The sequence below is a fragment of the Lycorma delicatula genome, chromosome 4 (genome assembly GCF_047948215.1).
Source record: "Lycorma delicatula isolate Av1 chromosome 4, ASM4794821v1, whole genome shotgun sequence".
NCBI lineage: Eukaryota > Metazoa > Arthropoda > Insecta > Hemiptera > Fulgoridae > Lycorma > Lycorma delicatula.
The window spans coordinates 105851260-106843759 of NC_134458.1; the positions used below are offsets into that span (position 1 = coordinate 105851260).

The window sequence follows — 992500 nt, forward strand, 5'->3', positions numbered from 1 at the left end:
GTTCGCCGGCTTACATCAGGTGATGAAAGCTTCAATGGTGCTGTGAGCATCGTTGCAATTGAGTCTAAACTTGCAACCGATGCACTTTCGGCGGCTGATGAACTCGATTCGATATCTAAGGCTGTGCTTGGGCCGGCTGATACAGATGCTCTCGCCACAGTTGTTCTCTGAGCTTTTGGGGCCTCTGTAGGTACGGTTTCAATATCGTCTGTGTCTGGTGCTTTTTCGATAGTTACTTGCACCTCCATTTTGGTTGACGCAGACTTTTCCTGTACTCTTTTCACAGTATCCTTAGCTATATGACTCGTCGTCGGGGTGATCTTTAGATCTTTGTCGAATAAATCAAGATTTTTCTTCATTACGTCTATTGCTGGAGTTATAATCGAGGATTTTGCCGGTTTTTTAAACTGCGCTGGTGCGGGTCTTCTGTCGGCGACGTCAGTCCGGGATTGAGCCTTCTCATGTTTACTTTGTTGTATCTGTTGAGTAGACTCGATCTTGGAATCAATGATTCTTTCTATTATTGTCGCGAGACTTGGCGCCATCGTATTAAGCAACTGCTCCACGTTGATTTTAGGTGTGGGGGGAGCAGCAGCTGCTTCTGCGTATGAAGTCGATGGTCTAGGTGTACGTAGGTTAACAATCTTCTTCGCTTCAGGGTAGCTGACTTTTTGAAGCGTTTTAACCTCCTGAATGGCTGTTTCTGATTTGTATACTGGGCAGTTCCTGGATCGACAGTTATGGTGCCCTTTACAATTAATGCAGACTGGAGGGTCTTTACATGGATCACCCTCATGTATCTTCGATCCGCATATACAAATTTCCTGCGCTTCACATCTAGCGGCAGTGTGTCCGAAACGTTGACATCTAAAACATCTCATCGGCTGCGGAATAAATGCCCGTACATCAAGCCGATGGATGCCAGCTCGTACCTTTTCAGGAAGACTTGGCCTATTGAATGTCAATACATGAGAGGCCGAAGGAAGAATCTCACCATTTCGTCTCATAGAAAGTCTGCGACAATGTGTCACTCCCTGACTAGACATTTCCTGCACTATTTCTTCTTCAGTACAGTTAAGAAGATCACGGCAAACAACAACTCCTCTAGATGAATTAAGGGTACTATGCGGTTGGACAGTAACCGCAAATTCGCCGATCCTCTTCAACGCCTGGACTTTCTGACTTTGCATGTCGTTTATAGTTTCGACATGTAATCCGTTAAACGTCTTACGGATATCCTTGACAGGACCACCAGCACAATTTGTAATCTCTCTAGCAATTAAGAATGGACTTACCTTTTGGAAGTTACCATTCTCTTTTGTAATGACCAAAAATCTTGGTTTGGGAAGATTATTACCAAACAAAGCTTTTCTCAAATCTTTACTGATTTTATCAGCATCTTTTCTTAACTTATCACTCTCCTTGCTTTTTTTCCGCTTCGCTTGTGGCGAATCGGCGGTTTCTAAACGAGGGTGTTTACGTGCACCCTCTGCCACGTTAGATTGTTCAGGAAAATTCATGAACATTGATCCCTTCTGTAGCAAGGCTAGCCGCCGGGGTACACCCCCACTCCAGGGCTACTAACCTTGGAGGTCCGATCCGGTACTCCGGTGGAACCGGCATATGTCCTGGCAGAGAGCGGATGCGCAGTCTCTGCACTGACTCCAGGCTCCTACTCACCGAAGCTTTCAGAGCTCCCATGCACCGACATACATGGGCACCATTGCTACATGCTTGCCATCGCAGGGGGCATGTGGACAACGGAAGGGTCTCCGTTACACCTGCAATAACATTGACCCTGGCCGCCACATCGCCAGCTCTAAGAATGGTATGAATCCATTTCCAAAATCATATGTTACTCCATTTCCTGCAGGTAGCCAAAAATCCATTCCGTTTAGTGACCTGAAGTTGGAACCAGGTCAAACTCAACAATGCATAACCGAGGAATTTACTCGGAACCCCGTTAGCCAGCTATATGTGATGTACAAAGGTACAGCTGTTGCCGCCCTGGACGTGGAACATAGATGTTGTGTTCCGGACGTGGGGATTATCTACCTCAGGGCATTATTATTATTATTATTATTATTATTATTATTATTATTATTATTATTATTATTATTATTATTATTATTATTATTATTATTATTATTATTATTATTATTATTATTATTATTTTTTTTTTTTTTTTTTTTTTTTTTTTTTTTTTTTTTTTTTTTTTTTTTTTTTTTTATCTGAATTTTTACGGGCATCGACTGCTAAGGTCATTAGCCCTCGTCACATTCTTTAAAAGAAATTATTATCTCCATCAGGATCGTCATATGTAAGGGTGTAAAGGGCCCTTACATTTTATTTAAAAACACAAACTTCACAATAAACATTAAAACATGAAAGACAAGGACAATCACAAACACTTACGGGGTGTAAAGGGCCCCAATATTAAAATTTGAGATAGGTTCTCAAAAGACCATGAACTTAAAATTATAATTAATCTTCTCAATACCATATCTTTCCTATTTCTTCTATATGTATATATATATATATATATAACTACCGCTTAGAGTATCTTTTACCACAGCTTTAAACTCCCATTTTACACACTTTTAAGAAGTCCACTGGCGTGTAAAAATGCAACTATATTTTCTTCATTTCCATTATCCAGATCAGCACTAATATTATTTGTAAAACAGAACCTCTTTCTTAGGTCCTCATATATGGTACACTCTTCTATTAGATGCTTGATTGTCAGTGTTTTATTGCAAACACCGCACATTGGTCTCACTTCGCCGGTTAACAAATATAAATTTGTTAATCGCGTGTGACCGATTCTAAGTCTGGTCACCGCTACTTGTTCACGGCGAGTCAATTTAAAGTCGCTTTTCCATTTATAAGGAGAAGTTTTAACTGAGTTTAATTTTGTATTTAAACTCCTCCATTCAGCGTTCCATTTGTTTCTTACTATATTTGTTAGACGGTTTTTTTATATCTGCCACTCTTACAGGAAATGCATCCAAATCATCGCAGACTGTTGCCTTTCTGGCAGCTTCGTCTGCGATTTCATTACCTGTAATACCAGCATGCCCTGGAGTCCATACAAATACGCATCTCTGTCCTCGTTGTTTTAGAACGTATAAAATGGACAGGATGTTTGCAATTAGGACATCCTTAATGTTCTTGTTCCGAATTGCGACAAGTGCACTTAATGAGTCGGAACATATTAGCACTCTCTCTTCGCAATAGTGTTCAGTGTAGCGAAGAGCTTGCTGAATCGCAGTGAGTTCTGCCGTGTAGACACTGGCCACATCTGGCAGTCTCCAAGAGTGGGCTTCTTCATTTACATATATCGAGCATCCAACACCATGTTCAGTTTTAGAACCGTCAGTATAAATTCTAATATGTTCTTCATAACTACTGACGGTTGCTAAAAAATCTTGCTGGATGATCACTGCTGGTTTCTTTTTTATTTCTCCTTGAGAGAGATCCAAACTTGTATTTACCGCTGGCAAGAGCCATGGCGGTATTTCTCTAGTAGAAATTGCTAGTGTCTCTGGTATAGCAATTTCATATTTCCTTCTTAATTCGTGGTACCTAATTCCGGCTGGTCTGGAATAGGTAGCACGACGTTCGTATAATGCAGCCATGGGATGATTCATAAACAATTTATTATTTATATGGGCAGGGAAAGCCCATATATTTGCTGCATATCTTAACAAGAGGATCTCTCTTCTATAATGTAGTGGCATTATTCCGGCTTCAGACATCAGACTAGCCGCCGGACTTGTGCGGAAAGCACCTGTTGCGTATCTTATTCCGCTATTATGAACTACGTCTAACTTTCTTAAGTGCGACTTTCTAGCGGATGAATATACGATACATCCGTAGTCTAGTTTAGATTGAACCAATGCTTTATACAATCTCAATAATGTCTCTTTTTCTGAGCCCCAATTTAGGTTCGATAAACATTTTATAATGTTTAGGGCTCTTTTGCATCTATCACTCAAGTCCTGTATATGTAATCCCCATGTGAGGGATTTATCCAATACTAGTCCTAAATACCTTACGCTGTCTTTATATTGTATTGGATTATCATCAATTGTCAGAGCAGGACTTTGATGAGGAATTCTCTTCCTACAAAAGTGTACACAGCACGTTTTTTCTGGTGAGAATTGGAATCCTGTATTCCTTGCAACTTCATTTAGAGCATTGATCGCTCGTTGCAATTTGTACCTCACTATAGCAGTCTTGTTGCTGGCATATATGATTGCCAGATCATCAACATAGACGCTTTTGCTGATTTCTACTGGAATGGCTAATATCAATTTATTAATGGCAATGGTAAACAAGGTACCGCTCAACGGCGAACCTTGCGGTATGCCATTTTCCATGATTCTTTCACGTGAATATTCGTTGTTGACGCGTACTTGGAAGGTACGGTCATTCATGTAGTTGCTGAGCAGTATAGGCAAATTGCCACGAATGCCCCATTCATGTAACTGGAGCATTATACCATGACGCCAGGTCATATCGAAAGCCTTCTGAAGATCAAAGAAGACTCCGACACAATGTTTCCTTGTAATAAAGCTGTTATATATAATGTCCTCTAAGCTGATCATTTGATCAGTGGTAGAATGGTATTGTCGAAAACCTGCTTGATGCGATGATATCAGGTTTTCTTTTTCCAAAACCCAGACGAGTCGATTATTAATCATTTTTTCCAATATTTTCCCCATAGCACACGTCAAAGAAATAGGACGGTAGCTATTGGGGTCTGTTAAATTTTTATTTTTCTTAGGTACTGGAACAACATAAGCTTTTTTCCACTGCTGCGGGTACGTTCCATCCCGCCATATTTTATTATAAAGTTCTAATAATCTACACTTTGCAGTGGTATTCAGCTGCCTGATCATATTGTAGTGGATTTCATCCGGACCAGCAGCTGTGTTACCTGATTTTTCCAACGCTTTCGTGAATTCTTCCATTTTAAATGGTACATTATATGAGTAATTATACTCAGTTCCAAAATTTAGTAGACCTTCGTGTTCTTCTTTTTTGGTTCGAAAACCTTCCTCGTAGTTGGCCGTTTTGCTGGCCTTTTCGAAATGATTGGATAAGAGCTCTGCAATTTCATATGGAGTATCTTTTATTTCATCTTCATCTTGAAGGCTAGTTATGGGAGCAAAATCATTACGCCCACAAATCGCCTTCACTTTCCTCCAAACATCTGCTGCAGTAGTGGTTTTGTCGATGGATGACACGTATTGCTGCCAGGATCGTTTCTTTGAATCTTTCATAAGACGTTTTGCATACGCCCTGTATTTCTTAAAGGCAACAAGATTTTCTATACTAGGACGCTTCTTAAAGGCATTATACGCCCTTTTCTTTCTTTTTATAGCTTCACTTATTTCATCGTTCCACCATGGAACGGGTTTCTTTGTAAGTTTCCCAGATGTTTTGGGAATATATCTCGATGCCGACTCAATTATTGCATTTGTTATGGCGTCGACATCTTCTCCGATAACTCCAGTTGTTTTCGGGAGCATCGTTCTAGCTGTGAAGCTCGTCCAGTCTGCCTTTTCAAATAACCATCTTTTAGGGATGGGATATATTGTTCTAGTAACATCAGTTACAATTTGCACCGGGAAATGATCGCTTCCATGCAGATCGTCTATAACATGGAAGCTGTACCTCGGTGCTATCGATCCGCTTATAAGTGCAAGATCTATACAGGACGTCGATCCATCTCTGGCATTGAAAAAGGTTCCTGATCCGTCATTTAAAATAATAAGTTCAGAATTCATCAGGAACCCTTCCAGTTCTCTTCCACGGGGATCTACTCGATCCGATCCCCAGAGAGAATTATGAGCGTTAAAATCACCCACCAGTAAAACAGGTGGGGGAAGCTCGGAAATTAATCTTTCTATGTCATCCTTAATCCAATCGTAATTCGGTAAGTATATGCTGCACACAGTGATCTTAAGCGGTCGCTTCATTCTGACGGCGACCGCTTGTAGGTTGGTGTTTAGAACAACCGCTTCGGTGGTAGCTCTAGTCGATGTTAATATAGCTACTCCACCTCTAACTCTTACATTTGGCGGTTGATCTCGCCGAAATATATCGAATCCTTTTATTTTAAAATATTCATTTCGGCGGAAATGCGTTTCTTGCAGACATATACAAATCGGGTCTACGTCATGTACCAAGCGTTGGAGCTCATGGATGTTTGAAAAACATCCATTGATGTTCCATTGTACAATCGACTCGCTAATTTTTAATTTTTAATTAAATTATTGCCTGGGTTTTCCTTTCGGCCATCCCTTTTTCCTTTTCTTCTCCATCCTACGAACAGCATCGTGTTCGCGGAGAAGGTCGTCGCCTGTAAGGCTTCCGGTCTCCGTATCGGAGACCACCGAAGCCGCCGACGACGACGGGCATGGATCGGCGCCGGTTTCAGGCGCCGATTGAGAGGCGACAACCTGCCCGCTCCCCAACACGGGGGTCGCACCGGTCACCGCCTGTGGGAGGGGGGACACTCGCCCCCCCTGTGTGATTTTTTGTGGCCTCTGAGGCTTAGAGGCCACTTCAGTTACAGGAGGCTTGGGAGCCTCCATAACAGACTCTGTAGGTATCGCCTTTTTCTTTTCATCGAGGATCTCGCTAAGACGGACTTGACATTCAGGTTTGTTGTCCGTTTTCTTTTCTGGAGGAGCAACTTTCACTTTTATCGACTTATCATCAGCAGGCTGTATCACTATCTTTGGCTTAACAAGTTCTTTATTGCTAAAAGGTTTCATCTTGTTTTCGATGATCCTCTCAATCATGTTAGCCAAAGTGGGAGCAAGTTTATTTATAATTTGTGCCTCATCGACAGCAATCGGAGCAGGAGCAGGAACAGTAGCCGCAGCCTGAGCATAAGATGTTGCTGCTCTAGGCTTACGGGCGTTAACTATTTTTTTTGCATCGAAGTAGCTGACTTTTTGCAGGGTTTTTACTTCCTGCACAGCTACCTCATCTTTGTAGACAGGACAATTCCTTGATCTACAAGAATGCGCTCCTTTGCAGTTTATACATGTAGGAGGCTCTTTACATGGCTCTCCCTCATGCATCTCTTCACCGCACACGCATATTTGCGGTCTTTCGCATCTAACAGCGGTGTGGCCAAAGCGTTGGCACTTGAAGCACCTCATCGGCTGTGGGACAAATGCCCGCACATCCAAACGGTGAATCCCCGCTCTTATCTTTTCTGGCAAAGTAGGCCGGTTGAAAGTAAGGACATGAGAAGCTGAGGGTAAGACCTCACCGTTCCTTCTCATGTTCAACCGACGGCACTCTATTACTCCTTGTGCTGCCAGCTCCTCTACAATCTCTTGCTCCGAACAATTTAAAAGATCCCGACAGACCACAACACCCCTTGAGGTGTTGAGCGTGCCGTGGGGATCAACGCGTACCGCTAGCTCTCCAATTTTCTTCAGCCCTAAAATCTTCTGAGACTGTATATCATTAACAGTCTCTACATGGAGTCCCGTAAAAGTTTTCCTGATTTCTTTAACAGGGCCTCCAGCACATTTGTTTATTTCTCGAGCGATGAGAAAAGGACTCACCCTCGAGAAATTTCCATCCTCCTTTGTAATGACCAAATATTTGGGTTTCGGTACATTACTACTTTTAAAAAAAGCCTTTTGTAAGCTTTTTCTAGCCTCAATTTCTATCTTCTTACTCTCCGTACTCTTTCGGCGTTTCGCTTCAGGCGAAACAGCCGGCTCTAAACGAGGGTGTTTACGTGCACCCTCTGCCACGTTGGTTTGTTCAGGAAAATTCATGAACAAGTAATCCCTTCTGTAGTAAGGCTAGCCGCCGGGGTACACCCCCACTCCAGGGCTACCAACCCTGGAGGTCCGTTCCGGTACTCCGGTGGAACCGGCATATGTCCTGGCAGAGAGCGGATGCGCAGTCTCTGCACTGACTCCAGGCCCCTACACACCGAAGCTTTCAGGGCTCCCATGCTCCGAACATGGGCACCTTAACTACATGCTTGCCATCGCAGGGGGCATGTGGACGACGAAAGGTCTCCGTTACACCTGCAAATAACTTTGACCGTGGCCGCCACATCGCCAGCTCTAACGGCGGTATTAATCCATTTCCGTAATCGTTAATAATGTCATATCTGCAGGTGGCCGTAAAGTCCAGTCCTGTAATTCGGCCTATAGATGTAAATCGACCGAAAAAGTATATCCGAGAAACAACACTCGGAACCCCGTTAGCCAGCTATATGTAATGTACTTGAGTACAGCTGTTACCGCCCTGGACGTGGAACGTAGATGTTGTGTTCCGGACGTGGGGAATATCTACCTCAGGGCATTATTATTATTATTATTATTATTATTATTATTATTATTATTATTATTACTATCATCATCATCATCATTCTCTTGGGCAAGCCCAGTAAAAAGCATCCTGGCCGGCCCATAGGCAAGGCGCAGGAGCTATAACTATTGTTCTGACGTGCATTGTATATGGTAGAATGAACTATTGAAAAAAAAAAAAAAAAAAAAAAAAAAAAAAAAAAAAAAAAAAAAACTATGGGTAAAATGTAAGAATGAAAGATAAAATACCAGACATAACAACTTATGAACTGCCAGATGTTAACGGCCATTGTCCCCCGTCTGCAGTTCCATCTGATGACGATCAGGTGGCCCCTCAAGAACAGGCGTTATCTTATCGCTCGAGCTTGTGATGTACCGACGGACCAAGCGGCATGTATCCAGCAACACAGCCTTCTGCATTGGTCGGAACAGATTTGCTGGTGCTCCAACGGATCTTAATGAACCATGCAGAGAACGTGGAATCTCTCCCATCGCGCCCAAAACCACCGGGACCACTGTTACGCTCTCCTGGTCCCAAATCTCCCTGACTTGTTCTGCAAGATCCCTATACTTCACTAGTTTTTCCGTGTACTTCTTCACTATGTTGGTGGACAATGGGATTGTGACATCAATCAGGAAGGTGATTTTTTCCTGCTTCTTGGTCAGAACGATGTCTGGCCTATTATGCTCCACTGTCCTGTCCGTCAGAACAGTACGATCGTAGTACAGTTTATACTGATCGTCCTCTAATACAGACTGAGGAGCATACTTAAAATACGGGACTGAAACGGAGAGAAGACCCAGGTCCAAAGCCAGTCTCTGATGAAGTATCTTCGCCACGTTGTTATGTCGGACTGTATATTCCCTTGGAGCTAAAAACTGACACCCGCTAACGACATGTTCGATGGACTCGTTGGTCGATCCACAGAGACGGCACAGGTCAATGGTTACAGCAGGATCCTTGACGACATGCTTTCTGTAGCTGAGTGTGCTGATGACCCTGTCCTGTATAGCAAATACAAGGCCCTCCGTCTCAGCAAACAACTCGGCATACTTCAGCCAGGCCACAGACGCATCTCGATCAACCGCTTCATCCATAAGCGCCGCATAGTACCTCCCATGCAACTCCCTCGAACGCCACCTATCCATCACACTAATCTCGGAGAAGTTATCCTCAAGGGGCTGAAATTTCTCATCCCCGAGGCGCAATGGGGTTAGATTACTGTCACTTTTTACTATAACCCCGTGGAGCAAGCTGGATTGGCTCTTCTCTAGGAAGTATTTCCGGAGATTCAGCAGTTGTTTTGCATGAACCTCCCGCAAATCCACAACGCCTCTTCCTCCTCTATTCCTGGACAGGTGAAACCGCTCGACAGAGCTGAGCGGGTGATGGGAGCGGTGTCGCGTGAACGATACACGAATCATTCTATTAAGCCCTTCAAAGTCTGTCCGCGTCCAATTTATCACGCCAAAGCTATAGGAAATCAACGGAACGGCAAATATATTAATGGCCTTTACCTTATTAGAACCACTCAACTGGGAACTCATGACGGCTCTTACTCTACTCTTGAAGCCAGATGTAAGGTCCTCTTTCGCTCGACTATGGCTAATTCCAATATCCTGCAGGAAACCAAGGTACTTATATGTCTCACCACGCTGCATTGCATTCATGAGTGCAGGAGCATCCATCTGCGGCACCTCACACGCCTCAATCTGCGACCATTTTCCTCTCTTCATAGCATTGACCCTACACTTGTCAAGACCAAAACTCATGCGTATGTCGACACTGAACCTCTCGACTAATTTGACAAGTTGCCGGATCCCTTTTTCAGTGTCAGAAAAAAGCTTAATATCATCCATATACATGAGGTGGCTAAAACTGTACTGCCCAAGAGCAAAACCCTTCTTGGACTTCTGTAAGATGGCAGACAGAGGATTCAACGCTAAGCAAAACCATAGAGCGCTCAAGGAATCGCCCTGAAAAATGCCTCGGTTGATCTGTGTTACTCCGACCTTAACGGGGTTCTTATCTGGAATAGTCAACAAAAGATTTGTGCACCACTTACCCATAACGACACTTAGGCACTCAACGATAACGGGATCGACTTTGTAGAGACGTAAGACCTCTATCAACCAGGAGTGCGGAACCGAGTCAAAGGCCTTTCTGTAGTCTATATAACCAGTATATAAGCTGCCCCGACTCTTCTTTGCCGTTACAGAGATAACGCTATCAATCACTAGCTGCTCTTTGCAGCCCCTACTACCCTGACGACACCCTTTTTGCTCCTCAGCTAAGATCTGATGCCTCTCAAGATGCTTATTGATTTTGGCAGTGAGAACAGAAGTAAAAAGCTTATATATTGTGGGGAGACAGGTAATAGGTCTGTACTTGGACGGATCTGCCTTCGCAGTAGAAGATTTCGGGATCAGATAGGTCATCCCCTGGGTGAAAAAGGTCGGCATTAGACTTGCATCTCGCAAGATGGCAGAGTAAAATTCTGCAAGACGCCTGTGAACAGAAGAAAAGCGCTTGTACCAAAAGTTATGCACTCCATCAATCCCAGGCGCCCTCCAATTATGGGTTTTCCTAACCGCCTCCTGTACATCTTCTAGAGTGATTAAATTATCTACCATTGTCTGGACTCTATCAACTCGTTTTCGCTCCTCACGAATCCACCTTTCCCCACTGTTATGCTGTGAGGAACACGACCAAAGCGGGCCCCAATAACCCAAGACCTCCTCACTAGTAGGGGACGCGTTCGCCTGCGGTTGTTGCTGAGGTGAAACCTGCAACCGCTTATACAGCTCCTTTTGATTGGTACGGAACAAGTGAGCTTGTTCCCGGCGCATGTTACTCTGCCGATACCGCCGCAGCCGACATGACAGTACCATCAATCGTTGCTTTAACAAATCCAGAACTTCATGGCCGGTGGTGTTTTCCGGGTTCTCATATGTTCGGATTATCGACTCCGCCGCCGATCGGATCCTTCCACTGGGGTTAGCAGATGTTAAGAAACTGGACAAACGACCAATCTCTTTTCTCAGCTTATCGACTTTCCTACACAGTCTCTCCTCCCAAGGTGGACGCTGGGGACTCTTACGCATTGCAGAAGCGACGATTCGCTGGCCATTCGCTTTGACTGCCGTAATCGCACCGATGTACACCAACTCATGGAGCTCAGTTATGGAGGGTACTAATCTTACTTTTTCTTCAAGAATCTCATTAATAAGGCTCACTATGTTCCTCGTTCCGCCATTAACCCTCAGCCTTGGTATACGCTGTCTGGCCGACGGATCCATACCACCATACAGCATCTCGTTCTCAGCAAATTGATCGGAGAGGGGATTGTCGGTTCTTATCGTTTCTTCTACAGTACTTTCATCTGAAGATGGGCTAGACAACAACCCCAACTCCCTAGAAACATCAGCTCGGATTAACGCCACCACATCCGCAGGAACCCTATTAGACTTAAAGAGGGATCTGCGCTGATCCAGGATGTTTTGGACAGACTTACATCGTAGCTCAGGGAACTTCTCAACCATCGCTTGGTGCAGCGGAACACCATACGGTTTCATGTCCGATTCCATTTTTGTTATAGTTAGGTAGGTACGGTAAAGGAAGGCATTATGTTCATCTGTCCATTTAAACCGCTTCCTACCCCGGGGTTCTACAGCACTGGGTGACTGAACTTCAGCCACAACAGAAGCCACAGAAGACGTTCCAGGCCTTGTGGTACCATTAGGTGAGGCGCCGCCACTCGCTCCAGCACTCCTCACCCCAGACTGAACATCACGACGGCTCCGAAGGGTGTCAGCCCGCAACACCCTACCGCCCCGGCATTTATTCACATCGTTGTACTCCATTAATTTTCAAAACAAATGGGTAACAGGATAAGCTCCTGTGGGCAAGGCTCCGACACCTCTAGAAACGGCCGTCCCTAACATGGGAAACAGACGCCGACCAAACGCCGCCCAATCTGGAACAGACGCGTTGGATTTAAAGTACCTGTTATGGTCCGCGGGTGGGCCTTTGAAGAACACCACCTACCCTGTATATCTACAAGGCCTTCCTCTATCCGCCACCTTGAGGACGCGCCCAGTAGGGGGACAGGACCCCCCCTGGGTTAGCCAGGGGGGGTCCTGTCCCTTATTATTATTATTATCCCTTATTATTATTATTATCCCTTATTATTATTATTATTATTATTATTATCCCTTATTATTATTATTATCATTATTATTATTATTATTATTATTATTATTATTATTATTATTATTATTATTATTATTATTATTATTATTATTATTATTATTATTATTATTATTATTATTATTATTATTATTATTATTATTATTATTATTATTATTATTATTATTATTATTATTATTATTATTATTATTATTATTATTATTATTATTATTATTATTATTATTATTATTATTATTATTATTATTATTATTATTATTATTATTATTATTATTATTATTATTATTATTATTATTATTATTATTATTATTATTATTATTATTATTATTATTATTATTATTATTATTATTATTATTATTATTATTATTATTATTATTATTATTTTTTTTTTTTTTTTTTTTTTTTTTTTTTGAGGTTTTTAGGGGCATCGACTACTTTGGTCATTAGCCCCGTCCCACTTCAAAAAAAAAAATAAAAAAAAAAAAGGTTCAAAATTTCACAAAATGATCAAAATTTTGCTTTTCCTTATAATTTCTGGTCCAATTATATCACTTTCTAGGCTTTCCTTTCGGCCAACCCTTTTTACACCGCTTTTCCATTCTGCGAACGGCCTCAACTTCCGACGACAGAGTGTCTGAGGCTTCGGACATGGCATCGTCTTCTCTTTCTGACGCCAATGACGTTCGCCGGCTTACATCAGGTGATGAAAGCTTCAATGGTGCTGTGAGCATCGTTGCAATTGAGTCTAAACTTGCACATGATGCACTTTCGGCGGCTGATGAACTCGATTCGATATCTAAGGCTGTGCTTGGGCCGGCTGATACAGATGCTCTCGCCACAGTTGTTCTCTGAGCTTTTGGGGCCTCTGTAGGTACGGTTTTAATATCGTCTGTGTCTGGTGCTTTTCCGATAGTTACTTGCACCTCCATTTTGGTTGAGGCAGATTTTTCCTGTACTCTTGTCACAGTATCCTTATCTATATGACTCGTCGTCGGGGTGATCGTTAGATCTTTGTTGGATAGATCAAGATTTTTCTTCATTACGTCTATTGCTGGAGTTATAATCGAGGATTTTGCTGGTTTTTTAAACTGCGCTGGTGCGGGTCTTCTGTCGGCGACGTCAGTCCGGGATTGAGCCTTCTCATGTTTACTTTGTTGTATCTGATGAGTCGACTCGATCTTGGAATCAATGATTCTTTCTATCACTGTCGCGAGACTTGGTGCCATCGTATTAAGCAACTGCTCCACGTTGATTTTAGGTGTGGGGGGAGCAGCAGCTGCTTCTGCGTATGAAGTCGATGGTCTAGGTGTACGTTGGTTTACAATCTTCTTCGCTTCAGGGTAGCTGACTTTTTGAAGCGTTTTAACCTCCTGAATGGCTGTTTCTGATTTGTATACTGGGCAGTTCCTGGATCGACAGTTATGGTGCCCTTTACAGTTAATGCAGACTGGAGGGTCTTTACATGGATCACCCTCATGAATCTTCGATCCGCATATACAAATTTCCTGCGCTTCACATCTAGCGGCAGTGTGTCCGAAACGTTGACATCTAAAACATCTCATCGGCTGCGGAATAAATGCCCGTACATCAAGCCGATGGATGCCAGCTCGTACCTTTTCAGGAAGACTTGGCCTATTGAATGTCAATACATGAGAGGCCGAAGGAAGAATCTCACCATTTCGTCTCATAGAAAGTCTGCGACAATGTGTCACTCCCTGACTAGACATTTCCTGCACTATTTCTTCTTCAGTACAGTTAAGAAGATCACGGCAAACAACAACTCCTCTAGATGAATTGAGTGTACTATGCGGTTGGACAGTAACCGCAAATTCACCGATCTTCTTCAACGCCTGGACTTTCTGACTTTGCATGTCGTTTATAGTTTCGACATGTAATCCGTTAAACGTCTTACGGATATCCTTGACAGGACCACCAGCACAATTTGTAATCTCTCTAGCAATTAAGAATGGACTTACCTTTTGGAAGTTACCATTCTCTTTTGTAATGACCAAAAATCTTGGTTTGGGAACATTATTACCAAACAAAGCTTTTCTCAAATCTTTACTGATTTTATCAGCATCTTTTCTAATTCTATCACTCTCCTTACTTTTTTTCCGCTTCGCTTGTGGCGAATCGGCGGTTTCAAAACGAGGGTGTTTACGTGCACCCTCTGCCACGTTAGTTTGTTCAGAAAAATTCATGAACAGTGGATCCCTTCTGTAGCAAGGCTAGCCGCCGGGGTACACCCCCACTCCAGGGCTACTAACCTTGGAGGTCCTATCCGGTACTCCGGTGGAACCGGCATATGTCCTGGCAGAGAGCGGATGCGCAGTCTCTGCACTGACTCCAGGCCCCTACACACCGAAGCTTTCAGGGCTCCCATGCTCCGAACATGGGCACCTTAACTACATGCTTGCCATCGCAGGGGGCATGTGGACAACGGAAGGGTCTCCGTTACACCTGCAATAACATTGACCCTGGCCGCCACATCGCCAGCTCTAAGAATGGTATGAATCCATTTCCAAAATCATATGTTACTCCATTTCCTGCAGGTAGCCAAAAATCCAGTCCGTTTAGTGACCTGAAGTTGGAACCAGGTCAAACTCAACAATGCATAACCGAGGAATTTACTCGGAACCCCGTTAGCCAGCTATATGTGATGTACAAAGGTACAGCTGTTGCCGCCCTGGACGTGGAACATAGATGTTGTGTTCCGGACGTGGGGATTATCTACCTCAGGGCATTATTATTATTATTATTATTATTATTATTATTATTATTATTATTATTATTATTATTATTATTATTATTATTATTATTATTATTATTATTATTATTATTATTATTATTTTTTTTTTTTTTTTTTTTTTTTTTTTTTGAGGTTTTTAGGGGCATCGACTACTTTGGTCATTAGCCCCATCCCACTTCAAAAAAAAATAAAAAAAAGGTTCAATTATTCACATTTCTATGCATCAAAAATGTTCAAAAATTTATGTTCTCCTAACTTCGAATCCACAAATTACCGCCTAGGCTTTCCTTTCGGCCAACCTTTTTTACACCGCTTTTCCATCCTGCGAACGGCCTCAACTTCCGACGACAGAGTGTCTGAGGCTTCGGACATGGCTTCGTCTTCTCTTTCTGACGCCAATGACGTTCGCCGGCTTACATCAGGTGATGAAAGCTTCAATGGTGCTGTGAGCATCGTTGCAATTGAGTCTAAACTTGCAACCGATGCACTTTCGGCGGCTGATGAACTCGATTCGATATCTAAGGCTGTGCTTGGGCCGGCTGATACAGATGCTCTTGCCACAGTTGTTCTCTGAGCTTTTGGGGCCTCTGTAGGTACGGTTTTAATATCGTCTGTGTCTGGTGCTTTTTCGATAGTTACTTGCACCTCCATTTTGGTTGACGCAGATTTTTCCTGTACTCTTGTCACAGTATCCTTAGCTATATGACTCGTCGTCGGGGTGATCTTTAGATCTTTGTCGAATAAATCAAGATTTTTCTTCATTACGTCTTTTGCTGGAGTTATAATCGAGGATTTTGCCGGTTTTTTAAACTGCGCTGGTGCGGGTCTTCTGTCGGCGACGTCAGTCCGGGATTGAGCCTTCTCATGTTTACTTTGTTGTATCTGTTGAGTAGACTCGATCTTGGAATCAATGATTCTTTCTATTATTGTCGCGAGACTTGGCGCCATCGTATTAAGCAACTGCTCCACGTTGATTTTAGGTGTGGGGGGAGCAGCAGCTGCTTCTGCGTATGAAGTCGATGGTCTAGGTGTACGTAGGTTAACAATCTTCTTCGCTTCAGGGTAGCTGACTTTTTGAAGCGTTTTAACCTCCTGAATGGCTGTTTCTGATTTGTATACTGGGCAGTTCCTGGATCGACAGTTATGGTGCCCTTTACAATTAATGCAGACTGGAGGGTCTTTACATGGATCACCCTCATGTATCTTCGATCCGCATATACAAATTTCCTGCGCTTCACATCTAGCGGCAGTGTGTCCGAAACGTTGACATCTAAAACATCTCATCGGCTGCGGAATAAATGCCCGTACATCAAGCCGATGGATGCCAGCTCGTACCTTTTCAGGAAGACTTGGCCTATTGAATGTCAATACATGAGAGGCCGAAGGAAGAATCTCACCATTTCGTCTCATAGAAAGTCTGCGACAATGTGTCACTCCCTGACTAGACATTTCCTGCACTATTTCTTCTTCAGTACAGTTAAGAAGATCACGGCAAACAACAACTCCTCTAGATGAATTAAGGGTACTATGCGGTTGGACAGTAACCGCAAATTCGCCGATCTTCTTCAACGCCTGGACTTTCTGACTTTGCATGTCATTTATAGTTTCGACATGTAATCCGTTAAACGTCTTACGGATATCCTTGACAGGACCACCAGCACAATTTGTAATCTCTCTAGCAATTAAGAATGGGCTTACCTTTTGAAAGTTACCATTCTCTTTTGTAATGACCAAAAATCTTGGTTTGGGAACATTATTACCAAACAAAGCTTTTCTCAAATCTTTACTGATTTTATCAGCATCTTTTCTTAACTTATCACTCTCCTTGCTTTTTTTCCGCTTCGCTTGTGGCGAATCGGCGGTTTCTAAACGAGGGTGTTTACGTGCACCCTCTGCCACGTTAGATTGTTCAGGAAAATTCATGAACATTGATCCCTTCTGTAGCAAGGCTAGCCGCCGGGGTACACCCCCACTCCAGGGCTACTAACCTTGGAGGTCCGATCCGGTACTCCGGTGGAACCGGCATATGTCCTGGCAGAGAGCGGATGCGCAGTCTCTGCACTGACTCCAGGCTCCTACTCACCGAAGCTTTCAGAGCTCCCATGCACCGACATACATGGGCACCATTGCTACATGCTTGCCATCGCAGGGGGCATGTGGACAACGGAAGGGTCTCCGTTACACCTGCAATAACATTGACCCTGGCCGCCACATCGCCAGCTCTAAGAATGGTATGAATCCATTTCCAAAATCATATGTTACTCCATTTCCTGCAGGTAGCCAATAATCCAGTCCGTTTAGTGACCTGAAGTTGGAACCAGGTCAAACTCAACAATGCATAACCGAGGAATTTACTCGGAACCCCGTTAGCCAGCTATATGCGATGTACAAAGGTACAGCTGTTGCCGCCCTGGACGTGGAACATAGATGTTGTGTTCCGGACGTGGGGATTATCTACCTCAGGGCATTATTATTATTATTATTATTATTATTATTATTATTATTATTATTATTATTATTATTATTATTATTATTATTATTATTATTATTATTATTATTATTATTATTATTATTATTATTATTATTATTATTATTATTATTATTATTATTATTATTATTATTATTATTATTATTATTATTATTATTATTATTATTATTATTATTATTATTATTATTATTATTATTATTATTATTATTATTATTATTATTATTATTATTATTATTATTATTATTATTATTATTATTATTATTATTATTATTATTATTATTATTATTATTATTATTATTATTATTATTATTATTATTATTATTATTATTATTATTATTATTATTATTATTATTATTATTATTATTATTATTATTATTATTATTATTATTATTATTATTATTATTATTATTATTATTATTATTATTATTATTATTATTATTATTATTATTATTATTATTATTATTATTATTATTATTATTATTATTATTATTATTATTATTATTATTATTATTATTATTATTATTATTATTATTATTATTATTATTATTATTATTATTATTATTATTATTATTATTATTATTATTATTATTATTATTATTATTATTATTATTATTATTATTATTATTATTATTATTATTATTATTATTATTATTATTATTATTATTATTATTATTATTATTATTATTATTATTATTATTATTATTATTATTATTATTATTATTATTATTATTATTATTATTATTATTATTATTATTATTATTATTATTATTATTATTATTATTATTATTATTATTATTATTATTATTATTATTATTATTATTATTATTATTATTATTATTATTATTATTATTATTATTATTATTATTATTATTATTATTATTATTATTATTATTATTATTATTATTATTATTATTATTATTATTATTATTATTATTATTATTATTATTATTATTATTATTATTATTATTATTATTATTATTATTATTATTATTATTATTATTATTATTATTATTATTATTATTATTATTATTATTATTATTATTATTATTATTATTATTATTATTATTATTATTATTATTATTATTATTATTATTATTATTATTATTATTATTATTATTATTATTATTATTATTATTATTATTATTATTATTATTATTATTATTATTATTATTATTATTTTTTTTTTTTTTTTTTTTTTTTGAGGTTTTTAGGGGCATCGACTACTTTGGTCATTAGCCCCGTCCCACTTCAAAAAAAAACAAAAAAAAAGGTTCAAAATTTCACAAAATGATCAAAATTTTGCTTTTCCTTATAATTTCTGGTCCAATTATATCACTTTCTAGGCTTTCCTTTCGGCCAACCCTTTTTACACCGCTTTTCCATTCTGCGAACGGCCTCAACTTCCGACGACAGAGTGTCTGAGGCTTCGGACATGGCATCGTCTTCTCTTTCTGACGCCAATGACGTTCGCCGGCTTACATCAGGTGATGAAAGCTTCAATGGTGCTGTGAGCATCGTTGCAATTGAGTCTAAACTTGCAACCGATGCGCTTTCGGCGGCTGATGAACTCGATTCGATATCTAAGGCTGTGCTTGGGCCGGCTGATACAGATGCTCTCGCCACAGTTGTTCTCTGAGCTTTTGGGGCCTCTGTAGGTACGGTTTTAATATCGTCTGTGTCTGGTGCTTTTTCGATAGTTACTTGCACCTCCATTTTGGTTGACGCAGATTTTTCCTGTACTCTTGTCACAGTATCCTTAGCTATATGACTCGTCGTCGGGGTGATCTTTAGATCTTTCTCGGATAAATCAAGATTTTTCTTCATTACGTCTATTGCTGGAGTTATAATCGAGGATTTTGCCGGTTTTTTAAACTGCGCTGGTGCGGGTCTTCTGTCGGCGACGTCAGTCCGGGATTGAGCCTTCTCATGTTTACTTTGTTGTATCTGTTGAGTAGACTCGATCTTGGAATCAATGATTCTTTCTATTATTGTCGCGAGACTTGGCGCCATCGTATTAAGCAACTGCTCCACGTTGATTTTAGGTGTGGGGGGAGCAGCAGCTGCTTCTGCGTATGAAGTCGATGGTCTAGGTGTACGTAGGTTAACAATCTTCCTCGCTTCAGGGTAGCTGACTTTTTGAAGCGTTTTAACCTCCTGAATGGCTGTTTCTGATTTGTATACTGGGCAGTTCCTGGATCGACAGTTATGGTGCCCTTTACAATTAATGCAGACTGGAGGGTCTTTACATGGATCACCCTCATGTATCTTCAATCCGCATATACAAATTTCCTGCGCTTCACATCTAGCTGCAGTGTGTCCGAAACGTTGACATCTAAAACATCTCATCGGCTGCGGGATAAATGCCCGTACATCAAGCCGATGGATGCCAGCTCGTACCTTTTCAGGAAGACTTGGCCTATTGAATGTCAATACATGAGAGGCCGAAGGAAGAATCTCACCATTTCGTCTCATAGAAAGTCTGCGACAATGTGTCACTCCCTGACTAGACATTTCCTGCACTATTTCTTCTTCAGTACAGTTAAGAAGATCACGGCAAACAACAACTCCTCTAGATGAATTGAGTGTACTATGCGGTTGGACAGTAACCGCAAATTCACCGATCTTCTTTAACGCCTGGACTTTCTGACTTTGCATGTCGTTTATAGTTTCGACATGTAATCCGTTAAACGTCTTACGGATATCCTTGACAGGACCACCAGCACAATTTGTAATCTCTCTAGCAATTAAGAATGGACTTACCTTTTGGAAGTTACCATTCTCTTTTGTAATGACCAAAAATCTTGGTTTGGGAACATTATTACCAAACAAAGCTTTCCTCAAATCTTTACTGATTTTATCAGCATCTTTTCTAATTCTATCACTCTCTTTACTTTTTTTCCGCTTCGCTTGTGGCGAATCGGCGGTTTCTAAACGAGGGTGTTTACGTGCACCCTCTGCCACGTTTGAATGTTCAATGTTCATGAACAATGGATCCCTTCTGTAGCAAGGCTAGCCGCCGGGGTACACCCCCACTCCAGGGCTACTAACCTTGGAGGTCCTATCCGGTACTCCGGTGGAACCGGCATATGTCCTGGCAGAGAGCGGATGCGCAGTCTCTGCACTGACTCCAGGCCCCTACACACCGAAGCTTTCAGGGCTCCCATGCTCCGAACATGGGCACCTTAACTACATGCTTGCCATCGCAGGGGGCATGTGGACAACGGAAGGGTCTCCGTTACACCTGCAATAACATTGACCCTGGCCGCCACATCGCCAGCTCTAAGAATGGTATGAATCCATTTCCAAAATCATATGTTACTCCATTTCCTGCAGGTAGCCAATAATCCAGTCCGTTTAGTGACCTGAAGTTGGAACCAGGTCAAACTCAACAATGCATAACCGAGGAATTTACTCGGAACCCCGTTAGCCAGCTATATGTGATGTACAAAGGTACAGCTGTTGCCGCCCTGGACGTGGAACATAGATGTTGTGTTCCGGACGTGGGGATTATCTACCTCAGGGCATTATTATTATTATTATTATTATTATTATTATTATTATTATTATTATTATTATTATTATTATTATTATTATTATTATTATTATTATTATTATTATTATTATTATTATTATTATTATTATTATTATTATTATTATTATTATTATTATTATTATTATTATTATTATTATTATTATTATTATTATTATTATTATTATTATTATTATTATTATTATTATTATTATTATTATTATTATTATTATTATTATTATTATTATTATTATTATTATTATTATTATTATTATTATTATTATTATTATTATTATTATTATTATTATTATTATTATTATTATTATTATTATTATTATTATTATTATTATTATTATTATTATTATTATTATTATTATTATTATTATTATTATTATTATTATTATTATTATTATTATTATTATTATTATTATTATTATTATTATTATTATTATTATTATTATTATTATTATTATTATTATTATTATTATTATTATTATTATTATTATTATTATTATTATTATTATTATTATTATTATTATTATTATTATTATTATTATTATTATTATTATTATTATTATTATTATTATTATTATTATTATTATTATTATTATTATTATTATTATTATTATTATTATTATTATTATTATTATTATTATTATTATTATTATTATTATTATTATTATTATTATTATTATTATTATTATTATTATTATTATTATTATTATTATTATTATTATTATTATTATTATTATTATTATTATTATTATTATTATTATTATTATTATTATTATTATTATTATTATTATTATTATTATTATTATTATTATTATTATTATTATTATTATTATTATTATTATTATTATTATTATTATTATTATTATTATTATTATTATTATTATTATTATTATTATTATTATTATTATTATTATTATTATTATTATTATTATTATTATTATTATTATTATTATTATTATTATTATTATTATTATTATTATTATTATTATTATTATTATTATTATTATTATTATTATTATTATTATTATTATTATTATTATTATTATTATTATTATTATTATTATTATTATTATTATTATTATTATTATTATTATTATTATTATTATTATTATTATTATTATTATTATTATTATTATTATTATTATTATTATTATTATTATTATTATTATTATTATTATTATTATTATTATTATTATTATTATTATTATTATTATTATTATTATTATTATTATTATTATTATTATTATTATTATTATTATTATTATTATTATTATTATTATTATTATTATTATTATTATTATTATTATTATTATTATTATTATTATTATTATTATTATTATTATTATTATTATTATTATTATTATTATTATTATTATTATTATTATTATTATTATTATTATTATTATTATTATTATTATTATTATTATTATTATTATTATTATTATTATTATTATTATTATTATTATTATTATTATTATTATTATTATTATTATTATTATTATTATTATTATTATTATTATTATTATTATTATTATTATTATTATTATTATTATTATTATTATTATTATTATTATTATTATTATTATTATTATTATTATTATTATTATTATTATTATTATTATTATTATTATTATTATTATTATTATTATTATTATTATTATTATTATTATTATTATTATTATTATTATTATTATTATTATTATTATTATTATTATTATTATTATTATTATTATTATTATTATTATTATTATTATTATTATTATTATTATTATTATTATTATTATTGGAGCGCGCCCAACTGAGGCTCAGTCGGGCCATGCACAGAGTCGGTGCCTGGCTGGACGATCATGGATTGTCTCTAGCTCTCAGCAAAACGGAGATCGTAGTTCTCACGAAGAAACGTATCGACACCCTTCTTTCCCTGCGGGTCGGGGTAGAGGTTGTCGAGACCAAGCCGGCCGCAAAGTACCTCGGTATGATGATTGACCGGAAACTCAGCTTTGCTGAGCAGCTTCGTACAGCCGCCGACAAAGCTGCGAGAGCCGTAACTGCTCTCAGTCGGCTGATGGCGAATGTCGGCGGACCGAAGGCCAGCAGACGGCGATTGCTGATGTCCACGGTACATTCCATCCTGCTATACGGGTCGGAAGTGTGGGCCCAGGCATTAAGAGTTGCGAGAAACCGGAAGCGGCTCGCGCAGGTGCAACGCACCGCAGCCTTGCGAGTCGCTTCCGCGTATCGGACGGTCTCCGAGCCTGCAGTACTTGTGGTCGCCGGCGTCATACCCATTGCTACTTTAGCAAGGGAGCGCCAGGCGATCTACGGGAGGCGGCGGGCAGGCGGAGACCGGGTGACCATTGCCAACGAGGAACGCACTCGCACATTCCTCGCATGGCAAGAGACCTGGGACCACGAGACCAGAGGACGATGGACCGCAAGGCTTATTCCTCTGGTCAGACCGTGGACGGAGCGACGGCATGGAGAAGTGGAGTACTACATGACCCAATTTTTAACGGGTCACGGGTACTTCCGCGCTTACCTCCATGTCATAGGGAAAGCGCCGTCCCCCGACTGCCTGTATTGTCCCGGTGTACGGGACGACGCCGAGCACACCTTTTTCAAATGTGCTCGGTGGGCGGCAGATCGAGGGACATTAGAGGCGGATCACGGAGCACTGAGTCCCCACAACGTGGTTGCGATGATGCTCCGTGACCTGGACAGCTGGGAAAGCGTAGCCCGATTCGTCGGCAACATACTCAGGGCCAAAAAGGTTGACCTGGACAGTCCTGAAAATTAGGTAGCACCAAACAGGCTAGTATAGGAGGACTCGACCGGAAGTAATGTGATAAACGGTTCCGGGTCGAGCCCTGGTAGAAAGGGGGGTGGTTTTAGTCGGTAGTCCGCTGATGGTGATTGGATAATACCATCAGCGGGAGCCCGACACTCCGTGCGTAAATGCATTTCCACCTCCCTCCTCAAAAAAAAAAAAAAAAAAAAAAAAAAAAAAAAAAAAAAAAAAAATTATTATTATTATTATTATTATTATTATTATTATTATTATTATTATTATTATTATTATTATTATTATTTTTTTTTTTTTTTTTTTTTTTTTTTTTTTTTTTTTTTTTTTTTTTGAGGTTTTTAGGGGCATCGACTACTTTGGTCATTAGCCCCATCCCACTTCAAAAAAAAAATAAAAAAAAAAAAAGGTTCAATTATTCACATTTCTATGAATCAAAAATGTTCAAAAATTTATGTTCTCCTAACTTCGAATCCACAAATTACCGCCTAGGCTTTCCTTTCGGCCAACCTTTTTTACACCGCTTTTCCATCCTGCGAACGGCCTCAACTTCCGACGACAGAGTGTCTGAGGCTTCGGACATGGCTTCGTCTTCTCTTTCTGACGCCAATGACGTTCGCCGGCTTACATCAGGTGATGAAAGCTTCAATGGTGCTGTGAGCATCGTTGCAATTGAGTCTAAACTTGCAACCGATGCACTTTCGGCGGCTGATGAACTCGATTCGATATCTAAGGCTCTGCTTGGGCCGGCTGATGCAGATGCTCTCGCCACAGTTGTTCTCTGAGCTTTTGGGGCCTCTGTAGGTACAGTTTTAATATCGTCTGTGTCAGGTGCTTTTTCGATAGTTACTTGCACCTCCATTTTGGTTGACGCAGATTTTTCCTGTACTCTTGTCACAGTATCCTTAGCTATATGACTCGTCGTCGGGGTTATCTTTAGATCTTTCTCGGATAAATCAAGATTTTTCTTCATTACGTCTATTGCTGGAGTTATAATCGAGGATTTTGCCGGTTTTTTAAACTGCGCTGGTACGGGTCTTCTGTCGGCGACGTCAGTCCGGGATTGAGCCTTCTCATGTTTACTTTGTTGTATCTGTTGAGTAGACTCGATCTTGGAATCAATGATTCTTTCTATTATTGTCGCGAGACTTGGCGCCATCGTATTAAGCAACTGCTCCACGTTGATTTTAGGTGTGGGGGGAGCAGCAGCTGCTTCTGCGTATGAAGTCGATGGTCTAGGTGTACGTAGGTTAACAATCTTCTTCGCTTCAGGGTAGCTGACTTTTTGAAGCGTTTTAACCTCCTGAATGGCTGTTTCTGATTTGTATACTGGGCAGTTCCTGGATCGACAGTTATGGTGCCCTTTACAATTAATGCAGACTGGAGGGTCTTTACATGGATCACCCTCATGTATCTTCGATCCGCATATACAAATTTCCTGCGCTTCACATCTAGCGGCAGTGTGTCCGAAACGTTGACATCTAAAACATCTCATCGGCTGCGGAATAAATGCTCGTACATCAAGCCGATGGATGCCAGCTCGTACCTTTTCAGGAAGACTTGGCCTATTGAATGTCAATACATGAGAGGCCGAAGGAAGAATCTCACCATTTCGTCTCATAGAAAGTCTGCGACAATGTGTCACTCCCTGACTAGACATTTCCTGCACTATTTCTTCTTCAGTACAGTTAAGAAGATCACGGCAAACAACAACTCCTCTAGATGAATTAAGTGTACTATGCGGTTGGACAGTAACCGCAAATTCACCGATCTTCTTCAACGCCTGGACTTTCTGACTTTGCATGTCATTTATAGTTTCGACATGTAATCCGTTAAACGTCTTACGGATATCCTTGACAGGACCACCAGCACAATTTGTAATCTCTCTAGCAATTAAGAATGGACTTACCTTTTGGAAGTTACCATTCTCTTTTGTAATGACCAAAAATCTTGGTTTGGGAACATTATTACCAAACAAAGCTTTTCTCAAATCTTTACTGATTTTATCAGCATCTTTTCTAATTCTATCACTCTCTTTACTTTTTTTCCGCTTCGCTTGTGGCGAATCGGCGGTTTCTAAACGAGGGTGTTTACGTGCACCCTCTGCCACGTGAGTTTGTTCAGGAAAATTCATGAACATTGATCCCTTCTGTAGCAAGGCTAGCCGCCGGGGTACACCCCCACTCCAGGGCTACTAACCTTGGAGGTCCTATCCGGTACTCCGGTGGAACCGGCATATGTCCTGGCAGAGAGCGGATGCGCAGTCTCTGCACTGACTCCAGGCTCCTACTCACCGAAGCTTTCAGAGCTCCCATGCACCGACATACATGGGCACCATTGCTACATGCTTGCCATCGCAGGGGGCATGTGGACAACGGAAGGGTCTCCGTTACACCTGCAATAACATTGACCCTGGCCGCCACATCGCCAGCTCTAAGAATGGTATGAATCCATTTCCAAAATCGTTTGTTATTTCATTTCCTGCAGGTAGCCAAAAATCCAGTCCGTTTAGTGACCTGAAGTTGGAACCAGGTCAAACTTAGAAAAGCATAACCGAGGAATTTACTCGGAACCCCGTTAGCCAGCTATATGTGATGTACAAAGGTACAGCTGTTGCCGCCCTGGACGTGGAACATAGATGTTGTGTTCCGGACGTGGGGATTACCTACCTCAGGGCATTATTATTATTATTATTATTATTATTATTATTATTATTATTATTATTATTATTATTATTATTATTATTATTTTTTTTTTTTTTTTTTTTTTTTTTTTTTTGAGGTTTTTTAGGGGCATCGACTACTTTGGTCATTAGCCCCATCCCACTTCAAAAAAAAAACAAAAAAAAAGGTTCAAAATTTCACATTTTATTGTTCAAAAAATGATCAAAATTTTGCTTTTTCTTATAATTTCTGATTCAATTATATCACTTTCTAGGCTTTCCTTTCGGCCAACCCTTTTTACACCGCTTTTCCATTCTGCGAACGGCCTCAACTTCTGACGACAGAGTGTCTGAGGCTTCGGACATGGCATCGTCTTCTCTTTCTGACGCCAATGACGTTCGCCGGCTTACATCAGGTGATGAAAGCTTCAATGGTGCTGTGAGCATCGTTGCAATTGAGTCTAAACTTGCAACCGATGCACTTTCGGCGGCTGATGAACTCGATTCAAAGTCTAAGGCTGTGCTTGGGCCGGCTGATACAGATGCTCTCGCCACAGTTGTTCTCTGAGCTTTCGGGGCCTCTGTAGGTACGGTTTTAATATCGTCTGTGTCTGGTGCTTTTTCGATAGTTACTTGCACCTCCATTTTGGTTGACGCAGATTTTTCCTGTACTCTTGTCACAGTATCCTTAGCTATATGACTCGTCGTCGGGGTGATCTTTAGATCTTTGTTGGATAAATCAAGATTTTTCTTCATTACGTCTATTGCTGGAGTTATAATCGAGGATTTTGCCGGTTTTTTAAACTGCGTTGGTACGGGTCTTCTGTCGGCGACGTCAGTCCGGGATTGAGCCTTCTCATGTTTACTTTGTTGTATCTGATGAGTCGACTCGATCTTGGAATCAATGATTCTTTCTATCACTGTCGCGAGACTTGGTGCCATCGTATTAAGCAACTGCTCCACGTTGATTTTAGGTGTGGGGGGAGCAGCAGCTGCTTCTGCGTATGAAGTCGATGGTCTAGGTGTACGTAGGTTTACAATCTTCTTCGCTTCAGGGTAGCTGACTTTTTGAAGCGTTTTAACCTCCTGAATGGCTGTTTCTGATTTGTATACTGGGCAGTTCCTGGATCGACAGTTATGGTGCCCTTTACAATTAATGCAGACTGGAGGGTCTTTACATGGATCACCCTCATGTATCTTCAATCCGCATATACAAATTTCCTGCGCTTCACATCTAGCGGCAGTGTGTCCGAAACGTTGACATCTAAAACATCTCATCGGCTGCGGAATAAATGCCCGAACATCAAGCCGATGGATGCCAGCTCGTACCTTTTCAGGAAGACTTGGCCTATTGAATGTCAATACATGAGAGGCCGAAGGAAGAATCTCACCATTTCGTCTCATAGAAAGTCTGCGACAATGTGTCACTCCCTGACTAGACATTTCCTGCACTATTTCTTCTTCAGTACAGTTAAGAAGATCACGGCAAACAACAACTCCTCTAGATGAATTAAGTGTACTATGCGGTTGGACAGTAACCGCAAATTCACCGATCTTCTTCAGCGCCTGGACTTTCTGACTTTGCATGTCGTTTATAGTTTCGACATGTAATCCGTTAAACGTCTTACGGATATCCTTGACAGGACCACCAGCACAATTTGTAATCTCTCTAGCAATTAAGAATGGACTTACCTTTTGGAAGTTACCATTCTCTTTTGTAATGACCAAAAATCTTGGTTTGGGAACATTATTACCAAACAAAGCTTTTCTCAAATCTTTACTGATTTTATCAGCATCTTTTCTAATCTTATCACTCTCCTTGCTTTTTTTCCGCTTCGCTTGTGGCGAATCGGCGGTTTCTAAACGAGGGTGTTTACGTGCACCCTCTGCCACGTGAGTTTGTTCAGGAAAATTCATGAACATTGATCCCTTCTGTAGCAAGGCTAGCCGCCGGGGTACACCCCCACTCCAGGGCTACTAACCTTGGAGGTCCTATCCGGTACTCCGGTGGAACCGGCATATGTCCTGGCAGAGAGCGGATGCGCAGTCTCTGCACTGACTCCAGGCTCCTACTCACCGAAGCTTTCAGAGCTCCCATGCACCGACATACATGGGCACCATTGCTACATGCTTGCCATCGCAGGGGGCATGTGGACAACGGAAGGGTCTCCGTTACACCTGCAATAACATTGACCCTGGCCGCCACATCGCCAGCTCTAAGAATGGTATGAATCCATTTCCAAAATCGTTTGTTATTTCATTTCCTGCAGGTAGCCAAAAATCCAGTCCGTTTAGTGACCTGAAGTTGGAACCAGGTCAAACTTAGAAAAGCATAACCGAGGAATTTACTCGGAACCCCGTTAGCCAGCTATATGTGATGTACAAAGGTACAGCTGTTGCCGCCCTGGACGTGGAACATAGATGTTGTGTTCCGGACGTGGGGATTATCTACCTCAGGGCATTATTATTATTATTATTATTATTATTATTATTATTATTATTATTATTATTATTATTATTATTATTATTATTATTATTATTATTATTATTATTTTTTTTTTTTTTTTTTTTTTTTTTTTTTTTTTTTTTTTTTTTTTTTTTTATCTGAATTTTTACGGGCATCGACTGCTAAGGTCATTAGCCCTCGTCACATTCTTTAAAAGAAATTATTATCTCCATCAGGATCGTCATATGTAAGGGTGTAAAGGGCCCTTACATTTTATTTAAAAACACAAACTTCACAATAAACATTAAAACATGAAAGACAAGGACAATCACAAACACTTACGGGGTGTAAAGGGCCCCAATATTAAAATTTGAGATAGGTTCTCAAAAGACCATGAACTTAAAATTATAATTAATCTTCTCAATACCATATCTTTCCTCTTTCTTCTATATGTATATATATATATAGATAACTACCGCTTAGAGTATCTTTTACCACAGCTTTAAACTCCCATTTTACAGACTTTTAAGAAGTCCACTGGCGTGTAAAAATGCAACTATATTTTCTTCATTTCCATTATCCAGATCAGCACTAATATTATTTGTAAAACAGAACCTCTTTCTGAGGTCCTCATATATGGTACACTCTTCTATTAGATGCTTGATTGTCAGTGTTTTATTGCAAACACCGCACATTGGTCTCACTTCGCCGGTTAACAAATATAAATTTGTTAATCGCGTGTGACCGATTCTAAGTCTGGTCACCGCTACTTGTTCACGGCGAGTCAATTTAAAGTCGCTTTTCCATTTATAAGGAGAAGTTTTAACTGAGTTTAATTTTGTATTTAAACTCCTCCATTCAGCGTTCCACTTGTTTCTTACTATATTTGTTAGACGGTTTTTAATATCTGCCACTCTTACAGGAAATGCATCCAAATCATCGCAGACTGTTGCCTTTCTGGCAGCTTCGTCTGCGATTTCATTACCTGTAATACCAGCATGCCCTGGAGTCCATACAAGTACGCATCGCTGTCCTCGTTGTTTTAGAACGTATAAAATGGACAGGATGTTTGCAATTAGGACATCCTTAATGTTCTTGTTCCGAATTGCGACGAGTGCACTTAATGAATCGGAACATATTAGCACTCTCTCTTCGCAATAGTGTTCAGTGTAGCGAAGAGCTTGCTGAATCGCAGTGAGTTCTGCCGTGTAGACACTGGCCACATCTGGCAGTCTCCAAGAGTGGGCTTCTTCATTTACATATATCGAGCATCCAACACCATGTTCAGTTTTAGAACCGTCAGTATAAATTCTAATATGTTCTTCGTAACTACTGACGGTTGCTAAAAAATCTTGCTGGATGATCACTGCTGGTTTCTTTTTTATTTCTCCTTGAGAGAGATCCAAACTTGTATTTACCGCTGGCAAGAGCCATGGCGGTATTTCTCTAGTAGAAATTGCTAGTGTCTCTGGTATAGCAATTTCATATTTCCTTCTTAATTCGTGGTACCTAATTCCGGCTGGTCTGGAATAGGTAGCACGACGTTCGTATAATGCAGCCATGGGATGATTCATAAACAATTTATTATTTATATGGGCAGGGAAAGCCCATATATTTGCTGCATATCTTAACAAGAGGATCTCTCTTCTATAATGTAGTGGCATTATTCCGGCTTCAGACATCAGACTAGCCGCCGGACTTGTGCGGAAAGCACCTGTTGCGTATCTTATTCCGCTATTATGAACTACGTCTAACTTTCTTAAGTGCGACTTTCTAGCGGATGAATATACGATACATCCGTAGTCTAGTTTAGATTGAACCAATGCTTTATACAATCTCAATAATGTCTCTTTTTCTGAGCCCCAATTTAGGTTCGATAAACATTTTATAATGTTTAGGGCTCTTTTGCATCTATCACTCAAGTCCTGTATATGTAATCCCCATGTGAGGGATTTATCCAATACTAGTCCTAAATACCTTACGCTGTCTTTATATTGTATTGGATTATCATCAATTGTCAGAGCAGGACTTTGATGAGGAATTCTCTTCCTACAAAAGTGTACACAGCACGTTTTTTCTGGTGAGAATTGGAATCCTGTATTCCTTGCAACTTCATTTAGAGCATTGATCGCTCGTTGCAATTTGTACCTCACTATAGCAGTCTTGTTGCTGGCATATACGATTGCCAGATCATCAACATAGACGCTTTTGCTGATTTCTGCTGGAATGGCTAATATCAATTTATTAATGGCAATGGTAAACAAGGTACCGCTCAACGGCGAACCTTGCGGTATGCCATTTTCCAAGATTCTTTCACATGAATATTCGTTGTTGACGCGTACTTGGAAGGTACGGTCATTCATGTAGTTGCTGAGCAGTATAGGCAAATTGCCACGAATGCCCCATTCATGTAACTGGAGCATTATACCATGACGCCAGGTCATATCGAAAGCCTTCTGAAGATCAAAGAAGACTCCGACACAATGTTTCCTTGTAATAAAGCTGTTATATATAATGTCCTCTAAGCTGATCATTTGATCAGTGGTAGAATGGTATTGTCGGAAACCTGCTTGATACGGTGATATCAGGTTTTCTTTTTCCAAAACCCAGACGAGTCGATTATTAATCATTTTTTCAAATATTTTTCCCATAGCACACGTCAAAGAAATAGGACGGTAGCTATTGGGGTCTGTTAAATTTTTATTTTTCTTAGGTACTGGAACAACATAAGCTTTTTTCCACTGCTGCGGGTACGTTCCATCCCGCCATATTTTATTATAAAGTTCTAATAATCTACACTTTGCAGTGGTATTCAGCTGCCTGATCATATTGTAGTGGATTTCATCCGGACCAGCAGCTGTGTTACCTGATTTTTCCAACGCTTTCGTGAATTCTTCCATTTTAAATGGTACATTATATGAGTAATTATACTCAGTTCCAAAATTTAGTAGACCTTCGTGTTCTTCTTTTTTGGTTCGAAAACCTTCCTCGTAGTTGGCCGTTTTGCTGGCCTTTTCGAAATGATTGGATAAGAGCTCTGCAATTTCATATGGAGTATCTTTTATTTCATCTTCATCTTGAAGGCTAGTTATGGGAGCAAAATCATTACGCCCACAAATCGCCTTCACTTTCCTCCAAACATCTGCTGCAGTAGTGGTTTTGTCGATGGATGACACGTATTGCTGCCAGGATCGTTTCTTTGAATCTATCATAAGACGTTTTGCATACGCCCTGTATTTCTTAAAGGCAACAAGATTTTCTATACTAGGACGCTTCTTAAAGGCATTATACGCCCTTTTCTTTCTTTTTATAGCTTCACTTATTTCATCGTTCCACCATGGAACGGGTTTCTTTGTAAGTTTCCCAGATGTTTTGGGAATATATCTCGATGCCGACTCAATTATTGCATTTGTTATGGCGTCGACATCTTCTCCGATAACTCCAGTTGTTTTCGGGAGCATCGTTCTAGCTGTGAAGCTCGTCCAGTCTGCCTTTTCAAATAACCATCTTTTAGGGATGGGATATATTGTTCTAGTAACATCAGTTACAATTTGCACCGGGAAATGATCGCTTCCATGCAGATCGTCTATAACATGGAAGCTGTACCTCGGTGCTATCGATCCGCTTATAAGTGCAAGATCTATACAGGACGTCGATCCATCTCTGGCATTGAAAAAGGTTCCTGATCCGTCATTTAAAATAATAAGGTCAGAATTCATCAGGAACCCTTCCAGTTCTCTTCCACGGGGATCTACTCGATCCGATCCCCAGAGAGAATTATGAGCGTTAAAATCACCCACCAGTAAAACAGGTGGGGGAAGCTCGGAAATTAATCTTTCTATGTCATCCTTAATCCAATCGTAATTCGGTAAGTATATGCTGCACACAGTGATCTTAAGCGGTCGCTTCATTCTAACGGCGACCGCTTGTAGGTTGGTGTTTAGAACAACCGCTTCGGTGGTAGCTCTAGTCGATGTTAATATAGCTACTCCACCTCTAACTCTTACATTTGGCGGTTGATCTCGCCGAAATATATCGAATCCTTTTATTTTAAAATATTCATTTCGGCGGAAATGTGTTTCTTGCAGACATATACAAATCGGGTCTACGTCATGTACCAAGCGTTGGAGCTCATGGATGTTTGAAAAACATCCATTGATGTTCCATTGTACAATCGACTCGCTAATTTTTAATTTTTAATTAGATTATTGCCTGGGTTTTCCTTTCGGCCATCCCTTTTTCCTTTTCTTCTCCATCCTGCGAACAGCATCGTGTTCGCGGAGAAGGTCGTCGCCTGTAAGGCTTGGAGAAGGTCGTCGCCTGTAAGGCTTCCGGTCTCCGTATCGGAGACCACCGAAGCCGCCGACGACGACGGGCATGGATCGGCGCCGGTTTCAGGCGCCGATTGAGAGGCGACAACCTGCCCGCTCCCCAACACGGGGGTCGTACCGGTCACCGCCTGTGGGAGGGGGGACACTCGCCCCCCCTGTGTGATTTTTTGTGGCCTCTGAGGCTTAGAGGCCACTTCAGTTACAGGAGGCTTGGGAGCCTCCATAACAGACTCTGTAGGTATCGCCTTTTTCTTTTCATCGAGGATCTCGCTGAGACGGACTTGACATTCAGGTTTGTTGTCCGTTTTCTTTTCTGGAGGAGCAACTTTCACTTTTATCGACTTATCTTCAGCAGGCTGTATCACTATCTTTGGCTTAACAAGTTCTTTATTACCAAGAGGTTTCATCTTATTTTCGATGATCCTCTCAATCATGTTAGCCAATGTGGGAGCAAGTTTATTTATGATTTGTGCCTCATCTACAGCAATCGGAGCAGGAGCAGGAACAGTAGCCGCAGCCTGAGCATAAGATGTTGCTGCTCTAGGCTTACGGGCGTTAACTATTTTTTTTGCATCGAAGTAGCTGACCTTTTGCAGGGTTTTTACTTCCTGCACAGCTACCTCATCTTTGTAGACAGGACAATTCCTTGATCTACAAGAATGCGCTCCTTTGCAGTTTATGCATGTAGGAGGCTCTTTACATGGCTCTCCCTCATGCACCTCTTCACCGCACACGCATATTTGCGGTCTTTCGCATCTAAGAGCGGTGTGGCCAAAGCGTTGGCACTTGAAGCACCTCATCGGCTGTGGGACAAATGCCCGCACATCCAAACGGTGAATCCCCGCTCTTATCTTTTCTGGCAAAGTAGGCCGGTTGAAAGTGAGGACATGAGAAGCTGAGGGTAAGACCTCACCGTTCCTTCTCATGTTCAATCGACGGCACTCTATTACTCCTTGTGCTGCCAGCTCCTCTACAATCTCTTGCTCCGAACAATTCAAAAGATCCCGACAGACCACAACACCCCTTGAGGTGTTGAGCGTGCCGTGGGGATCTACACGTACCGCTAGCTCTCCAATTTTCTTCAGCCCTAAAATCTTCTGAGACTGTATATCATTAACAGTCTCTACATGGAGTCCCGTAAAAGTTTTCCTGATTTCTTTAACAGGGCCTCCAGCACATTTGTTTATTTCTCGAGCGATGAGAAAAGGACTCACCCTCGAGAAATTTCCATCCTCCTTTGTAATGACCAAATATTTGGGTTTCGGTACATTACTACTTTTAAAAAAAGCCTTCTGTAAGCTTTTTCTAGCCTCAATTTCTATCTTCTTACTCTCCGTACTCTTTCGGCGTTTCGCTTCAGGCGAAACAGCCGGCTCTAAACGAGGGTGTTTACGTGCACCCTCTGCCACGTTGGTTTGTTCAGGAAAATTCATGAACAAGTAATCCCTTCTGTAGTAAGGCTAGCCGCCGGGGTACACCCCCACTCCAGGGCCACCAACCCTGGAGGTCCGTTCCGGTACTCCGGTGGAACCGGCATATGTCCTGGCAGAGAGCGGATGCGCAGTCTCTGCACTGACTCCAGGCCCCTACACACCGAAGCTTTCAGGGCTCCCATGCTCCGAACATGGGCACCTTAACTACATGCTTGCCATCGCAGGGGGCATGTGGACGACGAAAGGTCTCCGTTACACCTGCAAATAACTTTGACCGTGGCCGCCACATCGCCAGCTCTAACGGCGGTATTAATCCATTTCCGTAATCGTTAATAATGTCATATCTGCAGGTGGCCGTAAAGTCCAGTCCTGTAATTCGGCCTATAGATGTAGATCGACCGAAAAAAGTATATCCGAGAAACAACACTCGGAACCCCGTTAGCCAGCTATATGTAATGTACTTGAGTACAGCTGTTACCGCCCTGGACGTGGAACGTAGATGTTGTGTTCCGGACGTGGGGAATATCTACCTCAGGGCATTATTATTATTATTATTATTATTATTATTATTATTATTATTATTATTATTATTATTATTATTATTATTATTATTATTATTATTATTATTATTATTATTATTATTATTATTATTATTATTATTATTATTATTATTATTATTATTATTATTATTATTATTATTATTATTATTATTATTATTATTATTATTATTATTATTATTATTATTATTATTATTATTATTATTATTATTATTATTATTATTATTATTATTATTATTATTATTATTATTATTATTATTATTATTATTATTATTATTATTATTATTATTATTATTATTATTTTTTTTTTTTTATTTTTTTTTTTTTTTTTTTTATCTGAATTTTTACGGGCATCGACTGCTAAGGTCATTAGCCCTCGTCACATTCTTTAAAAGAAATTATTATCTCCATCAGGATCGTCATATGTAAGGGTGTAAAGGGCCCTTACATTTTAAAAAAAAAAAAAAAAAAAAAAAAAAAAAAAAAAAAAAAAACACAAACTTCACAATAAACATTAAAACATGAAAGACAAGGACAATCACAAACACTTACGGGGTGTAAAGGGCCCCAATATTAAAATTTGAGATAGGTTCTCAAAAGACCATGAACTTAAAATTATAATTAATCTTCTCAATACCATATCTTTCCTCTTTCTTCTATATGTATATATATATATATAACTACCGCTTAGAGTATCTTTTACCACAGCTTTAAACTCCCATTTTACAGACTTTTAAGAAGTCCACTGGCGTGTAAAAATGCAACTATATTTTCTTCATTTCCACTATCCAGATCAGCACTAATATTTTTTGTAAAACAGAACCTCTTTCTGAGGTCCTCATATATGGTACACTCTTCTATTAGATGCTTGATTGTCAGTGTTTTATTGCAAACACCGCACATTGGTCTCACTTCGCCGGTTAACAAATATAAATTTGTTAATCGCGTGTGACCGATTCTAAGTCTGGTCACCGCTACTTGTTCACGGCGAGTCAATTTAAAGTCGCTTTTCCATTTATAAGGAGAAGTTTTAACTGAGTTTAATTTTGTATTTAAACTCCTCCATTCAGCGTTCCACTTGTTTCTTACTATATTTGTTAGACGGTTTTTAATATCTGCCACTCTTACAGGAAATGCATCCAAATCATCGCAGACTGTTGCCTTTCTGGCAGCTTCGTCTGCGATTTCATTACCTGTAATACCAGCATGCCCTGGAGTCCATACAAATACGCATCGCTGTCCTCGTTGTTTTAGAACGTATAAAATGGACAGGATGTTTGCAATTAGGACATCCTTAATGTTCTTGTTCCGAATTGCGACGAGTGCACTTAATGAATCGGAACATATTAGCACTCTCTCTTCGCAATAGTGTTCAGTGTAGCGAAGAGCTTGCTGAATCGCAGTGAGTTCTGCCGTGTAGACACTGGCCACATCTGGCAGTCTCCAAGAGTGGGCTACTTCATTTACATATATCGAGCATCCAACACCATGTTCAGTTTTAGAACCGTCAGTATAAATTCTAATATGTTCTTCGTAACTACTGACGGTTGCTAAAAAATCTTGCTGGATGATCACTGCTGGTTTCTTTTTTATTTCTCCTTGAGAGAGATCCAAACTTGTATTTACCGCTGGCAAGAGCCATGGCGGTATTTCTCTAGTAGAAATTGCTAGTGTCTCTGGTATAGCAATTTCATATTTCCTTCTTAATTCGTGGTACCTAATTCCGGCTGGTCTGGAATAGGTAGCACGACGTTCGTATAATGCAGCCATGGGATGATTCATAAACAATTTATTATTTATATGGGCAGGGAAAGCCCATATATTTGCTGCATATCTTAACAAGAGGATCTCTCTTCTATAATGTAGTGGCATTATTCCGGCTTCAGACATCAGACTAGCCGCCGGACTTGTGCGGAAAGCACCTGTTGCGTATCTTATTCCGCTATTATGAACTACGTCTAACTTTCTTAAGTGCGACTTTCTAGCGGATGAATATACGATACATCCGTAGTCTAGTTTAGATTGAACCAATGCTTTATACAATCTCAATAATGTCTCTTTTTCTGAGCCCCAATTTAGGTTCGATAAACATTTTATAATGTTTAGGGCTCTTTTGCATCTATCACTCAAGTCCTGTATATGTAATCCCCATGTGAGGGATTTATCCAATACTAGTCCTAAATACCTTACGCTGTCTTTATATTGTATTGGATTATCATCAATTGTCAGAGCAGGACTTTGATGAGGAATTCTCTTCCTACAAAAGTGTACACAGCACGTTTTTTCTGGTGAGAATTGGAATCCTGTATTCCTTGCAACTTCATTTAGAGCATTGATCGCTCGTTGCAATTTGTACCTCACTATAGCAGTCTTGTTGCTGGCATATATGATTGCCAGATCATCAACATAGACGCTTTTGCTGATTTCTACTGGAATGGCTAATATCAATTTATTAATGGCAATGGTAAACAAGGTACCGCTCAACGGCGAACCTTGCGGTATGCCATTTTCCATGATTCTTTCACGTGAATATTCGTTGTTGACGCGTACTTGGAAGGTACGGTCATTCATGTAGTTGCTGAGCAGTATAGGCAAATTGCCACGAATGCCCCATTCATGTAACTGGAGCATTATACCATGACGCCAGGTCATATCGAAAGCCTTCTGAAGATCAAAGAAGACTCCGACACAATGTTTCCTAGTAATAAAGCTGTTATATATAATGTCCTCTAAGCTGATCATTTGATCAGTGGTAGAATGGTATTGTCGAAAACCTGCTTGATACGGTGATATCAGGTTTTCTTTTTCCAAAACCCAGACGAGTCGATTATTAATCATTTTTTCAAATATTTTTCCCATAGCACACGTCAAAGAAATAGGACGGTAGCTATTGGGGTCTGTTAAATTTTTATTTTTCTTAGGTACTGGAACAACATAAGCTTTTTTCCACTGCTGCGGGTACGTTCCATCCCGCCATATTTTATTATAAAGTTCTAATAATCTACACTTTGCAGTGGTATTCAGCTGCCTGATCATATTGTAGTGGATTTCATCCGGACCAGCAGCTGTGTTACCTGATTTTTCCAACGCTTTCGTGAATTCTTCCATTTTAAATGGTACATTATATGAGTAATTATACTCAGTTCCAAAATTTAGTAGACCTTCGTGTTCTTCTTTTTTGGTTCGAAAACCTTCCTCGTAGTTGGTCGTTTTGCTGGCCTTTTCGAAATGATTGGATAAGAGCTCTGCAATTTCATATGGAGTATCTTTTATTTCATCTTCATCTTGAAGGCTAGTTATGGGAGCAAAATCATTACGCCCACAAATCGCCTTCACTTTCCTCCAAACATCTGATGCAGTAGTAGTTTTGTCAATGGATGACACGTATTGCTGCCAGGATCGTTTTTTCGAATCTATCATAACACGTTTTGCATACGCCCTGTATTTCTTAAAGGCAACAAGATTTTCTATACTAGGACGCTTCTTAAAGGCATTATACGCCCTTTTCTTTCTTTTTATAGCTTCACTTATTTCATCGTTCCACCATGGAACGGGTTTCTTTGTAAGTTTCCCAGATGTTTTGGGAATATATCTCGATGCCGACTCAATTATTGCATTTGTTATGGCGTCGACATCGTCTCCGATAACTCCGGTTGTTTCTGGGAGCATCGTTCTAGCTGTGAAGCTCGTCCAGTCTGCCTTTTCAAATAACCATCTTTTAGGGATGGGATATATTGTTCTAGTAACATCAGTTACAATTTGCACCGGGAAATGATCGCTTCCATGCAGATCGTCTATAACATGGAAGCTGTACCTCGGTGCTATCGATCCGCTTATAAGTGCAAGATCTATACAGGACGTCGATCCATCTCTGGCATTGAAAAAGGTTCCTGATCCGTCATTTAAAATAATAAGTTCAGAATTCATCAGGAACCCTTCCAGTTCTCTTCCACGGGGATCTACTCGATCCGATCCCCAGAGAGAATTATGAGCGTTAAAATCACCCACCAGTAAAACAGGTGGGGGAAGCTCGGAAATTAATCTTTCTATGTCATCCTTATTCCAATCGTAATTCGGTAAGTATATGCTGCACACAGTGATCTTAAGCGGTCGCTTCATTCTAACGGCGACCGCTTGTAGGTTGGTGTTTAGAACAACCGCTTCGGTGGTAGCTCTAGTCGATGTTAATATAGCTACTCCACCTCTAACTCTTACATTTGGCGGTTGATCTCGCCGAAATATATCAAATCCTTTTAATTTAAAATTTTCATTTCGGCGGAAATGCGTTTCTTGCAGACATATACAAATCGGGTCTACGTCATGTACCAAGCGTTGGAGCTCATGGATGTTTGAAAAACATCCATTGATGTTCCATTGTACAATCGACTCGCTAATTTTTAATTTTTAATTAAATTATTGCCTGGGTTTTCCTTTCGGCCATCCTTTTTCCTTTTCTTCTCCATCCTGCGAACAGCATCGTGTTCGCGGAGAAGGTCGTCGCCTGTAAGGCTTCCGGTCTCCGTATCGGAGACCACCGAAGCCGCCGACGACGACGGGCATGGATCGGCGCCGGTTTCAGGCGCCGATTGAGAGGCGACAACCTGCCTGCTCCCCAACACGGGGGTCGCACCGGTCACCGCCTGTGGGAGGGGGGATTTTTTGTGGCCTCTGAGGCTTAGAGGCCACTTCAGTTACAGGAGGCTTGGGAGCCTCCATAACAGACTCTGTAGGTATCGCCTTTTTCCTTTCATCGAGGATCTCGCTGAGACGGACTTGACATTCAGGTTTGTTGTCCGTTTTCTTTTCTGGAGGAGCAACTTTCATTTTTATCGACTTATCTTCAGCAGGCTGTATCACTATCTTTGGCTTAACAAGTTCTTTATTGCCAAGAGGTTTCATCTTGTTTTCGATGATCCTCTCAATCATGTTAGCCAAAGTGGGAGCAAGTTTATTTATAATTTGTACCTCATCTACAGCAATCGGAGCAGGAGCAGGAACAGTAGCCGCAGCCTGAGCATAAGATGTTGCTGCTCTAGGCTTACGGGCGTTAACTATTTTCTTTGCATCGAAGTAGCTGACTTTTTGCAGGGTTTTTACTTCCTGCACAGCTACCTCATCTTTGTAGACAGGACAATTCCTTGATCTACAAGAATGCGCTCCTTTGCAGTTTATACATGTAGGAGGCTCTTTACATGGCTCTCCCTCATGCACCTCTTCACCGCACACGCATATTTGCGGTCTTTCACATCTAACAGCGGTGTGGCCAAAGCGTTGGCACTTGAAGCACCTCATCGGCTGTGGGACAAATGCCCGCACATCCAAACGGTGAATCCCCGCTCTTATCTTTTCTGGCAAAGTAGGCCGGTTGAAAGTAAGGACATGAGAAGCCGAGGGTAAGACCTCACCGTTCCTTCTCATGTTCAACCGACGGCACTCTATTACTCCTTGTGCTGCCAGCTCCTCTACAATCTCTTGCTCCGAACAGTTTAAAAGATCCCGACAGACCACAACACCCCTTGAGGTGTTGAGCGTGCCGTGGGGATCAACGCGTACCGCTAGCTCTCCAATTTTCTTCAGCCCTAAAATCTTCTGAGACTGTATATCATTAACAGTCTCTACATGAAGTCCCGTAAAGGTTTTCCGTATTTCCTTTACAGGGCCTCCAGCACATTTGTTTATCTCTCGAGCGATGAGAAAAGGACTCACCCTCGAGAAATTTCCATCCTCCTTTGTAATGACCAAATATTTGGGTTTCGGTACATTACTACTTTTAAAAAAAGCCTTCTGTAAGCTTTTTCTAGCCTCAATTTCTATCTTCTTACTCTCCGTACTCTTTCGGCGTTTCGCTTCAGGCGAAACAGCCGGCTCTAAACGAGGGTGTTTACGTGCACCCTCTGCCACGTTGGTTTGTTCAGGAAAATTCATGAACAAGTAATCCCTTCTGTAGTAAGGCTAGCCGCCGGGGTACACCCCCACTCCAGGGCTACCAACCCTGGAGGTCCGTTCCGGTACTCCGGTGGAACCGGCATATGTCCTGGCAGAGAGCGGATGCGCAGTCTCTGCACTGACTCCAGGCCCCTACACACCGAAGCTTTCAGGGCTCCCATGCTCCGAACATGGGCACCTTAACTACATGCTTGCCATCGCAGGGGGCATGTGGACGACGAAAGGTCTCCGTTACACCTGCAAATAACTTTGACCGTGGCCGCCACATCGCCAGCTCTAACGGCGGTATTAATCCATTTCCGTAATCGTTAATAATGTCATATCTGCAGGTGGCCGTAAAGTCCAGTCCTGTAATTCGGCCTATAGATGTAAATCGACCGAAAAAAGTATATCCGAGAAACAACACTCGGAACCCCGTTAGCCAGCTATATGTAATGTACTTGAGTACAGCTGTTACCGCCCTGGACGTGGAACGTAGATGTTGTGTTCCGGACGTGGGGAATTTATTATTATTATTATTATTATTATTATTATTATTATTATTATTATTATTATTATTATTATTATTATTATTATTATTATTATTATTATTATTATTATTATTATTATTATTATTATTATTATTATTATTATTATTATTATTATTATTATTATTATTATTATTATTATTATTATTATTATTATTATTATTATTATTATTATTATTATTATTATTATTATTATTATTATTATTATTATTATTATTATTATTATTATTATTATTATTATTATTATTATTATTATTATTATTATTATTATTATTATTATTATTATTATTATTATTATTATTATTATTATTATTATTATTATTATTATTATTATTATTATTATTATTATTATTATTATTATTATTATTATTATTATTATTATTATTATTATTATTATTATTATTATTATTATTATTATTATTATTATTATTATTATTATTATTATTATTATTATTATTATTATTATTATTATTATTATTATTATTATTATTATTATTATTATTATTATTATTATTATTATTATTATTATTATTATTATTATTATTATTATTATTATTATTATTATTATTATTATTATTATTATTATTATTATTATTATTATTATTATTATTATTATTATTATTATTATTATTATTATTATTATTATTATTATTATTATTATTATTATTATTATTATTATTATTATTATTATTATTATTATTATTATTATTATTATTATTATTATTTTTTTTTTTTTTTTTTTTTTTTTGAGGTTTTTAGGGGCATCGACTACTTTGGTCATTAGCCCCATCCCACTTCAAAAAAAAGAAAAAAAAAAAGGTTCAATTATTCACATTTCTATGAATCAAAAATGTTCAAAAATTTATGTTCTCCTAACTTCGAATCCACAAATTACCGCCTAGGCTTTCCTTTCGGCCAACCTTTTTTACACCGCTTTTCCATCCTGCGAACGGCCTCAACTTCCGACGACAGAGTGTCTGAGGCTTCGGACATGGCTTCGTCTTCTCTTTCTGACGCCAATGACGTTCGCCGGCTTACATCAGGTGATGAAAGCTTCAATGGTGCTGTGAGCATCGTTGCAATTGAGTCTAAACTTGCAACCGATGCACTTTCAGCGGCTGATGAACTCGATTCGATATCTAAGGCTGTGCTTGGGCCGGCTGATACAGATGCTCTCGCCACAGTTGTTCTCTGAGCTTTTGGGGCCTCTGTAGGTACGGTTTTAATATCGTCTGTGTCTGGTGCTTTTTCGATAGTTACTTGCACCTCCATTTTGGTTGACGCAGATTTTTCCTGTACTCTTGTCACAGTATCCTTAGCTATATGACTCGTCGTCGGGGTGATCTTTAGATCTTTGTCGAATAAATCAAGATTTTTCTTCATTACGTCTATTGCTGGAGTTATAATCGAGGATTTTGCCGGTTTTTTAAACTGCGCTGGTGCGGGTCTTCTGTCGGCGACGTCAGTCCGGGATTGAGCCTTCTCATGTTTACTTTGTTGTATCTGTTGAGTAGACTCGATCTTGGAATCAATGATTCTTTCTATTATTGTCGCGAGACTTGGCGCCATCGTATTAAGCAACTGCTCCACGTTGATTTTAGGTGTGGGGGGAGCAGCAGCTGCTTCTGCGTATGAAGTCGATGGTCTAGGTGTACGTAGGTTAACAATCTTCTTCGCTTCAGGGTAGCTGACTTTTTGAAGCGTTTTAACCTCCTGAATGGCTGTTTCTGATTTGTATACTGGGCAGTTCCTGGATCGACAGTTATGGTGCCCTTTACAATTAATGCAGACTGGAGGGTCTTTACATGGATCACCCTCATGTATCTTCGATCCGCATATACAAATTTCCTGCGCTTCACATCTAGCGGCAGTGTGTCCGAAACGTTGACATCTAAAACATCTCATCGGCTGCGGAATAAATGCCCGTACATCAAGCCGATGGATGCCAGCTCGTACCTTTTCAGGAAGACTTGGCCTATTGAATGTCAATACATGAGAGGCCGAAGGAAGAATCTCACCGTTTCGTCTCATAGAAAGTCTGCGACAATGTGTCACTCCCTGACTAGACATTTCCTGCACTATTTCTTCTTCAGTACAGTTAAGAAGATCACGGCAAACAACAACTCCTCTAGATGAATTAAGGGTACTATGCGGTTGGACAGTAACCGCAAATTCGCCGATCTTCTTCAACGCCTGGACTTTCTGACTTTGCATGTCGTTTATAGTTTCGACATGTAATCCGTTAAACGTCTTACGGATATCCTTGACAGGACCACCAGCACAATTTGTAATCTCTCTAGCAATTAAGAATGGGCTTACCTTTTGAAAGTTACCATTCTCTTTTGTAATGACCAAAAATCTTGGTTTGGGAACATTATTACCAAACAAAGCTTTTCTCAAATCTTTACTGATTTTATCAGCATCTTTTCTTAACTTATCACTCTCCTTGCTTTTTTTCCGCTTCGCTTGTGGCGAATCGGCGGTTTCTAAACGAGGGTGTTTACGTGCACCCTCTGCCACGTTAGATTGTTCAGGAAAATTCATGAACATTGATCCCTTCTGTAGCAAGGCTAGCCGCCGGGGTACACCCCCACTCCAGGGCTACTAACCTTGAAGGTCCGATCCGGTACTCCGGTGGAACCGGCATATGTCCTGGCAGAGAGCGGATGCGCAGTCTCTGCACTGACTCCAGGCTCCTACTCACCGAAGCTTTCAGAGCTCCCATGCACCGACATACATGGGCACCATTGCTACATGCTTGCCATCGCAGGGGGCATGTGGACAACGGAAGGGTCTCCGTTACACCTGCAATAACATTGACCCTGGCCGCCACATCGCCAGCTCTAAGAATGGTATGAATCCATTTCCAAAATCATATGTTACTCCATTTCCTGCAGGTAGCCAAAAATCCAGTCCGTTTAGTGACCTGAAGTTGGAACCAGGTCAAACTCAACAATGCATAACCGAGGAATTTACTCGGAACCCCGTTAGCCAGCTATATGTGATGTACAAAGGTACAGCTGTTGCCGCCCTGGACGTGGAACATAGATGTTGTGTTCCGGACGTGGGGATTATCTACCTCAGGGCATTATTATTATTATTATTATTATTATTATTATTATTATTATTATTATTATTATTATTATTATTATTATTATTATTATTATTATTATTATTATTATTATTATTATTATTATTATTATTATTATTATTATTATTATTATTATTATTATTATTATTATTATTATTATTATTATTATTATTATTATTATTATTATTATTATTATTATTATTATTATTATTATTATTATTATTATTATTATTATTATTATTATTATTATTATTATTATTATTATTATTATTATTATTATTATTATTATTATTATTATTATTATTATTATTATTATTATTATTATTATTATTATTATTATTATTATTTTTTTTTTTTTTTTTTTTTTTTTTTGAGGTTTTTAGGGGCATCGACTACTTTGGTCATTAGCCCCATCCCACTTCAAAAAAAAAAAATAAAAAAAAGGTTCAATTATTCACATTTCTATGAATCAAAAAATGTTCAAAAATTTATGTTCTCCTAACTTCGAATCCACAAATTACCGCCTAGGCTTTCCTTTCGGCCAACCTTTTTTACACCGCTTTTCCATCCTGCGAACGGCCTCAACTTCCGACGACAGAGTGTCTGAGGCTTCGGACATGGCTTCGTCTTCTCTTTCTGACGCCAATGACGTTCGCCGGCTTACATCAGGTGATGAAAGCTTCAATGGTGCTGTGAGCATCGTTGCAATTGAGTCTAAACTTGCAACCGATGCACTTTCGGCGGCTGATGAACTCGATTCGATATCTAAGGCTGTGCTTGGGCCGGCTGATACAGATGCTCTCGCCACAGTTGTTCTCTGAGCTTTTGGGGCCTCTGTAAGTACGGTTTTAATATCGTCTGTGTCTGGTGCTTTTTCGATAGTTACTTGCACCTCCATTTTGGTTGACGCAGATTTTTCCTGTACTCTTGTCACAGTATCCTTAGCTATATGACTCGTCGTCGGGGTGATCTTTAGATCTTTGTTGGATAGATCAAGATTTTTCTTCATTACGTCTATTGCTGGAGTTATAATCGAGGATTTTGCCGGTTTTTTAAACTGCGCTGGTGCGGGTCTTCTGTCGGCGACGTCAGTCCGGGATTGAGCCTTCTCATGTTTACTTTGTTGTATCTGTTGAGTAGACTCGATCTTGGAATCAATGATTCTTTCTATTATTATGATTCTTTCTATTATTGTCGCGAGACTTGGCGCCATCGTATTAAGCAACTGCTCCACGTTGATTTTAGGTGTGGGGGGAGCAGCAGCTGCTTCTGCGTATGAAGTCGATGGTCTAGGTGTACGTAGGTTAACAATCTTCTTCGCTTCAGGGTAGCTGACTTTTTGAAGCGTTTTAACCTCCTGAATGGCTGTTTCTGATTTGTATACTGGGCAGTTCCTGGATCGACAGTTATGGTGCCCTTTACAATTAATGCAGACTGGAGGGTCTTTACATGGATCACCCTCATGTATCTTCAATCCGCATATACAAATTTCCTGCGCTTCACATCTAGCGGCAGTGTGTCCGAAACGTTGACACCTAAAACATCTCATCGGCTGCGGAATAAATGCCCGTACATCAAGCCGATGGATGCCAGCTCGTACCTTTTCAGGAAGACTTGGCCTATTGAATGTCAATACATGAGAGGCCGAAGGAAGAATCTCACCATTTCGTCTCATAGAAAGTCTGCGACAATGTGTCACTCCCTGACTAGACATTTCCTGCACTATTTCTTCTTCAGTACAGTTAAGAAGATCACGGCAAACAACAACTCCTCTAGATGAATTGAGTGTACTATGCGGTTGGACAGTAACCGCAAATTCACCGATCTTCTTCAGCGCCTGGACTTTCTGACTTTGCATGTCGTTTATAGTTTCGACATGTAATCCGTTAAACGTCTTACGGATATCCTTGACAGGACCACCAGCACAATTTGTAATCTCTCTAGCAATTAAGAATGGACTTACCTTTTGGAAGTTACCATTCTCTTTTGTAATGACCAAAAATCTTGGTTTGGGAACATTATTACCAAACAAAGCTTTTCTCAAATCATTACTGATTTTATCAGCATCTTTTCTAATCTTATCACTCTCCTTGCTTTTTTTCCGCTTCGCTTGTGGCGAATCGGCGGTTTCTAAACGAGGGTGTTTACGTGCACCCTCTGCCACGTGAGTTTGTTCAGGAAAATTCATGAACATTGATCCCTTCTGTAGCAAGGCTAGCCGCCGGGGTACACCCCCACTCCAGGGCTACTAACCTTGGAGGTCCTATCCGGTACTCCGGTGGAACCGGCATATGTCCTGGCAGAGAGCGGATGCGCAGTCTCTGCACTGACTCCAGGCCCCTACACACCGAAGCTTTCAGGGCTCCCATGCTCCGAACATGGGATTATTATTATTATTATTATTATTATTATTATTATTATTATTATTATTATTATTATTATTATTATTATTATTATTATTATTATTGTTATTATTATTATTATTATTATTATTATTATTATTATTATTATTATTATTATTATTATTATTATTATTATTATTATTATTATTATTATTATTATTATTATTATTATTATTATTATTATTATTATTATTATTATTATTATTATTATTATTATTATTATTATTATTATTATTATTATTATTATTATTATTATTATTATTATTATTATTATTATTATTATTATTATTATTATTATTATTATTATTATTATTATTATTATTATTATTATTATTATTATTATTATTATTATTATTATTATTATTATTATTATTATTATTATTATTATTATTATTATTATTATTATTATTATTATTATTATTATTATTATTATTATTATTATTATTATTATTATTATTATTATTATTATTATTATTATTATTATTATTATTATTATTATTATTATTATTATTATTATTATTATTATTATTATTATTATTATTATTATTATTATTATTATTATTATTATTATTATTATTATTATTATTATTATTATTATTATTATTATTATTATTATTATTATTATTATTATTATTATTATTATTATTATTATTATTATTATTATTATTATTATTATTATTATTATTATTATTATTATTAATTATTATTATTATTATTATTATTAATTATTATTATTATTATTATTAATTATTATTATTATTATTATTAATTATTATTATTATTATTATTATTATTATTATTATTATTATTATTATTATTATTATTATTATTATTATTATTATTATTATTATTATTATTATTATTATTATTATTATTATTATTATTATTATTATTATTATTATTATTATTATTATTATTATTATTATTATTATTATTATTATTATTATTATTATTATTATTATTATTATTATTATTATTATTATTATTATTATTATTATTATTATTATTATTTTTATTTTTATTTTTTTTTTTTTTTTTTTTTTTTTGAGGTTTTTAGGGGCATCGACTACTTTGGTCATTAGCCCCATCCCACTTCAAAAAAAAATAAAAAAAAAGGTTCTTTAATTCATATTTCCATGATGAAAATAAGTGAGCAAAATTTCAATCTTCTAATTTAAAATCCACAAATTACCGCCTAGGCTTTCCTTTCGGCCAACCTTTTTTACACCGCTTTTCCATCCTGCGAACGGCCTCAACTTCCGACGACAGAGTGTCTGAGGCTTCGGACATGGCTTCGTCTTCTCTTTCTGACGCCAATGACGTTCGCCGGCTTACATCAGGTGATGAAAGCTTCAATGGTGCTGTGAGCATCGTTGCAATTGAGTCTAAACTTGCAACCGATGCACTTTCGGCGGCTGATGAACTCGATTCGATATCTAAGGCTGTGCTTGGGCCGGCTGATACAGATGCTCTCGCCACAGTTGTTCTCTGAGCTTTTGGGGCCTCTGTAGGTACGGTTTTAATATCGTCTGTGTCTGGTGCTTTTTCGATAGTTACTTGCACCTCCATTTTGGTTGACGCAGATTTTTCCTGTACTCTTGTCACAGTATCCTTAACTATATGACTCGTCGTCGGGGTGATCTTTAGATCTTTGTTGGATATGGATAGATCAAGATTTTTCTTCATTACGTCTATTGCTGGAGTTATAATCGAGGATTTTGCTGGTTTTTTAAACTGCGCTGGTGCGGGTCTTCTGTCGGCGACGTCAGTCCGGGATTGAGCCTTCTCATGTTTACTTTGTTGTATCTGATGAGTCGACTCGATCTTGGAATCAATGATTCTTTCTATCACTGTCGCGAGACTTGGTGCCATCGTATTAAGCAACTGCTCCACGTTGATTTTAGGTGTGGGGGGAGCAGCAGCTGCATTATTATTATTATTATTATTATTATTATTATTATTATTATTATTATTATTATTATTATTATTATTATTATTATTATTATTATTATTATTATTATTATTATTATTATTATTATTATTATTATTATTATTATTATTATTATTATTATTATTATTATTATTATTATTATTATTATTATTATTATTATTATTATTATTATTATTATTATTATTATTATTATTATTATTATTATTATTATTATTATTATTATTATTATTATTATTATTATTATTATTATTATTATTATTATTATTATTATTATTATTATTATTATTATTATTATTATTATTATTATTATTATTATTATTATTATTATTATTATTATTATTATTATTATTATTATTATTATTATTATTATTATTATTATTATTATTATTATTATTATTATTATTATTATTATTATTATTATTATTATTATTATTATTATTATTATTATTATTATTATTATTATTATTATTATTATTATTATTATTATTATTATTATTATTATTATTTTTATTATTATTATTATTATTATTATACACAAATAAACAGAGATAAGCATAATATACCAACGTGTTGAAATAGTTATCTACGTGAAATACTGTATACATACAATATAAAATTACAATATTTTTGTGAATATCAAAAGAACCAAGAGTTTCTTTTGTTTATTATTTTCTTAGAACAGAAAAAAAAAAAAAAAAAAAAAAAAAAAAAAAAAAAAAAAAATGAGATAAGAAATAAAATCCTTTTTTTTTATACGCTTCACTTTTTTATTTAAACATTTGATTTTACGGTAAACAGATAAAGATATATATATATCAAACGAATCGAAAAACTCACTCCATTTGAAACTTTATATATATATATATATATATATATATATATATATATATATATATACATATATAAATATTACATGCTTTTACGTACTGATTATTATAAACTTAATGATTTTAATCTAAATAAATAAATATATAAATTGTTTGAAGTATTTTTTTTTCGATTTAAAATGAAATGGTAACCGTAAAATATGAATGATTTCTCAGTATATATGACGGTCTTCTAATAATTAAAAACACAATCAGCTGTGAAGAACTGTTGGTAAAAGAGTTATGATACTTTCAGAACAGTAAGTTTGTAACCCTGTGACGCGTGGCTGTTTCAGTAAAATTGTTTTGTCTTTTAATCTCAAAAAATCTCATTTTACGATGACCAGTCCTTTTGAAGTCTCTTGAATTACTTAGTTAAACAGCATGCCGTGTCTGTTACTTGCTTTACGAATGTGAAAACCGTTCGGCACTTAATCTCGTATGAAAAATCAATATGGATAAGGTTGTATGGACCGCGGAACTTTTTACAAGCGGGTAAGAAATTTAAAACGGTCAAGATTCGGCGACTGACGAGCACCGTTCTGAACGTCCGATTAAAGTTTCAACTCCAGCGCTTGAAAATCGCATAGACTATCTCATCCAAGAAGACCGACGGATTACAGTTGAGATTATAACTGAGAAAACTGTAAGTAAATGTCGGTACACTTACTTGCAATACGAATCTCGTCTTATCACCATAAGACAAGAATTTTCACGTGCAGAGTGCTGAAACAACTGTATCAAAAGGAAGGTGATGCCTTTTTGCACAGTATTCAAATCTGTGATGAGATATGGGTTCATCTTTATGACCCAGAATCAAAAAAGACAGAGCATGGAGCGGAAGCACACAAGTTCACCTCTCAAGAAAAAATTCCGAACCCGACCACAAGGAGAAAATATCTTGATGATAATCTTTTAGGCTCCAAAAGGTCCGGTTTTTGTCGATTTTATAAAATATTAGAGAACAATAAACAGCGCATATTACTGTAACATGTTTATCAGCAAAGTGAAGCCCCAGCAGTGTTGAAAAATTACTCTGGATTTCACCGCGAAAATATTATTCTGCTTCATGATAATGCCCGGTATCACTCAGTTGAGGTAACTAGAGAAACCACCGAAAAATTACGTGGCAAAGTTGAGGCTGTTGGCCTCACCCACCACACGATCCTGACTTGACTTCATCGGATTTCTATTAGTTTGGTCTACTCAAGGCCGTGCTACGCGGTAAGAAGTTTAATGACAATGACAACGTTAAAGAAAATGTCCTAAATTCGTTCTGACATAGAGATAAAGATTTTTTTGCAGCTGGTTTAAGTAAGCTGTTTCAGAGGTTGGGACAAGTTTATTAATGATGCTAGAGATTATGTTTAAAAGTTAAAAATTCACATGGATTAAATAAACCGTTTTAGCTCCAACAATCGACATCTTTAATTATATATTTTTATTTCCAACAGCCAATTAACACTGAAGTAACAAAAGAATTTTACAGTATTATAATAATTATTACAGATTATCAATTACAATTAACATTTAATTAGTAATTAAAATTTTTTCCAGCATTAAATAATACAAGTACAAACTAAAGAAAACATATAAAATAATTCCAAAATTTGTAAATAAGACTGACTAAACAATAGATATCTCCTTAGCAACAATGTGTCGAGGTAAGCTTCATAAGAATTACATTTTGAATACATTGCTTGGCGACAAAATATTTACAAGAACATTAGTTAATCTAGCTTTTAAAAACAGAACCATAACTTTTGTGCCTTTAATAATAATAATAATAATACAAAGAAAAATCTAAAAAAGAATAATTTGAAGATTATTCTTCAGTAAGAATAATTTTTAAAAAGTAACGATAACTAAATAATTTAAAAATTCAACAATAAAAGACTAAGCATTTTTGTACGCTAAGCAACAATATAACCAGATCAGCGTCGCTAGAAAACAAATATTTTAATGCGTTTTATCGAGAACAACCACTGTTTAAATTGTTTTAAAGATATCTAGGTAACGGTTTTAAGGATAAAATATTCGTAGTAAAACAATTTTAGGGTACAATATGTAAAGAAGTATTTAAAAGCTTCAGGTTTATTAATCCATTAACCTTTATTATTCTTACGGAAATTCACCCGGAGGTCGAGGATGTAAGGTGGCCCCACCAGCACCGACGCCATGAATATGTGTAGCTGCGCTGCGGTGTGTGCAAGGGACAACCTCATCCGGGAGGGGTGGGAAGCTCCGGCGTCTCTCTCTTGCAATACCGTTAGGGAGAAAGTAAGACCGTAGTCCCGGTGGAGGATCCCTTTGGGGTTTTTCGTTAGAGGCAAGACGTTAAGATCGGATTACCGATGATCCCGGTACTGGTGAGTACCGGTATGTGCAATCTCCTCACACCGTATGGCAACCAAAGAAGACCGAGCCTTGGCTACGCGGGACCTTGTGCCCTTCCTAGGTAGTTTGAGGCGATGGCACCCCTTGGAGCTGAGCTTAAGCTTAGTCGTGAATCCGGCTCCAAGGGGCGAGGGAATCGACGAAGAAAAGAAATAATAACGTTTATTATCAGAATATTGCATCTATACTAAACTGATTTCGTTAAAAAGATATTTGAATCATCGTAAAAAGCATTTTTTTTTCATCAAAAAGAAATAGGAGAAAACCAATTCGCCTCCTAATTTTAATGAATAAAAATTGCACTTTTCATGATTACTTATAGAAGTAATCATGAAAAGATTATAGAAGTATTACTTATAGAAGTATTCTGTTAAAATCCTTCCATTTCATTAATAATATAATTCAAAAAAAGAATGTATCAAAATATGTGCCCAGGAATGTATATGTCCCCAGAGCAAATAAAACGAGTTAAATGAAGTTCTTTTCAAGTACTCCTCCTAGATTGTATAACATACTTCCTAATCATGTTTCCTAATCAGTAGGAACCTAAACACTTTCTTAAAGCTACTAAGACGATGGCTAATTAATATTGATGACGCTGAAAGTATGTTCCATGTAATTACATGATTTATAATTACATATATAATTAATTATAATGCTTTATACTATTGGTCTTAACATAGTAATAGATTTTTTACATATATAACTTAACTGGATGAAAGGTTTATTAGTAAACATAAATATTTGGCGACGATTGATCTTCTCTATACTTAACTACAGAAAAGATAAGTTTCCTACAGTGTAAATCATGAATTGAACCAAAACTAATCCTCCTGTATAAGATAAAACTGTTTACTTTTTCCCTTACTCAAATTAAAAAGATTAATGGAAAAGGGATGGTGCCACAAAACGGGCAAGACCGTTGTGGACACCTAATCTTTCATCTTTTACAAATAATATAAATTAAGTATAATTAAATTAAGTTAAGTAATAAATATTAAATTGTATTATAAAACAATGTTAAATTAAGTATGATTAAGTTAAGTAATATTATAATTAGTATTAGGATTACTCCATTAATTAATTCTGTAAAAGTGAAAGAAATAAAGAAATAAATGTTGTTTTTCTTTTCATGAAATAATTTCTTAGTCAGGTTGGATACAGATTTAAGGAAATATTATTCATTTTTATTTTTATTCTTTGATATTACTTTTTCGAAATACTGAGATATTAAGATGTCATATTACTAAAAATAAGTTATTGAATTATGAACTGTTAGAACTTTTAATGTTATTAATATTCTAGCCGTACAACAAAGTTATCTGCATCACTTAAATCTGTAATGCAATATACAGTCATATTTTCTTTTCTTTTTTTTTGTGAAACAGCCAAAGTTGGTTCACAACTTTTAAAAAAAAAGCACATTATTCAAAAAGCATTATTTTTACATTGATCAAATAGTAACACAAAAAAATTTGAAAAAAGACTAATATATATATATATATATATATATATATATATATATATATATATATACATATATATATATATATATACATATACACACACACACACATATGTATATATTTATTTTATAAAAATACTAATCGTCAAAAATAGATTTAACAATAATTATAGGCACCATTTAAAGAGATAATAATAAAAAATATTAATAAAAATGAATTTATCTTGAAATAGTATATATTTAAAAAAAATTCAAATGAACATTAGTTCACTTTAAATAAAAAGGAACATCACAATTTAAAATCTGTCAATATCATACTAATATTATAACTTTTTTATATGTAATGATACTAGAAAAATTCTGCTTACAGCACATAAGATGAAACCTAAATTAGAAATGAAATAGCAGCAAAAAAAATGTAAAAGATAAACACAGCTTGAAGTCCCATAACGAGAATTAAAAACGTTATGTAATTGCAGTTGATGAAAATATTGATTCTGACTGATTGCTCTTCTGAAAGCTAATCAGTGCTCACATTTATAAAAAAAAAAAATATATATATATATATATATATATATATATAATAAATTCCGATTCGGTTGGTTATTAAAACGTATACGCTTCTTCCTCTTAAATTATTAGTAAGAGATACGTGTACGAATAAAATTACGATTAAATTAAAAATCAAATATCGCTTATTATTATTATTATTTATTTTTTTTTTTTTTTTGAGGTTTTTAGGGGCATCGACTACTTTGGTCATTAGCCCCATCCCACTTCAAAAAAAAATAAAAAAAAAGGTTCTTTAATTCATATTTCCATGATGAAAATAAGTGAGCAAAATTTCAATCTTCTAATTTAAAATCCACAAATTACCGCCTAGGCTTTCCTTTCGGCCAACCTTTTTTACACCGCTTTTCCATCCTGCGAACGGCCTCAACTTCCGACGACAGAGTGTCTGAGGCTTCGGACATGGCTTCGTCTTCTCTTTCTGACGCCAATGACGTTCGCCGGCTTACATCAGGTGATGAAAGCTTCAATGGTGCTGTGAGCATCGTTGCAATTGAGTCTAAACTTGCAACCGATGCACTTTCGGCGGCTGATGAACTCGATTCGATATCTAAGGCTGTGCTTGGGCCGGCTGATACAGATGCTCTCGCCACAGTTGTTCTCTGAGCTTTTGGGGCCTCTGTAGGTACGGTTTTAATATCGTCTGTGTCTGGTGCTTTTTCGATAGTTACTTGCACCTCCATTTTGGTTGACGCAGATTTTTCCTGTACTCTTGTCACAGTATCCTTAACTATATGACTCGTCGTCGGGGTGATCTTTAGATCTTTGTCGAATAAATCAAGATTTTTCTTCATTACGTCTATTGCTGGAGTTATAATCGAGGATTTTGCTGGTTTTTTAAACTGCGCTGGTGCGGGTCTTCTGTCGGCGACGTCAGTCCGGGATTGAGCCTTCTCATGTTTACTTTGTTGTATCTGATGAGTCGACTCGATCTTGGAATCAATGATTCTTTCTATCACTGTCGCGAGACTTGGTGCCATCGTATTAAGCAACTGCTCCACGTTGATTTTAGGTGTGGGGGGAGCAGCAGCTGCTTCTGCGTATGAAGTCGATGGTCTAGGTGTACGTAGGTTAACAATCTTCTTCGCTTCAGGGTAGCTGACTTTTTGAAGCGTTTTAACCTCCTGAATGGCTGTTTCTGATTTGTATACTGGGCAGTTCCTGGATCGACAGTTATGGTGCCCTTTACAATTAATGCAGACTGGAGGGTCTTTACATGGATCACCCTCATGTATCTTCGATCCGCATATACAAATTTCCTGCGCTTCACATCTAGCGGCAGTGTGTCCGAAACGTTGACATCTAAAACATCTCATCGGCTGCGGAATAAATGCCCGTACATCAAGCCGATGGATGCCAGCTCGTACCTTTTCAGGAAGACTTGGCCTATTGAATGTCAATACATGAGAGGCCGAAGGAAGAATCTCACCGTTTCGTCTCATAGAAAGTCTGCGACAATGTGTCACTCCCTGACTAGACATTTCCTGCACTATTTCTTCTTCAGTACAGTTAAGAAGATCACGGCAAACAACAACTCCTCTAGATGAATTAAGGGTACTATGCGGTTGGACAGTAACCGCAAATTCGCCGATCTTCTTCAACGCCTGGACTTTCTGACTTTGCATGTCGTTTATAGTTTCGACATGTAATCCGTTAAACGTCTTACGGATATCCTTGACAGGACCACCAGCACAATTTGTAATCTCTCTAGCAATTAAGAATGGGCTTACCTTTTGAAAGTTACCATTCTCTTTTGTAATGACCAAAAATCTTGGTTTGGGAACATTATTACCAAACAAAGCTTTTCTCAAATCTTTACTGATTTTATCAGCATCTTTTCTTAACTTATCACTCTCCTTGCTTTTTTTCCGCTTCGCTTGTGGCGAATCGGCGGTTTCTAAACGAGGGTGTTTACGTGCACCCTCTGCCACGTTAGATTGTTCAGGAAAATTCATGAACATTGATCCCTTCTGTAGCAAGGCTAGCCGCCGGGGTACACCCCCACTCCAGGGCTACTAACCTTGGAGGTCCGATCCGGTACTCCGGTGGAACCGGCATATGTCCTGGCAGAGAGCGGATGCGCAGTCTCTGCACTGACTCCAGGCTCCTACTCACCGAAGCTTTCAGAGCTCCCATGCACCGACATACATGGGCACCATTGCTACATGCTTGCCATCGCAGGGGGCATGTGGACAACGGAAGGGTCTCCGTTACACCTGCAATAACATTGACCCTGGCCGCCACATCGCCAGCTCTAAGAATGGTATGAATCCATTTCCAAAATCATATGTTACTCCATTTCCTGCAGGTAGCCAAAAATCCAGTCCGTTTAGTGACCTGAAGTTGGAACCAGGTCAAACTCAACAATGCATAACCGAGGAATTTACTCGGAACCCCGTTAGCCAGCTATATGTGATGTACAAAGGTACAGCTGTTGCCGCCCTGGACGTGGAACATAGATGTTGTGTTCCGGACGTGGGGATTATCTACCTCAGGGCATTATTATTATTATTATTATTATTATTATTATTATTATTATTATTATTATTATTATTATTATTATTATTATTATTATTATTATTATTATTATTATTATTATTATTATTATTATTATTATTATTATTATTATTATTATTATTATTATTATTATTATTATTATTATTATTATTATTATTATTATTATTATTATTATTATTATAATTATTATTATTATTATTATTATTATTATTATTATTATTATTATTATTATTATTATTATTATTATTATTATTATTATTATTATTATTATTTTTTTTTTTTTTTTTTTTTTTTTTGAGGTTTTTAGGGGCATCGACTACTTTGGTCATTAGCCCCATCCCACTTCAAAAAAAAAAAATAAAAAAAAGGTTCAATTATTCACATTTCTATGAATCAAAAAATGTTCAAAAATTTATGTTCTCCTAACTTCGAATCCACAAATTACCGCCTAGGCTTTCCTTTCGGCCAACCTTTTTTACACCGCTTTTCCATCCTGCGAACGGCCTCAACTTCCGACGACAGAGTGTCTGAGGCTTCGGACATGGCTTCGTCTTCTCTTTCTGACGCCAATGACGTTCGCCGGCTTACATCAGGTGATGAAAGCTTCAATGGTGCTGTGAGCATCGTTGCAATTGAGTCTAAACTTGCAACCGATGCACTTTCGGCGGATTCGATATCTAAGGCTGTGCTTGGGCCGGCTGATACAGATGCTCTCGCCACAGTTGTTCTCTGAGCTTTTGGGGCCTCTGTAAGTACGGTTTTAATATCGTCTGTGTCTGGTGCTTTTTCGATAGTTACTTGCACCTCCATTTTGGTTGACGCAGATTTTTCCTGTACTCTTGTCACAGTATCCTTAGCTATATGACTCGTCGTCGGGGTGATCTTTAGATCTTTGTTGGATAGATCAAGATTTTTCTTCATTACGTCTATTGCTGGAGTTATAATCGAGGATTTTGCCGGTTTTTTAAACTGCGCTGGTGCGGGTCTTCTGTCGGCGACGTCAGTCCGGGATTGAGCCTTCTCATGTTTACTTTGTTGTATCTGTTGAGTAGACTCGATCTTGGAATCAATGATTCTTTCTATTATTGTCGCGAGACTTGGCGCCATCGTATTAAGCAACTGCTCCACGTTGATTTTAGGTGTGGGGGGAGCAGCAGCTGCTTCTGCGTATGAAGTCGATGGTCTAGGTGTACGTAGGTTAACAATCTTCTTCGCTTCAGGGTAGCTGACTTTTTGAAGCGTTTTAACCTCCTGAATGGCTGTTTCTGATTTGTATACTGGGCAGTTCCTGGATCGACAGTTATGGTGCCCTTTACAATTAATGCAGACTGGAGGGTCTTTACATGGATCACCCTCATGTATCTTCAATCCGCATATACAAATTTCCTGCGCTTCACATCTAGCGGCAGTGTGTCCGAAACGTTGACACCTAAAACATCTCATCGGCTGCGGAATAAATGCCCGTACATCAAGCCGATGGATGCCAGCTCGTACCTTTTCAGGAAGACTTGGCCTATTGAATGTCAATACATGAGAGGCCGAAGGAAGAATCTCACCATTTCGTCTCATAGAAAGTCTGCGACAATGTGTCACTCCCTGACTAGACATTTCCTGCACTATTTCTTCTTCAGTACAGTTAAGAAGATCACGGCAAACAACAACTCCTCTAGATGAATTGAGTGTACTATGCGGTTGGACAGTAACCGCAAATTCACCGATCTTCTTCAGCGCCTGGACTTTCTGACTTTGCATGTCGTTTATAGTTTCGACATGTAATCCGTTAAACGTCTTACGGATATCCTTGACAGGACCACCAGCACAATTTGTAATCTCTCTAGCAATTAAGAATGGACTTACCTTTTGGAAGTTACCATTCTCTTTTGTAATGACCAAAAATCTTGGTTTGGGAACATTATTACCAAACAAAGCTTTTCTCAAATCTTTACTGATTTTATCAGCATCTTTTCTAATCTTATCACTCTCCTTGCTTTTTTTCCGCTTCGCTTGTGGCGAATCGGCGGTTTCTAAACGAGGGTGTTTACGTGCACCCTCTGCCACGTGAGTTTGTTCAGGAAAATTCATGAACATTGATCCCTTCTGTAGCAAGGCTAGCCGCCGGGGTACACCCCCACTCCAGGGCTACTAACCTTGGAGGTCCTATCCGGTACTCCGGTGGAACCGGCATATGTCCTGGCAGAGAGCGGATGCGCAGTCTCTGCACTGACTCCAGGCCCCTACACACCGAAGCTTTCAGGGCTCCCATGCTCCGAACATGGGATTATTATTATTATTATTATTATTATTATTATTATTATTATTATTATTATTATTATTATTATTATTATTATTATTATTATTATTATTATTATTATTATTATTATTATTATTATTATTATTATTATTATTATTATTATTATTATTATTATTATTATTATTATTATTATTATTATTATTATTATTATTATTATTATTATTATTATTATTATTATTATTATTATTATTATTATTATTATTATTATTATTATTATTATTATTATTATTATTATTATTATTATTATTATTATTATTATTATTATTATTATTATTATTATTATTATTATTATTATTATTATTATTATTATTATTATTATTATTATTATTATTATTATTATTATTATTATTATTATTATTATTATTATTATTATTATTATTATTATTATTATTATTATTATTATTATTATTATTATTATTATTATTATTATTATTATTATTATTATTATTATTATTATTATTATTATTATTATTATTATTATTATTATTATTATTAATTATTATTATTATTATTATTAATTATTATTATTATTATTATTAATTATTATTATTATTATTATTAATTATTATTATTATTATTATTATTATTATTATTATTATTATTATTATTATTATTATTATTATTATTATTATTATTATTATTATTATTATTATTATTATTATTATTATTATTATTATTATTATTATTATTATTATTATTATTATTATTATTATTATTATTATTATTATTATTATTATTATTATTATTATTATTATTATTATTATTATTATTATTATTATTATTATTATTATTATTATTATTATTATTATTATTATTATTATTATTATTATTATTATTATTATTATTATTATTATTATTATTATTATTATTATTATTATTATTATTATTATTATTATTATTATTATTATTATTATTATTATTATTATTATTATTATTATTATTATTATTATTATTATTATTATTATTATTATTATTATTATTATTATTTTTATTTTTTTTTTTTTTTTTTTTTTTTTTTTTTTGAGGTTTTTAGGGGCATCGACTACTTTGGTCATTAGCCCCATCCCACTTCAAAAAAAAATAAAAAAAAAGGTTCTTTAATTCATATTTCCATGATGAAAATAAGTGAGCAAAATTTCAATCTTCTAATTTAAAATCCACAAATTACCGCCTAGGCTTTCCTTTCGGCCAACCTTTTTTACACCGCTTTTCCATCCTGCGAACGGCCTCAACTTCCGACGACAGAGTGTCTGAGGCTTCGGACATGGCTTCGTCTTCTCTTTCTGACGCCAATGACGTTCGCCGGCTTACATCAGGTGATGAAAGCTTCAATGGTGCTGTGAGCATCGTTGCAATTGAGTCTAAACTTGCAACCGATGCACTTTCGGCGGCTGATGAACTCGATTCGATATCTAAGGCTGTGCTTGGGCCGGCTGATACAGATGCTCTCGCCACAGTTGTTCTCTGAGCTTTTGGGGCCTCTGTAGGTACGGTTTTAATATCGTCTGTGTCTGGTGCTTTTTCGATAGTTACTTGCACCTCCATTTTGGTTGACGCAGATTTTTCCTGTACTCTTGTCACAGTATCCTTAACTATATGACTCGTCGTCGGGGTGATCTTTAGATCTTTGTTGGATAGATCAAGATTTTTCTTCATTACGTCTATTGCTGGAGTTATAATCGAGGATTTTGCTGGTTTTTTAAACTGCGCTGGTGCGGGTCTTCTGTCGGCGACGTCAGTCCGGGATTGAGCCTTCTCATGTTTACTTTGTTGTATCTGATGAGTCGACTCGATCTTGGAATCAATGATTCTTTCTATCACTGTCGCGAGACTTGGTGCCATCGTATTAAGCAACTGCTCCACGTTGATTTTAGGTGTGGGGGGAGCAGCAGCTGCATTATTATTATTATTATTATTATTATTATTATTATTATTATTATTATTATTATTATTATTATTATTATTATTATTATTATTATTATTATTATTATTATTATTATTATTATTATTATTATTATTATTATTATTATTATTATTATTATTATTATTATTATTATTATTATTATTATTATTATTATTATTATTATTATTATTATTATTATTATTATTATTATTATTATTATTATTATTATTATTATTATTATTATTATTATTATTATTATTATTATTATTATTATTATTATTATTATTATTATTATTATTATTATTATTATTATTATTATTATTATTATTATTATTATTATTATTATTATTATTATTATTATTATTATTATTATTATTATTATTATTATTATTATTATTATTATTATTATTATTATTATTATTATTATTATTATTATTATTATTATTATTATTATTATTATTTTTATTATTATTATTATTTTTATTATTATTATTATTATTATTATACACAAATAAACAGAGATAAGCATAATATACCAACGTGTTGAAATAGTTATCTACGTGAAATACTGTATACATACAATATAAAATTACAATATTTTTGTGAATATCAAAAGAACCAAGAGTTTCTTTTGTTTATTATTTTCTTAGAACAGAAAAAAAAAAAAAAAAAAAAAAAAAAAAAAAAAAAAAAAAAATGAGATAAGAAATAAAATCCTTTTTTTTTATACGCTTCACTTTTTTATTTAAACATTTGATTTTACGGTAAACAGATAAAGATATATATATATCAAACGAATCGAAAAACTCACTCCATTTGAAACTTTATATATATATATATATATATATATATATATATATATATACATATATAAATATTACATGCTTTTACGTACTGATTATTATAAACTTAATGATTTTAATCTAAATAAATAAATATATAAATTGTTTGAAGTATTTTTTTTTCGATTTAAAATGAAATGGTAACCGTAAAATATGAATGATTTCTCAGTATATATGACGGTCTTCTAATAATTAAAAACACAATCAGCTGTGAAGAACTGTTGGTAAAAGAGTTATGATACTTTCAGAACAGTAAGTTTGTAACCCTGTGACGCGTGGCTGTTTCAGTAAAATTGTTTTGTCTTTTAATCTCAAAAAATCTCATTTTACGATGACCAGTCCTTTTGAAGTCTCTTGAATTACTTAGTTAAACAGCATGCCGTGTCTGTTACTTGCTTTACGAATGTGAAAACCGTTCGGCACTTAATCTCGTATGAAAAATCAATATGGATAAGGTTGTATGGACCGCGGAACTTTTTACAAGCGGGTAAGAAATTTAAAACGGTCAAGATTCGGCGACTGACGAGCACCGTTCTGAACGTCCGATTAAAGTTTCAACTCCAGCGCTTGAAAATCGCATAGACTATCTCATCCAAGAAGACCGACGGATTACAGTTGAGATTATAACTGAGAAAACTGTAAGTAAATGTCGGTACACTTACTTGCAATACGAATCTCGTCTTATCACCATAAGACAAGAATTTTCACGTGCAGAGTGCTGAAACAACTGTATCAAAAGGAAGGTGATGCCTTTTTGCACAGTATTCAAATCTGTGATGAGATATGGGTTCATCTTTATGACCCAGAATCAAAAAAGACAGAGCATGGAGCGGAAGCACACAAGTTCACCTCTCAAGAAAAAATTCCGAACCCGACCACAAGGAGAAAATATCTTGATGATAATCTTTTAGGCTCCAAAAGGTCCGGTTTTTGTCGATTTTATAAAATATTAGAGAACAATAAACAGCGCATATTACTGTAACATGTTTATCAGCAAAGTGAAGCCCCAGCAGTGTTGAAAAATTACTCTGGATTTCACCGCGAAAATATTATTCTGCTTCATGATAATGCCCGGTATCACTCAGTTGAGGTAACTAGAGAAACCACCGAAAAATTACGTGGCAAAGTTGAGGCTGTTGGCCTCACCCACCACACGATCCTGACTTGACTTCATCGGATTTCTATTAGTTTGGTCTACTCAAGGCCGTGCTACGCGGTAAGAAGTTTAATGACAATGACAACGTTAAAGAAAATGTCCTAAATTCGTTCTGACATAGAGATAAAGATTTTTTTGCAGCTGGTTTAAGTAAGCTGTTTCAGAGGTTGGGACAAGTTTATTAATGATGCTAGAGATTATGTTTAAAAGTTAAAAATTCACATGGATTAAATAAACCGTTTTAGCTCCAACAATCGACATCTTTAATTATATATTTTTATTTCCAACAGCCAATTAACACTGAAGTAACAAAAGAATTTTACAGTATTATAATAATTATTACAGATTATCAATTACAATTAACATTTAATTAGTAATTAAAATTTTTTCCAGCATTAAATAATACAAGTACAAACTAAAGAAAACATATAAAATAATTCCAAAATTTGTAAATAAGACTGACTAAACAATAGATATCTCCTTAGCAACAATGTGTCGAGGTAAGCTTCATAAGAATTACATTTTGAATACATTGCTTGGCGACAAAATATTTACAAGAACATTAGTTAATCTAGCTTTTAAAAACAGAACCATAACTTTTGTGCCTTTAATAATAATAATAATAATACAAAGAAAAATCTAAAAAAGAATAATTTGAAGATTATTCTTCAGTAAGAATAATTTTTAAAAAGTAACGATAACTAAATAATTTAAAAATTCAACAATAAAAGACTAAGCATTTTTGTACGCTAAGCAACAATATAACCAGATCAGCGTCGCTAGAAAACAAATATTTTAATGCGTTTTATCGAGAACAACCACTGTTTAAATTGTTTTAAAGATATCTAGGTAACGGTTTTAAGGATAAAATATTCGTAGTAAAACAATTTTAGGGTACAATATGTAAAGAAGTATTTAAAAGCTTCAGGTTTATTAATCCATTAACCTTTATTATTCTTACGGAAATTCACCCGGAGGTCGAGGATGTAAGGTGGCCCCACCAGCACCGACGCCATGAATATGTGTAGCTGCGCTGCGGTGTGTGCAAGGGACAACCTCATCCGGGAGGGGTGGGAAGCTCCGGCGTCTCTCTCTTGCAATACCGTTAGGGAGAAAGTAAGACCGTAGTCCCGGTGGAGGATCCCTTTGGGGTTTTTCGTTAGAGGCAAGACGTTAAGATCGGATTACCGATGATCCCGGTACTGGTGAGTACCGGTATGTGCAATCTCCTCACACCGTATGGCAACCAAAGAAGACCGAGCCTTGGCTACGCGGGACCTTGTGCCCTTCCTAGGTAGTTTGAGGCGATGGCACCCCTTGGAGCTGAGCTTAAGCTTAGTCGTGAATCCGGCTCCAAGGGGCGAGGGAATCGACGAAGAAAAGAAATAATAACGTTTATTATCAGAATATTGCATCTATACTAAACTGATTTCGTTAAAAAGATATTTGAATCATCGTAAAAAGCATTTTTTTTTCATCAAAAAGAAATAGGAGAAAACCAATTCGCCTCCTAATTTTAATGAATAAAAATTGCACTTTTCATGATTACTTATAGAAGTAATCATGAAAAGATTATAGAAGTATTACTTATAGAAGTATTCTGTTAAAATCCTTCCATTTCATTAATAATATAATTCAAAAAAAGAATGTATCAAAATATGTGCCCAGGAATGTATATGTCCCCAGAGCAAATAAAACGAGTTAAATGAAGTTCTTTTCAAGTACTCCTCCTAGATTGTATAACATACTTCCTAATCATGTTTCCTAATCAGTAGGAACCTAAACACTTTCTTAAAGCTACTAAGACGATGGCTAATTAATATTGATGACGCTGAAAGTATGTTCCATGTAATTACATGATTTATAATTACATATATAATTAATTATAATGCTTTATACTATTGGTCTTAACATAGTAATAGATTTTTTACATATATAACTTAACTGGATGAAAGGTTTATTAGTAAACATAAATATTTGGCGACGATTGATCTTCTCTATACTTAACTACAGAAAAGATAAGTTTCCTACAGTGTAAATCATGAATTGAACCAAAACTAATCCTCCTGTATAAGATAAAACTGTTTACTTTTTCCCTTACTCAAATTAAAAAGATTAATGGAAAAGGGATGGTGCCACAAAACGGGCAAGACCGTTGTGGACACCTAATCTTTCATCTTTTACAAATAATATAAATTAAGTATAATTAAATTAAGTTAAGTAATAAATATTAAATTGTATTATAAAACAATGTTAAATTAAGTATGATTAAGTTAAGTAATATTATAATTAGTATTAGGATTACTCCATTAATTAATTCTGTAAAAGTGAAAGAAATAAAGAAATAAATGTTGTTTTTCTTTTCATGAAATAATTTCTTAGTCAGGTTGGATACAGATTTAAGGAAATATTATTCATTTTTATTTTTATTCTTTGATATTACTTTTTCGAAATACTGAGATATTAAGATGTCATATTACTAAAAATAAGTTATTGAATTATGAACTGTTAGAACTTTTAATGTTATTAATATTCTAGCCGTACAACAAAGTTATCTGCATCACTTAAATCTGTAATGCAATATACAGTCATATTTTCTTTTCTTTTTTTTTGTGAAACAGCCAAAGTTGGTTCACAACTTTTAAAAAAAAAGCACATTATTCAAAAAGCATTATTTTTACATTGATCAAATAGTAACACAAAAAAATTTGAAAAAAGACTAATATATATATATATATATATATATATATATATATATATATATATACATATATATATATATATATACATATACACACACACACACATATGTATATATTTATTTTATAAAAATACTAATCGTCAAAAATAGATTTAACAATAATTATAGGCACCATTTAAAGAGATAATAATAAAAAATATTAATAAAAATGAATTTATCTTGAAATAGTATATATTTAAAAAAAATTCAAATGAACATTAGTTCACTTTAAATAAAAAGGAACATCACAATTTAAAATCTGTCAATATCATACTAATATTATAACTTTTTTATATGTAATGATACTAGAAAAATTCTGCTTACAGCACATAAGATGAAACCTAAATTAGAAATGAAATAGCAGCAAAAAAAATGTAAAAGATAAACACAGCTTGAAGTCCCATAACGAGAATTAAAAACGTTATGTAATTGCAGTTGATGAAAATATTGATTCTGACTGATTGCTCTTCTGAAAGCTAATCAGTGCTCACATTTATAAAAAAAAAATATATATATATATATATATATATATATATATAATAAATTCCGATTCGGTTGGTTATTAAAACGTATACGCTTCTTCCTCTTAAATTATTAGTAAGAGATACGTGTACGAATAAAATTACGATTAAATTAAAAATCAAATATCGCTTATTATTATTATTATTTATTTTTTTTTTTTTTTTGAGGTTTTTAGGGGCATCGACTACTTTGGTCATTAGCCCCATCCCACTTCAAAAAATAAAAATAAAAAAGGGTTCAATATTTCACATTTTCATGTGTCAAAAAAAAATGATCAAAATTTTACTTTTCTTCTAACTTCTGATCCAATAAAATTACTTTCTAGGCTTTCCTTTCGGCCATCCTTTTTTACGTTTCTCCATTCTTCTGACGGCCTCAACCTCTGATGACAGCGTATCTGAGGCCTCAGACATGGCATCGTCTTCCTCTATTTCGGATGCCAGTGACGTTCTTCGGCTGACGTCAGTTGATGAAACTTTCGCCGGTGCTGTTACCATCTTTGCTAAAGAGTCTAAATTAATGTGCGATGATGTCTCCGCGGTGGATGAGCCGGACTCTATCTCTACTGCAGTACTGGGTCCAGCTGAAATAGATGCTCTCACCGAAGCTGATCTTTGCGCTTTTGGAGGCTCTATTGGTACAGGCTTTATTTCATCTGCGCCTTGTGCTTTTCCTATAATAACTTGCACCTCCATTTCCGCAGATTCAGGTTTTCTTGTCACAATTTCTTTAGATTTGTGACTACACGACTGAGGGATCTGTTTCTCTTTGTCAGATAAATCAAGATTTTTAATTCTTACTCAAGTTGGTGACTTTACAATCGCAGATTTAGCTGGTTTTTTAAACGGCGCTGGTGTGCCTCTCATGTCAACGGCGTCAGTTTGGGGATGAGCCTTCTCATCTTTACTTTGTTTTCTCTGATGAGTCGACTCAATCTTTGAATCAATGATTCTTTCAATCATCGTCGCAAGACTTGGTGCCATTGTGTTAAGCAACTGCTCCACATTAATTTTAGATGTGGAAGGGGCAGCCGCTGTTTCTGCATAAGAAGTCGATGGTCGTGGTGTACGCTTATTAACAATCTTCTTTGCTTCAGGATAGCTTACCTTCTGAAGCGTTTTAACTTCCTGAATTGCTGTTTCTAATTTATATGTAGGGCAGTTTCTTGAACGACAATTGTGATGCCCTTTACAGTTAACGCAGGTTGGAGGGTCTTTACATGGGTCACCCTCATGTGTTTTCTCTCCACATATACATATTTCCTGCGTTTCACATCTTGCTGCTGTGTGTCCGAATCGTTGACACTTAAAACATCTCATCGGCTGCGGGATGAAAGCTCGTACATCAAGCCGATGGATGCCAGCTCGTACCTTTTCAGGAAGATTCGGCCTATTAAATGTCAAAACATGCGAGGCCGAAGGAAGAATCTCACCATTTCTTCTCATAGTAAATCTGCGACGTTGAGTTACTCCCTGACTCGACATTTCTTGTACAATTTCTTCTTCTGTACAATTAAGAAGATCGCGGCAAACAACAACTCCTCTGGATGAGTTCAGTGTGCTATGCGGTTGGACAGAAACCGCAAATTCACCGATCTTCTTCAACGCCTGGACTTTCTGGCTTTGCACGTCGTTGATAGTTTCGACGTGCAATCCATTAAAAGTCTTTCGGATTTCTTTAACAGGACCACCAGCAAAATTTATAATTTCTCTTGCGATTAAGAATGGACTAACTTTTTGGAAGTTTCCATTCTCCTTTGTAATAATTAAAAATCTCGGTTTGGGAGGAATGTTTCCAAACAAAGACTTTCTCACTTCCTTACTGATTTTGTCAGCATCTCTCTAAATTTTATCTGACTCCTTGCGCTTTTTCCTCTTCGCTTGTGGCGAATCGAAGGATTCTAAACGAGGGTGTTTACGTGCACCCTCTGCCACGTTTGATTGTTCAATATTCATGAACAGTGGATCCCTTCTGTAGCAAGGCTAGCCGCCGGGGTACACCCCCACTCCAGGGCTACTAACCTTGGAGGTCCGATCCGGTACTCCGGTGGAACCGGCATATGTCCTGGCAGAGAGCGGATTCGCAGTCTCTGCACTGACTCCAGGCTCCTACTCACCGAAGCTTTCAGAGCTCAAACTTAACAAAGCATAACCGAGGAATTTACTCGGAACCCCGTTAGCCAGCTATATGTAATGTACGAAAGTACAGCTGTTGCCACCCTGGACGTGGAACATAGATGTGTTCCGGACGTGGGGATTATCTACCTCAGGGCGAAATTTTTATTATTATTATTATTATTAATGTATTTAATATGTTTTATTAAATTGTTATTTAATCGTTAACGATGTTGGAAAAGGTATGCAATCTAACATGATAATGTTTCCTGATGATCTAAAATTTTTGTAAAGTGAACAACTATGGTGATTTTTATATCCTACAAACAGATTTTGACAAGATAACCGGTTGGTCTACTATAAATCGCATGCCATTAAATTTAGTCAACAGTGAGGTATCTATTCACGAAAAACCATGGCCGCTAACCATCAATATAAGATCTCGGGTAAAAGTATACGTCGCGAGGAGATAGTATACCATTTGGTTGTAAATTTTGATACAAAGTTACTTTTTAAAAACATCAACATGATTATCGCCATATCTAGAAGCCATTTTGGGTTATCGCTTTGGGTTTGTTGCCATTTCCAATTCGCAAACACCATCTCGTGGTACACGATTAAGAATAATTCTAATAAAAATAATGAAACAAGTTATTAATCTATAGACTCATAGGAAAAGATAAATCGCGTCTGGTATAATGACTAAATTTTTCGAACACCATTCTGTTGAATTTAATCCAATTAAATATATATGTAAGTTAGTTGATATAACCGTAGTAGTTGTAGGCAACCTAACACGAAACGAAGTCACTAAAAAAAAAAATACTGTTATCATTCAAAGAATGACAAACAATCCATGCCAGGATTATTAAAATCAAAAAATAATGAAATAACTTCCCGTTGCCTTCTTCATTGAGCCGAATATACTATTTTATATCAACATATCAAAATCACAGAAATTCATATGATATTTACCTTAAAAGTGATACCTTCACTCTGTTTATTACAGGGACTGCTGCATAATTAAAATCATTACTTTCAAAGAAAGTAATTATGATTAATATTACTTGAACAATATATTCGTCAAAGTCATAAGAAGACAGTGATAGGCAAGTAAAATAATCGTTAATGTATTCCTTTTTTGGAAAATAATACACGCTGTTTCTACTCGATAGGAGAACCTAATTAAATACCAATTTAATTTTAAATGGATTTTTTTAAACAGCTGTCCCTATTAACTGGCTGTTTATTACTACCATTTGATTTGTAACACACCTGAAAACCGAGACACATTTGGTTTTTGAATAAATTATTTATAGACTTCATAAATAATTAACATTTTAATTAATAAGCCCTTTAACTTTAATTGAAAATTTAAACTATTAAATCTTATGAATATAATAATAATAAAAAATTAAATTTTGAAAAGAAATTATTATGTTTGTAAAGCGTAATAAAAAATTTATAAAATATGTCTCTACATTGTAATATTAACTTAAAATAATATAAATCTAATATTAACTTAAAGGGCTTCTCTTTAGTTTTATTAAAACATCATTTTACTTTAGTCTTTATTCTCTGCTTAATACTTCTTTTTAATGCTTTCAATAATTAAAGCTATTTATAAATAATCAATAATTCATTAACTTTTACCATGAAAATCTAACTTTACTCGATCCTATTTTAATACATTAAAATATTAATTTTAATACCTTCATACAGCCACTAAAATAACATTTTAACTTCTTTTTATTCAAAACAAAGTTCAACTTGTTTTGTAATAATGCTTTTATAATACAAACAGGAGTTAATGAAATAAATAAAACTTTTGTTTTGAAAAAAATATCGGTAAAAATAATTTATAATAAAACAAAATTAAAAAATAATCTTTTATTATTATCTTTTTCTTTATAAATGAACAAAAAGGGTTATAATTTATTAAAAATTATATTTCTTTTATTGAAAAATAAAAATTATAAATAATTACTTATAACAATAATAATTCCTTAAAACAGGAACTACAACCCAAATTAAAGTTCAGCAGTTGGTTTTAAGTTAACCATTCCTGAGAAAATAACTTGATTTACCTCAAATACAAAAAATTAAAAACGCTAATACGGAAACTGTTATCCTTTTAAAAGTAATTATACAATTACTTAGATTTAAACAAGAATTTTTTAATATATGGATGTAAAGGATGTCTCACAAAAAAAAAGGAAAGAATTTCAGAACGCGTTCTACAATTGAAAATAAATAAAATAAGTTTATATAAATATGAGTCCGAAAACGCTTTGTTTTAGAGTTGTACTTGCGAAAAATTTCGCTCAGATTTTGCTCAAAGTGTAAATTAAAGCAGCATTGAAATTCTTGAAAAGTAGATTAAGGAGTAAATTTGATGGTATCATACGAATTTTTATCTGAAAAACTGAATTATACAGGTACCAGGATTGCCAAAACACAAAGCATTTGTCTCGTTCAATTTTTTAGGCTTTAACGTAAAATAATTTTTTTAAACCGTTAAAATTGTATAACTAAATTGGTAGATAATTTAATTATGAGAATTTAAATCAATTTCAAAGTTATTAAATGGCTCAGTGCTCGAATAATGTAACGTAACGTGTAACTAAAGCCTCTACCATAATTAGATCTGCATATTTTTAATTTTACTTACATTGCGGTATAAAATGTAAAAAAATTTAATGTGCAATATTTTTATTTTTTCAAAACAACCTTCTAAATTTTCTTTTAATATTTTTTTTAAAGATTCTATTTTAAAGTAATTAAGTAAATCTGACCGAAGATCCAATTTTTAGAACTCCAATTCCGAAAGCTTCTACTTTGGCTGATTATAAACTCGAATAATTCATAACGAAGTTGTTTTAAATTTTAAAAAATAGTTATTCATCACGCTATTTTTTAAATGGATCTTTCAAATCTCAAATTAATAACCTTTATTTTTTTCGATACTTTATCCTTTTTAAATTAATAGATGTTTCAATCGTACTTATATAGGGCACACTGTGCTGGCTTAGCTATGAATTCAGTTATAAATCAAATATTTGCGTAAAGTTGACGATTCCTTTCTAGCGATCAACTTTTATACCTGCAAGGATCCTTTTAATTTCATTCCTGAAATCGACCTAGTAACGTTTCATTTTTCACAGTGATCAACATGTAATAATAGGTTTTAAGAAAGATTATAATAAAAAATCTGCTCATATTACAATGAATTTTAACTGCGAAATATAATCTGTTTGCTTAATTATATACTGTAAAAATCAAATAAAAATGTATTTAAGTTGAGTATATGAAATTCGGCGCATACGTTTAAAACATTACCTTGAGTAATGCTTTAAAATCTAAAGCAATCCGATTATGAAATTTATCAGGCAAATTATAGCTTCCAAAATCAGAGATCTTAATATACGCTTCCTTTTTCAAATTTCCATTTAAAAAGAAATATCTTAACAAAGTTGATCTTCATCAGCAATGGCAAAACTGAAATGGGTAAATTTTACAACAATTTAGAAAACTGATCAACCAAACCATTTCCGTGAATATATATATATATATATATATATATATATATATATATATATATATATATATAGAATACCCCACGGGGAAATGGTATTCATTATTTTGAGATGTGAATAAAAAAATATGATAAAAAGTATCATATAAATATACAATTCCTATATAGCTCTCAAAGCTGTGTTATATAAACTGTATATTTATATGATACTTTTATCATATAAATACTTTTATAATATAAATATAAACTGGCTCAACCTGTTTTATTCGATTTTTCACTATTAAATTCACTTCTTAACTTAGGACCAAAGAAATTCAGTATAGTCTCATTTTTCCTTATCTGGAGAAATAGTTCTCATGCCGTAACTCGAAAACAGAGAATTTCCGAACCTATATATAAATGAAATTGTTTTTCTTTCGTTTAGTACGCTGAAACTTAATTTTGTGTAATACTTATTCGGTTAAATAGTGTACATAATTTTATATCTTTCACTACACGTAATTTAAAAATTACATCTTCGTAATAATGTTGATGTGATTTAAATAAATTTTCCAAATTAAGATTATTTTGAGTTAAAAATGTTTTTTTTTTTTTTTTAATCATGACTAGTTAAAAATCATGTACTACTGAAATATTAATGATTACACAAAATAGATATTTTTTTCGAAATCGTAAATTTTAGAAAAATTGAAAACAAAGTTGTAATATTTCATTGGCATTGGGTTTAATAATTTTTTGTATGAAAATTTTTACAGTAAAAACGTTTATTACATTTCATCGATATGAAACTTACTCCGATAAAAAAATAAATAAAAAACACAGTACTTACAAAAATCTAATGTTACGAAACGTTTACTATTGTATACAACAAATATAATTAAATTTTGTTATCTCGAAACCGTTTATGTAAAATTATGTTTTTCAAAATGAGTTTGTGTCAATTACACAAAATTAGTAGCTTTTACACCTGGCTTTTAACCGGGTTATTATCCCGTTAAACTTATTTCAAGTCAAGTTAATATAAAATATTTAATTATGTAAGAATAATTATTTATTATACTCAAATAAAGCAACACATCCAAAAACGTTTTAGGAGCCCAGAAATCAGTACCTTCTTTTGAGAAAAAGGAAGAATCCACAAATAGAATTAATTGTACATTTCTATTTTTCATTTTCTAGAAACCGTATCAAAAAAAATTACACATTAAATTCAATTTAACCGTTACGTCAGTAACGTTTAATTTTAACGGGATAAATTTTTTTAATTTATTTATATCAAGGATGTAAATTTATTTATTTCATAAAAATAGAACATTAATAATATTTTTATATACATAAATAATAAATAATTTAATAAAATAAGCAATCACAGAAAAATTAAATGAAGGAGTAACCTCTAAGCCTACTTTATCAGTTATATACAAAATAAAAGGACATAAAATTCGTTATTGAATGACTGACATAGGTATATATTAAAGGGACACAATATTAAGTTTTAAACCTTTAAAAAATTGAAGACACGACTGACGAAAAAGAATTAAAAAGAAAAAATAAGATTTCCAGCCAGAGCAGATCCTTAACTTGATTAAAATGCCCATGCACTATAATCTTCCTGTTGCCTATATCTTGGAAATGACTTTTAATTTCGTTCGCCTATAGATTTTACTGCGTTATTTGTATATAGTACAATTTTTTTTTTTAATTTATTCAATCACATATATATATATAACGCATGACACTCCCGGTAACTTCAGGTTTCCAGCGAGGGTTCATATATCTACACGACTTGTTTTTATATTATATGTAACGTTATATTTTACGTAATATTATAACTCATATACATATATATTACGTGCGTTTCCTCATTTACGATTTTCACGAAAAAATTTAATACATAAAAATAATCTCCATCTGAGATTATTTTTATGTATTTGCTAGTCTAACGACTAGCACTAGATAGGGAATCCTGGAGAGCTGCATCAAACCAGTCAAATGACTGAAGACAAAAAAAAAAAATCTCCATCTGATATTACATTGCTGCGGAAGTACATATGTTTTTGTTTTTTTCACTCTGAAGATTCTGAGTTCGAATATCAGTCAAGCTTGCCATTTTCCACAAGATGGAAAATTAATTTCTTATGGTAAAAAGAAGTTCTAATAAATATAAAATATTTGAAAACGCTTCGATTTGTAATAATAATAAAAATAATAATATTATTATTATTACTTTTATTATTAATTTAAATCTTTATTGTGCAATTATAGAGCCGATATAACAAATAAATAATAAACAACGAATCATTTTCCCGTCTATTTGAATATTTCTGTTTTTATTATTTGAGATTCACGTATAAAAAAGAGGATGAGGTATTTTTAATGAAATTCGGTACCCCAACTTTAAATTGTCATTATGTACGATATGAATAAATATAATGGGTTTATCTTTCAAAATTTAAATATAGCCGTAATATTAATTATAATTAATATTAATATTTTTTTTATTTGGTAAAATAAAATCATCCGGAGGTCCCGGATTCGAATCCCGGTCAGGCATGATATTTTCATACGCTACAAAATTTCGTTTTCCATATTGCCACGACCAAGCTTTAAGATTACGTATGTAATTAAATCATTAGACAAAAAAGAAGACGTTTTTAAATGATTTCAAACGAAAGGACTTCAAGATGAAATCTAAAAAAAACATAATTTTATACGTTTTTGCATTCTCAAGTAATTTTTTTTTTTTTTGTTTTTCGATATGTCTTCTCTTAGTTGTGAGTGTAATTTTTCAAATGAGAGAAATATATTATCCAGTTGTAGGGAGATCGATATTTGTGTGGCTCTTATGTATGGAAGTATTGTGATCGCGAAACATTTTGATTTTCATATTTCAACGGAAATATCCATTTTGACCATCCCTGAATCTATTTTGACTAGTTTCGGCGTGACGTCTGTACGTACGTACGTATGTATTTCGCATAACTCAAAAACTATTACCCGTAGGATGTTAAAATAGTGGATTTAGCACTGTTATAACATCTAGTTGTGCACCTCCCTTTTAGATTGCAATTAAATAAAAATAAAAATTTTAATTAATGAAAGATTTTGGTCTTGAAGGGAACGGAAACAGATTTCATCTTCTTTTTTTTTAAACTCTCTTTTTTTTAATTTAAATTTATTGATATAATAATTAACCCGTGACTGTAAAAAAAAATTACAATAAATAGTTTATTCAATAATAACAATAAAAAAAATACGATACAAAATCAAAAGTTATTAGTGAAATGAAATTTTATGTACTTTTAAAAATGGGTATATGTAATTTAATAGGCATTATTACATACGTGTATATGTAACAGATTTGGTGATTATTTAATATTAATTGAAAATTATAATTTAGAATCGTGTTATTTTTGGATTTTCTAGTTTAATTTTATTTAATTATTTTGGAATTTCTGTTTAATTTTGTCTCCATAAAAGTTAACCGCAGAGTGACTGAAAATAGACCCTCACAAGAACAACATTTACACTGAGGCAGACATGCACGCCCGATCTTTAATAAATTACAAAAAATTCTTATCTTTCTCTCTCTCTTTATATTTCTTATAATATTCTCCCTAAGTCGGGGTTGATCAACATTTCGTTTATTATTTTTTTTGTTGCCAGTCATTTAATCGCTCTTTGGTTTGATATAATTCTTCTGATCTTAATTTATGTACACGTTCTCTGATTTTCAAATTTTCTCTCTCTTTATCCTCTTTTAACCGTTTTATTCTTTCCTTGGTCTTAACGTTTTCTTCCTCTTTATATTTATCATCTTCGCTTAATCTTTTTTTTATTTGTTTGGTTTTAACATCTTCTTCCTCTTTATGTTTATCATCTCTAATTTTATTTTCTTCCCCTGTCTTAACATTTTCTTCCCCCTTTAAATTCATCTTCTTGTCGTTTTTTTTAAATATATTCTTCATGTTATCTTTATTTTTCCTGTATGATTGTTTCTTTCTCATTTTTTATTAGTCACCAAATAATCCAATAATAAAAACTGAATATTCTATAGCGTTAGCTCGAAATTAACATTTGTAACCAGTATACAGGAGTTCACTAAACGGAATAGTTTATTACCTTTTTTTTTGTTATACGACGTGCCAGAAATCTAAACCTTTTATTAAGCAGCAACTCACGAAGATACGAATAATACTGTTTTAGTAATACGAGTAATAAAGGGACTTTTACTCTAACCTAATATTTCAGGTAAGATTGTTACCTATTTATACATTGTTTATATATTTATACAATTTAATAATTGTATAAATATTTGATGTTAATAAAAACTAATATTTCAGCAATCGTGTAATTAACCATTTTATTAAAAAACTGGAGGATCATATCTCGCTTTCAAATGAAACAAGTTTATATGAAATGCAGCAAAAAATGTGTACATGAAATTTAATAGGCGTACAAGGAATTCATGTGGTGTCCACATCAGATTTTTTTCTTTCCATTTCGAACTGAAACCAAATTACTGTATGCTTTATAATGAAAATTTTAATAAGTTTTTTTTTTAGTAAAAAGCAAATGCAGTTTTTCAATTTTCGACAATCTATAATTTCTGAAAAACCATGTGAAATCTTTGAAAAATTTTCTTAATGGTTTAAACGTTTTGAAAAAAAGGGAATGTAAGATATTTTTTTAAATTTCCAAAATAGGGAGTGTAAGAAATCTAATGATGAATTAATCTGCTTGTAAGATCACTAAATTATTTGTTATTTATTATTAGCCTTAAACATTAACCTTTATAGAAATATTGAATAAAATGTCGGAAGATGAAGATAAAAACTAAGCGAATAACAATAATAAGGTTATAAATAAGGTTATTATTATTATTATATTTTCTTTTGACCGATTGCGAATTTTTCTTACTTCATAATAATTCAATCGAATTTAACAGAATACCGCACATTCATACTCTACTTTGATCGCATTTAACAATAAATTAGTTGACAGTTATGTCTATTTCAAGGGTAGAATTTCAATATGCATTTAAACTCAAAGAGATAACATGGTTTGGCAATTTTGTTCAATTTACGAACCCAAATATATATAACTGTTCCATGTAACAAAATACAATACAAACGCATAATTCACATGCTTGTGCTTGTATTTTCGCGCAAATGTATAAGCACATGAGAAGGAAAGTTATTGTACCTAGAATTTAAAATCAGTTTTTCAACCTATGAACTTGCAAAGGATTATTATATATATTACTTTACGATTCATGAAAGAAACTGATTTCAAAATTTAGCAGGAAGTTAGCCGTTAATACTCCATACAAAAGAATATTGCATGTTTTTTGAGATTTTTTACCTTTTTAATTTGACTTTTACTTTCCCGGCGAATATAGTAGCTACATTAAACGGAAAAGTATGGTGTCTTTTATGGCGGTATCGAGGTTTTTGCTAATTTTTACGTTTTAGGTCGAACTAGTTCATCTAAACCAAAAAAAAAAAAAAATGAAATGTGCGTACATATGTGTGTCGCACTGTTTTTGGCCTTACATCTCAGAATTGACAAACCAATTTTCTTTAAATTTAGTTCAAATATTTCTATGCATGGGGCGTTGATCATTTTTTTTTTTTATTTCGTTCAGGGATGGGGGATATCGCGAAAAAACAAATTTTGATTTTCTTCAGAGGCATTTTAGAAAAATTTTTACATTGGAAAATTGATTACGTACATTACCTATATAATAATCAAAAAAAGATTTCAAAATATCAACCCCAACCACTTAAAATAGAAAATTTGTTTTTTGGTCTATCTTCCTTCGGTTTTAATATTTTTAAAAATATTTTTGGTGTTTTATTATATTATCTATAAGACTATCAAAAGTGTGTACAATTTTCCAGAATTACAAACCCCGGACCTTAAACACAGAGAAGATTTTTTTTGAAAATTTTTATGCCTTTTGTTACCGATCTTCTATGTCCCATAGAGTAAGCTAGCCCCCAAAATCCAAATTTTTTTTATTTGAAATTTGGACATTTTGCAACTTAAATCTTATTTTGGGAGTGATTAATTTATTGTCTTTTTCTAAACGAGTTATTCCCGTATAGCAAATAATTTTTAATCCGTTATCAGACTGATAGAGGATAAAGTTAGAATCTTTTTGGTGAATAATTTGTTTCAAATATTAAAATATAAGTCATTTTAAGTATACCTTTTTTTATAAATTAAAAGAATATTAAAGAAATGTAAAAATTTAACGATTTATTATTGTTTCGTTTTTAAAATATTGAAAAAAAAATATCATAAGAGCAATAAGTTGAGAGTAAATGGTCCGATTTGTGTGAAAGAGAAATATTTCTGTTGACAAGGTGTAGTAATATTCTACGGACCCTAAAGTGAGTAACTCTGTAATGATCAAGATTGTTTATATCAAGGTTGTTAAGATCTCACACACACACCAATCCCCAATAATGCAAAAAAAATTTTGATCATGAAAGTTTCTAACCGTGGTTATGAGGCTGTTCAGAAGCTATGTTTTATTTTTATAATGAAATGAATAATCAGAATAGAATTTTTTGTTTTAATTTTATCAATACTACTTATACTTCTCTTTTTTCTGTTTAGCCTCCGGAACCACCCTAAGGTATTACTTCAGAGGATGATATGTACGAATGTAAATGAAGTGTAGTCTTGTACAGTCTCAAGTCGACCATTCCTGAGCTGTGTGGTTAATTGAAACCCAACCACCAAAGAACACCGGTATCCACAATCTAGTATTCAAATCCGTATAAAAGAAACTGCCTTTACAAGGACTCGAACCTAAGAAATCTCGACTTCGAAAATCAGCATAAAATGTAGTATATTACGTATAATAGATCACGTTTGAACTTCTGTTCTTTATTTTTAAAGAAAAATGTTTAACATGAAAGTTAATACGCAGTTCTTATTAGCAGAGGATAGTATTTAAAATGTATTGTTTTACAATAGACAGGAGTACATTAATCTATTGTTTTACAACTATATACGTGGCTGTGACACATGTAAAGCACCTGAATTACAAAGGAAACCACTTAAAGTCGCTGTCTGTCTCTAACAACAATGACTAGCTCATACAGCCAGTCCCTGATGTAAACACTGAATGAAGTTGTCGCTTTATAAACTTAATACAACCTGTAATTCAGTGAAATTAGCTTGCCGATTTTAAGCAGTATATTTGAATCGGCTCTGTGAAGAAGGAAACGACTAGTTCACTCCTTTCTTTGATTAGACACCTTGGAATTGGATGTTAGATATTAATGATAACTGTGCTGTTTATGACTTGTGACTCAAGTAAACAGGACGTTTAAATAGGAAGATTAAAGTACCTATACAAAATAAAAGTAAAAAATTAACTCTATAACTGGCGGTACTTGATATCCGTGGTGAGAGGTTTTTTAATACACTTTGCACGCATTGCTTCAAAGTTTATTAAAAACTTGATCTTTAAAATAACTGCTTCATTTCGTTTAGAACGTTGTAAAAAAAAAAAAATTATTCTAAAACGCAGAAAAATATTATCGTCCATATAGATATTTTTAAAAGGAAATAGAAAATATTTTGTAATTTTTTAACTTTACAGCTATAACGGGAAAGTATAATGGATTGGTCAGAAAATCTAAAAAAAACTGGTGAAAGTTTTTACGTTTTGTGGCTTAAGGAAATATTTTTTCCTAACGTTTACGTTGCAATTTGTTCAATTAGTGAACAATAAGCAACTCCTTCCGCGGCCAGATGAAATGAGGTTGATATGTATGACGTAAATGAGTCTGTAAAAGACTCATTTACTCAGGTCAACCATTCCCGAGACGTTTGGTTAATTTAAACCCAATTAAGGTGCACCGGCATCCACTATCTAGTATTCAAATCGGTATAAAGGCAAGTAGCTTTTTAGCTTTTACTAGGAATCTTACCTTAGAACCTTCGTCTTCGAAAATCAGCTTTAAACAACTGACTGCGACGACGAGTTAACCACTAGACTAATAGTGTGGTCTAGGAGACATTTTCTTCTTAAACTCTGAACCTCTTAACCAATTTTCTTCAAACTTGGTAGACAGGTACTGTCATCAGGGGGAAAACCGTAATAGATCACTGCAAAAATTGGAAAAAGGGAGTATTTTGGCTGAATTAAAATTTCAAATCTTTACTTTAGCAAAAGATTTTTCTTACAAAAGTTGAAGTATTTATCAAAATTTTTTATTAATATGTAAACTAAAAAAATGTATTTAATATTCTCCGCTTCCCCAATAAATGAAGTTATATTATAAAGTCATTTATATATATATATATATATGCTTCAGCTGCTCTTGCTTCAATAAAAGTGTTGATGGAAGTTTACTGCATTTATATTTTCTACATCGATAGGCCTCCAAACCTTAAAACAAGAGTGTTTTCCATCCCACTCCAATGGTCTGTGGTAACAAAAACTATTGTTTTTTTTAATTTAAAAGAAATATATATTTTTAATTTAAATCCAATTCGTAAGTTATCCATTGCATTTCAAATTTTAAAATTCTTATTTTTGATAATCCTACTCTATAGTATTTCTTGAAACAAAATTAACCAAAAATTTTCCACCCCTTCCCAGAAAATTACAATTTTATTTATTTAATTTATTATCACTACTTAGGAGTTATTTTCTTAAAAATTATTTTTACCTGAATGCTTTCCCTTGGAAGCTCCAAAAATGAAACATTTTTTTGCAATTGCAAATCTTTAATACTCAAAACGTATTTTTTTCAACAATAAAGTCATTAAAATAATTTAATAACCCTCTCCTGATGAAGGAGCAAATTTTTAAAATAATCGAAAATTATTTTTTTAATTTATTTGAAATAAATTTTAGTGAATATTTAATCATTAAAATAGGAAACCTAAAAAAGTAATTATAAGGTAAAATAATTAAAAAGAATCATAAAAAACACAAGAAAGTTTTTTCAAAAATGAATTGCATAACTTGACCGGCGTAGCCGGCTTTTTTTTAATTTCCAGAGTGTGACTCGTAATTATTTTAAAAATATTAATTAAATAAATATCGTCAGACTTAAAAAAATCGTCAAAACGTTTTATACTATTTACATACAATATAATATACGGTTTTATAACAAATTTCTGTAAACAAATAAATAAAAATAGAATTAAACAAACTTCAACAATCGAGCAATCAGCCGATTTCCAACAACTACTGTGACAACTTGCAAAATTATAACATCAAAGATTTCCGAACGACAAAACAAAATAACAGAATTTTAGCTGTTGGTACAAGATCCAAGACTAGCGAATAAAACAAAAATTAAGAACAATAAAATTTAAATTTAGTCATTTTAAAATGTTATACGAGCAGTTTTTAAATTTATAAAAAAGTATTTTTTTTATTTCTCTATTTATTTAATCTTAAAAATGGCAGCTGTCGATTTTCTGGCAGTGAGATATGTTTATTAAATGGCACTGTCAGAAAACAGTTGCGTAATCGTTTAAAATAAATGATATTTCAAACTAGATAGTCTTGTTTTTTGTACCGATCAAAATATTACATTCTGTTCTTTGTTTTTGCATACGTTATAAAACAACACAATAACTGTACTTTATTCCGTATTAACGATAAGCTAAACACATTTTTAAAAAAAATAATAATTTTTTTCCGATTATTTGTATTACATAATTCTTGAACAAAATTTATTTTATTACTTTCCCGTTAATAGGATAGTGGATTTTTCGTCAAGTATATAAAAACTGTGATAATTATAAATCAATATAAATGAACCTAAAAATAAATTAAATTAATTCTGTTTTGAAATCTCTCGTGCAAAATTACCTTTTGAAGATTTCTTTCATAAAAATTATTTTGAAAACCTTTTTTCTATATATATATAATATATAAAATTAAGAAGTGATCAGAGAAAAAATGAATAAAAAAGGTAGATCCATGCATATTAAGATGAGAAATATAACAAAAAATTAAATATCAATACATCTTAATTATTGAATAAAAAATCCACCGGAATTTATACAATAAAATGATGTTATGTTATTGTGGTTTGGAGAAGGGTTTGTGATTAAAAACGTAACAAAAACAATATTGATGAACAGCGTAAACATCAATAATGGTTGTAAAACATCGGCTAAGTTACGAGTAGATATAATATACCAGTTGTAAAATTAAATTTGGTAAAATTCTTTTTTTTGTAATATTGTAAACTGAATGCAGCTAACATAGAATTTACCAATTTCACTAATATATTTAATAAAAAAATAATAATAATAATTTATAAATAAATGAACATATGTGTTTGATAACAAAAAAAAAGGTATGTTTACTGCTAAAATGGTAATTATCATATTAAAATGATTTTTATTGTTTATAATTACAATAGGTTATTAACGTATATGACGACTAGTAAAATATTTTATTTTACTTTATTTATCTATTTTTTCATAAATTGTACAATACTGGGTCCCGCTACGAGATAAGTCTTATTTACAAATTCCCGTATTAACATATATTGAAAACAAGTTAATCACACAGTACCACTCAAAAATACAATTAAAAATATACTTATATCCGTAGATAAATAAAATGTTATCAAATAATTATATGGCGTGAAAAAATAAGACAATGTAAATAAAAATTAATTAATTAAACTGATATTATTATTATCAGAAATAGTATGGATCACCTGTTGCTACAATTGAATATTAACAAGGTTGTTGAGTGGGCTGACCGCAATTGTATGCCCTTGAATTTTCGGAAGACCAAACATTTGACTTTGTCTCGTAAGACGTCGAGCTCTGTTTTCAGCTATAGGATTGGTACGCACGTTATTGTCGCTGAGACATTGGTTGAGGACCTCGGGGTTTTATTTGACGCGAAGTTGTATTTTCACGAATATGTTGCTCGGATTGTCAGTAAAGCACGCCGGGACCTTGGTCTTGTCCTTTGGATTTGTGGACGGTTTAGCAATATTTCCACTTGTAACCTGCTGTACAAGTCTTTGGTGAGGAGTCGCTTGGAGTACTCGACCGTGGTGTGGAATAGTACACGACGTTTTGCCTCTGATCTGGTTGAGGGTGTTCAGGATAGGTTCTTGAACTGGATGCGTTTTAAGTTTGGAGATTGTTTTGTTGGTGCTAATAGAGAGGATATGTTGAGGCAATTAGGCCTTTCCAGGTTATCTGATAGAAGAAAGTACTTTGACTTGGTTTTCTTTTATAAAGCTCTGCACAACAGACTTCCGACGCGTTATCATGTTGTCTTGCGGAACCAGGCCAGGTCAGTGAGGTCTTTTAGGCAATTTGTGACGCCGGTTGGTTCCACCGTGTCTCCGATTGAGCGGTGTACCAGTGTTGCAGTGGAGTTCCAGGATAAGCTAAGCTTTTGGGAAGATGAGGCAACCTTCGTTAAAAATTTGAGAGGGTTACGTGGCGATGGATCATTGTCCTTGGTGTGATGCTCACTTTCATGATTTTAAAATTATTGTTGTTTTTTTAAGGATTATTGCTTATAACTTGTTTTATTTGGAATGTATTAGTAATGTTGTCTTTTTGTTTTTGGATGTTTTCATCTATGTGTTTTTATTATCACTCCGTAGCTACCGTTTTTAAAGTTCTAATTATTTTTTTGTATTTGACTGCATAATTGTTATTATTATTATTATTGTGTTTTGAATATTGTATTTTTAATTTATATGTGGGTGTTCTTTTGTGACTTTATGTGATATTGTGTGGCATACAAAGGTTTTGTAACTGTTCTGTTGCACAATTATAAAATAAAAAAATTAAAAAAAAAATTATTATTATTATTATTATTATTATTATTATTATTATTATTATTATTATTATTATTATTATTATTATTATTATTATTATTATTATTATTATTATTATTATTATTATTATTATTATTATTATTATTATTATTATTATTATTATTATTATTATTATTATTATTATTATTATTATTATTATTATTATTATTATTATTATTATTATTATTATTATTATTATTATTATTATTATTATTATTATTATTATTATTATTATTATTATTATTATTATTACGTAAAGGATGTCCTTCAGCGTAAAACTCTTTTAATAATGTATAGAGACCTAATGGAGTACTTAATAAGATTTGGTGTAGAAGTATTGGGTTTGGCAGCTGACTTGTATTTAAATATTAATATTAATGAACTTTAAAAAAAAACATCTAAATTGATTTCAGGCACTTTATCAAACGACCGAAATTAAAATCTCTATAAGCATTGTAATAGGTTGACCCACCTCTATATTTTCATTATTTCTTACTTTATAAATTATTTTACCAAAATGATGAACACCTAGTAAAGCGCAAATTACCCTTTTATTTGCGCAACAAAGGAATGTACACGGTACCAAATTATTTTAATTTATTAGGTAAAAAGAGTAAAAACTTAAATTCCAACAATTTTTTAATAAATTGCCTATAGATATATTAGAAATGGATTAAAAGATAATTTTCGATGTAGAAGGTTTTTATTATTTATTACCGACAATTTTTTAACGGTTTTTTCCTCTTATTATAAAATGTATATTATTTATTATGATTTAATTATTTTTTGTGTTTTATATATTTTAAAATGTAATCTGGTATCTACAAATACAGTCTAATGTAGATGTATGCGTTTATTAACAATTGCCTTTATTTATACTTATTCTGATTTTCTACTGAAATCTATTGTAATGTTTTTAATTAATTTGAATTCCTTTTAATACGGTATTATGAATTTTATACTTTTTTGTGCATCAGATTTCGTATGCACTTTTTGTATTTCGTTTACTGGGTCATTCTATATTTTTCTACTTTTCATTTCTTAAATATCCATTTTATTTTCTATTTATTATTAAAGTTTTATTATATTTTTCTCTGTACTGAATTTTTATTTATACTTTATGTACTTTTTTTATTTCAGTGACACCTTTTAAAGTGATAGGATATTAATACTCGTAGAAAAAAATAGTCATAAATAAATTACCATTTATTTAAATAATATGAAAACGTATTCTCAAACGTATTTCTCCTTCTTTTTCTTTCTTTCTAACAAAAATAAATAAACGATATCACACACACACACACACACACACATACACTGAAGCATTCATGTACTAATTCCCTACTTGAATTTTAACGAACACATCTGACTTAAAATAACGAAGAGTTTTTCTTTCATTTAATTTATATTTGTCCAACTCAATTACGGCTAGGGGAAGAATTTTCTCTAATGAATCGAATCATTTATACCCGCATATATATAAATATGTACACGGACAGGCGCGAGCGCGCGCATGCACACACATTCACAGAGGACTCTGTAGGTATACAGTAATGATACACTGCTTTAAAAAGAAAAGTTTTTCGTTGTACAGTACCGCACTCTTCTATTTCAGTCCATAAATAAATAAAACTCGGAAAATCCCAGAGCACCAAACGACAACGTTACACTCTTGAATAACGGACTTTAAACAACACTAAACACGTTTATTTTTATCATTGATGTATAAAACTTAGAAATAATCAAATTTTAAAACTTTTACTCGAATGAATCCTTCAGTGATGATACTTATATAAGTAAATTCAGATTAGAATTTAAAAAATAAAACTCAGTTCGCAGTCATGAAGCAGTTCGCCTCAACACGGATTTGTAAACCAGAAAAAAGCCTAACGGACCTCGAAAACAAAATTTGAAAAATTTGAACTCTAAGAAGAAGGAAACTGAAAATCTTTCACGAACAAAATAATAAAATAAACCAGTATACATATCAGGAGAACATTAATTAGCACAGAAATTTAAATGTGCTTTATGTTAAAAGTATAAATTTCTATAACTATAACCTAAACACGGTTTTTTTTTTTTTAAATCTTTGATACGAGATTTGTTCATGTTCTGTTAAGGGTATAAGCTTCAAATTTGAAAACTAGTTGTCATTGAAAAGTCTAATAACACTTCCCCGAACTACTTACACTACATACGCTAAGTTAATATAATTTATTTATCTCGTGTTATGGCGATTTTATGGCTTTTTTATTTATTTATTTTTTTTTTTTTTTTATTAATAAAAAGATACTTTTCCGGCCATTTTGGGGTCTTACACTTGATTTGCAAAATTGATATTTATATATTTTTTGCAATTTACTAAACCTTGCATTAGTGCGTTTGAACCAGCTTGATAGGTTACACCGTTATGGCGTAATGGTTATTAAAATATTTTAATTTTGGCGACCATTTTGAAGTGAACCCGACGACCGATCGTGGCCATTCGTTTATATTTTGTAATCCTCTATCGAAATAACCCATCGAGTTGATCTAGTTGTGAACTCGTCATCGCAAATCACCTGATTTCGAAATCTAGAGTTCTAAGGTTCAAATCCTAATAAAAACAGTTAGTTACTTTTATACGGATTTGAATACTAACTCGTGGACACGGATGTTCTTAGGTGGTTGGGTTTCAATTAACCACACATCTCAGGATTGATCGATCTGAGACTGTAAAAGACTACACTTCATTTACATTTATACATATCATCCTCATTCATCCTCTTATACGGTGGTTCCGGAGGCTAAACAGAAGAAAAAAGAATCCTCTAACGATGCTTAATCCGAATACGAAGTCAAAAAGGATATGAAGTCAAAATCAAAATCCGAGTCAGTGTTCATACACACACGTATATATTGAAGCAGGGCTAATTCTTTACATAAATATTTTTTAGGTTTATCAAAAATTTAAAGGACTATATTTTCTTCTTATTTTTTATGGATGATAAAAAAACATTCTTAAAAGAATTCGTTCTCAAATGTATTTTCCCTGATATAAAAAAAAACCATGTGGAATCAAGGAAAAGAGTTTTAATTCTAACAAAAAACAATAACATAGATTATCTTGATAAGGACTGAAAAAACTTTGCAAATAACATTATAACATTAAAATTACGTAAGATAAGATTTTGAACTGCCTTCAGATGTTCTTCAAATAAGAAAAGAAAAGAGTTAGTTTCCATTTTAACTCAAAGCTGTGTTATCCCCCTCCCGCAGTAATTCATTCAATTAATCAATCCCAATTAAACTATATCTCTGTGGAGTTGAAGGTTGTATATAACAAATTGTTTCACAACAAAGAAGGTATTTCATTTGTTGTTTTATACTATACTTTGTCCTTTTATATGTATCTAACTGATTCAAACATCTGAGTCACGAGTAGAGGCTTCTTTTTGAGAGTAATTTTGTTTTACAGAACGACCATTTTCTGTAATGAATAGAATAAAGATTTCATTTTTTAGGGTTGAATATCGCTAGGCTTGGCATATTTATATGTGGCACATTGAAAAGGAAATTGGGTATTCCTTCCCTCCTACCTTTTATTAAATAAAAACAAGGAATGGTTTTTTTTTTTACAATGGCTGTGTCATTTTTTAACTATGTCAGTTCACCATGACGTTTATAGCATTTAATATACGTAAAAAATAAAAATGCGCTTAAAGTTTAATTAAAATTAGTTTCATGATTTTATTTTTTTCTAAAAATTAAAATTAAAATTGAAATGTAAGAAAAAAGTTTTAAAAAAATCTCGTCTAATTTTTTTGCAAGTAACAACCAAATAACAGTAAAAAATTCTTAATTTAGGATTTTCAGGATTTTATTTTTAAATTGTCCTAATGGTAAACAAAATAATAGGAAAGAATGACAGTAATTTTTATTCTATAAATAAAAAAGTGTTAGAAAAAAGTAAAGGCTATAAAATTACGGCCAGCTACTTTAAAAATAAAAATCTTTAAAACCGGTTTCCTTTTTGCGGAAGTTAACATCAGTAAGTCCTTCAGAATAAAAATTCTAGTGAAAAGGAAGAAGCAGAATTTCATCCGATCTCTAGATTACAGGAAATCATTTTTTCTTACATTCATAAAAAATAAATCTTATTCACTCCTTATCGCTGTTTATTTAATAATTATATTTCATTTTAATAAGATATGCGAAATTGAAAATCGTATATTATTAAATTTCAGTATTTGTATAATTTTTGTTTTCATTTTCTCACATTCTTTCGTTACACATTACGTCTGTTTCCTTTCTCACCTTTTACGTAGCAGAGATTTGTTGTAAGTAAAAATATCATTGATGTACCTTACACGAAATCATATTTATAATTGTAACGGTATCCTTAGAAGAGGCATCAAACAAGCGTGCACACAAAGTGCCTTTATACTCATAATAAGAGACAAGACAAACAAGGATTCGCCTACCCAAAGGCTGCAAGCCGAACAACTAAATATGTCTGCACCAGATAACTGGAAATTTACAGATAATCACGCAACTGACTCTCATTAAATTTACGGCAAACTGTAAACTACTTAAATGTATCTACCTAGATAAGTATTTACTGACTAAACATAGTCTTTTAAGAATTGCTCGACCGTACTTAAATCAATTTTTTGGTAAACATTCCGCTTCGGGCATGCAGTTATACGAATTACAAAGAATATGATATAAATATACTTATAAATGAAAAATTTGTGCGACCCAACACAATAAAAATAAGTCAACTTAAAAAAAAATCTGCAAAAAGCGGTTTGTTGATCGCCTAAAACCTAAAATTATAGTCCTTTAAATATAACTGAATTATATAAAGAGACAATGTCTATTTCGTTTGTTTCCAATAACCATGAAAACTACCGAACCGATTATTACAAAATTTTAACTGAACCTTTCTTGTGACCACTAGAATGTTTACTATAGATCAAACCTCACCAATCTCACTACTAAATTAATCATAAATAAAAAAAAGTGTAAATAAACAAACTACACCTTATTTTAGTAAATTTAATGTCGCTGTTTATATCGCTATTAATTGTATATATCGATTATTATTGTCTACATCGATTCTGTGTCAATATCGACTTATTAGGCGATTCACTAAATCCGTTTCATTATCTTTAAACGATCAATTTATATTATTATCATAATACACGTAACAACAAATTGGTTCGATAACAAAATAAAAGACAATGACGACCATTTTACATATACGAGTATAACAAATGAAAAGTTATTATTCATCCAAATTAATCTTTTTTTATCCGGGAAGTTGTGAGTAGCAAAAACTCAGAAAAAGAGTTAACACATTATTACCAAAAACCTTTTTCCAATTTTTGTAAGCTATAAACGCATATAGCGCAGGAGAAGTCGCGACGGGGGTTGCTAGAATATATATATACATATATCAAACCTTTAATTTATTGTGAAATACTAAATTATTTTCATTGCTAAAAGAGGGACTGTATACTGAAAACAAACCAAAAATGTACATCATAAACACAATTTTTCTCAAATTTGAGATTAAGTGGTATAATTAAGACAAAATTAGGAGATACTTAAAAATTTAGTTTCGTTAAAATTATTAATTTTAGATAATTATTTTTAACGAAGATCACAACAACAAAAAAAATAGTTTAAATATTGAGTCGGACATATTTAAAAAAAAGAAAATAATAACTAGAATGAATGTAACTTTGATAAAAAAGTGTATAAACATTTTTACTTTACTTACTTTTTCTGCCTTGAACCAAAATCTCTAATTAAATTTTATTAAGCCTGTTAATTGCTACACTCCCACAAGCTAAAACCGATAAAAAAAAGTGAATGCACTTTGTATATTTAATAATGATTAGAAAGTATTCATTTAACCGAAACCATTAGCTTCACTGTACAGCCTGAAAACAGGGTTATCATAATAGGATTAGAAAATATAGTAGAAGTCCATTAGCAGTCGTCCTCAACTCGATTACACTAAGTAAAACAGGAACACGGTTAAAAAACAATGACCGGCAAGAATAAACTATCTTTTTATCCCAAGAAGGAATAATAACATAGTAAAAACCCCGATGATAAACTAACTCAAGACCTTCTTTAGTCTTTGGATACCATGCCCACAGTTCTCAAATAATTGGAGAAATTTTACTCACGGATAAGATAAGATGATAGATAAGATTTCATAAAGAAACCCCCCTCCAATCCTTAGAATTATGTGCTGTGTGGAAATAACCAAATAAACCAAAAACTTTCAGTTTGATTCCTATTGGGAAAAAATAGGCATACTATAGATTCCATAAATAACTATAAAGTATAACTAAATGGACAAGTTAAAACAGGGTCTTCTTTCGGTCGTCCAATTATCTGATACTATTAATTTTGGAAAATATATATCTCCTAATTTATTAAGCACTTTTATTATTTAAGCACTTGCCGTAACTGTGTCACAACATTCAGATATCGAAATATCAAGTTACCAAAATATCTTGCTTCATTCAAACAGTAAAAGTTTTTTTTTTTATAAGATAAGATATATACTGATATGGTATTTGTGTGGATTACTATTTATATAATTTTAAACGAATGAAAAAAAAAATTTGAGATAATTTCAAATCAAATAAAATACATAATATGTAAATGTATGTTGCTATTCAATACTGAAACTTATTATGTAATTTTGTTATCTTGTTTTATTAAACCAAAAAATAAAATTTAAAACACTCTACAACCAAAAAATATTATAATAATAAATTAGGTAAACAGGGTCAACAATGTAGATGTTTCATCATTTGTATTCAAAAAATTCTATTCAACGCAAATATCAATTGAAATCGTTTTTACAAAGACATAACCGTAAATTCAATTAATTAAAACTGTCAGATCAATAAAATTTACGAGGTAGATAAAAATATTACCTAAAGAAAGTTAATTTACAATATTATTTGACATAGAACTCATATTTACCAATAAATATTTTAAATACATGCAAAGATAACATTTTTTTATAATGAAGATGTCAAGCTCATTTATTGTTTGAATATAGCACAATAGTGGTACAATTGGACATTACTTTATTAGTTTAAACCCCTACACGGTAAATTTTCCTGTATAAATACAGGATATATATATATATATATGTTAGTCACATGTTTGATTAATTTGATGAGAAACGCAATGTTTCGTGTTGAATTTCATTATTTTGTTGTAACAGATTACATCATTCAAAGTGTATATAAAAATGCTCTAATTTTACTAATCGCATTATATCTTTACCGATTCGTTTGAAGCTAATAATTCTAATAACTCGTTTTCTAATACTGATACAAAATCAAGAATGTTTTATTATATATATTTCCCAATTATAAGATAACTTAAAATTAATAATAACTTAAAATTTGTAATTATTATTTAACCTAACTCGATTTTAAAATGTAAAAAGTAAACTCTAGAAATGCTAATTGCCAATAATTAATTTATAATCCCTACTCATTGTACTCATACTCTTTTATTATGTGTGGTAAAAACATGTTTTTACCTAATATGTTCAAGTAACCAGCCATTTAATTTTTAAAGAAATAAACAAACAAACTGTTAGTTATTGACTTCAATATGTATGTGTGTACATAAATGTGTGAACACGTTTTGTCTTGGATTTTAATTTTTATTTTGGATTTGGATTAAGCATCGTTACAGGATCACAAAAACACCCGAATAGCCGCGATCGGCCGTCGGGTTTATCTCAAAATGTCCGCCAAAAGTAAATTTTTTTAATAATCTTACGCAATAACGGTGTAAGCTATCAAGTTGATTCAAACGCACTAATGTAAGGTTTACTAAAATATATAAATATCAATTTTGTAAATCAATTTTAAGACCCCAAAATAGAGGAAAAACTAACTTTTTAATCACTAAAAATATATATATATATATATATATATATGCTATAAAACCCCAAAACAAGAGAAATATTAATTATATTAACTTAGCGTAAGCAGAATTAAGAGATAATAACTGTTAAAAATTAATTAATAACTGAGAGAACAGTAATAATAAGAATAAGAATGTTTCTTCAGGAAAGTCTTATTAGAATTTTTTGATAACTGATTTATATCACAAATGGAAAATGGTGTATTACAAACGGAAAATGATGTATTTATATTAAGATTTTATATAATTTTACAATATATTAATAATATTTCATGTTACGTTTTTTATGACCAATCTAATTGATTAATTTTACATATTTTTAATTTTTTTTTTTACCATCCTATACTTTTTTATGAAATCCCTAGAATTCAGAACATTTATGTTGATGCTTTGAGCACCAACAAACATGTTCTGTAAAAAAAATTATTTATCAACTTTCAGTACGTAAATTGTCTTACAAAATACTAAATTCTGTGTGAATTTTCACTTAAAATACATTACAAAAGATTTTTTTTTAATCTCATCTTTTAAAATTTCTAATAATTGTTTGACATTTATTAAATAATTTTTTTTACCATAGATTAATATAAAATTTATGTTCTAAAACTAAAATGAAAATATCTGAAAAATATTCTAAAAGATATTGTTTTTTTTATTTTATAAAATATATTGTTACGTTAATGAACGCAAACGGAAATAAACGAATTACTTGTAACATACATAAGAATAATGGAACCAGAGCTAACTTTTTCTTATGTAAAACCAAGTATATTTTCAAGATAATCCCATTTGACTATCCCAAGATTACTGGGAATTTGAGAGAGACTGGTTTATTAGACGTCATTGTATAACATTGTAATAATTACCTATTAAATGTAATGTAAAAAATAAAATATTATAACTTCCCGATATTTGTGATTTCGGTTATAAAATTATAAAAGATAGACAGATGTATGCAAAATCAGAAGGGTTTTATGAAAACAAAAGGGTGTAAGTATCAAATAGTCTATAGCAAGTGTGTCCAACCATTTCAGCAGGCGAGCCAAATTTCAGAAATAATATTTCCCGCCGGACCACGCACCTAATTTTTTATTTTATTTTTTTTTGTTAATTAAAGCAAACAAGCAAGCGTGCTACAGCTTTGACCACATCGTTGCTTTCCAACAGGGGAGATCGTTGTCAAACGCTTGCCTGGTCTAATGTAAAAGAAAATAAGAAATAGGTATATATATATATTTTTTTAAGAAAATAAAACATAACTGTGACTGAAACATATTTATTAGACAATTTAAAAATATCTAAAAGTGAAACTTCTGACTTTTTTTGCATAACTGAGTGCATCAAACTTGATCTCGACTGATGTTGTCCGCTACACGCAACAGTTTTCGAAATGAATATCAGCAATTCGTGTTCTCACTTGTGATTTAATGTGATTCAGGCGACTAAAAAGCTGTTTACACGCATATGCGTTTCCAAACAGTGAAACCATCGACAGAGCATGTTTGTAAATCCCAGGATATTTACCCTTGTCCAAATACGTTTTATAAAACTTTTTCAAACAAACTTGATGGAATTTCTCCTTCAACTGTGCACACATTTCACAATGTTCATTTGTAATCTTACTGGTAATAAATTCACGTCTCCCGCGAATAGCGTTGCAAATGAAGAAAAAAAACACATGATGTTTTTTTAAAATCCTGAAATCGGTTTACAAATTCGAAGTTTAAGTCAGACATCAAAAACCGTATTTATCCGGCACCTCCTGTGTGACGTCTGGTTGCAATGACAATGTAGGAAAGTGAGTAAAGTTTTTTGTTCTCAACTGTTGTTCCCAAAGGCCAAGTTTCATTTTAAATGCAGAAACATTAAATTAATTAATGTTAATTTATCGATTAATTGATCTTATTAATTAATTGATCTTTCCCTTGTAGACGAGTATTAACGTCATTTATGCGGCTAGTTATATCGACCAGAAATGCAAAGTCGCAAACCCAATCTTTGTCTTCAAACTCTGGGATACTTTTTGACTTGCTTGCAAAGAACAATCGTATTTCTTACTGCAAATCAAATACTCTTTTTAACATTTTGGCAGGGGTCAGCCATCTTACTTCTGCATAAAATGTAACGTCAGCATAATCTGAGTCCAAAGACTTTAGAAATTCTAGGAACTGACGGTGATTCAACCCGTTCGACTTTATGAAAATCACTATTTTGGCTACCACGTTCACGACATGATCCATTTTGAGGGACTTGAAACATAAATTCTCCAGATGAATATGGCAATGAAAATTTAACTTATGAAAATTTATTATTTTTTTTTATTTGAATTATTACCGACTTTGGAAGGCCTGATTTTCAATCAGTTTTACTAAACCTTCCTGTTTCCCAACCGCTGCTCGAGCACCATCCGCTGTTAAGCTGGATAAGTTGTTAAGTTGTAACGAAAAGCGATTCAATTTCGATAACTGCCTCTAACAAATCTCGGGACTTAGTAGTGTCCTTAAGTGGACACAGTGCTGCTAATTCTTCTGTCTTTTTAAAATTTACATCAACGCCCCTGATAAAAATTGCCAGTTGGGCAGTATCTGCCATATCTGTGATTTCATCCAATGCTTGAGCATAAAATATAAGCTCGAATGCTCGACTTTTCAAATTATCTTCAACATGTTTTTCAATGTCGTCCACACGGCTAGTAATAGTCTGACGAGACAGAATTAGCTTTGAGAAATCCATCTTCTTATCTGGACACAGAATTTCAACGACGCTCTCCAAACATTCCTTAATCATTTCATCATCTGAATATGGCTTGGATTTTTTTTGCTAATATCATGGCTATTGCATAACTAGATTTTGCATAGAATGTTGACTCTGAATCCGCTCTAGTAAATATCTTTTGTTGTGTAGAAATTTTGTTTTTTAAGTCATTTACTTGACTTGCCGAAATTGCCCTTTACACTTATAGTTATTTGCATGTTTAGTCTCGTAGTGCCGTTTGACGTTATACTCTTTCAAAACAGAAACAGATTCGGTGCATATCAAACATATGGGCTTTGTTTTAATTTCCACGAAAAAAATAGTTTATAGTCCACCTGTCTTGAAAACTTCTTAATTCTTCTGTGATTCTTCTATTCTTTGGTCCAACGTCAAAACTAGTTGACGTCACGGTAGGGTTTCGTTTTTAACTGAAAAAAATAAAACACCACGGGTAATACTAAAGAAAGATTGTATTTCGGACTAACTTATTCCATTACACGCCGTAGTTCACAGAACATATATATCAGAAGTCGAAGTCTATTATATTAAATTTTATCAAAACCTAGCGTCGGACAATAAACTAAGTAACCTTGAGTGTCAAGTAGCGGGATATTTGAAATAGCTAAAACCTATGAATTTTCCTGAAAATGCGGGATATTAAAAATAGCTCAAACCGATGATTTTTTTCAAAAACGCGAGATATTTCAAATTTCTCTTAGCTATAATTTAAAAATATATGATACGACGATTCTTGATGTAACGTTCTTTTGGCGATATGTACAATAAAATAAAAATTTATGTTCATTTGACCCAGCTCTGCGGGCCTCGTGTTGGCACCCCTGGTCTATAGGGAAAAAAAAGAATACATAAATATATTAATCTGAACTTACCCCGTTTTTGTTTACTTTTTAAATCCGGTAAAGAGTTATTGGGGAGGTTATGCAACTCTGGCTACCGAAGACTAAAATTAGTTTACATTCTGAGTAAAATTCTGAGATGAGGGAGGATGGTAATCGTATTTTTTCATTCCCTTGATAATAACCAAAATTAAATAGCTTCAGCAGCCCATATTCAGATGAAAGTATGTCAAATAAAACAACTGACGAAAAGGAAACAAAATTTTCCTTTTCTTCCCCTACTCCTGGATAAAATAACCCGAATACATAACCAAAGTGACGTAATAATGTAATGGAATCATCCAATTAGAATAAGAATGTGATTTTAATTCCAAAAATGTTAAAAATGGAAAACATTCTTTTGTTCCCCCCCCTTTTATGGGGATTTGAATAAGATGAAACAATTAGAAATTATCTTAGCTATATAAGGGGTATAAATTGCGAAAAAATGGACCTACGTTTGAATAAAACTGACCTTATGAATCCCATGTCTCCCTACCTTCTTGACCAATTAAGACTAAAATAAAATTATAGAGAAATCATTGGGGCAAATTTCATCTTAATCAATCCAATCTGGAGATGTTAAATAAGAAACAAGCCAACATAATACATAGTGCCTACATACGTAGGTCCTTCAAAAGTTTTTCAGTGCTATTTTTTTTTGTTTTTTTTTATTCGAGACGGTAATGCAAGAGCTGTTAAAAACTCCGATATGCAGAATTTGACTCGATTAAGATACTTTCTCTTAAAAAAGGTGATTCACAAGAAATGTAACAAAGTTTCATGACGTGTTCTACTGGTGAAAATACTGGTTCGTATAAACGTAGGTTGGAAACCTAGGCTGTAATATAAGCCAGACTGTAATTCTTGTGGTGCCCACTGTGGTAGAGGACATTTTCAGCAGTTTATTTAATTGTTTTTAAGTTGGTTTTATTTTTGTGTATATATTTGTTATTTTTCTAAAAATTTTAATTCTTTTCTTTTTTAATATTGAAAATTTTGGTCAATTTAATACCTAAATAAAATCTGCCTCGCTTTTAACGTTTTGTTTTTAAAATACTTTGAAATTCTTTTGTTTGTATTTAGTTCCTGTGGAGTTTATTCAGATTAACTTACACAGAATTAAGTTCTGTACAAGTTTTGTTTAAAATGTTCAATTTTAACTAACCGTTTTTAACGCCAAACATAAAATAGTATTTTTTTACCGCATATTTTCCTTTTACTCCAGATTTATCAAAAACAACTAAAAATACAATTATGGGACCTATTTCTTTTTTTTTTTAATATTCTCTTCAGATTTCATATAAAACCACTAAATTTGCCTCTTAATTTGACTTCCAAGAATTACATTAATTAATACCGAAGGCGCAGAAGTCAGGACTAAATCTTTCGTCAGCCGACACTCGTTAACGAAGCGTTTCCGAATCTATGTTTATATGAGCTTTCTTCTTTATTTTCCCTAGTAGAACATGTCCTGAACTTTTTTTACATTCTTCGTGAATCGTCCTGTATAATATTATGCTGTATAGTCGAGAAAGAAAAAATTAACTAAGTATTTTGTAACGCTGTTGTGATAAAAATATTTCCACGGCTTCTTTTTATCCGTTCACGTAAATTCACACCTATACATTCCTAATGCGATGTATATAATGTACATTACTGAACTGAATATTAAATATTTGAATTTAATAACTTATTCGAAGCTTTTTTATTATTTCATTAAAATTTCAATAAATCTCTTAAAGTTACAAAATGTACCTCATTTCCAATCGATGTAACTTATAAGATTTGTTTCTCATTGCTTTTCAATAACAATTGTTTTTACCATTATCAATATTTTATTATCACATAATAACTTAAGAATAAAATACAAACAAAAATCATGTTATCCTTTTTCATATCCGAAAGTAATTTCCATTTTTGTTTCTCTGACGAAAACGATGAGGACAACATAAAGATGGAGTAGGTAGACGGAGTTTAATTTCCGCGGAGTGGTTTGTTGAATTGCTAAGTCGCAGCCTCTGCGTCGTCGCTGTTAGTGTATGAGAACAGTTCCATTCAGACGCTTCCTACCTTCCTACAACCGTCTTGTCGACAACGATGTCTTTTCTACCTAAGGCCTTAGGAATATAGCAAAGAATATTTTATCCCCCCCTCCGACTACTCTTCTTTTTCACCATTGAATTTAACCGTTATAGGAAAAGAAGGAAAGAGGGATTTATTCAACTACTCGTCTTACTATACGATTCCAAAAAATTCGTACTCCTATAACTAGCTTATATAAAGATTGCATTCAAATTTGACAGCCAATCTGGGATGAAGATTTTCTTCCTTTTGTCGTACCATCTATATATCCTTTACTCTTTTATTTTTATCATGACCTATTTTTTTACATTTCGCCTTTTCTTTCTTTTAGTAATGTTAACTCTTTTTTATCGAAATACAAACACAAATATAAAAATAAGAGAAAATTTCATAACATTTTAATAAATATGTCATGTGTATAAATATAAAAAATAATAACATAAAGACAAAATGAACAGAAAAATAAAGAAGAATGAAGATAAATAATAATGAAAAAGGGGGAAAACTGACTGGTTCTTTGTTCAAAACATCATCAACCTTGAAAATTTTTATCATTTCAGGATCTTTTTCATAAAAAAATTATTAGCGAATACATATAAAATTAATTTTTTTGTTGAAAAAATATATTTCATAAAAATAGATTAACAGATAAAACATAGCACTTACAAGAAGACTTTTTAATTTTATTATAATCTAATACTAACCTGAATTGAATTAACAAAAAGAATCCGGGAAAGGGTTACATAACTTTACCGGTTTCGCCGTTGAGAGATCTTTACTTTAAATATATTGTTGGGTTTTTAAATATTAATGATTTATTATTTTTACTTAAAATCTATCAAATAAATTATGAACTACAAATAGGAAAAAATTTTATAAATTGATTTTAGATAACAAATTTAAATATTTAAATAATTCTAGAAATCGGTTTCTACAAAGTGTTGCTAGAGATGATATTTCACAAGCTGGTACATATTCCCATTATAAGGAAACATTATAATTAAATCTCGGGCGTTAATACAAAATCTGTTTAATGATATTAGAAGAAAGCTAATAAATTTGAAATGGGGTATATATCACCTTATTTCTTTTTCGTAGGGATGTAGACAGTTAAGTTTGCAGTCTGAAACATGCTTGTTTCACGTATAATTTCTACGTTCCACTTCAATAACAATTTCAATCATATCGCAGCTTTTTTTATCAATCGATTTCAGTAATGAGGTATCGTTTTCGTCACAATAAAAAGCTTAAAAATGTATCCAATAAAACATTATTCGATAAAACTAAGTTTATGGAATTCCTCATGATAAAAAAAGTTCTACTTTATAAATAACTAATCGGACAGACCTCGCTTCGCTCCTCCGACCATCTGGACCCCAACACGTTCGTTATCCTCACGGTAGTGAGAATATTAAGTATTTTACAGATATACATTAAAGGAAAGAATTAGTCATTTTACTTCTTTGCCTTCCGGTCTTGTCTAATGATTAACTCATCACTTGTTTAACAGCTGATTTTCTAAGTCGAAGGATCTCAGATTCAAATCCTAGTAAGAGTTAATTAACTTTATACGGATTTGAGTAGTATAATGTGGATACTGGTGTTCTTTGGTGGTTGGGGTTCAATTAACCACACGTTTCAGGAATTGTCAGCTTGAATGTACAAGGCTACACCTCATTTACATACCATCCTCATCATGGCGGAGTTACTTATTGTTCACTAGTTGAACAGACTGCAACGTACACGTAAAGGAATAATAACAATTTTACTTCATTGCATTTATGTTGTCATAATAACAATGAAGTACTATAATAACTAAGTAAAAGAATTAATTTTTTTCTTTTAATGAATATCTTTAATATCTTAACCTCCATGGGGGCTACAGCCTCGATTGATGGCTTAAAACCTTTCCTGGTATGACACAAATGTATCCTGAAAATTTGAAAGCTCAATCGGTTGGTTTTTGGATGATGCTGTTGCAACACACAGACCCACAAACTTTCGCATTTATATATGAGAAAAATATCTATTTTATTTATTACATTTTTTTTGTATCATCATTTTTTATTGGCTTACTAAAGTGTTATGATATTTAACAAAATATTATTGTGACATTAATTCATAAAATAATATTATGTGGTAAATTTAAGGTAAAAAAAGTAATTGCATAATAACCCTGCACTTACGATAATGCTCGGTAACAATCTTTTTACTCTTTTTTCTGAAACTCCTTTTTACATCTCTCCTTTGTGTTTCTTACGAACACCTGGTTTTCATACGAGTAGCATTTTATACAACCATAGGACTATCTATTTTTCAAATAAAACAAAAAAATTAGTACAGTTTCTCAATTTGTAATTTAAAGAACATTTGAAAAAAAAATTTTTTTATTTTTAATTTTTGCTTTTTTCTTTAAATCGATTTTTTGAAGGTTTTTGTTTAAATATATGAATAAACGCTATGAGTTTTTATTAATGGTGAAAAATCTGTAAATAAAATAAAACTGTGATAAAAATTACATTAATTATCTAATAAAATGTTATTAAAGAAATACTGATTAAAAAATACTTATGTTCTTCAAAGCATTAAAAATTTCTTCTTCTTGTTAAATTCACTTAGAATTTTGTAATACTTATTATGAATAAATATTGTCATGATATGATATATAAGATTAATTCTTCTCTACCAATGCTGTTTATAGCTTCATTTTAATGGCAACTTTTACTGTATTAAAAAATTCCGTTGAATATTATTGAATTTTTACTTACGTGGGTAAAATTAATTACGTAGGTAAAAAAATATATTAATATAAAGAAAAATATACATGTTACAACATTTTAGCGGTTATTAAAATCATTAAAAATTCTTAAAAAGTTTTATTATTAGTTATTATTTAATATTAGTTCACCTTATCTAAAAAAAATCTGATAACAAAGTTTTAATACTTTCTATCGTTGGTTATTTATTCATATATAGTGGAAAAATAATTATACAAGAAAAAAGTTACCTAAGATTTCTCTTTATGAGTGAGGGTAATTTATGATGAAGTTTTATTATAAAATTATCATTACCAAATACCAAGATATTGATTTTGGAGGTGGGGTGAATGATAATTAAATTATATTGAAATATTATTACTTTATTATCTAAACTCTTAAACCTATAAAAGTTTATTAAATAAACCCCAAAAAATTTTAAAATTGATAATTTTAAACTTTGATCGGCACCCTACCCTCATTATTGTCCCGAAATTTTATTTTTTTGGAATACTTGTACAACTACTATGTCTAGGAAAAAATTAAAAAATAAGCAATAAATAAAAAGATTTTTTCCGAATTTTGCGGAAGGGGGAATTTTGAGGCAATTTTTTTTTAAATGGCAAGATAAGCAGGCACGCATAATAGCTTAATATAAAGTAGGGTTAAAATTAGAAAATTTCATCAAAATCGCTTTATGCAAGTGGGAATTATCCACCACTTTTTTTTGTTTTTTGGAGTCCCTGGTTCATGAAAAGTCGAGAAATGAAAAAAAAGCATACCCCATTTTTTGGCCGATTACATTACTTTTCTTTTTGCAGCATAGCTCTAGACCTACGATGCCATGAAAGTAAAGTTAATTTTCCAGTCCAATATTATTAAGAAATCCGTAATGTTTTCCAAAAATAAACGAGATTATAATACTTCAATAAATTATTTCTTGTAATTTTAATTTTTTTTTTAACTTTTTCAAATATTTTAATAAATATTTAATTTTCTTATACTACAAAATAAAGTATGATAAAAGTAAGACATATGCAAGAAGATGAGTTTATTATATTTTATTAAAAAGTATTTTACGATGAATGCGTATAGATCAATGTAACTCGCCTACAATGTTAAAACAATCAAATTAATGTTTTTAATTATTTAGGTTTGTTAGGTTGGAAGGTTAACCATATGCTTGACGTTTTTATTAAACTTCTTCAATCAATGTGGACGTCATTTCACTGATTTCAAACAGGAGTGGTTATCAATTCTACAAGTATTTTTTTTTTATCCGGGCATAACGTGTTTTACAGAGGGCACCAATTTGTTTGAAACTTTTATTTAAACAATGTAGTAGGATGACTCTCGGTGATCAGACACCATTACTGAGTGGTAGTGGACTAACAAAATATTGGGCGAAAAACTCTGATTTATGCAAGAAGGCAAGAATACTTATTGCTTTTAATAAAGCTTCTGCATTTAATATGTTCCTTAAATTACTCGATAATTGACGCATTCTTTGAAATGGAGTATGTTTTTGAACGACTCTTTCGTTTCGCAAATTATCATGTTAACGCTCTCTTACAGTCACTTGATGCGTACGTTTTTCAGTCGTTTCATTACAAATACGTTTATTAATTAACAAAAAAACGCCATGATTTTTGTTTTTTAATCTCACTTGAAAGGGACTCGCGGATTAAGTCATCTCGACGTTCCACTTCTTTCGACCACTTGTATTTCATGCAATCCCGCATTTTAAACAGCCTCTTCTCAAATACGGTATCAGATTCTTAACTCAAAATTCTACTCATCCTTTAGCTTGAACCTTTAAGTCGTTTAGAACGAGCCTGTTTTCCTTCAAAAGAACGGGGTTTTTCTTACACAGGCCTCTTTTATAGGCCTGCCCATATATTTGCTTCTACGAAGTGACAAAACTAAAAATAATAAAATTAACATTTTTGGAAAAAATCGAACCGACTCCAAAAAGAAACATTAAATTAAATTAAATTTTAAATGCAATCATTTTTTTTTTTCTTCATTATGATTACGTCACCAGTAAGAAGGATATATATATATATTACTTAACTTTTTTTTAACTTTGTACCTAACTAAAATTTATAGATGATTTAGTAGGTTCTGATTACGGCAAATCTGCAGAAATAAAATTTAAAACGTGACAGAATATGGATTTTATTATTAATTTCACAATCATCCATGCATAAGTCATTAATTTTCCAAAAAGGTAAACCTATATAAATTGCAGACGGTTTTTTTCTTATTATTTTGACAATATTTCCTTATTCGAATTATACCAGGGAAAAAAGAAGATTAATCTTTTAAAAAAAAAAACTTTATTACGAAAACTACTTATAACTTTATAAGGAAAAATATTTTTCGTTGTAAAGTATTTTTCTTTAAAGGAAAATAACTTTTTTATAGTTAAAATATAAATTTGTTTTTCTCCCTTTACACACAAACGGAAGATTTATTTATAAATATTTTAATGTATTTTTTTTATTCATATTTCGATTTAATTAACATTCAAATAATTATTCATAAACTTAAAATATTAAGACATAAGTTGAGAAAACTTTAACTTGAGATATTCCTAACGATGAAAGGGTTTTTTGTATAGCTAACAACGTTTAATTCACGTGTAACAAGATTAGAAAGCTTTTTTTATATCATAAATTTAATTCAAAACAGGAACAGAGAAAACTGCTTTAATTAAATTAATAATTCAAAAGGCAAGGGATTTTAAGGTATGCGTAAAATCAATATTATGAAACATACAACTACTGTAGTATGACTTACACATTTTCATTTAATATAAAATTTTATAACTAAAATAAACAAAAACAATATTAATCGCTAAAGTAACAAAACATATAATATATATTTCTGTATGTCGTTTTTGATCTGTACGTCATCAACATTTTTTAATAGCTAATCCAACTTTAATGAAACTAAGAAGGTGATTTGATCGTTCCTCTTATTTGAATGCATAAAACAATTCAACAATAATTTGGAAGCAACCTCTCATAGGTAGAAACTTCTTTGTTTTCTTATTACTAAAATTCTAGTTTAAATAGGTATTAATGGAAAGATAATCAGAAAATAAATAAAATCTAAATTAAATTTTTGTAAATAATAATTATTGTCAAAAACCTTTTACAATAAATTCGTAATTATTCAGGTTACCGATATCCTAATTACAGAAACGTCTAGAAATTTTAACATTCGTAATCATTATAATTAAGCCAATCACTGAAAGTAGCAGATAAGTAATTTTTATTAAAAGGAAGTTATTAAATAGAAATCCGTATGATTTTTGATAGATTTATTATCTAACCGAAAATACTATAATTTCTTCATAAGAAATAAGTAAAATTTTGATTTTAAAAAAAAGAAGAAAAATCTCTTCCGTTTTTTAAAAAATAAAAATTATATTTATCAACATTTATTTACTAAGTACTATATTATATATATATATACAACTTAAAACTGAACCGCTACAGACTAGCACAGTTGCGACGTGTAATATTTTATGAATAAAATAAAACAGTGAATTAATATAAATTCTGTATTTAAATTAGCAAACGATTATACATATTTATCAAATTATTACATAAAATGTCCGATATGAGAGCCCTTTTGACGCGATGCACCTTTATATTCGAGAAATCATACCTGTCGAAAAATTTTGTCGATGCTTGATTTCTTGTTTAATTTTCGCCTTCAATTCATCGATAGTGTAAGGATTTGATTCATAATCTCTATCCTTCAAACAACCTCAAAGAAAAAAACCCGCATCTAGACAAATCTTGGGAACGCGCAGGCCACCTCTTCCACAAGACTGATATTTTTTTGTAAAAGCCGCATGAACGCGTACTAGTGAATCGTGTCCGACACGTAGTTCCGTTTTGTTGGAAGAAGCCGTAATTTTATCACGATCTATTAACTGCGAGTAGAATTATTCGAAAATTGTAAAGTACACTTTTGTATTGACAGTCCAGTCAAAGGATATTGGTCACCATCATACGATTACCAGAAACAGCGATTTTTTCATCGTGAAGTGGACGGTCAACATTTGATGAGGTTTTTAGCCATCCACCTGGTTTTGTATGAATTAATATGCCCAGATAAATGAAACCATGCCCGTTGTACATGAAATAACGCATCGGTTCTATCTGTTCGTCGAATATGATTTTGAAATACGGTTTTAAGTTTAAATCATGAAAAATCTTATGGCAACGTGTATTTTACTACCCTTCCTTTGTGATGACTTACGAACAGATTTTTTCGAACCAGCAGAAATTTATCTTTGAATATCGGATGTGGCCTCTAGAGTTCTAACCGAAGGTCACCTACCTCGTTCTGTGTTTGAGACCTATCCCGATGTACGCTATTATTGACTAAATCTTGTACGCTACTCTTTGCTGAGATACTGGCATTTGGAAATCTTTCCCCGAGCATCTGACGCGTTTCCTGACAGGATCAATAACCCGCAAAGTTTTCATTATAGCAACCCTTTTCTCGATCGAGTGAGATATTTTAGAAAAGCAAAATTGTGAAGAACGAAGCTGTACTTCACTAAGCACGATCAGATTACAACCGACAACAATAGTGGCTCTACTCAGCATACTCGACTAATAGCGACTCTACTGTTAACAGCGACAGTAGCAGTGTAAAAAGTGACCTCAAATAATTGCAGTTCGAGCCGGCTCAGTTTGGTTTTATGTTGCTCACTCATCGATATGTTCTTTAAGTAAGAACCGTTTTGTTACAAACTGGTAACCCAAAATCTCATTTTTTATGACAAAAATATCCCTAAAATAATTTTTTCAATGTAATCCCTTGTATCCAAGAATTGTTAAGATCAGTAAACGAGCTTGACGATCGCCTCGTTGAAGAACCCGGCCATCTGTTTATTGAACCAGCTGTTTATTAATCACAGTTTAAAAGACGTCATCAACCGTTTACACATGAGTATTCCGCTAAAAACGTTCATTTAATTTGAGAAATATATGAAAGTCAAACGATTCTAAATCTGATATCTACGAAGGATGGTCCAACACGATCCATTAAAACTCTGACCGTCGTTTGAACCACCATGTTTTGAGCAAAGTGAGGACATGCGTAAACGTAAAAAAGACAAAATTCTATAGTAACCAGGCCATTTCGAACCTTGTATACACGATAACATTTTTAAAGATTCATACGTAGTAACTATCTTCGCTGATGGCTTCTTCTCGAGCAAGGGTATTTTTTCGTTCACATGAAATGCTAGAAATGCTAAATCATTGTAGATATTTTAATTAATCTAACTATTATTAAACCTTAAAAACCACTAATTCAACACTATTAGAATTTATTTTTATAATAAAAATTGTTCAATTTTAATAATATTTACATAATATATTAATGACAAAAGCAATCTAGAGAATACAGGACCTTGTTTTCGGTGGTAGAGCTTATATGCTATATTAATCCTAAGAGCTACACCAAGAACAGTTATCTGCCACAAGGCTTACCAAGTCGAAAAAGTCGAAGGCTAAAAGCCAGAATAAGAAATACTTTACAGTAGCGCTGCTTTATGGACTCGCTCACCTTCTTCTTATAAGTTATTATTGATTTAAGTCGCAGTATCCGATACACGCTTTAATCTCGAATCATTAGTTTTCTTTGTTTTAATTCAATTACGTCGTAAGAGATGACACCCAAATGCACATCCGAGTACCTCAAATCATTAATATTGTTTAATGAAAACCTATTGTTTAATGTTACAGATATTCTTGCGTAGAATAACAGCAATATGAGCCGATTTATTCTCATTCTAATGAAGTACCATTTGCTAATCTTGTAAAATATAAAAAATACACTTTCATTTTCTGGGAATCAACAACTGGTTTCTCATCTAGTATTACTACTTTGTCGTGTCATCTGCAAACAAGTTTCAGTGATTTCTAGAAGAAAAGGTAGATCCGATATTAGAGAAAGTACAATAACGAGCCGAGGATACTATTGTTAGTACACCCGAGTTAATTAGATGAATTGTTAATTCATCTCGAAATTTGTTTTAAAAAAATATTCCGTAATGTTTTGGATGAAAGTACGACAAAATAAGTGTATATTATAAAAATAAAATTTTCTTCAATTTAAATAGCAAACCGTTTTGTCAAAGATTTTCAAAGACTTAACAAATATTCAAAATATAATGCGTATGAGAAAAAAGAATAAACAACATCGAATAAATTAATGATTCTGTTATCTTGTTTACCATTGGAATATTATACAAGAAAGACGAACTTATGATTAGAGATTAGATCTTTCACTGACGACATTTTATTTTATTTTTTCGTGAAAAACTGCAATACATTTTCCCAGCCCTCTTATATATGTCAATACCGAGACGCCAACAAATGAACTGTGTAACAATATCCAGGAAGCTTTTTAAATTATAACTCAGGAAATGCTTTGCAACATATCAAGGGGAACGTGGAGAAGCAGAGTGACGTGATGCACACACAGCCCACAGGATAAATAATAAATAATTTGTGAGTAAAAATGTATATAAATATTTTCAAAACACATAAGTGCAGAAAGTACATTTGTCAAAATAATATTGCCGGATCCATAAGTAAATGTAGAATTAAAGCGAGTCGAAACATTAACGAAAATAAATAAATGGAATATCCGGAGGAAACAAAAAATATTTGCATTAACAAGTATTGAGGATGTATATAGACTGCATTTAGGTACAGGGGTTCGGGGACTTTTCGATGTTTTGACATAGTTCACACACGCGCATACACACATACATATATTTTTTTAATTCATATAGGGTATTAAAAGTACGGCAACCCTTAAAAAACTTGGAATAAAGAAATATATGACAGTAAAAACATCGGAGTTATGACAACTCCAACCAAAATGTCGAACATGACCGCCGGTACAATTATCGTATTTAGTTTTAAAATTGATCAACATAACCTCTAAAATAACTGCTTAAAAGTTTATTTATTTTTCGAATTAAAACCAGCACGCCACTAAGACCTCGTGGGAGAGGGAGATAACTACAAAGTTTAAATGGAAACTGTATGTTTTTAACACAACTTCCTTTAAAGTTTTTGAAAAAAAATTTGACGTTCAAACTTTGGACTGCGACAACTGTTACCAAAATGTCACTCAGGTAATATTTTTCACAACTAGTTTCAAAAAATGGGCTGCAATACAACTCAAATAGTGGTCTACCCAAATAAATCCCAAGATACAATGCTTTTACAACGAGTATTACATATTATATTTATTATACTTGCATTTGTATTATGTATTATGGTGCAAGGGTTTATATACATAGTATGTTTGCGTATGGGATTTGGATATAGATTTTTAAAATAACTTGATTCATAGGATAATAAAACCTAGCAAAAAAGAAAACCGACTATGCATCATTATAATACGACTTACATTTTCAAAGAATGTAGGCCAACAGAAAATAGAACTCGAACGAGAGTAGATTAGAGACAAATAGAATAGCAAAAAAAAATAAATGGAAACAAAATTATGAAAACATGAAGAACATGAAAATCAATATATTTTTAAAGGAAAGTAAATGATAAATAGAGAAAAAGTTTAAACTTCAAAAGAAATCTTTTTAACATAAAAAATACGTATATATGGCTGTTTGCTACTCCTATTATAGAGAAATTGACTGACGCAATCCCCGTTTGACATATTTAGAATAAAGTGTTAGATACTCAATACAGCAATTTTTTACTTTTACGGAAAATTTCTACTTGCAGCCAATTTTAGAAAATAATCCCTGTAATCTACTAACTCTGATTATTTTAATGCAATTTTAACAATAATACACTACGTAAATTTCTAATACGATAGATAATGAAAATGAATATAGACTAAACTTACCCATCTTTAAAATACCCAAAGAAAAAGAAAGTTGTCAAATATTACCGAACAGATTAAAGCCAAAACAGTATTAAACGCATTATATCTTTACCGACATGTTTAATGCTTAATAACTGAAAATAACGGAAAAAATTAAGTGTTTTTTAATTTAATCCCGAATATTATTTCTATTTTATTTGACTGATTTTAAAAAAAGGAATTAGATCATATTTGTTTTAATAAATTATAACTCGATAACGAAGGCGTTGACAGAAAAAAGGTTCAACATTATTTTTCACGTAAAATTTTAAATTGAAATCACATGTCATATGTCCACCTTCCTGTTTAAGAAAAATTAAGTTTGATTCAATATGGCGGATCCAAGATGGAGAAGAAAAATTAAAAACTCACCATAATTCAGGTTTTTAAATTTGTAGAACCCCATTTCTTTCTGCCTGCAAAGACAACTCAGATATGCAGTATAAAGCTATTTCCATTCTTAAATATCACTGTATATATAAGTACATTGGACCGAATTGGCAGAAGATAGCACAAGACCGTATTAGTCGGAAACGTGCTCAACAGGCTTTCATCCTGCAGTGGATCGATAACGGCCGAAATGATGATGATATATATATATATATATATATAAATAACTTTTATTGAATAATCGTTAATTACTTTTTTTTTTCTTACAGTTAATTTAGCAATAATTTTTTAAATATTCGTTAATCTTTTAACAAATATTTTCATTATTTGTACTTTGCCGGCAAGTTTTATTTATAAGTTAGTATTACAACAGGAAATTAACTTCTGCAAGGTTGATAAAACCTAACTGAAATGTTGACAACCACCTGTCAAGATAAACCAAGAAACTAATTTTTAATTTCTGCGTTGCTACATTCCATACTAAATCCGAAATATTTATTTGAAATTTGAATTAAAGCTCGATTTTTTTATCAGTTAATAAATCGTAACTGAACTAATAACAGTAATAAAATTAAAACTTAATATTTTTCTAAATAAAAAGATAATAGAAAGTTTAATAGTTTCAATAATTACAATTTAGTTATTTTTTTTTTATAAAGAAAAACAAAACAAATATATAAAAACATCAACAAGAACTGTTGTTTAAATAAACGTAATGAGCTATTTAAAAGCATTCTGAACATCGTTTGTGCTTTACAATTAAACATTCAAAAGGATAAAAAAGAAAAAACAAAATGTAGATTAATTGTGTAAGGTTAAAACTTTCCTTTCGTCTGGTCTTTCTTTATATCTTTTCATATTCAGTAGTGAAAATGAGGTAATTACTAGCTTTATAAAAAGACGTTCTGTTCTTTTATAAAAATAAGGTTCTTAATTTTAAACACATAATCTTTTTAAATCTTATTATGTTCAAAGAATTTTTTAAACTGATATTAAAATAAAGAAAATCATATTTATTTACCTATATTTATTATCAAGAGACAAATTTTAGTAAATTAATTTAAAAATATTTTAAGCTATGAATATTATAAATGATAAAAGGTTTATTAATTTTCTGGAATGATTTTTTGCTTAAAAAAAAATTGCGTAATAATCTCAATATTTTACTGAAAATATGTCAGCTTAAAATTTCTAAGATTTTAAATTGCATGATAAAATATTATGAAAAAATTGTAAACATCACAAAACTTCATGGAACAATAAAAGCAAACAATATATTAGGACACTTATCTTTACTGAAGAACATTTTTTAAACTGTTTATTTATTAAAAAAAAATCAAAAAATATGATAAATAATTCTTTATTATCGAAAACGAATTTCATTACTTCATTCCGATGATGTTTAATGGCTAATTAAACTGATATTCAGTGTTGCGGCTTAAATAGACCTAAATGGTAAATTAATAAGTTTTCCATCATAATCTATAATTAGTTTAGCATTTACCTACCAAATTTATTGCTAATGAAGTTTAAAACATTTCTAAACTTCATTTATTAGGTCAAGTTATCGTTGAATTATTTAAATCACGGTATTTTATTTCGTTACTTTACCACGGGGCACAAGTGAATATTCTCAAATACTTTTACTGGAAACATACATCACTGAAAAATTATTTCAGTCAGATTGGCAGTTCCCCGAAGCAGTACAGCGGCATCTAAACCGGCTGCTAAACCAGGTTTTAAAATAATATGATATATCAGAATTGTTTTTATAAAAAATAGCAGCAATTTTTGTTGTAACTAACCAAAACAACTGATGCAGATTCATTCCATATTGCTTTCCTTTCATCTTAAATGTTTTATTTACATGAGACGTCTATCCAGATGCGTATTCTATTATTTTGCTTTCTTTAACTGAAAAATATTTTAGCCGTTTAGAGTTAAGGTTGCACATGAATCCTTCCTTAAAGTAAAGGATAATTTAGCAGCAGATAATTTAATTATGACAGAAACTTTTAAGGAAATAAAAAAAAAGGACTGGGGTCAATAAGCCAAGAAATTATCTGCGTAGAAAAAAGCTTCTACGAGTAAAACATTACGGATATTTAACTACCATGTTGATAGAAGATTTAAAAAGTGAAAATTAAATAAAAACTAAGAGTATCAACGGCTAAGAAAATAATTAACAGAAAGAGTTATTACGTAATAAAATATATAATTTTATTAAGGGTCTCGTGAACTGTTATGTTTGCGTGTGTTTCTGCGTAGATGTGAAACATGGATACTAAGAAAAAAAAAGGAAAGACTAGAGGAATTTAAAATTTAAAAGGCAATTTAATGGGTAGACGGAATGAGAAATTGTAAGTAACGAGAAGAGTGTACAAGAATAGAAATTTAATGGGAACAATTCAAAATAAAGGAGCTAACTCGCTGGGGACATATCATTAGAGAAGAAGTATTGATTAAAAGAGCGCTAGAAGATGCATAAAAGAGAAGAATAGATAATGTAGACGATTTAAAACAAATAAGAATTATCATAATCTTAAAAGTTTACCTGGGAATAGAGGAGAACGGAAAAAGGTCATAATGCAAGGAGAATCTGTCTCAGGGCATACAACCATATGATGATGATGGATTTAAATATTTCTATTTAATTTTTATGTATGACATAATATACTTCCTTCCTATATGTAAAATTCCTGTATGATAAGAATAAAAAATTGATCCAAACCTGACAACCCTTAAATTTTAAATAAACCCTTTATGACTTTTTTTTTCAATGATCTCATCCCAACTGAATATCTTTATCAGCAAAAACATAACACTCGAGTTAAAGTTTCTTAATGTCCAACCTCCCACAATATTACCTTATCATTATTTTGATATTTTCAAAAGAATTTAATACGTTTAATTTCAATCAGTTACGTAATCACCTACCACAACAAATTTTACGATTGTAGACTGAATCGCCCAGATACTATCAACAACATGTCAAATACCTTTTTGGCATCTTGCAGAAATATATATATTTTAAAAAGTTTTAATTTTATAAGTCGCGCCTAGAATATGTTCATATTCATTCAAATGTAGCGTCAAAATGCCGAAGTACAGTAAATACCAAATATAATTATAGTCATCCTTCAAAAAATAAATGTAGTTCCCGAACCTTTTTCTATAAATGGCACACTCGGCCCCATCTTGTATTCTTATGATAAACCAATATAGATTTAAATATTAATACAAATGATAACGATGATTATATTACGACGCGAGTACGTAAAATACTACATACAGTTAACTTGGTGCACTAAAATCGGTTGAGAAATTTTTATTGGCTCATTACAAGCGTTTACGCTGTTGCAGATTACTGGCTTACAGATTACAACACTGCGGTTCTCACCAAACCATTTTAAAAGATCCACATTATTATATATGCTTTTCCAAATTCGATATTTTTTTTTATTTTAACGTAAATTAGATTAAAACTTTAAAAAATATGGCAATAAATAATTTCGGAATATGATTAATAAAATTTAAAAAAAACAAAAAAACAGTTTTTTCAATTAAAATACCGGATTTTCTTTTAAAGAGAGAATGTTTTTTCGTTTGTTTCTGTTAATCGTAAATTTACAGAATCAATCACTAGGAAATTTCAGCTGTAGCTTTCTTATGACCACAGAATATTTATCATAGTTCAAACTTCACCTATCACAGTAATACACAAATCATTAAAAAAAACATATATATAAATAATAGCCTAGAATTTAATGTCGCTGTCTACATCGATTGTCTATATCGATCATTGTTTATGTCAATATCGACTTACTTAGAGAGTTATTACGTGATTTACTAAATTTAATGTCATTATCTAATTTAAGGGCGAACCGAGAGAACTCATCGGCACGCGAGTAGATGATGTTATCACTGTAGATTTTTATATCCTGAAATAAGAAGTTCCATCAGGAAAAACCATACATGATCGGCATATATTCGACTTTCAATTTGGTATTAATATTTTCATAACGGTTAGGTCGGCGAGATCACAGATAGAAAGAATAATTTTTAGGGCTACTATAACTTATGGTCGTAGACAACATGAATCTACGCCATAACGTCCTCAAACATTTGAAGAGGAACGTATAATCTCAAAATCGAGTTCAACTTTCGAGAAATATGTTATAAGTTGTTAATAGCGATAATTCTGAGAGCAAGAGCCCACACATTATTATTAAATAATTACACCCACTTTTTGAAATTCTATAGGCAAACAGCGCGGGCAAAGCGGCGACGGAGGATGCTAATCGGTTATGAAATGATGGAGAGACCGCACGAATCACGTTTTTCTGCTTCTGAACCCTCGTACGTACAGAACCCTCTTAAAAAGATTTTTTTTAATTTTAAATATATATATATATATATAAGAAAAGTACATCTAGTTTTTGAACTAGCGCAATTATTAGTTATATAAATATTTTTTAAATAATACAACAAATTAGAAAAAACAATAAATTTAACAGTAATAAAACAAACTTAAAGTGGACCTGTGTAAAACATACGTACATGTAAATCTGTCAAAAAAATGTAACATTTAACATAATTTTTAATAATGCTTTTATTTTTATCATATATATTTTTAATTTTCTTTCAGTTATACCCATTGTTTTATATACTCGTATATAAAACAAAAATGTGTGTGCTACGCGCATACAGATTCTTTAACCAAGATTTATTATATTTTTATTCAAATAAGATCAAAAGGTGAAGAAATAATTTTAAAACCCAAAACAGTGTTTTACCTTTAGCACTACTTTCCTTTGTTAATTACTATAATAATCGGAGTGTAAAAATGTAACGGCGTATATTCATTTCGCCATAGAAAATCATTTCCCCTCTTAATTTTGAATTATTAATCCTTTTAATGGGATACTTTTACCTAACGTGAAATTCAATTTACCTCACATTCGCTTCTTTTACTACTACACAGAGTAAGTATTAAATTCAATTCTGGACTCTTTCCTACTCCATTATTTTCTTCTTTCTACTTCACTTTATCTCCCTACCATTTGTTACTTGACAGTCACGTCAGGTTCTAATCCTAAATTATTCATTAGAGAAGCGCAGTCAATAAATTATAAATCTCTTCAACAAAGATTATTAAACTTTACTTATTTTGGGCTATGAATTAAACATTAGATGACGAATTACTACATTAAAAATAATCAAATTCACTATTTTTTAGGATTATTTTAAATTATTTAATGTAAGTATTTCTATTGCAATAAAAAAATAAGAAATAGAATATGTTTTTAGAAAAGAAATCCAAAGAAGTCTACTTACCTTTAAGTAAAATTACCAAAAGTGAAATCTTAATTCAAAAGAAACTTGAAAGAATCGTTCCTGAAAATATAAAAAAAATAATAGGCAATACTAAAATTTATATTACAAACGAAAAATATAGTGGAAAAAACTGGCAAAGATATTGTCGTGTGTTCGCGGCTCGATCAGGATATTAAGAAAATGGCAATTGAAAATATTTATATAATTACAATTTATTGGTTTAACAACATAAGTAAAACAGAAAAAAATCAAATAATGACAACAGTAATAATAATAGTAAACGACATTAAGAAAGAAAAATAAGAAAACTAGTAATCACAATAAATGTCAGTAATAAAAAAATTCCTTTTTTTCTTTTTTTTTTTTTTTGTTCACCTTCATTTACCCCACCCCCCAGAGCCGGAACAGCATCTAAACATAACTCAACTCCGGAGGGTGCCGTCGCCTCAAACTACCGTGGCAGAACACAAGGTTCCACCCAGGTAGCCGGGACTCAATCCTGCATGCAGTACACACCATGCCTCTAATAAGAGGACCCCAAAGGGGTCTCTCACCGGGACTCCGGTCCTAACGTCCTGCCTCTAATGGTGAACCCCCAAGGGGTCCCCCACCGAGACTACGGTCTTACATTCCCTCCCCAGAGGTGCTGCGAAGGAGTCCCCGTCCAAACATTGCTGGTGAAGCCTTGCATCCCCTACCCCCGGTTGCATATCTATGCAATCGACAGGAAGGACACCGAGTCGTTCTTCACGCCGAAATTCCGCAATCTCCATTTGCGCTGCACTGTCGGTCCCGCTGCTGTCCGAGGGTACCTCACGCACCAAAACCCAAGAAGACACCCTCCTTCCGGACCGTCTTTCCGTAGCGGGAGTAAAATCCCATCCAACGGTTGGGGACACGCCCCCGGAACGATCTGGCTCGGTCATAGTCCAACAACAACAATAAATAAAATAAAGAAAAGTAATCTAAAATTAAAAAAAACTAACAAACGAATGTAAAAAACTGAATTAATTAATACTAGCTGTGTAACCAAGTAAACAGTCCAGGCAAACTCCAGAAGATAAAATTTAAAACAAACAAAACGAGTAACACTAACACAATACAACAAAAGTAACTCAAAAACGGAAACAAAAAAATAAATTATAACAAAAAACCGTAAAGAAAACTGCAGAAATACGGAGTGGAAAAAAACACGTCCGAATGCATCGAGAACTTACATAACCTTCCAATATTAATAAACAAATACTAATCATATTAATCACAACCACAACAATAACAATAAATGTCAATAATAATAATAAAAAACAAAGATTACATACAAAACAGAATTTAAAGTAATCGAAGGGATTTATTTACAGGTAGATAAATAATAAAAAGCAAAATACAGTCCCATCGACAAAAGACATTAGCACGACCGTTAGCCTGAACACTATTAACCACTAGTCTTGTATTAACAACAATAGTATAATAAAGTAAAGTTCTTTCATACAAATACATTTGCTGTTCACAAATAAAACTACCCTAACAATTTATGAATGGAAATTTAGTACATGATCCCTTTCACTTATAGTCATACAGTAACTTACCGAACCATTCCTTGTTTTCATGTACTATTCACATTGGAATTACTTGTAACGTCACCTTAATCGCGTCGAATTTAATGTACACTAGAAATTCGCTCCTTTGGTGACCCCCTCGTAGAATACCCTCGTTGACTTACGTCTCGCAGACTCACATCATTACGTATCGCTTAGACTGACCATCAACTGGTCCTCCCCAAAGTATTTATACTGCTATCCTCTTCGCTTGCCGGACCAGTCCCCAGTTGAGCGTGAGAATGCTCGACCGAGCTCACACATCCCCCTGAAATTCCTACCCTGGCCCGGTTAACTTTTCTTACGGAATAACTTCTGTTTAGGTGTGTCAGTGATGAGCATTACAAAAGACGACTGTTAAACGGACTTGCTACTTTTACTTTGCTCGGTTTCTTTTAGCTCCTTTCTGGATTCCTCCTATTATTATGTTTTCTACTACTTTCTTCTTAATTGGTAGGAATCCGTTACTCAGGTACGTTAAACCGGTCTTGTTACAACATTTTTGAATTAAATAGAAATATATGTAAAGCTTACAACTTATTATTTATCGTCCCTTATACATTGAAAACTAGTATGATTATTCTTCTTAGGATTTTACTTCCTCTTTGGTTTTACAAATTTTCTTTATAAAAATAAAATTATGGAAAATCCTTCAATTTTTTTTTTAGAAAAGTAATAAATAATATGAATTCAACCTGTTTTTAAATTATTTTGTTTCTAAAAATTTCATGACAATTAAAAAAACGTTTTCTAGAGATTTGGAAAATAAATTAATTTTAAAAACTTCTTGTACAATTCTGCGCAAGAAGACCTGACTTTTCGTTTCCGACGCCCTCACTATTTCGCAGTCAGAAACGTAATGATTTTAGAGTACAACGCACTACATACGTTCGATTAACAAGTAGACCCTACACACAACCATCAAATCACCGACCACTGTGACTAAACTCACTCACCACTGACTCGCTGCATAAGCTATGAAAAATGCACCAGTTAAAAGTCAATATAAACTCAAATTAAGGTTATGTTGTCTGCTATCGACATTAAATTGAGTGTAACTGAAGAGCGACTCAACCAATCTTCATTAAATTTTTAAATGCATACGTTCAGATAAACTGCTGCAGCCCCTACCTAAAGTCGAGTTGTGGACATCGCTGTGAACAGACGTGTTGTGTACCGCTCCGCGCTTTTTAGTGTTTTAAATTGGTTTTTTGGTTTATATTTCGGATACGGCATTTAGGAACTAAAGTGATAAGGATAACGGACAAGTATAGTAAGTTTTTTTGAATTCAGTCACGGACTAAAAAAATTGAGTTTTTTCAGCTTTATTAGTGAGCTGTGGATATTGTGTTTTTTACCTTCTAAAACTGAAGATTTATAACAGGTGAATGCGTTTTTACGTTTCTAGTGCATCGTACTTTTATTGGACGTTACTTTAAGTACGATCAAGTGAGTTAAAACTACTTTTTTAATAAGTTATATAGTGAATTTGAGGTTAGAATTATTCAATTCTTAGCGAAATTTTTCTATGTTAATACACAGGCTCATACAGGCGTGTTTATTGTAGTAAACAAGGACTTATAATTATTCTCTCGTATTACCGTCGTACGAGTAGAGATTTTTTCTAAGTCCTCAGAGCTGTTTTATTAGGGAATTACATTTCTACTAATATCTCGAGAACTACCCACTCGATTTCCTTCCTACCTGGACATAAATTCGTCAATTTTTTGACCCCATTTTCGGTCACATACAATTTTCTTACCCCCCTCAACCACCCCCCAAAAAAAATGTTTGGGGCCCCTCCCCCGAGTGGGTATTCGTAGAACTTGGGACGGCCCCCTGAGTACAGTACTATATCATGCGAAGACGTGGTTCACTCCCTATAGATGGGACATCCGTCCAAAGTAGCAGCAGCATGACAAAATCGGCGACGGTCAAGAAAACCGATCTAAAAGGGAAGAAGAGGCTCCGTCAAGGATCTTCCGAGGAGGAAGAAGAGGCACCCGATACAGTGAGCAGTCTAGCATACCAATTGGGTCTGATACTGATATCGTTGAAACAGCATTTAGGCCCAGGATTGAATAAGTACATTGTGACCCATGAACAGGATCTAAGGCGAGTATACGAGGGACTGAATGCGCTTTCCGAGCTGTCCTCTCCAGACACAAAGCTACCCAAACGGACCCTATTGCGGGTGACGATTACATGGAGCATATTTTGACCAGCGATTTGAGTGATGAAGAACTCATTGAGCTCCTCCCTAAAAGGTGGCCTAACTCACTTAGGGGCAAGCTAAAGTTGGTTACTGACCTTCCACCTGAAGTCAAAGACACTTGTACTCTTAGAGATTTAAGGAGAGTAGGTGAGCAGGATATGGGTAACAAACTCGCAGCTGGTGACATCATAAAAGACGAAATAACTCTAATAGGAGACCAAACTGTTGATGAAAAGAAGAAGAAATTTAAGATACATTATAACGCGGGAGCCCCGAAAAGGAAACCCTTTCTTGTTTATTGAAGGCGTTCAAAAAGATAGCTATACAGTCACCAAATTCAGCGTACATACTGCCTTCGGGCAGTATGTACAGAAATTTTGCCAAGAAGATCATATCCTATATCTTCAGAGCAAGGGAAACACCTGTATATGTGTTAACTCTCCAAGGGGATGGTGGGACCAGGCACATCGGTAATAATCAAATCCCGATAAAGAAGGCTACTCCACCGGTGGAGCAAAGCCGAACAGTGATTGTTAAGGCAGAAGGAAAACCGTACGCGGAGCTCCTCCGGTCCATGAAGGATGCTGTCACCAGCGAGGAGGCAAATAACGTCATCTCATTGCGAAAGGGCCGTAACGAGGAGCTCCACGTTAGGATACAGCGTGCAGAGAAAGCGGAACAATTTACATCTATCCTGAGGGACAAGGCTGCCGACCTTCACGTTGATATAAAAAGCAGAGCTGGAAGGAGAACTGTTGTGCACATCCGACATGTCGAGCATGACACAACAGAGCAAGAGGTTATGGCCGCCATTATAAATCGCGTGGGTTCTAGCGAGGAAGTCATGATAACATCCATGAGGAAAGGTTTTGGCGAGACACAAAATATTACGGTCATGACCTCTTACAGAGCGGCGTGCAAACTGGTCGAGGAAAGAATAAGAATCGGATGGATTAGTTGCCGGGCGTACATCCGGGAAGATGAAGACAGGTGCTACCGTTGTTGGGACTCGGGCCATAGAAGGCACGAATGTAAGGGCCCAGATAGGCTCGATTTGTGCTTCAACTGCGGTAGCAGAGGTCACAAGATATCGGATTGTCTTGAACCTAAGCAATGCCTCGATTGTAAGAGCGGTGAACACAGGACTGGAGCATGGCAATATAAGAAAAAATTGCATGATTAGGACTATGTTAGCGAATGCCAATAGGAGTATTCTCGCTCACGACTTAATTAGTCGTGTTGTTGCAGACAAGAACGTAGACCTCCTTGTGGTCACCGAATCCAATAAATATGAAGCTGCCAAACTTAGATGGACTGTTGATATGTCGGCAGATGTTGCCATTATGGACGTAAGTCATAGTATACAATGGAATTTCAAGTTTAGAGGTAGTGGCCTGGTGTCTGTTGAGACCGAAACAACTCTATTCGTGGGTGTGTACATTTCGCCCAACATTGCGATCGCGGACTTTACTAACTTCATCGACACTTTACAAGGTGTGATTACCAATTCAACCAAGAGGATCGTAATGTTGGGTGATTTTAACAGCAAAATGGTGGCGGCTGGCAGTCGACACACCAACAGGAGGGAACAGATCCTTGCTGATCTCCTGGAAACTGCCGGCTGCATCTGCATTAATGACGAAACGCCCACGTACGTAGCGAGAGGTCATCGGTCGGTGCTTGACCTCACCATCCTGGACTGTAGTTGGAGGAGGAATCAGTACCAGTGGATAGTTCTCTCAGAAGATATAGCGAGCGATCACCGCGCCTCTATCTTGGATCTGAAAGACGTCGATTTCAGGCGTGAAGTGCACTCCCCCCCCACCGAGATTCTCATCAGTACAAATAGAGCAAATCGTAAACAGGACTGCAAGTAGACTGTCTGATAGACATCAACAATCACCTGAGGCTTTATCTAATATAATAAAGCAGGAAATGGACAGAATGGCAGCTAACAATACAAGAAGGCGCTCCGTATATTGGTGGACTGCTGAAATTGAAGCAATGAGACAAGAGCTCCAGTCCCTTAGGAGAAGGAAACAACGTATTCTTAGAAATAACAGAGAAGGGTACCAGGAAATAGCCAATAGATACCTCGAGGCAAGAAGAATACTCAATAAGGCTATTAAGAGACGTAAAAAGGATTGTTGGATCAGGCTCTGCGAAGAGCTTGACAGCAATCCCTGGAGCCAGGCATATCGTATAGTGACCAAAAAGTTCGGGAGACGTATGCATATCCTCAATAAGATCAGTGTTGCAAGGGAGGTAGCCAGGTTGTTCCCGCATACAGTGCCTGGTATTGTGAGATCCACACCTTGCGACAATAGAAGATTCACCATGGAAGAGCTACAACTTGCGGCGAGGAGTTTGGCAACCAAAAAGAGCCCTGGCCCGGACAAGATTCCCGCGGCAGTGATCAAGGAGCTGGTTCAGAAGGCTCCCTGGGAGATGCTCGAGATTGCCAGCCACGGCATGGAGAACGGAGACTTCCCCGACTGCTGGAAGGAGGCCAGAGTGGTATTCCTATCTAAAAGCACCTCTTCGGAGGAAGATATAACCTATAGACCTCTGAGCCTCCTTAACATGATGGGGAAGCTAGTAGAAAAGATGCTGGCTGGCCGCCTCATCAAAGAACTAGAAGAGGGAGCCGGAATCAGTTCTAACCAGTACGGGTTTATGCGGGGGCGATCCACCGTGCAGGCTATCTGCCGAATTTCGGGATGGGCCGACGAGGTGAAGAGAGGCACTTGGCGAACCAGGAGAATTCCACTGATGCTGTCACTAGACATAAAAAACGCGTTCGGGGCTATTGGTTGGGGTCACATTAACGACGCAATTGCGGCTAGGGGCCTCAGCCCGTACCTGCGTAGGCAAATTGAATGTTACTTGTCCAACAGAAGATGTCTGGTAGAAGCACAGGAAGAAATAGTACATTTTCAAATGCACGGTGGAGTTCCGCAGGGCTCTGTTCTGGGGCCGTTGTTGTGGCTGGTGATTATAGATGAACTCCTTCAGAAGGAGTTTCCTGTCGGCGTCCAGGTCCTGGCTTATGCAGATGACCTTGCAGTCCTCGTAGAGGGAAGGACGGTCTTGGAGGTGCGGGAGAGGGTGTATGCGGCCATCGACACTATACAGGAGTGGTTGAGGTCCTGGGGTCTGCAACTCTCTACGGAAAAATGCCGGTGTATTGCCTTTACGGGTAGAAGAGTGCTAGAACCGTTCAATATTTCCATCAACGGTCATGCTATAGAAGAAGCGAATAACATCAAGTACTTAGGAGTTATCCTCCACAAAAACGGTAGATACACCGACCACATAGTCAATGTATGCAACAAGGCAGAAAAGATGATAAAAAGTCTAAACATCATTATGTCATCACAGAATGCCCCTCGGGCCTCAAAGCGCCGTTTACTGGCGACCACCGTCGTGTCTTCGCTTATGTATGCCGTTCCGGCCATACTAGCTGGTATACTGGCATACTGGTGGCGCTCTATCGCCATCAGGCGCAACAAAGAGAGACTGGCGAGGACGCACAGATGTGTGCTCCTAGGTGTTGTGTCCGCATACAGGACAGTGTCCTATGCCACCCTGTGCGTGTTATCGAGTACACCTCCTATTGACCTAATCGCAAGAAAGAGGGTGGAGAGGGCACAAGGCAAGCCAGAACAAGAGGTCAGTGATGCTGTTTATAATATCTGGCAGGAAAGATGGTCGCAGGAAGCTGAGGGTCGATGGACGAGAACCCTCATCCCCAACATCAAGCCATGGTTGTCGAGAAGATTTGGTGAGGTTGATCATCACCTATCGCAGTTTTTTACAGGACATGGTTCCTTCAATAACTACCTGCACAAAATAGGCAAGAGAGAAGAGCCAATTTGCAACTACTGCAACGAGATAGATAATGCTGAGCACACCTTTTTTGAGTGCAATAGGTGGGACACACTTAGACATAGTAAGGCACTCACAGGTATAACTCCAGAAACAACAATAGACTACATGCTAAGAAGCGAGTCAAACTGGAATAGTTTTGCTAGTTTTGTTAGACAAGTTCTTGTACAGAAATACTCCGATGAGAGAAGACAAGGTGTTGGCTAGAATAGGACTGGGTGGACAACCTTGCTGGTGAGGACCAGCATGCTGCGGTGTGTTGGCACTGATGAGCCACCAAGGACTCCACGGGTAACAGTCAGGTAACAGCACACTGAATACTGAAGGGACCCGGCGCCGCGTCGCGGCGAACTGGGTCTGGCGTGGTGTCCAAAAGGGCAATATTAATAAAGAACTCTCAAAAAGAGCTAACCGGTAGGCCGACCTATCATGCCGGTATATAGCCGGTAGGTGGGGAGGCCTATTTGAGTTTAAAGACACTCCCCTAGGCGGCGTAATACCAACAAGTCGGTCCGGCCCAGGGGAGCTGAGAGGAAAAAAAAAAGCCCCTACCTAAATTTCAATGAATTTTATCTGGTAGTTTTGGAGATTTTCGAGCCACAAAATTTTATACATAGACCTATATATATAAGGAAGCCCGATTTTAAGTTATTGGTATTTTTGTACTCCTCATACCTGTAAACGTAAAGAAAACCCAATTTCATAACCCCAAACCCACCGTGCATTTCTTCGAAAAGTCGGTAAAAAAAGAAAATTCAAATTTACTTCTCCACATCTGTAATTAAATTTGAAAACTATTTCCAGCTGGTTTAAAAAAATGTTCAAGTCGACATGTTAAAACAAGAAAAATTTAATCAGGATATACTATCCTCCCTACAACTCCCCCATCATAAATTAAAAAAAAAAAACAGTTTCCTTTCTGATAACATAACATAAAAGGAAAAGAAATTTTTTTTAATTTTCAAGCCAATAATTTAAAATTTTTTAAATCTAAACAGAATGTGTGTGCGCGCACGTGTGTGTATGTAATGTGTCGTAATTAATGTTTGTAAGCACCTTAACACAATATAAAACCACTCTCAAAAATGTAACATCCAATAGTCAAGTTCCGGAATAATCTTATGCGTGTCTTCTTAATCAGTGCGAGGAGTTTACTTGTTTTTTCACTGCATTTTTTACAGAAGCCAATAAAGTATTGCATATCGTATGCTAAAAACACTGAAATTCAGGTAAAATTTAGCTCCACAATTCACACCTTCACTTTGCTCATTCAAAACTGGCTATATAAAACTGGATTAGCATCATCCCTCTCAAAGAAAGAAATTTTGTTTGTTTGCTACTCTCATCTTAGATGCTTCTTATTGTTTGTTTATGTTCGTCACTACCACAAAAAAAGTACTAAGACAGATGGACTACAGCAATAAATTAGTATATGCTTCTCTACGATAAATTATGCAAATTTTCTTACATGCTATCTCCATTTAGTATTTGGGGGAAAAACGTTTGGGATGTGGCCTTTTGAAAATTGTTAAATTTATTATTCCCAATCCGGTTCTATTAGTTTATTTTTATGTCCTAAAACAACACTAGATAAATGAAATAAATGTATAAAATACGTCCACCCCTTGTTGGGACATAAATCTCCATCGTTGTCTTCTACCCTCCTGTATATGTTTTTCTAATGAACAGTATTAATTCCTTAACACAAAATCTAGCTCGCCAAATTTCAGTGTAGACCAAATATATAATTTTAAATATTGGATTGTGATTAAATTGGTTTCCTTTCACCTGAAAATAAGAAATTCAAATAGAGACCAATATATAAGGCATTTTTAACCTAAATTTTTATTAGTCATCATTGTTAAAAAAGCTCTCTCGAGATACAAGGTTTGGAATGGACAACTCGACCGACGACTGGCTTTTTACAACCTACGACACCCTGTCCCTTTTACTGTAATGCTAATTACAATTCAGACACCCCAGAGAGATCTGCTGTTTTTTTCTTTTTGTGTTCACTCTTTGTAAACTTTGATTAGTAATAATTTTTTTTTTTGAATTAAAGGAACCTTGAGACATATAAAAAGTTTGGGAATCATAATAAATTACTTTATTACTAGTAAAAGTAATAAATTCCTCAATATAAGTAATAAATTTCCTGTTCATACATTATAACAGTCGGCAAGTTTTTAAAAGTAAAAACAGCTGGCAAATTGTTGCATGACTATCCCGTCTATTTTTTTATATATTTTTTTTTTAGATGAGTCTGAGAAATGCCATTTACACACCCTGCATAAATGGGGGAGTGTCGGACTCGCACGGGTTCGGCTAGATGTTATTAAGAGACTATGTGTATCCGCACCATACCGACTAAAATTTCTATCTCACCGTTTCTCCCTAACTGCAGCTGGTCCTGCAGTTAAGCATGCATGGCCGAAGGAGGCGTCTTTAGGGTCCAGGGGTCCAGAATCCCCGTGTTTAATCACCGTCGCCCATCCGCAGAAGTGCAGACGCACATCGGCTCCACAGTGGGCTGTCCTTCGCCCCTTCACCATCAGGAAACGTAAAGATCTGCAAAAAAAACGCGATATCCCATTTTTTATATGATCACCATATTTTTCCCTTTAATATAGCTATTCTAGCTACATAACTGTTTAATCCTATGTAAAATCCTGTACAGGATCAAGAAGGAAAAAATAACTCAGATTATTTAACAACAGATAATTCTAAATAGTTAAATAAAAATTCAAATTTTCATTTAATTTAAAAATAAAACTGGAAATATTAAAAATTATTTATTACATCGATTAAATAAATATAAGTAATAAAACTGTAATGAGTTTGTAAAAAACGATTGGGTTAAGTAAAAAGCATTTTCTCCTATGATAAATACAGAGAGATAAAAAAATATATTTTCGGCTAAACTTTAATGAGAAATATAAAGAAGATAACAAATGTATAGAAAATACTAGCTAAAACCTGGAAATGGTTTGCTCAGATCGTAGTTTTTAATGGAAATAGGTTTAATTTGAGAGAGGACAAATGAATTGTGAAGAAAAGTAGTGGGAGAAAATCGTAGATCTGCCATTAGAAAGTGTACAGTAATATCTGGTGGTAGAAAAGGGTTGGTATAGGAATGAATTCAGTTTAGAGAGATCGGTCCGAAACGGTAGAGTTTAATTCAGGGAATAGTTATATAAAATTGTGAAACGTACAATTTGTTACTAAATTTAGTGCAATTTAAAACTGGATTTTGATAATATGATATGTGCCTACGAGAATTCACATTAATTAAAGTAATAAATAGAATGCCGTAATAGAAAATAAAGTTAATATTTTATAAATAAAGAGAGATTATTCTTAAATACTTTGCATTTTAATTTCTAATTTATTATTTTGAATAGAATTCATTCAAACTTAAAATGAATGAATAAATATCTTCAACAAAAAGTCTACCGAATGAATTTTCATACGGATTTAAATTCAATTATCTTATTCAATTCAGCTTATTTATACCGGTTCTAAATTAATAGATTTTAACCCTTTTAATCCAAGTGATTATTTAATTACCAAAATACAATTCCAAAAATGATTCTAAATTGAATTAACTGTTTTTTTTAAATTATTTATTAAATATTAGGTAGTTTCGTACATTAAATAATACTTTTTAATCCTTTTTATTTATATATCTTGCAAATTTTTTTTTATAATTTGCAAAATGTTATAATATTAAAATAAAAAATATAATTTTCTAAAAAACAGATGCCGTTACTAATTATCCTGGAAATGTTTTAAGTAAATTATATTGATAAGTAATAAAGACGAACTTATTAATTACGTATATAAGATTTAAAAATGCAAGCCCTTATTATAAGTTTACATAAATGTAGATGTAAGTAGTTATTGTACTGTCTTGTTGACCTCGACCTCTGTCAACAAACAAGTCTACTTCTGTTAGTTGATATCTAAAACATTTTTAATAACATAGCACAAAAGTAAATATATTCTACTTAAAGTACACTAGTAATTCTCTTTTTATTGTCTATATAATAATAGATACATATGTTTATTTATTAATAAAAATATACAAAGTTTCCCGAATTGAATCTTTTACAATAACTTACCAATATCGGAAATTCATATCTATTTTATTATTGTTTTTAATTTAATAAATTAAACATCTAGTATTTGTTTATTATTTTATATACTATTTTACGATTTGTACAATAAAAGTTTTAACCTCGTTTCCATCAGGATAAAAAGAAATTAAAATAAACTTTAAAAAATGTAATAATAAAACTGACTTCACAAAACGTACGAAAGGGCTAAAAACATAATTAGTTTTTACATTATTATTTTATTATTATTATTAAATTATTATTATGATTATTATTATTATTATTATTATTGTTGCTGTTGTTGTTGTTGTTGTTTTTAATGCCAACCTTCATGGCGAAGTGATAGCGTTTCTGCCGCTCATTCAGAATGTTCAGAGTTCAAATCAGATCAAGCTTAACAATTTTCACTTGTGCTGCGGTTTTCATCGCATCTAAACTGGTAACTGTAATTAGGCGTAACCCTGTAGTTGTGAACGTAAGATAAATAAAAATATATTATTATTATTATGCTGAAGCCAATAATTGGCTAAACCCGATACTTTCAGGGGTAGTAATAATAATAATAATAATATTTTTTTATTTATTTATAATTTTTTGCCGGATATCAGGCATCGACTACAATGGCCCTTGTCCCAAGCTAAAACTTGCCCACCCTGATCAAAAATAGCGACTAACACAAAAGACCAGACTTGTACAAACAGATCATTCTGAAAACAGACTTTTAATAGAACATTACAACCTCAAAAGAATACAAGATAACAAAAAAGGCGTATTAGCCCCTTGCCCCTTAAAAAAAAACAATCATTTCTAAATAAATGTTAAAACTATTGGCATTTATTGCATTTATAAAAACCACATCTCTAAAATAAATTTTTCGGTAGCAGTCTTCCTGGCATGATTATGACGAATCATACTTGTTTTGTTAAAGTCGATACAGTTCTAAAATTCACAATAAACACAAACAAACATACAGCTGTATCTTACCTGGTATAATAAATAAAACACGAAAGACACATCAATAAACAATCCTCTTGTCATTAAACGAATCGCATATATCCATCGCCTAACTTTTCCATTAGGCCAACCTTTTTTATTTCTTTTTTCCATTCTCCTGACGGCCACCACATCTAAAGACAGAGTGTCTGAGACCTCTGAAATGGAATCTTTATCCATTTCCAATATCACCGATGGAGGTTTAGAGAACGTATATTGGCCGGTATCGGATGATACAGGCCCAGATGGAGCGTGGAGTACTGCATCCAAGTCTAAACTCGATGTATTCCCCGCTGATTATTATTATTATTACGTGATAATTCGTTGCGCATCGTGTTGAAGAGCGCGTCCAACTGAGTTTCAGCCGAGCAATGCACAGGATCATCGCCTGGATGGATGACCATGGATTGTCTTTAGCCTTCGGCAAGATGGATATTGTAGTTCTAACGAAGAAGCATATTGACACCCTCCTCGCGCTGTAAGTCGGGGATGAGGTTATCGATACCAAGCCGGCCGCAAAGTACCTCGGTATGATGATTGAACGGAAACTCAACTTTGCTGAGTAGCTTCAGAGAGCCGTTGTCAAAGCAGCTAGGGTCATGACTGCCCTCAGCCTACTCATGGCGAACGTTGGCGGACCAAAGACCAGCAGAGGGCAACTGTTCATGTCCACGGTGCAGTTCGTCCTGTTGTACAGGCGGAAATAAAAACATTTACTGGTAACTGGTACGGCTCAGGCCCTCAAATTTGAGAGGGACCGGAAGCGGCTCGCGCTGGTGCTACTGAGGCCTGGCTGATGATTGGGAGATGTAATCAGTTACAAGATTTAAAGACGACCTCCGGTAAAGCCCCTCAGGGCTCGGAACGGACGGGGTGGTGTGGCAACCGGAATCGTCAGAAGGTTGAGGTGTGCCTACGGGGTTGGGATGGTGCTATGCATCACTAACTTACGAGTTGCTTCCACGTATCAGACGTTTTCCAAGCTTGCTGTTCTTGTGCTCGCCTACGTCATACCCAATACCCAATGCTCTTTTGGCAAGGGAGCGCCAGGTGGCCTACCGATGGCGGCGAGCAGGCAAAGATCGAATGACCATCGCCGGGGAAGAACGGATCCGTACGTTCCTCGTCTGGCGAGAGACCTGGGATCACAAGACCACAGGACGATGGACCGTAAGGCTAATCCCTCTGGTCAGACCGAGGACATAGCGGCGGAATGGAGAGGTGGAGTACTGATTACACGACCCAGTTTTTAACGGGTCACGGATACTTTCGCGCCTATCTCCATGCCAAAGGGAAAGCGCCATCACCCGTCTGCCTTTATTGTCCCGGTGTACGGAACGACACCTAGCACACCTTTTTTTGTGATCGGTGGCGTCAAATCGAAGGATCCTAGAGGCGGATCTCGGAGTACTGAGTCCCTGCAATGTGGTTATCCTCAGGGCCAAGAAGGCCAGTGACCTGGATCTACTGAGACATGTGCAAACTAGATGGCGTCCTTCTCAGACTACAATTGGAGGACTCAGCCGGAAGTATGTTTTAAACGATTCCGAACCGAATTCTGGTAGAAAAGAGAATGGTTTAACAGGTAGATTGCTGATGGCGGTTTGAACAGACTACGAGTGGGAGCCCGGCATTCCGTGTGTAAATTGAATTTCCACCTCCCTCCCCCCCAAAAAGAGTTGTAATTAATAACTGGTATTAATAATCTTTACTATTAACACGTATTTTTATTAGGGCGTTTCGATTTATTAATGTATGTTTTTTTTTAATACAAAATGATCTATTTTCTTTTACTTTATTTTATATTAGATTTTTTTTTTTTTTTTTTTTTTTTTAATTTTCAGTGATTCAATTTAAATTACTTATTTATAATAACTATTGGTCTATATACGTTATTTGTTAAGTACTATAACCATAACCGTTGTAGACAATATGGGATATATTCCGTTTCAAAGATGACAGCCATTTTTAATTATAACAAACATCCCGTTTCAAGCTTACAAGAGATAGTGAGGAGTGAAGTGGTTTTCCGTTGCCTTCTTCTCTTAGCTAAGTATAAGGAAGTGTGTCAATGCCAAACCACCGAAATGCAGGTGATATTCATTCCTGTAAGTGACTTTTCATTACGTTAATCAAAGAGAATGACTGTAAAGTGAACAAAATTACTCTCAAAAACATCAACATTTACTGGTAATTGTTATACAAAATTTGTACAGGTGTTTGTTAAAAATAGCATTAAAAATCAAACTGTGCTTTACGTATTTAATAGATTATCTTTAACTTATTATACTAAACCTTAACTTCAATTTTCAAATAATTTATCTAATAAAATATAGAGAAGTTAAAAGAAAAATTATAAGTTCTTTTCATTTTGTAAAAAAAAATTTGCATCTATTCTCCAAAAAATGGTTTTTAAAGTTTTCTATATTCAGTATAGGTTGCGTGATTATGACGAATCATACTTGTTTCGTGAAAATCGATACAGCTCTTCTGAAATTACAAAAATGTACAACAAACACATAGACAAACAAGCATACCACTTTCTCTTCCTGGCATAATAAATTAAAAAATACGAGAAGTTTCTTGAATAAACCATATAGTAATTATTCTTTGATTTATTTGAAAAATATTTTGGACTTAACAAATCGTTTACATTTATTGCTATATACTACCATTTGTCACGCTTATCTACAATAATTTAAGAGTAATTTGTGAATTGTTAAACCAAGCACGCCAATTTATATTGCCAAAGCTTCCAAAATTCTGATGGTGATATGTGATTTTATACATTAAAAAAGCATCAAAATTATCAAATTTCGAATAAATAAATTGTTGATATTAGGGGCTTCTATACTCTGTGTGGAAAATCTAAGAGAATTTATTTACAAAAATGTGATCCCTAACAAAAAATATATTAATTTAGCACAGAATTGTTTAAAAATGAAGTTTAATGTTTATGAAAGTAATGAAAAAAATTTCTTCTCATTTTGGGTCCGGAATATAGCATAAATGCCAAAGCTACTTTAATATTAATATCCATTTAAGTGAGAAAGAAAAATACAAAAAGAAATCTTTAATAATAAAAATTAAAAAGAGTTAAATACAGAATACGTATGTTTTAGAAGTGGGGAATAAATCCTAAAAAAAACACTTTTATAAAAATATGCATACATAGGTTAAGGTTAACAAATCTGCTTAAGTAAAGTTTTTTCGTAATATAACATTCCCTCCAATTAAGACTAAAATAAGAAAAAGAGAATTTTCAAAAAACGTTTCTGCATTTTAGGTCAGGGGTCGATCATTTAAAAAAAAATTGTATAAATCTTTTGATAGCTCTGTACAAGAACTATAAACTATCATAAACATTTTGAAAAATATTGTAGCAAAACTAGTGTAACGGATCTGGGGAACGGATTCCTTTCAATTAACAAGAAAGTATGAGAAAATATTAATGAAAGGAATCTAGAAGGGTACTTAAAGGGGTCCTTTTCTCAGGCTAGCAGGTCCGTTTAACAATCTTTCTTTGTAATACTGTCAATGGCAGACCTCCAACAGCTGTTGTTCAACGAGAAGGGTTACCGGACCGTAATAGGAATTCATGGAAAAATGTAAGGGGCGATGAGAATTCTCACGCTTCAACAGGATATATAAACACTACTCGGACCAATGGGATGGTCACTAGGAAGAGAGATTAAGGGAGTAGTGCTACAGGTCTTGTTTGACGTGATTGTAAGACGGCATTATCAGTCAGCGGTATAGTTTGGATAGTATCCATACTACACTGTACTATATCAGCATATAGTATAGTGTGGACAGTGGGTGAATCCAGGAAGTTGTTCGGTGAGTTATTAGTAGACAATAAGTGAAAGTGACTGTATTAAATTCATTCATAAATTGTAAGATAGTTTACGTAAACAACAAAGATATTTGCAGTGAATGGAATTGTATGAACCTTAGACTTGTCTAATCTTACTGGTTGTAAATGCAATACTAAGTACTAAAGGAGTTAATATTAACGGTCATTATAATGTTCTGGTCGACTGGACTTTATTCTGATTTTATGATCTAACTACCTTTAACAAAAGTCCTGTATTTGAAACACTATTTTTTATGTAATCTATTATTATTATTGTTTGTAGTTAATCATTTTCATTTATTATTATTATTATTATTGATTTGTCTTGTTTTCTATGTTCTTAAACAAATCGTATTTATATAAACTTTTCTATTTGTATCTCAATATCCTGGTAGAACCGCGAGCAAGCGACAATATTTTAACCGAAGGGAAATAGAGCAAAAGAACAAAAAACATATATTTCAATTTTAAGAGGGAGTTTATTTTTTTTTTAATTTTTGGATTATCTATATATGTATTGCAGGTAAAATAATCGCTTTAACAAAGTTTTCTCTAAAATGCCGCTGAAGAAAATCGAAATTGTTTTTTCGCGATATCCCCACTTCCTGTTAACGAATTTTGAAATCAATATGATCAATCCACATATAAAAATATTTGCTCTAAATTTGAAGGAAATCGGTTCGGTCAATCCTCAGAATGCCAAAAGTAGTGCGGCGCGCACATGTACATACATATCTTTTTTTGATCTAGATGAACTAGTTGAACCCTAAAACGTAAAGATTTGCCAAAAACCCGATTCTCCATTTTTGACTTGATCACCATACTTTTCCTAAATTATACCAACTGAAATTAATTAATATTTGATTAATATGTACAACGGTTGTGGTACAAATCTCATGTGTAACGATACAGAGAATGTCTTGCGATTTCCAAACACTGACGATGGGAAGCCGATATTAAGTTTTGACATAACGTTTTTCTTATGTGTTCTGTCTCCAAGTACACTAAGCGAACCAAAGGATAAACAAAACAAAAATATAAAAATAACTAAAATTATTGACAACCAAAGTTCTAAAATACAAGAACATATCCGTATATACATCGTGATTCACAAAAATAAATAAATAAATAATTAAAAAGAAAACGAATGTACAAACGAACATAGGTAATCTCAACAAATGCCGTTACTATTCGATAGACACGTGACATTATAGACAGTAAGAAGAAAAATATTACATATAATAATAGAGAAAGAAAAAATAATAATAATAATTGTAATCTGCATCCAGTATTCTTCAAATCTAGCACGTGGAGACGTTTCAGCCTTCTGACGTCCTGATGTCCTTCTGACGTTATCAAGCAGATTGATTGCTAAGGTGGTTTACGTGATTCTCTTAACGCTGTTAGTATTTAATACTATACTGTTTCACAATCTCACAAACAGAAGGAAGCTCTCTTGGTATTCGTGAATCTCATCGTTTCGTGTGAACCTTGGCACCTCCATAATTGTCTAGTCATACTTTGTTTTGGAAACGTTGTATAACATCGACAATACATTTATTTGTGTTCCCCACAACTCCACACCGTAAGTTCAGATTGGCCGTAGGATAACAAGAATTTTATTGGACAATGTGAGGTGTGAGTTTTTCCTCAGTAGCTCGTTGCAGCTACCTATATTTCGCGTTCAGTTGTTTTCTTTTCTTCTTCGTAATATTTCCAGGTCAAAAGGAATTTAACAAGTATTTTATGAAATTCGTGGATCTCTGTGAGCAATTATTTAGTACTACTGGTGATTATATAGTGAATTAAACAAAGAGATCTCTTAAAAAAAAAGTTGAATCGTTATGAGGAAAAACGTATATTTTTTAAGTGTTTTAATAATGAGTTAAAAAAAGATTAAAAATAATATTGTATAACAATCATATAAGTGATAACTGATATTAAAAAATATATATTATATAAACATATGTTATAAAATATTATATATATATATATATATATATATATATATATATATATATATACACACACACACACACACACACAGAAACATCAGAATCAAAAGACGGAAAAATCAACGATTACTGTTTGAAACGTTTTAACAAAAAACTTAAGCCGCTTATGTTTAAAGTCATCATTATTTAATAAATTTGTATAATTATAATACAACTATATTACTTTTACGTGTAAAGGACAACTTAAAAATATATAAAGAAGATTTAAATATACGCATACACAAAACACAGCTATACAAGCAAAAATATAAATGAACCAGACAGATCTCAGCTGTTATATATTTCTGCGGTAACATTCAAATTATTAGACTTAATTTCGCATTAACCAACTTAACCAAAATACGCTACCTCCTTCATCAGTTATCATAATATTGTTATTCCGTTTTATGGTTAGTGAATGTTTTGAATACTAACAGTTGAAAAGCGTTCATTAATCTTCAATTGTATACGTATTTTACATTTTATATATGAAAAACAATAATTTTCAACTACAGTAGCTTAGAGAAATAAGATTTATTTTAAACGTCCCTCATTTGTACATAAGCTAATATTATAAAACAGTATATTATAAATTTTAACGTTAGAATATTTTGTTTGCTTATTTATATTGCATTTATTCAGAGATAAATTAATGGTATATTTGTACTTATATTAATAACATATTTATTTTAAATACTATTTACAAAGGTTGTATAAATATGGTTATAATATTTACAATATTCTTTTTTTTAAGAATGTACTTTACTGTATTAAAGATACGGAAATAAAATATGACTATTTTATACAAGAAAATTTGTTATTCTACTAATAATTATACCCAATTTAAAAATGGAATAGCAAAAATAATATTTTTAAAAAAACCAAAAAATAAAATTATTGCGCAATTCTGCCCAAGAAGAACGACTTTTGATTATTATATTTTGTTTCTTTTAAAAAGGATCAGTTCATTATAATCTAAAATTCTACAAAAAAAAAGTTTGATTCATAAAAAAGTAGTTACACATCTGAAAAGAACTACAATAAAAAAAATAGCAATAATTAAAGTAAAAAAAAAACACAAGTTTCAACTCACTCACCCCTGTGACTCACTGCATAAGCGCGTATGAAAAATGCACCACTACATAGCCAACACAACCTCAAATTCTTTTGTCCTTAAATTGAACGTAACTCAAGAACAACTCGACCGTCTTCATCAAATTTTCACGTGTAAAATGTCAGGTATATTATTACAGCATAAATAAATTTCAATGAAATTGATGAACTAGTTTTGGAGATTTTCAAGCCGAAATATTTTATACATAGGTTTGTAAATAAACATACAAGGAAACCATAATTTAAGTAAATGGTATTTTCGTATTCTTCATACCTCCAAACATAAAGAAATTGATTTTCACTCCCCACTCCCATAACCCGACCGAAAGTAAAATACCGTACCTTTCTTCGAAAAAATCAGTAAAAATAAAGATGTTTTTAAATTATAATTTAAAAATAAATTAATAGATAATTATTAATACATAAAACTTATATGTAAACAAGATGACTGATTTACAAACAATTTTTGTAGGTTAATGTTACTTGAACAGAATTATTAGCGCTAAAAATATTAATTTACAGACTACACAAGCTACCAGTTCTCACTTACGTATAGCTCTTTCATGGGAAGAAGTTAGTGAGATTCATCTCACTAACGGAATCTGAATATTCCACAAGATGCAGGAAGTTGTCCAAAAAATACCATCGAGGACGATATTTGGTGCACCATGATTCGTCAGGAATGTCACGTTAAGGTTTGATACCGGCTTAAGGGCGGTGAAGAAAAGGGAAAATACCCGAGATTCTTTTGGATTTCTAATATTCTGAGCATCAGGATGGTCAAAAATATCTGCCGGTAAGATCTTTTTTTAACAGGTCATGAAAAAGCGGTTCTTGATGAGCCACTGGAATCTACGGACAGCAAAAAATAAGTAAAATAGATTGTAAGATGAAGCTGCATTGGCTGAGAGCTTTGCTACACTTATTCAGTCCCATTCTATTCATTTTTTTTTATATTACAAAAATTAATTAAATTAATTACAGGTTGAATACTGAAAAAGAAAAAAATCAGTTCCCATCGTGGCTCTTTACATTAGAGAGAACAAGAGAACTGAATAACAATGTTACAGCTACTTTTTCTTGCGTTCTTAGATTTTTTTCAGATACTGGTGTTTCAACAAAAGCGTTATCAGCAACACAGGATATCGTTTTTGCCTGGGGTTCCGAATCAAACTTTTCCTAGCTGCACGTGAAGCTAGAAATAGATATTAATGAATTTTTGCGGATGAGGATGCATAAATAAGACCTTTTGACTGTCGCGACTTATCCGTAAGCCAATAAAATAAAATAGAAATATTATAAAATTGAATTAAATTACTTCTTACTTAGCCACTTCCTGATATCATAAGAACTGAAGATGTACGCTAGAAGAGAGAAGAAATCGTCGGATAAGACGAAAGAAAGAAGAGACCTGCACTCTCTACTATGACGCCCTTTTAAAGATTTTTTAAGGTTATCGATTAAATCACAACAATTAACGAGCACGGAGGGTCAGGTAAGTAAAACGGAGAAACGAGAAAAGAAGGAGCAGGTCGTCACGAGGACTGCAAAAACATCTCTGACCACAAAATCCGAAGAAGAAGATGAAAACCCTGCAATACCTAGGTTCTCCCTTTCTAACAACCAATTCCACCCCATTTACCTCTACGAAGACGGTAACAAAACTAGGTCCTCCACCAGACGTATTTCTGCTAGATTACAAAGGCCTCTGTGGACAGACTTAATGGAGGGGAATTGTATCAAAAGAGAAGACCCAACTATTCAGATTCTCTCCAGGAATAACCTCTAAATTCACAGATGAACGATCTAGAAAAATATCGGGACTCGATCCGACTATCCGTCTCACTAAACAAAATTAAATTTATACCAGTAATTCAAAATCACACGATTGTTGCTTAATAAGAAACAGCCAGCAACAAAGGACAAATTTCCAGTAACTTTGATACAGAAGGGAATAATGCGATCACCCGAAACACTTGCATTTCGTTCCGTTCCAAAAAGATCTATTGTAAAATCTTCTTTTTTTTCTCATGGCGATGAAGAAACAGTGATAATCAAAGAATCTGGATAAATAATCTCCTACTCTACTAAGTAAACGAAAGGGTACAGTGAACCCACACATTTATTCACAGAAAATGACAATATAAATGATGAAAAATAAGTGATATATATGAGGGGATGGGACTACTCAATCTAATATCAACGTACGCATACGCTCGCGCACAACAATAATTAAGTAAATATAAGAATAGAAGGGAATAATCCCTAAAATATTTAGCACATTTATATGAATAACTTCATTCGAAAAGAACATTTTTACTACAGAAGATTTTTTAGACGTACAACATCTTAGAAAGAACAAATAAGCATACAAGAGTAAAAACAACATAAAATTTAAATATTAAACGTGTTTTAATAATATTTTCTAAGAACTCTCATGAAAAGAATTCAATAATTTAATAAAATGTGTTATAAAATAAATATTAATCTAACCATAAAAAAATACGTAACTATAACCAAAACGTTATATTTATTAGGATATACGAGGTCTGTAAATAAAGTAATGAGACTTGTTCAGAAAAACGTTTTATTTATATTCCAATTATACATGGACTCTTTAACATTTGAATTAGTTACCTAGGGAAGCCATGCAACGCTTCAAACGGTTTAACCACTCTTTATGACTGTTGGAACTCAGGAACCGGAATATCCTTGAGATGATCGGTTACATTTTTTTAAATGTTTTCTACTGTTCCAAATGGTATCCTTTGAGTTGTTTTTTTTAAATTCGAGAACAGGAGATGGTCGCACGGACTCAATTCGGGTGAATAAGGTGGCTGAGGAATTACAGGAATGTTTTTCTTGCCAAAAATTCATTAATTGAGAGTGCAGTGTGATAAGGTGCATTGTCATGATGCAACATCCAGTTGTCTTTGATGGCTGGTCTCACGCTTGCAACTCTTTTCCGCAGTCTTTTAAGAACTTCTTTTCCGCAGTTCAAATTCAATTGTTCTGCAATCATTCTGACAGTTAAACGCCGGCCATACCGTATCAATTCTCTGATTCGCTCAACATTGTCGTCACTCTTTGATGTTAACGGTCTTCCAGAGCGTGGATCGTCCGCAACTGATTCCCGGCCAACTGAAAATGTTTTAAACCATCTAAAAACTTGGGTCGTGACAGAGCGATATCTCCATACGCCCTTTTCAATTTTGAAAATTTCACTAGATTCTCATCAAATTTAACACAATACTTGAGATTCCACAACGTTGCTGGTAATTAGTATCTCGTTTCATGAAAAGTTTGTTTACGTCTCATGTGGCCACAATAGACTAAACATATTAATACCTAATATAAATCAGCTGCTTATATAACCATATGTTTGTTAGTAACTTTACAGTTGCCATTTTGGCTGCCAAAATAAACTAGTCTCATTACTTTATTTACAAACCTCGTCTGTAAGGCAAAACAAAACAAATGTTTTCAGAATTAGAAGTCACTATCACAGAAAGTTAATGAATGTTGTAAAAATTAAAATAATAAGTATAGAAGAAAATAACCCAATGAATGAATACGTGGACAAAAGAAGAAAGAATTAAACAAGTAATTACGACCATGTGAACGGAAGACTGAAAAAGATAAAAAATGAAATAAAAACAAGAATAGCAATGATTAGGGAAGCACTTAAAGAAAGAAAATAGCTATAATACAACACGGTGTTATACTTAAAGAAGCGTTTTGTGAAATATTATGTTTGGAGTATATTTCTCCATTAATGTGAAACGTGGATTCTGAAAAGGAAAAAAGAAAGAATCTACGGGAATTTAAAATGTAGGAGAATATTTAACAGACAGACGGAATAAAAAGATACAAAAGAAATGAGGAGAGTGAACGAGAATAGAAGCTAAATCAGAACAATTGAGTATAAGAGAACTTACAGGCTAGGACATACAATTAGAGAACAAGTATTGATTAAAATAGTGTTAGAAAATGTATAAAAAAACGAAGAACGTAAAGAACAAAATTTTTATTTGATCTAAAAGGAAATGGGTATCATGATCTTAAAAGTTTACCTAGAAATACTAGAGAATGAAGACAGTCATGATACTAGGGGAACAAGACAGCAACCATGATATGATTCGAGGCAGATACATATGATGATCGTGAAACCATTTTTAAAAAAATAAATAAGTAAAACAACTGTGTGATTTTGATTTACAAAAGGGGAACTTAAAAAAAACAGCTGTTTTGTATTATATTAGCAAAATTATTTTTTATTTCATATATATACTGGCTGAAATAATTATTATTTCATATCATATCGCTAGCTTAATATTTTTTTATAGTTGAAGCGCTTTCGTAAGGTATTCACCACTTCATCAGTATCTTACATAAATGTTCTTTTATTAACTAAAATGATGTATATTTTTAAAAGACTAGATTTTTTAGACACTATTAAACAGCTTAATCATGCTAGATTAAAGTGATTAAAATTATACCTTAAGACATCACATAGAGTGATTTTTCCTTTTTATAAACAACAAGTTTTTAATAATTTTCTTTAAGATGATTTATTGTACACTGTATCTACAATATAAATATAATAATTCAGAATGGCGATAAATGGTTATATATATATATATATATATGTAATCTCTCTCTCTCTCTCTCTCTCTCTCTCTCTCTCTCTCTCTCTCTCTCTCTCTCTCTCTCTCTCTCTCTCTCTCTCTCTCTCTCTCTCTCTCTCTCTCTCTCTCTCTCTCTCTCTCTCTCTCTCTCTCTCTCTCTCTCTCTCTCTCTCTCTCTCTCTCTCTCTCTCTCTCTCTCTCTCTCTCTCTCTCTCTCTCTCTCTCTCTCTCTCTCTCTCTGTGTGTGTGTGTGTGTGTGTGTGTGTGTGTGTGTGTGTGTGTGTGTGTATGTGTGTGTGTGTGTGTGTGTGTGTGTGTGTGTGTGTGTGTGTGTGTGTGTGTTATACGTATGACTCTAGAAAATGGTAAAGAAAGCGAGAAAAAGTAAAAGGAAAAATTAATAAAAATAAGAGCAGAAGGAAGACAGATGAAAAGAAAAATTAGAAAAACTAAGTTATTGAAAAAGAACAAGAAGAAATACGATGATATTTTTAAAAATAAAACTTAAAAAGAAGAAGTAGAAGAATAAAACAAATATGGAAACGAAAAGAATACCAAAAGCGACTCCATTGCATTAGAAATATAAAAATGTAAGTTAGATAAAGATTACCATAAAGGTAAGAAAACAAAAGATTTCATTCAATAACTTATGATAAAATATTCATATGCTGATTAATAAAATCAAAAAGGAAACAGAATGGTGAAAAAAAAGAGAATAGACTCAATCCCATTTAATGAAGCATAACAATTTACGGAATAGTATAATAAATACGAGCAATACAACCAAATGTATTGTTGAATAAAAAATTAAAATTAGTAAATATAAATTTCAATCTGAAATGTATATACTCACTTGAAATTCATAAGGTTACTAGAATACATTTTGAAAATGAAAAAGATGGAAGAAGTCTGAAAAAAAGATAAAAGTTTTTTCAATGACGAACATAATTTTGAAAAAAATCGATTAATTAAATAATTTTTTTTCAAAAATTGCTTGCAACTATTTCATCAGCATCGCTGCATAATAAAGTTTAAGATATAATTTAGAAACAAAATTAGTAAAATTAATTAAGAATAAACACTTTTTTTAATAATAATAACAATTAGCACATTTGAACAATATTACTTAACAAAAATAAACTGTTTTATAATATTTTGATTGAATATACTGTATTTATTCAAAAACTAAATTTATACGAGTTTTTATAAACCAGGAATCTGTACAAGAAATATTATTCATAATTTTTCTTTAAAATTACGATTATTTGACATAACAGAAATATTTATGATCACGCATTTCACCAACATCCTAGCAAAATTTACACTCATATTTGGCAGATTATACCATAATTTAAGTTAAATTATGCTTGTTATAATTCTGCTTATAAGAAATATAATTTGGATTATTAAAATAAACAAAAGTTTCCTCATTAATAGAGATCCAAAAACTGCTTTCTTTCACATCTGTCCTTTTTATACACTTTTATACAAAATTTGATATTAAGAACTGATTAAAATAATGCGCCAAAATATGTTTTAGATATTTAACCCGACAATTTTTTGGAATATATAAATATTTTCCGATTTCAGACGATTAACGTTTTTACATCATAAATATCTCTGTAATACTACTTCAATCTATTTTTTTATTTATTTATCTTTTTTTATAGTAAAATCCAGTTCATTTTTTACGGATTTGAATAATAGACATTGGATGCCGGTGTATTTTTATGATTGGGGTTCAATTAACCACACGTCTCAGGATCGGTCGGCCTGAGTCTGACCCAGACTATACCCATAGATCGATACCCTACACCCCTTTGGAGTGAAGTTGTCAATTAAAGGTATTCATTAAAGAAAATTATTCCTTTTCTCCATTATAATATTTCTTTCACCATTGCAACAGAAATATAATGAAGTAAAATGACTAACTTTTTTCTCATAACTGAATACTTGTGAAGTATTTAATATTCTCACAACCATGAGGATAAAGAACGCGTCTGGAGTCCAGGAGCCTCCGCCTCCTGCCTATACGGTTAATTTTAATATAAAAAAGTGTAAAAATAGTAATTTTATTTGTTGAATCTAAAAAAAATAATTTAATTAATTTTTCCAGTTGCGAATTTTGATGTCAATGTTTCGTTGTAACGTGATCGTTTTCGGTATCTTGACTTGGGAAAATCGTCGAATAACGCTAGAAATTCAAAAATCCTTCATCGTTTCTATGAAGTACGAACTGAAATTAAAGTGTAATTTTTATATATATATATATATATAAAGAATGTTCCGGGAGGTATCGATGAATTGATTTAGGATATCAAAATTGACCCACCGGGTTGGTCTAATGGTAAACGCGTCTTTGCAATTCAGCTGATTTCTAAGTCGAGAGTTCCAAGTTCAAATCCTAGTAAAGGCAGTTAGTTTTAAACGGATTTGAATACTAGATCGTGGTTACCGGTGTTCTTTGGTGGTTGGGTTTCAATTAACCACACATCTCATAAATGGTTATACCTTCCCTGGTATAACAAGAATATATCCTGCAAATTTGAAAACAATCGTAGGTTGGTTTTCGTGTGGTGCGAGAACAAGCAAACAGATCCACAAAATTATTATTATATATTAGATTATATTAACTACTACAAGAGAAAAGAGGAATCAGAATCTCGTAGGCCGGATTCCAAAACATTACAAATAGGTTTGTCTTTATTAATAAAATATCTGTCAACTAAAAACCACAAGTAATATTTAACTTATTTCTATTGTTACATTATTTTTATTTTTTTGTTACAGATGTGTGAACTGGGTTGAAAGAACTTACATCATCATATGGGATGTCATCCCTGGTCCTGGGGGTACCTCTTACACTGGTAACCATCCTGGGACTACTCGTCAACGGGTACATTTTCCTCATGGTGTTGTTAAGTAAACAGGTAATAATAAAAATAATAATATTTAATAATTTGCATATTGTATAAAATAATAATAAGAAGTAATCAATGTAAATAAAATAATAGCATTTAGAATTTTGTTCTTAGTTTTTTGTTATGATTTTGTTATTTTGTTGTTTTTTTTTAATTGTATTGCTCGTAAAAGTTTAATAACGTAATTATTATACGGTCCTATTCAGACTCAACCCGACCTCTTATGAAAATTTCCATTAAGTGAAGAACAATAACCAAAATAACCCGTATAACACGGGTAATCCAGTTAAAAGTAATTACATTTAAACTGGATTTACACCTAGGGACATGTAGAATTAGTAAACAAATTTTATAAGAGGTAATGCCAGTAATACGAAGTACTTACAGTATTTAGCAGAATAATAAAAACACCACTTTTAACCACTTTCATTAAAATAAATCCTGTTAAAACTGACAAAACAAAAACAATACTAGAAACAAGAAGATATTTGTTTCATTTTTAATTTTAAAAATAGAAAATAAATAATAAAAGAAGTTTTTAATATATATTTTAATTGTGTTTTGTTTCGTTTTTTAATGATTTACTAATACCCCTCCGACACGGCTTCGCCCGTCCTATACGATTACTTGCGTTTTCCGTCGCGGTCAACTGTTTTGTATATTCTATGTTTTTTAGTCAACGGGAGGCAAGTGCAGTTAGTCTAACCCATCTTTAGACGGTTGGTCTAGTGGTGAACTCGTCATTGCAAATCAGCTGACTTCGAAGTCGAGAGTTCTAAGGTTCAAATCTCAAGTATAGGCGGTTATTTTTATACGGATTTGAATGCTATATCGTGGATAGCGGTGTTCTTTTGGTGGTTGGGTTTCAATTAACCATACGACTCAGAAATGGTCGTTCTGAGACTGTACAAGACTACACTTCATTTACATTCATACGTATCCTCATTCATCCTCTGAAGTAATACCTTACCGTGGTTCTGGAGGCTAGACAGAAAAAAAGAAAAGGTACAGCCAGACCGTCGCACAGACAGTAACAGTGGCAGTATAGCTCTGTTGTTTGAGCCTACGTGCCGTACACCGTTGTACCCCTTAAAAAATCAAAATTCAGAAAACCTCGAAAATGGGTTTTAAGCATATATCTAAAGAATATTAAAGAATAAAACCAAAAAAATAGAGCACGCCGACGCGGCTTCACCCGCACTATATGGTTACTTTCGTTCCCGTCATGGTGAGGGGATATTTAGTCGGTTATAGTACCTTTCCTGTCTAGCCAGAGGGTTTTGCCCGTTGGACGCCGCTGTGTTCATTAAATTCATGCTTGTGAGAATCATAATGATAATTAAAAATTAAAGCCTGTTCAGTTTTATAAAAAATATCAGTGTAAAGTAATTTCTTCGGAGCAAAAGTTTATTCAGTACAGAACCCGAAACACTGAGTGATCTAAGAATGCGGGTTTGAAAACAGTCAGCCTCCATCTTAAAAATATTAGTTATAACTGGTTAACCGTTCTTCGTACGTGTAATATACTTTGTCCGGTTGTTAGCGTTAACCAACATACACCACTATGAGGAGGTGATCGTACTTCGTTTCTCACTTTAAAATTTTTTTTAATTCGTTTTTTTTTTTTTTTAGTCGATTAGCTGGAGGTAAGTGTAGCCAGTCGCGTCACACAGACAGTAACAGTGACTGAGTTTGTTGAGCCACTGCGCCGTACACCGACATCCTCTTAAAAAATCGAAATTTAATAAAAACCGAAAATGGTTTTTAGATAATTATCTGAAGAGTATTTACAATTCCCAGTCTAGTGAATATCTCGTTTAATATAGTCGGAAATGGGAAAATTTGTAATAATTGTCAAAATTTTTTTACCTTTCTTCATTCACCTTTTTGAACGTCGAACTTCGAGAAATCTAGAAACTGGGTTTTAGAAAAATTCAAAATCATTTTTACCCTTTAAACTCAGAATTTCAAAAAAATTAGAAATAGATTTTGATGTCTACATGAAGATTAGACATCCAAAAATCAAGTTGATATCTTCGTTTGTTACCAGAAATTAAAAAAAAAAAAAAATTTCATTGTTACTTTATACTTTAACTCTTTAAACTCGGAATTTCAAAAACCTTTCTTAGTGTGAACTTAAGAAGAACAATTATACACATTTTCATCAATTTATCTTCAATAGTTTTTACTGGGCGTTGATGAATCTTTCAGTCAGGACAAATTACATTATAGGTACTGATTTTTATTTTTTTTTAAAGATTCTGGGTTTCTCTATTGAAAAAACAAGAGAAAAAATCAATTTATATAAATAAAGTAATTATTTAGTATCGTTCATAAGTAATTTTAACATTGAAAAATACTATTTAAATTAAAAAACTTAAATTATTGAAAGAATATTTTTTTCTGATATTAAGTCTTAATAATAATATTATTATTAATTTAATAATATTATTAATATTTTAGGTTTTTTTTTACTTTTCCCAAATAACTAAGCAATACATATGTTTTATTGCGAATGAAGGTATTTTTACTTGAGAAATTTTATTTTTATCTAAATCACGTGAAACATTTGAAATCTTAACATTTTCAGTAGAACGTTACAACATTTGTTGCTTCCTAAATAAGTTTAAACTTCCAACTGTATCAGTTTTAGTAATTCAATATTGCTCATAATTATTTTTGTTTGGTAACATTTGTGAATTAAGATATCCGGTATTGCACGATAAGCATATTATCTAAAGTAGGAGGATTATTATTTATATTCTAAGCTGATCTGAAAAGTAACCTGAAATGCCTGAACCGAGTCACTCCTTTTAAGCCGTACAAATACTAAAAATATGCGTTATCTCTACAGGCCCCCATATCATAAATATAGTCCCCAGTTATCATTTAGCCGAAATCTTGTGGGGCCATCTGCCACATTTTGATAAATTTTTAATAAATGTCGAAATTCTCATGTTTGTATTTAATTTTTGTGGACTTCATTTACGCAGTTTCTCTCAGAATCAAATTCTCTCAAGTTAGTTAAAACTTTTACGTGTTGCTCATTTAACAAAGTTATTTTACACAAAACATAAAATAGTATATTTTTCGACCCCGATTTCTCAAAAACTACTAAAAATACAATTCTGGGACTTATTTCTTTTTTAATTTTCTTGTCACACGTTAAAAAACCAGTGAGGGTCGAATCTGTGCTATTTCTTAAAATATTTATAGATATAATATTGTAACAGGTTGAGAAGCATCCAGTAACATTAAGTGCCAGAATAGGAAAGACAGAAAATGAAAATCGAAAATCGACAAACAAATTAAAACAGAAAATTGAGAAGAAACAACGACAAATAAATTCTTTCTAGAAAGAACTTCTAGAATAGTGTAGACAGTTTGGACAATAGAAATTATTATGCTTGAACGAACAAAAGGATAGGTCGTCTGATGATACTACAACTCAAGCCCTTTCCCCGAAGGTATAAATACTGTCGAGAACCGGCAAACTTCAGTTCAGTAGGGTGTGGGATAAATACAAGGACAGTATGCTAGAGCGTTCGAAGAGAATGTGCGGTAACAGTCGAGTGTAGGAGCGAAGAGTGCATCACTAGAGTATTGTGTTTTGGGATAGCGTTCTTGTCTGCTGTTAAGTACGGGAAACTGTTCGGGGAGTTGTGAACAGAGAAGGAGGTGATGAAAGAGTGAGCTAGTTTTCTTTTTTAAACATTAGAATCAAATAATTTTTCTATAAAGTTAATTATTGATTTTATAAATGTTTTTCTATTTGTTATTGTCATATAATCACTTTTAATTTTGCATTAATTTCTTTTAACTATTGTAAAGTTTACAGTAAAATGAGAATTTTATTTTGTGATTTATGTTTGATTTATACATAGTAATTTATTTCAAAATAAATAAATTGTATTTTTAAGAATTTTTACGCGTGTTATCTCAATATCCTTGTCGTGTCCTCTAACACGCAACAACATAATAGATAAATACATTACTAATATTATATACACAAATATTTATAATTATAATTTCTGTAAAAATTTTCATTGTATTTCCCTTTTAAGTGACGTCCTGTTTGTCCAATGTAGTACTATGTGAAGTTATATAATTATTTCATAAAATGTATAAATCATTAAGATACTTAAAACATAAATAGAAAAACCTAGAAGTTTTATGTAATTTGTTGTGCTATAATGAGCTCTTTTTTTAAATTTATATCCTGTTTTTCCTAAGTAGAACACTGCAGAATATCGGGATGAGTAAAATAGGGTTAAGAGACATATGCAAATGAAGAGCTTTGAGCGCTACTTCCGGTTTTCCCGAAGTAAAACTTTGTTAAATTTGAGAGATAATGGGAAAATTTTCTGTTAAATCTAAAATTTATTTAAATTTTTCTTAAAAATAATTATTTAGATATAATTAAGATACATACAATAGTTGAGAAAACAAAATAAAATCGTTTATTGGGTTTTGAATATCACCCGCAATAATAGTGTTAAAAAATATATTAAAAAGTAAGATTTTATGAGAAACATCTTAGATATTAAATGACGTGATTGAAATGGAATTCTGAATAATAAAAGTACTGAAATAGAATTTTCGTCTAAAGAATGGTATTAAAAATGTAATTTTGATAACAGGTTCACTCTTTTCTCTTGTCCCTCTTTCTCTTTCATTCTCTCACTTTCTTTCTACTCTCTCTTTCTTTCGGACGTATTTCCTTTTTCTTTTTTTTTTTGATTTAAGGAAAGTCAATAAAAGTTTTTATTATAATGAAAAAATGGTGACCGACATCGTCACGAATGATAAGAATACAAGATAATAAATTTCAGGTTTTATAAAGATGTTAAAAATAGATTGTGCAGTACAATCTTTATTTTTATTAATTTTATTTTCTTATATTTTCATTCCCAATAAAAAATATATCATACTGATATTTATTGTTTGATAAGGTAAAATGTTAACTATTTTTTTTTATTTTTTATTTCAACTACACATAAAAAAATTATATTAACGAAACGTTACATAGTTTAGATTTAATACATTTTTCCTTTTACATTTATTTTTGCAAATAAGGTATCTGATGTAATTTTAAATTAAACATACATTACAGGGAATGTAAATTACTGCATATCTATACGACTATTCAGAGTGGTTCACATAGTGAATGGCGCTTTCTGAACTCATTCTACTACCGAAAATAATGATAAAGGTACAGAAAACATGGGTTCGGAAACGCTCCTTTAGCGAGTTACGGCTAGCGAAAGATTTCGCTCTGATTCCTTGGCAAAGCGTGAAATAAAACCACACTGTAATTCCAAGTATCCAAATTAAGAGATAAACTTGATAGTTTTTTTATGGTTTCTGATCTGCTAGAATGATTGTACAAAAAAATGTACAAATTTTCAAAAAAAATTTCTGCGTTTAAAGTCCAGGGTTTATAATTTTGAAAAATTGTAGACTTTTTTGATATGAAGAATAAAATACCAAAGAATTTTTTTGTATATTATGCCCGAATGGAGTTAGCGAAAAGAACAAAAAACGTATATTTCAATTTTAAGAGGTGAGGGTTGATTTTTTGAAAAAATCTTTTTGGGATTATTTATACACACATTTGGTAAAAGGTTTTCCATTTTTTCCAGTTTTTTTCAAAGTGCCTCTGAATAAAATTTAAATTTGGTTTCTCTCGATATCGCCCATCCCTGAACAAAGTTTTTAAAAAATTATATCATCACTGCCTTATAAATACATAATGAAGAAAATCGGTTCGGTTAATCCTAAAATATAAGGCCAAATACAGTGCGACACACGTACGCATATAAATACATACATATGAGGGACGTTCAATCCGGGGCTTTTGTTAGACTAGAGTACAAATGGAGATTCCAGAGCACTCAGTTGGCTGTACACGTAAGGCACAAGTGTCAACTATTACCGCAAGGCGCGCTGGCGTGAAGCAATGTTAAACAACAGTCAGTCGTAAATAACATGACGCCTAATGTAGTGAATGGATATGTGGAAGAGCGCGTTGTAATGAAATTTCTCGCGAATGAAGGTGTAAAACCCAGTAAGATTTATTCACGACTCCTTGCGCAGTACGGTAGTGAGACTTTTAATCACAGTAAAACATTTGATTGGTTCAAACGTTTTAAAGAAGCCCGCAGTCAGTGAGTAAAGATCCCGGTCGGGTGGTTCGGACCCACCGAAGTTATAGCCTCAGTTTTTTAGGATAAAAAGATTTGGGATAATCGAGGTGTCATTCACGTCGATTTTCTACCCTGTGGAGCCAATATTAACAATGAGTACTACTACAAAGTTTTTCAAGATGTGCACAATGCTCTCAAGATAAAACTGAAAAGAAATCACAAAAGCCGTTGTGTTTCTGCAGGACAATGCACGACCGCATACAGCGCACTGCACAATGTGCACGCTTCAAGATCTGGACTGGGAGTTACAGTCACACCCGCCTTACAGTCCGGACTTCGCTCCCAGTGATTTTCACCTGTTCGAGCCCTTTAAATTTTTCTTCGGAAGCCAGCATTTCAACGATGAGGTCAAGCAGTCGGTCCTATCTTGGTTTCGACGTAACGACAAATCTTTCTACGCTGCTAGTATCCAGACGCTAGTGAAACGGTGGGATAAATTTAGCGAGGGATTGCATCGAGAAATAAAAGTATTCTTTATTATGAAGTGTGTTCTACATTTATAAAAAATTAATTTTCCCGGAGTGGCCTGAACGCCCCTCGTCGTACATACGTTTTTTTTTTTTTTGTGTAAATGAATTAGTTGGACCCTAATAACTAAAGATTTTCAAAAAATCCGATACCCGATTTTTGACATGATCATCATATTTTTCCCTTTAATATGGCTATTCTAGCTATGTTCGCCAAGAAAGTAAAAGTAGTAGATAAAATCAGTGTTACCAATCATTTATAAAAGTAACGTTATCTACGTATAAAATATATAAATACTGTTTGTTAAAAAAATAAAAAATTTATTTGCCTCCTTAAAAAAATAGACGCACAAGAAAAACTTCTATTTAATAGCTTTTACTTCGATTAAAGTGAACCAATTTAAATAAATGAAACTAAATTCAATTCAGCATTATCGCTAAATCCACAACAGCAAGAAATACAATCGGTTATTTCTGATCGCGCTCAGTTTATTTAGCATCTCAAAACATTACTGACCGAGAAATGCGCTGTAAAATAACATTTGCTCTTATTTTAAGCTTTAATGCACGCTAATTAATGCAGACGTCTGGATAATTTAACCGTTATATACATTCAGAAAATTTCAATAAAAACTTTGGTAAAAAAACCAGACGGTTCAAAACAGCGGTTCTTGATTTTGAATGAACATCGTAGTGTGCTCAGACTTAAAAAATAAACATAAAACATACACGTGGAAATTTAGGTTTGGATTTAATTATATATTTATACGGACGAATTTTACTGCTTTTTTTAATTAACACGATCACTTTGCGGCAACTTTGTAATTGTAGACTGGTTATATAAAAAAAAAAATTCAATTAAAAGCAATAAATCACGTCAGCAATAAGTTGGTTTTTGTGGGAAAACATACGTAGTATTAAATTGGATGGCATATTCTGATAGTCATAAATTGTAAAGTATTAAAGATTAAACAGCATGCTGTTACTGACTTTGTTCCATAGATGACTTCTTTATTTTATTTTTTTTTTGCAGTTTTAGATTTTGCTTTTTTATAATACGGTATTATTTTTATTAACTTACACGTATATTAATATTTTTTATGATTAGTGAAATATCATAAGAGACAGTTACCGTATTAAACTTTCCGATAACGATAAATAAAAAACGATCTATTCTCATTATTCACCAACTTAAAACTCACTGCAATTTGTTTAGTAAGATTATAATAATTTGATATTTTTTTTAGATTTAGCAATTTTTAGTTACAAACAAAAAAAGAAACTTAAATGTAAAGGATAAGTTAAGATATACAGTTAAGTGACTTTTTATATGGTTTACTAGTTGTAAAAGTGAAAAAATTTTCCTTTAATTGCGTATACTTTACTTGGGCTTTCTTCCTGACCCCCGTAGGGGAAGACAAAATTAATGCACACTAATTATGCAGACGTATGGATAATTTAACCTTTATATACATTCAATTTTATACAGATTTTTTTATTCCGTTATATACGTTTAATTATATATTTACACGGACGTATTTCCGTATGTTACTTTATGACGATTCCGGTAGCCACACCAACCCCTCCGTTCCTAACCTTGGTGGACTTTACCGGAGGTCGTCTTTTAGATCCTCCGGTTTACCCTCACTATCATCATCGGTCAGAATGCCACCCCATCGATGCAAATGCCTCGGCAAACATTTCCATCAGTATTTACACAACCTACTATCGCCTTCGTATGGGCTCTTCCAAGCACGACCACCTACCGTAACCTTTAACTATAAAATTAACCGATCGCGAAAGCGTGATCCCCGCACCTTCCTCTAACACCGAAGGTTTCACCCGAAAAAACTCTTCCTGTTTCTAACTTCAATTAGATTATGCACTCGTATAAGTTATATCTGAATAAGATCAAGAATATCTGTAAATAAAAGTTTAGTAAGTATGGATATATATTTTGCGAGTTTATCAATATTCTATCCTTCATTAATTACAGCGGTTTATAAATGTATTCAATTTATGAAACAGAAATTCGTCTTTACAGAATGTTTAGAAAACTTGTTAATTTTCAAATTTCACTGCAGTCAACGAATTTATGATAACTGTAGTCCATAGATGTCAGAAAGTAATGAGAAAGGTGCTGTAGTGTTTAATATAAATTCTGTAACATGTAAGTCCCATTTTATCGTATGACAAAAACGGACGAGTATACATCAATTTTCATTAATTTATATCTTTATGCATGCACACACGCAACACACACAACACAAACCGCACGGATAAGACTGAATCATTGAAGCCCCTCAAATAAATTCTATATTCGTAAATATTTTTTTCGAAATGAAATCTGAACATTTATCTAGGTTTCATCGTCAGTAAATGAATAACTTACATATGCTTAACACTTCACAGCAGAAAAAACAAAATTCTTGTAAGCGTCAAAGTTTTTTAAAAATATATATATATAAACTGGTTCAGCCGTTCTGGAATTACAGGGATAAAAATATTCTGCTCAAAATTTCATAATCAATAAAATGTAGCAATTTATAAACTGATCATCCTACAAAATAATTTTGTTTTAATTAATCTCTGTTTTGGTGAAAATCCATCCCAAAAATTGGAAAATGAAAATTTGTTATTTATTTTTTCTAATTTTATTTAAACATGCCAGCGTTTTTGATACACAATAACTTACCAAAAGCTATTCAAAAGTTATTCTGTACTTAACATCTGAAAAACGTACTGTGTTTCGAAACAGCTGTCATTTTTAAATAGAACTAGTTAAATAAAACAAAAAACCGTTAATTTTTTTCATTTTCCAATAATTTTTTTTAATATAATTTTGTAGTTACAAGTATTATTAAAATTATACATCAAATTTATAATAACAAATTAGGTTATTCTTTAATCATAAAAATTCGAATAGTTATTAAAAATGGATAGTTGAATACAACTTGATTATCAAAATAAATAAAGCAAATTTGAATATGTTTCTCATAATTTTAATTCCTTTTCAGGAACTTTGTGTTTATGCAAATATTAATGTATTAAAACGAGTACTGTTTCAATAACAGTATCACTGCCGATCTCCGTAGCGGAGTAGTAGCCTCGGCCTTTCATACGGAGGTCCTGGATTCCAATCCCCTTAAGCATGGATTGAAGTTTCTAAACTTTGACGAGTAATACACATTTATGCGTTTGTAGCTTATTGTCACATAGGATATTATAATATTAAACCGTTTTAAAATTTTAAAACTATCTATAATACAGAAGGAAAAAATACAATTAAACATTCAGATTATTACAAATAAGATATATTTGCTTAATTTTGACTTTAAGAGATTTTTATTTACTATTTTTTTGTGTTTGCTTAAATAAAAGAAAAACTACATAAACAAAAACCACGAGTAGTTCATTTATTTTCATCAGATAACCTATGTTTTTTGGGGTTTTTGTTGTTTTTTCTGTGTATATATAACTAGAACAGGGGATGCACAATAAGTCATATAGTGTACACTCATCCCAGTACAATTTAGAGCAGAGCTTCACTCTCTGACGAGTTGTTTCGGCTTTGTTTTACCACAATTAATTACACAAGTATACAGTGTATGTGACCATAAGAGATATAAAGGGAAAGAATGACAGAGAAAGCTATATTTGAATGAAGAGATAAAACAGATGATAAAGCGGGTAAAGATAAAAGTTAAAACAGGAGCTTTGAAATGTGAACATCACATTAACAAAACCATCAAAATAATTTTAGCAAAACGACATTGTTTTTATAAGGTGTAATATTGTGAAAAAAGCAGAAAATTTAGTATTTAATATTATTAAAAATGTATTACTTATTATCGCGTAACAATAAACTATTGATGTTAATATAGAAAATATTCTATGGAAAAAGTAGATAAATTACCATACGGTTCAACGAATTACTTTAATTAGCTTGGAACTGAACATTATCGATTTTAAATTATTAAACCAATTATCAATGAATTATTTATTATTATTATTATTATTAATAAAATGTTTTCTTTTTTCTTTTTCTTTTTTTTTTGATTACATCATTGGTTGATCCCCCCGGAGCTGGATTCTCAATTAAGCATTTACTCAGCTCCAGAGAGGGCCATCGCCTCAAACTACCTGGTCGGAAACTAAATTCCCCCACATAGCCAGGACCCGGTCTTTTAATTATACGCCGCGCCTCAAATGGGGAACCCCAAAGGGATTTTTACGAACTAACCCACTCAGTTCTTTAACATGTCTTCTCAGACATGTTAAAGAACTGGAGAGAAGTGATTTTAAAGAAATTAAAGAGGAGGCATTTCCTCCTCTTCGCCCTACCTGCCAGTGGATCCTCCGCTGCACTGGAGACCGTCTTTGTTAGCTCCTCCATCGGGACCGGTCCACTACAATCCCGGACAAGTCTACCAACCACGGCAGAGCCCACAGTTGCCGCCCTATGCTTCTTTTGCTCCTCCGCACCCGGAGGGGAGAGCCGCAGCCGTTTTTTTATGTTTTCCCCACCGGTAGACCCACTATCTTCTCGAAAGTAGAAACAGCCGGGAGAGAAGAAAATTCAATCGCACACTCATTCAGGGCATCACCATCATCAGTAAGTTTCATGTATTGGGCCGCAGCTCGTTGCTGGCACAGTATGACAGCTGTGTTGCTAAGGTAAATCGTTCTTAACGACCGTCGGCTAATTTATTTTTAAAAAATCAAAAATAAACACCGTAATTAGCTTAAACAAAACAAAACGTTAATAAACGCAAACAGAACGCCAAATTAAATGAAATACAACAAAAATCTAACTGTATATTAAATCATGGATAAAAAAATTAGCCCGTCAGGCAAACTAACAAATTTACAAACAAATATATAACTTAAATTGTAAAGAGCGAATGTTAAGTCATAAGGACTAGAATAATTTACTTCACGATTAATAATTTCTGCTAATTAAGAAATAGGCAGAAATTAATCAACCACATAAAATTAACATTAATTTTCAATAAAATTTTAAAACACAAAATTATTTTAAAAGGCTAACTCCAAAATGTTTTCTTTAAATACATTCGTTTTAAATGAGAAGAACTGCATTTTACTAAAACTAGTAATTATATTTGTTGAAAAATGTATATTTTAAACTAAATTATATACAGTCGATCTGTATAATAATGGTGTGGTTTCAAACAACCATGGTATTTAAAAATGAAGAGAAACTCACCAAGAGTAATACTCGTTTGGCAGATTTTATAGCAGCATTACAAATACCAACATGTTAATAAACTTGTCATACACGACAGAGAATATAATGTGATTGATCATTAATTGATACGTTCATTTAAATTGTTCAAACTTCTTATTTGAACGGAAGAATACTTGTATCTTAATAACAACTCTTCAAATAAAAATTCATAACGATAAGATATGCATAAAGCCACGCTATCCATCCTTCTCCGTCCGACCAGTCGCTGAGGAAATGTTTCGTTTAGGTAATCCAACACGAATACGGAAAAATTTAGAGGCGCTCCGTTTAATGGGCAAATGTAATTCTCCAGTATATAAGGCGCTGAATACCCTTTTAATATATCCGATTATTTGTTTCAAGTTATAAGTTTTTCGGTAGAAAAGAAGGGCTCAATAACTTTATCTCGTCTAATTCCGCATCACGCAACGACTTTTGGGCTGTCACGTTGATATTCGATGATGAACTGTAAAGGTCAGTATCTAGAATTTGAACATTATGCCGATATACTCGTCCTGAAACATGAAACAATAAATTTATCATTGAAAATAAACTTGTTTAAAATTTCCCATCATAATCAACCATCCAGAATCTTTCTAATGAATCTCAAGTCGTTTTGTTCCGTAGATAATTTTTATGTAACGACCTGAATTTGTATAACCAGTAAATAGTAATTGTTCATTTTAAAACAATATGAACAGTTTTTTTGAACGCCTAATTATACAGAACTTCGGCAGTGATATTTCTGGACGCAAATAGATTATTCGCACACCATCAATAGTCTCATCAAACACTGAAGGTCATCTCGACGTACTTCTTTAGTATACCACTCAATTCTCTGAATTATTTGTCCCACCGACGAATGTTATTTGCAATAAGGAGTAAACTCCATTCTTTTAAAATTAATTTTTATGACAATAAAAAACACATAACATTAGGATAGTTATCACAAAAATGTTTGACTAAGTATTCAATTATATTAATGTTAAAAAAATAAATTAACTACGTAAAACGTATATAATATTTATAACAGATATATATTTAGTTTACTGCAATAATAAAATGGTTATCTTCTTGAATGAAGTAATCGTACAGTGACAGAGTGACGTTACTGAAAACTTTTATACAGTTATAGATTTATAATAATATTAAATAATTTTAAGTGGGATTCGAACCCGGGACCTACGGATGAAAATCCGAGACGCTACCATGGAGATCGACAATAGATCGACAATAGAGATTAACAATAAATAAATATTTATTGTTAATTTAATAACTTCCCAGATTGTTAAAAAAATAATTTTTATTGAAAAATCATTAATTAAACATAAGAAAAATACTGAAAAATATAATTTTGAAGCGTAAGAAACGAAGTTATATGGAAAATATTAGTATAAAAAGTAACCAAAACTAATTAGGAAGTTTTAAAGCAAATAAATTAAACAAAAGGATTAACAAAAAAAAAGAAAAGTAAGAAGATAAATGTATATGAATTGTAATACCGTAAGAAATTTATAAAAGTTAAAATCATGGTTGTTTTTCTTCCTTTTTTTGCGAAATATATTATATAAGAGGAGAAGGTAAAGTTGACCTAAAAAAAAGATTTACAGAACCAAATTAGTTAATTGACTTTAATAAACTATCAAGAGGAAAATTAATGTAGTGAAACAAGAAAATCATTTTCAATAACAAGAAAAATTAACGAAGATGAAGATAAATTAACAATAAATCTTACTTATGTTATAACTCATTATATTCAGTTCACGCATAAGATATAGTCTAGTTTAACGTAAATGAGATCACATTATAAAAAATGTAATTTCTTAAAACAAGAATACACCTCTGTATAACCGTTAAACTGGCATAGAACAAACAACTAACAAAAGAAAAGCATTTATAAAAAATTGTAAAAAATTCATATAAAAACTTTTGAAGTTAAATAGGAAGAACGTACAGTACAAAAAAAAGTTTGCGCAAAAGTTTAAAAGCTAACAAAAAGTAATTCTTACAAGAAAATAGAAGAAAAAAATATATATGTATGTATATTAAAAGATGAAAAATATCAAAAAGTGAGAGAGGGTGGTAGAGAGAGGATTGTGTGTGCGTGTGTGTGTGTGTGTGTCAAATAAAAGATTAATTTTTTCTACTTTATTTCATTTAATTTTTATTCAACCTAAAATTAATAAACTTGATAATACAAATATATTTAATTAATAATAAAATATGCTGCAGCTTCATTAATTATATACCAAGTAGTTGTCCATTTAATTACGACTTTGGAAAAACCATACTCAAAACTAATGTAATCAATAAACAATGATCTTGGGCAAGGTTTTCAATCTCACTTTATCTTACAAAAAAAAATTGCTTAATCGAGTATTTTCTACTAAAATTTATCGAACTAAATAAAAAAAGAATATGAAAATGTAAAAATCGACTTGAAAAAATGTGTTTAGAAAATTGGGCAAATAAAATCGAAATAGCTTCAAACTAACCAAAAATATTTACAATAAAAATCGATTTCTTACAACACGTAATTCAGATATTACAATACGATTATAAAAACCTGAATGACGTTTCGCAGCAGAAATATTAACATTAGATAATCAAGGAAGACTAGGGAATATTTTGAAAAAAAAGAAAATTTCTAAGAAAAATATTAGACCCGACGTGTGAAAATAATAAAAATGTTTAAGATCGAACGAGGAAATTTATAGAAAATTTGAAAAAAAAGTCGACACACTTAAAAATCGGAAAATAATCTTTTACGGTTTTTTAAAGAGAACGAATGAAAAAAGATTTTAATTTCTTTGATAATCTTAAAAGTAAAACCAATCGGTTTCTAGAGATAAGAAAGAAATAAGAATAAGAGAAGAAAAAATTTTAAGGCAGGGAATTTTCAAGAAAAAGTACAAGAGTTTAAAAGATTTAAAACGGCTCAAAACGGAGGAGGAAACAAGAAGAGAATCACAGAACACAAGAGATACATTAAGAAAAATGATGACCGAGACATGGCAGAGGATGAAAATCTCAAAGGAAAAGTAAAATTTGTTCATGCAATCCAGAAATAGCCAATTCCAAAAAAAAATATATATTTATTTATTTATTTTTATTATATATATATATATATATATATATATATATATATATATATATAAAATAAAGCATAATGAAAAACTAACCTAAAAAAGAAATCACATAAAATAGGTTAACGTAATGACACGAAATATTCACAATAAAATACCGATATCCTATAATGCAAAATTTAAGCACTACAGTATAACGATAAACCTGAATGTTTATATTCAGCAGAAAGAATAACGTCAGAAAATGAAACAAGAATGAAATCAATAAAAAAGAAAGAGAAAAATTATTAATAAAGAAGTATTAACTTACATTCTGTGTTATACGATCTGTCACGAATTCATAAATTTTATTTAATAAAAAAAAAAGTTTTTTTAAATTAGTTTTTTATTATATGTACTTAAAAAAAAAAATATGTCTGTATGCAAACGTGTAAAATTTGATCGTAATTATGTTTTTCAGTATTTCATTATCTGTAAATGATTTTCAAAGATTTACTTTGTTGTATTTTTCCTTTATATCTGTAGATTCGTCCTGTCTGCCCTATGAACGAGTAATATTAAAATAACTATTCCAGTTTAATTTTTACTTCGGTGTTGCGGAAGTAATTATCGAGATATTATGTTAATTTACCATGTATTCTTTTAGTACTATTTATTTATTTATTTTTTAATTTGTTTGAATTTAGGTCGGTGTATATTAACGCTATGTGTTATTGTCTTAAGTTGTTCATTATAGTTTTCAGAAATATGGATGTTTATATTAGGTAATGTAAAATATACGTTTAAAAAATAAATGTTTGTGCTATATAAAATGAAACTAGATTTCTTGTAAGTACGTCGGTTAAGGTGGTTTTTCTATATGTATTGAAAATATGTTATATGTAATTTTCCATATAAATGTCGAAAGATGTCAAGTGATTTGTCGTGTTTATATTCCGTTTTTAACTGTATACGGATGTTTAAATTAATAGAAAATAATAAAATTAATTATTAATATGCTGAAAACTAACGATTAGATCTAGGTTTAGAAATAAATGAAAATTCATAAAATTTTATTCATAACTTACTTTAACTACTTTGCTTTCCTGGCGAATATAGAGAGAATAGCTAAAATAAAAAAATAATTCCATTTCAAAACGACCAAATTTTTTAAAATAGTTATTCAATAAATTAAGGTAAATCTATCCTATGCAGGGGAAAAATAAATATAAGAGATCATGTCAAAAATGGGGTATCTGAGTTTTTTTTGCAAATCTTTACGTTTCAGGGTCCAACTAGTTCATCTAGACCAAAAAAAATACGTGTGTATGTATGTGTGTATGCGTATTACAATGCTTTTGGCCTTATACCTCACGATTGACCGAATAGATTTTCTTCAAATTTGGCTAAAATATTTCTATGTATGAGACGATGATCATATTATTTTTTTTTATAAACTCGTTAAGGAGATGGGGGATATCGCAAGAAAAAAACCAATTTTGATTTTCTTCAGAGGCATTTTAGAGAAAACTTTATTAGAGAAAATTTGTTACTTACAATACATACAAAAATGTTTTTTATTTTTTTAATTTTAAAAGATCAACCCCAACATTAAACTCATTGAATATATAAAAAACCTAATAAAAATATAAAATAAATAGCTATACTTTATCAAGCTTTGACTGATCTATAATAATTAAAAATAAATTAAACAATATAAATAGATATTAAAAGAAAAAATAATATAAAGCAATTCACAATGTACGGGTAATGTAGGTGTAGTGTGTTTAGCCATTTATTGTGTTAAGAGGAATGATTAACTTTCAACGTGTACTTTCATGAGTTCAGTTATACAGAAAATACTACATCTATTTCTAATCAATTAAAATGTCTGGCATTTCTGTAAATCAAAAATTTCAATTTATTATTAAAAACAATTTTCTTATTTTTTTAAAATTATTTATAGAAATTTGTTTTGAAATCTTATTTTTTTTTTTAAATTACAATAATAATAAAAATATGTCTGTTTGTGTATATATATAATTATAGCACCTCCTTTTAATTTTATTGACGTTTGTTTGATATTATTTTTCTATAAGTCAAAAATGTCAATTTAGCATATAAAAAATTCTCGTATTTTTTTTTGTTTTAATTAAAATTATCTGTAAAAATTTTTTGAAATCTTATTTTTTTTAAAATTACAATAATAATGTGTCTGTATGTGTGTGTATATATATACATATATAGCACCTCTGTTTAATTTTATTGATGTTTGTTTGATATTTTTCTATAAGTCAAAAATGTCAATTTATAATAAAAAAAAAAAAATCTCGTATTTTTTTTTAATATAAATTATTTGTAGAAATCTGTTTTGAAATTATATTTAAAAAAAATTACAATAATAATAATGTGTCTGTGTGTGTGTGTGTATATATATAATTGTAGCTACTCCTTTTAATTTTATTGATGTTGTTTGATATTTTTCTTAAGTCAAAAATGTCAATTTTATAATAAAAAGAAATTCACGTTTTTTTTTTGTTTTTTTTTTTAGTAGAAGTTTGTAGAAATAATAATAATAATGTGTTTATATATATATATTATAATAGGAATTCTTTTTAATTTTATTCATGATTTTTTGATATTTTTATCCTATTTTCTCTTTCTTATAAAAATGTACCTTTATCCTTATTAATTATAATTTTCTCTTTGTATGGAAGTAGAACGATAACATTTTAATGTATGTTGGTTGCTTTGCAATTAAATTAACAATGAAATAATATATTTTGTGATTTTATGATTTTTTTACTAGGTTTTTAAACACTCTTTAGCGGTCATAATGCGAGCGCGCGCACACACACGTACATATTTATATGTAATATTTGCACAGTTCGTTAAATTCACAATAATTCTGTTCACAATAGTTCTATTTTAAATTCTTACGCGCAACTGTTTTTGTTAATTTTAAGTGGCATTAACTGCTGTTGTCATTACCTGTTAATGAGTCATTTCATTGCAAACTTTGGGGGCCTTTTTTAATAATAATGAACTTAAAAGGTGTATAAATAATAAATTGTAGTGATAAGCTAATTAATTCAAAGGTTTTATATTCCCATCAATATATCTAAATTTTACCTCTCATTATAACTATCTTCCCCACACTGGACACCAACATTTAATAAGTGGTTTTCACTTTTTTCCTGCAGAAACAAATTAAATCACTGAAAATGTCCTCCGAACGGCGAAAGAGCATTCGAAATATTTTTTTTAAAATTAACACATTTTGAAACGGTTTGTTTTTAATAAATTTCGAAATTCTTACGTTTGTATTTAGTTTCTCTTGATTGTATTCAAACGATTTTACTCAGTATCAAATTCTTTACAAGTTTTGTTTAAAACCTTTATGTGTGTATTGCCAGTTTAACAATGTCATTTCACCATTAGAACATGTCTTAAAAGTTAGTTAAAATATGATCTCTCTGTATATTAAGGCGTATATGCGTCTTTATAATACAACTACGAAAGATTATGAACTTTTTTTTATTTACTATTTAGTTTTATCTTTGTTTAAGTATAATGGAATTTATTAAGTTAAGTAGAATAATAATAATAAAAATTAACTGCTTGTTTATTCCCAGAAAGGTGGAGTGGAGTGGTTAATAAGTATGATTATAATAATTGAAGTAAGTGGTACTTTAATTTATGTGCAATTATTTATTATTTTATATTATTTTGGATAAATTTAAATAATATAAGCATAATAATAAATAACTCACACTATGTTACCCTGAAAAGTTTTACATATTATAATATTTACAAATTTAATCGTCTCACTTACGCATATACATAGCATAGGATGATATTAAAGTATGGAAACGGCTTCATATTTTATATCTGACGTATACTAGGAGGTAAAAACAAGGGCGGATCTACATAGTTACAGAATTAATAATTATAATTATAATATTACAGTATCAATAATCTATTATTATTACGAGCATCGACTGTTTTGATTTTTTGCCGGTTGGAATTTCTTGTAATGTATATGCTTTGTCTGACCGGCATTCGACCCCGGGACCTCCAGATGAAAGACCGAGACGCTACTACTCCGTCAAGAAGATCGGCGGATTATTATTATTATTATTATTATTATTATTATTATTTTTTTTTTTTTTTTTTTTTTTTTTTTTTTTTTTTTTTTTTTTTTTTTTTTTTTTTGAGGTTTTTAGGGGCATCGACTACTTTGGTCATTAGCCCCATCCCACTTCAAAAAAAAAATAAAAAAAAGGTTCAAAATTTCACAAAATGATCAAAATTTTGCTTTTCCTTATAATTTCTGATCCAGTTATACTACTTCCTAGGCTTTCCTTTCGGCCAACCTTTTTTACACCGCTTTTCCATTCTGCGAACGGCCTCAACTTCCGACGACAGAGTGTCTGAGGCTTCGGACATGGCATCGTCTTCTCTTTCTGACGCCAATGACGTTCGCCGGCTTACATCTGGTGATGAAAGCTTCAATGGTGCTGTGAGCATCGTTGCAATTGAGTCTAAACTTGCAACCGATGCACTTTCGGCGGCTGATGAACTCGATTCAATGTCTAAGGCTGTGCTTGGGCCGGCTGATACAGATGCTCTCGCCACAGTTGTTCTCTGAGCTTTTGGGGCCTCTGTAGGTACGGTTTTAATATCGTCTGTGTCTGGTGCTTTCTCGATAGTTACTTGCACCTCCATTTTGGTTGACGCAGATTTTTCCTGTACTCTTGTCACAGTATCCTTAGCTATATGACTCGTCGTCGGGGTGATCTTTAGATCTTTCTCGGATAAATCAAGATTTTTCTTCATTACGTCTATTGCTGGAGTTATAATCGAGGATTTTGCCGGTTTTTTAAACTGCGCTGGTACGGGTCTTCTGTCGGCGACGTCAGTCCGGGATTGAGCCTTCTCATGTTTACTTTGTTGTATCTGATGAGTCGACTCGATCTTGGAATCAATGATTCTTTCTATTATTGTCGCGAGACTTGGCGCCATCGTATTAAGCAACTGCTCCACGTTGATTTTAGGTGTGGGGGGAGCAGCAGCTGCTTCTGCGTATGAAGTCGATGGTCTAGGTGTACGTAGGTTTACAATCTTCTTCGCTTCAGGGTAGCTGACTTTTTGAAGCGTTTTAACCTCCTGAATGGCTGTTTCTGATTTGTATACTGGGCAGTTCCTGGATCGACAGTTATGGTGCCCTTTACAATTAATGCAGACTGGAGGGTCTTTACATGGATCACCCTCATGTATCTTCGATCCGCATATACAAATTTCCTGCGCTTCACATCTAGCGGCAGTGTGTCCGAAACGTTGACATCTAAAACATCTCATCGGCTGCGGAATAAATGCCCGTACATCAAGCCGATGGATGCCAGCTCGTACCTTTTCAGGAAGACTTGGCCTATTGAATGTCAAGACATGAGAGGCCGAAGGAAGAATCTGACCATTTCGTCTCATAGAAAGTCTGCGACAATGTGTCACTCCCTGACTAGACATTTCCTGCACTATTTCTTCTTCAGTACAGTTAAGAAGATCACGGCAAACAACAACTCCTCTAGATGAATTAAGTGTACTATGCGGTTGGACCGAAACCGCATATTCACCGATCTTCTTCAACGCCAAAACTTTCTGGCTTTGCATGTCGTTGATGGTTTCGACATGCAATCCATTAAAAGTTTTACGAATATCCTTGACAGGACCACCAGCACAATTTGTAATCTCTCTAGCAATTAAGAATGGACTTACCTTTTGGAAGTTACCATTCTCTTTTGTAATGATCAAAAATCTTGGTTTTGGAAAATTATTTCCAAACAAAGCTTTTCTTAAATCTTTACTGATTTTATCAGCATCTTTTCTTAACTTATCACTCTCCTTGCTTTTTTTCCTCTTCGCTTGTGGCGAATCGGCGGTTTCTAAACGAGGGTGTTTACGTGCACCCTCTGCCACGTTAGTTTGTTCAGAAAAATTCATGAACAGTGGATCCCTTCTGTAGCAAGGCTAGCCGCCGGGGTACACCCCCACTCCAGGGCTACTAACCTTGGAGGTCCTATCCGGTACTCCGGTGGAACCGGCATATGTCCTGGCAGAGAGCGGATGCGCAGTCTCTGCACTGACTCCAGGCCCCTACACACCGAAGCTTTCAGGGCTCCCATGCTCCGAACATGGGCACCTTAACTACATGCTTGCCATCGCAGGGGGCATGTGGACAACGGAAGGGTCTCCGTTACACCTGCAATAACATTGACCCTGGCCGCCACATCGCCAGCTCTAAGAATGGTATGAATCCATTTCCAAAATCATATGTTACTCCATTTCCTGCAGGTAGCCAAAAATCCAGTCCGTTTAGTGACCCGAAGTTGGAACCAGGTCAAACTTAACAATGCATAACCGAGGAATTTACTCGGAACCCCGTTAGCCAGCTATATGTGATGTACAAAGGTACAGCTGTTGCCGCCCTGGACGTGGAACATAGATGTTGTGTTCCGGACGTGGGGATTATCTACCTCAGGGCATTATTATTATTATTATTATTATTATTATTATTATTATTATTATTATTATTATTATTATTATTATTATTATTATTATTATTATTATTATTATTATTATTATTATTATTATTATTATTATTATTATTATTATTATTATTATTATTATTATTATTATTATTATTATTATTATTATTATTATTATTATTATTATTATTATTATTATTATTATTATTATTATTATTATTATTATTATTATTATTATTATTATTATTATTATTATTATTATTATTATTATTATTATTATTATTATTATTATTATTATTATTATTATTATTATTATTATTATTATTATTATTATTATTATTATTATTATTATTATTATTATTATTATTATTATTATTATTATTATTATTATTATTATTATTATTATTATTATTATTATTATTATTATTATTATTATTATTATTATTATTATTATTATTATTATTATTATTATTATTATTATTATTATTATTATTATTATTATTATTATTATTATTATTATTATTATTATTATTATTATTATTATTATTATTATTATTATTATTATTATTATTATTATTATTATTATTATTATTATTATTATTATTATTATTATTATTATTATTATTATTATTATTATTATTATTATTATTATTATTATTATTATTATTATTATTATTATTATTATTATTATTATTATTATTATTATTATTATTATTATTATTATTATTATTATTATTATTATTATTATTATTATTATTATTATTATTATTATTATTATTATTATTATTATTATTATTATTATTATTATTATTATTATTATTATTATTATTATTATTATTATTATTATTATTATTATTATTATTATTATTATTATTATTATTATTATTATTATTATTATTATTATTATTATTATTATTATTATTATTATTATTATTATTATTATTATTATTATTATTATTATTATTATTATTATTATTATTATTATTATTATTATTATTATTATTATTATTATTATTATTTATTATTATTATTATTATTATTATTATTATTATTATTATTATTATTATTATTATTATTTATTATTATTATTATTATTATTATTTATTATTATTATTATTATTATTTATTATTAATTATTAATTATTATTATTATTATTATTATTATTATTATTATTATTATTATTATTATTATTATTATTATTATTATTATTATTATTATTATTATTATTTTTTTTTTTTTTTTTTTTTTTTTTTTTTTTTTTTTTTTTTTGAGGTTTTTAGGGGCATCGACTACTTTGGTCATTAGCCCCATCCCACTTCAAAAAAAAATAAAAAAAAAAAGGTTCTTTAATTCATATTTCCATGAAGAAAATAAGTGAGCAAAATTTCAGTCTTCTAATTTAAAAACCACAAATTACCGCCTAGGCTTTCCTTTCGGCCAACCTTTTTTACACCGCTTTTCCATCCTGCGAACGGCCTCAACTTCCGACGACAGAGTGTCTGAGGCTTCGGACATGGCTTCGTCTTCTCTTTCTGACGCCAATGACGTTCGCCGGCTTACATCAGGTGATGAAAGCTTCAATGGTGCTGTGAGCATCGTTGCAATTGAGTCTAAACTTGCAACCGATGCACTTTCGGCGGCTGATGAACTCGATTCGATATCTAAGGCTGTGCTTGGGCCGGCTGATACAGATGCTCTCGCCACAGTTGTTCTCTGAGCTTTTGGGGCCTCTGTAGGTACGGTTTTAATATCGTCTGTGTCCGGTGCTTTTTCGATAGTTACTTGCACCTCCATTTTGGTTGACGCAGATTTTTCCTGTACTCTTGTCACAGTATCCTTAGCTATATGACTCGTCGTCGGGATGATCTTTAGATCTTTGTTGGATAGATCAAGATTTTTCTTCATTACGTCTATTGCTGGAGTTATAATCGAGGATTTTGCCGGTTTTTTAAACTGCGCTGGTGCGGGTCTTCTGTCGGCGACGTCAGTCCGGGATTGAGCCTTCTCATGTTTACTTTGTTGTATCTGTTGAGTAGACTCGATCTTGGAATCAATGATTCTTTCTATTATTGTCGCGAGACTTGGCGCCATCGTATTAAGCAACTGCTCCACGTTGATTTTAGGTGTGGGGGGAGCAGCAGCTGCTTCTGCGTATGAAGTCGATGGTCTGGGTGTACGTAGGTTAACAATCTTCTTCGCTTCAGGGTAGCTGACTTTTTGAAGCGTTTTAACCTCCTGAATGGCTGTTTCTGATTTGTATACTGGGCAGTTCCTGGATCGACAGTTATGGTGCCCTTTACAATTAATGCAGACTGGAGGGTCTTTACATGGATCACCCTCATGTATCTTCAATCCGCATATACAAATTTCCTGCGCTTCACATCTAGCGGCAGTGTGTCCGAAACGTTGACACCTAAAACATCTCATCGGCTGCGGAATAAATGCCCGTACATCAAGCCGATGGATGCCAGCTCGTACCTTTTCAGGAAGACTTGGCCTATTGAATGTCAATACATGAGAGGCCGAAGGAAGAATCTCACCGTTTCGTCTCATAGAAAGTCTGCGACAATGTGTCACTCCCTGACTAGACATTTCCTGCACTATTTCTTCTTCAGTACAGTTAAGAAGATCACGGCAAACAACAACTCCTCTAGATGAATTGAGTGTACTATGCGGTTGGACAGTAACCGCAAATTCACCGATCTTCTTCAACGCCTGGACTTTCTGACTTTGCATGTCGTTTATAGTTTCGACATGTAATCCGTTAAACGTCTTACGGATATCCTTGACAGGACCACCAGCACAATTTGTAATCTCTCTAGCAATTAAGAATGGACTTACCTTTTGGAAGTTACCATTCTCTTTTGTAATGACCAAAAATCTTGGTTTGGGAACATTATTACCAAACAAAGCTTTTCTCAAATCTTTACTGATTTTATCAGCATCTTTTCTAATTCTATCACTCTCTTTACTTTTTTTCCGCTTCGCTTGTGGCGAATCGGCGGTTTCTAAACGAGGGTGTTTACGTGCACCCTCTGCCACGTGAGTTTGTTCAGGAAAATTCATGAACATTGATCCCTTCTGTAGCAAGGCTAGCCGCCGGGGTACACCCCCACTCCAGGGCTACTAACCTTGGAGGTCCTATCCGGTACTCCGGTGGAACCGGCATATGTCCTGGCAGAGAGCGGATGCGCAGTCTCTGCACTGACTCCAGGCTCCTACTCGCCGAAGCTTTCAGAGCTCCCATGCACCGACATACATGGGCACCATTGCTACATGCTTGCCATCGCAGGGGGCATGTGGACAACGGAAGGGTCTCCGTTACACCTGCAATAACATTGACCCTGGCCGCCACATCGCCAGCTCTAAGAATGGTATGAATCCATTTCCAAAATCATATATTACTCCATTTCCTGCAGGTAGCCATAAATCCAGTCCGTTTAGTGACCTGAAGTTGGAACCAGGTCAAACTTAACAATGCATAACCGAGGAATTTACTCGGAACCCCGTTAGCCAGCTATATGTGATGTACAAAGGTACAGCTGTTGCCGCCCTGGACGTGGAACATAGATGTTGTGTTCCGGACGTGGGGATTATCTACCTCAGGGCATTATTATTATTATTATTATTATTATTATTATTATTATTATTATTATTATTATTATTATTATTATTATTATTATTATTATTATTATTATTATTATTATTATTATTATTATTATTATTATTATTATTATTATTATTATTATTATTATTATTATTATTATTATTATTTTTTTTTTTTTTTTTTTTTTTATCTGAATTTTTACGGGCATCGACTGCTAAGGTCATTAGCCCTCGTCACATTCTTTAAAAGAAATTATTATCTCCATCAGGATCGTCATATGTAAGGGTGTAAAGGGCCCTTACATTTTATTTAAAAAACACAAACTTCACAATAAACATTAAAACATGAAAGACAAGGACAATCACAAACACTTACGGGGTGTAAAGGGCCCCAATATTAAAATTTGAGATAGGTTCTCAAAAGACCATGAACTTAAAATTATAATTAATCTTCTCAATACCATATCTTTCCTCTTTCTTCTATATGTATATATATATATATAACTACCGCTTAGAGTATCTTTTACCACAGCTTTAAACTCCCATTTTACAGACTTTTAAGAAGTCCACTGGCGTGTAAAAATGCAACTATATTTTCTTCATTTCCATTATCCAGATCAGCACTAATATTATTTGTAAAACAGAACCTCTTTCTGAGGTCCTCATATATGGTACACTCTTCTATTAGATGCTTGATTGTCAGTGTTTTATTGCAAACACCGCACATTGGTCTCACTTCGCCGGTTAACAAATATAAATTTGTTAATCGCGTGTGACCGATTCTAAGTCTGGTCACCGCTACTTGTTCACGGCGAGTCAATTTAAAGTCGCTTTTCCATTTATAAGGAGAAGTTTTAACTGAGTTTAATTTTGTATTTAAACTCCTCCATTCAGCGTTCCACTTGTTTCTTACTATATTTGTTAGACGGTTTTTAATATCTGCCACTCTTACAGGAAATGCATCCAAATCATCGCAGACTGTTGCCTTTCTGGCAGCTTCGTCTGCGATTTCATTACCTGTAATACCAGCATGCCCTGGAGTCCATACAAATACGCATCGCTGTCCTCGTTGTTTTAGAACGTATAAAATGGACAGGATGTTTGCAATTAGGACATCCTTAATGTTCTTGTTCCGAATTGCGACGAGTGCACTTAATGAATCGGAACATATTAGCACTCTCTCTTCGCAATAGTGTTCAGTGTAGCGAAGAGCTTGCTGAATCGCAGTGAGTTCTGCCGTGTAGACACTGGCCACATCTGGCAGTCTCCAAGAGTGGGCTTCTTCATTTACATATATTGAGCATCCAACACCATGTTCAGTTTTAGAACCGTCAGTATAAATTCTAATATGTTCTTCGTAACTACTGACGGTTGCTAAAAAATCTTGCTGGATGATCACTGCTGGTTTCTTTTTTATTTCTCCTTGAGAGAGATCCAAACTTGTATTTACCGCTGGCAAGAGCCATGGCGGTATTTCTCTAGTAGAAATTGCTAGTGTCTCTGGTATAGCAATTTCATATTTCCTTCTTAATTCGTGGTACCTAATTCCGGCTGGTCTGGAATAGGTAGCACGACGTTCGTATAATGCAGCCATGGGATGATTCATAAACAATTTATTATTAATATGGGCAGGGAAAGCCCATATATTTGCTGCATATCTTAACAAGAGGATCTCTCTTCTATAATGTAGTGGCATTATTCCGGCTTCAGACATCAGACTAGCCGCCGGACTTGTGCGGAAAGCACCTGTTGCGTATCTTATTCCGCTATTATGAACTACGTCTAACTTTCTTAAGTGCGACTTTCTAGCGGATGAATATACGATACATCCGTAGTCTAGTTTAGATTGAACCAATGCTTTATACAATCTCAATAATGTCTCTTTTTCTGAGCCCCAATTTAGGTTCGATAAACATTTTATAATGTTTAGGGCTCTTTTGCATCTATCACTCAAGTCCTGTATATGTAATCCCCATGTGAGGGATTTATCCAATACTAGTCCTAAATACCTTACGCTGTCTTTATATTGTATTGGATTATCATCAATTGTCAGAGCAGGACTTTGATGAGGAATTCTCTTCCTACAAAAGTGTACACAGCACGTTTTTTCTGGTGAGAATTGGAATCCTGTATTCCTTGCAACTTCATTTAGAGCATTGATCGCTCGTTGCAATTTGTACCTCACTATAGCAGTCTTGTTGCTGGCATATATGATTGCCAGATCATCAACATAGACGCTTTTGCTGATTTCTACTGGAATGGCTAATATCAATTTATTAATGGCAATGGTAAACAAGGTACCGCTCAACGGCGAACCTTGCGGTATGCCATTTTCCATGATTCTTTCACGTGAATATTCGTTGTTGACGCGTACTTGGAAGGTACGGTCATTCATGTAGTTGCTGAGCAGTATAGGCAAATTGCCACGAATGCCCCATTCATGTAACTGGAGCATTATACCATGACGCCAGGTCATATCGAAAGCCTTCTGAAGATCAAAGAAGACTCCGACACAATGTTTCCTTGTAATAAAGCTGTTATATATAATGTCCTCTAAGCTGATCATTTGATCAGTGGTAGAATGGTATTGTCGAAAACCTGCTTGATACGGTGATATCAGGTTTTCTTTTTCCAAAACCCAGACGAGTCGATTATTAATCATTTTTTCCAATATTTTTCCCATAGCACACGTCAAAGAAATAGGACGGTAGCTATTGGGGTCTGTTAAATTTTTATTTTTCTTAGGTACTGGAACAACATAAGCTTTTTTCCACTGCTGCGGGTACGTTCCATCCCGCCATATTTTATTATAAAGTTCTAATAATCTACACTTTGCAGTGGTATTCAGCTGCCTGATCATATTGTAGTGGATTTCATCCGGACCAGCAGCTGTGTTACCTGATTTTTCCAACGTTTTCGTGAATTCTTCCATTTTAAATGGTACATTATATGAGTAATTATACTCAGTTCCAAAATTTAGTAGACCTTCGTGTTCTTGTTTTTTAGTTCGAAAACCTTCCTCGTAGTTGGCCGTTTTGCTGGCCTTTTCGAAATGATTGGATAAGAGCTCTGCAATTTCATATGGAGTATCTTTTATTTCATCTTCATCTTGAAGGCTAGTTATGGGAGCAAAATCATTACGCCCACAAATCGCCTTCACTTTCCTCCAAACATCTGCTGCAGTAGTGGTTTTGTCGATGGATGACACGTATTGCTGCCAGGATCGTTTCTTTGAATCTATCATAAGACGTTTTGCATACGCCCTGTATTTCTTAAAGGCAACAAGATTTTCTATACTAGGACGCTTCTTAAAGGCATTATACGCCCTTTTCTTTCTTTTTATAGCTTCACTTATTTCATCGTTCCACCATGGAACGGGTTTCTTTGTAAGTTTCCCAGATGTTTTGGGAATATATCTCGATGCCGACTCAATTATTGCATTTGTTATGGCGTCGACATCTTCTCCGATAACTCCAGTTGTTTTCGGGAGCATCGTTCTAGCTGTGAAGCTCGTCCAGTCTGCCTTTTCAAATAACCATCTTTTAGGGATGGGATATATTGTTTTAGTAACATCAGTTACAATTTGCACCGGGAAATGATCGCTTCCATGCAGATCGTCTATAACATGGAAGCTGTACCTCGGTGCTATCGATCCGCTTATAAGTGCAAGATCTATACAGGACGTCGATCCATCTCTGGCATTGAAAAAGGTTCCTGATCCGTCATTTAAAATAATAAGTTCAGAATTCATCAGGAACCCTTCCAGTTCTCTTCCACGGGGATCTACTCGATCCGATCCCCAGAGAGAATTATGAGCGTTAAAATCACCCACCAGTAAAACAGGTGGGGGAAGCTCGGAAATTAATCTTTCTATGTCATCCTTAATCCAATCGTAATTCGGTAAGTATATGCTGCACACAGTGATCTTAAGCGGTCGCTTCATTCTGACGGCGACCGCTTGTAGGTTGGTGTTTAGAACAACCGCTTCGGTGGTAGCTCTAGTCGATGTTAATATAGCTACTCCACCTCTAACTCTTACATTTGGCGGTTGATCTCGCCGAAATATATCGAATCCTTTTATTTTAAAATATTCATTTCGGCGGAAATGCGTTTCTTGCAGACATATACAAATCGGGTCTACGTCATGTACCAAGCGTTGGAGCTCATGGATGTTTGAAAAACATCCATTGATGTTCCATTGTACAATCGACTCGCTAATTTTTAATTTTTAATTAAATTATTGCCTGGGTTTTCCTTTCGGCCATCCCTTTTTCCTTTTCTTCTCCATCCTACGAACAGCATCGTGTTCGCGGAGAAGGTCGTCGCCTGTAAGGCTTCCGGTCTCCGTATCGGAGACCACCGAAGCCGCCGACGACGACGGGCATGGATCGGCGCCGGTTTCAGGCGCCGATTGAGAGGCGGCAACCTGGCCGCTCCCCAACACGGGGGTCGCACCGGTCACCGCCTGTGGGAGGGGGGACACTCGCCCCCCCAGTGTGATTTTTTGTGGCCTCTGAGGCTTAGAGGCCACTTCAGTTACAGGAGGCTTGGGAGCCTCCATAACAGACTCTGTAGGTATCACCTTTTTCTTTTCATCGAGGATCTCGCTGAGACGGACTTGAGAGTCTGGTTTTGTGTCCGTTTTCTTTTCTGGAGGAGCAACTTTCACTTTTATCGTCTTATCTTCAGCAGGCTGTACCACTATCTTTGGCTTAACAAGTTCTTTATTACCAAAAGGTTTCATCTTATTTTCGATGATCCTCTCAATCATGTTAGCCAAAGTGGGAGCAAGTTTATTTATGATTTGTGCCTCATCTACAGCAATCGGAGCAGGAGCAGGAGCAGTAGCCGCAGCCTGAGCATAAGATGTTGCAGCTCTAGGCTTACGGGCGTTAACTATTTTTTTTGCATCGAAGTAGCTGACCTTTTGCAGGGTTTTTACTTCCTGCACAGCTACCTCATCTTTGTAGACAGGACAATTCCTTGATCTACAAGAATGCGCTCCTTTGCAGTTTATGCATGTAGGAGGCTCTTTACATGGCTCTCCCTCATGCACCTCTTCACCGCACACGCATATTTGCGGTCTTTCGCATCTAAGAGCGGTGTGGCCAAAGCGTTGGCACTTGAAGCACCTCATCGGCTGTGGGACAAATGCCCGCACATCCAAACGGTGAATCCCCGCTCTTATCTTTTCTGGCAAAGTAGGCCGGTTGAAAGTGAGGACATGAGAAGCTGAGGGTAAGACCTCACCGTTCCTTCTCATGTTCAATCGACGGCACTCTATTACTCCTTGTGCTGCCAGCTCCTCTACAATCTCTTGCTCCGAACAATTCAAAAGATCCCGACAGACCACAACACCCCTTGAGGTGTTGAGCGTGCCGTGGGGATCTACACGTACCGCTAGCTCTCCAATTTTCTTCAGCCCTAAAATCTTCTGAGACTGTATATCATTAACAGTCTCTACATGGAGTCCCGTAAAAGTTTTCCTGATTTCTTTAACAGGGCCTCCAGCACATTTGTTTATTTCTCGAGCGATGAGAAAAGGACTCACCCTCGAGAAATTTCCATCCTCCTTTGTAATGACCAAATATTTGGGTTTCGGTACATTACTACTTTTAAAAAAAGCCTTTTGTAAGCTTTTTCTAGCCTCAATTTCTATCTTCTTACTCTCCGTACTCTTTCGGCGTTTCGCTTCAGGCGAAACAGCCGGCTCTAAACGAGGGTGTTTACGTGCACCCTCTGCCACGTTGGTTTGTTCAGGAAAATTCATGAACAAGCAATCCCTTCTGTAGTAAGGCTAGCCGCCGGGGTACACCCCCACTCCAGGGCTACCAACCCTGGAGGTCCGTTCCGGTACTCCGGTGGAACCGGCATATGTCCTGGCAGAGAGCGGATGCGCAGTCTCTGCACTGACTCCAGGCCCCTACACACCGAAGCTTTCAGGGCTCCCATGCTCCGAACATGGGCACCTTAACTACATGCTTGCCATCGCAGGGGGCATGTGGACGACGAAAGGTCTCCGTTACACCTGCAAATAACTTTGACCGTGGCCGCCACATCGCCAGCTCTAAAGGCGGTATAAATCCATTTCTGTAATCGTTAAAAATGTCGTATCTGCAGGTGGCCGTAAAGTCCAGTCCTGTAATTCGGCCTATGGATGTAATTCGACCGAAAAAAAGTATATCCGAGAAACAACACTCGGAACCCCGTTAGCCAGCTATATGTAATGTACTTGAGTACAGCTGTTACCGCCCTGGACGTGGAACATAGATGTTGTGTTCCGGACGTGGGGATTATCTACCTCAGGGCATTATTATTTTTTTTTTTTTTTTTTTTTTTTTTTGAGGTTTTTAGGGGCATCGACTACTTTGGTCATTAGCCCCGTCCCACTTCAAAAAAAAAACAAAAAAAAAGGTTCAAAATTTCACAAAATGATCAAAATTTTGCTTTTCCTTATAATTTCTGGTCCAATTATATCACTTTCTAGGCTTTCCTTTCGGCCAACCCTTTTTACACCGCTTTTCCATTCTGCGAACGGCCTCAACTTCCGACGACAGAGTGTCTGAGGCTTCGGACATGGCATCGTCTTCTCTTTCTGACGCCAATGACGTTCGCCGGCTTACATCAGGTGATGAAAGCTTCAATGGTGCTGTGAGCATCGTTGCAATTGAGTCTAAACTTGCAACCGATGCACTTTCGGCGGTTGATGAACTCGATTCGATATCTAAGGCTGTGCTTGGGCCGGCTGATACAGATGCTCTCGCCACAGTTGTTCTCTGAGCTTTTGGGGCCTCTGTAGGTACGGTTTTAATATCGTCTGTGTCTGGTGCTTTTTCGATAGTTACTTGCACCTCCATTTTGGTTGACGCAGATTTTTCCTGTACTCTTGTCACAGTATCCTTAGCTATATGACTCGTCGTCTGGGTGATCTTTAGATCTTTGTTGGATAGATCAAGATTTTTCTTCATTACGTCTATTGCTGGAGTTATAATCGAGGATTTTGCCGGTTTTTTAAACTGCGCTGGTGCGGGTCTTCTGTCGGCGACGTCAGTCCGGGATTGAGCCTTCTCATGTTTACTTTGTTGTATCTGTTGAGTAGACTCGATCTTGGAATCAATGATTCTTTCTATTATTGTCGCGAGACTTGGCGCCATCGTATTAAGCAACTGCTCCACGTTGATTTTAGGTGTGGGGGGAGCAGCAGCTGCTTCTGCGTATGAAGTCGATGGTCTAGGTGTACGTAGGTTTACAATCTTCTTCGCTTCAGGGTAGCTGACTTTTTGAAGCGTTTTAACCTCCTGAATGGCTGTTTCTGATTTGTATACTGGGCAGTTCCTGGATCGACAGTTATGGTGCCCTTTACAATTAATGCAGACTGGAGGGTCTTTACATGGATCACCCTCATGTATCTTCGATCCGCATATACAAATTTCCTGCGCTTCACATCTAGCGGCAGTGTGTCCGAAACGTTGACATCTAAAACATCTCATCGGCTGCGGAATAAATGCCCGTACATCAAGCCGATGGATGCCAGCTCGTACCTTTTCAGGAAGACTTGGCCTATTGAATGTCAATACATGAGAGGCCGAAGGAAGAATCTCACCGTTTCGTCTCATAGAAAGTCTGCGACAATGTGTCACTCCCTGGCTAGACATTTCCTGCACTATTTCTTCTTCAGTACAGTTAAGAAGATCACGGCAAACAACAACTCCTCTAGATGAATTAAGTGTACTATGCGGTTGGACAGTAACCGCAAATTCACCGATCTTCTTCAACGCCTGGACTTTCTGACTTTGCATGTCGTTTATAGTTTCGACATGTAATCCGTTAAACGTCTTACGGATATCCTTGACAGGACCACCAGCACAATTTGTAATCTCTCTAGCAATTAAGAATGGACTTACCTTTTGGAAGTTACCATTCTCTTTTGTAATGACCAAAAATCTTGGTTTGGGAACATTATTACCAAACAAAGCTTTTCTCAAATCTTTACTGATTTTATCAGCATCTTTTCTAATTCTATCACTCTCCTTACTTTTTTTCCGCTTCGCTTGTGGCGAATCGGCGGTTTCTAAACGAGGGTGTTTACGTGCACCCTCTGCCACGTGAGTTTGTTCAGGAAAATTCATGAACATTGATCCCTTCTGTAGCAAGGCTAGCCGCCGGGGTACACCCCCACTCCAGGGCTACTAACCTTGGAGGTCCTGTCCGGTACTCCGGTGGAACCGGCATATGTCCTGGCAGAGAGCGGATGCGCAGTCTCTGCACTGACTCCAGGCTCCTACTCACCGAAGCTTTCAGAGCTCCCATGCACCGACATACATGGGCACCATTGCTACATGCTTGCCATCGCAGGGGGCATGTGGACAACGGAAGGGTCTCCGTTACACCTGCAATAACATTGACCCTGGCCGCCACATCGCCAGCTCTAAGAATGGTATGAATCCATATCCAAAATCATAAGTTACTCCATTTCCTGCAGGTAGCCAAAAATCCAGTCCATTTAGTGACCTGAAGTTGTATAATAATAATATTATTATTATTATTATTATTATTATTATTATTATTATTATTATTATTATTATTATTATTATTATTATTATTATTATTATTATTATTATTATTATTATTATTATTATTATTATTATTATTATTATTATTATTATTATTATTATTATTATTATTATTATTATTATTATTATTATTATTATTATTATTATTATTATTATTATTATTATTATTATTATTATTATTATTATTATTATTATTATTATTATTATTATTATTATTATTATTATTATTATTATTATTATTATCATCATCATCATCATCATTATTATTATTATTATTATTATTATTATTATTATTATTATTATTATTATTATTATTATTATTATTATTATTATTATTATTATTATTATTATTTTTATTATTATTATTATTATTATTATTATTATTATTATTATTATTATTATTATTATTATTATTATTATTATTATTATTATTATTATTATTATTATTATTATTATTATTATTATTATTATTATTATTATTATTATTATTATTATTATTATTATTATTATTATTATTATTATTATTATTATTATTATTATTATTATTATTATTTTTTTTTTTTTTTTTTTTTTTTTTTTTTATCTGAATTTTTACGGGCATCGGCTGCTAAGGTCATTAGCCCTCGTCACATTCCTTAAAAGAAACCATCATCTCCATCAGGATCGTCATATGTAAGGGTGTAAAGGGCCCTTACATTTTATTTAAAAACACAAACTTCACAATAAACATTAAAACACGAAAGACAAGGACAATCACAAACACTTACGGTGTGTAAAGGGCCCCAATATTAAAATTTGAGATAGGTTCTCAAAAGACCATGAACTTAAAATTATAATTAATCTTCTCAATACCATATCTTTCCTCTTTCTTCTATATGTATATATATATATATAAAACTACCGCTTAGAGTATCTTTTACCACAGCTTTAAACTCCCATTTTACAGACTTTTAAGATGTCCACTGGCGTGTAAAAATGCAACTATATTTTCTTCATTTCCATTATCCAGATCAGCACTAATATTATTTGTAAAACAGAACCTCTTTCTGAGGTCCTCATATATGGTACACTCTTCTATTAGATGCTTGATTGTCAGTGTTTTATTGCAAACACCGCACATTGGTCTCACTTCGCCGGTTAACAAATATAAATTTGTTAATCGCGTGTGACCGATTCTAAGTCTGGTCACCGCTACTTGTTCACGGCGAGTCAATTTAAAGTCGCTTTTCCATTTATAAGGAGAAGTTTTAACTGAGTTTAATTTTGTATTTAAACTCCTCCATTCAGCGTTCCACTTGTTTCTTACTATATTTGTTAGACGGTTTTTAATATCTGCCACTCTTACAGGAAATGCATCCAAATCATCGCAGACTGTTGCCTTTCTGGCAGCTTCGTCTGCGATTTCATTACCTGTAATACCAGCATGCCCTGGAGTCCATACAAATACGCATCGCTGTCCTCGTTGTTTTAGAACGTATAAAATGGACAGGATGTTTGCAATTAGGACATCCTTAATGTTCTTGTTCCGAATTGCGACGAGTGCACTTAATGAATCGGAACATATTAGCACTCTCTCTTCGCAATAGTGTTCAGTGTAGCGAAGAGCTTGCTGAATCGCAGTGAGTTCTGCCGTGTAGACACTGGCCACATCTGGCAGTCTCCAAGAGTGGGCTACTTCATTTACATATATCGAGCATCCAACACCATGTTCAGTTTTAGAACCGTCAGTATAAATTCTAATATGTTCTTCGTAACTACTGACGGTTGCTAAAAAATCTTGCTGGATGATCACTGCTGGTTTCTTTTTTATTTCTCCTTGAGAGAGATCCAAACTTGTATTTACCGCTGGCAAGAGCCATGGCGGTATTTCTCTAGTAGAAATTGCTAGTGTCTCTGGTATAGCAATTTCATATTTCCTTCTTAATTCGTGGTACCTAATTCCGGCTGGTCTGGAATAGGTAGCACGACGTTCGTATAATGCAGCCATGGGATGATTCATAAACAATTTATTATTTATATGGGCAGGGAAAGCCCATATATTTGCTGCATATCTTAACAAGAGGATCTCTCTTCTATAATGTAGTGGCATTATTCCGGCTTCAGACATCAGACTAGCCGCCGGACTTGTGCGGAAAGCACCTGTTGCGTATCTTATTCCGCTATTATGAACTACGTCTAACTTTCTTAAGTGCGACTTTCTAGCGGATGAATATACGATACATCCGTAGTCTAGTTTAGATTGAACCAATGCTTTATACAATCTCAATAATGTCTCTTTTTCTGAGCCCCAATTTAGGTTCGATAAACATTTTATAATGTTTAGGGCTCTTTTGCATCTATCACTCAAGTCCTGTATATGTAATCCCCATGTGAGGGATTTATCCAATACTAGTCCTAAATACCTTACGCTGTCTTTATATTGTATTGGATTATCATCAATTGTCAGAGCAGGACTTTGATGAGGAATTCTTCTCCTACAAAAGTGTACACAGCACGTTTTTTCTGGTGAGAATTGGAATCCTGTATTCCTTGCAACTTCATTTAGAGCATTGATCGCTCGTTGCAATTTGTACCTCACTATAGCAGTCTTGTTGCTGGCATATATGATTGCCAGATCATCAACATAGACGCTTTTGCTGATTTCTACTGGAATGGCTAATATCAATTTATTAATGGCAATGGTAAACAAGGTACCGCTCAACGGCGAACCTTGCGGTATGCCATTTTCCATGATTCTTTCACGTGAATATTCGTTGTTGACGCGTACTTGGAAGGTACGGTCATTCATGTAGTTGCTGAGCAGTATAGGCAAATTGCCACGAATGCCCCATTCATGTAACTGGAGCATTATACCATGACGCCAGGTCATATCGAAAGCCTTCTGAAGATCAAAGAAGACTCCGACACAATGTTTCCTTGTAATAAAGCTGTTATATATAATGTCCTCTAAGCTGATCATTTGATCAGTGGTAGAATGGTATTGTCGAAAACCTGCTTGATACGGAGATATCAGGTTTTCTTTTTCCAAAACCCAGACGAGTCGATTATTAATCATTCTTTCCAATATTTTTCCCATAGCACACGTCAAAGAAATAGGACGGTAGCTATTGGGGTCTGTTAAATTTTTATTTTTCTTAGGTACTGGAACAACATAAGCTTTTTTCCACTGCTGCGGGTACGTTCCATCCCGCCATATTTTATTATAAAGTTCTAATAATCTACACTTTGCAGTGGTATTCAGCTGCCTGATCATATTGTAGTGGATTTCATCCGGACCAGCAGCTGTGTTACCTGATTTTTCCAACGCTTTCGTGAATTCTTCCATTTTAAATGGTACATTATATGAGTAATTATACTCAGTTCCAAAATTTAGTAAACCGTCGTGTTCTTCTTTTTTGGTTCGAAAACCTTCCTCGTAGTTGGCCGTTTTGCTGGCCTTTTCGAAATGATTGGATAAGAGCTCTGCAATTTCATATGGAGTATCTTTTATTTCATCTTCATCTTGAAGGCTAGTTATGGGAGCAAAATCATTACGCCCACAAATCGCCTTCACTTTCCTCCAAACATCTGCTGCAGTAGTGGTTTTGTCGATGGATGACACGTATTGCTGCCAGGATCGTTTCTTTGAATCTATCATAAGACGTTTTGCATACGCCCTGTATTTCTTAAAGGCAACAAGATTTTCTATACTAGGACGCTTCTTAAAGGCATTATACGCCCTTTTCTTTCTTTTTATAGCTTCACTTATTTCATCGTTCCACCATGGAACGGGTTTCTTTGTAAGTTTCCCAGATGTTTTGGGAATATATCTCGATGCCGACTCAATTATTGCATTTGTTATGGCGTCGACATCTTCTCCAATAACTCCAGTTGTTTTCGGGAGCATCGTTCTAGCTGTGAAGCTCGTCCAGTCTGCCTTTTCAAATAACCATCTTTTAGGGATGGGATATATTGTTCTAGTAACATCAGTTACAATTTGCACCGGGAAATGATCGCTTCCATGCAGATCGTCTATAACATGGAAGCTGTACCTCGGTGCTATCGATCCGCTTATAAGTGCAAGATCTATACAGGACGTCGATCCATCTCTGGCATTGAAAAAGGTTCCTGATCCGTCATTTAAAATAATAAGTTCAGAATTCATCAGGAACCCTTCCAGTTCTCTTCCACGGGGATCTACTCGATCCGATCCCCAGAGAGAATTATGAGCGTTAAAATCACCCACCAGTAAAACAGGTGGGGGAAGCTCGGAAATTAATCTTTCTATGTCATCCTTAATCCAATCGTAATTCGGTAAGTATATGCTGCACACAGTGATCTTAAGCGGTCGCTTCATTCTGACGGCGACCGCTTGTAGGTTGGTGTTTAGAACAACCGCTTCGGTGGTAGCTCTAGTCGATGTTAATATAGCTACTCCACCTCTAACTCTTACATTTGGCGGTTGATCTCGCCGAAATATATCGAATCCTTTTATTTTAAAATATTCATTTCGGCGGAAATGCGTTTCTTGCAGACATATACAAATCGGGTCTACGTCATGTACCAAGCGTTGGAGCTCATGGATGTTTGAAAAACATCCATTGATGTTCCATTGTACAATCGACTCGCTAATTTTTAATTTTTAATTAAATTATTGCCTGGGTTTTCCTTTCGGCCATCCCTTTTTCCTTTTCTTCTCCATCCTACGAACAGCATCGTGTTCGCGGAGAAGGTCGTCGCCTGTAAGGCTTCCGGTCTCCGTATCGGAGACCACCGAAGCCGCCGACGACGACGGGCATGGATCGGCGCCGGTTTCAGGCGCCGATTGAGAGGCGGCAACCTGGCCGCTCCCCAACACGGGGGTCGCACCGGTCACCGCCTGTGGGAGGGGGGACACTCGCCCCCCCTGTGTGATTTTTTGTGGCCTCTGAGGCTTAGAGGCCACTTCAGTTACAGGAGGCTTGGGAGCCTCCATAACAGACTCTATAGGTATCACCTTTTTCTTTTCATCGAGGATCTCGCTGAGACGGACTTGACAGTCTGGTTTGGTGTCCGTTTTCTTTTCTGGAGGAGCAACTTTCACTTTTATCGTCTTATCTTCAGCAGGCTGTACCACTATCTTTGGCTTAACAAGTTCTTTATTACCAAAAGGTTTCATCTTATTTTCGATGATCCTCTCAATCATGTTAGCCAAAGTGGGAGCAAGTTTATTTATGATTTGTGCCTCATCTACAGCAATCGGAGCAGGAGCAGGAACAGTAGCCGCAGCCTGAGCATAAGATGTTGCTGCTCTAGGCTTACGGGCGTTAACTATTTTTTTTGCATCGAAGTAGCTGACCTTTTGCAGGGTTTTTACTTCCTGCACAGCTACCTCATCTTTGTAGACAGGACAATTCCTTGATCTACAAGAATGCGCTCCTTTGCAGTTTATGCATGTAGGAGGCTCTTTACATGGCTCTCCCTCATGCACCCTCATGCACCTCTTCACCGCACACGCATATTTGCGGTCTTTCGCATCTAAGAGCGGTGTGGCCAAAGCGTTGGCACTTGAAGCACCTCATCGGCTGTGGGACAAATGCCCGCACATCCAAACGGTGAATCCCCGCTCTTATCTTTTCTGGCAAAGTAGGCCGGTTGAAAGTGAGGACATGAGAAGCTGAGGGTAAGACCTCACCGTTCCTTCTCATGTTCAATCGACGGCACTCTATTACTCCTTGTGCTGCCAGCTCCTCTACAATCTCTTGCTCCGAACAATTCAAAAGATCCCGACAGACCACAACACCCCTTGAGGTGTTGAGCGTGCCGTGGGGATCTACACGTACCGCTAGCTCTCCAATTTTCTTCAGCCCTAAAATCTTCTGAGACTGTATATCATTAACAGTCTCTACATGGAGTCCCGTAAAGGTTTTCCTGATTTCTTTAACAGGGCCTCCAGCACATTTGTTTATTTCTCGAGCGATGAGAAAAGGACTCACCCTCGAGAAATTTCCATCCTCCTTTGTAATGACCAAATATTTGGGTTTCGGTACATTACTACTTTTAAAAAAAGCCTTTTGTAAGCTTTTTCTAGCCTCAATTTCTATCTTCTTACTCTCCGTACTCTTTCGGCGTTTCGCTTCAGGCGAAACAGCCGGCTCTAAACGAGGGTGTTTACGTGCACCCTCTGCCACGTTGGTTTGTTCAGGAAAATTCATGAACAAGTAATCCCTTCTGTAGTAAGGCTAGCCGCCGGGGTACACCCCCACTCCAGGGCTACCAACCCTGGAGGTCCGTTCCGGTACTCCGGTGGAACCGGCATATGTCGTGGCAGAGAGCGGATGCGCAGTCTCTGCACTGACTCCAGGCCCCTACACACCGAAGCTTTCAGGGCTCCCATGCTCCGAACATGGGCACCTTAACTACATGCTTGCCATCGCAGGGGGCATGTGGACGACGAAAGGTCTCCGTTACACCTGCAAATAACTTTGACCGTGGCCGCCACATCGCCAGCTCTAACGGCGGTATTAATCCATTTCCGTAATCGTTAATAATGTCATATCTGCAGGTGGCCGTAAAGTCCAGTCCTGTAATTCGGCCTATAGATGTAAGTCGACCGAAAAAAGTATATCCGAGAACAACACTCGGAACCCCGTTAGCCAGCTATATGTAATGTACTTGAGTACAGCTGTTACCGCCCTGGACGTGGAACGTAGATGTTGTGTTCCGGACGTGGGGAATATCTACCTCAGGGCATTATTATTATTATTATTATTATTATTATTATTATTATTATTATTATTATTATTATTATTATTATTATTATTATTATTATTATTATTATTATTATTATTATTATTATTATTATTATTATTATTATTATTATTATTATTATTATTATTATTATTATTATTATTATTATTATTATTATTATTATTATTATTATTATTATTATTATTATTATTATTATTATTATTATTATTATTATTATTATTATTATTATTATTATTATTATTATTATTATTATTATTATTATTATTATTATTATTATTATTATTATTATTATTATTATTATTATTATTATTATTATTATTATTATTATTATTATTATTATTATTATTATTATTATTATTATTATTATTATTATTATTATTATTATTATTATTATTATTATTATTATTATTATTATTATTATTATTATTATTATTATTATTATTATTATTATTATTATTATTATTATTATTATTATTATTATTATTATTATTATTATTATTATTATTATTATTATTATTATTATTATTATTATTATTATTATTATTATTATTATTATTATTATTATTATTATTATTATTATTATTATTATTATTATTATTATTATTATTATTATTATTATTATTATTATTATTATTATTATTATTATTATTATTATTATTATTATTATTATTATTATTATTATTATTATTATTATTATTATTATTATTATTATTATTATTATTATTATTATTATTATTATTATTATTATTATTATTATTATTATTATTATTATTATTATTATTATTATTATTATTATTATTATTATTATTATTATTATTATTATTATTATTATTATTATTATTATTATTATTATTATTATTATTATTATTATTATTATTATTATTATTATTATTATTATTATTATTATTATTATTATTATTATTATTATTATTATTATTATTATTATTATTATTATTATTATTATTATTATTATTATTATTATTATTGTTGTTGTTGTTGTTGTTGTTGTTGTTGTTGTTGTTGTTGTTGTTGTTGTTGTTGTTGTTGTTGTTGTTGTTGTTGTTGTTGTTGTTGTTGTTGTTGTTGTTGTTGTTGTTATTATTGTTATTATTATTGTTATTATTGTTATTATTGTTATTATTATTATTATTATTATTATTATTATTATTATTATTATTATTATTATTATTATTATTATTATTATTATTATTATTATTATTATTATTATTATTATTATTATTATTATTATTATTATTATTATTATTATTATTATTATTATTATTATTATTATTATTATTATTATTATTATTATTATTATTATTATTATTATTATTATTATTATTATTATTATTATTATTATTATTATTATTATTATTATTATTATTATTATTATTATTATTATTATTATTATTATTATTATTATTATTATTATTATTATTATTATTATTATTATTATTATTATTATTATTATTATTATTATTATTATTATTATTATTATTATTATTATTATTATTATTATTATTATTATTATTATTATTATTATTATTATTATTATTATTATTATTTTTTTTTTTTTTTTTTTTTTTGAGGTTTTTAGGGGCATCGACTACTTTGGTCATTAGCCCCGTCCCACTTCAAAAAAAAATAAAAAAAAAGTTCAAAATTTCACAAAATGATCAAAATTTTGCTTTTCCTTATAATTTCTGGTCCAATTATATCACTTTCTAGGCTTTCCTTTCGGCCAACCCTTTTTACACCGCTTTTCCATTCTGCGAACGGCCTCAACTTCCGACGACAGAGTGTCTGAGGCTTCGGACATGGCATCGTCTTCTCTTTCTGACGCCAATGACGTTCGCCGGCTTACATCAGGTGATGAAAGCTTCAATGGTGCTGTGAGCATCGTTGCAATTGAGTCTAAACTTGCAACCGATGCACTTTCGGCGGCTGATGAACTGGATTCGATATCTAAGGCTGTGCTTGGGCCGGCTGATACAGATGCTCTCGCCACAGTTGTTCTCTGAGCTTTTGGGGCCTCTGTAGGTACGGTTTTAATATCGTCTGTGTCTGGTGCTTTTCCGATAGTTACTTGCACCTCCATTTTGGTTGACGCAGATTTTTCCTGTACTCTTGTCACAGTATCCTTATCTATATGACTCTTCGTCGGGGTGATCTTTAGATCTTTGTTGGATAGATCAAGATTTTTCTTCATTACGTCTATTGCTGGAGTTATAATCGAGGATTTTGCTGGTTTTTTAAACTGCGCTGGTGCGGGTCTTCTGTCGGCGACGTCAGTCCGGGATTGAGCCTTCTCATGTTTACTTTGTTGTATCTGATGAGTCGACTCGATCTTGGAATCAATGATTCTTTCTATCACTGTCGCGAGACTTGGTGCCATCGTATTAAGCAACTGCTCCACGTTGATTTTAGGTGTGGGGGGAGCAGCAGCTGCTTCTGCGTATGAAGTCGATGGTCTAGGTGTACGTTGGTTTACAATCTTCTTCGCTTCAGGGTAGCTGACTTTTTGAAGCGTTTTAACCTCCTGAATGGCTGTTTCTGATTTGTATACTGGGCAGTTCCTGGATCGACAGTTATGGTGCCCTTTACAGTTAATGCAGACTGGAGGGTCTTTACATGGATCACCCTCATGAATCTTCGATCCGCATATACAAATTTCCTGCGCTTCACATCTAGCGGCAGTGTGTCCGAAACGTTGACATCTAAAACATCTCATCGGCTGCGGAATAAATGCCCGTACATCAAGCCGATGGATGCCAGCTCGTACCTTTTCAGGAAGACTTGGCCTATTGAATGTCAAGACATGAGAGGCCGAAGGAAGAATCTGACCATTTCGTCTCATAGAAAGTCTGCGACAATGTGTCACTCCCTGACTAGACATTTCCTGCACTATTTCTTCTTCAGTACAGTTAAGAAGATCACGGCAAACAACAACTCCTCTAGATGAATTAAGTGTACTATGCGGTTGGACCGAAACCGCATATTCACCGATCTTCTTCAACGCCAAAACTTTCTGGCTTTGCATGTCGTTGATGGTTTCGACATGCAATCCATTAAAAGTTTTACGAATATCCTTGACAGGACCACCAGCACAATTTGTAATCACTCTAGCAATTAAGAATGGACTTACCTTTTGGAAGTTACCATTCTCTTTTGTAATGATCAATGGTTTGGGAACATTATTACCAAACAAAGCTTTTCTCAAATCTTTACTGATTTTATCAGCATCTTTTCTAATCTTATCACTCTCCTTACTTTTTTTCCGCTTCGCTTGTGGCGAATCGGCGGTTTCTAAACGAGGGTGTTTACGTGCACCCTCTGCCACGTTAGTTTGTTCAGGAAAATTCATGAACATTGATCCCTTCTGTAGCAAGGCTAGCCGCCGGGGTACACCCCCACTCCAGGGCTACTAACCTTGGAGGTCCTATCCGGTACTCCGGTGGAACCGGCATATGTCCTGGCAGAGAGCGGATGCGCAGTCTCTGCACTGACTCCAGGCTCCTACTCACCGAAGCTTTCAGAGCTCCCATGCACCGACATACATGGGCACCATTGCTACATGCTTGCCATCGCAGGGGGCATGTGGACAACGGAAGGGTCTCCGTTACACCTGCAATAACATTGACCCTGGCCGCCACATCGCCAGCTCTAAGAATGGTATGAATCCATTTCCAAAATCGTTTGTTATTTCATTTCCTGCAGGTAGCCAAAAATCCAGTCCGTTTAGTGACCTGAAGTTGGAACCAGGTCAAACTTAACAATGCATAACCGAGGAATTTACTCGGAACCCCGTTAGCCAGCTATATGTGATGTACAAAGGTACAGCTGTTGCCGCCCTGGACGTGGAACATAGATGTTGTGTTCCGGACGTGGGGATTATCTACCTCAGGGCATTATTATTATTATTATTATTATTATTATTATTATTATTATTATTATTATTATTATTATTATTATTATTATTATTATTATTATTATTATTATTATTATTATTATTATTATTATTATTATTATTATTATTATTATTATTATTATTATTATTATTATTATTATTATTATTATTATTATTATTATTATTATTATTATTATTATTATTATTATTATTATTATTATTATTATTATTATTATTATTATTATTATTATTATTATTATTATTATTATTATTATTATTATTATTATTATTATTATTATTATTATTATTATTATTATTATTATTATTATTATTATTATTATTATTATTATTATTATTATTATTATTATTATTATTATTATTATTATTATTATTATTATTATTATTATTATTATTATTATTATTATTATTATTATTATTATTATTATTATTATTATTATTATTATTATTATTATTATTATTATTATTATTATTATTATTATTATTATTTCTTTTATAAAGCTCTGCACAACAGACTTCCGACGCGTTATCATGTTGTCTTGCGGAACCAGGCCAGGTCAGTGAGGTCTTTTAGGCAGTTTGTGACGCCGGTTGGTTCCACCGTGTCTCCGATTGAGCGGTGTACCAGTGTTGCAGTGGAGTTCCAGGATAAGCTAAGCTTTTGGGAAGATGAGGCAGCCTTCGTTAAAAATTTGAGAGGGTTACGTGGCGATGGATCATTGTCCTTGCTGTGATGCTCACTTTCATGATTTTAAAATTATTGTTGTTTTTTTTAAGGATTATTGCTTATAACTTGTTTTACTTGGAATGTATTAGTAATGTTGTCTTTTTGTTTTTGGATGTTCTTTATGTGATATTGTGTGGCATACAAAGGTTTTGTAACTGTTCTGTTGCACAATAAAAAAAAAAAAAAAAAAAAAAAAAAAAAAAAAAAAAAAAAAAAAAAAAATTATTATTATTATTATTATTATTATTATTATTATTATTATTATTATTATTATTATTATTATTATTATTATTATTTTTTTTTTTTTTTTTTTTTTTTTTTTTTGAGGTTTTTAGGGGCATCGACTACTTTGGTCATTAGCCCCATCCCACTTCAAAAAAAAATAAAATAAAGGTTCTTTAATTCATATTTCCATGATGAAAATAAGTGAACAAAATTTCAATCTTCTAATTTAAAATCCACAAATTACCGCCTAGGCTTTCCTTTCGGCCAACCTTTTTTACACCGCTTTTCCATCCTGCGAACGGCCTCAACTTCCGACGACAGAGTGTCTGAGGCTTCGGACATGGCTTCGTCTTCTCTTTCCGACGCCAATGACGTTCGCCGGCTTACATCAGGTGATGAAAGCTTCAATGGTGCTGTGAGCATCGTTGCAATTGAGTCTAAACTTGCAACCGATGCACTTTCGGCGGCTGATGAACTCGATTCGATATCTAAGGCTGTGCTTGGGCCGGCTGATACAGATGCTCTCGCCACAGTTGTTCTCTGAGCTTTTGGGGCCTCTGTTGGTACGGTTTTAATATCGTCTGTGTCTGGTGCTTTCTCGATAGTTACTTGCACCTCCATTTTGGTTGACGCAGATTTTTCCTGTACTCTTGTCACAGTATCCTTAGCTATATGACTCGTCGTCGGGGTGATCTTTAGATCTTTCTCGGATAAATCAAGATTTTTCTTCATTACGTCTATTGCTGGAGTTATAATCGAGGATTTTGCCGGTTTTTTAAACTGCGCTGGTACGGGTCTTCTGTCGGCGACGTCAGTCCGGGATTGAGCCTTCTCATGTTTACTTTGTTGGGATTGAGCCTTCTCATGTTTACTTTGTTGTATCTGATGAGTCGACTCGATCTTGGAATCAATGATTCTTTCTATTATTGTCGCGAGACTTGGCGCCATCGTATTAAGCAACTGCTCCACGTTGATTTTAGGTGTGGGGGGAGCAGCAGCTGCTTCTGCGTATGAAGTCAATGGTCTAGGTGTACGTAGGTTAACAATCTTCTTCGCTTCAGGGTAGCTGACTTTTTGAAGCGTTTTAACCTCCTGAATGGCTGTTTCTGATTTGTATACTGGGCAGTTCCTGGATCGACAGTTATGGTGCCCTTTACAATTAATGCAGACTGGAGGGTCTTTACATGGATCACCCTGATGTATCTTCAATCCGCATATACAAATTTCCTGCGCTTCACATCTAGCGGCAGTGTGTCCGAAACGTTGACACCTAAAACATCTCATCGGCTGCGGAATAAATGCCCGTACATCAAGCCGATGGATGCCAGCTCGTACCTTTTCAGGAAGACTTGGCCTATTGAATGTCAATACATGAGAGGCCGAAGGAAGAATCTCACCGTTTCGTCTCATAGAAAGTCTGCGACAATGTGTCACTCCCTGGCTAGACATTTCCTGCACTATTTCTTCTTCAGTACAGTTAAGAAGATCACGGCAAACAACAACTCCTCTAGATGAATTAAGTGTACTATGCGGTTGGACAGTAACCGCAAATTCACCGATCTTCTTCAACGCCTGGACTTTCTGACTTTGCATGTCGTTTATAGTTTCGACATGTAATCCGTTAAACGTCTTACGGATAACCTTGACAGGACCACCAGCACAATTTGTAATCTCTCTAGCAATTAAGAATGGACTTACCTTTTGGAAGTTACCATTCTCTTTTGTAATGACCAAAAATCTTGGTTTGGGAACATTATTACCAAACAAAGCTTTTCTCAAATCTTTACTGATTTTATCAGCATCTTTTCTAATTCTATCACTCTCCTTACTTTTTTTCCGCTTCGCTTGTGGCGAATCGGCGGTTTCTAAACGAGGGTGTTTACGTGCACCCTCTGCCACGTGAGTTTGTTCAGGAAAATTCATGAACATTGATCCCTTCTGTAGCAAGGCTAGCCGCCGGGGTACACCCCCACTCCAGGGCTACTAACCTTGGAGGTCCTATCCGGTACTCCGGTGGAACCGGCATATGTCCTGGCAGAGAGCGGATGCGCAGTCTCTGCACTGACTCCAGGCTCCTACTCACCGAAGCTTTCAGAGCTCCCATGCACCGACATACATGGGCACCATTGCTACATGCTTGCCATCGCAGGGGGCATGTGGACAACGGAAGGGTCTCCGTTACACCTGCAATAACATTGACCCTGGCCGCCACATCGCCAGCTCTAAGAATGGTATGAATCCATTTCCAAAATCATAAGTTACTCCATTTCCTGCAGGTAGCCAAAAATCCAGTCCATTTAGTGACCTGAAGTTGGAACCAGGTCAAACTTAACAATGCATAACCGAGGAATTTACTCGGAACCCCGTTAGCCAGCTATATGTGATGTACAAAGGTACAGCTGTTGCCGCCCTGGACGTGGAACATAGATGTTGTGTTCCGGACGTGGGGATTATCTACCTCAGGGCATTATTATTATTATTATTATTATTATTATTATTATTATTATTATTATTATTATTATTATTATTATTATTATTATTATTATTATTATTATTATTATTATTATTATTATTATTATTATTATTATTATTATTATTATTATTATTATTATTATTATTATTATTATTATTATTATTATTATTATTATTATTATTATTATTATTATTATTATTATTATTATTATTATTATTATTATTATTATTATTATTATTATTATTATTATTATTATTATTATTATTATTATTATTATTATTATTATTATTATTATTATTATTATTATTATTATTATTATTATTATTATTATTATTATTATTATTATTATTATTATTATTATTATTATTATTATTATTATTATTATTATTATTATTATTATTATTATTATTATTATTATTATTATTATTATTATTATTATTATTATTATTATTATTATTATTATTATTATTATTATTATTATTATTATTATTATTATTATTATTATTATTATTATTATTATTATTATTATTATTATTATTATTATTATTATTATTATTATTATTATTATTATTATTATTATTATTATTATTATTATTATTATTATTATTATTATTATTATTATTATTATTATTATTATTATTATTATTATTATTATTATTATTATTATTATTATTATTATTATTATTATTATTATTATTATTATTATTATTATTATTATTATTATTATTATTATTATTATTATTATTATTATTATTATTATTATTATTATTATTATTATTATTATTATTATTATTATTATTATTATTATTATTATTATTATTATTATTATTATTATTATTATTATTATTATTATTATTATTATTATTATTATTATTATTATTATTATTATTATTATTATTATTATTATTATTATTTTTTTTTTTTTTTTTTTTTTTTTTTTTTTTGAGGTTTTTAGGGGCATCGACTACTTTGGTCATTAGCCCCGTCCCACTTCAAAAAAAAAACAAAAAAAAAGGTTCAAAATTTCACAAAATGATCAAAATTTTGCTTTTCCTTATAATTTCTGGTCCAATTATATCACTTTCTAGGCTTTCCTTTCGGCCAACCCTTTTTACACCGCTTTTCCATTCTGCGAACGGCCTCAACTTCCGACGACAGAGTGTCTGAGGCTTCGGACATGGCATCGTCTTCTCTTTCTGACGCCAATGACGTTCGCCGGCTTACATCAGGTGATGAAAGCTTCAATGGTGCTGTGAGCATCGTTGCAATTGAGTCTAAACTTGCAACCGATGCACTTTCGGCGGCTGATGAACTCGATTCTATGTCTAAGGCTGTGCTTGGACCGGCTGATACAGATGCTCTCGCCACAGTTGTTCTCTGAGCTTTTGGGGCCTCTGTAGGTACAGCTTTAATATCGTCTGTGTCCGGTGCTTTTTGGATAGTTACTTGCACCTCCATTTCGGTTGACGCAGATTTTTCCTGTACTCTTGTCACAGTATCCTTAGCTATATGACTCGTCGTCGGGATGATCTTTAGATCTTTGTCGGATAAATCAAGATTTTTCTTCATTACGTCTATTGCTGGAGTTATAATCGAAGATTTTGCCGGTTTTTTAAACTGAGCTGGTACGGGTCTTCTGTCGGCGACGTCAGTCCGGGAATGAGCCTTCTCATGTTTACTTGGTTGTATCTGATGAGTCGACTCGATCTTGGAATCAATGATTCTTTCTATTATTGTCGCGAGACTTGGCGCCATCGTATTAAGCAACTGCTCCACGTTGATTTTAGGTGTGGGGGGAGCAGCAGCTGCTTCTGCGTATGAAGTCGATGGTCTAGGTGTACGTAGGTTAACAATCTTCTTCGCTTCAGGGTAGCTGACTTTTTGAAGCGTTTTAACCTCCTGAATGGCTGTTTCTGATTTGTATACTGGGCAGTTCCTGGATCGACAGTTATGGTGCCCTTTACAATTAATGCAGACTGGAGGGTCTTTACATGGATCACCCTCATGTACCTTCATTCCGCATATACAAATTTCCTGCGCTTCACACCTAGCGGCAGTGTGTCCGAAACGCTGACATCTAAAACATCTCATCGGCTGCGGAATAAATGCCCGTACATCAAGCCGATGGATGCCAGCTCGTACCTTTTCAGGAAGACTTGGCCTGTTGAATGTCAAAACATGAGAGGCCGAAGGAAGAATCTCACCATTTCGTCTCATAGAAAGTCTGCGACAATGTGTCACTCCCTGACTAGACATTTCCTGCACTATTTCTTCTTCAGTACAGTTAAGAAGATCACGGCAAACAACAACTCCTCTAGATGAATTAAGTGTACTATGCGGTTGGACCGTAACCGCAAATTCACCGATCTTCTTCAACGCCTGGACTTTCTGACTTTGCATGTCGTTTATAGTTTCGACATGTAATCCGTTAAACGTCTTACGGATTTCCTTGACAGGACCACCAGCACAATTTGTAATCTCTCTAGCAATTAAGAATGGACTTACCTTTTGGAAGTTACCATTCTCTTTTGTAATGATCAAAAATCTTGGTTTGGGAAAATTATTTCCAAACAAAGCTTTTCTTAAATCTTTACTGATTTTATCAGACTCTTTTCTTAACTTATCACTCTCCTTGCTTTTTTTCCTCTTCGCTTGTGGCGAATCGGCGGTTTCCAAACGAGGGTGTTTACGTGCACCCTCTGCCACGTTAGTTTGTTCAGGAAAATTCATGAACATTGATCCCTTCTGTAGCAAGGCTAGCCGCCGGGGTACACCCCCACTCCAGGGCTACCAACCTTGGAGGTCCTATCCGGTACTCCGGTGGAACCGGCATATGTCCTGGCAGAGAGCGGATGCGCAGTCTCTGCACTGACTCCAGGCCCCTACACACCGAAGCTTTCAGGGCTCCCATGCACCGACATACATGGGCACCATTGCTACATGCTTGCCATCGCAGGGGGCATGTGGACAACGGAAGGGTCTCCGTTACACCTGCAATAACATTGACCCTGGCCGCCACATCGCCAGCTCTAAGAATGGTATGAATCCATTTCCAAAATCGTTTGTTATTTCATTTCCTGCAGGTATTATTATTATTATTATTATTATTATTATTATTATTATTATTATTATTATTATTATTATTATTATTATTATTATTATTATTATTATTATTATTATTATTATTATTATTATTATTATTATTATTATTATTATTATTATTATTATTATTATTATTATTATTATTATTATTATTATTATTATTATTATTATTATTATTATTATTATTATTATTATTATTATTATTATTATTATTATTATTATTATTATTATTATTATTATTATTATTATTATTATTATTATTATTATTATTATTATTATTATTATTATTATTATTATTATTATTATTATTATTATTATTATTATTATTATTATTATTATTATTATTATTATTATTATTATTATTATTATTATTATTATTATTATTATTATTATTATTATTATTATTATTATTATTATTATTATTATTATTATTATTATTATTATTATTATTATTATTATTATTATTATTATTATTATTATTATTATTATTATTATTATTATTATTATTATTATTATTATTATTATTATTATTATTATTATTATTATTATTATTATTATTATTATTATTATTATTATTATTATTATTATTATTATTATTATTATTATTATTATTATTATTATTATTATTATTATTATTATTATTATTATTATTATTATTATTATTATTATTATTATTATTATTATTATTATTATTATTATTATTATTATTATTATTATTATTATTATTATTATTATTATTATTATTATTATTATTATTATTATTATTATTTTTTTTTTTTTTTTTTTTTTTTTTTTTTTTTTTTGAGGTTTTTAGGGGCATCGACTACTTTGGTCATTAGCCCCATCCCACTTCAAAAAAATAAAAAAAAAGGGTTCTTTAATTCATATTTCCATGAAGAAAATAAGTGAGCAAAATTTCAATCTCTAATTTAAAAACCACAGATTAACGCCTAGGCTTTCCTTTCGGCCAACCTTTTTTACACCGCTTTTCCATCCTGCGAACGGCCTCAACTTCCGACGACAGAGTGTCTGAGGCTTCGGACATGGCTTCGTCTTCTCTTTCTGACGCCAATGACGTTCGCCGGCTTACATCAGGTGATGAAAGCTTCAATGGTGCTGTGAGCATCGTTGCAATTGAGTCTAAACTTGCAACCGATGCACTTTCGGCGGCTGATGAACTCGATTCGATATCTAAGGCTGTGCTTGGGCCGGCTGATACAGATGCTCTCGCCACAGTTGTTCTCTGAGCTTTTGGGGCCTCTGTAGGTACGGTTTTAATATCGTCTGTGTCAGGTGCTTTTTCGATAGTTACTTGCACCTCCATTTTGGTTGACGCAGATTTTTCCTGTACTCTTGTCACAGTATCCTTAGCTGTATGACTCGTCGTCGGGGTGATCTTTAGATCTTTGTTGGATAGATCAAGATTTTTCTTCATTACGTCTATTGCTGGAGTTATAATCGAGGATTTTGCCGGTTTTTTAAACTGCGTTGGTGCGGGTCTTCTGTCGGCGACGTCAGTCCGGGATTGAGCCTTCTCATGTTTACTTTGTTGTATCTGTTGAGTAGACTCGATCTTGGAATCAATGATTCTTTCTATTATTGTCGCGAGACTTGGCGCCATCGTATTAAGCAACTGCTCCACGTTGATTTTAGGTGTGGGGGGAGCAGCAGCTGCTTCTGCGTATGAAGTCGATGGTCTAGGTGTACGTAGGTTAACAATCTTCTTCGCTTCAGGGTAGCTGACTTTTTGAAGCGTTTTAACCTCCTGAATGGCTGTTTCTGATCTGTATACTGGGCAGTTCCTGGATCGACAGTTATGGTGCCCTTTACAATTAATGCAGACTGGAGGGTCTTTACATGGATCACCCTCATGTATCTTCGATCCGCATATACAAATTTCCTGCGCTTCACATCTAGCGGCAGTGTGTCCGAAACGTTGACATCTAAAACATCTCATCGGCTGCGGAATAAATGCCCGTACATCAAGCCGATGGATGCCAGCTCGTACCTTTTCAGGAAGACTTGGCCTATTGAATGTCAATACATGAGAGGCCGAAGGAAGAATCTCACCGTTTCGTCTCATAGAAAGTCTGCGACAATGTGTCACTCCCTGACTAGACATTTCCTGCACTATTTCTTCTTCAGTACAGTTAAGAAGATCACGGCAAACAACAACTCCTCTAGATGAATTGAGTGTACTATGCGGTTGGACAGTAACCGCAAATTCACCGATCTTCTTCAACGCCTGGACTTTCTGACTTTGCATGTCGTTTATAGTTTCGACATGTAATCCGTTAAACGTCTTACGGATATCCTTGACAGGACCACCAGCACAATTTGTAATCTCTCTAGCAATTAAGAATGGACTTACCTTTTGGAAGTTACCATTCTCTTTTGTAATGACCAAAAATCTTGGTTTGGGAACATTATTACCAAACAAAGCTTTTCTCAAATCTTTACTGATTTTATCAGCATCTTTTCTAATCTTATCACTCTCCTTACTTTTTTTCCGCTTCGCTTGTGGCGAATCGGCGGTTTCAAAACGAGGGTGTTTACGTGCACCCTCTGCCACGTGAGTTTGTTCAGGAAAATTCATGAACATTGATCCCTTCTGTAGCAAGGCTAGCCGCCGGGGTACACCCCCACTCCAGGGCTACTAACCTTGGAGGTCCTATCCGGTACTCCGGTGGAACCGGCATATGTCCTGGCAGAGAGCGGATGCGCAGTCTCTGCACTGACTCCAGGCTCCTACTCACCGAAGCTTTCAGAGCTCCCATGCACCGATATACATGGGCACCATTGCTACATGCTTGCCATCGCAGGGGGCATGTGGACAACGGAAGGGTCTCCGTTACACCTGCAATAACATTGACCCTGGCCGCCACATCGCCAGCTCTAAGAATGGTATGAATCCATTTCCAAAATCATATGTTACTCCATTTCCTGCAGGTAGCCAAAAATCCAGTCCGTTTAGTGACCTGAAGTTGGAACCAGGTCAAACTCAACAATGCATAACCGAGGAATTTACTCGGAACCCCGTTAGCCAGCTATATGTGATGTACAAAGGTACAGCTGTTGCCGCCCTGGACGTGGAACATAGATGTTGTGTTCCGGACGTGGGGATTATCTACCTCAGGGCATTATTATTATTATTATTATTATTATTATTATTATTATTATTATTATTATTATTATTATTATTATTATTATTATTATTATTATTATTATTATTATTATTATTATTATTATTATTATTATTATTATTATTATTATTATTATTATTATTATTATTATTATTATTATTATTATTATTATTATTATTATTATTATTATTATTATTATTATTATTATTATTATTATTATTATTATTATTATTATTATTATTATTATTATTATTATTATTATTATTATTATTATTATTATTATTATTATTATTATTATTATTATTATTATTATTATTATTATTATTATTATTATTATTATTATTATTATTATTATTATTATTATTATTATTATTATTATTATTATTATTATTATTATTATTATTATTATTATTATTATTATTATTATTATTATTATTATTATTATTATTATTATTATTATTATTATTATTATTATTATTATTATTATTATTATTATTATTATTATTATTATTATTATTATTATTATTATTATTATTATTATTATTATTATTATTATTATTATTATTATTATTATTATTATTATTATTATTATTATTATTATTATTATTATTATTATTATTATTATTATTATTATTATTATTATTATTATTATTATTATTATTATTATTATTATTATTATTATTTTTTTTTTTTTTTTTTTTTGAGGTTTTTAGGGGCATCGACTACTTTGGTCATTAGCCCCATCCCACTTCAAAAAAAATAAAAAAAAAAGGTTCAATTATTCACATTTCTTTGAATCAAAAATGTTCAAAAATTTATGTTCTCCTAACTCGAATCCACAAATTACCGCCTAGGCTTTCCTTTCGGCCAACCTTTTTTACACCGCTTTTCCATCCTGCGAACGGCCTCAACTTCCGACGACAGAGTGTCTGAGGCTTCGGACATGGCTTCGTCTTCTCTTTCTGACGCCAGTGACGTTCGCCGGCTTACATCAGGCGATGAAAGCTTCAATGGTGCTGTGAGCATCGTTGCAATTGAGTCTAAACTTGCAACCGATGCACTTTCGGCGGCTGATGAACTCGATTCGATATCTAAGGCTGTGCTTGGGCCGGCTGATACAGATGCTCTCGCCACAGTTGTTCTCTGAGCTTTTGGGGCCTCTGTAGGTACGGTTTTAATATCGTCTGTGTCTGGTGCTTTTTCGATAGTTACTTGCACCTCCATTTTGGTTGACGCAGATTTTTCCTGTACTCTTGTCACAGTATCCTTAGCTATATGACTCGTCGTCGGGGTGATCTTTAGATCTTTGTTGGATAGATCAAGATTTTTCTTCATTACGTCTATTGCTGGAGTTATAATCGAGGATTTTGCCGGTTTTTTAAACTGCGCTGGTGCGGGTCTTCTGTCGGCGACGTCAGTCCGGGATTGAGCCTTCTCATGTTTACTTTGTTGTATCTGTTGAGTAGACTCGATCTTGGAATCAATGATTCTTTCTATTATTGTCGCGAGACTTGGCGCCATCGTATTAAGCAACTGCTCCACGTTGATTTTAGGTGTGGGGGGAGCAGCAGCTGCTTCTGCGTATGAAGTCGATGGTCTAGGTGTACGTAGGTTTACAATCTTCTTCGCTTCAGGGTAGCTGACTTTTTGAAGCGTTTTAACCTCCTGAATGGCTGTTTCTGATTTGTATACTGGGCAGTTCCTGGATCGACAGTTATGGTGCCCTTTACAATTAATGCAGACTGGAGGGTCTTTACATGGATCACCCTCATGTATCTTCGATCCGCATATACAAATTTCCTGCGCTTCACATCTAGCGGCAGTGTGTCCGAAACGTTGACATCTAAAACATCTCATCGGCTGTGGAATAAATAAAACATCTCATCGGCTGTGGAATAAATGCCCGTACATCAAGCCGATGGATGCCAGCTCGTACCTTTTCAGGAAGACTTGGCCTATTGAATGTCAATACATGAGAGGCCGAAGGAAGAATCTCACCGTTTCGTCTCATAGAAAGTCTGCGACAATGTGTCACTCCCTGGCTAGACATTTCCTGCACTATTTCTTCTTCAGTACAGTTAAGAAGATCACGGCAAACAACAACTCCTCTAGATGAATTGAGTGTACTATGCGGTTGAACAGTAACCGCAAATTCGCCGATCCTCTTCAACGCCTGGACTTTCTGACTTTGCATGTCGTTTATAGTTTCGACATGTAATCCGTTAAACGTCTTACGGATATCCTTGACAGGACCACCAGCACAATTTGTAATCTCTCTAGCAATTAAGAATGGACTTACCTTTTGGAAGTTACCATTCTCTTTTGTAATGACCAAAAATCTTGGTTTGGGAACATTATTACCAAACAAAGCTTTTCTCAAATCTTTACTGATTTTATCAGCATCTTTTCTAATTCTATCACTCTCTTTACTTTTTTTCCGCTTCGCTTGTGGCGAATCGGCGGTTTCTAAACGAGGGTGTTTACGTGCACCCTCTGCCACGTGAGTTTGTTCAGGAAAATTCATGAACATTGATCCCTTCTGTAGCAAGGCTAGCCGCCGGGGTACACCCCCACTCCAGGGCTACTAACCTTGGAGGTCCTATCCGGTACTCCGGTGGAACCGGCATATGTCCTGGCAGAGAGCGGATGCGCAGTCTCTGCACTGACTCCAGGCTCCTACTCACCGAAGCTTTCAGAGCTCCCATGCACCGACATACATGGGCACCATTGCTACATGCTTGCCATCGCAGGGGGCATGTGGACAACGGAAGGGTCTCCGTTACACCTGCAATAACATTGACCCTGGCCGCCACATCGCCAGCTCTAAGAATGGTATGAATCCATTTCCAAAATCGTTTGTTATTTCATTTCCTGCAGGTAGCCAAAATTCCAGTCCGTTTAGTGACCTGAAGTTGGAACCAGGTCAAACTTAGAAAAGCATAACCGAGGAATTTACTCGGAACCCCGTTAGCCAGCTATATGTGATGTACAAAGGTACAGCTGTTGCCGCCCTGGACGTGGAACATAGATGTTGTGTTCCGGACGTGGGGATTATCTACCTCAGGGCATTATTTTTTTTTTTTTTTTTTTTTTTTTTTTTGAGGTTTTTAGGGGCATCGACTACTTTGGTCATTAGCCCCATCCCACTTCAAAAAAAAATAAAAAAAAAAGGTTCAATTATTCACATTTCTTTGAATCAAAAAATGTTCAAAAATTTCCTTTCGGCCAACCTTTTTTACACCGCTTTTCCATCCTGCGAACGGCCTCAACTTCCGACGACAGAGTGTCTGAGGCTTCGGACATGGCTTCGTCTTCTCTTTCTGACGCCAGTGACGTTCGCCGGCTTACATCAGGCGATGAAAGCTTCAATGGTGCTGTGAGCATCGTTGCAATTGAGTCTAAACTTGCAACCGATGCACTTTCGGCGGCTGATGAACTCGATTCGATATCTAAGGCTGTGCTTGGGCCGGCTGATACAGATGCTCTCGCCACAGTTGTTCTCTGAGCTTTTGGGGCCTCTGTAGGTACGGTTTTAATATCGTCTGTGTCCGGTGCTTTTTGGATAGTTACTTGCACCTCCATTTTGGTTGACGCAGATTTTTCCTGTACTCTTGTCACAGTATCCTTAGCTATATGACTCGTCGTCGGGATGATCTTTAGATCTTTGTTGGATAGATCAAGATTTTTCTTCATTACGTCTATTGCTGGAGTTATAATCGAGGATTTTGCCGGTTTTTTAAACTGCGCTGGTGCGGGTCTTCTGTCGGCGACGTCAGTCCGGGATTGAGCCTTCTCATGTTTACTTTGTTGTATCTGTTGAGTAGACTCGATCTTGGAATCAATGATTCTTTCTATTATTGTCGCGAGACTTGGCGCCATCGTATTAAGCAACTGCTCCACGTTGATTTTAGGTGTGGGGGGAGCAGCAGCTGCTTCTGCGTATGAAGTCGATGGTCTGGGTGTACGTAGGTTAACAATCTTCTTCGCTTCAGGGTAGCTGACTTTTTGAAGCGTTTTAACCTCCTGAATGGCTGTTTCTGATTTGTATACTGGGCAGTTCCTGGATCGACAGTTATGGTGCCCTTTACAATTAATGCAGACTGGAGGGTCTTTACATGGATCACCCTCATGTATCTTCAATCCGCATATACAAATTTCCTGCGCTTCACATCTAGAGGCAGTGTGTCCGAAACGTTGACACCTAAAACATCTCATCGGCTGCGGAATAAATGCCCGTACATCAAGCCGATGGATGCCAGCTCGTACCTTTTCAGGAAGACTTGGCCTATTGAATGTCAATACATGAGAGGCCGAAGGAAGAATCTCACCGTTTCGTCTCATAGAAAGTCTGCGACAATGTGTCACTCCCTGACTAGACATTTCCTGCACTATTTCTTCTTCAGTACAGTTAAGAAGATCACGGCAAACAACAACTCCTCTAGATGAATTGAGTGTACTATGCGGTTGGACAGTAACCGCAAATTCACCGATCTTCTTCAACGCCTGGACTTTCTGACTTTGCATGTCGTTTATAGTTTCGACATGTAATCCGTTAAACGTCTTACGGATATCCTTGACAGGACCACCAGCACAATTTGTAATCTCTCTAGCAATTAAGAATGGACTTACCTTTTGGAAGTTACCATTCTCTTTTGTAATGACCAAAAATCTTGGTTTGGGAACATTATTACCAAACAAAGCTTTTCTCAAATCTTTACTGATTGTATCAGCATCTTTTCTAATTCTATCACTCTCTTTACTTTTTTTCCGCTTCGCTTGTGGCGAATCGGCGGTTTCTAAACGAGGGTGTTTACGTGCACCCTCTGCCACGTTTGAATGTTCAATGTTCATGAACAATGGATCCCTTCTGTAGCAAGGCTAGCCGCCGGGGTACACCCCCACTCCAGGGCTACTAACCTTGGAGGTCCTATCCGGTACTCCGGTGGAACCGGCATATGTCCTGGCAGAGAGCGGATGCGCAGTCTCTGCACTGACTCCAGGCCCCTACACACCGAGGCTTTCAGGGCTCCCATGCTCCGAACATGGGCACCTTAACTACATGCTTGCCATCGCAGGGGGCATGTGGACAACGGAAGGGTCTCCGTTACACCTGCAATAACATTGACCCTGGCCGCCACATCGCCAGCTCTAAGAATGGTATGAATCCATATCCAAAATCATATGTTACTCCATTTCCTGCAGGTAGCCAATAATCCAGTCCGTTTAGTGACCTGAAGTTGGAACCAGGTCAAACTCAACAATGCATAACCGAGGAATTTACTCGGAACCCCGTTAGCCAGCTATATGTGATGTACAAAGGTACAGCTGTTGCCGCCCTGGACGTGGAACATAGATGTTGTGTTCCGGACGTGGGGATTATCTACCTCAGGGCTCAGGGCATTATTATTATTATTATTATTATTATTATTATTATTATTATTATTATTATTATTATTATTATTATTATTATTATTATTATTATTATTATTATTATTATTATTATTATTATTATTATTATTATTATTATTATTATTATTATTATTATTATTATTATTATTATTATTATTATTATTATTATTATTATTATTATTATTATTATTATTATTATTATTATTATTATTATTATTATTATTATTATTATTATTATTATTATTATTATTATTATTATTATTATTATTATTATTATTATTATTATTATTATTATTATTATTATTATTATTATTATTATTATTATTATTATTATTATTATTATTATTATTATTATTATTATTATTATTATTATTATTATTATTATTATTATTATTATTATTATTATTATTATTATTATTATTATTATTATTATTATTATTATTATTATTATTATTATTATTATTTTATTATTATTATTATTATTATTATTATTATTATTATTATTATTATTATTATTATTATTATTATTATTATTATTATTATTATTATTATTATTATTATTATTATTATTATTATTATTATTATTATTATTATTATTATTATTATTATTATTATTATTATTATTATTATTATTATTATTATTATTATTATTATTATTATTATTATTATTATTATTATTATTATTATTATTATTATTATTATTATTATTATTATTATTATTATTATTATTATTATTATTATTATTATTATTATTATTATTATTATTATTATTATTATTATTATTATTATTATTATTATTATTATTATTATTATTATTATTATTATTATTATTATTATTATTATTATTATTATTATTATTATTATTATTATTATTATTATTATTATTATTATTATTATTATTATTATTATTATTATTATTATTATTATTATTATTATTATTATTATTATTATTATTATTATTATTATTATTATTATTATTATTATTATTATTATTATTATTATTATTATTATTATTATTATTATTATTATTATTATTATTATTATTATTATTATTATTATTATTATTATTATTATTATTATTATTATTATTATTATTATTATTATTATTATTATTATTATTATTATTATTATTATTATTTTTTTTTTTTTTTTTTTTTTTTTTTTTTTTGAGGTTTTTAGGGGCATCGACTACTTTGGTCATTAGCCCCATCCCACTTCAAAAAAAAATAAAATAAAGGTTCTTTAATTCATATTTCCATGATGAAAATAAGTGAACAAAATTTCAATCTTCTAATTTAAAATCCACAAATTACCGCCTAGGCTTTCCTTTCGGCCAACCTTTTTTACACCGCTTTTCCATCCTGCGAACGGCCTCAACTTCCGACGACAGAGTGTCTGAGGCTTCGGACATGGCTTCGTCTTCTCTTTCCGACGCCAATGACGTTCGCCGGCTTACATCAGGTGATGAAAGCTTCAATGGTGCTGTGAGCATCGTTGCAATTGAGTCTAAACTTGCAACCGATGCACTTTCGGCGGCTGATGAACTCGATTCGATATCTAAGGCTGTGCTTGGGCCGGCTGATACAGATGCTCTCGCCACAGTTGTTCTCTGAGCTTTTGGGGCCTCTGTTGGTACGGTTTTAATATCGTCTGTGTCTGGTGCTTTCTCGATAGTTACTTGCACCTCCATTTTGGTTGACGCAGATTTTTCCTGTACTCTTGTCACAGTATCCTTAGCTATATGACTCGTCGTCGGGGTGATCTTTAGATCTTTCTCGGATAAATCAAGATTTTTCTTCATTACGTCTATTGCTGGAGTTATAATCGAGGATTTTGCCGGTTTTTTAAACTGCGCTGGTACGGGTCTTCTGTCGGCGACGTCAGTCCGGGATTGAGCCTTCTCATGTTTACTTTGTTGTATCTGATGAGTCGACTCGATCTTGGAATCAATGATTCTTTCTATTATTGTCGCGAGACTTGGCGCCATCGTATTAAGCAACTGCTCCACGTTGATTTTAGGTGTGGGGGGAGCAGCAGCTGCTTCTGCGTATGAAGTCAATGGTCTAGGTGTACGTAGGTTAACAATCTTCTTCGCTTCAGGGTAGCTGACTTTTTGAAGCGTTTTAACCTCCTGAATGGCTGTTTCTGATTTGTATACTGGGCAGTTCCTGGATCGACAGTTATGGTGCCCTTTACAATTAATGCAGACTGGAGGGTCTTTACATGGATCACCCTGATGTATCTTCAATCCGCATATACAAATTTCCTGCGCTTCACATCTAGCGGCAGTGTGTCCGAAACGTTGACACCTAAAACATCTCATCGGCTGCGGAATAAATGCCCGTACATCAAGCCGATGGATGCCAGCTCGTACCTTTTCAGGAAGACTTGGCCTATTGAATGTCAATACATGAGAGGCCGAAGGAAGAATCTCACCGTTTCGTCTCATAGAAAGTCTGCGACAATGTGTCACTCCCTGGCTAGACATTTCCTGCACTATTTCTTCTTCAGTACAGTTAAGAAGATCACGGCAAACAACAACTCCTCTAGATGAATTAAGTGTACTATGCGGTTGGACAGTAACCGCAAATTCACCGATCTTCTTCAACGCCTGGACTTTCTGACTTTGCATGTCGTTTATAGTTTCGACATGTAATCCGTTAAACGTCTTACGGATAACCTTGACAGGACCACCAGCACAATTTGTAATCTCTCTAGCAATTAAGAATGGACTTACCTTTTGGAAGTTACCATTCTCTTTTGTAATGACCAAAAATCTTGGTTTGGGAACATTATTACCAAACAAAGCTTTTCTCAAATCTTTACTGATTTTATCAGCATCTTTTCTAATTCTATCACTCTCCTTACTTTTTTTCCGCTTCGCTTGTGGCGAATCGGCGGTTTCTAAACGAGGGTGTTTACGTGCACCCTCTGCCACGTGAGTTTGTTCAGGAAAATTCATGAACATTGATCCCTTCTGTAGCAAGGCTAGCCGCCGGGGTACACCCCCACTCCAGGGCTACTAACCTTGGAGGTCCTATCCGGTACTCCGGTGGAACCGGCATATGTCCTGGCAGAGAGCGGATGCGCAGTCTCTGCACTGACTCCAGGCTCCTACTCACCGAAGCTTTCAGAGCTCCCATGCACCGACATACATGGGCACCATTGCTACATGCTTGCCATCGCAGGGGGCATGTGGACAACGGAAGGGTCTCCGTTACACCTGCAATAACATTGACCCTGGCCGCCACATCGCCAGCTCTAAGAATGGTATGAATCCATTTCCAAAATCATAAGTTACTCCATTTCCTGCAGGTAGCCAAAAATCCAGTCCATTTAGTGACCTGAAGTTGGAACCAGGTCAAACTTAACAATGCATAACCGAGGAATTTACTCGGAACCCCGTTAGCCAGCTATATGTGATGTACAAAGGTACAGCTGTTGCCGCCCTGGACGTGGAACATAGATGTTGTGTTCCGGACGTGGGGATTATCTACCTCAGGGCATTATTATTATTATTATTATTATTATTATTATTATTATTATTATTATTATTATTATTATTATTATTATTATTATTATTATTATTATTATTATTATTATTATTATTATTATTATTATTATTATTATTATTATTATTATTATTATTATTATTATTATTATTATTATTATTATTATTATTATTATTATTATTATTATTATTATTATTATTATTATTATTATTATTATTATTATTATTATTATTATTATTATTATTATTATTATTATTATTATTATTATTATTATTATTATTATTATTATTATTATTATTATTATTATTATTATTATTATTATTATTATTATTATTATTATTATTATTATTATTATTATTATTATTATTATTATTATTATTATTATTATTATTATTATTATTATTATTATTATTATTATTATTATTATTATTATTATTATTATTATTATTATTATTATTATTATTATTATTATTATTATTATTATTATTATTATTATTATTATTATTATTATTATTATTATTATTATTATTATTATTATTATTATTATTATTATTATTATTATTATTATTATTATTATTATTATTATTATTATTATTATTATTATTATTATTATTATTATTATTATTATTATTATTATTATTATTATTATTATTATTATTATTATTATTATTATTATTATTATTATTATTATTATTATTATTATTATTATTATTATTATTATTATTATTATTATTATTATTATTATTATTATTATTATTATTATTATTATTATTATTATTATTATTATTATTATTATTATTATTATTATTATTATTATTATTATTATTATTATTATTATTATTATTATTATTATTATTATTATTATTATTATTATTATTATTATTATTATTATTATTATTATTATTATTATTATTATTATTATTATTATTATTATTATTATTATTATTATTATTATTATTATTATTATTATTATTATTATTATTATTATTATTATTATTATTATTATTATTATTATTATTATTATTATTATTATTATTATTATTATTATTATTATTATTATTATTATTATTATTATTATTATTATTATTATTATTATTATTATTATTATTATTATTATTATTATTATTATTATTATTTTTTTTTTTTTTTTTTTTTTTTTTTTTTTTTTTTTTTTTTTTTTGAGGTTTTTAGGGGCATCGACTACTTTGGTCATTAGCCCCATCCCACTTCAAAAAAAAAATAAAAAAAAAAAGGTTCAATTATTCACATTTCTATGAATCAAAAATTTTCAAAAATTTATGTTCTCCTAACTTCGAATTCACAAATTACCGCCTAGGCTTTCCTTTCGGCCAACCTTTTTTACATCGCTTTTCCATCCTGCGAACGGCCTCAACTTCCGACGACAGAGTGTCTGAGGCTTCGGACATGGCTTCGTCTTCTCTTTCTGACGCCAATGACGTTCGCCGGCTTACATCAGGTGATGAAAGCTTCAATGGTGCTGTGAGCATCGTTGCAATTGAGTCTAAACTTGCAACCGATGCACTTTCGGCGGCTGATGAACTCGATTCGATATCTAAGGCTGTGCTTGGGCCGGCTGATACAGATGCTCTCGCCACAGTTGTTCTCTGAGCTTTTGGGGCCTCTGTAGGTACGGTTTTAATATCGTCTGTGTCTGGTGCTTTCTCGATAGTTACTTGCACCTCCATTTTGGTTGACGCAGATTTTTCCTGTACTCTTGTCACAGTATCCTTAGCTATATGACTCGTCGTCGGGGTGATCTTTAGATCTTTGCTGGATAGATCAAGATTTTTCTTCATTACGTCTATTGCTGGAGTTATAATCGAGGATTTTGCCGGTTTTTTAAACTGCGCTGGTGCGGGTCTTCTGTCGGCGACGTCAGTCCGGGATTGAGCCTTCTCATGTTTACTTTGTTGTATCTGTTGAGTAGACTCGATCTTGGAATCAATGATTCTTTCTATTATTGTCGCGAGACTTGGCGCCATCGTATTAAGCAACTGCTCCACGTTGATTTTAGGTGTGGGGGGAGCAGCAGCTGCTTCTGCGTATGAAGTCGATGGTCTAGGTGTACGTAGGTTAACAATCTTCTTCGCTTCAGGGTAGCTGACTTTTTGAAGCGTTTTAACCTCCTGAATGGCTGTTTCTGATTTGTATACTGGGCAGTTCCTGGATCGGCAGTTATGGTGCCCTTTACAGTTAATGCAGACTGGAGGGTCTTTACATGGATCACCCTCATGAATCTTCATTCCGCATATACAAATTTCCTGCGCTTCACATCTAGCGGCAGTGTGTCCGAAACGTTGACATCTAAAACATCTCATCGGCTGCGGAATAAATGCCCGTACATCAAGCCGATGGATGCCAGCTCGTACCTTTTCAGGAAGACTTGGCCTATTGAATGTCAATACATGAGAGGCCGAAGGAAGAATCTCACCGTTTCGTCTCATAGAAAGTCTGCGACAATGTGTCACTCCCTGACTAGACATTTCCTGCACTATTTCTTCTTCAGTACAGTTAAGAAGATCACGGCAAACAACAACTCCTCTAGATGAATTAAGTGTACTATGCGGTTGGACAGTAACCGCAAATTCACCGATCTTCTTCAACGCCTGGACTTTCTGACTTTGCATGTCGTTTATAGTTTCGACATGTAACCCGTTAAACGTCTTACGGATATCCTTGACAGGACCACCAGCACAATTTGTAATCTCTCTAGCAATTAAGAATGGACTTACGTTTTGGAAGTTACCATTCTCTTTTGTAATGACCAAAAATCTTGGTTTGGGAACATTATTACCAAACAACGCTTTTCTCAAATCTTTACTGATTTTATCAGCATCTTTTCTAATTCTATCACTCTCTTTACTTTTTTCCGCTTCGCTTGTGGCGAATCGGCGGTTTCTAAACGAGGGTGTTTACGTGCACCCTCTGCCACGTTAGTTTGTTCAGAAAAATTCATGAACAGTGGATCCCTTCTGTAGCAAGGCTAGCCGCCGGGGTACACCCCCACTCCAGGGCTACTAACCTTGGAGGTCCTATCCGGTACTCCGGTGGAACCGGCATATGTCCTGGCAGAGAGCGGATGCGCAGTCTCTGCACTGACTCCAGGCCCCTACACGCCGAAGCTTTCAGGGCTCCCATGCTCCGAACATGGGCACCTTAACTACATGCTTGCCATCGCAGGGGGCATGTGGACAACGGAAGGGTCTCCGTTACACCTGCAATAACATTGACCCTGGCCGCCACATCGCCAGCTCTAAGAATGGTATGAATCCATTTCCAAAATCATATGTTACTCCATTTCCTGCAGGTAGCCAAAAATCCAGTCCGTTTAGTGACCTGAAGTTGGAACCAGGTCAAACTCAACAATGCATAACCGAGGAATTTACTCGGAACCCCGTTAGCCAGCTATATGTGATGTACAAAGGTACAGCTGTTGCCGCCCTGGACGTGGAACATAGATGTTGTGTTCCGGACGTGGGGATTATCTACCTCAGGGCATTATTATTATTATTATTATTATTATTATTATTATTATTATTATTATTATTATTATTATTATTATTATTATTATTATTATTATTATTATTATTATTATTATTATTATTATTATTATTATTATTATTATTATTATTATTATTATTATTATTATTATTATTATTATTATTATTATTATTATTATTATTATTATTATTATTATTATTATTATTATTATTATTATTATTATTATTATTATTATTATTATTATTATTATTATTATTATTATTATTATTATTATTATTATTATTATTATTATTATTATTATTATTATTATTATTATTATTATTATTATTATTATTATTATTATTATTATTATTATTATTATTATTATTATTATTATTATTATTATTATTATTATTATTATTATTATTATTATTATTATTATTATTATTATTATTATTATTATTATTATTATTATTATTATTATTATTATTATTATTATTATTATTATTATTATTATTATTATTATTATTATTATTATTATTATTATTATTATTATTATTATTATTATTATTATTATTATTATTATTATTATTATTATTATTATTATTATTATTATTATTATTATTATTATTATTATTATTATTATTATTATTATTATTATTATTATTATTATTTTTTTTTTTTTTTTTTTTTTTTTTTTTTTGAGGTTTTTAGGGGCATCGACTACTTTGGTCATTAGCCCCATCCCACTTCAAAAAAAAATAAAAAAAAAAAAAGGTTCTTTAATTCATATTTCCATGATGAAAATAAGTGAGCAAAATTTCAATCTTCTAATTTAAAATCCACAAATTACCGCCTAGGCTTTCCTTTCGGCCAACCTTTTTTACACCGCTTTTCCATCCTGCGAACGGCCTCAACTTCCGACGACAGAGTGTCTGAGGCTTCGGACATGGCTTCGTCTTCTCTTTCTGACGCCAATGACGTTCGCCGGCTTACATCAGGTGATGAAAGCTTCAATGGTGCTGTGAGCATCGTTGCAATTGAGTCTAAACTTGCAACCGATGCACTTTCGGCGGCTGATGAACTCGATTCGATATCTAAGGCTGTGCTTGGGCCGGCTGATACAGATGCTCTCGCCACAGTTGTTCTCTGAGCTTTTGGGGCCTCTGTAGGTACGGTTTTAATATCGTCTGTGTCTGGTGCTTTTCCGATAGTTACTTGCACCTCCATTTTGGTTGACGCAGATTTTTCCTGTACTCTTGTCACAGTATCCTTAGCTATATGACTCGTGGTCGGGGTGGTCTTTAGATCTTTGTTGGATAGATCAAGATTTTTCTTCATTACGTCTATTGCTGGAGTTATAATCGAGGATTTTGCCGGTTTTTTAAACTGCGCTGGTGCGGGTCTTCTGTCGGCGACGTCAGTCCGGGATTGAGCCTTCTCATGTTTACTTTGTTGTATCTGTTGAGTAGACTCGATCTTGGAATCAATGATTCTTTCTATTATTGTCGCGAGACTTGGCGCCATCGTATTAAGCAACTGCTCCACGTTGATTTTAGGTGTGGGGGGAGCAGCAGCTGCTTCTGCGTATGAAGTCGATGGTCTAGGTGTACGTAGGTTAACAATCTTCTTCGCTTCAGGGTAGCTGACTTTTTGAAGCGTTTTAACCTCCTGAATGGCTGTTTCTGATTTGTATACTGGGCAGTTCCTGGATCGACAGTTATGGTGCCCTTTACAATTAATGCAGACTGGAGGGTCTTTACATGGATCACCCTCATGTATCTTCAATCCGCATATACAAATTTCCTGCGCTTCACATCTAGCGGCAGTGTGTCCGAAACGTTGACACCTAAAACATCTCATCGGCTGCGGAATAAATGCCCGTACATCAAGCCGATGGATGCCAGCTCGTACCTTTTCAGGAAGACTTGGCCTATTGAATGTCAATACATGAGAGGCCGAAGGAAGAATCTCACCATTTCGTCTCATAGAAAGTCTGCGACAATGTGTCACTCCCTGACTAGACATTTCCTGCACTATTTCTTCTTCAGTACAGTTAAGAAGATCACGGCAAACAACAACTCCTCTAGATGAATTGAGTGTACTATGCGGTTGGACAGTAACCGCAAATTCACCGATCTTCTTCAGCGCCTGGACTTTCTGACTTTGCATGTCGTTTATGGTTTCGACATGTAATCCGTTAAACGTCTTACGGATATCCTTGACAGGACCACCAGCACAATTTGTAATCTCTCTAGCAATTAAGAATGGACTTACCTTTTGGAAGTTACCATTCTCTTTTGTAATGACCAAAAATCTTGGTTTGGGAACATTATTACCAAACAAAGCTTTTCTTAAATCTTTACTGATTTTATCAGCATCTTTTCTTAACTTATCACTCTCCTTGCTTTTTTTCCTCTTCGCTTGTGGCGAATCGGCGGTTTCCAAACGAGGGTGTTTACGTGCACCCTCTGCCACGTTGGTTTGTTCAGGAAAATTCATGAACATTGATCCCTTCTGTAGCAAGGCTAGCCGCCGGGGTACACCCCCACTCCAGGGCTACTAACCTTGGAGGTCCTATCCGGTACTCCGGTGGAACCGGCATATGTCCTGGCAGAGAGCGGATGCGCAGTCTCTGCACTGACTCCAGGCCCCTACACACCGAAGCTTTCAGGGCTCCCATGCACCGACATACATGGGCACCATTGCTACATGCTTGCCATCGCAGGGGGCATGTGGACAACGGAAGGGTCTCCGTTACACCTGCAATAACATTGACCCTGGCCGCCACATCGCCAGCTCTAAGAATGGTATGAATCCATTTCCAAAATCGTTTGTTATTTCATTTCCTGCAGGTAGCCAAAAATCCAGTCCGTTTAGTGACCTGAAGTTGGAACCAGGTCAAACTTAGAAAAGCATAACCGAGGAATTGACTCGGAACCCCGTTAGCCAGCTATATGTGATGTACAAAGGTACAGCTGTTGCCGCCCTGGACGTGGAACATAGATGTTGTGTTCCGGACGTGGGGATTATCTACCTCAGGGCATTATTATTATTATTATTATTATTATTATTATTATTATTATTATTATTATTATTATTATTATTATTATTATTATTATTATTATTATTATTATTATTATTATTATTATTATTATTATTATTATTATTATTATTATTATTATTATTATTATTATTATTATTATTATTATTATTATTATTATTATTATTATTATTATTATTATTATTATTATTATTATTATTATTATTATTATTATTATTATTATTATTATTATTATTATTATTATTATTATTATTATTATTATTATTATTATTATTATTATTATTATTATTATTATTATTATTATTATTATTATTATTATTATTATTATTATTATTATTATTATTATTATTATTATTATTATTATTATTATTATTATTATTATTATTATTATTATTATTATTATTATTATTAGGATATTTCTTGTTACACAAACTGTAGTGCGTTCGGAAAGTTTCTGTGCACTGGAATTATGGAAGTGTAATGTCGAAACTTTCTTATTACTTTATATTTTTATTCCGTTATTTTACAGAAACGGATATTATAATAATCGGAATAGTTTATAAAAGGTATTAAAAATGACCTCCTCCAACATCAATGAAACACTGCACACGTTTCATATTACGCATTGTTGATCAGCTGTTATTATGTTATTGCCAATTTTGAAATAATAATTTTTCAATTAATTTATTTACTTATTAGTAAAAAAATATTAGGTAATTTTTATTTTACAATTGTTGTGTAATTTCCAATTTTTGAAACTAAATTTTGTTTTTACAAATTTTTCACATCACCAAAAAAGAATTTAGTTTTTTTTACGCTAAATAATTACTTTTCTGACAAATGTAGTAAATGTACTATTTATAATCAAAATTCAATTTTTTCTAACTCTTCTTTGTTTTATTCTTACTTACTTATCTTACACCATTTTGTTCAGAATTAAATTCTCTACCAGTTTTGTTTAAAACTTTTATGTGTTTATCACCCATTTAACAAAGTTATTGTTTTTTTACCCCAGTTTATTGGTTATCCGCCCAGATTTCTAAAAAAACTACTGTGACCTATTTTATTAGATTTTTCAAGTCGAAACCTATAAGAAATCACCAAATTTCTCCCTTAATTTAATTACCGTCCTAAAAATTTCAGTACGATCTCATTTTACCGGTGTAGCTGAAATCCGAGCGAAACTATTCACTAGCCGTAACTCGCAAATGAAGTATTTTAGGATATATGTTTATATGAAATTTTTCCATTATTTTCACGAATAGAATAGGTTATAAAAGTCCTGGGAGAACTACGCGACATACTCTGTATAACCTTTTATTTCGCCATTAATCGAGACAGAAAATTAGGATGAGACTGTCAATGACAAACCATGAGCGTTTGATTGCTCCTCTTCGATTTTTAGCAAAGTGTAGGATTTAGTTTATTAAAAAAATAAAGTTAAAAACTAAAACATATAATATTTTGTAGATATTGAATAAGCATTTGATGAGATAAACTAATGGAAATTTTAAGAACAGTAGAGTAGGAGGATCCATTAAAAAACTGTACATGAATCAGAAAACGGCTATGAAAATAAGGGACATTTTAAATGAGTTGGTTTACCTAAGGAAAAAGAGTAACAAGAATTTTGTCCATTACAAACCTTGTTTAATATATATCTTGAAAGTAGGTTTAAAAGATTTTTGTAAAATAAGCTAAAGGAATCAGTATAAGAAGAAGAGAAATAAATTGCACGTGATTCACATACGGCAGGATACGATTATTTTAGGAAATAAAATAATCGAAATACGATTTCAAAATTAGAAGATATTATGATAGAACATGAATGAAAATGAATGTTGGAAAATAGAAAAAAATGAGGGTAGAAGTCACAAAAGCTATTGATTGTCTGCGCAAAAAAAAAAGGAAGAATTGGATTAGTAAAACAGTACCGATACTTAAGATTAAAGATATGAAAATGAAATAGTAGTGGCTGAGGAAGCATTTATTAATAAAGATAAATTATTATATAGTAAAATGGAATTCCAGTTGAAGAAACTATTTGTGAAGTGTTAAGTACGTCTTTAATACGGCTGGGGAAATTGGTACTAAGAAAAATAGAAAAATGAAGGCCACAAATTTTTGAAATACATGCGAAGAGGCCTTAAATGATCAGAGTGAAAAAAGTGATGAAAATTAATAAGAGTAGAGTAGAAGCTTAATCAGAGAAGTTTGGAATAGAAAAACTGCCGTAAACCACGATAACAGAAAGACTGATTTAAAAACAGCAAGGAATCATTAGAATTTTCAAAAACGGGAGGCGGGAAAGAAAAAAAATTATAGACTATATAAAAGAAAATTGGTTTCTAAAAGAATAAGTTTAGCAGGGAACAGAGGAAAATGGAGACACATGGTGTAATAGAGCTGCTTCAGGGCGAATAACCATACGATGAAAACAAACTACACGTATATTGTATATTAATTACACTTATACATTACTAAAATACTAAAACAGACTATTCAAATGCAATACAAACCGAATACCAAACATTAACATGTAGCATATCAGAATTAATAGAGAATTGACGACCTAATCTGAGCTTAACTCAGCTTAAAAGTTATCAATCGATAATTTTGTTTTCAGTACAATTGAAAAATAACTTAACATGGTGATAGATTTTCCCTAAATGATCAGTTTTACATATCAGGTCAGATCGAAATATTATCGTCGTACGTGAATTTCGTTTATTACCGGTTTTAGAAGGTTTATGGAATTTTGTTTATGGAATCCAGTATAAATAATTTTTGCATCGATTAGTGAAAATATCTTTAAAGTTTGATATCGTATAAAAAAAATGTTTATTTTTAAAATCATATTAACTTTTTTTTAAATTTATTATTTAAGAAATGAAGCTTCAACCTTTTTTCACCATACGGCCAATATTTCTAATCTACACTGGCTCAAGAACTACAATACAGTACAAACAATATTTTATTCGAATATACGAAAATTTATGCTGCTTTTATAGGATTATACTATCTTCCGAAGGCAAAAGAAAGTACTTCAAAATATGCTACTTTTGTGTTAGGGAAGATTTTTCAGATTTTTTCAGCATTTTTTAAATAATCGTATTTATTCTTTTTGTGTGTATTTAATCCCTTTTTTTCTGTGTACTTTAATTAAATTATATTATTACATAACTATTTAGATTAAGTTGCTAAATGGTTTATTTGAGAATAAAACTGAGATACGCTCATTTGGCTTAGGAAATTTTTAAATCATTATCTATTTACTAACTTTGATTCTGCGAAGTTAACTGTTGCAGTTTATATATTATAAAAATGGTGAATAATAAAAATAAATAAAACGAAAGATCTGTGTTCAGTAATTTATTTTATTAACACGCAAGTATTTAATAAAATAAGATTAATTTTTATACCTAATATTTTGTAGTCCTCGGGCGTTATAAACCTCGAGACCGACCAATGATTAAATAACCATGATTTAAGACATCGATACAAAATATCCACCCGTGTATTTATTTTCTTCAAAGAAACAACTTTTTTCTTTTTCATTATTAAGCTTATCAAAGTTTTATTCGTACAACTTTTATTAATACACTTACAAGAATATTTTTATTTGTACTCGCGCTTTGCAATTCATTAATAAATACTCGTAATTATAAGATAACAATACAGAAACATAATTAAAAATTTTTAATTGAAATATCTACTAGGTTGAGGTTTATACAGCGGTTAAATTACCCCATTTACCAGTTTATGATTGATTGCATTACTTAGAAAACAAACTGTACAAACAAAATTAATTTACCTTCACCAACAAATTTTACATTAACTTTACCACTGACTAACAATTATTCATCAACCAAAAGCATGAACATAGGAAAAACAATTAACTGACCTATTTTTAAAATTAAAAAAAATCTATCTTGGCTCTCGTATCATTGATGAGTTCACCCCTTCCTGTCATCCGCAAACTTTTTTCTTATGTTTACCATTGCCTTTCCGTATATATTTTTTTTTTTAAAGTTTATATAACTTGCAGAACACAATGTATATTGTGTAAGATGATCGGTCAGAAATTACATGAAGTTTCAACTAAGTAGAATGAACATCGCTGGTAAAATAACAGTTTATATTGCAAGAACCCGGATGTGTTTGTGTTTAAAACACATCAAATTTCTTTACACATAATGACAAAAAAATGCATTATTTACTCTTACATGTTATTACGAAAAATCTTCAACTTTTCTTCAAAATTTGAGGAGTGTTCAAGAGAACGTTTTACTTACAGTTTTTTTCATTTTGTGACGATTCCAGTCGCCACGCCAACCCCTCCGTTCCTAGCCCTGATGGGCTTTACCGGAGGTCGTTTTTTAGATCCTCTAAATTTGATAACAAAACACAGTCATCGGTTTGGCCTCTGTCAGGATTTCACCGATACAAATGCCTTGGCAGACATTTTCATAGTGTATTACACAACCTACTATCGCCTTCGTATGGCCTCTCTCCCAACCACTACCACCTACTATAATTTACAACCCTCAACTATCAAATTAACCGATTCGCGTAAGCGCGATTCATCGCGCCTTCCTCTAACACCAAAGGTTTCCCACAAAAACTCTTTCTATATCTAACTTCATAAATATTTCTTGAATATTTCATCATGGAGAGAGTAAGGGTATTGTTTTTTACTGTTGTTTAATCAATGGAGGAAAGAACTTCTTTTTTTTGTTCAAAAGAAATCTGAATTATGCAAAATCGTTAAATAAAGTACTGCGATCGGAATATTTTTATCGTTCTAGGCAAAAAATGATACAAACATCCCAAGAACTTAGAGCTGGTAGACGCTCACAACATATAAGGTTTCTTGAGCTTTCTTTTCGGTAAAATTTTTTGTCTCGTACTGCATTCCTTCAATGGTGAATCGGTTTTTATCTCTACCCTCCCTTTCCTCTTATCGTTAATCTTTCTTCTTTATTTTCGATTTCGTAAATTTATTTCTGATATTGCTAAACTCATACTAAGGATACAAAAACCTGAAGATCCACGGTACCTTTTCGTACGTCGATAAAAGCGAACAATCCATTAAGGGATTCTGTTTCCTACCAGATACCTGCACAATAAGCCTTATACTGATATTTAACCACATCTTTAAAAGAAGACATCCAACTTCCCCCTAAAATAAGAACGTAAAATGATCCTTTATAGGTCAGACATTACTTAGGTAGAAATATTTCGAACTGTATTTGGGGCTACAAAGTAAATTTTCGCTAAATAATCCAAAATATTACCATTTAAGTGAAAATATTCCGCAAATTGTTACTGGTCCTATAAAAAATCAGTGATGTTAAAACGTAATTATTTATCCTTAAATAAATGGTATGGAATAGTGTAATAAATTTTTCAACTTCATCACTTTAAAGGGAATTTAAAACCTATAATCAAATGCCAAGAAAATTTTGATCAGAAGAAAAAGAACGGACCAGGTATACTTGTAATAAATTACGAATAAAACAGGACTCTAAAGAAGGTTGTTATTGGTGTTTTCTTTGAAATATTTCTACTGAATATTTTATTAAAATTCCGAAATAAACGATTGATTGTTCTGTGTATATGAGTCCAAGTTGTGGTTAATTATAGATATTCTAGTTTTTATGAGACGTTCAGTTAACTTACCTGTGCTTATTTTTACTTAAAAACACGTAAGCCGGTTCGATAAAGGTGCTTATAAAGTTTAGTATAGTTATTGTCCAGAAAAAAAACTAAATGATTTGCTCCAACATTGTTAAAAAGGTAATAACAAAGTTTTTATACTTTCCTGGTATTAATTATTCATTTCTACAATATAAGAATAGTGTAAAAATAATGATACATGAAAAAAGTTTAAAATATTCAAAAAATTGATATTTTTCTTTTAATTTCTCTGCTCCCCATCCTCAAAATTACCTCCTAAGAAAATTTGTTGATTTTTCAACTTTAATTTTGTTAAATGGAAGAAATTTTAAAAAAATTCCACTGAATAATGTACAACCAATAAGAATATACCAAGATTTCTTTTTTGAGAGTGGAGGTTATGATAAAATTTTATTGTAATATTACAATTAAAAGTTTAACTAAACAAAAAATGTTTTAAGAGATTAAAAAAAACATCAATATTTTTAAACTTTCATCGACTATCCTATCCCCCCACAATATTGTACCAAAGTATTTTTTTTTTTTTTTGTCACTTGCACTACTAATATGCTTAGGAAGACAAAAAATCTATTAAAATAAATGGAATAAATAAAAAGACAGCTTTTTTTTATTTTTGGTGAAGGGGAAAATTTGGGAGCAAAAAGTTTTTAATATGGTAAGATAAGCAAGCATGTACGCATGTACTGAGCTTAATATAAAGTGGTATTATCTTTACAAGATTTTCAGAAAATTGACCCCAAAGAGACTATCTACCCAACTACTGGAGATATTGATCTCAAACTTTTAAGGAGGGAAAAAGTTGTAAGTAGTCTGGGGAACGTGGAAACCACCGTCCTCTGTTGACTTGGTTCTTGGGACCAAACAACACTTTGGTTGAAACAATTAAGCATTTTATAAACGGACTGTAATGGCGTGGTTTAATAATATGACAAATAATTTAATACTAAATATTCTAATATATTATTTAAATATTTTGATAATTCATGTACAGGAACGGCTCTGTGACAAATTTCATCAAAACCGTTTAACACATTCAATAGTTATTAAGGTTCAAACACGCCAACTCATGTGCGTAACAAAGAACATTACCTCCCACTTTTTTTATTGTTTTTTTAGATCCCTGGGTAATGAAATGTTGTGAAAAGGAAAAACTTCACTTAAAACTTACTGAAAGTAATTTTAATAATATTTTAAACAACGGTTTACAACAAGAACAAAAAACCGTTCGTATTTTATTAATTGGTTAAGATTTTACCAGGATTTCTTTTTTAGTTTAAAATATCTTAAATTTATTATGTTTCTTTACCAAAAAAAGTACAATCTATTAAATTCATACAAAGTTGAACGTCGCGTAACTTGCAGATATCGATAACCTGTCAAACCGTCTATCTTTTATTTCTTATTTAAATAACTCTTAATCATGTCTAAACTGTACCTTGCAGAAGATCCTGGCTGGTACTAACTGCTTATTTTATTAACTACAACCGATAACCGATTGGAGACTTAATTCCCACCCAGAAAAATCAAACGTCAATCATTAAAAATAATGAAAAACGTTCGCATGAACATAGGTCTAGAAACGGTTTGTTTTCTAGTTATGGCTAGCGAATTTTTAATCTCACATCTTTTCAAAGGTCTACCTTCTTCCTTTCTTCTTTCTAGTTAGTATTTCATGACACCTACAAGAATCCTTGTTAGTAAGTAATATTCTCTACATGTTCTACATGCCCTACATGTTCTCTTCACCCTTTTCTATAATTTATTACGCTGTAAATTAAAACAGATTCATAATTCAGCTTGGATGTCCGCATTCTGAAGACTATCCTTTAACGTCTCGTAGGAATTTCATTTCAGGTGTATGTAATCTGCTTTCTTCCCTTGTACCTGTCGGCTAAAAGTCATCGTCTAATAAAATTTAAGATAATTTATTTTTAGAGACATTCGTCTTTAAGCTACTACGTACATAGTTTCATATATTATTAATGAATAATAATAAATAATAATGCATCAGCAATTTTTATTAACAGCATTATCATTATTTATGTATTTTGGTTTTATTAGTGTCCAATTCTATTACTGTATTTTTCAAAGTAGTAAGCTACGAGGGAGAGAAAGGGTGGGCATTTGACAGAAATATAGTTGCCAGAATGTACATACATTTTATATATCCTTCAACAGCTTACTGTATCAATAAGAACCGCATATGTATCTCACACAATTTCCTATATTATAACAAGTAAAAACTGCGTTTAGATGGTGATTTGACAATGTTCTGCCAACTGGGTGCTACTAACTGCTTATTTTAGTAACTAAAACCGACGACCAACTGGAGACTTAATTCCAACCCAAAAAATCAAACGTTTTCTTAAAAATAATGATTTTTAAGTGATTTTTTATGATTTTTTTACGATTTTCATTTTTTTTATATGATTTTTATGATTTTATTTTATATGATTTTCACCTTCAAATAAAAAGTGCATTAATTTTCTAAAGAATCCTTTTTATTAACTTTAATCTATCATTTTTCATTATTTTAGTGGTTTTTAATCTCACCATTCTAGGAGGAGGACAAAATTTTGTTTATTTTATTTATTTTTATTCTTTGATAAATATAGAGCAACTGCATTCGTTTTCAATAAATATTTATCAAATTATTAAACATTTTCCTGCCCGAAATTGTTGGAAAATAGATTAATAAATAAATTAATTACCTTTTTATTAAAAATCTTACAGCTCATTTAACATGGAAAATTTTTTTTTTAAAAATAGTCATTACATTACCCGTAAAAAAATTCCAGAAAAAAAGGTGAACCAGTTTATAAGAAATATGATCAAAATTGAACAATAGTTACGTAACGTACATAGCGTCACTTTTCCGTTGATTTCTCAAGGGCATATCGACTACTAACCGATCCTTCATCGTGGTTAGAAAATATAATACTGAAAGGATAATAAAAGGGGGAAAAATGGCGAAAAGAGAAAAGGACATAAAAGGGTTGAAACGAGTCTATATGAGATTTAATGAAACCGCTTTATTTAGGTTTCAAAATGAAATTCAATATCACATAAAATATCAAGTGGAACAAACTTTTAGCCGTTTCCATCGAACGAAAGTTCAAAAGGTGAAAACCTTTTCTAATATTTTGTCCTATCTATATAAATATAAATTGTAAGTTTTCTTCATAACTCAGCATAAACTTTTTCACGACGTCTTGGCAAGTTAAAAAAAATTATCAATTTTGTCAGTTTTTAAACATCCACGGAAATTTTAATTAAACTTCAATTCAAATTGCACTTTAAAATTCTTTAAATATTTACATGGAAATTTTTTATTTTAAAAAATTATGAAAAACAATTCCAATAAAATGTTCAATAACTGTTAAAAAAACCTCTTTTTAAATTTTAAAACTTAATTTGAAGTTTTATTTACTTTTTTGTATTATTAACAAAGGATGTGTTTAACAAAAAAATTTCAAAAGATTTTAACTATTATTTTAAATTTTGAACTAGGGTGGGATTTCCCTTACAAAACTATTTTTGTATATTATTATGTAAATGTTTTGTATGCATTTTCAAAATAATGTATAATAACTAGTTCTCGAAAGCTGAAAAAAATTAAGAAAAAAAGGAAACAAATATTTTATTTAGATTAGTAGATAATCATGCATTACACACAGTGATTCACCAAGAATGTAACGAACGTACAGGACATGTTCTACTGGTGAGAATAAAAAAGAAAATTCAAATAAACAAACGTCGGAAACTCTTCCTTAGCGAGTCGGCTGACGAAAGATTTCACTCAGATTTTTCTGTCTTTACTTTTTGGGAGGCAAATTAAGGAGTGAATTCAATGGTTTTAAATAAAATCTGACCTGAAAAGGTTTAAAATAAAAAATACGTCCGAAACAGTATTTTTTTCTATTCGAGAAATCTGTGATAAGACAAAAGATTGGGTTAAAAAAATACACCATTTTACGTTTAGAGTAAAATAATTTTATAAAATAGGTAATAAACACATTAAACTTTTAGATAACTCGTATAAAATTTGATTATGAATAAAAGGGAATGAATGAAGTCCACAGAAACTAAACACAAACGTAAAAATTTTGAAGTTTATTAAAAACTAAACGTATCAGAATATTGCAGTTTTTTATCTAAGTGTTAAATAAAACCTAATTTTAAGTATTACGAGTACAAAGCAAAAGAATTAAATAGTTTACAAGAATAACGAATACAAACAACAAAACCGTACATTTATATGAACTTTCTTCACCATTAGAATGTCCTAAAAATTTGTTACATTCTTGGTGAATCACTTTGCAGAAATCATATCCAAGAATGTGTTAGCGTGCTACTCCATGGATAAATTAAAGTAATTACCCTAGGAATTTCTTGAAAAATTGAAAAAAACAGGGAGATAGTGGAAATATCTTGATCAGACCAGCTTCATAAATATAAAAATTAATTATGTACATAATAATGTATAATACGTAAAATAATAATACATAATTTTTGCAACGATGAAACATAAAATTAGTATTAAATAAAATAACTTGGAATACGTTGATTGAAATTATTTACTTACATTTAAGAAATATTTTTATTAGCGTCTTTAAATGTCATCATCATCACCAGATTGGCGTTGGTTTAGTAAAGAAAATTGAATAAATTAATTTAAATGAAAAATGATAGGAAGATCTTTTAAACGGATCAGTAATTTACAAAATCAATGTTACATATCAACGTGAGTGTTTAATATTTATTGACGCCAAGCAGATAAAGCAATTCTTTATCGTGAAAACTCGTTTTAACTTTTGGAAGGAGGCCTAAGATATAACAAATGTTAGACGTAAATATACGTCCAGCCTAAAATTTTATTAAAACATATAAAAACCAAGCAATAAGAATTAATCATTTGCAAACCAAATCGATATTATTATTCCAAAGAAATTTACTTTCTAACAAGAATTCCAAAAATTATACAGTAAGATGACCGACCGATATACTCTTACGAATTCTATCCCCGCAATTAGCATTGTTATTTTTACCTAAGAATCATATTGCAATGGCTTTATCTCTATTTATATCTGAAGTTAAAAAATTACAATCCATTCATTGAATTTCAAAGAAATCTAATAATTAAAAAAATAAGTAGAGCTTAAAAAATGTATGTAGAATAAAAATTGAGAGATGTATCAAATCATTAAGCGATAAATTATTAAAAAGAAAATTTTTAGAATCCTAATTTAAATTTTAAGAGATAGTTATTGAATGAATTCCTTATTATCTTTTACTAAATGAATATTATTTAGATGATAATACATCATATGACATAGAAAGAAGATAAAGTATACCAAAACTTTCAGTTATATAAAATTTCAAAAGTAACAATTACGTTATCTCACCTACGCCTAAGGAAACAATCAATCGTCATTCGTCATCGTACTGAAAACTGTCAACTTTCCAATACACAGCTACTATGTTTATCCCAAAGTATTTATTTATTTTTATTTTTTTTATTTGTTTTGACAATATATGATAACGTAAGAATTTTTTTATCGATTTTCAAAATAATAAATGAATCTCAACAATATCGTTATTATTACAGTTTTCTATTTTTAAATATTCATAGTTTAGCTGTTATATAACAATTTATTTTTTATATATTATTATTATTTTACCAGTTGTAAACTTTACTAATTTTTTTATAAAATTTTAAATTAAAAGGAAATGAATTATACATTTCCGGAAGAATACTTTTAGTTTTTTTCTAAATAATTACTGCGACATACAAATCGTGAAATAAGTTTAAAATTAACGTTTATGATTAATATTCTAATTATTATTATTAGATTAAACATCCGGAGGTCCCGGGTTCAGTTATGTAAATTGAACTCTATTATATAAACGGGTCAGACATGACATACGTTAAAAATTTCCAAGTACAAGCTTCTTTGGTGAATTACGTAATTCATCAGTCAAATCGCTTCTAAAAAATTATTGTTTCAAAATTGTTTAGTATTTTTTTGATAAATTATAACCACTTATCTTAACCGAGAGAGGAGTTAAAATAGTTTAGACTGTATTTAAGCTAACCGTTAACATACTGTTACAATTAAGCGACACATTATAATTAGCAGATGTTTATATATTTTCTTATAAACTTCAGCAAAAATATTTTCTCGTATATTGTAGTAATTGAATAGTATTAATTAAGGAAAATTATAGTTGCGGCTCAAAATTTCAAGTATGCGTTTTTGTTTGTTTTTTTTTTTAACTTTTCAGAGTTTTGAGAACCCGGAATTCAAAATACAAAATAAAACTAGAGCTCAATTCTGTGTCTGTGAAACTGGTGAAAATGTGGCTCCAATAGTGGCTAGTCAATATCGGATATTAATACCGATATATTTTTATAAAAATCGGACCAGAAAGTCAGGTAGTATCTCTTCAACCTGTGACCTATCTTCAAATAAATTTATGTCAAGATTAGTAAATTTTGATAAAATCTTCGCAGATATTTGAAAATTATTTACTATTAATGAAAATAAACATTTTCAAAATTATCAAAAAAATAAAAATCAACAAATTTTCTTAGGAGGTAATTTTGGAGATGGGGAGAAAAAATTAAAAGAAAAATATCAAAATTATATATTATTTTTAAAATTATTTTTGGTACTACCGTTCAGTTAATTTGAAAAATTAACTGGAAGGTTCCAATTAATTTTTCGAAAGGAAAGAATTGTTTTAAATTTAATCATTTTTATCTCTTGCATGTTAACATTAATTACAGCCATTTACGACATACATTTTTTAGCGTGAGCCCGCCGAAATTCGAATCTAAGACAATCCGGATGAAAGGTAAAAATCATTACCACTCCACCTCGGAGCTCGGTAATATATCTCAGCCAGTTTAATACATTGGGAAATTTTAATTATTATTATAATAATTAGAATTATAATATTATAAGATTTTTGCATTGAATAAGTAGATTTTTTAAAATAACCATACAATATACATCATAATATACAACGCACTACATATTTATTAATAAAAAGAGTTTATTAAATATCTTAAAAAGATATTTTATTTATAATTTATATAAATTTTGTGCTTTCATTAATTGATTATTAAAATTTATTTTGAGAAATTTAATGGAAATAGTTTTTATTTAAAGAAAAATTATCAGATAATCGTACGTTTGAATACAGTAATGTAATTTAATGAATAATAATTTAAAGCCATAAGTGTTATAACTCAGTCATAAATCGACCAATTATTATAGAATTAGTCTATAATTTATCTATAATAATTACCAATTATTATAGAACGGCTAATAAATATAATTTTACGTATTTTTAAAATCGCTTTAAATAATAAACAAAATTATATCATAATTAAAAATCTAATTTTTTTAACTTTAAAAAATAAAATAATAAATCATTCTAAGGACTCCTGTATCATATAAAACATATTTTTAGTAGTTTATAGAAATTAACTCTACATCCTATGGGAAATTATCGATTGACTTTAGTCCAGTTAAAACACAATGTAAGAAAACTTCTCCAAAGTGCAAGTAACTTGATTCCATTTCAAATTATTATCAGTCTCTTAATTGTATATTCAGATCTTTCAGATGAAGAAGGAAGAAGCGATAAGTCTTTTATATCTACGTTACAATTATTAACTTTCTTAACAATGAAATATTTCTACCTGAACAACTTTACACAAAATAATATTCTTTATATTCATATTTAATAGTATTTTAATACTGAAATATATTAGAAAATGTTAATTAAAATAAACAAAAGTAAATGTTTCAATATTTATAAGAAAAGCATCACTATATTAATATACAAAGGTTTCAGTTTATCCGTAGAAAAGTTTAATAATTAAAGTTGAGTATTACGAAAGACTTACTAAAAATCAAATAAAAAAGAAATAATAATTATTTCTTTTTCCTTTTGTATATATAAACTTGGGAGTCTAATTTCCACTAGTACCGCTCACTTTTATAATACGTTAAAAAAGGAGTTTTTTTAATCAAATCTGCAAACAACAGGAGGTTTCCAATTCTGCCCTTAAGATTATGAATACATAATATTAACGAATTTTAAATCTATTTTAAAGCTTCCTTGCAGTAGAATTATATTAAAATTACGTTATTTGTACAATAACTTAACTTATTGCTTTATTGCTTTTTATTTCTGAGAAAACTCCAGTAATATAAAAATATTAGAAGATCTGAGAAGAGGATGTGAAGAAACGGGGTTTTTTTATTCTTATGGTCCCATACAAGGTTTCTTTCCAGATAATTTATCTGAAATATTTTTAAATGTAAAAATACATAACGTAATGAATAAAAGAAAATATTTATTTTTACTTTCACGGGGAATAAAGCTAGAATAGCTATAATATCAAAGGGAAAATTATGGTTATCATGTCAAAAATGGGGTATCTGGGTTTTTTCAAATCTTTACATTTTAGGATCTAACTAATTCAGCTAGACCAAAAAAAAATGCATATGCAAGTACAGTATGCATGTTTTTGCGCACTGTTTTTGACCTGATATCTCAGAATTGACCGAACCGATTTACTTCAAATTTGGCTAAAATATGATCATAATAATTTTTTTTCAAAATTTATTATGGGGGTGAGGGATATCATAAAAACCAATTTTCATCCGAAGCATTTTAGAGAAAACCTTTATTAAGGAAAATTCGTTACCTACCTACCGTTCACATATAAATAATAAAAATTAAAAAATTAATCTCCATCTCTTAAAATTACTTTTAAATGTTTTTTTTTTTTTTTTTGGTAATCATGAGTTGACCGTCGTTGCTGGGCAAATCATACGATACGTTCCAAGCTTTTTTAATTTCATTCTGATTTGTTTTTACTTTTTTCAAAAATAACCTTTGACGTCCATTTACAATTTCTTAAAGGTAGATAGATGAATTTTAAAAAATATATTTCAGTGATATTCACAAAAGTATTTTTACGTAAACTTTAAGAAACGTTTTTTGTTAAAAAATAAAAATTATATTTGTATTAACACTCTGTCTTCCGTAACAGAATTTTAGCGTCTGAGCCGTATTTTGAATCTCGATTAAGCATGGTGTTTTTCATATCCTATAAAATTTCCATTCCACATTAATACGCCCAAACTTCGATCTAATGTGGTGAATTAATCAACAAAAAAAAACTACATACGTAGCAGTATCATTATTTTATATGCCGTTTTCTTCTTTTTTTAATTTTATCAAGACGCAAGTTTCTTACGATGGCGTTTCATGCAAACGTTTTTTTTTTTTTAATACGGACTTAAATATATTCAAGTTATATATCTTCCCTGGAATTTAAATCAGTATTATTAATAGCTTCTATTAAATTCTTATCTTAACATTTGCAATTCTTTGCCCTGAACTGTAACTCCATTCTCAAATAATTTTTCTGGCTCCTTGATATTTTCTTCCATTTAAAAATTAACTAGCTACATAGTAGTAGTAGTAACTTTAATAAAATTATTTTTTTTTTAATTTTAAAAACTCCCTTTCTAAATTATAAAATGTTTTTCTAAGATTATATATAAAATAATATGTCATAATCAACGTCCGGCTATGGAAGATAAATTGATGAAAATTTGTATACCTGTTCTTCTTAGGGAAAAGTGTACCCTAAGAGAGGATTTTTTGAAACCCCGAATTTAAGGGTTAAAAATGGATAGCTATGCATTTATTTTTTATTTTTTTATTTTTTTAATTTCTCGGTAGAAAATGAAGATATCATCTTGGTTTTTAGTGTATTACCTTCATGTGAATATCTAAAAACAAATTTCAAGATTTTTTGAAATTCGACCTTGAAAGAGGTGAAGAAATGCAAAAAACATTCTGAATAATGAATACAAATTTTCCCTATCTCAGACTTTCTAAACGAGATATCAAGTAGATTCGGACTTGCAGATACACTTCAGATAAATATCTTACTTTACGTGCGACAAGACTTGTTCCACTTGCCTCCGGTTACTTGGATAAAAAACATAAATAAGAAAATTATTGCGACGAGAAACGCAAGAAACAGTATAACGCGAACGAAGCCGCGACAAGGATGGTAGTATTATAATATAAACCTTGTATGAAATAATAATTATTCTTAAAAATCGCTTTGTCATTTTTGGAACCGAATACATACACCAAATCGCTTATAAACTTTACAATTCTAGAAATCAACGTATAAGAATGCCATTAGGTAAACTTTTCCGTTCGATCAGATTTTTTTTTTTTTTATGTGAATGTGAAAGGCTTAAATTATTTTTCTTATTTTCTAAAATAAAATTTGTCTTCGAATAGTTTACTTTTCACTAAATATTCTTTTTTCAAAAACTTATTCTCATTGACTGGTAATCCTGCGAACAGTAAACCTAGCTCATTTTGAATTAAATTTAATAGATTTAGCTCTTGAATGAAAGTAAATTATAAAATGAAAGATAGAATTAAATAAAAAACGGAACTGCCAGTCATAATTGATAGGGTAAGGTTCATTCATTAAGTGCCAAAAATAATCTTACTGTATTAACATTAAAATAAGCACTGCTTCCAAGAACATCGATATATAAAATTAATCAATATCGTGATGATATATTGCTACAGTGCCTTCATAATTCCTTTTTTTTTGTATCTTTAAATAATGTTTTTATATTTTTCAAATCTTTTTAAAGAAGCTGTCAGAACGGAAAATTTAATTTTAATAGTGCATTAAGAAAGGTACAGTAATAGAAGAACGATCTTAAAGATGGAATAAAATGTAAAATAATGAAGTATCTAACGTACCTTTTAAAAGGTAGATTGTAAATGAATCAGCTTATTTCTAAGTCGAGAGTTCTAAGGTTCAAATCCTAGTAAAGTCAGTTTACTTTTATAAAGATTTGAATACTAGATCGTGGATACCAGTGCTCTTTGGTGGTTAGGTTTCAATTAACCACACATCTCAGAAATGGTTTGACCTGAGACTGTACAAGACTACACTTCACCTACAACTCATATATATCATCCTCATTCATCCTCTGAAGTAATACCTGACGGTGATTCCCGGAGGTTAAACAGGAAAAAAAATTGTAAATGAAGGATAACATCAAGAATGGAGATGAAACCACGTGTTCAGCGGTAAGCAGCAGCAGCTTGGCTACCGAAATTTCCCCTGTAACGTTTACTCATGACGATGAAAAGCAGCAACATCTATTTTAAAACAGAAAAAAATGCAAAATATTTATGGGGTTTTTTCTTTTTTTATTTACAATTATGTTTTTTTTAATACATAAATAAACTTGTTATAAATATTCTTTTAACTACCACTAAAATAAATCAGTACCATTAAAATTTAGTTTAATATTTTATTAACAGAGTAAATAAAATAATTTTAATAGTAAATAAAATAATACTATCGAGCAATGGTAATTTAAAATTATTGGCATATAAGTCACACGATATTCATTCTACAGCTACATAATACATTACTAGAATCTAAAAGACATGTCACTAGAATAGGAGATACTTGTGACACTGACAACAAAACACTGGACTGTAACCTGCATTTGTATATATGTGTATGCATGCGAGCGCGGCGCACATTAGTATAATGGTATATATATACAGCAGATTCGATTTAAACTAAGGTGAAAAGGTCACACTAGTTTTAGTCTTTGTCTATATATAGCTGTTTATAATACATGTAAAAGTCTGGTTCAATATTTAAAGAACTTATCCATCAAATACACTTTAAATAATAATACAATAACAAAAAAAAAACGAACTGTCTTCCATCACTTTAAATATTGAAATTAATTCAACCAATCAAAATATGTAATGTTTTCATTTAATTAATTAAACTTGATGATTATGGTATTTGTATTTTCATTAAATGAGAAACTTCACAGGTCTTTTTTAAAGTTATATCTTTTTTTATTATTTTTTTTATTTTTATTATATAATATTACTGGTTAATTGCAGTTTACAGCTTTAATACGTTTTATTTTAAAAAAACAAACTAGGAAAGTATTGAATGACTTTCCTTACTTTCCGGTCAAGTAATGATTACCAAAATAAGATTTTGAAAACATTCCCAAATTTCGAATAAAAACATTTTTGATGTTAGGGGCTTCCGTACTCTGTGATGAAAATTAAAAAAAGACTTATTTATAAAGAAGTGATCACAAAAAAAAAATTAATTTAAAGGAGAATTATTGAACAATATTGAAAAAATAAAGTATAACATGAAAGTAACGAAAAATATTTTATTACTTGACTAACAAAAAAAAATCTAATAATAAAAATTCAAAGTTAGATCCAAAAAAAAACAGAATATTAATTTTTAAATGCGATGAATATATTCTGAGAAAATTTTGATAAAAATATTCATACATATAGGTTAAGTTTAACAAATTTAATTAAGTAAAGTGTTTTCTAACTCTAACACCCCCTTCAATACACGCTGAAAAAGAAAAAATAAGAAAATTTTCAAAACCTTTTCTGCATTTTCAGTTCGGGGTCTATAATTATAATAAATTACAAAAATTTCTTGATAATTCTATATATGAAATACAAGCTTTTAAAAAACATTTGTAAAATATTTAAACCGAAGGGAAATAGAGAAAAGAACAAGAATATATATTTCAGTTTTAAGAAGTGAAGGTTGATTTTTAAAAAAAAATGTTTTTGGATTATTTACATATCTAACAAATTTACTTTAGTAAAGTTTTCTCTAAAATGTCTCTGAAAAAATCGAAATTGTTTTTTCACGATATTCCTTCTTTAACTTTTTTCGGAAAAAAAATTTATTCCATAAAATATCTACATATAGAAAGAAATATTTGAGCCAAATTTGAAGAACAACGGTTCGGTCAGTCCTGAGATATAAAGCTAAAAGCAGTGGGACACACATACGTACATATGATTTTGGTCTTCATAAACTAGTTGAACGCTGAAACAAAGATTTGCAAAAACCCCGATATCCAGTTTTTGACATGATCACTGTACCTTCCCCTTTATACAGTTATTCTAGCTACATTAGCCAGGAAAGTAAAAACTACTATCAGTTTGGTAGATTTGTTATCGAAGATCAGGGAGAAAATAAACTGACGAAATATTATTAAATTTTAAATATTTAATTAATTAATTTTATTTCAATATTTTAATATATATTTTTTTTAAATGTCTCCGATATTTTCAAAAATCTATGTTTATTTTAATTTTAATTTACTTCACATTACAACAGGTTAGCTGAAATAATATTTTATAAAACTAACGATATGTATTCTTCTTTTAAATTAAAATCAAAAATATATTTTCAGTAAAACTGAAACCGTATTAAGATTTTTTTGTTTAGATTTTGAATATTATTTACCAATTTTTTTTTTCGAAGCGTATATTGAATAAGACGACTAAGTTTTTAGTATTTTATTTATAATAATAATTTGCATAAGAATTTTAAATTTCCTTTTTAAAAAGTACATAGTAATTTGCAATAGGATATTCTATATTTATTTATCGTCTCAGAGGAAAACGATTTTAAAGAGAAAATATATTTTAGGGATACAAACTGTCGCTATTTCCAATTTGTCCTTTTCAAAGGGAAATTATTGGTTTAAGTCTCTTTTGTGTAAAGCAATAAATAATAATAAATTTTGACAGCTTTTCATCTGTTTTTTTTTTTTTTTTCAACTGGTTAAATTAGAAAAAGTAACCAAATGAAATGATATTCAATGTCGGTTAGCATGTTCGTTACATGTTAACTGTATACATTTATTTATTTTCTTCTGTATATTTTTTTGAAAATGTAATCTATTTTTAGTTTTAAAGCCACTTTTAATTTTTTACTCATTTTAAATTTCGGTTTAATCATTTTTAATTGTAGTATTAAACGAACAGTTATGAGTCAATTTATTAAACTTCTCTTTGAAGTTTTTATCTCTGCTGTTAGATTTTTAGAAATTATTATTTGTTTTTCATCGACTATTTCAAATTACCTTAAAAAATATTATGTCAGCGTATCCTACCCTGAATTTAAAAGCTACTATTGTTGTAGGACAGACTCAAACATATAGAAATTTTCAAAACTGAATTTCTCAACAAAAAAAAATTGAATAATTTTTAATAAAATGTTCAGACATTCATTTACATACTATCTAGATAAATATATTTATTTATCTGCACCTATGAAGCAACTTGTCCTGACTGACTGAATGATTCATCGACGCCCAAAAAATATTACTGAAGATAAATTGATGAAAATTTATAAATACGTTTTTCTTACGGTGTAAGAGCACACTAAGAAACGATTTTTGAAATTCCGAGTTTAAAGGGTTAAAGTGGAGTAAAAATGAAATTTACTATTTTTTTAATTTCTCGGTAACAAATGAAGACATTTTTGGTTTATGTAACCAACAACTTGATTTTTGGTTTATGTAATTTTCAAGTGATTATTTAAAAACCAATTTCTAGATTTCTTAAAATTCGAGTTTCAAAGAGGTGAAGAAAGGTAAAAGGACCTTTGGTCCTTTAATTTAAAGGAACAAACCTTTAAATTAACCTTTTTATGGCGTTTCAGGTCAAAAACCATAAGAAAGCACTAACTTTGTTCCTTAATTAACGTCCTAAAAATTTCAGTACGACCACCTTTCACTGGGGTAGTTGAAATCCGAGCGAAATATTTCACTAGTCTTGACTGCCAAACGAAGCATTTTAGGACGAATGTTCATACGAACTTTTTCCATTATTTTCACTAGTAGAATAGGTTATGGGTAATCAATATTTAGAAGATAATAACTGATGAAAATTCATAAATGGTTCTATCATAAATTTAGGCATGTGTAGACCTTTTGTGATATGTCTGCCCATTTGATGCGTTAAAACTCATCAAATGATTCTGTTATAACTATTACATTCTGTTATAACTATAGCAGAATCAAATAAACTGAGAGAAAATGAAATATATGAAATAACTGAGATAAAGAAATTTTCATTTCTTCATAGTTTTAACAAATATTTTACCCAATTTTATAAGTAGGATAATCATTACTGGCATTAGCGGTTTTAAAAACAGAACACTCGGACCTACAGAAACATTTGCTCGCACGTAGCTTTACGGAAAATCCTGAGAGGTACGGGTTTTAGATGAAAGAAGACTGAAAATAATAGGAAACGTTTGGTAGAAAAACACGATAATTTTAAAGGAGTAATTTATTTTTTAAACAAATGAAAATTTACAGGCGGGAAGGAAGATAAATAATTTTTTTAGCCTAGTCAAACATCAACGCACACGTAAAAATCTACGACTGGACTTATGACTACAAAAAGCTTTACTTGCTTCGATTAAAAATATCCAAAGGATCGAAGCTGATATTAGCACACGCCGGTTGTGCCCCAGGATAAATACCTTTTGATCTTTAAATCGGGCTAGAAAGAAGAAGAATTCCGGAAGATTAGTAATACTGAAAATTACGAAAAACGGTTGGAAACAAAATAATTACAAAACCTTGTTTACCCTCATTATTTCTGGTAATTGACAAACCCCCGTTATCATAACGTAAGATTACATAAGACCCCGAACTCAAATTGCAGTGAACAAAAATTGTTAGAATGCCTAAAAAGAAAAAATATTCCATCTTCATGTTAAAAACTGGACGGTACGAATTAGTGTGATTAAATAACCCCGCTATGAAGAGTACTACTTCGACTATATAATGGAGGGTTACGGTTACATTGTATTAGGAATACCATCGTATTATTCTCTACTTAAACTGAGCCGAAAATAAAAGAATTCATTTTGTGGAAGAAAATGTGCCACTTCGGCAAAATATAATAAAGTAAATGACTGAGAACATTTTTTTGAACTTCCCGCTAAATATTGGAAGCAGTGCTGCGAATATGTCTTTGTAAAAGAAAAAATATAATCAGAGTTTCAAAGTTCTCAGAGTTTCAGAGAACGTGTGTAACACACGTCCGCCGTACAGCACATTCAAATGGGTTCTTTTAGCGAGAATTTGTGTCACTATTCCTTTAGTACTTCACCGATCTAAGCAATCTATCTATCCTCCCGCCCTTTACGTCGACTGAGCTTTCAAAACTTTGATTAACACATAGCGGTCCTTGCTAGACCCGACTCAAAAGCTCCTTTCTTTTTCAAGCCCTGTACAAATGGGTTAACAACTGAAGTTCCTGTTGGTAAGATAAGCTTCTAATCCAAAATCAGGTACAGCATACAACACATACAGTTGTATTTATTCTCTTTTGAACTGTATTATTATACAGCACTGTAGTACATGCTATAATATACGAGTTACAGTAAAATTACGAGAAATATATTATGTGCAGTTGTAATAGAGTTAAGATCTCCCAGCGCAACATAATTTTGTTGTGAAACCCATTTAAAAAAAGTTAGTTTCGCGACTGCTCAGCGTAACTTTCAAAGATCGTGGATAGCGGTGTTCTTTGGTGGTTGGGTTTCAACTAACCACGCTTCTCGAGAACGGTCGACCTGAGACTCTACAAGACTACACTTCATTTACATTCATACATAATATTCATCCTCTGAAGTAATACCTTACGGTGGTTCTGGAGGCTAAACAGAAAAACAAAAAGCATAACTTTCGAAGACAGTTCATTATTCATCATAGTCATCCTGTTCCATCAGCCTATGCTCACAAAAATTTAGATTCCAAATTTTTAGCTAATAATTTTTTTTTAAACTTATACATTACCAAAGAAAGGAATAAATACAAAAATGATTTGTATACCCAAGAATGTAAAGGTAATGAGAGAGGTCACTGAACAGAGTTTATGCCATTGTTCATACTCAGGCTTTCTGAAATTAGTATATTTTACATAAAAATTCACCCCTACAGAATTTAAATTAATAATCAATTACTTGGACAAGACTTACGAAAACCGAACTGATTTTTACCAGATATTTTAATCATCGATTAATGAAAACCAAGAACTAGTAAACAACCCAGTGAAGATTGACGAAGATAATTTTCATACTTCAGGTTTTATTAATAAATGAAACTTCAGGTAACAGGTTCAGAAAAACAACTGCACTTCATTTCCAAAGTTACTGTACAGTGAATGGTCTCTTCTATAAAATTAACAGGCCTTAAATATTTTTAAAAACAGAACGAAAGGACTGCAACTGTCAGAAACTAGAGTATTTTATGTCCACTTACTAGTACAACTTCACTTCCCAAAGTTGTTTGTCAAATATGATTAAGTTAATTATCAGCCTGAACGTTTAAGAGCGGATTTTTTAAAAAATTTTTTAAACTTCGCAACAGACAACAGTATAAAGAAAAATGGTCACCTGGAGGAAGTTATTTTTATTAGATTGGATGTTGTCTGTATAGTTTATATGTATACAATTTAATTATACGTTCAAAGATTAGATAATTGCAAGAATTTATTGTTCTTATGTTTTTAAAATTACTCAATTCACTAACTAGTATTAATAATAATTATACTATAATTATTAAAAATTAATTTTGATTAATTAATATAATAAAATTAATCAATATATAAACTAATGAATTTTTATTTTTAATACAAATGAGAGCCTCTACCCCACCCCACTTGATCACCATCCCAGCAGTATGTTACCATCTACTATCTACCATTACTATTTCTGTGGTTTTTTTTTTTTTTAGTTTTTTTTTACTTAGTTTTGTTCAGCTTATAAACAGCTCTTGATATTATTCGAAGTTAACGTTTTCCTGTTCCTCTTGGTTTTATTATAGAAATGTCCTGTTTTGAAGTATCTTTTTAGATTCTGATTCTTTCTTATGCTTAAAACCTTTCACAGTCTTTTTCTTAGGAATCTTCTTTAACCGGTAATTGTTAGCTTTGTTAGATTTAACCTCAATAATCTTAGGTCTGAAGCAGAATTTAAAAGATATACTCCTACCAGAAGTTCCAATAGAAGTGACTTTTTAAAATATTAGACGGTTCTATGTTACTGTTTTATTTATTAAGCATTGTTAAAGAGAATTTTTTTTTGTTTGTTTGTTAAATTCTTTTTTTATTTATTTAATCGTTATTCAGCGCAAACAGCAGAAAATGCTCACGTGTATATAATAAACTATACAAATGACTAAATTCTAGGACACTGTGAGCATATTTAATTCGCCAAAAAAATTATTTTCATGTTCATTTACGTGGTTAATCGCACTAGTTAATTAAAACTACTTTGCGCGAAAAACTACTTTGATAATATTTGTTTAGTAGAAATTCCAGAGGACCTACATCAATGTGAAACCACTTCGACTAATAATAATATAAAATGGCAACCAATTTTTTTTTTTTAAATTGCCAGCAACTGTTTAAAATGTTCAAAAAAATACTCTACCGAACAATAAACATACTAAATAGTTTTAATCTGTCAGATAAATACAGCTTTAGAATTCGAGTTTGGTTAAATAATTTATCGCTACATTTTTCATTAAACATCTTCTCTATATATAAAATATAGTGTTCTTACTTGTAATTCGCACAATACATTCTTTGCTTTCTTTTATATTAACAAGTAACTGAAAAAAAAAATTGACGAATTATTTTTATGGCATACCTTTGCTTTAACACAATATTTCTTCAGTACTGTAACCTCTTCGATAGCGTTTTATGTATAACGGTTTAAATGTGTGCATACAAGTATAATATATACACGTATTTACATTATATAAGGTAGTACAGTATATCTATTCCGCTCTATAAACGTCATCGAACATTATGCAAACGGTTAATTTCAATAATAAAGACAATTTAAAAACGGAACGCTATCATTTTCTGTATATATATATATCGCGTGCGTATGGGGATGTGTATGTTTATGTAAATGTTGATTTTAATGACGTTACAAATGGTTATTTCAGCAGTTAATATAAAATTTAAACACAAACATACGTTTTACTCAAATATTATTATAAACCTGCTATTAAAAATAAATATCCACCTTTACTTTGGTTATCAGTGCCACTAAATATTATTTCAAAATATAATTAGCAACAGAAACTTTATACGGTATCGGAGTAGCTCATACGTCTCCGCAGCAATCACCGGATGCTCTCTTTCTTAATAGCTCTATATAAACATTTGATTTAGAAATTTAACACTAATAATATTTCTTCGTTTTTTGTACAAAAATAAGCTCGATTACAATACAGCGCAGGTATAATACAAGGCCGTATTTTTTATCATTATGTTTTATTTAAATACTGGGGTATGCCTTAAGATCAGAAACAAACCTTATTGCTATTTATTATAAGAGAGCCTTTAAATCAAAAAACATACGTCAAAAAAATGTCATTATTATTATTTTGGTTTGTTTGATTACAATAAAAATTTTGGTTTACAATATTTAGATAGAACATGGTATTTATTCGTCAAAGTTAAGAAAGCGTTAATATTTAGATGCGCAGTAGTTTTACGTCTACGTGGGATGTCTGTAGTGTTGATATCGATAATAGTACAGTAGAGATGATAATATAACGCAACGGGATGTAGTAGGAAGCAAAAAATCAGTCGCCGATCCAGTAATCCAACCCCACCATGCGCATCAATTTAACTTTTTAAACTTTAATGAGTAATAATGTAAACTTGTAATCGCAGGTAAAATTTGTTTCGTTCTTTTTTTTTATTTTTTGTACTTAAAAACCTTGGTATGTCGTATGATCTTTTAAAATACGGTTACATCAGCAAACGTTTTGTTTTGTTTTGTTTTCTGAACGCAGAAAACAAAATACACTTTTTTTTTAAATAAAATAAATTTATTGTAAATACATAAATGTAATTTTGGAGGGGTCATAAGTAATTTAAATGCACTAAAAATCTATTTTATCTAAAAAATAATCTAAAATAATAAATATTAGCTGTGAAATCAAAGATACTTCGTACTTAAAAAGATATTTTTAAATTTTCTCGATAAATGTACAGCAATACTCTATTATCATACATACGAGTAATTAACACACACTACACAGATTTTCCTTACGATACTTTATTGATTGTTACTACATTATTTTTTAATATTATTTTTTATCAATGTATTAACAACTCTTAATACGGCATTTTGAAACTTTTTACTGTATTAATCAAAATAAAATTAAAAGCAAAATGCATCTTATACGTAAATGCAAAATTTTGTCTGTTTATTTGTTTGCTATAGCATCACACGAATACCAACCCACCGATTGCTTTCAACTTTTATGTTCGTGTTGTCCCAGGGAAGGTTTTAAGCTTTATATCTAAGCTGTAGCCTACTTCAGGGTTAAGATATTAAAAATACCCACTAAAGAAACAAAAATTAATCCTTTTACTTCATTATATTTTTGTCACCATGTCAACAGAAATATAATAAAGTTAAATGAATAACTCATTTTTCTATAATGAATATCTCTGAAATATTTAATATTCATACTACTTCAGTTGTTACCATTATACAGTTATTACCATTCTATTTTTTGTAAATTTTTTTTCAAGTATTGTAAAGTCTGTATACTTCCTTCTTCGACATTCCCTCTCCTCTTTTCTTTGTATGTACATACGTCCCCTTTCATTATTCAGTTTTAATTTTCTTCCTTCCATATAGTCTTTTCAGTCTTTTTCATTATGCCCTCTAAGAAGAGATTAAATCTAAGACGAACATCAAGTGCCGCTACATTTAGCCGGGGTTTACGAGAACAAGAAACCAAATAGGAAAGAGATCAGCCTGGAGGTTGAACGCGCATATAGATGCGACAGTTTCTCACATGCAAGAGGATAACGAACGCTTCGGCGAGCCATAAGAGTAGAGCCTCCTGGCTAGATGATCGGGCAAGCGAAGCGAGCCCTGACCGGCTTGTACTTTTATAAAATTTGTTATAATGATAACTTAACTTTTTCTTTTCGTAGATCTAACATTTTATGAGGTAGAATTTTAAAATAAACATAAAAAAAATAAATGAGAATTTTTATTTCTTTAGTTATTAAATTAAATTTATTGTTATTCTTCAATAGAAATTATTATTATTATTATCAATAAAGATGGCAGCAACAGTTTTAATTTAAATATTATTTTTAAATTGAATTAATTTTTATATTTAAAATTTTTAACTTTACCATAAGAAGGGGATGAATTTTAAAGTTAGTGTAACTGCTACTAAATATCAGTAATAACATTTATTATTATACTTTATACACTCTTTTAGTAACCTAATCGAAAAAAAATTATATTTTCCTACCACTTCCGTCTGCCAAATTTAATGTTTTTTTTCAAACATTAAATCGATCGATCAATATATCATGAAATGTTAACAAATAGTTTATCAAACTCCACCCGAACAGCCGAATATTATTTATTATAAAAATTAATTTTAATAATAATTAGTTAATTAAATTAATTAATTTTTCCACTATCTGCTTTCTTTTTTTTCGGATTAGTACTTTCACATACATCCCACTGCTTTATCAGAAAGTTTTATATGAAATTAAATTAAAAACGTAATTTAAAATATTAAAAGTACACAAAAATATGTTTACCAACTATTACAATCTGTGGCAGATAACAGCAATACAGTTTAAATAAACATTTTAATATAAATTAAATAATTAAAATTAAATATATTATTTCAACTTGTATTTAAATTGATGTAGTTATAATTTTAAAAAGGGAAAAATGAAAAAACGAAAACAAACCAGCTCTCACAGTTTGCATTACAAATAAATTTGGTAAGAGAGCTTCATTATCTCTGTTTCCCTGATGAAATATTAATTAATTACATTGAAAAAAAAAATTAATAAAAAGTAGAAGCTTGAAACAACGTAACATATAAATGAATTTCAATGTCATCTGCTGGATAATAAGAATACCATTTTGAACAAAATGAAGAAGAAAACAATATTTTTGCCGAAAAGCAATTTTTAGTCAAGAGTGCGTCAACTCAATCGCTTCTACGGTAGTTAAAGGGCTAAATGATTGTGTATACTATCTTTAGTTTTATTTAGCTTCGATTTTATGGTATCTGTATTATAAACAGAGATTCACAAATAATGTAACAAACGTTCAGGGCATGTTTTACTGGTGAAAATAATGAAGAAAGTTCATACTAAGATAGATTTGGAGATGCTTTCTTGGCGAGTATCGGCTGGCGAAAGATTTTACCCTGATTTCTTAACCACTGGTAAAATTAAGTCAGACTATAGTATGTACATCGGTTACAGTGACATATCGGTTATTATGACTTATTTCTCCTACTGCAATGCAACATTTTATCACTTATAATGACGGACGGAAGTGACTCTTCAGTAGCGTAGTATATCTACATTGTAGCTACAGAAACATTTTGACGGTTAAAATGAGTCACCTTTTCCTTTTTTCTTACATATGTACTATAGTTTTTGGTTTTCTATCTTCTTCTTGTACCAGATCGTTGTAAACTGAAGCGGTTACACAATCAGTTGTTATTAATCTTTTGTTGTGAGGGTATCATATCGTGGAGGTACAGTATTTTCTTTTACGTAACCTGTGTAATTCATTCGATAGTGAATTAATTACGAATTTTCGAAAAATGTTCACGATAGAGGAAAAGACGCACATTATCTGGCGGTTACAGATTGCCGAAACTAATAAGGACATTGCCCAAGAATTAGGCGTAGGTCATTCGACAATATCGGTGATCTGAAAGAACCGTGAAAAAATTAGAAAAATTTTGAAACAAATTGTATGAAAACAAAAAAATTACGGCCTAGTCAACATAATGATGTAGAACGAGCACTGTTAAAATGGTTTAAATACCAGAGGGCTAGTAAATTAGCGCTCTATATTGCAAGCTAAGACGAAGGATTTTTCTTAGCTTAGAAGGAAAAATTCGTTAAATCAGGTGAAATAACTTCAGCTTGGATAAAACGGTTCCGTCAACGTCTCGATATTGTGTCGGGGAGAATAAGTACCGAGGTCACAGCAGCTCCAACCAGTGTCAGAAAAATGGCTAGAAACCATTTGGCCAAAATTAAAAGAGGACTATTCAGACGAAAACAATTATAATGCTGATGAATCCAGTCTTTTTTTTTAACTGACGCCATAAAGAACCCTTCGGTTTAAAGGCGCATGTTCGGGGGGAAAATTATCAAAAGAAAGACTAACTGTACTAAATGCTACAAATACGACGAATTGACAAAAAAAAAACTTCTGATTATAGGGAATAGTGCTAAACCCTGATGTTTTAAAAATTTGAAATCGTTTCCTGTTATTACGAAAGTAACTAGAAAGCTTGGATGACAAGTAATATATTTACGTCTGATTACAAAAATGGGACCGTGAATTAAAAATTGAAAATGACAAAACACTGCTGCTGATTGACAACTTTCCGACTCATCCACACGTCGAAAATGTTTCGTGTAAGGTTAGTTTCTTACCATTAAAAACAACAGCAGTCAGTCTTACAGCCCTTAGATCAAGTCGATAAAATAAAAGTTCACTACAAAAAAAACCTAATTTTACAAATAATACAGAATTTAAATTAAAAAAAGAAACACAAATAACTTCTAGAAGCTACAATTATGTTAGAAACATCATGGAATGAGGTTTCTTCACTGACTGTAAAAAATTGCTTTCGACATGCAGGATTTTTACCATAGGCTGGCGCAGTTACTGACGTTGCATGCGAAGAAGATCTTTGCCGGAACGGGGCAATAGTCTACAAAACCAATCGTTGTCAAATGCATTGTTTGAAGATTATCAAAAGGTTGACAAAGATTTATAAACGCATGAAATTGTAACACGTGATGAAGTAGTGGCTTCAATACAAGCAGAAATAGATGGGGACGTAGGTAAGGACAACGAAGGTAACTATGAAGATATCAATCCGCCAGGTGCAGGGAAAACCGTTTGCCAGTTTCTCAGTTTTACAGAACTTGCTGATGAAGAAACAAAGAGTGTTCGTTTTGATTTAGAAAGGACCTTCAAAAACTGTATTACAACACGATATGTTCGAAACAAATCAAAATAACCGACTTTTTGCACAAAAAGAAATTTTTACAGTTCTTCTCATCTTCTATTACTCTACCGTATTTGTATTTATTATTGCGTATTTTTGGTTTTTTATATTACTTTATTGCGGAAATAATTATTATTATTTTTTAATTAATATTATTATTATCCCACACTTTCACAGCTTTTACTTTTGCCGGTGATATTCCCTAAACTGGAGTAATTTATACCAACGAGATTAGGCTTGCTATTATTGACTAAGTGCCTTCCGGGTAGCATGGCAGGTGTCAATTATCACGCTCCTTTGCATTAGCGCGTTGGTCTTCCACTGGATCTTCAGCTTTTCAAGACTATTGTGCAAAGTAGATGGTATTATTCTCTCCGTAGATATAATTATTGAGATTATATAAACTTCTTTTTGATTCCACATTTCTTTAATTTCAAAAGCAAGATCTCTATATTTCTGCAGCTTCTCATTGTGTTTACTGTGGATATTGTTACTTGATGGGATGGTTACGTCTATTAGGTACTTCAGGTTACTTTTTTCCATTTTGTCATTTACTACTACACCTGGCTTATTATAGTTGATGGGTTTTGTTGTTACAATTCCTTGGTTCCACAAAATGTTTGCGTTGTTGTTCTCCAAAAAGGAGGCTGGCTCATAAGTTTAGTAGGGCCTATTTTGAAATTCTAACTTGTATCTATTGCAGAGTTCTATGCGTACAATTTTTGCCACGTTGTTTTGCCTCCTGGTATACTCCGTCAGAGCTAGAATCGGACAGCCAGATTACACGGTCTATTGTTTCATTGTGTTGCATGCATAGCCTACATTTGTTGTTGATATTTTCTTTAAGAATAAATTTCCTAAAATTTCTTGTTGCTACTACTCAATTCTGTATGCTACATATAAACCCCTCCGTCTCGGAATGTAACTTTCCTTGCACAAGCCGATTACTTGAACCTGCTTTGTCGACTCCTTCCTGGTCTAGACGGTGCCTATATCTCCCATGCAGCTCTTTCCTTACCCAATCTAGAATTTTATCTGCATCGCTCTCTTTCATGTGTTCTACATTGTTAGCCCTGTTGGCTAGGTTTAATGGCGTACAGTTTTGGTCTGCCACCACGATGGCTTGATAGAAGGGGTATTGCTTGCTGTGGAAGTAATCCCTTAAGTTTTCGTTCTGGCCGTAGAATAGATTTTTAATATCGAGTACTCCTCTTCCACCTTCCTTTCTCGGGAGCGTGAATCTTTCTTTTGACAAGTGGATGTGGTGGCGACTGAGTTTTGCTTAACGGCGAGGACTAGTTGCCCCGGGGTGCTTAAGAAGGTTGAAAAAAAAAAGTGGATGTGGTGGGACTTTTCTTGGTAGAATATTTTTCTAATGAGTCTGTTCAACTCGTCTAACTCTGTTTCACTGTACTTTATTATACCTAATGCATATGTGAGTACTGGTATTGCATATGTGTTCACTGCCTTCACTTTATTTTCCCCATTAAGCTACGATTTTAAAATTGATTTTAATCTCTTTTCATACGTTTACTTAAATTTTCTTAATGGCTTTGTGCTCCAATTTTATCTTTGATCGCATCCTAGGTACTTGTACATGTCCTCTTGTTTCATTGTTTCTATGCTACCTTGGGTCTGCCGGTCGTAATTTTGCGCCTGGTGGAACTTTCCCTTCACAATGGCGTGTTTATCTTGCATTTACTTATTCCTAGCTCCATTTTAATGTCTTCGCTGAACATTTCGACAAGTTTGAGCAGTTGCTGCAGCTAATGTTCAGTCCCTCCATAAATCTTTAAATCGTCCATATAGAATAGGTGTGCCAGCTTATAATCTCCTGCTCGCGATTTTATATTGTAACCGTATTTGGACTATTTTAGTATGCTTAAGAGCGGGATAACAACCATACAGAACCAGAGCGGATTTAGGGCGTCCCCTTGAAATATTCTATTTACGTTTACGGGTTCTATTTGTATTTTTCTTGTAACACTGTTTGCGATTAGTATCGTGCTCCAAGCACTCATTGCACGCCTCAAGAACCTAATCGTCTTTTCATCAACTTGATAAGTTTCTAAGATCTTCGTCAGCCATGAGTGCGACACACTATCGAATGCCTTTTTATAGTCTATATAGGCCATCTACAGATTTCTTTTAGTGCATCGGGCTTGTTGCGTGGTTACCGTATCTATGATTATTTGTTCTTTTCTCCCCCTTGCGGCTTTTGCATATCCTTTCTGCTCCAAATGGAGGACTTTGTTGGTTCCAGGTGCTTGTGTATTTGTTGGGAATAATTGCTGTCAATAATTTATATGCTGTCTGAAGGCATTTTATGGGTCTATATTGAGCTGGGTCTGTCGCGTTATTACTTTTAGGCAAAACGCATGTTATCCCCTCTGTTAACCACTTAGGCGTTTCGTCTGGATGTTCAATTACCTCACATCATTGAGTGTGATCTTAATGTAACTCATTGTTTCGATGTTTCTCCATTTTCCATCTTCTGCTTTTATTCAGGCGGAATTTTTATTATGTTCTGTGCTACTCGACCAGATATTCTTCCAAAATTCTTCCACTTGTTCTTGAGATGGTATCTCAGAGTTGCCGGTTTTTTCCTCTGACAATTTTCGGTAAAATAATCTCTCATTTTGTTCAAAATTTTTATTTCCTTCTCTTCTTCTGTTTGACTTCTTATATCGTCTCAATCGTGTTGTTACGATTATAATAATAATAATTATTATTATTTTTATTACTACTGTATTGTACCCGTGTAGATGGCAAATTAAAGAAATATCACTGAGCTACCTAAATATCGGGTATTGTGACTATCGGTTATAATGACCTAAACTCGTCGGTCCCTTGGACGTCACTATAAACGATATTTACTCTATAATTTTATATATATATATATACATACATACATACATATATACATACGTATATATATATATATATATATATATATATATATATATATATATAAAATTACGTTCCTTTATACATTTTAATCCATCTGTTAGAAATTTTCACAGAAATCTAATTTTATATATATTCACTCATATAGAAATTATTTATATATATGAGTATCCGTAAAATATTGAAGGTTTATTTCTAATGATAGTGTTAGCTCATGTATGTAGCAAAACATTAAACCAATTACATGAACTAGGTTAACTAAAACTCGTTAATTATTTTATCATTATTTATAATGCGATTTGCATCAACTTTTTCTGATTGTTTTAGGAATAAGGGAAAAATTTCTATCTCGATACAAGTTACGATAATCGATTATGCTTTATTGTTATACTAGTCGAATTCAGTGACGCCACAAAACGAAAGTGGTGATGAAGAGAAAAATTTTAATTTAATATTGTAATAAATAATTGCTGCTTATTATTTTCTATGAAATATAGCCTACTTTATAAATCGAGCTTTACTAAAAGATTGAAGTCCAGTAATAGTATCAAATAACGTAATATGTTGCCGAATTATAGTCTGCATTAAATTTAGAAAGCGTAAACACAGAGATGCGTATTAGTAATTCTTTGTGAATTGTCTGATGTAGTGATGAAAGTGCAAATAGTACAGTAAAAGGTACAGCATACCGGACAGGACGTCATAATTAGTAAAGACCCAGTCGCTTTGCTACACTCTTGAAACTTTGAAAAAATAGATCCCAGAATTGCATTTCTTATAGTTTTCGAGAAATCAAGAGTAAAAGACAAAAGATTGGGGTAAAAAACACACTATTTTATTGTTGTTATTAAAGTAATAATTATTATTATATTTTCTGCAAAGAAGACTATGATTTCTATGTTGAGTACTGTTTACCTTTCTTAGCTTCTTTCTTTTATTATATGCTGTCGCGTTTCGGAATACCTCCATTATCGATCAAAACTTATTGTACTGGAACTTTTAAATTTCTGTTAGTCCTTATTTAAGTTTAGTCAACGCCCCTCCCTTTATCTGACGTCATGCCTTATCTGACCTTCTTGTTTTTTGTTATTAACAGTTATACTTATCTTTTAATTTTATTTATCTGTTTTATTACCTGTTTTCAGAAAATTGAGGTTCTTGAAAAATACATCCGCTTGACTACTGATCTGTTAATTTATGATCGTTTTATTGTTACTTTTTAATTTGAAGATTTCTAAATTTTCTGAAACGTTTATTCTTCTTCCTTACATAAATCTGCGAATTAATTTCATTGATTTTTCTATTTTCACTGGAGTATGTCCTTCTTTTATTAAATGCGTTGCATAATTAGATCCTGATTTTGGTTTTTAAAAGATCTCATATGCTGGTTATACCTTAATTTTAATTTTCTTCCCGTTTGTCCAATCTATGTTGCACAGCATTTACATTTTTTGAATATACCATTACTGTCTTTTAGATATCTTTTTCTTTTATATCACTATTAAAAATATTTTTTAGTGAATTATTTGTATTTAGCAATTTTTATATTATAGTTACTAAAGAGGAAAAAGAATCTGAAAACAGAAAATAGATAAATAAAATTAAAAGATAAGTATGACTGTTAATAACAAATTAACAAAAGGCCAGATAATGAATGACGTCAAATAAAGGGAGGGGCGTTGACTAAACGTCACATAAAGACTAACACAAATTTGTAAAAATAAATTTTACAGAAACCTTGCAGAGAATTTTTTATGAATAAAAGGGCATTAATAAAGTCCACAGAAACTAAATACAAACATAAGAATTTCGAAGTTTATTAAAAGCAAAATGCAGCAGATTTTAACCATGTATTAAACGAAATAAAGTTTTAGAAATATAAAAAACAAAAGAATTAATTATTTTAGAAAACTAAAAAATAAAAATTAGAAATCAAACAAAACAATTTATCAGATATCTTTAAAGCTGCCGGCTTCCGTGGCGCGAGTGGTAGCGTCTCGGCCTTTTAGCAGGAGGACCCGGGTTTGAATCCCGGTCAGGCATGGCATTTTCAGAGGCTACATTTGTCATTCATCTCGGGCTCTGTGGTCCCGGAGCTTAAAAAAAATCTTTAAAGCTAATTAAACTTTAATTTTGTTTAAATCTGTCTAAAATTGTTCGAAATAATTTATTTCATAAGTTGGCAATACTTAACAGCTGATTCCAATCCAACAAGGCGCAGAAATCAGAGCGAATTATTTCTCCAGCCGATACTCGCTAACGAAGTGTTTCCCAAGTTTCTTTATTTTAAACAGTAGAACATGTCCTGAAAGTTTGTTACATTCCTCCTGAATCACTACAAAAACTGTGTTTATTTCATAGTACTAGACAGATAAATGATAGTAGAGATGAAATATGCCGTATTCCATTCTTAAGTGTAGTATTGTACTCTTTTCTAAGATTCCAAGCAGTTTTAATGGAAAATTTTATTTTCTTCACAATCCTTTAACAACCCGATGTTAACTGAAATTTAAAACTATGTACATTACAAGAGTGCATAAATATACAATAGAATTCAAAACAAAAACTTCTTATCTTTATCAAGAACCTAAACAACATTTTTAAAAAAAATCTGATGCGGACACCACATGAATTCCTTGTACGCCTATTAAATTATACATACACATTTTTTTTTAAATGAAAAGTACATCAAATGTTATTTCATTAATAACTACTGATTTTTATTATTATTTATCGTAAAACATTTTTACTATCAAGGGTTAATAGTAATAAATCAATACATTTGAATTTAAAAAAAAGTTAATAAAAAAGGAGATAAAGTCTTGATTCGAACCGATGTGCCTTCCCTTGTAAGATCAAAATATTTTATTAATTAAAATTTTATTTGACTATAACTCTGGAACCAATAAAAATAAGCACCACTCATGATATACCGTTGAAAAGCTCTCGATGAGGGCTTATTACTGCTGTTAAGAAAATGTCCACAATTCAGTTTTGTTTTGGATTTTGGACTTTTTTGGATACTTTTGGTTCTGTCAATTGCAATCGAAAGGGGAGGTGCATAACTAGATGTTACAACAGTCCTAAATCCAAAATTTTAACACCCTACGGCTAATCGCTTTTGAGTTACGCGAGATGCATACGTCCGTACAGATGTCACGCCGAAACTAGTCAAAATGGATTCAGGGATGGTTAAAATGGATATTTCCGTTGAAATCTGAAAACCGATATTTTTCGCTATCACAATAATTCCTTTACTTCGTACAAGGAAGTAAAAATAAAATAATATCTGCCATAGTTCAGTCTGGAGGTTGATTACTTTCAATTGTTAATTGGAAAATTTAACTACCGATATTCTTTTACATTTAAGTCAATATCAAATTTTTTTAACAAAGTTATATAACATTGTAATTATCCTGTTAGAAAAAATCAAAAATCGAATTTTTTTGTATACACAATTTTCTTCAAGTTTGGGTTTTTTTCCAAGTAAATTGTATCAATATCCCTCAACACAATCGGGTTGAGTGAGCGAGCTAGTGTCAGGAATGCAATACTATAACGAACATTTTTTGGTATATCTTGTGAAGCAGAATAATTCTTTGTAAACCAAGAAAAACTAAATTAAGTATATTTAATAAATAAAAATTCGAAAGTTTGTGGCAGGTTCTGTCTATCCGTTTGCAACAGCCTCACGCGAGAACCAACCGACCGATTGCTTTCAAATTTTCAGGATTTATTCGAGTTTTCCCAGGGAAGGTTTTAAGCTATAGATCGAGGCCTAGCCTCCTTGGGGGTGAAGTTGTGTTGTTTTGCCTCGTTAAAAGTCTGTGTACTTTATTTACTACTATTCTATCTGCTGTAATTTAGTTTCTTTTTCAGGTATTTGTAGTCTGTATACTTTAATTATTATTTATCAGTATTATTTTCACTACTATGAGGATAACGAAAACAGCAGAGGTCCGAGAGGTCCTTTCCGTCTAGCCCCTGACTGGCTAGTATATGTGTACATAAAAAAAAATATATATATATATATATAGATAGTTTTCCTAATATAAAGGTTTTAATAAAGCATCGATTTATATCTATAATAAGCAATATATCTATTTAAAAAACAGTAACTTCTTTCTAATTCATTCCAGATAACGTTTAACTTACGTAGTAGAGGTAGAAAAAATTTATTTAGAAAAACTTTTCGTAAAAATTTGATGTAAGGATTACAAAATAAGAAGGAAGGAAGGAACTCGTTTACAGATAAAGAAATGCAGTCAGGTGGTTCATTGATTTTTACTTCTCATCCTTTGTAATCCCAAGAGTGTAACATTAAAAACAGTAGAAAAAATAAAGAACTGTTTTCTTGAAAAGAATCTACTGATAGATTGACATCGGAATTTAATCTTAAAAATGTTTAGTTAACTGAATTTCCTTTATAGTATATAAATTGGTTAAATTATTTTGAACCTTTTCTTTATTTAATTCATGTCATTATTTTAAAAAATGTAATTGTTCATTTACTGCTTTTTTTTCATTCATATTTGGACACAGAGTCTTTACACAGAGAACGATGCTTCACCAGAACTTCTGTAGAATTAAATTAAAACAGGAAGTGAAAATGGAAATTAAAATCTTTAAAATATTTTTTTTGGATTTGTGCGACTGGGAGAAAGGAATTTGATTCTATTTCAATTATTTTATATTTCGATAAAAAAACAGACCTTAAAACTCATTACATTAAAAAAAAGGTATACTCATTTTGATGGCCTAATATATAAAAAGTCATAAAAATAAAAAAGCTATCAACATTATTATAATCTAATCTTAAGCTTGGACCGTTGCATTCAGAAACAGAAAACATAATTCGCACGGTGCCAAATATCTATGTCATTTTAAAATCAATTTTCATCAAATAAAAATGGTTTTTAAAGAAAGGATTATCTTACTAGGTTTGCTTTTTAAAATTTTATTAGCTATATCCTAGAAATATTTTTTTTATAAAATTTGACAAAGTTTGAGTTTAATTTACGTTAGACATAACTAAAATATCGAAATTTTTAAAAGCAAATTAATAAAATGGACCTTTTAAATGAATTGGTGAAAACCTCAGTGTTGTAGAATATTCTATAAGCCCTAATTTGGGATCGCTTATCCCTTACAACGTCTTCAACAATAAATTTCTCAACCGGTTTTAGTCCATTTATTACTATAGTCGCGTAGGAATACACTCAAAAGATTCGGCTGCAATATTGTATATTATATAATACATATAAATATAACCTTGTGAAAATTCAAATAATTCATCAACACACTGAACAAAGTGCCAAATAACAACAAAATAACCACCAAACATAGTAGCAGAAAACCTAAAAAACTAATACCAAAAGTCGACTTTCGCGGGTCCTGCATCATCAGTCGGTACAAAATTCCAAAATTACATCAAACGAAAACAAAAAATAAATAAATAAAAACTTAAGAATTTAAAAACATAACCCTAACAACCACAAAAATTGAACAACATTAGTATTAACAATTCTATTGGGCCCAATTGAATGATAATTTCAAATAAAAACAAAATAACCTTCGAAAAAAGATTGTCTTCTAAATTTTTAAGTTTATATTTAAGATTTATATTATGCATATATATGACAAAAATCTACATTGTTTATCATTAGCGAACGAGGTACAAGAGAAGAGTTCCATCGCTACCGACGAAGCCCCCGGACCAGGTTTAAACGGGACTACCTTAACAGTAGCCCGCTTAATTTTAGCCGCCGATGCCTGAACTGACGGCGGTGGATCAACCCGCTTATGAGCAGGCGTAGTAGCAACTGAGGCGAAAGAGACAGGCTTCCTAACCTTCTCTTCCACCCGTTGAATGGATTTCTGGAGTTCGCCCAGAGCCTCACCCGTCACCGGTTTGAAACCCCGAACTCCCTCCACAACGTGGTTGATCTTCCCTGTCAGTCGCGAAACAACTGAATCCAGGGCAAGGTTGGCGCCTTGGAGTCCCTCGCATTTTAATGCCAGACCCGCAACCATCAAGCTACATTCCCTTGAAAAGTAGTCGACCATCTGCCGAAACTCCTATGCCACACGCGACTCTTTCTTAGAGAAAACTTCGGAGCATTCGGACCGCATCTCCTCGATCCGCCCGACAGTCGGATCCGGAACTCGCCTGCCTCACACCAGGCTTCACCTGGGGACCTCCCACACCGAGCCGAACTCGACATTGCCGGATTCCACTTTCCCGGACTTCGTGGGGAGCCGCCCTTCGGCCTTGGCTCTCCCTTCACTACCACGCACTCCCTGCACGGCTCCAGCCCTAGCTTTCCCCGCACAGCTTGTAACGGCAGGATTTTTAATGCAATCCGCGGTGCACTTGGGTGTAGTACTGCCTCCTTATAAACCTCCTTATCGGAGGACCGTGGTCTCGGCGGAGACCTACCGAGTGACCTTCTCGGCAGGAAGGGGTCGCCGGTAACCAGGTCCTTGGCTATGCCAACAAGGTCCTCTAAGCAATCTTCCCCCGGATTGCTCCATAGCGTCTGAAGAATAAAAACACCGACTGTACTGCCAGGCACTACAGTAACAGTCTGAACTTACCAATTACCTAACACAAGGCAAGGTGAGCGTCCAGCAGTGAACTATCCCGAGTTGGGACACCCGTTCTCAAGTAGCCCCGTTCGAAACGTCAAAAGCTAATAACTCCAAAGCTTCTTTTCGCGAGGTCGGAGCGAAAATCGCTTCCCGAACCTGCCAGAGGATCGAAAAGATTATTGGCCTCACGAACCTAAGAACGCGGACATGATGCAACACAAAGGAAACGTCCTTACTTAGTCGACAGTGGCACTCCTGCAACACACTACGCAGCTGTGTAGCCTAAACTCTACAGCAACGCAGGTTGACTGACTGCCATTGATCGTTGACAGCCCCGACGACGTGAACGTAGGAACGCTGCACTTTTAGAAGCAAATCGCTACGGGTAGCAGTAAACACAAGTTATACAGCACGGGGTCAGAAGCCGAGAAGCGATCATATATTGAAATTTCTAATTTATAAAACATCAAACAAATTTTTAAGTACAGCAAGTATAGCCGTTTTGCAGATTTTGCAAATTGTACGCCCGCATTCTTAATTTACCCCCGTACGAGTGGATGTTTGCAAAAGTAATGGTGAAATATAATACTGTCACCCAACCTTAGTAACTGTGCAAAATTTCATCAATTGGCAATGTCAGAAAGTGTGTTAAATTAAGGATACAAGATTTGAGGACAAACATGGAAAAAAAGCATTGCGAATTTTAAAAAAAAGGAAGTAAAAACAAAGTTGTTACACTCTCTTAGCACTGAGTGATTAAAACTGTATTTTGAAAACTGGCTTCTCAAACAATTTCAATATTTTTCTTATGGCTGATTTTAGTAAAATTATTATTTAAAGAAAGAGTTAAATATGTACACCTAAACTCTACATTTTTTCCTTAGAAAAAATGTAAGTTTTTATAGATGTAAGATTTATAAATTTATACCGTTAATTAATTTACATTCAATATAAATTATAAACTAAGTATAAATAGATAATTGCATTAATGCATGAATACAACCACAAGATCGAATAATTTTATGTTAGCAGAGATTTTAAAAATATTAATAAATATAAATAAATTAATTAATTTATACAAAAATTAAATCAAGCACATTATTTTTCTAGAAATATTCTTTATAAGTTTTTAAACATCAATAATTGTTTTTTTTTCAAATTAGAGGCAAACTTAATTGAAAAACAGCGCTATGAAACATAATTTTAATGAAATTGTACGGTACGCAAAAAAAAAATAACAATAATACATATTTGTTATTTTAAGTAAAAGAAATAAATTGTGAAGACAACATGATGTGAACAATTATAAACAAGCATAAACAAAGTACAAAACAAATTAAACTTTACTGCTAAATAGGAACACAATAAATAAGTAAATTTTCTTCTCCTCTACATTTCAAGAAACTGACGAACAACATGCTTTTAAAATAAACAGGAAACCAACAATGACAGACAACTCTCATTCACAACACCTCAAATCACCAACTTTATATAAACTAACAACTTCTTTTAAAAGTACAATCCACAGATTATTCAAAGTACCCACGTCACATGAAGACTACATAGAGGAATTCAACAGTGTAGAATACCTAGCATACACAGATTGAATAGCACATCCACTGACACATTCCTACGCAAAATTAATAAAAATTAAAACAAAGATAAGCAAAACAACAAAAAATAAATCGTGCATAACAAAAAAATAAATTCAAAAAAAGATCATAAATTTTAAAAAACCTTGACACAACTTTATCTTCAGATCAACAAACAAATCAAATCTATACACACAGGAAACAAACATAGGACCTCTAGAATATATAAAATGAACTTTACTACCTAAGGAAAATTATAGGAAATTTATAACATATGAAAAACAGTAGAAGTTTGTAGTTCTTAAAAGATTTAGTTTTATTTACGAAAAAAATGATTTTATTGACGATTCAAAATTTTATAGTTTTTAATAAAAATTAATTATGTAGACAAATCTAAAGCAAGCAGAAATTTAAAAGAATAAATACAGATAAGTTTAAATAAGCTCAGTTTTTAATGTCTATTTTTAGAAGATCTTTGAGAGCGGAGTTATTGTTCATTCAGCTCATTTGTAGTGTTGTTAGTGTTAATAATTTATGTAGGGTTTTTAACTATGTTCATTTTGAATTAAGTTTACATTTGGATCTGATAAAGTTCTGTAATTTAAGCTGTGTACTATTAAGTTGTGTTTGTTAGCGTACAGTAAGAGCATGTGCATTTAGTTTTGAGTTGACATAGTAATCATACCATTTTAAAGCACACTCCTTACCAGATTATAATAGTTTAATTTTTTTTCTTGTATGTATAAATACGCTTATATGTACATTACTATTTAATTATAGTAAAATTTAAATAATTTTTCAATTTCTATTTTCAGGTTATGAATTATGAACATTTTACTACTCCCACTTTTAGTTTTCATTTCATTTCAGATGTTTTTAGCACCATTAGAAATATTTTTAACTTTTATTTCCCCCACTTGCACAAAAGTTTTTGTGTAATATTTTGCTTTTTGTATTAATAATTTAAATAAGGATCTTAGTTTTTTTTTTTATGAGTTTGTGTTATAACATTTTTTATTGTTGACAAATTTGTTATTTATTTTATTTTTATTTTTTTATTGAAAATTTTGTGTAATTGTTGGTTGATTTATGTTAGCATTGTCTATTTTCTATAATTGGATAAAATGGATCAAATTAAATGATTTTTTTGTCAAAAGAATGTTCCTCTTAGGTAATAATTATATATCCTGCATTTCATTCAACCTTAGCTCATGCTAATCGGTAGGTGCACTTTATATCATTTTTCTACATTTTCAACTTTTATTAAGATGCAGGTTAAATGCCTTGGCATTTCTTCCAAACAGATTTTTCTCATTTAGATAGTTATTTTTACTTGCCATATCCATATTTTAGTAAGAAATAAAATTAAAAAATATATATTCTAACAGGTAAAATAGAAAACAAGAATAACCACACAAAAATGTTTTAAATAACACTTTCTTAATCCTTCTTAAATTCCAAATTCTTACAGTCAGCTTCTAATTAAGGATATGTATATTACTAATAATTGATGAATTATTGACGAATAAATGATTTTTAATTTGTTGCAAGCTTTTAAGAATGTCAAAATTGTAAGAACTGAACTATATTTTTGTTAATTTTTAGCATGCTTTTAGCAGTCAGTTTGTTTTTTCTTTGATCCAAAAAAATACTACTAACAGATCAACAACATTGGCCAATATATTATCAAGAATAAAAGCTTCAAAAGATCTTTTGGGAACATATATCCACAAATTTAAAATGTGTCTTATTAAATTACAGGAACCAAACAGCAACAGTAATAATTGAAGAACATAAGAAAGAAGCCTTAATAAAAAAGGGAGTCTGACAAGGATGTTCCCTATCTCCGTTACTTTTTAATCTTTACATAGAACTAGCAGTTAATGATGTTAAAGAACAATTTAGACCTGGAGTAACATTACAAGGTGAAAAGATAAAGATGCTATGATTTGCTGATGATACAGTAACTCTAGGTGAGAGTAAAACAGATGTAGAAGAGACAATGAATGGCATGGATGAAGTCCTACACAAGACTACCACATGAAAACAAACAAGAACAAAAGGAAAGTAATGAAATGTAGTAGAAATAAAGTAAATAGTATATGGAACACTGAATATAAAAATAAGACGAGAAAAGACTATGGAGGTAGAAGAATTTTGATATTTGGGAAGCAGAATTACTAAAGATGGACACAGCAGGAGCGATGTAAAATGCTGAATAATACAGGTGAAATGAGCCTTCATTCAGAAATGCAATTTGTATATATCAAAAATTAATTTAAACATCAAGAAAACATTTTTGAAAGTATATAGAGCATATATTTATATGGAAGTGAAACTTGGACGATCGGAGTACCTGAGGAGAAAAGATTAGAAGCTTTTGAAATGTGGTACTACAGGTGAATTTTAAAAATCAGATGGGTGGATAAAATGACAAATGAAGAGGTGTTGTAGCAAACTGATGAAGAAAGAAGCATTTGAAAAATATAGTTAAAAGAAGAGACAGACTTATAGGCCACATATTAAGGCATCCTGGAATAGTCGCTTTAATATTAGAGGGTCAGGTAGAAGGAAAAAATTGTGCAGGCAGCCAATGTTTGGAATATGTAAAATAAATTGTTAGGGATGTAGGATGTTAGGGAGTATACCAAAATGAAACGACTAGCACTATATAGGGAATCTTGGAGAGCTGCATCAAACCAGTCAAACGACTGAAGACAAAAAAAAGAAAATTATTAAATTAACTTTTTTCTTCAAAATTTAATTACATAATTACATCAGTAAATTATGAATTAGGAAATGTTAGAATTAAAGTAAAAAGAAATATTACTTTTTTAAATTTAAAATATTCATTAATTTTTTTTTACTGGAGTCCTTATTAAATAAATTGAGGTAAATTGCAATTTATTATTCATGAAAATTAGAGAAGCCTTTTTGAAATTACATTACCTTATCTACATTGTTAGAATATATTTTAGTACATTTTTCTAGCAGAAATAATTTTAATTTTCTTGTGCTGGAAACACTCTTTTATCGTTTGTATTCAACACCTTATCAACTTTTGAGTCCTTCGTCTATTACAGAACATAGTCTAAATTTATGCAAATTGGTTTGCTGGTACACATACATACAACCAAACTTATTTTAAATTGTTTACATTTTTTAAATTTCTTAAACATTATCTTTTTCATAAACAAGAATGAAATAGTTTTTCTTTTTAATTTATAAATGACAAAAATCAGTTTATATACTATAGATTTCTTAAGTATTTATAATAACTTCAAAAATTTCCAAGAATAAGTTAAAAAATAACTTTAAAAAAAAATTAAACCAGTTTCACTTACACAAAGAAAAAACAAGACTGTTGTAAAAGCTGAAATATTTAGAAATGTTATCGAATGAATCAAAATGTGCAGAGCCTATATTTTGTGTTTATTATATATTCAAAAAATTAAAAATTGAAATGAACCGATTATTTCTTTATGGACTACACTGTATTAATATCAGAATTGAAGACAGAATAATTTAGCTTTATTTTTAATGCTAGCACTGAAATTTTAAGTACTAAATAAAAACTAACACCACTTTTTTTTAGTACCTCTGATAAAAATATGTTGCATATTAATTTCTTCTATCTTTTAATGTATGTTGTAAATAAATATTTCCATGAGTATTCTTTTTTACAAACTTTCTCAACAAACAAAACACATAAATCAACACTTTTTTTTTTCATAACACATTATTGATGAAATGCCCTAACAAAATGCTAATGAACTAGAAAGAGGGAGAGAGAAAAAGAGTGATGATCGAATGAGATAAATATCGCAATACGTCATGTACATTTTAATATACTAGCTGTTTACAATTAGTCTGAACCTTATTAACTCGCTTCAAAATAAGAGTAAAATACCAATAGATTTTCTGTCTGTAAATCTCAAATTTAACTTCAAAAAGTTGAAAGTAAATTTTCAACATATTCTACATTAAAATTTGCATATGTGGCAAAAAATATTTTTTTAATATGTTCTATTAACTAGCTAATAATTAATCTTTTCTTATTGTCTTTGCACAATATGAACAATTGTTTTTCAGTAATGTTCCACTTTTCAAGCCTACTTAACTCAGAAATGGTGTATTTTTTAAGTCAACTATACTGATTAACCAAAAAAAAAGCGAGTAAAAAATAAGAACCCAACTGGGATGAAATGGAGTTTGAAAACAAACTTTTCAAAGTAATTACTAAAATAATCACATTATAATATGATCTTTATTTCTGCTATTGTACAATTTTTTTCAAAAGAGAGGCCAGCTGTTAATTATTTAATAAATATTCACATATTCTTAATCAGCTTATAAAAACAGTCAGTTTTCTTGGAAAACCCTTTAAATGTAAAATCATCGTTCAAGGATTCCAAAAATGAGCAGGCACAATGAGAAGACATCAGCTATTACACTGTTAATAGTGAATTTTATTTTTGGGGAGGCAGTGAAATAAAATTGTGCAGTATAAAATAAAAATGATTGAAGATAATCACTAAAAAGCATGTTCTGGAAAGGGTGGATAAAAAAGAAAAATTTTAAAACATCAAAACTTTGTTATGATTTATCATACAGAGCAAAAAATACACAGATCAAATACAGATTATACAAATAATACAGATCAAATTTTAGGGAATTATGTAAGCTTTATCAAAGTTGTAATGGCATTTTTTTTTTTACAACATTCAACATTCTTTGACATGTTCGAAATTAAACAATTTTTTCTCCCTTTTTGATCATTACCATATAACTTTCCAGATTCTTAATACACAAGTAAAACTACACATTTTAAATGAAAATAGTCAGTGACCACTAATTATTTCTCTATTCATGTTTAAGTTTACTGTACCAAATGGCCCACCGACTTTATTTTCTCTTTACAGTATTCTACCAAAACTTCTCTCATTTTCTATTCATCTTTAGATGTAATTATTTCCAACTACAACTCACCTAATATTTAACATCTTCTTGTGGTTGTTAAAACCTTTGAAGCTCCATACACTTCAAAGGCTTTTATTTTTCACCCCTGCTTTTTTCTAATGTCCATGTTTTGCTGCCATAAAGCGCTTCACAATATTTTGAAAAGAAATATTCTAATTGTACTAGAAAATGTATTATTTTTTTCATGAAAGCTCTCTCTTCTTGCTAGTACCTGACAGGTTTTTTGTTTTCTTTACTTTATCAATTATTGTAATTTTACAACATAAATAACAAAATTCAGTAACTATTTCTCTACATTAATATTCCTTATTATCCTCCTCTTTGTCATACTTCATTGCCTTTGTTGTATTCTTATTTATTTTCAAAATGAACCTGTTTCCCAACAATAAATCTATGTATTCATTATCTCCTTTAACTCAGTTTTTGCCTACAACCAAAATAATAATTCATTAGCAAATCTTAACAGCTTTTTTCCCCAGATTTAAAAATTATAAACACAATGTATAAAACAATCTATCATACATTTATGAATGTTTGGAACAATGCAACTGCATAATAGCAGCACACATTATTGAAAAATTCATTTTATTAATAAAATATTCTAATATTATTACATTCTTATCCGTCAAACTCTGTGGTGGAGTGGGACAGATTTCCAAAAGAAAGTCAGACACAACTGCTTTTCATTTGGTAGGTTCTGGTTCAAATCCCGGTCAAGCTTTGCCCCCCACATTTTACAGAAATTTATGTCTCACTAGTGACTGTAATTAGGTGGTTAGCCTATAATTGCTTAAAAAAGGAAATAAAAAACAATTTTATTCCATTCTTTGCTAAAACAGGTGTATACTTCTAATTATATTCTTCTGGATAAATGAGTAATGCAAAAATATAAATAATTAAGTAGTTCAATGTGGACTAATAAAATATTAATTCTGTATCAACAGAATTATTATTTAATAATTATTTTAAAAGATAAATAAAAATTCAAATTAAATATAACATCAAAACTCATTATTGAATGTAGAGAATAAGGCATAAGGCACAATCCAATTTCAATTTCAGTATAAACAGTTCCTGTATCAAAATTTGGATCATTAATTAATGGATTGATTAATATGCTTTTACTTATCACTAAAATGTCACAATTCATTCTAACATGGATAAACGTTGTCATTAACACATATTGATGAATCATGCTGATGAATTATGGTATAAGAACAACAATAAAGTTTGTGTTTCTGTTGATGGAGTTATTTGTCTGTTGGTAATAGAATTTTCGGTATCCTATGCTGAATAACCACTAATGATTTTGTGCGCGTATTATCATAAAGCTTTGGCAGTTGAAAGATACTTCCTTCATCATTGTAACAATGATAATGTTACTGGTACAGCCTGATTTTCTTGTGTAAATTTCTATTCAAATTACATTGTAATCAACATACATATACATACATTTACAAAACAATAAATTATTATTTTCTACTGAACAAATATACAACTCTGTATACAAAATAAAAAGAATTCTTTTGCAATCTATATCTTTATTTTTTTTAGGGAGGAAAACAGGTTGCACTTTCTTACATAATAAAATTTGCTATGCAGTTGTCAAATTTACCCAGATTATGCCTTAGTATATGCTGTGTAAAATGAATGAAAACACAACATGGTCATTAAGTAACAGACAACTGAAAGCACAGAAAAACATTTACTCTTATATTATGACAAAAAATGTTCATAAAAACAAAATTGTTTGAAATTCATTAACTGATGTACCAAAATAAAAATATTTGTAAAGAAAATTTCAATAAAACATGACTTAATTTGAAATTTAGACTTTTGATAAAGATAATTTAACCAAATTGTGAAAAAAGAAACTTTTTTAAAAAAACTTACTTCAAAATCTTTCAGTCGTCCGTGTGACCAAATTCAATGATTGGTACTGTTGTTTTCACACTGATGTCAACTAATGTTACTGCTGGTGGTTTTTTATTTTATTAATTAGAATTTATTTATATATATATTTTTTTTAATTTTATTTATTTCTTTTATAAATTAAAAGGTAAACAAGTACTAAGTGTGTACTTGAAAAATGTATGTGATTTAAACTGTATCTGTTTATTTAGTATAACAATCTTTTGTCATATGTTTATAAATTCAAATGTTACAAGTGATCTTTATTGTGTGCATAATAGAATGTCAAGGTTGTTGTAAGTGTAGATGGATTTATGATTTGGATCTATAAAGTGGTTTGCAAAGTCAACAACAGCAACATTATAAAGCATAAACATATGAAAACACGCATCAATATACTAAATGAACTGGCACAATTTAAATCACATACAATTTTTCAGAATGAACTTAAAATGTATCTATCTAACTAAAAAAAAATAAAATAATCAGCATCAACATTAGCTGACACCAGTGTGAACACAGCAATATCACTAAGGGTGGTCATAAAGACAACTAAAAACATTCTGAAGTAAGTTTTTAAAAAGGTTTTATTAGGTTTAGTTTGTCATTAAAAAATGTTAAATTTCAAATTCATTCTACTATTGATCATTGTGGACAATGATTTTTGCCAATGAATTTTTACCAAATTATAGGCTTCTAATAAAAAGATATTTGTTGTAACAATAATGACTGCCAACAACTTGAGAAAAGTCAGTCAAAAATCAATTCAAAAACAAAATACAGATTCAAAAGAATAAAAAATATCTGTCTATTAGAAAAGGTGGAGTAAATATTTCATTTTAACTAGAAACATTTTCTCACTAATATCTTGGCTTTGAAATTATAAACTGATGAGACCAGCTTATCTCAAATAATGATAATCATTATATTTAGCACTCATTATTATTTTTCAGATCATCGCCTAAACAAACTTTAAAAGAAGTTTTTAGGCTATAGGAAAAAACCATTAAAATGGATGATAGGAATAAGGAAATATGTGACCTTAGGCTAGATTTGATGACCATTGATAAGATTAGATTTGGAGGCCATTGATAATGCCCAAAACTGGAGCTATATGGCTATTGCATATTGACTATAGCAAATCGCAATAGCATATTCGCTATTACTAGGAACTTTGCCATCACATTCCTAGCATTATGACGTTGCTCTATCTTGCTTAAGCCATATGTTATTTAAGTTAGCTGTTGAAATCAGGTTGTGAGAAAAGTTAGCATTTCAACATAACATTCTGAATTAATAGTTACTGATATGTCTGCTTCACTTTTGAAAAAATAAGGCCCTATTTCTCAACGGGAAGGTTCAATGCACAAACAGTAATTTTTACACTGGTCTATGGCCTTTAATGCAACAAACTGGGATTTTTAGATAACCAGTTTCTAAAATTTGTTTTGGACCCTGATGAGTTGAAATGCTTCAGCCAAGAATAAGAGCTTTTGTTGAAGCTACGTGTAACTCTGTAACATCTGAAAAATAGATTAAAAGCTTTTGTTGAAGTTATGTATAACTCTGTAAGATCTCAAAAAGTGTATATAGCAACTTTGTCCTAAACATATCGATGTACTATTTGGTGCTTACAAGGATGAAAATTTAGGTTCTTATGTAATAAGATCCTAAACCTGTAACCTATACCTATTTTATGAAACAGGTCCTTAGATAACCCTGAAAGGTTTGCACAGAAAGTTTGTTAATGTAAGAAATTATCTCTGACTCATTTGCATAGTCTGTTGAATAACACCTTTCACACAAGAATTTTTTTCTTATATTTTTGTTTTATCCCCAGGTCCAATTCCTTTAAAAACCCACATTCATCCTCAGTTTTGCCATTATTTAATTAGTTCATAAATGTGTTTAAGATAGAGCAGCACTATAACCACATTTACCATAAGCAGCGTGAAAAGCCATTATATACAGTACTTACTATTGATGATATTGTAATACAGTCCTCAATAGCAAACTCATGTTGATTTACTCTCCAGTAATCCAATATCTACTCAATCCATTATGGCAAGATACGAAACAGTGAGTCAAAAGAATCTCCTACTGCTGAATCACCTAAGTGAGTGACCAGCTTAGTGGGTAGCCAGATGCCCTGAGGAAATAGTTGTTAGAGCAACCGACCTAAAACCATCAGTTTTCAATAGTTCATCTTGTATTAAAAAATTTCCTTCTTCACTTAAGCTGAATATACAGTTGCCTATTAGCAAACTCATGAAAATGCGGGTGATATTCTTCCTAACAAGAACTACATACCTTCAGTCTGTCTCCAATCAGTAAGAAATTTTACATTTCATTTAATCTTTTGTTTTATATTTTCTGTTTCAGATTCACACGGCAAACAATCTACTCCTTCTTCATCTTGGTTTTGTTGATTCTTTATTATGCTCTGTCTTTCTTCTCTTCTCTGCATCTGGTTTAGCAAGAGCTGGATCTACATCGTGTACTGTACATGGATTTCTTTTCACTTTACTTCATCCAGTAGCATTATGGACGGTTTGCGGATTAAACTGTGATCGATATTATGCGATATCGGCTCCTCTTCATTATGGTGCATTAGTTAGTCCACGTAGAGTAGCAGTCGGTTTAGGTGCTACATGGTTACTTTCCTTGGTTCTTTGTTTACCACCGTTATTCATAACAGCTCCATATTGTTATAATTCAGCACTCTCTGGTTGTGCACCTGACTTTGCAAATGGTGAACCTGCATTTTGGTATTCTGCAATCTACACTCTGTTTACTTTAATACTACCTGCTGCATTAATACTCGGATGCAATCTTAAGGTCAGTATGTAAATTTAATATGTATTAATAAGTTTATTTTAACAAAACAACCAAGTAAAGATAATAGAACCAGAAATTGATTTCAACATCATTCTTTTAGACTAAATAGTACAATGGTTCCCATACTAAACACCTACAATATTACATAACAGTAGAGGTGTTATTATTCATTTATTTGTCTATTTACCTCATAATACATAATATTTACAGAATCCGCTTAATGGTAGATGACTTATTTGTACTAATAAAGCTATTCATACCTAATACACATGTTGTTAAACAACAAAATATCTAGTCATATATTCTTAAAATAGATTCATACAAATCTAGATTAAATTTTTATTTTCCACTAGATTTAATATTTATTCATGTTCAGGAACCTTTAGGGGTTCAGTAATTTACCATTCCATGAAATATACATATATATGATAATTAGTTATATACCATATGCTATTTAAATATAATCAAAGTCAGCTGCAATCAAATAAAACCTCCCCCTGATGAAATGATTCAAAAAATCAATAGAGAAAGAATTATTTAACTTTTTAGCAGTTTTTTTTTTTTTTTTTGATTTTACACAATTTGGTAAACTATTATAAAGATGAATCCCAGTAGAAAATGAAAAATGTTCATATGATAATGAGCATTCTGGGCGTATGGATAATAAACATAATGGGCATTCAAAGAAGCCAATAAAATGAGGATTGTGAAATTCACAAAAGCTTATGGAATGATCAGTAATATATATAACAAGAAAAAAAAATCTCAAGAATGGGGAAGTAGACATTACACAATAGCAGTAAGACCAGGGGTACTGTACACTATTGAACGCACAACCTTAGAGCAAGGAGAAATAAACAAAACATGAGAATGGGCAAAAAATACTAACCAAGAAAATTTTTGACCAGAAAGCAACAAAATGACAACCAAATGCAGGTCAAAGAAAATCTAAAACAGATCAAAAAAGATCTAAAAGTAATAAAAATGGAAACAAATGAAATCAGAAACAGATATGTTCAGTAAAAACTCAATGCACATGAAGGATTCCAGAAGAAAATAACAAAAACAGAATGGAGTCAGTAAAGGTGAGAACATTCAGCTAAAATGGAAAAGTACTAATAACAAAAATAAAGAGATACCTATAAGTGAAACTATTTTTCATAGTACTTCAGGGACTGGTGTAGATTAAGTATATATATATATATATATATATATATATATATATATATATATGAGTATACACACACACATATTCACACACTGTATATTTCTTAGCATCTTATATTATTTTAGATTTTTTTTTAAATCTAATTTTAATTATCTTTACAAGAAACCCTATAGTTGGTTTTTCTAAAATTCTTAAAATTTTATTTTATAAAATATTTTAGTGCTTTCCGCCAATTCAGAAGATGATGAAATATTAAATATAGAAAATACACCAATTAACTATACTTTCAAGTGCACCTTCACATTCAGAATTCCTCGATAAGTCATTTGTGGAATGTCAGGGTGATGCACACCCAGTTGATTTCTTTGGACTAAGTGTAAAGCTTTCTCTGAGTTGTTTCACAGCAGCTTCAGGGATACATGGGCACCCTGGTGATTTTGTATGATTAACAGAACAACCTGTCTCAACAAAAGTTGGTGTCAAGAGTAAATTGTATGACTACTCGGAATCTCCCTACCATAATTTCTACAAAAATAACGTTGAACTGCAGTTGTTGACTGCAAATCGTGGAACCAAAACTCTCAGCAAGCTCATTCTGCACCAGCAAATATATCCATTTTTAACAACAGTGGTGACAGCACTGGTGCCACCAGCGTAATGAACTACATGAGTTAAAACTTGATGTGTTTTGCTATGAAATAAAACCTCAACTGAATGAATCTGTTATTCATCTAAATAAATTTTTATATGCTTTTAAAGTTGTGAAGTCTTTATGAATCTCACAGTATTTATCAAATTTACAAAAGATCTTACAAGATATCTTGTAATATTACCTAATATTATCAATTATATTAATAAATAGACTGGGTGATCTAATCAGAAGCACCTCTAACTGTATAACTGCAGTTCCTGAATTTGATTATCAGAGTATGAATTATCACAAAACAGAACTATATTTTTAGGAGAGTGACCACCAGTTTCCATTTAATCATGTTCTGTTGGTGAGGAAGACATTAATAATTAAACTACTGCCAGAATAAGTAGAAAAAGTGGGCATAGAAGCTATTTATGTAGTAGAAACTTAATACTAGTACTTGATAATTCATCATGTTCTTTCCTGTAATTTTTCTGCTCAAAAATTATTTGGTTTTTTATACATGCGCTTGTCATAAATTATAATAACAAAGAAAATGAGTATATGAAGTATATAATCACGAGATATGTGAAATTGTAAAACAACCAAAGATGTGAGACAAGTCAAGTCGAGTTTGAGTAATTAACAAAGTAGCCAAGACAAAAAAGTATAAAGAACTTTGTCTACTGTAATATCACTATTAAAATATTAATTTGAGCACAAGTTAAAGAATCTAACACAAGTTCAGATCATAAGCGGTAAGAAATGAACTCTTACATACAATTTAAAAAGTAAAAGAATTTATTTAAGATGCTGATAAATTATGTAAGTCAATCAATAAAAATTTATTTTTTTTTTTTTAATTCAGCAGAATTGAATAATAACGAATTAAATAATAACAATAGTATGTCAGATTTATATTGAATTAAATAATTTCAGTTAGGAAACAGCAATACATACAATACAGCAATACATTACTGTATATAAATTTGAATTATTCTGCATTATCACATAAATTCATTATTTAAATAATAAATATTAAGAGTGTATCAGAAATGTAGTAACTATATAGAACATTTTTTTTTTTAATTATACTGCTGGTTGTATAATAAGATTAATAAAAAAGATATGTATTTTGATTTGTATGCCTACTCGGAACTTCCCTACCATAATTTCTACAAAAATTACGTTGAACTGCAGTTGCTGACTGCAAATCGTGAAACCAAAACTCTCAGCGAGCACATTCTGCACCAGCAAATATATCCATTTTTAACAACACGAGTGACAGCACCGGTGCCACCACCGTAATGAACTAGGAGATAACTTAGGTTTTCATGTTAAACTGAAAAGTTGAGTTACAATCAAGGCAGCAAGTTTCTGTATTATCTCATACTAGCATGCTTCTTACAATAGGTTTTTTTTTTTTGGCTTGATGATATTGCCAGATAAGATTGAAATTTGTGCGGTGTGGGTGGAAATTTTACAACCCCAGTATATTATCAATTGGGTCCCAACCCAATAGTTTTAACATTTCTAGCATATAGTAAGATGACTAGAAAGATAAATGGCTATAAGATCATAATAATATCTAATGTTATCCTCACAGACAAGTTTCAATTTTTTTTTATCTAAATAATAAATCTGGTAAAAAAAATAAAATTCATGGACTTTGTTAAATTAAAAACATTTAATAATCAGTGAGTAAATTTTGTTGAAAAGGAAATGCAGCAGATAACAGTAAAAATACAAAAATTAAAATATTTGAAACATATACATACTTAAGAATGTACAATATAAAAAGTATGTTGAATCTGAGAAATTGGCATAAAATAAAAAGGAATAGAAGTGCATCAAATCAGATAAATGACTGATCACAAAAAAAATAATGTTATAAATAAATCATATACTATATTGGCAAAAATGTAAAATGAAAGGTCAAAGAAATGCAGTTATAAGTGTAACTAAACATTACTTTATAGAAAAATTTTAAAATGCAGATATTATATCTGAGATTACCATTACAAAGCCTAACCATAATCTCACAATTTAGGAGGAAATTATGTAATCATTTGTTGAGAGGACAAGACATGAATTATACTAAATAATACAGAAAAACAGAATTCCTAAGATTATAATAATTAATATTTATGAACATAATTTGAAAATCAAATTTGTTTACATACCAAAGAAATAATTTACATATGGATTTCTCTCATTAATATAATAAGGATTTTAACAATTTATATGTGTGATTGTCATCTGTAGTGGTAACAAGTCAAATCAAATAGAAAAATATAGACAGACAAGGAAGTGTACAATGTAATCTGATTATGTCGATTACTTGATTTATTTTTGAATAATTTACTAAATAAATGTTTTTTGTGTATGTAATCTCTTTTATTTCACTACTTTTGCATTTTTATTACGTTTAGCTATTGATTTGAGTTAAGAAGGATTTTTTTTATATTTGTGTATTTTTCATGGAATTATGTGGTATAGATAAGAATATATGATGTAAAGCAGATTGAGAACTAGAAGAGCAAATTGAATTATATAAAATTCAGAAGAAATTTTACAGTGAAATGAAGGTGCAAATTCCTGACGCCCCAAAGTGTTTGTTGTTACCCCGTACAATTCTAAGGATAGGTTCTTTATAACTACTCACATTACTATTTTTAAAATCCCCAGTACAGAATTCAGTTAATGGTTCCTAAAATATTAGATACCGAGTAAAGGCATTTTGTAGTTCACTTCCTTCAGTCAAAATGAAAATCAACAGTATAAGTTTATAAACTTATTAACTTGTATTTCACTTTATTAGGAAATAAATAGACAATAAATATTAATAAATAAAACATTTGTAATTTATAAAGATTATTTATTTGTTGCAGGTGCTAATGATCGCTCGTTATCATAGACATCGTATAGCCAGCGCAATTTTTGAAGTAACATTATCGGCCCAAGTAACAATAACACATCAAAGAAATCCATTCTTTCTGCCAGGTGGTGTAGCAAGTAAATTTAAGGGTCGTAGTGCAATTTCAAAAGTATTACAGTTGCTGGGATCATTTATGTTACTTTATTTTCCATATTATGGTATAATATTATGGGAATCCTCATCGAGTACATTTTTACCAAAAAGTGTACCTATAAAAGCACACCCACATTTGGTCATGATTGCTTCAACATTATTAACATTTTCACCTCCGGTAAATGGTTTATTATATGGCGTAAAAAGTAAAGTATTAAGAAAATCATTTCAAAATTACTGGAGAAAACAAATGACAAAAAGTGAAGTAAATCATGAAATACAAGCGCGAACACCATCAGCATGCGGATCTAGAAGGCCATCATTGACTCCTTTAGGAATTTTAAATAGACCAGGCGGAGCTATGCTACAAAGAAGACTGTCTGAAGCATTTATTGAGCCACAAAAGTCTGGTTTCTTATTAGGAGCATCACCAAGATCAAAAATACAGAGAATAGCATCAGAATTATCATGGAGACCGGTTTCAACTTCTGGTTTAACTTTTACCGGTGTTGATATAAATACAAATCAAATCAAACGATCAAAATCTTTTCGTAATCAACACGCAGCTAGTTTTAGTACATTACAAGTACCAAATCAGGAAAATGAGACCAACGGCCATATTGAAAAAGATGAATTAATAAAATCATTCCGAGTTGCAGTCGCTAAAACTGAGGATGGAGATAATCATAAATTAAGCGCAGTAAAACCAGTTATAAGAAGTAGTATAAGTAACACTAGTCTATTTGTTCAAAAAGTTATAGGTGCTGGTAATATTCGGTTTAATCTTGGTGAATCTGGTAGGGATGGTACGAGTGATAAACCCATTAGAAGATCACCAAGAATATTAATAACTAGAGCATTTTCAGAGGAAAGCGATCAAAAAACACCATCTTCTCCTGGCACACCACCGGCAAAATTAGATTTAGGTAGAAAACATTCATCAGCGTCAACATTAATAATTGGAAATAAATGGAGAGATTCAAAGACTATGTTATATGAAGATGTTGATGAAAATATTCACGTACAAAGAGATCTAAGTTCTCCTGGTGCTAGTAGTACATCATCAAATGAAGATAAATGCTTTCCAAAAGAAAATGGCATGGTATTATTGCAAGAAGATGTTGAAAACTGTAGTGATGGAGGTGAAAGTATAGTGTGGATGAAACCGACACCAGAAAGAACTATTAACAATGATGAAAGCGTAAGTTTAAACATAAGTAGTGATGATAGTGAGTTATGTTGTTCATCTGAATCAAACAATCCACCGTCAGAAAGACAAGAACCAAAATCTTGGCCGTATCCTAAACGTAAAAAACATTTTAATAATAATAACAAAAATAATAATAACAATTCTTCAGTTTTTTCAGAGGATGAATCATCATTTACCTCTCATAGGCATCTGAGGACATCAAATAGTTTAAGTGGTATTAGTGATAAGTGTTAATTATAAAATTAAAGAGCTTAAATGTTGTTTATTAATGTCGTAGATGAATTAGGAATTCATGGTATGTATGAATTTTAGATTATGTGAAATTCCATTATAGAATAACAATTATAAAGTGTTTGTTATAGGTTTTATCTGGTAACTTTTAAAGGTGAACCAAAAGTTATTTAGAAACACAGAATGTAAGAAAGTAATTCAATTCTGAACAAGACAATAAATTGTACATCATAAATCACAATAACTGAAGAATCACATTAACTTAATGAAAAATAATGAACGTGAAATAAAGAAAAAAACCTCTAATACAGGTAAATCTCTATATTTAATAAAGCAGTTTTTGTAGATCTCAATTTTAAAAAACTAGGTAGATAGGTAAAGATTTTCCATTTTGTTGCCAAACAAATTGTTCTGTTAGTCTTTATATCCTAGAGAAGTAACATTTATAGCAAAATGTTATGTGCAGTTATACTGAGTGTTGAAATATTTTTGAAAAGCAATGACTGTAGCAACTGATGCCACTTAAAATAAAAAAATAGCTCTAATCTCTTCACTACGACAGCACTACAATCTTACATATAATGAACACTAATAAAACAATATTTAATAAAACAAAAATAATACATCAATTAATATCATTGTAAGAGTTATCAGAAAGTTTCTAACGCTGAATAATTGTCAAAATTACCCAAGCACCCCAACACTCTTAATTTCAGCAACTTAAAGGTTCATTGAATAATAAAGGTGCTTTAAAAAAGTGAATTTGGCTCTTGTACTTTACCTTACTTCTCACACTCTTCAATTTTCAGGATTTTTAATAAAATGTTCCAAATATTGCAGAATTTTTAGGTTTTAAGAAGATTCAGTTTACCATCTTTCTTAGATCAACAGCTATCTTCTTAAGAACATACGTGCATGCACATATCTACTAACCTGACAGACAAATAGATTTTCACCTATTACACTATTGTCATATTTGTTTAGCATTGTCATATTGTCATATTGTTATGGCATCGGTTAGGTACTAAGCTAAAAGCTGGTTCAAACTGAAAGCTAAGCTAAGATAATCTATGCCAAGTTGTGATAAAATGTTATCAGTTTTATCAGTATTCTATAGAATATTGTGTTTTAGAAAAGATGTGTCCTTCTAAGATTGATTCCTGTAATACACCAATTTTAAGTTACATAAATAATGGTACTCTCTAAGTTATTCAGTTAACAGCTCGTGGAAAAAACCACTTTTAAAGATCAAAACTGAAATTGATTAATACTTAAATATGCATAAAACAAACTGAAAACAAAACCTCAACACTTGTGTGATATGTATTAAAACGCAGAACTGCACTTATTCAACATGTGGTGGTTAAGCTCAGTTATGTGAATACGATATGGAAAATCAAAAAATAATCGATCAGTAATCTGAAAAAATACAGCATACAGCATTGTAAGGTGTAGATTAGCTTTCTGCATGAACCAACATATTTAAATACTTGATTTGTATACATTTCTGTAAACAGTTAGCTGGGCAAATATGAGCTTAGTTTTCTTTTTAAACTGGCCTAATTTAAAATATTGTGCGATAATTGTATGATATTGTGAGATAAGAAGGCTACTTCTGTTCTCCATAAATACACATAACCTACTAATGATTAATACATGTGGTAAAAAATAAATACAATATGTATATCTTCTCCATGCTCTACAAAATTATTATTATTATTATCGTATGGTACTACAACTATTTAAAAATAAATTAGAAAAATTAGTACATACCATGATTGCTAAATAAATTTAAGCATCAATGTTGCTAAAAATTACAATTTTTTTTAATTTATACCATAATAGTAATTTTGCTTTAAAATAAATGTTTTCAGTTGCGTATTTTAAAAATGTTAACCAATTTTTTATATTATTTATTTTAATTATATATGTGCTTTTGTGTATGTATGTTTATATATGTATATTATAATAAGCATATTTTCATTTTTATAATTATATTTATGAATAAAATCTCAAAACAAAAGAATGACCTGCTAATGAGGTAGTGTTATACATATAAATATATTAACTATAATTAATTTACTGTCAAATTAATTTTAATTTATTATCTGTGTTATATAACCATAAAATATTTAAGATAAACAAAATACTATATACTGTATTATAACGTAGAACATAATGTTTGTCATTCCATCAAGTAGTTATGGCATTTAAAATATAACATCAAAAAAACACTGTAATCAGTATCAAAAATCATGTATGACATACCTAAGATAAATTTTACATTATGTTTTAATTTTTCTAGTTCTTTTAAACATTTGTGATAAAAATAATAGTTTTTATCAAAATAAAAACTTAGTTATTCCTATAACAAATTAAATCTAAGCATAAAGATAATAAAAACTATTAAGTTTTAAAACTATTAACTTTTTTATCCAGATTTGTAGTAGAAAGATCTTATCTTAGGATTTAACAGAAAAGTTTATATTTTGTACATTATCTACTTGAGAAATAATTTTTTTTTAATGAATAATAGAATTCAGATATTATTTGCTTTTAACTGGCTTCAGCTGACTGAAGTTCATCATAAACCACTTAAAATGCCCACACAACATCCAGTGAAACTGCATCCAGCATCATCCAGTCAACTTTGATGATCCATAGAAACCAGTTCATTAATCAACCTATCAGCTGTGGGCATTATAAGCTTACAATAAAAATTCTTTAAAGATCTTTTATCAATAATTTGCTTCCCTATTTGAAATCTCCAACATTTAATGGACTACAGACATGATGGCAAACATTGCTTGAACAGGATCTTCAGATTTCCTTAGGGTAGATTGTCTGTCTCATAGTTTCATGCTGCAGTTACATTGTGGGTAGATCAATCTCCTCATTACCTAACCCTTTACTTTATCGTTAGTCCCTCTGTTTCATCATTATTGGTTCTGTGGGTGTAAATTTGACTCTGCTTAGATCCCTTCCCATCAGTTAGGATACCAAGACCTACAGCTAGAACATTGATGTTATATGCTGAATGGACTGCCTATAATGATCTGACTCAGGAACTCAGTTTCTTATTCAGTGAATACACAGTAACCTATTGGTTAAAACATATAACAGATAAAACTGGGCCTCTTAATGCCTTCTAAAAAAATAAAAATGTAATATCCTTCTATTTCCAGTAACCTACTCCCTAAGGCATCAAAGATGTTGCAAAATCAAATATTTTTTAAGGCTTCCACAATACCTGAAACATCTCATGGTATAGCTCTTGTAATTTAAAGGTTTGAAATAAGTATAAATACTATTATTAAAGAAGTATTTAATAAACCAATTCCATAGATCAGTGAAGTTAAATAGCATTGAAAGCACTTTCAGAGCATGTTGTATTTATTTATTTATTTTATTTTTTTATTTTTTGAGACTAATAGCAATAGCAATAAACCTTAAAAGTATTATACAAAATGGTATTGTCTAAACTGACATAACTGGTGAAGGTCAGTTTGATATTTTGTCATATGACTCATTAGAGTCATTTGGACAACAAACTCCAAACAGGAGAACTCATTAATTCACATATATGCTAAGTATTTTAACACTCTAACTTAATTTCCTGATATTTTTTTTAAGTAAAATGGAATTTGTAAATAAATCAGCAAGTGATCAGTGAGTTACCTTGAGGGATAAAGTCCCAACTCAAGATTTAAAAATATTTTCTGGAAACATTATTTCAAATTTTGTTTGCTCTAATTTATAGCCTGATAAATCCAGTCATAAGTAGATTACTCAATAATTTATGTTCATATATAAATTACTGTTGGTAAAATTGGTTATACCCAGGTGAGAGTCCCAATATTCAATTGAGATGTTGTAAGAATGATGGTAAATGAGCTTGTTCAAATTTTATTGCATTCTTCAGGTTTAGGGTAAGTACCATAACCAATTAATATTGAATAATTATCTGATAATAGTGATGTTCTTTATACAGTTACTCCCTAAAATGAATGAACTAACTGATAATATCATTTGTAGGGCTAAATAACACTTGCATTTTGATGAGGTTGAAACGCTGATATACAACAATATATTTGGCTCAATGAGGACAGTGATGAATAACCATTTCTCTCCTCACTTTCCATAATAAGTATTGGAGTGCTTGTTATTCCCAAAAATACTCTGATGTTTTTGAGATTAACTGTGTTTCCTGTCAAACAATTTACAACTGCTTGATTACAGAACCTAATATTTATACAACTGCTATACAATTTTCTAAATTCTTTAAATGCTATTTAATTTCTAGATAAACTTTTAATTATTCTTAAGTATGATAAAAATAATTAACTAATGATGTCTATCCCAAATATAAAAATAAACATTTGGGTTATTGATTTATACCAGAGGTATAAATAAAGGGTATTAACTCTGGTATAACTTAAGGTTATACCTTAAGTTAATGTATAAAAAATAACAATATATCTTTGTGGTTTTTGTGTTTTTATTATTCAGTCAGCATGATAAACCAAACCACCATAGGGATTTGTTACTACATTTTTATACCCATGTACTGTAACTAATTATATTTTATATCATAAATAATAAACAACCAGAAATTATTAATAATTTCTAACTATTTATCTGTCATAATTTAATGATCAAGTTTAAAAAAAAAAATTATTTCGATATCATCACTTAACATCAAATTATATACCATCATTAACAGTAGTTTATTATTTAATGGACTTTTTTTAAATCCCTTATTCATTTTTAACTTTAAAAAATGTAAAAAAAGTATGATAATGTTAAAATATTTATGTAAAAATCCATTAATTTACATAAAGAAACATACACCTTTGAAAAATCAAAATCTGATGAATACTCAAATAATTACAGAAAGTAAAGAATATAAATATTCTTATTAGTGACAATAAATTCCAAACAAAAGAATTTAATTCATTTCATGCCATAACTACTGATGCCTAAAATTTGGCCTGAACATTTAAATGTGAAATATACTGTATTATAAATTCGTTAAACACTAGTTGATATAAAATGTAGAAATAATAACTATTATTATATTTATACTAATATTTAAATAATATTTATTTGAAAATAGGTTATACGTGTTACACTGTATACAGGTATTTTTAAAATGTTTGCTTGAATTGCTGTATAATTACCTGTATAATATTATGTCATTTTTTCGTTTTCTTAAGTTTGAATGTATATATTACAATTCTTAAATAATTATTGTTTTATGTGCTTCTGTACTTCTATGTATTAAAAATATAAAATATGTTGTTAATTAATTGTATGTAATTTTAATTTAAAAAAAAGAAGAAGATATTAAATTTTATATTAATAAAATACCGTGATTGTGTTTTAAAATTTTGTGTACAATTAATGTGTAATGATCGTTAAATTTATTTATTTTTTAATTATAATTGTAATATTGTACATACATAATAAGTAAGAATTATAAATAAAGATTACTAATGTGTTTATTGTTATATGTATAAATGGTAAAAATAAATTAATAATTAAGTATTTGTTTTAATGTTAAATAAAAATGTTATTAAGAAAAACTGTCATAAATGTATATGTTTTTTACATGTTTAGAAAATAGTATTATTAAAATGGGAAAAAAGTATTACATGTATCTAGAAAAATATATCTAATACTAGTAGTATTTTTTTTAAGAAATCTCTGTTGATCCTAAAATATAGTTCGCCATAACTGTTTGTATTTTTAAATATTTGTTCCAGTAGGCTATGTATGGTTCTTAGAAATTATTGTAAACACTATATGTAAAAATTTTAATAAAAGAAACCTATTTATTAATTTGTTATACAGATGTTGTCAACTAATGATTAAATAAAAATGATTTTAAAAATGAATAAAAAGATGTGACAAAATAACTCACACTTTAGTCGATCTTAACTGAATTACAACAAATTGATTATAAGAGTAAATAATTACTTTTATTGTGAAAGAAGGTAAAATATAATATTGGAAGAATTTGCTAGCTTGGAAATGCTTATAGCAATTTTAAAAAATATTTACATTTCTTTTTATTTCTTATTTTTAAGTTCATCAACACTAAGTTCATTAGCAACCATCTGTGGTTTACTTGTTATAGATTTTTCCAAATCCTATCCAGGAATGGAATTTAGAGTCTTCATCCAGCAGACAAGCTCATTACCATATGTGTGACCAAGGCAATCAATTTAAAAATTCTTCAATAAATTAACTTCATTTTTTAAATTGTGGCATAATTAATATTCAAAACATGTTTATGAATTCAGTCTACAATATGTGGCCATCTTATGCTCTTTTCAAAACCAAATTTATATTATTTCACTAAAAATACTTCCAATTTTCAATTCATATACTCATATTTATATGTTTTTAATTACTTACATTAACTTTTATGTTTAACTATCAGTTTTATTTTTGTTAAAACTTTAATGATGGTTTACATTAAAAATATCTTTTCACTCTGCAATAATTTTTTTAGAATCATATTTTTATATAATACATATATATATTTGCTCCATTTTTCAGCACTTTTTTATACTCCACTTGATAGGTTTTAAAAAATGTCAGTTTTTCTGATTCGGAAAAATAACACCTAACATTTTATTTATTTTTAATAATCATGAACCTATTGTCATTAGCATAATTAAAACAAATTGTTCGATTTGTATAACTAAATACGGTACAGTCATTCTAGAATTTCAGGGGTACAGTTATATTATTATACCAGCCAAAAACATTATTCTCTTCCCTATGTATATTAGTCGAATGAAATATACTGCATGTAATTATTTTTCATTTGGTAAATCTTTATTATATAGTACCATATATACTCATATATATTTTTTGTATTTTTATTATTTTTTTGTTCCCAAAGTTCAAAAGAATAAAAATCCCAGCTATAAAATTCTATAAATATTTACAGCATATGTACATATGCCTTCAGATGTGTTGTCAAGTATCCTGCTTTATATTCCAGAAAGAAAATTATGAAATTTTTTTTACTAAGTTTAACTTTTTTAAATCAGATAAGGTAATGGGAATGTACTGATTAGTTCTTACATATCAAAGCAAGATGGGCTCATGAAAATTTTACTAATTCATAAATCATCAAAAAACAATATTACAGATTTTTTTCAAAGGATACACATTGATTTATAAATCTTTCATAAAATATTCAAACATTTCATTTTAAGCCTTTCAATTTGAAAGTTTATTGTTAAATATGAACAAAATATCAAATTACCAATAATTTTTAACCTTAATTATAGAAATAAAGGTAATTTTTTTTTCAAGAATTTTTTCAAATCTCCAATATATTCCAATTTGGTTCATTTTCTTTCTTTTATAATCTTTAAAACAGACTGAATTTGTGCTAATTACACGACTGCCCAAAAAGTAGTGTAATTTATTTAGGGTGTATGTACGAATGTATGTTTGTTTGTTCCACGAAACAGCTCAATGGCTGAACCAATTTAGATTTATGACCCCATGTTGGAATCCTTATTTTACTGGGAGTGTCAGAGACTATATAGATATGTGTGTGTATATATATATATATATATATATATATATATATATATATATATATATATATATATGTTTAAATAAATTTAAAACATTTTAAAACAAAATTAAACTGTATACAAAATTGTCACCTTCATGCTCTTTAATAATCATATTTTAAAGAGCAATGTTTTATTGGCAGTCGTGTATTTAATTTTTAATATTTATCACTTGTTCTTATAACTGTGTATTGGTTAAGCAAATTTAATAAATATTCTAATAATTTTTGCCTTTATCTCTGGAGAGAAATCAAATTTTAATCTCAGAACAATTTCTGGGAAAGTTCAGCAACATTTTTGTCCGCTTGTTTTTTATTTTAATACTGGGCTAGCAATATAGTAGCTGATCAATAACATTTTTATATATTGTTTTTATTTTATCATGTATGTCAGAAGTTAATAATTAATTACATGATTCCAAGCAATAAAAGGTAAAATTTGATAAAAGATCATAAAGTAAATAGAAAATTATTGAAACAAAATTCTAGTAAAATCTAGGGAGACCAAACCGGTTGATTTTACTTGAATATCAGTGATAAACTTATTAATTTCAAATACATATTGAAATTTTCTAATATTACTTGTTCATACATACACATTATTTTAATTAGATTAGAATTGATTTTATGAAGAGCAGGAAGTGCAACATCACTTGAATAGTACCTCAAAAAATGTTTAGGATTTTTGTAAAACTCCTAGATAGGAATAGAAACCATGGCCAGTCCCAAACAAAGTCATTACCCCACTGAGAGCCAATAAAGAACCCAGCTTTACAAGGAGTTTTCAACATAGCTTCACAGATGGAAGCAAGGCATTAACTGAGAACACCCATCAGATCTATTCAACAAAGAATATATGAAGGAAAAGGGAAAGTAGAAGAAGGTGACAATCAACCCACAGATATCCTGCCTCCAATAAAAATAGTTTACTACCTTATCCCAGACCTTGTCTCACATATCATATAATCTGTACTCATATATAACACAACTAGTACTCAAGTACTTAAAATAATTCATAAAAATGATTTTATCTTATGATATCACAATATTACTGCCATAATTGTCAATTTCCAATTTGAAACCCCAAAAATCTATTCATCATTTCTCAGTTACTTTATAATTGTTAGTGAATTATTTTATTTTTGGGTTTAATTTTCATTTCTATCATTCCATTCTTTCATTAATAAAAAATAAAGATAAATATTCAGTTTGTAAACATAAGCATAATTCAGTGATTTTTTTTTTATTAAATAAAGGTTATTAGAGACGAAAATTTTTTTAAAAAGATTATTTTCAGATAATTGGAAACCAAATTCATTTTGTTTAATCATCTTCATCAGAAAGATTTGTTACGCTGCCATCAATCTATAGATAATTTTTTTTTGTGATAAGTAAATCTGATCAATAACTGTAACTGGTAATGTCACAGCAACAGTAGCAGCACTAATTATTAATTTAAGTTACACATGCAAACTGAAAACATTTCAATTTGAAATAAAAATACCTATGTTATATTTCAAATTTGGTTCAATTCATGTTAAAAATAACAATTTAATGTAATAAATTGTTTACTTTGAATTTATTTCTGAATCAGTGATACGTTATTGGAACATACTTTGAATTAGAATTTTAGTAAAAATAATTATATGAAAATTAAAAATAAATAAATTATAACTATATTTTTGTAAATTGTTAAATTATGAATTATATCATAACTGATATTTAAGATAATTATGCATATTTTTGTCGCATAAAAATAAACTATGTTTTATTTATTCTATTACTATTATTACAAAATTAATGTAAATATAATATTATTATCAATTCTGTAATTTATATTTTTGTAGATAAATAATTGGATAATATAACAAAAAATGTAAAACAAAATTTGAATTATTCTAATATTGTGATTTTAATTTAATTATATAATAATAGTAATTAATAATTCAATCAAAGTATAAGTATTTTTTTATAATCAAAATATTTGTTAAAAAAGATTTGAAATAATTTATAAATATTTTTATTATACTGGCATGTGATGATTAAAAATTCTAATAATATTTATGTAAATAATTAATAATTTATTATTACATTTATTCATTTAAAATATAAATTGTCATTTATATTTTTATAAAAAATTATTATAAATGTGAAAATGTTTACAAGTTATCATATAACTGTTATGAAGTGTGTATTTAAAATTCCAAACTAAAAAAAAATACTTTTTTACAGATCATTCACTCAAAATTTTAATTGTAAATAAATGATGTGTTAATCTGAGCAAGCCAATTTACTAATCATTAATATGTTTAATACAGGTGCACTTCTGGAACTACAGTAAGGCAAATATTAGGACTGGATATAGTTCATTTTATTTTCTTACATTCTAATGTTGTAATCTGACAGTTATATTCCACAACGTTTCTCATTTTCTTCTATTTAACTATCATACATACTTCTGTTCTTTTTACACAATAATATAAATAGGAAACAATTTTAATGCAATGAAAGGTTAGAGAAATATAGTGTTCTTTAAAAAACTATATTTCTTTATGTTAGACATAAACTGCAAGAATGCAGTCCACAGCCTCAGTGGCTGGCTACATTGTTATGAAAAATGTGCATTCATTTTGATGTTTACATTGAAAAGAAATAAAACTCATCTTTTTGTATCAGATATTTAACTTTTTTCATGAATTACATTTTTAGCGAGTTATTTTGTATCCGTTTTCTTACAAGTTTGGGCAGTAGCAGTATCCTTTTTTAGTACTTAACAGTAAAACAAAATGTAAGCCAGACTTAAGTTAAAACAAATTTTATGGGAAAGGACAATTTTTTTATTTCTAAATAAGTTTTATTAAATCTAAAAAAAAATACAGTTAATGCCCATATTCTTTAGATGCAACTGTAATAAAAATAACATTTCATTACAATTATAATCAGAGTACACCATAGTATAATTTAATTTTAATTATTTTGAGTGATCACATAAAACAACTTCAGCTTCTCTAAAATTAGACTAAAGCAGCAACATTAATCAGATATACAAAAAGTTGGAATTAGAGAAAAATATAAAAATAGTATATAAATATTAAAAAAGTATGAAATCTTTGAAAAAATCTCACAAAACTAAAATGAATGAAAATTTATTGTTTTATTTAACTGCCAAAAAGCTTTAGTTTTACTTTTTAAAACTTGAATAACAAAAAAAGTAAAAAAATCTAAGTTTTAGTGTAAGTTTAAAAAAAATGTTATTGATGAACTAATTCATCCTCAGAAACCTGATAATTTGTTCAGAATCAGGTAGTCTAACAACTGAAGCACATACAAGTAAACTCAGGTCTCCTAATCTCTCCTAAAATACAAACAACCACTGAATAATCAACAGAATTTATAAAATAATTTTTAAATTGTTATAGTTTTAAAGAATTTAGAGAAGTGCCTGTTTTTCAATTCCATAACAGCTTTCAAATGTGGTTCCTGAAATGTAAATGAAAGAAAACATCCCTGTGTTTAAATACTTTATTGTTTAGGAACTGAATAATCTGATTTTTTTTCCAAACCAGCTCTACCACATGGAGATGGAAATTTTCAAAACATAATATTGGCAGTGTTACATGTATACAAGCACACTAATACTGATTTAAATTTTGTTTTCAGCAGCTAATTTATTCTTCATGTGAACAGCATGTGTTAATGGTATTAACAGGTATTTATTTCCAATGTGAAGTAGAACAGCTTTCAAACTAACCTATGATGAGTCAATAAAAATTCGCCATTCGTCAGGATGATGCGCATGTCCCAAAGCTTCCAGTAAAGAGTCCACATCATTGCAGTATACTATGTTTTCTTGCTGAGAGAAGAAATGTTCAAATTCTGACTGTATGTCACAGAAACCACACTGTTTTAGTGCTTGGTTGTAGAAGATACCATCCTTTCAATCTTGATGCCAGTATTTCTGTTTGAGCCAACCAGTCAACAATGTTACACAAGAAACACAGCAAATATGAGGAGCCCAAGATTTGTCCTGATCACCTACTTTACATCCAAAATACAGTTCATACGACTTTTTTATCAGTGGAATTATATTTCTTTTCCGAGACTTCAAAGTTACCTCACCACAGATGTAGCAGAAATTGTTTGGATGATTAATGCAACTGCGAGGCATTGTTAATAAATTACAATAACTAATATTGTTTAAAAACTAACACTTTATAAACACATTAATTTAATAAACATACACTTGCTTTACTGAACAACATATACCTGCAAATATGAAAGCCTGCTACAAAACTGAATGTTATACACATGAAAACTCGCACTTGAATGAGAATTAAAAATATTTTTCTAGTCTGCACAACAGTTTATAAGTAAATATAATAACGACAGAAATAATTAATGAGTGGATGATATGTTTATAGTAAGATGAAAATAGGAAGAATAAGTCACATTCTTGTTCATTTTAATTAATGTGTAAATAATAAACATGATGACTAATGTTTAACAAATATTTGTGACAACAATTATGAAACTGTAATAAATAAACAAAAGCTATTTAGTTGATATGTAATATAATATAATACGTTCACAAAATGCTATGCTTATGAAGTTTATGCATGTTACTACCTGAAAATAAGAATGGTAGTTACAAAAAAACTAAGCCTGATAGAAGAATTCTGTTTTCATATTTGAAATTAGCTGTGAAAAGTACTATAAGAATCAGTTATTCACACTCATTTAACAAAATCATTGTTGATTAGTGTTGTTGTACAATAATCAAGTCAGCAATCAGAATGAGTCAAAACCAAGTTCTATAGAATTTCCTGATGGTATGGAAAGTCTATAGAAACTGTTGGTATGGGTGCTCCATAGATATCAACTGAAACAGCAACTAAGAAAACTGTATAAAATATTGTAAAAGAATAAATACTACAAGAGAATGGTGATTCATTTTACACGCCTTTTATATCAATGAATCAATGATAAATAACATAATAATCAATGACAACAGTAATAACACAGGAATATTTTATATGATAAGAATGTGAAATGTAAATGCTATTAATGAAATTAAATTGCTTTACTTAACATTTCTTACAATAATTTTCAACAGTAGCTGAGTACTGTTTAAGATTACACATTACAATAAAAAAATTTTGTAAAATATACACAGCAAATTTCTTAATTATAAATTAAGACATATTTTTTAATATATTGGAAACTTTTAATATAACAAAGGAAAACTGGAACGCTTAGAGCTAGATAGAAGATCATAATGGAGAAAAAGAAGCAGATTCTCAATAAGAATTTCTTGAAAAATGTTATAAGAATATAAGATGTTATATAAAATGACTAACAGGGAAATGGTTTATGACTGGAAAGTAAATAGAGATCTACTTATGCATTAACTTCACTGGATTAATTGGAAATAAGAAAGAAGAACTTGCAAGTATATATTAGAAGAAAAATAATAATCTGTGTAAAAACATAAAATTCAATTTTTTTAGTTGATCTTACTTGTACTTAAACATATACTTTAACATGAAAGTTGAGCAAATTAAATAAATAAAAAATACAACATGTACACACACACACACACCCTGTTATTGGGAACTGAATTAAAATTATCCATTCTGATGTATAAGCTAATATACTGATCATGTATAATTATTATCTTGTCAACACAAGGTCTTTTGGCTAATCCAGCCCAGAAACACTTCTGTTAATTAAATTTCAACAACTCAGGTAAACCATCGATACGGCATATATATTTAGCTTTACATTTGTGTATAAAAATATAAATATACTAGCAGACCCGGCAATGTTTCGCTATTGCTAGATTTGAGTATATATATATATATATATATATATAGATTAAATGAACATAATTGAAAGTTTGATAAAACATTAACAAAATGAACATTACGGACTTCACAAAATTTAATCTTTCCCTTTTACCGTTTTTCCCTTTCCCCCTTTCATTTTTCCCATTAACCCCATTTTCCTTTTCCCATTTTCATTTTTACCATCTTACATTCCCCTTCCCCACTTTCTCCATTCCCTTTTCCCAAATTTCCTCCATTCCTTCCCCATTTCTCTTTCCCAAACCGTTTTTCTCATTTTCCAAAAGAAATAGATATTTTAATCAGATCATAATTATACTTGCAGATTATATAGGTCATAACAATAATGTTAGATCTGCTACCCTACAGATAAAAAATAACTGCTCCCATATTTACCTAAGACAAGGAAGGAAAATCTTGACAAAACCCTTGGTCACAGCAGCATTACAAAATATAAAATTATAAATATAAACAGAAGTGATTACTGTCTATATTAATAAAAAAAGTAATTTAAAAAATTAATAATAATACAACTACACGGTCATATAAGGTATTGATTATATGACCACTAGTACTAGCTTTTGCAGTTTTAAAATGACCAATTTCACTTCAGTTTATACCTTACATTGTTTATGTTTTAATGGCAGTGTAATTAAATTTTATGTTCTAACGACTACTATATTCGTTTTTGTCATCATTGTCTCCACCAATTCTAGCTTACTTTAGCAAATTCTGCAGGACATTACAATTTTTTGGATACTAGACTAACTGGTATACTGTTTAATAAACTCGGTTTTCATGTAAGCAATAAATTTAAATTCATGTTCATTTTTTTAATAATTCTCATATATTTTTATTTTTTTTTATATTTTCTAATTTTTTTTTTTAATTTTAAAAATGTATTTCGTGCTAATCCTATATATTCATAACATATCGGCTTCAATAAGTGAAAATTTAAGTATGAAGTAAGTGGTGGTCATGTAACAGATATACCCTTTTTAACGCCTATTAATATTATTTAAAAAGTCTTCAACTGAGTAATAATGTTAATATACGAATAAAAGGAAGTATTTTATTTAATTTTCTTTTTTTTTAATTGGTTAGAAAATATTTTAGATGATTTAATAAAAACAGAAACTGAAACATAAAGTCCTTTCTTAGATGAAAATATTACATTACGTAACATGAAAATAGTATTAACTTGTTTGGTACAAGTGAATATTCTTATTTTTTAGTAATAAAGATATAGGAGAATACAAATTAAATTGCAATGCCTGCACAAAATATTTTATTGGGTAAAATATATTGCACATTTACTCACATACATAAAAAGCACAGGACAACCATTGCAAATCAAATTAGTTAGGGTTGGAATCCACATTACATTAATTAATAACATTACATTAGCAATGTTAATGTAATTTAATTAGTAATGGAATTAATTATATTAATATTAACATGTATGTGATACCACAATCACCTTTTAAAAATTATTTAAAATTTATTCGCAAGTAAATTTTGTACTGCACATAAGTCACAATTTCAAAGCAATCAAACAAAATTATATTTACAACACACAAAATTTAATAAAAAATATATTGTCTACCTCTTTTTTTAAAGTGTATACTAAACACCTTAACTACACTTACAAAACATCACTTATGAAGAAGCTGCATCGTAGGTTTATTATAGTAACATGTTTCATTTTATTTTAAAGCACTTTAAAAATATCTTTATTATTCGCGTATGGAAATAAACCACTGAAATAACAACATCATGCCCATTTAGTTTGTAATACCTAAAAATTTACAGCGAGTTTATTTTTATAATCATTAAACATTTAAATGAACTCCCTGAAAGCTTTAAAACACAAATATTTTTAATTTCAAAAAGTCTGTATCAAAACTCCTGTTAAAAAATTTATAGTTTATTTGTTTCTATTGTTTTGTGTACATATGTATATATTTTTTTCTTTTGTAATCTGTTGTAAACACATATGTTTTTTGGGATTCAATAAATAAATTAAAATGTAAATGATCTAGATATGTATGTATTAAAGGGTGAAAATTTTAAAAGACAGACAAGAGTCCTAAAGTACAGATGTAACAGCGACAACTTATTTTATTTTACAAGGTGCTACTATCAGAAATCATCTAGATATTAAGGATACAGTATGATTTAAAAAAAGAGGAAGCTAAAAGTAACTTCAGAAAAGAGGATATACTTATATAAAAATCACTCAACATGTAACATTGATAAAGAAGAGTAGAGAAGAACAGTTGAGAAAGGTGGAAAGTTTTAAATATTCTGATGGAAAATAAATGAAAGTCATACAACCAAAAGCATTTTCTGAAGTGTGATGAGTTTCAGCTGCAGATAGTACAGGCCAGTAAAAAAATAAGACAATATTTCAAGTTTATTACGTCCCTATGAATATATATATCAAAGTTATGAGTAATGAAAAAAGTCCATGCAAAATGTATATTTACAGGTACTGAGGAAGCTAGAAACTGTGTATGATGATAAAAATATAGATATTTGTTTAAATAAGTCATTTAGTTATTGGATTAATTTTGTTAAAACCTGAATAGCTAATACCTTCAAATAGAAGACTATAATAAAGCAGTTACTTCATATGTTCTCACCTCACTTTCACATTCGATCATGATTTGAGATCATGATCATGACAGTAGAGATTTTACATGACATGACTTACTGCCGGAATCATTCTCTTCTTATTGGACCACAGGGAAATTGTTTATTGTTCACTAGTTGAACAGATTGCAACGTATACATTAGAAATAATAATATACTCATATTTTGTCAAAAATTAAGGATGTTAGCTGACCTCTGTAGTGCACTTTTTTGCTGATTGGTAGCATATCCACTTTTCTATTCAGAGGTTTTGAGAAAAAATTTCAATTAGACTTAGTTATTTTTATAAATACACCCAAAAATCAAATTACCATTACAAAAAGGTAATTAACTGTATTTTCTTAATTTTGTTAAGGAATAAAATCAGGTTCATAATCACAAGCCTTCTGAAATTTTTGAAAAAATTATAAATTAAAATATTACTCATCAAAAAACCAAAGAAAAATTTTCTTAACGACAGGACACTGATGATAGTTGCATCTTTCAATCTACAAACAAAAATATTAACAAAACATATTTATAGCCTTTACTTCTGTGGTTCAAGCCATTACCTAAATCTTAACCCAATTCAAAACAAAATGAACTGATCTACACAGGAGATATAAACATTTCATTGTATGTTGTAACAGAAAACTCGCTAATCAGCTTTAGTTTTTATCCCCAAATACTAACCAACTAAAAAATTGACTTTTTACCACTAAACAGATAATTTAAACACTATGTTTACTGAACATGAAGAAAAAATTAAACAAAAATTAAATGTAGTATGATAAGAAATGTTTATAGTAAGAAGTTATTTTTAAAAAACAAAATTATATGTGGTCTTGAATCTAAGGTAATCAAATTTAACTGTATATTTTAAAATGATTTATGCACATGTACACATGCTAATGTCTGTTTATACAGGTTATATCCTATGTATTTTTTTTATTACAAATTTAAATAATTTTAACGCATATGTATTTTTAAATAAATAATACATTTAAATAAATATTTAAATCTATATATCTATTTGTATTTAAATAATTAAAAGAATAATTGAATGCAAATCATGTTTATAGTATGATATTATAATATATTCCTAGAAACATATTTATTTATTTAATGTTTTTTCCTTTGAATCAGAACATATCATTCAGTTTGAATAAGACCATTTGAATTTCTAGCTTCATTTTTTTAAATAATTATTTTATGTATGTACAGTAAAGTTCTGATCGTCTGACCTTAGTGGTGCTAGAAAACATTAGATAAAAAAAATTTGAATAGCAATGCAGTGAAAAAATAACTGGATGCAAACAAATAAAAAGTAAGTTTTAATGTTTTTAAATTTAACATATAAATTAAGTTAAAATGTTTTAAGGTTTAAAATTTCAATGTCATTTTTTTGGTTTAGTTGATTAATTCACTACACTAGCTTGAATCTTGTGAGTGGGAATATGGAATAAAAATTTTGTAGCATACATAAAATATCATGCCTGACAGAATTCAAACCTAAGATCTTTTGAATGAAAGGTTAAGGTGCTACCACTCTGCCATGGAGGTTAGCAGAGTAGTAATTAGAAATTAAGAAGTTACTGTAATTTAAAAGATTTCTGATGTTTCATATATTAAGATATTTAAGTACCATGTAGATAGTAATGAAATATTTTAGAAAAATGATGAATATGTCTAATAAATTAGATAATACAATCAGTTAAATTAATTTTTATAAAAATTGTTCACTGGAATTTGCTTTCTGATTTATTTGTTGTGTTTTACAATGTCTGCTTTAATTATTGACATTAATTTACATATACCATAATTCTCAGTCACTCAGTTCAAAATGTTTGTTAGTAGTGATTAACTCATCAAATAAACAGATTAATAGTTTTCCTTAGAGAATGTTCAAAACTATTCTGTAACAACACCTTTTTTTTAATTAAGGATAGAATAAGAAATTAAAACTAGCAAGATCAGATAACTGGAGGTCACACAGTTAGGACTCTACTAAATAAAAAATAATATTAATTACCCATCAACTGTTTATTATTGTATTAATTACTCCAATAGACTAGATCATATCAAGAATTTCATACAACAATATTATAAGAATAGTGTGTAATTTATGTTTTAAAAAAGAGGACTTTCATATTATCTATACCTAAACTTTTTAATGAAGAGCATGAAGAAATATGGATAAAGTTTAAAATAAACAAATGTAAATAAAACAATTAAATTTTTGATTATATGAAAATGTTTAACCAGAAGATTTTTTTTCTGTACATTTATTTAGCTCCTTAACTATAAGCAGATTTCACAAGATCATGCTACTACTTTAAAAATACATTGATAAACACAACTACACAGAACAGAATCTATCTTTTTAAATCACCTCATAAAAACTAGATATCCAAATTTTATTTAGAGAACATAAAAGCTAAAAACTCAAAACATTCAATATTGTGAAATTTACAAACACTCTAAATGATGCCAAACTTGATTATATGCAGTAGATTATCTGTGTCTAATCTAGAAGGTTCAAATACCAAACAGGATGGGCATTTATTCCCACTATAAAATTAATAACATCATCACATCTTACTGCAACTGGGTGTATTACATGTTTACGTGTTTACATTAAACATGCAATTGGCCAACCATTCAAATATGATATTTGGTTGAATGTGAAAGAGGTTTTCTAAATAAACTCAAACCAGACTGTAAAAACAAATCCCATTGTTGAAGGAATTGAATAAAAGTTCTGAAAAAAATCTTCTGTAGTCACATTTCTGTATCTTTAAAGAGTTAGTAATTTCATTTATATTTGTTTCTACCAGCTTTTTTTCTTTGTGGAAAATTAAAATTTTATCAGATTATTCATAAAAATGTTTATAGTTTTTTTTCAGTGGAGTTATTTATAGCAGTTTGAATGTATTTTGCCATCTCCTATAATTAAAACTGTCCTATTCCTTGAGACCCTGGTTCTTCTCATACCTTCAGTGCAATATATTCATAGATAAATTTATCTAACAGTTCTTTTGTTATGAAACACTTTAAATTGTTGGTTTTATTTACATACAACTTTAAATGGATATTATATTTTAATTTGTTATTTTCTAAGAGAAAATGACAGAATTTTCCATCCATTTTCTATTAATGTTTTTTTTTTTTTTGGTTTTCTATTTTTAGTAGAATCAATTGCTACCATCATTGAGTACTACAAAGTGCCAATAACATGATGTTGATTCATTGTAAGATAAATGTCATTAGATAATTATTAGATGCGTTCAGCTGTTGGCACTCCATGTTTATTTCACATATTTAAATTTTCTGATAGGAATATTGAATTAATGTAATATATTTAAATTTCCACATTAACCTGATAGATTCCATATGTTGTGGAGTCATCAGAATATAAATTAATTACCAGCAATAAATATACAATAAAAAGTTTTTATACCATCTGAAGCTACATTCTATTCAGAAAATAATGTTTTATCCCCAAATTAAATCAATAAAAATTAAATAAAATATGCCCTTTCCAAAAGAGGTTGTTACTTTGAGCTGATAATAATACACACATGTATATATATATACTCACATTTCACTTTGAACATGATTACACTGTACCAATCATTAGCAAGAGAGTAAAGTTAAGTTGTAGTTCAATATTCATTATTCTCAAAAGACAGTGAAGATTGATAGATTTAAGTGTGAGTTATAATTTAAAAAGTTCCAAGATGAGTTAATTTTAACTGGAATCCACTGTTATGGTCATTAGCCACTAATAAGAGAAGTATGTGTACTCAAAACTGGACTGTTACAAGAAACAGCAACTGAAACTAGTTCAATTTACAGTCTGGATCTAGGGTCTGAGATGGCTTCGTTTTTATAAAATTAGTAACAAATTAAATTTATTATATTTTTTTAATTACAAAAAAAATAAAAAAGAACTAAACATGGGATAAAACAAACATAAAAAGTATGGGAAGGATAATGTGGAAGTACCAAAGAAAATAACTGTAACTTGATATCATGGACATAGCAATAAGGAAATAAATATAGGAAATTTATTTTTGCACATATTATTTTTAGGAACTGTTAACCTTTATATGCATATCAAATCATAACATAATTTAAACATAAATCTCAGATATTAATGAAAGTTTCCCTTTTTTAAATTAGATATTTTATATTTTTCTCACCTAATAAATAATAAAAACATTTCTTTCCTACCGTTTGACTATAATGTTAGAACAAAAAAAGTTATTTAAAACTATAAACTTTTGAAGTGATAAATTGAATCAGATCTTTCATAAGTAGAATATCTTAGTAAATTAATTTAAAACAGTCATTCAGTTACTGCTAGTTTTAGTTTTTAATTTAACAGATGATACCTATTTAAAATTTGATCAAAAAATGTTTTGGGTTGGAACTGGATCAATCCATTTCTTACATCACTGTAGTGTATTTGTATAACTCTTAACATTCAAATATCTTAAAACATGATATTTTTTCATATAAAATATCAAGGTTGTTGTCAATGTTGTGGATTTGTTATTTATATCTATGAAATGGTTGGTAAAGGATAAATCTATGTTACTATAAAGGGCTTTCATTGCACCTTTGTTTGAAATTGCATCCCGTTTGACCAATTTAGAATATTGTACTGTTCAATTACTTCATTATATATACTTCAGAGGTATTGTGTTTTTGTATGAGGTATTCTGTTATATTTATTTATTCTGTTTATATAATTATTTGTTTTTTTTTTGTTTTCTTTTTTTATTGTTTGAAAGCTAAATTTTATCCAGCTTTAAATTGCTTAAGACAAAGAAATTACTTGTAATTTTCTTAGAAAATTAAACAACAATAATTTTAATTAATATCATACATATAAATGCTGAGTGATTTATGAAAATGTCACTGACCTACTTAAATGAAATTGAAAACCTGGATTAACTCATCAAACATTCCAGATCATAGAAACTCAAATAAAAAAATAAAACAGTAGAAAATATTTTTAAATTATTAAATAACTAGTTTTCAAAATATTATTAAATGAACTTCAATAACAATTTTTTTAGATTTGATTAGCAATAGCTTCTTCAGTGGAATTATCCAGTAATTTGACTGCATTATTAACTTTAAAGTGTTGTCACGTTTTTTACATGTTCAATAAGTTAAAAACTGTTTGATAAAGTGCATACAGTAGTCACCTCAAATTTAAAATATATTTTTAATTTCTTTTGCACATTTAACAAGTATTGATTTTAATTAACGTGTCATTCTTTAGTGAGAATAAGAAACAAGATTTCCTTGTCAAAATTATTTAAAAAAAAAAAAATTTATCGCATATTTTTTAATGAGATATTATCTTCTTATATCTATATAGAATTAAGAAAAATACAGTTATAGACTAACTGTTAAAATACTGAAACATGGGAAACAAAAATACTATTAATGTAATGAATAGAAGATGTACATGATGCTACGAGAGATAATTTTGTCAAAATGTGTAATTAAAATATACATAGATCTTTGAAGATCCATAGATCCTTTTAAGATCCATAGATCTTTTTAAGATCCGTATTATTCCTCTGTACTATTAAATTATATTAAAATTTTATTAAATAAACCACCTACTACAGAATATCGAGATAGATGTCTTACCTAAATATTCTGTACTAGGTAATTTATATTAATAGAATTAAATATATATATATATATATATATATATATTTAAAATGTAGTTTTCTTACTTAACAGAAATATATATTTTTAAAAGAAATTTTTATTTTGCCATTAAATTATTTTTTTATAATATAAAAATAATATATTAATATTATAAATAAAAAACTAAAATAATGTATTTTTTTATTCGTAAAAAAAGTTTATGTATAGTAATGTTGATCTCAAGTGTATGCATGTTTTTAAATGTTTGTAAAAGTAGTGCTGGGTCGCATTTTAATGCATAAAATTTGTTATTATGTGTTAAGTAAAAAAAATATATGTTATATATTAAACATACTTACGGTGTGCAATTATTATTAAGGCAACCTTAACAGTGATTCATTGAATCAACCTTAACCATAAACACTGATTTTAGAATTGGTAGCTTAGAAGACACAAATCAAGAAGTTCGTTAGAACTTCGCCGGTAAGAGTCCGCAGAACTGGGCGGCACGGCGAAGTCAACGAACTATGTTTACAGTTCTAAACGTGACTTAATCTAAGAGTGAAATGAAAATGGGGGTAAAAATTAAAAAATAGTCATGAAAACATTATATTTCAGTTCAATTAGATTTGCAATAAAGAATACTTTCAAAAAATACCTCGAATTTTGTTAGACATCGTTCACTTTTCCTCAAAAAGGTGAGTTTACGAATCGCGCCGCTAGGTAGCAGTACTTGGTAGTACTAGGTAGCGTACAAAAACTCGAAATGTACTTGAAATAATAAAATTATTTAGAAAATAAAATTACATAGAAAATGTATTACAGCTTGTTTTAATAGTAAATGCTCTTATGTAAGTGAAAGTACGGAAGATGAAATAATATTTTTAATTCGCATCACTTCATTAAAAACAAAATAAAACTATTACTTTACAAGAGAATCTCCTCATTTCTGTCTTGCATCCACCTTTCTTTTTCCAGTCTGCATTTTTGAGTTATCATGTTCTTTATTTCTTTGGTTATCCATGTTTTCCTTGGTTCTAACTTGTTTAGCCCTATTATTTCCTTAGCTGTTACTGTTATGGTTTCTTTCATTCCTTCCCATCCTTCTTCTCTGCTGATCAACTCATCTGTCATTATTTTCAGCTCCTTAACTATTTCTCTTCCTTGAGTTTTCCTATGCACCATTTATGCTGGCTAGCTCTTTTGTATTTCCAAACTCTAATATCACACTTTACTATCACAAGGACATGATCACTATCTATGTCATATCCAGGGTACAAATGACTAGACTTTATTTGGTTTTTATACTTATCCTTATCAAGAATATAGTCTATCTGGTATCTCCTGCTATCTCTTGGCATTGTCCAAGTATACCTACTTCTTTTGGGCATTTCAAAGCATGTGTTAGCCACAACCATGATAGTGGCTTGTAAAAAATCCTTTTTGTATTCAAGCGATATAAAGTGAGAAAAAGTACTTTTAATAATAACAGCAGTACTGCAATGTGCATTCCCTGATGGGTGATCGATTCAATATATTGTATGGCCATGAAACTTGACAAAATGTTTATCAGTAAACCTTGTTTCAGATATAAGCATTACGTCTATCTTATTAATATTTAAAAAGCTTCTAATTCTAGTTTTTATCAGACAACCCGTTAGCATTCCATATTGCTAGTCTGAAACATTTGTTCATATTTTCTAAAGATGTTTCATGAATAATCCAATCATTCTATCCATCACATTTTTAAGCATTCGCTAAAACTTTTGAAACATCATCTACGACATTCATGAGCTCATGAAAATTTTGTTGATCATAGGGACTACTCGTTTTAACTTTTTCAGTGTATGTAAGACCAGAAATATTCACCCTATTACTATGTTAATTATTATTATTACTAACATTACTACTATTAATAATTATGAAAACCAATGTTATTCGAGATAGTTGCACGAACATTTCCTCTTTTAGCACTCAAATTGTTATTATTGACATTAGTATAATTATTATTATCAGTAGAATTGTTATTAGTTGCAACTCTGAAAAAATAGGGTGGGTTTAGGAGAATAGACCTTAGTTTTATACTGTTGATAAATTTTACACCCTTTGTAACTCGTTGGGTGTTGACGCAAGAAGCTACAAATGATGCCACAATTGATGCAAGAAGCTAGAATCTGTGGTCCCTTATAACAGACTATTGTGGCATGATCTCCACCACATTTTACACAACGGTGCGGACGATTGCATAGATTTTTGGTATGCCCAAAGCATTGGACAACTTCTTTTTTAACATAAGGAGCTTCAAAGCTTACAATTCTATAGTTGAGAGATTTCACGTCAAAAACTTCTTTATTTTTAGATTTGGGTTCCAAATCTACAAAATAAAGTGGCAGCGGTTCCTTCGTTTTACGATGTAGAACGTTAGTGACGCTTCTAACCTCGTGGCTTAACTTTGTCATTACATCATTGATGAATACTGATGATTATACTGATGAATAATGAATATTACTGATTTATCTTCCGAGTGATGCATGCCTCGCATAACCACTCTATATGCTCTTTCATTTTTAAGTTTAAATGTATAGTGACCATTGTTTTCAAGCATTTTTGACCTAATAATTTTATATGTTTCATTATCAACTGGCAGAACTTTTCCCGTGTGGCCCGATTTCATTGTTGTCAATTTATATTTAATAACATTACTATTAGGAAATAATTGTGGCAAAACATTTTTCAATTCAGTTATTGCATTAACGCCTGTTACAAAAATAGGCTCAGGTTTTAATGATTTTGCATGATAACCTTCGTTGTCAACAATTTTTTCAAGAAAACTAAATTTGACTTAGCAACAGCAAAAGTAGATGGACCAGCTGATTACGTAGATATTAGGTTCAGTATAATTTGTGCGTTGCCGTTTTTTTTGCTACTGGAGTTTCATCATTATGCCAACTGACATTTTCATTTTGTATGCGCAATAATTGAATTGCTTGGCAGGGAGGGTTTGCCTCACTAAAATTCGTAATATCACTTTCACTCTCTGCTCCTGAAAAGTCACCCATGTTATCGATAATGTCGTCTCTAATTAACTTACGCCGCGCCGATTTGAGAGGGTTCCTGTCAGACTTAGTAGCCCATGTATTCTATTACCTTGTAGGATAGGGTTAACATGAGATAGTAGGTTATTGTTTACATGCGATGATTCGCCGTTGCTAGGAGTAAACAGCTTGTAATCGGTCCATAACAACGCGCTATGGAACGTTATGTAGCTTATTTATTAACGACACCGAGTAAAAATATTACTTAAGTAATACTGAGTAAAGCAATACTAAGATTTAATACACAATATAGTCTATAGATAATGTAGTCTATAATATAATACCTGATTATATTCGGTATAAGATAATTTTCACTAGAACTCACTTGACACGTCTGTCTTACACTAATAATTATTAATAAATCAATATATTTAAATTAAAAAAAGTTTTAAAAAAAAATTAAATTTTAAGTTAAAGTTAAAGTTTTTTTTTTAAAAAAGGAGATGAAGTCTGATTCGAACCGATGTGCCTTCCCTTATAAGATCCAAATATTTCATTAATTAAAATTTTATTTGGCCATAACTCTGGAACCAATGAAAATAAGTACCACTTATGACATATAGTTGAAAAGCTCTCAATGAGGGCTTATTATTTCAGTTAAAAAAAAGTCCAAAATCCAATTTATTTGGATTTTGGGCTTTTTGGACACTTTTGGTTCAGTTGATTGCAATCAAAAGGGAAGGTGCACAATTAGATGTTACAAAAGTCCTAAATCCAAGATTTCAACATCCTACGGCTAATCGTTTTTGAGATACGCATGTACATACGTACAGACGTAACGTCGAACCAGTCAAAATGTATATTTTTCTTGAAATCTGAAAACCGAAATTTTTCGCGACCACAATATGCTTCCTTTACTTCGTACAAGAAAGTAAAAACAATTTTCTGTATACCAGAGTGCAAATTATACGAGCACAGGGAATATTTTGTTCATTTTTATTTCGTGGCTGCACTGCTTGACCACACCTATTCTTTAAATTATTTGTGTAATGTGAGGTTATCTTTTGGTTATTTAGCAATTCGCGTGTTATAAATAGTGTTCTGTGAAAGTTCTTGAATATACGTGTAATAATGACCATAACGCCAAGAAAGCATTCGAAAATTGTTTCTCTTTCTGAGCATACCAGTATGACACAACAACAGATATCTTCTGAGTGTGGTGTTGGACTACGTACAGTGAATGTTATTTTAAAACAATTTAAAGAAACTGATTCCTTTTCACCTCAAAGGTAAGGCAAATGTGGCCATAAAAGAAAAACTACTCCAACACAGATCAGTTATAAGTGAGAAAAAGTAAATTTGATCCAAAATTATCTACTGTGGACTTAAATCAAGAATAAGATAATTGGGACAGGTTTATACAACTGTTAAATGCTGACTTCTTGGAGCTGGATGGAAAGCTTGTCGACCAGCTAAAAAGCAGCTTTTAACACCACCAATATGTAAAGTAAGACTCCTATGGGCCAAGCACATGCTAACTTGCTAACTGGACCAAAGAAGACTGGAAAAATGTTGTTTTCTGACGAGTCATTTTTATATTCAGAGACAAAGGGTACCATACGTTAGAAAAGGATCAGATGACAGTACAAAAATACATCACTAGTTCATATCCAACAAACAGTTAAACATCCCCAGAAAAAAATCTTTTGGGTCACATTTGAAGGCCCTTTTTCATTACTTCTAGTAGATGGTGTGTTGAAAAGTGATGGATACATCAAGATTCTGAAGAAAAGAGTTGTGACATCAAAACAAATTCGCTCAAGGCAACAGAGTGTTCCAACAAGATTTGGTGCCATGCCGTACTGCCAAAATAGTGGCAACATATTTTGAAGAACATTACATTAAAGTACTCCTGTGGCCAGGCAACTCCCCAGATTTAAACCCAACTGAAAATTTTTTATATATAATTTTTTTATTTTAATAAAGTTTTTCTCTTATATTATATAGTTCTTCCTTTTCCTGACATACTACAGAGAATTACTAATTTTTTTTTTTTGTAAATGGGTATATTCCTTCGACATCCTTACAATTGAAATTGGGAATGAAATGTCACAGATTTTGTTAATCATAACTTGAGCACCTCTTAACCGTTTTTTAACTACAAACTGTAGTTCGGTTTTCTATCGGTTTTCCATTCGACAAAATATCTTTGTTTTTACAAAATTATGAAAAATTGAAAATGAACCACTCTATACAATTTTTTTTAAAAATTATTAAGTTTGTAGAGCTTGAAATTTTGAGAATTTCACAAACAAAGATTATCATTCTAATTGGTACAGAATTCTAGTTATGATCTAACAAAGTTGAAAAAATGAAATTTACGGTAACTCAAATTTTTTTTAAAAATTAGATATTTTTATTTACAGTGATAGAACTAATACTGCTTTTCTTAAAATTCCCCGGCTCCATATGTAGGTCCTTCTTTTTCATTATTCTCTTTCTCTTCTTTTAAATTCCTCAACCTCATTGCTTTTCTTCTCTGTAAATATCCATTCATTCTACTTCTCAATATCATGTCTTAACTCTTTTCATCCTTCTTGTAACCAGAATTGTTGTTTTACGGCCTGGTGAAACTCTAAACTCTCGGTCTTCTTCATATTTGAAATCATAGCGCACATACCAAAATTGAAACCACTTACAACTTCTGCTACAGCTTTTTCCACTAACCGTCTTATACACTTTTGTTTTTGTCACAGACTCCAAATACGGATGTGCTAACTTTCATTCGCATTTAGCGTTCTAACTTTAAAGAATCGTTCCAATAAATTTTTATCTGTAAGTCTTACATCCGTAGGAACAAATTATACCTAATTAAAACTAAATTATATTATTGGTCGATGTTTAGTTCCTTACGGATATTACGACTGCTAATGTTCCGGTTTTGCTCACTTTTTTACAAATTAAGTCGACATTTTCAGTCAGTAGCCGACCAGAACGAGATGTATCATCATTCATGCTAAAATTTCCAGATTGAAAACACTTGAATCAGGTATGACACTGTTTCATATCTAAAAACATCACAATTTTTTTTAGCAGGTTCAGTCTTTCTTTTTTTTTGTAGCAAACTTTCAAAATCTATCTCATTTTTTCTTTACGAAAAATTATTTTGTTAAAATAACAAAAGACGGGATGACAAATGATGATTGTTACAGTAATAAAATTAATATACATAAGATAACAAATCATTAACGAAAAGTTATAGTTAAATCCATTATGTTATCGTAACAAAATCGTTTCGCTTCCGCAAAAATCCTTAGTTCCCGAATCATAAGAATATGATTTGTTATCCGTACATAAGCAAAGAAATATGTATTCCCATTGTCCACCAAATTGGATTTAGAACGATATTTAATATGCTATATTATATTGTCATCAGAACCAAAGTTGTGAGCAAAATTTCATCTTGATGGATAACGAGAAGAAAAACATAAGAAAAAATTAATAAATAAGAAAAAAATAATAATATGTTACTGCAACATAATTTATAAATTACTGTTGAAAATTATTAATAAAAATTCAGTAAATACGATGTGATCCTCTCTCTTGTGTGACTAAAAGGCCTGTAACTATATACTGGATTGCTAAATATGATTTAAAAGTTTATTACTGTAAACAAAGAAAATTATGTTACTAGTACTTGCTCATTCGATTGGTATATCAAAACTCGCTAATTGTCCTGCGGTGTCTAAGCTGGCGACTATGTTTCTAGATAGAAAAATCATCCAAAAAAGTTTCTAGTTGTTTTTTTTTTAACTAAAAATATTTTTATAAATACAACTCAGCGGTACATAAATTAAAGTTTAGGATACTATTAATTTACATCCGTTGCGGTTGACTTGTCTATAGTTAGATTCAAATTCAACTATAGATAAAATGAACTTATCCAAGAAAAACTTAAAAATAGTAGTATAACTTCTATAAACCATCTTACAGAAACGGGATGTATACACAAAGAAACTCTACAAAATGTAAAAATACATTGCGCTTGGCAAATCTAATAACTATAAATTAAATAATAAAGGAACAAGACACATATCAGATATACTGTTTGATCATATTTTAAATGTGTTGATTAACTATCCCAAAATAAATTCCATCGATTACAACTATGTTATTGATTAAAGATAAGTTACATCGTTTGATTTGATAATTCAACGACCATTTTAGATTTACCACACTGAATTTCTTAAAAATTGAAAGACAGATGAGCTTTGAGCAAGTATTTATTGTGGTTTTAAACATATTGCAATAACAAACCTGTTTCAGATTAAATTAGTACGATGAGGGATCGTATAGATAATCTCCTCCATACCGATTCTGGTTTCAATTTATGTTTCTTTATATTTTCTGACAGCAGCGACTAAACGGTTCGATTGCCTTAGATATAATCTTATTTATATTCTAGTTAGTTTATTATGAGATTTCTTAACTCGGTTTGATTAAATTTAATGATGAAATTACTTCTAGTTTCATCTTCTTTTCTTAAGTGTTTTTGTTAAATTCAAAGTTGTTACATCACAAAACGTTTTAGAAGAAAGTAGATATATTAAGAATTAGGTATGAACAAATTAATACGATATTACGTAAATCAAAAAAACTATACACCTATTACTTAAAAAAATGAACATATATTGTCAACCAAAATGTTGGTCTGATATGCTTCAGTGCTACAATAAGCTAAACAAATATTTATGTTGCTAGCTGGATAATTCCTACTGTTCCAGTAGGAATAGTATGAATTATCCACCCTATAACTTACCGTCCAGATACTTACATAATTTGAGTACTAGATAAAATAAAACTACACACAAAAAGTGTGATATACGTGAACATTCAAAATTTAATTTCAGATTCTATATTTTTAATAGATTTTTGAGAATAGTTAGTGCATTCTTTTGTCTGATAACTTTCACGATGCCTGTAAAAATAGATTGAAAAGTATTATTCTCATTTAATCAAGAGTAACTTTGTTTGGGAAAAAAAAAATCACAGTTGAACAATTTGAGAACATTTAATAATTAATATGTCCTTTATTCACTTCAAGTACACGATTTGGCATCGATTCATCAAACATTTTTTACACATATTTTTGTGAGATTGTTTTTAAGAAATTATTAAAGATTTTATCACGTTGTTATGTTTAATTTCCCGCTGATTTTTCACAAAAAACTCCAGTTTTCAAAACGGAACGGCTAAATGGAATGGCATGATCTTTTTCAATTGTTTGTTTCTTATTCTTATTTATTTTTTCTTATTATGTTCAAATGAAATTGAACATGCCTGTAATATTTATCAATCTGTCTTTACAGGCATCAGGAAAATTTCCAGACAAAAGAATGCATTAAGTATTCAGAAAAATCTATTAAAAATATAGAATCTTAATGAAAGGTCATTTGACATAATAAGAAAAAATAAATAAGAATAAGAAAAAAAATAAGAATAAGGAAAAAAACAATTGAAAAAGATCATGCCATTCCATTCAGCCGTTCCGTTTATTCATTTATTCATTTATAAATGGTATTACCGTGTTAAACAGACTCTGATTGAATAGACGATTTGTTTTTTTCTTATTTTTGGAATGGACAAAACAAAATTATTATACCGCTGAAATTTTAAAGTAGTTCATTAGTAGAGAATAATACTTTTCAATCTATCTTTACAGGCATCGTGAAAGTTATCAGACAAAAGAATGCACTAACTATTCTCAAAAATCTATTAAAAATATAGAATCTGAAATTAAATTTTGAATGTTCACGTATATCACAATTTTTGTGTGTAGTTTTATTTTATCTAGTACTCAAATTATGTAAGTTTCTGGAAGTTAAGTTATAGGGTGGATAATTCATACTATTCCTACTGGAACAGTAGGAATTATCCAGCTAGCAACATAAATATTTGTTTAGCTTATTGTAGCACTGAAGCATATCAGACCTACATTTTGGTTGACAATATATGTTCATTTTTTTAAGTAATAGGTGTATAGTTTTTTGATTTACGTAATATCGTATTAATTTGTTCATACCTAATTCTTAATATATCTACTTTCTTCTAAAACGTTTTGTGATGTAACAACTTTGAATTTAACAAAAACACTTAAGAAAAGAAGATGAAACTAGAAGTAATTTCATCATTAAATTTAATCAAACCGAGTTAAGAAATCTCATAATAAACTAACTAGAATATAAATAAGATTATATCTAAGGCAATCGAACCGTTTAGTCGCTGCTGTCAGAAAATATAAAGAAACATAAATTGAAACCAGAATCGGTATGGAGGAGATTATCTATACGATCCCTCATCGTACTAATTTAATCTGAAACAGGTTTGTTATTGCAATATGTTTAAAACCACAATAAATACTTGCTCAAAGCTCATCTGTCTTTCAATTTTTAAGAAATTCAGTGTGGTAAATCTAAAATGGTCGTTGAATTATCAAATCAAACGATGTAACTTATCTTTAATCAATAACATAGTTGTAATCGATGGAATTTATTTTGGGATAGTTAATCAACACATTTAAAATATGATCAAACAGTATATCTGATATGTGTCTTGTTACTTTATTATTTAATTTATAGTTATTAGATTTGCCAAGCGCAATGTATTTTTACATTTTGTAGAGTTTCTTTGTGTATACATCCCGTTTCTGTAAGATGGTTTATAGAAGTTATACTACTATTTTTAAGTTTTTCTTGGATAAGTTCATTTTATCTATAGTTGAATTTGAATCTAACTATAGACTAATCAACCGCAACGGATGTAAATTAATAGTATCCTAAACTTTAATTTATGTACCGCTGAGTTGTATTTATAAAAATATTTTTAGTTAAAAAAAAAACACAACTAGAAACTTTTTTGGATGATTTTTCTATCTAGAAACATAGTCGCCAGCTTAGACACCGCAGGACAATTAGCGAGTTTTGATATACCAATTCAATGAGCAAGAACTAGTAACATAATTTTCTTTGTTTACAGTAATAAACTTTTAAATCATATTTAGCAATCCAGTATATAGTTACAGGCCTTTTAGTCACACAAGAGAGAGGATCACATCGTATTTACTGAATTTGAATTAATAATTTTCAACAGTAATTTATAAATTATGTTGCAGTAACATATTATCTTTTTTTTCTAATTCTTATTTATTTATTTTTTCCAAAAAATTGGCAAAAAACGACACAGAGTCTAAGTGATGTTAAAGCTATAAAATTTCCAACAGTTTTTTTATACTATACTTTTTAACTGATAATAAACTAATTTTTTATTTTATTGGTTTTAAAACCACTATACAATAAACTATAAAATAAAATGTTTACCAAATGCAATTTGGTAAATGTTTAAACTACAATGATTAAACTCTTCACTAAATTAAGCTGACCAGATTCTCATACATCCATAGAAAAAAAGAAAATGTGCAAATTTTACCTTCAAAATAATCAAATTTCAAACCACCTCATGGAAATTGGATACTCATACAAAAATAGTGTCCACAAGATATAAATTTAATTCCTAGCGTATAAAAGTTATAAACACCATCAAATAATATGAAATTTATTACAAAAAAAAACAATATATATTTATGTACTGTTTGACCGTATATTGAAGGGTCTACTTCAAGATTTACTGTATTTATAACATTATAATATGTAATATCACTAATGAAGTAATTGCACAGTAGCTCAAAAAATGTTTTAGAAGATATTTGTACACGCTCAGAAGGTGATTCATTTCATTTTTAATTTGTTATTTAATAGTTTAAAGTACACTTTTCATTCTGATCAATAAAATTATATCTCTTATAGACGAAAGTGTCCACCATCTCAACACCGTGATTTTGGATTTAAGTAAGGAAAAATAAAAAAATGGTACTACTAAGTAATCAATAATCTATTTTTAGAAGACGTGTAACATCATAAACTGCATAATTTCGATCTGATAGTTTTTTTTATATCTTAAATATCTCAGGAAATAACATCCTGAAAATCGAAATATATAAAGTAAGAATATAATGATAGCGGTTAATAACACATTTAATGAATAATTTCTGATATAATATTTAAATTAAACAATGTTGAGTGTTGTTACAATGTATAATCTTGGCCTAATAGTGGCTATAGACCACAGCAGTTGATACCACTTAAACCTACCGGGTTGGTCTAGTGGTGAACGGGTCTTCCCTAATCAGCTGATTTGGAAGTCGAGAGTTCCAGCATTCAAGTCCTAGTAAAGTCAGTTATTTTTACACGGATTTGAATACTAGATCGTGGATACCGGTGTTCTTTGGTAGTTGGGTTTCAATTAACTACACATCTCAAGAATGATCGAACTGAGACTGTACAAGACTACACTTCACTTCACTCATACACATCATCCTCATTCATCCTCTGAAGTATTGTCTGAACGGTAATTCCCGTTGGCTAAACAGGAAAAAGAAAGAAAGTTGATACCAGTTAAAATTAAATCAAAACAAATATTTTTTTCTATCGATTGATTGATTTGTATGATAATCCAGAATCCTCTAGATATATTAATGAAGATTTTTTGATATAAGGTTTATAGGCGGCTGTATCCTGCATTCAGCTGTAAGAAGTAAGATGATAAGGAGTAGCTTCTGTTACACCCCTGAAATTCCACCTCAAGATGTATGGTTAATTAAAATCTAACAGGAATGTGGCATAATCAAACAATTTTTTGCAGTGAAATATAACTGCCAAGCTTTAAATTTTTAAGGTTTTTTTTTATTCATTTTTTTTAACCTCCAGGACCATCGTTAGGTATTACTTCAGAGGATGAGATGAATGACAATTTTCCTACCATGTGAAAATGCAATGTCTGACCGTGATTCGAATCCGGGACCTCCAGATGGAAGGCCGAGATGCTACCACTGGCACCACAGAGGCCAGCAAAAAGGCCTACAGTTGCCTTGGTAGTGCAGTAGGCAACGCGTAAGTCTCATAAAACAAAGGATTTAAAAAAAATTACCTAACCAAGGTACTAAACCAAGGCAGCAATTATTTTGACATCATTTTTGACAGAAACGAGATCCACAGACTGTAGGTTCTACTGCAGATTCTGCTGAAGTTGCTATGTTATTGGCCAGAATACCTATAGATGGTAAATAAATTATAAAACTAGAATCTGATGGAGCCGATAAAAATATCATCCAGGCTGAAGTCACTAAACTGTTGAAATTGAAATCACAGTATTAGAATACAACTGGTAAAATTGGCAAAATCCTGGACCTCCTCCTAGACTGGTCGTTACAAATAAGAGTATGTCTCCTGCTGCAGCAAAACCATCTCCAGCAAAAGTTGATAAACCACTGTCGTCTTAAACTGATGTAAAAAACAAACTCGCCTCGGTATGGAAGCAAAAAAGGAGAAAAATTTGGCGGATTGGTACTCAGGTTATTACTAAAGGCCGATTATAAAGCACAAGTGAGAATGGAAACTTTAACACCAACCACAGCAACAAAAACAAGTGAGTGTGACAGGTGGTGGTGCTGGTGATGTGAATATTTTGTCTGATAAAATAACGCAGCAAGGTGATAAAGTACGGCAATTAAAAGTCAGATACAGCTGAGAAACAGAATATAGATCCAGAAGTTAAAGTAATGTTACAACTAAAGGCCTCTATAACGAGAATTCGCAATTTGTGCAATTATCATAACAGCATTTGTTTGAGTGAATTCATAAAAAGGTATATAAAAGGGTAAAATAACTGTATCAAAAATATTTACAAAATTTTGTAGAAAGGCCTTTTAGCCTTTTAGCCTTAGACTGCTGCATACAACAAAAATGATGTCGAAATAATTGCCGCCTTGGTTTAGTAGCATGGTTAGGTTTGATTATTTCAAATTCTTTGTTTTATTGGTTCAATTAAATAAATAATAGTCTTTATTATTTTATATTGTAAATTAATTTTATTATACTATTTGAACTTGTAAAACATTATATATACCAATATTGTATTAACACATATTGAGTAATTGACTGCTGACAGAAGACTTGTCTAATCAGTGGGAGCCAGTGTAAAGTAAAGCTTTGATTTTAGCGTGGAGGGAGCCGAGTGCAGCTGTCCGGAGCTGTATACAGCCATCCAAAGGACTTAAAATAAAATTTAAGTCCCTCATTAATAATAATAATACAATTTAAAGTTTCTGAAATTAAATCTGAGTCTATATATTTTAGTATGTATTTTTATTTTATTTTAATAAGATAACAAAAATTCTATCTGTAGATGAAACTCAAACTGCGACTAAAACTTTTTAATTTACAGTGTCTTTATTTTGGCTTAATTCAATACCAGTTTCTATGGGTTCTGTTATAAGAATCTCCAATGACTGATTAATTTTAATTATGTCTTCTTTATAATTAAACTCATATTTACTAATTTCTTCTTTGTAACATTGGTTTTTATTAAACTATTATCTAATTTACTTTATTATTACTAAATTATTTTTGTTTATGTGATGATATTCTTGTTCTTTAATATAGTACACATTGGGGTGAAATAAAATGGGGTTTGTCACTCATAGACTGCTTCTATGTTTGAAAGGTCCAATAAAAACTATGAAATATGCTGGCCGATGGGGTCCTGACATGATAGGCTCAATAAACTGATTGTAAATAAAGCAGATGCTTTTTAAGAGTACACAGAGCATCATTTTTCAATTTCTTTTTGTAACATCTGGCAGTTAAATATCTATATACCATTTGACAATGTTTCTTAAACCTATTAAAAACAGCCTCAATTTTTTAATAAATCTATTCATTATTTTATGTATTTATATTTTAAATAATTAATATAGGCTTCGTCAAATTTTTTTATCTTGTAATTATGTATTTTGCAATACTGCTCTGATCAAGGTTTTAATATACTTTCCCTTGATCCACCCAAAACAAATGCTGGAGCAATTCTTTTTTTATCTGTTAAGTAGCATATCTAACTACCCATTCCTGTCATGATGTATATAATATATTTTAAAAAATAGATTGCATTATGTACCAATCAGAAAAAAATATTAATTTATTTATTTCTATATATTAATATTTCTCAAAGTGAATTTCTTTTGAACAGTTTTTTCATATAGAAACTGTTTTAGGACACTATTTTTAACAAAAATGCAACTAATATACATAAAATTAAAAAAAAGATTAAAGTAGACAAATCTGAAATTAATAAAAACATTCTGAAAGAAAAAAATAGTACTTTAAAGGAATCTATACATGTTTTTGGTTCAGTGTTAGTTTTTGAAAGTATTTTTTTATATTTATAACAAATAACTCGTGCGTGCACTTTTAGACCCAAAGCTCATACTCTCTAAACTTAAAAAATATGTACACTTCATATTATGTAATATTGTATAAGTCTACACTATTAAAATACTGTACATACTGTACAGTTTTAATAATACAAATTTATTAATTTAGTACGAGATATATTTAGTATAGTTTTTATTAATATCTGTACATGCCTATATGTCAACCACCTTTTTATGGTAACTTCAGATTTGGGTGAGAATAAATTATATTCAGAAACTTCTGTTAATCTTTATAGATCTCTTTGTTCTATTATATAGCTCCTTCACTTGCAACAATGTTTATGTGGGAACTGTAGATTAGTTCCAAAAAGGTCTTCTGAAAATATATTTCCGTGTATTTATAAGGTTGAATGGATTTTTATTTTTTTAATTACTTAAAAAATCAGTAAATTTTAAAGAGATAATTTATTAGATCTGTATTAGTCTGGACCTAAAAAAATAATAAATCACACTCCTTATGATGTGTTATTTTCACAACTGTAGAGTCTAGGAAGTAGCACCTTGGATACTAATAAATATGAAGTAAGAATTAATGGCTTATTTTCATAAATTAGTTTACTAAGATCACCATGATAAATAACCATGAAATTATAAATGTCTTTATGTTCTATGCATGTCCTTTGTTGCTGGTATTTAGTAAAAGAAAAATTAAAAAAAATATCTAAGATTAAATTAAAATGACATCTTTATTCAAATCCCTTACATAAAATCATATTATTTATCCCTAATCACATTCTGATTGGGTTATAAATTAATCATTATAAAAGGATAATAAATATTTTTTTCTTTAAATTTATTTTTTTATATTAACAAATGTAACTGACAGAATTGAGAAACCATGGAAACAGAATTAGTTTCTATAAAATTTTTTTGAAAAAAGTTTAAACTAAAAAATATTAATCATGTTCTGTTTAAAGGTAATTATTTTATTTCTATTTCACAGTATTGGATATAAAAACTTAGAGTAAGAAAAAATTCTGGAACCAATGCTTTCTTGAGCACTGGCTACAAAAACCTTTCTTAATGGTTAATACATGCTCTGTCCAAGCTACAAACTAAAGTTTTATTTTTCTAGTTATTACTTTGTATTCTTTGAATCAATTCATCAACCATGATGATGTCTGCATTATAATCATTTTTTCAGTTATTTACTTTTGAAGAAGTTATACCCAGTGCAAAATATACGATACAGTATATAATTTCAGGGGCCAAAATGCATTATTGCGGATGTTAATATATTAATTTCATTTGCGTTAATAAATAACACTATTTTCCAATGCGTGATTGGGTATAAATGTGTTAATAAGATTACAACAAATATACAGTACAAAAGCTAATGCTATGTTTTTCAGTTAGTAACTGAAAATAAAAGTCACCTGGAATATAGAATGAAAAAACAGAGACAATTCATGGTAAAACATTAGGCCACGATGGGAATCATCAAAGACTGATTGCTAAACTGTGTTGGAAATTGGTTTTTTATATTTAAATCATATTTAATTAAATTAATTTTAACAAACCATTTCGTTAATGATTATTTCTGTGAGTTGACTAAAACAAAACATAATGGTAAATCACATACAGAAAGTGATGGTAATCAATTGTACAGAAAGTGAATTATGAATAGAAAATTCATTCTGTATGCCAAGTAATCTCAACAAAAGACTTTAGATTATCCAGAAAACATTGATATTCACACCAGAAATAAGACAAATCGCTTATCAATATTAATCAAACTTGATTAGTTAGAAAGTAAGCAGAATTAATAGAAGTCAGATAATGGTGGGTGCAAAATTGTTTATTTTACTAGTAGCAAAAGTTGAAGTAAAATCAGACTTTGTAAACAGAAAAACTCCATAAGGATTAAACTAGAATAGGGACAGGTAAGAAAGGAAGTAATAATGGGGAGACAAATTATTTATTAATCCTTATTACAACAGATACAGAATAGGATAGAATAGGTAAATATTGTGGAATTATATCTTTGGTTAATAAGGCCAATTTTGAAAAAAAATATATTATTGTGATTACAGTATTTCACATCAAAATTTTAACTAGGGACCACAAAGTAGTTGCATATAAAAAAAAATCCTGAATACTAAAATAACAAAATTTTTATAGTATCAAATTTTTGTTTGTTTAACTGTCTTCTTCTTGCATTATAAGATCTTACCAGTTTCAATGAAACTTTTCATGTTCTCAAAACATTATTTCCAAAGTATTATTAAGTGGGCATTAAACCATTCTGTGATAATAGCATAAGTCATAGGTAATTTGCAACAATTTAATTTTAAACTGGGATTCTGCATCTTTTTTTATTAAACTTTATTAAACAATATTATACATTTTTGTTTTTTTTATATCTGAATTATTCATTTATATTATACTAAACTACACAATCATTACACACATTTTTAACACTATCAAACTCATGAAAGTTTTCTAAAATCTAAAAATATTCATATTTTTAATATTTTAACGTGTTTTAGTCTGTAAAGTGAGAAAAGCGTCTAATTTTTATTCTTGATCTTCAACAGATATTCTCACTGACTGTTATATTTTATTGATCATTGTTGATCTGTAGAGTTGAAATTATTAAAGAAACAGTTTGTAATATCTAATAACATTCTAATAAAATTTGTTATTCACATATCAAATATTTTCAAGCCACAAAGTATCAACTCTTAACCTATTATTATTATACACAAAAAGTAAATTTGTAATACCTTACAAACATATTAATGTCTTTAATCAATGTTTTCTACGGCAAAATCTATTATTGGTACAGTATATATAACCTTCACTATCTAAAACATTTTTCTTAAATCAGACAAAACATTTATATGCTTCTAATAACAATAATTAAACCTAACCAATTATAACATTTTTTTTTTTTTAATTTCAGAATTTTAGTTAAGAAAGCTCTTTATTTAAAGTATAGAGACTTTCTTAAATTAATTTGATATTTTCCACACTTAGCAAAATCTTATCAGGAAGAAGAAACACCAAAACTTTGTGTTCAAACACCTCCAGACACATGGAATTACCATATCTGTTTATTCTGCATAAATGGCTTTCCATAAAACAGTGCTGCATATTAGTATATTTCTTTTAACACTAACATAACATTCTGGTAAATTCAATAAATCTGTAAAATTCTTTTATTTCAAACAATATTAATTTATTACGTCATATTTTTATTGCATTATAAACTGTTGACACATAATAGGCTGTGGTAATATGGACTACCTAAAACAAGAATAAATACCAAAAAAATATCATGGAATACCAAAAACTCATTCCATTTGTCCTCTGTTGCTACGCAACTTAAAATTCTTGCGTAGCTACTTTCATATTTAAGCAAAGTGTCATTTATCTATAATATTATGCTCTCTTAGTGTGTCATTTATCTATAATATTATGCTCTCTTAGTTTTTGTTAACTACCTCCAATTACAGTCCTAAAATTCTCCATAAATGATTAATCTATCTTTGTTCTAACCTCTTTAAAATCTACTTTCATTTTGTTTTTATATTAATAATTTATCTGTGAATTTGTATGTGTTATTTGAGTTTGTGAAATTCTTTTAAGTATTTTTATACCCAGGAAAACTGTTACAATTAACGCACCAAGAACCAGGCTTCAATAATGATGTAGCATATGATAATCTACCATCATGCACTGTCTGGAAGTATAGTCATTCATAATATTTTGTCATATAATTATAATATACATCAAAATTATAATGTACAATCAATGACAGACCAGAAAAGGAAAAGAAAAATTGGAAGATCCTGCATCAACCAAAGTACCAGAAAGACAGGCAATGGTGGATTGTGCCCAACAAAGTCATGTAAAAAGTGTTAGAACTCATCACTGATACCATGCGTAAGAGGGAACTAGTTTTCTTTGGACATATCATGAGGATGCAAGACTCAAAACTTCTGAAACAACTAGTACAGTACAATCTCAACTCAAAAAACACTAAGACAGGATGGATTAGAAATAATAGAGAATCTGAAGGAATTTGGCCTTACACCAGAAATAAGATAAAATTAAACAAGAAAACCAAGACCAAATACACTCGCTTCATGCTCACAATAAAAAAACTCAACAATAAAACATTTTCAACACTAGAAAGGGCACAAAGATTGGAATGTATGAAATAGTATTGGAAGGACCGCAAAGCCAAAACAGTCCCAACGAAGAGACTTGGATAATGGACTGACTAAAGTGAACCTATGCAATCATAAAAGTAATAATATAAAATTCATATGACACTATTTGAATCCTTCAATAATTATTAATTGGGCAATTGTATTCTATTATAGCTGAAAATTTGAAACTACTGTTTTAAAGTAATTTTTTTCAACTTCACTGCCAAAGCCAAGACTGATTAATTTTATTATAAAACTAAAGTTGCATACTGCCAATGATGTAAGAATTCACATTAAGACTAGCTACAATAAGAATTTACTCTCAAATAACCAAAGACCAATAATAATAAAATAAACCAGCCTTCATATTACTCCAAGCATTTTCATACTTGCTAATTGTTAAATGAACAACAAATTCATTCTTTTACAATGGTTACTTATTAATTAGCATAAAGTTGAAAATTTAGAAACAGAACATTTATTGCCATCATGCTGATGATATCAGGATTGTCCAGCATTGCTAATACAGCTTTCTTGTCACCCACTGCACAAGTAGAGGAGATCATTGAATATCACTCTACTAGAATGTGGTGAAATTCATGGATACAACAAAATAAAATTTTAATATGTTCTTCATTAATACACACACTTAACATGGATGATCTATTGCATTGAAAAACCAGGAGTTTGAATACGTATTTCCTTAATACATGAATTGCTAAAATTCTATTACTATCATCAACACAACCAATTTTTATTGAAGAAGTCAATTTTTTGAGTGGTTTACTATCTTTTTACATTATTATATTTGCTACATCATCAGTGATCTATTTTACATTTTCCTTTCAACACATCCTTTTATAACCAAATTGTCTAAAACAGATTTCTTAATAAATGGCTCACCAGTCTAGTTCTTTTGCAACGTTAGTCTCCTATCATTATCATATGGTCAACTGTGCTGAGGCAGGTCCCTTGCACAGTGTCCATCTCATTCTCCTTTACTCCCAGCTGAACTTTTACAATTCTCATAACTGCTATTTCCTTTTAGAGTGTCTTTAATTTTAAACCTTTTTCACTTTCTACTAACTTTTCTAGCATTAATTTAACAATCTTTCTATTCTCTTCTTTTTTCACTTTGCCTGTTCTGATCAATCTGCTCCATATAATAACATGGAATAACATCAATATTTAACAAATGCCAACAGCTTTCTTTTTCTCTTTTTTGTTCCATGTTTCACTCACATCGATACAAAAGTAAAATCAAAGTTTAACACTTAATAATATCCTAGTTAAATCCATCTTAATAGATAATAACGGCTTATTTTGGTTATATTCTATAATATAATATAATAGCAACGGCTAATGTTTTTTCTTTTCACGATTAAAGTTTTCTATTAACACTAAAAAAATATCTGTATAATATCAGGTTTAATTCTTCCTTAACAATTTATCTAAAATCAAATCTCATCTGCAAAATTTTATTTCTTCTTCTTTTACAATGGTTCCTTCATTTGTTTTTAGAGTACTTTTTATTATATTTTCTGCAAACATATTAAACAAGGTTATTCATAGGCAGAATTAATCTATTACTAATATGCAGGTTAAACTAATCTGAGTATTTTTTCTTTTTTATAGAAATGATTCTGTCAAAACAATCCTTTAATTATTTATTTCTTTATTTAATGCTTCAAGTAATATAAATCATTCAATGTGAGCTGATCTTGTAATAAACAAAATAAAATTAAAAATAACTTTTCCCGGATACTTAAAACTTCTCACCTGATAAGTTTTAAGGGAAACATTGACTTATTTTTTTTACTTTTTCACTTATTATGAGTTCATTAAATCAAAAACCCAACAAAATTCTTATAATTCTCTAATCAAACATAACAAATCTAAACAAATTACCATTCCACCAAAATAAAAGACCTCGGTTTCAATGCCTGAGTAATATTTAAAACCCTTATCTACATCCAAGGAATTCAAATCTAGTAAGTCAACAAAATTATTCTCAAGAAAGTCATTTTTATTCCCAAGACCAAAACAATCTTTTATTTCATTAATCAAGAATTGCTGCAGAGTAAATTTTTAAAAATAGGGTTACAATCTAAAATGGGGTGAATATTCTTAGAAATTTTAATTATTAAGTTTAAGTGTTAAAACCAAGGAAGGTAACCAGAGCTATTGATTTTATGATAGGGGTTCTGCTGGGAGGACCTTGCTCACATGATATGTTCAGTTTTTATTGGCTCATCTCTCAGAATTTTTTAAAGAAAGAGCCAGTCATGCCTATATTGATCAAAAATGCGATGTGTTATGTTCTGCAAGATATATGAAAATCTTTTGTCAGTACATGCTGATTATACAACAGTTACATATGCAAAATAATCTAAGAAATTACAGAAATTAAGTATTTTAGTAATGTTGTTGAAACGTTAAATACCTTAATTTATCTGCGAGTACCTTCCGATGCTACGGGTAAATATAGGTTTTAGAGAAAAGGAAAAATGTTAGTCGACTGTGCTACGAGGATTTTAATGAAGCAAAAACTATCCTCATCAAAAAAAATAATTACTCAATGTTATGATTAAGTTGTATTCCTGTGATATTTTGGGCAATTAAATGTATCGATAAATTTCAGGCAATCACTTCTAGTTATTTTTAAAAATTTATACCACTTCTAAAAACACATCGAATACTATTAAGAGTGGAATGTTATTAGCTCATATTGAAGGCAATGTTTTCACTCTTAATTAAAATGTTTGAGATTGACTAATCAACTAGTTTGTCAAGTAATGTTATGGTGTTATAACCTAGAAGTACCAGGAGCGAAAGGCAGTAGATGGATTTTTTTAAAAATAAAAATATTAAAATATTTTTATCACAGAACCAACCTTTTATGAAGAATGAATTAAAAAATTTATTAAAGTGGGGAGAAGTGAGGACATTAATAGTGTGTTGAGTGCTAAATGAAATATTTTCTGTAGTTAATGTGATCAGTGGTCAGATTAAAAATAGGTTGCATAGTTAAATCTCAGATTAATTATGCAGTTAACAATGAGGTACCATATTGAATAAGATTTTCATTATACAACACATACTGACAAAATTTTATATTTTTTGATATCTAATAGCGATCTAAGTAAATAGTTATTTATTAGTACATAAATCGGCGGTTATCATCTTGAAAAGTACCTAGATCTATACTAAATTCATAGAAAAAATATCATTTAGGCAGGTTTTTATCACAGTTTACCGATATTATTTTACGAACTATTAGTAAAATTGCTTTTAACTAGTGTTCAGCCTTAATAAAAAATGAAGGTGTATATAAACAGAAAAAAATTCTAATCAATGTAACCTAAGGTTGTGAAATAATATTAATTTCTCATATAGTAGAGCAGACGATGATATTTCATTAGAAATGATATTTTTAGAAACCTACTAATCTTTTAACCTATTCTTCTTAGAAATAGGCTAAAAGGTTAGTAAGCAAAAATATATACCATACCCTCAAACATGCTTGTTGAACAATACACGAATGACCTGGCCAATTGGAATAAAAAAAGAGTTGCGTGACAAGATTACAAAACAAAGTTTCCAAACTGGATTGGAATAAAAGTTAATTTAGTGACCATAACTAATGAGTACAACACGCAATTCTGGCGAGTACGGTTGTGTCTAACACGCTCTGATCTGTAGAGTTTTATTAATTTTATTGTCAATTATTAATGGTTCGTTTTGGTTTCTTCGTTCATTAGAAGTTTCGTTGTTTGTATTTTTTTTTTAGTTTATAGAGTTTGGTTTCTCAGATAGCCTAGGCTATCTAGGTTTTTGTTTGTGGGTGGTGGTTTTCAAGTTGTTAAACATTTTAGGTGTTTTTCTTTTGAGGTTTTGTTGTTTGTTCTTTTGTTATAAGTGATTTGCTCGTTGAGTTTATACTTGATTTTAATTAGTTTTGGTTTATTAATATCGTTGTTTTTGTTAGTTACGGCCTAGCAACGGTGGCCATCTTTGTTCGTCTGGTTGGTTCATTTATTTTGTTTACGTTAAGGTGTGTGTTGATTGGTTGTTCTGTTTTGTTTATAGTAGTTTTTCGTTTGTTTACTGTTTGAACATTTAGCTTGTTTGTGTTTTGTTATTTTAGCAGGAATAGTGGAACCCGAGTCAGAGGAAGGCTCGCTTTTTCCGGGGTATCTCAGGAGAAAAGAAGCGCTAGATGAGAAACCAGAAAAAATGTTCTATTGCTGAACACAATAGAAAGTGCAGAAGAATGGACAGCGAGGTGCGTCAGCAGGAGAGAGAAGCTAAAGAACGGTTCGGACTTTGATTCGGAAGGAGAATTAATGGAGGAGTTGTTTGGTACTGAAACTAGTCACACCAAGCAAGTCCTTCCGCCGACGGAGTCAAAGATAATGGCACTGAAGGAGTTAGACGCGCGACTTACCCTTCTGATGTTGAGACAGCGGTCCGACTCGTTGCCGACTAAGAGACTGGCTTCTGATGTTGTGAAAACGTCGAAACCAAATATTATGTTTATTGATAAGCCTGACGGAGAGTAAGGTGATAAAAAATCTGGAGTCTAGGAAAAAGGGCTTGCGGATTATCACCGTTCGAGATAACCCGAAAGGTGTACGGATTGTGACCAATGACGTGAGACGGAGCTTGTAATAAGAAGCAATGAGCCTATAAAAAATATCCGATCACTGCTGTTGCAACGTGCCCGTTGCAACGCGCACGGGACACTGGAGAAGAAGGGTTCGTGGATGCAGTAAGGGTTTACTGCAAAACACGGATTACAAAACACGGATTTTAAGCGGAGGAATTTGATGATTTCAGCTAGATGAATAACGTGCGGAGAATGTAAACCCGTAGGATAAAGCCAAATGACATGAAATTTCAGGACAAAAGGATTCCTAAAAGTTCAATGTTAGGATATAGCAGCATATCTAAAAACCAGCCTTTCAGAGGTATTGCTTGTTTTTTAAGTGTCATAAATAAATAAAATTATTCTAAAATCACATTAAGTTATTAGTGTAGAAAGAAGGAGGGCAGATTTTTTTCATATAAAGAATTGGATTTTCAAAAAATGACCTCAAAATTATAAGTTACTGTCACAGAACATGGCATTAAAAGTAATAACAATAGGAGACATTAATACAGTGAGAATGAGGATTAGAGAAGGAAGAATTTACAGTAAACTGTGTACATGTTTAGTGTGTTAAAAGAAGCTGCAATAATGGAAATAGATAAACACTGTAGCCATTGCTATACAGTGTTGGAATAACAGCGTCTGTTATTTCCATAATTTATTATTATTATTGCCAGAAGTGTTAATAGAAAAAGTGAAAAGGTTTAAAATTAATTACAATCTAAGAGGAAATGGCAACCATCGGAATCTTAAAAGTTCAGCTGGGAGTAAAGGAGAATGGAGATTGAAATGGACCAACCGCAGCTCAGTTCACCATATGATAATCGTAAGTCACTGCTGTTGCAAAAGAACTAGATTGGTGAGACATTAATTAAGAAATCGGTTTTATACAATTTGGTATTCAAACGGTCTGTAGAAAGGAAAAATGGTAATGGAATACAAAGATTAGAATGTGAAAAACAGATCATTGATGATGTAGGATGTAGTAAATATATTGACATCAAAAGATGGCTAACCACTCACCATTGGTTGTGCTCACGATAGTAATAAAATCTTTGAAATTCATGCAGTAAGGAAATATGTATTGAAACCCCTGGCTTTTTTAACCCATGTTAAATATATATATTAAGGAAGAAAATTTCATTAAAATTGTTATAATTTATCTCCTCATTCTAGTAGAAAGAATCAATAATCTCCTGTACTTGTGTTGTGGATGACAATAGTTTTATAAACATTACCAGACAATCCTAGTATCAGTATGGTGATAAAAAATTTTCTGTTTCTACAGATTTGTATAATGATTTGTTTTTTTATGTAAAAATTGCAGATTAGATAGTATGGAAGGTGTTTTATCATTTTTTTTATTATTATTGGCCTTTGCTTACCTATGAGCAAATTCTTTTACTGAAGCTTTGCTTAGTATGAAATCTAACATCAATAGTATATGGCTTAATAATTAAGACTCAATTTTATTACAAAACTGGAATCTTAATTATTAATCATAAAACGGAAAAATCTTATATGATGATGTCAGAAAGATTAATTGGCCAAAATATCAATCACAATGCTGAATTAGAAATAAGTTGAAAAATATTTCTTTTTAAAAAGCAGTTTCAAATTTCAGCAAGATTGAAATTTGAAACTACTTTATATTTATGAAGTAATAATTGTCAAATTAATATACGGAAATTCATATGCAATATCATTGAAGTAAGGTTCTCAGTGAATTAATTGCAACAGAATTACATGAAAGAATTCCATGAACTCATTCTAGTACCTCTTTGATAAAGTAACATTTTCAAACAGATAATAAGTTTGAATTTTGGATGAGTTTAATCATAAATGGATAGGACCAACTAGTAATAATAATCCTCTTTAAAGTGGAACCAAATACGTCCAACTATTAAAGAATAATCATTTTACATAGCGAATGAGACTCTTTTTTAAATCGGTTAAATACTACATTTAGATTCAAATGAAAAATATAACAATGATCAATAATAATATAAATAATTTTCAGGTTTCTATGGAAACGTTTAATTCCATTTAAAAAAGTCAGCTGTAATATTTTATTTGGTATGCGCGTGAAATCACACTGCTAGAAAAAATATTTTCACATCGTAGAAGGAGCTTTTTACAAATTACAAAAAAAATGCCGGACAATTGAGAAGGCAGACGGACTCAATACCGATTCTATAATGTCCTAATTTTTAACCAACGTTAAAAATGTATAACTCTAATATTTTATTTATTTACGGATTGAAAGCGTAACTTTTACTGAAGTTTTATCGCTGAAAGTAATGATGTCCGTAACATATTTATATTTATACTCTTAAAATATACTCGTTTTATCAGTCTTTAAGTTTGGCCGTTCTTGAGATACTCCTTTTTCACAGCATTTTTTGAAATTGGTGCCGAAATGAATTGAAAATTAGTTTTATATTCACTTATATTCAGCGATAGCGGAAAGTAATGAAGTCCGATTTTTCACCGTGTACACAGCCACGCGTGAAATTTCTTTTAAAGAAAATTCATGCGGCTTAATTGTATCATTTTTTTTACTTATATTGGCACGTCGATTATCAAAATTTTCTACCGATTTAACATAAAAAATTTTTTTGGCGATGTAAATTACATTTTCAAATTTTCAAAATAGGGATGATTAAAGAGAAAGCAAACAAATTATATAAGAAACATAATTACTGTGTTGTGTCTTTAATATGAGATTTTCTGTTATCACCGCCGATATTTGTAATGTAAATTTTTTATTATTTTTAGAATCTTGTGTTTCTAAAATAATAAAAACGCTTTTAAATTAAAAAACATCAGCTTTCAATCCGTAAATAAATAAAATATTAGAGTTATACATTTTTAACGTTGGTTAAAAATTAGCACATTATAAAATCGGTATTGAGTCCGTCTGCCTTCTCAATTGTCCGGCATTTTTTTTGTAATTTGTAAAAAGCTCCTTCTACGATGTGAAAATATTTTTTCTAGCAGTGTGATTTCACGCGCATACCAAATAAAATATTACAGCTGACTTTTTTAAATGGAATTAAACGTTTCCATAGAAACCTGAAAATTATTTATATTATTATTGATCATTGTTATATTTTTCATTTGAATCTAAATGTAGTATTTAACCGATTTAAAAAAGAGTCTCATTCGCTATGTAAAATGATTATTCTTTAATAGTTGGACGTATTTGGTTCCACTTTAAAGAGGATTATTATTACTAGTTGGTCCTATCCATTTATGATTAAACTCATCCAAAATTCAAACTTATTATCTGTTTGAAAATGTTACTTTATCAAAGAGGTACTAGAATGAGTTCATGGAATTCTTTCATGTAATTCTGTTGCAATTAATTCACTGAGAACCTTACTTCAATGATATTGCATATGAATTTCCGTATATTAATTTGACAATTATTACTTCATAAATATAAAGTAGTTTCAAATTTCAATCTTGCTGAAATTTGAAACTGCTTTTTAAAAAGAAATATTTTTCAACTTATTTCTAATTCAGCATTGTGATTGATATTTTGGCCAATTAATCTTTCTGACATCATCATATAAGATTTTTCCGTTTTATGATTAATAATTAAGATTCCAGTTTTGTAATAAAATTGAGTCTTAATTATTAAGCCATATACTATTGATGTTAGATTTCATACTAAGCAAAGCTTCAGTAAAAGAATTTGCTCATAGGTAAGCAAAGGCCAATAATAATAAAAAAAATGATAAAACACCTTCCATACTATCTAATCTGCAATTTTTACATAAAAAAACAAATCATTATACAAATCTGTAGAAACAGAAAATTTTTTATCACCATACTGATACTAGGATTGTCTGGTAATGTTTATAAAACTATTGTCATCCACAACACAAGTACAGGAGATTATTGATTCTTTCTACTAGAATGAGGAGATAAATTATAACAATTTTAATGAAATTTTCTTCCTTAATATATATATTTAACATGGGTTAAAAAAGCCAGGGGTTTCAATACATATTTCCTTACTGCATGAATTTCAAAGATTTTATTACTATCGTGAGCACAACCAATGGTGAGTGGTTAGCCATCTTTTGATGTCAATATATTTACTACATCCTACATCATCAATGATCTGTTTTTCACATTCTAATCTTTGTATTCCATTACCATTTTTCCTTTCTACAGACCGTTTGATTACCAAATTGTATAAAACCGATTTCTTAATTAATGTCTCACCAATCTAGTTCTTTTGCAACAGCAGTGACTTACGATTATCATATGGTGAACTGAGCTGCGGTTGGTCCATTTCAATCTCCATTCTCCTTTACTCCCAGCTGAACTTTTAAGATTCCGATGGTTGCCATTTCCTCTTAGATTGTAATTAATTTTAAACCTTTTCACTTTTTCTATTAACACTTCTGGCAATAATAATAATAAATTATGGAATAACAGACGCTGTTATTCCAACACTGTAGCAATGGCTACAGTGTTTATCTATTTCCATTATTGCAGCTTCTTTTAACACACTAAACATGTACACAGTTTACTGTAAATTCTTCCTTCTCTAATCCTCATTCTCACTGTATTAATGTCTCCTATTGTTATTACTTTTAATGCCATGTTCTGTGACAGTAACTTATAATTTTGAGGTCATTTTTTGAAAATCCAATTCTTTATATGAAAAACATCTGCCCTCCTTCTTTCTACACTAATAACTTAATGTGATTTTAGAATAATTTTATTTATTTATGACACTTAAAAAACAAGCAATACCTCTGAAAGGCTGGTTTTTAGATATGCTGCTATATCCTAACATTGAACTTTTAGGAATCCTTTTGTCCTGAAATTTCATGTCATTTGGCTTTATCCTACGGGTTTACATTCTCCGCACGTTATTCATCTAGCTGAAATCATCAAATTCCTCCGCTTAAAATCCGTGTTTTGTAATCCGTGTTTTGCAGTAAACCCTTACTGCATCCACGAACCCTTCTTCTCCAGTGTCCCGTGCGCGTTGCAACGGGCACGTTGCAACAGCAGTGATCGGATATTTTTTATAGGCTCATTGCTTCTTATTACAAGCTCCGTCTCACGTCATTGGTCACAATCCGTACACCTTTCGGGTTATCTCGAACGGTGATAATCCGCAAGCCCTTTTTCCTAGACTCCAGATTTTTTATCACCTTACTCTCCGTCAGGCTTATCAATAAACATAATATTTGGTTTCGACGTTTTCACAACATCAGAAGCCAGTCTCTTAGTCGGCAACGAGTCGGACCGCTGTCTCAACATCAGAAGGGTAAGTCGCGCGTCTAACTCCTTCAGTGCCATTATCTTTGACTCCGTCGGCGGAAGGACTTGCTTGGTGTGACTAGTTTCAGTACCAAACAACTCCTCCATTAATTCTCCTTCCGAATCAAAGTCCGAACCGTTCTTTAGCTTCTCTCTCCTGCTGACGCACCTCGCTGTCCATTCTTCTGCACTTTCTATTGTGTTCAGCAATAGAACATTTTTTCTGGTTTCTCATCTAGCGCTTCTTTTCTCCTGAGATACCCCGGAAAAAGCGAGCCTTCCTCTGACTCGGGTTCCACTATTCCTGCTAAAATAACAAAACACAAACAAGCTAAATGTTCAAACAGTAAACAAACGAAAAACTACTATAAACAAAACAGAACAACCAATCAACACACACCTTAACGTAAACAAAATAAATGAACCAACCAGACGAACAAAGATGGCCACCGTTGCTAGGCCGTAACTAACAAAAACAACGATATTAATAAACCAAAACTAATTAAAATCAAGTATAAACTCAACGAGCAAATCACTTATAACAAAAGAACAAACAACAAAACCTCAAAAGAAAAACACCTAAAATGTTTAACAACTTGAAAACCACCACCCACAAACAAAAACCTAGATAGCCTAGGCTATCTGAGAAACCAAACTCTATAAACTAAAAAAAAAATACAAACAACGAAACTTCTAATGAACGAAGAAACCAAAACGAACCATAAATAATTGACAATAAAATTAATAAAACTCTACAGATCAGAGCGTGTTAGACACAACCGTACTTGCCAGAATTGCGTGTTGTACTCATTAGTTATGGTCACTAAATTTACTTTTATTCCAATCCAGTTTGGAAACTTTGTTTTGTAATCTTGTCACGCAACTCTTTTTTTATTCCAATTGGCCAGGCCATTCGTGTATTGTTCAACAAGCATGTTTGAGGGTATGGTATATATTTTTGCTTACTAACCTTTTAGCCTATTTCTAAGAAGAATAGGTTAAAAGATTAGAAGGTTTCTAAAAATATCATTTCTAATGAAATATCATCGTCTGCTGTACTATATGAGAAATTAATATTATTTTACAACCTTAGGTTACATTGATTAGAATTTTTTTCTGTTTATATACACCTTCATTTTTTATTAAGGCTGAACACTAGTTAAAAGCAATTTTACTAATAGTTCGTAAAATAATATCGGTAAACTGTGATAAAAACCTGCCTAAATGATATTTTTTCTATGAATTTAGTATAGATCTAGGTACTTTTCAAGATGATAACCGCTGATTTGGAAGAAAGGCGATCTGTAGTTAGTTGGTGGCTGTAATTGTTAGATGACGTCACTGAAAGGAGAAAATAAAAGTACCTATAAAATTATAAGTATAATCTGTCCAAACTGTCCCTATGCTTGCTAACCTTTATTAACGAGCGTAGGTTATGTTTGCTTAGATTATATTTATACTTTTAGATTTATTTATTATATAAATATGTACATGTATTCATACAGACACACACACACACACACACACAAACGGAGAGAGATAGAGATAGTGTCTGAGAGTTATTTATGTAGATTTATTATATAAAGTTAGATTATAATTTTTATTTATTTTCTCCTCTCAGTGACGCCAGCTAACAACTATGTGATTAACTATAGCGACTCGCTATAGATCGCCTTTCTTCGGCGGACATCTTGAAAAGTACTTAGGTCTAATTGTAATTGTCTGAATTTTAAAATATCTTTTTAAATTATAACAAGATGAGGTATTTTGCTTAATATCAGTAACAATAATAATTAGCCACACATTTATTTTAACTGTGGAACATTTAATTACATTGACATTGTTAACAATTAATCGGGTACTTTTATTATAAAGTATAATTTATAATTAAGTTAATATTGCTATTTTTCGCTATCCTATGATTTAAACATAATTTTTGTCTTTTATACTACCACTTTCTTGGTTCATTACTTCTATATATAAATCATAAAGTACACCCCCATAATTAAAACATTAAATGATTTTTAATATTTTTGTAGTAATAGAGTAACAAAGAATGATTAAACTATGATGTTTTAACTATGTAAATGTATTAACTGATTTGTCTGAAAAAGTGTACAAAGCAAAAATATTATGAAAAAAAAAAAATTAAAAGTATTCTGTAATTAGGATGCACTTAAGATAAAAATATTATATTTGGAAAAATTAATATTTTCCTGAAATAATTTGTTTTAGTTGCCGACATTTACCGTTATTCAGTTAAGTAAGTAATTTGAATTCCACCGATTATTTTAAAATAATTAATCATAGTCAGAAAGAGAATTTTGATTCTTTAACATAACATGGGTCAGAAGAAACTCTTTATTTTGAGGCAAGAAAGTCAAAAGTTATTGATTAATCTATACATATTATTATTAAAATAAAAGATTGTGAAATATGAAGAAGTTTATAAGAAATCTAAGCGAAGAGCCTTTAATACTGAATCACGTTCGCTGAACTAAAAGGCTAACAATCTCACGATAAATTTGAATGAGATTACTGCAGTGACTATCTAAACAGAATAGGAAAGCTGATAAAAATTAAACCGATGACAACAGATACTCACTCTTCAGTATCTCAGAATACACCCTACATTCACCGCCCTCAGAGAGTATTTCAATAATCACAATAAGAAAGCCAATAAAAAATAAACCGATGATAACAGTATCTCGGTTTACACCTAACAACCTCTGACCCCAAAGATTACTTCAACGACTATCTAAACAAAATAGGAAAGCCTAGAAAATTAAAACCAAAGACAACATACTCACGCATCAGTATCTCAGATTACACCAAACAATAATCGCCATTAGAGATTACTTCAACTAAATAACCGGAATAAGAAAGCTGATAAAACTAAAACCAATGACCACAAACAATCACTCGCTCTTCAGTATTTCAGATTACAACTAACATTTACCGCTCTCTTAAATTACTTGTGTAACTGTCTAATGGGGGTAGGAAAGCCAACAAAAATTAAACCGATGACTACAGACATTCACACTCTTCCGTATCTCAGATTTCACTTAACATTCACCGCACTCAAAGATTACTTCAGCGACTATTTAATCAGAATAGGAAAGCCGATAAAAATTAAACCGATGAACGCAGACATTCGCTCTTCAGTATCCCAGATTACAAATAACACTTACCGCTCTCGAAGATTAGTTCAGTAACTATGTAATGAGAGTACGAAAGCCGATAAAAATTAAACCAATAAACACAGATAATCATCACTCTTCAATATCTAGATTACACCTAACATTCACTGTCCTAAAAGATTACTTCAGTGACTGTATAAACAGAATAGGAAAGCTGACAAAATATAAACCGATGACAACAAACATTTAATTTCCGTATCTCAGATTACACTTAACACTGACCGCCCTCACAGATTACATCGGTAACTAAATAATAAAAATAAGAAAGCCGATAAAAATTAACCCGATGAAATTAGACATTCGCTCGTCCATATTTCAGATTACACGTAATATTCACCACCCTCAAAGATTACTTCAGTTATTATCTTAACAGAATAAGAAAACCGAGAAAAATAAAACCAATGATAACAGATATGTACTTACTCTTCAGTATCTCAAATTATACCTAAAATTCACTGCCCTCAAAGATTATTTCAATAACTTTCTAATCAGAATAAGAAAGCCGATAAAAATTATACCGATGACTACAGACATTCATTCTCAATTATCTCAGATTACACCTAACATTCACCACCCACAAATATTACTTTAGTAACTATCTATTGAGAATAGGAAAGCCAATAAAAATTCAACCGATGACAACAGACATTCACTCTTCCCTATCTCAGATTACACCTAACATTTACCGCCCTCCAAGATTAGTTCAGTAACTATCTAATAATTTAACTAACAGTAACTACCTAACTCTTACTATCTAGCAGTTAAATTTCTTGACAATAATTTTTTTCATATGGCCTGTATCTTTTATTATTGTTCCATATTTTTTTTTTAAATTATGCAAAATTCTTTAATAAAATATATTCTTATTTACAGCAAACTTTAAAAAACGTTAAAATATAACAAATAACTTTTTCATTTCTTTAATTTTATTTTTCAATAATTGAGATAAGATTACTTTGTTACAGGCCAAAATGTCCACTACTGTATCAATTTTATTTATAATTTGCATTTATATTAAAGATTCCAACTTCTCAATCATTTCTAATAAATATTTTTTATGGTGAATTATTAATTTTATTATCATTCTCTAAACCACAGAAGATATTTACATGTATTATGGAAAATGAGATAACCATGAACATGTGGAGAACTGGTATCAAAACAATAACCCAAACTTAGTAATGTTAATACTGTTAATTTGTTGCAGAACAAATTACATAAATAAGTTGTTCACTTTTTAAACTCAAATTATATTTTTCAAAAGACTTTTTTCAATTTTGCAAATTGTATTTATTATAGGCTAAAGTGTTCATCATCTCAACCTGGGGACTTTGAATTTGAGATAAGCAAAGTTTGTTAAAATATACTAAATATGTGTAAGTTTTATTTTTTTTTTTAAATAAAATACATAAATTTATGATAATTCTTATATGATTATTTTCAACATGTTTCCTGACAAATACAACAAATTCACTTTAGATTCAAAATGACACCAATCTAATGTTACTTTTTCTTATACTAATGATGTACATGATACTGCCAGTCTCTATGATAAACAGATTGAAAATATTTTCAGTAGCATTGAATTTCACTTGCGTTTTAGAAGTGTTGGCTAGCTTATATGCAGCTATGTATTCAGCTGAGAGAAGAAAACTGTAAAACATTTTATACCTTACATTTTCTAATATACATGGCTTGTGACACTTGTAATTCTTGAGATATTACACGCTCAAGAACATTAATGATGACCTTAGAATACTATCACTTGTGTCCAAAAAAACATTAGTTATGTAAACTGAGAAATTTCTTCTTATATATTTTTCAGTAGTTAGTAAAATTACATCTGTTTCAGGCCAAAGTGTACATCTCAACCTAGTGACTTCAGATGCGAGTAAGAAAAACTTACTAAAATATTCTGTATGATCACTTTATTTCTACTTTTATATTAATAGAAAATATGTACTATAAGTGGAAAAATTAAATGAAACAACACGGTCATAAATAGATCTTTGTTCTGATGGTAAATAAATAATAATACATTACATAGATCACACAAGAAATGAGTATGCTACTCAACAGATAAAAAAGGACTGCCCAACATTTGCCTGGATAAATAGATTAAGGAAAACTATGGTAAAACCTTGATCAGAGCAGCATCATAAAATGCAAAATCAGTTATGAAATTCAAAACTGATGACATTAAAGTCCTTATTAATTATGTAAAATATAAACTCTTGAAATAATGAGTTATAAATAATAATAATTTTGGGGGTATTGGGGAGGTGGAAATGCATATAAATTTGTTTGTTTAGCAGACTAGCGGCTAAAACCACCCCCCTTTCTACCAGGACTTGGCCTGTACTGTTTTACACATTACTTTGGGCCAACACCTCCTACTAGCCTAAAAAGATTGCTATCTAGTTTTTACCTGGTTCAGGATTATTCAGGTTGCTCTTCTTGGGCCTGAGAATGCCCTCGACTAATTCGGCTACACCCTTCCAGCTGCTCAGATCCTGGATCATTGTAACCAGATTTTGGAGGCTAAGTGCTCAAAGATCCGCCTCTAGTGTCCTTCGATTTGCCGCCCACCAAGCACACTTGAAAAAGGACTGCACAGTTTCGACCCGTACACTGCGGCAATAGAGGCAGTCGGGGGACAGCGCTTTCCCTAAGACAGGAAAATAAACGCGGAAGTACCCGTGACTCGTTAAAAACTGGGTCACGTAGTATTCCACCTCTCCATGTCGCCGCCCTGTCCACGGTCTGACCAGAGGGATAAGCCTTGCTGTCCATCGTCTTCTAGTCTCGCGGTTCCAGTTGCCAGGCGAGGAACGTGCGAGTCCGTTCCTCGCGTCTATGGTCTCCCGGTCTTTGCCTGCCCGCCGCCTGGCATTCCCTTACCAAAAGAGCAACGGCTCTTACCAAAACGGCAGGCTCGGAAACCGTCCGATACGCGAAATGAAACCGTAAAGCACCGGTCCTTCACCTGCGCACCCTGCCTCCGGTTTCTCTCAAAATCTAACACCTAGGCCCACACTTCTGCCCCGTATAACAGAACGGAATGCACCGTGGATATCAGCAGTCGCCGTCTGCTGGTCTTTGGTCCGTCGACAATCGCCGTGAGCCGGCTGAGAGCGGTTATGGTTTTCAGTTTCATGTCTTCCTTATTAATGGTAAATAAACTAACTCTCTCTTCTTACTTAGCATAAAAATATAAATTTGTTATCCTAGTTGAGTTCAACAGCTGTTTACTATTATATATATTTTTTCTTTGTAATAGTATTGTTAGTCTAAATCAATGAGTAAAGGATGTAACTTAAAGTGTAAAACTAAATATAATTACATTAATTATAATACTCTTTAAGCATTAATATTGTACATGTACACAATTTTAAACTTAACAATGTGAGATAATTTACTAATGATATAATATTTAAATAAGTGAAAATGTATTAAATGTGTTATAAATTAAATATATATTGATCAGACTAACAAGGACTTTATTTTAAAATATTAATGATCTAGCGGCATAAGTTCTGATTAATGAAAGGTGTACTTAGGCACAGTTATTCGAACCAATGGCCCTCCCGGCTTTATAGGCGGCTCTCCGTACTGGTTCAGCAAAGCTGAGTTACCGGTCTATCATCACACCGAGGTACTTCGTAGCCGCTTGGTCTCAACTCATTTCTGACCCGCAAAGGGAGGGTTGTGGTTCTTCGTTAGAACCACGATCTCAGTCTTGCTGAGGGCTAGTGTCTCTAGCCCTCCATGGGTTGTCTACCCATGGTCATTCAGTCAGGTGCTGACCTTGTGCAACGCTCTGCTGAACCTCATTTGGGCGCGCTCCACGTCGCGGTCTACAAGTAGCGCAACGTCGTCAGCGTTCCCAGCCACAGCCAACTCTTCCGGCATCACCAGCTTCAACAAGCCGCCGTAAACAGCATTCCAAAAATCGGGGCCGAGGATCGAACCCTGCGCCGCCCCTGCCGCGGTCTCAGTCCTACCCCAGCCTAAACGCGGGATACTAAAGATTGTGTCCACCACTCTGAGGAGGTATCGAGGCACATGGAACGAATGCTCCCGAGCCCGAAGCATATCACTTTGCCGTGCGTAGTTAAATACGTTTTTCAACTGAACGTGGCGTCCTTTCAACGAGAAGGACCAACGTCGCAAAAAATAATTATGGTCCTCTCCTCGCCGAATAGCCACAACAAACCCTTGGACGCCACCTAGGGTCGACCGACCCTGTCGGAAACCGTACTGATTGGGCGACCGCTTCCCTTAATATCCACAGCCACCCTCTCCCTTAATATCTTCTCCAATACCTTCTCATCTATGTCAAACATACACAATGGGCAGTAGAGGGATGGTAACTCTAGGTCTCCTTTTCCCTTGGGAATCGACACAAGACGTGCGGTCTTCCATCGGGAGCTGAAGGCCCCAGCCTCCAGATATGCACTGTACATGTCTAGGAGTATGAACATATACATTTTCTGAAGATAATTTATTCATAACATTTTGCCCAAAACATCAATATTCTGTTGATTAACAGTTTGATACTGATAGTTTGATCAGTATCAGTTGACAATGATTAACAGTTTACTATAAGAAATCGTTGTGTACCTCTTTCAGTTAGCTTACACTACCCAATCACTCCAGTGGAATCCTGGCTGAACAATGTATATCACAACCAGATACTGTTACATGCCATACAATTCTAAAGAAGTTGTTTCTTTAAACCCTGTATCTGATATCAAATAACTCCTTAATTTCTGGGGACAAATCAATTTCTGTTGCAGTATAAATTTAAGCTGGTTAACGAAATATCATTGATCTTTAATATGCTACTTTTTTCTTTTTTTTTATTGATGAGTAGGAGAAATGCCATTTACACACGTCCCATAAATGGGACAGTGTCAGACTCGCACATGTTCCGTTACATATTATTAAGAGCATATGTATACTTGCACCCTACTAACTAAACCTCCTATCTCACCACTTCTCACCACCAGGGCTGGGCCACAATGAAGCACTCTCAGCCACGAGGAGTTCCTTCAGGCTCAGGAGTTCAAGAATCTTCGTGCATCATCACCGTAGCCCATACACGCAAGCGCGAACGAACTACGGCTCCGCAGGGGGCTGTCCATCCCCCCTTGTTCTCCGATCTAATTCTTCACCTAGCAGGTGGAATATTTAGGACTTTCTCAGGCCATTCTGTCCTCGCATTTGACTCCTTACTCCTAATAATACGAATGACCAAACGAGAGATGGAATCCCATGTTTCCTCGTTCTAAAGCATCTTCTCTATTATATTCTCTTGTGTGAGAGGACCTAGATGTCTGTAATTATGCCTCAAGGGTTCCCAATGTAAACAGTGGATCACGATATATTCCACGTCATCCAAGTCTCCGCAATACGGACACATGTTATCAACCACTCTCTTGAACTTCTGGAGATATTGGCAGAAACAGCCATGGCCCGTCAGGAACTGTGTGAGCTTGTAACCGAGTTCACCAAATCCCCCCAGGACCAATGGTTTAACCTCACTGATCAAGCATGTAGTCCACGACCCAGTGGACACTTCACTCCAACGAACCTGCCATCACTCTAACAATGCTCTAATAAGCTCCTTCTATATGAATAAAAATGTTCTAACCTCCTGAGAGATTGTGAATGGGAAGGGTACCTACTGCTTGGAAGGGACCTTGATCTTTCAGAGGGGTTTTAGTTCAACCTTTTTTCCCACCAACCTGTTTTCCTTATTCTTAATTACTCTTCTCTACTTCTCTATTTTCAGCACTATGAATTTGTAACAGCTCAAGTTTTACCCTGCTGGGCCATGTTTTTTATGTCTGAACCTTTAGAATAAGTGCAACCTTGGTGTGGAAGCTGCTAGTAGACCAACCTAGGGACTCAGTTTCCTGTCCAAGGTGGCTGCACAATAGATGTAACTTATAAAATATATAAAAACAGTAAACAATAATTAGAATTGCTTACTAACTAAATATTTTAAAAAGTTTTATTAATTAATAATTACTGATTAAAGTTTATATCAATTTGTCTTTTTCTTTAAATTACAGTTCAATAATTAAAAGTCCTTCAAAGAAAAAAGTTGTTAACTCTTAACGTCATGGAGAATGAACATCACAAAAGTAAATAAAATTCAAAGCTATAAGATACATTATTTTTAGTAGTTTTGCAACATTGTACATTAAGCATGAAGTAAGTCACATTCAGTTACATAAAGTGTCATCTTAATCACAAATATTGTTTAAAAAAAATCTTGCTCAGTCTGCTAAGAAGACACGACTTTTGTTAATTTAATTTGGTTTAATTTTTTTTTTAATTCTGTTGCTAACAACAGGTACTGATGATAAAGAAACATCAACATTCCAACTAGCACCATCATAACAAACCATGCTTCTAACTTTCCTGATCAAATATTTTTCAACCTTAAATTAACTCAAAAATAACTCAACCAATCTTCAACAAATTTTCACATCCACAACTTCAGATAAACTACTACAGCATATATAAATTTCAAGGAAATTACTGAAGTAGTTTTGGAGATTTTTGAGCCACAAAATTTTATACATATGCCTATATATATATGGAAATCCCAATTTAAGTGAATGGTATCTTTATACTCCTCATATCTCAAAACATTAAAAAAAATCATTTTTACCTCCCCCCCACTCCTACCATGTGATCGAAAGTAATACCGTACTTTTGTTCAAAATCTAATTAAAAACTAATCACTTGAATCATGAATTACAATTTATGATAAGACTGTAAAACTAATAGACATTTCAAAAATGTATGTTTGTATAAACAGAGAAATAAACAAACAATTCTACTCACTTTTTTTATTGAAAATTTAATAAATAAATGAACGCACAGACAAGTCTTATCCCTGTACAAAAATCTGCATTGTTTTTCAATATTTTTCCCATTTAAAGGTACATATGCAAAAGTAATTATAATTACCTAGCATTTCGAATTACCAGTTCCTTAATTTGGATCCTGGACAATCCAAAATAGCAGCTGTTAGCAATGATCATAGATGACTTTAACTCACTACACACAATTTTAGTAGCAACCATATTTTTATATTTTATTATTTTTTAATAAGGTTACTTCCCCTGTTATTATGTGCCAAACTAAACCAGTATAAGACAATGTTATACTTGCAAAAAAAAAGCACACCACAGCTTTGTAGATTATAATGGTAGCAAATTACTAAATATAATTTTCAATAAACAATGAATGATTAATCCACAGTGACTGAATTACTGATATGCAACACTTTTAACAATCTCAGTAGCTTAGATATGTCATTTACATCCACTTATGATTACAATGAAGAACATAAAATAAAACTTACACCATTTATTAATTGCAACTACTATCTTACTTATTAAAAACCTATCTACATATAGACATGAAAAATAAAAATTCAAAACAAAAAAATTAAAAATATATAATTTTTTGGTATATGCTGTACATTTATCTTTAATAAGATTTTACATCTTAGTACATAGTACATTTACATAGTACATTTTTTTTTTTAAATTGTACTATAGCATATTTTACACACAAATGTTTAACATTTTAATAAAAGTTATTAAAGCATTAAATTAAACTAAGCTCTCTTAATGAAAGCTGGCAAAATACAGCTGGTTAATAACACTGTTATGAGTAAACCTCTTAAACTACCTACAAACAGCAATAAGATTTGTTTATTCACTGAGCATAAGCTCCTCTAACTTTAACTTTAGATGTTCAATAAACCTTCAGAAGGCTGAATAACGTTCTCTAATTTAACAAAAGCATGAAGGCTATTGTTAACTCTATATATCACTTTTTTGAGCCACATTTAATCAGTTGCAAATTAATGGAATATACTCAAGTATTTATCTTAATCCTATCATTAAAGAAAAAGCAGTTGCAATTAAAATAGTAACTTTAAATATACAAGTCCATAACTAATAGATCTATGAGTATACTGTTTTTAATACAAGTTTTATTTTTCAGACAAAAATGAAGATGTAATAAAAAAATTGTTGTATCATTGAAGATATTTTTTTTTAAATAATTTAAATATTTTTATAATATAACCTAACTTTAATTTTTTTAAATAAAACAATATCAAATCACTTAGTTTTAATTAATTTTTTTTTCAAATCTTAAAACATGTTAATGTATAAATGATACTTAATAGTTGATTTTTGTACATAAAAAAATAAATAATATATTCTGATTTGTTATATTTACTGCCCCTAATTTTAACCACCACTGTATGAGATGAAAATAACACGATGAGATATATTGTATAAGTAATGGTCTTGTTTATATGAAAGTCAAATTTGACAGGGATTTGTTAAAAAAGAACCTTCCTTTTACCCAAAGTTCAAGTACTACTAAGGTTGGTTTTCCAATAATCTGATTACTAGCACCAATTTTCAACATACAGAATTCTGATGTGTAATAATTTTTTTTTAAACTAACATCTTAAATGAAGAAACACAATACAGTTCTAGTAAATTACTCAGTCATTTAAAAATAGAATTTCCCAGTTACTTCTATAGGGACACCATACATAACAGTTTAGAAAAATTTTCAACCTGTAAGCAGAAGAGACTGAAATGTAAAAATTAGATAATTTATTTCAACTTACAATAACTTACCATTATTTAGCAGAACAGCAGTTAAATGTATACACTTAAAAATATTTTACAAAGATCACTAGAAATAAACATATAGTACCGCGCTCTTACGTAACGACTCAAGCGAACTGTGGCGCCGATCGTCACGAATGCAGAGCCCTTTCGAATTACGAACACGATTGTGCCCGAACTTGTAGTTGATTAGCTACCGTTTGAATAAACCATTGCTACATGAACTTACGAAATACTCCGACGTATTACGAGAAGATCCGAATACTTATTTCTACTTATGGTAGAAATTAATGGTTTGGTAATTAATTCGTAAGTTTTAATTATTTTAAATATTTACTAGTAGATGTGCACTTTATTTTAAGGTGAACATATGTACCGGTAATTGTCATATATCCGGCCTCCGTGGTGCTAATGGTAGCGTCTCGGCCTTTCATCCAGAGGTCCCAGGGTCGAATCCCAGTCAGGCATGGCATTTTCACACACGCTACAAATCATTCATCTCATCCTGTAAAGCAATACCTAACGCTGGACCGGTTGGTTAAACAAAAAAAAATTGTCTTATATAACCTAATTCTTCATTAGGCTGCAATTTAAAAAAAAACTATCCAAAATAATAAAAAGATAAATATTTAGTTTAATTGAGTAATCAGGCCAAAACACATCAGAAACCGTACTTTACTAAATAACGAAAAAACCTTTAACTCCCAATGTATTTGTAAATTTTAACGGTATTAATTAAAATAAATATATAATGTCCTTGTTATAAAACGAGGTATTATAACTGAAAAGAAAAATGGTTTCTAATAGGACTAACTGCTTTTCATATCGTCGTTTATTAAAGTGTAGGCAGATCCAAAATGGTGAATAGGGAATATTATTTAAAAATTTTGACATAGAATAAAAATGTTTAATTAATTTTTTTTAAGTCTCCATATCTGAGCTATTTGGTGGGAAACTTAATTAATTTTCTGATAAAACTTTTCTGTAATCGTAAATGACCATTTTACATCTATTTACTAAAACAGCTACTACAAAATTATCTTTAATTATAGAGGTTGTACATTGTCTGTAAAAGAAATAGGTTTTATAAAAATATTAAATTTCATCCTAAATAAATTTATTTATTAAAAATTCCTCTCCACAAAAAATATTAAACTTTTAGCAACTTTCTACATTTGTATATCTTCTGATGTACTGAAATTTCCTTGCCAGCTGAAGAAAAAATATTTTGATACCTGTAGTTGTCTTATTCCTTCCTTTATCTTACTACTTCCAAGATGTACCCAGCAACACATTTTTGAAACATTTTAACCATACGTAAAACAAGAATTATAACACAATACACGTATTAACATATAAATAAATATTTAAGATAATCAGCAATTACAATGTGAACCAAGCTTAATTGTGTTTTTACAAATGAACTCTATTTTTTGAACTGCTGCAGTAGAATTTGTAATTTGTTCCTTCTTCTTCTTCTTCACAAATTGTCTCCTCACCAGAGGTTTACAAATAGCATATCAATTTTAATAACAGAAGAAGCTATATGGAAAACTAGAAAATAAACATCAAAATCACTATCTCATATTAAAAAGACATAATATTCCTCCTCTTCCTATATATCTCCTTCCTTGGATCTCTACTTAAATTATCACTTCTAAATAAAATATTTTTTCCTTTATATGACTGACCAAGATATAGCTTCCAAATCTTAAAGTGTTCCCACAATTTCTTCTTGCTTCCAATCTGTATCAATTTGTCCATTCTAATTGCCACCTAACCGGTACATAATATTTTTAAAATTCACTTATAAATTTCACTTCAGATGCCTGATGCTTTTCACAGATTGTTGAATTTAGGGTTTAAAAAATAATTTTTTTTGCCAGTTAAAACTTCTTTTATATTGCTTGAATAATTTATATGGAAATAAATAATAGTTTTAATAAATATCAGTTTTATGCAGAAATTTTCTAATTAAGAACCATTCAAGATTGTTTTGAATCCATCTTGGGGATCTTATTACTTGTTATATGATAGAGCCCAACTTGAGTGGTATAGTAATACATTGTCGTGTGTTCACAGTTCAACCAGGGTACTGAGAGACTAACACACTAAAAATTTCTTATAAATACAATTTATTACTCTAAAGACATATAAACAAAATAAATAATTGTATGACATAGAAAATATAATACAAATAAAATAAGATTTGTTTAAAGACAGTTAAATTATAAAAACCCGAATACAGTCCAATTTGCTAAAAGTGTTATAATAACCACTATTATTAATGCCTAATATTGACATTAACAAAATAACACTAAAAAGTCTAAAGTTCATACAATTCAATTTCTGCAAATATTATTACTTTTACTGTCTACAGTAAAACTACCCTACACTTTATTAATGAATATAATACTATCACTTTCACTACTATCTGCTAATAACTACTGAACAACTTCCTGCATTCACCACTGTTCACAATGGAATGCTCATGACCTATTCTCTATTTGTTGTTACCACATGCTTACTGATATCGCCATCACCACAACCATGATGAACTCAGACTTGTGAAACTATCGCTTATCATGACTACGCCAAACACAGCAGGAAATACTGACTGTTCCTGCTGGTCCCAGCAGTATTTATACACCCTGGCCTGCACAACCAGTACCCACCTTATCTCTTAAGCAAAATAAGTTTCATAGTTTGCCCCCTTACATTTTTCTATAAATTCTTATTCTGGTCCGGTAACCCCACTGGTCAAACAACAGAATTTGGAGGGTCCACTGTCTGTATTACAAAGAACAGATAGTTAAACGGACCTGTTAGTCTGAGAAAGGAATTCCTTTTAGTTCCTTCTGGATTCTTCTTTTCATTATTTTCTCATTCTTTTTTCTCAAATGGAAGAAATCAGTTACCCTGGTCCTGTTATAACATTAACGAAAGTAATGAGATAAAGATTCCAATACATTTAACATGTTCACTCAAGCCCTAGTAATTAAACAAACTTGAAGTAACCTTATCAGATAGGCATTTCTCAGTTTTCTTAACTCGTCAACTTTTACAGTTACAAATATTCCTATGTATAATTACAGCAGTTAATGAATTCAAATTAACTCTGTAGAATTCTTCTATTTTTTTGTTATGAAAGCGCGGGCATCAACACCTATGGTCATTAGCCCGATGAAAATTGGTAGTGTGTGAAAATATGCCATGCCTAACCAGGATCTGTAGAATGTTATAAAATTTATATATTTTTTAAAATGTTTTGTATATTGAATGGAGAACATTTTTGAAGAAAAAGTGTTTTACTAAATTAAAAATTTCCTTTCTTAATGTATTTACAAGATGTACCATTATTAATGGTGCTTATTTTAAAACTGTTAGTAAACTTCTTTCTACATAGTCAGGTAATAATATATTTAGGAATGTGTTAAATTTGTTCTTTTGAAGTAACTTTTTGTCAAATTTAATGCGTTTACATGAACTTCATATTGTTCTAGTGCTAGATGATTTTCATATTATATGTTAAAAATTGCATGTTCAATTAATGTGTGTATAGATTGATTCTGTTATGTATACTGCCTGTATGTGTTATTTAAATAAAAACAACTCGCTTTCAAAATACTGGAAATTCTACAGAACCGCTTCTTTTGTTACCCTTTCAGAGTTAATTAACACAAACTTGTTCAGTGTGGTTACTACAATGTAGTTTAGCAGTATTCTACTGCTAACTGGTATCCACTAGATCGCATATACCGGTGTTCTTTGGTGGTTGGGTTTCAATTAACCACACCTCTCAGGAATGGTCGAATTGAGACTGTACAAGACTATACTTCACTTACACTCATACATATCATTCTTATTCATCCTCTGAAGTATTATCTGAATGGTAATTACCAGAGGCTAAACAGGAAAAAGAAAGAACTTAGCAATGTTGATGGGCCCCATTTTAAAAATGAGTAGGAGACACTTTCAGGATAATTGAAGCGTAAATTCAATTTATGTTTTGTTTATTCATTAAAACTGTTATTTGTCAAATGTTTTGTTCAAGTCTGCTAAAATCTAGTTTTTATAAACTACATACAAAATTAATACATTGTACATGTTCTATTTTTATTAGATAATTTTTCCAAATAATAGAATTTTTTTTTCCAGAGGTTGAAAGCAAATTTATACATGTAATATTTTAAAAAAGTTATAAGTTAAAACACATTTTGCCATAGTCAAGGAATTGTTCTGTATAAGTTTGATGTTGACTATAGAATTATTTAAATCTTGGATGAACTTGCACAGTCTCATCCAATTTCTTATTTGGTGTTATCACTCCAGTTTGATTTGTCTAATACTGAATATTGCTGTATTAACATTTGAATTTTATGTAGTTTTCAACATGAAATACAGTGGGTGCCAATTTTCCAGATGTCTAACTATCAGGACTGCTTACATCCACATAAGGCATTTAAAGAAGACTTAATACTCTATTTAAAAAAAAGCTTAACTATAAGTTGGCTAAACAAGCTGCTGAATCACATGTACAATCTGTGCAATTTAGCATTTTACAAAAATGAAAAATTTGTGCTTAATGAAGTTCAAAAATTTCCCAAAAAGAAGCAATTAATAGCTGGAACAGAAAATAGCAAGATATCAAACCTCAAAAAAAAATATTTTTGAAGAAAATCCTGCATGCTCATTTCCCAGGAAACAAGTAATCATAATTCGGTTGAGAAAATAGGACACGCTAACTTCAGTCCTGTACATCTCATAGTGAAAAAGGAGCAAAATTTATGTGAATATTGCCAGGGTAATCTATCAGTAAATACATTATTACCAATTGTCCATAATACAAATAGTAAGGAATGATACACAAGATCTAGAAAAATGCTTAAAGTGACAAATTGTGAGAAAACTCAAAGTTATCTAAAGGACTAGAATTTTCAATATTATAATTATTTAAGTGTGAATTATAAGTAATTAGTAATTATTTATATACATATGATATAATTGCGTGTATATGTAATAGATGTAATAAATGTAATAGCCTAGTGTAATACATGTAATTAAATGTATTACACTAGGTGTCGCTCACTAATGACCAGTAAGGTTGATGCGACATTAAATAAATAAAAAAAGCTTTGTTTCAACAGGAAATATATTTTTATCAATCCTTAATTTTACTGGGTTTGTTAATTCTTTTTTCAATTTATACAACAGAAAACATACATAAATTATGCCTGTGTTAAACTAATAAAATTAACTTCTGAAAACTGTGATGGAAAATATTAATTTGTCAAAAATGAATTATGATGTAATGATTTGCATCTAGGGTTATGAAGTTGATATGGACTGGTAGGAGTGTGAAAAAGAATGCGATTATACAAAAATTCTTTTGTTTAAAATGATTACGTGATCTTGCAGCTCATACTTGTAGCAACCTCAGATTACAGATTTTAAAGATAGATTTTTTAAAAAGAAGTAATGGTTTAAAAACATTACACTTTAATTAATAAGTTACTTAATAAGTTTTATTCTATTAAACAAACAATTATTTTTGTAATTTTTATGAAATTGTATTTTTTATGACATACAGTAACTTACCTCAATTTCTATTCAACATAGTTTTAAAGTTTTTTTTAATAATAAAACAGTAGGGTAGTAAATTTTATTTTTAGATATTTTTTTTATAAATTCTGATTCTTTTATTAACAATTTCTATTCTACTCATTGGATTTTTTGAAACACATTACTGTACTTGTTTTTTATTACACTGTACATAATATCTTTTTAATTTTTACTGAAATATATTTATTTTGTTACAATTTTGTCTTTTTATTATGTGCAATACATGTAACATGATTTGTCCAGTATATATGATGAACAATTAATTTTAAATTATCTGGATTCTGCGATGCAAATGTCAATCCTGATAATCAGCAAGTATGGTGACCTTGCCTTCCTTAACCAGCAAGATATTGCTGGGTAATACGAGTATATGTTAACACTGTTATACATCACTTAATGTATTTTTGATTCTGCTCTGTTTGTTAAGTAGTCTGACACAGAGGAACAGTTTCCATGTAAAAAAAAAACAAGTCTAATAACTTTTAATATGTTTTTTCATAGTCAATAAGCGATTTTATAGTATATACTATTATAAAATAGTATATACATCAGGAACAGTGTTTTAAATGTTACAAAGTTAAAAAAATAGAAAGAACTGTCATGTGAATTAAAAACTGAATACTTAGTAAATTAACCAAATATTACATTAACCATATAATACCTCTGAACTGTCATTAACAAATCATTTTTTTGAACATAATTTTTAAAAATTGTAATATTAATTTCTATTCTTGTCAGTTTTAGATGTAGGGTCAGCTTTAGATGTTTTACAGTAGGGCCTCTCTTAACAGACGTAATTAGGAGTGGTGCTGGTTCAAATAACAGAATCCACAGTTAACAGAGACCTTAAGTATTGTTCATAAATTCTGGCAACAAACCATACTATTAAATTGGTAGCAGAATAGGATACAAATTAAAATTATTATTATTTTATTTTACTGTATTTATTATAATAAAATGACTAGTCACTGATCACTTCTGCATCAACTCGCATAAACTTAGTTTGATTTTTTTAACAAAAACATCTGTCACCTTCTTTTGACTTAATACAAGTCTGTAGCAGCACGATCACACCAATTTCATACTACCACTAAGTCAAGGAAAGAAACATCGTTTCATTGTTCTAAATATTGAGCGCTTTGTGTGAAAAATACAGTTCTTCATTGTGGTTATTTTTTTAATTTTGATTAATCAGTTCATCTTTGACACTGGAGATATCATTAAACTCTTCCATCACAACTTTCACAATATCATCATAAATTTTAAATATTGGTTCCCTTGAATCTGATTCTAACCAGTCTTGCACTTCATTTACCTTTACATTTTCACATCCGGGTATATTTTCTAATAAAGCAAAAAACTCATCAATTGTATAGTACACAAAAATTTCTGATTGTTGTTAACCTACCAAAAGATTTATTGATTGAATTCCATGATTCTGCTGACATGTAAATTACATGTTTTACGGTCAATGCAGGCATAACTTGAAGCTCTGATGCTAGAATATGAGAGAATCTTTTTTATAATTTTTTTATTGCTGCTATTAACACCCTGATCCACAGGTTAATAAATGGGTGTTCGTATTTGATGGAAAAAAATTGTCTTAAGTTCCCAAAAGATATAACATCTTCAGATTGATGGCAGGGCACACTGTCCAACAACAGAACTTGTTTTTCCAGATTTCTTTACTTGTAGATAATTTTTCACATGCAGAACAAAACTACAGTTAAACAGATTCTCAAAAATGTTTGCACTCATCCATGCCAATTTTTGGCTAGCCTACTTAACAGGCAATGAATCTAATTTTAAACATTTTAATGCCCTAGGTTTAGCAGCTTTGCTAATCATAAGAGGTACTTTGTTGTCACCACTAGCATTACTGCAGACAAGAACAGTTACTCACTCTTTTCTAATTTTAAAGCCACTTGCAGAAGCTTCTTCCGTTGATGCTAGTGTTTTCAATCCTGCCTCATCTGCTTATATATTTGTTCTGCCACAGATTTTCTGACTGAACAAGAACAAAAAAATTTTTGATATTAGCAGCATTGTCATTATCTGCAGATAATTCTTCCTCTGATACAGTTGTCTTATGCAGTGACAATTTTTACATTTCTCCAGCCAGCCTTTCCAGGAAGAAAATTTATCTGGACCATTCACATTTTTGTTAAGCTGAATAGCCTTTTCTTGCAAAATAGGGCCAGATACTGGTACCCCAAAGGTTCTTTATTGCCTGAACCACAAGGAAACATCATCTAAAGCATCATTAGACAGGATTCTTTAGCATAGAATGTTTAAAAACGTTTCTAGCACTTTTTTAACAGTATTCTTCAATTGGTTTTTTGTTCAATTTCCAATTGCCAACGGTTGTTTCTCCAACACCAAATTCATAAGCAATTTTTTTAATCAATTCAGTTTAAATTGCTTCTAATTTTTTATCCATTGCAACCACCAGTTTATGTTTTGTATTAGTAATATCTTTGCTATAACTAGCCATTATAACAATAACCACAATGCAATACGTACAAGTAAAAAAACACAACACATTACAGTGTAGCAGATACAGTCACAAAATACAGATTGATCTTCATGCATATAGTAGAACAGAAATTAAAGAAAATCTATTGTTCTGCTTTACTGTCATGCGTAAATATGCAATACTAATTACTACACAATAGTAATTGCATACAATGAATAATCTTCAGTAATAGGCTACAATAAAATTTGTACATGGAATAAACAGCAGCTCAGTTAATTTATTTTTTTAATTTTATTGCACTTCAGACTTTCCTGAGGCTAATTATGGATATAATGAATGATCTTTAGCGTAGAGAAAAGATGCCATGCTTGAACGGGATTCGAACCCACAACCACCAGACAAAAAGCAGAGACACAATTCGACCACAACAGCTAGTCATCTCGGTTAAGAAATATATATATAGTAGGAATTAGTGAGGTTCGGTGGGAAGAGGAAGGCGACTTTTGGACAGGTAATTTTAGAGTAATTAACTCAGCGTCAAATAATGGGCAGGCAGGAGTAGGTTTCGTGATGAACAAGAAGATAGGGAGGAGAGTGGATTATTTCAAGACGCATAGCGATAGAATCATTGTAATAAGGATAAAATCAAAACCTAAACAGACAACAATTGTTAACGTCTATATGCCTACAAGCACCCATGATGATGATGAGGTAGAGTGTGTATACGAAGAGATTGATGAAGCAATTAAACACGTAAAAGGAGATGAAAATTTAATAATAGTTGGAGATTGGAATGCAAGCATTGGAAAAGGCAAGGAAGGAAATATAGTGGGTGAATACGGGCTGGGCAAAAGGAATGAAAGAGGGGACCGACTTATAGAGTTTTGCACGAAGTATAATTTAGTAATTGCCAACACCCAATTTAAAAATCATAATAGAAGAATATACACTTGGAAAAAGCCAGGCGATACTGCAAGGTATCAGATAGATTATATCATGGTTAAGCAAAGATTTAGAAATCAACTCGTTGACTGCAAAACTTACCCTGGAGCAGACATTGATAGCGATCATAATTTGGTGATAATGAAATGTAGATTGGGGTTTAAAAACCTGAAGAAAAGGTGTATGGCAGCTGATGGATGAACGTAGAAAAAAATTAAAATATAAGAACGCTAGTGATGAAGAAAGTAAAAGGAACTATCGGCAATTAAGAAATGCTATAAACAGGAAGTGCAAACTGGCGAAAGAAGAGTGGATTAAAGAAAAGTGTTCAGAAATGGAAAGAGAAATGAACATTGGTAAAATAGACGGAGCATACAGGAAAGTTAAGGAAAATTTTGGGGTACATAAATTTCAATCTAATAATGTGGTAAACAAAGATGGTACACCTATATATAATACAAAAGGTAAAGTCGATAGATGGGTGGAATATATTGAAGAGTTATATGGAGGAAATGAATTTGAAAATAGTGTTATAGAGGAAGTTGAGGAGGATGAAATGGGAGAAACAATACTGAGATCCGAATTTAAGAGAGCATTAAAAGATTTAAATGGCAGAAAGGCTCCTGGAATAGACGGAATACCTGTAGAATTACTGCGCAGTGCAGGTGAGGAAGCGATTGATAGATTATATAAACTGGTGTGTAATATTTATGAAAAAGGGGAATTTCCATCAGACTTATCAGACTTAAAAAAAGTGTTATAGTCATGATACCAAAGAAAGCAGGGGCAGATAAATGTGAAGAATACAGAACAATTAGTTTAACTAGTCATGCATCAAAAATCTTAACTAGAATTCTATACAAAAGAATTGAGAGGAGAGTGGAGGAAGTGGAGAGTGGAGAAGACCAATTTGGTTTCAGGAAAAGTATAGGGACAAGGGAAGCAATTTTAGGCCTCAGATTAATAGTAGAAGGAAGATTAAAGAAAAACAAACCGACATACTTGGCGTTTATAGACCTAGAAAAGGCATTCGATAACGTAGACTGGAATAAAATGTTCAGCATTTTAAAAAAATTAGGGTTCAAGTACAGAGATAGAAGAACAATTGCTAACATGTACAGGAACCAAACACCAACAGTAACAATTGAAGAACATAAGAAAGAAGCCGTAATAAGAAAGGGAGTCCGACAAGGATGTTCCCTATTATCTCCGTTACTTTTTAATCTTTACATGGAACTAGCAGTTAATGATGTTAAAGAACAATTTAGATTCGGAGTAACAGTACAAGGTGAAAAGATAAAGATGCTAAGATTTGCTGATGATACAGTAATTCTAGCCGAGAGTAAAAAGGATTTAGAAGAAACAATGAACGGCATAGATGAAGTCCTACGCAAGAACTACCGCATGAAAATAAACAAGAACAAAACAAAAGTAATGAAATGTAGTAGAAATAACAAAGATGGACCACTGAATATGAAAATAGGAGGAGAAAAGATTATGGAGGTAGAAGAATTTTGTTATTTGGGAAGTAGAATTACTAAAGATGGACGAAGCAGGAGCGATATAAAATGCTGAATAGCACAAGCTAAACGAGCCTTCAGTAAGAAATATAATTTGTTTACATCAAAAATTAATTTAAATGTCAGGAAAAGATTTTTGAAAGTGTATGTTTGGAGTGTCGCTTTATATGGAAGTGAAACTTGGACAATCGGAGTATCTGAGAAGAAATGGTTAGAAGCTTTTGAAATGTGGTGCTATAGGAGAATGTTAAAAACCAGATGGGTGAATAAAGTGACAAATGAAGAGTTATTGCGGCAAATAGATGAAGAAAGAAGCATTTGGAAAAATATAGTTAAAAGAAGAGACAGACTTATAGGCCACATACTAAGGCATCCTGGAATAGTCGCTTTAATATTGGAAGGACAGGTAGAAGGGAAACATTGTGTAGGCAGGCCACGTTTGGAATATGTAAAACAAATTGTTAGGGATGTAGGATGTAGAGGGTATATTGAAATGAAGCGACTAGCACTAGATAGGGAATCTTGGAGAGCTGCATCAAACCAGTCAAATGACTGAAGACAAAAAAATATATATATATATATTCCTGAATATATATATATATATATATATATATATTCCTGAATATATATATATATATATATATATATATATAATATTTATTGTATAAGTTTGAAAACTATAATCAATTTTATTAATATAAAAACTAAATACAAAAAGCAATTAGAAGACTCAACAGAAAGGAAGGCAACATTACTAATAAATAACAACTTATTCTGTTGCTAAACACAACAGTTTTTGTATACTGTCTTGACACATGAGGTAATTACAATGTTAGCCTCTATTTGCGGTAAAATCCTATGGTTAATTAATGTTGGGCATCATACATAACACTTATGTTAACACTGAATGTAACCTGCAATCAACATCTTAAAAATAAATTTTTGATTAATAATTCTGGGTTTCAATTCTGACTAACTAGAAGGGAAATATGTCTGCTGTAAAACAGGCACCAATTACCTTTGAGCATATTTTGAGAACAATCTCTAAAAAAAGAAATTATGAAGAACCATAAAATCAGGTTTTTTTTTGTCCATGATATTAACTTTTTCATCAATACAGAATTTGAAAAAATTTATAACATTTTTGTACTTAAGTTTCTTTTCATTCTATTAAATGATTTATAAAGGTGAATTTCAAATAAATTTGTTTAAGTAATAAGATGCGTAATAACATTTAAATTGTATGCCGTAACAACGAAGAAAAAATAAAGCAAAAATAACTTTATTAACATTCCAGATGAATGAAAAGAAAGATTCAGGAAAAATTAAATCAACTCATAATAATTAAGGTTATTAGTTTAATGAACTACTTTTTACAATTCAAAATACAAATAGATTTATTAATAACAATGGACCAAATAAAATTGTTGTCAATAACAGATTTTTTTGACAAAATTATTTTTGTCCTAAATAATATTAATTACTGAACAGATATAACACTAAAGAAGATAATTACTCTTCATAACCTTCAGGTAAGGCGTTAAGCTCTTTGTTATGGAAAAAGCTGTGGTTGCCATCTCCCCAAGGAAACTTCTGCAAAAAAAAAAAAAGATAAAACCACCTAAATCTTTTAAAGTGACAACTGTTTAAATAGTTCAAAGTAAGATGTAAACATTATCATATACAACATAAATTATTAATTAAATATTACACAACCTTGTTCTTGTATGAAGATTTTTATTTTTCCATTTTCACACATGACTTCAGTGTGTGCACTTATTCATTATGTAAACAGAATATATTTTAGTTGTTTACAAGTTTTTTTTAGTATATAACAAGAATGACAATATTTCTTCAGTCATGAATAAAAATGAAAAGTAAACTTTTAATTGGCAAATGAAGTATTTAGATCTTTTTGTACTGTTAAAAGAATATCTAAAATTTTTAGAGATGTTAAGGCAAAACAGCAAGTTATGAAAATGCTATCACACTTGTTTGTAATTTATCATTAATAATATAATACATGGCTTTGCTCAAACAGCATGAAAATAGGAGTAAATAAATAACAGGAGTCTACTGAGATTATGGGATTGACATTTTGTTACAAAACTACATGTAAATTACATATAACAAATAAATTTAAAGAAGTTTGTTTTCACATTGAAAGGATCAATCAAAATTTTTCACAAAATAGATAAAATTAAAAATCAAAATTTAAGAGAACAAAAATTTATAATTGAAGGATTAATAAGAGAATCATACAAAAAAAAGACTGCAATACGCTACAAATGGATTACAGAACAGTTATTAAATGCAAAGAGTTGCAACAAAATTAAATTACACCTTCGTACTTTTCATTGATCCAGGTTCTTCCAATTATTTCAATTTTCTAGTCTGTCCATTTGTTTGTTCATGTGGAAAAGTGTTTCCACTGCATATGTGGCTTCCAGTTTTATAATTGTGTTATAGTGTCTTATTTTGCATTTATGGATACACATTTTTAACTGTAGGTGTACCAGGTTAATTTTTGTGCTTTAGCTAGTTTTATCATGTTTTATAATAAATAAAAATTCTGAAGCCCTTTTTCATCAGATTTCACACATTTTGAGATTTAGTTTCATTTCTAAAGATGAATCCACAGCAAAGATTTTTGCTTTTAATCTATGTTAAAATCAATGTCTGCAGTATTTATACATTATTCAGTAAACGTATAAAATAATTTTAAAAATGCTGAGTAGTGAATTAATAGTACAGAATTCTTTGAAGAGAATGCCTCTTAAAAGTATTCTATATTATTAGTCTAATTTGTGTAAATATTTTTTAAAAGGTAAATATTAAAAAAAGGTAACTCACATATACTCAGATTAACAAGAGAGGAGGTATCATAAATAAGTATTAAATTTATTTAAAGATGCCCAAATTTTATTACTGCATAAATGCACAATATTTCCTTATTCTGAATACATTTTTACATAAAAAATTAATAACAATTTGGTACTTAACAATTTGGAGTTAACAGGGGCACTCAATTTTTTAATTTGCATATTATTGCTGTTTTCCATTAGCAATACACATTATTTACGCATAAATAATTTGGTTTAAGTGAAATTTAATTGAGTTTACTTAAGTATAGGTCAAGGTTAAGGTTAGGTAACATAACTATTGATATAGTTTATATTAATATAACATAACCCAATGCTCACTTTGTTTGCTAACCTCTTCTAATTAACTTAAATATATAAATATACGTAAATATGTTTACATATATTACTTATATATATATATATACATATAGGAGTACCAACAATTTAAATTCAAGTACAAAAACACTAAAAAAGTGCTAGATATTTTCTATTTTAAAACTGTGCATCAGACACAATAATTATAGAACTGTTCAGCAGGATTACACAATGAATCAAGAAAAACTTGACTTCTTCAGACACTCTGAACTACTTAAGTGTTTATTTACCATCCAGTGAAAGCAAAAATATTACAATCAAAAGTAAAAATTTGGATGCATTTTGAATTTCAGTCAAAACAGCATAAAAGATAACATTAAAAGGTTTACCAATCTTTCTACTTTTATATGTGTATATATTAAAATGATTACAAACAAAATCAAATAACATCACAGTAGAATCCATCTTTCTGTGATGAATTACCATCATGAAGATGGTAATTTTATGATGAGTTAATAATAAAGCAAGTTTCTCCTTTTTTTACCATTTTTGCGTTATACATACATTACTAAATTATCTTTCTAATGACAGATATACAAAAATAAACTATAAATTATTTAAAATACCTTTGTTCGTATTCTCATGTATTCATATGGAATAAACTCTGGTCGCTCTTCATGATGAGCAGTATGACTGATATATGCATTTGCCATTGCTAAGGCAATACCAGGGAATGCAACAAAAAATGTCAAGTTCCTCCATAATTTAACGCCTTCCTCTGAGAAAATGTATAGAACATTTATTAACTACACTGAGAATAATTTAAAGAAACAATAGTAAAAATTATTAAATTTTTTAATAATTAAGTCCACATAATTAACTGACAAAATCATGGAATCATCGGCCTAATACATAAGACCACTTTAAGTGAATTAAACATGTTTTTAAAGAATCTAATTGTCTGGAGGTTAGTTAATACTTTGTGATAAAGAATAGACTACAATAAGATGCTGAAAATCAAATCAGTTAATCAAATTCCAAATGATGAGATCTTTATGCAGATAGAAGTAAAAAGTTTGAGGTATAATTTTTAAAAAGAACTAAGTTAGCAAGTCATACATTAAAGCAGTCATGTTTAATAATGGAAAAATGTAAAAGGAAAACAAGAATTGGATATACTGAAAATAAAATTAAAAGTGCACATATATTTATTTAATGCAGTTACAACATTTAATAAATCTACCAATAGAGAAGATAATGATATAAAAACCCTTTTTAGTCATCAACTGCACATACTGATACTAACTCTTTTTTCCTGTTTAGCCTTCAGGAATTACTGTTCAGGTATTACTTCAGAGGATGATATGTATGAGTGTAACTTAAGTGTAGCCTTGTACAGTCTCAGTTCGACCATTCCTGAGATTTATGGTTAATTGAAACCCAATCACCAAAGAACACTCACTAGTATCCACAATCTAGTATTCAAATCCAAATAAAAGTAGTACTCAAATCCAAGCCTCTACTAGGACTTGGAACAGTGGAACTCTCGACTTCCAAATCGCTAATTTGAGAAGACATGTTCACCACTATACCAACCTGGTGGGTTTCACTGATACTAACTATACACTAGCAACTCAATACAATATATCAATCTTGCCAACCTTGAATTTAGAACACATTATCAAAATTTTATGGCCAACTTTCAATACACCCCCTCAATGAAATTATTCACATCTGTATATATAAAAGTAATCAATTGAATGATATAATAAAAAGACATTCAAACATTTCTTTGCCTAATGCTTAGCAAATAAATCTCAAACTTGTCACTTGCTTTAATACTTTACTGCAACAGTACGATCAGCAATCTTTTCTCTGATGAAATGATATATCGTAACTGCGTGTTTCATTTGTATATAATTTTCAGCATTACCTAACATTAATCACAGACTGATTATACTCATAAATCAAGACAGGATTTTCCTGTATTTTTAAAACACAAAAATTAAATAAAATATTTCTTAACCAAAAGCTTCACTAATTGCTGTTCTTGACACCACATATTTGGCTTTTTACTTGATACTAGTACTTTTTGAACATGATACTAGAGTTCCAAAAATTTTAATGCAGTAACAAGTTGTCAATTTTCTATCACAATCACCGCCCCAATAAGCATCCACATATCATAGCACCGCATCAGTCTCTATCTGTTTGTAAACTAAACCTAATTTCAAAGAACTTCTATAACAAAGAACACAATTCAGTGTTTTATACAATAATTTTCTGGCAGCATTTTGAAACAACTCAAAATCATAATAGTACAATATATGTCTGGCCTTGAACCCATTCCTGCATACATAGACTACCAATTATTTGTACTTCTTACTGGGCTTTCAGATCTTCCCTGTTTCTTTAAATCATATTTAAAATTTATATCAAATTGTACATATCAATGGTTTACAATCTAGCATATTAAACTTTTGAAGTACATTTTTCAAGTATTACCTTAGACCAATAACTGTTTCCTTTCTCTATATAAATCTTGTTTAACATTTACACCTAAGAAATTAGAATTCATACCAAGCTCAGTCATTTTGAAATTTTCATTTAATAAAACTTTTTTCATTGTAGAATTAAATTTAACATTAATATTATAGTCAAGTTCATAGATTTAATTTTCAGATTTAACTACTACTGATTTCAACTCCCATCTGGTAAAAGAATACATAATTTCTCTTTATTTCACTGTAAAAATGCACCTTTCACATCAGATAGAGAATACAATATAAAAAAACCTTTTTAGCCATCAATCATATGCACCATTACTATACACAACCTCAACATTCAACATACATATATCAATTTTACTGCAGATTTTGAACAGTATAAATAGATAATTTATCTGTCAGAGCACCAAATGTGACCAGAGCTGGAAAACAATCCTGCATGCACTGTTCAGAAATTTTTAAAAATTACAATGAGAGGCAAATTGAGTGTATAGAGATTTGAAATTTTAAGTTTTTTATAAGTTTGAAAACGGCTCAAAAATATTTTGGGTGTTATTAAATACATTTCTCCCAGGTCTTAATAATGCCTATGTTCAACAGTATTTGTGTAGTTTTTAAAATTGAAGGGCACAAGGAAAGAACAGTCAAAAGCACAAAAACATTTTTTATGGGAAATAGAAAAAAAACTTTAAATACAAATTTGAAATAATTATAATTTAGTTTTCATTGTCAAATTGTAGATAAAATAGAATACACATTTTTGAAAAGTAAGTTTAATAATAATATGGTTTTTCAACATATTTTTGCAAAAACCATGACAAGATATTGAAGTCGCTTTCATAATTTTTGAAAAAATGATCATGGTCCAATAGTATGCAACACAAGTATTCAGTTATAATGACGCAATATTATTCAAACAAGTAATAATTAGGGCTCTGATTAGTAAAAATGGATTGTTAGTACTTTAACTAAATGTGTAAATACAAAATGTATACAATAAAATATACCCGAATAGTTCTTCAGATTTGACTGCTAAATGTTTTCCTTGATGATCATTTTTTTATACAAAGGGTGGAAATTGATCAGTCTTTCCCTGTACATCAATATTTCAAATGCATTCTTCTTGGACTATGATCATTCTTTTACTGATTTCATTCTGTTGTGTTGTAGAGCATTAAAAAGGCTATTCAGTGATAAAATATCTCAATTTTGTTTTTTTTTTGTAACAGATTGTTTTTCCCCTGTATCCGTCAATTGTTTACATTAACTTTTCTTGTTTTTCAAATTAACTGATAGAAAAATCTATTGAAAAATTTAGAATTAATTTTACAGCAAAGATCATGTGCATTAATCTAAGAAAAATTAAAGGTTACAAGTGAATGTAAGGTTAGACTACTGTGTAATGCTGAATTACAAGAGAATAAGTAGTAAATGGATTCTGCTCAAACTGAGAAGAAAGATGATACTAGCACTCATTACAGGCATAAATTAAATTCTGGCGATGAAATAAAGTGAATATTAATTGTGAACTAACTGGAGAAAAAAATCACTTAAGGAGGGAGTCAAGAGCCACTTACATATTGAAGGATCAGGCGGTAGGTAGTAAAAATTTTGAAAGTTAACCAAAGAGCAAAAAGGAACAAAGAATAACATTACAATTAATCATATAACTGATGATCCAAAAAAAATTTTATACACAGGGAAATTAAACTACTTCTAATATACTATATCAAAATGCAGTTTTATACTTTGTACTTTACAATTATACACAAATATTTTTTTAATAGAAGTGTTTTAAGCTCTTCAGAGATTGCACACTACAATAGTAGGAACATCTCAAAGAGTGGCATCTTTATTATTACATTGTAAAGCAAGGATAAATCCCAATAGATGAAACCATCAGTGCATTAACAAAACATTTCCTATTAATTACAATGGATGCCATTACATAAGGCTAAGTAACTGCACATTATTACTTAAGCTTACTAATGGTTACATTTTTTTGTTTATCAATTAATACAAATTAAGAGAATTCAATAAGAAGTAATGCTAAGCAATTACTTTATAAACTTAAGATTTTGCTTATTTTTTAATATAACATATGCTAGGGATCAAGAAAACAAGATATAAATATCTGAGAGTTTTGACCACAGGTGACCTGTGCAAAGTCTGCACTACAGACTTTGACTGGCTAATTAGTCAACTAGTTATCAGTTTTGAGTTAACAAATGTTCAGGAACAAATCAATTTTGTAGAAAACTGTTAGTTACTAAGACTTTTGTAAAGAGAAAAGTTAGGCATAAACTACAAACTTGTGGCAAACTAACACAATTTCACACTTTTTTCGAAATTACGCACGAAAATATAGTCGCTAAAATATTGATAAAATACACCACGTTTTGCACTATTAGTCAAGGGTACGACAGATAATCACCTTACGAACAGCACAGTCAATCTTTTAACGGCTCACAGAATCAGACTATTAGAAGGGGAGTTAATTTCTCTCTCCACAAATTGCAATAAACAATTTTGCCCAAAAATTTCTTATTAGAACAATGGTAGTAAAAGAACATTAAAAATCAGAAAATAAGCTACTTCTAAAATGACTTTGTAGTATGTACTAAAAGGAAAAATTTTTCCATCAAACTCATGAATAGTCCCAATTTATTTAAAAATGCAGAAATGAATAAAAAAAACCCCTAATTTTTTTCTGTTGAAAAAAGTTGTTCACTATATACAACTTTTTTTTTAACAGTACTTGAGAAAAAAGATAGCTAATACCACATTTCTTATACGTGATAGTGGCAGTACAACAACAAATGCAATATGAATACTTCATATTTTTATTAAATACTTATAAGTAAATATTACCAGCATGTTTATGAAATGGTTTTTCTTCGAATTTTAAGACTCTAGAAGACTGAAATCCACGACGAAACATTCTTCCCAGGAACGCCATTTTGACTGCTGCAAAGGTTACATGAAAAAAGTGATACCAACAATCGTTAAATTACTTACCATATGTTCAACTTCCTGCAAAATATAATTTCCTTAATTATCAGTACCCTGTTTATATTTTTTATTGCAGAAAGACTTAAACAAATAAGTAATCAAAACATAAAAATATTCTATTAATACATTAATTCCTCAACTTAATATTCATTACTCCAGCAACAAAATGATAGTGACTGTATAACCGTCCTTTTCGATTACATAATAGTATGAATATAAATATATGTATACGTAAAACTATATGAATGCAAGATGTTGCGTTATAAAATGAATATAACTTGCAAGGTTTCTCATCATAAACCTGAAGTATTTTAAAATGTTTTTAAAGATAAAATTTAACTAAAACATAACTATAAGTTAACACCAGGTGACCATAGCTGCAAAGCTCCTGGTAATACTTTTGTATTTTTTTTGTAAGAAACATACAAAGTAATCTAGAGAAAAAATCTGGTTAACAAAATAAAATTGGTACTGATAATAAACTTAACTAATAAATTACCAGTTTAGAACTCTAATTTTTTTTAATTTTTCAAGAAACTTACACTTAAATCCAAAGAATTTGTCCCATAGCTGTAGACTTACCATAATTTTTAGGGTCAAACCCGGGACATACTTTTTAAATTACTTAACAGTTTACTGAAACATTGAACTTTATTTATTCAACTGTATTTTCCACTAAACACATGCTTGCTAATTATTTTAAGATTCATATTATTCCTCTGTACCATTAAATTATATTTAAATTCTATTAAATAAGCCACCTAGTACAGAATATTGAGATAAGACATATCTTAATTTAATTTTTCATGAAAGTACTTCTGCAGGATCCTACATTCTCAATCATGATTGAAATAATTCTGTTGTTACATAATAAAAATTTAAAAATAAAACTACTAAAATAATGAAAATTGCATATTAGTTTACACGAGTGCTGCTATCTGTTGCTGTTTTTATAAGATTGTTTCCTTCAAATGCTGTCTGATGATTTATAAAATTGAAATTTCAATTGTATTTATATATATAATATTTTCTAATATATTTAATTTTATGATATCTTTATAAATTTTTAATGTTTCTAAATTTGTGTTAATATCAGAAATAGAACTCAAACAGCCTAAAACATGTAGCAGTTGAAAGTGGATAGTACTTCTAATTAATTTCATTAATTACTCTTTTTTCTGTTTTGCATTCACAAGAACCTTTATTTTGCAGATTTTTCTGTAATTTTTTTTCTATCTTGACAATCTTTTATTTCAGTATTTGCTTTATATGGTTCTTCCTTTACTTGTTTTATGTGTGGGGGCGGAGTTTTATATTTCCATAATTTATCAAAAAGTTTTAAACCTAAAATATAATTACACAAATAAAATAATTTAAAAAAATATTAACATATATGATAAAAATAAATATAAAAAGTTAGTGGATAACTGCAAAATGTTAAGTAATGATATATTTAAAAAATAACAATAATAAAAGTAATAGAGAGGAATATGTACAAATAAATGCAAAGAATGTAAAAATATTTTTATAGGTAAAACCAACAGATATTTAAAAAGAGATTTACAGAACATTACACAGCATACAAAAATAAAAAAATGAGGTATACCTATTATAGCTGAACATCTGTTAGAATGCAAAAATAGTATTACAGATTATAAAAACAATTAGAGATTTTGGAGATTTGTGATAATGATAAAAAATGAATATACTCAAGAAATATTATATTTATAAATATAAATAAAAATATAAAATGATGAATGACCAGATCACATTCGAAGATGATGATTTACTTAACAGTATAATAGATACAATCTAACAGTTAGCAATAAAGACTATAGAACAATGGAAAATACATTTTAAAGACTAAATTATTCCAGTACTGGATAGCACAAATACATGTACATTTATATCATTTAAAATTTTTTAATAGAAAATATAATTTTCAAAAAGAGGACACAAGTTATTTGAAAGCATAAGTTTTATTGTAATAAAAATAGAATTTAATAACAACTTATCTGATTACTGTATTTTGGTGATTTATATTTCATATAATATTAAATATATTTAAATTCACTGTAACCATCAGATTTATCCATAACAATTCTGCACTGTATAGAGATTGATTATTTTTACACATTACGGTATCCAGTAACCTCCTCATTCCATTATAATGCTATCTACTACTGTAATGAAGAACACAGTATAAATGGCTCCTTTTGCTCTCTTAACACTCATATACAGTTCATATAATGTTCTACACTCCTATAAAGTTCTAAAGACTTTCTTGGTTGGATAGCTGAATAAGCAGTTAGAACTCATAAAATTTACAAGAAATTAATTTAAACCTTTAGCTGATGTTAACAGTAGATACTGAAAGTCTACCCCTTTCTACAGACCAAATGTTCCCCATAACTGAAAGTACTCTCTCAACTGGAGCAGATGTCCCAGGCAAAGACATCGCAAACTCAGTCATTTTAAAAATATTGCAACATCTTTCTTTTGAAACATCTTAAAAATTGCTTTCCACTTCTTTTCAAAATTATCTGGTACTTTTTCAGAACTTGAACCACAACCTATCCTTTGGTTTTGAATTACTTGGTTCAACAATGTACATTCATCAAATAGGTCATCAATATTTATGGAATCTTCTATAATTTCATTAACAACTTGTGCAGTCTCTTATAAATCAGACCAGGCAATTTCAGTTTGTATCTATCCACTGAAACCTGCTAACTATTTAGTTAGCAGGTACTGGATACTAGAATGATAAAAATTGTCTACGCTTAAGAATTTTTTGTTACTGAACATCATTAGTTTCTTCTAGAGTGCATAGCAATTCTTTGGCAGAAGATTGTATAAATTTATGGGTATTTCTTTTTCTGAAGTTGACAAATTAATTCAGAATATGTCTGAAATGCTTCTGTTGCTGTGACAAGAATTAGCTTCCAATTTCAGAACTACATTATTAATAACTGTAGAGTACCATATAAAAATGTCAGAAAGTTAAATTTCTAGATTTTCAGAAAAATCAAATAATAATTTTGGGCATTTGTCACAAAAAAGAAATATGATTTTAGGCCATCAAAAACTGAAAGAATTCTTTCTATTGCAGGTAACAAACCAAGGAACCTTGTGCTGCTATGAGATATACTTTAACGAAACAGGCACAGAGAATAAACAGGCACAGATATACTTCATACAGGCACAGAGAATCACATGCTAATTCATAAAATAGGTCTACCTACGTCACTTAAACTGAATACATTTGAATTCCCCTTTCTCTTCAAGAAAATTACTGTTATTACCAGCAATATAACAAATCAACTTTTGTTCAAGCTTGTATTTTTTCACACACTGCAAAACATTAAAAGATTAACTTGAATTCCAGGCTGAAATATCAATTGGAACAATGTTACTTCAATTTAAAACATTAATTATGAAACAGTTTAACGATGCAAAATTGATGTTTTCCAAGAAGGCAACACATAGCAAAATATATTAACAATAACTGCCTTGGTTTTTTTTCATATGGTTCTACCATATGAAAATTTTGGGTCATAATAACCTTTTAGATCTGCATTTTGATGTTTTGAAGGTTTTGTGTCTACAGTGTGGTATGAAAATGCAGCTTCCTTAGCAGCACATTCCAGATCAGTTATTGTTATTCCCATTTTGATTGTTATTCCCAATCTCTTATGTTTGCTTAAGCAGTATCATTAATAGCACTATGTTTTAGCTGTTTTCATCTTCACTTTCCTTTAGACAGCCTCATCTAATGTTGAATGTTCAGAATCAGAGATCACATAAGCACTATTTTCTGCAAAGTTTGAACAGTTTACAAAATATATCGCTGAAAGTCCAAACAAATTCACCACAAAAAGAATTTTGTATAACCAAGTTTTAAAAATATTAATGTTACGTAAACACAATCTTACTGTTTATACAGTCATAGGTATTTTAAACATGCACTGGAAACTAATGATTAACAATATATGATGGCATCTGTACCAAGATGTAGTTATAATGCAAGCATCTTGCAATTTCTTCAGCGTCTTCATAAAAATATTGGAATACATTTGCATATATGATGTTGCAACGTACAATTGACAAAATTTTACATGTTTATATCATAAAACTGGTGTTTGCTGACACCAGCCTTGACACTGTAGGCCAGGTCCACTTTGATTCTGCAGCATAAGCTGCATAGTGTTATGGGTTAGAATGCTTAATTATTTCAGCCATGCTTCTCCTGTAGCCCCAGCATACACATATAGGGAGACTGTATGCACAGTTTAATTGCACAAGCTCTCCCATTTTTGAACATGGCCCACCATGCTAGTGCTCTGTGTAACACTGAGCAAGCACTACTACATGTGACTACTTTGATAAGTGCATACCTCCAAATTGTCATTTTGGCCTTTGAAATAACTCCGCAGTAAGGAATGCAGCATTTTTGGATTTTCCATCTATCCATACCCTAGGGTATATTCCACCTCAGCAGAGGGATGGATGATGACGTTTCTGACCCTAAACAAGATTGGAATGAGCTTTTATCTGCTCAAGATCATGAATATTTGTGTATCTTCTTGGATGAAAGCTGCAGATGTTAATGAACTTTTATTGATTCTATTCTCAAATTAGCTATTGGATAATCCAATATATAGATAATTTGAGAATAGAAACATTTATCAATAAAAATTATGATAATTTCTTTAAATTGTTAAATAATAAATGTTAAATAAAAACAAGCTAGTAAATATTTTAATTTTTTTATTATTGATTTTTGTATTTATTTTTATAATCCTTGTTACATCTTATCTTATTAAGATCAATTGCAAACCTATTTAAGTTCCTTATTTGCTAGTAAGCAAACCCAAGGATTTGCTTGCTTACTCTTAGTTTTCACCAGTAGTAACTTATTACTAAGAAACTACAGTTTCTTTGAAAGAAACTGTAGTTTCTTAGTACTAAGTCACAATAGAACTGTGACTTCTATACCTTTTTTCTACTGACAGTGAGTTTAATAATTGAAATGTCAATCTAGGTTTAGATTCTAAGTAACATTTTTTGTGATTATTAATTACTTCTACACTAATCACTTATGAAATTAATAAATTTAAATAAATGTATATAAAAATGTTTTATACATTTGGACATTTTTCAATCTGCTAACAAGCAGATTAAAAAGATAAATAATTATTAATTAAAAATAGTTTAAATTCTTTTTAATACAAAATTTATGAATTAGTTTGACTTTCAACTGGTGTCATCTGATCGCAAAATGCTAATGCAGTAACAGCTTTCTGATGTCCACTATATTCACGTTCAACAGTTCCTGTTTCTATATTCCATAAACAAGCTGCACCATCAGATGAAGCTAAAAAAAAAAGTTTAATTGAAATTTAATGATTACTACAAATTTCAGAAAAAAATTGTATTGATAGAGTAGATACAGAATATAAGATCTAAATGTTAATGAGAAAATAAATTATTCATCCAACTGAACAAATAAAACATGAGTTTTTTAGTAGACGAGTCATAAAAGTAAATGACTAAACATAGGTAACTTAAAATTTTTATCTATTTTTCATTAATTACGATTTATAACACTAAAATGTGTAAAATCATTTTTCTAACCAATTCATAAAATAATACTACAGTGATTCATTTAAAAGTGACCTGTCTACAGTTATTTGCACAGGCTTAATAAACATACCACAGCAAATCAATAACTTTTAATGAAAATATATATTTTATAACTGTCTCAAAAATATATAGTTCCATAGCTTTCATGAACCAGTACTTTTCATAATGAGAGAAACTATGCTTCATTATTTTAATCTAAATCGCTTATCAATTTGTATTTATATTAACTGATTACTGCAATCATTGTCCACGAACAATATGATTTTCTCATGTACAACATGAGAAAATTTCCTTTATTAATTACATTTGCCTTCATTCAAATTGTTGAAACATTCATTTAACTGTATTTCAGATCAAACTTATGGTCAACTTGAGACTGTAGAAGACTACACTTCATTTAAATTCATACATCATCCTCATTTATCTTCTGAGAAAAGTTTATCACTTCACTGATAAACTGATTTGATTATATTTCATCAGTTATACTGAAAAAAGTTAATGATGTATTTCATACTGTACAGTGGTAATTTCTTCCCATTCATCCAACTATCTCTAAACTTTTTCCTTATTTTCCCCAAACTATTAGGCCATTTTTACCATTTCATGTTTTATATAATACAGAAAATCATTTGTAGGAGGAAATGAATTATCTCCATTAGTAACCTAATCTTTTTTTTCTATTTAGTTCGTTATAAAGGACAAACTAATTGTGAATGTATATTAAGATGATTACTTGATTAAACATTTTTGATTCCTATTGACTTATTCTACTTTTCAGGTGCTTATTTTATATACATACATTTGGTTTTATAATTACCAGTAATAATATATTGTGAATCAGCACTGAAAGCGACATCCCACACCCAATGTTGATTTTCATGTTTTAATTCTTGTACCAATGAGAAGTCAGCTGTTTTCCATATTCTTGCAGACTGATCAGCAGATGTTACCAAGTACCTAAATAGTTTAAAGACTATGAATTAATGCAATACATAAAATAAATCATTGGAAAAAACTTTATATAATAATTTCCACTTACCAACAATTTGTATGTCCCAGCACTTTATATCAATACCAATGAGCCATGATTAACAATAAAACAAATTTTTTACCAAAATCTAAAACTAAATCCAGTGTTCATTATTTTTAGCATTTTATCTCACTTCACATTCAGTTTCAGAATGAAATTTTTGTATTCAACAAGGTATAGTGCACAAGGTATAGTGCAACAAGGAATAGTTAAAAAATCAACATGTATTTTTTTTAAAAATACTATACATAAAGGACATATCCTGACCGACTTATTCCATCATCAATGCCCATCCCAGCAAAGAAACTACTGATAAAATTGATGAAAATTTCTACATTTTTAAAAATTTAACCTTGAAATTGGTAAAAGTAAAAGAAAATTTATACATTAGATGTGATTAGAAGTGGTCTGACCATGTATGACAGTGGTTCAACTAACACAAGTCACTGTTACAGTATGTACAATGCAACTGCCTTCAGTTACTTGACTAAAAAACAAAACTTAAAAGTCAGGTAAGAACCAGGCTAAATACATTTTATTTTTACTCATATGAAGTATGGGTAATATCATTTATAACTAATATTTTTAAGTTAGAGGCCAACTGTTTCGAAACAGTCGGTGCCGATAGTTTATAAACTGAACAAGCTTTATTATTATGAATTTAATGAACATAGGAGGGTATAGGAAGCAGAGGCTGCTGAATGCCAATTTAGTGAATAAAATTGGCGCTAGTAAATATAATTGGTGGTCTGACCATTTTTTTTAGATTTTTCAAGTAAGAAATGAATCCAACATGTGTCATGATATGGGCCAGGATGGGTCATGTTACTTGTACGGACCACATTGTTATGGTATGAATGATAAATGATTAGTTAAGGCGACTAAGAGTGGCCTTAACTTCAAGAGAAGGGCACCCCACAGAATGAGTTTGGATCACAGGAAGACTGGGGCTCTAGCTCAATTTTCTCTTTAATGCACCATTTTTTTAACTAACAATTTATGGTTTACAAGCATTACCATCCCCATTGAAACGACTACTACAGAGCCCCAACCTTACAACACCTGACAAATTATTGTGGAGGAAGCGTTTTAAATCATAACTCAGAAGATAATTCACCACATATCAGACATAGACACCACACCTGGTGACAAATAGATCTGTGCATTTGGCACGATTGCATATACACAGATACACTGTGTATATAAATAATGTATATACATAATGTGTATACACAATGTATATAAATATGTACAAAGTCCAAAATATATATTTTCCAGAGTTTGTTGGACTTCTCAGACATATTACAGCGCAAAAGATAACTCATAAAAATAAAGTTTAGAATTTTTATCATGTTCATAAGAATTGATGAAAAAATCAAACTTAAAATTCTGTAAAATAACGTAAATACTTGCTTCTTAATTACCCGAGATCCCATATACAAGCACTGCAGTCTTCACCAGTGTACATCCATTTTCCATCCTCTTGGAAACCAACACCAGTAACATTTTTAGAAACTCCATAATTAATGATAGCCGTTGGATTGTTAGAACCAAGGTCGTACATACAAATATGTTGATGACCTGTTACGTTAAAAAATTTGAAAAATACAGTTAATAGCTGAATATAACCGTAATAATAATAGCTGAATTGTAATACACACTTTAATGTAACAGAACAAACATCACACAAAGCAATAGTTTTTTTGCAATAGGAGCTGCTCACTTTGTAGTTTCAATCTCCTGCTACTACCATTCCAAAGGTTGTTGACCCACGCCCTCATTTTATATCAGTTACCAGTATATTATGGAGTCATTTGCTAAGTCAATGCATCTAAAAACGACATTGGTGAAATTTTTAATAGAAAAAAATGAATGCTACTGATATTCATCACCTAAAAGCTGTTTATATGATGAAACTGCTAATGAAAGTACAGTGAGTAAGTGAAGAATAAGAATTTTATGCATCCGAGCTGGTAAAACAAATATTGAGAATGAACCTTACAGTGGTCAACCAGTTTGTAGACATTAGAAGCACCAAAGGAGTGCATCACATAATGCATTGTCACCCAAACAAACATATCAGAAGAACACGGACACACATTATCATACAACTGGGCGACCATAAAATCTGTGCCATGCAAATTCACAGGAAAGATTGAAAACTGAAAAGGACAAATAATCTGTGACTGGAAACTGAAGCTATAAGTAAGGAAAAATGCAAATGCCAAAAGTTATATATATATAACACAAACAACAACGTGTGTGTTTTAAAAATATGCGATATTTTTTATTGTATGAACGTTACTGTACCTTTGTCCCTTGATTACATGCAGCTATCTTATGTAATTAATTACACAAGTTAATCTATGTTTTGAACTAATCTAAGAAAATATGCTCAAGCAACTTTATTTGATTGGTTTTATATCAATATTTGGGCATTTTAAATTCTTCTATCTCCATAATCTTTTCTTTTCCTATTTTTACATTCAGTGGTCCATTTTCTTTATTTCTACATTTCATTACTTTCATTTTGTTTATTTTCATGTGGGAGTTCTTGCGTAGAACTTCATCCATGTATTTTACTTACTCTCAGCTAGAATTGCTATATCAGCAAATCATAGCATCTTTATCTTTTCACCTTGTACTGTTACTCCATCTAAATTGTTCTAACATCATTAACTGCTCGTTCTATGCAAAGGTTAAAAAGTAACTGGGATAGGGAACATCCTCTAAAATTATGGTTTTTATATAATTACGGCTTCTTTGATGTATTATTGTTATCTCTATTTGAACATTTTATTCCAGTCTATGTTAGTGAATGCCTTTTCTAGGTCTTTTAATGCCAAGTATGTTGGTTTGTTTTTCTTTTTCCTTCTACTATTAATCTGAGCGCTAAAATTGCTTCCCCTGTCCTTATACTTTTCCTGAAACCAAATTTGTCTTCTAACACTTCTTCCATTCTCTCAATTCTTCTGAACAGAATTCTAGTTAAGATTTTTGGTGCAAGACTAGTAGACTAGTTAAGCTAATTGTTCAGAATTTATCTGCTCCTGCTTTCTTTGGTATTATGACTAACATGTCTATTCCAGGAGCCTTTCTGCCACTTAACTCTAATGCTCTCAGATCTAATTCAGATCTCAGTATTGTTTCACCCTTTTCATCCTCTTCGATCTCCTCTTCTTCCTATTTAACACCATTTTCTAATTCATTTCCTCCGTATAACTCCAATATATTCCACCCACTTGACTTTGCCTTTCATATTATAAATCTGTGTACCATCTTTAACACAATATTAGATTTTAATATTAGATCTGAAAAATCAGATCGGTACGTTTTACAGTGGGCGAATGCAATCAAGAGCTAAACGATTTAATTTCTGGATAACCAAGATCTGGTCTATCAAGAGTACCTGAAGCATTAAGCACTCAACCTGCTGAATATACATACATTGTTTGAATCGTGAAAATCAGACAAGCGGTTGCCAATTTTCCAAATGACGTCCTAAGGGCACTTGAAAATACCTTCTAACAGGTACTACTAGGAGCAGATGGGATGATGAAGGGGAGTGAAAAAATTTTTTTTTGACTAGGACCAACTAGTGCTAGGACCAACCATTTAGATATTTGCGATTTTCATCCAAAAATTCAGATCTAGAATTTTCCCAAAACTTCAGTTGCTGCTGTACAACATTTCTAGTAGCAACTGTATACCCTAATATATATCTCACTTAAAATTTCTTTCACTAAGAAAATATGCACGTAAATGAGGAAAAATCTTAAGTAGCTTTTATTTATAAAAAAAAAACATGATTACTGAACAGATCTCCACAAATGAAAACCTCTAAGAAAATAAGGTCCCAGATAGTAAAGAGTAACTCTGAACTGTGGAAGGTCTGTTCAATAAAATAGCTTTTGTAGATCAAGAAGGTCAACTACACAGAGCTTGTCAATTCCCTTTAATAAATAACTGCATATAGTCAAGTTTTTAGTCAAAAACTGCATTCAATCAAAAACTAATAGCAATCTCAAAATTTACTATTTTATTTTAATGTGCATATTCATGAAATGTGCATACCTCATCTTAATTTCATTCTGATAAAAGTAGACCAACTAATCAATTATAAATTTAACAAGCCTGAGCAAGGATCTTTAGTATTGGATTTGAACGCCACAAATATGTAAGATGAAATACCATAACAAATAAATACCAAACAATAAAATCTATAAATTACTCATACAAGGATACAGAATCCGCATGTTGCATAGTCCTGACATACACCAGAATGTGCTTGCCATAATTTTATAGTATAATCATATCCACCAAGTAGCTAATATAACTCTGTATTGAACCTGGTATATGAAGATAACACTGTACGAGGTGCTAAAACATGAATGCAACACTATCCCACTGCCTACAGTAAATAAGGGAAAAATGTGAAATATTCAGTTCACTATAAGTTGATAATATTAATCCAGTTAAAAGTTTATCTGAAAAATTGCCATGACTGGTCTAAGAAAGATTATACACTATGTAGATGTGAGAACAACCTGAAATGAACTCTCAAAGTAAATTTTACACCAAATTAGGTGAATAACTTAAATCTCACAGTTGCTTCTTGAAATAATATATCTTGATCCAATTCTTTTGGTTAATGTTGATGACTGAAATTTGTCATTTTTTTATAACATGACATCCCAGTCACAGATTTATCAAGAATTCCCATTTGTTAAATCTTAATTTACACCAGGAAATTTGTTAAGGAAAAATGTTAAAAGTACATTTTTCTTTAAATATTTTACTACATGTAAGTCCAGACCACTATTTTTTAACTTTCAATTATTCTTAAATTAAAATCTATATTCATATCTTGAAAGGATTACTCTGTCAGAAAGTTTCTAAAATCACAAACTAAATAATATCTCTCAGTTGCTATTTTGCACTATCATGAGTTGTATTTTTCAAATTTTTTTTTTAATAAACTTGAGAATCGTGGATGTATTATTTGTTTAATTTGAAAGAAAATTTGATTGCAGTTGTGCACAGTACTTTCAAATGACTGAAAAAACAAAATGGCTAAAAAGAATGAAAAAAATATCCACCTGATTGACTCAATTGCATTATACTAAACGCAAATTGAAATATGTCTACCAAATTTTATACCAAATATTTGATGTGCAATGAATTGTTTTGAGAAAAAAATTCATAGTTCATCTCCTGTCACTCTTTAATCAAAGTAGTTTAAACAAACATTTCCAAAATACTATAACTTTTTTCACAGAAAATTCTTATTAATTAACACTATTATTCTTAAAATTAATAAAACTTTCACAGAAAGTTTATTATTAATTAGCTTTGAAAGTTCCTATGAAGGAAAATGTTAATGAAAAAAGAAAAAATTAAAAATTATAGTTTATTTTAAAAGACAGATTAATCGTAATACTTAATTTTATTTAAACTTTACCGACTTAACTTTATTTAAACATTTTTTATAATGAAGTTTTTAACTTCATTATATTTTGAACAATTATTGAAATATTTTAACTTTGTGCGGTATTTAATGCACATTAAATGTTACACGACCTACAGTGTATAAAACTGTATTTTATTTATAATTTTCTAAAACTATTGACAAATATGTCATTTTAATCTTTAATATTTAGGTTACCTTTATTAGTTACGTAATCTAACCTGCTTTGGTCAATCCTGCCGCAAGGTACTGGTGAGACAGCTAATTACAATGTTGTCTTCTAGGTTCTTTTGTCTTCTAGGTTTGATTCCTGACAAGGATCTATTGTGGTTTCAACTTTCATTTCGTTTATTTCATTGTAATCACAGAAATTTTTTTAAAACCTTATACAAGACTATGAATAAAGACTTGTATGGTAAAACTTTTCTTGTTTTCATATTAATTAGTAATCAATTCCAAAGTTTTATCCTACAAAAACAGTGTAACTCCTGAGGTTTGAAACTTTTTATCCCCTGAGGTTTGAAATCAGCAGCTGAAACCATGTTAAATTTATTTCAAGAAGTACTTTGTTAAAAAATAAATTTAATTTCAACATATTCAAATGCTTTATTATTTAAAAATATTAGGATGAAAGTCCCTGTTATTCATTAAAAAACTAAAATATTGAAGAGCAGTTACATGTTTTTGTAGGATAAAACTCAAGAATTGATTCATTAATTAATATGAAAACAAGACAAATTTTATTAACAAACAATTCTTTATTATTCTTTTTAAAAATAAAAAGAAGAATATACTTTCTGCTTTTGGAAATATTCAGTTAAAGGAGAAAAAATGTAACTTGATTTATGTTTTAGATTATAATATTTTTAAGGTTTTATTTTTAGCTTGGAAGTGTTATTTTTATTGATAACATAATTTTTTTAAATTTTAAAATTTTTATTTAAAAATACATTTTATATACTGGACTAAACATCATTTTGCCCAATTACTGTTAAGAAAGTAGTTAATAAAAATAAAAATTAAATTTTTTATTTTATATTTTTAATAATCATCAGAGGAAATGTTAAAAGAGTCAGGCTTCTGCTTTAAGCATTCATGATAGTATGTTTTCACTGAATAACCTACTTTTTTCAAATAAATTTTTGTCCTGATTTATAAAAATCAACTAGTTTTATATAGCTTGTTAAGATCAAATCAGAAGGGTTAAAACAAAGGGTTGTTTAATAACCAGGAATAACATCTCAATTACTTGTTAGGGTTCTATTGCAAAAAATAAGTCCTGTCAATAAAATAAACTAGTCTATTCAATTTGAAACATACTTCATCAGACCATATCACTAAGCCAAGGAAAAGTGCATCTGCTTTACATTGAATAAAATTTCTTGCAAAATTGCACCCTTATTTTAAAAATATGTGGACAAAGTATATGATTTCCTGCTGAATAGTAACCTTTTTAGTTACTTTTCAGCAGTAAGAGTTGCTGAAAAGACTAGAGCTCTTCATTATAGAAGAGCTCTTTGCTAAAATATCCTGATCAAATTATTTGTTTTCTTAATTGCAACTAGTTCTAGGACTACTTAATCATGAAGCATTTCTTTATTATTTTCAAATTTTAAATTCTATTATGCAAACTAACAGCAGAGAATAGAGATTTTTCAAGGATGGCAGCTGTATTATTGTTATTTTGACATCTAAACTGTTGTTTTCTGTAATTAAACACCATAATTCTCAGTATATAAAAAAATGAAGTAAAGAACAATTGAATAGAAGCTACATTACTTATCATGAACAACTACAAAACCAAAATTTTTGATCTGTTGCAGAACTTTAATCCACATGCAAGGGAAATTGATTTTTAGCCCACCATATTATATAAAGCAATGTTTAAATTTTATTCTATCCCTATTTTATGGCTGCAATATACATGAGGTGTGATAGGTACTACTGAAGTTTTGATCTTTTGTTACACAACCAGTTTTCAATTCATCTAGGACTTTAATATCATTTACATGCTGATAGTGTATTGGCAGTAAATAGGCATCAAAAATCCAATTCATTCTTCATTTTCTTTCTAGTATCCTTGAGATGGGATAAATGTAGTTCTTGATCACATCTTGTCTCATAACAGATTGCCTTCATCTGATGAGATTTTGGACCAAAGAAATCATATTTCTACATATAATCAAATTTATCTGTTAAATTTATTATTTTTGTATACCCTGTAATATACATGTTTTGCTATTACCATAAAATTAGTTTTACTATTTTATTATTTCGACTTATAAAAAAATGTTTCTTGTGTTTTAGTTTTCCTTGGTGAACTTTACTAGTAACCTTAGCAGCCTTTCATTTACAAGTATTACTACTCAAAAATCAGCATACAGTGCTACAAGACCGTGGTCAAGAGTTTCTCGGAATAAGTTAGTATTACGGTATTCTCTGATTAAAATTTACTTTGTTTTGCAGTAGTCTTGTGTAGTTAATTTTCATGTAAATGATAATTATTACTTAACAGTATTCTAAATGTATCTTTATTTAACACGTTCCCTTCTCCAGAAAGATTCAGCTAATGCCATTCATATATATTAATTGAGTCTACATCAAATTTAATTATAAGAATTAATAAATGTCTATGATTTAAATTAATATGAATTAGCATTTTAAGTTTTAAGAAGAAAAAACTTAATTTATATGCCTTTTGGGGTTTGTTGCTCCATTAGTTTTTTGTGTTACAGACTTACTTGTTTGTGACAAGCTCAAACCTTCTACCTTATGTTCTCTGTTTAGTTACCTGTTGAAGGGAGCTGGATCTTTCTGGGAAAATTGCAGACTGACAACTAGAATGAATAATTCATTTCTCAAAAAATGCTTTTTTGAGAATATTTGGATAGCAATTATAGTTTATATGTTGAATAATTTCTGCATCTGCTTGTTTTACTAATCATTTCTTTTTTCTGGCAGTTTAGCTTAGCTGATCTTGTTATTAAAGTTTATTTGATTGCCTGAAAATATATTCGAACCTATGAAGAAAACAGTTTACTAATACCCCTGGTTAACATCTACTATATCTTCTAGTTAACATCTAAGTATAGCAAATTGACAATTTTGGGAGGGATTACCATTGGATTGCTAACTGGTACAGGCTTTACTTCAAAATACACTTTTTTTATAAGTACCCACTGATACAATTCAATGGCATTCATCTTCAATTGAATACTATAACCTGTTAACTTGTTAATTCCAACAGTGTACAATTTTTGTTGGAGGCAACAACTAATGATTTGAATGCTAATTAAAATTTAGTTTATAAATGTTCTGTGATAATCCTATGATACCTAAAAAAAATCACCTGTACTGTTCAGAAATTCAACAGAATGGTATGCAGGTAAGTCTGCTGTAAGTGTTATTAATTATGTAGATATAACAACGAAGTACCTTTGATATTCATTTACATTTTAAAAATTATTATGTTGCATCATTATAATAATAAAAGCGAGGTGACCCATTACCAGAGTGTTTAAGAGAGACATCCAGATTTTCTAAGTAACAAGGGTGAAACCACTAAAGTAAACTAATTGTATTTTAATTAGACTCAAGATTTGTATTGAGATCTTGCTGAATTTTAGAAGTTTGTTAAATTTGTACTCCAGAAGATACTTAAAGCTATTAATTAGACAAGCTTCCTTATCAACATAGTTACTACACTACATCATGTAATTCTGCTTATGAAGGTGAATAGGTAACTGCTGAGGAATAAATGAAGAGACCAACTTTTTAAGAAATATTGTAATTTTGAAATGGAAATTTAACCCAATTTTTTATGATTCTGAATAATTTCATATTTTCTTTTAGATGGCGACAGTCAACTCTAAGTAATACATTAGAAGCATGTAAAACAGCATGGCCAGTACCGCACATCGAATCTGCTTTTCTTCCAGAATTTAAAATAAAAAAGAAAAATGAAATAAATTTTGAGGTAATTTTTTTTTTCTTTAAATTAGAAGTAACCATATTATTAAACTGGTTTTCATAATACCGTATAAAATTTTAAAATTAATAACATTTAAAAATAATTTCTATAAGCAGTAACGGTAGTAACCCAGAAAAGTTATATTTAATTAATTGTAACCTCTATAATTTATGTTTAAAGTATAAATTAACATAAATTTCAATAATTCTGTTGTATTTTTAGTAGTTACAAAAATCTGATAATTATCTGTGAAGATGATTTTAAGAATATTATCAATGTATTTATAAGGAGCATATTTTAATTTAGAATAAGTTTGATTCCATTATCCTTTGCCAATTTTTTCAAAGTAGTCTCAGATTAAAGTCATTATGTGTAAATTTGTAGAAAATGGGTGAAAACCAAATAAATTGTTTTTATTCAAAAAGAGTCAAACAAAAAATTTTCAGTCATATTAGTTTATAATATGATCATTCAAATTTTTATAATTATATCTTGAGAAACAGTTTTCTTATTAACCTGTTTATTCAGCAATTGAATGAAGTAATGTGGTGGTTGTTTGATTTTTATAAGGTTATTTGTTTTTTTTAAGGTTTTATTAGCCGATTTGATTTTTTTTAAATTAAGTATTGCCACAGTTTAACCAATCAAAAGTTATTACTTATAAACAAAACCTTTAAATTTAATAAAGAAATATTTATTTTTAATCCATTTTTTTCTGAAAGTCAGTTTGAATCAATGATGTCAAATTCTGTTTCCTTCCCAACTGGACATTAAAGTTAGAAGCTCTACTCTGATGTTAATTTCTAACAATTTAAATGATATTTTATATATATATATATATATATATATATATATATATATATATATTTTTACATTTTAAAGATTAACTTAAAAAAGAAATTAAAAAGATAGATAAAAATTCCTAATCGCAGGACTTCAAGAAATGAGAAACACCGATCGAGAGCCGTTTGAATCTCAGGGTTACAGAATTTACAAAGGAATCCCCGGGAAATGTGTGATGAAGAATTGCCCACAGTTCGGAACAGGATTTGCAATCAATCTTAAAATAATTGACTCAGTCATAGAATTCAACCTTAACCCTAAAATCAGCCAATAAATTCTACACCATAATAAATGTCCATGCTCCCACCAATGACAAAAACAATCTTAAAAAAGATAGAGAAGAGATGGACAAATTCTGGGAACTTCTTGACCAAACTGCAAACAACACAAATAAGACCCACACCAAGATTTTAATAGGGGACTTTAATGCCCAACTTGGTAATGAACGAAGATATCATGATATTATCGGAAAATGGCCTGCCCAGAAGAAAACTAACAAGAACGGCCAAAGACTTGTCGAATTTTGCAGAAACCATAATATGATCTCAAAATCCACCTATTTTATGAGAAAACCAAACAAATTGAAGACTTGGAAACACCCAGATTGGAAAAAAGGGGTATGGCAACTCGATCATGTTTGCATGGACCGGAAATATCACAACGAGATTTATAATGTAAAAGTCTTGAGAGGAACAGATACTGGATTGGACCATTACTTAATTAAAGTTAAAATAAAATTCACCCCGCATAAAAAGAAAAAATCCCAACCTAAAAACAAAAGAGCTTATGATCCACATAAATTAATAAACAATGCCATCTTTGAAGAAACAACAAAAAAAATCAAATTAACTAATAATTTAAAAGAACTGACATCCCAACTGAAAGAAATAGCTGAAGAACTAGCCCCTATAAACCCAAGAAAAAAACACCAATGGTGGAATGAAGAATGTGACAAAGCATTCAAAGACCGACACCGAGCTTGGATCAACCACCAAACCCGGAAAACTGAAGAATCTAACCATGAATTCACCAAACAAAGGAAAATAACTCAGAAAATTATAAGAGGAACCAAACGACAAGCCCAAAAAACTTATTCAGCAAATAGAAGAAAGTTCCAAGAAAACTAACTCCCGAGATTATTATAAAATTTTTGGTCAGGCTCTTCAAAGATATGAACCACCCACCCTTATGCTGAGAGGAAAAAAAGGAAATATGGCCCACACCAATAAAGAAAATGCTGAAATTTTGGCAGAAACCTTCAATAAACTCCTCAACTGTGACGACTCCCCAGAGCTTTTTGAGATTGATACTGAAACTCCAGTTAAAACTTCACCGGTAAATATCAACCCGCCAACAATTCAAGAAGTTCTCGCAGCCTTAAATGAAATAAAAAACTACAAAGCAAGCGGAGAAGACCAGCTTTTCGCAGAACTCTGGAAACACTCATCAGTTTATTCAGTCAAAACTTCCCTACATCTATGCCTCGTGAAAATATGGAACGAAGAAAAACTTCCAGAACACTGGACCACAGCCCTCATTCATCCATTACATAAAAAAGGGGATAAAACTAATCCGGAAAACTACAGAGGCATATCTCTCCTGGATTGCACATAAATCCTGTCGAGAATCATATACAACCGATGCAAAGACCAACTTGAACTGGAACTTGGGGAAATACCAAGGGGGATTTAGGCCATGGAGAGGTTGCCCGGAGCAAATAATATCCCTAAAACTTATGATGGACTTATATAAAAGACGGAAAAAACAACTAATAATCACCTTCGTCGACTTTAAAAGGGCCTATGATTGTATACACCGACCATCCATGCTGAATATTCTGAGAAACCTGGGCCTTCACCCTAAACTCGTAAACATGATAAAATTAACTTTTTAACCAATACCCAGTCCAGAGTGAAATTCAGAGGTGAACTCTCTCAACCCATCTACATAAAAACTGGATTGAGGCAAGGAGACGGCCTCTCAGCACTCCTTTTTAACTGCGCCCTCGAATTTGTCATGAGAAAATGGTATGAAATAAATCCCAAAAATATAAAAATGGGTACTAAGAAAAACTCCATCACACTAAATTGCCTAGGATTTGCAGATGACCTCGCTCTTTTAGCAAATAATATTCAAGAAGCCAAAACGCAAATCATGAGCCTTCAAAACCTAGCACAAAAGATAGGGCTTCATATCTCTTTCGAAAAAACTGAACTAATGGCCATAGATCCTCTGGTAATAGAGCACATTACGGTAAACAATCAGAAAATTAAAATAGTAAAACAATTTAAATATCTAGGGGAAATAATAACTTATAATTTAAACGAAAAAGTGACATGGCAAAACAGGACAAATAAAATGATTAAATCCCAAAAATTAACTTGGTCAACATATAACAAAAAATGCCTTTCTGCTAAAACAAAACTTAAACATTATAAAACTGTAGTACAGCCAGAAGTCACCTACGGAAGCGAGACCCTTTTCAAAATCACTCAGAAAAACCGAATTGAAAAAATTCTGAAAATAGAGAGGAGAATTGTCAGAACGTGTATCAATAAAAAACACCAAAAAGAAGGCCAATGGTGGATTGTGCCAAATGAGGTGGTGTATCAAAAAATAGAGCCTGTTACTGATACTATGCGGAAAAAAAGAATCTCTTTCTTTGGTCATCTCATATGGACACCGGAAACAAGACTGTCAAGAAATATCATTGAAAAGCTCTGGTTCCAAAAGCTAGAAGTAGGATGGATCAAAGAAATTAGAGAAGATATGAAAGAATTGGGAATTTCCCTGACTGACCTACAGAATAAAACTGGAAAAATTACAAAGCTAAAAGACAAAAGCAATAGATTTAAACTAAAGACAGACAAACGACAAGGTACAACGAAGAGGGTATTTACGGATGAAGAAAAGAAAGCAAGATCTGAACGGATGAAGAAATACTGGGCAGCTCGGAAGAGTAAAATAACACGCTTTTCTCAGAAAAGATCCAACTAAAATTGACTTAAGTGGTCCCATGTTGGCCGTAAAAGCATAATAATAATAATGGAGATTATAGTAACATTAAAAAAAAAATTAAATGAATAAAAATTTATGTACTTTCTACACAGTATTATAATTATTTTCTGAATTTAAGGACTTTTTATAATATCTTTTTTGAGTGTCTAAAGTTTTATTAGTTCCAACAAACAAAAAAAAAAGAAATTAATTCATCATCCAAAAGCAAAAAAAATAATTCATTTTATTGTAAAACTATTCTGGAGGTAAATGAATTTAAGTAGCAACTGATAGATTTTCATAACAATATCAAAGTGGTATAGATAATTAGGTTGGTCATGTTCTAAAATTCACTTTGTTAAATTAAGTAATTTTGTGAAAATAGCTATTTATTACAGTGTGATATTTTAACTGTATAGAAATAATTGTATTTTTCAGGATACACAAGTTGACAAAACTGAATTTATAAGAAAATGTAGACTTTTAAATAATTACTCTTACATTTTACTTTCAGTTTAGAAAGTTTAACAAAATTAAGTAATGACTTACATTTTACCCTATAACGCAGTAATAATATTAATTATTTAATTACGTAAATTTTAGTTATTTACCTAACTAATTATAAATAACCTAGTTATTCATGAAGAATAGTGCATTGAATTTCAACATAGAGCATGTCTTCCTGTGCATGGTATTTTTTTGATTGAAGGTGCCCTTTGGTTTAAAAAAAAATATATTTAAATTATCATGAAATTATTAATCTTTCAATTAAATTAATTCTACTCAGGCTCCTAATGCAGATGAAGCTTACAAATTGTCTCCTTTGAAGATCCATTATTTTTATGCTCATTATAAATTCAGTAATTTTTATTTGATTAGGGCAGTTCAAATGCTTACATGTGTAAATCACATTGTACTGAGATGCTGAAAAAGAAGAAATGTACATAATCTCTTGAAGAATCAGATAGCAGTCATAAATGTTGAAGATGAAGAAAGAAAGGCTCTTTTTCAGGAGTGAGACAAAAATGAAGTCTGTTTCCCCCATATTGGAGAACAAAAAAATTGAGTGGAGTAACTGTTTAAGGAGAAAGAATAAAAATGTTGAGATTTGCGGATGTCATTATTCTTTTGGAAAAAATTAAAATTGTTAGAAGAAATTTCAAATGGCATGAATTAATTACTAGAGGAGAAATTAGTGTGAAAATAAATAAAAGTAAATAAAAGATAAAAAACCTTTTAAAAGGTATGGTTTTATTAATTATTTTCATGTAACAGAAAGGAGGATAATAAGGAATTAAATATTAATATAAAGGAACATATCACCCTAGAAATTGGAAAATTGTATTTTTTGGGTAATAGAATTACAGAAGGAAATCAAAATAAATTAGAGATGCAAAGCAGACTAGCATAAGCAAAATAGTTTTCAGGAAAAAAATAAGTCTGCCAGTATTATATAAATATAAGAATTAGAAACACATTTTTATAAGTACTTGTGAGAAGATCCATTTTTGACTGGTTAATTTAACAAAAAAAATTATGCTGAAGAAAATCATCTTTCTATTATCTGTAACTATTATTGAGTGCTATACGTAAACTGTGTTGGTGATCCCACTGTAGCGGTCTTCCATTTTTATTTCTGTTATATGATCAGTTCATGATGATATAATGAAATTTTATTAAATACTGAATTGAATGATGGATTCATTCATTATTATTAAGTAATATTGTTACCAAGAGAAATAATGAGGTTACTTCATGAAAAAAAGGCTTCATCAATTTGTGTATCTTTAAATAATCTGAATTTGAAAATGGATTTTCAACTCTAAATCAGGCTATTGAAAAAGAGGTTAATTCATTAATAAAATTGAAAAAAATAGATTTTATTACTGAAAAGTAGCCCATGTATGACAGAATAAAAGTAATCATGCATAACATTGTTTATATGTATTACTTTATATAATAACATTGTAAAGGAAAAACCATTTACACAATTTAAAAAATTCATCCTTGTAGATTGAAACATTACATAAAAAAGTTGAATAAATTTCTTGAAACTTATGAAAGGAAAAAAACAAAACTAAAGAAAAAGCAAAAATAGAACATCTAATTACAGATGGCTGAGATATGATGAGGTATCTCAATCTCCTTTGGAAAAATTGAATATGATAATGAAATGTAAAATGCATTTTTGGTTGATCTTATTTACCTAGGGTAAATTTGCTTTTCATGACAATAAGTTACAATAAATCTACAACATTTTTTCCCAATCCTAACATTAAGAAATAAGTGTTTTTGAAATAACAAGAGAATAAATTTTAAAGATTAGTCTTTATAAATATTATATATTTATTTAAATAGGGATGATGTTTTTATTCAATCATCATTATCTCACCTCACTATAAATTTAGCCTTTACTTGGGAAACACATAGCTATTCACTCCCTGCTTTAGCAGTTCTAATGGGTATCAATAATATTCAACTGATCATATTTTTTTTTGTAATAGAATATCAAATTCCATCTGATTGAAGACTTTAATATTTTTGTTTTTTGTATTTTAATATTTAGTAGACTTTAATATTTTTCGAGACCTTCTATTTAAGACCTACTTGATCTTATTTTTTCTAATCAGTCTTGCTTGGTTCAAATTCAGTGGTATGAACATTCTTATCTTGAGAATTGAGTTATTATTGCTTTATTTTTATTCTAAAGTATTTGATTATAATTTATAATAATTAATTTATAATTTCATTTTCAGATTATTTCTGAAAATGGAGTTCAACAAGTAAAAGATGAAGTTAGAATTCAATCAACATGTGGACATAATCCATTTATTGTTAATTGTCCTTATTTTTGGCAGACTAAGAAGAAAATACTTATAGGTTTGTATTTGTAAATCTTTTCTTTGTTAACTTGTTTTATAAATTGTAAGTAATTTAGTTCCTATTATGTCTGGTTAATGTGGTATAATTCTTCTGTAAATATGAAATTAAAAGTAGTAGTAAGTAGCCTTTATAATTAAGAAATTCTGTATTCAGAGTTGAAAGAAAATTATTCATTGGATGGGTTGTAACTATCTAACTTTAAATATGTATAAAACAATTATAATTTTTTACTGAAATTAATTATTTTAAGATTCATATTATTCCTCTGTACCATTAAATTATATTTAAATTCTATTAAATAAGCCACCTAGTACAGAATATTGAGATAAGACATATCTTAATTTAATTTTTCATGAAAGTACTTCTGCAGGATCCCACATTCTCAATCATGATTGAAATAATTCTGTTGTTACATAATAAAAATTTTAAAATAAAACTACTAAAATAATGAAAATTGCATATTAGTTTACACGAGTGCTGCTATCTGTTGCTGTTTTTATAAGATTGTTTCCTTCAAATGCTGTCTGATGATTTATAAAATTGAAATTTCATTTGTATTTATATATATAATATTTTCTAATATATTTAATTTTATGGTATCTTTATTAATTTTTAATGTTTCTAAATTTGTGTTAATATCAGAAAAAGAACTTAAACAGCCTAAAACATGTAGCAGTTGAAAGTGGATAGTACTTCTAATTAATTTCATTAATTACTCTTTTTTCTGTTTTGCATTCACAAGAACCTTTATTTTGCAGATTTTTCTGTAATTTTTTTTCTATCTTGACAATCTTTTATTTCAGTATTTGGTTTATATGGTTCTTCCTTTACTTGTTTTATGTGTGGGGGCGGAGTTTTATATTTCCATAATTTATCAAAAAGTTTTAAACCTAAAATATAATTACACAAATAAAATAATTTAAAAAAATATTAACATATATGATAAAAATAAATATAAAAAGTTAGTGGATAACTGCAAAATGTTAAGTAATGAAATATTTAAAAAATAACAATAATAAAAGTAATAGAGAGGAATATGTACAAATAAATGCAAAGAATGTAAAAATATTTTTACAGGTAAAACCAACAGATATTTAAAAAGAGATTTACAGAACATTACACAGCATACAAAAATAAAAAAATGAGGTATACCTATTATAGCTGAACATCTGTTAGAATGCAAAAATAGTATTACAGATTATAAAAACATTAGAGATTTTGGAGATTTGTGATAATGATAAAAAATGAATATACTCAACAAATATTATATTTATAAATATAAATAAAAATATAAAATGATGAATGACCAGATCACATTCGAAGATCTGACCAGATCACATTGCTAACAGTTAGCAATAAAGACTATAGAACAAAGGAAAATACTACATTTTAAAGACTAAATTATTCCAGTACTGGATAGCACAAATACATGTACATTTATATCATTTAAAATTTTTTAATAGAAAATATTATAATTTTCAAAAAGAGGACACAAGTTATTTGAAAGCATAAGTTTTATTGTAATAAAAATAGAATTTAATAACAACTGAAGATGTGGGATACCACGAAAACCGGTTATTAGAAATCAATAAGGTAAGTTTAACTTATCTGATTACTGTATTTTGGTGATTTATATTTCATATAATAATATATTTAAATTCACTGTAACCATCAGATTTATCCATAACAATTCTGCACTGTATTGAGATTGATTATTTTTACACATTACGGTATCCAGTAACCTCCTCATTTCCATTATAATGCTATCTACCACTGTAATGAAGAACACAGTATAAATGGCTCCTTTTGCTCTCTTAACGTTCATATAATGTTCTACACTCCTATAAAGTTCTAAAGACTTTCTTGGTTGGATAGCTGAATAAGCAGTTAGAACTCATAAAATTTACAAGAAATTAATTAATTTAAACCTTTAGCTGATGTTAACAGTAGATACTGAAAGTCTACCCCTTTCTACAGACCAAATGTTCCCCATAACTGAAAGTACTCTCAACTGGAGCAGATGTCCCAGGCAAAGACATCGCAAACTCAGTCATTTTAGAAATATTGCAACATCTTTCTTTTGAAACATCTTAAAAATTGCTTTCCACTTCTTTTCAAAATTATCTGGTACTTTTCAGAACTTGAACCACAACCTATCCTTTGGTTTTGAATTACTTGGTTCAACAATGTACATTCATCAAATAGGTCATCAAATAGGTCATCAATATTTATGGAATCTTCTATAATTTCATTAACAACTTGTGCAGTCTCTTATAAATCAGAAAGTACTATCCACTGAAAGTACTGGATACTAAAATGATAAAAATTGTCTATGCTTAAGAATTTTAGGCCATCAAAAACTGAAAGAATTCTTGCAGATAACAAACCAAGGAACCTTGTGCTGCTATGAGATATACTTTTCCACTAATTCACAGAAGTTTCGTTACTCATACAGGCACAGAGAATCACATGCCAATTCCCCTTTCACATCACGAAAATTACTGTTAAACTGTTTCATAATTGTTTTCCAAGAAGGCAACACAAAGGCAACAACAAAACTGCCTTGATTTTTGTTCTACCATATGAAAATTTTGGGTCATATAATAATAATAACCTTTTAGATCTGCATTTTGATGTTTTAAAGGTTTTGTGTCTACAGTGTGGTATGAAAATGCAGCTTCCTTAGCAGCACATTGCAGATCAGTTATTGTTATCCCCATCTTTGGCTTTAAATCTCTTATGTTTGCTTAAGCAGTATCATTAATAGCACTGTGTTTAGCTGTTTTCATCTTCACTTTCCTTTAGACAGCCTCATGTAACAATATGTAAATGTTCAGAATCAGAGTTTACAAAAAGTATTGCTAAAACACATGTTGAAAATAAATACAAGTACATGTTTTGTATAACCATGTTTTTAAAAATATTAATGTTTGTGTTTAAAACAAGGATCATGGATAGAAAATTGCAAAAATTAACTAAACTGAACAACACTATACAGAAAGGCAGAAATCAGAATGATCGCAGCATGTTGGGAGGAAAAGGCAAAGGAACATTCAAAACACCTGTTTCCCAAGTCATTTTACCCAGCAGCAGCTGACAGCAATACACTAAGCATACATACTCTTGTACCATGGGACTGAATTTTAACTGCCATAAAATGCCAGCAGAATTGACAAAATTTTACATGTTTATATCATAAAAACTGGTGTTTGCTGACACCAGCCTTGACACTGTAGGCCAGGTCCACTTTCATTCTGCAGCATAAGCCTCCATAGTGTATGGGTTAGAATGCTTAATTATTTCAGCCATGCTTCTCCTGTAGCCCCAGCATATATAGGGCCAGCATATATAGGGTGACAGTATGCACAGTTTAATTGCACAAGCTCTCCCATTTTTGAACATGGCCCACCATGCTAGTGCTCTGTGCAACACTGAGCAAGCACTACTACATGTGACATAACCCTCCACTTTGAAATAACTCTGCAGTAAGGAATGCAGCATTTTTGGATTTTCCATCTATCCATACCCTAGGGTATTCCACCTCAGGAGAGAGATGGATGATGACATTTCTGACCCTAAACAAGATTGGAATGAGCTTTTATCTGCTCAAGATCATGAATATTTGTGTATCTTCTTAGATGAAAGCTGCAGATGTTAATGAACTTTTATTGATTCTATTCTCAAATTAGCTATTGGATAATGCAATATATAGATAATTTGAGAATAGAAACATTTATCAATAAAAATTATGATAATTTCTTTAAATTGTTAAATAATAAATGTTAAATAAAAACAAGCTAGTAAATATTTTAATTTTTTTATTATTGATGATTTTTGTATTTATTTTTATAATCCTTGTTACATCTTATCTTATTAAGATCAATTGCAAACCTATTTAAGTTCCTTATTTGCTAGTAAGCAAACCCAAGGATTTGCTTGCTTACTCTTAGTTTTCACCAGTAGTAACCTATTACTAAGAAACTACAGTTTCTTTCAAAGAAACTGTAGTTTTTTTCTTTGAAAGAAACTGTAGTTTCTTAGTACTAAGTCACAATAGAACTGTGATTTTTATACCTTTTCTACTGACAGTGAGTTTAATAATTGAAATGTCAATCTAGGTTTAGATTCTAAGTAACATTTTTTGTGATTATTAATTTATATTTTGCTTTATAGATTTTACATCTTCAAGTCTCTGCTTAAAAAATTATACATCAATTTCATAAGTGATGAAGTAAATCTTATAAGTGTAGAAGTAAATCTGATTACTTCTACACTAATCAGATAAAACATTCAGGACAGATGAATACTCTTGAATTGCTGCTGAACTCATGTATTTATACAATAAGTTAATGTAATAATAAATGAACTTTAAATAAATTAAAATATTATATTTAAAATAAAATATTATATTATATTAATTCAAGAGTATTCATCTGTCCTGAATGTTTTATCTGATTACTTCTACACTAATCACTTATGAAATTGATCACTTATTATTTATTAAATAATAAATTTAAAATGTATATAAAAATGTTTTATACATTTGGACATTTTTTCAATCTGTTAACAAGCAGATTAAAAAGAAAATACAAAATACAAAATTTATGAAGACTTTCAACTGGTCATCTGATCGCAAAATGCTAATGCAGTAACAGCTTTCTGATGTCCACTATATCCATGTTCAACAGTTCCTGTTTCTATATTCCATAAACGAGCTGCACCATCAGATGAAGCTAAAAAAAAGTTTCTTCAAATTAATTGAAATTGAATGATTACTACAACTTTTAGAAAAAAATTGATAGAGTAGATACAGAATATAAGATCTAAATGTTAATGAGAAAATAAATTATTCATCCAACTGAACAAATAAAACATGAGTTTTTTAGTAGATGAGTCACATAAAAGTAAATGACTAAATATAGTAACTAAAAATTTTATCTATTTCATTAATTACGATTTATAACACTTACGATTTATGTGTAAAAATGAATTTCTAACCAACTCATAAAATACTACAGTGATTCATTTAAAAGTGACCTGTCTACAGTTATTTGCACAGGCTTAATAAACATACCACAGCAAATCAATAACAATGAAAATCACCTCTAAATTAAAAAATAGTCTATTGTCTCAAAAATATATAGTTGAGATAACATTAATACATTAATATCTCTACCCTTTAATATCTTTCATGAACCAGTACTTTTCATAATGAGAGAAACTATGCTTCATTATTTTAATCTAAATCGCTTATCAATTTGTATTTATATTACTGCAAATCATTGTCCATGAATAATATGATAAGGCTTCGTTCAAAAGTTTGTACTCATGTACAACATGAGAAAATTTCCTTTATTAATTACATTTGCCTTCATTCAAATTGTTGAAACATTCATTTAACTGTATTTCAGATCAAACTTATGGTCAACTTGAGACTGTAGAAGACTACACTTCATTTAAATTCATACATCATCCTCATTTATCTTCTGAGAAAAGTTTTTCACTTCACTGATAAACTGATTTGATTATATTTATATTTCATCAGTTAATACTGAAAAAAGTTTATTTCATACTGTACAGTGGTAATTTCTTCCCATTCACCCAACTATCTCTAAACCTTTTCCTTATTTTCCCCAAACTATTAGGCAATTTAAAACATAACTGCCTTTATTTCTGTTTCTCTAATACTATCCTTCGACTCTTCATTGACCTACTCTTCATTAATCACTATGTGATTAAATATTATCAATTTTTTATAAACTGTAGGCAATAACTGTAGAGGAACTTTAATTACTGATCTCCTTGGCGGACTGGCAAGCATCTCTGCGTTTCATCTTGAGATCCTGGGTTTGAATCCTAGTCAGCATTGGCATTTTTCATATACTACAAAATTTTCATTTCATATTCCCACTTCATGCAGCTGAAGCCATGTTCTGGGAAAGTCCAACTATGGGATGTTCCTGATGGCACGGCTTAAATATCATTTTATTAAATAAAATGATTTAATGTTTAATTCAATGATTTTAACTATAGCACGTACACATGTATTTAATTCAATTGGCACTAAAACTAATGTAGTTTCACCACTTCAAGCAAAATTTGTTCTATGTAGGCTTAACACACCAGGTACTGAGTTGACTGGGCAATCAAATTCAAGACCCAGCCAGACAGATGTACTTTTTACATGTTAATAATCATTTATTTAATTCTTCTGCTCACCTGTGACTTCACAACATAGCAGATGACTGCAACAGCATTTTTTAGGGTGGTTGTGCAATTCTGCAAACTTTTTTGTAAATACTGTTATTTTTTAATTGACAAATAAGAGATAGCCATATATAGAAAGTAATAAATATATAGAAAGTAATAATGGTCTAATAATGGTCAAAATCAGTCCAGTAGTTCACATTAGGTGATTCAAAAGCCAATTCACACCCACACCCACACCCACACCCCCACCTCCACCCACACCACCACCATAACATAAATGTGTTTTATATAATACAGAAAATCATTTGTAGGAAGAAATTAATTATCTCCATTAGTAACCTAATCTTTTTTTTCTTTCGTTATAAAGGACAAACTAATTGTGAAATGTAATTTATAATGTATATTAAGATGATTACTTGATTAGACATTTTTGATTCCTACTGACTTATTACATGATGAAACTACTTTTCAGGTGCTCTATTTTATATACATGCATTTGGTTCTATAATTACCAGTAATAATATATTGTGTATCAGCACTGAAAGCGACAATCCCACACCCAACATTGATTTTCATGTTTTAATTCTTGTACCAATGAGAAGTCAGCTGTTTTCCATATTCTTGCAGACTGATCAGCAGATGTTACCAAGTACCTAAATAGTTTTAAGACTATGAATTAATGCAATACATAAAATAGATCATTGGAAAAACTTATAATAATGGAAATAACTTATAATAAGTGGAAATTATATAATAATTTCCACTTACCAACAATTTGTATGTCCCAGCACTTTATATCAATACCAATGAGCCATGATTAACAATAAAACAAATTTTTTACCAAAATCTAATACTAAATCCAGTGTTCATTATTTTTAGCATTTTATTTCACTTCACATTCAGTTTCAGAATGAAATTTTTGTATTCAACAAGGTATAGTGCACAAGGTATAGTTCAACAAGGAATAGTTAAAAAATCAACATGTATTTTAAAAAAAATACTATACATAAAGGACATATCCTGACTGACTTATTCATCATCAATGCCCATCCCAGCAAAGAAACTACTGATAAAATTGATGAAAATTTCTACATTTAAAAATTTAACCTTGAAATTGGTAAAAGTAAAAGAAAATTTATACATTAGATGGGATATTCACTAAATTGGGGCTAGTAAATATAATATAAATAGTGGTCTGAACATGTATGACAGTGGTTTAACTAACACAGTCACTGTTACAGTATGTACAATGCAACTGCCTCCAGTTACTTGACTAAAAAACAAAACTAAGTCAGGTAAGAACCAGGCTAAATACATTTTATTTTTACTCATGAAGTATGGGTAATATCATTTATAACTAATTTTTAAGTTAGAGGCCAACTGTTTCGAAACAGTTGGCCTGAACAAGCTTTATTATTATGAATTTAACATAGGAGGGTATAGGAAGCAGAGGCAGCTGAATGGATGGGAAAATTACCTTTACAATTTCTCCTGACTGCAATGGGAATGTAAGTAACCATACAGCATGGGGAAAGCTGTGACGGGCCAGCTATTATATATATAAAACATGTCATGAGTAATTCATAAACACCCAGGAAATAATAGATGTCCTACACAAATCTAGAATAAATTAAAAAAAACAATTAAATTTATTGAAATGAGTATGCTAAATAGAACTGAAATATAATGTGAAGCATTATACTAAAGCTAAATGTGAATTTTTATTACTGCACATTTCATAAGTGACATTACATTATATGATAGGGGTGGTCTTCAGAACCTTAAAATTTAGTTTTGGTTAATTCTAACAATCAATATGCCCAACTTATAGGATTAGTACTAATATAATTGGCATGAATATAATATAACTGTCACAACAGTTTATGCTAATGTCATGATCAACTACAGCAGTACCAATTTTCAGCTACCTCCTAGAGGATAAATCCTTAAATTTTTCATATTAAGTTATTTTTTTTAATTAGATACTTTAATGAATTACTTACATGGAGTCAGGACTAAATTTACAGTTAAGAGCATATCTTCTATGAGCTTCAATCTTATGTTTAGGATTTAATTTTGTTGGTTCTTCAGCAATACCACCAGTTAAAACTCCATATAACAATGTCCTTTATTATTAACTGCTGCCATATAAGCACCTTCAGGATCTATTGTAACTGCTTGAATTGATGCTTCAGCTTCAGGTATCTATTGCAAACAATTTAAAGCAGAATTTAATAAAAAAAATTACTAAATCAACAAAAGTAATTAAAAATAAATAAATGATATAAAACCTACAATGGTGGAAAATCAAAGTTGGAGCTGCAAGAGATATGGTTCTTGATATTTTCGATATTTCCTGATATTTCATCACTAGTACTTTTATGCACACATGTAATAAATAATGTATTATTTGTGTTTTTATTTTATGTACAAGGTAAATAAATGTTTTATCTATCTTTGTTAGCTTTTTGGTTCATTCCCTGGGTTCTGGATTTTTCTTTGTTAGCTTTGCCTTCTTTTTGATTACCAACCTTTTTTACTATGCAATCAATGAACAGGGAAGGATAATTCTTTGCAGGTGCATAAAAGTTGCCTCCCATCGGATTATATACAACATTATTCAGAGAGCTTTAAAATCATTACTAGGTGGTAGCACATATGAAATTTGCAGTTAGTTTTACATCAGTATACACAGAGTTATGTGATAAGTCTTACCAATGGATAGAGATGTATTTACCAAAATATATTGTATATATTTTGGAATATAATTACTCATTTGCAAATATGTAACTTTCTGTGTAGCATCTAAGATACACAGAACCTACAAACAATATATCAAATTATACAGTTAAATTAAATTATACTAACAAGTTAATGATTTGTCACATAGCATGCAGTATCTTAGTATACGCTAATTTGGCTTACAATGGCGCAGACATACCCTCTGATACAACAAGCTCAAGGCAAATACTTAAAACTTGGATATATTAAAAACATCAGGTGACACCAGGGGTGTTATAAGAAATAAAATAGTTGAACTTTTCAGATATCAGGCAACCACTGTCTACAATCCCTTTAGAGGTTTTTGTATTTATTCAGAAATAGAGCAATACATTGCGATTTTGAATCGATTTGATAAAAAATTGCTTCTCTGAAAAATATCGTTATCTGAAACAGGTTCAGCTTTCCTAAAGAAATTTATTTCAAATTGTTTTGAAATTATTATATTACATTTTTACCAATTGTTCATTATGATCAGTTCTTAGATCCCAAAGATGTATGACACCACTTTGGTCGCCGACAATTCTGCTTGATTAGGATGAAGACATACACAGTTAACAGGTGCACTAAGTTGAAATATACTCTGACATTGAAGATTTCTTGATCTAAACAAAACAAAAAGTTCAATATCTTTGTTACAAACAAGACCACATCTATGTAAAAAAATAACTATGTGCAAAAAAATAGGTTCCCTCAAATCAGGTTAGTTTCTTGAGACATTTAGCTGAAAACTCCCAGAATGGAATGAAAATTACCTTATTACCTACAGTATCACTGTATGAATAATAAATATTTAGAAACCAGAATAACATTTTTAAATCTCTGCAACCTTTTGATTAGGGTTTCATTATTTCACCTACCATTTCAACCATCTCATCTTCCTATTTCAATGTGCAAATGCATATTGAAGATCATAACATTAAATTATAATAAAAATTATCCTTTTTGTTCATGATTACCTATTAATCCAGCTAGAATTTGTTTATAGAGACTATTTACTATATTATTTACTACATTATTTACTATTTCAAGATAAAACAAAATAGTAAATGTAGCTCTAGACCCAAAATTCAGTGATTAAAAACTTACTGCAGCACACTTTAAAAGTAATAGTTATAAAACATTTTACCTACCTGTGTATGAGTAGCTTTTGTTCTAGGTTATCTCAGATTGGTATTGAACACAGTTACGATACAGTTTGATATGGCTCTGGTGCCTTTGAAATGAGCTCTCCAAGATCTTTCATGTTTATGATGTGTTCATAGTGTGTGTGAAATTTGAGAGGCATTTGTTCATTTAGAATCTTGATTATATGTGTTTTTACATTTCAAGTGGTTCAAGTACATTGGATTTGTTCTTGAAATGTCATTGAAATTTCTATTAAAGTAGAGTGAAGTCCTTTTATGTGATATCTATCTTTGTATAATTATGAAAGGCACATCAATCCATCCTAAGTTCATTTTCATAAAAAACCATAATTGAAACTGCACAGAAAACAATCAGCATCTAACTCTTACAAATGACCAAAGGAAATTATTTGGTCATGAAATGAGTGCATTTCATGAACACTTCCACGGACTTGCCATGTAAAGAAAGTACGCTTGATCAGAAGAAATGTGCATTTGCTTCTAATAATGTTAAATGTAGATAAAGGATAAAAGAGAAGCAAGTGCAAACATGTCACTGTCACTGCCTCAGTTGACATCTCCAATTAAATCTATCCATAAACGAGTGGCATTTGTTATATACCATAGTAACAATGCATGATATATACCATGTATCAATTTGAATATGAAACCAATTTGATTTAACTTTTGTGAATGAATTTTTGGATATTGACATGGAACAGCACAACAGGTTGCACTGTTTTGCTTTATTAGTGCAATTTCCAAATGTGTTATCCTGTACAAGAGTTGTTTTCATGTGCAATTTGTAGCAGTTCATAAGAAGTATGGTTTTCTGGCCTAAGAAAAAACTCAATTTGAGTGCAAGTAAGAAATGAATCCAACATGTGTCATGATATGGGCCAGGATGGGTCATGATACTTGTACGGACCACATTGTTAAGGTATGAATGATAAATGATTCTTAGTCGCCTTAACTTCAAGAGAAGGGCACCCCATAGAATGAGTGTGGATCACAGGAAGACTGGGGCACTAGCTCAATTTTCTCTTTTTGAATGCACCATTTTTTTAACTAACAATTTATGGTTTACAAGCATTACCATCCCCATTGAAATGACTACTACAGAGCCCCAACCTTACAACACCTGACAAATTATTGTGGGAAATAAGGCCCAAGTATCTTTAAGTAACAGATGAATTGCTTAACAGTGTGGAGGAAGCCTTTTAAATCATAGCTCAGAAGATAAATCACCACATCAGACAGACACCACACCTGGTGACAAATAGATCTGTGCATTTGGCACGATTGCATATACACAGATACACTGTATAAATAATTTCTATGTTCAAATGTATATAAATATGTACAAAGTCCAAAATATATATTTTCCAGAGTTCATGGACTTCTCAGACATATTACAGCGCAAAAGATAACTCATAAAAGTAAAGTTTAGAATTTATATCACGTTCATAAGAATTGATAAAAAAAACAAACTTTTAAAATTCTGTAAATACTTAAATACTTGCACCTGAGATCCCATATTTGAGCACTGCAGTCTTCACCAGTGTACATCCATTTTCCATCCTCTTGGAAACCAACACCAGTAACATTTTTAGAAACTCCTTCATAATTAATGATAGCCGTTGGATAGTAAGAACCAAGGTCGTACATACGAATATGTTGACCTGTTATGTTAAAAAATTTGTAAAATACAGTTAATAGCTGAATATAACTAATAATAGCTGAATTGTAATACACACTTTAATGTAACAGAACAATCGCACAAAGCTATAGTTTTTTTGCAATAGGTGCAGCCCACCTTTTTATATCAGTTACCAGTATTATGGAGTCATTTGCTAAGTCAATGCATCTAAAAATGACAGTGGTGAAATTTTTAATAGCAGAAAAAATGAATGCTACTGATATTCATCACCTAAAAGCCATTTATATGATGAAACTGCTAATGAAAGTACAGTGAGTAAGTGAAGAATAAGAATTTTATGCATCCGAGCTGGTAAAACAAATATTGAGAATGAACCTTACAGTGGTCAACCAGTTTGTAGACATTAGAAGCACCAAAGGAGTGCATCACGTAATGCATTTCCACCCAAACAAACATATCGGAAGAACACTGACACACATTATCATACAACTGGGCGACCATAAAATCTGTGTGCCATGCAAATTCACAGGAAAGATTGAAAACTGAATAGGACAAATAATCTGTGACTGGAAACTGAAGCTATAAGTAAGGAAAAATGCAAATGGCAAAAGTTGTGTTAGGAAATTTGTTCCTGTAGATCAGAAAATTTAATGAAGTTCACTAAATGCTGTTAGCATTTCTCAGTGGCTAGATAATGCCACAAAAACATGAATAACAATTTTACAAAGATTTACAATGAGATTTACAAGCATACAATATTTGACAAAAAAATGCTAACAGCAAATAAAACAGATCAAATATGTCATTTGAACATATTTGAACTAGTGTTTATTTGAACATAAACACTAGTCCCTGCAAAACCATTGAAAGCTGTCAACAGCCATTATAAGCTGCATAAAAGTTAAAATTAATCTTTAAAAATCACATTTTGTCATCCTGATCAGCAAAAACAAAATAGTATCAAATTAATAACAAAAAATTATTTACCTGCAGCTGCTAGTAACTGTTTGTCTGGTGTTATTTCAATAGCATTTACTTGCTGAGGAAAACATTAAGGAACAATAAATACTTTAGTACTATGGAAAGAATTCTTAGTTGTAAGCTAAGAATAATAATAATTATAATAATTATAATTAATACAATATTATATAATAATTATAATTTAATATAATTATATATAATAAAAATAAAATATATCAATATTTGGGCATTTTAAATCACATTTTAAATTCTATCTCCATAATCTTTTCTTTTTCTATTTTTACATTCAGTGGTCCATTTTCTTTATTTCTACATTTCATTACTTTCATTTTCTTTATTTTCATGCGGGAGTTCTTGCGTAGAACTTCATCCATGCCGTTGTTCCTACTAAATCTCTTTTACTTACTCAGCTAGAATTGCTATATCAGCAAATCGTAGCATCTTTATCTTTTCACCTTTGTTTTCACCATCTTTTCATCTAAATTGTTCTAACATCATTAACTCCTCGTTCTATGCAAAGGTTAAAAAGTAACTGGGATAGGGAACATCCTCTAAAATTATGGCTTTTTTTATATAATTACGGCTTCTTTGATTTATTGTTATTATCTCTATTTGAACCCTAATTTTTTTAAAATGCTGAACATTTTATTCCAGTCTGTTTGTTTTTCTTTTTCCTTCTACTATTAATCTGAGCGCTAAAATTGCTTCCCCTGTCCTTATACTTTTCCTGAAACCAAATTTGTCTTCTAACACTTCTTCCATTCTCTCAATTCTTCTGAACAGAATTCTAGTTAAGATTTTTGATGCAAGACTAGTAGACTAGTTAAGCTAATTGTTCAGAATTTATCTGCTCCTGCTTTCTTTGGTATTATGACTAACATGTCTATTCCAGGAGCCTTTCTGCCATTTAACTCTAATGCTCTCAGATCTAATTCAGATCTCAGTATTGTTTCACCCCTTTCATCCTCTTCGATCTCCTCTTCTTCCTATTTAACACCATTTTCTAATTCATTTCCTCCGTATAACTCCATATATTCCACCCACTTGACTTTGCCTTTCATATTATAAATCTGTGTAGCATCTTTAACACAATATTAGATTTTTCAGATCGGTATGTTTTACAGTGAGCGAATGCAATCGAGAGCTAAACGATTTAATTTCTGGATAACCAAGATCTGGTCTATCAAGAGTACCTGAAGCATTAAGCACTCAACCTGCTGAATACATACATTGTTTGAATCGTGAAAATCAGACAAGCGGTTGCCAAGTTTCCAAAAGACGTCCTAAGGGCACTTAAAAATACCTTCTAACAGGTACTACTAGGAGCAGATGGGAGTGATGAGGGGGAGTCAAAAATTTTTTTTTGACTAGGACCAACCATTTGAGATATTTGCGATTTTCATCCAAAAATTCAGATCTAGAATTTTCCCAAAACTTCAGTTGCTGCTGTACAACATTTCTAGTAGCAACTGTATACCCTAATATATATCTACTTAAAATTTCTTTCACTAAGAAAATATGCACGTAAATGAGGTTGCATAAGTTCAAGGGGCATTTTTACACTTAGCAACTCAGGGGCATCTTAGCGACTTGAAAATGTTGCTAAAATGTGTTGCCAGGAGAAAACTTGTATGCAAAATTTCAGGGCAAATAGATAAGCAGAAGTGCTTCAAAATTCGACAGTTCTGTACCATGAACTCACATACACCAAGAGAGAGTTAATAGTGGTAAAAATAAGTTAGCTAATTATATGTGTATCGTTTTATTCAGTTATGAATTTATATATTTTTTTATATAAATATAAGACTAAAAATAATTTAAAAATTTATGATTTGAATTTGTACATTAATTGTAACAAACATTAGTATAAAAAAATCATATGTGGCCACCACATGACTTCCTTGTGCACCTATTAAATTACATTACTTCAAAAAAATAAATTATTAATGAAATAATTTTTTTCTCATTTTTAAAAAATTATAATATTTATTGTAATTATAATATTGTATTAACAGAGGTTAATTAATCATTAATAAATCAAAATATTAAAAAAAATGTTAAAAGAAGGAAATGAAGTCTAATTTGAAACAATTTCCCTTGTAAGATCCAAATATGTCATTAATTAAAATTTCAACTTTGCTATAACTCTGGAACCAGTGAAAATAATACCACTTATGATACATCATTGAAAAGCTCTCATCAAATAAGGGCTTATTGCTGAAGTAAAGAAAAACTTCCAAATTCCAATTTTTTGGGGATTTTGGGTTTTTTTGGACACTTGGTTCAAAAAGAGAGGTGCACAACTAGATGTTACGACAGTCCTAAATTCAAAATTTCAACATCCTGCAGTTAATCATTTTTGAGTTATGCAAGATACATAAAAATGGATAAATGGATATTTCAACAGAAATATCCATTATTTTTTGCGGTCACAATACTTCCTTTACTTCGTACAAGGAAGTAAAAACTTAAATTAAATAATAAACAAATTAGTATAAAAAAATTACTACTAGACTAAAGAAAATTTATACCATATCTATATATTTATTATATTGTTATGTATAACGTCTTCCACAAGTAGCATATTATAGCCCCACGCTAGCTAGGCAACCATCACCCATGTCAGATCTGTGCCATTTCAGGTTGGACAAGCTATACTTATTTATTCTGTACTGAAACAGGTAATTTGGATACTAAACAAGCAAAATCTGGGAAAATGAAAAGATGTGATGCAAGGAAAAATCTTAAGTAGCTTTTATTTATAAAAAAAACATGATTACTGTCTGAACTGTGGAAGGTCTGTTCAATAAAATAGCTTTTGTAGATCAAGAAGGTCAACTACACAGAGCTTGTCAATTCCCTTTAATAAATAACTGCATATAGTCAAAAGTTTTTAGTCAAAAACTGCATTCAATCAAAAACTAATAGCATCTCAAAATTTACTATTTTATTTTAATGTGCATATTCATGAAGGAGTATAAAGCTTGTATTATACCTCATCTTAATTTCATTCTGATAAAAGTAGACCAACTAATCAATTATAAATTTAACAAGCCTGAGCAAGGATCTTTAGTATTGGATTTGAATGCCACAAATATGTTAAGATGAAATACCATAACAAATAAATACCAAACAATAAAATCTATAAATTACTCATACAAGGATACAGAATCCGCATGTTGCATAGTCCTGACATACACCAGAATGTGCTTGCCATAATTTTATAGTATAATCATATCCACCAAGTAGCTAATATAACTTTGTATTGAACCTGGTATATGAAGATAACACTGTACGAGGTGCTAAAACATGAATGCAACACTATCCCACTGCCTACAGTAAATAAGGGAAAAATGTGAAATATTCAGTTCACTATAAGTTGATAATATAAATCCAGTTAAATGTTTAACTGAAAAATTGCCATGACTGGTCTAAGAAAGATTATACACTATGTAGATGTGAGAACAACCTGAAATGAACTCTCAAAGTAAATTTTACACCAAATTAGGTGAATAACTTAAATCACAGTTACTTCTTGAAATAATATATCTTGATCCAATTCTTTTGGTTAATGTTGATGACTGAAATTTGTCATTTTCTTATAACATGACATCCCAGTCACAGATTTATCAAGAATTCCCATTTGTTAAATCTTAATTTACACCAGGAAATTTGTTAAGGAAAAATGTTAAAGTACATTTTTCTTTAAATATTTTACTACACGCAAGTCCAGACCACTATTTTTTAACTTTTTCAATTATTCTTAAATTAAAATCTATATTCATATTTTGAAAGGATTACTCTGTCAGAATAAAATCACAAACTAAGTAATATCTCAGTTGCTATTTTGCAGTATCATGAGTTGTGTTTTTCAAATTTTTTTTTTAATAAACTTGAGAATCGTGGATGTATTATACTTTCAAATGACAAAAAACAAAATGGCTTAAAAGAATGAAAAAAAGATCCACCTGATTGACTCAATTGCATTATACTAAACGCAAATTGAAATATGTCTACCAAATTTTATACCAAATATTTGATGTGCAATGAATTGTTTTGAGAAAAAAATTCATAGTTCATCTCCTGTCACTCTTTAATCAAAGTAGTTTAAACAAACATTTCCAAAATACTATAACTTTTTTCACAGAAAATTCTTATTAATCAACACTATTATTCTTAAAATTAATAAAACTTTCACAGAAAGTTTATTATTAATTAGCTTTGAAAGTTCCTATGAAGGAAAATGTTAATGAAAAAAGAAAAAAATTAAAAATTATAGTTTATTTTAAAAGACAGATTAATCGTAATACTTAATTTTATTTAAACTTTACCGACTTAACTTTATTTAAACATTTTTTATAATGAAGTTTTTAACTTCATTATATTTTGAACAATTATTGAAATATTTTAACATTGTGCGGTATTTAATGCAAATTAAATGTTACACGACCTACAGTCTATAAAACTGTATTTTATTTATAATTTTCTAAAACTATTGACAAATATGTCATTTTAATCTTTAATATTTAGGTTACCTTTATTAGTTACATAATCTAACCTGCTTTGGTCAATCCTGCCGCAAGGTACTGGTGAGACAGCTAATTACAATGTTGTCTTCTAGGTTCTTTTGTCTTCTAGGTTTGATTCCTGACAAGGATCTATTGTGGTTTCAACTTTCATTTCGTTTATTTCATTGTAATCACAGAAATTTTTTTAAAACCTTATACAAGACTATGAATAAAGACTTGTATGGTAAAATTTTTCTTGTTTTCATATTAATTAGTTATCAATTCCAAAGTTTTATCCTACAAAAACAGTGTAACTCCTGAGGTTTGAAACTTTTTATCCCCTGAGGTTTGAAATCAGCAGCTGAAACCATGTTAAATTTATTTCCAGAAGTACTTTGTTCAAAAATAAATTTAATTTCAACATATTCAATTTATTATTTAAAAATATTAGGATGAAAGTCCCTGTTATTCATTAAAAAACTAAACTATTGAAGAGCAGTTACATGTTTTTGTAGGATAAAACTCAAGAATTGATTCATTAATTAATATGAAAACAAGACAAATTTTATTAACAAACAATTCTTTATTATTCTTTTTAAAATAATAAGAAGAATATACTTTCTGCTTTTGGAAATATTCAGTTAAAGGAGAAAAAATGTAACTTGATTTATGTTTTAGATTATAATATTTTTAAGGTTTTATTTTTAGCTTGGAAGTGTTATTTTTATTGATAACATAATTTTTTTAAATTTTAAAATTTTTATTTAAAAATACATTTTATATACTGGACTAAACATCATTTTGCCCAATTACTGTTAAGAAAGTAGTTAATAAAAATAAAAATTAAATTTTTTATTTTATATTTTTAATAATCATCAGAGGAAATGTTAAAAGAGTCAGGCTTCTGCTTTAAGCATTCATGATAGTATGTTTTCACTGAATAACCTACTTTTTTCAAATAAATTTTTGTCCTGATTTATAAAAATCAACTAGTTTTATATAGCTTGTTAAGATCAAATCAGAAGAAAACACTGTCTTAGACAATTCCACTAAATCAAAAACACAAGGTATAATCGTGTAGCTATTCATTTAATTTTAATTGGCATCATTTACATTCAGAAAAACTTTTATTAAGGTGTTATTTAACTTGAAGAGCCCTATTCTGCTGCAAAATGTAGAGATGGCTAATGTAAAACAAAGGGTTTAATAACCAGGAATAACATCTCAATTACTTGTTAGGGTTCTATTGCAAAAAATAAGTCCTGTCAATAAAATAAACTAGTCTATTCAATTTGAAACATACTTCATCAGACCATATCACTAAGCCAAGGAAAAGTGCATCTGCTTTACATTGAATAAAATTTCTTGCAAAATTGCACCCTTATTTTAAAAATATGTGGACAAAGTATATGATTTCCTGCTGAATAGTAACCTTTTTAGTTACTTTTCAGCAGTAAGAGTTGCTGAAAAGACTAGAGCTCTTCATTATAGAAGAGCTCTTTGCTAAAATATCCTGATCAAATTATTTGTTTTCTTAATTGCAACTAGTTCTAGGACTACTTAATCATGAAGCATTTCTTTATTATTTTCAAATTTTAAATTCTATTATGCAAACTAACAGCAGAGAATAGAGATTTTTCAAGGATGGCAGCTGTATTATTGTTATTTTGACATCTAAACTGTTGTTTTCTGTAATTAAACACCATAATTCTCAGTATATAAAAAAATGAAGTAAAGAACAATTGAATAGAAGCTACATTACTTATCATGAACAACTACAAAACCAAAATTTTTGATCTGTTGCAGAACTTTAATCCACATGCAAGGGAAATTGATTTTTAGCCCACCATATTATATAAAGCAATGTTTAAATTTTATTCTATCCCTATTTTATGGCTGCAATATACATGAGGTGTGATAGGTACTACTGAAGTTTTGATCTTTTGTTATACAACCAGTTTTCAATTCATCTAGGACTTTAATATCATTTACATGCTGATAGTGTATCGGCAGTAAATAGGCATCAAAAATCCAATTCATTCTTCACTTTCTTTCTAGTATTCTTGGGATGGGATAAATGTAGTTCTTGATCACATCTTGTCTCATAACAGATTGCCTTCATCTGATGAGATTTTGGACCAAAGAAATCATATTTCTACATATAATCAAATTTATCTGTTAAATTTATTATTTTTGTATACCCTGTAATATACATGTTTTGCTATTACCATAAAATTAGTTTTACTATTTTATTATTTCGACTTATAAAAAAATGTTTCTTGTGTTTTAGTTTTCCTTGGTGAACTTTACTAGTAACCTTAGCAGCCTTTCATTTACAAGTACTACTACTCAAAAATCAGCATACAGTGCTACAAGACCGTGGTCAAGAGTTTCTCGGAATAAGTTAGTATTACGGTATTCTCTGATTAAAATTTACTTTGTTTTGCAGTAGTCTTGTGTAGTTAATTTTCATGTAAATGATAATTATTACTTAACAGTATTCTAAATGTATCTTTATTTAACACGTTCCCTTCTCCAGAAAGATTCAGCTAATGCCATTCATATATATTAATTGAGTCTACATCAAATTTAATTATAAGAATTAATAAATGTCTATGATTTAAATTAATATGAATTAGCATTTTAAGTTTTAAGAAGAAAAAACTTAATTTATATGCCTTTTGGGGTTTGTTGCTCCATTAGTTTTTTGTGTTACAGACTTACTTGTTTGTGACAAGCTCAAATCTTCTACCTTATGTTCTCTGTTTAGTTACCTGTTGAAGGGAGCTGGATCTTTCTGGGAAAATTGCAGACTGACAACTAGAATGAATAATTCATTTCTCAAAAAATGCTTTTTTGAGAATATTTGGATAGCAATTATAGTTTATATGTTGAATAATTTCTGCATCTGCTTGTTTTACTAATCATTTCTTTTTTCTGGCAGTTTAGCTTAGCTGATCTTGTTATTAAAGTTTATTTGATTGCCTGAAAATATATTCGAACCTATGAAGAAAACAGTTTACTAATACCCCTGGTTAACATCTACTATATCTTCTAGTTAACATCTAAGTATAGCAAATTGACAATTTTGGGAGGGATTACCATTGGATTGCTAACTGGTACAGGCTTTACTTCAAAATACACTTTTTTTATAAGTACCCACTGATACAATTCAATGGCATTCATCTTCAATTGAATACTATAACCTGTTAACTTGTTAATTCCAACAGTGTACAATTTTTGTTGGAGGCAACAGCTAATGATTTGAATGCTAATTAAAATTTAGTTTATAAATGTTCTGTGATAATCCTATGACACCTAAAAAAAATCACCTGTACTGTTCAGAAATTCAACAGAATGGTATGCAGGTAAGTCTGCTGTAAGTGTTATTAATTATGTAGATATAACAACGAAGTACCTTTGATATTCATTTACATTTTAAAAATTATTATGTTGCATCATTATAATAATAAAAGCGAGGTGACCCATTACCAGAGTGTTTAAGAGAGACATTCAGATTTTCTAAGTAACAAGGGTGAAATCACTAAAGTAAACTAATTGTATTTTAATTAGACTCAAGATTTGTATTGAGATCTTGCTGAATTTTAGAAGTTTGTTAAATTTATACTCCAGAAGATACTTAAAGCTATTAATTAGACAAGCTTCCTTATCAACATAGTTACTACACTACATCATGTAATTCTGCTTATGAAGGTGAATAGGTAACTGCTGAGGAATAAATGAAGAGACCAACTTTTTAAGAAATATTGTAATTTTGAAATGGAAATTTAACCCAATTTTTTATGATTCTGAATAATTTCATATTTTCTTTTAGATGGCGACAGTCAACTCTAAGTAATACATTAGAAGCATGTAAAACAGCATGGCCAGTACCGCACATCGAATCTGCTTTTCTTCCAGAATTTAAAATAAAAAAGAAAAATGAAATAAATTTTGAGGTAATTTTTTTTTTCTTTAAATTAGAAGTAACCATATTATTAAACTGGTTTTCATAATACCGTATAAAATTTTAAAATTAATAACATTTAAAAATAATTTCTATAAGCAGTAACGGTAGTAACCCAGAAAAGTTATATTTAATTAATTGTAACCTCTATAATTTATGTTTAAAGTATAAATTAACATAAATTTCAATAATTCTGTTGTATTTTTAGTAGTTACAAAAATCTGATAATTATCTGTGAAGATGATTTTAAGAATATTATCAATGTATTTATAAGGAGCATATTTTAATTTAGAATAAGTTTGATTCCATTATCCTTTACCAATTTTTTCAAAGTAGTCTCAGATTAAAGTCAAAATGTGTAAATTTGTAGAAAATGGGTGAAAACCAAATAAATTGTTTTAATTCAAAAAGAGTCAAACAAAAAATTTTTCAGTCATATTAGTTTATAATATGATCATTCAAATTTTTATAATTATATCTTGAGAAACAGTTTTCTTATTAACCTGTTTATTCAGCAATTGAATGAAGTAATGTGGTGGTTGTTTGATTTTTATAAGGTTATTTGTTTTTTTTAAGGTTTTATTAGCCGATTTGATTTTTTTTAAATTAATTATTGCCACAGTTTAACCAATCAAAATTTATTACTTATAAACAAAACCTTTAATTTTAATAAAGAAATATTTATTTTTAATCCATTTTTTTCTGAAAGTCAGTTTGAATCAATGATGTCAAATTCTGTTTCCTTCCCAACTGGACATTAAAGTTAGAAGCTCTACTCTGATGTTAATTTCTAACAATTTAAATGATATTTTATATATATATATATATATATATATATATATTTTAACATTTTAAAGATTAACTTAAAAAAGAAATTAAAAAGATAGATAAAAATTCCTAATCGCAGGACTTCAAGAAATGAGAAACACCGATCGAGAGCCGTTTGAATCTCAGGGTTACAGAATTTACAAAGGAATCCCGGGAAATGTGTGATGAAGAATTGCCCACAGTTCGGAACAGGATTTGCAATCAATCTTAAAATAATTGACTCAGTCATAGAATTCAACCTTAACCCTAAAATCAGCCAATAAATTCTACACCATAATAAATGTCCATGCTCCCACCAATGACAAAAACAATCTTAAAAAAGATAGAGAAGAGATGGACAAATTCTGGGAACTTCTTGACCAAACTGCAAACAACACAAATAAGACCCACACCAAGATTTTAATAGGGGACTTTAATGCCCAACTTGGTAAAGAACGAAGATATCATGATATTATCGGAAAATGGCCTGCCCAGAAGAAAACTAACAAGAACGGCCAAAGACTTGTCGAATTTTGCAGAAACCATAATATGATCTCAAAATCCACCTATTTTATGAGAAAACCAAACAAATTGAAGACTTGGAAACACCCAGATTGGAAAAAAGGGGTATGGCAACTCGATCATGTTTGCATGGACCGGAAATATCACAACGAGATTTATAATGTAAAAGTCTTGAGAGGAACAGATACTGGATTGGACCATTACTTAATTAAAGTTAAAATAAAATTCACCCCGCATAAAAAGAAAAAATCCCAACCTAAAAACAAAAGAGCTTATGATCCACATAAATTAATAAACAATGCCATCTTTGAAGAAACAACAAAAAAAATCAAATTAACTAATAATTTAAAAGAACTGACATCCCAACTGAAAGAAATAGCTGAAGAACTAGCCCCTATAAACCCAAGAAAAAAACACCAATGGTGGAATGAAGAATGTGACAAAGCATTCAAAGACCGACACCGAGCTTGGATCAACCACCAAACCCGGAAAACTGAAGAATCTAACCATGAATTCACCAAACAAAGGAAAATAACTCAGAAAATTATAAGAGGAACCAAACGACAAGCCCAAAAAACTTATTCAGCAAATAGAAGAAAGTTCCAAGAAAACTAACTCCCGAGATTATTATAAAATTTTTGGTCAGGCTCTTCAAAGATATGAACCACCCACCCTTATGCTGAGAGGAAAAAAAGGAAATATGGCCCACACCAATAAAGAAAATGCTGAAATTTTGGCAGAAACCTTCAATAAACTCCTCAACTGTGACGACTCCCCAGAGCTTTTTGAGATTGATACTGAAACTCCAGTTAAAACTTCACCGGTAAATATCAACCCGCCAACAATTCAAGAAGTTCTCGCAGCCTTAAATGAAATAAAAAACTACAAAGCAAGCGGAGAAGACCAGCTTTTCGCAGAACTCTGGAAACACTCATCAGTTTATTCAGTCAAAACTTCCCTACATCTATGCCTCGTGAAAATATGGAACGAAGAAAAACTTCCAGAACACTGGACCACAGCCCTCATTCATCCATTACATAAAAAAGGGGATAAAACTAATCCGGAAAACTACAGAGGCATATCTCTCCTGGATTGCACATAAATCCTGTCGAGAATCATATACAACCGATGCAAAGACCAACTTGAACTGGAACTTGGGGAAATACCAAGGGGGATTTAGGCCATGGAGAGGTTGCCCGGAGCAAATAATATCCCTAAAACTTATGATGGACTTATATAAAAGACGGAAAAAACAACTAATAATCACCTTCGTCGACTTTAAAAGGGCCTATGATTGTATACACCGACCATCCATGCTGAATATTCTGAGAAACCTGGGCCTTCACCCTAAACTCGTAAACATGATAAAATTAACTTTTTAACCAATACCCAGTCCAGAGTGAAATTCAGAGGTGAACTCTCTCAACCCATCTACATAAAAACTGGATTGAGGCAAGGAGACGTCCTCTCAGCACTCCTTTTTAACTGCGCCCTCGAATTTGTCATGAGAAAATGGTATGAAATAAATCCCAAAAATATAAAAATGGGTACTAAGAAAAACTCCATCACACTAAATTGCCTAGGATTTGCAGATGACCTCGCTCTTTTAGCAAATAATATTCAAGAAGCCAAAACGCAAATCATGAGCCTTCAAAACCTAGCACAAAAGATAGGGCTTCATATCTCTTTCGAAAAAACTGAACTAATGGCCATAGATCCTCTGGTAATAGAGCACATTACGGTAAACAATCAGAAAATTAAAATAGTAAAACAATTTAAATATCTAGGGGAAATAATAACTTATAATTTAAACGAAAAAGTGACATGGCAAAACAGGACAAATAAAATGATTAAATCCCAAAAATTAACTTGGTCAACATATAACAAAAAATGCCTTTCTGCTAAAACAAAACTTAAACATTATAAAACTGTAGTACAGCCAGAAGTCACCTACGGAAGCGAGACCCTTTTCAAAATCACTCAGAAAAACCGAATTGAAAAAATTCTGAAAATAGAGAGGAGAATTGTCAGAACGTGTATCAATAAAAAACACCAAAAAGAAGGCCAATGGTGGATTGTGCCAAATGAGGTGGTGTATCAAAAAATAGAGCCTGTTACTGATACTATGCGGAAAAAAAGAATCTCTTTCTTTGGTCATCTCATATGGACACCGGAAACAAGACTGTCAAGAAATATCATTGAAAAGCTCTGGTTCCAAAAGCTAGAAGTAGGATGGATCAAAGAAATTAGAGAAGATATGAAAGAATTGGGAATTTCCCTGACTGACCTACAGAATAAAACTGGAAAAATTACAAAGCTAAAAGACAAAAGCAATAGATTTAAACTAAAGACAGACAAACGACAAGGTACAACGAAGAGGGTATTTACGGATGAAGAAAAAAAAGCAAGATCTGAACGGATGAAGAAATACTGGGCAGCTCGGAAGAGTAAAATAACACGCTTTTCTCAGAAAAGATCCAACTAAAATTGACTTAAGTGGTCCCATGTTGGCCGTAAAAGCATAATAATAATAATGGAGATTATAGTAACATTAAAAAAAAAATTAAATGAATAAAAATTTATGTACTTTCTACACAGTATTATAATTATTTTCTGAATTTAAGGACTTTTTATAATATCTTTTTTGAGTGTCTAAAGTTTTATTAGTTCCAACAAACAAAAAAAAAAGAAATTAATTCATCATCCAAAAGCAAAAAAAAATAATTCATTTTATTGTAAAACTATTCTGGAGGTAAATGAATTTAAGTAGCAACTGATAGATTTTCATAACAATATCAAAGTGGTATAGATAATTAGGTTGGTCATGTTCTAAAATTCACTTTGTTAAATTAAGTAATTTTGTGAAAATAGCTATTTATTACAGTGTGATATTTTAACTGTATAGAAATAATTGTATTTTTCAGGATACACAAGTTGACAAAACTGAATTTATAAGAAAATGTAGACTTTTAAATAATTACTCTTACATTTTACTTTCAGTTTAGAAAGTTTAACAAAATTAAGTAATGACTTACATTTTACCCTATAACGCAGTAATAATATTAATTATTTAATTACGTAAATTTTAGTTATTTACCTAACTAATTATAAATAACCTAGTTATTCATGAAGAATAGTGCATTGAATTTCAACATAGAGCATGTCTTCCTGTGCATGGTATTTTTTTGATTGAAGGTGCCCTTTGGTTTAAAAAAAAATATATTTAAATTATCATGAAATTATTAATCTTTCAATTAAATTAATTCTACTCAGGCTCCTAATGCAGATGAAGCTTACAAATTGTCTCCTTTGAAGATCCATTATTTTTATGCTCATTATAAATTCAGTAATTTTTATTTGATTAGGGCAGTTCAAATGCTTACATGTGTAAATCACATTGTACTGAGATGCTGAAAAAGAAGAAATGTACATAATCTCTTGAAGAATCAGATAGCAGTCATAAATGTTGAAGATGAAGAAAGAAAGGCTCTTTTTCAGGAGTGAGACAAAAATGAAGTCTGTTTCCCCCATATTGGAGAACAAAAAAATTGAGTGGAGTAACTGTTTAAGGAGAAAGAATAAAAATGTTGAGATTTGCGGATGTCATTATTCTTTTGGAAAAAATTAAAATTGTTAGAAGAAATTTCCTCCTCTATGAATCATGAGACCTTGCCGTTGGTGAGGGGAGTTGAGTGCTCAGGGATACAGAGTAGCTGGACCGAAGGTGCAACCATATCTGTTGAGAGGTATCTGTTGAGAGCCAGACTAAGGAATGATTCCTGAAAGAGGGCAGCAGCTCTTTCAGTAGTTGTTAGGGGCGTGAGTCAGGACGACTTAAACGGCCGTATCAACATCACTCAGTCCTCTGAGTACTGCGCAGCTGAAAGCAATGGAAAACTACAGCTGTTTTTTTTTTCCAAGAAAATGTGGCTCTGCATTTTCAAAAGCAATAATGGAGGCGCCTTCCTTGGTAAAATATTCCGGAGGTAAAATAGTCCCCCGTTCGGATCTCCGGGTGGGGACTACTAAGGAAGGGGTCACCAGAAAAGTAAAAAATAACATTCTACGAGTCGGAGCGTGGAATGTTAGAAGCTTAAAAAAGGTTGGTAGGCTAGAGAATTTAAAAAGGGAAATGGATAGGGTAAACGTGGATATAGTAGGAATTAGTGAGGTTCGGTGGGAAGAGGAAGGCGACTTTTGGTCGGGTGACTTTAGAGTAATTAACTCAGCGTCAAATAATGGGCAGGCAGGAGTAGGTTTCGTGATGAACAAGAAAATAGGGAGGAGAGTGGAGTATTTCAAGACGCTTAGCGATAGAGTCATTGTAATAAGGATAAATTCAAAACCTAAACCGACAACGATTGTTAACGTCTATATGCCTACAAGCGCCCATGATGATGATGAGGTAGAATGTGTATACGAAGAGATTGATGAAGCAATTAAACACGTAAAAGGAGATGAAAATTTAATAATAGTTGGAGATTGGAATGCAAGCATTGGAAAAGGCAAGGAAGGAAATATAGTGGGTGAATACGGGCTGGGCAAAAGGAATGAAAGAGGGGACCGACTTATAGAGTTTTGCACGAAGTATAATTTAGTAATTGCCAACACCCAATTTAAAAATCATAATAGAAGCATATACACTTGGAAAAAGCCAGGCGATACTGCAAGGTATCAGATAGATTATATCATGGTTAAGCAAAGATTTAGAAATCAACTCGTGGACTGCAAAACTTACCCTGGAGCAGACATTGATAGCGACCATAATTTGGTGATAATGAAATGTAGATTGGGGTTTAAAAACTTGAAGAAAAGGTGTCAGATGAATCGGTGGAATTTAGAGAAGCTTGAGGAAGAGGAGGTAAAGAAGATTTTTGAGGAGGACATCGCTAGAGGTCTGAGTAAAAAAGATAAGATAGAAAATGTAGAAGAAGAATGGGAGAATGTTAAAAAGGAAATTCTTAAATCAGCAGAAGCGAACTTAGGCGGAATAAAGAGAACTGGTAGAAAACCTTGGGTTTCAGACGATATATTGCAGCTGATGGATGAACGTAGAAAATATAAGAATGCTAGTGATGAAGAAAGTAAAAGGAACTATCGGCAATTAAGAAATGCTATAAACAGGAAGTGCAAACTGGCGAAAGAAGAGTGGATTAAAGAAAAGTGTTCAGAAGTGGAAAGAGAAATGAACATTGGTAAAATAGACGGAGCATACAGGAAAGTTAAGGAAAATTTTGGGGTACATAAATTAAAATCTAATAATGTGTTAAAAAAAGATGGTACACCTATATATAATACGAAAGGTAAAGTCGATAGATGGGTGGAATATATTGAAGAGTTATACGGAGGAAATGAATTAGAAAATGGTTTTATAGAGGAAGAAGAGGAAGTTGAGGAGGATGAAATGGGAGAAACAATACTGAGATCTGAATTTAAGAGAGCATTAAAAGATTTAAATGGCAGAAAGGCTCCTGGAATAGACGGAATACCTGTAGAATTACTGCGCAGTGCAGGGGAGGAAGCGATTGATAGATTATACAAACTGGTGTGTAATATTTATGAAAAAGGGGAATTTCCGTCAGACTTCAAAAAAGTGTTATAGTAATGATACCAAAGAAATCAGGGGCAGATAAATGTGAAGAATACAGAACAATTAGTTTAACTAGTCATGCATCAAAAATCTTAACTAGAATTCTATACAGAAGAATTGAGAGGAGAGTGGAGGAAGTGTTAGGAGAAGACCAATTTGGTTTCAGGAAAAGTATAGGGACAAGGGAAGCAATTTTAGGCCTCAGATTAATAGTAGAAGGAAGATTAAAGAAAAACAAACCAACATACTTGGCGTTTATAGACCTAGAAAAGGCATTCGATAACGTAGACTGGAATAAAATGTTCAGCATTTTAAAAAAATTAGGGTTCAAATACAGAGATAGAAGAACAATTGCTAACATGTACAGGAACCAAACAGCAACAGTAGCAATTGAAGAACATAAGAATGAAGCCATAATAAGAAAGGGAGTCCGACAAGGATGTTCTCTATCTCCGTTACTTTTTAATCTTTACATGGAACTAGCAGTTAATGATGTTAAAGAACATTTTAGATTCGGAGTAACAGTACAAGGTGAAAAGATAAAGATGCTACGATTTGCTGATGATATAGTAATTCTAGCCGAGAATAAAAAGGATTTAGAAGAAACAATGAACGGCATAGATGAAGTCCTACGCAAGAACTATCGCATGAAAATAAACAAGAACAAAACAAAAGTAATGAAATGTAGTAGAAATAACAAAGATGGACCACTGAATGTGAAAATAGGAGGATAAAAGATTATGGAGGTAGAAGAATTTTGTTATTTGGGAAGTAGAATTACTAAAGATGGATGAAGCAGGAGCGATATAAAATGCCGAATAGCACAAGCTAAACGAGCCTTCAGTAAGAAATATAAGTTGTTTACATCAAAAATTAATTTAAATGTCAGGAAAAGATTTTTGAAAGTGTATGTTTGGAGTGTCGCTTTATATGGAAGTGAAACTTGGACAATCGGAGTATCTGAGAAGAAATGGTTAGAAGCTTTTGAAATGTGGTGCTATAGGAGAATGTTAAAAATCAGATGGGTGGATAAAGTGACAAATGAGGAGGTATTGCGGCAAATAGATGAAGAAAGAAGCATTTGGAAAAATATAGTTAAAAGAAGAGACAGACTTATAGGCCACATACTAAGGCATCCTGGAATAGTCGCTTTAATTTTTGAAGGACAGGTAGAAGGGAAAAATTGTGTAGGCAGGCCACGTTTGGAATATGTAAAACAAATTGTTAGGGATGTAGGATGTAGAGGGTATACTGAAATGAAATGACTAGCACTAGATAGGGAATCTTGGAGAGCTGCATCAAACCAGTCAAATGACTGAAGACAAAAAAAAAAAAAGAAGAAATTTCAAATGGCATGAATTAATTACTAGAGGAGAAATTAGTGTGAAAATAAATAAAAGTAAATAAAAGATAAAAAACCTTTTAAAAGGTAATGTTTTATTAATTATTTTCATGTAACAGAAAGGAGGATAATAAGGAATTAAATATTAATATAAAGGAACATATCACCCTAGAAATTGGAAAATTGTATTTTTTGGGTAATAGAATTACAGAAGGAAATCAAAATAAATTAGAGATGCAAAGCAGACTAGCATAAGCAAAATAGTTTTCAGGAAAAAAATAAGTCTGCCAGTATTATATAAATATAAGAATTAGAAACACATTTTTATAAGTACTTGTGAGTAGATCCATTTTTGACTGGTTAATTTAACAAAAAAAATTATGCTGAAGAAAATCATCTTTCTATTATCTGTAACTATTATTGAGTGCTATACGTAAACTGTGTTGGTGATCCCACTGTAGCGGTCTTCCATTTTTATTTCTGTTATATGATCAGTTCATGATGATATAATGAAATTTTATTAAATACTGAATTGAATGATGGATTCATTCATTATTATTAAGTAATATTGTTACCAAGAGAAATAATGAGGTTACTTCATGAAAAAAAGGCTTCATCAATTTGTGCATCTTTAAATAATCTGAATTTGAAAATGGATTTTCAACTCTAAATCAGGCTATTGAAAAAGAGGTTAATTCATTAATAAAATTGAAAAAAATAGATTTTATTACTGAAAAGTAGCCCATGTATGACAGAATAAAAGTAATCATGCATAACATTGTTTATATGTATTACTTTATATAATAACATTGTAAAGGAAAAACCATTTACACAATTTAAAAAATTCATCCTTGTAGATTGAAACATTACATAAAAAAGTTGAATAAATTTCTTGAAACTTATGAAAGGAAAAAAACAAAACTAAAGAAAAAGCAAAAATAGAACATCTAATTACAGATGGCTGAGATATAATGTGGTATCTCAATCTCCTTTGGAAAAATTGAATATGATAATGAAATGTAAAATGCATTTTTGGTTGATCTTATTTACCTAGGGTAAATTTGCTTTTCATGACAATAAGTTACAATAAATCTACAACATTTTTTCCCAATCCTAACATTAAGAAATAAGTGTTTTTGAAATAACAAGAGAATAAATTTTAAAGATTAGTCTTTATAAATATTATATATTTATTTAAATAGGGATATGTTTTTATTCAATCATCATTATCTCACCTCACTATAAATTTAGCCTTTACTTGGGAAACACATAGCTATTCACTCCCTGCTTTAGCAGTTCTAATGGGTATCAATAATATTCAACTGATCATATTTTTTTTTGTAATAGAATATCAAATTCCATCTGATTGAAGACTTTAATATTTTTGTTTTTTGTATTTTAATATTTAGTAGACTTTAATATTTTTCGAGACCTTCTATTTAAGACCTACTTGATCTTATTTTTTCTAATCAGTCTTGCTTGGTTCAAATTCAGTGGTATGAACATTCTTATCTTGAGAATTGAGTTATTATTGCTTTATTTTTATTCTAAAGTATTTGATTATAATTTATAATAATTAATTTATAATTTCATTTTCAGATTATTTCTGAAAATGGAGTTCAACAAGTAAAAGATGAAGTTAGAATTCAATCAACATGTGGACATAATCCATTTATTGTTAATTGTCCTTATTTTTGGCAGACTAAGAAGAAAATACTTATAGGTTTGTATTTGTAAATCTTTTCTTTGTTAACTTGTTTTATAAATTGTAAGTAATTTAGTTCCTATTATGTCTGGTTAATGTGGTATAATTCTTCTGTAAATATGAAATTAAAAGTAGTAGTAAGTAGCCTTTATAATTAAGAAATTCTGTATTCAGAGTTGAAAGAAAATTATTCATTGGATGGGTTGTAACTATCTAACTTTAAATATGTATAAAACAATTATAATTTTTTACTGAAATTAATTATTTTAAGATTCATATTATTCCTCTGTACCATTAAATTATATTTAAATTCTATTAAATAAGCCACCTAGTACAGAATATTGAGATAAGACATATCTTAATTTAATTTTTCATGAAAGTACTTCTGCAGGATCCCACATTCTCAATCATGATTGAAATAATTCTGTTGTTACATAATAAAAATTTAAAAATAAAACTACTAAAATAATGAAAATTGCATATTAGTTTACACGAGTGCTGCTATCTGTTGCTGTTTTTATAAGATTGTTAAAAATGAGGTATACCTATTATAGCTGAACATCTGTTAGAATGCAAAAATAGTATTACAGATTATAAAAACAATTAGAGATTTTGGAGATTTGTGATAATGATAAAAAATGAATATACTCAAGAAATATTATATTTATAAATATAAATAAAAATATAAAATGATGAATGACCAGATCACATTCGAAGATGATGATTTACTTAACAGTATAATAGATACAATCTAACAGTTAGCAATAAAGACTATAGAACAAAGGAAAATACTACATTTTAAAGACTAAATTATTCCAGTACTGGATAGCACAAATACATGTACATTTATATCATTTAAAATTTTTTAATAGAAAATATTATAATTTTCAAAAAGAGGACACAAGTTATTTGAAAGCATAAGTTTTATTGTAATAAAAGTTTTATTGTAATAAAAATAGAATTTAATAACAACTGAAGATGTGGGATACCACGAAAACCGGTTATTAGAAATCAATAAGGTAAGTTTAACTTATCTGATTACTGTATTTTGGTGATTTATATTTCATATAATATTAAATATATTTAAATTCACTGTAACCATCAGATTTATCCATAACAATTCTGCACTGTATAGAGATTGATTATTTTTACACATTACGGTATCCAGTAACCTCCTCATTCCATTATAATGCTATCTACCACTGTAATGAAGAACACAGTATAAATGGCTCCTTTTGCTCTCTTAACACTCATATACAGTTCATATAATGTTCTACACTCCTATAAAGTTCTAAAGACTTTCTTGGTTGGATAGCTGAATAAGCAGTTAGAACTCATAAAATTTACAAGAAATTAATTTAAACCTTTAGCTGATGTTAACAGTAGATACTGAAAGTCTACCCCTTTCTACAGACCAAATGTTCCCCATAACTGAAAGTACTCTCTCAACTGGAGCAGATGTCCCAGGCAAAGACATCGCAAACTCAGTCATTTTAAAAATATTGCAACATCTTTCTTTTGAAACATCTTAAAAATTGCTTTCCACTTCTTTTCAAAATTATCTGGTACTTTTTCAGAACTTGAACCACAACCTATCCTTTGGTTTTGAATTACTTGGTTCAACAATGTACATTCATCAAATAGGTCATCAATATTTATGGAATCTTCTATAATTTCATTAACAACTTGTGCAGTCTCTTATAAATCAGACCAGGCAATTTCAGTTTGTATCTATCCACTGAAACCTGCAGTTAGCAGGTACTGGATACTAGAATGATAAAAATTGTCTACGCTTAAGAATTTTTTGTTACTGAACATCATTAGTTTCTTCTAGAGTGCATAGCAATTCTTTGGCAGAAGATTGTATAAATTTATGGGTATATGTCTGAAATGCTTCTGTTGCTGTGACAAGAATTAGCTTCCAATTTCAGAACTACATTATTAATAACTGTAGAGTACCATATAAAAATGTCAGAAAGTTAAATTTCTAGATTTTCAGAAAAATCAAATAATAATTTTGGGCATTTGTCACAAAAAAGAAATATGATTTTAGGCCATCAAAAACTGAAAGAATTCTTTCTATTGCAGGTAACAAACCAAGGAACCTTGTGCTGCTATGAGATATACTTTTTCACAAATTCACAGAAGTTTCGTTACTCATACAGGCACACAGAATCACATGCTAATTCATAAAATAGGTCTACCTACGTCACTTAAACTGAATACATTTGAATTCCCCTTTCTCTTCAAGAAAATTACTGTTACCAGCAATATAACAAATCAACTTTTGTTCAAGCTTGTATTTTTTCACACACTGCAAAACATTAAAAGATTAACTTGAATTCCAGGCTGAAATATCAATTGGAACAATGTTTTACTTCAATTTAAAACATTAATTATGAAACAGTTTAACGATGCAAAATTGATGTTTTCCAAGAAGGCAACACATAGCAAAATATATTAACAATAACTGCCTTGGTTTTTTTCATGAAATGAAAATGCAGCTTCCTTAGCAGCACATTCCAGATCAGTTATTGTTATTCCCATTTTGATTGTTATTCCCAATCACTATTCCCAGCACTATGTTTAGCTGTTTTCATCTTCACTTTCCTTTAGACAGCCTCATCTAATGTTGAATGTTCAGAATCAGAGATCACATAAGCACTATTTTCTGCAAAGTTTGAACAGTTTACAAAATCACTGAAAGTCCAAACAAATTCACCACAAAAAGAATTTTGTATAACCAAGTTTTAAAAATATTAATGTTACGTAAACACAATCTTACTGTTTATACAGTCATAGGTATTTTAAACATGCACTGGAAATTAACAATATATGATGGCATCTGTACCAAGATGTAGTCTTCATAAAAATATTGGAATACATTTGCATATATGATGTTGCAACGTACAATTGACAAAATTTTACATGTTTATATCATAAAACTGGTGTTTGCTGACACCAGCCTTGACACTGTAGGCCAGGTCCACTTTGATTCTGCAGCATAAGCTGCATAGTGTTATGGGAATGCTTAATTATTTCAGCCATGCTTCTCCTGTAGCCCCAGCATACACATATAGGGAGACTGTATGCAGTTTAATTGCACAAGCTCTCCCATTTTTGAACATGGCCCACCATGCTAGTGCTCTGTGTAACACTGAGCAAGCACTACTACATGTGACTACTTTGATAAGTGCATACCTCCAAATTGTCATTTTGGCCTTTGAAATAACTCCGCAGTAAGGAATGCAGCATTTTTGGATTTTCCATCTATCCATACCCTAGGGTATATTCCACCTCAGGAGAGGGATGGATGATGACGTTTCTGACCCTAAACAAGATTGGAATGAGCTTTTTATCTGCTCAAGATCATGAATATTTGTGTATCTTCTTGGATGAAAGCTGCAGATGTTAATGAACTTTTTATTGATTCTATTCTCAAATTAGCTATTGGATAATCCAATATATAGATAATTTGAGAATAGAAACATTTATCAATAAAAATTATGATAATTTCTTTAAATTGTTAAATAATAAATGTTAAATAAAAACAAGCTAGTAAATATTTTAATTTTTTTATTATTGATTTTTGTATTTATTTTTATAATCCTTGTTACATCTTATCTTATTAAGATCAATTGCAAACCTATTTAAGTTCCTTATTTGCTAGTAAGCAAACCCAAGGATTTGCTTGCTTACTCTTAGTTTTCACCAGTAGTAACTTATTACTAAGAAACTACAGTTTCTTTGAAAGAAACTGTAGTTTCTTAGTACTAAGTCACAATTTTTTGTGATTATTAATTACTTCTACACTAATTATTCTTTTTAATACAAAATTTATGAATTAGTTTGACTTTCAACTGGTGTCATCTGATCGCAAAATGCTAATGCAGTAACAGCTTTCTGATGTCCACTACATTCACGTTCAACAGTTCCTGTTTCTATATTCCATAAACGAGCTGCACCATCAGATGAAGCTGAAAAAAAAAGTTTAATTGAAATTTAATGATTACTACAAATTTCAGAAAAAAATTGTATTGATAGAGTAGATACAGAATATAAGATCTAAATGTGAATGAGAAAATAAATTATTCATCCAACTGAACAAATAAAACTTGAGTTTTTTAGTAGACTAGTCATAAAAGTAAATGACTAAACATAGGTAACTTAAAATTTTTATCTATTTTTCATTAATTACGATTTATAACACTAAAATGTGTAAAATCATTTTTCTAACCAATTCATAAAATAATACTACAGTGATTCATTTAAAAGTGACCTGTCTACAGTTATTTGCACAGGCTTAATAAACATACCACAGCAAATCAATAACTTTTAATGAAAATATATATTTTATAACTGTCTCAAAAATATATAGTTCCATAGCTTTCATGAACCAGTACTTTTCATAATGAGAGAAACTATGCTTCATTATTTTAATCTAAATCGCTTATCAATTTGTATTTATATTAACTGATTACTGCAATCATTGTCCACGAACAATATGATTTTCTCATGTACAACATGAGAAAATTTCCTTTATTAATTACATTTGCCTTCATTCAAATTGTTGAAACATTCATTTAACTGTATTTCAGATCAAACTTATGGTCAACTTGAGACTGTAGAAGACTACACTTCATTTAAATTCATACATCATCCTCATTTATCTTCTGAGAAAAGTTTATCACTTCACTGATAAACTGATTTGATTATATTTCATCAGTTATACTGAAAAAAGTTAATGATGTATTTCATACTGTACAGTGGTAATTTCTTCCCATTCATCCAACTATCTCTAAACTTTTTCCTTATTTTCCCCAAACTATTAGGCCATTTTTACCATTTCATGTTTTATATAATACAGAAAATCATTTGTAGGAGGAAATGAATTATCTCCATTAGTAACCTAATCTTTTTTTTCTATTTAGTTCGTTATAAAGGACAAACTAATTGTGAATGTATATTAAGATGATTACTTGATTAAACATTTTTGATTCCTATTGACTTATTCTACTTTTCAGGTGCTTATTTTATATACATACATTTGGTTTTATAATTACCAGTAATAATATATTGTGAATCAGCACTGAAAGCGACATCCCACACCCAATGTTGATTTTCATGTTTTAATTCTTGTACCAATGAGAAGTCAGCTGTTTTCCATATTCTTGCAGACTGATCAGCAGATGTTACCAAGTACCTAAATAGTTTAAAGACTATGAATTAATGCAATACATAAAATAAATCATTGGAAAAAACTTTATATAATAATTTCCACTTACCAACAATTTGTATGTCCCAGCACTTTATATCAATACCAATGAGCCATGATTAACAATAAAACAAATTTTTTACCAAAATCTAAAACTAAATCCAGTGTTCATTATTTTTAGCATTTTATCTCACTTCACATTCAGTTTCAGAATGAAATTTTTGTATTCAACAAGGTATAGTGCACAAGGTATAGTGCAACAAGGAATAGTTAAAAAATCAACATGTATTTTTTTAAAAAATACTATACATAAAGGACATATCCTGACCGACTTATTCCATCATCAATGCCCATCCCAGCAAAGAAACTACTGATAAATTTTTAAAAATTTAACCTTGAAATTGGTAAAAGTAAAAGAAAATTTATACATTAGATGTGATTAGAAGTGGTCTGACCATGTATGACAGTGGTTCAACTAACACAGTCACTGTTACAGTATGTACAATGCAACTGCCTTCAGTTACTTGACTAAAAAACAAAACTTAAAAGTCAGGTAAGAACCAGGCTAAATACATTTTATTTTTACTCATATGAAGTATGGGTAATATCATTTATAACTAATATTTTTAAGTTAGAGGCCAACTGTTTCGAAACAGTCGGTGCCGATAGTTTATAAACTGAACAAGCTTTATTATTATGAATTTAATGAACATAGGAGGGTATAGGAAGCAGAGGCTGCTGAATGCCAATTTAGTGAATAAAATTGGCGCTAGTAAATATAATTGGTGGTCTGACCATTTTTTTTAGATTTTTCAAGTAAGAAATGAATCCAACATGTGTCATGATATGGGCCAGGATGGGTCATGTTACTTGTACGGACCACATTGTTATGGTATGAATGATAAATGATTAGTTAAGGCGACTAAGAGTGGCCTTAACTTCAAGAGAAGGGCACCCCACAGAATGAGTGTGGATCACAGGAAGACTGGGGCTCTAGCTCAATTTTCTCTTTAATGCACCATTTTTTTAACTTACAATTTATGGTTTACAAGCATTACCATCCCCATTGAAACGACTACTACAGAGCCCCAACCTTACAACACCTGACAAATTATTGTGGAGGAAGCGTTTTAAATCATAACTCAGAAGATAATTCACCACATATCAGACATAGACACCACACCTGGTGACAAATAGATCTGTGCATTTGGCACGATTGCATATACACAGATACACTGTGTATATAAATAATGTATATACATAATGTGTATACACAATGTATATAAATATGTACAAAGTCCAAAATATATATTTTCCAGAGTTTGTTGGACTTCTCAGACATATTACAGCGCAAAAGATAACTCATAAAAATAAAGTTTAGAATTTTTATCATGTTCATAAGAATTGATGAAAAAATCAAACTTAAAATTCTGTAAAATAACGTAAATACTTGCTTCTTAATTACCCGAGATCCCATATACAAGCACTGCAGTCTTCACCAGTGTACATCCATTTTCCATCCTCTTGGAAACCAACACAGTAACATTTTTAGAAACTCCATAATTAATGATAGCCGTTGGATTGTTAGAACCAAGGTCGTACATACAAATATGTTGATGACCTGTTACGTTAAAAAATTTGAAAAATACAGTTAATAGCTGAATATAACCGTAATAATAGCTGAATTGTAATACACACTTTAATGTAACAGAACAAACATCACACAAAGCAATAGTTTTTTTGCAATAGGAGCTGCTCACTTTGTAGTTTCAATCTCCTGCTACTACCATTCCAAAGGTTGTTGACCCACACCCTCATTTTATATCAGTTACCAGTATATTATGGAGTCATTTGCTAAGTCAATGCATCTAAAAACGACATTGGTGAAATTTTTAATAGCAGAAAAAAATGAATGCTACTGATATTCATCACCTAAAAGCTGTTTATATGATGAAACTGCTAATGAAAGTACAGTGAGTAAGTGAAGAAGAATTTTATGCATCCGAGCTGGTAAAACAAATATTGAGAATGAACCTTACAGTGGTCAACCAGTTTGTAGACATTAGAAGCACCAAAGGAGTGCATCACATAATGCATTGTCACCCAAACAAACATATCAGAAGAACACGGACACACATTATCATACAACTGGGCGACCATAAAATCTGTGTGCCATGCAAATTCACAGGAAAGATTGAAAACTGAAAAGGTCAAATAATCTGTGTTTTAAAAATATGCGATATTTTTTATTGTATGAACGTTACTGTACCTTTGTCCCTTGATTACATGCAGCTATCTTATGTAATTAATTACACAAGTTAATCTGTGTTTTGAACTAATCTAAGAAAATATGCTCAAGCAACTTTATTTGATTGGTTTTATATCAATATTTGGGCATTTTAAATTCTTCTATCTCCATAATCTTTTCTTTTCCTATTTTTACATTCAGTGGTCCATTTTCTTTATTTCTACATTTCATTACTTTCATTTTGTTTATTTTCATGCGGGAGTTCTTGCGTAGAACTTCATCCATGTATTTTACTTACTCTCAGCTAGAATTGCTATATCAGCAAATCATAGCATCTTTATCTTTTCACCTTGTACTGTTACTCCATCTAAATTGTTCTAACATCATTAACTGCTCGTTCTATGCAAAGGTTAAAAAGTAACTGGGATAGGGAACATCCTCTAAAATTATGGTTTTTTTTTTATATAATTACAGCTACTTTGATGTATTATTGTTATTATCTCTATTTGAATCCTAATTTTTTTTAAAATGCTGAACATTTTATTCCAGTCTATGTTAGTGAATGCCTTTTAATGCCAAGTATGTTGGTTTGTTTTTCTTTTTCCTTCTACTATTAATCTGAGTGCTAAAATTGCTTCCCCTGTCCTTATACTTTTCCTGAAACCAAATTTGTCTTCTAACACTTCTTCCATTCTCTCAATTCTTCTGAACAGAATTCTAGTTAAGATTTTTGGTGCAAGACTAGTAGACTAGTTAAGCTAATTGTTCAGAATTTATCTGCACCTGCTTTCTTTGGTATTATGACTAACATGTCTATTCCAGGAGCCTTTCTGCCACTTAACTCTAATGCTCTCAGATCTAATTCAGATCTCAGTATTGTTTCACCCTTTTCATCCTCTTCGATCTCTTCTTCTTCCTATTTAACACCATTTTCTAATTCATTTCCTCCGTATAACTCCAATATATTCCACCCACTTGACTTTGCCTTTCATATTATAAATCTGTGTACCATCTTTAACACAATATTAGATTTTAATATTAGATCTGAAAAATCAGATCGGTACGTTTTACAGTGGGCGAATGCAATCAAGAGCTAAACGATTTAATTTCTGGATAACCAAGATCTGGTCTATCAAGAGTACCTGAAGCATTAAGCACTCAACCTGCTGAATATACATACATTGTTTGAATCGTGAAAATCAGACAAGCGGTTGCCAATTTTCCAAATGACGTCCTAAGGGCACTTGAAAATACCTTCTAACAGGTACTACTAGGAGCAGATGGGAGTGATGAAGGGGAGTGAAAAAAATTTTTTTTGACTAGGACCAACTAGTGCTAGGACCAACCATTTGAGATATTTGCGATTTTCATCCAAAAATTCAGATCTAGAATTTTCCCAAAACTTCAGTTGCTGTACAACATTTCTAGTAGCAACTGTATACCCTAATATATATCTCACTTAAAATTTCTTTCACTAAGAAAATATGCACGTAAATGAGGTTGCATAAGTTCAAGGGGCATTTTTCCACTTTAGCGACTTGAAAATGTTGCTAAAACGTGTTGCCAGGAGAAAACTTGTAAGCAAAATTTCAGGGCAAATAGATAAGCAGAAGTGCTTCAAAATCGACAGTTCTGTACCATGAACTCACATACACCAAGAGAGAGTTAATATAATAGTGGTAAAAATAAGTTAGCTAATTATATGTGTATTGTTTTATTCAGTCATGAATTTATATATTTTTTTATATAAATATAAGACTAAAAATAATTTAAAAATTTATGATTTGAATTTGTTCATTAATTGTCAGAAACATTAGTATAAAAAAATCAGATGTGGCCACCACATGACTTCCTTGTGCACCTATTACATTACATTACTTCAATAAAATTTAATGAAATACATTTTTTTTCATTTTTAAAAAATTATAATATTTATTGTAATTATAATATTGTATTAACAGAGGTTAATTAAATCATTAATAAATCAAAATATATTTAAAAAAATGTCTGAAACATTTGAAAAAGTCTAATTTGAACCCTTGTAAGATCCAAATATTTCATTAATTAAAATTTCACTTGGCTATAACTCGAACCAGTGAAAATAAGTACCACTTATGATACCATTGAAAAGCTCTCATCAAATAAGGCTTATTGCTGAAGTAAAGAAAAACTTTCCAAATTCCAATTTTTTGGGGATTTTGGGATTTTTTGGACACTTGGTTCAAAAAGAGAGGTGCACAACTAGATGTTACAACAGTCCTAAATTCAAAATTTTAACATCCTGCAGTTAATCATTTTTGAGTTATGCAAGATACATAAAAATGGATAAATGGATATTTCAACAGAAATATCCCATTATTTTTTGCGGTCACAATACTTCCTTTACTTCGTACAAGGAAGTAAAAACTTAAAATTAAATAAACAAATTAGTATAAAAAAATTACTACAAGACGTAAAATTTATTATATTGTTATGTATACAGTCTTCCACAAGTAGCATATTGTAGCCCCACGCTAGCTAGGCAACCATCACCCAGATGGTGATTGTTGCCTAGCTAGATCTGTGCCATTTCAGGTTGTGCCATTTCAGATTGGACAAGCTATACTTATTTATTCTGTACTTTAACAGGTAATTTGGATACTAAACAAGCAAAATCTGGGAAAATGAAAAGATGTGATGCAAGGAAAAATCTTAAGTAGCTTTTATTTATAAAAAAAAACATGATTACTGAACAGATCTCCACAAATGAAAACCTCTAAGAAAATAAGGTCCCAGATAGTAAAGAGTAACTCTGAACTGTGGAAGGTCTGTTCAATAAAATAGCTTTTGTAGATCAAGAAGGTCAACTACACAGAGCTTGTCAATTCCCTTTAATAAATAACTGCATATAGTCAAAAGTTTTTAGTCAAAAACTGCATTCAATCAAAAACTAATAGCAATCTCAAAATTTACTATTTTATTTTAATGTGCATATTCATGAAGGAGTATAAAGCTTGTATTATACCTAATTTCATTCTGATAAAAGTAGACCAACTAATCAATTATAAATTTAACAAGCCTGAGCAAGGATCTTTAGTATTGGATTTGAACACCACAAATATGTTAAGATGAAATACCATAACAAATAAATACCAAACAATAAAATCTATAAATTACTCATACAAGGATACAGAATCCGCATGTTGCATAGTCCTGACATACACCAGAATGTGCTTGCCATAATTTTATAGTATAATCATATCCACCAAGTAGCTAATATAACTTTGTATTGAACCTGGTATATGAAGATAACACTGTACGAGGTGCTAAAACATGAATGCAACACTATCCCACTGCCTACAGTAAATAAGGGAAAAATGTGAAATATTCAGTTCACTATAAGTTGATAATATTAATCCAGTTAAAAGTTTATCTGAAAAATTGCCATGACTGGTCTAAGAAAGATTATACACTATGTAGATGTGAGAACAACCTGAAATGAACTCTCAAAGTAAATTTTACACCAAATTAGGTGAATAACTTAAATCACAGTTACTTCTTGAAATAATATATCTTGATCCAATTCTTTTGGTTAATGTTGATGACTGAAATTTGTCATTTTTTTATAACATGACATCCCAGTCACAGATTTATCAAGAATTCCCATTTGTTAAATCTTAATTTACACCAGGAAATTTGTTAAGGAAAAATGTTAAAGTACATTTTTCTTTAAATATTTTACTACATGTAAGTCCAGACCACTATTTTTTAACTTTCAATTATTCTTAAATTAAAATCTATATTCATATCTTGAAAGGATTACTCTGTCAGAAAGTTTCTAAAATCACAAACTAAATAATATCTCTCAGTTGCTATTTTGCAGTATCATGAGTTGTGTTTTTCAAATTTTTTTTTTAATAAACTTGAGAATCGTGGATGTATTATTTGTTTAATTTGAAAGAAAATGGCTAAAAAGAATGAAAAAAATATCCACCTGATTGACTCAATTGCATTATACTAAACGCAAATTGAAATATGTCTACCAAATTTTATACCAAATATTTGATGTGCAATGAATTGTTTTGAGAAAAAAATTCATAGTTCATCTCCTGTCACTCTTTAATCAAAGTAGTTTAAACAAACATTTCCAAAATACTATAACTTTTTTCACAGAAAATTCTTATTAATCAACACTATTATTCTTAAAATTAATAAAACTTTCACAGAATGTTTATTATTAATTAGCTTTGAAAGTTCCTATGAAGGAAAATGTTAATGAAAAAATAAAAAAATTAAAAATTATAGTTTATTTTAAAAGACAGATTAATCGTAATACTTAATTTTATTTAAACTTTACCGACTTAACTTTATTTAAACATTTTTTATAATGAAGTTTTTAACTTCATTATATTTTGAACAATTATTGAAATATTTTAACTTTGTGCGGTATTTAATGCACATTAAATGTTACACGACCTACAGTGTATAAAACTGTATTTTATTTATAATTTTCTAAAACTATTGACAAATATGTCATTTTAATCTTTAATATTTAGGTTACCTTTATTAGTTACATAATCTAACCTGCTTTGGTCAATCCTGCCGCAAGGTACTGGTGAGACAGCTAATTACAATGTTGTCTTCTAGGTTCTTTTGTCTTCTAGGTTTGATTCCTGACAAGGATCTATTGTGGTTTCAACTTTCATTTCGTTTATTTCATTGTAATCACAGAAATTTTTTTAAAACCTTATACAAGACTATGAATAAAGACTTGTATGGTAAAACTTTTCTTGTTTTCATATTAATTAGTAATCAATTCCAAAGTTTTATCCTACAAAAACAGTGTAACTCCTGAGGTTTGAAACTTTTTATCCCCTGAGGTTTGAAATCAGCAGCTGAAACCATGTTAAATTTATTTCCAGAAGTACTTTGTTCAAAAATAAATTTAATTTCAACATATTCAAATGCTTTATTATTTAAAAATATTAGGATGAAAGTCCCTGTTATTCATTAAAAAACTAAACTATTGAAGAGCAGTTACATGTTTTTGTAGGATAAAACTCAAGAATTGATTCATTAATTAATATGAAAACAAGACAAATTTTATTAACAAACAATTCTTTATTATTCTTTTTAAAAATAAAAAGAAGAATATACTTTCTGCTTTTGGAAATATTCAGTTAAAGGAGAAAAAATGTAACTTGATTTATGTTTTAGATTATAATATTTTTAAGGTTTTATTTTTAGCTTGGAAGTGTTATTTTTATTGATAACATAATTTTTTTAAATTTTAAAATTTTTATTTAAAAATACATTTTATATACTGGACTAAACATCATTTTGCCCAATTACTGTTAAGAAAGTAGTTAATAAAAATAAAAATTAAATTTTTTATTTTATATTTTTAATAATCATCAGAGGAAATGTTAAAAGAGTCAGGCTTCTGCTTTAAGCATTCATGATAGTATGTTTTCACTGAATAACCTACTTTTTTCAAATAAATTTTTGTCCTGATTTATAAAAATCAACTAGTTTTATATAGCTTGTTAAGATCAAATCAGAAGAAAACAGTGTCTTAGACAATTCCACTAAATCAAAAACACAAGGTATAATCGTGTAGCTATTCATTTAATGTTAATTGGCATCATTTACATTCAGAAAAACTTTTATTAAGGTGTTATTTAACTTGAAGAGCCCTATTCTGCTGCAAAATGTAGAGATGGCTAATGCAAAACAAAGGGTTGTTTAATAACCAGGAATAACATCTCAATTACTTGTTAGGGTTCTATTGCAAAAAATAAGTCCTGTCAATAAAATAAACTAGTCTATTCAATTTGAAACATACTTCATCAGACCATATCACTAAGCCAAGGAAAAGTGCATCTGCTTTACATTGAATAAAATTTCTTGCAAAATTGCACCCTTATTTTAAAAATATGTGGACAAAGTATATGATTTCCTGCTGAATAGTAACCTTTTTAGTTACTTTTCAGCAGTAAGAGTTGCTGAAAAGACTAGAGCTCTTCATTATAGAAGAGCTCTTTGCTAAAATATCCTGATCAAATTATTTGTTTTCTTAATTGCAACTAGTTCTAGGACTACTTAATCATGAAGCATTTCTTTATTATTTTCAAATTTTAAATTCTATTATGCAAACTAACAGCAGAGAATAGAGATTTTTCAAGGATGGCAGCTGTATTATTGTTATTTTGACATCTAAACTGTTGTTTTCTGTAATTAAACACCATAATTCTCAGTATATAAAAAAATGAAGTAAAGAACAATTGAATAGAAGCTACATTACTTATCATGAACAACTACAAAACCAAAATTTTTGATCTGTTGCAGAACTTTAATCCACATGCAAGGGAAATTGATTTTTAGCCCACCATATTATATAAAGCAATGTTTAAATTTTATTCTATCCCTATTTTATGGCTGCAATATACATGAGGTGTGATAGGTACTACTGAAGTTTTGATCTCTTGTTATACAACCAGTTTTCAATTCATCTAGGACTTTAATATCATTTACATGCTGATAGTGTATCGGCAGTAAATAGGCATCAAAAATCCAATTCATTCTTCACTTTCTTTCTAGTATTCTTGGGATGGGATAAATGTAGTTCTTGATCACATCTTGTCTCATAACAGATTGCCTTCATCTGATGAGATTTTGGACCAAAGAAATCATATTTCTACATATAATCAAATTTATCTGTTAAATTTATTATTTTTGTATACTCTGTAATATACATGTTTTGCTATTACCATAAAATTAGTTTTACTATTTTATTATTTCGACTTATAAAAAAATGTTTCTTGTGTTTTAGTTTTCCTTGGTGAACTTTACTAGTAACCTTAGCAGCCTTTCATTTACAAGTAGTACTACTCAAAAATCAGCATACAGTGCTACAAGACCGTGGTCAAGAGTTTCTCGGAATAAGTTAGTATTACGGTATTCTCTGATTAAAATTTACTTTGTTTTGCAGTAGTCTTGTGTAGTTAATTTTCATGTAAATGATAATTATTACTTAACAGTATTCTAAATGTATCTTTATTTAACACGTTCCCTTCTCCAGAAAGATTCAGCTAATGCCATTCATATATATTAATTGAGTCTACATCAAATTTAATTATAAGAATTAATAAATGTCTATGATTTAAATTAATATGAATTAGCATTTTAAGTTTTAAGAAGAAAAAACTTAATTTATATGCCTTTTGGGGTTTGTTGCTCCATTAGTTTTTTGTGTTACAGACTTACTTGTTTGTGACAAGCTCAAACCTTCTACCTTATGTTCTCTGTTTAGTTACCTGTTGAAGGGAGCTGGATCTTTCTGGGAAAATTGCAGACTGACAACTAGAATGAATAATTCATTTCTCAAAAAATGCTTTTTTGAGAATATTTGGATAGCAATTATAGTTTATATGTTGAATAATTTCTGCATCTGCTTGTTTTACTAATCATTTCTTTTTTCTGGCAGTTTAGCTTAGCTGATCTTGTTATTAAAGTTTATTTGATTGCCTGAAAATATATTCGAACCTATGAAGAAAACAGTTTACTAATACCCCTGGTTAACATCTACTATATCTTCTAGTTAACATCTAAGTATAGCAAATTGACAATTTTGGGAGGGATTACCATTGGATTGCTAACTGGTACAGGCTTTACTTCAAAATACACTTTTTTTATAAGTACCCACTGATACAATTCAATGGCATTCATCTTCAATTGAATACTATAACCTGTTAACTTGTTAATTCCAACAGTGTACAATTTTTGTTGGAGGCAACAGCTAATGATTTGAATGCTAATTAAAATTTAGTTTATAAATGTTCTGTGATAATCCTATGATACCTAAAAAAAATCACCTGTACTGTTCAGAAATTCAACAGAATGGTATGCAGGTAAGTCTGCTGTAAGTGTTATTAATTATGTAGATATAACAACGAAGTACCTTTGATATTCATTTACATTTTAAAAATTATTATGTTGCATCATTATAATAATAAAAGCGAGGTGACCCATTACCAGAGTGTTTAAGAGAGACATTCAGATTTTCTAAGTAACAAGGGTGAAATCACTAAAGTAAACTAATTGTATTTTAATTAGACTCAAGATTTGTATTGAGATCTTGCTGAATTTTAGAAGTTTGTTAAATTTATACTCCAGAAGATACTTAAAGCTATTAATTAGACAAGCTTCCTTATCAACATAGTTACTACACTACATCATGTAATTCTGCTTATGAAGGTGAATAGGTAACTGCTGAGGAATAAATGAAGAGACCAAATTTTTAAGAAATATTGTAATTTTGAAATGGAAATTTAACCCAATTTTTTATGATTCTGAATAATTTCATATTTTCTTTTAGATGGCGACAGTCAACTCTAAGTAATCCATTAGAAGCATGTAAAACAGCATGGCCAGTACCGCACATCGAATCTGCTTTTCTTCCAGAATTTAAAATAAAAAAGAAAAATGAAATAAATTTTGAGGTAATTTTTTTTTTCTTTAAATTAGAAGTAACCAGATTATTAAACTGGTTTTCATAATACCGTATAAAATTTTAAAATTAATAACATTTAAAAATAATTTCTATAATCAGTAACGGTAGTAACCCAGAAAAGTTATATTTAATTAATTGTAACCTCTATAATTTATGTTTAAAGTATAAATTAACATAAATTTCAATAATTCTGTTGTATTTTTAGTAGTTACAAAAATCTGATAATTATCTGTGAAGATGATTTTAAGAATATTATCAATGTATTTATAAGGAGCATATTTTAATTTAGAATAAGTTTGATTCCATTATCCTTTACCAATTTTTTCAAAGTAGTCTCAGATTAAAGTCAAAATGTGTAAATTTGTAGAAAATGGGTGAAAACCAAATAAACTGTTTTAATTCAAAAAGAGTCAAACAAAAAATTTTCAGTCATATTAGTTTATAATATGATCATGCAAATTTTTATAATTATATCTTGAGAAACAGTTTTCTTATTAACCTGTTTATTCAGCAATTGAATGAAGTAATGTGGTGGTTGTTTGATTTTTATAAGGTTATTTGTTTTTTTTAAGGTTTTATTAGCCGATTTGATTTTTTTTAAATTAATTATTGCCACAGTTTAACCAATCAAAATTTATTACTTATAAACAAAACCTTTAATTTTAATAAAGAAATATTTATTTTTAATCCATTTTTTTCTGAAAGTCAGTTTGAATCAATGATGTCAAATTCTGTTTCCTTCCCAACTGGACATTAAAGTTAGAAGCTCTACTCTGATGTTAATTTCTAACAATTTAAATGATATTTTATATATATATATATATATATATATATATATTTTAACATTTTAAAGATTAACTTAAAAAAGAAATTAAAAAGATAGATAAAAATTCCTAATCGCAGGACTTCAAGAAATGAGAAACACCGATCGAGAGCCGTTTGAATCTCAGGGTTACAGAATTTACAAAGGAATCCCGGGAAATGTGTGATGAAGAATTGCCCACAGTTCGGAACAGGATTTGCAATCAATCTTAAAATAATTGACTCAGTCATAGAATTCAACCTTAACCCTAAAATCAGCCAATAAATTCTACACCATAATAAATGTCCATGCTCCCACCAATGACAAAAACAATCTTAAAAAAGATAGAGAAGAGATGGACAAATTCTGGGAACTTCTTGACCAAACTGCAAACAACACAAATAAGACCCACACCAAGATTTTAATAGGGGACTTTAATGCCCAACTTGGTAAAGAACGAAGATATCATGATATTATCGGAAAATGGCCTGCCCAGAAGAAAACTAACAAGAACGGCCAAAGACTTGTCGAATTTTGCAGAAACCATAATATGATCTCAAAATCCACCTATTTTATGAGAAAACCAAACAAATTGAAGACTTGGAAACACCCAGATTGGAAAAAAGGGGTATGGCAACTCGATCATGTTTGCATGGACCGGAAATATCACAACGAGATTTATAATGTAAAAGTCTTGAGAGGAACAGATACTGGATTGGACCATTACTTAATTAAAGTTAAAATAAAATTCACCCCGCATAAAAAGAAAAAATCCCAACCTAAAAACAAAAGAGCTTATGATCCACATAAATTAATAAACAATGCCATCTTTGAAGAAACAACAAAAAAAATCAAATTAACTAATAATTTAAAAGAACTGACATCCCAACTGAAAGAAATAGCTGAAGAACTAGCCCCTATAAACCCAAGAAAAAAACACCAATGGTGGAATGAAGAATGTGACAAAGCATTCAAAGACCGACACCGAGCTTGGATCAACCACCAAACCCGGAAAACTGAAGAATCTAACCATGAATTCACCAAACAAAGGAAATAACTCAGAAAATTATAAGAGGAACCAAACGACAAGCCCAAAAAACTTATTCAGCAAATAGAAGAAAGTTCCAAGAAAACTAACTCCCGAGATTATTATAAAATTTTTGGTCAGGCTCTTCAAAGATATGAACCACCCACCCTTATGCTGAGAGGAAAAAAGGAAATATGGCCCACACCAATAAAGAAAATGCTGAAATTTTGGCAGAAACCTTCAATAAACTCCTCAACTGTGACGACTCCCCAGAGCTTTTTGAGATTGATACTGAAACTCCAGTTAAAACTTCACCGGTAAATATCAACCCGCCAACAATTCAAGAAGTTCTCGCAGCCTTAAATGAAATAAAAAACTACAAAGCAAGCGGAGAAGACCAGCTTTTCGCAGAACTCTGGAAACACTCATCAGTTTATTCAGTCAAAACTTCCCTACATCTATGCCTCGTGAAAATATGGAACGAAGAAAAACTTCCAGAACACTGGACCACAGCCCTCATTCATCCATTACATAAAAAAGGGGATAAAACTAATCCGGAAAACTACAGAGGCATATCTCTCCTGGATTGCACATAAATCCTGTCGAGAATCATATACAACCGATGCAAAGACCAACTTGAACTGGAACTTGGGGAAATACCAAGGGGGATTTAGGCCATGGAGAGGTTGCCTGGAGCAAATAATATCCCTAAAACTTATGATGGACTTATATAAAAGACGGAAAAAACAACTAATAATCACCTTCGTCGACTTTAAAAGGGCCTATGATTGTATACACCGACCATCCATGCTGAATATTCTGAGAAACCTGGGCCTTCACCCTAAACTCGTAAACATGATAAAATTAACTTTTTAACCAATACCCAGTCCAGAGTGAAATTCAGAGGTGAACTCTCTCAACCCTTCTACATAAAAACTGGATTGAGGCAAGGAGACGGCCTCTCAGCACTCCTTTTTAACTGCGCCCTCGAATTTGTCATGAGAAAATGGTATGAAATAAATCCCAAAAATATAAAAATGGGTACTAAGAAAAACTCCATCACACTAAATTGCCTAGGATTTGCAGATGACCTCGCTCTTTTAGCAAATAATATTCAAGAAGCCAAAACGCAAATCATGAGCCTTCAAAACCTAGCACAAAAGATAGGGCTTCATATCTCTTTCGAAAAAACTGAACTAATGGCCATAGATCCTCTGGTAATAGAGCACATTACGGTAAACAATCAGAAAATTAAAATAGTAAAACAATTTAAATATCTAGGGGAAATAATAACTTATAATTTAAATGAAAAAGTGACATGGCAAAACAGGACAAATAAAATGATTAAATCCCAAAAATTAACTTGGTCAACATATAACAAAAAATGCCTTTCTGCTAAAACAAAACTTAAACATTATAAAACTGTAGTACAGCCAGAAGTCACCTACGGAAGCGAGACCCTTTTCAAAATCACTCAGAAAAACCGAATTGAAAAAATTCTGAAAATAGAGAGGAGAATTGTCAGAACGTGTATCAATAAAAAACACCAAAAAGAAGGCCAATGGTGGATTGTGCCAAATGAGGTGGTGTATCAAAAAAATAGAGCCTGTTACTGATACTATGCGGAAAAAAAGAATCTCTTTCTTTGGTCATCTCATACGGACACCGGAATCAAGACTGTCAAGAAATATCATTGAAAAGCTCTGGTTCCAAAAGCTAGAAGTAGGATGGATCAAAGAAATTAGAGAAGATATGAAAGAATTGGGAATTTCCCTGACTGACCTACAGAATAAAACTGGAAAAATTACAAAGCTAAAAGACAAAAGCAATAGATTTAAACTAAAGACAGACAAACGACAAGGTACAACGAAGAGGGTATTTACGGATGAAGAAAAGAAAGCAAGATCTGAACGGATGAAGAAATACTGGGCAGCTCGGAAGAGTAAAATAACACGCTTTTCTCAGAAAAGATCCAACTAAAATTGACTTAAGTGGTCCCATGTTGGCCGTAAAAGCATAATAATAATAATGGAGATTATAGTAACATTAAAAAAAAAATTAAATGAATAAAAATTTATGTACTTTCTACACAGTATTATAATTATTTTCTGAATTTAAGGACTTTTTATAATATCTTTTTTGAGTGTCTAAAGTTTTATTAGTTCCAACAAACAAAAAAAAAAGAAATTAATTCATCATCCAAAAGCAAAAAAAATAATTCATTTTATTGTAAAACTATTCTGGAGGTAAATGAATTTAAGTAGCAACTGATAGATTTTCATAACAATATCAAAGTGGTATAGATAATTAGGTTGGTCATGTTCTAAAATTCACTTTGTTAAATTAAGTAATTTTGTGAAAATAGCTATTTATTACAGTGTGATATTTTAACTGTATAGAAATAATTGTATTTTTCAGGATACACAAGTTGACAAAACTGAATTTATAAGAAAATGTAGACTTTTAAATAATTACTCTTACATTTTACTTTCAGTTTAGAAAGTTTAACAAAATTAAGTAATGACTTACATTTTACCCTATAACGCAGTAATAATATTAATTATTTAATTACGTAAATTTTAATTATTTACCTAACTAATTATAAATAACCTAGTTATTCATGAAGAATAGTGCATTGAATTTCAACATAGAGCATGTCTTCCTGTGCATGGTATTTTTTTGATTGAAGGTGCCCTTTGGTTTAAAAAAAAATATATTTAAATTATCATGAAATTATTAATCTTTCAATTAAATTAATTCTACTCAGGCTCCTAATGCAGATGAAGCTTACAAATTGTCTCCTTTGAAGATCCATTATTTTTATGCTCATTATAAATTCAGTAATTTTTATTTGATTAGGGCAGTTCAAATGCTTACATGTGTAAATCACATTGTACTGAGATGCTGAAAAAGAAGAAATGTACATAATCTCTTGAAGAATCAGATAGCAGTCATAAATGTTGAAGATGAAGAAAGAAAGGCTCTTTTTCAGGAGTGAGACAAAAATGAAGTCTGTTTCCCCCATATTGGAGAACAAAAAAATTGAGTGGAGTAACTGTTTAAGGAGAAAGAATAAAAATGTTGAGATTTGCGGATGTCATTATTCTTTTGGAAAAAATTAAAATTGTTAGAAGAAATTTCAAATGGCATGAATTAATTACTAGAGGAGAAATTAGTGTGAAAATAAATAAAAGTAAATAAAAGATAAAAAACCTTTTAAAAGGTAATGTTTTATTAATTATTTTCATGTAACAGAAAGGAGGATAATAAGGAATTAAATATTAATATAAAGGAACATATCACCCTAGAAATTGGAAAATTGTATTATTTGGGTAATAGAATTACAGAAGGAAATCAAAATAAATTAGAGATGCAAAGCAGACTAGCATAAGCAAAATAGTTTTCAGGAAAAAAATAAGTCTGCCAGTATTATATAAATATAAGAATTAGAAACACATTTTTATAAGTACTTGTGAGAAGATCCATTTTTGACTGGTTAATTTAACAAAAAAAATTATGCTGAAGAAAATCATCTTTCTATTATCTGTAACTATTATTGAGTGCTATACGTAAACTGTGTTGGTGATCCCACTGTAGCGGTCTTCCATTTTTATTTCTGTTATATGATCAGTTCATGATGATATAATGAAATTTTATTAAATACTGAATTGAATGATGGATTCATTCATTATTATTAAGTAATATTGTTACCAAGAGAAATAATGAGGTTACTTCATGAAAAAAAGGCTTCATCAATTTGTGCATCTTTAAATAATCTGAATTTGAAAATGGATTTTCAACTCTAAATCAGGCTATTGAAAAAGAGGTTAATTCATTAATAAAATTGAAAAAAATAGATTTTATTACTGAAAAGTAGCCCATGTATGACAGAATAAAAGTAATCATGCATAACATTGTTTATATGTATTACTTTATATAATAACATTGTAAAGGAAAAACCATTTACACAATTTAAAAAATTCATCCTTGTAGATTGAAACATTACATAAAAAAGTTGAATAAATTTCTTGAAACTTATGAAAGGAAAAAAACAAAACTAAAGAAAAAGCAAAAATAGAACATCTAATTACAGATGGCTGAGATATGATAATGAAATGTAAAATGCATTTTTGGTTGATCTTATTTACCTAGGGTAAATTTGCTTTTCATGACAATAAGTTACAATAAATCTACAACATTTTTTCCCAATCCTAACATTAAGAAATAAGTGTTTTTGAAATAACAAGAGAATAAATTTTAAAGATTAGTCTTTATAAATATTATATATTTATTTAAATAGGGATGATGTTTTTATTCAATCATCATTATCTCACCTCACTATAAATTTAGCCTTTACTTGGGAAACACATAGCTATTCACTCCCTGCTTTAGCAGTTCTAATGGGTATCAATAATATTCAACTGATCATATTTTTTTTTGTAATAGAATATCAAATTCCATCTGATTGAAGACTTTAATATTTTTGTTTTTTGTATTTTAATATTTAGTAGACTTTAATATTTTTCGAGACCTTCTATTTAAGACCTACTTGATCTTATTTTTTCTAATCAGTCTTGCTTGGTTCAAATTCAGTGGTATGAACATTCTTATCTTGAGAATTGAGTTATTATTGCTTTATTTTTATTCTAAAGTATTTGATTATAATTTATAATAATTAATTTATAATTTCATTTTCAGATTATTTCTGAAAATGGAGTTCAACAAGTAAAAGATGAAGTTAGAATTCAATCAACATGTGGACATAATCCATTTATTGTTAATTGTCCTTATTTTTGGCAGACTAAGAAGAAAATACTTATAGGTTTGTATTTGTAAATCTTTTCTTTGTTAACTTGTTTTATAAATTGTAAGTAATTTAGTTCCTATTATGTCTGGTTAATGTGGTATAATTCTTCTGTAAATATGAAATTAAAAGTAGTAGTAAGTAGCCTTTATAATTAAGAAATTCTGTATTCAGAGTTGAAAGAAAATTATTCATTGGATGGGTTGTAACTATCTAACTTTAAATATGTATAAAACAATTATAATTTTTTACTGAAATTAATTATTTTAAGATTCATATTATTCCTCTGTACCATTAAATTATATTTAAATTCTATTAAATAAGCCACCTAGTACAGAATATTGAGATAAGACATATCTTAATTTAATTTTTCATGAAAGTACTTCTGCAGGATCCCACATTCTCAATCATGATTGAAATAATTCTGTTGTTACATAATAAAAATTTAAAAATAAAACTACTAAAATAATGAAAATTGCATATTAGTTTACACGAGTGCTGCTATCTGTTGCTGATTTTATAAGATTGTTTCCTTCAAATGCTGTCTGATGATTTATAAAATTGAAATTTTCAATTTATATATATAATATTTTCTAATATATTTAATTTTATGATATCTTTATTAATTTTTAATGTTTCTAAATTTGTGTTAATATCAGAAATAGAACTTAAAACAGCCTAAAACATGTAGCAGTTGAAAGTGGATAGTACTTCTAATTAATTTCATTAATTACTCTTTTTTCTGTTTTGCATTCACAAGAACCTTTATTTTGCAGATTTTTCTGTAATTTTTTTTCTATCTTGACAATCTTTTATTTCAGTATTTGCTTTATATGGTTCTTCCTTTACTTGTTTTATGTGTGGGGGCGGTTTTATATTTCCATAATTTATCAAAAAGTTTTAAACCTAAAATATAATTACACAAATAAAATAATTTAAAAAAATATTAACATATATGATAAAAATAAATATAAAAAGTTAGTGGATAACTGCAAAATGTTAAGTAGATAAATCATATGCTTTTAACAAGAGCATACAAACCAAACAATCCCATTATGAAATATTTAAAAAATAACAATAATAAAAGTAATAGAGAGGAATATGTACAAATAAATGCAAAGAATGTAAAAATATTTTTATAGGTAAAACCAACAGATATTTAAAAAGAGATTTACAGAACATTACACAGCATACAAAAATAAAAAAATGAGGTATACCTATTATAGCTGAACATCTGTTAGAATGCAAAAATAGTATTACAGATTATAAAAACAATTAGAGATTTTGGAGATTTGTGATAATGATAAAAAATGAATATACTCAAGAAATATTATATTTATAAATATAAATAAAAATATAAAATGATGAATGACCAGATCACATTCGAAGATGATGATTTACTTAACAGTATAATAGATACAATCTAACAGTTAGCAATAAAGACTATAGAACAAAGTAAAATACTACATTTTAAAGACTAAATTATTCCAGTACTGGATAGCACAAATACATGTACATTTATATCATTTAAAATTTTTTAATAGAAAATATTATAATTTTCAAAAAGAGGACACAAGTTATTTGAAAGCATAAGTTTTATTTTAATAAAAGTTTTATTGTAATAAAAATAGAATTTAATAACAACTGAAGATGTGGGATACCACGAAAACCGGTTATTAGAAATCAATAAGGTAAGTTTAACTTATCTGATTACTGTATTTTGGTGATTTATATTTCATATAATATTAAATATATTTAAATTCACTGTAACCATCAGATTTATCCATAACAATTCTGCACTGTATAGAGATTGATTATTTTTACACATTACGGTATCCAGTAACCTCCTCATTCCATTATAATGCTATCTACCACTGTAATGAAGAACACAGTATAAATGGCTCCTTTTGCTCTCTTAACACTCATATACAGTTCATATAATGTTCTACACTCCTATAAAGTTCTAAAGACTTTCTTGGTTGGATAGCTGAATAAGCAGTTAGAACTCATAAAATTTACAAGAAATTAATTTAAACCTTTAGCTGATGTTAACAGTAGATACTGAAAGTCTACCCCTTTCTACAGACTTTTTCAGAACTTGAACCACAACCTATCCTTTGGTTTTGAATTACTTGGTTCAACAATGTACATTCATCAAATAGGTCATCAATATTTATGGAATCTTTTATAATTTCATTAATTTATAATTTCATTAACAACTTGTGCAGTCTTCTTATAAATCAGACCAGGCAATTTCAGTTTGTATCTATCCACTGAAACCTGCTAACTATTTAGTACTGGATACTAGAATGATAAAAATTGTCTACGCTTAAGAATTTTTTGTTACTGAACATCATTAGTTTATTCTAGAGCGCATAGCAATTCTTTGGCAGAAGATTGTATAAAATTATGGGTTTTTCTTTTTCTGAAGTTGACAAATTAATTCAGAATATGTCTGAAATGCTTCTGTTGCTGTGACAAGAATTAGCTTCCAATTTCAGAACTACATTATTAAATAACTGTAGAGTACCATATAAAAATGTCAGAAAGTTAAATTTCTAGATTTTCAGAAAAATCAAATAATAATTTTGGGCATTTGTCACAAAAAAGATATGATTTTAGGCCATCAAAAACTGAAAGAATTCTTTCTATTGCGGGTAACAAACCAAGGAAACCTTGTGCTGCTATGAGATATACTTTTTCACAAATTCACAGAAGTTTCGTTACTCATACAGGCACACAGAATCACATGCTAATTCATAAAATAGGTCTACCTACGTCACTTAAACTGAATACATTTGAATTCCCCTTTCTCTTCACGAAAATTACTGTTATTACCAGCAGTATAACAAATCAACTTTTGTTCAAGCTTGTATTTTTTCACACACTGCAAAACATTAAAAGATTAACATTAAGATTAAGATTAATTATGAAACAGTTTAACGATGCAAAATTGATGTTTGTCATAGCAAAATATGATAATATGGTTTCATATGGTTCTACCATATGAAAATTTTGGGTCATATATTTAATATAATAACCTTTTAGATCTGCATTTTGATGTTTTGAAGGTTGTGTGTCTACAGTGTGGTATGAAAATGCGCAGCTTCCTTGTACTGTTTATACAGTCATAGGTATTTTAAACATGCACTGGAAACTACTAAACCAGTTGCAATTTCTTCAGCATTTTTCTTCATAAAAATATACATTTGCAATATACATGTTGCAACATACAATTGACAAAATTTTATATGTTTATATCATAAAAAGTGGTGTTTGCTGACACCAGCCTTGACACTGTAGGCCATATATGTTTATATCATAAAAAGTGGTGTTTGCTGACACCAGCCTTGACACTGTAGGCCAGGTCCACTTTCATTCATTCAGCCATGCTTCTCCTGTAGCCCCAGCATCCACATATAGGGAGACAGTATGCACAGTTTAATTGCACAAGCTCTCCCATTTTTGAACACGGCCCACCATGCTAGTGCTCTGTGCAACACTGAGCACTACATGTGACAATAACCCTCCACTTTGAAGTGCATACCTCCAAATTGTCATTTTGGCCTTTGAAATAACTCCGCAGTAAGGAATGCAGCATTTTTGATTCCACCTCAGGAGAGGGATGGATGATGACGTTTCTGACCCTAAACAAGATTGGAATGAGCTTTTATCTGCTCAAGATCATGAATATTTGTGTATCTTCTTGGATGAAAGCTGCAGATGTTAATGAACTTTTATTGATCAATAAAAATTATGATAATTTCTTTAAATTGTTAAATAATAAATGTTAAATAAAAACAAGCTAGTAAATATTTTAATTTTTTTATTATTGATGATTTTTGTATTTATTTTTATAATCCTTGTTACATCTTATCTTATTAAGATCAATTGCAAACCTATTTAAGTTCCTTATTTGCTAGTAAGCAAACCCAAGGATTTGCTTGCTTACTCTTAGTTTTCACCAGTAGTAACTTATTACTAAGAAACTACAGTTTCTTTCAAAGAAACTGTAGTTTCTTAGTAATATAAGTCGCAATAGAACTGGTGACTGGATCTGTGGCTATTCTAACTTCTTTATCTTGAAAATATAACTATATGTATATATATATATATATAGTTTGTAAATATACCTTTTTCTACTAACAGTGAGTTTAATAATTGAAATGTCAATCTAGGTTTAGATTCTAAGTAACATTTTTGTGATTATTAATTTATATTTTGCTTTATTGAATTTACATCTTCAAGTCTCTGCTTAAAAAATTATACATCAATTTCATAAGTGATGAAGTAAATCTTTTTGATAAGTGTAGAAGTAAATCTCATTACTTATACACTAATCAGATAAAACATTCAGTACAGATGAATACTCTTGAATTGCTGAACTCATGTATTTATACAATATTTTAAAGTTAATGTATAATAAAAATAATAAATGAACTTTAAAATATTATATAAATGAACATGAGTTCAGAAATTCAAGAGTATTCATCTGTCCTGATTGTTTTATCTGATTACTTCTACACTAATCACTTATGAAATTAATAAATTTAAATAAATGTAAAAATGTTTTATACATTTGGACATTTTTCAATCTGCTAACAAGCAGATTAAAAAGATAAATAATTATTAATTAAAAATAGTTTAAATTCTTTTTAATACAAAATTTATGAATTAGTTTGACTTTCAACTGGTGTCATCTGATCGCAAAATGCTAATGCAGTAACAGCTTTCTGATGTCCACTATATTCACGTTCAACAGTTCCTGTTTCTATATTCCATAAACGAGCTGCACCATCAGATGAAGCTAAAAAAAAAAAGTTTAATTGAAATTTAATGATTACTACAAATTTCAGAAAAAAATTGTATTGATAGAGCAGATACAGAATATAAGATCTAAATGTTAATGAGAAAATAAATTATTCATCCAACTGAACAAATAAAACATGAGTTTTTTAGTAGACGAGTCATAAAAGTAAATGACTAAACATAGGTAACTTAAAATTTTTATCTATTTTTCATTAATTACGATTTATAACACTAAAATGTGTAAAATCATTTTTCTAACCAATTCATAAAATAATACTACAGTGATTCATTTAAAAGTGACCTGTCTACTGTTATTTGCACAGGCTTAATAAACATTAAAAATAAAAATAAAACATTAAATAAAATAAAAATAAACATTAAACATTAAAAATTAAATAGTCTATTGTCTCAAAAATATTTAGTTCCATATCTTTCATGAACCAGTACTTTTCATAATGAGAGAAACTATGCTTCATTATTTTAATCTAAATCGCTTATCAATTCATTTAAAAGTGACCTGTCTACAGTTATTTGCACAGGCTTAATAAACATACCACAGCAAATCAATCACCTCTAATTAAAAATTAAATAGTCTATTGTCTCAAAAATATTTAGTTCCATATCTTTCATGAACCAGTACTTTTCATAATGAGAGAAACTATGTTTCATTATTTTAATCTAAATCGCTTATCAATTTGTATTTATATTAACTGATTACTGCAATCATTGTCCACGAATAATATGACAAGGCTTCATTCAAAAGTTTGTACTCATGTACAACATGAGAAAATTTCCTTTATTAATTACATTTGCCTTCATTCAAATTGTTGAAACATTCATTTAACTGTATTTCAGATCAAACTTATGGTCAACTTGAGACTGTAGAAGACTACACTTCATTTAAATTCATACATCATCCTCATTTATCTTCTGAGAAAAGTTTATCACTTCACTGATATTTATATTTCATCAGTTATACTGAAAAAAGTCAATGATGTATTTCATACTGTACATTGGTAATTTCTTCCCATTCATCCAACTATCTCTAAACTTTTTCCTTATTTTCCTTTTCGACTCTTCCTTCCTTATACTATCCTTCGACTCTTCATTGACCTACTCTTCACTAATCACTATGTGATTAAATATTATCAATTTTTTATAAACTAATTTTAATTACTGATCTCCTTGGCAGACCGGCACAAGCATCTCTGCCTTTCATCTTGAGATCCTGGGTTTGAATCCTAGTCAGCATTGGCAATTTTCATATACTACAAAATTTTCATTTCATATTCCCACTTCATGCAGCTGAAGCCATGTTCTGGGAAAGTCCAACTGTGGGATGTTCCTGATGGCACGGCTTAAATATCGTTATTAAATAAAATGATTTAATGTTTAAATCAATGATTTTAACTATAGCATGCACACATGTATTTAATTCGTGCAGGGGTGTGGTGGTGCAATTGGCACAAAAACTAATGTAGTTTCACCACTTCAAGCAAAATTTGTTCTATGTAGGCTTAACACACCAGGTACTGAGTTGACTGGGCAATCAAATTCAAGACCCAGCCAGACAGATGTACTTTTTACATTTTAATAATCTTTTTAATTCTTCTGCTCACCTGTGACTTCACAACATAGCAGATGACTGCAACAGCATTTTTTAGGGTGGTTGTGCAATTCTGCAAACTTTTTTGTAAATACTGTTATTTTTTAATTGACAAATAAGAGATAGCCATATATAGAAAGTAATAAATATTTAGAAAGTAATAATGGTCTAATAATGGTCAAAATCAGTCCAGTAGTTCATTAGGTGATTCAAAGGCCAATTCACACCCACACCCACACCCACACCCACACCCTCACCACCACCATAACAAATGTTTTATATAATACAGAAAATCATTTGTATGAGGAAATTAATTATCTCCATTAGTAACCTAATCTTTTTTTTTCTATTTAGTTCGTTATAAAGGACAAACTAATTGTGAATGTATATTAAGATGATTACTTGATTAAACATTTTTGATTCCTATTGACTTATTACATGATGAAACTACTTTTCAGGTGCTTATTTTATATACATACATTTGGTTCTATAATTACCAGTAATAATATATTGTGAATCAGCACTGAAAGCGACATCCCACACCCAACGTTGATTTTCATGTTTTAATTCTTGTACCAATGAGAAGTCAGCTGTTTTCCATATTCTTGCAGACTGATCAGCAGATGTTACCAAGTACCTAAATAGTTTTAAGACTATGAATTAATGCAATACATAAAATAAATCATTGGAAAAAACTTTATATAATAATTTCCACTTACCAACAATTTGTAAGTCCCAGCACTTTATATCAATACCAATGAGCCATGATTAACAATAAAACAAATTTTTTACCAAAATCTAAAACTAAATCCAGTGTTCATTATTTTTAGCATTTTATTTCACTTCACATTCAGTTTCCTGACCGACTTATTCCATCATCAATGCCCATCCCAGCAAAGAAACTACTGATAAAATTGATGAAAATTTCTACATTTTTAAAAATTTAACCTTGAAATTGGTAAAAGTAAAAGAAAATTTATACATTAGATGGGATGTTCACTAAATTGGGGCTAGTAAATATAATCTTTCAATTTTTTTAAGTGGTCTGACCATGTATGACAGTGGTTCAACTAACACAGTCACTGTTACAGTATGTACAATGCAACTGCCTTCAGTTACTTGACTAAAAAACAAAACTAAAAGTCAGGTAAGAACCAGGCTAAATACATTTTATTTTTACTCATATGAAGTATGGGTAATATTTATAACTAATATTTTTAAGTTAGAGGCCAACTGTTTCGAAGTTTTTTATAAACTGAACAAGCTTTATTATTATGAATTTAATGAACATAGGAGGTTATAGGAAGCAGAGGCTGCTGAATGGATGGGAAAAAGCAATGGGAATGTAAGTAACCATACAGCATGGGGAAAGCTGTGACGGGCCAGCTATTATATATATAAAACATGTCATGAGTAATTCATAAACACCCAGGAAATAATAGATGTCCTACACAAATCTAGAATAAATTTAAAAAAACAATTAAATTTATTGAAATGAGTATGCTAAATAGAACTGAAATATAATGTGAAGCATTATACTAAAGCTAAATGTGAATTTTGATTACTGCACATTTCATAAGTGACATTACATTATATGATAGGGGTGGTCTTCAGAACCTTAAAATTTAGTTTTGGTTAATTCTAACAATCAATATCCCCAATTTATAGGATTAGTACTAATATAATTGGCATGAATATAATATAACTGTCACAACAGGCTAATGTCATGATCAACTACAGCAGTACCAATTTTCAGCTACCTTCTAGAGGATAAATCCTTAAATTTTTCATATTAAGTTATTTTTTTTAATTAGATACTTTAATGAATTACTTACATGGAGTCAGGACTAAATTTACAGTTAAGAGCATATCTTCTATGAGCTTCAATCTTATGTTTAGGATTTAATTTTGTTGGTTCTTCAGCAATACCACCAGTTAAACTCCATATATAACAATGTCCTTTATTATTAACTGCTGCCATATAAGCACCTTCAGGATCTATTGTAACTGCTTGAATTGATGCTTCAGCTTCAGGTATCTATTGCAAACAATTTAAAGCAGAATTTAATAAAAAAAAAAATTACTAAATCAACAAAAGTAATTAAAAATAAATAAATGATATAAAACCTACAATGGTGGAAAATCAAAGTTGGAGCTGCAAGAGATATGGTTCTTGATATTTTCGATATTTCCTGATATTTCATCACTAGTACTTTTGTGTTTTTATTTTATGTACATGGTAAATAAATGTTTTATCTATCTGTTAGCTTTTTGGTTCATTCCCTGGATTCTGGGTTTTTCTTTGTTAGCTTTGGCTTCTTTTTGATTTCACAGACCTTTACTTGTATTTCATGAAGCCTTTGTTTGCTACTTCTAAAATTTATATTGTGTATATTACAAACCTTTTTTACTATGCAATCAATGAACAGGAAAGGATAATTCTTTGCAGGTGCATAAAAGTTGCGTCCCATCAGATTATATAAAACATTCAGAGAGCTTTAAGCTTTTTGGTTCATTCCCTGGGTTCTGGGTTTCTTTGTTAGCTTTGGCTTCTTTTTGATTTCACAGACCTTTACTTGTATTTTTTCATGAAGCCTTTGTTTGCTACTTCTAAAATTTATATTGTGTATATTACAAACCTTTTTTACTATGCAATCAATGAACAGGAAAGGATAATTCTTTGCAGGTGCATAAAAGTTGCCTCCCATCAGATTATATAAAACATTCAGAGAGCTTTAAAATCATTACTAGTTGGTAGCACATATGAAATTTGCAGTTAGTTTTACATCAGTATACACTGATGAGTTATGTAATAAGTCTTACCACCAATGGATAGAGTTGTATTTACCAAAATGTATTGTATATATTTTGGAATATAATTACTCATTTGCAAATATGTAACTTTCTGTGTAGCATCTAAGATACACAGAACCTACAAACAATATATCAAATTATACAGTTAAATTAAATTATACTAATAAGTTAATGATTTGTCACATAGCATGCAGTATCTTAGTATACGCTAATTTGGCTTACAATGGCACAGACATACCCTCTGATACAACAAGCTCAAGGCAAATACTTAAAACTTGGATATATTAAAAACATCAGGTGACACCAGGGGTGTTATAAGAAATAAAATAGTTGAACTTTTCAGATATCAGGCAACCACTGTCTACAATCCCTTTAGAGGTTTTTGTATTTATTCAGAATGAGAGCAATACATTGCGATTTTGAATCGATTTGATAAAAAATTGCTTCTCTGAAAATATCGTTATCTGAAACAGGTCAGCTTTCCTAAAGAAATTTATTTCAAATTGTTTTGAAATTATTATATTACATTTTTACCAATTGTTCATTATGATCAGTTCTTAGATCCCAAAGATGTATGACACCACTTTGGTCGCCGACAATTAATTCTGCTTGATTAGGATGAAGACATACACAGTTAACAGGTGCACTAACTTGAAATATCCTCTGACATTGAAGATTTCTTGATCTAAACAAAACAAAAAGTTTAATATCTTTGTTACAAACAAGACCACAACTATGTAAAAAAATAACTGTGCAAAAAAATAGGTTCCCTCAAATCAGGTTAGTTTCTTGAGACATTTAGCTGAAAACTCCCAGAATGGAATGAAAATTACCTTGTTACCTACAGTATCACTGTCTATGAATAATAAATAGTTAGAAACCAGAATAACATTTTTAAATCTCTGCAAACTTGATTAGGGTTTCATTATTTCACCTACCATTTCAACCATCTCATCTTCCTATTTCAATGTGCAAATGCATATTGAAGATCATAACATTAAATTATAATAAAAATTATCCTTTTTGTTCATGATTACCTATTAATCCAGCTAGTATTTGTTAACTAGAGACTATTTACTTTTGTTCTAGGTTATCTCAGATTGGTATTGAACACAGTTACGATACAGTTTGATATGGCTCTGGTGCCTTTGAAATGAGCTCTCCAAGATCTTTCATGTTTATGATGTGTTCATAGTGTGTGTGAAATTTGAGTGGCATTTGTTCATTTAGAATCTTGATTTTATGTGTTTTTACATTTCAAGTGGTTCAAGTACATTGGATTTGTTCTTGAAATGTCATTGAAATTTCTATTAAAGTAGAGTGAAGTCCTTTTGTGTGATATCTATCTTTGTATAATTATGAAAGGCACTTCAATCCATCCTAAGTTCATTTTCATAAAAAACCCTCATTGAAACTGCACAGAAAACAATCAGCATCTAACTCTTACAAATGACCAAAGGAAATTATTTGGTCATGAAATTAGTGCATTTCATGAACACTTCAAGGACTTGCCTTGTAAAGAAAGTACGCTTGATCGGAAGAAATGTGCATTTGCTTCTAACAATGTTAAATGTAGGTCATGTAAGGGATAAAAGAGAAGCAAGTGCAACATGTCACTGTCACTGCCTCAGTTGACAATCTCCAATTAAATCTATCCATAAACGAGTGGCATTTGTTATATACCATAGTAACAATGCATGATAGTTAAAAAGATTTGAATATGAAACCAATTTGATTTAACTTTTGTGAATGAATTTTTGGATATTGACATGGAACAGCACAACAGGTTGCACTGTTTTGCTTTATTAGTGCAATTTTCAAATGTGTTATCCTGTACAAGAGTTGTTATGTGCAATTTGTTTTCATGTGCAATTTGTAGCAGTTCATAAGTAGTATGGTTTTCTGGCCTAAGAAAAATCTCAATTTGAGTGCAAGTAAGAAATGAATCCAACATGTGTCATGATATGGGCCAGGATGGGTCATGATACTTGTACGTATAAGAATACTTGTACGATCACGTTCATAAGAATTGAACTTTTAAAATTCTGTAAAATAACGTAAATACTTGCTTCTTAATTACCTGAGATCCCATATACGAGCACTGCAGTCTTCTCCACCAGTGTACATCCATTTTCCATCCTCTTGGAAACCAACACCAGTAACATTTTTAGAAACTCCTTCATAATTAATGATAGCCGTTGGATTGTTAGAACCAAGGTCGTACATACGAATATGTTGATGACCTGTTACGTTAAAAAATTTGAAAAATACAGTTAATAGCTGAATATAACAGTAATAATAATAGCTGAATTGTAATACACACTTTAATGTAACAGAACAAACATCACACAAAGCAATAGTTTTTTTGCAATAGGAGCTGCTCACTTTGTAGTTTCAATCTCCTGCTACTACCATTCCAAAGGTTTATCAGTTACCAGTATTATGGAGTCATTTGCTAAGTCAATGCATCTAAAAACGACAGTGGTGAAATTTTTAATAGCAGAAAAAAATGAATGCTACTGATATTCATCACCTAAAAGCTGTTTATATGATGAAACTGCTAATGAAAGTACAGTGAGTAAGTGAAGAATAAGAATTTTATGCATCCGACCTGGTAAAACAAATATTGAGAATGAACCTTACAGTGGTCAACCAGTTTGTAGACATTAGAAGCAACAAAGGAGTGAATCACATAATGCATTGCCACCCAAACAAACATATGAAGAACACTGACACACATTATCATACAACTGGGCGACCATAAAATCTGTGTGCCATGCAAATTCACAGGAAAGATTGAAAACTGAAAAGGACAAATAATCTGACTAGAAACTGAAGCTATAAGTAAGGAAAAATGCAAATGGCAAAAGTAGTGTTAGGAAATTTGTTCCTGTAGATCAGAAAATTTAATGAAGTTCACTAAATGCTGTTAGCATTTCTCAGTGGCTAGATAATGCCACAAAAACATGAATAACAATTTTACAAAGAGTACATAAAACTATTAATTCAATATACTAAGACAATATGAGATTTACAAGCATACAATATTTGACAAAAAAAATGCTAACAGCAAATAAAACACAGATCAAATATGTCATTTGAACATATTTGAACTAGTGTTTATCAAATAAACACTAGTCCCTGCAAAACCATTGATAGCTGTCGACAGCCATTGTAAGCTGCATAAAAGTTAAAATGAATCTTTAAAAATCACATTTTGTCATCCTGATCAGCAAAAACAAAATAGTATCAAATTAATAACAAAAAATTATTTACCTGCAGCTGCTAGTAACTGTTTGTCTGGTGTTATTTCAATAGCATTTACTTGCTGAGGAAAATATTAAGGAACAATAAATACTTTAGTACTATGGAAAGAATTCTTAGTTGTAAGCTAAGAAATGAAATTATAAAATTATATAAATTATTTTATTAATATATATATATATTATACTATAATATATATATATTATACTATATTTGATTGGTTTTATATCAATATTTGGGCATTTTAAATTCTATCTCCATAATCTTTTCTCCTATTTTTACATTCAGTGGTCCATTTTCTTTATTTCTACATTTCATTACTTTCATTTTGTTTATTTTCATGCGGGAGTTCTTGCGTAGAACTTCATCCATGTAAATCTCTTTTACTTACTCTCAGCTAGAATTGCTACATCAGCAAATCATAGCATCTTTATCTTTTCACCTTGTACTGTTACTCCATCTAAATTGTTCTAACATCATTAACGTAACTGGGATAGGGAACATCCTCTAAAATTATGGTTTTTTTTATATAATTACGGCTTCTTTGATGTATTATTGTTATTATCTCTATTTGAACATTTTATTCCAGTCTATGTTAGTGAATGCCTTTTCTAGGTCTTTTAATGCCAAGTATGTTGGTTTGTTTTTCTTTTTCCTTCTACTATTAATCTGAGCGCTAAAATTGCTTCCCCTGTCCTTATACTTTTCCTGAAACCAAATTTGTCTTCTAACACTTCTTCCATTCTCTCAATTCTTCTGAACAGAATTCTAGTTAAGATTTTTGGTGCAAGACTAGTAGACTAGTTAAGCTAATTGTTCAGAATTTATCTGCTCCTGCTTTCTTTGGTATTATGACTAACATGTCTATTCCAGGAGCCTTTCTGCCACTTAACTCTAATGCTCTCAGATCCAATTCAGATCTCAGTATTGTTTCACCCCTTTCATCCTCTTCGATCTCCTCTTCTTCCTATTTAACACCATTTTCTAATTCATTTCCTCCGTATAACTCCAATATATTCCACCCACTTGACTTTGCCTTTCATATTATAAATCTGTGTACCATCTTTAACACAATATTAGATTTTAATATTAGATCTGAAAAATCAGATCGGTACGTTTTACAGTGGGCGAATGCAATCAAGAGCTAAACGATTTAATTTCTGGATAACCAAGATCTGGTCTATCAAGAGTACCTGAAACATTAAGCACTCAACCTGCTGAATACATACATTGTTTGAATCGTGAAAATCAGACAAGCGGTTGCCAAGTTTCCAAATGACGTCCTAAGGGCACTTGAAAATACCTTCTAACAGGTACTACTAGGAGCAGATGGGAGTGATGAGGGGGAGTCAAAAATTTTTTTTTGACTAGGACCAACCATTTGAGATATTTGCGATTTTCATCCAAAAATTCAGATCTAGAATTTTCCCAAAACTTCAGTTGCTGCTGTACAACATTTCTAGTAGCAACTGTATACCCTAATATATATCTACTTAAAATTTCTTTCACTAAGAAAATATGCACGTAAATGAGGTTGCATAAGTTCAAGGGGCATTTTTACACTTAGCAACTCAGGGGCATCTTAGCGACTTGAAAATGTTGCTAAAACGTGTTGCCAGGAGAAAACTTGTATGCAAAATTTCAGGGCAAATAGATAAGCAGAAGTGCTTCAAAATTCGACAGTTCTGTACCATGAACTCACATACACCAAGAGAGAGTTAATATAATAGTGGTAAAAATAAGTTAGCTAATTATATGTGTATTGTTTAATCAGTCATGAATTTATATATTTTTTTATATAAATATATATAAAAATAATTTAATTGTAAGAAACATTAGTATAAAAAAAAATCAGATGTGGCCACCACATGACTTCCTTGTGCACCTATTAAATTACATTACTTCAAAAAAATAAATTATTAATGAAATAAATTTTTTCTCTTTTTTAAAAAATTATAATATTTATTTTAATTATAATATTGTATTAACAGAGGTTAATTAATTAAATCATTAATAAATCAAAATATATTAAAAAAAATGTTTGAAACATTTGAAAAAGTCTAATTTGAACCCTTGTAAGATCCAAATATTTCATTAATTAAAATTTCACTTGGCTAAAACTCTGGAACCAGTGAAAAGAAGTACCACTTATGATAATACCATTGAAAAGCTCTCATCAAATAAGGGCTTATTGCTGAAGTAAAGAAAAACTTCCAAATTCTAATTTTTTGGGGATTTTGGGTTTTTTTGGACACTTGGTTCAAAAAGAGAGGTGCACAACTAGATGTTACAACAGTCCTAAATTCAAAATTTCAATATCCTGGAGTTAATCATTTTTGAGTTATGCAAGATACATAAAAATGGATAAATGGATATTTCAACAGAAATATCCATTATTTTTTGCGGTCACAATACTTCCTTTACTTCGTACAAGGAAGTAAAAACTTAAAATTAAATAATAAACAAATTAGTATAAAAAAATTACTACAAGACTAAAGAAAATTTATACCATATCTATATCGTAAAATTTATTATATTGTTATCTATACAGTCTTCCACAAGTAGCATATTATAGCCCCACGCTAGCTAGGCAACCATCAATCACCCATATCAGATCTGTGCCATTTCAGGTTGGACAAGCTATACTTATTTATTCTGTACTGAAACAGGTAATTTGGATACTAAACAAGCAAAATCTGGGAAAATGAAAAGATGTGATGCAAGGAAAAATCTTAAGTAGCTTTTATTTATAAAAAAAAACATGATTACTGAACAGATCTCCACAAATGAAAACCTCTAAGAAAATAAGGTCCCAGATAGTAAAGAGTAACTCTGAACTGTGGAAGGTCTGTTCAATAAAATAGCTTTTGTAGATCAAGAAGGTCAACTACACAGAGCTTGTCAATTCCCTTTAATAAATAACTGCATATAGTCAAAAGTTTTTAGTCAAAAACTGCATTCAATCAAAAACTAATAGCAATCTCAAAATTTACTATTTTATTTAAATGTGCATATTCATGAAGGAGTATAAAGCTTGTATTATACCTAATTTCATTCTGATAAAAGTAGACCAACTAATCAATTATAAATTTAACAAGCCTGAGCAAGGATCTTTAGTATTGGATTTGAACACCACAAATATGTTAAGATGAAATACCATAACAAATAAATACCAAACAATAAAATCTATAAATTACTCATACAAGGATACAGAATCCGCATGTTGCATAGTCCTCTGACATACACCAGAATGTGCTTGCCATAATTTTATAGTATAATCATATCCACCAGTAGCTAATATAACTTGATCTCCACTTCCACCTGATACTCCACCACCTACCAGTCCAGTACCACTACTACTTCCTCCACTGGTTGCAGTAGTCACACCATCAACCATGATGATTTAATCTTTAATGATTTAATCACTCCTGGTTAATGATTTAATATAATGAATTAATCTGAAACAATTTTTTTTTATCATTCTGTACTGTAGTATATAATACGCAAGACAAAATATTAATTGTTAAAGCAAATTTTTTTGAAATTTGCTTTATATGTATAACTTTATAAACAACTTCATATGTAAGGTAACGGAAATTAAGCAGATAAATCAATTTGTTTTAGTCAATTGTATTTTGCTTTTTCTACTATCAAACATCTTAAGAAGTTAGGAAATCAATGTATAAAATAATGTAATTGTTGATATGATTCATCTAATTTAAAAGGATATAGCATTATATGTTGATTTTAGTAGGCCTAGATTCATTTGACAGCCAACTTTAGCCATTAGGTTTATTGTGAAGCCACTGGACAATAAATTCTAAGCCTGCTAAACAGAAGCTCTCTACAAGATAACACAGATGTACAATGATGGTTCTTTTCATCTAGGTTGCAGCAGTTTTTGCCTATATAATATAAATTTTTTTTATTTTATTGTCTAAGTGCAATAGTTCAAAAAGCTTCAATACTGGTATTGAACCTGGTATATGAAGATAACACTGTACGAGGTGCTAAAACATGAATGCAACACTTTCCCACTGCCTACAGTAAATAAGGGAAAAATGTGATATATTCAGTCCACTATAAGTTGATAATATTAATCCAGTTAAATGTTTATCTGAAAAATTGCCATGACTGGTCTAAGAAAGATTATACACTATGTAGATGTGAGAACAACCTGAAATGAACTCTCAAAGTAAATTTTACACCAAATTAGGTGAATAACTTAAATCTCACAGTTACTTCTTGAAATAATATATCTTGATCCAATTCTTTTGGTTAATGTTGATGACTGAAATTTGTCATTTTTTATAACATGACATCCCAGTCACAGATTTATCAAGAATTCCCATTTGTTAAATCTTAATTTACACCAGGAAATTTGTTAAGGAAAAATGTTAGTACATTTTTCTTTAAATATTTTACTACACATAAGTCCAGACCACTATTTTTTAACTTTTTCAATTATTCTTAAATTAAAATCTATATTCATATTTTGAAAGGTTTACTCTGTCAGAAAGTTTCTAAAATCACAAACTAAATAATATCTCTCAGTTGCTATTTTGCAGTATCATGAGTTGTGTTTTTCAAATTTTTTTTTTAATAAACTTGAGAATCGTTACAAATTATTAAAAATTTGTTTAAAAAAAGTGGATGTATTGTTTAATTTGAAAGAAAATTTGATTGCAAACAGTTGTGCACAGTACTTTCAAATGACTGAAAAAACAAAATGGCTAAAAAGAATGAAAAAAATATCCACCTGATTGACTCAATTGCATTATACTAAATGCAAATTGAAACATGTCTACCAAATTTTATACCAAATATTTGATATGAATTGTTTTGAGAAAAAATTCATAGTTCATCTCCTGTCACTCTTAATCAAAGTAGTTTAAACAAACATTTCCAAAATACTATAACTTTCACAGAAAATTCTTATTAATTAACACTATTGTTAAAATTAATAAAACTTTCACAGAAAGTTTTATTAATTAGCTTTGAAAGTTCCTATGAAGGAAAATGTTAATTAAAAAAGAAATTTGATAATTCTAGCAGTAATAGCCTAAAAATTATAAATTTCTTCAGTACTTGCATCAAAAAACATGAAAAAAGGTGGAGGTGCAATAACACCTCCACCAATTATTTTAATGAAAAATAATTGCAAAACACTAATAAACTGCAATAACAAAGTGAAAAAAGTGACGAGAACAATAAGGTTATGAAGTTGTACATATTTAATGTTAATTAAATGAGATTAGCGAACAAAGTGAGTGTAGGTTACAGTTGGTTAGGTAATTTAGGAAATCATTTATGACTAGTCATAAAATCATTACATGTCTATGGTTTCATTACTCCAGTTCTGTAAATCAGTTTTTGTGTATGAGCATTTTCTTTGTTAAATAATATTTTATAAATTTATTATCAGTAAAATAAAATTGACTTTTTTTTAACATAATAGTATTTAACTATTATGTAAATACTTTTTGTAATTGTGGTTCTTACAGAACATACTACAATAATGTGAAAATGTTACTATCAAAAGAATTTCATGATTGCAGAAATGCTATTTAAGACAATGTTGACACTAATAATTTATCACAATATATCTCAGGATATTTATTTATCTCTTGGATATTTATTTAATGTAGGGTAACTGAAGAGGAAATTGTAAAAAACTTACTAGGAGATTTTTCTCACTCTCTAATAGACGTTATATTACAGAATATCAAAGAATCTAATCGCAGAATTACAATTTCATGACAGACAGTTTTGATCGGTTCAACTAAATCTGACATTAGCATGGCAGAAAGATCAAGAAGAAGTTTGATAAATTTATTATGTTCAGTTAAGATTCTAAATGAAAATTTTGAACCACATGAAACATGCACGTAATATGCTAATTTAAAAGGAGTATTTATATACCCAATGCTACTTACAATTAAAAGTTTAAAAATCCTTAAATTTTATCATAAAAGTTTGCTTACATAAACATATAACCATCATAACCATCATAAACATATAACCTAATAAAGCAACATAACCTCGAAATTCATGCTCTGTTTATTCATTGTAATCATGCAACAAAAATCATTAGAGATTACCTTTCCAATAAAATGAACTAAAAAGAAATAAATTAATAACAGGGTGTCAATTTATACAATAAGAAAATTAACTCCAACTTGCTAATGCACACAATTAACCTTAACATTTGGTATCGAAGCCGTTTTCATATGATAAATATCATGTAAATAAATTAAGTTTAAAGTTATATAAGAAAATTTTCCCAATATGTAGTGTCTGTTAAACTTAACACCACACTTGCTATTATGACAAGAATTTCTTCAAGAAGTATATAAACAACTATGTAACCTACCGTAACTACGGGCATTAGAAAATAACAGCTGCTTGTCTGGTTCATCTGTTCAATGTTACTGAACAAAAAAAATCGTGTTGAGGTTATGTTGATTATATTACATTAGTTATAAAAATTAGTTTTTATTTTTATTTTTTAATTATTAGTTCGTTTAACTAACCTCAATTAAAACGTTATAAATTTTTCTCTGGATGAATGGGAAACTCTTCTAAGAAATCGAACCCTTCATATAAAACACGTATTGTTAAATCAAAATATTTTGGATTTAGTGATGTAAGTTAAAATGCTTTAGAATATCTTACAATGGAAATAGATATTAAGTTTTATTCTGTTGAGATTAAAAAACTAAATAAACTGATTTAACAAATATGATTTGACGCTGCGTTGTCGACAACCTTATCTTGTTACTGATAAGAAACTAGTGCACTTGAAATCTGCTTAATATTGTACAGATTCCAAAACCGATATTTTTTCCGCCAAATTAAAAATTATAGTTTATTTTAAAAGACAGATTAATCGTAATACTTAATTTTATTTAAACTTTACCGACTTAACTTTATTTAAACATTTTTTATAATGAAGTTTTTAACTTCATTATATTTTGAACAATTATTGAAATATTTTAACTTTGTGCGGTATTTAATGCACATTAAATGTTACACGACCTACAGTGTATAAAACTGTATTTTATTTATAATTTTCTAAAACTATTGACAAATATGTCATTTTAATCTTTAATATTTAGGTTACCTTTATTAGTTACATAATCTAACCTGCTTTGGTCAATCCTGCCGCAAGGTACTGGTGAGACAGCTAATTACAATGTTGTCTTCTAGGTTCTTTTGTCTTCTAGGTTTGATTCCTGACAAGGATCTATTGTGGTTTCAACTTTCATTTCGTTTATTTCATTGTAATCACAGAAATTTTTTTAAAACCTTATACAAGACTATGAATAAAGACTTGTATGGTAAAACTTTTCTTGTTTTCATATTAATTAGTAATCAATTCCAAAGTTTTATCCTACAAAAACAGTGTAACTCCTGAGGTTTGAAACTTTTTATCCCCTGAGGTTTGAAATCAGCAGCTGAAACCATGTTAAATTTATTTCCAGAAGTACTTTGTTCAAAAATAAATTTAATTTCAACATATTCAATTTATTATTTAAAAATATTAGGATGAAAGTCCCTGTTATTCATTAAAAAACTAAACTATTGAAGAGCAGTTACATGTTTTTGTAGGATAAAACTCAAGAATTGATTCATTAATTAATATGAAAACAAGACAAATTTTATTAACAAACAATTCTTTATTATTCTTTTTAAAAATAAAAAGAAGAATATACTTTCTGCTTTTGGAAATATTCAGTTAAAGGAGAAAAAATGTAACTTGATTTATGTTTTAGATTATAATATTTTTAAGGTTTTATTTTTAGCTTGGAAGTGTTATTTTTATTGATAACATAATTTTTTTAAATTTTAAAATTTTTATTTAAAAATACATTTTATATACTGGACTAAACATCATTTTGCCCAATTACTGTTAAGAAAGTAGTTAATAAAAATAAAAATTAAATTTTTTATTTTATATTTTTAATAATCATCAGAGGAAATGTTAAAAGAGTCAGGCTTCTGCTTTAAGCATTCATGATAGTATGTTTTCACTGAATAACCTACTTTTTTCAAATAAATTTTTGTCCTGATTTATAAAAATCAACTAGTTTTATATAGCTTGTTAAGATCAAATCAGAAGAAAACACTGTCTTAGACAATTCCACTAAATCAAAAACACAAGGTATAATCGTGTAGCTATTCATTTAATGTTAATTGGCATCATTTACATTCAGAAAAACTTTTATTAAGGTGTTATTTAACTTGAAGAGCCCTATTCTGCTGCAAAATGTAGAGATGGCTAATGCAAAACAAAGGGTTGTTTAATAACCAGGAATAACATCTCAATTACTTGTTAGGGTTCTATTGCAAAAAATAAGTCCTGTCAATAAAATAAACTAGTCTATTCAATTTGAAACATACTTCATCAGACCATATCACTAAGCCAAGGAAAAGTGCATCTGCTTTACATTGAATAAAATTTCTTGCAAAATTGCACCCTTATTTTAAAAATATGTGGACAAAGTATATGATTTCCTGCTGAATAGTAACCTTTTTAGTTACTTTTCAGCAGTAAGAGTTGCTGAAAAGACTAGAGCTCTTCATTATAGAAGAGCTCTTTGCTAAAATATCCTGATCAAATTATTTGTTTTCTTAATTGCAACTAGTTCTAGGACTACTTAATCATGAAGCATTTCTTTATTATTTTCAAATTTTAAATTCTATTATGCAAACTAACAGCAGAGAATAGAGATTTTTCAAGGATGGCAGCTGTATTATTGTTATTTTGACATCTAAACTGTTGTTTTCTGTAATTAAACACCATAATTCTCAGTATATAAAAACATGAAGTAAAGAACAATTGAATAGAAGCTACATTACTTATCATGAACAACTACAAAACCAAAATTTTTGATCTGTTGCAGAACTTTAATCCATATGCAAGGGAAATTGATTTTTAGCCCACCATATTATATAAAGCAATGTTTAAATTTTATTCTATCCCTATTTTATGGCTGCAATATACATGAGGTGTGATAGGTACTACTGAAGTTCTGATCTTTTGTTATACAACCAGTTTTCAATTCATCTAGGACTTTAATATCATTTACATGCTGATAGTGTATTGGCAGTAAATAGGCATCAAAAATCCAATTCATTCTTCACTTTCTTTCTAGTATTCTTGGGATGGGATAAATGTAGTTCTTGATCACATCTTGTCTCATAACAGATTGCCTTCATCTGATGAGATTTTGGACCAAAGAAATCATATTTCTACATATAATCAAATTTATCTGTTAAATTTATTATTTTTGTATACCCTGTAATATACATGTTTTGCTATTACCATAAAATTAGTTTTACTATTTTATTATTTCGACTTATAAAAAAATGTTTCTTGTGTTTTAGTTTTCCTTGGTGAACTTTACTAGTAACCTTAGCAGCCTTTCATTTACAAGTAGTACTACTCAAAAATCAGCATACAGTGCTACAAGACCGTGGTCAAGAGTTTCTCGGAATAAGTTAGTATTACGGTATTCTCTGATTAAAATTTACTTTGTTTTGCAGTAGTCTTGTGTAGTTAATTTTCATGTAAATGATAATTATTACTTAACAGTATTCTAAATGTATCTTTATTAACACGTTCCCTTCTCCAGAAAGATTCAGCTAATGCCATTCATATATATTAATTGAGTCTACATCAAATTTAATTATAAGAATTAATAAATGTCTATGATTTAAATTAATATGAATTAGCATTTTAAGTTTTAAGAAGAAAAAACTTAATTTATATGCCTTTTGGGGTTTGTTGCTCCATTAGTTTTTTGTGTTACAGACTTACTTGTTTGTGACAAGCTCAAACCTTCTACCTTATGTTCTCTGTTTAGTTACCTGTTGAAGGGAGCTGGATCTTTCTGGGAAAATTGCAGACTGACAACTAGAATGAATAATTCATTTCTCAAAAAATGCTTTTTTGAGAATATTTGGATAGCAATTATAGTTTATATGTTGAATAATTTCTGCATCTGCTTGTTTTACTAATCATTTCTTTTTTCTGGCAGTTTAGCTTAGCTGATCTTGTTATTAAAGTTTATTTGATTGCCTGAAAATATATTCGAACCTATGAAGAAAACAGTTTACTAATACCCCTGGTTAACATCTACTATATCTTCTAGTTAACATCTAAGTATAGCAAATTGACAATTTTGGGAGGGATTACCATTGGATTGCTAACTGGTACAGGCTTTACTTCAAAATACACTTTTTTTATAAGTACCCACTGATACAATTCAATGGCATTCATCTTCAATTGAATACTATAACCTGTTAACTTGTTAATTCCAACAGTGTACAATTTTTGTTGGAGGCAACAGCTAATGATTTGAATGCTAATTAAAATTTAGTTTATAAATGTTCTGTGATAATCCTATGATACCTAAAAAAAATCACCTGTACTGTTCAGAAATTCAACAGAATGGTATGCAGGTAAGTCTGCTGTAAGTGTTATTAATTATGTAGATATAACAACGAAGTACCTTTGATATTCATTTACATTTTAAAAATTATTATGTTGCATCATTATAATAATAAAAGCGAAGTGACCCATTACCAGAGTGTTTAAGAGAGACATTCAGATTTTCTAAGTAACAAGGGTGAAATCACTAAAGTAAACTAATTGTATTTTAATTAGACTCAAGATTTGTATTGAGATCTTGCTGAATTTTAGAAGTTTGTTAAATTTATACTCCAGAAGATACTTAAAGCTATTAATTAGACAAGCTTCCTTATCAACATAGTTACTACACTACATCATGTAATTCTGCTTATGAAGGTGAATAGGTAACTGCTGAGGAATAAATGAAGAGACCAACTTTTTAAGAAATATTGTAATTTTGAAATGGAAATTTAACCCAATTTTTTATGATTCTGAATAATTTCATATTTTCTTTTAGATTGCGACAGTCAACTCTAAGTAATACATTAGAAGCATGTAAAACAGCATGGCCAGTACCGCACATCGAATCTGCTTTTCTTCCAGAATTTAAAATAAAAAAGAAAAATGAAATAAATTTTGAGGTAATTTTTTTTTTCTTTAAATTAGAAGTAACCAGATTATTAAACTGGTTTTCATAATACCGTATAAAATTTTAAAATTAATAACATTTAAAAATAATTTCTATAAGCAGTAATGGTAGTAACCCAGAAAAGTTATATTTAATTAATTGTAACCTCTATAATTTATGTTTAAAGTATAAATTAACATAAATTTCAATAATTCTGTTGTATTTTTAGTAGTTACAAAAATCTGATAATTATCTGTGAAGATGATTTTAAGAATATTATCAATGTATTTATAAGGAGCATATTTTAATTTAGAATAAGTTTGATTCCATTATCCTTTGCCAATTTTTTCAAAGTAATCTCAGATTAAAGTCAAAATGTGTAAATTTGTAGAAAATGGGTGAAAACCAAATAAATTGTTTTAATTCAATAAGAGTCAAACAAAAAATTTTCAGTCATATTAGTTTATAATATGATCATTCAAATTTTTATAATTATATCTTGAGAAACAGTTTTCTTATTAACCTGTTTATTCAGCAATTGAATGAAGTAATGTGGTGGTTGTTTGATTTTTATAAGGTTATTTGTTTTTTTTAAGGTTTCATTAGCCGATTTGATTTTTTTTAAATTAAGTATTGCCACAGTTTAACCAATCAAAAGTTATTACTTATAAACAAAACCTTTAATTTTAATAATGAAATATTTATTTTTAATCCATTTTTTTCTGAAAGTCAAATTCTGTTTCCTTCCCAACTGGACATTAAAGTTAGAAGCTCTACTCTGATGTTAATTTTTAACAATTTAAATGATATTTTATATATATATATATATATATATATATATATATATATATATATATATTTACATTTTAAAGATTAACTTAAAAAAGAAATAAAAAGATAGATAAAAATTAATCTTGTTTTAAATCTCCATATTAAAATTTAAAGTTTTTATTTGGCATTAAATTTAGGGTTAATAATTTTTTAATTTTTAATTTAGCGCTGATTTGTATAAGTCAGAATTTAAGGACAATATGTATAATTTTTTTTTAGTAATTTATATAATTCCTTTGTATTATTACGTTTTATATCTGTTTGTATTTTATCATTTTTAAGTATTTTGCACTATTTTTGAAGTTTCTTGTACAATTATTTTTTTTAAATTTATAAGAGTAAAAAAATAGAATTGTAATATACAGTATAAAAATTGACTAAAAATAATTTTTTTTTTCTGAAAATGTCTCAGCATACATCACCAGATAAATTGAATTATATGGAAATCCTTTAAAAAAATTGTAATTAAAGTTTTTTATTTGAATTTATACAAAACTTTTTTAAATGAAAATCATCTAATAGTTGTGTATTTCTTTCTTGAGGAATTGAGATTTTTACATATTGAAAGTAATAATCAAACATTTTGAGGATAATAAACTGCATACAATGTAAGAATTATCCTTTTAACTTCTTATGGTTTTTAGCAAAGTTTTAAAATACACTAAACACAGTCAGCAATTTAATTAAAGGATTTCCCTCACTGGGAGAAGGTCCTTTAATTAAGAACCTTAACGTTTGTTCTTTAATTAAGGTTGGTATTCAAAGTATTAAATTAATATAGTTAGACCCTATCATTATAATTGGTTTCTAACAAAGATTGCTTTTTCTTAATCTAATTACTATTAGCAACTGCATTATTTCTTTTATACTACTACCATTACTACCCTTATCATAATAATTATGTTTATCACCGTCATCTCTGATATTATTATGCTATTTTTGTACAGTTTTTTTTGCAATAAGTTTAATCGCTTTGGATACCTTGAGATGAAAAAACATTCATCAGTGTTGTCGTCAAGAACAATTATTGTTGAATCCATCGGGTTACCAGAACCAACCAATCTTCAACAAATTTTCACATCCACAACTTCAGATAAACTACTACAGCATATATAAATTTCAAGGAAATTACTGAAGTAGTTTTGGAGATTTTTGAGCCACAAAATTTTATACATATGCCTATATATATGGAAATCCCAATTTAAGTGAATGGTATCTTTATACTCCTCATACCTCAAAACATTAAAAAAAAAAATCATTTTACCTCCCCCCCACTCCTACCATGTGATCGAAAGTAATACCGTACTTTTGTTCAAAATCTAATTAAAAACTAATCACTTGAATCATGAATTACAATTTATGATAAGACTGTAAAACTAATAGACATTTCAAAAATGTATGTTTGTATAAACAGAGAAATAAACAAACAATTCTACTCACTTTTTTTATTGAAAATTTAATAAATAAATGAACGCACAGACAAGTCTTGTCCCTGTACAAAAATCTGCATTGTTTTTCAATATTTTTCCCATTTAAAGGTACATATGCAAAAGTAATTATAATTACCTAGCATTTCGAATTACCAGTTCCTTAATTTGGATCCTGGACAATCCAAAATAGCAGCTGTTAGCAATGATCATAGATGACTTTAACTCACTACACACAATTTTAGTAGCAACCATATTTTTATATTTTATTATTTTTTAATAAGGTTACTTCCCCTGTTATTATGTGCCAAAATAAACCAGTATAAGACAATGTTATACTTGCAAAAAAAAAGCACACCACAGCTTTGTAGATTATAATGGTAGCAAATTACTAAATATAATTTTCAATAAACAATGAATGATTAATCCACAGTGACTGAATTACTGATATGCAACACTTTTAACAATCTCAGTAGCTTAGATATGTCATTTACATCCACTTATGATTACAATGAAGAACATAAAATAAAACTTACACCATTTATTAATTGCAACTACTATCTTACTTATTAAAAACCTATCTACATATAGACATGAAAAATAAAAATTCAAAACAAAAAAATTAAAAATATATAATTTTTTTGTATATGCTGTACATTTATCTTTAATAAGATTTTACATCTTAGTACATAGTACATTTACATAGTACATTTTTTTTTTTTTTTAAATTGTACTATAGCATATTTTACATACATATGTTTAACATTTTAATAAAAGTTATTAAAGCATTAAATTAAACTAAGCTCTCTTAATGAAAGCTGGCAAAACACAGCTGGTTAATAACACTGTTATGAGTAAACCTCTTAAACTACCTACAAACAGCAATAAGATTTGTTTATTCACTGAGCATAAGCTCCTCTAACTTTAATTTTAGATGTTCAATAAACCTTCAGAAGGCTGAATAACGTTCTCTAATTTAACAAAAGCATGAAGGCTATTGTTAACTCTATATATCACTTTTTTGAGCCACATTTAATCAGTTGTAAATTAATGGAATATACTCAAGTATTTATCTTAATCCTATCATTAAAGAAAAAGCAGTTGCAATTAAAATAGTAACTTTAAATATACAAGTCCATAACTAATAGATCTATGAGTATACTGTTTTTAATACAAGTTTTATTTTTCAGACAAAAATGAAGATGTAATAAAAAAATTATTGTATCATTGAAGATAATTTTTTAAAAATAATTTAAATATTTTTATAATATAACCTAACTTTAATTTTTTTAAATAAAACAATATCAAATCACTTAGTTTTAATTAATTTTTTTTTTCAAATCTTAAAACATGTTAATGTATAAATGATACTTAATAGTTGATTTTTGTACATAAAAAAATAAATAATATATTCTGATTTGTTATATTTACTGCCCCTAATTTTAACCACCACTGTATGAGATGAAAATAACACGATGAGATATATTGTATAAGTAATGGTCTTGTTTATATGAAAGTCAAATTTGACAGGGATTTGTTAAAAAAGAACCTTCCTTTTACCCAAAGTTCAAGTACTACTAAGGTTGGTTTTCCAATAATCTGATTACTAGCACCAATTTTCAACATACAGAATTCTGATGTGTAATAATTTTTTTTTAAACTAACATCTTAAATGAAGAAACACAATACAGTTCTAGTAAATTACTCAGTCATTTAAAAATAGAATTTCCCGGTTACTTCTATAGGGACACCATACATAACAGTTTAGAAAAATTTTCAACCTGTAAGCAGAAGAGACTGAAATGTAAAAATTAGATAATTTATTTCAACTTACAATAACTTACCATTATTTAGCAGAACAGCAGTTAAATGTATACACTTAAAAATATTTTACAAAGATCACTAGAAATAAACATATAGTACCGCGCTCTTACGTAACGACTCAAGCGAACTGTGGCGCCGATCGTCACGAATGCAGAGCCGTTTCGAATTACGAACACGATTGTGCCCGAACTTGTAGTTGATTAGCTACCGTTTGAATAAACCATTGCTACATGAACTTACGAAATACTCCGACGTATTACGAGAAGATCCGAATACTTATTTCTACTTATGGTAGAAATTAATGGTTTTGTAATTAATTCGTAAGTTTTAATTATTTTAAATATTTACTAGTAGATGTGCACTTTATTTTAAGGTGAACATATGTACCGGTAATTGTCATATATCCGGCCTCCGTGGTGCTAATGGTAGCGTCTCGGCCTTTCATCCAGAGGTCCCAGGGTCGAATCCCAGTCAGGCATGGCATTTTCACACACGCTACAAATCATTCATCTCATCCTGTAAAGCAATACCTAACGCTGGACCGGTTGGTTAAACAAAAAAAATTGTCTTATATAAACTAATTCTTCATTAGGCTGCAATTTAAAAAAAAACTATCCAAAATAATAAAAAGATAAATATTTAGTTTAATTGAGTAATCAGGCCAAAACACATCAGAAACCGTACTTTACTAAATAACGAAAAAACCTTTAACTCCCAATGTATTTGTAAATTTTAACGGTATTAATTAAAATAAATATATAATGTCCTTGTTATAAAATGAGGTATTATAACTGAAAAGAAAAATGGTTTCTAATAGGACTATCTGCTTTTCATATCGTCGTTTATTAAAGTGTAGTTAGATCCAAAATGGTGAATAGGGAATATTATTTTAAAATTTTGACATAGAATAAAAATGTTTAATTAATTTTTTTTAAGTCTCCATATCTGAGCTATTTGGTGGGAAACTTAATTAATTTTCTGATAAAACTTTTCTGTAATCGTAAATGTCCATTTTACATCTATTTACTAAAACAGCTACTACAAAATTATCTTTAATTATAGAGGTTGTACATTGTCTGTAAAAGAAATAGGTTTTATAAAAATATTAAATTTCATCCTAAATAAATTTATTTATTAAAAATTCCTCTCCACAAAAAATATTAAACTTTTAGCAACTTTCTACATTTGTATATCTTCTGATGTACTGAAATTTCCTTGCCAGCTGAAGAAAAAATATTTTGATACCTGTAGTTGTCTTAATCCTTCCTTTATCTTACTACTTCCAAGATGTACCCAGCAACACATTTTTGAAACATTTTAACCTTACGTAAAACAAGAATTATAACACAATACACGTATTAACATATAAATAAATATTTAAGATAATCAGCAATTACAATGTGAACCAAGCTTAATTGTGTTTTTACAAATGAACTCTATTTTTTGAACTGCTGCAGTAGAATTTGTAATTTGTTCCTTCTTCTTCTTCTTCACAAATTGTCTCCTCACCAGAGGTTTACAAATAGCATATCAATTTTAATAACAGAAGAAGCTATATGGAAAACTAGAAAATAAACATCAAAATCACTATCTCATATTAAAAAGACATAATATTCCTCCTCTTCCTATATATCTCCTTCCTTGGATCTCTACTTAAATTATCACTTCTAAATAAAATATTTTTTCCTTTATATGACTGACCAAGATATAGCTTCCAAATCTTAAAGTGTTCCCACAATTTCTTCTTGCTTCCAATCTGTATCAATTTGTCCATTCTAATTGCCACCTAACCGGTACATAATATTTTTAAAATTCACTTATAAATTTCACTTCAGATGCCTGATGCTTTTCACAGATTGTTGAATTTAGGGTTTAAAAAATAATTTTTTTTGCCAGTTAAAACTTCTTTTATATTGCTTGAATAATTTATATGGAAATAAATAATAGTTTTAATAAATATCAGTTTTATGCAGAAATTTTCTAATTAAGAACCATTCAAGATTGTTTTGAATCCATCTTGGGGATCTTATTACTTGTTATATGATAGAGCCCAACTTGAGTGGTATAGTAATACATTGTCGTGTGTTCACAGTTCAACCAGGGTACTGAGAGACTAACACACTAAAAATTTCTTATAAATACAATTTATTACTCTAAAGACATATAAACAAAATAAATAATTGTATGACATAGAAAATATAATACAAATAAAATAAGATTTGTTTAAAGACAGTTAAATTATAAAAACCCGAATACAGTCCAATTTGCTAAAAGTGTTATAATAACCACTATTATTAATGCCTAATATTGACATTAACAAAATAACACTAAAAAGTCTAAAGTTCATACAATTCAATTTCTGCAAATATTATTACTTTTACTGTCTACAGTAAAACTACCCTACACTTTATTAATGAATATAATACTATCACTTTCACTACTATCTGCTAATAACTACTGAACAACTTCCTGCATTCACCACTGTTCACAATGGAATGCTCATGACCTATTCTCTATTTGTTGTTACCACATGCTTACTGATATCGCCATCACCACAACCATGATGAACTCAGACTTGTGAAACTATCGCTTATCATGACTACGCCAAACACAGCAGGAAATACTGACTGTTCCTGCTGGTCCCAGCAGTATTTATACACCCTGGCCTGCACAACCAGTACCCACCTTATCTCTTAAGCAAAATAAGTTTCATAGTTTGCCCCCTTACATTTTTCTATAAATTCTTATTCTGGTCCGGTAACCCCACTGGTCAAACAACAGAATTTGGAGGGTCCACTGTCTGTATTACAAAGAACAGATAGTTAAACGGACCTGTTAGTCTGAGAAAGGAATTCCTTTTAGTTCCTTCTGGATTCTTCTTTTCATTATTTTCTCATTCTTTTTTCTCAAATGGAAGAAATCAGTTACCCTGGTCCTGTTATAACATTAACGAAAGTAATGAGATAAAGATTCCAATACATTTAACATGTTCACTCAAGCCCTAGTAATTAAACAAACTTGAAGTAACCTTATCAGATAGGCATTTCTCAGTTTCCTTAACTCGTCAACTTTTACAGTTACAAATATTCCTATGTATAATTACAGCAGTTAATGAATTCAAATTAACTCTGTAGAATTCTTCTATTTTTTTGTTATGAAAGGGCGGGCATCAACACCTATGGTCATTAGCCCGATGAAAATTGGTAGTGTGTGAAAATATGCCATGCCTAACCAGGATCTGTAGAATGTTATAAAATTTATATATTTTTTAAAATGTTTTGTATATTGAATGGAGAACATTTTTGAAGAAAAAGTGTTTTACTAAATTAAAAATTTCCTTTCTTAATGTATTTACAAGATGTACCATTATTAATGGTGCTTATTTTAAAACTGTTAGTAAACTTCTTTCTACATAGTCAGGTAATAATATATTTAGGAATGTGTTAAATTTGTTCTTTTGAAGTAACTTTTTGTCAAATTTAATGCGTTTACATGAACTTCATATTGTTCTAGTGCTAGATAATTTTCATATTATATGTTAAAAATTGCATGTTCAATTAATGTGTGTATAGATTGATTCTGTTATGTATACTGCCTGTATGTGTTATTTAAATAAAAACAACTCGCTTTCAAAATACTGGAAATTCTACAGAACCGCTTCTTTTGTTACCCTTTCAGAGTTAATTAACACAAACTTGTTCAGTGTGGTTACTACAATGTAGTTTAGCAGTATTCTACTGCTAACTGGTATCCACTAGATCGCAGATACCGGTGTTCTTTGGTGGTTGGGTTTCAATTAACCACACCTCTCAGGAATGGTCGAATTGAGACTGTACAAGACTATACTTCACTTACACTCATACATATCATTCTTATTCATCCTCTGAAGTATTATCTGAATGGTAATTACCAGAGGCTAAACAGGAAAAAGAAAGAACTTAGCAATGTTGATGGGCCCCATTTTAAAAATGAGTAGGAGACACTTTCAGGATAATTGAAGCGTAAATTCAATTTATGTTTTGTTTATTCATTAAAACTGTTATTTGTCAAATGTTTTGTTCAAGTCTGCTAAAATCTAGTTTTTATAAACTACATACAAAATTAATACATTGTACATGTTCTATTTTTATTAGATAATTTTTCCAAATGTTAGAATTTTTTTTTCCAGAGGTTGAAAGCAAATTTATACATGTAATATTTTAAAAAAGTTATAAGTTAAATCACATTTTGCCATAGTCAAGGAATTTTTCTGTATAAGTTTGATGTTGATTATAGAATTATTTAAATCTTGGATGAACTTGCACAGTCTCATCCAATTTCTTATTTGGTGTTATCACTCCAGTTTGATTTGTCTAATACTGAATATTGCTGTATTAACATTTGAATTTTATGTAGTTTTCAACATGAAATACAGTGGGTGCCAATTTTCCAGATGTCTAACTATCAGGACTGCTTACATCCACATAAGGCATTTAAAGAAGACTTAATACTCTATTAAAAAAAAATCTTAACTATAAGTTGGCTAAACAAGCTGCTGAATCACATGTACAATCTGTGCAATTTAGCATTTTACAAAAATGAAAAATTTGTGCTTAAAGAAGTTCAAAAATTTCCCAAAAAGAAAGGAATTAATAGCTGGAACAGAAAATAGCAAGATATCTACCTCAAAAAAAAATATTTTTGAAGAAAATCCTGCATGCTCATTTCCCAGGAAACAAGTAATCATAATTCGGTTGAGAAAATAGGACACGCTAACTTCAGTCCTGTACATCTCATAGTGAAAAAGGAGCAAAATTTATGTGAATATTGCCAGGGTAATCTATCAGTAAATACATTATTACCAATTGTCCATAATACAAATAGTAAGGAATGATACACAAGATCTAGAAAAATGCTTAAAGTGACAAATTGTGAGAAAACTCAAAGTTATCTAAAGGACTAGAAATTTCAATATTATAATTATTTAAGTGTGAATTATAAGTAATTAGTAATTATTTATATACATATGATATAATTGCGTGTATATGTAATAGATGTAATACATGTAATATCCTAGTGTAAAACATGTAATTAAATGTATTACACTAGGTGTCACTAATGACCAGTAAGGTTGATGCGACATTAAATAAATAAAAAAAAGCTTTGTTTCAACAGGAAATATATTTTTATCAATCCTTAATTTTACTGGGTTTGTTAATTCTTTTTTCAATTTATACAACAGAAAACATACATAAATTATGCCTGTGTTAAACTAATAAAATTAACTTCTGAAAACTGTGATGGAAAATATTAATTTGTCAAAAATGAATTATGATGTAATGATTTGCATCTAGGGTTATGAAGTTGATATGGACTGGTGGGAGTGTGAAAAAGAATGCGATTATACAAAAATTCTTTTGTTTAAAATGATTACGTGATCTTGCAGCTCATACTTGTAGCAACCTCAGATTACAGATTTTAAAGATAGATTTTTTAAAAAGAAGTAATGGTTTAAAAACATTACATTTTAATTAATAAGTTACTAATAAGTTTTATTCTATTAAACAAACAATTATTTTTGTAATTTTTATGAAATTGTATTTTTTATGACATACAGTAACTTACCTCAATTTCTATTCAACATAGTTTTAAAGTTTTTTTTAATAATAAAACAGTAGGGTAGTAAATTTTATTTTTAGATAGATTTTTATAAATTCTGATTCTTTTATTAACAATTTCTATTCTACTCATTGGATTTTTTGAAACACATTACTGTACTTGTTTTTTATTACACTGTACATAATATCTTTTTAATTTTTACTGAAATATATTTATTTTGTTACAATTTTGTCTTTTTATTATGTGCAATACATGTAACATGATTTGTCCAGTATATATGATGAACAATTAATTTTAAATTATCTGGATTCTGCGATGCAAATCCTGATAATCAGCAAGTATGGTGACCTTGCCTTCCTTAACCAGCAAGATATTGCTGGGTAATACGAGTATATGTTAACACTGTTATACATCACTAATGTATTTTTGATTCTGCTCTGTTTGTTAAGTAGTCTGCAAGTGGGTAGCTACTGGACACAGAGGAACAGTTTCCATGTAAAAAAAAACAAGTCTAATAACTTTTAATATGTTTTTTCATATTCAATAAGCGATTTTATAGTATATACTATTATAAAATAGTATATACATCAGGAACAGTGTTTTAAATGTTACAAAGTTAAAAAAATAGAAAGAACTGTCATGTGAATTAAAAACTGAATACTTAGTAAATTAACCAAATATTACATTAACCATATAATACCTCTGAACTGTCATTAACAAATCATTTTTTTTGAACATAATTTTTAAAAATTGTAATATTAATTTCTATTCTTGTCAGTTTTAGATGTAGGGTCAGCTTTAGATGTTTTACAGTAGGGCCTCTCTTAACAGAGGTAATTAGGAGTGGTGCTGGTTCAAATAACAGAATCCACAGTTAACAGAGACCTTAAGTATTGTTCATAAATTCTGGCAACAAACCATACTATTAAATTGGTAGCAGAATAGGATACAAATTAAAATTATTATTATTATTTTATTTTACTGTATTTATTATAATAAAATGACTAGTCACTGATCACTTCTGCATCAACTCGCATAAACTTAGTTTGATTTTTTTAACAAAAACATCTGTCACCTTCTTTTGACTTAATACAAGTCTGTAGCAGCACGATCACACCAGTTTCATACTACCACTAAGTCAAGGAAAGAAACATCGTTTCATTGTTCTAAATATTGAGCGCTTTGTGTGAAAAATACAGTTCTTCATTGTGGTTATTTTTTTAATTTTGATTAATCAGTTCATCTTTGACACTGGAGATATCATTAAACTCTTCCATCACAACTTTCACAATATCATCAAAAATTTTAAATATTGGTTCCCTTGAATCTGATTCTAACCACTCTTGCACTTCATTTACCTTTACATTTTCACATCCGGGTATATTTTCTAATAAAGCAAAAAACTCATCAATTGTATAGTACACAAAAATTTCTGATTGTTGTTAACCTACCAAAAGATTTATTGATTGAATTCCATGATTCTGCTGACATGTAAATTACATGTTTTACGGTCAATGCAGGCATAATTTGAAGCTCTGATGCTAGAATATGAGAACATCTTTTTTATAATTTTTTTATTGCTGCTATTACACCCTGATCCACAGGTTAATAAATGGGTGTTCGTATTTGATGGAAAAAAATTGTCTTAAGTTCCCAAAAATTATAACATCTTCAGATTGATGGCAGGGCACACTGTCCAACAACAGAATTGTTTTTCCAGATTTCTTTACTTGTAGATAATTTTTCACATGCAGAACAAAACTATAGTTAAACAGATTCTCAAAAATGTTTGCACTCATCCATGCCAATTTTTGGCTAGCCTACTTAACAGGCAATGAATCTAATTTTAAACATTTTAATGCCCTAGGTTTAGCAGCTTTGCTAATCATAAGAGGTACTTTGTTGTCACCACTAGCATTACTGCAGACAAGAACAGTTACTCACTCTTTTCTAATTTTAAAGCCACTTGCAGAAGCTTCTTCCGTTGATGCTAGTGTTTTCAATCCTGCCTCATCTGCTTATATACTTGTTCTGCCACAGATTTTCTGACTGAACAAGAACAAAAAATTTTTTGATATTAGCAGCATTGTCATTATCTGCAGATAATTCTTCCTCTGATACAGTTGTCTTATGCAGTGACAATTTCTACATTTCTCCAGCCAGCCTTTCCAGGAAGAAAATTTATCTGGACCATTCACATTTTTGTTAAGCTGAATAGCCTTTTCTTGCAAAATAGGGCCAGATACTGGTACCCCAAAGGTTATTGCCTGACCACAAGGAAACATCATCTAAAGCATCATTAGACAGGATTCTTTAGCATAGAATGTTTAAAAACGTTTCTTGCACTTTTTTAACAGTATTCTTCAATTTGTTTTTTGTTCCATTTCCAATTGCCAATGGTTGTTTCTCCAACACCAAATTCATAAGCAATTTTTTTAATCAATTCTGTTTAAATTGCTTCTAATTTTTTATCCATTGCAACCACCAGTTTATGTTTTGTATTAGTAATATCTTTGCTATAACTAGCCATTATAACAATAACCACAATGCAATACGTACAAGTAAAAAAATACAACACATTACATTGTTGCAGATACAGTCACAAAATACAGATTGATCTTTATGCGTATAGTAGAACAGAAATTAAAGAAAATCTATTGTTCTGCTTTACTGTCATGCGTAAATATGCAATACTAATTACTACACAATAGTAATTGCATACAATGAATAATCTTCAGTAATAGGCTACAATAAAATTTGTACATGGAATAAACAGCAGCTCAGTTAATTTATTTTTTTAATTTTATTGCACTTCAGACTTTCTTGAGGCTAATTATGGATATAATGAATGATCTTTAGCGTAGAGAAAAGATGCCATGCTTGAACGGGATTCGAACCCACAACCACCAGACAAAAAGCAGAGACACAATTCGACCACAACAGTTAGTCATCTCGGTTAAGAAATATATATATAGTAGGAATTAGTGAGGTTCGGTGGGAAGAGGAAGGCGACTTTTGGACAGGTAATTTTAGAGTAATTAACTCAGCGTCAAATAATGGGCAGGCAGGAGTAGGTTTCGTGATGAACAAGAAGATAGGGAGGAGAGTGGATTATTTCAAGACGCATAGCGATAGAATCATTGTAATAAGGATAAAATCAAAACCTAAACCGACAACAATTGTTAACGTCTATATGCCTACAAGCACCCATGATGATGATGAGGTAGAGTGTGTATACGAAGAGATTGATGAAGCAATTAAACACGTAAAAGGAGATGAAAATTTAATAATAGTTGGAGATTGGAATGCAAGCATTGGAAAAGGCAAGGAAGGAAATATAGTGGGTGAATACGGGCTGGGCAAAAAGAATGAAAGAGGGGACCGACTTATAGAGTTTTGCACGAAGTATAATTTAGTAATTGCCAACACCCAATTTAAAAATCATAATAGAAGAATATACACTTGGAAAAGCCAGGCGATACTGCAAGGTATCAGATAGATTATATCATGGTTAAGCAAAGATTTAGAAATCAACTCGTTGACTGCAAAACTTACCCTGGAGCAGACATTGATAGCGATCATAATTTGGTGATAATGAAATGTAGATTGGGGTTTAAAAACCTGAAGAAAAGGTGTCAGATGAATCGGTGGAATTTAGAGAAGCTTGAGGAAGAGGAGGTAAAGAAGATTTTTGAGGAGGACATCGCAAAAGGTCTGAGTAAAAAATATAAGGTAGTAAATGTAGAAGAAGAATGGGAGAACGTTAAAAAGGAAATTCTTAAATCAGCAGAAGCAAACTTAGGCGGAATAAAGAGAACTGGTAGAAAACCTTGGGTTTCAGACAATATATGGCAGCTGATGGATGAACGTAGAAAAAAATAAAAATATAAGAACGCTAGTGATGAAGAAAGTAAAAGGAACTATCGGCAATTAAGAAATGCTATAAACAGGAAGTGCAAACTGGCGAAAGAAGAGTGGATTAAAGAAAAGTGTTCAGAAATGGAAAGAGAAATGAACATTGGTAAAATAGACGAAGCATACAGGAAAGTTAAGGAAAATTTTGGGGTACATAAATTTCAATCTAATAATGTGTTAAAGATGGTACACCAATATATAATACAAAAGGTAAAGTCGATAGATGGGTGGAATATATTGAAGAGTTATACGGAGGAAATGAATTAGAAAATAGTGTTATAAAGGAAGTTGAGGAGGATGAAATGGGAGAAACAATACTGAGATCCGAATTTAAGAGAGCATTAAAAGATTTAAATGGCAGAAAGGCTCCTGGAATAGACGGAATACCTGTAGAATTACTGCGCAGTGCAGGTGAGGAAGCGATTGATAGATTATACTGGTGTGATAGATTACTGGTGTGTAATATTTATGAAAAAGGGGAATTTCCGTCAGACTTCAAAAAAAGTGTTATAGTCATGATACCAAAGAAAGCAGGGGCAGATAAATGTGAAGAATACAGAACAATTAGTTTAACTAGTCAAGCATCAAAAATCTTAACTAGAATTCTATACAAAAGAATTGAGAGGAGAGTGGAGGAAGTGGAGAGTGGAGAAGACCAATTTGGTTTCAGGAAAAGTATAGGGACAAGGGAAGCAATTTTAGGCCTCAGATTAATAGTAGAAGGAAGATTAAAGAAAAACAAACCGACATACTTGGCGTTTATAGACCTAGAAAAGGCATTCGATAACGTAGACTGGAATAAAATGTTCAGTATTTTAAAAAAATTAGGGTTCAAGTACAGAGATAGAAGAACAATTGCTAACATGTACAGGAACCAAACACCAACAGTAACAATTGAAGAACATAAGAAAGAAGCCGTAATAAGAAAGGGAGTCCGACAAGGATGTTCCCTATTATCTCCGTTACTTTTTAATCTTTACATGGAACTAGCAGTTAATGATGTTAAAGAACAATTTAGATTCGGAGTAACAGTACAAGGTGAAAAGATAAAGATGCTAAGATTTGCTGATGATACAGTAATTCTAGCCGAGAGTAAAAAGGATTTAGAAGAAACAATGAACGGCATAGATGAAGTCCTACGCAAGAACTATCGCATGAAAATAAACAAGAACAAAACAAAAGTCATGAAATGTAGTAGAAATAACAAAGATGGACCACTGAATGTGAAAATAGGAGGAGAAAAGATTATGGAGGTAGAAGAATTTTGTTATTTGGGAAGTAGAATTACTAAAGATGGACGAAGCAGGAGCGATATAAAATGCTGAATAGCACAAGCTAAACGAGCCTTCAGTAAGAAATATAATTTGTTTACATCAAAAATTAATTTAAATGTCAGGAAAAGATTTTTGAAAGTGTATGTTTGGAGTGTCGCTTTATATGGAAGTGAAACTTGGACAATCGGAGTATCTGAGAAGAAATGGTTAGAAGCTTTTGAAATGTGGTGCTATAGGAGAATGTTAAAAACCAGATGGGTGAATAAAGTGACAAATGAAGAGGTATTGCGGCAAATAGATGAAGAAAGAAGCATTTGGAAAAATATAGTTAAAAGAAGAGACAGACTTATAGGCCACATACTAAGGCATCCTGGAATAGTCGCTTTAATATTGGAAGGACAGGTAGAAGGGAAACATTGTGTAGGCAGGCCACGTTTGGAATATGTAAAACAAATTGTTAGGGATGTAGGATGTAGAGGGTATACTGAAATGAAGCGACTAGCACTAGATAGGGAATCTTGGAGAGCTGCATCAAACCAGTCAAATGACTGAAGACAAAAAAAAAATATATATATATATTCCTGAATATATATATATATATATATATATATAATATTTATTGTATAAGTTTAAGTTTGAAAACTATATATATTACATAATCAATTTTATTAATATAAATATAAAAACTAAATACAAAAAAGCAATTAGAAGACTCAACAGAAAGGAAGGTAACATTACTAATAAATAACAACTTATTCTGTTGCTAAACACAACAGTTTTTGTATACTGTCTTGACACATGAGGTAATTACAATGTTAGCCTCTATTTGCTGTAAAATCCTATGGTTAATTAATGTTGGGCATCATACATAACACTTATGTTAACACTGAATGTAACCTGCAATCAACATCTTAAAAATAGATTTTTGATTAATAATTCTGGGTTTCAATTCTGACTAACTTGAAGGGAAATATGTCTGCTGTAAAACAGGCACCAATTACCTTTGAGCATATTTTGAGAACAATCTCTAAAAACAGAAATTATGAAGAACCATAAAATCAGGTTTTTTTTGTTTATGATATTAACTTTTTCATCAATACAGAATTTGAAAAAATTTATAACATTTTTGTACTTAAGTTTCTTTTCATTCTATTAAATGATTTATAAAGGTGAATTTCAAATAAATTTGTTTAAGTAATAAGATGCGTAATAACATTTAAATTGTATGCCGTAACAACGAAGAAAAAATAAAGTAAAAATAACTTTATTAACATTCCAGATGAATGAAAAGAAAGATTCAGGAAAAATTAAATCAACTCATAATTAAGGTTATTAGTTTAATGAACTACTTTTTACAATTCAAAATACAAATAATAGATTTATTAATAACAATGGACCAAATAAAATTGTTGTCAATAACAGATTTTTTTGACAAAATTATTTTTGTCCTAAATAATATTAATTACTGAACAGATATAACACTAAAGAAGATAATTACTCTTCATAACCTTCAGGTAAGGCGTTAAGCTCTTTGTTATGGAAAAAGCTGTGGTTGCCATCTCCCCAAGGAAACTTCTGCAAAAAAAAAAAAGATAAAACCACCTAAATCTTTTAAAGTGACAACTGTTTAAATAGTTCAAAGTAAGATGTAAACATTATCATATACAACATAAATTATTAATTAAATATTACACAACCTTGTTCTTGTATGAAGATTTTTATTTTTCCATTTTCACACATGACTTCAGTGTGTGCACTTATTCATTATGTAAACAGAATATATTTTAGTTGTTTACAAGTTTTTTTTAGTATATAACAAGAATGACAATATTTCTTCAGTCATGAATAAAAATGAAAAGTAAACTTTTAATTGGCAAATGAAGTATTTAGATCTTTTTGTACTGTTAAAAGAATATCTAAAATTTTTAGAGATGTTAAGGCAAAACAGCAAGTTATGAAAATGCTATCACACTTGTTTGTAATTTATCATTAATAATATAATACATGGCTTTGCTCAAACAGCATGAAAATAGGAGTAAATAAATAACAGGAGTCTACTGAGATTATGGGATTGACATTTTGTTACAAAACTACATGTAAATTACATATAACAAATAAATTTAAAGAAGTTTGTTTTCACATTGAAAGGATCAATCAAAATTTTTCACAAAATAGATAAAATTAAAAATCAAAATTTAAGAGAACAAAAATTTATAATTGAAGGATTAATAAGAGAATCATACAAAAAAAAGACTGCAATACGCTACAAATGGATTACAGAACAGTTATTAAATGCAAAGAGTTGCAACAAAATTAAATTACACCTTCGTACTTTTCATTGATCCAGGTTCTTCCAATTATTTCAATTTTCTAGTCTGTCCATTTGTTTGTTCATGTGGAAAAGTGTTTCCACTGCATATGTGGCTTCCAGTTTTATAATTGTGTTATAGTGTCTTATTTTGCATTTATGGATACACATTTTTAACTGTAGGTGTACCAGGTTAATTTTTGTGCTTTAGCTAGTTTTGTCATGTTTTATAATAAATAAAAAATTCTGAAGCACTTTTTCACCAGATTTCACACATTTTGAGATTTAGTTTCATTTCTAAAGATGAATCCACAGCAAAGATTTTTGCTTTTAATCTATGTTAAAATCAATGTCTGCAGTATTTATACATTATTCAGTAAACGTATAAAATAATTTTAAAAATGCTGAGTAGTGAATTAATAGTACAGAATTCTTTGAAGAGAATGCCTCTTCAAAGTATTCTATATTATTAGTCTAATTTGTGTAAATATTTTTTAAAAGGTAAATATTAAAAAAAGGTAACTCACATATAACAAATTGTGACCAGAAAATATCTAGCACCAAAAGTGCTAGATATTTTCTATTTTAAAACTGTGCATCAGACACAATAATTATAGAACTGTTCAGCAGGATTACACAATGAATCAAGAAAAACTTGACTTCTTCAGACACTCTGAACTAAAGTGTTTATTTACCATCCAGTGAAAGCAAAAATGTTACAATCAAAAGTAAAAATTTGGATGCATTTTGAATTTCAGTCAAAACAGCATAAAAAATAACATTACAAGGTTTACCAATCTTTCTACTTTTATATGTGTATATATTAAAATGATTACAAACAAAATCAAATAACATCACAGTAGAATCCATCTTTCTGTGATGAATTACCATCATGAAGATGGTAATTTTATGATGAGTTAATAATAAAGCAAGTTTCTCCTTTTTTTTACCATTTTTGCGTTATACATACATTACTAAATTATCTTTCTAATGACAGATATACATAAATAAACTATAAATTATTTAAAATACCTTTGTTCGTATTCTCATGTATTCATATAGAATAAACTCTGGTCGCTCTTCATGATGAGCAGTATGACTGATATATGTATTTGCCATTGCTAAGGCAATACCAGGGAATGAAACAAAAAATGTCAAGTTCCTCCATAATTTAACGCCTTCCTCTGAGAAAATGTATAGAACATTTATTAACTACACTGAGAATAATTTAAAGAAACAATAGTAAGAATTATTAAATTTTTTAATAATTAAGTCCACATAATTAACTGACAAAATCATGGAATCATCGGCCTAATACATAAGACCACTTTAAGTGAATTAAACATGTTTTTAAAGAATCTAATTGTCTGGAGGTTAGTTAATAGTTTGTGATAAAGAATAGACTACAATAAGATGCTGAAAATCAGATCAGTTAATCAAATTCCAAATGATGAGATCTTTATGCAGATAGAAGTAAAAAGTTTGAGGTAGAATTTTTAAAAAGAACTAAGTTAGCAAGTCATACATTAAAGCAGTCATGTTTAATAATGGAAAAATGTAAAAGGAACACAAGAATTGGATATACTGAAAATAAAATTAAAAGTGCACATATATTTATTTAATGCAGTTAATGATATAAAAACCCTTTTTAGTCATCAACTGCACATACTGATACTAACTCTTTTTTCCTGTTTAGCCTCCAGGAATTACTGTTCAGGTATTACTTCAGAGGATGATATGTATGAGTGTAACTTAAGTGTAGCCTTGTACAGTCTCAGTTCGACCATTCCTGAGATTTATGGTTAATTGAAACCCAATCACCAAAGAACACTCACTAGTATCCACAATCTAGTATTCAAATCCAAATAAAAGTAGTACTCAAATCCAAACCTCTACTAGGACTTGGAACAGTGGAACTCTCGACTTCCAAATCGCTAATTTGAGAAGACATGTTCACCACTATACCAACCTGGTGGGTTTCACTGATACTAACTATACACTAGCAACTCAATACAATATATCAATCTTGCCAACCTTGAATTTAGAACACATTATCAAAATTTTATGGCCAACTTTCAATACACCCCCTCAATGAAATTATTCACATCTGTATATATAAAAGTAATCAATTGAATGATATAATAAAAAGACATTCAAACATTTCTTTGCCTAATGCTTAGCAAATAAATCTCAAACTTGTCACTTGCTTTAATACTTTACTGCAACAGTACAATCAGCAATCTTTTCTCTGATGAAATGATATATCGTAACTGCGTGTTTCATTTGTATATAATTTTCAGCATTACCTAACATTAATCACAGACTGATTATACTCATAAATCAAGACAGGATTTTCCTGTATTTTTAAAACACAAAAATTAAATAAAATATTTCTTAACCAAAAGCTTCACTAATTGCTGTTCTTGACACCACATATTTGGCTTTTTACTTGATACTAGTACTTTTTGAACATGATACTAGAGTTCCAAAAATTTTAATGCAGTAACAAGTTGTCAATTTTCTATCACAATCACCGCCCCAATAAGCATCCACATATCATAGCACCGCATCAGTCTCTATCTGTTTGTAAACTAAACCTAATTTCAAAGAACTTCTATAACAAAGAACACAATTCAGTGTTTTATACAATAATTTTCTGGCAGCATTTTGAAACAACTCAAAATCATAATAGTACAATATATGTCTGGCCTTGAACCCATTCCTGCAAACATAGACTACCAATTATTTGTACTTCTTACTGGGCTTTCAGATCTTCCCTGTTTCTTTAAATCATATTTAAAATTTATATCAAATTGTACATATCAATGGTTTACAATCTAGCATATTTTACTTTTGAAGTACATTTTTCAAGTATTACCTTAGACCAATAACTGTTTCCTTTCTCTATATAAATCTTGTTTGACATTTACACCTAAGAAATTAGAATTCATACCAAGCTCAGTCATTTTGAAATTTTCATTTAATAAAACTTTTTTCATTGTAGAATTAAATTTAACATTAATATTATAGTCAAGTTCATAGATTTATTTAATTTTCAGATTTAACTACTACTGATTTCAACTCCCATCTGGTAAAAGAATACATAATTTCTCTTGTATTTCACTGTAAAAATGCACCTTTCACATCAGATAGAGAATACAATATAAAAAAACCTTTTTAGCCATCAATCATATGCACCATTACTATACACAACCTCAACATTCAACATACATATATCAATTTTACTGCAGATTTTGAACAGTATAAATAGATAATTTATCTTTCAGAGCACCAAATGTGACCAGAGCTGGAAAACAATCCTGCATGCACTGTTCAGAAATTTTTAAAAATTACAATGAGAGGCAAATTGAGTGTATAGAGATTTGAAATTTTAAGTTTTTTATAAGTTTGAAAAAGGCTCAAAAATATTTTGGGTGTTATTAAATACATTTCTCCCAGGTCTTAATAATGCCTATGTTCAACATGTATTTGTGTAGTTTTTAAAATTGAAGGGCACAAGGAAAGAACAGTCAAAAGCACAAAAACATTTTTTATGGGAAATAGAAAAAAAACTTTAAATACAAATTTGAAAAAATTATAATTTAGTTTTCATTGTCAAATTGTAGATAAAATAGAATACACATTTTTGAAAAGCAAGTTTAATAATAATATGGTTTTTCAACATATTTTTGCAAAAACCATGACAAAGATATTGAAGTCGCTTTCATAATTTTTGAAAAAATGATCATGGTCCAATAGTATGCAACACAAGTATTCAGTTATAATGACAAGTAATAATTAGGGCTCTGATTAGTAAAAATGGATTGTTAGTACTTTAACTAAATGTGTAAATACAAAATGTATATAATAAAATATACCCGAATAGTTCTTCAGATTTGACTGCTAAATGTTTTCCTTGATGATCATTTTTTTATACAAAGGGTGGAAAATTGATCAGTCTTTCCCTGTACATCAATATTTCAAATGCATTCTTCTTGGACTACGATCATTCTTTTACTGATTTCATTCTGTTGTGTTGTAGAGCATTAAAAAGGCTATTCAGTGATAAAATATCTCAATTTTGTTTTTTTTTTTTTGTAACAGATTGTTTTTTCCCCTGTATCCGTCAATTGTTTACATTAACTTTTCTTGTTTTTCAAATTAACTGATAGAAAAATCTATTGAAAAATTTAGAATTAATTTTACAGCAAAGATCATGTGCATTAATCTAAGAAAAATTAAAGGTTACAAGTGAATGTAAGGTTAAGACTACTGTGTAATGCTGAATTACAAGAGAATAAGTAGTAAATGGATTCTGCTCAAACTGAGAAGAAAGATGATACTAGCACTCATTACAGGCATAAATTAAATTCTGGCGATGAAATAAAGTGAATATTAATTGTGAACTAACTGGAGAAAAAATCACTTAAGGAGGGAGTCAAGAGCCACTTACATATTGAAGGATCAGGCGGTAGGTAGTAAAAATTTTAAAAGTTAACCAAAGAGCAAAAAGGAACAAAGAATAACATTACAATTAATCATATAACTGATGATCCAAAAAAAAAAATTTATACACAGGGAAATTAAACTAATTCTAATATACTATATCAAAATGCAGTTTTATACTTTGTACTTTACAATTATACACAAATATTTTTTTAATAGAAGTTTTTTAAGCTCTTGAGAGATTGCACACTACAATAGTAGGAACATCTCAAAGAGTGGCATCTTTATTATTACATTGTAAAGCAAGGATAAATCCCAATAGATGAAACCATCAGTGCATTAACAAAACATTTCCTATTAATTACAATGGATGCCATTACATAAGGCTAAGTAACTGCACATTATTACTTAAGCTTACTAATGGTTACATTTTTTTGTTTATCAATTAATACAAATTAAGAGAATTCAATAATTAGTAATGCTAAGCAATTACTTTATAAACTTGATTTTGCTTATTTTTTAATATAACATATGCTAGGGATCAAGAAAACAAGATATAAATATCAGAGTTTTGACCACAGGTGACCTGTGCAAAGTCTGCACTACAGACTTTGACTGGCTAATTAGTCAACTAGTTATCAGTTTTGAGTTAAATGTTCAGGAACAAATCAATTTTGTAGAAAACAGTTACTAAGACTTTTGTAAAGAGAAAAATTAGGCATAAACTACCAACTTGTGGCAAACTAACACAATTTCACACTTTTTTTGAAATTACGCACGAAAATATAGTCACTAAAATATTGAGAAAATACACCAAGTTTTGCACTATTAGTCAAGGGTACGACAGATAATCACCTTACGAACAGCACAATTTTGCCCAAAAATTTCTTATTAGAACAATGGTAGTAAAAGAACATTAAAAATCAGAAAATAAGCTACTTCTAAAATGACTTTGTAGTATGTACTAAAAGGAAAAATTTTTCCATCAAACTCATGAATAGTCCCATTTATTTAAAAATGCAGAAATGAATAAAAAAAATCCCTAATTTTTTTCTGTTGAAAAAAGTTGTTCACAATATACAACTTTTTTTTTTTTACAGTACTTGAGAAAAAAGATAGCTAATACCACATTTCTTATACGTGATAGTGGCAGTACAACAACAAATGCAATATGAATACTTCATATTTTTATTAAATACTTATAAGTAAATATTACCAGCATGTTTATGAAATGGTTTTTCTTCGAATTTTTAGACTCTAGAAGACTGAAATCCACGACGAAACATTCTTCCCAGGAACGCCATTTTGACTGCTGCAAAGGTTACATGAAAAAAGTGATACCAACAATCGTTAAATTACTTACCATATGTTCAACTTCCTGCAAAATATAATTTCCTTAATTATCAGTACCCTGTTTATATTTTTTATTGCAGAAAGACTTAAACAAATAAGTAATCAAAACATAAAAATATTCTATTAATACATTAATTCCTCAACTTAATATTCATTACTCCAGCAACAAAATGCTAGTGACTGTATAACTGTCCTTTTCGATTACATAATAGTATGAATATAAATATATGTATACGTAAAACTGTATGAATGAAAGATGTTGCGTTATAAAATGTATATAACTTGCAAGGTTTCTCATCATAAACCTAAAGTATTTTAAAATGTTTTTAAAGATAAAATTTAACTTAACACCAGGTGACCATAGCTGCAAAGCTCCTGGTAATACTTTTGTATTTTTTTGTAAGAAACATACAAAGTAATCTAGAGAAAAAATCTGGTTAGCAAAATAAAATTGGTACTTTCCACTTTTCAAAATTATCTGGTATTTTTTCAGAACTTGAACCACAACCTATCCTTTGGTTTTGAATTACTTGGTTCAACAATGTAATCATGGTTGAACCAAATAGGTCATCAAATGACCTATCAAATAGGTATCATCAAATAGGTCATCAATATTTATGGAATCTTCTATAATCTCATTAACAACTTGTGCAGTCTCTTATAAATCAGACCAGGCAATTTCAGTTTGTATCTATCCACTGAAACCTGCTAACTTTATTAAAACTAGTTCTACACAAGTACTGGATACTAGAATAAAAATTGTCTACGCTTAAGAATTTTTTGTTCCTGAACATCATTTTCTTTGGCAGAAGATTGTATAAATTTATGGGTTTTTCTTTTTCTGAAGTTGACAAATTAATTCAGAATATGTCTGAAATGCTTCCGTTGCTGTGACAAGAATTAGCTTCCAATTTCAGAACTACATTATTAAATAACTGTAGAGTACCATATAAAAACGTCAAATTTAATTTTCTAGATTCAGAAAAATTAAATAATTTTGGGCATTTGTCACAAAATAGAAATGATTTTAGGACATCAAAAACTGAAAGAATTCTTTCTATTGCAGGTAACAAACCAAGGAACCTTGTGCTGCTATGAGATATACTTTTCCACAAATTCACAGAAGTTTTGTTACTCATACAGGCGTAGAGAATCACATGCTAATTCATAAAATAGGTCTACCTACGTCACTTAAACTGAATACATTTGAATTCCCCTTTCTCTTCACGAAAATTACTGTTATTACCAGCAGTATAACAAATCAACTTTTGTTCAAGCTTGTATTTTTTCATTGCAAAAATACTGAACAACACTATACAGAAAGGCAGAAATCAGAATGATCGCAGCATGTTGGAAGGAAAAGGCTACAGCAAAGGAACATTCAAAACACCTGTTTCCCCAGTCATTTTACCCAGCAGCAGCTGACAGCAATACACTAAGCATACACACTCTTGTACCATGGGACTGAATTTTCACTGCCATAAATATCTAAAGGGTAAGAAATCACTATCAGCAGTACTGTTTATACAGTCAATAGGTATTTTAAACATGCACTGGAAACTAATGATTAACAATATATGATGGCATCTGTACCAAGCCAGTAGATGTAGTTATAATGCAAGCATCTTGCAATTTCTTCAGCATTTTTCTTCATAACAATATACATTTGCAGATATGATGTTGTAACGTACAATTGACAAAATTTTACATGTTTATATCATAAAAAGTGGTGTTTGCTGACACCAGCCTTGACACTGTAGGCCAGGTCCACTTTCATTCTGCAGCATAAGCCTCCATAGTGTTATGGGTTAGAATGCTTAATTCTTTCAGCCATGCTTCTCCTGTAGCCCCAGCATACATATAGGGAGACAGTATGCACAGTTTAATTGCACAAGCTCTCCCATTTTTGAACATGGCCCACCATGCTAGTGCTCTGTGCAACACTGAGCACTACATGTGACATAACCCTCCACTTTGAAAAGTGCATACCTCCAAATTGTCATTTTGGCTTTTGAAATTTTGGATTTTTGGATTTTCCATCTATCCATACCCTAGGGTATTCCACCTCAGGAGAGGAATGGATGATGGACGTTTCTGACCCTAAACAAGATTGGAATGAGCTTTTATCTGCTCAAGATCTGCAGATGTTAATGGAGGGAACTTTTATTGATTCTATTCTCAAATTAGCTATTGGATAATCCAATATATAGATAATTTGAGAATAGAAACATTTATCAATAAAAATTATGATAATCTCTTTAAATTGTTAAATAATAAATGTTAAAGAGCTAATGTTAAATAAAAACAAGCTAGTAAATATTTTAATGTTTTTATTATTGATGATTTTTGTATTTATTTTTATAATCCTTGTTACATCTTATTTTATTAAGATCAATTGCAAACCTATTTAAGTTCCTTATTTGCTAGTAAGCAAACCCAAGGATTTGCTTGCTTACTCTTAGTTTTCACCAGTAGTAACTTATTACTAAGAAACTACAGTTTCTTTCAAAGAAACTGTAGTTTCTTAGTAATAAGTCACAATAGAACTGGTGATTTCTGTTATTTATTCTGCCTTTTCTTTATTCTTTTTCTTTTTTAAATATATCTTTTTCTATGTGTCTACTAACAGTGAGTTTAATAATTGAAATGTCAATCTAGGTTTAGATTCTAAGTAACATTTTTTGTGATTATTAATTTATATTTTGCTTTATTGATTTTACATCTTCAAGTCTCTGCTTAAAAAATTATACAAATTTCATAAGTGATGAAGTAAATCTTTTCATAAGATTTGATAAGTGTAGAAGTAAATCTGATTACTTCTACACTAATCAGATAAAACATTCAGGACAGATGAATACTCTTGAATTGCTGAACTCATTTATACAATATTTTAAAGTTAATGTATAATAAAAATAATAAATGAACTTTAAAATATTATATAAATGAACATGAGTTCAGAAATTCAAGTGTATTCATCTGTCCTGAATGTTTTATCTGATTACTTCTACACTAATCACTTATCAAACTGATCACTTATTTAAATTTATTAAATAATAAATTTAAAATTTATAAAAATGGTTTTATACATTTGGACATTTTTTAATCTGCTTGTTAGCAGATTAAAAAGAAAAATAATTATTAATTAAAAATAGTTTAAATTCTTTTTAATACAAAATTTATGAATTAGATTGACTTTCAACTGTGTCATCTGATCGCAAAATGCTAATGCAGTAACAGCTTTCTGATGTCCACTATATTCACGTTCAACAGTTCCTGTTTCTATATTCCATAAACGAGCTGCACCATCAGATGAAGCTAAAAAAAAAAGTTTAATTGAAATTTAATGATTACTACAAATTTCAGAAAAAAATTGTATTGATAGAGTAGATACAGAATATAAGATCTAAATGTATTATTAATATAAATGATCTAAATAAATTATTCATCCAACTGAACAAATAAAACATAGTTTTTTAGTAGAACTTAAAATTTTTATCTATTTTTCATTAATTACGATTTATAACACTAAAATGTGTAAAAATATGAATCATTTTTCTAACCAATTCATAAAATACTACAGTGATTCATTTAAAAGCGACCTGTCCTCAGTTATTTGCACAGGCTTAATAAACATACCACAGCAAATCAATAACTTTTAATGAAAATCACCTCTAAATTATAAATTAAATAGTCTATTGTCTCAAAAATATATAGTTCCACAAAACATTAATACCTTAATATCTCTACCCTTTAATATCTTTCATGAACCAGTACTTTTCATAACGAGAGAAACTATGCTTCATTATTTTAATCTAAATCGCTTATCAATTTGTATTTATATTAACTGATTACTGCAATCATTGTCCACGAATAATATGATAAGGCTTCGTTCAAAAGTTTGCACTCATGTACAACATGAGTGCAACATGAGCAAATTTCCTTTATTAATTACATTAACTGTATTTCAGATCAAACTTATGGTCAACTTGAGACTGTAGAAGACTACACTTCATTTAAATTCATACATCATCCTCATTTATCTTCTGAGAAAAGTTTATCACTTCACTGATAAACTGATTTGATTATATTTCATCAGTTATACTGAAAAAATTTAATGATGTATTTCATACTGTACAGCGGTAATTTCTTCCCATTCATCCAACTATCTCTAAACTTTTTCCTTATTTTCCCCAAACTATTAGGCAATTTATAAACCATAACTGCCTTTATTTCTGTTTCTCTAATACTATCCTTCGACTCTTCATTGACCTATTTAATCAATATGTGATTAAATATCAATTTTTTATAAACTGTAGGCAATAACTGTAGAGTAACTTTAATTACTGATCTCCTTGGCGGACTGGCAAGCATCTCTGCCTTTCATCTTGAGATCCTGGGTTTGAATCCTAGTCAGCATTGGCATTTTTCATATACTACAAATTCATTTTTTTTTTATTTCAAAATTTTCACACACACACGCGCACGCACATACACAAGCACACATACACAAGCACACACGCACATACACAAGCACACACGCACGCACACAAGCACACATGCACGCACACAAGCACACACGCAAGCACACAAGCACACAAGCACACACGCAAGCACACAAGCACATACACAAGCACACACGCACATACACGCACACACACACGCACATACACAAGCACACATGCACACACACAAGCACATACACAAGCACACACGCACACACACAAGCACATACACAAGCACACAAGCACACACGCACATACACAAGCACACACGCACATACACAAGCACACGCACACGCAGATCCAGTGAAAACCGCATATGCCCAAATTGGATCAATTACAATGTTTTCCCTTATCTAGATGGGAAAGTAAAAAAATTATAAATAGACAAAACAAATGTATTAATGCTTTTACCATTTTTACCATTTCATGTTTTATATAATACAGAAAATCATTTGTAGGAGGAAATGAATTATATCTCTATTAGTAACCTAATCTTTTTTTTCTATTTAGTTCGTTATAAAGGACAAACTAATTGTGAAATGTAATTTATAATTGATTAAACATTTTTGATTCCTATTGACTTATTACATGATGAAACTACTTTTCAGGTGCTCTATTTTATATACATACATTTGGTTCTATAATTACCAGTAATAATATATTGTGAATCAGCACTGAAAGCGGCATCCCACACCCAACGTTGATTTTCATGTTTTAATTCTTGTACCAATGAGAAGTCAGCTGTTTTCCATGTTCTTGCAGACTGATCAGCAGATGTTACCAAGTACCTAAATAGTTAGACTATGAATTAATCCAATACATAAAATAAATCATTGGTACAAACTTAATTATATAATAATTTCTACTTACCAACAATTTGTATGTCCCAGCACTTTATATCAATACCAATGAGCCATGATTAACAATAAAACAAATTTTTTACCAAAATCTAAAACTAAATCCAGTGTTCATTATAGCATTTTATCTCGCTTCACATTCAGTTTCAGAATGAAATTTTTGTATTCAACAAGGTATAGTGCACAAGGTATATTTAAAAATCAACATGTATTTTTTAAAAAATTCTATACATAAAGGACATATCCTAACCGACTTATTCATCATCAATGCCCATACCAAATTGATGAAAATTTCTACATTTTTAAAAATTTAACCTTGAAATTGGTAAAGTAACCATGTATGACAGTGGTTCAACTAACAGTCACTGTTACAGTATGTACAATGCAACTGCCTCCAGTTACTTGACTAAAAAACAAAAATACATTTTATTTTTACTCATATGAAGTATGGGTAATCATTTATAACTAATATTTTTAAGTTAGAGGCCAACTGTTTCAAAACAGTCTGCCGATAGTTTTTTTATAAACTGAACAAGCTTTATTATTATGAATTTAATGAACATAGGAGGGGTATAGGAAGCAGAGGCTGCTGAATGGATGGGAAAATGACCTGTCACAATTTCTCCTCACTGCAATGGGAATGTAAGTAACCATACAGCATGGGGAAAGCTGTGACGGGCCAGCTATTATATATATGAAACATGTATGAGTAATATATGAAATAGATGTCCTACAAAAATCTAGAATAAATTTAAAAAAAACAATTAAATTTATTGAAATGAGTATGCTAAATTGAACTCAAATATAATGTGAAGCATTATACTAAAGCTAAATGTGAATTTTGATTACTGCACATTTCATAAGTCTGACATTACATTATATGATAGGGGTGGTCTTCAGAACCTTAAAATTTAGTTTTGGTTAATTCTAACAATCAATATGCCCAATTTATAGGATTAGTACTAATATAATTGGCATTTATTTAATATAACTGTCACAACAGGCTAATGTCATGATCAACTACTACAGCAGTAGCAATTTTCTGCTACCTCCTAGAGGATAAATCCTTAAATTTTTCATATTAGTTATTTTTTTTAATTAGATACTTTAATGAATTACTTACATGGAGTCAGGACTAAATTTACAGTTAAGAGCATATCTTCTATGAGCTTCAATCTTATGTTTAGGATTTAATTTTGTTGGTTCTTCAGTAACACCACCAGTTAAACTCCATATATAACAATGTCCTTTATTATTAACTGCTGCCATATAAGCACCTTCAGGATCTATTGTAACTGCTTGAATTGATGCTTCAGCTTCAGGTTCTATTGCAAACAATTTAAAGCAGAATTTAATAAAAAAAAAAATACTAAATCAACAAAAGTAATTAAAAATAAATGATATAAAACCTACAATGGTGGAAAATCAAAGTTGGAGCTGCAAGAGATGGTTCTTGATATTTTCGATTTTCCTGATATTTCATCACTAGTACTTTGTTTTTATGCACACATGTATTAAATAATGTTTTTATGTACAAGGTAAATAAATGTTTTATCTATCTTTGTTAGCTTTTTGGTTCATTCCCTGGGTTCTGGGTTTTTCTTTGTTAGCTTTGGCTTCTTTTTGATTTCACAGCCCTTTACTTGTATTTCATGAAGCCTTTGTTTGCTACTTCTAAAATTTATATTTTACTATGCAATCAATGAACAGGGAAGGATAATTCTTTGCAGGTGCATAAAAGTTGCCTCCCATCAGATTATATACAACATTATTAAGAGAGCTTTAAAATCACTACTAGGTGGTAGCACATGAAATTTGCAGTGTAGTTTTACATCAGTATACACAGAGTTATGTGATAAGTCTTACCTAATGGATAGAGATGTATTTACCAAAATGTATTGTATATATTTTAGAATATAATTACTCAGTTGCAAATATGTAACTTTCTGTGTAGCATCTAAGATACACAGAACCTACAAACAATATATCAAATTATACAGTTAAATTAAATTATACTAATAAGTTATGATTTGTCACATAGCATGCAGCATCTTAGTATACACTAATTTGGCTTACAATGGCACAGACATACCCTCTGATACAACAAGCTCAAGGCAAATACTTAAAACTTGGGTATATTATTAAAAACATCAGGTGACACCAGGGGTGTTATAAGAAATAAAATAGTTGAACTTTTCAGATATCAGGCAACCGCTGTCTACAATCCCTTTAGAGGTTTTTGTATTTATTCAGAATGAGAGCAATACATTGCGATTTTGAATCGATTTGATAAAAAATTGCTTCTCTGAAAAATATCGTTATCTGAAACAGGTTCAGCTTTCCTAAAGAAATTTATTTCAAATTGTTTTGAAATTATAATATTACATTTTTACCAATTGTTCATTATGATCAGTTCTTAGATCCCAAAGATGTATGACACCACTTTGGTCGCCGACAATTAATTCTGCTTGATTAGGATGAAGACATACACAGTTGACAGGTGCACTAACTTGAAATATCCTCTGACATTGAAGATTTCTTGATCTAAACAAAAGAAGGTTTTTTTTTCTTGAGACATTTAGCTGAAAACTCCCAGAATGGAATGAAAATTACCTTATTACCTACAGTATCACTGTCTATGAATAAATAGTTGGAAACCAGAATAACATTTTTAAATCTCTGCAACCTTTTGATTAGGGTTTCATTATTTTACATACCATTTCAACCATCTCATCTTCCTAATTAAAATGTGCAAATGCATATTGAAGATCATAACATTAAATTATAATAAAAATTATCCTTTTTGTTCATGATTACCTATTAATCAGCTAGAATTTGTTAACTAGAGACTATTTACTATATTATTTACTACATTATTTACTATTTCAAGATAAAACAAAATAGTAAATGTAGCTCTAGACCCAAAATTCAGTGATTAAAAACTTACTGCAGCACACTTTTAAAAGTAATTTTTAAAGGTAATTTTTTAATTAAAGGTAACTTTAAAATGTTACGTACATTTTAAAGTAAAATGTAGGTAACATTTTACCTACCTGTGTATGAGTAGCTTTTGTTCTAGGTTATCTCAGATTGGTATTGAACAGTTACGATACAGTTTGATATGGCTCTGGTGCCTTTGAAATGAGCTCTCCAAGATCTTTCATGTTTATGATGTGTTCATAGTGTGTGTGAAATTTGAGTGGCATTTGTTCATCTAGAATCTTGATTTTATGTGTTTTTACATTTCAAGTGGTTCAAGTACATTGGATTTGTTCTTGAAATGTCATTGAAATTTCTATTAAAGTAGAGTGAAGTCCTTTTGTGGGATATCTATCTTTGTATAATTATGAAAGGCACTTCAATCCATCCTAAGTTCATTTTCATAAAAAACCCTCATTGAAACTGCACAGAAAACAATCAGCATCTAACTCTTACAAATGACCAAAGGAAATTATTTGGTCATGAAATGAGTGCGTTTCATGAACACTTCAAGGACTTGCCTTGTAAAGAAAGTACGCTTGATCGGAAGAAATGTGCATTTGCTTCTAACAATGTTAAATGTAGGTCATATAAGGGATAAAAGAGAAGCAAGTGCAAACATGTCACTGTCACTGCCTCAGTTGACAATCTCCAATTAAATCTATCCATAAACGAGTGGCATTTGTTATATACCATAGTAACAATGCATGATAGTTAAAAAGATTTGAATATGAAACCAATTTGATTTAACTTTTGTGAATGAATTTTTGGATATTGACATGGAAGAGCACAACAGGTTGCACTGTTTTGCTTTATTAGTGCAATTTCCAAATGTGTTATCCTGTACAAGAGTTGTTATGTGCAATTTGTACGTTTTCATGTGCAATTTGTAGCAGTTCATAAGAAGTATGGTTTTCTGGCCTAAGAAAAATCTCAATTTGAGTGCAAGTAAGAAATGAATCCAACATGTGTCATGATATGGGCCAGGATGGGTCATGATACTTGTACGGACCACATTGTTATGGTACACCTGACAAATTATTATGGGAAATAAGACCCAAGTATCTAAGTAACAGATGAATTGCTTAACAGTGTGGAGGCAGCCTTTTAAATCATAACTCAGAAGATAATTCACCACATATCAGACATAGACACCACCTGGTGACAAATAGATTGTGCATTTGGCACGATTGCATATACACAGATACACTGTATAAATAATTTCTATGTTCAAATGTATATAAATATATATATTAATATATATATATTTTTATATATATTAATATATATATATGTATATATTTTTATATATATTAATATATATATATATATATATATATTTTATATATATATTTTATTTTTTATAAAATATATATTTTCTAGAGTTCATGGACTTCTCAGACATATTACAGCGCAAAAGTAAATAATTTCTATGTTCAAATGTATATAAATATATATATTAATATATATATATTTTTATATATATTAATATATATATATATATATATATATATATTTTTATATATATTAATATATATATATATATATATATATATATATATATATATATATATATATATATATATATATATATATTTTTATATATATTAATATATATATATATATATATATATATATATATATTTTATATATATTAATATATATATATATATATATATATATATATATATTTTATATATATTAATATATATATATATATATATATATATATATATATATTTTATATATATATTTTATTTTTTATAAAATATATATTTTCTAGAGTTCATGGACTTCTCAGACATTACAGCGCAAAAGATAACTCATAAAAGTAAAGTTTAGAATTTTTATCACGTTCATAAGAATTGATGAAAAAAGCAAACTTAAAATTCTGTAAAATAATGTAAATACTTGCTTCTTAATTACCTGAGATCCCATATACGAGCACTGCAGTCTTCACCAGTGTACATCCATTTTCCATCCTCTTGGAAACTCCTTCATAATTAATGATAGCCCTTGGATTGTTAGAACCAAGGTCGTACATACGAATATGTTGATGACCTGTTATGTTAAAAAATTTGAAAAATACAGTTAATAGCTGAATATAACAGTAATAATAATAGCTGAATTGTAATATACACTTTAAGTAACAGAACAAACATCACACAAAGCAATAGTTTTTTTGCAATAGGTGCTGCCCACTTTGTAGTTTCAATCTCCTGCTACTACCATTCCAAAGGTTGTTGACCCACATCCTCATTTTATATCAGTTACCAGTATTATGGAGTCATTTGCTAAGTCAATGCATCTAAAAATGACAGTGGTGAAATTTTTAATAGCAGAAAAAAATGAATGCTACTGATATTCATCACCTAAAAGCCATTTATATGATGAAACTGCTAATGAAAGTACAGTGAGTAAGTGAAGAATAAGAATTTTATGCATCCGAGCTGGTAAAACAAATATTGAGAATGAACCTTACAGTGGTCAACCAGTTTGTAGACATTAGAATCACCAAAGGAGTGCATCACATAATGCATTGCCACCAAACAACATATCAGAAGAACACGGACACACATTATCATACAACTGGGCGACCATAAAATCTGTGTGCCATGCAAATTCACAGGAAAGATTGAAAACTGAAAAGGACAAATAATCTGTGACTGGAAACTGAAGCTATAAGTAAGGAAAAATGCAAATGGCAAAAGTTGTGTTAGGAAATTTGTTCCTGTAGATCAGAAAATTTAATGAAAAAATTTAATTATACACATCCTGGAATAGTCACTAATATTGGAGGGACAGGTAGAAGGGAAAAATTGTGTAGGCAGGCCATGTTTGAATATGTAAATATAACACAAACAACAATGTGTGTGTTTGTTGTTTTTAAAACAAACACACATTGTTGGGTTATGCGATATTTTTTATTGTACGAACATTACTGTACCTTTGTCCCTTGATTACATGCAGCTATCTTCTGTAATTAATTACACAAGTTAATGTTTTGAACTAATCTAAGAAAATATGCTCAAGCAACTTTATTTGATTGGTTTTATATCAATATTTGGGCATTTTAAATTCTTCTATCTCCATAATCTTTTCTTTTCCTATTTTTACATTCAGTGGTCTATTTTCTTTATTTCTACATTTCATTACTTTCATTTTGTTTATTTTCATGCGGGAGTTCTTGCGTAGAACTTCATCCATGTAAATCTCTTTTACTTACTCTCAGCTAGAATTGCTATATCAGCAAATCATAGCATCTTTATCTTTTCACCTTGTACTGTTACTCCATCTAAATTGTTCTAACATCATTAACTGCTCATTCTATGCAAAGGTTAAAAAGTAACTGGGATAGGGAACATCCTCTAAAATTATGGCTTTTTTTATATAATTACGGCTTCTTTGATGTATTATTGTTATCTCTATTTGAACCCTATTTTTTTTAAAATGCTGAACATTTTATTCCAGTCTATGTTAGTGAATGCCTTTTCTAGGTCTTTTAATGCCAAGTATGTTATGTTGGTTTGTTTTTCTTTTTCCTTCTACTATTAATCTGAGCGCTAAAATTGCTTCCCCTGTCCTTATACTTTTCCTGAAACCAAATTTGTCTTCTAACACTTCTTCCATTCTCTCAATTCTTCTGAACAGAATTCTAGTTAAGATTTTTGGTGCAAGACTAGTAGACTAGTTAAGCTAATTATTCAGAATTTATCTGCTCCTGCTTTCTTTGGTATTATGACTAACATGTCTATTCCAGGAGCCTTTCTGCCATTTAACTCTAATGCTCTCAGATCTAATTCAGATCTCAGTATTGTTTCACCCCTTTCATCCTCTTCGATCTCCTCTTCTTCCTATTTAACACCATTTTCTAATTCATTTCCTCCGTATAACAATATATTCCACCCACTTGACTTTGCCTTTCATATTATAAATCTGTGTACCATCTTTAACACAATATTAGATTTTAATATTAGATCTGAAAAATCAGATCGGTACGTTTTACAGTGGGCGAATGCAATCAAGAGCTAAACGATTTAATTTCTGGATAACCAAGATCTGGTCTATCAAGAGTACCTGAAGCATTAAGCACTGAACCTGCTGAATACATACATTGTTTGAATCGTGAAAATCAGACAAGCGGTTGCCAAGTTTCCAAATGACGTCAAAAGGTGCCGTTTTAACAGGTACTACTAGGAGCAGATGGGAGTGATGAAGGGGAGTCAAAAAAATTTTTTTTTGACTAGGACCAACTAGTGCTAGGACCAACCATTTGAGATATTTGCGATTTTCATCCAAAAATTCAGATTAGAATTTTCCCAAAACTTCAGTTGCTGCTGTACAACATTTCTAGTAGCAACTGTATACCCTAATATATATCTCACTTAAAATTTCTTTCACTAAGAAAATATGCACGTAAATGAGGTTGCATAAAAGTTCAAGGGGCATTTTTCCACTTAGCAACTCAGGGGCATCTTAGCGACTTGAAAATGTTGCTAAAACGTGTTGCCAGGAGAAAACTTGTAAGCAAAATTTCACGGCAAATAGATAAGCAGAAGTGCTTCAAAATCTAAAAATAATTTAAAAATTTATGATTTGAATTTGTTCATTAATTGTAAGAAACATTAGTATAAAAAAATCAGATGGTGCACAAGGACTACCACATGACTTCCTTGTGCACCTATTAAATTACATTACTTCAAAAAAATAAATTAATGAAATTTTTTTTCATTTTTAAAAAATTATAATATTTATTTTAATTATAATATTGTATTAACAGAGGTTAATTAAATCATTAATAAATCAAAATATTAAAAAAAATGTTTGAAACATTTTTTTAATGTTAACTGTTCAATCATTTAATGTTAAATGTTCAGTCTAATTTGAACCCTTGTAAGATCCAAATATTTCATTAATTAAAATTTCACTTTGCTATAACTCTGGAACCAGTGAAAATAAGTACCACTTATGATACATCATTGAAAAGCTCTCATCAAATAAGGGCTTATTGCTGAAGTAAAGAAAAACTTCCAAATTCCAATTTTTTGGGGATTTTGGGTTTTTTGGACACTTGGTTCAAAAGAGGTGCACAACTAGATGTTACAACAGTCCTAAATTCAAAATTTCAACATCCTGCAGTTAATCATTTTTGAGTTATGCAAGATACATAAAAATGGATAAATGGATATTTCAACAGAAATATCCATTATTTTTTGCGGTCACAATACTTCCTTTACTTCGTACAAGGAAGTAAAAACTTAAAATTAAATAATCAACAAATTAGTATAAAAAAATTACTACAAGACTAAAGAAAATTTATACCATATCTATATCGTAAAATTTATTATATTGTTATGTATACAGTCTTCCACAAGTAGCATATTATAGCCCCACGCTAGCTAGGCAACCATCACCCATATCAGATCTGTGCCATTTCAGGTTGGACAAGCTATACTTATTTATTCTGTACTGAAACAGGTAATTTGGATACTAAACAAGCAAAATCTGGGAAAATGAAAAGATGTGATGCAAGGAAAAATCTTAGTAGCTTTTATTTATAAAAAAAAACATGATACTGAACAGATCTCCACAAATGAAAACCTCTAAGAAAATAAGGTCCCAGATAGTAAAGAGTAACTCTGAACTGTGGAAGGTCTGTTCAATAAAATAGCTTTTGTAGATCAAGAAGGTCAACTACACAGAGCTTGTCAATTCCCTTTAATAAATAACTGCATATAGTCAAACGTTTTTAGTCAAAAACTGCATTCAATCAAAACCTAATAGCAATCTCAAAATTTACTATTTTATTTTAATGTGCATATTCATGAAGGAGTATAAAGAGCTTGTATTATACCTCATCTTAATTTCATTCTGATAAAAGTAGACCAACTAATCAATTATAAATTTAACAAGCCTGAGCAAGGATCTTTAGTATTGGATTTGAACGCCACAAATATGTTAAGATGAAATACCATAACAAATAAATACCAAACAATAAAATCTATAAATTACTCATACAAGGATACAGAATCCGCATGTTGCATAGTCCTCTGATATACACCAGAATGTGCTTGCCATAATTTTATAGTATAATCATATCCACCAGTAGCTAATATAACTTGATCTCCACTTCCACCTGATACTCCACCACCTACCACTCCAGTACCACTACTACTTCCTCCACTGGTTGCAGTAGTCACACCATCAACCATGATGATTTAATCTTTAATGATTTAATCACTCCTGGTTAATGATTTAATATAATGAATTAATCTGAAACAATTTTTTTTTATCATTCTGTACTGTAGTATATAATACATTAGACAAAATATTAATTGTTAAAGCAAATTTCAAAAAATTTTGCTCTATATGTACAACTTTATAAACAACTTCATATGTAAGGTAACGGAAATTAAGCAGATAAATCAATTTGTTTTAGTCATAATTGTATTTTGCTTTTTCTACTATCAAACATCTTAAGAAGTTAGGAAATCAATGTATAAAATAATGTAATTTATATGATTCATCTAATTTAAAAGGATATAAGCATACATTGATTTTAGTAGGCCTAGATTCATTTGACAGCCAACTTTAGCCATTAGGTTTATTGTGAAGCCACTGGACAATAAATTCTAAGCCTGCTAAACAGAAGCTATCTACAAGATAAAACAGATGTACAATGATGGTTCTTTTCATCTAGGTTGCAGCAGTTTTTGCCTATATAATATAAATTTTTTTTATTTTATTGTCTAAGTGCAATAGTTCAAAAAGCTTCAATACTGGTATTGAACCTGGTATATGAAGATAACACTGTACGAGGTGCTAAAACATGAATGCAACACTTTCCCACTGCCTACAGTAAATAAGGGAAAAATGTGATATATTCAGTCCACTATAAGTTGATAATATTAATCCAGTTAAATGTTTATCTGAAAAATTGCCATGACTGGTCTAAGAAAGATTATACACTATGTAGATGTGAGAACAACCTGAAATGAACTCTCAAAGTAAATTTTACACCAAATTAGGTGAATAACTTAAATCTCACAGTTACTTCTTGAAATAATATATCTTGATCCAATTCTTTTGGTTAATGTTGATGACTGAAATTTGTATTTTTTATAACATGACATCCCAGTCACAGATTTATCAAGAATTCCCATTTGTTAAATCTTAATTTACACCAGGAAATTTGTTAAGGAAAATTGCATTATACTAAATGCAAATTGAAACATTTAAAAACATACCAAATATTTGATATGAATTGTTTTGAGAAAAAATTCATAGTTCATCTCCTGTCACTCTTAAAGTAGTTTAAACAAACATTTCCAAAATACTATAACTTTTCACAGAAAATTCTTATTAACACTATTATTCTTAAAATTAATAAACTTTCTGTGAAAGTTTTATTAATTAGCTTTGAAAGTTCCTATGAAGGAAAATGTTAATGAAAAAAGAAATTTGATACTTCTAGCAGTAATAGCCTAAAAATTATAAATTTCTTCAGTACTTTCATCAAAAAACATGAAAAAAAGGTGGAGGTGCAATAACAACTTCAGATTTCATGACAAAATTAATAAATGATTTAAGGTGGAAAGAGTACATTTTTTAATGAAAAATAATTGCAAAACACTAATAAACTGCAATAACAAAGTGAAAAAAGTGACAAGAACAATAAGGTTATGTTAATAAGTTGTACATATTTAATGTTAATTAAATGAGATTAGCGAACAAAGTGAGTGTAGGTTACAGTTGGTTAGGTAATATTGACATACATATGATTTTTCTGTACACGGGGTCAACATAATCTAAACAAACATTTTGTGCTGCATTAAAAGAAGTGGCGGTGCAATAACAAACAAGTACAATTTGTTTAATTACATTTATAAATCTTAATTTCAATTTAAGAATTACTTTATTCTTAAACTTTTACATCAATCAACATACACAAAGCATAAGTCCTTTTTTAATTCTTCAATACTGTTATGCTAAAAGTATTAATATTAAGGTAGTAGAGACAATGAAAAATACTATAGCCTTTTATTGTTTTCAGATTTACATGTATTGGGTAGAATAATTGAATTAAAATATACAATAATTAAAATGTAATCTTTTTTTCAACAAAAGATTTTGTAACACCATATTTTGATTTTGTAAGGTTTGAATACTAGTATATCATGATTGATGACATGTCAGATACAAAATATAATTTAGGAAATAGTGTGTTTCTGTGTTACATCATTTATGACTAGTCATAAAATCATTACATGTCTATGGTTTCATTACTCCAGTTCTGTAAATCAGTTGCGTTTTCTTTGTTAAATGTTCAAAAGAATTTCATGATTGCAGAAATGCTATTTAAGACAATGTTGACACTAATAATCTATCACAATATATCTCAGGATATTTATCTCTTGGATATTTATTTAATGTAGGGTAACTGAAGAGGAAATTGTAAAAAACTTACTAGGAGATTTTTCTCACTCTCTAATAGACTACAAAAATTAATTCAACCTTTGATGTAATAAACTTATATTTAACTAGAGATCAGTTTTTCAACACTATTTAAAAAAGATTCATTCATTCAAGTGTTGAATACGACTTTTCATATTAAGGTACTGTTGAAATTTTTTCTTCAATTATTAAAACTCCAACTTTCTTCTTCGAATCGCAGAATTACAACTTCATAACAGACAGTTTTGATCGGTTCAACTACATCTGACATTAGCATGGCAGAAAGAGATCAAGAAGAAGTTTGATAAATTTATTATGTTCAGTTAAAATTCTAAATGAAAATTTTGAACCACATGAAACATGCACGTAATATGCTAATTTAAAAGGAGTATTTATATACCCAATGCTACTTACAATTAAAAGTTTAAAAATCCTTAAATTTTATCATAAAAGTTTGCTTAGTTAAACATATAACCTAATAAAGCAACATAACCTCGAAATTCATGCTAAGGTTATTCATTGTAATCGTGCAACAAAAATCATTAGATTACCTTTCCAATAAAATAAACTAAAAAGAAATAAAATAACAGGGTGTCAATTTATACAATAAGAAAATTAACTCCAACTTGCTAATGCACACAATTAACCTTAACATTTGGTATCGAAGCCGTTTTCATATAAATATCATGTAAATAAATTAAGTTTAATTAATTAAATAAAGTTATATAAGAAAATTTTCCCAATATGTAGTGTCTGTTAAACTTAACACCACACTTGCTATTATGACAAGAATTTCTTCAAGAAGTATATAAACAACTATGTAACCTACCGTGGCTACGGGCATTAGAAAATAACAGCTGCTTGTCTGGTTCATCGGGTTTATCTGTTCAATGTTACTGAACAAAAAAAATTGTGTTGAGGTTATGTTGATTTACATTAGTTATAAAAATTATTAGTTCTGTTTTATAACTAATAGTTAAACGAACCTCAATAATTAAAACGTTATAAATTTTTCTCTGGATGAATGGGAAACTCTTCTTCTAAGAAATCGAACCCTTCATATAAAACACGTATTGTTAAATCAAAATATTTTGGATTTAGTGATGTAAGTTAAAATGCTTATCTAGAATATCTTACAATGGAAATAGATATTAAGTTTTATTCTGTTGAGATTAAAAAACTAAATAAACTGATTTAACAAATATGATTTGACGCTGCGTTGTCGACAAACTTATCTTGTTACTGATAAGAAACTAGTGCACTTGAAATCTGCTTATTATTGTACAGATTCCAAAACCGATATTTTTTCCGCCAAATTAAAAATTATAGTTTATTTTAAAAGACAGATTAATCGTAATACTTAATTTTATTTAAACTTTACCGACAGTTTTTAACTTCATTATATTTTGAACAATTATTGAAATATTTTAACTTCGTGCGGTATTTAATGCACATTAAATGTTACACGACCTACAGTGTATAAAACTGTATTTTATTTATAATTTTCTAAAACTATTGACAAAAATGTCATTTTAATCTTTAATATTTAGGTTACCTTTATTAGTTACATAATCTAACCTGCTTAGGTCAATCCTGCCGCAAGGTACTGGTGAGACAGCTAATTACAATGTTGTCTTCTAGGTTCTTTTGTCTTCTAGGTTTGATTCCTGACAAGGATCTATTGTGGTTTCAACTTTCATTTCGTTTATTTCATTGTAATCACAGAAATTTTTTAAAACCTTATACAAGACTATGAATAAAGACTTGTATGGTAAAACTTTTCTTGTTTTCATATTAATTAGTAATCAATTCCAAAGTTTTATCCTACAAAAACAGTGTCTCCTGAGGTTTGAAACTTTTTATCCCCTGAGGTTTGAAATCGAAAGATTTCAAGAAAACATGTCTTTTATAAATTTTTAATTATTTTTTATTCTATTAAAAAAATTATCAGCAGCTGAAACCATGTTAAATTTATTTCCAGAAGTACTTTGTTCAAAAATAAATTTAATTTCAACATATTCAAATGCTTAATTATTTAAAAAAATTAGGATGAAAGTCCCTGTTATTCATTAAAAAACTAAACTATTGAAGAGCAGTTACATGTTTTTGTAGGATAAAACTCAAGAATTGATTCATTAATTAATATGAAAACAAGACAAATTTTATTAACAAACAATTCTTTATTATTCTTTTTAAAAAATAAAAAGAAGAATATACTTTCTGCTTTTGGAAATATTCAGTTAAAGGAGAAAAAATGTAACTTGATTTATGTTTTAGATTATAATATTTTTAAGGTTTTATTTTTAGCTTGGAAGTGTTATTTTTATTGATAACATAATTTTTTTAAATTTTAAAATTTTTATTTAAAAATACATTTTATATACTGGACTAAACATCATTTTGCCCAATTACTGTTAAGAAAGTAGTTAATAAAAATAAAAATTAAATTTTTTATTTTATATTTTTAATAATCATCAGAGGAAATGTTAAAAGAGTCAGGCTTCTGCTTTAAGCATTCATGATAGTATGTTTTCACTGAATAACCTACTTTTTTCAAATAAATTTTTGTCCTGATTTATAAAAATCAACTAGTTTTATATAGCTTGTTAAGATCAAATCAGAAGAAAACAGTGTCTTAGACAATTCCACTAAATCAAAAACACAAGGTATAATCGTGTAGCTATTCATTTAATGTTAATTGGCATCATTTACATTCAGAAAAACTTTTATTAAGGTGTTATTTAACTTGAAGAGCCCTATTCTGCTGCAAAATGTAGAGATGGCTAATGCAAAACAAAGGGTTGTTTAATAACCAGGAATAACATCTCAATTACTTGTTAGGGTTCTATTGCAAAAAATAAGTCCTGTCAATAAAATAAACTAGTCTATTCAATTTGAAACATACTTCATCAGACCATATCACTAAGCCAAGGAAAAGTGCATCTGCTTTACATTGAATAAAATTTCTTGCAAAATTGCACCCTTATTTTAAAAATATGTGGACAAAGTATATGATTTCCTGCTGAATAGTAACCTTTTTAGTTACTTTTCAGCAGTAAGAGTTGCTGAAAAGACTAGAGCTCTTCATTATAGAAGAGCTCTTTGCTAAAATATCCTGATCAAATTATTTGTTTTCTTAATTGCAACTAGTTCTAGGACTACTTAATCATGAAGCATTTCTTTATTATTTTCAAATTTTAAATTCTATTATGCAAACTAACAGCAGAGAATAGAGATTTTTCAAGGATGGCAGCTGTATTATTGTTATTTTGACATCTAAACTGTTGTTTTCTGTAATTAAACACCATAATTCTCAGTATATAAAAACATGAAGTAAAGAACAATTGAATAGAAGCTACATTACTTATCATGAACAACTACAAAACCAAAATTTTTGATCTGTTGCAGAACTTTAATCCATATGCAAGGGAAATTGATTTTTAGCCCACCATATTATATAAAGCAATGTTTAAATTTTATTCTATCCCTATTTTATGGCTGCAATATACATGAGGTGTGATAGGTACTACTGAAGTTCTGATCTTTTGTTATACAACCAGTTTTCAATTCATCTAGGACTTTAATATCATTTACATGCTGATAGTGTATCGGCAGTAAATAGGCATCAAAAATCCAATTCATTCTTCACTTTCTTTCTAGTATTCTTGGGATGGGATAAATGTAGTTCTTGATCACATCTTGTCTCATAACAGATTGCCTTCATCTGATGAGATTTTGGACCAAAGAAATCATATTTCTACATATAATCAAATTTATCTGTTAAATTTATTATTTTTGTATACCCTGTAATATACATGTTTTGCTATTACCATAAAATTAGTTTTACTATTTTATTATTTCGACTTATAAAAAAATGTTTCTTGTGTTTTAGTTTTCCTTGGTGAACTTTACTAGTAACCTTAGCAGCCTTTCATTTACAAGTAGTACTACTCAAAAATCAGCATACAGTGCTACAAGACCGTGGTCAAGAGTTTCTCGGAATAAGTTAGTATTACGGTATTCTCTGATTAAAATTTACTTTGTTTTGCAGTAGTCTTGTGTAGTTAATTTTCATGTAAATGATAATTATTACTTAACAGTATTCTAAATGTATCTTTATTAACACGTTCCCTTCTCCAGAAAGATTCAGCTAATGCCATTCATATATATTAATTGAGTCTACATCAAATTTAATTATAAGAATTAATAAATGTCTATGATTTAAATTAATATGAATTAGCATTTTAAGTTTTAAGAAGAAAAAACTTAATTTATATGCCTTTTGGGGTTTGTTGCTCCATTAGTTTTTTGTGTTACAGACTTACTTGTTTGTGACAAGCTCAAACCTTCTACCTTATGTTCTCTGTTTAGTTACCTGTTGAAGGGAGCTGGATCTTTCTGGGAAAATTGCAGACTGACAACTAGAATGAATAATTCATTTCTCAAAAAATGCTTTTTTGAGAATATTTGGATAGCAATTATAGTTTATATGTTGAATAATTTCTGCATCTGCTTGTTTTACTAATCATTTCTTTTTTCTGGCAGTTTAGCTTAGCTGATCTTGTTATTAAAGTTTATTTGATTGCCTGAAAATATATTCGAACCTATGAAGAAAACAGTTTACTAATACCCCTGGTTAACATCTACTATATCTTCTAGTTAACATCTAAGTATAGCAAATTGACAATTTTGGGAGGGATTACCATTGGATTGCTAACTGGTACAGGCTTTACTTCAAAATACACTTTTTTTATAAGTACCCACTGATACAATTCAATGGCATTCATCTTCAATTGAATACTATAACCTGTTAACTTGTTAATTCCAACAGTGTACAATTTTTGTTGGAGGCAACAGCTAATGATTTGAATGCTAATTAAAATTTAGTTTATAAATGTTCTGTGATAATCCTATGATACCTAAAAAAAATCACCTGTACTGTTCAGAAATTCAACAGAATGGTATGCAGGTAAGTCTGCTGTAAGTGTTATTAATTATGTAGATATAACAACGAAGTACCTTTGATATTCATTTACATTTTAAAAATTATTATGTTGCATCATTATAATAATAAAAGCGAGGTGACCCATTACCAGAGTGTTTAAGAGAGACATTCAGATTTTCTAAGTAACAAGGGTGAAATCACTAAAGTAAACTAATTGTATTTTAATTAGACTCAAGATTTGTATTGAGATCTTGCTGAATTTTAGAAGTTTGTTAAATTTATACTCCAGAAGATACTTAAAGCTATTAATTAGACAAGCTTCCTTATCAACATAGTTACTACACTACATCATGTAATTCTGCTTATGAAGGTGAATAGGTAACTGCTGAGGAATAAATGAAGAGACCAAATTTTTAAGAAATATTGTAATTTTGAAATGGAAATTTAACCCAATTTTTTATGATTCTGAATAATTTCATATTTTCTTTTAGATGGCGACAGTCAACTCTAAGTAATCCATTAGAAGCATGTAAAACAGCATGGCCAGTACCGCACATCGAATCTGCTTTTCTTCCAGAATTTAAAATAAAAAAGAAAAATGAAATAAATTTTGAGGTAATTTTTTTTTTCTTTAAATTAGAAGTAACCAGATTATTAAACTGGTTTTCATAATACCGTATAAAATTTTAAAATTAATAACATTTAAAAATAATTTCTATTAGCAGTAATGGTAGTAACCCAGAAAAGTTATATTTAATTATTTGTAACCTCTATAATTTATGTTTAAAGTATAAATTAACAATAAATTTCAATAATTCTGTTGTATTTTTAGTAGTTACAAAAATCTGATAATTATCTGTGAAGATGATTTTAAGAATATTATCAATGTATTTATAAGGAGCATATGTTAATTTAGAATAAGTTTGATTCCATTATCCTTTGCCAATTTTTTCAAAGTAGTCTCAGATTAAAGTCAAAATGTGTAAATTTGTAGAAAATGAGTGAAAACCAAATAAATTGTTTTAATTCAAAAAGAGTCAAACAAAAAATTTTCAGTCATATTAGTTTATAATATGATCATTCAAATTTTTATAATTATATCTTGAGAAACAGTTTTCTTATTAACCTGTCTATTCAGCAATTGAATGAAGTAATGTGGTGGTTGTTTGATTTTTATAAGGTTATTTGTTTTTTTTAAGGTTTCATTAGCTGATTTGATTTTTTTAAAATTAAGTATTGCCACAGTTTAACCAATCAAAAGTTATTACTTATAAACAAAACCTTTAATTTTAATAAAGAAATATTTATTTTTAATCCATTTTTTTCTGAAAGTCAAATTCTGTTTCCTTCCCAACTGGACATTAAAGTTAGAAGCTCTACTCTGATGTTAATTTTTAACAGTTTAAATGATATTTATATATATATATATATATATATATATATATATATATATATATATATATATATATATTTACATTTTAAAGATTAACTTAAAAAATAAATAAAAAGATAGATAAAAATTAATCTTGTTTTAAATCTCCATATTAAAATTTAAAGTTTTTATTTGGCATTAAATTTAGGGTTAATAATTTTTTAATTTTTAATTTAGCGCTGACTTGTATAAGTCAGAATTTAAGGACAATATGTATAATTTTTTTTTAGTAATTTATATAATTCCTTTGTATTATTACGTTTTATATCTGTTTGTATTTTATCATTTTTAAGTATTTTGCACTATTTTTGAAGTTTCTTGTACAATTATTTTTTTTAAATTTATAAGAGTAAAAAAATAGAATTGTAATATACAGTATAAAAATTGACTAAAAATAATTTTTTTTTTCTGAAAATGTCTTAGCATACATCACCAGATAAATTGAATTATATGGAAATCCTTTAAAAAAATTGTAATTAAAGTTTTTTATTTGAATTTATACAAAACTTTTTTAAATGAAAATCATCTAATAGTTGTGTATTTCTTTCTTGAGGAATTGAGATTTTTACATATTGAAAGTAATAATCAAACATTTTGAGGATAATAAACTGCATACAATGTAAGAATTATCCTTTTAACTTCTTATGGTTTTTAGCAAAGTTTTAAAATACACTAAACACAGTCAGCAATTTAATTAAAGGATTTCCCTCACTGGGAGAAGGTCCTTTAATTAAGAACCTTAAAGTTTGTTCTTTAATTAAGGTTGGTATTCAAAGTATTAAATTAATATAGTTAGACCCTATCATTATAATTGGTTTCTAACAAAGATTGCTTTTTCTTAATCTAATTACTATTAGCAACTGCATTATTTCTTTTATACTACTACCATTACTACCCTTATCATAATAATTATGTTTATCACCGTCATCTCTGATATTATTATGCTATTTTTGTACAGTTTTTTTTGCAATAAGTTTAATCGCTTTGGATACCTTGAGATGAAAAAACATTCATAGTGTTGTCGTCAAGAACAATTATTGTTGAATCCGTCGGGTTACCAGAATCAGACAGAATATAACTGTTTGAAATCTGAATTTTAAACTCTCATATTTGAAAGTTATATTAAAAGTTAAATTTATATATATATTTTTTTTAATTTTGTTAGCCCTCCCAACTCAATTTTGGTAATAATTATTATTATTTTTTTAATGTATTATTTTATTGTTATTTAACTTCTACTGCTCTTTACTTTAACGTATTCAAAACGGGGACTTTTTTGTACTTTTTTTCTAATAATTTACATTATTAATTTATCACCATTATAACCTTCTTGTCATGAAATGAATTATTAATTTTTTACTGCATTATTTAATGCAATATTATTTTATAATTATTATCATTATATTTTAGAATTTTGTTCTTTAGTTATGTCAACTAGTATAATTTACAGTTATTGATTGTATTTCAGTTAATTGGAGTAATTGCAAAAGGAGCTTATGGTCGAGTTTATAAAGTGAATAAACTTGATAATAACGAGTATTATGCAATGAAAGTAATATCTAAAGCCCAGGTAAGTTACATCATATTTTTAAAAAAGAATTGAAACTTCTGTAGCTTGTTTTAAAAATTTCCACTTATTTGTATTTTGTATTATCTTAATAAATTTTTTATGTTTATTTTCATGGTAAGCACAATTACTTAAGAATTATTAGTAAAATTACATATATAATGGAGATTATGGACGAAATGATTCTGGAACCGATTTAAACTTTCTCCATACTTAAAATCTCAATTAAGAAAATTGGTTTGCGCCTCCACGTTGGTTCGTCTGGATAACCAGTTAGAAACGTGGAGATTTCTACTGGTGAACTAAATCGGAATCACCTCTCTGGATCACATCCAGAGTTGTAACTCGGGAATTTATTCCCACCCAAGGCTGACTTGCCTTTGAAAGTCAAATATGGAAGGTCTTTTAAGAAAAAATCCACCGCCTGGTAAATACCAGAGAAGGCTGCTCTCGGATCCGGTGGGCAGCTGCTTAAAAGATAACAATGAATCGGAGCGTTTGGAAACACCCAAAAACAACACAACTTCAAAATTGAGGATAAGACACAAGCAAATAAACTACATTGCCACTCACAACATTAATTCTCTAACTCAACCCGGCAAACTAAAAACTCTAACAGACATAATGGACAAACAAAATATCCTAATCGCAGGACTTCAAGAAATGAGAAACACCGATCGAGAGCCATTTGAATCTCAGGGTTACAGAATTTACAAAGGAATCCCCGGGAAACGTGTGATGAAGAATTGCCCACAGTTCGGAACAGGATTTGCAATCAATCTTAAAATAATTGACTCAGTCGTAGAATTTAAGTCTTACTCCCCCAGGATTTCAACCTTAACCCTAAAATCAGCCAATAAATTCTACACCATAATAAATGTCCATGCTCCCACCAATGACAAAAACAATCTTAAAAAAGATAGAGAAGAGATGGACAAATTCTGGGAACTTCTTGACCAAACTGCAAACAACATAAATAAGAGCCACACGAAGATTTTAATAGGGGACTTTAATGCCCAACTTGGTAAAGAACGAAGATATCGTGATATTATCGGAAAATGGCCTGCCCAAAAGAAAACTAACAAGAACGGCCAAAGACTTGTCGAATTTTGCAGAAACCATAATATGATCTCAAAATTCATCTATTTTATGAGAAAACCAAACAAATTGAAGACTTGGAAACACCCAGATTGGAAAAAAGGAGAATGGCAACTGGATCATGTTTGCATGGACCGGAATTATCACAAGGAGATTTATAATGTAAAAGTCTTGAGAGGAACAGATACTGGATCGGACCATTACTTAATTAAAGTTAAAATAAAATTCACCCCGCATAAATAGAAAAAATCCCAACCTAAAAACAAAAGAGCTTATGATCCACATAAATTAATAAACAATGCCATCTTTGAAGAAACAACAAAAAAAACCAAATTAACTAATAATTTAAAAGAACTGACATCCCAACTGAAAGAAATAGCTGAAGAACTAGCCCCTATAAACCCAAGAAAAAAACACCAATGGTGGAATGAAGAATGTGACAAAGCAGTCAAAGACCGACACCGAGCTTGGATCAACCACCAAACCCAGAAAACTGAAGAATCTAACCATGAATTCACTAAACAAAGGAAAATAACTCAGAAAATTATAAGAGGAACCAAACGACAAGCCCAAAAAAACTTGATTCAGCAAATAGAAGAAAGTTCCAAGAAAACTAACTCCCGAGATTATTATAAAATTTTTGGTCAGGCTCTTCAAAGATATGAACCACCCTCCCTTATGCTGAGAGGAAAAAAAGGAAATATGGCCCACACCAATAAAGAAAATGCTGAAATTTTGGCAGAAACCTTCAATAAACTCCTCAACTGTGACGACTCCCCAGAGCTTTTTGAGATTGATACTGAAACTCCAGTTAAAATTTCACCGGTAAATATCAACCCGCCAACAATTCAAGAAGTTCTCGCAGCCTTAAATGAAATAAAAAACTACAAAGCAAGCGGAGAAGACCAGCTTTTCGCAGAACTCTGGAAACACTCATCAGTTTATTCAGTCAAAACTTCCCTACATCTATGCCTCGTGAAAATATGGAACGAAGAAAAACTTTCAGAACACTGGACCACAGCCCTCATTCATCCATTACATAAAAAAGGGGATAAAACTAATCCGGAAAACTACAGAGGCATATCTCTCCTGGATTGCACATAAATCCTGTCGAGAATCATATACAACCGATGCAAAGACCAACTTGAACTGGAACTTGGGGAAATACCAAGGGGGATTTAGGCCATGGAGAGGTTGCCCGGAGCAAATAATATCCCTAAAACTTATGATGGACTTATATAAAAGACGGAAGAAACAACTAATAATCACCTTCGTCGACTTTAAAAGGGCCTATGATTGTATACACCGACCATCCATGCTGAATATTCTGAGAAACCTGGGCCTTCACCATAAACTCGTAAACATGATAAAATTAACTTTTTAACCAACACCCAGTCCAGAGTGAAATTCAGAGGTGAACTCTCTCAACCCGTCTACATAAAAACTGGATTGAGGCAAGGAGACGGCCTCTCAGCACTCCTTTTTAACTGCGCCCTCGAATTTGTCAATAGAATTACAGAAGGAAATCAAAATAAATTAGAGATGCAAAGCAGACTAGCATAAGCAAAATAGTTTTCAGGAAAAAAATAAGTCTGCCAGTATTATATAAATATAAGAATTAGAAACACATTTTTATAAGTACTTGTGAGAAGATCCATTTTTGACTGGTTAATTTAACAAAGAAAATTATGCTGAAGAAAATCATCTTTCTATTATCTGTAACTATTATTGAGTGCTGTACGTAAACTGTGTTGGTGATCCCACTGTAGCGGTCTTCCATTTTTATTTCTGTTATATGATCAGTTCATGATGATATAACGAAATTTTATTAAATACTGAATTGAATGATGGATTCATTCATTATTATTAAGTAATATTGTTACCAAGAGAAATAATGAGGTTACTTCATGAAAAAAAGGCTTCATCAATTTGTGTATCTTTAAATAATCTGAATTTGAAAATGGATTTTCAACTCTAAATCAGGCTATTGAAAAAGAGGTTAATTCATTAATAAAATTGAAAAAAATAGATTTTATTACTGAAAAGTAGCCCATGTATGACAGAATAAAAGTAATCATGCATAACATTGTTTATATGTATTACTTTATATAATAACATTGTAAAGGAAAAACCATTTACACAATTTAAAAAATTCATCCTTGTAGATTGAAACATTACATAAAAAAGTTGAATAAATTTCTTGAAACTTATGAAAGGAAAAAACAAAACTAAAGAAAAAGCAAAAATAGAACATCTAATTACAGATGGCTGAGATATAATGTGGTATCTCAATCTCCTTTGGAAAAATTGAATATGATAATGAAATGTAAAATGCATTTTTGGTTGATCTTATTTACCTAGGGTACATTTGCTTTTCATGACAATAAGTTACAATAAATCTACAACATTTTTTCCCAATCCTAACATTAAGAAATAAGTGTTTTTGAAATAACAAGAGAATAAATTTTAAAGATTAGTCTTTATAAATATTATATATTTATTTAAATAGGGATGATGTTTTTATTCAATCATCATTATCTCACCTCACTATAAATTTAGCCTTTACTTGGGAAATACATAGCTATTCACTCCCTGCTTTAGCAGTTCTAATGGGTATCAATAATATTCAACTGATCATATTTTTTTTTGTAATAGAATATCAAATTCCATCTGATTGAAGACTTTAATATTTTTGTTTTTTGTATTTTAATATTTAGTAGACTTTAATATTTTTCGAGACCTTCTATTTAAGACCTACTTGATCTTATTTCTTCTAATCAGTCTTGCTTGGTTCAAATTCAGTGGTATGAACATTCTTATCTTGAGAATTGAGTTATTATTGCTTTATTTTTATTCTAAAGTATTTGATTATAATTTATAATAATTAATTTATAATTTCATTTTCAGATTATTTCTGAAAATGGAGTTCAACAAGTAAAAGATGAAGTTAGAATTCAATCAACATGTGGACATAATCCATTTATTGTTAATTGTCCTTATTTTTGGCAGACTAAGAAGAAAATATTTATAGGTTTGTATTTGTAAATCTTTTCTTTGTTAACTTGTTTTATAAATTGTAAGTAATTTAGTTCCTATTATGTCTGGTTAATGTGGTATAATTCTTCTGTAAATATGAAATTTGTGTAAAACAGGTCCAGTTTTATTAGCACTAAGTAAGTAGTAGTAAGTAGCCTTTATAATTAAGAAATTCTGTATTCAGAGTTGAAAGAAAATTATTCATTGGATGGGTTGTAACTATCTAACTTTAAATATGTATAAAACAATTATAATTTTTTACTGAAATTAATTATTTTAAGATTCATATTATTCCTCTGTACCATTAAATTATATTTAAATTCTATTAAATAAGCCACCTAGTACAGAATATTGAGTTAAGACATATCTTAATTTAATTTTTCATGAAAGTACTTCTGCAGGATCCCACATTCTCAATCATGATTGAAATAATTCTGTTGTTACATAATAAAAATTTAAAAATAAAACTACTAAAATAATGAAAATTGCATATTAGTTTACACGAGTGCTGCTATCTGTTGCTGTTTTTATAAGATTGTTTCCTTCAAATGCTGTCTGATGATTTATAAAATTGAAATTTCATTTGTATTTATATATATAATATTTTCTAATATATTTAATTTTATGGTATCTTTATTAATTTTTAATGTTTCTAAATTTGTGTTAATATCAGAAATAGAACTTAAACAGCCTAAAACATGTAGCAGTTGAAAGTGGATAGTACTTCTAATTAATTTCATTAATTACTCTTTTTTCTGTTTTGCATTCACAAGAACCTTTATTTTGCAGATTTTTCTGTAATTTTTTTTCTATCTTGACAATCTTTTATTTCAGTATTTGCTTTATATGGTTCTTCCTTTACTTGTTTTATGTGTGGGGCGGAGTTTTATATTTCCATAATTTATCAAAAAGTTTTAAACCTAAAATATAATTACACAAATAAAATAATTTAAAAAAATATTAACATATATGATAAAAATAATTATAAAAAGTTAGTGGATAACTGCAAAATGTTAAGTAGATAAATCATATGCTTTTAACAAGAGCATACAAACCAAATAATCCCATTATGAAATATTTAAAAAATAACAATAATAAAAGTAATAGAGAGGAATATGTACAAATAAATGCAAAGAATGTAAAAATATTTTTATAGGTAAAACCAATAGATATTTAAAAAGAGATTTACAGAACATTACACAGTATACAAAAATAAAAAAATGAGGTATACCTATTATAGCTGAACATCTGTTAGAATGCAAAAATAGTATTACAGATTATAAAATCAATTAGAGATTTTGGAGATTTGTGATAATGATAAAAAAATGAATATACTCAAGAAATATTATATTTATAAATATAAATAAAAATATAAAATGATGAATGACCAGATCACATTCGAAGATGATGATTTACTTAACAGTATAATAGATACAATCTAACAGTTAGCAATAAAGACTATAGAACAAAGGAAAATACTACTACATTTTAAAGACTAAATTATTCCAATACTGGATAGCACAAATACATGTACATTTATATCATTTAAAATTTTTTAATAGAAAATATTATAATTTTCAAAAAGAGAACACAAGTTATTTGAAAGCATAAGTTTTATTGTAATAAAAATAGAATTTAATAACAACTGAAGATGTGGGATACCACGAAAACCGGTTATTAGAAATCAATAAGGTAAGTTTAACTTATCTGATTACTGTATTTTGGTGATTTATATTTCATATAATATTAAATATATTTAAATTCACTGTAACCATCAGATTTATCCATAACAATTCTGCACTGTATAGAGATTGATTATTTTTACACATTACGGTATCCAGTAACCTCCTCATTTCCATTATAATGCTATCTACCACTGTAATGAAGAACACTGTATAAATGGCTCCTTTTGCTCTCTTAACACTCATATACAGTTCATATAATGTTCTACACTCCTATAAAGTTCTAATGACTTTCTTGGTTGGATAGCTGAATAAGCAGTTAGAACTCTGGCCATTACTTGATGAAATTTTCTGTATTGTTTGTATGCTACATTTTTATTTTAGTGGATAATTTAAGAGTAAGTAAAAGATAATATTTGTGAATATTGAGTTCTAACTCTCACAATATTTAGCTTTTCCTTTCAAATATTATCTTATTTCATTACTATTTTTCACGTATCGTAGGTAACCAGATATAGAATACTAGATCACTAGTGGGTACTGGTGTTCTTTGGTGGTAGGGTTTTAATTAACCACACATCTCAGGAATGGTTGAACTGAGACTGTACAAGACTGCACTTCATTTACACTCATACATACCATCCTCATTCATCCTCTGAAGTATTATCTGAATGGTAATTACCAGAGGCTAAACAGGAAAATGAAAGAAAGGTAACCATGTATAAGAACAACAAATTTTATTTCATAATGACCCAAAATATTAAAATACTTTTTCAACAGTAAAATTAAAAAATAAAGTTGTCTGTTATTTTGAGGAAAAAAGAATAAAAAATAAGTATTTCCTGATAGAAAAAATATTTAAAAAACTTATTCTAAAATAAAATGTAATTATTTCTTACAATACAATTAACTAAATTTAAACCACTCAAAAAAATAAAATTATAAAAAAAATCCCTATATATATTTGGAATTACTGAGTTCTACTTTTGAGACAAGACATTTTTTTCTCTGAATTGTTATGTGATTGGCAGTTATGTCTGAAGTCACCTTAAATTATTTTTATCTACCTTGAGGTGGTGTGACTCTTCGAGCTTGACAATAATAAAGCACTTTGATTGGTTTTAAAGTGGAAGTAATCACCTTAGCTTCAGTTGTGAGCCTTTGAGTACGGCAGGTGGATACTAGTTTTTGCGCTCTGTGTAAAAAGTGTTGCTTTCATGTATTTAAAAACGGATATTACTCTGAGAAAGCGTGCAAAAATTATTACTTTTAAAGATCACACTTCTTATGACAGTGAGAGATATCACTTCTGCAGTTGGTGTAGGCAAATCAAGTGTATCAAGAGTTCTGACAACATTCAAAGAATCTGGATTATCGTCTTCAAAAAAGGGAGGGAATTGCAAGCGCAAATGGAAAACTACTTCAAGAACTAATAAAATTCTAATAAGAAGTAGTAAAATTAATCCAAGAAAAACAAGGTCAGACCATAAAAGAGATTTACTGGCAACTAGTTTTGATATTAGTAGTTAAACTTTTCATCGTTGGCTTCTGGAAGCTGGCAGGAAGGCAAGAAGAACAATGAAAAAACAATCTTTAACTCCTAAAATGAAGAATAAATGTTTATCATGAGCCCAAAAATATAAATCATAGGCTGCTGATCACTGGAAGAAGGTAATTTTTAGTGATGAAACTCATTTATTTGAGCAGGTTTACAAAGAAAATGTCATGAGATGAGGTGATAGTGAACCTTTGAGACCTGAGCATATCCAACAAACTGTAAAACACCCTCTGAAACGATGTTTTCGGGTTTTTTCATGATAAATGGTGTTGGAATCTTAGTTCCTGTTCAAGGTATGATGAAATGATTGTATGTTGAAATGATTGATGTTCAATGTATGTTTGTCTTAGCTGTATAAAAAAAAATATTGCAAATAAAAAGTAGTTGAGTTTCTCAGTTTCGAATGCATTAATTTAGGTTTGAGGTTGGAATCTTAGAATATACTTTATTTTTAATGGTTTCATGCTGAAAATTAAAATCTGTTTGGTATTGTATTATTAGTAGCATAAAAAAATATAACTTTAATCATTATATGCAATTAAATGGTTTCCTTTTCATACCCATGGTTGGGTAGATAGAGCTCCAGCTATACAAGCAAATTCTTATTACATTAGTTACTTGTTCATCCTCCCAGTCACCATCTATTCTCTGTTTTTTGCTGACAGCAAAGAATCCTGACTCTAAATATCTAGGATTTAACATGGCTTCGTGCACGTAGCTGGTTTTTGAACAAGCTACCTATACATCAAAGCTAAGTAAAGCAATACCATATCAGAAGATTTTCATATTTATTATTCAACTTACCTTCATAATAAATGAGTTTGTATCTGTTATTTCTATCTTATTCCAAGTTTCAACTATGTTGCTGTAAAAAGTGTAAATAAAAACTAATTATTGAAAAACCCTTAGTATCCCAGATTGAAGTAAAATTAAATCAGCATTTAGCAAAATCAATGCTATAGACAAATACAATCAATTTATTCTTCCTATATTGTAATTTTAATAAGTTTATGAATTTTCATGTCTAATTATCTAACACATCATAACTGAAATAAAGTTAATTAATCTTTTTCTAGTGAGCAATTATATGAGTGGTGGTGAATTATTGACGTTATGTCAACTGTATGGAGCTTTACCGGAAGAACTTGCAGCTATATACATAGCTGAAATCGCTTTAGCATTGGGTAAATAAAAATATTCATGTTTATTTATTTTTCTGTGCTTTAGGATAAAAATCATTGATTTAGGATCTAAATCATTGATTTTCCAACTTTTTCGCCTATTGCCTCCCAGAATTTTTAAACTTACCATTTGTTAAAAATAATAATTGCAATTATTGTTTTTAAATGTGGCATATCCTATTTCTGAGTTGAAACTTACATTTTAAATGGGAACAGTTAAAACGTATATTATTTGGAAGTATTTTTATTAAAATTGCTTTCAAAAAAATTACAATTGTATTTATATAGGATGTTTCTAAAATGGTGGGCTGGCAATACTTTTTCGGATTCTACTTGAAAAACTAAACAAAAAATATCCTTAAAAAAATGGTAATTTCTCCTTCGTTCTCCCCCTATCCACCATTTTGTTATTTTTATATAAAAATTTATCTCAAGTTCAGATAAACGAATCACATTAATATTTGGTAAGCGTCTTTGTAATAAAGTTTTACACTTAGCAAAAAATCAGGACTTAAATACCTTCACAAATTACCAAATGGTGGCCATATGTATTTTTCAATCCGTTTTATCTCTATAAATATAAGTTTTATCAAAATGTATGTTTTTGCTAAAATATACATTTTGAACAAAATTACATTTTTATTTTTGAAAATCTGTTAAAAAATAGCTGAGTTATGGCAGAAAATTGATGTAATTATGCGTGTGTTTTCATGTCCTCCACATTCAATTCGATGAAATATTAATTGTTTTTATTTATTGTTAATTCTAATATTATATATATATATATAATATATTTGATCGAATTAAACGTAAAGTGGAGGACATGAAAACAGACACAAAATTAAAACATCAATTTTCTGCCATAACTCGGATATTTGTTAACCGATTTTAAAAAATAAATTACATTTTGTTCAAAATAATAGGCTTAATATTTTAGCAAAAACTTATATTTATAGAGATATAACGGATTGAAAGATAAACATGGCCACCATTTTGTAATTTGTGAAGGTATTTAAGTCCTCATTTTTTGCTAAATGTAAAACTTTATTACAAAGACGCTTACCAAATATTAATGTGATTCGTCTATCCGAACTTGAGATAAATTTTTATATAAAAATAACAAAATGGCGGATAGGAGGAGAACGAAGGAGAAATTACCATTTTTCTTAAGATATTTTTTGTTTAGTTTTTCAAGTAGAATCCAAAAAAGTATACTCAGCCCACCATTTTAGAAACACTCTGTAAAACAACAATAAAGATAGCATATTCAATGTAACAATATAACAATTAAAACAAAGCTTTCAATTGAAAAATTACACTTGCATTAATGTGAAGGATGAATTTGATGTGCTTTAATGAGTTTGTTAACATCAGGCTCAAATTTACGTAAAAAAAAGTCGTAAGTCGCATTTGCTAACATGCAGTCGATTTCTCTTTTTTTGTTAGCAACGTTATTACAGCACTAAATCCACATTCAGACAAATACGACGATGGGAATGCTATCTTCATTTATTATTAACCCATGATTGTAAAAAAATTATTATTGAAATAAAATTAGAAGTAAAATAAAATAAAAATAATAGATTTGGTGAAACATCTGATTATTTAATATAAATTGAAAATTATAATTTAGAATCGTATTATTTTTGGATTTTCTTAGCAAATTCTTATAAAATTGTTTATTTATTTTTTTAAATAATTTTATTTAATTATTTGACAGAAAAATAAAATACATTTTTGAATTGTATTCAATTTAGTGATTATTGTAAAAAACTTTCACTTGTGCATAATATGCACAAGATTTCTGGTGTGTATTTCAGATTTCTGGTGTATCTTATAAATAAAAGTTAATACTATTAAACTATTCTGTTTAGTGTACTCATGTATATTGGTTAAAAATATTAGTTTTGACCTTACAGTGTATAAAATAATCAGTTTTTATTTTTGGATTATTTAGTAAACAATTTATTTAAAGAGTAATCAAGGTACTTTTACTCTAGCCTAATATTAAAGATAAGATTGTTGAATTAATAATTGTATTAATTTGTGTTTATATTTGATGTAAATAAAAACTAATATTTTAGCAATTGTGTAATTGTTCACTTTTATTGTTAAAGAATTGGAGGATCGTATCTAACTTTCATATAAAATAAGTTTAAATGAAGTGCAGCAAAAATTTGTATATGTAATTTAATAGACGTACAAGGAAGTCATGTGGTGTCCACATCAGATTATTTTAATCAGCCATGACCTTCCTATACCGCCTGAACGTCCCCAATTTTCTGTTGGTCTTCTACCGCCCCCCCTGAAGGCCTCCAGCACCCACAAGGGGGCATTATCGCCCACCTTGAGAATGAATGATCTAAATTGATAGTAAAATATAAATGTGTAGTACTTAAGAATTCTTATAGGTATCTAGTTCACAATAGAATCATTCTTCAGCCACAGAGTTTGTTCAACTCAGCATTTCATGCTGTTAGGTCAAACTGTTTGGACATTTTTTTAATAACATCTCTGTAAGCTTAACATTTATTTATACGAATAATTGCTTCTTTATTAAATTAAGGCTCCAATGGTATTTTTATTATAGTATTTTTAAGGGTATCATGTCTGTTAAATGGATGTTGACAAATATATAAAACGATTTTATATGAAGTAGTTTAATATACTGATTAACTGCTGAAAATTCTGTTTGTAATGACTGTAAATGCAGCAGCTCGATTTTTCATTTAGTAAACTGATGGATCTTTAGCATTTTGTATGAGTTCATGTGTATTTTTCTTATACCATCATTCACCCTGTGTTCAGCAGCATTTCTGCTTACATTTTATGTAAATCATTTTGAACGTGCAGTATTTTTTGTGTACTCTCCTTTTATTTTTTATCATTATTTTTTCTTGTCAATGTAAAATGATGTTGTTGTACACAATCAAATTTTACTGTCTATCAATTTAAAATTTAGTAAAACATACCTGCTTATATGATTTAGAAAATTCAAGTTTTAATGAAATAAACACAAAATTACTAGCGGTTTTGTGAGAAGAGTGTTGAATTTAGTTGAAAGGTTAACAAAAAATAAAAATTAGTATGTGCAGTTTAAATGTATAAAAAAAACATATAGCTGATCTAGAAAATTATCTATTAAAATATCGTAGGTGCAGCCTTAGTACTCCATTTTATTTAATATAAATGTTAATGATGCATGTAACCAAGAATTCATATTGTTTTCCTATTTCCATTTAATCTATGTGCATTAAAAATCTTACATGTTGCCTTGGAGTAAAACAAGATTACCCATCCTTTTGGGTCCAAACTCCTTTCATTTTGAGATGTTCTTGATATTTTTAGGTCCCTGTTGTAAAAATCTGGAGAATGTGAAGAATCTTGCTCCTGTAATATCGTATGTTTGTCGAAAATTATTAAATGATCTTGTGTGTGAGGGATATTACAGGTTCTGGTTAATTGTGCCATTACTTGATTAGATAGAATGAAAATTTCCCATCACATGACATATACATAAAGCAGTGTTATCAAAGAAGAGGTTTTTTGAATACTAAAATTTTTTAAATAACAAATGTTATTTTCATTCATAGTAGCAATGTATATAAAACAACATATGCGTCATTCATAGTAGTTTCCTTTATTTTAGTCAGTGTTCATAATGTGTTTGGATATATTCTTAAATCCCATTCATGGAAACTTGTTTCAGCTGGTTTGTCATACCACCAGTAATATCACTAGTGTCCTTTCATTGCTTTCCGTCAGAGTCATTTTCATGCAAGGAAACAAGTGAGAATAAACTGATGCCATGCTGGGAGATAATATATATAATGTTTCTCTCAGTATTATTTATGTTTCTTTCTGATCAGTAGACAATTTATTGAAAATCATAATGCATTCAATACAAAAATGAATTTTAAAATAATGTGATAACTGTCTAGTGATATTATCCCCTCTGGTGCTAATTCAATAGATTTTCTACTAAACTTTTAGACATACTCAATGTTTGCTTCATTTTTAATAATAAAGAAAAGACCATTAATTTTTTTTTTTTTTTCATTGTTTCACTATACTCTTTTCATGCAGTGCAAATGTCTTAAGGCAATTCTTTAAAGAAAAGGCAATATTTGACATTTTTATACTATTCACTGATGAACAGTTTGAATGGAAATAATGTTTCACATATGATTCATAAATCCATAACTCTTCTGTTATTGGAAGGGAAACAAGAACATGATACTAGTTATAATATATAGCCAAGAAAAATGTATGCTTATAAAAAATAATTACCTTTTTAGAAACTACCTTATATAATCAATATGTGGCCCACCAATCTTAATCTTCTTTAACAAATTATCTCCATATCTCTATCTCCTCTTGGTTTCATCTTAAAACCACTTAACTTATATCAACCCATCAATTTCTTTACAGTATTGTCTAGTTCTGTGTTTCAAAAGTTGTGGATTCATGAAATAGTATCCATCCTACTGTCACCACAACTAATCAAAGAGGTCTCTCTGTTGAAGTAAAGGGTAAACAATGTCCTGAATTAGCTCCAGGTAATTCTCACCATTGACACCATATTCAGAGAAGAAAGGCCCAATGACTCCTTGGTATCTAACACCTCTCCAGACCATGATGATGGGACTTTTATCATTGTACTCGACTACCACATTTGAAATTTAGATTTGACGTATGCCAGTAAATACTACTTTTTCTGTTTACACTACCGCACAGGTAAAATTTGGCTTCATCAGTCCACACCACACTGTGTTACAACTGTGGGTCTTCTTCAACTTGGTGAGCCACTCGTCAGCAAACTGCAGACAGCGATCAGGATCATCTTCATTCAACCTATTGATTAGTCTCGGATGATATGGTTTCAATTTCATATCTGTGAGCATTTGCTGTAATGAATGGGAATTGTCAATGTTGTGGACAGATGGTGTGTTGATTTGGATTTCTGGGGTGACAACACCAACACCTGCTGCAGCCACTCCTTGTTCTCAACCTTGTTGACAGTTTTTGGTCTCCCTGCATGTGACATATCCAGTACGGCGCTAGTTGCATCGAAGTATTTGTTTAAACATGCAATGGTCTTCGGTTTTGGTGCATCCGGTCCATACTCCAGATGCATACAGCAATGAACTTCCTGCATGTTGTTGGTTGCGAGTACAAGCGTACGTACCAAGTTCATTGCTCCAAAAAAACACTTTTGGAACATTGCAATATGACACCTCTGCTATATGGAAAGTTAAACCCATCAGAAAATGCACTTCTGGTAGAAGATATGGCAAATTCAAATTGCATTCTACTACTTATGGGCCACCTGTATAATAAAATTGTTGAATATGCAACTACAAATAACAAACTACTTAAACAGATAAGAAACTACTTAAACTAATTTTTTATTGTACTTAAATAAATAATTGAAACTAATATTCTTCTAAATTATTTTTCAACTCTATGTTTCATAAAATCATTAACATTCTATTCCATTCCACACTATGAAACATTGTTTCAAGATTAATTGTGAAATAATGTTTCAAGAACTATCTAGTTTTGTAATAGAATATGCAAGTTTAATGACATTTTTATTATGCATTGTAAAGTTATTTTGAGGGTTACAACTGGTTCTTATGTGTAAAAAATGATGGTTTATAATAAAAAATACAGTGAAACAAACTTTTCTTTATTTTAAATTTTGCCTTTGAGGAAGCAAGTTTAGATCAATATAAAACAGCAGTGTAGTTAAAATGTAGGAAGTGTTGAATGTTATTATATATATTGATATAATTTATAATTTTTAGCAACCTTGGATTATTTTTTTAACCACAAGCCATTTTTTAAATACTGTTTCACAATTTGGATTCTTTGTGCTTCTAAAATAAAAATTTTAGCTTCCAAACTAAAAGTTTAAAAGTATTAGTTATGTTATTAAAGAAATAAAGATTATGTGAACTGTTAATTTAAATAAGTTCAAAAATCTTCCAGAGTTAACTATGTAGATAATATTTCTTGTGTAATATAGGTATAACAATAACAAGGATACTAAGGTTATAGGAAGAATATTGTAGTGTTATAAGAATTTTGTGTAATAGGAATAATAATAATAACAATTTTATTAAATAACTTATAAATTGCAAGTTAATTTTCAATGCTGTTTGTGGGAAATTTGTTCATATGTATTTTTAAAAAAATAATGCTTCTTTTTGTTTATTGTTGCTCATTTATTCTGGTTTTTTAAACATTTTGAATTTAAAGTTACAATTTTTTGTTTTTAGATTTTTTGCATAATTCTGGAGTCATATATCGAGATCTGAAATTGGAAAATGTACTGTTGGACGAGGATGGTCACGCACAACTTATTGACTTTGGTCTTGCTAAATGGTTGCCATATAATTCCAGAACAAGAACATTGTGTGGAACACATCAATATATGGGTATGAATAGTTTAGATTGTTATAATATTGTTTAGTATGGTAGTATGATATGGAGTTGTATGTACTATTGTAAAATATGATTTGGAGTATATTTTTTTTTTGTCTTCAGTCATTTGACTGGTTTGATGAAGCTCTCCAAGATTCCCTATCTAGTGCTAGTCGTTTCATTTCAGTATTCCCTCTACATCCTATATCCCTAACAATTTGTTTTACATATTCCAAACGTGGCCTGCCTACATAATTTTTCCCTTCTACCTGTCCTTCCAATATTAAAGCGACTATTCCAGGATGCCTTAGTATGTGGCCTATAAGTCTGTCTCTTCTGTTAACTATATTTTTACAAATGCTTCTTTCTTCATCTATTTGCCGCAATACCTCTTCATTTGTCACTTTATCCACCCATCTGATTTTTAACATTCTCCTATAGCACCACATTTCAAAAGCTTCTAATCTTTTCTTCTCAGGTACTCCGATTGTCCAAGTTTCACTTCCATATAAAGCGACACTCCAAACATACACTTTCAAAAATCTTTTCCTGACATTTAAATTAATTTTTGATGTAAACAAATTATATTTCTTACTGAAGGCTCGTTTAGCTTGTGCTATTCGGCATTTTATATCGCTCCTGCTTCATCCATCTTTAGTAATTCTACTTCCCAAATAACAAAATTCTTCTACCTCCATAATCTTTTCTCCTCCTATTTTCACATTCAGTGGTCCATCTTTGTTATTTCTACTACATTTCATTACTTTTGTTTTGTTCTTGTTTATTTTCATGCGATAGTTCTTGCGTAGGACTTCATCTATGCCGTTCATTGTTTCTTCTAAATCCTTTTTATTCTCGGCTAGAATTACTATATCATCAGCAAATTGTAGCATCTTTATCTTTTCACCTTGTACTGTTGCTCCGAATCTAAATTGTTCTTTAACATCATTAACTGCTTGTTCCATGTAAAGATTAAAAAGTAACAGAGATAGGGAATATCCTTGTCGGACTCCCTTTCTTATTTCGGCTTCTTTCTTATGTTCTTCAATTGTTACTGTTGCTCTTTGGTTCCTGTACATGTTAGCAATTGTTCTTCTATCTCTGTATTTGAACCCTAATTTTTTAAAAATGCTGAACATTTTATTCCAGTCTACGTTATCGAATGCCTTTTCTAGGTCTATAAACGCCAAGTATGTTGGTTTGTTTTTCTTTAATCTTCCTTCTACTATTAATCTGAGGCCTAAAATTGCTTCCCTTGTCCCTATACTTTTCCTGAAACCAAATTGGTCTTCAACTTCTACTCCAAATTGGAGTATATAAATTTTTTGAATTTAGTGATATGTCAGTCTGGCTAACATAGTTCAGAAATTTATATTCCCTAAGATTTGTAAGTAATATTCAGAGTATTTGATATTAATTTATAAATTGTTTTATTTATTAATTTGATTTTATCAATTTTATTTTTGTTTAATATTTCCTTTAATATTATCTGTACTAGTTCCCTTTTATCTACTGATTATAACTTTAACAGTCAAATTGCTCATTTAATTTAGATTTTTATTTCTTTGTAAATGATATTGAGCACCTCCTATTTATTAAAAAAAAAAAAACTGTTTAGCAAAGGTTTTCTTTGTATATAATAGTAAGAAATATAATAAAAAATAATTATTGAATAGTATGGTAAATTATTAATAGTTTTAAATTATTTAAAATGCAGATAACTTACTTTCAAATAGTATGAAATCATTCTTCCAAAGGCTAATTTTATCGCCATCTTCTTCAGTGAAGTTTTTATTGCCTTGGTTATAACCAACTCGGATTTTTTTTTTAAATCTTAAATTGTAAGTACTGTTCTTATTTCATCATAAGTTAGTTTTTCTCTTCATAAAAAGAATGTGAGATTGTTTAAGTTGTAGTTGAATAATATATCTGATACATATGATGGATATTCACTTAGAGACAAAAAAAAACATTCAAGTCGTACAACAAAAACAATTTTTCTGAATAATCTTATAGAAATACATACAAAGATATTAAGTACAACATGACAGTTTTAAACATAATACATAAAAAACAAACATATCAATGAACTTGAACAAAATAAAATGTATAAGCTTATAAAATTTAACAAACAAACTTATTAAATGAACTAACTCAATGCAGATCAGATATATTTATTAAGTAACTTAGCACATAACACTGATAAACATAATTTTTGTTTCCTATCATGCGATATGTGATTTTAATCTGGTTTTTGATGCTGAAAACAAATATGAACTCAGAATCTTTCTATCACCCACCATTTTCAAAAAAATTTTAAATTTTAATTAAAGGATTTTTTCATTTTTCAACGTATAATTAGCATTTTAAGCTCCTATATTGTATTTTGTTAGCTCATTTTTTATTGTTTAACCTTGTTAACGTAATTTGTAAGCTATGAATAAACAATACTAGATAAATAATTAAATCATATCATAGTCACATCATATCTAATACTGAAGAGTGAGCCTTCATGAACAAGATTATTCATGTCTGTGCAGGTCAAAACATGTAGCTGAAAACACAGCTGTGTTGTTTGTATTAAGCACTGAATTTAGGAATGAATTAATTTTGCTCAGTCTTATTGTTGTCTTAAGTTTGTTAACAGTGCAGTGTCATAATGCCTTGAAATTGTGTAAATGATATGGATGCCTTTCCTTATGTATGTGGTGAGTTTACCGTAAAATCAAATAGAAAAAGCATTACACCTTTAATTAAAAATGTATATCATTTGTACTTTCATTGTAAAATTGGCATTCAGGATGGGACATGGGCTCATATAGTATGCGCTAATTGTTCTGTATATTTAAGAGAATGGCTGAAAGGTACACAGAAGGCTTTGCCATTTGGTGTACCTATGGTTTGGCGTGAACCAAATGATCATGTAACCAATTGTTACTTTTGTTTAACAAGTGTGTCTGGAATTTCTAAAAAATGTAAACATACTGTAAAATACCCTTCATTGCAATCTGCAATCAGGCCTGTACCTCATAGTGAAATTATTCCAGTTCCTGAGCCACCTGTGAATGTATGATTCGAAAGCAGCGATGAAGAATCAGGCAGTACTGAAGAAGACAACAATGATTTTGATTTTGAATTATATTTGAATAAGCCAAGCCACATCTTATATCACAAGGTGAATTAAATGACTTGGTTTGGGATTTAAATTTATCAAAAAATCAACTGAAGTGTTAGGAGCAAGAGTGCAAGATTGGAATTTACGTCAAAAAAATACAAAAATATTTCAGGTTTACAAAGCCGACAAAAAGAACTTTCTCAGTACTTTATTGATGAAAATAATTTGGTTTATTGCACAAATATTGACTCGGACAAGTTCATAAACCTGAGGACTGGCGCCTTTTCATAGATTCGTTCAAGTGTAGTTTAAAAGTGGTTTTACTATACAACGGTAACAAATATCCTTTGATACCAATCGCTTATGGTATTAATTTGAAAGAGACATATGAAGTGATGAAAGACATTCTTGAAAAAATAAATTATAAAAACATAGCTGGAACATATGTGTTGAAAAAGTTTGTAAAAGCAATGAAGAACGATAGTCGCAGATTTTTGTACGTCAGGCAGAAATTTCCGAGTGTAAGTGAAGGAAAAATTAAAGAAGGAATATTTGTTGGTCCTCAGATAAGAGAGTTGGTGAAAGATGATGTATTTAACTCAATGTTAAATAATGTAGAAAGTGCAGCTTGGGCTTCATTTAAAGACGTTTGCAAAACTTTTCTTGGCAAACAAAAATCTGACAATTACCATGATATTGTTAATCAACTTCTTACTTCATACAGAGCTATGGGATGTAATATGTCTTTAAAAGTAGATTTTCTCCACTCACATCTGGATTTTTTCCTGGACAACCTCGGAGACATAAGTGATGAACACGGTGAACATTTCCACCAAGACATTTCAGAGATGGATTGTGATGGAAAGCCGCTATAAAGGAAAATGGAATACTATCATGCTAGCTGATTACTGTTGGGCACCTTGGGATGTGCCTGAGGATATTTATAAAAGAAAAGCATCAACAAAATCATTCTAACACAGTTATGGCCATGCAAAATTATAAATTTTGTAGATTTTAACAATATTCCCTTAATTTCTTTTGAAGCATAATTTATTTAAAATTAAGGGTGATAGAAAAATTGTATTTACAAACCTGTAATGTGCACAAAAAAGCAATTCAAGAAATGGTATCATACTTAGACAAATATTAAAAAAAATTTTTTTTTGTCTACCAGTGTAATCTAACCTTTTAAAATTAGAAAGATCCCTTTTTTTCATCTTTAAGATGGGAAGAAAACCAAAGAAATGAAAATACTTTGGTAGACGATTTTGTTAATTACGTATTAAAGGCCTGAGTTTCGTAAAACTAGTTCTGTATTATTTAACTATAATCTCTCTATGGTTTAAATATTTTCATATAATAAAAGTAAGTCTTTATAATTTTGAATTAACAAATAAATAAGTAAGTTGGCCTACTTATAAGTAAGTTTAATGGAATGTTATTCAACAAGGCTAACAGAAATTATAGTGTAATAAAAAAAAAAGAATGGTACTATTATGCCCCCTTGTTTGATAGGGTAAAAAATCTGACCAAAGCTGGGATGTATATAGTCAAATTCTTGTGGCAAATTTCAAAATTTTTTGGTCCCTTTACAGGTTTTCAAGTTATGGAGCAAAAACTGTTTAGAAATAATGTTGACTATTCCCACCCTTAAAAAAACTTGACTTAAAACTCTGGAAATTTAAATAATTAGATTAAATTAGTACTTTCTAATGAAAGTACTAATATAATATAATTATACTTTAATATAATTATTAAAGCCCAATTTTCTATCACTACAATATAAAAAATGAAAAGTAAAAGTGGCAAAAACTACCCCTTCCCTTAATTTAATATCATCAATGCTCCATGTAATAATTTTTTTGAATCATTTTTAAAGAATCTATGTTGAGCCAGTACAAAGGTATTAATCAAAATACAATTCAACACATGTACCTTCATATGTTTGTACGTACATCTTCTGAAAATTTCTATAACTTTTTTTGTGTTTTTTAATAAGAAGTCTTGAAACATTGACATTTGCAGAAACCCCAATACCCAAAATTTTGGCTGAACAATATACTTTCCCGATATAGCTGTGCTATTACAGTAACCATAGTCATACCTTGGAAAGTAACATTGTAATTAGCTATAGGTAAAATCTTATATTACAGTCTTATACATCATGAATTATCTACATAACCATTTAAATTTGCAAAGTTAGCAAACATTATGACATTTTATTAAAAGGGAAAAGAAAATTATCAAAATGATCATCATTGTACATTGTTGTCAGTCAATTTCAGAACTATCTTAAAATTAGTTGTGGTGAAATCAGAAATGGCTTTTCAGATTTTAACTGCTGAAATGTATGTACTGATTGAAGTTAATCTGTAGAATTTTTAGTACAAATTTTTTAAATGAATGGGCTGATCAGAGAGCATCAGAAGAATTCAGGAAATAAATCCCTACAAAATGTGCAATGTTGATAATCCCATTAAAGATCATTTCCATTTTAGATTTTATAGTAGAACAGCCAAAAGAACATTAGAATTATCACAAATACTTGGGGTCAGGAACAGTATGAGAGTTTCAAGCTGCAAGTTTCCATTTCAGCTTCCCTTGCTTAAAAAATATTCTATATAACTTGAAAAATTACAAATCATACCAACAGAATAAGAATTAAGTAGGACAGATTAAGAATGCACTACTAGAACCTGTGATGGGAATTAGATGACTCCTTATTTGTGATTCCATCATCAGTTGGATTTATTTTAAAATTAGATCTTTGTATGCAATTAAATTATACCATATATTATCTTAACTACAGTTGTATTATATTACCTTTTTGAGTAAACGTGTAACATTTATACATGTTTTTATTTTATGTGATTGATATTGGTATTTCTATTGATGAAGTACTGTTGTATTAGTGTTTAATTCTGTTGTTTGTTTGGGAAAATGTATGTAAAATATCATGTTAATAAAAAAAAGTACAACAATTAAAGAATATTAGTAAGGGTATTATACAAAAGTATTAAAGTTTTATGACAACTGAACTAAATCTATGTTTAAACTGAAGGTTTTTAACTTACATCTAATTGTCATTAATTGATCTCTGCCTTCAGTAACTGGTGCTGCTATTATACCCCATGGCTCCTAACTATGGCAGTTTTTTAATTGAGAAAGTCATGTATTTAAGATGTGATCAAAGAGTGTATAAAATTGAAATGAGTTTGTTTGCTTAGTGCATGTATGCTTTGCAAGTGTTTGAAATTTCATAATATTCAAGTATATTTAAGATTAGTCCCTTTTTGTGCTTATTTAGAATATCTCGATTGTTATTAATGCTGTGAATGTGTGATTGACTGTGGATAACATTATAAATAATTTAACATTAACATTATATTATGCTAACAATAATATAATATGATTATCATATATTATGATTAACATAGTTAATGAGAGCTTTTTGTGTTTATTGTACCTTTGTTCAAGCTGGTTTCTATTCATACAGCATAGATCAATGTGTACTTAGAGAAATTTGTTTATGTATTCCAGAACATTTTTAATAAGATATTGTTTGTTATTATTTAAATATTGTCATGGTATTTTTAACTTTCTCAATCCAACTCATCGGTACATTTGTGCTCATGACGTATTCTTATACTTGTAATCATGGTCCATTAGCATGTTTGACAGTGTATTTAAAAAAAGACAGTGTATTGTCTTTTTAAACAAAGTCTTTTACAATGTTTAAATGTATTTTTTTTAAGACTTTTTTTTCAAAATTTATTTATTTAATTTATGATTAAAGTATTAGGTTGAGATATTGATTCTTTTGATAAAGAATGGAATTTTTTCCTTTTGTAATAGTTATTGTTAGGTTTAAAAATATGATGAGATGAGAGTGTGTATATATATATATATAATCATGAATTAATGTTAAAAAGATAAAAAATAATTCATGTTAATTTATTTAAAATATCAATTGTTTTAAATAAATTTTTCTTTCCATGATTAATAATAACCCAAACAAAAATTATAAAATAAATAATTGCTTTCTTTTCATCTCTTTTTTATTGAAACCAGTCTAAAAATAAATTACATAAAATTAGTATGTATTCCTATTTATAACTTTTCTTTTTATACTAAAAAAAATATGATTCTACTATAAATTATGTAATAATTATTATACAAAAATTCAATTTTTATTATATTAATTTCTTATTGTTTCCTCTAATATTCATAAGTATTTGATTACAGTCATGTTAAACTGTTTACTGAGATATTCTCTTTATATTTGTTCATGACATTTTTAAATTAAATAATTTTTAAAAAATTTCTTTGAATATTTTGGCTAACCTGTTACATTTGTAAAAAATCACGAAACTAATAATACATTTTTTGATATAATTTTTTTACTCTCAATTTTTGCACATGTTATTGTCAAAACTTCCTAATTGCAGTATAAATTTAAAAAAAATATCTTTGGACGAAAACTGCAGGAGAGATATTTAGTTCATCAAAGTTTATTAAATTACTTCTGAAAACTAGGAGCATTAATGATGGTAGTTTCTCTTGTATACCATAAATAGTATATTTTATAATAGTATATTATTTTATAGTACCATAAGAACTATATTTTATACCATAATTGTGTACTATATTTTACATTAAACTTTTACTTTTTGTAATAAATTCTATATACTTACAGCACCTGAAATTTATGATTTGGATTCACACACTGGTTATGGACATGCAGTTGATTGGTGGTCGCTAGGTGTAGTATCTTGTGTTCTTCTTACTGCTGAGGTAAGTTTTTGTGTTACTTAAGACTCGGTTATAGTTTGTTGGTTTGTATGTCTTCTTCTCATTTCAGATTGATCATTTTTTACTCTGTACTGTCAGTTGAACCCAATACTTAAAAACTGTGACTTTTAAACAAAGAATAGGGGTGAAGTCAATATAAATAAAAGATGCTCTTAAGTATTGTTTATTTTGTGGAATTCATATCATTCTAATAAAGAAAATTTCTTCTGATATTCCATAATGATGGTCCACGTGTTGGAATTATTGATGGACAAAAGAATGTAAAAATATTTTTTGAATGGACAGTAGAGTAGGTAAGCCTATAACTTGAGGACATATCATTAAGCAGAGGAGTATCTTTGATGTTGGAGATATTCACTGTTGTTTTAGATGTATGTAAAGATTCTACAACAGTCTCCTTAGTCCCTCTCTACTTATCTAATAATGTTTTAATGATGCCCTTGTGAGTTTTATTTCAATTCCTCAAGAGTGTTCTCCAGATCATTGTTATTGAATTTTACATGCTGTTAACATGTTGTTCTAGAGCCTGTGCTTTCCACTGTAAATTAATTTTTAAAATTGTTCCTAATTGTAGGAATAGAAATAGTTTAATGTGTCACAAGATTGTAAAATTATTTTTTCCATTTGTAGGCTGAATATTGTAGGAATAATTAATTCTGTCTAAAATATTTTATTCACTACTCATTAATTATAAACTATGTTTAAATTAAAAAGGCTTAGGCCATGAAAACTAGACCTCAAACATACAGGTATGAAAAAAAAAACTGGTTTTTAAGTATAAAAATATGAATAATGGAAGAAAAGTTTTGTTAGAATACAATATTGGTGCACAATTAATATTTTTAAAAAATGGCCAGTTTAAGAGAAATTTGAGGTAGTCATACAATTTTTCTACTTGGAAAAATTTTGTGTTAACAAAAGCTATGTTTATGAACTAATTCTTATTATCAGATTATGTTATTAATGTTCCTGAAATTGAATTGATGTATTTTATTCAGTTACTTGGGACTTAATGATCATAGGTAGATTTTTGAAGTACTTAAAACATTTATTATTTTGATTATCTGAAATTGTGAGATCATTGTATTCCTTGACCTTAGATTATGATAATGATTACATGATAAGCAAAGTAGTAAGCGGCAAAGTTCATTTTCATTTTTCAAGATTGTTAATAAACAAGACTTCTGTTAATGGTCTCTCGCAAAACCTTGATTTCACGCGAGAAATTGCACAGTCCTTGGTTCTGAAGTTGTATGGTGCACAGTCTTTTTGTTTGTTGTTATTGAACTTATACAGTATAGGAAAGTCAGTGTTACATTCTCATGACAAATACCCTTTTTAGACTCATTATCCAGTAATACCCTTTTTAGTTCCTGAACTCATCATCCAGTACATAAAAAATAATTTTTACAATGAAATGACCCTTCAGCCACATTACATAGGTTCCAAGATAGTTTGCAGAATTTCTTACTAGCGTTCCTGGTTTGTGGCTAGTCATTTCATTTGATCTTTCAGGGTGTATTTTCGTTTGCTGGAGGTTTTAGAAACTCGCTTATTTAATATACCAGCATATAGTACAATTCATGTGTTACAACATTAAATCCTGCTAGAAGTTAATCCCTATGGAAATGCTACAAAAAAATAACAGGTGAGCCACACAGTAGACATACCTACAGCAAAATTGAGATCATCTGAAGAATGTTAAGCTTCAGAAAGAGGATGTTATCAATGCAGTTTAAGAATTTTTATATATACAATTTGTTCATATGTTTAAAAATGAAAGAATCTACTGTTTACTTTTTGTTGTTAACCATAATAGTTGCAGATGATCTTATACAAAACTAAGTCACTTCCAAGAAAGGTTCAGAAATTACTAGTAGTAATGAACATTCCATTGCCACTAAAATGCAGATTATGTTCAGTCCTACAATTGACACCATTAATTTTTTCACCACAATCTGAACTTGTAATGAATACTATTATTCTAAAGAGAACATAACTCTGATTAATTCTGCTTTGACCTTAGATGCTTTTCATATATCATGTTCATAGAAAAAAATATGACACAGTGTGAAGGAACAAATTGTTGTTTTTCTCTCTGTGGCAAACAATGCATTATACTGCCTATACTCAGTAGTAATACTGAATATTTTGTATTTAATTTGGCCTTTTTTACTGTTGCATTTTATTTTTTTGCACGTTCATATAATTGTACTATAAATTATTATGGAATAAACAGGTATTATTTATAATATAAATAAAAAGAAAATAATCTTTTTGAACATTTTATTTTAAAAAACTAATAATTTTTATTATAAAAATTGGATTGTATAACAATTAAAAATATGTATTCTACCTCATTTTACTTTTTGCATACATTTTATGATTTTTAAATAATAAATATCTGAGAGTAAGAACATTATTTTTGGGATAGAGGCCCTCCACCCAGCACAGCTTATTCCCACCCCATCAATAATGTTATTGTTTACCATTTCTTTCTTTTTTTATTTTATTTTAGTTTAACTTTTGTTTAATTATAGATACCTGTCTGTATTATATTTGTGTCAGGTGTTTTCTATGTTCTGTAAAGTTTTAGTGTGTTTTTGTTTTAGTTCCTTCTTGATTCTTATTTAGTAATCTTATTTCTTGTTTCTTCTAAATTTTATACAAGAAAATTGTCATATAGTTTTTCTTTTTTGAGGATTCTCGATCTTTAACACTTGAAATCTTTTACCGCCTTTCTTGGAATTTTTTTTTTAGTGCTCTTTTTATACTTGATCTTTTAATAAAGTTTTTCTTTGTTAGATTGTGCTTCTGTAAGTTTTAGGTCTGGAGCAAAGTTTAAAAGGAGTTCTCTTTTTGAAAATTCCAATAGAGGTAATTTAAAAATATCATGACCATTGCTACATCACTGGTTTCTATGTTGAACATTGTTAAAGAAAAATTATACATTTATTTGAAGTTAATTTTTTTACTCTTTTTGCCCTCCTTTTTATGATATAATTTATTGCTTGCGATTTGTCATTTCAAACTGCAGAAAGTTATAAAAAAATGAGGTTGTTTTATTTTTTTGATATAGGCTTGAGATCCAAAGCGTACAGTGAAATCTGTTGTGAATTAGCTTAATGGTCTGGAATTCAGAATTTTAGATTGGCAATCAGCATATCCCATAGCAGATTTATGGTTCCATTAAAAAAGGCCACTGCTTATGTTGAACAACCAACATTGATTAACAGCCTTTGTAAGAAAATCAGCAAGCACTGGGATTCTATAAGCAAGAATATGTAATAAAATTAAGAAAAAATATGCCAAAGTAGTTCATGATGTTTTAAAACTTAGGACTTATTAATAATATTCCTCGTAAGTAATAGACTGTCGAGGGCAAAATCCTCAATAGAGTTGCATAACATTCCTAACTCTTTGCTGGGTTTTCTATTATGAGGCTTAGGTGATAAATTTTGCACATATGTGCATAGCATAGTAATGAAAAGAAATATTGGAACTAAATAAAAAATGAATAAAAGTACAATACCTTAGTTATAAAATGCAGTAGTTATTTTGCAATATAATCCCTGTTTACATTGATACACTTATCCCAACATGTGACAATTCTTTGAATTCCATCACTGAAAAATTCTGGCGGTCTTTCTTGGATCCAAGTGGCCACAGCTTCCTTCACCTTATCATCAGTGGTGTAATGATTGCCTTTGAGATCCCTCTTGAGATGAGGTAACAAGTGGAAGTTGCACAGATCCAAATCTGGCGAGTATGGTGGATGTGGAATAGGCACAAACTTTAGCTTGTGGTGATTCATCAGAGAGTTTGTGTGGTACCCATCATGTACAGATTTTACGGTAACCCAATTGCTCGATAATATGGCCTACTCATTTGTTAGATATGCCTAACTGAATAGCGATACATTGCTATTGCTGGGTGATTTGCCGGTCACATTGAAGCAAATCGTCCACCTCATTTCGATGTTTCTCGTTAGTCACAGAAACTGATCATCTGCTGCAAGGTGTGTCCTCAAATTGTCAGTTTACCAGATTCACATTCACGAAATTTCACCACCCACCTATTCACAGTACTTCTGTCTATTGTTTCAGTATCGTAAACTGCTTTTAAACGATGAAAAATATTCATAGGATTCACATTTTCTGCTATTAAAAATTCAGTCTCTGCATGCTGTCAACCGTGTTGACATATTGGCCGTACTCGACTTCATTTTAACTGCTACTGAAAACAAACCAGTTAGTGGATTTCAATGCATTATCACAGGTTTGTAGAGGGGGATTTTAGCTATCATGTGCTGCCACAGCCAACTCAATTGTACCTTTTGTCTCTTTGTAGCACGCTAATGTGCAAAATTTATCAGCTGAGCCTCGTAATAGGATTATCTAAATTAAAAATACCACTCATTTATTCATTCATCATAGTACCTACTGACCTATGATTGTAGGAAATTGAAATAGTGTAGGAAGTTGAAAAGTAAAACAAAGTAAATTGTGTTGGAGCTGAAATTCTCCTAGGATCTCACTTAGATCCCTGGCATCTAGTTTAAAATTTTTTTTTAAATTCAGCCCCCAAAATATTAAAAATAATAGTTGAACTAAAAAAATCATTCAATTGTTCTGTTTTCTAAAATTCAAAATAACATTTTTACTTTCGTAAACAAATCAAAACAAGTTAAAGGTTGAGAAATAAAATACTTAGGAATGGGCAAAGCTGGGAAAAAATATGTCTATATTAATAACAGATTTAATGAACATTGCCCCAAATATATAATAGTTCCTGAGTTAAGTTCTCTGTTTATTTTTGGTAGAAACACAGACACATATAATAAAAACAATTATAAAAATTAAAAAACATGACTGCCAAAAAATAAAAAAAAATAAATAGATTGAACTAAAAAAACAACAGTAAATCAAACTAAAAAAAAGAAAACAAGGTATGGAAATACTGAACTAAACACTATTATGCAGTATTTAATTAAATAAAATAATGGCTCACCAATCAACTTTCAGACAGTTTTAATTTGTTTAAATATATTTTTCATGTTGTAGAAATAGCAGGCAATTAAGGTAGTCTAATTATTAAGTTCTCATCAGGTTTTACATCGATAAGAAAATTTTGTTTTTCACTGAAAATGTTTAAATACAGTCGCGGGTTCTTTATGTAGGATAATTAGTATTCAGAGCTCTTTAATATAGAACAATTACTATTCAGAACCTGCCGACTGTATTTAAAAATTTTTGTTGAAAGACAAAATTTTCTTATTGATGTATGACCTGATGAGAAATTAATCATTAGACAACCTTAATTGCCTGCTATTTCTACAACATGAAAAATATATTTAAACAAATTAAAACTGTCTGAAAGTTGATTGGTGACACATTATTTTATAATTAAATACTGCATAATGATGTTTAGTTCAGTATTTCCATACCTTGTTTTCTTTTTTTTTAGTTCAATTTATTGTTGTTTTTTTAGTTAAATTCATTTATTATTTATTTTTTGGCAATCGTATTTTTTAATTTTTATAATTGTTTTTATTATTTAATACTTTTTAATGATTAGTGAGAAAAATTCATGATTTGAGGACTTATAGAAATAACGTATTTAATGTATTGAGTCAAATGAGGAAACTATAAACATTTCAATTTATTTATTTAATTGGTGTATACCAATCTAAACTTATAGATTTCTCAAGAAATTGAGTTCCTTGAGAGACTTTTTATCGTGCAGATCATACATCAATTTTCTGGGATCCAAACAACTAATGGCTAAACTCTCCAATCATCTTATGTGACTCACTCTACGTACGCCTGGCCCTTGGCAAAGATGTGAGTGCTCAGATCTACAACAGCTCTATCTATCGTAGTTCATTCACCGGCACAGTCCAGCACAATATTAGTGGCAGCATATGCTGTTCTACTTTGCCTTTTCCCCTAAAGCATCGAATTCAACAATACTGGGCTTGATCCTCAGTCCTGTGCGGACAGCATTATCTCTGATCATACTGTTAAAAAAATTTACTAAAATCGTTTGTGGGAATTCGCCAGGCTCAAGCTGGTCTCGGCATAGTGCAGGCTACTCGATTTTTCTGAGTATATCTATTAATTTTTGTTCCAGTTTTGTTCCATTGTAATTTTATATTATATCTTGTTTGAATTTTGAAAACTGAAAGATCAGTTGCAAAGATATAACAACATTTCTGAATAACCATGATCTGTTAGATCAAGGGTGTACCTGATGCCTGCAAAAGTTAGCCTTCAACCTATTAACAAATACCCCATTTGAATTCTGAAAATCAGACAATAGTTTACTGAGATATTATAAGAGCACCCCATTGCACCTCCCTAAACAGTGCCCCAGGGGCACTCTGTTACCAATTGATGGTGATGATCAGTCTATCCTCACACCAGGTGCTTGCATCACCTCACCACTCTAGCCTCACACGCAGTCCCCACAGGAAGCCCATTATTATTATTAAATAGAAATTTATTTAATATTATTTTTGTAATATTATTCATTTGATTGATTTAATCATTCAGTTCAAACCCAGCTGACACATTGATAAAGGCTCACAGTTCACAGTTCATTAATTCAATTCATTAAAGTTTGTGCTTCAACTCACAAATCTCTGTTACTATATATGAGGTGCGACAAAAAAGTAATGAGACTGATTTTTCTTTGCAAGATGTGGCCCTGCAGCTTGCATAGGCACACCATCTTTGACCTTGGTCTATAAGCTACTTCTAGTCCAAGCGACACATTGATGCAACTGCTCAGTCGTGAGTTGTGCTGTAATAAGTGAACACGTGTTTGTGTCTCTCATCACAGAAATGAAACCGCAAAATATTGCGCAACGGTATGCCACTTCTTTTTGCGTTAAATCAGGTGTAAACACGATGACAACTTATGGTAAGCTTCAGAAGGCTTTTGGAGAGGTGGTTATGTCAAGAGCTCAAGTTTTTCGGTGGCATAAAATTTTTAGTGAAGGCAGAACGAATGTTGAAGATGAAGACCACAGTGGACGACCATCAACCTTACAGACAGATGTCAACTTGACCAGGGTGCGTGAAATCGTACGATCTGATCGAAGATTATCCGTGAAAATGATTGCAGAAGAACTCAACATCGATCGAGAAACGGTTTATCTAATATTAACTGAAGATCTTGGTATGAGAAAGATCTGTGCAAAAATGGTCCCCAAAAATCTCACATAACAACTGCGAGAAACACGGAAAAATGTGGCAGCCGATCTGTTAGAGCAAATGGAAATCAATCCAGATTTGTTGAGCCGTGTTATCACTGGTGATGAAGGTTGGTTTTTTCAATACGATCCAGAGACAAAACGCCAAAGTTCGCAATGGTGCTCAAAGGGATCACCCAGACCAAAAAAAGCTTGCATGTCAAAGTCAAAAGTGAAATGCATGCTTGTGTGCTTCTTCGATTCCAAGCGAATTGTTCATAAAGAGTGGGTGCCTCCTGGATAAACAGTTAACCGATATTTCTACAAAGAAATTTTAGAAAGACTTCGTAAATAAGTTCTTTGTGTCCGTGCCAACATTGCTGATAATTGGATTCTGCATCACGATAATGTGCCATCGTATACTGCTCTGTCAGTACAGCAATTTTTAACCTCAAAACAAATTTCATCAGATATTGCTCTATGCGACTTTTTTCTATTTCCAAGAGTCAAAATGGCGGTAACCGTTGCGCAATATTTTGCGGTTTCATTTCTGTGACGAGAGACACAAACACATGTTCACTTATTACAGCACAATGGTGTGCTTACGCAAGCTGCAGGGTTGCCACATCTTGCAAAGAAAAATCAGTCTCATTACTTTATTGTCGCACCTCGTATATATATATTTATTTATATAGCCTATGACACTCCCAGTAATGTAAAGATTCCAATGTGGGGTCATACATCTAAATTGGTTTGGCCGTGAAGCTGCTAAGGTGGGAGAAACATACATACATACATACATACATACACCCTAAATACATTACACTCCTTTTTGAGCATTTGTGTAAAAAAAGTCTGCTTCTTATTCAGCATTTCTCCTTGAAACTGTACAGATTGTTACAACCACTAATAACTTTTTTTTGGTTACTTTTAAAGTCAGGACAAGAGTTCGTATTGATTTAAAATTGTATCCAATCTAATTTTGGAAACTCTTGTTATTCTAATGAACTTATCCAAAATCATGGTAGATTTTTTTAAATTATATAACCTTTGTTTCATCATTACGTTTAAAGACAAATTCCTTTAAATATAACTTCAAATAAAAATTTCTTTAAATAGAAAACCATTTCATCATTAATGAAAATTGCACATTGGATAAATTGTGAACCAATTTTTGGTAGTAATTAAAACCACCACTCTTAAGTGGGTTTATTTTTTGCCTATTTAAGTTTTTAAAATTTAAGGCTATAATTCTTACAATCTGGTTTTATTATGTTTTTATTATATTTATGAAGGTCAAACTTCTTGAATTCAGCATAGTTTATCACAAAAAGCCTGAATTCATCAGATTCTATATGCTTTAAAATGCAAATGTTTCTCAGAAGAATCAAGATCAGTTATAAGATTCTTTGCAAAAAGCTATTTTATTTATAAATTGTGTTTGACATTTCAATCACTTTTTAGTTGTCCAGAATTTTTTATACATTATTGATTATGCCTGTAGGATATCCACAGTCGTAAGCTGAATTTAATGTCATTTGTTTTGGTATTTTAAATGGTTTTATCAATTATTATTATTACTATTATTATTATTTAAAAAAAGTTTGAAACTGCACATTAATAAAATTGCAAATAAATAAATATTAATATTCATAAATTTGGGAAAAATATTTTCTTGCAACCACTATTTACAAATTCAGAAATGAAAAACAGATTCTCCTAGAATTATTAAATTTATTCAAATGCTTATTATGCTTGATAGACCCAATTGCCATAATAATTATAAAGAACTGTGCAAAATACACATTTTGCACAAAATTTAGAATATTTACATTTTGCACAATATTTCAGAATATTTCATTTTCTCATCATAATTTTATTCTAATAATTAATTACATGGTTTTTTTAGTTGCATTTTCACTTTATTTCACTGAAAATTCAATTGAAATAATTTTGTATGACTTACCCTTGAGTTATTTAGCCTTGAGTCATCTGCTATGGAACAGATCTCTTGTACCAGGCCTATTTCTATTCTCTTTTATTTTTAGCCTACGTTTTGGATTGCTGAGCGGTCCTATTTTTTTTTTTTATAGATCATTTATATATAATTTTTACTCTTCTGCCCTCTCTTCTTTGGTCTTAGTAATGATACTTATAACTGGTTTAATTATTTCATCTTCTCTCACAATTTATCCCAACCATTTTTCTTTAATAAGAAAGATTTTAAACCTCTGAGGTTGTTGAATGCTACTAAAATTCAACAATAGTTGAGATTTAAAATCTTTTCTCTCATCCATCAAGTGAAATAAAAGTCCCTAAACAAAGGCTTTCTCGTATTATTAAGAAAAATGCTAACTGGTTGGGATAGATTGTTACTTATTAGATAACAATCTAATCTGATTAGATTATTATTTATTTTATTTTATAAGAGTAAAAATTAAATATAAATGGTCTATAAAAAAAAAAGTAGAACCTATCAGGAATTCAAAAGGTTGGCTAAAAATAAATGGGAACTGGGAAAGTTTTAATTTTCAGGCTCTAATGAAAACTTTCAGGGTCTACCAAAATTCAGTTTTGTATTGTAGTGATGAGTACTGTTTTTTTATGACAATAGATGATGTAGGAAATAATAATTATATTATTTTTATTATAAAAGCACATGTTAATTTTATAACATCAAAGATATATTTAAAATCATTATTATTGAAAAATTTTAAGATATTAGGAAAAATAATTCAAAGATGAATTTCTATTTTTAACTTAATATTCTTGTATTAATAAGGAAGTACAACTTTTTGAGAAGTAATTCATTTTATGTATTTTATGATTAAGAAAGTGATTTATTTTAATTCATTGTTATTTTTTTTTTTATAATCTTTAATTATAATAAAATATAGAATATTAATAACAACAATAATAATAAAGTGTAATTTGAATAGTGCATAGAAAAGTGATGATGTGGTTTGTGCAATTCTAACCTTGCCGGTAGCTGTGGTTGCGGTTGTAAGAGAATTATTATAAGATAACAATCATCTTCCTGTCTCTCTACCCCCTCTATACTCATTTTATTTTAGTGTGGCTCATCCAGTCTGGCTATCTTGTTGTAGGCTGTTACTTCTGTCAGTTGTTTTTGCTGCCTGGTTAGCTTTGTTGGGGCTTCCTACAAAACTTACTGACCTTCAAAAATCGAATGTTTTTTTTTCCTTTTTTATGTTATTAAAGTAGCTGCTGTATTTCTTTGATGATGTTAATTGATATTTTTGGGACTTCTCATGAGAAAAATTTAATAATATGATAAATTTAATTTTAATGAAAAAATTTATTTTATAATATTAAATGATAATATTTATCTAGCTATGAACTCAGTATAATGATTTATGTTTTTTGTTAGAAATTACATTTATAAAACACTACACACATGCACATGTAAATAATAGATACTGGATTACCCTCATCTCTGCTGTTAACCTTATTTAATAATAGTTCAACAATTCATTCTTGGTTGAGAGAGGAGTTAACAGAATTAAGATGACTTGTTTTTAAGTTTTTAAACACTTTATTCAGGTATTATTGAGTGCTACAGAAAACAAAAAGAAGCTAAAATAATTCAGTATTGTTAGCATAGTAATTAAGTCAGTTTCGTATAGTATTAAGTAATAATCATTATTGTTTAACTTTGGTTATCTAATATATGTATATTAACAGTAGCTTTAACCATTTTCAAATTATCCTTACATCTTTCACAGTTAACCATCTTATCTAGAATCACTGTTTTTATTACAGCTATTCACTTATTTTTCTGGCTCATAGTTCAATTCTAATTGACTAATTTTTCTTATTGATATAATTTAAGTAAAATTAACAGTAGTGTTTCAGGAATAGTCATTCTAAGCTTGAATGCTATTGTCAAAGTGTTAGCTTTACTAAAAGTTATAATGATAGCCTTCACTTCTGATCTGTATTCATGTCATGTACTCTTAATAGAGTGGATATATTTTTATTGTGTAGATATATTTAGAGTGTAGTGTTTTCATATTGTCCTATGTACATTATCCAATCAAAGTGCATTGCATTTTCTTATTTGTATGCAAGTTTGATAATTTTGTTTTTTTTTTTCATTCACTTAAGCTTTAAATCTTGAACAGGTTTTTAGTCCAAAATTATTTTATATAGGTCTTTTTTTTGTTTACAGTCGTATTAGTTAGCTAATTTAAGATTTAAAAAAATGTTTGTTAAAATATAATAAATTATTGCTAATCCTTTTTTTATTTATGGATTATGTTATTTCATAGTGGCTGTTAGCCTAAGCATTTGTTACAGTTTTAACATTTTTCCCTTGCAATTAAAGATTTAATTTTGTCATTTAATAAAATTCTGGACCTATTACTTAGTTGTAGGTTTCTAAATTTTTAGTTCAGTTGAACTCATTCGTATAAAACAAAATTTCTTGAATGCTTTTTACTTCAGGGAGAAAAAGACTTGTTTGTTTCTACTTCATAAGATGATATATGCAAAATCATTTATCAGTAAAAAAGTAAAAAGTAAAGTAAAAGTAAAGATTCTTTGATTTTCCTAAAAATTATTAGTGGATGGGTTCTTGCCCAGATTGGGTTTTAAGCTTCCTTACGATTGGGGGTATTTGTCCTTTACTGTGATTCCCTTGAAGGTAGATGGCCCTTACTCATTACCTATTCCTTTTTCTTGGTCCCTTCTTCCTCTTTATTAGTTCTTTGGTTGTATATATAGGCATTCTCAATGCTGAGGATTCTGGGGATCTATAAATCCACAACATCATCTGGTAGGAGGGCTCCCTGTAAACTGACTCAGATTTTTTTTTCTTTCCAGTATGAAAAATAACCCTAATGACTGAAATAGTTTTCAGGTAAATCCAGGGTTTCAAATTGTGACTTAAAAACAAAAAATATACACATCCAGAATCCAGAAGATCTTTTGAAGACTATACTCCATTATCTTTCTGAGTGATATTGCAGAAGATGCTGTTATTAATGGTGCTTAAGTTTAATGACTTTTAAAAGGACGGTTTTTAAATGAGTTTATCTTTTGATAAGAAGAGCACCAATCTTCAACCCTTTAAAAAGTGGGTAGTGATTTTTAACTATTTTATAAAAATCTATAGTTAATTTTGTCTAGCTGATCTACGATGAATGATTTAGGATGACTAGTTTTGAGCCAGTGGCATTAAGTTCTAATGATTAAAGTACATCACAAATTTGGCAGTTGAAAAGCAGTTAGTAACAAATGGTATCTGTGATTGTATTTGAATCTAGGGTCCTATGTGTAAAAAAAAAACTGTATTAGTAGTTAAATGGCAATGATGTTATGATGATAATCGCCAGTTAGTAGTTAGTTGTTATGTAACTTGCTAGTTACATAAGAATAATGTAACTAGCAAGTTACATTACTACAATATGCTACTTTACCACAACTGGAACTGATTTATAGAATATATATATGTTGTTTTTCCTTACTTCACATCTTTTTGTTTGCTACTGAGATGATCCTTGTGTTGTGGAACCATCAAGTAGTTTAGGATTCTAGTTTTCTTTCTTGTTCTACTTTAAACTTTTGTAATTTTATCTCACTTTTAAGTTTCAAAATTTTGTTTATTTTTCTGTGTAATGTTTCAAGTATGAAGCTGGTCTCATGATCTAAGTGTGATTAAATAAAATTAACTTACTATTTAAAAATGTTAAAATGATCCTTACAGTAAAGTTTAATGAGATTAAAGGTTTTTTGTTATAAATATTTTTGGATTTTTAGTGACAACCAATATCTATTGAAAGAAGTGCTTCATAATTTTTAAGTTCTATAAAAATGGAACTTTAAGGTGGTCAATAAAAAAAGTAAAGTAGTTTAAGATCATCTAGACCTGGATATTTTACCTCTGAAAATGGATTTTTTGTCTATAGGTATCCTTGTCAGTGAGTGTGTACTAGTCTGTTATTTGAAGCAGTGTTAAAAGGTTCTTTTTTTAATAGAAACAGTTATTTTAGTAGAAACTTTATTTTGCATCTCCAGTTAGTCCTATTGTAACTGAAATTATCTGTAATATGTATAATGAGCGTTACCTGTATATTTCGTGTTACTTTCAGTGTGATTAAAAAAAATTGATAAATACAGTTTTATAAAAATGTTTGCAAATATTTTTGAAAAATTTAGCTTTAAATTTTGTAAAGTCTTGATCTTACCAATTAGTTAATTGTTATAACTTTTGCATTTGTCTTAAACTGGTTTCTACTGTGCAAAATTATCATATTTATTTATTTCTTATAACATGCCTGTACAAGATATCACTTATGAAATTTATGTAGCTGCTTTATAAAGTTCATTGTATAATTTATGATTTTTTTGGAAAATTCAAATAATTCATCAACTTATTGAACACTGTCCTAATTAAATTCAATATTAACAACTTAACCACCAAAATATAGTAACAGATAAAACCTAAAAAAAGTAATACCAATAGTTGGCTTTTGTGGCATCCCACATTATTCGTTATGTAAATTCTATAATTTAGAAAACATAAACACAATTAATAACCACAAAAACTCTATGAACAACACAACTCCACTACCATTACTCTGTGGCAGGGGAGTAATGGCTGTGGAGTTGTGTTGTTTATAAAGTTTTGTGCATATTAATAGTGTTTTATGTTTTCTAGATTTTTTTTTAATATTTGTTTTATATAATTGTAGAATTAGTGTACCAACTGATGATGCGGAAACATACAAAGTTGATTAATAGTATTAGTATTTTTAGGTTTAATCTGTTACTGTGTTTTGGTGGTTAAGTTATTAATATTGAATTTATGAATTATACATTGATTTTCTATTTACTACGATAAATAGAAGATTATTATAATTTTTTCTAAGTGGAAGATTGTTAAAATATGACAGTCTGAAACGACAGTCTACGTATTCCAATAGAATAGACATAGAGTTTCATGGAAATTTATTGCAACTTAATGTATAATATTATTGAATGATATTTTTTGATTTCTGCATTCTACAATTAAGAAAAAATTACGTAGTTCAACCCATAAATATATGTAATTTATTTCATGATTATTACATATCTTTTCACCATTAACAATTGAAATATAATATAGTATAAATTCATTGTTATTTAATGGTTTTCAACCAGATCTTTCTTGGAATTCTTCTTCTTCATATTTTATTTATTTATTCTTATTTTTATCTGTTACTTTAGTTGTTTTATGATAAAACATGTGTGTAACAATATAAATTGTTCCCTTGTTTTGTTGTGGAGATATTTTTTTTAAACCAAAAGATATGTGGTTAAAAAATAAAGTAAATAAATAATAGTAAGTAAATTTGTCTTTCTATAAACAATTTTAAGTGGGTTCTTCCTAGAATTTTATACACATCTTGGAAATGATTCTAAGAACCGAGAATGGAAAGTTATTAAAGATTGACTTATGAATTCTTGGAAAATTTATGTTTAATTTCCGTTGGAATTTTTAAAACCATTTAATTTATGTTTAAAATGAAACAGTTTGAAATAATTGTCTATATAGTTCGTGTTAAGCCTAGTTTATTTTTAATAATGAATTAAAGATTTGGTCATGTAACCCTTCATATGCAACTTCATTGTTTTAAACTTGCCATTAGAATAAACTTAATTTATAAAACTCACAGGGATGCCCACAGAGTATCATGCAATCAGAGTATTTTAAGAATTCTTTGTATGTTATGAAACCAGTTGTTTTTTATGACACTTTACGAGTATTTTGTGCAGAAAAAACATCACTTACACCAGTAAACTTAATGTTATTCTTGACTTTATAGAAACCTATTATAGATATTATTTACTGAACCTTGTTTCTTGAAACCATGCAGTAAACCAAAACATAGCAGTGTGATGATTCTAATTTAATTTAATTTAGCGCACTCCATCCGTGAAAAAATACTTCTCCTACTTATAACATAAAAATGATGTAAAAATAACTTGTTTTACAAAAATTAGAAAACTGTGAAAAATGATAAATTTAGCTTAAAAATAAAAATTTAAAGAAAGTACATTACTGCTATATTAAAATTTCATGAAATAAGACAGAAAAAAAAAATATTTGTTACCTCGGTGTATTTCACAGTACCCAATAAGCTGCTGTTGAACTTTTGTCGTCATTTACCAAATTTACCACAGTATCTTCAATAATATTTTCACACAAGCTGATCACTTCCTTTGCTTTCTTTCTTCTTTAATTACATAGTGAATACAATTTTTACAAGCATTTGGATATACTTTATTATCCCTTCTATCAATAAATTTATTATCACCTTTTATAAATAAATTTTTTACATCACATAACTTAAATGCTGTCTTTTTACAACCAATGTAGGCTTTGATTTGTGCCCTGTCGGGTTAAAATTGCAATGATATGGAGGAGTTTTTTGATTTTGCAATTTCATCTACTTGACAATGAATATAATTTTGTTTAATTGATTTTACTACATTTAGAAATTGTACTTTTACATGTACTTGTAACATGTGTTTGGTGTATGCAATTTTCTGTGATTTTAATCATTCGGCAGTTTCTGATTTTCAGGTTGAATTTTTTCAATTTTCAGGTAGCGGTATGGTACATTATCCATTATTATGACAACTCCTTCAGCAACAATTTCAACAATCTTTTTAAACCACTGCATGAATGTCACCATTCATTTCATCATGATACTCTTGGGAAAATCTGGATTCAAAAACCCATAAACCACCATTCATAAAACCATTTTTACTTCCTATGTATATTACTATTAATTTTATACCTTTTCCAGGCGGGGTTTTCACTCCGGTTGACAAACCTTTCATGAAAGCGACTTTTGTGCTCTTCATTTCTTTATCCACCCATACCTTTTCCCAAACATATTCTGCATTAACCCAAGTTTCACCCAGATAATAAATTATCTTACCCTCTTCACAAAATGGCTTAATTTCTCTTAAATATTCCCTACGCCATGAAATAATAACTTCATGTTCAATAGATAAAGAATTATTTTTCCTGGTCATGAAACAAAAATTCATTGATTTTAAAACATGATGTATTGTACTTATCGAAAAAATCAGCACTTCAGAATTGTTATTCACAGTATTTAATATTCTGTTAAAGTTAGGAAGCTCGTTATTGAAATAAACAATGGACTTTTTTCTTTTAGTGGTTTTAGTAAAATCGTCACGTGCTTTTGAGTGTTTTTAGGGCTAACATGTTTACCATCTATTTTGTGTTTCTTTATTATAGTAAAAATTGTTCTTTAGGCTAATGCTTGTTGCTGTACTTGCTTCTCAGCAATGTCTCTGACTGCAGTTTCAGGGTTATCTTGTTTCAAGGTTATATATACATTGCCGATTATTTTTTTTTTTGGAGCTACTTAAGGGTTTTCCTGGTTTATGTTTAATGACAGAATCGCCGATTGTTAAAACCTTACTGGCACGAAAACACAAGATAAATTAGAATTAATGAAAATAACATTGAATGAAACTGTTTAAAAATTAACTATAAAATTTATCATACCGTTCAGAGTATCACAGTAATACAAATTGAAATACTTTCTTTCACTCAACTGAATAATGGTGTGAAGCATCTGATGTATCAAGCAAATGATGTATTCATTATTAAACATAAATAACAAAGTTTCAACGAAATTTTTAATCGCTTATCACCGGCATGCCACACCGCCAGACAAGCGATAGCTTATTGTATATTATTATACGCATAAATACATGTTCAATTCATATGCTGCACGGTTTCATGAGACAAGGTTTAGTCATTTGTTTTATGGAATCCTATTAAAAACTGAAGAGTCTCAGGATAATTCTGGTAAAATTAGCATCCCTAAATTTCTACCAAAAGAGTTACTACCACATTGTATTTTGTCTCCATGTATAAATAAATTGAACTAGATAGGAAGCCGCTTCAATTCGTATGGTAGAAAAAATGAAGGGACCATGGATAAGGAACAGATGGGAATAGTTCTATTATGCTCAGGAATAATATGTAGTGTACTGTAGTTTAGTAGTAAGCAGTACTAACTGTTATTCTGAGATTATGGGTTGGATTACCAATATGAGTGGTAATTTTCACGAAAATTAAAAATATAAACCAGTTCCCAAATACGTATAGTAAGTAGGACTGCTCTAAAGTTTGTTTGCTTTTGTTTAATTTATATTCCATAAAATAGGTATTCCTACAAATATATTATACTTCTGACTGCATTATATATTTACAAATTTCCACTGGACAAAGAAATTGTTAAAGAAAAATGTACAGTGATTTATTTATTTTTTTCAGGAAGTGGAAACCCCTAACCTATCGTGCTCTGTTAGATGGGGGATACTATAAAATCCTCATTACTAAATTAATGTAATTCAAACATAATTTAGTGCAATCTCAGTAATCCAGCCTATAGCAGAGCCCGGCTGCTGGAGAACCCTAAAGTCCAAACTTCTGAGTGTCAAGGGATTTTGAAAATGAATGGGTAATTCAAGAAAAAAAGATAGATCTATTGATAGTAAAGAATTGAGATATTGTTGTAAAACTCTATTATCAAAAAGTTTAGTTTTACTGTTAGTTCTGTTACAGATTTCATTAAAACAATCTTTTTTACTGTACAAATATTTCTGTATATAAATTACTATTTTACGCCATTTTTCATTTTTACAGTTAATTATATGCCCCCTTTAAAATATTCTTTTAAGTCTGAGTAAAGTTCAGTAAGGCTGTTTAGTTTTCAATAAAATTTGTTTTCAGTGTTTATTTATTTATTTACATTATTTACACCAATCTGCTCAAAATTAAATTTTCTATAGTTTTTATCATAAGTTTTTTTAAGTCAACTGGCAATTTTATAGTTGTTTTTTAGTAAATCTGTGAAGAAGATTATTTTATAATGATTTTATTTTTTTTTAAATTGTCAGATATAATGTAAATACATTGTTGGGATCTAATTTTTTAAAAACTTTTATGTCAAATTACACATTAAGTTGTAACTGGTGACCATAGAAATGATATATATTATTAATTTAACAGAAACTTTGGATAATTCTTTTAGCTGGCATAACTAGAAAACAAAATGTTTTCAGGCTTATGTTTAACAGGATTTATAAATATACAAATAATTGAATATATATATGTTTAAAGTATATAACTTTACTCAATATAATTTTTTTCATTATAATCTTTGAATATCGTAAGAAGTGAATTAATTGTTCCATTGCTTGATTTATCTCTCTGTCTGCTTCTGTATTTCACATAAAAACTGCTGAAGTAATCTCAGTGAGATGAATCTTCCATAACGATGATTAAAATTTATGCTTATTTTTACCTATTACAGGTAGTCTATCTTGCTTTTGATATAAAAAAACAGCTGTTTTTACTACTTACATATTGTGAGGATTCACAATACTGTTGTTAGTTTTTTGTACTCTATATGGCACTTTTCCCAGTTTTCCCGCAGGTTAGTATCATGCCCCTTCCTCCATTACAAGATCCACTTATTGCTTCCATTGAATTCTTGGTCTGCCTCTTTTATGTTCAGATGTTATCCATTCACAAATATGCTTTGATAACTTTTCCTTGATGAAAGACCACCAGATCCACAATAATATTCTGTCCCTTATCTTACCCTTCTTTTAATCAAATCAAGTTACTTGAATTTATGACAATATATCAATCAATATTACTGTGTAATATCTGTCTGTATTGATAACTCTCTTCTTTCCATTTCCTTTCTTGCTGTTCAAATCTTAGCTACAAATAACACTTTTTTTGGTCACTTATTCAAGGTGCATATTACCAAAACATTTATTTCTGGTCGGTCCTTAACCAAATAGACATTAGCAAAAAACTACGTATGATATGTTTTCACTTCCAAAAATAGTATGGTTGATCAAGAAAATAAATAACCATCTCATGTCAAGTATAATGTATCAAATGAGTAGTGAAGTGGTTTCCAAAGTGTCTTTTCACTAATCACAGTATGCCAAGCCAATTGAATTTCATGTGGCATTCATATATACAAGTGACAGTTCATTCTGTTCACTACAGGACTGGTTGTATAATGAAAGTTACAATGAGTTTCAGACAGAATAATTCTGATTGGTTCTCTTTTACAACTAAAGGCATGCTGGTAACAAAGATGTAGTCACTGTCTGCTCATCCTTGGAGTTAAACAACCATTAAAAACAGTTAAAACCCTAACAGAAAAGACTTCTTCATAGCCAGTTTGTCCATAAATCCAAAATTCATCAGCACACAGTATGTAGCTGTTTTGCAGCATAACAGCCATAAAAAAGACTGGGATAGGTTATTTAAAGCAAAAATGAATGTTTCCTTTGATCAATTAGGAATAGGAATGGGAGGCTGACTTTTTTCAGTAAGGACATCAGCCTCTACCATAATTTTTTGTGCAACCCTCAGGTAGGAAGTAGAATGCTTTGAAAGATTAAATCTGTAAGCTCCAATAAAAATAATATACTGCCCTATAAGTTACTGGCGTCAGCACTTTGCCACAGATGTAGCCAGGGTGGCTGGCCCAACCCCTCCTTGTGAGCTTGGGCCAGTCACCAATTTACCATTATTACTTCTTCCTTGTGCAAAACACAAGGAAGAAGGAATAATGTGAAAGAAAAGTTGAAAATCAACTCAGACAGACTGTCTCTGATTGGGGTAGTTAACTGTAATGGCCAGGACTTAAAGAGGTAGAGGAACCCCATTTACAAGCCCCTAGGTAGTGTTGAGCGTGCTAACAGGTTCTGCAAGGTGTTATTAGGTACATATATACCTGCACACTACTGACTAAACCTCAATTCCTGGCTATCCCTCTCTTGGTATTGCTAATGAAGTATTTCATTAGGAGGAAGTAATATGTCCTCACACTCAGTCATGCACAGAGAACGGGAAACAGAAGATTACGCAAATCTCATCACATACAATACCGCACAACATCACACCCAATCAATCATCACACACACACATATCAGGGACTTCAAGCACACAAATCATACACACTACTTACCCGAGGCCACGATCAAGTACACAGTAGAGTGCCCCAGCCTCATCACACCCAGGTGATCCCCACACACATGGGGAATGCCCTAGGCGCTCTGTCAGGGGTCTATCCACCCCTGCACCCTCCGACACCTCATACTCAAGCAGGACTCCTCTCAGGCACGCAGATCTTCCATTATGCTCCTTCCAAACCTGGCTGCAGCCACCCAGTTCTTCTCAATTTCCAACATAATTTGTTGCAGGTTCTCAGGAAGAAACATTTCCCTATGGCCTATGGAATGCAGGATATTTCTCCTCGCATCATCAAAGCGAGGACACATAAAAAACACATGAAATGCCATCTCATCTACTTCACACATCGGGCAGCTAGCAGTATGATGTAGCCCAAACCTAAACAGGTACTCTCTGAAACCATCATGGCCTGTCAGAAATTGTCTGAGACTGTAATCCAACGAACCGTGAGGCCTCACACACCAAGTTCTCAGTTCACCAATCAGGCAGTCAGTCCATCTACCCTTAATGCTCGCATCCCACTTCATCTGCCATACTCCCTTCAGTTCTTCCATAACGTCATTTGATACTCTCCTTTTTTCTGTAGGTGGTAATGCCTCCTACTCTCTCAGCCTCCTCCAGTGAATGATTACCAGGTTTATGGATATTAACTTGCTGGTAACTTACTGTTTTGAAAATTTCTTTATATATACTGTTTACATTAAGTATGGGGAAAATTTATGTTATATAAATTTTAGGCCATAAAAATTTATTACAGTTTTTGTAATAAACTGTACTCTTTACATAAGTATTTTTGCATTATTCAGTTAAGAGATTAAATTTTAAGCTACTCTTGAAAAATATTGATTTAAAATTAAATTGGGTTTTTTCTCCCTTACATAAAAAAATGAATGGAAAAAACATCATGTTGAAGTGTTTCAATCAGACAAAAATTTAAGAATGTTTTTTTTTTGTCTTCAGTCATTTGACTGGTTTGATGCAGCTCTCCAAGATTCCCTATCTAGTGCCAGTCCGTTTCATTTCAGTATACCCTCTACATCCTACATCCCTAACAATTTGTTTTACGTATCCAAACGTGGCCTGCCTACACAATTTTTTCCTTCTACCTGTCCTTCCAATATTAAAGCGACTATTCCAGGATACCTTAGTATGTGGCCTATAAGTCTGTCTCTTCTTTTAACTATATTTTTCCAAATGCTTCTTTCTTCATCTATTTGCCACAATACCTCTTCATTTGTCACTTTATCCACCCATCTGATTTTTAACATTCTCCTATAGCACCACATTTCAAAAGCTTCTAATCTTTTCTTCTCAGATACTCCGATTGTCCAAGTTTCACTTCCATATAAAGCGACACTCCAAACATATACTTTCAAAAATCTTTTCCTGACATTTAAATTAATTTTTGATGTAAACAAATTATATTTCTTACTGAAGGCTCGCTTCGCTTGTGCTATTCGGCATTTTATATCGCTCCTGCTTCGTCCATCTTTAGTAATTCTACTTCCCAAATAACAAAATTCTTCTACCTCCATAATCTTTTCTCCTCAAGAAATTTTACAAGAATGTAAAATTTTAAAATTTGTTTTCAGAAGTAATGTTAAAAACTTGACCCAACTACTAATAAAATGCTATCAGAGAAAGCCTTGTGATTAAATTAGTTTGGAATAAACAAAATTTAGTAGGGTGGTTATGCATGCTTAGATTAGAATTTGGTTTTCATATGTTGTCAGTAATAAATTTAATTTCTTGGCATTTAGAGTAAATATTATATTTTAACAGGTGGTATTTTAACATTTTGCAAAAAATTCAGTTATTCCTTTGTATTGATATATATTGAATTCAGGAGGACATTAAGTATTGAGAAATATAAAAAAGGGAGGTAAATTCTGAATGTTCATGTTTGTGTGTGAATGTATATATATATATATATGTGTGTGTGTGTGTGAGTGTGTGTGTGCGTGTGTGTGTCTGTATGTGTGTGTGTGTGTGTGTGTGTGTGTGTGTGTGTGTGTGTGTGTGTGTGTGTGCGCGTGTGTGTGTGTGTGTGTGGGTGGGTGGGTGGGTGTGGGTGTGTTTGCTTGTTGGTTGGAATCTGTTTTAATTAATAACTTGAGACTGTCTGAACTAAAAGGCTTCAAATAATGTTACTTACATATAATAGTGTATTGATGCTATTAAAAACTGGAGTCAGGTTCTCAAAGCAGATGGGTGATAGAGGGGGGTCAGATCCCATATTACAGGTCATTAACCAAGAAAGTTTAGCAACTGTTATGATTCTTTATTCATGAATAAATATAATAATTCATTGATATAATTTTTGTATGTTTTGTTTTAATTTTACTCCAAAATAATGAGTGAAATAACTTGTTTTTATTATACAAAACTGGTTATTTTGTTTCATTCACAACTGTACTTATTTGTATATATAAATGTATTTCTATCAAAACTATTTCATTAATATATTTATGGCTTTGAATTTTAAATTGTTTTTTTTTTTTTAAATCTATAATTCTGGCAATCTGCATTGTTAAAATTAAATAATTTATGTACTCATTTAAGTACAAATATTTAAGTACAAATATATATCTTTCTCTAATTGATTTACTTGTACTCTGATCTTAATAATAAAGAAAGAAAAACTGATAAAATTAAACAAAAGATAATTCTAAAAGCCATCACAATATTACTTTTATTCTTTAATGCATTTTTCTTCTTTTTATTAATGTATTTTATTTATTTTTTATTAAAAAAAGAGCAAAATATTAACTTAGTTATCTCGGTACTTAAATTTGCTGTTTAAAGCTTTTGTCTTTTTCAATCTTCCTCCATAGCTACATTACTATTTTTATATATATATATATATATATATATATATATATATATATATTTCCTTTTACCTTTAATGTCATTCTGTGAAAGTATGAGGGCATTGCCCAAACATCTGTTAAATCAGGTTTTATTGATTTTCTTATTTGTTAATATTTTTTAACAAAGAACACATTAATAATTCTTTGACGTTTATCTATTGTGTTTTTTTTTTGTATTTTAAGTGCTTATCTTCAGGAGGTTAAGAGCCTTTCCATTAAGAAAAAGAATATGTGCATATGAATTTGCATCTAGTCATACACACCCAAACACACACACACACACACAGACACAAAACAGAGTATACATATATATATATATATATATGTATATTTTCTAGGTACATTGTTTATTGAATAATTGTGTTGATCTTTTAATTTTATTTTTGTGTTAAAAGCTATCATTGAATTATTTATATATAATTATTATATATATATTATTATTTATATATATATATAGACAGTTTTTATTTGCTTTTGTTTTGCTTTTTTCCATATGTAAAAATGCATTTAATACCCTCTTTTGTTGTAATTTTTATCCTGCTCGTATGCAGATTTTCACACTATAATCTCCGCATATGACTACCCAATGTTGGGCTAGTGCTAAGGGTTAGCACAATACAGTTAACAATAAAATAAGTGGAGGATTACTATATATAGTTGACACCAGGGTCAAGAATTTTCTTTATGGATGCTTGAATGTGTTTTCAGATTGTTCACTAGTATTTAGAGGAAGTACAACTTTTATAGCATACCTCAGAGTCAGTCAGCATTGAATTATTGGTAATTAATCAGTAATGTACTGCTATTATCCTGGGTAAAGATCCCTGGTCTACTGAGGAATTAGGGATAGGATGGTTGCCCACTACACAGATGGAACCACTCCTTTAGTAAATTTGTGTCATGTTTCTTTGTGGGTAGATCATAACTTTTTAAATATTCCAGTGAATATTAAAGCAAACAAAATTTTAAGCAATTTTCACAGAAGCTTTTTGAAGCTTTTTCATCACTTGATGAAATTCTTCATCATGTTGGAATAAGTTTCTTTTTATTTATATTTTGCTTTTTTTTAGAAAAATAATCAGGGGACAAGCACTGATGAAATAAAAATTTAAACAGTTATTTAAAACTATCGTCATTTTCAATGACAAATCAAACAAGATTTAATAACGATAACATTTTTAAACTTTATCACAAATTTTCAGTCACTATATCAGACATCTTAAATTATTGTTCCTGTTCTCATCCTGGTGGCAGTTGTTATTAGTTTTCTTTTGTGTTAAGCAGACATATATTTTAGAATATGACCCAAAATGATTGGATTTTCCTTGTACCTGTTCATTTAGTTAATTGTTGTGTATTTATATATTTCATAATTTGAGTATTTTAAGATGGGATCTTTTTTTTGTACTTGTATAATATGAAGACTTTTTTTTCTTAATGTTGAATTTGTGATTTATGTCAACGACGTGAATGGTAATTGTTTATTTACTGTGTCTCACTGTAGAAGACTTTTTATATTTATAATTGTGTCTGTAAAGGTTACATCTTGTTTGACCGATATAGATAATTTGTACAGTTAAGAGTAGTTCTGTTTAAGCCTTTCCTCATGGACATTAGTTCTATAATGTATATTTTAGAATGATAAAAGAATAATATATTTTACATAACAAAAAAATAATTCAAATTATTTTTGTGAATTTTTACTAAAGGTTTCTTTCTTTTTAGGTAATTTTTCATTGTTTGAAACTTTAGGTATATTTACTTGTAGAAAAATAATAAGTACTTAAAAGATTCCCTTGTGGATTGAAAAGAATTCTTTTTTTTATTAAGGAAAATATTTGTTTCTAACATCAGTATTAATTAAACTCAACTATTAGTCATTTAAATGTTATTAGTATTACAACAATTTTAAAGTACTTATAAATAGAAATAATTAAAATTACTTGTGATTTCCGAGTAAAGTATTTAATTTAATCATTTGGTTACATATTTGTGTTAAATATATTTACTTAGACTATGATTTGTTAGCATTTACAGTGAATAATAAATAGCTGGAATGTAGTGTATATTTTATATATATATATATATATATATTGTAATGATAATGAGTATACTATTATATTGTAATGTGTATTTCAAGGTACTCATATAGGGCCTGTTATAAGGTATGCATTGAAAGGTTAACTTGTTTATTTATTTATAAACATTGCATACTTTTATTTAATAAATTAAAATAATTACTTTCATATGCATGGAAAGAACTACCGACATATTTATTTTTACTTAGTTTTTGATCGTAGATTAAATAGGCAGATTGTTGCAATTTTTTCTGATATCAATGTCTGTTACATTTTATAACAGTGACTATAGATGACTTTGAAGTAGATCACAAGTCATTACCAAACATTGTATCACTCTTCTTATGAATAACAAACATTCCATACCTACTTACTAGAGACGGTGAAGAGTGAAGTGGTATTTACTGATCTAATTTTACCGTTTGCTGATTAGCATATCCAATCCACAAATCCACTTAAAGGAAAGTCATATTCAGTTCTATAAAAGACACCCCTTCCATAACAATACTTGAAGAAAACTTCAAGTTTCCAACAAAAAAAAATCAAATTTGTGCCACCTCAGAATTTTTATATTTATTATATTCGTTAAATTAATATAATCTTGATATAATTTATAAAATATTGATTAGTTTTTAAGGAAGGTCGTGTTAACAATGGAAAATTCTAATGAGAGATGCTTCTTACCCAAATTCCTGTTGAAGTTTGATATTTTTTAATTGATGCAATCATACGCACCCAAAATTCTATAAATTTTGTACCACGTCCCTCCGTTAACCAAAGATATAATCTGAATCGTACATATAGATTGTAAATCACGTATAAAGGTAGATATAAATCTATACTTATACCCACAGAAGTACGAGGTGTGGCTATTAAATAACGAGACTAATGCTGCTACAGAAGAACTGCGCATACGCCTAATTCGTACGAGCGACAGCTGTGTAGCGTGATGCCTTTTCTTTCGATTATTGTCGCTCTTGTTTCTGTAAACATATTAGTCTGGCTGTGGCCTTTGTTTGGATACCATCTGTTTTATTTTTTATTTTGCCGAAAAAATGATGTGTTTTATTAGAACAAAGAATTGTGAAATTTTACATGAAATTTGGAAAAACCGCTACTGAAACTTATCTTTTATTAAAAAAGTGTATATGGCAATGAATTTTTATCACGTGTGCAGGTTTTTGAGTGGTTTAAGCGTTTCCAAGATGGCCTAGAAGACGTTGAAGATGATGTTCGCCCGGGTCGCCCTTCCAAGTCAAAAACGGATAAAAATATTGAAAAAATTGGTTATCTGATCCGATCTGACCCTCAGTTAACTATTCTTATCCTTATTCAAGGTCCTTGCCCAACTCCGTGAAAAAATCAGAAAAAAATCGACCCGAATTGTGGAAGAACAAGTCATGGATTCTTCATCAGGACAACGCATCGGCTCACACCGCATTCTGTCAAGACGTTTCTAGCCAAATATAACATCCCAGTGTTAGAGCATCCGCCTTATTCGTCTGACCTGGCACCATGTGAATCCTATCTGTTTCCCAAGGTCAAATCTGCATTAAAAGGGACAAGATTTCAGACCTCTGAAGCTGTGAAAGAAAAAGCGGCACGCGTCATGAAAGAGCTCACAGAAGACTTGCAGCACTGTTTCGAGTAATGGAAAATTCGCATAGAGCGTTGTAGGGTGTAGAGGAGGGATTATATTGAAGGGGATAATAACTAAATATGTATAAGTTTAAAATAAAATATTTTACAGTATTAGTCTCGGTATTAAATAGTATATTTAATGTATATTAACGAAACCTCGTATATAAATTTATCTGTATGCACTAAGTTAGATTTTTTTATTATGGATTTTATTTTTAATTTTCTCAAGATTTTCCAAACATACCCCACTTTATATTAAGCTCAGTACACGCTTGCACGTATATCTTACCACTTTAAAAACGTTTTCCCAAGATACCCCTTCCCCAAAAATCGAAAAAACTTCTTTATATTTATTGCCTTTTTTTTAATTGAATTTTTATTAATGTCTTACTAGGCATAGTAGTAGCGCGAGCAACCCTGAAAAAAAATATTTTGGGGGCAATATTGGTGGTGGAAGAGCCAATAAAATTTTAAAAATTTCGATATTTTTAATTTTTCAAAACTTTTTTGGTTTTATTTAAACTTTTAATACTACTAAAAGTTAATAACTTTTAGAAAAATTATTACAAACCCACCGGGTTGGTCTAGTGGTTAACGCGTCTTCCCAAATCAGCTGATTTGGAAGTCGAGAGTTACAGCGTTCAAGTCCTAGTAAAGCCAGATATTTTTACATGGATTTGAATACTAGATCGTGGATACCGGTGTTCTTTGGTGGTTGGGTTTCAATTAACCACACATCTCAGGAATGGTCGAACTGAGAATGTACAAGACTACACTTCATACATATCATCCTCATTCATCCTCTGAAGAATTATCTAAACGGTAGTTACCGGAGGCTAAACAGGAAAAAGAAAGAAAGAAAAATTATTACAATAAAATTTGAACATAATTCACCCCACCCCTAAAAAATAAATCTTAGGTAACTTTTTATGGTTGTACATTTTTTGTTTAGTTTCTTCCATTTAACATATAGTAAACGTAAAAAAATCAACAAAAAAAATTCTTGGAAGGTGATTTTGGAGGTGGGAGAGCAGAAAAATGAAAACAATACTGATTTTTTGAAATTTTAATACTTTTTTTGGTTTATTCAAACAATATAATGGTAATTTTACAATAAAATTCATACGTTACTCTCACCCAAAAAAAAATAAATCTTAGATAACTTTTGCAAGTATTATTATTTTTTCACTAAATAAGAATAAATAACCAATGCAAGGAAGAAATTATGAGTTTGTTGTCAGTTTCTTTTTTACTACATTGTAAAATCTAGCGTTAGGTGTAGGCTTGTTTAGATCAGTCTTCATATTTAGTTGTATTTGAACAATTATATATATATATATATATATGTTTTATTATTTTAATTAATTTTTTTTTCTGTCGTATATGTCGGTTACACCAATCTTGAGATAATACAGCTAACTGAAAACTGACAATTAAAGCAGTAAAATAATATAAAATGTAAGTCTAATTAAATCTTATAAAAATATACCGTTATTTGGTCATTTGTGGGTCCTATGCGTATGATAGGACAGCTATATATGGATACGATTATTTACGAGTTATCTTACTGTCGGGTTAATGGATTATTATTGTAACTGGCATTTAATGAATAAAATTTAATCTTTTTAAATCCGATTAATCGAATACTTGCGGCGTCTTCTTCAAACGGTATTATTTATTTTTTAATCGGTTCTTTTTATTATTTTATGTAAATATTTGATACGTTAACATAATTTTTAAGTTGAAATGAATAGAAATAAGAGTTATTAATAATAAATTTATAAAATACTTATTCAGATCGGTAGGCCTAGACATAATCATCTATTATGTTGATCAGGTCAAACATATAGGTTAGGCGTTGTACTCCAGGAATAAAAAAAGAAGTGAAGCTAGTTTTTGTTTGCAAATAACAAGGAAAACAGTGAGATGATTTTGATCAGATAAATATCTCAAAATACAAAATGATTGAATAAAAGCGAGTGAAAAAGAGTGATTATTGTTCATATTTATTCATAAAAGTAATTAATATATTTAACAATAATTATTCAACTACATGGATGTAATTAAATAAATAAAAATCATTGCAGAATAATATAAGTTTGAAGGCGTTAATTCAAAATTACTTAATTACTTTATACGATAAATAAAGATTCTAAATAACTCTACTACGAGTAATTAAGGAATTTGTCAATCCCTTTTTTAAGTCGTTTTACGTTGATGAAAAAGTTTGTTTATAACCCCCCCAAAAAAAAAAATATAAAAAAAAATTTGTAAATTAAGTTGTCTTTACAAATTTACAAATTTGTAAATTTGTCTTAAAAACTAGTTGGTTATCCTACCAAACTAATTAGTGAATGGTATAAAATAGATATTTAACTTCGTGATATGTATAAAACTTTTTTTTGTTTCTAAGCGATGGAAGTAAAATATCTCGCTACCATAACAGGTGATTGAAAAAGAACTTCACAAATTTAAAAGCATATAAAATTTTATTGAGATAACTTACAAATTCGGTTGATGTTTCATTTCATAAAAATCAAGTTTTGATCTACGTAGTTCAGTAGTACCGAATTCGCCCACCAGTATTGTTAAAAATGGATTCATTTACTGGTGTGGAATATGCTCATTGTGTGTTTTGGATTCACGATTTTTAGTCGCCAACCGCAATTCAATGTAATTTTCGAAGAGATTACGGTAGGGAGCCTCCTAGTAGGCATACAATTTCCTCTTGGCACCAAACCTTCGTTGAGACAGGTTGTTCTGTTAAAGATACAAAATCGCTAGGACGCTCACGCGTTCCTGAAGCTGTTGTTTTACAACTGAGAGAACGATTTGCACGTAGTCCGAAGAAATCAACTCGATGTGCGTCGCGTGAGACTGACATTCCACAAACGACTGTTTGGCGCATATTACGTAAATGATTGCACTTGAAGCTATATAAACTAACCGTAGTTTAACACATTACAGTTGAAAACAAAGTTGCTCGCTGCAGTTTTGTGAGGAAATGATGGATAGAATTAGAGACAGCGATACGTTTTTAGATAATGTAATTTTTTGTAAGTCAACGTTTCACATCAGTAGCAAAGTGAACACTCATAACTGCTGAATAAGAGGTAACGAAAACCCTCACGAAACTTTGCAGCGCATTCGTGATAGCCCTAAGGTCGATGTTTTTTGTGATCGAAGCAAACAAAGACTGTACGGCTCGTTCTTCTTCCATGAGACAACCGTAAATGGTATCGTTGCTCTGGACGTGCTTTAAAATTCTCGTAATTCCTCAATTAGACAATAATGACCAAGATGGACGCCATTACTATAAGAACGACGGGGAACTACCTCACTACCGCCTAGAAGTTCGATATTTTCTTGATACTCGATTTCCAGGTCGGTGGATCGGTTGTGCAATGTATGCCCACCTCGCTCCCCAGATTTGACCCCGCTAGATTTTTTCTTGTGGGGGTTTCATTAAAGATGGGTTTATCTACCGCCTTTGTCTACTGATCTTGTTGAGTTAAGACTTCTAATTAACGCCGCAGCTGCAGAGGTAACGCCCTACTTGCTGGCTGCAGTCTGGAATGAAATCGACTTCAGGTGAGATGTATGTAGCGTTACAAACGGGGGCCATATTGAACCGAAGTGAATCTTGCGTGAGGAATTTGATGTTTTTTTCTTTGAAATGAGACCTCAACCGAATCTGTAAGTTATTTGAATAGATTTTAAAATGCTTTTAAAGTTGTGAAGTCCTTTTTGAATCACGCGGTATAAAGAGACGTCTTTATCGTTTGTTCCCGATAACCGGTAAAACTACTGAACATTACGAAATTTTAACTGTAGTTTTCTTATGATCCCCGGAATGTTTACCGCGCTTCAAACCTCACCAATTTCAATAGTACATGAATCATAAATAAATTAAAAATAATTATAAATAAATAACCTACCGCTTGTTTAAGTAAATCTAATAATTATTGTCTATATCGATAGATATTGTCAATATCGATCATTATCTATATTATTATCGACTTCAGACAGTTATTATGTGATTTACTAAATTTATTGTCCTTCCCTGTAAAAGATAAATTTGTATTTTTATCGTAATATACGAAGAAATAAATTAGTTTGATTATAAAATTAAAGCGAATGATGACAGTTTATATATTTAAAAACTGAAAAATTGTTAATCATCAAGTTAATTATTTTATCCGGTAAGTGGAGAATCACAAAAATTCTTGAGAACTACAGCCCACATATAACTACTAAAATACTATTTCCAATTTTTTAAGTTCTATAAGTATATAGCACGGACGATGGCGTGACGGGGAAAGCCAGTATACAACAAAATTTAACAGATTAGACATTTTTTACTCTTTTTTCTGTTTTTAACTTTTTTCTTCTTATGATTTCTAATGAAAGTTTTTGTTTTCTTTCTTGAGACGTTACAGTTTTTGACAGCAGTTTTTGTTTTTTTCTCTCATCATCCGAAGTAACATTACTTGATGATTTATCGGCTTTTTTCATTGATTAAATATTATCAATTTCCTTAAAATTAAACTCTCTTTAACCAATGAATATTCAAAAAGTTCTCGATTTGTCAAAATAAGTATAGATTCGGCTATAAAAACTAATTTATCTTTTTTAGGTTAGCCCGTAAATATTTCATTACGTTTACAGTAATTTGTATTAACAGGAACTGCGTATTTTAAAACTTAATAATATAATTATCGTATCTTATCTTATCGTATCGTATCTATAAAAGTCGTATTATTTTATGATATCTTATTATTTTTATATCTGGGAACTTCGTTACGAGCTAACGTTCTGTTTAATACAATAACACTTCTCTCTGTAAGATACTTCGAGTATTTGACTCGTGAAAACAGGAATTTAAAAATGCTTCTTTATTAAAAAGTGAATAAACATTAATATTCACCATATTTTAAAGTACTAAAATAAGAGGAAAAGATATTTTAATAGAACAAAAAGAACCTTTATTTTATTTTGAAGATTGACTTTTTCCCTTAAATTAATTAAAAAGTTTTTTTTTGCAAAACGAAATATTTTTATTTATTTTTAAATAAAATTTTGGTAGGATTTTTTTTAAAAATGGTTTGATAATTTATTAAAAACGAAACGAAATAACCAAAATTTTATTTGGAAGCCCTCTTTTGTACGTGGAAAGTATATGGTAAAAATTATTCTGTTGTCTGTTAGGATATAAGCAGATATTTTAATTATTTTTTCTACCACATTTATTAAAAAAAAAAGCGTGTACATGATGGAATTTTTTATTTAATAATTATTAACTACATAATTCGTATTTACCGATTTCAGAAAATGGCAACCAATTTTTGATAACTAAAAACTATCTACAACTTTTCAAATGAGTCCAGAAATGTAATGTATTATTTAAATATTAATTTATAGAAACCGTAAAACGTATTTAATAAAGGAAATGGTTTTCAGAGCAGAAGATGAAAAATAGCAAGACTTTCTCAGATTTAAAAAAGGTGTAAGATAAGAATATAATTTTTTGTTTTCAATTCTTATAGAGGAAAAGCATTAGTGTTACAAATTTAAGAACTGTACAATTATTCAAGGAGCGAGAATAAAGTTATTCGAACTCATTAATGACATTATTATTTTAATAAAAAACAAATATTAGTAAAAAAAAAAATATTAAGCTTGATAGGTTCATTGTTTGGGAAGGAATTCTGTTTGAAAATTAAATACGATTTATAGGAGGATAATAAGATATTATGTAATACGAAAAAATGTGGTAATTTACAAAAAATTGTTGTATTTAATTATAGAAGACGTGTAAAGCTAGAAAAGTTTTCACATAAAAAACAGTAAAGAAAATTGCTGTTGTCTTGCTTAGATCTAGCTTAGATCTAGTTGTAGATCTAAAAAATGAAAAAAAGAATTAATTATTTAAAGATATTTATGTGTAGTGCAGCGCTTTATAGTAGGAAAACATGGAAAATAATAAACCCAGAAAGTAGAAAAAAGAGATTCTAATGGATAGGATTGAAAATTACTTGGATTAAAAAAAATGAAGAGGTTCTAAACGAATTGGCATAAAGAAAACTTTTTCATAAAATCGTCTAAAAAAATAAACATAACTAGATTTATCGACTGAATATTAAGATAATTTTTTTTTTTTAATTTTTAAAGGGTTGTAATATTAAAAAATTTGAAGCACAATAAATATTGCAGAATACATAAAACAGATTTTAAGACAAATGATTACAATGAATTGAACAAAAAGTCAGTGACGTAAGTGATGACAAAGAACTAATACAGGCGGATATTTTAATTAAAACCGTAGAATTTAAAATTATTTAAAAGTTTTTATCGTTTATTTTTTATTACTAGACTGTGAACCTTTAATTTCGTATTAAATAATATATAATTAAAACTTTTGTAGAAAAAAGGTCATTTTTATTTAACAAGTTTTGCTTTTTAATTTTTTTAAATCTCCATCTGTAATTAATCATGTCAGATAAGCTTTGATGTTCTTAATTTACCAATTAAAATTCCAGTAGTTTAGGATATTTTACACAATAAGAAAAATATTTTAATATTATCTACAAAACAAAAAGTTTGTTCTGATTACAGATAACATCGTTTAAATGCGGGCTCGATTTATCAAATTCTAACCATTTTTTAAAGTTAAAATTTATTATTTTATGTAAATGAAATGACATTATCAATTACGAAAGTCTTGATATTCACCGTTGTATAAATTAAATTCATCGTACTGTAAACTTCTATTCAGATCTGTGTATTATATAGACCATCGTATAAGAATGGACAAGTGTGATACTCTGTATAAAAAAAGGGAACAGCCCCAGCGTTTGCGATGAATTTATGGAAATTGTGGTCAAATTTTCATCAGAAAGGCGTAACAGATTTTTCAGTTAATTTTAGATAAGTTATAAATATAAATGCAAGAAATAATAAGTAACAGGAAATATATAACGTCTTTCATATTAATAAAAATTTAGAAGACTTAATGAAAATTATTTGAGCACAAATTGTACACGATGCAGAAAATTCAAGGTCCTTTTTGATTTTTTTTTTAAATTCGCATTATTATTTGTAATAATATTGTTTTTATAATAGAAAATTTCTTAATTTTATTTTAAATAACATGCGTTAAGATTTTTTTAAATGGGTCGGTTATTAATTAAATAATAGTAACAAATCATAAGTCCCTTTCTGTCATACGCTGAAGTATTGTTATGAATTACTCAAAATAGTTTTATCTGGTTTGATAGAAATCAACATGGTTATTTTTAAAAAAGAATTTCTTTTATAAGAAAGGTTTTATATTCGTAAGTATAAACTACTGTTGGCCCCGAAACGGAACGAAAGGTTGTCAGGGATGATTTATCCTGTATTTATTGTAGAGCCTGGATATCAGTCCCTTGCTGATGAATCTTTCTATTTATCTGGAGGATATTTAATTTTAATGGAGGTTATACATTTAGTTTATGGTTTACTGAATTTGGGATTACGTTCCGATCCTTTGTAGATTGCGTTTGTGGAAATATTTTTACTCGGATTATTTCTTGGGAGGTTAGCAAAATATATGCGTCCTTCTCCTGACACGATTCCCCTTCAGTCCGTCGACCGAAGGCCTTTTGGTGCTAGTCGGTCTAGCAGGAATGCGCCTGATGGGGCAATAGTTTTGTGGAGGGTCCGGTGGATTCCCTTCGCAGAGCCAGTCGCATATATTGGCGATTGGCGGATGCCTGACTAATTGTATGATAAAGGAAGGTTGGTCCCTAGTAAATATAAATACATAATGTATTCGGATTGTTAGGAACTATATTATTATTGATTGAATACGGTTTACTTAGTAATTTTTTTGCTATTATTTTATTGCCAATTTCCAATTATAGAACTCCCACAAATAATACATTTGAAATATTTGGAAGGAATTTACGGTATTTGGTTTTCCAAATTAATTGAAAAACAATAAAAAACCTTAAAAAAAGGTTTTAGTTAAAATTTAACAATAGGTGGTCATTATATTATTGAATTGTCATCATCAGTAGATACTTAGGAGATAATGCAGAAAAAATTAATATAATATCAATTAATTATTAACACTGTAAAACGATCTTTTTCTAAAAGAATTTATAGAATAAAAATAAAAAATATAAACAAACGTTGCCTTTAAGGTAAACTTAATTAACAGTTTTAAGATATCTAAACAACTGAAACCTCCAATTCGGATTGCACCTGATTTGGAACAAAAAAAAATTTATAAAACGAATTCAGACTTTTAAAGCTTGCCTTTTATTAAGTAAACTTTAAAATTGTTATATTATTTAACTCAGATTGGGACAATCTAAGTATGAAGTTTATTTATTTAGATGTCTTAAAGATAACTTTCTGCTTACGATTGGGATTGCCTAAAATGACAATAGTTGCTTATAATTGTTTTTTTTTTTTTTTATACTTTTTAAAAGCTTTTATAAATATTTTTTTGATAATATTTCGTCAGAATGGCTTTTTTGTTAATCATTATTTTTGAATATTATTTCTTTTATTTACTTTTTATATATTATTTTCGACTAATAATAATGATTGTTTAAAAATCCGATGTTAGTTTTTTTAAGTAAAATACATTTTTGTAAAGGTTTTGCGTATTTTTTTCTATTTTCCAAAGTTAATGTTGGACTCCGATTTCTACAGTATTAGAATTGCATGTTATCAATCGAAAGTCCCCTATAATATTTTACCGACTGGATTTTTTCATTTTTCATTTCTCTTAAAATTGACCTTAAAAAACGACGAAGTCGAGAAGGGTTAACATTACCTACTAGTATTTATTTATAGTCTTAGATTTTTTTAAATATTTAATTTAAAAGTATGATGTAAGTTTTTAATTTACGTCATCGGGCACATATGTTTAATATTAATTCAGAATAAAACTTTCATTCATAATATCAGACATAATAATTATGAATACAACAGATAGCAGACACGTACATCTTCTGTTAATTTGTTTTAGTATACGTATAACCAATGTCACTGATTAATTTTAAGTTCACTTTTTTTTTAAGGTCATCTCGTAACTAAAAAAATATTATTTGGTTTTCCTTTCTTTGTTATATTACTCATCATTGTCATAGAATTAATTTTTGTTCGCACACTTATTTTTTTATCTGATTTTTATGTATATATATATATATATATTTTTTATATATATATAGAGAGAGAGAGAGAGAGAGAAATCTGGATGTGTGTGTGTGTGTGTGTTTAGCATTTGGGCATTTCCTTTCTGTAATTTTCTATGCGTGTTTATTATATATATTGTTTGAAAATGTTAATCGCAGTATCTTCATAATAATACCTTGTATCTAACGCTAAATGGCCTCTAAAGTAACAATTTTACGTATTTATATTGCATAGGTAATTAGAAAAGGATAATGACCTCTGTTATTGTAAGTAGATTTTTTATTTTTATTTTTTTTTAGTTTAGTATATTAATGATTTATTCACTTTATAATTACTACACGTATATCCTATTGTTCTTTTACTAAAGATTCATTTTATTATTAATAAATCTTGTGATTTATGATTATAAGTAAAATTAATATTTATATGTGTTCTTTATTTTATGGATGTTTTTTAAGTCGTGTGCTGCATGGGAAAGCAACTTAATATCCGTTTTTAATTATGCAGGTATGAGGTACGATAGTATCTTGATCTATCGAGATACGAGCTAATGTCTCGGTTACATTCAATACCTTCATTGATGTATGTTTGAACGGTTTGTGTAACTCAGCCGGATACTTCCACATGCCGTACGATTCCAGTCGATACACAAGTTATGCCTATAGGAACCCTGTACCTATATTCCTTTAACTTGCGGAGGAAAAATAACTTTTATTTCAACATATATTTAATCCGTTCAATGCAAAATAGTTTATCAATAATATGCTACGTGTATTTTGATAACACAGACCCATGGGATTACGGGTTAGACGGGAACCTGTTGCCTGTATGGGTTCTTGAGCTTTTCCTTCGCCGGGTTTGTTTATCTATTTTTGTGATTCTTTTGAAGTTAGATCATTCTTTCTCTCCGTCTTCATTTCTTTTCGCTTCTTTGGGTATAAGTGTAATTCTGCTAGGTTCATACTGAGGAAATCGAGACTTTTTAGAACCATTACTGTACCAGACGCAATCTTTAGCTGTATATAAACTATCTGAAAACTCTTTTTTAATAGCAATCGGTTGTATAAGCCTAATTTTTTAAATATATTTTAAAAAATATCTGACGGGTAATTTATTTAGTGAATTTGGTTTTAAAAGGATGTTTAAAGAACGATTAAAAAAAGTATTTTAATATTTTATACGGTTAATCGCGAATATAAGATGAAAGAGATGTTTTGCGGTTAAGGTATTGTAATACACGTAAAAGAAATGAATGGAGAAGTACGTTAAAGCGATAAAGAAAAGAATAAAAATAAATGCAGATATTCTACCTGTTCACGGATCATTTTTGAATGGATTTTCTTTAAACGAAAAAGTGTTGATTTGGTCTTGCCTTTCATTTATACTTTACTTATAAAAATTAAGAAAAAGATTACTCCTGAGATACCTGTTCCGTTTTTGGTGAAAAAAGGTTTTTTTAAAAAACAAAATAAAAAATAATATAAGAAAAATACAATTATTTTTTATTCGTAACATTTTAAACAGCATTTTTAAATATTTTTATGATTATTGATTTCTGCTTACAGCAAAACGAATTGCCAGCTTATGATTAAATCATTGCCATAAATTTTTAGAGTATTTCCAAACGTTTTTGATATCGCTACTGTGCCCAATCATGTTAATATCCATATGTATGTATGTATAAGGTTTTTTCGTCCCTTTTACCGGACGCACATCTTAACCGATTGTGACGAAACTGGTAGATATATATAAACCTATTGGGAAAGGAGCCCAATGATTTTCAAATGAATCGGTTCACAGAAGTCGGAACCAGAAAACGGGGTATTTGGGTACATTTTCAGTTTTTTTTTCGTTTTACTGGGCGCAGGTTTTCATCGATTTTGATTAAACTTTGTAGGATCACAAGAACCGGAGTTAGATGCAAAAAATTGGGTTTTTGAGTACGTTTTCAAGCTTAAAGAAAACCGGAAATCCGCTCTTCTGACGCATTTATTGCGACAGAGTTTTTTATTATTTCTATATAAAAAGGCAATAACGTTTTGACATACTTTGATGTGTTATAATTGAAAAAATATGACCCGCTGTGTAGAATATCAAACTACCCAATGATAAAGCTCCGTTTAAATTCACTTATACAAATTTAAAGATTAGTTAATTTAATCAATTTCTATTTCAAACTTTTCTCAAGCGTCATGGGAGATTTTCAAGAACATAAAATTTGTAAGTTGGTGAAAAAATTGTTTTTTTAATTTAAGTATTTAATTGTGGAATCACTTAAAGATCTCGCATGTAAAGCGCTTTCATTTGGTTTTTATCATGAAGAATTATATTATTATAGAGAGAAATTTGCTCTAAAAATCTTTTAATCGACCAGTGTTACTTTTACTGGCGGAATTATAGATCATTAAAGAAAAATATTTTCCGTTAAGGCTATAAAGATGTTTGATTCTTTAAAAAAATGTTAACTTAACAAGCTATAAACTACACTTAGTAAATCATATTACAAGGCTCGGAGAAAGATTGTGAAATAGATTCGTGGGTAATATAAAAAGGAAGTTTCTAGTCGACAGATAAATACGAGTTAATAGACTAATGTAAAAAAATACATTAACTGATTCTGTACGTTTAAATTTTGTGATTTTTTATTAAGTGGTATCATTAAAGTTGTAAATTATGTTAATATTTTTATGAATCGTAAATAAAATGCTTACGTCATCCAGTTTTTATAACGCTTACATAAAAGTGAATTAATTTTTTTGTTGTTGTAGTAATATGTTTTTAAAATTATCTCAATCGTATTTTCATAAAATTAATTATTTATAAGTTATTAAAAAAATATGTCTTATCACCTGCGTTTTAATCAAGTGTAAAAATGTAACTTCTTACTTTTCGGTTTCATGTAGAACGGGAGATTTCCTATAAGAATGTTAAAAAAAAAAAGTATATATATATATATATATATATTGACATAATTTGATTCATAATAAAGTATAGATCTGTGTAAATTTGATGAGTTATATATATACTAGCATCCCTGTCGCATTTTCACTCACGATATATGATTACTTGCGTTTCTCGTAGCCGTAATTTTTTTTTATATTTACGTTTTTTGGTTAAGTAACCGGAAACAGATGCAGCCAGTCGCGTCGTACATACTGAAAAAATATAGTAGCTGTGTTTGAGCTGCCCGGCTGTACACGGTCGCACCCCTTAAAAAATTGAAATTAAAAAAAAACCGAAAAAGGTTTATATATATATAAAGAGTATTTTCAAACCCAAATCTAGTGAATATATATATCGTTTAGTATAGTCGGAAATAGGGAAAATTTGCAATCCTTTTCCAAAATCTTTTACCTTTCTGCACCTCAATTTCGAAAAACAGTTTATAGTTATTCACGTGAAGATTATATATACCAAAAATCAAGTTAATTTATTCGTTTGTTACCGAGAAATTGAACAAATAGTCTGGTTTCAAAAATAAATTTTAATCCTTTAAACTCGGAATTTAAAAAATATAAAAATTGGTTCTCAGATATTCACATAAAGATTACGCATCAAAAATGAAGTTGATACCTTCATTTCTTACTGAGAAATTAAAAAAAAAAAAAAAAATTTAAATTTCTTTGTTACTTCATTTTAACCCTTTAAACTCGTAATTTCAAAAAAATCCTTTCTTAGTGTTCACTTACACTGTAAGAAAAACGTGTATACAAATTTTCATCAATTTATCTTCAGTAGATTTTGATGGACGTTAGTTATGTATCACCCACGACATGGTATTTTATATATATATAGTTTTATTTATATTCGTAAATTTACATTTAACATATTGTTTCACTACAGATAGGGTTACATTAGATCTGTATAATGTATACCGGTTTTCTTTGGTGGTTGGGTTTCAATTAATCACACGTCTCAGGAACGGTCGACCTGAGGCTGTACAAGTCTACACTTCATTTACATTCATGCATATCCTCATTCATCCTATGAAGTAACACCTTACGGTGGTTCCGGAGGCTAAACGGGAAAAAGAAGATAGGGTTACACATTAAATCTGTTGTTTTAAACTGTCCCAATTTTTCTTATGACTACGACGCATATAAAGCGCCTGTGGTATAAGAAGCACCAGTCAAAGTCGCTTTCTCTAAGACTAATGATGTTCACTATGCAGCACTCAGTGTGGTGAAATCTCAGGCTGAATGTAATCTACATTTCGATCTGCTTGGAATGCTGATATGTAAAGAAAATATATTTTGATTTATAATCGATGAAGGCAACATGAAATCATTTCGCTCCTCACTTCCTCTTATAAACCTGGAATTTTATGCTTCTTACTCCTAAGATACGTTATTTTTGTTAATGTTATTGGTTTTATGTTACTTTTGGTAATGTTATCGGTTCTATTTTTTTTTTTATGATTTTTCTGTTCGCCTTTAAACGTTACGGTTACGGCGCGCTTAATATTCTTGTACCTAAAGTATTATTATGCTTATATTACCTGTTAATCTTGAAATTCTCTTTAATGTAAAATCTGCTACATATTAACTTGTGGAATAAGGTTTTTTGAATATTGTTATGTATTATAATTAAAAAACAAAAAGGTTTATAATTAAGTATTAAGTGTACATTTCTCTAACTGGTTTCGGTTAGAATATTCTATTTAAAAAAAATTTCATCCCGTATTTAAAATATTTACATCATAATAGAACCGATTAAAATTTTATATTGTCTTATATTTATTATGAATTTACTTTTATATATTACTATATTACTCAGTAATATGAGATAGCGTTGTTGAAGGGGGTGCAAAGACAACGGTGCGCGACGCTGGGTTCCAAGGTGAACTGCATTCCTCTTTCAGATGCCCACCACTTAACCGCCACTGCGTACTCCTACAACCGAACAAAATAATACACAGCCTATAATGTATTATTTTATATTATATTATTCACTTTTCTTTCACATTTTAATACGTTATGCGGTTTTATTTATACTGTAATAGTATAGATTGTAGATAAATTTGCATTCCCTTCAGCTCTACAAGTTAATCAAATTTACATTTCTTTCATTTGATTTCCATTTAATGCTGTTTTGAACTTCTATTCTTAGTTTGTAAATATTTATAAAAACACTCACACGCCCGTGCGTGCGTACATATTTCATTTTGTGTAATAATTCCTGTACTTTGCTCTTTGTACAAGAATATCACGCACGCTATTTAAATAATATTGTTGCCGGTTTATTTGCTTGTATTTATCGTTTTAGTAATTCTTACTGTAAAACTATTATTCGTTGAGAAAAATCTGTATAGAAAAGAATCTGTATATTAACCGTATTTTGTAGGCGGCCTGACGTGAGACTCAAGTGTCATTCCTAAAATGATAAGCGTACTTAAGAATAATAAACATCTCAAGCCAGGCTTGTTATAGTAAATTATTTTCCGTTATCCTCTCGACTGAGCCGAATATGTTATTGCGTATTATTATGCCGTTATCACCGAAATGTAATTCGTACTCAATCATGACATTTTTACACCTGAAGTGGTTGTATAGTAAACATTAGTTTCAGATAAAGCAGTTGTAATTAGTATTTTTTATACCTCAAGCGCTTTACTTGCATAAGAAATATTCGAACAGGTTGTGTAAAACAACGAATTACGTATTGCTCAAATTTAAAAAAAAACAAAAAAACCAAGATTAATAAAGAATCCCTTTCAGTTAAGAAATTGCCCAAAAAAGCAGAGCAGTAGTATTAATCAACTATAATTGATTTTAAATTTTTAATAAAAACAACAAAAAAAATAAGAAAATAACTGTAAAATACTAGTGAAAAGTTTTATCAGTAGTACTTAGGCAAAACAAATAGCATTTAGAGTTTGTAAAACAAAACTCGATGTGTTTATAGATCTTTAACAAATATTAATACGCTTTAAAGATAGATATTTAAAAATTAATAAGCAGAACAGTTAATACTCATTATCTAAAATTTGCCTAGATAGGAATGTAATGGTCCATCCAGAAAAAGATAAAAACAAGTAAATAAAAAGGTGAAATAAAGTACGGACATTAATCGTACATTTAAAAAAATATATAAATATTTTATAACTTTCGCATCGCCCCCTACAATATTGTAATTGCTGGGTGATAGCTTTTGCCGCAGTGTTGGTTGCCGTAAATAATCAAGTAAAATGTGAGTAATCTAGGGGAAAATTACCAGACGACATAAGATGAGAAATCAGTACGACAACCTATTCTACTATAAGAGCGACCGACAAAAAACTTATTCATGGGAAATGTATTGGGAAGATAAATATGTGAGAACCGTAAATGCTGTTGTAATTCAGATAGAAAATCAAGTTTAAATAAAAAATCGAATCGTTTTTCATATCGATTGGTAGAAGTGAATTCAATTGATAGATATGTGAAACGAGAGCCGCTTATTAGGTAAGATAAATCAGAAAATAAAATTATCATAACTCAAAATGGATTATATATATTTTTTAATATAAATACTTTTATCTACAAATATTTCGTATGTTGATGTTTGGAGGGCCATTATACTTTTCTTTCTTTTGTTTTTTGAATGATTTGTACAGCTCTTCAAAATAGCCGTTCACATCAGTGGAATGATCGTTTCACTGTAATCAGAAAATTCCTTTCTTCCGAATTATTTCTATAGGTTCAGGAATTATGAAAATCTTGGGGAGCTTATTCTGCCGAATAGAGCTGATGCGATAGCTTTTCGAATCTCAGTTCGGTCAATTTATTCATTGCAACTATTGAAATGTGTGCCGACGCGTTAACTTGATGAAACGGTACTTTTTTCTTCCTAAATTGCGGGATATCGTTGTTCAGACGTAACAATAAAATGGAATAATATTCGCCGTTGATTGATTTTCCTTTTTTAAAAATGTCCATAAAAATTATGGCTTTTGTATCGAAAAAAAACATAACCTATCTGGCAGAGGGTCCTGAATTGTCTTCTTTGACTTCGGTTCTCCTCTTGGTTCTTCATTGTTTTAACCGTTTATTTTTTCAGGTATGTTCTAATGAACCAGTTTCATCGACGAATCTGTACAAGAATTCATTTTTATTTCGCTTAAAATGCTCTAATCTGTGGAATGAACAATTTTTTGGTCGAATTTTAGCAAATATGGTACCCATCGCGTGTAGATTTTCTTCAAGAACAGATGTTCGTGTACGATTTGAAAGTTGTTTTAGTTCATTCAGTATGTTTGCCATCGGAGCTATTTTTCTTGACTTTCAGATTCTATTTCTATTTACGGTCTGGTGAAACGATTTTACCAAAATATCTTTTTGTTTTGGTTGTCGCTTCATTTATCCACTACGATGTTCGTCTTCACACCTCGTTTAAACTCTGTAACCTACGTAAGAGAGGTTTTATACGGCGTAAATGCGGACTCATAAAGAACTGTGTCTAACATCCTTTTTATTTGGGTAACCTTTTTAATTTTCAAAAAATAGAATGTTATGACGGTACCAACTTCCCTTTTTTCCATTTTTCAGAAATCACTGAGATCGATCTGTGTGGTGAACTGTCAACGCAGACTAAGTAATATACCGATAAAACATTTAGGGTTTCATCATTTCAATTATGGATGACAAAGAATGTTAATAATTTACCATTTGCGCTTCATTTATCTTACTTATGGCCTCGTAAAACTTGCTACTCGATTTTCAAGTTATTTAATACACATTTTCAAGTTAATCAATTCGATTGAGTCTATGGTACTCATCACAAAATAAAAGGCCTGTTACATAGGGTCGAGAACGCTTCGTTAGCGAATGTTAGCTGGCGAAAGATTTCGCTCTGATTTTTAAGACTATTGGTTTCTTTTTATGAAATCTGACCTAAAAAATAGGTCCCACAAATACAATTTTTGTAGTTTTCGAGAAAGTTGCGACAAAAAGCAAAAGATTGGGGTTTGAAAAACACATTATTTTATGTTTGGCATAAAACAACTGTTAAATAGGTAATAAACAGATAAACGTTTTAAACAGAATTTGATTCTGAGTAAGATGGTATGAATAAAGTCCAGAGAAACTAATTACAAACGTAAAAATTTGGAAGTTTATTAAAAACAAAACGTATCAAAATGTGCCAGATTTTAACTGGAAATTAAAACAAAATTTTCAGTGTTACAAAATAAAATGTGGCGTGATTTTAACGAAGGTGCAAAAATCAGGGCAAAATCTTTAGCCAGCCGTTACTCGCTAACAAAGCGTTTCCAAACGTATTTTTATATGAACTTTCTTTTTTATTTTCATCAGTAGAACGAGTCCTAAAAGTTTGTTTCGTTCTTCGTGAATCACCTGTATATCATATAAAGACGAAGTATATTTGAAAGTCAAGTTTTGTATCGATTAAAATCTAAACGATAATTTGATTTTTGTTTTGTGCTGAACGTTATGTCTTTATGACAACTGTAAACCGGTGAATATATTATGTCGTATTTTCAACTAACGAAAGGTTCGGTAAAGGGTTATGAAGAAATGACGAATATAGTGAATATACCTAAACGGGAATGACAAGCGAAGAGAGCTCTGGGATTCTGGGATAGGACCCTGGCCCCGGGGAGCCCTATGTCGGCTCCGGGGATGCATGGGGCGTATACGTATTTATAGAGTAAAAATATTTTTTAATTTTTATTTTTTATTTCAGTTTATCGAAACGTTTTTTTATCGTATAGTAAATGCCATATTCTGTTTCCTGTTCAATCAACACCGGTTTGATAAAAGTTCACATTTGGTGGTAATTTAACATTCTATATTTATTTAGAAAAAAGTATTTTAGAAGAATCAGTTGCTTTTATAACCGCAAAGCTTTATTCCAATTTCTTTAATTAACTTATTTTTTTGCGGTTAGTCCAACTATGGACCACGCAGATATCATTTCTTCTGGTTTCTTTTATTTTCTCCCAGTATTCTTTCATTTTTTCTGCGCGTTTGGTCTTTCTCTCTTCCGATCATTTCACTTTGTGCGAGTCTTTTCTTTCCTCACCGTTTTAAACTTAACTTCGCGTTTATTTTACCTGAATAGCTTTCTATCGTTCATTTCCGGTTCTTGGATCCCTAGGTTCTGTAATTCTTTCTTTATTTTTGAAGTTACCTGTGGTTGCTCTTCTATTCTTAGAGGTTAATGAATATCTGTTTTATTTAGTCTCTGTTCACATCCTTCTGTCTCCGTCTGTATCCTTTTGTTTGTTTTTTCGGGCCTAGGATTGTTCTTTATTTATTAGTTTTACTTTAATCTATATTTGGAAAAAGTTATACAAATTTTTTTACATATTTTTTAAAAAAATATAAAATTCTACCGTTTAATTCAAATGGTAGAATTTTCTTTTTATCCAGCCTATGTTGTTGATTTAATCATGAACAGATTCACCGATTTTAATCGTTCTTTTTCTTGAAATAAAAAGCGGGATAGAAGAAGATTCTGTGGAATCCCGCTGCAAGTTTCTCTTTTCCAAATAACATTAATGGAAGTTTTTATATATATTTATATAAAACTTCAGAAAACTTTTCTGGTTATTTAAGTTAAGTAAAAAACTTACATAAATCATAATCTCTGCATTTCCGGCATACTTAGCGCATGCTCGGAATTAATTACACAAGTCGTTCTTCTTCATTCCTTTTCTAATTTATTTATCAAGACGCAGGTTTCCTGTAACAATGTTTTACATTCTGACAGTATTGTTTTTTTTACTGCACGTATTTTAAATACAACTAAAAACTTGTATAATAAAATTTACTTAAAAATTTTTTTTCGATTCTGTAAATTTCAGTGTTTTGCAATCGGCGTCAAATTAAGAATCACCTCTTAAATTTTTATATTTTCGCAACAATAGTTATCCCAGGTATTGTATAAAATAATAAGTACACAAAATTATTTGTTATTAATTGATTGCTGTTTTGTTTCAATAACAAACACGTTCATAGTATAAAGCGCTTTTTAGCGTTGAGGATGTGTTTCTTAAAGTTCATATATGAATTAGTTAACGATGAACTCTGTCAGTAATCAACTAAATTAAATTATCTGTGAATAACAATAACATTGTAAATATTATAGCTTAAAATTTTGTTTTATTTTAAATTCAAGAAAAAAACCCTTCATGGTTTGTAATCAATATTGAAGATAGAAATTCTTTGTTGATACTGAATGCAGTTATGGTTTTTTATTAAAACTATTATTATCCGCATTACTGCTGTGTACTTCTCTGTTTCTTCCTTTCTTTATGTGCGCAAACGCGTCTCCCCTTTTCTCTCACCAATCTTTCTCTCTCTCTCTCTCTCTCTCTCTCTCTCTCTCTCTCTCTCTCTCTCTCTCTCTCTGTGTGTGTGTGTGTGTATATATATATATATATATATATTTGTGTGTGTGTAAGAATAAAAACTAATCGTTACTCTTCCTCTCGATGGAGTGTAGTCAAGAGTCGATACTTGCTTGTGATTACTTATCGATGTACATAAAAGTACCTTAGTAATTTAGTTGTTCCTTTGGGATAAGAAAGGGAGAATGGTGGAAAGGAAGACGCTTAAGAATGCGCAGCTTTGCAGCAGCCGCAGGATCAGGATCGCGCGATATAAGAGTGGGAGAAAGATAGAGAGAGATACTAGTAGCGGAATGCAGTTGTAGGGGCTATTGCAGGTGAATAACCTCTGGTTGCACCTGTATGTATATATATATGTGTGTGTGTAGAGTTTATATGTATGTACATAATAACTATCTACTGCTCGACCAAATTAACTTTTAACTTGAGTTAAATAAATCGACGTTGCCATTAATATATTGCATGTACTGTCACTTCAAATCAATTCTAGACTTCATTAATTTATTCAAATAAATCATTATTTTCTACCTTTAAAGCTTCTTTTAGTACCCCATTATCAATTATTTTTAATGAGAAAAGGGATATAATTTTTAATATGTACATAATTTTATTTTACCTACAGAATAGTCGAAAAAGTAATAATTAAAAAGAAAAGATGTGTTATATGTACAAAAGTAATAAAGGAGTAAAATAAATGTAATTTTTTTATTGAATATTATCCTAGTATAAAAGTTTATACAGAAACATCTTTTCTATTGAAATTAGTGTAATTTATATTATGGTAGAAAGTAGGGGGATCAATTAGCACGTGTTTTTCTCACATTACGTGTTAACTTATTCGCGCTGTATATAAACCAAGCACTTTTTTCTTTTGCATTCTGATCTGTAATTGAACGAGATTAGTTTATTTCTTTTTACGTAACGTAAAAGAAGATTTATCTTTTTCTTTTATTATTGTCTTTGATTTTTTTAATTTAATTGTTATCGTGTATTGTTTCTCTGTTTGTCTGCATTTTACTATGTTGCATGTTCATGTCTCACATTACATTTAAATACAATGTACCAAATACAAATAAAGAAAATTTTTATTACTTTTTCTATGAACAAACTTTACAGCATCTCTACGACAATAATAATCGTAAAATATTGTTTTCACTAATAATCTCATAAAACATGCAATCGTCATTTTCAGTTAATTATGATTATTTTATATTAATAGTGTTTTTTTTAATTGATACATTTTTTATATTTAATAATTGTGAAATGAAAAAGTAAAGTTTTACGTAATATAATTTCATGTGTATTGTAATGCTTACGTAAAATTGCCCGAAGTGAGCGATTCGTATAACGATGGTATACTACCTAAATTCAGTGGTCTAGAGTACACGGATTGCGGTAAAACGGCAATTTTTATTGGTAAATTATATTTTTACTATCAATAGGATATAATATCAATTTTTAAACTGTAATTTTGCTAAAAAAATCTTGAGTGAGGCAATATAATTTCGATTTTAAAATCTCTTTTTCTGCTCCTTTGAACTTCATTGAGCAGAACCTGTAAGATCAAAAATTATACTTAATAACACTGCCCTTGAATAGGTTAATTCTTTTAGCTATTTTAGGCATACATTCTCTCCTTTGATACAGATGTAGATACTCGAAATAAAAATAATATAGATTTAGAAGTGTTTGTGGGATTATAAGGAAAGATTTTTCGAAAGAAATTATGTTTAAGTTGTACAGACTATCGTTGTACCTACTGTGTTTTATAACTGCGAGGCTTGGGTTTTAAGGAGAAATGAATTAATCTCTGTACATGCCACCGAAATGAATTTCTTTAGGAGCCTTAAAGGTGTGACAAGAAGGGATACAATACCCGATGAGGATGAGGATGGTGGAAGAGTTAATATCATTTCCGTAACTGATGTAATAACAAATTTATAGAGAACGATTGAAGGAACATATAGGAAGAGTGGAAAATTCAAGAATTCCCAAACAGACTGTTAACTACGCTCCGTTATGAAAAAGGGAGAAAGGAAGCGCTGGAATTCCGGAACAGATCTATGACCTACACCGTGTTAATGGAAATGATGATGATGATAAAATCCATTTTTAATTCGCGTGGTGCAAAATAAAAAGTGTAGTACGTCAATGTTACCTAACGAATGGATTCGTAATATTACATTTCCTAAGTCCTAAGCTAGGGTAGAGAGTGGGGAAGTAGCAAGAAAATAAGTTACTGGTAGCTCTACGTACCTTAGCCCATTCTTTAATTTTAAAACTCCATTCTTCTTCATCAATTTTTACTAACTTGTACCCATTTCTCTACACAATAATTGTTATAATACTTGTTCTATAATATTTATGTCAAACTTAGTAATACTAGAACAAGGCTATTAATTCCAGGACTAGTGCCCCAGCTAGGAATATGGATTTCTAATTTCTCAGTTTTTTTTTTAATTTTTATTATTTTGTAAATTTAATTTTTATACTCCTAATAAACTGTGATATTTATCCGATTTTGTCATATTATATAGAATTTCAAGTACATATCGGAAATCCAACCAATTATAATCTTCATCTGGATAATGAAAAGATAACTGCACTAATCGCTTGGTATTCAGAAAGAAATCTAAATAAAAATTGCTAAAATGAAGTCATATAAATAACATTTTTGGAAAATATGGTCTTTTACATCTTATGCTCTTTATATGGTCTTTTACATTGATATCAGATAAACGATTTCAGCCAATCGGGAGTCGACCTTGGTGGTTGAAATGGGGGGGGGGGGGGGGCTTTTTCGAAAAAACAAAATATCGCTATAACTCTCTTATTAAGTAAAATATCGAATTCGTTTAAAGTTCCTACTATTCTTTGGATAAGGGTATAAAACTTATCTAAGTAAAGTTTTTTGATATTGCCAACCATTGGCCCACGGGGTGGAAAAAATGAGGTTTCGAAGACAAAAAAACAATCATACCTCCCGTAATAGGCACAGTATCGAATCGGTTTAAAGTTTTCGTTAGTCCTCTAAACATTACCTAAAACTTCTGTTTGAAACAATTTTTGATATGACCAACCCTTACGGCAAGGGATGACCAAACGTTTGCTGGAATTGTAAGAAGATGGGGCTTGTCGTTTGCTAAAAACTTTTTTCACATGCAACCGTTGTCGTATTGAGTTAATTTCCTTTAGTGAAGTTTTTCTTAACTTTAAGGTGGAAATCTTTTTTATCCCCTACTTAACACCGGTGAAATCTACCTCCGCCTTCCGGGGTGCCGAAATGGATTTTTTTATATACTATTTAATGGAATGAAGCAACAATTTCTTATTCAGTTTTTCACGATCAAACTACACAATAAGATAAAAAATGGATATCTATAAACATAAGGATTTTAGATGGCTCTACTTTTTGATGTTGTATCTTCGATTCTACTGATAATAGAGAGCTTCACTGGTCAGGATTTTTTTTTTCGTAATACGAGGTTAAAGAATACTCTGTTGTGTGCCATTTACAAATTTTTCATTCCTTTTTTTCAAAATACTAACTTGTATCTAATCCAAAGTATTTACTGAGTAGGAGGGTCTGCATTCTCGTATGATTTTTTTTTTTCAAAAAATCTGTTAATATTCATTGAATTGTGTGATATCCGTTAAATTTTATTTATTTGGCGTGTAGGGGTAAAGTAAAAAAACCTAATTTTTAACTTTTATTGAATATTTTTCTACACATTGGTGTTTGCAAATTGAAAATAAAAAATTGTATACCCAATTGCGCTTAAAAATATGATACTTTTATTTTAAATTTATTTATTTAGTTTTTAATCGTTGGGGAGTGCTTTTTGACGCTAAATTGCAGTCGTTTTTTAACGAGTTGAAAAAGGTACTAAATATTTTCAATTTAACTCTTATTCATTTATTTCGTTATTTTTTTCAAGTTTTATAATCTTCATGAAATGGACAGATTTCGATAATTTTTTTTATATTGTAGATAATTCCTCTCTTTTTACTTTTTAAGTTTCCTTTTTTCAACAGATAACTAAAATGAAAGTGAAAGAGTTTTCAATTAAAGAATAGAATTCCTGTAAAGTTGTATGGGATATGGAATTAACAGACACTATTTACTTCTTGATTTCACTTGGGTCTGAACTGAAGTTCTCCCCAAGTTCTGGTTTTTATCGACTATTCGAAGTAAAGAACAGTTTCGGTCGCATTGTGGGATTGGGGTTACGTTTTGTGAGGTATGAGGAGTACGAAAATTCAATTCACTTAAATTTTGGTCTATATATATATTTATTTATTTATTTACAGGCCTCTGTGTAAAAATTTTGTAGCTCAAAAATTTCTAAAACTGCTTGAACAATTTCATTGAAATTTAGATATACTGTAAAAATGAATACTGCAAAATGAATCTGATGTGCATGTGAAAATTTTATGAAGATTGGTCGAGTCGTTCTTCAATTACGCTCAATTTAAGGTCGAAAAAATTTGAGCGGGGCAAGTTAGAAACGTGGTTCGTTGATGTTGCAGGTTATATTGTTGACGTTTCTTTATCTACGGTATCTATTGTTAGCAATACTTTTCGGCGTATTCAGCTATCATTATCTACTTTGAGGATCATAATGACTCGATATATGTTTGAGCGGACAAAAGGAAACAAAATTAAATAACGAAAAGTCGGTCTTCTTGCGCAGAACTGTGCAAGAACTTTTCTATCTTCTCATTAAAAAACATTTGTCAGAAGTTGAAATTAGTTATAATAAAAAAAGATCCTTACATCTATAATATTATCGTGATTTCAAATTAGATTTTTATTTCATATTAGGTTATGTGTAACCTGGCGCTATCTGATTTTCCAACTTTTTTAACGAACGAAATTTCAAGATTGCAAAACTTAAATTAACATAACATATCTCATTATGCTAGACTGGTAGCTGTATCTTTTCGACGTTCCTCCGGGTTCGTTTCTTGTCGTAGAGTTTTCTTAATTGTTTTGTAGCTCTACCCATATTTTAAATAAAAATAATATTTTTTTAATGTTAGACTTAAAAAAAATGACATTAAAAATAAAAACATAATACTTTCTTAATGTTAATTAACTTTTCATCTGAAATCATCGCCAAATTACAGGTTAGTAACGTGTTGTTATAGATTTTAATTTGGTGCCGACGTCAAAAAAAAAAAATTAAAATTTCCAGAAGGATGGATATATGTACCTATGTTGTATGTAACTTGATCTTTTACTTGAAATCTCCAGACTGGATTTACCGATGTGAATGAGATTTTCCACGATGATTTCTGTACACGTGGAATCGATGCCATTTAATTTTGGTCATAATCTGTCAAGGACAGAGAGATACAACAGACTTTTACGGGTCCCGTATTTCAGAGTTTTGCTCGAAGGGTAGGTAAATTATTTCACATAATTTAATGCCTCTTATGTAACTGAAATACGTTTTGGTGGTGTTTGGTTTTATTCAAATTCCCATAAAGGATTTAGGGGAAAAAAGTATTTTTTTTTCGTTTCTGGACTCGTAGTCCCATTCTTACACTAATTAGATGATTCCGTTTCATTGTACGTCATTTTAGTTACGTATTTGGTCAGTCTCATTCAGTGGTATCGGTAATGAGTCTTAATTTTCAACGAACGAAAAGTTTGTTATTGAATTAAATATGTATGTATGTTTGTGAACACATACATGAACACATACATTTGATTTCGAATTCAGATTAAGCATCGTTAGAGGATTACAAAAATACATGAATGACCGCGATTGGCCGTTGGGTTCACCTCAAAATGGCCGCTAAAATAAAAATTTTATAATCGTTACGTAATAACGGTGTAAGCTAACAAGTCGGTTCAAACACACTGATGTAAGATTTACTAAAATGCATAAAATAGTACATAAATATAAATTCTGTAATAAATCAAACGTAACATCAAAAATGACGGAAAAATTAACTTTTTAATAATTGAAAAAAAAATGGCATAAATCTGCCAAAACACGTGATAAATAAATTACTCGTGTTAATGTGTAAAACAGTAATGTGTAAATATGAGTTACGTAGAACTTAGAGATAATAATTTTGTTAGAAACGAATCAATAATTTAGAGGACAATAATAATAATAATAATAATAATAATAATGTTCGTTCGCAGCCGATGAGATGTTTTAAGTGTCAACGATTCGGACACACAGCAGCAAGATGTGAAGCGCAGGAAATATGTATATGTGGAGAGAAAACACATGAGGGTTACCCATGTAAAGACCCTCCAACCTGCGTTAACTGTAAAGGGCATCACAATTGTCGTTCAAGAAACTGCCCTACATATAAATTAGAAACAGCAATTCAGGAAGTTAAAACGCTTCAGAAGGTAAGCTATCCTGAAGCAAAGAAGATTGTTAATAAGCGTACACCACGACCATCGACTTCTTATGCAGAAGCAGCGGCTGCCCCTTCCACATCTAAAATTAATGTGGAGCAGTTGCTTAACACGATGGCACCAAGTCTTGCGACGATGATTGAAAGAATCATTGATTCAAAGATTGAGTCGACTCATCGGAGAAAACAAAGTAAAGATGAGAAGGCTCATCCCCGGACTGACGCCGTTGACATGAGAGACACACCAGCGCCGTTTAAAAAACCAGCTAAATCTGCGATTGTAAAGTCACCAACTTGTGTAAGAATTAAAAATCTTGATTTATCTGACAAAGAGAAACAGACCGCTCCGTCGTGTAGTCACAAATCCAAAGAAATTGTGACAAGAAAACCTGAATCTGCGGAAACAGAGGTGCAAGTTATTATAGAAAAAGCACCAGGCGCAGATGAAATAAAACCTGTACCAATAGAGCCTCCCAAAGCGCAAAGACAAGCTTCGGTGAGAGCATCTATTTCAGCCGGACCCAGTACTGCAGTAGAGATAGGGTCCGGCTCTTCCGCCGCGGAGACATCATCGCACATTAATTTAGATTCTTTAGCAAAGATGCTAACAGCGCCGGCGAAAGTTTCATCAACTGACGTCAGCCGAAGAACGTCACTGGCATCCGAAATAGAGGAAGACGATGCCATGTCTGAGGCCTCAGATACGCTGTCATCAGAGGTTGAGGCCGTCAGAAAAATGGAGAAACGTAAAAAAGGATGGCCGAAAGGAAAGCCTAGAAAGTAATTTTATTGGATCAGAAGTTATAAGAAAAGTAAAATTTTGATCATTTTTTGACACATGAAAATGTGAAATTTTGAACCCTTTTTTTTATTTTTTTTGAAGTGGGATGGGGCTAATGACCAAAGTAGTCGATGCCCCTAAAAACCTCAAAAAAAAAAAAATAAAAAAATAATGTTCGTTCGGTAAAGTATTACTAGACTTTTCATTGATAACTGTTTTTTTTCTTTGTTCATCAGTTATTATTTTGCTTGATATTTTTAGATTGAATGAATAGATTTTAAATTTTGTAAGATAACTTCTGAGTTACGGCTAATTGATGCTGTTTAACTTCGGTTAGAATTAATCAAGGAAATGAAGAGATACGGGTCACCATAGTCCCCCTATCTCAGTTTTTTACCTGTTATTAAATACTTTGGCAGGGAATTGAAACTAAATTAGTTGATACAAAAGTAGGTTGCTAAACGATACATCAAATTGCCGGCCAGTATAACACTTTTCTTATAATGGATTTTTGATTTTTATGTTTAATTTTTTTAAGAAATTTGTTGCTTAATATGAATTTAATAATCGATTTAACACTCTGCTTACTTGCATAGCGTTCTGATATATGTATACACGCACGGGTAAACAATAAAATTATAATTGTTTGAATGAAGCAATTAAAGCCTATAGAGTTAGAAATTAATTAAATAATTAGTTAATTGATATGTAAATCGATCTTAATCATTATTCAGTGTAATGTATGTATAAATCTGCCATCCCGATTATTTTGCAGCTGTTAAATTTAATAACATTAATCTACATCCACCCCTTAGGCTGTCTGGTCTTGTTCTTCATTGTAATATTAAAAAAAACTGGGCTGTGTAATTTTTTTTTTAATTATATTTATTCTGATATCTTTTTTAACCATTTTTTTTAATTAATTTAATAGCGTAGCTTGTAAATTTGAATTATTATGAAAAAAGCAGCGAAGTGAAAGTTTTCATTTAAATTTTATTTTGAAAGCGAATTTCTTTCTCCGCCTTTAGTTTGTACAGTATTTGTATTTATTTTACTTCCCAATATTCTTTTTAAATCGATTAATTTTTTTTTTTTTTAACTATCTGTCACATAGTTTATTTATTTTTCTTATTTTTTTTATAAGTTTCTTATTCAACTTTTCAAAATCAATTTTCAAATATTTAATTAAATATTTTATAAAAGAAATAGAAAACAATACGGTTTTTCAGTTTCACAGTTAATTTTTTTACGTCTATCTCTTTATATATCTAATTATTACATTATTGGAAAAATTAAATACTTTATAATACTGAGGATTTTTATGTATGCCTAGTCAAATTTTCATATTCTTTTAATGGTTTTTATAATGTAATTTTTTGGCGGGGGAAATGTATTTTTACTCGATTACATTTCTTGAACTGTTTATTTATATTAATTACATTTTAAAAAGCTCTCCAAAGTCATCAGCCGATTCGAGTTATTTTCTTTATAATATTCAGAAAAGTACAAGTTATACGGTTTGTACAAATGTGTTGTAAATCGTTTATCCGTTGTGAATTACTCATTCGTATGTAAGCGCAGAAGTGTCGGGGATATTTGGTAGGGAATGAACATTCTTATGGGTTTTCCCATACGTCAGATAATTGATAAAACGAATATTCATCCAGTCCCTTAGAACAAAATTACTCCTGATTTTGGTTTTTATATACAAAAGCCTTCATTTATACCAAATTTCAGTTTTGTTTATTTTTACCAAGCTAAGCGCAGTTTTAAAACTTCACGATTGAGATTATTTACGTTTTATAGATTTCTCTCAGCTGAAGATAGTTGTACGTAACCGGTTCTTAAAATTCTAACCGTCTAACTTATTAGGAAGTATTAAAAAAAGGTATTCGGAAAACGCATTGTATTTTTCGTTTCCTTGGGTTATGAAAGATGAAAATTTTTCCAGTTTGTCCATCGGTCCCTTTTTTTATCTTAAAATCTTAGTTGTGCGAATTTTAAAACCGTTTTTATATTTATAAAGCGAAGGATAGTTTTTAATTATCAGAGAAACTTGTGGAGTAACATTTTTTTTTGATTTTCTTCGACCGTATGTGATCTGTATATACTTCCATTTATTAGTATAACAGGAACCGTTAATAAATAACTGGATGTGGAAGACTTTACGTAGTCATTTGCCCAGGGGTTTAGAGCATAGGTACAAAATGTATATAATTTTATTTCTTACGATTGAACCAAAGCGTGCAGTATTTTATTTTAAATTTCAAATCTAGTCGATAACTTTGAGGAACAGAAGTGTGATGAAACGTTGTTCCAAGAAACTCATGAAGATTGTAAAGTGGACAGTATTTTAGAAAATTGCTCTGCAAGGTGATGGTGATCTGTTCTTTTGAAATCCGCTAAATAAAAATAACTTTGAATAAATGTTGTTTTCTCCACGAGAAGGCTCCTCCTTTCTTTCAAGTTAATGCATCTATAAAAACTGCTGAAATTACTTCTTAGAAATTCTGAACGGTCCGCTAATCCTCTTATCTTTTGACAGATATTTTGGGTCGGTTCTAAAGGTGCAGTTGAAATTTTCAGATGATCGCAGAAACTGGAAAGCGTAATTATTTATAACATTTCTATTACATATCTGGAACAGGTTTTGGAAGATTTGAATAAAAAAAGAACTGTTTGATTCGAAAGTTTTTTGCGGGTTTACCCAGTTCGACTAATAGCAGTACGCAAGGCAGATCGTGGTCATATATCTTAATTATATGTATATAAGTAATTAATCAATTTTAACTGAAGTTGAATTCATTATTTATTATTCTCAAATCTCTTATGATTATGTGCGACACAAATCTTTCATAATTTCTATAATTAGATACAGGTACATTAAAATTTTTATCGAATATTTTTAATGAAAAATGGTTTACGTGTTGATTTTCTTCAAATTGTAAGGGTGTGTGTGTATTTTTTTACGTAGTATAATTATTATTATTATAATACAAAATAATTCTTTCACATCTCAATAATCATCAAATTGTGTTGTGTATACTGCGTGTGAATAATTTCATGAGGTTACTCTTTATGTATAGGACTACAGCTAGGCTCTACAGCGTACTATTATGCTTCCATCAGGCGCTGGAATTGGCTGTAATTTGCGTTTAGTCAAGGTCAAACCCAATCAAAATGATTATTGTTTATTCCGACGCCTCTTCTCTTCTTCCACGACTACCATCTCGACCCCTCTTCCACTACTTCTTTTTTAACGCCTTTTTCTTTTTAAATCCCGTCTGAGTGAGTAGACTAAAGTAAAAAAAAAAACTTCCGTTTTTTTTCTTGTTTTTCTTTACTGTTTTTAGATTCGGTTCGATTTACCACTACTAACATCTCGAAATTTCTCCTGACATCTAACAACAAGCATTCGAATAACACCTTCGGATATTTCATTTGGATTGCCTTGCGTGTTCCGTGCAATCAACTGTATACTACTGGCAGGCAATAGCAGTTAGTATCCGCCCAAGACTGCCCGTTTTCCATCCTACCATACACACTCGCACACACGCGCGCGCGCGGACAAAATATTTTGTAGATCTTTTTGAATAACTCGCTCATATATCTTATTTTTTTCCCCCCCCTACACTACAGACTCCTCTATCGATTACATATTTTCTACCCAGCCGCACGACATCATCTCCAGCTTGCATCTAATATATTACAATAATACTGTTATTAACTACTGTTGCATAATTTAAATAGAGAAGACTACATAGTAATGGTTTTAAATTTTAACTTTAATACCTTTTATTTTCCTTTTGCCGCCTCACTCTTCTTTCTCCTCCCATTCATCGTAAATATTGAACTACAAATGAAATTTATGTATTTATGCACGGATTAGTTTATATTTTAACTTTTTTTTTTTAAATTGACTGTTTAGTTTATAGTTAAAAAAAATATGTTTTGGTTAATGTAATATGTCTAGCGTTACCTTTATTTTTTAATTGTAAGTACGTTACCTTAGTTTATTTGATATTTATTTCTAAATGATTTATTTATTTTAAATGATTTAGCCTTTTTTCACCGATCTTCGTAGAAATTAATGTACCTCTCAGAAATGATTTTTTATTATATATTTTTTTAATTCTTGAACTGTTTTTTAAACAAAATTAATTTCAGCTTGGTTTTCCGTTGTAGACGTACAATTCATGATATCTTTGAACGACTGTTTCTTATTATTGTTTTATCATGTCACCAGTAAAAGTATGAAAATAATCTAAATGTTGAAATGTTGTGCTATTTCAACAGTTTATCGATTAATGGCGTAATATTAAAATCCTTCATTATGGACATCTATACGATTCTGATGAGTTTAAACTACAGTTATTATTTTATATATACACATATATAAAATTATCCCGTGTTTACGTACGTGTAATCTATGTTATGAGATGAACAATGATGTTTGAGCAACGCTTAAATGCATTCCATGCAACTGTAGAAAATATTCTGTCTGTCTGACTTGTGTAGAAACATTAAAAATCGAAAAATTTGAGTTTTCTTCCGCAAAATATTGTATTTAATACTGTTATTTAATTAAATTATATCTATTTACATGCAATTATAAATCAGTATAAATTTTTATACACGCGAATCATATTTAAAATTCTTTCTCATAAGACTTTGAGTTTCAAAATGTATTTCATTTATGAATTCTGTGAAAATTTGGGATTAAAAGTTTGTTTTATTGCAGTTTTGAATCAAATAACAAAACTAGTTGAAAAAACTTCGTCATTTGCTAATAAATATTAGCGTTAAAACATTTTTTTTTGCAATATTTATCAAATAGTCTTAGAAGTATTTACAGGATTTTTTTAAAATAGGTTAACGATGTAAAACCCTCTTTATTTTTGGAATTTTTTTTTTATTACGATTTAAGTCTTTTATCACTTTCTTTGTGTGTTTAGATGTACGTATTGAAGTTTGTTTCATATTACAATACTATCAATATTGATTGTGCAAATTGCGTAGTTGATAATCTTTTATTATGGGCCAACATTTGTCCATATTAACACAATTTTTTTTGTTAAATAACGATCAAAATATTACTTTTTTATTGTCGTTTATTGTAATCCAGTTTATGTACACTAGTTTTTATTTTTGCTTGTAGATATAATTTTTTTAAAGTTGTAAGTATAGTAATTTTATTGGTGGGGTTACGTTTCTTTTCTTTCTTTCCTTTCCGAACTGTTTGTCATGTGAATTTCCTTTAATTAGAGAAAGATATTGTGTGTGTGTATATATATATAAATATATTTGTGCTTGGTTAAAATGAAAGGCGTTTGGTTTCTGTAATATTATACGAAATGAGGAAGTGATTAATGCAAAATTGTTCGCTAGGTGAAAATTATATCATAGGATATTTTTTAAATATATACTCACACATACGCGCGCGCACACGCATACATACAGAGAGAGAGAGAGTTTTTATTAAATTATATTTCATTAAACTGTCACCTTTATTATGTTACTGTACTTCCTTTCTGTGGTGTTGGCAAAATTATATCATATTAACGTGAGAATGATTATCTTTCGCTTTGTGTTAATATGTATATACACACATTACTTACTTATATGGTGGTATGATTTATTTACTTTTTGTGTGCTAATTTTTTTGTTTAACTTAAGCTGTTTTTAAGGTAATACGTGTTTACGTATTTTGTTGTTTTTTGTTTTTTTTTTTTACTTTAAATCATGAAATTTTTCTTTTCATTGCGTAACAATGTGTAACCAGTTAATATAATAGCAATCTTTTTTTTATTCAAATTAAATGGAAAGGTAATTTTTTAAATTTATGTTTCTCGTTATTTTTTCTGATTTTAATTAATTTTCTCTTAAAATAAAATTTTTATTTAAGCTACATTAAGGATTGCTTAATTCCCTATTTACCCAACGAAATGATTGTAATACGATAACTTATTCATCTTGTTAATAAAAAAGTTTAGTTGTTTTTTTGTCTATTACTTTCAAATAACATTAGATTTTTACAAACTTTCATAGTAGGTAAATTTTTTTAATTGAAGAATTTCAACATAGAGGTTAGGGACTCCATGTGTGAAGATTTCGATGTAAATCCAAATCGATTACATTTTATTTTGTTTATTGATTTTCCTTCTTGTTCATTTAACGTAAAAATAAAAGGTGATTATAGTCTGAATGACTGAAGAATAAGCGATAGTCGGAGAAGTAATATTGTATGAATATTATTCCCACTACTTGTATAATCAAAATGGAGAGATTAGAAGAGGAGTATAATGTGTTTTATCAACATATCTCGAGAGGTTGAATTGATAATACAGACTGGTATGAATATTGTAGTGTTGATAGTTGCGTGATGACAGTCCAGTGATCGTGTTCCTAAAGAAAAGACATAAAAGTTTAATAAATTTTTAAAATAGGCTTAATATGAATTTATTTATTAAAGGACATGTGGGGGTAACTATAATTGTATAGTATAGCTGGTTCTTACTCACCCGCACAGTGAAAAGGCAGCAATGAAGTTAGTGTTCCCTGGTATAACTATTGACTCTTCTTATAATCCTAAACACAGTTTTATTATACTTGCACATTTTCATTCCTGTTTTTTACTGAGACGATTATGTATACTGGAATTGTATAAATACGTGCATAAATTGTACATCCATAATTGTAAATGTATTCAATAATGTCTGATTAATTTTTCAAGAAATCCGACCGTGTTTATTAAACCGACCGGCTTTATCTTAGTTATTATATTATAGCTGTATTATCTTAGTTCGTAATATTTCTTACTGCTAAATATAAAGTCTTGATTTCCATGGTGAATTGAACTTTTAGGATTAAAATATATAATATATTTTGTAAACAGAATTAGGAAACTTATATTGCCTTTCTCATAAATATAACCTGTTAAGTCGAATATGTCATTTAGGATGGTCTATAAAGGACATCATTCGTTTTTTTATTTTTTTTTAACGTCACTTCTTTTCACATTTGGTCATATTTTGTTTAAACTCATTAAAACTGACATCAAATAGGGACAGGTGTTGTTAATGTTTTGTTTTAGAATTTCGTTTACATTTTAAAACTTTTGAAAGAATCAAAATAAAGATAATATTATATGAATACATCAAATAGATAACGGTCTAGCTTTGAAAATTGATGTTTTCAGAAAATGTATAACAGTTTAATAATGAAATTAATTGCATTTAAAAGTTACGAATCATTAGATAAATTATCTTTACTTCTACTATAAAATACAGTTAATTAATTAAAATATGATTATACGGTATTCTTATTTTTAAAATATTACTGATGATTTTTAATAAGAGTTTTTAAATTTTTGTGACATTCCTTTAACTCCTCTCTCCGGTCAAGAACTTCGCCTAATAATAGGCGTAATAATATTAAGATGTTGCCGTAATAGACGCCATCTTATGACGTTGACAGTGAAAGCTCGGTTCGTTATTGACTTTCAAAAGCTGCCAACTGCTTGAATTAATTTGAAAATTTTGTTTCGTTTCCCTTGAAGTTGTGACGATGCTACGTAATAAGATTATAAAAGTGGAAGCGATTAGAAAATATTAGATATCACTTTGTACCGCAGCAGTGTGATGTCTTATTTAGATTACTCTCTCCCTTAAGTATATTAATATACGATTACATATTAATTTTTTAACATTATAGTATTGAACTGATAATAAGTTTGACTTCCCTTTATTTTTCTAAAATGTGATTTCCTTTATCGATGCCCTCTTACTGCGGTACCTTTTAATACAGTGCTTGAATAAAGGTGAGGAGAATTAAAGATATATGAAGGAAAAAGAAGTGCATTTTTATGGTAAATCTGTGGTGTCGTTCCTTTAGTTTGTTTGGTAAGAAGTTTGTTTATATATTCTTTTATAAAATAACCTCTCCGTTACATTCTCCTCGTTCCCTTTTTCTACTAAAAACAGTCTTCTCTGCTAAAAGTGAAATAAAAAATAATAGTGGGGGAAGTGTTCTCATAGTATTCGGATATTGTTATACGTTACCTCTTTAATGATTAAAATAATTTCTGTAAATGAAATCTCAATTATTTCCTTCTCAATTAACGAGTGATTAATTGAAAATGTAATGCTAATAAATTATTCTATTTTTAATATTTTAATTCTTAATATTATTGATTGTTGTTTAATTATGAAATTAATTATTTTATTTATAATCGTTTTTAAATTGAATCCAAGATTCTATATTTAGCGATAAATTTATTATTTAAATTACTGTTATTATATTATCACATGATTTATTATTGTTTGAATATCTTATTATACGCTCCAAGGATTTTATTTTGTGTTATTTTCATATAGAAATTAATGAAATAATTACTAATAATAATAGTAATGCAATAGTCATAAGTTGAGGTTGTACTTGAAGAGTTTAACTGTCAGGAGAATGTAACTGGTTTCATTGTGGTAATAATGTAATTACACTGAATAACGAGGTACTGGCTTATAAGCTTTTGTATGAAATGAGGGATTAAACAAATGCTGGTAGCACCTCCCTTATCAACTTAGAATTAAACAGCTGTTAGCCCAATGTTCTAAGGATTACTTTATCTTCATTGTAGATAGATATTTGCCTCTGAAACCTTTCTTCTGCACTTACTAATACATCATAAGACGACATAAATTTTGTGTTTTAACTGTTAAACTTACCGAAAGTTTAACTAGAGAGAACTCTTTGATTAGATATACACCAACCTTAATTTTAGAACTGTCATTGAGAAGCTCAAGTCTTTGTTCCTGACTAATGCAAACGTCACTTATGTCGTTTATGTCACTATGTCACTATGTCCACGTCACTATGTCCACTTTATGAAATATGTCATTTTTTTGTTAGGAAGACATTATTACTGTTGAAGCTCAAGTCTTTGTTCCTGACTAATGCAAACGTCAGATCTGTCCACTTTATGAAATATGTCATTTTTTTGTTAGGAAGACATTATTACTGTTGAATTGATAAAGATGCAATTAATCAATTTGTAGTTAAAAAAGTTTAAACATGTAATATTTAAAAAATTATCTTTTTTGTATATATATGTATATATTTATTATTAAGAAGATTTCTTTGTAAAACGTACCATTAAAATTCATATATTCAGCCAATTTTTGCTATTAATGAAAATATCAAAAACGTTAAAGAAATTATGCTTGCTAAGTGCAGAATCGCGATTAGAGAGGTTGCCGAAGAAATAAGAATTTCATATGGCTCATGCAAAGCGATTTTTACTGATGTTTTGAAAATGTTCCAAAACTAATTTTACAAAAAAAACGGAATCGCATAACCGTCGCTGAACAAATACTTACCGACGTTGCTGACGACTCAGACTTGTTTTGAATCTGTCATCACTGCTGACGAAAGTGGGTGAACGGGTACGACATCGAGTCGAAGGCTCGATCGTCCCAGTGGAAGTTTTCTGAGAAGCCAAGATAAAATAAACCAAGTCAAGTTCAGTTAAATGTGAAGTTTCTTCTAACGGGTTTCTTCGACTACAATGGAATTATTCATCACGAATTCCTACCGCAAGGTGGTACAGTCAACAAGGAGTACTATTTAGATGTTTTACGCAATTTTCTGGGAGCAGTCTGAAGTAAACGACCCAAACTTTGGAGAGACAACTCTTGGATTTTGCACCAGACAACGCACCGGTGCACACCGCTTTACTTATCCAACAGTTCTTAGCGAAACGCAACACCGTTGTGATGTCGCGACCAACCTATTCTCCAGATACGGCGCCTGTCTTTTTCTTATTTCCCAAACTTCTAAGGTTACTCATCATCTTTCAAAAATAGATAAGTTAAAGACAAAATCGTAAGCCGAGCTCAAGGCGATATCCAGAAAGGCGTTTCACCAGTGTTTTTCTAATTGTAAGCTAGGCTGTCATAAGTGTGTAATATCACAGGGAGATTACTTTGAAGGGGACGTGATAAACATTGAAGATTACTTTCGGAGAGTATTAAAAAATTTCGTTAATTTTTGATCAAAATTGAACTCTGTGTATTTTATCTAATGTGTCTGTCAAACGATTATCTTGAACTTTTCTTATTGTTAAAATTGGGTGGGAAAAATTTTGAGTCCAAATCTTAGAAATGGGGTTATTACACTTCAATTACAAAAAAAAATGGGAGGTATATAAAGACGTTAAATGACGTAATTTACGCTACGTAAATATATTCCTACGTTATAAATATATTCGCTACGTATATTCCTATCGTTAGGAATATACTGTTCGTATAAATTCGAATCGATTTTTATATATTTATTACAGTCGATCTGTTTATTTAATCATTTTTGAAGCAAAATTTAATATTTTCACTTAAAAAACATATTTTTTTAAATTGTGTTGGTTTACCACACATACATGCGTTTTGCATGTTTTGTTGGTATGCGTTTATAAACTAATTGTTATAGTAATAATAGTGTAAATATTCATCGATTAAAAAATCTTATAAATAGTGAAAGTTTATTCACTGTTTCTTTTATGAAAAAGAAACGTCACTGTAACAGTTATTGTGCTATTAGGTTAATAAGAAATCAAGTTTTGATGCCGAGGGTGTTTAATCTTGTAAGGCTTGAATATCGTATCAAATAACGACGCCAGGCCGTCTAGTGAGAGTTGTCTTTATTTGTTAGATTATAAAACTATGTTGTATGTATATTTTATAAAGAAGAAAGGAACGAACTTGTTACGTTTTGTATACTCATTTTTATTTATTAGTTTTAATAAATAAAAAAAAATAATATAAGTTGTTAATTTTTATTGAATTTTAATGATAGATAATTATTATGTTTTAATGTATTTTATTAAATCCTTTCACAAGTACGACATGATGTTTTGTTGAAAGTGAACCTGAAGCAGAAGCGGATCTTGAATTTTCTTATAGCAGATATAATACATCATATCTTAGTATCAAGTTATCTGACCGGTTTGTTGCAGTTTTCCCCATTTCTCTCTAATTCCCAGTTGTCTGTTTCATGTATTTTACTATTATTGTTCGTTTATAATTTATATTTTTTATTTATTCTATTTGCCATCTCGCTTTACAAATTTATTATTATTGGTATTTTTTTTTTCTTTCAGTCATACATGCATCTCAAGATTAATTTTTGTGGTGTTATCCATTTTTCGCTACTACTAAGTGGTATACACTAAATAAATATTTAAAAATAATTAATTCCTAATTAATAAATCTATATTTGATAGATTATTCTCTTTTCTGTTTAAAAGACTTTTGGTTTGAGTCAGTCTGCTATTAATGTTAACCTTTTTTTTGTTCTGTTATATTTTCTGTAAATTTTTACCGAGACTGTTTTACTGCATCCTTTTTTTATTTATTTAACGTATATACACCTATAACCATCTCATACTAATTAGATTTGCTTTTTCTAAGAGTAATGATATTTTCTTACCCGGTCTTTGTATGACGTACAAGATCAATATATCACTTTTGAGGTTGAATATTATCAGCATTTGGCATGCTGAGTAATGCAGTATATACCGTAAAATCGGCTCAATTTGAAGTCAACTTAAAACAACTTTACTAATTAATTTTTCTAGTAAGCCTAACATGAAACTGTTGTAATGAAGTTTTAAAAAGTTTATTTAATGTAATTACTTATTTAAACGAGATAATAAGCAATTTTTTTTTAAAGATAATACGCTACCATCTTTAAGCCCAATAATTTTAAAATTGTGCCAAAATGATACAAATATTTGTACATGAATAGGCATTTTATTAAATTAGACATTTATTTCTTGAATTTGTAACGATAACTTCCGTCTTTTTATATATATTACACCCAGGAGAGAGTTTATTTAGATTGTTAATTTGTGTTCCGTATAATTTCAGTATAGCTGTACCTGTTTTCATGTCAGAGATATAAATGATTGGAGTCCATAATGCGGGTAACTTTGAATACGTATAAAATTGGGTTCCCTATGGTGGTTATTAAACATTATTTAATTAAAAAGTTATATCATTTATTCAAAATATGATAGATTATTTGCAAAAGTAATTTGAAGATTTAAATAAACAGTGTTTTTATGTACGTAGAAAGTTTTCCTTAAAACTCAAGAATATCTGGATCGATCTGAATGGATTCTTCTACCATTATTTTATCAAAACTTGAAGAGCCGTAAATTATCCGAATAACGTTTTCATTATAGAGTGAGAAGTAAAACTTAAACGATGCCTAACGTTTTTAATTTTTATTTTTTCTAGCAATATTTTAAATCTCTGATGATGTCATCTTTTGTGATAGAGATAGCGACTGAATTTTAAACTAAAATTTCCTGGAGATATCAATCGTTTTAATAGAAAATTAAAATTTTGTTTTACCATATTTTCGTAAGTAGGCGATTGACGAAATTTCACGAAGCTAACGCTTTGATCTCCGTACAAAGATAACATCTACTTTTGTAAATAATTGCTAAGATGTGTTTTATTTTTGTACTATTTTTTCGTTTCATAAAAATTAAACCAAAAGGCTTTTATCCTTTCAAAATCTATTTTTGTTTCAGTGTATGCCCGTTATCTCAATTTGTATGCATTTTTTTTATTAGTACGGGATTTTGCTTGTTTGACTTGACCTATTTTATTGAAACTTAATTTTAATTTACTTTAATTGACTAAGCAATTTATATTGTTGAAATCTCAATAATCTGCAATACTTTTTTAGTTGAAATATTAACCAGTGTCTTCTTTTGATATAAAAAAGCACTGAAAATTGAAGTAAAAAAAATTATATACAACTTTCTTTTTACCATTTTATGGGGACTGCTTTTGTAATTTTGACGTTATGAATAAGTTTCGGGAAACGCATTTTATGGAACAAGAATTAAAACAAGATTTGAAATGTTTTCTGAGAAATCTTTTTACTTTTGACTGAAGATTTGTTTTCGGGTTTTAGTTACATAAGTCTAGTTCCTAATGGAAAGTATGATTATTCTGATTAGCGTATACTATAATAGATTTAAACTAAAACACTAGACATTTTCTTCTACAGAAATGGCCCGAAATTGGCGCTAAATAAATTACGAATTAAATAAAATAAATTAAAAAAAAAATTAAAATCATAATTTTTATATATATATATATATATTTTAATGATTCTTAGAAATAACGTATAAAACTAATTAGTTTCTTTTTGTAATCACCGTCTCTGTTTATTGTATCTAATAAAACAAAATTATTAATCGAATTTAATTATAGTTTTTTGCAAGCTGTTACTCGAAAATAAGGATTTCCATGTTTATTTGAGCTTTTTTTTTTCTTTATTCTCACTTAGAACATTTCCTAAATAAATAGAACATTAAATTAAAAATAATAGAACATAAACAGAACATTTCCTAAAATTCTTTCTCTTTTGCGTGACTCCTGTATGTTTATTTATACAGTTGTATTACGAACTTCTTCGAGACTTTCATAACCTATTCTACTCGTGATAATAATTGAAAAAGTTCATATCCTAAAATGAAAGGTTTGTGAGTTACGGCTAGGGAAGGGTGAATATGTTTGACCAATAACTTTGTTAAATGGAAAATAAACACACAAAACCTTTAAATAAAATTTGTAGACAGTAAAATTAAAATTTTTAGGTACTAATACAGTATTGCGGATTGTTGATCAGCTGTTGTTATTTTATTTCCGACTTTGAAATAAGAATTTTTCAAATAATTTATTGTATTATTGTCATTAATAAAAAAACTTACAATAAACTTTTAAACTTAAAATTTTCTAAGTAATTTTTATTTATTTATATTTTACACTTGTTTAATTTCCAGTTTCTTTTTTTAATTTTTAACAGTAATAAATTTTGATTTTGCAAATTTTTCACATCACCAAAAAAGAATTTGGTTTTTGTTTACATTAAAGTATTTCTCTGACAAACGTAGTAATAAATTTTATGTCGAACATAAAAAACAGGGGTTTTATCCCAATTTATTGGTTTTCATACAAGATTTCTTAAAAAAACTACTGCAAATACGGTTGTGGGACCTATTTTATTCGATTTTTCAGATCAAAAACCATAAAAAATCACTAATTCTACTCCTTAATTAACGTCCTAAAAATTTCAGTACAACCTCATTTCACCGGGTCGGCTGATATCCGAGCTAAATCTTTCGCTAGCCGTTACTTGCAAACCAAGCATTTTAGATTGTATGTTTATTATGAAATTGTTTCATTATGTTCACGTGTAGAATAGGATACGAAGGTCAATAGGTTACGTATCACGAGGTTCTCCCAGTATCACTTATTTTTTCTTGAAATGTGTTTATAACTTACTTTTTTCAAAATAGACCGAATTCGATGACTGTTTGTTATTCCCTGTATTCTTTATTTATTTTATTTTTTGTATTTTGTAGAGCATGTACCTCAAGAGGTTACAAGATTTTTTTTTAGATCATTTAAATGAAAAATTATGTAGCTCATCAATTGGTTTGACTACAATGGTAATTTAAAGATATTTTATTTTTTATTTACGATCATCATTGCATAATATTTCATTGTTATAGCGTAATGATATTTTCATGCAGATTCAAAATTTTAGTAGAAAAAGTAATAAAAATTAATATACATTGTAAAGAGCCTTGACTAACGCTTGAAGTAGCATTATATTATTATTTCTTATTTATATTTTTTTTTCTTATTTATATCAAGACTTTTGCCTTTGCAATTGAAATTAAAAAAAATATATATTATTATAATTATTAAAAAATTATATTAAAAGAAATGGAAAAAATCAGTTCTTTAAATTGTAAAAGACGCCAAAATAATGAAGGTTGTTGATAGCTATTTTTAAATCTTTACAACCTTCTAAAAGTTGAAATTAAATATATACGTAAAATTTTTTTTGTTTTTAGGGCGGTTTTCGGAAAATCTGGTTTTATTAATCTTTTTTTAGAGTTTATTTTATTACTGTTTTAATAAACATATCCACAAAATATATTTAATAAAAAAATCGACTGTAACATTAAGTGTTTTCGTGTTCAATTTTTTATATGTTAATCTTTTTTAAAATGGTTGTTTTATTGGAATATCTCTTTCGATTTCTTTTTTTAACGATATTTTACATTATTTTAAAACTTTATTGTTGTTATTTTGTTTAGGTGACAATAAATTTCGTAAATTTTTCTCTTGTTTTCTTGTCCTTCCGTCCGACTAAAACGTAACATTAACTTGAGACAACTTGAATTTCAAGTGAAAAAACTCTAAGCCACTTATTTAACTTAGTTCAAGTTGATTTCCAATGTGAAAGTTAGTTACACCGATCGACTGAGATCTGGTGTTATTTGATATCTTAGCAAATGCATAGCAGTCTGGCAGAGCGATTCAGTTGGTCGGCAGTGGTTCCATTAATATTAAATAAACGTTACAAGACTCGTTTCTTTTAGTATTACAGTTCTTTTCTACGGTTGTTTTTACCCGCTGCATTTGTTGGAACGTTATAACCTCAACTTTTATCTTAGTTCCCTTTAATTTACCACATATGTATGTTGTTTGTCTACATTTTGCTTACATTATATACTCGTATATTGCCCACACACACCTACTTAACTCTCTTAAGTTCATATATATATAAGATCACTATGACTACCCGATAAGTAAGTTGCTTATACCAGACATTTTGCAGAATTTCTCTTTTTTCCCTTGAACACCTTCTCTTTTTTTATTAATATTTATATAGTTTTCTTTTACTACCAATTATTATTCGTTATTATTTCATTATTATCTGTTCATCATATCGACAACCTTGATTTTTTTCTCTCCTTTTCTTGCATTTCTATTTACCACTACTTCGTTGTTTTTTCTTTTATTTGTTAATAAACACTCTCTCTAATTTCTTGTTGGTTGTTTAATGATTACATGTTAGTGAAAGTGAAATTTTATTTGCATTTTTTTGTTCTTGTATTTATATAGCAATTAAAAGAAATATTTTTTTCTTAACTTTTTTACTTTCCCGACTGTTACATTACAATGTAACAGAGGGAAAGTATTGATACTGTTAAAAAAGAATTCCCTCTCCTTAAGTTTCGAATTTCGAAATTTTTTGATATATATATATATATATATATATATATATATATAGAGAGAGAGAGAGAGAGAGAGAGAGACCGAGAGAGAAGCGATTAATTTCAGTTCCCCTGGTGAAATGAAGTCGTACTGTAATTTTTAAGGTGTTATATAAGGGATAAACTTGATGGTTTCTTATGTTTATTGACCGTGAAAAATCGAATACAACAGGTCCAAGAGCTGTATCTCCCGTAGTTTTCATGATATCCATAGTAAAACAGAAAACTTCTGTAACGCAAATTTTTTTTTTTTTGGTTTGAAGTACAATAACTTTTTTAAAAAAAACTAAATACGTAAATTTTATTATCAAAACTTGTAGAAAATTAAATTATGAGAAAAATTTGATGTAACAAAGTCTATGAAAAAAAAATTCAACTTTTGTTAAAAACAAAATAGAGCAAAACTTAACAGAAAAATATTTCGAATTTATATGAATTAAAAACAGCTGTTTTAGGACAATGAATTTAAACCTTTGAAATATTAAAATAATTTTAATTTACTTGAAAAAAACTACTCACTCTGGTTTATATTGTATTAATTTACAATAAATATTCGGAAATTACACCATTGACATCGATACACTTTAAAACTGGTTTCCTTACATTTTCTGTCGCCAACCTAATGATATCTTCACATTCCTTGATGAGGGCAGCAGTACTGAAAAAGCGAACGATCAGTTCATTACGTGTGTCTACTTTTTGCTTGTATACCTAGCATTTTATCCATCCCCACTAACAGTAATCTAAGGGAATATCTCCGGTGATCAAGGTGACCAATTTATCGGCCCTCTACGTCCAATCTATTTACCAGTACATTTTTCATTTAAAGATTGTCTTACTTCATTCGTGAAATGTGTTGCTGTTCCGTTAAGTTAATAGTACGTTCAAATTCGTATTGCCATTGAGAAATTTTCAAACGCTGTAAGAAATTCATTGTTTAGAAATTCCAGATAATTTCTCCCCGTGACGCGTTGTTCTAGTATGAAAGGGCTTATTAATTCGTCTCGATCATGCCACTCCAAACGTTTATCGAAAACCCTTTTTGGAAATTTGATTCGACTGCAGCATGAGGATTTTCTTCAGACCACCGATCTAAATTCCGTATGTTGTTTCTGCCATTACGGATGAAAGTAGCTTCGTCCGAAAACAGTATGAATGGAATTAAGTGGTAATTATTGTTAACTCGCTGATAAAACTGCATTCGTCTGGTACGGTCATCGAGCTGGAGGCTTTGAACTTTCTGAACATGATAAGGTCGCAATCCATGAGCGTGTAATGTCCCCCATACTGTACTTTGTGGAATGTTGAGTCCTTTAGAAATTATTGTTTTAAAACTAAGCTGTACCACCTGAAGAATGGTTTCGCTTTCATCACCGTATATCGGTTGAAGTTCATATGAAAAATGAGCACTGGAAAGTGTACCATTTTCACGAATATTATTTAAAATTTTACAAAGTATTTTACGGTTTGGAATTACTCGTCCAGAATACATTTCCATCGCAAAAGCGGTACATAAACATCATATCATATTCTGCATGAGTGAAGAGACACGGCGTTTTTCAAAACACGCTTATACAGTAAGTGACAGTGGTGAGTGAGTTTAAACTTGATGCTTGGTTTTAATCAAATTACGGATATAATAATTTAATTCTCTTATAAACATGTTGCAGTCTGTTCAACTAGTGAACAACATCAATCCCCCTCCTCTCACGGTCAATGAAGTGAGGCATAACGTTTATGACATTTAAATGAGGTGTAGTGTTGTACAGATTCATGCCGACCATTCCTGAAACTGTGGTTAATTGAACCCTAACCACCAAAGTAGGCTGATATCCATCCTTTGTCTAGTATTCAAATCCGTATAAAAGCAACTAACTTTTTTCTATGATTTCAACCTCAGAACCTTTGACTTTGAAAATCAACTGTTAAATTTATAAATAAGATAGTAGTTTAAAACGTGTGGGGTATTAATATATTTCACGTTAATTGTGGGGAAGGTAAAATTTTAATTTCTATTCAACTGTTTGGCTCGTTTAACAGTATATTTTCCAAGTTTTTAAAACGCTATATTATAATTTAAATAATTTCTTAAGGTTTTTGCGCTAAAATTTGTATGAATTTTATCAATATTCCATTATAATTTGAATAATATAGAAATAAAAGGAGACAAAAGTTAAAGAAATTTACTTAAAATTGATGTAGATAATAGTATAAATATTTATTTAAGAAATTCATTGAAATTTTTTTCTCTATTTTTCTCTTTTTATTTACTCTGTAATAAGTCGTATTAATTTACTATATATGGCTGTACTAGTTCAATGAACTGCATATTGATTTGTTTGTATAAAAGACATTAACTTTTTACGCGTTTACTTAATCTTTCTTTTTTTTCTTATTTTTAACGGGAGAAAATTGTTATTTTTTACTTTAATTATAATTTGTTATTGATTACAAATAATTTATTTTGTAAATAAAACTATAAATTTATTTTAATAATCTTTGTTTTGTTTTTACGAATATTAATTTGCGATTATTAATAATGTTATACTTTAAAATTTTAAATTATTACTTTCTATGTATTTAATAGTTGTACTATAATTATAGTGATAAAACAAAATTAAAAATTATTTTTAAAAACATTGTGGGTTTTTATTTTTAAAACAGTTTAATTATATAAATTATTATTATTTTTGTAATTTTTAGTCGTGATTCTAAAGTTTTACTACTATGTTTTAAAATATGTCAATTGTTCTAGAATAAGGAATTGATTTATTCTTTTCCTTATTTGCTAGTGTTTTTCTATAAATATCTAACACTTAATTTGTTGGTATTGTAAATAATTAATTTAATTGTGCTCGTTTCAAAATATTAATAATATATCATATAGATCACGTCAGGAATGGGAAGATCGCTAGTACACGGATTAAAAAAATGTTAAGGGGTAGAATAATTACATTATGTTAGATTAAGAATAGTTTTACCATTACGATGCGTTAATCTAGTAACTTTTTGAACATCTGAGGGAATATAATAAATAACGAAAGAATGTAAAATATTTATATACAGAAGGAATAACGAAGAATGTAACAGGACATGTTTTACTGATGAAAATAAATAAAAAAATCTCATATAGGTTTGGAAACGCTTCGTTGGCCAATTGTCGGCTGGCGAAAGATTTCGCCTTGATTTTGCACCTTCAGTAAAATTAAGCTTTTTTCTATTTTTTATTTTTGCTGTTTAGCCTCCGGGAATTACCGTTCAGGTATTACTTCAGAGGATGAACGAGGATGATATGTGTTAGTGTAAATGAAATGTAGTCTTGTACAGTCTCAGTTCGACCATTCCTGAGATGTGTGGTTAATTGAAACCCAACCACCAAAGAACACCGGTATCCACGATCTAAAATTGAAATCTGTATAAAAATAACTGCCTTTACTAGGACTTGAACGCTGGAACTCTCGACTTCCAAATCAGCTGATTTGTGAAGACGTGTTCACCACTAGACCAACCTGGTAAAATTAAGCTAGACTAATTCTTTTCACTCAAATTAACGGGGGAGTAAATTTTATGGTTTTATATGGAATGTGATCTGGAATAAAATAGTTTCAGAACTGTATTTTTAGTAGTTTTCAAGAAATCTAGGATCAGTGACAAAAGATTGGGGTCGAAAAACATACTATTTTATGTTTAGCGTAAAATAACTTTGTTAAACGGGTAACAAATACAGAAAGGTTTTAATCAAATTTTGTGAAGAATTTAATTCTGAGTAAAATAGTATGAATAAAATCCACAGAAACTAAATGTAAGTGTAAGAATTTCGAAGTCTATTAAAAACAAAACATATCAAAATGCGGGGGTATTTAACTAGATATTAATCGAAATAACATTTTCAATATTACAGACGCATAAAAAAATCAACTTACGAACAATTAAATTGCTTCCACAACGGATACAGCACTTTGCCCGACGAACAATGTTTTTGGTGGCTTTCCATATTTCAACAGGGTTCTTTTGTATTAGTATTTTTTTTTTAAATTGTTACATTCTTCTTGAATTACTCTGTATAAGGAAGCTGTGAGCGGGATTAAGTATTTCGATACTTTTTTTTAGCGTTTAGTTATTAAAAAAAATGACGCTTTGAAAAAAACCGTTGATAGTAATTTGAATGAATGGTGGGTAGAAGAATATTGAGAGAGAGCACCAGTCGATATATTAATTTTCATTATCGAATTTTTTATGATTATAAAAAAATTAATTTTGTTAAAAGAGTCCAAGAGAGACAATTTTAATGTTAATCAGATTAGTCATGAGTCATGGAAGACAAGATAAAGAAAATTAAAGATATTCAACATAGGGTGTATAAACCAATTTTGAGAATAGAATAAATTCCCGTTTATAAGCTTTCAGACAATTTTTTTTTGTAATTCTACGACTCGGGCATGTTTTACAAGTATTTTAACGTGAAAATTGGTATGGATAATAATAATAGATGGAGAATATCAGATTTTTGCCAGGTATCGAATCTGAAACAAGCCGATTTAGAATCCAGCATGCTAATCACTATACCATTTGCCCAGCCAATGAAATCTATTTGAAACGTATTCAGTTTTTATTTAGAAGGATTTTTTTAAAGAAAGGTTGTGAATTAAGTTATAACATAAGAGAAAAAGATCTGATGTGGACACTGCATGACTTCCTTGTACGCCTATTAAATTACATATATTTTTTTAATATTTATATTTTTTTATTACTTTTTACATATTTTTTTTCTTTGTTATTGAATTATTTATTCTAATCTTTTTTTTACAATCGGAGGTTAACAGTTACTAATAAATCAGTATATTTAAATTTAAAAAAAGAAAAAAAAAGAAAATGAAGTCTAATTTGACCAGTGCGCCTTCCCCTTGTAAGATTCAAATATTTAATTAATTAAAATTTCATTGGGCTATAATTCTGGAACGAATGAAAATAAGTATCACTTATCGTTGAAAAACTCTTAATGAGGACTTATTACTGCAGTTACGAAAAAGTCCAAAATCCTAATATTTTGGATTTTGGGCTTTTTCGGATGCATTTGGTCCAATCGATTGCAAACAAAAGTGGGGTGCACAACTAGGTGTTACAACAGTCCTAAATTCAAAATTTCAACATTCTATGGCTAATAGTTTTTGAGTTATGCGAGATACATACGTACGTACGTACGTACAGACGTCACACCGAAACTAGGTAAAATGGATACAGGATGGTCAAAATTGATATTTCCGTTGAATCTGAAAACCTAGGTTTTTAGCGATTACAATACTTCCTTGTACTTTGTACAAAGAAGTAAAAATGAAAATGTCGTACATCTTATCTCATGATAATTAGATTCCCTAATAGTGTTCTTTTGAATCATAAAATGAGTTTTATATATTTGTAGGCCTGTTGTTTCTTTTGGGTTTTTAATACAATATGAAACTTTTAGTCAAAACTAATGAAATATTTCGTATTAAGCTAATATTTTCATCCACGTAGTGTTTTAATCTGTTACATAATCCCCGGAAAAAAAAACTACCATAAATAACCTTATTTGCGTATTTCATTTGTTAAAAAACCATCATCATGATACAAGACAATCAATTCATGTTAATTTGAATGTTAAAAAAGTATTTAAAAATAAGAGTGTTTCTGTTTATAAAATAAAGAAGTAAATAAAAAGCACTCTATAGAAGCAACTATTGACTGATAAATTATGTAGTATTTTAAAAACTCCAAGTCGAAAGCAGAAAGTTAATGTACATTCCATCTAAATCTCCTCAATCTGGCTGTACAGAGGTAATGATGCTCTTTTTGTAGTATTTATTACGTAGTGATTGTTTATTTAATAATTTTTATTTTTTTATTTTGTTGATATCTGTTTTTTAATCATTTCTTTTAAGTTTTGTTTTTATGTTTATATTTACTGGTAAAATATAGATTATTTGATATCATTTCCACTGTATCAGCTAAACTGATGATACATATTTAAAAATCGAAATACGTTTAGATTTTCATGTATAATTTTTTTTTTACGGTTTAAAAACGTTTTCTATTTACGATCTCATTACAATAACTATTTAGCAGATATATTTATTTGTATTACAGAAGAATATTGAATGCTTTTATATCCGTTGGTAATGATCGAAATGAAGAAGTTCTAAGACAAATTATTAAAAAAAAGAAGAATCTTATAGAAAATTTTTACTAAAATTCATTAGATTAAACAGTTGAGATACGTTACGAATAAGAGCAACCATTAATAAATTATTTAGCTGTAGAAAATATTAAATGATAAAAACTGTAGATAGAAATAAAGGTTGGAATGTATAAAGCAGATAATTAAACAAATAAGTTCTCTATGAAAGATTAGAATTGAAAATTAAAAAGATTAAAACAAGTACATCAAACCGGTCAAGTAATTTAATTTTTCTTTTCTATAAAAAGATGTGAATTTTTTGTGATAAAAATAATTTAAATTGACATCGTAAAAGAACTTTAGCGTTTAATTTTATTTAATAAAAGCAAATCATCAAGATTTGCCTGATTTGATGATATATACTCCTTTCCTTTCTCTTCTATGCTAATCTTTTAACCTCAATTAGTATATTGAGGTAGTAAGTATACTACTCCCTATAGCCAATTCTCAATTGTTTGTTTCACATAGTGCGCCATTTAAATAATGAGGCTGCGTACGTTGTTTACTTATTATTGACATGAGTAAGAAAGCTAAGCGCAGAGCTTGATTTGCTACAGGGTACTCTTCCCATTCCCAGTGAATACAAGTTGAGATTTGTTGAACCGCAATTCGTTGTTTGAAGTGAAAGTAAGGGCAGAACCAAAAAATTATTAAAAAAATTAAAAAGAAAAAAAATTGTTTGACTTTTTTTTTAAAAAAAGTCAAACAATTTAAAAATGAAGTAAGGGCATTAACTTAGTTTAATTTTAAATTAGGGAAGAGCGCTATGGAAACTCAAATCTAATCAACCGATCTATAATTTAATGATTATCGAAAAAGTAGAAAGATTGTAAATGAAGATCGATTGTTTACACCTAGGTTCCTTGTTAAAACGATTGATGATGATAATAGGAAAGAGTCTATATAAGTAATTTTGTAAGAAAATCTGGGTAAGAGAAAAATTTATTCTCGATTTGTACTGTATTTGTTCAGTTTCAAGTATCGAAAAGAAGAGGATAGATTCTTCATAGTTGGGGGAGAGGGTGTATGTTCAAAACGATTCAACATTTTTGATCTCAATCATTAGTGGTGATAAAGTTTCAATACGATTCTGAAACGAAACGAGAGATTTCAAAATTACATTTATTTTAACGTTAAAAGAAGTATACTTGGAAAAATTTCGACTGAAAGCAAAGTTGATCTTTTTTCTATAATTAAAATCATTTGGAATTAGTTTCGTAAGGAATTATGATCATAAAAATTTCTGTGAAGTATTTCAGAGGGTGGGAATCTGTTAAGACCCGAAACGCTTGAATAAAAATTTATTTTTTTCATTACATTGCATTCACTCTTTCTGCCATAAATATCAGGCATCTTTTGCACAAAAAGAGTCATCTAACATCAAACCCTCTGTTTTTCAAATTTTATTTTGATCTTTCTTCTCTTTTATCAGAAGAGAAATGAAAAGAATGTGATGCAGGAAAATAGTAATGGATACATCAGACTGAGGGATCAACCAATTGAAAGCAGTACAAAAAAGGAAAACTTTTAAAGTGTTTCTAAGACTTGTACTAAATATTTAAATAGTTTGTGGACACCTGATAGGATTATTTTGAAAGTATGTAATTTTATTTTTCCGGAATTATTATTTAATAATTTCATTTTCTCTTTTTTTTAATAAATGTCAGTCTTGTGATTTGATTTTCATTCTGTATATATGTTCCAGTCTTTTTTTAAAGTTATTACTTTGTACACATGCCTCCATTATCAGGTTATTAATCAAGTAAATTTACTAATTAATTTATAAATTACGATTAGAGTCGTATTTTCATTAGAATTAGCGTACAAGTGAACGGTTACTGTATGTAATAATACGTTCAAAAATACAAAATAATACCAAATAAATACTATTAAATATCGATCAAATAAATTATAACGTTCAAAAATACTTTCAGTAATATGTCTTAATATAAAAACCTTCGATCTTCGAAAATGAAATGTTATCTTAACTTTTCTATATAATTTTTATTTTTTAATTTTCTTATTCTGTTTGTTTTCATTTGTTTTTAATAAATAATTTCTTTAAGTTTCTAAATTTATCTTTTTTAAGTATCAATTTGTTTTATTTTTGTGACATTTATCTTTTACATTTCTTCATTTTATTATTTTTCATCCGATTTAAAATACCAACATTTTTCTCAAAACATAATAAATACAAATAACGGAACAAAATGATGACTTTCTTAAGTAATATTACGGTTACTGTTTAAAAGATCAACTGATTAAATACTGACGATTTGATTAAATTAGTTATATAATGATGGTGAATGATAATCAGAAGGTTTTTTTTTTAACAAAAACCCATTTATCTTTTCCTACAGATTAATAGTGCTTTCTTTGGAATTGCAGATATGAAATTAGTACACGTGTAAGCCCTGATTCACCGTGAGGTTCTGCAGTATGTTGTTTAGCCTTGGATCATACAGGCTGATAAAGTATTAAAATAGATTTATTCCATGACCATTGGGCGTGTTCATTTAGTAATGTAGTGTGTTGTTCGGTTTAAATTTATTGTAGCCCATCCTTTGTTCGTTGATATTTTTTAATAAAGGAATATTAAGCTTTCCCCCATTTAATAAATTAACAGCACTGATATAAACGCTACTCCTCCCCTCCTTAAAAAAAAAAAAAACTACCTTCCTCCGCCAATATATTTTGGAAACATGCTGTTTTTTGTATTAGATTTATTAAGAAAAATTTTCAAAACTATATAATATTGATATATTATTATTAAAATATATTTCCGCTTTCAGTGTTAAATCCATTTGAAAAACACGATTGAGAAATATGGTTCCTGGAAGACCAACGTACACTTTTTTTAATATTTTAATTTTTTTTATGCATTGTATTGTTTGGGCGGAGAAACGATACGTATGTATATATAAAATAAAATAATGGAAAGAGGTGTAAAACAAAGAAGCGTAATGTTGCCATTTCTATTCAATACATGTAGGATGAGTAATCAAAGCGAACTATTTAAATATTAACGCGTGTAAGGTGGGAGGAATGAATATTTAAGTATACAGATTATCAGGCAGCAACTTTACAAAGTAAAGGAGTGGTATATTATAAATAATGATGTAATGAATGCCAGAAAATTCCGATTAATTTGGAATGAAATTAAAGGAGAGAAGATGAAAAGACTATTCGATCTGTGATAAATGACAGAGTATAAAGGACTGGAACAGTTACAGGAAATGTTATTACATGAATAGATCATGCACAGAAAACAAAATTTAGGATAACGAAAGAAAAGTTCTTGAAAATGCAAAATCTGGGAAACAAAAACATCAACATGAAATTTAGGAAAATAACTGTTAAATATTTTACGCGGTGTGTAATATTATACGATTCTTAAATTTGGATTTTGAGAAAGGAAGTGGACAAATATCTGGAAGACGTAACTCTCTAGTTGTGGAGAAAGGTGGAAACACGGAGAAAGGAAATAAGGGAGAAAGAAAAAAGGTAGAAATTGACCGTTGCTCTGCTCTAGGAACAATATTCAAAACAACTAATAATGGAAGTATTTAATATTTTTAAGTCAAAAAAGAAGAAATATAGTTCATACTATAAAGGAAACGTTAATAGATTCGGACAAATATTTAGAAGAACCAACTGTTACAAAAAAAAAAAAACCAAAAACAATAAAAGAGTAAAATTACCTGGAAAAAGAAACAAAGAAGATATAGGATGATAACTTAAGAAAAAAGGAAATTATAAGGATATGAAAAGAGCTCAGGGTAGAGAAATATGGTGGAAAAGGCTTCATTAAGACCTGCAACCTTCGGACAGATTGGTTTTAATGATGTATTGTTTAAATATAATAAATAACCATTTTATATGCAACTTATTCCATTGCATTTAACCCAGATTCTTTTTACATGGTTTTCAAGGTTCCTAAACCATTCTTTACATGTATCTCTACTTTAAAATATATAGGAAATATATAAATAAATATACGAACTAAAGTAATGGAAGTAAACGACAAAGAGGATTTATTGGTAAGGACATTGTCTTTCTTTCTTTTTCCTGTTTAGCCTCCGGTAATTACCTTTCAGATAATACTTCAGAGGATGATATGTATGAATGTAAATGAAGTGTAGTCTTGTACAGTCTCAGTTCGACCGTTCCTGAGACGTGTGGTCAATTGAAACCCAACCACCAAACACCGGTATCCACGTATTCAAATCCGTGCAAAAGAAACCGACTTTACTGAGAATTGAACGCTGAAACTCTCGACTTCCAATCAGCTGATCGGGGAAGACGCGTTCACCACTAGACCAACCCGGTGGTATATTGGTAAGGACAAGTGAAGAGAATAAAAAGAGTGAAAAATTACAGATATTAGAAGACTATGGTGATAAGAGGACTGGTAGAGCACAATGGAAATAAAAGGAAAGTACTCTTTAGTGAAAGTCTGGACTTAAAGTTAAAGAAGAGGTTAGCTTAATATTATGTGTGGTGTTTTATTGTATGTAAGTTAAGAAAGAGAAACGATTGAGGCTTTTCAGATGTGAATATGGAGAAGGATGGAAGAAGTAAGATGAACAAATAAAGTGAGGAATGAGGAAGTCATGAACAGGATTAAAGAAGAAAGAGCACTTATGCTGTAAGTATCCAAAACAAAAGGAAACTTGTTAGGACATGCGGTTGAAGGAAATGGAATCTTAACGACTTCATCGGAAGGGTTAATGGAAGGAAAAAGGGGGCGAGTATGAAGAAGGATGAAATTAATAGACCAAGTGAAGAGTTTGGAAATTACAAGAGAACGAAGAAGGAGGCTTGGGATAAAAATGGGTGGGGGACAGTGGTGGCTAAGGAACCTGTTGACAGGCAGAACGCCGGATGATGTTTTTTTTTTTTTTTTTTTTTTTTTTTTTTTATTTATTTATTATGGGCATCGACTGCTAAGGTCATTAACCCTCGTCACAATCTTTAAAAGAAACTACTATCACCATCTGGATCGTCATATGTAAGGGTATAAAGGGCCCTTACATTTTATTTAAAAGCACAAACTACACAAAACATTGAAGACATAAAGACAAGGACAATCACAAACACTTATGGGGTGTAAAGGGCCCCAATATTAAAATTTGAGATAGATTCTCAAAAGACCATTAAATTTAAATTAAAATTAAACTTATCGATACCATTTCTTTCCTTCTTTCTTCTACGAGTCTCATTTATAGTTTGTTTAAGCACCCTCGGGGCGACCAGAACCGCCGTTGAGCAGTATATCAGTCGCGCCAGGGTTCCGTGGCAGTTGAATCCTTCTTATAAACAGGCTATAGGCATGCACAGCGTACACCCACAGCCTCGCGCTCTCAATCCACCCTTGAGGGTCCCCCATGCCATCATCGGACACACCCCGACTCACTGCTCTTGAATGCAAGTAAGCCAAAATGGCCTAGGCAAGAGTGCTACTTCCATCACTATACGTGCCACGTTTCGAGACTCCCTTATATATATATGCATGCATTTGAAATTAAAATTAAACTTTTCAATACCATTTTTTCTTTATATACATATAAACTACCGCTTGGAGTTTCTTTTGTCACAGCTTTAAATTTTCATTTTATAGACTTTTAAGAAGTCCACTGGCGTGTAAAAATGCAACTATATATTTTCTTCATTTCCATTATCCAGATCAGCACTAATATTATTTCTAAGACGGAACCTCTTTCTGAGGTCCTCATATATGGTACACTCTTCTATTAGATGCTTGATTGTCAGTGTTTTATTACAAACACCGCACATTGGTCTCACTTCGCCGGTTAACAAATATAAATTTGTTAATCGCGTGTGACCGATTCTAAGTCTGGTCACCGCTACTTGTTCACGGCGAGTCAACTTAAAGTCGCTTTTCCATTTATAAGGACAAGTTTTAACTGAGTTTAATTTTGTATTTAAACTCCTCCATTCAGCGTTCCACTTGCTTCTTACTATGTTTGTTAGACGGTTTTTAACATCTGCCACTCTTACAGGAAATGCATCCAAATCATCGCAGACTGTTGTCTTTCTGGCAGCTTCGTCTGCGATTTCATTACCTGTAATACCAGCATGCCCCGGAGTCCATACAAATACGCATCGCTGTCCTCGTTGTTTTAGTATGTATAAAATGGACAGGATGTTTGCAATTAGGACATCCTTAGTGTTCTTGTTCCGAATTGCGACAAGTGCACTTAATGAATCGGAACATATTAGCACTCTCTCTTCGCAATAGTGTTCAGTGTAGCGAAGAGCTTGCTGAATTGCAGTGAGTTCTGCCGTGTAGACACTGGCCACATCTGGCAGTCTCCAAAAGTGGGCTTCTTCATTTACATATATCAAGCATCCAACACCATGTTCGGTTTTAGAACCGTCAGTATAAATTCTAATATATTCTTCGTAACTACTGACGGTTGCCAAAAATTCCTGCTGGATGATCACTGCTGGTTTCTTTTTTATTTCTCCTTGAGAGAGATCCAAACTTGTATTAAGCGCTGGCAAAAGCCATGGCGGTATTTCTCTAGTAGAAATCGCTAGTGTCTCTGGTAAAGCAATTTCATATTTTCTTCTTAATTCGTGGTACCTAATTCCGGCTGGTCTGGAATAGGTAGCACGATGTTCATATACTGCAGCCATAGGATGATTCGTAAACAATTTATTATTTATATGAGCAGGGAAAGCCCATACATTTGCTGCATATCTTAACAAAAGGGTCTCTCTTCTATAATGTAGTGGCATTATTCCGGCTTCGGACATCAGACTAGCCGCCGGACTTGTGCGGAAAGCGCCTGTTGCGTATCTTATTCCGCTGTTATGAACTACGTCTAACTTTCTTAAGTGCGACTTTCTAGCGGATGAATATACGATACATCCGTAATCTAGTTTAGATTGAACCATTGATTTATACAATCTCAATAATGTCTCTTTTTCTGAGCCCCAATTTAAGTTCGATAAACATTTTATAATGTTTAGGGCTCTTTTGCATCTATCACTCAAGTCCTGTATATGTAATCCCCATGTAAGGGATTTATCCAATACTAGTCCTAAATACCTTACGCTGTCTTTATATTGTATTGGATTATCATCAATTGTCAACGCAGGACTTTGATGAGGAATTCTCTTCCTACAAAAGTGTACACAGCACGTTTTTTCTGGTGAGAATTGGAATCCATTATTCCTTGCAACTTCATTTAGAGCATTGATCGCTCGTTGCAATTTGTACCTCACCATAGCAGTCTTGTTGCTGGCATATACGATTGCCAGATCATCAACATAGACGCTTTTGCTGATTTCTACTGGAATGGCTAATATCAATTTATTAATGGCAATGGTAAACAAGGTACCGCTCAACGGCGAACCCTGCGGTATGCCATTTTCCAAGATTCTTTCACATGAATATTCATTGTTGACGCGTACTTGGAAGGTACGGTCATTCATATAGTTGCTGAGCAGTATGGGCAGATTGCCACGAATGCCCCATTCATGTATCTGGAGCATTATACCATGACGCCAGGTCATATCGAAAGCCTTCTGAAGATCAAAGAAGACTCCGACACAATGTTTCCTTGTAATAAAGCTGTTATATATAATGTCCTCTAAGCTGATCATTTGATCAGTGGTAGAATGGTATTGCCGAAAACGTGCTTGATACGGTGATATCAGGTTTTCTTTTTCCAAAACCCAGACGAGTCGATTATTAATCATTTTTTCCAATATTTTCCCCATAGCACACGTCAAAGAAATAGGACGATAGCTATTGGGGTCTGTTAAATTTTTATTTTTCTTTGGTACTGGAACAACATGAGCTTTTTTCCACTGCTGCGGGTACGTTCCATCCCGCCATATTTTATTATAAAGTTCTAATAATCTACGCTTTGCAGTGGTATTCAGCTGCCTGATCATATTATAGTGGATTTCATCCGGACCAGCAGCTGTGTTACCTGATTTTTCCAACGCTTTCGCGAATTCTTCCATTTTAAATGGTACATTATAGAGTAATTATACTCAGTTCTAAAATTTAGTAGACCTTCGAGTTCTTTTTTGGTTCGAAAACCTTCCTCGTAGTTGGCTGTTTTGCTGGCCTTTTCGAAGTGATTGGATAACAGCTCTGCAATTTCATATGGAGTGTCTTTTATTTCATCTTCATCTTGAAGGCTAATTATGGGAGCAAAATCATTACGCCCACAAATCGCCTTCACTTTCCTCCAAACATCTGATGCAGTAGTAGTTTTGTCAATGGATGACAGATATTGCTGCCAGGATCGTTTTTTTGAGTCTATCATAAGACGTTTTGCATACGCCCTGTATTTCTTAAAGGCAACAAGATTTTCTATACTAGGACGCTTCTTAAAGGCGTTATACGCCCTTTTCTTTCTTTTTATAGCTTCACTTTGAAATAAGTGAAGCTATGGAAGCTAAGTGAAGCTATCGTTCCACCATGGAACGGGGTTTTTCGTAAGTTTCCCAGATGTTTTGGGAATATATCTCGATGCCGACTCAATTATTGTATTTGTTATGGCGTCGACATCGTCTCCGATAATTCCAGTTGTTTCTGGGAGTATCGTTCTAGCTGTGAAGCTCGTCCAGTCTGCCTTTTCAAATAACCATCTTTTAGGGATGGGATATATTGTTCTTGTAACATCAGTTACAATTTGCACCGGGAAATGATCGCTTCCATGCAGATCGTCTATGACATGGAAGCTGTACCTCGGTGCTATCGATCCACTTACAAGTGCAAGATCTATACAGGACGTCGATCCATCTCTGGCATTAAAAAAGGTTCCTGATCCGTCGTTTAAAATAATAAGTTCTGAATTCATCAGGAACCCTTCCAGTTCTCTTCCACGGGGATCTACTCGATCCGATCCCCAAAGAGAATTATGAGCGTTAAAGTCACCCACCAGTAAAACAGGTGGGGGAAGCTCGGAAATTAGTCTTGCTATGTCATCCTTATTGCAATCAAAATACGGCAAGTATATGCTGCAAACAGTGATCTGAAGCGGACACTTCATTCTAACGGCGACCGCTTGTAGGTTTGTGTTTAGAACAACCGCTTCGGTGGTAGCTCTAGTCGATGTTAATATAGCTACTCCACCTCTAAATCTTACATTTGGCGGTTGGTCTCGCCGAAATATATCGAATTCTTTTAATTTAAAATTTTCATTTCGGCGGAAATGCGTTTCTTGCAGACATATACAAATTGGGTCTACATCATGTACCAAGCGTTGGAGCTCATGGATGTTTGAAAAACATCCATTGATGTTCCACTGTACTATCGACTCACTAATTTTTAATTAAATTATTGTCTGGGTTTTCCTTTCGGCCATCCTTTTTTTCGCTTCTTCTCCATATTGCGAACGGCAGCATGTTCGCGGAGAACGTCGTCGCCGGTGTAGCTTCCGGTCTTCGAATCGGAGACCACCGAAGCCACCGACGACGACGGACATGGATCGGCGCCGATTGAGAGGCGGCAACCTGGCCGCTCCCCGACATGGGGGTAGCACCGATCACTGCCTGTGGGAGGGGGGACACTCGTCCCCCCTGTGAAATTTTTTGTGGCCTCTGAGGCTTAGAGGCCACTTCAGTTACAGGAGGCTTGGGAGCCTCCATAACCGTCTCTGTAGATGTCACCTTTTTATTTTCATCAAGAATCTCACTGAGACGGACTTGGCATTCTGCTTTGGCGTCCGTTTTCTTCAGTGCAAGAGCAGCTTTCGGTGTTTTATCTTCGGGAGGAGGCTGTACTAATATTTTTGGCTTTATAGGTTCTTTACTATTGAAAGGTTTCATTTTATTGTCTATAATTCTTTCAATCATATTAGCCAAGGTCGGAGCAAGTTTACTGATGAGTTGACCCTCATCGACAGCAACTGGAGCAGGGATAGGAGCGGCAGCCGCAGCCTGAGCGTAAGTTGATTAAAAATCAAAAAAATTATAAATCTTAACATTTAGATTTTTTTATTTACGAAGAGGGAGTAAGTTTTGCAACTGTAACGTAATTTTTCCATTTTCATTAACAGCTAGTAAAAAAATTCTAGTAAGATTTTCATAAAATTGCACCTGAGTAGTGCTTCTTCATCAAAGGCTTCTTCCTCCGTCCTTTTGTCAGATTTTCTAATACTGTCCAATGTTAGCGACCATTGTTTGAATAATTAGCTCCCTCTTTCGTAGATTCACGGATCAATTGAACGTTATATATTTTTTGGCTGGGAATGTTGCCCCTATCTATTCCCAGACATATTCTTTACATATATTTGTAAGTTATATGAAGAAAAAAATGTTAGAATTCCGATCGTTTGAATATCAATTCTTTTTCTATTGGAATGGGAAGATAAAAAAAATATATTCTCGTTATGGTACTACTAACCCAGCCTTCAAAAGATCCCCGATAAATTTTCACAGAAAGTACCGATCTGGAGATAGTAATAATACGTAACGGGAAACTTTTCCACTCCTTATCTGATTTACTTAAACTTGTAATAATATCTTGATATTGTATACAATATATGTTTAAAAACCACCAAACCAAATTTTTTGGTTATGCGTTCCGTAGATATCAGATAAAATATGATACAAAACGTACATGCACGCATACAGAATAGCACACTTTTTTTACATCTAGGGTCCTCAAAATTTCGGTTTTCGAGGTCCTCACTCCGTCAGGAAACGACTGAGTAAAAACTGGGTACGCAAAGTTTTGACCCGTACTTTTGCTTTATTTTTATTATATTAGCTGAGCAATAAATACTTTTTTAATATTTACTCGTCTTTCTATTTCCTTATAATGAATAATCTGTAAATTGTAACTTAATATTTACTCAAAATATGACGTTTCAGTTTTTTTTCTTATTTTTTTACAAAACTGACACAAATGAGTTTTTAAGTTTTAATATTATTTTCAGGATAAACTTATTTTTAAGCCTATTAGAAATAGTTAATATATTTTAAAATAAATTTTTCAGGGGTTCTGTTTCTTTTTAATGGAATATATTTTTTTTGTTTTTTTATGCTGTTTTTATATTCTACCCTTATAATGTGCGTGAAAAAGAATTAAGAAAATGACATTTAGTAGGATGAAAATTAAAGCTCATAAAAGTTTAAAAAATTCTTGTAGAAAACGTTTAAAAACTTTAAACAAGCCTCTGTAATTATTGAAGGATTTTTTTTTTTTTGTTAACTCTTTACGGATACATTTCAATAAAAATAAAAAAATAATTTTGGTGTAAAAATGTACGAAATTAGAATTTGGATTAAGTTTTCCTAAAATAAATTTTGGTCATTTCAAACAGGGTTTCAAACTTCTCTTGGTGAAGGAGTGTTTGTCGTATATTCATTGTAATGAAATATTTTGAGGTTTTCCAGGCGTGGAGAAAATCTGGTTTTGAAGTTACGAGTTATTTTACCTTTATGCCTCCTCATCTAAAAGGAACACGGTAGTTTAAGGATAGAAGTACATTTAAATTTTCTTTCCTTTCTTGCAAATTCTTTCTTTATTGTCTTTGTAAATCCCTAGAATGTGATCTATTTACGAATGAAGTTTTTAAACATTTCGTCACCACGGTGTGCAGTTTTTACTGTTACTATTTAATGCAATAATAAGAACTTATTCAATCTAATCTCTAGATAGGTTCCGCCAACATGCTTTTCCCGAAACCAGGGAAGTCATTAACATTCTTCCTGTCGCTCAGTAAATTTGCTCTCAAGCGTATCAAAACTCTTTGAACGTTTCTGTTATCTTTGTATTTCAATATTCTAATTAAACAGGATAATTCCAGATCTCCAGTTTGGTTTTTATCACTAATAATAATTATTCCGAGTAGTCGATTTCATACCAAATGCTTACTTATAAAAATGAAAACACATATTTGATGTCTTCCTAGACGTCAGCTTCGCATCGATAAGATCATCTGGTAGGAGGGGCTGTTTTAATATTTCCATATTATCTCCACTTAATTCTGTTTTCTCTTTTTCTGAACGATCATATCACTTCGTAAAAATCAGTCATTATCTAACCTTAAAAAGTTAGAAACAAGAAAACTTTTACCTAGAGCACTTTTTTTCTAGAGAAGCTTTACAGAATTTTTTTTTTAATTTTGAATAAAATATAATCATTCGATTTACCAGTTACTGAGAAGATATCACCTGTATTAATAATTCTCCATTATCGGCTCAACATCTTATGAAGATTCCCAGTTTACTCAAGACTCTCTACAGACTACTTGAAATTCGGTTTCGAAAATGTAGGATTAAAGTCAACAGCAATAAATCAAAATGTATTGCCTTTGCATTAAGATATCTCTCTTGCCCTCCGTTGACTAACTTACAGATTCATATCGGAAGGAACGTTAAGTATTTCGGTCTAGACAAACGTTTAACGCGGAAACACCATATTAAAATAAAAAGCTTGAATTGAATAATCGACTCAAAATCTACGTGGCTTAGCTTGGCTTAAAACAAAGTTGCCACTCAAAAAACAAAAAGGAATAAATAAATGTGTTGATAAACACATAACAATAACAATAAACATTAACAATATAAGGAGTCCAAATATTTAGTACAGCTTTTAGAACGAACCAGTAAAAGATCCAAACATTCCAATTAAATATTTTAGTAGTGATAACTGACCCTCATTTTGAGTAACCAATCTCATGTTATCCACAAACGTTAATGTACCGTTTATAAAAGAGAAAGCACGACTATACTAATAGCTAATTTCACAATCGTCTTATGAAACATCCAGATCCTTTAGGAAGTCGGTTTTTCAATGTAACTTCCCAGCAGGAAAGAGATTACGATGTATCTGGAGTAAAGGCTTTCTATAAAATTTTAATTTCTAGATCATTCACGTACCTGAATCAGTCTGTTTATTTCTTCAACAAAATTAAATTTTTCCACGTATTTATATACGGTGTTTCTAAAATGGCTATACTTTTTCGGATTCTACTTGTAAAACTAAAAAAAAAACTATCCTTAAAAAAAAGACATTTCGCTGTTTAAAATAAAAGGCTTAATATTTTAGCAATAACATTCATTTTGATTAAACTAATGGAGATATAACGGATTGAAAAATAGACATGGTCGCCATTTTTAATTTGCGAAGGTATTTAAGTCCTGATGTTTTGATAATTTTGAAACTTTATTACCAAAACGCTTACCAAATATTAATGTGATTCGTCAATCGAAACTTGAAATATAAATTATTAAATAAAAATTTTAAAAAAATGGCGGACAGTGGGAGAACTAAGGAGAAATTGTCATTTTTCCTAAGGATATTTTTTGTTTAGTTTTACAAGTAAAACCCGAAAAAGTATAGCCAGCCCACCATTTTAGAAACACTCGTGTGTATATATATATATATATATATATATATATATATATATATATTTACACACACACACACACACACACACACTATATATAAATATATATAAATAATTTGATCCCAAAATCCCATTTTATTAGAGAATACACCTTTTCAGTCCTTCACATCTTACCATTTTATATAGTAATTTTGCAGCAATATTATTATAGTGAAATAAAAATTAAAGAGAAAAGATCTAATGTTCGACTAATTCATAAATCGGTTGTGTAGTAGACCTTTATGAACTAGCTAATCCTTAAACCTTAAAGAAGGATGAAGTCTTTCTTTAAGACTTATTACGTCTTACGTAATACTACGTCATACTTAAAGACTTTCTTTTATTATTTAAAATAGTTTTGTTATTTTTATGTTAATCTTCTTCCAAATTCTTTTGCAGTTAGTTAAGAATTTCATAGTAAAATATTCTTTGCAACGTGATTTACTAAAGCAACGTTTCTTAGTTTGGGGGTCGCGGTGATATGAAAGGAGGTCGCGAGATTAGCCTATAACTTTACACGTAAACAATAATGAAATCACTTTATGAGAAAGAACAATTACTTATTATAAATATTTTACTTTTATTTAATAAGTGCACTCGTAAAGAAAATAAATTAATGAAATGGTTGCGTTTGTGTTTCATTTAAAAGTTTCTTCATACGTGGGCCTATGTAAGAAACACACAAAACGCAACCGTAGACGAAAACCCCTTTTTACAGAGGTAAGACATGGCGAAAGGGATTAATATTTTCAGTGCTTCTGTGACTAAATTTTCATATTCACTTCGACGAGCAAGCTAAAACGTATATAAATCTTCAGATGTGAATTTTAGTTGAAACGTTTTATCGGCAGACATTTCGATGAGCTGGTCGTGAATTTCAACCGGTAACTTAGCAGCTGAAACAACGCTTTTACTAAATGGATTCAGTACCCGTCTCTTCGAGAAATCATTTTTATTTTCCGGGAAATACTCCGCCAACTGAATGTTTTTTTAATGTTCGAACATGACGCTCTCACTGCGAATATTATGCCAACAGACCAAATTACAAGGATCACATACTCATCAAGTTGGTACCTGTAAATCGCTCATGTTTGTACACTTCATACATGCATGTACATACCCTTCGCTATCAACGCAGCTAAATAGTTTAACTAGGTTTTATCGGGTTGGGGCTGTGAGAACGCGAAATATTGATAATATATATATTTTTTTACTTTCTGGAGGCCATGGAACTAAAAAGGATAAGAATCACTGTATTAGAGGATTCTACAAACGTGTAATGTAAATAGTCGGTTATCATTCATTTACCAATTCCATTAACTTCTCACGACTTTTCTGAATTGCAGTGTGTGCATGAAATCCAATGTATTAACACAAATATTATAATGGTTTTAAGTAGTAATTTTTACTGGTACACAAAATTTTCCCGTTTTAATTGATGATTGGGCTGAAATTGATGAAACTTTAATTTTTAAATGTTATTAAATTAACGTCAGAATATTAATGTCATTTTACATGTTATTTTTTATTCTCTTACCGGTTGGTTGCTCTGAATTCCGGAAACCTCCAGTTTTTTTTTTTTTTAATAAATATTTTAATACTTCTGATCTTGTACAAGCTCGTGGGAGCGCTGGCGGCTCGTAGCTAAAATTAGTGGGGCTGCTGCTCCAGAAAAGTTTTTACTACACCTTTTCAAGGCCATGGTTAAAAGGTTTTCCGTAAAATAAAAGAACCGAAAAAATGAATCAAATAGAATAGCTGGAAGCAGGATAATAATAATCTAATTCTACACTTTATCACATTCAAGAATATGGTACACGATTTTTAATCGCAACACTCGCGGAGTAAAAAAAAAACTACCTTCCACTAGCACGCCAGGTTCAGCACTGCGAAAGCGACAGTGCTGTCCCCCCCCCCCTCGCGGTCTTGCTTGCAACTTCCTCCTATGTGCGCATGCGCACAACAGTCAAACACCACGCCGCTGGATCTGTGAAGGCACATTCCCGTATAAAGATTTTTGTATCTTTTTCATAAACTGGGGGATGGCTACTGACATTGAGCTTTAAGGATTATGTATTGTACAAGTATAAAGAAAGAATTAAAGAAAAAAGAACTCATTATATAAAATGTTATCGATAATATCAAGTAGAAATTGGGGGTGCTGCAGTTCCACAGTGTCTATACGCGAGCCACCACTGCTTGGGAGTATTGTATTATCTAATCCTTGGTTACTGAATAGAGATCACTATTTTATTAGTCAGACGAAATCGATTCATTCTTGTAGCGACGCATCTAACTGACTTATTACTGAAGTAAATTTTTGTTCAAGAGCATCGATAAGGTCTTTGTATTTTATACCGTTGAATATATGGAAATACACGGAACGAGTACGGTAATTAACTGCTCTAATTATAAAAAGTTTATTGTTTGTATATTTTGAGCTATTTTATTCCAAATGTTTGCGTGTGACAATTGCATCATCGTTTTATAATTTATTGTAAACATATTTGAATATTATTAAAAATTAGTGAATTATGTTTATGGCTTTGTTTACGTTTACGATATAAATTATACTTTGTGTAATAAAACGCATTGTTATTCAATATAGAATAAATTAATCAAGAAGTAATTTATCGTTTAAAATTACATCATTGTATTAATAATAATAATTATGATAATAAATATATTATTATTATTTCTGCTTAGCTATTCATTTAACACGAATACTATTGTTATAATTTCCAGACAATAAAAATATATTAGATATTTTTCTATCATTCGTATTAGTAATATTTGTATGCACTAATGCGTTATCGCATGGTTTTAATAATACTGATAATGATCTGAATGAAAATTATGGGTTTAAAGGTGCATAAAAAAGTTTAATTTCGTGTGTGCTTGTTTAGATCATTCGGTTCTCAACTTGTATTCTCCGGAGCCCTTACGAGTTAGCAGCTCCAGGAGAAAAAAAATTGAGTGGGATCGGAAATGAAGCCAGAATAAGAAAAATATTTTCTTTTTTTTCTTTCCTGTTTAGCTTCTGGGAATCACCGCCAGGTATTACTTCAGAGAATCAATGAGGATATGTATGTATGTAGTCTTGTACAGTCTCAGTTCGACCATTCCTGAGATGTGTGGTTAATTGAAACCCAACCACCAAAGAACGGACCACCGGGTTGGTCTAGTGGTGAACGCGTCTTCCCAAGTCAGCTGATTTGGAAGTCGAGAGTTCCAGCGTTCAAGTCCTAGTAAAGCCAGTTATTTTTACACGGATTTGAATACTAGATTGTGGATGGGTTTAAATACTATTCTTTGGTGGCTGGGTTTCAATTAACCACACATCTCAGGAACGGTCGAACTGAGAATGTACAAGGCTACACTTCATTTACACTCATACATATCATCCTTATTCATCCTCTGAAGAATTATCTAAACGGTAGTTATCGGAGGCTAAACAGGAAAAAGAAAGAACCACCAAAGAACACCGGCATTCACGATCTAGTATTCACAATAAGACAGACTAGAAATTACATTCTGAACGGAATTTGCGTAGTTGAATTTCGCGCTTCCTCTAGTTGACGCTTGGAATTGTTTTTTATTATTCTGCTGCCACTAGTTCTAAAGTTAAGTATGCACCAAACAGCGAGACGTTAAGCGATATTATTTTAAATTTCAAAGTTTTTAAAACATAATTTCATTGCACGAACGTTGCGCAATCGTTTATATATTTCTGTATATTTTACATATTTTTCTCCACCTTAACACTAACACCCCTAAACACCATTAACTTATTAGACATAGAAAAGGCCTAAAGGGCTCAATCATAGAAGTTGGTTCTGAAAATGCCTCCGCGAGTCAAAAAGGTTGGAACCGTTGGCTTAAACACTTTTAACAAGCTGTCTAGTTTTTTTCTTTTTTTGAGGTTCCATCAAACTTTTATGCCTTATTTAAATTATATTTAATGCCGCCTTTTCTTTTAACAGTCAGGTGACCATAACCTTTCCTGGTTTTTTGTTATTTAAATTCACGAAAAAATTTTCATCATATTTTTTAGTCGTAAAGATTATTTTATTAAAAAATCTATGTATTAATTATTTTCTACTTAGATCTTCATTTATCTTTTAAAAGTAGTAGTTGGTGGTTTATCATGAATTCATTGAATCATCATATAAAGTTTTGTTAATCACTCGTTTTATTTTTTAAGTAGCCTTAATATTATACTTTTTATTTAGGCTAATGTTTATATATATGTAAATTAAGTCAAATGCATAAGTACTACTTTTTTGTGTAATAAATTTCAAAACTTAATTTCTCAGATATGGTTCTTACAAGTTTCATAAAGTTATACTATGTTTATTTTTAAATAGAATAATTTATTTACTATCCTTGCAGCACCCATAAATAATTTTCACAAAATTTCTGAAAAAATTCATTTTTTTTAGTTTTTAAGCGCTTGCATATCTATCGAAATTTTTTTCGAAGGGTTCATTACTTTACAGTCTCACAACACCACCAGAGTATCTGTCTTAAAGATTTTATTTTAAATTCAGCTTTTGGAGTTTTATACAAATATTGTAGTGTACACTATAATGCGTCCTCCTCCTTCATTGTATGAGATATATAATGTTTACTACAAAAATCCTTTGATTAAAAAAAAATTTTTTTTAAATTATCATAATGAATTGGTTTATTAGTTGACATATATACTCAAAAATACAAATATGAATTCCCATAAAAATTTCCAGATTACCTGAAAATATTCCATTCTATTGATTTGTCATAAGAAAGTATAAAAATGTATTAAACAAGATCATATTTGAGGGATTATAAAAGCCGCTTATTGGAATAAATATTTTAAATGTTAAAGCTAAATCTATAAAAAAAAACGATTTATATCATTTAAAAGCAGTTGTAATTAATAGGAAAAAATCTAAAACTTCGATTGTTAAGCAGACATCATCAGTAGACAATGAGGAAATAATATATGGTGGCCCAAAAGCAGTTATACAGTATAGTTTAATTGCATTTTATTACATTTACATTTGTTTAACATTATTTAATATCGTAAGTGCTCGAATGTTTTCCATCAACGTTGCAGTATCTCTTGAACATATTCATTTGTACATACCGTGCGAGTTAAAATTTGTCTTTATTATTGTCCATAAAAAAAACTGCGCATCTACTTTTGGGTCACTCTGTATATAAAAAATAAGTAGATCAAATATGTTAATAAAGAAATAATAAGTATTAAGTAACTGATGAAAAGCAGTTATGAAACACTACAAAATTAAAAACAGTTTGGTAAAATATATGGAAAACTATTGATGACAGTGCGTTTTAGGTATTTTTTGCCGATGTTTGCTTTTTTGCTCAACAGTTACATTGTTTTATACTCGTTTTGTATATATTGTTTATTTGTTCATTAATTTTTTTTTTTATTTTTTTTTTTAATATACTATATATTTCTTAAATATCTACTGATAATAACTGTTTAATTGAGTTTAGTTTGTTGACATGGTCATATAGTTTTATATTTTAAGTTAAGTCGCTGTGCAGTATGCTTTAGAATTATGTGGTGCATTCTGTTCTTTCGGTGTTATGTTGGTTGCCCTGTGGGTTCGTTGGGCGTTGGTTAGTAATATAAACCAAGACGGTAGTTCTTGAGTTGTAGTTGAACGTGCTTCGTTTCGTTTATTTGAATCAGTAGTTGCGAGAAACGTAACGGTTCTTTCAGTAGAGGAAAAATGTTTCTCGTTGAACACGTATTTCGTGGAAGTGACAAATATACTGATTTAATGTGAAGTACAGGTTTTTCAGAAAATTTTCAAAATACTCCTGTTCGTCATCGCAGTGAAGTTCGAAATCGTATCGAAAAACTTCCGGCAATAGTCTCTGTAGAAGACGCTAATCGAAGTGGAAAACCGCCTAAACTAAACGAATAGAAGATATTTCAAATGCTACGGCCGAAAATCCTTCAACGTCAATGCGTAGGTTATCACAGCAACAAGATATTGGAAGCTATAAGAAAATAACTTAAACTTTTCCTCTACAAAGTAATGTGTGTTCAAGAACTGAAACCTACAGCTTGTGTCAAAAGACTGTTTCAACAAATTTCTTTATTCAGATAACAGAAGTGGAAATCAATCACTAAATATGACTAATACTAGTTCCAACAAGATAGCGCCCCAGCGCACACAGCTAACAGGTCAATGACGTTTTACGAAATAATTGTCTTTGGTGAACGAATCATTTCGAGGGGTTTGTGGCTTGCACGATCGCCCATCTGATTTCCCCAGATTACTTTCTATGGGGAGGGGGGGGGCAGGCTGAGAAACAAGCAGTGTATCGCAACAGACCACACAAGATTGACGAAATAATAACCACAATAACGGCATTCGTACAAGACATTTCAGCACATTAGCTGGGTAAAATGTTTAAAACAAATTGAAACGTATGCGGTGTTGTATTGATGTTGGAGGAGGTCATTTTCAACATCTTTTATAAACTATTCCAGTTATTGTAATATCTGTTTCTATAAAATAACGAAATAAAAATACAAAGTAATAATAGAAAGTCTCGTCATTACACTTCCATAATTCCAGTGCAACTTTCCGAAGCGCTGTATAATTTTATAAAATGTATAAATTTTAAATACCTTAGGCAAATTTCATAATATTTCTACATTTTTAATATTTTAGGTTTTTCACGTTGTCTGCTATTTTATATTGTTTCGGATAATCTATTTTTCGAAAATAACTATTAATTTATCTTATTCAATAAATTATTCAGGGATCTATTTTTTTTTGTAAGCGAGATAAATCATTAAATGAATTTTGGGATGCTTTTTTAATTTGGGATTAGGGGGGCGGTAAAATAAGTGGCATAATGTTCTGAGGAATAAGTCTATTAAAAAAAAATAATCGTTCACTTGATTCTAAAAAAAAAGTGTCTCGTGAAAGCTCTTCTTTTTCTTTAAGTAGTTTACAGTCATAGCTTATAGATATCTAAATACAATTGAAAAGTATTTGGGGTATTTAAAAGATTTGGGGTGAAAATGAATTTTCTGTACGTTTTGAGGTATGAGGAATATGAAATATCATTCACTTAAATTCGGGTTTCCTTGAATATATACGAAGCCTATGTATAAAACTTTGTGGCTCAAAAATCTCTTAAACTACTAGATTAGTTTCATTGAAATTTAGATATGCTGTAGTAGTATGTATGAAGTCGTGGATGTGAAAATTTGATGAAGACTTGTCAAGCCATTCTTGAGTTACGCTCAATTTAATGTCGAAAAAATTTAAGGTTTTCTTGACTGTGTAGTGCTGTATTTTTCATACGCGCTTGTACATAGAGTAACAGTGGTGAGTGAGTTGAAACTTTCTGCTTTTGTGTAGGGTCTACTGGGGTTTATCGAACGTATGTAGTACGCTTACTTTGAAATCTTGTTTTTCTAACGGCGAAATAGTGAGGGCGTCGGAGACGAAAAGTCAGTCTTCTTGCTCAGAATTACGCCAGGTGTTTTTTATACTGGTAGTATGGAAATATTAGTACTCTTCATAGTTTATAGAACTTCAAGTGAGGTTCTCATAGAACCTCTTTTTTTAATTTTTATTTTCTGGCTGTACCAGTTAGAATTATCCATTCTATAGATCAAGAGACATTGAATTCTAATAATTCAAAATATTTTATGTGATGTGTTCAAAGTAGTGTTATTGTCAGGATATGATTTCTGACACAATTATAAACAATGAAGTTTTCTTGTTTATGAATTGAAATGACTTTTTATGTCAACGATTTTTGGTTTTAAAAAAATTCTATTTTAATTTAAAACACTAATTATTTTGTTAATTAAAGGTAAATTATAATATTTTTACTTCCTTGTACGAAGTAAAGAAAGTATTGTGATCGCGAAAAATTTCGGTTTTCAGATTTCAACGGAAATATCCATTTTTACTAGTTTCGGCGTGACGCCTGTACGTTGTCGCGTTATTCTAAAATTAGCCGTAGGATGTTGAAATTTTGGATTTATGACTGTTATAACATCTAGTTGTGCACCTCCCCTTTTGATTGTAATCGACTTGACCAAAAATGTCCAAAAAAAACCACAAAATCCAAAAACAAAATTTGGATTTACTGCTGTAATAAGCCCTCATTGAGAGCTTTTCAACGAAATATCATAAGTAGTATTTATTTTCATTGGTTCCAGAGTTATAGCCAAATAAAATTTTAATTAATGAAATATTTGGATGTTACAAGGGGAAGGCTTATCAGTTCGAAATCAACTTCATTTCCTTTTGTTTAACTTTTTTTTTTAATTTAAATATATTGATTTATTAATAATTATTAACCTGTGATTGTAAAAAAATTCAATGATAACAATAAAAAAAGATATGAAAAACATCAGAAATTAGTGAAAAAAACTTTTTGTACTTTTAAAATTGTGTATATGTAATTTAATAGGCGTACAAGGATGTCATGTGGTGTCCACATCAGATTATTTTGTGTAGTAGAGTGATCCTAACCTTGTCTGAAAAAATATACTCAAACCTCTCTTCTTGTCTAAAATTCTAGTTTTTGTGATTTTACATTATAAAATTTAAAAAAAAATACAAAACCCAGTTATGTTTAGTTAGTGATCTTTTCTATTTTTCTATGATGTTTATGTTTCATTTCAGATTTTGTTTCCCTTGGGGCATACAATTAATTATTTATTTAGATTAATTACTTACTTTTTTTTTGTAAATGTTATTTACGTACTGCATAGTAGACGAATTAGGTTTACATGGAAGTGAGTTTTTAATGAACATTTCGTAACTAATTATCCAGCCGCTCTTATTAGGTGGAATTTGTTTTTTCTTTAATAATAAGTAATTTATGAATGTCTTCGATTAATATGTGTTCTTAAATTTATTATCACTCAATTATTTTATGATCGTTCTGATTTTGTTTGCTAATCTTGCAGGGAGTGATCAATGACTATGGTATGTTTAACCTGTTTTTTTATGACATGATTTTAAAAAATTCGCCGTTTGTTATATTTACAGTCTCCACATCTTTCTTTGCAAGATAATAAATGTCCTTCCTGTCTGTCCGATGTATTTATTGCTATCAATGGAATTTAATTTGTATATCTCTGATTTGCTGTCTTTTATAGTAAGTGCGTGTTTTTTAAAAATTTAGTTTGATTTATGATCTTGTGTATTTTGAAACTGAAACAACAACCTGTTTTCCTGAAAATGTTGACAATTTTGTATGAGTGTAGTTTGTTGTATATTAGCGATATGCATTTTTTATTTTGTTTTGTCTTAGATAAAGGATGTTGGCTATAAGTAAGGGTGAGTGGTTTATAATTAACCATTCCAAATGCTTCAAATAAGGGAGTGCTTAGATGGTGTTTTGTTCGACAAAGCGTGACGTGTACTGGGTATTTTTACGAAATATGAAATGAATTCGTTGCGTTTCTGATAAGTGAGCAACATGTTGTGGGTTTTATATATATTTAAAAACAATTTTTAATTATCAGTTTTCCATGTGATAAAATCAAGTCATACGATTTGTTACTGAGAATGGGATGTAATTTTTTGATGAGTTAAGAAGGTATAGATCATCTAAGTTATCATAGCATAAGGATGTACCTACACTATCTTGCTGTTGAAGAGTAGGAGGTGTGTGTGTGTGTGTGTGTGTGTGTGCGAGTATATATTTATCGCCAGTCATCTAGTAACCGATCAGGGATCTATAAAAATTTCACCATCAATCCAGCCTACGTCAGAACTATTCGAAGATAACTTTGAGCTTCTGTGCATTGCCTTATATTTATTTTGTACAAGATTATTTGTGATTCTTCAAACACAAAAGTTTTTTTCATAACAATGATTATTATCATTATAGCTTGCATTACAGTGTACAACATTATATTGTACTTTGATTGTAACTCGATCATTAAAATATCTTTTTATTTATAATTTAGAATAATTTTTTTAAGGATTTCATTATATTCACATTCCATTTGTGAATGACATTGTTTCTGTTAAATCATGCAACAGTAAAAAATAGGTAATTTGCATTTTTTATATCTTAATGCTGTATGTTACTAATTTTTTATAAAATATTTTTATTTATTATATTTTAAAATATAATAAAAAAAATAAACTTAACGCATTTTAGTGTATAAAAATGGGCACTCTTTATTTTTACATTACAAATTAAATAGTACAAGGCACTTTTGTATACACAATTAAAAATCAATTAAAGATCACAACAACGGAAACTAATTATATTTTAATTAATTATAATTATCATAATTAAAATAATATTATCATTAATTAAATTAAATATTTATCGATTTAACTTACAACATGATTATTTTTACTAATAATAGTAGAGTTGTTCATCATTTTTATAATTAAAAGTTCAGTGTCTTTTTCTGTATTTTACATTAGGCAAACATAAAGGATAAAACGTTGTTGATGACATTTTAACACACAAATATCTATTTAATTAAATTTTAAAAAGTATTTTTTTTTATAATTAAATAATGCATTAAGGGAAACTTACTTTTCCGCTTATAAAGGGAAAAGTTTTGTTGATTTTCTGTTTTCATTGTTTGTACTGAAGGAAAGATAATCGCACGATTTAGAAACGAATCTTGCAATTATTATCCTCATTACAGGTTAAGGTTTATCGCTTAAGTATTTCTATATGAAATACTAGCGTCCTTATTGTTTTTTTAGGTTCCCGTCCATGCTAGAAGAGCGGATTTGTGTAGGTGGGGTGATAAATAATATATATGTTGGTCTTATAGCACAAGAAGGGAACTTGAGTCACGCAATCACACAGAAATAATTTAAAAAATACAGATGGAATGTGTTTTTTAACAAGAGATTTTTTGTCCGCTGTCCCGATAAACACCAGGCGCCGTTCGCACTCTCTCAATGTTATTATATGTTCATCTTACGTGCTTGCTGGTGCTTCCTTAACTTCCGTAGCCTTTTTTTCTTCTTCTTTAGATGCTTCTGTGGTAGGTACAGCCTGTTCTGAAGACGGCTTTTCTTCAGCAACAGCGGCTTCTGGAGCTTTTACTTCAGCTTTCTTTTCATCCGGTTTAGCCGTTTCGGCTGGTTTTTCTTCTGAACCTGAGGAATCAGCTTCTGGTTTCTTTATTTCTTCTGATGAATTTACTTCTTCCGATTTAGTTCCAGATTCTGAGCTATCGTCAGACTTTTGTTCGTGTGATGTTTCATGAACCGGTGCCGGTTCTTCAGATTTTGGTTTTTTGATTTCATCCTTCTTAATATCAGTGGGTTTCTTCTCTTCTTTGTCTTTTGCTTCGCGTCTTCTTCGGCTTTCGGCCTTTACTTCTGCCGGTTTAGCTTCTTCAACTTTTTCAGCTTCTTTATTTTCTTCAGGTTTAACTTCGTGTTTCTCTTCTACCGGTTTAACTTCCTCTTTGACTTCTTCTTTCTTCTCTTCCGGTTTTGGTTCTTCTTTTACTTCTTCTGATGATTTTGATTCGTCTTTTTTCTCTTCTGATGAATTATCTTCTTTGACTTCAGCGGGTTTGGATTCGTCCTTTTTCTCTTCTGAACTGTCTTCTTCCTTCTTTTCTTCAACTACTGCAGCGGCAACTTCTGATTTTGCTTCTTCTTTCTTTGCTTCTTCTGCGACTTCCGCTTTCTTTTCTTCTACAGGTTTTTCTACCGGTGCATCAGCAGCAGGAGCTTCAGCATCTGCTTTCGGTTCTTCTACTGCGTTAACCGGTTCGGCTGTTTTATCGACTACTTCAGAATTTCTCTTCACATCTTCTGTTGCGGCTACCGGTTCGACTTTGCTAGGTTCCGGGGCAGTAGCCTTCTGTTCGGAGAGGTCGCTGGCGTCTTGTTTCAGTTCTTCTTTAGAAGCGACTGCTTCTACAGGTGCGACTGGATTTTCTACATTGGCGGGATCAGCGGCCGGTTTTAATTCTTCAACGTGTACATCGGGTGCGGATTTTTGTTCCTCTGCTTCAACTGAGGCAGCGGGTGCGGCAGAAACAGGTTCTGTTAGTTTTTCCGGTTCTGGAGTCGATACTTCGGCGTCCTTTTTCGGTTCTTCTACCTTAACCTCTGCAGGTGCTGCTTCAGCTGGAGCGGCAACGATCGCTTCGGTTGGTTTGGCGTCTTCCGGTTTTGCTTCATCGGCGCTTTTTGATACGGTCGAATAGTCGGCGATGACTAGAGGTACGACTGGTTGTGGCGATTCCTTTTGTTCCGGTTCACCGACCGGGTAACCGTGCGTCAGTGCAGCTACTAACGCTGTTACTAGCAGCACACTTAATTGCATCCTGGAACAAACAAAACAAACCCGTTTTTGTTAGCAACATTATTACGTTAACAGCATTTAGGTATATTTCATTAACACATTTACATAAATACATTACGTGATCGTTTACGGGTATTATTACCAAATGGAATTAGGAAAGCTCAGTCGGTATACAAAAATCCTTAAAATTTCAAATCTAATCGATATCTCTTTTTGCTATTCAGATACAATTCTATTTTTTTCATCGATGATGATAAATCACGTTAAGTTGTCTTAACGTCATTACTGTCCATTTCAATTTGCTGTTCATTAGAAGTAACAACTTCTAATTTATTATTTTGCATCCATATTTTCTAATTATTATTAATACAACACAAAATGTGATTAAATGCCGAATATAGTTGGAAAGTGTTGTTTTTTTTTGTAGATACCATAACGATAGAGGTTGTAGGTGATTGAGAAATAAAATTGTCATAACCATCTTAATAATAATAACAAGCATCCTATATCAGGTTTGCTTAGGAGGTTGATGAATGAAGTGGTTTATCGTGGCTGTTTGCATTACACCAGATATACTGTTATAAACATGTCAAGCCCGCTGAAACGCAACTGATATTCAGCCCGACTTGTAGGGCTGAACAGAGTGAAAATGTACTTACATTTTCACTGTGTTCATGATAGTGATTGGCTGCTGTAATGAGTGCAAGAAATTAATATTCTCTTTTCCTTGGGAAACAATGCGTTACACAGACTGTCTTCTCGCAGTAGAGGAATAGAAAATGTTAAATATTGAATTTTTATATAAATTATATTTTATCTCTGGAAATTTTTATTATATTTATTTTTTATGAGTTTTCTGAATGTTAGTGGAAAGTGTAGGTTTTGTAAAGGTTACCGAATTATCTCCGTTATAGGTTGGTTCAAATTTTAAAAATCTATTAACGAATTTAATGGAAATCTGTTCTTTACAGCGGATTTAAAGGCATTTATACATGGTTATTGCCCTGTTACTGTCTTTTGTTCCTTTGTCACAAATTTTCATTCAAGTGAACATATATACATATATATAAAGGTATATAAAGTATATATATCTGTGTGTGTGTGTGTGTGTGTGTGTGTGTGTGTGTGTGTGTGTGTGTGTGGGTGGGTGCTGTCTTTACTTTCAAATATAAATTTAACATCATTTCTGATATACAAAAGAAAAAATTTGTTTTTAACCTCATTCGTACAATATATGTATAATGTAAGTTATTTAATAACTTGTTTTAGTGTGTATTGTGGTATTGTTTCGTCATTTTTTATTTCAACTAGTAGTACTATTAAAATATATATATATACACACAAGTTTTCTACTATAGGTACGTTACGTTATTCAAAACCGGTTTATTTCATTTTTGTTTTGTTTTTTCTTCCGTCTTTATTCATGATCTACGCTTACATATATTAAATTATCTGTTCTTGTAACGTATTCATGATGGAAAAAATGTTGTACCCTATTCTGGTTAGGGTATGTCTTAAAGAATCGAGATTAACTCTCCGTAATGTGATTACATATTCCTACATGACTTAGTATCTTTTACACTAATAAGGTCATAATCATTAATATGTCGTTTATACTGTTACGTATTTTACTACCGGTTGCATACCATTAATATTAATGCACGCGCTTACGCGTACATTCTCTCAAATTATATTACATACATATACATATATTAAAAATGAGTGGCGTATACGTAATAAAAATAAGATAAATTTTATGAACCATTTCTAAATATATAATTTTTTTGTTAATGCGTAAAAAAATTGAAGGATGCCCTGTTTTATTACAGGTGTTATTATTTATTTTTGTACTTATTTGATATATTGCATAGTATTATCATTATTGCACTACATAATAACAAGATTGTAATGTATTTATTACATTCCATTTGTGTGAATATTAAATTATGTTTATATAACCCAGTTAAAATAAAAAAATACGTATTTGGTTTGTATCACGTGTATTATTAATTTTACGTTAATTTTTTTATCGTATTACATCATGAGGTAGTGATTTGTTAAGTTTGTTTATTTATTTTACTGTAATTAAAGAACTATTTTATCGTTCTTCATTAAACAGGTAACGAATGATTTCATTACATTTGTAGTAATATTTTGGAAAATATGTCGCTAAAATGAGATGAACGGTAAAAGATGGACGCCATTTTTCATAAATTAAAAAAAAGCCATTATGTAAGTAAATTAAACGTAAAATTTTTAAAAAATGTTAATAATTTTTAATGAAACAATTTCATTGAATCCATTGAAATAAAAAAAAATTATTATTTTCTAAAAATAATTTTGGCTCTTTGATATTAAAAATGCATTTAAAAAAACCTTATTTTACATAACTAACCAACAGGGAGTGTAATATATTTAGGATGTATGTATTTATGTTTGTCCCAACTCGACGGCTGAACCGATTTAGATGTGACCCCTAATTTAGTTGGAATCCTTACGGTACGGGATTGTCATAGGGTATATTTTTTTAAACATATATATATATATATATATATATATATATATATATATGTTTAAAAAAATTATACTGTGTACAAAATTCTCACCCGCACGCTCTTTAATTATCCTATATTAGTAACTAGCCTATATTAAATATCAATGTTTGTCATCCGCACGCCTAACGTTCTCAGAATCGAGCTCATTTTAAAATCAAATGCGAATTTCAAAAACCGTGCCCAGAAGTTTCCGATTTCGACCGCTAGATTGGGAACTCTATTTTTTTGGCAGTCGTGTTTTTTTTTTAAATTTTTAACAGATTTAAAATTTGTAGATTATAAAACATGATATATATATATATAATCTTTTCCAATTAACCAGCAAAAGTTTTTTCTTTATTTATTCTGCTTAATACACTTTTAAGTAATGGGTTTCTCCCTTTTTCATGTATTAATTCTAATAATGGTCTATAGTATCTGAAATATAAGTTGTGCTAAATAACAGTAAATTATTAAATGAAAAACGAAAATAGTAGCATCTGCGTATAAGTAGGTTTAATTATGATTGCTCTCTGAATATTTCCTTTAAGTTGTTAACGAAATTTTAATCATGTTGATTTTTTTTTGATTCTTTGATTTACTGTATGTATTCTTTACAAGTAACAAGAAGTTATGGTCCTGTTATAGAATAATGTTTAAATTCATGAAATATATATTTGCTGAGACTTTTTTTTAATTTTCTCTTATTAAATATCTATTTTTTAATAACTATTTTATTGTATGTTATAAAATTAGTTATATGATATTTTATCTTGTCATTAAATATTTTTTTTTTATTACTCATGAAAAGTTAATATAATTAAATTAGTTCGTTCCTTTTTTATTTTCTATATTTATTCACAATTGCATTATTATTATTATTAAATGATACCACCTTCATTTTTTTTAATATTATTATTATTATGTGGTAAAAGTAAGTTAATTTGTTCACAATACTTAGTATCATTTAAAATATTTTCCTTTACCTTGACACGCTTTATTTTAATTATTTATTGTTTATCATGAATTTTATTTTATCTAATAAATTTAAATTATCATCTTAAAAATGTAATATATATAAATAAAATTAATTACCCTTGACCTATATAAGTAAAACAGTGAAAAAAAATGTCCTAAGTTTTTATATGTGGTGTTTAGAAAAAATATCATTTCTTTGTGGTAATTATTTCCTTATTAATTAGTAAAGGGAAATTCATTTATGGTCAAACATTTTAAGTAATGATTAAATTCTACAAAAATATATAGTTCATACATGTTTAATGATTAATTCAGGTTGTTATGAATCGTACATAACTTAATATTTGTAGCTTTTTCTGCAGAAGTTTAAATGGTTTTAACTTTTATTTTCTATAAATTTTATATTTCCTGTAGTTTAAAAAAAAAACATGTCTCTTTCTAAAAAAAAAGCCCTTTCGGCACGCCGAAAGTCTGAGATAGGTTTCACCGGTGCTAGGGGTCTAGGGGAAGTAAACGTGAAGATTTGTCGAAATTTTCCGAAAGTCGAATCATGGTACCCATTACAGGTAGCTTTCTTACGAAATCTACCTAAAAGTGCTATTTATTGTAGATCACTTTAAAATCAATTATCAAAATTATCTATGTATTTGATTTTTTTATTATTAAAATTATCATCACATTTTAGTTAAAAATAACTAAATTTTTTTTAATTAATTATTTTTCAAATACAATCAATAGTCACTCATTTCTTTCTAAGTTAGTCCCACTTTATTCTTCTAGTATTCCACGGATAAAAATGGCATCGTCTTTAAAAATGTATAATAATTATTACTCTCACCCACATACCCGTATACAGTGTAATAATAATTGTAATCTTATTTATAAGTAAGAATTCACGAATCATAATATGATACAATTATTACTTGAAGATAATGTGATTTAATGTAAAATCCTTTGCATAATGTTCACTTCATTCTTTTAATTTTTCGTAGTTTTATAATTATGGAAAATTAATTATAATTTTTAGTGGTTTTTAATTTCATTTCTCTAATTTGCATGAAATAATTTGTCATAAATATACTATGGAATTTTCTAGTAAGCGTGTGGGAAAAATATTAAACATTTAATTATCAGAGATAATTAACTGTTTAATTGTGTTCATATTTTTATCGGTTTATTATGAATACATTTCGTAGAAGAATATAATAAATTTACTTAATGAATTTGTTTTTATTCTTTTCTTTTTTTTACAAGGACTCCCATTTTATGATAATTGTTAATTTATTATTTATAATGGTAATTTACTTCATAAAATTTCTTCTGTTTATTTAATTTTTTTTCGTTTCGTACTATATCACTAAAAAAAAATAAATGACATAAAATTTACCTGTCAATTATTTTGATGTGTTGTACGACGTATTTATTTTTCATATATAATAGGTTGGAATCAATTAAGTATACTATTCTGTCATTAAAAAAAAGTTTACGTTAATATAATATTATGATTAGAAAAAGAAAAAAAAAATGGATAAAAGAACATGTTTTTTTTTCTGTAGAGATTATATAATATATACATGTGTATGTGTGTGTGTATATATATATATTATATGACCTTGACATGTCAGATGTCAATGTTGAGTAAGATTTTTATTTTGCTCTTCATTTTATATATAGGCTACTAGATTATATACTATCACGCAATATTAGATAAGTCTGGTAAAGGTTAGGTGAGGTTGGTTTTTTTCTTTGTTGACATAAATATGTAATACAAAAAGGGAAGCTCTTATATGTCCTTGGTTTCATATATATTACGTAAAAGACCTTCAACAGCAAAAATTTACCCTTTCCTCTTAACTCATCCCTATTGTTTTTCTTCTTATTATTTTTTTTTATCAAACTAATGGATTTTATTTATTTACTTGAAACCTTTTTATAAATTAAAAGTAAACAATTTTAACTCAAATTGTTTGTTATTATATAAATGATGGAGTTATAAAATTGTTTATTATTAGAGAAGAAGCTTTTAGTGAAATTTGAACAAATTATAATAAAATTCAACGAATTTTGTTTATTATTTTATCTCATGAAAACGTATTATTATTCAAATAATTGGGTTAATTATCTATTCGTTTAATTATCTTTTAAATAATACAAATAAATGTAATATCATGTACATTTCGAGTAAAAGATTATTAATAATAGTTAAAGTTAATGATTTTAGATTGTACAAACATTTTTCCTTATACATTAGAAATTATGTTACAAAATTAAATCATTTATTTATCTTGTAATAATATTTGAATAGATGAATTTATTTCTACAAAATTTTATTGATTCCGTTTATAATCATTTATAAATAGCCTTCATTGTTATTAATCAAACAAAATATATGGTGATTAAGTTAGTTTGGCGTCAACTAACAGTTCTTTCATTCTTTTATTATATGTAAGTATATAATATTAATGTAAAATAGAAAACTGGGTACTGAAGCGTTGAATTCATTAAACTGATTTCATAGCACGTCTAACGATGTATTTTTTGTGTTTATATAGACTGCCCCGTCTCTATAACTAAAAGATAAAAATTTGGAATTGAAATTTCGATTTACAATACGATTGAAGTTTCCTAAATTTAAATTTCATTTGGTATAACTCATCATAAGTTTTATGTCAAAACGCTAAAAATTAATTTTTTTCCTTTACACCAATAAAACTTTATTTTTTTAACAGTAAAAATTGAAAATATAATACAGGATAGAGTTGACTTTTTCATTCTTAAACTAGTTATCAATGGAAAGTCTAATAAGACTTTCCCGAACGAACATTAATATTGTATATTAAGCTAATTAAAGTTACATAAGTTTTTGGATTATTTTTATGTTTTAAAGTTCCCTTGACCATTATTTGCTGGCCGATCAAATCAGTTACTTATTATCTTAATCGTAATTTACAATTTTATTTTATATGATGGTTACTTTTCAGTATCTGTTACAATTAAAAAGTTACACATTTTTATAATTTTAAATTAAAAGATTTTTTTTTAAAAACTACTGGAGGTGCAAATGAATTTGTTATGGTTTTAATAACTCTCTATTGGTATCATATTTACGCTAAGTTAAATATAACTTATTTATACCGTGTTTAGCAGTTTTATGGCATATTTTATTTTTTCAATTAGTAAAAAGGTAGTGTTTCCGTCATTTTGGTTGGGGTCTTATACTTGATTTACAATATTGATGTTTGTTTAGTTTATTAATTTTAGTAAACCTTATATCGGTGTGTTTGGATTATCTTGATACCTTACACCGTTATTGCGTAATGATTATTAGAAAATATTTATTTTGGCGACCATTTTTATGTGAACCCGACGGCTGATCGCGGCCATTCGTGTATTTTTGTAATCCTCTAACAATACTTAATCTGAATCCGAAATCAAAATCAGAGAAAAAAGTGTTCACACACACATACATATTAAATCCAACTGTTTGTTGAAAAATATTTTATCTGTTTATTTTACGATTTATTTTCTCTAACCTTATAGTACTTTTTACACATGAATATATATTTTATGATAGTTGTGTCATATTAAAAGATAATTAATAACTTCAGTTTTTATTTCTTATTGTTTTCATACTTTTCTACGAGATAAAAATCTCATATGGTTAATTATTTATTTTTTATTTGTAAAATTAGTAATTTAAGTAATATAATGATCGTATTTCTAATTTTTTTTTATTTTGTAAAAATGAATTTCAGGTAAATTTTAAACCATCATCATTGGCACTTTAAATTATGATTTCAACTGATTATGGTTTACTACCAATTTTTTTTTTTTTTTTTGTAATTTAAGTCGTGAACTTGATAGGAATAAATAAAAGGAGTGTTCAGTGAAGGAAAGATCGATTACCTTAATTTCAGGTTAAATCAACTAATTAGAATAGATAACTAAAAATTAAGCTTACTTTTGATAAGTAAGCTTCATTTGGTTAGTAACCTTTATGTTTACCTTCAAGTCAAATGTTGCAAAAACTACTGGAAACTTGTTTATGTTTTTCTACGTTATTATTTAATAATTGAGAGGTAAGCTATCGCTTAATTAATTTAAGATGAATCACGAGATAAAATACTTTTTTTAAAACAGTGGTGACTTATAAAGATATACTGTTATTTAAAGCTGTAAATTTTTATAAAAAAAAATAATGATTGTGTAAACTCTTTAATCTAGAGTTTGTTGATGCATGTAAGAAAGCTTAAAATAAAAAAAAATACTTCATTATTTTTATATTTTAATAATTATATCATGAGAATAAGTTTTACTTAATATTATCATTTATTTTATTCTTATAATATTCATTGCGTGTATTATTTATGTTAACTATGTGTGTTCATGTTACCGTATGCTTGAGAATATTACACATTTGTAATATAAAGAGAATTTTGGTGTCTTATTATTTTTCGTACGTTTGTGTTTTTGTTTTTTAACATAATAATTATAATTATAAAAATAAATTAAATTTTATTTTTAGATTTTTGTAATTGTTGTTTTAAAATGTGTTAGTTTGATTTGCTTTAAATGTAATAGTAATACCAGTAAAATAGTAAATTATTTTATTAGAAAAAAATTTTAATATTTTACCCGTTGAATTGTACAAGTTGTGTTAACTTTTTTCTTTTTACGTACGTATTTTTAGTTTTATTTTACTATAAAGATATAATACCTCTAATATACATTTATTTTTTTTTAAATAATGAATAAATAAAGAACTTCCAATATTGTAATTTTTTACTGTTTCTTACTGATTTTAGTAATTTTTAACAAAAAACTTTCTTTTATGACTAGTTTTATCTTACAGACAACTTGATAAGAACATTTTTTTCTGTATCAGTTTAAAATTTATTATTTTCTACGTTATTGTTTAATGAAATTTATTTAAAGAAAATCTGTAGGACATAACGGAAAATTTCTCATAAGAAGTATTTCCATATCTCATTACTTCGTTAAGGGATTATATAAAGAAAATCATTTTTACGTATTATTAAGAGAAAATTTTCCGTTCGCTTGTTTCATTTTTTTTTTAAGGTAGGACATTTTTTGCACTGAATCTAAGTTTTAATAAAATTATTACGTAGTTATATAATTTAAATTAAAACAGAATAATAAAAAGGGTTGTAAAAGAAAAAATAATTTCTATTAAAGCTATCGGAAATCATAATCGCCTATTACATTAAAGTACAGTTGTTTCACGTATATTACGTATAGTCATTACGTATATTCACGTGTAGAGTACAGTACAAATGATTTAATTCTTTTACAGATTTTTCTCTGTAAAATACCGTGATATTTTATTACATACGTTTAAAAATATATTTAAATATCGTTTGTTCAAATAATAATAATAAACACGACCGTGTCTCGGTCGCAAGTCAGCTGTTTTAATAGCTGATTTTCGAAGTCGAAGGTTCTGAGGTTCAAATCCTAGTAAACGATAGTAGTTTTATACGGATTTCAATACTAAATAGCGGATACCGGTGTACTTTGGTGGTTGGGTTTCAATTAACCTTACGTCTTAGGAATGGTCGGTCTTAATCTGTTCAAGGCTACACCTCACATATCTCATTGGGCCGTGAGAGAGTTGCTTATTGTTCGCTAGTATGAACAGATTGCAACATACACATTAGGAGAATAAAATAAATAAAAATAATCCAAAATATTGTCATTTAAAATAATTTTAATTACATTTTAAGTTAATCGCTTCTCGGCCTCTTGGCTAAGATAAAAGTATAGTATATTTTAAGTTAAACTAGTGGTCTCTTGCTGCTCCCCAACGTTATTCTTACAAAATAATGTTATATATTTTAAAAATCGGTTAAAAACCTATTCCATTTACATTTTTCACCTCCAACAACCCCTGTTTTTTTCCTCCCTTTCCTACCACAGTAAAATGCGTGCTATTAATTATTTTTGTCTGAATAAGAATATAATTAAGGTCTTTCGAGTGTGTGTAGTTTTAATTTTTAAAATAGATGTTTTAAGCTCTATACAACGTCGGAAATATTCAACATCTTTTTTTTATTAATTTAATTTCTTCAGTTACCTTAATTAATTGAAGTTGTAAATGTTAAAATAAATAATAAAATTAATTAAAAAAATAATAAAAGTTATGATTTTTAATTATAAATTATTATTTTTTAAACATATATATATGTTTATATATAACTAATAGATATGTACATGCATGCATGTTACTTTTGCTGTTTAATTTATGCAGTAAAGATTAACATTTCCATATTGTAAAGTCAATATCCATTCATATAAAGTAACAACTGTACAAATACAATGCAGCCGTAGACTACAATAGTGTTGTATGACAGTTGTATATCCTCCGGAAATCCTCTTAAGTTCGATGGTCTCTTTCGATGCTCATCGCGAATGTTAAAAAGGAAGCAAGCCAGCAACATTCTTTATCATCTTCTTTTTCTTCTTCGATTCAAGTTCTTTTTTTCTCTGTTCGTATCATTCTTTCATCTATCTATGTTTAATAGTTTATACGGCCTTGCACGTTTCCTGTCCGGCTGCTTGCATGGAAAAGTCACTAAATATATTATAGTGTCACATTATAATTCAGTTACACGTTGTGTTCTTACGTACGTAATTATTTATTGCCGTCTGCATTTTTTATTATTTTATCTACCTTATTAATATTGTCGTATAAATATTAGAGACATGATTTATACTTATAATCAACGTCAATGCAACTGTTATGTCGGTAAGAACGCATTCTGTAATTTATTTTCTATTTATTATCGTTACTTCTTTTTCTTTTGTACAATTTTAGTTTTGAACGAATCATTTCCAAATATAATAAAGTTTATTCTCTATCGTTAAGAATTTTCCATTTATTTTATCCCTTTAAAAATGTTATTTCTTGCAGCTTAAAGTACGGTTATTTTATGCACTCCAACCGAAACATATATTAACGTTATCAAAAATATTATTTAAAAATTTTGTCTATAAAAATCTGTCGTATCAATGCTTTTATTGTCTGTCTTGCCTGTCTTATCTCGTATGTATAAACATCATAAAGAAATTAACGGTAGAACCTGTGACTTAATCGTAAAAAGATTTATATGCTTAAGTTTTCATATTTAGCCCGTGGTGTTAATAATTATAAAATTAAAAATATATTAAAATATTCCCAGATTGACTACAGATAATGTATTCAATACATTTTTTAACTTTTTTTACGGACTTTTCAAAGAAAAACATAGTGTTACATTCGATCGTACGGTTGGAGTGAAGGGGTGGGGTTAAAACAGAATTTTCTTTACATTTTGAGGTATGAGGAGTACGAAAATACCGTACACATAAATTCGGATTTCCTTATATATTAATATATATAGGCCTATGAATAAAATTTGTGGCTGGAAAATCTCCAAAATTACTTAATCAATTTCAATTATATTTTATATATGCAGTAATAGTGCATGTGAAGTTCTGCGTGTGAAAATATGATGAAGATTGATTGAATCGTTCCCGAGTTACGCTAAATTTAAGGTCGAAAACACACAATGTAACCTCAATTTGAAGTATTATTTTCGGTCGCCTGGTAGGATTGGGAGGTGAAAATCAATTTTCTTTGCGTTTTGAGGTATGAGGATTACGAAAATATCATTCATGTATGAAATTTTGTGACTTGAAAATCTCAAAAATAGCATTCACGTATAAAATCTTGTGGTTTGAAAATCTCCAAAACTACTAGATCAATTTCATTGAAATTTATGCTGTAGTAGGTATATCTGACGTTTGCATGTGAGAATTTGATGTAGATTGGTTAAGTTATTGTAGTTGTTCCAAAATATGTGAAAATGTTGTGGCTCGAAAATGTTCAAAACTACTAAACCAATCCCATTGAAATTTAGATATGCTGTATGTGCGGTGTACTCGTTTATCTAACGTATATAGTTCATTGTACTCTGATAATCATTGCGTTTCTGGTTGCGAAATAGTGATGGTGTCAGAAACAAAAATTCGGCCGTCTTGCGCAGAACTGCAACTAGATCTTTTTTTAATTTCTTAGTTAATCAGCCCTTGTGTAAAAATTAAAAAAAAAACCATACGAAAATCTAACTGAATATCAAGCCTGCATGTTATTGGGCTTGATATATATAATAATATTACCTTAAATAAAAAGGGAAACTAGATTTATTATCCATGATATACCTGTCATGAGATATTTTTTGTTTTTTAAGGGTAAGAATAACTTGGTCTCTTTTTATTATTATTCTTTTTTAATATATATGCAGCTATTTTACAGGTCTGAATATGTGTACCTAAACATACATTGATGGTTTTTTATAAATTATATCAAAAAACATTACTGAAGGTTTTTTTATTTTTAATCCCGTCCTAAATCGGGAGTTTTCAAAAAAATATTTATAAATGGTAATTAATTTTTCTGTGAGACTTTAAATTATACTTGTAACATTATAAGTCTGTTAGTTTTTTTTTTATTACGTATTATTTTTGATGTTTCTAATTTTTTAATAATATTTTGTAAAGTTTCACATCTAAGTAAAAAAAAAAATTAGATTACGCGAAATATCTTTTGATTGATATCATATAGCTTGCTATTTGACACCCATTTTAACTGTATGAAATTTTTATTACTCTCAATTATAACTAATATTACATCAGTGTATTACGAAACCAGTGATTGCTTACAAGTAAAAGTGGTTATTTCGTATACGAAATACTGTTAATTTGGTTTATTTTTACCCTATAACTTACATTCATTGTATTATGTTTCACAATTTTTGTATTAAGTAGTTTTACTTTAAATATTATAAACTTGGAAATATAATTTTACGTCTTTCTACATGTATTTTAGCTACGAGTATGAAATTATGGAATTGAAATAATTCCCGTAAAGGATTTCAGTCTACTTAAGACCTAATGATTTAAAAGATCATTATTTATTTACATAGTAACAACAGACTTACGGCCTTTTACATCCTGACCCCCCGTAGGGTGGTATTACATCTGATCTCTGTAAGAGGGATCAGATGTAAGAGGGGGTCAGGATGTTCCTACCCTTGATGGGCTTTACCGGAGGTAGTCTTTTAGACCCTCTAAACCTGTGATAACACATCATCATCGGTTTGGCCTGATGTTTGACCCATCATCATTGGTAGCGCGATCCCCGCGCCTTACTGTAACACAGAAGGTTTCACACACAACTCTTCCTCTATCTAACTTTAAGTGGACTATGAACTCAAATCGTTACTTAATAAAGCCATTAAGTAATGACTCACACGGATATCTGCACTATAATCAAACTAATATATAAATGCGAAAATTTGTGGCGATTCTGACCATTTGCAACAGCATCACACTAGAACCAACCGACCGATTGCTTTCAAATGTTTAGGATACATTTGTGTTATCCCAGAGAATGTTTGAAGCCATAGATCGAGGCCTTAGCCCCCTCTTTGGGGATAAAGTTGTGAACTTTTCCTCTTGAACAACGACCTAATGTGTTTTTGATTTCGTCTTTCGACGTAAAAATAATAACAATGCGTTTAATAATAATAATGCAGACAACGCGTTTTATAACATACGATTCCAGCTCTGTACTATGACACCCCCTCCCACGAAATATAGAGTTAAACGTCTAAGAATCTTACTAACACGTACAATAAGATATGTTGCGTATGCCGTCAACGAGACATGTTTTCGTTGGGAGTGCGTTGTGGTTAGGATATACCGCAGGTGCCTGTAAGGTAACCCTCGACTTTTATCTATTTAAATCATTTTAATAATTATTAGTTTATTATTAATCAGGAGCAATTATTATTAGATCAAAGTTTCTAAGTCAAGAATGAGGGAAACGTTGGAGGAAAGAGAGATTTTTTGGCTTTAACTATTATTTATCAGTATTATTTTCACAACCATGAGGATAACAAACATATCGGGGGTTCAGGGGGCAAAACTCCCTGACCGGCTAGTGCACCATAATTTAAAACTGTATGTACATTTTTAGATATTTATACCACATTAGAGATTTAATATTCCGAAAAAAATCATAGAGTATCTAATATTAGACGAATTTAAATTTATTAATATTTTAGTAATTTAAATATATATTTGTTAACATGTTACAAGTATTTCAATTTTAATTAACTTTTGAAATCGGTTCTGTCTGAATAAAATTCACTTTTATTTGATTTATTTATAAAAATGATTTTTAAACAAAATTATTTAGAGAAAATATAAAAATATAATCTAAAAACTTACCGTTTTAAAGACATTCCGTTATTTGTTTTAGTTATAATGCTTAAAAAACGTTTCGTGTACGTAAACAAGTTATATTTAAAAATATTCAGTTAACTTTTTTTTTAAATCCGGGTTTACGGTATAACTTCTATACATTTGGTTTTGTTTTACCAGATATGGCTAGTTTTTAAATGTTATGTATTAAAAATATATAATGCATAGAATTTAAATCGTTTGAAATAGGAAATTATACGATGTCAAAGAATATCGGAATTTTGAGAAAAAAAATTTTGTTTGGTCATTATAAAGATGTGGATTTGTATGCAAGTATAAGCATATTTTTGTGATTTATCTTTAATTTTTACCTTTCTATAATGACATTAGGAAATACACATTTTTATACAGTATTATGAAGAGAAAAAAGTGGTAAATTTTATATATATATGAAAGTAATTCATTTAATTATCTATCTAGAATTTGTTTCAATCCATCGATTAGCCTTATCGCAATGATTAATTAGTACCATCAGAGCTTTCTTCTTTGAAGTAATTAAAAACAAAAAAAAAATACTATATAATAACAGCTCTTAAAATAAATTTGCACGTTCATGCTTCTTTGAATTTAAAAGTCGAAGTCACTTTTTAAATTGAAAGTCAAAGCACGTGCATGTAAATATTTTTTAGTTTTTTTTTGTTTTCTTTTTCTTTTATATATATATATATTTTAATAACTTCGAAGAAACAATGTTCCGATGATGATCGGTCTTAAAAAAAATGCTTGCATATAAATTAACTTTTCATAATTTCATTTTTTCTTTTAATAATGCAGGAAGTCATGTTTAACAATATATATAATAGCTCGATTATAAGTAGGGGGGTTACTAGGATGAATTATAATATAATAATGCCAAGCCCAAGTTGGGATTCGATTCATAGACCTTCGATATTTAGTCGGTTGTAAATAATAAATTATTCAGTCGTGATATTAAACAAAGCAGCGTGGGTGTTCCTTTCTATATTTATGTTGCAGTATTGAAAATAACAGCTGCATTTAATTGTAAAAAAAAATTATATATTTATATATTTATATATATATATATATATATATATAAATATATATATATATATAAATGAACAATGCAAGTTTTCTTGCCAAGTTCAAGTTCTGCATTGTAGGTTATTGGCTAAATATACACACGAGAATACGTATGCATGTATATAGACTCACGTGCGCACACGTGTGTGTGTGTGTGTGTGTGTGTGTGTGTGTGTGTGTGTGTGTGTGTGTGTGTTTATTTGATTAATAACCATAACTTTCTTTCTTTGGTTGCTATCATTATTTTAATAGATAATTCTGTTATTAGATACGTTTGTTTTTTTTGTTATATTGCATACTATTCGTTAGATAAAGACCATGTTGTAACAAAGGAACTCTTAAAACAGATTGCATAGATAGATTAATAAGAAAACGAAAACCATTTGTACAGCTGTAAAATTTAATCTTATATTAGTGGTGTTTGTCGTTCTCTCTCTATCTTTCTCTCTCAATCTCTCACTCTCTCTCTCTCTCTCTCTCTCTCTCTCTCTCTCTGTGTGTGTGTGTGTGTGTGTGTGCGCGCGCGTGTGTGTAGGCCTAATCTATTTATTTGATTACATTATGTTGAAAGTAATGTTACATTAGACCTTCAGTATTATATTGTAACTATTTATAAATTAAATAAGGTGGGGCAAATTGACTTAGGGTGTAATTTTTATTTTGAAATAACAGCACATACACGTGATCATATATCCGTGCTGTTTTTAGCCTACATGATATAATTTTGAATAATTTATTAATCAAATAACAGTTAATGTGTTAATTAAAGCTTGTTACTATAACTTATAAAGCTTTACTGTCATTTTATTTTCAGTTCTTTTCACGTTGTACTATCATGTAAAATATTATGTTGCAGTATTGAAAATAACAGCTGCATTTAATTATAAAAAAATTATATATTTATATATAAAAATGAATAATAAAGTTAATAATTATAATACATTCCGTCTTCATACTGTTAAATTTTTATCAAAATTATCTCGCGTAATTAACTTTTTTTCCCCGTTTTACGTAAAAATATTCATGAAATATAGAAATTTGTTTAATCTAGACCAGTTATAATGTATTTTATTCGGCTTAAGGTATTAGTTATTTCCTTCTTAATAGTTGTTAGTCGAATCGAATTTTATTCAGTGTTTTCAATAAAACGCGTATTATTATTCGGTACTGCTGCTGCTGTTCGTCTGCGTTTTTTTTTTAGACGTAAAAAGAGACTAGATAACCAAGTCTTGTGTTTGTAGGCAAAGTTCAGAATACTTTTACTTTATTATTTATTCTATGATTTTTAAACAAAGAGGTTTTTTTATTAACAGAATGTAACGACATCATTATGTATTTGAAAGTTTCCTGTTGTTAATATTAAACGTTTTTTGCGCATTGATATGGAAAAGTCGTTTCGATATTATATCTTCAGACGGAGATATTATTATTTTATTTTTAAAGCTTTCCGCAGCCCATATATATATTTTTGAAGTTTAGGAAATTTTCTTAAAATTACATTAAAAAAAAAAACAATTTTTTTTCAATTTTGTGTTTTTTTTAAATAAAAATATGTTTCGCTTCCTGGTTAACTAAGTTTTAAATAAAATAATATAGAAAAGAGGTTTTTAATTTGATTTTTTTAAACATTTATTTCATTAAACGACAGTTTATTCTTGCTGAAATTTTGCATCATGTATTGTAACATTACTTTCAAATGTTTTTGACTCGCTTGATCTATTGATCTAGTTTAATAAATATAAAATTAATTATGTTATTAGATAAATAATAATTCGGTTATATTTTTCTTTATCATAGTTGTTATTATTTCTATTCTGAATTTTTGGTATTTAAGAAATTCTATTAATTGAATCTTTATCTGTATAGTTTAAAGGTTAAACATTATATATATAAAGTGATTTGTAAATTTTTAATTGTTAATTCTTTTATTTAATTAAGCTGGGTATTTCCTAATGATAACGTTAGTCTACATTTATATCAGCTCGCATGGAAATTATATATATTTATTTCAACTTCTGTGATCTACTTATTTGATCTTCAAATACTTTGGCTTTCTATGACGTTACTCTTTCTCTTAAATGTAATAAATAAAATAATTAAGCGTATAATTTTATTAATATTTGAACTACAGTCAGGATATGATTTAAAAAATCAAACAAAAAAATTAAAAAATGGAAATTAAGAATTCAGTTATTTGTATTTTTCGTTGAAATCTTTATTGTGATACTCTCATCTTCGGTTCAACTGATTATACAGGCATTTTAGACATTTTAAATTTGATACGAAAGTACAGATTTACTATTTATTATTTTTACGAGATATTACTTTTTCGTAATTCTTAGAGTTAATATATTAACAGGTTCTTACCATTGAAAAAATAATCTAGGTTTTTTTTCCCAAAATAGAACATAAAAGTAAAAGATACAGTTATTATAGAAATAAAAATAATAAAATGAAGGAAAAAAGAAACTGATTTTCTGTGAAAACTTCTAAATTTTATGATATAACTGTTTTTTTATAGTAGTTATTTATTTTGAACTGGTTTTTGTGATTTAAAAAATTAAAATAAAATTTATTAAATTAAATTTTGATGAGAATCCGATCGATTTTAATTGGTCATTTGGTGTAGTTGTCTTAATTCTTGTTTCTATATCAATTGATCTCGGGTTCAGATCGTAGTAAGAGTTATTTTTTATAATTTCATTTACATCATACTTCTTTATAAAGTAACCTACACTTTTAAGACTTCGTAGTAATAAAGTAAAAAAGAAAAATTGAAATTATATGTATTTAAAAATGATTGATTTTTATATCGTGTTTTTTTCCGCATCCCATAATTTTATTTTTTTGAATATGGTACTATTTACTAAGCAGATAGAAATTTGTTTGTGAAATTGAACTTCTTCTACAGTAAGAAATAGATAATACAAAATAAAAATTTTATAATTTGAAACAGTCTCTAAATTTTGGTACCTTTATTTTAAATATTCCTAACTAGCTGTAAAAATCATTAAATAATAAATTATACTGTTATCTCTTACTACAAATAATTGTGTACAATTGAAATTTTAAATGTAAACAAAGATAGATGATTGACATTTCCTGGATTTTGTTTTCATAAAAATACTTTATTGTGAGATCTTTTATACTTTACCGCAGTTTTTTAATTTATTTCAACTTATAATCATGTTTACTCTATTACTAGGGTTTAAAAAACTATTTAGGTCATATATTTAAAAGATAATGTTATTACTAAATTTGAAATGTGGTATTTATGATTTTTAACTTTATTATTGTTTTAAATATATATAAATAGCTATTATAACTTAAATTGTTATTGAAAATATGCATAACATATTCACAGTTCTTGCTTCACAGAATAGTATTAATTTATGCGATGAGAAACTGTAATTTTCAGTAATAATTTAAAATTATCAGTTTGAATATATTTAAATTTATATTACTTTGGATAAATTATTACCAACTTAAAAATAAAATAAAAAAATATATATATTCATAATTATTATGTAGTAAGGTTTATTAACAAAATTTGTAAATAAATATAGACAAAAAAAAATATATATATATACACATACACACATACATTAAATAATAAAAGTTAATTATTTCTAGTAATCAAAAATTCTTGAAGTTATTTTAATATAATCATATGCTGTACATGAGTGTGGATTTAATTTTAACTGTAACAAATCAGAATTTAATAAATTTTACTGTAGTTAAATAAACTACGTTTCGATTTATAAAATAATAATTTGTTTATTTGCATACTACATGAGAATTGTTTTATAACTCTGTATACTTCTGCCACTGTGTAGAGACGGAATGTACATTGCATTGTTTTCAACAGAAAGGAGCCGCATATGAATTTATGGCTTTATATTCTTACAGTTTTTTGGTGCACGTATATAATGCGCATTTTACCTTATCTTACAAGTGATACTAATCGTTAAGAGTTGATTCATCTGAAAGTAATGATGTTTAAGTTTCTTGTGCTATATAAAAATAAATAAACCTGTGTCGGAAAATGGAGAAATTTTGTAAAATTAATTTTAAATTCCGCCAAATTGGTGATAAAAATCAATTTGTAATTTTTTTTTTTATATTCGTAAAATAAAAAATCACAAACAAGTATATTGTGGTATGTTTTTTCTTTGAACTAAATCTAATTATATTTCTGGATAATTTTACGTGAACTTATTATCGTTTTAATGTATACAATATTGTTTCTAATTACATCATCTACACTAGTTGACCTAAAACATCGTATTTATCTGGTTTCATAAAATTTACTGAACGATTGTTTATCCGGAAAAATATATTATTATTGTTATACAATAATAAATATTTTATAGTTCCGAATTCATATTTCTTGTTGGCTAATTATTTTGATTTAAGTTTTCCTGTTTGTTGAATCATCTAACTTTGTTATCATAATAAAATTGAAAAAGGAATTATTATTTAACTCTTCTCTATCAATTTTATTAGTTTACGTAACATTTTTGCGATTATCAGTATCAATTCACGCGTTTAATATAGTAAATATAATTACGCGTAGTATTCATTAATTACCCACCGAGTTGGTCTAGTGGTGAACAGGTCTTCCCAAATCAGCTGATTTGGAAGTCGAGAGTTCCACCGTTCAAGTATTAGTAAAGCCAGTTATTTTTACACGGATTTGAATACTAGATCGTGGATACCGGTGTTCTTTGGTGGTGGTTGGGTTTTCAATTAACCACACATCTCAGGAATTGTCGAACTGAGAGTGTACAAGACTACACTTCATTTACACTCATACATATCATCCTCATTCATCCTCTGAAGAATTTTCTAAACGGTAGTTACCGGAGGCTAAACAGGAAAAAGAAAAGGAGTATTCATTCATCGGCATTAAAAATATGTAACCTTTAAGAAAGTATTCCACGTTAAATATCATTTATGTACAATAATATTTTTACTTGACTAATAATTTTTTTACATTTATTTTTATTATTTTTGTCAGAAGTAACGTATCTGTATAAGGGCCTTTCTCCATTATTTATACTTTTTTTCTTTCTAATAAAACCAAATAATTATTTTTTTACACATTAAAAATTATAGATCTATTTATTTATTCAAGGTTTTCCCCTTTTAAATCGATAACTACTAATTACGTGGTTAATAAACGTCATAAAATATTATGTAATCTTTATTATGGATTGATATTTATTTGTTTTTTGTTCTTTCCATTCACTCAGTACAAACTACTTTACAGACTTCGTAAGAACACATCATTATTACATCAAATACTCTATTAGCTGTGCCTTGTTTTATAATGTTTATATGTATTTAAAAAAAAAAATACTATGTATAAAAAAAACAGTTGGGGTTTGAATATTAAAAGAGCCGAAAAAATCATTATTGTATATATTATTTGTAAAAAAGTCAGGCTTTATCACAGAAAATTCAATGCATACAACCAGACCGTGTCCTGCTTTCAATTAAGAAAAAACGTTAACCGATAATTAAAAATAAATTATGAAAAATGATAACTGAAACGCTTTTGATTAAATACATAAAGTTGCTGAAGCTTGAATATTTTATTAATATTTTCAGTTGTCTGAAATATAGACGCATTTAATAAATTATTTAAAGAAGTATTGATAAAAATCGAATTAGGAAATTATTACTGTATAATTTGAAAGAGTGGTTTAATATTTAAATATCCTTAAATCTTCTGGAATAAAAAATAAATTGTTTAGTAAGAAAACATTATATAAATTTATTCATCGTTTACAAAGTTATGAAGGAATAAATAAAACAGAGAGAAACTATACATACCGCTCTCGATATCTATCAAGGTAAAAAAAAATTGAAATTTTCAATAAAATTATTTTTCTTTAATTTTATAACTATATTCAAAATGTTTTGAAAAGAAAATATTGTACGCAAATCGTATACCAAATTATGCTTTTAATAATAATTATAATAATAATAATAATTAAGAATAACAACTTCCTGACGAAATGATTAAGCAGTTTGGTACAAATAAAATTAGCAAAATTGTACTGAAATTTAATTAATAACTTAATATTAAAGTATTGAAATATTTAAGACCTAAAAATACAAAATAACCAATGTAACTAATAATAATTACGAATAAATTAGATTTTATTTGCAAATGAATTTTTGCATTAATTTGGGATTTAATTTACGTGGGGACATATATTTTTCTTATATTTACTATGTGCAAGAAAACGGAAGTTTATTTATATACACATTTTTTTTTTGTAAGTTTAAAAAAAATATGACTGATTACATTAACATGTTAAATTGCGTAATACTTCCATTGCATCATCATGTTGTGTATAATTTTAAAACGGAGAGAAAAAAGTTGTTTTTTTAATGTAATTTTGTAGTTAATTACGATTTTTTTTTAATAAATTAAATATAATCTTTTAATTTAAAATTGATTATAAATCAATGTCAGTTTAACTTGTCATACATTTTTATTTAATTTTTTTTTCAATGTTTATTATTTTTACGTCTAATTTTTTTTTATGGAAAATAGCATTTTACTTTTTTAAAATTGTATGAAATTTGAAACTAGGAATAACTGCTGCAGTAAGTTACATTTAAAAAAAAGTCAGAAAAGGTAAAAGAAAATAAATCAGACTTCGGAAAAATATTGTAAGTAAATAAAAACAGTAGTATGGAATTTAAAAAGAAATTTATTATTTACCCAGAATATTCTACGTCCTAAATATTATTTTAAATATGTTTATGTATAATTTTATTACTTTTCTTTTAAGATTTTTCTATTAATTTCTTAATAATAAACCTATTATAATGACCACTCTTTTTTAAAGATTTAATAAATTTTTTTGTCTATATTTACAAAGTCTGTCGAATAAAGTTTTTTTTTGTACTTTGTAAGTATATAAAAGTTTCCAATATATACACTTCATTCTCGTCTATAATATCTATAATACTATCTCGTAGTGAAAATTTGTGCTACTACTTTTTTCTGTTCGTATAATTTTAATTTAACTATCTAACTTCTCTGAAGGAAATTAACTTTTATATTTTCGTTTGAAGATATTTATCAAAATTCAGAATTATTAGTGTTAAGTCTATTTCGAGTTCTAAACTGTTCAGATTTAAAATTTTATTTTTATAATTCAAATTAAGATCAACTTAAATATATTGTCGTCGCCTTAATCCGTTCAGCTACACCAGCTTTATAACATAAATAGACTCCGTAACTAATTTCTCAAAACCAATTTTATAATCTTCGAAAATTTTAATTTTTTTATTAAGGGCAGCATTAAACTTTTTGACAGCTATAATTTTTATTTCTGAAATATAAGTTTTAAAAAAACTTACAGCATTTTGAATAATTCAAGTAATACGAGTTACCTTTTTTTTATATAATACTAAAAAACCTAATTGCGAATTCACAATTGTGAACGAATTATGGTAATAAAATTATTATTAAAGGTAGTAATTAATTTTGGGCTATAAAATTTTATGTATTCTTTGTATAATGTAGAATTATCAAAACCTAAAGCAGTTAATTTTACCAGTAATAATTACTTATTTCATTATTAAATAAATTGCGATAACGCGTTTAAATGTAAACAACACAATTTAATTTTAATTTTATGATTATTCAAGTAATTAATAAATAGTTTATAAACGTCACAATTATGACGTTTACAAGTTTAAAAAAATTTTTTTTTCTAAATTCACAAATAATATTTTTTATATTGGTTTTAGTTTTATTAATTCATTACGTTTCATAATTTATCAAAATTAATTTCTAAACTTTGATTTTTATTATTTTTTCAAAACTTGTTATAGTAGTTATTTTTGTTGTTTTTTTTTTTGAAAATTGTTTTAATAAAACCTTACAATGAAATCATTATTAACCTACGTGTAGAATGGTTCTTTTTCCGGGATTTCTGCTTTTCTATTAGCCCAGTATGTTTTTATTCTCGAACTTATTTTCTACTTTCTTTCTTCTGTCTATTGTTATTTTTTAGATTCCTTATATTGTTTGAACATATATAATAATCGTCTTACTTGATTTCTATCTTCAGATTCGTATCATTTCACTTTTCCTAATCCATCGGTTTCCGGTTATCTTTAAAAAAATCTTTTTATCTGTCTTTCTGAATTAATTGTAATTAAATAATCATAAATTGAAATTCATATTTTTCTCATTTCATCTCAAAATTTTCAAGATTTTAGTATATTACTTATTTATCCTAAAAGTTTTCGTAGATTTAAAAAAACTTTTTTTATTAATGACAGGATATAGGTAGGAAAAGAAGATATCTTATTCTTTGTTCATTATGTTTTTATTAACTAATGTTTTGATAAAATTGTTAATTTTACAAATAAATTTAAGCAATAAAAGTAATCTCAACATAATAAATGTTTAGTGGTTTAAAGAAAGGATTACTTGAGTTATTATGCATAACTTTGATGTACCAGGTACAGATACAAACTTAGTTCAAATGTAATAAATCTTTTGACTTTGTTACGGCTCATCTTAAATGGAAAAAAATGATGGTTGTTAACAAAGTGGAATAATATTAAAATTTCCTTATATTTAAAATGCCGTTCGGTTTCTTTTATGTTATCTTCAACCTTCTGTTATCTTTATTTCAGTACATCCACCTTGTAATGTAAAATAAAAAACTACTGTTTATGTATTTATTTAGAGTTGTTTTTATAAGTTTTTTCAAATCTCTTTTAAGTTGGAAGATTTTTGACGTATATTTACGATTATTTGCTCTTTTTTATTATTAGCATACCAGGATGTTAGAGAATCATTTTACGAATATGACATGTACTTAATTAACAAATTCATACTAAATGAAATTATATTGTATATCTCGGTGATTTCCGGATTATTATATTAAACTCTTTCGCTTAATTGAAGGATGCTGGCAGTGTATTTAATATTAAAACAAAAAGTCATCTCATTTATGTGCTCATTTTAACTTTCAATTTAGTTTTATTTTAAAGTATAATGATGTTATTTAATCGAAACAAGTTAATACTGCTGAGGTCAATTGCCTATGTTGAACTATTATTTTATTTAAAGTTGTTATAAATGTAGAAGTGGATATGACAATTCTTTTTTAGATTTATTTAAAATTTTGACAGCATATTAAAAAAAAAGTATCAGGTACGTACGAATCTTTTGTGTTTTCTATAATAATACAAATAATAATAATTTAATAACAATGGTAACGGTTTTCTATACAAATTTTTGAAGGAAGTATCTTTTTTATTACATTATGTGCAACGTAGGCCACTTATTTATTAAGTATTAATAACTACCGTATGTTTTATATTTGTTATAATTGACTGAAGGATCGTACACAATAAGTAATATTATATAAAATATTTTGGTCAAATCGCTTCTCTTTTCTTGTAATGTCAGTTTTCTAATCTAATATTTACAAATAGAAGCCACCGTGAGCGTTAATAAAATACTTTTTAAACATTCTATATACTCATGTACTTTATATTTCAATGAAATCTTTTGTACTGTCATAGTTTACAGCGTAGTTCATACTCCGAATATGTCATCTTATCTATCTATTCACTTTCAATTCTACTCATACAATTTCGAATTTTCTAAAACTTTTTCAGTAAATGAGATATTTTAGGTCTTAAGATGAAAAATTAGCAAAGTTTTTATATAATTAATAAGGTGTTTCTATTGGTATCAAATTGTTAATGCTTAAAACATTATATTTTGGAAGTCCTCAATTATTTTTTGTACTTTTACTAATTGGCTTTTTAACATTTCTGAATTCAGGCTAAGATGCGACTATTAGTAAGCAAGTTATAAAATATTATCCAATTTGCAGTAACGAGGAAGTGGTTTTTATTTTACAAAAATATATTTTGCATAATTTTTTTTACTTATAATTATTATTTTCAAGAATGTTTTCGTAAAAACAATAAAAAATTTTATATTTATTCCCTTTTATGTTTTATGCAAATTCCAAGCCCATAACTTTGGTAAAACGATATTCTATGAATTACTATAATATAAAATACTGTAAAATTGTATTTTTACTGACTTTACGAAGTCGATAAAAATATTTTTTTTTTACCGTGGTGGGATTGGGGGTGAAATTGATTTTTTTTTTAACGTTTTGAGGTATAAGGAATCCGAAAATTCCATTCACTTAAAATTTGGGTTCCTTATATATTTATTTATAGACCGATGTATAAAATTTGTGGCTCGAAAATCTCCAAAATTACTAGATTAATTTAGATATGTTGTAGTTTATATAAAGTTGTACATTTGAAAATTTTGTGAAAACTGGTTGTGCCGTTCTTCAGTTAAATTCAATTTAAGGTCGACAATGAATAACATAACCTAAATTTAACTTTGTATTGGTGTGTTTTTCTTACGCGCTTATGCACTGAGTCACAGTAGTGAGGGAGTTTAAACTTAATGTTTGTGTATAGGGTCTTTTCGTTATTTCATCAAATTACGGTTATATTATAATAGCATAATTTTCTATTAAACCGAAAATATATTTTAATATTAAATAAAAAAATTACACCGCTTTTAGTTCTCGATTTATGTCTTGTATATTTCTTGTAAAATAAAATAACGAAAAGTAGGTCTTCTTACGCAGAAGTGCGCATGAATTTTTTTTAAAATCTAACCTTTAGAAATTTTTTTGTTAACTTAATTTAATGTTCACCTCATGATCTTTTAAAGATTTAAAATATTTATTCTGATCAGATTTCACTCTGAAGTAATCTAGTTTATGGAAATTAAATCCTTAATATAACTTATTTTTTAATTTTAATTTAACCATTATTCTGACACAGGATTATAATTTGAAATATGATTATTACGATTTGAATCCGAAACCTCTACAATACAAAAGGCAAACAGTTTGATTTTGATTTTCAATCACAGAGTTTTATTGAGTGAAATTTTTAATTAAATTTACGAATTGATTTTTTTTTAAAGAAGTCCCATTTCATTAACCTTTCTTATTTTTTATTAAAAAAAATAATTGTAAAATAAATAAAAAAATATTTTCATCGCTTTATCTAATAAAATTGAGAATTTAACATGTAACATTATATATTATTTTAGTGTTTCCAAAATTTTTTTTGTCGTAATACAAAGGTTTTTATTATTTTTTCTGTAGTACACGTAAAACGTGTTTTTTTTCTCAAGGAAATGATGTCTGTGACCTAACATAATATATTCTGCGCATATTACAATTCTATGTTTAATCTATAGTAAATAAACTACTAATTATTGGCGAATTGCCTATTTTTGTGTTATTTTTGTTATTTTGTTTGGCAAAGAAATTATATTAACGTTATACTTATGTTAGTTCAAGTACTGTTTTGCCAATGAATATATACAGTATATAGTTATAGTGTATTACTTTGTACTTTAAGGCTATCGATTTGATATTATTCTTTTTATTTTTTTTATGTATAATTATTTGCAACTTACATTTGGAAAGCAAGCAATAAGCTAAAAGATTAAGAAAGAAAAAAAAGTAACTGGTGATTTCATTTTGGTTATTTTATTGATCCATAGAGATTTCTAGTCAGGCTACCTTTTAGAAAAACAGTTTTAGAAGCGGATAATTTTTTTGGTATAAAATTTTTATTTAATACCAGGATCTAAATTAAGTCCGATTTCATTTTAAAAATTGAATTAAATTTTTTTTTTGTTAGGTTCTTCTAGTGTACCGTAGATTTGTGTCCATAAAAAAATTGGAAAAAATCAATCTTTTAAAAATTAAATCCGGAGAAGTTTTTACGTTAAGTTTATTTTAAAAAAATAAAATACAGAACGGTTATTAATTTTTAAGAAAAACGGAATAAATTTTACATTTAACGATCTTTTTCCTGACGTAGAAGAGTATAAGGGCAAGGAATTAACATTAAAAATTTTCTGTTTAAAATGTATTTCTCTTTCTCTTAAAAATTAATTTTACATCATTTTCGAGGCTCACTACAAAAATAAGATATTTTGTTTCAGTATTTTACTGCTCTTCCTTAACTTTTGCCACTTCACTAAGCGATTACATAAATTAAGTAACATTTTGAATCATGATTTAATTGATAGGTGTTCGTATATTTTTATCATTTATTTTGGCTTTCCTTTATAGTAAGGTATCTTACCAAGTACATCTTGTCTAAGCTCAAAAAAATCAGTCGGTTACAAAAAAATAGTGTAATTTTTTTAAAGTTCTTTTTCCAATAAAATTTTAATAAATACCAATAAATTACGTAACCGTAACTACGATTTTGTCAGTTACACGCCAATGTAAAACTTCTACAACGGAAGTCATTCTTTTTTTTTTAATATTTCCCATCATTACCCTTGAAATAGAGATGAATAGTGTGAAACAGGTTGCTTGTATAATAGTATAAAACATGTTAGCTTTTCTTAAATTAAGAGATGTTAATTTTTTTTTATATCACAGGAAGTGGAAGGGAATTTGATCTTGCTTATATAGAATGTCCTTCGTAATACATCCGTCTCTATATTTCATATCCCTCTATACGTCTGGTTTGTCACAAAAATTTCTTTGATTTAGTGTATATATATATATTGGTGTATACAGCCATCTTGAATTGATGGTTGTTTTTATGATTTTTATAGTAATAATAATTATTAGTTTTATTTAATAAAGAGTAAAGAATTCAAAATATTTTTTGTAATATTGGATTTTTTTAAAGTACATCTTATATTATATATTTATTTAAAAGGTTTCAAAGTAGAATTTTGTTTATTTTATTAAAATTCTACATATTTTAAAATTAGTTTTACAAAATTTTCAAATTCTCATTTTTTTTGTAAATTATTTACGGTAGGGATCTTTCTAATAATGTATAATCTGAGTAAAATTTAAACGTTTTTTATACCTAACTTTTTCTTATCGTCTTATTGAAAATGTAAGTCAACATTTAATGCCATTAAAGGTCATTTTGTTATAGAAAAAAAAATAGTTTTAATGGAAATGTAAAGTATTACAGTCTGTATATTAGCCCACTAATGCGTGCCCGCGCGTTTATTTCTATGTACTCTACAGCATAATATATATAATTTTTCTTATGAGTTAAATTATTACTATTGCTAGTATATAAATGGCATAACATTGCATTTAGATTTAGCAATGAGGTCATTATTATTATTTTTATTGCAAAATACAATTTTGTTTTGTAAAGTACCTAGTTTTGTCACCCTTGATTTATTGTTGTACAAATGCGGTATAGACAGCGTATGTGTATATATATTACATTGAAATCGTGGTTTTCTATTCGTAATATAATATTAAGTAAATAAATAAGGTTTTTTAACCTTTTTAACAAGTTTGTTATGCTAATAGTTATTTAATGAATGTCACGATGTAACTTTATTAAAAAGTTGAAGTATTAAAAATGCTTTTTGTTAAAATTTTATAAGATGCACTATGATATTAATCTGATCAAGTATTATCGTTTCAAATCATCATTATTTCAATTTATGTGTCTTAGAATTATCATAATATCACATAATTATACATAATTTTTTGATTAGTTAAAGCTTCAGAATTCGTTTCATAATAAGAATTTAAAAGTAGGGCGATTTTATTTTATCCCATAATTATATTTACGTTAACATATGAATATTTTTTTCATTACTAAAACTTTTCTTGGAAGAAAAACTGCTTTAGTAACTTAGCCCGTTACTAATGTTACTAATAAGCGTTAAAACTAATTCCTCCCTAAATTTGGCTGTTCTTAAATTAATAATTTTCCAATTATTGATGATCTATATATATATATATATATATATATATATATATATATATAAAAGAACATGTCGTGAGCGATTCATAATCAACGTCCAACAAAAATTACTGAAGATAAATTGATAAAAATTTGTTTACACGTTTTTCTTACGGTGTAAGGGTAAACTAAAAAACCAGGATTTTTTGAAATTATGAGTTTAAAGGGTTGAAATAGGGTAACATTACATTTTATTTTTTGAATTTTTCTGTAACAAACAAATGTATATAAACTTGATTTTTTATCTTTTATTTTCATGTGAATATCTACGAGTAAAAACCAATCTACATTTTTTTTTAAATTCGACATTTAAAGGTGTAAAAAAAGGTTAAACAATTTCGAATAATGATTGAATTTTCTCCATTTCCGTCTGTACTAAACAAGATATTCTCTCGATTTGGGCTTACAAATACTCTTCAGATAAATATATATATATTTATCTGAATTTCCACAGCTTTTAATAAAACTGTTGTGGAAAGGGAAAAGTACGATAACAGTCACGTTATAACGTAGATGCTACTGTGAACTGTTGTGGAGACGATAATTTGCCGGTATTTCGGCGAAATGTTTTATCATATATATCTTATTTATATATAACCATTCCTCGCTTAAATAGCTGTTACTTTTGGAAATATTCCTAATAACTGCACAATCTTGGTTGAAGACACCCAAACAAGGATGTTTTTAAAAGTTTTTAATCTACTTTTAACAGGATATATAGTTTTAAATTTATTTGCACTTTCTTACTGTCATTAAGTTGTGTAAAGTTAAAAAGTAGTAAAAAGAACCGTGTATTCTTTAGTTTTTTCTTCATTTTTAAAAAAAATTAACTTATGAAATGATGTATGTTAATTAATAATTTAAAAAAAAAAACGATTTGGATATAAAAAAGACTTCTTTAGATGCTTAATGGTTAACTACGAAACGAGTAATTAAATTTTAACTCGTTGGTAAAGATATAAAAAAACCAATATAATTGATTTTATTTTAATTATTATTTACCAAACATCAGAGTATAACTGAACGTTGAAAATTTATCAATAAATTTTTTTTAAAAATCTCTTTGGTAATAAATTTGTTTAGAAAGAAAAGGTTTAGAAATTTTCGTTTTATTTTTATATGAGAAAGATATTAGTAGTCGGCATTGTACAATTATTACCAGATTACTGGTTTATTCGTTGAGTTAAAGATAAAATTATACTTTTATTTTTATACTATATTTCAAAATGACTGGAATTAGGGGTTTGATTAATGAATCTATTTTAAAATTAATTCCTCTTTTTTTATTGTTGTAAAATGTACCGTAAGGTTATACGGAAAATAATATTTTTTTCGTCATGAATAGGGGGATTTCCCGTTAATATTTTATTTTAATACATAAACGAGATTTCAAACAGGATTGAGATTTATCTGTCCATCCAACAAATTTCGTTAAATTCGATTTAGCTAATCTCTCGCAATTTCATGTAAATGTACCTGAAGTTATCTAATTATATAAAGTATAATTTTATTTACTTTTGTATGAAAGATGTATCATAAAAAGAAGTAATTTACAGACAAAAGTTTTCATTTTATAAAAATTTGTACATAATAATATATCAATTTATTGGTACTGAACGTATTTTTTACATTTAAACTTTGACTTTGTTTTGAATACATAGGTATAGCAGGAATAGAGTTCATTATATTTAACGGGATATAGTTTACCGTTATAAGTAGAAACTTTAAAATAGTCATATGTATCGTTTTAACTCTCAAATAAATAACTACTCTTTATTGTTTACACCTATAATACATTATATTTGTACTTTCTTTTAGCAGCATATGCTAATTTAATTAGCTATTCATTTGTTTTTTGACGTCATTCTTTATTTCAATCTCTTTTTTTTTGTTCTCAGAGAATAAGACGTTAAATTCTTTCTAACGTGTTAATTTTAGAAGCTAGATTAAAATTCTTCTGATCTGTCTGGTCTCATACGTTTTTTCCAACACTTTAATGTAATGGTCACGGATTTAACTTCCTGTTACGTGACTGAATTTTCCATTACAAAACCTTATTTAAAAATAAATTATACATTCTTTTTTAAAAATTATTTGGAAAGAAATTATTTAATTTTATCTTAGTAAAAGCTTAAAGAAGAATTGAAACTAGAACTTTTCATTTGTCTTTCCTAGTAGTTTCATAATTAAATAATTATTTTTTGAAGGAACGTATTCATGGTAATCTTATGAGCTGATATAATCACTAATCCTGCAACAGAAACTTTTCCATGTTATATATATAAAAATAAAATGAATAAATATTCACTAGAAAAAAACCACTATTTTAAAAATCTAAAAACCAATAACTCGATCAGAAAAACTAAAATAGATATCGAAGAATTGAAAATAATATTAACCATCAAAGAAATGTACTGAGAAAAAAATTGTAAAACATCACAGGTTTCCAGGAAAAACAAAAACAAAAAGTATATCTGGACAGAAGAAAGAAAAGAAGAAATACTGGGAAATGAAGATGTGGAAGAAAAAAAACTGAAAAAAGCTGGCAAAGTATTCCATCATTTCTAGGCTATTAATACAAAAATTAAAAGAGGAGTAAAAAAAGAATATTCTTTAGAGGTTAAGAAAAATGTTTCTAAAAATATTCATGTATAGTTGCCTAACATATTTGCTTAAGTAAAGTTGTCTCTAAATCTAACACACCTTTCAGTAAAGCCTAAAATAAGAAATAGAAAATTTTCAAAGAAACTTTCTGCATTTTAGGCCCAGGGTATATAATTTTTTTTAATCTGGACATTTCTTGCGAGCTCTATATATGAAGACTTTCAAAAAATTTTAGAAAAACATTCAAACCGAAGGGAGGTAGAGGAAAAGAAGAAAAAACTACATATATTTAAATTTTAAGAGGTGGGGGTTGATTTTTTTTGAAAACAAATTTTTGGATTATTTTTAAATGCATAGTTTTCTCTAAAATGTCTCTGAAGAAAATCAAAATTGGTTTTTTTGTGATATCCCCCACCCCCTTAAGAACTTTGAAAAAAATAATATGCTCAATGCCCCAACTATAGAAATATTTGAGCCAAATTTGAAGAAAATCTGTTCGGTCAATCCTGAGTTGTAAGGCAAAAAGCAGTGCGACATACATACATATGTTTTTTTTTTGTTATATGAACTTGTTGAGCCCTAAAACGTAAAGATTTATAAAAAAAAATCCCGATACCCCATGTTTGACGTGATCACCATACTTCCCCGTTTAATATGTTTATATTCGCCGGGAAAGTAAAAGTGAATTAGTTAAAATAGCGTAGTCCATAGTAGCTAAAACGAAAAAAATACCATTTTAGTTTGTTAATAAAAAACCAATTATGATTTCCGGATCAACAAAATGCATTTTGTTACGATGGTGTAATTTTGTTGAAGAAAATTTAATCTTTTCCTGTTTAGTACGTTCAGATTTAAAGTATAATATGTAAGGATCTGTACGAGTGTTGACATAACAGTTAAGAAATCATTACTAGCCTTCTGTAGATATTCAGTTGTACATTAATAGACAAACTAAAAACATTGACTTCTATTCGATAATTTCAATGTTTATAGTTGTCACTACGTTCATGTAATGAATGCGGAATTATATTAGTGATTCCAATCAAGTAAGAAATTAGATTTAAAATAGTCAATGAAAGGTGGCAGGAATTGTAAACATATTTCTGGTCCTTTTTAAATCAAAAAAGTATTTAATAAATGTACGAATACTGTTATGTTATTTCTTTCCAACTAATAAAGGCAAATGGAATTATGGTAAAGTAACTTCTTTGGTTTTGCCATAATATACTGTGATATAATTATCAAAGAAAAAAATAATTGAAGTCGGTCTTTAATTTTGCCCATGTAAAACAATGGTAGCGTTCTGTTATGCACTCCCAGTGCTGAAAACGTATTATATGTTAAATAATAAACTTAAACATGTTTTCTACGAGTAGAACATAGATTGAAAGAACGTTGTTGATAGCTAACAAATCGACGATTAACTTTACTGGTTTAATTCTATAACGCTTTCAGCTTCCAGGTTTTTCAGCCACTATTTATTGTACGATGCATTCTGATCTGGCAAATCATATCTATTTGTACAGTTACATATCCTCTGCCAATTTATTAACATTGTATAAACCTACTTACGTAAGTGTCATTGTAAATTAAATAGTTACATTTAATATTCGGGAGACTTAGGGATTTTATATGGTTTAGAATAAAACTAAATAAGCGTTGAAGCTTTAGTGAAATAAGTAGAAAAAAATGATGCATCTCAGAATACTTTGTAGTTGTTTTTATTTTTATTTTTTGAGTTTGCTTCGTAATCCCAATCTCTGATTAAGATTAGGCAAAATATTAAAATTATTGAATAGTTTTTGGGTGCTTGTAATTATAATGCAACATCATATTCTTTTTGAAAAATAAATGTATGGGCTAATGTCAAAGTCCAATTATCTAGATGTGGAATAACAAAAGGAAAAGGAATTGAAAGAAGTAGAAAAAATTTAATTTTCTACTCTACTTATTTTATTTACTATATACTAATTTACATGAAATTAAAATAAGTTTTTCTTTAAGTTTTAACAACCGTTTTTTTTAAATATTTTATATTTTTATCTATTTTTAATATAATAGCTGTTTTTAATTTTTTAAACATTGCTATTAATAAAATAATATAGTTTATTGTAGATAGGTTTAAACGATGTTTTTTTAATTATATCTTTTCACTAATGTAATTTAAAATACTAGACGAAAAATTGTAACCGTTCTGTTGTTTTTTGTTATCTATTTTAACGAAATGATTATGGTATTTAATTTTTTTGCGTAATTTTTTTGTGTAATAAATTCTTTTATTAAAAGTAATATATTATTACAGCGATGAAATAATTATTAAATTGCATTTGTTTTTTTCTTCTCCAGTCGTATTACTTAAAATGCAATTTTGTCCACATAAACTTACCACTGTTCTACATACTACGTAATAATTCATTTGGATTGTATAATATTAAACTAATCTAGTTTTGGTGTTTTTTCTTTAAATGAAAAGTTACATAACAATTTTAACGTAATATATTTTGTAATGAATTATAAATAAAATATTTGGAAATATATTTTATTTTTGTTGAAGGAGTTACGTGTAATTCTTTTTTTAATCTTCGATGCCTTTTTTCGTTTTTTTTTTTTAGAAATTTATAAAATTTTTGAATTTCTTGAACGGTTTTTCGATTCTAAATGTGAAGAAATACTCTCAGTTTTAAATTTTTTTATTATGATTAGAAAACAAATTGTTCTATATGCGACGTAAAAAAATATTTATCCAAAAAGATAAAACAAAAGAAAAACCTTTTTATGTAAATAATGTTTGTAGAAGTATTGGAATCTTAATACACGATTTTAATTTAATAATAATTACAATATTTCGTTTTTTAGATTTTTTCAATAATCAGTTTATATTTCTCAAACAATACCGGTTTTAAACTTTTCATTGACATAATGAGAAAAACTGATTTTTTTAATTTATTTGTCAACGAGGTATGATTACGTATTTTTCAGTAAATCCTGTTAATGATTTCTCTTGTTTAATTTGATAAAGAACATCTAATTTAAATAAAATGGACTGAATTGTATAATATAATAATAGTACTAAATTTTAAATATTGTATCGGAGATAATTTTACAGTGAAATCAAGAAATAAAGAAAATCTTCAAGTAAAATAATTTTAAAACTTTCAATACAAATGGAAATTTTGGTTAAATATTAGAAAAAGAAAAACATACAAAATTGGAAGAGTAGAATCTTTTTCACATTTTTTTCTTACTAAAGATAAATATTAGCATTATAAATGAATTAATTATGAATTTTGGATACGTATTTAATATATTTGTAGATTAGATGAATTTGCATAGAAGAGATTGTAATTAAGAATTGCATCAAATCATCCAAATGATTGATCGGAGGAAAGCTGAAATAAAATGTAAAATGGATCTTACATTAAAAATCATGTATTTTATATTACTATTTTTTTTTGTTTTTTAATCATACACAAAGAACAAACTAAGTTTTATTTCATTTTTAATTTTTTCTAGTTAATTTGTTTTTTTTAATAATTTATTAGGATAATTTTTTTAATACATTTTTTTCTCGAAAAATTTAATAAATAAATAAAAAAATGAAGAATTAAAATTTTTCTTTTATTTTTTAAATTCATAACTGTTTCTGCTAGACGAAAGATACATTATAAAAACAATTTTATTATTTATTGTTAATTTATAATAAATCTTTCTTACATGAAGATCTGTTGAAAAAAAGAATTGATCAACAATCGCATTTCTTTTTTTTATAGCGCCCGTTTTCAGTTGTATATGTACTTATATATACATGTATGTATATATAGTTGTATAACTGTCTTTTTCATTTATCGTAATTGAAGAAGACTTGGTGAAAACATATTCAATTGCTTCTTCCGTTTTACTCTATTATTGTCTTTCTGTAAGTCTATTTTAAATTTAATTCGTTCCATTGCATCATACATGTTTTATATCATATTACGTATTATATATAATACATAAATCTACATTATATAATCGATTAGTAACTCTGTTATAGATAAATGTATGTATATTAATTTGGCATGTTTAACGTTACATTATTACTGTTATAATACTTACTATATTTATAGTAAAGTTCTCGGTTCAGTTAGATAAAAAATTTCTTAAAATGTAACAATAATCTACATAATTGAGAAAATGTTTAATATTCCACAAGAAGAATCGTGTGGATTTTCATTTACAAATAAATGAATGAGAACGTTTAATAGTGCATATGTTTTATTTAATTCATTTTTTTTTTCAAAAACAAAATAAAATTTAATAATTTACAAATTTTTGTGATAAGATTATATTGCATTTCCCAGATTTAAATCCAAGTAAAATTTATCGTAATTATTATTTTATTATGTAAGTTACATTAATTTGAATTTATTATCGTTGTACTTTGATCACTGGGATTTAGTTAACGGTTTCGTTTTAGGAATAATCGAGATAATTCTTAACAGCGTCAGCTTACTACACATTAACAGCGCGTTAATTTGTAAGAACACGTTGTGCGAAATAAAAAATTACAATATAAAATAATGTAAAAAAGAATGTGATTTTATAAAAAATTTCAAAAACGGTTAATATTTTTTCAAAAGCTGTATATTATTTCCTTTTTTGGCACGTATTGCGTCAATATCTAATTTTTAATATTTATATAAATTAATAATAACCATTAATAGCAAGCCTAATTTCTTATATTACTACTTTAATTTTTTAGGCTTGAATTAACTGCGTTATATTAAAAATGGTCGCTCTGAGAGTGGACATAAAATCTTCGCAGTATAACTAATTTTACAGCCCTATATTAAGTTGTATGTTCTATAAAACTAATATATTGTTATTTTGTAATTTATGTATTAAAATAAATTTGTAAGTATATATTTTTTCATTAAATTATAAAATAAAATATTGAACAGAATATATTTTAAACTCTAAATATAAATATAATTTATTCAAATATACATTATAGTTATTTTTATGAGATTAGTTTAAATCACTATTTTACTATGTAAATAATTTGAAATTTTTTTAAAAATTGTTTATAAGTTCAGACAATATTTTTCCTGTTAAATTTCATCTTATGAAATTAGATTTTAGTATTTAATTTTTTTTGCATATAAATATTTTAACAAAAGCGAGGAGTTGTTTAATTTACTAACCTGTTAATATTTAATTAAAAGAAGATGATCGAGTGATAGCAGAATCTAAATTCACTGTTTGATAGAGGAGAGAGTGGCACACAACAAACGGACGAAGTGCGTGGTACACTAAAACTGAGCGCCCTTAGACTCTTGCTCCCTCTTTTATAAGCAAGCTGTGGTGACCTCTTGTCCCTCCCCTCAATAATTTCCCCTACCCGTTTACTTACCCCCTTGCCTCCTTTAACCACTATTCCATTCCTTCATCTTCCACATAACGGATGGCCCTAGATCTTTTTATATTCGTTATGAAAAAATTCCCTTTAGCAGTTACTTAATGATAATCAGAATTTTATTATACATACTTACATTTCTTATTATATTTCTATTTTATATTACCAGTAATTTCATGTACAGTAAACTAGCTATGAACTGTTTACCTAGAAAATAAATGCCACGCTGTATAATTAATGTAATTTATTCGTACTAACAGAAAGATCCAACAAACTATAAACCTACATTTTTTTCTGTTCTGAGCTTTGCGATTTTTTGAGTACATTCTTTCGTTATTTCCTTTTTTTGTGCTAATGTTATGATCTTAAAATATTTATTAAATCCTACATCCTGAATTATTTGATTCATGTATTCTAAAAATTGTCCTTATTTATAGAATTTATTTTCCGCACATTCTTTTAATACTAATTTATTAATATTATGTGTTTGGTTCACCAACGTTATCATGCACTTTTATTTCAATTTTTTTTTTCTATAAACTTCTTTCTTGCAGTTTTTTCATGGATTTCATTTCAAACTTTGTCTAATTTTTAATATTCTTTCGTATGGTAAACCATAACCATTTTTAGTGTCTCTGTTGTTCATTTCATAAATGTTATATCCTTTTCTCGTTATTGTCCAACAGATTTAAATTTTTAACGATTTCAAAAAAAATTAAAAATTTGGAGATTTTTAATTCGGAATGTATTTTTTCTTTTCTTTAATGTTTATTCAATATATGGAAAGATTTCGATGGTTCTTTTTACTGTCCTTTCGAAGAAAAGTACGGCATTTCTTTCGGTTGTATGGTTGCAGAGGCGTGGGGGGGGGGGGGTGAAAATGATATTTCTATACGTTTTGAGGTATGAGAAGTTCGAAAATAACATTCTATTAAATTGTGGTTTCCTTATATATATAAATAAATAAATTATATATATAAAACATTTTGTGGCTCGAAAATCTCCCAAAATTATTAAATCAATTTCATTGAAATTTAGATATGCTGCAGTAGTGTAACTGAAGTTGTGCATATGAAAACTTGATAAAGAGTGGTTGAGTAGTTTTTGAGTTACGCTAAATTTAAGGTGGAAAAATTTGAGCGCGGCAAGTTAGAAGCGTGGTTCGTAATGATGCTGCAAGTTGTAAAGTTGACGTTTCTTTATCTGCGGTTTGGTAGCAATATTGTTCGGCGATTTCAGGTAGCGTTACCGACTTTGAGAATCATGACGATCGGATATGTGCTTTTTATCTAAGGGTTATGTTGACTGTGAAGTGATGTTTTTTCAAACGCCCTTATGCAGTGAGTTACTGTGGTGAGTGAGTTTAAACTTAATGCTTGTGTAGGGTCTGTTGGTTAATAGAACGTATGTAGTTCATTTTACTCTGAAAATCAGTGCGTTTCTGACTTCGAAATATTGAGGGCGACGGAATTATTTACTTAAAGTTAACTGGAATAACTAATTTTTTTTTCTTTATTAGTTAACGAGTATTAACTGATTTTCTTGTTACAGTATATGAAAATTACTTTTTTTTAAATTTGTATTTTAATTTGTTTCTTTATTTTTTGCTTATTTCTGTTTTTTATTAATTTATTAAAACGTTTTCTTTGTTAAATTTTAGATTAGGAAGAGTTGGTAGTTTTTCAAAAGGAATCGAAATAAAATAACAAGAATTCGGTCTTCTTGGACGAAGAGTTTATATTATATTGCACCGTAAATTTTGTGAACGTGTTTAGTTTTTTAACAAAAGAATTACATTATTTATTTAAATTATTGTAAGATCATTTTATTTCTGCATCGTCATTACTTGAATGGTTTTTTTAGCCTAATGATACATACAGCCCAAAGGCCCAAAGATGATTTGATAGGCAAGATTTTTTTTTATTCAAAAATTCAAGAAATTCTTAATTCAGAAAAATTTAAAAAAGGTAGTAAACCCTCGAAGAGTTTTCACGATTATTCCGTAGAATGTCCTAATTCATGCTTTTTAGTAGTAATCACTTTACGTTGGTTATTTAATATTATTATTAAGCAAGTTACTCATCTTTCCATTTCTTACGAATGACAATTTTTTCATACTGTCATCGTTTTTTGCAGGTCACCTAATTAAAAAAGAATATTTTAAAATGTATAACCGCTCTAAAAATAAAAAAATATATATATAAAGATCAATACTTTAAATTGAATTAGAACTTTTCAGGTTGGAATTTTGAACCAAATTAAAAACGATTACTAATTTAAATAGTCGTCAAAGTTGCTACCAAATATTTTTATTCGGAAAAACTCGGTTATGTCATTCAATTTTTGTCACCCTTCACTTTGTCATGAAACATTATATATTCGTTGTAATTAAACTGCCCAAAGTACAGAAACCCTTCTTTTTTTTACGAAAGAGCATTTTTCAATGTTTATTTTACTATTTTTAACAAAATCGTTAAGAAAATCGTTCAAAAGTTATTTATTTCAAACTTTAAAACTTTCATTTTTGTCGCTGACAACAACCATTAGTGAACTTCATTACTACATGTATTTTAATCATTTAAATCCGATGTTATTTGTACCTAATTAGTTAGATAATGAGTGATAGTTTTAAATACATCTATATGAGAATCTTTTATCTATTTGTAGATTTTAATCTGTTTATATTTTTACTTTTGTTTAGAAAAATAATTGCTTATGAAGTTTGCGTATTTCTAAATTTTCCAGGCAATTTTCATTTCATAATGTAACTTTTTCTTTTATTGCTGGAAGTATAGAATCAGTAAGTATTATCTCGTTCTTCGTATACCAGAGAGCATAAACGGAAATATATTTGTGTATATATATATATATATATATATATATATAGGGCATTGATCATATCAGTTTTTTCAAAACTCGTCAAGGAGGTGGGGGAATGTCGCAAAAAACCAATTTCGATATTTTTTCAGAGGAATTGTAGAGAAAACAATGCTTATGTAATTAATCAAAAAAAGTTTTTTTCAAAAAATTAACCCGCACCTCTTAAAATTGAAATGTATGTTTTTTCTCCTTTTGCTCTATTTCGGTTAAAATATTTTCAAAGATATTTTGGAAATTTATACTTTATATAGAGCTATCAAGAAATAATTGCAATCTAAAAAAAAATTATAGACTCCGGACCTAAATTACAGAAAAGTCTTTTTGAAATTAAAAAAAAATATTTTAGCCTTAATTGAATGGGGGTATTAGATTTAGAGAAAGCTTTACTTCAACTATTTTTTATGCTTAATCTATATACGAATATTTGTATAAAAAAGTTTCTTAAAATGTATTTCCCACCTCTAAAAAATATAATTTTTTTTGCTTTAACTCTTTTAATATTTATTATTAGTATACGGGAAAGTCATGAAATACTTTGGCAGATGTTTTTTATAGGTACCTGAAATCTTTATTTTCTAAGCATAACCGAGTATTTTACTAAATGGGAATATTTTTCCCTAATGTTAAAGCTCGATATATTTCCCTTGTTAAAATAAAGGTACGTGTGAAAACTTCATTGATAAATATTTATTTTTGACACCGTGCTTGATATTTTTTGAATTTTTAAGTTTTCAGAAGTTGATCTTAATATTAAATTCGACATCTTTACATCTCTATACCAGGTCTACTAAGGAAAATGAGGAATGAAGTAGTTTTTCATTGCTATCTCCATCAAGCCGAAAATTCAGTTGTGTACCAGCATGCCAAACCCATCGAAATGTAAATAATATTTAGTTTTATACGTGATACCTTCATTTTGTTTACCACAGGGTCTGATTGTTTCTTGGACATCATTAGACTAGGAAGAAATTCCAACTGGCGCCTCTTCAACTTCAGCTGCTTTATTTTCGTCATATCTCTTAAGATTGAACGGGATAGAGTATGAAGAAACAAATTATTATATTCATTTCTGTTGTGAAATGTGTTGCATACACACTGCTTCAAGTAGCAGTGTTAATATGGAACGCAGTTTAAAATTATAATAATTAGTTTAAAAAATATCTTTCCTCCAGGAAAATAAAACAAAATAAGAATTTTATTTGAAAAATAGAAATAAATACTTTTCAACACTGAAATAACAAAACGTGCAAAAATATATTTAATTAGTTACATCTAAAGAAAGTCGCGATTATTTACTCTGCATTAATAAATTGTGTATAATAATTGTTTTGATTAAAAGTGAGGTTATGTTCTTCTTGTGGTTTAATAAGTATTTTTAGTCGGTAGGTAAAGAAATATTTATTTACATGAGCGCTTGTGTGTGTGTGTGCGCGCGCATACACACACACACATATTGTATGCACAGAAATTTATGCATAGTACTTACAATAATAAATACTATAGTAGGCTAAAAAATCACTCTGTAACAAAAACTAACACTCGTTTTGATGTGAACGATTTGCACACATCCTATCTGAAATCGATATCTTGCCAAACTCGATTTAGCGTATTGTTTTCAAGACTACAACTGCTATCGGTGATCCTACTTTTGAATTCATTAAAGTTGGTTAATAAAGGGAAAACAAAAAATATTCTTTCCTGAAATTTCAATAAGAGAATTCTACTAGGGTCAAATCAGTTGAACTGCTATGCAAATGCAGTTTGCGTCTAAGCCAAACGCGGCTCTGCAGCTCGACCGATCCATCGATATGGAAGTAATTATCGTAAAAGTCCTAGAATTCTATGCGGAATCGCTGAACATTCTATTTTCCAGGAACGCCTACTTTTCTTTTATCCAATTTAACATTTCTGTGCAGAGTTCTTTGCAAACCACCTTATTTGCATTAGTAATTTCTTGTACAATTTGTAGTTTGGAATTCAAATATTTATGTATCACAGATTATATGATGTTTTTCTGAAATTCCTGTTTCATAATATTGTCGCTTTCATTTATGAGGACTACGTACAAAGCTCTCCCTAATCTGAGTTCGACAGTTACATTAGAAACAATTTATTTATATTTCATCGAATAGAACATTCGATCTCAACAAAATTCTGAAGTTAAGCGTAGACTGTTATTCTGCGGATAGGATTCTTACTATAGTAGGTGTAATAAAAAATACATAGAACTTTAGTCAAGAATTTTGTTTCCAAAGAAAAATAATATTTATAGCGAGCATGCTCCGCACTAGTAAAAATAACCCACTTTGCTATTGGTGCTAAATGGACGCCGCTATCGTTCGTGGTGAAGACGTTTTACGTCTTGTTGCACAAGTCAAAATTTGAAATGTTTTATAGTATTTTGAATAAACTTTAGGTCTATGTGTATTTTGTGTATATATATAGCGTTTATAAACTTAGAAAAGGCATTTGATAAGACTGGAATTAAATGTTCAGCATTTAAAAAAAAATTAGGATTCAAGTATAGAGATAGAAGAACAATTGCTAACATTTACAGGAACCAAACTGCAACAGTAATAATTGAAGAGTATAAGAAAGAAGCCATAATAAAAAAGGGAGTCTGACAAGGATGTTCCCTATCCCTGTTACTTTTTAATCCTTACATAGAACTAGCAGTTAATGTTGTTGAAGAACAATTTAGATTAGGAGTAATAATGCAAGGTGAAAATATAAAGATGCTATGATTTGCTGATGATATAGTAATTCTAGCTGAGAGTAAAAAATATTTAGAAGAAATAATAAACGGCATGGATGAAGTCCTACACAAGAACTACCGCATAAAAATAAACAAGAACAAAATGACAGTAATGAAATGTAGTAGAAATAATGTAGATAGACCACTGAATATAAAAATATGAAGAGAAAAGATTATGGAGGTAGAAGTATTTCGTTATTTGGGAAATAGAATTACTAAAAGTGGACGAAGCAGGAGCAATATAAAATGCCGAAGAGTAAAGCGAAACGAGCTTTCAGTCTGAAATATAATTTTCTTACATCAAAAATTAATTTAAACGTCAGGAAAACAGTTTTGAAAGTATATGTTTGGAGCGTACCTTTATATGGAAGTGAAACTTAGACGATCGGAGTACGTAAGATGAAAAGATTAGAAGCTTTTGAAATGTGGTGCTATAGGAGAATGTTAAAAATTCAGATGGATGGATAAAGTGACAAATGAAGAGGTGTTGCGGGAAATTAATAAGAAAGAAACATTTGGAAAAATATAGTTAAAAAAGAGCAAGACTTATAGGCCACATCTTAAGGCATCCTGGAATAGTCGCTTTGATATTGGAGAGAAAGGTATAAAGGAAAAATTGTACAGGCAGGCAACGTTTGGAATGTGTAAAACAAATTGTTAGGGATGTGTAGGATGTAGTGGGTATACCGACATGAAACGACTGGCACTAGATAGGGAATCTTGGAAAGCTGCATTAAACCAGTCAAATGACTGAAAAAAAAAAAAAAAAAAAAAAGATAAAAAAAAATATTTACGAGTATATATATATATAGTAAAGGAACCCTAGGTTAATTTATTGTGAAGGGAACTGTAAAAGGTAAAAACTGTTAAGAGAACACGTAGTGTAACGAATATGTGAAGATAGAGAAATAGATAAGAATGGATTGAAAATACGTATCAAACCATTTAAGTAATTGATGACAAAAAAAATGTCTTTTAAAAAAATCATCCATTCTATTTCTTTTACAGGCTATACACACGCGCCCACGGGCAAACACTTGACCAATAAATACAGAGAAACGAAGATCTTACCTACAGGTATTTGTAGAGCCAATACTTAACGGCAGTTCGTCCGATTTTCGATCTGTGTTGTGTTTATTTTAGTTGCTCTGTGTTTATAGTATGGCACATTCATAAGTGTAATTTTATGTTTTATCCGATTTATCTTAATTGTGAATTGAAATTAATACTAGGCATAATTTCGCCTTAACAGAATTCACCGTCATTGTCATTATTTTAAAACACGGTAATTTATTCAGGTCGTTGTCCCTGTATAAATAAAAGTTTTACATTTAAATCAAAATCATTTAAATCTTTAGGATCATTTGTTAAGCCGGTTTTTTGTTTTTGTAATATTAATGGTTATTTAATAGAAAACTGGTTATTAATGTTTCATTACCTTAATAAATTGTTGGAATTAAATGATTTTTTTTTTTTGAGAATACTATGACACAGTTTTTAATTTCAGTAAATGAGTTACTTTGAATATAAAATTTCTTGTGTATGTATGCGAGTGAGCACGAATATTTTGTTTGTGTGAGTGTTTAAGAGGTTTTTAAACAAGACGATCTGTTTTATGCAACTAATAATAATAATCTTTGTTAATTTCTTTTAAATAGTAATTTAATTACTTTTTTATAGTTTTCCATTTTTTTCTAATCGTAAGTGGGAAAAATTTGTCAAAATAATTACTATCGAATGCTTTTCTTGAATACTTTTATTTATATCGCTCCTCGGCCTGTGGCTTACCGTACTGTAAATCTTGCATTTGCACTAACGGTGGTGATTTTCTGGCTACCCTCCCGTCATCGGGACTGATAACGATCGGTGACAGTTAATCAACCTGTGCTTCTGTAGAGCTATTGCCTAACCAGTAGCGTAGTGTGTTGCAGAAGGACCATTGTCAGCAATCGTTTCTTTGGTGTTGTGTCCAATTTTCGTAGTTCGTTAGGCCAATTTATTATTGCGATCCTCTGGCAGGTTCGGGAAGCGATTTGCTCCGACGTCGCCGGTGATCTTGCATTATGAACTTTTAGCTTTGGACTCTTTCGAACCGGGTCGTGTAAGGACAGGCAACCTTGCTCGGGAAAAACCTTGCCAACGCTCACCTGGTCTTGGGTTAATTGATAGGTTTCATTCAGACTGCATCGTAGTGCCTGGCGGTGCAGTCGGTGTATTAGTTGAAAAACGCGATGGAGCAATCCGGGGGGGATTGCTTGGAGGGCTTGCTGGGTCTAGCCATGGACTTGGTGGCGGTGATCCCTTCACACCGAGAAGGTCTATCGGCAAGTCTCCACCGACGCTGTGGGTTTCCATCAAAGATCCTGTAGTCTCCACGAGAGAGGCACCCCTACCCTCTCGTGTCAAGGTGGCCTTGCACAAAACTTCTGTGGAAGCCACTGAATCAAACTGTGTGGGAAAAAACGGTGGTTGGAACCATGCAGGGCGAGCATGGTGCTGGCAGGCAACAAGACTGGTTGCGACATAGTCCGATGGTGGCCTAGACAAATGGACGGAGTATTGTGCAGCGGCCAGTCCGCTGATCTAGGAGTACCTAGAACCGTCGTAACTGCTACTTCTGGGCAGCCGCCCGTTAACCGCAGGCGGAGACTCGGAAAAAAGTGGTGGTCCTCTGACCTTAGCGTGCTGCGCACTAGGGTTACATCTGCTATGATGCGCGCGCGGAATATCTCCAGATGTACCGGCGCGTTCGTGAAGAATACGTTCGTGCCTTCTAGGAAGCGAAGCTCAGATGCTGGCAGAACTCCATGCGCGAGGTGCAGAGCAAACCCGGGCAGCTTGCAAAATCAAGAACCACTTGGTAAACTTTTCTCGGGGTTCCTAAGCCGGGTGTCTTTCCGACTTGTTGGAAGATTGCCTTGGTGAGGGTGCTCTTAAAACCTGGAAAGGATTCGAGTGAGGTCGGTAGTTATCGGCCATCAGCCTTTTTCCGGTTCTCGATAAGTTGCTAGAAAGGCTGATTGTGAAACGGCTTCAGGAAAGCATTGAGATGAACGGTTTTCTAAATCGAGGCCAATATGGCTTCATGAAAGGGGTTGGCACCGACAATGGCATCTTAAATTCTCTTGCTGAGGAGGAAAGCGCCGACGGTAAGTATGTTTTAGCTATTTTTATTGACATAAAGGCAGCATTTCCTTCCTTGTGTTGGAGTTTGTCCTCTATGAGTTGGAAAGTCGCATTGTTCCCGAAGCCCTACAGGCCGTTGTGCGTGACTATTTGTTTAACCGCACGGCTGTGTTTAAAAATGCGCGCCTAGTTTTGGAAACGTCCGTGACCAGGGGAAGCCCGCAGAATTCCGTTCTCGGTCCTTTGCTGTGGAATCTGGTCTTTGAGGGATTTCTGGGGTTGACATTTCCAGAAGGGGTCACGGCCCAGGCTTTCGCCGATGACTGCCTCCTTTTAGTTCGTGGCAATTCACGACCGCAGCTGGAAGAAAGAGGGCAAGTAGCCTTGTAAGCTGCAGAGGGCTAAATGGAAAATCAGAATTTAAAGATTCCTGTGCCCAAGATGAAGTATATGCTTCTGAAGGGCGCTGACCTTCAGAAGACCTGAAAGCTAGCTTCGAGGAGTGATCGGCTATAGGCCAACAGCTCCAAGCGATATAAATGGTGGATTAGGTAGTTGCTGGCAATCAGCGACCTAGGCGTGGCAGCGGATTGCTGTCTAGATTTAAGATTACAAGTTAAATTTTATATTTACGATAGTCATATATTGTAGTATAGACGGGGTGCGCCTACCCTATTTAGTTTAATATATGAAAAGTGAACACGGCTGGACATAAAAGCTAATGGTGTATTTACTAAGCTTATACCGTTCACCCTATTAAGTTAGCTCTAGGAGCTAAATACAATATTTATTAGTCGCTTAAACTGTTTGAGGCACAGTAGCTCTTCGTGGCACTACATTCGGTTCTATGCTTTAGGGCGACCGAATGGGGTGGTGGCGGGAGAAATGGCATTAAACATAGTAATACGTTTATTGTTTACTATTTATTTTATTACAATGTTTTGTTGGAAAATTTATAAATAAAATTTTAAAAAAATTCGTCGTACAATTGGGGAAAATACATGGTGATCCTTCTTTACTTTTAACTTTTTATAGCATGTGAAAATTCCATGCCTGACCGGGATTCGAACCTGGGACTATTTTTACCGAGGGTGAATTAACCCACTACTTGGGAAGGAAGTTATCTGTGTTTTCTTTTTTTTTTGTTTTTTGTTGCTTTTACGCCTCTGTAATTTTTTATAAAATATTTACAGTAAAAAAATTTTTATAAAATAATTATCAAACAGTCACGCAAGTGACGTTATTTATGTTAGGGAAATTAATAAGCGCTTGATTTCGACATTTTAACCAAACCGAAAAACTTAAGCGTTTGAAAACCATACACGAGTCAAATTTTTACGAGCCATTACAGTGACTGATAGGTAACTAATTATACTTTGCATATTGACTTAAAATATTCTATAGTTTCAATCTTCAATCTATTTTTGTGTCACCCTTATCTTGCGTCTGAGAGAGTGGAATGTGATTGAGTGGAGATTTTAAAAACTCGTCGATATCTTTTAAAATGAATGATTATTCAGTCGCTTCTAGCTTTTAAATAAGTCTGAAATGAACATTTACAAACCGACTTCTGAGTTATGCGAAATTCGACTTCTAAAGGGGTGAAATACGGTAAAACTGAATTTGGCCTTTTTTCGAATTTTTGCGGAACAAATTGAGAAATCAACTTGATTTTTGGTAAACATGTTTTTATAGAAGTATCTAAAAACCAATTTTTTCGTTTTTCTATATCTTGCGTCTGAGGGGGGAAAGGGGGTGGAAATGTGATCGAATGGAAAATTTGAAATATTATCGACATCTGAAATTAATAATTTATTCATTCGGTTTTAAATCATAAACATTCCTTACACAATAATTTTCCTTCGTTCTCTCTGATGTTTATCTGGGGATTTAAATTACGATACACTTTGACCGTACTAAAATCACCTGTTATTATTATTAAACTGATATTATTAATAACACTGACTAATCAAGTACATGTACATGATTATTTTACCTCAGAAGCCAACCGAAAACGGTCGCCAGCGAAGCGGCGATTGGTAAATACTAGTTTTTATATATTTTATTTGAATTAAAAACTTTTTCTCGTACTAGAGTGTATAAATAGACGCTGAAATAGGGAGATATTAAAATTTTAAGTGTAAAAAATCAAGTACACTCTGATACGCTACACAACTGGAACAAAGTTAATCGCATGATAAAACTAAAAATTTTTGTTCTTCGTTAACATTATTTGTTATCATTTCATTTATACATACGTCCATGAAGCTTTTTATGTTGCTAGTTTTACACTCTGTATTAACTTATACAGGTGTAAGTATTAAAAAATGTAAAAGTAAATAAATCGTTATTATAAATTAGTATTCATGAAGTTCTTACAATTATTTCCGGTCTGGAGAATCCTATAAAAAAAATCATATGCTTTCTTTCTCTTAACTTATTATAAAAGTAATTTATTTACTCTCTTGATAAAATTTTTTTTATTGACGCTATACGTCAATAAAAATGATCTATGGATCGCACTGCTTTTTGCCTTATACCTTGGATTGACTCAAAGGATTTTCTACAAATTTAGCTGAAATATTTCTATGTATGTGGGGAATTGAACATATTAATTTTTTCCAAAAATTCGTTAACGAGATATCGCAAAAAACCCTATTTTGATTTTCTTCTGAGAATTTTAGAGAAAACTTTATTAAAATAAATTTGTTACCTACAATCCATGTATAAATAATCCATTTTTAAAAATAAACCCACAACTCTTAAAATTGAATTTTTTTTTTTTGTTCTATCTCCCTTTTATTTATATATTTTTCAAAAATGTTTTGAAATTTATATAGAGCTATCAAAAAATATGTACAATTTTTTTAAATTATTAACCCCGGACCTAGAATGTAGAAAGGTTTTTTGATAATTCTCTTTTTTTGATTTTACCCTTTATTGAACGGGGTGTTAGATTTAGAGAAAACTTTACTTAAGAAAACTTTTTAAGCTTATATGAAAATTTTTAGAAAGTTTTTACTAAAATTTTATCTCCATCCCTAAAATATATATCCTTTTTTTGCTCTCTTTTAATTTCTGTTATTAAGAGCCGGAAAAGACATGCAGTACTTTGCCACTTTTTTATAATCGTAAGAGGTAAGGATTTATCAGAGAAATTACTGTCGAATGCTTTTTTTTACGCAAACTTTGCCATAGAACATGGCAATATGATATGGTGGTTTAAATCGTCATCAGTTTAAGTATTTAATGCCTGATGTTATTTAGCTTTAATCGTCACGTGGAAATTTTACAATCCGCAACTGGTGAATTGTTACGTTTTATTTATTATTATTATTATTATTTTTTTTTTTCTTAGATTTATTAAAAAGAACTGTAGGATGTTAAGAATTAATAAAAACACCAACATAAAAAAAAATGTAAACGCGTCTGTTAAAAATTTTAATAAATTATTTTTATTATGAAAAAAAAAAATCTGTATAATTTTTTATGTCGGCTTCTCAGAACCGGAAATAGGTGCCTGACTTCAGGAATACTAAATGATATTGTAAAGCTTTTTCAAATTGTTTGATTCCAAGCGTCAACCGCAGGGGTTGATGTTTGATTCATTATCTATAATAATGTATTTTACTTTTTTAATCTTATAAAATCCGCATTTTCTTAATCATTTATGATTTTCTTTATTTAATTTTTTATTCCCATATTTGTTTATTTTTTTTTTAATTTTCAACTTTTGGAAAATTTCCAATATTAAAAAATTAATTTTTATTAATATTATCTTAAACTGTTTTATTTTTCAAATTTGTAGACTATTAAATTTTAAGAACCTTATGAAATGTGTGTTTTGTATGTTAGGTATCATAAACGTAACAAATGTAATAAATAAGTCGCTCCCAAAAATAAAGTGGTCATCTTCAAAAATAACAGCCTCCCATGCCATGAAAGTAAGAAGCGAAGTGGTTTCTCGTTTTGTTCGCCTAAAACTACTGTTAATTATTTAAAAACCTAAAAGTTACTGTTAATATTTGACTGCCAGATCCGCCTAAATACAGATGATATTGAGTTCTATATGTAGCGGACTTCACTTCAGGAAGCCGTTGTTTAATATGCAGGGATATTCTTACAGAAATCGGTTCTGGTTGGTGCTTATTGTACCTGATGTGCTTTATATGAATCAAAATCATAAGAAAAATTAGTGTAAAGTGACTGATTAATACATCCCTTTCTGTCGTAAAACAATCCGTAGTATCCGTCAAGGAAATATAACATATGCATCTGTAAAATTCCATGTTAAAAGATCCCTTTCGATACGCCGGAAGGCGGAGGTAGATTTCACCGGTGCTAAGTAGGGGGATTAAAAAGATTTCCACCTTATAGTTAAGAAAAACTTCAAATTTATTCGATATCTCTACTTTATATCTCGATAACTACTAGACCGATTTTGACCAAATTTGGTCAGATGACTTCTGTACGGGGCATTGATGCCATTAAATTTTCAACTTAAAAGGTCAATGGGAGGTGTGGTGTAAAGCAAGGTCTACCTCAGTATCTCGAGATTTCGTCAAATTAATATCTTATTATTCTTAGGCGCATTTTTTAAATTAAAAAATAGTAATATTTGCAACAAAAATTACAAAATCGCACCCCCACCCCAGAAATTGCTCTAACTAGCGGCTAAGTGGGTATACTGCATCAATAGTACCTTCTCTCACCACAAGGAGCGCTAGTGTACCACTGACGTACAGCTGTTGTAGAAAAATAGTATATTTAAATAAATATTATAAATTAAGTTGTGTATCTAAGATGTGCGTTAAAAAAAAGCTGCGTGACGGGAAAGTCCTATAACTGTGTTGTCGGTTATTTTGTCATTATTTGTAATATTAGCGTAACCTTTTTTTTATTCTCCTTTTATTAGACGTATACGTAAAAGATTTTTAAATAAATTATTTTTTTTTTCCCACCGGTAACAGATATTTGATAAAAAAATTAACATAGTAAACGGTATTTTTCTAAGGATGTTGTATGGAATTACGTGAACAGTCCTTTCAATCGCAAACAAAATGTTTAATTAAATCCGTAAATCTTTTGAAGTTTTACCAAACAACGGTCTTCCACAGATCGATTTTGGGTCCCTTTATAAATTTACGAATGATATACTGAATTCGGTTTGACGATCTATATTTACAAGTAATACGACGATTATCTATATCTCAACCGATTTGACAAATAGCATTGTATCGCAATAGTTTAAGGTAAATGTTTGGGAAAACGCTTGCTATTGAGTCACGAATATAATTTCATCTCGCCAAATAATTTAAGACATCTCCACTTCTGCAGTCTTTTCAAGTTTTAAGTAATAAATGAGATACTAACGTGGAATCGTTACCTTAAAAAAAGTCTGTAAAAGTAAAAAGAGTATACGTAAGTGTATGTTTTTATCAGAAGTTGTACCTGTCTTCGTTAATTGTGTGCTCTTTCTTTTACATACATGTTTACTCGCTAATAAGCTGTGGTGTAACCTTTTTGGAGGAATTCTCCTAATAATAATCGTATATATTTAACACGAGTTATTAATAGACTAAAGTACGTAGAATTATGTTATAAATTCTGACGTTTACATTTATTTCTATCTATACGCTTTCACTTTTTGTTTATAATAATATCTCAGTATTTAAAATAGAATCTGATTTCTTAATTATATTATTCGTTACAATGACAATCTATTATTTTCTAAACGTAGAAATTCGTGATTTGAAAACTAACCGTATATTCTAATTTTTCAAATTTACAATAATATTTTTGATCCAGTTACGAAGAAACATCACAAAACATATTTAAATACTTACCGCAAATTTATCTCATCATAAATTATTACTACTCGATAAAAGAATTCCACGAAATAAACTAATTCATATTTGCTAATCGATTAACAAACAGCATGAATGTCAATATAATTCATGATTGTAAAAGTTAATTTTTCCACGAATGTGTCACATGGACTGTCAGATGTATATTTATCTGATGTTACAAATCATCGTCAATAATGCTTGTTATTATTCTTTACTTATATTAGTTTCTTTCAGCGAGTCATACTGTAATATTATATTATACCTGCTGTTGAGCACCTCTCTATTGTACGGTATTATGAGAAAATAAATTAATAAAAATTGATAATCATGATTTTTAAAGTTAATACGGATCTAATAATTTATTTTAGTTTACTTAAAAAATTGATCTTTGAAGATGTCACATATTTAAAAAAAAGAAGAAAAAGCAAAGGAAAGTAACTAACCTCATTTATGTATTATGTATACAACGATTATACGCCCTAGTAATAAATCGATTGATATTTTTAATTTCTTATTCCATTTATTCTTAGGTTATGAATTTAATCTAGGGCATTAAAAAAATAGTAGTAGTAATAAAAGGATGAAAGAATTTGGAAATGGAGGTTAAACAGAATAATTTATTATAATCGATTAGCTCACCACCCGTTTTGTGTACATTTCTTATTGTAGAATTTTCTTCTTTTTTAATGATAAACAAACAAAACACGCGCACTATTGCAATCACGAAATGGAAGTAATAAAAGAGGGCGGATAAAGAAAATATACTATTTTTAAATATGTGAAAGGAGAAAGAAAGAAAAAAATCGATAAAAGTGTAATAAAAAAGAATGTATAATGCTCTTTACATTTGTTAAATTTAACCGAAGTTAGATTAAATATTCTGTTTAAACAAATTTATATATTTTTGGTCGGAAATGTGATTTTAAATTGATTTACATGCTTTTTTTTGACTTTCCTGGTTATAGCAAAATATGTTGCTGAAGCTGTAATAGGAAATCATATATAAATTGGTCAGAAAGAATCTAAAAAATTTGATATTTGTTTACCGATTTTTTTAAAGAAAAGTACACGTTAATTTCGGTCGCAAGGTGAGATTGGGTGGTGAAGTTGAATTTTCTTTACTTTTCTAGGTTTCAGGAATACGAAAATACTATTCACTTAAAATGAATTTCATTACATTACATATATGCTTATTTATAAAATTTGGACTCAAAAATCTCCAAAACTGTTAGGTGAATTTATGCATGTAAAAATTTGATGAAGGTTGGTCGAGTCGTACCTAAGTTACGCCCGATGTAAGGTCGACAATAAATAACCTAATATCAATTTGAGGTGATTTTTTCGGTCGCATGGTGGGAGTTGACGGTGAAAATGAATTTTCTTTACGTTTTGAGGTATGAAGACTACGAAAATACCACTCGTGTATAAGATTCTCTGGCCCAAAAGTAACATTTATGTGTATTAAATTTTGTGGTCGAAAGATCTCCAAAACTGCTGAATTAATTTAATTAAAATTTAGATATACTGTAGGATTGTATCTGAAGTTGTGCTTGTGAAAGTTTTATCAAGATTAATTGTGTCGTTCCTGAGTTACGCTCAATTTAAGGTCAACACAAACAACATAACTTCAAATTGAGGTTATGTTGTTTGTTATTAACGAGTTTTACTCGTTATTTTTAATTATTTCATCAAATTACGATTATGATAATTTAATTTTCTTATAAAGAGAAAATATATTTTAATGTTAAATAAAATAAGATTATATCTCTTTTAGTTTTATCATTTAAGTTATGTTTTGTCTATTTCTTTCCTGAAAATTTTTAGAAAATAATTATACAAAATAAAATAACGAAAAGTAGTCATCTGGTGTAAAACTGCGCAAGAATTTTTTAATCTTTGTACCTTAAGGAGCAATTAAAAAAAATTAACGAAAAAATATATATTTAGATCAATTCTTAACTAACTGCTTAAAAAAAAGTTAATTCCAATGCTTTCAAGTCCAAAAAATCTATTTTTGTCAGACACTGACGTTTGTGCGTATATACGTATTTATGTATGTTGTCTTGTATTTGGTTTTATCACTCTGGATCGATTATAAATCGTTGATCGATATCCTTCAAACTTGAGGGGAAAAAATTAAGTAAATTTTTGTAAAAATCCTTAAGAGGGAGGGGGAGGATTGTTTTGAACGAAATAGCATTTCAATTCGTTACTGGAGCACTTCAGCAAAAACATTTTCTTACAAAATTTGAAGGTTTTTTCTTATCGTGATCACAGATTACTAAAAAGATTTATTTATTATTCAACTCTCCCCAAAAAACGACTTTGTATATGTTTCTTTTTTTTAGCTATATCTTGCTTCAAATAAAAAAGGAGTTAATAGACGTTTTTTGCATCTGTATCTTCTACATGAATAGGCCTTTCAAACCACTATAAAATCTTTTGCCTATCACACTCCATTATAGTCTTTGATAACAAAAAATATTTTTTTTTTATTTAAAAAAAAATTTAATCTATTTTAAATTAAAATCTTTTTTACAAGTTACCCGTTGCATTTAAAATCTAAAAATTTTAATTTTTTGATAGCTCTTACCCTTTAGTATTTATTGGAAAAATAACAAATAGCCAAAAAATTCATCACCCCTTTCTAGAAAATTATAACTTTATTTAGAATTATAACTGAATCTTTGTATTTTTTAAACAATTTAAAAAATATTTTTTTTAAATTTATTATCACCAGTTAGGGATTATTTTATTAAAAATTAATTTTACAACAATGTTTCCCTTCGAGTATGGGAGCCCTAAAATGGAAAAAAATGGTTTTCTCAGTTTCAAATTTTTAATGTTCAAAACGTTTTTTTGTTAAACAATAAAATCATTAAAATGATTTAATACCTTAAATAACTAAATAATTCTAATATTTAATCGTTGAATAACTTAAAATATATATTTAACTTATAAATATATATTTTACGATTATGCTTTTCTCAGATCTTATCTCGAATTTTTCATACGCACATTGAATCTCTTCAATTTAACTACAATCCTTTAATTAATAAAATTACATTACTGAAATCAGATTTGCTAATAACAAAATTTACTTTTAAATTTTAAATGGACAGCTGTTTCCTGTTGATATCATTGTACGACCTTGGTTCTTACTTAAGGCAACAATATAATTATACATTCTTTTCCTTGTATTAATTCGTATCTATTCTCGGAAGGGCACCCTTCATGAAAATTCTGAGAAACAATTACTACTGTTGTTGTTTAGATTTCACTAATTTTCTGTAACTCTTCAGCTGTCTCAGATATCAATTTAATATTTTCAGCGTCCACTTCACTTGTTTATATCTTGACCGGTTCAATTCCATTTTCTCTCGAGTATTATTTTTAGCTTATATTAGCTTATTATTAACTTATATTAGTCGCTCATGAGAAGGTAAGCGATATTTTTATGAAGGGGATGGAGGACAGTTTACGGCTTGCGTCAACTGATAATTTTATTCGTGTTATATAAAATTTAATTTGAGTAAATCCCTTTACTTTGATTGAAATTTACTTTGTTTTATCGAGGTATAACATTGTTCACATTCAACGAAAGAACAATTCGTTATTAAATTCAATATGTAATTGTGTGAATGTGTATGTGCAATGAATTTTGTCTCAGATTTTGAATTCTGATTCGGATTACAGAAATACTCGAATGGCCGCGATCGGCCGTTGCGTTTGTCTCAAAATGGCCGCCAACATTAAGACTTTTAATAATCATTACGCAATAATGATATAACCTATCAAAGTGGTTAAAGGCACTACTGTAAGGTTTACTAAAATGCTTAAAATATATAAATATCGATTTTGTTAATCAAATTTAATGCTCTGCTTCAAAATATCTGGAAAACTATCTTTTTATTAATTGAAAAATAAAAAAAGCCATAAAACCGCCAAAACACGGGATAAATAAATCATATTAACGTAGAAGTTTGAGATAATAACTTTGTTAGAAATGAATTAATAATTGAGAGAACTGTAATAATTAATGTCCGCCAGGACAGTCTAGACTTTTCGTTGATGACTGGTTTTTAATAAAATATGTAGCAAGAAATTAAATAATCCAAATTTTGGAATTGAAGGTATTTATTATGAAAATAATAATTTGATGTAAACACCCATGCGTTATCAAACAAGTGCTGATATGTGTGTGTAAGTGACGATGTGAGGAGTTGTCACGCCATCATGTTCAATATTGTTTCTTAGGATGCATTCTGTGTTAGTTGAATACTAGTATAATAAAGAGGTTACTTATTAATAATTTCTTATTACCATAATAAAATTGCCATAATACTTTCTATTAATGTTGATTTTTTTAAAATAAATATTTATTGATAAACTAATATATGTAAATCAATTATACGAAAATATTTAAAAACTTACGTTTCCGACCATTTAATTCTCAAACTCGATGAGAAGAAATGTTTTTATTTTAGGATTGACCGCGCTAAGGGTATGTAAAAATACATTGACCTATTGCAACCCAGTTCGTTGGTTTACAACCACCGGGTTGGTCTAGTGGTCTTCGCGTCGAAGTCGAAAAATCCGTTCAAATCCTAGTTACTTTTATACAGATCTGAATACTAGATCGTGGATACCGGTGTTCTTTGGTGGTTGGATTTCAGTTAACCACACATCTCAGGAATGGTTGAACTGAGACTATACAAGACTATACTCATACATATCATCCTCATTAATCCTCTGAAGTAATACCTGACGATAATTCCCGGAGGCTAAACAGGAAAAAAAGTTCGTCGGTTTACAAGTAATATCAAATTAGCTGAAATGTACAATTACAAACGTATAATTTTCTGATTTGCTATCCAATCTATGATTAGGCATGTCTCATGATTCACCTACATTGTTTTCATTGTTGTATATTAATTAATATCTTATAAATGTATGAATTTAAAAAAAAAAAATTTCTTGTAACGATCATTTTACTTAGACACAATTTAACAGTAAGTTTTGCTATTGACATAATCTAATAAAGTTACAACAGTGACCTAAGTAAAGTAATCATTATTATACTTTATTAGGAGTAATTTGCTTTTATAATGAATTGTTTTGTTCATCGTTATAATTAAACTGTGCTTACTAATCTTTTGGTGTATTGAACTATGTATTCCCTTTTATGCCTTTAGGTTTAGGTTCCTTTAAAATCCTAGTTTTAATTAGTTAAAAATAAATAAATAAATTTATTTATTTTTTTAAATGGCGGAAGAAATCTTGTAACTTTCTTACCACTTTTAATAATTTATATTAACGTTTTTTACCGACTTTTCTAATAAAAAAGTTGTATTACTTTCGGTCGCATGGTGTGATTTGGAGGGGGGGGGGTGAAAATGAATCCTCTGTATTTTTAAGGTATTAGGAGTGTTAAAATATCATTCACTTAAAATGGGGTCCATATATATATATATATATATATATATACATATATATAGGCCTATGTATAAAATTTCTCGCTCGAAAATCTCCAAACTACTGGACTAATTTCATTGAAATTTAGATATACTGTATTAGTATATCTGATGTTGTGTGTGTGAGAATTTGATGATTATTGGTTGCGTTGTTCTTGAGTTATACTCAATTGTTCCAAAAAATTTGAAAACTGAAACTACAAGATCAATTTCATGTAAATTTACATATGCTGTAATAGTATATCTGAAGTTATGAATGTGAAGATTTAATGAAGATTGGTTAAGTATTTTTTCAGTTAACACTCATTTTAAGGTCAACAACAGTTAAGATTACTTCAATTTGTGGTTATGTTGACTCAAAATCAGTGAATTTATGACTGCGAAATTAGCTCAGAAGTGGGCAAGAATCTTTTTTGTTTTCTTTGTGGATTAACTTCTAAATACTGATCCGGTATTTACCGATATATCTCCTGTCATAGATTTTTATTACCTTACGAAGTGAATCAGCCTATTTTCATCCATCCTTGTCGAAGTAAAAAAAACACCTTAATGCTGTAATAAAGATATCTTTCCAGTGATATTTATAGCTAATTCATTTTTTTTTTTAATTTATATTCTAGAATTATATATATATATATATATATGTATGTATATGTATGTATTACTTGAAGACACCATATTATCCTATTGGAATGGAAGACTATATATTTGAATACAGATTTATTGCTGTTGTACGTGACAAAAATAAATATGTCCACTAAAAACCAGTTTCCCCTAAAATTATATAATATAGATTATTGAATTTTCTTCTTTTTTTTTTAAAGCTAATCATTAAAATTCTTTTATAAAATTGAACTTGTATTTTTACTGTAATATGGCTTTAAATATTAAATTTCAATTTATTCTAATTAATTTAACTTTTGTTGAGATTTTTACAAATAAAGTGAAGTCATATTATTTATGGGAATTTGGCAGAATATTTTTTAGTCAAGATTATCGAACTACAGAGTAATTATTTATAATTTGACATTGTACTGAGAACAACTGAGTAGTTTAAAGTTATATATTGTATAGAGAATGACTGTTGTAATGAGTACCTAGACTGTCTATGTATATTTTTAATTTTTTTTTTAATTTTACAGTATATTTTTAATTAGTTAAACATTATTTGAGAGAAATCTTATCCATGAAACTATTCAACTCTTGACTCTTTGTAACATCGAACCTCCGAGACTGTCTATGTTAAATTTAATTTTTCAGCACTTCATCTACGTAACTTCAGTGAAGATGATTTATTCAGTGTAGGCCGCAGGCTTAGAAACCTCATATCTATCCTTAGTTATTGCTATTTTTTCCTTCATTCACGATTCGTTCCGAGATACTGAAGGAAGAAATGTAACGTTGAGATGAAATTTAAATTTATTTTCTATTTTCTTAATAATTTTTTTCACCTTCTCATTCCTGCCATCTAAATCAAGCTAAGAACTTGACGTACGTCGAATAAATGCATAAAGAAAAAAACTAACAACAAAGTTGTTATACTTTCCTAACATTGGTTATTAATTCTTATACAGTAGAAAAAGAATAACACATGAAAAACGGTTACCTTAAATTTCTTTTCTGTGTAGGGTAGGTAATTAATTTATGATGAAATTTTATTGTAAAATTATCATTATATGTTTAAATAAACCAACAAAAGTTTTAAAAATTCAAAAAATCGATATTTTTTAATGCTTTTCTGCTTCTCCACCTCCAAGATTCACCGCTGGGTTGGTCTAGCGGTAAGATTTTTCATCGTAAATCAGCAGATTTCGAAGTCAAGTGTTGCCAATTCGAATCGTAATAAAGGCAGTTGCTTTTATTGAGATTTTAATCGTGGATACTGGTGTTCTTTGGTGGTTGGGCTTCAATTAACCACACCACTCAGGTACTACGGTCGGCCTGAGTCTGTACTAGACTACACTTCACTCACACGTCACGAATAAGGGACACGGCTGCCTACGGGCCCCGAATCCAGAAAGCTGGGTGGGATATACGGGTACTTCTGGAATATTCATAAGATAACGTAAATCCAAAATTACTTTGCAAAAATATTTTTATGATTTTTCTTCGTTTACTTTGTTAAATGGAAGAACGTAACAAAAATTCAACTAGGACACGTACAACCAATAAAATTTTATCTAAAATATATATTTTTTTTTGGGTGGGTGGGTGAATTATGATTAAATTTTGTGGTAATATTAATTCTAAAAGTTTATTTAATAATATTAAAAGTTTAAAAAATCAAAAAACGTTTTGAAAAATTAAAAAAAACCAACATTTTTAAACTTTGATCGACTCCTCTAGCCCCAATATTGCCCCTGTTTTTTTGGCCGTTTGCACTATTACTAGTATGCCTAGGAAGACGTTAAAAAATTTGTTAAGAAGTTAGGATAAATAAAAAGACAGCAAAAGTTAACAAATGCAAAGTTTCTTTAAAAATGGTAAGCTGAGCACGCACGCATGTACAGAGCTTAATGTTAAGTGGGGTTGTGCTTGCAAAATTTTGAAAAAATTGACCACTAAAAACCCCTTTCACTCCCTAGAGATATTGCTCTACGAAAGTTTAGTAACATATTGCCCCATATACACTAGTATCTGCACAAAGTTTCATCAAAATCAGTTTATCCAGTCAAACGTTATTAAGCTTTAAACACATTAACACACGTACATACTTACGAACATTTCCCCCTTTTTTTGTGTTTTGGGGTTCCTGGGTCATGAAACGTTGAAAAATGCAAAAACCCATACCCAATTTTTTGATTGATTATTATACTTCCTTCTTGCAGCAGAGCTATAGAGGTATGATGTCAGGAAAGTAAAAATGCTTCAATGTACGAGTATTATTGCGTACTTTTTATCTTACATTTTTAGTTATTTTTTTGATATACATACTATGTCTAAGTTTTGTTCCTATGAAAAATGTGACAAAAGGAGTCTGAGGTCTCCAGAACCTTGCACCATGCTACTTTTGTTTTTAGTAGCAGTGGATTCCCGTTGCCGCTTACCTTTGCATTTTTCGCCACTATGCTTTTGATCTTTCCTTTGGATTTTTTTGCCATCACGCTTAACTATTTATATTAATGTAGGATCTGATTCCTCTGTTCCGTTGTTACGACTAGAGTTATTAGCCCTAGAAGTCTCCGCTTCAGTTCAATCTGAAATTTCTTTTAGACCTGTAAAATAAAAAAATTCTTTAATATCTCTTACTTGTTTAAACTTTAAAAAAAAACATTCTTTTATTTTGGCGTCTCCCATTTAATATTTGGCGTTCTACAAGTTTTGTACAGACTCGTAGTTCTTCTAGCGGGCTTCCTTCACGGCCTTGTATAAAATACTGCTGAAGTCCGTCAATGAATTCTTTTGCATATTTACGCGTTTGACATCGGGTTCGTCTTCATCTTCTTCAATCTCGACCAGTTGTTGATTACCAGTAATTTTTTTAACTATTTCTTCATCACCGGTTTCATTCTCATCATAGCATCGTATTTTTTCGTCTGTATTTGAAAACTCTTCAAGATTTTGAACTTGGTGCTGCAAAAGAACGTAATCGTTGTCATCAGCATCGATTCTTTCAGTATCATCACGACATTGATTTTTAAACCACTTTTGGCAAAGAAATTTCAGATAGTGCTCTTTTCACTTCATCCCAACTATCAGCTACGAACTGAATTGCCTGCAATAAATTTGCACGTGCACTAACATCTTTAGCCGTAGCCGAGGAAGTCAACGAATTTCCTTCAATTTCTTGTAAAATGTAACTTATTAGTTTACTGTTAGTTTAGTTTCGTTAAATAAATTTAATTTTTTTTATTATTCACGTGTCAGGCGGTTGAATTAAACTATTCGGTGGAAGAAACTCAGTTTGAATATTTCGTAAATCTACATTAGGATGGGCAGCACAGTTATCAATAAACAGGCAAATCTTTCTTGATTTTTTCTGTAACTCGTCCCAGTTACGAAAAATTAGACTCGTCACCCAGGCGTTTTTATTAAAATCGTAGTGCACAGATAAACTCTCTATTCTAACCCACTTAAAACATCGTGGTTTACCTGCTTTACCAATAATAATAAGTTTTAATTTGTCACTGCCAGAAATATTCGTGCAACAAAGCACAGTAATTCGATCCATTGGTTTTTTGAGCCCTTTTTTTCTTTATTTTGTAACCTCCGGGACCACTGTTAGGTATTGCTTCAGAGGATGAGATGAATGACAAGTATCGTGTGAAAATGCCATGCCTGACCGGGATTCGAACCCGGGACCTCCGGATGAAAGGCCGAGACGCTCTACCACTCGCGCCAGGGAGGCCAGCGGTTTTTTGAGCCAGATAACGCGATGTGTTTGTAACAGAGACCCATGATTAAAAATAATTACGGAAAATGAAAACAGTACCCATTCACAATGAACAACGGCTCGCAATGAAGAAAATAAAATTTGCTTCGTCACAACTGCATGATGTCATCTGTGTCGCCACGCACAACGTACTGTGCAGAGCAGTGATTGAAGGAAGTTAACTCCCTTAACACAACATTCAACAACAGTCAAGCGATTTAAATTACTAATAAAATTGTGATATTTTAGAAGTAAAAGAAAGAAACAAACGAGCTAGTGGGCCTTATAAGCGGCATTTTGGACCGTTAAACCGGCGTAATTTTACATGAATTACACCAATATGTTTCTGTTTTAAAAAATGCCCCAAATAAATGGTACCCACGAATAATCGGTGGTTCTATTAACCGGAATCCACTGCATACATATTTATATACCCTGTGACAGTCCCGGTGACTTTACTTTAGGATTACAACGCGGGGTCATACACCTAAATCGGTTCAGCTGTTGAGCTGCTACGTTGGAACGAACATATATACATATACCCTAAATACAATACACTCATGTTTGGGCAGTAGTGTAAAACTGGATATAACGTAAAATTTTTATTCTGTTATTACAAGAAATGACACGAACATATGATAGTTTAAGGATTAATATTTTAAATGTTTTTACACTTGTATTGGTGTATGAATTATAAAACCCTTTATTAAATCTATAATTAAACATATAAATACTTTTTAACTGATTGTCTGTCTTACAGATTTAATTTCATCAATGATGGGAATATTTCAGAACTGGCTGGCGTAATACAATTTTTTTTTCTTTTTCCTGTTTAGCCTCCGGGAATTACCGTTCAGGTATTACTTTAGAGGAATGTATGGGTGTAAATGAAGTGTAGTTTTGTACAATCTCAGTTCGACCATTCCTGAGATGTGCGGTTAATTGAAACCCAACCACCAAAGAACACCGGTATCCACGATTTAGTATTCAAATGGCCTGATACTAAAAAAAATACCAACTGAACTGTAGAATAGTTTAAAAAAAAAATATTGTATAGTATATTCGTTAGTAAACTTCTTTATTGATTATTTAATCGTGATTTTTTTTTTTAAATAGCTAGTTGACGTAACTGTATTATTAAGGGTTTATGTTACAAGTAACGGATGTATACAAATTATCATAGTCATGAATGTTCTTTTTTCTACCTTTTTTTGTATAGTTTTGCTTATTAATTTATGTAATAGCTTTGTTGAGTTATAAAATGTCATGTGCTTAATGTAATATGAGATTACTGTACTTATAGTGTTACGATTTATGACTCATTCATGTAATATTACAAATATATTATTTATTTTTTCAGTGTTATTATTATAGTAGCTATTTTTTATTTATTTTTTTAACACGTGAATAAGAATTTTATTTTATGTATAATTTTTTTTCTAATTTGCTTTTTTTAACCAGTTTTATGTTGTTTTTATAGAGTGATAAAAGTTGTAAAACTTCAATAAATTAAAAATATATTACTTGATATTTCATTTATTTATTCTTATTATTTCCCTATACAAATACTTTTACGTAGTCTGCCCAATTTTGGCTTTTAATTTAAATTTTTATAAATTTAAGACAAAATGATAAATCCAACATTCGTATATGAATTAAAATACAAATATAAGAGAGTTTAAAATGCAATTAATAACTATTAATTTACAGAGAGCATAATGAGGTATGTATTTTCTAGATACCAAGCACGTAGATTTAAAAGCTTACAAGGGTTTTATAATGTTTTAGCACTCCCAAAAGATAATAAAAGCAAACCTTTTTCCTTTATTTCTTTTTCATCATCTAGCTGTACTTTCCTACCCACCGGGTTGGTCTAGTGGTTAACCCGTCTTCCCAAATCAGCTGATTTGGAAGTCGAAAGTTAGAGCGTTCAAGTCCTAGTAAAGCCAGATATTTTTACATGGATTTGAATACTAGATCGTAGATACCGGTGTTCTTTGGTGGTTGGGTTTCAATTAACCACACATCTCAGGAATGGTCGAACTGAGAATGTACAAGACTAACACTTCATTTACACTCAGACATATCATCCTCATTCATCCTCTGAAGAATTATCTAGACGGTAGTTACCGGAGCCTAAACAGGGGAAAAAAAGAAGCTATACTTTCCTGTGTGGGAATATTTTACTTAATATTTTTCGCTTGCGACATTTTCGGGGTGGGAAAAATTTTTCTTTTAAGAACCTATTCTTGAGTAGCTCTTATTTCTTGAGGAAAAACAGTTGAAGTATATATTTACGCTGGTCGATGCTACAGCGTTTATCAGTAATGAACAGCTACCATCTAAGGTAGAAGGAAGAGTTGTCCTGTTAGATAGATATTCTGAGCGAAATGAGAACTTCAGATGCAGCCCGAAGTACGGTTTACTGTACGGTTAACCGTACTGTAAGTACGGTTTATTGTCACTAGAAGAAGGAAGGGAAAATCCTTCTACGCCTTTGTTGATGATGCCGACACTTGTATAGCCTTGATGTGATCTGATGGACCAATCCGGGAACTGAGGTTTCTTTTCAACTACGTTAATGGTTAAATGGTTTATCTGGTAAAGCTTTGCCGTTCCCTCCTAAAATACAAATCCGTTTTGTTTATCATTGTACATGAAGAAGTAATAATTTAACTAAATAATCACATTGTCAGTGATGCACAGAGCATGTAAGAAGAAGGAATGATTTTCAAAATAGAAACGCGTGGCTGAAGAAGACGGAAAACATTGTTGCTCGACAGAAAAAGCATTGAAAATAATAAATTGTGTTAATAGTGTTGTGGGACTGAAGAGAATATCGACTCAGAAATTTCAAACTGAATTGAAACATTCAAAAATAATTTATTAACATGTGACGTCATATGAAAATTAAAAAAATTGATTTGTTTATTGCAGAACATTTTCTTAAAATTTAGGTAAATTCAGCTAACACTCATTGTTAAAAAATACATTAATTAAGATTTTTTTCGCTTAGATTTCGAGTTTAGTGAGTTTTCACTGTATCTTAATTTCAATTTTTTTTTGTGAATTCTAAACACAAGAAGATTTGATTTTAATTTTTAGTTGTACAAGATTGATCTCAACGTTTTTAAGTTTGTTCGTTTTGCTTGAGCTGTTTTGAATAGTTAAGCATTACTGGTACAGGTTCAAACATAAAATCCACCGGGTTGGTCTAGTGGTAAACGCGTCTTCCAAAATCAGCTGATTTGGAATTCGAGAGTTCCAGCGTTCAAGTTCTAGTAAAGACAGTTACTTTTATACGGATTTCAATACTAGATCGTGGATACCGCTGTTCTTTCGTGGTTGGGTTTCAATTAACGACACATCTGAGGAATGGTTGAAGTGAGACTGTACAAGACTACACTTCATTTACACTCATACTTATCATCCTCATTCTTCCTCTGAAGTAATACCTGAACGGTAATTCCCGGAGGCTAAACAGGAAAAAGATGTTCAAACATAGATACGTTTCTATAAAGTTAGTTAAAAATGGATTGGTTGCTGCTAAAAAAAAAAAAAAAAATTGATTAAAAATTTACTGTCCATAATGATTTGTATTAAAGAATCTTTTTTCTTGTATTTAGGGAAAGTGTTAATCAGAGTTATTATAATTAGATACCTAATAGTATCGTTGAATGACTCCGATAATACCATCTACACCTTTTTTTAACATTTTTCAAAACTCGTGCCATATCATAGAGTTTTAATTCAAGACCGCCAGACTTCATTCCAGTTCTTTTCATAAGGAATTCGTGACCTGCTGTGCAGCTGATATGAAAGATTACGAAGGTGCAGAGTAGAAGCAGTGTTTTCTGTAGTTCCACGAAACGTAACTCCAGATTGCTGTCTAAAGTCGTTTCAATTATCATAAAGCACTTCTTCAGACCATCTAAACGCGGTATGTCGATATAGAATATTTAGAATTCTGAAAACAAGGCTGGGGATGCCTGGATATAGCAAACTATTTTGTAGAAGATGCGCGAAGACCAAACAATTCTATTTCAGGAACAAGTTTGAAGCTGTAGTTTTACAGATAACTATGTGGAAAAATTTACTGCTACTTACGGTAGTTAGAACTGCTTCAGTATCGAGTGACAGTGAAAAACAAAAACGTAATATATTTTACATGTACGTGATGAGCTGAACAGAGAATTAAAATACTATTTTAGGAAGATACTGTCTAACTTTCACATTAGTGATTCACTATGCGAAAATGGAGAGCCCCAAAAGCTGGCAGAGTACTTTTATGTAGAACGCGCTCGAGAATTGTCAAAAAGTGAATATTTTGTGCCTAAGCTCTGTGAAAGTATATTAGTCACTCTTGTTTAAAGAGGTGACTATAAACGGCATTACATGTATTTAAATACGATCAAAAACTGCCTGATGCCAGAGGTACAGCAACACATGGCGGAAGAATATATATTTTAAACAAGATGGCATACCATCATGAGGATACTATTTACATTTCTTTGATAGTTTTCGTTTAGATTGAGAAATAATAGCATGGTCATCGCTTATCTCCTAAAGTAGAGCGGTTAGATTTTTCTGTGTGGGTTACGCAACGCTGGACAAGTTACGTCGCTGGATCGTAAATATTCTGTTTTCAGTAGATTCGGGCACCCTTGCTATGCTTATATGAAACGAGATTTTTATTATTTGGATTTCTATCAAATGACAGGAGAAAGGTATACAAGAGTTAGGGAAAAACTTTATATTCTTTAAATCTGTACTAGAAGTAAATTATGTTATTTTATTCAGTTATTTAACATTATTAAATAACTGAATAAAATAATGATTTAGATAATCCTGCATATTCACAAAATTTTATCAAAGTGAATAAATCTAGACATGAGACACGAACGGTGGCTGTGCTTGAGCATTAGAAAACGTCCGTCCACCACCCATTGTTCATAAATCACGTTGCCAACTCGCCACGCTTCCATGAATTTTTTATCGGTTCATATTATATTCCGGAAGTCTCCAGATATTTACTGCGGATTTCTTGATTCAGAAACCATATGCAAGCCGGGTTGCTTGCTTTTTTAATTAATGCACCTATAAATCTTTAAATTTCTAGATCGGTAGTACAGAATACATTGTTAATTTTTTTTTTTATGATGTCTTTTAGCTTGGTAATAAAGCACTAAAATTATTAATATATTATTATATTACATGCACAGCGTTTTTCTAAAATGGTGGGCTGGCTATACTTTTACGGATTCTATTTGTAAAACTAAACAAAAAATATCCTTTGGAAAAATGGCAATTTCTCCTACGATCTTCCTCTGTCCGTTATTTTTATATAAAAATTTATATCTCAACTTCGGATAGATGAATCACATTAATATTTCGTAAGCGTCTTGGTAATAAATTTTTAAATTAGCAAAAAATCAGGACTTAAATACCTTTGAAAATTACAAAATGGAAGCCATGTTTATTTTTGAATCAGTTATATGACATAAATATTAGTTTTATAAACATTTTTGTTGTTTGATAAAATATATTTATAATATTTGTCATATTGTAAAATACGTTATTTGCTTAAATATATATTTTTAACAAAATGATAATTAATTTTTTTAAATCGGTTAACAAATAGTCGAGTTATGGGAGAAAATTGATGTTGAAAGTTTGTGTTTAATTATTAGGTCCTACTATTGTCAGAAAATTTACTTAATTTGATACTAATTTACAATACTAGAATTAACAATAAATAAAAATAATTAATATTTAACCGAACTGAACGTAAAGTGGAGGACATGAAAACAGACACAAAATTACAAATCGATTTTTAGCCATAACTCGAGTATTTGTTAACCGATTTAAAAAAAAAAGTAATTTTGTTCAAAATAAAAGGCTTAATATTATAGCAAATAACATCAATTTTGATAAAACTAATCTTTAAGGAGATATAACGGATTGAAAAATAAACATGGTCGCCATTTTGTGATTTTTGAAGGTATTAAGTCCTGATATTTTGCTAATTTTAAAACTTTATTACCAATACGCTTACCAAATAGTAATGTGATTCATCTATCCGAACTTGAGATAAAAATTTTTATATAAAAATAGCAAAATGGCGGATAGCGGGAGAAATTGCCATTTTCCCTAAGGATATTTTTTGTTTAGTTTTAATAGTAGAATCCTAAAAAGTATAGCCAGCCCACCATTTTAGTAACACTCTGTGTTTATATTTATATTTATTGTAATTTTTTGTCTTTGTTGCAGGTAAGATTCAAAATGTAAGGTTGGTTTGGATTGGTAAGTTCGCTTCTTAATTAATTCTTTTTTTTTTCTTGTCTTAGTTTAATTAGGAGGCCCTAAATTTATCCGATAAGCACCCCAACCTCGGATTAAAGTTTTTGTACAACCGTAAGTCGAAAAACAAATTCCCATAACATCCTTCGGCTTAACCAAGCCCCATAAATTTAACAAACACACGTCCGAAAAAAGGATCTTTTCTAAAGTCCTTATCTTGACACCACTCGGGTGAAAGGTATGAAGGATAAGAGTAAAGGATGAACAGGAAAAGGATACGCACAAAGGGATTAAGGAGACAAACCCCAACCAAAATGAGTTTTTCAGATTATCCAGACAATCAGTACTCATCCTTTAGTCTACAATCCCTCGGGAATAACGGCATTTTTAAGCAGGATAAGAGCGGATCATAACTGATTTGGTTTTGCATTAATCACCTCAAGTATATTATTTTATAAGAAACTGATTTTTCACCGAACAAATGTAATAACTTTAACGTTAACATTTTCATCGTTTACAAAGTGTGATAATAATTATTTTTATAAGAAACATATGTGTAAAATGTAAGCTTTCTTCATGTTTATAACTTTTTTTTAAATATTTTTATTATTCAGCAAATTAACACGCAAAATATTTTTGTTGTTTCAGTATTTAAATGTTTATTTATAAATTTAAAAAAAACAAAGCGTATGTTTGTTATCATACGAATGACGTAAGAGTTTTTTAAAATTTATAAAAACAAATTATAATTTCATTTGTAATTTTTATTGCTTTTCCTTAAAAGTTACAAGTTTATTTTGCACGGATAATTAAGATTAGAAATATTGTTTATAACGTACTATTATTTATAATTTTATAAAATTATATATTTACTCATTGTGCGTAGGATTAGGTCTAAATGAATCATACTTGTACACATGAAATTTTCTACCAAAAATTTGATTATTATTGTATCTTAATATGTTTTTTTTTTCTTATCTTTTTGATTGTAATTTTATTGTACTTTACTGATTACTACTTATCGTTTTATTTTAACAACCTTGCGTTATTTGCTTTGTTTTTTTCCCATTCATAAATTACTATAATTTTTTTATAATCATTTTTATTGTACGTGTTCGATATAAACATATATATATAGTGTAAAAATTACAGAAAAATGATTTTTTTCGTTCTTATATTAAAATTGTAAAAATTAATTCTGGTTTCATGTTAGTAGTACGTAATGGTTACATTGTGCAATACGTGACGGGAGTAATGACTTATACGTACGTATTGTATTGTGTACTTTTGGTATAACATTTCTGCCATTGAAAATTTAAGAATTATTGTTACTAGGATATTTTAACACCAACCTATAAAAATAAAAACAACTGGCAAAGTATTGCGTGACTTTTCCGTTTATTAAAAATAAAAATTAAAGAGTTAGTGCCAAATAATATTACAAAAATTTACCAAATTTAAAAAAAAATTGCTTTATACTTTTTAATCATACTTTAATCAAATTATTATCATACATTGCATGAATTTAATTAGTAGGTTAATGTGGATTTCAAAAGATAACATCATACATTGAAATTTCTAATACATTTATAAAACATTACACAAATTTACAGTGAAACATTTACTATACAAAGTAACGAAATAGTGAATAAATTAGTAAATAATAGTAATTAAATTTTTGATTAAGGAGCTGTGTCTTAACATACTGCCCGCCAAAAATTCTCTCTCTCTCTCTTCGCAGATTTTGCAATTTTTTTACACCCGCACCCTTAATTTACCCCCGTACGGGGGATACGTTTGCATAATTAATGGTGGAATATTGTATTGTCACCCGAACTTAGTTACTGTGCAAAATTTCATCATTCGGCAATGTCAGAAAGTATGTTAAATTAAGGATGCAAAATTTGAGGACAAACATGGGAAAAAAAAACATTGTGAGTTAAAAAAAGCAAGTAAAAAAACAGAATATATACGTTTTTACAATTGGAGAATAAATTTTAAGAGAAACTTGTCTAAAGATGTTACAGATATTTCTTTATTCCTATTTTGGCACTGGAGTCGTTATTTTCCCAGAAAGTTCTGATGACTATCTAAAATCAAGTCGTTGATCATCGGTGAAAGACCATTTCCTTGTATTAGTACTGTTTTCAATCCGAATGGTTTTCTGACTTCACCGAAAACCCTGACATTAGATACAATGTTGTTTAAAGTAAGTTTAATTAAATTTATGGTTTTTTGATCAACTTGGTATACTTTTTATACGTAAAATATGGTTTCTCTATCTACTGAATCGTAAGCTTTTTGAAAATCAGTGTATGAAATAAACCCACCGGGTTGGTCTAGTGGTTAATGCGTCTTCCCAAATCAGCTGATTTGGAAGTCGAGAGTTACAGCGTTCAAGTTCTAGTAAAGCCAGATATTTTTACATGGATTTGAATACTAGATCGTGGATACCGGTGTTCTTTGGTGGTTGGGTTTCAATTAACCACACATCTCAGGTACGGTCGAACTGAGAATGTACAAGACTACACTTCATTTACACTCATACATATCATCCTCATTCATCCTCTGAAGAATTATCTAAACGGTAGTTACCGGAGGCTAAACAGGAAAAAGAAAGAAAGTGTATGAAATAAAGATGTCTTTTCGCGTTATGTTGTGATATTTTAATATTATTTTTATTCTATAGATCTCTACTGTTGATGTTTATTTTAGTTTAATTTATTTTTTTATATACGTATGTTACTTTCTAAACTCAAGAATAAATGACAGAACTAGTATGTAATTTCAAATTTAAATTGCTTAGATTGCAGCCCCCCCCCACGTCAGGTAGATGATCACCGGCTTGACTAGCTCCTAGCTCCCACTGTTCCTATAGCTGCGGTTCAATTTACTAGTTGTCATTTCAAAAAATAAAAGAAGTTTTTTTATATTGCATTATTTTGGATTATGCGATCTCTAGTAAGAAGGCTGTTAATGCAGGGGTACCACAAGGAACTATGTAGGAGCCTTACTCTGTTTTATATATATAAATTACATTGATTAAGATAAGCATTTCAAATAATAATGTAAAACTGTTTGCTGACCGTACTTCGGTGTATAGAGAAACTGATGTTATTGATAGTGCTGCGCACAGAAATTTTAAATAGATTTAAATAAAATGACCATACGGGTGAATCCAAACAAATTAAATGTAGAAAAAACAAAATTTACGACATTAAATAATAAAAATAAATAATTGGTTTCGATAAGGATATCAGGATTTGAAAGATTAAACTATATTAATTATCTAGGCACTATTATTGTTGATAAGTTGGAATTCGACAAACATGTTGATGAAATATGTAAAAGAAAGTAAAAAATAATTTGTGTTAGGTATAATTAGAAATAAATTAGATTATTTTTAGTTAATTTATATTAAAGTATGGTGGTGGCATCTTACGTAGATTTTTGTTTCTCAATATTGCTTGGATGTAATGAGGGCTAAATTTACAGAATACAAAAATTAGAAAACAGAGCGATGTGAATAATTTGACAGTTAATCGATTTACAAGTATTAATCGTAATAATATAATTATTTTATATTGAGGACATTATATTGGATTAATTAAGCAAAGGATATCGTTCTTAAGCTTAATTTTAATTTTAATTTTTGAGTAAGAAATGGAGAGATTCTTATGTACTTACAGAAAGATGACGCATTTAAATAAAAAATGTTAACGGTTATTCTTTAAGGAATAAAACAGATTTCTGAATCGAAATGACGAAAAAAGCAGCAACACAAAAATCGTCTTCGTACAAATGTGATTAAATTATTTTAAATGGTGTGCGAAGTGAAGCAAAGGATGAAATTAGTAGAGTAAAATTTAGAAGAGCATGTAGTAATTTTATGGTGAACATTGAATAATGATATAATATGCGAACCGGGTGGGAATTTCATTAATTTTTGTTAATGTGATAAATCATTTCCGTTTAGTGAGTTTATCAGATAGTGATGATTTATGGTGAAAAATTATTTAATGTTTTGTCTTGACATTATATAAACATAAAGTACCGAAATGGCAGCTCTCCAATCCATCTTAATTGATTTGCTGTAATTTTAGTTACTATATTAGTTGTTATCGTTATAATTAAACAATGTTTAACATTTATTACTTTGTACATACTGTTGTCTGTTATGTTTATCTTAATGTATTGCTGTAGTAAACCGGGTATACAATATACAATAATATCACTGGAATTTCCTAGAAACTATTTATTATTAATATTACACAATTTCCCTTTATTTGTTTCTTCGGTTATCTAAGGCAGTTTATCAAATTATTTTATCGATTATAATTATTGTTACGGTTTAAGCATTATTTATTTTATTTTATTTGTAAGATTTAAATATAATGTTGGAGTAATTCTTTTGTGTATTACTCATCGTTAAAATTAATCATCTTTTATGATAAATAAAATTTAATACCGCATTTGTACGTATGTTGTCAACAAAAATTGGCTTCTTTTGTGAATAATGATTATTTTTAATGTATTGATTAGTTTTTCATTACGTGCATACACTTTTGATCGACTACACGTGTCAAATTCATGTCCAACTCTTTATTGAAGATATGAAAATTGAGAACGTCGTAAAATATTTCTCTTTTAATCAATGACGTTTTAATTTAATATTATTACATTTTAATAAAATTATTCTATTTTATTTATTTAAAATAAAATAAATAAATTTGGTGTATTTGTAATTCTACTATTACTCTCCAGTAACACCGAAATGTCCCCGAGATTTATTAACAACTGTGTGTGTAAGAGAAAACGGTTTAATTATGAAGTTTATAGTATATAGTTAAATATCGTTGATGTAGCGTATTACGTTTAAGCTCAGTTTCAGCTTAGCGTAGGCAGTGGTTGCGCGGAGTACGGTTTCCGATGCCTTTTAATGTGTTAATATCCGAGCGGAAGAGGGAATAATTTAGAGTGGCACTTTTTATTGCGGTTTATAGTTACGTTTGTGTTATTTCGAGTAAAACTCCTCTCGCTATTTATAGCTTCAGGAGTAACCGTTCCATACCAACGGCGTTTTCGTAAATTTTCCCGTACCGGAACGTTTTATTTTCTATTAAAGCAGATTGCAAAAATATGGTCCACAACCACAGGCGGCCGGTTATATGAATGCTAGGAAAAATGCACATTCATTCCATTTCATCCAAAAGCAGGGATCACTTTCGTGCGGTCTGATTTTTATAATTTAGGTTATATCTTTTATCGACTCGTACTTTGTTAATAATATATCAACAAAAATAAAAGTGAAGTGAGGGTTAAACTAAACGATTTTAATTTCCACAAATACATTTAATGCATGAACATTCTTTTCACGAATTTGTTAAATACCATTTAAGGAAAATGCAATATCTTTCATTAAGGAATACGATAATGAATTCTTAGGCCGGACTTTAAAATAACACAAATTCCATGTAAAAGGAAAATGTTTTATTTCTCTCAAAAAGCAGTATCGTAACGGTGTTCCGATACCAGTACACCCCTGTTCCGAACCCTGACAACACATAACTGTCTCTCACCAACCGTGTGCCCGCCCTTCCGATCTGAACGGTAATTTTGTTAACGTTGCATTATGATAAAATTTGGCAAAAATGCAGATATATATATTAATGTAATAAACTCGGTTAATCTCCCGCCCGGTATAACTCTCTTTCTTCTCCCACACTCGCAGTCCAAATACGACTATGCTCCTTTCGAGTACTTTTTCATTACTACCAATTTTAAAAAAAAGATTTTTACTAGAATCATTTCAATGTTACATATTCATTTAAAATAAATTATATTCCTGATAATTTACTTTAAAAGTATTACGTTAAAACATCAATATTAACGAAACTCGGATAAAAATAACGTTTTGTGTAACTTTTCAGTATTATGCAATGAATTTTTGTTTTTATAACGCGATTAACTTAATTTCCTGATTTTTACTTTGTTGAATTTTCACGCATATACTGTTGACTTTTCAATGAGGTCGGCGTATAGATTGATAAAACGTTCTACTGCTGTTCAAGATTATTATTTTTCCAGGGACAAATTAATCACCCGACAAGTTTATATTATTGACGTAACCAGAATTTTATTTTTTAAATTCTGGTTTCTAGATTAAACGGTTTTTGGTTCGATTCCCGGCAGTGATCTGGAATTTTTTCACCTACCATTTCGTCATCGTATTTTCCTCGTTCAGTATATGTAAGATGTCTGACGCTATGTTACTAGAAGTGAAAATCATATTACATAAATATTGATGTTAAACTTAAATGTTATATACATTTTGTTAAAAACATTGAGACAAAGACCACGATTTAATGTTTCATCGTTTCTGGATCTGTGATTTTGTAGAAAAAATTAAGTCAGAAAATACGTTTTATTTTAATGATAATGCAATTATGATATGATAATGATAATCCGTTTTAATAATGATAAAATCAGTTATCTGCCTTGAGGATCGGAAAAAATGTCCTATCCTTTTGAAAAGATGGGTATTATAATAGGTAAAATTAATATTATTCCGTAAATTTAAACTATAAAAAAAATCTATTACGGTTTACCGAAGAATGTAAAATGCATACTTAAATTTACATAATTGAATTATATTCAAATAAAAGCATTTCCGGAAACTTGAGTTTAAATATCGTGAGGTTTTCGTATGTAAGGGTGAATGAATAACGATGTACACATAAAAAACAACCAAGAATGAAATAAATTTTCGTTCTTCCAGAAAAAATTCTAGCATTCGCCCGCGAGTCACAGGTATCGATGTGATCTGTCCAAATTATCTAAAAGCCAACATTTTCAATGGGAAAAAATTTCGTCCCCGATTAGTAAATTTTGCGAGTATTATAATTACTTTTTTATATTTTTGCAATGTGTTACGTTAATGTTTGTGTATTAAGATTAAATTTTTGTCGATGCAGTTTATGACAGCGCTGATATATTGTCTCATGTAGCAACATATATAATTAATACTTGGCCCGCATTAGTATGAATCGTGTTGAACGATATTTTGAAATAAAATTAAAACTGTTAACTTATTCTTGCATTCATATTTATGATCTTTGCTAACATGATTGCACATTTAAACGTGCAATCGTGTGCACAAATATGCGTTCAAAAAAATGCATTCACAAATATACCCCCGCAGATAATACCTGCCGTTTGGTCTATAAAATAATGATAAATTTTAAATGTTTTCTACTGTTGAATATTATATATAGTCACAACTTCTCTAAGCATAACAAATTTTTACCCGCGAACCCATCTCCTGTTTGTAATCAAAAATTGTATACCAGGAGTCATCCTTTCAACCCACCGGGTTGGTCTAGTGGTGAACGCGTCTTCCCAAATCAACTGGTTTCGAAGTCGAGAGTTCCAGCGTTCAAGTCTTGGTAAAGGCAGTTACTTTTTATACGGAATGAATACTAGATCGTGGATAGTGGTGTTCTTTGGTGGTTGGGTTTCAATTAACCACACATCTCAGGTACGGTCGAACTGAGACTGTACAAGACTATACTTCACTTACACTCATACATATCATTCTTATTTATCCTCTAAAGTATTATCTGATCGGTAATTACCGGAGGATAAACAGGAAAAAGAAAGAGTTTAAAGACATTTGTACAGTCTTCTGCGCCAAAGTTGCCACTGCGTTAAATTTTAATTCGTTACTGACGCAATGAGTACCGTATTCGACTATTCGTTTTAGTATTTGTTATTTAAAATAAAATGTATATTATAAAAAAAGCTGACAAAAAACTTGTAATACTTCCCAGACATTGGTTATTTCTACTTATATAGTGGAAAAATAATTATGTTGATAAAAATTACCTTAATTTCCTTTTTGGATTGGGGATAATTTATGATGAAGTTTATTGTAAAATTATCATTATATGTTTAAATAAATCAAAATAATTTTTAAAAATTAAAAAAATCGTGTGGTAGTTGGTAGGTGGGTTTCACTTAACTACACATCTCAGAAGTGGTCGACCTGAGACTGTACAAGACTACACTTCACTTACACTCATACATATCATCCTCATTCATCCTCTGAAGTAATACCTGACGGTGATTTCCAGAGGCTAAACAGGAAAAAGGAAGGAAGGGCCATCCTCGCGAACTTTGTGTTATTTGTGTGATAAGAAAGTGTCAATATTAATTTAAAAAATTCGACTGGATTTTGCGTAGTCTGACACCAGCTATTTCAGCGAATGATCATTGTCCACCTACACTTTAGGTAATATCATAGGAAGGATCATATGTGAGACGATGTGCAAATTTACCATGTACAATACTGTGTCACCTTTCTTGCCGTTCTTTGATCACTTTCTGCCGTATATCCCTATCAACTAATACGTATCTACCGTAATAAGTTTTCATTTTATGAACGCTTACGTGTGTCTGTCTTCAGATTATTACGGCCACCATACAGTGCTGGACCCAAATAATAGAACCTACAAATCAAAATTAGCAATGTTATTTTTACCATGAAGTAGAATTCAACTATTATTCTCTGACTAGCGAAATTTAGCCTAAGCCCAAACGGATGTACCGTTTCGACTCATAATTGTCGATTCGGAAAAGCCATTTTATAGTTTATAATGCAAAAATATTCGATTCCTATCCCCTACGAACTACCTTAGCGAATTTAATAGATGGTTTTCTGCTACAAAACACTGCATAAATCATTCCAGTTTTTGTGGTATTAAGCCTTAGCTTATTTAATAAATTCCATTCCTTTACATCCTTGAAGGTTTTACTTGTACAAAACTGGATTTTCTTCTAGATTCACCACTAATAACATCACCAGAAAATAAGAAAGCAACTTTCACGGAGGCGTAATCTAAAAACAGTATTGAACGCACCGACGTAAGAATACGACCAAGCGTACTGCCTTCTGGATATCCTTTAATGAAGAATTTTTGCATAGTAGGACCATTATTTAAAAAAATTATTTTCCTATCCGTAAAATCACTTTTCGCTGTCACAATATTCCTTAATTTTTCAAGCTAAAATTTACAGTTGAATGCCACTAGGAGGTATAGTTCTAACCTGCAGTTGTCCAGAAAGTACCCAAAATACGGATGTCTTATTTCATCCTCAGCGTTTTTAATCTCGCTGAAAACTTTAACGGTTTTAATCTTATCGCTAACACCTCGTTTTATTCTACATTGGCTGTAATCTTATTGTAAAAAGGTTATCAGTTCTGTTTTTACATCAGACTTCCAAGTATTTTATCGACCAGGGAGAAGGAACGGTCGTAATCGGGAAGAAGACTGCACGAATCACTACTTGTAAATAACTTATTGACGATTTCTGAATTGTTTAACGCTTATGAATAAGTATGAATTTTCCCCTCCCGACTAAGTCAGGATGAAATTAATATGTTTGGGTTGTGATTTGAGCTCTTTTAACTTCACAAAATTACATTAGTTTTCGTAAAATAAAGTCAAGTAAAAATTCGTTTCAGTTGTGCATGGTACACTAAATATTCCATTAAATATATGGCGCCGGCCATATACGTAAAGATTGTAAGCAGGAGCTTCGATGTACATCCTTGCAAGTTGTACGGTCGTGCGCCCGGAGGTCGTGGATGCAAGACGGGTCCATCTGCGTCAGGAGTTATGTCTTCACAGTAACGTCATGGTGTCTTTGAGGGACAGTTCCACCCGGGAAGGGAGGGAAACTTCGGTCTTCCGCCTTAACGATCGGGTGGGGACTCCTTTGAGATGCATTGGGGGAATGTAAGACCGTAGTCCCGGTGGAGGATCCCTTCGGGGGTTCCCCACTAGAGGCGAGGTGTCAAGACCGGAGTCCCCATTTGAGGCATGGCATGAAAAAAGACCGAGTTCCGGCTGCCTGGGCGGGGTCTTGTGTCCTTCCGAGGTAGTTTGAGACGAAGGCTACTTTCGGAGCTCAGTTTATGTTTAATTGAATGTTCGGTTCCGCGGGATGGGGAAACTACAGATGTATAAAAAAATAAATTTACTGAATATAAAATATTTTATCATCAAACAAGATATGATAGGCTGAAAAAGTTTATTTCAGAAGTGAATTATACATTTTGTTCGGTTGCGTAACAATATTTTTGTAAAATAATTATAAAAATAAAAATGTTTTTTGTTTTCCTTAAATATAATCATAATATTAAATACTTTAATTCGTAAAAATTATCAAAAATAAACTCAAAGATAATTTACTAAATCATGGTATAAACAATTTAATAGTAATTTTAATATAAATAAATAAGGAAATCGTTTTATAAAAGTAATCAAAAATCAATTAAACTTTTATCAGTGGATAATTTTTAGTTCAGAAATAAGTTAAAAATCTTCCTTTTAAATATTAAATTTATAAGTATGATAGTAATGAACATTAATTGCGCGTTTCATGAATAAAATATCAAACTTAACTTTCTTTTACGGGTGGCTACGTAATTTGCCAGTCTGAACAAGGAATGGACAAAATAAAAAAATTTAAAAAAATATTATTTAATATTTACAAAGTTTCATTAGCTGTTTTCGGTCCAGTGGATCTGTCGTCATAAACCTTCTTCCTGATGCCTAGTCATATTGGAATTTCAGCAATGAACGCGCTGATCTTGCGGCAAAAGAGGCCTGTTTGCAGCTTTCTTTTACTAATCACGTTGTTTCTAACGATCTTGTCTGTTTTCTAAAGAGGGTGGTTCATGATGAGTGGCAAAGTGAATGGAATGCTACCATCAATAATAAACTTCATCCAGTTAAGAACACTGTGTCACCATGGGGCTCTTAATGTAGGAATAATAGTCGTGAGGAGGTTATTATTTGCCTTTGCGTATAGGGCACACTGGGCCACTCATGGATACCTGATGACTCAGACTGATATAGCGGGCGGCGTCTAGCTGTGCACATTGCGTTCGAGACAGATAGATGTATGAAACGGGTGGAACGGATAGATAGTCATTCCTTTACGAAAACATCTCTTGCAGCTCCGTATACTTACATAGTATGCAGTACATTGTCAGAGTTGTCAGGATAGTTAATAACGCGGTAAGCCAGCCGTCAGCCTATGTGCACAGCAATACCCTGCCCACTATACACCCGACTGTGTTCGCTGCGGCTGTCAACTAACGGTGCACCACATCTTCTGGACTATCTTCTATGCAGCATTGCGTCGGAAGTTTAAACTAGAGCCTAACATACGAAATATCTTAGGCGACAATGTATCGATATTTTCTAATGTTTTACGATTTCTTAATGCCGTGCATCTGGATTTAAATATTTGATTAAAACTACCATGTTTCTGCCTTTTGACGTTGGGTAATATTAATGTTTTACGTTAGATTTTGATTATTGTTTTATTTTGATTATATTTCGGAATTAGCACTCCCCATAGACGTTTACATCGTTTTAGTTTTTGAGGTGAATTTTAGTTGTTAATTTTTAATCGTTTACCTCCTCGTTGTGCGCCCAATAAAAAAATCATTCTCTTTAGATTACAGTAAAACATTATTTTCCTTTTTTAATTGTGTCTATTTTGTTTTCAAATTTTCTATAAATATCCACGTTTGATCGTAAAACATTTTTATCATTTTCACATTTTGGCCTAGTATGTTTCTTAGAATCTTTCTTTCCTTTTCCAAATATTCTATGATTTTGCTTGATTATTTAATGTTAAATTTTCTGTTGGGTTAAGACTTCTAAGCTTTATAACCGTGTTGTAATGTCTGAATTTTGCATGTAAGAAATTTATTTTTTATTGTAAAGATTTTTGGTTAGTTGAAAAGCCATTTCCATCTTATTTTTCCGATTTTCTAAACGCATTTTGTCTAATCCGTTTTCCCTGGATTACTTCACTTAGATATTTAAATTTTTCCGCGATTTTAATTTTCCGAATTTTGTTTCTATTTCTCTTGGGTTTTCATTTAGATTTGAAAAAAGAAAATAATGATTTTCTTTTTTTTTTGTAATGAAACTTGCAATCCAGTTTCTTCATAATTCAGATTCCGTTCAAAATTTCGATTTGTTTTTGGGCTGTCTTAAAATCATCAGCAAAGATAGCTTGTCATCTTTGGTAGCAAAACAGTCCGTGTATATTCCTTTGTGTTTTGTTCCGACTCTTGTGATTGAAAGTTTTAGTTTTTCAGTTTCTTTTTACCATTTACATGTTAAATACATAGTTAAGTAGAAATGGGAAGAAACCACCTCTTCCCACTTCTACTTTGTTGACCTTTGTCTTGACTCACACCGGTTTCAATTTTGAAAGGTTTTGAAATTTTGTTTTGTTTTCGAAGATGTGTTTTTGAGGCGCTTTTAATTAGATATACAATTTTAGAATTTAATCCCACCTCTTTTAAAGTTTCAAATACGGAATTTTGTTTACTGAATCGAAGGCTATTCTGAAATCGATAAATGTTAGGACATATTTTCTGTTATTTAGCATTTTATATGGTGTGACATATATTAAACTAAATATTTGTTCTGAGCAAGATCTGCTCTTCCTGAAACCAACTTGGTATTCAACAAATTGTTTGTCAACAAAATCTTCAATTCTGTTTTGACTAATTTTTGAAAGAATTTTATAAGTTACCGGAAATAGTGAAATCTCTCTCTAATTACGTGTATTATTTCTCTTTTTTGTATTTTACTTACCACAATTTCGTACTTACTTTCCTCTAACAGTTAGAGGTAGTAAATATAGTTTTCTTTTTTAACAGAAAGAAAATTAATTTATATTAAAAATAAATAAAAGAATAGATTTGCTCCTTTCTTATGGTAGTAAATAAGTGGAAAGCACCTAATATGCAGAAAGCATAAATCAGAATTGCTTTCTCTGAATGTAGTATTGTTCGTTATAAAAATCAGTATACGTTATGAACGTACTGAATGCTTTACCTTGTAGCGCATAATTTCATTTGCGTTTGTACAAGTATGTAATTTAGTCCGATGAAGAAGGTTTTTCAGTTTTCCTTTGTGATCCTGGATATTTATTTTTTTGAAGCAGCTGTAAAATTTTAACGAGTACTTTGTATCTCACTTCATAATTCTAGTTATGAGGCGTAACAGGCAGATGCGTTACTAATAATCTAATATAAAAACAGCAAATCATGATTTTATTCTTACGAAATTTTAATTATCATGGTTAATAAAATACATTTGACGTATCATTAATTATGATTTTTTTTAATATTTTGAATAGATTGTACTATTTCTTTGCGATGTAATTAAGTAACGTAATGTTGAGCCAAGTTTTTTTCTCACTTAATACATTACTTGATAAAAAAAATATATATATTTATTATTATCTTTTTTTTTTATTTTATTTTATTTTGTCTTTATTTTTTGCTTTTGATTGATGAAGTTAATCTTTCTTTTTATGATTTTATTTTTGATCTTTTTTCCATTCTCTTTTAATTGTATGTTTCTTGTAGGTTATATTAGATGTATTTTAAATAGTTTGAGCGTTAATATTACAATTTCTGTTGTATTGAATTTGTAATATTAGAGCTGTTGTTGCAGTTCTTAATAGTACAGTAATTAATATTCTATTTTTTCTTTGATTGTCATAAGTTAAGAGATTTTTTCTCAATGTAGGTATATTTATACTTTTTTCGTCTGTTATACTAGAAATTTTTTAATTTTGTGTATTTACCACGATATTTAATCGGTTTTATTTCTAATAAGTCAATTTTTCATCTAATGGTAAGTTCTATTGGAGTTTAAATGCTCTTTTTAATATATATTATTGGTATTGTTGGGGATATTACCAAATATGATTTTTTGTGTAGTTCTCTAGCATTGTGGAAACGTGTGCATGCTGCTGTTTAATTTTATTTAATCGACAGAGTTTTAATAAAATATTTAAACTGAAGGAAGATAGAGCAAAAGAAAAAAAAACATGTATTTCAATTTTAATAGGTGGTGGCTGATTTTTTAAAAATTATTTGATTATTTATATATGCATTGTAGGCAAAAAATTTGTTTTAGTAAAGCTTTCTCTAAAATGCCTTTGAAGAAAATCCAAATGCAGTCAGTGGTAAAATCGAAAATCAATGCCGGTATATAAAAATATTTGAACTAAATTTGAAGAAAGTCGGTTCGGTCGATCCTGAGACATAAGGCGAAAAGCAGTGCATACATACATACGAACGCACAAACAGTACATACAAAATGTTATATGTATATGTTTTTTTTATGTATATATTATATGTATTTGTTTCATATGTTTTTTTTTGTCTAGATGAACTAGTTGGACTATAAAACATAAAAATTTTAAAGAAAAAACCTGATACCCTATTTTTTACATGATACTTTCTCCTTTAATATAACTATTCTTGCTATATTTGTTGGGAAATTAAATATATCTTATGATAGACCTTAAATGGTTCCGTTGTAACATTATCCTATTCAATGCCTTGTAGATCACACGATAGCTAAAGCCGTGGCAATTGAGTTGCGATGATAATTTCCCAATATCAAAATTAATGACAACTATTGTGGGATTAATAAAACCTATTCTGAGAGTCCAATTTCGAAAACGTGATTTACATTCACTTGCTGAATGCATGTTCGCCACTGCATTTGAGAATAAATCAAATTCATAAAATTTATTTATACGTTTAAAAAGACCATCGCATAACTATATTAATTGATGTTATATTATTTTTTGTGAAAGCTAATGTTTTTGGTTATGATATTACAGTATACAGCACTTATGAGTATACTACAGAACTTATTGAGTTTATGAGTATACAAATCTTATTGAGTATATTACAAGTATACAGAAATTCTCCATTTACAATTTAATACGAGTACCTTCTCAGAAAATTTACTCAGAACTAGACTAATTCTTTTCAGGTTGAAGTTCGTGCTTCCGTACATATATGTCCGTGTGTGTTTGAATGAAGTTCATTACTACAAGTATTTTTTGTTTTTTAATAAATATTTCATTCAGATTGGTATGTATTTACTTATGAAATAGGTCACTCAGGAATATATAGTTTTGATACAGGACGGATAAAAAAAGGAATTATCTCAAAGTTTGCGTGGATAAGTTGAATTTTTCTACGGAAACCTTGGTAAAACCTTGATAAAGACTAATTGGATTAATTTTCAAAAATAATAACGTAATAAGGTACTACTCAGCTATAATCTCCATGGCGGAGTGGTAAAGCTTCTCTGTGGAAAGACTTTTTAAATAGATCGGTAATTATTAAAAATAGCATCCGAAGTATAGCATACTCTTTATCTTCGGTCGAAATATTTTCTTATTTAGAATATAAGGAGTTTTGGTGGATTACTTTCTTTCGTAACAAAAGAATTCGTGGATAAATAATTTTGTATGTTCTATGTTTATTACCTCACCGATTGTTTTCAATATATTTTTATATTCACGACTATCTTTGTCTTAAATTTTATGTTGATATTATTTTATGATTTATATCTTGTTTTTATTTATTAAAAACTTTAATAAAAATAATAATAATTCTTATCTTAATTAAAGTATGGCAAATTTAATTATTAATGTTAATTGTTATTTATTAATTAAATTACTACATTGCCATAATTTGATATTAATTTTTAATATTATATATTATTATTTTAATATTAATAGTAACTAAGATAGCATTTTTATTGTTATTTTTATGGCTAATATTTCATGCAATTTGTCACCGAGTGACAAAGAGGAAGAAATATACATTTTTTTTTTTTTTAATTGAAAAAATAATAATGGTATTCCATTTTATGAATGATGATGGTGATGATATAATAATAATGCCTTTGTTGTAATACTAATTATTAATTTTATCCTAAAATTAAAAAAAAAATCCCATTCGTTTACACTTCCCATGTCTTACATTCATCATACACCTTGAGTAATACGAACTGAGAATTTATAATCGCTTACTATCGCTAAATTTGTTCCTTTTAATTCCTCCTCATCACTGAAAATGGACATTTTATTTAGCAGTACGGATGAAATAGATTATTTTGTCTCGAATTCCCTCATACGCAACAATCAGTACAGCCTCTGGCTCACCTAGCACTTGAACGTTTTCATTTGATTCGGAATAAACTTTTAATTCGTGTTATTAAAATTACCTCAAGTGTAAATATTTTAAATCAAACTATAACGCAGTTTTTCTTGTAATATGTGCTTTTTAACGAAACAGTTCATACTCAGTACTTAGTTCTGATAGGTACTTACTCGCTCTTAATATTGATTCATGAAAATTAGGGGGAACATCGATTTGTTGCTTGACACTATATGTCTCAGATTTCATTACGGACGTAATTCATATGAAAAAAGTGGAAAAAGATGATCAGTTTAATTTGTCTTTCTTTAAAAGTAATGATGCTTGTTATACAGTCAGCCCATGTGGTGAAAAAAATAAGTGAAGGTCTGACGTTTAGAACTTAATGTTAACTAAATTTCTGTAGGCTTAGCGAACTGTCGCGTGTTCGCGGCTCGATCAGGATATGATATGCTCATTTAGGAGAGACTAACAAATACAGATATTTATATAAATAAAATTTATTACTCTAACAATGTAGAAAATAAGATGGATAAATAAGTAATAATAATAATGATTATGATGGCAAAAATAAATGAAAATAATGAACAACAAACAATAATAATAGTAATAGTAATAACAGCCAGAATAATAATAATAATAAATCACATACAAAATAGTATTTCAAGTAAGTTCAGGATTTATTTAAAGGTAGTTGAATCATAAAAACCAGAATACAGTCCAATTGACTAAAGACATTATAATGACTGTTAATATTAACACCTTTAAAACTAGTACTGCATTTATAACAAGATAAGATTAGACAAGGTTCATGCAATCCCATGCAAATAACTATCCTATTCACAATAGAACTACCCTAACAATTTATGAATGACTTTAATACTTTATCACTTTCACTTTTTGCCTACCAATAACTCACCGAACAACTTTCTGCATTCCAACTTCTTCCATTTTCAACTTCCTGCAGTGTGGACCCAATAACCACACTGGATGTTTGTGACGTCACTTTACTCGTTGTTACTATATGCTAACTGATAACGCCGTCTTACAATGGCGTTGAACACACCTCGCAGCAGTCGCTTTTATTATTTTCTTACTGACCGTCTCACTGGTCCAAGCAGTATTTATTTACGCTGTTGAAGCATGAGAATTCTCATAGTCCCTTACATTTTCCCATGAATTCTTATTACGGTTCAATAACACTTCTCGTCAAACAACAGCTGTTGGAGGTGTGCCATTGACAGTATTACAAAGAAAGATTGTTAAATGGACCAATTAGCCTGAGAAAAAGATCCCTTTTTAGTACCTTTCTGGATTCCTTTCATAAATATTTTCTCGTATTTTTTTCTTAATTGGAAGGAATTCGTTACTCAGGTTCGTTATACTGGTTTTGTTACAATACTGTTGTATAGCAGATATCTGGTTCCTTGAAAAAAAAAAAAAAAAACAGGAAAATCATTTTATCCTATATTTTCCCTAGTATATCTTTTATTACATTTTTATTTCTTGAGAATAGTTGTACCATTTTCTTTAATGACTTTTGTATCAGATAGTCTACAACTGTTACGATTTTTGTAACCAAACTAGGTTTTTCCACTAAGGTTCAGATTAACTGTTAAAGTAGATAAAATAGTGTTGAGAGCCTGTAGTAGGTGAAAAATCGTAATACATTTGTGTTTTCTTTTAATACTGTTTTATTACTCTTCTACATTAGATTAACGGGTGCACAGACTCAGCATAATTATTAGATTCTTGTTACATAATATGAATAGGGATGATAGGATTAAAAATTGTTTTTTAGTTTTCTGTTTTATATACAAAATTTAAAATAAATTATAAAATTAAAAATTATTGTAAGTTTTGCATTATGAGGACATATCTGACAGAAGAGGTATGTAATAGATCATTTTTGTTTCATTCTACTAATATGCTGTGATGCTGAAATTTTATGTACAGCAGAAATAAAATCGTATGGCCGGTCAAATATCAAATTGTGCTGTCTAGAAATAAAGCAAAACTTTAACACCTGTTCAAAGAAATGATATAGATTTTCTCGTGTTATATAACACGAGAAAATTAAAGTAGGTTTGTACCGAGGGGGTGCAATAAATTTTCCGGTATCGGAACGTTTGATTTTCTATTATAGAATACAACAAGAATACGGTCCATAGCCACAGATCGGTTGGCTACATGAAATGTTATGAAAAATGAGCATTCATTTCGATGCATATATTGATAAGAAGGAAAACTTATGTTTTCAGATGTTTAACTTTTTTTTGTGAACTAGATTTTTAGCGATTTAATTCGTCGCCGTTTGCCTATGTATGTTTAGGTAACAGCAGTGTCCTTCGTCATCCACCATTTAAGAATATATGATAATATCTTTTGTTAATACGAGAGTAAATCAAATACAAATGGGATTTTATTATTTTTTTAAAATTATTTATTGAAAAATAAAAGGAAAATATAATTTATTTTTCAACATAATTTCCTGCTTTATAAATACATTTTTCCCAGCGAGAAGGAAGGTTTTTTATCGCAGCGTCGTAGAATGAAGCTGGTTGCGTCAGGAGCCAATTGCGCACGAATACCTCCACGCACTTGTCATCTTCAAATCTTTGCCCTCCTAGAGCTTTAAGCGACCTAAACAAATGAAAGTCGCAGGGCGATAGGCCCAGGCTGTAGGGAAGATGATCAAGTTGAATCCAGTGCATTTCTTCTGCCTTAAGACTGTCAGAGCTGCAGTATGAGGCCTGGCGTTGTCGTGGAGGAAATGGCCTCTCGAATCGGTTGGTCTTGTCTTTTGCGGCGATATGCAGCCTTCCCCTCGTTCAACATCTCGCAGTAGTAAGCAGTAGTGATTGTGCGTCGCTCAATTCGATTGCTCGTCGTATAGGCCTTTGACGATACTTTCGGTTATAGGCAAGGTCTTTGAAAAGGTTCTGTATCTGCGTATAAATGAGAGGTTAACCTCATAAAGATTGCTGATGAGGAATCAGTACGGGTTTCGTCCCGGAAAGGATTCGAAGGACGCCATACTCCATGTGATGAGTGTGGTAACAACCAGTGGGGCGGAATTGTCCTGGGGATTTTCCTGGACATTTCCGGAACATTCAATAATTTATGGTGGCCTTCTGCTATTTACCAACTCCAAAAAAGAGAATGTACTGTAAGTGAATTGCAAGTTATGCAAAGTTACTTCAGTCATTCGGTTGTGCTACTCCGCGAGGGTAGCCATAAGGTTGGCAAGACGCTGTCTAAGGGATGTCCCCAGGGCAGCGTTTTGGGTCCATTATTGTGGGTGGTGGAGTTTGATTCTCTCCTGCGGCTGAGGTTGCCCAGCGGTTGTTGCATTGTGGCTTATGCTGACGATGGACTGCTGCTGGTCGAAGGAAGCTCGCGGAGGGAGGTTGAGTTCCGAGCCAATCGGGCTTGCAGGATGCTTGAACTGTGGGGTGATCAACACAAGATGACGTTTAGCCCGGAAAAGACCACGATGATGCTCCTCAAAGGCCGTTTGGCAGTGAGTCGGCGTGTCCGTCCTTTAAAGTATGTTCTTTATACGCGTGACAGCGTATATAGTATGTTCAGGTTAAAAAGTACCTCGGGTTGTTTCTTGATAGAAACTGCAATTTAAGATGCGCCTTCAATACGTCGCGGAGAGGGCTGCAATGCCTTCTTCGGTATTCGACGTGTGGTCAATCCTGATTGGGGTCTTAACTTTAAGACCATGAGCATCCTGTGTAAAGGCAAGTGCGAGGATATTATTCTATACGCGGCGCCTGTTTGGGCGGACAGGTACCGAAATTACGCTAACGTAACCACCCGTTACCGTACCATTTCACGGGAGGCAGTCTTGGTGATTGCAGGCGTGAAACCGATAGACTTGAATGCGTATGAGAAGCAGCAGCGGTATGTTGCTAAGAAGTCCGATGAGTTGACTTTGGATAAAGTTCGAGAAATTGAACAACATGTCAATGACTTGTGGCAGACCAAATGGGATCAGACAAATGGTGGGCGTTATACGCATGATCTCTCTCCAAATATTGTTTAGTTTGCGGGACGCCTCATAGGTACACCCTAATAAATATGTGACGCAATTTCTTTCCGGTCATGGTGCTTTTAGGGACAGACCGCAGAAATTCGGCCAGGTAGATTCTGGGGTGTGTCCTCAGTGTGGACAATTGGACGACACCTACCATGTTCTTTGAGTGCTCGAAATACGAGTTAATGCGTACGGAGACCATCCGTTGGCTTGATCAGCGTTGGATCTCCGTGTAAACTGGAGGAGCCAGGCCGAATGGGCAATAGTGGGGAGTTTTGTAGTGTATTTAGCAAAGGAAAGGATTGCTGAGGGGATCTAGAGCTCTGCTTGGATTTCTCTTTTATTCTATTTTTGTTGATGTTTTGTTTTATAAATTATGTTTTTTGTTATTCTTGCCCTTGTTTTTTTTGTTTCAGTGATACTGTGTTGTTATTGTTCCGTGTAATATTTTTGTTTCGGGTTGTGTGTTGAACTCGCTTTTACCTTCTGCGCGTAGGTAGTTCAATTCCTTTGTTAGTTAGGTATTTTCAGTCTTGCTTAAGACTCGGTGAGTTGCGTGAGATTGTTTTGAGTTCATTAATTAGTAGTACACTGATGTGAATGTCACTCGTGGAATTCGCGTCGGCGACATTCTGGCCGAGGCGGACTGGAATATGTCAAAATCCGAGGTTTCGAAGATGACCTCCGGTAAAGCCCATAAGGGCTCGGAACGGAGGTGATGGCGGAGGGTTTCTTCCCCTACGGGGGTCAGGATGTGCGTCGCTCATGCAAAAAATTATTAAGCAAAATGCCTAGCCAGTCGAATAAAACGGTTGAAAGAACCTTATCAGCTGACAGTTGAGTTTTGGATTTCACTGGGGCTGCCACCCCTTTCCCCACCTCGCCATATTGGATTGTTCCGACTAGGGAGTGGATTGGTGGATCCACGTTTCGTCGAAGGTGAAACGATTGCATCACCTTCTTTCGCAATCCTTGCTGTAAGCCTCTGACGGACCTCCAATCATCTCAACTTCTGATCTGCGGTCAAAAGGTGAGGGATCATCTAGCACACACTTACGGAACTGTAGGTCGTTTGTGATGATCGCTTGAAAGCTCCCATAACTTATTCCGACCTGTTGTACAATTTCGGATACTCTCACCCGTCATCGTTTTCAAGAATGTCTCGAACCGCGCGAATGTTTTCGTCAGTAATACTGGTTCGAGGACGGCGATCGTGTTCCTGATTTTCCACTCGTTCTCGTCCTTCCTTGAACTCTTTATGCCAGGCAAACACACGAGTCCTTGACAATGTTTGGTCCCCAAACTGTGCAGTCAATCTCCAGAAACTTTCCGTCGCTTGAACTCCTTCAAATTTTATAATTTTGCGTTGCGCAGTGGAGGGGTGCACCTGTTGCTTCGACATCGTGAGCGTTACTGACAAATTGGTTCGGAGTGTGGAATGGGCAGCTCTCCTCACTCCTAATGACCCCACCCAAGCATGCTAGAATCGCGGGCTCAGTCCTAGCAACCGTAGTCGCTCAGGAACAAAGATCCCGTTTATATTTGATTTACCCTCGTAAGTACGATAACAGTGAACGCTTAATGTTAAATTAAATAAACGTAGTCCAGACTTTAGGTTAAACAATTTTTATGTGAGTAGAGAATTTTTTATTTCTTCCAAAAAGCATTATACTCCGTGCTTTATACGTCTTTTACTTTCGTAAAACGTGTAAATTTCGTGCAGAGAAAATATCGTCGGTTAATGAATGATACAAAAATAAAATTTATTTACCGAATGAGTAAGCGTGATATTCGGGTAATGCGATGATTTTTTTCATTAAACATTTTTATTGTATTGCTGTGTTCGGTGTTGTGCGGTAGATTTTGTTTAACGTAGATTTCTTTCGGAAATTAAGTTCCTACCGTTCATACATTGTCATTATTGGTGACAACTTAATTATATCAGTGACCGAATCTGTTTTTATTTATTCTTTCTTAAGACAGTAATATGAAAAATATCGCTTTAGATATAAAATTCTACTAAAGCTCATTAATTCTTTTAGCTCATGCAATTTAATTTTTGCATATTATGTTATCCATCTTCAAGTTGTTTTTTCTGTTGTTTATCCATAATTTATTATATTTCTTTCTCGTATAACTCAGTTTATGTAACTGTTTAATAATTTTTCTTTAATTTCGTAGTATTGTAAAGTGATAAAGGATATTATTACACTAAAGTTAGTGAAATATAGACAAAATTGGTAGTTTCATTTTGATGTAATTTTATATAAATTATTATTATTTCTTTAAATTGTAAAATATGAACAATTTACTCGTAATTATTTTCAGAAATTTTATTGACCTTCTCTTTTATATGTATATTACATTTATACATATGTTGTATAGCCACAAATATTTACCAATTTTTCACTTATTAAATATGATTTTACTTTGACTTTGATACGTAATATGGCCTTCGTTTCAATGTGGTTATGTTTCTTGGAAGATAGCCTACGTGTACGAATTAAATTTAGTTTATTCAATTGTTTGTTTTATTCTTTAACGATGATAATAACAATAGTTCATTTCTGTATTAGCTTATTCTATTAAATTAATGTACCTTGGAAGAATTTTCAAAGGACATATTCATTAATAATTTAATATGCCATAATTATATTTACGGTTTTATTTCATATTTAGATAAATTTAAAGTTGATGCTTGAAAGAATAAACAAAAGAAATCAAAGGACTTATGTGGTGAAAGGACTTCAGCGTTTTACTGAGTCTTACTTATATAATTTATGTTTCAGTATAGTTATATTATCCCCTATTTATTAAAGCCAGCACTTTTGTTTGACCTTCATCCTCGTTCTGAAACGGAAAGAACGCGTTTTAGTTTTCAAAAAATTGAATATTATTCGTTATACTGTTAAAAAATTAAAAATAGTCGCTGTTTTAAAAATATATAATACATGTGAAGGACGGATTAGAGATTATACAGAATGTTTCAAATAAGTAGTTTATACTTTTTAATTGGTACTTTATCACTTCCAAAAGATTTAATTTTTTTACGTTATAGTTTTCTGATTACACTGATAGACAAAAAAAAAAAAGATTTTTTTAATGTTTCTCTAAGTGTGATACCGTTTCTTGAATTGATTTTTTTGTGTACATTAGAGATCTGTAAATGCAATTCTTCTATCACCCTTAGCTTTAAATAAATTACGCTTCAATAACAATTAAGGGAAAATATAGTTAAAATGTGTAAAATTTATAATTTTGCATGGCCATACCTGTGTTAGAATGATTTCGTCGATGCTTTTCTTTTATAAATAGCCTCAGGCACATCCCGAATTAATGTCCAACAGTAATCGGCTAGCATGTCAGTATTCCATTTCCCTTTATAGCAACTCTCCATCACCGAAATGTCTTGGTGAAATCGTTCACCGTGTTCGTCACTTACGTCTCCGAGATTGTCCGGAAAAAATCCGGACGTGAATGGAGGAAATGTATTTTCAAATACATATTACATCCCATAGCTCTGTATGAAGTAAGAAGTTGATTAACAATATCGTAGTAATTGTCGGATTTTTGTTTACCGATAAAATGTTTGCAAACGTCTTTAAATGAAGCCCAAACTGCATTGGTCCACGTACATCTAAGCGGCGTCTGTACGCACATGGTGTTAATTATATTCTCTCGCACGGAATACCGGTGTGGCACAGGGCTATCAATATAAAACGTAATTGCCGACTTCTGGAAAGTGTTCAATGTCGAATGGCTCTAAGGGTAGTAGGTGCATACAGTTCAGTTTCAACCGAAGCCGCTATGGTGATTGCCAGAATGATACCGTTGAAACAACTAGCTGAACACCGTAAAAGAATTTATGATGGAGACGACAAAGCGCAATCTTTTGAGATCATGATGAATGATTAGCAGACGAGGTGGGATGCCACTGACAATGGTAGATGGACCCACAGACTAATCCCGCGTATTGCGCCGTGGTTTGGGAGGGAGTTTGGGGAGCTGAGTTATTGGCTCTCCCAGTTTGTGACCGGCCATGGGGCTTTCAAGACGTATTTATACTATAGGAGAAGAGCAGATAACGAGGAGTATCCTTACTGTTCAGAAATTGACACCCCTGAGCATGTAGTGTTCCTATGTAGAAGATGGCGCGACGAGAGACAGGAATGTGAAGCGTCCGTGGGCCCACTTCAAGATAATAACATAATCTCCAAAATGTTAGACAATGAAGAATGGTTTGTCACAATAGCAAATTTCATGGCTAACATCATGCGACACAAAGATAGGCCGTAAGGAGATGAACAGTCATGAACTGACGTAAAAAACATTCTGAGATCAGGCGAAGAGCTAGACCGGAGAGCGAAGGGGTTATAGACAGCCCTCTGCGGAGCCATCGTTTGTCTGCGCCTGTGCGGATGGGCGATGGTGATGAAGCACGGAGACTCTTGACTCCCGAGCTCAAAGGCAGCCCCGGGGTTGTGTAGTACTTAATTGCTGATCCGACCTCGGGTAGGGAGAAACGGTGAACTAGGAGTTTTAGTCGGTAGGGTGCGGGCATACATAGGCTCTTAATAACATCTAGCCGAACCCGAACGTGTCCGACACTCCTCCACTTAGGGTGGGGGGGGGGTTTACGTAACTGGTAATTCTTCGCAAAATTGATAACAAAAAAATAAATCTGCACTTTCTACATTATTTAACATTGAGTTAAATACATCATCTTTCACCAACTCTCTTATTTGAGGACCAACAAATATTCCTTCTTTAATGTTCATTTACATTCGGAAATTTCTGCCTGATGTACAGAAATCCGGGACTATCCTTCTTCATTGCTTTTACAAAATTTTTCATTAATCCTATTTTGATTTGGTGAGGGATAAAAATATTTTTTTGGGTTCAACTAAGGGCTCAAAATATTTTTCCCGTTTGCAGTTAAGTTGTCTCGTTTCTTCCATTCTTTGGTAACAATGTTTATCCCTAGCTTGGCTGTCCCATTTGCAAAAAAAAACACATGTACTTTTTTTTCCCCCCCAGACCGGTTATCCAATTAAGAATACTCGGTCTGGAAGAGTGTCCTTATACTCTAAGAGGGCCTTCCCGTGCCGTAAAATACCGTGCCGAAATAATTCCGGCACGGCAGGTCGGCCCCCTGTCGGATCTTTTGTTACTTTAATTATTTGCCTGCCTCAAATCCCCAGGTACGAAGCCAGGTCCAGCAAAGCTATCCCCAGCCCCACCCCGGGAACCGGGTCTCGGTCTTTTTATGCCTGCCTCAAACCTCGCAGCCGGGGAGCCCGCCCCGGCTATGCCGTTACGGACCCCAACTACGAGGCCGGGTCTCAGTCTTAGCTTTAGTATTCCCCATAATTCCGATGTCTTATGCCGTTGAAGTGACAAATTGCTAGTATCCTCTTCTTCTACCTTCCTCTTCTTTCTCCTTCATGACAGTGTAGGTGAGTTTTTCAAATTTCCTCCAATTTTCATCAGAAGATAGGAGGAATTGGGTAAGTTGCTCCGGCTCCACGTCCGATATTCCAGCTCGTAATCTCACATCATACCAGTTAACACATCTGAAGATGGTGTGTCCAGGCGTATCCTCGTATTCACAATACATGCATTTGGGGTTATTTCTCAAGCCAAATCGGAAGAAATACGCCTGGAAATTTCCGTGGCCCAAGAACAATTGTGTGATATAGTATCCGGTTTCTCCGTGATTCCGATTCACCCATTCTCTTAAACTTGGAAAAAGGCGTTTGGTCCACAGGGCGCCCTGATGTTAGTCCCATCTTTCCTGCCATTTATCCATTATCTGGTCCTTTGCTTGGAATTTCTCCATACTTTGGGAACGCAACCATCTTTCTAGCACCCTAAGTTCAATGGGTGGATCAGAGGCAAGAACACATGCCGCTTCGTACGATATGGTACGGTATCCACTTGTTACTCCGATCAAGGCACGTCTATGAATTGCCTGAAGTCGCCTGACATTTCTAGCAATATGTATAGCCTTATACCATATCGGTGCAGCATACAATAATATAGACGTGGAAGCAGAAGCTATGATTCTTCTTCTGGAGGCTCTAGGAGCAGTCTTGCCAGATAATATTCCAGATAAAGCCTTTACGACTTTTCTGCCGCACACCACATCTGTCAGCTATATGCGGACTGAAGCTCAGGGATTTATCAAGGATGACTCCAAGGTACTTCGTTTGTACAACTCGACGTATAGCATGATTGCCCACTTTCAAGTCTAAGTTTCTAATGTGCCTTTTGCCTGTTAGAGAAATGTTTTCACATTTGTCTACAGCTAGTTTCAGGCCTTGTTCGCCCAACCAGGCGTTAATCAACTCCAGGACTATTGCCACTAGTCTCAATTTCGATCTCAGTTTTTGCTGCAATTAGTATAGCCAAGTAGTCAGCAAATGCTATAATTTAAACTCCATCTGGTAAATTGTGCCTCAAATTATCGTCAAGGGCTATTAACCACAGCAAGGGGCCCAGGGCAGACCCCTGCGGTACACCACCAATAATTTGATGTGATTAGATGGTTTGCATGATTTTCCCAATTCTTTTTTGTAATTTTGTGGTCAATAAATATGGACTGTTGTTTAATATGAAACTAGCCGGTCACAGCTCACTTCGTTCGCCCTTCCCGTCTAGCCAGGAGGTTCTGCTTCCTGGGCCTCCTATGTACATTAAACTTATGCAAGTGTTAGTAATAATGATGAATAAAAATTAATGCGTGTTCAGTTTAAAAAAACTATCATTGTATTGTAATTGTTTAAACCAACAGTCTGGTCAGTATAGAACCCAAAACTTTGAATGATCAGAAGAATGCGGGGTTAAAAATGGTCGGCTTCCATCTTAATAATAGTAATTATAACTGGTACCCGTCCTTGGTACGGGTAAAAATGTATTTCGCTCGGTTCTTAGCGTAACCTGACAAACACCATTAGGAGGTGACCGTACTTCGATTGTAATTAAAAAAATCGTTTTTTTTCATGTATTTTAGTCAAGTAACTGGAGGCAAGTGCAGACGGTCGTGTAGCATATACAGTAACAGTGGCAGTGGTGTTGGTTGAGCCGCCACGCCGTACTCCGTCGCACCCTTTAAAAGATCAAAATTAAGGAAAACCCGAAAATGGTTTTTTGATATTCGTCTGAAGTATTTGCAAGCCCAAATCGAGTGAATATCATGTTTGGTATAGTCGGAAACGGGGAAAATTTCCAATCATTCTTCTAGATTTTTTTTTACCTTTCTTCACCACATTCAAGGTCGAATTTTTAAAAATTTGGTTTTTGATATTTACTTGAAGATTAGACGCATAAAAAATCAAGTTGTAGTTCCATTTGTTACCGAAAAATTAAAAAAAAAATAATAAGATTTTTCATTTTCCCATTTTATTAATCCTTTAAACTCGGAATTTCAAAAAAAAATTGCTTAATGTGAACTTACACCGTAAGAAGAACGTGTACACAAATTTTCATCAATTTATTTTCAGTATTTTTTGCTGGTCAGTGATTATGAGTCAGTCAGGTCACCTTGTTTTATAGGTATAGGTAACTGAGTAAATATGGACCAATTTTTTTTTTTTTGTCGTAATGCAAGCATATAAATCGGTATACAATATAATTTTTATAAAAGTCTAAATGATTTATACGATGAGTTCTATGTAGAAAGATTTATTATATTAGAGATACATAAATTATATAACTTCGTATTATAGATCGGCTTTTTTTTAATTGTTTTTTTATTCGTTGCATATATAATATATGTTATCGTGAATAATTAAAATGTTTATAATAGAACTTAAAGGTTAAATATTGTGTTAAATTATACAAGAATTTTACAAATAAAATGTAAATTTATATTATTTTTTGTGAAGAGTAAGTCGAGTTATGCACTCTGACTGATTCATTTAAACTAAAAATTAACTGTAAGTAGATCACGTGGACGACATGTAAATAAGCGCGTGACCTTCTGTAATATAACATCACAACGTGGACTATAATAAAGTATTCGAATATTAGATTAAAGAATCAACCGTTTACCGCAACGCTTTCGGAACTCTGTAGATTTAAATTAATCCTTCAATGTTATTCGATTGAGTGTATTTAGGGTTCTTTTTATTATGATAATATTTTTATATATTAATTACAGTAATAATTTAAAAATTTCATAAAAGAGATTAAAAGTGTATCATTTTTTAATATGGTAAGAAGGGGGCTTGGAAAAGTATTTAATTGTTCTTTGAATGACAGTAGATTAATAATATATTTCATGACTTATTTAACAAGTACATTAACACTCCAAAATCAATCGAAACATTTATTTTTCTTGAATTTTTATATCTATTTTACTACCTTGTACGAAGTAAAGGAAGCATTGTGATCGCGAAAAATGTCAGATTTCAGTGAAAATATCCATTTTGACCAACCCTGAATCCATTTTGACTAGTTTCGGCGTGACGTCTGTACGTACGTAAGTACGTATGTGCGTGTGTATCTCTTATAACTCAAAAACGATTAGCCGTAGTTGTAGAAATGTTGGATTTAGAATTGAAATTTGATTTAGAATTAAATCTAAGATTTTTGGATTTTGGACTTTTTGTTAACTGCAGTAATAATCCCTCATTGAGATATTTTAACGATATATCATAACTGATACTTATTTTCATTAGTTCCAGAGTTATAGCTAAATAAAATTTTAATTAATGAAATATTTGTATCTTACAAGGAGAAGGCACATCGGTATAAATTCGACTTCATCTCCCTTTTGTTAATTTAAATATATTAATTTATTAATAATTATTAACCTCTGATTGTAAAAACTTTTACAGTAAATAATAATTCAATAATAACAATAAAAAAATATGAAAAAATATCAGTAGTTATTAATAAAATAAAATTTTATGCGTTTTTCATTTTAAACAGATTATCTGTATGTAATTTAATAGCAGTACAAGTAAGTCATGTGGTGTCCACATCAGATTTTTTTAATTTCTCCGCGTTATAATATAGTATGTACTACAACAAGGGAAATTTATGTTAATTTTTCCAAAAATCAACATTAAACGTTTTTGATATTGAATTCTATGTAACGTCAAGAAATGTAAATAGCTGATAGAAAAGTTGTAATACTTTCCTGGCATTGGTTATCTAATCTTATATAGTATAAAAATAATTATAATGAAAAACGTTACGTAAGATTTCTTTTATTTTGTGGGTGAGTTATGATAAAATTTGATTGTAATAATATTATTATTAATATTGTTAAATATTACAATAAAAGTTTAAATAAACCAAGAATGTTTTTAAAAATTTGTATTTTTAAATTTTGATCAGCTTCCCTACCCCAATATTGCCCTAAAAAGTTTTTTTTTGTTATTTAGACAACTACTCTGCCTAGGAAGACATAAAAAAATGGGTTAAAAAATATGCAATAAATAAAAGATAGTTTTTCAGATTTTTTGGAGAAGGGGAAATTTAAAAAAAAAATGGTAAGATAAGAATGCACGCATGTACTGAGTTTATTATAAAGAGGGGGTTGTGCTTGAAAACGTTTGAGAAAATTTACTCCCAAAAAACTCCCCACCTCCTGGAGACATTGACTCAAAACTTTTATCATTAAATTACTCCGTATGCATGAGTCTCTGTATAAAATTTCATCAAAATCGTAAATTAAATCGGAGTTGAATTCTATAATTCAGCTCCGATTTAACTTAACATGCACATACGTGCGTGTTTGTACCTGTATATTTGTTGATATCTTTTGGGCTTAATTACTCAAAAAAAAAAAAAAAATTGGGTCATTGTCAGGAGGTCATATCTTAACAAAGGCTCAATTTAATGAAAAGTTTACGAATTTTGAGCTCTTTTAAAACTGAGAAGATTTTTTCTTACAAATTTTTCCCCAAAATAACACATATTCAAAACTAACGGATTTATTCGAAATTATCAACCACTAAGTAAAGATATTTTTTGGTCATTAAATTTTGGCATTTACATCTTAAAAAGAATCTAAACATTTATATTTCTTTATAACATTTCTTTTAACATTTATATGTATCTAAACATTTATATTTCTTTGTCTAGGATTCCTTTTTCTGGGGAAGTTAAGTAAATAATTATTAATTTTTGCAAATGTTGCGTTAATTCCAAATTACGTTTATTCTAACGTAACAATTTTTTTTTTGTTTTTTTTTGCAATGATGTACTAATTCATCACGAAGCTTTAGAAGCTTGTGTTTGGCGATATAGAAATGGAATTTTGTAGCTTATGAAAATGCCATGTCTAAGACCCCCGGATGAAAGGCCGAGCCGCTACAGCCAAATTTATTTTGTTATTGAAATTTAAATTTAAAGAGGTAAAGAAGAGTCCGTCCGCTCTTAACATTTTGTTAAACCCATTTGATTTTATGCTTGAATGAAAAATACAAAGCACGTCTCATTTGCTTCTAATAATTAATCTCTTCTCATTTTCTTTGGTTAATTTTTTTTTTTTTACGCTCAAGTCTTCATCTCAGTTTTTAGTTTAAGTAGTAATATATATATATATATATATATATATCTTCGTACATTTAAAGGAAAAAACAGATTTATATTATATTTTGGGGGAAACATACTTAATCATGATAGTTTATTGTTTTTGGAGAAAAGGAAAACAAATTATTGATGTGGTCGAGTTTTCAAGGTTGTTTCAAAGTCAGTTACGTATATTTTTCCTTTTAATATTAACGTATCTTTTTTTATCTGATTCATTTTGTAAGCACTGTTTTTTCGTGAAATAAAACAAACATTTGTTCTAACTTTGTTTTTTTTTGTTGTGTAATTTAAAAAGATTTATTAGTAGAAGCAACGTGATATAAATAATAATAATAATTCGAAACCTTATTATTTTTAATTTTATATGTAATTTATAACATTGTTTTTCAAATGAAAATGACGCAAATATTATACGGAAAATAAAACCTAACACAGAAATATGTTTACTTGAAGCCTAAAATTTGGTATTTCTAGAAATAAGTAAACGTAAAATATTACTTTCTAATAAAAAGTAATTTTAATATTGTTTTTTTTAAATTACTGAATTAGAAACCGTTTATTTTAAATGTTTTTTATTTTTATGTAATTAGCATCCATTAAATATATATATATATATATATTTAAATATATGTAGGTGAATATATACCAAATATACCTACTTCTTTTTAAACAGTATATATATCAAAAATTATTATCTTTCCTTCTTGAAAAAAATAAAAGATTTTGATTTGAATGTTTGTTTTAATGATATTTTTTTTTAAAAAGTCACGTATAATTCGTAAAATATATTATAAGGATTATATATTAAAATAATTCCACCGAAGCAGGAAAAAATAAATATTAAAAGTCAAATTTTTATTCCGAAGAGCGTTTTCGGGGTTACCTTCAATTTTCAGCAAATCTCATTGTAGACATCAGTATTAAAACCATTTTTCATAAGTTAAAAAACTGCAAACATTCAAAGTTTCATTAGTGAAATTTATGATAGATAGTATACCAATATGTAAGAATTATATACTCAATATGTGTGCGCATGTATGTATATATATATATATATATATATATATATTATATGGAGTGTCCCAGGAGCTGTGAGCCAAACTTAAAGAACTGATTCTGGTTATAAAAATAAATAAATTCACGTAGAAGAATGTTCTTTCTTGCTTCATTAACTGATGTCCTTATTGAAAAAATTTCCCTGTTTTTTAGAAAAATTACAAGTTTTTGTGTTTTTTCAATAAAAATCTATATCTCAAGAACAAACTGAGATATTTAAACGAAATTTGATGTATACTCGAAAACATCTAAAAGAAATAACTTTCAAAGTTTTACTTTAAAAATTAAAAAATGGCGGTAATTTAAACCTTTTAGTCATACACACTCATGCACACCCACACAGTCTCACGAATATGAAGTACAGTATTTTTCATGTTCAGTTGACGATATGTTCATAGATTTTCTCAGAATTAAATACTCTACAAATTTCATTTACTGTCAATTTAAATAAGTTGTTGAACGTCAAACCTGAAACTTGCTTTTTGCGACGCCAATAATTTATATTTTACAACATACGTCAAAATTTCAGTATGACCTCATTTCACCGAGGGAACTGAAATCCGGGCGAAATTTTCCACTAGCCGTAATTCGATAACAAAGCGTTTTCGGATATATATTTTTATTAACTTTTTTATTTCGAGCACTAGAATCAGTTACCAAATTTTCTCACTTCCTTTTGAATACGCTGTATTTATCAACTAATATCAATTGAACAGTTTGGTTACAGATGATAAATAAAAAACAGCTATTTTAATTTATTATATAAAGTTTTAGCATTGCTGTGTAATATATTAATGTAAAATAGAAAATGTTGATACCTCCAAAAACGTTCTTTATATAAACTAAAAAAAAATTGTTTTGATGAATTCACTTGTGTTACTATTGTTATTAATTAGTGTAAAAACGTCTTTTCTTTTGCATTTCGTTATTTATCAGTTTCTGTCCCTACATTTTTTATAGTGAGTTTGGGAGTATCCCATTTATGTTTATTATTAATATTTGTATTTACCTTTTGCATGTCTTCATTGTGAAAATTTGCTTTTAAATATTTTCTTTTGCACCTATTTTTATGATTACTAATTTTATTTTAAACATCTGTCCATTTTTCTTCCTGTCCTTCTTTTTTCTGTCATAAGAACTTCCATATTGTAAATTATTTTTCGAAAGTTATTTCTATCACAACAGCTCTCTTCTTTCAAGCCTATCCTTTGGAGGTCCTCCTCCACCTGTTTCAGGTAATTTAATTTACTTTTCATATTCCAAATATCCTGCTTTATAATAATTTCTAAAAAAAAACTTATATGTGGCGTAATTTTTATTTTATTATTCTTATATTACGATATTATAAATCTTTTCACTTTTCATCAAAATTTAAATAATTCATCAAGATCGGAAGTGATAGGAAAGTCGAAAATTACTTGTAGTGTATCGTGAAAGGTCATTTTTTAAAATAATTTACCGTAAAACGGAATGTTTTTTTAATGGAAATTTTTTTCCAGTCCTATGAATTATAATTGAGATAAAAGTTAATAAGTTAATTCATAAATCTAAGTTAGTTGATTGATAATAGAAACATTTAAGGTATCTGTTTTCATCAGTTAAAACTTACGCTTGTTATCCAGTTTAAGATAGGTTACTGTGATACCATCTTGTGAAATAAAGATACTTATCTAAAGTATACTGTGGTTTATTTTAAACATCTCTCCGTCCTTTTTCTTCCGTAGAATAATTTGTAATCTAAATTTCTGTCAGATGTCATTATCCCGTAATGTACTCGTAATTCGAAGCTTGTTACGGTTCTTCCAAAGTAATATCAAGATAATATAGGAATTCCAGTCCGACGCGCAGTATTTATTAATTGAATTTTCTATCCTACTTCAATACAGCGCGGCCAAGTTAAAATCCAATGCGGATGATATATAAACTAAACAATTTTCATTTTTTTAAATTTTACTGTAAAATTACAGCTGCTCTTCAATCAGTGTCTTCCAATTAGTATTTTTCCTTTAGTACATATTATATTGGTTGTTATGTACAGAGTGATTCCTTAGCTATTTTACCAAGAAAACAAAATATTATATTTTTATAATAATTACAAAATTTTTAATCACTTTGGATAGTTTAATTATCGCACAATAAATACTTGTACAGTAGTGTTGCCAATCTCTAAAACAAAATATTGTACGAGTACTATTTTTTTTAATTTTATTGAATTTCTCTATCATTAAACCGCTATATTGAACAAATTTTGTTTTTAGTGTTATTTATTTTTTTGCCGGTAACAATATTTATTGTTAACAGTATACACGTTGGTAATCAATGTCTGTCAGAAAATCTGCACTAGTGGCTTATATATTTGTTACAGTTAAAAGTCAATGATTTTATTGACTTATAAAACGAAATTATATCTAAATAATGTACAATATAATTCTTACGTTAATTATTGATATACACAGTACATAGCCTTTAGTCAAGAAAAGAAGGTGCTCAAATTGTTTGCACTCATGATCAGCGCATTCTTGCAATATTTCCTTGAATATGCTACATAACTTACGTAAGAGTTCTGTTTAACAATCTCGGGAACGAATCGGCAATTTATATTTACTTGTTTCTTGTCATCCAATGAAACACTTTCGTCGATCAGGTGATATTGTCAAATCCTGTGGGACCCGATAAGTAATTCACTAGTCGTGTAACTTTTGGAGCCGATAACTCTCAAACCATAATGCTATGATGAAACCGTCATCACCGTCTTCTAATCTAAAGAATGTATTCTACAAAAAAGTTTTAAATTCCGCCAATATTGTCAATGAAATTAAGAAGAAAAAAATAATATAAACATTGTTTTAGCACAAATTACCTTACTCGGCAGATTAAGGATTGTTCAGTGGAACAATCCTTAACCTTTGGGAGATTCAACCTTTAACCTACCAGCCTCTTAACCTCAACCTTTGGGAGGTTCTCTTTTGAAGAATTAAACATAGTGGTGACGGTTTACAACAAAAGATAACTTAAAGGAAGCTAAGTTATACTAGGCCATCTTCCTTCCATAAACTATAAATTTGTCTAAGTGATGCTATTCAGAATCACTTTTTCTCTGAGATTTCTTTAGAGTTTTCCTGAATGCGTCGCTGAGTTATTATCTTCACTCGGGACAGTAGCCTAGACGATACTTTTAAATGTGTTACACAAAATATTTATCTCCTCAAATCATCATTGTTTTTGTAAATAAATCCTTCTTTTTGATGGTGAAGTTCTGTAAAAGTTTCTCCCAAAGTTTTCGGTGTCCACATACTTGCAGTATTCCTTTACTTACTATTAATTTTGGTCATTCATTATATTTTCAGTCATCTTCAACATTTGTAACACGTGACCTAAAAGGACAGAATACTGTTAGGATTAAGAAATAAATAAAGCCGGTTAATGTGTTAAATACATATGTGTTCCAGTAATAAAATCAAATAAGAAGTATTAATCTCCGTAAAAAAAAAACAAAAAAAAATTTTAATCCAAGGACCGAATATTATATTTTTCGCTTTCCTGGTATCAGATCTATAGACCTATGTTGCCAGAAGGAATGTATGGTAATCAGTCAAAAATGTGGTATGGGTTTTTTAATCTCTCGAGGTTTCATGACCCAGGGATTCCAAAAAAAAAAAAAAAATGGGGGTACGTACTTATGTACGTGTGTTGGGATGTTTGGAGCTTAATAACTTTTGACTGGATTAACCGTTTTTATGAAATTTGGTACAGAGACTCGTGTATATAGGGTAATTTGTTGGTAACATTTTTCAGTATCTCCAGAGTGTTGGGGAGGTTTTCAGAGAGCTCAAGAGGTTTTTAGTGGGGTTATGTTCACAAAATTGTGCGAACATATCCCCACTTTATATTAAGTTCAGTACATATGTGCATTCTTATCTTACCATTTTTAAAAAGATTTTACTTAAAAATTTCCCCTTCTCCTAAAATCGAAAAAAGTTAACGTTCTGTTTATTGCATATTTTTTAATAAATTTTTTTTTAATGATTCCTAGCCATACTAGTAATGTAAACGATCTCCCAAAAAAAAAAAAAAAAATACTTTGGGGTTGGAAGAGACAATGAACGTTTATAAATATCGATTTTTTTAAAACATATACTTGTATCATTATTTTATCACTATATAAGATAAATAACCAATGCCAGGAAAGTATAACAACTTTGTTGTCAACTTTTTTATGTATATTTTTGGTAATAAATTTACTGTATTATATAATCAGCTATGGGGATCTTTAATATTTCGTAAATTAACTATCGCTGTTTATATTCTTAATGTAAATACAAGTTACTGCTCAAATTATGAGTATAATTTCTCATTATTTTAAAAATATAACCTATCTTAATACCTTTTAATTCCTATATGTATTAATGAGTGCTTTGTAGCGAAGTTGATACTAGATCCGATGAGTAGTTTGTTTAATAAAACCATAAATTATTAGTTTTTAATATAGAAAGAAATATAGAAAAGAAAATACCTATATAATTAATAATATGTAGAAATTATTATTAAAATTTTATTATTTATGGATTTAAGGATGAAAAGAAATTGCTGGTTGATTAGAAAATTAATTAAAACTAGTAAAAAAATGTCGAATAGTTTGTTGATTATAATTCCTATATGTATTCATGAGTGCTTTGTTGCGAAGTTGATACTTGATCCGATGAGTAGTTTGTTTAATAAAACGCATAAGTTATTAGTTTTTAATATAGAAAGAAATATATATATTTTTTATAGTTTTTAATATTTGTGTGGTATAGTTAGGTCATGTGAATATATAAACATATATATATATATATATATATATATATATATAGAAATTATTATAAAAATTTTATTATTTATGGATTTAAGGATGTTGGTTGATTTGAAAATTGATTTAAACTAGTAAAAAAATGTCGAATAGTTTGTTGATTATACCCTCAAATCTAGAGTTCTTTTGAAATTACTGTACTTGGGATTTATTATTGCAACGGTGATTTTTTCGATTCACGTGAGATGTTAATTTGACTGAATTGTACTAATTTACCAAAAATCAAATTACAGTTACATTCTCAGGAATTATTATAAGAATTTACTGTTTTTAAATACCTGTATCCTTTATTAAAATATATATATAAAAACGGTGTTAGAAATTTTCTGGTCCATTAGTTACTTATAAAAACCGGTTGGATATAGTTACGTTGTTTCTTTAGCGTGTTCGTTTATCATTATATCTGTGTCTTTTGTTTTATTTGTTTTTTTATATTTTATTTTAGTGGCTATTATTTATAACTAATTTGTGTGAAAATAATTTTTTCGTAACTGAATATATTTAGAGTCAAAAATATTGTTGATTCAGATACTTTTTTATATCTACTCAATCAAAACCTTTAAAATTTGCTAGGATTTATAATGACTGTACCGGTTAAAAAAGCTATTCCAATGTATTTCCTGTTCATCTATTATTACAAATATATATATATATATATATATATATATATATATATATATATATATATATTTAAAGTTGTAATTTAATATGATTTTCAACATTATCTGGGGAAGGTGTTAAATTTTAAACTCTGTACAAACGCCGGAAAAGTTCAACGTTACATATTTTTTTATGAAATATCAATTTATTAAATACATAAAAAACTCGTAATGATGTATAATTAATATGTCAGATTACATTTAGTTTAATGGCATAAAAGGTATTGAATTGCTATTTTATTTAAATGTTTATTTTTAGGTTATATATATATATATATATATATATATATATATATATATATATATGAATGTATGTATGTAGTGTGTTATGATGACAGCTATGAATCACTCTGTACCCATGCAAACGTTTTTTTTATACACAATGATTAACAGTAAATGCAAATTTGTCAGCAAAGTTATTTGTAATATGAGATAAACATTGTTTTATTAGTTTGTAGTAAAATAAAAAGTTGTATAGTATAAATAAAATAAATACATTAAATATAAATATACAGTATATATAACGAATATATATGTATATAAATTGTCGTATAGTAAAATATATAGTATAGGAAAATTAGCATAAAACAATGGTGCAATAAAGAACAAATTAGGTTAACATTGAAACTGTGAAACTATTTTTTTTTGTATGTATTTTACAAGAGAGTCCCGAGTGCCACTAGACCAGTTAGATATAAATTGGACTTTAGTTTTTAACATTTATTTGTTCAGAATAAAAATACAGAACAAATTTACTGCTTTCCTACATAGTTTCTCTGAAGTCTTATACATTTGACAACTTGTGGGAATTGACTTTTCATAAAAAGTTTGAAGATCTATCACTAACCAATCGCTCTTGAATTTCTCTACGTCGTTATCGCATTGGAACTGATGTCCTCTTTATGTCTCCTTCAGTGACCCAAACAAGAAGAAATCGCTTGAGGATAAGTTTGTTCTAAGATTTCCGATAAATTTCATCCAGTTTATTCCGAATCCTAGCCACGTGTGAGTCCTGGTGTTGTCGTGAAAGAGAATCACATCACTGATCGGCTGATGGCGCCTTTTGTTCTTGAAGTGGCTTTAACTTTGTCCAAGAGTTAGCAGTACGCAGCATTCACAGTACGACGTTCGTGGAGAGAATTGACAAACAGTATATCTTTCCCGTCCCGAAAGACGGCTACATGGAATTTTCCAGCTGACGATGGTATTTTCGCCTTTACAGGGAATAGTTGTACGCCATTCTGTAGTTCCCGATTTCGACTCGGGAATGTAGCGATGAACCAATGTCTTATCACGTGGACTATTCGATGCAAAAAATTATTTCCCTGTAGTCGAAATGGATTCAGGACCCTTTGGTAAACTTCCTGTCGGATTTTTTTCTGAGTTTGAGTCAAAAGCCTTTGAACTAACCTCTTACAGACTGTTGAGCTCAAAGTGCTGTAAGATAATGAAACGGCCATTTCCATGACTGATACCGACTTCGAAGTGATTTCAATGATGACGAGTATACTTACAAACAATCAGTCAATGAGTGATCGATCGAATGTTGTCATCCGTCCCTTTTTTCCTTAAACTCTTATTAAAATAATCCCCTTATTTTCTACACTTTCACGCCCTACCTTAAATTTTCTGGCCCAGTCGTAAACTGGGGTACGTTACAAAACCTGAAACTTGAAACCAAATTCCTGTCAAAATAATTTTTAGAACGATTTTTTACGACCAGAACTGACCGAGTTATAGCCCTTAAAAATATTGTCCCCTTTTTAAATCTTAGAAATATCATATTTTCGCGTTTTTTCGCAGATAAATTTATAACAAAGCCTTGAATTAAAAGATGTAATTTTATAATTCTTATATATTATATAATTAAGATATATAATTCTTTTACGATAGTAGAAGGTGTTAAAGGTGAAGGTTGGCTTTAAATTTTTGACAATTTGTTTATTTTGGTTCACTAAAATGTGACAAAGAATTGATCGAGAAATGAAGGAAATAACAAAAAAATGTTCCAATCTCTCCAAATGATTTAAACAGAAAAAATTATTTTTAATAACATTTATCAAGAGAACGAATATGACTTTTTTGTAGGATTTGTAATGAGATATACAAGTATACTTTATAGTTTGATGTATTCATTATCTCAAAAATTCAATTTTATCGAAACATTTGGTTTTTTAAATTTTTTAAATTATATTTTTTAAAACATCTATACAATAAGTAATTTTTTCTTAAAGTTTCACACTTGAAAATTTCCTTAAACTAATTTCTAATTAGTTCCTTGTTAAAAGACTATTTTTAATGTACTAGGTGGGAGGCTAAAATATTTTGACTTTTGTTTAACATTAAAGCTATTTCAGTTATAAACATTCAACAGGAAAAAAAGGCTAAATTATTCTGTTCTATTTCTTTGGCATTAAAGGAGAAATGAGGCACCCTTGAAAAAGTCCCAGGGGACTTTTAAAATAGAGCAAAAAAAATTTTAAATACAGAAAACTGTTTAATAGAGCAACATCTACTGGGACTCCGATGTTTCATAGAATAGGTTTAAATTTATTTTATAAATGTCCGTCTGCAAAAGAAAAAACCCGTGCCATTTATTTTTTTTCTTGTAACTAAACTGAATAGATTTACACAATAAATTTTATATTACAGATTTTGCAACTGATTGAATATTTTCTTAGGAATAATCTATTTTGAGAATGCTAAAATTAAAAACTTTTGGTCTAGGAAATCCTGATTATTAACTAAATAGATGCCACGAAACATACTCCATACACGCGCGCGCGCGCGCGCGCGAATGAACAAAATTATATGTTTTGCATTTTTTTGGCGTTTCATGACCACCTGAGCAAAGATAAATGTTTTTTTGTTGTTGACATATTATACTATAGCTTCCGGGATAGTAAGATATACAGTTATAAAAATTGTTCTAATATAATCGTTAAACGAGTAGATTTACTCAAGTCATACGCAAACTCACTGAACGGACGTAAACAATTTTAAGTAGTAGCATCCAATGAAATTGAAGGTCTTACAGAATAGGTTTAAACCAATTTTAGATATTTAGTATGACCCTCTGACAAAAATAAAAGACTTCCATTTATTGTTTTTTTTAACTAAATTGAAAAAAATTAACACAAAGCATACAATCCCTTTAACTGATAGAATATATATTTTTTGGGGGCAAATTTATATTTTTTGGAAATTTGATAAATCTCTCGCCTTATGTGGTGCTGTTGAAAAATGCGTGCTGCTATTTAAAATCTTTGAGTTATTCTCTCTTATAGATTCCCAAGTAAGAATTTCGATTCCACCTCTAATATCAAAAAATATAATAGTTGAACTACAAAATTTTCTATAAATTTACACTTTTTTAAATGTAACAGTTACGATATCAATTAGGGACTACGGAACACCTTGTGTATGTAGATATTGTGAATATATAAATCCAAAAGTAATGAAGACTTTTAAAAAAAAATATATCAAACTAAGGAAATAATTATTATTATTAATCTTTCTTTTTTTTTGTAATAAAATGTTAAGTTCAATGCAAAGTGGCATCTAATTATTATAAATAATATGGTTTAGATATATAACCTGCTATAGACGAATATTATTACTAAATGTGTTACTCGTGATTCAAATCATTCTGGCATAATCGTTTTTATAATTTACTTCATTCTTATCTTGAATAACTACTGCTTATTTTAATTATCGAGTCATGTTTTTATTTTTTATACTATACCAATTAAATTAATTATTTATAACTATTTGTAGGAAGTGATAGAAATTGAATTTGTATGAAGATAATATATATTATCATTTTATCAAGATGAGTTCGGTTCGTTCTGTCCACTTTTTTATATTATTTCTTTTTATGTGTAATTATATAGCTGCGTATATTTAACGACCTGTCTAGTCAAGTATAATTTGCATAATTCTTTTACGATAAGAGAATAAACAAAAAAGAGGAAAATAAACAAGATATGCATTAATTTTATAGTTATTATTATACTATACGTGTGTTTGTAGGTAGTTTTTAGTAAATAGTTATTTTTTTAAAATTAGTAAGTAATTTGTTTGCTTGTAAAGTATTAATTTTTAAAAAAACGTTTTTGTGATTATTATTATTTTTTTTAATAAAAATATTTTACAGATTCATTCATAGTTATTTTTAAGTACTTCTTTTAGGTTAGACTAATTGGTTTTATTTGTTTTATAAAAAATTATTCATTTTTCTTTTAATATAATTATGATTTTTGTTCTTGTTTTTTCAAAGGTAATTTTCCATTAATTTATTTTTTGTTTTATTTTATAATTGTGATCCTGGAATTATATATAAACACACACACACACACACACACTCACACTCTCTCTCTCTCTCTCTCTCTCTCTCTCTCTCTCTCTCTCTCTCTCTCTCACTCTCTCTCTCTCACACACACTCACTCACTCACTCACACACACACATTACAGAATTCGTGATTAGAATGGGTAAGACATCAGACATCAGTTTTACTGTCATCATTGTGTTAGATTACATTTTTGTATTTAAAAAACAGCCTACGCCAAAAGATTACTTGTACTTGAATGCAAAAATTGCCATATGTAGACCATATTATTATGCAAAATTTCTATAAAATTGTTCGTATAATGTAATTGAATTCTTTATATACTTCATAATTATGTACAAAATATTTTTTTTCCATCTAGTATTTTTTATTTATCTTTACTTTTTTATTAAACAAAAAATTTAAGTTTATTTTCAATTAAATTTAATTCATGTTAGGTGATTTTTATTATCGGATTTTAATGTGTGTTTGTTTCGCGTGAAATATAAAGTTTTATTTCCTATTCGTAATTTTAATAAATATTTTGAAAAAAAAATAAATCTAAGTGATTTTATTTGTGTTTTATTAATGAGTTTTTATCAAAATCATTCCACTTAAAAAGAAATAGTATTATCAAAATTGGTTCAAAATAATTTCTATTGAGTAAAGATATATTTATATGAGTAAAATTATTACAGAATAATTAGTTTCGTTAGTTAAATATTCTGAATTTTATTTTTTAATAGAAGCTATTAAACTTTATTTCCTTACATATTTTAATATGTGAATTTTTTTGGTAAAATAAAAGTATATCTTCGGCTCCTATCGGTAACTTTAATTAAATTATTAAAAAAATTATAATTATTTTTATTTTATTAAAACCCTTTGAATTATCAAAATTACATAAAAATATATGCTAACGGTATGTATATATTAATTTAGATAACATAACAGATTATGTGCAGTCACATACATTTACGATGAAAATCCTCGTTCAAGTCCTAGTAAAGGCAGTTATTTTTATACGAATTTGAATATTAGATCGTGGATACCGGTGTTCTTTGGTGGTTGGGTTTCAATTAGCCACACCTCTCAGGAATGGTCGAACTGAGACTGTACAGACTACACTTCATATACATTCATACATATCATTCTTAAAGTAATACCTGAACGGTAATTCCCGGATGCTAATCAGGTAAAAGAAAGAAAGATGAACATCCTCAATTAAGCAACACTGGCAGTTGCAAATCAACACAAAACCGTTCTTTCATTCTTTATTTCTGTTTTTAAATAAGGTTAATTTTTTTAAGTCTCAAATTCGTGCATTTTTCATCTTACATTAGTTTAGATAGCCTTAAGTTATATAGTCACTCCAGTAATTGATTTATAAAAAAAAAGGTTAAATTCACATTAGTTCAGCATTCTGGTTTCTCATTCATATTCTCTTGAAATTCCAATGAGGAAGTGATGTGATTTTTATAAAATCAAGTCATAATTTTTGATAATCATAAAAATCTAGCCCAGTTATAACAAAAAAAATAAATTATAATAGTCATATTATGAGAAAATTCAGGACTAAATTCTCTAGAAAAAAGATTTCTTTGGTGGGACCATCCACTATGTACATGTAATTATATATGATAAAAATAATACACCCTTATTAATTAGAAGGGGATTGTACAGCCTACTTAATAAATTGAAGGGGCCAAAGGTTATTTACAGAACAATGAATATTTTATTAATACATTTTTTTGCTAAGAGAAGAATCAGTTTTTTTTTTTATTTTTCAGGAAGAAAATTTTCATTTCAAAATCCTTTTTACTTCATTTAATTATTTTACAGTAATATTATATATCCATTAAATTTTAAACTTTAATAACAAAGTTAATTTTTAAATTACAAGACTATTCTTGTGTAATATTCCAGTCGTTTCAAATATGTATTATTTTCTTTCTGACTTTCATTATTTACTGTTTTGCTGTCATAAAACACTTCATAACATATTATACAGTCTTTATAATTCTTGAATCTTCAGAACAAACAACATTATTTTCTTTTTTTTTTAATATACAATTACAGTATACTTTTTATATTTCTTTCGTCATCCATTTTTTTTTTTTTTTTTTGTGTTACTGTATTTAATGTTTCACTGTTTCAATAATAGAATTATGCAATTTATGGCTTCTTATATCACGTTTTCTGTGTTGTTACATTCATATTACGTTATACTAATATTTAACTCATCGTTACGTATATATATATATTTTTTTTCACATTTCATAATTTTTTTTTTAAATTACAATAAATAATATATTTATATATATTACAATAATTTTCAATACATAAAATTCATTTTTTGAATTGCAATCTATTTTTTCAATTTGAAATTTTCTCTTCAGTGATGAACTCATTCACGTTCCTTCTTCTAATTCAATTTTTGATTCCATAAAAATATTTTTTTAAATTTCAGTGTGTGAGCCGTGTATTATTATTGCGGTTTCATTTTTTTTCTTCAATGTATAAAAATCAGTGAAGATGTTTTTGTATTTTATGACATATTAGGAAATCCGGTTTAATCCTGTAAAGACATATTAACCAGGATGCACTTAATATGTAACTATTTAACAGAAAGCAAAGCCCCCGGATCTTTCCATAGGGTCTTTTCTGTTTTACATTACGCAAGGATTCGCTTGGTATGAATTTATTAAGATTGAACCTATACCTACAAAAGGTATCAAGGATAGAGAAAAGGATGAAGTGATGAAAAAGATCGATCTAATCTGGGAGGAACCGTATTGGAACACAGCCCTTCCCCACAGCAGGAGCGGAGACGTATCCTGCTCAGAATACTTTTAGAGAAAGTGACAATTTTACCCGGTTGGGAGCAGCGTATTAGTGATAAAAATTTTTCGTTTCCAGTTTAACATAAATTTCTTTTTCCCCAGTAATTATAGAACCGTCCGAGAATAGGTATAGGATTCCTAAAACATGCACTCCCCGGAATTATTTGTACGGGTAATTGGAAGTGTCACTCTGAGTTATAAATCGTTTTTCTGCATCACCAGCGGGGATGGTGGTTTCTTATTTTCTATACTAGAGTCATCCCTGTACTGTCTTTTGTTGGTAGCCGCTCATTATATCCCTTCCTCTTATTTTCATCTTACAGCACCAGTTTTAGGAGGTTGAAATGTTTTATATAATATTTTATATGATAATGTTTATATGTTAACTTGTTCTTTCTTTCATCCACCTTAAATTTTAACCGAAATAGCTTATTAGATTTTTAGACGATTCAATTTTGATTTTCATCAGCAATTATTAAGATAAGTTGCAATAGAATATAAGTTGCCGGTCTTGAAACCTCCATCAGCAATTAAGAAATCCTTTAATGTTTAGTAAGATGTTTTTTCCCCCTTCTTTTCATATGTATGTTTTTTCTTCACCTATTTTTCTTCCTGCTCTTGGTTTTTATCTTTTTCTCTTCATTGTACCCTTCGCTCTTCACCTTCACCTCATTTAATTTCTCATTTTTCTTCTCCTTTCTTCTTCTTCTTACCCTTTCTCTTTTCTTCATTTTCTTTCTCTCATCTTCAACTTTACTCTATTCCTCCTATCGTTTCCTTCATCCTTTCATCTTCTTTTCTTCCAGTAAGAAATAGAGTAATCATGTTTACAAAAACACAATACCTTCATCTCTTTCTTGGATGTTCTACATCCTTCTTTTTATGCGAAGTATAACTTCTCTGGAAAACCTTATTTGATATCATTTCTGTGCATACTTTCTTCATTCTTCCATATATTTCATTGCATTTTTTTTTTTTTTTAATGAATAATTAAAATTTGAAATTCCGTTATAGTAGTTTTCTTCCATATCATATTTATTTAGTTTTTTATAGAATCTTTAGCCATATAAAATCTGTCGCTGATTTGATTTATTTAGTAGACTTATTCTGGTAAATTAAGTACTGTGGATTCCCTGGGATAATAGAAAAAAGTTAATTTTAGTTATTTTATTCTTATTGCCAAGTGTTAATTATATATATATATATATATATATATATATATATATATATATTCATATATTTTTGAAATTTCTACACCTTTAAATTTTTTTATCGTTGATATAATAATCAGTCATGTTTAATTTTGCATGATAGATAAATGAATTTAGAAACCGGTTCTAATATGTATTAAATTATATATAAATTTATTTAACCTGTTTTTTTTTTTTTTGGTTGTGATGTAATATAATAAAGTTTTTAAGTGGAAGACGAAAATATGTTAATTAATAATTCAATTTGCTAATTCTACTAAAAGAAAAGACATTGAACTTTATAATTTAGTTACCCCCTCCTGTTATAACGGTGCCTGTAATTATTAAAGTGGTTTATTTTCAGCTGAAATGTTTTAATATCCTTTTCTATTGTGTTATTAAATGAAGATAAATACTTTAGTTTAATTAGAGAAGATTAAATAATAAAAGTAATAACAATAGTATAAAGATAAAACAATAATTTTGATTAAAATAAGATTTTTAAAAGTAGATTAATTTTTATAATGGTACTTGATGAATAGCGTTAAATTATTTTGTAGACCAGCTTGCTAATTTTCTTTGATTTAATTTTGTTTCATTATATTATTATTAATCGTACTCTTTTTAGGATATTAAGGAAGTTGTTTGTGTTAAAAGTAGTTTTACTTGTTAAAAACAACGGATAACTATTGATAATTAATTTTTAATGTTTTTTTTGTCTTTATTGACTAGTCATTCTGTGTCTTTATTGATTAAAAGTAGTAAATAATTGTATCCATTGAATATATAATTATTCCATCTTTTTTTTTGTAATTCCACATTTTAGTTTATTGCATTGCTTGCAATGCAATAATTATTAAAGTTGCAATGATTAGCTTGCAATGATTATTAAAGTTGGACGTGAAAAAAGTAATAAATACATGTATGATACGATTCACGAAGAATTTAGCAAACTCAGGATATGATCTAATAGAGAAAATAAAGATGAGTTCATATAAAACATAGCTTCGTTCGGATATTGGCTGTCGAAAGATTTAGCTCTGATTTCTGCGCGCCTTCGGTAAAAATAAACCACACAAATAAATTCTTGGAAACCAAATTAAGGTGTAAATTTAGCGGTTTTATGTTTAGTGGTTTAATTTTTTTTAAATATTTAACATCACTGTACTTTTTGTAGTTTTTCGAGAAATTTGGGGCAAAAGACAAAACATTGGGATTGAAAAACTCATTATTTTATATTTGACGTAAAATAGCTTTGTTAAATGGATAATAAACATAAAATCTTTAAATTAAATTTGTAGTTTATTCTGAGTAAAATGGTATGAATAAAGTCCACAGAAATTAAATACAAACGTATTAATTTCATCTTTATTAAAAACAAGACATATCAAAATGGGTCAGATTTTAACAAGTATTAATCGAAAAAAAATTTTCAATATTACAAGACAAAAGAATTAAATATTTTTAAAAAAATACACAATCAAGATTTAGAAAGATGATTAATAGTCTCATAAAATAATAAAACGATTTATTGTGCATCTTTAAAGCTAATTAAATATTAATTTGATTTATATTTGAAATAATTTATTTCATTAGTTGGCAATATTAACATCTGATTCCAACAATTACATTTGAACAGTAATAAAAATTTTAATACGTGGTTAGAATAGCGCGTGTATGTTCTTATCTAACAATCGCCTTATAAATTTTCTACTGAAGAATATGCAAACATCATTACATCCCAGATTTCTAAAAAAAAATACTCAAAACAAAGTTCTGGGTCCTATCTTCTTAAATATGCAACGGAGTACGGCGCGGAGGCTCAAACAAAACAGACACTGCCAATGCTTGCGACGCTACTAGCTTCATCTTCCTTCTGTTACTTGAATAGAAAACAAAAAAAAAGGAATTTAAAAAAAATAGAAACGAAGTACGGTCACTTCTTGTGGTTTTATTCGGGTAACGCTAAGAAACGTGAAAAATACTTTTTTACCTGTCACCATCTCTAACTATTATTTTAAAGATGGGGGCCGACTATTCTGAAATCCGGTACATTTCAGAAAGTTTCGAATCCTGTGCAAACCAAACTGTTACTCTGATGAAATTACAATATACTGATAGATTTACAAATCGAACAGGCCTTAATTTTGTTTAATCCTATCTTAAATTTAGATCATACCAACCTTTTTTCTACCTTTCTACATCCTCTCATGAATTGCCTCATCAATTTTTTTCTGTTTTGTAATATTTTTCCATTGTTCTTAAATAAATGTATTATTATACCGATGTAAGTTTATCCTTTTTTGAATGAAAATCTTACTGTTGATGGTGAGATCAACATTTATGTTAACTTTCCAAAATAATCATCGTATCGACACGACGAAAAGTCTTAAAAAAACTGCCGTTTGACAAGTAAGCCAAGCCATTGTCAACTTTAACCAAACCAAGCCATTTGGCAACTTTTTTTTAAGGTAAATCATTTTCAGAACCTTTTTATAAAGAAGAAGAGATCGATTTATTTTATAATTTCTATTCATCTCATCACTTACAATGTTACAGTTCTTTTTAAGAATGTTTAAATAAATCCTCACTTTCTACTAATCTTATTAATGTATTATATCGAAATCTTTAAAGTATACTTAATTTGAAACTAAGCCAAAAACAGTTGTACATGAGATATTTATCAGCATATGATCTTGTGTAATGAAATGATTACACAATTTTTTTTTAGTTCGTTAGTTATACAAAACTACATAATGCAAATTTCTGGCAGAAACTTGTCCGAGTGAAAAGCTGAATTAGATTGTTTGCCCACTGTTTTGTAGCATCTGGTTTAAATCTGTTAAGTTTTAGAAGAAAGTTTAAAAAATGAAATTTGTTAAAAATCACAATTAAAATACACAAATCAGATAATTAAGAATTTAAGTATATTTACAAAATATTTTAGTATTGGTGTCTATGCTTTCTTTTTTCTCGTAAGGTTCCTTCATTGTTACTTCCTTGTACGAAATAAATGCAGTATTGTGATCGCGAAAGATTTCGGTTTTCAGATTTCAATGGAATATCCGTTTTGAATATCCCTGAATCCATTTTGACTAGTTTCGACGTGACGTCTGTACGTACGTATGTATCTCGCATAACTCAAAAACGATTAGCCGTAGATTGTTGATATTTTGAATTTAGGACTGTTGTAACATCTAATTGGGCACCTACCCATTTAATTGCAATCAACTGGACAAAAAGTGTCCAAAAAAGCCCAAATCAAAAACATTTGGATTTTGGACTTTTTCTTAGCTGCAATAATAAGCCCTCGATGTGAGGTTTTCAATGATATTTCATAAATGGCACTTATTTTTATTGGTTCCAGAGTTATAGCCAAATAAAATTTTAGTTAATGAAATATTTGGATCTTACAAGGGAAAGGCACATCGGTTTGAATCCGGCTTCATGTACATATTTAAAAAAAAATTTTTTTAATTTAAATATATTGATTTATTAATATAATATAATTTATTAACCTCTCATTGTAAAAAAACTTTTACAGTAAATAATAATTCAATAACAATAAAAAAAAATCAGAAGTTATTAGTGAAATAAAATTTTATGTACTTTTCATTTTAATTCAAAAATGTTTATAGAGGTTAATAATTATTAATAAATCAATATTATTAAATAAAAAGAGTTAAAAAAATATATGTATATGAAATCGGATTCGAACCGATGTGTCCATGGTTACGGATCCGGCACGTACTCAGTTACATCATATAACTACTTGAGCGATGTGAATCAAAATTAATATACAAACTAATATAAAATGCTGAAACGGACACCACAAAAAAATGCGATGCAATGTGATGTCCACCACAAAGCAATTGTGTAACTGTCCACTTTATTAAAGAATTGCAGGATCGTATTTCACTTTCAAATGAAATAAGTTTAAATAAATCTAATAGGCGTACAAAAAATTTATGTGGTGTCCTAATCAAATTTTGAATTTTTTTTTCATTAATTTTGTTCAGTAACGTTCGCTTCTGTGCAAAGAAAATGGTTGTGACTCACGAACATTTTAATTAGAATGGAGGTAAGATTTCAGTCAGAGTAAATTCAGATTATCCTGCAAATTTTGTTAAAAGGTTTCAAGGCAGACGCAGAAATAATGTATTGAATTTTCATTTAGTAAAGAAACAAAGTATTTTTTATGAAAATTTCCTATTCTTGACGATATGCAAACTATCAAAAACTTATAAAAGCATTTTTTTGTAATATAATTTTTATTAAGCATTTTCAGATAATATTTTGTTTATATAAATGGGTCGTTACATAGATTTACAAATTTAAAAATTCTATTTAACAATTGGTTTATAATTTGATTTGTTGTATTCCTACTAAAAATGTGTAACAGTAAAAATTCTATCAGTTACAGTGTGTTGGTTAGAGATAGTGTTAGTTTCATATATATTTATCTCTATTATTCCTTAGTAATTCCAAATAAAATGTTATATTCATGTGCTTTTGAAATTTCATCAGTACAGAATCATTATTACCCTTGGGGACATATTTACGTTTAAAGTGGCATCAAGTTCCTCTTAGGTGTGAAAGGTATAACTAATATGTTTAAAATCGAAATTATTCGTGTGTTATGGATAATTTTAATTGCTTTAATGAGATAAAAATAATTATTTTAAAAAAATAATCGTTTCCACGTTGATAGTTTTGAATTAAAATCATGGACTTACGTTCAAATGGTAATTGTTTCTAGATTTAATTCCGTGGCTGTAATATGAAAACATTTTATTTTTTAGTTTTCAGAATAAAAATGGGCAAAACAAATTAGAGAGCTTGACTTTTTTCTTTCTCTGTCTCTCAGATTTTTTTCGTTAAAATAATTTGTTTTTAATAATCAACATATTTTATAACTTATTTGATTTTTTATTTTTTGCAACTTATTTAAAAACATGTTTAATAATCTTCTTTTAAAAAGTTTTTTATAAGAATGTATGTTGAGATGTTTACTACCATTTTTTTTCTCTTTAATTATAAATCTAAAAAAAATAATTTATAATCATGAAGAATCATTAAATCATGTGTAATTTTTTAAATCAACATTCAATCGCTGTTTATTCATTTTATTTATAACACTTAAATATGCACGTGATAGAAATTTCAAATTATGTTTCTTAGAAAATCTGTTTAATCAGTTTTCTTCATTTTAAATTAAATATTTATGATATCGAATTAAATATTTCCAAGAAATCGTTTATTTTTCTTATTTCATTGTAGTATTTTTTCCATGAAGTTTTACGTGTCGTAAAAAGAAGTGAAGTAAAAAGAAAACATTTATCATTAACCGTTTTTTTCTTTTATTTTTTAAAATTATTATATACGAAACCAAATGTTAACATTTGGTGACTAATTATGATCGTTATTTTGGTATCAATTTTTTAATTATTTAACCAACTTCTGGAAGAATAGTACCGTATTACTTTCGGTCGCACGGTTTGATTGGGGGGTGAAATTGAAATTTCTTTACGTTTAGAAGTATGAGTAGTACGAAAATACCATTCACATAAATTGTGATTTCCTTATATATATATATATATATATATATATATATATAAATATATATATATTTATTTATTTGCTACTAAAATTAGTTAACGTAATATAACAGTTCTTTAATCTCTATTATGTGGGAAATATATTCTTGTGCCAGTAAATAATAAAATACTGACATAAAATAATGTTTTGTTGTAAGGCGGTGGGGGTTGTGCTGTTGAATTTTCAAAAACTATGTAGAGGTTAAAGTAAATTCAACCTGAAACTTCTATTTAAATCATTTAATCAGTTTTTTTTTTAATATTCAAATGAACGTTTAAATGTATATTAATGAAGGATTTAAGGCTAATTTGCTTCACTTGTTTTCATGAAATTTAAAAGTATTATAATAATAACAATGCCCCGGATAAATCCAACCCCACGAATCCAATCTTAGAAAAAGAAGATTTAGAAAAAACAAAAATGGAGCCCCCAAAATCACGAAGGCCTTTAGCAGAAAGGGCACCTATGGAACCTCCAAAAGCCCAGAGGATACCTAAGGAGAGGGCGAGTACTTCAGCCGCCCCAAGTATGCTTCTGGAGATTGAGTCGAGTACTTCAGCCGCCGAAAGTAAACCATTGGAGATCGCATCAAGTTTAGATTCAATAACAACCATGTTAACCGCTCCGTCAAAGTTGTCATCACCTGATGCTAGCCGCAGAACATCACTGGTATCTGAAAGGGAAGAAGATGCCATGTTCGAAGTCTCAGACACATTGTCATCAGAAATAAGGAGAACGGAAAAAATATGCAAGAAAGGATGGTCGAAAGGAAAGCCTAGGAGGTAAACCAAAAAATATGTTCAAGACTCAAGCATTTTCGTAATTGTATTTCTGTATTTGTTCGATTATATAATCAAGAATTAATTAACGGTGTTTAGTTTCTTGTGAAATGTAAAGATTTAAGTTTACATTTTTATCTCTTTTTTTGGTGTGGAAGGGGCTAATGGCCATAGCAGTCGATGCCCCTAAAACTTGAAAAAAATAAATAAATTGAATGTATAATGAGCAATTAACCGACATAACCATTGATACTAACCTGAAATCTTGATTTATAATGACCTTTTTTTTTAATTTTGATGGTTTTTTTACCTTAAACAAATAACAGTTGTTGAAATGAATTATCCATCTTTAATCAACATAATTAAATAAAATGTTATCAGTGTATAAAAAAACGTCTTTCTGAATATGTATTAAACGAAAAACGTATTATATTTGTTTTATATCTGACTAAAAAAATTATATATATATATTTATGTTAATTGGTTTGGATTATTTTATTTATCTACAAATTCAAATAACGGCTTTTATAACGCCTTTGTCATCAGTTATTTTATAATTGATTGAATTAAATAATCTTGTTCTACTTTAAATTTAAAAAAGAAGTGATTAAATGATTTATTAATAAAAGGTTTTTTTAATTTTAGATAACTTTTGTTTAATTAGAATACAGAAAAAAGTAATACGTAATTTTAATGAAAACATAATAATTATTGTTTAATTTATAACATAATTAGTAACAGAATTTATTTATTTAAATTTATAATTATACGAAAGTAGTCCAACCAAATTACAATTAGACAAAAAAAAATTGTTACTTGGACTTTTATAAGTAGAAATGGTAAAAAGGCTTATAATAAATGTAAATTAGAATAAATGCGTGAGCGGGGGTGGTGGAGGGGTGATTTGAGGGATTGAAAAGAACATTTTTTGTATAAAAAAGTTGTAGATCATGCAAAAATCTACAACTTTTGTAGAGGTCACTTTTTAACATAACCTCAAAATTTCCGAGAAAAATGCGAAAAATCTTTTTTTCGTTTATTACTTTTCATTTCCGCAAAAATAATTTAATTTTGATGAAACTTGCTGAAAGTTTACCTTTCTGTGTCTTGAATAACCACAAATATTTTTGACGTCAATTTTCGCCGGAAATCAAAATAATACCATTTTTCACCCCTTTTCAACCCCCCAAATGAACCCCTCACCTCCGCCTCGCTCGTCCTTTTTTTAATTTACGTTTATTAAAGCCCCTTTACCATTTCCACATATAAAAGCCCAGGTAAAATTTTTTCCCTTCCAAATGAGTTATTTCGATTAGAGTAAATATAATATATGGTCACATGTCAGACCATCGCAACTGAAAGGTTAAACGGTCAATCCAGATAACCTTTGCTATTAAAAAATTACATTTTTTTCCGTTTGTTTGCGAGTGGGTACTCATACTAAATAAAACTGAGATCAGACGTGCAGGTATAAATATGACGTATAGTATTGTTGAGTGTTTTCACATTTTACACGTACTTTACATTTTACTTTCTAAGTATGGTCTTTACTTTTGTTGAGCGTTTTCATAATTATTGGGCTTGACGAGGGTATTTTTAAAGAAAATTTGAGCGTCTTCATTGAAAAGTTTTATTACTTGATAGAAAATCACTTTCTTAAGTCAATGTAAAATGATTAATAATAAAGTGCGCTCTACTACTGAATAAGTAGAGCGTGATCTCCGGGGAATACTGATTCTCTATAAAGAGGAGAATCTGGAAATCTAGATTCTCTCCGGATCGGGCATTCACTTACTAGAGTGGATGTTGAGTATCTTTTTGGATGCAGTTGTTTTTCTTATATCGTGATCTTTAGATATATAAATAGTCCTAATTTTACTTACACTCTCTTCCTTTATACAGATTGTTCAACCTAAAAGAGGCTCCATCACTCTGTAGTTTATACTAAATGCATATTTTTGTTAAAATACATATATTGATCTAAGATGGCTTGTAATGCGTTTAATGTTGTAACCTATGTTGCGATCAGGCGTACGCTACAGGGATTTCGCTACCGCAATATTTAGAGCGAATTATTTCGTATCTTGCAGATAGACTCATTATGTGAGGTGGACGGCGGTGTGATTGAGTGGGGGATCGACACTCCTATCGACCCCCTACAATATGACCGACCCCTATTCCAGGGGTCGGTCCTCGGACCAATCCTCTGGAATATTACTTATGGTGGCGTTTTTAGCGTCCCATTGTCCCCTAAAGTAACGATAATTGGATTTGCAGACGACATAGCTCTTGTCATACAGGCCGATACCCGGAGGGAGGCCGCTAGAAAAATCAGGGACTCCTCCACTGCAGTTGAAGCTTGGATAGGTGAGGCGGGACTCAGTTTTGCGCCGGAGAAATCCGAGTTTGTGGTGATATCCTCTGCCAAGCGTATACCTACTTTGTCAGTCGAGGTGGATGGGAGAAGAATAAAGTCAAAGAATTCAATAAAATATCTAGGCATATGGATTGACTCCGGGCTGAGATTTGGAAGGCACGCCACTGAGGCTGCTAAAAAGGCGGAAAGGATCATGCGCCACATAGCAGGAATTCTACCTAACTGTGGTGGTCCGTGGCAACTGCGGAGAAGGTTGCTTACAGGAGTTGCGTATAGCACGCTGCTGTACGGTGCAGAAATCTGGGTGGACGTGGTGCGGTACAGAAAGTACAGAGGGAGCGTTGAGGCCTTACATAGGAGGTGCTGCCTCCAGATTGCAGAAGCCTACAGAACTGTTTCTCTGGAGGCTGCGAAGGTCTTGGCGGGGATCGCCAAGACCTTCCCGTAGACTTGGCGATGGTACGCAGGAGAAGGCTACGAGAACTTGATACCTTGAATCCGACTGAGTAGACAGAGGCGAGTTCGGCGATCACGGAAGAGTTGATGAGGGCATGGCATGGGACGGTTATGAGAAGGGCAGGTGGATCTATAGAGTAATAAAAGATATTGGAAGATGGTCCAGAAGAGCCGATGGCTCGCCGGATTTTAATTTAACTCAGTTGCTGGCGGGCCTGGAGGGATTTAGAGAATATCTATCCCGTTTTGGATTGGGTTACTCGAATGGATGCCGCGACTGTGAGGTTGAGGAGTCGGCGTTCCATGTGTCTTTTTGTTGTCCTCGTTTTAACACAGAAAGAGATGATGGATGCCATTGAAAGAGACGTAATGCTTGAATCAGAGGAACTGATGGAGATTATGCTGTATGGTGAAGAATATTGATCTGCCGTTTACGGATTTGCAAGAGCGGTAATGACGAAATTACGCACTATCGAGGAAAATCGTAGGCCAAGAAGGGGTCGGAAGAGGATGTACACCTTTCTTGATATGTTTACCCTAAGGTTTTCCCTATAGTTATTCTTTGTTATTTCAAGTCCCTTTACAATCCCTTATTAGCTGTTATTTCTGTTTTTATATCGGTATCTGCAAAACCTTTCTTATGAGCTATATGTGTCTTTGTAAATTAAAATCTCGTCAGAATTATGTGAATATTACGTAGTTTAATAGTAGGTACTATATTTTTTCCTTGTCGTTTTCGGCCGATAAATGAAAGAAAAAACAAATTCTCAAATAATACGGTTATAAGGAAGAACATGCTGATCAGTTATATTGTGATTATCATGTTGCCTTTAAGATGAAGTTTTATCGGGTCCGATTGTCGAAAAGTGTGACGTTATTTTTCTCGTTGAAATAATGTAAAAGGATATCTGAGGGGGTTGTATAATTTGGTTCACCTAACCTTCAATGACGGGGTCGACTCCTTTGGTCATTATTCTCTACAAGAATAAAAATGTTTACCGTATGAAGAGTGCCATGCCTGACCAGGATTGGAACCCAGGATCTTCGGGTGAAGGACTGAGAGGCTACCACTCCTCCACGGAGTTGTAGCCTATTCTTTATGTAGTAGTTACTGATCTGTGTTAAAATATTTTTTCTTATATATTTATAAAAGCAAAAACAAAACAATTTTTTTTTTGTTGGTGATTATTTATATATATATAATATATGAATAATTTCGTTTTATCCAATAAAAAAACCAATAAGTAGTGAAATATAAAAAACTACGATCTGGTTTCAAGAAATTATGATTTTAAATTTTGGAACGCATCTATTATATAATGCATTCAATTTTTACATGTTCATATCTACAACTTACAGAAGTTATAATTTAATGACTTAGGTCTTTTTTATAATTAGTTTAATTAAACGGCAACTTTTAAACATGTTAAACATAGATTTAATTTACTTATTGGTAATAAAATCTTAAGCGTTTTGATTTCCTATAAAATATTAATCATTTTAAATTAATAGTACATTTAATAATTCATTAAAATAGGTATTCCCATTTTTTTTTAAATTTGATTTTTCTTTTTTATACTGATAATTTTGTTATTTTATCGATATTTTATGTATGGAAATTATTTCAGTTATTATTTATTGGAATTTTTTGTACCTAGAATTACCACTCAAATTCAAATTACACTTTACCAACTAATAATACATATGAAATAATCTTATTTATGCACTTATTGCATTAAGGATAAATACATGGTAGAAGCGGGAAATTGAATTAAATAAAACAAATAAATGAAAATATAGGCTGTAATATAAAAATTACGTTTAGATTTAAACCAGCCAGATAAGAAATAACCACAAATGAAGTACAAAGATAAAACATATTTTAGGTTGCAATGTTTTAGCCCACCTACTTGGGGCTGGTCTAGAGGTTAACTCGTCATCGCAAATCAGCTGATTTCGAAGTCGAGAGCTCCAAGTTCAAATACTAGTAAAGGTAGTTTACTTTTATACGAATTAGAATAATAGATCGTGGATACCGGTGTTCTTTGGTGGTTGGGTTTCAATTAACCACACTTCTCAGGAGCGGTCGACCTGTGACTGTACAAGACTACACTTCATTTACATACGTATCCTCATTCATCCACCTTACAGTGGTTCCGGAGGCTAAACAGAAAGAGAGAGGTTGTAGTGTTTTGGGCTATTTAAAAAAATAAAATAAGTTTTTATAAAGCAATTCTAAGTTAATCCTCTGTCTCTGTGTATGGTTGAATATTATTGCCATCCTGATAACCTTTCATTTAAAGAAAAATGCATTTTTTAAAGTGAAGGTGATTAATTGAAATTTTTTTTAGAAAAACCGATCTTTCGAAGTACGGGATCCTTTATAATTTTTTTTTATCAACAAATTTAACGATACTATTTTTTGAGTTAAAAAATCCATATTAAGTTCAACTCCTTTTACTTTCCTGGCAGCATAGCTCTGTGCTGCAAGAAGGTAATTATGAAAATTAGTTAAAAATTTGAGTACGGGTATTTTTGCATTTCTTGACGTTTCATCACCCAGCGATCCCAAAAAACAAAACAAAGTGTGGGAGATAATATTCGTATATACGTATGACAGATCGATCGAAATAACGCATTTAGAGGGGGAAAATGTTACCTGGACTTTTACCATTTCCACTTACAAAAGTCCAGATAACAATTTTTTTTCTCTAATTGTAATTTGGTTGGACTATGACGGCGTGTATGAAGCTTAACTTTTGACTGTCTAAACCGTTTTTGATGAAATTTGGTACAGTCTCGTGAATATTGAGCAATTTGTTTATAAATGTTTGGAATCAATATCTCTGATGGCTGGGGAGGTAGTTTCTTTGAGGGTCAATTTTTTCAAAATTTTGTAAACGTAACCCCGCTTTATATTAAGCTCAGAACATGCGTACATGCTTAGCTTACCATTTAAAAAAATGTTACCCCATAAATTCTCTCCCTTCCACCAAAATAGAAAAAAAGTTTTCCTTTTATTTATTGCATATTTTTAACCGATTTTTTTAAATGTATTTCTAGGCACAGTAGTAGTGCAAATTACCCAAAAAAAAAACTTTGGGAGCAATATTAGGGGTAAGGGAGACGATGAGAATTTAAAATATAGATTTTGGAATTTAAAATTTTGTTTAGTGTATTTAAACTTTTAGTAATAACATTACAATAAAATTTCATCATAATCCACTCTTACTCTTCCACTCATTACATTCTTCCATTTTACATTGTAAACTTAGACAAACCAAAATATTTTCTTGGGGAGTGGGAAGCAAAAAAGTTAAAATTTGATTATTTAAATTTTTTTCGTTATTTTTCCACATTACATTGTGGAAAGAATTATGGAACTATACTCGAAGTTTTCCCGGGACTTTCATAGCCTATTCTACTCGTAAAAATAATGAGAATAGTTCATATAAACATATGGTCTAATATGCTTCGTCTGCGAGTTACGGCTAGTGAAAAATTACGTTTAGATTTCAGCTACCCCGGGAAATGAGGTCTTACTGAAATTTTTAGAACGTTAATTAAGGGGAAGAATTTCGTGATTTTTTATGAATTTTGAGCTGAAAAATTGAATAAATAGGTCCCAGAACTGCATCTTTAGTAGGCTTTGAGAAATCTGGGGTGAAAATCAATAAATTGGGGTAAAAAACTCTGTTTTTTATGTTTGATGTACAATAATTTTGTTAAATGGGTAATAAACACATAAAACTTTTAAACAGAATTTAATTATGGATAAAATGGTTTAAGATACCTGAATAAAACAAAGAAAAGTTAGAAAAATTCGAATTTTTAAACACTACAGTACACCAGACCTAAGTGTATTTGGAGTTTTAGAACTGGTGGAATACAAATCGACAACTCAACATGTTTTTTTTATCAACGAGGCAGATTTCACTCGAGATGGTATCAACAGCTTACGCAATGAGCATACATGGGCAGAATTAAATTCTTATAAAACGTTAAAAGGCAATTTTCAACATAGATTTAGCTTCAATGTGTGGTGCAGCCTTTTTCACAATCTGCTGTTTGGGCCGTTCATATTACCTAGCCGCTTAAGTGGTGAAATCTACTTGCACATTCTTCAAGAAAAATTGCCACAGATACTGAAAATGTTCCTCTAGCGCTGAGACGCAAATTATACTTCCAGCACGATGCCGCGCCTCCTCAATTATCTTGTGCCGTTTCCACTCACTTAAATCATTATTTTCCTGTGAATTGGATCGGTCATGGAGTTTCACATTTCCTGTCCACCAAGATCGCTTTATGTAACACCTTCAGATTTTTACGTTTAAGGATGGATGAAAAATATTGTATACAAAGCAAAAATACATTCTCGGGAAGAATTAATTGTCCGCATTATGGATGAGGTTGAGCAACTTAAGGACAGTCCTAAGAACTAAAAAAAGCAATACAGAAGCGTGCCAAGAAATGTTTTGAAAATGGCTTGCTCATTTTTGAACATTTATTATAAACTTGTACGTATAATACACATTGGTCTAGGGTATTGTTTCTAAATAAAATTCGAATATTTCTAACAATTCGAATTCGAAATTTTTTAACTTTTCTTTGTTTTATTAACTTGTCTTACACCAATTTGTTCAGAATTAAATTCTTTTAAGTTTTGTTTAAAAGTTTTACCTGGTTAACCCATTTAACAAAGTTATTGTACGTCAAACATAATTAACATAATTTTTTACTCCAATTTATTGGTTTTCACCCTAAATTTCTCAAACACTACTGCAGTTACGGTTCTAGGACTTATTTTATTATATTTTTCAGGTCAAAAATCATGTGAAATCACTAATTCTGTTACTTAATTAACGTTCTAAAAATTTCAGTGCGATCTCATTTTACCGGAGTAGATGAAATTTAAGCGAAAAGCTTCAATAGCCGTAACTCGCAAACGAAGCGTTTTAGTCATATGTTTATATCTATTTTTTTCATTATTTTCACGAGTAGAAGAGGTTCTGAAAGTCCCGGGAGAACGTCGTGATACAATCTGTGTAAGAATAAATAACCAATACTAACAAAGTATAACAACTTTGTTGTCAGCTTTTTTAAAATTAGAATTAGTCCCACTACATACAAGTTACCGTATAATAAATTTTACCGTTATATATTAAGCCTGTCATTAGGATAATTCGTGCAATACTTGCACGGGGATTTGTAACCATGATTTGTATGTACTTGTATATTGTGGTCAATGAACCCCAAACTGTTGAGTAATAACAAAAATTGTAATAAATTGTACTTTTGTTTTGTAATGTACAGCTGGGAAAATAAAGAGTAATACTACCAGAAATAACATTTATAAATTTCGATAGTTTTTTGTGTCCCTTTCGCGGTCAATTTATTGCTTCCGAAGAATTATTAATAAAAAAATAACAAATCATTTCTTAGTTATCATTTATTTATTTAAAATCGTTTACTACAAAAGAATTTGTTCTACCTCCTACGTATATACTACATTTATTTAATTTCTTCAATTTATGTAATAATATTAATAAGCAGCATGCAATACATCAGTATTGTAAGGTATTTGCTTATCATTGTTAAATTGAATAAAGTATTGTATATAACTTTTGAACAAACAAAAGAATTTTTAATGAAATGAATTTTGCTTTGCTTATATATATAATTTCTTTAAAAAAATAAATACCTGATTGGTTATCTCTCCTGTTACATCTTCTCATCATATAAGAAACCCTTTGTCAGATTTTCTTTAATTCTTATGATAAAATTGTTTAAAAATAGCAGAACTAATTCATGCCAACTTTTTCTAAAATTCTTGTAATTTTTTTATATTTTTATCGTGTTTAAAAAAATAATAAAATATACAGAAGAATTGAGAGGAGAGTGGAGGAAGTGTTAGGAGAAGACCAATTTGGTTTCAGGAAAAGTATAGGGACAAGGGAAGCAATTTTAGGCCTCAGATTAATAGTAGAAGGAAGATTAAAGAAAAACAAACCAACATACTTGGCGTTTATAGACCTAGAAAAGGCATTAGATAACGTAGACTGGAATAAAATGTTCAGCATTTTAAAAAAATTAGGGTTCAAATACAGAGATAGAAGAATAATTGCTAACATGTACAGGAACCAAACAGCAACAGTAACAATTGAAGAACATAAGAAAGAAGCCGTAATAAGAAAGGGAGTCCGACAAGGATGTTCCCTATCTCCGTTACTTTTTAATCTTTACATGGAACTAGCAGTTAATGATGTTAAAGAACAATTTAGATTCGGAGTAACAGTACAAGGTGAAAAGATAAAGATGCTACGATTTGCTGATGATATAGTAATTCTAGCTGAGAGTAAAAAGGATTTAGAAGAAACAATGAACGGCATAGATGAAGTCGTACGCAAGAACTATCGCATGAAAATAAACAAGAACAAAACAAAAGTAATAAAATGTAGTAGAAATAACAAAGATGGACCACTGAATGTGAAAATAGGAGGAGAAAAGATTATGGAGGTAGAAGAATTTTGTTATTTGGGAATTAGAATTACTAAAGATGGACGAAGCAGGAGCGATATAAAATGCCGAATAGCACAAGCTAAACGAGCCTTCAGTAAGAAATATAATTTGTTTACATCAAAAATTAATTTAAATGTCAGGAAAAGATTTTTGAAAGTGTATGTTTGGAGTGTCGCTTTATATGGAAGTGAAACTTGAACAATCGGAGTATCTGAGAAGAAAAGATTAGAAGCTTTTGAAATGTGGTGCTATAGGAGAATGTTAAAAATCAGATGGGTGGATAAAGTGACAAATGAAGAGGTGTTGCGGCAAATAGATGAAGAAAGAAGCATTTGGAAAATTATAGTTAAAAGAAGAGTCAGACTTATAGGGCACATACTAAGGCATCCTGGAATAGTCGCTTTAATATTGGAAGGACAGGTAGAAGGAAAAAATTGTGTAGGCAGGCCACGTTTGGAATATGTAAAACAAATTGTTAGGGATGTAGGATGTAGAGGGTTTACTGAAATGAAACGACTAGCACTAGATAGGGAATCTTGGAGAGCTGCATCAAACCAGTCAAATGACTGAAGACAAAAAAAATAAAATAATAATTAATTTAAAATAAATAAAATTTATTTTTATATTTAATTTACTAATATGTTATCTAAATTTTTTATCGGCGCGTCCCTTTACAACATTTTTTTTTTTTTGTTGAGTTATTAAATAACATCAGTTTCTTTGTAAATATTGTTTCTGTTATTTTATCTTTTAGTTATTTTCTCATTTGGGTTTCTTTAAGCAAGTATACTCTATGTTAATCTTTTTGTAATCGGTTTTGAGAGTTTTTCTTTTTTCTAATCCTTAATAGTTGATACATGTATTTTTATTTAATTAGTTTAATTTTTGGTTTATCATCAAACTGTATATATTGTATGAAAATTCATTCAAATACCGCAAATAAATTTTGTGGTTTTCTCGCTAATTTTTAGATAAGAGTTTATTTATCTATTTATTTATTATTTAATTTTGAATATAATGATGTTTAATCCTTCCAGGAATTACTGGATTAGGTTAAGCACCCTTATTAGCTTATGGTTGATAACTTCTGTGGTAGAGTTTTACGTCCTTCCTGAACCGCAAAAACCTTTAGCACTTTTTTTTCTAAATCTTTTTTATTCTTTTCATGTCTAAAATACTGTAAGGTGTCGTAATTTACATGTTATAGTATTTATATCCAGCGAAGAGTGGTTGGTAGGCCGGCCTTTGGGTTTTGCGGTAGGGGAAAGGTTGTTGGTGCTATGGAAACGTATCACTCATTTCTTCCTATTGGCTGTTACGATGAATCCACTCCCATTAACTAATTCACGCTTCGCTTCGTATCTTTGCAAGATGTAATCCATCCCCACCAAAAAGGTTTTAACAACATACACAACACCTTCCTCTAGTTATAAATACTTTAACACTTTAATAGCACATGCGATATCACATGTGCAAATAGATTGACATCTATTTGTGTTTTAGACATAAAAAATATAAGAAGATCTAGAAAAAAGCTACATTATATACTGAAGGTTTTTGCGGTTATAAGCCCCAAGAAATATTTCAGGAAGAATCTGAAAACCTATCCCAGAAATTATAGATGATAAGCATCATAATTATACAGGTTTATAGCTTAATACAGTAATTTCTGGAACAGTTCAAAAGATATTTCATTCAAGAATAAATAGTAAATATTTCTGTCTGAAAATTATCGGGAAAACCTCAAAATCTTTTCATAATAATTATTTATGTGTACGTTGCAATTCGTTCAACTAGTGAACAATAAGCAACGTACCTGTGGCCCAATGAGATGAGGATAATATGTAAATGAGGTATAGTCTTGCACAAACTCAGGCCGACCATTCCTGAGACGTGTGGTTAATTAAACCGCAACCACTAAATTACACCAGTTGAGAATTCAAATCCGTATAAAAGCAACTAACTTTTATTAGGATTTAAATCTCAGAACCCTCGACTTCGTAAATCAACTGTTTAACAGCTTGATTTGCGACGACGAGTTAACCACTAGACCAGCCCGGTGGACTTCATAATATTTGAATGAATTTTTATACAATACATACCGTTAGTGGTTTACTTGATAATCATCCACAAATTACGTGATAAGACCGAATTTGTATTTAAAAAAGATATAGTTTAAGTAACATTAGGGATTATAAAAATTACATTAGTCATTATATGCGTACGTATTTATCTGTAATTCGTATATATCTAGTGACTCAAGAAGGGACGGAAATTATTTCAAGATATGTTTTACAAGTGAAAATAAAGAAAATATTTCATATAAACATAGATTCGGGAAAGTTTCGTATTCGAGTTATATAGCTTACAAAAAATTTCGTCCTGATTTCTGTTCCAAGGGTAAAGTAAAGCCGTACCAAAACTCTTAAGCTTAAATTAAGAAGTAAATTTAGGAGTTTTTTTTTTTTTACCTGGAATATTGAATAAGTAATTCCAGAATTGTACTTTTGAAAAAATTATTCTAAAACACAAAAAAACTAGTGTCGTGATAAACAGTTTTTTTTATTTTCAGATTTGATGTATAACTTTATTAAATTGTCAGTAAATAGAATCTAGGAATTTAATTCTGAGAAAATCTATGTAATTAAAGTCTACTAAACATGAAGAATAGTCTAATAAATTTGACTCTTATTTAAAACAATACGAGGTGCGGCTATTAAATAGTGAGACTGATGCTGTAAAATATTTTATTTTAAATTTATACATATTTAGTTATTATCCCCTTCAATATACACCCCTCCTCTACACCCTACAACGCCTATGCGAATTTTCCATTGCTCGAAACAGTACTGGAAGTCTTCTGTGAGCTCTTTCATGACGCGTGCCGCCTTTTCTTTCACAGCTTCAGTGGTCTGAAATCTTGTTCCTTTTAATGCAGATTTGACCTTGGGAAACAGATAGGAATCATATGGTGCCAGGTCAGGCGAATAAGGCGGATGGTCTAACACTGCGATGTTATATTTGGCTAGAAACGTCTTGACAGAATGCGGTGTGAGCCGATGCATTGTCCTGTTGAAGAATCCATGACTTGTTCTTCCACAATTCGGGTCGATTTTTTTCTTATTTTTTCACGGAGTTGGGCAAGGACCTTGAATAAGGATAAGAATAGTTAACTGACGGTCAGATCGGATCAGATAACCAATTTTTTCAATATTTTTATCCGTTTTTGACGTGGAAGGGCGACCCGGACGATCATCATCTTCAACGTCCTTTCGGTCATCTTGGAAACGCTTAAACCACTCAAAAACCCCCGCACGTGATAAAGATTCATTGCCATATACATTTTTTTTAATAAAAGATAAGTTTCAGTAGCGGTTTTTTCAAGTTTCATGTGAAATTTCACGACAATTTTTTGTTCTAATAAAACACTTATAATTTTTTCGGCAAAACAAAAAAAAACAGATGTTATCCCAACGAATGCCACGGCCAGATTAATATGTCTACAGAAACAAGAGTGGCAACAATCGAAAGAGAAGACTTCACGCTACACAGCTGTCGGTCGTACGAATTTGGCACGTGCCCAGTTCTTCTGTAGCAGCATTAGTCTCGTTATTTAATAGCCTCATCTCGTATAGATCGAAATGTGGCTGAAAAGTACTTTATTATAATTTTTAACTGTAATAATAATCATTTCAGTATTGGAAAAAACGTTTACTGTCGCATGGTTACATAGATTTTTTTCTCTATACTTGTACAGAAAATGCATGTAGTCCCCTAAAATTATTTTCGTTTCATATATATATATATATTTTTTTTTTTTTTTCTTAAGAACTTTTATGATATGCTTCGTAATGAGTTCCAAACAATGTTTGTTTTTCTTAAAAATAATTGGTTCTAATGATCTAAATTGAATTTCCTTCAAATTATCGTATATCCATTGTTACTTGCATGTTTACGATAAACCGTGTGATTAATATTTCAGGGAATCGGTGATCAGTTTTATAGTTACGAGGACACGAACAAATATATACCACCTAGTAAGTGTAGAGAAAATATAAATGATTTCGTTGTATAACATAGTAAATTAATTACGATCTTATATAAGTAAAGTCGTCATAAATGAGTTATAATAACGTATTATTAATTCTTTTTTTTCTTTTTTACTTATATGTTTTTTCTTTTTTGTTTTTACGTATTATTCTTTATTGAATAAACAACGTCCTTGGGGATTTCTTTAGGTATATTTCATTATTATTTCTTTAACGTAATGAATTAATTCATTTATTCCTTTTTTTCGTTGATTCATCGTTGTTATTATTATTTATTTTACGTAGCCTGACTTCATCCGCAGTATTTATTCTATATAAATAGAATGATGTCACCCTTATTCTTATTAACCTTGAATTATTAGGGAGGATTTCTCGTTAATTATATTATTTTAAAATTTATTACTTATATTATTTCATTCATATATATAAATATGTATATAATTTTTATCATTAGTACATTATTTTTATTTCTTCGCTTTTTACTATTGCTATTATTTATACCTCATTCATTAGTAGTGCACGAATTACCTTATGATGTACTTAATTTTTGAAATATAGTTTTTAATTTAATGTATTCGTTGTAAACATCGTATATCACGGAATTATAACATAAATATTACAAATTTATTAATTTTTTCTTCTTTTTTTTAAATTATAAAGTCTCATTGACGTGTATATATTTTTTGTGTTTCGTTAGAAATGAAGTTTTTGTTTTCAATTATGGATTCGCTTCAATAAAATAGTGACGTATAATTAAAGAGCTATGCTTAAACCGTTGTTAAAATAAAGAAGAAAATTCAGATTACGTTCCAAAATCCGATTACGAAAAATTTTATTTAAAATTTAAACCTTGGTGACAATTTTAATCCATTTTGATCATCAGAAGACACTATAAAATATAAAGTATAAGGCATATACGTGTAATAAGTATATATATATATATATATATATATATATATATATATATATATATATATATTCAGAATGATTCAGGAAGAAAGGGAAATAATTTGAGTACTAATTCTAGAGCTTGAAATAAGAAAAAAATTTTATTAAAAAATATGTCCGAAAACGCTTTGTTATCGAGTTACGGCTGGGGCGAATATTCTGAAATTTAAGTAAGGGATAAGCTTAATGGTTTCTTATGTTTTTTGACCTGAAATTTGAATAAAACAGGTTGCAGAACATTGTGTTGTTTTCATGATATCCAACGTAAAAAAAAAAAACATTCGGTAACAAAAACAGGTTTTTTAGGTTTGTAGTACAACTTTATTAAATGACTAATAAATACGTAAATTTTATTATTAGAACTTGTAAAAATTTAATTCTGAAAAAAATTATGTAATAAGGTCTATAAAAAATAAAAATAAAAATCGACTTTTATTATTAAAAAGAAAACGGAACAAAACTTAACATTAAAATGTTATGACCTGGTAAAAATTAAAAACGGTTGTTTTTAATACAGTAAATTTAGATCATTAAAAAGATATTTTAGCCACATTAACTGGAAACTTTGAAATTTATCTGATTGCTACTCATCGTTCTCATAAAATTATGGTTACGTGTTAATAAACGTTAGGCGGTTTTGTTATTTTTTGACATAATTTTATATTCCATTTAACAAAGTTGTTTTACCCCAAATATAAAATAGTGTGTTTCGAAAACTACTAAAAATAAATTATGAAATATTTTTTTATTTTTTATTTTTTTACTTTTTTAGGTTAGATTTCATATACTCGTAAAACCACTAAATTTATGCCTCAATTTGGGTCCCAAGAATAAAACAGGTCTGATCTGGTATAATTTTACCGCAGTCGCAGAAATCAGGGCGAAAAATTTCGCCAGCCGACACTCGCTTACAATGCATTCCAAATGTTTTTATAAACTTTCTTTATTTTCATCAACATTTCATGTCCTGAAAATGTGTTACATTCTTTGAGAACCACTCTGTATACACAGAGTATAACAGGGTTATACCCTGTGTGTGTGTATACACACATCGTATATATAATATACACGATGTGTATACACACATCGTGTGTGTGTGTGTGTGTATATATATATTATATTTATTATTAGAACTTGTAAAAATTTAATTCTGAAAAAAATTATGTAATAAGGTCTATAAAAAATAAAAATAAAAATCGACTTTTATTATTAAAAAGAAAACGGAACAAAACTTAACATTAAAATGTTATGACCTTATTTATATTATATTATGACCTTATTTATATATATTATACACACACACACACACACACACACACACACCCTGTGTATACACATGTTTATATAAAGCCGAAAGTTTGTCTATTTGTTTGTTTTCGCACTACGCGAGAACCAACTGACCGATTGCTTTCAAATTGGCAGGACACATTCGTGTTTTCCCAGGGAAGATTTTAAACCATAAACCAAGACCCAGCATTGGTGATGAAGTTATTACGTATTAAATATATTCATTAAAAAAAAGAAATTAAATCCTATTGCTTCATTATTGTATTTCTGTCACCATCACAACAGAAATAGGTAATGAATATTTTTGATAAAGGTGTGTGTACCTTAGTTACCGTAGTTATTACTATCGTCTTTGTAATTTAGTTTATTTGTTTCAAGTTTCTATAAAGCCTGAATACTTTAATTATTACTTATCAGTATTATTCCCACAACCACGAGGACAACGAACACTGCGGGGTTTCCGGGGTCGGAGCCCTCTGGTAAAACGGAAATTGCGACTGAAGCGATCTCTGCGGACCTGGGGTAGGCCTCGTTGCCCCGGGAAGCCCTGCGTCGGTTTCGGGGTTCGCTTAGGCCGACGTGGACCCCGGGAGTCCTGGCTTGACTGTCGGGCGAGCGAAGCGAACTCCGACTGGCTAGCATATATATATATATATATATATATATATATATATATATATATATATATAAAGTATATAATTTTAAAATATGTAAATAAAAAGTAAATGGAAAAAACAAAGAAACAACAATATACAAAAGTAGTACAACACAACAATGATCAAACCTAGATGTATACTTAGCAGAAATAATGACGCTAGCAAATATATTGAGAATGTAAACGCATTAAAAAGAAAGAAAAAAATTATTCTTAAAGAACAAAGATAATAAAAAAAACCGTGTTTTTTTATGTTTTTCAAAAACATAAATTTGAAAAAAATACCAGATTCTGTAAGAAAGAGGAGATTTTGGATATTTGAACAAAAAAATTAATGACAACGGAACAGCGAAAAACCTATTTCATTATTTCCTAAAACTGATGATGAAACTTAATTTAAAAAATTGAAAGATGAATTAAGAAAACTAGACATAAAGGAAGAGGAAATGTGTGATAGACTAATTTTTAGAAATAGAATACAATATCTACAGAGTTTTTCATGAAATCCTTGACCAAAAGAGATGAAAGATGAATACAGATGAACAAAAATGTACTCAAAGCGAAAGGAAAATATATAACTTCCATGTGTAAAAATAAATATTTTTACTTTTTTTTAGTCTTAAAAAAAATACAAAAAACAAAAAAAAATTACAAAAATATATTTGCTTACATATAAAAAAATATTTTTTAAAAAGCTTTTATTTAACTAATATTAATATTAACATTAATAAAAAAAGGAAATAAATTAAAAAAATCCTCTAACAAGTAAAAAACTAAATTATATAAATATCTAATAAATAACCAATAAATAAAAAATAAATAAATGTAATAATTATTAAATTTTAAAATTAAAAGTAATGAAAATATTTAGTTAAATAAAAGCGTGGCGCAGTTTTTATAACAATGTTTTCGAATAAGTATTTATAGACATTTGCTGTATTTTAAAATATATTTTTTGTTTAATGAGGTTGTTTAGTATGTGTATATACTTTAATAATCTGTAATAAAACAACTCAAGTTTTAATTCTTTGATGGTTCAAATTTGCACCGAGATGACCTTTAAGGGTTAATAAGATTAAAAATAAAAATTAAATTTAGATATTTTGCACAAAGTTATTACATTTTGACGGTAATCTGAAAAATTATTAATTATTATCATTATTATAATTGTAATCGTAATTATGAATTCATTAAATAAAAATTCATAATTAATTAAAATGAAACTTTTAACGGAAAGAGTGCGTTCAATTTGGCTTAGATTACAGACAGAATTCGAAGATGAACTTCAACTATGTGAGAACACGTACAAAGAAAGCGAGTGGGTGCATTTCCCCAGATTGTTACTTGTAGCTAGTCAGTCCCAACTGGAGAGGTTCCAGCAGACCTTTCCGCCTCCTCGTGTCGTCATTGAAAATTAAAATGAAGATTAATTGTTGTAAAAATAAATGTGGTGTTGTTTTAAATAAATTATAAAAACTGCGCCACGCTTTTATTTAACTAAATATTTTCATTACTTTTAATTTAAAAATTTAATAATTATTGCATTTATTTATTGGTTATTTATTAGATGTTTATATAATTTATTTTTTTACTTTTCAGTGCATTTTTATATTTATTAATATATTATATTTTTTTGTTTAAAATTCTCAATTTGATTTAATTCTTATTTTTTTACTTTTTAGAGGGTTTTTCTAATTTGTTTCCTTTTTTATTAATATTAATATTAGTTAAATAAAAGCTTTTTTAAAAAATAATTTTTTATATGTAATCAAATATATTTTTGTAATTTTTTTTGTATTTTTTCTTGTATTTTTTCTTGTGTAATTATGCTTCCACTTAAACCAATGCCAGGAAATTATTACAACTTAGTTTTCAGCTTTTTTTTTATTATAATTTTCCAATTATTTTTTTTAAAATTGTATATTTTCTCCGTTGTGTACTGATGATTGTGGTAAAATTGAAAAGATCACCTGATTATAGATTTTTAAGTAAACGGCTTTTGTTTTACGGTATTTGATTTACTATTTATTAAATAATTGTCATATTCATTAAATCATGTTTGTTCCTTCCTGTCAAAAAAAAGAATAATGTTTTAACAAACCAATAAATTTAAAAAATAGTAAACAGTAAAACCAATAAATTTATTACAGTGTAGCGTAAAATACATCTTCAGGTTTCTTTCCATGAACACAAATTCCATAATAAACTAATAATTAACTAACTGGTTAACCCAACGACGATTGAAATACGTAATTTTTTCATAATTCGTTTACTTTGGGGACGCGTTTTTAAGCATATGAGGGCATGCAGGATTCTTATAGTTATTTTCGGCGTTAAATATACCTTTTTTTAAACTTCAACCTCCTCTGGAGACCCTCCGATGTTTGAATCGAAATTTTCCGAAAGACATCCTCTCTATTTTTTGACGGAGAACCCGAATCAGGTCTCAAAACCCCGAGGGCGAATAGTGTGTATTCACCCGAACTGAATCGGTAGATTACTATGTATCTATATCTTGTATTACCTGTTTTATAGGATAAAATTTGATTTTATTCTAAAATTTTTGCAATTATTTAATTCGTGGCAGTTGGTATTGTAATTTTTTGATCGATTCTAGACATTACTTACATTTAGTACAATAAACAGATGAAATTTGGTACGTTAACAATTATTATTTTTATTAGCTTTATTTCATAAACAGATAAAAAAACTTATCCCGTAACAAAGTTTTGGGGTAACAGTTGTTAAAATGGGTTTTGTTAAATATTAATCTACATCAGTATGATTGAATATTATCTCAGAGCATTGATTTATCAATGCACAGTGTTTTGTCAGTATTTCTGTTTTTACTTGATAATTTACCAAACCTTTTCAGATCTAATGATATCATGACAGTATTTGTTCTTTTTAGTTTACGTCGTCCGTAAGTGTATCTTTTTTCTTTGTTTTTAGTAGCCAATTCAATGTTCTGAGTTGTGTGTCTCGCGTGCGTGTCTGTCTGCAATTATTTACTCTAACAGAAGTTTTATAAAATGTGGTTTTCCTACTTAATTATTAAAAATATTTCATAATTTTATTAAGTGGGATTTTCCAACAAAAACAATGGAAAATTTTTTAAATTTAAATTTTATGAGCTTCACAAAAAAATTAGAATATTAACTATAAAAATGAGAAGTGTTACGTTTATGACTATTAGTAAGGAAGGGTTTATTTGTTTGGTTTATATTTATTAGGTTTTCAATTAAATTTATTTCTCCAAACAGTAGGCTGTATTCTGAAAAATTATTACGTCAGTCTTGTTTCTTCTTTTTTTTATTATTCCTTTGTGAAATGTGGCAAGCTATAATAAAACTGTCTCTGTTATCAGTGAATAGCTACACATATTTTTCTTTTTATTTTAAGTTAATATTTGTCCTTTCATGTCTGACCTTCCGTTCTTTGTTTCTTTATTTAGCCTATTTATGTTCTTAATGATTTACCTCTTTTCTTTTTATTCGTATCATTTCGTTTTGAATTGCGTTTTATCCTTATTTGATAGCCTGTTGGCCTGCTCATGTAATATTTACTGTACTGTATTTATTATATCTGTATATTTTTATGTATAAATTAAAAATTTATATTTAGGAATATAGATATATTAATTTTTTTTTTTAGGTATAATTATTTCCTCTAACAAAATTATTAATTTAAATACAATTATCCCGTTGTAGCAGTTTTTTCCTTTGATAATTCTTTTATTACTGGTGTGATGTACTTTCTATCTATTCTGTAATCTTCTAATTTCAACAACTTCCAATCTTACATATTTCATTATCTATCTTATTCAGAATAAGGTTAGATTTTTAAAATTTTTTATCTAGCCTTTATACTTACTTCTATGATTAAATTAACTTACTCTAATTGCTGTAATTTAAAGTAGTTCATTATCTCGTTTCTTCCTTATTTCTCTTTCTTGCCACAAAACTGTAAAACAGTAAAAATATATGTATAACCGATTTTGAATTCAGCTAAGATCTGTCCAGTTGGAAAGTATTTTACTTCAGATTTTAGATTACTTTATTCTTTTTGTTGAAAAGTATATTAAAAAATTTATTATATTTTTTTTGTTAAATAAAATATACATGATTGAACAAACAGAATTCTACCTATTTTTCTTCCTATATTATGAATGGGGGTAATTTTACGGTCAGTTACTTAAAAACTTCAGGGTTTATTTTTCATTTTTTTTTGCAGTCAGATCATTTTATCGTATATATCATAACGCTATAATTCCTCTATGGACTATAATTATTCCTCTATGGACTATAATACAGAGATACTCGCATTTCATTTGATTCATGGAATGCAGTTATGCACAACTGGTAATGTCTTACAGCAAATTATGGAAATGCCCACCGTTTTCCTGAAGGCTGGTGTGAACCCTTCGCTCCATATTTTTTTACACTCTTCGTTGGACCATCAGGGCTAAAGGAATTCATCTCTGCAGTAATGGCTCGCTCCAGGTCTTGTAGAATACGTGGGTTTGCTCGATACACTCGTCCTTTCAAAAAACCCCAGAGAAAAACGTCTGGTGATGATAATTCAGGGAAAGGAGGAGGCCACAAACTTTTTGAGATCATACGATCTCCATACAGTTCTTCCAAAAATTCTATCATATTTTTGGATGTATGGCACGTTACTCCGTCTTGTTGCATCCACCAGGCTGGAGAAGAGCTACAAATTGCATTATTATATCCTGGTGTGTCGGACGTCAAGAGTTTCGTAAAAAAAAAATCGGGCCCGCTATTCGTCTTCGAGAAGTCGCACGCCAAACCCCTACATTCTGTGAGTTCAGCGGCAATTCATGTAAGATGTATGGATTTTATGTTGACCAGTATCTGTTCTGAGTATTGATGTGACCGCTAAGATGAAAATGCGCATCGTCACTAAAACACACATTATCTAGTATGCTCATCCCATTATTTTGCACTTGGTTGATAAACTACTGGCAGTACCTTATTCTTTTAACAGTGTCTGGGGGGTTTCAGTTCCTGTACGCAATGTATTTTTTGTACGTATGTAGATCTAATCTCTTTATGGCCTTTTGTGCACACCTGTAGGATATTCCTGCCTCCAATGACAATTTAGGCAAACATTTCTGTGGAGAATCCAATGATAAAATGATCACACTCTACAATACTTGAAAAATAAATTTCAGCAATTATTGGGACATTCGGGTTCAGTTGGTTTTACTGAAAGGAAAAAATACCTAACTGACACAACAAAGACAGAGATGCGAAGTTTTTTAACCATTTAACTAACGCACTATTTACTGAACCATACATTGCCAAGCGAATGAAAAATATTCGTATTTCTTCTATAATTGTTTGACAGATATTACACTGGAATAGTTTTGCTAGGTATAATTTTAATTTTTTTTTAAATTAATTTTTTATGATTAATTTACCATAAAGCTCGAAATATGTGTGTGGAAATGAAGAAAAATGGAGGTTTTGTATCATACGGAAAATACCGTGCCAAATTGGGATTCGATTCCTAGACCATCTTGATGAAAGACGAGATCTATCCATTCTGCTAGGGAAGTAAGAATTTAAACTTATAAGTAATTATAAACCTCCATCTGGAGATCCCGAGTTCAAATCCCGGTCAGGGATGGCATTTTTCATTGCTACAAAATTTCCATTTTCATATTATCATGCACAAGCTTTATGGTTAATTATTTCAGCAAAAAAAAAAAAAAAAAATTGGGTCTCGTCAATAGATTAACCTGGTCAAATACAGTTATCTATGTCCTATACTTTAGTCTGTGTGTTAGGTCCATCTGATCAGTTTTGCACTGCACCTGGACCTACCGCCAATATTCTCAATACTTGCGGTAGGTCCAGGAGTGGTTGCTTAGGTATGGAATGTGTTTCAACGCAGCAAGCTACAGATGTAATTTTAAGAGAAGGACTGGCGTAAAAAATAAGGTCTCCTGGGGTCGAATCGTGGACTCGTGTAGGGTCATGAAGGTAGCCTCATTGCTGAGGCGTTTTGGTCCAGCCACACCCAAGAGTGGTTGGATTGGGGCGTTCTGATGAAGGATTGAGGACCCTCAAGGTGTGTGAGGCGGGCGCGCGATTCGGGGGAGTATGCGTTGGGTGCATACCCGGACCCTTATTAGGGCATAGGGTCGGAAAGGGTAGCCTTCCTGGAGAGAGGCATCGTGGCAACCAGAAGAGGCGGTCATGATGTCTTAATAAACAGGAGGGACCCCGATGGACAGTTCAGTGTTTTAGTTACATAGGGTGGCTAAATCTGCAGCCACGTCACTCAGTGCCCACCGAGGCAGTATCTTCTAGGCGATTACCCCTGAGTGGTTAAAAATGGTCCAAAAAAAATTATACGAGTATATAGTAATTTACCAACGTGTTTATTAGTAAAATACCTGTTTTTACTTCTAAAATGCTCGAGTGAATAATTTATTGATTATTCTTTTCCTTTGATAGAAATATTGATTTAATAAGCCAAATCTTCCCGAAGCTTTGTCTTATTAAATCAATATTAAACATGATACTAATTTAGTAAACATGTTACTAAACATGTAGAATTATTTGAAGAACTGGTAAGGTAGGAAATTACAAAAAGCGTTTTAGGATGATATGTATGGTCCTGACCTATTCTTTCTTAAATCTGGAATGTATTTGTATTTTATGAAATGCTGGAAGGCTCGATATTACCAAATAAGGCATTTAAAAAATGTACTTATTTTGTAAGTATCAAACAGGAAACAGTGCCTCTATTTCCACTAGAAAATTTCATCAGATTTCACTAAGGAAAGGTTCTTATTCAGGATGACCTTTTTTTGTGTCTCCACCTGGGACCGGACCCGCTTTGATAGAACACAGCTGTAAGGGAGATGCAGGAGGAATTACTCAATTCTGCACTTCTTCCGCCATCTTTATCGGATAATTTTAACCAACATCGCGGCCATGTGCCACTTCCATTTGGTCCGCAGCATAGTCCCCATGACGTTATCTGGGGAAAGCTCACCGAATCCCCCCTCGCACGTGCTTCCCTATGCTGCAGGAAGCTCCCGTGATCGGTAAGGAACTGAGTCAACCCGTACCCAATTCCCCGTGCTTGCGGCCTAGCGATCTCTGAAGGTCCAGAATCAGCCCGCTGGCTGATTCTGGACCTTCATTTCTGGTTCAGCGATCTGGACCTTGAGTCGGCGAAGGGCAGAGGGACCCACTGATCTCTCTGCCCTTCGCCGACTGATCCCATCTCTCCTGCCACCTGCGGACAAGCGTTGCCTCCGCATTCCCTTTTTTCTTACTCCCTCTTGCGATTGAGGAGATCCAAGGGTGCAAGTCCAGCTGTTACACCGGCGGCATTGCCCGAGATGATTCTCTACCCGCAGCAGTGTTTAATTTACACCCGCAGAACTTAAAATAGGAAGGAAATATCAAGGATATAGTAAAGGATCGCATGTTGAGAAAGAACACTCTACCCATGGGCTAGGGTGATAAATTGTGGATAGTTCTTTCCCGTTTTCCTCTAGGAGAGATTTTTTGTTGAATTTCACCCAATGGAAAGACGAAAGTCTTCTAAAAGAAGGGACGATCATCTCACCCACAATCTATCGGGAAATCAGGGGAAAGAGAAAACAGATTCAGGTTTCTTAAAGTAATAAATGCCTATTCTTAAATTTTGTGGATTTTGGAAGTTTTCAACCGGAATTATATAAACTGTTTAAATATTAAACGTCGGCGACAAAACTTTAGTTGTATATTTAGAGACAAAATTATTGTTTGCTTAAAATTATTTAAAAATTTTAAAAAAGAATTGATTTTATGCCATTGAGGTAATGTGAAGTTTTTAAATATATTAATGATTACATTATTATCATGATATTTTGAATAATTTTATTCAGGAAATGGCGTATTGAAAAGACATAATAATTAGACGTAAAAAAACGAATGAAATTTTTAATGATGTTGTTTATTATTACTTTTTAGATTTATTTATTTTTTTATTGTTGTTGTTCATTTGTTGATTAATAATTCTAGTATGTAACAATACAAGCAATATTCATCCTTATTTATTGTAACAATGAGTGTAACAGTTTACTACTAAGAACGATGAGAAGATGAGAACTATCCACATCTACTACTCTGTATCTATCCTTCTTTTCTTCTATAATACTATAATTTTATTCTTCCGCATTCTCTATGAACGTTAGTTTAGTTATTGTTAGTTGTGTTATTGTACATACGTAGTTATAGTATTTTGCAGTACACAAGGTTGACCTTTGCAAGCAACAAACGCCCCCGCCTGTCTACTTTTCTATGGGTTTTTTAGTCCTCGGGCTTAATTTTATTGTTGTGTCTATGGAAGACGATGCATTGTAATATGTAATTAATTTTTTATTAACTATTCTACTATGTCGTTAAGGTAACACAAGTGTCATACACGTGGTTACGTTTAACCTAATTTATCTAGGTTTTGTTTTATAAAGGTTACTTTTTTTCAGTAAGTGTAGTATCGCGTTATATTTTATAATACAAGGTATTTTATGTTATTTTAAATAATATATCTCATCCAATATATACATTCAATTTTTTTTTTATTATTATCTTTTCTGGATAGTTTATTTAAAACATGCATGTGGTTATTAGTAACCCAGCATTTCCAGATAAGTTTTTGAATCCCGGTTGGTTTTTATCGGAGTTAATGAACAATTTTTATGGACAGAATCGTTTAGACTAAGAAGAAAAATATTTTTAAAAAAACACAATAACTCTTCAATTCCTCACATCCTTAACATGAAACCAAAACCATTTAACCAAAATCCATTGTGAATACAAAAGAGAGGGCTTCATAATGAGACCATATATCTACAACAAACAAATTTCAAAGTTAGGAAAATCGTCTCGTGTAAAGAGTTGTTTAATGTTTCCTTAACGTATTTCCTTACGTTTTCCATTCCCCTCACAATTCCTCGGAACATTAAGATGGCTTTTACCAGGATGATGAACTATTTTGCCTTAAACAACTCCAATGTATGTTATAATCGATTGTTTTTCCTCCAGATTCTAAAGAACCTCGATCGAACTTTATTAGATTAAATAAAATAAGACTGATAATTGGAGATTTAAAGTAGTCACCAAAATCGATAGGTGCTGTCGTGTTTACGGTAATAATACAAACTTTTTCAGGGTAGTATTTTATATATTATACCTTTATTGAATAACTCTTAAAATAGAGGAACGGTGTTCAAATTTATTAGAATAAATAAACATAAAATATCGGAATTTATAAATTTAAAACACTGTAAGGTAGGTGTGGTTTACAAAAATGTCGCCTACCTACATAAAAATGATAGCTCTTCAAAAAATGACGTAATAGTATTTTTTATAATTAGTAAACAGAAATGTGAACCGTGCAGAATAAAATAATTTTTTGGATTAAGATCCTTTTTGCTATTTAGTATTAATTAAATTTTATTTTGCATATACCCCACTATTTTTAATTTTCATACGGTTTTCCGGTTCTTATAACTTATTAATTTGATTTAAAGAGATATAATTTTTAATATAGGAATTAAGTTTAATTTCAATCAATTTAAAAGTTTGGTAAACCGCACTATTTTTAAGTCCGTTTATAATTTTTCGTTTGTATTGTTTTACTAATATAATCCAAGGATAGAGGATCTCTTTAATCATAATTTCGTATAAGGTCGAATATGGCCTTTTTAGCTCGAAAAGTAAACAGTGGTCGTAGTAATATCAATTATATTTATAAACGTCGGGTTAAGATGTAATACAATTAATTATGTTTAAAAAATGAATAAATAATTAGTTACTTTAAACAAAAGAAAAACCAACATCATATCTATTAGAGCGTAAGTTCATGTTCATTGATCAGTATAAACAGTTTAATTAAAGATTTAAATAATAGATATTATGTAAATTCACTGTGGTATTAATCTGTTTATATAAGTAGGCTGCACTTACATACATGAATGGATGTGTGCTTGTGTTACTTGATAAGATTATGTTTCTTCGATGAAACATCGAAATGTATTCGTGACCTACAAAATATTATTCAAGGATACAAAATCTTCGTAATAATAATAATAAAATAAAATAAGAACAATCGAAATTAATTATACGTTTTACAAGTTTCGTGCTGGTTCCCACACCTGCACGCAATAGACGACTATTAATGGAACATTTCACCTACCTGTTAGTTACATAAACTTCTTCGTATCAACAAGTAAATTACAAATATAGTAATAAAACAAAAAAGCAAATACAGAAGGTAAATGAAAAAGGTTTTGTGTTTTTATTAGTGAAATAATAGAGTTTCTATTTTGCGGTTTTGTTAACGTATACGAATACTCGCTGATATCGTAATAAAAGAGGTTTAGCTCACTTTGTATCAACAGTTGTTTTTAACATGTCCAATATAATATATAACTTTCTTCTTTTTATCTTACTATCTCCATTATGGAGTATTGGCTAAACTTCGTATGAAATTTTTATTTTTATTTTGAACCATCCTTAGGAGAGAGCTTATCTTATATATGATAATTGTTAATCCCAATTAATTATGTGGCGTCCCTACACAGATGTCTTGAGTAAAAGGACTTTTTAAACATTCATTCAGAGTAGAAATAAAAAAAGAGTTCTTATACAGAGAGTTCGAAAAGTTATTGTGCATTGGAATTATGGAATTGGAAGTATTACTTTGTATTTTTATTTCATTATTTTATAGAAAATGGTATTTCAATTACTGTAAAAATTTATAAAAGGTGTTGAAGATGACCCCCTTCAACTTCAATACAACACTGCACACGTTTCAGTTTTTTTTAAAACAATTTAACCAGCAGATGTACTGGAATGTCTCGTACGTAAGCCGTTATTGCAGTTTTTAGTTCGTCAATCGTATAGAACTAAACACCGGGTGTGCGTTTTCTATTGCAATACACTACTTGTTTCGTAACCCCCCCGGACAAAGTAATGTGGGGGAGTCAGATCGAGCGATTGTACCGTACCGGTCACAAATTTCTCGAAAAATTATCGACCTGTTAGCTGTGGCCCATCTTGGAACCAACCGTGATTGATTTCCACTTACTTCTGTTAACCGACTATTGAAGTTTGTTAAAACAGCACTGTTTTTACAAAAAAAAATGGATCCACAATGCGCGTTCTACTCACACCTACTCAGACTCCAATTTTCGCTTCGTGTAAAGAATGCTCGTGTAATTCACGGGTATAATTCATTTCTTTAGTTGTCGATCACAGCCATGTATTTTGTGAATTAATTTACCCTCCCAGGTGAAACCACTCTTCATCTGTATAAAAAGGTAATGTCGAGGATACCTACGGAAGTTTGATCGATAAAACGTTTAAACCATTGACAATAATTTAGCCTTTTGTCGTGATCTATAGGTTTCAGTTCTAAAACACACATTACTTTGTAAGAGAAAAATTTCAGTTCTTTTCTTATAGCTTTGCGTGCGGTAGAAGTCCGATATCTTGCTGCTGTGCTAACTTACTCATCGACTTTGATGGACTTTCGGCTGTAGCATCCGAAATATAAAGCAGCTTCTGTTCGTTTAGTTTTTTTGGTCTTCCACTTCGATCAGCGTCTTCAACAGAACCTGTTGCCCGAAGTTTTTTCTATAATAGTTCGAACTACATCGCGGTAAGAAACAGGAGTATTTGGAAACGTTTTAGAAAACTTGTGCTTCACTAAATCAGTATACTTGTCACCTTCACGAAAAACGTGTTCAACGAGAAAAATGCGTTCCTCTACCGAAAGAACCATTACGTTTCTCATTACTACTGAAATCGATAAACCAAACAACACGAAACGAAACGAAGCACGTTCAGTCACAACTCAACAACTGACGTCTAGGTTTATTACTAAGCAACATTCAACGAACCCTCAGGGCAACCAACCTAACGCCAAAAGAACAAAATTCACCACATAATTGTAAAGCGTACTGTACAACGACTTTCCGAACGTTCTGTATAACTCAACCTATCGAACCCTTAATTTTATAGGAACGGTTTTAGTCGATGGTCAGTGACATAATCGATAATAAGTAGATGTATAAGAACCAGTTGAATTTACAAAAATCTTTTAAAAGGTTTCGTTAAAACCCTTATAGTGGTATTTGTATATCTGTTCGTCGGTGCATCAGTTCAACCGGGAGTTTTAACTGTACAAGAATTTAGAAATTTATATTTCGCCTCCATTTAAATTTTATTTCGTAGAATTTTATCTTGGGCACAAACTTTTCCTTCAGTTTGATTATTCTTTTTTTTTTAACACTAGATTAAAATGATTTCATATAGATCATTCTCTCATTTATTTTTTTTTTAACTTGTCTTTATTCATCTTCACCACAATTACAGGATACATAAATGCCCAAAACAGTTCTAATATTCTATTTTAAAGCCCTGTTTTGGTTGTTATTTTATTTCATTCCGCATTAACAAATATCGTATTAGGATCTACAAATGTTATTAACGTAGAATTATTCTTCAACGTGGTTTATAATAATTTTTCGTCCAAAATGCGTTACCTGCAGTTAAATTGTTTAAATCTATATAAAAAGGATTAAAAACCCCCAGTTTGCTCGGTAATCATCTGAATCCAAGGTTGTGCTGTTTTACATCATGACCTCTAGTTGGACGATTTAAAACCACTGAACGTAAAAAACTTCCCAACTTGTTCTATAAAAAAAGGGTCAAACATGGGGAAAAATGAGATGATTAATTAGAAAAATCTATCTATTAACATAATCCAACCATCTTGTCAGTTTGTCATTCTGAGTCAATTTTTATCCCTCTCGAGATTCGTAAGGAAATTTGGGTAAAATAACCCAGGATATCAAGAAGAGATTACTGATTAACCATTTTGCACCTGTCTCTCTATATTAATATTTTATATCTATATTAATATTTCTCTAATATTTTCCGCAGAAAAATGATTCTCTTCCAGGTAAATAATAGTTACTTTAAAACAGGCTTATGCTTTCTTAAGAGAATCCGTGATCATCCCTAAAATCATATCAAACTATCAAACAAAAATAGATACCGTTAAAATACCCCTACTGTTGTAGGTATTAAATTAACTGCAATTTTTTTCAAAATCAACAATTCTTTCAAACAATTCAGGAGTTCACGTTATTCTTTTCAGCCATCGTAATACGTACATTTTAATTCTAACCTTCAATATTAAGAATTAATTCAGAGTTAAGACTATAGCACATGCGTAAACACCTGTGCACGCATACGTAAGACTTGTCGAATAGCTTTAATTAAAAAGGAAAACCGTACATGCGCTTGAGTTCAGTCACAGATAAACTTTTATACAAAACTAGCTAGGGGCTCCACCTCCTGAAACTGGGTTCGTTACCCTCATACTTGTGATAATAATACTGATAAATATCAATTAACGTCTGTTCAATTTATAAAAATTATCAGTGTATTGTAATTTCTTCAGAGCAAAACTTTTGATCAACACAGGACTCGAAACTCTCTGAAGTATGCGGATTTCAGAATAAATCGTCTCCATCTTAAAAATAGTAATTGTAACTTGTTACCCGTCCTTCGTAATAAAAATGTATTTTGCACGGTTCATAGCGTTATCCGACTAACATCATGAGGAGGTGACCGTACTTCTTTTCTCTTTTTTATGTTTTTAACTTTTTTTTTGTGGAACAGTTTGTAAAAAAATATAATCTAAAGAATTAACTTATATCTTGTATTTATAGTTTTTTCTTTGGAGTGTACATTTACAGATTGTTTCCACAGAAGACTCTGGAGCAAGCCAGATACAGTTGTCGATTCTCATGTTCTTCAAGTGGAGACTAGCCACTTGAAGCGTCTTCCCTTGGTTCTTATTTATTCTTATCGATAAAGCAATTTTAATTGGAAACTGGAAGCGCTTGAAATTAAAGGACAAATCTAAAGGAATGTACGCCGTACACCGTCGCGTCTTTAAAGATACTTTTCTCGATAACCGAAGGAGTTATCGAAAAAGACAATAAAGAACTTTCTTGAAGAAAATTTAATTTCAAATACTGCAAGTAGCCTTGCTTTGAACATCGGCAAAGAATATATTCCGATTGTTACCGCAAGCCATTAAAACGGTCACCATCTTGAAACGGTGAAACATTTCGTAACGGCAATAGCCCTATGTTTTTTCCAGCTATAAAAATTATGTTCTTGCAAAATTTCAGCTCTATCGGTTGAGTAGTTTTTTTTATGAAAGAGTAACACTCACAGAAACCACTAGATTGTTTTATATATAGGCATATATATAAAATACATAAAAAAAGTTCTTTAATTCACAAACCTCAGTAGGGATTGAATTTAATAACTTTCGTAAACTTGCATCGTTTTTTAAAAATATATTCAGCTTATTTAATAACAGAACATGAAATTTTACTCTCGATTAAAAAATAAAGTAATAATAACGAATTATGATTAAATACAGTTAATAATACAATATTATATAGAACGAATACATACAACTGTCGGTCAGAATTCTGAGAAATAAATAAAATTAAAAAAAAATAATGATACAACATACTAAGCGAAGAGATAACATTGCATGTCTTGAAATGGAATTTAATTTCTTTTTCAAGTTGAAGAACGGGGCTAAGGAAGGTGGCTATTAAATAATTGATCCAATGGGCTACAATTGCTATAACAGATTCAACAACCATTAAAAGGCTTTTTAAGTTCCTTCCTTAATGCAGCTAGATTACTATTTCGTATTATATTGCATTGTACACTCTATTTTATCTATCGCAACACAATTATTATTAAACGATTTAAAGTTTTATATATATATATATATATATATATATATATATATATTATATGTTGTATGTAACATATAAAACACGCTATTACGTCTTAATATTTATTTTAATTTTCATTTTTTATTTCATATAATGGCGTAATAGATGTTGTACGATCATCTCGGGAAATCGATTGTTCATTTAATGTACAATTTAGCTAAACAAAATATAATCGTTATAACAAACAGAAGTGTACATTTCCGCCTGACTCATAGGCGTTGGAGTTCAGTTAAAATAGGTTTAAATAAAATTTAACTAACTAGCTGAGGACTACAGCTACGTAAACTGATAAAAATTAAAAAAAAAAAAATATTTTATTTACCAAATTTGCCACTTCTATGAACAACAGACCCTCACTATTTGTTTTATTTATTTTTTTAACTTAAACAGTTAATTTACAAAACTGAATTATTAAATGAAAATTGAGTAAAAAACGAAATTATTGGCCGTAACAGTGGAAGTTTTAGGGAGTACAAAAAATAATCTTACTGTATTAGCTGTAATATATATTTATATATTTTACATAAATAAATAAATAAATATTTATATATATTATATATATAATTTACTGTATTATATATTGTAAACACTGTTTCCAGGATACAACAGACTTTATTTTTGATTACTGTTGAGGTACATTGTCTCTTTGTTATGTATTATTTACTTTTTCGAATTTTGTTCAACTGTAATTGAAACAATAAATATACCACAAAATTAACATTCACAAAGTAGTAAATAGCACCTACTGCTATTTATAATGTGACGTAATTTTCGTAAATGTTTGTAATGTGACGTATTTATAAGGTGACGTAATTAATAAGGCTCTCATTTAGCGTTATATTGGCAGTTATATTGTTTCCATTTTGAAACGAAAAGTTTTCTGCAAAAAATAAGCCGTCTAATAACAATAAACCTTACTCTAATATTTAATAAAAATCAGAAATTAGTTTTTGAGTTAGCTGCATCAAAAAAACACTCTTTTTCTCAATACCAAATGTCGAATAAAACTAGGACCTGGTTTCCAATAAAATTATTTTTTAGTGGTTTTATATTAACACTTAATCCTAATTAGCACAAAAACATAAAATAACATGTTAATAAGTCCATAAAAATGATAAATAGTCCATTCAGATCGCTACATGGTAACAAATCATTTTGATAGATATCGTTAGGAATGGTTGTATTACTCAATAGTTAAAAAAGGAACTGCCTCACTATTTGTTGGAATAATCAAGGAAAACCGTACAAAAACCGTGCAATATTATTAATAATTATAAAAAAAGTAGATAAAGAATAGTGCAAAGTAAAATTAAAAAAAGAAAATAGAATTAAAATAAATGTAGGCGCAGTTCTGCTCAAGAAGTCCAATTTTTCATTATTTTATTTTGTTTCCAGGTTCTAACTTACAGCATCATTACGAACCACGTTTGTAACGTGCTTTGTTCAATTTTTTTCGACATTAACGTTGAAAAAATTTTGTCGGAGAATGTTGCGTAACTTAAGAACGACTCAGCCAATCTTCATCAAATTTTAACATGCAAAATTTCAAATAAACTACTACAGCATATCTAAATTTCAATGTTTATGAAATAGGCAATATATATATATATATATATATATATATATATATATATCCTACCCTAAAAAGGGCACTTGTCTGTGTGTGCGTCCACCTTAGCTGAGAACATGCTTACATGATCGAACATACTTCCCGTCAAAAAATCATATGATCTTTTTTTTTCTTAAATGTTTATAAACAATAAGTAACAACAGTAATAGTAATTATAAAATAAATTAATACATTTTACTCTCTTAATTCATTCATTCAATATCGTAGCAAATCTTAAAACACAATTATATTCGATAAGAATAAATCGATACTGAAAATACTATCGATTATCAATGTAGAATCCATTGATATTTTGTTGGAAGACTAGTTCGTATTACGATAATTTATTACATAAATTGAATATAATACATAAATAATAAATTAATTAATATTTAAGCTTCCAACTCTCGTAGTGAGTGAATTTGCATAGGATATTATGGATCTTGATGTTTATTTTATATATATATATATATAGATGTTTATATCTAGATGGATATTATGGATCTTGTTTATTGAAGATAAGAGTTTAAAAGTGCAAACACATATTTTGTTTTTGAAGTTATTTTGGTATTAGAAACCGCGATGATGGTAACCCACTCTAAAACTCATTTCCTAAAGAGGTGGAGGAACCCGATTTACGGGTGCCTAGGCAGTGTCCGGCTCACTAACAGATTCCGCAAGATGTTATTAAATGCGTATGTGTTCCTGCGCACTACCGACTAAACATCCACCCCTGGTTACCCACCCTTCCTGGTACAGCTGGTATGCATTATTTCAGGAAAGGGGAACCCCCTCACACCAACTCATACTCATTCACCACAGTCAATAGACACCGACCTCACACCCACAAGATACCAAATATCAGACTAAAACCTCCGCACACACTCCACGACATCCAAACATAATTCCGCTAGTTGTCCGGTGTGTGTAAACGAGGAAGAGACAGCATATCACGTCTTCTTTTGCTGCCCCCGATTTGAGGCTACGAGGAGGGAAATATATAGGACACCATAGATAGGGAAGTGTTCCTCCCAGAGGAACTGCAGCAGATGATGTTCGAAAGCGCGAAAAACAGGAGGGCTGTAGCAAGGTTTGCTAGGAAGATCATAGAGGAGCTGTACGTCTGGGAGGAGTCTCGCAGGGGTTGAAGAAGGGGTCATCGGAGGATGCGGGGGTAGACAGGCAAGCGGCTGAGAGCCTGCGGGAGTTCCCAGAAACGTGTGGGGGTTGCCTGGGTGCGATGAGGTCGTGGGTACTTTGCTTCCGCATCTGATGCTGATCCGTGAGGTAAGTACGCTCTAGTGTTCGATTCCCTGTGAGGTGTTTGTTTATGTGATTGGATATGACCGACTCTGATGTGATGTGTGGAGTGTGCGGCGTGAGGTATGTATTCTAAATTATGTTTTGGAATGAGGAAGGGTGCTTAACTGAACGATGACGAACCCTTTTTTCGCTTTTACCTGATCAATTTTCATCATTCAAAAAAAAAAAAAAAACATTTTTACACGAGGTATTTTGGACACCTAATAATAACATTCCGAGACGCCGCCAGCCAGGGCAACCAGCCGGAGGGCCTAGCTGCGGAGGAGTGCCCTAGGTACGCCCTACAGCTAGTATATATATATATAAGGAAATTACATCTTAAGTATTTTCGTACTTCTCATCCCTCAAAACATAGTCAATAAAATATCATTATAAACCAGTTACATAAAGGTAATAAAATAAAGGGGAAAACAGTTATGAAAGTAAAGAATCAAATATTAATTTTGAAGGCCTTAATTAGAATTTGAGTTTACTTGTACATGTTTAATGAATGTAAACTTTTTTTGCTGACTATTCAAAGAAAAGTACGGTATTACTTTCGGTCGCATGATGTTGAGGGGGGGGGGAGTGAAAATGATCTTGCTTTACTTTTTGAGGTATGAGAAGTAAGAAGATATTCACTTAAAATAGGGTTAAATATATATATTTATATATATATCAGCAAAAACTACCGATGATAAATTAATTAGAATTTGTATGCAAGTTCTTCTTTCGGTGTAAGTTCACACTAAGAACGGAATTTTTGTGTTCAAAGTGGTTAGATGGAATAACAATGACATTTACCGCTTTCTGAATTTCTTGGTAAAAAATGAAGATATCAGCTTGATTTTTGATTTGTCTAATCTTCATGAAAATATCTAAAAACCAATCTGTAGATTTTTCGAAATTCGACCTTGATGATGGTGAAGAAAGATAAAAACGTTTTGAACAGTACTGGAAATTTTCCCCATTTCCAACTGTACTAAACGCGATATTCATTCGATTTGGGATTACAAACACTAACATTTTGGATAAAAACAGATAATTATCCAGATGCCATTTTCGGTTTTTTTAATTTCGATTTTTTAAGAGGTGCGACGGTGTACAGCGCGGCGGCTCAAGCAACATGACCACCGCCTCTGTTACTTATATGCGACGCGACTGGCTGTACTTGCCTCCGGTTACATCTGCCGCAATGAATATTGAAGCTTCGACTGTGACGGCTAGTACAGTGCCTATTATCCAAACTGAAAACATTCAGGTTACTTTTCACGCGCAGAAACAAACTGCCGTCTTGTAAATACAACTTATTATTTTATGTTACTGGATAGTATTTTGGATTACGTCTAAATAATCTCTAATTTTGTCGTTTATACTTTATAAATGGTTAATTATTTTGCCGTAAAAAGAAATGTTATGGTATATTTTTAAATGTTATAAAAATGTAGGCCTATTCTCAACTAGTATTATAATTACGTCAGCAGCAAACGCTAAATGATAAATTAACTAATTTTATAATTTTTTGACATATATAAACATAGAATCTATCGTGATTTATTTATTGTAAAAATAAACACGGAATGCCAAGTATTACGACTCAGAAAATGAGTCATCTTTCTTAGAATCGTATGAAGAAACAATGCAGGCCTATTGTTTACTAATTGTTTCAATTAAATTTTACTTAATATATATATATATACTTTTATGTTATACTATATATGTCAAATTAAATTTAAAATTGTAATAATGCTCAAAATATTAGCTATACAATGAGGTAATTAAAATCGCAAAAAATTGTATTCTGCGATCCAGTACTAACACCATCCTGATGACCGTAGGAGAAAACACCCGCCTTGTGATGAGCCCGGTCATCCCACTACCCCCTCCGTTCCAAGCCTTGATGGGTCGTATTTTAAGCTTGATAACAAAACACAGTCATCATGTCATCCATCAGTTTGGCCAGGATGCCTCCGATGCAAATGCTTCGGCAGACATTTCCATCATTGTGTTTACAGAACCTACGATTCCCCTTGTATGGCCTCTTCTAACCACAACCACCTAACCTATAACCCTCAACTATTAAATTAACCGATTCACGGAAGCGTCTTCCTCTAACACCGAAGGTTTCGCATAAAAACTCTATCTAACTTCAGTTAGACTATGGACTCTGATCATTACTTGATTGAGTCTTTAAACACCAAAAATACTATTCTCATACTAGCAAAACAAGTGATGATCGCAGCAACAACAATTTTGTCCTACATTTCAATTTCCTCAAAGTATTCTTGATTTACTTAAAAATCAAGAAACAGATTTACAAATTTAATAAGCCTCTAATGAAAACATACGCTGTCTCTGTTCTGGTCCGCATTCGGAAGCAATACCTTCCCACACCGTAGCTCCGTCACAGAGTTATCCAAATACATCTTACGAAGGCCTATTCGCTGATCGGTAATGAAGCAAATGTTATACTAAAAGGATAATAGAACGATTCGAATTGCGGCTGTCGCTGCCGTGGAACCAAGTATCAAGATTGGTTGCTCCGCTTGTACATGTCTTAAAAACATAAAATAAAAAAAAATGGCCGCGCCGGGAAAAATAAGTAAACATACCGTGCGGGCGAAGCTGCGATGAAGATGCTAGTGCATATATATATATATATATATATATATAGATCGTATAAGATTTCGTGGCTCGAAAATCTCCAAAACTACTTCCTCGATGGCTGGAGTTTTTCTTTGTTAAGTGAAAATAGTAATGACATCTGATATGATATAAATACACATTTTTTTTTAAAATATTTTAGAAAATAACTTACATTTTGATAAAACTAATATTTACGGAGATATAACGGATTGAAAAATAAACATGGCCATCATTTTGTAATTTGTAAAGGTATTTAATCCCTGATTTTTTGCTAATTTAAAAAATTTATAACCAAGTCGCTTACAAAATATTAATGTGATTCATGTATCCGAACTTGAGATATAAATTTTTGTATAACAATAACAAAATCGCGAACAGGAGGAAAACAAAGGAGAAATCGGCATTTTCCCCTCGGATATTTTTTGTTTAGTTTTACAAGTAGAATCCGAAAAAGTATAGCCAGCCCACCATTTTAGAAACATTCTTTATATATATGTTTTTATTTTATGCAAAAAGGCCAACTTAGGACCACGCAAAAATCACCTCTTTCTAGCTTTTTTCTCTGCTTCCATGGGTTTCTCATTTTGTCGGCATGGCTTCGTTTTTGGCTCATTGTCTATTTCGTTCCTTATTATTTACCTATTTCCTTGTTGCTTATCAACCGTTAATTCACAACAATGCAGTTTATATTACGTTGAAATAATGCACAACTTATTAACTCCTCATTTCACCCTTTTACTTCAACATACTTGTAGTAGTAAAATTTGGTAGTGCTAGTAAAAATTAAGTTGTAAACCTAGAGGTTCAGATTTGTTTTTTTGGTTAAAGTTTTAATATTAGTTTGCTCGTTCGTTTATTTAGTTTTATTAAAAATTAAATCTTCAAACAGCAATGCCTTCTCCAAGTGAAACCGAAAGAATAATTCTTTTGATAATGTACGGGTATGGTGACAGAGTTCGGCTTTCACAAGAGGTATGCTATTTATTTAATAATAGATTTCCAAACGAAGAACCAATAAGTAAATCGACTGTGATCAAGACACTAGAGCGATTCGAAGAGATCGGTAGACCTATTGTAAAGAATCGTCCTCGCATCGGTAGACCGAGAACTGTCACAATCGATGCTCATTAGATGAATCGCAAACCTTTGTCGAAAACCTTCATTCATCGATTCGGAAAGTTGTCTAACATATCAGTTATTTTTCAGTTCAAAAAATTCTTATAAGAATTAAATTTCACCGTTATAAGCTACATCTGGTGCATGAACTATCGGAAGATGAATTTGACCGTCGGGTTGAGTATTGTGATATTATAATGCAAAAATTAGACGTAGACGCAAATTTTTCTAATTCAGTAATATTTACTGATGAAACTACTTTTATTTTAAATGGCCATGTAAATAAGCGAAACTGTCGATATTGGAGCGATAACAGTCCCAGATGGATGTTGGAAGCTCATACACAACACCCTCAGATAGTGAATGTTTGGGCGGGAATCGTCGGTCATTGTATAGTAGGAAGTCTTATTTTAGATAGAAATCTTACTGGAGATGCTTACTGCAACTTGTTAGCCGATAGGAGTTTAATAAATATCCGGGAAAATTTTGGACAGAAATTAAATAAAAACGTGTGGTTTCAGCAAGATGGGGTAGTACCTCATTATTATCTAAGGGCACAGAAAATTTTAAATAAACAGTTTCTAGATCGCTGGATAGGTCGTAGAGGAACCGTAGAATGGCCTGCCAGATCCCCAGACCTGTTCTTCTGGATTACCTTTTTTAGGGGTACCTGAAACATAATAGTTACTAAACAAAATCTGTAGACATTAACGAATTGAAAAGAAGAGTAATTAACGAATCTGTTCGTGTACCACCAGACATGATACAAGTTATAAACGGATATCTTCAGGTTAATACACGTCCAAACTGTAGAGGGAAAACATTTTCAACATTTATTGTAGAATGGCACGCTTTAAAAATTTATTACATTAGTAATTTTTATCCACAACATTTATTTAAAATTTTAAAATAGATAATTATAATATTTAGAGTAAATAATATAATTTGATATATCCGTTTAATTTGTTGTGTTGTTAATTATTAGATATTGTTTATTATTATTAGTATTATAGCACTGTTTAAAGTTTTTTATTGTATGCATCACGAATGTAAAATGCGATAAAATTGTTCAAGCAGCCGGTTTTACCTCTTTTTATTGTTAACACGTTTTTTCGGTCATTGCATTTTTAATGCTTATTGCTGGATAACGAAGGCATTAGCAGAAAAATGGGTTTCACCATTGTTTTTCTTGTAAAATTTTAAATCAAAATAATGTGTCATATGTCTTCCTATTAAAAAAATTAAGTTTGATTCAATATGGCGGACAAAAATTATAAACCTACCATATTGCAGATTTTTTTTAACTGTGTAGTTAAAAATACCTCCAAATACCTCTCAGATATGCAGTATAAAGCTGTTTCCATGTTGAAATATCTCCCGGTATATATATGTATATATATATATATATATATATATATATATAAATTAATATTATTTTTCATTGTACTTAAGCGAAGGGATAACAGATTCATAAAATTTACATGAACGATCAAGAAATACCGCAAGCAATAATGATTTGACAGCCCGTTTTTATGCTGAAAAACTGCTTTTGAATTTTTGAAGAAACTCCAGAATATTTTTGTGAAATTCTATATCCCGATGGAAGTATACTTGTATGCAGGATATAAATATATATATATATATATATATATATATATATATATATTTAATATTATATAAATGGAAATTATATCATAAGCTTAGTGTCTTTTTAAAAATGATTTAAAGCGAAAAGCTTTACGGTTTGATTTAGTTGCAGACTAAATCAATTTTTAATAAATAATCCTATGAGAATTTGTAATTATACAATAAATTAGAAAATTTCATACTTTCGATGGCAGTACGAGTATTAATAATTGATAGGAGTATTATTTAAGCAATCGTTTAAGCTACCTGGGAACCAATATGTAACCATTCTATTTAAAATTTTTCTTTTTTTAATTAAAAACCAGATATGATTTATCATTTTATGTTTATTATTATATGCAATGATAATTCTTTGCGCTTATATTTATAGACTGCAGAAAATATCTCATATCTTTATGTTTACGGATTTTTCTAAGGGTGTCCAGGAGTCATCTACAATAGTTTTCACAAAGATTTTGAGGTATCTTAAAGCATTTCCCAGAAAAATTTACGTTTTTTATGATGCTAAGATTATTATGTAATTTTACATATAGGTCCTGCCTAAAATGTTCAGAAAAATAAAGGTTCTGTATTCGTCAGAGAGATATGCAGCGACTGGAAAACTAGAAACAAAAAATGTTTTATATTTATTTCTGGTTTTTTAAATATGATATGTATATAGAATATAAGACGCCCTAAATAGTTGATTATTTTTAAAAATTAACTGTAGAAATTAAGAACTACAAGAAGAAAGAAGATAAAGATCAGGATAGATGAAGCAAGTAAATGAAGAAGATTTTTTTTTTTTGAGAATCGTAAAGTGAGAATGAAGTGGAAAAGAAACCTAATGATCTATGAATAATATTTCCTAAAAATTATTGCTGGGGGATCGAATAACAAGTAAGAAGGTGAGAAGGAATGTGAGAAACAATTGTATTGAGGAAAGTGTAAACGATATACAGAGAAAGTTTTTTTTGTACAGAGTATGATGGTAAAAAAAATAGGAAGGAAAACGCTATACAACAAAAGATCCTAGCTAAAATTCTCTGTCGAGAGCAATACAATCTACAAAAATTGACCATTGTCAGATCTAGAAAAAAAAAAATAGAGGGTTAGTTTCAACTCGAGTTCATTCTTTAAAAAAAATTCAGTTCCAGTAAATAGGAATGGAGTAATGATTTTTAAATATAAAAGTTATCGAAAAACTAGGGAAATATAGAATAGTATAAAATAATACGACCGATTAGAAAAAAATAGATTGAAGGCGAAATTAAAAACCCTTGACCGGTTTCGAATCTACCGTTCAGGCTTTTCATACGTTACAAAATTTCTGTACCGTATTCCCATGTACATAAACTATGTTATCTGATGAATTTATGTTAAAAATAACAGATTTTGAGTTGATAAAAAATTACTGCATATTAAAAAAAAATAAGGGACTGACTTCATCAAACTAATATAAATAATAGTAAAAGAAATACGGTAATAAAGTAAAAGTTAATTAATTTCTATTTTTATGGGACTAAAAAAAAAAACTGGTTTTATTGACGATATATAGAGCTAACTTAAATAGTAGGAAGGTTTATTTATTCAAACTAGTTACCACTTTTCCCTAATGTTTAATTTATATAGCACTGAAATTATCTGGATTAAAAGTTTGTATATATATATATGCAAATATGTATATATATACATATTTGCAGGTATATCACGAGGTTCTTCCAGGACATAAATTATTATTATTCTACTCGTGAAAATTATGGAAAAAGTTCATATAAACATATATCTTAAAATGTTTCGTTTGCCAGTTACGGCTAGTGAAAAATTTCGCTCGGATTTCAGCTACCTCGGTGAAATGAAGTCGTAATGAAATTTTTAGGTCGTTTAGCATAATTACTGATTTCTTTTGGTGTTTGATCCGAAAAATCGAATAAATCAATTCCCAGAACCACACCTGCAGTAGTTTTTGAAAAATCTGGGCTTTAAACCAATATATGGGCGTAAGAAACGTATGTTTTATGTTTGACTTACACTAACATTGTTAAATGGGTAATAAATACATAAAACCTATAAACAAAACCTGTGTAGAATTTAATTCTAAACAAAATTTTTGAAAATTTTAAAAGAAACTGAAGATAATTCCAGAATATATTCTACTTCTGAAACTATAGATAAACGTTCATACGAATATAAGTACGATAACGCCTTAATTTCAAGCAAGGCTAGAGAAAACTTTTCGTTAAATTTTTGTTCTATGGGTGAATGTGCCCAAGTGTGTTACCCAAGTTATAAGGTGTTATTATTATTATTATTATTGTATATATATATATATATATATATATATTATATTATATTATTATTATTGTTTTAACCTATATCTTTTTTTTCCTCTTTCCGTAGAGGGAGGAAAAATCTCTGCCAGCCGCCGTCAGGCCCGCACTGACGACAGTGGGGGGCTCTCACCCCCTAAAAAATCTCCTCCCTATCATTCAAGGGCCGGATCTAAGCCATATGGTATCTACAGTCCATGTATGATCACCCAGGCACTCTACTATCCGTATAACAAAACGGTTTTCAATTGAACAAAATTTATTTTTATTTAAAACAAAACGGATAAAGACGTTGCAAAATAAAAAAGTATAATTTCAAACGAAACTAAAACTGTCTTTTTTTGTATTACAAAAAATACTGTCGAAACAAAATTATAACTAGTCAAATAATAAAAAAAGGCGGGTAAAAAGGTAGATGTAAGACCAGTTTCGTAGCAGCCTGATTAAAAGTACGGTGTGTGTGTGTGTGTGTGTGTGTGTGTGTGTGTGTGTGTGTGTGTGTGTGTGTGTGTGTAAACAAAATAACATTTCGTGAGCGATTCATAACCAATTCCCAGCAAAAACTATTAAAGATAAATTGATGAAAATTTGTATAGATGTTCTTCTTACGGTGTATGTGCACATTAAAAAAGAATTCTTTTTTTTTTAATTCAGAGTTTAAAGGGTTAAAATGGAGTTACAATAAAATTTACCACTTTTTGAATATCTCGGTAACAAATTAAAATATCAACTTGATTTTTGATGTGTGTAATAATTCATGTGAATATCTAAAAACATTCTTGATATTTTGAGATTCGACCTTTGAAGGGGTGAAGAAAGATAAAAAAAATTAGTAGTGTTAACAAATTTTCCCAGTTTCCGGCGATACTAAACGAGATATTTTTTGGATTTTTTTGAATTTTAAACGGTAAAATTCATAACTTTATTTTACATTTTTACAGTTTTATGTTACAGCTATTGTATCAATCTATCAGATTTGGTAACATTCCGATTGTAATTTTGATTATGTATTTCACGAGCAAAACCTCGATGAAAAATCTAAAAGCCAGTTATTTGTTCCTCTATGGACCAAATTGTTGCTCTTAAAAAATTACAATGCACTGATTCATTCATTCATATTGTTCTGCCATTAGAGCTGGTCTACTGCTCTCCACCTTGTTCTGTCCTTTGGTAACTTGCTTGTTTCAGCATATTTTCCCTATTCCATTATCTCATCCATCATTTCAAACTTCTCTTCCTTTCCTTCCATTCACCAAGCCTTCCATCGCACCCAGTAATAAACACCTTTTCATACAATATCCTAGCCGGTTCCTTTTCCTATATTCAGTCACATTTAGCATTTTCTCGGTTTCTCCGATTCTTCTTAATACTTCTTCAGTTGTTACACGGTCTTGCCATCTGTCATTTATCACTCTGCGTCACATCCGCATCTCAAAAGCTTCAATTCGTTTTCCGTCTGCTTTTCCCATCGTCCACGTTTCAGCTCCATAGAGCATCACACTCCAAATAAAACATTTCATTAATTTCTTCCTTATCGCTAAGTTTAACTTTTCATATAGCAGTGTTCCGTTCTTATAAATGCCTGCTTACTTCTTGATATTCTTGTTTTTATCTCTACTGTTCAGATCAGGTCATCGGTTATAAAGCTCCCTAAGTGTGGAAATTTCTTCACCTACTCTAAAACTTCATTTCCTATCTTAATCTCAATCCTCTCCTCTTTACCACCTAATTTCATACATTTTGTCTTCTTTATGTTTATCCTCATACCCTGACGTTTGCATGCTTCATTTAAGATATCAAGCATTTCATTTAGTTTACTTGGGCTATTCGCTAATAACGCCACGTCATTAGCAAAAAGTATACATTCTATTCTTCTTCCCATGATCTTTATTTCTCTTTTCCCATTCAGACAGCATTTAATTATTTCTTCCATTGTATTAATCATTTAACACAATGATAGCTTTTATAAATTGAACAGGCTTTAATGTATATTTACCATTATTATTCCCACTAGCAGCAGGATAATGAACACAGGGTGGTCGGGGGGGAAGATTGGAAGGGTGACAGAAGCGAGTCCTGACAGGCTAAACATCTTCTAATCGCAACGAGAAATGCAAGTATAATATATATATATATATATATATATATATATATATATATATATTTATTTATTTATTTATAGCGATATATATAAATAAATATATATTTATTTATATATAGGTTTTATATAAAAACTTGTTAACATTTTTTGCCAAGGTTGACACTGTCATATAGCAGCTCTCGAAATAAGTTATAAAATGGATGTCTTATGAACAATCGTACACAATATTAGCTGTTTAGTCTAGGTTACTGCGTAATCCGTGTAGTTGTTTTAAATCTCGTAAAAATTTAGTAAGCAGTATTTTAAAAGATTTTTTTCAAATAACTTATTTATTTTTAATTAAAAAGAACACTTGTGTATTCACTTTATAAAATTAACATAAAAGTAATTTTAATTAAAAAAACAATTACCAGTTCTATCTGAAATATATTTTTTTATTTGATAATCTAACAGATGACTAAATAACTTTTGTCTTTTACAGACGGTTTGTATGTAGATCCGATTTTTAGAATTTTTTTTTGGTGTTTCACTCAGGTATCTATCATTCGAGTTTAGTTCAAAAGTAGTTAAAATACTTTTTTCCCTTTAGTTGTTTTTGTTGTGAAAAAATTCAATTAACTAATTGAAATGAAATGATTGATGAATCAACGAGTCATCCTGTACACGAGTATTTTGTTTTTATAATGTAGCAAATTATTCAGCCTCAAACTCTTCGGCATAATAGTATAATCCATGTATTTTTAATTACATATTTTTTTCTAAATATAAATTTTTAGTATTACGCGATTTAGACAACATAAAAAAAATCATAAGAGAAAGAAGGATGTGATTAAAACAAAAACAAAAAAAAGTATGAAAGAGAAATAAATATTAAAAATATTATTAATAAAAATACAATAGAGAAAAACAACAAAATTTTTATGGCCTTGTAATAAATAGTTATTTATTGTTATAACATAAATTTTTATATTTTTTGTTATTGAAATGTATGTTTGTGTGCGTGTGTAGAGTAAATTAAAATTATTGAAAATTTTTTTTTCTTTCTCTTTGTCTTATCATTATCATGATGCAATAATAGGTAAATAAATCTAGATAATTCAGGAAGTTGTAAATAATTCTATCATGAAACTTTTGATGACGTTTATACAGATGTAGAATTGCATTTATCTATTTTCTGTTTTACGGCCTTCATTTAAATAAAATAGTTTAGCTATGTTCATAAGGTTAATAAAATATATAGGTATTTAAAAAGGATTTTAATTGTTTTTTTTTAATTAATGATTTTGTTTGTTTAATTAATAATGAAAAATACAATCGCTGTGATTCCTTGCAATAATTTTAACTTTAGATTTTAATAATTTGCGTGATTCTAGCTAGATTCTTTGATATAATTTTTTTTTTTCTTTAGCCTAACGTTTTGAATCTCCTTACTGTGTAGAATTATCAGAAAAAAAGAATATTTGTGTGATTTTCTTGTAATTCTATTTTATATATGTATCAGATTTTCTTAAATGTGTCGGAGGGGGATAACTTTTCTTTACGTTTTGGAGTTTCCTAAACACGATTCTGCAATTTTTATATACGTATACACGTATGTATAAGATATTTTCGTCCGTTCTACCGGACATAAATCTTAATCGATTTTGACAAAACTTTGTGGGGTGATGTAAACTTACTGGAAATAAAACCCTATTTATTTTAAAGCTAATCGATTCACAGCGACCAAAGTTGGAGGAAAGTACTTGATTTTTGGTTTTTGGTACGTTTTCAAGGTTTTCATGATGCATAACTTGAAGGGTGACATGTTAGAATACCAAAATTAGATTTTTGTGAGCACCTCCAAGTGCCAGCTGGTACTGCAGTGATTCAAATTAAAATATTATGTTTGAAGCTAAAATAAGATTTTGCGAGCATCCTCATGTGAGAGCTAGTTTCACTATAATCCAAAATGTTATCTGATTTAAAGGAAAGGGGTTGGTATCCAAAAACTTTGGTTGGTGAAAAGGAAGAAGAAACAAAAATAAATAAACAAGTGTAATGTATTTATTGGAACAATACACACCGTACCTCGCAAAATTATAAAGGAACATAAGATACTACCAAACATGAAAGAAAAACTCCGGAAGCCTCCTAAATTTCTAAAAGTAATATTATCTTCAAAAATCATTACAGCAGTCCTAGATCCTTTCTTTCTTAATCTCCGGGACTACCGTTAGGTTACTTCAGAGGATGAAATGAATGAAAATTTTTGTAGCATGTGAAAATGCCATACCTGGCCGGGAGTTTTTTTATTTGATTGATAAATTAATTCACCAAAGAAGCTTACAGAAGATGCTTGTACATGGAAATGTGAAAGTGGAAATTTGTACCGTATAAAAAGTGCTATGCCTGACCGGGACTTGAATCCTGGACCTTCGGATTAAAGGCTGAGACACTATCATTCCGCCATGGAGATCGGAATTTTGATTTTGATTAAATTCAATTTATATCTACTTCTTTATTATTTCTTTGCAGCGTTTAACGTTAAATTCCTGTATTGCCGACGGCCTTAGTTATAACTATGAGCAATTACCTAACGTTGTATCTCTGTATTTTTTTAATTATTTTTGTCAAGGCTTCGATTCCACTGGTTAAATTTTTTTTTGTTTACGCTTTTTTTACGTAAAAATCAAACTAAAAAATTAAAAAGAAGTCTTAAAACATAAAATAAATCCGAGTTTTTATAAAAATGCGATATATAGTTTAAAATATATAGTTGTAATTCTGTAACTTTCGACTTTTTTTTAAATCGTCAAATTAAACTTAGTACTCTTTTGAAGCGGGGGGTGATTTTTAAACCTCAATCTGATAACATACAAGATATTAAATTATTCAAAAAATGTTTAACTTTTAACTGTGTTGTATAATTGGTATTATTATTTAAAATTTTTGTATTTTCTAAGATATATTTACCTTTTCTGTTATTGGTAATAATTATTTTCTGTAGTTTCTTTTTATGTTTAATTAGTAATTTTATTAAAATGTTAATTAAATTCAATTATTAAATAATTTATATTTGCATGAGTCTGTGTATTTAAATTTTAATACAGAGCGCTCTGTTATTTGTATTACAATTTTATCATAATTCTGTAATTATTTGGTACAAATGTTTCCTTCTATCATCTTGAATGAATTTCTAATTATGGTAGTTTTTTTATATATGTTTAAAATTTAAAAATGACAGTTTTATTTTAAACAAATTAATAATTAATTTTAAACATTTAAGTTTTGGTGGAATCGGTATCTAATTTTTTTTCTCTGTATTAAATATAATTTTATTATATCTAGATAAATAAATATACATAATTATATAAGTAATGAAAATGGGTACTATTCAATGGGTAAACAAAAGATCTGGCCCAAAAATTTGGCTGAACGGTGCAAAGGAAACCGCTGTAATAAAATTAATAATACTTTAGTAACCTTTGTTTGTATATGTACATATATATATACACGAGTATATATACATTCAATTATATAAAAATTATATACATCAGCGATATATATATATATATATATATATATATATATATATATATATATATATATATAGTGTTTCAGGAAGAAAAAAACCTTCAGAACATTTTCTACTGGTGAAAATAAAGAAGAAAGTTCATATGAACTTAGGTTTGGAAACGCTACGTTAGCATGTCGGGTAACGAAGGAATTCGCTCTAATTTCTGCGTCTTCGGTAAAATTAAGCCAGGCAGATTCTTGGGACCCAAATTAAGGGGTAAACTTTTTATGAAATCTGACCTGAAAAACTTATAAAACTATATTTTTCGCCTTAGTAGTAAAAAGTAGTTTTAGTAATTTTCGAGAAATATGGGTTAAAAACAAAAGATTGGGCTAAAACACCGAGCTAATGAGCTCGGTTTTCTGATTTGATAAATGTTGATTTTATTTATTTACTTTTATTTTTTTAATTTTGTATTAACTCCAGTCTTCGCTTGTCTTTTCAAAGATAATGGGCTACTACACATTTAAAAAATTCTAAATTTAGAAAAATATATGAGATTTAGAAACAAAAACAAAAAATAACCTAAACTGTTTGCAGTAAACAAACCATTATACAAAACATTTCAATAACATAATAATAATAATAATATTTATATTTTCCTTAATTACAGTAAAGACCTTTAACAACAGTTATTGCCTAACGCAATGTATTTCTTGCCTCCTTACATTATTGATCATCCAATCTCTCAATTGTTTCATCCTCCATCTAAGAGCCGGTCTTCCTTTTTATTTGTACTTGTTCCTGGAAATAAGTCAATACAAATTTTAGCCCAACGCGTAACTTAAATTTTGATTATATGGCCGGCCCACTTCCAATTTAAAATGTGTTTCTTTTGCCAAGGCTCTACGTTCGTAATAAGTTCATATTACTCAACCTGTCTCATTTTTCCACAATCTCAATCACCACTAAGTAGAGTTTTTATATTCAGTGTACTAATATACAAATAATGACTCAGCTTAGCTTTTCACAAACCTACACATCCTTTAAGCTTTCAGCTATTTCATCTAGGGGCTAGATTACGTATGAAAAAGAAATATCAATCGATATCATTCTCTCATTCAATACATCAAATTTTGTTATCAGTTTGTTGTAAAATATTTATTTTCGTAACATGTAATTGCATCTGTTCAACTAGTGAACAGTAATAACCCCCACCACCACGAACAAATGAGATAGGATTATGTATTTGATATGTCTATGAGGTGTAGTCTTGTACAAACTCAGGCCGACCGTTTCTGAGACGTGTGGTTAATTGAACCCCAGCCACCAAAGTCCACCGGTACCCACTGCCTATTATTCAAATCCGTATAAAAACAACCAACTTTATCAGGATTCAAATCTTCGACTTCGAAAATCGGCTGTTAAACAACTGGTTTGCGACGAGTTAACCACTACACTAGCTTAAATAACGAATCGAAATTTTAATTAGGGGAATTCCACCCGGTTTTATGTACGCGTTAAAAAAAATCCATTCTCAGAAGATTTCTTTATTGAGTTGTAATCCTGCAAATGAACGTTACGATGTTACATTTGCAGGTTTTCTTAGAATTAATATTCTTCTTAGCTGTTTTTTTAAATTATATATTTATTCAGTATTACAAAATATTAACCCCTCTGAAGCACGGGTAATGTTCTGCAGATTTTGAATGAATACATATTAATTTTATTTACTAGTACTAATTTTTCATACGACGCAAATTAAAAAATATAGCTGAAAACAAAATGTAAGACTAGATTGTTTTAGCATTCAAAAATTAGCATCAAATTCATATGAAGCCGATTTTACGTTTCATTGTATTTATAATATTAACTAAATTCCTCGGTCAATATTATATTTCATTTGTTTACCGTTATAAATTAATATCAAATCTATTTTAATTAACATAATTAATTCGTTCAAGTAATGATTTCTTTTGAGTAATAAAACTTTATAATGCTATATCGTTTGTATCCATTCATACGTACGTGAGCTTGCGTGCATTTATACGTATCAGTAATAAAAAGAAAAGACTACGTCCGCTCGTACCTTGAAAAATAATCCAGTTTATATAATATACTCGTATAATAAAATGATTCGGCAAATTTGATTGATTACCTATTGTTTAATACAATAGTCTAAAATACAATGAAACATTTGGTTGTTAGAAAATTTTTATTTATTTTTTTATAGCCATTTAAACAGGTTAAAGAATAAAGGGGCGGATTCCTAAAAATATTAATATAAAATATTAAAGTTTATAAATTAAAAAATTTAAGTATATTATACAACTGCATAATCGTAAGTATTTGTTTCCTGCAAAGTACGCGAAGGTTTGTGAGTGCACGTGTTCGTAAATTCATTATTTTGTGAACAAAAAAAATTGCTTTTTTTACACATATTTATTAAGTATATAATCGATATAAGTATACCATAAATTAATAAATCGACCTAAGCCATAAAGTACAAAGAAGTTATTTTTACCGTACTAAAAAATTGTGGTTTTTTTTTTCAATGAATATTGCATTTTTTTAGATTCCTATTATAATTCTTAACTTTTCATATTACTTTCTTTTTTTTAATGCGTACGTTTCAGTAATTAAAATTAATAAGTAGCTAGCTAACTACTTATGGTATTTAGATTAGAATAAATGAGTCACATAGTCGCAAAAGTAACTGTATTCACTTTAAGTAATTTTTCAGTAAAGGCAAGTTACTTCAGAAATATTTCCTTTAATTTATGAGTACAGACAAGATATAAATTAATTATATTAGAAATTCTCATTTCATTTAACAAAATAACCTTCATGGGTTTTTTATCATTCTATTTTTCCAGCCAATTTAAAGTTACGTAAGACTAATTTTGGAGTTCATTTTTAGATAGTTTATTTAAAAAAAGATCTGTTGTAGACACCACATGACTTCCATGTACGCCTATTAAATTACATATATTTTTTATTACATTTTTTGTTTACATTTTTTCTTTGTTATTGAATTATTTATTGTAAAACCTTTTTTGCAATTAGAGGTTAATGGGTTAACAAATTTGGTTGACAAACCGAGCACCACCGTTTTGTCTGGTAAGGCGGTCGAAGTTGGGAAGGTCACTTACGTCATTGTTTTTGACTCTGCCAAGCTGGAAGACGGAGTGATTCGGAGCCTTACGAAGGCCACCCCTGAAGTTGTGGTGGCGGATAGCGGGGTGTGTTTTTACAGACCTGCGAGGACGATCGGTTACTATATGCGCCGGCTAGTAGAATATTTTGGCAGGAGGTATGACCTATCTTTTTCCTGTTTAGCCTCCGGTAATTACCGTTCAGTTAATACTTCAAAGGATGAATGAGGATGATATGTATGAGTATAAATGAAATGTAGTCTTGTACAGATCTCAGTTCGACCATTCCTGAGATGTATGGTTTATTGAAACCCAACCACCAAAGAATACCGGTATCCTCGATTTGGTATTAAAATCCGTGAAAAAATAACTGACTTTACTAGGACTTGAACACTGAAAGGAGGTATGACCGTAAACTCCAGGTGTTCTTTGTCGGCAGTGTGTCGGATAAGCAGATGCTGAAGAGTCTTGTTCCAGAGAAGAGGCCAGTGGAGCCGCCTGCGGTGACCGTCGTCGTGAAAGCCGCGGGAAGGTCCTACGGGGATCTCCTGCGGACAGGGACGGGCAGCGTATTACCAGGTGAGTCCGGTGTCCTCTCGGCTCGTACGGGTCAAGGGGATGACCTCCTCCTTCGAGTGCGGGCCGAGGGGGACACTGCTGAGCGGCTCTGTAGGGAAATTGAACAGACGGTTGAGGGTGTTACGACGACATTGGCAGGAGGTGGAGGAAGACGGGTCCACTTCATAATCAAAGACGTGGATGCCACCACAGAAGAGGAATTCGTGAGAGATCTTCGTCCTGTTACCGGGGACTACGTGACTCTTGACATACTCTCTATGAGGCCGGCGTACGGAGTTCTCTATGACGCTGGCCCTGCAACCTATCCTGGCGCAGAAATTGTTACATGACGGCCGGGTACGGATCGGATGGGTGGCCTGTAGGGTGGTGCGGTCGTCGTTGGAGGAACGGTGCTTCCGTTGCTGGAGAACGGGGCACTGGGCCAAATTTTGTGGTAGCCCGGATAGGACTGGTCATTGCTTTAATTGTGGAGAGGTCGGCCATGTCAAGAAGAACTGCCAAAAGAAGGCTCGCTTTGCTTCATGCTGCACAATTGAGGATTACACGCTGGTGAGTGTGGAACTATGGTGGCTCCGGCATGAGACAGCCTCGTCCAGGATAGGTGGGAGGCTCCGGCGTCCCATTTTCGATGAACGGGAAGGGACTCCCTTCCCGTTGACTGGTGGAGTCACGAGGAGGGAGTAAAGACCAAAGAACCGGTGGGGCATCCCTGCAGGGATTCCCCATTTGAGGCGAAGGCAACCTAAAGAGCGGAGTACCGATGAGGGGACTCCTTCGGGGGTCCCTTACTAGAGGCATGGCACGAAAAGATCGAGTCCCGGCTGCCTGGGTGGGGCCTTGGAAAAGGCATAGCCGGGCCCAGAGTTACTGCTCAGGTGGTTTGAAGCACTGGCACCCCCGGAGCTGTGTTTATGTTTAAGTACAAATCCGGCTCTGGTGGGCGGGGCAAATAAAGAGGACAAAAAAAAGGTTAATAATTATTAATAAATCAATATATTAAAATAAAAAAAAAAAACAAAAAACAGGAAATGAATTGGATTCCAACTGATGTGCCTTCCCCTTGTAAGATCCAAATATTCCATTAATTAAAATGTTATTGGGCTATAACTCTGGAACCAGTGAAAATAACTACCACTTATGATATATTGTTGAAACACTCAATGAGGGCTTATTAGTGCAGTTAGGAAAAAATTCAAAATACAATTTTTTTGGGATTTTGGGCTTTTTTGGACACTTTTGGGGTCTAGTCGATTGCAATCAAAAGTGGAGGTGCACAGCTAGATGTTACAATAGTCATAAATTCAAAATTTCAACATTCTATGGCTAATGGTTTTTGAGTTAAGCGACATATGTACGTACAGACGTCACACCAAAACTGGTCAAAATGGATATTTCCGTTGAAATCTGAAAACCTAAATTTTTCGCGATTACATAATCAGCATTGGTAAGTTATGGAAGAAACAAAAAAAAAAAAAAGAACGTGGGAATAATTTGTCATTTATTTTAGAAACTGAAATCTAAATTTACTATTTTTAATAAGATATTGATATTATGCTGATCTCTGTGGCTGAGTGGTAGCGTCTCAGTCTTTCATCCAAAGGTCCCGGGTTTAAATCTTAGCAGGCCATTTTTCATACACTATAAAGTTCCATCTCCATATTCCTACGTACAAGTTTCTCTGGTGAATAATTCATCAAGAAAAAAGTACGAATGAAAAAGCTCTTGTGCAGTCCTGCCAAAAGATAAACTTCTCGTTATTTTATTTTGTTTCCTTTTGATAAAATGTCATCTCATTCTAATGTTAAATTTACAAAGAAAACAAATTAGGAAATAAATAATCAGAAATAAGTAAACAATTAAATTCAAATTAAAGTATAAATATCAATAAAAAAATAATTTTAATATTTTGTAACAAGAAAATCAGTTAATACTCGTAAATTAATAATTCCCTCACTATTTCACATTCAGAAACGCACTGACTTTGAGAGTAACGTACTATACTTACGTTTGATTAACGAGTAGACCCTACACACAAGCATTCAGTTTAAACTCACTCATCACTGTGACTTACTGCATAAACGCGTTTAGAAAATACTCCACTACACAGTCAACATAACCCTTAGAGTAGGTGCCTCAAAGACGTTTTCCTCAATGTAGGTAACGACAATAAAAAACGTCAACGCAGATAAAGAAACGTCAACGTTCCAACTTGTAGCATCATCATGAACCACGCTCCTAACTATCCTCGCATAAATGTTTTCGACCTTAAATTGATCGCAACTCAAGAACGACTCAACCAATCTTAATCAAATTTTCTTATACACAATTTCTGTTACACTACTACTGCGTATATAAATTTCAATGAAGTTGATGTAGTTTTGGAAATTTTCGAGTCACAAAATTTTATACATAGGAAAATTTAAGTGAATAGTATTTTCGTACTCCTCATACCTCAAAACGTAAAAAAAATTATTTCCACCCCACAATCCCGCCATGCGACCAAAAGTAAGTAATACCGTACTTTTCTTTGAAAAGTCAATAAGAAAACTGGACCTCTTAATTGAACTTCTGTGATTTCATAGTATTCCTCTTGCAAAATAATTATGTCTCTTTCACCGAGACATAATTTTTTGTCCTGTTTTCCCAGTCTTTACCGTAATGTTTTTGTTATAATTTTTTAATATGTATAGAATTTCTTCCTTGATAAACACGTTTTTTAATAATTGAATCGGTGCAGTATTGATTTTTCTTTTTGCTTGATGAATTAATTCATCATAGAAGTTTCAAGCTTGTACATGGAAATTTGAATCTGATGAAAAATGCAGCGCCTGACCGGGATTCGAACCTGAGACTTGCGGATGAAAGGCCGAGACACTACCACTCCACGTCATTGGTAACAAGGATGTCTTAAAATGTCACTGTACTGCCAGTATCAGATCTTACAATGATTTATCATGAATACTATTTTGTTATTTTTAGTTATTTTAATGATTATCATTTTGGAAATTTGAATTTTAAAACATTACTTATCTGAAGTTTAACAATTTTGTTGGCTTCTGATTTCCAGTCATACGTGGACAATAAAGCCATATTCAGAGTTTTTATTATCTTATACCTGAATAATTATGGCTCTATTCTTCTATTACTATTATTTTTTTAATTAATGCAAATAATATTACCAACATAACACGTCAAATGATTTAAAAAATAGATAAATTTGTTACATAAGTAGAATCAAACTTAAAAAAAAAAAAACAAACAAAAGACTTAAGGCAAGGTTTGATCAAATTTGTCAATAACGCAGGATTGAATAACTGTAAGCTAAGATTAGTAATTATTTGGATAAGGCAACTTCATTAGTAAACGTAACAATGAATAAGACATTTTGAAACTGACATCAGTTTTTAAATTAAGAAAATTAATATGATTAGATTTCTTTGTAACAAAATGTATTTTTAAATACATATCTCGTAAAAAGTGTAATATTATATTTTTGGATAAGGCCACTTTTGGAAATAGACGCTCAAATATATGAAATATTAAACATATATATAATAAAAAGTTTTTATGTACTCGTATGAATGCCTGAACATCATTCCAGAACTATGGCATTTGTACAAATCGTAAATTGATATAGTACTGATCTCCATTCAAATTTTAACATTTCAAATATTTATCAGACATTACTCAAAACAGGGACAGATTTTTCCAATATTCCTTCTTAAAATTGGTTAAACAATTTTTATTTAAAGCATTTATTAAAACAGCGCTCGCTACAATTATGAGATCTGTGAAGCAGAAATTGCCGTTTTTGTTCCGATCTTTAATTCAATCTATAAATTGATAAATATTAAAAATAATATTTTTTAAATTAGGTATGAATCTATCTAATAAGAAATTGGCTGATTTAGTTTTGTAAAACATTGATTTTAATGTAGCCCTAAATATTATTAAAAAAAAAAGAAAAATACAAAAATGAGAAAGGTCAAGCTTCTTTATGAATGGATAAAATAGGATTCGGATAAACATAAACTAAAATATTTAATTTGATATCGAAATTATTTTTATATAAATTTTGTTTTTTCTTAAGTAATTCTAAATCAAAATTTATGAAAAATCCTTTCGAAAAACTTGCTTGTTGAGATTCAATAAATATTGATTGACCTTAATTCATCGCCATTCAGTTATATTGATAAAATAATCGATGAGATTTTATCTAAAAAACTATTGATTGAATGAAAGTTTAAAGATTATTACGTTAACAGCGCAGCACGTGTTAAAACATTCATTAATGATTTCATTTTTTGTTCTATATAAGAGAAGTATATTTTTCTATGGTTAATTCGTTATTGAAGAATAGACGTGTAATTAGATATGTATACATATATCTATGAATGTGTGTGTGTTCGTCCTTGGTAGAAATTTAACACCCCCCCATAACATCTACAAAGACGAGCCTACGCTGTACTTTTCTCTCTCATTACTCACTGTCACTCAACATTTTTATAGGTTACCTATTTACGGTACTATCGTTGTTAAATATGTTATATAACTTCAGAACATAAATTATTTTCTATATTTATACGCAGTCGGGTAATAATTTTAAATGAGTTCGCAGAAATCTCCATTTCGTAGTTTACTCTTATTTTAATGGTAACTTGTCATGTATTCGTTAGTTAATTATCTGCATAAAAAGATATATGTGTGTGTGCATTTTATATATCTTATCTTTTTATTCTCAGTAATCATAACATAAGGAGAAAAAAAAAATCATTAAAAAAGTAATAAAAATTAATATTTAAGGTCTAATTTTATGAAGGATATATGTCAAATGATAAAAATAGTTAACTATGAAACATGAGCCGTAAAAATTCAGTGATAAATATGTTTCGTGTGTGTATGTGTCGCTAAGAATAAAAGGAAGTTGAGGAAACTTGACTATTTTATTCGTAATTCAGAAAGGATATGACGTCTACTTTTATTTTTATAATAATAAATATTAATTCTTGTTCTAAATACTAAAATAATTTAGAAGTAGGATAAAAGTAAAGTAATAATGTGGCATCTAGTTATAATTTCCTGTTATTGTATTCTTTGTTTTGTTAATTTTATTAATTATTATTAATTTATTCATTGAAACAAATTTATTAAACTATATAAGAAATATTTACTAGCTGATTTCCAGTGCAGTTGCTTCTTTACGTTTGGATGAGGGTAAATTTTGTGGCGTATAAAAAATGTGAGTCAGACAGTGATTTGGGATTTGATTAAAAATTGGATATAATAGGTGTAGAAAAGATTGATTTTATAGAATTTTTTTCTTTCAATCTTTAATCAGGGCAAAAATTAAAAAAAAAAACACTCGAGAAGTTTTAGTACTTTCTTATATTGTAAAATATTTTTTTTATTTGAAATTATTTGGAGACGACTACACCAGTTTATGTTATCGTGTTGTATTACTTAAAAATCTATTCTCATTGAAAATGCAATAATTATAGTATTTTAATTTTTTTTTTAAATGCATAACTTTTTTTTCTGTAAAAGTTTCTTTAGAATACATTCTGACTGATAAATTATTAATTTAAAAAAAACGGAGGAGGAGATAAACGTCTGGAAAAAATAATTTTCTACTTAATAATACGTTAGATCTATGTTTTTCTAACAGTGAAAGAAAAATTTGTATCAAACAATTATAATACCTAAATGATAGAACTGAAAGGATTCAAGTACCACTTAGTTTAACCCACCTGGTTGGCCTAGTGGTGAACGCGCCTTCGGAAATCAGCTGATTTCAAAGTCGAGAGTTCCAACGTTCAAATCCTGGTAAAGACAATTACTTTTATACGGATTTGAGTACTAGATCGTGGATACCGGAGTTCTTTGGTGGTTGGGTTTCAATTAACCATACATCTCAGAAACGGTCGACCTGAGACTGTACAAGGCTACATTTCACATACAATCATCCTTATTCATCCTCTGAAGTAATACCTGACAGTGATTCCCGGAGGCTAAACAGGGTAAAAAAGTACCACTTAGTTTAGGAAATCTTGTAGTGGACAACCGAAATCTTGCTTTTTAATTTATATAAATAATTATTAATTTTAATCGACTGACTGAAACTGACAACAGAAATAACGAATCTACCGTTTTGATGATGAATGGAAAACCGTTGATCCTTCTGCAGGTGAAAACGGTTTTAAATATCTATTTTCTTTACATATTGATAGAAATACTGAGGAACGGTGATAATAGTTGACGAAACTAAAATTTTACTTTTAATTCAGCACATTTTAAAATATATCAGTTTATAATTCTACTAGTATAATAATTTCTAATATTAATTATAATTTCCAACAACCGATCTCCGTGGAGGAGTGGTAGCGTCTTGGCCTTTCATCCGTAGGTCCCGGGTTCTAATCCCGTTCAGGTATTTTTTATACGTTACAGAATTTCCATTTATATTTCAGGCCTAAATTATATCGGGTATATAAACCAGTGGGTTATATTAGAAATATTTATCAAAACTCAAACACGTGAAGTAGATGCAAGAGAAATATATTAACGTGTTTAATATACAGTGTCTCACAAAGAAAGAAACGGAAAGGAATTTCTGGACATATTCTGAAGTTATTGTCCTTGAAGAAAACGTGTTTTACAAGCAATAATAAAGAAAAATTCATAAACGGGCTCAAAACGCTTCGGTTTCGAGTTACGGCTTTCTAAAAATTTCTTCACAATTTCTGTTTTGGGAAAATTAAGCCATTCTGAAATTTTTGAAACTTAAGAGATAAACTTGGTGTTTCATGTGGTTTTTGACCTGAAAAATTGAACAAAATAGATCCCAGACCTATTATCTGTAGTAAGTTATGAGAAAATTATTGTAAAATAAAAAATTTACGTAATTTTACATTTCATTTGTAGAGAAATTAATTATGAGAAAATTTATGAAACTGGAATCGACTAAATATAAAGAACAGCTTAACAAATTTGGCTTTTATTAAAAACAGATCTGACCAAAATGTGGCAGAAAATTACTGTATTGTAATTTTAAGACAAAACAAGAATGATTTCAATATTAAGAAACGGTCAATATTTAAAAAACTTAACTATTACAATAATAGTTCAAAATGATCTTCACTTTTACATTATATTCGTTTGATTTCAAATTCATCAAGTGTTCCTTCTTAATAGATCTGAATTATTTCGAATAATTTCAAACGCGTTGAAAACTCTTATTTTCTAATTACTTTTTCTTATATTAACGATATCGTGAGACTCTCGCTTTCTCTCTGTAGATATGTATATACTTTTTTATAAACCAAAAATTTTATTCATCCTTGTAAACGTTCTTGATGATCAGCTGATCAATTCAGAAGGGGACAATATAAAGAGAGCCTGGTTACAGCTTTATGTTTTATGGTTATTCATTTGTTTCTGACAAGTCGGCAGTTCTTTTTTATTGTGGATGAAATCAAAAGCATTACCCGTACTTCATACTCGTACTTTGGAGCATGAAGCATAGAAGTCGTGGATAAACATATTTTTTTACGGTACTCTTCCCTCCTTGGTGGGGTATTGCAAATGCAGTGTAACATGTGAGAGGGGAATATTTTTTTGGACGTAGGTATTTGAAGGTGTCTAAAAATAATAAAATTTATGTGCTGCTCCTTTATATGTGGATTATTTAAACGCCCATAATAACTAAGGATTATATATAATGTACGGTTGATTGTACGTAGAGTCAAAGTGTTACTTGGTATAATAAAAGAATCAACAATTTATCTGATAACTTTAATCTATCAATGTCAACTTGTCAACTGAAGTGATATCAATTGAACGGTTGTCAGTAGTCAAACAGATGGGACATTTAAACGTAACGCTGCGACGAGGTTACGGTGGATTCATTTGTAGATTCTTCACTTCTATTTGTACCGCACAACCAAACGCCGCGCAGAGCGAGTTTGGTTTCTGATTGCAGCAGCAGAAGCAGAAGTATCGGCTGAGCAGACTCCTTCTCGTCACCGTGGCCATGAACTCTCAGGTCAACAACCGTTGGGCCGTACAAACCGCACCGGGTACTGATGGTCGGTTACAGATGGATACAGCCAATGCCTCTCTGCAACTTTAACATCTTATATTCCGCTCCAATTTGATTTGCTTGTTTTTTATTCTTTCTTTTTTCTTTTTTTCATTTTAAATTCATTTTATTCTTCTTTTTCTAATACTACTATTACTACTACTACTACTACTACTACTACTACTACTACTACTACTACTACTACTACTACTACTACTACTATTATTAGTACTATCTTCTACTATATTCTTACACTCGAAGGCAAGACTTACTTCCTTCCATCTATCTTGAATCACTTGTCTTGATAAATCTTCCGACTTGAATTGTTTGCTGCGTTCGACCTTCCGGAATCTTGAATCGTCAACTCTTCTACTTTTTCTTTGCTTTTTTTTAATGCATTTTATTTATTATTATTTTTTTTGTCTCAACTAAACCGAACCAAACATTTAAGACCAGTATTTTTAATTCGTCCTTATTTGTTAAAATGTTATACGTGACCTGAGAAACCTTTTGTTAAGTTGTCTTCAGTCTTTTTTCAGTTTTTTTGCGTTTTTTCCTATCACATATTTAAAGTTTTTAGAAAATATTTTGAATAAATACATTCTTTTCCTTTTTTTTATAATTATATATGATACTAACAATAAATAAACTGACAAATGGCCTCTGTAATGGTTCCATACAACTTGTCGGTATTTCTGTTTTGTTTGTATTTTTGTTTATTTTATCTTTCGATTTATCTAAATTATTTGAAACAGTTTGAATGAAAATTAGCAAGAACATTCTTAAATCCATGTATGGGTAATGTTTTTGTTTATGTTTTGTTGCGATAGACTGTTTATCCACCGTTTTAAAATTTTCGTGTAATTCCTTACGTAAAGGAAACATAAGAAAAAACAATGTATATACACATTGTTTATACACACACACACACACACACACACACACACACACACACACACACACACACACACACATTTACACACATATTTACACACACACATTTTTTCTTTTTTATAGTTTGCTGTAAAAGTTATTTGCCCCGTATTTACACATTAATTAGTAGATTTTTTTTTATTTTTATAAAAGGATTATCTATAATTTTCTAAAAGTTAACTGTGTACAGTATTTTCACTTAATTAAACCACTTTGATAAATCACGTTTTTTGGTGGCATCTATTTTTTGACTGATTCTCCATTAATTCCTTTTTTCTTATCTTTTAAAGTAACATATTTTCCTTTATTGTCAGTTATCTGTTTTGTATGTTTCAGTTTTTGTATATTTGTAAATGTTTCCCACTAGATATCTCTCTGTTAGTATATTTGGACTTTCTAATATATGACTCGCCAACTTAGTTTTCCCATTACGATATTTTCCTCAAATTTCTCTTCGTTTTTATTCATATTGAGGCCGCCTTGATTCTAATGTGATCGATCTACTTAAATTTTCAACATGCTTCTGTAAAAAATTTCAAAGATCTATTTTTTCTATTCCTATTATCTGTAATGTTCAATGATTAACATAAATATTTTTTAAAGAATTTCTTTACATTTCTTAGATCTATTTTTAACGATGACAAAGACTTTTTCCACAAAAATAATCTGGTTTTGAATTATACCTTACTTCCTTCATCTTTTAATTTTATTTCTTTTTTGATTTAGGTCATCCACGAGAACAACTAGAGTTTTAACCTTTTTACAGCCGTAATTTTTTATTTTTTGTGAATGGAGTTGGTTTTTCTCCTCTGACCACCACGTTGTAGTTGACTTGTTTTATTAGTTCTTAAACCAACTGAAATTCTTGATTTTGTCTTGAAATGTGTTCCGGTCTTGTATTTCTTTATCGGTGATGTTTATTTCTTTCGTACCTTAACGGATATCGTCGATCTATCTATTGTTCTTTTGAGTTTTAATGTACATGGGGACACGTTTTGTGAGTCTTATGTCATTCATGTGAGAAATTTGGTCATAGAATTGGATCTCACCGATCGATATCGGTGAGTTTCCACAGTGCTTTTTTTGAGTTCCTTGATGGTTCGGAGTTTAAAATTATCATCGGTTTTCCTGAGGGTCTTTCTTTCTTTGCGTTCAAGTACTCGAGTCACGCGTTTTGTTAGTAGCCCCAGGCATTCTGACGATGATGATGGAGATGCATTTTTTATTGTAGGTGTATCGGGTGAGTTGGTATGCGAGTTTGACTTTGTGTTCTCGTTCGTTCATTTTTTTCAGAGATGAACGTGATGGTTTCTCAGAGCTGCTTAAATTTTCTGACTAGAGGTTTAATCCTTGTTGATTCCAATACGTTTAGGAGAGTCTTTAATGTTTGTAGTGAATTGTTTGTAATGTTTTGAATTGTCGAACCTTATTAATTTTACTTTTAAATAAAAAGAAAGTTTATATTTAAATAATCCAGATATTTAATGTTGTTGGATAACTTTTAATGTTTATTTTATGGAGTAGAAAAACATTATTGAACTGAATTATCCTTGGGAGACCTGATCTTATTTTTGGGTATAAAAATATATACTTTTTATGCTAAAAATAGTCCTAAACCTGACTTGGGAATTAAACCCTGAATATTCTATATGAAATATGAGGCGATATCAAAAAACTGTGTTTTTTACACCGGATATCTTTAGCAATATATATGTATATATATACGTATATAATACTAAGAAAAGAAGACGAAGGTTTTCCACCATTTGTAAGTTAGCTTCAATACAAACCTCTATAAGTACGGTCTATAAAAAACTCTGTAAATATGGTGTTGCTAGAATCAATACTAATGTTTTATAGCAACTATATTCTGTACAGTTTGTTACTCCAACATTTCAATCATTGTGCAGCTGTTATTTTCATGTTATCTAATGTTTATGGATGTACCTATGAACGTACTAATGATTTGTTATAGCTGTATTTTTTATATTTTCTAATGTCCCATATAATTTGTTACTGTTATACACTTCAATGATTGTACTTACTTTAACTCTGTTTAGAAATAAACTATTACTACTTCTACAACACTTATTTCTCCATTAATATAATATATTATTATTATAATTTTTAAGCATTTTTTGTAAAGAAGCCTGGATCTTTCAAAGACTTACAAACAGAATTTATTGTATATTGTAAGAATATGGCTGTCTCATGTTATCTTATCTACTCAGATCAATATTTGTATACTGGCAGAAAGTATATTAACACGAATTTATTGACTATATGCGATAGTTTAGTAAATTGGAGAAGTTAAAAAGTATCATATATCATCATCCAAATAATTTTTTTTCGGTGTTGCTTTTCAAATAGAATAAAAAATTTTATGTATATTTTATTAAGAGATTGTTGAATGTCTTAGGTTTATACCGGTTTAAAATTTTCAAGGTGTGTACGTCTTTTAAGAATTCAGCTGACATGAATAAGATTTCTTATTCACAGAACTGGTCGTAATAATAATAATATACAATTTTTAAAAAAATACCGAGAAATATCAAGATAAATAAAATATAATTGGGGAGTAGACTAAGTAAGAATTCATCCAATTATATTCACAACAGTAGGTATAGTATTAATAAACACAGCTACACACCATTTAGAAAATTATAAGTTTTATAAAAAAATGAGTTAACAAATTACAATACTCGGTAGTAAATTTTGTTATGTTAATAAGAATACTTTTTAAAATAAGAATCTTTTTATTTGGCAGAATTTCCGATATTATTGAAACGAGCCAATCCAGTGGAGAATAAAAAATAAGGATAAAACTTTATTTACTGTGTTTTAATGAATTTTAATTTTAACGTTAGAGTTCAACTAAGGAGACTTTCGTCCTGTGTATTTACAAAACCTAACTGTTCTTAAACGTATAGATGTTTGTTATAATTAGTAATTAATTTTGTGACCAGTATATCTCGCTCATTTTACGCTGACTAAAAAATTGAGCTTTACTGAGAAGTTAGATTAATAAAATGAAAACTATAATAAAATACAAAACAGAATTTTCTATAGTAATCGATTGTAAAAGGGTTAGCCGTATAATAAACAATCGTACCACTGTATATAATAAACTATAAGTTTACTAATATAGTAATATATATATATTTATATATATAATATAGTTTACTAAAGTAAACTATAATAGCGGTATCGTAAGCACTGTTTCAGCGGAATCGGCCATCAATGACTTTCGAGGGAATACTTTCACTTTTCCGCATTTTTTGTTTGTTATTTTTTTAATGTTTACGAAATTAAGTAGTTCCTTGGAAAATTATAAACAGTACGCTTATTGTAAAATTAAGTGTTTAATATTGAATTGAGAAAGGCACGATGTTGTACAACAGTAAGAGTTAAACGTGAAAGATTCAGGTATCTAACCGGTATACATTGAGACAGACTGGAAGTGGTGTACGACGTTAGGAGTGGGTCGCATCAAGATTGGAGGGGATACCACACGGTGTATTGGATATGTAGCTCGGGACAGTAATTTCTTCACCGATTCTGTCTTTAAACCCTTACACGTTGTATATAACATCCGTTGATGTGATATTAGAAAGGTAGCAGCCCGTATCCTGATGTTTAATCTTTACCGTATTGAAATTAAATTAATCAGTGGATTACGAGACAATTGTAGGTCGAAATTACCGCTGTTGTTAACAATAATCGGGTATGAGATTGAGGCCTATGGTGTTTAACAGGTTGACTGCTACATCCAAAACAACAATAAATGACTAGAATTCTATAAAGCATTTTTCCACTTTTTTTTTTCTTTTCAGTTACTACACACTTCGTATACAATCTTAAGTTTATGTAATTATAATAACAAATATGAAACGTAAATTTGAGCGTTTCAGTGAGTGAGATATAAACTGGTGCCTCTGTAAAAGATGAGTTCAGTGAATGAGACGTACTCGTAAATGGGGGTCTTAAAATTGCAATACACTTTTTTGCTTGCGAGGGTAAAATAAGGAAAAAACTATTTCAGTCATCCGATATAATGTAATGCAAGAATGTAGGTTTGTGTGATTCAAAGTGCATTTGAAAAAATCTGCATCCGATTGTTTTTATCTCTGTTTTATTTTACGTTTATCATTATATAATATAATTTTATTATTCCTTTAAAAATTCACTGGAATAGGTACACTAAATCATTTTTAATAATACATCAAGCCTTTTCTTAAAAGTAAATACTTGAGCCGAAATCAAGAGTAATAATCATAAAGTAATTGAACAAAAAATCGTATCAAAACCGTACTTTACAATTAAAAAAACGTTACTTAAATACCGCTCAAAGTTGAGAGGAAATAGCTTGTAGGAAACAATAAAGTAAAAAGTAAAATAAAATAAAAATACAATACTTAGCTTCCAACAATGCAATAAGAAATAATAGTCTTTTTAAACTATTTTCTAACACGGTGAAATACCTTTATTGAATTTTAATAGGGGAAAAGATCATCGTAACAAGCGAAACTTGTTAAGATTTACATAAAAATAACAATCTCCTCGAGTACAAAGGTAAAGAATCTGAAAATATTTTGATGGGGGCAAAAAAAATTACAAGAATCAAAATACTGAATTATAACGGGATTTGTTTTTCTTATTTGTATTATTTTGTCATTATTTATACGCCTTAAGCGGTTTAAGTAAATTATTTCTCTTACAATTCAATCAACTTGTATAATCATATATACTTAAATGCATACCTTTTTACATTATACATCTAATAATATAATGCACCCGTTTAACGTAAAGTATGTAAAATTGCATTATCATTATTATTTATTTATTTTTTATTTTTATTTTAAACTCGTATTATGAAAGCAAGATATAATTAATAATTCAAAAAAAAACATTTAATTTCATGTATTATATGCATACAAAAAAATGATCAGCAATAATCTTTTGTTTTCTTTTTTAATTTTTATTCAAATTATCTAGACAGTCATCTTTTAAAATCCCTTATTAAAGGCGGGTAATTTACACATCCAACAGAAGAAGAGATATTCTCATGTTATGTGGAAATTGCGGTATTTTTAATATAAAATTATATAATTTAACGGGTATATATATATATAAATCTGCTATATATAAGACTGCTTTGTTAAGTGCATAATATAGTTAATTAAAATTTTTTATGAAGTATTTTTATATTAAATATATATTATATGCGTCTTATTTGTAAAAAAGAATAAATAAATAAATAAATAAAAATAAAACAATGTAATGTAATTGAATGTAGATAATAAGGAATTAAACATTAGGTAGGAGAACGCAATATGCCAAAAGTGGAAAAATCTTGTTAGGTAATTAAATTGTAAAGGATGAACCAAATAATGAAGGGATAAAAAATAATAAAATATTAGCACCACTCAGAAAAGAATGGACAATAACACCAAATAAGTCAACTTAATTATGACTTGGAAAAAAAGATGATTTTCTTTAATATTTATGTATATATATTTATTATATTTTATTTTTTAAATTGATTTCATCTATTTAGTATAGTTTGAAAATTTTGTTAATTTGGTGCGTTATCAGTTTTTTAAAACTATTTTTAATTTAAATTTATTATCTAGATGTACTTAATATAAAAAGATTTTTAACCATTGGAAAATCTCACTTTTTAGAAAATTATTAAAAAAACAATTAGAAGATTAAATATTTTACTTTGCTGGTTTTCCCAAAAGAAAAAATATAATGATTAAAAAGCCAAAGAAAATTTTTGAACAAAAAGGAAGTGAATATTTTAGATTTAAATATCTGTTTTATGATATATTTATACTTAATTATTGTGAAGTATTTTTTCCTGTTATCAGATACATATTTTACTAAGAACCATCGTTATTAACTTGTTATTACTAGTCTTATTTGGTTTATAACTTCAATACATTTTTCCTTTAATTTTCCTTCTATAGTTAACTTAATTCATTTCTTTCATATACAAGATCTGTAAATAAAGTAATGAGACTAGTTTTTTTTTGTATCCAAAGCGGCAACACTGTAAAGTTACTAGTAAACATATGGTTATATGAACAACTGATTTATATTAGGTATTAATATTTCAGTCTATTGTTGCCACGTGAGACGTAAACAAACTTTTCGTGAAACGTGTTTTTGTTGTGCGTTACAAAAATGAGTGATACTAATTATGAGAAACGTTGTGCAATCAAGTTTTGTGTTAAACTCTGTGAGAATGCTACTGAAACTTTTTCAAAATTGAAAAAGGCGTATGAAGATGACGCTCTGTCATGAGCCCAAGTTTTTAGGTGGTTTAAAGCATTTTCAAATGGCCGAGAATCAGTTGCGGACGAACCACGCTCTAGAAGACCGTTAACGTCAAACAGTGACGACAATGTTGAACGAGTCAGAGAGTTGACACGGTAGGACTGGCGACTAACTGTCAGAATGATTCCAGAACAATTAAATATGAACCGTAACACAATCCATCAAATTTTTACAAACGAATTGACATGAAAAAAGTTTGTGCCAAATTTGTCCCAAAAAACCTCACTGTTGAACACAAAAACAATAGGGTGAAAGTGTGCCGTGATCATCTAGGGCGAATTGAAACTGATCCTGATTTTCTAAAAAATGTTATTAGTGGCGATGCATCTTGGATATGAGTACGATCTAGAAACAAAAACCCCTGAGCAAGGAGTGGCACACTTCAAACTCACCATGTACCAAAAAAGCAAAAATTATCAAATCAAAACCGTGCTAATTTGTTTCTTCGATAGTAATGGCATTGTCCATAAGGAGGTTTTGCCTACAGGGCAGACTGTAAATCAATATGTTAATCGAGAAATTCTTGAAAGACTGCGGAAAAGAGTTGCCCGTGTGAGAGCAGCCATCAAAGACAAGTGGATGCTGCATTATGAAAAAGGAATCTTAACACACTGGACTCTCAATTAATGAGTTTTTGGCAAAGAAAATCATTCCTGTAGTTCCTCAACCACCTTATTCACCTGACTTGCGTCGTTGCGACTTTCTCCTGTTCCCGATTTTAACAAAAAACACCTGGAAGGACACCATTTTGGAACAGTAGAAAACATAATAAGAAATGTAACCGACCAGCTGAAGGATATTCTGGATTTTTAGTTCCAACACTGCTATGAAGAGTGGGAAAACCGTTTGAAGCGTTGTGTGGCTTCCCAAAGGAACTATTTCGAAGGTGATAGAATTCATGTATAATTGGATTGCAAATAAAAAGTTTTTCTGAACCAGTCTCATTACTTTATTTGCAGACCTCGTATATACATATATCTATTTTACCAAAGTAGGAAATTTCCTCTTTTTTCCGTGGTAATAGGTTACACTTTTCGATCTGAAGTACCCTATAACAATTTCATGACCTACGTTTGAGAAGTTTATTCATATTCATTTCTATTTGTAATTAACCTGTATGTTTGCAACACTTTATAGTTAAAATAATGGAAAGAACTCTAACAATACGGTCTGGTGTTAATATCAGTAAAATGAAATTAATGGCCATTAGTAAAAAAAAATATGCACCGCTTTTAATCTTACTAGCCGGTCAGGGCTTGCTTCGCTCGTCCTTCCAGTTTAGCCAGGACTCTTGTTATGTTCGTTATCCTCTTGGTTGTGAGATTAATACTGATAAACAACAATGAAAGCCTGAAAAGATCTCTTTCCTCCAACGTTTCCTTCGTCCTTGACATACAAGCTCTGATACGCTCCTGCTGTAGACGAACATATCCCTTTTGGTTCCCCTCTCCATTACCCTAGAATACCCTATATCTGAGTAAGAGGTATAGTGCTGAAGATCGGATTTGTTATAAAAAGCGTTGTCTATTATTTTTATGTCGACAAATGAAATCAAAACGGTATTAGGTCGTCGTCTAAGAACAAAAATTCATATCACCCCCCCCCCCCACAATGGAGCTAAGGCCTCTATCTATGATCCTAAAACCTTCCCTGAGATACCATAAGATTTTTCTGAAAATTTGAAAGCAGTCGGTCAGTTGGTTATAGTGTGAAGCTGTTGCAAACGGACAGAACCGCCACAAACTTTTGCATTTATATATTAGACGATCGACCAGAAGTCCCTGCAGATGCTTCAACATCCTTATAAATGATCAATTGAACGATCAATAATTTGATCAATTTTCTTGTTCTGTTGAAAGAAGTACAACTGTATTAAAAAAAAAAACTGATAATATTTTCAATAGTTTGATTTGAAAGTTAGGTCACTAAGTCTAGACTATGTTGTTATATGCCCTCCATTCGTTTTGGTGGAAAAACAAGGACTGCAAAGGAATCAACAAAAAAAATCAATTGCTTTTAAGATTTGATTTTTTACCATTTTAAAGGTATCTTGAACGGATCGTGCCTTAAAAGTTTAAAATCTTTGCTAGATACAGAAGACAGAGAAATAGTGAACACTGAAAGCTGTAGTATTTTGGGTATATAAGAAATGAAAGTATATTTCATTTTTTTTACATTCTATTTCAAGGGGAAATTCTTGGAAAGAAAGGTGTTGGTCAGAAAAGAATTCAGTGGGTAAAAAATCGTTCATTTTTCTCTTTCTTTTATTTTCCTAGGGGTTAATAGGATTGGTCAACAAAGTAAATGGTAAACAATTTGATCACCGACATTCAGAACGGATCGGCACCACGAAAAGGATATAATATTCGTATTCAAGGATGGAATTCGTAAGATTCAAGTTTCGTTGCGTAAAAAAAGTGCTTTATTCACGAAATTGTAACGTTCATTTCTTATAATATTAATTAGTTGATAATGAAATTTAAGTTAATTATTATAACCATTATTTTATTTATTGATATTATGTGTTTTAATTAATTATGTCGGAAATTCATACTTTGTCAGGTGTATAGTGGCCACGTGCTTCTAGAAAGGTGATAACACTTTCAAGGTCTATACGTATGTCTTACGGTAAATTTTATTCGGCTGTAATTAGGGATACATATTATAGCATAATAATATAAGTTACAATATCGTGAAAATATCTGGAAGATTTGGCACTCACACACACATACATAAAGAGAGAAAGAGAGGGATTGAGCGAGAAATAAAAAGAAATACAGTTTCAATTTTGAATAGTCCAAAATTTTTATAACACTTGAAAAACAACAAATTTTACATTGATTCTTTGAATTATAAAATATTAAAAAAAATGTTTATGCATTACGTTCTTCTTTTGTAGGTATGTTTTATATATATATATATATTCCAGGAATTTTTCACGATATCCTTTTATTATTTCGTGACCAGTGGGTGGGCACGTACCTACCTCATGATGTTGTACAGACGACTTGCTAGTTACTTTATACCTGTGCATTAAATTATAAACAGCATCATTATTTTTTTTTTCTAATAAGACACAGGAACCCCAAAAAACAAAAAAACGCGGGGGTTAATGTTCTTCGTATCTATGAATGTAGTATGTTGGCGTGTTTGAAGGTTAATAACTTTTGACTGGATGAACCGATTTTAATGAAATTTTGTACAGAGACTTGAATATATGGGGCAATTTTTTGGTAAAATTGTGTGGTCAATATCTCCAGTGGTTGGGGGATTTTTTTGGGGGTCAGTTTTCTGAAAGTTTTTCAAACATAAATTCACTTTGTATTTATCTCGGTACATGTTGCATTCTTATTTTAACGTTTAAAAAAAGATTTTTGTCTCAAAATTCTCTGATTTCTCAGAAATCGAAAAAGCCATCCTTTTATTTATTGTATATTTTTTTAACTGATTTTTTTTTTATGTCTTCCTAAGCATAGTAGTAGTGCAAATGACTCAAAGATATACTTAGGGGAAATATTGTGGGTGGGGGAGCCGATCAGAATTAAAAATGTCGATTTTTAACATTTTTTAAAACTTTTCTTCGTTTAACTTTTATTATTACTACTAAAACTTTAAATAATAAACTTTTAGTAATAATATTACAATAAATTTTCATCATAATTCACCCCCATTACAAAAAAGAAATCTTAGTTACTTATTATTGGTTGTTCATTTTTCAGTGGAATTTATTTACATTCTTCCATTTAAAAAAGTAAAGGTAAAAAAATCAAAAACTTTTCTTAGAAAGTGATTATGGAGATGGAGCAGAAAAAGATTTAAAAAATACTGATTTTTTAAATTTCTTTATTTTAACTTTTTTTTGTTTATTTAAACATTTAATGATAATTTAACAATAAAACGTCATCATAAATTACGCCCGATCCTAAAATAGAAATCTTAGGTAACTGTTTCGTGCGATATTACTTTTCCACTCTATAGCAATAAATAACCAATTCCATGAAGTATTACAACTTTTTTTTAATAGATTTTCTATATTTTGCAAGTTTGTTATAAATTTATTTTAAATTTCATCTATTTAATTCTTTTTCTTAATTTTAACACGATCTTAAAATGAATTTAAATTATTTTTTCTTAGTAACATCTCCGGTAAATCTTGTCCTTTTTTAAACATTCCGTATGTCAGCCGAAACTACATCGAAAAATCATTGTGTATATATTCTGTAAAAATTGAAATAGCAGTTTTGGAATAATATTGCTACCATCGTAACATTGACCTGTGGAAGACCTATAGTATTCGTGACCATGTATCCATGTATATAGTAATGAGTTTGATCGACGAGATGGCAAGGATAAGAAACGCAGTTGTCACGGTAACTGAACAAAGTAATGTGTACGATCTCAGCACCCCGATTAGATTATATAGACCACCCGTCGTCGGTCTCATATAGAATAATGCTTAATGTTAAAACGAATATTTGTCGTTACTGTCCTACTTAACAATAATAAACCTGATTGTTTTATTTGGATTCATGTTTAATTGTTGTTTGTATACTTGAAAATAAATTGCTTGATTTCTAATTTATGCGAATTGCAGAGAATTAAACGCTCTTTTTTATTTCTTTCTTTTATTCAACAGTTAAATCTATCTTTTTTTATTACCGCCTGTTATTAGCGTATCATATTTAGTGGTGTGTTGCATTGTTGAAATATATTCAAATAAATTCCGAAATCAGGTCAATCCTGATTGATTAGTCGTTACTAAAATTATACCACAGTTGTGTACACGTATGCGACAGTCGAATACACAGGTATGACAGCGGTTTAAGTTTTCTGTTATTCAAATTCATAGAATAAAGTCTTTCCTTGAAAATATAATTCATGTAATTTTTATATTTATCTAAGTAACAAAATACTTTGTAAATAGAAATTAAAAAATATGCCAAGTATTAATCCTGCCGAGGAACTGCTGTCTAGGCCATTTAGAGAATTAGGCTGGGTGGGGTTATCGTTGTTCGAAATTTTCATAAGATTACTACGCGAGTAATTTGCCATTCCTTGTAATTCATTCGCTATTGACATCTATGTTTGAAATCTGTCCCTTCTTCACGAGAACAAAGTAGCGTAGGAGTATGGTTTTTCTGGTTGTTTACATTAAAATACATTTAAAAAAATACTAGGTGTTTTCACACAAGTTTAATATTTTTTTTGACAAATAGATGGAAACACTTTTGATAGGTTTTTTAATTAAAACTTAATACCAAAGAATTTTTTCACTTAAATAATTTTTTGTTTTAATCAGTTTATTTTATTAGAATGGTCATTCAAATTTGATTATTATTATTATTATTACTATTATTGTGATTTAATTAAAATCATTTGAATAAGTTTCCAGAAACCATTATGGGCATATTTGCTGGCCGACTAAATAATTTATTTTTCAATCAAAATCCATTCAATGTTTTTTTTTTAAATTTATTTAATTATTCGTTTACATTGTAAATTAAGTTTTTTCCTTCAGAAAATAATGGGGTAATATTCGCTGAATGAAGAGATTTACACGTTTCACAAACTGATAAATTATTTAAAATTCCAAAATGTCTTCGTTTTTAAAAAAAGTTAACGGATGATTCGGGGTTTTTTTTTAACCTGTATGTTTCTTTATAAAAATATAATAGAGAAAATAAAACAAGATTCATCGAAATCAATGCAGTAGTCTTTACATGATCGAGTAACAAACAAACAGACTTTCGTATTTGTTTATCAGTATTATAATCGATATGGACTTTTAATCACATCTATCTCCTACTTTTTATAATTAACTTGTATTCTGCAATGCTGTTCTGATAATGAGTTTTTGCCACTTATCCCTTGGTCTATCCAGGCAGTTGCTGGACATTTCCTTTTTCTATTCTTGGAATACGATGTCTTCTCATTTTTAACGTGATTAATGTAATACATTACATACACACGCACACGCTCGCACACAGGTGATCAACTAAAGATGGCCACCGTTGGGACCTCAGAACTATAAATTTTATGAGGAATTTTAAATAGGGAGCGTTCCCTAGATTTTTCCCTACATTAAAAATACAATCACCATTTTTGAAATCTTTGCCCTTTTTCCAATATGGCGGCCAACTTAATTATTTCAAATGGAAACGTCATGTTTTTATTGCAATTTTGGGTAGAAAATATTATTTTAAGACATTTTTATTATCTTTCTCTAAGCACAGCCGTTTCGGAGCTACAAGCTGACAATTGTAAACTTACAAAAACAATAAATACAATTTGAAGGCTAAATAATTATCACCTGTTTTTTCCGTTTTTGAACAATTTTGTTCAGCTCTGTAACCGCTGGGTTTAGAGAAAAATACCCAAGAATAAAAATGTCTTAAAATAGTACTTTCCACCCAAAAATGCAATAAAAACATGAGATTTCTACTTGAAATAATGAAGTTGGCCGACTTATTGGAGAAAGGGCAAAGATTTCAAAATTGTATTACTGTATCTTTAATGTAGGGAGAAATCTAGGGAGGTTCCTCATTTAAAGTTGATCATAAAACTTATTGTTTCTGAGATCTCAGTGTGGCCATCTTTTGTTGATCACATTATATATATGTATGTATGTATGTATGTATATCAGTAATCCGAAAAAAATGGATACAAGGGAAAAGCTACCGATTGCTATTTTCTATAAATTTATTATAACGGGAAACTATTTTACTCCTTATTTCCCTAAAATAAGCTAAGCATGGAATGATAAAATTAAGCTTAGGAAAAAGTACACCATTTTGGTGACTGATATGGATCTCATATCAGGTCACTGAAATCGGTAAGTTATGCCAATTTATATGTGAATTTAAATATACTGAGGAATTAGAGGTTTTACAAATTATTTTAAAACAATACACTGTTTTATTAATTTAGCAACTTTTTTTTAACTTTTAAGTAGTTATTTGGTAATATATATATATGTATATATATATATATATAATAGTTTCCACTTATCAACAGTCTTTACTAGTATGGTCGAACGCTTTCGGATTAGTAGTCCATCCTCAGGAACATTGATGTGTTAAATTATAATTATTTACTCCACATATCATTAATTATATTAACTTGAATTTTAAAAACAAAAATTATAAATATAACAGTTGATGGTAAAAAGGTCAAATAATCTTAACGATATCCGTCATGTCAGTATGAAGGTCTCAGTTGTTATCATAATAGTGTGTTGTTATCAGTGATAACAATTGAGGCCTTCATACTGACATGACTGATAACGTTTACATTATTTTATCTTTTGACTATCAATTGTTATATTTATATTTTTTGTTTTTAAAATTCAAGTTAGTATAATTAATGATATGTGGAGTAAATAATTATAATTACAACACATCAATGTTCCTGAGGATAGGTTACTAACCTGAAAGCGCTCGAAGATACTATTAAAGATTGTTAGTAAGTGGAAACTATTATATAAATAAATTATATATCAATACCAACGGGCCATGATTAATAAAATTTTAAAAAAATTTTCTCTAGCCTAGTTCGGTGTTTTCTAAAAATTTCTTTATAGTTAAAACTTATTCACAATACATTTTAAAAATGATCTGGGAATTTTTGTTATTTATTTTAACACGGAATAAGGGTCTGTCTTTTAGAAATCATGAGGAAGTAAAGTTTATCCATTAATTAACAAATAGAGAGGTTTCCTTCCCCTCTTCCTGTAAGTAATATAAGTGATTGGTCTATTTCAAGTCGGCTTAATAAAAACTATTTTATGATTAATTATGGTTGGTTTTAACCTACTTGAGTGATCCCTTAACCAGTAGACAAAAATGAAAGTAATTACCTAAATAAAATTCGATTTCAGCTTTTATAAAATAGAAATTCAGATTAAGCCTTGTGAAAAATATACACTTGTGATATCGTGTACGTATATATCACGTATAGATTTTTTAATCGATAATGTAATTATATTTGAATACAGTTGTCTTAAGTGACATAACAAATTCATTTAGCAGAGCGATTAAAAAGGGTTTTATAACTTTGAAGGCGTATAGAGGTTTATTGAATCGGTTGTTGTATTTTTTAAGCAAAACATATCAAGTTTTGTGTTGGGTCTGCCGTAATGAAAATTCTTTCGCCTTGAGTGATAGCGGCGCTCTGGCTCAGGTAGCAGGTGGCTGCTTTCACTATTTCGGATTGAAGCAAAATCCGCGACTATGTTTTAACGTAATTTCTGTACACAACGGTAAGAATCCTCCTAGCAAAATTTATGTTTGGTAAAAATAGCTTTGTTGAGACTGATTGGTCTGCTAGAGATTTAACATGAACATGTTGGCCAAGTTTTAGTGTACTGTGGCCTTTTTCCCACTCAGAATACAACAAACGGTACCGTATACGTGGATGTGCCAGTAAATCTTCCCATTCTATTGTTTTATATATATATATATATATATATATATATATATATATATGACTAAGAAATAGGCTTTCATTAGTCAGACGTCCATCATCTCGCTAACACCGGAATTCTCTCGATCGGAGGAATAATAGAACTGACACGACCGCGTGATCATCTGGATCCCCCGGATTTGGCTTTCATTAAATGCCAAAATTTTTGTTCTCCCCTTACCTTCCAATCTTTTAGAAGTCAAAAATCGAATTACCACATCAGTCGCAAGCGTGGCATCGAATATGCAGACTCAAGTATAGCAAGAAATCTATTTTAGTTTGGATGTCTGCCGTTTTGGCGCTCATATCGAATCAAAGTTTTACGAATAACTTAACGTATTTTGCAATAAAATGATACCTAATCCGATTCTGTAACTACTTTGAATAAACTTTTATATGCCTTTAAAGTTGTAAAGTCCTTTTTGAATCGTTCAATATATTCAGTTATTTATTTTATATTTCGTAATGTTTTCCTTGTTGAATCTATTTATTTTATTTTATATTTATCCAAGCAGTCGATATGGTTAGAAAGAAAGACGAAAAGTATGCAACATGGTTATATGTTTTCTTTTCTTCCTAAGGTTGTATATAATGCATTATAGTCTATATACAACAGTCAAATGTTCCCTCCCTTTTTCCTTTACCGTGTTCCTCTCCTTCAATATAATCTTAGAATCGTTAGCAAAAAGGTATGGCAACTCCTAATGTTAAGTGCATTTTCTATTCTATTGTATGTTGCTGTTACGTTGATGTTATCAGTTGCCGTCATGTAAAAAAAGGATGGTTTAATGGGTTTATTTTTATTTTTTTTTTTACGACATTGAAATACCCTTATTGTGTTGTTTATTTTTAGTTTCTTTTCAGGTTAAATTTTATTTATTTTCAGATTTATCTATTCTTACCCTACACGATTTATTTTTATTTTTTTGTTATATTAAAATGACCTTTTTTTTAATCTGCGTGTGTTGAAATTTTTCCCTATGTCATTTTTATAGTAGTAATATTTAATAAGAGATTCTCTAAGGTTTTTCGACATTTATTTAATTTATAACCGATTTTTTGATAAAAATAAAATTCTGATTTTGTGACCACATGACTTCCTTGTACGCCTATTAAATTACTTATATTATTTATATTTTTTATTAAATGTTTTCATTTTTTTTTGTTATTGAATATTGATTTATTGTAAACTTTTTTTTAAAATCTGAGATTAATAATTATTAACAAATCAATATATTTAAATTAAAAAAAAGAAAACTGAAATGAAATCGGATTCTAACCGATGTGCCTTCCCCTTGTAAGATCCAAATATTTCATTAATTGAACTTTTTTTGGGCTATAACTCTGGAACCGATGAATATAAGTAACACTTATGACATATCGTTAAAAGCTCACAGTGAGGGCTTATTACTACATTTAAGAAAAAATCCAAAATCCAAAAAATTTGGATTTTGGGCTTTTTTGGTCATTTTTGGTCCAGTGGATTGGAATCAAAAGGGGAGGTGCAGAACTAGATGTTACAACAGTCCAAAATCCAAAATTTCAACATTCTACGGCTAATCGTTTTTCAGTTATGCGAGATACTACGTAAGTACGTACAGATGTCACACCGAAACTAGTCAAACTGGATTCAGGGATGATCAAAATGGATAGTTCCGTTAAAATCTGAAAACCGAAATTTTTCACAATTACAATGCTTCTTGTACGTCGTACAAGGAAGTAAAAATACATACAGCAAATATTAAAGATATACGAAGTGAAACATAAGCTGGATTTGAAACATTATCACAGAATTCAATAAAAAAATCGGTTTTTAAATTAAATAATTTTCGAAAATCCTTTGAGAATCTCTAATTAAATACTATTATAAAAATTACGCAGGGAAAAATTGCAGTACACGCAGATTAAAAAAAAGATCATTGTATAACAAAAAAATAAAACATAAATCCTGTTGAGTAAAATTTCGAAACAAAAAGCGAAATTTTACTTCTTCTTTTATTTTGATGAATAGAATACACCTGTGAAGTATGTCGGATTTATCGTGGGACACTATGTATTTTAAAATAAAGCTTGAATGTATTTAACAATTGTCTGTCAATAGGAAGAAATGTATTTCTTGATAAATTAAAGTTTGGCTCAAAGATTTTCCTTGATCTAAATGTTTGGTTAAATTAAAACTCCGTAGTATTCCGAAGTCTTGGAAAATAGCAATTTTTAGGGAAAAAAACGATGTTTCAAATTGACTTTATTGTAAGCTTTATTTGTTAGTTCACGAAATTAAATTGTTCTCGAAAAAACTTTGAGAGTTTGAGTTTTAATTTTTTGGTAAAAAATTTATAATTTATCTATTTATTACTTCCTTGTACAAAGTAAAGGAGGTATTGTGATCGCGAAAATTTTGGTTTTCAGATTTCAACAAAAATATCCATTTTTACCATCCCTGAATCCATTTTGACTAGTTCCGGCGTGACGTCTGTACGTACATACGTATGTATCACGCAAAACTCAAAAACGATTAGCCGTAGAGTGTTGAAATTTTGGATTTAGGACTATTGTAACATCTAGTTGGTCACCTTTTCTTATGATTGCAATCGACTGAACTAAAAGTGTCCAAAAATGCCCAAAATCCCCCAAAAAATTGTATTTTGGACTTTTTCTTAACTGCAGTAATAAGCCCTCATTGAGAGATTTTCAACGATATATCATCAGTAGTACTTAGTTTCATTGGTTCCAGAGTTATAGCTTAATAAAATTTTAATTAATGTAATATTTGGATCTTACCAGCGGAAGGTACATCGGTTCGAATCCGACTTCATTTCACTTTTTTTAACTTATTTTTTAATTGAAATATATTGATTTATTAATAATTATTAAGCTCTGATTGTAAAAAAAAAAAACACTTTTACAATAAATAATTCAATAATAAAAAATATATATATATATATATGAAAAAAATTAGAAGTTATTAGTGAAAAAAAAAATTAATTAACATTGGAAAATGTGTGTTATATAATTTAATTTGGGTACAAGGTCATGTGGTGTCCACATCAGATTTGGTGAAACATCTGTTTATTTAATATTAAGTGAAAATTATAATTTAGAATCGTATTATTTTGGATTTTCGTAGCAAAATCTTCTAAAAATTGTTTATTTATTTTTAAAAAGATCATTTTATTTAATTATTTGACAGAAAAAAAAAATTTTTGAATTGTATTCAATTTAAAGTGATTGTAGAAAATTTTTTTCACTTGTGCCAAATGTACAGAATAATATTCAGTTCTGAATAGACTCTCGTCGAGTAAAGTTCTTTTGCAATACTCGTTCGATGCACTTGATTTTGTTTGAATTCGTCATTAACATATACAAAAAATGATATTAAAAGTTAATTATTTACAGTTAATGTATACCAATTCTAATAATGTTAGTTGTATAAATAAAGTTCATGTTTTTTTTGTTTTTTTAAACAGACCTCGTTTAGTTTAAAACTTAACTTATGCGCGAATAGGTAACACTTGAATTGCATATACACTAAAATATGTATATGTTATTTTAATAGGCGTACAAGGAAGTCATGTAGTGCCCACATCAGATTTTTTTTTCTTAGAAATTCGAATGTAGAATTTTAATATATTTTAATAATAAGTAAAAATTATATTATTAAAAAAAATAATTAATAAAATATAGTTAGTTTTTTATGTATTATTTATTACTAAATTATGAATTAATTTTATATTTTCTTAATCATTTGAAATATAATGTAGGTATATTATGTATATTGTTACATTTAATTTTGTAGCCGCTGTTGATTTTCATGTAGGCCTGTCATTTTTTTAAGAAAAAAGGGAAATAATTGGAGAACTGATTCTAAAGCTTGAAATAAGAAAAAAAACGTTCGTACAAACATGTCCGAAAACGCTTTGTTATCGATTTTCGACTAGCGAAAAATTTCGCCCAGATTTCAGTTCCCCCAGTGAAATGAGGTTGTACTAAAACATTTAAGGTGTTATATTAAGAGTAAACTTCATTGTTTCTTATGTTTTTTGAACTTAAAAATCGTAAAAAAAAAGGTCCCACAGCTGTATCTTCCGTAGTTTTCACGATATCCAACGTAAAGCAGAAATATTCGATGACGAATATCACGTTTTTTAGGTTTGAAGTACAATAATTTTGTTAAATTATTAATAATTGCGTACATTTTATTATCAAAACTTGTAGAGAATTAATGTTGAGAAAATTAATATAAAAAAGGCTGTAAAAAAATTTAATTTTTTTATTCAAAACTAAACTTAACACACTTTGCAAAACATGCCTTGCATTTCTTCCATCCCCATAAGCAGTAATCTACGGAGTAAGGCCAGGTGATTGGTCTAGGTGGTCAATTTACCGGCTCTTGACGCCAATCCATTTACCAGTAAATTTTTCATCTATGAATTGTCTTACTTAATTCGTGAAAGTGTTGCTACTCCATCAAGTTTACGTTTCAAAATTCGTTTCGCCAATGGAAATTTTCAAGGACTAAGAAATTCATCGTTTAAAAATTCCAGATAATTTCTCCCCGTGACACGTTATTCCAGTACTAAAGAGCCTATTAATTGGTTGTAGATCATACCACAAAACATTCGTCGAAAATCCTTACTCGAAATTTGATTCGACTACTGCGTGTGGGTTTTCTTCAGACTACCGATGTGAATTCGGTGTGTTATTTATGCCATTACAGGTAAAAGTAGCTTTGTCCGAAAGTAGTATGAATGGAATTAAGTGTTAATTATTTTTAATAACCCATTAAAAAAACTGCAGTCGTCTGGCATGGCCACCAAGCTGGAGATGTTGATCTTTCTGAACATGATAAGGACGCAGTCCGTGAACATACAATATCCGTCATATTGCTCTTCGTAGATTGTCGAGGCGTGTAGAAATTCTTGCGTGCTCGTTGTAGGACTAAGTTGTACCACCTGAAGAATGTTTTCCTTTTTATAGATATGTATTAGTTGATGCTCAGATGGAACATGAGCGTTCGTATAAATCTTGTCACCACATTCTGCACGAGTGAAGAGACGCGGCATTTTTCAAAATAAAAACTTTAATTCAGAACGGAATTTCACTTTTTTAAACTCGGATTCGATTGGAAAAATGTAAGTACAGTTTAGAGTACTACAAACACAAAAAACTAAATAATTTGATTCTCAAAAATAATTAAACACAATCAAAATTATCCCAAACACAACTAAACCGCCTAACGTTTATTATTAACACGTAACTACCATTTTACAACATCAATGAGTAGCATTCAAATTAATTTCAAAGCATACAGTTAGCGTTGCCTACTTAATTTTTCAAAAGTCTAAATTTATTATATTAAAAACAGCTGTTTTTTTATTTTTTTAAATTCATTAAATTTTACTATTAACTTTATTTTTTGTATAATATACATATATATATATATATATATATATATATATATATATATATATATATATTAAAAAAAATATATACATATATTTTATTAAAAACAGATATGTAATTTTAATTATCGTATAAATAACCATACATTTGCCATAGGAATCTCCTAAATGTTTTGCCGGATGAATGTAAAAAAAAAATTCTATTAAGTTTTGTTTTAATAATAAAAGTTGATTTTTTTCATAGAGTTTATTACCTCCGTTTCTCAGGATTAAATTCTCTACAGATTTTAATAATAGAATTTATGCATTTATTAGTCATTTAACAAAATTATTGTACTTCAAACCTAAAAAACTTGTTTTCGTCAAGAAATGTTTATTTTTACACGTTGGATATCATGAAAAATACGGGATATACAGACCTGGAACCTGTTTCATTTGATTTTCAGGTCAAAAATCGTGAGAAACTATCAAGTTTACTCCGTATATACTCCTTAAAAATTTCAGTGTGACCTCATTTCACCGGGGGAAAATAGGGAACCTATTTTCTTCGATTTCCCCACTCAAAAACCATAAGAAACAATTGAATTTGCCCCTTAATTGACCTTCCCAGAATTTCAGAAAGCCTTAATTTACACGGAGGAACTGAAACTCGGGCGAAATCTTTCACCCTGTATAACTCGCTAACGAAGCGTTTTCGGACCTATGTTTATATGAACTTTTTTCTTATTTTTAGCCTCTAGAATGAGTTGTCAAAGTATTGCCTTATACTCCTGAATCACTCTGTATATATATATATATATATATATATATATTTACAAATGTATAATATGTTTATTAGTTGTACATTAGCTGGTATTAGCACAGTCGTAAATTAAGAATTTATTTGTATGATCAGCGAACTGTTTAAAATTTAAACTGTGTTGGCGAATCTTTCATTAAAAATGAAGGAATATTGAAATGTTGGTTATTATTGTAAAAAAAAGAAAATAAACCGCTGTTATGGAAAATTGTAGAAATCTCTAACAACAATAAGAGTAATAAGGTATACACAAATAATAAAACGATTAGTATAAAAGAAAAAATTTACTCTCTTGGGGAAAAAATTCCTTTTTAGTTATCACTCTCTTAAATAGTTTGATGTTAGTCTCCATTCTGTTCTGTGCTACTCTTTTAAGCGCAGAGTATTTACTGACTGCAACCTACATCGTCAGTTAATGTTTTATGTATTCCAGTCTCAATTTTCCCTGTAGCTTGTATTAAATTACAATAACGTGCTCCCAATATTTTCAGAATTTCTTCCTGATTCTTAAAATTATATTTGATATTACCAGGTTTCTTTTTTTTAAAATGAATTATCTCTTTTTTCCCCGTTGTTGATGTATTTACTGCATTACTTTAACCGTCATTTATCATTTTCCCTTCCAAATAACAGAATTTTCCTTACTATAGTTCTACTATATTTTGTTTCTCTGTATTAATATTTAATGCTTACTGTCCTACTTTTTTTTTCATATTTCATTAGTTTTTCTTTTATCTTATTTATTTTCGAGCTAAATTTCTCTCCGATTAATAAATTCATGCTATAAAAAACTGTGTATAATATGCAATGCTACAAAAGAAAGTACGGAATGAAAATAACTATAGTAAAAATTGAAATAACGGAAGTAAACAACTTAGAGGATTTACCGGTAAGGACAAGTGAAGAAAGAATAAAAAAAAAGTAAAATTTTAAGATATTTAAGGATTATGGTGTTAGAGGAGTGGAAGAGTGCAGTGGAAATAAAAGGAACGATAGCGATGGCAAAGGAATCTTCAGTAAGAAGAGTACTATATCGTAAAAGCCTAGATTTAGAGTTTAGGAGGCGGTTGGCCTAATTGATATATGGAAGTGAGCAATGGACGATGAGGAATGGGGAGAGGAACTGGATTGAGGCTTTTGAGATGTGAGTAACGACAAAGTAAGATGGACGGATAAAGTAAGGGATGAGAAAATTTTAACAAAACTAAAGAAGAAAGAGTACATGCGGGAAGTACAGAAAAAAACGAAAACCGGGTAGGACATCTTGATAAATGCGTTTGAAGGATCAGTAATCGGAACCGAGGAATAAGGATGAGGTTAAAAAATGAGGTGAAGATTGGAAACTACAAGCGGACGTAGGAGAATGTTTGGGATAAAAATGGATGGAAATGGAAACAGCGTTGCCGTAAGGAATCTGCCTCCTGGAAGAACACAAGATGATGATAAAAAATGTCTTATAAATCTAACATTATAATGTATATTTCAAGAAACTGATGAAATGTTTCTGAGATATACTTTCCTTTTCCCGGGAAATATATGTGTTTTTAAGGAAAATTGTCATTGAAAAAGAAGACAGCATATATTACTTAAAGAATTATAGAATTAGAATATATATATTTTTAAAATTTCATATGTGAGAAAACGGTTTCATTTTATAAAATCAAATAATAATGACAATGAAGTTATTATTTAGACTTATTACAGACCGATTCATACTGTTTATTCAAATTATACGGCATCGGTTGGGTGCCGATAAGTACGGCTGTTTATTAAAAACTAATTACAAGTGTGACTAATCACTAATATATGCGACTAGGATATAAGTAACTTGTACAGTCCTTGCAAGCATGCCTACGGCTAGGTGTGTACACTAGCAGTCTTACGTTTTCCTTTGACCGTTAAGATAGAACTATCGTGATCAAAGACAAAAAGAAGTAATTAGAAATCAAGCCGCAGCAAAAAAAAAAAAATCATATTTCCACTGAAAATTTCATAAGATGTAAATATATCATTCTAAAGCGTGCTACTACGAACAAAATCTACTATACTTCTGAGACAAAAAGGCGCTGGAGTTTTTCGATTTTTAAGAATAGTTAGTTATAATTTTAAAATAAATTAACCGTTTCTTTACCTTAATTAATAATACTACAGTTCAGGATAAACTTTGGATCTCTAAATAATATTTTCCCTGCCGTCTTTATTCCGAACCAGTATATTCCAGTTACGGACACCCGACCTTTCCAAATCGGCTTACACTCTGAGTAGCAGCTTCAATTTCGGCCTTCGTTTTTCTCTTCGTTTTCCTTTGTTTATATTTAACATTTATCATCGCTGTTGTTCATTACTTTACCGTCTAACAACGTAATCGGCTTATCTCAGTCTTTGATTTAGATTCAACTTTTGGATTTTTTATAAATCTTAGTGTACTATATTGCCTCCTTCTCCAGTACCCAGATTCATACGAGTACATGAGTTCTGTAATCTTATGTACAAACCATTTGTTGATGAATAAATACGGTGTATAACTTTAGAGAAAAGAAAGACCCGTCTTTTGCCTCATCATTAAATCAGATGTTTGGTTTATTAAACCCCCATCAATGTGCAATTCCTCCGATTGTAGTCATATTTTATCTTTAAGTCAGCGCTCTAATTTTGTCAACAAGTTTATATCGGTTTCGAGTTTTTCATATAATGAGCCTTTCCATAATCCAGTTGGATATCCGTACAGTCGATTTATATTTATCATCATGTAAAGTATTATTTTTTAATTATGACCCTGTTTGAAATTTTGTATTTTTGTAAAAGACGAAAAGTGAGCGATTTAAAATATTAATAGAGATCTCGTTTGCATCGGTTAAAATATTTATATAATAAAAAATAAGGAGGAAATATATTTTTAAGGATTTTTTTTTGTTGTGAATTTATATTTCATTATGAACAATTGCCGTAATAAGATTTATAAATGTTACAACAGATTTTAAATAAATCTATAAATGGATGTCGTATTTTACATTAGAATTTTAATTAAATGCAGAAGAAACTAATTCCTGATTCTAAAACTACAAGTATTTTTCAGTTTATGTATTTATAATATAATTGAAGTTTATATTGTGTTGTATTATTAGACCTTGGTTTAGATTTCAGTTACAACTGGTTGCACGGTAATGGTTTTAACGTTATAAAATAGTATTTTTACTCGTAGTATGAGAATTATTATCGTATACATTTATATTATTTAAATGTATTATAATATTACAAGTTGTTTAATGTTAATATAGTTGTAGAAAAACGTAATGTTGGGATCACGTTTATTTTAAAATAAAATTTTAAAGAATTTGATGATGATACAAGGAAGCGTACCGAGGTTAAAAAAATTAAAATAAAAAAAATTTCGAACTGCTGGTTTCGGCCTTCAGCAATTATCACCATCATCATCATCATCATCGTAATATTCCATCCTGTCTGTTGTTAGTCTTAAGTTATTAGTCTTAGTAGTTAGAAATAATAATAAAATGGTAATTTCTATGTCGGAGGGAGTATATGCCCTTGGCCCCTCAGGTCTTTCTCTAGCCACAACCTTTAATGTAATGCAGACAGCAGCAGGATACCGATGTATCCTACCTACCTACTAGTATTATCGCGATAAAGCGCTTAAACAACACCCCTGTACAACTGGTAACGTATTAACAATATGTTTAATACAAGTACAGCTATAATCTTTGTCTACGCCTGGATTAGAAATATATCCTCCACTAAAATTATGTCTGTTAAAAAGCTAGTTTGTTATACAACTGAATAATTTAACCGATATGTATAGAAGTGGTGGTTAGTTATATTCAAGAAAGATTAATTTGTCTGTGTGTGTGTGTGTGTGTGTGTGTGTGTGTGTGTGTATGCGCACGCACCCGTCTAATACAAGTGGGGGAAGGTATACTTTCGTTAAGTAGAAAAATTTCATTTCCTCATTCAATGACGTAGTTGTTCATTCGTTAAATTTGACAAAGGCGTTCGCTGATTCACAACAAACTTAGAGAATTCAATGTCAAACAAAATAGTACATCTTTTTTAATTGACGGTACAATCAATATTAAATCCTCTCGTCGCCGGTTGAAGATTTCTTTCCACCATGATATATAGTAGCATAACATTTCTCCAGTAAAGTCATTACTTTTTTATAATACTGTAATTATTTTTATTGTACTGTTCGTTCAGTTCTATAAAATGCAATATATTGATTAGCCGAAAAAGAAATATTAGTTTTATTTTAATATTATTATTAAAAAATGTATTATTATATTATAAAATGTTTTTGTCACCGAAGTGTTGCATTTTTATTGTACCGTATAGTTCCTTACAAACGTTTTGCTATTATTATTAGTTACAAAGATTTATGTGTATTGAAAAATACACATACTTGTAAATAATATAAAATATTACTGTTTAAGTTACATACTAACAACTAAGTTGTGCAATACTTACTGCGTATTTCGTAAGATTAAAATAGAATTCATTATAAGAAGGGGATTTTTTTGGTTTTTATTATTATATCTTGCAGAATTATTAATTATTGTTTTCAAACTAATCAGATTAAATAATCCTGATGAAATATTAATGAAACGTAATCATTAAAAATAAGGAAACGGTTTTTCATAAATTTGTCGCGTTTACATGAGAGGATTCATAAATAAAAAACCTTTTATAATAAAATGTAATAAATATCTTTTATAGAAACCGCAGAAAAAGTCGGCCTTCAGATTTCATTCGAAAAAACGGTATACATTATCAGTAACAAGCAAGCGCCAGAATACATGAAAACTGAATATGGTGAAATCGAACGAGTCGCACTATTTAAATATCTCGGTGAATCGATTCAACAAAACGGAAGTGAAAAAAACAGCTGATGGAATTAGATCTCAAAATTGGAATCGACATATCGTATCACCTATAACGTTTATAACAAAAACTGTATCTGTTTTCACACAAAGTTACATTACAACACAGTCATTAAATCGGAATGTCTCTGTGGATCAGAAACACTTATTTTAAGTAGAAAAGAGTCATAGGAAACATTGAGAAAAGGAGCGCAAAATAATTAGAAAGATTTTAGGATCAAAATGTACTGGTGAACAGTACAGACTCAGAAGGAATCAGGAAATTAAACTGTGCACAAACATTCACGTGGACATAAGAAAACGCAGATTAAAATTTTGCGGATATATCAAAAGAATGGACACATACAGTAGAATGCTATGAAAACAGAAGTAAAGCAAATACAGACACGATAAAATGGAGTGGTGAAATTAAAAATGACCTAAAGCTGGCAGGAATAACTCAAGCAGACATTGAGAACAGAATAACTTTTTCGCATAAAAATACAGAAATTATAGGTTGACCAAGAGGATAACCTTAGAAGAAGATCGGAAAAACCTGGTTTAAAGAGAGAAAAGTGGCTCACAGCAGAAGAATGAGAGAAATGTGGACAAAAAAGAAGGCAGAGAGACACCTCTAACTACTTTAAGTAGTCCTAAGTGGGCTTATTCGCTACTAAAAAAAACCTCATGCAAAGTATAAAATTTCAAAAGTTTTCATTTTCCAAAAGATTTACGACGTTTTTCCTTGTATAAAGATCGATTTAATTTTCTTATATAATTATACATCGGTATATCCTTTTAATTCTTAATTCTTGTATAAATAACTCTCGTTCAGTGAAGGTGGAAACAATAAGCTGTTAATAACTTACAAGTTATTATTTTTTAAGGTACACGAGTCAATACCCAGAAGAATTATTGTCATCCGAAGAACAGTGTATTGATTTATTAACGATGACTACCCTAATATTGTATCTATCAGTTAACTTATTAGTTATCTATCAGTGTACTTCAAACCTAACTCATATAGAGGACTAAACATTATTTTTCAATTTAGATTATATGTTACGTAGAAATTAATTCTGCACCATTCATCTGGATGATTTTGTGTTCGGTTAGGCTGGTATTTTTCATCCAGAACAAAATTAATTTCTTATAAAAAAAGAATTATAATAAATACACAAAAACACGAAATAATTAAGTGGGTTTTTTATGAAAATATTTTTTTTTGTAAATCTTTTTATTTGTTGTGTTTCTGTGATTCCAGAACGGGTTAGATATTTTAATTTAACAGCTATCCAGCGATATTTCTAAACTACCGGGTCATTGTATTCTATGTAATTACGTATGATTTTATTTATTTATACTGCAACAACCGACTGATGCCTAAAATTATTACTTAGTGATGATAATGACTTTCGTATCATTTGAAAAATGCCATGCCTGACAGAGACTCGAACTCGGAATCTCCGATGAAAGGCAGAGACACTACCATTCGTACGGAGATCAAGTTAAAACATGTAATGGTTTATAAAACCCCGATTAGTCTCAAACATCAATCAAGCATATAATGCAACCGATTTGGTTGATCATATACTGCCCAACATAGTAACAACTGTTGAAACACGATTTTCTAAGTTATTTACATTTACCGGAAGTGGAGTGATACAGTGACTATGTCTTAAACAAAACTCCACAGAAAGTAGTAGTCACAAGCTAATTAATCCGGACTTTTGAAGACCAGCTTGTTGTTCCGTATATTTTGGTCTGTTGAACGATCAATCCAACGTCATGACAAGCATTCGCCCTGATAATTTTCAACTTCTATTGGTGGACTGCATTGACAGTAGGTGCTCCATCTTGTATGAAAATTAAGTTTTCCCTTTTTCCTGAAGTTGAAGGGTTAATCATTCACTTAACATATCTTGATAAATTCCTCCAGTTAATGTTTGATCATGAAAAAAGAACGGCCCGTATATATTTTGTGCTGTTCCACGTATTATAATTTATGTTTATAGATTTTTCTACTTACGTGAAATTTACTGGTTACCTAAAATTAGAGTATGAAGTAAACCAACTTCTTCCTCAACTTGCATTTCCATAAGAAATCTTTGCGTATGATAATCATCACTTTGCATTATCTGCAATTTAAATGAAAATCTTAAACTGTTTTCGCAAAATCCTCCGCGCAGTCGTTTCTAAAATCTGAACTCACGTTATAATAAATTTACATGTACTGAGTTTGTACGCGCGACAAACAATATCAACTTTTTCCTCTGATACGGAAAGTGTTCTACTGAGCAACTGCTCATAACACTTGCTGGGAATATGAACACGTGCTGGGAATATGAAAATTAAAAAAAAAAAAATTGAGGATGGTTTATGTCACTTTTGTTTTAATCGGAAACCATTTTTTTTTTTTACTTCATCAAAAATGCTTTTTAAAATTTAAAATTGGCTATTTTATTGATCACGTAATGATTATAATTACAATTATGATTAATTATACAATAAAATAAAAAATTAATTAAAAAATAATCATAAATAAATATTTAAAAAAATTAAACGGACAGTAATTTAAGGTTTTTTTTGACTATAATTAAAACTAATATAATAATTACATAATAAATCAATCATGAAAATTAACAGATTATTAAATTATGCCAACAAATGATTCTAAAAAGTGCTTAAGTATCCTGTAGAACTTATCATAAAAATTATTTGCAGCACAGCCATGATTAATAATTAACATTTATACAACGCTGAGAGCACGTGAGTAACTTCAGAGAAAGTGGACAATCAAATAATATAATTCAAATATAAAAATTCAGTAGTTAAGTGCATTTTTTTTTTTTTTTTTTTTTTTTATGGAATAGATCTGGCGTAAAAATTACGGTAGTTGGTTAATTATTCTGTAAAGGAAAGTTGTGCTATATATTATTATTTTATTTATAAAAAAATAATCTAAACATTACTTTGGTACAGAAAAAAACATTTTTGAGATATTTTCGTTAATTTATTGCATTTTTTATGACTGGAATTGTAAACGGGCGTTGAATAGGTATTTATCGTTACTAATTTAATATTATTTTAATGTATATAATATAACAACACAGATATGCCCTATTCAGGTTGTATACAAATTATGAATTTATAATAATTTATTCCATAATAAATTTTGATAATTATTATTTAGTTAATAATAAAGAATAAAAAATAAAAATCGCTTCAATGCATTGCTCCAATTCATTGCTTCATATGGGCAATTTACAATGTAGATTTCAGTGATTTCGACTGTTTTTAGATAACTTTTACGCTTTTAACTAGGATTTCCTAAAGCAACACTTATTAATTTTTGAACAAAAATTTTATGTATATTTTTTTTTATTCTATAAACATTGTTATGAATATTTACAATTATTTCTTTATTATTATTACTGTTTATTTATTTCTTCAGTGTTTTCTGGTGATGATTGTTTTAACAATTAGCACGGCTGTCTGGTTTTACATTTTAAGTTGATTATTTGTAAACGATTTTTGTGCGTTTTTCTTTCTTTTAACTTATTTCAATAACCTTTCAACACATTTCTTTCTTTATAATTTTGATTTTTTTAAATTTCGGTTTAAATTGTACTGATCTCTTTTTATTTCACTAACATTAGTTTTTTTTTAAATATTTTTAATCTTTTTGACCATAGTTAACTTTGGTTCACGATTAAAAATTAAAATATTAGATAAATGTTTGTTTTTTTTTTTTAATGTAAAATTTTGATCGTTTACAGAGTTAAAATAGGAAAATATCATTTTGAAAGTAATACAGCCTCCGGTTAAGAATTCAAACAGGTTTTTAGGTGATATTTATTTTAAATTGTATCGGTTTTATTTCCCCCCGTCAATATAAATGATATAATTTGGAATAAACGAGAATTGACAGAAAACGATTTTTCGCCGTGGAGAGTAACAGAGATCTCAAATGATGTTTAAAATAAAATTTTTTAAATCCTTTTAATTTTTTCTGTACCGTATTTTTAATAACTCACAATAAACGAGAAAATAGTAGAGAAACATTTTTGCCTTAGAGATAGGAGAACGCCGTCCCCAGGGGTTTATTTCTGAAATACTGACGATAAAGGTTTTATTTAAATAAAACTTAAATGGCTTTAAGTTTATGAAGAATAATATTAAGAATAAGAATAACCATTCTTGTATAATCAGACTATGAAAGAAATCTTTACAGGCAGGCATTTTCCATTTTATTAATATTGATGCACTTGAATACATTAAATATGAAAGCATATAGTTATAATAATAAATTGACCGTTGTACGAGAGTTAATTGATATTAGTTAACGGATGTAATCTTTTCCTGTTTTTTATATTATTATTTTAAGTCACGTGTAAAAAGATTTTGGTTAATATACTAGAATATTAAAAAGATTTTAAAAAAAACACATGAAACTGCTGTCAAATGTTTCATTGTATACATTTTTTTTTATTTCCCTATGTTGCATGTACCTAAACAATGTAAAAGATCAAGTAGAAGTGAATTGACTGTTTATATGTATATAAGGTAATGGTCTATCCAGTCAGTGACCAGTTCACCTCACCGATGCTCTTTAAAAGCTATTGTCAACTGAGTCAACTTTGTTAATGTTTGTCCTTCACGCGTATCGTCTTCGTTCTACCTGCCAAGTAACTTTTTTTCAGTTTATTTTATCAAGTCATTGCCATCTCTTATATACATAATATATATATATATATATATATGTGTGTGTGTGTGTGTGTGTGTGTGTGCGTTTGTGCGCGTGTGTGTATTTGCACGTGTATATACATAACTGTATATTTCTGTCTGTGCTGTTATTTACTTGACCATTAAGTTTGTTGCACCCACAATGTACTGATGTAAAATTTAATCCTTAATTTCTATGCTTATTAAGTGTGCAAATTATCAACTGGAAAGGGCTGGTTTATAACTTTGACACTGTCATATTTTATACAAACCTACGCAACATTAAATTGGTGTACTGGATTTAGAGTTATGCGATTCAAAGTCCTATTGTTTCTGGTTCCTTAGCTAGTTTTCTTCTAGTTTAGGAATCTGTCGTTGTCAAAGTCGCCCTTAATTGTAAAATACGTTTAAAATTATGCCTGATAATCAATCAAGAGAATTGGTAGCATAATATTTTAACTATTTTTTTCTGGCTGTTATTATAACATCATCGACGAACCAGATTCATCTTTCTCATCCGCGTACTTTTGTCATCAGCCGTCTTGGATCTTTACGTACGATATGGGGAATACGATTAATAATATAAAATAAGAAAACTTATTCATTTGTTTTCTTTATTCTCAATGCCAGTTAAAGTAGTGGACACTCCCCCGGGCTATGTTTATGCTTCACGTTTATCCAGCCCAGGGGAGGAGATGAAAAAAAAAATGTTCAGTGAACTCAAGAAATACAGACTAGAATACTCGAGTAGAATGATGTTTGTTTATATCAGTTCTAACCGGTTGTGGAATCGAAATTTTGTTTTTTTATTGTGAGTTTTATTGTAATATTATTCAGAAAAAATACTCTTTACTCTGCCTCAAATGTCGAATTCATGTAACGACTATTACCACGACGAAGTAAATCAGCAGATCTCTAGAATTTTCCCTCAAGATAAAATAATATTAAGAACGTCTCTGTAAACATTAATCCTGCAGTCCTTTAATCGTTACTCCGTCAAGGATTTAAAAAACGTATTAAAAACTTGACAGTGTTATCGATGGGATTGGTAGAATTCAGGAATTGTTATATTACAGAAAATAATAAGCCCGGTGTTTTAAATTTTGTATATTTGTTATAATCATGATGATTATGTTTGCATGATTTGCAAACATAATTGAGAATTTTTGACAAAACTTTCAGAATTAATTTTAAATAGTCGATTAATCTCGACTAAAATTTTAACGATTGCTTATGCTAGATTATCTACGAAGGGTATTTTATCCTTAAAAAAATGGAGTTCATATTTATGCGATAAAGATACACGGTAGAAACGTTTATATATTAGAAAGTAGCCTACAAAATTAATATAAATATATTTTTAGGAGATACTTTATTGAAAAAGATTTTCAATATTTGTCTATGCGACAGAGTTTATAGTTTACTAGTAAAAAATTAAATTTAGTAAAAGAAATTTGAAGGAGGAAACTTCTACAAATTAAATTTTAATCAATATTTTATGGAAATATTATTCGATTCCTAATAGGAAGTATGATTCTCTCTTTTTTGTGAAATTTTTCTTGGTGGTTCTTAAAATAAATAATTAAATATTAAACATTATGTATAGACTGTCCTATGACCTGAAATGTTGATAAATCCAAAAAACATACCATTAGCGGAATGTTACACGCATCAGTATTATTTAATATTTCTATAAATTGTCGATGAACTTAAATTGATGACTTTGTGAATCGTTGATTTATAATCTCCTTTTTAAGTATATCTAGATACCTGTTTTAAGGAAAATAAAAATTACTTAAAAATATTGAAGTAAAAGGAATTTGTAGAAGACAATTTGTAAAATCCATTTACCAACCTGTCCTTGAAAGACGATTAGAAAGGAGCAAATGATAAAGGTAGTGATGGAGAAACAGCGATAAAGACTGGTTGGTTAGCAAAAATTTGATTTTTTTCTTAGATAATTTGTATGGATTAAGTTGAAGTGTCTTGTACCTGTCTGTTACAATGAGGACAGTAATGATTATTATATTATATTCCTTCGTCATAACGTAACTTAAACGTTGGTGTTACAGTGCATGCGATATTCATGCATTCTATACGCTGTCCATCTTTCCATAATTTTTTTTTCATCTACCGCATTTCGTCTTCATTGAAACATATTCATATGCTTTCCTCGTAATATTCTGGGTGTTCATTCTACACTATAAGTTTATTCGCCTTATCATTAATTACACTGATAGACAAAAAAAAAATTAATGTTTCTCTAAGTGTGATACCGTTTCTTGAATTGCTTTTTTGCGTACATTACAGTTCTGTAAATACAATTTTTTCTATCATCTTAGTTTTAAATAAATTACGCTTCAAAAAAAATTAAGGGAAAATATAGTTAAAATCTGTAAAATTTATAATTTTGCATGGTCATACCTGTGTTAGAATGATTTTGCTGATGCTTTTCTTTTATAAATAGCCTCAGGCACATCCCGAATTAATGTCCAACCGTAATCGGCTAGCATGTTTGTATTCCATTTCCCTTTACAGCGGTTTTCCATCACCGAAATGTGTTGGTGGAAATGTTCACCGTGTTCATCACTTATGTCTCCGAGGTTTTCCGGGAAAAAATCCAGATGTGAGTGGAGATGTATTTTCAAAGACATATTACATCCCATAGCTCTTTATGAAGTAAGAAGTTGATTAACGATATCGTAGTAATTGTCGGATTTTTGTTTGCCGAGAAAATGTTTGCAAACGTCTTTAAATGAAGCCCAAGCTGTCACTTTTTACATTATTTAACATTGAGTGAAATACACCATCTTTGAGCAACTCTCTTATTTGAGGATCAACAAATATTCCTTCTTTAATTTTTCCTTTTCTTACATTCGGAAATTTCTGCCTGATGTACAAAAATCTGGGCTTATCCTTTTTCATTGCTTTTACAAAATTTTTCATTAGTCCTAGCTTGATATGGAGAGGGGGTAAAATTATTTTTTGGGGTTCAACTAAGGGCTCATGAATAATATTTTTCCTATTTGGAGTTAAGTTGTCTCGGTTCTTCCACTCTTTGGTAACATAATCTTTACCCCTAGCTCGGCTGTCCCATTCTCAAATAAAACACATGTACTTAGTATAGCCTAACTGCATGTCTAATAAAAAAGCTATAACTTTCAAATCATCACATATGTTCCACCTATGTTTTTTATAATTTATTTTTTCAAGAACGTCTTTCTTCACATCGTATGTTTCTTTCAAATTATTACAATAAGCGATTGTTATCGAAGGATATTTGTTATCGTTGTGTAGTAGAACTACTTTTAAACTATATTTGGACGAATCTATGAAAAGGCGCCAGTCCTCAAGTTTATGAACTTGTTCCTAAGTGCGACATAAGCTCATCTATGTTTGTTCAATAAACTAAATTATTTTCATCAATAAAGTACTGAGAAAGTTCTTTTTGTCGGCTTCGAAAGCCAGAACTTTTTGTATTTTTTTGAAGTAAATTCCAACCTTGCAGTCTTGATCCTAACTGTTCATCTTGATTTTTTGATAAATTTAAATCCCTAACCAAATCATTTAATTCACCTTGTGATATAAGATGTGGCTTATAGGAAGATAATTAAAAATCGAAATCATTATTGTCTTCTTCAGAACTGCCTGATTCTTCATCGCTGCTTTCGCAACATACATTCACAGGTGGCTCAAGAACTCGAATAATTTCACTGTGAGGTGCAGGCCTGATTGCAAATTGCAATGAAGGATATTTTACATTATGTTTGGTTTTTAGAATTTCCAGATACACTTGTTAAACAAAAGTAACAATCGGTTACATTTTGGTTTACGCCAGACCATAGGTACACCAAATGGCAAAGCCTTCCGTGTACCTTTCAGCCATCCTCTTAAATATACAGAACAATTAGTGCATACTGTATGAGGAGCCCACATCTTATCCTGATCACCAATTTTACGCCGAAAGTACAAACGATATGCTTTTTTAATTAAAGGTGTAATGTTTTTTCTATTTGGTTTTACGGTAAACTCACCACATACATAACAAAAGGCATCCACATCACTTACACAATTTCGAGGCATTATGACACTGCACTGTTAGCAAACTTAAGACAGCAATAAGACTGTGCAAAATTAATTCATTCCTAAAGCCAGTGCTTAATACAAACAACATAGCTATGTTTTCAGCTACATAATTTCACCTGAACAGACATGATTAATCTTGTCCATGAAGGCTCACTCTTCAGTATTAGATATGATGTCATAATGTGTGACTATGATACGATTAATTCTTTGTCTGGTATTGTTTATTTATAGCTTACAAATTATGTTAATAAAGTTAAACAATAAAAAACGAGCTAACAAAATACAATATAGAAGCTTAAAATGTTTACTATACGTAGAAAAATAAAGAAAAAACTTTAATTAAAATTGAAAAAGTTTTCAAAAATTGTGAGCGATAGAAAGATTCCGAGTTCATATTCGTTTTCAGCAGCAAAAAACAGATTAAAATCATGTATTGCATGTTAGGAAACAAAAATTATGTTTATCAGTGCTATCGCTCCATTTTTTTTTTATTGTAACAGATTATTCACATCTTACAACAAATTTTCTGGAATTATTTTCCAAAATCCTTTCCTTAATAATTTATTGCTACGCACTTTCTACTCTGAACCATCATTTGATAAAATTACTTCAAGAAACAATTTTTTGTACAAAATATTTTATTTTCGTAGATATTAATTACTTTTGATAATTTGGTCTAATGTGTTTATTTAAATTATTATTATTATTTTTTTTCTTATACCTTCAAGATCTATATCTGTGCTATTACTCGTATATAAAGAGGACGAGGATTTTCGATTGTTCGGGATAAACAAGAAAACTACTCGATCAATCGTAACCAAATTTTTACCCATGTTTCTATCATTGTGTGAGCTGGGTTTGCCTGAATGATTCGAATCAAGCGATTGAATAATATTACAAAAATAATAGAAATAAATTTACGTTAAATAAAATAATATTAAATAAATTAAAAAATTTCTGTTAAGCAATAATGGGCTTCCCGTGGGGACTGCGTGTGAGGCTAGAGTGGTAAGGTATGCGAGAGCATCTCGTGGGACGCTAGACCGATCATCACCATCAACTGGTAACAAACGGGTGCCCCTAGGGCGCTGTTTTGGAAAGTGGAATGGGGGATATATTTTGTTCATCACATTCTCTTATGTTGAGATCTAATATGTAAATGAGTTGCAAGAAACATTATCTCAACATAAATGTGTTTAGGCACAGAGTTGTGTGTAAAAAAAAAAAGTCTTATATTGAAATGTGAAAGAAACTTCATGTAGTAGGAAAATGATCGAATGAAACTTTAAGCTTGACAGAATGTTTATTTGTGTTTTGATTTCATTTTCTGCATAGGGTTAAAGATGGAATTGTACATAGAGTTCCATGTACAGATAGCCAGACCTGCTCCTAAATAATCTTTTTTGTAAAATAAAAAGAATGATCACATAGTTTGAAAATAAATCCGGAGACAAATTTCTGTTTTGAAAAAGCATGGTTGTATGCTGAACAATGTTCGATATAAATATTAAATAAATCATGAAAAATAATTGACGGGATGTGTTTTATATTAAATATGCCTGTGTATAACATTTTGAAACTCGAAAATTTCCAGACTACTACATCAGTTCTATTAAAATTTAGATACGCGTATTAAAATTTGGTATAAATTGGTTGAGTCGTTTTTGACCGATCATTATCAGCTGATCTCGGTCGGACCACTTCTAAAGCCTGAATATTTTTATGGTAGTTACTGTGGGACTTTAATGTACTTCAATAAAAAAAACGAGAATGCTAATCGAAAAACTGCTTTGCGCATAAGATTACTTTTATTCAGAATTCTTTAACACGATTAACATATCCAAAATAATTCTTGCTTATTTAATAAAATGAATTTCAAGGTATAGAATATGTCGAAAAATCCTATTTTTAAGATTATAGAGGTAGCCTCGCCGCCTCTTTGTCAATTTATCATACCTGCTAGGGCGATCGCTAGCGACGCTCCTCGATATTGTTTAATTTTAATAATAGTCTCGGTAACAATTATGTGAACATATGAAGGAGCTTTAAACAAAAATTTATGTTTAAACCGATACAAAATTAACTCCAATTAATTCTTTCCTAATTGAATTATCAACTCCATCAAATATTTCTTAACTCCATCAGTTGAAATAGTGCATACTAGAGAGAATTTGTTGGAAAAGTATAAAATGAACTAAAAACAATGATTCACAACGATTCAGAATAGAAGGCTGGGAGAACGATTAACTAAATTAACACTTGAAGGATCAGCAGAAGATAATTAAAAGGTAAAGCCGGAAGATTAAAAGTTATAGATAATATAAAAGAAAATGGGAGCTATCAAACTTAAGGGTTTATCTAGGAATAGAAGAAAATGGAGACGGACAAGTAAAAAGGATCTGCCATACGGCAAATAACACTAAAAATAAATAAACATTTGCTAATGAACTAATTATTCCAATGGAATTCGCTTTTTCTTTCTTATTTTGTTGTTGTTTATATTAAAATTACTGTTATATACTACAAAATAAGATGTTAAGGTATTTCTATAAGGTATAACACAAGAAGAACAATAAATAAAAATCGACGGAAGAGATGGGATAAGTATGAAGAAAAAACCTAATTCCCTTACCCGCTGTAAGAATACTGAAAATGTTGAATGGCGTACACTCCAACGTACTTAGTAGTTTTTTGTTTTATCATCATCTTATGGTTTCATGGGAAAATGGAAAAGAACCATTAATGAAGCTCATAGTACTTCTTTAATTTTCTCCTTACTCTCATGTAATTAGTTCCTAACAACAGATGATATTTGTCACATTAATTATATTTTTCCCACATTTTTAATGTTCCAGTAGGTAATATATTCATTGAAATAATTTTTAATTATCTGATATTGCTATTAATATTTTATGTTGGGTTTTTCTGTTAAAATATATATTTCGTAGATTATTTTTTTATGTAGTAGTTATTGCGTCTTTAATTATAACAATAAGTAAATGATTTTATAGTTTAATTTACTAAAATTCGTTTTTCATTTTATGTTACATGTAATATTATTCTGTTTAACATATTTTTTATTACAGTTATTATAAACACTATTAATAATTATTTATTGTTTTTTTTTAATTCATAAATAAAAAATACAATTAAATTTTTTAATTAAATTAAATTAATTTTTTATTAAATGTTTGATTAACTTCATTATTTTTATTATCTATAAATTTTTATCTTAATTACATGATATTTAATTTAAATAGATTATTAATTATTTTTTCATTTTTATTTACTCTTCCGATAATTTTTTTTTTTTTTAACCTCCGAGTCCACTGTTAAGCATTACTTCAGAGGATGAGATGAATGATTTGTAGCGTGTGTGAAAATGCCATGCCTGACCGGGATTCGAACCCGAGAACTCTGAAATTGGCCGAGACGCTACCACTCGCGCCACAGAGGCCGGCAACTCTTCCGATAAATTAAAAGTGTAATATTACACGTTTATTTAATTTCATTGTAATAATTGGTTTTTTCTCCGTAAAAAATTGTTAATATTAATAAATTAAGATATTTTACTATAGTTTTTTTTAACATTCTGCATGCTTAATTTCCTTTAATTTGTTTGTTGTTTGCTTTTTCTTTTAATACTAACTTAACTAATCCTTAATACATTAATAGGTAATTAATTACCTACTTAGTTCCTATTTTTTTTATCACAGTACACTATTCTAATTCTCGAATAAACTTAATATATATATATATTTCATTACTAAATACTAAACCAACGAGACTATCTTCGATAAACGATACCTGATTTTAGGATAAGACTGATGTAACAACTGATTGTATCACTGGCTATGCAATTACTGTTGTTAAAAAAACCGTTACGTTGTGGCAACTAACAGACAGCCACATCGAATTGATATTTCCTTTATAATAACCTACGCCGTTTAGTATGCCATGTCTGCTTCTGACCGATTGATTTATTTGATATTCTTAAAGTTTCCAGATATCTCATTTCGTTATCTATTAATCTATTGCCAGGAGAAAGGAGACGCCTGCGATAAAACAACAATTTCATCCGTATTCCAATCACTTCGTATAACGTTCAGCCTGCTGGTCATAACGGAAATCGCCTTATCTCTTGGAAAGAATATCACTTTTTATTGTATTCATACAGGGTGGTTATAGATAGATCCTCTCGATCCGTAACCATCTACCCATCTAAAATTCCTGACATCAAGAAAAAGAGTGGTTCCAATAATGACATCTACAAAATTATCAGTTAGTATCTGCAACGTAGACAAAAAAATAAAAACGCAAAATCTATTTTTCTCTGACAGTTTGTAATGTGCAGCGCTCACTTTTTTTTAGATTCTCCGTATAATAATGAACACGAAGAATTTTACCGAAGACATCAATTGAATATATAATGTCCGCCTCTTTAACATATTATCTACGAAAAGTAAACAAATTTTAACATTTCCCAACTATTGAAAATTATTTGTGGTTGTATGAGCTTTCAAACATCTTCACAAATCTTCCACTAATGGGAAAATCAAAATAATCTTAATAGGCAACATTTTTACCAAACAGATATTGGCGATCTAGCCGATCGTTTCTAAGAATTTGATGGAGTAAGGCAACACATAAAATTTACTTTAAAGAGCAGTGCCAAACCTTTCACTCTATGGTTTTAATATCGTCTGTGATCCTTATTCCTATAAATTATTATTACCTGCTAATTTTACATTGTAACTATACTTACACAGCTGTTTGCTGAATTGAATACTTGTTCATATTCTGAGTGTAATTTATTATTTGTAATCACTACACCGTAATGTGTTGTAAAAGATAAACTCAAACCTGTATTCAGAAAACATTATCAAGAAGTCGATAATGGTCAAAAAGGATTCAGTCCCACCAGATAAGTTGTTCGCAGACATTCAATTATTCTGTTGTCAGGAACTACTTGGTAACACCTTTATTTTCTATTTTTGAATAGTATTTCGGAAACGAACATTTCCCGTTTACTTCTAAGTTGAAATTTAAGAAGCATAAACAACATCCTTCCACCGACTCTTTTTCCATTATATTTTACTTCCTGCTGTTACCGATAAATAATGTTAACGTTTAGTAATGTCGCCGATAAATAACTAATTAACCTGTGTTTTATGAAAAAGTCTGATGTTTTGTATGACGATCTGTAATGTCTTCATTTAGACTAATTCTTTGCTTTTAATCGGTCCAAATGATTTAACGTGTTCAGTTGTTCGATTCATTTTCATCGTGATCCAGTTATTTTTTAATAATAATGTGAAATACATATTTAGTCATCTCAAGATAACAGACATTCCGTTTTTATACTTGTCTTTTAGTAATTCAAGTATGTTATAGCATATGCATATATGATTTCGTCATTTTGAATTATTTATTTTCATAAATTAATTATTATTTATTCGAGTATACAAAAACAAACAAGTTTTGGTGGTTAGTCTGTTATATATTTATTTTTACAATCGGTCGCCAAAAGGATTGCAACCGTCAGTAAAATGTTAGGCTAAGAATAACGTGTCAGGAGACCATCCAAAGATAGCCCACCTCAAATACATAAAATATTAATAATATGCATCACCTCTCGTGACGCAAACGAAGCGATAATAAGAACAAGATAACAGATAACAAATAATAAGCAATAAAGTCACAAGAGATTCTGTCATCCAAGTTAAGTCGCAAATATTAAAGGCAGATAAAAACAATATAGACACCGAATTCTTAGCAGAGAATCAGACCGCTTACTCGGAGCCAACCATCAGCTTCAATATATGGAAAATTCCAGTATAGATTCTAAAAATTTAAACCATATTTAATATAATAACCAATTTTATCATCCCACGGGTCATGCACTCCAATGCTGATAACGCATACCCTAAAAGATCAGCGAAGTCCAGTACATGTACTTCCTCAATCGTCTTACTTCTTCACTATTGCCAAGTAGATTCAACGCCAGATGATTCCCGTGCTTGTACAGCTTAGATATATAGTTCCTACTGGTCCTCCACGCTCAGTTAATAATTGGATTTGAACCGTTTATATATTTTGTTTAGTGTAAAACGGTCATTAATGATATAAATAATTCAATTTTCTTATTTTTTGCAACTTAAAATAAAAATGTACACTAGAAAACAAAAAAAAAATTATTTCCCGCATATATAATCTTTATTGCGTTCCTATTCGTAAAATTTATTTTTCATCGTAATAAAAATAGGTATAAATATCTACATGTTGTATCAGGTAGAACTGTACTGGTCAAAACTTGCAAGTTATCAATGATAATTTTTTTTTAATTTAAAGGTGTAGGCATCTACGTAGGTTGTTTTTATTTTTATTAATACAGGATATTTAAATCGGCATAAAAATTATGAAAATTATCTCTCATTTTGACTAAAATATTTTGTTTAGTATATTTAGAGTTTAATATTTACCAAACAAGCCGATTCCAATTTTTTTTTTTTTTTTTAGGAAGAAACTTTTACTTTAATATTGGCAAAATTTTTATAGCTTGTCATATTTTAAATAGAAATAAAATAACCTATTTAAAGAAACGTACTTAGAAAGAAGGAGAAAAGAAAATAGCTTCGTCTTAAACTTGTAAATTTTGGAATATGTTTCAAATTAAGCGTTAATAAACTTTATTTTATAGGAAAATTGACTTTATTTTTTAATTTAATATAGGAAGATTTGTGAATGTTCGTCATTATATCCGTAAAATAAAATTACAGATTGGATATTTTAATGACATTTTGGTCATATAAAATAGATCAATTCTGAGGGTGATGTTAGTTAAAAAACAAAATAATTTTAGATATCTTGGAACTAAACTGAATGCTTTAAAATAATACATTTTAGATATTGGCATAAAAAATATAAAAATTAATTAAAATCTTGTATCTTTTGAAAAGTAATATTAATAAACAGTAAATCAATACAATCATACCATAAAATAATAACTGTAACTGGAAACATTGCTCAGTAAAATGAAAAATTTAATTTAATAATTTTCACAGAATTCTAAACTTATGTAATATAAACTACTTAAAATGAATTGATAAATAAATTTCCCACCGAATTTCATGGCGGAATGGTGTAGCGCCTTCCTTTTTCATTTGAAATGTACTGGTTTCGAATACCGGTAAAATTTACCATTTTTCATTCGGTAAAAATATTTGTCATCATATTCCCATGAACAAGCCTGAAGCTTATGCAGTGAATTAATCATATAACAAAAAAAAAAAAACAGTTTAAAAATAATATTAATAAAGCACAATATTAAAATAAAATATTTTTTTCATATTCCTTTAATTAGTAATGAACAAAGTATGAAATATCTTTTAAAAGTAATTACGAAAATTAAAAAAAAAATATTTATAGTAATACTATTTATAATAAATAAGTTTTCTATAAAATAGAATACGGAAAAGTAAAATTGAAAAACAAAGTTCTGTAGTGACAAAAAGAAACAACAAAACTGTTTGAAATATATTTTCAGACGTATAAATACAATAAACAAAAATTCACTTACCCTGATTACTTTAGGAGAAAAATTGAAACCAATATTTTTACGTCTAGAGAACAAGTAAATTGTTTAAATCAATAATAACAAAAATAGAGATTTTTTTTATTATTGCATAAAAAATAATAATGAAAATATAAGTAATGAAAAGCATGTCTTAAGGAAATGGTATCTATTTTAAATAAATATTCATGAGTTAATAATTTATATATTTTTTAAATACGGTGTCAAAAAAAGTAATTTTTTAAATCTTTTTATTAAAATTCTTCTTTTTTTGTTTTAAAAGAGCGGGCATCAACAGTTATAGTCATTAGCCCGGTGGAAAATGGTAGCGTATGAAAAGATGTCATGCCTGATCAGGATTTGTACCCGGGACCTCCGCACGAAATGCCGAGACGCTACCTACTCAGCCACGGAGGTCGGCAAAATAATTTTATTCAGTTGTAATACCGATTTCAATCACTGAGGTAGCAAACACCAATCTTTATAATAAAATTTAATTTTTCGTAAAAAAAATTCAGTTTTGAAGAAGAAGGGAAATCTGCGAAAGTACTCAATAGATTATGAAAAAAGGATAACCCTTAAGTGTACAAATATATATATATATATATATATATATATATATATATATATATATATATAAACTTTATTATAACATGGGTTGTAATCATTTTATAATTACATATTCTAACCTAAGATCCTGTTTTCCTTCAATGTTCCACTATTCCGGTTCGTCTTCATATTGCATTATCCGTTATTTATACGTAAGTCATGAATCTGGGGATCTGTTATCGATCTTCAGTCGGATTATAGAAAATTGTTACTTTATTATTCATTTAATATGAAGGAGTAACTGATAAGTTACGCTTAAAATTATATAAAGATGAATTTAAAAAGGTTTCAATTTCACTCGATTTAATCTTGAGCTTTGTAATGATTACCTAATTGTCGGTCAGTTGATTGCAGTTGATGTTTTAACCGCAAAACAGCGATAGTAGGTTAAATAATAATAATAATAAATAATAATTTTAATATTGTGATTACTATATATAGTATAAAGCGCATATTTCATATTTTAAAGCGCTATAAATTTCCATAACTTGAAGAACATAGAATTAAATTAATGTTTTACTATACGGTACTTTTATACACAATTTCTGAATGAGTGTACCATAATACTTAGTAATGCTTAGTTAAGTACAAAAGTTAAGGATTTACATAGTAGGCTGGAATATATTGTAGTGTTAATTATGTGCTGTATTAACACATGTAACATTAACCTATGAGCTTAATCTGTTAACGGATTGTACCTTCCGTATTGTGTGTCCTATATACTCGTAAATGTCAATTATATTCCATCGAAAAAAGTGGAAGGTTAATTACTGTTATGTTTTTATTTTATGATTTTTTTTTACTTCCCTGTACGAAGTACAGGAATACAAGGAAGTATTGTAATCGCGAAAAATGTAAGTTTTCAGAGTTCAACAGAAATATCCATTTTGACCATCCCTGAATCCATTTTGACTAGTTTCGGTATGACGTCTTTACGTACGTACGTACGAATGTATCTTGCATAACTCAAAAACGATTAGCCGTAGGATGTTGAAATTTTGGATTTAGGACTGATATAACATCTAGTTGTGCACCTCCCCTTCTGATTGCAATCGACTGGGCCAAAAGTGTCCAAAAAAGCCCAAAATCCCCAACAAATTGTATTTTGGACTTTTTCTTAACTGCAGTAATAAGCCCTCATTGAGAGTTTTCAACGATATATCATCAGTGGTACTTATTTTCATTGGTTCCAGAGTTATAGCCCAATAAAATTTTAATTAATGATATATTTGGATCTTACCAGAGGAAGGTACTTCGGTTCGAATCCGACTTCATTTCACTTTTTTTAACATTTTTTTTTTAATTGAAATATATCCATTTATTAATAATTATTAATCACTGATTATAAAAAAAAAAACTTTTACAATAAATAATTCAATAATAATAATAAAAAATGTAATAAAAAATATATGTAATTTAATAGGCGTATAAGGAAGTCATGTAGTGTCCACATCAGATATTTTTTGTTCGTATATATATATATTTTATATAAAAAAAAGAAGAAACACAATAGTAACTTTTTTAAGGCGTCAGTGTGACTTTTGTGTAAAAACTAATAAATAATCATGATTTTTATTTGTCGATTTTTGTAATTTATTCATGCATTTTTTATTAACTAAAGTGCTATCTTTGTTATATAAAAAAAGAGAAACGATTAATTATTTAAAAAAAAGATAGCAGTACTTGCGTCTAATCTAACCAAACTACAGAATTATTTTCTTATTATCAGCTCAATACTTTGGCTTATGAGAAAGGCCCTTGTTATTCTTCCGTTATTATTATTTTTTAACAAATTATTGATCATAACACCGAATATTATTGAAAAAAATAGGGTGAAGAGTAGAGTACGAGAAATGGAAACCGCACGTAATCTCACGAACATTTACGATAAAAAATCCCTGTCATATAACTCCAAATTAAGGCATTATAAAACTGTAGTCCTACCAGAAGCACTGCATGGGGCAAAACAAGAAATAGCAAAAGTAGAAAAAAAATTTGAAGAAAAATTTATGGACCAAAAGATGAAGATGGAATTTACAAATTGAAAAGTGAAAAAGAGATTTAAAAATATACAGAAAAAATAGGGTAATTAATCCGGAAAAGAAGATTGCAGTTTTATGGACATTTATGGGGAATGAGCGACCAAAAGATTAACAGTATAAATAATTTCTACATAAACAGACCCACAAAGACCGACCGATTTAAAGAAATAGAAACAGATCTAAAAAAAATTAAACATATCTAAAGACCTATGTAGATAGAGATAAATTTAGAAAATTGATTTGAGAATCCTAGTTTCCAGACAGAAAGAAAAATAAGGGTATAAACCTGTATAGATGGACGGGAAGAAAGGCGACAACAACGGAACAAACGAATGAAAACCTTCTGGGAAAAGAAAAAGAAGTCAAAACTATTCTAACGCGATCCGTAGCGGCCGGAACGAAAAGAAAAAAATACTGATTTATTCAGATTTCCTTCACCTAATTTATTTAAAATAGAATTAAACAATTGTTTTTACGTAATATTGCTACATATCGATGAGTTTTAAAAACAAATCTTAGTTTTTTGTAAAAAGGTAAAACATACCCCTGAATTTTTCCTTAATTTGTAAAAAGTAATATGTGTTCATAGTGTTCATTAATGCCTCTAAATGTTTTACTAGTTATTTTGTATACTTGCGCTACCTTAAAACATTTGATTTACTTTGTGATGAACTGTAGTCGTGGTTTTTGCATGGTTTCCCTTAATTTGTACAAACAAATGATAGGGCAGATTTTTTTTCTTTAGAGTAGTACACCTACCCATTTTGATCTAATGTGTATAATGTAGTACATACCGACCAGAATACATTTTTTTTTTTTCTTAATTTCGGTTTGACTTTTCATGAATGGTTAGATATGAGGGAGAATAACTATAATTATTTAAAGTTCAATTTATCTTTTGTAATGAATTAATGCTGGTTTTTTTTATTTAATTAACAAAGTACAGCCAATTTTAAGAATACAGTGATAAAATTTTATCAATATTTTATTTTGCTATTTATAAAATTTTATCTTTTTTTCTTTTGCTATTTATTTCTGCAGAATAACTTATTTACATATCATACCTTTAAATTGCAGCTTCTTTTAGAAGAGAGGGTGGTGTTTTATCCCCCGAGTATTTAATTTATATTTCTCTAGTTAGTATGAATGTACTGAAAAGTAATGTTGGAAGTACATGCATATTAAGTAGATAAAAGTAAATGTAAGTAAACTGCATATTCTTTGTATTTAAACAAAATTTATGTATATATATATATATATATATATATATATACACATATACATATATATATATATATATATATATATATATATATACACGTGGGCGCGCGCGCACGCACACACACACTGTAATCTTAGTCCGTCGTTATTTTTATTGTTATGTTAAGGATATATAATTAGAAACTTTTTGTTTTCTACAGTTTAACTCTTATCAATTTCCATTAATCATGTTTATAATTTTCGTGGAAATTATAAATTTGGAATTTTCCCTTTATTTTCATTACGTGAAACTATTAAAAAAAAAAAAAAAACTATAATTACTAAAAAGTAAGTGGTTATTTTTTTTACCTTTTAAAAAAAAATTAAATTATTTATTAAAATTTTTCTTGAATTATGTAATAATGTAATTGCCAAAATTTAATATTACTTTTTGTCTTTGATTTTATTTGGAATTTCAATTATTTTGCGAATGTAATTAACTAGGGGCTTATAGCTATTACATATTAAGTTATAAAAATAGATATAAATAATTATTACATGTATATTAAACTGGTAAATGGCAGGGTATTTTCTGTAAGTAAGAAAAATAATGTTATACTATTAGAATTGAATTACGGACATTATTATAGATTAAACATTTCATTTATCAACTGATCACATTTTATTTCTGTTTAAATTAATTTTAACTGCAATACTTTTAGTTTCATTTTATTTTATATTTATTTATTCCTTTTGGTTGATGAATTAATTCACGACGTAAGATGAAGCTTGTGCGTGGGAATATGTAAATGAAAATTTTGTTGCGTTAAAATATGACATGCCTGATCGGGATTCAAGCCCTACATTTTTTTAAGAAGTATTTTTGGAATTACTTTAAGAGCTGAATTCTAGTCTCTATCGATATTTGGTCGTAATATTTATTGGAACTACGAAGTTTATCCTTAACCCAGCTTTACTTTTTTGGTGAAAGCCGGTGTTAAGTTTTATATAATGTTAGAGTTAATATGTACGCTGAATTTCGAGCTTCTACCATAACAGCTCTGTTATAATATATATATATATATATATACAGATGAGATTAGTGAATACATAGGTAACTCCTTTTAAAACTTTATTTAGATATTTTAAAGGAAATTTCTAAAAAAAAATATTCCTGTTAAATTTCTGTTACTTCACAATTATTGTGAGATAATTTGGTTTTGAAGTATAGTTTTTTTTTCATACAGTAAGAATCGAGGGAGAGAAAAAATCCTTTCTTAATAATAGATTAGACTAGACTGTCTAGGCGTGCAGGTTGCTTGTCAGGTTTTAGTTTGTAGTCTTACTGGTTTTTTTAATTTTTTTTCTAGATTGATAATAATTTTCACTTTTTTTTCTAAAACCGTCTTTAGAATACTACGCTCATTTCTTTTTCCTGTTTAGCCTCCGGGAATTATCGTTCAGGTATTACTTCAGAGGATGAATGGGATGATATGTATGAGTGTAAATAAAGTATAGACTTATACAGTCTCAGTTTGACCATTCCTGAGATGTGTGGTTAATTGAAAGCCAACCACCAATCTCCACGATCTAGTATTCAAATCCGTATAAAAGTAACTGCTTTTACTAGGACTTGAACGCTAGAACTCTCGACTCCCAAATCAGCTGATTTGCGAAGACGCGTTCACCACTAGACCAACCCAGTAGGTAGAATACTATGTTAAATTTGATTATATTTCATGTTAGGGAAATCCAATAATTAATGATTAGTGAGGGGTATACCATTATACAGAGTGATTCTGGAAGAAGGGAACATAATATTGGAAGTGATTCTAGAACTTGAATTATGGAAAAAAAAACATACAAACATATGTCCGAAAACGCTTTGTTATCGAGTTACGGCTAGCGAAAAATTTCGCCCATATTTCATTTCCCCCGGTGGAATAAGGTCATACTGAAATTTTTAAGGCGTTATGTATGGAGTAAACTTGTTTTTTTTTTATTCTTTTTGACCTGAAAAATCAAATAAAATAGGTTCCAGAGCTGTATCTTCCGTAGTTTTCATGGTATCCAATATCTGATTTCTGTTTTGAACAGAAAGATTCGGTGACGAAAAACATGTCTTTTTTTAGGTTTTAAATACAATAACTTTATTAAATGACTAATAAATGCGTAAATATTATTATCAAAACTAGAGAGAATTTAATTTTCTCAAAATTAAATTCTCTAAAAATTTATTTAGGTGTATGTAAAACAAAACAAAAAAATTATTATTAGAAACAAACAAATTAAAACTTACCAGCAAACTTTTATGAATTTAAAAAAAATAAAAAAGCCGTTTTTAGTACAACAAATTTAGACCTTTGAAAAAGTAGGTAAAAAATACTGATTGTATCCTTCGAAAGTAATCTGAATGCTACTAATTGTCATTAAATTGTAGTTACGTGTTAATAATAAAAATTAGGCGGTTTAGATTTTTTTGGCATAATTTTGATTGTGTTTAATTATTTTTGAGAATCAAATTATTTAGTGGTTTTGTGTTTCTAGTACTCTAGTACTCTAGTACTGTACTTACATTTTTCCAATCAAATCTAAATTTAAAAAAGTGAAATTGCTTTCCAAATTTAATTTTTTGTTTTGAAAAATGCCGCGTCTCTTCACTTGTGCAGAATATTCTTATATGATTTATACGAACAGCTTTTGCGCTGGAAATAATTTTTGAGAATCAAGTTATATAATGTTTTTGCACTCGAAACTGCACCTACATATTTATAATTGAATTTGAATGTAAAGAAAGTGGAATTCCATTTTAAACTCTTTGTTTTGAAAAATTCCCGCGTCTTTCACTCATGCAGAATGTGCAGATATAATTTATATATACTGATAAATATATACTTAGGTTTTTTAATGTTTTAAAAATTCATTGTCGATGACTTTAAAGTTTCCTGTACAGAAGAACATGCCTTTTTATTTATAATCCCTGCTTTTTTATACCCCATTTTGATAGAAAAAGATTCAAATATAAGAATTTTAAGTAGAAAAAATACCCGAGAGAAAATCGAATATTTTAGGTTTTACTCTCAGTTATTTTTACCTAGAAGAAATAAAAAATATTGAAAATATTTTAATGTAAAAATTATTTCATTTAATTTATTAGATGTGTCTTTAAACTGATGTAATATTGATACTTGGTGGAAAAATAACTTTTGTTAAAGTTAAAGGTTTCTGTAGGCGGGAAGTTTCACAAATGAAATGAGAAAAAGTTTTACCAAATGCATTGTAATATTTGGTTCTAAACGTGGAAGGTCAAACAAAAGAAATAAAATTTCTTAACAAAAGATGTAAAATAGATTGACAAACTGAAAAATGGAAAATTGTTGAGAAGAAGGTAGAAGAGGAGCAGAGTTTAATGTAAATAGTAAGGAAGAAGAAAATCGCCTATTATTATTTTTTTCTTAGGATATGGTAGGCATATATCTTGTCCAGAAATTGCCTTCAACGAAATATTAAAGAAGAAATATTGAATAAAATGAAATGAATAAGAAATAGAAAAATTGGGACATTTAGAGACATTCGTTAGGGAAGTGTTAAGGAAGCTATAAGAAAATGAATGAATGAAAATGATCAGACTGAAAATTGTGAAGAAAAAAGTGCAATAGATTTCATCTAACAAGAACTTCTGATCTGTGATATGCGTACAATTAAGTAAAATACACTAAATAAGCATTTACTTTACTGATCTTAATTAATCGTTTTATTTTTTAGTGTATATTTTTTTCCTTTAATAAGTGATCATTGTATTGTACACACACACATACACACACATACTTACACACTCTCTCTCCCTTTCTCTCAATTCCTGTTTATGTAAAGGATGATTCAAGAAAAATGTAACAAATTTTCAGGACATGTTCTACTAGTGAAAATAAAGAAGAAAGTTCATATAAATATAGGTTCAGAAACGTTTTATTAACGAATCTGGCTGGCGAAAGAATTCGTTTTAATTTCTGCGCCTTCGGTAATATTAAGTCGGAGTGTAATTCTTGGGACTCAAATTAAGTGGGAAATCTAGTGATTTTATATGAAATTTTATCTGAAAAATTGAAAAAAAAAAAAAAATAGGTTTCTGTATATTTTTTAACTGTATATTTAGTAGTTTTCGAAAAATTAGCTTAAAAGACAATAAACTGGGGCCGAAAAACACACTATTTTAGATTAAGCATAAAATAGCTTTGTTAAAGGAGGTAATAAACATATGAAAATAATTTAATTATCAGTAAAATAGTACGATTAAAGCCCACGAAAACTAAACGCAAACGTAGTACTAATGTCGAAGTTTATTAAAAACAAAACATATCAACAAGATGTGAATGATTTTAAATAGATATTAAATGAAACAAAAGTTTTAGTATTAGAGAACAAAAGTATTACGTATATATTTAAAAAAAATATTAAGCAAAATCTAAAAAAAATAAGAAAAATCGAATAATAGAACACGCTAATACGTTAGCCGACATTCTGCAAACGAAGCGTTTTCGAATCTGTGCTTATTTAAATTTTCTTATTTATTTTCACCAGTAGAATTGTTCTGAAAGTTTGTTACATTTTTCGTGAATCTATCTCTTTCTCTCAAATTAATTACATTAATTTGTTCCTTTGCATTATCTAATCCGATCTTCTTTCTAATGAATATGGCCCGTGTAATGCATATGAAGTACATGAAAAATACTAATCAGAGTTTCTTTTCCGAAAGTAATGATGTTCTTTATTCAACCAGTCCCTGTTGTAAATAAAGTGAAGGCGTCGATTATATAATACAGAACTTGCTTCTTCTTTTTGTGGACTTTTCGTGGTGATAGGGTCTTGTATCAGTTCGGTGCAGAAGATAATGAGGAAATACTTCTTATCACTCCTGGAATTGGGAATTTTTTATTCTTGAGAATGTCTATGCTATTATTTGGTAGTAAATTACGTTTTATTTCAGGTCGATTACAAACATTTGGTTATGATACTTTCATACATCTACCTTCCGTTTGTTATTTATTATTGATTAATTTAGATCTTCTGGTATAAAGATGAATATCATTTTTCTTTTTTAAATATATATAATTTTCAGGTAAAAGTTTCTAGATTTATTTTCAAACTTTTCTTGATATTTTCTTTATATATATAGATCCGTTGAATAAAGTTAAAAAAGAAAAAAGAATTTTATCCAAAATATGTCTTAATTCCTCTAATTTGGTTTTAATTTATCATTGTAAAGTTCAAGCAAACATTTATTCACAAAATAAGATTTTTCGTGGAAAATATTTTACAGGCCTTTATAAACTTGTACGGATTGCGTTAATACTAAATTTATCTCTTTATATAAAACTCTCTCTCTTTAAATTAAAACTTTTTTTATAGAATTACATAATTATTATGTTATGTAATTTAGTATTGTATAATACAGAAGATAGGCCAAAAGACAACAGCAAGGGGGTGGTACCGTATATAATAATAATAATAATAGTACAACCCAACCTCTTTTATGTATTAAGACAGGTACGATAGACAGTCAATCTTTTTAACGAAACAAATTATTAATTTTAATTCCGTTAAACAACACGTGTTTGCCCTCTACTGAAAAAACCTCATCGTACTCGCTCATTTTCCCCCTCTTTTTCTAATTTTAGTATAAGACCTAAAGGAAAAAGAAGAAAATAAAATAAAAGATGATTAAAAATATAATAGGACAGGTCATCGATCACGTTGATGCGAACGCATACATACGCATTCTCCCCTATATACATCGTACACAAAAAATTAACAACCATTATATAATCTCATTATCTTGATATTTGTGTGTAAATTTTTTGGTGGTAACCCTCAATTATAATTATATAGATGTACTATAGATAGCTAAATAATTATGCCTTCCGGTAAATTCTAATTTATTTTTAGGATAGTAACAATTATTATGTTACAGTTTTATAACTGTTCCCCTAATATTTTGTGCTATTAAAGTATAATTAGTCTATTCTCTTATATAATTTTAATATTTTTACCAGGTCGTAATTCTTTTCTTGTTAATTGCTTTAAATCTTTTCGACACTACTACAAAGGAATTTTTTGTTATCTTTAAATTTTTCGTATCGTGAATCTTCGAAAATAACTAAATAATTATACTTTAGGTGATTTTTAATATCGTTCTGGTACTTTTGGTAGAGTTTATGTATATATGTTCATGTATATACGAGTAGTTTTAGGTTTGATTCCCGATCAGCTTCATAATTTTTTCACGCTACAAAACCCATTTCTTAAAAGGAAACATAGATATTTCGGCATCAGCTTGTTACTTCGATAATAAATAAATTGATATGCTAGCCGATCTCCGTGGCGGAGTAGTAGCGTCTCGGCCTTTCATCGGGAGGTCCCGGGTTCAATACCGGTCGGGCATAACATTTTTGATACGCAAGAAATTTCCATTTTTATATTCTCACGTACAAGGTTCTTTGTAAGCTTCGTGGTGAATTAATTTATCAACCAAAAATAATTCCTCGGATTAATGTTTTTAAAACGTTAGGAAACAGAGAATTTATGAACGTCTTCTACAAGCGAAAATAGAGGAAAAAGTTAATGTAAACATGGACCCAAAAAAGCTTCGTTTTCGAATTATAACTTGCGAAAATTTTCATTCGGATTTATTCTCGATGGGTAAAACGTAGCTCTACTAAAATTCTTGGAATATAAAATCGTTTGCATATTCTTCGTTTGAAAACTAAAAAGGCATTTTTAAAAAGTAATACTCTAACACTGTTATTTTCAGTTTTGAAAGCATACAGAACTAATGCAATACACGAATTCTAATTATTGCAAAGTTAAAAAATAAAAAAAATTCAATTTATTTTTTCAGAACAGAAATAGTTCTGAAATAATGAATTTGTGCGTTGCTTAATATTTTTAACATTACACAATGAAATTTGAATAGTACTGTAATCATTTAATTTTTCTTTCTGTTTACTTTTAATAAAAGTCGATTCTTTTAAAATATTTTCATATTCTGACGTTACACAGATTTTCTCATAATTAAATTCATTACAAATATTTTTATTGCAAAATTTTATTTTTTTACTGGAAATTTAACTAAGTTGTTTGTAGGAAAACTTAAATATTGTGTTTTGTGACACCATTTTTTAGAGTTTTACAACAATTTTCTCAAAAATTATTAGAGATACAGTTCAAGGGCCTGTTTTTATCCAATTTTTCAATTCAAATACCGTATGAAACTATCAAATTTACTCCTTAATTGAAATTCCAAGAATTTCAGTACGGCTTCATTTTAGCCTTGTAGCAAAACTCATAGCGAAATTATTTTCGAGTTTTAACTCGACAAAATTACAGTTTTCTTATTCGTATTTATATGAATCTTATTCTTTATTTCACTTTTAGTAGAACACGTCCTGAAATTCTTTCCGTTTCTTTATGAGGCACTCTGTATAAGAACAGTTTTAACTAAAATCGTTTTATTCTTATTTTGGAAAAATTGTTTATTTTAACCAATTTTAAAAATAAATTTTTAAAATTGTGTATAACTAGTGTGGGATGCTTATTCCTGACTTAATTTTTTAATTTAAAATTTCAAAGAGAATTAAATAAAAAAAATATTTTTCAGTAGTTTTTCTATAAAAATTATATGCAGATGCTAAAAGTGTAAGCGAAAGTTTAATATTTATATAAAATGATTGTAAATTAACCCCCTGTAATTAATTGGTAATAACATTTATTTTTAATTTTGTGAAATAATTTATGTTTGTAGATTTCAAAAAGTAAAAGTGGTTACTGTTTTAAAATTCATTTTAGGTTCTGGTATTTATCACGAGTACTTGTAGACGCTTGGAGATTCTACTGCTTGCTTATTTCTTCACAAATTGCTGTACGCCAGAATTTCCCGAATTTTTTCCTTCAGTTGATTAAGAGTATGAGGATTTTTATAGTAAATTTTCTCTTTCGTCGCAAATCGTGAGGGCTCTCCGTCTAAGCCAACCGTTGTTCTGGAAATTTTTTGTCAAACAGTATTTGTAGAATAGCGAGTACAACAATTTTGGGGTATTACATTGCACGTTGAGTTCGTTGATATCGTCCTATGTTGATAAAATAGGAGAAACAGTATTTTGACGTACAACTTTGCATTCGACGTGCATCCGAAAAAGAAATGGACTTATAACCTGTGTCGGGTACGTCATATCTCATTGTACCAAGATCTTTGAGCAATTTTAGATCATTTCACTGGAGATTGTAACATTCTTTTGCGTCAAGTAAAGTTGTAACGGTTCGTAAATCTCTCTCAGATAAAACAATGTTTGATCACTAGATACCTTGAGCAGTTTTATGGAATCCTGTAGACGCTTTTACATCCTTAAACTTATATCTTTATCCTGTTGAGTTTTGCTATTAATTTGTTACATTTCTAAATCACCAGGATGGGATGTGTTGTTATTTAGAACCTAGAACAATTGAACAATGGCAGGAACAGCATAAAATTGTTATTAAAATATTAAATTACCTGCCCTAAAACTATTTACATATCTCACAGAAAGGCAAGTCTAAATCGTTAATCCACTGGAACGGAACGCAAGTTTGTTAAGGATGCAATACCCTCCTGACTACTGCAGTATACGGACTTACGTCATTTGCTACCGGGTCTTTCTATTTAACTGAAACGTAATAAATAGAAAACTGACTGATATTCATGGTATATTTGAATTTTGGGACTGCGTTCCGATCGAAATGAGTTTTCGGTGACAGGAACCCGACGGAACGATTTGCTTGTGAGCTTATTTTCCGTGATGCGCTCCCTTTCCGTCCAATGCGGGCAGAAAGCCTTGTGATTAGGGTCTACCATTCCGTAAGAGATGGATGCCTTAGGCGACTTTAGGCCTGATTCTATACGACACTACTGTAACTAGGTTACAGTCGAGTGCGGGTTGGTTGAGCCGATCTAAGTTAGCACTTGCTACCAACCGGGTTGGTCTAGCGGTGAACGCGTTTTCGCAAATCAGCTGATTTGGAAGTCGAGAGTTCTAACGTTCAAATCCTAGTAATCCTAGCAGTTACTTTTATACGGATTTGAATACTAAATCGTGCATACCGATGTTCTTTGGTGGTTGGGTTTCAATTAACCACACTTCTCAGAAATGGTCGACCTGAGATTGTACAAGACTACACTTCACTCACACTCATACATATCATCCTCATTCATCCTCTGAAGTAATACGGTGTAGGTAAAGTGATGTAGGTACGCTGAAGTAATACGGCGGTAGGTACGACGGTGATTCCCGGAGCCTAAACAGGAAGAAAAGGATCCATTTCTGCGTGCAATTACTATTAACAGTTTGTATTAGTCCGGACCGTTGAGTTTATAGTAGCTGATAAACTTGACCTAAGTAATGATTACGTAGTTGGACCTGTGAATAGAAAGCTATACACTCAATGCTTCTGACCCACGAAAGTTTTTAAATTCTGACTAAAGAATTTTTATTTATAAAAAGAAAAAATAATAAAATTTATTTCAGTAATATATTGTAGCACAACGCTGAATATCACATATAGATATAAATGAAAAACTACAATTGTAGATTTTCCGGTATTTTCTTTTTGCCTTGATTGCAGTTTTATTAGGCCTTCACGGGCTCCAAACACTACAGCTAATTATTTTCCGAGTTGTTATCTAATTCAAAAGTACAGTAATATTGTTCACATTTTTTTTTATCCATGACCTATGAATATTAAAAAAAACCTTTAATTATCTCATTACAACAATATTAAGTTGCAAATAATTAAAATTTATGTTCTATTTTAAATCCCTTATAAAATTAATGAAGATGCAATTTAAAGTAAGCAAAAAAAAATAGTATGTAAAAAATTACAAAATAAAAAATATCTGTGCGCTTCAACCACGATTATAATCATGTTTTTCGAATAAATATGCGTTTTATGTATTTCATTCACGTTTAACTAATGAATACATCTCGGCTACAACACTTAACATGTAAGCTCGAATAATCCTTATCCTAATCTAATCTCTAACCTTTCTCCTTGTCATTATTACTCTAACTTTTATTTAACTTCTTTTTCTTTTTTTTTTCTAGCCTCTGGTGCCATCCTTAGGTATTGCTTCAGAGGATGAGATGAATAACAATTTTGTAGCGTGTGAAAAATATCATGTCTGATCGGGATTCGAACCCGGGAACTCCCGAGGAAAGGCCAAGACGCTACCACTCGTGCCACGGAGACCGGCAGTCTTTAATTAATATTTTAACTTATGCGAATAAGTATATTCACCAATAGTAATTAATATGAAATCCACATTCGGGAGGATGTCCAACTGAACATACTCGTGTATATATATACACACACACACACACACTCACATTTATGGTGATAAGGAGAAAAGGGAAATAATTTGGAAACTGATTCTAGAGCTTGAAATAAGGAAAGAAGTTTGATTCAGACATGTCCAAAAACGCTTTGTTATCGAGTTACGGATACGCCCGGATTTCATTTCCCCGTGAAATGAGGACATACTGATATTTTTAAGACGTATATAAAGGGTAAACTTGATTTCTTATGTTTTTTGACCTGAAAAATCAAATAGAACAGGTCCTTCCCAAAACTGTATCTCCCGTAGTTTTCATGATATCCAGCGTTAAACAGAAATATTCGGTGATGAAAAACACATTTTCTTAGGTTTGAAGTACAACAACGTTTTTGAACTGCTAATAAACGTGTAACTGATATTAACAAAAGTGATAATGTTATTATCATTTGAAGAAAATTTAATTCTTAGAAAATTGATTTAATGGTCTATGAAAAAAGGTTTTCCTCAAATTTAGGTATAGGAATCACTCCTACGCCTACAACTCCTACGTCAACAACTAGCGTTGAAATCGATGTTTCTTAATCGTTTACATTGTGATTGCGACTTCACCTGTAAGAATTTTTATAGAACATCGTTTGGAGAGACTAATTATTTATTTCAAGTACCCTGTTTTTTTATCGTTCTGTACCTTTGTTTTGTTGCTTGTATTTGTTATAAAATACTATCTTTTGTGTTAGTATTTGTATTTATTTATTAATTGGTGCTTTTTTCTATTGCAGGTAAGTTTTAAACTTTTGGCATTTTTTTATCGGTAAGTTTACATAATTTAAAATATTTTTATATATTATCCAATTTATTCTCTACTTTTAATTTTTTTTTATGATAAAATAATTTTGTAATAATATAATTTTTTAAGCAACATTTTTTTTTAAATTTAACTTTTTTACTTTCTTAGACGCAAAAGAGAAATTAATTTCTCCCCTTTTTTTCTTATATTTTTGCTGAAGAATTATTCCTTTTCATGGGATAATAATCTGGAATTAGTGGCGAAATACTGATGTTCAATAACTGTAAAACAATTGAATTAAAAACGAGTTTCAACTAATCTTTTACTGTATTTTGGTTTTTTAAACCATAAATGAAGTGGATATTTATGTTTTTAGTTATAATTATGTTTAAGCACTTATTTCTATTTACCGACATTTCGACAGGCTTAATGTAACTGTAGTTAACTGCATTAGTAATTACTTAACTAAAAGCATTTAATTCTACAACTTCTAAAATATCTGGATAGGTTCAGTTCAATTCGCATTAATGTATTCTGTGTTAAATTGTGTGAGATTTACATGGTTACAAATTGCTCATAGATTTTTAATCTCTTATATTACTTTTAACTTTTATATGATTTACTTCAAAAGTTTAATATATATATATATATATATATGAAGAATGTAATTATTTTTTCTATCTTGACGCCAAAATGAGTACATTTTGAGTTAAGATAAAAGCCAGAAATTTGACGGTGGATAACACTATCTTTAAAGTGTAAGAACATTTTTGGGGATATCAAATAAAATTGTTTGAAAAACCAATTTAAAAATACATATAGTATTATAAATCTATGCTATTACTATTTATAAAGAGAAGAAGAGTTTCTGTTTGTTCGGGATAAACAAAAAACCATTCGATCATACGCAAACAAATTTTTACCCATGTTTCTTGGCTTAACTGAGAAGGATTTTAGATATATTTCATCTCGGGAAAAAAAAATTATATATATATATATATATATATATATATATATATATATGTGTGTGTGTGTGTGTGTGTGTGTGTGTGTGTGTGTGTGTGTGTGTGTGTGTGCGTGTGTGTGTGTGTGTGTGTGTGTGTGCGCGTGATTGTGTGTAGTTTTGGAGATTTGCTGGTTGAAGCACAAACTTTAATGAACTGTGAGTCACTATCAAAATTTGATCTGGGTTTGAACTGAATGATTCAAATCAATCGAATGAATAATATTACAAAAATAATAGAATCTAATTTACGTTAAATAAAATAAAATAAAATAAATTTAAAACATTTCTGTTTAACAGTAATGGGCTTCCCGTGGGAACTGCGTGATAGGCTAGAGTGGTGAGGTACGCGAGCACCTCGTGAAAGGCTAGACAAATCATCACCAACTGGTAACAAACGGGTGCTCCTGAGACGCTGTTTTGGGAAGTGTAATGAGGTGCTCTTATAGTATCTCTACAAATAATCGTCCGGGGGTATCAATACAAAAAATAATATCAAATCTAGTTGAACAAAATGAAGTACAGCTTTGGGGATTGAAATTGTACATTATCTTTCAGTTGAAACTTAAAATTCTTCATTATGATCGATTTTAATTTTTCAGATATAATAAATGAAAGTATTAAGCAGTAAAAAATACTTACAAAATGTAGAAGTACATCAAATTTCTTTCAGCTTTCTTAAGTTAATAATCAAGATAAAAACTTAAAAATAATTTGATATATTATGTAGAGTTTTTATTAGATTTATTTAAAACTACGAGTAATTACCTTATTAATATTATCAGATGTAATAACTAAATATATGCTATGTATATTTTTGTATAAGACGAGAATAATTTTTGGTATTTGTTAAAATGTACAAAAAATGAACTAATTGAAAAATAGCCTTAAAAAAAAAATAATAATAATAGATGAAACAGAATGACTACGGATCGATCTCAAAATTCAGTTGGAACTTTTATTTACATAAAACTTTCCTGTCTTAATCATTTTTATGTAGTTCATAGGTTAAAAAACATAATAATTTTTTTGTTTGTTTTACTTTTATCTATATTATATTTTGTTTATTATCGATTAGGAAAACTAGTTTTAGAGGAATTTCTATAGAGAACTGATAAAGATTAGGTTGAGGGTGTGTCTCGCATTACAGTAGCCAATAATGAAGCACAAGGCTAGTTGTTCACGTGAACAGTTTCTATAGTTGTTATGATGTAAAAACATTATAGGGTAATGGGATAGTTGTTTTCCCGTTTTAATTTCTAACTGCGTAATTCATCGAGTAATGTAATTATTTAATATTTGTTGTTTCACGAATGTTTATTTACCCGTATGACTTATGTTGACCTGTTGTAATTAATTTTAATTGATAACTGAATATTATCTATGAAGAAATAATTTTGTCTATCACTCACCGTAATGAATTCCTGAAAATAGTATACCCTTACTCAAGAGCAGTAAGCACAGCACATGATACATATAAGTGTTTGGATTTGTCTTTGACTTTGACTTCTTTTACAAATTCTATTTCCCCTCTTCATCTTCTTCGTCGTCTTCTTCTTATTGAAATACAGAGTGTATCGATAAAATAACCCGATTTTAAACAGATATATTTCATTATAAATATGTGTTAAAAGTACAAGATAAATTACATACTGCTCAAAAATGTTTAACATTTCTCTTTCCAAGTTATAAATATACTATACGCTTTCTATTTTTTGCACGGATAACATCAAGACGATAGTTGACTTTTTCCGCAACATGTTGCTGCAGGCAATTTTCTGGTACAGAGGTCTCTGCAGCTGTAACCCTGGTTACAGCTGCAGCTACAGACTCCAGCTCATCCAGATTAGCAAGTAATGGTGGAACATAAACACTTTGTTTCACATATCTCTACAAGAAAAAGTCACAAAGTGTAATGTCTGAGGATCTCGGTCGTTAAGAATGTAGTGCCAAGTCTTGGGTTCTCGTGCGTCCTGTCCAGCGTTGAGACGATGTTCATTTAGAAACCTACGTATTCGGCATGTGTCTATGTTGCTAGAACATTCAAGATGTCCGGACGAGGCCTACAGCGAAGGAAAAAGCTGAGTTAATAAATCACCAATGGAAATGTCTACCGAGGCATTTACATCGGTGGCATCCCAACGAGGCCAGGCATTACTATGAGATGTAAAACGTCAGAGAGCAATAGACCACTCCCGTTAAATCCCAACAGGACATTGAACCGTGGAGAGGGGGGTGGCGACCGGAACGTCACTAGGCGGGTGTTTTCCCCTAAGGGGTTGGGATCTGCCGATGTTGCAGGGTTCCATCTCGCTCAAAAATGAATTCGTCACAGTCTTCCTCTGAAGTAATACCTTACGGGTTTTCCGGAGGCTAAACAGAAAAAGAAAGAAAGACATATGTTGTTTACGACTGAGGTTCTGAGGTTAGCGTATGTTTGAGCGCTTGTATTGCAATCTGTCGGCTGGTATTTAAAATTTTAGGGCACTCATTTTTTAAGTGGTTCAAATTTCATTTATTGACGATGGGTGGTAGCACAGGGGTATGGTTTTGAAATTGGGTCTTTTTTTGTTGCACATGATATTTGTTGATGTACGTGAGTACTGATTTATCTGAACGATTATATCTTAATCTTATCTATTGGACTTTAAAAAAAGTATTTCCTTTTAGAAGGTTGCTGCCCCAGGTTCTTTAATAAATCCTTCCTAAATCGCGTTTCTCTCTTTTATTTTTCGTACATCTTATCAGATATGAAAAATATTTATTTTATATTATTTAACCTCAGCGGTTACTTTACCTAAAAGTCTCAAAATTTACTACGAATCTTAACCGTTCAACTAATCTTATCTCGGAAAGGTATTTGAAATGTTAAAATATTTAAAATGATTTGAACAATTAATATAACTTTAAAAAACTACAAAAAAGTAACAACAAAAGAGCATCGTTTATCTCAAAAGAAAACCATTAATACACAATATTGACTTTTACTAATTAATATACTCTAATGTCAAAATCTATATTTATATTAATATAAATATATTAATATTTATATACCGTATAGTAGTAATTAAACAGGACAGATTAAATCTTTTTCATAACGCTTTCGATTATTATTTATTTATTTTTTAAATTACATTTTCTGCAATTATTTAACAGTAATCTTGTCTTAATTCTTATCCTGTTGTTTAATTTTATTTATAATATATAAAAGATAAATTATAGTGAAAAAAAAATTAGATATATATGTATAGCCTACAAAACGATTTTACGTTAAAATTTATTTTATGGACACGTAGTGTCATGAATTAACGCGAAGCATATGTATTTACCTGAACATATAAATTTTATATTACGCCGTTGTTATTTAGCACTGTAAGTACATATTCATGATCTGCCCTCGAAAGTTCATTGTACTTTTAGGGTAATCAACCTGAGATGTTGGGGATTATACTATACGGCCTATAAGTATTGTTTATAACTGGATTCCCGCTGCGCTTTTGATTGGATCCTACATCCTGCAGGCATCGCTAGTCGTTTTTGTTGTTGTTGTTAGTACAAGTGTTTGTCTTATACTGGCAGCAATAACTTATGTCAACTGAAGATTCGTTCAATTTAGGAAAAAAAAATGGTAAAACTTTAAAAAATTATGATTTTCGTACTTTATTAAAAAAAAGTATTTTAAAAGATTAACCTGTTCTTCGTAGTGTTAAAATTACATTACGTAGTGTTGTTACACGTTAACGAAACGATGGCCACTTCAGGGTCCTTTTATTAGTCGCACAGAATAATGGCTTTAATGGTAAAACCATTGTTATAATGATTTCAGTAAGAGTATATTGTCTTTCATTTATGTAATACAGAAGGTCATGACTTCTAAATGAATTTTTCTCTTCATCCAGAAATCGTACTGGGTGTGCAATCATAATTTGACATTAAGGGATGTAATTTAATATAACAACTGCTTTCAATTATTCTTTAAACAGTAGCTAGAAATTTAATGTAATTCTTTTGTTTAATCGATTTGTTTTCCGAGTTAAAAAAAATTTGTTTATTCTGCTATTTATTTTATGCACTGCCACGTTTGAATCGTTGCCTTCTTTATGATTTTACTCTTTTATTTTTCCGTCTATTAACCATTTCTAATTCGTTATCTTCAGATTTGAAACTAATTTCTTGACGTCAATTATACATACAGTGTTACTTCTTGATTCTTGAATTTTCCGTAGCTGTTTTTCTCTTTTTAAGTATGTTATTTTTTTACTAACATTTTTGTTTGAAAGTTATTGAATGAATCCCATAAATTCCTGTTTTAACAATTTATTTGCTAAACTTGCTTATATCTTCGACATTCTACCGAGCTAATGTCGGATCTGTACGATTCTAGAAACGGTTCTAATTTTAGAAACCCTAGTCTTTTCTAGGCTGGTTCTTTACTACCTGGAGGAAAATTAAGCTTATAAGATGTAGGTGGTTAACGTAAATTTACTGATCAGTAATGTACTTCTCCCTTCCTGGATAGATCTCTCTTGGAATATCTTTGAAATAGGTGGATGAGGTGTCTGGAATAAAGTCTGTCCGCTTCTTACTTATATTCCTAGTCGAACAACAGCGGTTGAAAAAAAATGGATTCCTCTTTTAATCTCTCCTAAATGGATGAAACAGGAGAAATATAGATTCCCTAATTCCAGCTCGTTGAATAGTAACTATGTTGAATGAGTAAGGTTTATATTTCTAAAACTTCACAATTCCACAAGAAAAAAATATTCTTCCGGTATGTCCTTTAGAGTTTGAATCTGGATAAATTGATTTCTTTTTATTCTCCCGCTTTTATTCCGAAAATGTTGGAAAGTTTAAATTGGTAGTAACGTCTAAGTCTACAAATATAACAATGAGAAATTTTTACTTACTCCAGGAATTTAGTTGAAATTTGATATAGTTGTTCCTTAATTGGGTTTTTAGGAAAACTTATATCAAAATTATCTTGATTAACGGTCCCTAAATGTTCAAAAAGTGACATAAAAGCTTAAAAATCCAGTATATTTTTACGTCAAAAGATCGTTTACTTGTATTAGTATTTATGTATTTCCTCATGACATCCAATTGTAATGACATTCTACTGGAGAAAAATTCCCTATATTTTATTCCTAATGTTCTAAATTTTTATTTGACGGGCAAAAACCAAAAATGTATTATTATTGTTGTAATGTCCAATATTCGTATGTAATGAAGAAATTTTACGATATGTATCTGGAAATACTCGGAATTAGTTTGATAAAAAAGGAAGTTTTAAGAGAAAATACAGGCGATTAAATATTCCGGTTAGATTATTGAAAATACGAATATATTGAATTTGAAATATAAAATATTAACGGAAAGGAATGGAGAATATAGCATTAAACCGGTTATTTTTTATCAATAAAAATTAATTCTCCGATAATCGTCCGTTGAATACTTCCAAATTCTACCCAACTGCTAAGATATATGAGGGATTTTTTTGTTAGGGAACCTGAGTCTCTCCTTGAATGGCTATCTTAAAGGAAAATTCAATATTTCTTAGATTGTATTGAAGTTCGCCTATCAAAAATTGTTGATCAATTAATGTTTTGTTCCCTGAAGAAAAACAGTAAAAATGTCCCTATTTGTTGACAGGTTTGGCTAGATAATTACCCTTTGGAGAGGAACGTTGAAACGACCTTCTGATTTGAGTTATTTGTCTTTTGCAGCTGTTCTTCCATAAGTAGATCGTCCTTATTCTATAGATTTTTTTTGGTATAGATCAAATCCCCTTTATAAGGAACACATTGTTGATATGAAGAAATCTGTTGAATTGGTATAATCTTGATATGATCTGCATAAGGACATTTTCAGTGGCTGTAAATTAAGCTTCATGGCTGGTGAAATTCTTACAGTTATTGATAAAACCTCCTGGATTATCAGTATAGCTAAAAACTATAATTTTACATTATGCAACGAGACTGTAATAATAGCCATTATTGCACGAGTGCGAAGTAAGTTACGACACAAGCCTTTGCGAGTGTCGTAAACTTCGCAAGTCAAAGTTAATAGCCATTATAGAGCGTTGCACACCGTATTGTTTCTATGAGTAAGAAAATATTGGATTATTGATGTAAATCAATGAAAGAATACCTTGTTTACAGATTACTATTTTTAATTTTTCAAAAATACGTTAAACAATACATTTCTGTACCGGTAGGTTTTTAATCATAAGTTCTGCCTTTTCTTTAATATCGATCGGTATTAAAGACGTTTCTTCCTCAGAATTCGACATAATTAAGAAAAGGATAAACAGTGTAATATAAAAACCTAATTTACCTATCGAGGTATTTTTAAATTAATTTCTGCTTCCTAACTGCTAAATCGGATTAAACTTAAAGTAAAAAAAAACAGTTGATACATTAAACAATACCCGCTTCTAATCGGTCAGTGGTTGAAAAAAGTAGGCTTTTGATCGGCTGAACACCTGTGTCATAATGAAAATCAGTTTCCTAATGATTCTCATTATGATACAGGTGCCAGCCGCGTAATTCAAACGTTATAATACAACGGTAGAAAAAATAGTATTTTCGTAAATAATCAAATATATTTATTATAGTGAATAGTAAAGTTATTTTAAAAATGAAGAGAAAATGGATGGGCACTGGATAAGGTTCTAATGCATTCTGTTGAAGTATTAGTTAAAAGGATAAAGAGGGAAAGGTTGTATTATTTATCAGTGATGAATAACATCATGCTGGAGGGAAGGAATTGTTTTAAAACGAAGAGGATAGCAGAGAAGCATGTAAGAGATGTCATGTGAAGACGTGGCTAAGTATCAGAACATTACATGTTGGTATAACATACGTATATAAATTTAATTTAAGTAAGAATGAACATGCAGGCTATAAGAGTATGTAAATAAAACAGACGTTGAAAAGTTTCTTCGTTCATTATTCTGTAACAATAAACGCGCACGCGCATACACACACGCACAGAGAGAGAGAAAGAGAGAGAGTAAGAGAGAGAAAGAGAGACTGTAAATATATATTTACTTATTTTAGAAATATCTATTAATTTGCATGTTATAGCTAATTTATACACATTTATTTCTATTTTCAGGAAAGAATTTCTATCAGTTCGTAAAATTAGAACACAAGGACATTGATTTTATATATGTATATATATATATATATGTGTGTGTGTGCGCGCACACGCACGCAGAGAATTAAATAATCACGCGCGTGCGCGCGCGTGATTATTTAATTCTGTATTACGTTTCGCATTTCCAATTGAAAAAAGAACAACTGCAATAATTAATCTTTTGTAACATTTTCTTTTTTTATAAGTCAGTAAGCACAATTTTAAAATGTTAGATTTTTTCAATGTTAAATAATATTGAATTTAATAAATACATTTTTTTAAATTAGGTAATTTCTTAGGGTAAATTATGTTATGAAACCTTTAAATCAAAATAATTTAAATGATAATATTATGTCTGTTTTATAAAAACGAAAAGTTATCACTCATTCATCTGACGCTGCTAAGCTTGAGTCTGTTATATTTTCCTGCTTTAAGTGGTCTTATTTATTATTATTATTATGTTATTTAATTTTTATTGTAATTATAACATTTAGGAAAAAAATATTGAATAAAATTTCCTTCATTCTTTTCGTATAAAATAAAATGGACTACTTGTCCACCAAAGAACTAGCGGTTTTTATTGCAACTTTTGAAGATAAAAGTAATCAAAGATTGACCGTATGTTTTCATGATGCTTTTTTCTATTCTAGGGAAAGTTTCTAGTAACAAAACACTTATAAATTCTTCCAAACATAAGTGGAAGGTTATTAAAAAAAAATAAAAACTAGAAAAAGTGAAACGGCGTTGATAATTTGATAAATCTTATATGTACTTGTTTTACATCATTTTTTAGTATTATATTGAAGATTGCCTTGTATGTATATATATGTAAAATGCAATTATTACGTATTTAAAAGAAACGTAAAGGAGAATACCTAATTCTTTGTAAAAATAATAAAAGGGATTCAAAAGAAGCAGTGTAAAGTAACTACCGGTGAGCTCTCGAGCTGAGGTTGATTGTAATGCGGAAATATGTCAAATTTTTTTACTTTAAGTTTTAAGAAACCATTCATACTATTTCATGCTTTATTAAAAATAAAATAGTTAAATAAAACTACAATAATTTATAAGTTATAATTTAATAAATTTACAAAAATTTATAAATTATTATCCAATATTAAAATGCAAAATTAAGGTAAATCTTTCCTATTCGGGAGAAAGAAAAGAAAAAGTAAATTAACCCTGACACAAAAGGTAAAATATAAATTATTATTCTCAGATTAAAAAAATACAATAAAGACGTTTTATTTTTAAAACGTAATAAGTACGTATTTTTAAAAAATGTGGTCAGCGGTTTTTTTATTTTCTGTTACATCCATTTTATAAATAAAAATGGATCCATAAAATTTTAAATAAAATAACGGTTAAAGAAAAATTCATTAATTCTTTCAAAAATATTAAAATTAAATTTCACTTATTTTTACACGTAAAAGAAGGTTTGGCATGCTGTCGGCATTGCTGTCGGACATGGCATTGCTGTCGGTAAAAAAAATATTTACCGATATGTTTGGAATTAACGAATATATAAATTATTTTGCTTTAAATTTTCCAACTAATCTTCTTGAATTTTTAGTGAAAACAGTTTGAATAACGGAATGACTTCAAGCTGTTTGTCATGATGTTGCAATAATCCTAATATTAGGTGCCGAAAAAAATGACCTTCAAATCATCTATATGACTGAATAATTTTTTGGATCTTATTTGCAATAGAGATGTATTTCTTAAAGTTTTTCTATTTCTGATTTCTAAACTAAATTGACTTTAAAAGATTACTCTTACATCTACTATGAAAAACGTACCCTTGTTTCGAAGTCGTCATATAAAATCATATGAATACGTGTTTAGGATCTATTCGGAAGTGTTTCCTTCTTTCTTATATATTCTTTCACGCTTGCTCAAAAGCCTTTGATAGCTTTTATATGTCACTATAAAAGTTAAATATTTATAGTTGCGTCTTATAATAATGCATTTTCCAATAATTTGAAAAAAATAATATTTCAGTTTTTGTTTATTCCATTAAAAAAGTATTTAATAAGGTTTCTATTTTTCTATCAGCAACCCAGTTTAACTATTTATTTATTTCATAACTTTCAGATTTTTCGGACTATTTAAGTTAGGTTGTGGAATAATGCATCGGTACAAAACTAAATCGAAATTTGTTGCGTTTGAATGCCGATTACGAAATCGTCGTACGACGCTACTCAACGCGTATTGTTTGGTTTAGTACTATAAAAAATATAAAATTTTCTGTAGAACATTTAAAAAAAACTGATGTGGACACCACATGACTTCCTTGTACGCCTATTAAATTGCATACACACCTTTTTTTTTTTAAATTAGAAGTACATCAAATTTTATTTCATTAATAACGTCTGATATTTTATCGTATTTTTTTTTTATTGAATTATTATTTATCGTAAATTTTTTTTACAATCAGAGGTTAATTTCTAATAAATCAATATATTTAAATTTAAAAAAAAAAAGGTAAAAAAAAGGGAGATGAAATCTGATTCGAACCGATGTGCCTTACCCTCGAAGATCCAAATATTTCATTATTTAAAATTTTATTTGGCTGTAACTCTGGAAACAATGAAAATAAGTACTACTTATAATACATCGTTGAAAATTTCTCAGTGAGGGCTTGTTACTGCAGTTAAAAAAAGTCCAAAATCTAAACGTTTTTGGATTTTAGGCTTTTTTGGACACTTTTGGTTCAGTCGATTGCAATCAAAAGGGGAGGTGCTCAACTAGATGTTACAACAGTCCTAAATCCAAAATTTCAACATCCTACGGTTAATCGTTTTTGAGTTATGCGAGATATAGACGTCACGCCGAAACTAGTCAAAATGGATTCAGGGATGGTCAAAATGGATATTTCCGTTGAAATGTGAAAACCAAAAGTTTTCGCGATCACAATTCTTCCTTTACTTCGTACAAGGAAGTAAAAATACGATGCTTACCAGATAAGATTTTTTTTTTCATTTGAAAAACCTTTTTTTCCCCAAGTTACCTGGAAGTAATTTACGTCGGGATTAACCGAGGAACTCATCTACAGATAAAAACAAATATACACATTTACATATTTAAATCTGTTTATTTAATTTTCAATTTGTATCATTATGAGAGACGTTAAATTTTATACAAATTTTCGTAGGTTTCATCATTATTGTCGCTAAGTTTTTTCTTGATTAAATGACTGTATTATGGAAGTTGGTGGAAAAGAAAGAAGGGTAAAAAGAAGGCAGATATGAATTACGGGCTTAAGAAAAAAAAGATTTAAATAAATTTCCTTTGAAATACAAAGTATATAAATTACGAAGATCATGAGAAAGTAAAAAGCGTATTTTTATATCGACTCGATAAAATCTATTTTTAGTTCGCTGTATTTAAAATACAGTATAACTCCTTCCCCTTCCCTCTTACCTCTTATATAATTATATTATAATTAAAATATATTTACGAAGAAAAGTTTCCTTGGTAAATTACTTTGATCCACTTTTATCAGGATTTTATTTATTTAAAAAAGAATTAAAATACAAGTATTTAGTTTGTTTTAAATATATACTGTAGCTAAATGTTAATCTATAAATAATTGTACTACCAGTTTAAAATGATATTCTTAAGGCCGCTAAAAAAAGAAGATTAAGTTAATAATAATAGTAAAAAAAGGCAAGGCAAATGATTAATCGGTCAATATTTAGATTACCTCCAATTTTTTTTAATTTATTTGCTAATATACTTCCGTAAAGTCGGATGTTATCTAAGAGAAAATGAGAGCGTCGACATAAAAATGCAATAGGTAAAAAAAATCTCAGATCATTTTGCGATATCCAGGAAGCGGTAAAAGAAGTAGAAATGTAAAAAAAAAAGAAGAACAAACCAGACCCGTGCAAATTATCATCATCATCATCATCACCACCATCATCATGGTATTCGTCTGTATCCGAAGCCGCAAGTTAACAACAGTCATGTGTTATGCGAGTGGTTTTTCATTCGCCGTACCAAAAGCAGCAGCAGCAGCAGCATCATCGACAAGAAACAAGAAGCAAAACATGTTTTCAGAGAATTACGTTAAGAAAGAAGCGGACTAAAAATATCCATTCCACTTAGTATTTTATCTATTTATAGCGGAGAATAGGATACGATGCCCTGTCCTTCACCTTGGAGGCTATTGACCAACAACAGGTCAGTTCGACGACCCAACCGAATAGCAGCGGCAAGACATCTCATACTATATGTTATATCCATATAAACATATATACACACACATTTGTACAACAACAAAAAAATTAAACGCGTATGTTTTTTACATTTATAAATTTTTTTGTATAACGGAGTTAAGAAAATCCTGATTGCGAGCCAAAGAGGAAAACGTAATATTACCACCCCAATACTGTTTAGTTTAGGAGTTGACAAAACGGGTTTCATTTTTGGTCGGTTTTGTGGAATCAAATGAACTGAAACGAGGACACCAGCTGCCACCGTACGCTTTATCGACTACATCTACTTGTGCAACTTACCGTTATGTTCTTCTCACCTCAAATTTGCATATTCTTTTTTTCTTTTCTTTTTATTTTATTTCTATCTTTTTTCCTTCTTCCTTCTTCCAAGCTTACAAACTGATTGACTGACGCCAAATCGACTGTTCTTTAAGTCTTTGCATGACACCTTTTTTTATTTGTATCTTATAACTTATATTTTATCTTCACGTGTTTTTTTTTCTATTTTTCTTCGGTGTAAGTTTATGTTATTTTATTCATACAAATAAAAAGTTATCTGATCAACGAACGGTGCTTCTTTTTCTCTTTAAATTTTACATATTTTTACTACTACTATTAATTTTTAATAAATAATAGGTAAATAGTATAAAAAGGATATGTAATATAAGCGATACTGATAAAATTCCAGAACCTGATAAGATGTCGATTGGTTTCGGATGATTATATGTGATTAGTTGTAATAAACATGACCCAGGTATTATTATTTTTTTGCCGTATTTCAAGTTTTATTGACGACAAAATCCACAGATTCTTTGTTTAATTTTTGTTTTTTAATACTAGTTATTTCTCTGTAAATTTCTTTCAAGTATTTTAACTGATTTATTTTATAAACGAAAATTTAGATGATTTGCAAACGTTTTTGATTTTAAATATTTTTGTTTGTAATCGTTATACAGTGTTGGATTTTCAAAGGTAGTGATATACAGTTTGATGTCGTTCTGATGTTTAATGTATTTTCACGTAATTATTATAGAAAATTACTTAAAATAAAAATAATATTCTAAACGGTATTAATTGACAATCGATTATAGTTTGATAGAATTGTTTCCTTTCTTATATTTTATCAAGACAAAGTTTTCTTACCTTGGCTTATCTTCTGAACAGATTTCGCTCTGATTTCGGCACCTTCGGTAAAATTAAGCCAGACTGTAATTCTTGCAAACCAGAAATTGAAAAATAGATCCCAGATATCTTTAGTCGATTTTTTTTTTAAATGGGGTAAAAGACAAAAGATTGGGATCGAAAAATACACTATTTTATGATTGGTGTAAAATGATTCTTAAATGGGTAATAAAACATAAAATCTTTAAGCAAAACTTGTAAAATAATTTGATTCAAATAAATGGTACGAATAAAGTTAACAGAAACTAATAGAATTGTAAGAATTTCGAAGTTTAATAAAAAAAAAAATCAAAATGTGGAAGATTTTAATTAGGTATTAAACGAAAAAAATGTTCCATACTACAAAATAATTAAATATTTTAGAAAAAAATAAACAATAAAAATTTAAAAAAATGAAAATCAAATAAAATTTCACATTAATAGAACAATTTATTTCATGTTTAATGTTATTTGAGACATATTTAAAGCTATTTAAAAATTAATTTTATCTAATTTGTTTGTAATAATTTAGGTCATTAGTTCATATCATTTTACTAGAAATGAAATTTTTTACAAGTTTTGTTTAAGACGTTTTTGTTTATTATTCATTTAACAAAGTTATTTTACGCAAAATTTTATAATATCCCTAATGTTCTGATCTGCTCAAAAAATAGTTTGTTTTGAGTTAGAACAGTCGCTAAATTTTATTATTATTTATTTTTTCATTTCATTATTGAGTAATTATTTAAGAAGTACTACAGGCTGTTTTTAAAACTAGATATGAAAAACATTAAATATCTGCAATTTAACTTAGAATTGGAACCTAATATTATTTAAATCAATTTTTTTTGTTTTTCAATTGTTTTTAAAATAATTTGTTACAACCTTACTGTTTCCATTTAAATTTTTTAAGTTACTTCCCATGCGGCCCTCCTGCGTGGATACTTTGGGTATTGTGATTACATACAAAAAAAATATATCCGTATATCGCTCGATTTATAAATTAATTCAGTTTGAAGAATTACTAATTGCATTGTAGGTAACAAATTTGCTTTAATAAAGTTTTCTCTAAAATGCCCCTGAAGAAATCAAAATTCGTTTTTTCACAATATTCCCACCTCTTAAACTAATTTTTAAAAAGAATTATTATGACCAAAAATTTATACGAAAAATTTGTATATTTTCATAGAATTTATATATAAATATTGCTGAATTTTCTGCGGCGGAGGACATCTTTAGAAGTTTATTCAATTGTTTGTAAATTGGTTTACTGTTTCTCTTTGTATACGTTGTTTTTCTAAAATATTTATTCTTTTGGTTTGTAATACTGGAAAAGTTTTTCGTTTAATACTAGTTAAAACCTATCACATTTTCGAATGGGTTTTTTTTAATAAAGTTCGAAATTGTTATGTTTATATTTAGTTTCTGTGAACTTTATTCATATGATTGTATTCAGAATCAACTTCTCAAAAAGGTTTGTTTAAAGTTTTTATGTGTTTATTACCTATTTAATAATGTTGTTTTACGCCAAACATATTATTATGTGTTTTTGGACCCCAATCTTTTGTCTTTACCCCGGATTTCTCGAAAATTACTAATAATATAATTCTGGGACTCATTGTTTTTCATTTTTTAACGTCAGGCTTCACAAAAAGCCACTAAATTTACCCCTTAATATGGGTCCCAAGAATTAGAGTTTTGCTTAATTATACCGAAGGCGCAAAAATCAGGATGAATTCTTTTGTAACCGACAGTCACTATCGAAGCGTTTCTGAACTTATATTTTTATAAACTTCTTCTATATTTTCACGAGTAGAACATGTCTTGAAAGTTTGTTACATTCTTCGTGAATCATTCTATATATAGTCTTTATGTTTCGATAATTAATTGCTGCCGGGATCTTGAAAAATATTTTTAGAATCAATGTCGTTAGCTTTTTCAAAATGTAAAATGTAGAAGGATGATGTATTTTTAATTGTCTTAAGTACATTAATTAATTTTTTTGTTGGATTTTAAAGATTACTGATAATCATTATAATATTTGATTCCAATTTTTCTAGATTGTAATATTGTTTTTCTCGGTCAAATTTACCGTAATTTTTCCTATCATTGCACTACGTATAACCTTGGTTTAATAATGAAGATTCAAACGGTTTTATATTTTAATTTATTATTTTAATTATTTTTACATTGATATTAATTATTGTTCCATGTAATTAATGACCTTACAATTCATTGGTTTGAAAAGCAGCTTAATAACACTGTATAGTTTAATGACCAGAAAATAATTGATTATTTAATAATTTCTATTGCCTATAATTTTTTATGTATCATTAATTAATTAATTTTAAATTTTATTTAATAAATTTTAATAACAAGATAAATAAAATATTAAATTATATAAACGTACAATTATTTGTTCTTATAGGGCTACTTAAATCAGCAGTAATGTTTTATAAAATAAACTATTGGTTTTTTTCTGAGCATATTTTACCTTTTGCGCACCCTCTTTTATATCTCTTAACCAATCCTGAATCTCTTAATACACAATACATACAACAAATTACTAATTATTAAATTAATAAAATTAAAATTACATTTTTTTTTAGAAAAAAATTACTTCTCCTTTTTCTTCATTAAAATTGATATAGTTTTTTTAGTCGCTCATCATCATCATCATCATGATTGTTTAACAATCAAAATGCCCATCTAGTTATAAATTCTAAATAAAATTTTTGTAAATAGTTTTTTAGTGTAACCCTATTTTCCAATTCATTTCAGTGAACGTTTAGCATTGTTCTTTTTTCTCGTATTTTTCTATTACACTATGTTTCAATAACTTCTATTTCTTGTCCTTCTTTCTTAACTACTATTTATAAAAAAATTTGCCCTTATTAAACTCTTTTTCTGGATAAATATTTTAAAAAAATCTTATAATATCTCTTATCTTTTCTTTAATCTCTCTAATCTTTTAATATCTAAAATCTATTTTATTATCTCATTTGTGCTGTGGTATAAACTAATGCAAAAGAATTTGGTTCAGTTTGTGTGTATTGTGTTGGGTGATATATATATATTAAAATATTAATTTTATTATTACTGTGAAAAAGCTTGGGGCATTCCTTATTTTTCTCTGTCATATTCGCACAAATATTTAAATCATGCTTTAAAAGAGTTTATATATATATATATATATATATTTTTTTTGTTTATTAAATATGACAATGCTTAAAATAACGTTTCAACTCTTATACATTGAAAAATGAAATTCAGCAAACGCTTCTACTTTGAAATGATCTATTTATTTTTCGGTATGAAATTAACGTGTACTTCCTACGATAGGCAACTCAAACATTTTAAAGCGATTCGGTAATTGTGGAAAATTATTTTAAAGAACGTTGAAAAACAAAGATTTTGAATTAAGATACTTCGGCTTACGACCAATTTTAATCTAAATTCTATTCAGTATTTTACACAGCTAGTTTCAAAAGTGGTCTACATACAGTACCTCATAAATAACTGGTCAATAGTGTAACAGTGAAATAATTATAAAATGAATAAAAAAAAGAAGTTTTCGCAAATGCACCTTCCTCACAATGATCTCATATGTATGTATATACATATATACAAATAAAACTAATATATTACAATTTTTGTCAAACGAAATGTTCTTACTAATTTTACTTTTTACCATGAATTCCCACAAAAAATACGTTTGATTCTTCTTAGCCCATTTCACTACAAATATAGTTTAAATCTTACTGATAAAAAAATAATAAAAACCAAATAAACAACATCTATTGTACTTATAAAATTTCTGTCATTATTAAAAGAAAAATAATTCAACACTGCCAATAATTCTTTAATCACTTGCAGAAGAGTGAACAATAAATCTTTTTTCTACCACCTGTTGGGTACTAGTACGGATTACGTACCTTCCTCCTATTGGTACGGATTGTGAACCTGGAGCAAAGTCCGAGGAAAGTGTTTTTTTATCTCATTTAATTTATTTATTATGAAGTTCGTGTTCCGATTGAAGTTATACCGTATATGCTTATTTATGTATTGCGTTATATTTTTTGTTTTGTCTTGCTGTTTTTTACGGAACATAATTCTTTTTGTTTGTAATAAATTAACTAATTAACCTAAAATGTAGTAGACTATTCTGATGTTATATTGTGGACAACGAAATAGATTATATATTCTTATATATCTTTAATCGGTTAAGCAATTAATATTTGTGTGCTGTGTACATAAAGGCACATTTAACTACATCGATATGAGATTGAAACTTAATTAAAATCTTAATTGTTTATTTAACTCGTGTTGTTTTAAATTTTCTTTTCTTCTTGGCATAGTGTTACTATCTTTTTTTAAAGCTTTTTTAGGCTGTCTTTTTTTAAACGATAACTGGCAGCCATGTGACATTAGATTCGGTAATGTTTAGGGGACCGGTTTATCAAAAGGTGGATTTTGGGTATTGTCATTTTATCCTTATTTCAAACTCTTCAATTTCCAACATTCCAATCAGTCTGCAGGTTTCGAAGAATGCGGAACAGTCAGGTTATAAGGAAATGCGCTCTTATCTTCTTTCTGTAAATCCTTTTACTCTTTTAAATCTTTTTTGTTGTTTCTTTTTTTAAATTTTTATCTTCAATTTTTTCGTACTTAATTTAGGCTAATGATTAAACTTAGTTGCCATTAGACTTGTGTATGTGTAAAAGAGTAATAATAATAATAATAATAATATATATATATGCGTGCGTGCGAACACACACACACACACAATATTGAATCATTTATAAATATTAAATAAATATTTATTGTATTATTAATGTAAAAATCTGCAATTAGTCTATCGAATTCAGTTAACTACTTTTGCTCCTGGTGTTTATACTACCTGCATTGAAATTTTAGTAAATTTCTTATAAATACTGCCTAACTGTCTCAATTCAGGCGTTAACCAAACGGTACGTTAAAGGTAATTATATTTTCATCAGTAAGTAGTGAGCTGGAAAATGAATTATTCTTATAAAGAATTTAATGGAAAAATGTAATTTTAAAACACAGGATGTTTGATTTAGTTAACGGTTTGTAAATTATTTTTATTTCAAATCTAAATTATACAAAATATTGGACAGCCATTAGATAAGGATTTGATTGTAGAACGTAAGGTTTATTCTCTAAGTTGTGGAATTTCAACGATTAATGAACTTCAACTTTTTTGATAATGATCGATAGTAAATTAAAAAAATTTAAGGATTGATTTTGAATGAAAGAACATTTGCTTCGGTGACGTATTTCCTAATCGTTAGAAACTATCTGGTGTACAGCTAGTTATTAAAAGATTTCTCAATATTTCACGATGCAATCGTAGTATCTTCTGAAGTGTTATTTTAATTTATCTTTTATAAACAGTATTTTAGGCTTTTAATATAATAAGGAATCGTTAATATACGAAGGAGTATTAATTATTCTCAAACTTTTAGAATGAAATACGTGGAAATTTCACAGGCTTCTTCTAGAAGGTGCTCCAAATAGTTGTATCCAATTAGGTTTTATTACCTATTGTACATCTTTAGTTTTTCTTTTCTTAGAATTTGTTTTTGTCAGAGTAATCTGTGAAATACAGGGGTTTACGAAAAAGAATATCAGATTTTTAAAGCTGTTTAATATCTCTTAACATTGACTTAACAGTGATAAATCAAAAATAAAATAAAATAATAACTCTTGCAGTTTTCACCTAGAAGTTTTCAATGTGAACTCTTTTCTTAACGCGGCACAGATACAACTGATAGGAAAGTGCTCCCATAATTTAACCAGCTGAAGAAATGGAAGCGACAGCCACTTAAATCCTGTGCCTCAAATCAGATAGATCAGTAAGTAGTGAAGGCGCATACACAAGATCCGATATAAAACCCCAAAGGAAAAATAACACATGGGATCAAATCGGGTGACCCTAAAGGCCGCCGCAAACGAGCTGTATCATCGGGTCTATACCGACCGATTCAGTAGTTGGGTAAAACATCATACAATCGATCCCTTACTCACTAATGCAAGTGAGGAGGCGTACCATCTTGTTGCCAAATAAAATGTTCTGGACCATCTTGAATTCGAGGAAAGAGCCATGTACGCAGGATATCCGAATAAGGAAATCCTGTTACCCGTGGATTAGCGAAAAAGAACGGTCCGTAAACTTGCCGTCGGGACATCGCACAGGGAATAATTAATTTTGGGTAGTCCCTATCGTATTGTAAGAGTTTATGAGGATTTTCTGAAATTGTATATGTACACAATGCACATACATAAATTGTATATGTTAACTTTTCTTCTAAGATGAAATGTTGACTTATTACTAAATACGATCAAGAAAGTTGTCATCTTCATGCTGTAACATTTCGTTCGCGAAGTCGACTCGCACAGCGTAGTCGGTAGGTTTCAAAGCCTGTAACAGCTGTAAACGATATGGACACGTTTCCTTAATACTTCCACACTGTCACAGGCAATGGTGGTTCGCATCTGACCTTTCCAACTGATTTTTTTAGGCTACGCAGGAAAAACTCACAGATACGTTAAACATTTACTTCAGAAACCCTCGGTCGTCCCGTACTTTTCCCTTTATACAGACATCCGGTCGTTTCTACCTGATTATGCCATCGACGAATGTTATTGTCAATCGGAGGAACACAGTTAAACTTTGTTCGAAACGCGTGTTTTACTGTAACAACAGATTCATATTTAGCATACTTCAAAACACAGAAGACGTTCTGTTCAGGAGTCACCATCTTTATTATTGGCGCTGCCAAGTGGAAGGATAAGGAATCAATCTACGGCCTTACGGGAAACTAATACTATCCTTTTTGCTGTTTGATTCTAGTTTTAAATTAACACTGCACACCTCAACCGAGATATAACAAATTAAAACCTAGATATTTTTTTGTATATACCGGTATTTTAATTCGATTGTTTAATTAAATTCTTTTTATTTTAATGTAGTTTTTTTAGTACTTATTACCTAATTAAACAAACATAATTAGTTATTTAAAATTTTTAAGTGTTAAATGTTCAAATTAATAACCTGGGTTTGTAAACTTTAGAAAATAAATAAGTAGTCTTTTTAGTATTTTCTTTTTTAGGCGTTGGTTTTTAAATCGTTTTTTGTAAATGTTTAATGTATTTTTTGAATAAAATATTTTTATCGTATTATTATTTATTTTTTAGATGTTATAGAAGCTATATGAACACGGGTTATTTAATAAATATTACTGTTAGATTAAAAAATAATCACACTGATTTTTGTATTTCTCTAATAAAAAGTTTTCTTCAATAACATAACTTTTTCAAATATTTTTCAATTTTTACCGGGGTTTTCGCCGGATATAAGAGCAGGATTGTACAAATTTTAAATTATTGAAATTATAAAAGACTTACTGTGCAATTAAATTGATTTTATTTTCAAAGAGCTCTTTCGTAACTAATTATATTGCTACTACATCTAATAACAGGTAAGAATTAATTAATGTTTGCCTGTTTGACCAATTATCTTTCGCTTGATCACTGTTTCTCTGCCCTTCGTCACATTCATATGTACGTGCGAAGAGCATATACTCTTATATTTCAACGAGCAACAGTTAGTTATTAAATTCAATATGTATGTTGTGCAAATGCTCATTTTCTCGGAATTTTGATTTTGATTACGGATTCGAATTAACAAGAGGATTACAAAGATATGCGAATGGCCGCTATCGGCTGTCGGATTCGCCTAAAAATGGCCGCCAAAATTAAAATTTTGTAATGATTACGCAATAACGGTGTAAGCTATAGAGTTTGTTCAAACGCACTAATGTAAGATTTGCTAAAATGCATAAAGTATATAAATATAATTTTTTTAAATTGTGCGTAAGAGCCCAAAATGACGGAAGAACTAATTTTTTAATAATTGAAAAAAAATATATATATGCCATAAAAATGTATGTATATCCTATAAAACCCCCGAAATACGAGACAAATAAATTATACTAACATAGTGTATGTAGGACTCCAACAGAAATTTATTAAAACCATAACAAGCTCATTGCTCCAACTGCAGATTTTTAAAAAAATGTAAAGTCAGAAAAATGTGTTACTTTTTAACTGAAGAGATACTGAATGGAACCAGCGTCATATAAGACTATAAATTATGATTAACCTAATATGTGAGTATTGATTTATCGGCCACCGAATAGTGGTCACGTGACCTAAGGGAACTTAAAGCTTAAAAATTATCCCTTAAACGCTTATTTAATTTTAATATACAATAATGACATTATTGACATGATACGGTATACATACATATAGAATCAATAAATAGCAATTGCATTAAATGAAAGCGATAATACTTTAGTATATTTTACAAACATATAATACGTAATAATCTGAGTTAAGTAGAAATCAAAGATAAAAACTTAGAAATGAATTAGTAATTGAGAGAATAGTAATAATTATAATAAGAATGTTCGTTCGGGAAAATCTTAACTTATTTTTCATTGATAGCTGATTTTTTAATGAAAGTTGCTGAAAATGCTTATTTAACTAAATGCTTTAACGTCGGTAAATATCTATAAAAAAAAAGCTGACAACACAGTTGTAGGACTTACCCTCCATGCAGCTTTTTTCTGATTCACGGCTTACACACACAAATATAATATTTTTTGTTTAATTCAATGATTCTAACTAAAGCGTGTGCGCATACCGTATTTCATTCGCGCAGGTGTGGCGGTACTAGAGGTTACTTTAAATATTTTTTTACACTTTAAATATTATTCATTTATTTTATTCTACCGCTCACCTGTGACGTTACAGCACAAAAGACTACAGCAAACTCACCGGGTTGGTCTAGTGGTGAACGCGTCTTCCCAAATCAGCTGATTTGAAAGTCAAGAGTTCCAGCGTTCAAGTCCTAGTAAAGGCTTTACTTTTATACGGATTTGAACTCTAGATCGTGGGTACCGGTGTTCTTTGGTGGTTGGATTTCAGTTAACCACACATCTCAGGAATGGTCGAACTGAGACTGTACAAGACTACACTTCATTCACACACATACATATCATCCTCTGAAGTAATACCTGAACGGTAATTCCCGGAGGCTGAACAGGAAAAAGAAAGAAAAAGACGACTACAGAAGCTGAACGTCAGTGCTATACTAGCGCTCCTTGTGGTGAGAGAGGGTACTAGTGACACACTATACCCACCTAGCCACTAGTTTATTTAAAGAATTTTAGAACATTTTTTGCGATGGGGGTGCGATTTTGCAAAAATATTTTTGGAAATATTATTTTTTAATTGTTAAAAAAATGTGCCTAAGAAAAATAAGACGTTAATTAGGCGAAATCTCGAGATACTGAGGGTGACCTTGCTCTGCAACTTCACTCCCTTGACCTTTTAAATTGAAAATTTAATGGCATCAATGCCCTGTATGTAGAAGTAATTTGGCCAAGTGTGGGGTTGTGCGCGCGTGCTTGTGTGTTTTATAATCTAGATTTATTTCCCATAAGAACCGAGTAGACATTTATTATAGGAAGAAAATATTGAGAAATAAATTAATATTAAGTATAAATATTTACTTTTAAACTGTATTATTTTTAGACTATAACCAAAATTTAGTGTTTTTAAAAGTAACAAGATTATAAAATTCGATGTTTCATCTATAGAAGAATTTAAATTTTAGGCAAAGTAATCCAGAAAAGTGGACTAGAGACTAGACAAAATGTATTTAGAAAATCTTGCAAATAAAACTGAAATGGCTTTCCCATTAACAAAATATCTTCACAGTAAAAATTTCTTTTCGTGCAAAATTTAGACATTACAACACGGCCATAAAACCTGAAAGTCATTACACGGCAGAAACTCTTTACATTAAGTAATCAAGAAAGAGTTGAGAATATTTTGAAAAAGGAAAGAAAAATCCTAAGAAAAATATTAAGCCCGAAGTGTGAAAATAATAAAAACGTTTTAAGATCAAACAAGGAAATGTATAGAAAATTTGAAAACATAATCAGCACAATTAAAAAACGGAGAATAATTTTTTACGGTCATTTAAAGAGAATGAATGAAGAAAGATTGATAAGGAAGATTTTTAACTTCTACACGAATGAAAGGATCTCTAAGAGATCGAAATAAGAGAATAAGAAATTTTCAAGAAAAAGGTACACGAGTTTATAAACTTTAAAGTGGCTCAAAGAGGAAGAAGAACAGGAGAACAAGAACAGGGGAAGAGAAAACAAGAACAGGAAAATCGAAGAACACACAGAAAGATTAAAAAACAAATGATTGCTGAGAAATGGCAGAAGATTAAAGCCTCAAAGGAAAAATAAAGTTTGTTCACTCGGTCCAGAGATGGCCAATTCTGGAAAAATAAAATAAAATTTACATTTTCTAAAAATTTGATGGTTATTCGTTTTATGCCTAAGTATCTTGTGGATAAATTTTTTTTAACTTTATGTTAAGGATCTGTAAGATGTAGATATGTAGAATTTATGACGTCTCTGACAATTGACATTTTCAAAATTTTCTAGATATCTATTTAAGGTTACTGTTGGTCTTTTCCCCCAATTACTGCTAAGAATACATAATCTAATTTTAGTTATCACGATTTGTTGTAAAGAAGGAGATGAAGTGTAAACCAAGTTTAGCCTCATGTTAACATTTTACATGAAAGAGATTGGATGAAATAAATTCCTAAGCATCTACTTGCAATATCAAGTGATTAGACATTTTTTATGTTTAATGAAACCTTCCAAGCCTCTTCCTACCATCCTCGTTTGAAACAAACAAAAGATTACTGTTTGTTAATGATGTATGACTATAATACCATAGTTTATTTTTTATTTAATATAAAACATTTAATAATAATTAATACTTATTTTCAACATTTTATTACAATAACAAATTTATGATCGAAGTGCATGATTGATCAAGTCCGGTTTAAAATTCCATCATGAATTAGACATGTTAAGATTTATAAGTACTTACTATTCGAGTCGTAATACGAATATTTTAACGATTTAAACGTTTCCGTTTAAATTTAAAATCATTTAAAAGTTAATTCCCTTTTAAATTGAAAGTTTAATTTCTTCCAACAACAGGATGTGAAACGTTATTTTGCTACAAGATTGTGTTTTTTGTGTTATATCAACTGGAATATTTAGATGCGGATAATTTTTTCGCTTGCTAGATAGGAAAATATTGTTTGGTAAGTTTAAAGAAAAGGATTGATGATTCAACGTACAAAAAAAATGTAGGGAAATTTGTTTTTTTACAAGTATCAACAACGAGTTTTGGTAAAGTAAACGAAGGTAAAAATCAAATGTAGGTTTTGTCGTGGAAATATCTAATTGATCAACTTTCTTTCAATTATTAAATTTAGGATTCATGCGGAAGATTAACTTCCGACATGAACTGGCGATGAAACGATTGACCAATAATTTCGTTTTTGTTCATGTCGAAATATTTGAGAATTTATTGAATTTTGTGTTAAGAAAGCTTTATGGATAAATTGAATTATTTATTATATCTCACAAATATTATATTCAGGGATATTATTGGAGGTCCTTTACCTGACAGTGGACGTTAACCCTCATATTCACATCATATTTTACATAACATTGATCTATTTGTCTGGTAGGTAAAACATTCGTTAAGTGAAATATAAAGGATATCACAATTAAAATAAATCCCGTCTTTATACGGCAGGCAATATGATTGCAGGCCAGGAAGTGGAAGAGAATGAGCTGTTAGTAATATATAATCCTTACATGGTTTAGGATAAGTCATCATTCTTACATTTGGGAATATTTCTACACAACTCTGCATTGTTGGGTAATGTATAGTGTACTCAAAATAATTGTTTAAATTACAATTATATTACCCTGTGGAAAAAATTTAGGTTAATGAGTATTTTTCGAAAGTAAAGAAAATCGTAGTGGTTTCACTATGCGGAAGTTCCTCATTAAGAGGATCCTATAGAAGATGTTTGGTCCTGTTCTTTTTTTTTTATTAATGCTACTTCATTTTCTTACCAAGTTGTAAGTAATTTTCTTTTGCTGATGACTTTACATTGCTGTTTTTTGGTGCGATTCTAGGATGGAATTGAAGTTTCGTGGTACTGCATACAAGAGATATCAGTTTATTATATTAATTTAGGTTTAATATCTTAAAATCTGTGATAATGAGGTGTTCAAGGCCTAGTCAACACATTCATTATTTACATTGTACATCCAGAAAAATTACATATATTCAGTATTCGAGTGTAATTTTGGATGAAGATTTAACATATACTCGTAAATCTTATTTATAGGTGGTTTATTCATTTTGCAGATATACCTTTGCAAACCGGCTCTGTTATACGGTGCATTCGTTGGATCAGTAGACTAAATTTAATTTTTAGTAGGATTTTACTTTGTATGCAAAAACTAATATTTATTTTCGTTTTTAGATCCTATTTATTTCATATTTCTGACTGTGCGCTACTTAGTTTGTCAGGATTTACTCCAATTAATCAGGCGCATTATTTTATTATATTTAAGTTATTGTATTATAGATTATACGAAAGAAAATATTTTATACCTAAAAAATGACAGTAGTTAGGTCAAGATAAATGGACACATACCGAACTATAAACTTTCATAGTTAAAGTATTTTGTAATTTTGATAAGATTTAGGGGTTTCCTTTCGGTTACTAGATAAAAAGTGGTACTCGGAGGAACTGCCAGTAATTTAACTGGTGTAAAATATAAATAACAAGTTTTTTGAATGTGTGTATAAAAGAGGTCGTTAATAATAACAGCATCGTGTTTTTTAAGAACTTTAAAAAATAATAAAAATAAAATAAATGAGCAAATAATACTTGATTTGATATTATAATGATACGAAAAAAAGGATGCGTTATTTTCTGGATTCGGTTCATAATAATTATTGTGAATGTAGTTCATTTAAAAGAATTCGTATTATTTATCATAGCTGGAGGCGATATAAGTTAGTTGTTAGGTGTGTTTAAGAATTACATGGTATTAAACTATTGGGAACAGCAGCAGCCGATTCTACGAGTTAAGGTGGCGCCGAACCTACCAGATTTGTGGTTATAGAAGGTACAGATGGTCAAAGAAAGAAAGGATCCATTGCCTTAGGAAGCAGGTTGGTCGAGCTTGGCGCCACGGATTATAGCTAGTACTTTGGCTCCATCATCTTGCGGTACATTTTATAACTCTTCTGCTTCTGTATTGTTTTATTATTATTATTAATTTTACATTACTATTAATATCTTTTATAATAGTTAGAACTACAGACTGATTAAAGTAATTGGCTAATAAAAAAATGTATCTCCTTTGTTAGTTTATAATGGATAGTAACATCTTTTTTAATACCTTAAAAGTTTTTTAAGTGATTGATATAAGCATTTCACGGAAATGGAACAGGTATAAAAAATAAGCATATATTATACCTAGGGTCATTTTTAATCAACTCTCTTGCTTCTATAACACAGAAATATACACGACCTAATAGTCTATGGTATTTTGTGCGCGTGTGCATGTGTATATATATATATATATAAAATAAGAATTTTATTTCTTTTTCAGAGTAGTTAGCTGTTACTATTTATGGCATACTCATTCTTTTACATCGTGCACATGTAATGCATCTTGTCTCCCCACAGGTAAATAAATAAATAATCTTAAACGAGAATATAAAGCATTTTATTACAATGCATTTCCTCCCTCTTTTAAACAGTCGAATATTTAAAATATATTTGCTTTTTATGCGTTGTTAAGTTCAAGGACATCTATCTATGAGTTTTTTTTTTTTTTGAATTGACAGAACTGAAAAGATTTTGAGAGTATTATTTTTCATGAATTATACTCCTTTTTCTTCAGACGTGGTTGATTTTTAAACAGATTTAAGTACAGCAAAGATTAAAATAAGATTTAAATTTTGGAACTGTTAATTTAGACATCTTAGTTATTTATTGTTATGAATATTAGATAAATAATACATTAATGGTTATTATATATTTACGAATAGTTTTTTAATTTTTATTTTTTAATTTTCGAATTACTTCAGTAACCGTTTATCATAACTCTTTTTTATGAATAAACAAATGAAGTTTAAAACAGAAAAAGAATAAAATTACGTATTTCGTTGGAAGTCCTAATCCTGGAATCGGTAGTTGTGGTGGTGACGTCACAACTGTGTGGTTTGTTTTTTTTTTATTATTGTAGGGAGAACTTAAGGTGATTTTAAGATTATTATTATTTTATTTGGTGGACCACGTGTCTTTTCAAGTCTGTTAACCCGAAAACAATAAAATAAACCGTTACATACAGTCCTACCTAACGTTGAAGTCAGAATTTTTATTATACCCGTAGAATTAATAATCTTACGGAATTGTATACTATAAACATATACTAACCAGGATCTCTTATATCCTGCTAAGAGTTTTTTTTTGTAAAACCTTATCTATCAGTTTATACGAGACGTAGATTGAATACGTTTATTGTTTATATCTTCAAAGGTCTTCGTATTGAAAACCTATTATATTGTGCGGTTGTGATCAGCAAAAATTCTTTTTAACTGATTGTTATTACTATTCTTTCACGATGAAATATTAAAATAATGACTGTTAATTGGTCGCAGTAGGGGTAGTGCTTTGCGAATTATCTTTACATTCGCTTCTTCTCCTCATGACAGTCTTTATTATATCTGAACATGGTGTCTTACGATCAATGGGATTTAACCGAACTAATTAAGCAGCATCTATTGTGGTATCTTACACAATAGCGGCTAATTGATCTGTTTATTGTATATTATACATTGATAAATTATTTGTAATGGTGTACCACCATAACGTTGTATTATACAATATTTATTTACTGTAGTCTAATAATAATAGGAATAATAATAATAATGCTCTGAGGTAGATAATCCCCTCGTCAGAACATATCATCTACGTTCCACGTCCAGGGCGGTGATAGCTGTGCATAAGTACAATACATGTAGCTGACTAACGGGGCTCCGAGCATTTTCCTCGGAAATGTGATCATTCTTTTGAGCTGACTTCCATCTTCAGATCATTATAAGCACTAGACTTTTAGCCACCTGCAGGACATGTGCAATTGGAAATAATTTTGGAAAAGGCTTATACCACTTTTAGAGCTGGACAGTGACGGCCAAGATCGATGTTATTGCATGTGTAAGCTTGTAGTAAGGTGCCGTTGCATGTCGGTGCATGGGAGCTCTGAAAGTTTCGGGATGGATTGCGCATTTCTGCCAAAATATATGACGATTCCACTGGAGTACCGAATCGGACCTCCGGTGTTTGTAGTTCTTGTGTGGGGGGGGTGTACCCCGACGGCAAGCCTTGCTACAGAAGGGATTAACTTAACGAATAAGTTGAAAAGTCTATCGTGCAGAGGGTTCACGTAAACATCTCTGGTTTAAACCAACCGTTTCGCCGGAAGAGAAACGGAAGAAGAGTGCTGAATCAGGTCGAATTCGACATGAAGCGAAGAGTCCGCAGAGAGCTGCCTTAAAGAGTAGTTCATCCTGACCAAAGTAACTTGTGATCACGGAGGAAGATGGCATTTTTTGGAGAGTAAACCGTTTTCTTATCGATCGTGAAATAACTAATTAACGCTGAAGGCTCAGTAAAAGAAGTAGAAAACTTTCAGCGGTCTTTACGTCGAAATAACCAACGATATCCAGTCGCAGAAGATTAAACAAAATAGATTATTTTGTGTACGCGTCGATCCTCACAGCATCCTCAACACATCAAAAGGTGTTGTCGTCTGTCTTACTTAATTGTTCCGACCAAGAAATCGTCGAAGAGTTGTCCACGCAGGTAGTATAGAGTACCAAAAGTTGAATATGAGAAGGATCGGCCAAGTACTACCTTCTACTTCTCATGTCCTCAACTTTAATAGACCTATCCTGCCGGAGAAAGCACGCACTGGTATACACCGCACGGATATGCGAGCTTCCGTGCCGCAAATATGCAATGCTTCAAGTGTCAGCGGTTTGGCCACACCGCGGTTCGATGTGAGAGACCGCAGATATGCGTGTGTGGGAAAGAAACTCATGAAGGGGAACTATGCAAGAACTCTCCCGTTTGCTTTAATTGGAAAGGACAGCATTCATGTCGATCAGGAAACGGTTCTACGAAGTATCTTTTCAAGAAGTGAAAACCTTACAGAAGGTCAGCTATTTGAGGCCAGAAAATTGTAAGCAGCCGCAAACCAAGAGTTCCAAACTAAGAGCAGCAGCCACAAGTGCTACTTCAACTGTTGATGTAGACCAGCTCTTCGTTAACCTTGCTTCAACTTTGGATACTATGATATAGAGAATAATCAATAAAAAAATTAAATCTTTCTCAATAGGAAGCTGGCTACCGTCCATGATACAGCCAAATTTGGCAGGTAATGTGACTGACATCAGATTTATCAAAAAATTTACCCGTGATATATTATATCTATTATATTGATATTTATGTGTAGATTATTATTTTATTTGTGCGAGCCATGCCCGTCTTTATCCACCGCTTCCTTACTCTCCGACCGGGAGTCTGGGAACTACACGAGCGATGATATAGTTTTCGAACATAAAGAAGTTCGAAGAATGGAAAAAAAGATCAAAAAGGATTGGCAAACTCAGAAATTAACCTTCTAATATAAACAAGTTTTTTTTTGTAATTGAACATCAATGGATGTTTGTCAAATATCCTTGAGCTCCAACGCTTAGTACATGATGTGGACCCTGTTCGTATATGTCTGCAAGAAATACTTTTTCGCCAAAAAGTAAATTTCAGTTAAAGAAGATATCTAGTATAATATTAATGGGCGAGATCAACCATCATATTTAAGAGCTAGAGGTGGAACAACCACAGTAACGTTGACTAGAGCTACCATCGAAGTGGTTGAAATAAATACAAATCTGAAAGCGATCGCTATCAAAATGAAGCGTCCGCTGCAGATTACTATCTGCAGCATAGACTTCTCGAATTTTGATTGAAAGGAGGATGACATAACGCGTTTATTACCCAGCTTCCTCCACTCATACTATTAATGGGTGATTTTAATGCACATAATCCTATTTGGGGGTCGGATCAAATTGATCCCCGGGGAAGAGAGTTGGATACGTTCCTTTTAAATTCTAGCTTTGTTATATTAAACAATGGCTCGGGAACTTATTTTAATGCCAGAGATGGATTGATGTCCTGTATAGATTTATCATTTATAAATCCAATAATGAATAAATGAATAATAAATAATAAAATATAATGAATAATAAAATGAAGTATACTTTTAAGATTTTAGAAGAGCTGTACGGAAGTGATCATTTTCCGTTGCAAATCTCAACTGATGTTTCAATGAAAATATATCCTATCCCAAAAAATTTGGTTTGATAAGTAGATTGGACGAGCTCCATTACTAATACGAAGCTCCTCCGAAACATTTGTAGTTATCGAAAATGATGTCGACGCTATAAACAACGCTGTTTGACTCGATATCAACATATATTTTCCGAACATGAGGGAAACTCAAGAACCCACCCGTTCCGTGGTAGAATGATGGATGTAAAGCGATAAAAAGGAATACAAAAAGCATACAACGCTTTCAAGAAACGTCCATCATCGGAAAATCTAATTGCCTTTAAAAAACATAGTGCGTATGCCAAAAGAGGTGGAGGAAATCCATTTACGGACGCCTAGGCAGTGTCGGGTCAGACAGGTTCCGCAAGATGTTATTAGATGCGTATGTGTTCCTGCGCACTACCGACTAAACCTCCACCCCTTGCTACCCACTCTTCCTGGTACAGCTGGTTGCATTACTTCAGGAAGGGGGGAATACGCCCTCACACACATTCAGAGACCACAGTCAACAGACACCGACCTCACACCCACATCAAACATCAGAAATCTCACCATGACATCCAAACCTCACTCAGAATATATACCTCACGCCGCACACTTCATACATCAGATCAAAGTCAGTCACATCCAAACACATAAACAAACACCTCACAGACAATCGAACACTACAGCATACTACCTCACGGGTCACCATCAAACGCGGGAGTGGAGCCCACGACCACATCGCACATCATCGATCCCCACACGTACAGGGAACCCCCTAGGCTCTCAGCCGCGTGTCTGTCCGCCCCCGCACCCTCCGACGACACCTTCTTCTACCCCTGCGAGAGTCCTTTCAGACGTCAGACGTACAGCTCCTCCATGATCTTCTTAGCAAACCTTTGATACAGCCGTTCAGTTTTCCGCCCTTTCCAACATGATCTGCTGCAGTTCCTCTGGGAGGAACATTTCTGCTCTATCTATGGTGTTCAATATTTCCCTTCTCATATCCTCAAATCGGGGGCAGCAAAAAAAGATGTGATATGCTGTCTCTTCCTCGTCTACACACACCGGACATTCTCTCCTCATCTCTTCCATAATGGAACTAGCCACTCTCCTTTTTTCTGCAGGTGTTGACGCCCGTTGCTTTTTGATCTTCTTCCTGCCGGTGATCTCCAGATCGACAGGTAATATTCCTGCCAACACTTACACTGCCTCTCGAGAAACCGTGCGATATGCAGCTGCAATACGGAGGTAACTCCTTCTTTGTATTGATTCAAGAGTATCCTTGTATACACCATATCTAGTGACCCCTCCCCATAACTCGGCACCGTAAAGTAACGTAGAGTACAACACTCCAGACAGCAGCCTCCTCTTCTGCTGCCTCGGTCCTACACAGTTCGGCAGTATTCTGGCAACCAGACGCATCACTTTTTCAGCCTTCGAGCAGGCCTCCAAGATGGGTGCCGAAATGCATCCTGGCGTCCACCCATATTCCAAGATATTTTATCACAGTCCTTGAAACTATCCTGTGGCTCTCAAGCACCATCTTCAATGTTGGCCTTCGACCAATATGTTAACCATCCTGGGAACAATACGTGTCATCCATTAGCGAAGTACGACTGCGGCAGACGTTTGGAAGAAAGTGTAGGCCTCTATGGGTGTACAAACTTTACTCCCATAACTTCCCTTCGATCTGATGATAAACCAGTGGATTCGCCGAATCAACTAGTTTATCCAGTTAATTAAATAACTGCACTTTTACCTTAAAATCCTCGGTGACATTGTGATATTGCTTTTAAGACGATAAAATTTACATTTAAATGACCGTCGTGCGTGAACCGTAGACTGCATTGATAAGCTTTAGTTATCATCATAGTCACGCACGAAGGTTTATCAAAATCTTAAATTTTATTGTCTTAAAAACAGTATCACAATGTCACTGAGGATTTTAATGAAAAAATACAGTTATATAATTATTTCACGTTTTTTAAGGTTTTTTCGTTGTGGGTTTTTTAAAATTTAAAATTTTATTCTTTATTTTGCAGTAATGTTTTATATTTATGTATTTTAACTTATATTAAATTGAGATAATATGAAATAATACTCATGCCTCCGTGGCGCGAGTGGTAGCGTCTCGGCCATTCATCTATGAGATCCCGGGTTCGAATCCCGGTCAGACATGGCATTTTTACACGCTACAAAAATTGTTCATTCATCTCATCCTCTGAAGCTATATACCTAACGGTGGTTCCGGAGGTTAAAAACAAAAAAAAATATATATATTTATAAATAATTAACATGGACTTTTTAGACCATTTATTTTTTGGTCTTACAATTTGTTTTATTTTTTATGATTCATCTTACACTGACGTGATCGATATCATGTATTTTTATTTCCCGATCAGAATAAAGATTTATTTATTTAGTACCTAATTTCATGTGTTTAATAAATCGTAAGTTTGTGGTTTGTTATATTCTGATTTAAAATTTAATCAGTTTTTTATTTTTATGTTTTTTTTTTCTTTTACGTCGCGTGAATTGTTTTCATGTCAGGCAATTCCTGTAATTTCAATCTGTTACCCTACATTGTTTCGGTATCTTCATCTTTATACTGTTCCTGTAAGTCCAAAACGGGATATTTTATATTCGTCCTTAAAGTTGTTACAACAGAAAATTTTAAAAGGGAATATTTTTTAATAAAAATTTTGTATTTTAATTCTTTGTAAGATTCTTGCCCAGTTAAAGACCGAATTTTCTTTATTTTACTTTGTATAATATTTTTGATACAATTATTTTGTATAATTTTTTTTGCGTAAGAAATACATAAAACATAAATTAAATGAGAAAACTAAGAGATATATTTTTTTAAATTTAATATTAAAATATATTTTCTGTTTATAAGAAAATTAAATTATTATAACCGTAACTTGATGAAGTAATTAAATATAATAAGCAGACCCGACTTACAATCTTGAAGCTTAAACTCACTAACCATTGTGACACTGTATAAGCGCGTATGAAAAATACACCAATACATAACTTCAAATTGAAGTTATGATGTCTGTTGACGACCTTAAATTAAATGTAACTGAAGAAAGATTCAACCAATATTCATCAAATCTTCACATGCACAACTTCAGGTACACTACTGCAACGTACTCGTATCTGAAGTTCAGTGAAATTGATGTAGTAGTTTTGGAGATTTTCGAGCCACAGATTTTATACGTAGGTCTACATATGAGGTAGACCTATGTATATAAAAATAACATTTTTAATTACTCGCCAACGGAGATATTTAGTTACGTGCGGTTGGTAGCATTGTGTTCTCATAACCTCCTCTGTAGCCAAATTTCTTAGATTGTTTGTTATCTTGTTTAGTTTTCGTGTTATTGTTATTTGACTGGAACGTGTTAAGTGTTAGTAGCGATTTTTATTATGCGCGAGTTTCGGGAGCAAAGATACAACGAAAAATTTTGCGTGAAACTGGGGAAAACTATCACAGAAACTTTTCAACTTTTCAAACAAGTGTACGTTTGGGTCGTGCGCAATGTAACGAATGGTTTTCACGATTTAAAAGTGGTCGTCACTCGACCAGGAAGGCCTTCGACTTCCACGTTCAAAAAATCAACGATCTGGAGCGTGTAAATCGCCGCAGAGAACTTGCAGAAGAGGTTAGCATCTTGACTGGATCATACCATGACATTTGACTGAGAAATTGAACGTGCATCGAGTTGCAGCAAAGTTTGTTCCTCGTTTGATGACCAAACAGCAGAAACAACATCGAGTGGACGTTTGTCGGCAACTTCTTGAACAGCTGATGACGATGAAATATTTATGTAAAGGATCATAATGGAAGACGAAAGCTGACTTTACAGCTACGACATCGAGACAGACGTTCAGTCGTCTCAATGTTTCGGCAAAGGATCTCCACTCTCCAAGTGAGACGAATTACTTATCATTATAATCACTTGAGGCGAATTCTCGCCTCAAGGTGAAACTGTGTACCGTGAACCGTGCGTACTATCAAGGAGTTTTACAACGGTTACTCGAAAAAATTCGTAAAAAGGGACCGGCGATGTGGCGAGACAACTCATGGTAACTTCACCACGACCATGCCTCCGCACACTGAGCTTTGTCAATTCGTCAGTTTTGTGCTAAAAGTCAGATGACTATCTTCCCTCAGCCTCCCTACTCGCCAGACCTGGTCTTTTCCGATTTTTTCTTATTTCCGGAATTAAAATCGGTGATAAAAGGACGCCGTTTTGAAACTTTTAAGGTCACAGACCTTAAAGGCCATTTCAAATGAAGCTATCCAGGACTGCTTCGCGAAGTGGAAACACTGCTGGGAAAAGTGTGTGAATAGAGCAGGAGAGTACTTTGAAAGGGACAAGGACCAATAATCTGTAAAATCAATTATAAAGATTAAAAAAAATTAAGTTCGGTTATTTTCTGAACAGACTTCGTATGTATAAAGGTAATGTTCAATTTAAGGTTGACATATATATATATATATATTGAAATTACATTTTAATTGAATAGTATTTTCGTACTCCTCATTACCTCAAAACATAAAGAATATTCAGTTTCACCCTACACTTATAACCATGTGACCGAAAGTTATACCGTACTTTATACGAAAGGTCGGTAAATAAAGTTCAAAATATTCTTATGCTTTACTTTTTTAATTATATCTGCATTGTTTATCATTCTCTTAAGAACATGTAAAATCAGTTCTTGTAATCCATAATCTTGTGAGTTAGTTCTGATCATTTAGAATAAAATTTAACAATTTTCTGGATATATTTCTCGATAGACGTTTCAGTTTTGTTCTTTAATATTTATTGTAGTGGATCTTAATTTTTTGGAAAGTCTTTTTTTTTTGTATTTTCTGATCGCACGGGTAATATTCTCAATTAAATTACTTTCATATCAAAATTAAATCGGAATTTTTTAATTTAATGTGTAATTATAGATTTGAATTTTGCGTAAATTCAGGTGTTTTACTATATATGATTTTTATTAAAGTGAATTTTACAGTAAAAAGATGAATCGAACTATTGTTTACAAAAAAAAAAAAACAACTAAAATTAATTATAAATCAAACATTAACATTTCAATTTTCCAGTTGTTTTTTATCATTTAAGCGTGGATTTAAAAAAAGAAAATAAAACAAAAAGGTACAATTAACAAGATTTCTATTCTGTAAGTAATAAAGATATAAAATAACAGTAACATAAATCCTATATGTAGGCTTACAGTAATAAATGTTTGAAATAACAACAATAAATTGATGAATGTACAAAGAAAATAATAAATGCTAAAGTAAAGTATACTCTTACGATTAGTTTTAACATTTACGAGGAGGGCAATAAACAATATTATTTTCTTTCTTATTTTTATTTTCTATTATTTAAGTTGTAAAGTTGCGCTAAAAGGTCAATGTGCGAATTAAACTTGAATAGCAGTATAATAAAATAATAATAATAACAATATAATCATAAATTTTATGTTATATGAAGATTGTATAAGCATAAAATTTGAAAGAAAAAAAATTATTACATCAGAGAAGGACGATAAAGAATACTAAAAGATAAAAGTAGAAGAAGAACTAAAGGAAATAGATTACGATGTAGCATAAAAGGGGGGTACCTAACTAAAGTAAAAATAAAATATAAAATAAATAAATAAAATAAAATATTGCGTTAATAATTCAATGTTAGCCGTAATGTAACTATGCACGTTCGTTTGCTTCCAATTATAAACTTGTTTCTTGTTGTTGCTGTTGCTGCCCCGTTGATCTTCGTTTTATTTTTCTTCTTTTTGTACTACTACTATTTCTTTTCTTCTTCTTCTTCTTCTTCCTTTGGTCGCTTGCAACTTGCACGAACCAACATATTATATTATATATATTATCGTATATATGTAAGGTATGTACAACAATATGCAGTACTTTTGTTTAGCCATGAGTTCAGTGAACTTAATAAACAACAAGCTTTTGCTTTAACAGAAGTAAAAAACAAAAACAAAGTAAAACAAAAAAAAAGTAAAATTAAGAATTTATTTTTTTGATCGGTGTTTTACGTTTATTTTTATTTATTTATTTTAATGGACGACTACCGAAAACGTGATCTAAAAATATGGGTTAATCTTTGATTCCTTTATATCTATAAGTATCGTCTAGTTACGTACTGTCACATTCGATTATCGTACTATGTGATTATGTATCCTTGTATACGAGTTATGTGTTCGAATTTAAGAATCCCACATACAGATCTTTTGTATAACTTTTTATAAATTTATTTATAGATTCAACAAAACTAAAAAATAAATTAAATCAAACATCTTTTTTAATATGTAGTTTTTCACCTGAGCTGATTTATGCTTATTTTTCATAAATTAAAAACGCATTAGCAATAATTATAACAAAATTAATGATATGCGTATATAGTGCGTCTGTAAAAAGTGGGGTTTTCAATGGTTATAGCTTCCAAACAAAACATTGTAGAGAGATGAACTTTACGTTAAATGAAAGCGAAACACTCCAGTTTTCTTATCGGTTCAGTAATCTCAATGTGAGCTCCCTTAGTTTCCCTGCAGATATCTTCAGTCTTCAGTCTCTTGCCATAAATGGCAGAGAACATCCGGCGTGGTAAAGAAACATTTTCAGTGATTTTAAATGGTTCAGATTTCGAATTAGTGTGTTTACATAACTCCAAAATTAGAAATCTATGAGAGTAAGATCTGGAAATCGCGCAGGCCAGGTGATCCTTTTCCGATCCGTCGCTGAGGAAATGTTTCGTTAAGGAAATCCTGCACGAATGAGGCAAGGCGTGGGGGAGCTTCGTCTAACTGGAAAATGTAATTATCCGATATTTGGGGCGCTGCAAACCCTTCTAGCATATCCAGGAAGATGTTCCCCGTTATTGTTTTTTTTTTCAGTAAAAAAAGAAGAGGCCAATTACTCTGTTTCGATTAATAGCGAATCACACATTCACTTTTTTTACTGTCACGCTGATGTTCAATAACGGAATGTGGAGGTTCAGTACCTCGTGTATGAATATTATGCCGATGTACTCGTCTAGAAACATGAAACGTTGTTTCATTAATGAAAATGAACTTGTTTAAAAAATCATCATCCTACTCTTACCTATCCAGAATGTCTACAACAAAATCAAATCGTTTCACTTTGCCCTGTAGTAAAGTTGTTGTGTGACATCTGAATTCTGTACGCACTGAAACGTAACCGTCTTTTTAACAGCCTGTGAACAGTTGTTTTAGGAATGCCCGACTCTGTAGAACACTTCCGCACGGATTTCTTGAGCCTACGCAAGAAATCAGTTCGCACTGCTTCAATCGTTTCATCAGACACTGATGGCAGTACTGAACGTGTTTGCTTCAGTAGGCTGCCTGTTTCTTTGAGTTGTTTGTCTCATCGTCGTATGTTATTTTCATACGGGCATCTTCATACTAGGCACGACTGTATTCACGCCTCATAAATATCAAGAGTGGATATTACCGACTAATTAGCAAGCCACAACACACATTGAACCGTCTTCTCCACCGCAAACATGACTAACGCGCACGTGCTGCTTGCGTGTACTGGAAACACAAAACGTACGTACGTTTTCGCGCACACAAACTTGGAGTGTTTCTCTTTCATTTAACGTACAGTTCATCTCTCTACAATGCTTTGTTCCGAAGCTGTAACCATTGAGAACCCCACTATTATTTTACGGACACAATGTATACATATTATGTTATCTATATTATACAGAATACAGATGTATCACCAAGAAACACAAAAAATTACATGCGTTCTAAAAATGAAAATAAAGAAAAAAGGTTCATATAAATATGTTTTCAAAACGCTTTAATTTCGAATTAAGCCAGCGAAAATTTTTACCCTTATTTCTACTCCAAGGATAAAATGAAGCGATACTGAAATTCTTGGAAGTTAAATTAAGGATTACATTTGATTATTTAATATAGTTTTTGACCTGAAAAAATTAAATGAAATAGATTGCAGAACTACATCTCTAGTAATTTTTCTAAAGTGATTGTAAAACACAAAAAAAAAAAACATCATTCTTTACACAATTATAAATAATAAATCTAAATCTTAAGTTTAACATGCAGTAATTTAATTAAATTGCTAGTAAACTAATAAAACGTAACAAAATTTTTAGAGAGTTTAATTTTATGTAAATATATGTGTAAGTAACATCAACTGAACATGAAAAAGAGGTTAAGACATTTGACTTTTATTAAAAACAAAACAGGCTGAAATTTGCCAAAAAAAAAAATGTATTATAATTCTAAACCGAAAAATAGAGTCATTTTAATATCTGAAAATATCTAGAAACATAAATCAATTATTAAACGTTTTTTTCAAAAATTACTAGATACTGTTTTATAGAAATTACTTAGACTTGTTTTATTGTACTGTTCATGTCAAAACCATTAAATTTATACATTAATTTAAGTTCCAAAAATGTATGGCTTCATTTTACCCATGTAGTAGAGATTGGAACGAAATTTTATGCAAGTTTTAACTTAAAAATAAGAAACGTTGCTTTAAAACTTATAAATATAAGTTTCTTTAAACTGTATTTTCATTTGTTGACATGATCTAAAATTCTTTCTGTTTCTTCATACAACACCGTAGGAAATAGTCTATAATTTTAAAAATCGAAGTATCAATTTGACGCTCCAAATAGCTTTATTTTTTCTTTTGAGAAATAAATTTTGTACTGTGTAAAAAATTACAAAATTGATCAAACCCAGAACCATGTACAAAACATATCCAGATTCTTCCTAAAATACAGAATTATGTTACAAATCAAATCAAATGTATATATATATTATGTTGCTGTTTTTAAGAAAGTTTTATGTTTTAATTAGCTTGTGTATAACCAACAAACATGGTTCTGGGTTCAAATCCCAGTCAGGCTTGAGTTTTTTACATGCTTCAAAATATTTAATTTCTTATTGTTAAAAAAAGTAATTAGGATAGTAGCTAATTTTGTCTTAGTTAGCGCAGGGAGAATAAATAAATAATTGGTTTTTTATTTTGAATTAATTCCATATAAATATTGTTTGGTAAACCATCAAAGCCAAATAAATGCTTATTGGATGTGCTTTTTTTAACTAATTATAATATTGATTACTCAAAAAAAAAAGAGAATTATAACATAGAAAAACATTATTTAGAAATAAAATTAACGACTCAATTTTTTTAAATTTATTGCTATTAACAAAGAAACTTACATAGATGTATGTTTCAAGAATGATTTTGTTGTAAACTAATATAAACTGGCATGTTTGTTCGCCTTTAAGTTTAAGAAAAAGTTTTTTTCTGAGACTACTTACTGTATATAATAGAAAAACAGAGGAACATTTCTTGATTTAAAGAAGAGATAAAAAGTTTTAAAAATTATTATACTTTCAATAAGAATAAAAATGAAATAATTTTTAATTTTATAATAAGTATTGTAAATAAATGAAATTATATCTATTAAATTATATGAAAATAATTTTTTTTCTATCAAAGAATTAAAATCAGATTTCTACCATGAGAATTTGGTATCCAGTTCAACACATAATTGCTTCTTGGCTGATTCAGAATTTAATTTCCCATTTTCAGAATTGAATCTCTATCAATACTGATTTAAAAGTACCAAAAAAGAAGTTGAGGATGTAATATTATTTTTTTGTTGCCCATTTTTATAAAAATACTTCAGGATCTTAAAAGCAGAAATAATCATTGTAATTCTTGAATTAAGTAGTTATTAAAGTTTTTGTTAATGGCATAATAATTAATAATTGGAAATAAGCAAAGGTAGAAATAAACAAGGGGTAGAATAAGATGGAAGACTCTGACATCCTCTACACCAAGAGTAGAAGATTAAAGTAAGAGAAAAGAGAGAGGAAAAAATAATTCCTTTATTTACAATAAAAATAAAAAAAGGTTAATTAAAACAAAAAGAAATGGTGAATTATAAAGAGGAATTTTGATAAAGTACAAGGGAGTACTGGTAAATCTTTTGTTTTCTCATTTCACTTGCATTAAAACTTTCCGAGTATTTTTTCTGCCAGATTTGATTGATTGCAGATTACTTGTACTTGTATAAATATGTAATTTATTTTATACTTAATATTGTGCCTAATTGGTTACTATCTAATATTGTTTATTATAACTATTTAGTATACTGGTTTTTAGATTAGTTGGTGTTGTGTTTTGATTCCTGGTAACACTCTGGAATTTTTTAAACTACGATATCATCCATCTCACCCTCAGACATTAACATTTTTTTATTAACTAAAGAAGAAACATTTATACTAGACTTCTGCTATGAATGTAAATTGAGAGAGTTAGCAGCCAGTTGAACAACTGTACATGTGACTGTCTCAAACTGCTTTGCAACCAGAGAGAAAGCAATTCTTAACAACAATGGTATGAAATAAAATGTTTACATAGGCTAAACTGAACTAAAGTAGAAAATTATATTTTTCAATGAATCATACTTCTACGCTCAGGGCTGCTGCCAACTTACATGTTAGTAGAGTCTCTGCCTTTCATCCAGAAGGTTCTAGGTTTGAAACCTTGTAGACTTGGCATTTCTTTCACATGCTGTCAAGAATTAATCTCTTATCATTAAAAAAAAGATAGGGAAGTTGTACCTGGAGACAGATCTATAGTTATTGGAGGAAGAATAAGTAGATAAAAGGTATCATTTGTTAGAAAGATGTCAAATTGAAAAAAAATATCCTGAATCCATATTGAATAATCTATATATGAATAGATATTTAACATTATATCATTGAAATTTTTAAATTCACCTTAATTTTAGATTTAAAAGTGCGTTATAAATGCTATGTATTTTTTAATTTATTTATTTTTTAATAGTTAATCCACTAAAAATTTGCATTTCAGGTAAAATATGTTTCCTGAACTAGTGAAAGGTATATATTTAAATGCATAATTTTAATTTTTCAATCATTTTATGTATATATTCATAAGGATACAGTGTATTTTTAAGGTTAAATTTGATTATTTGTTAAAATTAAACAGCTTTTTCTTTTCTTTTCTTTTCAGTATCCACCAGTGATATTAAGGAGAATGGCTGAAATTATGGCAAGAACGCATATTGAAACGGTAAAAGATAGTAAACAAAATTGTGCCTCTAATATCGGTGATGAAAATAACAAATTAGAATCTGAATGCTCAAGTAGTAAACTGCGTTACACAAATGATGAATTAAGTGCCTACAATGAATCCTGTACAGTAGATAATGTTTTTACTTCTGTTATTACAATAAATAATAGTAATGAAATTAAAACTAATAACAAATCATGCAATGTTGTTACATTTAATGAAACTAATGAAAAATTATCCGATAATAAATTTGAAGAAGGAAATTGTGGGGTTAAAGATAGTAAAATAAATATAGAAAAAGATATTCATATCGCTGGCTTCGGAATTATTAATAAAAGTAATGTGACCGATTCAGAAAATGAATTACTTCATCACACTATTGATGAGGCAATAAAAGTATTTTCAGAAAGTAATACTTCGCCTTCAAATGATATTGAATGTAGTGATGCAGCTAGAGATCTTATAAATCGCCTTTTAAATCCTGATGCACAAAAACGTTTAAGATCTTTATTATCTCTTCAAAGTATACGTTTCTTCAAAGATTTCAATTTTTCGGATGTTCGTACTAAAAGAGTAAGTATAATTTTCTCATTATCTGAGTCAATTTAGTAACACAGTTTTTCTGTCATCATCATCATTGTCGTCGTCACAATCATTATCATTATTGAAACTCTTTTGCCGTAAGGCAGATCTATGGCTTTAGAATCATTTTGATTCTCTTCTGTTTATTACAATTTTGTCAATGATAATTTCTATTTTGGGTTGTTCAGTGATTTTAAAAATAAAAAATGATCTTATAAAGAGTAATGTTTTATGATCCTGCTACTACCTCTTCCTTTTCTTCTTCAGTGTATTTGTCTTATCATTTTTTTATGCTACATTAATTTTCACATGACTGTTACCATGATTCAGTTCTTCTATGACGTGATCTTATCAATCTGTTATTTTTATCCTTTCTTCAGTCTTTTATTCCAAACAGTTTCAATTACCACTATATTTCCAGAAAACGTCCCTAATTCTTTCCCATTTAATTTTCAAACCAATGCAATCTTACTCCCTTAAGAACTTCAGTTTACAATATGTCCATCGTATCCCTAACATTATCTTTCATCATTGCTGTAAATAAATATCTTATTATTTTTATAATTATATTTCATTTGGAAATTTCCATATTTTCATATTGAGTAGACAACTTGATTCATTCTTCTTGAGTTTGGGTTCTGTAGGATACAGTTTAAACCCAGCCAGACTCTCATTTGTGTGAAAGAATATTATGTACTGTGGAAACAGTGCAAAACTGAATGAATTGGAGACTGCATTATCCCTAGTTCAACATCAGTCAAAAGCTGTATGTCGTTGTGTCATACTGGTTTCCTCAGAAAGAGAAACAATTTTCAAATGTTTTCTTGGAGTTACTCCATTATCGCTTTATATATTCACTTCATATATTCACAACACACAGAACAGAATATACAAAAATATGATTTTGTAATAAAAAATGGAATAAACTTTCACAAAACATGAAAATGAAAAACATTAAATTTCATGTTTAACATGAAAATTGCTAAATAAACAAAGAAGAATAACTTTACATTTCACAACCAATTTAAAGAATGGGTGTGGTCAAGTAATGTAGTCACATCATAGAAATAAAGAAAAATTCCTTGTGTTCAGATTAATTCGCACACTACTACTATATAGGTTGGTTTTGTAATCATTTGTCTCAGTTGAAGCCAACTTTTAGAGCAAGTATGCTTTCATTAATGCTTCCATAAGTTAGTCAGTTATGCAGAAAATCAAGCAGTTATTTTTAATCAGAATGTAATTGCTTAAAAGTATCAAATTGATGTTAATTATTGTGCTTTATACTCAAAAATAGAAATGGTAAGTAATTATATCTTCTAGTCTAGTCTCATAGGACTACGCATAAGCTTGGAATTATGATTGTATTTTTGTTCTTCTTATGCTTCTTTTTCCTTTCTTTTCAACATTTTCTCATTCTAAATATATTCTTTCTTCACTTTATTTAAAATTTTTATTATTTTCTCTTCAAACTGGTAGTCTTTTATTTATTCTATCATATCTCTATAAATCACTTTTATTTTTTTAAATCTTCAATTCTGATATTTTCCTTTTCCATGTTTTCTTTAAAAACTTCTTTTAACCACTCTATTGTCATTTTCTGTTTATAAGAATAGTCCACTAGCTTCTTTGCTAATCTATCTTTATTCATTATTTTAATGTCACCATTTTTTGGCTCATTTCAAGAATAATATGCTTATGAGTCACAATATATTTAGTAATATGCCATGATCTCACTAATTATCAATATTAATTCTTCTAAAAGAGACATATTAACCTTCTCTTCTCAAATGTTATTCATATTCTTTCAATTTTCTTGTATAAATCTTAATTATATTCTTTGTTCTATTACTTCTTAATTTATAATCTCTATTTACTCCTCTTCCTCCTCCTTTGTTTCTTTTCAATCATCTTTATCAGCAACTTCTTTCTTTGTATTAACATTCTTTGCTTCTGGTTTAAGTATAGTTTGATTATGTATTATATGTAGTTTGACAGATCTAATAAGCTGTTTCTATGTTTTTTGCTCTTTCCTTTAGAGATGTACTTGGTTCTACTGTTGGTATTAACCGTTCTCCAAGATATTTAAATTTATCAATTCTTCTAACTCTTCCACATTTTGTTTTCATCTTCCTGATGTTATCTTTTCTATATTTAATCATAATTTATGAAAACAGATCTGGTTTATTTGCTTTAAAAGATGAATCACTTCATATGATGATTTTTTTTTTTTAAAAAGATCTTATATCAAGTTTTGAAACGTTTTGTATTTTTCAACAGTGATGGATCAGTGGTGGGAAAAGAAAAAATACATTAATTTGAAACTTTACTTAAATGAGAGAATTTATTTTCTTATTTTGTTGTTCCATTATTTTTTGTGTAATCTATAGTCTAATATAATCTATCGATTGGATGGACAATTATACTGTGTTTGAAACAGTAAATATTTCTGAAAATACCATTTATACAAATATTAAGTACTACGTTTATAAGAAAAATGTAGGTATAATATATAATGTACATTATTATTTCTAATTCAATTTATGATTTAGGTATCCATTACAGTTGAAATGAAATAGCAAAACAAAGTGATTCTATGCTTCTGTCGGCCAACAATGTAAATGGTGGTTATATCAACATTCAAATGCATTGCAATATTGCCTGCTTCTTTTTAAAAAGCAATATAATGTTTTTCGCATCTTCCCAGTGAACTCATAGCATGTTAAGAATAGTTTTAATGTGCTAGTTGGCTTTGACCTATGTCTAGTGTATTCAATTCTTGAAAGTGCATTTTCAATACTTAGAATTAATACTACTTAGAACACTTAGTAATTAATCCTACTGACATAATAAATGAAGATCAGCACGCCACGTGCCACTACATGCATTTGATAACCATTTTTTCTTGTTGCTGCATTTCTCTCTTCAGCTAAGGTTTCTAACACATTGACAATATCAATGAAGTGATCCTTAAAACACGAATGACTACCTAGTCTACACAATTTAGGAATGCTAGCAATAAGCTTGTGTCATAAAGTGGACTAGTGAAAAAATGTGATTATCTCCTTCATAGTTCCAATGTAGTTTCGAATTTCTGGGAAACATTTAAGTTGTTCATGACAAGGTTAAGCTTGGGAGAAGAGCAATTAAAGTAGAAGGCTTTACTGTACTTTTATCTTAAGTTTGCTTGCACACTTTCTTCTTCCCAGCCATGGTGGAAAATCGATCAAAACCTAAACTCATACACTTATCGGGGTCTAAATTTAAGTTTGTCACAAAATATTCAATGGCTTTGAGCAACACTCGCATATTATGTCCTTCAAGCTCTGCAAACCCTATAAATTCTTCTTCGATTTTGTTAGTCTTTTCATCAAAGAAACGTAATCCTATAGACATCTGTGGTTTCATCAGCCAGAATGCTGTAAACCGATGCTTTTTTAATCATTATGAAGATGTGTTCCCTGATTGTTGCGCCACATAGATTTTAATTGTGAATCATCTGTATAAATTGCATAAGTCAAAAAGTACACTTTCATCCAGATTTTTGCCTCTAATGTGTGCTGGAAAAAATGACGCTGGAAACAATTGAGGGTAGTACTGTTTTGCTTCTTTCTATTAATTTTTGTCAAGACTGGTGAAGTTGGATGTCCCTGGGATTGTACATGTGTTTGCAATAATCATGCACATCCTTGTACTTTGTGAAAGGTCGGATTGAAAAAGAACCCCAACCACCTCTCACATCATTCTGGCTGATGGTGGAAACAACACAGTATTTACTGAAACCACCTTTGAGTTGTCATGATTAAGCTTACCATGGTGAATGTGCATCCAGCCACTGGTGATTGAATTTCCTCTTCAGGTGTTTGGCATCTGCCCCAAAATCGTAGTTCTCCAAAGGTACCCAGACATTTTCCAAGAGGCGTTTTTTCTTATCAACCAGCAAGTGCTTGCCAGGCTGATGAATTTTCCAATATTATTTTCATGAAAACCATAGTCTTCAATTTCACTTTTACTGTGTTGCACATTGGTTTTAACCACAGAAGAAGGCCCAACAGTTGCAGTGTTTGAACCAGAGGGAGGTTGTAGTTCCTTGTCCTCATTGTCATCACTGCTGCTGGTAATTTTTTCCTTTAAAATTCAGTACAAAAAAATAAATTTAATTTGTACAAATGTTATTGTGGGTGCAGACATGACATCTCGCTGCATTGGTTTGACAAGGAATAATCTAATGGACATTTTTATCAAAACTGAGTTTTACACGAATTGATTTTTGATTGAAGTTGAGTTGTACTAGTTGAGCTTAATTAAAAAATGTGACTATTATTAAAACATTAAAAATGTAAGAAAGAATCATCCATAGAAAGCTTGAGACTTACAGACTTACAGTTTTTTTTAACTCAGGGACCCCAAAACAAATATTTCCATACATCTTATCGTAATCATAAATTTGACACAAGATGACAGTAAATGTTTTACTGATGTAAAATCAGAGCAGTTGCCAAAACCAACATTGGTAATTAGGCCACAATATGAATTATTTTTAATTGTTCATCAAAAAATAACTTAACAAAAATTATAAACTTAAATATGAAACTATTTTATGTTAAGAGATCCAAAAGAATCCCTAGTGGTGTAATATTTGCAAGCATAGAAAGATTACCAAAAAAAATGAATAATAACAGATTTTAGTTACATGTTTTTAAAGCAACAGCTGTGCTTATGTAAATTTATGATACATATCCTGCAAGTTAAATAAATAAAAACATGTAATAAATATCACATTAAGTTATTTACAAAAAAATGTTCTAATATTAATTTGTTATAAGGTAATGGTAGTAGGCTACTTACCAAAAAATGTTCTAATATCCATTTATTGTAAGTGGATGGCAGGTGGCATGAAAACACAAACTTTACAATTGTAAAATATTGCAACTCTTGTTGCCACAAGTAAGATTGCACTGTCTTCTAACAGTAGTTCTTAAATTGTCTCAGATGGTGAGAGGTTCTACTTTGTAATTATTTTCTCTCAAAATGTTTAGTTTTATATTGCAAGGGATATTCAGTGGGGGGCCCCTTTCCCCCTCTGGATACATCCATGGACCACATGCGATGTTAGAACTTGTTTCAGTTCTTAATAACACTTTCATTGTACAGGAAAATCAATCCCATGGATAGATATACAAGCAAAGCCATCTTAGCCAAATTACACAAATGCCACGGAAACATTTAGTCCACTGCTACCTCATCATAAAATGAAGTTTAAAATAAAAGGCAGTTAATGAGAAAGAATTACCCACAATGGAACCATGAAGTGAAACAAACAAACCAACAAAAAATTGATACAGTTGCAGATGCTAAAGAACTTGTTTCTTAAGGAAGATCCTCATCTATTCCTGTAAATATCTGATTGGAGAAAGTTTTCTGTTAAATAAATAAGGTTAAACTATAATGTGTTATTAAAAATTTTTTAGTTTTTAAAATGTTAGTTTAGTCAGTATACCCTAGTAACCAAAATATAGCGAGGAATATTTGCATTTAAGATTACCTTACTCCCCAAAGGCTTTCAGTCTGTCATTCCCATTTCTGCTTTGTTCTGACCCTCCCTTTTTATCATCCTAGGTCATTTCTTTCCCTTATAAATACCATGAAAATTAAGTCAACTGATCTCCACAAATGTTGATAGCCAGTGTAATACTGCTTTCTTAGTAGATTTTAGTGTCACTACCTAGATTTTGGAGTCACTACTTCACTAAAATTTACTAAGAAAGCAGAATTACACTGGCTATCAACATCACTATCAACATTTGTGGAGGTCAGCTGACTTAATTTTCATGGTATCTATAAGGGAAGAAGGGACCTAGGATGGTAAAAAGGGAGGGGCATAACAAAGCAGAAATGGGAATGGTAGTGACTTAAGTCTGTAAATTAGTATGAGGACAGTTTTTAAAATAATAGAACTGAAACATTATCTCAAATTAATAGTAATCATTATTTATCTTTTCTGTTAATATTTTTTGTAGATTAAACCAAGAGATATTTTATTGAAGTACTTCCCTGATGGACCAATTAATAACTCTAATGAAACAACTCTAGAAACATTTGCGGATTTTGATTCTGAATTTACATAAATTTATTGATGAGTTAAGGTTTTGTGATATCTATATTTAGAGTGTATATTAAAATGTGAGAGTATATTTGTGTATGTTTGTATATATGACTTACTGTACTGGTATGTGTGACTTAACATCCTAATAATATTTATATGTTTTATAATTGTTACCATATGTAAATAAGATATGATATTTAATTGTATATTATATAAATTGTTATTTTATTTAATAAAGGTTTGTAATTATTTTTTTGTATATTTTGTTATATGTTGTTAAGGGATTGACAGATGCAAGCATACTTTTCTATATTCTGATTTTTAATGTTTTTAGTTAACTTGTATCATGATGTATTCTAATCTTACTCTTTATGTACTATTTTATTATCCATATTTTTGTCTTTTACTATATGAACTAACTAAGGGTAAAAACATAAATCACCATCCTTACTTTTTTTCTTTGTATAAAGTTATCATGTTCCTCTGTTATAAGGGTAATAAATCCTCATTTTAATTAACACTGCTGTATGAAGAGTTGATTTGAATTCAACTGTGACAAGTGGGGAATTTTGGTTTGGAGTCTGTTTGTAGGTAGATAATCAGCTGAGATAATCACCATTATATTATTTTAATTCAGTTCATTTTTGTGTATGCATGAGAACAATGGTGTTTAAGTAACCAAAACAAGAAAAAGTCTTGTGCAGTTTTTGCCAAATAAAAATATTAAGATATTTTATTTATAATATAAAATGTTTTAAATATCAAAAATTTTATTGACATTTTGGTTGATTCTCAATCACAGTAAATATCTGGGTTTTTCATTATTTTAATTATGACTAAAGAAAAGATTTAACTCACTTCCAACCTGATGTAAATTAGTTATGAAAAAGTTAACTAGCTTCAGGACTAGAACAATTTTCATAATTCATTATTAGTAAAAAAAAAAAAAGGATACAGTCTATGAAGAATTCTGTGCAAGTTTTCCTAATTTTCCACTACCGACTCATCAACATTGGCTAAAACTGAGTGTAAATTTGGTTTATTTTAAAACCAAATTGATAGAGATGTTTCATAATTAGGTATCCCCAGAACTAGTTACTCTTAACCAAATTTACAAAAAATTTTAAAAGAATAGAAGTTTAAATGCTACTGGCTAAGATTAGTTGGCCAATAACATGTACACTCATGCACTTTGTGCAGATGAATATAACAGAAGAATGGAATTTATAAAGAATTTATTATTAGTTTTGAAGCAGATGCTGCTAATTTTGTAACTCAGTGACATGATATGATGAAGTATGTTTCAAACTGAATAGCCTAGAAAATTGTCATCATATAATTCTTTTTATTGGCTTGATGATAAATTCTGATGTAATTAAAATAATCTGATAATCTGATAATCTGATTGATTAAAGTCAAGATTGTACCTGTAGTTCATGTTTGATGTTGGAATAAAGAAAGCAGTAATGTTAGGATCTATTTCTTTGACCAAATTGTAATAGGTGATTTGTATCTTGAGATCTTATTGCCAAGCTACTAAACAACCCTGTGTTCAACACTGGCTATCTGCAGCAAGATAGTGCAAATTTTTACTGTGTTCAAGTTACAGATTACCTCAATCAAACTTTTCTTGTACAGATAGAAACAATTAAATCTTTTTTCTCTGAGAAACAATTCAATCGCCACCACATTCATGTGATTTTTCATTCTTCAAAACATGGTACTTTCTTCTAATCCAATGACCTGAACTGTCATGAGTGCTTACAGATAAAAGAACACTTATATATATTTCCTAATATATTTCCTGTGAAATATATTAATCAAACAAATTATGAAATTCTAATATTTTTTAAAACCTTATTTAACTATTTTTTTTTTTTTTACTAGTAATAGTGGAAATTGATTTATAGCCCACCTCATGTTTAACTTTCCAAAATCGTCTTTTTTTACTTTTGTTTAATTTTCAAATTTTATTACCTGCCATTCATTATTACTAATTTTATTGAATTATGAAAAAACAGCTTATTATGAAAGAGATTAATACTTTAAATTTTATTTTTGAACTATTTATGAAATACATTGAAGATTAACAGTAATAACTAAATATTGTTAGTATAGCTCTTTTTGTGGAAAGGATTATTTGGCTGATAATATTCATAATAATCATCGCCAAATGATATAAATAATTTTAATTCCCACATTACAACTAGTGCATAGCATTCCACATGTAAGATTAAAAGAAATACAGCAAAACTTATTCTTGCACGACAATCTAACATCGGTACCAGAAGAAGTGTTGTTACAAGAGCAATAAGTAAACATATTGAGCATATTGTTCCTGCAGATCCTGCGGAAGCCTGAATAAAAAAATAATAAAAAATGTAATTGCTATTCAGATTTTTAGTTTTATTCATTAGGATAATAATTAAGCCAAAAAATTTATTCAGAAGCAGCTGATAAGATTAAACTAGATTTTTTCACCCTTTAGATATATAAAAAATGTATTGAAAACATTCCTCTTAGTTCATGTATATAGAATGGGAAAGAATAAGGGTTCAAATTAGGTAATCAGTTTAACAGACGCCTAACATTACAAAGACTAAATCAAGTTTGAATAAGAATTTTAAAGGAGATGCATATCAGCCAACTTATTCTTAAACTTTATTTGATATGTATGTAAATCATTTTTGAGAAGTTGGCAAACAATTATGAAGATAAAAAAACTGCTGTTTTTAGGAAAACCATAATATAGAGTTTTCTTTGTATTACAAAGAAAAGATCTTAGACAATAAGATTATTTAAACATTTTTTTTAAGGAAAACCAACAGCAGTGAAATTCATCAGAGCACTTCAAAACAACATTTTGAATTACATGGTAATTTAATTTATTTGCTTTTAGAAGTATGAACATTGCTCTTCTCATTGAATAACACACTGAAGAAGTACAAACCATAAAATAGATAGCTCATGCAAACCAGATATGAGTAGAACAGCACATTCATTTTCACACTTCAGTACAAAATAGAAAACAAAGATAACAAAACAAACAAACACATTAAAATAAATTTTACAAATTCAGAGAAGATATAAAATACATTTAAATAAGTTGGATGTAATAAAGCATTTAGAATAAAAAAACAAAGCAAGTCATCATACATCATACGTAAACATTATCACAATCAACAAAAAAAATGCTCTTCTTATTTAAAACAGAACTGTTCCATCTGCAGTGTGTTCTACATTGGACAAACATGATACAATTTTAAAAAAAGCTGAATATATAAAATCATTTCATACCAATACAGTGATAATATTACCAACCATCTCAAAGTTACAAATCTCTTATCAACCAGCATTATAAAAACTTATTATTTTGTATCTACACAAAAAGAAAGATTTCATCTCATATCACTTCATGTAATGAAGTAACTAATCTGTATAAATAAATGAATGAACATAATTAAAATATCATGTTGAAAACAGATTTTTCAGCTAAATTCTAAAATATGTCTAACTCGAGAAAACCACCAAAAACAACATCACATGCTGCCAAAGTAGAAATGACAATATCAAACACTAATGATGGATGTAAAAGTCGTTGAAAGAATTATCAAATGAGTTATTAAAATGTTAAATATAATAAAATTTGTTTCGATTTGTCATTAAAAAAATCAATATTTTTCCATAAATTTCATTGCTAACATTAACAAAAACATCACAAAAATATTCTGAGTAACTACTCAGAATATTACGCGATATATACGCAACTGCGTATAGATTTGTTTCCTAAATAATTAAAAAGCTACTCAATTAAAATTTCTCTAAACAATTTGCTGTATAAAATAATTATGTAGATAATTTCATCTATAATTTAATAATGTTTTAGCATATTCTGTGTTGTAGGAAATTACCAATATTGAAGCTGTCCATGCTGATTATCTCATGTGAATGTGTACTAAATTTTATTTGTTTGGAAGAATTTTCATTAGAGATTATTCTAGAGTCATTTCAAAATTAGCGGCTTAATCAAAGGACCAGTAGAGATTCAGAAATTATAAGGCTTTTTATATTACTGATAAAAACTAATTCTCACAATTTACAAATAAGTTTCATCTAACATGTGGCCAGTGAATGGATTTCCTTAAGATTAACTGCTGCATCTGTTGGTAAAAGTAAACATTTTAACTATAACGGTTTTTAATGTGTATAGGATCTAGAATAAGGATTTTGCAGCATGGGTAGTTTTTACTTATTTAATTTTCTTAGTGTGCCCACATTTTTCATCGGCTGAGTTATGGATATCATGTATAATACTAAACCAGATTTATGGCAGAATATTTTTTAGTTAGAATTGATTTTCTATATTGTCTTCTATACTGTCACTTTTTGTTAAGTAGTCTGCAAAAACATGGTGATAATTACTTCACTCTATCTAATCTATTAATCTTAATCTACAGTGGTAAGAAAACTAAAACTTAGTTCTTGTTAGCTAACTGCTATCACTAAATTCAAAATAGTTAAATTTCCCATGACTAGCGGTGTAGTTTATTTTGGTCTTAAACAGAAAATATGTTGATATTAATGATAAAAGTCTTCTATTTAACCTTTCTTGCATTTCATTTAATTAAAATATTTTTGTTTATTAGGTTTTTGTAGCTAAATGAACATAAAGACAAAGATAAAAATTGTAAAACATAAATTTTAACTTTGCCTTTCTACTACAGTTTTATGATATTACTTTTATTTATTTATGTTATTTCTTATTTTCAATAATGAATTAAGACACACAAACAAAGGGCTATGATGCTAAACTATTATTGAAATAAATTGTAAACCAAGATTACACTCATCTAATTAGGTTCAGATTATGCAGAGTGATTATAAAATTGCAATCAAAAACCATTTGGAAATAATTCTTTCTAGTTTTAATGAATAAGGAGGCAATTTAATGCAAGGACTATGTAAATTCTACTTATCAGGTTTTTTCTCAGATGAAAGTTTGCATTTACTCACTAAAAAAAAGTCCATTAAATTAAGATTCTTTTCATCAAAGTTTTTTTTTTTATAATCATCGGTAATTTGACTGGACTGATAATATTTACCGTACCAAAAAAACTTCATTAAATTATTATTCTCTTCATGAAAATTTTTTTTAGAATCATCACTCACTTGACTGGACTGATAATATTTACTGTACTTTCTGATATGCGCTAAACTTTTAACCTCAACATACATATTGCATCCTACATCAAGTATTCATTTTATATATTTCATCTTTAAACTTCTTCAAAAGTTTTTGTCTTCCACATATCCCTATTCATCAATGTAGTACATCGTTATACAAAATTCTGCCATAAATTTCTCTTCGTTTTAAGCTCTATTCATTTCTAGTTTTATTGACCCATCTGACTTTCAGCATCCACATTTCAAAAACGTTTTCCTTTCTATTTTTTCTGCAGTTCATGTTTTCTACCATAAAACACTACTTTCACAAATATTTTTGAAGAATTTCAAAATCTTAGTTCTATATTTGATACTAGATATATTTTCTGTACTAAAACAATCTCTGTTTACGTCAATCAAATTTTGAAGTCTGCATTACTTAGTAACCCTTTGTAATTTTTGTACCTAAATAATGAAATTCTTCTGTCTACAGTAAGCTGTGTTCCTCTATCTTAATATGTTAGTCCTCATCATCCTTTTTTTCTTACATTTCATTGTCTTTGCTCATAAAATTTGACAAGAGGTAAGACATAGGATTACTAAATTTATGTGGACAGGATTTATCGGCAAAACTAATGTTTTCAGTGTAATTCGATAATAAAATATTTGTAGGAACTAATCCCATTTGAGAAATAGTATATCTTTAGAAAAAAATACTTTGAATGTTTATAAAAAAATGATTAAGTCAATTTGTAACTAATTTTGCCGAAAAAATAATGTAAATTGCATTAAAATAAAAATGTGGCAAACATTTATATAAAATTATGTTTTAGATAGATTCATTTATAAAAGAAATTCATTGAATACAAATATGTCTTTGGTCTCATGTTAATTAAAAAATTTTTATTGTTGTAATCACAGGACTATGATGACTTTGTACAGCGAGGGATCCTCCTGAAACAATTTGTAGATGTACAGTAAGTAAAGTATTAAAAGACTATTGGCCTGTGTTATCTTAGTTTTGAACATGTAACTGAATATAAATTAGCATGTTGAAGAGGAATAAGAAAGCAGTGATGATAAAGAAATTTGATACTAACTGACCGCAAAAGACTTTGCGGTCACTGCAATGAAAATGTCGTCACTGCTTCCTCTGTTTACAAAATATGTATGCTACCAACCATCAGTAACAGTTTTGTGTTGTACCCATTCATTCAGTTTGAACAACATTACTGAACAGGACATGTCTCCTACATAATTTCTTGGAAAGCCAAAGTATAGATAAAAAGATAAGAAGTCTGCTTGTCAATGGAGGATAGAAAACCTCCAAGGGAGCCAATATATTGAAATTTCAATATGTTCATTGAATGGTTCAATGTTTCTCATTACATATAAATGTTTTTATGAGATAGCTGTTAATGTTAGCCAGTTATTCAAAATGGGTTATGCTCATGCCAATGTGTAGTTGTATAGCAATTGCTTTCACATTCTAGAAGGAGGTGTTATTACTTCACGTTCTATTCTATAGTAAATATGCAGAACTCTTTGAGCTGATGAAAATGCACAACAATTCTTTTCTAGAAGTAAGCTAATCAATCTGCATCCTGATGTAGATCCAAAAGGATCAAGTTCTGGATTTTAGGATTTTTGTCATTTGGCAGATGATTGATCATACTCATCACCCAAATAGAGTCTCTTATTTTGCTAATTAAATAATTTGACATATATCCTCACCCTTACAGCAGGCTACTAATATTTTTTAATTAAACTTCCATAAAACCCTAATTAAAAATGCTCAACAGTATTTAACTGAATGGTGTCTTTCTTAAGAAATTTGATGAGGCTGCACTGCTATTAAGGTGTAAGCAAGTTAGACTGTACTTGACCAAGAAGATATTACAGAAAGGCAGGGGAAGCTGCATTTACAAGTGTCTTATGTATTCAAGGTGGTGGGTGCTGACATATATTTTCAGTTTCATTCTTTACCAACTTTTCCCTTTTGGGTTTATTTTGTGATGCCACATTCTTACCCATTACATCTCATTCAATTTGCAATTTTTCTTGTAGCTTATTATATATTACATTAACACTTTATCCCAGTGATTTCACTCAATACACATTTAAGCTTTTATACTTTTTTTTAGGTAACACATATGACAATGCAAATGATGCATTGCATCTTACCACATACTAAACAGTACATTTTTTTTTATACAATCCCATTCAGCTTGTTCTTACAGTCAAATTGAATTAGACAATCAAAATTATTGAAGATCATTTTTTATAAAGTGCCTGTAATAGTAATATTCACTTTTTCAATTTCTTGAAATTTTCATAAATCTGAATCAGATTGTATATAGAAAGAATTACATTGGTTACATATTTTCAAACAGACCTTATACAAAACTAATAATGGATAATGCAGCTACCTGTATTTTTTTGACAAATTAATTTATACTACCTTATTGCTAATTTTGCAAGATTACTTTTTCTTAGGAACTCAAAACAGAGTTAAAAAAATCACATTCAGTTGTAAACATAGATATACAAGGGCTGTTCCAACATTGACTTTGACTGACAAGCTATGTTGGAGAATATATATATATATATATGGTACTGATATATATATATATATATATATCTGTACCTTTAAAGCAACTTGTCCTAACTGACTGACTGACTGATTCATCAATGCCTAGCAAAAACTACTGAAAATAAATTGATGAAAATTTGTATGTATGTATGTTCTTCTTATGGTTAAGTGCACACTAAGAAAGAATTTTTTGAAATTCAGAGTTTAAACAGTTAAAATGGATTAACAATGAAATCTATTATTTTTTTTCTCAATAACAAATGAATATCAACTTGATTTTTGGTGTGTGTAATTTTTATGTAAATATCTGAAAACCAGTTTCTGGATTTTTTGAAATTCAACCTTAATACCGGTGAAGAATGGTAAAAAAATGATTGCAAATTTTCCCCGCTTCGAACTATACTAAACAAGATATTCACTAGATTGGGGTTTGAAAATAATCTTCATGTAAATACCTAAAAACCATTTTGTGGTTTTTTAAATTAAATTTTTTAAGGGATGTAGTGGTGTACACCGCGGTGGCTCAGTCAACACAGTCATGGTTACTGTATGTGTAACACGACTGGTGCACCTACCTCTGGTTACTTCACTGGAAAAAAATAAAACTATGCATTATTTCTCATCTCTAAAAAACAGAGATGAGAAATAAAGAGTACAGTAACCTCCTAGTGGTATTTATCGGGTAACTCTAAGAACCGAGCTAAATGCATTTTTACTTGTAACAGTAATATACTTGTAACTAATATTTTAAGCTGAGGCTGACTGTTTTGATACCCACATTCTTAGATCACTCAAAGTTTTGCGCCCTGTACTGACCAAACTGTTGCTCTGATAAAATGACAATACACTGATATTTTTTATAAATTGAACAGGCTTTAATTTTTACCTATCATTATTATTCTCACAAGTATGAGTTTAATGAACACAGTAGGGTCCAAGGGACAGAGACCTTTGACTAGACAGGAAGGGCCAGTGAAACAAGCCAGACCATATAACTTTAATAAAGAGATTCATTAAAGAAACAGAAATTAATCCTTATTCAGGAATTAAGGATAATCCTTAAAATTGAGAATTTATTTTTGTTAATATTTTCACAATCATGAGGATAACAAATTCAGGTTAGATGGTTGGTTAAGCGAAGCGATCCCTTTCTGGCTGGTGTATATATTTACAGGAACAGTATGTTGCCGTAATGGAGTGTCTACGAATGGATTGAAAAACTCAAAAAGGGTCGCACAAGTGTTATGCATGACGAAGGAGCCGGACGACTGTTTACCGCCACAAATGAGGAAAACATTGAGCGTGCACCTGAGATGGTTTTCTTAGACAGATAAGTAACTATTTATGAAGTGGCACATCGTCTAAAAATTAGTCGCAGTTCTGCATACAAAATCATCCACAAGATGGGTCCCAAAACAACTCTCACAGTTGCATAAACAAACGCGCTTGGAAATCTGCCAAAAACATTTGGATCGCTATGGTAATGAACATCTTCTTAGACAGAATCATCGACGAAACATGGATCCATCATTACGAGAAGGAGAATAAACTGCAGAGTATGGAATGGAAACATCCAAATTCGTCCTGCAAAAAAAGTTCAAGACCCAACAATCCACAGGAAGATTGATGCTTACGGTTTTTTGGGACTCAAGCCCCAGTACTGGAACATTATGAGAAAAGGGGCATGACAATAAACAGTACCCATTACAGTGAGCTGCTTACTGCCAAGCTGAAGCCTGCAATTCGAAGCAAATACCGATGACTGTTGTCAAAAGGTGTTGTGTTGTTGCACAACAATGCCCGTCCACATACTGTTGCCCACACTGCTGAAATGCTCCAGAAACTCAACTTTGAAGTACTGGCTCATCCTCCGAATAGTCCTTATCTTTTGTTTGGTCTACTCAAAGAGGCATTAAGGGGCCGTCGATTTACCTCGGATGAAAGAAGCGGTGCATTCCTGGCTCGCAGCTCAACCAAAAACCTTCTTCTATGAGGGCATCAGGAAGCTTGTACAACGATGAACCAAGTGCGTTGAAATGCAAGAGGACTATGTTGAAAAATGATGTACATTGCGGATAATAATTGACTTAGCCTTGTACATATATACAATTTAATGAATTATAAAGTCAAAATCACCAATTACAGTACATTAAAAGCTAGAGAGACTTATCAACTGTAGCGTTTTCAAAATTATTACTTCATGCATCAGCAGTTAAAGTTGAATTTTATGCAGATAAAATACATCTACATAAAGTTCTTTGTCATTTAACTTAAAATCTCTTTCCTGTACCATGGCATGACAATGAGTCAATGAGACTTGTCTATTTTACGTGTAATTTTTAATTTTAACTGATGGTGACGAAGTAATCACTAGGTAAGTGTCTCTTACTTTTAATGTACTGTACGTATTTGATGGTTTTGATTTTATAATTGATTGAATTATATTATTTAACTAGCAGACCCGGCAATGCTTCGCTATTGCTAGCTTTGAGTGTTTATATATAACTGAAAATTTCATAAAACATTAAAAAAATGAACATTATGGAACATCACAAAATTTACATCATTCACTTTATCTCTTTTTCCCCTTTGTCCCTATTCCCCTTTTTTCCTTTTTCTCTATTTCCCTTTTTCCTTCTTCACTTTTCCCCTATTTCCCTTTTCTGATTTTTCCCTTTTTCCAGCATGTAAATCAGTCCAGCAGTTTTTAGTTTATAGTGGACATACATACGAACATTACCTTTTATATATATATATATATAGAAGAAGAAAGTCTGTTTGTATATTTGTTTGTTTCGTAAATATTTCGACACCAGCGTCACCTAGCGGTTATAGTTTTTTGCCTTAAAAATTTGTCTTTTCACATAACTAATATATATTTTGAATATGAGCCAAATCGGACCATAAATACAATTTTTCCAAATATCTCAACCCCAGCGCCATCTAGCAGGTCCATTTTTTGTAGAGGCATTTCTTTCCATGTAAGTAACATATATACTGAATATGAGCCAAATTGGACCATAAATACAATTTTTTGAAATATATTGACCCCAGCACCACCTAGCAGGTCCAAACTAATTCAGAAACCTTCACAGACGTGGGCCACAACAACTCACCAAAGTTTCATCGCAGTCGGATGAACGGTTTAGGAAGGCATAAGAGACATACAGACAGACAAACATTCATTTTTATATATATAGATTTGGTGGATGAAAAGATGTTTGAAAAAAAAATTTATATTACTTTATGTAGTTTCTACATGCAGATACTGACATCTTACTATGACACTTTTCCAGACTATTACCTAGATAACCAAAATGTATCACATACAACAACAATATATGCAGAAGATTATGTTCAAAGCAAGGTGAAGATGTTCAAAAGAAGGTATACATCAAAGTAAGCATAAGTCACGAATTCAAAAATCATGATCATGATGATCTGGCATGAAGTCAAGGCCAAGATTACCATCAAGAAAAGAAATGCTCTCTCTCTCTCTCTCTCTGCACGTGTGTGTGTGTGTGTGTGTGCGCGCGCGCGCTCGCTCGCGTGTGTAGCAAGATTGGAAAGAAATTATTCACTATGAGCTGCATGATCCAACAATTGATTCTAACCTCTTTCTACAACCGGAAAGGTTACTCCAATCAACCAAGATAAAGCAACCAGAATTAATCAACATTTAAGGTGTCTCTTCTGTCACAAAAATTCTAGACCCCACACATCTTGATGATCTGTCAAAAATTGAGAGAGCTTGGCTGGAAATTTTTTGATGCATCGTATAGTCCTGATCTTGCACTGTCAGACTATCATTTCTTTCAGTCTCTATAAAACTCTTAATAATGTATATAGTTGGCTTCAAAAGAAGCTTGTGAAATTCATTTATCACAGTTTTTCATCCAGAAAACACAGAAGTTCTACAGTAACAGTATTTTACCTCAAAAGTGAAAAAGATGGTCAATCAAAACTGCACATGTTTGGTTTAATGAACTTCATTTGAGACGTAATAAAACCATTTGCATTAAAACACAAAGAAATATTTTCTCCAACCCCATTAACGTATATTTGACCAGATCTTGAGTTCTACTTAGTTTGCAAATTGGCCGACTACTTCAAGCATTATCTAAGGCAACTGGCTGGATCTTAAAAAATTATATTACATTATTTTTAGTTTTATTAAGTACAAGTAGATGACTGTTTTTACATTTTAAATAGGCTGTTGGTTAACTTTTCACTTCACTCTAGCAAATTCAAACTATGTATGGTGTAGAAGACACATTATTAACTAATTGGATAAGAAAAACAAATTAAGATTTTTGTCTCAAGATATTTTAAAAAGTAAAATAATTTGGTTTTTTTTATATCAAATTACCATCAAACCTGAATGCGATTTTAAATGTATAAATATATTGGTTGTCATTAAGTTATAATTAGAGAAATTCATATTAAAGTGGGACAAACATTTACATTTGTTGATGATTTTGATTAATGATTTGAAGCATAGGTTCATTCAAAACTCCTACCGAATAAGATTTTCAGAAAGTTACCTCCAGGAAAGCAAAACCTTAATAAAAATCTGGTATCCAAGATAAAAATTTAACTACTGCAGGTAAAGTCATGGTTACATGTGTTAAGATGTGGATTTATGCTCTGTATTAGAAGATAATGCTATAGCTATTGTGACAAGCTAGCTATTGATAAGATAGCTATTGTGACAAGCACAAACTGTAAAATGTAAAAATAGGACTTCTAGCAAATAGCTATCAGTAATTTGACAGGTGAAGCATATGCTATAAAAATAACAAAAGTTTCCCGACAATATTGACACTTGATGCTAGTAGTTTTAGAAATATAGCCAGATGAACTATTTTCTTAAAATTTCTATGTTGATTTTTTATATTAGTATGGAATGAAAAAATAAATTGATTTTTATGAAAACTTAATGTTATACTTTATTAATGACACCTTATCATAAAACTGATAATGATTGTATTGTTATTTCATTGTATTTATTGCTCATATGTAATGATAAATTATCTCTGTATCTTTTTCATAATCAACATACAGTTCATCTGTAATCTCAGGCTCTCCATATGGAAATATAACTTGTGCTTCATCCAGAATAACAAAAAGTGAAAATTCAAAATATATAAAATATAAAAAAATACCAATACTTTTGCGTGCTCTATGATATAATATTGGAATAATAATCATTGTTATTAAAATAGTTATTAATAAAAATATTCCACCTATTGGTCCCATTTCACCATATGATACCTATAAAGAGAAATGTTATATTATAAAATGTTGAAATTAAAAATTTAGTTTTATTACACAGAATGAATGTAAATTTTTTTCCAACTCTGAAATAGAATAATTCAGTATTTCCCCCAAGTTTTCAGTTTACAGTTTTTTTGGTCATTTAGTTGAGTTTAGTTTCAATGTCATTTAATTACAACTAAATTATTTAATTAACATGGTTTTAGCAGTTTATACTAAATACAAGATATTTAGCAAACACTCACAAAAACAAAGGTACAAACCACTACACTAAACAATTAATGAAATGATGTAACTAGAAAAATACATTAAAATGTTTAATCTATCCCAAAATCAAAATACATATCAAAGTACCTATAAATATCTTATACCTTAAAATATTTATCAGAATACATATTTTGATTGTTAAACCATCATCAGTATGTAAAGTAAAATTATATCAATTTAAAAAACAAACTAAAATAAATGAAAGAATATAAGGAAATATTAATAAGAAATAACTGCAATAATAATGATTTTAGAATGTACAGCATAAAGTGCCGAAATATATTGCAGACTGGTAGCACCTCAGTCTCTGTGTGAAAGGTATCAGGGTTCAAATCCCAGCCATCATGAAATTTTTCACATGCTACAAAATCTATATTCCATAATCCCACACACAAATTAAAGCTTATAGAGTGGATTAATCGTAAAAAAGTGTTATTGTAATTATGCATACACAGGTAGGAGAAATGTTAATGTAAAAATATGAGGCAAAAACTGATTGCAATCATTTAGAAATAACGTTAAATAATGTCCCTCGGCCCTAAATGTCATTAAATTAAAAAATTTTAAATAACTTAAATACTTTCAACATACTGAAACTTAATTTTCTATGATAATAGGAAAAATCAAAAATTGAAAAAAATATATACGTGTATATATATATACACGTATACATTTATATTTATATGGACATTTTTTGAGCCAATTTTGAAGACTTTTTTGTTGAGTCAGTCTAGAGATATTAATAAAAATTCTAATCAACACATGTTTGTACATACATACAACTTCTGGAAATTTCTATAACTTGGATATTTAATTAAACAAATTTTCCTAACATTGTTATGCAAGAAAATACTGAAATATATATATATATATATATATATATATATATATATACACACAAAAGTAAAAATATATACAGTTGGGATAATTTGTTTATCTAAAACATAAGAAATAAAAATACAACTTTAGTATGTTATGTTAGTCTTTTTCTTTTAATTGAAATGATCAAGTTGAGAGTGATACTAGAATCAAAGCAAATTTATTAAATTTTATATCATAATAATTTCTGCTAAAAATGTCTTAAAAGATCAAATTTCCTACTTTTTCTATAATAAAAATAAAATATATAAAAAGATAATATTTTTCACCTTTTTTATAACCTTTACCAGAAATTACATGTAAAAACATAAGTAGAATTAAATGTTAATGTGCCAGCTGTAAATTTATGTAGTAATGATTTTGATAGTGTTCATATAGGAAAACCATCAGATTTTTCAGCACATTTTCAGAGTACTTAAATAATTGAAAAAAAGATTACCAATATTCATATGTAAGCATCTTATTAATAATAAATATTTAGTTAGTGTTAATATTAAGTTTCATAAAATAATCTATAAATTTTGGATACTAATAATCTAACAGGAGAAATACATATCTTGGAAAAAAATATTTTTTATATTTTGCATAATAATATTTAATATTATGATGAACATGCAAATAGATTTTGGTAATAATTTATTCAGAATGACAACATTTTTATCTAACTAATTTATCTTCAATTTTAACTTCACTCCACCTCCAATTATAATAAAAGGAGGTTTTATTTTATATGGAAATGGACGTATTTGGTTGTATAATAATTTTATTTTTATTTTATTATAAAATATACGTAATGATGCTAAATATACATATGTGCTCTAAAGGTAAGAGATCTGTTAATAATAAATTAAATTAATTGATATCTATATTAACTGATTTATATACTGACAATATACAATGCGTTCGGAAAGTCACTGTTCAGTATGCTTTAGAATTATGTGGTGCATTCTGTTCTTTCGGCATTAGGTTGGTTTCCCTGTATGATCATTCGGTGTTTCTCAGTAATAAACAAAGATATCAGTTGTTGAGTTTGATTGAACTTGCTTCGATTCGTTAATCAGAATCAATAGTTTTGAGAAACATAATGGTTCTTTCGGTAGAAGAACATGTTGAACATGTCTTTTGTAAAGGTGACAAGTATTTAGTGAAGTCAGAGTTTTCTGAAAAGTTTCCGAAATACTCCTTTTCCTCACTGCAATGCAGTTCAAATTCTTATCAAAAAATTTCAGGCAACAGGCCTTGTTGAAGAGCTGATCGAAGTGGACGATCAGCTAAACTTATCAAACTGAAGCTGCTTGATATTTTGGATGCTATGGTTGAAAGTCCATCAAAGTCAATGAGTAAGTTAGCACAGTAGCAAGATATAGAACTTGCTACTGTACATAAGGCTGTAAGAAAATAGCTGAAACTTTTCCCCTACAAAGTAATGACTGTTCAAGAACTGAAACCTACAGATCATGCCAAGAGACTAAATTATTGTCAATGGTTTCAAACATCAGTGCCACAACCAGTACCACAAGTATACACAATTGACTAGCATTCTAGGTTTTCAGATATTATCCTTCTTCTGCAGTTAGATAAAAATTCATATTTTTAACTGATTGGAATGTAGATATTAATATCTACATAGATGGATTGTAAATCTTAATATCAAATACAATTAATCACTAATAACCAAGTATAATAAGTATATATTTAAAAATATCTTTATATGCTTAGTGTATGCAAAATTAATAAATTTTGTTCTGTCAATTGGGCCTCAGAAACGCTATAAATCACCTCAATTAGAGACAGTTTTTTTGTGAGTTTATCATGTCCTTTCTCTACTTGACTCTGCTCTTTATTTTTCATCTGTTCTTCATTGAATAGTATCAAGAAATTGCCAGTCATCATCAAAACAGTTTGTGTACCATTCTAGCACCTTCTTATAGATTGCTTAACAGCTGCTTCTTTTCAGGCCTAGTGTAGTACTACTCGTTTAGAACTTTTTCACTCTTTCATTCACAGGCGTTGGTCCTGTGGTTATTTGCTGAGGTCCTAAAAATCTAAAAATCAAATAATCTGTTTCTCTTGTCTCATTGCATTTACTTTGGATATGAATGTGGTAACTGAAAGAGTAAACCTATCAAAGAGGTTGTTATCAACAAGATATAAAGTTCAATTTCATCACAAAAAGTTTTTTCTTCATAAAATTTGATAAAGATGCATCAGTCTTTTAGGAATTTCAGACAAAACCATCTGTATGTGTAGATCTAAATATTTCTATTTAAATGATAATAAATCATTAAATATTAATCTTACTTACTTCCATGTAGGTAGTTTGATTAGAAATAAAGTAATATAATGTAAGAAATCCAGCATCAAAAACTACATCTAAAATTAGAGTTTAAGAAAATTTTCTACATATTTTAATATATAATTATAACAAAATTCCTTTAAGATTTAAGTTTCTTACTCTAATAAAAAACAAATTACTTTATTACAAAAAAAAAATTATGTTTTTATAATGTTAGGTGAAATTAATTATTAATTGTCAAGGAAGTGATTGATAATTGCCGTAGTTTTTTAGTATGAAAGTATTTGTGAAACTAGATGGGAAATAAACCTAGTGTAATCAGGTTAAGGAATTCACATATTTGGGAAACATAATAGCAAAAGCTTTGGAGAGAGAGAGGGAATTGCCATTAAAATGCCAAGCCTTTTCTGTATTAGAAATACTGCTTGTGTGTTTTCATCAAGGTAATGGAAATGAAATAAGGTAGAGATGAATAAGTAAGCTATGAGGAGCAAAGATGAAAATATTTTGAGAATTTAATTGATAACTAGAAGACGAAAAATGAAGAGGAGGTTAGAGAGAAGTTTGATAAACATAATTTTCTAAAAGGACAGCTAAAACAAAGTTAAAATTGTTTGGGTACCTAGTTCATATTGACAAAGGACAAGTACCACAGAAAGTGGGCAAACTAATGCAGGAGGGTAATTATAAAAATGGTGGATGATTCAATCAAAGAGGAGTGGCTAGATGATATTACACTGAAAAAGTTTAGAGTAGTGAAAGCGAATATATATTGTTGCCAGGATATTAAGAGGTTAAGAACTGTATTTCATTATAAAAAAATAAATGTATAACTTCATTTTTGAACTGTAACATCATATTATCCCTCAAATTTTCTGTAATTCTTCAGTCAATGTTTTTATTTTCTGAATCATACTAAGCAATTATTACTATCCTTCAAGAAATAATAAAAAAAATTAATTGGTCAGTTATTTATATTTATTTAATGGTTGTTAAGATTTACATATGTATGTTGTATCCGAGTACTTAGTATTTAATTTGTGTTCAAATACAAATTAAATATTATTAATCGACAACAAAGTATATAAACTATACAATAATAATATAATTTGAGAAATTTTCACTCATGATAAGAGTTACTTACTGCATTACTACATTATTATAATTATTTTAGTCATAAATTGCCTTACAGGTTGAAATTTGTCCATTCCTGTTTGTACTTGATTTATCTTTTAGTTTTAATGTGTTTGTTTACATCCTACATCATTTCCTTTATGTATAACCAAGCATTTCAGTTCTTCTTCTAGCGGAAATTTGACATTAACTTTCTTTTTCCCTGTCAGATTAATTCTGTAACCTTTTCAATACAAATTTCATCAACAGTTTTTACAAAATTTCAAATTACAAAATTCTTTTTTGTTCTGCCTTTCCTATTTTCCATGTTTTGGTGCTATTAAGCATTATAATCAATATAAGTTTTAGAAAAAATTCTTTCTAATTCCTAAATTCATACTCAACACTAATATACAATTTATCGACATGAAGGTATTCATTCTTACCTTCTTACCTTCTATAACCTGCTTTTATGTCACTTTTATAGCATACACTTTTAGTAATTTTACTATTTAAATAACAGAGATATTCAAATAGTAGTTATTTTTACTTATAAGAACAATGTCATCAGTAATGTGAAACATTTTCATTTTTTCTTTCAAATCTTTATTACTTTCTTTAATATAACTTTCAAATCCTTTAAGTTCTACAAGAGTTTTTTATAGATTAACCTCCAGTCAAGAAATCAAAATAAAGTGAAACAATCTGCTACATACAAAATGTTACAAACGTCATACATATATTACTTCTCAACATTGTCCACAACCAGTTAAAGTAGTCATATAGTGACATCAGTCACTATTCTGTCTCTCTTCAAAGAACAGTGCTACCAAAGTATTCATCCATTTGTTGACTAAATTCATGAGTTCATCATTGCTTTTGAAATATTGTGCAGGCAGCTAATTCTTCAATTTTGTGAACAGGTGAAAATCAGATGGTGCCAAATCAGGGTTGTAATGAGGATGGTGTAAAATTTGCCATTAAACTTGCTTAGTACACTTTTAATGCTAGCTTTACTGTGGCACCATGCATTGCCAAGCAAAAAATATCCCATTTATTTGCATCCCTCATTATTTATTCTAACAGCTCTCCTAAACTTTGTCAACATTTCAGAATAAAAATCCACAGTGATTATTGTACCCAACTCTATAAATTTCACCAAAAATTCTTTTATGATCCCAAAACATGGTAGGTGTAATTTTTTTATTTGAATCTTTGCCTCAATATTAGTGACTGTGTTTTGTGCTGTTTTATTGCACTCCATGGTGAAACAATTTTATGAAGTATTTTAAGTTATTAAGTATTTATAAATTAAAACTTAGTTTTTTATAATTAAGTATTTCTGTATTTCAGTTTACTTTCATTCTTAAAACATTTTGAATTTTACAATAAATAAAAATCAAGCTTGTAAAAATTCTCCAAGTATTTTTTGTTACATTTGCAGAGAATTCACCACAAAAAGTCAATGAAAACTAGTATTGAATCTGCTGAAAACTGCTTGCAAACATTTTGACTGTCCTTTGGGAGACCAAGATAAATCCTGGACTCCACATGTAGTATGCATCATGTGCTATGTTAAACTAACTCATTGGGTAAAAGGATAAAAAAGAGTATTTGCCTTTTTGGCGTGCCTATGGTTTGGCGAGAACCTACTAACCATTATAATAATGACTCCTATTTTTGCTTAACAAATGTTACTGGTTTCAATTCAAACAATAAAAGCAGTATTGCATACCCAAATGTTTGTTCAGCTATGAGACCAGTACTTCACGGTGTTGATTTACAGATTCCGATTACTCCAACTTCTTGAAAAGAAATTTCTGATTCCCAGAAGGCTCAACCAGTGAATCCTCAACTTCAATAGATATTAATTACATTCCAGAAGAATCATATACTGAACCTCACCTCACCTCACCACACAAGCAAAACTGAGCGACCTAATTCGTGACTTGTATTTGTTGAAACAACATGCAGAACTCTAGATTCACCTCTTAAAGAATGGAATTTATTAAACAAGGATACTAAAATTTCAGTATATAGAAATTGAAACAAAAATTTACTAAAGTAATTTAGAAGAGATGGTTTAATTTGTTCCTGCCATGATGTTAGGGTGCTAATGTCTGAAATAGATGTTGAATATGTTATTTATGATTGGCTTTATAGACTCATCAAAAAGAAACTTAAAGGTAGTGTTGTTGCATAACTCGAATAAGTTTTCTTCTATACTGGCAGCACATGCTGTAGGAATGAAAGAAAACATGAATATGTCAAAAATGTTAAGCCATAATTAAGTATATGACGAACACTCATGGCGAATTATTGCTGACCTGAAAATGGTAGGGTTTCTTCTCGGTCTTCAGAGTTATAAAGTATATGTTTTTATTGTGTTTATGGGATAGTCAGGCTACAGGATAAACACTATACAGTTAAAGACTGGCCAAAAAGAAATCAATTTACCCCAGGAAAGGAAAATGTTGTCAATATTACCCTTGTTGAAGCAGATCATATTATTTTACCACCTCTACACATAAAACTAGGCCTGATGAAGAATTTTGTAAAAGCATTAGATAAAGGTCTAGATGGCTTTAAATATTTAGCTGAGTTTTTTTCACAATTAAGTGAAGCCAAATTAAAAGAGGCAATATTCATTGGGCCACAGATAAGAAAATTAATTCATAAAGTATATTTGACAGCAAACTGAATCCTAAAGAACTAGTAGCATGGAAGTCATTCAAAGATATCATTACTATTTTTCTTTGAAACAAAAAAGGTGAAAACCATGATCAGCTTATAAATGAACTCTTACTGAACTACAAAAATTTAGGCTGCAAAATGTCATTAAAATTTATTTTTTACTTCTTCATTTGGACTTTTTCCCTTTAAACTTGGGTGAAATCAGCGATGAACAAGGAGAAAGGTTTCACCAAGATATATTGCAGATGGAACAACGTTATCAAGACAGATGGGGTGAATCTATGATGAGCGACTACTGCTGGATGATAAAAAGAGAAAGACTAAACGAAAGATAAACGTAAATGTCTGCAAAATAAAGGTAGGAATTTTAATTGTAATTATTAATATTATTTTTGTATTCTGTTATTTAATAAATTTCTCAATATTTTAAAGGGTCGTAACTAAAAATCTGAGGCTGATGAAGAAAAACTGATTTCATTTTAAGATTCATTGTAAAAAAAATACATTCTAATTCACCTAAAAATGATTAATTATTCATTCTAATCTCAGTTCAAACTATTTTTTTTTTTTTTTGTTGACCTGTATAATTAATAACTCTACTTATAGTAATTTGCATATGTAAGATGAACAAATATTTATACGAGTTAATAGTTTTGCTTTGGTATTTAGGATAAAGTGAATGGAGTAACTTCCTAAAAAAAAAAAAAAATAACTGAAATTTTCTTACAAACTACTAAATGAATCCAATGGCAATACAAGTAGATTATTACTACTAATTTCTAATTCCAAAATTTCACTATTCATACTTATTTTTTAGTGTTCTGTTTTGTTAAATAAAAAAAAGTTGTATCAAATTAGTCAAAAACTATGTAAATGCATTGCGACTATGTAAATAGTCATATGTGATAAATCAACTTACAAATGTTAAATTGAAAATATTTTTTCTATTTGTTTATCATATCTTCATTCATCCTTTCTCTGAAGTCTACAATCCAGCCAGTAATCCAATCAGTAACATACAGACAGGTTGGAAGTAACTCTTCACTCTGCTTTATTTAAGATTCCATTGCTTTGATCTTTCAGTCATCCATTCAATTATGTTTTTCATTGGTAACTTATGGTGAAGCATATTTCCAAAACCAAAAATTATTCTCTTTCTTTAGGCTATTCTAAACTTGCTTCATTTACTGAAACTTTCATCATTTTCACCCCTTATCTCTTCATCTTATTATGATCATTTTTTATAAATCTGTGTATCAAATTACTATTTTTTTTTTTTTTTAATATTTTACTGCTTGTACAGCTTTCAGACATGCTATGTATAGTCTTATACATATAAAAGAATGGTACAAAATTAATGTTTTTTCCCCAAATTTGTTTTTTATATATTTTTTTTTTAACATAAATGTCTTGAATATTTACTAAAATTTCTATTAAAAAGGATACTAAATAAAGGACCAGCATAACAAGCAGCAATTGCCATCCGAGGAAGTCCACCTCTTGCAAGATTTATATTTGTTACAATATCTGAAATAAAAAAAACACATTGTTGATTGTACTAATAAATTTTAAGAATGTACAGTTTACTTCTAAAAAATCTTACTTTGAAAGGCTTTTAAAAAAGAAAGTAAGATTTTTTACTTAGAGTTAATTATTGACTCCTTCAGTTTACTATTAGATATTACATTTTTTTCTTATTATTGAATTATTATTTATTGTAAAAAATTTTTACAATCAAGGTTAATAATTATTAATAAATCAATATATTTAAGTTGAAAATGCAAATTGAAAATATGTATTACAATTGTCCTAAATTAAAGAGCTCTGAAGAATAATTATCCTATGCTTCGACTGCATTTAAAAATTTTCGTAGAAGGACAAAATTTTCTTATTGATGTAAGACCTATTAAGAACTAAAACATTCGTCAACCTTAAATGCCTACAATTTTTACAACATGAAAAATATACTTAAATAAATTAAAACTGTCTGAAAGTTGATTGGTCACCCACTATTTTATTTTCTTCTTCTTTGCGTAAGTGATCCAACAGGTGTGTATATATATATATATATATATATATATATATATATATGTGTGTGTGTGTGTGTGTGTGTGTGTGTGTGTGTGTGTGTGTGTGTGTGTGTGTGTGTGTGTGGTGTGTGAGACCAATAGAGTACAACGCATTTCATCAGAAAATGATTCAGTATAAAACTTAAAAAATTGAGATTAATATTATCTTTTAAAATATCTAAATTAACTGACAAATGCACACATACAAGCTCACACATGTATAAAACAAATTAATACTATACCTCCAATGGTAGTTCCAAATGCCAGTAGAGTAATTGGTAGGATTGAGCCAGTGAAAGCAAGCTGCGTTGAGAGAGCACTCAAAATTGCTAGAACACAGCTAATTAAATTGTACATTAATAAAAATGAAATGATTAATTCATGTACAATTATTACCTGTAAATAAAGTATAATTTTGCATGAAATTAAAGTTAACCAACAATAATATAATTTTATTATAGTAAATTATAAAAGTATAACAGGATTTCATTACAAAAACACAAAAAAAAATTGGTTGACTATGAACAGTGGTGCATTATATGTTAAATGATTTTGCTCATCATTCTCTTTTTATATATACTGAATAACCTGAATGTTGTATTGAACTACAAGCAAATGATTATTTCCTACTCTCATTTCCAATGGATTAAAGTCCCAAGGATTCTTAGAAAGACTACTGTAAGATTGCTAGAGTAACATGCAAAGGATAATGATGTGATTGGAGGGATTGTTGTCATTTTCTCAAAGCATTATACCTTTTATTAAAAATTAGGTTTTTTTTATCAGCATTTATTAACGATGAGGGTAATTCAATAATTAAACAGACAAATAACTGTACAGCAAAAATGGTTTATTAAATAACAATTTTTTTTGTCTGCTTTTCCATGTAATTCCCACCAACGCTTGTCCCATTGTTTTACGAGTCTTCTTATCCCTCAATGAAAAATTCTTTACTAGATCTCAAAGCCAGTTTGTACTTTTTTCTTTACCTCTTCATTGTTGTTAAACTTTATGTCATGCAAAGCTTCTTTCATCAGGTCAAACAGATAAAAATTCGGAGGTGCAAGGCCATGGCTGTAAGGAGAATGAGGTAGGAGGTCCCATCCCACTTTTCCAGTAGTTTCCAGTGTACGCTGGAAACTATATTATGAGGCCATATGAGGTTGTCAACATTGTGTTGAAGAAGAAGCACGCCTTTCCTCTGCCATCCTGCACATTTCCTTTTCATATGAATTATGTTGTCACAGAGCGCCGCAAAATATTGAAAAGATTCGTTATTAATTGAACCAAGAAATTTGCATTTGGCCTAGCTGAACAAAAAAAATGTGAGAAGCTAAAAATATCTAGATTTTTTTGTATGGTTTGATTTTACTTGACTTTGTATAAAAATAAAGTCGCCGGCGCAGAATATTCTAGCGAACGTGAGCCGGCAACGCTGCGTCTTCTCGATCATGCCATATGATCACACTAGACACGTTGAGGTATGTAGAGACTTAGGGACAAATTTGTACTGTTGTGGAAGATCTTGCGGAAAGTATATAAGAAAGCGTTGCCGGCTTGATTCAGTCAGTCGGTTTATAATCTAAGTCTAGTGAACAGCGGTATAAATTAGTTCATGTAGTATAGTTAGTGTTATATTACTTCTTGTATGTTGTCTTTGATAAATAGTTTTTTGATTTTTTGCTCTTGTATTTTTAATCATTTTTGAACAGTAATAAATTTAATAAAAAATTTAAACGTAGTAGTGCATATAAAGAAAGTATGTCTTTAATCGGTGGCACGACTGTGAAGAAACTAAAATATTGTAAATATGATAACTGTTAATTAGTTTGGTTTTACATCAACAGAAATTAATGGTGAAAAGAAACCACAATGCGTATTGTGTATCAAAATTTTGGCAGCGGAGTGTATGCTTCCAAATGAATTGGTGTCATTTAGAAGCTAATCACCACAGCATGGTTGCAAACCTCATGATTTTTTGCCAGGAAGTTAAAAGAACTGAAAGAAGAAAAAAATAAAAAGAGTGCATTAATACCAAACAACGCTTTGCTAGCATCTTACAAGGTGGCTTATAGAATCGCAAAATGCAAGAATCCTCACACCATCGCAGAAGATCTTATTCTACCGGCTGATATGGTGAACATCATGGTTGGCGAGTCTACTGGAAAAATGCTTTTAAAAGTGTCTTTGTCCAATAACACAATTAGTCGTAGAATACAACATATGGCGGAGGATATCAAAGATCAATTAATTGAAAAAAATTAAAGGAGTAGAATTTGGATTGCAGCTAGATGAGGCTTTGGATAATAATAAGGATGATGCTCATTTGATATGCTATGTACAGTTTGTAGAAGGTAATATTTAAGAAGACCTTCTGTTTTGTAAAAATATCATTGCAGGAATGAAGGCTCAGTACCTGTTTGAGATTTCTTGATACATTCATATCTGAAAATAATTTGAATTGCCTGTGTGTGTTGGAGTCTTTACTGATTGAGCTCGCTCCATGTCTAGCTGCTATGGAGGATTACAGGTATATTCAAAGCAAATCAACAAATGCACTGTGGACCCATTGCATTATTCATCGAAAAGCACTTGCGTCAAAGCATCTGAGTCCTACACTGAATCAGGTGTTAGAATCTGGTAAATTTTATAAAATTTCATCCATTGAAAGCAAGGTTTTTAAAAAACTGTGTGTGGATATGGGAATTGAACACATCTTTGTTGTACAATAGCAGTGCACGATGGCTCTCTCATGGTAATGTTTAATCACATACATTTGAATTGCGGCAAGAAATTTTTTTTTTTTCCTTAAAGAGGACAGATATAAAGATGCAGAAGATTTTGCTGATGCAGATTTTTTAATAAAACTGGCATATTTATGTTACATTTTTGAAAAGCTGAATTCCCTTAATCTCTCTCTGCAGGGGAAAAACATGCACCTTTTGAAGTCATCAGAAAAAATAGCAGCTTTTATAAAAAAACTCGCTATGGAGAAGAAAATTGTATGAAGATACAAGCAAGGATTGTTTTTTAATATTGCAGCAATTCTTTCTCAGCAAATTATCTTTCTCAAGATATAAAAAACATGTTTGAAGAGCACTTACCACAGCTAATTATCTGGTTTGAGAAATACTTTCAAATGAAAATTTTGATAGGTTTGCATGAATTCAAGATCCATTTAACACTAGTGCTCCGTCTGAATTTACTTCTTGCGACAACAGTTTGAAAGCAAAATTTGGCAGCATGGAAGAATTTTAGATTTCAATAAAAGATGAATATCCCCTTCTAAGTGATAAGGCTCAGCAGATTTTAATTCCATTTTCGACGTCATATTTGTGCAAAGCTGGGTTTTTGATGGTCACTGTAATAAAAAGCAAGTACAGAGCAAAAAATCAACTTGGAAAAGGAAATGAGGGTGGAAAAGAGGAAATGAGTGGCCATGTCCAATTTAATTCCATGATTTGAGAAAATGTGCAGTGATTTACTGGCTTATCTATCACATTAATTTAATCTTAGTACTCAGAAAGGAAAAAAAAGTTAAATAATGGTGATGCATAAGTTTCATTTATTTTTATCTCTTACTTACGAGTAGTCATACTTTTACTTAGGGTAGGGGACCATGAAAAATTTTAATTGAAAAAGGACACCACAACTCGAAAAAGTTTAGGAACCACTGCTGTAGAGTCTTTTATTTTAGTATAGTTTTTTGTTGTTCATTTTCTTTTCAGTTACTTCACTGAAAGCCTAACTGATACTATTTTTGTTTAGGGATCTACTGGATTATATATATACTCTCTTAGGCATCTTGTCGCCTGTTGTTTATGAGAATTATGGTGTTCCCCCTGTTAATTCTTCAATGCCTTCTTTCAATCACTACATTATCAATAATAATTAATTGTATCAATTATAAATTAGTTGATAACAAGATCTTTCTACTATATGGCTAGTATTTTAGTACTTTTATTATGGACAATCATCATATATGAGTGAGTGAAAGAAGACCTTCTGATCTTTATTATATTAATTAATGCTATATAGAAAAATATAAAGTATAATTGGCAGAAGGGGTCTATAGCTTATAAATACGTACATTTTCAACCTGATGAGAGGTAAGTAGTATTTGTGTAGAGGTGTTTCTATCTGTATTGTTAGATTAGTGAAATGGGATTTGGAAAAAAAGAAAATCTGTAGTTTCTTTTTATGTACATTTGAATTCTCTGTAAATTAAACTTTAAAATATCTGTAAGCTCTGAAAACAGTACCACAGTGGAAGAGTTCATAACCCACTGGGTTGGTCTGGTGGAAGTTGAGAGTTCAGCTTCAAATCCTAGTAAAGTCAGTTATTTTTATATGGATTTGGTTACTAGATCATGGGTACAGGTGTTCTTTGGTGGTTGGGTTTCGATTAACCACACATCTCAGAAATGGTCGACCAGACAAGACTAGATTAGACTTCACTTACTAGTACAAGACTAGACTTCATTTACACTGCTGTGCTGCTAGTATTTGTTTTGCTATTTTATACTCTCAATTGTGCTTCAAATCACATGATAGGCTTATAAATTGTTACTATGCTTGGATCAGTTTGTGGTAGTTGTAAAATTAACAATTCTTCTATTAAAATCTGGCAAGTTTGAATACTTCACATCAGGGTTGATTTTTTCTGGATTAGGATCTGTTTTAAAACTAATTCTACCTACCACTTAAAAAAATACTATTTCTTCATCACCTACACTTGGGGTGGTCATGTTACATTGTTTGATATGCAGAAATATCAAACTGAACAATAAACTATTTAGCTAGTCTTGTATATAAGATTTTTTTCCTTGTGTTCAGAAAGAATGTAATTGTTTTTTTTTATTTGTTTTCTTGTACTACAAAAAATAGATTACACTGTTGGGTCAGGATTAAATAAATTTACTTAATGACTTACTGAAATCACTTTTTTAGAGGTACTTGCAGAAGTTTATATCAATATCTATTTCTGATATTGAGAATATTGATTGGGATGTTCCCAGTTAATTTTGGAACTGATTTCATTTTCAGTTTTCATAAATGACCTACCTTTGAATATGAAAGCCTACCTAAGTATCTAATTTATTAATGATTTTAGTATCAACTACGGATTGATGTGTTCATCAATATAAACTGATTCTGAATGATAGCTGGTCTTCTTCCACGATTGTTAATCAATAAATCTTGTTTTTTGAATTTTAAATTAGGAAACTTAAGAATGGAAAATAGTTTGCAAAACCCTTCTTAAGTTAAACTTAAAACCAACCTTTATAATTACATGATTTTTGTAAAAACTTTATGACATTCCAATTATTATATCAATTAATGTTTGTTTAGTGCTGTATACAATGCAATTGCAGGTAATTTTATCAATGCCTCTTGTAGTACGCTACACAATTACATTACAATTTTTTACTAGTTTGTCATAATGTTTCATATTATATTACAGATCAGTAATCAAAAATTAAATTTAACTAAAATTACTCTTAAAATATTGTATTTTGTACGAGGTAGGTCAAAAAGTAAAGGAAAATTCTGATTTCCTTGAGTCACATGTATGGCAGCAATGATTGTTCTGCTATAACTCATAACTTTATCAGCTCTTCATTGAAAGTATTGTTTCATTGTTAGCTATTTGTGATTGTGTTTAAAAGTCTGTTTAAAATGAGTACTCCTTTGTCTGATTGACCAAGGAAGAAATACGAGCAGTAATATGTTTCCTAAGTTCAGAAGGGGCGAAATCACCAGAGATTATTTGTCGAACGCAGCAGCAATATGGAAAGAGTTGTTTGAGTGGAAGCAAGAACTATGAATGGATTGATTGCTTTAAAAATTGCAGGAATTCTCTGTGATGAACAGTGGCAAGGTAGGCCTTCCAGTTCAAAGACTAATGGATAATATTGAAGTGGTTAAACAAATGATTCTTGGTAATTGACGAATTACAGCTGATGACGTTGCAAATGAGTTTAATATAGACTCAGCATTTTCAATCATCTATGATTCTTTAAACTTTCAAAAAGTCTGTGTTTGCTGGGTTCCACATCAATTGACCAGCATCCACAAAGAGATCGTTTGAAAATTTCCCAGAAGCTTTTGAAATGTTACAAAGATGAATCAAACTCATTTCTTAAGTGAATAATATCCGTTGAGACATGAGTCCATCACTTTGAACCTGAGAGAGCAAGTGACAAAGTTTAGTGTGGAAATATCCTTGGTTTACTTCAGACCTAAAGGTCAATCAGTAAACAGTGACAACTACTGTGTTTACTGGATAAAAAAATCAGATCTAAAAGATGTAGTAAACTTTCTAAAGGCATGATTTTGCTTCAGGATAACACTCAACCTCATATGGCCAACAAAAAAAAAAGTCCTTTGGCTTCAAGATCTCAGTTTTGAGCTGCTAGACCACCCTCCATAGAGGGTGAAAGAAATTTAAACTCATTAAAAGATGGACTAAGTGCATAGAAGAGGGGATTATGTTGAAAAATAATGCATGCATGTATCATTTATGTTAAGTACAAATAAATATATTGATTTCTTGAATTTCACTACTTTTTGACTTGCTGTCATAGTAGTAATAGTAACATCAATTAGTTTTTTGTTAACAGGCATTTGAGGATTTTTGGAAAAAGTAGTAGTAATAATAATGTATGGTAAAAAATGCCCACGTTTGAGTATAAAACCAAGTAGAAAAGATTTTAATATTGAATGAAATGCTGTGTAAAATTAGTATACTTATACTGTTAATTTTAAAAAGAAAACGGCCCTTTGTTAAGGATTCCAAAATAACTCTTGTATTAACAAGTCAATTATCATTATTGTGTTAAGTACAGTTAAATGTAAATAATTTTAGTGATCTGCTGCCCAGCAAATATTTTGCAAACTATTATAAACTATCTTAAATATTTATGATACAACATAGTACTTTTATAAATGAGTTATACGAGGCTCGGCTGATAAATTTTGTACATATATGCATGGCATAGGAATGAAAAGAGATATTGGAATGAAATAAAAAATTAATCAAAGTACAATACCTTAGCTGGATACTGTTTGATCCTATCATTGCTCTTGATTTGGTCTTCAGTTTAACTGTCATTAGCAATAATCTTAACGCTCTTGGGATTGTCCTTCATGCTCACAATTTGCAAGCTATCTTTCCTAACCTCTAACTGTTTAATGCCTTCGCCTTTAAAAACCACTGAAGGAACCCCTGAAGGCTTATGTATCAATATAACTCGTTGCTGCAATTGAACAACGTCTGAGAATGATTTTTTAACAGGTGGTGTCGAAACAGTCTTCACCCGCTCACTCATCCAAGCTTTAAAGCCTTCTATGTAACCCTGTAGTCTATTATTTCTTTTCTTTCATGGTTAACAAGTGTAGAAATCTTAACTTACAAAGCCAAGATCGGATGTAGGTGACTTCTTCTCTTTCACGTTCTTGAAGGTTTAACGAATTCCTTCACCTCATCAGATATTCTGTTAAACATATCAATCAGTGACAAACTCATTTGAAACTAAGTTTGTTGATACCAACTGGGTCTCCAATTCTTTTAAAGCAACAGCTTCAGCCTTCTTGGCCTTCAGGGACGGAAAATCTGACTTATAATGACTAACGGTAGAACCAAATACCTCTTCCACAACCTTTGTGTCAGAACCAGAATCATCATGCTCTTCCTGTACTGCTGCGCTGGCCACCTTCACAGCAGTCTCAGGTGCCACCTTCAATCTACTCCCTTTCTTCTTTCTTAACCACTGCCACACTGATTTGGATTTGTTTCTCTGTCGATTTCCTCCTCATTGGCCTCAGTAGCACCTCCTTTGAAACAGCACTCAAATAAGTCCAAACTTAACAAAACGTAACAACCAGTAATATAAACAAACAACCAGCAGCCGATCAGAAAAGACCAGTATGGCTGCCGTTGATAACGTAAATAACCGTATCCAAAAGCCGAATAACAAAAAAGCCAACAACTACAAAAATCCTAAAGCAAAATATTTAACATAAAACAGAAGAAAATTAAGAAAAACTCCAAAAGAATGCCCCCAGGGAATACCTAAACACATAAATCACCCACCGGCTAACAGCCCAAGTAACCTAAAACTACCTAAGAAAAGAAAATTACAAAAATATCAGTCCTAATTAATACCTTGCAACTACAAAAACAAAAGCTAAAGCAAAAAACGAAACTCCTAAAAAATTCCCACAAAAACTGAAAACCTAAAAATAACAAACCAGGATACTACAATTCAACAAGAGATAGAGCTATCAAAATTCATCCACACTCGGCACCACGCGTTGAACTCTTCAAGTGATCACAACTTCCTTCACTCATCGTCGGTGGTGTATGATTACCTTTGAGATCCCTCTTGAGATGAGGGATGAAGTTGAAGTCGCACGGAGCCAAATCCGGCGATTGTGGCGGATGCGGAATAGGCTCAAACTTCAGCTTGCGGAGAACATGGCGTGCGATGTGTGAGGCTACGCATTATCATGTTGCAAGATTATGGGCACGGTGGTCTTTCGAACGCGACTTACTCGTCGTCTGAGGTGTCTTATGTGCCGTTCAGAGTTCACAGTCGTCCTATGTTCCAGATACTCAGTTACATAAAACGTGTTTGGCGTCCCATAACACCGTCAAAAAGAAGTTTCTTCGCCGAGGCTTGAGTTTTAAATTTTTTGGGTTTGGACGATTCGTAATGTCTGTATTCCATACTTTGCCTTTTTTCTTCCGGGTCGAAATGATGTATCCAACTCTCATTCCCGGTCACAATAATGAAAGGGAAGTCATTTCCTTCGGCACGATCGCGCTGAAAAAAATTTTCACAATATTCGGTACGATTCTGCTTGTGTTCGTCTGTCAGTTTGCGCGGTACCCATCGTGCACGGATTTTATGGTAACCCAATTGCTCGATAATATGGCCTACTCGTTCTTTAGATATGCCTAACTGAACAGTGATGCGTTGCTGGGTGATTGGCCGGTTACTTTGAAGCAAATCGTCTACCTCCTTTCGATGTTTCTCGCCAGTCACAGAAACTGATCGTCCGCTGCGAGGTGCGTCCTCAATTGTCCCTTTGCCAGCTTCACATTTGCGAAATTTCAACGCAACAGTTTCACTGCCGTAAACCGCTTTTAAACGATGAAATATATTCGTACAATTCACATTTTTTGCTGTTAAAAATTCGCTCATTGTGCGCAGTTTTAACCGTGTTGACAAATTGACCGTACTCGACTCGACTTTAACTGTTACTGAAAACAAACCGGTAAACTGATTTCAACTTATTATCGCAGGTTTGTAGAGGGGGATTTAACTTGTGCTGCCACGCCCAATTAGATAGTAACTTTTGTCTCCGTGTAGCACGCTAGTAGTGTAAAAAAATAGTAGTGCAAAAAAATTGTGTGCAAAATTTATCAGCTGAGCCTCATATAAAAAAATATATGTAACTGTACTATTACATTCTTACATTATGAAATCTGGGTTTTTTTAAGCGTTGCGTTAAAATCAAAATTATTGTTGCAAAAACGAAACCACAAAGAATGGACCAAATATAATACATTACGCTGGTCTGCGGCCAATCTGTAATCATAGGTAAAAAACACTCTTGTATTGTTTTCCAGTATGCAACATTTTTTTCATAAAGTCATATGGTTCAGATTTAGCCAGACATTTCACCCCTCCAAATCTAGTGCTCAAAGCCTTACTCTCAACAGTGCTAAGTAAATTGATATTATCATTTAACATTTCAAAATTTTTAATTCAATTTAAAGCATTACTATTTATCTATACAACATAATTTTATATAAGTTTTTATCATATAAATTAATTAATCATTTCCAGTTCATTTTGTTTGTTTCTTAAATGTTAACTTTCTTTGATGTTAAATTTTCTTTATTTATACATTTCTCTGTTTTTAAATTTTATGTAATAAGACATTATTCTGTAAAACACATATTTTATATATCTTTTTCAAGTAGGATAATATACTTATGATTCTTTATGATTTTTTCATCACAAGTAAAATAACAGTTGATGTAATCTGCACATGTTTCATGAAAGTCTTGTATCTAATGTTGTTAATGCAAATCATAAAGTTTAATAAATACAGACTTAATGCCAGTTTACTGAATTCAAACAATTAAATATAGATGAAGATTAAAATTTATGAAACTTAACACACTTTCTGTTATTTTACTGGTAAAATGTGGAATTGGAAGTGGAGATAATTCTCAAAATGCATTTTCTAATTTACTAAAAATAAAGTATGAATGGATGTAGTTGTATTATTACTTTAGGAAGAATTTTCTTTTAATAGATATATAAATACTTTTGATATTTTTAATATAATATACTGAAAAGATACTAAATCTAAAAGGAGTCTTTGTTGCAATCCATTGAATATATCGCAGGGTGTTTTTCATAATGAACAATCAATAGCAGTGAAGTAGATTTTTGCACCTAAAGTGATTAATACTGTTTATGATGTCATGTTTTCATCTCTACATAATAGTTTTCAAAAAATTGATATTTCTACCATAGCTTGAGCTTTTATAGCCATGATGTAACTATGATTAAGTGTACTGTTGATTTTTAAAAAGATTTATCATCAAGTGCCTTTAATTCAAGAAATTGTAAAAAAATCTGAAAATATTTGATTTTACACAACTAATAAGCTAACTGATAAGCTCCTATGGGAACATGATTACTTTAAAAAAAACAATGCCCTCTGCCAAATTGGGATCTACTTCACCATTTTTATTAAAATTTCCATTTAAGAAAATAATGAAGAACATTTTTTATGAATTTTAACAAAAATTATTATTGTATGTTACAAGTGCTACAGCGTCAGACATTATTGCTAAATACTAATCTGTTAGGAAATAACTATATTAAATTAATGAATGATGAAAAACTTACATTTCAACTATAATCAGCTAATAAAACCACAAGCAGGTTTATGCCTCTGTAATGAAACTAAGATATAAACTTATACTTAATTTACTAACTTCACATTCTTTTGTAGTTTGCTTCTTTTTTTAGAGAAATTAGGAGGCACAACTTTATTATTGAACCAACTGTTATGGATATTATGCTGTAACCAGTTAGAAAAAGGAGTTCCTGAGTTTGTAATTAACCCGGTAAGACCAGAATAAGTTATTGTCTTGCCCAAACCCTTCAACTTCATTTAGTCCCCTATTTTGATAATTACTGAAAATTCCTGCAGATAATTTAATTTTAATTAACCATGTCATAACCAAATACAACTATGTCCATTTTGGAGAAATAAGAATGTATTTCTTAATGTTACATTGCCTTCAGTCAAGATTAAATTACTCCTTGGATTATGATCTAATTCATCTGTCTTTGCTCAACATTAATTCCAGACAGATTTCCCTAAAGACAACCTTGAAAATAGTGTTAAAAAATGAAGCCATCATATCTAACTACTTATATTTTCAATGCATGTATTGACTGATTTGTGTTTATGAAGTATCATATTTGCAGGCTGAGAGCTGAGCATTTAATGTGTAACAAAATACTATACAAATTTAATAGAACTTAATTTTGCCATTAACAAATTTATATCATTCATTATTGTTACTGGTATTACAGCTTTATTATTAATTTAAGCATTATTATGTTGCAAGTTTGTATTTATGTTGTTTTATCTACATAAGCAAACATATTAAATATAATAAATAATATTTTGATAATTATAATTCATTTTATGAGTTTTAGGGTCATCAGCCCCTTCCACAACAAAAGAAAAAAAAGATTCACTCAGCCCAGCGTCGGCAAACAGATCAAGGTCATGCCTCCCACCCCCGCTGCAAACTGTGAAACCGAGAAGCACAACCGCAACCAGCTCGGATAGCTCGGAACCACCAATCCCGTACTACTAAAGCAGTTTTTGATCAAGACCATTTCCCCGTTGGTCGACATAAGTGCAGGTATCGAAGTACCATGTCGTTGCCCGCCCCGGACATGTGCATAGTTGTTGCACGGACGTGGAGTTGTATTTATCCGGGTAAATTATTATTATTATTTTTTTGTCTTTTACGGGCATCGACTTCTAAGGTCATTAGCCCTCGTCACATTCTTAAAACAGGTTTATATCACTATCAGGGTCGTCATATGACGACCCTGATAGTGATATAAATAAAATGTAAGGACCCTTTACATCCTTACATATTAAGGGTGTAAAGGGTCCTTACATTTTATTTAAAAACACAAAAATATACACAACATTTTACCACAAAACACTAAAACAACACTTACGGGGTTAAAGGGCCCCGATCTTAAAATTAAAGAGAAATTTAAACACAAGTATGGAAAAGATAGTGTGTACAATACCAATATTTCCTTTTTTTCGGTCTCCCTTCTTTTATTTAAGCATCCCCAGGACGACCAGAACCACCGTTCAGCAGCATATCAGTCGCCCCAGGATGCCGTGGCAGTTGACTCCCCACTATAAATAGTCCTGTAGAACGTAACCATTCGGGGACCCCCCCCCCGCATCCTAAGAGCAATTTGACCACCTGTTCAGGATGGCCAAAGAACCCCCTCGACGGGGAGGCTGTCATGCCTTGCATATACCCTTGGCCCCGCTCCTTTAGTCCATCCTTGAGGGTCCCCCCCCATCATTGGATACGCCCCGACTCCCTTACTCTTGCATGCAGGCGAGCCCGGGCGGCCTAGGCAAGAGGGCTACCTCTTACATGACCGAGGGCTATCTCGGTCACGTGATAGCCCTCGTATAGCTACGGTCACTATACGTGCAACGCTTCGAGATTCCCATTGCATATATAGAAGCTACTTCCTTAGAGATTCTTTAACACAGCTTGAAAAGTTTTTTTTTTTACAGACTTTTAAGAAGTCTACTGGCGTGTAGATAAGTAACTATTTTTCTTCATTTCCATTTTTCAAATCAACAGCAATTGTTTCTTCTTAGTCGGAGCCTCTTTCTGAGGTCATCATATACGGTATATGCTTTTCCAATAGATGCTTGACTGTAAGTGTTTTATTACAAACACCGTACACATTGGTCTTTCTTCGCCGGTTAACAAAAATGAATTTGCTATTCGCGTGTGACCGATTCTGAGTCTGGTCACAGCCACTTATTCTCGGCGAGTTTAATTTGTGTTTATCTTCTCCGAGCAGTATTTCACCTGTTTCTTTTTGCATTAGTTAGACAATTTTTAACATCTGCCACCCGTACAGGAATTACATTCAAGTTCACAGACTGTCGCCTTTCTGGCAGCTTCGTCTGCGTTTTCATTTACTGCAATACCAGAATCCCCTGGAGTCCATACAAATACGCATCTCTGTCCTCGTTAATTTAAAACGTACAAAATGGACAGGATGTTTGCAATTAGGACGTCCTTAATATTCTTGTTTCCAATTGCAACAAGTGCACTTAGAGAGTCGGACATAAAAATAGCACTCTCTCTTCGCAGTAGTTCCGTGTATCGAAGAGCTTGCCGTATGGCAGTACGTTCTGCCGTATAAACACTGGCCATATCTGACAGTTTCCCGAAAGAGATCCAGCCTCGTATTTACCACTGGCAAAAGGCATGGTGATATTTCTCTCGTAGAAATTGCTAATGTCTCTGGTAAAGCAATTTTCTTGTCAATTCATGATACCTTATTCCGGCTGGTCTGGAATAGGTAGCACGATGTTCATATAATGCAGCTAAAGGATGATTGTTAAAAAGTTTGTTAATTATATGGGTAGGAAAAGCCCATAATTTTGCTGCATATCATAATAGTAGGACCTCTCTTCTATAACGTAGTGGCATTATTGCGGCTTCAGATATTAGACTAGTCGCCGGACTTGTGCGGAATGCGCCTGTCTCGTATCTTATTCCGCTGTTATGAATTAGATCTAACTTTCTTAAATGCGACTTGCTAGCGGATGAATATACAATATATCCGTAGATGTATGTGACTAGGTGTTTTTTTGATAAAAAGTTACTGTTTAGCAACCACATTAGGCAAGTAGAGGCGGTCACCGTCTCAGTGATGTGCAAACTTAGAAGGATTACTCGGAAAGAGCTTCGATTGAACCAATGCTTTATACAGTCTCAATAGTATTTCTTTATCTGAGCCCCAATTGATGTTGGATAAACATTTAATAATGTTTAGGGCTTTTTGCATCTATCACTCAAGTCCTGTATATGTAATCCCCATGTAAAGGATTTATCCATTAACAGACTAAAAATCTCACATTATCCTTATATTCTATTGGATTGTTGTCAAAACAGGACTTAGTTAATAAATTCTCTTCCTACAGAAGTGTACACAGCACGGTTTTTTCTGGTGAAAATTGGAATCCATTATTTCTCGCAACTTCATTAAGAGTATTAATCGCTCGTTGTAATTTGTTTGTACTTCACTATAGCTGTTTTCTTGCTGGCATACACAATTGTCAAATCATCAACATAGACACTTTTGCTGATTTCTACTGGAATAGCTAATATTAGTTTATTGATGCCAATCGTAAACAAGGTACCGCTCAACGGCAAACCTTGTGGTTTGCCATTTTTATAAGCTTTTTTCAGATGAATATCATTGTTGACGCGTACATGGAAAGTACGATCATTCATGTAGTTGCTGAGTAAAACTGGCAGATTGCCCCATTCATGTATATGGAGCATTATTTCGTGTCGCCAGGTCATATCGAATGCCTTCTGAAGATTAAAGAAGACTCCGACGCAATGTTTTCTTGTAATAAAGCCGTTATATATAATGTTCTCTAAGTCGATCATTTGATCAGTGGTAGAGTGGTATTGCCGAAAACTTAATTGATGCGAGGATATTAGGTTTTCTTTTTCTAATATACAAACGAGTCGATTATTTATCATTTTTTCAAATATTTTTCCCATAGCGCACGTTAAAGAAATAGGACGGTAACTGTTGGGATCTGTCAAATTTTTATATCTCTTTGGCACTGGAACAATATGAGCTTTTTCCACTGTTGCGGGTAGGTTCAATCCCGCCATCTGATTATATAGTTCTAACAATCTCCTTTTTGCAGTGGTAATCAGCTGCCTGATCATGTTACTGATTTCATTTGGACCAGCAGCTGTGTTGTCTGCTTTCTCCAACAAATTTGCTTTCACAAATTCTTTCATTTTAAAAGGTACATTGTATGAATAATTTATTTCAGTTCTGAAATTTAGTAGACCTTCCAGTTCTGATTTTTTCGACCTAAAATCTACATCATAGTTAGCCGTTTTGCTGGTTTTTTTGGATTGATTGGCTAATAACTCTGCAATTCCGTTTGGGGTGTCTTTAATTTCATCTTCATCTTGAAGGCTAGTTATGGGAGTAAAGTTTCTACGCCCACAAATCGCCTTCAGTTTCTTCCAAACGTCTGTTGCCCTTGTGTTTCTGTCAATGGATGAGATGTATTGCTGCCAGGATCGTTTTAGAGTCTATCATAAGTCGTTTTGCACACGACCTGTATTTTTTAAAGGCAATTAGATTATCTACGACGGGATGTTTCTTAAAAGCGTTATACGCTTTTTTCTTCCTTTAAAAGCTTCACTTATTTCATCGTTCCACCACGGAACGGGTCGCTTATTAAGTTTCCCAGATGTTTTGGGAATATATCTTGATACCGAGTCAAGTATTGCAGTAGTTAGGAAGTATCGTCCTAGCTGTGAAGCTCGTTCAATCTGCCTTATCAAACAACCATCTTATGGAGATGGGATATGTTTTCCTTGTAACGTCAGTTACAATTTGCACCGGAAAATGATCGCTTCCATGTAGATCCTCTAAAACATGAAAGGTGTACCTCGATGCTATCGATCCACTTATAAGTACTAGATCTATACAGGACGTCGACCATCTCGATGACACTGAAAAAAGTTACTGAACCATCGTTTAAGAGAATAAGATCAGAATTCAGCAGGAACTTTTCCAATTCTCATCCGCGGGGATCTACTCGTTCCGACCCCCAAAGAGAATTATGAGCATTGAAATCACCCACCAATAATACGGGTGGGGAAAGCTGAGAAATTAATTGTGTTATGTCATCTTCTTCAAAATTCGGCAAGTATATGCTGCAGACAGTAATGTGAAGCGGACACTTCATTCTGATGGCGACCGCTTGTAGGTTTGTATTTAGATCAACAGGTTCGGCGTAAGCTCTACCGCCACCTCTAACTCTTACATAGTATGGCTACTCCACCTCTAACTCTTATATTTTGTGGTTGATCTCGCCGAAATGTATCGTATCCTCTTAATTGAAAATTCTAATTTCGGCAGAAATGTGTTTCTTGCAGGCATATACAAATTCGGTCTACACCATTGTACCAAGCGTTGGAGCTCATGGATGTTTGACAAACATCCATTACTGTTCCACTGAAGAATCGACTCGCTAATTGTAAATTAATTTATGGCCTTGGTTTACCTTACGTCCATCCTAACGAACAGCTTCGTGTTCGTTAAGAATGTCGTCGTCCGTATAGCTTCCGGCCTCCGAATCGGAGACGATCGAAGCCGCAGACGACGACGGACATGGATCGGCGCTTGGTTTAGGCGCCGATTGAGAGGCGGGAAACTGGAAGACACAAGAATGACACCAGTTACCGCCTCAGACATGGGGACAATACCCCTCCTGTGTGGTTTTTTGTGGTTTCTGCGGCTAGAGGTCACCTCGATTGCAGGAGGCTTGGGAGCCTCCATAACAGCCTGCGAAGAAGTCGTTTTCTTTCTATCATCATCCAGTATTTCACGCAAACGGACGTGGCCTTCTGGCTTGGCGTCAGTTTTCTTCTGGTCAAGAGCACTTTTGTTTTTCGAAGATACGTCATCAGGAGGCTGTACTGTATCTTTGGCTTTACGGTTTCTTTGCGAGTGAGAAGCTTCATTTTGTTTTCTGTTATCCTTTCAATCATGTTAGTCAAAGTGGGCGCAAGTTTACTGATAAGCTGACTTTCATCGACAGCAACTGGAGCAGGACCAGGAACAGCAGCCGCAGCCTGAGGATAAGTTGTTGTTGCTCTAGGCTTGCGGGCGTTTACAATTTTCTTAGCTTCAAGGTAGCTGATTTTTCTGCAGGGTTTTTATTTCCTGCACAGCTACTTCGTCTTTGTAGACAGGACAGTTTCGGGATCTGCACGAATGCTGTTCTTTATAATTGATACATGTAGGAAGCTCCTTAAATGGCTTTCCTTCATGAACTTCATCACGGCACACGCATATTTGCGGTCTCTCGCATCTGGCAGCGGTGTGGCCAAAGCGTTGGCATTTGAAGCATCTCATAGGTTGTGGGACAAACGCCCGCAAATCCAGTGAATTCCTGCTCGAACTTTCTCCGGCAGAATTGGTTGGTTAAAAGTGAGGACATGAGAGGCAGAAGGTAGAACCTTGTCGTTCCTTCTCATGTTCAATCTGCGACACTCCTTGTGGTGTCAATTCCTCAACTATTTCCTGCTCCGTGCAGTTCAGAAGATCCTGATAGACCACAACACCCTTTGAGGTGTTGTGGTCTATCTACCTTTGAGCTTGCCGTGCGGATCGATACGAACAGCAAAATCTCCAATATCTTGAGCCCTAGGATCTTCTGTGACTTTACATCATTCGTAGTCTGCACACGAAGTCCATTAAAGGTTTTCCTGATTTCCTTAACTGGGCCTCCAGCACATTTTATTATTTCTCGAGCAATGAGCAAAGGGCTCATCGAGAAATTTCCATCTCCCTTTGTAATTATCAAATACTTTAGTTTTGGTATGTTGCTCTTATAAAAAGCTCTTTGCAAGCTCTTAGCTTCAATTTCTAGCCGTCTGGATTCTGCATTCTTTCTCCGTTTCGCCTGAGGTGAAACGGCTGGTTCTAAACGAGGGTGTTTACGTGAACCCTCTGCCACCTTTGGTGATCGTTCAATTTGCATGGCTCTTGATCCCTTATGTAGTTAGGCTAGCCGCCGGGGTACACCCGCACTCCAGGGCTACCAACCCTAGAGGTCCGGTCTGGTACTCTGGTGGAAACGGCATATGTCTTGGCAGAGAGCGGATGCGCAGTCTCTGCACTAACTCCAGGCCCCTACACACGGAGGTTTTCAGGGCTCCCATGTGCCGACATACATGGGCACCTTATCTACATGCTTGCCATCGCAAGGGCGTGTGTACAGCGGAAGGGCCACCTGCAATCACTTTGACCCTCGCTGCCACATCGCCAGCTCTAAAGGTGGTATGAATCCCCTGCCTTAATCAATTAAATTTTCGTATCTGGCCGCCAAATCAAATCCTTAAATGCGGCCTATAGATGCAAGTTAGTTACAAGTTGCAATTAAATTGTGTTAAAAGTTCTTTTTAAGTAACTGGTTAATCTGAATAGATATCTTCATGGAGAATGTTGTTTTTTTTTTTAATATTAATATTTCTGTAATTATATTTTCTTATTAAAAGTTGAAATAAGTACATGTCAGGTATTCAATGCAGAAATAAAAGTAATTACAAGGTTATTGAGCGTTGTGTTAAGGAAGCGAAGGACAAGTGTTAATATATTTCTGTAGAAAAGCAATGGAGAAGCTTCACATTAGTGCAAAGTTTTGGAAAGTATAAAAAAAAAAGAAAAATCACCTAATGAAAATTTTGAATGCTATGAGAAAAGAAAAAAACTCTTAACATAGCAGTGTGTAACAATAGATTATTTATATCAGGACTTGTACAGACAAGATATTTATATATATAATTTTAATATATGCTTTGAATGGAATTAAGCATATTGAATTATTTACACTGGGAAAATAAAATTTAAACAAAAATGTTTAAACAGAACACATAAATTATCACAATACTCATAGATAGTGAATGGAGCATTAGTACTTGCAAAAGTAAAGATGAGCAAAGATGCAAGACAGTTTTTGTTCCTTGAAAATATTATTATAATAAAAATTAAATAATTTTAATGTGAGTACTTACTCATGCAGTACAGGAATACTGTTGGAAAGCTGAAAGCATTTGCCACGTATAATGACTTAGACCAGCCATCTTCTTTCATTACATAATTAACCTGTGGTATTATAATTCTTAGAATAATATGAACTGGAGCCTGAAAAAAAGAATAGTAAGTAACTTACATTTATTAGATTACTGCTGCATAAAATATCATATCATCCTGGTATATCTTATATATATAAAAATCTCGTGTCACGATGTATGTTTGGGATAAACTCCGAAACTATTGAACCGATTTTGATCAAATTTCGTAACTATCTGTAATTTGGTCCAACTTAAAAGATAGGACAGTTTTTATATCAATTATTGACCTCAATATTTGTTATTGCAAATTAAATGTTTATTACACGACAATAGTGTGCATTTATTGGTTAGTTCTATGAATTCCTAATAGATGGCGGTGTAAGTTAATTCATCGATACAATTCCTAACATCGTTTAACATCTAGGTTGTGTAGACATCCGGTAGATGGTGTTGTTTCGATATCTAGATAATACATTTTATTCCACGTCATATTTGTTTATGTTCACGACATAACCGTACTATTTTAATTTTTCATGAATGAATTTTATAATTATACTATGTATTGTGTTATAATTGTGCAGTGTATCGTTTGGATATTATAATTTTTAAAAGAAAAATAATAATAACATAAAACTTTATATATAACTTTTTTTGTCTATTAATGTTCGTACCACCTCAAAAACGTGTAAGTATTTCTTGCTTGCTTTTTATTTTATTTTTTTGTATTTTATTTTGACTTTTTAATCTGTTAATGGTTAATTAATTCATTCATTAATTTTGATCTAATTAATTTATTTAAATAATAAATATTATCAATTTTTTTTCAATTTCAGTATAAAGCCGCGGAAAAATCTAACCTTAACAATACGTGTAGCGTGATGCACGATGCATGCGTGTTAAGAGAGCTCATGAATCGGAAGAACAAATTGCAGCAAGAAACGCAGCTCAACGAATCAGAACAGCAGAAATTCGTAGACAAGAATCTCGAGAACAGCGTGTTCAGGTTTTACTGGGTTTTAATTGTTTAATAAGTGCAACAATGACTCTACCAACACAGCCCCTGCCATTATTACTGTATATGTGACACGACTGGCTGCACCAACCTCTGGGTTACTTAACTAAAACACATAAAATAAAAAAAACAATAGACTGCGACGGGAAAGGCAAGCAAACATATTTAGCGAGCAAAACCGCGACGGGGATGCTAGTTTAATATATATATATATATATATATATATATATATATATATATATATATATATATATATATTTAAATCAGTACTTTTAATAACTGTACCAATAAAAATTAATTTATACTTAATAGATCAACCCAAGTACAGAATAATTGAAAGAGCGCTTTCGCAAACTTAATTTGCTTCATTAGCTGCATTATATTTATATATATATATATATTTCAAAAAACATCATAAACAAGCAATAAATAATATCACATCATTTATTTATTTATATTTTATTTAAACATTTTTTAAACTAATTAAATTTTATTAAAAACTTTTAAATTAAATCTAAATTTACTTTATCATTCTTTAAAAGACATACTAACATTTAAAAAACTAGCACCACTATCTGTTTTGATAATAATGTTCAGTAATTTATCTTCCAATCTGGTTACTAAAGTAAATTCATTGAAACGGCTGGCTAGCATATAATTTTACTTTAACTTAAGTTTTTGATTTTACTTTAAAAGTTTTAATTTTTATCTTTATTTTAATTTTAATTTATTTGTTTATATTGTTCACATACGTAAAAATTTTTACATTTTAATTTTTTTTAATATAAATTTTAATTAATTAGTCTTTATAATTTTTAAACAATTTTTTATATTTTAGAACTTGTTTTGATTATAATTTAACATTTTTAATTTAAATGTAAATCTTTTAAATTAAATAAAAGTTTTTAAAATTTTTGTCTAAGTCTTTTAAAATATGATAAAATTTAAATGTAATTTTTTAAGTTTTTAATAAAATTTAATTAGTTTAAAAAAAATTAACAAAAAAATACAAATGAATAAGTGATATGATTATTATGTACTGCAAGTTTATGATGTTTTTTGAAATATACATATAAATATAATGCAGTTGATGATGCAAATTAAATTTGCAATAGCGCTTCTGCTTATGTAAGTCATCCTATTTTAATTATTCTGTACTTGGGTTGATCTATTATCTATTAAGTATAAATTAATATATACATATAAATAAAATATATTACCAATAAATCTGAATATGAACTCAACAAAGAAGTAAACTTTTTTTACATCACAATCACAAAAAATAACCAACAAAAACACAATTTCAAATTTTACAGTAAACCAAAGTGACAGACATTCACATTCACACCTCAAATCATCAGACTTGGTTATCTATTTTTAGAAGTTATGATTACTATTCAATACCTATATTATCTGAAAGAAAATTGAAGTCAACACTATAAAATAGATAACACACACAAATAGTTGTAACATCTCACTCATTGACACAACTACACAAAATAAATAAAAAATAAGAACCAAGGACAACAACTAAAATAAAAAAACAAGGATAAGAAATAAAAAAAAAAAACATTTTACATTAACATACATAAGCAAAGATTCAATGAAAGTAACTCGAAAATTAAATCTGTATATAATATTGCCTTCAGAACAATAAACAAAGCAAATCATTGTATGCAACACAATACAATGCTCATGAAATAGATAAATTGAAATGTTATTTTACAAAACAGAATGCAATTTTAAACAAATATGTTATGAACACTCAGACGTGCTTTATAGCAACATTAAGGTCACATTTGCCAACATAATTAGAAATCACAAATTCACCAGATTCTGACTGTTATGTTTATATTCTAAACTTATAACAATATTCCAAAGTAACTCACAGATGCAATTCAAATTTAGAAAGTTTCAACTAAATTATAAATGCAAATCAGTGTAATACAAAAAAAAAGCCACCAATAGTAAACTAAGCTGACATCAACGTTAGAACAGAAGAACCAGTCACTGAAGATTGGTCATAAGACTTACCTGAGAATGTTTTAAAGTAGGTTATTAAAATTGGTTTGGTTTATCATTTCAAAAGTTTATTGTTTTAGAAGATAAATTATTTTTCAACATTTTATTTTCTGAAAGTTGTTTGGTGATGCTACAAATTTATAAAGTGTTTACTATTATTTTGTTATGAAGTCTACTGATGAAATTTTTTTGTAGATATTGAGAAAATATGTACATAAAACAACAGAATCCACTGTGTTCAGTGTAACAGAATATACTGCACTTAATAGTTAATTTTAGCACTAAATTCATTCATATTATGTTGGTAAGTTTTGTACATAAGTTTTAGTACCATAAACATGTTGGTTCTTGAAAGTTTTGAGAACATAAATGTAATTGTAACATAACAATATAACATTACATGTAATTGTATGTAATGTAAATGTAATTTTTCTTTTTGCTTTGTTATTATTCTGTTAGGCTGTAAATACAGTTAGTTATACTTAAACAGCATTGGGTCTTGTTCTGTCTGAAGTTCATCATTATTTATGCCATTTATTGATTGAATAAAATTAACAAAAAAATATAATTATTATTATTATATTTTATGATTGTGTAGGATCACTTTAGTCAGTCCATCATCCAAGTCTCTTTGATGGGACTGTTTGGGCGTCCCAGTACTTTTTCATACATTACAATCTTTGTGCCTTTTCTAGTATTGAAAATGTTTGTGTTGCGAGTCTTTTTCTTGTGAGTGTGTGAAACGAGAATTTTTGTTCTTGATTTTCTTGTTTAATTTTATTTTATCTGTGGTAATTTTATCTGTGGTGTCTTCTGGTGTTTCCTTCAGATCCTCTCTTATTTATCTGATCCATCAGCATCCTGTTTTGGTGTTTTTCAAATCAAGATCATACTGTGCAAGCTGTTTCAGAATTCTTGAATCTTGCATCCTCATGATATGTCCAAAGAATCCTAGTCTCCTCTCACACATAGTATCAGTGATGGGTTCTAACTCTTTGTAGATAATTTTGTGTGGCACAATCCACCATTACCCGTCTTTCTGGTATTTTTTATTGATGCAGGTTCTTCCAATTCTTCTTTCAGTTTTCTGGAATCTGTCTGTCTTTGATTGTTAGTTCAGGTGGAAGAGTGATTCTGCTGCATAAGTGGCTTCTGGTTTTATAACTGTGTTATAGTGTCTTATTTTTGCTTTTATTGACAGGTATTTTATATTATAAGTGTACCAGGTTAATTTTTGAGCTTTAGCTAATTTGTTTCTTATTATTTGGATTGAGGTTTTTTCATTTAGGTTGTTTGTTATTATTTCTCCAAGGTATTTAAATTGGGTTACTATTTTGATTTTATTACCATTTATGTTTACTTCTTTTAATTGTGTTTGTTTTTGGGGCATATTTCTGTCTTTTTGAATGATATTTTATGGCCAATTTTATTTACAATGTTTTGAAGTTCTAATATCTGTGATTTAGTTCATCAATGTCATTTGCTATCAGTGCCAAGTGAACCAAGACAGTTTGATTTTTGACCTATTTTTACTTTTGGGGGCATTTTTTGAGCCATTCCCTCATTACCATTTCTAGACCATAGTTGAATAATAGCAATGAGAGCCCATCGCCTCAGCACAGTCCTGTTTTGATCTCAAATGGAGAGCTTGCCTCTGAATTTTATCTTTAACTTAGTATTTGTGAGGGTCAGTTTTATCATGTTTATTAATTTGATATGTAGTCTGAGGTGACTTTTTAGTAGGGATTCTCTGTGGATGCAGCCATAAGCTTTCTTGAAATCTACATGTTATCACTATGTCTGTTTCTTTTCTTGTTGCAATTCATTATTAGCTTGAGACTGATGATCTAGTCTGGACAGCTCCAGAGTCTAAAACCTGTAAGAAGATTCCCCTGTAATTGTTAGGGTCTGTTTTGTCCCCTTATTTTGTGTAGCGGATGGATGATGGCTGTTGTCCGTTGTTCTTTGATCCAGATATTGACAAGCTGTTGATGAAGACAATGTTTGCTGATCTTCCTGCAAGTTTCCAGATCTCTACAAAAGTCTGATCTTTGCCCACTGCTTTGTAATTCTTCATCTCACCCAGTGCTTGGTAAACTTCTTTTATTGTGGAAGGGTTGATGTTTTCTGGTGGTGTTGTTTATTGGGGTGATGATGTTGAAGTTTAGGAGTTCTGTAGGTTCTTCGCAATTTAGGAGTTTGTTGAAATATTTAGCTAGGATTTCCGCATTGTGTTTATTATTATGGGCCAGTTTACAATTTCTGTTTGGGCTCAGGTTGTTTCTTTTCTTTGTTTTACTAGATTTTGGAAGGATGTTTGTGATTTTTGGGATTGGTGAAAGAGGCATGCTTGTTGATGTCTTTTTTCCACTGTTTCATTACATTTGCTGTTCTGCCATTGATGTTTTTTACAGGATTTTATTGGGGCTAATTCTTCAACAATTTGTTTAATGTTGTTGATTAGATCTTAAGAGTTTATCAGCGATTGTTTATTTCGGTTGCTTTTTTGTAATTTTTATTCCTGACTGGTTGGGTAGAGTCCATTTTTCTTTTAGTTTTAGGGGCTTGGTTTCGTTGCTTTCTTTAGGGATCAAATTTAATTTTAATCTTGGCAGTCTGAGCCTGTGTCTACTCCTCTGAGGACTTTTACGTTGTAGATCTCATTGTAGTGGTTGTCCATGAAGACATGGTCTAGCTGTCAGTCTCCTTTAGTGTACTCAGGGTGTTTCCAGATTTTGAGTTTTTGAGGTTTCTTCTTGAAATTTGTGGATTTCAAGAGTAGTTTGTGGTTTCTGCAGAGTTCGATGAGTCTTTGTCCATTTTTTTTTTTTTTTTTGGGCAGGTCATTTTCCGATGATGTTGCAGTATTGTCTTCCTCTGCCTAGTTGAGGATTAAAGCATTAATTGTTTATCATGGTTTTTGGGGATGTTATTTATAGTGAGTCAGGTTGAGTAGATCCCAGAACCTTTCTGATTCTTTATGGTCTTTTGGAGAAAAAAAAAATTGTACATACACCAATGAAACAGACATCAGTCATAATTTTACAGTTAAAAGTAGCATCATAGTACAGCTGCAATTGCATTTGATTAACAGTAATTCTAATATTTCATCCAACCAGTGGATTAAAAGCCTCCACATTAAATATTAATAATAACACAGTAATAAAATAAAATAGATACCTTCAAGACTTTCAACATTTTCCCAAATTTTCTTTTGTTAGCCCAATCGTGTAATTCAATTGGGTTGACATGAATAAAAAAATCTTGTATTAAAATTTTTATTTCAGTAAGTGTTGTAACTTGTACTTCTATCAACAGAATGATATTAACAAATTATTTGATAAGTTTTAATAAATTAATAACCAGATATGTTATTATTTCCTTAATGATATAATATCAGATAGGCAATACAAAGAAAAAAAATAATAAACTGACAATATTATTTAATATTATCATTGCTAGTATAATAATTATTATTGTCAGGGATAGACAATTGTCTACCCATGTGTGTCTTTAAGAGATAAAGGATTGATTAATATCATTCCTTTTTACTTTCTAATGCTGATTTTAATTTATTAATATTGTAAATAAAGTGCAATGTATTGGGTAGAATTTTAACTCAAATTGTTGAATTTAGTGAGGTTGGCTGTAACTTATCTACAACAGCCAACATGATGTTACATTAGTCACACCATAATTTACTCAGTAGTAACTGACATATACAGTTGGTCTCAGGTTCTAAATCTTATTATTTGCTAAAAAGGAAATAACCTTATTGAAAAAATAATTGTGTTGCATGAATATAATAAAGATTTTCAGCATTAAAAAAATTCTTTGATTTCAAGCATATGATTATCATGGTATCAATTTTTCAATGCCTAAAAATAAATGTTATCAGTAAATTTTATGTATTTATGTATATATTTTTAAAAATAATAATAATAATTATAAAATATAATTTATTATTGTTTTAAACAATAATTTGCTAAACATTCAGTGTAAGTTGTATTTTTTAGTGATTCATTTCATTTATTACTTTACTTAATATATTAACATAATATCTTGGGGCTACCTTAAAAGTTAAAATGGTTTGTTTGTTTAACTTAATAGTTGTATGTACAACTAAATATAATTCATTCTGATTTTTTTTATAAATTCACATGTTTATTTTTACAAAAAATATAACATTTGCTAAGTAATAGTCACTTATTCTAAAAAATATAAAATATTTACTTTTTTGTCAAATTAGATAACAGAACTATTTTGGTATCACAATATTCTAGCCTGTAAAAATAACCTTATTTTTTTTCAGTTAATATTTCTGTTAAATCCTTGTAAATTAAAAATTCAGATTTAAAAAAAAAAAATTAAATTAAAAAATTTACTTTTATGGAAATTCTTAAATAACTAGTTTAACCTGAATTTTATGCATTTATTACTTCTATATTATTGCAACAATATTTTGCATAAATTGTATGTATTTATATAGAGTATAACACACCCTCTCATTTTTTCATTATTTTTTATGCTTTGCAATGATACTGTGATATTTCTGCAGTTTTTCTGTAATAATTACAGGCAAATAACATTTTTTTTTATCAATGGAGTAGCACCTTATCATATATGACATGGTTATGTAATCACAATTTTATTTACTATATAAATACCAAAGTTATGATTAATGAACAATACATTGTGCTAATTGCATCTACTCTATTCTTATATTTCTGGAATCCTCTGGTAAAATGGTGTGAAGAAGAGGATCCAGTTGTAAAAATATTGATGAATCACTATTATCTAACCCTGGAAAAAACTTGAGAAATGGATATTAAAAAGATATGGATGTTAGCATTTTTCTTTATTTCCATTCTTAAACAGATTATCGATTTTGTTTATAATAATTTTCAACTTACTTTAGTTTGAATTTGTGAATTCTATTGGTAATTGGTAATTCATCTATTAATGTATGATGAAATATAACATTTAAAATTAAAACGTAAATAATTTAACATACAGATTATTGGCTCTTTTTTCCCAAAGGACTTTTGAAGCTAATTATTAGCATACTCCTCAGTACACTATCTGTTAGTGCTGTTAACAAATTTAAAAGACCACAAAACTCCCTAAGCACATTAAAAATGTATTCAACATATATTGTGTTGACTAGAACAGGGTAATTTTACTCACAGCAAATGTAACCAGATCATCAATATGCTTTAATAATATAAAATTTTCAAGCTCACTAAATTTAACAAAAATAATATATTAGACAAGTAAACAAGTAAATGTTATTCCATTATATAGTTAAGAGTTTTCTAACCTTCTTGACAGGCAGCATTGCTAATGGATATTCAAGTGTGTAAGGAGCTGATAATTTGCTTTTTAAGGTCTTGGGGATAAAAAAATTCCAGTAATGTATAAAACTGCTTTCTACAGGCCATAAAGATACATCTACACTTAAATTAAGAGTTATTCTTCTAAAAAATACTTTTATGGATCAATATTGCAATGTGTCATTAAGTAGTAGCCCATGATAAATAAAAAAAAAAAATTATAACGTAATATATTACATACCAACATATCATTTCATTAACAACAATAAAATAATACACTAAAATACATTTTTGACTTCCATGACAGAGTGGTAGCATTTTCGCCTTTCAAGTGAAAACTTGTTAGTTTGAATCCTGGTTAAGCATGGCATTTTTCACACTACTAAATTTCCACTTTATATTTTTTCATAATCATCAACCACCATTTTACACCACTGAGTCATTTTATGCTTTATTACATTAACATAAAGATAAAAAATGCAGTATTTCTTACTTAAAAAAAAATATATATATTATTATAAATATTATTTGTGTAACAAATAACTTCTTCTGTTGACTTTCAAGGAAGTCAGGAACAGAACTGACTTCCTGTTCCTTGAAGTGGCAACTCTAAAGATGTAAGCTGATTGCAGTCTTCTTTTAAACTGTATCAAGGGGGTAGTAGTTACCTACATTACTTTCAAATCATTACATTACTTTCAACATAAACATATTTCACCAAACAATAATTTATATATTATTCTTCCAACAGACATTTGTTAAAGTTCAACCTGTTTCATTGAAAAATGTGTAAAACTTTTATGTAAAAACCCTTGTAAAACTTCTTTTTAGATTAAAATGGTAAAGTTTGAGGAAGGTAACTCATTACCTAAGTGGGATTTTTCATTGCAATCAGGGCCCAGGTGATATTCTTAGCTTGTTCTAGAGAAATATCAGCCCACAAGAATGCCCCATAGGATTTCCTTTACATCTTGTGGGCATGTCCTTGGGATATAATAAGAGAAGACTCTTATTTCCTTATTTCAGTTGCTAAAGCTGTTGTGCATCACACAGTTATTATGCTCAAATATTGTCAGCTGCAAGAAGTTTAATCAACTTTCACTTGACAATTTCAATTTATTGTAAATGTAATATACCTTGGTACTTATGTATTAATGCCACCGCAGCTACAGCTTTATTTAAAAACAAAGTAGTCAATCCGATTCGGTGGAAAATGAACAGTCTATTAATTTTAATAAATGCTTATATAATTTATTTATTTTATAAATATAATTTAACCAAACTTAACCTACGCTCGCTTCACTCGCTAACCTTGACTAATTAACAAGAGTGTTTTGATTTAAATAATAAATAATTGCAATAATTACTGAATTTATTAAATAAATACTCTAAACATTATGGTGTTAATTAGTCAAGGTTAGCGAGCGTAGGTTGTTTGGTTAAATTATATTTATAAAATAAATAAATATAAATAAGCATTTATTAAAATTAATAGACTGTTAATTTTCCACCGAAATCGGATTGACTACTACATACCTTCTTGGTTGTTTAGTGAAACTGGTGTCAATCTTCTTTCAGTTTTCAATTGTTTTAATTCTTCCTTTCTTAGCTTATCTTCTGCAAAAAAAAAAAGTAAAATAAATAATAGGTTAAGTTTTGTTGTACAGTTCGTTTTAATTCAGTACAGAACTATATTAAAAACATTATTAATAATGAATAAATAAAAATATTAATATATATTTATAAAAAAATTATACATGTACAATGACTAAGAAATATTTTTTGTGATAAAATTGAACTAATTTCTTTTTATGTATATGTGTTTTATCATTGCTGTGTAACACAGCAAGTATTATAATTATAATTATAAGTAAGTATTATAATTTATTGAAAGAGAAGAAAAAATTAGCAAAAAGAAACACTTAAGAAACATTTAAAAAAATGTAAACTTACAATTATATATATATATATATATATATATATATATATAATGTAAACTATTGTTTAATCACACTAAATTTCATAAAAATTATCAAAGATTTGCACAAATTTTAAGTCTTTATTCTACTTCATATAGATTTGTTTTATTTTATTGGAAATCACTCTTTTTGCTTGGTCTGGCAAGTAAAGCTTCCAGTTCCTTATCTAATATCTAATTTTAACATGTAATTGATTCAGTCTTTCTCATAGCTACATAGTTAATAGTTTTAAATTATTGACCATTATTCTTATTTTCTAGAATGCATGCAGAAAAAAGCAGCTGATGAAAATTATGATCTATGAAAAATAGCTTCAGGCTAAAGGTATAAAAACTTAAGGTGATTTAAATTAAACAATATCGAAGCAATAGATAACAAAATTTTATATTGTAAGAAAACAGTTTTCTAAAAAAACTAAGGTTAATTTAATAATAAGGAAGAATCTAAGTTATTCAAAATTGAATTCTTATTCTATTTTTTTTTTTTTTTTTATGAATTATTTCACCATAGAAGCTTCAAGGTTGTACATGGGAATGTGAAAGTGAAAAAATGGATATTTTGTAGCGTATGAAAAATTAGCCTGGTCAGTTTCAACCCCAAGACCCTGGGATGAAAGGTAGATATGTTACCACTCTGCCATGGAGACTGGCAATTTGACTTTAAAATATTTTGGTGAAAACAGTACACCTTTTAAGAAGAGGTTAGAACAATAAATACCTTATGATCATAAATGGATACTACTCTATACAACTTTCTCTGTTCATTAACAAGGGATAAATTTTGAGCTAAAAATCACTTATTTTAACAACTTCTACATTTTTTCCAGTTATCTAAAATATTCAGTATGCAATAATTCTGATATTCTAACTGCCAAACTATTGGACTCTTATTGCATTTATATTTTATTAGTTCTTTAACTTTATATTTCTGTATTTTCAGACTGATCATAAAGAACATCATTTTCATTTTATGTAACGCGTATAACACAATATTATAAATATATCTTATTCAGTTAGCTTATAGAGTTCAAATAAACAAGACGTACGTTCGAGTGTTCACAAGTACATCCTGATGCATGCAAAAGAAACTACGTGACGTTAATATTCAGTAACCACACGCTATTATATTTTACAAAATTATATATATGTGTTTGTGTGTGTGTGTGTGTGTGTGTGTGTGTGTGTGTGTGCATGCATGCACACGGGTGTGTTTTAAATTTAAATAAATTAAGACATTTTATTTGAGTTTTTTAAGAGTTATGAAATTGTCAATTTTCTACAAACAGTAAAATTTCAGTAATATCTTAAGATTAAATGTCTATGATAAAAAACAAATAATAATTCAATTTAGTTTTCATCATCTGATTGCGAGAAATCTGTAGTGCTGTCAATATTAAGCGATACAATGGGAGGCTCAATTTTGTTTTCTATTATTATCCAATTCCCAATAATTTGGTTCAACAGTATCCATTACAAGTTTTGTATAGTTTTTCCTTTCCTGCAGGCTTGTTTTATCAGTGGCTTTAAAGCATAAATTTTTAACATCAGGTACTCTAAAAGCAGTATTTTCTGATGCTATGTAACATTTGATTTGTCCCCAAATTAACTCAGTTGGGTTGAGTACACAATGATAGCGAGGTAATTGAAACACAGCTTTCCCACTAGATCTTGCTAACTCATCAATTTTATACACATTAAAATTACTTTTAATTCGCAAAATCCTTGGCCATAACCAGACCTTAAGTTCATCCTCTTCAAAAGCCACTCCTTTTGAACTAAGCCACATTTTGACATTCTTTTTTAAAGACACAGCTGGAATTCTTTCCTTTTTACATGAATGATGAGGGACGTTGTCTAAGATAATGAGTTATCTCCCAGAGGAAGGTTAACACATCACTGAACTATTTCTCAATAAATAAAATTTGTATACTTTTTTAGGAATCTTGTTGTTGAAATCGTCAACGTTTTCTTCAATTGACCTGTAGGGTTTTTTATTTTTATGAAACTGTAATTCATTAGTAGATTCATACTTGCAGATCATATTGTACACTGAAGCAGCAACAACTTCCACTTATGTTAGTTGTTTATTGAAGACATCCAAAATCAGCACCATTTGATTAATTTATAATTCGTTTTTGTAAGCATTTAAAATGATTTTTTTCCGCATGACTTAAGGGCTTTTTTACAGCCTTATTTTCAGAGGGGATATCAGTAATTGTGCAGTATTATCAGCTGAATCGGTATCAGACATGGTGTCAAAATAATGGTATAACTCAAGTTGTACAGATTCAAATTTAGGAATACACTACACACTTACATTTCAGTAAATTTAATGATATTTCAGTAAATAAATGAATAACAGAAACACAAAAATTGAACAGAAGAGCAAAAGAGTGATCATATGAAAAGATCAAGGGTTGTAATAAAACTGAGAAGACATAAAATTACATAAACATGTGATAAACATTGACTACTATGTGACAAATTATTTATATGGTGACTAATGTATGAGTAATGATTATAGTGTTGTATACAGATATGACTGCATTGTGAATTGGCACTGATACAAATGACATGACTTAGCAGAATCATGATGGAATCACCAACATGAACGAAACTTTTGTTTATTCTTCACTTTATAAGCTAACTGAATACAATATAGTTAAGTCATTATGTGTCTCCAGTATTTTAATAGTTTTTCAAATCGAAAACCACAATTAGGATATGAATTTTCACAGTAAAGTTATAGTTACTACTATTAAATTTTGGTATTACTCTGTGATATCAAAGGATTTACAATATATGCTGTACAAATTATTTTCATTCAGTATTTTCTTTAAGTAATCAAGACCTTTTAGAAAAAAGACTCTTGGCACTTGTTAATATGCATTTGTTCCTCACCTGATTAGTTCAAATTTCTTTTATACATAAACAATTTACTTTACCTACATGCAAATTTTATAAAATTAGGTGAACTTTTCTGTTAATTGTATCTATTTTTGCAGTTCATCTTATTAATACATTCAACATTTTTGAGACGTAACAGAGCTCTTTAGGCTGCATTGATATTTTCTTTTTAGTTAATATTTATTTAATATTTTTAATGCAATTCACATTTTTTAAATTAAACTCCAAATTGACTGCATGATTACTATAAAATATTTTTTTTTTTTAAATTGGTTGCAAAATAAATAAAACTTACCTTCTTTATTTTTACTTAGTTCATGAAACCATACTACTGTAATAATTGCACAGTATGTGAAATACATCATGATGAAAACTGTCAAAAAAAAGAAATAGGTATTGTTTTTAACTTTTGAATATTAGTGCTATGAATAATACAATACAAATATGAATAATAGCTAAATGTATGAAACATGCTTTTCATTTAACTAAACTTTGTTGATCTTTTTTAATTATGTCTAGTTTATATTAGTCTTGTTTAACATGTTGTATCTCTTTATAGAAAGACAGCAGAATATCATTTTATAATTTTATGTAATTTAGCTGAATCATAAATAATAAATTATTATTTAGTAATTTCTGGGGACAGTCTTTATGTTCACTTAAATATTTCTATATTTTCCTGGACAGTAGTAATGGCTCTAGATTTTCTCATGTTTCAGCAATGGTCGGCAATGGGTAAAGTTCATTTTTGCGGGTGGGGCAGATGTAAAGTTTATGAATATGAAAATAGGAGGATTATTATGAACTTTTCTTTTTAAAACATGGCTCATCTATGTCTTATTATAAAAACATTAGAAAAATAGTATATTCTTGTATGGTAAATATATAGGCTTAAATATAAACACTAAAATAGCTAGTATAGAGATTCAGAATTGAACTCGCCAAATGGCAGGTTACTTATTCAAGAGTTGAGCATGCTATGACTCTAATTGTTGAAGTTGGAAAGTCACCAATTTCTTCCTTATGAATTAATTAAACAAACAGCCAGTGAATTCAAACTGTTTTGTTTTTTTAAATTTCAGTTTTAAAAAATTTTAGTTCTTTTTAAAGTGCTGAAATTTTTTTTCTCTTCTGCTGTTGAAACTGGAATAGTTAGAGCAATTTTTAGAGTTTTATGTACTTCAAACAATGATTCTTCGAAGGAATGCTTCACGAAGAAAATGAACAGATCACAGACTGTAGAAATGTCTTTAAAGGTGTCACTTCAGTAGATCACTGAAAGTTCATTTTATTATTCTTGGCAAATAAACAGACCGTAACTTGATGATCAAGTATTGACTAAATTGGATGAGAAATTTTCTCTGAACAAAGCAGGCTTTTTCAGGTCAATAATTTTGTAACTAATAAATGTACAAGAGTTGGAATCGTCCTTTCAGTTGGTTGATCACTATGCCACATGCTTTTCTGATACCTGTGGTCAAATTTACTGCAGAGCTATGTGTTTTGATCATTTTCATAAGAGAGATGAACATTCATCTTCATTAACTTGATACCTTCCAATGTTCTCTCATTTCAGTAATAGTTGGCTCAAAATGTTGTAATACATTAGATTTGGTAGCTGCACTGGCACTCTGCATATGAATTGTGTTATAAAATATGTCAAAATGTTTCATAATCTCATAGAATAAAATTTAGAAAAACAATAAGTCTGGATTGTTAAGTAAATTTTTTAAACCAAAATACTCTTACTTTCACTACAACCCAACCAACTATCTTTTTCCTAATCTCCTCAGAACATTCCAATAACTGATTTGTTTTCATGAAAATTATTTACAACTAGACACTATAATTCCATTTTTCAAGAAACTGTAGGTTTGATTACAAATAATAGCAGCTTTCTTATATCTACCAGTTTCACAGTTTCAATCTTTTAGTAGAATACATGACAAGGCAGTAAGATTAGCCATTGTCCTTTTATCCTATTAATTTCACACAAACCAACTTTACCCCACTTGAATTTTCTTCCTCCAACTCTATATAAATTTCCTTGTAAACTTAAAGATTCATATTGCAATCCACAAACCAATATTCTGATTAGTTTTGACATTTTCATCCAGTTACCTATTTTGGTCTTTACTACAATGGCCATGCTTTTTTTCTAACCACCATTTTGAAAAGATTTGATCTACTATCCCATATATTGATCAGGAGGCTTGGAGTAGACATCCCCTGCAAATGAGTCATTACTTGTTTACTGATACCCAATTCTTACAAAACAAGGTTCTTGTCAGTTTGAGGCATTTTGTGGATCCATTATCTATCTAACTTAATCCATCCTACACTTCAGAAACTACGACTAGAGTCCAAATGTTGTACCTTCTTATTTGTAGCTAACCTCCCTATTGATAATCATTCCCTTATTCACAACATGGAACCACAGACAGCTCTATTAAATGCAGCTATGCTCCTAATCCTCAGAGCAGAATCGTTTACAATATGTAACTTCTACCTTCTATTTTGAATCATATTTTAAAGCAAATGTTATTGTTGCATTAGTAGTTTTGGCAAAAATAATTCATGGTCTTAAAGATTAGAAAAATATGACATTCATTTCCATTTTCCTGAAATATTTTTATTCATAAAATTTAACATGCAGTATTTAGCATATGTAAGCACTATTACAAGAATGTGTTCCTGGAAATGTATTAATTCTAAGAATTGTTAGTATGTTGAAGCCTTTGTCTTTTATGTAATTTTTCTTTAGTACTGCACTTGCTTTGTAAGAATGCACATCTGACACAAATTTTGTGTCTACCATCCTGTACTCAACCTGTTAAGCATGCATGAATAATGTTGAATATAAATTTTATTGGAAGTTATATCCAATAATAATTCATATTAATGTAATAGAGTGTAAATCTATTGTAAAACTCATAAGTATAATAGATTAAAATTTGTTTTTTTAAAAAATATTCATTTTTAAGGATATACTACTTAACTTAAATAATTTAGTTAAGGAATTTATTCATTCATCTTTGTTATATTATTAATACTTACTTACTGAGTAATACAATGTAAACTTCTTTTTTGAATAAATCCAATATAAAAATGTAATTGCAATTAGATAAAATCCACAGTCCCTAATTAATGGAACAGGTTGAAATACAAACGGATGAATTATCATAATTGTTCCAGCAACGAGCGTAGTGTTAATAAGTCCTCCACCTATAAATGTAAATGAAGAGCTATTCACCATTATTATTTTCAATAATGATTATTTATTTCTAAATGAACTTCATAACTTGTAACACTAATATTCTTAGGATTATTTTTAGGATTAGAATATTAATACTAATATTCTAAGGATAGATGAAGAAGAGATAAATTATCTTTATTTAAAAATTAATGAAAAACTAGAAGTTGCATTTCCAATATATATATATATATATATACACACACGAGGTGCGACAATAAAGTAATGAGGCTGATTTTTCTTTGCAAGCTGCAGGCAACCCTGCAGCTTGCGTAGGCACACCATCTTTGACCTTGGTCTATAAGCTACTTCTAGTCCAAGCGGCACATTGATGCAACTTCTCAGTCGTGAGTTGTGCTGTAATAAGTGAACACGTGTTTGTGTCTCTCGTCACAGAAATGAAACCGCAAAATATTGCGCAACAGCAAAATATTGCCATTTCTTTTTGCGTTAAATTGGGTGAAAACGCGACGACAACTTATGGTAAGCTTCAGAAGGCTTTTGGAGAGGAGGTTATGTCAAGAGCTCAAGTTTTACGGTGGAATAAAATTTTTAGTGAAGGCAGAACGAATGTTGAAGATGAAGACCGCAGTGGACGTCCATCAACCTCACGGACAGATGTCAACTTGACCAGGGTGCGTGAAATCGTACGATCTGATCGAAGATTATCCTTGAAAATGATTGCAGAAGAACTCAACATAAATTGAGAAACGGTTCGTCTAATATTAACTGAAGATCTTGGTATGAGAAAGATTTGTGCAAAAATGGTCCCCAAAAATCTCACACAACAACAGCAAGAAACATGGAAAAATGTGACAGCCCATCTGTTAGAGAAATGGAAATCAATCCAGATTTGTTGAGCCGTGTTATCACTGGTGATGAAGGTTGGTTTTTTCAATACGATCCAAAGACAAAACGTCAAAGTTCGCAATGGTGCTCAAAGGGATCACCCAGACCAAAAAAAGCTTGCATGTCAAAGTCAAAAGTGAGATGCATGCTTGTGTGCTTCTTCGATTCCAAGGGAATTGTTCTAAAGAGTAGGTGCCTCCTGGACAAACAGTTAACCAATATTTCTACAAAGAAATTTTAGAAAGACTTCATAAACGAGTTCTTCGTGTCCGTGCCAACATTGCTGTTAATTGGATTCTGCATCACGATAATGCGCCATTCCATACTGCTCTGTCAGTACAGCAATTTTTAACCTCAAAACAAATTTCAGTACCACCACAGCCACCTTATTCACCAGATATCGCTCCATGCGACTTTTTTCTATTTTCAAGAGTCAAAATGGCGGTCAAGGGACACCATTTTCAAACAACACACAATGTCCAAAAAGCTGTGACATCGAAAAGCTGAAAAGATGTCCGAAAAGCTGTGTCATTGAAGGAGACAACACTAAACATGACAAACAGTAAGCAACATTTTTTTTCACATCAGTCTCATTACTTTATTGTCGCACCTCGTATATATATATAGTTATTAAACATTTATTCCACTGAATCTCAAATAATTTAAATTTGAAATCAAAAATATTTGTAATATCCTACAACATCTCTACTTCCTCATTTCAATTAATCTAATTTTATTTAGATTGTTTTTAGTAAATGTTTATTCTTTAAGAGAGACCTAAAATGTTATAATAAGGTTATGGGGAGTAGTATTTGAACTAGATAAATTGGTTTAATTGTAATTGCTTCCAACTATGTAGAAAATATTGAGAGCATTATTATCTGGTCGGCCATGAATGTCAACTGACAATGATTATGTTAAAAAATGAATGCATCAAACAGTCTTTCTCTCAATCCTTTATCCCAGGTCTCATGCTGTATCTCCTCTTTTATTAAAGGCTTCCTTAGATGTTTGTATCCTACTTCTGGACAGAGGCAATAATTAAAATAAATATGGAAGTAATCTTTGCTCCATTCTGTATAAGTCAAACAACTAATTTCTGGATAAATTTTCTGAACTACTTTTAATTTTGACTAAATTCAACAAGCTTGTATAATCTAATAAGTTTAATAGAACCCACCTTACTTCTATAAATTATTTTAAAGCTAATATGATATCATATTAAAAAAAAAAATTATTTATTGACTTCCAATGATCTAACCAAAACTATATGTTAATATTCTAATGATTGTAGATGATGAATCTAAACGATTATAAATTCTTTTCAAAGCACCAGTCACAAAAATTTAATCTAAAATTAGAAGTAAATTATTGTTTTTAATATTAACTTATTTTTTATTGTCATACTATACCTACTAAAGAGCAGAACATGATCTCAGGACTATTATATTTTAAACCAGACATAACTGACACAATATCAGGAGCTCCATTTGCAAGTGCAATTATTGTAACTCCAGCTACATTTTCAGATAGCCTTAAAATATGTGATATTGTTGTCATCAGTGGACAAACACTGTTTAAAAAATAAATTTGTAAATATTAGTACTGGATAAACTAAATCAATTTTTAAATAAGTAAAGTTTTTTTTAAAATTAGGTCAGATGTAAAGTTTTAAAATTAAAATAAAATCAACATTTTTTAAATAGTGAAAAGTTTCACAGATAAAAAATAGTAGTACAAATTTTACAAAATTCTGACATTTTCACCATATATATATATATATTTTTTTTTAAATTATAATTTCCTGTTGAATTCAGAGCTAGCTTTAGAGGTTTGGTTGCCCTAGGCTCTGTTTCTGGTCTACTTCCTCATTCACATCTGTCCATTCCATTATCCTCCTTGAACACTAGAATAATATTACATATTTCCGTTAGCTGTTTATTGAATACTGTAAGTTATTCTGGCCCAAAATGTATCCTGCATTTTAGCTGTATTAATTTATGAATTAGTATATTTCCATTTGAAGTAAATATAAATTATGACTGAATCAACCATATCTTGAAATCAAAACACAAAAAATTTGCAGAATATTAAATGCTTACCGTTACATAATATTGCGTTCTTGATTACCTTCTTCTTGTTTAATAGAAATCAATGGTATTTAAATTCCAACTTGTTCCTCCCCTTCAAAGTTTACCACCCCTGGACGCATGTACAGTATGAGTAATTATAAAGCTGTACATGATATTGTTATCGTATCAAGAGGAAATAGCTTAATTTTTTCTTTTAATAGAGAAAATGAAGGAAAACACGCTACTTTTTAAGATTTTTTTTTATTCTGACAGCCAAAAATTATGCATACATATGTACTAAGATTCTTAGGTTAAAGGTTCTGGCATTTTCTCTGCTTTTATTTTCAATTACAGTAGAATGATAATACAAAAATATTACACTTAGGTAATTTTAAAATAATAAATCACCCAAATTTAATTGTGAAATGCCTTCTTATGTCAAAATATTTTATTTTAATTAAGCTATGGCAATCATGTTCAGTAACAGTAATATTAAATAGTTATACTTGATATTTTTCACTATGAATCCAAGTTATTACTGGTGAGTATTTAACATCTTGGGTATACCACCATGGGTGGGTATCTAGATATCTGCACAAGATGTAGTAATTATATGTGTTTTTTTAGATTTGAACTGTCTATTCAATAAGTAACACTGTTGTGAATCCCTAAACACCTAAACACTGTTGTGTTTATCCCTTTTTTAAATTGTTTTATTACAATCAAATGTAATTTTTTTTTTTGTATAGTTTAAGTAGAATATTTAGACATTATATGTATTATTTAATGTTTTACGTAAGATGTTTATATATGTATATATATATATATATATATATATGTTTTTTCCCCTACACCCCTGCATTGGTTCTGCAACTAAGCATGGCTCAATGCAGGGGCGTATCGTTTAAAACTCAAACAGTCCTTTCTCCGCCTATTGGCTGTATGTCCGGCATGACGGGTTGGGCCAGCGGTTGGAACTTTTGTTGTTTTATTGCCCACCCAAACAATGTATACCATTACTGGCCTCCTGCCGGTCTTTTCATTGCTCACTCAAACAGGAGGTGCCAGCACTGGCCCCCCTGCCAGTTCAGGTCTTTTCATAGCCCTCTCTAACCGGGGTTACCATTTCTGGCCCCCTGCCAGTACAGATCTTTTTAGTTTTACCCCAGGTGTTGTTTTCTCCAAAGTTTTAGGATGCGAGAGGATCCAGAGTTCCCCGTCTTCTTCACCACCACCACCCAAGCCGTGCTTACCGTCTAAGTTAATCTTACTACTTATTCTTTGTTTACCTGTCATCAATATCAATCGTTATTTACTGCCTGATAATACTGATAAACATAATTTTTGTTTCCAAACATGCGATACATGATTTTAATCTGTTTTTTGATGCTGAAAACGAATTTGAACTCTTTCTATCATCCACCATTAGTGAAATAAAGGATTTCTTTTTAATATTTCTACATATAGTTAGCATTTTAAGATCCTATATTGTATTTTGTTAGCTCATTTTTTATTGTTTAACTTTGTTAACATAATCTGTAAGCTATAAATAAACAATACTAGGAAAATAATTAAATCATATTATAGTCACATATTATGACATCATAGCTAATACGGAGAGTGAGCCTTCATGCATAAGATTTATGTCTGTGCAGGTCAAAACATGTAGTTGAAAACACAGCTGCATTGTTTGTATTAAATACTGGATTTAGGAATGAATTAATTATATTCAGTCTTATTGCTGTCTTAAGTTTGTTAACAGTGCAGTGTCATAATGCCTCAAAATTGTGTAAATGATGTGGATGCCTTTTGTTATGTACTGTATATTTTGATGATGTTCTGCTACACAACAGTAACAAATATCCTTCAATATCAATCGCATATGGTATTAATTTGAAAGAGATGTGATATAAGATGTTCTCTAAAAAATAAATTATTAAAAATATAGCTGAACATATGTGGTGATATGCAAATTATAGCTATTTCGTTAGGCATGCAGTTAGGCTATACTAAATACATGTGTTTTGTTTGCGAATGGGACAGCTGAACTAGGGATAAACATTATATTATCAAAGAGTGGAAGAAATGAGACAACTTAACTCCAAATGGGAAAAATATTATTCATGAGCCCTTAGTTGAACCCAAAAAAATATTTTTACCCCTTCTCAATATCAAGCTAGGACTGAAAAATTTAGTAAAAGCGATGAAGAAGGATAGCCCCGGATTTTTGTACATCAGGCAGAAATTTCCGAATGTAAGTGAAGGAAAGATTAAAGAAGGAATATTTGTTGGTCCTCAAATAAGAGGTGGTCAAAGATGGTGTATTTAACTCTATGTTAAATAATGAAGAAAGTACAGCTTGGGCTTCATTTAAAGACGTTTGCAAAACTTTTCTCGGCAAACAAAATCGGACAATTACCACGATATTGTTAATCAACTTTTTAATTCATATAGAGCTATGGGATGTAATATGTCTTTGAAAATACATTTCCTCTACTCACATCTGGAGTTTTTCCTGGACAACCTCGGTGACGTAAGTGACGGACGTAAGTGAACGTTTCCACAGAGACATTTCGGTGATGCAAAGGCGCTATAAAAAGAAACGGAATACTAACATGCTAGCCCATTAGTGTTGGACATTAATTCGGGATGTGCCTGAGGCTATTTATAAAATAAAAGCGTCAGCGAAATCATTCTAACACAAGTATGGCCATGCAAAATTATAAATTTAACAAATTTTAACTGTATTTCCCCTTAATTGTTTTTGAAGCGTAATTTATTAAAAACTAAGGGTGATAGAAAAATTTTAAGAAAATTTTTATTTACAGATCTGTAATGTACGCAAAAAAGCAATTCAAGAAATGGTATTACAGTTGGAGAAACGTTAAAAATTATTTTTGTCTATCGGTGTAATTGTAACCATTCCTCGGCCAACCATTCGCTAATCATCTCTATCGCTGTGTTAGCCGCAGCTGCCACCTCTTCTTCTTTCCTGTCACTAACAAGTAAGGGCAAGTCATCTGCAAAAGCCTGTGGTGTTATAACTTCTGGGTAATTAAGTCTCAGTACTTCATCGTACACTGTACACCATAAAAGGCGCCCCAGGACTGAACCCTGAGGGACCCCTCGCGTGACCTTCTGTTCTATTGTACTCCCTCCTTGGTGAGAAATTATATATCGGTCCTGCAGGTACTCTTGAATCATCTTCCTAAGGTAACTTCATCTCCTCTGTATCGGAGCACCGCAAATATAGCCTCCCAATTCAGGCTATTAAACGCATTTAAAACGTCTAATATTATCAGAGCTGGTATCTCTCTTGTTCTTCACGTACCTTTGGCGGCCTCATCTTCTAATCCAATCAGTTCTTTTACAGCATCAACTGTCGACCGGCCTGTTCTAAACCCATATTATCTTGAGCTTAATCCTCCCAGGTTTTCTGTGTTAGCTCGTAATCTTGCCTCTTACATCCGTTCGAATAATTTACAACAATTGTTAATTAGACAAATCGGCCTATATGATCTCGCTGTATTTTCTACTCCGGGCTTCTTCCAGGCAAATGGAATATGTCCCTGCATGTAGTTCATGACCAATGCTAGCTGTGCTAGCGGCTGTTGATTGATTTGGCACCGGTGCCAAATCAATCAACAGCCGCACCACTTCAACCGGTGTACCATCGGGACCGGAACTCTTATGCAATCTTCCTCCCGGCCTTAATGAGCTCGTCTATTCTGAATGGGACTATTCCATCGGTTGTTAGCTCTTCCCTCATCGGGTCTCTACCTTTAGGAAATACTTCTCTCAGACACTCCCGCACTTGATTCTCTGTCATTGCTAGGAAGTCTCCCTCCTAGCTTGCCAGTCACGATTTTATAACCCTGGTCCCAGGGACCGTCATCTATGTTGGCACAAAGTTGTCTACAACATCTCTCTTTGGCTCTTTTTATGGACTATCTGTATTTGTCCCTAGCCATGGCGTATTCCATTTTAGCACTTTCTTGGCGGTCAAAATCTGGCTCTCTATTACGAGTAGCATGTTGATACTTCCTCCTTAATGCCCAGATTTTACTGCGTAAATATAAGGTATATATATTTAAATTCTAACAAATAAACCACCTAGTATAGAATATCGAGGTAAGACGTACCGATTAAGGTAAGTTATTTATCTCAATAATAGTCGTTTATTTAATAAAATTGAAAGATAATTTAACAGTACAGAGGAATAATATGAATCTTAAAAAGTTTAATTTCGATAAAATAAATAAATATACTTCGCCCAGCCAATGTATGAGCTTGTGACGTCACGTGCAGACTGCGTATTACTACTCGGCCTGAAAACATCAACTCCACGTATCTAATCGAAGTATTACTTATTATCATATTGTACGCAGTAATTACCATCTTTACATTCACTAATTATAAACAATACGTAATTAATTATTATAACCTTTATTTGTACTAAATTATTAATTTTTAATAATAAACCAAAGCTTACTTGAATTTTCTTCATGCATTTAATTCAAACTTCTAGCAAGCTCACAATCCTCGCTAAATGAATCACAATCACTGCCACTTTCATTTTAATTTTCACTATCAGAGTCTACACGTATAATATAACGTCATTTCATCTATCAGTGGTTCCAGTTTTTCATACTCTTTTCCAATATTTCTTACTTTTTCACAATAGGGTTTCCCGTCACCTTTATTCATGACAGTAATTTTCTCCGTAGTTAATTTTTCAACGTTTGTGAAAGAAAATGTGTTATGACTCGCCACGGCTGACCATACCATCTCGATCGGATTCAAATCAGGATGGTACGGTGGGAGTCTTAAGAACACGATGCCCATGTTTTTTTAAAACGTTCATCCAAGTGATATATTATACTTTAGTTTTATGTAACTTTACTAATTCACATAACTGTGGTTTAAGCATTTTTGAACTATACGGAATGTGGATTTTCTCCAGCCAATCGGTCATTCTTTTCTTCTGGAGTTAGAATTTGACGCTTTATCAATACCTGTATTGTGATAAGGGGCGTTATAAACAATTACTACTGACATTGGTGTAAGATTTGGAATCAGTTTTTCACGCGCCCATTTCATGAAATTGTCTGTATTCATGTTGTCATGGTAGTCACCACTTTTCCAACTGGCATTCAAGGTAGTAATGCGTTCGGAATAAAATAGATTTCTCCTCCAGCATGAATTACTATTAAACAGTCACCTTTATTAATGAGCACATGATGTCCTTCAGCAATACCAACAGACTATGACTTTGTCGAACAATGCGAAATTAAAACGTACGTTTTATCCAAATAAACAATTGTAACATTTCTTTATCTGTACTTAGCCATTGCCTAAAAATATTCAATTCTCTTCCGCCTGATATCGGATTTCTCAATTAAAAGTTTTCTGTTATTTTCAGTTTTACGCCATTTGAAACCTAACTCTCTCAAAATATCAGCTAAAGTTGATTCACTGCCTTTAAAATCAATAGATGACTGAAGTTCTTGCCTTATTTTTTTAAAAGAAGGTAATTCATTCTTCTTTGGATGAAATTCATTAACTATTCTTTTAACTACACCTCAGAAACGTTCAGTTTCAAATCAAACTGTCAAATCCATTGACAGGTTTTGAACGTCGTTTATACTTTTTCGGCGTGCTGAAAGAATATGACTGGGATATTGATTAAAAATCATGTCTTTTTTTCTCTTCTGAGTTTTTGAACCTTGTTTTCCCTTACTTCCCTACGCCGGACCCACAATTAAGCATAGAACAGCGTAGAGGATGTCTTTTCTACTCTGTCAGCCCTTCCCACCTACCGGCAATAAGTCCGGCATGGCAGGTCAGCTGCCGTGCATTCATCCAGGCAGGGGCCGCATAGAAAATCATGGATAATGCTACCTACAGGATAAGTCGCCTCTTGGGCGCCCGCGGTCCCATAAGTTGACCTAACTTGGCAACAACAACGCGGCACGCTCGGATGTTCTCAGCCGGTGTGTGTTGAAGAGCCGACCCTTCTTGAACCACACTCCGAGGTATTTAGCGCACCCCGAGTGTTAACCTCAACATCTCCAATAGTTACTCTCATCTCTCGTATTCGCCTCCTCCCAGCGATTGCGACGGCCTTGGACTTATGGGGAGCCAAATTAAGACCTCTCAAATGTAGCCACTTACTGACTTTTTGCACAGCAGCATTCACCGTATCCTCAATTTCTGCTTCAGTACACCCGGTGACCAGAGGGGCCAGGTCGTCAGCATAGGCAACCAGTTCGATGTCTCTATCAAATTCAAGACGCAACAACCCGCCGAAGGCAAGGTTCCACAAGAGCGGTCTCAAGACCGACCCCTACGAAACCCCACCAAACATATCAAAGATCTCTCCATCCTCCGTCAGAGTCGTTACCTTCCTCTCATGCAGATAGCAATTGATAATGCTTAATATATATCCACTGACTCCGCGTGCACGCAACGAAGTCATGATCACTGGCCATTCCTAACATCTAGGAGGACCAGTAACGGTATACTCCGTTGACGCCAGGTGCTCGTTGCCCGATCTTTGACTTAATCGAGGACACGCCTAATAGCATCCGTAGTCGTCCTCCTCCTAACAAAACCATACTGATTAGGGGAGAGGCCACCATATTCCTCCACCTCCTTCCAAAGCCTGTAGATTAGGTAAGTCTAATAGAACGATAGGTAACGCTACCATCTTCTATTACTGTTTTCTTAGGGATTAAGACCAGCAACGTCTCTTTACACTGTGCAGGGAAACAGCAAGCTTGTAGCGCACAGTTTAACACGTCAAGAACTACCCAAGGGTGCCTTGAGACAAGCGTCTTAATAATGGACCCCGGAACCATGTCCGGATTCGGGCTCTTATCTAGAAGTGGCTCGTTGCATCTCATCAATGGTGAATCGGTGAGTATGGACCACACGAATGCCTCCAAAGCGACTTAACTGGAAAAGCTCTGAAATTGTACGGAGAACGACATCTCTACTTATTGGGGCAACAGGTTTCCCAAACCTGCTCATAACAATTTTGAATGCCCCACCCCACGGATTGACGTCGAGGTCAGCCAGGCCTTCGCCTTCATCTCCTTTATGGCCGCATTCAAAGCACCTCTTGGACGCCGGTAATCCTGAAGGAGTTCCTCGACTATCCGGCCAACACGTTTGTCTATTGGCTCTCTGTAATTTCCTCTTTGCCGCAAACTCAGCAGTCCGTTTCTCCGCAGTGTCACTGGACCATCCATATACTCGTTGTCTACGAGAAACATTTAGGGTCCCACCACGTCGACATTCTTCAGTAACAGCTTCCGATAGGCTCTTAGGTGTAATTGGGTTGTTCTTTCAAAACTTTGCAGCAATCCTATCGACAACACGGGCGGCCTGGAGTTCATTTGGTTTTCAACGCTGAGGACGCACCGTACATTCAGGCAACTCAGTTTCGAACTCGAAGATAATCGCTAGATGGTCACTTGCGATTTCATCAGAAAGAAGCTTCTAGTCTCGATTCCTAGGTGCTATATGCTCGGAGGTCGCCGTAAGATCCACAACCGACCCACGCTCCCTACCAAAATAAGTAGGTAAGGCAAGTGCTTAGAACAATTCTGCCAATGATCCTCTTCTTACAACAATGTATCCTCTTGGGGTTGAAATTATTCTCCCACGCTCTAGACATTGCGAGTTAAAATCATCGGATAATATAGCTGGATTTTCTGCACATCGGATACAATCCTCCAGATCACTAAGAAAAGCTTGATACCGTTCATCGCTGGAATTAGGTGTAACATAACCAAATATAAAAGTGCAATCGGTAAGATCCACTGATACATATCTATCAGCTCTTGATATCCGGGAAACAGCACACCGGAAACAGCACATTCGTTATAGCAACATCTCCGGATCGATCAAAACCCACGAGTCCTGCCCACCCTTTTTCTGTTAGGCTCCGCAACAGCCAGGAAATCCACATCAGGCTCAATCGCAACCCGCCAGATGAGGTCATGTGCTATGAAACACCTATTAGCGTTAACTTGCATTATTCGCATTACGACGCCTGCTTATATTCCTTGGACCCAGCCCGATGTCCAGCACCTCCACAAGTAGAACTTCTTGCAGGCTCCTGATAATTTTCCCTACAGTGGCCCTGTCCACCATACCTGAAGCAGCACTTCGACCAATCTGGCTCCCTAGAGAACGCAGCTACGTAGCCGGTCTCCCAGCACCGGTAAAAGCGATCATTAGGCTCCCGAATGCTCACGCGACAGTGTATCCAACCAATGCGTATTCACTGTTCTATCAGCTTCTTAGCCACCCGATAGCTAGTGACAACTGTGGCTATCCTAGTGTCTCCAAGGGCGGACCGAATTGAGGACAATTTAAAATCCTCATTCTCACAAACAGCCTGCTGAAATGCATCAGTAATCTCTTTCTCGGTTGAGTTTCCTGAAATATCCTTAATATTGACTACCATCTGGCGACTTTATCTTCATTTAAAGTCTGCCCGGAGTCCAACAACATTCGAACACAAAACCTCCTTAAAAGTTAACATAAATCTCCTTCAGCTGGGAGAGATGTCAACGTTTTAGCCTTCTGCATTATATCAGCGGGCCATCTTTTCTAAACTAATTTACATAATTCTTCATCCGAAACGGGTTCTGCGAGAACATCAACTACATTACGTATACGTGTTCCCATGGTCTTTCTGTCTGCGTAGATGCCTTTGTAGAGGCGTCCAGCAGTGGAAAGGACATCTCATAAAGAGAGGTCACTACAACCTCCAAGTTTAAGGCTTTCTCTAATGCCCTGGCAGCATTCTCTTTAATTTCCTTCTTAGTGTTGCTGAACAAGCTTCTCCAAGACACGCAACTCCTCCAGTAAGTGATCCATGTCGGATCCATCAGTAACGTTGCCATCACTACTGTCTGAGATAAGCTCAGAGCTTTTCTCTTAGCGATTCGCGACCTTGCAGCTTGAGGTTCTACGGTATCCACAATAATCGTGTCTTCTGCGTCACTAGAAGCACCAGGTACCGGCAAAGTAGGACATTACCTACCTGCGCTGCGGTCCCACCTTTGTTCGGCGGCGCTTCCCCTCATGAGGATTCCTTTGGGCCATTCTACACCAAAAAAGTTCAACTAACTACACAAATCAATAGCTTAACGAATAACGCTACCGAAGAATAAATTGTAATTGATTAAATTACAATACACGAACGTTAGATATGAAGCTACAAGTCTATCAGAAGTAAATAAAAATAAAATTAAATAAATATTTACCTCTGACAATAACACAGACACAAAACAGTAGTTAATAGTCAAGGTTACTCACCCAAAACAAACTTTCTTCAATGTTATCAAGCACTGATAACTACAGTGACTATTGTTTATATGAAAAATAATTATTAGAAAATCAATAATCGTTTCTATGCTTACAACAAGAGGCCTCCCAAGGGAGCACAACAAAAAATAATAGCCCTTATTATTATTCAAAACAATAAAGCTATATTAAAAAATCAATCCATTACCCAAACTCATAAAAAATGTTGTAATCCAATCTATAATCCAACCTTCAATTTCCATACAATAGTCCGTATGTAAAACCAATAAAAACAATTCGAAAAAAGCTGTAACAAGCAGGAGAGCAAAACTAGCACGACCGTACTCGATAAATCCACCAACTCGACTGAGTTTTTGAACCTGTGTTCTTGATATCCCACAAGCAGCAGCAGTTCTTTCTTCGCATTTTTGAATGCCAATTATATGTTTGTCGTCAGTCAATTTACCTACTTTTTTCATAAAATCATAAACATTACTGATAATTTCAAGTGTTCGTCTCCTAATTTTTTTTTCTTAACTACGGATTTAAATTCTACTATAAACAGTCGCACTGATAACACACGAACAAAAATAAAACAAAAAATAATATATTACAATAAATTTACGAAAAATAATGAAAATCATAAAATAATATGAGCGCAAAAACGCTTTCTGAATACGCTTTCCGCTTACACGTTATAAACTGGACTAAAGTTTATTTCTTTATACACACATTGTGTAAGACATTATTATTTATACATCATTTCTAAGTACTTGTGTAAATTTTTATAAGCATGTACATAATACCAATCAGAGCATTAGTTATTGGTTAAGGAATTGTTATTGTTTTCAAGATTGAGTCATGTAATCAACTCACGTGGAAAGAATTGAACACAGAACAACATAAATGTATTATTCGGGCGCCCGTACTGTTTGTAAATCGTAAAATGAAATAAAAATAATAATTACGCGCAAAAATAATGTTTTGGAAAACAATAATATAAAGTTCGTAGGTTCACTGGGGCTAGCTGGCCTCCGCGCGAGTGGTAGCGTCTCGGCCTTTCATCCGGAGTTCCCGGGTTCGAATCCCGGTCAGGCAAGGAATTTTCACACACACAACAAATCATTCATCTCATCCTCTGAAGAAATACCTAATGGTGGTCTCGAAGGTTAAAAAAAAAAATTAAAAAATTAAAAGTTCGCTGGGGCAACTATTTCTACACGTGAAAATAATGGAAAAAGTTCGTATATGCATATGCTCTAAAATGCTTCGTTTACGAATTACAGCTAGTGAAAGATTTTTCTCAAAATTCACCTACCCGAGTGAAATGATGTACTGAAATTTTTCAGATGTTAATTAAGGGACAGAGTTACTGATTAATTGTGATTTTTGACCTGAAAAATTGAATAAAATAGGTCCCAGAACCACATCTGCAGTAGGTTTTGAGAAATCTGTGGTGAAAACAAATAAATTGGGGTAATCCCTGTTTGACGTACAATGATTTTGTTAAGTGGATAACACGCAAAAAAAATTTGTAGATTTTTTAATTCTGAACAGAATGGTGTAAGATAAATTGAATAAAAGAAATAAAAGTTAAAAAAAAATCGAATTTTATTTAGAAAAACTACATTAGACCAAAGTGCGTTATATGTACCAGTTTATAATTAATGTTCAAAAAGGAGCCCGTCATCTTCAATATATTCTTGGTACACTACTGTAACGCCTTTTTTGCCTTATTTAGTTCTTCAGGGCTATGTTTAAGTTGTTCAGCCATAATGCTAACAATTAATTCCTTACGAAAATGTATTTTGTTTTGTAAACAATATTTTTCATCCGTACCCAGACGCAAAAACCTAAAGGTTTTAGATCTGGCGATGTTGGTGGCCAGGAATGTGGACCTCCACGACTGATCCATTTCTCAGGGAAATAATGATTTAAGTCGAGTAGAAACGACACAACAGAAGTGGGGAGGGGCGCAATCGTGCTGGAAGTATACTTTGCGTCTCATCGCTAGAGAAATATCTTTCAAGCAGTTGCGTAAATTCTTCTTAAAGAAAGTGCAAGTACACCTCAGCATTTAAGCGGCCAAGTAATATGAACGATCCAAACAACTGATTGTGAAGAAGGCCGCAACCATACATTGACGCTAAATCGGTATTGAAAGTTGCCTTCCACCGTTTCATGAGAATTTACTTTTACCCATGTATGCTCATTGCGCAAGTTGTTGACGCCATCTCGAGTGAAATTTGCCTTGTCGGTAAACAAAAACTACTGTATTCCACCAGTTGCAGAACTCCAAGCGAACTGGACAGTCTCCTGGGTACAGAAGTTGAACTGGCTGTTTACGATAAGAATGAAACTTGTTTTTTTTAAGTGTCGTCTGAACCATCGAATGCGAAACTCCGATCCGCTTAGAGGGACGTCGTGTACTGACGCCTGGACTGCGCCGAACTCCATCGATAATAATTTCATCAATAACAGCGTCGTGTTAGACAGATCGTTCGTAACTGATACGATTACTAGATAACTGTTACCCGAAGATTGCGAAAAGTGGCGCTAATTGTTTTGGGATGTGGAATCCAATTCAGAAAACGTATTTCATGTTCTACTGCAGCAGCTGTGGCAATTTCATTACAAACACCCAAAATGAGAAATGAATACCATATCTCAGCGAATTCCTCTGTTATAAATAATTACAGCATTACTTCAATGACAAACCGATCACGTTCAAACTGAAATTCACAGAAATATTTGCTAACGACAACACAGTTCGCTATACCCCATACACTTAATGTACCTTACAGAATGATTTAAATATTAATACAGTATTGAGCATTGTTGATCGGCTGTTGTTATTTTATTGCCAACTTTGAAATAATAATTTTTCAAATAATTTATTGTGTTTCTGCCATTAATTAAAAAATTATTATCTAAGTTATTTTTATTTATTTATTTTTATTTTACAATTGTTTCCAGTCTTTAAAATTCTTTAATAGCAAAATTTAACAGTAAATTTTGTTTTTACAAATGTTTCACATCACCAAAAAAGAATCTGGTTTTTGCTTACATTAAATATACGTCACGTGTTCGCGGTTCGACCAGGATATTGAGAGACCAGAAAATGCAGATGTTTATATAAATACAAAATGTAGCATTGCGGACGATATTTGGAGCTCCGTGGTTCGTCAGAAACGCCACTCTCCGATCCGACGCGAGATTACAAACCGTGTCCGAAGTGGGGGTGGCGCAGGCGCGCAGACTGTTCTGCAGAGCGGCTGTGTCCGAACACAGTCATCTTCGGGACATCTGCCGAAAGGACCAAATTCCAGCAGGTGTAAGGAAGCGGCCTCACACCGTATTGGACGAGCGCCACCGTGATGATACGGTGCGGAAGCCGAGGATCGACAAACTAGGCTTAGGGGCCTTTATATCGCGTGAGCTTCAACCGGAATAACGCGTTAGAAACGTTTCCGGAATCGCGAGTGAAAAAATTTTCAAGTGTAAATTATAAAACAAGTTAACGAGTTATACCTTCTCACTAAGAGACGATGAAAGGCGGTAAGTTTTTTTTTCGTGGGTGTGTTCTGTTTCTTATGTTTCAGATATCACACCCACGACAGTCACCACAGCCAACATAACGGTTTCTTTACTGCGGCACGCGGTCCCCCCAAACCCTTCCCGGACACACGTGTGTCTGGAAGAAAAATAATTACATTTTACTTCTTCGCAAAAAGGCGATCGCCGCTCCCAAACCGCGATCGCGAATCTGTTTTTATCAAAATTGTAAGTTCCCTATTTCCTTTCCCTTCAAGAAAGAAGAAGAGGGAACGAGCCCAGCAGCCATCAGCCCAGCTGTCACCTGCCCAGCAGCCACCGACAGCACAGAAGAAAGAAGAAACCTACATTTTCCCCCGTTCAGCCCTTCGGGGCCACGGGAATATCAAGGTTAATGGTATGTAATTCCGATTACTACCAAGTCTCGGAAAGTGCAGGCCAAAGAAGAACGAAGAGGTCATCTGTAGAAGAAGAAGATGAAGAAGAAGAAGAAGAAAGAAGACCCTCTACACGACCCGTCATCACGGACAGGACTCCGGAAGAGAGCCCAGCAGAGATGCACCGTGAAGGGCAGCCATTAAAGAAGTGGACGAAGAGCTTCTTATCCATTCCTAAAAACAATTACAATTAAATTAAATTAAATCAGCAATTGCGACTCCCTCCGGAGAAGGGGGAGCATTGCTCCCTCCAAACAGTTAGTGCCCCGTTTTGGCGTATTCCTGCTAGCCTATGAAGCGTTAGCACCGAAAGGACTTCAGTGGACGGTCTGAAGGGGAATCACGTCGGGAGGGCAGGTTTTATTAGCCTAGCCTCCCGCGGTCGGACCATAAAATAGGTTCGAGAACGCTGGTAAAACGGATTGGAATGCTAATAAATCCATCCTTAAAATATAAAATAATACACAACTTAAAACTTAGACCCGTCATTAAAAATAAACCCTTAAACACGTCCGATTATAGAATCATACAGCAGCAAGGGACACTGTCCAGGTTCTGCGATTCGTAGGGAGAATTTGTGAAACTCCCGCCACCTTTGCATTCCATTCCATAAATACAATTTATTAGTTTAAGAACGTAAAAAGTCATTAAAATAAATAATAACAATAATAATAATAATAATAATAATAATTATAATAAAACAACAATGTAATGAAAGATTACATAAAAATAATATTTCGAAGAAGGTAGGATTTGTTTTAGAGGTAGTTAAATCATAAAAACCAGAATAAAGTCCCATTGACTAAAGACATAATTACCGCCAATATTAACACCTAATATTGTATTTATAAGAAGACAAGATTGTACAAGTCTAAGGGGTCCATACAATTCCATTTTTGCAAATACCTTTCCTGTTTACAATAGAACTACCCCTAACAATCTATGAATGAATTTAATACTGTCACTTCACAATTGGCTACCTATAACTCACCGAACAGCTTCCTGCATTCACCCACTGTCCACACTGGAATGCCTGCGACGTCACTTTACCATTTGTTACTGTACGCTAGCTAATAACGCTGTCTCACAATCGCGTCGAACTCGACCTACAGCGTTCGCTTTTACTCGCTTCTTACTTTTTGTTTTTTTTTTTTTTTTTTTTTTTTTTTTTTTTAGAAGGCGTAAAACGCTTTTTTCGCGCTATCCATCACCCGTAATAAATATTTTAGTAAAAAAAAGCAACTAAAACTTGGCTAAACAACTAACTAATATCACAGCTAAAATTTCTCTTAAAATTAATATCACAGTCGTAAACATAATATTAAAATAAACGTAAACATAAAAAATATAAAATTTAACTAAAAGTAAATAGAATTTAACAAAGTTCGAGAGGGGTGTAAGCGCCCGTTCTCGGATAACGGAAATATTAAAGAAATAACATAAAAACCATAACCTCAAACTACGTTAAAAACTAAAATGTTAAAAAAAAACTAAAACTTACAACTAATAACCGGTTTTTATGAAAAGTCATTAAAAATGTACAACTAATATCACAGTAGGAATCTTAGTTAGGTAAATTTATTTTAAAAGAAACATTAAAGTAAAAAAAAAACCAAAAATATAAAATTTAAATAAACACAGATAAAATTTAACGCCGAGAGGAATGTAAAGGGTCTCCCTTCTCGGATAACAGAATAAAAAAAACACATGAAAATCATAACAATTAAAGGAAAAAATTAAAAATAACTACTTTAAAATAATTATTCAACATCAGAACAAAATATATACACCATAATATTAAATTTTGTGTAGCATATTAACACTTCGTAAAAATAGCAACACCCGGTCTAAAACTTCCTTATTGTTGCCCAAGATTCGACGAATCTTCTATGTATGTTTCTGGGCAATTTAAATTGCCCAGAAATATACAATCCCAGAATTAAATTCTTTACAAATTTTGTTTAAAGTTATATGTGTTGATTATCCATTTAACAAAGTTATTGTACGTTAAACATAAAAAACAGGATTTTACCCCAATTTATTGGTTTTCACCCCAGATTTCTCAAAAAAAAAAACTGCAGATACGATTCTGGGACCTATTTTATTCAATTTTTCAGGTCAATAGCCATAAGAAATCACTAATTCTGTCCCTTAATTAAAATCGTAGAATTTTTAGTACGAGCTCATTTCACCGGGATAGCTGAACCCCGATCAAAATCTTTCATTAGCCGTAACTCGCTAACAAAGTATTTTAGGATATATGTAAAATTTGTTTTTATTATTTTCAAGAGTAGAATAGGTTATGACACAGTCCCGGGAGAACTGCGTGATATATTCTGTATATATATAGTGACTAATTTTCAAATTACTATAACTATTCTTCCATAAGCCTTTCAAAGTTAATTATCAACTTCTTCAGTAGATTTTATGATGCTATTTATAACGGAGAGTATTGGAAATTATTTTAAAAGAAAAACTTTTAATTTTGAACAATGAATAACGTTTTTAATTTAATAATTACTGATCTATTATCCGAATTATCGACTATCCGAAGGGCCCTGGTTCAGAGAGGTTTGGATAATCGATGCTACACTTAACATACAAAAAAGGGTCACATTTTAATAGAGTAGAAAATTATGAAATATATAAACCCTCAACTACGATTTAGTAAATGAATAAACACAATTCAGGTCCCACATGTTCTAAATATGTGTCTGCCTAATTAAAAAAATTCTGTTAGCAATAATCATCAGCTAAAACCAGTATGAAGGCAGAATCACTAGTCATTTAATATGGTCGCAAAAATGACAAATTTTGAAGTAAGTTTTAAAAACATTTTACTAAAAACATTTGTAAAAGTTTGTATTTTTAATTTTTAAAAAATTATTAAATAATTACCGCTAAAGTATTTTATTATTAGTATATTACTTACAATTCATCAGCGGTCACTGCGATAAATGTAAATAATATTACAACCAATAAAATCTGTAAAAAAAATAAGTTGTAAGAAAAAGTGATTTCATTCATAACTAAACATTTGGAATGTCATTTAAGTTATCCTTTTAATTAAAAGATTCTACGTTTTTAAATTCTGCTGATCATTCTCATGAAGGTGGTCAGCAAAAAAATCCTTGTGTCATGAAACGGTGCAGCAGATATAAATATGAATTCAGCATGTATGATTTATAGCTCAGTATTTTAGGCTGAATCATTCTGTCACTTCCATGTGCAATTATAATTATTGTTTTATGCGTATAATAAAACTGTAAGCCATTATCAGGCGCAGTGGCATGACAATGATAAATTAAAAATTTAGTTGAGCTTTGTCGTTTATGTTTAATAACGATAACGTAATTTTTAATGTTTCACATCATTATTCTGTTCAGTGAAAGAAAGTATTTCAGCCTGTGCTATCTTGTTACTCCATACGGTATGATAAAGCTTTATTGTTCATTTTTATTCAGTGTTATTTTTATTCATTTTAATTTACCCTGTGTTTTTGTGCCAATCGAGTTTAAACAATGGGCGATTCAGTCGTCAAACATAAACTGGGAAAACCCTTAAGTAGCTGCGAAAAAAAATCAACGACGTATATATAAAATCTTAAAGCAAGATAACCCTGAAACTGCAGTCAGAGACATTGCTCGGAATGTTAGTAGTGTAACAGACGTTAGCCAAAGAACAATTTTTTATATAATAAAGAACATAAAACTGATGATAAACATGTTAGCCCTAAAAAAATTTGACATCGTGAATCGAAACGTGAAACGATTGAAAAGTTGGACGATTTTACTAAAACCGCTAAAAGAAAAAAGTTCATTCGTTTTATTTCATTAATGAACGTCCTAATTTGACAAAATATAAAATGTCGTGAATACAGATTCTTAACTGCCGAATTTTTCAATAAGTACCTTAGTTTACGAAGACCAATAGTTCAACAGATAGCAGTTTATCGGGTATTGAAGAAATACATTGTAGTTACATATATATTTTTTTGTTTTATTCGATGAAATTTTAATATAGCGGTAACGTACTTTCTTAAAATTCTTATTTTTAAGATAAATACGTGTATAATTTTAACATAATTTTCCAATTTTTGAATTGCAATTTATTTCTACTTCATTTTTATGTTGAACTAAAGAAGTGTTTTTTCTTTGATGGATTACGCTAAATTAAATTAAATTAGAATCATCATATTGTTATATTTTGGTTTACTGCAAGCTTTCGTGAAACAAATTTTAGTAATAATGAACATTTTCCTTCATTAAGAATATTCTATCATCATTACTGTCATCATATGGTTATCTGCCCTTAGGTGGTCCTTTGCACCGTATCCATCTACATTCTCAAGTGTACTTGATATTTCCCATTTCCTTTTAAACTGTGCATTATTTTAACACTTTTCCGAACTCTCTCTTTTGCACCTTCTAGTAGTCCTTTTTCTTTCATGTTATATCCCAGTCAGTTATCTTTCCTACTCTGAATTGTTCAGATTCAGCTTCTACTCTAATTCTCTTCATTTTTAATTTTTTCTGACCATTTAATTTTCTCCATACTGAAATTTTTAATTCCTCCTGCCTTCCTTTTTCTCATTTTCTTTGTGTCGATGCAGTACACATCAAACACAACACTTTAGATGACCAGCTCTTCAACTCTAACTCATCTTATTATATAGTAACTGTTACTTTTTATTAAATTCTTGCTTATCCTGAGATTTTTGTTTTTACTTTTACGGTCTTTTATTCATATGATACCTAAGTATCTACTTGTTTAATTCTTTCATTTTTTGTGCAGACATTCATTTCATTAGCTTATTGTCTTCTATGTATTCCCAACATTCATTTTTGTTATATATTCTGTCATATGTCCTAATTTTAAAATTATCTGTTGAATATTATGTGATCCATCTCTTAAAAAAAATCTCATCTCTGAATCTCATACAATTTATTTTCTTTCGTTTTACATTGATTTCCTTATATTCTTCTTGAGCAATTTTTATCATTTCTTCAACATATGTATTAAACAATGTTAAGGATAAACAGTATCCTTTACCTTACTCTTCTTCCTATTTCCAACACTCATTTAGGGCATTCTTTATTTTCATAATCAGTTTACTATTTTTTTACACTGTTCTAAATTTAGAGTTTATTTTATTATAATTGCTTGGTTTCATCAAATTTTTTTATTCTTTATTGTGTTGTGTAAGTGGAATTTCATGGAGAATATCTCATGAGGTTTGTTTTTGTTATTATTTTTTTTTTAGTTTTATATTGTGTTTTTTAATTTAATTGATTATTATTATTTTCTTTTCGTTCCAAAAAACAGCAAATTCAATAGAAAAAAAGCTGTGCCGTGTAGAGTAGTTATAATTATTGAATATAGTAAAAATTGATATTTCCTGATATCAATTTTTTTAATTATAGAGTAATTAGATAAGTTAAACTTGCCTTATTAATTTCCAACAACTGATTTTCATGGTATTAAATTCTATATTTATCACATTAAAAATGATTTGTCTTTTTTTCGGAAATTATAGTATTTTCTATAGGCAAATTTTATATATATATATATATATATATATATCTACATATAGATATCCACATAGTATGTGGTATTGATAATATGTAGTTAAAGTAAAGGGACTGAAGGAAAAGAATTATATATCCATTGATGTGGGAGATAATAAGTGCACTACACCAGAACAGTTAAAACTAATAATATTAAACAAAAAAATGCTGTTTGCTGTTTTCAGTTTTAGATAATATGATTACATTAGATACCATTATGTTCATACCATTGATTACGTATGCATTAACAGATGTATTTGAAGGAGAATGAACAAGTCACAAGTCATCCTGACAAGAGTCAGCCATTTTCAAATTTAACAAGCACCCTACACCAAGTGTTGAACTGATGAGTGAAGTAGTTTCCTAATGCTTTCATTGAGTCTATTATGGATCAAATTTCAAAATAATTTATTTTTCTTTACCTCAAAATATTATTTTAGTTATAGATTGGCAAAACTGTGCTTTTTGTATGTTGTATACATACATCTTATATATGTATGATATGTCATGAAGAAAATAAAGTTTTGATTGTTATTTTTATATTATTACGAATATGTTGTTAAACCGTTTGATTATGGATCTAGGAAACGCCCTTAAAGAATAGTTTGATAGCAAAATTGATCAATCATGGATGTGTTTCACATTAAAAATTCATTATATTGATCGGCAATGTGATTAGGCTTTAAAAGTTAAAATGGCAAGATTAGAGATCTCTTCCATTTGTAAATTTAATGATACAAATTTCTCTCAGTGAAGATTTCAAGTGTATATGCTTTAAAAGCAAAAGGCATTTATCAGATAGTTGGACTAATTGAAACCATCAGAAAAACAGGATAAACATGATGCCGTTGCAATGTTTATAATTACTGCTGCTATGGAGATATCTCAAATCAATCAGGAAATGCTTAATAAATTAGACTCTATATTCAAACAAAAATAGGACTTTAGTAGATGTTATTGATCACCAAAATACAGAAATATAAGTTACTAATATAGAGTAATTAGATAAGTTAAACTTGCCTTATTAATTTCCAACAACTGATTTTCATGGTATTAAATTCTATATTTATCACATTAAAAATGATTTGTCTTTTTTTCGGAAATTATAGTATTTTCTATAGGCAAATTTTATATATATATATATATCTACATATATGTGTGTAGTAATATAATATATTTAATTTAATTTAGTATTAATTACATTGTTATTATCTCAAAGTCAAAAAAATATCTTCAGAATCTTTTTCTATTTTAGCTGTGGGGCCATTAATTCTACTATATCCTTATGAGAAATCAATCTTGATTTGCTTAGTTTTAATTTACATACTCATTATTAGGTATGAATTAAAAGTAAAAGCCGAAAATTACAGCAATTTATGCAAATTTTATGCACAAAAAAAGTATTAAAAATAATAATAGGAGTTAATGAAGTGTTTAATTAATGTCTACTTACAAACAATAATGTGGCATAAAAAGAGTTATTCATAACACAATATAAAATATAAAATACAGGTATAGGTTTCTCTTTATCGCAGTCTCTTAATCGTGTAACAAAGTCACACTTCAACTCAGGTTTCGCTTGATTTACAAATGAACAGGAATCCTAAAAAAAAATTATGTAAAAATAAATAAAAAAATTGAAGTGCTCAGTATTGATATTCACTACTTAAAATGTTTAAAAACTACAAATAATTTTTAAACTGAATACAGTAAACTTTATTTTTAAGTGAAAATTATGACTACTTTACCTAAATCTGAAACAGTTTTCACTCTTAAGTATAATATTATGTAGTAAATGTAATGCTATGTAGTGCTTTTTATTGCTTGTGAAGATTTGAAAAGTGTAGTTAAAATTATACTTAAGTGTTTAACTGTTCTTTCATTTAGAATGTTGTTTTATGAGTTTGTAAGTTACTTAAATGTGCCTAAATTTCATACTTTATTGTTAATAAGTAAGATTCTCATGTTATTGTTGATGTTTGTGGACTTTGTGTGACTAATTTCAATCAGGTGGTTTGTGAAAGCTGATTCAGTGGTGGAATGAAATGCTTTTATTATTTCTTTTGTAAATTATAAACATGTAGCTGCTTTTCACAGTGATATAGAGGTCATATAAAAGCACTTTACTCCACCACTTTCACAAACCACCCTTTCAAACAAGTTATATATGTTCATATATGTACATAGACATCATGAGTGTCTTTTATATTAACAACAAGGAATTAGAACTTTTGATGTATTCACATTTGATCAATTCAAAACAAATTAACTCACAAAAAGTAGTTTAATAAGTGATTAAACACAGTATACATTTCATACATCCTTCAGACATATCATAAGCGACAAAACATTATACTGGGTTCTGAGTTTGAATCCCAGTTAGGGTTGCCCATTTTTCATATACTACAAAATTAATTTTTCATCATAAAAAAGTGAAGATGGTTAGCTATAATTGAACATAACGGAGGCCTGCAGTTACTGCCGGCCTCCGTGGTGCAAGTGGTAGCATCTATGCCTTTCATCCAGAGGCCCCAGGTTTTAATCCCAGTCAGGCATGGCATTTTTCACGTGCTACAAAAATTGTCATTCCTCTCATCCTCTAAAGCAATACCTGATCAGTGATCCTGGAGGTGAAAAAAAGCCTGCAGTTACTGTAGTTTGAAGTAAATAACAGTATTTATAAAAAAAATATTTAAATCAATAATATTTATTATCATCATAAACACATTAAATGAGTGGAAATGTGAATAAATATGTTATTAGATACTACAAATTAAATTGGATTAATTTTGTTTCACAATTTATAAATTTGGAGATAATGAAACATTTAAATTATGTGAAATTGGTCTAGAAAAGAAAAGGTTTAATCTGAAATAATTCTAATTATTATTTACTCCTAGTCAGATGGGCAGATATTACTACCAGTAATAATACAAATGAGCGGTATTACATATGTTGGCAAGATTTGTTTTTCTTCTGATTAACAAAAATGCAGATTAATGAAGAATTATTGTATGAGTTTGCATAAATTGTGAACCGTTGCTCAGATTTAGCAGTAGTGTAAAATGAATTTTAACTTTGTATTACCTGCCTGTTTTTCTTTGCATCCATTATGCAACCCAACAAATGTCATTATGCATGCAAATGTTATAAATGTTATCATACCTCCTTTGCAGTGAAAAATTCCAGTATTTCTATTAATAATTAATAATAAAATATTTATTCATGTTACAGATTGTTTGACAAATATCAGTATACATCATACTAGGTAACTAAATATAACTATAAACAAAAAATTAATGTTAAAATAGAATTTATTTTAAATATAAATAAATAACTCATTAATAGCATGTAGGGCAGATCAATCGGTTTGTAAGATTTTTTAAAAAAATTTGTAATGCAATTTATTAAAGGATAATTTGTTAAAAGTGAGGAATAAAGAGATATCAAGGACTCCTTATAGTTAGCCAGCAAGTGATAGTGATGCATACGTAATGACCATCTGAACTGCATATGTTTATTGTCAAATAATTCTGGATTATCAGTCATATATTTTAACAAGTTTAAATGAACAGATTAGTAATTATAATTATTTTAGGCATTTTAAATGGAGAATGCTATAGGAATGTTTGATTAATTCTGATGAAACAGTCAAGTACCTCTTTTAAAGTTTAAAATTAAAATAAATCTCATTTGCAACAAAATCAAGCCATAATGTTTTGCTTTGAAATGGTTTAATATTTAAAATGCTCAGCTTGTCATTATTAAAATTTGTCATTTTATATAACTCAGCAGAATACCTTGTCTTACAAGGAACAGCCTGATTCCTTTACTGGTTTTAAAAATTATTCAAGTATTTAAAAAACCTTTTCATTACTTTATTTAAAAAATAAATGATTTTTGTTTAAAAAAATAATAATTTTGTGATTGAATTTTTAAATAATACTATTTATACATATCATTGAAAAACTTGAATTTTCTGCATCTCCATTCAATGTGTGCATAAATATGTGCTCAAATAATTTTCATTAACAGCTTCTGAATAATGATTTATTTATTTTATAGTTACTTTTTCACATGTTTAATTTTTGCCTTTATATTAAATAATTAATGTTGACTTTAATCACACATAGTCCTTATTTTATAATGTGTATTTTGTGGTGGTGCTCTAATCAACATTTCCCTTGATGCACCCAGTATTGAAGCAGTTCCTTTTTTCTAATCCATGTAGCATTATATCTTTTCCTTCTTCAAGCGATTTATATAATGTATGAAATTAAAATATGAGAAATAATTTACCGTATGTATGTGTATTTTTGTAGCCATGTATTTCACGTATGTTACAGCCATTTTATACTGTGAATTTGACACCATTACCTTTAAGCCCTGAAACATGAGTGTATTGCACACAATACACCGCATGCTCTTATTCATTCACTATTGTTTGAAGAACCATTTAGAAAATGTTTCATAATGCTGATCTGTTTATATCAGTACAGAATAGATTTGTGAAAATTATATTTACTTCTTTAAAGATAGCTTTTTTTGAGATAATTTATCATACACATTTGTTTATCTAGGCAGTAGCTCATTATACTTCGTTAATCCTCTTATCTAGATCAGCAATTTTATATAAATGAATTTTTTAATTTTGTCATTATGGTTCAATAGTTCTATTTATAATTTTATCTTTATAACATTTTTCTTCATGACATTGGTTAGCAGTGAAAATTATTTTTAAATAATCCTATTAATTATTAATTGGAAAACAAAACTAATTTATTTTAATATAACTTTCTTAAACTTACATTATAATGTTTTTGGTGATTTTTATAACCACCTTCTGCAACTGGTATTGCTGTTTATTGCTCACATTATCAATGTAGTTTATAGTGGTTTTATTTTTTTTATTATTATTATTATTAAAGAGTATATATATTTAGGATGTGTTTGAAAGTATACCGACTGGATTTTAATTGTTACCTGTTCATTTAGTATATTTTTGTTTTTTCTGTATGTTTGTATACAGTAATTTGTATTGTTCAAATGATTCAAAAACATTTTGTGCAAATGTAAACTATCAAGGTGGTTGTAAATGTTATGATTAAATATGAGAACATAAGATTAATAAGAATAACATTATTAAAAAAACATTTACGCAGAAAAATATCATTACTAAAGGTTATCAAAAAACAAGAAAGGATTATGATGTAAGTCATAATAAAGATTTTATATGTTTGTTACTAACTAATAGTTATGTAAAGTATTCCACCATGATGTTGGTAGGTTGGCTTATTAATATGAGACTAGAAAAAACATTATTTTCTGTGTTTTATCATGAATAAAACATATATTCTACAAGGAATAAGAGATTGGCATTATTAAGTGGGTATCTCAGCTGGTACTTCAGATTTTTGTGCAACCCTGGATAGTAAACAGATACCTTAGATAATTCCAAAAGCA

The 992500-nt window shown here is 30.6% G+C and overlaps 10 protein-coding genes and 1 pseudogene across 14 annotated transcripts; 3 read left to right on the forward strand and 8 right to left on the reverse strand.

Moving 5' to 3' along the window:
* Positions 1-94658: 94658 nt before the first annotated feature.
* LOC142322685 (general transcription factor II-I repeat domain-containing protein 2-like) lies at positions 94659-95015 on the reverse strand. Its single transcript, XM_075361765.1, has one exon. The coding sequence runs from the start codon at positions 95013-95015 to the stop codon at positions 94659-94661; it is 357 nt and encodes a 118-aa protein (XP_075217880.1).
* A 46594-nt stretch (positions 95016-141609) lies between these two features.
* Positions 141610-268303, forward strand: LOC142322910 (uncharacterized). Its single transcript, XM_075361999.1, has 3 exons — positions 141610-141708; positions 261295-261750; positions 266444-268303. The coding sequence occupies exons 1-3, from the start codon at positions 141610-141612 to the stop codon at positions 268025-268027; spliced, it is 2139 nt and encodes a 712-aa protein (XP_075218114.1). The 3' UTR covers positions 268028-268303.
* A 73771-nt stretch (positions 268304-342074) lies between these two features.
* On the reverse strand, positions 342075-349445 carry LOC142323724 (cytochrome c oxidase subunit 6A1, mitochondrial-like). Its single transcript, XM_075363880.1, has 3 exons — positions 349288-349445; positions 344536-344687; positions 342075-342323 (listed from the first exon to the last, which is right to left on the reverse strand). Exons 1-3 carry the CDS (start codon positions 349373-349375, stop codon positions 342243-342245), a joined length of 321 nt encoding a protein of 106 aa, XP_075219995.1. The 5' UTR covers positions 349376-349445; the 3' UTR covers positions 342075-342242.
* A 5121-nt stretch (positions 349446-354566) lies between these two features.
* On the reverse strand, positions 354567-388267 carry LOC142322911 (target of rapamycin complex subunit LST8-like; annotated as a pseudogene).
* Positions 388268-407301: 19034 nt separating this feature from the next.
* Positions 407302-410188, reverse strand: LOC142322686 (protein LST8 homolog). The gene is made up of 3 exons (XM_075361766.1): positions 410145-410188; positions 408528-408667; positions 407302-407441 (listed from the first exon to the last, which is right to left on the reverse strand). Exons 1-3 carry the CDS (start codon positions 410186-410188, stop codon positions 407302-407304), a joined length of 324 nt encoding a protein of 107 aa, XP_075217881.1.
* A 19672-nt stretch (positions 410189-429860) lies between these two features.
* Positions 429861-445325, reverse strand: LOC142323727 (target of rapamycin complex subunit LST8-like). 3 transcript variants are annotated; one of them, XM_075363885.1, is made up of 8 exons: positions 445078-445325; positions 441756-442002; positions 438557-438608; positions 437361-437523; positions 435815-435965; positions 434302-434504; positions 432964-433103; positions 429861-430858 (listed from the first exon to the last, which is right to left on the reverse strand). In XM_075363885.1, exons 2-8 carry the CDS (start codon positions 441939-441941, stop codon positions 430719-430721), a joined length of 1035 nt encoding a protein of 344 aa, XP_075220000.1. In that variant the 5' UTR covers positions 441942-442002; positions 445078-445325; the 3' UTR covers positions 429861-430718. The 3 variants fall into 3 exon arrangements, with proteins under 3 accessions (XP_075220000.1, XP_075219999.1, XP_075219998.1); XM_075363884.1 differs by lacking the exon at positions 445078-445325 and adding an exon at positions 444918-444988; XM_075363883.1 differs by lacking the exon at positions 445078-445325 and adding an exon at positions 444646-444911.
* LOC142323729 (uncharacterized) lies at positions 444961-459413 on the forward strand. Of its 3 annotated transcripts, none has more exons than XM_075363887.1 (4): positions 444961-445190; positions 447935-448047; positions 449479-449602; positions 458104-459411. In XM_075363887.1, exons 1-4 carry the CDS (start codon positions 445113-445115, stop codon positions 458167-458169), a joined length of 381 nt encoding a protein of 126 aa, XP_075220002.1. In that variant the 5' UTR covers positions 444961-445112; the 3' UTR covers positions 458170-459411. The 3 variants fall into 3 exon arrangements, with proteins under 3 accessions (XP_075220002.1, XP_075220004.1, XP_075220003.1); XM_075363889.1 differs by having other exon boundaries at positions 444967-445190; positions 458067-459413; XM_075363888.1 differs by lacking the exon at positions 458104-459411 and adding an exon at positions 453038-458059 and having other exon boundaries at positions 444968-445190.
* Positions 459414-465818: 6405 nt separating this feature from the next.
* On the reverse strand, positions 465819-490231 carry LOC142323728 (target of rapamycin complex subunit LST8-like). Its single transcript, XM_075363886.1, has 6 exons — positions 490187-490231; positions 482830-482964; positions 479048-479249; positions 477716-477855; positions 467799-467950; positions 465819-466033 (listed from the first exon to the last, which is right to left on the reverse strand). The coding sequence occupies exons 2-6, from the start codon at positions 482945-482947 to the stop codon at positions 465953-465955; spliced, it is 693 nt and encodes a 230-aa protein (XP_075220001.1). The 5' UTR covers positions 482948-482964; positions 490187-490231; the 3' UTR covers positions 465819-465952.
* Positions 486912-490178, reverse strand: LOC142323156 (protein LST8 homolog). Its single transcript, XM_075362433.1, has 2 exons — positions 489909-490178; positions 486912-487176 (listed from the first exon to the last, which is right to left on the reverse strand). Exon 2 carries the CDS (start codon positions 487113-487115, stop codon positions 486912-486914), a length of 204 nt encoding a protein of 67 aa, XP_075218548.1. The 5' UTR covers positions 487116-487176; positions 489909-490178.
* Positions 490231-907630, forward strand: LOC142323725 (uncharacterized). Its single transcript, XM_075363881.1, has 10 exons — positions 490231-490462; positions 493250-493362; positions 494794-494917; positions 497203-497304; positions 501307-501430; positions 505752-505859; positions 512141-512299; positions 520097-520194; positions 900624-901256; positions 907286-907630. Exons 1-10 carry the CDS (start codon positions 490382-490384, stop codon positions 907391-907393), a joined length of 1650 nt encoding a protein of 549 aa, XP_075219996.1. The 5' UTR covers positions 490231-490381; the 3' UTR covers positions 907394-907630.
* LOC142323726 (uncharacterized) lies at positions 619750-658467 on the reverse strand. Its single transcript, XM_075363882.1, has 2 exons — positions 658313-658467; positions 619750-621823 (listed from the first exon to the last, which is right to left on the reverse strand). The coding sequence occupies exon 2, from the start codon at positions 621820-621822 to the stop codon at positions 620455-620457; it is 1368 nt and encodes a 455-aa protein (XP_075219997.1). The 5' UTR covers position 621823; positions 658313-658467; the 3' UTR covers positions 619750-620454.
* Positions 907631-992500: the final 84870 nt, after the last annotated feature.

Coding starts and splice junctions, on each gene's coding strand:
- LOC142322685 (XM_075361765.1), bottom strand. CDS start 95,015: ATGATTAAGGAATGTTTGGAGAGCGTCGTTGAAATTCTGTGTCCAGAT.
- LOC142322910 (XM_075361999.1), top strand. CDS start 141,610: ATGTCATCCCTGGTCCTGGGGGTACCTCTTACACTGGTAACCATCCTG. Junction 141,709..261,294: donor TGGTGTTGTTAAGTAAACAG/GTAATAATAAAA, acceptor TTTCTGTTTCAG/ATTCACACGGCAAACAATCT. Junction 261,751..266,443: donor TACTCGGATGCAATCTTAAG/GTCAGTATGTAA, acceptor TATTTGTTGCAG/GTGCTAATGATCGCTCGTTA.
- LOC142323724 (XM_075363880.1), bottom strand. CDS start 349,375: ATGGCGTTCCTGGGAAGAATGTTTCGTCGTGGATTTCAGTCTTCTAGA. Junction 344,688..349,287: donor ACCATTTCATAAACATGCTG/GTAATATTTACT, acceptor ACATTTTCTCAG/AGGAAGGCGTTAAATTATGG. Junction 342,324..344,535: donor ACATGAGAATACGAACAAAG/GTATTTTAAATA, acceptor TTTTTTTTGCAG/AAGTTTCCTTGGGGAGATGG.
- LOC142323728 (XM_075363886.1), bottom strand. CDS start 482,947: ATGTACGACCTTGGTTCTAACAATCCAAGGGCTATCATTAATTATGAA. Junction 479,250..482,829: donor GCTCGTATATGGGATCTCAG/GTAATTAAGAAG, acceptor TGTTTGCAATAG/AACCTGAAGCTGAAGCATCA. Junction 466,034..467,798: donor ACATGAGAATACGAACAAAG/GTATTTTAAATA, acceptor TTTTTTTTGCAG/AAGTTTCCTTGGGGAGATGG.
- LOC142323726 (XM_075363882.1), bottom strand. CDS start 621,822: ATGCAATTAAGTGTGCTGCTAGTAACAGCGTTAGTAGCTGCACTGACG.
- LOC142323727 (XM_075363885.1), bottom strand. CDS start 441,941: ATGGTTGATGGTGTGACTACTGCAACCAGTGGAGGAAGTAGTAGTGGT. Junction 438,609..441,755: donor CTATGCAACATGCGGATTCT/GTATCCTTGTAT, acceptor TATTTTCCTCAG/CAAGTAAATGCTATTGAAAT. Junction 434,505..435,814: donor CTGATCATAATGAACAATTG/GTAAAAATGTAA, acceptor TGTTTGCAATAG/ATACCTGAAGCTGAAGCATC.
- LOC142323725 (XM_075363881.1), top strand. CDS start 490,382: ATGGGAAACTCTTCTTCTAAGAAATCGAACCCTTCATATAAAACACGT. Junction 493,363..494,793: donor TCAAGAGTTTCTCGGAATAA/GTTAGTATTACG, acceptor ATTTTCTTTTAG/ATGGCGACAGTCAACTCTAA. Junction 501,431..505,751: donor TAAGAAGAAAATATTTATAG/GTTTGTATTTGT, acceptor ATCTTTTTCTAG/TGAGCAATTATATGAGTGGT.
- LOC142322686 (XM_075361766.1), bottom strand. CDS start 410,188: ATGTACACTGGTGAAGACTGCAGTGCTTGTATATGGGATCTCGG. Junction 408,668..410,144: donor GCTTGTATATGGGATCTCGG/GTAATTAAGAAG, acceptor TAAACTATTTAG/GTACTTGGTAACATCTGCTG. Junction 407,442..408,527: donor TTCACAATATATTATTACTG/GTAATTATAAAA, acceptor TTTTTTTTTCAG/CTTCATCTGATGGTGCAGCT.
- LOC142323156 (XM_075362433.1), bottom strand. CDS start 487,115: ATGGTTGATGGTGTGACTACTGCAACCAGTGGAGGAAGTAGTAGTGGT.
- LOC142323729 (XM_075363887.1), top strand. CDS start 445,113: ATGGGAAACTCTTCTAAGAAATCGAACCCTTCATATAAAACACGTATT. Junction 448,048..449,478: donor TCAAGAGTTTCTCGGAATAA/GTTAGTATTACG, acceptor ATTTTCTTTTAG/ATTGCGACAGTCAACTCTAA. Junction 449,603..458,103: donor AAAATGAAATAAATTTTGAG/GTAATTTTTTTT, acceptor CCAATTTTCCAG/ATGTCTAACTATCAGGACTG.